General features: G+C 45.0%; 1 protein-coding gene across 7 annotated transcripts; it reads left to right on the forward strand.

The window, feature by feature from the left end:
- Positions 1–99,821: 99,821 nt before the first annotated feature.
- FGF13 (fibroblast growth factor 13) lies at positions 99,822–641,446 on the forward strand. 7 transcript variants are annotated; one of them, XM_073641254.1, is made up of 7 exons: positions 99,822–100,013; positions 157,648–157,837; positions 421,619–421,786; positions 531,753–531,863; positions 549,957–550,060; positions 638,816–639,014; positions 640,861–641,446. In XM_073641254.1, the coding sequence occupies exons 2-7, from the start codon at positions 157,789–157,791 to the stop codon at positions 640,995–640,997; spliced, it is 768 nt and encodes a 255-aa protein (XP_073497355.1). In that variant the 5' UTR covers positions 99,822–100,013; positions 157,648–157,788; the 3' UTR covers positions 640,998–641,446. The 7 variants fall into 7 exon arrangements, with proteins under 7 accessions (XP_073497355.1, XP_073497354.1, XP_073497360.1 ...); XM_073641253.1 differs by lacking the exon at positions 99,822–100,013 and adding an exon at positions 156,999–157,280; XM_073641257.1 differs by lacking the exon at positions 99,822–100,013 and adding an exon at positions 157,460–157,482.
- Positions 641,447–1,153,433: the final 511,987 nt, after the last annotated feature.

A 1,153,433-nucleotide genomic window follows, 5' to 3' on the forward strand; every position in this document is an offset into this window, starting at 1 on the left:
TGAAAATTGTACATTCACACTGAAGGCATCAAAACTATGAATTAACACATGTGGAATTATATACTTAGCAAAAAAGTGTGAAACAACTGAAAATATGTCTTATAGTCTAGGTTCTTCAAAATAGCCAGCTTTTGCTTTGATGACTGCTTTGCACACTCTCTTGATGAGCTTCAAGAGGTAGTCACTGGAAATGGTTTTCACTTCACAGGTGTGCCCTGTCAGGTTTAATAAGTGGGATTTCTTGCTTTATAAATGGGGTTGGGACCATCAGTTGTGTTGTGCAGAAGTCAGGTGGATACACAGCTGATAGTCCTACTGAATAAACTGTTAGAATTTGTATTATGGCAAGAAAAAAGCAGCTAAGTAAAGAAAAATGAGTGGCCATCATTACTTTAAGAAATGAAGGTCAGTCAGTGCGAAAAATTGGGAAAACTTTGAAAGTGTCCCCAAGTGCAGTTGCAAAAACCATCAAGCGCTACAAAGAAACTGGCTCACATGAGGACCGTCCCAGGAAAGGAAGACCAAGAGTCACCACTGCTTCTGAGGATAAGTTTATCCGAGTCACCAGCCTCAGAAATCGCAGGTTAGCAGCAGCTCAGATTAGAGACCAGGTCAATGCCACACAGAGTTCTAGCAGCAGACACATCTCTTCAACAACTGTTAAGAGGAGACTTTGTGCAGCAGGCCTTCATGGTAAAATAGCTGCTAGGAAACCATTGCTAAGGACAGGCAACAAGCAGAAGAGACTTGTTTGGGCTAAATAACACAAGGAATCGATATTAGACCAGTGGAAATCTGTGCTTTGGTCTGATGAGTCTAAATTTCAGATCTTTGGTTCCAACCACCGTGTCTTTGTGCGACGCAGAAAAGATGAACATATGAACTCTACATGCCTGGTTCCCACCATGAAGCATGGAGGAGGAGGTGTGATGGTGTGGGTGTGCTTTGCTGGTGACACTGTTGGGGATTTATTCAAAATTGAAGGCATACTGAACCAGCATGGCTACCACAGCATCTTGCAGCGGCATGCTATTCCATCCGGTTTGCGTTTAGTTGGACCATCATTTATTTTTCAACAGGACAATGACCACAAACACACCTCCAGGCTATGTAAGGGCTATTTGACCAAGAAGGAGAGTGATGGGATGCTACGCCAGATAACCTGGCCTCCACAGTCACCAGACTTGAACCCAATCAAGATGGTTTGGGGTGAGCTGGACAGCAGAGTGAAGGCAAAAGGGCCAAAGAGTGCTAAGCATCTCTGGGAACTCCTTCAAGATTGTTGGAAGACCATTTCCGGTGACTACCTCTTGAAGCTCATCAAGAGAATGCCAAGAGTGTGCAAAGCAGTCATCAAAGCAAAAGGTGGCTACTTTGAAGAACCTAGAATATAAGACATATTTTCAGTTGTTTCACACTTTTTTGCTAAGTATATAATTCCACATGTGTTAATTCATAGTTTTGATGCCTTCAGTGTGAATGTACAATTTTATAGTCATGAAAATGCAGAAAAATCATTAAATGAGAAGGTGTGTCCAAACTTTTGGTCTGTACTGTATATATATATATTTTCTAGTTAGGCAATAAAGGTATCACCCCAAGAATACTTTTGTCATTTTTGGCATACAAGTATTTACATCGACTTGTTAAAGACTAAACTTCAGACAGAAAGGCCCACAAACAAACAGCAACTGAAAACCACCGCAGTGAAGGCCTGGCAGAGCATCAAAAAGGAGGAAACACAGCGTCTGGTGATGTCCATGAGTTCAAGACTTGAGGCAGTCATTGCCAACGAAGGGTTTTCATCCAAGTACTAGAAATGAACATTTTATTTACAATTTAATCTGTCCAATTACTTTTGGTCCCTTTAAAAACAGGGTGGCACATGTTAAGCAGCTGAAACTCCTAAACCCTTCATCCAATTTTAATGTGGATACCCTCAAATGAAAGCTGAAAGTCTGAACTTCAACTGCATCTAAATTGTTTTGTTTAAAATTCATTGTGGCAACGTCTAGAACCAAAATTAGAAAAATGTTGTCTCTGTCCAAATATATATGGACCTAACTGTACATCACTCAGCGTACGTGCATTTGCCCCTGTATGTATTCTCAGTACGTTACATTTACAGCGCTCAGCTTACGTAAGTACACCCCCTGTATTCTCAGTACGTTACATCTACAGCGCTCAGCGTAAGGGAGTACACCCCCCTGTACTCTCAGTACATTATATAGACAACGCTCAGTGTAAGTGAGTACACCCCCTTGTATTCTCAGTGCGTTACATCTACAGCGTTTAGCTTAAGTGATTACACCCCCTGAATTCTTAGTACGTTATATATACAGTGCTCAGCGTAAGTGAGTACACCCCCCTGTATTCTCAGTACATGATACATACAGCACTCAGCGTAAGTGAGTACATCCCTCTGTATTCTCAGTACGTTACATCTACTGCACTCAGCGTAAGTGAGTACACCCCCTGTATTCTCAGTACTTTAAATCTACAGCGCTCAGCGTAATTGAGTAAACCCCCCTGTATTCTCAGTACGCTATATCTACGGTGCTCAGCGAAATTGAGTACACCCCCCTGTATTTTCAGTACGTTAAATCTACAGCGCTCAGCGTAATTGAGTAAACCCCCCTGTATTCTCAGTACGCTATATCTACGGTGCTCAACAGCGTTAAGCATAAGTGAGTACATCCTTCTGTATTCTCAGTACGTTATATATACAGGGCTCAGCATAAGTGAGGGCACCCCCCTGTATTCTCAGTACGTTATATATACATTGTTCAGCGTATGGGAGTACACCCCCCTGTATTCCCAGTACATTATACATACAGCGCTCAGCGTAAATGAGTACACCCCCTGTATTCTCAGTACGTTACATATACATCGCTCAGCATAAGTGAGTACACCCACTGTATTCTCAGTACATTACATAGACAGCGTTAAACATAAGTGAGTACACCCCCTGTATTCCCAGTACGCTATACATACAGCACTCAGCGTAAATGAGTACACCCCCTGTATTCTCAGTACGTTACATATACATCACTCAGCATAAGTGAGTACACCCACTGTATTCTCAGTACGTTACATCTACAGCACTCAGCGTAAGTGAGTACACCCCATGTATTCTCAGTACGTTAAATCTGCAGCGCTCAGCGTAATTGAGTAAACCCCCCTGTATTCTCAGTACGCTATATCTACGGTGCTCAGCGAAATTGAGTACCCCCCCCTGTATTTTCAGTACGTTAAATCTACAGCACTCAGCGTAATTGAGTAAACCCCCCTGTATTCTCAGTACGCTATATCTACGGTGCTCAGCGTAAGTGAGTACACCCCCTGTATTCTTAGTACAATATACATACAGCGATCAGTGTAAGTGAGTACATCCCCCGTATACTCAGTACATTATATATACAGCGTTAGAATAAGTGCGTGCACCCCCTCTATTCTCAGTACATTATATATACAGCGTTAAGCATAAGTGAGTACATCCTTCTGTTCCCCTTCAATGGACGTCTTCAAACAGAGGCTGGACAGACATCTGTCTGAGATGATCTAGTGAATCCTGCTTTGAGCAGGGGGTTGGACCAGATGACCCAGGAGGTCCCTTCCAACTCTACCATTCTATGATTCTATTCTCAGTACGTTATATATACAGCGTTCAGCGTAAGTGAGGGCACCTCCCTGTATTCTCAGTACGTTATATATACATTGTTCAGCGTATGGGAGTACACCCCCCTGTATTCCCAGTACGTCATACATACAGCGCTCAGCGTAAATGAGTACACCCCCTGTATTCTCAGTACGTTACGCATACATCGCTCAGCATAAGTGAGTACACCCACTGTCTTCTCAATACATTACATAGACAGCGTTAAGCATAAGTGAGTACACCCCCTGTATTCCCAGTACGCTGAATTTTCCCACGCTGTCAGTGACGTGCATGAGGTGAGCTGAGTTCATTGGACATGACCTCGGCTCATCTTTATGCCGTCACAGCCAGACACTGAGGAGCGCAAGCATGCCTGCGCTTCTCAGTCTCTGCGGCATGGCAAGCTGGATGGCAGCGTTCTGCTGCGGTCCAGCCTGTCATGTGAATGTAGCAGAGCTGAAGGTGTCGTAGGAACCATGGAAAGGTAAGGATGATGCTGCTTTATTATTTTACTTTTATTGCAGGAGATCGTTGGCTTCAGCTGGAATGGGCGTGACGGTAAGTATGGTTTAATTTAGAACAATAAAGAATTGTGTGTTTATTTCAATTAAAGGACTTTATTCTGGGTGTTTGTGTTTTTTTTAACTTTGACTATGGGGTTAGTAATGGGGGTGTCTTATAGACGCCTCTCCATTACTAACCTGGGCTTGATGTCAGCTGGCATTATAAGCTGACATCAACCCCAACCCTATTACCCCACTGCCACCGCTACAGGGCAGTGGGAAGAGCGAGGCTAAGTGCCAGAATTGGCTCATCCAATGGATGCGCCATTTCTGGGGCGGCTGACGGCTGGTGTTTCTAGCCTGGGAGCGGGCCAATATTCATGGCTCCCTTCCTGGGCTATTAATATCAGCCCCCAGCTGTCTGCCTAGCCTTTGCTAGCTATTAAAATAGGGGGGACTCCACGTCATTTTTTTGGGGGTCCCCCATTTTAATAGTTAGTAAAGGCTAGATATTCAGCTGGGGGCTGATATTAGTAGCCTGGGAAGCTCCGTGGGTATTACCCCCTTCCCAGGCTTCAAACATCGGCCCCAGCCGTCTGCTTAACCTCCGCTAGAGACTAAAATTACGGGGAACCCCACGCCAATTTTTTTTTTAATAAATCCTTTATTTTAACACTAAATGACAAGTACAGTAATCAACACTATCACTGTACTTCTTATATATGTGACTGACATGTTTCTATCTATCTAATCTATGTATGATTCTCTATTCTTTCTGTTATAAATTGTCGGGTACCGATGCTGAATTGCAGGCCGGCTTTTTTAAAGAGACGGTGCATGAAAACACTAACAATTTTTTAAATAAATCCTTTAACACTAAATGACAAGTACGGTAACCAACACTGTCACTGTACTTCTTATATATGTGACTGACATGTTTCTATCTATCTAATCTATGTGTGATGCTCTATTCCTTCTTGTCTAAATTGTCGGGTACTGGTGTATGCCGCTGCTGAATTGCCGGCCGGCTTTTTTAAAGAGAGTGTCTTCTGAGCAGTTTGTTAGCTTTTGGACACCTTTGAAGGTGTTTTCTCTGTGTTTCTATGTGATTTTGTATGCCTGCCATTGGTTTTAACGGTTTTCTACAGTGTTCGACGGTGTTCTAAGGTGTTCGACGAACAGTTCCACGAACATCCCGGTGTTCGACGAACCAAACCGAACCCGAACACTACGGGGGTGGCTCAACACTATACGATATATAGACATCGCTCAGCGTGAGTACACCCCCCTGTATTCTTAGTACATTATACATACAGCGCTCAGCGTAAGTGAGTACACCCTCTGTATTCTCAGCACGTTATACATACATTGAACAACGTAAGTGAGTACACCCCCTGTATTGTCAGTACATTATACATACAGCTCCTCATCATAAGGAAGTACACCCCCTGTGTTCTCAGCAATTTATACATATAGCGCTCAGCATAAGTGAGTACACCCCCCTGTATTCTCAGTACATTTACAGCGCTTAGCGTAAGTGAGTACACCCTCCTGTATTTTCAGTACGTTATACATACAGCATTCAGCATAAGTGAATACACCTCCCTATATTCTCAGTACATTATATATACAGCACTCAGCGTGAGTACACCCCCCTGTATTCTCCGCACGTTATACATACAATGCTCAGTGTAAATGAGTACACCCATTTATTTTCAGTACATTATACATATAGCACTCAGCGTAAGTAAGTACACCCCCCTGTATTCTCAGCATGTTATAAATACAGCGCTCAGCGTGAGTACACCTCCTGAATTCTCAGTTCATTATACATACAGTGCTCAGCGTAAGTGAGTACACCCCCTGTATTGTCAGTACATTATACATACAGCTCTCATCATAAGGAAGTACACCCCCCTGTGTTCTCAGCACTTTATACATATAGCGCTCAGTATAAGTGAGTACACCCCCCTGTATTCTCAGCACGTTATGTTACGTACACGCCCGCACTGACTGGCGTTAGCGTGGTTAGTAATCCCACTGGACCATGAACCGAGGAGTGCCTGGGGGGGCGTGACTAAGTATCAACAAGTGAAAAGTAAGAATCTGGCACTCCCAATTTTAGTGAAGAGATGTCAAAAACAATTTTTTATTATCATGATTCATTAGAGTTAACGTTTCGGCCTCGTTCAGCCTTCATCAGAACCAAGATCTGCCCAATGGATACAAGGGGAGTCAACCAGTGGCAGGGTTGTATGAAAGAGAAAAAAAATATTGATGCTCAGCAAAAGCGCTTAGGGAAAAGCATCACACACAGCACGGTAGTACTTTTCCCTAAGCGCTTTCGCTGAGCATCAATATTTTTTTTCTCTTCCATACAACCCTGCCACTGGTTGACTCCCCTTGTATCCATTGGGCAGATCCTGGTTCTGATGAAGGCCGAACGAGGCCGAAACGTTAACTCTAATGAATCATGATAATAAAAAATTGTTTTTGAAATCTCTTCACTAAAATTGGAAGTGCCAGATTCTTACTTTTCATTTATTGGAGTGGAATCCTATCTGAGCACCCATTAGTTCAAGGAGTGCCATGTATCCCCCTTTTTTTTAAGTATCAACAAGGTCGCACGGCGGCTCAGTCAACTCCGTGAACCAGGGAGGAACAGAGCAGAGGGACCAGGGGCTACTCCAGGTCAGACCCCGGTCACAGTTGTTGACTCACACCGGGGAGTGCAGGAACAGGCAGGTTAGGCTGGCATACAGACAGGTGGGTACTGGCAGGCATGGCTAGTATGCAGACAGGTGGGTACTGGCAGGCACGGCTGGTATGCAGACAGGTGGGTACTGGCAGGCACGGCTGGTGTGCAGACAGGTGGGTACTGGCAGGTAGGAAAGCAGGCAGAATAGGGACCAGTACAGACTGGGATACAGAAAAAGAGCCTCAGGTGCGGTAGACAAGCAGAGCAGAGCAACACCCGCAGTTGCGGTAGACAAGCAGAGCAGAGCAAAACCCGCAGGTGCGGTAGACAAGCAGAGCAAAACCCACAGGTGCGGTAGACAAGCAGAGCAAAATGCGCAGGTGCGGTAGACAAGCAGAGCAGAGCAAAACCCGCAGGTGCGGTAGACAAGCAGAGCAAAACCCACAGGTGCGGTAGACAAGCAGAGCAAAATGCGCAGGTGCGGTAGACAAGCAGTGCAAAGCAAAACCCGCAGGTGCGGTAGACAAGCAGAGCAAAGCAAAACCCGCAGGTACGGTAGACAAGCAGTGCAGAGCTAAACCCGCAGGTGCAGTAAACAAGTCGAGCCGAGCAAAACCCACAGGTGCGGTAGACAAGCAGAGCAGAGCAAAACCCGCAGGTGCAGTAGACAAGCAGAGCAGAGCAAAACTCGCAAGTGCGGTAGACAAGCAGAGCAGAGCAAATACACACAAGGTACTTACAATGAAGTAGCGAGTGGATACTAAACTCACAAACAGAAGTACAGAGACAACGAGTTGGAGGTAGGTGCAGGTTCAGACACTGCAAGAAAAGGGAAGATACGGACATAGAGACAAACAAGAAACGGGCTAGGACACTGTTCAGACTGGAACTGAACCAGGTACAAGATACAGGAACTAGCTTGGGAACTCAGCCCCCAGGGTGGCGGAAACAGTGGTCTAAGGCGCCAGACTCAAGAGTCATCTCTTTACCAAAAGGTAGGTGTTCTGGTCTCCAAATGGAGGCATGGGTTCAAATCCCACTTCTGACAGCTGCTTTTTGAAAAAACAGGGATTGAAGCTTGAAGAGGACAATTTGCATATTCCAGGTGCCTTCTGGGAAAAGCGAAGAGTCTCCCTCAGCTAGAAGATCCTTGGGTACAGCCGGGACCAGCTGCTTGGAAAGCATCGCCAAACCAGAGATTGAAGCTTGAAGAGGACAATTTGCATATTCCAGGTGCCTTCTGGGAAAAGCGAAGAGTCTCCCTCAGCTAGAAGATCCTTGGGTACAGCCGGGACCAGCTGCTTGGAAAGCATCGCCAAACCAGGGATTGAAGCTTGAAGAGGACAATTTGCATATTCCAGGTGCCTTCTGGGAAAAGCGAAGAGTCTAGCCTCAGCTAGAAGATCGTTGGGTACAGCTGGAGCCAGCTGCTTGGAAAGCATCGCCAAACCAGGGGTTGAAGCTTGAAGAGGACAATTTGCATATTCCAGGTGCTTTCTGGGAAAAGCGAAGAGTCTCCCTCAGCTAGAAGATAGTTGAGTACAGCCGGGACCAGCTGCTTGGAAAGCATCGCCAAACCAGGGATTGAAGCTTGAAGAGGACAATTTGCATATTCCAGGTGCCTTCTGGGAAAAGCGAAGAGTCTCCCTCAGCTAGAAGATCGTTGGGTACAGCCGGGACCAGCTGCTTGGAAAGCATCGCCAAACCAGGGATTGAAGCTTGAAGAGGACAATTTGCATATTCCAGGTGCCTTCTGGGAAAAGCGAAGAATCTCCCTCAGCTAGAAGATCGTTGGGTACAGCCGGGACCAGCTGCTTGGAAAGCATCGCCAAACCAGGGATTGAAGCTTGAAGAGGACAATTTGCATATTCCAGGTGCCTTCTGGGAAAAGCGAATAGTCTCCCTCAGCTAGAAGATCGTTGGGTACTGCCGGGACCAGCTGCTTGGAAAGCATCGCCAAACGGCCTGACGGCGCGCGGATTTGTTTATCCTAGGGTATCACAAGACAGAAGACAGACATCAAGTCAGCAGGAACAAGGAGCAGCATGGCAGATGTGACAACCTACATGGTGAGCTGCAACATGTGCTATATGTTCACAGATCGACCAGAAGATGAAACCAACTTCACCTGCCAGAAGTGTAGACTACTGGCTCTTTTAGAAGAAAAGGTGCGGGGACTGGAAGAAAGAATTGCGACATTAAAACTCATCAAGGAAAATGAAGACTTCCTGGACAGAACAGAAGCGTCACTACTTGTCACGGAAAGTGAAGGAAGCGTCAGAGAACCTCCAGAGGCAGACAAGTGGAGGCAAGGGACCAAAAGAAGCAAGAAGACCATGGAGACACCACCAACCACACAACTGAGAAACAGATTCCAAGGACTTGTGGAGGACGAAGATGGCACACCTAAGGATGAGGCACTACCAGCAAGCAAAGAAGAAAAGAGCACCCAGAAACACCCAGAAGTGACAAGAAAAAGGACAGCCAAGAAGGGAAGAAGAGTGGTGGTGGTGGGAGACTCACTACTGAGAGGAACAGAAGCAGCTATCTGTAGACCGGACATAACCGCAAGAGAAGTATGCTGCCTCCCAGGTGCGAAGATCAAGGATGTTACCGATAGGATACCGAAGCTCATCAGTTCCAAGGATGTCCACCCATTTCTTCTGATACATGTTGGCACCAATGACACAGCAAGGAAGGACCTACCGACAATCTGCAAGGACTTTGAAGTATTGGGGAAGAAAGTAAAAGAACTGGATGCGCAGGTAGGTTTTTCTTCTATCCTTCCAGGAGACGGGCATGGCGTCAGGAGATGGAACAGGATCCTTGATGTGAACAACTGGCTGAGACGATGGTGCAGACAACAAGGATTTGGATTCCTGGACCACAGTGTGAATTACCTCTATGACGGACTCCTTGCCAGAGACGGACTACACCTCAACAAACCCGTGAAACACACATTCGCAAGGAGACTCGCAACACTCATCAGGAGGGCGTTAAACTAGAAGAAGAGGGGATGGGAAGAAAAACGCCGGACACGAACATAAAACCAGAGAACATACTAATGAAAGATATGAAGTGCGACAAAGGTGTCAGTATTCCGGGTTTTCTAGGTAACCTTGAGAATGATTTTGCCCTTTGTTAAGATGGAGTTTGCTGTTTTTGTATGCCCTACTTCCTGTTTGTTTGTTTAAAACCCGGCTCAGGTGCTGGCTTCCTTGCTGGAGTATTCTGCTTCTGCTTCCCTTCAGTCAAGCTGCCTTGTCCTACTATTATCTCCCAGATCTCGTGTGTATTTACCAGGTTAATCTTCACGCCTGTGGCTCTGGACATTCTCTGCCTATGTAAGCTACACTCACTGTGTTATCATTAACCTGTTGACTTTGGAATTTAACCCTTGCCTCACTCCACCCGGTAAGAACTGTGTTTCTGAACTGTGTTGTTGTTTAACCCTTCGTTCACTCCCTCCGGGGAGGGCTGCTGGAACTATTTACTGGAATATTACTTAAATGTGAACTTGTTTCTGGACTTCCCTGAATCTACGCCTCATCTAGGATTAACTTGTGAACTTGTTCTTGGACTTCCCTGTGGCCACGTCACCAGTCTGTTAGACTTTCCTTTTGATCACATTTGTGTGAGGACTCCGTCGTAAGAACATTGCAGACTTGCTATATAGGTTCCAAAGACTTAATATCGCTGGACTTATTTCATTGTATGTCACTACGGGTTATCTGTATATTGTTTTTGGGTGTTATTGCTGTTGCACAAATACATTATTTGCATTAAAGAAACCCGTCTCTGCTTGTTCATTGCCCCACGCTATCAGAATCCTCGAGTTCCTACAATAGTATTACAGGATACTCCAGCCAAAAAGAGGATTCTGCTGGGGCAATGACGGAGACACGGGCAGACAAGGTGTTCACCATAATTAACTCCTTGCAGCAGGAGATAGAGGTTTTACACAATAAGATTAGAGACATGGCATCCCAGGTTGACCACAACGCACAGGTGTTTGGTCAGGCTCTCCAAGATCTACGTACTAAGTTAGAAGTCCGGGAGGCCTTACCTACTGAGCCTACATCATCCACTAGTATGCCCAAAATGCCTCCATTCCGGTTTAATGGTGACCGAAGTCAATTCCGTGGGTTTGTTAACCAATGTATATTATTCTTTGATGTACATGCCTCCTATTACCGGTCTGATAGATCTAAGGTTCTATGTATTATCATGTTGTTGACCTCACGGGCACTGGCTTGGGCAAATCCTATGGTTGAAAGTCATGATACCCGTCTAAATAATTTGGATGATTTTCTGACAGCCATGGCACAAATGTTCGACGATCCCAACCGCCGTGCTACCGCTGAATCTGCCTTGCTTTCCTTACGCCAGGGGAAACGTTCAGTCATAGAATATGTTACTGAATTTAAAAGGTTAGTGGTGGACACCAACTGGGATAACAATGCTTTATTGCCAATCTTTAGAAAGGGTTTGTCCAGTGCAATCAAGGATGAGCTAGCTCGTTCAGAGTCTCCACAGGAGTTTGAGTTGTTTTTACAACACTGTGTACATATTGATATCCGTCTAACTGAACGCAGACAAGAAAAATGGGCAGCTGTAAATCGCATCACTAATTTCTCTCTTCCGTCTAGGGAAATCACAGGCAAAAACTTGCGGGAGGCCGAGGAGGTGCCTATGCAGGTGGACTCGCTACAAAAACGTGAGAGTAATGAACGCCGCGAATACCGTCTCCGTGAGCGCTTATGTTTTTATTGTGGCCAATCAGACCATTTCCTTATCAATTGTCCTAAATGTCCCAGGCGACCCAACAAGGTGTTGGCGGTAGTAGGGGATTATGATAACACTGACGCTGAGTCTGAAGTTTCGGAGACCAGTCTACATCTAGATGCTGTTTTTCCCCCTATATTGATGCCGACTTCCCCTAAAGACCAAGGGGAGAAATATTCACATTGTTCTCTTCCTATTCAGATTCAGTGGGAGGGACAGTGGATATCAAGTTCTGCCATGATAGACTCTGGAGCAGGTGGGAATTTCATGGATTCTTCTTTTGCCAGGGAACATGGTATAAAGACGCAACTAAGAGCTTCACCAGTCACTATGGAAACAGTGGATGGTTCCCCATTAGTTTCTGGACCAGTAGATCGGGAGACAGTGCTTCTGGAGTGTAAGATGGAACCAAACCATCAAGAAACACTTTCATTCATGTTAATATCTTCTCCTCATTTTCCTGTAATTTTAGGAATTCCCTGGTTACGGTCTCAAAATCCAAACATCAATTGGGAAACCAAGGAGATATCCTTCCTCCCGAAGTGTAGTCCTACCATCAGTCCAACGGTAGCGGTTCCAGTCACCCAGAATTTGGAAGAGGCAATACAGGTACCCACTCTCCCTCTGGTTTACCAGGAATTCTCGGACGTTTGTGACAAGAGGAAGGCAGATCAACTTCCCCCACATAGACCGTATGATTGCCCCATAGAATTGCTTCCTGGGGCAGCGATTCCTTTCGGCCATGTTTACCCGCTGGCGGCTCCGGAATTAAAATCATTATGAGAATATATAGATGAGAATTTAGCCAAGGGGTTTATCCGACCATCTTCTTCACCAGCGGGAGCCCCTATATGCTTTGTAAAGAAGAAGGATGGGACTCTAAGACCCTGCATTGACTACCGGGAGTTAAATAAGGTAACCATTCGTAACAGGTACCCGTTGCCGCTAATTCCGGAAGTGTTGGAAAGAGTTCGCCAGGCCAAAGTATTTACCAAATTAGATCTTCGCGGGGCATATAATCTACTTCGTATACGTCCCGGAGACGAATGGAAGACAGCTTTTAGATGCCGGTATGGACATTATGAATATTTGGTGATGCCATTCGGACTCTGTAACGCTCCTGCTGCTTTTCAATATTTAGCCAACGATATTTTCAGGGATTTATTGGACCAATATGTGGTAATTTACCTGGATGACATTTTGATCTTCTCTGATTCCTTACAGGAACATCGGGAACATGTTAAGACCGTGCTTAGACGTCTGAGAGATAATCATTTGTACATCAAACTCGAAAAGTGTGAATTTCATTGCTCTGAAATCCAATTTTTAGGCTATATTATTTCTCCTCAGGGATTGAATATGGAGTCTAGCAAGATCCAGGCAATCTTAGACTGGCCGGTACCTGAAAACATTAAAGAGGTACAACGATTCATTGGTTTCGCTAACTTTTATAGACATTTCATCCGAAATTTCTCAGAAGTTGTCCGTCCCATCACTCTCCTCACCAAGAAGGGGAAGAAGTTTGTATGGTCTTCGCAAGCTCAGGGAGCCTTTGATCGCCTCAAGGTTTGTTTTACCACGGCTCCGTTATTGATGCATCCGGATCCTGCACTGCCTTTCATCGTGGAGGTGGACGCTTCTGACTGTGCATTGGGAGCTATCCTCTCACAATGTACCGGAGACAAAGGTTTGCTGCACCCGTGTGCCTTCTTTTCTCGTAGATTATCTTCTGCTGAACTGAACTATGATATTGCAGATAAGGAACTTTTGGCAATTATTTCCGCCTTTAAGGAATGGAGACACCATTTGCAGGGAGCAACTCAACAGGTAGTAGTACTCACGGATCATCGTAATTTGGAATTCCTTAAGTCTGCCAGGTGTCTTTCTCCTCGACAAGCTAGGCGGAGTTTGTTCTTGAACCAGTTTAATTTTATTATTTCGTACCGCCCAGGTTCACGTAATGGGAAAGCTGACGCATTATCCCAAATCCATACGGTGGACTCCGTGCCTGGGACCCCGTCTAAGACCATCTTGTCTGATGCCAATTTCGTAGGAGTGCTCCAGGACCGGGACTTGTGGCAGGAGATCAAGCTGGCCTATGACTGTGACGTATTTCTTGCTGCTCCACCTGACAACGTGAATCTTGTCCTTCGGAATGGTGTGTGGCTTAGAGATCGATGTATTTATGTCCCAGAGGCTGTGAGACTTCGAATTCTCAAATTGGTCCATGACTCTGTATTGGCTGGTCATAGGGGGGTACAGAAGACGTAGGAATTTTTAAGTCGTTTTTTTTGGTGGCCTACCTGTTTGAAAGATGTGAATGACTATGTCCGCTCTTGTGAGGTTTGTGCCCGGTACAAAGTTCCTCGCGTGTCACCTACTGGTCTTCTTAAACCGCTACCTGTACCGTCTCGCCCTTGGGGGTCTATTTCGATGGACTTTATTGTGGAGTTACCCACCTCTGGCGGTAAAAATACTATTTTGGTGGTAGTAGATCGTTTAACGAAGGCTGCTCATTTCATTCCGTGTACCGGTCTTCCCTCAGCTACAGAGACAGTGGATCTGGTTATCCAGAACGTTTTCCGGCTGCATGGGGTACCAGATGAGATCATTTCTGACCGGGGAATACAATTTACCTCTAGATTCTGGAAAGGATTTTGTTCTGCGCTCCACATTAATGTTTGCTTGTCTTCTGCATACCATCCTCAGACCAACGGACAGACCGAACGGACAAATCAAACCTTGGAGCAATATCTACGCTGTTACGTCAGTCATTTGCAGGACGATTGGCTGAAGCTACTTCCTTTAGCGGAATTTTCATACAACAACTCTCAGAGCAGTTCTACGAAGGTAACGCCTTTTTTTGCCAATCTGGGATATCATCCAAATATTTTGCCTAGGTCTCCTGTTGCTATTTCGGTACCGGCGGTTGAAGATAGAGTGGCGGTGTTGCAACGTAATCTGGAAATTTTGAAGGACACCCTGACCGTAGCACAGGAGCGTTACAAGAAGTCGGCCGATAGGTTCCGGAAACCGGCACCTATGTATAAGGTAGGAGACGCGGTTTGGTTGTCTACCAAGAATCTAAGATTGGGTGTTCCTTCGCAGAAACTGGGACAGAAATTCATCGGTCCATTCAAGATCACTGGGATTGTGAGCTCTGTTGCCTGTCGGCTGAAGCTACCACGGACTTTAAAGGTACACCCAGTATTTCATGTTTCTTTATTAAAACCGGTCTCTCCTAACACGTTTCAGGGACGTATCGTATCTCCCCCTCCACCAGTGTTGGTTGATGGTGAAGAGCAATTTATGGTACAGGATATTGTTGATTCGAGACTTCATAGGAACCGGCTTCAGTATCTAGTCAGATGGCAAGGTTACTCTCCCGAAAACGATTCTTGGGAACCAGTAAGTAACATCAATGCTCCCCTGAAGGTCGCTCAGTTTCATCAGAGATACCCGGACAAGCCTGGTCCTGGACCGTCCGGAGGCCGTCTTTAGGGGGGGAGTAATGTCAGCATTCCGGGTTTTCTAGGTAACCTTGTGAATGATTTTGCCCTTTGTTAAGATGGAGTTTGCTGTTTTTTTATGCCCTACTTCCAGTTCGTTTGTTTAAAACCCGGCTCAGGTGCTGGCTTCCTTGCTGGAGTATTCTGCTTCTGCTTCCCTTCAGTCAAGCTGCCTTGTCCTACTATTATCTCCCAGATCTCATGTGTATTTACCAGGTTAATCTTCACGCCTGTGGCTCTGGACATTCTCTGCCTATGTAAGCTACACTCACTGTATTATCATTAACCTGTTGACTTTGGAATTTAACCCTTGCCTCACTCCACCCGGTAAGAACTGTGTTTCTGAACTGTGTTGTTGTTTAACCCTTCGTTCACTCCCTCCGGGGAGGGCTGCTGGAACTATTTACTGGAATATTACTTAAATGTGAACTTGTTTCTGGACTTCCCTGAATCTACGCCTCATCTAGGATTAACTTGTGAACTTGTTCTTGGACTTCCCTGTGGCCACGTCACCAGTAGTGTTGAGCCACCCCCGTAGTGTTCGGGTTCGGTTCGGTTCATCGAACACCGGAATGTTCGAGGAACTGTTCGTCGAACTGTTCGTCGAACACCTTAGAACACCGTCGAACACCGTTAAAACCAATTGCAGGCAAACAAAAAAACATAGAAACACATAGAAAACACATTCAAAGGTGTCCAAAAGCTGACAAACTGCTCAGAAGACGCTTTCTTTAAAAAAGCCGGCCGGCAATTCAGCAGCGGCATACACCGGTACCCGACAATTTAGACAAGAAGGAATAGAGCCTCACACATAGATTAGATAGATAGAAACATGTCAGTCACACATATAAGAAGCACAGTGACATTGTTGCTTACTGTACTTGTCATTTAGTGTAAAGGATTTATTAAAAAATATAATAGTGTTTTCATGCACTGTCTCTTTAAAAAAGCCGGCCGGCAATTCAGTATCTGTACCCGACAATTTATAACAGACAGAATAGAGCTTCACACATAGATTAGATAGATAGAAACATGTCAGTCACATATATATGAAGTACAGTGATAGTGTTGGTTACTGTACTTGTCATTTAGTATTAAAATAAAGGATTTATTATTAAAAAAAATTGGCGTGGGGTTCCCCTTAATTTTAGTCTCTAGCGGAGGTTAAGCAGACGGCTGGGGCAGATGTTTGAAGCCTGGGAAGGGGGTAATACCCACGGAGCTTCCCAGGCTACTAATATCAGCCCCCAGCTGAATACATAGCCTTTACTAGCTATTAAAATGGGGGACCCCCCCAAAAAAATGACGTGGGGACCCCCCTAATTTAATAGCTAGCAAAGGCTAGGCAGACAGCTGGGGGCTGATATTAATAGCCCAGGAAGGGTGCCATGAATATTGGCCCCCTCCCAGGCTAGAAACACCAGCCGTCAGCCGCCCCAGAAATGGCGCATTCATAGGATGCGCCAATTCTGGCACTTAGCCTCGCTCTTCCACGCTGCCCTGTAGCGGTGGCAGGGGGTAATAGGGCTGGGGTTGATGTCAGCTTATAATGCCAGCTGACATCAAGCCCAGGTTAGTAATGGAGAGGCGTCTATAAGACACCCCCATTACTAACCCCATAGTCAAAGTTAAAAGAAAACACAAACACCCAGAATAAAGTCCTTTAATTGAAATAAAGACACAATCCTTTATTGTTCTAAATTAAACCATACTTACCATCACGCCCATTCCAGCTGAAGCCAACAATCTCCTGCAATAAAAGAAAAATAATAAAGCAACATCATCCTTACCTTTCCATGGTTCCCACGACAGCTTCAGCTCTGCTACATCGAGATGACAGGCTGGACCGCAGCAGAACGCTGCCATCCAGCGTGTCATCCCGCAGACACTGAGAAGCGCAGGCTTGCTTGCGCTCTGCAGTGTCTGGCTGTGACGGCATAAAGATGAGACGAGTTCATGTCCAATGAACTTGGCGCACCTCATGCACGTCACTGACAGCGTGGGAAAATTCTCACGCTGAAGCGCTGAGTGCAGGAGAATTCTCCCACGCTGTCAGTGACTTGCATAAGGTGAGCTCATGTCCAATGAACTCAGCTCCCCTCCTGCACGTCACTGACAGCGTGGGAGAATTCTCCTGCACTCAGCGCTTCAGCGTGAGAATTCTCCCACGCTGAAGCGCTGAGTGCAGGAGAATTTTCCCACGCTGTCAGTGACGTGCATAAGGTGAGCTCATGTCCAATGAACTCAGCTCACCTCCTGCACGTCACTGACAGCGTGGGAGAATTCTCCTGCACTCAGCGCTTCAGTGTGAGAATTCTCCCACGCTGAAGCGCTGAGTGCAGGAGAATTTTCCCACGCTGTCAGTGACGTGCATGAGGTGAGCCGAGTTCATTGGACATTAACTCGGCTCATCTGGATGCCCTCACAGAGAGACACTGTGGAGCGCAAGCAAGCCTGCGCTTCTCAGTGTCTGCGGGATGACAGGCTGGACGGCAGCGTTCTGCTGCGGTCCAGCCTGTCATCTCGATGTAGCAGAGCTGAAGCTGTCATGGGAACCATGGAAAGGTAAGGATGATGTTGCTTTATTATTTTTCTTTTATTTCAGGAGATCGTTGGCTTCAGCTGGAATGGGCGTGACGATAAGTATGGTTTAATTTAGAACAATAAAGAATTGTGTGTTTATTTCAATTAAAGGACTTTTTTCTGGGTGTTGTGTTTTTTTTAAATACTTTACTAGAAATTCATGGTGGTCATGTCTAATATTGGCGTGACCCCATGAATTTTGGGCTTAGGGCCAGCTGATAATGCCAAGCTGGCCCTAACCCCTTTATTACCCAGTGAGCCACCGCATCAGGGCCCTGGATGAGTTGGGTACAGCGCCAGAAGATGGCGCTTCTATGAACGCGCCATTTTCCGGGGTGGCTGCGGACTGCAATTTGCAGCGGGGGTGGCCCAGAAAGCTTGGGCCTCCCTGCGCTGCGGATTCCAGCCCCCAGCTGCATAGTTGTACCTGGCTGGACACAAAAACAGGGCGAAGCCCCACGTCAATTTTCTTTAAATTATTTCATGAAATAATTAAGAAAAAAAGGGCTTCCCTATATTGTTGTGTCCGGCCAGGTACAAATAGTCAGCTGGTGGTTGGGGGCAGCCCGTTCCTGCCTGCTGTACCTGGCTGGACACAAATATAGGGCGAAGCCCCACGTCAATTTTTTTTAATTATTTCATGAAATTCATGAAATAATTAAGAAAAAAAGGGCTTCCCTATATTGTTGTGTCCGGCCAGGTACAAATTGGCAGCTGGTGGTTGGGGGCAGCCCGTTCCTGCCTGCTGCACCTGACTGGACACAAATATAGTGCGAAGCCCCACGTCAATTTTTTTTTAATTATTTCATGAATTTCCTGAAATAATTTAAAAAAATTGAAGTGGGGCTTCGCACTATATTTGTGTCCAGCCAGGTACAGCAGGCAGGAATGGGCTGCCCCCAACCACCAGCTGCCTATTTGTACCTGGCCGGACACAACAATATAGGGAAGGCCTTTTTTTCTTAATTATTTCATGAAATAATTTAAAAAAAAATACGTGGGGATTCGCCCTATTTTTGTGTCCAGCCAGGTACAACTAGGCAGCTGGGGGCTGGAATCTGCAGCGCAGGGAGGCCCAAGCTTTCTGGGCCCCCCCCGCTGCAAATTGCAGTCCGCAGCCACCCCGGAAAATGGCGCGTTCATAGAAGCGCCATCTTCTGGCGCTGTACCCAACTCATCCAGGGCCCTGGTGCGGTGGCTCACTGGGTAATAAAGGGGTTAGGGCCAGCTTGGTATTATCAGAAAAGAAAAAAGAGAGGGGTCGCTCACTGGTCTATTCGGGTGCTCTGAAGAAAAGAGTAATATCAATTGCAAAAAGAACTTCGGCACTCCATACATGAAAATATAAGAAATATTGTATCTAGACTAATGTCACTTTGAAAAATGAAGGTTTTTTGCGCATAATTTGGCCAATTTATGTGTGCCCATCAACCACGACAAGGTCACCTTCGTATGATGGGAAACTACGCTACGCTACCACTGGATATGCCACTCTTGGGCTGTAAGCCTGTATGGACAATATGTCTTTGCTTGGGCTTTTAACCTACAATGTATGGGCTGGTAGAGCTAGTTAAAACCACCTGTGACTGAATGGGAGGGACAAATGGTCAGAAAAAAAGGCTGTTAAACTTCTAATAGTGTGAACACGTACCTGCTGCAATGCTCCAGGAGCGGGATCCCAAAAATGATTAATAGAAAAAAGAGAGGGGTCGCTCACTGGTCTATTCGGGTGCTCTGAAGAAAAGAGTAATATCAATTGCAAAAAGAACTTCGGCACTCCATACATGAAAATATAAGAAATATTGTATCTAGACTAATGTCGCTTTGAAAAATGAAGGTTTTTTGCACATAATTTGGCCAATTTATGTGTGCCCATCAACCACGACAAGGTCACCTTCGTATGATGGGAAACTACGCTACGCTACCACTGGATATGCCACTCTTGGGCTGTAAGCCTGTATGGACAATATGTCTTTGCTTGGGCTTTTAACCTACAATGTATGGGCTGGTAGAGCTAGTTAAAACCACCTGTGACTGAATGGGAGGGACACATGGTCAGAAAAAAAGGCTGTCAAACTTCTAATAGTGTGAACACGTACCTGCTGCAATGCTCCAGGAGCGGGATCCCAAAAATGATTAATAGAAAAAAGAGAGGGGTCGCTCACTGGTCTATTCGGGTGCTCTGAAGAAAAGAGTAATATCAATTGCAAAAAGAACTTCGGCACTCCATACATGAAAATATAAGAAATATTGTATCTAGACTAATGTCACTTTGAAAAATGAAGTTTTTTTGCGCATAATTTGGCCAATTTATGTGTGCCCATCAACCACGACAAAGTCACCTTCGTATGATGGGAAACCCGAATAGACCAGTGAGCGACCCCTCTCTTTTTTCTATTAATCATTTTTGGGATCCCGCTCCTGGAGCATTGCAGCAGGTACGTGTTCACACTATTAGAAGTTTGACAGCCTTTTTTTCTGACCATGTGTCCCTCCCATTCAGTCACAGGTGGTTTTAACTAGCTCTACCAGCCCATACATTGTAGGTTAAAAGCCCAAGCAAAGACATATTGTCCATACAGGCTTACAGCCCAAGAGTGGCATATCCAGTGGTAGCGTAGCGTAGTTTCCCATCATACGAAGGTGACCTTGTCGTGGTTGATGGGCACACATAAATTGGCCAAATTATGCGCAAAAAACCTTCATTTTTCAAAGTGACATTAGTCTAGATACAATATTTCTAATATTTTCATGTATGGAGTGCCGAAGTTCTTCTTTTTGCAATTGATATTACTCTTTTCTTCAGAGCACCCGAATAGACCAGTGAGCGACCCCTCTCTTTTTTCTATTAATCATTTTTGGGATCCCGCTCCTGGAGCATTGCAGCAGGTACGTGTTCACACTATTAGAAGTTTGACAGCCTTTTTTTCTGACCATGTGTCCCTCCCATTCAGTCACAGGTGGTTTTAACTAGCTCTACCAGCCCATACATTGTAGGTTAAAAGCCCAAGCAAAGACATATTGTCCATACAGGCTTACAGCCCAAGAGTGGCATATCCAGTGGTAGCGTAGCGTAGTTTCCCATCATACGAAGGTGACTTTGTCATGGTTGATGGGCACACATAAATTGGCCAAATTATGCGCAAAAAACCTTCATTTTTCAAAGTGACATTAGTCTAGATACAATATTTCTTATATTTTCATGTATGGAGTGCCGAAGTTCTTTTTGCAGCTTGGTATTATCAGCTGGCCCCAAGCCCAAAATTCATGGGGTCACGCCAGTATTAGACATGACCGCCATGAATTTCTAGTAAAGTATTTAAAAAAAACACAACACCCAGAATAAAGTCCTTTAATTGAAATAATCACACAATTCTTTATTGTTCTAAATTAAACTATACTTACCATCACGCCCATTCCAGCTGAAGCCAACGATCTCCTGCAATAAAAGAAAAATAATAAACCAACCTCATCCTTACCTTTCCATGGTTCCCACGACAGCTTCAGCTCTGCTACATCGAGATGACAGGCTGGACCGCAGCAGAACGCTGCCATCCAGCCTGTCATGCCGCAGACACTGAGAAGAGCAGGCATGCTTGCGCTCCTCAGTGTCTCGCTGTGACGGCATCCAGATGAGCCGAGGTCATGTCCAATGAACTCAGCTCACCTCATGCATGTCACTGACAGCGTGGGAAAATTCTCACGCTGAAGTGCTGAGTGCAGGAGAATTCTCCCACGCTGTCAGTGACGTGCATGAGGTGAGCTCATGTCCAATGAACTCAGCTCACCTCATGCACCTCACTGACAGCGTGGGAAAATTCTCCTGCACTCAGCGCTTCAGCGTGAGAATTCTCCCACGCTGTAAGTGACGTGCATGAGGTGAGCCGAGTTCATTGGACATGACCTCGGCTCATCTTTATGCCGTCACAGAGAGACAATGTGGAGCGCAAGCAAGCCTGCTCTTCTCAGTGTCTGCGGGATGACAGGCTGGATGGCGGCGTTCTGCTGCGGTCCAGCCTGTCATCTCGATGTAGCAGAGCTGAAGCTGTCGTGGGAACCATGGAAAGGTAAGGATGAGGTTGCTTTATTATTTTATTTTTATTACAGGAGATCGTTGGCTTCAGCTGGAATGGGCGTGACGGTAAGTATGGTTTAATTTAGAACAATAAAGAATTGTGTCTTTATTTCAATTAAAGGACTTTATTCTGGGTGTTTGTGTTTTTTTTAACTTTGACTATGGGGTTAGTAATGGGGGTGTCTTATAGACGCCTCTCCATTACTAACCTGGGCTTGATGTCAGCTGGCATTATAAGCTGACATCAACCCCAGCCCTATTACCCCCTGCCACCGCACCAGGGCAGCGTGGAAGAGCGAGGCTAAGTGCCAGAATTGGCGCATCCTATGAATGCGCCATTTCTGGGGCGGCTGACGGCTGGTGTTTCTAGCCTGGGAGGGGGCCAATATTCATGGCTCCCTTCCTGGGCTATTAATATCAGCCCCCAGCTGTCTGCCTAGCCTTTGCTAGCTATTAAATTAGGGGGGACCCCACGTCATTTTTTTGGGGGGGTCCCCCATTTTAATAGCTAGTAAAGGCTATGTATTCAGCTGGGGGCTGATATTAGTAGCCTGGGAAGCTCCGTGGGTATTAATCCCTTCCCAGGCTTCAAACATCTGCCCCAGCCGTCTGCTTAACCTCCGCTAGAGACTAAAATTTAGGGGAACCCCACGCCAATTTTTTTAATAATAAATCCTTTATTTTAATACTAAATGACAAGTACAGTAACCAACACTGTCACTGTACTTCATATATATGTGACTGACATGTTTCTATCTATCTAATCTATGTGTGATTCTCTATTCCTTCTATTCTAAATTGTCGGGTACCGCTGCTGAATTGCCGGCCGGCTTTTTTAAAGAGACGGTGCATGAAAACACTATTATTTTTTTTGATAAATTCTTTACGCTAAATGACAAGTACAGTAAGCAACACTTTCACTGTACTTCGTATATATGTGGCTGACATGTTTATATCTATCTAATCTATGTGTGAAGCTCTATTCCTTCGGTTCTAAATTGTCGGGTACCGTTGTATGCCGCTGCTGAATTGCCGGCTTTTCATGTTTCACTGTTGGCACTGTTCCCATCGATTTGGGCAATCACTGTAATGCCACAACCACCATGGCTGTGGCATTACAGTGAGTGGCAGACAATCCCTGCATGATTGGTGCTCTAAATAGCGCCAGACATGCAGGACACGCTTTTGGTGCACGAACAGATATCGAACATAACCTCGAACAGCCGAATTTTTTGCAAATCGTTCCGGTTCGTCGAACAACTCGAACACCGCCCAAAACAGCTCGAATTTGAGATTGGCGAACAGTTCTAGTCGAACACCGCTCATCTCTAGTCACCAGTCTGTTAGACTTTCCTTTTGATCACATTTGTGTGAGGACTCCGTCGTAAGAACATTGCAGACTTGCTATATAGGTTCCAAAGACTTAATATCGCTGGACTTATTTCATTGTATGTCACTACAGGTTATCTGTATATTGTTTTTGGGTGTTATTGCTGTTGCACAAATACATTATTTGCATTAAAGAAACCCGTCTCTGCTTGTTCATTGCCCCACGCTATCAGAATCCTCGAGTTCCTACAATAGTATTACAGAAGGTCCAAGACAAAATACTTGGAAGGGAGGTAAGAAAATTTCTAATACAATCCACAGGGAGAAAATTGGAACAAAACAAAATTGTGTAAACTGCTAGCAAATGCCAGAAGCCTGAAAAACAAGATGGTGGAACTGGAAGCAGAAATACAGTTATATGAAAAAGTTTGAGCACCCCTATTAATCTTAAGCTTAATGTTTTATAAAAATTGGTGTTTTTGCAACAGCTATTTCAGTTTGATATATGTAATAACTGTTGGAAACAGTAATGTTTCTGCCTTGAAATGAGGTTTATTGTACTAACAGAAAATGTGCAATCTGCATTCAAACAAAATTTGAGAGGTGCATAAGTATGGGCACCTCACCAGAAAAGTTACATTAATATTTAGTAGATCCTCCTTTTGCAAAAATAACAGCCTCTAGTCGATTCCTGTAGCTTTTAATGAGTTCCTGGATCCTGGATGAAGGTATTTTTCACCATTCCTCTTTACAAAACAATTCCAGTTCAGTTAAGTTTGATGGTCGCCGAGCATGGACAGCCCTCTTCAAATGATCCCACAGATGTTCAATGATATTCAGGTCTGGGGACTGGGATGGCCATTCCAGAACATTGTAATTGTTCCTCTGCATGAATGCCTGAGTAGATTTGGAGCGGTGTTTTGGATCATTATCTTGCTGAAAGATCCATCCCCTGCATAACTTCAACTTTATCACTGATTTTTGAACATTATTGTCAAGAATCTGCTGATACTGAGTGGAATCCATGCGTCCCTTAACTTTAACAAGATTCCCGGTGCCGGCATTGGCCACACAGCCCCAAAGCATGATGGAACCTCCACCAAATTTTATTGTGGGTAGCAAGTGTTTTTCTTGGAATGCTGTGGTTTTTTGCCGCCATGCATAACACCTTTTTGTATGACCAAACAACTCAATCTTGGTTGCATCAGTCCACAGGACCTTCTTCCAAAGAGAAATTGGCTTCTCCAAATGTGCTTTTGCATACCTCAGCCGACTCTGTTTGTGGCGTTGTATAGTTGACCGATGCATAGTGACACCATCTGCAGCAAGTTGATGCTGCAGCTCTGTGGAGGTGGTCTGAGGATTGTCCTTGACTGATCTCACCATTCTTCTTCTCTGCCTTTCTGATGTTTTTCTTGGCCTGCCACTTCTGGCCTTAACAAGAACTGTCCCTATGTTCTTCCATTTCCTTTCTATGTTCCTCACAGTGGAAACTGACAGGTTAAATCTCTGAGACAGCTTTTTGTATCCTTCCCCTGAACAACTATGTTGAATAATCTTTGTTTTCAGATCATTTGACAGTTGTTTTGAGGAGCCCATGATGCCACTCTTCAGAGGAGATTCAAACAGGAGAACAACTTGCAAGTGGCCACTTTAAGTAGCTTTTCTCATGATTGCATACACCTGGCTATGAAGTTCAAAGCTCAATAAGGTTACAAAAACAAAAAAGGGCTTTAGTAAGTCAGTAAAAAGTAGGTAGGAGTATTTAAAACAAGAAAATGATAAGGGTGCCCATACTTATGCATCAAATTTTGTTTGAATGCAGATTGCACATTTTCTGTTAGTACAATAAACCTCATTTCAAGGCAGAAACATTAGTGTGACCTACAGTTATTACATATATCAAACTGAAATAGCTGTTGCAAAAACACCAATTTTTATAAAATATTAAGCTTAACCGGTTCAGGACCGCCCACTGTACATAAACGTCGGTGCTGCCTGGGCTCTGTGCAGCGCCGACGTTTAAAAACGGTGGGTGGTCCCGCAGCGCTCAGGACCCCCAGGGTCCTGCTAGCGCTGCGGTACCGGTTCAGAGCGATAGCTCTGACATGTGGCATCATGGGGACCTGATTGGATCAGGTCCCCATGATGTTAACCTGTTCCTATCTTCTAGATGCCGCGATCCATAGCGATCGCGGCATTTAAAAGATAGGGACAGCCGGTGGTCGGCGATCGGGACCCCCCACATACCTGTCAGCGGCGGGGATCCCGGTGCTGTGACCTCTGACATCATCGAGACCTGATTGGCTCAGGTCTCGATGATGTCAGCGTCACACCAGCCAATCAGAGAGATCACCAGGGAAGTTTGTTTTAGCAACAAACTTTCCCGGGCGATCTGCCTGATAAATGCAGTTTCTCCTCCGATCTCAGTGAGAGAGCAGAGGAGAAACAGTGTGACAAGAGCTGTCAGCCTTGCCACTGTGAAAGTAAAAAAAAAATAAAATAAAAAAGAAAGTAAGAGTTAGGGTTAGTGAGTCTGTCAGATCAGTCCTGTCAGATCTGTCAGTCAGTCCTGTCAGATCTGTCAGTCCAGTCAGATCTGTCAGTCCTGTCAGATCTGTCAGTCAGTCAGTCCTGTCAGATCTGTCAGTCAGTCCTGTCAGATCTGTCAGTCAGTCAGTCCTGTCAGATCTGTCAGTCAGTCAGATCTGTCAGTCAGTCAGTCCTGTCAGATCTGTCAGTCAGTCCTGTCAGATCTGTCAGTCAGTCAGTCCTGTCAGATCTGTCAGTCAGTCAGTCCTGTCAGATCTGTCAGTCAGTCAGTCCTGTCAGATCTGTCAGTCAGTCAGTCCTGTCAGATCTGTCAGTCAGTCAGTCCTGTCAGATCTGTCAGTCAGTCAGTCCTGTCAGATCTGTCAGTCCTGTCAGATCTGTCAGTCAGTCCTGTCAGATCTGTCAGTCCTATCAGATCTGTCAGTCCTGTCAGATCTGTCAGTCAGTCAGTCCTGTCAGATCTGTCAGTCCTGTCAGATCTGTCAGTCAGTCCTGTCAGATCTGTCAGTCAGTCCTGTCAGATCAGTCAGTCAGTCCTGTCACATCAGTCCGGTCAGTCCAGTCCGGTCCCGTCCTTTCAGTCCGGTCCGTTCAGTCCAGTCAAAAAATATAAAAATAAAATGGCCCGTCAGACTTATACCGCAGAGGAGGTGTATGCCCTGCTGTGTTCTGACACTGATAACAGCGCAATCTCAGATGGAGATATGGATTTTGAGGGCTTTAGTAGCGGCGACACTGAGAGCCCAGAAATGAGCAGTGATTCTGTTCCATCCTCAAGCCCAAGGACCAGTACAGCAATAGGGGCAAATAGCGCTACTGGAGAAACGTCTCCAAATCAGGGAACACTGCCCAGTACAAGCGCTGTCCCTGCTACTAGTGAATTGGCGCACGCCAGTGTACAAGGGGCGTTGCCACATGATCTAGCATTTCCCAGATGGGAGGCTTCAGATTCGGCTGCTCCATTCAGCCCTGATTTCAACGCCATTCCTGGTATAAATGTGGAGGTGGAAGATTTTGGACCAATTCATTTTTTTAATTTGTTTTTTACAGACAGCTTGCTAGAGCATATTGTCGTGCAAACAAATTTATACGCGTCCCAATTCATAAGCCAGAATCCCCGATCTTACTATGCTAGGGCAAATTTATGGACACCAACTAATGTCCCGGAAATAAAAAAATTTTTAGGACTTACATTTGCCATGGGGCTTGTTAAAAAACCGAGCATTCGATCCTACTGGTCCAACCACCCTGTTCAAGCCACCCCTATGTTTTCAGTCATTCTGCCTAGGACCCGTTATGAAATGCTCATGCGGTTTTGGCATTTTAACGACAATAGTCAATGCCTGCCCAGAAATGCCCCAGAACATGACAGGTTATATAAAATTAGACCCATCATTGAAAATTTGTCAGAAAAATTCTTAAGCCTCTACACCCCAACACAAAATATTTCTATAGACGAGTCCCTTGTAAAATTCAAAGGAAGACTGCACCTCAAGCAATTTATCCCATCTAAAAGGGCAAGGTTTGGAATAAAGCTCTATAAAATGTGCGAAAGTTCAACCGGATACACATCCGCTTTTCGCATATATGAGGGGAAAGATAGCCAACTAAACCCACCAGGATGCCCTACTTATCTGGGGACATCTGGAAAAACTGTTTGGGAGCTGATAAGTCCATTTTTTCAAAAAGGCTACAATCTATATGTGGACAATTATTACACCAGCATACCCCTATTTAAAAGTCTGGTTGAACACAACATCGGGGCTTGTGGGACCATCCGTAAAAACCGTCAGGGGTTTCCACAACCATTGGTCAACCAAAAGTTTCAAAAGGGGCAGTCAGGGGCTGTACGCAACGGAGAGCTGCTTGCCCTGAAATATAGGGATAAGAGGGATATTTTTGTCCTCAGCTCGATCCACACAGATGCCACAAGGGCCACTGTAGAACTAGGATCCACCACTCCGAAGCAAAAACCTGTGTCAGTCATTGACTACAACAAACACATGGGGGGTGTGGACCTTGCAGACCAGGTTCTACAGCCATACCAGGTATCAAGAAAGTCCTATACCTGGTATAAAAAGTTGGTTATTTATTTGTTTCAGGTGGCCACATACAATTCTTTTGTGTTGTACAAAAAAGCAGGAAATTCAGATCCTTTTCTTGATTATCAAGAAAAGGTAATTGAAAATCTTGTCTTTCAAAGTGTTAGCCCCGCTCATCCATTAGAATCTGAGGATGTGAAAAGACTCACTGAGCGACATTTTATTGCACTTATTCCAGCAACGGAAACAAGAAGGAACCCCCAGAAAAGATGTCGTGTATGTACTAAGAGAGGAATGAGGCGTGATACCCGCTACTATTGCCCACAATGCCCATCATTGCCAGCCTTATGCGTCACTGACTGCTTTAAAATCTTCCACACAGAACCACGTTTTTAAACTGTAAAAATGTATCCCAATTTGTCATTCAAACATTTGGTTCATTTAGTGAATGACACATTCGAGTAGAGCTCACTTAATTTCCAGGGGGGGTTCTCCAGAATCTAAACCTTCCATTGCGTGCTTGTTTCTGGAAATCATCCATTGAGTTAAAATGGTCACTAAACCCATAGATGAATTCCCAGAGGGGTTTCATTTCCAAAATGGGGTCACTTCAGGGGGGGATTCTTTAGCTCTGGTACTCTGAAAAGTGCCAGAACAGCATAATCCCCCCTGAAGTGACCCCATTATAGAAATGACACCTCTGTGGAAATTCATCTATGGGTTTAGTGACCATTTACCTATCTACTTATTTTCCCACCACTAGATTAATTTATACAGAGGAGTAGATTGTAAAATTCGGTCACTTGTTGTGGGTTTCCTCTGTTTAGGCACCTCAGGGGCTCTCCAAATGCAACATGGCGTCCGCTATCCATTCCAGTCAAATTTCCATTCCAAAAGTCAAATGGCGCTCCTTACCTTCCAAGCCATGCCGTGCGCCCAAACAGTGGCTTTGCACCACATATGGGGTATCAGCGTGCTCAGGAGAAATTGCACAACACATTTTGGGGTCCATTTTTTCTGGCTGCCCTTGTGAAAATTAAAAATTTGAGGCTAAAGTAGCAGTTTTGTGTTTAAAAATGTGTTTTTTTATTTTCACACTTCAACATTATAAAATTCTGTGAAGCCCCTGGGGGTTCAAGGTGCTCACCACACATCTAGATAAGTTCCTTGAGGGGTCTAGTTTCCAAAATGGGGTCACTTGTTGGGGGTTTCCTCTGTTTAGGCACCTCAGGGGCTCTCCAAATGCAACATGGCGTCCGCTATCCATTCCAGTCAAATTTCCATTCCAAAAGTCGAATGGCGCTCCTTACCTTCCAAGCCATGCCGTGCGCCCAAACAGTGGCTTTGCACCACATATGGGGTATCAGCGTGCTCAGGAGAAATTGCACAACACATTTTGGGGTCCATTTTTTCTGGCTGCCCTTGTGAAAATTAAAAATTTGAGGCTAAAGTAGCAGTTTTTTTTGTTTAAATATGTGTTTTTTTATTTTCACACTTCAACATTATAAAATTCTGTGAAGCCCCTGGGGGTTCAAGGTGCTCACCACACATCTAGATAAGTTCCTTGAGGGGTCTAGTTTCCAAAATGGGGTCACTTGTTGGGGGTTTCCTCTGTTTAGGCACCTCAGGGGCTCTCCAAATGCAACATGGCGTCCGCTATCCATTCCAGTCAAATTTCCATTCCAAAAGTCAAATGGCGCTCCTTACCTTCCAAGCCATGCCGTGCGCCCAAACAGTGGCTTTGCACCACATATGGGGTATCAGCGTGCTCAGGAGAAATTGCACAACACATTTTGGGGTCCATTTTTTCTGGCTGCCCTTGTGAAAATTAAAAATTTGAGGCTAAAGTAGCAGTTTTGTGAAAAAAAGTTAAATGTTCATTGTTTTCTTCCACATTCCAAAAATTCCTGTGAAGCACCTGAAGGGTTAATAAACTTCTTGAATGTGGTTTTGAGCACCTTGAGGGGTGCAGTTTTTAGAATGGTATCACTTTTGGGTATTTTCTGTCATAAAGGCTCCTCAAAGTCACTTCAAATAAGATGTGGTCCCTAAAAAAAATGTTTTTGTAAATTTTGTTGTAAAAATGAGAAATTGCTGGTCAACTTTTAACCCTTATAGCTTCCTAACAAAAAAAAATTTTGGTTCCAAAATTGTGCTGATGTGAAGTAGACATGTGGGCAATGTTATTTATTAACTATTTTGTTTGATATATCTCTCTGATTAAAGGGCATGAAAATTCAAAGTTTGAAAATTGCAAAATTTTCAAAATTTTCGCCAAATTTCCGATTTTTTCACAATCAAACGCAAGTGATATCAAAGAAATTTTACCACTATCATGAAGTACAATATGTCACAAAAAAACAGTCTCAGAATCAGGGGGATCCGTTGAAGCGTTCCAGAGTAATTACCTCATAAAGTGACAGTGGTCAGAATTGAAAAAATTGGCCCGGTCACGAAGGCAAAAACAGGCTCTGGCGCGAAGTGGTTAAGATTAATAGGGATGCCCAAACTTTTTCATAGAACTGTATCTACAGGTAACTATGACATAGTGGGAATAACCAAGACGTAGTTAGATGAAAGCTATGACTGGGCAGTTAACTTACAGGGTTACAGTCTGTTTAGAAGGGATCGAAGAAATTGGAAAGAGGGTGGAGTCTGTCTATATGTAAAGACGTGTCTAAAGCCTACCATACGGGAGGATGTATGGGAGGGAAATAAGGAGGTCGAGTCCTTATGGTTGGAGACACACATGGGTCAAAAAATAATAATAAAATTATCATAGGCGTCTGTTATAAACCACCAAATATAGCAGAAGCCACGCAAAGTCTATTAATGAGACAAATAGACGAAGTAGCAAAAAATAACAAGGTGATTATTATGGGGGACTTCAACTACCCCGATATAGACTGGGAAACCGAAAGCTGTAGATCTCAGAAAGGAAACAGGTTTCTGTCAATTATCAAAGACAATTATTTGTCACAACTTGTGCAGGAACAAACTAGAGGGACGGCCCTTTTAGACTTAATATTAACTAACAGGCCAGACAGAATAACTGAGGTGCAGGTCGGAGGGCACCTGGGAAATAGTGACCACAACATTATACAATTCCACATGTGCTTCAGTAGGGTGCCCAGCAAGGGAGTCACAAAAACACTGAACTTCAGGAGGGCAAAGTTTGATCAGCTAAGAGATGCCCTTCACCTTATAGACTGGGATAGTATCTTCAGTAATAGGAGCACGGATAGAAAATGGGAAATTTTCAAAACAGTCCTACATAGTCACTGTAGAAGGTACGTACCTTATGGGAATAAAAGGGCTAGGAATAGGAGGAAGCCAATGTGGCTAAATAAGGAAGTCAAGAGGGCAATGAAAAACAAAAAAATAGCTTTCGGTAAACTTAAACAAGAAGGCAGCGAGGAAGCGCTAATATCTTATCGGGAAAAAAACAAAATCTGTAAGAAACAAATACGAATAGCAAAAGAGGAGACAGAGAGACTAATTGCCAAGGAATTGCCATTTTAAAGTCTAGTCCACACTTTATAAAATTAGTGTTTCTTATACCTGTTAGCAGCTGTTCAGGAATAAGCACACTAAGCCCTTAGTACTTTTCTGCCTATCTTTATCAGTCTACCAAGATGAAGAAGGCAGGGAGTAAGGCATGTGGTCGTGGGCGTGGGTGTCGAGTTTCTGCAGAGAGAGGACGTGGGGATTCTGTGCCTGCTGCGGGCACCAGTGACTCAGCATCCCCCAGTTTTACCAGGGAACAGTCCTTTATGCGCAGCTTTGTAGGAGCTCGCCGTACCCCACTGCTGTGGGAGGAACAAATTGAAGCCATTGTCGGATGGATGGCAGCTAACGCATCGACTTCAATTAGTTCCAGATCCTCTCAGGTCCTGAGCACTGAAGAGCACCCATCTGTCTCTACACCACCTGCCAAATTGCCCAGGCAGTCAGAGAGCCCTGGACAGGAGCCATCTCTACTTCTGTTCTCTGAATCTCTTGGCTTGGAAAGAGGGGGCCAGCCAAGCAGAATTCTAGAATTTGAAGAAGAGGTAGTATGCAGTGATGCGCAACCGCTTTGTCTCTGTGAATCTGAAGAGACGGATGGGCCAGTGCCTATGGTCAGCACACCTCAGTATGCATCTGATGATGAGACTCAGGTGCCACTTTCTGGTGCGTACTGTGCTCTCGAGACTACCCAGGAGAAGCAGTTGTTTGAAGAGGGTAGTGTAGATGATGAGGTCCTTGACCCATCATGGCGTGAGGTACAGGAAGGTGGTGGGAGCAGCTCTGAGGAAGAGATTCCCCAAATGGCCCAAAAAGGAGGGAGAGGGAGGGGGCAGACTTGGTTGCCTGTAGCCTCCACTTCGGCACCCATTAGGAGCATGCATCGTCCAAAACCCAAAACGGGCGCTCCGAAGACTTGCAGTGCCTGGTCCTTTTTTGACACAATTGCAGATGACATTTGCTTTGTCAAATACAAGCTGTGTAATCAGAAAGTGAAAAGTGGGAAAAGTGTCAGAAACCTCAATACCACAAATATGTGGAAACATGTCCGGACCAAGCACGTGGTGGAGTTACAAAGACACGATGAAGACCTAGGCCAACCTACAGTGCCACCTACCACCTCTTCAGCTCGTGTTGCAGCCTCTTCCTCCAGCTCACACACAGCTGGTTCGGTTTCCTCACAGGATCGCCATGGAAGAACCTCTGGCACTGTTGTACAGAGACACAGTGTCATTCCACCCACAGCACCACGTTCCCTGTCATCCTCACACTCCCAGGCCAGTCTATAGCCATCGTTAGCACAGACATTGGAGAAAAGGCGCCCATACTCGGCAAACCACCCCCGAGCACAGGCTCTGAATGCTGGCATTGCAAAACTACTGTCCCTTGAAATGCTATCATTCAGGCTGGTAGAGACTGACACCTTCCGAAACTTGATGGCATTGGCAGTCCCACAATACAACGTGCCCAGCCGCTTTTATTTCAGCAGGCAAGCCGTCCCTGCCCTGCAACAGCATGTGGAGGGAAAAATTAAACATGCGCTACAAAACGCCGTCAGTAGCAAGGTCCACCTGACCACCTATGTGTGGACAAGTAAGCATGGACAGGGACGATACCTTTCCCTCACTGCCCATTGGGTAAATGTTGTGGAGCCGGGTACAGATCTTGAGAGTGGCGCTGTACGTGTTCTGCCAACTCCAAGAATTGCAGGAATCAAGTCTGTGCACATTGACTCCTCCTCATACTCCAGTTCCTCTGAATCAGCGCTGCAGGAGCCGTCACGGTCTACCTCCACATCGAATGGTTACCTGTTACGACCGATATGAGCACAGCCGTGGCCAAACGTCAACAGGCCGTATTGAAATTAATTTCTTTGGGGAATCGAAGCCACACCGCGCAGGAGCTCTGGAATGCCATCAAGCAGCAGAGCGACGTGTGGTTTGTGCCAGCAAATCTCTAGCCAGGCATGGTAGTGTGTGACAATGGCCGAAATCTGGTGGCAGCTCTGGGCCTAGGCAACCTCACTCACATCCCATGTCTGGCACATGTGCTCAACTTGGTTGTGCAGAGTTTTTTGAGGGACTATCCGGATCTTGATGCACTGCTGCACAGGGTCCGCATAGAGTGCGCTCACTTGCGGCGTTCCAGCATCGCAAGATCGCGCATTGCAGCTCTGCAGCGCCGATTACGCCTTCCGGAACATCGCATCATATGTGACCTACCCACCAGGTGGAATTCAACGTTACATATGTTGGAGAGGTTGTGTGTGCAGCAGGCAGCAGTAATGGAGTACCAGCTGCAGCAGGCGTAAACAAGTCACACTGTGCGCCGTTCACACTTCCCCACCACTGAGTAGGCCTCTATGAAGGACATCTGCCACGTTTTGCATGCCTTCGATTATTCCACGCGGATGGCGAGTGCAGATGATGCACTAGTCAGCATGACTATCCTCCTTATCTGCCTGCTTGAAAAAACACTGCAAGCACTAAGGGAGGAGGTTTTGGGAGAGGTGGAGGATGAAGAGTCACAAATGCCATCTGCTTCTGTACAGTCTGCGCAACGTGGTTCCTCACAAAGGCCTAGGAGGAGGAAGACATCTGTCCAGAGGAGGGAGGTACACAATGCTTTAGTAGTCAGTATCTAAAGCGAGGGTGGGGTGATGCAGAGCAGGCAGAGATCACGCCTCAAGCAGGGGACAGCGTTTCTTGGCCTGTTGGCAGTCTGCAGCACATGGTTGATTTCATGCTGCAGTGCCTGAGAAATGACCGCCGCATCGCCCACATTCTCAACACGGATGGTTATTGGGTGTCCACCCTCCTAGATCCTCGCTACCGGGACAACTTACAAAGCCTCATAACACCGTTGAACCAGGAGCGTAAAATGCGGGAGTACCAAGACACACTGGTGTATTCCATCATGTTCTCCATTCCACCCGAGAGCAGTGCTGCTAGTGATTTACAAAGCAGCTCAGTGCGTCGAGGCAGTGGAGGAAGCTCTGCACAAAGAGGGAGCAGAAGCAGCGCCTCAGCACAAGGCAAGACCAGTATGGCCCAAATGTGGCAAGGTTTTGTGTCCCCGCCACAAATGTCTACACCATCACAGACGGCTCCAGTCAGCAGGAGGCAATGTTTCCGTTAAATGGTGACAGACTACATGTCTTGCCCTCTCAGTGTACTCCCAGACGGCTCTTCCCCCTTCAAGTTTTGGGTCTCTAAGCTGGTTACATGGCCAGAGCTTAGTCAGTATGCAATGGAGGTGCTGGCTTGCCCTGCTGCTAGTGTATTACCGGAACGCGTCTTTAGTGCCGCAGGTGGCGTACTAACAGACCGTTGCATCCGACTATCCTCCGATAACGTTGACCAGCTTACTTTTCTGAAAATGAACAAGGCCTGGATCTCGCATGAATTTGCCAGTCCTCTTCCAGATTAAATAATTGGTTGTCAACAGTATCCAGGTCTCCTGTTGTGTTCATGTTTCTACCACCTGAACTGTAATCCCTGGGCTCCAACACCGCCAGTTGCTGCTTAGAAGTGCCGTCTGCACAGTCAACACTTGCTCCAGTGTTATTGGGGTTCAGTAACATCAGCTGATCCCCTGCTGTGTGTCCGGCAATTTGTCCTGCTCTGTCCACATTCACACTACTACTGATTTTAAACTTGCTCCAATTAGGCCTCTGGCTCCTCTCTGTTTTCAGTATTTACCCTGGGCTCCAACACTGCCAGTTGCTGCTCAGAAGTGCCGTCTGCACAGTCAACACTTGCTCCAGTGTTTTTGGGGTTCAGTAACGTCAGCTGATCCCCTTCTGTGTGTCCGGCAATTTCTCCTGCTCTGTCCACATTCACACTACTACTGATTTTAAACTTGCTCCAATTAGTCCTCTGGCTCCACTCTGTTTTTAGTATTTACCCTGGGTTCCAGCACCGCCAGCTGTTTCCCAGCAGTGTCTTTGGCACGGGTACTCCCTCCTGCCCAGCCTGGTTCCAGCAAGCCAGCTGTTTCCGGGTAGTGTCAACGTCACTTTGCCTCCAATGCGTTGTCCTGTCGTGGAAGGCTGGTTCCATAGTGCCAATAGGTCAAGCACCCCCTGTAGGACTGTGGGTTTCGGTAACTCCGGCAGGCTCGCGGCCTTGCAACTTTTTTTTTCATGTGTACCTTCTGCTGCCTATCTGAGTTCCAGTACCATTAGCTGGTTCTTTGGAAGTCAATCTTGAATATGTCCCCCTGGGTTCCAGTAAAATTAGTTGGTTCCAGGAAGTGCCTTTGGCTTAGGTGCCTCCTTCTCGGTATCCGAGTTCCACCAAAATCTGCTGGTGTTATGTTCTGCTACCAAAGCTAAGGAAAGAGAGGAGATCTGTCCCTACTATAGGACTCAGCTGAATCCCTACGATGTAACAGGGAACCTGATCCTGCGATCAGACCTGCTAAAGTCCTAATCTAGTCTGTACGGAGACCTATAGATGTGGGGAGGGAATCCCTACAAGTACTAAGGACTGGGAGGAATATGGGACACCTCCTAACAGAAATAGTAGCAGACAGACGAACAAACAAAATAGATAGAACATAGAGGTCCGTAGACCAAGCAAACTAACAGAGCTAGATACAGAGCACAGGCTAGCTAGAAAGTAGATATACAATGAAGTCCAGCAAAGCCAGAAGGGCGGAGCAGGATTAAATAGGCCAACAAGGTCATGTGACCAGCAGAGGAAAAAAAACCTAACAGCAAGGTTCTAACAGTACCCCCCCTTCTAAGAGGATCCTCCGGATCCCCTAGGACCAGGCTTATCAGGAAATCTCCTGTGAAACGCTCTGATAAGTCTGGACGCGGAAACATCATCTGACCTCACCCAAGAGTTATCCTCGGGTCCGAAACCTTTCCAGGCCACAAGATACTGCAAACTACCTCTATACCGTCTAGAGTCAAGGATGCGAGAAATTTCATATTCCCCGTCCTCCACCACCGGAGGAACAGAGGCAGAGGCGTCACCATCCGACACAACAGCTTTTTTTAACAGAGAGACATGAAAGACCGGATTAATTCTCCAGGAGGTAGGAACCTCCAACCTAACAGCAGATTGGTTGACAACCTGAAGCACCTTAAAGGGCCCTACAAACTTGGGACCCAATTTCTTAGAAGGAATCCTCAACCGCAGATTCCTAGAGGACAACCAAACCATGTCACCAACAGCGAACAAAACCTCCTGTCGTTTCCTATCAAAGTAGTCTTTAGATTTTCTGTTGGCCTCCTGAAGATTACAACGCACATCCGTCCAAACTCTTTCCAAATCACCGGAAAAATTCTCCTCCTCAGGCACGGCAGATCCCAACTTGGAGAACGACCCAAACGACGGATGTCTCCCAGAACAACAAAAAAAAGGCGAACAACCAGCAGAAGAAGATGTATGATTGTTCAGAGCAAATTCGGCAAGTGGCAGAAACTCAGACCACCCCTCTTGATTGTCTGCCACAAAACAACGCAAGAACTGCTCAACATCCTGGTTTTTCCTTTCTGTCTGGCCATTAGATTCAGGATGATATCCGGACGAAAACGACAAATGAATTCCCAACCTGTCACAAAAGGCACGCCAAAAACGAGCCACGAACTGAGGACCCCTATCAGAAACAATGTCAGTAGGAACGCCATGAAGTCTGACAATTTCCTTGACAAAGGCCTTAGCGAGAGTTTTAGCGCAGGGCAGTTTGACGAAGGGAACCAAGTGACACATCTTGCTAAAACGGTCCACGACCACCCAGATGACAGTAAAACCCTCAGAGGGGGGAAGGTCAGTTATAAAGTCCATAGCCAAATGTGTCCAAGGAGCACTGGGGACCTCCAAAGGACAAAGTAACCCCGCAGCAGGAGTATGTGAGGACTTAGATCTAGCACATATAGTACATTGGCGCACCCACTTAATGACTTCCTTCTGCCATCCAGGCCACCAAAAACTGCGACCCACCAGTCTCTTCGTCTCAGAGATTCCGGGATGACCTGCCAACCGAGATTCGTGACACTCAACAAACAAATCTCTCCTAAAGGTCCCAGGCACAAACAACCTCCCATGAGGAGTGTTAGATGGGGCATTCTCCTGAGCTTTAAGAATCTCATCTTCCAAAACGGAGTCTAAAGCAGCTATCACAACACCTTCTTGTAAAATGTTTTCCTCTTTCTCAGCACCGACTATGGGAGAAAAACTGCGAGACAAGGCATCCGCCTTAACATTCTTAGTACCAGGGATGTAAGTAACGGAGAAATTAAACCGCGAGAAAAACAGTGCCCACCTAGCCTGACGGGCATTCAGGCGCTTGGCAGCATCAAGATATATCAGATTTTTATGATCCGTAAGAACCTGAACGGGAAATTCCGCACCTTCCAAGAAGTGGCGCCAGTGTTCAAATGCGAGTTTAATAGCCAATAATTCCCGATTACCAATATCGTAATTCAATTCAGTCTCCGAAAAATTTTTTGAAAAAAAGGCACAGGGATGTAATCCATCCCCGTTATCCTGAGACAATACTGCGCCAACCCCCACAGAGGAAGCATCAACCTCAACCAAAAACGGCCTAGTAACATCAGGCTGCATAAGGATGGGAGCAGAGGTGAACCTCTCCTTGAGATACACAAAAGCTTCAATGGCCTCAGAAGACCACTGAACCGCATCAGCATCTTTCCTGGTGAGATCAGTCAGAGGTTTGACAATACTAGAAAAAATTTTTATGAATTTTCTATAGTAATTGGCGAAACCCAAAAACCTCTGTATCGATTTCAAACCAATAGGCCTAGGCCATTCCTGCACAGCCTGAACCTTAATCGGATCCATCTCAAAACCTTTGCTGGAGATAATGTAGCCCAAAAAACTAATTCTCTGTACAGCGAACTCACATTTCTCCAGCTTAGCAAAAAGCGAATTGTCCATTAATAACTGTAATACCTCACGCACGCTCCGCCAATGAGACTCCAGATCTGGCGAATAAATCAAAATGTCATCCAAATACACAACCACATTTTTACCGATCAAAGGTCTAAGGATGTCATTAATCAGATTCTGAAAAAATGCAGGAGCATTAGTAAGACCAAAAGGCATAACCAGATTCTCAAAATGACCCACAGGAGTGTTAAAAGCAGTCTTCCATTCATCACCCTCCTTCATGCGCAACAGATTGTATGCCCCCTTAAGGTCAATTTTAGAGAACCACTTGGCCCCCAATAACTGGTTAAACAGATCAGGAATCAATGGCAGTGGGTAAGGATTGCGTACCGTAATTTTGTTAATCTCACGAAAATCCAGACAAGGACGTAAACCGCCGTCCTTTTTTTTTACAAAAAAAAATCCAACCGCCACAGGAGACTTAGAGGGCCTAATGTGACCGGCGGCCAAACTTGTCTGTATGTATTCCTCCAAAGCCTTCCTCTCAGGAATAGTAAGGTTAAATAAACGACTTTTAGGAAGAATCGCTCCAGGGACAAATTCAATAGAACAATCATAGTCTCTATGGGGAGGCAAAACCTGCGATTCTTTCTCAGAAAAAACTCTCCAAAAATCCTGAATAGGAACAGGCAATTCTCCCCTATCCAAAGCTGCAATACGCCCATTACAACACTTGTCATAACATTTATGGCTCCAGGATTTAATTTCACTGGTAGACCAATCCAGTACAGGATTGTGAAATTTTAACCAGGGCAAACCCAATATTACTGGAGAAGGCAAGTTATTCAACACTACCAAATCCAATTTCTCATGGTGAACACCATTAATAGTGAGAGGAAATTCACTGACCTTGAGAGTAATATTCTTCAAAGGGGAGCCATCCACAGAAACCACAGCAATGGGGGATGATAAAGGTTCAGGTTTTAAATTGAGTTTTTCCACGAATCCCCCATCAATTACATTCAGTGTAGACCCGCAATCAACAAACACCCGAAATTCCATTAATTTTTCCTGAGCAATCGTGGAAGCAGCTAAAAATATACCCTTGGAATTTAAACAGGCAATACGGGCGTGACTGACCATTTTTTTTTCTTTCTTCATACGAAGCTCACAGCCTTTAATCAAATGACCAGATTTTCCGCAATAGAAACACAAGCCTTCCGAAAAACGACGGTCTTTTTCTTGAGAGCGAGGTGCCACCGATCCAATCTCCATCGGTTCACCACTGTTAGTACACACATTATCATAACCAGAAACTGACATAGCAGAGGATTTGCTCTCATTAACCCTAGCACGCAGTCTTCTATCCACCCGTATAGCTAATTGCATAGCCTGTTGCAAATCCTCAGGTGTAGGATAAGCAATTAGCAGGTCTTTAACCCTTTCACTGAGCCCAGCAAGAAATAGACTTTTCAGAGCAGAATCGTTCCACCCTGTTTGAGTGGACCAACGACGAAAATGAGTACAATATTTTTCCACATTACCTGATCCTTGTTTTAAACGTCTCAACTCAGTCTCAGCTGATGCCACACGGTCAGGATCATCATATAATAATCCTAAAGCAGAAAAAAAACTATCCACTGATCTGAAGCATGTATCACTAGGTTGCAAAGAAAAGGCCCACTCCTGAGGCTCTTTGCGCAAAAGTGACATTATGAACCCTACGCGCTGGGATTCATCCCCAGAGGACTTGGGTCTCAAACGAAAATACAATAAGCAAGCATTTTTAAATGAAAAAAATTCTCGATGTTCACCAAAAAATAAATCCGGCAAACATACCTTAGGCTCCAAGAAATATGCTCCAGGACAGTTACTCACGTGCTGACGGAGCTCGGCCACTTCCAGAGAGAGTCCCTGCAGGTGTTTAGCCAAATCCTGAACCGACACCATGATGGAACAAAAAAAAAAAAAAAAATCTTTCCTTAGAGAATTTGCAGGCTGGACTTACTGTTATGTTCTGCTACCAAAGCTAAGGAAAGAGAGGAGATCTGTCCCTACTATAGGACTCAGCTGAATCCCTACGATGTAACAGGGAACCTGATCCTGCGAGCAGACCTGCTAAAGTCCTAATCTAGTCTGTACGGAGACCTATAGATGTGGGGAGGGAATCCCTACAAGTACTAAGGACTGGGAGGAATATGGGACACCTCCTAACAGAAATAGTAGCAGACAGACGAACAAACAAAATAGATAGAACATAGAGGTCCGTAGACCAAGCAAACTAACAGAGCTAGATACAGAGCACAGGCTAGCTAGAAAGTAGATATACAATGAAGTCCAGCAAAGCCAGAAGGGCGGAGCAGGATTAAATAGGCCAACAAGGTCATGTGACCAGCAAAGGAAAAAAAAACTAACAGCAAGGTTCTAACAGCTGGTCCTTGGTAGTGCTTTCTGGCACAGGTACCTCCTGCTTAGTAACCGGGTTCCAGTACCATCAGCTGGTCCTCGGTAGTTCCATTGGCTCTTGTACCTTCTGCTACCCATCCGGGTTCCAGCACCGTCAGCTGGTTCTCGGCAGTTCCTCAGCCTTTTGCTACATTTCCAAGTTCAAGCTTTTTGAAATGGTTTTTGGTAATCACTCTGGATCTCCCTGACGACGACCCTGAAGACGACGACCCTGAAGACCACCCCGAAGAAGACGAGGACCCCGAAGACGACGACCCTGAAGACGACGACACTGAAGACCACCCCGAAAAAGACGAGGACCCCGAAGACGACGACCCTGAAGACCACCCCAAAGAAGACCAAGAAGATGACCCTGAAGAAGATGACCAAGAGGACAAAGAACAAGAAGACAACTACCAATATACAGAAGAACAAGAGACAGAAGACCAAGAAGCAGAAGAACAAGAAGCTGCAGATCAAAAAGCAGAAGAACATTAAGTATAAGACTAAAAATCAGAGCAAAAGATATTATCTAAATATAAGCAGAAGAAGACTAAGCAGTGTATGGGGGTGAGTCCGTTCCTCCTCGTGGTGCCCCTGGAAAATACCTGCTGCTGCAGGCCAAACTGAACGCTGAAAAATCCTGTTGTAAATCTTTTGTGACAGGCAGAACGGAAGGTGTAATCTTCAAACTTTTATAGATAACAACTACAGGAATGCCTGTCACAAATAAGAATATGATGAAGAAGAAGAAGATGAAGAAGTAGAATATGAAGAAGAATAATAGTTGAATAAGAAGAATATGAAGAATGCAGAAAAAATGAATAATAGAAAGAAGGTGAAGAAGAAGAAGATGAATAAGGTGAAGAAGAAGTTGATGAAAAAGATGCTGCTGCTGAGGATGATGAAGGAGAAAGTGTGGGAGAAGTAAAAAAGAAGGTGAAGAGCATGGAAGTAGTGAAACATAAATATCTGACAAAATATAAAAAAGCTTAACATAGTCAATATCTTTGTAACTCCGAACGTCTTAAAAAAAATATTAATTCCTGCTATTCCATTTGATTGGGCTAAACCTCTATGCCTTTAATGTCTCCTCCACCTCCCCCAATACATTCTACATTATTCTTAGTTGTTTTCCTTCATGTAGAATTAACCTACAAGGAAAGAAAGGGTTTATTTTCATTCCGATATTTGTGTCCCATTGACTTGCATTGGCTTCCAGTATCGGAATCGGCGATATCCGATATTTTTTGGGTATCGGTCCGATCCAATCCGATCCGATATTTCCCGATATCGGAAGGTATCGCTCAACACTATCAACAACTGTTAAGAGGAGACTTTGAGGAGGAGGTGGTGGAGGTGTGATGGTGTGGGGGTGCTTTGCTGGTATTCCATCCGGTTTGCATTTAGTTGGACTATCATTTATTTTTCAATAGGACAATAACCCCAAACACACCTCCAGGCTGTGTAAGGGCTATTTGACCAAGAAGGAGAGTGATGGGGTGCTACGCCAGATGACCTGGCCTCCACAGTCACCAGACCTGAACCCAATCGAGATAGTTTTGGATGAGCTGGACCGCAGAGTGAAGGCAAAAGGGCCAACAAGTGCTAAACATCTCTGGGGACTCCTTCAAGATTGTTGGAAGACCATTTCCGGTGACTACCTCTTGAAGCTCATCAAGAGAATGCCAAGAGTGTGCAAAGCAGTCATCAAAGCAAAAGGTGGCTACTTTGAAGAACCTAGAATATAAGACATATTTTTAGTTTTTTCACACTTTTTGGTTAAGTATATAATTCCACATGTGTTAATTCATAGTTTTGATGCATTCAGTGTGAATGTACAATTTTCAAAGTCATGAAAATACAGAAAAATCTTTAGAAGAGAAGGTGTGTCCAAACTTTTGGTCTGTACTGTGTATATATATATATATATATATATATATATATATATATATATATATACGGTGGCGACCAAAAGTTTTGCATATTTTTTTCGTACTGTCTAGTTGTTGTGATGCCATTTCACTGGTGATGTATTGAAAGTGCATGAAGTTTTCATCATGCAAGACCTTAATTTTAACCAAAATGTTTTTGAATATAGGTATGGTCATTTAAAAAAGTTGTCCACTGCTTTAGATGAACCCCCCAATGTGTCCCCCCGGGGCCCAGAAGTGTTTTTGTAAATACCTTGCGGTGCCTTTTCTGCCTCTGAGTGGCGGTATCGCTAGCTGCTCAGAGGCATCACCTGACCCGTCACTGATGTCACGTCAAGTGAGGCGTGACATCGGTGATGCGCTCCCTGCGGTGGATGCTGGGTTGTGGGCGGGGTTACCCCTTGCGTCACACCCAACATCCACCACGTGCTTTTCCAGTGAATGAGGAAAGGCAGAGCACGCTGTAGATGCCGGTTGTGATGAGCTGGGTAACTCCACCCACAGCCCTGCACATCGACCGTGGAACGCAAAAGTGAGTACCCTCTGCTGCAGCCGGAACTTGACGTGACATAAGCGGATGTCAGGGCCGGCTGCATCCGGGGGTCACGTGATGCCTGTGAGCGGCCAGTGATAGCGCCGCTCGCAGGCAGAAAAGGTACCACATGGTATTTAGAGAAACACTTATGGGCCCTGGAGGAATACATTGGGGGATCATATAAAGTAGTGGATGTGACGCCTCGCTCCCGCTCGCTGGCCCTACCCTGAGAGATGGGGGTACTCGGAAACGGGCCTCCTGGTGTACGGTGGATGCAGTCGTGGCCTAGGCCTGGCCCGTGCCCAGGGTCGTCACAGTAAAAATAAGGGGCCAGGCGGGATGGTGGTAATCGAGTGGATTAAATGACTACGTGCAGCGTCGGCGTCCCTGCCTCCTGCTAGGCAGAGACGCCGTTCCCCTCACCTCCCTGCTCCGTCCTCGGCGTCCTCTTCCCGCGCTGCTGGCAGCGCTCACTGCTTCCCGGGCACTGTGCTTAGGGCGCGCGCGCGTGCTCCCTCTCTCTTAAAGGGGCCGCGCGCGCCGTCCTAAGGAGTCCCCGGCCAATTGCCGGTGGAGCTCCCATATATAAGGCACCTCCCCCAAAATGGAGGTGCCCGAGCAAAGTTGTTGCAAAGCCTTTCACCTCTGCTTCAGCCCTCAGGTCCCGTTACCAGTCTGTTTTCCAGCTCTGTCTACCTGCTTGCATTCACTGTGGTCCGACAGTCTGTCTACCAGCATCCGCCAGTCTGTCTATGGACCAGTCCGCCTGCGGATCAGGAAGCACCTGCCTGATACCTGCCTGATACCTGCCTGATACCTGCCTGAGACCACCTGCCAGTCAGCCGAGAGACTCTTACCCGCTCACCTGGGAGCGCTCACCTGCTACCCGCCAGCTAGCCTACCTGGAGCTCTGCCGTCACTTGCCGTGACCACCTGCCAGCCAGCCGAGAGACTCTTACCCGCTCACCTGGGAGCGCTCACCTGCTACCCGCCTGCTAGCCTACCTGGAGGCTTTGCCGTCACTTGCCGTGACCACCTGCCTGTCTAGAGACTCTTACCCTGCTGTCACTTGCCGTGACCACCCGCCTGTCAAGAGACTTTCCCCGTCACTTGCCGTGACCACCTGCCCTTCTACCGAGAGACTGTTCCTGTCACTTGCCGTGTCTACCTGCCCGCCTTCCATGGGAGTCACCCACTTCCTTACAAGGACAGCCCCTTTGTATAGTAGCTCAGAGGTTCCACCTCCCAGACCCGTTACAGTTTGCTCGGTGGCACCCAAGCACCCTCGCTCTCGGACCTATGTCAAGAACTTTCCCGTCAGAGGTCCCAACAGGACTCCATCTTGGGCCACCTGCGTAGTGTTCACTCCCGCCTGGACACACTGACTGCCTCGTAGGGAGCTGCTTCTACTCGCACAACTACTACCCTGGCGGCGCCGCTGCCCATTAATACCATGACATCCCGTCCCGGTCCCCGTCTTTCCGCTCCGCCTCGTTTTGGTGGAGATCCTGGTCAGGCACGGGGCTTCATTAACCAGTGCACCCTGCACTTCGAACTTTTGGCACACCAGTTTTCCACCGACCGTGCCAAAGTGGCCTTCATCATGTCCCATCTCACTGGGGAGGCGCTGGCTTGGCTAAATCCTCTATGGGAGAGAGGAGACCCCCTGGTGTCCAACCTGCCAGCCTTTCTCGCGGCCTTCCGGAAAGTCTTCGACGAACCAGGACGAAAGACCTCTTCCGCCTCATCTCTGCTACGCCTCCGTCAAGGGAGTCTCACCGTGGGCCAATATGCCATATGGTTCCGTACCCTTGCTTCGGAGCTTGCCTGGGATAACGGCGCCCTGGTGTCCGTCTTCTGGGAGGGTCTATCCGGCCGGATTAAAGATGAACTTGCCGGTCGGGACATTCCTACCACTCTCGACGACTTAATAACACTTGCCACCCGGATTGACATCCGGTTCCAGGAGCGTACCAAAGAGGTCACCCGTGATAGGAGGTTTCCTCGCCTTGCTCCTACCTTCCAGAATCCCGTCACTTCCTCTGTTACTTCCCAAGCGCACTCACCTGAGCCAATGCAGGTCGACCAGACCAAGATGGTCAAAACCCGTCAAGAGTCACGCCGTGCCGAGGGGAGCTGCTTCTACTGTGGCAGTAAGGAGCACCGGATCCGTTCCTGCCCGGAGAGGTCGGGAAACGCCTGTGTCTAGGATCGCTCAGAGAGGTCGTCCTAGACAAGAATAAACCCTCTCCATCTCTGATGCTGTCGGTCTCTATCATCTGCGGGGAGGACCGTTACTTTGAACTAGCTCAACTTGATTCTGGAGCTGCCGGAAATCTCATTTCCCAGTCCCTGGTAGAGAAATACCGCATTCCCACCAAACCTCTGGCCAAACCCTTATCTGTCGCCTCTGTGGACGGGGGTCTCTTACCGCATCCCATTCAACTTATCACCGAACCCATTACTCTGCAGGTGGGAATGCTGCACTCTGAAAGCATCTTCTTCCATGTTCTACCTGTACTCTCTCATGCTCTTTTGCTTGGCCTACCTTGGCTCCAGAGACATGCTCCCGTGCTTGATTGGCAGACCGGAGAAGTCCTTCACTGGGGACAGGACTGCCATAAGACTTGTTTAGTTCCCGTTCGTCCTGCCCGTCCTTCTCCTCCCCCAGCCAATCTACCCGGCCTGCCAGTACCCTATTGGTCTTATGCTGATGTCTTTACTAAAAAGGAAGCAGAGACATTACCTCCTCATAGACCATACGATTGCCCTATCGACTTGGTACCTGGCGCTACTCCGCCCCGAGGGCGTATCTACCCTTTGTCCGCTGCTGAGACCCGGTCCATGTCTGAATATATCGAGGAGAACCTGGCCCGGGGATTTTTCCGGAAATCTACCTCCCCGGCGGGAGCAGGCTTCTTCTTCGTTAAAAAGAAGGACGGCTCACTCCGTCCCTGCATAGACTATAGAGGCCTTAACCAGATCACGGTGAAGAATAAATATCCCCTTCCGCTCATTCCTGAATTATTTGACCGTCTGAGGGGTGCTCGAATCTTCACCAAGCTGGATCTCCGTGGGGCCTATAACCTGGTTCGTATCCATCAGGGGGATGAATGGAAGACGGCATTCAACATCCGGGACGGCCACTATGAATACCTTGTAATGCCCTTCGGTCTCTGTAATGCTCCCGCCGTCTTTCAAGAGTTGGTCAATGATATCTTCCATGACCTTCTCTACTCCTGCGTGGTGGTATACCTGGACGACATCTTGGTCTTCTCTCCGGATCTCCATACACACCGGAGGGACGTTCGTAAGGTCCTGCTCAGGCTCAGGCAAAACCACCTCTACGCAAAATTTGAGAAGTGCCTCTTTGAGCAGACCTCGCTTCCATTTCTGGGCTACATCATCTCTCAGACCGGTCTACGAATGGATCCTGAGAAACTTTCTGCCATCCAGAAGTGGCCCCGACCGGAGGGGTTGAAGGCTATCCAGCGGTTCCTGGGCTTCGCCAACTACTACCGCCTCTTCATTCCGCACTTCTCTTCCCGGACTTCCCCTATCTCTGTGCTCACCCGTAAGGGCGCTAATCCCAAAGAATGGCCGCCCGAGGCGGAGGAGGCCTTCCTGTCTTTGAAACAAGCTTTTTCCTCCACTCCTGTGCTGCACCATCCGGACAGCAACAAACAATTCTTCTTAGAAGTAGACGCATCCTCCTCCTCCTCCGGAGCGGTGCTCACCCAGAAGTCGTCATCCGGAAGAATGGTAACCTGCGGCTTCTTCTCCAAACTCTTCTCTTCATCTGAGTGCAATTATTCTATAGGAGACCGAGAATTATTAGCCATTAAGTTGGCACTGGAGGAGTGGCGTTACCTGATCGAGGGGGCTCTTCACCCGGTAATTATCTACACGGATCACAAAAACTTGGCTTATCTCCAGAGTGCCCAAAGACTTAACCCGTGCCAAGCCCGGTGGTCCTTGTTCTTCGCCCGCTTTGATTTCATTCTTCATTTTCGCCCGGCAGACAAAAATATCAAAGCTGATGCCTTGTCCCGATCATTTTTGTTCTCCGATCTAGAGGAGGAGCCAAAGCACATCATCGACCTCGCCAAGGTAATGCTGGTGGCTCCCGTGGATCTAAATCGTCTTCCACCCGGTAAGACGTTCGTAACAGTACCTGATCGTGAGAAAGTCCTACACTGGGGACATTCGTCTAAGCTAGCTGGCCATGTTGGCCAGAAAAAGACCCTCCAGCTTATTACCCGGCATTACTGGTGGCCTACCCTGCACAAGGACGTAATAGACTTTGTCTCAGCCTGTGCGTCCTGCGCCCGCAACAAGGTTCCTAGACATCTGCCAGCCGGCCGCCTTCTGCCTCTTCCCATACCTGCTGCCCGGTGGCAGCATATAGCCATGGACTTTATAACGGATCTCCCTGTCTCTGCTGGTTGTACGGTCATTTGGGTGGTCGCTGACCGCTTCTCTAAGATGGCTCACTTCATTCCCCTGCCGGGTCTTCCGTCTGCATCTGAATTGGCTAAAGACTTTATCCATCATATTTTCCGTCTTCATGGTCTCCCTCTCCACATCGTATCCGACTGAGGAGTTCAGTTCACCTCTCGCTTCTGGAGAGCCATGTGTAAACTGCTGGGGGTCACCTTGGACTTCTCCTCTGCTTATCACCCACAGTCCAATGGTCAAGTAGAGCGAATCAACCAAATTTTAACCAGTTACCTCCGGCACTTTATTAATGCCCACCATTCCGACTGGGTGGATCTTTTGCCGTGGGCCGAATTTTCCTAGAATAATCACGAGAGCGAGTCTTCTTCCAAATCCCCGTTTTTTATCGTCTACGGTCAACATCCTCGGATTCCGTTTCCCGTCTCCGCCTCGGTGGATAATCCGGCCGCGGAATCTCTTGTTAGCGAATTCTCCTCCATTTGGGAAAGTACCAGATCCACACTTCTTCTGTCCTCCGAGCGGATGAAGAAACAGGATGACAAAAGACGTCTGGATCCGCCCCAATTCAGTCCTGGAGATAAAGTCTGGCTCTCGTCCAAATATGTCCGGCTCAAGATTAGAGATGAGCGTTGTTCTACTCGAACTGTTCGCCAATCTCAAATTCGAGCTGTTTTGGGCGGTGTTCGAGCCGGTCGGCGAACACGAACAATTTGAGAAAAATTCGGCTGTTCGAGGTTATGTTCGATAACTGTTCGTGCACCAAAATCATAACTGGATTTTTTCTCAGTAATGATGAAAATTAATGTTAATACGCAGTTTGAGTGTACAGCGCGGCGGGGGGAGGGGCAGGGGATGGATCTCTGCAGGAACAATGAAGATCTCCATTTTTTTTTCTCTTTCCCGCATTTGCAGTGGGGAGGTGCAATCTGTCAGCCTATCAGCAGCGCACACACGGAGCGAAGTGCTTTTTTTCACACAAGCAAGGGCATGTGTGATTGGCAGTGTATGTCACATGTCCTTGCCCTATAAGACCAAGCCATTTTCCCCGTCGCCACCATTTTCTCACTGCTGCACCTGCGTGTTAGACGGCACCGCTGTTGCTGTGTGCGCTATACCTTGTTAATTTCAAGCCAATTTTCGCACAAATATACAGATAGCTTGGGAGTAGGGAATAGTTGTGATTGCAGTCCTTTTAAGGACTAGGTTACAGCATTTCCTACGACTTTTATCAGGCAGGTCTGTGCTCTTAAATAGATAGAATGTGGGAGTAAAGACTAATTGTAATTGGAGTCCTTTTCAGGACTAGGTTACATCAGTTCCTATCAGTTTTTGCCAGGCAGGTCTGTGCCAGTGCTGTGCAAGTTTTTTTCACAGCATTTGGCTGAATCTAGCAAAGCTAATCCTTTTTGGCCTATTGCAGAGTGTGTTAGTCAGTGGAGTAGCCTATCTGTGTTGCAAGATATACCACCTGTGTATAGAATACCAATTTTTTTACTGCACCTAGTGAAGTAAAATCTTTTGGGCATAGCATCATTCTATTAGTCCATCTATACTGACCTCCATCAGGTTGCAAACTGAATATAATTTTTTTCTGCATCTAGCTCTGAAAAAATATTTGGGCTTCTAGCAGTGTGTGGGACTTGGTCTATTAGTCCATCTATACTGACCTCCATCAGGTTGCAAATTAAAAATAATTTTTTTCTTCATTTAGCTCTGAAAAAATATTTGGGCTTCTAGCAGTGTGTGGGACTTGTTCTATTAGTCCTTCTATACTGACCTTCAGCAGGTTGCAAATTGAATATAATTTTTTTCTGCATCTAGCTCTGAAAAAATATTTGGGCTTCTAGCGGTGTGTGGGACTTGGTCTATTAGTCCATCTATACTGACCTCCATCAGGTTGCAAATTAAAAATAATTTTTTTCTGCATCTAGCTCTGAAAAAATATTTGGGCTTCTAGCAGTGTGTGGGACTTGGTCTATTAGTCCATCTATACTGACCTCCATCAGGTTGCAAATTAAAAATAATTTTTTTCTTCATTTATCTCTGAAAAAATATTTGGGCTTCTAGCAGCGTGTGGGACTTGTTCTATTAGTCCATCTATACTGACCTCCATCAGGTTGCAAATTAAAAATAATTTTTTTCTGCATCTAGCTCTGAAAAAATATTTGGGCTTCTAGCAGTGTGTGGGACTTGGTCTATTAGTCCATCTATACTGACCTCCATCAGGTTGCAAATTAAAAATAATTTTTTTCTGCATCTAGCTCTGAAAAAATATTTGGGCTTCTAGCAGTGTGTGGGACTTGGTCTATTAGTCCATCTATACTGACCTCCATCAGGTTGCAAATTAAAAATAATTTTTTTCTGCATCTAGCTCTGAAAAAATATTTGGGCTTCTAGCAGTGTGTGGGACTTGGTCTATTAGTCCATCTATACTGACCTCCATCAGGTTGCAAATTAAAAATAATTTTTTTCTGCATCTAGCTCTGAAAAAATATTTGGGCTTCTAGCAGTGTGTGGGACTTGGTCTATTAGTCCATCTATACTGACCTCCATCAGGTTGCAAATTGAATAAAAAAAATTTCTGCATCTAGCTCTGAAAAAATATTTGGGCTTCTAGCGGTGTGTGGGACTTGGTCTATTAGTCCATCTATACTGACCTCCATCAGGTTGCAAATTAAAAATAATTTTTTTCTGCATCTAGCTCTGAAAAAATATTTGGGCTTCTAGCAGTGTGTGGGACTTGGTCTATTAGTCCATCTATACTGACCTCCATCAGGTTGCAAATTAAAAATAATTTTTTTCTTCATTTAGCTCTGAAAAAATATTTGGGCTTCTAGCAGTGTGTGGGACTTGTTCTATTAGTCCTTCTATACTGACGTCCAGCAGGTTGCAAATTGAATATAATTTTTTTCTGCATCTAGCTCTGAAAAAATATTTGGGCTTCTAGCGGTGTGTGGGACTTGGTCTATTAGTCCATCTATACTGACCTCCATCAGGTTGCAAATTAAAAATAATTTTTTTCTGCATCTAACCCAGCCAATAGTTTTGGCCTAATACCACAGTTTGGCCACTCAGCTCTGCTCGGTTACCATCCATTGTTTTTTTGTGCAAACAACTCCAGAGTTGTGAATTAGTTAACCACCAAAATGAGTGGAAAAAGGCCTGCTGCTGGTGGAAAGGGGAATAGGCGTGTTGGGAAGGGGAAAAAAGGTTGTGTCCGTGGGGTAGGTGCAGAAGAAAGACCATCTTCCAGCCAAACTAAAATGTCTACTTCTTTTAGCGGACAATGTGATAAGATCCCTTTCTTACGGCCACGCCAATCGCTACAAATTCCAGATGAGGCACAAAAACAGCAGGTGCTTCAACGGATATCAAGTGCTCCTTTAAGTGGGCTCTCCTCCACATCAACTTCAACATCACAAATACTCCAGTCCTCAAAGGTGTCACCCAAATCGCACTTGCTTCCTCACAGCTCCCAAATCTCCAGCTGCCCATCTGAGTATGAGGTAGAACAGATGGTTGAGTCTGCAGAGCTGTTTACTCATACTATAGCCTGGGAATCAGAGGTCGACTCCAGCGCTTCTGTGAATCCAGACGAGGAAATGATCTGCACTGATGCCCAGAATCTTTATGAGTCGGATCCAGGACCAGACGCAGAAGGTTCTGACCATAATGTCGACCCTCATTCCCAAACTGTAACTCCTGTTGGTGGAGACAATGAGGAAGACGATGATAAGACTCAAATACCTGATTGGAGCGACAACTTTAGTTTTTTGTCAGGGCAGGAACAGGTTGGCTCTGAGGACGACGGGTGTGATAACGCACAGGGTGATGATGATGAGGTCGAAGATCCCACTTACTGTCAACCCACAGTCAGCCAAGAGATGAGGTCAGCAGAGGAGGTGGAGGAAGATGCTAGTGACGACGAGGTCAGGTTGCGCCTTCCTGGACAGAGACGTAGTACTGGAAGCACGTCAACAACTGCATCCTCAAACACAACTCTGCCTCTCACCACAAGTCGTGGTGGCTCTTCAGGTCGCATGGGTGCTAAGCCTTGCATAGCCTGGGCATTTTTTCAGATCGATAAAGATGACCCAACTCGTGTTATCTGTAACATTTGTCAGCAAAAGCTAAGTAGAGGCCAAAAAATACATAGTTTGAGTACTTCATGCATGAACCGGCACATGGACATGAAGCATAAGTTGCAGTGGGAAGCTCAGTGTGCTACAATGCGGTCTAGCCGGCCGGGCCAACCACCGTCTGCCATATCTTGTGCATCCGCGGCCTCTTCATCCTCTGTGACTGGGGGGACAGCAGTCACACCTGTTTTGGGGCGCAGACCTGCCACCTCTTTACCCGCAACAGCCAGCGTGATTGGCAGGTCATCATTTTCTTTGGAGGTGGTAACACCAGCTGGTCTTGAGCGCTGTCCGACATCGATAGCACCACCTTTGGATCAAGGCAACCTAACATGTCCGCCTGCATCTTCCTCACAGACCGGCAGTTTGCCGGGGACACCCTTATCAACCCCGTCTAAGCACAATAGCCAGCCCTCGGTCCCTCAGATGTGGACAAGTAAAAGACCATTTCCTCCTAGCCATGAGAAAGCTAAGAGGTTGAATTTCACCATCTGCAAGCTCTTGGCTACAGAAATGCTGCCTTTCCGCCTGGTGGACACAGAGGATTTTCGAGACCTTATGTCCGTCGCAGTGCCCCAGTACCAGATGCCCAGTCGGCACTACTTCTCAAAGAAAGGTGTGCCTGCGCTCCACCAGCATGTCGCACACATCACCGCTTCTTTGAGAAACTCTGTGTGTGACAGGGTGCATTTCACCACAGACACTTGGACGAGTAGGCATGGACAGGGGCGTTACATGTCGCTGACTGGGCACTGGGTAACTATGGTGACAGCAGGACAAGGGGCTGCTGTCCAAGTCTTGCCGTCCCCACGAGTTGTGCGTCAATCCTCTTTATGTCATTTTTCCTCCACTGCTTCTGCCTCCTCAACCTCCTCTCGGTCTTCCACCTGCACCCAAAGCCTGTCTGGTCATGCCACAAGCTTTCTAACTGCGCAGAAGGGATCCTGCACACCTCCTTACTATGCTGGCAGTAGGGCTCAACGTCATCAGGCGGTTTTTACATTGAAATGTCTGGGAAATGTGAGTCACACAGCTGAGGAGTTGTGGTCAGCTCTGGAGAACCAATTTCATGAATGGTTGTCTCCACTGGACCTGAAACCAGGGAAGGCCGTGTGCGACAATGCTGCAAACCTGGGTGCGGCCCTTCGCCGGGGCAATGTCACACACGTGCCTTGTATGGCTCACGTGTTGAACCTGGTTGTCCAGCAATTTTTAGCCCACTATCCCAGACTAGATGGCCTTCTGCAGAGGGCACGGTCGTTGTGTGCTCACTTCCGCCGTTCGCATCCCGCAGCTCAGCGACTTACATCTCTACAGAAGTCGTTGGGCCTGCCACTTCACCGGCTAAAATGCGATGTGCCTACCCGGTGGAATTCAACTCTGCACATGTTGCAGCGACTGTGGCAGCACCGACAAGCCCTGGTGCAATACGTTCTGACGTATAGCCTGGGCCAACGAGATTCAGAGGTGGGGCAAATCACGCTGGAGGAGTGGTCTCAGATCAGGGACCTATGCACCCTTCTGCACAGTTTTGAAATGGCGACGAAGATGTTTAGTGCTGACGATGGCATTATCAGCATGACTATTCCGGTGATTTACATGCTGGAGCACATGTTAAACAGAATTCGGAGTCAGGTGGTGGCACAAGAGGAGGTGGAGGAAGTAGAGGAGGAGGAGTTGTATGCGGAAGGGCTAACATCTGCAAGGTCCAGACGGTCGGCAGCACCAGGGCGGCAGGCATGTGAGGGTGGGGGAGATGATTTTACCAGGGCGCATGGTAGCAGCCAAACTAGTGAGGAAGGTGCAGGAGCCCAGGAAGAAGTGGAGGACGAACTGATGGAAGACTCATCAGATGAGGGAGACCTTGATCACATTTCTGTTGTGCGAGGTTGGGGGGAGAGGACAGAGGAAGGAAGCATGATTGTTACCTCGCCACCAACACAACAGGGACTTGGTGCTCCTGGATGCGCAACACACATGAGTGCCTTCTTGCTGCACTACCTGCAACATGACCCTCGAATTGTGAGAATTAGAAATAATCCTGACTACTGGGTTGCCACACTGTTAGATCCCCGGTACAAAAGTAAATTTGCAGAAATTATTCCTGCCATAGAAAGGGATGCACGCATGCAGGAGTATCAGCAGAGACTGTTGCAGAATCTTACATGTGCTTTTCCACAAAATACCAGTGGTGCACGTAGTGAATCTCACAGTTCCAACTTGCCAACCGTGGGACCGTCAAGTGTTCAGCACTCAAACCGTAACAGAACCACAGTATCTGCTGGTAACATCAATTTTGCGGAATCATTTCACCACTTTTTTAGCCCATCCTTTGCAAGGCCACAGGAGACAAGAAGTCTGACACATAGTCAACGCCTAGAGACGATGGTACAGGAGTATCTCCAAGTAAACATTGAAGCCACGACTGTGTCACTGGACCCTTGCTCTTTTTGGGCTTCCAATCTGGATAAATGGCCGGAGCTAGCCACTTACGCCTTGGAGATCTTGTCATGCCCCGCAGCCAGCGTTCTGTCTGAACGTGTGTTCAGCGCTGCTGGTGGTGTGCTGACAGATAAGCGCACGCGGCTCTCCACTGATAATGTAGACAGACTCACGTTCATAAAGATGAACAAATCATGGATCCGAAATGACTTTTCTACCCCTGTGTCATCCTGGGGAGAGTAAAAGCTTGATGATTGGTTAAAATCACCCTACCAACCGTTTTAAGCTTTCAAATTACTAATCATGTTTATCTGTATCTTGACTGGAAAATAATTTGGGCTTTGTAGCAGTGTGCAGCACTGATCCTATTAGGCCATCTATAATAAGCTTCACCAGATTTAAAATTAAAAATAATTTTTAGCTGCATCTAGCCCGGAAAATAATTTTGGGGCTCCGAGATGCGCAAGACACATAAGTGCCTTCTTGCTGCACTACCTGCAGCATGACCCTCATATTGTCAGAATTCGAAGTAATCATGACTACTGGGTTGCCACACTCTTAGATCCCCCAAACTTTTCGATCAACCTTTTCATTTTAATAAAGACCAAAAAAATGGTCATTTTTGAAATTATAAGCATTAGCAGGTTGTTAGAAACTGAAATCAAACAGTTTTCAACTCAAAACTTTATTCTAGGTGATGTTACATTTTCACATAGGACCCCTTGTTCGAAAGGAGCTTCTGAACTCTCTCGTCCATTGAATTTGTCAGGTTTTGGATGGTTTCTGCTTCAATTGTTTTGCATGAGGACAGAATACCCTCCCAGAGCTGTTGCTTAGATGTGAACTGCCTCCCGCCATCATAGACACTCCTTTTAATGATGCTCCAAAGGTTCTGAATGGGGTAGAGGTCAGGGGAGCATGGGGGTCACACCATAAGTTTGTCCCCTTTTATGCCCATATCAGCCAGAGATGCAGATGTTTTATGTGCAGCATGAGATGGTGCATTATCATGCAGAAAAATGATCTTGCTGTGAAATACACGGTTCTTCTTCTTGAACCATGGCAGGAAGTGCTGTTTGAGAAAATCCACATACATTATGGAGTTCATCTTTAGCGCCTTCAGGGATCCTAAAGGGGCCGACAATCTCTCTCCCCATGATTCCAGCCCAAAACATTACTCCACCTCCTCCTTGTTGGCGCTGTAGCCATGTTTGCGTGGGGTGTCCATCAACCAGCCATCCTCCACTCCATTCATCTGGACCATCGAGCGCTGCACGGCACTCATCCGTGAACAAAACAGTTTTGAAATCAGTCTTCATGTAATGTTTGGCCCACTGGAGCCGTTTCTGCTTGTGTGAAGTGGATAGAGGAGGTCGACAGGATGGCGTATGCACAGCTGCAAACCTCTGAAGGACCCTGCATCTTGTTGTTCGGGGGACGTTGGAGGCACAAGCAGCTTCAAAAACTTGTCTGCTGCTATGACAAGGCTTTTTTGCCGCTGCTCTTTCAACCTGACGTAATTGCCTGTAGGAAAGAGTCCTCAATTTGCCCTTATCAGCACGCACACGTGTGTACTGTGAATCAGCTACATACTTCTTGATTGCCAAGACACTTCATCCTGATCATCGCACAATGTTGATTGTAGTCATGTCTTGACCTAAACACTCCACAATTTGTTGCTTCTCAGCAGCCGACACATCCTTTTTCTTTCCCATTTTGGCAGAAAATGTAGGCTGCTTAATAATGTGAGAGAGCCTTCTTAAGTAGTCTTGCCTTTCATTGGACACACCTGCCAAACTAATTAGCACAGGTGTCTGCAATTGCTTACAGTGATATAAAGAGCCCTGACACACATCACCATCAATGAGTTTAACTGACAAACAAACAAATTCTTCCCTTATCACTCCTAAACACTTTTTGCATAATAATTTGGAACGCGGTGTACATGTGCTTTTCCACAAAACACCAGTGGTTCACGTAGTGAATCTTACAGTTCTAACTTGCCAACCGTGGTCTGTATGGAATTGTTCAATAAAGGGCCCAAAATTAAGATAACATAGATGGGAGAGGTCTCTATGAATAGGAATTCCTAAGTATTTGATACCCTGTGAGGGCCAGGCAAAGGGAAAGTTGGACTGGATGGAATCCTATATGGATTTAGGGAGGGAGACATCGAGGGCCTCAGACTTCGCTGCATTGATTTTAAAATTTTACCATGTAACAAAGTGATCTATTTCAGCCATAACAGCAGGGATGGATATATGTGATTGAGTGATATATACTAGGACATCATCAGCAAATAGAGAGCACTTGTACTCGGTGCCTCCCACCTCAATCCACCTAATATTGGGGTTATGGCGAATTGATGAGAGCAGGTGCTCCGTCACTAGGATGTATAAGAGAGGGGACAGAGGACATCCCTGCCTTGTCCCATTGGTGATTGTGAAAGGTGATGAAAATGTTCTGACGCACCCCCTGGGCCTTGGGACACCCGAAGCCGGACCCTTTTTGGTGGATGCTGGTGGTTGTAGTCTTCGTGGCGGCGATCCGGTTCCGTGGCTCTGGGCGGTCAAACCAGTGGCGGAACTATTTATGTGGTTTTGATGTTTAAATGTCCGACTACGCCACCCGTGGATTGCGGTCAGAGTGAACCGCCGCTACAGGGCAGACCGCTAAGGCTGGTGTTGTGGGTGCTGCAGAGCGTAGCATAACTCCCCACGGGAGGAGTATAGCCTCAGGGCAGTGTATGCGGAGGATGGGGGTGATGGTGCAGGGCAGCAGCAGTAACGACACGGAGTCAGTGATGCAGTTCAGGGCCTTTACTCACAGTTCTTATTATCCAGACCACGTCTGCAGGTAACGGCTGCCCACGTCGTACTGTGCTCACCAGGTGAGGGGCTCAGACAACTCCCAGATAACTTTGGAGCGCTTCACAGGACCCCCTTTGTGTGTCCTTTGTCTGGCCTTTCTTACCAACACTTCTGTCCGGCTGCCTCGGGCCTCCTCTTGGTAAACTTGGCGCCAGTTTCCCTGACCCTATGTGGTGCCTTCCTAGCGGGTGGAGCAAGGGGCTGCGCCACATAAAATGTCAGAGCCTCCGGTTTCTAGCTGAGGGTCGTTTCCTGCCTCCACTAGTTCGGGGACCGGTCTCCCCCTTTGGCCTGACCCCTCCACGCAGGTGGATTCGGGCGTGCGGTGGCGACTCGCCCGTCCGCACCCCTGGGATCCCTTCATTCCTCGTTCCTGGAGCCTTCTCCGCTCCTCTTCCTTCCTACTCCCTCTTGCAGGCCTGGGCCTCTGTTACTAGGCCCGCCTCCGGAGCAGAGCTCATGCAGAGCCCCTGCTCCCTGCCACTTCTGCTCAGACTTCTCTGCACTGAACTAAGATGGTGCCCACCTTTTATACTCCCTTCTCAATGCACCCAGGAACTGCTTCCTCCCTGCTCCTGCACTCCAGGGTTCCCCTTCCTCAGTGTTCCCTCCCCCCACTCCAGCCAGGGACAGGGACTGTCGTGCCCATCTCAGGGGCATATTGGTCGCCCTGCCCCATGGCAATGTGGTGTAATGCATGCAGGTGTCGGGTCCTGATCCACACTCCATCCTTATCTGAGAGTGAGATATCACACCTCTGGGTGAGGTGCAATACGTCTGTAGCAACCGAGCCCTCGGTGCTACAGTTCCATTTATCTTCAGCCTAGGTGACGTATTGTGATACAGGGCCGTGATTTTGGCTATAAAAGGGTCCCCTAGACCCCTACCCCAAGCTTTTTAAGAGAATCATATATGGCGTGCCAGGAGACTCTATGGAATGCTTTCTCAGCATCCAACGAGAGTATCTACTTACAAATTTTTAACTGCATCTAGCCCAGGAAATACTTTGTGCCTAGTAGCAGTGTCTGCTAGTCAGCGGATTATCCCGGCTGTTAAGCAAGCTACACCACCTGTAGTTTGGACACTTAATTTTTTCAAAGGAAATGCTTCGGGACCACGGGATACTTAGTGAAGAGCATCAGGAGGCACCCCAAGGCATAGGGGCTGGGACTTGCACTAGGATGCCTTGCGGTGGACAGCCGAGCTCGATCCTTATAAAAGCTTTTTAACTGCAGCAGCTTTAGTGGACGCTACTGGAGCTGGAATTACGCGGCTGCTGGCATGAGACTTGCCCTCCAATAGATCCTTGTAAATGGATTTAAAGTGTATTCATTCAAATTAGAGGGACAATTTAAATTAAAAAGCTTAGAGCTGCCTCCACCACAGGGGGGCTCTCTCGACCCACCAGCGGACAGGCACCAGTATTGGGAGAGGGGGGCTGGCCGTCAGGGTTCACCGCGGCTCTGGCACAAACCCCGCGACACGGAGGTGGCACGGGCAGGAGCGGACTGGCCGTCTCGGCTTCTCACTTTTTGGATTTTAGAAGGGCATGACATGCCTATATCTGTGTCTCCCCCTCCTTTTACTCCTCCACTTCTTTTCTTTTCGCATGACTATATGTACTTGTCACTTTTCCATGTGTTAGTTGTGTCTTCTGAGCAGTTTGTCAGCTTTTGGACACCTTTGAAGGTGTTTTCTATGTGTTTCTATGTGTTTTTGTTTGCCTGCCATTGGTGTTAACGGTGTTCGAAGGTGTTCGACGAACAGTTCGACGAACAGTTCGGCGAACACACGGGTGTTCGATGAACCGAACCGAACTCGAACACTACGGGGGTGGCTCAACACTACTCAAGATTCCTTCCTACAAGTTAGGGCCTCGGTTCATCGGCCCACTGGAAGTTATCAAACAAATCAACCCGGTGGCCTATAAATTGAAACTCCCGGCCAACTTGCGGATCCCTAACTCCTTCCATGTATCTCTCCTCAAACCTGTGGTACTTAACTCTTTTTCCAAGTCTACAGGTACGCCTCCTGCTCCGGTTTCCGCTGAAGACGAGTTTAAGGTAGAGAGCATTCTGGCCACCAAAAGGGTAAGAGGAAAGACCTTTTTTCTAGTGGATTGGAAGGGGTTTGGTCCTGAGGAGAGAACGTGGGAACCCCGGGAGAACATCCATGCCCCGCTCATCCTTGATAAATTTCTCTCCGTCCTAAAAAAGGGGGGGCCTAAAGGGGGGGGGTACTGTAGCGTCGGCGTCCCTGCCTCCTGCTAGGCAGAGACGCCGTTCCCCTCACCTCCCTGCTCCGTCCTCGACGTTCTCTTCCCGCGCTGCTGGCAGCGCTCGCCGCTTCCCGGGCACTGTGCTTAGGGTGCGCGCGCGCTCCCTCTCTCTTAAAGGGGCTGCGCGCGCCGTCCTAAGGAGTCCCCGGCCAATTGCCGGTGGAGCTCCCATATATAAGGCACCTCCAACAAAATGGAGGTGCCCGAGCAAAGTTGTTGCAAAGCCTTTCACCTCTGCTTCAGCCCTCAGGTCCCGTTGCCAGTCTGTTTTCCAGTTCTGTCTACCTGCTTGCATTCCCTGCGGTCCGACAGTCTGTCCACCAGCATCCGCCAGTCTGTCTATGGACCAGTCCGCCTGCGGATCAGGAAGCAACTGCCTGATACCTGCCTGATACCTGCCTGATATCTGCCTGATACCTGCCTGAGACCACCTGCCAGCCAGCCGAGAGACTCTTACCCGCTCACCTGGGAGCGCTCATCTGCTACCCGCCAGCTAGCCTACCTGGAGGCTCTGCCATCACTTGCCATGACCACCTGCCAGCCAGCCGAGAGACTCTTACCCGCTCACCTGGGAGCGCTCTCCTGCTACCCGCCTGCTAGCCTACCTGGAGGCTTTGCCGTCACTTGCCGTGACCACCTGCCTGTTTAGAGACTCTTACCCTGCTGTCACTTGCCGTGACCACCCGCCTGTCAAGAGACTTTCCCCGTCACTTGCCGTGACCACCTGCCCTTCTACCCAGAGACTGTTCCTGTCACTTGCCATGTCTACCTGCCCGCCTTCCCTGGGAGCCACCCGCTTCCTTACAAGGACTGCCCCTTTGTATAGTAGCTCAGAGGTTCTACCTCCCAGACCCGTTACAGTTTGCTCGGTGGCATCCAAGCACCCTCGCTCTCGGACATATGTCAAGAACTTTCCCGTCAGAGGTCCAAACAGGACTGCTTCTTGGGCCACCTGCGTAGTGTTCACTCCCACCTGGACACACTGACTGCCTCGTAGGGAGCTGCTTCTACTCGCACAACTACTTTCCGCCCCGCCTCGTTTTGGTGGAGATCCTGGTCAGGCACGGGGCTTCATTAACCAGTGCACCCTGCACTTCGAACTTTTGGCACACCAGTTTTCCACCGACCGAGCCAAAGTGGCCTTCATCATGTCCCATCTCACTGGGGAGGCGCTGGCTTGGCTAAATCCTCTATGGGAGAGAGGAGACCCCCTGGTGTCCAACCTGCCAGCCTTTCTCGCGGCCTTCCGGAAAGTCTTCGACGAACCAGGACGAAAGACCTCTTCCGCCTAATCTCTGCTACGCCTCCGTCAAGGGAGTCTCACCGTGGGCCAATATGCCATACGGTTCCGTACCCTTGCTTCGGAGCTTGCCTGGGATAACGATGCCCTGGTGTCCGTCTTCTGGGAGGGTCTATCCGGCCGGATTAAAGATGAACTTGCCGGTCGGGACATTCCTACCACTCTCGATGACTTAATAACACTTGCCACCCGGATTGACATCCGGTTCCAGGAGCGTACCAAAGAGGTCACACGTTAGAGGAGGTTTCCTCGCCTTTCTCCTACCTTCCAGAATCCCGTCACTTCCTCTGTTACTCCCCAGGCACACTCACCTGAGCCAATTCAGGTCGACCAGACCAAGATGGTCAAAACCCGTCAAGAGTCATGCCGTGCCGAGGGGAGCTGCTTCTACTGTGGCAGTAAGGAGCACCGGATCCGTTCCTGCCCGGAGAGGTCGGGAAACGCCTGTGTCTAGGATCGCTCAGAGAGGTCATCCTAGACAAGAATAAACCCTCTCCATCTCTGATGCTGTCGGTCTCTATCATCTGCGGGGAGAACCGTTACTTTGAACTAGCTCAACTTGATTCTGGAGCTGCCGGAAATCTCATTTCCCAGTCCCTGGTAGAGAAATACCGCATTCCCACCAAACCTCTGGCCAAACCTTTATGTGTCGCCTCCGTGGACGGGGGTCTCTTACCGCATCCCATTCAACTTATCACCGAACCCATTAGTCTTCAGGTGGGAATGCTGCACTCTGAGAGCATCTTCTTCCATGTTCTACCTGGACTCTCTCATGCTCTTTTGCTTGGCCTACCTTGGCTCCAGAGACATGCTCCCGTGCTTGATTGGCAGACCGGAGAAGTCCTTCGCTGGGGACAGGACTGCCATAAGAATTGTTTAATTCCCGTTCGTCCTGCCCGTCCTTCTCCTCCCCCAGCCAATCTACCCGGCCTGCCAGTACCCTATTGGTCTTATGCTGATGTCTTTACTAAAAAGGAAGCAGAGACATTACCTCCTCATAGACCATACGATTGCCCTATCGACAAGGTACCTGGCGCTACTCCGCCCCGAGGGCGTATCTACCCTTTGTCCGCTGCTGAGACCCGGTCCATGTCTGAATATATTGAGGAGAACCTGGCCCGGGGATTTTTCCGGAAATCTACCTCCCCGGCGGGAGCAGGCTTCTTCTTCGATAAAAAGAAGGACGGCTCACTCCGTCCCGGCATAGACTATAGAGGAGTAAACCAGATCACGGTGAAGAATAAATACCCCCTTCCGCTCATTCCTGAATTATTTGACCGTCTGAGGGGTGCTCGAATCTTCACCAAGCTGGATCTCCGTGGGGCCTATAACCTGGTTCGTATCCGTCTGGGGGATGAATGGAAGACGGCATTCAACATCCGGGACGGCCACTATGAATACCTCGTAATGCCCTTCGGTCTCTGTAATGCTTCCGCCGTCTTTCAAGAGTTGGTCAATGATATCTTCCGTGACCTTCCCTACTCCTGCGTGGTTGTATACCTGGACGACATCTTGGTCTTCTCTCCGGATCTCCATACACACCGGAGGGACGTTCGTCAGGTCCTGCTCAGGCTCAGGCAAAACCACCTCTACGCAAAATTTGAGAAGTGCCTCTTTGAGCAGACCTCGCTTCCATTTCTGGGCTACATCATCTCTCAGACCGGTCTACAAATGGATCCTGAGAAACTTTCTGCCATCCAGAAGTGGCCCCGACCGGAGGGGTTGAAGGCTATCCAGCGGTTCCTGGGCTTCGCCAACTACTACCGCCTCTTCATTCCGCTCTTCTCTTCCCGGACTGCCCCTATCTCTACGCTCACCCGTAAGGGCGCTAATCCCAAAGAATGGCCGCCCGAGGTGGAGGAGGCCTTCCTGTCTTTGAAACAAGCTTTTTCCTCCACTCCTGTGCTGCACTGTCCGCACAGCAACAAACAATTCTTCTTAGAAGTAGACGCTTCCTCCTACGGAGCCGGAGCGGTGCTCACCCAGAAGTCGTCATCCGGAAGAATGGTTATCTGCGGCTTCTTCTCCAAACTCTTCTCCTCATCTGAGCGCAATTATTCTATAGGAGACCGAGAATTATTAGCCATTAAGTTGGCACGGGAGGAGTGGCGTTACCTGCTCAAGGGGGCTCTTCACCCCGTAATTATCTACACGGATCACAAAAACTTGGCTTATCTCCAGAGTGCCCAAAGACTTAACCCGCGCCAAGCCCGGTGGTCCCTGTTCTTGGCCCGCTTTGATTTCATTCTTCATTTTCACCCGGCAGACAAAAATATCAAAGCTGATGCCTTGTCCCGATCCTTTTTGTTCTCCGATCTAGAGGAGGAGCCAAAGCACATCATCGACCCCGCCAAGGTAATGCTGGTGGCTCCCGTGGATCTAAATCGTCTTCCACCCGGTAAGACGTTCATAACAGTACCTGATCGTGAGAAAGTCCTACACTGGGGACATTCGTCTAAGCTAGCTGGCCATGCTGGCCAGAAAAAGACCCTCCAGCTTATTACCCGGCATTACTGGTGGCCTACCCTGCACAAGGACGTAATAGACTTTGTCTCAGCCTGTGCATCCTGCGCCCGCAACAAGGTTCCTAGACATCTGCCAGCCGGCCGCCTTCTGCCTCTTCCCATACCTGCTGCCCGGTGGCAGCATATAGCCATGGACTTTATAATGGATCTCCCTGTGTCTGCTGGTTGTACGGTCATTTAGGTGGTCGCTGACCGCTTCTCTAAGATGGCTCACTTCATTCCCCTGCCGGGTCTTCCGTCTGCATCTGAATTGTCTAAAGACTTTATCCATCATATTTTCCGCCTTCATGGTCTCCCTCTCCACATCGTATCCGACTGAGGAGTTCAGTTCACCTCTCGCTTCTGGAGAGCCATGTGTAAACTGCTGGGGGTCACCTTGGACTTCTCCTCTGCTTATCACCCACAGTCCAATGGTCAAGTAGAGCGAATCAACCAAATTTTAACCAGTTACCTTCGGCACTTTATTAATGCCCACCATACCGACTGGGTGGATCGTTTGCCGTGGGCCGAATTTTCCTAGAATAATCACGAGAGCGAGTCTTCCTCCAAATCCCCGTTTTTTATCATCTACGGTCAACATCCTCGGATTCCGTTTCCCGTCTCCGCCTCGGTGGATAATCCGGCCGCGGAATCTCTTGTTAGCGAATTCTCCTCCATTTGGGAAAGTACCAGATCCGCACTTCTTCTGTCCTCCGAGCGGATGAAGAAACAGGCTGACAAAAGACGTCTGGATCCGCCCCAATTCAGTCCTGGAGATAAAGTCTGGCTCTCGTCCAAATATGTCCGGCTCAAGATTCCTTCCTACAAGTTAGGGCCTCGGTTCATCGGCCCACTGGAAGTTATCAAACAAATCAACCTGGTGGCCTATAAATTGAAACTCCCGGCCAACCTGCGGATCCCTAACTCCTTCCATGTATCTCTCCTCAAACCTGAGGTACTTAACTCTTTTTCCAAGTCTACAGGTACGCCTCCTGCTCCGGTTTCCGCTGAAGACGAGTTTGAGGTAAAGAGCATTCTGGCCACCAAAAGGGTAAGAGGAAAGACCTTTTTTCTAGTGGATTGGAAGGGGTTTGGTCCTGAGGAGAGAACGTGGGAACCCCGGGAGAACATCCATGCCCCGCTCATCCTTGATAAATTTCTCTCCGTCCTAAAAAAGGGGGGGCCTAAAGGGGGGGGTACTGTAGCGTCGGCGTCCCTGCCTCCTGCTAGGCAGAGACGCCGTTCCCATCACCTTCCTGCTCCGTCCTCGGCGTTCTCTTCCCGCGCTGCTGGCAGCGCTCGCTGCTTCCCGGGCACTGTGCTTAGGGCGCGTGCGCGCTCCCTCTCTCTTAAAGGGGCTGCACGCGCCGTACTAAGGAGTCCCCGGCCAATTGCCGGTGGAGCTCCCATATATAAGGCACCTCCCCCAAAATGGAGGTGCCCGAGCAAAGTTGTTGCAAAGCCTTTCACCTCTGCTTCAGCCCTCAGGTCCCGTTGCCAGTCTGTTTTCCAGCTCTGTCTACTAGTGTTGAGCCACCCCCGTAGTGTTCGGGTTCGGTTCGGCTCGTCGAACACCGGGATGTTCGAGGAACTGTTCGTCGAACTGTTCGTCGAACACCTTAGAACACCGTCGAACACCGTTAAAACCAATGGCAGGCAAACAAAAACACATAGAAACACATAGAAAACACCTTCAAAGGTGTCCAAAAGCTGACAAACTGCTCAGAAGATGCTTTCTTTAAAAAAGCCGGCCGGCAATTCAGCAGCGGCATACACCGGTACCCGACAATTTAGACAAGAAGGAATAGAGCTTCACACATAGATTAGATAGATAGAAACATGTCAGTCACATATATATGAAGTACAGTGATAGTGTTGCTTACTGTACTTGTCATTTAGTGTAAAGGATTTATTAAAAAATATAATAGTGTTTTCATGCACTGTCTCTTTAAAAAAGCCGGCCGGCAATTCAGCAGCAGTACCCGACAATTTATAACAGACAGAATAGAGAATCACACATAGATTAGATAGATGGAAACATGTCAGTCACATATATATGAAGTACAGTGACAATGTTGCTTACTGTACATGTCATTTAGTGTAAAGGATTTATTAAAAAAAATAATAGTGTTTTCATGCACAGTCTCTTTAAGAAAGCCGGCCGGCAATTCAGCATCTGTACCCAACAATTTATAACAGACAGAATAGAGCTTCACACATAGATTAGATAGATAGAAACATGTCAGTCACATATATATGAAGTACAGTGACAGTGTTGGTTACTGTACTTGTCATTTAGTATTAAAATAAAGGATTTATTATTAAAAAAAATTGGCGTGGGGTTCCCCTTAATTTTAGTCTCTAGCGGAGGTTAAGCAGACAGCTGGGGCAGATGTTTGAAGCCTGGGAAGGGGGTAATACCCACGGAGCTTCCCAGGCTACTAATATGAGCCCCCAGCTGAATACATAGCCTTTACTAGCTATTAAAATGGGGGACCCCCCAAAAAAATGACGTGGGGTCCCCCCTAATTTAATAGCTAGCAAAGGCTAGGCAGACAGCTGGGGGCTGATATTAATAGCCCAGGAAGGGAGCCATGAATATTGGCCCCCTCCCAGGCTAGAAACACCAGCCGTCAGCCGCCCCAGAAATGGCGCATTCATAGGATGCGCCAATTCTGGCACTTAGCCTCGCTCTTCCACGCTGCCCTGTAGCGGTGGCAGGGGGTAATAGGGCTGGGGTTGATGTCAGCTTATAATGCCAGCTGACATCAAGCCCAGGTTAGTAATGGAGAGGCGTCTATAAGACACCCCCATTACTAACCCCATAGTCAAAGTTAAAAAAAACACAAACACCTAGAATAAAGTCCTTTAATTGAAATAAACACACAATCCTTTATTGTTCTAAATTAAACCATACTTACCATCACGCCCATTCCAGCTGAAGCCAACGATCTCCTGCAATAAAAGAAAAATAATAAAGCAACACCATCCTTACCTTTCCATGGTTCCCACGACAGCTTCAGCTCTGCTACATCGAGATGACAGGCTGGACCGCAGCAGAACGCCGCCATCCAGCCTGTCATCCTGCAGACACTGAGAAGCGCAGGCATGCTTGCGCTCTGCAGTGTCTGGCTGTGACGGCATAAAGATGAGACGAGTTCATGTCCAATGAACTCGGCGCACCTCATGCACGTCACTGACAGCGTGGGAAAATTCTCACGCTGAAGCGCTGAGTGCAGGAGAATTCTCCCACGCTGTCAGTGACGTGCATAAGGTGAGCTCATGTCCAATAAACTCAGCTCACCTCCTGCACGTCACTGACAGCGTGGGAGAATTCTCCTGCACTCAGCGCTTCAGCGTGAGAATTCTCCCACGCTGAAGCGCTGAGTGCAGGAGAATTTTCCCACGCTGTCAGTGACGTGCATGAGGTGAGCCGAGTTCATTGGACATGAGCTCACCTCATGCACGTCACTGACAGCGTGGGAAAATTCTCACGCTGAAGCGCTGAGTGCAGGAGAATTCTCCCACGCTGTCAGTGACGTGCATAAGGTGAGCTCATGTCCAATGAACTCAGCTCACCTCCTGCACGTCACTGACAGCGTGGGAGAATTCTCCTGCACTCAGCGCTTCAGCGTGAGAATTCTCCCACGCTGAAGCGCTGAGTGCAGGAGAATTTTCCCACGCTGTCAGTGACGTGCATGAGGTGAGCCGAGTTCATTGGACATTAACTCGGCTCATCTGGATGCCCTCACAGAGAGACACTGTGGAGCGCAAGCAAGCCTGCGCTTCTCAGTGTCTGCGGGATGACAGGCTGGATGGCAGCGTTCTGCTGTGGTCCAGCCTGTCATCTCGATGTAGCAGAGCTGAAGCTGTCGTGGGAGCCATGGAAAGGTAAGGATGATGTTGCTTTATTATTTTTCTTTTATTTCAGGAGATCGTTGGCTTCAGCTGGAATGGGCGTGATGGTAAGTATGGTTTAATTTAGAACAATAAAGAATTGTGTGTTTATTTCAATTAAAGGACTTTTTTCTGGGTGTTGTGTTTTTTTTAAATACTTTACTAGAAATTCATGGTGGTCATGTCTAATATTGGCGTGACCCCATGAATTTTGGGCCTAGGGCCAGCTGATAATGCCAAGCTGGCCCTAACCCCTTTATTACCCAGTGAGCCACCGCATCAGGGCCCTGGATGAGTTGGGTACAGCGCCAGAAGATGGCGCTTCTATGAACGCGCCATTTTCCGGGGTGGCTGCGGACTGCAATTTGCAGCGGGGGTGGCCCAGAAAGCTTGGGCCTCCCTGCGCTGCGGATTCCAGCCCCCAGCTGTCTAGTTGTACCTGTCTGGACACAAAAACAGGGCGAAGCCCCACGTCAATTTTCTTTAAATTATTTCATGAAATAATTAAGAAAAAAAGGGCTTCCCTATATTGATGTGTCCGGCCAGGTACAAATAGGCAGCTGGTGGTTGGGGGCAGCCCGTTCCTGCCTGCTGCACCTGACTGGACACAAATATAGTGCGAAGCCCCACTTCAATTTTTTTTAATTATTTCATGAAATTCATGAAATAATTAAGAAAAAAAGGCCTTCCCTATATTGTTGTGTCCGGCCAGGTACAAATAGGCAGCTGGTGGTTGGGGGCAGCCCGTTCCTGCCTGCTGCACCTGACTGGACACAAATATAGTGCGAAGCCCCACGTCAATTTTTTTTTAATTATTTCATGAATTTCCTGAAATAATTTTAAAACATTGAAGTGGGGCTTCGCACTATATTTGTGTCCAGCCAGGTACAGCAGGCATGAACGGGCTGCCCCCAACCACCAGCTGACTATTTGTACCTGGCCGGACACAACAATATAGGGAAGGCCTTTTTTTCTTAATTATTTCATGAATTTCATGAAATAATTAAAAAAAAAATACGTGGGGCTTCGCACTATATTTGTGTCCAGCCAGGTACAACTAGGCAGCTGGGGGCTGGAATCTGCAGCGCAGGGAGGCCCAAGCTTTCTGGGCCCCCCCCGCTGCAAATTGCAGTCCGCAGCCACCCCGGAAAATGGCGCGTTCATAGAAGCGCCATCTTCTGGCGCTGTACCCAACTCATCCAGGGCCCTGGTGCGGTGGCTCACTGGGTAATAAAGGGGTTAGGGCCAGCTTGGTATTATCAGCTGGCCCCAAGCCCAAAATTCATGGGGTCACGCCAGTATTAGACATGACCGCCATGAATTTCTAGTAAAGTATTTAAAAAAAACACAACACCCAGAATAAAGTCCTTTAATTGAAATAAACACACAATTCTTTATTGTTCTAAATTAAACTATACTTATCATCACACCCATTCCAGCTGAAGCCAACGATCTCCTGCAATAAAAGAAAAATAATAAACCAACCTCATCCTTACCTTTCCATGGTTCCCACGACAGCTTCAGCTCTGCTACATCGAGATGACAGGCTGGACCGCAGCAGAACGCTGCCATCCAGCCTGTCATCCCGCAGACACTGAGAAGCACAGGCATGCTTGCGCTCCTCAGTGTCTCGCTGTGACGGCATCCAGATGAGCCGAGGTCATGTCCAATGAACTCGGCTCACCTCATGCACGTCACTGACAGCGTGGGAAAATTCTCCTGCACTCAGCGCTTCAGCGTGAGAATTCTCCCACGCTGTAAGTGACGTGCATGAGGTGAGCCGAGTTCATTGGACATGACCTCGGCTCATCTTTATGCCGTCACAGAGAGACAATGTGGAGCGCAAGCAAGCCTGCTCTTCTCAGTCTCTGCGGGATGACAGGCTGGATGGCGGCGTTCTGCTGCGGTCCAGCCTGTCATCTCGATGTAGCAGAGCTGAAGCTGTCGTGGGAACCATGGAAAGGTAAGGATGAGGTTGCTTTATTATTTTATTTTTATTGCAGGAGATCGTTGGCTTCAGCTGGAATGGGCGTGACGGTAAGTATGGTTTAATTTAGAACAATAAAGAATTGTGTCTTTATTTCAATTAAAGGACTTTATTCTGGGTGTTTGTGTTTTTTTTAACTTTGACTATGGGGTTAGTAATGGGGGTGTCTTATAGACGCCTCTCCATTACTAACCTGGGCTTGATGTCAGCTGGCATTATAAGCTGACATCAACCCCAGCCCTATTACCCCCTGCCACCACACCAGGGCAGCGTGGAAGAGCGAGGCTAAGTGCCAGAATTGGCGCATCCTATGAATGCGCCATTTCTGGGGCGGCTGACGGCTGGTGTTTCTAGCCTGGGAGGGGGCCAATATTCATGGCTCACTTCCTGGGCTATTAATATCAGCCCCCAGCTGTCTGCCTAGCCTTTGCTAGCTATTAAATTAGGGGGGACCCCACGTCATTTTTTTGGGGGGGTCCCCCATTTTAATAGCTAGTAAAGGCTATGTATTCAGCTGGGGGCTGATATTAGTAGCCTGGGAAGCTCCGTGGGTATTACCCCCTTCCCAGGCTTCAAACATCTGCCCCAGCTGTCTGCTTAACCTCCGCTAGAGCCTAAAATTAAGGGGAACTCCACGCCAATTTTTTTAATAATAAATCCTTTATTTTAATACTAAATGACAAGTACAGTAACCAACACTATCACTGTACTTCATATATATGTGACTGACATGTTTCTATCTATCTAATCTATGTGTGAAGCTCTATTCTGTCTGTTATAAATTGTCGGGTACAGATGCTGAAATGCCGGCCGGCTTTCTTAAAGAGACGGTGCATGAAAACACTATTATTTTTTTTAATAAATCCTTTACACTAAATGACAAGTACAGTAAGCAACACTGTCACTGTACTTCGTATATATGTGGCTGACATGTTTCTATCTATCTAATCTATGTGTGATGCTCTATTCTTTCTGTTCTAAATTGTCGGGTACCGGTGTATGCCGCTGCTGAATTGCCGGCTTTTCATGTTTCACTGTTGGCACTGTTGCCATCGATTTGGGCAATCACTGTAATGCCACAACCACCATGGCTGTGGCATTACAGTGAGTGGCAGACAATCCCTGCATGATTGGTGCTCTAAATAGCGCCAGACATGCAGGACACGCTTTTGGTGCACGAACAGTTATCGAACATAACCTCGAACAGCCGAATTTTTTGCAAATTGTTCGGGTTCGTCGAACAACTCGAACACCGCCCAAAACAGCTCGAATTTGAGATTGGCGAACAGTTCTAGTCGAACACCGCTCATCTCTACTGTCTACCTGCTTGCATTCCCTGCGGTCCGACAGTCTGTCCACCAGCGTCCGCCAGTCTGTCTATGGACCAGTCCGCCTGCGGATCAGGAAGCAACTGCCTGATACCTGCCTGATACCTGCCTGATATCTGCCTGATACCTGCCTGAGACCACCTGCCAGCCAGCCGAGAGACTCTTACCCGCTCACCTGGGAGCGCTCACCTGCTACCCGCCAGCTAGCCTACCTGGAGGCTCTGCCGTCACTTGCCGTGACCACCTGCCAGCCAGCCGAGAGACTCTTACCCGCTCACCTGGGAGCGCTCACCTGCTACCCGCCTGCTAGCCTACCTGGAGGCTTTGCCGTCACTTGCCGTGACCACCTGCCTGTTTAGAGACTCTTATACTGCTGTCACTTGCCGTGACCACCCACCTGTCAAGAGACTTTCCCCGTCACTTGCCGTGACCACCTGCCCTTCTAACCAGAGACTGTTCCTGTCACTTGCCGTGTCTACCTGGCCGCCTTCCCTGGGAGCCACCCGCTTCCTTACAAGGACTGCCCCTTTGTATAGTAGCTCAGAGGTTCTACCTCCCAGACCCGTTACAGTTTGCTCGGTGGCACCCAAGCACCCTCGCTCTCAGACCTATGTCAAGAACTTTCCCATTAGAGGTCCCAACAGGACTCCATCTTGGGCCACCTGCGTAGTGTTCACTCACTCCTGGACACACTGACTGCCTCGTAGGGAGCTGCTTCTACTCGCACAACTACTACCCCGGCAGCACCGCTACCCATCAATACCATGGCATCCCTGTCCGGTCCCCGCCTTTCCGCCCCGCCTCGTTTTGGTGGAGATCCTGGTCAGACACGGGGCAACATTAACCAGTGCACCCTGCACTTCGAACTTTTGGCACACCAGTTTTCCACTGACCGAGCCAAAGTGGCCTTCATCATGTCCCATCTCACTGGGGAGGCGCTGGCTTGGCTAAATCCTCTATGGAAGAGAGGAGACCCCCTGGTGTCCAACCTGCCAGCCTTTCTCGCGGCCTTCCGGAAAGTCTTCGACGAACCAGGATGAAAGACCTCTTCCGCCTCATCTCTGCTACGCCTCTGTCAAGGGAGTCTCACCGTGGGCCAATATGCCATACTTTTCCGTACCCTTGCTTCGGAGCTTGCCTGGGATAACGACGCCCTGGTGTCCGTCTTCTGGGAGGGTCTATCCGACCGTATTAAAGATGAACTTGCCGGTCGGGACATTCCTACCACTCTCGACGACTTAATAACACTTGCCACCCGGATTGACATCCGGTTCCAGGAGCGTACCAAAGAGGTCACCCGTGAGAGGAGGTTTCCTCGCCTTGCTCCTACCTTCCAGAATCCCGTCACTTCCTCTGTTACTCCCCAGGCGCACTCACCTGAGCCAATTCAGGTCGACCAGACCAAGATGGTCAAAACCCGTCAAGAGTCACGCCATGCCGAGGGGAGCTGCTTCTACTGTGGCAGTAAGGAGCACCGGATCCATTCCTCCCCGGAGAGGTCGGGAAACGCCTGTGTCTAGGATCGCTCAAAGAGGTCGTCCTAGACAAGAATAAACCCTCTCCATCTCCGATGCTGTCGGTCTCTATCATCTGCGGGGAGAACCGTTAATTTGAACTAGCTCAACTTGATTCTGGAGCTGCCGGAAATCTCATTTCCCAGTCCCTGGTAGAGAAATACCGCATTCCCACCAAACCTCTGGCCGAACCCTTATCTGTCGCCTCCGTGGACGGGGGTCTCTTACCGCATCCCATTCAACTTATCACCGAACCCATTACTCTGCAGGTGGGAATGCTGCACTCTGAGAGCATCTTCTTCCATGTTCTACCTGGACTCTCTCATGCTCTTTTGCTTGGCCTACCTTGGCTCCAGAGACATGCTCCCATGCTTGATTTGCAGACCGGAGAAGTCCTTCGCTGGGGACAGGACTGCCATAAGACTTGTTTAGTTCCCGTTCGTCCTGCCCGTCCTTCTCCTCCCCCAGCCAATCTACCCGGCCTGCCAGTACCCTATTGGTCTTATGCTGATGTCTTTACTAAAAAGGAAGCAGAGACATTACCTCCTCATAGACCATACGATTGCCCTATCGACTTGGTACCTGGCGGTACTCCGCCCCGAGGGCGTATCTACCCTTTGTCCGCTGCTGAGACCCGGTCCATGTCTGAATATATCGAGGAGAATCTGGCCCGGGGATTTTTCCGGAAATCTACCTCCCCGGCGGGAGCAGGCTTCTTCTTCGTTAAAAAGAAGGACGGCTCACTCCGTCCCTGCATAGACTATAGAGGCCTTAACCAGATCACGGTGAAGAATAAATACCCCCTTCCGCTCATTCCTGAATTATTTGACCGTCTGAGGGGTGCTCGAATCTTCACCAAGCTGGATCTCCGTGGGGCCTATAACCTGGTTCGTATCCGTCTGGGGGATGAATTGAAGACGGCATTCAACACCCGGGACGGCCACTATGAATACCTTGTAATGCCCTTCCGTCTCTGTAATGCTCCCGCCGTCTTTCAAGAGTTGGTCAATGATATCTTCCGTGACCTTCTCTACTCCTGCCTGGTGGTATACCTGGACGACATCTTGGTCTTCTTTCCGGATCTCCATACACACCGGAGGGACGTTCGTCAGGTCCTGCTCAGGCTCAGGCAAAACGACCTCTGCGCAAAATTTGAGAAGTGCCTCTTTGAGCAGACCTCGCTTCCATTTCTGGGCTACATCATCTCTCAGACCGGTCTATGAATGGATCCTGAGAAACTTTCTGCCATCCAGAAGTGGCCCCGACCGGAGGGGTTGAAGGCTTTCCAGCGGTTCCTGGGCTTCGCCAACTACTACCGCCTTTTCATTCCGCACTTCTCTTCCCGGACTGCCCCTATCTCTGCGCTCACCCGTAAGGGCGCTAATCCCAAAGAATGGCCACCCGAGGCGGAGGAGGCCTTCCTGTCTTTGAAACAAGCTTTTTCCTCCACTCCTGTGCTGCACCGTCCGGACAGCAACAAACAATTCTTCTTAGAAGTAGACGCTTCCTCCTCCGGAGCCGGAGCGGTGCTCACCCAGAAGTCGTCATCCGGAAGAATGGTAACCTGCGGCTTCTTCTCCAAACTCTTCTCCTCATCTGAGCGCAATTATTCTGTAGGAGACCGAAAATTATTAGCCATTAAGTTGGCACTGGAGGAGTGGCGTTACATGCTCGAGGGGGCTCTTCACCCGGTAATTATCTACACGGATCACAAAAACTTGGCTTATCTCCAGAGTGCCCAAAGACTTTACCCGTGCCAAGCCCGGTGGTCCTTGTTCTTCGCCCGCTTTGATTTCATTCTTCATTTTCGCCCGGCAGACAAAAATATCAAAGCTGATGCCTTGTCCCAATCCTTTTTGTTCTCCAATCTAGAGGAGGAGCCAAAGCACATCATCGACCTCGCCAAGGTAATGCTGGTGGCTCCTGTGGATCTAAATCGTCTTCCACCCGGTAAGACGTTCGTAACAGTACCTGATCGTGAGAAATTCCTACACTGGGGACATTCGTCCAAGCTAGCTGGCTATGCTGGCCAGAAAAAGACCCTCCAGCTTGTTACCCGGCATTACTGGTGGCCTACCCTGCACAAGGACGTAATAGACTTTGTCTCAGTCTGTGCATCCTGCGCCCGCAACAAGGTTCCTAGACATCTGCCAGCCGGCCGCCTTCTGCCTCTTCCCATACCTGCTGCCCGGTGGCAGCATATAGCGATGGACTTTATAACGGATCTCCCTGTCTCTGCTGGTTGTACGGTCATTTGGGTGGTCGCTGACCGCTTCTCTAAGATGGCTCACTTCATTCCCCTGCCGGGTCTTCCGTCTGCATCTGAATTGGCTAAATACTTTATCCATCATATTTTCCATCTTCATGGTCTCCCTCTCCACATCATATCCGACCGAGGAGTTCAGTTCACCTCTCGCTTCTGGAGAGCCATGTGTAAACTGCTGGGGGTCACCTTGGACTTCTCCTCTGCTTATCACCCACAGTCCAATGATCAAGTAGAGCGAATCAACCAAATTTTAACCAGTTACCTCCGGCACTTTATTAATGTCCACCATTCCGACTGGGTGGATGTTTTGCCGTGGGCCGAATTTTCCTAGAATAATCACGAGAGCGAGTCTTCCTCCAAATCCCCGTTTTTTATCGTCTACGGTCAACATCCTCAGATCCCGTTTCCCGTCTCCGCCTCGGTGGATAATCCGGCCGCGGAATCTCTTGTTAGCGAATTCTCCTCCATTTGGGAAAGTACAAGATCCGCACTTCTTCTGTCCTCCGAGCGGATGAAGAAACAGGCTGACAAAGACGTCTGGATCCGCCCCAATTCAGTCCTGGAGATAAAGTCTGGCTCTCGTCCAAATATGTCCGGCTCAAGATTCCTTCCTACAAGTTAGGGCCTCGGTTCATCGGCCCACTGGAAGTTATCAAACAAATCAACCCAGTGGCCTATAAATTGAAACTACCGGCCAGCTTGCGGATCCCTGACTCCTTCCATGTATCTCTCCTCAAACCTGTGGTACTTAACTCTTTTTCCAAGTCTACAGGTATGCCTCCTGCTCCGGTTTACGCTGAAGACGAGTTTAAGGTAGAGAGCATTCTGGCCACCAAAAGGGTAAGAGGAAAGACCTTTTTGCTAGTGGATTGGAAGGGGTTTGGTCCTGAGGAGAGAACGTGGGAACCCCGGGAGAACATCCATGCCCCGCTCATCCTTGATAAATTTCTCTCCGTCCTAAAAAAGGGGGGGCCTAAAGGGGGGGGTACTGTAGCGTCGGCATTCCTGCCTCCTGCTAGGCAGAGACGCCGTTCCCCTCACCTCCCTGCTCCGTCCTCGGCGTTCTCTTCCTGCGCTGCTGGCAGCACTCGCTGCTTCCCGGGCACTGTGCTTAGGGCGCGCGCGCTGTCTTAAAGGGGCTGCGCGCGCCGTCCTAAGGAGTCCCCGGCCAATTGCCGGTGGAGCTCCCATATGAGGCACCTCCCCCAAAATGGAGGTGCCCGAGCAAAGTTGTTGCAAAGCCTTTCACCTCTGCTTCAACCCTCAGGTCCCGTTGCCAGTCTGTTTTCCAACTCTGTCTACCTGCTTGCATTCCCTGCGGTCCGATAGTCTGTCTACCAGCATCCGCCAGTCTGTCTATGGACCAGTCCGCCTGCGGATCAGGAAGCAACTGCCTGATACCTGCCTGATACCTGCCTGATACCTGCATGATACCTGCTTGAAACCACCTGCCAGCCAGCCGAGAGACTCTTACCCGCTCACCTGGGAGCGCTCACCTGCTACCCGCCAGCTAGCCTACCTGGAGGCTCTGCCGTCACTTGCCGTGACCACCTGCCAGCCAGCCGAGAGACTCTTACCCGCTCACCTGGGAGCGCTCACCTGCTACCCGCCTGCTAGCCTACCTGGAGGCTTTGCCGTCACTTGCCGTGACCACCTGCCTGTTTAGAGACTCTTACCCTGCTGTCACTTGCCGTGACCACCCGCCTGTCAAGAGACTTTCCCCGTCACTTGCCGTGACCACCTGCCCTTCTACCGAGAGACTGTTCCTGTCACTTGCCGTGTCTACCTGCCCGCCTTCCCTGGGAGCCACCCGTTTCCTTACAAGGACTGCACCTTTGTATAGTAGCTCAGAGGTTCCACCTCCCAGACCCGTTACACTATGCCATCTGTGGAGTCTGGTGATTCGCCACCAGCGCTGCGGCAGTCCTATAAGGCGGGATGTAGTGGCAGCAGAAGATGGTACTACTCCCCACAGGTGGAGCAGGGCCTCAGGGAAGAGAAGACGGATCAGGGGAGTCGTAGTGGGTGGTGCGGTGTGGTGTCGTGCTGAAATAAGGGACCAGAGGCAATGGATGCAGTCTTCCAAGCTTTACTCACGTTGTTAGGTGTCAGCTGCGGCCACCAGGAAGGGGTTCAGCACACTCTGGGTAGTTCGGGTGCATCAATCAGGACCCCCGGCACCAGAGTGTTCCTAGACTTTCCCACTAGGTCCTCTCCTGTCCGTATGTGGTGCGTGTTATAAGGCTGGGTCTCCCTCTGGCTATACACAGAACAAGGGTACGGGTGGTGACTCCCCTCCGTCCGTTACCCGGTGGGATCCTCTAAGCCTCTGGGCTTTTCTGACTAGGACATGAAGTAGCAAAGCCAGATATCGGGGGCCAGTACCCCTTTTGCAGCAGGAGTCCCTCTGCCTAGGCCAGAATAGTGAGGACAGGTGGCGTATGCTGCTCCGTCTGCATCCCCCTGGGATCCTTTTGCCTGTGGAGCTTGTCTCCTCTACTCCCCTCCAGGCCTTCTTAGGTAGGGACCTTGACCGGGTAGAGACAGCCATTAACTCTAGCCTGCTCCTCGCCTCAAGGCCAGAGCACGAGGACCGTGTATCTTCAATCAGCTGCAGGTTCACACAGAAAACCACATTCAGTGATGAAGACCACAATCAAAGGACCATAAGCCCAAGATGGCCGTTTATTAAATATGAATTTTGTGGTGTAACCTAAAGTGAGTCCTCCACCCTCACCCACTACATGGTTCCCCCCTATCGTTTGGTTCCCCCCATCTCCTCTATCCCGGCTGGGGCAGCACCCTGGTGCATATAAGCCCCCCTCAGGTGGGAGAGGTGTATTGTTGGATGGATGGCTGAGTCCTGAGAGGTGCTCCACCCTTACCTCGGAGAGGAGATATCACACCTCTATCTGAGGTGCAGTACCCCTGTGGGGACTGAACCCTCAGGGGCTCCACAGTGGACAACCCCTTTAATTAAAGAAAACTGACTTCCAAAAGTTTTGCATCTACTGTTTGTCGATCGCAGCATAGAGAGTAATTCATTTCTTACAGTGCCATAACTTAGTATTTTGCAGCATAATCTCTTGCTGTAATTACTGCACCACACCGATGGAGCATTGAAGCCACTAGGGTATTGAAGACATCTTGAAGGATTTTGCTCCATTCCATTTGCAAATCTGCAAACAATTCATCTTTATTGCTATGGATACGGGCCCCAACTCGTCGCCCTAACTCATCCCAAAGGTGCTCTATAGGGTTTAAATCAGGTGATTGGCTTGGCCATTGCAACAGGTGAACATTTTTCTTTACTAACCAATTTTTGACTAAATTGGATGTCTGCTTAGGATCATTGTTTTGCTGGTATTTCCATCCCATGCCTACTTTGGTTTTACCATGTGGCAGCATTACATTCTCCAGTATATCCTTGTACATGGTAACATTCATAGTTCGATCAATTATATGCAGAGGGCCAATGGCAGATGCAGAAAAGCAGCCCCAATCCATGACATTGCCACCACGATGTTTCACTGTAGGTGTTTGGTACCTTACATCACTACATTTTCCAATTGGGCGGTATATATAGTGCTTGCCATCACTACCTGACAGATTGAACTTGGATTCATCCAACCACAACACCTTAGACCAATCTGTCTCTTTCCATTGGCGGTGTTCTTTCTCAAACTCAAGTCGGACCTTCTGTTTCTTTGCAGAGACGGAAGGCTTCTTGACTGGAACTCGTGCATTCAGCCCTACTTCTCTTAGCCGTCGCACCACAGTTTGGCGACTCACTTTGACCCCATATTCTTCATTCATTTCGTGTGAAGTCTGTTCAGCACTTTTATGGACATCAGATACTGACTTTTTCTTAATAATGTGATCAGCTCTGGAGGAAGTTTTCCGTGGTCGTCCACTTCTAGGTTTGTCAGCTGTTCCATAACCTTCTTTTTCTTTCTTTAATATACGTGACACTTGACTCTGAGAACAGTTGAATCCCATAGCGACCTCATTTTTGGCTTTTGCCTGACTTCACTCTGAGAACAATAAGCTTCCTGGCATCTGGTGATAAATTTGTCTTTGTCTTTGCCATGTTTTTACCTAAAAGCACACACATAAAAAAAAATGTAGGCAAAATTCGACTACCCATGACAAAATATGCAAAACATTTGGCCCAGAAAATTTTCAAAACTAACACAGTGATAACAGGGATAAAACAACGTCAAACCCAATTTTCTTCCTTACAGCTGACAACCATGTGTTTCCCGTTCATTAAAATCACTAGGAAAATGGCATCACAACAACCAGACAGAAGTAATCACACTTTTAAAAAAAATGTAAATCTTTTGGTCGCCACTGTATACAAATATATTTGTTATTTCTATGTTAGAAATATAGATGGATATATATAGATGATAGATAGTTGATAGCTAGATTCAAAGAAAGATAGAGGCTGGGTGCCCACGCAGCGTTTTTCAAGCGTTTATGCTGCGGAATTTATGCTGTGAAACACTAGGTAATCCTCACCCCTTGGTCCCCAAGGGGATTCCGCATGTTCTATGCACATGCTGATATTACATGCGGTTTTCCCGCCAGGTAGAAGCGTTTGTGAGGCGTCTTTGCATGCATTTCCGCATGCGGGTTATCAAGCACTTCTCCAAGCATCACTTGGAAAAGTGCTTGACAACTTGTTCAGAATGGTAAAAAATAAAAAAATAAACTTTATACTCACCTTCTGATGCATTCTCTGCCCCGTCCGGAGGCTTGAGCGGCTCACGCAGTTGTGTGCAGGACCTGCGGTGACGTCATTGAGTCATGTGGTGGGTCACATGACTCAATGACGTGGCAGGTCCTTCAGACAACAGTGCGACGGAGGGAAAACATCAGAAGATAAGTATAAACTTTATTTTATTCTTTTTTTTACAGGTTCTTTGGTACCCAGGTCTGGATGAGAGTCTCCTCTCATCCAGACTTGGGTACCATCCGCACATTGATTCCGCTGCGCTTCCGCAAAATTAATGAACATGCTGCGGATTTTTGACTGCAGCATATACGCTGCGGAAAAATCCGCAGCATGGGCATTGACATTGCGGAATGCCATTGGGGACCATGGGGTGCGGATCTACATGTGTTTTTCAAGCGTTTACGCTGCGGAAATTCCGCAGCATATACGCTTGAAAAACGCTACGTGGGCACACAGCCTTACGGTTCACACTATATAAATCCATGCTGTTTGCATGGATTTATATAGTGTGACCTAGTTGTCAAGCACTTTCCAAGTGATGCTATCGCCTGGAAAGCGCTTGTCAATCTGCATGCGGAAACGCATGTGAATCCGCATGTGGATCCGCATGTATTCTGCAGGAAAAACGCATGCACAATCTGCATGCGTTTTTTTCTGCCAGGGAGATGCAGAAATGCTGCAGAAATTTTCTGCTTCATTTCTGCATCGTGGGCACATAGCCATAGATGATAAATATACATTTATTTACTCCACCCATCATTTAATGAAACATTGGTTTAAATTGTTTCTACAAGCAGAAAATTGTATCTACCTTTCTGCCTTCACAGCACAACACATATTTCAAATTTATGCTTTCAAAATTGAACAAAGCTTTGAATAAACTAGCCTTCCGTAAAGGGGATGTCTGGCCTTAAGATACATGTCAGCAGTCACTCTACATGACTGCAGACTTGTAAATTCTCACATCGGGCACACTGCAGCAAGAGTGTGACAGCAAGCATGTGATTTGCATATATGCGGTCACGTGCCGACTAGATGGGCAAGGGCTTGCTCAATGCAAGTGTGTTGAGCAAGGCAGGATATAGTTTAGTTGGAATGTGGCTGGAAGTTTGCAAAACACATACTTGCAGTCACATGACCGCCTGCTCTGCTCCTAGCGCCGGCACCAGAGAATCCTCACAGAGTGCAGTGCCCGCAATGTGAAGATTCACAAGCCTGCAGTCAAATAGAATAGAATAGAATGACTGCAGACTTGTAACTGAAGACCATACAAACCCTTTAATCTGTCAGCATGATTTCAAGACAAGTCCATTTATATCTTTAGTCAGCCAGTCCATTCCTCCAATACTGAGAAATCCATATTTTAATCAACATGCAAATGAGACTTAAGTGCTTTGGGCATTATAAAGCATGACCCAGCTCTGTTCCCCACCATGCACTGCACTTCTGCTGCCTTGCTGACAACTTCTTTGCAGCGTGACTTCAAGCAATGGAGCTGAGTAGACAGAGACTTGTGAAGAAACAAACAATGGAGAACAGGAAAAGTTCTTCAGGCACCACTATGAAAATGTTCAAGTGTTCGAACTCCAGCAGTGGTAATGGACAATAATGGTGGTGCAGCAACTCAAGAAGTAATATTCAAGCAAGTAGCAGGAAATCGAATATCAGCACTCACCAAGTCCTTCTGCTAAAAGTCCTTTATTTCATATCATTCTGAACAATAAGGTGCAGCTGTCTATCTATAGTGCAGGGGAGACATGCAGGGAGACCAGGACGACGGCTGTTTCGCGTCTTTCTGACGCTTCTACGGGTCTCCCTGAATGTCTCCCCTGCACTATAGATAGACCGCTGCACCTTATTGTTGAGAATGATTTGAAATAAAGGACTTTTAGCCGATGGACTTGGTGAGTGCTGATATTCGACTTCCTACTACTTCCTTGTGAAGTGCTTTGCTACGCCGAAAGCACTTCAGCCTCACTTGCATATTTATTCAAACTGTGATTTCTCAGTAATGGAGGAACAGACTGGCAAGCTAAAGCTATGAATTAACTTGTCTTTGCAAGAGCTATGTGTACATATAAAGAGTTTGTGGGAAGAAATCAAGTGGATTGATTCCCTTTAAGAGAACCAGCTGGCTGTTTTTCTATGGAAATAAAATATATATATGATTTCTCTTCCATAAGGTAAAAAGTCTATCTCCAAATGTTGGCACTGATAATATATCAATATAATTTCCTTCTTTGTGGTAGAGGGCTAATTTGCATAAATGTCAATGGATACACTCAAGCTGTAGTATTAATCCATAATTTGTATTCTTGCTATTATGGCAATTATCATTCATCCCTCTCAGCCCGTACATTATACAGCTGTGTGCAGATTTGGGAACACAACAGGGACAGCTGCACTGCCTTCCTATCTTTATTTCAGGGTCATAAATCTCCCCCTAGAACACTGCAGTTTGCTCCACTACTTGACATTTACGATGCTTCATTCACTATCCTGCTTTGTTCGTTTGGGATTTTTTCTATTCATTCAATACACTGAATATTCTAGTTTTGGTGTCCTCTACCCTCATCATGTAAGGTCTATGCCTTCCTCTGTTTCATTTCTAGCAGGTCGCCTCTGAATGCTGTGTGTGATGAAGGCCTAAGACATCTTAACTGTAGCACCGCATTCAGCAGGATAATGGGAATGACGTACTTGCTCTATCTCCACTGAATCTGAAATGATGTGCGGCCAGATGCAGATGCACTTCTGATCTCTACCAGTGCATTATAATCTACCAGTGAACCAGCCCAATCGCAATTTTCACTGCCATCAGTTCTCACAAAGAAACACAGGCGTTCTAACACGATCTTCTCTCAAATAGCCTCAAGATGCGAAAGCTTCTTATTGCTGTTCTTGTTACTTGTCATCAAGTGCAGCTGAGCAATAAAGTCCCATAGAAATGTCGAAAAATCTGTTGATGTCCATTTATAAAAATCACAAAAGATAAAAAGACACAACTGTAGTGATGAGCGAGCATGCTCGTTACTCCAGATTTACGAGCATGCTCAAGTGTTTTTCGAGTATCTTCGGCGTGCTCGGGTGTTATGTTTAAGTCACTCCGCGATCATGATTGCGACTGTTTGACAGCTTTAATACATGTGAGGAATGCCTGTTTCTTAGCCATTCCCCACATGTATTAAAACTGTCAAACAGTCGCAAATCATGCGCACAGAGTGACTCAAACATAACACCCGAGCACGCTGAAGATACTCGGCGAGCACCCTAGCATTCTCTCCGAAAGGTTAACAGAACATACTCGCTCATCACTACACGGCTGAATACTACCACCTATGGATTCCTTCATGTAATATACAGAAAATAAGTGAAGCCCCACATTTGTAATAGATGCGATTCTCCAAAACTACTCCATAGCGGTGTTTTGGAGCTATTTTATGCTCCATATGTTCCAACACTACCTTATCTTTCTTGGACTCATGGATGGGTCAGCAATGAGTGGAATGGATGAAGGGCTTAGATCGGGTGTGATCGGGCAAGTGTAATAGGGGCATTGTAAATGGTAAAAATGACTCCTACTTTCCCAGAAACCAGCTCTAGAAATTATCCAAATATGTCTAAAGGTTTTTCTGGAGTAAAATCTTAAACTCCCAATCCGGTGATTTTTTTTTTAATTCGCACATTTCTTAAAGATCATGGGAGAAAGTGTAATGATGGTAGTAACATACACACCGGTCGACATCTTTTCTCAGCTTCAGTAGAGTCATTTTCACTTCCTCAATCTATATCTACGAGACTCAGAACAAGACTCTTAAGTCTCAGTCCTGGTCTCATAGACTTCCATTGAGAAATTTCAAAAAATGACCTCCACTCCGTACAGCAGTCACTGTCTTTCGGCAGGGTACAAATGCAGTCACGTGATGCCAGAGTGCTGAGTAAAATGGCAGAAGATGGCAACCGAAGAATACCATATTTTTTGCATGTGACGCTTGAAAGCCCTACCCTGGGAGATGGGGGACTTGGAGCCGGGTCCTATGTCGTAGATGGGGTGCAGCCGTGGCCCGGACCCGCTCCGTGCCCAGGGCCGTCGCACTAAAAAAAGGATGGTACGGGCTTATCCGGGTTGAGTGGCTGATCTCGACTGCGCCACCTGTGGCACCTGGTGAAGACCACCAGCGCTGCTGCAGTCCGCTGAGGCAGGATGTTATGGCAGCCGTCGTTGCTACTACTCCCCACAGGCGGAGCAGGGCCTCAGGGCAGAGAGACAGGATGGAGGGGGTTGTAGTATAGGATGTCTGGTGCTGCGTAGTTCGGTGTAATGCAGAATAAAGAGTCCGGAGGCCATAGGGATTAACTTCCAGGGTTTTTACTCACGGTGGAGATTGCAGTTGAAAGGCTTCTCCCTGCTCCTCGCGGAGTTCTGCGGTCACCAGAAACTGGGGGGTCCGACAACCTCCAGTCCGACAACCTCCAGTGTTCAATCAGGACCCCGCACTAGAGTGTTCCTAGACTTCAGACCGAGTCCTTTCCTGTCTGTGTGTGTCGGTGTGCCCCCTGAAGAAGGCTGCGTCCGAAACGTGCGTAGGGGTGGACCCCGCTCCCCCTCTGGTATGTTATGACTATGACTATATTTCACTAAGTCATCACCTTTTGAACTTTCTGCCATGCGGTCTACTTTTTAGCATTTAGACACATCTCCATATCTGCCTAATTTACTATTGCAATAACCCTGTCTATTTTCTATGACACCTTGCTCTCTCAATACTGGCTAGGAGTTTAGTGTCCTAAAGAATCTATATTGTAGCGTCGGCGTCCCTGCCCTCTGCTAGGCAGGGACGCTGTTTCCCTCACCTCTCTGCTCCGAGCCCGGCGTCCTCCTCCCGCTCTGCTGGCAGCGCGCGCTCCTTCCCGGCCACTGTGCTTAGGGCGCGCGCGCGCGCTCCCTCCCTCTTAAAGGGGCCGCGCGCGCCGTCCTAAGGAGTCCCCGGCCAATGGCCGGAGGACTTCACCATATATAAGGCACCTTCTCCAAAATGGAGGTGCCCGAGCAATGTTGTTGCACTGTTCTCTACTCTGCTTCAGCCCTCAGGTCCCGTTGCCAGTTACCTGCCTGATTCCTGTCAGAGTCCTGCCAGTTTGCTGTCTGTTTCCTGCCTGATATTCCTGCTACCTGCTTGCTAGCCTGAGGTCCGACGGTCTGCCTTCCTACTCCTGTCAGTCTGTCTATGGACCAGCTTGGCCGCTCACCTGGGAGCGCACATCTGCTACCTGCCTGCTAGCCTTCCTGGAGGCTCCGCCGTCACGTGCTGTGACCACCTGCTATTCCAAAGACTCCTGCCCGCTCACCTGGGAGCGCTCCTCCGCTACCTGCCTGCTTGCCTACCTGGAGGCTCCGCCGTCACGTGCTGTGACCACCTGCTATTCCAGAGACTCTTGCCCGCTCACCTGGGAGCGCTCATCTGCTACCTGTCTGTTGGACTTCCTGGAGGCTCCGCCGTCACATGCTGTGACCACCCGATTATCCAGAGACTCTCGCCTGCTCACCTGGGAGCTCACGTCTATCATCTGCCGCCACAGGTCGTACCAATCCTTTACCCAGAGACTGCCCCGGTCACTTGCCGTGACCTCCTGCCCGTTCATCCAGAGACTGCCCCGGTCACTTGCCGTGACCTCCTGCCCGTTCATCCAGAGACTGCCCCGGTCACTTGCCGTGACCTCCTGCCCGTTCATCCAGAGACTGCCCCGGTCACTTGCCGTGACCTCCTGTCCGTTCATTCAGAGACTGTTCCAGTCACCTGCTGTGACTGCCTGCCCGTCTACCCTGGTCGCCACCCGCTCCCTTACAAGGACCGCCCCCTTGTATAGTAGCTCAGAGGTTCCGCCTCCCAGACCCGTTACAGTTTGCTCGGGCCATGGAACCCGGTGGCACCCAAGCTCCCTCGCTCTCGGACCTCTGTCATGAACTGTCCCATCAGAGGTCCCAACAGGAGTCCATCCTGGGTCACCTGCGGAATGTCAGTTCTCGCCTGGACACTCTGACTGCTCCACCAGCAACCACCGCCAGTGCCATGACTCGCAACCCGGCAGCTCCGCTGCCCACCAATACCATGGTATCCTACCCCGGACCCCGGCTTTCTGCACCTCCTCGCTTCGGAGGCGACTCCGCCCAGGCTCGGGGCTTCATAAATCAGTGCACCCTGCACTTTGAACTCCTGTCCCACCAGTTTAACTCCGACCGGGCCAAAATTGCCTTCATCATGTCCCATCTCACCGGGGAGGCCCTGGCCTGGCTAAATCCTCTATGGGAGAGAGGAGACCCCCTGGTGTCCGACTTGCCTGCCTTTCTCATGGCTTTCCGGAAAGTCTTCGACGAACCCGGACGGAAGACCTCATCCGCATCATCTCTGCTACGCCTCCGTCAGGGAAGTCTCACCGTGGGCCAATATGCCATACGGTTCCGTACCCTTGCCTCGGAGCTGGCCTGGGATAACGACGCTCTGGTATACGTGTGCTGGGAGGGTCTGTCCGGCCGTATTAAAGATGAACTTGCCGGTCGGGACATTCCTACCACTCTCGATGACCTAATAACTCTTGCCACCCGGATTGACCTACGGTTCCAGGAGCGTGCCAAAGAGGTCACCCGTGAGAGGAGGTTTCCACGTCTAGCTCCTACTTTTCAGAAATCCGTCTCTCCCCAGGTACACTCTCCTGAGCCTATGCAGGTCGACCAGACCAAGATGGTCAAAACCCGTCAGGACTTACGCCGTGCCGAAGGGAGCTGCTTCTACTGTGGCAGTAAGGAGCACCGGATCTGTACCTGCCTGGAGAGGTCGGGAAACGCCTGTGTCTAGGTTCGCTCAGAGAGGTCAACCTAGACAAGAATAAATCCTCTCCATCTCTGCTACTGTCAGTCTCTATTATCTGCGGGGAGAATCGTTATTTCGAACTAGCCCAACTTGACTCTGGAGCGGCCGGGAATCTTATCTCACAGTCCCTGGTAGAAAAATACCGCATTCCCACCAAACCTCTGGCTGTACCATTATCTGTCGCTGCTGTGGATGGGGGCCTCTTACCACGTCCCATCCAACTCATCACCGAATCCGTAACTCTGCAGGTGGGAATGCTGCATTCTGAGAGCATCTCTTTTCATGTTCTGCCTGGACTCTCTCACGCCCTCTTACTAGGTCTACCTTGGCTCCAGAGACATGCACCCGTGCTTGACTGGCAGACCGGAGAAGTCCTTCGCTGGGGACAGGACTGTCATAAGACTTGTTTGGTTCCTGTTCATCCAGTCCGTCCTTCTCCTACCCCAACTAATCTATCTGGACTTCCGATTCCCTATTGGTCATTTGCTGATGTCTTTAATAAAAAGGAGGCAGAGACATTACCCCCTCATAGACCATACGACTGTCCTATCGACCTGTTACCCGGTACTACTCCTCCCCGTGGGCGTATTTACCCATTGTCCGCTGCTGAGACCCGGTCGATGTCCGAATATATTGAGGAGAATTTGGCCAGGGGATTCATCCGGAAATCTACCTCCCCGGCGGGAGCAGGCTTCTTCTTCGTAAAAAAGAAGGACGGCTCTCTCCGTCCCTGTATTGACTATAGAGGCCTTAACCAGATCACGGTGAAGAATAAGTACCCCCTTCCGCTCATTCCAGAATTATTTGATCGCCTGAGGGGGGCTAGAGTCTTCACCAAACTGAACCTCCGTGGGGCGTACAACCTGGTCCGTATCCGTCAAGGGGATGAATGGAAGACTGCATTCAACACCCGGGACGGCCAGTATGAATATCTGGTAATGCCCTTTGGTCTCTGTAACGCTCCTGCCGTCTATCAAGAGTTGGTCAATGACATCTTCCGGGACCTTCTCTACTCCTGCGTTGTGGTGTACCTGGACGACATCTTGGTCTTCTCTCCGGATCTCCAGACTCACCTGAGGGACGTTCGTCAGGTCCTGCTCAGGCTCAGGCAGAACCACCTCTTCGCTAAATATGAGAAGTGCCTCTTTGAGCAGACCTCGCTTCCGTTTTTGGGCTACATTATTTCTCAGACCGGCCTACGAATGGATCCAGAGAAACTGTCTGCCATCGAGAAATGGCCCCGACCGGAGGGGTTGAAGGCCATTCAGCGGTTCCTGGGCTTCGCCAACTACTACCGCCTCTTCATACCGCACTTCTCTTCCCGGACTGCCCCAATTTCCGCGCTCACCCGTAAGGGTACTAATCCCAAAGAGTGGCCGCCCGAAGCAGAGGAGGCCTTTCTTTCCTTAAAACAGGCCTTCTCTTCCGCCCCGGTGCTGCATCGTCCGGACGGCAACAAGCAGTTCTTTCTGGAGGTTGACGCCTCCTCCTCTGGAGCCGGAGCTGTACTTACTCAAAAATCTTCTTCCGGGAGGATGGTAACTTGCGGCTTCTTCTCCAAACTCTTCTCCTCTTCTGAGCGCAATTATTCCATAGGAGACCGAGAGTTATTGGCCATCAAGCTGGCATTGGAGGAGTGGCGTTACCTACTCGAGGGGGCTCTTCATCCGGTAATAATTTACACTGACCACAAGAACTTGGCTTATCTCCAGCATGCCCAGAGACTTAATCCGCGCCAAGCCCGGTGGTCCTTGTTTTTTGCTCGCTTTGATTTTGTTCTACATTTTCGCCCGGCTGACAAGAACATCAAAGCAGACGCCTTGTCCCGATCCTTTCTGGTATCTGATCTCGAGGAAGAACCTAAACATATCATCGATCCCGCCAGAGTAATGCAGGTGGCTCCCGTGAGTCTAAATCGTCTCCCTCCCGGTAAGACGTTCGTATCGGTACCTGATCGGGAGAAGATCCTACACTGGGGTCATTCGTCTAAACTAGCTGGCCACGCCGGTCAGAAAAAGACCCTCCAGCTTATTTCCCGGCACTACTGGTGGCCTAACCTGCGCAAGGATGTAATAGACTTTGTTTCTGCCTGTGTGTCCTGTGCCCGCAACAAAGTTCCGAGACACCTGCCAGCCGGTCGCCTTCTTCCTCTGCCAGTACCTGCTGCCCCCTGGCAGCCCCCTGGCAGCATATAGCGATGGACTTCATAACTGATCTTCCCGTCTCTGCCGGTTGTACGGTCATTTGGGTGGTCGCTGACCGCTTTTCCAAGATGGCTCACTTCATTCCCCTGCCAGGCCTCCCGTCTGCACCCGAGCTGGCTAAAGACTTTATCCGCCACATCTTCCGTCTTCATGGCCTGCCCCGTCACATCGTGTCGGATCGTGGGGTACAGTTCACTTCTCGTTTCTGGAGAGCCACTTGTAAATTGCTAGACGTCACCCTGGACTTCTCCTCCGCTTACCACCCACAGTCTAATGGTCAAGTGGAGCGGATCAATCAGATCCTGACCAGTTTCCTCTGGCACTTCGTTAATGCCCACCATTCTGACTGGGTGGATCTCCTGCCATGGGCCGAATTCTCGTACAACAATCACGAGAGCGAATCTTCCTCCAATTCCCCGTTTTTTGTGTAACATACCTGGCGGCGTCCTTGCATGGTGGTCCATCTCCCACTGTGCAAGAGCGCGCACTTGATCTCCTGTCCAGAATGTCTCTCTGGCTTCCCTCCATGCTGTCTGTTTGTGTCTGTTTCTGCTGCTTAAGGGCGGCGCCCGATCACTTCCTGCCTTTTGTACCTGCTGTGGGTCACACCCCTTGTGCGTCCTCAGCCTATTGCTGTCTGTCACTTGGTATATAGCTCAGCAGCTCCCTTCTATCCCTGCCTGAGCATAGTGTTTCCTTCAGTGTGTGCTTGCACTCTGAAGGTGCCAGGTCCCGTCTCTTGTCTCCTGCTTTTTGTATCAGTTCCCGTGTCTGAACTGTGTCCTGTATGTCTCCTGCTTTGCGGTATCAGCTCCCGTGTCTGAACTGAGTCCTGTATGTCTCCTGCTTTGCGGTATCAGCTCCCGTGTCTGAACTGAGTCCTGTATGTCTCCTGCTTTTCGGTATTAGTTCCCGTGTCTGAACTGAGTCCTTTCTGTGTTCTCTTGTCTGTCCTGTCTGAACACGCTCCTAGCCTGTTCCTCCCGCCTTCTAGGGGCCGATTACCTAGACCCGCTCCTGTATCTTGTCTGTCCTGTCTGAACACGCTCCTTGCCTGTTCGTCCTGCCTCTCTGGGGGCCGTATTCCCAGACCCGCTCCTGTATCCCGCTGCAGTGTCGGTCTCCTCCGTACACTCAGTTCCAGTCTGAACTCTCTCCTATCCTTTACCTGTTTTTCCTCTATGTCCGTTCCCTTCCTTTTTCTGCAGCGTCTGAACTCGTACCTAACTCCTGCCAGTTGTCTCTGTACTCCCGTTTGTGAGTTTGTGGTCCACTCGCTACTTCACTGCAAGTACCCTGTGGGTGTCTGGCTCTGTCTTTCCCTTCCTGTCTGTTCCGTGTGAACAGAGCCCTGTCCTCCCTGCTCAGCCTTGTCTGCACTCTAGCCGTGCTTGCCTGTAACCCTCTGCCTGTATTGTTCCTGAGTCCCGGTGTGTACTGGGTCCTATCCCGCCTGTGTTCCTACCTGCTAGTGCCTCCCTGTCTGCACTCTAGCTGTGCTTGCCTTTACCCCCCTGCCTGCATACCCGCCTGCCTGCATACCAGTCGTGCCTGCTTATACCCACCAGTCTGTGTGCCAGCCTACCAGCCTGTTCCTGTATTCCCCTGTGTGGGTCAACAGCCGTGTCCGGGGTCTGTCCTGGAGTAGCACCTGGTCCCTCTGCTCGGTTCCTCCTTGGTGCACTGGCGTCGTATGCCGTCGTGCGACCCTGGTCGGATCGGGTGAATACTTAGTCACGCCCCTCCAGGCATTCACTCTCCGGCACGGTCCAGTGGAATCACTACCAATCACACGCACACGCCGCTTAGCCCGGGCGTGTGCATAACAGCATGCTCAGGCCATGGTTCCCGTTGAGCCCCACGGCCTTCGCTCTTTGAGAAGTTTTTCCAGCGAATACATGCATTAAAATAAATAAATAAATTTTCCCCCCCCCCCTTTAGCTGAGTTCCAGGCGAATTACGCACCCGTCCAGATGGATCTATCAGCTCTCGTTCCTGCGGATCCGCCACGTTACTATGGGGATCCAAGACAGTGTCGTGCATTTGTGGAGCAATGCATGCTACACTTTAAGGCCTACCCTCTCTATTTTCCTTCCGATTGGGCTAAAGTGGCCTTTATGATTGACTACCTAGCGGGTGATGCCTTGAAATGGGTCACCCCCCTATGGGAAGCATGGGATCCTGTCATCCTTGACCTGCAGGCCTTCCTGGTGGCCTTTCGTATGGTCTTCGAGGACCCTAACTCTGAAGCCCCTGCTGAAGCTTCACTTCCCAATATCCCGGAGCAGCCCCGACGGGTAATGTGTGTGGGTAGCGCAATAGTCCTCCAGCCCAATGAGACTACTGCCCACCCAGAATCCTCACAGGGTGACTACGCTTTCCGGAATACTTCTCTCAACCTCAAGAGGCAGCCCAGACGTGCTAGACTTAGAGGCAAGCCGTCACGCCAGGGTCTGTCCTCCCTGAGACCTCCTGACCCCAACCTTGAAGTCCCTACTGAAGCTTCATCTCCCTGTATCCCGGAGAAACCCCAATGGGTAATGTGCGTGGGTAGTGCACCAGTTCTCCTGGCCGAAGAGACTTCTGCCCATCCAGACTCCACACAGGAGAACTTCCTGCACCCGGCATCAGATGCTTCTTTCTCTTTAACCGGTGTGCATGTCCAAGGATGCTCCAAAGCTGTGGTTACCTCAGAGTCTGTGCACCTCTACTACCTGGCGGAGGATCCCCTGTTGCCTCCTGAACCCTCCGGGATACCACTCGATGACAAATGGAGAGAGACTTCTCTACACCCGGTACTCAATACTTTGTCCGCTTCGTCCTGTGAGCCTGACAATGGGTACCCCAAAGTGGTAGTTACCTCCGAGTCTCTACACCCCTCCGACCAGGCGGAGGATCTCCAGTTGTCTCCTGAACCCTTCGGGGTGCTACCTGGTAGCGAAAGGACAGAGACTCTCCTATACTCTGTACCTGATACCTCGCTCGCTTCGTCCAGTGAGTCCAACTTAGTGTACTCCGAAGCAGAGGTTACTCCTGAGTCTCTACACCCCTCCGACCAGGCGGAGGACCTCCAGTTGTGTTCAGAATCCTTCGGGGTGCCACCTGGTGGTGAATGGACAGAGACTTTCCTATATCCTGGATCTGATACCTCGCTTGCTTCGTCCAGTGAGTCCGACCTAGTGTACTCTGAAGCAGAGGTTACCCGTGAGTCTCTACACCCCTCTGACCAGGCGGAGGACCGCCAGCTGTCTCCAGAACCCTTCGGGGTGCCACCTGGTGGTGAATGGACAGAGACTTTCCTATACTCGGTACCCGATACCTCGCCTGCTTCCTCCAGTGAGTCCGACCTAGTGTACTCTGAAGCAGAGGTTACCCGTGAGTCTCTACACCCCTCTGACCAGGCGGAGGTCCGTCAGCTGTCTCCAGAACCCTTCGGGGTGCCACCTGGTGGTGAATGGACAGAGACTTTCCTATACTCGGTACCCGATACCTCGCCTGCTTCCTCCAGTGAGTCCGACCTAGTGTACTCTGAAGCAGTTGTTTTCTCTGAGCCTCTGCACTCTTCTGACCCGGCGGAGGACCTCCAGTTGTTTCCTGAATCCTCCGGGATATCACCAGATAACAAAGAGACAGTGACTTTTCCTCATTATGTACCTGATAACCCGTCTATTTCTTCCTGTGAGCTTGACAAGATGTACCTCGAAGCAGAGATTACCCTTAAGTCTCTGTCCCCCTCCAACCCAGTGAACGACTGGCCCTCGAATTCCCTGCGGAAGATTCTGGCAGGCCTGAAGAAGAGGGGGCGTAAGGGGGGAGGTACTGTAACATACCTGGCGGCGTCCTTGCATGGTGGTCCATCTCCCACTGTGCAAGAGCGCGCACTTGATCTCCTGTCCAGAATGTCTCTCTGGCTTCCCTCCATGCTGTCTGTTTGTGTCTGTTTCTGCTGCTTAAGGGCGGCGCCCGATCACTTCCTGCCTTTTGTACCTGCTGTGGGTCACACCCCTTGTGCGTCCTCAGCCTATTGCTGTCTGTCACTTGGTATATAGCTCAGCAGCTCCCTTCTATCCCTGCCTGAGCATAGTGTTTCCTTCAGTGTGTGCTTGCACTCTGAAGGTGCCAGGTCCCGTCTCTTGTCTCCTGCTTTTTGTATCAGTTCCCGTGTCTGAACTGTGTCCTGTATGTCTCCTGCTTTGCGGTATCAGCTCCCGTGTCTGAACTGAGTCCTGTATGTCTCCTGCTTTGCGGTATCAGCTCCCGTGTCTGAACTGAGTCCTGTATGTCTCCTGCTTTTCGGTATTAGTTCCCGTGTCTGAACTGAGTCCTTTCTGTGTTCTCTTGTCTGTCCTGTCTGAACACGCTCCTAGCCTGTTCCTCCCGCCTTCTAGGGGCCGATTACCTAGACCCGCTCCTGTATCTTGTCTGTCCTGTCTGAACACGCTCCTTGCCTGTTCGTCCTGCCTCTCTGGGGGCCGTATTCCCAGACCCGCTCCTGTATCCCGCTGCAGTGTCGGTCTCCTCCGTACACTCAGTTCCAGTCTGAACTCTCTCCTATCCTTTACCTGTTTTGCCTCTATGTCCGTTCCCTTCCTTTTTCTGCAGCGTCTGAACTCGTACCTAACTCCTGCCAGTTGTCTCTGTACTCCCGTTTGTGAGTTTGTGGTCCACTCGCTACTTCACTGCAAGTACCCTGTGGGTGTCTGGCTCTGTCTTTCCCTTCCTGTCTGTTCCGTGTGAACAGAGCCCTGTCCTCCCTGCTCAGCCTTGTCTGCACTCTAGCCGTGCTTGCCTGTAACCCTCTGCCTGTATTGTTCCTGAGTCCCGGTGTGTACTGGGTCCTATCCCGCCTGTGTTCCTACCTGCTAGTGCCTCCCTGTCTGCACTCTAGGTGTGCTTGCCTTTACCCCCCTGCCTGCATACCCGCCTGCCTGCATACCAGTCGTGCCTGCCTATACCCACCAGTCTGTGTGCCAGCCTACCAGCCTGTTCCTGTATTCCCCTGTGTGGGTCAACAGCCGTGTCCGGGGTCTGTCCTGGAGTAGCACCTGGTCCCTCTGCTCGGTTCCTCCTTGGTGCACTGGCGTCGTATGCCGTCGTGCGACCCTGGTCGGATCGGGTGAATACTTAGTCACGCCCCTCCAGGCATTCACTCTCCGGCACGGTCCAGTGGAATCACTACCAATCACACGCACACGCCGCTTAGCCCGGGCGTGTGCATAACATTTTGTAGTCTTCGGTCAGCATCCTCGGATCCCGTTTCCCGTCTCCACCTCGGTGGACAATCCGGCTGCGGAATCTCTTGTTAACAAATTTTCCTCCACATGGGAGAGTACCCGGTCCGCACTCCTTCTGTCATCCGAGCGTATGAAAAGACATGCTGACAAAAAACGTCTGGATCCTCCTCAATTCCGTCCAGGGGATAAGGTCTGGCTCTCGTCCAAGTATGTCCGGCTCAAGATTCCTTCCTATAAGTTAGGGCCTCGGTTCATCGGTCCTCTGGAAGTCATCAGTCAGATCAACCCGGTGGCCTATAAATTGAAACTCCCGGCCAACTTGCGGATCCCTAACTCCTTCCATGTATCTCTCCTCAAACCTGTGGTACTTAACTCTTTTTCCAAGTCTACAGGCACGCCTCCTGCTCCGGTTTCCGCTGAAAACTAATTTGAGGTAGAGAACATTCTGGCCACCAAAAGGGTAAGAGGGAAGACCTTTTTTCTAGTAGATTGGAAGGGGTTTGGTCCTGAAGAGAGAACGTGGGAGCCCCGGGAGAACATCCATGCCCCTCTCATCCTTGCTAAATTTCTGTCTGGCCTAAAAAAGGGGGGGCCTAAAGGGGGGGGTACTGTAGCGTAGGCGTCCCTGCCCTCTGCTAGGCAGGGACGCTGTTCCCCTCACCTCTCTGCTCCGAGCCCGGCGTCCTCCTCCCGCTCTGCTGGCAGAGCGCGCTCCTTCCCGGCCACTGTGTTTAGGGCGCGCGCGCGCGCGCTCCCTCCCTCTTAAAGGGGCCGCGCGCGCCATCCTAAGGAGTCCCCGGCCAATGGCCGGAGGACTTCACCATATATAAGGCACCTCCTCCAAAATGGAGGTGCCCGAGCAATGTTGTTGCACTGTTCTCTACTCTGCTTCAGCCCTCAGGTCCCGTTGCCAGTTACCTGCCTGATTCCTGCCAGAGTCCTGCCAGTTTGCTGTCTGTTTCCTGCCTGATATTCCTGCTACCTGCTTGCTAGCCTGAGGTCCGACGGTCTGCCTTCCTACTCCTGTCAGTCTGTCTATGGACCAGCTTGGCCGCTCACCTGGGAGCGCACATCTGCTACCTGCGTACTAGCCTTCCTGGAGGCTCCGCCATCACGTGCTGTGACCACCTGCTATTCCAGAGACTCCTGCCCGCTCACCTGGGAGCGCTCCTCCGCTACCTGCCTGCTTGCCTACCTGGAGGCTCCGCCGTCACGTGCTGTGACCACCTGCTATTCCAGAGACTCTTGCCCGCTCACCTGGGAGCGCTCATCTGCTACCTGTCTGTTGGACTTCCTGGAGGCTCCGCCGTCACATGGTGTGACCACCCGATTATCCAGAGACTCTCGCCTGCTCACCTGGGAGCTCACGTCTATCATCTGCCGCCACAGGTCGTACCAATCCTTTACCCAGAGACTGCCCCGGTCACTTGCCGTGACCTCCTGCCCGTTCATCCAAAGACTGCCCCGGTCACTTGCCGTGACCTCCTGCCCGTTCATCCAGAGACTGCCCCGGTCACTTGCCGTGACCTCCTGCCCGTTCATCCAGAGACTGCCCCGGTCACTTGCCGTGACCTCCTGTCTGTTCATTCAGAGACTGTCCCAGTCACCTGCTGTGACTGCCTGCCCGTCTACCCTGGTCGCCACCCGCTCCCTTACAAGGACCGCCCCCTTGTATAGTAGCTCAGAGGTTCCACCTCCCAGACCCGTTACATATATCCTTACCTGCTGGCCTATATTTTGTTCCTACTGTTGTGAGGGTTCTCGGTGGGGTCCCTATCGTCTATTGTACACATGCACTCTGTGCCTATAAGCTCCATGTATTTTAATGTACTATCTCTAATAAACATTTTGTATTTTTTCATTATTTGGGTCCTATGTCGTATGTTCTTTTCCTTTTTTCTTCTGTCTGTGTGTGTGTAGAGAGGCCGGGTCTCCCTCTGAACTTCACTCAGAAAAAGGGTACGGGTGGCAGCTCCGCTCCTTCTGTTACCCGGTGGGATCCCCAGGGCCTACCGGACTTCCCTGACCAGGACGTAGAGTAGCAAGGTCAGGTGTTGGGGACCGGTACCCCTCTTGCAGCCGGAATCCCTCTGAATAGATCAGGTAGGCGAGGACAGGTGGCGTATACCGCTCCGTCTGCATCCTCCCCGGGATCCATTTGCGGTGGAGCTACACTCCTAAGCTCCAGGCCTTCTTGGTCATGGTCCTTGACCGGGCTGAGACATTCATTATCTGCAACCTGCCCCTCGACATAAGGCCAAGGACGAGGGCCATGCCTCCATCCTCTGCAGGTCCACACAGGATCCACGCTCAGGGAGGGAGATCACGACCAAAAAACCCAGAACCAAAATGGCTGTGTATTAAATATGAAATTTAAAGTGTCACTAAAATGTGAATCCTCCACCCTCACCCACTAATTTGTCCCCCTATCTTTTGGTTCCCCCGTCTTCCAACTTCCAGTAGGGGCAGCACTTGGTGCCTAGTAGCCCCCTCTGGTGGGAGAAGTGTGGTGTTGGATGTGGAGGTGGGGTCCTGACCATCGCACGGTTCTTACCTCAAAGGAGGAACACTACACCCCATTAAAGAGGTGCAGCATCCCTGTGGTGGTCGAACCCTCAGGGGCGCCACATTTGGACTATAGGTGTACCTCACTATAAGATGCACCCCAGGTTTAGACAGCAGAAAATCTGAAAAATATTTTTCCTTCTAATTAAAATTACTCTGGTGTTGTAGAGTGGAGAGGTCATTATATATTATATATAAATAATATAATACAAATAATATTACATAACTCATTTTAATGTACTAGGGTAGAATATGGAGGTAATAGATCTATTGTTAGTGTTTATCTATCCATGTATATTATGCACATATAGCTTTACAGCATGCACATTACGTACACTCTGTGCTGCATATATAGACACAATTCTGCTGCCTGGACAGTAGATGCACACCCAGCTCTACCACATTCACATTCACTGCTCTGCTACATGCACATTTATATACACACACATGCTACATGCATATGTACATACAGATCTGCTACATGCACATTTACATACACACACACACACTATACATTACCACGTCTTGCAGTTACAATGTGAATAACAGCTTAGATGTGAACTGTCATGTAAGATTGCAAAACATCATCTTCTTAGGCCACGTTCACACTGGTGTTTTGACATTCTGTTTCACTGTTCAGTTTTTAGAAATAGACAAATTGAATTGTTGTCAAAAATGGATCTATTGTAGGACTGATAGAAGAAAAACGATATTAATTATTATAGGGACTGTCCGTGTACTGTTAAGTGTCAGTTTTTATGACTGAAGAAAAAGTTAGGCATAATGTGATTTTATTCCTGTTCTTAAAACGAACACATTACGGAAACCAGACTGACTTAGTTTGTATCAGTTATGCAATTGATCCATTTTCGACATTAATTTAGTTTAACTGTTCCTAAAAATGGAACAGAGAAACAGAAGTGTATGTAGCTCCCAACTGTCCCAGATTCAGCAGTATTGTGCCGCCACGTCAGGGATTTGTCACTACTTCTAATACTCACCTGTCTCCTATGTCTTCATACGCCTTTTCATCGGGGGGTGGGACCATATTTGTCTGCTCTTCCATAAATTGAATAAACACCTTTCCTTCTTCTCTTCAGATCTGATCTCCCAGAGACAGCCCACAGTGCTAAACATAGGAGAATTTGCTAAGCTTGAGCTGTATTACAGGCAGTGAACTCAGAAGTAGATGTTACTGGTACATAGAGAAACATCTGTACATGGCAGTGTATCTCTATGTCCCTGTATTCAGGAGGTGAAGAAAATGTCAGAGTTTTTTTGTTCCTATAAAAGTATTAAAAATAATGAGCAACAATTACAAAAAGTCTCCTCATGATTTGAACCCAGAACCTACAACATTGCAGGCAGGAGTTAAAGCTTTGAGCTACAGGCTCCACTGATGCCACTGGCAGAATTTTGTATACTTGATCTACATTGCAAGTTTTGACCACAAAAGCTGATTATACTGGTACATAGATGTACATCTGTACATAGCAGTGTATTTCAAAGTCCCGGTATTCTAGATGGAGAATAATAGAGATTTTTTTTCATTCTAATAAAATTACTAACAAAAAAATGAAAAGCAATTATAAAAATGTCATTTTGAATGTGCTTTCTAAAACAACAATAAACATCACAAAACAGCAAAAAACAGCCCTATTTGGTGGCCCTGTAATGACCGCACAATACAGCGATCAGATTTTTTATGGTGATTGGTAAATGGTGTAAAAAAATGGTGTGATTGATATTTTTTCTCTATTAAGCCCATAAAAAAGTATCAAAAATGTAACGCTGAGGAAGTGTTCACACATAGCATAAAAGCTGTGTTTTTTCTGCTGCTTTTTTCTCCACTGTCTCTTCAGCTATCCGCACCACACAATGCAATAACACTCTTCTCTGATTATTGCATGTTTGCTGCGTTTTTTTATGCTTTTTCCCCCATATTTGATGCGTTTTTGGTGCAGATGTGAATCTGCATTTTTAATGGTTATTTTAATACTACAGAAAAACTTTGATTCTGAGCTTAAAAATGCAACGACATTTTTTTTTTTGCCTTGTGCTTTTGCCAGAGTCCACATAGAAGCTTATAGAGGAAAAAGAAAAACACCAAAACAGCAAAGTTCAGCAGAACCTTTAGACCCACGTTGGGTGGAAGCTTTCATGAAATCCCATCCACTTTGATTGGACATTTAGACCATGTTCACTTGTAGCGTAAATGCTGCGTTTTTTCAGCTGCGTTTTCTGCACAGAAATTCTGCTGTGTTTACCTGTCCAAGCAAAGTGGATGTGTCCAAAGACACTGATGAACTGTGCGGTTTTGGTCCTTTTTTTTTCTCTAGAGGTTCCTATGTGGAGCCAAAACAAAATACATGTAAAAAAATGGTTACTTTTTAAGTGCAGAATCAAAACTTTTCTGTACTATAAAAAACACTTAAAAATGCAGCTTCAAATCTGTACCATAAACACATCAAATAAAGGGTAAAAAGGCATAAAATGCACCAGAAATGCAACAACCAGAGAAGCTTGTTATTGCATAGTTTGGTGCGGACACCTCCATAGAACAAAAGACACTGAGTTTACGCTGTGAGTGAACATGGCCCTTCTTATAGTGAGAAGCTGAAAAAACTTAGACCCTGATTCATCAAAACTTCTACGCCACTTTTGATGAAGTGAGCACTGGAGTAGGATGCATCAAATTCATTAAGGCCATGTTCACACATTCATTACTTAGTCAGTATTTTACATCAGCATTTCTAAGCCAAAATCAGGAGTGGAACAATCAGATGAAAAGTATAATAGAAACCCGTCACCACTTCTGTATTTTTCACCCACAGCTGGTTCTGACTTTCAAAAACTGATGTAAAATACTGACCAAATACTGAACGTGTGAACATGGCCCATATTTTTGTCATGATTTACACCACTTTGTATTATAAATGATGATTAATTTTTTTGTGGCCTTGGTCACAGTAGCTGTCCCAAATGGTAAAATCTTCTAAGATTTTTTCTATATGGTGATCACACACACACACTCACACACACACACACACACACACACACACACACACACACACACACACACACACACACACACACACACACACACACACACACACACACACACACACCTACAAAGATCAGCATTGCTGTTTATGATCACTTTGTCTACCAAAAAAAGGAATAAAAAGAGATCAGAAAGTTGCACCAAAAAAATGACAGCAATTAGAGCAACAAACTTTATTGACAAAAAAAAATAATAAAATAAGTTACAGATTTTGGAAGGCGAGCAGGAAAACACGAAAGTTAAGAGGGGCCCATTGGAACTTCATATAAGCCTTGAGTCGGACCTGGTTCAAGGGTCAACAAATGGTCAAGCAAGGCAAACAATGCAAGACATCGGGAAACATAACTTTCCTGTGCGTCCTCGCCTTATAGGTATCTAGCAGTGATGAGTGAGTATGAATCGTTAACCCTTTCGGTGAGCATGCTCGGGGGCTCGCCGAGTATTTGCGGTGTGCCTAACAAACAGTCAATCCGTGCATGTGTCACAGGTGTTTAACAGATGTGACACATGCAGCCATGGCGACGCTTACATAGATGCGGAGCATGCCACAAATACTCGGCAGGCACCCGAGCGTGCTCGCTGAAACGGATAATAATTCATACTCGTTCATCACTGATATCTAGGTCTACAGAGTTCCTAGCTTCACATGTTGATCAGCACATTCTAACTGGTAATGCAGGTGCCATGATCTGGCCACACGTAAACAAGCAGAGACAGCGCATGTCAGTGCAATATGCATTACATCACCAGGGGGTAATGTTACTTTACAGCAGGCTCAGCCTCGTTCCGGAGCCAATGGCTTTCCTCCATAGCTTCTGACTGTGGAACCCAAGCCAAGGTAGCAGAGATCCATCAAGTGCCTTCATGAGCCTCTGGGTGGGTGCACACGTGAAGGGTGCAGTCATCGTCCAACACTGTAGACTACAAATATGGGCAAACACGATGTATTATATACACACGTGACACTACATAAATATGAAAAACCTTGTATTTTATTTGTGTTTCTTTAACCTGGTGAAGTCTTAGTCTTGTAAGATGATCTCCACACAGCTGTCTTCTGCACTTAGTTAGAGCAACTTGGAAAGAAAAAGGCCAGTCAGAGGAATTCAGTGTCCCTAAAAATAGAATCAATATACAGCCTGTGACTTGCCACTTTTCACATTACTCTGGGGTGAACTGCGTTCAGCTGATGACCCCGGTAATTGCTCTTGACATTTATCCCAAATTTAATCAACTTACTTTTGTGGACAATATTAATAACAAGGATTGGATCCATTGGGCATTACTGGCTAAACTGGGTATTCTGCTTGGCAATACGGACGGATCATAGCCGGGTAGGTCCACATGCTTATTTGGGAACAAAGTTAATTTTTCACTTCTTACATCATAGCCATGGCCTTTGACTCTATCTATCTATCTATCTATCTATCTATCTATCTATCTATCTATCTATCTATCTATCTATCTATCTATCTATCATCTTATGTTTATCTCGTATCTATTGATCATTGAATTACATTGTATTGCACAGTTAATGGCTTCGCTTTGGCTGCTCTCAGGGCTATTGATCTCTTCTTTTGGGGTTTTGGCGTTGTGATTTTACACTCGTAATGCAGTAATTAGAGAGCAAATAACCAAGTGCAATGTGATACAACTTTATGCTAAGTTGTATATTTAACTTCAATTGCTAAGGGGATGATGCTCAGGAACATGCAGAACAGCAGTTTATTTACTGACGTATGTCCACATAGCAGATTAAAGGGTACAATGCCTTCATAAAAATCACCATACGCACTGATGAAAACATCTAACATAAACCATAACATGGACTGCACATCCACATATTATACATTAATATACTGTGGCTAAGCAAACTGAACATGAGATTCTTAGTTAACATTTTGATCAAAATGGATAAGCCCACTGCCACAACACAAAGTCTCTGTAGTAGGTCCGAATTATATTGGGTGAAGTACTGCATGGTGGCCATCGCTGCCGCACCACAGTGAAAGCAGGGGTAGAGACCCATGTGACCAACAGCATCCATGCTTCACAGCAAAGCCCCCAAAACTCTGGGACACACCACCCCATAGCACAGCACCACAACAAGAATGGCTGCTGGTTCATTATAGTGCTTGGTACCTGCACAGTTTATTATCTAATACAAGAATACCTGTAGATTGGTGTTGCCACCACCATCAGCATTTTTCTTTGGTAACCTTATAGTTCATGAACATCCACCTCACAAAATGACCACTGTAAATAGATGTGCATGGGTTGCAGGTACTTTCAGCAATTCATGTGCCAGCTGCAAGTGTCATGGGATTAAAGACACTTCTATTAGTTTGTGTCTGATAAGATTGTCAGCTTGCTGCCCTTAACATTTCATAGGAATATCAAGCAACACCTACAAACTGTGGCTGAGAAGATATTCAAGCTGCCTTGTATGCACATGCACTGAAATATTCATGGTTGTGTTTCAAACTAAGCAGTAATAAGCAGTGGTGTAACTAGATTCTGGTGCAAAATTTGGACCTGGGCACATGTTTGTCAAATATATGGGCCCTTGCAGCATTCCAGATCCTGTGAAGACATTCGTGTTCGACCTCTCATGTAACAATGTCACCCTTTCTGAAATAATGTCCTCCATCCTGTGCCCCTACCTATAATAATGTTCCCCATCCTGGGTCCCTTCCAGGTATAATGTCCCCCAACCATGGTATAATTTGCCCCATCATGGGCTTCTTGTATTAATAAGGTCCATGTTCTGCACTCTGCTCCAACAAATATAAAAAAAAAATATTCTATTCAACTTCCCCTGCTCCCATGATGCGCGGCATCCTCTTCCATAGCTAGCTCAGAAGCCAGCAGCTGACATCCACATGTGACAGGCAGTTCATGACATCACTGCCATGTGCCACCAGTGACTTGCTCTGACTGGTCAGTAGCGTGTATTGCAGTGCAGGGAGCCGGCGGGTCTCTGCGCTGCAATAGCTTTCAGCTGAATGTGCGTCCTTGGACAGACATCAAGGTGAAATAGCTGCTGGCGTTGGAAAGCCCCCCTCTTGCTTTTGCCCAGTTGCAGTCGCACTCTCTGCAACTGCGATCGTTATTGCCCCTGGTAATAAGGCTACCCTTGCGGTCTATGGGGCCAATACTATATGGAGACATACAAAGCATTCTCTATTGGACTCCATATTTAACATGCTCCATCAGACTTTACATGTTCAGAGGAATGTTTCACTGTGGACTGAGTCTAATGTACCCCATAAAACACTGCCGTTCATGGAGGCTGTATAGGACCATGCAAAGGAGCCACTCAGGCCCCATGTAGTGCTGGAGTATGTGAGTGCAGATTAAAGGGAATCTGTCATCAGGCTTACTGGGGTGCTTGCTGTAGTTTTGATAAAAATCAATGTTTTTTTCCGCAAGATATTATCACTAGAGGACTAGTAAACCTGCTGCCATATGTTCCTCGATATTCATGAGTTTTGTATAACCCCACCCCTAACAAAGATTGGCAGCTTTCTGCCTATGCACAGTGTACACAGAAAGCTGTGAATCAGTGATGGGGTCAGGTTATACAGGGCTCAGCATTCAGAGAATGGGTACATCTGCAGTAAAGAAAACAGATTTTAATCAAAACTGTAGTACCCGATTTAGTAATATATCACTGGAATCAGTGTGTCTGCCCCTACATGCTGCTCTCAGAAGGGGTAGCAAAAATCGAATGACAGATTCTCTTTAAACTGTCTAACAATATTGCTTATATGATAATTCATCCTTCTTTGGTTTTGTGCAGTTTTAACAATGATTAGGTTCTGGATGTCTAGGAAAATATAATATTAAAGTTAATTTTTACAAAACACATTAAAAAGTTTTTGAAATTTGCCTAATCATTTAAAGAAACTGCCCACATCATTAATTGGAAAAATTACCCACCCCCTTGCTTTATTAATCAACTATTTAATCAAGAGACTAAAATGCCAGAAATTGTTTTACAGAAACATGTCACCTTTTCATGGCACTTTTCCTGTTTTTATGTTTGTAATTTTTCTTTTTTTACTTGGAGTGGATGGAGACTGGGGTAAAGAGACAAAAATGCTGCAGCAAGACAAAGTATGAAATGAACTGTATGCAATTAGTTATTGACTTTATTTAGTTTTTGGGTTGTAATTCTTTTTCAAAACATAGTTCTTAATATGATTTTTTTTTAATTCTATATCTTTTATTAAGGGCGTCATAGACAATGCATGAAATTCATGGCAATTATTACAAGTCAAATTGCTAAAATGAGTGTGTGATGGAGCCCTGAGGCCAGATGCTCACGTTCTGGATTTATATTATTTTTGCATCTTTTTTCAATGATACATGACTTTTAATTTTCATTTTACTTTCATACACTTTTTCTTTTTTTTTTGCCTAGATCGAGTGATATCGGTGGGAAAATAAAGGAAATCTATGTTTGTTTTTTGCACTTTTTTTTTTACCACAAAGGATCACTTAAAAGACATTGTAAAATTTGTTTTGCTTTCCGTAACAATTATTTTTATACCATAAATCAGACACATTTTTTTTTTCAACAGGGGCGTTTTTCAATTATTTATTTATTTTTGTCCTGCTATTTATTTACTTGCTTTTCATTTATTTCACACATTGTGTCCCTTATAAGGTCATAATAGACTTTTTTGGGAGCATATCAACTTTTAAATACTATTTTTTTTATCTTATTTATTTTAGAAACTAGCCCTAGTTACAGGGGAAATTCAGCCTCCTGCCTTCATAGCAGGCATCAAGAACGGAATATCAAAATATTAAATGGAATGTCAAAATGCTTATGTGAGCATAGTCGGAAACTACGATTTGCACCAGGGCCCCCCATCCTGATTATATATATATGTCCTCCATCCTGGTATATATGTCTCTCAACGTGGTATATTTGTCCCACATCCTGGTATATATATCCCCTAACTTTATATGCGTCCCTTACCCTGGGCCCCATCCAGATATATATATATATATCCCCATCCGGCAATATGTCCCTTATCCTGGACCCCATCCTGGTATATATATCCCTCATCCTGGTATATGTTACCCGTTCTGCCGCTGTTCTTTAATGTATAAAAAAAATATAAATATAATCCACCAGTCTTATCCTTCATATAATATAATGCACAGTCCATAGTCATCAATACAGTATAATACACAGCCCATAGTCAGCCATGTAGTATAATGCACAGCCCATAGTCATCCATGTAGTATAATGTACAGCCCATAGTCATCCATATAGTATAATGCACAGGCCATAGTCATCCATGTAGTATAATGCACAGCCCATAGTCAGCCATGTAGTATAATGTACAGCCCATAGTCATCCATGTAGTATAATGCACAGTCCATAGTTACCCATGTAGTATAATGCACAGCCCATAGTCAGCCATGTAGTATAATGCACAGCTAATAGTCATACATGTAATATAATGGACAGCTAATAGTCATACATGTAGTATAATGCACAGCCCATAGTCACCCATGTAGTATAATACACAGCCCATAGTCACCAATGTAGTATAATGCACAGCCTATAGTCATCCATGTAGTATAATGCACAGCCCATAATCATACATGTAGTATAATGCACAGCCCATCGTACTCCATACAGTATAATGCACAGCCCATAGTCACCCATGTAGTATCATGCACAGCCCATAGTCATCCATGTAGTATAATGCACAGCCCATAGTCATCTATTTAGTATAATGCACAGCCCATAGTCATCCATGTAGTATAATGCACAGCCCATAGTCATCCATGTAGTATAATGCATAGCCCATAGTCCTCCATACAGTATAATGCCCAGCCCATAGTCATCCATGTAGTATAATGCACAGCCCATAGTCATCCATGTAGTATAATGCACAGCCCATAGCCATCCATATAGTGTAATGTACAGCCCATAGTCATCCATGTAGTATCATGCACAGCCCATAGTCATCTATACAGTACAATGCACAGTCCATAGTCATCCATGTAGTATAATACACAGCCCATAGTCCTCCATACAGTATAATGCACAGCCCATAGTCATCCATGTAGTATAATGCACAGCCCATAGTCATCCATGTAGTATAATGCACAGACCATAGCCATCCATATAGTATAATGTACAGCCCATAGTCACCCATGTAGTGTAATGCACAGCCCATAGTCATCCGTGTAGTAAAATGCACAGCCTATAGTCCTCCATTTAGTATAATGCCCAGCCCATAGTCATCCATGTAGTATAATGCACAGCCCATAGCCATCCATATAGTATAATGTACAGCCCATAGTCATCCATGTAGTATAATGCACAGCCTATAGTCATCCATACAGTACAATGCACAGCCCATAGTCATCCAGGTAGTATAATGCACAGCCAATAGCCATCCATGTAGTATAATGCACAGCCCATAGTCATCCATGTAGTATAATGCACAGCCAATAGCCATCCATGTAGTATAATGCACAGCCCATAGTCATCCGTGTAGTAAAATGCACAGCCTATAGTCCTCCATTCAGTATAATGCCCAGCCCATAGTCATCCATGTAGTATAATGCACAGCCCATAGTCACCCATGTAATATAATGCACAGCCCATAGTCACCCATGTAGTATAATGCACAGCCCATAGTCATCCATGTAGTATAATGCACAGCCCATAGCCATCCATATAGTATAATGTACAGCCCATAGTCATCCATGTAGTATAATGCACAGCCCATAGTCATCCATGTAGTATAATGCACAGCCCATAGTCATCTATACAGTACAATGCACAGCCCATAGTCATCCACATAGTATAATGCACAGTTTATAGTCCTCCATTCAGTATACGTAATGCCCAGCCCATAGTCATTTATTTAGCAGTATGGCAAAGCGACGGGAGTGCATGACCCCACTGCCTTGCGCCCCAGGTCAAGTGCACACCAAAGTCAGCTGCTGGCCTCTGATTGGCCGGTGGTGTGTATTGCTGTGCACAGACCCGATGGGTCTGTGTACCGCAATACACTTCAACTGAATAATATGCGTCTGATGACACACATCCATCTGAAGTATTTGCTGGCTTCGGCAGGCCCCTCTCCCGCCGGGCCCGGCCGCTTCTAGATGCTTTTCATATTTAAATGGAGATTAATAAAAAAGACGACAATGCTGGGATTTGTAGTTCTTTAGCGATTGACGAACTAGAGCTTTCATGGTTCTGTTGTATTGTAAATCCAGATACTGATTCTGCTAATAATGAAAACATTTTCACGACTGTTCTGTCTTCCAGAAAATGTACTTTAGAAAAACAGAACTGCTTGTTCTTGCTTTGATGCTTTAGGTATATACTGGATGTCTTATTTATAAGTCCATAGACAGAATCAGCAGGCAGAACATTGTGCATTCTGCTATGCTATTTAATGAGACAATTAGATGAAGGATACATTACAGGTTATTTTTCTCTTCATTGTACAAGTGCAAAGTGTTTCCATGTGTCTTGGCTTTTATTGGACCGGACTGGATTTTGTCAATGGAAATAATTGGTTTAGATTCTTTTCTCATAGGATTCACTTTTTTTGATTACTTTAATTGTGCCAAATTATAATTTACGTTTAATGTTATCATTCTGAATGGGGGAAGGGGATTATTAACTGTTCATATCAGAACTTTTTTATGATTGTGGATCAGACATCCAAAAGGTTAATCTTTTGGAATCTACTTTCTATATAGCATATATAGCAAGAGTAGATTGGAGCAACCAAAGTTATGGGAATAGAACGAATAAGACCTCTTAAAGTTAACGGGAAAGATTTTAAAGGACATTTTTTTTCTTAAATTTATGTAGTTTTAGCTAAAAATATTTTTTTACAATTGGGTTTCATTTGCCATTCTATTTGCCATTTTCAACCACTGAGTTCTGCTTGTGTCAAGAATGAGTTAACTGAGGATATGTCAGTGAGATCCTTCTGATAAGAGAGTTTATACCCATTATTTTCATTCTTCTGGGCTCTTCTCAGCTGAAGTAGGGCCAGATAAATGTTAAACTGATATTTGAGGTCATAAATCAGCCACTAGAAGAATATAGTTAAGAGCTATAAACTCTCCCAACAGATTGTGCTTACTGACAGATTCTCAGTTAACTTATTCTGCAGCGAGCAATATATAGTGCAGCACAAGAAAATGGTGCAACATTTTATTGAAATCTAATTGTAAACATGATTTTTAGCCAAAATTACATACATGTAAGTTCTTAAAGGGGGCAATATCCTTTAAGACTCTTAACAACTTGGAGGTTGTACTGAGTGTTAATACACTAGTAATAATGAGGTCTAAAGGGAATATTCTGTTCTGAACAAAAAGGTTTAAAAAGTTCCTATCACTTAATGCCCCCTTAAAGAATCCGACTTTCTAGCAAAAGTCAGATCTAAACTTTCGGGTTGTTGGGATCCAACATGCAGAGCGAGATCCCACAACTCTTATTCCAAAATGGCCTGGTCGAGCGAATGCTCCTGTGTATGGAAATGTTGGCCAAAATGGATGTCGACTGAATAATCGACCGAACAGTCATCTAATGTGTATGGCCAGCCTTACTCATGCCCATGACTCACTCCAATGGCACCTTATACCACATATATAGTGCCCCCTCCTTACTCTGAGCGACTGATGTGCTAAAGACGTCACTGCTCACATCAGGAGCTGGCACCAACATGAGCTCCTACAGTCAGGGGGCTGTTCTTGGAAACCACATAGGGGCTATCACCATTATTATCTTTGACTCCTAAAAGGGGCTGTCTCCAATTTTGGTGGTGCTACATTGCTAGCATTCATACATAAAGAGAAATGAATAGATCAATCAAGAAATGAACTATAAAGGGTACAGAAATGGGTGCTAGTCACACCCCAGTCCTGGTGCTTGAGATGAACAGCTGCTCTGCAACATAAGAAGCAGAAAGGTTGTATTACACAGTTGCAATATGTTTCTTGCTGAATGCTTTTCTATACTCTCATACATCATTGACACATTTCTACATTTAACTCTTTATTTCTCTGGCCATGCTGTGGTGTTTTTACATCATTTCTAAGAATAACCTAGAGATTTTCACTTTTGGTGTGAATTTATGATAGATAGGAAATACAGGATCATGCATTTTCCCATTGCCCTAAGTTTATTAATAAGCGGAAAGTCCCTTTTATTATCCCGCAGCCTAAAAGCATGTTTTCCCATTATAAGTAATATAAATACCACAGACACTTCGGACACACACCGAACGAGACACGGAGTCTGAGCAATAGACTCAGTTTTCAATTTCCAATCTGGCTTCTTATGACCTTACATAAGTCACTGTATCTCTCTGTGCACAGAACCAAAATTAGATTGCAGGCGACAGGTTAAAGGCTGATAATGTCTGACGAAACTTGTGTTGTAAGTGCTCAGCACATGTATACCATTGCTAGAATGGTCATTCTTTTTTTTTTTTTCAATCCTTGTGAGACGGTTATCGCTCTGCAGTCAGTAAATAAATTCAATTAGTAAAATTTTGTGTTTAATCCCTTCCCAACGCTCCATTTTTGTGCTTTCATTCTTGTTCCTAAAGATATGACTGTATCATTTTTCCATTGACATAGACGTAAGATGCTTATTTTTTTGGGGAACAAGTTGTAGCTTTGTATGACACCATTTAACAATTCGATGTACTGTAAAAAAATTCCAAGTGCGGTGAAATTGTGAAATAAATGCAATTCCGCAATCGTATTTTTGGGTTTTGCATTGACGGTATACTTTCTTTGGTAAAAAGTATTTGTGAACATGATACTCCAGGTCAGTACAATTGCAGCATTACCAAACGTATAAAGTTTTTGTTTTTATTTAAGTGGTGAAAAAAATTGGGAATTCGGAGGGTACATATGAGTTATACATACTCCCAGGCAGAACCTGACTAGTGGGCGCGACCTTGTTCCATGCACTTGTATTGAGAGAGGTTGTGCCCACTAGAAGGTCGCATCTCTAGAGGGCCTCGCTCCATACAAGTACATGGAGTGAGACGTCACTGGGAGTATGTATAACTCATACTTACCCTCCGTTTCCGGCTCAGAAACCGGCGTATCCCCGCAGCGCACAGTGCGTGCTCTGGGGGATCCATAAGTCTGTAGTTACGCAAAGTGACTGCAGACTTATCATTTTTGATTCTTTAAGCTTGTTTTCTTTTTTTCTTTAAGCTGTAATGACAACCTATCAGCTCCCCACAATCGGGAAGGGGAAAAAGGAGTTGGCCAATTTTCATTTATTATAACAAATGCATTGATCACCTGATTTTGTGGCACCTACTAACATATACCCCCTTTACTCCTCCTGCCCTTGTCAGTACCACTTTCCTCAAAAAAACTGCACAGCGCTCCTGTTCTCAAAATGGCTACTGGTTGGGGAGCATATGACCAGCCTCCTCCAATTGAAAAACATATCACATAGGAAAGCTGTTTTTCAATTGGAGGAGTTTGATAGACAGATCGTGTCACATCTACCTCCACCAGTAGCCATTTTGAGATCAGCAGAGCTTTGCTGTCAGGAAGGCAGCAGCTAACAAGTGCAGGAAGAGAACATCTAATACTTCTAATAAGTGTTGCAAAATAATTTATTATTGAAATAATAACTGTTTCTTGTCCCTAGCAACCAATCACAGCTCACCTTTCATTTCACCAGAGCAGTTTGAAAAATGTAATCTGAGCTTTCATTGGTCGCTATGGGCAACAAAGACAATTTCATTGTAGGCAATTTTGATAAATGAAGCCTTATGACTTATAAGAAATGGTTGTCTTAGGGTCTTGAGGTATCTTGGTGCCCTATGAGATCCACAGACTTTTCCTTTCATTGGGATCCATTCCTACTATTGGTTTAAGAAGCTTCCGAAATAACTGAATCCAAAGGCTTAACTTTGGCAAGGGAAAATGAGGCATTTGCGCCCAGTGCTGGGTATCAACAAGTAAGCCAATGTGCCCGGGCTGGAGTATTTAGATACAGGGTGAGGAAAGTACATTGTACATTGTCCTGGTACAGATTTTTTAGAAAAAAATCCTGCCAATCCCTTGGTGACGTGGCATAAATTGGTCAGGAATTGGTGCAGTTCCAGTCAGACAGAGGCAGTGCTGCACCATTCGGGAATTGCCGATACCAACATCGGTAACAATAATCCAAGCGTGAATCTAACTTTACACTAGTTTTGCCTAATAAAAACGTAAAGACCAATAATGCTAATGTGCAGGACAGGAAAGATTATTGAAAATTATTTATAACTTTTCTTGCAAAAAAAAAAATGATTAAGCGACAAAAAATTTAGTAATGGTAATTATCCAGACACAAAGGACAAACATGACTCATGTTGGGGGGTGAACTAAAGGGAAAAAAACCCTAGAAATGATAATCCAAGTAGAGAGATAAAATGTAATCAATTGGTGCAATTCCAGTAGGACAGGATGGAGGTCTACAACATTTGGGAATTTCCAATAGGAATGTCTGTTACTATGATCTAAGCGTGAATCTAACTTTACAACAGTTTTACATAATGAAAAAAGTAATCTAAGGGGTGAGTTCACACATTACATTGCTGTTGGGAAATTTAGGTTGCCCAATTTTGAAAAAAAAAAGTAGAATTTGCTGATACATCTCCAATAACCCAAAACAGTTAAACGTCCCTATGGGGCACAAACCTAGATAAATAACAAAAAAAAAAAGTGTGCCAGGAACTAACTACATCAAATATATTGATAGAAAGTTAATTTCTATTTATTAAATGAATTAAAAATATATGTAAACAGTATAGTTAAGCAAATACCGAAAAAAAAAACAGATATAGACAACTAAAAAAATTGGTGGGTAAGCTAATCAAAAAAGGTTTCCCTAATACATGTGACGCGCCCCTGGGCCTGTGTCGCGCTGCGTTGCGCACGCGGGAGCTTACCCGGAGCCGGATCTCTTTAGGGTTGTAGTCTCGTGGCGGTGATCCGGTCCGTGCCCAGGGAGTCAGACTAAGTGGCGCTGTATTAGCGGTAGATGTTGGACGACTACGCCACCCGTTGAGTACAGCTAAGGAGCTGCTGCTGCAGGGCAGACCGCTGAGGCCGGTGGTAGGATTGTGCAGCGTGATAGTATAACCCCCAACGGGAGGGGTATGGCCTCAGGGCAGCCGACGTGGATGATGGGGGTAGCAGGAACCACTCGGAGACGGTACGGTGTAGTTCAGGGTCTTTACTGGTGACAAAGGTAGACCCTCCCGGAGTACTGGCTAGCGATTGGGGCCTGGTCAGTCCTTGAGCAGATGGGATCTCCCCTGGCCAGGCGGAGTTGTAGGCCTCCCAAACTAACGATACTCTTCCGGCTACCTTGCTAGAGGCGGGTATAAGTAGCCCACATCCCTGAGTGTACCGTGTGGTGCTCACCCGTATGGCCGGTGACTCGGGGCCTTCTAGTAGCTTCCGCTCCACGACGGCGGTGCTGGTCCCACGTGTGTGACCGTGCCTTCGGGTTTCTGGGCCAGAGGACCTGCAATCCCCTGCCGGTCGGTTTCTGCTGCTGAATAGGAGTTAGTCCCCACAGCCTCGGACTCCGGGTCCGGTGATAACTTCTCAGTCAGGGCGAGCTCTGCAGCTGCCAGCCCCTGACTCCTTGTAGCACTGCTCCCACAGAGCTCCTGATGTTCTTTTCCTATATCTGCTTCTCTGTCTCTACTTCTTCTCTACTCACTAACCCTGCCTCAGCCCTAGGTTTATATAGGGGAAGTTCTTCCCCTCCCAGGACTGGGCAGGAGGTGTGGCATGCATAGGATCCCTGACCAAGAGACCTCCCACCTGCTCTCAGACATAACATTGCTGTTACTGTGAAAACCAGACCCCTGGTGTGCCACATTCCCCCCTAGTGAAATTTAGTACTCCGGGACTAAACATATTCTTAGAAAAACATAACAAGGTATAAACAATAATAATACAATAAGAAAAACACATAAAGATGGTTACGGCGTGTCCGCAACCGGGTGCAGTTTTGAAGAAAAGCAAGGTGTCCATTTCACCAAAACAGGGAGACGTAACCAGGTAGGGGTCTGTCCTGCCCCGAGTCCTTAACAGTCTTTAGTCCATTCCTAGGTTACGCTCCAACCAATTGTACAAGGATTCCCGGTAAATCCACCAAGGACTCCTAAAAATAACTAGAAACACATAATTATTTACAAGTAACAAGAAAAACAGGTAACCATAAATAAAACAACTTATACACTTCAAATCCTCCAACGTGCGGGTAGCTGGCCTCTAGTGGCCCTAGTGGACCTACGGAGCTGACTGTCTAGCCCCAAACTACAGGGTGTAGGAACTGACAAGGGTAAACTGGGCAGCTGTCCACGGGCCCTTTGGCTCACTAGAGGCATGGCAGGTTCACTATAAGCAGAGGGTTGATCTTCCTGGTCTGCTGGTGTGGGGTCTTCTGCCTCCTGGACCGGCTGTTCTTCCAGCTCTACCTGTTGCTCCGTAGGTGCTTGGGATGCTGGTTGGAGGAAGGTGAGTACGGGTACCACAACTGCGCCATTGACTTGAGTCCAAGACCGAGGGAAGTCTCCGAGCACAGTACTAACCATATCTTCCCTTTCCTCTACGGGTCGAGGGTCTTCTTGCTCTCCTTCTGGGTTCCGTAGCTGTTCGGGACACTTCTTCAGGTGATCCCGGGATACAATGGCTGTGGTTTCCCCTCCGTCTTTACTGATGGTACAGACCTTTGGGTTGTCGTGGCTTGAGGGCAGTACGGTGTACGGGTCCTTCTCCCACTGGTCGTCCAACTTGTGGAGCCGTCTCTTCCTCTTCAAGACCTGCTCTCCGGGTACCAGGGGAACAGCGGGAGCATACTGGTTGTAAGTTTTCTCTTGTCTTTCCCTAGCGAGACAGAGACTTCGCTCCACGCTCTCCTGTACTTTCCGGTACTGCTGCTGCCTCTCTGTGTCCCAGTCTGCTTCCGGTGAAGTGTCCTCGGGTGTCAGGACTCCCATCTCCAGGTCAACAGGTAGCTTACCAGGCCTTGCCCTCATTAGGTAAGCCGGGGTACAGTTGGTGGAACCTACAGGGATGTAGTTGTATAGGTCCACCAGGTCGGGCAGCTTCTCAGGCCACAGACTGCGTTCTTCCAGGGGCAACGTTTTCAGAAGATCCATTACCACCTGGTTCATTTTCTCACAAAGTCCATTAGTTTGCGGATGATAGGGTGTCGTCCTTATCTTCCGGCAGCCATACAGATTGCAGAATTCCTGGAAGACCTCCGCTTCAAAGGCAGGTCCCTGGTCCGTCAGCACTTGGTCCGGGTACCCGTGTGGACGGCAGAAGTGCTGCTGGAAGGCTCTAGCTGCTGTTTGAGCTGTTAAGTCCTTAACGGGGACGACAACCAAGAACCGGGAGTAATGATCCACAATGGTTAACGCGTAGACGTAGCCACTTCTGCTTGGGGTCAGTTTTACATGATCCAAGGCTACCAGTTCCAACGGCTGCTTGGTGACGATGGACTGAAGGGGGGTCTTCTGGCTGGCACGGTCCTTCCTTCTTAGGTTGCACGGGCCACAGTCTCTGCACCACCTCTCGATGGTTCCCCTCATGCCTACCCAGTGGAACCGCCCGCGCAGCAGGAACTCCAGCTTCTTCCATCCGAAGTGTCCAGCCCCATCGTGGTATGCCTCCATCACCATAGCTGCGTCTCTTCGTGGCACCACTACTTGCCAGATTAGTTCATGCGTCCGGGAGTTAACCATTCTGCGGCACAACTTCCCCTTATAAAGGAACAGTCGACTCTTCTCAGCCCACAGTTGTTTGGCTTCCTCCGGAGCGTCTGGGTCAAGGCGAGCCTCTGGCCGAGTCAGCATCTCCTTCACCAGTCGGACGGCAGGGTCACTGTCTTGCGTTTCCTCCCAGTTGTAGTGAGGCAAGGGGTTAAACGTAGCGGCTTGCTTACTCCTTACCCGATGGGAATACTGGATAGTCCCATGACGGTGGAACGCGGGGAGTTCGACTTCTTCCAGTCCCTCTGGATCTTCTCCTACGTCCGGTAGGTTTGGCATCCTGGACAGGGCGTCCGCGTTGGTATTGGAGCGTCCTGCCCGGTATTTGATTGTGAACTCGTAGTTGGACAGACGGGCCATCCATCTCTGCTCTAGGGCACCGAGTCTTGCCGTGTCCAGGTGTGTCAACGGGTTGTTATCCGTGTACACGGTGAACCGGGAAGAAGCGAGGTAGTGCTTAAAGCGTTCGGTGACTGCCCACACCACTGCCAGGAACTCTAGCTTAAATGAGCTGTAATTCTCAGGGTTTCTTTCGGTGGGTCGCAGTTTTCGACTGGCGTAAGCGATTACTCGTTCTTTCCCCTGCTGGATCTGGGACAGTACGGCTCCTAGCCCGATGTTACTTGCGTCGGTGTAGAGGATAAAGGGCTGGCTGTAATCAGGGTACGCCAGGATTTCATCCCCCGTGAGGGCCATCTTCAGCTGGCGGAAGGACTCTTCTTCTAACTTCTCCCATTTGAAGGGCGGCTTCTGGTTCTTGGCCTTCCGGGACTGGCCTATCAGGAGGTCCTGCATAGGAGCTGCCTTTTTGGTGAAACCGGGGATGAATCTGCGGTAATAGCCTACCAACCCGAGGAACTGCCGCACTTCCTTTACACTGGAGGGACTTGGCCATTCCTTAATTGCGGTGATCTTATCAGGGTCGGGAGCCACTCCGTCAGCGCTCACCACGTGTCCCAGGTACTGCACCTTTGGTTTTAGGAGGTGACACTTGGAGGGTTTTACCTTTAGGCCGTAGTTTGCCAGAGCTTCGAAACACTTCCGCCAGGTGTTTCAGGTGGTCCTCATAAGTCTTGGAATATACGATGACATCGTCCAGGTACAACAGGACCGTCTCGAAGTTTTTGTGGCCCAGACAGCACTCCATTAATCGTTGAAAGGTTCCTGGTGCGTTACAGAGTCCGAACGGCATGCAGGTGAACTCGCTAAGTCCCATCGGGGTGGTGAATGCGGTCTTCTCCCGGTCCGCCTCTGCTACAGGAACCTGCCAGTACCCGCTAGTGAGATCCAAGGTAGAGAAGAAGTTAGCAGATCTTAAAGCAGCCAAAGACTCCTCTATCCTTGGTAAGGGGTACGCATCCTTGTGTGTGATACGGTTGATTTTCCGGTAATCTACACACATCCTCATGGTGTTGTCTTTCTTTTTGACTAAGACTAGTGGAGCTGCCCAGGGGCTACAGCTATCCCTGATCACCCCAGCCTCCTTCATGTCCCTAAGCATCCCCTTGGCATGTTGGTAGTGTGCAGGGGGTACGGGTCGATACCTCTCTTTTATGGGAATATGGTCTCCCGTGGGGATGTGGTGTTCTACCCCCTTGACTCGCCCGAAGTCTAACGGGTGTTTACTAAACACTCTCTCGTACTCTTGAACCACCCGATAGACTCCCTGTCTCTGGTGTGAGGGAGTGGAGTCAGTACCCAAATGTAGTTGCTGACACCAGTCCTCCATTGTTTCCTGAGAGCCGTTACCTTCCTCCGGGGAAGATGGAGGCAAGGGTTCTACGGACTGTATGGAATTTTGATTGATGGTATACAATTTGGCTAGCGTGGCATACCGGGGCAGGTACACTTCCCTCTTCCCGATATTTATTATGCGAACGGGCACCCTCCCATGGCGTACATTGACCACCCCCTGTGCTGTCAAAATGGTGGGCCTACTGTCTGAGTAAACTGGTTCTACCATTGCCTGGTAATCTCTACCTCTCAGACCAATAGCTGCCCGGCACCAAATCATCATTTCAATTTTTGGGGGCATGGCAATAGGGAAAGGGTCACATATTCTTATGCTACCAATCTCACCACCGGAGAGTTCTATCTGTTGCCGTCACATCAGTGCCCGGATCTCTTTCTGGAGCACTCGCTGCTGGCCGGAGCTGGCGTTCTTGGCAACCTGCTGTAAAAGGAAAATCACCTCTGCAAGACAATTTTCAATTACATTAGTTCCTAGAGTTATCTTTGGGTGACTCTCGTGCTTGTCAATGTCTACAATGATCAGTCCCTGTGCCGCCAGTTCAACTCTACCGATTTTAATGGTCACCTCTTTAAATCCAATCTGTGGCACGGGCTGACCATTGCTGGCGATGATACTCAAATCGTCGTCAGGGTAGCGGGTGATATCCGAGTCATTCCAGTACTGCTTGAAGAGCACGTACGGGATAGTGGTAACCTGTGACCCGGTGTCCAGTAGGGCACTCATAGGGATGCCATCCAGTACCACAGGCAAGACTGGACGTCCTCCCACATATTTGTCGCGCCAGTTCGATGGGCCTGATGATCTTTTTCCTGGGGTTTGGCCCTCTACCCCAGGTTGTGCCAGTTTAAAGGACAGTACCTTGCCATATGTCCGGGTTGATTGCAGCGGCGGCAGATGGGTTGTCCGTCCTCGTTGTATCGGTCGCTGGGTCTTCCTCTGGCCGGTGGGGTCCTCCTTGGTCGACGCCACGGGATGTCCTCCGGTCCGGATGCCAGCTGGATCTTCCCTGGAGTGGAAACCTGTAAAGACTGCACAGTTCGGGTTAGCGCGGCAACGCTTTTAGCTAGCTCTTGGACCTGATGGTGCAGGTCTGGAGCCGGGTCATTGTTCAAAGCCTGCGCATCAGCTCCCACAGGCCCTGCCGACAAGGGCGCCGCCTCCTGGTGGTAAGTGGTAGTGGGGCGTCTGTGGGTCACAACGCCACCTGGTGCCGGTTCTCGGAGCACCCGGATGGCTCTGTCCTTGAACTGTGCAAATCCCAGATGAGGGTCCTGTAAGGTCATTGCCCGCAACTGGGTTCGGTGGGCATTGCAATATAAACCCTCTATAAATTGTTCAGTCAACAGCCTATCCTCGTCTCCCACGCCGTCAGGGTCGGTCTGCTTAATGGCTCTCAGGGCCTCTTGTAGGTTCAGGGCATAGTCCCTTATACTCTCGTGTGCTCGCTGCTTGCACCCGTAGAATCTAAGCTTGATCTCGGCTGAGGTGCGGGTATCAAAGGTGTCCCTCAGCCGGGTTAGTATCCCTGCAACAGTCCTCCCCCCAGGTGGCCAGGACTTTACCTCCCTTTGGGCTGCCCCGGTTAATTGGGCCACCAGGATGCTCACTTTTTGCTCTTCTGTGAGGGGATACACCTGGAAGAGGCTATCCAGCTTTTCTCTAAAGTCATGCAGGGTATGTGACTCCCCTGAGTACTGGGGTAGCCAGGCCGCTCCCGGGATATAGGGCATGGTGAAAGGCATGACTGCAGCAGCGGTGGCGCTGGCGGGGGTTGAGGCAGTGAAGCTCTCCTCCGTATCCGACATCTTCCTCCCCCCTAGTGGGCCGTGGCCTACCTTGCGATGATCCTCTTCCGTAGGCCGCGGCTCCGCAGTGGATCGTCAGGGTTGAGGACCTTCCGTCGCGCTCTTGTGACGTCGGCGTCTGCTGGGCTCCTTCCAGGACCTTACGCAACGTCCGGACGTGAGGCGGGGCTTCAGTTCTCGCGCGCTTTCGGAGTCCACGCCCCTCTTCTTCCCGCGCGGCGTCTTCAAGATGGCGTCCAACGGCGGGAAAACTCCACGGATGGCGGGAAGAAGGCAGAAGATGGCGCCGGATGGCGGGAAAACTTCGCGGATGGCGGGAAGAAGGTAGAAGATGGCGCCGGATGGCGGGAAACCTCCACGGATGGCGGGAATCTTCACCACTGGTAAGTTTGAACAGTCTTTTTCAGGCACGCAGTACCCGGTGGTTGCGGGCACGAAATCCTGCCGACTACGCCAAATGTTGACGCGCCCCTGGGCCTGTGTCGCGCTGCGTTGCGCACGCGGGAGCTTACCCGGAGCCGGATCTCTTTAGGGTTGTAGTCTCGTGGCGGTGATCCGGTCCGTGCCCAGGGAGTCAGACTAAGTGGCGCTGTATTAGCGGTAGATGTTGGACGACTACGCCACCCGTTGAGTACAGCTAAGGAGCTGCTGCTGCAGGGCAAACCGCTGAGGCCGGGGGTAGGATTGTGCAGCGTGATAGTATAACCCCCAACGGGAGGGGTATGGCCTCAGGGCAGCCGACGTGGATGATGGGGGTAGCAGGAACCACTCGGAGATGGTACGGTGTAGTTCAGGGTCTTTCCTGGTGACAAAGATAGACCCTCCCGGAGTACTGGCTAGCGATTGGGGCCTGGTCAGTCCTTGAGCAGATGGGATCTCCCCTGGCCAGGCGGAGTTGTAGGCCTCCCAAACTAACGATACTCTTCCGGCTACCTTGCTAGAGGCGGGTATAAGTAGCCCACGTCCCTGAGTGTACCGTGTGGTGCTCACCCGTATGGCCGGTGACTCGGGGCTTTCTAGTAGCTTCCGCTCCTTCGGGTTTCTGGGCCAGAGGACCTGCAATCCCCTGCCGGTCGGTTTCTGCTGCTGAATAGGAGTTAGTCCCCACAGCCTCGGACTCCGGGTCCGGTAATAACTTCTCAGTCAGGGCGAGCTCTGAAGCTGCCAGCCCCTGACTCCTTGTAGCACTGCTCCCACAGAGCTCCTGATGTTCTTTTCCTATATCTGCTTCTCTGTCTCTACTTCTTCTCTACTCACTAACCCTGCCTCAGCCCTAGGTTTATATAGGGGAAGTTCTTCCCCTCCCAGGACTGGGCAGGAGGTGTGGCATGCATAGGATCCCTGACCAAGAGACCTCCCACCTGCTCTCAGACATAACATTGCTGTTACTGTGGAAACCAGACCCCTGGGGTGCCACACATGCATACCTGGATGCAGCATGCACATGTAACATGTGAGTGCATTATGCACCAGCAATATATGTACATGCATGCATGCATTATTGGATGGATGAGCATACATATAGTGTTATTGTTACTTGTATTTGCTTAGCTATACTGTTTATATAAATATTTATAATTCATCTAATAAATAAAAATTAACTTTTTATCAATATATTCATTGTACTTTGTTCCTGACACACTTTTTTCCTTTTTTTGGTTATTTTAAAAAAAAAGTAAAGTATAATCTTAGTGAATAGGATTTTGCAAAGTACATTTTCTCACTGCGTAAAACATCTGCCATGGATAATAGACAAGGTGCAAATTTTCAAATCCGCACCATCGGATTTTCACTATGGATTTCATTCATTTCAGCGAGATACCACACCGAAATGAACAACGAAATCTGCTAGAAACACATGCGAGCTTCATTGTGGATTTCGATGTCGATTTTTGTGTGATTTTTGCTTGGCTTAGCTTATTACCATTTGTCTTTGCCATATGCTTTCCGCACTGGAGATGAAGTCGGGAATGAGCTGAACTTATTCAATGCTCCTGCATCGTGCATCGCATTTCTGATTGGCTAACGTTTGCATTTTTTTCTGGTATGCACAAATGTCTTTTTATTTGGAGGATTACATTCATTCTTCGAATCGTCTTATATCCACTGAGCTACAAAAATAAGATTATTCTCATTTATATTCCAGCCAAGACCTTGTATTCCATTTTTTGCCGACTCTTCAGAAATACACTTCCGAAATTTGCCATGATCCTTAATTCATTTAAGTAGCACTGTATTGTCCCTCTTTCATCTCTTCTCTACTTGTGGAGGCTTTTTCCCCAGCATGAAAGCTATGATGAGAGCGAGTATATGAATCACATATTGTAAGATAGAAATGTAAGTATAAAAGTGACATACAAAGGGTTGAAATGGGCACCGGAGAGAGAGGGCTCTATAGGCAGACTTCCGCAATCAGATAGCATTTGCGTTATGCAGAAGACCTCCTTCAGAATGGATCTGAAGTATACTTGACATTTAAGTTGAGCTCTGTCAAGCATTATAGTGATCATTATATAATTCTGCATGTCACTGTGATCCTGTGCCCTGATACGGAGGAAGTTTCTTCTGTAAAAGAGAAAAAGGAAGTGTGAAACAGACTAGTAATAAAGATGAGGACATGATAGGAACATCATTCATTGTGAATAGATTTACACTTACAGACAAACTGCTTTAAAACAAGGTGTTCTCTACAGATGAGCGAATCGACTTTGCTTTTCATTTCACAAAAAAATCTGGATTTGTCAGAATTCATTTTTTTTCTGCTCCAGTCCAGCAAAATGGCGTCACCCTAACATTTGGCTTGGTTCACTTTAAGGCTGAGATGGGAGAAAAAAATAAGTAAAATAAGTAAAATCCTTACCGCTCCCTGGCCCTCACTTGTCTCACAGCACAGCTCCCTTAGGCTCTGGTCACTTTATAGGGCTATATGACACCTCTGGCACTGACTAGGTGTCATGATGTTGAAGAGGGATGTACTTCATGATGTCGCATGAGGCATAAGTGATCATTTCAACAAATTAATGATCAATTTTATCACAATGAGGCCTCTTGTGAGGCTTAGCTAGTAACTATACCTCATGCAACATCATGATGTGTGTTGTGCCATGACGTCATGACTTTGTGAGGCCTAGTCAACGCTGGAAGTGCCAAAGTGCTCAGAAGAGTGACTGGAGCCTGTTGATCCAACTTTGACCCCAAATGTTGCTCCAGCCTTGAGAAATGGCTTTTGAAAGTGTGCCTGGAAGTGTATTGGGGTATGATGATGCACTTACAGCTTCTTCGCCTCATGTTGCATTTCCTACCTAGCAGCGCCCTCCCCTGGCTAATTGACAGGTCAGTGACCAGTGCAGCAGAGAAAGCAACCTATCAATCATGGAGGGTGCTGCCAGGTAGGAAATTCCACTGTGAGGCTAAGAAGCTGTAAGTGCATCTTTACACCCCAATGCACTTCCAGACATAACTTCAAAACACACTTTCTAGCTGCTGGAGCAGTGCTTTGTGGTCATGAACGGATTGACTGTCTTATCTTTTAAAAGGCTACACAATCTTCTAAATGATTTCTTACAGATTTTTTATAGGTTGCTTTTAAAATTCAACCTGTCTGATTCTTGTTTTGCAGATGCTGAAGACTATTGAGCAATCCCAGTACACATTAGATTATGTTCACATTAAATTGGGGCCACACATCATGGGATCTATTGTGGCTTCCATCTGAAGTCCTGAAAAACGTAATTTGGATGGAAGTTTTAACTGAGCTATTCACTATAATGAAAGCGTCAATCTGTGTTTTATCTGGCCTGCGTTTTGTCAGGGTTTATCTTTTTGAGGTGGACACAAAAGCATTTTTGACCAATGAAAGCACCGAAATAGCCAATAATGTGTGGTGAGAGGGTAATGTGAACATAGCCTTCCATTGTTGTCAGATCTTGTGAAAACATTCAATATGGGGCTAGCTTAAAGATGTTGCCCGGGATTTTAACATTAATGGTTTATCCTTAGAATAGGTCATCAATGTCTTGTCTGTGGGGGAGCAACACCCGGCACCCAAGCTGATCAGTAGAGATGAGCGTTGTTCTACTCGAACTGATCGCCAATCTCAAATTCGAGCTGTTTTGGGCGGTGTTCGAGCCGTTCGGCGAACACGAACGATTTGAGAAAAATTCGGCTGTTCGAGGTTATGTTCGATAACTGTTCGTGCACCAAAATCATAACTGGATTTTTTCTCAGTAATGATGAAAATTAATGTTAATACGCAGTTTGAGTGTACAGCGGGGTGGGGGGAGGGGCAGGGGATGGATCTCTGCAGGAATAATGAAGATCTCCATTTTTTTTTCTCTTTCCCGCATTTGCAGTGGGGAGGTGCAGTATGTCAGCCTATCAGCAGCGCACACACGGAGCGAACTGCTGTTTTTCACACAAGCAAGGGCATGTGTCATTGGCAGTGTATGTCACATGTCCTTGCCCTATAAGACCAAGCCATTTTCCCTGTCGCCACCATTTTCTCACTGCTGCAGCTGCGTGTTAGACGGCACCGCTGTTGCTGTGTGCACTATACCTTGTTAATTTCAAGCCAATTTTCGCACAAATCTACAGATAGCTTGGGAGTAGGGAATAGTTGTGATTGCAGTCCTTTTAAGGACTAGGTTACAGCATTTCCTACGACTTTTATCAGGCAGGTCTGTGCTCTTAAATAGATAGATTGTGGGAGTAAAGACTAATTGTAATTGCAGTCCTTTTCAGGACTAGGTTACATCAGTTCCTATCAGTTTTTGCCAGGCAGGTCTGTGCCAGTGCTGTGCAAGTTTTTTTTCACAGCATTTGGCTGAATCTAGCAAAGCTAATCCTTTTTGGCCTATTGCAGAGTGTGTTAGTCAGTGGAGTAGCCTATCTGTGTTGCAAGATATACCACCTGTGTATAGAATACAATTTTTTTTACTGCACCTAGTGAAGTAAAATCTTTTGGGCATAGCATCATTCTATTAGTCCATCTATACTGACCTCCATCAGGTTGCAAATTGAATATAATTTTTTTCTGCACCTAGCTCTGAAAAAATATTTGGGCTTCTAGCAGTGTGTGTGACTTGTTCTATTAGTCCATCTATACTGACCTCCATCAGGTTGCAAACTGAATATAATTTTTTTCTGCATCTAGCTCTGAAAAAATATTTGGCATTCTAGCAGTGTGTGGGACTTTCTCTATTAGTCCATCTATACTGACCTCCATCAGGTTGCAAATTAAAAATAATTTTTATCTGCATCTAGCTCTGAAAAAATATTTGGCCTTCTAGCAGTGTGTGGGACTTTCTCTATTAGTCCATCTATACTGACCTCCATCAGGTTGCAAATTGAAAATAATTTTTATCTGCATCTACCTCTGAAAAAATATTTGGGCTTCTAGCTGTGTGTGGGACTTGTTCTATTAGTCCATCTATACTGACCTCCATCAGGTTGCAAACTGAATATAATTTTTTTCTGCATCTAGCTCTGAAAAAATATTTGGCCTTCTAGCAGTGTGTGGGACTTTCTCTATTAGTCCATCTATACTGACCTCCATCAGGTTGCAAATTAAAAATAAATTTTATCTGCATCTAGCTCTGAAAAAATATTTGGCCTTCTAGCAGTGTGTGGGACTTTCTCTATTAGTCCATCTATACTGACCTCCATCAGGTTGCAAATTAAAAATAATTTTTATCTGCATCTACCTCTGAAAAAATATTTGGGCTTCTAGCTGTGTGTGGGACTTGTTCTATTAGTCCATCTATACTGACCTCCATCAGGTTGCAAACTGAATATAATTTTTTTCTGCATCTTGCTCTGAAAAAATATTTGGCCTTCTAGCAGTGTGTGGGACTTTCTCTATTAGTCCATCTATACTGACCTCCATCAGGTTGCAAATTAAAAATAATTTTTATCTGCAGCTACCTCTGAAAAAATATTTGGGCTTCTAGCTGTGTGTGGGACTTTTTCTATTAGTCCATCTATACTGACCTCCATCAGGTTGCAAACTGAATATAATTTTTTTCTGCATCTATATCTGAAAAAATATTTGGCCTTCTAGCAGTGTGTGGGACTTTCTCTATTAGTCCATCTATACTGACCTCCATCAGGTTGCAAATTAAAAATATTTTTTTTCTGCATCTACCTCTGAAAAAATATTGGGCTTCTAGCTGTGTGTGGGACTTGTTCTATTAATCCATCTATACAGACCTCCATCAGGTTGCAAACTGAATATAATTTTTTTCTGCATCTACCTCTGAAAAAATATTTGGGCTTCTAGCTGTGTGTGGGACTTGTTCTATTAGTCCATCTATACTGACCTCCATCAGGTTGCAAACTGAATATAATTTTTTTCTGCATCTAGCTCTGAAAAAATATTTGGCCTTCTAGCAGTGTGTGGGACTTGTTCTATTAGTCCACCTATACTGACCTCCATCAGGTTGCAAATTCAAAATAATTTTTTGTCTGCATCTAGCTCTGAAAAAATATTTGGCCTTCTAGCAGTGTGTGGGACTTTCTCTATTAGTCCATCTATACTGACCTCCATCAGGTTGCAAACTGAATATATTTTTTTTCTGCATCTACCTCTGAAAAAATATTTGGGCTTCTAGCTGTGTGTGGGACTTGTTCTATTAGTCCATCTATACTGACCTCCATCAGGTTGCAAATCGAATATAATTTTTTTCTCCATCTAACCCAGCCAATAGTTTTGGCCTAATACCACAGTTTGGCCACTCAGCTCTGCTCGGTTACCATCCATTGTTTTTTTGTGCAAACAACTCCAGAGTTGTGAATTAGTTAACCACCAAAATGAGTGGAAAAAGGCCTGCTGCTGGTGGAAAGGGGAATAGGCGTGTTGGGAAGGGGAAAAAAGGTTGTGTCCGTGGGGTAGGTGTTAAAGCAACAGTAACATCTGCAGAAGAAAGACCATCTTTCAGCCAAACTAAAATGTCTACTTCTTTTAGCGGACAATGTGATAAGATCCCTTTCTTATGGCCACGCCAATCGCTACAAATTCCAGATGAGGCACAAAAACAGCAGGTGCTTCAACGGATATCAAGTGCTCCTTTAAGTGGGCTCTCCTCCACATCAACTTCAACATCACAAATACTCCAGTCCTCAAAGGTGTCACCCCAATCGCACTTGCTTCCTCACAGCTCCCAAATCGCCAGCTGCCCGTAGGAGTATGAGGTAGAACAGATGGTTGAGTCTGCAGAGCTGTTTACTCATACTATAGCCTGGGAATCAGAGGTCGACTCCAGCGCTTCTGTGAATCCAGACGAGGAAATGATCTGCACTGATGCCCAGAATCTTTATGAGTCGGATCCAGGACCAGACGCAGAAGGTTCTGACCATAATGTAGACCCTCATTCCCAAACTGTAACTTCTGTTGGTGGAGACAATGAGGAAGACGATGATGAGACTCAAATACATGATTGGAGCGACAACTTTAGTTTTTTGTCAGGGCAGGAACAGGTTGGCTCTGAGGACGACGGGTGTGATAATGCACAGGGTGATGATGATGAGGTTGGAGATCCCACTTACTGTCAACCCACAGTCAGCCAAGAGATGAGGTCAGCAGAGGAGGTGGAGGAAGATGCTAGTGACGAAGAGGTCAGGTTGCGCCTTCCTGGACAGAGACGTAGTACTGGAAGCACGTCAACAACTGCATCCTCAAACACAACTCTGCCTCTCACCACAAGTCGTGGTGGCTCTTCAGGTCGCATGGGTGCTAAGCCTTGCATAGCCTGGGCATTTTTTCAGATCGATAAAGATGACCCAACTCGTGTTATCTGTAACATTTGTCAGCAAAAGCTAAGTAGAGGCCAAAAAATACATAGTTTGAGTACTTCATGCATGAACCGGCACATGGACATGAAGCATAAGTTGCAGTGGGAAGCTCAGTGTGCTACAATGCGGCCTAGCCGGCCGGACCAACCACCGTCTGCCATATCTTGTGCATCCGCGGCCTCTTCATCCTCTGTGACTGGGGGGACAGCAGTCACACCTGTTTTGGGGCGCAGACCTGCCACCTCTTTACCCGCAACAGCCAGCGTGATTGGCAGGTCATCATTTTCTTTGGAGGTGGGAACACCAGCTGGTGTTGAGCGCTGTCCGACATCGATAGCACCACCTTTGGATCAAGGCAACCTAACATGTCCGCCTGCATCTTCCTCACAGACCGGCAGTTTGCCGGGGACACCCTTATCAACCCCGTCTAAGCACAATAGCCAGCCCTCGGTCCCTCAGATGTGGACAAGTAAAAGACCATTTCCTCCTAGCCATGAGAAAGCTAAGAGGTTGAATTTCACCATCTGCAAGCTCTTGGCTACAGAAATGCTGCCTTTCCGCCTGGTGGACACAGAGGATTTTCGAGACCTTATGTCCGTCGCAGTGCCCCAGTACCAGATGCCCAGTCGGCACTACTTCTCAAAGAAAGGTGTGCCTGCGCTCCACCAGCATGTCGCACACAACATCACCGCTTCTTTGAGAAACTCTGTGTGTGACAGGGTGCATTTCACCACAGACACTTGGACGAGTAGGCATGGACAGGGGCGTTACATGTCGCTGACTGGGCACTGGGTAACTATGGTGACAGCAGGACAAGGGGCTGCTGTCCAAGTCTTGCCGTCCCCACGAGTTGTGCGTCACTCCTCTTTATGTCAAAGTTCCTCCACTGCTTCTGCCTCCTCAACCTCCTCTCGGTCTTCCACCTGCACCCAAAGCCTGTCTGGTCATGCCACAAGCTTTCTAACTGCGCAGATCGGATCCTACACACCTCCTTACTATGCTGGCAGTAGGGCTCAACGTCATCAGGCGGTTTTTACTTTGAAATGTCTGGGAAATGTGAGTCACACAGCTGAGGAGTTGTGGTCAGCTCTGGAGAACCAATTTCATGAATGGTTGTCTCCACTGGACCTGAAACCAGGGAAGGCCGTGTGCGACAATGCTGCAAACCTGGGTGCGGCCCTTCGCCGGGGCAATGTCACACACGTGCCTTGTATGGCTCACGTGTTGAACCTGGTTGTCCAGCAATTTTTAGCCCACTATCCCAGACTAGATGGCCTTCTGCAGAGGGCACGGTCGCTGTGTGCTCACTTCCGCCATTCGCATCCCGCAGCTCAGCGACTTACATCTCTACAGAAGTCGTTGGGCCTGCCACTTCACCGGCTAAAATGCGATGTACCTACACGGTGGAATTCAACTCTGCACATGTTGCAGCGACTGTGGCAGCACCGACAAGCCCTGGTGCAATACTTTCTGATGTATAGCCTGGGCCAACGAGATCCAGAGGTGGGGCAAATCACGCTGGAGGAGTGGTCTCAGATCAGGGACCTATGCACCCTTCTGCACAGTTTTGAAATGGCGACGAAGATGTTTAGTGCTGACGATGCCATTATCAGCATGACTATTCCGGTGATTTACATGCTGGAGCACATGTTAAACAGAATTCGGAGTCAGGTGGTGGCACAAGAGGAGGTGGAGGAAGTAGAGGAGGAGGAGTTGTATGCGGAAGGGCTAACATCTGCAAGGTCCAGACGGTCGGCAGCACCAAGGCGGCAGGCATGTGAGGGTGGGGGAAATGGTTTTACCAGGGCGCATGGTAGCAGCCAAACTAGTGAGGAAGGTGCAGGAGCCCAGGAAGAAGTGGAGGACGAACTGATGGAAGACTCATCAGATGAGGGAGACCTTGATCACATTTCTGTTGTGCGAGGTTGGGGGGAGAGGACAGAGGAAGGAAGCATGATTGTTACCTCGCCACCAACACAACAGGGACTTGGTGCTCCTGGATGCGCAACACACATGAGTGCCTTCTTGCTGCACTACCTGCAACATGACCCTCGAATTGTGAGAATTAGAAATAATCCTGACTACTGGGTTGCCACACTGTTAGATCCCCGGTACAAAAGTAAATTTGCCGAAATTATTCCTGCCATAGAAAGGGATGCACGCATGCAGGAGTATCAGCAGAGACTGTTGCAGAATCTTACATGTGCTTTTCCACAAAACACCAGTGGTGCACGTAGTGAATCTCACAGTTCCAACTTGCCAACCGTGGGACCGTCAAGTGTTCAGCACTCAAACCGTAACAGAACCACAGTATCTGCTGGTAACATCAATTTTGCGGAATCATTTCACCACTTTTTTAGCCCATCCTTTGCAAGGCCACAGGAGACAAGAAGTCTGACACATAGTCAACGCCTAGAGACAATGGTACAGGAGTATCTCCAAGTAAACATTGAAGCCATGACTGTGTCACTGGACCCTTGCTCTTTTTGGGCTTCCAATCTGGATAAATGGCCGGAGCTAGCCACTTACGCCTTGGAGATCTTGTCATGCCCCACAGCCAGCGTTCTGTCTGAACGTGTGTTCAGCGCTGCTGGTGGTGTGCTGACAGATAAGCGCACGCGGCTCTCCACTGATAATGTAGACAGACTCACGTTCATAAAGATGAACAAATCATGGATCCGAAACGACTTTTCTACCCCTGTGTCATCCTGGGGAGAGTAAAAGCTTGATGATTGGTTAAAATCACCCTACCAACCGTTTTAAGCTTTCAAATTACTAATCATGTTTATCTGTATCTTGGCTGGAAAATAATTTGGGCTTTGTAGCAGTGTGCAGCACTGATTCTATTAGGCCATCTATAATAAGCTCCACCAGATTTAAAATTACTAATCATGTTTATCTGTATCTTGGCTGGAAAATAATTTGGGCTTTGTAGCAGTGTGCAGCACTGATCCTATTAGGCCATCTATACTAAGCTCCACCAGATTTAAAATGAATAATAATTTTTAGCTGCATCTAGCCCGGAAAATAATTTTGGGGCTCCGAGATGCGCAAGACACATAAGTGCCTTCTTGCTGCACTACCTGCAACATGACCCTCATATTGTCAGAATTCGAAGTAATCATGACTACTGGGTTGCCACACTCTTAGATCCCCCAAACTTTTCGATCAACCTTTTCATTTTAATAAAGACCAAAAAAATGGTCATTTTTGAAATTATAAGCATTAGCAGGTTATTAGAAACTGAAATCAAACAGTTTTCAACTCAAAACTTTATTCTAGGTGATGCTACATTTTCACATAGGACCCCTTGTTCGAAAGGAGCTTCTGAACTCTCTCGTCCATTGAATTTGTCAGGTTTTGGATGGTTTCTGCTTCAATTGTTTTGCATGAGGACAGAATACCCTCCCAGAGCTGTTGCTTAGATGTGAACTGCCTCCCGCCATCATAGACACTCCTTTTGATGATGCTCCAGAGGTTCTGAATGGGGTAGAGGTCAGGGGAGCATGGGGGTCACACCATAAGTTTGTCCCCTTTTATGCCCATATCAGCCAGAGATGCAGATGTTTTATGTGCAGCATGAGATGGTGCATTATCATGCAAAAAAATGATCTTGCTGTGAAATACACGGTTCTTCTTCTTGAACCATGGCAGGAAGTGCTGTTTGAGAAAATCCACATACATTATGGAGTTCATCTTTAGCGCCTTCAGGGATCCTAAAGGGGCCGACAATCTCTCTCCCCATGATTCCAGCCCAAAACATTACTCCACCTCCTCCTTGTTGGCGCTGTAGCCGTGTTTGCGTGGGGTGTCCATCAACCAGCCATCCTCCACTCCATCCATCTGGACCATCGAGCGCTGCACGGCACTCATCCGTGAACAAAACAGTTTTGAAATCAGTCTTCATGTAATGTTTAGCCCACTGGAGCCGTTTCTGCTTGTGTGAAGTGGATAGAGGAGGTCGACAGGATGGCGTATGCACAGCTGCAAACCTCTGAAGGACCCTGCATCTTGTTGTTCGGGGGACGTTGGAGGCACCTGCAGCTTCAAAAACTTGTCTGCTGCTATGACAAGGCTTTTTTGCCGCTGCTCTTTTAACCTGACGTAATTGCCTGTAGGAAAGAGTCCTCAATTTGCCCTTATCAGCACGCACACGTGTGTACTGTGAATCAGCTACATACTTCTTGATTGCCAAGACACTTCATCCTGATCATCGCACAATGTTGATTGTAGTCATGCCTTGACCTAAACACTCCACAATTTGTTGCTTCTCAGCAGCCGACACATCCTTTTTCTTTCCCATTTGGCAGAAAATGTAGGCTGCTTAATAATGTGAGACAGCCTTCTTAAGTAGTCTTGCCTTTCATTGGACACACCTGCCAAACTAATTAGCACAGGTGTCTGCAATTGCTTACAGTGATATAAAGAGCCCTGACACACATCACCATCAATGAGTTTAACTGACAAACAAACAAATTCTTCCCTTATCACTCCTAAACACTTTTTGCATAATAATTTGGAACACAGTGTACATGTGCTTTTCCACAAAACACCAGTGGTTCACGTAGTGAATCTTACAGTTCTAACTTGCCAACCGTGGTCTGTATGGAGTTGTTCAATAAAGGGCCCAAAATTAAGATAACATAGATGGGAGAGGTCTCTATGAATAGGAATTCCTAAGTATTTGATACCCTGTGAGGGCCAGGCAAAGGGAAAGTTGGACTGGATGGAATCCTATATGGATTTGGGGAGGGAGACATCGAGGGCCTCAGACTTCGCTGCATTGATTTTAAAATTTGACCATGTAACAAAGTGATCTATTTCAGCCATAACAGAATGGATGGATATATGTGATTGAGTGATATATACTAGGACATCATCAGCAAATAGAGAGCACTTGTACTCGGTGCCTCCCACCTCAATCCACCTAATATTGGGGTTATGGCGAATTGATGAGAGCAGGTGCTCCGTCACTAGGATGTATAAGAGAGGGGACAGAGGACATCCCTGCCTTGTCCCATTGGTGATTGTGAAAGGTGATGAAAATGTTCTGATGCACCCCCTGGGCCTTGGGACACCCGGAGCCGGACCCTTTTTGGTGGATGCTGGTGGTTGTAGTCTTCTTGGCGGCGACCCTGTTCCGTAGCTCAGGGTGGTCAAACCAGTGGCGGAACTATTTATGTGGTTTTGATGTTTAAATGTCCGACTACGCCACCCGTGGATTGTGGTCAGAGTGAACCGCCGCTGCAGGGCAGACCGCTGAGGCTGGTGTTGTGGGTGCAGCAGAGCGTAGCATAACTTCCCACGGGAGGAGTATAGCCTCAGGGCAGTGTATGCGGAGGATGGGGGTGATGGTGCAGGGCAGCAGCAGTAACGACACGGAGTCAGTGATGCAGTCCAGGGCCTTTACTCACAGTTCTTATTATCCAGACCACGTCTGCAGGTAACAGCTGCCCACGTCGTACTGTGCTCACCAGGTGAGGGGCTCAGACAACTCCCAGATAACTTTGGAGCGCTTCACAGGACCCCCTTTGTGTGTCCTTTGTCTGGCCTTTCTTACCAACCCTTCTGTCCGGCTGCCTCGGGCCTCCTCTTGGTAAACTTGGCGCCAGTTTCCCTGACCCTATGTGGTGCCTTCCTAGTGGGTGTAGCGAGGGACTGCGCCACATAAAATGTCAGAGCCTCCGGTTTCTAGCTGAGGGTCGTTTCCTGCCTCCACTAGTTTCGGGGACCGGTCTCCCCCTTTGGCCTGACCCCTCCACGCAGGTGGATTCGGGCGTGCGGTGGCGACTCGCCCGTCCACACCCCTGGGATCCCTTCATTCCTCGTTCCTGGAGCCTTCTCCGCTCCTCTTCCTTCCTTCTCCCTCTTCCAGGCCTGGGCCTCTGTTACTAGGCCCGCCTCCGGAGCAGAGCTCTTGCAGAGCCCCTGCTCCCTGCCACTTCTGCTCAGACTTCTCTGCACTGAACTAAGATGGTGCCCACCTTTTATACTCCCTTCTCAATGCACCCAGGAACTGCTTCCTCCCTGCTCCTGCACTACAGGGTTCCCCTTCCTCAGTGTTCCCTCCCCCCACTCCAGCCAGGGACAGGGACTGTCATGCCCATCTCAGAGGCATATTGGTCGCTCTGCCCCACGGCAATGTGGTGTAATGCATGCAGGTGTCGGGTCCTGATCCACACTCCATCCTTACCTGAGAGTGAGATATCACACCTCTGGGTGAGGTGCAATACCTCTGTAGCAACCGAGCCCTCAGGGTGCTACAGTTCCATTTATCTTCAGCCTAGGTGACGTATTGTGATACAGGGCCGTGATTTTGGCTATAAAAGGGTCCCCTAGACCCCTACCCCAAGCTTTTTAAGAGAATCATATATGGCGTGCCAGGAGACTCTATGGATTGCTTTCTCAGCATCCAACAAGAGTATCTAATTACAAATTTTTAACTGCATCTAGCCCAGGAAATACTTTGTGCCTAGTAGCAGTGTCTGATAGTCAGCGGATTATCCCGGCTGTTAAGCAAGCTACACCACCTGTAGTTTGGACACTTAATTTTTTCAAAGGAAATGCTTCGGGACCACGGGATACTCAGTGAAGAGCATCAGGAGGCACCCCAAGGCATAGGGGCTGGGACTGGCAGTAGGATGCCTTGCGGTGGACAGCCGAGCTCGATCCTTATAAAAGCTTTTTAACTGCAGCAGCTTTAGTGGACGCTACTGGAGCTGGAATTACGCGGCTGCTGGCATGAGACTTGCCCTCCAATAGATCCTTGTAAATGGATTTAAAGTGTATTCATTCAAATTAGAGAGACAATTTAAATTAAAAAGCTTAGAGCTGCCTCCACCACAGGGGGGCTCGCTCGACCCACCAGCGGACAGGCACCAGTATTGGGAGAGGGGGGCTGGCCGTCAGGGTTCACCGCGGCTCTGGCACAAACCCGGCGACACGGAGGTGGCACGGGCAGGAGCGGACTGAACGTGTCGGCTTCTCACTTTTTTTTATTTTAGAAGGGCATGACATGCCTATATTTGTGTCTCTCCCTCCTTTTACTCCTCCACCTCTTTTCTTTTCGCATGACTATATGTACTTGTCACTTTTCCATGTGTTAGTTGTATCTTCTGAGCAGTTTGTCAGCTTTTGGACACCTTTGAAGGTGTTTTCTATGTGTTTCTATGTGTTTTTGTTTGCCTGCCATTGGTTTTAACGGTGTTAGAAGGTGTTCGACGAACAGTTCGACGAACAGTTCGGCGAACACACGGGTGTTCGACGAACCGAACCGAACTCGAACACTACGGGGGTGGCTCAACACTACTGATCAGCTGCTCCTGGTGACGGCGGCTGGAACTGCTCAGTTGCAGAGCTACACAGCACAGCTCTTGATGGTACTAGTGTCCATGGCTGGGTACTGCACATCCACCCCCTATTGATTTGAATATGTGATGAATTTGCAGTACCTGGCCTTGGCCACTATTCCGTTGATGGAGTTGTGCAGCTCCATAATTAAGCAGTTCTGGTAGCCACTGATGCAGAGAACAGCTGATTAACTGGGAAGCCGAGTGTTGCACCCCCACAGATGAGACATTATTGTAAAAGTCCCAGACAACCGCTTTAACGAGGTTTTCCATTACAAAAAAAATATTTTTTTTTGTGTCTGGCATTGCAGTTTAACCATGTTCACCTACAATACCAAAGACAGCCTATAAACTGGTGTGAAACTGTTTCTAAAAAAAGGTAGAATCTTTTTACTAATCCTCGACAACACCTGGTATTTTTATGTTTGGGAAAGTATTTGTATTTTGCTTTTACCTTTTGTCACGTAGTGACAACGGACTGTGGGCACCTACCAAATCCCTCGAATTAAGGGCACCCTAGGCTATCCCTGTCCCCTGGATTACCCCGGACGGTGGAGATGTTGGGGTCTCGTACCTTGCTATGCTCTTATTTTAACCCTTATCTGTTCCCACCTCCACCCAGGGAGGTGTGAGGACAAAGTGTATTGGAAAACACTAACCAGACAGACAGGGGTTAACAAACAGGGATAAAAGAAAACTACAATCATACAAATACACTCACAAAACAGAGTGGGAAACAGGAGGGAATAGGAGGCACAAACCAATTTTGAGAGGATAAGGATAAACACGCAAACCAACTCCATGCAGCAATCTCCTGAAAGACTCTCCAACCACCAACTCCAAACATTAAACTTCTCCTTCAACTCCAAACCAGGAAGTAGAACCACTATCACTGGCAACTCCCAAGTGCCAGAGGCGAGCATATATACCAAAGGAGAATGGCCAACACAGAACAGCTGAGACTATTCAGGATGGAGAGTTCCAGGAGATCAACTGAACTGATTAACCCTTGCAATGACAGAGCAAGGAAAATTTGCACTATTTAATAGGATAGTGAAGCAGTTCTATTCAGTGCAGGAGTTCGTGTAACTAGACTCCGTGATCTTCTGGCCCCTCTGTTGCGGTATTTCCGTGACACCTTTGTTTTGTACAACAGTGTACAGAAGCATGGAACATTCTAGTGAGATTAACAACCTGGATAATGAAAAAGTTATAGATCTTGGAAGAAGGGGAGCAAAAAAAGAAAGCCTGAAAGTTAAAAATTGCCTGGTCTGTAAGGGGTTAAAATGAGTATTAAGAATAAAAATCTAGCTTATATTGAATTTAAAAAGCTAGGAACACAAGGAAAATAAAACGATGAAAATCCAGATCTACTGTGTAAACATCTAATTATACAGGTCATAGAGGGATACAAGAATAGACTGAACGAGACAGTTTCTTTCAAAGCATTATTATCTGGTTTAGATAGATATAATTCATTAAAATAATTAACAATTATACATGTCACTGGTACATGATATAATAACTCTTACATTGCTCTTCCAGATACTTCAGCACAGCCGCTAAGTACATTGTCTTTGTTTATGTCTGGTATTCCGAGCTTTCATCGAGCTAATGTGAGAAATATTTTCAGCCTCATGCATCTCATACCAGGCGTGTATGTATGTACTGTATGTATGGACTTATAAAAAGAAATGTCACGTCCCTTCATGTTAAATGCATGACATCATTCAATTGATCTTTTCATATTTGAATTAATGCATTAGAAAATTGCATACATAGCAATTACTAAATTATTTTTTATGTTCGTAGAAGTATACACCTACAAGTGGACACATGGGGGATTTACATTTATTCTGGGTCTCTGGCTGCTGTTTGAAGGAGATTGACTAGTTTACAGAACAAAGTAGTAGCAAAAGTTTGAGAGATAAAAATAATCTGACACCAGGTTTTTGATACATCATTTGAGAGCAGCATGATGTAGAGGAAGAGACCCTGATTCCAGTGATATATCACCTAGTGGGCTGTTTGCTGCAGCTTTGATAAAATCACTGTTTTCTCTGCTGCAGATCTAGCAGTTCTCTGAATGCTGAGCTCTATATAACCTCGCCCACATCACTGATTGGCAGCTTTTTGTAGACACTGTGCATAGGCAGGAATCTGCCAATCAGAAGTGGGGGGGTTAAACTACATAGCGGCATGTTTTCTAGTTCTTCAGTGATGATCTTCTGCTGATAAAACACTGATTTTATTAAACCTAAAGCAAGCAGCCCAGTAAGTGACAGATCGCTTGACTCAGGATCTCTGTCACTTTATCATGCTGTTCTCAGATTAGGTGGCAAAAAGCTGGTGACAGATTCCCTTTAAATAATGTGGATCGTCTGTTCAGGATATCAATACATTGGCCAAAATGGAGAAGAAGATCTGTCCTGTCCTCTATTACAGATTATGTAAAAGGTCAATGTGTACTACTTAATTTCTCCTGTAGTGGCGCTGCAGGTTTCCTTACAAATCATAAATGGGGTTGTGGCCAGTAAAAACTTTGTGATCAGCTTATTGTTAATGAACTCATATACCAAGTAGGTATTGTCCAAGAGGGTATCCAAGATTAGAAAAACATGGCTGCCTTTTTTCTGAAACAGTGCCACCCTTGACAACAGGAAGTGTGTGGTACTGCAGCTCAGCTCCATTCACTTCAATGTGGCTGAGTTGCAATATGAGACATTAATATATTGAACAAGAAGACTGTCATGACCTGCTTATTAAATCTTTTTTATACACTGACATAAAATGAAGTAGTTCAGAGTGATATTCAGCAGTGAAGATCGTAGATTCACTGTCTTTTCTGACTCTGTTTCCTTTCTTTGTAATCAAAATATGCAAAAAATCTATAGATGTATTTTTTTTACCACTAAATCACCAGCCTACTGTCACAATAATTCTCTTATGATAGCAGTTCTCATTAAAAGGGTTACGTTGGTCATACAGTACAGACCAAAAGTTTGGACACACCTTCTCATTTAAAGATTTTTCTGTATTTTCATGACTTTGAAAATTGTACATACACACTGAAGGCATCAAAACTATGAATTAACACATGTGGAATTATATACTTAACAAAAAAGTGTGAAACAACTGAAAATGTGTCTTATATTCTAGGTTCTTCACCTTTTGCTTTGATGACTGCTTTGCACACTCTTGGCTTTCTCTTGATGAGCTTCAAGAGGTAGTCACCGGAAATGGTTTTCACTTCACAGGTGTGCCCTGTCAGGTTTAATAAGTGGGATTTCTTGCCTTATAAATGGGGTTGGGACCATCAGTTGTGTTGTGCAGAAGTCTGGTGGATACACAGCTGATAGTCCTAATGAATAGACTGTTAGAATTTGTATTATGGCAAGAAAAAAGCAGCTAAGTAAAGAAAAATGAGTGGCCATCATTACTTTAAGAAATGAAGGTCAGTCAGTCTGAAAAATTGGGCACACTTTGAAAGGGTCCCCAAGTGCAGTTGCAAAAACTATCAAGCGCTACAAAGAAACTGGCTCACATGAGGACCTCCCCATGAAAGGAAGACCAAGAGTCACCTCTGCTTCTGAGGATAAGTTTATCCAAGTAACCAGCCTCAGAAATCGCAGGTTAACAGCAGCTCAGATTAGAGACCAGGTCAATGCCACACAGAGCTCTAGCAGCAGACACATCTCTACAACAACTGTTAAGAGGAGACTTTGTGCAGCAGGCCTTCATGGTAAAATAGCTGTTAGGAAACCACTGCTAAGGACAGGCAACAAGCAGAAGAGACTTGTTTGGGCTAAAGAACACAAGGAATGGACATTAGACCAGTGGAAATCTGTGCTTTGGTCTGATGAGTCTAAATTTGAGATCTTTGGTTCCAACCACCGTGTCTTTGTGAGACGCAGAAAAGGGGAATGGATGGACTCTACATGCCTGGTTCCCACCGTGAAGCATGGAGGAGGAGGTGTGATGGTGTGGGGGTGCTTTGCTGGTGACACTGTTGGGGATTTATTCAAAATTGAAGGCATACTGAACCAGCATGGCTACCACAGCATCTTGCAGCGGCATGCTATTCCATACGGTTTGCGTTTAGTTGGACCATCATTTATTTTTCAACAGGACAATGACCCCAAACACACCTCCAGGCTGTGTGAGGGTTATTTGACCAAGAAGGAGAGTTATGGGGTGCTACGCCAGATGACCTGGCCTCCACAGTCACCAGACCTGAGCCCAATCGAGATGGTTTGGGGTGAGCTGGACCGCAGAGAGAAGGCAAAAGGGCCAACAAGTGCTAAGCATCTCTGGGAACTCCTTCAAGATTGTTGGAAGACCATTTCCGGTGACTACCTCTTGAAGCTCATCAAGAGAATGCCAAGAGTGTGCAAAGCAGTCATCAAAGCTAAAGGTGTCTTTTTTGAAGAACCTAGAATATAAGACATATTTTCAGTTTTTTCACACTTTTTTGTTAAGTATATACGGTAGTTCCACATGTGTTAATTCATAGTTTTGATGCCTTCAGTGTGAATGTACAGTTTTCATAGTCAAGAAAATACAGAAAAATCTTTAGATGAGAAGGTGTGTCCAAACTTTTGGTCTGTACTGTATATAGTAGATGACTATCAGTCAAATGATGGTCCAGCTAATTGTTCAGCCGGGAGCCATCTCGGCCGGCTTTCCGATACTCAGTAGTGCTCGTAGCCAAGCGAGCCTGTGTTCTCTGTGAGAAAGCCGTCGCACAGAAAAGGACATAAATTCAAGAAAACATCACAGAGAAAAAAACAGGCCTTACCAACACCAGGCCAGGTTACACACAAGCAGGATGCAGCAGACCCCCATTATAAAGGCGGGGTCAGCACAGGTGCAAAATACTGATGTGACAACCACCCCCTCCATAAATTAGCAGATATGTGAGTGGCTGTGTAGTATTACAAATGTACAGAGATGGCGCTTGCATAGGGTGCCAGTCACACAGATAGGTGTGATGCACAGTGTCTGGCTTACAGCCTATTAATGACGCCCATAACTTTAAATCAAGCGGGCTGTCCAGCACTATATAAGTGCACCCCACAAAACATACACTCCAATTCACCCAACCAAAATGTATCCCTCATTAGTGGCAAGCATGAGATCTGATCAAAAATAGGTGGATGTGTAGTACCCTGCTACCGCCACTATCAGAAGACAAAGCAGCTCCGCAATAGAGCAGATCCAGCCGGCAGCACCTATAACAGGTGATCAGCGAGGGTGCCGGGTGTCGGACCCCGACAAATCAGACATTGATGAACTATCCTGAGGATAGGTCATCAATGAAAAAGTAGTTAACAACCTCTTTAATGTTCACTGTATAGGATAAATATTATGTTATGCTATTAGTTTGGACATTTACGAATGCAGCAATACTAAAAAGATATATATTTTTTTGTTTAAAATGTTATTTATGCTCCAGAAAAACGGCGGTGATAAGTACACCTTCCTTGCATTATTTTTGACAAATATTTTTACTTTTTACATATTTAAGTTGGTCCCCCTAAGGGATTTGATCCAAGGATCACTTGATCGCTTGTCCAATACACTGCATTAATGTATTATTGTAATATATGGTAAAATTATCTACCATATTTATCTTGTAGAAAAATGGTAGGCATGAGGACCATTTGTAGGCCCCCCAGCTGAAAGAGCAATGTCTTAATCACCCTTAATCATGTTTGCAAGGTGTTGGGGTTTTAGGACATAGAAACTTTTCGAACATTTTCTAACATTTCTAACTTTTTAAGTTCCGCTGTCATGATTGACAAAGGTATCTAAAGAGTTTAAACTGATGCAATAAGAGCAGTTAGACTTGTGTGTCAGCTGCATTACACAGCTGGCACCTGCACTGAGCCTGCTCCTAAGGGTTCGCTCACACTGGCGAGTAGCCAGCGTATCACTCGGACGAGTGCTTTGTGATGTTTCATCCGATAACACTCATTCCAATGTTATACTATGGAGCAGTGCCGAGTTAGCATGAGAAAAAAATCAATGCATGCTGCGACTGGCAGCGTATATCGGACGGCGCACAACCATTCAGGTAAGAAACCCTGGAGCCATTGGCTCCAGCATTCCCAGATTCACCAGGTGCTGGTGATTTCCCTATGCATGTAAAAGTTTGGGCACCCCTGGTCAAATTTACTGTTATTGTGAACAGCTAAGCAAGTTGAAGATGAAATAATCTCTAAAAGTCCTAAAGTTAAAGATGACACATTTCCTTTGTATTTTAGGCAAAAACAATTTTTATATTTTCATCTTTTACATTTTAAAAATTACGAAAAGGAAAATGGGCCGATGCAAAAGTTTAGGCACCCTCCGTTGTTTGTACCTAGTATCACCTCCTTTTGAAAGCATCACAGCTTGTAAACACTTTTTGTAGCCAGAAAAGAGTCTTTCAATTCTTGTTTGAAGGATTTTCATCCATTCTTCCTTGGAAAATTCTTCCAGTTCTGTGAGATTCCTGGGTCGTCTTACATGCACTGCTACTTTAAGATCTAGCCACAGATTTTCAATGATGTTCCAATCAGGGGACTGTGAGGGCCATTGTAAAACCTTCAGTTTGTCCCTTTTGAGGTTTTCTATTGTGAATTTTGACCTGTGTTTAGGATCATTATCCATTTGTAGAAGCCGTCCTGTTTTCAACTTCAACTTTTTTACAGATGGTGTTATGTTTGCATGAAGAATTTGTTGAAATTTCATTCAATCCATTTTTCCCTCTACCCGTAAAATGTTCCCTGTGCCATTGGCTGCAACACAACCCCAAAGCATGATTGATCCACCCCCATGCCTAATGGTTGGCGAGATTTTCTTATCCTGAAATTCTGTGCCCTTTTTTCTCCACACATATCTTTATTCATTGTGGCCAAAAAGTTCTATTTTAACCTCATCGGTCCACAGGACTTGGTTCCAAAATGCATCACGCTTGTTTAGATGTTCTTTTGCATACTTCTGACGCTGAATTTTATGGTGAGGACGAAGGAGAGGTTTTCTTCTGATGACTCTTCCAGAAGGCCATATTTGTGCCGGTGTCTCTGAACAGTAGAACAATGTACCACAACTCAAGAGTCTGCTAAATCTTTCTGAAGGTTTTTTTCAGTCAAGCGGGGGTTCTGATTTACCTCTCTAGCAATCCTACTAGCATCTGTCACTGAACTTTTGCTTGGTCTTCCAGACCTTATCTTGACCTCCACTGTTCCTCTTAACTGCCATTTCTTAATTACATTTTGAACTGAGGAAAGGGGAACTTGGAAACTCTTTGCTATCTTCTTATGGCCTTCTCCTGCTTTGTGGGCATCCACCATTTTCATTTTCAGAGTGTTAGGCGGCTGCTTATAAGAACACATAGCTGCTGATTTTTGGCACAAGGTTACAGGAGGCTTGGTTTTTATATATTTGCATCATCTGGTCTTTCCTAATGATGAGAGTGAACCAGCCATAACCCGAACAGAATAATTAAGGTTTGAAACCTTGGTCAAAGTTATCTGAGCACACAAATCTCCAAGGGTGCCCAAACTTTTGCATTGGCCCATTTACCTTTTTATATTTTTTAAAATGTAAAAAATTAAAATATGCATATTTTTGCCTCAAATACAAAGCTAATATGTCATCTTTAACTTTAGGCCTTTTAGAGATAATATCATCTTCAACTTGCTTAACGGTTTACAATAGCAGTAATTTTGACCAGGGGTGCCCAAAGTTTTACATGCCACCGTAGATATACTACAGATTTTCTATAAAACTGCATATTACAGTACCAGCAAAGAGGATGAGATTTTAATAAATCTCATCCACATGCCACATAAAAAAAAACAGTGCAAAATTTGCATGGAAAATTGACTCGTGGTGAGGATTTTGAATCTGAAGCATGCCATTGTTAATTTCACCCTTTTGCGATGCATCCTTTAGGGTGGATTTGTCATGGATTCTGCTGCAGTGTTTCTTTTCTGCTGATTTTACGTGTGCTATGGACGTATCTAAAAGATTTTGCTGTCTCGCCTGTGACGACCGGTATTAGAAATGACGTGTGACAGCTGTGGGGTCCAGTAACACATTATAAATTATAAAGCCAGTCCTCTACTATGGATGAAACACACTTCAAATATTCATTTTACCATAGGATTGCTGTATCCACACAGAAAATATTATCAAAGGTATTTTTTTCTTTTTGTGTAAGCCAGTAGAGGTTTTGCATGATGATCTATTCTAAAAAAAAATTGCAAAAATGGGTTACGTTGGCTGAGGCTGCGAGATGTGGCATAATTCATACACTGTCTGGCTGCGTTATAAATGAGTGCTTAAGCTTATGCAAACCCCCCTGTTTCATCTGAGCGAAGTGTTACCTCTCATTGGTAAGATGAATGTTTGTAGTCAGACACACGATGTGATGAGATTAACCTGTAGGCAGCCGAGTCTGAATGTAAAATATTCATTCCTTATTATGGAAGCAGCAAAGAAATTAGGACTTTATTTATTCGCTTGGGGTTCGGAATAATGCAGAGGGTTTGGTCAGATGTCGTTTCTATGGTTTGACTGCAGCAGTAGATTCATCCATAGCAGCAGTGCAAGGGTTAATAAAAAAAAAATAAATCTTTCGCACTGGTCATGAATGTTTTAACAGTGCAGTCTGACGTCCTATACATTCAGTGTCAACTACCGATGTAGCTCTATATGTAGAGGCGCTAGAAAGAAGAAAACAGGTCTGGCTGTGTTTATTGCAGGGATATTTATATTGTTTCACTCAAGTAAACAAAAGAAAACAAAACAAAACGCCAACACTCTGCAGTAGGGATCTGCATTGTCTGCCCAGGAAAAGGCAGGAGTGTATTAGGCAATGATACAATACAGGATCTGCACCCTATTGTATCTTTAGTGTGAACTACACTTAGATGACTACTTACACAACAGTTTCCTCCTGTAATGTCATCTCAATTCTTCCACTCAGCTGCAGAGAAAAGTGATAATAATAAAAAGAATAATAACATGAATTACATTGTGTGCTCCGCTGTGATTATAGTTATTGCAAACAATGGGAATAAATGTTTGTTTCTAATCTTTTCTATCTTTTCACTTAATTAACACTTATTTTGCTTTCATTTGTCATGTATTTTCACATCTTTACTATATAGATACAGGTGTATAAACCCCTTCATGACCGGGCGATTTTCTGCTGTTTTTTTTTTCTTTCATTTTCCTTTTTTCCCTCCCCTTCTTTCAAGAGCCATAACTTTTTTATATTTCCATCCACATAACCATACAAGGGCTTGTTTTTTTTGCGGGAAAATTTGTACTTTTGAATGACAGCATTTATTTTATCATATGATACACTGGAAAGTGGGAAAAAAATTCCAAGTGCGTTAAAATCTCAGAAAAAGTGCAATTTCACAATAGTTTTTTGGTTTTTTTTATTTGCCAAGTTCACTATATTGTAAGACTGACCAGGCAATATGATTCTCCAGGTCAGTACGAGTACGCAGATACCAAGCTTTTTGATAGCAGATACCAAGATACCATATTTTGATAGATTGGAGTTTTATGAACGCAGTGATACCAAATATGTGTATTTTTTTATTTATTTTTTTGTTTTATTTTGGGGCAAAAGGGAGTGATTTGAACTGTTGTGTTTTGTTTTTTGTTTTTTTTTCATATTTTTTAAAAACTTTTTTTTACTCTTTAATGTATTTAATAGTCCCCATAGGTGACTTAAAGCTGCGGCCGTGTGATCGCTTGTACTATACATAGCAGTGCATCAGGATGTCTACGTATATCCAAAATTACTATCCCCTATGATCACCAGCTAAACGCTGGATTTCACATCATGACAAGCACGAAAGTCTTTAGCAGACCCCTGGCTGTCATAGCAACCCATCGGCGGCCCATGATCATGTCACAGGTGCGCTAATGAGTGCGTCGAATGAAGCGCCCCCCTGCTGGTGCATGTCAGATACTGCTGTCAGAGATTGACAGCGGCATTTAACAGGTTAAGAGTCGCTTTACCCATGGCTGTTAGATTCACATGATGGCTGATTAAATCAGCCGTCATCTGCCGGGAAAGATAAAGCTTGGCGTGCGAGCTCGAATTAAAGTCAGGGACAGAACATATGACGTAAATGTACATCATATGTTGTGAAAGGGTTACAGGTTTTACATCTTCCAAAATAAAATGTTTTTTTTTCCCCCATGATATTAAAAGAAATTTGTCAGCAAGTTTTTCTCTATGTAATCTGACAGCACCATAATGTAAGAGCAAAGACCCTGATTCCAGTGATGTGATACTTACTGGATTAGGTTTTGCGGTTTCAATACAATCAGTGTTTTATCTCAGGAGATTATCATTACAGGACAAGCTGCCTCATGTCTCCTAGTCCAACCAATCCACATGCACTGATTAGCAGCTCTCTGTCACTATACAATGTACTCAGGAAGCTGTGGTGTGGTCAGGGTTATACACAGCTCAATAACTTAGCTTTGCTAGATCTGCAGCAGAGAAAACTGTTACTATATCATAACTACTGCACCCAGTAACCTAAGTGACACATCACTGAAATCAGGCTCTCTGTTCCTATGTAAGGAGACAAATCACTGCAGAACCAGAACGGCAAAGAATTGTAGCAGAGGGGACTCGATTGGAGAGCACTCCGGGTCAGATGACGTCAAAGAGACTGGCTTAGGAAAAAAAGAGTGCGTGCGCAACGGCTGAAGTGATTTTGGCACCAAGGAGAGAGGTGGAAGGAGCCGCAGCAGAGTCAGGAGTTTCTGTGAGAAAGAGAAGTGCCGCACACTCGCCCAGCTCAGATGTCTAAGATCAAGCCCCGAAGATCTGAGTCACGTAAGTGAAGGTTCCCAGACCAGACGTCAACGGTCAAGCCCCGAAGATCCGAGTGACATCAGTGAAGGTTCCCAGCCAAAATGTCGATGGTCAAGCCCCGAAGATCCGAGTGACGTCAGTGAAGGTTCCCAGCACAGATGTCGACGGTCAAGCCCTGAAGATCCGAGTGATGTCAGTGAAGGTTCCCAGCCCAGAAGTCGACGGTCAAGCCCCGAATATCCGAGTGACATCAGTGAAGTTTCCCAGCCAAAATGTCGACGGTCAAGCCACGAAGATCCGAGTGACGTCAGTGAAGGTTCCCAGACCAGACGTCGACGGTCAAGCCCTGAAGATCCGAGTGACGTCAGTGAAGGTTCCCAGCGCAGATGTTGATGGTCAAGCCCCAAAGATCCGAGTGACGTCAGTGAAGGTTCCCAGCCCAAATGTCGACGGTCAAGCCCCGAAGATCCAAGTGACGTCAGTGAAGGCTCCCAGCCCAGACGTCGACGGTCAAGCCCCGAAGACCTGAATGACCCCAGTCAAAGTTTTTTACCTGAGTGACGTTGGTCTACAGAATGGGAGCAAGTTACAGCGGCATGGTTCTCAGACGTGCACATCAGCGGCAGGACGTCGTAGAAGTTCTGGAGGTGTCAGATTGAAGATTCACGGTCAGGCCAGTGAACAGAAAGGATGCGCGAGATGGGCCGTTACCTCTGGCAGGCACATATGGTACCAAAGCACAAATAGAGGGAAAGACAATAGTGAGACGGGGCCCAGCAGACGCCAGAGTGGCATCACAAATGAGAATAGAGAGCGACAAGAGGAACGGGCGGAGATTTGTCACAGAAACAGAGTACTGGCAAGGCTTTCTAAGACTGCCACTTGCTCAGTATAGTTAATGACAATTTATTTCCCCTTCCCTCCAGTAGATTCATTTTAAACTGCTGATCCCTGAATTCTACTGTATTCTGTCTTATAATTTATACTGTTGTGCCAATTCCAGCTTATTTTTCTATTAAACATTGCGAGCATTGTGACCGTATTATACATGTTTTATCATTAATATTAGTTTGCTAAATATAGAAAATAGACAGTTTTTCCGCCTGTGTCTCCGTAGCTCCGCTGTTGCATCCCGTTACCTGCTTACACCTACCTCACGCTGCTGACTGATTCCCTTTAAAGCATCCGCTGTCCAGAAGATAATGGATTACTTGCTGATCAGTGGTGCTCCATCTTTAAAGGAATGAAGGTGTACCTGTGGTACTCTTAGTATATTATTGGATTGCTCGTGGCTGAAACTACAATAACTGGAGTTATGGCATGATCTTGCTGAACCTTTTCTGCCATGATGATTCTCTAAAAATAGATTTTGGACACATTGGGATTCCTTTATTGAAACTGTCTGGTAGATAAAAGTTGTAATTTTGGTTATAACATTAAGGGAAATTCTATTATATGGTAGCCTAAATTCTAGGTACAGGCCATTGCACTCATCCACATACAGGTGCATCTCACTAAATTAGAATATCATCAAAAAGTTAATTTATTTCAGTTCTTCAATACAAAAAGTGAAACTCGTATATTATATAGAGTCATTACAAACAGAGTGATCTATTTCAGGTGTTTATTTCTGTTAATGTTGATGATTATGGCTTACAGCCAATGAAAACACAAAAGACATTATCTCAGTAAATTAGAATACTTTATAACAACAGCTTGAAAAGTGTTTTTAAAATCTGAAATGTTGGGCTACTGAAATGTATGTTCAGTAAATGCTCTCAATACTTGGTCGGGCTCCTTTTGCATCAATTACTGCATCAATGCGGCGTGGCATGGAGGCGATCAGCCTGTGGCACTGCTGAGGTGTTATGAAAGCCCAAGTTGCTTTGATAGCTGCCTTCACCTCATCTGCATTGTTGGGTCTGGTGTCGCTCATCTTCCTCTTGACAATACCCCATAGATTATTTACGGGGTTAAGGTCAGGCGAGTTTGCTGCCAATCAAGCTCAGTGATACTGTTGTTTATAAACCAGGTATTGGTACTTTTGGCAGTGTGGACAGGTGCCAAGTCCTGCTGGAGAATGAAATTTCCATCTCCAAAAAGCTTGTTGGCAGAGGGAAGCATGAAGTGCTCTAAAATTTCCTGGTAGACGGCTGCGCTGAGTTGGGTCTTGATGAAACACAGTGGACCTACACCAGCAGATGACATGGCTCCCCAAACCATCACTGATTGTGGAAACTTCACACTAGACCTCAAGCAGCTTGCATTGTGGCCTCTCCACTCTTCCTCCAGACTCTGGGACCTTGTGGAGTGTGTCAATGACTGCCTTCTGGACGTCTGTCAAGCCAGAAGTCATCCCCATGATTGCGGAGCTTACTGAAACAGAGTAAAGGACCTTTTTAAATACTTAGGAAGCCTTTGCAGATGTTTTTTGTTAATTATTCTAATTTACTGAGATAATGACTTTTGTATTTTCATTGGCTGTAAGCCATAATCATCAACATTAGCAGAAATAAACACTTGAAATAGATCACTCTGTGTGTAATGACTCTATATAACATATGAGCTTCACTTTTTGTATTGAAGAAGCTATAGTAAATTACACTGCCAGACTTAAAGGGTTTTTCCCAAGAATCTTTTCATGAGCTTCTGACGGATGAACAGTTTGGATCAATGTCTTTGTTGTGCCGTTGGACCAAACTGTGTGCAACTTATGCTGCTGTATGAGTCAACTTTATCTCTAAAGTAATGGAGGAGGGAAACAGTAGTAAAGCTGGTCGGGATCTGGAGGTATGTTTTGGTCACTTTTGAATGCTGGCTGTGCTTTCACACTCGTGGTAGCATGAGACGGACTCTACCACCCACAGAAGTTTCTCAGGTAGTGCAGCTCATTCAGGATGGCACATCAATGTAAGCTGTGGCAAGAAGGTTTGCTGTGTCTGTCAGAGGCTGGAGGCGCTACCAGGAGACAGGCCAGTACACCAGGAGACGTGGAGGGGGCGATAGGAGGGCAACATCCCAGCAGCAGGACCACTACATCCACCTTTGTGCAAGGAGGAACAGGAGGAGCACTGCCGGAGCCCTGCAAAATGACCTCCAGCAGGCCACAAATGTGCATGTGTCTGCACAAACGGTTAGAAACCGACTCCATGAGGGTGGTATGATGGCCTGACGTGCACAGATGGGGGTTGTGCTCACAGTCCAACACCGTGCAGGACGCTTGGCATTTGCCACAGAACACAAAGATTGGCAAAGTCGCCACTGGCACCCTGTGTGCTTTTCACAGATGAAGGCAGGTTCACACTGAGCACATGTGACAGACGTAACAAAGTCTGGAGACGCCGTGGAGCGCGATCTGCTGCCTGCAACATCCTTCATCATGACTGGTTTGGCAGTGGGTCAGTAATGGTGTGGGGTGGCACTTCTTTGGAGGGCCGCACAGCTCTCCATGTGCTCGCCAGAGGTAGCCAGACTGCCATTAGGTACCGAGATGAGATCCTCAGACCCCTTGTGAGACCATATGCTGGTGCGGTTGGCCCTGGGTTCCTCCTAATGTAGGACAATGACAGACCTCATGTGGCTGGAGTGTGTCAGCAGTTCCTGCAAGATGAAGGCATTGAAGCTATAGACTGGCTCGCCCGTTCCCCAGACCTGAATCCGATTGAGCACATCTGGGACATCATGTCTCGCTCCATCCACCAAAGTCACGTTGCACCACAGACTGTCCAGGAGTTGGCAGATGCTTTAGTCCAGGTCTGGGAGGAAATCCCACAGGGGACCATCCGCAACCTCATCAGGGGCATGTCCAGGCATTGTAGGGAGGTCATACAGGCACGTGGAGGCCACACACAACACTGAGACTCATTTTGACTTGTTTTAAGGACATTACGTCAAAGTTGGATCAGCCTGTAGTGTGTTTGTCCTCTTTAATTTTGGGGGTGACTCCAAACCCAGGCCTCCATTGGTTAATAAATTTGATTTCCATTAATGATTTTTGTGTGATTTTGTTGTCAGCACATTCAACTTTGTACAGAACAAAGTATTCAATGAGAATATTTCATTCATTCAGATCTAGGATGTGTTATTTGAGTGTTTCCTTTATTTTTTTGAGCAGATATATATATATATATATATATATATATATATATATATATATATATACACTACAGTTCAAAAGTTTGGGGTCACCCAGACAATTTTGTGTTTTCCATGAAAACTCATACTTTTATTTATCAAATGAGTTGTAAAATGATTAGGAAATATAGTCCAGACATTGACAAGGTTAGAAATAATGATTTTGTATTAGAAAGAATAATTTTCTCCTTCACACTTTGCTTTTGTCAAGGAATGCTCCTTTTGCAGCAATTCCAGCATTGCAGACCTTTGGCATTCTAGCTGTTAATTTGCTGAGGTAATCTTGAGAAATTTCCCCCCATGCTTCCTGAAGCCCCTCCACAAGTTGGATTGGCTTGATGGGCACTTTTTGAGTACCATACGGTCAAGCTGCTCCCACAACAGCTCAATGGGGTTGAGATCTGGTGACTGTGCTTGCCACTCCATTACAGATAGAATACCAGCTGCCTGCTTCTTCCCTAAATAGTTCATGCATAATTTGGAGGTGTGCTTTGGGTCACTGTCCTGTTGCAGAATGAAATTGGCTCCAATCAAGCGCTGTCCACAGGGTATGGATGTTGTTGCAAAATAGAGTGAGAGCCTTCCTTATTCAAAATTCCATTTACCTTGTACAAATCTCCCACTTTACCAGCACCAAAGCAACCCCAGACCATCACATTACCTCCACCATGCTTGACAGATGGCGTCAGGCACTCTTCCAGCATCTTGTCAGTTGTTCTGCGTCTCACAAATGTTCTTCTGTGTGATCCAAACACATCAAACTTTGATTTGTCTGTCCATAAAACTTTTTTCCAATCTTCCTCTGTCCAATGTCTGTGTTCTTTTGCCCACATTAATCTTTTCCTTTTATTAGCCAGTCTCAGATATGGCTTTTTCTTTGCCACTTTGTCCTGAAGGCCAGCATCCCGGAGTCACCTCTTCACTGTAGACGTTGACACTGGCGGTTTGTTTGTACTATTTAATAAAGCTGCCAGTTGAGGAGCTGTGAGGCGTCGATTTCTCAAACTAGAGACTCTAATGTACTTGTCTTATTGCTCAGTTGTGCAGCGGGGCCTCCCACTTCCCTTTCAACTCTGGTTAGAGCCTGATTGTGCTCTCCTCCGAAGGGAGTAGTACACACCGTTATAGGAAATCTTCAGTTTCTTGGCAATTTCTCGCATGGAATAGCCTTCATTTCTAAGAACAAGAATAGACTGTCAAGTTTCACACGAAAGTTCTCTTTTTCTGGCCATTTTGAGAGTTTCATAGAACAAACAAATGTAATGCTCCAGATTCTCAACTAGCTCAAAGGAAGGTCAATTTTGTAGTTTCTCAAATCAGCCAAACCATTATCAGCTGGGCTAACATACTTGTGCAAGGGTTTTCTAGGGTTGTCTAAAGATCCATTAGCCTTCTTACACAGTGAGCAAACACAATGTACCATTAAAACACTGGAGTGGTTGATGTTGGAAATGGGCGTCTATACACCTATTTAGATATTGCAATAAAAACAAGACATTTGCAGCTAGAATAGTCATTTACCACATTAACAATGTATAGAGCTAATATTAGCTTCATTGAAAAAAAATGTGCTTTTCTTTCAAAAATAATGAAATTTCTAAATGACCCCAAACTTTTGAATGGTAGAGTATATATATACAGTGGTGGCCAAAAGTATTGGCACCCCTGCAATTCTGTCAGATAATACTCAGTTTCTTCCTGAAAATGATTGCAATCACAAATTCTTTGGTATTATTATCTTCATTTAATTTGCTTGCAAGGAAAAAACACAAAAGAGAATGAAGCAAAAATCAAATCATTGATCATTTCACACAAAACTCCAAAAATGGGCCAGACAAAAGTATTGGCACCCTCAGCCTAATACTTGGTTGCACAACCTTTAGCCAAAATAACTGCGAACAACCGCTTCCGGTAACCATCAATGAGTTTCTTACAATGCTCTGCTGGAATTGTAGACCATTCTTCTTTGGCAAACTGCTCCAGGTTCCTGATATTTGAAGGGTGCCTTCTCCAAACTGCCATTTTGAGATCTCTCCACAGGTGTTCTATGGGATTCAGGTCTGGACTCATTGCTGGCCACCTTAGAAGTCTCCAGTGCTTTCTCTCAAACCATTTTATAGTGCTTTTGGAAGTGTGTTTTGGGTCATTGTCCTGCTGGAAGACCCATGACCTCTGAGGGAGACCCAGCTTTCTCACACTGGGCCCTACATTATGCTGAAAAATTTGTTGGTAGTCTTCAGACTTCATAATGCCATGCACACGGTCAAGCAGTCCAGTGCCAGAGGCAGCAAAGCAACCCCAAAACATCAGGGAACCTCCGCCATGTTTGACTGTAGGGACCGTGTTCTTTTCTTTGAATGCCTCTTTTTTTTTCCTGTACACTCTATGTTGATGCTTTTTAACAAAAAGCTCTACTTTTGTCTCATCTGACCAGAGAACATTCTTCCGAAACGTTTTTGGCTTTCTCAGGTAAGTTTTGGCTTTTTTATGTCTCGGGGTAAGAAGTGGGGTCTTCCTGGGTATCCTACCAGACAGTCCCTTTTCATTGAGACGCTGACGGATAGTACGGGTTGACACTGTTGTACCCTCAGACTGCAGGGCAGCTTGAACTTGTTTGGATGTTAGTCGAGGTTCTTTATCCACCATCCGCACAATCTTGTGTTGAAATCTCTCGTCAATTTTTCTTTTCCGTCCACATCTAGGGAGGTTAGCCACAGTGCCATGGGCTTTAAACTTCTTGATGACACTGCGCACGGAAGACACAGGAACATTCAGGTCTTTGGAGATGGACTTGTAGCCTTGAGATTGCTCATGCTTCCTCATAATTTGGTTTCTCAAGTCCTCAGACAGTTCTTTGGTCTTCTTTATTTTCTCCATGCTCAATGTGGTACACACAAGGACACAGGACAGAGCTGGAGTCAACTTTAATCCATGTTAACTGGCTGCAAGTGTGATTTAGTTATTGCCAACACCTGTTAGGTGCCACCAGTAAGTTACAGGTGCTTTTAATTACACGAATTAGAGAAGCATCACATGATTTTTCAAACAGTGCCAATACTGGGGATAGTACAGTTAGATCGTTAGAGAAGAATAGGATGCTAAATAACCCCAAAGTTTTATCTTGCATGCTGACCAACGCAAGAAGCCTGACCAATAAGGCGGATGAGCTGCGGGCGCTTATATCGGAGGAGAGGTATGACATCGTAGGTATAACAGAGACTTGGCTAGACGATAGCTACGACTGGGCGGTAAATTTATTAGATTATAGTTTATTTAGAAGGGACCGGAAACAGGGGAAAGGCGGAGGAGTCTGCTTATATGTAAAGTCATGTCTAAAACCCAGACTAAGGGAAGATATAGGAGAGGGAGAAGAGGGGGTCGAGTCCATGTGGGTAGAGATAGAGGGGGCAAAAAATAAAAATAAAATATTACTAGGGGTCTGCTATAAGCCACCCAATATAACAGAGGAGAATGAGAATCTGCTATTAGGACAAATAGACAAAGTAGCAAAACATAATGAAGTGATTGTAATGGGGGATTTCAACTACCCGGATATTGACTGGGAAACAGAAACCTGTAGATCTCAGAAAGGAAAAAGGTTCTTGACAAATATTAAGGATAATTATCTCTCCCAACTAGTGCAGGAACCAACGAGAGGGAAGGCCGTGTTGAACTTAATATTGACTAATAGGCCTGATAGAATAACTGAGGTACAGATAGGGGGGCACCTAGGTAATAGCGACCATAATATTATCGACTTCAAAATGCCCTTCAGTAGGGTTATCAATAAGGGAACAACAAAAACATTAAACTTTAGGAGGGCGAAGTTTGATCAGCTGAAAGAAAGCCTTCAACTTATTGACTGGGACAAAGTTCTTAATCAAAGGAATACGAATAGTAAATGGGAAACCTTCAAAAGAATTCTGAATTCTGAATACTCAGTGCGAGAGGTATATACCGTATGGGAATAAAAGGGCCAGAAATAAGAGGAAACTATTATGGTTGAACAAGAACGTAAAAGGGGCGTTAAATAGCAAAAAAGAGGCATTCAAGAGATTAAAACAGGAAAACAGTAAGGAGGCACTAATGTGTTACAAGGAAAAAAAGAGAACCTGTAAAAAACAAATAAAAATAGCGAAGGAGGAAACAGAGAAACGTATTGCTAGGGAAAGTAGATCAAATCCCAAACTGTTCTTTACGTATATAAATAGTAAAAGGATTAAATCGGATAATATTGGACCGATAAAAAGTGAGGAAGGCAAAATCATAGAGAAAGATGAGGATAAAGCTAATCTATTAAATAATTTTTTTTCGACAACTTTCCCAAAGGAAATAGAACTAACAGGAGAAATGAGAAGTGACAAGCTTAATCCTCCACTAAGTATGACAAATCTAACCCAAGCTGGGGTACAGAAACGCCTCAGTAACATTAAAATAAACAAATCACTAGGACCTGATGGCATACACCTACGGGTACTAAGGGAACTAAGTAATGTGATAGACAGACCGTTATATCTTATATTTAAGGACTCTGTTGAGACTGAGTCTGTGCCACTTGATTGGCGACAGGCGAATGTAGTGCCAATATTCAAAAAGGGAGCGAAAAGTGACGCCGAAAACTATCGGCCGGTGAGTCTGACGTCCGTTGTGGGCAAAATTTTTGAAAGCTTCATTAAAGAGGCAATTACGGAGCATCTTGATGCTAATAATCTTTTAATCCCGAACCAACATGGATTCATGAGGAATCGCTCCTGCCCAACAAACCTGATTGACTTCTACGAGGAGGTTAGCTCTCGAGTAGATCAGGGGGAACCAGTGGATGTCGTGTATCTCGACTTCTCAAAAGCGTTCGATAGCGTGCCACATAATAGGTTGGTATACAAAATGAGAATGATGGGGCTGGGGGAAAATGTCTGCAAGTGGGTAGCAAACTGGCTAAAGAATAGAAGGCAGAGGGTGGTTATAAATGGAATATACTCAGATTGGGTAAGCGTCACTAGTGGGGTACCACAGGGGTCTGTACTAGGCCCAATGTTATTTAATATCTTTATTAACGACATAGTCAACGGGATAAATAGTAAAATATCAATATTTGCAGATGACACAAAGTTATGTAAAACAATTAATACAAAAGAGGACAGTGCAGACCTACAGAGGGATTTGGATAAGCTGGGTAGGTGGAGCATTAAATGGCAAATGAGGTTTAACGAGGAGAAATGTAAGGTCATACATATGGGAAGGAAAAATGGAAGTCACCAGTACTCACTGAATGGGAAATCATTGGGGAATTCAGAGATGGAGAAGGACTTGGGCATCTTGATTGATAGCAAACTAAATTGGAGTGCCCAAAGTCAGGCCGCTGCTGTAAGGGCAAACAGGGTAATGGGATGTATCAGAAGAGGTATAGCTGCAAAGGATGAGAACATTGTTCTTCCACTGTACAAAGCACTGGTCAGACCACACTTGGAATACTGTGCTCAGTTATGGGCCCCAATATATAGAAAGGATATAAATGAGCTTGAAAAGGTACAAAGAAGGGCAACAAAATTAATAAGGGGAATGGAGGGACTGCAATACCCAGAGAGGTTGGCAAAACTAGGACTATTCAGCCTGGAAAAGAGAAGGTTGAGGGGGCGACATAATAAATGTGTACAAATATGTTAGGGGACAGTATAGAGACCTTGCCAGGGATTTGTTCAAAAGGAGGAATATTACGGTAACAAGAGAGCATTCACTACGACTGGAAGAGAAAAGGTTTCAGCACCAGCATAGGAAGGGGTTCTTTACGGTAAGAGCAGTGAGAATATGGAATTCACTGAGTGAGGAGACGGTAATGTCGGATTCACTACACCAGTTCAAGCGGGGACTGGATGCATTTCTAGATACCAGGCAGATTTCTGCATATACTTAAAAATAAAATAAAATAGTAGGTTGATACAGGGATTTATTCTGACTGCTGGTTTCAGAGTCGGGAGGGAATTTTTCCTCAGGTGAAGATTGGCCAAATCATTTGGGGTTTTTGCCCTCCTCTGGATCAACTTTAGCAATTACAGAACTAACAGGTCGAACTTGATGGACACAAGTCTTTATTCGGCTTTACAAACTATGTTCCTATGTTACTATGTTACTTTTGTCCACCCCCTTTTTTAGGTTTGGTGTGGAATTGTATCCAATTTGGCTTTAGGACAATTCTTTTTGTGTTTTTTCATTGAAGAAAAATTAAATGAAGATAATAATACCAAAGAATTTGTGATTGCAAACATTTTCAGGAAGAAACTGAGTATTATCTGACAGAATTGCAGGGGTGCCAATACTTTTGGCCACCACTGTATATATGTTTGTGTGTAATCAGGGGATCCATATGAGTGGTGTGTCTTACTTTTCTATATACAAATTTTCTCTTCCCCTCTATAAAATATTCCAATTCGTAACTTGTAGCTTAGGACTGGACAACTTCTTTAATGAACAACCTTCCTACCAAAAAAAAAAAAAAACCCTTTCATTGTACAAGCTGTAAGGTGGCTGTTAGACACCTGGTGGTTGGGAGATAAACTTGAAGTAATGCTTTAATGCATATTGGACTAAAAGGGGTTAATCAGCCATGACAGGTTAATTAGGAGCAGCTGAATGGCTCCTCACCATATCTCCACCCCTGGGTGGGATTCACACATTCTAGATGTATGGAGGTTGCAGGTCTCCTGAAGTGAATGCCTTTGCTAAGGGACATGGAAGCTGGACTCTAAGCCAGGTGGGCTAACCAGCACTATTGTATGGACGTGTTACTTTATGTTTTGTGCCGGACAAAGACTGTATTTAAGTTTTCTGGTGATGTGGTTTATGAGGATTGCAGTAAACCAGCCATACTTTGAACAGAAGCTGTTCCTGTGTCTATCTCTTTAAGAAGCCAAGTGAGTCGACCTACCACAAGGCTTATTCTTCCTGGGAGTTCTCTAGGCTTTCATATGAAACATACCTTATCTACGTTTTTGTTAGTCCAAAAATCCAAAATATTGTATTAATGTTTCAGGTCTCTTAGATGGTGGAATGGAATAATTCTAAAATAAAATAGACAAGAACCATATAAATTGCTAGAAAAGGCTATTTTTATTTCTACCTTTGCTTTTGAATTGATATCTCTATTGCATCTTCCATTTTCATCCTATTCATTTTCTTCAATTTTAATTGTTTGCCCAACAATCTTAGAAACACATAGACGAGTCTACAATGGCAGCACAGCCTCACATGCAGCACTTCATAGTGGGATGCTGCATTTTCCAGTCCTAATGCAGGAGAACATTACAGAATATGAACCTTTAGAAAGAAGCAAATGTGCTGCAGGTTCCGAACATACATGAAATCCAAATTTTGGAGACTTATCTGTAGTAGAAAGCATTGCTCCTAGACTATAATGTGAATTCTGTGCAATTTCCCACCCCCTGGTTGTCATGTGGTGTGTGCAATGACCTTACATTGTGTACATAACAAGAGGGAGGTAAGGAGGTGCTCAGCTCAGTCATAGGTATTACATCATTGTGATTATCCAAGCTCAGTACATATGGTGTGCAAATACATAGATGTCAGATATAGGAAATATATAATACACAGTAAATTCCTGTTAAATGCACTGATATGTTAAAATCCAATCCTTTATCTTTTGAGAAGAATTGTGTTTGTTTATATCTATAGACATGTGATCCGTCCTTGGATCTCCAGGTACATTGCTCATCCATATAGACACATGCATGTAAACAAGCAAGGCACTGCTCGCCCACAAACCACGATCCCCAAGGTCAGCGCTCAGTGATCAGATTCTAGAATACGGCGCAGCACGAGCCCTGTATGCGCTTTGTTATTCACTGGTATCTGATAACTTCTTTCTATACAATTCTTTCTTTCCGTTTGATACTTCTTTGTGCATGAAAAGGTCATTACAGGGTTGTTGAAAACAAATGAATGAATGAACAAGAAGAAGCAAATAATATTTATAAATACGTAACACATTAACAACATAGCAGAGCTGATTCTTTGACAGTTTCCCCTTATGATAGTTTAAAGGGAACGTGTCATCTGATTTTTGCAGCCTGAATCATGGGTAGCATGAATCAGACACTGGATCCATTATTGCAGTCATGTATATTTTGTTCAGAAACGCTGCAACATTTCAGAGGCAACACACTTCGAAAAGTTAAGGACTATGTGTCTCGGATGACTTGTCCAAAGTGGTTCCCTGGCAGCTTCTCCCTATCCTGCTCCCCTAGACTGGCAGGTCTCTCTCTATGTGTGTACAGGGAGAGACCTATCAGTCAAAGAGATCGGGAAGGGGAGAAACTGCTGGGGACTAGCCTTGGACTAGTCATACAAAATGAGTAGTCCCCAACTGGCCCTTCACTCTTCACAGTGTTCTTCTCCTTCCGAAACGACACAGTGTTTCAGACTAAAACATACATGACTGCAATAACGCTGCCAGGTTCAGACAGCAGAAATCAGATGCCAGGTTCCTTTAATAATGTGTTTTACACTGCAGGTAAATTTACTGCATTATCTTAGCTCAGAAAGGCACAAGAAATAGAGACATTAAAGCTCCGCTCATCTGTAGATAATAATACAGTAGATCTGTACCTGGAAATCAGTAAACCCCCACCACTCAAAGGGCTGCTATATGCTGCTCTAAGGACTTATGATACAGTTCATCATATACAGCGAAACCACCTCTATGAGACCACCCCCTTATACGGACCAGATTTCCAAAGAAGAGTGTGCATGTGTATATATATATATATATATATATATATATGTATATGTGTGTGCACAGTATATATATATATATATGTTGTGTGTGTGCATATATACAGTAAATATATATACATTTATATATAGTAATATATGTGTGTATATTTGTGCATGTGTGTGTGTATATATATATGTGAGTGTATTTATATATATTCATCTGTTTGTGTGTGTGTATATATATGTGTATGTTTATATATATGTGTGTGCGTGTGTATATATATATATATATATATATATATATATATATATATATATGAAACTGCATCTGTGTGTATATATATATGTGGGTGTACAGTATATATATATATATATATATATATATATGTTGTGTGCATGTGTGTATATATATATTTATATATAACTATAAGTGTGTATATATATGTGAATATATATGTGTGAGTGTATGTATATATATATATATATATATATATATATATATATATATATATATATGCATATCGAATGTGTGGTTATATATATGCATCTGTTTGTGTGTATGTTTATATATATATATGTGTGTATATATATATATATATATATATATATATATATATACAGTATATATATATGAGAATCTATTTGTATGTGTATATATATACATCTGTTTGTGTGTGTGTATGTATATATATATATATATATATATATATATATATATATATATATACATATATATATATGAGAATCTGTTTGTATGTATATATATATACATCTGTTTGTGTGTGTATATATATATATATATACATATATATATATGAGAATCTGTTTGTATGTATATATATATACATCTGTTTGTGTGTATATATATATTTATATATATGAGAATCTGTTTGTATGTATATATATATACATCTGTTTGTGTGTATATATATATTTATATATATGAGAATCTGTTTGTATGTGTATATATATACATCTGTTTGTGTGTGTATATATATATATATATATGAGAATCTGTTTGTATGTGTGTATATATATATATATATATGTATATCTGCTGCTGCTGCTGCCACAGGTGGTGTCGGTGCCCGTGTGCCCGGGCTGGTGATGGCTGGTCTTGCTGATGCCGTCCTGGTGTGGTCCAGCAGAGTGGCAGGAGGCGGACTTCCAATTCCCTCTATTTCTAGAAGGAGGAGGCGTACCCAAGGAGGTTATTTCCAGCTCATTTCCAGCCCCGGCTGTCTGATCTGACGTCGGCGGGCTCAGTTAGAGCGTTGCTTACTACAACAGGCAGCTTTTGTGTTTCAATGTCTAAGCCAGAGCATCTCTGCTAGTTGCATTCAGTTGAGAGAAAGAGAGGGAGAGAGAGAGAGAGAAAGGGACAAGGTAAGATGCTGCAATCAGACACCTGACAGAAACCCATCTCCTTGCCGGTGCTTGACACATGACATTAACCCATTGTGTGCCAGTAAAGCAGACAAACCCATAGAAGGTCTTTGTCCTGCCTCGCAGCACCAGCAAACACCTCCACGTTCCATTATCCATCATTATGGATGTTTGCTTTTGTTCGCATTGGTATCTATTCCTGGTATGGCTTTAAGTGGTGATGGCATGCAATAGGGGGTGGGGGCTGTCAGAGAAATGTAAGGTACAACACGTCTCTTTGTCTGTGTTCTTGCATGGTGGGGACAGTAGTAAGATCCTCAAGTGACAATCATTCATCATTTATCTTTTTTTTGCTTGCTCCCTGCAGTCACTGGAGGACAGAAGACACCCATGTAAAGACATTTTTTGGGGGGAAGAAGAAGAAGGATAGTCTGACGTATTCATCTGAAGCCTTTCCTGAGACAAAATTTAATCACATTTGGGAATTTTTACAAGCAAACTGGGATCTATGAGTGGAAAGGTGATCAAACCGAAGGAGGAAAAAGATGCTTCTAAGGGTAAGCAGAACTTAATTGGAAAGAGTCATTTGAGCAAGTGGTGACCTTTTCTTTTATGATCTTTAGCTCTTCATGGTGGTCATGCCTTCATGACATGGAAGGCAAAACAAACCCATTGTATTGTAATGTCTGTGCCACATGTCTGCAGGAACAAGTGTCGGCACCCTGTTGGAGAAGGGTCATATTGCAGATGTCCCCTGTGTTTAGAAGTTGTATGCACTGTGTGCTGTCCAAGCAGGAGAAGACATGTCCCATGACATCTTGTACTTAAAGGTCTATTAAACCTAAAGTTATCAGCATAAAATCCTTATTGTTCACTCATATGAATGTACAATCCATAGATAATCTCAGCTTTACTCGTATGTAATATTTTCTCGGACAATGTATTGGAAATCCAATCGGTGACCCCTACAATCAACCTCTCCATGGCCTGGAATGGCTGCTTACAGCAAACAATAGACCGGAGAGCATAGACTTTAGTTTTATTGTGGCTCTCGACATGTTCCTTGAAGTCTTCTACTTTGGCACATGTTGCAGTCTTCTTATGTCACCGCTCAGGGGGGTACAATGCGTTAGCTGAAGGTAGCACCTAATGCCTGGTGACAGGAAACCATCAGCTGCTCTTCTGGAGGCTCAATACTGCTAATGTGCCAGTGTCACATTAGGAAGTCTCTCCCTACAAAGAAAGGCCATGCTTTCTGCAAGAATTGGATGTGTTTCCCACTATTACCATGCAATCGACTGGCTATGCTGCTGGATGTAAACTGGGTGACAATTGCCATGGAGACAAGGAGGGCAGGAGGGGGTGGGGAGGAGAGGTATATCACACTGCCGCTGCATTACTTTCATTTGCATCCAGAACACCAGCAGCGGCAGGAGCAGTGATACAGGTCCAGGTGTTCAGTGGTGATACAGGTCCAGGTGTTCAGCCGCCACAAAGAAGTCCACACAAGTTACCATCGACATGAGCAAAACACACACATTAAGAAGCATAAGGCAAAGCGGACCCCCGCGGAGATCACGACGTACCCCTAGTCATTACTATTATTATTATTTATCACTTTATTATTTACAAATGGTGATCAGCATTCAGCATCTGTTCACTTTGAGAAGATTTCTAACAATATTGTAGCAGTAAAGTGTCGGCGATCTAGTGAGCACAATATCTATCTATCTACGGCCAAAAATGAAAACAACTCTCCCAAAACAGAAAACTAGAAAAATGTAACAGCCCATGGTGACGGCAACGTTTCCGTCCAATTGAGGCCCTAAGAGAGGTTCTTAATTGGACTGAAATCTGGCTATCACTATGGACCATTACATTTTTCAAATTTTCTATTTTGGGAGAGCTGCCTTCATTTTGGTAGGTATATTGAAAGCCTGCCTTATGCTTGGGAGGCTCTTCCCCCCGGCCCCTCTTTTTAGCTGGTACTGCTTTGATTTTTTCTATCTATCTATAACTTATATATCTATTATCTATCTATCTCTCTGTCCTGTCAGCACTCCAATTTGTGAAAACCAATGGGACACTTTATTTATCTACAGCAAACGCTTTTGATATGAGCGAATAAAGTACAACATCATTTCACAATGTGGAGGGCTGTCGTTCTTTGTACATACTATATGGAGGGACACTGAACCCAGGCCCTGGAATTTTCTCTCACTCTCTAAGGATAATGCTTTCTTTCACCTTTTTTATTTATCACTTCTTGCTCTATCTATTTTTCTTTCTATCTATCTACAGCATTTATCTATCTATCTATCTATCTATCTATCTATCTATCTATCTATCTATCTATATATTATCTATCATCTATTATCTATCTATTTATCTATCTATGTGTTTATCTATCTATGTATCTATCTATCTGTGTGTCTATGTATGTATGTATCTATCTATCTATCTATCTATCTATCTATCTATCTATCTATCTATCTATCTATCTATCTATCTATCTATCTATCTGTTTTGTCATCAGGTGTACAATGCCAGCTGTTTTGGAAAAAAAAACACTCAGTAGTATAATGTATCTTTCTTTCTTTCCTCTCCATGTGCCAATCTCTTTATTTTTCTGTGTATTTGGAGATTAACAGGGGCACTAAAACACTAGCGTATGTAGTGTAGAAGTACAATATAGTATCTATGTTTTGTTTTTCTTTTTTTCTTTCTTTCTTTCTTTCTTTCTTTCTTTCTTTCTTTCTTTCTTTCTTTCTTTCATCTCTTTGTGTACCAATCCCTTTATCTTACTGTTTATTTCGCTATTTACAGAGACACTATTAGAAAAACAAGAGTATGTAGTGTATATGTACTATATAGTATCTATGTTTTTCTTTTTCTTTTTTTTTCTTTCCTTCTCTCTTTCTTTCTTCTTTTTCCTTCCTTCTCTTTCCTTCTTTCTTTCTTCCTTATATAAGGGGAGTTCACTCAATACACGTGTTGCACATTTGCGCTTTTACTTTTGTGAAGTGATCACACACACACAAATATTCACAGTGACAAGCTTTATGTGATAGTTATATCTTTGAAATAATACTATCACCTACAAATATAACAGCATTTCACAACCATCAGTAAAAAGCCATTTATTTACAATTCTTTAAAAGCAAACATACATTTAGAGGGGTTATCCGGTCATTTGCTAAACGTCGGCAGTCACTCTATGTGCCTGCAGACTTCTGAATCCTTACAGCGTGTGCAACAGACAATGTCAACATTCCTTGCTCAATACAAGTGGATTGAGAGAGGAGTAGCACATCTAGTTAAAATGTAAGTGAATTGAGCGAGCCGCGCACGTCTAGTCGGAATGTGGCCGGAAGTATGCAAATCACTTACTTTACGCCACCGCCGCTCTTCGAGAACTCTGAAATTGTGCAGTGCACGTGCTTTAGGGAGTCTGCAGTCACATAGAGTGACTAGAGTGACGTAGAGTGACTGCCAACTTTTAGAAAAAGACTGGACAACTTCTTTCAAAAGTGTAAAACACTGCCAGGGATTAGGGAACAACCAGACACAAAGTTACCCATTCTCATATATATTAAGATAAGTATCAAATTGTATCAAATTGCTTGTTGCAATGATAGATCTGACTAGTGTCCTTTACTCTGTACAGATCCTACAACACCAATGTATTTATTGCAGGATCTATATAGAACTTGATCCATTATTGCACCATGCGAGTTGATACTACTACATGTGAATAGACAACTTTGTGTCTGGTTGTTCCCTAACCCCTGACCATGTTTTTCACCTTTTGTTAGGTTCCTCTCTATCTGATACATGCAGGTTTTAAGAGAATTATAAATAATTGGATTTTTAACAATGATAGTTGTGTGGCTCTATTGTATATTAGTTATTATTATGGGTGGTCACTATACAGCATTTGTTGATAATGAACCTAGCCTCTCTATACAGACTGTGCACTGTGAAGAATGGCATAAAGCTAAAACTTCCAACTCTAAAATCCAAGGAGCGGTGTTTAGGTTTATGGTATTTGTTTATGGATATTATATTGAGCGGTAAAAGTAGAAGTCGCGTTCCTGCTGCACATAGTGTAGAAAAGCCCGGGCTGCAGCTCACTCAGATTATATGGATACACTGCGCTCTCCATAGAGGACATACAAATCCTAAATTACACTTGATGCAATGATTCTATAATACACCTTGTATGTATTTATACTGAGAATGTCTTCTCCGCACGGCCGGTGACTACAAGATCAATTCATGCTATAAACAATGTCAGCTATTGGCGTAAACTTCTGACATAGAGCTGGCGTTCCTCAATACTGTAGCTCGATGTATGGGAGGTGACAGCGGAGAACGTGCACCTTTATCTGAACGTATGGAGCGTCCATGTATGATGTTCTTGTAACCGATCCCCTCAAATGTTGTGCAGTGGATAGACCCCCACACATTGAACTGCTGGCCAGTGAAGGTTCAGATAACAGAAAGTGTTTGTGATTGTCCTTCTTCACTTATTTCTCTGCCTCTTATACACATATATGTGCTTATCCTTGTGACCTCTGAGTCATGAGAACAGTGGGGCAGATTTATCAATGGCATCAGGAGGACGAGGGTGGCGCTGTGTATAGACTGAGTGGTCTCTGAGCTGTATTAAAACAATGTCGGACACCCCGTGATACAAGAGGCTTATCTGCTGAACGTGTGCTTCACCACGGCCTGTATTTACACATGGGAACAATATTGCAATGGTTCTTAATACCAAACTCACTACTCCCATCATGAGTCCGTGCAAGTTTTTAGGAACCTAAGTTTTTAGGATAAATATGTTCTACATAAATCTGTATACTATCTATCTATCTATCTATCTATCTATCTATCTATCTATCTACATATTATCTATCTATCAAATCAAATCAAATGGGCTTTAATGGCAGGACTAAGTACATGTTAGTATTGCTAAAGCAAATGGTAAAATAAGGGTGGGGTGGGTATAGGGATGAGGACACATCTGGGGTGGGGTATCTGGGTCCATGACATATCAGGCTCCTCTTAGTCTGTGGCAGGCACTGACACATTGCGCTGCTATGGCCGCTGCACTTTCCTCTTCCCCCAGTAGTATTGGCAATTTCTTTTCCTCCTCCATGGAGATGAAGTCTGGGAGGAGATCGGACAGTCTCATGAAGTGAGTGTCCCTCACTGTGGAGTATTTGGGGCACCTCAGCAAGAAGTGGACCTCATCCTCCACGGCCTCCCGGGGGTGCTGCTGGCAGAGTCTACGCTCTCGGGGTATGTAGTTTTGTCGGTGCTATCTCTCCCTATCTATCTATCTATCTATCTATCTATCTATCTATCTATCTATCTATCTATCTATTATCTATCTATTATCTATCCATTCATTTATCAATTCAATTCAATTCAAAGAAGCTTTATTGGCAGGACCAAATAAACATTAGTTTTGCCAAAGCAAGTGTACAGTAGGTGATACGCATTGGGACTGTGGGGATGATGGATGGGGACTGTGGGGATGATGGATGGGGACTGTGAGGATGATGGATGGGGACTGTGTGGATGATGGGTGGGTCCATATTCAGGGTAGGGTCTATGGAAGTCCATGACGTATCACAGTTCTCTTTCTCGCAGCCTATGACCTGCGTTCACATACTGCGCTGCTATCTCCACCGCGCGCTCTTCTTCCCCCAGCAGGACATGTTTTCTCTTCCTCCTTCATGGATCTGAAGTTCGGGAAGAGATCAGAGAGTCTCCTGAAGTGAGTGTCCCTCACTACTGAGTATTTGGTGCAGTGTAGCAGGAAGTGGGTCTCATCCTCCAGGGCCTCCATGTCGCTGTGTGGACACAGTCTGTCCTCCCTGGGCTTGTAGCTCTGTCTGTGCCGGCCGATCTTGATGACCAGATTGTGGGCACTGAGTCTATAGGGGCTCAGAATCTCGCAGTCTCTTGGGTCCGGGAGTTTCTCCAGATATGGAGCTGGTCTGTAGTCTCTCTGTAGAATCCGGTACATGGTCAGTTTCTGTGAGGCGATGATATTGTTCCTCCAGTCACTGACAAATCTATCCTGGCTGTTGTTTTGGTCAGGTTGGGTTTGAGTGAGTTGCTCTGGGGGTCCTGGTTTGTTTGACCCCCTTACATGTAGCAGGGCTTTATAGTGATGGGAGCTTGGATTGCTACTATGTAGGTGAGCCTGGAAGGACAGCGTCCTCTTCAGAACTGCTAGGTGCAGTGGGAATCTGCCCAGCTCAGCCCGACATGCACTGTTGGTGGTGCTCCGATGGACCTGGAGAAGGTGCTTACAGAATTCCAGGTGGAATATTTCTGTTGGGCTGGAATCCCACCTTGACCAGTCAGGGTATGTGTAAGGACCCCAGAATTCGCTGCCATACAGGAGGATTGGGTTGATGATGGCATCAAAGACTTTTAGCCAGACCCTCACTGGCAGCTTCAGATGGTAGAGTTTCATGTGGATGGCATAGAACATTTTGCAGGCCTTATCCTTCAGGGTCTCTATGGCATGTTTGAAGCTCCCTGACCAGTGAATTTCCAGGCCTAGATAGGTGTACTTGTCAGTGTAGCACCCCGAGGACTCGGCTGCTACAGGGGTATTGCACTTCAGACCAGAGGTGTGGTATTCCACTCCCGGGTAGGGATGGAGCGTGGAACAGAGCTCAGTAGGCTGCATACACTACACTCACCCCATTTCCGGGGGACAGACCAACGGTACTCCCACCAGATAGATGTGCAGGTACGACAGCTTCTGTCCCTGGCTGGAGTGGGGAGAGGGGAGGAAAATCCTAGTGGTGTAGGAGCAGAGAGGGGAGGGACTCTGGGCATAGGTAGGAGCCCATTGGTTGCTCATCACCTGGGCTCGGGTGTCAGAAGGGAGTATAAAAGGTGGGCACCATCTTAGATCAGGGTCCAGTCTGGGTCAGTCTAGAGAGGAGCTCAGCCAGAGAGGGCTGACAGGGAGCTGTGGCTCAGTCTGGGCCCAGCTCCAGAGCCAGGCCTGGAGAGGAGGCCTGAGAGAGAGAGAGAAAGAAGAAGAAGGAGAAACAGGAACACCAAGAGAGGCCCAGAGACGCAAGAGAAGAGGGAACCCTGAGATCCCACGAGCTAACGGGTGAAGGGTTGGCAGAACAGGGTACCGGATCCCAAACTGGTGGAGGCCAAATATCCTCAGCCAGGAACCGGAGGTCGTGGACAAGTTTTGGCGCGACCCCTCGCCATATCCACCAGGAAGGCAAACCACGTATAGGGTCAGGGAAGCCGGGAAAGGTTTCACCACAAGAAGGCCCGAGGGAGCCGGACAAAGGTGGATCCCTGGTGGGGACGGCCAGTAGAAAGGAAGAGAGGGAAGCTCAGGACCACGCTCTGGAACTGCCTGGGAGTTGGCCGAGTCCCGCACCTGGTGGACGCAGCACGGCTCGGGTGGTCCTAGCTGTACACAAGGGACCTGATAAAGAACTGAACTGTGAGTAAAGCTGTGAAAACTGCAATTGCACGTCTCTGAGCTTCCTTGTCACACCACCACTACCACTATCATCTATTCCTGCTTCATCAGCTGCCCTGAGGCTATACCCCTCCCGTTGGGGGTTATACCATCCACGCTGCACATCCGTACCACCGGCCTCAGCGGACTGCCCTGCAGCGGCAGCTTCATAGCCGCATTCAACGGGTGGCGTAGTCGGACACTAATACCATCATATCAATAACGCCACTTAGTTTGACCACCCTGGGCGCGGACCGGGTCACCACCACGAGGACTACTATCCCCAACAGATCCGGCTCCGGGTATTCCCCCGCATGCGCAACGCTGCACAACATGGCCCAGGGGGCGAGTCATCAGTTTCTGTGGGAGCGCAGTTGTTTAGCACGAATGAAGGCCATGATGTTGGCTTTGTTTGGGTTGATGGGTAATGCCCATGTGGAGCTGAATTTTTCCAAGATTTTCAGGTGGTCTTGGAGACCATTCCCGGTTGGTGACAGTAGCAGTAGGTCATCTGCATACAGCAGGAATTTCACCTGGGCATCATGGAGTGTGAGACCTGGTGCCGCAGAGGATTCCAGTGGCCAGCTCATTGATGTAGATATTGAAGAGCGTTGGACTTAGGCTGCAGCCCTGTCTGACTCCTTGGCACTGCTGGAAATCAGCCATTCTTTACCTGTTCACCCTCACACTGCAGTGGTTCACAGTGTAGGAGATTTTGATGACATCATAGGTCTTTCCTCCTATTCCGCTCTCTAGCAGTTTCAGGAACAAGCCCGGGTGCCATATTGAGTCGAAGGCCTTTTTAAAGTCTACAAAACAAGCATATATCTTCCCGTGCTTTTTTATGTTGTGGACGTGACTCTGAATCAAACTGTGCAGGGTGTAGATGTGGTCGGTGGTGCGGTGGTTTGGCATGAACCCTGCTTGGCTTTTGCTGAGGATGTTGCGTTCGGTGAGGAAATGGAGGATCCTCTTGTTTAGGATACTGTTGAACAGCTTTCTCAGGTTGCTACTGACACATATGCCTCTGTAGTTGGCGGGGTCATATCTGTCCCCACTCTTGTGAATGTGTGAGATGAGACTTTGGTTCCAGGTGTGAAGGAAGTAGCCAGCGCTCAGCACAATGTTGAACAGTTTAGCCATTGCAGCCTGGATTTCTGGTGGGCTGTATATCAGCATTTCCGGCGGGATTCCATCCAGGCCACTGGCTTTTCTACACCTTATGGAAGACATTGTCTCTGAAACTTCCTGTAATGTAATTGGTGTATCCAAAGGGTTTTAGAAATTCTTTACATTTTTCTCCATTGCCTTTAGTTTTGCTATTATGTTTTCCCGTTCTTGGCTTAGTCCTTCCTTCGGGATGTCTTTATATAGGTCGCTGAAGTACTGGATCCAGATGTTGCCGTTTTGGATATGGATGTTGCTTTTCTTGCTTTTTGTGCCATGTGGTTCCATAGTTCTCAGGAGTTGTCTTGGAGTTGGTAAAGTTTAGTGGAGATGTAACTCTGATTCTTCCTCCTGAGGATGGTTTTGTATTGCCTTTGTAAGGTGTCGTAGACATCTCTTACATCCAGGTGGTTGGGGTCTCTGTGTTTCTTGTTTGAGGCTGTTCTCAGGCTCTTCCGAATGGCTTTACATTCTCTGTCAAACCAACAGTAGATCTGTTTTTCTTTTGGCCTCTTGTAGATGACTTTTTTAAGGTCGGTCAATTCGGCCATGGTGAAGAGTATATCAATGAGGTCTTTTCTATCTATCCAATATCTATCCAATATCTATCTATCTATCTATCTATTCAACTATCTATCTATCATCTATTTGTCCAATATCTATCTATCTATCTCTCTATCTATTTATCTATCCATATATCTATATATCTATTATCTATCTATTTATCTATGTATTATCTATCTATCCATTCATCTATCTATCCAATATCTATCTCTCTATCTATTTATCTATCCATATATCTATATATCTATTATCTATCTATTTATTTACGTATTATCTATCTATCCATTCATCTATCTATCCAATATCTATTTTTCAATCCATCTATTTATTTATCTATCCATTCATCTATCTATCTATCTATCTATCTATCTATCTATCTATCTATCTATCTATCTATCTATCATCTATCTATCCAATATCTATCTATCTATCTCTCTATCTATCTATCTATCTATCTATCTATCTATCTATCTATCTATCCATATATCTATATATCTATTATCTATTTATCTATGTATTGTCTATCTATCTATCTATCTATCTATCTATCTATCTATCTGTCTAATAAAAAAATGGAAGCAACACACCCAAAATAGAAAATTCTGAAAAATGTAATGGCCCATATTGACGGCAACGTTTCGGTACAATAGAGGAGGCTTTGCACGCTTCTCACTTTTGCTAGAGCTGCACTGTTTTTTTTCTATTTATATCTATCTATCTAGCTATCACCATAATAATAATAATTTTATAGCGCCAACATATTCCGCAGCACTTTACAATTAAGTGGAGACATTTACAGACAAATACAATACAAAGTGACTCATAGTTCAACAGTTACAGGAGGAGTGAGGGTCCTGCTCACAAGCTTACCATCCATAAGGAGATGGGGGGGGGGCACAATAGGTAGAACACACTGTTATGTATGGTCCGGCCATCATTATAATAAATAAGGGTTTTCATATAAAGCTGCATGATCTGGTCATCAGCCAGTATCTGTATAAGTACGGTTACCGGGTGCTATTGGGTGCATAAAAGATGTGGAGACAGATGAATAGGAGGGAGCAGATTTTGATTAACATTTAGAAGAAGAAAACAAGGGAGAGTTGGTTAGTGAGGTGACGTGATAGGCTTGTCTAAAGAGATGTGTTTTTAAAGCACACTTAAAAACATATGGGCTAGATATTAGTCTGATCATTTGGGGTAGTGCATTTCTGAACACTGGTGCAGCACGAGAGAAGTCTTGTAGGCGGAGGTGCGAGGTTTGGATTATGGAGGATGTTAGGCTTAGATCAGTTGCAGAATGGAGGGCAGAGGAGGGGTGATAGAAAGAGATGAGATAGGAGATATATGGAGGTTGAGAACTCAGGGTGGTGGCATCGGTGAAGCGGCTGAACAGAAATATGATCCTGGTTGCCGCCTTCAGGACGGACTGGAAAGGAGAACATTTGCTTAGAGGGAGAATGATCAGTAAAGAGATACAGTAGTCCAGAGGATAATTAAAAAGAGCGACAGAAAGAGTTTTTGCAGTTTCAAAGGTGAGAAAAAGTCGGATTCTAGATATTCTTTTAAGATGCAGTTAACATGAGCGAGTGATTCATCAGATATAGGGAATAAAGGAAAGTTCTGTTTAAATATGACCCCAAGACAGCAAGCGTGCCGCTTGGGAGTAATGGTTGAACCACCATAGGTAATTGCAATATCCAGTATAGGTAGGTTAGTAGACGGAGGAAGCACAAGGAGTTCAGTTTTGGAGAGATTCAGTTTCAGACAGAGGCAGGACATGGTGTTAGAGACAGAGGACAGACAATCACTGGTATTTTGTATTAGAGTGGCGTTGATGTCAGAAGAGGTGTATAATTGGGTGTCATCAGCACAGAGATTGTATCTATCTATCTATCTATCTATCTATCTATTATCTATCTATCTATCTATCTATCTATCTATCTATCTACAGTATCTATCTATCAACTATATCTATCATCTATCTATCTACTGTATCTATCATCTATCTACAGTGCATTGTGAAAGTATTTGGCCCCCTTGAACTTTTCTACCTTTTGCCACATTTTTGGCTTCAAACATAAAGATATAAAATTCTATTTTTTTGGGGAAGAATCAACAACAAGTGGGACAAAATCGTGAAGTAGAACGAAATTTATTGGATATTTTAAACTTTTTTAACAAATTAAAAACTGAAAAGTGGGGCGTGCAATATTATTCGGCCCCTTTACTTTCAGTGCAGCAAACTCACTCCAGAAGTTCAGTGAGGATCTCTGAATGATCCAATGTTGTCCTAAATGACTGGTAATGATAAATAGAATCCACCTGTGTGTAATCAAGTCTCCGTATAAATGCACCTGCTCTGTGATAATCTATATACCTAGTTATCATGTATCTATATATTTTTTTACCAGTCTACTCTATCAATCATATTTTTTATCTTAAAGGGAATCTGTCAGTAGGTTTGTAGGTTTTTGCTATGTAATCTGAAGACATGCTGTAGGAGTTTAAACACTGAATTTAGCAATGTGTCACTTATCAGGCTGTGTGCTGTTGTTTACTTATAATGAAGGTTTAATCACCAGGAGACTATGTAAATACAGAGCTTGGTGTGGGTGGGGTCAGCTCTCTGAGCTCTGCTGCATTCTATATCTAAAAACTCTGATTATGGCACAACTACTGCACCCAATAAACTAAGTAATACATTGTTGAAATCTGGGTCTCTTTTCCCACACTATGCTGCTTTCTGATGAGGTAGCAAAAGCCTAGTAACAAATTCCCTATAATATATCTGTTATCTATATTTTTTCTATCTGTCTATACATCTATCTGTCTATCAGTTTCCCTATCTTTATCTGTTTGTCATCCGTCTTTTCTCAAATCAATCTATGTTCCATCTATCTACAGTACAGGCCAAAAGTTTGGACACACCCTCTCATTTAAAGATTTTTCTGTATTTTCATGACTATGAAAATTGTACATTCACACTGAAGGCATCAAAACTATGAATTAACACATGTGGAATTATATACTTAACAAAAAAGTGTGAAACCACTGAAAATATGTCTTATATTCTAGGTTCTTCAAAGTTACCACCTTTTGGTTTGATGACTGCTTTGCACACTCTTGGCATTCTCTTGATGAGCTTCAAGAGGTAGTCGCCGGAAATGGTCTTCCAACAATCTTGAAGGAGTTCCCAGAGATGCTTAGCACTTGTTGGCCCTTTTGCCTTCACTCTGCAGTCCAGCTCACCCCAAACCATCTCGATTGGGTTCAGGTCTGGTGACTGTGGAGGCCAGGTCATCTGGCGTAGCACCCCATCACTCTCATTCTTGGTCAAATAGCCCTTACACAGCCTGGAGGTGTGTTTGGGGTCATTGTCCTGTTGAAAAATAAATGATGGTCCAACTAAACGCAAACCGGATGGAATAGCATGCCGCTGCAAGATGCTGTGGTAGCCATGCTGGTTCAGTATGCCTTCAATTTTGAATAAATCTCCAACAGTGTCACCAGCAAAGCACCCCCACACCATCACACCTCCTCCTCCATGCTTCACGGTGGGAACCAGGCATGTAGAGTCCATCCGTTCACCTTTTCTGCGTCGCACAAAGACACGGTGGTTGGAACCAAAGATCTCAAATTTGGACTCATCAGACCAAAGCACAGATTTCCACTGGCCTAATGTCCATTCCTTGTGTTCTTTAGCCCAAACAAGTCTCTTCTGCTTGTTGCCTGTCCTTAGCAGTGGTTTCCTAGCAGCTATTTTACCATGAAGGCCAGCTGCACAAAGTCTCCTCTTAACAGTTGGTGAAGAGATGTGTCTGCTGCTAGAACTCTGTGTGGCATTGACCTGGTCTCTAATCTGAGCTGCTGTTAACATGCGATTTCTGAGGCTGGTGACTCGGATAAACTTATCCTCAGAAGCAGAGGTGACTCTTGGTCTTCCTTTCCTGGGGCGGTCCTCATGTGAGCCAGTTTCTTTGTAGCTCTTGATGGTTTTTGCAACTGCACTTGGGGACACTTTCAAAGTTTGCCCAATTTTTCGGACTGACTGACCTTCATTTCTTAAAGTAATGATGGCCATTCGTTTTTCTTTGCTTAGCTGCTTTTTTCTTACCATAATACAAATTCTAACAGTCTATTCAGTAGGACTATCAGCTGTGTATCCACCTGACTTCTGCACAACACAACTGATGGTCCCAACCCCATTTATAAGGCAAGTAATCCCACTTAGTAAACCTGACAGGGCACACCTGTGAAGTGAAAACCATTTCCGGTGACTACCTCTTGAAGCTCATCAAGAGAATGCCAAGAGTGTGCAAAGCAGTCATCAAAGCAAAAGGTGGCTACTTTGAAGAACCTAGAATATAAGACATATTTTCAGTTGTTTCACACTTTTTTGTTAAGTATATAATTCCAGATGTGTTAATTCATAGTTTTGATGCCTTCAGTGTGAATGTACAATTTTCATAGTCATGAAAATACAGAAAAATCTTTAAATGAGAAGGTGTGTCCAAACTTTTGGTCTGTACTATATGTTCCATCTATCTATCTATATCATACTACCTGTCTACCTACCTATCCATCTACATCATCTACCAATCTTATTTTCATACCAAATGATTAGACTGAATATAAGCCTTTTTCAGGCATAGTGGATGTGACACTACAGCTATTCATCATGATAACTGCTCTGTTGAATACCGCAATATATTACAGCTATACATGTTGTATCTGAGTCAACTAATTTAAACTAAAAATGCATTGAAAAAAAAACTACAGAATGTTTCAAACCCAAATACTAAAGTACTGTATACTGAGCTAATAATGACGAGCCCAAAATACAATGAGAACTATGGCAACTAACATTAATCACATCTCTACCACATACAAAATGAAAATATTTTTGCAGACACACTGGTGATCTTGATTTTAGATGAGTTTCTAATATAAATGTTTCTTTGTCAGAGCAGGATTTCATGAAGTCACCATCATAATGCTGGAATGCAGAGAACGTATAATGTTCCTGTAGCTTTTACTGCACAGTAAAGTAGTGGTTTGTTGCCGGTGTTGCCTATGGGACATTCTGTCCTTTGTGCGGGTTTTAGAATGTGGGGTTTAGCAATGATTTCTAGAGTATGTTGCTATTGTACAAAATGACTACTGCAAGTCTCATTAGTTTATTTGTAATTAGTTTAGATATTAATATTATCCTATGTGTAATTCTACATAAGCGATATGCAAACATAATAAGATGTTACAACCGGTGTTAACATTAACCAGGTGTGATAAATAACATTGCACTGCTGCTGGGCTAAGTCATTTATCAGGATGACCAATTTTCTGCTCCTTTTTTAATTTGTACAGATTACTAGGGGTACGCAGCAATTTTAAAAGAGCATAGGTTCCAAAAAAAAATAAAATAAAAAAGAGATGGCAAAATTCTGCTCCGTTCTTCATCACCCTCCTTATACTCGCTGTAACCTCCTGCTGCTACTTCCCACATACATGTGCTAGTATTGTAACATTTTTGGGTTCAAAAGTGATTTAACTTGGGTAACTTGGGTACTTTCTCTGTAGTCGTCTTGGATAATCATGGAGTAAAAGATTTTTTGTCTGGATTTTAAAGGGTTGTCCTCATGACTGACCTTCAGGAGTGCACCACTCCCCTGCCGCCTGGCTTTTTTTTTTTTGCCAGAGACAATGCGCTTATCGAGATTGACAGTTTGGGCCAGCGCCATTCTCATTCTGCTGGCCTGAATTATGCACTCTCCTATGATGCAAGCATTGTTTTTTTACCTTTTTGGTCCTATCAGAAAAAAGGTTATGATACTATAAAATGGGTTTACTGTGATCGTGGGTGCACTAGAAATGGGAACCCTGGAGAAATTAGTGGATGGACAAATCTGGGTAAAGAGTGTATAGGTCTTGTCATAATTTAGCGGGGTTGTCCACTATTCAACCTCTTCTGAATCTCTAGGTTTCCCCCTAGTAAACTAAAAACACTTATACCCACCTCCCGTGTCGGTGCTGCTCTAGCGGCGCCGGTACTGGCTGTCCCAAAGATTGCATGACATTATTATTATGTCACCCAATCACTGTGGCCAATCAGCTCGGGCTTCACTCTCCCCTCCTTCATACAAATCAAGACCTCTGAAGGAAGTCATAGAGCAGCCGCAGCTCTCACTTTCTCCGGATGTCAAATACATCCGTAGGAGAGGAGAGTGAAGCAGCTGATTGGCCATAGAGCCAGTGCCAACAACGCTGGAATGCCGCCGGCTTCAGATGTGAGTATTTTTGTTATTATTTTATTGAGGAGAAACATAGGGATGGAGAAGGAGTTGTCAGAGTAGTGGACAACCCCTTTAACTATTGCATTATTTTTATGTATCATGAAAAATATGGAGAGTTTGTGGATTTTTATTTTGTGTGTCCACTGGATTTCACTTTTATGTGAACCATGGAGAGCATATCATCTTCAGACTTCAATGACTGATTTAGTCATAAAATCGAAGTCAGTAAAATCTAAATCTAAATGTAATCTCCAATTAATTTACACAATATATGTTCATTTATAAATACATTGCATAATTTATCTTGGACAGATCCTACGTTATAATCTAAAGCTGCATTTATAAAACTGAAGTCTTCAGAGCTGAATTCTTTGTTGACTTAGTGACTGCACAGAGCTGTTTATGGATTCATTCAGTTCTGTGGAGTGCATTTATCTACCAGGCACTGTACATTGCTTTGAGGTAGGGTTATTGCTTTACATTGTAGTCCGGATAATCGATTAGGTAGGTATCTGACAACAATTTTAACTGCTTCCAATGGCAACCAGCAGAATTTTGACTTCAGCTCTGGACTACTGTATAATACAGGCTGCAAGTCAAGGGAATCTTTCAGCAGGATTTCACAGCCCACACTAATTATATGCGCTGTCTCCTCCTATTTGTCTGATGGCTTCTTTGCCTGAATTCCCACAACTTAGAAGCTATTAGTCAAACAGGAAGAGGTGGCACTGGGCGGAGGATAGAGCTGGAGTGACAGAGGCTTCAGATCTACCATAGCTCTTTAGCCTCATTTGAATATCAATTCAAATGCCGATTTCTCAGTAATGGAGGAACGGACTGGCCAAGTAATGGTATTTCTGGACTTGTCTTTGAAACAGCTACATGCACATAAATAGTTTGGGGGCGTAAAATCCTGCTGATAAGTTCCCTTTCAGGCAGCTCTCATGTCTTGCAATTATAATAGAGCCACGGGTTAGGGTGCTTTCACATTGCGTTTTGCAACCCATTCGTTGGTCTCGTTGGGGCTTATGTCCGAACCCCCCTGCAAAATGGGATTCGGACGTATGCACCGACGGGTCCATAGACTATAATGGTGCAGACAGAGTGAACGTGCATCATTTTCTGGTGTATACGCCTATTGGAGACAGTCTACTACCTCTGGGTGCCCGCCTCCAGAAGGGATTTATACCCGAATCCTGTTTTACAGGTTGGTTTGGACGTAAGCCCCGTCTGGAACAGAGAACGGGTGGCAAAATGTAATGTAAAAGCACCCTTAGAGGTTACCACCATATGTCTTGATTTTACAACTCAATTTTTATATGATGCCATTGTAAAGAGAGCGACATTTAGACAGTGAGGCACAATAGAAAAGTGCTACAGTCTACAGTATGTGTAGAAATGGGGAGTAGTTCATAGCTTTCATCATTGCAGGCAAAGCAATAGCTTGTGCGGGTAGGAAGAGTAATTAGTTTAATAGCATCATAATTAAGAGAATGTGATTCAGACTTTTCACCGCACTCTTACATCCTGAATCCCTTTGATGATAAGGATATAATACAATTTACAAAATCTTTAATGGGTCCTGGGAGTATAGTGTACGTTCTGCCTGTTTGAAGTGTCAATGGGAAACTACGACAGGTGCAACACTAATGTTTATTATGGGTGAATCTGGATGGCAGACTTAAGGTGCTAAATAGGTATTTTCCATGGTCATTAGTAATTCATTTTAGATATCTTAGGCTCTAAGTTACTGGATGGCAAGAGCATCCCATTGATACATTGTTCTTTTGATACATTGTTATGAAGTGTTTAATTCTGGTCATTTCATGCATCAACCTACGTGACTGTCAGCAGTTATATTGGAAGTTAATAATTTAGCAAAATCGTCTCAAAAGTAATATGAGCTGTTTATGATATTCTTCACATCAAGGGTCCTTTATAAATGTTTTATATACATGTTAATTATTTAAAAAGTTTTTGAACAATATATAGGAATTTCACAAAAATGGAAGCGAGTGTGAAATGTGCAACCTGGAAATATTTTTTGGTAAGAATTATCCCACGGGTTTATTGCCATTGGGTTGCTTAGTTTGGGAGACCCAATTGCAAATACCTCATTAATGAACTGTAAATTTATAGAGGCGTTTCCTGCTTAGAACATTTCATGTATTAGCCAGTACAAAGCGCAGCTACAAAAGTGTCTTGCTATTGAGGTCCTGCCATGCCTTTTAAATAGTCAACCAACTGATTTCAATAGGAACCATGCAATACTTAATTTCACCTATGATGGTTTTGCAGGTTTCCAAATAGATTACAGCTGGACCCTGATGTTAAGCAGTGGAACACCCTGCGATCAACCTATCACTAGTAGGTTCTTCTAGAAGAAAAGAGATTTCTAAAGAAGACAAACCCTTTAAATGGAATCTGTCGGCACAAAATGACTGTTCAAACCAAGCACAGTTGCTCAGTCCTTCCTTGATGTGCCCAAATAGTTCATTGCACCTTCCCACCTACTTGTTTTCCATCTTTCTCCTCCCAGAAATATTTGGTGGAAGTTTACACTGCACTGTTTGGCTGTGCCAAGGGTGTACCAAGCGCCTGTGAACAGCCACCTTGTACTATCAGATGTACTTAAAAGGGATTTTTGGGGACTATTTATCTTTTTTGCTACGGGCTTAAGAATTTACAGGCAGATAGTTGCTACCTACTTGCTTGTCCTGCCCAGTGCCTATCTCTGCCAGCACATAGTGTTGATCGCTCCTGCCAGTGATTAAGTGGATTCCGCTGATGTCACGTCAACAGAGCATCGTCTTCTCTTCTGATCTAGTCTATCTAACTGCGAGGATCCGGCTGTCAATCACCATGGCACCGGAAGTCATGCCCCATTGTCAGAGCAGCCCGGAAGAGGAAAAACTGCTTGTTAATGTGGAGCAGCTGAATCACCGGCAGGAGCGGTCAATGATTTTTCATAGGATTTTCCAACTACCCCTGTATTGTCTGAGTTGATATATTTCCCTCCTTTACATCTGCCCCTCTTCTTGATCACTTACAGTTGGAGAAAAAGTGAATAGAAGAAAGCAACACATGACTACGGGATCTGACTACACAGGACTTGTTTGTAGTCTGTTACCATGGAGATGAGTTCTGTAGTAAATACAAAATTAAGAATATTTATAATGAAAACGATCTAAAATTTTGGTTCTTTTTTCATTTTAAATAAATTGCAACTAAAACAAACTTAAAAGTCTGCAGCTACCCTTTTAAAATTTCTTTCAAATTCAATATAAAAACATTCTTATTGTATAGTAAAATGCATTAAATGAACATCTCAGCAAAATATCAGATCAGCTGATCCCTGTGTCATCTATACATTTTCAGAACCATTTCTGGTAATTATGTTGAACCATTGTGAGGTTATTTTGCTGATTTGCTCCTCCCCATAAGTTCTCTATACAGAATATTAGACGATTCGCCTCTGGCTAGAAAAAAGTATATTGTTTGTATTATCTTGTATTCTTCATAAACAGAATTGTCTATAAAAGTTCCCCTCACTCTTTATTTCTTAGTTTGTCTCTTTTTTTACCACTCTTCTAGCCGCGTCTTAGCCTCCGGCTGCTTCTGTCAGCCCCTTCAGCCCAGAAGTCACTCAGTAATTAGCCCACTGCTGGACTGGGTGTCCTCACTGTCCAAAGATGGAACATTTCTCAAAGAGTTTTTAATTAAATAAATCTCGTAGTGCCGGCAGCTTGTAAAAAATGCTGATCCTGTTCAGAAGAAGCAGATAAAAAAAAAAAGAAAATAAAACTCTAGGAAATGAAAATCCTAGAAAAATGAGTTAATATTGCTTGAAAGACAAACTGTAGTGAAATATTTGTGCTTTTCATTATAACTTTACAGTATTGTCCTCTATGTTAGTAGTAATATGGACATTTATTAAAGGGATTGTCCAGGCTAATAAAGCTTTGCCCATGGGACTGGATATGTAAAACATAACAAACTCAGCTATAATCACCTCCTGAAACCAGCGCAGGCCACTCTGTGTTCTGTGCACCGATAGGAAGCAGTGACGTTACCGTTCCACCAAACACCGGATTTCTACGCCCTGCGATAGGCTGTATCAGTCAGGTCACTTGAGCAGCGTGTCGTTGGATATTTTATGATGGCACATTCCCCAAAGTCACTTTACCGCTACAGTCAGTCACAGGCTGCAGCCGGCAGCTGATTGAGCAGTGACATCACAGCTTCATGACTCTGCACAGACCACGGAGTGACCTGCGCTGGATCCAGGTGGGTGCTGGTAGGTGAGTATGACTGAATTTGCTGTGATTTACATACCCAAATCCTGGGCAAAGATTTATTTCGCCTGGACAACTACTTTAAGTATTATGTTCCTAGTGCTAGGTTTGGTTAAATAGGCTAAAGCTAATATTTGATGATTGCAAAGGTATATATACAGTATATCAATGAGACAGACTATGCAGGCAGACCGTAGAGGCAGACCATGCAGACAGACCATGTAAGCAGACCATAGAGGAAGATCATGCAGGCGGACCATGCAGGCAGACAAGAGGCAGACCATGCAGGCAGACCATGCAGGCAGACCATGCAAGCAGACCATGTAAGCAGACCATGTAAGCAGACCATAGAGGAAGATCATGCAGGCGGACCATGCAGGCAGACCATGCAGGCAGACAAGAGGCAGACCATGCAGGCAGACCATGCAAGCAGACCATGTAAGCAGACCATAGAGGAAGATCAATCAGGCAGACCATGCAGGCAGACCATGCAGGCAGACCATGCAAGCAGACCATGTAAGCAGACCATAGAGGATGATCAATCAGGCAGACCATGCAGGCAGACCATGCAAGCAGACCATGTAAGCAGGCAATGTAAGCAGACCATAGAGGAAGATCAATCAGGCAGACCATGCAGGCAGACCATGCAAGCAGACCATGTAAGCAGACCATGTAAGCAGACCATAGAGGAAGATCAATTAGGCAGACCATGCAGGCAGACCATGCAAGCAGACCATGTAAGCAGACCATGTAAGCAGACCATAGAGGAAGATCAATCAGGCAGACCATGCAGACAGACCATGCAAGCAGAGCATGAAGGCAGACCATGCAGGCAGACCATGGAGACAGACCAGAGGCAGACCATGCAGGCAGACCATGCAAGCAGAGCATGAAGGCAGACCATGCAGGCAGACCATGGAGACAGATCAGAGGCAGTCCATGCAGGCAGACCATGCAAGGAGATCCTCGAGGCAGATTAAGCTGGCAGACCATAGAGACAGACCAGAGGCAGACCATGCGGGCAGACCATAGATGCAGACCATGTGGGCAGACCGTAGAGGCACACCATGCAGGCAGATCATGCAGGCAGACCAAAGAGGCACATAATTCAGGCACACAATAGAGGCAGACCATAGTGAGACCATGCGGGCAGACTTTACAGGCAGACCATAGAGAAAGACCATGCAGGCAGACCATGCAGGCAGACCATGCAGACAAACCATGCAGGCAGACCATAGAGACAAACCATGCAGGCAGACTATGGAGGCAGACCATGCGGGCAGACCATGCAGGCAGACCATGCAGGCAGACCATAGAGGCACACCATAGAGGCAGACCATAGAGACAAACCATGCAGGCAGACTATAGAGGCAGACCATGCAGGCAGACCATACAGGCAGACTATAGAGGCACACCATAGAGGCAGACCATAGAGACAGTCCATGTGGGCTGACCAGTGAAGCACACCATGCAGGCAGACTGTAGAGGCAGACTATGCAGGCAGACCATGCTGTAGAGGCAGACTGTAGAGGCAAACTGTAGAGGCAGACCATAGAGGCAGACCATGCAGGCAGACTGTAGAGGCAGACCATAGAGGCAGACCATGCAGGCAGACTGTAGAGGCAGACCATAGAGGCAGACCATGCAGGCAGACTGTAGAGGCAGACCATAGAGGCAGGCCATGCAGGCAGACTGTAGAGGCAGGCCATGCAGCTGCTATTAGCTCTTTTGGTAAAAGAAGAATATTTAAAGGCTATGTACACCTTTGACATGGAAAATATATTGGATCCCTTGCTTAGTGTTAAATTGTAATAAAAACTTGTGATCTTCCAGGGGTCTTTTTATTGGCTTTTGAACAAAGACATTTCTTCAGTGAAAAAAAACGAAAATGCAACACAGATGCAACATGGAGGCCATATGGATGATGCATAAGAAAAGAAGTTTTTTGTTTTCACACATTATGTAGCCTTAGGATGTGGTTTGACGGCCGTACAAATTGGACCAAGATCAGAACAAAGTGCAGGGACTGACCCAACCCGAGACTGATGGCTTCATGTATTTGTTGTATTTGTATGAAGCTGTCACACTCGGGTCTGCAGAGCCGCAGTCAGTCTGTGCACTGCGTTCCGATCTCGGTCTGATTCATACGGTCGTCTGACTGTGCCCTAGAAGACAGTGATCAGGAGCAGCAGCTCTGATGGATTTTGTAACTTTTCTTCAAAGCATTCAGCCAGATAATGAACTTACACACTGCAGCAGAAAAACTGTAGGACATTTTTAATTAAAACTATTTAGAAAGTCACCAGGTTTTTAATACCTAATCTGAGAACAGTATTGTGTAGTGGTAGAGACCCTGATTCCAGCAATGTGTCACTTACTGGGCTGCTCACTGCAGTTTCGATAGTCACAGTTTTAACAGCACAATGTTATCATTAGAGGACTAGTAAACCTGCTGCCATGTAGTCCTCCATATTCATGAATTCTGTATAACCCGCCCCCACCGCTGATTGGCAGCTTTCTGACTGTGCACAGTGTACACAGAACGCTGCCAATGAGAGGTGTGGGAGGGGATATACGGCGCTCAGCAGCCAAGTAAGTGACACATTACTGGAATTTTTTTTTATTCTCCACCTCCGAGAAAATCGGGTCAGACTCCGATCAAACTCTGATCTGAGTGCGATTAGCATATTCGCACCGATTTTCTTAGATGAGAGAAAAACACTTGTGTGACCCAAGCCTTAGTAGTAAAATGTTGCCCACCCAAGACTAAGGAGTCATCTTTGTTGACAATTTGATTTTTATTTTTTCCCTATAATATTATTCAAAAACCACGGCCAGCCAACATTGTTTATGGACACAATGAAAAACCATAACAATTTATTACAATTTTACATGATCTATGTACATACATTGGGGGGATTCACTATGAGATGTAAAATTATGATAATCTGTCCACACTTATTTAGTGTTAGGAATATTTGTTTTTACGGACAGCTGAAAAGCGTCCATGATCGATTGCAGCTCCGGGGTTCATTCAGTATGTGGTTCTCAGACCCCCAGAATGTGGCTCACTGGTTGTTGGCAGCTGTAGGTATTATCGTCTACCAGTCACTCTGGGGATCTCATAGCATTACTGAAACAGGCACCAGGGACCGTGCCATATGGCTAGCAGAAAAGGAAACCATATTACTGTAACTTAGATCAGATAACTGCTCCGTAGATCTGATTGTAGTCATGCCTTTTATAGACGTTTTATGCTTTAATGCCCGGTGTCCTCAATACCACCTGCTGTAACTGTACGTAGGTCTTGATCTAAAGAGGTTAAAGACCTGTATCCTATAGAAATACCAATGAGATGAGACCAGAAATGAATCATTTTGTGTTGCATCTATGCAGGCCATTCATTAATAATAATAATGAAATAATTTACTTGATTTACCCCAGGGCTCGTGCGGACGACCATAGTTTTGGTCCGAGTGCGATCCGACAAAACATCGGATCACACTTGGACCAGTGTTATTCAATGGGGTCATGCACATGTACGATTTTTTTTCCTTGGATCAAGTCTACCCAAGAAAAAAATAGCATCAAGCCCAATTTGCATCCATGAATCGGATCACACTCGGCCATGCTAAGAAATGGATCCGTCAAAAATATTGGACTGCACTCGGACATCTGAGTGCAGTCCGATTTCCACAGACTTACAGAATGGAGAAAATGGAGGATTTTTTTTTCCGTCTTCTCCACATCCAAGAAAATCGGATCAGAGTGTGATTAGCGTAATTGGCCCAATTCTCTCGGATGTGAGAAAATACATAGCCTATCCCTTCCATTGATAGTGCAGTATGTCGAGTTGCAAACTCAGCTCTGCTACATCTTACTTGCAGGCAAATTCTCATCACATGTATTCAGCTTTGTTTCCTTAGACACATTGAGAATGGCTACTTGAGGCCACATTAGCTCGGCTGAATCTGCTGAAACCTATACCTTCCGCTAATTTTGCAGTTAGCCGGCGATGATATTTTAATCTGAATTATAGGCTTTCATTTCTTTTCGGAGAACGTGCGCACAGTAAGGTGATTTTGCTGCAAGACTGGCATTATTACATAAATAAGTGAGCGGCTCATTTTCTCTGCATGCACAAAATAATTGGAATTTCATTTCCATTTTAAATACAAAGGAAGAACACAACCCGGACTGCGGCAGAGACAAATTCAGTAAGGAAAACACCGAATAATGAAATGTCCCCTTAAATGTGCAGCTCAGCATAGACCCCTGTCAAGGTTTCTATTTTTATCTTCCTGGAGGAGAGGCAGACATTGACAAGAACGTGTAATGCCTATTTCTGAATCTTGAAGGAGCCGAGGCCCATCTGTTTAGCCAACAAACAGAAATGCACATTCAGGTGCTCCGAAGCCTCCGGTCTGGGATTTCTATATATTTACTGCGCTAAACAAATCAGACGTAATTGGCCTTCAAGATGCAACACACACTGGGATCGGGATGTGATCAGACGCGCAGATCGCTGAAAATCTCCATAACCTCATAGTGATATTCAATAAGAAGTCTGCTATTATATTATTCTTCTAAAAAACTATTCTATTTATACATATTCTTATTTCTAGATTCTTAACTTCTTCAGTATCTCTCATTGACTTTAAATGTCCTAAAACATCACTGCATAGAAGCGCATCTACCTGCAATCATGTAGGGGATCCGGCGGTCAGAAACAGCCCGTCTTCCCATAGAGAAGACAGAGGTGGTTTACTAACGTCTATGCCTTCTCAATTGCTGTATACACAGTGCTAAAGAAGCACCATGTATATAGTAATAGGAAGCACTAATGGCGCTTCCTCCTCCATACACAGCGGTCATGTGATCACTCTGTATAATGAGGGAGCAGGGGCTTCTAGGTCATAGGAGACCCAGATAGCTCTGTTTGTAGTCAGGAGGCTGCATTTCCACTGTAACTTGGGCTAATATACCAGCCCCAGTTACAAGGGAAGTAAAACGAAAATAAAAAATATTTCAATATTTAAATGAAGCCCCCCCAAAGTTTTTTTATGACCTTATAGGGGGCAAAATGTGCAAAGTAAAGTAAATTAAAAAACATAACAGGTACAAAATAAATAAACAAAAATAAGTAAATAAAAATGCCTCTTTCAATCCAAATTTCTGTTACTAGCCCCTCCTCTGTAAAAGAAAATGGCCGATATAATTGATACATAATGGGGAACAAATATTTAAATGTATTTTAGTAATTTTTGTGGTCATAAAAAATCCAAAAAACAGACAGTTATTTCCTTTGTTTTTCTACCGATATTGCCCAATAGAAAATAAAAAGAGAGAATATGACAGTGACATAAAAGTGCAGCCTCATGTATCACAAAATAAAAACTCAATATTTACTTGAATAGTTGAATGAGAGAAAAATGTCCAGCTGTTTAAATCACTTGTACGCTGACATGCATGTTGCTCTGGATGTTTCTCTCAAGGTAATAAAGATTGGGGACCATTGCTCAAAGTAAAGCCATATTATCCCTCTGGATACTATGCCATTATGTCAGTGCTCAAAAGGTCTAAATTTCAAAAATGACCTTATCTGTCTATAATAATAAATGATTTCATATATGTTATGGAAATATCATAATGTTTTTCATTCTTTTCTACCATTTAATTTAATCTTTGATGTCGTCATTTCTTTTTTCTTTTTCACCACACCTTTTGTGGGTGATTCCTCATACATGGTATTTCCACGAACTTTGCTATAAATTCCCCCACTTTTTTAAATGCGATGATTAAGAGTCCTGCCTGGACTGGAAATGCATAGACATAGTGATTCCTATACCAGAGTTGTTTTTAACATCTTTTCCCCCTATTTTGAACTATTTTTCAATTAATGTGAGGCTGTAAATACTCCTGCCTTCTAGTGCTGGATTACCTGTATTTTTCCTCCATAATATCCATCTGCCTAATCATCAACCTCACTCTTGTTGGGTGTACTTTTTAAATGGGCTCATTCACACATCTGATTTTTCCATGTACGAGAAAAATGGACCTTTTATTATTGGCCTTTTCTCATATGTGGGGAAAGAAGAAAAATACGTTTTTCCACCTTCTCCTTTTTGATAGTCCATGAAAATTGGCCGCACTTGGATGTCATCCAAGTGCTTTCCGATTTTTCCATGAACCCATTGATTTGCATTACCATTTTTCAACCGACCCCCAGATCAAAATTGGAAATGTCTCAGCAATTTTCCGCTGACATGTGAATAGCCCCACAGACTATCACAGGTATGAGATGAGTGCTATCCATGCAAAACGCAGTTAGCTCTCGTCTGTAAAAATCTGACTTCTGAATGAGCCTCATATATGAGCACCGGTAGCGATATCTAAAATATAGCTGAGATAATGAGAGATGTTAATATTGTGGGGTTCATTTTAAATGTGTCCTCCTGTCCTCAAGGAAACAGAAGAAACCTCCGCAGGTTAAAACTTTTTAGGTATTCTTGTTATTTCTCTCTTTTTTTTAGCTATTTACATGTTTTTGTTGCTTTATTTTTTTATATATACTTCTATGTGAATGTTGTACTTTTAATACTTAAAACTTTAATGCATTTGTACTCTAAAGAATCCAGAGTCTTTCTAGGGGCGTTTAACTCTTGGACTGCTGGAGAGCATTAGAAAGGTTTGCGGACGCCTCACTCACTCTGATGAGGGGTTGCTGCTTCTTGTATATCTGGGATGTGTGGACTGTGTTGGGTTGAGATTTATGCTCAATTTCCAACATGAGTGAGAGGTATACGGAACAATTAGCACTTTCCGGATAAAATATATTTCATAAATATAGTACCATAAAGATTTTAAGCATTTTTACATTCTTAGTAATGTCATTCTCTATATTATTTATTCATGTTTGCATGAGCAGTTCATGTTATTTGTAGAATTTAGAAAAATTCAGAAAGCCACCGAAAATTGCAACTAAAACATTGTCTAGCGGGATGGCCTTTCAAACATCAGACACATACAGTACAGACCAAAAGTTTGGACACACCTTCTCATTTAAAGATTTTTCTGTATTTTCATTACTATGAAAATTGTACATTCACACTGAAGGCATCAAAACTATGAATTAACACATGTGGAATTATATACTTAACAAAAATGTGTGAAACAACTGAAAATATGTCTTATATTCTAGGTTCTTCAAAGTAGCCACCTTTTGCTTTGATGACTGTTTTGCACACTCTTGGCATTCTCTTGATGAGCTTCAAGAGGTAGTTACAGGAAATGGTTTTCACTTCACAGGTGTGCCCTGTCAGGTTTAATAAGTGGGATTTCTTGCCTTATAAATGGGGTTGGGACCATCAGTTGTGTTGTGCAGAAGTCAGGTGGATACACAGCTGATAGTCCTACTGAATAGACTGTTAGAATTTGTATTATTGCAAGAAAAAAGCAGCTAAGTAAAGAAAAACGAGTGGCCATCATTAATTTAAGAAATGAAGGTCAGTCAGTGTGAAAAATTGGGAAAACTTTGAAAGTGTCCCCAAGTGCAGTTGTAAAAACCATCAAGCGCTACAAAGAAACTGTCTCACATGAGGACCGCCCCAGGAAAGGAAGACCAAGAGTCACCTCTGCTTCTGAGGATAAGATTATCCGAGTCACCAGCCTCAGAAAGAGCAGGTTAACAGCAGCTCAGATTAGAGACCAGGTCAATGCCACACAGAGTTCTAGCAGCAGACACATCTCTACAACAACTGTTAAGAGGAGACTTTGTGCAGCAGGCCTTCATGGTAAAATAGCTGCTAGGAAACCACTGCTAAGGACAGGCAACAAGCAGAAGAGACTTGTTTGGGCTAAAGAACACAAGGAATGGACATTAAACCAGTGGAAATCTGTGCTTTGATCTGATAAGTCCAAATTTGAGATCTTTGGTTCCAACCACCGTGTCTTTGTGCAACCCAGAAAAGGTGAACGGATGGACTCTACATGCCTGGTTCGCACCGTGAAGCATGGAGGGGGAGGTGTGATGGTGTGGGGGTGCTTTGCTGGTGATACTGTTGGGGATTTATTCAAAATTGAAGGCATACTGAGCCAGCATGGCTACCACAGCATCTTGCAGCGGCATGCTATTCCATCCGATTTGCGTTTAGTTGGACCATCATTTATTTTTTAACAGGACAATGACCCCAAACACACCTCCAGGCTGTATAAGGGCTATTTGATCAAGAGGGAGAGTGATGGGGTGCTACGCCAGATGACCTGGCCTCCACAGTCACCAGACCTGAACAAAATCGAGATAGTTTGGGGTGAGCTGGACCGCAGACTGTAGGCAAAAGGGCCAACAAGTGCTAAACATCTCTGGGAACTCCTTCAAGATTGTTGGAAGACCATTTCCGATGACCACCTCTTGAAGCTCATCAAGAGAATGCCAAGAGTGTGCAAAGCTGTCATCAAAGCAAAAGGTGGCTACTTTGAAGAACCTAGAATATAAGACATATTTTCAGTTGTTTCACACTTTTTTGTTAAGTATATAATTCCACATGTGTTAATTCATAGTTTTGATGCCTTCAGTGTGAATGTACAATTTTAATAGTTATGAAAATACAGAAAAATCTTTAAATGAGAAGGTGTGTCCAAACTTTTGGTCTGTACTGTATATATATATATATATATATATAAATATATACAAAGTAGGAATTAGTTTGGATATGTGATGTTCTTAAAGATATGAACTTTTACTGAGGTTTTTCTGTATAATACTTTGAAACCATGGAGCTCCTTAGTACGTGACAGCACGTCTATGAATATCATGTGGTGATAGATCTTGAACATCCATCTGTACAACTCCGGGATCGTCCCAGCTAATATTTCATTGCTCTGTGCAATATTCCCCCTCTACTGTGTATATAGTGTCCTCAAGACTAGTAACAGTGTTTACTCTGAGTACAGGATTTTTATATATACTTGCACTAGGACTTGCTATTTCTCCTGTAACTGATGTAACTGATTTTCCCTCCTTCCACAACTGGAATATTATTAATATTAAAAGTATTTAAAGATTATCAAGAAACAGTAATTTAAGCGCTAAACATGTTATCCCCTATTCATTGAATAGGGGATAACTTGCTTATCACAGGGGGTCCGATTGCTTGAACGCCCAGCAATCCCAAAATCGGTGCTCTAGAATAGTGAAAATAGAACTCAGCAGACTCTAATTGAATGTAGTGGAGGTGTGCACGGTTGACGTCTGCTCCGTTCATTGTCTATAGGACTGCCGGGAATAGCTATGCTCTGCAGACTATTTTTTTCAGGAGTAATGATGAGCGAGTATGTTCTGTTAACCCTTTCGTCGAGCATGCTCGAGTGCTCGCCGAGCATCTTCAGCATGCTCGGCTGAAACAAGCATTCCTCACACGTATTAAAGCTGTCAAACAGTCGCAAATCATGAGCACGGGAGTGACGAAAACATAACACCCGAGCACGCTGAAGATACTCGGAAAACACCCAAGCATGCTCGTAAATCTCGAATATCGAGCATGCTCACTCATCACTATTCAGGAGTGGAAGAATTCTTGAAAATGACCTACAAACTTACAGGATATGGACACCTTCCATTGCAGATTTCACAGATTTCACATCCATGTATTTTTGGCTACCAAAAATATTTTTTTTTCAACAGGTTTTTTTTCAGAAATTAATAATCATTAGCTTCTACAGCCTCTCGGCATCACAGTACATAGCAGATTGCAGAAAGAGTTATAAAAATGAATTTGTCAGCTTACTTATGACCACATGAAAGATGTACTTTGATGTGGTCGAAACCTGTTACATTAATAAATATTAATTTTAGGGTGAGGCCTGCTTCAAATGTTATGGGGTCCCATAACTTTGGTTGATGCCCCCGAATAGTGCGGTTTTTCATACATGACGGCTTACTTTTCATACCGAATAGACCCGTATTTTTGGTTTATTTGCCCTTTAAGCTTGTGCGAATCTAATTCTGTTTTCTGTATGAGTCATCGAGCGCTCTGATAACATTAAGATCAATGAACCTCCTCTGATTAAAAATGTCAGAAAACTCTGCTAAATCAACTTGTCACTTCTTGTGTTGATAGCCCAGTGATAGAGATCCCATACATTATTTATCCTACATTTAATTATGTCTCTTTTTGTTCAAAGCGTAAAAAGATCCACTATAATAGACAATTCAGTACAGGAAAAACAATTAAGAGTTTCACTTTGGAATCGTATAATTTCTTAGACATATCATCCATATTGAGTCACTCAGGAAAGAACAGAAGTTCCCATAATACGGTACATTGTACCGAAGCTTCATAAGATATCGGCTGGGAAAGGTATAAAGGTGAGGTGCCAACTGGAAACTGGTGCTATCGCAATAATCTCATATTACTCTAGTATTTAAGGTGAAAAAAGAAATGTAAGTGCATGATAAACCCCAGAGCATAACATAACATCTTAAAGTCGAATTTCCTGAGGAAAAAATGTGCAAACGGGCAACTCTGAATTTTGCCAGATCTGCTCATCTCTACTTATCGGTAACAGTGCCCAGTAATATACAGTTATATGAAAAAGTTTGGGCACCCCTATTAATCTTAAGCTTAATGTTTTATAAAAATTGGTGTTTTTGCAACAGCTATTTCAGTTTGATATATGTAATAACTGTTGGACACAGTAATGTTTCTGCCTTGAAATGAGGTTTATTGTACTAACAGAAAATGTGCAATCTGCATTCTAACAAAATTTGACAGGTGCATAAGTATGGGCACCCTTATCATTTTCTTGTTTTAAATACTCCTACCTACTTTTTACTGACTTACAAAAGCACTTTTTTTGGTTTTGTAACCTCATTGAGCTTTGAACTTCATAGCCAGGTGTATGCAATCATGAGAAAAGCTACTGAAAGTGGCCACTTGCAAGTTGTTCTCCTGTTTGAATCTCCTCTGAAGAGTGGCATCATGGGCTCCTCAAAACAACTGTCAAATGATCTGAAAACAAAGATTATTCAACATAGTTGTTCAGGGGAAGGATACAAAAAGCTGTCTCAGAGATTTAACCTGTCAGTTTCCACTGTGAGGAACATAGTAAGGAAATGGAAGAACACAGGGACAGTTCTTGTTAAGGCCAGAAGTGGCAGGCCAAGAAAAACATCAGAAAGGCAGAGAAGAAGAATGGTGAGATCAGTCAACGACAATCCTCAGACCACCTCCAGAGAGCTGCAGCATCAACTTGCTGCAGATGGTGTCACTGTGCATCGGTCAACTATACAACTCACTTTGCACAAGGAGAAGCTGTATGGGAGAGTGATGCGAAAGAAGCCTTTTCTGCAATCACGCCACAAACAGAGTCGGCTGAGGTATGCAAAAGCACATTTGGAGAAGCCAATTTCTTTTTGGAAGAAGGTGCTGTGGACTGATGAAACCAAGATTGAGTAGTTTGGTCATACAAAAAGGCGTTATGCATGGCGGCAAAAAAACACAGCATTCCAAGAAAAACACTTGCTACCCACAGTAAAATTTGGTGGAGGTTCCATCATGCTTTGGGGCTGTGTGGCCAATGCCGGCACCGGGAATCTTGTTAAAGTTGAGGGACGCATGGATTCCACTCAGTATCAGCAGATTCTTGACAATAATGTTCAAGAATCAGTGATAAAGTTGAAGTTACACAGGGGATGGATCTTTCAGCAAGACAGTGATCCAAAACACCGCTCCAAATCTACTCAGGCATTCATGCAGAGGAACAATTACAATGTTCTGGATTGGCCATCCCAGTCCCCAGACCTGAATATCATTGAACATTTGTGGGATCATCTGAAGAGGGCTGTCCATGCTCGGCGACCATCAAACTTAACTGAACTGGAATTGTTTTGTAAATAGGAATGGTCAAAAATACCTTCATCCAGGATCCAGGAACTCATTAAAAGCTACAGGAAGCGACTAGAGGCTGTTATTTTTGCAAAAGGAGGATCTACTAAATATTAATATCACTTTTCTGGTGAGGTGCCCATACTTATGCACCTGTCAAATTTTGTTAGAATGCAGATTGCACATTTTCTGTTAGTACAATAAACCTCATTTCAAGGCAGAAACATTTCTGTGTCCAACAGTTATTACATATATCAAGCTGAAATAGCTGTTGCAAAAACACCAATTTTTATAAAACAATAAGCCTAAGATTAATAGGGGTGCCCAAACTTTTTCATATAACTGTATGAATGTGCCAAGATGAAGGACAATTTTCACAGTTTTCTTTAGTGGTCTGAGAACACAATGTTTTATTACTATCACACATAGCACAAGCCGCAATTAGGGAGCCAATTGCACGGGGCAAGGATCATTCAAATGAGCACCTACTATCACAATTCCACCGCTCGGTGTGTCTTGGACGCAGTGACTGACAGCTCAGTCATCCAGTCTAGTGCAGGGACGTTCTAAGCTGTCGGATTATGGTTGACAGCTCCGACATCCAAACTAATGCAGAAGTGTGCTGAGCTGCAAGTGTTTTAAGAGACAGATAGGCCGTCCAATCTGGGACTGGGATGTGCTGAGTTTCCTTCAGGTGTTCCCTGTCCTAGGTGATTGCCCAGCTACTTCACTGAGCTGTCTCTCCCAGACGGCTAGTTTTCAGCTCTGTGTGGCTTGCCCTCTGTGATTTGTGCTTTGAATTCTTACATTCTGACTTTTTGTTGCCGAACCCAGGATTTCAATATTGAATACCCGTTTCTATTACCTTTAGTCTTCACGTACTCTTACCTTGGAATTCTGCCTTTAGACTGTGACCTGACTACGCCTTTTGTCTTACCCCTTTGTATATGACGAACCTTCTTGGTATTTGACCTCGGCCCTCTTTACTACACAACAAGTCTCACCTCTTGTCCCTGAGTAGTGACTAGCATCACACTTACACAGACATTCTTTCCCTATAGTTTCCCAGTGTAAGCATGCCAGAAAACAACAAACGATAACTCGCTTTCTTGTACTTGATCACATCATTTAATGTAAACTTAAAAATCATTGGGAACCAAGAAAGAAAAATAAAGAAACAGACCAAAAACGGTCTGTGGACTACTAGATATCACAGATATCACTACCAGATATTTTGTCAGGAGTTGACGAAACCCCAGATGGAGTTGAAATGCGCGTCGAGGCTTAGAGGTAATTTCCCCACAATAGAATGACAAAAAGGTATCATTGTTATGTCCTATTATGGATTTTATTTAATGTATTAGGATATGCCTTTTGTGATATAGGATATCTTTTTGGTGCAAACAATACTAATATTTTAAAAGAATACTTACCATATTTATGCACATGATATTATTATTTTTTTGTGATTATCTTGTATCATAGGATATCTATTGTACTTTGCTATCAGTATTTTACTGTATAGATCAACTTTACATTTAGGTACCTGTATTATCATTCTCTGTGATATCCAGTAGTCGACAGACCGTTTCTGGTCTGTTCCTTTTTCATTATTTTTTGGTACTTAATGTTTAATGTTTCATTGTATTAATATTGAACAATAAATATAATCTTTTTATATATCTAAAACAGTTGTTGGTTTCCCCTTGTTCTGCTATAGGGTATATATATGTCATATTTAGCAGAGGATTTTTTTATACGCATGAGGAGTAGTGATGAGCGAGTATGTTCTGTAAACCCTTTCGGCGAGCATGCTCGGGTGCTCACGGAGTATCTTCGGCGTGCTCGGGTGTTATGTTTCAGTCACTCTGTGCTGAAGATTTGCAACTGTTTGACACCTTTATTACATGTGAAGTATGCCTAAGAAAAAGGCATTCCTCACATGTATTAAAGCTGTCAAACAGTCGCAAATCATGCACACAGCGCGACTCAAACATAACACCCGAGCACGCCGAAGATACTCGGGAAACACCCGAGCATGCTCGTAAATCTCAAGTAACAAGCAAGCTCGCTCATCACTAATGAGGAGCCATTAATATTTTCTGCATTAAAAATAATTAGGGCAAATGTATTAATACCGTCTTAATGTTTGATAGTGTAAAGTCAGACTAGAGAGTTTTGGAAAGTTCTAGATTTATAACATTAGTTTATGCCATTTAATAAGTTAAGTTCATCTTTTCACTGTCTAGTCTAGGTTTACATCACTTATTACACTACCTATTTAGTGGGACCATGCCTACTTCTCAAAGTGCAGAAAGTGTCTAAAACACATAACAAATTTAGTGCAAGTCGTGAAAAGCAGTTTTTTTTGGTGCAAATTTCACCAGAATTGTAGCACATTTAGCTTACCAAATTTCCCTTTGTTGGTAGCACATCCTCACATGGAAACAATTATGTGAGGTGCACAATAATATAGGTGTGGAGGGAGGTGATACAAACAATGCAGCCATCATCACTCACGCGATCCTTACGACAACTGCAATAAGTATCTTCCAAATTGGAGCTTGTTACCGGCAATGTGTACTAGGCCCTTAAGTAGAAGAAATAAATAAAAAGAGACCAATCCAGTCCAAGAGAGAAAGTTGGGTGGTCTGAAGCTACTTATTCCTGAAATGCATTAGCGCCCACCAGAGAACACTCTTCCAAGTTTTTGGAATAATACTTGCTGCCTTGCCCTAACTATTATTTTGCTCCACTTATCGCTCTTTGTACTTGTAGATTCTGACCTAAAACACTTGAATTTTAAGCCTTATTGGCTGAAATTACACTCAAGGAAACAACTTCATGGACAGTTTTTTTTATATTTTTCTCTTAGACTATTTTGCATGCACCTATGAGAAGTTAAATTCGCAGTACAGATCTCTAACACTCATCCCCTTCTTGGTTTTCACATACACTGCAACACTTGGGTTGCTAAGTTGGAGCTTGTTGCTGGTTGTGAACTTGACCTGCTCCATCTGCACCTGCTCCGCGCATGACTTGGATTATGTAGTTACACTTTAAGGGTACATAGTGTTAATGCACGATATTACAGAAGATATGACAGAAGATTACGTAATACCTGGACTTCTATTCTATCATCACTTTTAATGGATCGAGAAGGATCATTTACTTTGCTTTCCGGGAGAGTGTCTTTTATTTTTAGCAAACTAGGTTATGATTTTTTTTTTATTTTAGTTTTTTTCCTTTTTCACTTGAAGGAGAACTCAAGTAACCCCTATAAAGTACTAACAGATCCAGTAGAACTAGCGTGTAGTAAAGCTCAGAAAACTGACCCCGCCCACATCACTGATTGGCAGCTTTCTGTGTACATTGTATATTGTCAGAAAGCTGCTATTCAGTGCTGGGGGCGGAGATGGACCAGGAGGCACAGGACAGCTAGTCCGGCAGTGACAATCTCCTGCTGATAATACACTTATTGCATTGAAACAACAACACACAGCCTAGTGATACATTACTGAGATCAGTGTCTCAGCCCCTACCTCATGCTGCTCTCAGATTACATAGCCAAAACCTGCTGACAAATTCCCTTTAAGCACATTTGTAGCGTTAAAAATATTGCTCTCATTAAGCTCAACAATGGATATGTTTATATGGTTTTATAAAACATATTTATTCGTTCAAGTGAAGTTTTCACAGCGCTTGTAACAGGGGCTGTCCTCTTTCAGTAAACTTTTCATTGGTTGCAGTAGCTATTAAAAAAAAACAAATTGAGTATTATCCTCCCCGGGTCCCGCACCATCTCTCCATCACTGGCCTGGTCTATGTTGTTTGGCTGCAACACTGAAGTCATGTCACCAGTGCTGCAGCCAATCAGTGAGCTGAGCAGCTTTGCCCGTGTAGACGGCACCTACCACTGATCTCACTGATTAACTGCAGTGCCTCTGTGGCGCCCTAGAGGGTTCAGTCGCCACAGAGGTACTGCACCTCAGAATGAGGTGTGGTATCTCCTCTTCTAGGTAAGGATGGAGTACTACACAGGACCCCAACGACACACTCAACACTACACCACTCCAGTTCTGAAGGGGGCCTAAAGCACCATAGTGCTGCCCCGGGCCTGAATGGAGGAGTTGGGGGGAACCAAAGTTAGGGGGAACCACGTAGTAAGTGAGGTGGAGGAAGCATTTTGCTTAAGCACTTGACTAAAAATTCTATATAACTGGAGGCCATTTTAATAACCGGGTCTTTGGTCGTGGGTCTTTGGGACGGCAGGTCAGCACAAGGCTGCAGCCAGCTGAGGGTCCACGGTTCCCGGTCTCAGGCCTCGAGACGGGGGATTGGGGCAGAGTTATAACCGTCTCTGTCCCCGGTCAGAGTCCAATCAAGAAGGCCCAGGAGGGGAGCAGAGGAGATAGGCTCCACAGGCGAAAGGATCTCAGGGGGTGCGGACGGAGCGGAGTCGCCACCTGCATACCTTATTCTGGCCCAGCCAGAGAGACCCTGTCGCAAGAGGGGGTACCGGTCCCCGATTATCTGACTTTGTACTTCATGTCTCTGTCGGAAAAGTCCGGAGGCTTATGTGGATCCCAGGGGGATACGGAACGGAGTGGATTCGCCACCTGTATGCCCTAATCTGAGTTTATCCAGAGGGGTCCGGCCTTACGCCACGTTCTCACCACAAGTCACCAAAAAGGGCACCCAGTCGGTGCGGGAGCTACACGCTACCCATAAGGGACATCGCAGTACCCGTACGGGACTCAGTGGGGTACACAAGGCAGGAGAAGTTCAACAAGAGAGGAACACACTAGAGCGGGGATCCTGTCAAGCGCTCCTGAACTACCTGGAGTGTGCCGAACCCCACCCTGGCGGCCGCAGCTCGCCGTGTGACAGCAGAGAGAAGCTCTGAGCTGAGAAAACACTACCGTGAGTAAAGACTTGGATGACTTCAACTACTGCCTCTGTCTGTTCTTTCCTCCACGGCTCTGCACCCGCCAACGCTCTACTCTGCATCCCTACACTTACGCTGCCCTGAGGCCCCGCTCCACCTGTGCCGCACCAACTAAGCTGCCTGAACACAGGCCTCAGAGGACTGTTGCAGCGCTGGTGATCCTCACCAGACACCACAGGTGGCGTCACGAACATTCCCCTATCCCATACAACTTTCCCCCCTTCTTTTAAGAGTGACCCCAGGGTACGGGCCAGGGAGCCGACCACCGCGACATCCCCAAAGGTCAGACAACAACAAGGCCCGGGCGCCGTGTCGTTTCCCCCATCCCCTGGGCGCGTCACCTCCACCTGACATCAGCGCTGCAGACAAACAGCAGAGAAGGGTAGCAAAGAGTGTAAAAACTTTTTTTTTATATATAGAAAATTCAGCAAGTAATATTTCATTTCATTCTCTGAATGGGGACAACACATTTAATATTTCATTAAGATACAAACATTGATAAAGTCAAAAGACAAATTCTTTACCTATATGCCCTCAATTCATACTCTGAAGGCAACAACTGATCAGCTCTTTTTTTCTGCCAGTTGACACAAAAGGGGCCTTCAAATAAGACCCCAATTTGTTTATGATTTGAGCCTGAAAGAATTGAATCTGCTCTTTTTGTGATTCCATTGAGGTATCAAAAGGTTGCAAAGACAAATCTTATACCTATATTGCATTAGCCACTAATACACCGACCCATTTCACCATGTAGTCTATAGTGTCACCATGGTCTATGCAGATAAAGGATTTGATTCACTTAAATCTATGTATTTTGTATTAAAAGAAAATATTGCAATTGGGTTTCATTAAAAAATTTTCACCGTTTAACTTTTACAGACTCTTTTTGTCTCTGAACATTGCTGGCCACAGAATGAGATTGGCTAACAATCCAGTTAGTGAGCTCATTTTCACTGAAGACTTTGTAACTCTTTTATCTGTTTTTTTTTACTGTTGTTCTCTCAGTTGATTTATGAGCTGAATTTTCATGTGATCATAATAAATCATCACAGAGAAGCAGAAAAACACAGATGAAAGAGTTACAAACTCTTCACTCAGAACGAGCTCACTGACAGAGTCTTAGTTCACTCAATCTGCAACCAACAACAGACAGTGCAATCAGAGGCTATAGAAAGTAAACAGTGCACATTTTTTAAATAAATACAATAGCAAAAATATTTATATTTTTAGCCCAAAATACAAGGAGAAGAGGAAGAAAAGATACTGCTTTCAGTTCCATCAAGGATTCGATAATGTCTATCCTAATAATCACTACTTTTTTCACACAGCTTCAGTTTCTGAGAACTTTCAGAAACATGTACATACAAACAGTGTATGTGGGTGACATTATCAGCTCCTCTTATAAAGACTCGGATTTTATGTTGCGTTCTCCTTTAAATCTTTCTATCTCACCATTTTAGATTATTTAGAAGTGGAATAATATGGCTTCATGACTTCATTTTACTATAATGACACCGGTGTTTTGTTTTCTGCAAACAGAATATATTTTAGATGTTGTTTTTGCTGAGACAGTTCCTTTATTCCTCGGAGAATGAGTCATGTTTTCTGCTGGGGTGTTACAAGCATGGCTTTCATTGCAATGTGCTTCTGACCTGCCGCCGGTAACAAATAAGCAGATTTCAATAATGGAGAGAGTGAAAAGAAAAACTAATGAAACAAATTATCCTGCGAGACGTCTCTGGCCGGTGTTATAAAGGAGACAGAAAACTAGAACTTCATAGCAAACAGATCCATCTGTCACACTGTATTGTGCGAGGAGCTAGATAGATAGATAGATAGATAGATAGATAGATAGATAGATAGATAGATAGATGATAGATAGATAGATAAATAGATAGATAGATAGAAACAATAGATAGATAGATAGATACAATAGATAGATAGATAGATAGATAGACAGATAGATAGATACAATAAATAGATACAATGGATATGTAGATGGATACAATAGATAGATAGATACAATAGATAGATACAATAGATAGAAACAATAGATAGATAGATACGCTATATATAATATATACAATAGATAGATACAATAGATAGGTAGATGGATACAATAGATAGATAGATAGATAGATACAATACATAGATAGACACTGTAGATAGATATTAGATAGGTAGACAGATAGATATAATAGATAGACAGATAGATATAATAGATAGATAGATAGATAGATAGATAGATATCATATATGCAAACGATAGATAAATAGACACAGTAGATAGATCCAGTAGATAGATAGATAGAAGATAGATAAATACAATGGATAGATAGATAGATATGATAGACACGTAGATGGATAGATAGATAAATACAATAGATAGATTAGATAGATAGAAAGATATGATTGATAGACACATAGATAGATAAAATAGATAGATACAGTAGATAGATACAATAGATAGAAACAATATATAGATAGATAGAAACAATAGATAGATAGATACAATAAATAGATACAATAGATAGATACAATAGATAGATAGATATATAGATAGATAGGTAGATGGATACAATAGATAGATATTAGATAGATACAATAGATAGATTAGATAGATAAAAAGATATGATTGATAGACACAAATAGATAGATGATAGATAGATAGATAGATAGATAGATGATAGATAGATAGATAGATAGATGATAGATAGATAGATAGATAGAGAGATGATAGATAGATAGATAGATAGATGATAGATAGATAGATGATAGATAGATGATAGATAGATAGATAGATGATAGATAGATAGATAGATAGATAGATAGATGATAGATAGATAGATAGATAGATAGATAGATTTAAACCATCCAGATAAAAAGTAAGGAATGGAGTCAGCACACCAAGCATTATGGCAAAAAAACAAAAAAAGGGGTTTATTAGCCCTTAGTGGCAGTAGTTGATACCTCCAACCCGAAATGTTGCCACTGCCACTGAGGGCTAATAAACCCCTTTTTTTTGTTTTTTTGCCATAATGCTTGGTGTGCTGCCTCCATTCTTCACTTTTATTTAGATAGATAGATAAGTAATAGATTTTAAGATATATAAATAGATCAGAAGAAAATAAAGGAAGCCTCTGTTGGTGCTGGTTTCTCGGTTTGCCTCCTGTAGTAGAGATTTGCTCCTTGTCTGCCATCATCTTTCCATGATGAGTCACACTTGGGTTGTGCTCCATAAAAGCTGCGGGTCGGTCTCCGGTGAGGACACTCTTGACGTTGACATCATGATATTCAGATACACTTTAAACTCCTGCTTAATTCAGAAACACATATGTCCATCATCTAGACCGCTCACTGACACTTGCCACCAAACAGATCTTTAAATGATGCTTTCAATCAAAACATCTCAAAGCCGACGAGAAAAATCATTTGTCAAACTCTTAGATCAGACATCATCGTTTTGAGGTTTCTGCAGGTTGAATGTCTCAATTTAACAATTAGTGTAAACAAGAATTAAATATTCTTTATGCATTTTTCAGATCAAAATTTCTCTCCAGCCATTTGAATAATTAAGAATTAAGCAAAGGAAATTAATTTGAAGTGTTCATTGAAGAGACATTACTGAGGATTTGTAACACATATTATTCGTACGCTCACATGTACAGATATTTAAAGGGGTATTCTCAAGATGTTTTTATTAAATAGAAGTTACTCCACTCCGGCCACTTCTGAGGCTGCAGAGGTAGCAGGTAACCTCGGCAATGAGCAGTGCAGAATTAATAATCACTCCTGCCTTGAGAACAGAAATTTTTACTAAGAGGTAAATTGCAAAGTTGCCGGTTTTTACAAGGAATTTGCAATTTATTTTCACATTTAATAAGATGAGAAAATCCCTTTAAAAGTTGAATATGGTGGTAAACACTTAAATCGGCTGACTTAGATTGCCAGCACCTTGGTTCTCATTTTACATGAAATAGAATAACTTTATAAATACTTTCTTTCACTTATAACACGGTTGCAATAAATGGTTTTAGATAAATACTTTGTTGTAAGTAAAATTATATATTAGTGAAGCGCTAAGGGTAATCGGTGGATTTTTGGTGCTTCTGGATATCCACAGTCTTGTATATAGAGCAAAACAATAATTTTTAGATTTTTTCCTTCTTTCAAGTCTAAATTTAGCCTAAATGACTTCAGTGTATATATTATACCATATACATGTGTGGCACCCCAGGGGTCTGGTTTCCACAGTAACGGCAATGTTATGTCTGAGAGCAGGTGGGAGGTCTCTTGGTCAGGAATCCTATGCATGCCACACCTCCTGCCCAGTCCTGGGAGGGGAAGAACTTCCCCTAGATAAACCTGGGGCTGAGGCAGGGTTAGAGTGTTGAGAGGGAGAGTTCAGCCAGGAGGGCTGACAGGGAGCTGTGGCTCCGGCTGGGCCCAGCTCCCGGGCCATGCCAGAAGTAGAGACAGAGAAGAGAAGCAGCTGTGGGAAGAAACAACAGGAGCTCTGTGGGAGCAGTGTTACAAGGAGTCAGGGGCTGGCAGCTGCAGAGCTCGCCCTGACTGAGAAGATTTCTTACCGGACCTGGAGTCCGAGGCTGTGGGGACTAACTCCTACTCAGCAGCAGAATCCGTCAGGCAGGGGATTTCAGGTCCTCTGGCCAAGAAACCCGAAGGCACGGTCACACGCATGGGACCAGCACCGCCGTCGTGGAGCGGAAGCTACTAGAAGGCCCCGAGTCACCGGCCAAACGGGTGAGCACCACACGGTACACTCAGGGACGTGGGCTACTTATACCCGCCTCTAGCAAGGTAGCCAGAAGAGTACAGTTAGTTTGGGAGGCCTACAACTCCGCCTGGCCAGGGGAGATCCCATCTGCTCAAGGACTGACCAGGCCCCAATCGCTAGCCAGTACTCCGGGAGGGTCTATCTTTGTCACCAGTAAAGACCCTGAACTACACCGTACCGTCTCCGAGTGGTTCCTGCTACCCCCATCATCCACATCTGCTGCCCTGAGGCCATACCCCTCCCGTTGGGGGTTATACCATCTACGCTGCACCATCCATCCACCGGCCTCAGCGGTCTGCCCTGCAGCGGCAGCTCCATAGCTGCATTCAACGGGTGGCGTAGTCGTCCTACATCTACTGCTAATACTCAGCGCCACTTAGTCTGACTCCCTGGGCACGGACCGGGTCACCGCCACGAGACTACAACACTCAACAGATCCGGCTCCGGGTAAGCTCCCGCGTGCGCAACGCTGCGCGATACAGGCCCAGGGGTGCGTCAACTTTTGGTGTAGTCGGCAGGATTTCGTGCCCGCAACCACTGGGTACTGCGTGCCTGAAAAAGACTGTTCAAACTTACCAGTGGTGAAGATTCCCGCCATCCGGCGCCATCTTCTGTCTTCTTCCTGCCATCCGCAAAGTTTTCCCGCCATCCGGCGCCATCTTCTGCCTTCTTCCCGCCATCCGTGGAGTTTTCCCGCCGTTGGACGCCATCTTGAAGACGCCGCGCGGGAAGAAGAGGGGCGTGGACTCCGAAAGCGCACGAGAACTGAAGCCCCGCCTCACGTCCGGACGTTGCGTAAGGTCCTGGAAGGAGCCCAGCAGACGCCGACGTCACAGGAGCGCGACGGAAGGTCCTCAACCCTGACGATCCACTGCGGAGCCGCGGCCTACGGAAGAGGATCATCGCAAGGTAGGCCACGGTCCACTAGGGGGGAGAAGGATGTCGGATACGGAGGAGAGCTTCACCGCTTCAACCCCCGCCAGCGCCACCGCTGTTGCGGTCATGCCTTTCACCATGCCCTATATCCCGGGGGCAGCCTGGCTACCCCAGTACTCAGGGGAGTCACATACCCTGCATGACTTTAGAGAAAAGCTGGATAGCCTCTTCCAGGTGTACCCCCTCACAGAGGAGCAAAAAGTGAGCATCCTGGTGGCCCAATTAACCGGGGCAGCCCAAAGGGGGGTAAAGTCCTGGCCACCTGGGAGGAGGACTGTCGCAGAGATACTAACCCAGCTAACCGAGGAGGAGCTGCAGTACTACCAATACGAGGAAAGCCAAGAGGACCCGGACGGGTCTGAGGACTACCCTCAGGAGGGAGCACAAAGAGGACATAGCTACTGAAGGGAAGTAGCGTGAATAAAGAGCTGTAAATAGTTACCCGTAAGGGTACAAGGACTGCTGCTAATTAAAATATGGTCCCCGTTGGGATTAGTGAATTGTTCCCCATGTGCCCCTATCTTAAACCAGGCTGAGGACTGTGAGCAGCCATTCCTTATCCCCACTGGCCGAGGACTGAGAGCGGCCATATCCTGTAAATAATTATGTGTTTCTAGTAATTTATGGGAGTCTTTGGTGGATTTACCGGGAATCCTTTGTACATGGTTGGAGCGTAACCCAGGAATGGACTAAAGACTGTTAAGGACTCGGGGCAGGACAGACCCCTACCTGGTTACGTCTCCCTGTTTTGGTGAAATGGACACCTTACTTTTCTTCAAAGACTGCACCCGGTTGCGGACACGCCGTAACCATCTTTATGTGTTTTTCTTATTGTATTATTATTGTTTATACCTTGTTATGTTTTTCTAAAAATATGTTTAGTCCCGGAGTACTAAATTTCACTAGGGGGGAATGTGGCACCCCAGGGGTCTGGTTTCCACAGTAACGGCAATGTTATGTCTGAGAGCAGGTGGGAGGTCTCTTGGTCAGGAATCCTATGCATGCCACACCTCCTGCCCAGTCCTGGGAGGGGAAGAACTTCCCCTAGATAAACCTGGGGCTGAGGCAGGGTTAGAGTGTTGAGAGGGAGAGTTCAGCCAGGAGGGCTGACAGGGAGCTGTGGCTCCGGCTGGGCCCAGCTCCCGGGCCATGCCAGAAGTAGAGACAGAGAAGAGAAGCAGCTGTGGGAAGAAACAACAGGAGCTCTGTGGGAGCAGTGTTACAAGGAGTCAGGGGCTGGCAGCTGCAGAGCTCGCCCTGACTGAGAAGATTTCTTACCGGACCTGGAGTCCGAGGCTGTGGGGACTAACTCCTACTCAGCAGCAGAATCCGTCAGGCAGGGGATTTCAGGTCCTCTGGCCAAGAAACCCGAAGGCACGGTCACACGCATGGGACCAGCACCGCCGTCGTGGAGCGGAAGCTACTAGAAGGCCCCGAGTCACCGGCCAAACGGGTGAGCACCACACGGTACACTCAGGGACGTGGGCTACTTATACCCGCCTCTAGCAAGGTAGCCAGAAGAGTACAGTTAGTTTGGGAGGCCTACAACTCCGCCTGGCCAGGGGAGATCCCATCTGCTCAAGGACTGACCAGGCCCCAATCGCTAGCCAGTACTCCGGGAGGGTCTATCTTTGTCACCAGTAAAGACCCTGAACTACACCGTACCGTCTCCGAGTGGTTCCTGCTACCCCCATCATCCACATCTGCTGCCCTGAGGCCATACCCCTCCCGTTGGGGGTTATACCATCTACGCTGCACCATCCATCCACCGGCCTCAGCGGTCTGCCCTGCAGCGGCAGCTCCATAGCTGCATTCAACGGGTGGCGTAGTCGTCCTACATCTACTGCTAATACTCAGCGCCACTTAGTCTGACTCCCTGGGCACGGACCGGGTCACCGCCACGAGACTACAACCCTTAACAGATCCGGCTCCGGGTAAGCTCCCGCGTGCGCAACGCTGCGCGATACAGGCCCAGGGGTGCGTCACATGCCCACATGGAAAAATTTGCTGGTGTACTTCGGTCCACTTTTTTGTTCCACAGGTTAGGAAAACATGAAAAATTTCCATAGAGTAAGAACAATAATATCTTAAAAATTGACTTCTAGCGTTGTGTATGTAATGATAGTGCCATAGATTCAGACATCCCAGTTCTTTGCAGTCCTTTCCTAAAATCAACTTGGTTAATAAAGGGGTGAATAGCATAAAAGCTTACACTTACAGTGTGGTGAAAGTGCATTAGGATATGACCAATTGCTGCTTTCTCCAGTTTTCAGCGCAGCTCCGGTCTCCTTCTGGATCACGCTTTGCCGGCTCAAACAGCGTCTACTACGTGAAGTGACAGCTGCTTTCTCAATGTAAGTCTATCAGACTCAGAACGATGCTCCATAGACTAAGGGCTAGTGGCACATGTCTGATTTTTTTCTAGTCTGTCCGAGGAAAAAAATTGCAAATCTGAGTTTAATCCGATATTTTTGCTCCACACTCAACAATGCAAGTCAATGAGTCCTTGGAAAAAATTGAATCGCACTAGGATGACATTTGAGTTCAGTCCGATTTTCATGGACTGACACAATGGAAGAGATGGAGAAATTTTTCTTTTTCTATCTTCTCTTCATCCGAGAAAATCAGATCACATTATGATCATACTTTGATCAAACTCTGATCAAAGTTTGATCAGAGTGTGATCAACATAATCGGACTGATTTTCTCAGACGAGAGAATACACGGTTGTGTGACCCTAGCCTTACATTGAGAAAATGACTTGCAGTCCACACATATATAGAGATGAGCGAATCCGAGCTGAAAAGTTTGGAGTTCGAACTGAAAAGAACGCCGAACACAGACTTTCCCCGGAAGTCCATTGCAATGTTCAGAGCTCCCGGGAAAGTCTGTTGCAGAGAGAGAGGTTCTAGTTCAAGTTCGAGTACAGTTCTGGTACCCTAACCAAACTTTGAAATAAAGTTTGGGTTGGGTACCAGAACCCAAACTTCCACAGATCCAGTCATCCCTATACATAAACCCTGTATGAGTCAGGCAGTCTGATTTGAAGTCTCACATGGTTCAGAAGAGCAACGGAGCTGTGCTGGAAACTGGGGAAGACAGCAAACGATACAAACTACAGCAAACTACCTGCAGTGCATAAATACATACATTTTTCTGAAGTTCTTCAGTATTACTTTTTTTCCTACATTCAAATTATGCCGATTTCATCTTTGTGCAAGGAGGAAACGTCCCTCTCCCCCTGCAGGAAGTCCCAGCATGATTTTTCACACCAATGACCAGCTAATTTCAATAAGTCAATAAGCTGCCGGGAAGACAAATAAAATACCGTTTGTTTCTTCATACTTTTCCGTAGTTTTCTGCTTGTCTTAATATGAATTATGTCTGAGCTCGGAGCTTCGATGTATTTGCTGCACCAGGAGTTAATGTTGGGCTGATAATGATTCTCAGTTACACATCTTATGCCTACATCTGTGGCTTTGTAATTTAAAGCTGAGGTTAACAAGGACTGGGCCCTGGGGAATACATTGAGGCGGAATCCTTAAACTGCGGGATAAAGATAAAGGCTTCTCATTTTGCACGGAAACACTTTAAACAGTTTGATAGATGCTAACACGAGGGTAATTTAGTTGCCAGAACACGATGGTAGATTTTTTGAGGTTTTAATTAGACCTGTATTGTATAATAAACCTTAACAACTAATTTAAAGTCATATTCTGCATTCTGTATGGTGACGGGGCAGGCATTTCTAATTATCGGATGTACTGATGCTACATGCAGGGTTTTGACAGAACATGATCCCACATCTTACCATGTCTGACATTCAATTGCTGCCTGACTCATTTAATTATTTATGCTACATATTGATCAGGAAAAATTAAGACAAATGATTTACCCAAATTACATTTCCCAGAGGGATTTCCAAGAAAAGAAATGCAAAAGTCTATTTTTTTTTCTACCTTACTGATCAAATCCATATATGTTCAATAATCATATATACATATGGTTTACAGTAGGGATAACATGGTTTAAAGAGTAACCGTCGTAATTTTTAATTCATTAATCAATAGTATATAAAAAAATAAGTGACATTGCAATGTAACTTATCAGAATAATGTTCTTCCTTCTTCTCCTGGACTGATCATTCCCTCTCAATTCATGGTAAAATGTTTAAAAATGTGAAGACAGATTTTGTCATTGCCGAGAAAGGAGAGGACAGTTGGTGCTTTTAAAATTCTATGAAGAATTGAATGGGAAGGAGAAGGAAAGAGTTCGAGTCAGATAAATACATTCTGCCTCAAGTTCCAAAAATAACAACTCCCATCTTCTATCTCAGTAATGGGAAAGACAGATTTTACCCAGGAATCGGGAATTTTGAGAATGAATAATCAGTCCTGGAGGAAAAAGAAGCGGATTTCTCTGATAAGACATATTACAAAGTTTCTTATTTTCAAGTATACTATTGATTTATGGGTAAAAAAAACAAACCCTGACAAACTATTAAAGTTTTTACCAGCTACTATTGCTACTATAGTCACTGCTACAGAATATTAATTTTCTGTTCATAAAGCAGTACTATGCAAAAAATGATATAATTGGTTGTACCTGTTGTCCCGTCGATCTATAGATCACAGCACACAGTGTACGTTCGGAGCTTCTCCTGGCATATACTATAACATCATTATAGGATCCCATTCATTACATATAGGCAAAAAGTATGTTCTTTCAGCCTCCTTCTGGCCGCAGGGTGTCTGTGTACCGTTTGTTTTACTATAGACAGCAAAGAAACGTATACCGCTTACGTATATGTACTTTTCTACGCATCCACATAAATGAATGGTCATCCATGTAGCCAGAACAGGAGCCATTCTTTTCTATTCATATATAGGTGTCACAAACTAACGTATATATGACATCAATCTACGGCATAACTGAACTCATGTATAGGGAATTAGGGAATGTTGTGATGGGACAATTTAAAAAAAATTACTAATAAAAAGAAGACAATAAAGTGCAAAAAAAAAAATTAAAAAATAAATACATACATATATATATATATATACACTGCTCAAAAAAATAAAAGGAACACTTAAACAACAGAATATAACTCCAAGTAAATCAAACTTCTGTGAAATCAAACTGTCCACTTAGGAAGCAACACTGATTGACAATCAATTTCACATGCTGTTGTGCAAATGGAATAGACAATAGATGAAAATTATTGGCAATTATCAAGACACCTCAATAAAGGAGTGGTTCTGCAGGTGGGGACCACAGACCACATCTCAGTACCAAAGCTTTCTTGCTGATGTTTTGGTCACTTTTGAATATTGGTTGTGCTTTCACACTTGTGGTAGCATGAGACGGACTCTACAACCCACAGAAGTTGCTGAGGTAGTGCAGCTCATCCAGGGCGGCAAATTAATGCGAGCTGTGGCAAGAAGGTTTGCTGTGTCTGTCAGCTTAGTGTCCAGAGGCTGGGGGCGCTACCAGGAGACAGGCCAGTACACCAGGAGACATGGAGGGGAACGTAGGATGGCAACAACCCAGCAGCAGGACCACTACCTTCGCCTTTGTGCAAGGAGGAACAGGAGGGGCACTACCAGAGCCCTGCAAAATGACCTTCAGCAGGCCACAAATGTGCATGTGTCTGCACAAATGGTTAGAAACCGACTCTATGAGGGTGGTATGAGTGCCCGACGTCCACAGATGAGGGTTGTGCTCACAGCCCAACACCATGCAGGACGCTTGGCATTTGCCACAGAACACAAGGATTGGCAAAGTCGCCACTGGCGCCCTGTGCTCTTCACAGATGAAAGCAGGTTCACACTGAGCACATGTGACAGACGTGACAGAGTCTGGAGACGCCGTGGAGAGCGATCTGCTGCCTGCAACATCCTTCAGCATGACCAGTTTGGCAGTGGGTCAGTAATGGTGTGGAGTGGCATTTCTTGGAGGGCCGCACAGTCCTCCATGTGCTCGCCAGAAGTAGCCTGACTGCCATTAGATACCGAGATGAGATCCTCAGACCCCTTGTGAGACCATATGCTGGTGCGATTGGCCCTGGGTTCCTCCTAATGCAGGACAATGCCAGACCTCATGTGGCTGGAGTGTGTCAGCAATTCCTGCAAGATGAAGCCATTGAAGCTATGGACTGGCCCGCCCGTTCCCCAGACCTGAATCCGATTGAGCACATCTGGGTCATCATGTCTCGCTCCATCCACCAACGTCACGTTGCACCACAGACTGTCCAGGAGTTGGCGGATGCTTTAGTCCAGGTCTGGGAGGAGATCCCACAGGAGACCATCCACAACCTCATCAGGAGCATGCTCAGGCATTGTAGGGAGGTCATACTGGCACGTGGAGGCCACACACAACACTGAGACTCATTTTGACTTGTTTTAAGGACATTACATCAAAGTTGGATCAGCCTGTAGTGTGTTTTTCCACTTTAATTTTGGGGGTGACTCCAAATCCAGGCCTCCATTGGTTAATAAATTTGATTTCCATTGATGATTTTTGTGTGATTTTGTTGTCAGCACATTCAACTTTGTACAGAACAAAGTATTCAATGAGAATATTTCATTCATTCAGATCTAGGATGTGTTATTTGAGTGTTCCCTTTATTTTTTTGAGCAGTGTATATATATACATACATATATATATGTGTGTATGTATGTATATATATATATATTTACACTTTAATGTCTTTTTATTAACAGTTTTTGTAAAATTGTCCCATTTAAAAACACTTCGTTTACCTGCGTTCAGTTATGCCGTAGATTGATGTAATCTATAGAGAATATATATATATATATATATATATATTTGTATATATATATTTGTTTTTGTTTATAAAACCCTCTTTATAAAAGATGTTTGGAATCACAATTTATTTTTCCCCTTCTGGAATATAGAAAAATCTATTATTTTCCGCTCTCTGTATAGTTCGGCTCATTTAAAAAGTGAAGCTGAAAACTGACTGAACCACTGACCTGAAAGCCGGGAGACATTTAGGTGCGGCGTAGTGTTTGTGAGCACTTCCATGCACTGCGCTCCTTTTATGAGATGATGCTGCCCGTGTGAGGCACACAATGTTCTCTTGGATGCCTTGACGTATCTCCTCGGCTGTCATCAATGGTAATGGGTGATTTTTATGGTGTATGATGAAAAAAGTAATTTGTTTAGGAATAATCATCCCGTTGTGACCTGCCAAGTGTACAGATTTCATTATCTTTCTGCCTTTTTACCCAGGGAGATGCAGAAATAGATTTTTTTGGCTATTCTTCTGTGAATCAGAGCTGTGTATTCAGTAAAACCATCGAAAGTGAACTGTCATGGAAACAGGATCTGGATAAATGCTATTTTTCTCCAAACTTTTATTGTTTTTGTATGTTTTTGTATTGTGGCCTGTGTTGGGTAGGGGCACAGATCAGGTATGACAGCATGTGGGATCCCACTGAGTCTGTATTATGGGCACCTGAGCACAACGCTCCTATGTGACGTATCCGCTAAGCTGGAACTTTATTAGAAAAATACTCTTTTTACCTTAATTTAAGAAAGTACAAGTAAGTATACCACAAAAAAACAAGTGAATAAGTTAGAACATAAGCTATTCCATATAATATTATCTAGGTGGTATACTTCTTTTTTCAGTAGAACCCTATGGGTGATGGATGCCACTGTTACGGATTTTTCTCTTGTAGGAGTTTTCCTCTCTGTAATACATGTGATGTCTGTGTTTACCCATGGTGCTGCTGTTTTCATGAGCTCATATATCAGCTCAGCTTCTATCCTGCACCTATTTCCTCTCCATATGCTTATCTGTAGCCTATATTTTCTTCTTTCCATAAAACTTTAGATACTTTTCCCCCTCTCCAACTCAGATCTATGTACAACCCCATCACAGCTGTAATCTCTAACAGTGAGAGAAGGGAGGAGGAAGCAGATAGCCATCAGAAGCGAGGTCGCTGACTGATTTTTGTATCTGTTTTTGCAGATCAATCATCTAGTTAAGGGACTCACAGACAATACACAATGAAAAAAAATTCTGTGGAAAGGTGTACATATCCTTTAACCAGTTCAAGGATGGGCCTTTTACCTTTGTTCCTGACCAGGCACATTTGTTTTTTCTTCAAACACATGGTTTACAGAGTTGTGAATTTGTCTCAGGTTCAGATATGCAAGTAATTTTTGTGTCTTTTGTTTTTGACACATGGGGCTTCATTTTTATGTCCTGTGTTTTTTTTGTTGATATCAGGCTATACAGTATTGGCAGAACAATCAAGGACATAAGTTTCTGCTTCTCCCATATGTTTTAAAGAAAACAAAGATTTACTAAAATACATTTAAAAATGTGTTCCCCATTCTTTAACAAATATTTTTATGTATTGGACACTTTTTTTCTTACATGGGTGAGGCTAGTAACAGCAATTTGGATTGATAGTGGCATTTTTTTTATTTATTTTGTACCTGTTATTTTTTTTTTCATTTAGCTTACACATTTTTCTTACCTTAAGGTCATAAAAAATATTCTTGAGAGGGGGAGCATTTAAATATTGACATATTTTTATTATTTTAAACTTATTTCCTCTGTAACTGGGGCTGGTATATTAGCCCCAGTTACAAGGGAAATGCAGCCTCATGGCTGTGAAGCACAGCTGTCTGGATCTCCAATGACCCAGAAGCTCCTGCTCCTTCACTATACACAGTGATCACATGACCACTGTGTATGGAGGAGGAAAAGCCGTCAACGGTTCCTATTACTGCATATACACCACTTTTTTTAGCTCTGTGTATACAGCAATTGAGAAGGCACAGATGGCAATAAACCACCTCTGCCTTCTCTATGGGGACTCCACTGTCTCTGACAGCTGGATCCGTTCCCACAGCTACATACACACAATTGCGTGCAGCTGTGCTACAACACAGTGATGTTCTAAAATGAGTAGGTGCCGGACCACCTGGACGTGTAAGGCCAGTGGGTGGTCCTGAACATTTTAGCCTCATATTTAGCTAAAAACAAATTTTCCTTAAAAAATCAGGTTTTTCTCTAAAGGAGTTATACCAAATATATAAGTTATCCAATATTGGTAGTATAGGAGAGTGTAGAACACATGGATTCCAGAAACTGTATTCAAACAGCATTCCATGGCATCAAGCTGAGCAATTAGTTACTTACATATGCAATAATGGACGAAATGACAAATAAATGTAAAAAATACACATATAATTATTATCCAACTTCAGCATTACGCACGTTTTCTTTTCCTCTTGCAGTTCTATCGATATTATAAATGGGAAATGTTACGATTTTACATGGTCGCAAATCTCAAGTTAGCAGGAAACCGTACAGAAATAAATTCAGAATTTCAGAAGATGAATATGTCCATAGGCTTTTAGCTTTCAGAAAAAAAAAATGGGTCACACATATTTCAAGATTAAGTCACTTTAAATTTTCTCTACCAGATTATGCGATAGAATATAATTTATTTACTTTATCTGCAGCCAGAGGCTATTTCATCGATTGTGCCCTGAATGTATAAGCGAGCGAATGTAATAATCCAGGTGATACTGCTAAAATGGAAGAATTTTGCGAATATACGACTATCTGATGTCAACCAATTAGTTTGCTTAAATGACTAGACACATGGAAAAGGCAAATAACTGAGCTGTAAAGAAATATTTTGCTGAAAGGTTTTCCCTGCATTTTTATAATGATATTTTAGTTCAAAATAACTCAATAATGGAACCATTGTCTCATTATTGTCCACATTACAACAATCCAGTCCAAAGGCTCTTGAAGCTGAAGGTGCATTTATTGAATATATTGGGTATGAAGTGAAGTTTGCTGGGGTGTTTTGCTATTTATATAAATAAATATATGTGTATATATATATTTATATACTGTATATATAAGATCAGCACTTCAGAGAACACTTCAGGCATTGCCTAATGAGTGGAAACAACATGCCCGTTAACCTATCCATACAGGTGTATAGAATATATGATGATGCCCCGAAGGGTGTAAAACCTGACACCAGAACATCATGCAAAATTTGCTTGAGTTGAGTCACGCACTCGGGTAATTTTACTCTACATCATCTCAGGTCCCCAGACCAGGGTATGGTGCTTCTGAGGTATTATTAGAGTATTATTAGAGTATTATTGGATGCCAGCTGTTCAGCCGCACAGGCACCCAACAGGGAAGAAGTTGGAATTGTGCATTATGATTAACTATTGGACTGGAAAGGGCCCATATATTGTTCTTGCACAGGGGCCCTCCTCTGTCTGTGTCTGCTCCTGATCTGGAGCCATGATAACTGTCATTACATTTCCTATGAAGGGTTCATGGCATTGGCCAACAATAAATTGAAATGAAATGTGGACCAAGAACAGTGAAGAGCAGACTAGCTGGCTCTGGTGGCCATCAGACAAGGTGTAAACTGTAAAAGAGCTTGGACAAAGTACAGGAGCGAAAAAGCATTTGACAATATATTCAGGGCACACAATGCCAATGTCAGAGTAAAGGCTCCTTTGGACACCAGAGGATTTTTTTCTGAGCATTTATTCTCCATCTTTACACAATGAACCTATAATTTGATCTGTAACTTTAAGGTTGTTGATATCATTGCAAAATGTGTACCAGATCCCCCCTACCCCGCCATTACTTGCCTTCTCATGTGAGGTAGAAGAACCTTTTATCCCTCTCATCCTCCAGAGTCTTGCTTCTACTGCAGCGTCTACACTCCATTATGGCCACACCCTTCTAGACGGCTCCACTCTTACTTGCATCAGAAATGATTATCATTGCACATAAGGACATTAATAGGGTCTTATAGACTATCTGTAGATTTATCCATAAGAGCAGGGGTAACCAACCTGTGGCTCGGGAGCCACATGTGGCTTGTGGGCCTAAGAAGTGTGTCTCGTGACTGATAGCTTGGTGTATTATCATCAGGTCTAGGAGCCTTGAAGCTTCATGGAATAGTGTGGTGAGTGTGCTTGATACAAAAATACAGAATGAGGGTAAAGTGGGAACCTCTTATTATACAATCAACATGGGAGGTGGGCACAAGGTCTCAGCATGCTTTCTGTGGTTGTCATCATACAAGTAATGATTGACTCTAAGAGTGACTACTGGGAAGGTGGACGTTAGATGTGTCTCGAGACTATCTCTCAGAGTTGAATGTGAGTCTCCAGGTAAGAAAGGTTGGGGACTGCTGCATTAGAGTATGGCCCTTTCAAACCAAGGAAGAGAGCAGAAGAAAAGTTTCCATGTGTCCTTATAATAAAGTGGGTTCTTCTTCCAAATATTGCATGGGTCCCCATGATTGCTTCCTATATCCATTGAACAAAAATTAAAGGAGGAACTGTTCTTGTGAAAAACAACCCTTTTTAGTCTTCCTGATGCAATATATTTTGCTAGAAATGTTTTTTTTCAGGCTGGTATGTGAGCTAAGTCTCCCATCGAACAGGGGCTGACAGAGACCGAAGAGGCAGGAACAGTATATGGGCCCTTTGCAGTCAAATAGCTTTTCATAATGCACAACTCCACCTTCTGTGGAGGTACAAGTAGACCCCCTTACTTCTTGTGCCCCTTTTGGTCTGCACAAGTTGCACCAATGGTACGTCCACCCCTGTAACAGAAAACCCTTTAATTTGGACCTAGCTGTACGTCCTCATTAATTGTGCAATGTATAAATATGCTCTCATATTTCTCACCATCGTATGATCAAAGTATTGGACTCTCCAAGTTTCTAGATTATCCATTTTAAGCTTCCTTATTGTCAGAGACGTTACGTGATTTGACAAAGTGGAACAATTTAAAAAAAGAAATGAGATAATACGCGGTCGTAGGAACAAGTCCCAAAAATAAGACCAGATGAGAGAAATGTCCAAACCAGGCCAAGCTGATTAAATACAAATATTCTTCGTTTCTCTATCACAGAAAACGGTTTATGTTTAATACCTCATATTAGATGTTAATACTTTAGAGTACAAGGGATATGCATATTTAAAATTCAGAATCATCTAAATTGCAAAAGTAATAATTCCTGTTTTAGCTTATGATGAAGGTGAAATCTAAAAAAAAAAGTTTTGTTGAAGATATTCCATGAAGTAAAAGCAAGACATCTGTGATGTAAAGTTTTTTTAAGTCAGAAAGTCGGGTTTATCTTAGACAACAAATCTCATTGATAGATATTCTTGAGCTTTTGAAAATGTATAGAAATCATAGAGCAGCATTACAGCAAGTCGTGGAAGTAGTTTAGTGCCATCCCCATCTCACTGTGAGCACCATAGTAGTCTCATGCCCGTCCATTATGGTAGTGGGTTCATTGCTGATTATCAAATCTATTTCTTCCATCCTCTTCCTCAGTTTATTTCACCAATATGCTAACATTTTAGCCCGATATTTAGCTAAAAACAAATTTTCCTTACAAAAATCAGGTTTTTCCATAAAGGATTTGTACCAAATACATAAGTTATCCAATATTGGTAGAATAGGAGATAACATATTTGATCACAAGAGTCCATTTGCTGGTACCAAACCCAGGTGCAGCATGTGTACCTATATTCATTCTCAGGGAAAATATCGGAGATAGTAGGGTACTGTGCTCGGCACTTTCTGCACAGAAAATGAATGGAGTAAAGATAGAAATGCTCAACCTCTGCTCCATTGATATGTGGCTTTCTGGAGCTTGGTTCTTGGGATTGTTGGGAACAGGGTTGGACTGGCCCACCAGAGAACCGGAGAATCCTCCAGTGGGCGCTGGCTTCTCCTTCAGGAGAGTTCATAGTGCAAACCTTGTAGCTGCTATGGGGATCTTGAGTGAGGGAGAAAGGTGGGTCCTCATAATCAAATCCTCTGGTGGGCCCAATGTTCTTCAGTCTGACATTGGTTCGGAATCCCAGTCGTCGGACCTGCAACAATCAGTAAGGTATCTCCCATGGATTAAGTCAGCTTTTTCTGAAAAAGGATCAGTTATCTCTCCATCCATTTCAGTTTTGGCAATTACAATATTTGTATTCTCTTGGAAATAAAATTTCTGCTGCATCTTTTCTCATAATTCCTCATTGTATTATTCCTCTGTTATTCCTCCTAAAAATGCATGAATAAATTAACAACTTGGTATAACTACTCCCTCTGGCAAAGGGAATCTGATTGGACAGTGCTAGTGTGTAGGGTCACACCATCAACTAGTAACTCCCAGTTGTCAATTATTCGCACATTTCTAGTAGGAATAACATGGAAATGATGCAATGCAGAGTTACGAGAAAAGATTCAATAGAATTATTATTTTACAGGGAAAAACTTATAAACTAAAATAGACAAGTCAGGATTGGGAACCACTTAAAAATGCCTTCCCTATTTCCATGATGCTTCTCTATAATTCCTACAACCCTCTATAACTACAGATAATCATCTAATTTACTCGTGCTCACACTAAGGGCTTATTCACACAACCGTATTTAAAAAAACGGGCAGCACTCGGACCAATGTTATTCAATGGGGCAGAGCAGATGAGTTCCTTCCATAAATTGGATGAGACTCAACCATTCTATGGGTGCGTGAAAAAAATCGGATGCCATACGGAGACTCAGTTTAACATCCGATATTTACGGATGCATTGCAATTCTGTTACATAGTAAACTAAATGGTCATGTAAATGATTAACAGCTGCTGCTTTAAAAAAACTAATTGCACACGGGTGACAAGTGAGAAAAAAAATCATCCCAATTTTCTGGATGAAACTCTTATGATTTTTTTATATGCTCGTGTGAACCTGGCCTAAGCCTCATCTGATTTTTACAGAGGCTCAAACCTTAGTGCTGTATATTAGAATTCTGTACCAGTAATTCCCTCCTAAGCTAATGCTGTAAAAGTTTATAAACCATCTCTCATACCCAAATCTTGAATGATTAGTCCAAAATAATTGTTTTGGATTTCTATCTTATATAGGCACTGTTTCAATATTTTGCTTGGACTTAATAACTTAATATATCTATTAGTGATGAGCGAGCATGCTCGTTACTCGAGATTTACTAGCATGCTCGGGTGTTTTCCGAGCATCTTCAGCGTGCTCTGGTATAATGTTTTAGTCACTCCGTGCTCATGATTTGAGACTGTTTAACAGCTTTAATACATGTGAGGAATGCCTGTTTGTTAGGCATTCCTCACATTTGTTAAAGCTGTCAAACAGTCGCAAATCATGAGCACGGAGTGACTAAAACATAACACCCTAGCATGCTGAAGATACTCGTCGAGCACCCGAGCATGCTCGCCAAAATGGTTAACAGAACATGCTCGCTCATCACTTATATCTATATCTGTATGATGTTAGGAAATATTATAAATAGAGTATTTCTTAGAAGCCTGAGTTTTTTTCCATTGTTTTGGCAGGTTGATTCAAGTGTAAGATTTTAAGGGCATGCCATCAGCTTTCTTGTGGTTCCACAGAACAGTCTTCCAGCTACCCGGGAAGTCCTGCCGAGGCTCATTATATTTCCTGCTAAATCAATGACATTCAATTATGTTTTCTTAAGAGTACCTGTGAATAAGCTTGTCACTGAAAGTCCACGTTATGTGGAGGATAAAGGAAGCTTTGTGCATAGAGAAAATATTGTTATACTGCATTGTACAGCCTTATGCTCACATATCTCCAGCTCTCAGGCTCAGTTTCCTTTGTCTCTTTATATAATTGTAAGGAAACTTCTAGCACAAATGCAATCTTTTCACATGAAATCCATTGCGAAACTGCAAATGTCTCTTCCAATATTGGCAGAGATTATTTGAGTTGGGCCTACTTGATTAGAAGACTACATTCTGTGTTACTGTTGGGTGGACTTTAAGGCCATTGGCTTTAATGTCCCATTGGTTGGGCGTGATGGAAACCAAATATGGGTTCATTGCGCCTGAATGAAGTTTACGCAAAGACTGACACTTAAGAAACTTTCCCAAGTCTACCAGCAGTTGAAACCAACGGCTACAATATCACAAATTAAAAAAAAAACAAAACACAAATCAAAGTTCAGATTCTGTCATTTTCGAGACCACACTGAAGAAATGATGGTAATGTTGCATCCATGATAAAACTGACAGAAACACTATCACCAATAGAATTAAAGGGTTTTCCACTGAAAACAAGTTATGGTTGTTGATGGTTTGTTGATCTGTGAGTGTCCAGTAGCTAGAATCTTCACTGATAGGCAGAATGGTGAATTTTTAGCCCTGACAGGGCACTTTTATCATCATTACAAAATAGAGCGGCAGATCAGGCGCTCTGCTACTCCATTCCTTCTCTATGGGGCTGCCGAAAAAAGCAGAGTGCAGTGCTTGACAGCCCCATAGGGAATTAATGGAACGGCAGTCAAACATGCATACTACAGCTCCATTCGAATGGGCATTAAAGTTCCCTGTTCTGCCAATTGGTGCGTGTCCTCAGCGGTCAGATACTGATCAAACAACAAGTTTTGACTTATCTTGTAGGTCATAACTGTAATATATGTCAGAGGCCGCAGGCTCAAAAATGCTACCTCAGACAGACTTGGCGCAAGCCACTCCACCTGGAAGATACCAGAGGAACCCGGACCTTCACCCTTTAACTGCTGAACAGGGATCTGGTCTTAAAACAGGGTCCACTGGATTGGTTCCATGGAAGAGCAAACCAAAGGCAAGAAAATAGTCGGGTAGCGGGGTCAGAATCAGGAGGTCAGTGTAGGGACAAAATCGTAAAGAAGGAGTAAACTCAAAAAGCAAGCCGAAGTCAAAAGTCAGGACTGTCCACTGGGAGAATAGCAAGGAAAGTTGTAGAGAAGCAAATCAGAATATGACTGGCAGTAGACAGCAGGATTTCAGGACCTTAAATAGCTGGCAGCCCCACAAAACCACACAGCAGTTTACTGTATATCTCGCAGTATGGATGGGACTACATGTCCCAAAGGACAAAAGAACTGTGGACCCGCGTCGAGAGCGTGGCATCTCCTGGTGACAGAGGCAGAGGCAGGAAGGGCAGGCACTGATACAGATGTCACTATAACGTGTTATTGTCGGACAGCCCCTTTAACACCATAGAAGAAAATAATTACCACAAATAACAGTTTTATTACTCTTGCTTATACAATACCAACATATTCTACAGCAGTTTACAGTTGTTGTCATTATATTGGTATCTTTATTTTACATGGCTTCATCCCTAGAAGCAATGGCAATATCTCCATAACGTGGCATTTTATCTCATGGAATTTTTTTTTCCTCTCTTTTCCTGAAGAAAAAATAAATCTGTGTGGCTCTATATGGACTCAAAGGCAGGTATAGGTGCAGTATGGCCCTACAGACCTCTACGGGTGTCGTATATAGAGCTTCAACTTAGGTGCGTGCATGAGCCCGAAGTTACAGGACATTGTATAATAAATATTTCACCACCTGTAAAATGATATAATAAAGTTTTTCATTAATGACTTTTGCTCACCTGTTGGTGGAGGTGTTACTGCCCCTGCTACAGCATTTCCCTTTCCACATGAAGGTTACTGCACATTCTAAACTTTTTTTCTGTAACTTCGTTTTTCGCTTGAGTGAATGTTACGTCCAATTCTCCCGTTCTTGAAGGTATCTGAAGTCATTTGGAGCAAATTGTTCAGAAATGACATCTCTGTACCAGGTTTGGATAACGATGCATTTACACCAAGTTAGGGCCGTTTGCTCCATTGCCAGGTCTCATTAGCATCATTTCTTTATAGTTGTGTAAAGTTCAGTCGGCAGGAAAGGCTTTCACAGAAATAATTGGTAGAAATGACTCAAGTAGAAATCAACATTTGTCGTCCTTGTCATGTTCCTCGCTGCAGAGTGGCCATAAACAGCCTAATCCTTCAATGAAGTTATTTCTGTGTTGCCCAGAGCATGGATTCATGTTGTCGGCATTATTTTTAACTGATTCTTTAGATTGCATTATATGTCTGATTAGGGATGATAAAAAATGAAATGGTATTGTTGTAATTCTTTGTCTCGGGTATTTGTTTCATCGTCTAAACAAAAGAATAAAATTGAAATCTCTGGCACAATATTTAGATGTTGGATTTTGAAATTCCCAAATGTTGTCTTTTCTTTTCACTGACATCTTTTGGTACTAAGATAAATATAAGGAGGGAAAATTATTAAATGACAGGTTAAAAAAAAGTCAGAAATGTTGGCACTTGTGTATTTTGCGCAAATATTTTCCGTTTAAAAAAAAAAAAAAGTGGTTGGGGAGCGTGTTCTGCCGGTGCCCAACAAATTTACTATAATTCATGACAAAATTGTTGTGAGTGATAGCTTGAATCAATGCCAGCCTGTAGCCAGTGTAAATTAAAGAGGCATATGTTTGCTAATAAATTTTCCACTTGTTATTCCAGTGCTCTTTCATTAAAAAGGTTGTCCGGTCTATTCATAAGGTATTCAGTCACTGTATATGATTGCAGACTTCAGAGTCTTTACAGCTCGCGCACGACACGCTGTCAGGATTCTCTGGTCTTAACAGAGAGCGGGTGGTCACGTGCCAACTAGATGTGCTCAATACAAGTGAATTGAAGCTTGAGAGCGTGACTTGTCGGAATGTGGCTGTAAGTATGAAAATTGTATACTCGGGATCATGGGACCACTTGTCAAAAAGGCAGGAGAATCCTGATAGCGTGTGGTGCACACACTGTAAGGATTCAGAAGTCTACAGTCACCCAGAGTGACTGCAGACCTTTATTAAAAGACTGGACAACCCCTTTAAGACTTATTTATGAAATGCAGTCTTAAAGGGGCTGTCCACTATTTTTCCCCCAGCCTCTAATCCCTTGGCCACCTTGTATCTCATTGCATATGTGCATCAAATTCATAAGAAAATCCACACATAACAAGTAACTTTTTGCTGTGGATTCAAAACTGATTTCTTCAACATAATCAGCATGACAGAAACTTAAAAGTCCACCTTCATGTATCCTACTGTATATTGATGTAGAGTTGTGCTAGAGAGACAACTATGTTGATTTGTTATTTGACCCTTTTTAGTTCTGAAATATATGGGTACTTTACTTGATCAGATAGAGAGAACTTTTTTTTGTTTTTGCTTTCCCCATTGGGGCTCAGAATCTAAACTCCCTATGTAAACTTTGGAGAACAGGGTGGACACACACTCCTTGCAAATGTTGTCCTTGGTGGGATTTGAACCAAGGACGCCAGTGTTGCAAGGCTGCAGTGCAAACCACTGAACCACCATGCTGTCCAAAGCAATTAATAAATGGTAAACATCATAATTAGTGATGAGTATGTTTGGGTAACCCTTTTCTGCGAGTATACTCGGGCGAGTACCGAGTATCTTCAGCGTATTCGGTGATATGTTTGAATCACTCCCGTGTGCATGATTTGCGACTGTTTGACAGCTTTAATACATGTGAGGAATGCTTGTTTCTTAAGCATTCCTCACATGTACTAAAGCTGTCAAACAGTCGCAAATAATGAACAAGGGAGTGATTCAAACATATCACTGAGTACGCTGAAGATACTCGGTACTTGCCCGAGCATACCCGCCGAAAGGGTTAACCGAACAGACTTGCTCATCACTAATCATAATGATGCAATGAAATAAAATATAGGGGTCCCCTCTCCCTATTACGATGAACTATATGGGACAGATGAAAACACATACAGAGCTCTCTTGGGTTTCTCATAGTGTCGTAGGAAGGATAAAATCATCATAATTCAAATGAAAAATCTGTTGAGCGCAGATTCTGGCCAGGTCTTATGATTCAAAACTGACGCCTTGAGGAAGCGTGCGAAACAGTGCTAGCTTGATTTAAGTATCTTGCCTCTTGAATACATGTTACTTGATTAATGAAAATATGTGCTTTGTAAAAGAATTGGTGAGTACGACTGATTCACCTTTATTGGAGTAATTCTAGAGGACTCTCTGTTAACTGCTGAGCACCTCTGGAGAGCAGTATACAGCTAAGGTGTGCTGCTGCTGCCAGTCAATAGGAGAGAAGGCCAATGCTGGTGAGATATATTTTGCTAAATGGAAAAATGATTACACACCCATATATTTTATACTTTTATGGTCAATTGTGGTCCAGTGTTTGGTTGTGATTCCAGGTGTAGAGAGAAACTTTGCATACAACATTATGATTATATGCCAGACAGGTAAGCAATGTGAACATTTTTTCCATTATATGTGTCAAGAACAGGTAAAAAGGCAAAATAGAACTAGGTTAATCAGTAGTCCTGTATTCCATCTTCCTGCGCCTGCAGTCAGGGAAAATATGGGGACATTTCTAACAAATAGGAAAAGATAGCAAATTGTTTAATTTGTTTTATTCTTGTTATCATTGTTGTAATTGGTGCTAAGGACAAAGTGTTTATGACATATCTCAGTTTGCTCATTCAGCAGCAAGGCACTGCCTTTTGGCACCGTATTAATCACAGGACATAGCTCACCACCCACCAGATTGTCACTGACTCACCAACCAGCGCCGGCAATGTGCTTACAACACAGTAAGATATTATTTACAGTAAACAAGTTATAGTCTGTGCATACATAGATAGATACATATATAGCATATATTTAATATATGTATATACTGTATATGTACACATATACATGTGTGTGTATATATATATATATATATACAGTATTTTTATATACAGTATGTATATGCATGCGTATTTATACAGACAAAATACACATAGAGGTACAGAAAGGGAGTGTTGTTGACACCCCTGCAGATAGGTATTGTTCCTATTTTAGGGCCTTCAGTAGTGATATTGCCACGCTCCCTTTCTGTATCTCATGTGAATTTTTTTCTTGCCATTTTTTCTCTTCTTTCTTGGTTTTCTTGGTCTTTTTTGTCTTTGCACCTTAAAGTATTTATATTTTGGTAATAATGTTTTTTTTCACTTGTTAGAAGGATTCGATTGTCCCAAGTTGTAAATAGCTAGCTCTCCTGTCTGGACATACATTTTCTTTTCAAAACTATGACACTTGTTCTATATTTTTCACTGTGAACAATTGATTTAGTCTTGGTTTATTATTAGTTGTAAGATTTTACGAGTAATGCCCAAAACTAAATATTAGGGGACAGATAAGATTTTGCCATCATGTCCAGTTACCTTGACGTGTACAATGCAGTTTCATTACATTCTCATTTTAATTTAGGTAAATAAGTAAGCAGATTGAAAATTGAATTTCCCAAAGGTAGCAAGTATTTAATGACTCTTATACTATTTAAAGCCCGTTGCTAGGAGCTATCGTCTAGCTTGGCTGGTGAGGTAAACTGTAATACTTTCTATTAATTAAAACCCTAAGCATGATATGTCTCCTTTGCTATGTTTCTCATCGCACTAGCATAGTACTGCACAGAAATAAGAAGTGATACGTAGAAACCTATACAATGGCCGTCTGCAATTTGAGCCTGATATAAGTTACTAGCTATTAAACCCGTTCTACGTCTGGGTGGCGAGCATTTTTGTTGGTCTATGGTCCCCTATCCTGGTATATGCTCCCCCATCCTGGTATATGCTCCCCATCCTGGTATATGCTCCCCCATCCTGGTCCCTCATCCTGGTATATGCTCCCCTATCCTGGTATATGCTCCCTCATCCTGGTATATGCTCCCCTATCCTGGTATATGCTCCCCCATCCTGGTATATGCTCCTACATCCTGGTATATGCTCCTACATCCTGGTATATGCTCCCCCATCCTGGTCCCTCATCCTGGTATATGCTCCTCTATCCTGGTATATGCTCCTCCATCCTGGTCCCTCATCCTGGTATATGGTCCCCTATCCTGGTATATGCTCCCCCATCCTGGTATATGCTCCTACATCCTTGTATATGCTCCTACATCCTGGTATATGCTCCCTCATCCTGGTATATGCTCTCCCATCCTGGTCCCTAATCCTGGTATATGCTCCCCCATCCTGGTCCCTCATCCTGGTATATGCTCCCCTATCCTGGAATATGCTCCCCCATCCTGACCCCTCATCCTGGTTTATGCTTCCCCATCCTGGTCCCCCATCCTGGCATATGCTCCCCCATCCTAATCCCCAATCCTGGTCCCTCATCCAGGCATATGCTTCCCCATCCTGGTCCCCCATCCTGGTACATGCTCACCTATCCTGGTCCCCCATCCTGGCATATGCTCACCCATCCTAATCCCTAATCCTGTTATTTGTGCCCCCATCCTGGTCCCCCATCCTGGTATATGCTCCTCCATCTTGGTATTTGCTCCCCCATCCTGGTATTTGCGCCCCCATCCTGGTCCCCCATTCTGGTATATGCTCCCCATCCTTGTATTTGTGCCCCCATCCTGGTCCCCCATCCTGGTATATGCTCCCCCATCCTTGTGCCCCATTCTATAATGTGCTCCCCCATCCTGGTATTTGTGCCCCCATCCTGGTATATGCTCCCCTATCCTGGTATGTGCTCCCACATCCTGATATATGCTCCCCTATCCTGTTATATGCTCCCCCATCCTGCTCCCCCATCCTGTTATGTGCTCCCCTATCCTGGTCCCCCATCCGGTTATGTGCTCCCTCATCCTGGTCACCCATCCTGGTATATGCTCCTCCATCTTGGTATTTGCTCCCCCATCCTGGTATTTGCACTCCCATCCTGGTCCCCCATCCTGGTATATGCTCCCCATCCTTGTATTTGTGCCCCCATCCTGGTATTTGTGCCCCCATCCTGGTATATGCTCCCCCAACCTGGCACCCCATCCTATAATGTGCTCCCTCATCCTGGTATTTGTGCCCCCATCCTGGTTTATGCTCCCCAATCCTGGTATGTGCTCCCCCCATCCTGGTCTCTCATCCTGGTATATGCTCCCCTATCCTGGTATATGCTCCTCCATCCTGGTCCCTCATCCTGGTATATGGTCCCCTATCCTGGTATATGCTCCTACATCCTGGTATATGCTCCTACATCCTGGTATATGCTCCCCCATCCTCGTATATGCTCTCCCATCCTGGTCCCTAATCCTGGTATATGCTCCCCTATCCTGGTATATGCTCCCCCATCCTGGTCCCTCATCCTGGTATATGCTCCCCTATCCTGGAATATGCTCCCCCATCCTGACCCCTCATCCTGGTTTATGCTCCCCCATCCTGGTCCCCTATCCTGGCATATGCTCCCCCATCCTAATCCCCAATCCTGGTCCCTCATCCAGGCATATGCTTCCCCATCCTGGTCCCCCATCCTGGTACATGCTCACCTATCCTGGTCCCCCATCCTGGTATATGCTCACCCATCCTAATCCCTAATCCTGGTATTTGTGCCCCCATCCTGGTCCCCCATCCTGGTATATGCTCCTCCATCTTGGTATTTGCTCCCCCATCCTGGTATTTGCGCCCCCATCCTGGTCCCCCATTCTGGTATATGCTCCCCATCCTTGTATTTGTGCCCCCATCCTGGTCCCCCATCCTGGTATATGCTCCCCCATCCTGGTGCCCCATTCTATAATGTGCTCCCCCATCCTGGTATTTGTGCCCCCATCCTGGTATATGCTCCCCTATCCTGGTATGTGCTCCCACATCCTGATATATGCTCCCCTATCCTGTTATATGCTCCCCCATCCTGCTCCCCCATCCTGTTATGTGCTCCCCTATCCTGGTCCCCCATCCGGTTATGTGCTCCCTCATCCTGGTCACCCATCCTGGTATATGCTCCTCCATCTTGGTATTTGCTCCCCCATCCTGGTATTTGCACTCCCATCCTGGTCCCCCATCCTGGTATATGCTCCCCACCCTTGTATTTGTGCCCCCATCCTGGTATTTGTGCCCCCATCCTGGTATATGCTCCCCCAACCTGGCGCCCCATCCTATAATGTGCTCCCTCATCCTGGTATTTGTGCCCCTATCCTGGTTTATGCTCCCCAATCCTGGTATGTGCTCCCCTATCCTGGTCCCCGATCCAGTTATGTGCTCTCTCATCCTGGTCACCCATCCTGGTATATGCTCCTCCATCTTGGTATTTGCTTCCCCATCCTGGTATTTGCACTACCATCCTGGTCCCCCATCCTGGTATATGCACCCCATCCTTGTATTTGTGCCCCCATCCTGGTCCCCCATCCTGGTATATGCTCCCCCATCCTGGTGCCCCATCCTATAATGTGCTCCCCTATCCTGGTATTTGTGCCCCATCCTGGTATATGCTCCCCCATCCTGGCGCCCCATCCTATAATGTGCTCCCTCATCCTGGTATTTGTGCCCCCATCTTGGTATATGCTCCCCTATCCTGTTATGTGCTCCCACATCCTGGTATATGCTCCCCTATCCTGTTATGTGCTCCCCCATCTTGCTCCCCCATCCTTTTATGTGCTCCCCCATCCTGGCCCCCCATCCGGTTATGTGCTCCCTCATCCTGGTCACCCATCCTGGTATTACCTCCCCCATCCATCCATAAATGAAATAAAAAAAAATACTCCGACTCACCTTTCAATCTCTCTTGCAGCACGTCGCCTAGATTATTTTACTAAAATGGTGCCAGAATCAGCGCCTGTATAGCATGATATCTGGCACCATTTTAATGAACACAAATGTGCAGAGTGTCTTCAACAAAATGGATCTGGAGTACGCGCTATGCGCAGGCACCGATTCCGAATCTACACTCCTTCCACAGCCTCTGGCCCGAACAGAGGCGCCACATTCCTCCCCAACAGGTATGTGCTTATGGTGCCGGAGATCGCGATATGCGTTCAGTGCCTACGCATACCACAATCTCCAGCACCACACTCTTCATCCCTGTCTGGGGCCTCGGACGGAAGGACACAGCCCTGATTATATTATATATTGGTCAAATAACCATGTGTAGAATTCACTGATGAGGTTTAAGGTCCCTAAAGTGAAAGCAGTACACAGACTTCCATATTTTTATTGTTAAACCAAGATAAAACACATATTAAATCCTTAATATAGAATGTTACATATACCGTAGCCAAGAAAAATTAACAGTCATGCAAAAAGAAAGAAAATGTTTTTTTATTATAGGAAATCAGTCAGCAGGTTTTTGCTCGTAATATGAGAGAAGCATGATGTACAGCCAGAGACCCTGATTCCAGTGATGTGTCACACACTGGGCTCTGTTTTGCTTTTTCAATAAAATCAGTGTTTTATTAGCAGTAGATTATCACTAGAGGACTAGGTGTCTCGTGCCTAATGGTCCCACCACACACCCTCCACTGATTGGTTGCTTTCTGGCAATATGCAATGCACACAGGAAGCTGCCAATCAGGGATGTGGGTGGGTTCTACATTTCTCACCCACTCCTGGTTTTGGCTTACAATACTGATGTAAAATACTGACCAGATACTGAACGTACGGACATGGTCTAACTATAATGGCAGTATCAATGACTCCTGAACAAGGCCATGTTCACATGTTCAGTATTTGGTGAGTATTTTACATCAGTATTTGTAAGCCAAAACCAGGAGTGGGTGATAAATACAGAAGTGGTGAAGTGTTTCTATTATACCTTTCCTCTGATTGTCCCACTCAAATACTGACCAAATACTGAACATGTGAACGTGGTCTTAGGGGTTTTGTGTGCCACTAAAAAGGGTTAATGTAGACAGTATTGTCTTGTAAATGAACGCTTCAGTGAGATTGCTCTTACATTATAGACCTTTCATTTCTAAAATATTTGGTAAAATTTTACATATTACTATGTAAAATAGTTGACATTCAAAAGTTTCCTAAAATCTCCTAAAGTAACGTGAAGATGAATTTTCCCCTTTAAATTTATTAAGCATATTTTTTGGTAGAATTTTAAGGAAGAATTTTCCTTGTTTTATTTCAGTCTGTTGCCGCTTTCAGGAAATATTAACATTTACGACCATAATGGTCTATGCCATACTTCTCTGCCCCGCACTACTTATTCATTTCATCTTTCCTATTATAGAATCTTCAGCGGTTATAAATAATCTCCCCCACTTTCGCTATTTTTCCATATAAAATAATCACCAAGTAGAAATGCTGCTTGACTTCACTAAAGATTTATAGACATTCAGGAGCCATAAGAATAAAAATAAAATCTGTGGACTGTATTATGCACATGCTAGGTAACTGTGAATTAAGACTGAGGGCAAAGTGTTCTACAGAATTTATCATTAATAAGCCAATAAAAGGAATTAGAAGACACCTTGGCTGAACTGTGCTGGCTTGAATTACTCTATTTTGCTCGAAAGACAGCGCCGAGGGAGAAAGTATTTGGAAACTCTGTTCTATTCTAAAGGAAATCTAAGTGAATGAGGTACAGTGATGAAAAGGACTTATTTACGGGATCAGCGTGTACTCTGATGCAATGTACAGATGGGATTCCAGTTTCCTCATTTATCACAGCTTGACTTCAAAAGTCAAAAATAAATATTTGTGTTTGTGATACTCAAATGAGACGTTCAACGCAAATGTTTTGGAGGGGTATTGTCGAGTTATTAAATAAATTAGTTAAACAGGAAGAAAATTTGCAATTTACTTCCTTTTTCTATCTGCTGTCATTCTCCTGCAATGAAAGCTTTTATCTTACGTAATGCACAGCTGGTTTCCATAGAGCTCGGCCATTAGAGCCTTGCCAGGCCCTGGCTGAGTGTGTGCAGTAGTTACATTCCAGGAGGGGAAATAATCTGTAAGAACCCATTTAGCTCTCTTCTTCCCATTGTTTTTTATGCAGCAATTAACTGTTCACCTCCCTCTCAGCATATGAGGAGCTGCTGTTATAAATTTTGCAAAATCTTCAGCCCCCCGCTTTCTGAGCAGGTCTCCTGATCACAGCTCTTTGCTCTTGCTGTCCAGACCTGTGTGCTTGTTCAAATGACTTGTTATCTCTACATATAAATGCAGGGATAATAGTGTAAAAACAGAACAAACCACTGAGAGCTGAATGCGATATAGAAGAGCTTGTGCTGAGCGTTACAGTTCTACTAATGCTACAGCTCTGCTACTCACCAGAACTGTCACTCAAAGAGGAAAGCCCACCTTGCTAGAAACCAGGAAATAAGGAGATTGTAAGGAGACTGCATTGCCCTTTGACAACTTGAGAATAACCCTTTAACATATAAGTAAACCAAGGAACTATATGAAATATGGAAATTAAATTGAATGTTAAGGTGGATGTCTGGAATTAGAAATATGGGTATGGTTCTGTTTTTTTCTATTGGAAATAGCACCACTCTTGTCTATGGTCTGCGTCTGGTATTGCAGCTCAGCCTCATTCACTTGTATGAGTGAATAACACTTGCCAGTATTGACATCCACACACTATTTATCATTCTCCAATCAGGTCTGCGGACCAGCGAGCTGGCTTTCTTGGGTACTAGAGAAGTCTACTTCAAGTAGCATGCCAATTGATATGCAACTCAAGACACAACCAAAAGGCTTAAAGTCTTTCTACTTATCGGCAATGTTTTAGGATTTTCCCCTACAGCAGACCCAGTTTTACTAATAATTACTGTGTGTTATGTTTTTCACCCTATTTGTCTATGAACACGTTTCATGCTGTCGATCGTGTTAATATTGGATCCCTTCATCTGAGAGTTTTCTTCTGGTATAGCGTCCATGTGTCCATTATGTATTAGGTCTCTACATGCATGAAAAAGGGGCATCATGCCTCAAAATGCACTAAAATTGAAGACTTTGACCATTAATAAAGGATTTTATTCACTATATACCAGTGAGTTGACTATATGTTCTGGGATTTCTGCGTTACTCTGATGTTCACCACTGGCGAGTATTAACCACGCACCAGGATTTCTCCTTTATTCTGCATTTCACCATTTAGCCATTGAATACAGTTTGGTTCCCCTCTAAATGTACTATAATAATGTTGTGCCTATCGTAGGGACACCACCTAAAGCTGAGCCTCTTGAATCTATTTATATTTTCACCCCCCTATTCTATCCACGTGTGCTAACCCTATGAGCGCACTTTCCCGCCCTTTCACTACTGCTGTCTTTTTACATTCACTAGAATGGGGATATGTTGCAATACCTGACACAGACTATTATTAGAGAGTGGTGCTACTTCTGAAAAAAGCAGATCTTTTCTCTAATGGTAACAATTACTTTTAAAAGTACTAATGTTGAAGGCTCTCAGTGCGTTCATAAAACAGCTTGTGAGAAAAGATGCGACTTTCGAATTGAGATTTAGGGATTCATATAAGTGGTGCAGGGTAAAGAAATCCCTGTTTAAATAGTTTGTCCAGATTAGGGAGGAAAGTGACAGAGAGAGACTTCTGAATCCTCACAGAGCGCGCATCTCATGATGTTTCGAGTCTCCAGTGCCGACAGCGTGAGCTGGAAGTCACATGATTTTCACACTTCCTGCCACATTCCGACTAGACCTGTGTAATCTCGCTCAAACAAATGAATTGAGTTAGGTTGCGCATGTCTAGTTGGCATGTTACCGCATGGATGCCAATCCCATATTTGCGGTCATGTGTGGTGACTGCAGGCTTTCATCCCAAACTTGGATAACCCCGTTAAGTTCTTTTTGCCAATCACTGACTAAGTGAAATGCTGACTGGTCTAAATCATTATTTAATCTTTATCATATCACTAAAAATATAAAGGGAAGGCAGGGGTCTGCACTAGATGTGTCTGGGTCAATTATTTAAACCCTCTTACAGTTTTTTGGGTCTAAGTGGTAAACTCTTACCAAACTCAATAAGTAATGCTTTAAAGAAGCATTCCCAATATTTTCTTTTATTGGCTAAACCTGTCTAAATACATGAGTTGAGTAGTGTAAGTGCAATAAAATACCTACTGATCGCCATCTTCCCAGTTTCCAGCTCGTCTCCACTCCTTTTCTCACTCCCGTGACTGAAGATCCGACTCCCAGATCACACAGGGTATGTGTGAACTGGAAGTTGCTTTTCCAATGTAAGTATTTGGAGCGTCACTGAGACTCCATACACGTACATTGTAAAAGCAACTTTAGGCTAATAGACCCCTGTGTGATCCGGTGAGTAGGAATTTCAGTCACGGGAGTGAGAAGAAGGCTGAAAATTGTTAAATATTTTATTACGCTTACACCACACAACTCAAGTATTTAGACAGGTTTAGTCAATACAATATTTCTTGGAAGTGCTTCTTTAATAACTTTATTACATGTATATGACGCGCCCCCTGGGACATATTCCTTTTTGAGGGGAATACCCGGCACCGGATCAGATGGGGGGTTGTAGTCTCCGAGCGGCTGTGACCCGGCCCCGTGCCCAGGGCGTCAAGCTCAGTGTTATGTGGCAGTCCTACAGATGTTATTAAGAGTTCTTTTGTGTCGACTACGCCACCCGTTGTGATGCGGTCACTGGGGCCGCCGCTGCAGCAGGTTCCGCTGAGGCTGATGGTGGATGCGCAGCTTGGTGGGATAACCCCCAACGGGAGGGGTATAGCCTCAGAGGGGACAGGCGCAGAGGATGGGGGTTGTGGTGGTGTAGTGCAGGCGGCAGTGAAGACAGAGTCGGGTTGTGCAGTTAAGGGTGTTTACTTACTGCAGATGTTGTACTGGTCACTCCAGCTGCTAGTGACCACCCGAGCCGTGCTGCGTCCACCAGGTCCTGGATCCAGCCAACCCCCAAACAAGTCTGGAGCGTGGCCCTGAGCTCTCTTTCTGTCCCGTTCTCTGGCCGTCCCCACCAGTAATCCACCTAGGTCCAGCTCCCTCGGGCCTTCTGTTGGGACACCCTTGGCCCTGGGTTCCCTGACCCTTCATGTGGTGTGCCTTCGGGGTGGATGTGATGGGTGACCATGGCAGACGCTGCCCACGGTCTCCGGTCTCTGGCTGGGGAATGTCTTTACCCCCACCAGCTTGGGTTCCGGTACCCTGATGCCGACTCTTCACCCGGTGCTTTTAGTTGGGATCTCAGAGTCCTTCTCTTCTGTGCTCTGGGTCTCTCTCTTTTCTCCTCTCTCACTCTGGGTCTTGGTCTTTCTTCTCTCCTCTCCTGACTTGTTCTCTGCAGCTGATCCTCTCTGCATCTGATCCTCTGCATCTGACCCTGATCTTAGTTGGTGCCCACCTTATATACACCCTCTATGTGTGAGCTCAGGTGACCAGCACCCAATGAGCTCCTATCTTTACCCAGGCTGCTCCCCCTATCTGCCCCTACACTACATGGGATGTACCACCCCCCTCCCACTCCAGCCAGGAACAGACTCGGTCGTACCTGCACATTTCTAAGTGGGAGTACCGTCGGCCTGTTCCCCGGAAATGGGATGTATGTAGTGCATGCAGCCTACCGAGCTCAGGTCCACACTCCATCCTTACCCGGGAGTGGAATATCACACCTCTGGGTTGAGGTGCAATACCCCTGTAGCAGCCGAATCCTCAGGGTGCTACATATATAATATTTTTTCTGGATGTTCACACATATTGTTTGAAGTCCACTTTTAGATCATGTACCCTCTTATATTGGTAGAAGGATGTCAAGTAGTTGATTTGACTGTAAGCTTTCAGAAAATTCCCATACCACAGAATATGCCATACAGTATATAGTGTAGATAAACTATTCCTATTGTACATTATACATGCATTCTTCATGGTTGAATGTGGATTGGGAGGAGATAGTCATAGTTCTCTGTATCGTAGTTGAACAAAATGTGTATCAGATTTTGAAAAAATTGACTAAAGAAAAAAATAATTTGTTACTTTCTAGAAGAAACTTATATTTGTGATAGTCGGAAGGTCCTGCAGTGTATTTGCATGGTGTGAGTGAAACACTTCAAAGCAATTTTACAGATATTCAGTCTTTGAGAACCTTTTAAATTATGTATGTGACGGTGGATCTTCTTCTCTTTGGAAGTTAGGGAAATTCGGAGACTCAGTTCTGAGAAGTAAATTTTTAATTTAGCTCCTTTTTTTGAAGTCAGTATAATTGGAGAGAAGGAAGAGAAAATCTAACACATCATATTTACATGCCATTTCTGCACTGACACGCTTCTGGAAATATTTTAATAAAGGTTTAACAAAATCTTGGTAACATTTTCCAAGTGTTTCTGCTTGTAGGAGTTGCCTGTTTTATGTGAAAACTTTCTCATTATAGAATGGAACGTTCTGCAATTTTCTGATACTCTTTGTACTTCTATTTTTCACCATTTTTGTTATAATTTGCTTGCTGTCGTTTAATGGGGTCTGACTGGATTTTTATATTGGTGGTCTTTCCAGGGGTGGACACTGACAGTCCCTAATGCATGAAATGTGTATGGGCTCCTTTCGCTTTTAAGACGCATGCCACATTAGACACTAGATACATGCCACATAGACATCAGTCACACATGCCATATTAAACACTAGATACATGCCATGGAAAACCAAATACATGAGCCGGAGCGTAAGTTGGTATACGTGCAATGTGTACGAGCACATTCACACTGTGGCCATTTCACAGACAAAACCCAAGAAAAAAAAAAATGAGCAAATACCCTGTATTAAGATAATAATAATAGTACATGTAAATAGCACATAGGGTACTTGGTTAATACTATTTTGATCAAAAAAGTATAAAAGCCATCCCACCACGACAAGGTGTACCCAATCGGGTTAGTCTTATCCTGTCTCTAGTTTTAAATCCTTACCTTGTGTCAGCTGACCTCATTGTAGATAAGGGCAGAGCAGGACCGGGGCCAAACTGTTGAGACACCTGCCCATGCCATATAGATGAAATGCCTAGCTGAAAAATAGGGGTCATGTCCCTGTTTGTACAAAGTACAAGAAACTACAGCAAAACCAAAGAAAAGAGCCGACGCACAAGTTGGTATATTTGCAATATGCAAGAGAACAGTCACACTGTGGTCATTTTATAGCCAAAACACAAGAAAAAACTAAATGAACATATACTCTGTAGTAAGTAAATAGTAACAGTACATGTAAACAACATAGGTTAAATTTAATTTGATTAAAAAACAGTAAAAGCCATCCAACCGCGACAAGGTGTACCCAATCAGTATGATCCTATTCTGTTTCTGTAATAAAACTTCACCTTACTGTATTGCTTTACAGCTAGGACAGATCCCCCTCTCCTTATACACAGCCAACATGTACCTCCTGCTTATAATAGACCGTAAATATTCTGATAGAAGTGGTCCTAACTCCTGGCACCCAATTAATCAGCTGACTGAAGGGGCACTGATGCTTGGTCTTTGCCCGGCACTGCAATGTAAATTTGGTAGTGGGGTGTATGCCCAGAATTGAAGCTGAATCCCATTAACTTAGATAAGACTAAGCTGAACGGAGTTGTAATACCAGGCACAATGAATAGGACATGGCATCTACAGGAGCACCATAGCCCGTTTAGTCATTAAGAAATTGGTCCCCCAACAATCAGATAATGAAGACTGTCAAAATCCAGGAAAACCCTTCAAACTTCCACACATGTAATTTCACATAGATTTATAGAACTGTGCACAGTCTAGGTCAATGGTTCTTAACTCCAGTTCTTAAGTACCCAACAGGTCATGATTTGGGGATAACTTATGGAGAAAATGTTCTAATTTCTTTTCCACTGACAATATTTACGTCCAATGTCCGATACTAAGAGCATCTGGATAACACAATCTTTTATGGCTGATTGAGCATGGAAGTTAATAAATCCTTTGTGAGATCAATCTCACTTCTTATGGTTTGCTGCTAAATATGTCTCAATACAATGTATATAAATCTTACACAGAATCGAGTAGATATTGAATAGGATGAAGCTTTGGAACACAAAAAAGTTGTATAAAATTGCAGAAATATTTTTCAGCAAATTCCAACTTTATCCATTGTACAGACACTGAATCAGAAAGGTTTACCAGGATATGTGAGCTCAGATTAGTGAAAAAAAAAAGAAACTTCATTGTAATTCAGGATCCAAGATCTGGTTAGGGATAGACCTACATTGTTGATAGACACGTTACCAGTGACAATGATTATTATGTATTCATTCCATACATTCCAACAAAAGGTAAAATCTACTGTAATAATGTATCATTTACAATCCTTCAGGCGTGGGGGAATTAAGTGGCTCATGGCTCACAATATCATTATTGCATCCCTGTTTACATTATTTATGCTAAAAAAAGAACATTAAAAAGTGTATCACCGCCAGGAGAAGGTTACAGGTAAATGAATTTATGCAGTTCTTCATTTTATTCAGAATCTCATTAGAAAATATTCTTTCAATGAAAATGTAGGACACATACTTCCGCACATAATTATACCGCACTGATAAAGTCACCGCACATCGCTGACAAGTTTAACTTGAATGAGTTGCAAACTACAAGGTAAAATCTTTAAAAAAGAATATTCTCGCTGGGAGATTATAAAGGAAAAAAAAAATCTGGAGCCTATAAATGGAGATGTTTTTACAAGATTCTGCAAAAAGGATGATTATTGCTGCATCTTATCGTGGACAAATCAAAGAGTTTTTGAACTTCTGATTATAAAATATGTAATAGGATTTTGCTTGAACCTAGCAGGAGAGCATCGGGGAGAGTTATATTATTGCCAGTAATAAGCAAGCCTAAGGAAAAGACATAATTGTCCCCATGTTTTCAATTAGCTAATTAACGTCAGTCATAATATATATATTTGCTTTAGTCCTTGGAGCTAAAGGTTTGTTTTTTAAGTGGAAAAAAAATCCTATGAGTTTTGCAAGAGGAATCCACTTCAAGAAACGCTCCTTTTTTTTTGTTTTTGGAGGTTTTTATTTTTCATGAAATCTTTCTCGAAGAGGGTTTAAAGAGGCTTTTGAAGCTTTATTTCCTTGCTTTTTTTCAGACTTTTGACTTAAAGAAGCACTTCCATCAAAGTTTTTATCCTCTTAATATATTGCAAATAACATAAGACCAGCACTCACTTGTAAATTTGCAGAATTTGTAGATTTTTATTCTGTGCTTTTCAAAATACAAACTTCTTACGCGTTTCGGCTTGAACAAGAGTCGTTTTGAAACAGTTTTCAAACTGTTTCAAAAAGGCTTGTGTGCAAGGCAAAAAGCATAGTATGTTTTTTTTTTTTAAGAGCCTAGAATAAAAATTTACAAATTCTGCAAATTTACAAGTTGAGTGCTGGTCCTATGTTATTTGCAATGGGATGCCAACTCTAGACACGAGAACACGGATTTTGAATGATAACTAGAATTAATGTTTATCTTAATATATTGCAGTCATCATATTATACAGCACTGTGTATTTACAATTGCTCATTTTGCCTTTCTATCTAGTTAATTTTTCTCTTTTCCATTAGATCTATTACATCACGTGATTAAAAACTGACTAGCTGAATCCTTCTTAGCTCTATGCAGAAACAGGAGGTCAATTTTCCCTGCATGAGTCATAAGTCACTGCAAAAGTCCCTGGCAGGGGAGAGGAACAGAGCAGCTGGGTCAGGAGATGAAGAGGGGGATGAGTCATACTGGTAAAAGAGACTTCCTGTTTCTACATAGAACAGAGAAAAGAGAAGAATTTCGTGGGTAGAAAGGCAAAATGAGCAATTGTAAGAACACAGTGCTATATAATATGACGACTGCAATATATTAAGAGGATAAAAACTTTGATGGGAGGAGTGCTTCTTTAAAAGTGTCAGTTTTGTATCACTTTCCACAAGGAATCTGCCTCAAAAAAGTGAAATGTCTCATAAAGTCTGTCATATGAACAGCAAAGCAGATTTTGCATTGAAATTATAATGACGTGCAATCAAACCGCATTTGAAGCGTTTTTTATGTGAATTTGGAACTGATCTTTTTCAAAATTCTCCTTAAAAAAACTGTGTGTAAACATATCCTATTAGTCTTTGCATTGAATGACTGACCATTTGGCATTAGGGCAATGTCCCTACGTGCTACAGCCAGAATTTGCCAAAAGTCCACTGATCAAAGAGTGGTTAAATTAGTCTTCCAAGGCTAAAAATTGGTAACTGTCTTACCTATATGATCTTCCATCAATGAGCACAATGAAAAATTTACAAAGGCACAGTGGCCCTTCTGCATTGTGCCTTGTACTGCTAGTCATCCTATATAGCCTAATTCAAGTAAATGTAATGAGCTGCAGTGCCAAGTACAGTCAGCCATGTGGTAGAGTAGCTGTGCAAACTATGAGGAGCATGAACACTGTAGTAGTGTCATGGTGTTGATCTTTGGGTTTAGCAGTAGTCAGACCTCCACCAATCAAACATTGATTTTTTGAGGCATGGTGAATATCATGGAGGTCGTTAAAGGGCCCATGAACAGGGGTCAAATAAATTCATTCTTAGTCTGTCACTTGAGTCACAGTATTAGTAATCAAGCCAGTAATCACAATGCCATCCTCAAACATGCTCCCCACATAACAAAATACATTAGGGTAGACGTTCCAGAGGCATAAAAATGGCACCGCTACCCATTACATTGGGTTTAAAGAAGGACACTAAATTGGTCTGTACGTTTTCCAACCAAACAATGATTTCCTGGAGATTAGTCATTGTATTTCTTCTTGTATTCACATTGTATGAGGCAGCACCAAGCAAGGCAACATAAAAGACTGTAAAATATTACAGATATGTCAAAGCCTCCAGAACTAATTTCTGGTTTGACCCGGGCAGATAGTGGCTTGTCCTCTTCAAACAGTCTTTCATATTTTTCCTTTCCCGGGGAACTGCCATGAGGACAGAAAATACTCTGCTGTGTCATACAAAGTTATTAAAGCTGAATATATGGCACATAAATACTACAGGGAGGACATATCAGTTTTTGTCTTTCTTCACCCTGTGATGGCAAATTTATCACATTGTTTAGAGTTTACAAAGGTTTCCAAGTAAATCTATTTATCTTAAACCATTATCGAGGTACAAAAACTTCATGCACAAGACAAGGGCAAGGTAAAAACTCATTTTTTTTATAGAAAATGCAGTTAGAAGAGAGCATTAGTATTCTATGAGATACCCTGTGCCCAGAAACAATTGAAAAAAAAGTTATAGCGGTTGTCAACTATGTGGACAATCCCCCTTTTTGAATGAATTTACCCCTTAGTAAAATAATTTTTTTTGTTATTGTCGCGAGAGGGCTGCAGCCAATCAGTGTTATGAAACTACAACTCAGAACTAGGGCAGGAGAGGGAAAAGCTGTCCCTGCACTAGGACTAGACTGAAACCCTACGATGGAGTGGGCAACCTATTCCTACCGAATAGACCCACCGACGTTTCCTAGACTAAACTCAAAAGAAGACCTAAAGGAAGAGGGAAAGGAGACCCTGAAAGAACTAAGGACTGGGAAAAAACAGACAGGAAACTAGAGAAAGCTGCCGAAACGAAAAGGGAATACAGGAATCTCAGCAGGCAGAGCTAGAAGATTCCAGAACTGCACAAAACTGCACAAAACTAAACACAGAAACCACTACTACCAAACCTCCTAGCCAGAACTCTCGCGGATTAACACTGTTGTCCGGCAAAGACTAGGAGGCAGGTTCTGGGTAATAGAGGGTGATACAATCACCTAACCTTAGTCAAAACCAACACCAGAGGAAAAAGACCAACAGCCAAAACCCACAACAAAATGGCGGATGGTCCCAAAGAAATAGATTCTAACAATCAGTGTCTGTTATTGAGCGGCTGTGCTCTTCTTCCACTTTACCAAATATTATAATGAGGTCTGTAGCTGTAAGGCAGAAAAGGTAGCAGTTACTGGTGCCCCTCCACCATATAAGAAGATGCAGCAATCATTTACGAACATCTGATCTATACCTTTATACTACTGCAACTGACTGAGACAAGAGGAAAAAATCACTACTATGCTAACGTCTCACAGAAACAGAAAAAGAAACATCCTTGCCAACTCCTGGTCAGATTACCAATGCACCAGCAGGATGTAGCAGACCCCCATGATAAAGGCGGGGGCAGCACAGATGCAAAATACTGATGAGAAAAATACTCACAGGCCTACCAATTCATGGAGGGGGTGGTTGCCTAGAATTAAAGAGGCACATACAGTTGAAACCAGAAGTTTACATACACTATATAAAAAGACACATATGCATGTTTTTCTCAATATCTGACATGATATCAGAATAAGCTCTTCCCGTTTTAGGTCAATTAGGATTACCATAATTTTTAATATTTGCCAAATGCCAGAATAATGACAGAGAGAGAATGTTTTAAGGCATTTTTATTACTTACTGCGAAGTCAAAAGTTTACATTTCATTACTATGCCTTGAAACAATTTTGGGTTGCCCATATGATGATGTCATGGGTTTGGAAGCTTCTGATAGTTTTTTTTGGCAACATCTGAGTTAATTAAAGACACACTTGTGGATGTATTTTAATGCACACCTGAAACACACTGCTTCTTTGTGTAGCATCATGGGAAAGTCTAAAGAAATCAGCCAAGATATCAGAAAGAGATTTGTGGACTTGCACAAGGCTTGAGGCTTGTATAGGATGCCAGTCACACAGGTACATGTGATGCACAGTGTCTGACTTACAGCCTATAGATGACGCCCATACTATTAGATCAGGCGGGCTTCCCAGCACTATATAAGTGCACCCCACAAGGACAGACACCCCAAATCACCCAACCAACAAGGACTGACCACAATTTTGCACAATTATGACAATACATATTTTTAGCACGGAAGATCCATTTTTAATTTTGGTACACATTATTTATATGCAGTGAACATCACTAGATGAAACCTAATCACATGTATAGCAGGATTGTGTAATCCCACCCGAGTATCTATAAACCAAAACCAGACACCTCTTTTATGATTAACTTTATATTCAGTTCATGTAAAATACAGCAATCATAATATTTGCCCCATTTCGAATGGAATAAAAATGCCTGCTATATATTTCATGTAATAATAAGGCTGAATGTTTCTAGTGGCACAGTAGGCCTGTGCCTAAGGCAGCCTGTCAGGAGGGCTGCATACTGATAGCAAAATTTGTATATAAATACATGAATCAGTGTGAATTTGCAATATTTATAAGCTATATGTATCTATTGGGTGAAGTCAGAGGGAGGAAACACACAGGGAGGAACAAGGGGAAGGCTCTAGAGGTGCTAAATGTAAGAAGTGAGACACAAAGTTCTGCTTTACATTGTAAGAGCGGACAAACAGTATGAAGCCCTCCGTGACTTATATTGTGACCTACTCAGTTTCTGGAGTCTTAGATGCCAGACTTTCAGTGCCTATAGGTTCTTAAGTGTAGGATTTACACTTCATGTGCTTTGATGGTTAATAATAGGTTTTATTAAAAATCAACTTTAGCTCAATCCAGCTGTGTTCAGGCTTTACTTTAGTCACAGAAGTTATATCCATGACAACAGAAAGGTGGAATTTGCACAATGTATTAAATTACTGAGTAATTTTTACAGATTTTGCTGTATAGCACATGATGTTAAAACGTATATTCCGAGATGCAGTGAAAAACAAGCATGTTATGCAAAATTCAACTGGTCTACGAGGACTTCTATTTTTTTTACAACACCTTTTACTAATGATGCGATCAGATAGATTCATGAAAGTGTCTAAAAGAAAAGCTACCTTGGTTGCCCGTAACGTCTGATCACAGCTCATCTTTTATCTTGTATTCTGCTCTTAAAGAATGAAGCTGAATCCTAGTATTATGGGCTGCAAAGACAGTTTTTATGTGATGCTGGAGTGGCCGGGAATGAAACATGTAAGTACAGAGGAGCGAATCTCCCAAAATTCCTGACTTTACGTATATCCCACCGGCTGGGGTGGAATTCAATTGATTTATAGTCCAAACTGGGACATAAGGATAATATATTTAAACTGTGCAAGGTAACTCAATGACCTCTTGAGGACGCTATCCCGAACTCACCAGCTAAAGACGCTACTCCATTACTCCATATATTCCACCGATTGGGTGGAATGAATTTGATCTATGGTTCTAATCAGAACATAAAATCAATATTCCAATAGGATGAGGGTATCATACATCGTTTGAGGGCGCTTATTCCACCTGTCCTACTTTGGAAGGTAACTGTTGTCAATGCTCTATGTAGTGCACCAATTGGATGGTTAGGAAATAGATCAATTGTCACAATTGGGATTTAGGGTGGACATTACCCTCATAGGGTGAGGTGATAAAATGTCCTTTTGAGGGCGCTAACCTAAATCATCCTCCTTAGGACAATAACCACCTTGCAGGGTTCATTATAACCCACTAATTGAGGGGGGGATGAAATGGAGAAATCTAAGATCCTTATTGGTAAATAGGTTGCCGATCCCAACTGTCCCCTATAGGATATTAACCACTGTCCATGTTCCAAGTGGTACACTGATTAGGGTAGAACAAAGTGGTTCTTTGGTCCCAACTGGGACATAAATTTGATAGTACCCTTAGAGGATGAGGTGACCAAAGGTCCACCACAGGGTTGACTTCCTCAACCGTCCTTGTGTAAGATGTTCAATACTAAACACTTTCTATGTTCCTCGCTGATAAGACTGGAATTTATGGTCTATAATGGTATTTGAGATTGACAGTACTCACATAAGTGATCACCAAATACCCTCTTGAGGGCACCATCCTCTGCTGTCCTTTTTTGGACAATAACCACCTCTAAAAATGTTCTATATTCAGCCCTGGCAGAAAGTGTTGGCACCCTTGAAATTGTTCCAGAAAATGAAGTATTTCTCCCAGAACATTATTGCAATTACACATATTTTGTTGTACACATGTTTATTTCCTTTGTGTGTATTGGAACAATACAAAAAAAACAGAAAAGAAGGCAAATTGGACATAATTTCACATAAAACCCCAAAAGTGGTCTGGACAAAATTGTTGGCACTCTGTTGCAATCAATCGCTTCCTATAACCATCAACAAGCTTCTTACATCTCTCAACTGAAATTTTGGACCACTCTTCTTTTGCAAACTGCTCCAGGTCTCTCATATTTGAAGACTGCCTTCTCCCAACAGCAATTTTAAGATGTCTCCATAGGTGTTCAATGGCCTTAGCACCCATATTCAGGTATATTTCTTTTCAAATTTGATTCAACATCTTTGCCAACCTCAAAGAGGTGTTACTTCTGAACTTCTCCATTTTTCTCATAGAATTGTTATACTTTTTATCTTGGATAAATAACTGTATTAGTAAAGTTAAGGGATATTGACAATGAGAAGATGTTTTATTCAGTGAAGACAGATTTGTAGACAGATTTGAGTGATTTTAAAGAGTGAATGCAAGCGACAAGAAGTGACTGATAAGTGAAGAAACAAGTATATTTTTCTAATAAGATATATTACAAAGTTTCTTATCATCATTTGTACTGATGAGTTATAAAAAAATAAAGAAGCCAATGTCTTTGATCACTCTGCTCTTCGTTAGAATACTAATATTAGCGTATGCCATTTAGTCATATACAAAACCCCACTCTATGTTAATCGTCCTATTCTATTTGCGCAGTTAAAGGACATAAGTTTACATTGACAGTGTGCAAAAAGATACTTACGTGATGCCATCCATGAATGTCAATGTATTTTTCACAACATCTCATCTACAAGCCTAATGGGTCTGATTTTACTGTAACCATGGTGGATGTAACTGATCCCTTAAGATCCTTTTTCATTTATTTTATACCCTGTTGACTTTGTCCGTCTGTCAGGTATTTATTTTATTATGGATACACCAGCATACCAATTTACATGCTCCTTAATGCTTGTCTAGGTCCAAGTTCCATGTAGATTTTTATCACTTCTCAGTCATCTTCTGACCAAACCTGAAGTTACACTAGAAAAAAAAATCAAGTTAGATGTTAACTTTCAAAGTCGCATTTTAATTAAACAATAAAGTTTCAGCTTTCCATTTCTTTCTAAACCTTTCAAATAATAATAATTGTACAATTCTTCTTAGACTTTTTGGTTTTTGTGTTACCGTATGATAATTGAATACACCTCTAGAGAGCCCCAGTGCCATTCTGCAAATAGCAACTTAATTAAAGAGTGGAGGATATTGTAGCATTAATCAGCATAAAGCAAAGTAGTTCAGTTCCTGAGACCTCATGTCTAATTATAGTTGCTTTTCAACCTTTTCTGTTGGAGCACGTTATACCTAAAGCAGTCGTCCATGACAGACTACCTTGCCAGCGGAAATTCATGCAAAAAAAAATCTAATTTTATCCAAAACCTGCAGTTTAATTATACTGCAATCTAAAATCACTAATCCGCATTGCAACAAATACAACTATGGTCAATAAGTAGACTATCATCCTGGTACGATACAAGAAATGTAAAAGAAGGGATGCGGATAAAGAAAAATTACAATGTTCCTGTGGCCCAGCGTATGTATTGATCCAATGAAATTAAGTTTGCTTTAATATTAGGCCTGAATATACAAGCTCGGATGCAAAACACTAAGGTGTCGACTCTTAGGGCTCAGCGAACGCATTTATATGGTGTGGTAAGACGACTCACTTGGCTGCTTTCAGAAGTCGACTCAGGAACGTTTTCGTCTGCAGGTTTATTTAAAATGGCATAAAGCACTGCAAGTTCAGCAAAATAAACACAGCCTTGCTGACATAACGGCAAAACAAGAGATAAACGATAGCACAGTCCATATGTGTGCGGGATTCGCCCGCTTCAGTTGCAGGACACTTCAGCTCCTCCTAAGCTGAAGTTCCACAGTCTAGAGACTTCCTTCTCCAAACTCACAACAGAGACAAAAAACAGTGACTGAGCATTTAACTTGCCCAGCCACACCCTGGAGGTGGAGATATGGTGGATGACCCCCCACCCTTCTCAATGTCATTCACACAAAAAACACTCCCTTTTAACATGGTGGTTTAACCTCCAACACAACACATCCACCAACACAACCACTCCTTTTTAACATGCTGGAAGAAATTTGTAGGTTTAGTTCACTGAAGCTAGTATCCGCAGTGAAACATATCTCCCCTCACATATATCACCAGTGACTCTGTCACAATGGTTGCTTTACTTTCAAACAACTTTATAATATTAAATAGATAATGTGATAAATTGGCAGTCTTCAAATCACATTATTAAAACATTTTGTCTTATCCCCAAAAAATCACTCCAATGTTTTGACTATTAGATATCTTGCTTCTGTCTAATTTACTGTCCACTGTATGTTGTCAAATGCAATCCAGTGGAGACATAGTGACGGAGTGCCTGAAGTGGGAACTGGAGACATGCAAGCATAACAGAGAGGTGGGATTTTAATTTCTGGTGGTTAATTCGTTGAATATTGAGAGGTGTAATGCATACTGAGGGAAAGGAAGTAGCAGTACCTATAGTGCTTGCAGAATGCCGATAAAGATTAACCGCCTAATGACACAAATGGATGCAAGAAACAGTTTCTGGACTCATTAGATGGGTATTTGTACCATAGGAAGCTTTAAGTAGTTGCCAGTAAAAATCTAAACTAGACTATGATGTTCTACTAGTTTTGAGTGAAAGGACATGCATGCTTTAACCCCTTTACAACCCAAGGTGGTTTGCACGTTAATGACCAGGCCAATTTTTACAATTCTGACCACTGTCACTTTATGAGGTAATTACTCTGGAACGCTTCAATGGATCCCCCTGATTCTGAGATTGTTTTTTCGTGACATATTGTACTTCATGATTGTGGTAAAATTTCTTCGATATCACTTGCGTTTATTTGTGAAAAAAACGGAAATTTGGCGAAAATTTAGCAATTTTCAAAATTTGAATTTTTATGCCCTTAAATCAGAGAGTTACAGTACAGACCAAAAGTTTGGACACACCTTCTCATTTAAAGATTTTTCTGTATTTTCATAACTATGAAAATTGTACATTCACACTGAAGTCATCAAAACTATGAATTAACACATGTGGAATTATATACTTAACAAAAAAGTGTGAAACAACTGAAAATATGTCTTATATTCTAGGTTCTTCAAAGTAGCCACCTTTTGCTTTGATGACTGCTTTGCATATTCTTGGTATTCTCTTGATGAGCTTCAAGTGATAGTCACCGGAAATGGTTTTCACTTCACAGGTGTGCCCTGTCAGGTTTAATAAGTGGGACTTCTTGCCTTATAAATGCGGTTGGGACCATCAGTTGTGTTGTGCAGAAGTCTGGTGGATACACAGCTGATAGTCCTACTGAATAGACTGTTAGAATTTGTATTATGGCAAGAAAAAAACAGTTAAGTAAAGAAAAATGAGTGGCCATCATTACTTTAAGAAATGAAGGTCAGTCAGTCTGAAAAATTGGGAAAACTTTGAAAGTGTCCCCAAGTGCAGTTGCAAAAACCATCAAGCTCTACAAAGAAACTGGCTCACATGAGGACCGCCCCAGGAAAGGAAGACCAAGCGTCACCTCTGCTTCTGAGGATAAGTTTATCTGAGTCACCAGCCTCAGGTTAACAGCAGCTCAGATTAGAGACCAGGTCAATGCCACACAGAGTTCTAGCAGCAGACACATCTCTACAACAACTGTTAAGATGAGACTTTGTGGCAGCAGGCCTTCATGGTAAAATAGCTGCTAGGAAACCACTGCTAAGGACAGGCAACAAGCAGAAGAGACTTGTTTGGGCTAAAGAACATAAGGAATGGACATTAGACCAGTAGAAATCGGTGCTTTGGTCTGATGAGTCCAAATTTGAGATCTATGGTTCCAACCACCGTGTCTTTGTGCGACGCAGAAAAGGTGAATTGATGGACTCTACATGCCTGTTTCCCACTGTGAAGCATGGAGGAGGAGGTGTGATGGTGTGGGGGTGCTTTGCTGGTGACACTGTTGGGGATTTATTCAAAATTGAAGGCATACTGAACCAGCATGGCTACCATAGCATCTTGCAGCGGCATGCTATTCCATCCGGTTTGCGTTTAGTTGGACCATCATTTATTTTTCAACAGGACAATGACCCCAAACACACCGCCAGGCTGTGTAAGGGCTATTTGACCAAGAAGGAGAGTGATGGGGTGCTACGCCAGATGACCTGGCCTCCACAGTCACCAGACCTGAACTCAGTCGAGATGTTTGGGGTGAGGTAGACCGCAGAGTGAAGGCAAAAGGGCCAACAAGTGCTAAGCATCTCTGGGAACTCCTTCAAGATTGTTGGAAGACCATTTCCGGTGACTACCACTTGAAGCTCATCAAGCGAATGCCAAGAGTGTGCAAAGCAGTCATCAAAGCAAAAGGTGGCTACTTTGAAGAACCTAGAATATAAGACATATTTTCAGTTGTTTCACACTTTCTTGTTAAGTATATAATTCCACATGTGTTAATTCATAGTTTTGATGCCTTCAGTGTGAATGTACAATTTTCATAGTCATGAAAATACAGAAAAATCTGTAAATGAGGTGTGTCCAAACTTTTGGTCTGTACTGTATGTCACACAAAATAGTTAATAAATAATTTTTCCCACATGTCTACTTTACATCAGCAAAATTTTGGAGCCAAATTTTTTTTTATTAGGGAGCTATAAGGGTTAAAAATTGACCAGGGATTTCTCATTTTTCCAACAAAATTTACAAAACCATTTTTTTGGGGGACCACATCATATTTGAAGTCACTTTGAGGGGTCTTTATGACAGAAAATTCCCAAAATTGACACCATTCTAAAAACTGCACCCCTCAAGGTGCTCAAAACCACATTCAAGAACTTTATTAACCCTTCAGGTGCTTCACAGGAATTTTTGGAATGTGGAAGAAAAAAATTAACATTTAACTTTTTTCACAAAAATGTTACTTTAGACCCAATTTTTTTTATTTTTTCAGGGGTAACAGGAAAAAATGAACCCCAAAATTTGTTTTTCAATTTCCCCTGGGCATGCAGATACCCCATATGTGGGGAAAAAACACTGTTTGTGCGCACGGCAGGGTTCGGAAGGGAAGGAGCGCCATTTGACTTTTTGAATGTAAAATTTGCTTGAATAATTAGTGGACGCCATGTTGCGTTTGGGGAGCCCCTGATGTACCTAAACAGTGGAAACCACCCACAAGTGACACCATTTTTTAAACTAGACCCCTCATGGAACTTATCTAGATGTGTGGTGAGCACCTTGAACCCCCAGGTGCTTCACAGAAGTTTATAACATTGAGCCGTAAAAATAAAATTTTCACAATTTTCCCACAAAAATGTTTTTCAGCCCACACTTTTGCATTTTCATAAGGGTAATAGGAGAAATTGCACCTTGCAGTTTGTTGTTCAATTTCTCCTGAGTAAGCAGATACCCCATATGTGGGGGGAAACCACTGTTTGGGCGCACGGCAGGGTTCGGAAGGGAAGGAGCGCCATTTGACTTTTTGAATGTAAAATTAGCTTGAATAATTAGTGGACGCCATGTTGCGTTTGGGGAGCCCCTGATGTACCTAAACAGTGGAAACCACCCAGAAGTGACACCATTTTGGAAACTAGACCCCTCATGGAACTTATCTAGATGTGTGGTGAGCACCTTGAACCCCCAGGTGCTTCACAGAAGTTTATAACATTGAGCCGTAAAAATAAAATTTTCACAATTTTCCCACAAAAATGTTTTTCAGCCCACACTTTTGCATTTTCATAAGGGTAATAGGAGAAATTGCACCTTGCAGTTTGTTGTACAATTTCTCCTGAGTAAGCAGATACCCCATATGTGGGGGGAAACCACTGTTTGGGCGCACGGCAGGGTTCGGAAGGGAAGGAGCGCCATTTGACTTTTTGATTGTAAAATTTGCTTGAATAATTAGCGGATGTGCCCCTGATGTACCTAAACAGTGGAAATCTCCCACAAGTGACACCATTTTGGAAACTAGACCCCTCAGGGAACTTATCTAGATGTGTGATGAGCACTTTGAACCCCCAAGTCCTTTACAGAAGTTTATAACACGGAGCCGTGAAAATAAAAAAATCAAACTTTTTCCACAAAAATTATGTTTTAGTCCCAATTTTTGATCGCTTTCTATTCCGATTTTTGGGAGGCAGAATAAACAAAAACCAACAATTCAGGAATTGTTTTTTTTTTTTTTTTAATTTATTCTGCTCTGTGTGTGGTAAAATTGATAAGTCAGCTTTATTCTTCGGGTCAGTACGTTTACAGCGGTACCACATTTATATCGTTTTTCTATGTTTTGGTGCTTTTACACAATAAAAGCTATTTTATAGAAAAAATTATTATTATTTTTTATTCTGAGAGCTATAACTTTTTTATTTTTTGGCTCATGGAGCTGTGTGGCAGCTTCTTTTTTGCGGGACGAGATGATGTTTTCAGTGGTAACATTTTTATTTACATCCATCTTTTTGATTGCGTGTTATTCCATTTTTTGTTTGGCGGTATGATGATAAAGCATTGCTTTTTGCTTTGTTTTATATTTTTATTTTTTACCGTTTTCACTGAAGGGGTTAACTAGTGGGATAGTTTTATAGGTCAGGTTGTTCCGGATGTGGCGATACCAAATATGTGTACTTTTATTGTTTGTTGTTTTTTTTTTTCATCATAATATTCATTGATGGGCACATTATATTTTTATTTTTGGTGGATTATTTTTTTTATTTATTTTTTAATATTTTTACAATTTTTTTTTTTCACTTTCTGACAGTTTTTTTATTTGTATACTTTGTCCCACTATGGGACTTTCACTTTTTTATTCTGATCACCTGCATAGCATAGGGATGGAGCACCATCCCCGTGCCATGCAGGCAGTCAGCGCTGCACAGTGAGAAGATAGTTTGGTCATGTACTGCGCATGACCAAATGATCTTACTGCTGTCTGGTGACCCGGATGTTGTCATAACGAAATCGGGTCGTCATGGCAACATCCGGGAAGCCGCGGCAGACAGTGCTGGAGGCCGGAAGAGGAGGTGAGTATCCCGATCACCTCCCCTTAGCCACCGCAATGCTGCGATCGACTTCGGGACCGCTCCCTGCACATAGTACGGGGTGTCAGCTGTGACAATCAGCTGACACCCTGTGGCGATCGCGCCCGCACAGCCTGTGTGCGCGCGCGATCGCCATGACGTACTAATGCGGGTCAGGCTCTTAAGTCCCAGGGCACAGACACATATTAGTATGTCATGGGCTTTAAAGGTATTAAAGGGGTTGTCCACTACTTTAACATTGAATGCCTATCTTTAGGATAGATCATCAATGTCTGAATGGTGGGGGAGAATCACCCTGCACCCCTGACGATCAGCTGTTCTCAGTGTCAGAGGCGGCCAGAACTGACCAGCTATGGAGCTGCGCTGTACATCTCCTTCAACTCTATGGTGGCCGCGGCCAAGAACTGCACATCCGCTTCTATTGGTTTGAATAGAGGTGAATGTGCAGTACCCAGCCGCGGCCACTATACAGTTAACGGAGCTGTACAGCGCTGCTCCATACCTGGTCAGTTCTGGCCACCTCCGACACTGAGAACAGCTGATTGGTGGGGGGTGCAGGGTGTCGATCACCCACCGATCAAGCACTATCTTATGGATAGGTCATCAATTTTAAAATAGTGAACAATCTATTAAAGATCTTTAATTTATTGCAATACAGTACAATTTTGCAAAATTCAAATAAATCCTCTAAAAGCTAAAATTCACAATAAAATCTCTGGGCGGCCATATAGAGACACAAGTAGTATAAACATCTTGTGACAAAGCATCACAATATCATGTTCTAACCAGCTAGTCATCTTCCACCACACGTCTCAGGATATGTTGAGGTAAGAGGAAAGGTAAGGAATGACACATCTGTATCTGCATACACGGATATGGAGGCAGCCTCTTGGTCATGTTGGTGAGCAGGAGGTTGAGGGCACAATTGTTATTGCTGCGTTCTGCTATTTAACTGCATGTTTCATTGACACAAAGTATTTGAGTTGAGTGTTGGAATCTCCTGACATTTGTCACCCTAAAGAAACATGACAGCACATGTCACACTTGGTTTACAAGACATATGAAACATTAAACCACTTGAATGCTCGAGCGCTGTGTGTAACATGTAACTGCTGTAGTATTGTTGATTTTATAAATGGATGATGGATAACTTTATTAGTACAAAAAATGCGCTTTTTAACTTTTTTTGTTCAGACTGTCTCTATTTAGAAAGAACATATTTTTTGCCATTATATTTTTTCCTTGTTTATATAAAATCTGTCATATTTTATAGACGCCATACAATATGGAATAAATAAAAAAATCATGAAATGGTTAAAAAAAATTACAAATATATTTGAAGGAAAGATATCCAACATAATAACGAAAAGCTTAACCAATAAGAGTCTCCTGTTTAAGGTAAAAACCCCAATTCATCAAGAGCAGCATTGTTCACACACGTCTTGAGGAGGCATGTTGGAGGCAGACACTCCTGATTTATTAAGAGACCCTGAATGCAGCGTGTTTAAAAAGTGGCAATGTGCGCTTTGCCACAAATGTTATCCCAATCGGGCACTGGAGTAAGGTTTGTGGTTTAAGGAACTTCTCTGGTCATTGAGTAGGAGTTGTCACAACCCCGTCCCGCCTCAGATTTGCCCACTTTGTCGGAGCTGTGTGGAAATGGCACGAGACCATCATTTAAACATAGTCACATTGCTCCAAAATTTGCCACTTTTGAAAGCTCCATCACTGCGTCAGATCAGTAGTAACAAACTGACACCACCAGAGCGCACTGTCAATGTGTGTTAAAAGTCAAATACCCAGTGACATCACTTGCAAGGGCGACGCTGGTCTCTGCATGCCAGGCAGTATTAGAAAACACACTAACAGTGCTCTCTGGTGCCACCTCATTACTACTAATCTGTGGTGGTGAGGGAGTGCGCTGTCATTGTGCACATTACACATCACACAGTGCACATTGTGCAGGGACTAACCCAGACCCTGAAATGGATGTCACTAATCACGCTTCTATTCAGTGAGGGGGCAGAAGTTGCAGCAGTGACCACATCCTCTGCTCAATGTTGATTTTTTGTTTGAGTATCCCACCCAGCATGCACTGGGATTCTCAAAAGAAGCGTCATCAAAAAGGAGGTAAAGGAAAAAAAAAGAAGAGCAGTTACCTTAGATAGTGTAGTTAGTAGTGTTGAGCCACCCCCGTAGTGTTCGAGTTCGGTTCGGTTCGTCGAACACCCGTGTGTTCGCCGAACTGTTCGTCGAACTGTTCGTCGAACACCTTCGAACACCGTTAAAACCAATGGCAGGCAAACAAAAACACATAGAAACACATAGAAAACACCTTCAAAGGTGTCCAAAAGCTGACAAACTGCTCAGAAGACACAACTAACACATGGAAAAGTGACAAGTACATATAGTCATGCGAAAAGAAAAGAGGTGGAGGAGTAAAAGGAGGGGGAGACACAGATATAGGCATGTCATGCCCTTCTAAAATCCAAAAAGTGAGAAGCCGAGACGGCCAGTCCGCTCCTGCCCGTGCCACCTCCGTGTCGCCGGGTTTGTGCCAGAGCCGCGGTGAACCCTGACGGCCAGCCCCCCTCTCCCAATACTGGTGCCTGTCCGCTGGTGGGTCGAGAGAGCCCCCCTGTGGTGGAGGCAGCTCTAAGCTTTTTAATTTAAATTGTCCCTCTAATTTGAATGAATACACTTTAAATCCATTTACAAGGATCTATTGGAGGGCAAGTCTCATGCCAGCAGCCGCGTAATTCCAGCTCCAGTAGCGTCCACTAAAGCTGCTGCAGTTAAAAAGCTTTTATAAGGATCGAGCTCGGCTGTCCACCGCAAGGCATCCTAGTGCCAGTCCCAGCCCCTATGCCTTGGGGTGCCTCCTGATGCTCTTCACTAAGTATCCCGTGGTCCCGAAGCATTTCCTTTGAAAAAATTAAGTGTCCAAACTACAGGTGGTGTAGCTTGCTTAACAGCCGGGATAATCCGCTGACTAGCAGACACTGCTACTAGGCACAAAGTATTTCCTGGGCTAGATGCAGTTAAAAATTTGTAAGTAGATACTCTCGTTGGATGCTGAGAAAGCATTCCATAGAGTCTCCTGGCATGCCATATATGATTCTCTTAAAAAGCTTGGGGTAGGGGTCTAGGGGACCCTTTTATAGCCAAAATCACGGCCCTGTATCACAATACGTCACCTAGGCTGAAGATAAATGGAACTGTAGCACCGAGGGCTCGGTTGCTACAGACGTATTGCACCTCACCCAGAGGTGTGATATCTCACTCTCAGATAAGGATGGAGTGTGGATCAGGACCCGACACCTGCATGCATTACACCACATTGCCGTGGGGCAGGGCGACCAATATGCCCCTGAGATGGGCACGACAGTCCCTGTCCCTGGCTGGAGTGGGGGGAGGGAACACTGAGGAAGGGGAACCCTGCAGTGCAGGAGCAGGGAGGAAGCAGTTCCTGGGTGCATTGAGAAGGGAGTATAAAAGGTGGGCACCATCTTAGTTCAGTGCAGAGAAGTCTGAGCAGAAGTGGCAGGGAGCAGGGGCTCTGCATGAGCTCTGCTCCGGAGGCGGGCCTAGTAACAGAGGCCCAGGCCTGCAAGAGGGAGAAGGAAGGAAGAGGAGCGGAGAAGGCTCCAGGAACGAGGAATGAAGGGATCCCAGGGGTGCGGACGGGCGAGTCGCCACCGCACGCCCGAATCCACCTGCGTGGAGGGGTCAGGCCAAAGGGGGAGACCGGTCCCCGAACTAGTGGAGGCAGGAAACGACCCTCAGCTAGAAACCGGAGGCTCTGACATTTTATGTGGCGCAGCCCCTTGCTCCACCCGCTAGGAAGGCACCACATAGGGTCAGGGAAACTGGCGCCAAGTTTACCAAGAGGAGGCCCGAGGCAGCCGGACAGAAGTGTTGGTAAGAAAGGCCAGACAAAGGACACACAAAGGGGGTCCTGTGAAGCGCTCCAAAGTTATCTGGGAGTTGTCTGAGCCCCTCACCTGGTGAGCACAGTACGACGTGGGCAGCCGTTACCTGCAGACGTGGTCTGGATAATAAGAACTGTGAGTAAAGGCCCTGAACTGCATCACTGACTCCGTGTCGTTACTGCTGCTGCCCTGCACCATCACCCCCATCCTCCGCATACACTGCCCTGAGGCTATACTCCTCCCGTGGGGAGTTATGCTACGCTCTGCTGCACCCACAACACCAGCCTTAGCGGTCTGCCCTGTAGCGGCGGTTCACTCTGACCGCAATCCACGGGTGGCGTAGTCGGACATTTAAACATCAAAACCACATAAATAGTTCCGCCACTGGTTTGACCGCCCTGAGCCACGGAACCGGATCGCCGCCACGAAGACTACAACCACCAGCATCCACCAAAAAGGGTCCGGCTCCGGGTGTCCCAAGGCCCAGGGGGTGCGTCAGAACATTTTTATCACCTTTCACAATCACCAATGGGACAAGGCAGGGATGTCCTCTGTCCCCTCTCTTATACATCCTAGTGACGGAGCACCTGCTCTCATCAATTCGCCATAACCCCAATATTAGGTGGATTGAGGTGGGAGGCACCGAGTACAAGTGCTCTCTATTTGCTGATGATGTCCTAGTATATATCACTCAATCACATATATCCATCCCTGCTGTTATGGCTGAAATAGATCACTTTGTTACATGGTAAAATTTTAAAATCAATGCAGCGAAGTCTGAGGCCCTCGATGTCTCCCTCCCTAAATCCATATAGGATTCCATCCAGTCCAACTTTCCCTTTGCCTGGCCCTCACAGGGTATCAAATACTTAGGAATTCCTATTCATAGAGACCTCTCCCATCTATGTTATCTTAATTTTGGGCCCTTTATTGAACAATTCCATACAGACCACGGTTGGCAAGTTAGAACTGTAAGATTCACTACGTGAACCACTGGTGTTTTGTGGAAAAGCACATGTACACCACGTTCCAAATTATTATGCAAAAAGTGTTTAGGAGTGATAAGGGAAGAATTTGTTTGTTTGTCAGTTAAACTCATTGATGGTGATGTGTGTCAGGGCTCTTTATATCACTGTAAGCAATTGCAGACACCTGTGCTAATTAGTTTGGCAGGTGTGTCCAATGAAAGGCAAGACTACTTAAGAAGGCTCTCTCACATTATTAAGCAGCCTACATTTTCTGCCAAAATGGGAAAGAAAAAGGATGTGTCGGCTGCTGAGAAGCAACAAATTGTGGAGTGTTTAGGTCAAGGCATGACTACAATCAACATTGTGCGATGATCAGGATGAAGTGTCTTGGCAATCAAGAAGTATGTAGCTGATTCACAGTACACACGTGTGCGTGCTGATAAGGGCAAATTGAGGACTCTTTCCTATAGGCAATTACGTCAGGTTGAAAGAGCAGCGGCAAAAAAGCCTTGTCATAGCAGCAGACAAGTTTTTGAAGCTGCTTGTGCCTCCAACGTCCCCCGAACAACAAGATGCAGGGTCCTTCAGAGGTTTGCAGCTGTGCATACGCCATCCTGTCGACCTCCTCTATCCACTTCACACAAGCAGAAACGGCTCCAGTGGGCCAAACATTACATGAAGACTGATTTCAAAACTGTTTTGTTCACGGATGAGTGCCGTGCAGCGCTCGATGGTCCAGATGAATGGAGTGGAGGATGGCTGGTTGATGGACACCCCACGCAAACACGGCTACAGCGCCAACAAGGAGGAGGTGGAGTAATGTTTTGGGCTGGAATCATGGGGAGAGAGATTGTCGGCCCCTTTAGGATCCCTGAAGGCGCTAAAGATGAACTCCATAATGTATGTGGATTTTCTCAAACAGCACTTCCTGCCATGGTTCAAGAAGAAGAACCGTGTATTTCACAGCAAGATCATTTTTCTGCATGATAATGCACCATCTCATGCTGCACATAAAACATCTGCATCTCTGGCTGATATGGGCATAAAAGGGGACAAACTTATGGTGTGACCCCCATGCTCCCCTGACCTCTACCCCATTCAGAACCTTTGGAGCATCATTAAAAGGAGTGTCTATGATGGCGGGAGGCAGTTCACATCTAAGCAACAGCTCTGGGAGGGTATTCTGTCCTCATGCAAAACAATTGAAGCAGAAACCATCCAAAACCTGACAAATTCAATGGACGAGAGAGTTCAGAAGCTCCTTTCGAACAAGGGGTCCTATGTGAAAATGTAACATCACCTAGAATAAAGTTTTGAGTTGAAAACTGTTTGATTTCAGTTTCTAACAACCTGCTAATGCTTATAATTTCAAAAATGACCATTTTTTTGGTCTTTATTAAAATGAAAAGGTTGATCGAAAAGTTTGGGGGATCTAAGAGTGTGGCAACCCAGTAGTCATGATTACTTCGAATTCTGACAATATGAGGGTCATGCTGCAAGTAGTGCAGCAAGAAGGCACTTATGTGTCTTGCGCATCTCGGAGCCCCAAAATTATTTTCCGGGCTAGATGCAGCTAAAAATTATTTTTAATTTTAAATCTGGTGAAGCTTATTATAGATGGCCTAATAGGATCAGTGCTGCACACTGCTACAAAGCCCAAATTATTTTCCAGTCAAGATACAGATAAACATGATTAGTAATTTGAAAGCTTAAAACGGTTGGTAGGGTGATTTTAACCAATCATCAAGCTTTTACTCTCCCCAGGATGACACAGGGGTAGAAAAGTCGTTTCGGATCCATGATTTGTTCATCTTTATGAACGTGAGTCTGTCTACATTATCAGTGGAGAGCCGCGTGCGCTTATCTGTCAGCACACCACCAGCAGCGCTGAACACACGTTCAGACAGAACGCTGGCTGCGGGGCATGACAAGATCTCCAAGGCGTAAGTGGCTAGCTCCGGCCATTTATCCAGATTGGAAGCCCAAAAAGAGCAAGGGTCCAGTGACACAGTCGTGGCTTCAATGTATACTTGGAGATACTCCTGTACCATCGTCTCTAGGCGTTGACTATGTGTCAGACTTCTTGTCTCCTGTGGCCTTGCAAAGGATGGGCTAAAAAAGTGGTGAAATGATTCCGCAAAATTGATGTTACCAGCAGATACTGTGGTTCTGTTACGGTTTGAGTGCTGAACACTTGACGGTCCCACGGTTGGCAAGTTGGAACTGTGAGATTCACTACGTGCACCACTGGTATTTTGTGGAAAAGCACTTGTAAGATTCTGCAACAGTCTCTGCTGATACTCCTGCATGCGTGCATCCCTTTCTATGGCAGGAATAATTTCTGCAAATTTACTTTTGTACCGGGGATCTAACAGTGTGGCAACCCAGTAGTCAGGATTATTTCTAATTCTCACAATTCGAGGGTCATGTTGCAGGTAGTGCAGCAAGAAGGCACTCATGTGTGTTGCGCATCCAGGAGCACCAAGTCCCTGTTGTGTTGGTGGCGAGGTAACAATCATGCTTCCTTCCTCTGTCCTCTCCCCCCAACCTCGCACAACAGAAATGTGATCAAGGTCTCCCTCATCTGATGAGTCTTCCATCAGTTCGTCCTCCACTTCTTCCTGGGCTCCTGCACCTTCCTCACTAGTTTGGCTGCTACCATGCGCCCTGGTAAAATCATCTCCCCCACCCTCACATGCCTGCCGCCCTGGTGCTGCCGACCGTCTGGACCTTGCAGATGTTAGCCCTTCCGCATACAACTCCTCCTCCTCTACTTCCTCCACCTCCTCTTGTGCCACCACCTGACTCCGAATTCTGTTTAACATGTGCTCCAGCATGTAAATCACCGGAATAGTCATGCTGATAATGGCATCGTCAGCACTAAACATCTTCGTCGCCATTTCAAAACTGTGCAGAAGGGTGCATAGGTCCCTGATCTGAGACCACTCCTCCAGCGTGATTTGCCCCACCTCTGAATCTCGTTGGCCCAGGCTATACGTCAGAACGTATTGCACCAGGGCTTGTCGGTGCTGCCACAGTCGCTGCAACATGTGCAGAGTTGAATTCCACCGGGTAGGCACATCGCATTTTAGCCGGTGAAGTGGCAGGCCCAACGACTTCTGTAGAGATGTAAGTCGCTGAGCTGCGGGATGCGAATGGCGGAAGTGAGCACACAGCGACTGTGCCCTCTGCAGAAGGCCATCTAGTCTGGGATAGTGGGCTAAAAATTGCTGGACAACCAGGTTCAACACGTGAGCCATACAAGGCACGTGTGTGACATTGCCCCGGCGAAGGGCCGCACCCAGGTTTGCAGCATTGTCGCACACGGCCTTCCCTGGTTTCAGGTCCAGTGGAGACAACCATTCATGAAATTGGTTCTCCAGAGCTGACCACAACTCCTCAGCTGTGTGACTCACATTTCCCAGACATTTCAATGTAAAAACCGCCTGATGACGTTGAGCCCTACTGCCAGCATAGTAAGGAGGTGTGCAGGATCCCTTCTGCGCAGTTAGAAAGCTTGTGGCATGACCAGACAGGCTTTGGGTGCAGGTGGAAGACCGAGAGGAGGTTGAGGAGGCAGAAGCAGTGGAGGAAAAATGACATAAAGAGGATTGACGCACAACTCGTGGGGACGGCAAGACTGGGACAGCAGCCCCTTGTCCTGCTGTCACCATAGTTACCCAGTGCCCAGTCAGCGACATGTAACGCCCCTGTCCATGCCTACTCGTCCAAGTGTCTGTGGTGAAATGCACCCTGTCACACACAGAGTTTCTCAAAGAAGCGGTGATGTTGTGTGCGACATGCTGGTGGAGCGCAGGCACACCTTTCTTTGAGAAGTAGTGCCGACTGGGCATCTGGTACTGGGGCACTGCGACGGACATAAGGTCTCGAAAATCCTCTGTGTCCACCAGGCGGAAAGGCAGCATTTCTGTAGCCAAGAGCTTGCAGATGGTGAAATTCAACCTCTTAGCTTTCTCATGGCTAGGAGGAAATGGTCTTTTACTTGTCCACATCTGAGGGACCGAGGGCTGGCTATTGTGCTTAGACGGGGTTGATAAGGGTGTCCCCGGCAAACTGCCGGTCTGTGAGGAAGATGCAGGCGGACATGTTAGGTTGCCTTGATCCAAAGGTGGTGCTATCGATGTCGGACAGCGCTCAAGACCAGCTGGTGTTACCACCTCCAAAGAAAATGATGACCTGCCAATCACGCTGGCTGTTGCGGGTAAAGAGGTGGCAGGTCTGCGCCCCAAAACAGGTGTGACTGCTGTCCCCCCAGTCACAGAGGATGAAGAGGCCGCGGATGCACAAGATATGGCAGACGGTGGTTGGCCCGGCCGGCTAGACCGCATTGTAGCACACTGAGCTTCCCACTGCAACTTATGCTTCATGTCCATGTGCCGGTTCATGCATGAAGTACTCAAACTATGTATTTTTTGGCCTCTACTTAGCTTTTGCTGACAAATGTTACAGATAACACGAGTTGGGTCATCTTTATCGATCTGAAAAAATGCCCAGGCTATGCAAGGCTTAGCACCCATGCGACCTGAAGAGCCACCACGACTTGTGGTGAGAGGCAGAGTTGTGTTTGAGGATGCAGTTGTTGACGTGCTTCCAGTACTACGTCTCTGTCCAGGAAGGCGCAACCTGACCTCGTCGTCACTAGCATCTTCCTCCACCTCCTCTGCTGACCTCATCTCTTGGCTGACTGTGGGTTGACAGTAAGTGGGATCTCCGACCTCATCATCATCACCCTGTGCGTTATCACACCCGTCGTCCTCAGAGCCAACCTGTTCCTGCCCTGACAAAAAACTAAAGTTGTCGCTCCAATCAGGTATTTGAGTCTTATCATCGTCTTCCTCATTGTCTCCACCAACAGGAGTTACAGTTTGGGAATGAGGGTCTACATTATGGTCAGAACCTTCTGCGTCTGGTCCTGGATCCGACTCATAAAGATTCTGGGCATCAGTGCAGATCATTTCATCGTCTGGATTCACAGAAGCGCTGGAGTCGACCTCTGATTCCCAGGCTATAGTATGAGTAAACAGCTCTGCAGACTCAACCATCTGTTCTACCTCATACTCAGACGGGCAGCTGGAGATTTGGGAGCTGTGAGGAAGCAAGTGCGATTTGGGTGACACCTTTGAGGACTGGAGTATTTGTGATGTTGAAGTTGATGTGGAGGAGAGCCCACTTAAAGGAGCACTTGATATCCGTTGAAGCACCTGCTGTTTTTGTGCCTCATCTGGAATTTGTAGCGATTGGCGTGGCCGTAAGAAAGGGATCTTATCACATTGTCCGCTAAAAGAAGTAGACATTTTAGTTTGGCTGGAAGATGGTCTTTCTTCTGCACCTACCCCACGGACACAACCTTTTTTCCCCTTCCCAACACGCCTATTCCCCTTTCCACCAGCAGCAGGCCTTTTTCCACTCATTTTGGTGGTTAACTAATTCACAACTCTGGAGTTGTTTGCACAAAAAAACAATGGATGGTAACCGAGCAGAGCTGAGTGGCCAAACTGTGGTATTAGGCCAAAACTATTGGCTGGGTTAGATGCAGAAAAAAATTATTTTTAATTTGCAACCTGATGGAGGTCAGTATAGATGGACTAATAGACCAAGTCCCACACACCGCTAGAAGCCCAAATATTTTTTCAGAGCTAGATGCAGAAAATTTTTTTATTCAATTTGCAACCTGATGGAGGTCAGTATAGATGGACTAATAGACCAAGTCCCACACACTGCTAGAAGCCCAAATATTTTTTCAGAGCTAGATGCAGAAAAAAATTATTTTTAATTTGCAACCTGATGGAGGTCAGTATAGATGGACTAATAGACCAAGTCCCACACACCGCTAGAAGCCCAAATATTTTTTCAGAGCTAGATGCAGAAATTTTTTTTATTCAATTTACAACCTGATGGAGGTCAGTATAGATGGACTAATAGACCAAGTCCCACACACTGCTAGAAGCCCAAATATTTTTTCAGAGCTAGATGCAGAAAAAAATTATTTTTAATTTGCAACCTGATGGAGGTCAGTATAGATGGACTAATAGACCAAGTCCCACACACTGCTAGAAGCCCAAATATTTTTTCAGAGCTAGATGCAGAAAAAAATTATATTCAGTTTGCATCCTGATGGAGGTCAGTATAGATGGACTAATAGAATGATGCTATGCCCAAAAGATTTTACTTCACTAGGTGCAGTAAAAAAATTGGTATTCTATACACAGGTGGTATATCTTGCAACACAGATAGGCTACTCCACTGACTAACACACTCTGCAATAGGCCAAAAAGGATTAGCTTTGCTAGATTCAGCCAAATGCTGTGAAAAAAACTTGCACAGCACTGGCACAGACCTGCCTGGCAAAAACTGATAGGAACTGATGTAACCTAGTCCTGAAAAGGATTCCAATTACAATTAGTCTTTACTCCCACAATCTATCTATTTAAGAGCACAGACCTGCCTGATAAAAGTCGTAGGAAATGCTGTAACCTAGTCCTTAAAAGGACTGCAATCACAACTATTCCCTACTCCCAAGCTATCTGTATATTTGTGCGAAAATTGGCTTGAAATTAACAAGGTATAGCGCACACAGCAACAGCGGTGCCATCTAACACGCAGCTGCAGCAGTGAGAAAATGGTGGCGACGGGGAAAATGGCTTGGTCTTATAGGGCAAGGACATGTGACATACACTGCCAATGACACATGCCCTTGCTTGTGTGAAAAAAAGCACTTCGCTCCGTGTGTGCGCTGCTGATAGGCTGACAGATTGCACCTCCCCACTGCAAATGCGGGAAAGAGAAAAAAAAATGGAGATCTTCATTGTTCCTGCAGAGATCCATCCCCTGCCCCTCCCCCCACCCCGCTGTACACTCAAACTGCGTATTAACATTAATTTTCATCATTACTGAGAAAAAATCCAGTTATGATTTTGGTGCACGAACAGTTATCGAACATAACCTCGAACAGCCGAATTTTTCTCAAATTGTTCGTGTTCGCCGACCGGCTCGAACACCGCCCAAAACAGCTCGAATTTGAGATTGGCGAACAGTTCAAGTAGAACAACGCTCATCTCTAGTAGTTAGGGAAGGATAGGGAATGTTTAATTCAAGTATATAAGAAAACAGTTTACATTATGGCATTAAAGAGATAGGGATTTAGGAGGAAAATTAAGTTGGATTTTGGACCATCCCTTTAATAAAAAAAAAGAAATATTTTAATTCATCTCTGATTCCTGATCAGACTGTTTAGTAATTTTGTCACAGGTACAAATATCCATCTCAGAACTGAATTCGGAATGTTAGAATTATAGGAGCCCTATTAAAGAAACAACGCTGACTATGTTTAGCTCATAGACTATTGGTGCTCTGGGAAATAATTTCTTCCTGGATGTCCTCACTGTTGCTTATGTCTAATTTAAACCTGTCTTTGTCTGATTAAGTCATGCTCGGACTGCTAATATCCTCATGCCTTACATTTCTTCAGTGCTCGTACATAATAAAGACCCAGTTAGCGGCAGCAATATCTGTGCCTCGTGATGGCTTTGTTTATAATGTCCCTTGTTGCCCTTCAAGAAAAGGTCAGAACATAAAGCTAATATAATATGTAGTTGGAATGCCGGTGGGCATGCCGCCTGTATTCAGACCGGGCTCAGCTGTTTACATGTAAGTGGGCTTTGGATTTTTATTTCTGACTAAAATCTATTAATATCATATTACTTGGGTCAAGTGCCCTCGGCTGGGTTGCCTAGGAATGACTGCTATGTTAAGTTTGTCTCTGGAGGTTCTTTAACCATGTTAGTCACTGATAAGTATGACGCGCCCCCTGGGCCAGTGCTGTTTGGGGATTACCCGGAGCCGGATCAGATGGGGGTTGTAATCTCCGAGTGGCGGTGACCCGGTCCGTGCCCAGGGTGTCAATCTCAGTGTGTGGCAGTCTTTACAGATGTTGTTAAAGGTCCTTAATGTCGACTACGCCACCCGTTGATTTGCGGTCACAAGGCCGCCGCTGCAGAAGGGTCCGCTGAGGCTGGTGGTGTGTGTGCAGCTCTGGTAGTATAACCCCCAACGGGAGGGGTATAGCCTCAGGGGGTCAGATGTAGAGGATGGTGGTTGTGAAGGTGCAGGATGAATCAGCAAGAAGACTCAGAGTCGGGCTGTGCAGTTCAGGGGTTTTTACTTACGGGTGTTCTTATGGTCACTCTGGCCTGAAGCGACCACCCGAGCCGTGCTGCGTCCACCAGGTCCTGGACTCGGCCAACCCCCAAGTAATTCTGGAGCGTGGTCCTGAGCTCCTGTCTGACCTTCCCTCTCTTCTGGCCGTTCTCACCAGGGATCCACCTATGTCCGGCTCCCTCGGGTCTCTTGGTGGGTACACCTCTTCTGGGTTCCCTGACCCTATACTTGGTCTGCCTTTCGGGTAGATTTGGTGAGGGTCGTGGCAGACCCTGCCCACGACCTCCGGTCTCTGGCTAAGGTGTGCTTTTCTCTCTGCCAGCTTGGGATCCGGTACCCTAGGTGCCAACCCTTCACCCTGTTGCTTGTATTCTGGGGTCTTGGGGTTCCTTCTCCTTCTCTCTGGGTCCTTCTGACTCCTCTCTCTCTCTTGGCCTTGGAGCTGGGCCCAGCCGGAACCACAACTCCCTGTCAGCCCTTCTGGCTGAGCTTCTCTGCTCTGCTCCTCTGACTCTACAAAAGACTGACTCTGATCTAAGATGGTGCCCACCTTATATACTCCCTCTATGTGTGAGCTCAGGTGACCAGCACCCAATGAGCTCCTAGCCTTACCCAGACTGCTCCCCCTATCTGCCCCTACACTACTGGGATGTTCCACCCCCCTCCCACTCCAGCCAGGGACAGACACTATCGTACCTGCACATAAACTGGTGGGAGTACCGTTGATCTGTCCCCCGGAAATGGGATGTATGTAGTGCATGCAGCCTACTGAGCTCAGTTCCACGCTCCATCCTTACCCGGGAGTGGAATATCACACCTCTGGCTTGAGGTGTAATACCCCTGTAGCAGCCGAATCCTCAGGGTGCTACATTCCCCCCTGGTAAATCACAGCACGTCCTCGGGCTGTAAGAGAATAAACATCCAAAACATACAAATTTTTTTCATAAAACATAAACATATAAAACAATATATATATTATCAGCATAAAACTTTTTCATATAAACATTTTTCATAAATAACACTCTTGTTCCTCCGGCCACGGTGCAACTTGTGACCGGGTAAAGTGCGACAGTCTCTTCAAGAAAAACAACAGTTTCCTATAAAACCGGTAGGGGGCGCCTTAGAAAGCGCAACTATATACAAGGGAAGGTATGGCCGCTCTCAGTCCTCGGCCAGGTATAAGGAAGGAATGACCGCTCTCAGTCCTCGGTCAGTGGGATTAAGGGACATACGGGTAACAGTTTACACTTGTCCCAACGGGGACATATTTAAAGCAGCAACAGTTCACTGTACCCCGACGGGTAACTATTTACAGACTCTTTACCGTACTTTAACGACGGCGTCCTCCTGCTCCTTCTTTGTCTTCAGACCCGTCCGGGTCCTCTTGCTCCTCCTCACACCGCAGCTCCTCCTCCGTCAGGCGATGCACATGGAGGGCGTAGGGTCCTTTGGCACACTTGTGCCGGGTGAACGTGACCTCGTCCCCTACGTACAAGTCACGACCTCTGTGTCCCTCCGGCAGATGGCTTTCTACGTCTCTGCGGGTTACAAAGACGTCGCCGGGGGTATGATGGTCTCTTATGAAGCCCCACCCATGCTGCAGGTTGAATTTAATCACAGTCCCGGTGGTACGGGGACCATGAGCTGCACGGGGGTTCCTCCTGGTCCGGCTCTTCTGCCCTGCGCTCTGTTCCTGCAGCCGCTGCTCACGGATCCGCCTCTCTTTCCGCTCTTGCTCGAAGGCTGCCAACTGCTGGCGGCAGCACTCCACTCGCTCTGCTGCAGCTGCCCGCGTTTCTTGAGTGAACCCCATGAGGTCTCCTCCGGTGGGGTCCCACTCGAATTGTGCTTCTTCTAGCGGGAGCGGGGTTCTCCTGACGGGCTTCGGAGCCGGAATCAGGGGCTCGCACAGGGGCCTTGCTCTTTGGAGTTCCAGTTGGTAGTACTCCTGGGGCCATACAAAGGGCTGCCCATCCGGGCACGTGTGCTGGGCAAATAGATCTTCGCCCAGGTGCGGCACTCGAGATGTTGAGGGCGCGTTGATGGTAGCGGCGCCCGGGTTGACCAGGCCTTGCGACCAGGCTTGGGGCACCCTAAAGGTAAAGGGCACCGTAAGGACGGCGGCGCCCGGGGTTACTCGGCCCTGCGACCAGGCCGGTGGCTCCGCGGAGGTAGGGGGCGCTGTTGGAATTGCGGCGCCCGGAGGTACTAGACCTTGCGACCAGGCCGATGGTATTTCCTGCTTCGCCGCGCTCAGGGTTGAGGCGCGTGACGTCACAGGGGTCGCGGCCGCGGCTTCTGCTTGAGGCCTTGTCTGGAGCGGTGACGATGCAGCGACGGGCACGGCAGGGGGAATTTCGGGCTCTGCGACGGGGAGCTGGGGCAGGCACGCGGTTTCTCGGCTCGGGGTAGTGACGTCCCCTTTACCTGCCTCCATCTGTTCAGCTCCCTCTTCGGCGCCGTCTCCGACCTTCACTCCTCCTGCACCATCCGCAGAGGCGGTCTGTCTCCTCATCTCGGGTGGCGTGCTCCGCTGACGGGTTCCGGTCTGCTGGGCCATCTCACGGCTCCACTCCGTCAGCGTGTCTTGCTGCACCTGGGCCATCCTCCGTGCGAGGTCCTCCAGCGCGGTCTGTGCACACTTCCGGTCTCGGGGGAGCTGTGCTAGGATCTCCACTAAGCCTAGTGGGGTTGTTGCTTGCAGCAGGCTCCTGACCACTGGGTCGGTGCTGCCTGTCTCTCCCTCCATCTCCGGGTGCGACTTCTCCGGAGCCCTCTCCAGACTTCTTGTCTCCGGGTGCGCTCTCTCCAGACTCCTCCAGGCTGCACCCATCTTCGTTCTTTTGTTCTGTCTCCGCCCACATTGAAGGTGGTCCCAGGGCAACTTTGTGATTGTCAGTTCCAGGGGCAGTTCTCTCACGCTGATGGACATATCAATCATCACAGTCTCTGCTGGTGGGGGCGGTTTCCACTTTTGGCGCCATTCCTTGACCTGGCCCACGATGGGAGGTGACCTCTTGCCACCCTCTGGCACGCCCATAATGGCGTCCGCTCTTCCAAGGCGGGAAATCTTCTGGAAATGGCTGGAATCGTCTCCCAGTAGCGGGAAACTCCGTGGATGGCGGGAAAAAGCTGCAGATGGCGGGCAACCGGCAGGAAACGATCCGTGATGGCGTCCCATGGCGGGGACCCTCTGGATCCGGCGGGAGACTTCTTTTTGAGGTAAATGTGGACTTTCTTCAGGCACGCAGTACCCGGTGGTTGCAGGCACGAAATCCTGCCGACTACGCCAAAGTTGACGCGCCCCCTGGGCCAGTGCTGTTTGGGGATTACCCGAAGCCGGATCAGATGGGGGTTGTAGTCTCCGAGTGGCGGTGACCCGGTCCGTGCCCAGGGTGTCAATCTCAGTGTGTGGCAGTCTTTACAGATGGTGTTAAAGGTCCTTAATGTCGACTACGCCACCCGTTGATTTGCGGTCACAAGGCCGCCGCTGCAGAAGGGTCCGCTGAGGCTGGTGGTGTGTGTGCAGCTCTGGTAGTATAACCCCCAACGGGAGGGGTATAGCCTCAGGGGGTCAGATGTAGAGGATGGTGGTTGTGAAGGTGCAGGATGAATCAGCAAGAAGACTCAGAGTCGGGCTGTGCAGTTCAGGGGTTTTTACTTACGGGTGTTCTTATGGTCACTCTGGCCTGAAGCGACCACCCGAGCCGTGCTGCGTCCACCAGGTCCTGGACTCGGCCAACCCCCAAGTAATTCTGGAGCGTGGTCCCGAGCTCCTGTCTGACCTTCCCTCTCTTCTGGCCGTTCTCACCAGGGATCCACCTATGTCCGGGTCCCTCGGGTCTCTTGGTGGGTACACCTCTTCTGGGTTCCCTGACCCTATACTTGGTCTGCCTTTCGGGTGGATTTGGTGAGGGTCGTGGCAGACCCTGCCCACGACCTCCGGTCTCTGGCTAAGGTGTGCTTTTCTCTCTGCCAGCTTGGGATCCGGTACCCTAGGTGCCAACCCTTCACCCTGTTGCTTGTATTCTGGGGTCTTGGGGTTCCTTCTCCTTCTCTCTGGGTCCTTCTGACTCCTCTCTCTCTCTTGGCCTTGGAGCTGGGCCCAGCCGGAACCACAACTCCCTGTCAGCCCTTCTGGCTGAGCTTCTCTGCTCTGCTCCTCTGACTCTACAAAAGACTGACTCTGATCTAAGATGGTGCCCACCTTATATACTCCCTCTATGTGTGAGCTCAGGTGACCAGCACCCAATGAGCTCCTAGCCTTACCCAGACTGCTCCCCCTATCTGCCCCTACACTACTGGGATGTTCCACCCCCCTCCCACTCCAGCCAGGGACAGACACTATCGTACCTGCACATAAACTGGTGGGAGTACAGTTGATCTGTCCCCCGGAAATGGGATGTATGTAGTGCATGCAGCCTACTGAGCTCAGTTCCACGCTCCATCCTTACCCGGGAGTGGAATATCACACCTCTGGCTTGAGGTTTAATACCCCTGTAGCAGCCGAATCCTCAGGGTGCTACAAGTATGTACTGATATTCTATAGACCAGTGTTTCTAAAACTGTGTGGCGGCACTCATTGGCGATGTCTACCGGTGAGGAGCAGCCGGTAGGAGGTTTCCAAAGAAGTGATTATATACAGTAGTACACAGGTCTTTCTTCAGCTGGACTGTACTCTGAGATATTGCCTATATCATATTGTACTGATTTAAGCATATTTTGTCTGATTTTCATGTTCAATAGTTTTTTACTGACAAACAGTACTTTCTGGTTGGTATCGAATGGAATATGTTTAACATATGTCATATGGCTATATGTGGATACTAAGTACATAAGTTCCTGGTATAGCTATCCCTTTTCTCCTAGTCTAAGGAGAGAACCTCCTCTGTTAGTATATTTTCATCCATATATACCTTTCTAGTGGATGTATTTTAGCAAAGGCTTGGTATTAAAGAGAACTTGTCATCAGAATTTTATTCCCCAAACTAATGGCAGGTATTTAAAGGAGCTTTAATGCTGAGTAAATCTTTACAATTCTTGTAGAAATCCATTTTACTACTTTAGAGAAAACCATAGTTGAAATTGTATGCTAATGATTTGTAAGTGCAGTGGGTGGGGCCTGCTGGAGAACTCTAGGTGCAGGCCCCACCTACTGCACTTACAGGTCATTAGCATACAATTTCAACTATGGATTTCTCTAAATTAGTAAAATAGATTTCTGCATGAAAGATATGGATTTACTCAGCATCAAAGCACCATCAAGTTGGGGTATAGGATCCTGACAAGTTTCTGTTTAATTACCTATATTGTTTGGGAATATAGATATATTTAGATATAATGCGTTTACAATATCTGGTATTCCTTAGATTTATTTCCTCTAGTATAATACTCGCTGTTATTTTTCTTTCTTGGTAGCATGTATTTATAACCTATGGATCCCTTTGCTCTGTATTAGGGAGCGATAACAATAAGCGAGAGCACCATATTACATCATTCTATAGAGTGGCAATGCCAACTTCGGCGGCTAGGCAGATATCCCGCACAGGGCCTCCTAGGGATTGTGCAGTATATTACGCCCCAGCATTGTCGGAAACTATAGGTATAGAAGTTGTCTTCTCCTTCCTCCTTATTCTGTTTTGTCTCCTGTTCTTTTGTAATAGTTTCTATTGTTTTGCTCTGGTCGGATTTTCTTTGTAATCAGTTTGAATAAAGACAGACTTTAGGCGAGTTCTTCTTCTTCTCTTATTCAAGCTGTCAGGATACCTCCAGTCCTACAAATATCTGAAATCCTGTAAGTCATTAATTCTGAGATAGTTGTATAGGTGACTCCTTTTGTGCTCATTTTAATGTTCTAGTAAGTACAAGCAACACAAAATACAATCAGGATATCTTTTTAAATGTTGACATGTCCTACACCCAATAGTGAGGCACAGGTATTATCACTGGTTCCATTGCCTGGTGAAACCTCAGTAAAAAAAAAGATTGAGAAGTCATGCTATCGGCAATTGAGGACCTAAATGAGATGAACTCATGTTTGATGTTCCTTTTATTAAAGGGTTAAGAAGATCTACAAAAGTGTCTCATCTCATTGTCATCAAGTGTCTCATATATTACTAAATTCTAGTAAATAATTTTTAACACATTTTGACCATGTAATACAGTTATTCTATAGATTAGTGCCTAAAGACAAAAATATACAGGAGTTTACCATACAGTTCTACTATTTTTTATTAAATTGGGGATCAAGGAATTTGAAACCCCATTTGATCACCGAAACAAAAAAAGAGGAGTGCTTGTACTAGATCCGTGTAGTGGTACAGCATTTTTCTTGGTAGTGTACACATTTTTCAATGCACACCAGGCACACAGAAATGCTAGCTTTACCACTGTGCCTGACTAGTCCTTAAAGACAAAAATATTCAGAAGCTTACCGGACCGTTATATTATTTTTTAAAAAATTGGGAATTAAAGGGAACCTGATAGCCGATCGATGGGTAACATGTATCAGGCACTGGCTGTTTGATTTCAGCCAGGTATATTTGACTCTGAAACGTTGTGGCGTTTCTGTAAAAAACATACTTTAAAAGCTGAGTGGGAGACTATTTGGCAAGGCAGGTCCCCAGTGGCTTCTGACTGCCCGCTGCCCTGGATTGGCATGTCTCTTCCTATATGAACATGCTGGGAGAGACCTGTCAGTCACTGGGAATGGGTGGAGAGAGGCCGCCGAGGACACGCCTGTCCGATTAGCCTCCCGTGCAGCTCGGTCCCGAGTCTAAAATCCAGAGACTAAAAGAATTGCCAGCTTTACCATCACTCGTGCATAACTTTAATATTTGTCAATAAGGTAAAAACTTGTGGACACCCTGCAAGACAAGTTCTGCCCATGTCCATATCAACTTGCCAACGATTGTTCATTTTTTTCTCCATACAGAAAAATGATGATTATGTGCAAGTCATGGAAATGTTGTTTTGCCAAAACTTTCCTTGCCACAGAGCTCGAGTCCATGGGAAATCAGAACTGCTGATCAAGACTTATAGTTTAGAATTTTCTTTATTCTGCTAGCGTTCTAACAATAATTAATAACAAAAAAGAAATATCAATGCAATTAATCTTTGTCCCATGATTTTATATTTCAGTAACTAACATGATAAAGACTTATTTCTGGATCGGGATTGTAACGCAGAATGAATTGATCGCATATCTGCATATCTAATAATCTCAGTATTGGCTCTTGGGCTTGTGGCGCTCTGTTCATTCAGGAAGTCATTAATTTTACTGTTATGCCCAATGACATATTACAAATTAGGTTGGTTCCACTTGAGTCATTGATTTAGATTCAGTGAATGAAATGTCATATTATTAACTTTGGTTTAGAAATAGGAGCCGTGGTAATGTGCAATCTGCTTTTGTGTCTAGTGACTTTACAACACAAAAATCATGTAGCACGATGGACGGAATATTAGAATATGTCCTTAGAGTGGATCTTCTGGTTAGAAAAGTGTTAATCATACAAGACCAGAATAGTTACATTTAACCTTCTTCTGTATATGATTTCAGACTATCCCTTTCCCTGATTGAACCTAATGGAAAGCTTATAGTTTACGCCTCCATGTTCTGATCCCTAATATTAGTAATTGCAGTGGGTGGACAGTCTTGTCACTTACATGTCAAAAAAGTGGGCCCAGTCGCCCAGTCTAGGGAATATGTGGAGTTTTGCTGAAATTTAGAAATGAGCAAATATATTCGGATGGAATTGAATTCTATTCAAATATTTGCCAAAATACAGATTTTTTGTAATTCACTTCTGTGCGGAGTCCACTAACAGCCATTTTTCTAAATTGGAAAAGTGCAGTGAAAAGGTTAAGAATTAAAAAAAATTACTTATTCTCACCTCAGAATTTTATCATTTTACTCTCTGTCTATGTAGGAGAGTTGAACCCCTGTATTGGAAAATGTAGCATTGACTAGAAGAGTACTTTAGAAAATTAATTAGCACAGAATGTTATAATTGCCTATGAAAAGAATAAAAAAACAATTCAAACCAAATTAATGTTATACACGTCTCAACATTGAAATAGCAACACCTAGAAGGAAAAGTTATGGATTTATGGGAATCACAGGATGGATAGACATCTTAATAATATGCAAATGATGAAAAAATTGAAACATTTTCAAAATATCTAAATTTATTCAGTATCGGCTATGAGCTCTACATGCAGAAATACTTGCATTTACTTGCGTTGGCTGCTATTATTGAGATTATTAATTTTTTTCTGCAGAATGTTCTGCCATGCTGAATGCACTTTGGCAAATCATCAAGATCTGCTGCTGGCAGCTACTTTTCACATTTAAGACCAATGATGTCCCGGATGGGAGATGAGTCTGGAGAATCTGCAGGCCATGGTAGCACGTTTACATGCAGTAGCACAGGCAACATGCAGTCTGTCGTTGCCAGGTTAAAAAACAGCTTCCAGAACACTTTGGAGAAATGGTCATACCACTGGTTCCATGACCAAAACAGTATGAGACTGAACTGTTCGTGTATCTGGAATGAAAACTAGATCGGTCTGACTACTGTACAGTAAAATAATCTTGGGAATTGGATTAGTGTGTTGTTTCATTTTGAAGTTTATTCATGGTGTTGCCCACATGGTCTCCAGCTTTCATTGTATTCAAGACAAAAGCAGAACTCATTGATTAGTTCTAGCCTCCATTACCATCTTGCACTGCACCATGAAAGCTTTTGAGAGCGACAGAGTGAAGTCAGTGGAACACCTATAGCTGGACATCTGGCTTGCAGTCCAATGTTTTACTATCACCTCCTGATGGCGTTTATAGACACTGTGTTCAACGTTCAGTTTCACGTGTAGTACAGAATGGATCAATCTTTAAACCAGTGGTACAGCCATTTCTCCAAATTGTCTCAGGGGCCATTTTTCAACAACACCAGCAACCTGTGTAGCCTAAATATGCTACCATGGCCTGCAGGCTCTCTAGACTTGTCTCCTGAGATCTGACATCTGAGATGTCATTGGTCGGCAGTTGCAAAGGGAGCTGCCAGCAGTGGTACTTGATGATTTGCACATGCTAGTGCATTTAGTGTGGCAAAACATTCCTTTTTTACTCAATATTGAAGAAAGATGGAGATGTTTTGATGTTGTTTCCATTTTTTTTTCCAGAATTTGCATATCATTATCAAATTTATAGGTCCTGAGATTTACAGAATTTCACAACTTTTCCTTTTCAGTGTTCCCATTTCAATGTTAAGGAGGATAAGTAAACACTTATATCAGGTTAGTTAAACTATATGTAGAATGCAAACGGCTCAAATTATAACATCTACAAAATGATTCCATTAGCATGTAATAGAAATGATTATGTATAACCGATTTCCCAACATCCACTATTGTGCCAACAATTATTTATTTAGTAAAATCAGTACCTGTCCTGGAGCACTCCGGTGCTGACATTATAATTTTTGCATCTATTCTGGTGACCAGTAAGGAGTAGAAGATTTGTGGCAGGTTTGCTTTCTCGATTTATCAACCTACTGGTGTTTCTGACTGGCTCATTAACATCAGGGGAAAGTGAAATAAGTGCTACAGACTGTTATCAGGAATGGGCTCTAATCATTTGGTATGATGGACTATTTAAATGACAGGAGGAGGTAGCAACATGTTACACACAAGCCAAGTTTGGCATTTATTGCAGGTTTAAATTAAATATGTCAGCAGGTTTTTGCAATTTAATTTGAGAGCTGCATAATGAAGGGGCAGAGATCCTGGTTCCAGCGATGTGTGATGTTGTTTTAATAAAATCAGTGTTTTATCAACAGGAGATTATACCAAGAGGACTAGGTGTCGCCTACCATGTAGACCTCCTGCTCTGTGTAACCCTGCCCTAGCACTGATTAGTATCTTTCTGTCAATGCACAGTGTACACAGGAAGTAGCCAATCAGTGATGTGGGCGAGGTTATACAGAGCCCAGCATTCCCAGCACTGCTAGATCTGCAGCAGAGAAAACAGTGATAGTATAAAAATGGCAACATGCAGCCCAGTAAGTGATACATCACTGGAATCAGGGGCTATGTCCCTGCATCATGCTGCTCTCAGCTTTGATAGCAAAAACCTGGGGATAAATTCCCTTTAAGAACAATGTAATCCCTAATAAGTCTAAGTTCATGTGCAGTCCCAGTCATCAATTGTATTATTTTCTTAAAATGTGTGTTCTAATAATATTGTAATGCATATTTTAGAGTATGTTTTTCATATTGCATTGGAGCCATCAGGTATTAGGCTTTTAATGGCTGTTAATGAGTTTGGCTGGGAGGCCCATAAGTGAAATGGCCATTGGGAGTGTTATTTTAGGAGATTCTGGATTCAACATCCGTATTTCTAACTTACGGTCATGGTCATGAATTCACACTTGATGACTTTTCTGGACCATGTATAATGAGCTCAGTGCATTCTACCTTTAAATCAAGGTCTTGTGAAGAAGTTCTCTGGTATTGATCCATTCCTGAGTGCTGTGTGTGACCCGAACTGTTACCTGATCCAAGTGTGCCTGTCTTGACTTTTTTGGCATTCTTACATCCGGATATTTTAGTATCCATGTGGTTTTGGTTTTCTTTATTCTCTCAGCAGATTTTATTTGATGATACTCTTAAGGTCCATTTACATGGACTAACCGGTGGCACAAAATGCCCACCAATCGGTAAACTTTATCAATCAGTGGTTGTTAAAATGCCTTTTATACAGGCAGTCCAATGTAAATGATGCATACCAATTGACCTATACTAGATCGCTCCATGTGTACAGGCTGCTATAGTTCTCTGCGGTGCGAGTCCTGTTTACACAGGACGTTGCGCCGCCGAGAACGATGACTTTTTCTTCTCCACAAAAGATCATTTCACGCGATGTACAAGCATTTTGCTCATTCATCGGGAGATCAGCAGCCTGTTTTCACGGCAAAATAATCATTTTTAACAGCCCTCATTCACGAATACTTAGCAGTATAAATGCTATTTGAGATCTTCACCCTGGAGACAACTTTCTGGAGATGCTATGCAACAAGCACCTAATCTTTTTGCAGAGATAAATCTGCAACACATAAGTTATCCATATGCCTTAATCAAAGTTAATTGAAACTGACGATTTTGGCCGTTTCGAACACTGGAATGATGAGATTTGCAATCATTCATTTTATTCCATGAACAATTGATGAACCTTCTTAATCGTTCAAAACAGATGTGTTGGATTTTTTAGGCCGAGGATTTGCACTGCCTAGGTCCAACTGCTGTTTGATGCAGCCAGTGCAGATCATTGGCCAGTGTAAACCGCGTTATGTATGTGGCCATCACTAAACAATTGTGGGACAGACGATCGTTTGTTCGCCAGTCCATTTTTATCTATTATATGTATGTTGTGCTTTAGGGTTTGTTAGACTTTAACCTAAAATTAAATTAAATAGCAGTGTTTAGGAACCATTACCTCATTTATGACTGGTGGCATGGGGAAGAAATTCATTGGACTTGTGGGCAAAAGAATCATTTTTAGGAGCTGCAATCATTGCTTGAGGCTGTTACATCAGATACGCCGTATGAATAAATGCCCTCAAAGATCTCGCTCTGTTGCATCTGCATTCACCCTTAAAATTTCTACTCCATGCAGTTTGTCCATAGTTTTATATTCAGCTGCTTTCCATGGAACCAAAGAAATTCCATCATTATTCGACTAGCAATAGATAGATTCTTCATAGCAAGTAAAAACACGGTTTGAACGAGGGGACATTCTGGTTTTCTTCTTCCTTCACCTTATGGTGCCAAATATTATCTCTGAAGGCTTATGTAACTATATATTGTCTATCCTAAGGAATACAAGTTATTCATGACTCATGGCTTACAACACTTATCTGAATATATACAATATTACAATATTTTAAATGATTTGCAGCCTCAGAAAACCACTGCTGAAAAATTATACTTTCTTCTTCAGACATATCTAGTCTGTGACATTCACATAGACATTACATTACCAGTGGGGGTGACTTGTGGATGAACATAAAACTTCTAATCAAAAGAGATGGAAAAAAAACTGTTCCACAAAATTAATATCTGTGAGCAACTTCATCAGCATATCACTTCTCCCAGGAGCTTTACTTCAAACTTTAAAAATGTTCTTATGGGGGATGAAACACTGATTAATTTGATTAAACAGATACTGTTTGTTCATCTTCAGAGAGTGTAGATTGAGTCCTATGTCAACATGGCACTGAAATAAAGAACAAAAAATACTCATTAAGTCCTCCTGATCTAGAAATCCCAGAGCTGGATGCTCAACATCAGTTAAGACTAGAAGATACATCTCAGCGAGGGTTAAAAATGTACAAAACATAATCCTAATAAAGCCATATTGGCCCCATAGAACCAAAATAACTAAACTGCACTTAAGACTGATCTTCATGAAGTCAACACATTGGGAAGTTGACCCAGGGGGAGACTATTGAAGGGGTTGGTCAACAGGTAGGGCCATCATTTTCTGTATGGATATCCTGTTTAGTCAGGTATTGAACGTGGAAAAAAAAGGTTATGATAAAATAGGGACAGAGATAGTGTTTCTCCATCCATAACCAACAACTCTAAATTTCCAACAATATTGATGAAGGAGGACCTGATACTTGCCATAAATATGTAATGGTTACTTGGTCTAAATGACGCTGTTCTCCTGAATCTGACCTTGTATTTTTTTTCTTCCTGTTCTTCTCCATTCCTTACATATGTCTCCCCTCTTCTCTGTATATGCAATTAGTTTTTTAGCCAACTGGGTGTGGTCCTCAAAAAGACGATCAGGATCAAGCCTATTTGGCTAAAAACACTATATTTACATACAAGGAAGAGCGGATCCGTCTCAATGTGCAAGAACAAAATAAAAATGACCGATTCAGAAGAACAGCAGCATTTACACAAAGTAAAGTACATACAGTTAGGTCCATATATATTTGGACAGAGACAACATTTTTCTAATTTTGGTTCTAGACATTACCACAATGAATTTTAAACAAAACAATTCAGATGCAGTTGAAGTTCAGACTTTCAGCTTTCATTTGAGGGTATCCACATTAAAATTGGATGAAGGGTTTAGGAGTTTCAGCTCCTTAACATGTGCCACCCTGGTTTTAAAGGGACCAAAAGTAATTGGACAGATAAAATAATCGTAAATAAAATGTTCATTTCTAGTACTTGGTTGAAAACCATTTGTTGGCAATGAATGCCTGAAGTCTTGAACTCATGGACATCACCAGACGCTGTGTTTCCTCATTTTTGATGCTCTGCCAGGCCTTCACTGCGGTGGTTTTCAGTTGCTGTTTGTTTGTGGGCCTTTCTGTCTGAAGTTTAGTCTTTAACAAGTGAAATGCATGCTCAATTGGGTTGAGATCAGGTGACTGACTTGGCCATTCAAGAATAATCTACTTCTTTGCTTTAATAAATTCCTGGGTTGCTTTGGCTTTTTGTTTTGGGTTATTGTCCATCTGTAGTATGAAACGACGACCAATCAGTTTGGCTGAATTTGGCTGTATCTGAGCACACAGTATGGCTCTGAATACATCAGAATTCATTCGGCTGCTTCTGTCCTGTGTCACATCATCAATAAACACTAGTGACCCAGTGCCACTGGCAGCCATGCATGTCCAAGCCATCACACTGCCTCCGCTGTGTTTTACAGATGATGTGGTATGCTTTGGATCATGAGCTGTACCACGCCTTCGCCATACTTTTCTCTTTCCATCATTCTGGTAGAGGTTGATCTTGGTTTCATCTGTCCAAAGAATGTTCTTCCAGAACTGTGCTGGCTTTTTAAGATGTTTTTTTAGCAAAGTCCAGTCTAGCCTTTTTCTTCTTGATGCTTATGAGTGGCTTGCACTGTGCAGTGAATCCTCTGTATTTACTTTCATGCAGTCTTCTCTTTATGGTAGATTTGGATATTGATACGCCTACCTCCTGGAGAGTGTTGTTCACTTGGTTGTGAACCAAGGTTGTGAACTGTTGTGAAGGGGTTTCTCTTCACCATGGAGATTATTCTGCGATCATCCACCACTGTTGTCTTCCGTGGGCGCCCAGGTCATTTTGCATTGATGAGTTCACAAGTGCTTTCTTTCTTTCTCAGGATGTACCAAACTGTAGATTTTGCCACTCCTAATATTGTAGCAATTTCTCGGATGGGTTTTTTCTGTTTTTGCAGCTTAAGGATAGCTTGTTTCACCTGCATGGAGAGCTCCTTTGACCGCATGTTTACTTCACAGCAAAACCTTCCAAATGCAAGCACCACACCTCAAATCAACTCCAGGCCTTTTATCTGCTTAATTGAGAATGACATAACGAAGGGATTGCCCACACCTGTCCATGAAATAGCCTTTGAGTCAATTGTCCAATTACTTTTGGTCCCTTTAAAAACAGGGTGGCACATGTTAAGGAGCTGAAACTCCTAAACCCTTCATCCCATTTTAATGTGGATACCCACAAATGAAAGCTGAAAGTCTGAACTTCAACTGCATCTGAATTGTTTTGTTTAAAATTCATTGAGGTAATGTCTAGAACCAAAATTAGAAAAATGTTGTCTCTGTCCAAATATATATGGAAGTAACTGTATCTATGGCGAGTGGTAGGTCTTCTTTAGGTCTTCTAAACAGCTAGCTTGGTAAGATTGTCCTATGTAACCTTAGCAGAGATGACACTAGGTAATTAACATATGATTTATGGCCATAACTGTCGGACTGTAGGTCTAAATATGGGACAAACTGAGTAGTTTGCAAGGTTTTTGCTTTTAGATAAATATTAAATATGGATATCTTCCTGGATCTTACTTGCTTGTCTTTAGCCCCTTACTGACATATGACGTACTGGTATGTTATGTCAAGTCTTCTTTGATGCATCTTTGCCGGCAGATGATGGCTGTTTTATTCAGCCATCATCCGCCTCTAACAATCACGAGTGGAACTGAGCTACACTCACGGCTTTTAACTTGTTATATGCCACTGTCAATCTCTGACAGCAGCATTTATAGTGTGCGGCCCGAGAGGTGCGCTTGTTCTACCACCCTGGTATGCGACTAATATTGGCCAAATCCATTGATTTTGTCTGACCATTAGGTTCCCTGACAACAGTCATTCAGGGGATGTCAGGGAAGAAAGGATCAGATATTTTGATTTTCTATATTTAGCATTCTTTGTTCTCAGAGATTCTTCTCTCTCTAAGTATGTATGCACAAAGGGAGATCAGGATGAGGAGTTATCAGCCAAGCACACATTAGGCCACATGCAGGTCTTGAAGGACAAGCTTCACTGCTGTTTGTATCATTGCGTTTTTTTTATTATTAACATGGTTTTGATAGGATTTGAATCAAAATTTAGGTTTTATATATTTGTCACGCTTGCACTCATTAAAGAGGTCTCAACCTAATTCTTGCTTTTTGAAGGGAATGTGTCATCAGAAAATGACCTACTGTTTAAATCAAATTTTTGTGTAAAATGTGTTTTGTTTAAAAAAAAAAAATATGGCAATGTTTTTTTTTCATATCATAATTTTTATTCAAAATTAAAAACGAGAAATGTAGCAATATATAAACTGGGCTTTTTTAGACTCTAAACAGACTTTTTTTTTTTCCTGGAAACACCCTTTGGACACTAGTCACACTGGTCAAACACCGACGCTTTTTTTTTTTTGTAATGCATCTGCAAATGACCATGTGCAAAAGTCATTGAAAAGGGAAGGGGTGGAGGGCATTACCCTATTGTAGATCCTGTGTAATTCTCGGTGTTATCAGTCATGGATGATAAGGAAACTCCTGCAAACTCTCCCTTGAAGGTCAGGAAGTTTGAATCTAAAAAAGCCCCAATGGCCATTGTGATAATTGCAAGATTACTAATTTAGCTGTATTTTGTTTTAATAGAGATTGTGCTATGAAAGAAAAAAGCTAAATATTTTTTTAAATACATATAGTTCAAAAGCGTATTAATTGTTGCTATACTTATATTTACATTTATATACCCTATTTAAGAACCACAAATACATATAATGTCTTTGTCAAACAGCCTAAATTGGCTTTTGCCCAAAGTGCTTTGTCCATAAGACAAGAGAGTATTAATTGGCTCACTTGTGTTCCCGAATTTCTTTTCGCTTTAAACGACTGTTCGGCTCCACTCATTCATTCATACTTGTACTTAATTAAACTGCAATAAACTAAAGCAGCTTTAAAACTGGAGTCCTGAGTGAATTATTGATACTGATAATTACTATGCCCAACCTGACACTTGTCTGAAATGGACAATAGAAATTAAATGCTACTAATAGTTTTGCGGTAAAATTTGGTGATTTACTAAAAGAGTGGTATAAAAATGAAAAAAAAACTAGCTTAAAGGGGTACTCTGGGGAGATAAAAAAAATTGTACTGTCCTTGCCCTCAAAAACTATAAAGATGAGATGCCCAGTGCATTTTTATTATATTTTTTTTTGTTCCAATCATTTTTATTCATTTTAACACTTTTAGCAAACAAACAAAAATACACACCCTTAAAATCAGGAAAGAAAAGGAAAAAAATATGGAGGCGTGGCAGGGGCATGGCCTGCTCCTGGCTTTCAGTAGCAGCTAGCCCCCTAATAATGTCTCCTTCACTGCAGAACTACTAGAAGAGAGAAGACCACACCCCCTCACCTCGGACTGCAGACAAAGAGACATTATCAGGGGGCTAGCATGACAGCAGCTGCTCCTCACCCCTCTGTGACATTAAAGCAGTGTGCAGCTCCCCGCTATTACTATCAGCCAGTCTCTTGATAATAGCTGATTCTCTGCAGAGAACAGGGGGAATGGCCACTACACTGGTGTATGATGTAATGTCCCAAACGGGAGGGGGGAGCAGTGAGGAGCAGCTCCTGTCACATTGAATTACCAGTGTTATAAAGATAATTAAAGTGCACTGGGCATCTCATCTGTATAGTTTATGAGGGCAGGGACAGTGCAATTTTTTTTGTCTCCCCAGAGTACCCCTTTAATTCAATTGTTTAACGTTGTTTAACGCTGCATTGTAATGGAAACAACACCAGAAAAAAGCACATATATGTATACATATTTTTTTTGTATATTGATAAAGAAGTCCTTTAGGCTTGGACTCCATGCTGTCCTTTGATTGTTGCACTGATGAATAAAAAAAAAGGGAAAAGGAGAAAAGAAAGGGGGGCGCAGATCTAAGTGTAATATTTTAACAATATCGAATTAGAATTAAAAATTGCTCTCACCTTTGTGGTGTCTTGTTATCCAGCATGTATCCCTGTCTTTAGGGAGTGGAGTAGTTGTCTGGATCTGCTGGCCTGCAGCTCAAAAACAGGTAAAACGAGCTCCTTTGCAGGAGACTCGTCAGAAAGTGCAAGAAAAAGTTTCCAGTTTGTCAGGGAGCGCTTCCAGGTGATTCATTACTTACTCCGAATCTTTCAGGAATAATCCAGTTTATTTTTATATAAACAACGCGTTTCGGCTATACATAACATTAGCTTTCATCAGGTAAAATCAATTGATTGTTGCACTGAAATCTAAAATCACTTACCGCCCTGCATCCTCAGTATTTCCCTATAAGTGAATAGTTGTGGCTAATAACTTTGATCATGCTGTTATTACCATGATTGGTGTTTGGCTTTGGTTGTGCAACAGTAATTTTGCTGCAATCGGTTCAGAACCAAAGATCACCATGAAGCTCTACCCTACTGCATGCTGTTGTGTATACTGCTACAACTTACTATTAGACTAGAGTCAGACGACCATTTTTATCACATCCGAGAAAATCAGTCCCATTACGCCAATCACACTCTGATCAGACTCTGAGCAAAGTGTGATTAGAGAGGACTCCCTTTTTCTTGGATGTGGAGAATAAAAAAAGTTTCTCCACCTTCCCCATTCTGTCAGTCCATGAAAATCAGACCGCACTCGGACGTCATTCGAGTGCAGTGCGATTTTTTCCACGGACCCACAGAGTTGAATGGGCGAGTATGGTTGTCTGCACGAGCCCTTAAAGAGGTATTTCCTTCTGGGCTATCTAAAGAAAATTAAAAGGACTGCAGAGATATGAAATTATCTCAAGAACAGGGGCTCTATGTGATGAAGAATAGATGGATGGCCACTAACTAATTTCCTTAGTTCTCACACAATTAATATAAAAAGAGGACTTGAACTTTATAGCGCCACCTATTGGAATCAACAATCTTACAGGTCACAATCAACCCTTTAACGAGTCGTGCAATGTGATTTAGGATAAGAGCCAAATCAGAATCTCAATTTGCAGATACGGCGTTTCAGGCTGTTGGCCCTCATCAGTGCAAAGTCTGAGAACTGATTTGGCTAGATGAGAGGCTCTGGAGTGAGGTCTAAGGGGTAACGTTTCTCCTGGGGGAAAGTGACATACTGGCTCTGGTATGTCAAGGTAAGGAGGCTTATTCGACGTGCAATGCTCCTCTGGGAAATAAAGAACTAAGTATTCATGGTCTCTCCATTCCTGAAATTGTGCGCCCAAGATTGATGTTGGTGTCAGCTGTGGGACCCACATCTATAGGACATTTATGGCATATCCTTTTAATATGACATAAAAGTAACCCATATAAGGCTAAATATTTCTATTGATGATACTAGCAGGAATTGAAGAACTTAATAGTGCAATGAATGCCACCATGATTTTCTTTTTGTTGTTATTGGTGTATATAATACCCCATCAACATCTGCATGATGCCTAGCCCAAAGTTACACTAGCATAACCTATAAACTTTTTTCCATTTCCATATATTTAAATAGTTTGTCCCATTATTAGAGGTAAGAGTGCACTGCTCCCCAGTCTTCCTCTTTCTGCTTATTGGGGAACCGGTGCCCTGATTGATTGACAATTCGGACCATTGTCAATGCTGCGCCAATCCCAATGCTCTGATGCTACTATAAGAGGTAGCCTTGTCTCTCCAGCATTGGAGGAAAGCAGTGGGAATGAAGCTGGCTAGGCTTAGGTGCTAACAGTGCACTCTAGAGATCCTGGCCAACTTCAGTGCATTGCTTACAAGCTCTATTGGAAAGAGCTTGTAAGCACTGCAAAAATTTGGCCACCAATGTGAGACTACAGAAGTGATGGATAACCTAAGAAAGGTTATAAAAAATTAAAAACTGTAATTATTAGGGGATTATAGGGTATTTTAATAAATGATAAATTGGAAAGTTTCCTGTTTCCACAAGCATTTTCCAACTATACCCATCAATGAATATGGGAATAACCCTTTAACACACTTGTGATAAAAATCCTGCTTACATCTATTCTAAAAACAGTGAATAAGAATAATTCTAGAATGATAATTACCGAATACAATAGAAATGTATCAGAGCTCCGAACCTTTCCTATTTATAATATTAATGGCTTGATTATGCAAAGCAGCATGGAGCTGTAAATAATTCAAAATTCCTAAGCTAAATTAATTCACAGCAAATTACTGATTGATTTTCATACAAATTAGACAGATGGCGTCAGGCCTAATAATGACCATGTACAACCGGTGGGTGTTGTGCCATTGTATACATAAAGCCCTTCATTGCTGCACAATTTCTTTTTATTTGGTTGGACATTAGATGATTGGTATAATCATTTCAAAGGTCGTTTGGGCAGTTAACATTAAGTTAATCCCCTAGAGACATTTATTAACAGCTAATAATATTCAGGAGAGCAATATAAAATCTACAATAAAGTCTCTTTTTGAATGGCTGGTAATTAGCACTCTTCTGTGCAGCGACAAAGGCGAAAGGAGTCTGGTAACTAGTAAAATGTGTTTTTGGCAGGATTCAGCTCTGCGGATAAAACTACTTTATATACAGTGTGCACCTGAAATGATATCCGCAGTTGTATTTTACTCTCACCTCATCGTACAAAAGATGAGCTCCAGAGATGAGCCAAGAAATTAGAGTGGAATTGAGTTCTACTCGAATGTTACAAAAATTGTCATTCGCCAAAATGTTGATGTTTCTGTAATTCGCTTCTGTGCGGATTCAGCAATATTGCCAATGCTGAACGCCATTTTTCTAAACCCTAAAAGGCCATCAAAATGTTAAAAAAATAAGAAAAAAAAAACACTTTTGCTCATCTTGACACTGACCTTTCCAGTCCTCCGGCACAACCTGACTGGTCCTTGCCGCATTTTCAGACCTCCGGCTTTTAATATGACCAGGAGGATTCTGTATTGCGTTCACATGATCACGTGCACAGAACTCTCCAATCAAAGCTAGAAGTCCCTGTCCAGTACCCCTCATTAGTGCAGAGCAAGGTACAGTTTAACTGTTTGCGAGAACTTTGATGACAGTACCATTTCTAATTGTGGAGACCACTAGCTGATGTGAGAGGTGTTAAAGACGAAACAATAATCTCTGGGGGAAATAGGTTTCCTTCCTTCTGGATGAGAGCTAATTTGCAAACCTTTTTCCACCAGCTTTTGGTTTCTTTAAGGACAAACAGCACCCCCCGAAACCTGAGGTTGGAACATTATCACATTTGCTGAAACCTGAGGTTGAAACATTATCACATTTGCTTTCCTGTTTTTCTACTGTTTTTACTATAGCAACTATTGTTAGAATCTTAAAGGGGTTGTCCACTACATGGACATCCCCTTTTCAATGTCAGTGTTTGCCCCCATTAAAATAAAAACACCTATACTCACCTCCCGCGCCGTTCCAATGGTGTCGGCACTCCCTTTCCCGTGGCTCACATAAGGTTGTTATGTCACGTGAGCCCTGTGGCCAGTCAGCACTGGCGTCACTGTCCCTACCTTTGGACATATAATTAATCAAGAAGAAGTGAACGGTGCTGGCACGGGAGGTGAATATAGATGCTTTTACTTTAACGGGGGGCAAACATTCAGATTGAAAAGGGGTTGTCCTAGTAGTGGACAACCCCTTTAACTAACTTATAGCAGAGTACAATTATAAAATTGCCCAATATATTTTAGTTTAAACAACCCAAGCAATGTACTGTAGTCATTGATCTTCCTAAATGAAGCTGCCATTTATGTTCACGCAGAAAATGGGCCTTTGAATGAAATACATATAGACTCCTATCCAATGACTGGGTCTTCAATCTGGGACTGGAAATTTTAACATCTATTTTCCCATACCTTGTAGGCTTGTTGGATTGTGGTGACTCTGCGGGACAGCCCAGGAAGGTTAATATGACGCTTATGTCCAGTTTTCTTTATGCCAATGCCAAGGGCAATCTCTATGGAATATATCTCTTTGCCTACACTGCAATCCCTTCTACACGTAATGTAATGGACAATGATGCGGCTATAAAGAAGGGCTCCATTGACATTCAATCATACTAAAAATTACCACTGGATTACATTTCACCCCTCCGAAAATATTTATTATTTTTTTGCAACAAAAATGTTTATTATTACCACCAATAAAATATTGAAATTGAAAAATCTGCTAAATATGTGCAGCTCAGCCCTATGTAGATGTGCAGGTCACCGACACCATTAGCTCAGGGTCATGTATTGGGCTTTTAGTTTCTACAGAAATATGATTTTTATATCTTAGATAGCTTTAATAATACTAGTGAAAAATTACATCTTTGCTCTGCGGTTTTCCTGTTCTTTTGTTTTTTTTTTACAGTGCTGTACGCTGTCATTGATCCATATGAAACTGCTATACATTGCTTCTAATTTCTTTTCTTGTACCCACTGAACTGGAAAAGGGAAAGGCTTTTTATTATTCTGTCAAGCTTCTCTTTGTTCCTTTATTTAAGGAAAGTGCATTTTCTCTTGCTGCGTCTACTAAATCTTGACGTGCAAGAAGAACATGTGGATTTGTGGTCAATCAGAGCAGTAAAAGCCACTGAACACACCAGGCCATAAATAGTGATAAATGCTAATGATGATATTACCTGTGACTCCATCATCCTGGAGGAAGGCTAAAGCATTACTGGAAAATAAATCCTACCTCCGGCCAACAGCACTTGAGAATTTTGGGCTACATCTTTTTCAGTGTAGTAATTCATACAATTATTTTCCCATGAATGAGCGGAAAGTTAATGGTCCATTATTGACTTTTCCATTGACTGAGAGAAGATGAAGTGTCATATTTTTACTCATTTGCATGAAATCTATGAAAAAGCAGCAATTACTGAAGTGTAATCAAGTGTTAGAATATGGTGGATATAATGCTGCAGTGTGCAATTGTCACAGAGCGAGCACAAAAGATTAGACGCCACAATCTTTGTATAGAAGAATAGCCGTGGTTTTTTAATGCCTACACTTTCCATTCATAGAATCCTTTATATTAAAGGTCCATTCTCAACGTAGTAGATTGGTCGGCAAGATGGAAAGCTCATACATGAGACTGCTACTCAACACAAAGAAGACAGAGATATTGACTACTGCCAGGTATGACAAGGACACATTTGAGATGGACGCCGATGAACTGAAAGTTGTAAAAGACTTCAACCTACTCGGATTGATGATCACTCAAGATGCAGAGACGACACCGGAAGTCAATAGTAGAATAGTTATGGGGAAATCAACAATGAAGTCAATGGACAAGGGCTTCAAATCAAAGAACATTTCACTGGCAATGAAGACCTGGATCGTGCATAGTTTTGTATTTTCTGTGGTAACATTCGAATACGAAACACGGATGATAAAGACAGAAGAAGAATCAAAGCCTTCAAAATATGGTGCTGGAGAATTATGCTATCAATACCATTGATGGCAAGAAGAACACACAAACCAATTTTGGAACAAATCAAGCCAGACATGTCACTCGAAGCAAGGATCACCAAGCTATGACTCGCCTACTTTGGACACATCATACGAAGAGATCAATCACTGGAGAAGGACGTCAAGGTCGGAAGAATAGAAGGAACAAGGTGAAGAGGAAGACCAGCAACCTGATGGCTTAAAATTATCAAGATAATGGCGGAGAAGATCCTGATGGACCGATCTAGGCTTGTGCAAGGTTAATCTTCCTATAGAGCGTTCATCCATCAAGTCGCCATGGCTCGAGATTGAGACGTAGGCTGTTAAATAATAAAAATAATTTGCTTTGTTAGTATTGCTGCAAATAGTAACTGGAAGGTTGGTGCAGCTATTCAAAGGCAGTGGTGGTGCTCAGTATGTACATAAAATCCAAAGATCCAAATAGCCACAGTTATCAAATCCCAATAAATACACAAAACTAACCAGTCAGCAGTAAATTCTTCTTTACCCAAAAGTTAAAATGTGTGATATGAAAGTGAAAGCTGAAAGCTGAGAGCCGCCTGATATACCTTCTGAATACCTTCATTCCAGGGATGTATGTCTTACTGGTTGCTACAGTTTTGATAAAAATCATTTGCTTCAGATTTACCAGTGCTGAACTCTGTATAACCGTACCCACTCAACTGATTGACTGCTTTCTGTGTACACTGTGTATAGGCAGAAAACTGCCAACGAGTGGTGGGGGAGAGATTATACAGAGCTCTTGACTATGGAGGACTACATGGCAGCAGGTTTACTAGTCCTCTAGTGATAATCTCCTGCTGATAAAAGTATGATTTTATCAAAACTACAGCAAGCAGCCCAGTAAGTGACACATCACTGGCATCAGGATCTCTGATTCTACATAGTGCTTCTTTCCAATTAGGTTGAAGATTGCAGTAAGAGAAACTGTTTAGATACTTTTAAGTACCATGGATTTCTTTTTATCTGATAACTTTCTTTATATTGGAGGAGCGGTCCACTGCCGCTCTCCTTTGCATTGGAGGTGAGCAGTGCTGATGATGTTTTGACCCCACTAGTCTGTCAGGTTTCATGCTGGGGTTAATGCAGGATTTCTACTTTATGCCATTTTAAGATCTGATTATTAGATAAGGTTTGGTAGGGACAAAAAAAGGTTTTTCAACACAGCAAAGCAAATTAAAAGCAAAAATTTTTATTGTAACTTCATTAAATTTCAATTAATTGTTACCGGCACCGCCGGCGGCCGGAAGTTCTCTGATGCTGAAACTATCATTATAATATAATTTAAATGTGGGGTGGAACTGCAGTACCCAAATGCAGCCACTATAGAAGTGATGGAGCTGTTGTGTCTGGCAACTTCCGGCTACTGCCGGTAATAACTGATTGTAGGAGGGGGGGGGTGGCGGCTGTCAATAAAAAAGTGCGTAAAATAAAATAAAAAAAATCTTAGATGAGTTCTCCAAGCTACTGAGTCACTTTCACATTTTTGCTTTATGATTCTCAGGGTGAAAATAATAGAATTAATTCAAATAACTAAAGTTCTTTAACACCACATATTCATTAGTGTTCATATTTTAAATGAGCCCTGGAAAAAAAGAAATCTGCAGTCAGTCCCTTATCTGAAAAAGTCCTTTTTCCCATTTATTAATTTGCTGACTCGGCAGCATAAGGGTTTAGATACAAATTAGACATGCACGGAAGATAATGTATTGATTGTACAACCCTGTGAAGGTTTAGCCATGAGATCCCCCCCCTCAGATCGGCTGCACCCCATAGTTTGCAGTTTTATATAAATGTCCACATCGGTCGGATTGTGGTAAATAAAACTTTTACTGTCTCAGGTCCCTTATCCACTTCATGCTTTCTGTTTGTAAAAGTCTTATAGAATTCATGGTAAGCTGTTTTTATGGGATTTCTTCTCGCTTTATCTATGGAGTAATTATATTTCCCAGGTCTCTATGAGATCCACCATGCTCATAAATTGTGACAATTGTTCTCCAGTTTATTGGAAATCTTGACAGGTTGTCCTCCACCGGGCTCTCATTCAGCATCACTGAGTAATAATCATCGGAATGAGTCCAGAATTCTCCTTCTGCTCCTATTTATTGATATTGTTCCTTTACAGATATTTTGTATTATTTGCTGCTCTTTAGCCACATGTTGGTATTTTATGACGTTAAAACTAGCTACAGATATGCAACCAATTTTCATTATTGTTTCAGTATATCTAAGCTAAAAAGTGAGAACTTTACAAATGATCCAGACTAAAAATATGTCCTTCCATTTTGTGTCTATAGCCCCCCATCCAGATCTGAGTGTCTCTATCTGTCTTCTAATTACTTATAACATTTAATAGGTTATTAAGTAGTAAAGGAGAGAGTGGATCGGAAGTTTGTCACCATGGAGACACATAGGACTGCATAGGTGCTGAAAATGAAAAACAGTCAGCTCATCTTTTTCAGGACTATTTAAAGGGAACCTGACATATTCCCAATCTCTCCTAATCTGCAGATATCGGGTTAATCTGCAGGTCAATAGTGTTACAAAGCTGTCCGGCTGCCTTATTGAAAGTGTCTTCAGTCACCACTCAGTACACTGGGAATGACAGCTGTAACCATGCCCCAGCACTTTGATTGAAAGCTCGTGCTACGATTCTATATAGAGAGAGCTGTCAATCAAAGTGCCGGGGCATGCTTAACTAAAACCACTGTGGGACTCTGGGTGCAACAATATGACATGAAAGCCCTGCTTTTATTAAGGCGGCTGCACAGTTTTGTAACACTATTAACCTGGAGATTAACCCTATATCTACAGGTTAATAGCATTTGGGGACATGAAAAGTTCCCTTTAAGACGTCACTAGCATTTTTAATTTTAGACATCTTAAAGGAAATCTGTCAGTAAGATCAACCCCCTATACCACATATACAGTTATGTAGGTCTTAGAAATGTAAATCCATTGACACTTTTATATCTTCTATCTGTTGGTGCATTTCCAGAGCAATTAGCGTTTTCATTCACATGGAACTAATACGTTAATTCCTCTGGGCGTGACAGAGCAATTAAGGAGTTGCCGCCTCCTGATATATTTACCCATCAATATTGTCTCTTTTTGCATATGAATGAAAACATTAATTACTTGGGAATGCAGCAGCAGATAGAAAACATAAAAGTGTCAATGGATTTACATTTCAAAGACTTATATGCCCATATATGCAGTTTGGAGGGGGGGGGGGTGAGATTTATCTTACTGACAGTTTTCAATTAAGGCCAAAAAGTGGCATCCTGTATTGTCCACGTTATACAATAAAGATTTTGAGTGCAGATTAATGTGATTTTAAGTTTTTCTATTCATTTTAAAGTCTGATCTAACAAAAACCATTCTGACATTTTCATGATAATTAACTATCTCTTATTATATTTTCAATATCCCATCAGATCCATGACAATTGAGAAACGAGGAAAAAATGGCATATAAGCTGTAACTCATATTCATGCCGCATAAGAAAGTTATAATCATCAAATCTTGAGTAAAACCCAGATGATGTGAGTGAAGCCTGAAGTTATTTTTCTTTTACTGTCCCAAAAGTCACAGGGTTATCAGTAGACATTTCTGAGATTAAATAGAATAGATGATGTAAGGTAATTGCCTGATGCGTGGAAATCAATATAGGAAGACCTGGGCATCCCTGTCACCAGAAGAGGCGGCTTTTATCAATAAGACAATTAGGGTCCTACCACTTATTGAAGTGTTAATGCTTTTCCTTCCATAGCATTGTAGTTACCAATGTACTGAATAGTAATTTAGAAAAGTGATTCATAAAAAATACTTAGAGTTATAGTTCTCATAGACAGGCTAAGTTGATTGATACCCTACCACTAAAAAATAAAGTCCATCTGAAAGACTCGCCAACATTTTTCGGAAGGTTGTAATCCAACGTGGTAAACCTCATGGTGACTGTTTACATATTCTCCATCAGCAACTTCCAGATGAAGGTAGTACTAGAGATGACGAGAGGGATATCTCCCCTAAAGGTGACCTCTTTGTGAAGACCACCCCTGATCTTGACCATATTTTTTTTTTAATTTTTCAAATGGCCTATATAATATATTAATAGATATTCTTTTAATTTAGGAAGACAATCCTCTAGAAGACCACTTTTCAAAGCTATTCTGACTATTTGTCTCAAAGGTATTTCACTGTACATGGTAGGCTGGTTGGGCAATATTACTAATGATCTAACTAATTACAAAATAATCTTATCTGTACTTCCAATTTTTGAAGTAGAAAAGGCTAGATTTACACCTAGGTTGGGACCCCCACTGATAATACAATGTGCTGCAAGATCAAGAGGATCCCGATGTTACCTGAAGAAGCCCACAGTCTTGTAATGTGATCTGAATCTAACAGAAAGAAAACAATAAAGTGGCGCACCATAATGTAGATGTTTTGGGTAAACATACTTACGCTTGAGAGTAAGTGGAACTGCCCACCTTAGTGAGTTAGTGAGATATGTTTATAACAGGCCACCGCAATTAGTGCTGTACGATGTAGAGGAAAAAAAAAAAACTAAAACCTAATGGGCTCTGTCTAGGTTGAGTCATGGTGATCATCATTTTGATGGAAGGAATACCATCTCGATCATCAAATTTAAATATATATATATTACTCCATGCAAACATTGACTACCATAAATATTGATTTGTTGATTCACTCTGTAGGCAAAATCAAGGAAAATGTTTATTTCAAGATATTCTTTAGTCTTTCTGATGTAACTATCTAATAAAAGTTGTAATATCTGTGCCGATTTGTGCCTCCTCTGCTTCCGCTTTGGCTGCTAGGCAGAATCGCACATCGTGTGACAGCGACAGTCTTAGTTTTTCCGTAGGATTTTTGGTGCCACTTAATCAGGGAACTATGGGGTTAATTTTAGTTTAGTTTTAGTTTTGATCACACCTGTCTGAGAGTCCTGGGCGGGGCTGTCAGCTATTTATACCTCTGAATCTCTGACTTCCACTGCCAGTCAATAGTTTTGCTATCTGGTGTTTAATCTGTTCTATGCTCCTGTTGTGTCTTCCTGATTTATCCTGTTTTCTGAACTTGGCTTGAAGTATGACCATCCGCTTGCTTTCTGTTTTGTTCATAATGTGAGACCTCTTGGCACTGACCCCGCATTGCGACCTTTCTTGCCTTCAGCTTGCACCACTAAACTGCAGCTGACTCTGTGACCCCAGTTTAGGGGTCCCTGGTAAGTCCAGATTCCTGCATAAGGGTTAAACGGTGAATGGCAGGGCAACCGCTGATATCTGGAAAATGGAGTGGCTAGCGCCAAGCCTCTTCATGGTAGCCATCTTTAGAGCTGCCAGGTGACCGTGGGTAGCACCTTTGTTACAAAACTACAATTGGAAATTGCAGATTATCCTACTTCCAAAAATATTTTTACATAATTGTTAGTTGTAGGTGCAGATTATATTTAATTTTTTCTTCATTTTTTTATGATTTTTTATTGTGACTTCTCCTTTTGTTATTAGATTATTGTCTAAATCAATATCCCTTTAAATTTGCAATCTTTGGAAAAGCAAAGAAGCAGCATGACCCTTATCAACCTGAGTACATTGTAATTTATTCTTACAGTTTAGATGCTCAGCTTCGTATTGTCTTTTGCTGGATTCATGAAGCTGTTTATTTTCCACTTTGCTTAGCTCACTGAAAATGGACTGATCAATGATCGGCTTATTAGTACCTGTAATAGCTGTGGTGCCGCTCCAAGCCATTCTTTGATGCTGTGCTCAGCATTAATGCGATGCTTTGTGCTAGTAACCAACTATGTGATGAAGTAGTCCCTATCCCAAAAGGCTTATAGCATAAGTGAAACAAGAATTATTTCAGAAACCAAGCCAGCAAAGCAAAGCTAGTAAGATTAGGCATAAAAATACAAAGGGGACATTGGAGAGTTGGCCTGTGCGCCTCTGCACTTGGTACTGAGCGCTAACAAGACTAAATATATTATAGATATTTGGCAGGATAATTCTTTAGAGGCAAATAATAAAAGATTTCCAGAAAAATATTCTAAAGCAAATAAAATCTTAGAAGTATCATCTGTCATCAATGCACTGTTAGTTTTAAACTAATAGCTTATATCGAAGTCAGACTTTGTGCATCTGAGTCTTTGAAGGGGTTTTAGAATATTTTTCAAAAGTTGGCAAAAATAGGGATTCCTTCCTGATCCTTCTTTGATAATGTCCAATTCTTCCTTCACATGACCACTGCAGCCAATCACTGGCCTCTATTGTCACATGCCATACGTGCAAACGTAACAACTGACGGATGAGTGAAGATGGGGCATCAACGTAGAGGTGGTGTTCTTCGTTTTATCACATTGCCTACCCTTAGGTTATTTTGAGTATCCCTTCAAAACTGTGCAGCCAGTAGGCATATTAAAAATTAACATTGAAGTCCACTTTAAGGTTAAGTTCCCATGATGAGTTTTTGGTCAGCTTTTGATGCTCTATATATTTTCAGCGCAAAAAAAAAAAGAACACAGCAAAATTTTTTTTATAGAAATCTCATTCATAATATTTTTTTTCTGGGGTAGTAATATAGCTTGTAGTGCAGTTTTAAAATTCGCAGCATGTCGATTTTTCTTGCAAGTACGCAGAGTTTTATGTGCAGATTTTCCCATAGAATTGCATTAGATGTGAAAAATTCATCGGTAAAAGTATGGTGTCCCATTTTACAGAATTCACGAAAAGCAAATTGCAAAAAGTTCGCATTCTAGAGAATACAAATTTATTAATACAAATCAAGGAGAATTCAATTCTACAAGAATAAATTTGCTAATCTTTAAAAAAAAGGCAGAGACTCGTTAGTAGTGTTGAGCCACCCCCGTAGTGTTCGAATTCGGTTCGGTTCGTCGAACACCCGTGTGTTCGCCGAACTGTTCGTCGAACTGTTCGTCGAACACCTTCGAACACCGTTAAAACCAATGGTAGGCAAACAAAAACACATAGAAACACATAGAAAACACCTTCAAAGGTGTCCAAAAGCTGACAAACTGCTCTGAAGACACAACTAACACATGGAAAAGTGACAAGCACATATAGTCATGCGAAAAGAAAAGAGGTGGAGGAGTAAAAGGAGGGGGAGACACAGATATAGGCATGTCATGCCCTTCTAAAATCCAAAAAGTGAGAAGCCGACACGTTCAGTCCGCTCCTGCCCGTGCCACCTCTGTGTCGCCGGGTTTGTGCCAGAGCCGCGGTGAACCCTGACGGCCAGCCCCCCTCTCCCAATACTGGTGCCTGTCCGCTGGTGGGTCGAGCGAGCCCCCCTGTGGTGGAGGCAGCTCTAAGCTTTTTAATTTAAATTGTCTCTCTAATTTGAATGAATACACTTTAAATCCATTTACAAGGATCTATTGGAGGGCAAGTCTCATGCCAGCAGCCGCGTAATTCCAGCTCCAGTAGCGTCCACTAAAGCTGCTGCAGTTAAAAAGCTTTTATAAGGATCGAGCTCGGCTGTCCACCGCAAGGCATCCTACTGCCAGTCCGAGCCCCTATGCCTTGGGGTGCCTCCTGATGCTCTTCACTGAGTATCCCGTGGTCCCGAAGCATTTCCTTTGAAAAAACTAAGTGTCAAAACTACAGGTGGTGTAGCTTGCTTAACAGCCGGGATAATCCGCTGACTAGCAGACACTGCTACTAGGCACAAAGTATTTCCTGGGCTAGATGCAGTTAAAAATTTTTAATTAGATACTCTCATTGGATGCTGAGAAAGCATTCCATAGAGTCTCCTGGCACGCTACATATGATTCTCTTAAAAAGCTTGGGGTAGGGGTCTAGGGGACCCTTTTATAGCCAAAATCACGGCCCTGTATCGCAATACGTCACCTAGGCTGAAGATAAATGGAACTGTATTACCCTGAGGGCTCGGTTGCTACAGAGGTATTGCACCTCACCCAGAGGTGTGATATCTCACTCTCAGGTAAGGATGGAGTGTGGATCAGGACCCGACACCTGCATGCATTACACCACATTGCCGTGGGGCAGGGCGACCAATATGCCCCTGAGATGGGCACGACAGTCCCTGTCCCTGGCTGGAGTGGGGGGAGGGAACACTGAGGAAGGGGAACCCTGTAGTGCAGGAGCAGGGAGGAAGCAGTTCCTGGGTGCATTAAGAAGGGAGTATAAAAGGTGGGCACCATCTTAGTTCAGTGCAGAGGAGTCTGAGCAGAAGTGGCAGGGAGCAGGGGCTCTGCATGAGCTCTGCTCCGGAGGCGGGCCTAGTAACAGAGGCCCAGGCCTGGAAGAGGGAGAAGGAAGGAAGAGGAGCGGAGAAGGCTCCAGGAATGTGGAACGAAGGGATCCCAGGGGTGCGGACGGGCGAGTTGCCACCGCACGCCCGAATCCACCTGCGTGGAGGGGTCAGGCCAAAGGGGGAGACCGGTCCCCGAAACTAGTGGAGGCAGGAAAAGACCCTCAGCTAGAAACAGGAGGCTGTGACATTTTATGTGGCGCAGCCCCTCGCTACACCCGCTAGGAAGGCACCACATAGGGTCAGGGAAACTGGCGCCAAGTTTACCAAGAGGAGGCCCGAGGCAGCCGGACAGAAGGGTTGGTAAGAAAGGCCAGACAAAGGACACACAAAGGGGGTCCTGTGAAGGGCTCCAAAGTTATCTGGGAGTTGTCTGAGCCCCTCACCTGGTGAGCACAGTACGACGTGGGCAGCCGTTACCTGCAGACATGGTCTGGATAATAAGAACTGTGTGTAAAGGCCCTGGACTGCATCACTGACTCCGTGTCGTTACTGCTGCTGCCCTGCACCATCACCCCCATCCTCCGCATACACTGCCCTGAGGCTATACTCCTCCCGTGGGGAGTTATGCTACGCTCTGCTGCACCCACAACACCAGCCTCAGCGGTCTGCCCTGGAGCGGCGGTTCACTCTGACCGCAATCCACGGGTGGCGTAGTCGGACATTTAAACATCAAAACCACATAAATAGTTCCGCCACTGGTTTGACCGCCCTGAGCCACGGAACCGGGTCGCCGCCACAGAGACTACAACCACCAGCATCCACCAAAAAGGGTCGGGCTCCGGGTGTCCCAAGGCCCAGGGGGCGCGTCAGAACATTTTCATCACCTTTCACAATCACCAATGGGACAAGGCAGGGATGTTCTCTGTCCCCTCTCTTATACATCCTAGTGACGGAGCACCTGCTCTCATCAATTCGCCATAACCCCAATATTAGGTGGATTGAGGTGGGAGGCACCGAGTACAAGTGCTCTCTATTTGCTGATGATGTCCTAGTATATATCACTCAATCACATATATCCATCCATGCTGTTATGTCTGAAATAGATCACTTTGTTACATGGTCAAATTTTAAAATCAATGCAGCGAAGTCTGAGGCCCTCGATGTCTCCCTCCCCAAATCCATATAGGATTCCATCCAGTCCAACTTTCCCTTTGCCTGGCCCTCACAGGGTATCAAATACTTAGGAATTGCTATTCATAGAGACCTCTCCCATCTATGTTATCTTAATTTTGGGCCCTTTATTGAACAACTCCATACAGACCACGGTTGGCAAGTTAGAACTGTAAGATTCACTACGTGAACCACTGGTGTTTTGTGGAAAAGCACATGTACACTGTGTTCCAAATTATTATGCAAAAAGTGTTTAGGAGTGATAAGGGAAGAATTTGTTTGTTTGTCAGTTAAACTCATTGATGGTGATGTGTGTCAGGGCTCTTTATATCACTGTAAGCAATTGCAGACACCTGTGCTAATTAGTTTGGCAGGTGTGTCCAATGAAAGGCAAGACTACTTAAGAAGGCTGTCTCACATTATTAAGCAGCCTACATTTTCTGCCAAAATGGGAAAGAAAAAGGATGTGTCGGCTGCTGAGAAGCAACAAATTGTGGAGTGTTTAGGTCAAGGCATGACTACAATCAACATTGTGCGATGATCAGGATGAAGTGTCTTGGCAATCAAGAAGTATGTAGCTGATTCACAGTACACACGTGTGCGTGCTGATAAGGGCAAATTGAGGACTCTTTCCTACAGGCAATTACGTCAGGTTAAAAGAGCAGCGGCAAAAAAGCCTTGTCATAGCAGCAGACAAGTTTTTGAAGCTGCTGGTGCCTCCAACGTCCCCCGAACAACAAGATGCAGGGTCCTTCAGAGGTTTGCAGCTGTGCATACGCCATCCTGTCGACCTCCTCTATCCACTTCACACAAGCAGAAACGGCTCCAGTGGGCCAAACATTACATGAAGACTGATTTCAAAACTGTTTTGTTCACGGATGAGTGCCGTGCAGCGCTCGATGGTCCAGATGGATGGAGTGGAGGATGGCTGGTTGATGGACACCCCACGCAAACACGGCTACAGTGCCAACAAGGAGAAGGTGGAGTAATGTTTTGGGCTGGAATCATGGGGAGAGAGATTGTCGGCCCCTTTAGGATCCCTGAAGGCGCTAAAGATGAACTCCATAATGTATTTGGATTTTCTCAAACAGCACTTCCTGCCATGGTTCAAGAAGAAGAACCGTATATTTCACAGCAAGATCATTTTTTTGCATGATAATGCACCATCTCATGCTGCACATAAAACATCTGCATCTCTGGCTGATATGGGCATAAAAGGGGACAAACTTATGGTGTGACCCCCATGCTCCCCTGACCTCTACCCCATTCAGAACCTCTGGAGCATCATCAAAAGGAGTGTCTATGATGGCGGGAGGCAGTTCACATCTAAGCAACAGCTCTGGGAGGGTATTCTGTCCTCATGCAAAACAATTGAAGCAGAAACCATCCAAAACCTGACAAATTCAATGGACGAGAGAGTTCAGAAGCTCCTTTCGAACAAGGGGTCCTAGGTGAAAATGTAACATCACCTAGAATAAAGTTTTGAGTTGAAAACTGTTTGATTTCAGTTTCTAATAACCTGCTAATGCTTATAATTTCAAAAATGACCATTTTTTTGGTCTTTATTAAAATGAAAAGGTTGATCGAAAAGTTTGGGGGATCTAAGAGTGTGGCAACCCAGTAGTCATGATTACTTCGAATTCTGACAATATGAGGGTCATGTTGCAGGTAGTGCAGCAAGAAGGCACTTATGTGTCTTGCGCATCTCGGAGCCCCAAAATTATTTTCCGGGCTAGATGCAGCTAAAAATTATTATTAATTTTAAATCTGGTGGAGCTTAGTATAGATGGCCTAATAGGATCAGTGCTGCACACTGCTACAAAGCCCAAATTATTTTCCAGCCAAGATACAGATAAACATGATTAGTAATTTTAAATCTGGTGGAGCTTATTATAGATGGCCTAATAGAATCAGTGCTGCACACTGCTACAAAGCCCAAATTATTTTCCAGCCAAGATACAGATAAACATGATTAGTAATTTGAAAGCTTAAAACGGTTGGTAGGGTGATTTTAACCAATCATCCATCTTTTACTCTCCCCAGGATGACACAGGGGTAGAAAAGTCGTTTCGGATCCATGATTTGTTCATCTTTATGAACGTGAGTCTGTCTACATTATCAGTGGAGAGCCGCGTGCGCTTATCTGTCAGCACACCACCAGCAGCGCTGAACACACGTTCAGACAGAACGCTGGCTGCGGGGCATGACAAGATCTCCAAGGAGTAAGTGGCTAGCTCCGGCCATTTATCCAGATTGGAAGCCCAAAAAGAGCAAGGGTCCAGTGACACAGTCATGGCTTCAATGTTTACTTGGAGATACTCTGTACCATCGTCTCTAGGCATTGACTATGTGTCAGACTTCTTGTCTCCTGTGGCCTTGCAAAGGATGGGCTAAAAAAGTGGTGAAATGATTGCGCAAAATTGATGTTACCAGCAGATACTGTGGTTCTGTTATGGTTTGAGTGCTGAACACTTGACGGTCCCACGGTTGGCAAGTTGGAACTGTGAGATTCACTACGTGCACCACTGGTGTTTTGTGGAAAAGCACATGTAAGATTCTGCAACAGTCTCTGCTGATACTCCTGCATGCGTGCATCCCTTTCTATGGCAGGAATAATTTCTGCAAATTTACTTTTGTACCGGGGATCTAACAGTGTGGCAACCCAGTAGTCAGGATTATTTCTAATTCTCCCAATTCGAGGGTCATGTTGCAGGTAGTGCAGCAAGAAGGCACTCATGTGTGTTGCGCATCCAGGAGCACCAAGTCCCTGTTGTGTTGGTGGCGAGGTAACAATCATGCTTCCTTCCTCTGTCCTCTCCCCCCAACCTCGCACAACAGAAATGTGATCAAGGTCTCCCTCATCTGATGAGTCTTCCATCAGTTCGTCCTCCACTTCTTCCTGGGCTCCTGCACCTTCCTCACTAGTTTGGCTGCTACCATGCGCCCTGGTAAAACCATCTCCCCCACCCTCACATGCCTGCCGCCTTGGTGCTGCCGACCGTATGCACCTTGCAGATGTTAGCCCTTCCGCATACAACTCCTCCTCCTCTACTTCCTCCACCTCCTCTTGTGCCACCACCTGACTCCGAATTCTGTTTAACATGTGCTCCAGCATGTAAATCACCGGAATAGTCATGCTGATAATGCCATCGTCAGCACTAAACATCTTCGTCACCATTTCAAAACTTTGCAGAAGGGTGCATAGGTCCCTGATCTGAGACCACTCCTCCAGCGTGATTTGCCCCACGTCTGGATATCGTTGGCCCAGGCTATACATCAGAACGTATTGCACCAGGGCTTGTCGGTGCTGCCACAGTCGCTGCAACATGTGCAGAGTTGAATTCCACCGGGTAGGCACATCGCATTTTAGCCGGTGAAGTGGCAGGCCCAACGACTTCTGTAGAGATGTAAGTCGCTGAGCTGCGGGATGCGAACGGCGGAAGTGAGCACACAGCGACCGTGCCCTCTGCAGAAGGCCATCTAGTCTGGGATAGTGGGCTAAAAATTGCTGGACAGCCAGGTTCAACATGTGAGCCATACAAGGCACGTGTGTGACATTGCCCCGGCGAAGGGCCGCACCCAGGTTTGCAGCATTGTCGCACACGGCCTTCCCTGGTTTCAGGTCCAGTGGAGACAACTATTCATGAAATTGGTTCTCCAGAGCTGACCACAACTCCTCAGCTGTGTGACTCACATTTCCCAGACATTTCAAAGTAAAAACCGCCTGATGACGTTGAGCCCTACTGCCAGCATAGTAAGGAGGTGTGCAGGATCCCTTCTGCGCAGTTAGAAAGCTTTTGGCATGACCAGACAGGCTTTGGGTGCAGGTGGAAGACCGAGAGGAGGTTGAGGAGGCAGAAGCAGTGGAGGAACTTTGACATAAAGAGGATTGACGCACAACTCGTGGGGACGGCAAGACTTGGACAGCAGCCCCTTGTCCTGCTGTCACCATAGTTACCCAGTGCCCAGTCAGCGACATGTAACGCCCCTGTCCATGCCTACTCGTCCAAGTGTCTGTGGTGAAATGCACCCTGTCACACACAGAGTTTCTCAAAGAAGCGGTGATGTTGTGTGCAACATGCTGGTGGAGCACAGGCACACCTTTCTTTGAGAAGTAGTGTCGACTGGGCATCTGGTACTGGGGCACTGCGACGGACATAAGGTCTCGAAAATCCTCTGTGTCCACCAGGCGGAAAGGCAGCATTTCTGTAGCCAAGAGCTTGCAGATGGTGAAATTCAACCTCTTAGCTTTCTCATGGCTAGGGGGAAATGGTCTTTTACTTGTCCACATCTGAGGGACCGAGGGCTGGCTATTGTGCTTAGACGGGGTTGATAAGGGTGTCCCCGGCAAACTGCCGGTCTGTGAGGAAGATGCAGGCGGACATGTTAGGTTGCCTTGATCCAAAGGTGGTGCTATCGATGTCGGACAGCGCTCAACACCAGCTGGTGTTATCACCTCCAAAGAAAATGATGACCTGCCAATCACGCTGGCTGTTGCGGGTAAAGAGGTGGCAGGTCTGCGCCCCAAAACAGGTGTGACTGCTGTCCCCCCAGTCACAGAGGATGAAGAGGCCGCGGATGCACAAGATATGGCAGACGGTGGTTGGCCCGGCCGGCTAGGCCGCATTGTAGCACACTGAGCTTCCCACTGCAACTTATGCTTCATGTCCATGTGCCGGTTCATGCATGAAGTACTCAAACTATGTATTTTTTGGCCTCTACTTAGCTTTTGCTGACAAATGTTACAGATAACACGAGTTGGGTCATCTTTATCGATCTGAAAAAATGCCCAGGCTATGCAAGGCTTAGCACCCATGCGACCTGAAGAGCCACCACGACTTGTGGTGAGAGGCAGAGTTGTGTTTGAGGATGCAGTTGTTGACGTGCTTCCAGTACTACGTCTCTGTCCAGGAAGGCGCAACCTGACCTTGTCGTCACTAGCATCTTCCTCCACCTCCTCTGCTGACCTCATCTCTTGGTTGACTGTGGGTTGACAGTAAGTGGGATCTCCAACCTCATCATCATCACCCTGTGCATTATCACACCCGTCGTCCTCAGGGCCAACCTGTTCCTGCCCTGACAAAAAACTAAAGTTGTCGCTCCAATCAGGTATTTGAGTATCATCATCGTCTTCCTCATTGTCTCCACCAACAGGAGTTACAGTTTGGGAATGAGGGTCTACATTATGGTCAGAACCTTCTGCGTCTGGTCCTGGATCCGACTCATAAAGATTCTGGGCATCAGTGCAGATCATTTCCTCGTCTGGATTCACAGAAGCGCTGGAGTCGACCTCTGATTCCCAGGCTATAGTATGAGTAAACAGCTCTGCAGACTCAACCATCTGTTCTACCTCATACTCAGACGGGCAGCTGGAGATTTGGGAGCTGTGAGGAAGCAAGTGCGATTGGGGTGACACCTTTGAGGACTGGAGTATTTGTGATGTTGAAGTTGATGTGGAGGAGAGCCCACTTAAAGGAGCACTTGATATCCATTGAAGCACCTGCTGTTTTTGTGCCTCATCTGGAATTTGTAGCGATTAGCGTGGCCGTAAGAAAGGGATCTTATCACATTGTCCGCTAAAAGAAGTAGACATTTTAGTTTGGCTGGAAGATGGTCTTTCTTCTGCAGATGTTACTGTTGCTTTAACACCTACCCCATGGACACAACCTTTTTTCCCCTTCCCAACACGCCTATTCCCCTTTCCACCAGCAGCAGGCCTTTTTACACTCATTTTGGTGGTTAACTAATTCACAACTCTGGAGTTGTTTGCACAAAAAAACAATGGATGGGAACCGAGCAGAGCTGAGTGGCCAAACTGTGGTATTAGGCCAAAACTATTGGCTGGGTTAGATGCAGAAAAAAATTATATCCAATTTGCAACCTGATGGAGGTCAGTATAGATGGACTAATAGAACAAGTCCCGCACACAGCTAGAAGCCCAAATATTTTTTCAGAGGTAGATGCAGAAAAAAAAATATTCAGTTTGCAACCTGATGGAGGTCAGTATAGATGGACTAATAGAGAAAGTCCCACACACTGCTAGAAGGCCAAATATTTTTTCAGAGCTAGATGCAGACAAAAAATTATTTTGAATTTGCAACCTGATGGAGGTCAGTATAGGTGGACTAATAGAACAAGTCCCACACACTGCTAGAAGGCCACATATTTTTTCAGAGCTAGATGCAGAAAAAAATTATATTCAGTTTGCAACCTGATGGAGGTCAGTATAGATGGACTAATAGAACAAGTCCCACACACTGCTAGAAGGCCAAATATTTTTTTCAGAGCTAGATGCAGAAAAAAATTATATTCAGTTTGCAACCTGATGGAGGTCTGTATAGATGGATTAATAGAACAAGTCCCACACACAGCTAGAAGCCCAATATTTTTTCAGAGGTAGATGCAGAAAAAAATATATTCAGTTTGCAACCTGATGGAGGTCAGTATAGATGGACTAATACAACAAGTCCCACACACAGCTAGAAGCCCAATATTTTTTCAGAGCTAGATGCAGAAAAAAATTATAATCAATTTGCAACCTGATGGAGGTCAGTATAGATGGAGTAATAGAACAAGTCCCACACACAGCTAGAAGCCCAAATATTTTTTCAGACCTAGATGCAGATAAAAATGATTTTTAATTTGCAACCTGATGGAGGTCAGTATAGATGGACTAATAGAGAAAGTCCCACACACTGCTAGAAGGCCAAATATTTTTTCAGAGCTAGATGCAGAAAAAAATTATATTCAGTTTGCAACCTGATGGAGGTCTGTATAGATGGATAAATAGAACAAGTCCCACACACTGCTAGAAGCCCAATATTTTTTCAGAGCTAGATGCAGAAAAAAATTATATTCAATTTGCAACCTGATGGAGGTCAGTATAGATGGAGTAATAGAACAAGTCCCACACACAGCTAGAAGCCCAAATATTTTTTCAGAGCTAGATGCAGATAAAAATTATTTTTAATTTGCAACCTGATGGAGGTCAGTATAGATGGACTAATAGAGAAAGTCCCACACACTGCTAGAAGGCCAAATATTTTTTCAGAGCTAGATGCAGAAAAAAATTATATTCAGTTTGCAACCTGATGGAGGTCTGTATAGATGGATTAATAGAACAAGTCCCACACATAGCTTGAAGCCCAATATTTTTTCAGAGGTAGATGCAGAAAAAAATATATTCAGTTTGCAACCTGATGGAGGTCAGTATAGATGGACTAATACAACAAGTCCCACACACAGCTAGAAGCCCAAATATTTTTTCAGAGGTAGATGCAGAAAAAAATTATATTCAGTTTGCAACCTGATGGAGGTCTGTATAGATGGATTAATAGAGCAAGTCCCCCACACATCTACAAGCCCAATATTTTTTCAGAGGTAGATGCAGAAAAAAATATATTCAGTTTGCAACCTGATGGAGGTCAGTATAGATGGACTAATAGAGAAAGTCCCACACACTGCTAGAAGGCCAAATATTTTTTCAGAGCTAGATGCAGAAAAAAATTATATTCAATTTGCAACCTGATGGAGGTCAGTATAGATGGACTAATAGAATGATGCTATGCCCAAAAGATTTTACTTCACTAGGTGCAGTAAAAAAATTGGTATTCTATGCACAGGTGGTGTATCTTGCAACACAGATAGGCTACTCCACTGACTAACACACTCTGCAATAGGCCAAAAAGGATTAGCTTTGCTAGATTCAGCCAAATGCTGTGAAAAAAACTTGCACAGCACTGGCACAGACCTGCCTGGCAAAAACTGATAGGAACTGATGTAACCTAGTCCTGAAAAGGACTCCAATTACAATTAGTCTTTACTCCCACAACCTATCTATTTAAGAGCACAGACCTGCCTGATAAAAGTCGTAGGAAATGCTGTAACCTAGTCCTTAAAAGGACTGCAATCACAACTATTCCCTACTCCCAAGCTATCTGTAGATTTGTGCAAAAATTGGCTTGAAATTAACAAGTATAGCGCACACAGCAACAGCGGTGCCGTCTAACACGCAGCTGCAGCAGTGAGAAAATGGTGGCGACGGGGAAAATGGCTTGGTCTTATAGGGCAAGGACATGTGACATACACTGCGAATGACACATGCCCTTGCTTGTGTGAAAAAAAGCACTTCGCTCCGTGTGTGCGCTGCTGATAGGCTGACAGATTGCACCTCCCCACTGCAAATGCGGGAAAGAGAAAAAAAAATGGAGATCTTCATTATTCCTGCAGAGATCCATCCCCTGCCCCTTCCCCCACCCCGCTGTACATTCAAACTGCGTATTAACATTAATTTTCATCATTACTGAGAAAAAATCCAGTTATGATTTTGGTGCACGAACAGTTATCGAACATAACCTCGAACAGCCGAATTTTTCTCAAATCGTTCGTGTTCGCCGAACGGCTCGAACACCGCCCAAAACAGCTCGAATTTGAGATTGGCGAACAGTTCGAGTAGAACAACGCTCATCTCTACTCGTTAGCCTAGCTAAGTGGTCAAGGAGATGCCAGGGAGGAAAATACCTCTGCGACTAGTCACCTTAACCCCAAACCTGCATTTGTAGCACCCTGAGGATTCGGCTGCTACAGGGGTATTGCACCTCAACCCAGAGGTGTGATATTCCACTCCCGGGTAAGGATGGAGTGTGGACCTGAGCTCGGTAGGCTGCATGCACTACACACATCCCATTTCCGAGGAGCAGACCGACGGTACTCCCACTTAGAAATGTGCAGGTACGACCGAGTCTGTTCCTGGCTGGAGTGGGAGGGGGGTGGAACATCCCAAGTAGTGTAGGGGCAGATAGGGGGAGCAGCCTGGGTAAAGATAGGAGCTCATTGGGTGCTGGTCACCTGAGCTCACACATAGAGGGTGTATATAAGGTGGGCACCATCAAAGAACAGGGTCAGTCAGTCTGTCATCCTTTTGTCAGAGCAGAGCAGAGGAAGAGGAGCAGAGCAGCCCCAGAGAGAGAGAGAGGAGAAAGCAAGAAAGACCCAGAGGGGGAAACAGAAAAGGAACTCTGAGAACCCAAAGTCCATCAGCGGGTGAAGAGTTGGCATTAGGGTACCGGAACCCAAGCTGGTGGGGGCAAAAACACACCCTAGCCAGAGACCGGAGGCCGTGGGCAGCGTCTGCCACGGCCACCCACCACATCCACCCCGAAGGCATACCACGTGGAGGGTCAGGGAACCCAAGGCCAAGGGTGTCCCAACAGAAGGCCCGAGGGAGCTGGACCTGGGTGGATCAATAGTGGGGACGGCCAGAGAAAGGACAGAAGGAGAGCTCAGGGTCACGCTCCGGACTCGCTTGGGGGTTGGCTGGATCCAGGACCTGGTGGACGCAGCACGGCTCGGGTGGTCACTTGAAGCTGGAGTGACCGGAACATCAGCAGTGAGTAAACACCCTAAACTGCACCACCCGACTCTGTCTTCATTTAACACCTATGCTGCACCACCACAACCCCCATCCTCTGCACCTGACCCCCTGAGGCTATACCCCACCCGTTGGGGGTTATACCATCACAAGCTGCACCTACACCATCAGCCTCAGCGGACCCTGCTGCAGCGGCGGCCATAGTGACCGCAATACAACGGGTGGGGTAGTCGACAATAAAGAACTTAATAACATCTGTAGGACTGCCACATACAACTGAGTTTGACACCCTGGGCACGGACCGGGTCACAGCCACTCGGAAGACTACAACCCCCATCTGATCCGGCTCCGGATATTCCCCCTAAAAGAATATGGCCCAGGGGGCGCGTCAACTTTGGCGTAGTCGGCAGGATTACGTGCCCGCAACACCCGGGTACTGCGTGCCTGAAGAAAAGTGCAAGTTTACCTCAAAAAGAAGTCTCCTGCCGGTTCCGGAGGGTCCCCGCCATCGGACTCCATCACAGGTCGATTCCCGCCGGTTGTCCGCCATTAACAGCGTTTTCCCGCCATCTGCAGAGTTTCCCGCCACTGGGAAGCGATTCCCGCCATTTCCAAAGGTTTCCCGCCTTGGAAGAGCGGACGCCATTATGGGCGTGCCAGAGGGTGGCGAGAGGCCACCTCCCATCGTGGGCCAGGACCGAAAATGGCGCCAAAAGTGGAAACCGCCCCCACCAACAGAGACTGTGATGCTAGAGGTGTCTGTCAGCGTGAAAGAACTGCCCCTGGAGCTGACAGTCACCAAGTGGCCCCGGGACCGCCCTCGAGGGGGGAGGAGACGAAAGGAGAGAACAAAGATGGGTGTCGCTTGGAGCAGTCTAGAGCGAGCGCACCCGGAGGCAAGAAGCCTGGAGAAGAATATCGGAGGAGCTTACCCGGAGATGGCGAGAAAGCAGAGCAGCACCGGCCCGTTGGCCAGGAGCCTGCTAGAAACCGAGGAGGGAGAGCAGAGCAGCACCGGCCCGCTGGCCAGGAGCCTGCTGGAGACGACTGTAGGAGAGCAGAGCAGCACCGACCCGTTGGTCAGGAGCCTGCTGGAAACAACGACCCCACTAGGCCTAGTGGAGGTCCTAGCACAGCTCCCCCGAGACCGGGAGTGTGCACAGACCGCTCTGGAGGGCCTCGCAAGGAGGATGGCCCGGGTGCAGCGAGAGACGTTGGCGGAGTGGAGCCGTGAGATGGCCCAGCCGACCGAGACCTGTCAGCGGAGCACGCCACCCGAGACGAGGAAACAGACCGCCTCTGAGGATGGCGCGGGAGGATTGAAGGCCGGAGACGGCGCCGAGAAGGGAGCCGAACGAGTGGAGGCAGGTAAAGGGGACGTCTATACCCCAAACCGGGAAACCGCGTACCTGCCCCAGCTCCCCGTCGCAGAGCCCGAAGTCTATCCTGCCGTGCCCGTCGCTGCAACGTCACCGCCGCAGACTAGGCCTCAAACGGGAGCCGCGATCCCTGTGACGTCACACGCCTCGACCCCGAGCGTGACCAAGCAGGAAGTACCACCAGCCTGGTCGCAAGGCCTAGTACCCCCGGGCGCCGCAATACCAACAGCGCCCCCTACCTCCGCGGAGCCCCCGGCCTGGTCGCAGGGCCAAGTAGCCCAGGGCGCCGCCGTCCTTACGGTGCCCTTCACCTTCCAGATACCCCAGGCCTGGCCGCAAGGCCCGGGCAACCCGGGCGCTAACACCACCGCGCCCATAAGACCAAGAGTGCCGCATCTGGGAGAGGACCTGTTTGCCCAACATACGTGCCCGGATGGGCAGCCATTCATATGGCCACCGGAGTTTCACCATCCCCGACTCCGGAAAGAGAGACCCCTTGATGAACCCCTGATCCCGGCTCCAAAGCCCGTTAAGAGGATCTCGCCCCCGCTAGCGGAAGCGCAGTTTGAGTGGGACCCCACCGGAGAAGATCTTATGGGGTTCACTCAAGAAACTCGGGCAGCTGCAGCGGAGCGTGCTGAGTGCTGCCGCCAACAGCTCGAGGACTTCGAGAGGGAGCGGAGAGAGAGGTGGGTCCGGGAACAGCAAGCTCAAGTAAGGAGCGCGGAGCAGAAGAGCCGGGCCAGGAGAGACCCCCGTGCAGCGCATAGTCCCCGCACCACCGGGACTGTGATAAAGTTTAACCTGCAGCATGGGTGGGGCTTCATCCGAGACCACCACACCCTAGGCGACGTCTTCGTGACCAGGAGAGACGTTGAGTCCCACCTACCGGAGGGACACAGAGGTCGTGACCTTTACATCGGGGACGAGGTCACCTTTACCCGGCACAAGTGTGCCAAAGGTCCCTACGCCCTCCATGTGCATCGCCTGACGGAGGAAGAGCTGCGGTGTGAGGAGGAAGAGCAAGAGGACCCGGACGGGTCTGAAGCTAAAGGTAACCATAAAGCAAGAGCAGGAGGACGCCGTCGTTAAGTACAGCGAAGTAGAAGCTGTATATAGTTGCCCGTCGGGGCACTGTGAACTGAAATTGTTACTGTTGCTAATATAGTCCCCGTTGGGACCAGCAAGTGTGAACTGTTACCCGTATTTCCCTAAATCCCACTGACCGAGGACTGAGAGCGGTCATTCCTCCCTAATACCTGGCCGAGGACTGAGAGCGGCCATACCCCTTGTAAATAGTTGCGCGTCCTAAAGCGCCCCCTACCGGTTTTATAGGAAAGCCACGAGTTCCAAAGACTGTCGCACTTTACCCGGTCACACGTTGCACAGTGACCGGAGGAGGAGCCAGAGGCGACGAGAATGTTTTATAAGAATGTTTTGCTGCTAATGTATGTTATTTTATATGTTTATACGATGTTGTTGATATGAAAAAAATTTTGTATGTTTTGGTGTTGTTTATGTCTTACAGCCCGAGGACGTGCTGTGATTTACCAGGGGGGAATGTAGCACCCTGAGGATTCGGCTGCTACAGGGGTATTGCACCTCAACCCAGAGGTGTGATATTCCACTCCCGGGTAAGGATGGAGTGTGGACCTGAGCTCGGTAGGCTGCATGCACTACACACATCCCATTTCCGAGGAGCAGACCGACGGTACTCCCACTTAGAAATGTGCAGGTACGACCGAGTCTGTTCCTGGCTGGAGTGGGAGGGGGGTGGAACATCCCAAGTAGTGTAGGGGCAGATAGGGGGAGCAGCCTGGGTAAAGATAGGAGCTCATTGGGTGCTGGTCACCTGAGCTCACACATAGAGGGTGTATATAAGGTGGGCACCATCAAAGAACAGGGTCAGTCAGTCTGTCATCCTTTTGTCAGAGCAGAGCAGAGGAAGAGGAGCAGAGCAGCCCCAGAGAGAGAGAGAGGAGAAAGCAAGAAAGACCCAGAGGGGGAAACAGAAAAGGAACTCTGAGAACCCAAAGTCCATCAGCGGGTGAAGAGTTGGCATTAGGGTACCGGAACCCAAGCTGGTGGGGGCAAAAACACACCCTAGCCAGAGACCGGAGGCCGTGGGCAGCGTCTGCCACGGCCACCCACCACATCCACCCCGAAGGCATACCACGTGGAGGGTCAGGGAACCCAAGGCCAAGGGTGTCCCAACAGAAGGCCCGAGGGAGCTGGACCTGGGTGGATCAATAGTGGGGACGGCCAGAGAAAGGACAGAAGGAGAGCTCAGGGTCACGCTCCGGACTCGCTTGGGGGTTGGCTGGATCCAGGACCTGGTGGACGCAGCACGGCTCGGGTGGTCACTTGAAGCTGGAGTGACCGGAACATCAGCAGTGAGTAAACACCCTAAACTGCACCACCCGACTCTGTCTTCATTTAACACCTATGCTGCACCACCACAACCCCCATCCTCTGCACCTGACCCCCTGAGGCTATACCCCACCCGTTGGGGGTTATACCATCACAAGCTGCACCTACACCATCAGCCTCAGCGGACCCTGCTGCAGCGGCGGCCATAGTGACCGCAATACAACGGGTGGCGTAGTCGACAATAAAGAACTTAATAACATCTGTAGGACTGCCACATACAACTGAGTTTGACACCCTGGGCACGGACCGGGTCACAGCCACTCGGAAGACTACAACCCCCATCTGATCCGGCTCCGGATATTCCCCCTAAAAGAATATGGCCCAGGGGGCGCGTCACATTCAGCTATGTAAAATATGGCACAGCGTTTCAGAGTAAAATATTAATGCCGACAGAGGCTTTGGCAGCAAATCATATGAGCGGTTCCTCTTAAAAAGGATTTAGGTTTCGGGTATATGAGGTTAGAAAAACCTGGCTGCTTATTTTCGAAAACAGTGATGCGTGTGTCTTCAGATTGTGTGATGTATAGCATCCTACTCACTGCAGTGGACCTGAAATGCAATATTAGTCACAGCCCATTATCCCCTCAGTGTGTCCTATGGTTCTCTGTGCCATTTCTTTTCCTCTCTTCTCATCACGCATATTATCTTCAGCCACTTCACTTCTAGGCCCTGGCTTCTGGGTCCCTGTGCACTGTGCCGTCGCGATGTCATGAAGTTAAGACACGTCGTCCCAGTCATGGCACTGTGCACAGTTACAAATGAGGCCTATTTGGGCAGGAAGTCATAGCTCACGTGACTGTGAGCAGACTGTGTGGCATAAACATGCTTCCATGGGCTGCAGCATCTCCAGACTTGACTCCCATCGAGCACATCCAGGACGTCATTGGTTGGCAGCTGCAAAGGGAGCTGCCAGCTGCAGATCTTGATGATTTCATTGCCCATGTGCATTTAGTGTGGCCGAATGCTCCTCAGACAACTATTAATTGGTATGTGTGGAGAGCCCTCCTTTACTGACCAGGCTGATTTGTGCTGTATTTAATCTCAAGGCATAAAACTATTGGATCTCAACCTTTCCTGGTTCAGTAGCCTCCAATCCGGTACGTCAATGTGAAGAAAGAGGAACAGGAATTGAGGTTGTCATGCATGCGCTGTTTCTTCATACAGGCTCCAATTAATGTCCTCTACTTGGTGCTCACAGAAGCTCCATCAGAACATCCAATCCATTCCTGTAGATGCAGAACGTCTTCCAGCGAAGACATATATTAAAGCAGGAACAAAGTTTTGGGAATTTTTCCAGTTGACAGATATAACAATTCTCCAATGTCTCCACCTCATTCCGTAAGCGTTCTCTCCATATTAAGGTACCTTGTGCTTACCGGTAGGAGGGAATTACTTTGGATGTCATTTAGCTATTAGTAATTTCATGGGTAGCAATTTGCATATTATATCCTGGTAAAAATCAATTAAATGGTATTTGCGGCAGGTGTTTTTATACTTTGCTTTAGCCCTATATATAGAGCGCAACCTGTAATTTCCACCCATTTCCACCCAGCATTTTGCAGCTTTCCAGCAGAAGTGGAGCAGAAGGAGTTTAGAGTAATGCTGGTTTTAGTACCAAGTTTAATTAGTTGTCTTCCCGGTATAACCTAAAGTAGTCTGCATGTGGAAGGAATCAGGTCACACTTTGGCCCTCATTAGACATGGACTACTGCCGTTTTAAGACACAAATTGCTAACAGCACAAAACCTCCTTCCATTGTAAGGCTTTGTTCCTTCATCTGATAGCGGGAATAGTCAGAATGGTTGACAATACGATATTAATGTGACGTGATGTGTCACACAGAGATGAAACGTCACTGCAAAGAGGTAAAACCACAGATACATACGAAATGCCTCTTTTCCCGTGGTTTCACTAAGGTCCTTTTAGCCCCTCAGTGGCCAAGCCTTATCTTTCCATTTTCATGCGTCACTTTATGCGGTAATACATTTGCATTGCTTCGACATATCCCAGTAATTTTGAAAATGTTTTTTTTTTCATGATACATTGTACTTTATGTTAATTGTTAATTTAGATTGATATGTTTTTTTTTCGTTTCTTTTTTTTTTTTTTAGGAAAATATCTAAAATTTTACAAAAATGACAAATAATTAGCAATTCTCATACCTTGAATTTTTATACTTTTTAATCAGATATTATGTCTCATACCACACAAAAACCACATAAAGCATGAATTAGGGACAGGCTCCTTTATTACTCATGATCCACTCTAAAAAGCTACAGCGTTTCAAAGAAAACACACTTGAAACAGGGGATCTAGAATGACGTGACGGAGACGACTAATCATCAATGCGGACCCCCGCAGGCTTCTCCCTACCTGACTCTGTATGATTTACAAGTCTTTCATTATATACATATAGGAACCTATGATTAAAGTAGTTTTTACCTGAAATTTTGCCCAGTGAAACATGGGTATTTGTAATACAGAAGCCTCACCCTGGTTCCCATGGTTCGGGCAGCATGAACTACATGAAAGATTCCCTTTATATAAAACCCCTAAAAACAGTATATCATAGGAATAAGTTGTAAAGTCCATTTAGATGGATGTGTCACCACTCTTTCTATATCAGTTTGAGTGGCTGAGGGTACATGGCAATGTTGGCTGTTACACATTTTGCTCAACCAAAGATTGCGAGATGTCGTTGCTGCGTCGCAGCTCAATCCAAGTAAACGGAGTCACATTGGGACCCTGGCGGTACTTCGGCCACATCAAGCAAAATCCGAGGAGATTGGATTTTTTGCAACTTGTTTGATATGATAATCAACAGTAGAACATCACAATTCAGAATTGTAAGGAAAATGCTTCAGGATTATTATTTCAAGGTGAACACAGTTATGTACCACTTAGACATGTTTGATGAGCTGACCGGTCTTTTTTAGGGGATTGTCTAAACAGTATATAGTCAGTATATAGTAGAGATAATAAAACAGCAAGACCGTTCCATTAGCCGGCCAGTCTGCCATCCCTGTATGGATTTACAAGCTTATATGACATTATATTGATATATCCTGCCGATGGTTTGCTTCTCTCTATTCTAGGTGACAAAATATTGCAGAGCGAATCAAATTCTATTTCTTGACCTATTGATACACAGGTGGTGATTTAGAAAAAAAAACATGGAATATGGAATACATCAATTTATTAATTCAGAGATCAGTTTTGAAGGAGTCTAGGTTTATAGATGTAGATGAGATGAATATTTAAAGCTCATTAGTGCTGTATCATTTATATGCTTGGATATTTCTCTAATTTTTGTAGAATATATTTATATACAGCTCTATATAAAATATTGTAGAGATGTGGGCAAATTGGTTTGCAGTACCCAGTTCAGCAGCCACACCAGTAATCCCGCCGGACAGGAGCCCTGAGAACTGTTTCCTACCTGCCATCATTCACGGTTCTTCTTTTGACTTTTGGTGTGACGTCTTCGTTGTGTAATGCCTGTGTAGCAACTCACTTGGGAAAATTGGTTCTACACTAAAAACTGCAACTGATCCTGCTGGTTCCTGTAAAGATTAGATATCCTGACTCCACAGTCCCTAGTGGTGCCTGCGGGTGCAGAGATAAACCTAACCACAGACTAGGAGATGGCAACTCGGACCTATCTGCCTAAAAGACCGACGAGTTGCTTCATGTTCCTTCTAAAGAACTGCAGGGCAGAGCGAAGTGTGAATTATGTACCTACAAGAGGAGAAGTGTGATGAACAAAGGAAAGATCCCAGAGTGAGAAAAGTAATAAACAAAATACCAAACAAAGAATAAAGTGAGTACTGTTAACAAATATGCTACCTACTTCCTAATTATAAACAGAAGATAGGTGCAAAGCATAGCAAAGAAACAGCAAAGTGAAAAACATTAGCTGAAATTTCACAGACTGACTCCAAACATCAATAGAATGTCAGAACATCCAAATGAATCTATCATCAGCAGGAAACACCAGCAGGGGGACAGAATATAAAGCTGCACCTTAAAGGTGATAGTCAGACAAATGAAAACGCCTGTGTTAAGCTAGACATAATGCAGCCAGAATAGCAGAACCCAAATGCCCAGAGAAAAGGTGTGTATCCTGTGGTGGAAACCGACCACAGAACACAAGCTCAAGGGATCGAATCCGAAAGGATGACAGCTGTGGCAAGACGCCCATGTGACTTCATGCCATGCCGGCTAATCAAAAGAAGAGCCGCAGATGCCATCAGGTAGGAGGCGGCTCACAGGGCTCCCATTCCTTGGCCACATATTACTAACATGGCCGTCAGATTGGATCTTGTGAATTGATTTGCACCATCAGTATCACATCCACTTTAGAATTGCTGCCAAACATTGCTCCCCTACATCTGTTCAATGGAGTTCCACCATTGTAATGTAAATCGCTAAAAGATGACAATATACAAAGCTGCTTCTTTAAGAGTCTGACAGTTCAGCGTAACCTACATGAATTGTGCATTAGTAACCTGAAGTGCCAGGGTTGGTGGTTATAAATAACACACGGATTTAATGAATACAGAGAGATGTATGATAACACTGTCATCACCGACTAAATCTGGGTCTCCATACTCCCTGGAGTGTGTGTGTGCTGTTCTGTGAATGACTTGATTCATGAAAGTGCATACTGTAAATGGCACATCCCGTATGGCTGCTCGGAAAGGAATTACATTATTAGAAATGTGTTATTCACTACATTTCTGGCACCCTCGGTTTTCCTACCAGCGGATTGTGCATAGGCAGGTTTTGTTCTACTCATGTGGTGCAGTCTCAATGACATGGTAAAACATTACGGCCTGCTCTGGAGCCAGACTTCATTTTTCTGTATTCATCCAAATATATGCTTTGTATACTTACTTGCTTTGTGTACTTGAAGGATTAGTAAAAATAGTTATGTTGATATGTTGACAAAAATCAATGTCTGGGCATTGCGAATAAAGATCCAGTGTAGGACTGTGCAGTAGTGATGATCGAGCATGCTCGTTGCTCGAGATTTACGAGCATGCTCGGGCGAGCATCTATTATCTTCAGCGTGCTCGGGGGTTAAGTTTTCGTCGCTCTGTGTGCATGATTTGCGACTATTTGACAGCTTTAATACATGTGAGGAATGCTGGAAAAACAGGCATTCCTTACATGTATTAAAGCTGTCAAACAGTCGAAAATCATGTTCACGGAGCGACGAAAACTTAACCCCCGAGCACGCTGAAGATAATAGGTACTCGCCGAGCATGCTCGATCATCACTACTGTGCACACTACAAACTGAAATATTCTTAAAAAAAATATGTCTCGAAGTTCTTAGCTTGAGCTCATGGGACTTTCAACTTGTATGTCACCTAGTTATTAGTCGTCTCTTGACAATAAGCTGATCATAAAGTGTCCTCCTGCTGGGACCCCCACGATTAATTGTTATCTGTGTGTGTGGAATCCTGGCAGTAATTTTTTGGTTTCACTGTAGCGCCACCACAGGGTAAATTAAGTAATCAAACTTTACCTAAATCAATAGCACAAGACTATAAGAAACTTTGAGATAAATCTTATAAGTGAAATCTGCTTTTTTCCCCACTTATGAGCCACTTCTCCTTCTTCCTGCTTACTTAAAGAGAACCTGTCAGCAGGATTAATCACTATGAAGTAAAGGCATGGCCATAATGGCACTATATCACTTATTAAATTGATACTTTTCTTGAAGGAATCCGATCAGTGGTTCTTTTTTAATCATGGATTTAAGTTTTCTTTTGATGACGTCTTTTCTGCATTGGAGGCGGACCTGAAGGGGTTGGGTCTTTTTCTGCTCTCGCCCCTCCGCCTGACTCCTGTGTTTCTACAGGTCACTGATTATTTAGTGACCTGCCTCCGTTTTGAAATTTCGTGCCACCGCTGCCATCATTGCGTTGTCGGCGTGTGCGCAGTGTGAGATTCCACGTCTGGTCTTCAGGTCTTCAATAAAATAGCTCCGGAGTCGGTGCATGAGCAGATCGAGATCTCAGTTCGAAGATCTGAGAGCAAAAAATAATTTTCTTTTTTTTATATTTCTTTCAAAATGACAGTAGCCGATCTTTGCTCATCTTCTCTCGGAAAGTCTCTTTAATTAAACCATCCCAAAAGCTAAACTTAATGTTCTTCATTACACATTGGACCTTCCCGGTCTTGTCTTCTGGAATCTTCATTCTTCCATATATTGTATATTACGGACCCATTAAAATATGAAAGAATAATGGGCCTCAAGTTCCCAATATGTTGACAGACTCCTCGTCTATCATTACATTGACTCCAGTAATTGAATATTGTTTCAAAAGTAATGTGGTGTATTTGTAACTTTTTTTTTAACAATCTAATGAATGGAATTGGAAGGAGCTATTAAACCACATGTAGCCCTAATTACAGTTCAATCATCGTCTACATGGAAGACATTTTATTGTGAATATGCTTCCATAATTAATGTCCTTAATATCAATCTTCAGTGTATTATGAAGTCTTTGAACTTGCAAGGGTAGTCTCGTGGTATTAAGTGGGGGCTGGATGCTTATGGCATAAATTTACACCGTATATTAACTAATCATGGTGGTGGCGAAGCTATGAACTCTGAATACTCATTGTGTTTAGTGTTAACTGCGTAGAATATTTTTCATTAGTATAAGGCGTGGTGCACACAAACCTTTATGATGAAAAACTATTGTACTAGAGTTTCTCATACTGTATATCCTTGCTCACAAATCCAATTTTTCAGTTGTCATAGACTTGTACGGTGCCCATATGGCATCAGATATAGCATGCCACTTTTTTACACTTTGGACATTGGATGTGCCTAATAATTATTTCACTACTCAGAAATAGAGATTTTCAGTTTCTCCTTCCATCCATATAAACTGAAGCACTACGATGTGGTGAATTGTCCCTCTGTCACTCCCTCCTTATCTTTTAACATTCTCTAGTTTTTTAATTGAAGTGGCCCAAAATATATCTCTCCAACTCCCCAATACACATGAACACTCAGCACTGTATTCATGTGGTTTCACTGGGCAAAGTGGAGATAGCCGCTTCCAGAAACCAGAAATAAAAGGTTCAGCCATTTGAATTTCAACTGCGAGACCCCTTTTTTACACTAAAAATAATGTTGGGGGAAATAAGGATCGGGCAGATGAAATATATATGCCTGATCTTTTTTGTTTTTAGGTGAAGTTAAGCCGATGACAGAGATTTCTGAAGACCCCATGCACATTGGATAATCAATCAGCTGATCCCACCAAATCAGTGGACTGTCTAATGCCAAAAGAATGTCTTTGCAAATCACCAAACTTATTATCTGGATAGTCATATCAGTGTGATGCAAGGAGATGTCCTTCCTTTATAGGTTCTTAAAGAATCTGATAGTAGCATAATATAGGGCAAGTGAGCCTTATTCCAAGGATGTGTCACTTAGTGGGCTATGTGTTGTAGTTTCAATACAATAAGAGTTTTATCAGCAGGAGGTTATCACTAGAGGACTAGCTCTCAAGTGCAAATCAGTCCTGCTAATCTGTGCAACCCCACCCCAACCACTGATTGGCAGCTTGATGACAATGCTTGTGAACACAGGAAGCAGCCAATCAGTGCTGAGGGCTGGGTTATGCACAGCTCAGCATTCTGAGCACTGCTAGGTCTTCAACAGAGAAAACAGGGATTCTATCAATACTGCACAAAGCAGTCCAATTAGTGACACATCGCAGGAATCAGGCTCTCTGCCCCTACATTATGCTGCTCTTCAGATTACATAGCAAAAACTTGTTGACAGATTCCCTTTAAAGCCAAATTTTATTTACTCTTCTCCCTGTTGGTGTTAGCAAAATTCTTTTTTTTAAAAAAGACATTTCACTAGCCCCTGGTTATGAGCCCCTCCCCAGTAATAATGATGCAAGCCAGGAATAAAAACGTGTTGAAGCCATTGAACTGCTGTGATAAGCAGGTCCAATAGTTCATAAATATTGCTCATCATTCTTGTTCCTTTTTGGGCATCCAAGTATTGCTTTGGGTTTACATATACTTTTCTTCTTCACTTGTGCCTTGTAATAAACAAGAGGAAAAAGTGAAATGTTGGTAAGTCATTCTGTATCTTGAACAGTCTTGGTACATTGTTTCTGTACTTTCAGATCCCAAGGAAACTATTTCTTTTGACCTTTTTTTTAGCGATAGCATCAATAAATATATATTGTCTCAATATTATAGCAACACAGAAAACAATTGTCCTCTTATGGTCTGATAGCGTAATCGCACAGCTTGACTTTTATTGTGATGTTTCCAAGTGCAGAAAATTCCCTTCGGATGTTGGTTATGAATATTTTACATTTTTTTGTAACTTTGTAACTATATTGAGGGACAGCAGTATCACCAGCTATCCGCAGAACATACAGATATTATTTTAATTGGTAATCGGCAGCCATAGACAACTGTACATCTATCGGCATGATCTTATGTTTTGCTTAAATATTTAATTTTTTAAAAATAAAATACATGAAACTTTTGACATTATCTGCTGTCATAATTGCATATGAATACTTAATAACTGTTGATACACTGACATACTGAAACTTGTCGCAAGAAGTTACCATATGCAATGTATACACTGCAATGTTTTCCTACTAAGGCATCTGGAAACATGGAAATTCAGGCTGCTTTAGTGTTAAAACATCACTTACTTTAATTTATTTTAATTACCCTGAAAAATGTAAAAATCAATAAAAAATATTGCAATAAGAAAAACATGAACAAGAAAGATGTATACTGAACTGGGGGGTAAGGGGAGGCTTAGGGAAATGCTATGTAGCAAATATAGACAAACTTTCCTAAATTTAAGTAATATTCCCTTAAGACTAAGGTCATCCAAGAAAATCTGGACGATTATGCAAATGACACTGATCCGATTCTCTTGGATGAGGTGAAGATGGAGAAAAAAAATGTCTCCATCTTCTCCAATATGTTAGTGTGCAGAAATTGGACTCCACTCAGATGTCTTCCAAGTGAACTTTGATGATTGCACACACTCATTGACTTGCATGGCCGAGTGCGATACGATAATCGGATCAAACTCAGGCATGCTTAAATTTTTTCAGACGTGCATGGCCCCGTAGAATAATTTTTTTTCCGAATGTTTTGTAGAATCACACCGGAGATTACTGTGGTGTGAGCAAGCCCTAAGAACAAGTCATCATTTATTTAGAGGATTGGTGTTAACAACCAGATTGGTGGGAGGTCCAATTGCTTAGACCCACACAGTGTGAGAGATACAGCACTTGGCAGTCTCTGACTGTTCCAAAGAGAATAAATGGAGTGACAGCACAAAAGCGTGGCTGCTATTCCTTCAGTAGGGGACACAAGTCCCCTGTTCTGGTATTAAGTGGATATCTTAGTTTTTGGATCAACTCACAACTAGAAGTTGTCACCTGTCCTGTAGATAAGACTAACAAATCAGATCAGTACCAAATTGTCTCCTGATTTGATTTGAGCAAATTCCTTAAAGAATTATGGCTGGCAGACGGCCATTTTGGTGGATTCTGAGGGTTGAGAAAAGGTTAAAAAATCATATACTCAATTATCCTTGACCCACACCATAGGTCTCCTATTTCCGCCAATCAACCAGTTGGCTTCTCTGTCTTCTCTCTTTTTTACCTTCTTCAGTTTCTCAGCCTCTGGCACTGCCATCTCATTGATGTCAATGATGGGCACCGTGCCTCACATAGAATCATAGAATATTAGAGCTGGAAGGGACCACCAGGGTCATCGTATCCAACCCCCTGCTCAATGCAGGAGTCACTAAGCCATCTCAGACAGATATCTGTCCAGCCTCTGTTTGAAGACTTCCACTGAAGGACAACTCACCACCTCTCCTGGCAGCCTGTTCCACTCATTGATCACCCTCACTGTCAAAAAGTTTTCTCTAATATCTAATCTGTATCTTCTTCCATTCAGTTTCATCCCATTGATTCTAGTCTTAAATTGTACAAATGAGAATAAGAATGATATCATGGGGCTTAGGGGAGAGTGCAAGTGTTAGAGGCCTAGAAACATAAGAAGACAGAAGAGAGAGGAGACAATTAACTGACCAGCGGGGGTGGGAGAGGTATGAGGAAGCCAAGGAGAGGGTTTTTTAATGCCTTTTTTGGCTGATTTTGCTTTGAATGTATACGATGAATATCACATTTCATGGCCAAATATGAGTGAATCTGACGAACTTGAATTGCTCATTTTGTATCACTGGATAATGACAAAATCCCATGTCCTTCATGAGAACAAAGAGGCAATGGCATGGTTTTCAATAGGAAAATCTGTTTAAATGTAATGGTAATAAAATGAAAACAATACATTTGCACTAGTCATTTATTCCAAAAGCAGTCAAAAATAGGTCCCTGCCGAATTATCAGAAAATTGTCCTCTGGCTAAAACTTAGGGTTACCCACCTAGAGCATCTATCTATCCCTATCATATATGTCTAGGTTCATTATACTGGTAGCAGATGGATAATCCACCGACAGCACATTTGCTGCTAAATTTATGACCCGAGTTTTTCATGTGTAAGTAGTTTTTCCGCATTCATACAGTCTAGACATGATAAATTACTTTGAAAATAAGTCAACTGGGAACACTTCAGCATTTCTTATTAAGCTTGACAAAAGAAGGAATGACACTACATGGAAACACCAGCCAAATCTAACAGTTTACTACGCTGATCTGTAAAATCCTTCTCAAACCTTTTCTTCGATTATGCCATTCGCATGCAATGTAAACTTCCCATTTACCATAGGCTCCATACATCTATTGAGATGTATGTGCTCTGTGAAGACAAGTTTTCATTTAGCAAATAAGTCTGTAAAAAAGGGGGGAAAAAAAGCAGAAGACACCGTGATACATTATAAAACTGCAACAATTGTGTTTTCCACTAATATTCTAATATAGGAGAGGCGTCAGATGTGCTAATATTTACCTTCGTGCTTTGTAGCTAATCTTTGCAAAGCAAATTTTAATTAATCTGGATGTTTTAGTATTGCTCAAGTTCCTTTTGTTGGATCATTTTCCCGTTTACTGTTATTTGTCATGTAGAAGGAAAGAGATAGATGAGGATATGTATATAGACTGTTGAAATTCTGAAACGTTTATGGATGGGACAATATCAGCATGTCATAGTTGATTTGGGGTCAGTCACTTGTCAGAAAACACTGTTTCCTCTGGTGGGCACCCATTGCAGATTATTCATGGGTAGTGTTGAGCATTCCGATACTGAAATATCGGGTATCGGCCTATATTCGCGGTATCGGAATTCCAATACTTAATTCCGATACTTTTACAATATCGAAAATACCGGAATCGGAAGTTCCCATAATGCCTGCGCTCTGCAGTGTCTCTGAAGGATGACAAGCTGGATGGCAGCGCTCAGCTGCGATCCAGCCTGTCATCAGAATGCCATCCCAGCGTGAGAGAATTCTCCTGATTGTTTAAAAGCCGGCGGGCGGTAAAAAGCCGCCGGCTTTTAAACAATCACACAGCCCCATACTGCTTCCCCGCAGCCTCCCACCCCGATCCTCCGCTCCCCTCGCCACCTCCCATCCCGATCGTAAGTTAGGACCGGGCGGGGAGCACAGCACCAAGGAGCGGGGAGCGAAGGACCCGGGCGGGGAAGCCGGCAGTGAAAAGACTTCACCGCCAACTTTCCAGTTCTGTGCTGCGCTTTCCCGCCGGTTATTTCAAATGAACAGCTGAGGTATCAGGTGATGCCGATCAGCTGTTTATTTGAAGTAGCCGCGGTGCCCTCGGAGGGTTCATGTGAGTTCATGCTTGACTGCATTGCATGAACTCACATGAACTTTCCCACGGCCGCACAGGTCAACCTCACCTCCCAGACCCGTCATGATTGGTGTGTGTGGGTGTCTGTGTGATGTGTGCGGGTGTGCGCGGTGTCTGTGCGATGTCTGCGGGTGTGCGCGGTGTCTGTGCGATGTCTGCGGGTGTGTGCATGCAGGCAAACATAGACCGATGTGACACTACTACTCCCATCAAGAAAGAAGGAATTCTGCGGTGTTAGTGAAGCGCTAGAACAACTAGACAGTGGATTAGGTTATAACACACAAACCTTTTATTGTTTAGTATGCTCTCTAATGCCACGACGCGTTTCGATAGCAGACGCTATCTTCCTCAGGTAGATCTCCAGATGTGACAGCTGTGCATGGGAGATCAGCGCAGGAACGTGGACAGGTAATTATTTTTTTTTTAGTAAACTAAGAATTAAATAAAATGGTGTGTTTTATTTCAAATAAATTATTTTTTTCTGGGTGTAGTGTGTTTTTTATTTTTAACACTTTGTAGGTTAGTAATGGGGGTGTCTTATAGACGCCCATTATTACTAACCTGGGCTTCATGGCAGCTTGCGCTGACATGAACCCCACCACTATTACCCCCTGCCACCGCACCAGGGCAGCGAGGAAGCGCGAGGCTAAGTGCCAGAATTGGCGCATCCTATGGATGCGCCCTTTCTGGGGCGGCTGACGGCTGGTGTTTCTAGCCTGGGAGGGGGCAAATATTCATGGCACCCTTCCTGGGCTATTAATATCAGCCCCCAGCTGTCTGCCTAGCCTTTGCTAGCTATTAAAATAGGGAGGACCCCACGTCATTTTTTGGGGGGGTCTCCCATTTTAATAGCTAGTAAAGGCTAGGTATTCAGCTGGGGGCTGATATTAGTAGCCTGGGAAGCTCCGTGGGTATTACCCCCTTCCCAGGCTTCAAACATCTGCCCCAGCCGTCTGCTTAACCTCCGCTAGAGACTAAAATTATGGGGGATCCCACGCCAATTTTATTTTTAATAAATCCTTTATTTTAACACTAAATGACACTTGAGGGGTTAATAAAGATGCAGTCCCTAAATGATTATTTATTTTTTAATTCATTTTTCCCAAAAAATTTTGACGTGGGCTTTGCCATATTTTTGTATGCCAGCCAGGTACAGCATCCAGGAACGGGTTGCTCCCAACTCCCAGCTGCCTAATTGTACCTGGCCGGACACAACAATATAGGGAAGCCCTTTTTTTTTAAATTATTTCATGAAATAATTTAAAAAAAAAATTGACGTGGGGCTTCGCACTATATTTGTGTCTAGCCAGGTACAGCAGGCAGGAACGGGCTGCCCCCAACCCCCAGCTGCCTATTTGTACCTGGCCAGACACAACAAAATAGGGAAGCCCTTTTTTTTTAATTATTTCATGAAATAATTAAAAAAAAAATGACGTGGGGCTTTGCACTATATTTGTGTCCAGCCAGGTACAGCAGGCAGGAACGGGCTGCCCCCAACCCCCAGCTGCCTATTTGTACCTGGCCAGACACAACAAAATAGGGAAGCCCTTTTTTTTTTAATTATTTCATGAAATAATTAAAAAAAAAATGACGTGGGGCTTCGCACTATATTTGTGTCCAGCCAGGTACAGCAGGCAGGAACGGGCTGCCCCCAACCACTAGCTGCCTTTTTGTACCTGGCCGGACACAACAATATAGGGAAGCCCTTTTTTTTTAATTATTTCATGAAATAATTAAAAAAAAATTGACGTGGGGCTTCGCCCTGTTTTTGTGTCCAGCCAGGTACAACTAGGCAGCTGGGGGCTGGAATCCACAGCGTAGGGTGGCCCAAGCTTTCTGGGCCACCCCCGCTGCAAATTGCAGTCCGCAGCCACCCCGGAAAATGGCGCGTTCATAGAAGCGCCATCTTCTGGCGCTGTACCCAACTCATCCAGGGCCCTGGTGCGGTGGCTCACAGGGTAATAAAGGGGTTAGGGCCAGCTTGGCATTATCAGCTGGCCGTAAGCCCGAAATTCATGGGGTCACGCCAATATTAGACATGACCACCATGAATTTCTAGTAAAGTATTTAAATAAAACACAACACCCAGAAATATCCTTTAATTGAAATGAACGCACAATTCTTTATTGTTCTAAATTAAACCATACTTACCATCACACCCATTCCAGCTGAAGCCAACGATCTCCTGCAATAAAAGAAAAATAATAAAGCAACATCATCCTTACCTTTCCATGGTTCACACGACAGCTTCAGCTCTGCTACATCGAGATGACAGGCTGGACCGCAGCAGAACGCTGCCATCCAGCCTGTCATCCCGCAGACACTGAGAAGCGCAGGCATGCTTGCGCTCCTCAGTGTCTGGCTGTGACGGCATAAAGATGAGCCGAGGTCATGTCCAATGAACTCAGCTCACCTCATGCACGTCACTGACAGCGTGGGAAAATTCTCCTGCATTCAGCGCTTCAGCGTGAGAATTTTCCCACGCTGTCAGTGACGTGTATGAGGTGAGCTCATGTCCAATGAACTCAGCTGACCTCATGCACGTCACTGACAGCGTGGGAAAATTCTCCTGCACTCAGCGCTTCAGCGTGAGATTTTTTCCACGCTGTCAGTGACGTGCATGAGGTGAGTTCATGTCCAATGAACTCAGCTGACCTCATGCACGTCACTGACAGCGTGGGAGAATTCTCACGCTGAAGCGCTGAGTGCAGGAGAATTTTCCCACGCTGTCAGTGACGTGCATGAGGTGAGCTGAGTTCATTGGACATGACCTCGGCTCATCTTTATGCCGTCACAGCCAGACACTGAGGAGCGCAAGCATGCCTGCGCTTCTCAGTGTCTGCGGGATGACAGGCTGGATGGCAGCGTTCTGCTGCGGTCCAGCCTGTCATCTCGATGTAGCAGAGCTGAAGCTGTCGTGTGAACCATGGAAAGGTAAGGATGATGTTGCTTTATTATTTTTCTTTTATTGCAGGAGATCGTTGGCTTCAGCTGGAATGGGTGTGGTGGTAAGTATGGTTTAATTTAGAACAATAAAGAATTGTGTGTTTATTTCAATTAAAGGACTTTATTCTGGGTGTTTGTGTTTTTTTTAACTTTGACTATGGGGTTAGTAATGGGGGTGTCTTATAGACGCCTCTCCATTACTAACCTGGGCTTGATGTCAGCTGGCATTATAAGCTGACATCAACCCCAACCTTATTACCCCACTGCCACTGCTACAGGGCAGTGGGAAGAGCGAGGCTAAGTGCCAGAATTGGCGCATCCTATGGATGCGCCATTTCTGGGGCGGCTGATGGCTGGTGTTTCTAGCCTGGGAGGGGGCCAATATTCATGGCACCCTTCCTGGGCTATTAATGTCAGCCCCCAGCTGTCTGCCTAGCCTTTGCTAGCTATTAAATTAGGGGGGACCCCACGTCATTTTTTTGGGGGGTCCCCCATTTTAATAGCTAGTAAAGGCTAGGTATTCAGCTGGGGGCTGATATTAGTAGCCTGGGAAGCTCCGTGGGTATTACCCCCTTCCCAGGCTTCAAACATCTGCCCCAGCCATCCGCTTAACCTCCGCTAGAGCCTAAAATTACGGGGAACCCCACGCCAATTTTTTTTTTAATAAATCCTTTATTTTAACACTAAATGACAAGTACAGTAATCAACACTGTCACTGTACTTCATATATATGTGACTGACATGTTTCTATCTATCTAATCTATGTGTGATTCTCTATTCCTTCAATTCTAAATTGTCGGGTACCGCTGCTGAAATGCCGGCCGCCTTTTTTTAAAGAGACGGTGCATGAAAACACTATTATTTTTTTTAATAAATCCTTTACACTAAATGACAAGTACAGTAATCAACACTGTCACTGTGCTTCATATATATGTGACTGACATGTTTCTATCTATCTAATCTATGTGTGAAGCTCTATTCTTTCTGTTGTAAATTGTCGGGTACCGCTGCTGAATTGCCGGCCGGCTTTTTTAAAGAGACGGTGCATGAAAACACTATTATTTTTTTTTATAAATCCTTTACACTAAATAACAAGTACAGTAACCAACACTGTCACTGTACTTCTTATATATGTGACTGACATGTTTCTATCTATCTAATCTATGTGTGATTCTCTATTCCTTCTATTCTAAATTGTCGGGTACCGCTGCTGAATTGCCGGCCGGCTTTTTTAAAGAGACGGTGCATGAAAACACTATTGTTTTTTTTTATAAATCCTTTACACTAAATGACAAGTACAGTAAGCAACACTGTCACAGTACTTCATATATATGTGACTGACATGTTTCTATCTATCTAATCTATGTGTGAAGCTCTATTCTTTCTGTTCTAAATTGTCGGTTACCGGTGTATGCCGCTGATGAATTGCCGGCTTTTCGTGTAATACATTCTACATTATTCTTAGTTGTTTTACTTCATGTAGAATTAACCTACAAGGAAAGAAAGGGTTTATTTTCATTCCGATATTTGTGTCCCATTGACTTGCATTGGTTTCCGGTAACGGAATCGGCGATATCCGATACTTTTTGGGTATCGGTCCGATCCAATCCGATACGATATTTCCTGATATCGGAAGGTATCGCTCAACACTATTCATGGGTCATTATTAGGGATGAGCGGATCAATCCCCGAGAATCAAGTTCAAGTAGATTTTCCTGAAATTCTCGGTTTTTCACAAATTTGAACACTTTGAGATTTTATTTTTCGTTTGCAAAAAAAATTATTATCTGATACCATTTCTTAAAAGGATCCGAGTGCATGCTAATGTCTTTGTTCATAGCTGCCCGGGCTTCCAGAAAATGTCCTGCCGCTATAACATCTAACAGATTATCATACCTTGTACAGTTGTGATTAGTACCTTGGCCATCACAGATGGGTGGTTCCCAGTGGAGCCCAGTTAGTACAGCAGAGTCAATATCCATCTCCATAGTCACTGGATAAGTTTCTTTCTTTTGTAATGGTCATCAGGGTCCTCTCTCCCCTGTAGAGTGTAAGCTCTTGTGGTCCGCAGGGTCCTCTCTCTACTGTAGAGTGTAAGCTCTTGTGGTCAGCAGGGTAATCTCTCTCTCCTGTAGAGTGTAAGCTCTTGTGGTCAGCAGGGTAATCTCTCTCTCCTGTAGAGTGTAATCTCTTATGGTCAGTGGGGTCCTCTCTCTCTCTTCTGTAGAATGTAAACTCTTATGGTCAGCAGGGTCCTCTCTCTCCTTTAGAGTGTAAGCTCTTATGGTTAGTGGGGTCCTCTCTCTCCTGTAGAGTGTTAGCTCTTGTGGTCAGCAGGATCCTCTCTCCTTTGTAGAGTGTAAGCTCTTATGATCAGCGGGGTTCTCGCACTCCTGTAGAGTGTAAGCTCTTATGGTTAGCGGGGTCCTCTCTCTCCTGTAGAGTGTAAGCTCTTATGGTCAGCAGGGTTCTCTCTCTCCTGTAGAGTGTAAGCTATTGTGGTCAGCAGGGTCCTCTCTCTCTCCTGTAGAGTGTAAGCCCTTATGGTCAGCAGAGTCCTCTCTCTCCTGTAGAGTGTAAGCTCTTGTGGTCAGCAGGGTCCGCTCTCTCCTGTAGAGTGTAAGCTCTTATGATCAGCGGGGTCCTCTCTTTCTCATGTAGATTATAAGCTCTGATGGTCAGCCGAGTCCTCTCTCTCCTGTAGAGTGTAAGCTCTTATGGTTAGCGAGGTCCTCTTTCCTGTAGAGTGTAAGCTCTTATGGTCAGTGAGGTCCTCTCTCTCCTGTAGAGTGTAAGCTCTGATGGTCAGAAGTGTCCACTCTCTCCTGTAGAGTGTAAGCCCTTGTGGTCAGCAGGGTCCTCTCTCTCCTGTAGAGTGTAAGCTCTTGTGGTCAGCAGGGTCCTCTCTCTCCTGTAGAGTGTAAGCTCTTATGATCAGCGGGATCCTCTCTTTCTCATGAAGAGTATAAGCTCTGATGGTCAGCAGAGTCCTCTCTCTCCTGTAGAGTGTAAGCCCTTGTGGTCAGCAGGGTCCTCTCTCTCTCCTGTAGAGTGTAAGCTCTTATGGTCAGCGAGGTCCTCTCTCTCCTGTAGAGTGTAAGCCCTTGTGGTCAGCGGGGTCCTCTCTCTCTCCTGTATAGTCTAAGCTCTTATGGTCAGCGAGGTCCTCTCTCTCCTGTAGAGTGTAAGCTCTGATGGTCAGCAGTGTCCTCTCTCTCCTGTAGAGTGTAAGCCCTTGTGGTCAGCAGGGTCCTCTCTCTCTCCTGTAGAGTATAAGCTCTGATGATCAGCAGAGTCCTCTCTATCCTGTAGAGTGTAAGCTCTTATGGTCAGCAGAGTCCTCTCTGTCCTGTAGAGTGTAAGCTCTTATGGTCAGCAGGGTCCTCTCTCTCTCCAGTACATTAGATTGTAGGCTCTTATCGTCAACAGGGTTCTTTCTCTCTTATTCTTTCTCCTTTCTCCATATGTATTTCCGAGCAACTATAAACGTTCCAGAATTGAGATTCACATGAATTTATTCGCAATAAAATGAATTTTAGAGGAAAATTCAGCAAAGGCGAAGAATCTGAATTTTTATAAGATCTGCTCATCTCTAGTCATTGGAAGCATTTGTAATGCATGATCGTACCAAGCTATGATTAATATCATGGGTTTATGGGAGTTGAACAATTTGGAGACTTCTAATATCCCCTTGGGTGCACGCTTTTAGATCTTATTCAGAAGTCTGTGTCATATAGTGTTCTATCCTAGTTCTTCACAGATAGAAGACTTTTTTATTATTGTCTATGTGGCTGTTCACAAGTCCATTATACACAAAAGGCCAAAAAAAGTAGACAAGTCCAACTTTGATTTGAGTCGTCAAACTCGCCAATGTAAATCTATGGGTATTCATTGACTGTTTGCTAGAAGAAGCTTGAGAAACCTCCATCAGTTATTTTGTGTGAGGAAAATTGATGATTCTCTAATGGTAAAAAGTGACACTGATGAGAATCTAATCCAGTACACTCATGTAAATCATTTATTTTTCACATAGAAGAAATGAATAGGCTTCTGAATGAGGCCTTAGACTTACAAAATTGACCTATTAGGCTACATGCCATGTATTATGGGCAGATTTATCTGCTGCAAAACCATGTCTTTTCCATGGCAAGATCTGCTTGTGTTTAATGTGGATTTTGTTGCAGATTTTGTCAGTAATTTTCATTTTTTTTTGTCTTGCAAAATCTGCAATTCATTTTGCACAAAGAATTTTAAAATCTGCATCATATGTTCACTTCTATAGGGGAAATATCTCCAACATGTAGAAATGTAAGGTTATCATCTAGTTAAGAAGCACTTTATTCTGCTGTGGATTTTTTATTCAAATCCACTAACAAAATCTAAATCAAATATCCTACATTAGGGGTTTATCCAACGAATTGCACTAATCATCAAGGAGCCGAGATGAGTTAACCTGAACTTAATAGTTCGGTATTCGTACTGGACAGTTAGTGTCCGGTGCTAAACGCCCAACACAAACTTCTCCCGGAGGTCCGTTTCAATGTTCAGAGTCCCGGGGAAGTCTCAGAAAGGGAGAGAGAAGTTTTTTTTTATTCCAGATCCAAAGTTCTGGTCTCCATTGTTTTCAATGGGGTTCAGGTTCTGGTTTAAGTTCAGGTACCTGAACCGAACTTTGGACGAAAGTTCAGGTCAGATATCAGAACCCAAACTTCCATGTTTCCGCTCATACCTATCAAGGTGCCATATAAAAATCTATGTAGTATCTCAGTGCTGAAACTTTTTTTGAAATAGTGCCTAAATTTCTCAAATATCCATTATGGAATGCACTGATCAGATTGTATCTTATGTTATACTACATACCTAGATTTGTGGGATAACCTAATTACAAACTATGAGAACTTTTTATTTTATGACACGTGTGATTGTAGATGTGACATTAGTAACTTGATTCCTCTTACTCCAGACCTGTGGCAACATTAGGTATATATTATCATGACTTCCATTCATACCTAGTATTTATTATCAGTATCGTGGTGATATGTTCATGAGCACCGTACAGACAAGCCAAAAAAATTGACAAATTTTACGGGAAACCAAGAGCTTGCAAATTTCGTGCTTATGTAGAATAAATCTACTTAGAGCGGAATTCCTCAGTTCTTTATGTAATAGATCACCCTCTGAGTCATGAAAGTGTGAATATGCCCTAATGTTTGATGTTAAATATAAGAACATTGATAAAAAAATCATAATTCAACTTCGGCCCCCGTGTTCGGCGCTGTTTCTGAAATCTTGGACATTTCTTTTGTCTAATATCGGCACTGCGCTATTGTTATACACACTGACATACAGGAATAAATACAGTGATCATTCAATAGAAATTACAAGGATATTTATAGTGATTCAGTTACTGAAAGTGACCAGCGTAATGTCACATGGAGTTTATTATGGAATAGAGCCAGAAAGCTTCTCGTCGGAGTGTTTACCAACTGTGCCATTCCTCCTCCTCCTCCTCCTCTTCTCTACACTCAATGTTTGGCTGCAACAGTCCAGAAATAATCATCTAAATAGAAGTGCCAACAAAAAAATGCCATGCGCTGACTCTGAAAATGTATTCGACGGCACCATAGACTATTTTCATAGAAATAGACAATGGTTTTAAAGAAATATTTTTATTTATTATAGACATTACAAATATTATTTGCCATGTAAATCAGAACCAGAAGAATGGACTTTGTTCAATAATGTGTACCAAACCATTAACGCTGTTGGCCTGAACGCTTGCGCTTAGCATGTGTTTCAGTATAGAGCGCTGTTACGGTGAGAATCTCTGCACCATTTGGTTGTAACTTCATTTATACTCCAAAAACTTGTTCCTGTAATGCCTCAATGTATGTATCTATGTGTTACTCTGAAACATACCGTACTTTAAAAAGGTGACCATGAAGTAATATGGGCCAATATATTAAGCATTACACATCAATCTTAATGAGGGGCGTGCTGATTAAGATGTGCCTTATTCATTAAGAGGGACACGCCGCCTAATATTTTAGTTACACCTCAAAACTATCTCCGCCAGAAATGTTACTCCAATAACTTGAGTATATTTCTGCATTAGTTACATCATAACTTTAATGAATTATTTTGGCCCATTTTGGTGAAGATAACCAGGATTGGAGTGAAAATGCCACAAGCTGCAATATTTTTACACAAATTCCGAGTTGCTCAAAAAATATTGTGTTTTTTTTCAGCAGAATTCTGACATGAAAAACCTTAAAGGGGATGTCCAGGTTAAGCACAAAAGTTTGCAGTCACTCTATCTCACAGTGCGCGCTTCAGGATTCTCCGATGCCAGAAGCAGGCAGGTAAATGTGACCACAAGATATGCATAATCCTGGACACTTTCCGACTAGACTTGCCTCGCTCAATTAAAAAGTATTGAACGAGGCTGCACATGTCTAGTCGGAATGTGGTTGGGAGTATGCATATTGCATACTTACGGCCACATGACTGCGTGCTCAAGGCAGCAAAGAATCATGATGTGTGAATTGACAAATCTTATACATAGAGTGAGTGAAAAATTTGTGTCAAACTTGGACAACCCCTTTAATGAATCAGAGATGGATTAGTCCAAGCTGTTGTCTGGTTGCATGATGACCTATCTATTGCATAGATTATCATTATTAGATTGGTGATGGCCTCATACTCATCACTTCCACTAATCATCTGTTATCAGCCACTGCCAAGTACTGCACTTCAGCTCCAAGTCAAGAGACCCAATAACAGCTGGATGTTGGGGGCTATCAGAACCCAACCAATCTGATATTGATGACCTATTCTAAGGCCAGGTCATCAACATTTTAAAACTGGACAACCCATTTAAAGGGTTATTCCTAAAGTAGTAAGTTATCTACCATTCTTTGGATAGGGGTAACTTACTGATCTCTGGGGGTCTGATCTATGGGCCACCCAATTATCCGAAGAACAGGGTCTTGAATTTACCACAACTTCATTGTTTGTGGGATTGCTGGAGGTAGTCAAGTACATACAGTATCTTATGTGTATCAACTGTCCCATAGACAATGAAAAATTCCCAAACAATTGACTTGACATCCTTTGTGTCCCAGAGACCCATGATCAGTGTTCTCAAATACAGATCCGTCAGCAAAGATTGCAAACCTCTACAGTGCCACAGTCATAGTAGCCCTATCAGTAAACAAAACAGTGCTGCCACGTGCCAGTGCCACTGAAAATGGTGTCCATAGTGTTACATAGGCCTGCTGAAAGAAAGAAAAGGGGTTTGGTACCGTGTTAGCCAGTTGAAAAAAGATTGCTCTCAGTGGGAAAAACAAGATAATCTTGTAGTTCTGATACCTTTTAATAGCTAACAAAAATAAGATAAATGATGTTACAAGGCAAACTTTTGAGACAACTTAGGTCTCTTCATCGGGTATATAGTGTTTCTTCATATACCTTGCTATAATATGCCTGATGAAGAGACCTAAATTGTCCCGAAAGCTTGCCCTGTAACATCATTTATTTTATTTTTGTTAGCCATTAACAGGTATCATAACTACAAGATTATCTTGTTTTTCCCACTGAGAGCAATCATAGGCCTGCTGGTAACATTTACATTATCTATACACAGAGCTTTATCACTGTGTTATCTGTGGTGTTACATAGGACTGCAGGTAACATCTACTACTGTACTTAGAGAGCCATCACTGTTTTTGTGGTGTTACATAGGACTGCACGTGACAGCTACATTATCTGTACTCAGAGAGTTCTCGCTTTGTTATCTGTAGCTTTAATTTTTTTTTAATGCACGGGATGAGGGAGGGCACAAAATATGTCTTGGGGCTTGGGCCCCTGATCTTTTGTGACCCTAGAAAGCTCCTGGTGCCCAAATCATAAAGTCACATAGTAAGAAAGAAAAGGGATTTGGTGTTTAGAGGAAAGGATTGGGTGGACTGAATTTATACAACTAATCCTTGTGTTGTCCATACAGTAGAGAATAGCAAGGTGAATTTTATTAATCTTAAAGGGGTTGCTGGCTTTAGGCTACAAGTCTGCAGTCACCCTATGACACTACAGACTTGTGAATCCTCACTTTTCATGTGACCGCAAGTATGTGATTTGCATATATGCGGTCACATGCCGACTAGACATGCAAGGCCTCACTTAATGCAAGTGTATTGAGCATGCAGCACGAGGCACGTTAATGACATGTTGAAGTGAACACAACGCCTAGCTGGAATACACATAGAAGATTTAAGAGAGAAGATAGAAGATGGAAGAGAGAAGATAGAAGACAGAAAACTTAAGAGCTGTTTGAAGGACTGGTGGTGGCGGTACAGATGTGGGAAAAGCTGAGGAAAGATGAATATGAGATTTTTTTTCAATGTCCCTTCCCAGTGGATTCAATTTCAATTGAATTTATTTGATCCAGATCAAATTTCCCACTTGAATTGAGTCAATCTACCCAAATCAACTTTGAGAGGTTCACAAAACTCCAGCAGGCAGAGAAGTCTCTGCCAGAGGTATCTCGTGTGTTTGGAGGAGTCGGGAGAGATAGCTGTCAGCCAACAGTTATCCAAGAAGTATGGGCACCTTAAGTGATGATATTTCTCAACCTTTTCTTTAAATAATGGATCTAATTGTCATGTCCTACGTCAAGAGACAGCAAGCAAAGGAAAGTCTTCAGTTAAGAAAGAGTAGATGATTGATGTTAAGGCTTTGCGGTCATTCTAAGCTTATGATACACTACTTGTGCAATATGCTCTGCTAATAATTATGTTTTTGTTGCAGAAAACCAAGCACCTAATTGCACTATCTTGCCTGACTGTACAGAAAACTGGCTTACGCAAGCCTTTTTTTTTTTAGTTTCATGCTATTTTGGTTGAGTGTCTGTAATCAAAATTCCACTTTAAAATATGGTTTGCTTTCGATAAACATTTTTAGGAGTTCAGCCTAGATATCTGACTGAGCATAAGGTGCCTGGGGGGATTAAACTAAGTGGGAGTCTGCCAAATGCTTGAATGGTTAAAGTCTTTGGGAAAGCTTAAGTTAAGGGGAAGCGTATCTCTATATTGTGAGCGTTGCTCGCTATCACTTCTGACAGCAAAACAAATGTATTTCAAACCTTTGTAGAAGTCTTTCCAAGCAAAGGATGAGACTTTTAAAATGTTTACTAAGCAATGCTTTATAACTTGCATCTGTGGAGAAAAGAAAATACGCTCTATGTATTAAAACAAGGTTTTCATTGAAGATGTTCAAGGTGCTGACAAGAAAGATTTAATCCAAGCTAGTTCATGTCACTATATCCTCAGCTATGGCAACGTTTTACTATTTACTTTATTCCTTTTCATAAAGGAGAAAAAATGTGATCTTTAAGTCATTTTCACTTCTCATTCTTTGTCAGTGTGGTGGTGGTCCCAGTTGATGCCACCCATGACTAAAACAAGTCCAGTTTGAACTGGGACATTCCCCTTGCTCATGGTGCCACCAACCAGGATAGACCATCCAAGCCTGTGGTGGTAACCCGTTGGTTAACATTATTTATCTCTTTTTTTCCTTTCTCTTTCTCCCTCTCTCATTACACAACTGGGACATTCCCCTTGCTCATGGTGCCACCAACCATGATAGACAATCAAAGCCTGTGGTGGTAACCCGTTGGTTAACATTATTTCTCTTTTTTTTCCTTTCTCTTTCTCCCTCTCTCATTACACAACTGGGACATTCCCCTTGCTCATGGTACCACCAACCATGATAGACAATCAAAGCCTGTGGTGGTAACCCGTTGGTTAACATTATTTCTCTTTTTATTCCTTTCTCTCTCTCTCTTTCTCCCTCTCTCATTACACAACTGGGACATTCCCCTTGCTCATGGTGCCACCAAACAGGAGAGACCATCCAAGCCTGTGGTGGTAACCCATTGGTTAACATTATTTATCTCTTTTTTTCCTTTCTCTTTCTTCCTCTCTCATTACACAACTGGGACATTCCCCTTGCTCATGGTACCACCAACCATGATAGACCATCAAAGCCTGTGGTGGTAACCCGTTGGTTAACATTATTTCTCTTTTTTCCTTTCTCTTTCTCCCTCTCTCATTACACAACTGGGACATTCCCCTTGCTCATGGTACCACCAACCATGATAGACCATCAAAGCCTGTGGTGGTAACCCGTTGGTTAACATTATTTCTCTTTTTTTCCTTTCTCTCTCTCTCATTACACAACTGGGATCTTGAGCTTTGCCTTCTCCATAGGCGGCAGGCGTCAACTCTCTGTTCTAGGTGACACCCACATACAACTGCCATAAACCAAAGTAATTCAGAGCACCAATGTTGTTTCTGTCATATTACTATTTCCAGTTTCAGGCTCAGGTCCCTTAATGGGATTAAAAGAAAAAGGGGGAAAAAATGTCTAAACAATATAACAAAAAATCTACCATCTATTTCTTCAACCAGCTCACTTCCAAATTACTAAGGTTGTCTTGGCGTTAAAAACATTAACTTATACGCTCCTAGGAACCTCAGAGTGGTAAAAACATTCTTTTAAAAGAGTTGTTGTTACCAGGGCACTGTTCATGGTCATCTGGCAGCTCCAAAATGGCTACAGGCTTGGCGCCTTCTACTTTGTTTTTTTAGAGCCCAGCGATTGCCCTGACTTTCACCCTTTAACCCTTGTACAGGGATTTGTACTTACACAGGGAACCCTTAGGCTGGGCCACGGAGTCAGCTGCTGTTCAGTGGTATAAGCTGGCAAGAAGGATAGTCAAACAGCCGGGTCAGAACCAGCAGGTACGGGAGATACAAAATTGTAAGGCAGGAGAAATATCAATAAACTAACCGAGGTCAAAGAATGTGAATAGTCAGATCAAACAGACAGCAGTGTAAACCAAGACAGCAATGCTATTGACTAGTAGTGGGAGTAAGAGCTTCAGGAGTTTAAATAGCTGATTGACCCTCCCAGAGCTTTCAGGAAGGAGTGATAATCTAAAATTAACCCCATAGCTTTCTTAAAAAGCAGCACCAAAAGTCCCAGGGAAAAGATAGGACTGACGCTGTCACACGTTGCAAGCAATAAAGGTGTGCCGCTGCCCAGCGGCCAAAGTGGAAACAGAGGAGGCACAAATCGGCAAAGACGTTACATTAGATTACTTATGATATATAACTAATTTATTCACTATAAATCTAATTTTTGAGAAAAATTTGTCGAAAAATTACAAATTCGAATTTAAAAAGGTTTGATCATATCTATTGCTCATACATTTCTTATATCAAACAAAGGAATTCAATGAATAGTTTGTAATAATCATTTAAGACTGGGCATTGAATGTTGAGCTTGAAGCCAGAAAGGTGATGGTATATTTTATTATATTAACTGTTAGATAATAAGACAAGGTCAGACTAGCTCACCAAAGTACCAGATAATCCTCCGATGGCTCCAAGCTATTGCATAAAAGCCATGACCTCAAATTTCCAGCAGAACAAAAGCCTATTTAAAGCTAATTTTGGAGCCAAATACTTCTTACGAGAGTTTTTTTTTAATTACGGGTTGATTCATAAGTAACCCATTATACCTTATCGATGATATGTCCTGTGTGTGCGATGATAATAGCGGAGTTTACAATGCAATTAAATGTGCGCATTCTGAATAAATAGAGGGTGGCCTCGGGATAAATTATTAAATCCCAGTCTGTCGCTGATCACAGATAGAATGTTATATACTGTATTTGCTGCAGAGATGGACCATAACATATCCTGAATGAAAGCTCAATTCAACTCAATTCAACTTATTTTCCGTAACACTTCTGACGTTGGGAAAAAATACTTCCAGAACTTGAAAGCTGGTTTAGAGATTTTGACCTTAATTAAATTTCTAGCGTCAACAAGAAAAAAAAGGATTTTCTGCCGGATGATGTAATAATATTTATTTAGTTATTTTCTGCACTTATACATGACTTTTTTCATGGTACGTTTTGCCGAGAAGAGCTGACATTATGTGCACATAAACACATGTAGCCTGGTACCGATCTACATAAAGATACGGTATAATGGAAATCAAGAGCAAAAAAATACATATTTTTTATATTTTTTGTGTCCTATATTTTTTGATAGGTATTCGGCAGTAAATAATAAATTATCTCTAGTGGAGCAGTTTATGCTATGGACCATATCAGAAACCAACTTTACACCTTTCAAAAGACTAATATAATCCTTAAAGGGAATGTTTTTTTCTAATATATCACAATCTTTCTTTAAAAAAATATATATATTATTAGAAATCTTGCAATTTTCACACTGACAACTGAGTTTTTTTCTTAAGCTTATGCTTCCTATCCTTTCAGAAGAGGACAGGAAGTTTTCCTTTCAGAAACTCTTGAAGAGTTTCAGCAGGTTTCTTATGAGAGGAAGGATTACAATTACAGATAACACCTCTGTATACAGATGATTGCTTATATAGTGCCAACATATTCAACATCACATAAAGACATTATTTTTACTGTCTCCAATCTAAGTTCCCTATCAGGATGTCTTTGGAGTATGGGAGGAAACCAGAGAACCTGGAGGAAACCCACGCAAACATGGGGAGAACATACAAACTCCTTGCAGATGTTGTCCTTGGTGGGATTGGAACCCAGGACCCCAGTGTTGCAAGGCTGCAATGCTAATCACTGAGCCACCATGCTGCCCTCATAAGATACTTCAGTAGAAAAGATGGGGTCTGAGTCTATTCATTGGTGCTAATGTAATGTGACAATTGCAAGTTTTTTTATTTTTAATTAAGAATGTGATATGAAAAAAAAACTTTACCAATTTTTTTTAAATACATTTAGCACAAAAACTGATTCAAACAATAGATCATTTTCTGATGATATTTTTGCTTTTAGGATCATTACAGGAAATTTATGTTGCATAGCAAGTTTTTTTTTGTGCTACTTAAAAACATTCAAGTAGAAAAATAGAGTATCCAACTCCAACAAAAATGTCTGAAACGCGTAGCACTCCTATATGGTCACATCTATGGAATCCACTTGATATCATGTTTTTAATACTTCTATAATAAAGTTCACAATTTTATTAGCGCTGGATACTCTATTTTTCTACTTGAATTTCTACATTTTGTTCAGAACGGACTTTCGTGCTCCTTCATTACAGGATCAGATTTGGACTTATTTGTACATTTTTTTAATGTAGGAGTCTATGAATTTACATGTTCAAAATGGATCAAGTTAGGTTATAGGTTGAACTCGATGGACTTATATCTACTTTCAATCTAAAAAACTTTGACAGTTTGATACTATGAAAAGGATTTTGAAACTGAAAAAAGGGGAGAAGCTCTATATAGGGCAAAATGTTCTGAAAATATAGACAAAAATGGGGTATCTAAATCCTTACGGCAAATCCAAGAGCAGTTGGGAATGTAGCAGACAGGCTAGAGATTGCTCTCTTCACAAGTAAGTGAGCCTTGTGTAATCTTTCCTTATACAACTTCTCGGCAATACTATCAACTGCACATTGGAAGCCTCCTAGAAACTGTTAACTTGCTTCCTAATGTTACCCCAACCTGACAGCATTGGAAAAATAAATTGAATGATTCTCTTATAACTGATTTGTATTAAAATGTCTGTTTTCTGTTGAGCACTAGATAGATAAAGAGCTAGATAAATAGACAGATAGATAATAGATAGATAGATAGAGAATTAGATAGAGACATAGATTTACAGATAAAGATGAATAAATAGCTATAGATGGATAGACAGAAAGTTAGATAGTAAGATAGAGAGCGATAGTTTGTAGATATAGATAGATATAGATAAATAGATAAATATATATAGATAAATAGACAGCTATAGATAGTGTAGATATAGATAAATAGAGACAAATAGATAGATATCGATAAATAGATAGATAGATAGAAATTGATAGATATAGATAAATAGATACAGTGGTGGCCAAAAGTATTGGCACCCCTGCAATTCTGTCAGATAATACTCTGTTTCTTCCTGAAAATGATTGCAATCACAAATTCTTTGGTATTATTATCTTCATTTAATTTGTCTTCAATGAAAAAACACTAAAAGAATTGTCCTAAAGCCAAATTGGATATAATTCCACACCAAACCTAAAAAAGGGGGTGGACAAAAGTATTGGCACTGTTTGAAAAATCATGTGATGCTTCTCTAATTCGTGTAATTAACACCACCTGTAACTTACCTGTGGCACCTAACAGGTGTTGGCAATAACTAAATCACACTTGCAGCCAGTTAATATGGATTAAAGTTGACTCAACCTCTGTCCTGTGTCCTTGTGTGTACCACATTGAGTATGGAGAAAAGAAAGAAGACCAAAGAACTGTCTGAGGACTTAAGAAACCAAATTGTGAGGAAGCATGAGCAATCTCAAGGCTACAAGTCCATCTCCAAAGACCTGAATGTTCCTGTGTCTTCCATGCGCAGTGTCATCAAGAAGTTTAAAGCTCATGGCACTGTGGCTAACCTCCCTTGATGTGGACGGAAAAGAAAAATTGACGAGAGATTTCAACGCAAGATTGTGCGGATGGTGGATAAAGAACCTCGACTAACATCCAAACAAGTTCAAGCTGCCCTGCAGTCCGAGGGTACAACAGTGTCAACCCGTACTATCTGTCGGCGTCTGAATGAAAAGGGACTGTATGGTAGGATACCCAGGAAGACCCCACTTCTTACCCCGAGACATAAAAAAGCCAGGCTGGAGTTTGCCAAAACTTACCTGAGAAAGCCTAAAACGTTTTGGAAGAATGTTCTCTGGTCAGATGAGACAAAAGTCGAGCTTTTTGGGAAAATCCATCAACATAGAGTGTACAGGACAAAAAAAGAGGCATTCAAAGAAAAGAACATGGTCCCTACAGTCAAACATGGCGGAGGTTCCCTGATGTTTTGGGGTTGCTTTGCTGCCTCTGGCACTGGACTGCTTGACCGTGTGCATGGCATTATGAAGTCTGAAGACTACCAACAAATTTTGCAGCATAATGTAGGGCCCAGTGTGAGAAAGCTGGGTCTCCCTCAGAGGTCATGGGTCTTCCAGCAGGACAATGACCCAAAACACACTTCCAAAAGCACTATAAAATGGTTTGAGAGAAAGCACTGGAGACTTCTAAGGTGGCCAACAATGAGTCCAGACCTGAATCCCATAGAACACCTGTGGAGAGATCTCAAAATGGCAGTTTGGAGAAGGCACCCTTCAAATATCAGGGACCTGGAGCAGTTTGCCAAAGAAGAATGGTCTACAATTCCAGCAGAGCATTGTAAGAAACTCATTGATGGTTACCGGAAGCGGTTGTTCGCAGTTATTTTGGCTAAAGGTTGTGCAACCAAGTATTAGGCTGAGGGTGCCAATACTTTTGTCTGGCCCATTTTTGGAGTTTTGTGTGAAATGATCAAGGAATTGATTTTTGCTTCATTCTCTTTTGTGTTTTTTCCTTGCAAGCAAATTAAATGAAGATAAAAATAGCAAAGAATTTGTGATTGCAATCATTTTCAGGAAGAAACAGAGTATTATCTGACAGAATTGCAGGGGTGCCAATACTTTTGGCCACCACTGTAACTATAGATAGATACAGATGGATAGACAGAGAAATAGATAAAGATAAATAGATATAGATGGATAGACAAAGTTAGATAGATAGTAAGATAGAGAGAGATAGTTTATAGATATACAGTGCCTACAAGTAGTATTCAACCCCTTGCAGATTTAGCTGGTTTGATAAGATGCAAATAAGTTAGAGCCTTTAAACTGCAAACGAGAGTAGGTTTTATGAACAGAAGCATAAATCTTACAAACCAAAAAGTTATGTTGTTCAGTTGAATTTTATTAAATTTTAAACATAAAAGTGTGGGTCAATTATTATACAACCCCTATGTTTAATATTTTGTGGAATAACCCTTGTTTGCAATTACAGCTAATAATCGTCTTTTATAAGACCTGATCAGGCCGGCACAGGTCTGTGGAGTTATCTTGGCCCACTCCTCCATGCAGATCTTCTACATGTTATCTAGGTTCTTTGGGTGTCTCATGTGGACTTTATTCTTGAGCTCCTTCCACAAGTTTTCAATTGGGTTAAGGTCAGGAGACTGACTAGGCCACTCCAACACCTTGACTTTTTCCCTCTTGAACCAGGCCTTGGTTTTCTTGGCTGTGTGCTTTGGGTCGTTGTCTTGTTGGAAGATGAAATTACGACCCATCTTAAGATCCTTGATGGAGGAGCGGAGGTTCTTGGCCAAAATCTCCAGGTAGGCCGTGCTATCCATCTTCCCATGGATGCGGACCAGATGGCCAGGCCCCTTGGCTGAGAAACAGCCCCACAGCATGATGTTGCCACCACCATGCTTGACTGTAGGGATGGTATTCTTGGGGTCGTATGCAGTGCCATCCAGTCTCCAAACGTCACGTGTGTGGTTGGCACCAAAGATCTCGATCTTGGTCTCATCAGACCATAGAACCTTGAACCAGTCTGTCTCAGAGTCATCCAAGTGATCATGAGCAAACTGTAGACGAGCCTTGACATGACGCTTTGAAAGTAAAGGTACCTTACGGGCTCGTCTGGAACGGAGACCATTGCGGTGGAGTACCTTACTTATGGTATTGACTGAAACCAATGTCCCCACTGCCATGAGATCTTCCCGGAGCTCCTTCCTTGTTGTCCTTGGGTTAGCCTTGACTCTTCGGACAAGCCTGACCTCGGCACGTGAGGACACTTTCAAAGGCTGTCCAGGCCGTGGAAGGCTAACAGTAGTTCCATAAGCCTTCCACTTATGGATGATGCTCCCAACAGTGGAGACAGGTAGGCCCAACTCCTTGGAAAGGGTTTTGTACCCCTTGCCAGCCTTGTGACCCTCCACGATCTTGTCTCTGATGGCCTTGGAATGCTCCTTTGTCTTTCCCATGTTGACCATGTCTGAGTGCTGTTCACAAGTTTGGGGAGGGTCTTAAATAGTCAGAAAAGGCTGGCAAAAGAGATCTTTAATCCACACATGTGAAGCTCATTATTCTTGGTGCCTGAACTACTTCTTAATACTTTAGGGGGACCAAACAGAATTCTTGTGGTTTGAGGGGTTGAATAATAAATGACACTCTGAATTAAATTTTAACGTTTAAAAAAAAAAAAAAAAAAAAAAAAAGTTGCTGCAGTGCATTTCCAACTTCCAGGCTGATCTACAGTACAAATGTCACAATGCCAAGTTAATTCCACATGTGTCAACCAGCTAAATCTGCAGGGGGTTGAATACTACTTGTAGGCACTGTAGATAAATAGATATTGATAAGTAGATAGATATAAATAAATAGATAGCTATAGATAGATACAGATGGATCGATAGGTAGAGAAATAGATAGAGATATATAAATATAGATGGATAGATAGAGAGATAAATAGATAGATAGGGAGAGATAGTTTACATATATAGATAGAGTATTAGATAGATAGATAGATAGTTTACATATATAGATACATAGAGTATTACATAGATAGATAGATAGATAGATAGATAGATAGATAGATAGATAAATAGATAGATAGATAAATAGATATATAGATATATAGAAATAGATAGATAGATAGATACACCGATCGATAGATAGATAGATAGATAGATAGATAGATAGATAGATAGATAGATAGATAGATAGATAGACAGATAGATAATCCCAGAGCATACTTTGGCAATAGTAATACCTACAGTCAATATTCAGATTGTATTACTGTCATTAAAATGTAATTATATTTTCTAATGATATATCCATTCCTAACATGAAAGTAATTAGGACTGTAATTATCTGAGATCCTATTCCGACGTATTGTAATGCCATGGTGATACTGGTTGATGTTAGAGAATCGTCTCCGTACGCCACTATTGCCATAGCAATTTTCTGATAACATCACTTCTGATGACCTCAGACAGAGACGTGGTTGATCATATTCATTGCCAGGATTTTAGGTTTGGGAGAAGGGATGTAAAGTGTTGTAGTCATCTGTGATTTCATGCACCTATTTTTGTGGTTAGTAAAATAATTTTTTCACAATTTTAGAGAACCTTCAAGCCAAAGAGGAAATTACTGCCGGTTCTTCACCTTAAGGCTGATGTGTCATTAAATAGTAACCTACTGATTAAATCCATTTTCATGTTAATTTTGGTTTCAATTTTCCATGCCATTATCTATATTAAATAAAAATAAAATCAGAAAATTCAATTTCATTATTGGTAAGGTAGGATGTTAAGCCTTATACTAGACTTATACTTTTCAGCAGTCTCAAGCCTTATACTAGACTTATACTTTTCAGCAGTCTCGTTATCATTACAGACAGGTTTACTATGAAAAGTAACACCTGTGTATAAGCAGATAACACAGGATCCACCATTCACAAAAAGTGCAAAAAGTGAAAGTCACAGGTCATCTCATCCATCTCCTTTCACAATAAACTTTACCCAAATTGAAGATGAACAGTAAAATTATACAAATTCTTAGGGTCAGAACGAGTCTATTGCTGCTCATGTCTTTGTGGCTTCTCAAAAGAAGAGTGAGCCCAATATTAGGTCTTGTGACCAGCGTAAGCTTGCAAGATTTCTGATGATTGAAAAGGGGTTGTTCGAGTAGTAGACAACCCATTTAAAAACAGATCTGAAAATGAAGTTTAATATTTTAAGAAAAGTTGCTATCCATTTTTTCGAATGGACAAAAATATTGTGTTTTCTACATTTTTGGATCCAGCTAAAAAAACAGATTGCAGCTGGATTGCAGATAATCAGGAGACATTTCAAGATATTTCCATCACCATTCACATGGATGGATCTTGTGCTGAAACATTTTGTTTCCATTTTTGTCATTGCAAATGGATCAAAAAATGAATATAACTACTGGACATGTGAACAGAGTCTAAGATTGGTGTAACTTTGGGTAGACAGCGCTTTACTCCATTGTCCCCATAAATTGTGCTTTACAAGACCGAACATGGAACTTTTTTTTTTCAATAGGGGAACGAATGAGCAGATTCTAAATACATTTATGAAACCCTCACGGTCTCCTGGATTCTGAGTCAAAATCTGTAACAGTGTCTGCAACTTTCCATGTGCCATTATTGACAATGGTGTCTTCTTACATGTCATGTAAGCCTCAGGACCTTCTCAGGGACCAGGACCTGGGGACAACTGATATTTTTGAACCCCATATAGCTATGCCCGGTTTAAAAGAAGAGGCTATGGTATATTCAATTGTATTGTAATGTAGCGATCAATGTTGTTCACAAATATTAAATTTTCATTAAATATTCATCCATCGAACAGACCGTGTATGATCAGTGTCAGCTGTGATCACGGGCAGTGAAGAACATAACAGTCAGCCTGATAAGAAAGTGTGGCACCCCAGGAGTCCGGATGCCACATTGGCATTGCCTCCCTCACAGGTGGTGATACCATGCCTAGAAGCAAGGAGGGGTCCCCTTATTAGGTGACACCAGCATCCAACACTTTTCACAGCTCCAGACCAGAAGGGGAAGCTCCTCCCCTTTAAATTGGAGCCTGGAGGCGGGGTTTAGAAAAGGCAGTTGGAGTGAGAAAAGGGAGTGGGAGACAGGAGAGCGACGAGGGAGAACCTGGGGATGGGAGCTGTGACCAAGCTCGCCCCAGAGAAAAGCGCCAGAAACAGGACACCGGAGTCCGTGGTTGTTCGGGTACTAAAGTCCCGACAGCTAAATCAGAAGGGCAGGAGACTGCAGGTCTCCTGGCCCCACCAAATGCCCTGTGGCTCAGCAGCATATTAGGGCCCGGCGCCTCAACGGAGGAGCGATGCCTGAAAAGGGCTTGAGCTGCCTGCCATACGGGCGAGGATTAAACTATTGCTCAGGAACGAAGGCCGCAGCATAGCTTTAAGCAGCAGAGCCAAAGAGGATAGCACAGAGTGAAGGCCTACAACTCCAGCTGGCGAGGTGGATCCCCAAATTGCTTCTAGGCCGCCCGGATCTCCATCACCAGCTATTACCAGTGCCCTGGTCTGCACCGTCAAACCTCAAGTAAAGGTAGAGGAAACCGCCATTCTTGTGTTGTCTGGTCATTGTCTGCACCCTACATTGTCCCTGCCGACAACATATACTTTTCCAAATCACTGTATACTGTCCTGGAGCTTAGCTCTGCCTGTGAAGAGCTGAACCAACTCCGCTGCGTCACCATCAGCCCCAGTGGATCTGCACCGCGGTGGCGGCCCCATATACCCACATACCACGGGTGGCGTTACGAACATTATCCCCAAATCTTTATTTCCCCAATTGACTGTTCTTTATTTGACCGCCCTGGGCCACGGATCGGGTCACTGCCACCGTGACTACCCCAATACAGGACCAGCCTGGCTACCGAGTACCCCACGGCCCAGGGGGCACGTCAAAAGCAAAGATCGAAAACAATAGATTGGATCACATAGCAAACAATATGGAGATAAGAAAGAATTCAGAGTCTAGGCGCCTACACATTAGACTAGTGTCAGTCCAACCTGCCGATATTGACGGATTTGGCTGACAGTTGAGCACCAGCCGACTTATAGTCGGGGGAGATGTCTATCGTGATTGTCCGATCGAGGACTGACGATTGCATTGTTCCTCAGAGATGAGCCACCGGCCAATGTGTCTGTTGGCAGCTTTCTCATAGACAATAAAGGAGTGCTCCACTGAGCGTGCTCCTCTGTGTATGGGAGAGTTGGCTGAGATAGCTGTCGGCTGAACGATCGGCCGAAGCATCATTCACACAGCAGTCGTCTAAAGTGTATTGGGGTCTTTATTGTCCCTTTAAATGAAACCAACACGGTAATGAAAATGTAGGCGTCTTCCGACTGTAGACTGTAAACAATGTGCAGAACGGGAAGCAGTAGACCTCGTCTCCCTCAACATAAATCTGCTAAGAGTCTTCAGTGTGGACATTTTACATTAGTATTCTGACTGGAGAAAGATATTGATTGATTTGATGAGGTCTATCTATCACCACATTTTAAGCACTTTATCAAGCGTGGGGCTCCGTGGCCTCATAAATCATTATACCTGCATACGCATCCTGCTCTGTACAGTAAGCGTTGGCCTCAAAATGTTTCTCCGGGAAGAGAAATTGCTAAGAAGTCCATTGCATGAAGTGTTTCCATGGGCCCGATGTGATCAATGGTCTTATATCGTGTCTTTCATTATTACATTAGTGTAAGTAGGACAAAAACGTCTAATAATCTGTTTACTTGTTTTTTAGCCTACAGGTTGTAATGAAGAAAACAAGTTAATTGGGTTACGGCTGTAATGAGCAGAATTGTATTATTTAATTAATTGATTGTCCCTAAGCCTGCTGTAATCCATACACTGTCTACCATGATTAAGATGGAAGATCGCAGTATTCTTGAGGTTATGCAGGATAAATTGTTGTTAGTACTTTTGTATTTTATAGAATTTTTACAAAATATATGGCTGGTTTTACGATCTGACAGTGTATGGGAGTATTATTTAGGCATTGTATGTTGTATTATTTATACACTGCACTGTGCGGTTGAACAGGATTAGAAAAATATATTTTTTTCCAAAAAAACAGTATAACACCAGTCCGAGGGTTAGTTGGTATGTTATAGCAGAGCTCCATTGACTTATTGAAGCCAATCTGCAATGCTAGATACAAGGGATAGACAGATTTTGTATTTTTCTAAAAGGGGCTCTTTAAGCTGCAGTTTGCTGTGCATTTATGTCTCTTTTTGGATTTTCTGTCTTAATCCTCAGAAAATGGGATTCATATTTGCACTTTGCAGAACAATGTAATTAAATAATGCAACCGGAGTCCAAAGTATGAAACCTTGGGCTCGGTGTAAGTTCATTTCCTATAATTTTTTAGATGAAAATAGCCCATTGCATCTGCAAAAAATACCAGACACTGAGAAAGACAGCCTTGCTATTTGACAATAGCGAGAGCAATGTATGCTGTATATTAAAGGAAATGGAGTTCCATCACTTATAGTGCTGGCAGAATGCCGGTGAAGATGAACCACTCAATAAAAAAATGGATGGCAAGTCAAAGAGTATGAGAATTAGGAAGTCCCTGTACATATGAGACTGATATACCCTGCTCAAAAAAATAACGGGAACACTTAAACAACAGAATACAACTCCAAGTGAATCAAACGTCTATGAAATCAAACTGTCCACTTAGGAAGCAACACTGATTGACAATCAATTTCACATGCTGCTGTGTAAATGGAATAGACAATAGATGGAAATTATTGGCAATTATCAAGATACCCTCAATAAAGGAGTGGTTCTGCAGATGGGGACCACAGATCACATCTCAGTACCAATGCTTTCTGGCTGATGTTTTGGTCACTTTTGAATGTTGGTTGTGCTTTCACACTCGTTGTAGCATGAGACGGACTCTACAACCCACAGAAGTTGCTCAGGTAGTGCAGCTCATCCAGGATGGCACATCAATGCGAGCTGTGGCAAGAATGTTTGCTGTGTCAGTCAGCGTAGTGTTCAGAGGCTGGAGGCGTTACCAGGAGACAGGCCAGTACACCAGGGGATGCGGAGGGGGCCGTAGGAGGGCAACAACCCAGCAGCAGGACGCTACCTCCGCCTTTGTGCAAGGACGAACGGGAGGAGCACTGCCAGAGCCCTGCAAAATGACTTCCAGAAGGCCACAAATGTGCATGTGACGCGCCCCTGGGCCTGTGTCGCGCTGTGTTGCGCATGCGGGAGCTTACCCGGAGCCGGATCTCTTTAGGGTTGTAGTCTCGTGGCGGTGATCCGGTCCGTGCCCAGGGAGTCAAACTAAGTGGCAGTCTATGGCAGTAGATGTTAACTTGATCGACTACGCCACCCGTTGAGTGCGGCTTTGAAGCCGCCGCTGCAGAACAGTCCACTGAGGCCAGGTGTATAAGGATGTGCAGCGTGGTGGTATAACCCCCAACGGGAGGGGTATGGCCTCAGGGCAGCAGGGAAGATGATGGGGGTGATGGTGGTACACGAGCGCAACAAAGACAACTCGGAGTCTTGGTGGTGCAGTTCAGGGTCTTTACTCACGGTTACTTGGTTACTGCTCCAGGCCACCGCTGCAGAGGTGGCCGCCTGTGTCGCGCTGTGCTCACCAGGTGAGGGGCTCGGTTAACTCCCAGGTCTTTCTGGAGTGCTTTGCAGGACCCCCTTTATGTCCCCTGTTTCTGGTCTTCAACCCCACTAGTGACCACGCTTATGTCCAGCTGCCTCGGACCTTCTTGGTGGGCAAACGTTGGCCTGCGTTTCCCAGGTCCTATGTGGTGCCTTTCTAGCGGGTGTGGCGAGGGGCTGCTCCACATGTAATGTCGCAGCCTCCGGTTCTTAGTTGAGGGTAGTTTCTCTCCTCCACTAATTTGGGATCCGGTTCCCATCTTCTTGACCTGACCCCCCTACTCAGGTAGCGGCGGGCGTGTGGTGGCTACCAGCCAGTCCACACCCCTGGGGTCCCCTCTGTCCTTCCTGGAGCCCAGTCTGCTCCTCTTCCTCCTTCTCCAGGCTCAGGCCTCCTGACAGGGCCTGCCTGTGGAGCAGAGCCCATAAAGCAGCTCTGTTCCCTGTCTTCTCCTCTCTCAACTCCCTTCCTTTCCAAGATGGTGCCTCCCTTTATACTCCTGTACAGAGTGCACCCAAGATCTACTTCCCCCACGCACACACTACCGGGTTCCCTTCTCTAGGTGTTCCCTCCCCCCACTCCAGCTAGGGACATGCTCACTCGTGCCTGCATAACTAATGGGAGCACCGTCGAGCTGTCCCCCGGAAATGTGGTGTAGTGCATGTGGGTGTTAGGGTCCTGAGCCACACTCCATCCTTACCTGGAAGTGAGATATCGCACATCTGGGTGAGATGCAATACCCCTGTAGCAACCGAACCCTCGGGGTGCTACATTCCCCCCTGGCAAAACACAGCACGTCCGCGGGCTGGAACTGAGCAAAAGACAGGGTATACATTAGAACATGCAAATTTTTCATAAACAACAAGTACAACAGGTATCAACATTCAGTTTCCCTTTATGGGAACGGCTCTCTCTTAAACGGTATAAGTGCATATGTACTGTTCTGGAACTCTTTTTCATAGTAACACATTCTAGCATATAAATTTTTCATATAAAACATTTCTAGCAGCAGATCCACGAAGAAGTCTCTTTATAACAGGTCACAGTTTATTCTGCAACCAGGTGTCCATTTTCCTAAAACAGGGAGACGTAACCAGGTAGGGGTCTGTCCTGCCCTGAGTCCTTAACAGTCTTTTAGTCCATCCTGGGTTACGCTCCACTAACTGTACAAAGGATTCCCGGTAAATCCACCAAGGACTCCTATACATTACTAGAAACACATAATTATTTACAGGATATGGCCGCTCTCAGTCCTCGGCCAGGTAGGGGTGGCTGTTCTCAGTCCCCAGCCAGGTAGGGGGTAAGGGAAACAGTTCTTTTTCTGTCCCAACGGGGACCACACTCTTAGTGGAAACAGTCCCACAACAGTCCTTATACCCGGTCGGGTAACTATTTACATCTCCTCTTTTACCGTTTACGATTAACGGTGTGCTCCACACGCTCCTTTCTCTTTCTCAGGTTCAGACCCGTCCCGGCCCTCTTGGTACTCGGGGTCTGAGTGGTACTGTTAATGACGCCCGGGGTCAGGGGGTGCGACTTTGGGCCTGGGCGCGGGCTAGTGGTGGCAGTGCCCAGGTCTGGAGGGCTCGGCTGTAGGGCTTGTTGCGGGGTCTGGAGCAGGTCTGCGTCTGCAGCGCCCGGGATCGGCGGCTCCACCGGGTGGCCCGGGAGCAGGCTGACGCTGGCAGTGTCCGGGACAGGGAGACTCCTCTTACCTGCTCCCGCGACCGCTCCTGCGTCACGCGTCTTCTCCTGGTGCTGGTCGGGGCCCGCGACGGCTGGGGCGCTGCCGATGCTCTGCAGCTTAGTCTGCTGCCGGTCCGCCATCTTGCTGTCCGTTCCTGGTGTCCTCCTCCCCCCTGGTGGACCGTGGCATACCTGGCGATGATCCTCTTCCGTAGGCCGCGGCTCCGCAGTTGATCATCAGGGTCGAGGACCTTCCGTCGCGCTCCTGTGACGTCGGCGTCTGCTGGGCTCCTTCCAGGACCTTACGCAACGTCCGGACGTGAGGCGGGGCTTCAGTTCTCGCGCGCTTTCGGAGTCCACGCCCCTCTTCTTCCCGCGGGGCATCCTCAAGATGGCGCCCAATGGCGGGAAAACTCCACAGATGGCGGGAAGAAGGCTGAAGATGGCGCCGGATGGCGGGAATCTTCACGGATGGCGGGAAGAAGGCTGAAGATGGCGCCGGATGGCGGGAAAACTTCACGGATGGTAAGTTTTAAAAGTCTCTTTTTCAGGCACGCAGTACCCGGTGGTTGCGGGCACGAAATCCTGCCGACTACGCCAAAAGTTGACGCGCCCCTGGGCCTGTGTCGCGCTGCGTTGCGCACGCGGGAGCTTACCCGGAGACGGATCTCTTTAGGGTTGTAGTCTCGTGGCGGTGATCCGGTCCGTGCCCAGGGAGTCAAACTAAGTGGCAGTCTATGGCAGTAGATGTTAACTTGATCGACTACGCCACCCGTTGAGTGCGGCTTTGAAGCCGCCGCTGCAGAACAGTCCACTGAGGCCAGGTGTATAAGGATGTGCAGCGTGGTGGTATAACCCCCAACGGGAGGGGTATGGCCTCAGGGCAGCAGGGAAGATGATGGGGGTGATGGTGGTACACGAGCGCAACAAAGACAACTCGGAGTCTTGGTGGTGCAGTTCAGGGTCTTTACTCACGGTTACTTGGTTACTGCTCCAGGCCACCGCTGCAGAGGTGGCCACCTGTGTCGCGCTGTGCTCACCAGGTGAGGGGCTCGGTTAACTCCCAGGTCTTTCTGGAGTGCTTTGCAGGACCCCCTTTATGTCCCCTGTTTCTGGTCTTCAACCCCACTAGTGACCACGCTTATGTCCAGCTGCCTCGGACCTTCTTGGTGGGCAAACGTTGGCCTGCGTTTCCCAGGTCCTATGTGGTGCCTTTCTAGCGGGTGTGGCGAGGGGCTGCTCCACATGTAATGTCGCAGCCTCCGGTTCTTAGTTGAGGGTAGTTTCTCTCCTCCACTAATTTGGGATCCGGTTCCCATCTTCTTGACCTGACCCCCCTACTCAGGTAGCGGCGGGCGTGTGGTGGCTACCAGCCAGTCCACACCCCTGGGGTCCCCTCTGTCCTTCCTGGAGCCCAGTCTGCTCCTCTTCCTCCTTCTCCAGGCTCAGGCCTCCTGACAGGGCCTGCCTGTGGAGCAGAGCCCATAAAGCAGCTCTGTTCCCTGTCTTCTCCTCTCTCAACTCCCTTCCTTTCCAAGATGGTGCCTCCCTTTATACTCCTGTACAGAGTGCACCCAAGATCTACTTCCCCCACGCACACACTACCGGGTTCCCTTCTCTAGGTGTTCCCTCCCCCCACTCCAGCCAGGGACATGCTCACTCGTGCCTGCATAACTAATGGGAGCACCGTCGAGCTGTCCCCCGGAAATGTGGTGTAGTGCATGTGGGTGTTAGGGTCCTGAGCCACACTCCATCCTTACCTGGAAGTGAGATATCGCACATCTGGGTGAGATGCAATACCCCTGTAGCAACCGAACCCTCGGGGTGCTACACATGTGTCTGCACAAACGGTTATAGACCGACTCCATGAGGGTGGTATGAGGGCCCGACGTCCACAGACGGGGGTTGTGCTCACAGCCCAACACCATGCAGGACGCTTGGCAGGATTGGCAAAGTCGCCTCTGGCGCCCTGTGCTCTTCACAGATGGAAGCAGGTTCACACTGAGCACATGTGACAGATGTGACTAAGTCTGGAGACACCGTGGAGAGCGATCTGCTGCCTGCAAAATCCTTCAGCATGACCGGTTTGGCAGTGTGTCAGTAATGGTGTGGTGTGGCATTTCTTTGGAGGGCCGCACAGCCCTCCATGTGCTCCCCAGAGGTAGCCTGACTGCCATTAGGTGCCGAGATGAGATCCTCAGACCCCTTGTGAGGCCATTGCGGTTGGCCCTGGGTTCCTCCTAATGCAGGACAATGCCAGACCTCATGTGGCTGGAGTGTGTCAGCAGTGCCTGCAAGATGAAGGCATTGAAGCTATGAATGGCCCGCCCGTTCCTCAGACCTGAATCCGACTGAGCACATCTGGGACATCATGTCTTGCTCCATCCACCAACGTCACGTTGCACCACAGACTTCCAGGAGTTGGCGGATGCTTTAGTCCAGGTCTGGGAGGAGATCCCACAGGAGACCATCCACAACCTCATCAGGAGCATGCCCAGGCGTTGTAGGGAGGTCATACAGGCAGGGGGAGGCCACTCACAATACTGAGCCTCATTTTGACTTGTTTTAAGGACATTGCATCAAAGTTGGATCAGCCTGTAGTGTGTTTTTCCACTTTAATTTTGGGGGTGACTCCAAATCCAGGCCTCCATTGGTTAATAAATTTGATTTCCATTGATGATTTTTGTGTGATTTTGCTGTCAGCACATTCAACTTTGTACAGAACAAAGTATTCAATGAGAATATTTCATTCATTCAGATCTAGGATGTGTTATTTGAGTGTTCCCTTTATTTTTTTGAGCAGTGTATGTTCCATAACGGTTTTAATTTGTTATTATAGGGATAAGGGCAGCAAACCATGCTTCTCTACAGGTCTTGTGTGAGAGGACGGATACTTTTATCAAGAATGTTTTCATAAACTGACAACCGGCAGGTTACAAGATGCTATATATAGTGGAAGCTGCATGACTCTTCATTAATTAATAAGTAGAAATGAGTCTGTTTGAGGCTAATTGAATTCACTTTGAATTTTACAATCATTTTGGATTCCCCTGAATTAGAATTTTTTGTGACTTTGCAAATGAATATGGTGACTGCCAGCTGCCATATTGCAGATTTGTAGGCAACCGGAAAAAGCGGTTTCAACGACTAAGTACTCACCTCATGCATTACTTATCTCATCCAGTCCTCCATGCAGCTCCTTCGAGTGCTATGCACAACGTCCACTTTGGCTTTTCGGGCATCTTCACTCTTTGCTGAGACACAATGTTAGGATGTGCATCTCCCAAGGCACTGACTAGCCCCGGCACTGGCTGAAGATGTTGGAATCGTTGAAGATAAAGTGGTGCTAGGGAAAGCTCCACAGAGGACCGGATAGGAGGTATATTTTTTTCACTCTACATTATGCTCTTCTCACTGAAGTGACCCCAGAGCATAATAGTGAATATTCGATTCACACTGGATAACTTAGATGCAGATTGAATCTCCACTATCAATAAAAAGTAAACTTCTTCCACAGTACATAAAACTGCAAGACCACTCCAAACAATTTTTTGACATTTGAATGCTGTTATGTTTTTTTTTTTTTTTTTTGCTACATTAAGTTTTGCTGGTGATGAGTGTAATGATATTCTGTCAGTGATCGCCTGGCAGCTCTAAAATGGCTACCCCGGGCACACTTAGCGCAAGCGACTCCGCATATCAGGGGTTGACATGACCTTCACTCTTTAACACCTGTACAGGGATCTAGACTTAAACAGGGGCCCCTGGGCTGGGGTCACTGAACAAGCTGCTGTTCAGTGGTGCAAGTATAAGCAGGTACCAGAATGCAACAGCGGAGACACAGGCGGAACAACAGTATATTTCTTTTATTTAACATCTAATATAAATATAAGACACATATTATATGGTAACAGTTTCTTTACAATGTTTGACAGTAAAATAAGCTGTAAATCACATAACAGAATAAATTTTCAGAATACAATAGAATTCAGGGGCTGGTAGTTTAAAATGATCTACTGGAGGGAAGGGGAACTATATTGCCATTAACTGTACCGGGCAGGGGGCAGCATTTTAAAGCATTGGCAATACTCTGGTCCTATCACAACTCACTGCCCGTTTCCACCGTCTCTCTCTATCCATTTTCGCCATGCCGCTCTGGCGACTGCTAGTCCCAATCTAACTACTTTCTTTCCCGCTATTTGTGCCCAGTACCATATGTCGCTGTCAGAGCTAATGGCCCGTCTCGTGCATCCTTCCTGGTCGCCAGCCCGACCGTGGATCTCCAATCTGACACCTCTGGAGCTTCTGAGATGTCCTGTCACTGAGAACCGCGCCGCCGCAATCTGCTCCCATCCTGTCGACCGACGTCACCCGGGTGAGGAACCTTGACTGGCGTTGCTCTGATCTTCGGGGCTTGACTGTCGACGTCTGGCCTGGGAACCTTGACTGGCATCGCTTGAATCTTCAGGGCTTGACTGTCGACTTCTGGGCTGGGAACCTTGACTGGCGTCGCTCGGGTCTTTGGGGCTTGACTGTCAACTTATGGGCTGCGAACCTTGACTGGCATCGCTCGGATCTTCAGGGCTTGACTGTCGACTTCTGTGCTGGGAACCTTGACTGGCGTCGCTCGAGTCTTTGGGGCTTGACTGCCGACGTCTGGGCTGGGAACCTTGACTGGCGTCGCTCGGATCTTCAGGGCTTGACTGTCGACTTCTGGGCTGGGCGGATATGCGGCACTTTTCTTCCTGACAAGAGCTCCGGACACTGCTGTTGCTCCTCCTGTCTCTCTCCTCAGCGCCAGAATCACCTCAGAACTTGAACACGTGCTGGTTTTCCTTTCAACACTATACCCGGAGTCTTGATCAAACTCCAAACTCCTCCCCTCTGCCTCGCCTCCTCGCTGTTCTAGTTCCACACTATCTTGTCTCCTTCCACAAGCTAGCAGGAGTGCTCAGGTAGCTGGATCAGAACCAAGAGGGCAGGAACAATACAAAATCAGAATGCACAAGAATAGTCAGTAAAACAAGCCAAGGTTAAAACATGAAAAAAATACACTGCACAGGAGCTGAACAGTCAGGACTAAAGTAGAGGAGCACAAGGCTATATCTGGCAGCTTCTAGCAGTACGTTGGAAGCTGGGAGTTTAAATAGGGTGTGGTGTTCTTCAATTGGCTGGAGCAGGGAGCTGATAACTCCAATTGGAGAGCACACACACCTATACTGACAGACTGGATGACACTGCAGGTCCCAGCCACCCGAATCTTAGTGGCTGGACAGAGCCTCTGCTGTTCAAAGTTCCTCATGTGACAGTAAGATTTAAGGTCAAACTGATAAATCTTTATCTTATAATTATTCTAAATATTGATTCCTCAATCCTATTGCATGTACTTGCACTCTCAGTGCCCTTTTCTGCATAATGTGTAAAGGACAAATCTGTATTTCATCCGGCAACTACATTCAAGCGTTATCACTTTTTTTTTATTGGAAACGATTACCGATTTTGTGGTTTTACTCAGTGGAGCAGTAGGATAAAAATTCAAAATCCATGCAAAATCAATCTGTTTGCTAACGTATCTGAAAATTGAAAACAATGACTTCATTTCAGAAAATGACATTGAAGTATATATAACAGAATTACAATGCATTGTTAATTGATGCCAGATGGGTATGAGATGAATGAAGTATTCAGCTAATAATTTCCAGATGGCATCAAATATTTCATTATTTATTCTGTTCACAATAAGAAAAGAAGATAATGCAGGATCAAAAAGCCGGCCATACAAGTTGGATAGCTAGAGATGAGGAAATCTCCCAAAGTTTTTTTGCAGCAAAATAGCTCAAATCAGGAAGGGGTGAGATATTTATATGATAAATTCAATGCAAATTGAATTAGCTGGGAAGGGGATAAAAAAATGATATTCACCTTTTCTCAGCCCTCCAGAGATTTGCCCTGCCACTTCCAGTACTCTGATTGGCTCTTCTAGATTTTGTATTTTATCTGTTGGATAGGTTATTGGGGGTCTTTCTCCTGATGGAGAGGGCTACAACTGACTGCATCCTAGTGCACTTTTTTGTGGCACGTTAGTCACGTTTTACCGCACTCGGGTATGGAGCACAGCTCTTGGGCTCTTAAAAAACAAAACAGGAACACCGAGCCATTTGGAGATGGTCTTATAGCCTTTACCTTTAACTTGTTTAGCTATAATTTACTTTCTAATCTCCTGTGATAACTCTCTCCTTAGCTTTAATTGATCCATGTTCAAAGTGGCACTCACCGTGATACCAAACAGCACAATGACTACTTTTCATGACTGACTGATTATAAGTTTGTAGACACCTATATTGCTAATTACAACACACAACTGAGTTTCACATGTCCCCGTGGTCAAATTATTTTCAATCTTTTCCAGATGTACCATCATTTTTGTCCAGGCCATTTTCATTAGTATGTTTTTTAAAGTAGTTTTTCTGTTGAATCACAATTCAAAGCAATAAAAAATATGGAAAGTTTGTGGTCCATATTCATGCTGCCAGATGATGAAGAAATCGTCAAACGCCAGAGATAATACAAAAATAACGGCTTCTTTATTTTTTCTATGCGTTTCGAACAGTAACTCACTCCTTGTTCAGGAAATAAAAAAACATATGGATATGATTTTTTATTTCCTGAAGAAGTGGGTTATACTTTGAAACGCGTAGAAAAAATATAGATACTGTTATTTCTATACTATCTCTGCCGTTTGATGAATTCTTCACCAGCTGGCAGCATGAATATGGACCACAAACTTTCCATGTTTTCTATGTTTTTTGGTGATCTCACCCGTGGATCTGCTGCAGCCATACAACCTTGGAACAGATCAGCAAATATAGATATGATTCCTGATACTTATCAACCAGATTAGACCCTATTTTTGCACTATTCTTTCTCCTCAGCCTTTTTGTAAATTCAAGACCAATGTTTGATTTCCATTAGGAAATAATCAGTCAATTTAAATTGGAAATTACTTTTGTCAGTTTCAAGTTATTGCAGTGACCATTGTGGGATGTTCTTACTTTAACAGAAAGGTACCAACAATTTTGTCCACATGTGTATCAATTGTGGTAAGACGACTCACTCGGCCACTTTCGGAAGTAGACCAGGTTTTCTCTGCAGGCTTTATTGTATGGCATAAACTCCTGCAGCTCCAGAAAAATAAACATGGCCTTACTGGCAAAACAACCAAACAAAAGATAAAACAATAGCACAGTCCTTAGGATTGTAGGGTTTTCCCACACAGGTTGTAGTCCCAGCCTTCAGCTCCTTCCTGAGCTGTGGATTTTCCAGTCTGGAAACCTTGCCTCTCCAAACACAACCACAGACAAAAAATCGTGAGTCAGCATTTAAACCTTGCTCAGCCACACCCTGAGGGGAGGTAGTGTGAATGGCTTCCCACCCTCTTTGCCATTGACAAAAAAACACACCCTTTAGTGAGTTAACCCCCAGCATATAACATGCTGGCAGAAATTTTTCAGGTTTCAGTTCACACAGGCTATCAGTCGGAGTGACACATACCTCCCCTCGTATATCACACCAGTGACTCTGTCACACAAGGTATAGTTTTTTACAATTTTCTATGACCTGATTGCCCTTGTAGACAGCTTAGGAGGGTTGATCCTACTGACAGATGCCCTTTAAGCTGTTTTTTTCAAAGTAGATGTTGAGTTCAAGAGGCATGGTAGAAGAGAACAAAATGGCTTATAAGCAGAGAAAAAGGCAGAATTCTCCAATAAAATATATTACAAAGTTTCTTGTACAACTGATTTATGCAAAGTATGAAAGTATAGTTCCCATTAAAATCTGCTGACAGATCCGCTGTAAATAACCCAAATAGTGTTATTACAATGTACAATGTGTGCTGTGCAGATGTAGATAATGGAAGCCCATCAGTCACCGCTGGTATATGTCAGACCCAGCTATGCATCTTGGTTTCCATTATACCAGGCAGATATATTATTGTTCGTGGGTTATCTTGTTTAACCATTTTGTACCAAATGCAAGAGCAGCTCCAGAAAACAAACTGCTGTTCTAGCTAGTTAATAGGAAAAACAAGAATAACAATAAAGCACAAATAGGGTTTTGTCCGAGTAGCAATGGGGAGACCAAAGGCAATGGTGCTCATCTGGCGTGGCTGTGTATCCATAACTAGTGTTGAGCGAATTTGTTCGGCATTTCAAATTCGGGTTTGTGTTCGGGGTTCCGGCTTGTTCGTGCCAAAAAATCGGCTCCGCCCATGAACATCCCTGATTTGCCACGCTGTCACGCAGATGTTATCTGCGGAGCCGATTTTTTGTCGCGAACAAGCCAGAACCCCGAACACGAACCCGAATTTGAAATGCCGAACAAATTCGCTCACAACACTATCCACAACCGCTAAAAGACTCAAATCTGCTGAAGACCGATGGCTTGGAAAATAAGTAATTGAAATGTATGGGAAGAGAACAATATCCAGGAATGCGATTCATTGTCAATGCATTTCAATGTCCTAAACTTCTTCATCAGGGAAAACCACCATGGTTTGTCCCGATGAAGAAGTTTGGAATTTCGAAACGCGTTGACTAATAAACCGCATTCCTGAAATATCGTTCTCTTCTATTCTTCCATACTATCAGTTCAGAATTAACCCTTACATTTTAATTACTTGTTCTAGCTAGTTAAAGCACAGTGCAGGACTGGTGGACAAGTATAGTTTCACGATTTCTATTTCTGGTTCTGGCCTAACTTATGGTTTTAGTATAAATAGTCTGGTAGGAGTCAGATTATTCTACCATATATCTCAATATGCACTTCAAATAATTTTTTTTGCAATAAAAATGATGAAAAAGAAAAAAAAAGAAAATAAAGCAGCTTCCCCATCTATTTTCATTCTGCTTTTATAGGAAAGTTGATATTTCAAAGAAATAATTGGTTGAACCTTTGGAGCAGGTATAACGGCTAGTAGCAATATTTTGAAATCCATTTCGATGTAATTTGACATTGTATAGATTTATCTTTAATTCAGAGGTGTATTTCTCCAGCAAAAGCTTTCATGTGATAGCATTGGCCTCGAAACTGAAATGTATACACAGGAAAAAAAAAGGCAAAGGCATTCAAAATGTCACAGAAATTGATTTATTTTTTCAGTCTTGTTTTATTAAAAGTCATCAGAGCTTATTACAAATTATACCACCTGATAGATCATTGCTCTAATCCTTTCATCCCAGTCCCCAGCAGTAGATAAAGACACTAATATATTCAACTTGTCAACATGTAGATAAAAAATAATGAGTTTATTTGCAGAATACTGTGATCAAGTGGAACAAAGTTACGGAAACACGGCACAAATGTGTCACATGCGATTCTACTGTAGATCTCGATTTGTTCGTATTTATGTATTGGGACTAGAGATGAGCGTTGTTCTACTCGAACTGTTCGCCAATCTCAAATTCGAGCTGTTTTGGGCGGTGTTCGAGCCGTTCGGCGAACACGAACAATTTGAGAAAAATTCGGCAGTTCGAGGTTATGTTCGATAACTGTTCGTGCACCAAAATCATAACTGGATTTTTTCTCAGTAATGATGAAAATTAATGTTAATACGCAGTTTGAGTGTACAGCGGGGCGGGGGGAGGGGCAGGGGATGGATCTCTGCAGGAATAATGAAGATCTCCAATTTTTTTTTCTCTTTCCCGCATTTACAGTGGGGAGGTGCAATCTGTCAGCCTATCAGCAGCGCACACACGGAGCGAAGTGCTTTTTTTCACACAAGCAAGGGCATGTGTCATTGGCAGTGTATGTCACATGTCCTTGCCCTATAAGACCAAGCCATTTTCCCCGTCGCCACCATTTTCTCACTGCTGCAGCTGCGTGTTAGACGGCACCGCTGTTGCTGTGTGCGCTATACCTTGTTAATTTCAAGCCAATTTTCGCACAAATCTACAGATAGCTTGGGAGTAGGGAATAGTTGTGATTGCAGTCCTTTTAAGGACTAGGTTACAGCATTTCCTACGACTTTTATCAGGCAGGTCTGTGCTCTTAAATAGATAGATTGTGGGAGTAAAGACTAATTGTAATTGGAGTCCTTTTCAGGACTAGGTTACATCAGTTCCTATCAGTTTTTGCCAGGCAGGTCTGTGCCAGTGCTGTGCAAGTTTTTTTCACAGCATTTGGCTGAATCTAGCAAAGCTAATCCTTTTTGGCCTATTGCAGAGTGTGTTAGTCAGTGGAGTAGCCTATCTGTGTTGCAAGATATACCACCTGTGTATAGAATACCAATTTTTTTACTGCAAAATCTTTTGGGCATAGCATCATTCTATTAGTCCATCTATACTGACCTCCATCAGGTTGCAAATTAAAAATAATTTTTTTCTGCATCTACCTCTGAAAAAATATTGGGCTTCTAGCTCTGTGTGGGACTTGTTGTATTAGTCCATCTATACTGACCTCCATCAGGTTGCAAATTAAAAATAATTTTTATCTGCATCTAGCTCTGAAAAAATATTTGGCCTTCTAGCAGTGTGTGGGACTTTCTCTATTAGTCCATCTATACTGACCTCCATCAGGTTGCAAATTAAAAATAATTTTTATCTGCATCTACAGTACCTCTGAAAAAATATTTGGGCTTCTAGCTGTGTGTGGGACTTGTTCTATTAGTCCATCTATACTGACCTCCATCAGGTTGCAAATTGAATATAATTTTTATCTGCATCTACCTCTGAAAAAATATTTGGCCTTCTAGCAGTGTGTGGGACTTTCTCTATTAGTCCATCTATACTGACCTCCATCAGGTTGCAAATTGAATATAATTTTTATCTGCATCTAGCTCTGAAAAAATATTTGGCCTTCTAGCAGTGTGTGGGACTTTCTCTATTAGTCCATCTATACTGACCTCCATCAGGTTGCAAATTAAAAATAATTTTTATCTGCATCTACCTCTGAAAAAATATTTGGGCTTCTAGCTGTGTGTGGGACGTGTTCTATTACTCCATCTATACTGACCTCCATCAGGTTGCAAACTGAATATATTTTTTTCTGCATCTACCTCTGAAAAAATATTGGGCTTCTAGCTGTGTGTGGGACTTGTTGTATTAGTCCATCTATACTGACCTCCATCAGGTTGCAAATTAAAAATAATTTTTATCTGCATATACAGTACCTCTGAAAAAATATTTGGGCTTCTAGCTGTGTGTGGGACTTGTTCTATTAGTCCATCTATACTGACCTCCATCAGGTTGCAAATTGAATATAATTTTTATCTGCATCTAGCTCTGAAAAAATATTTGGCCTTCTAGCAGTGTGTGGGACTTTCTCTATTAGTCCATCTATACTGACCTCCATCAGGTTGCAAATTAAAAATAATTTTTATCTGCATCTAGCTCTGAAAAAATATTTGGCCTTCTAGCAGTGTGTGGGACTTTCTCTATTAGTCCATCTATACTGACCTCCATCAGGTTGCAAATTAAAAATAATTTTTATCTGCATCTACCTCTGAAAAAATATTTGGCCTTCTAGCAGTGTGTGGGACTTTCTCTATTAGTCCATCTATACTGACCTCCATCAGGTTGCAAACTGAATATATTTTTTTTCTGCATCTACCTCTGAAAAAATATTGGGCTTGTAGCTCTGTGTGGGACTTGTTCTATTAATACATCTATACAGACCTCCATCAGGTTGCAAACTGAATAAAAAAATTTTCTGCATCTACCTCTGAAAAAATATTTGGGCTTCTAGCTGTGTGTGGGACTTGTTCTATTAGTCCATCTATACTGACCTCCATCAGGTTGCAAATTGAATATAATTTTTTTCTGCATCTAACCCAGCCAATAGTTGTGGCCTAATACCACAGTTTGGCCACTCAGCTCTGCTCGGTTCCCATCCATTGTTTTTTTGTGCAAACAAATCCAGAGTTGTGAATTAGTTAACCACCAAAATGAGTGGAAAAAGGCCTGCTGCTGGTGGAAAGGGGAATAGGCATGTTGGGAAGGGGAAAAAAGGTTGTGTCCGTGGGGTAGGTGTTAAAGCAACAGTAACATCTGCAGAAGAAAGGCCATCTTCCAGCCAAACTAAAATGTCTACTTCTTTTAGCGGACAATGTGATAAGATCCCTTTCTTACGGCCACGCTAATCGCTACAAATTCCAGATGAGGCACAAAAACAGCAGGTGCTTCAACGGATATCAAGTGCTCCTTTAAGTGGGCTCTCCTCCACATCAACTTCAACATCACAAATACTCCAGTCCTCAAAGGTGTCACCCCAATCGCACTTGCTTCCTCACAGCTCCCAAATCTCCAGCTGCCCATCTAAGTATGAGGTAGAACAGATGGTTGAGTCTGCAGAGCTGTTTACTCATACTATAGCCTGGGAATCAGAGGTCGACTCCAGCGCTTCTGTGAATCCAGACGAGGAAATGATCTGCACTGATGCCCAAAATCTTTATGAGTCGGATCCAGGACCAGACGCAGAAGGTTCTGACCATAATGTAGACCCTCATTCCCAAACTGTAACTCCTGTTGGTGGAGACAATGAGGAAGACGATGATAAGACTCAAATACCTGATTGGAGCGACAACTTTAGTTTTTTGTCAGGGCAGGAACAGGTTGGCACTGAGGACGACGGGTGTGATAACGCACAGGGTGATGATGATGAGGTTGGAGATCCCACTTACTGTCAACCCACAGTCAGCCAAGAGATGAGGTCAGCAGAGGAGGTGGAGGAAGATGCTAGTGACGACGAGGTCAGGTTGCGCCTTCCTGGACAGAGACGTAGTACTGGAAGCACGTCAACAACTGCATCCTCAAACACAACTCTGCCTCTCACCACAAGTCGTGGTGGCTCTTCAGGTCGCATGGGTGCTAAGCCTTGCATAGCCTGGGCATTTTTTCAGATCGATAAAGATGACCCAACTCGTGTTATTTGTAACATTTGTCAGCAAAAGCTAAGTAGAGGCCAAAAAATACATAGTTTGAGTACTTCATGCATGAACCGGCACATGGACATGAAGCATAAGTTGCAGTGGGAAGCTCAGTGTGCTACAATGCGGCCTAGCCGGCCGGGCCAACCACCGTCTGCCATATCTTGTGCATCCGCGGCCTCTTCATCCTCTGTGACTGGGGGGACAGCAGTCACACCTGTTTTGGGGCGCAGACCTGCCACCTCTTTACCCGCAACAGTCAGCGTGATTGGCAGGTCATCATTTTCTTTGGAGGTGGTAACACCAGCTGGTGTTGAGCGCTGTCCGACATCGATAGCACCACCTTTGGATCAAGGCAACCTAACATGTCCGCCTGCATCTTCCTCACAGACCAGCAGTTTGCCGGGGACACCCTTATCAACCCCATCTAAGCACAATAGCCAGCCCTCGGTCCCTCAGATGTGGACAAGTAAAAGACCATTTCCTCCTAGCCATGAGAAAGCTAAGAGCTTGAATTTCACCATCTGCAAGCTCTTGGCTACAGAAATGCTGCCTTTCCGCCTGGTGGACACAGAGGATTTTCGAGACCTTATGTCCGTCGCAGTGCCCCAGTACCAGATGCCCAGTCGGCACTACTTCTCAAAGAAAGGTGTGCCTGCGCTCCACCAGCATGTCGCACACAACATCACCGCTTCTTTGAGAAACTCTGTGTGTGACAGGGTGCATTTCACCACAGACACTTGGACGAGTAGGCATGGACAGGGGCGTTACATGTCGCTGACTGGGCACTGGGTAACTATGGTGACAGCAGGACAAGGGGCTGCTGTTCAAGTCTTGCCGTCCCCACGAGTTGTGCGTCAATCCTCTTTATGTCAAAGTTCCTCCACTGCTTCTGCCTCCTCAACCTCCTCTCGGTCTTCCACCTGCACCCAAAGCCTGTCTGGTCATGCCACAAGCTTTCTAACTGCGCAGAAGGGATCCTGCACACCTCCTTACTATGCTGGCAGCAGGGCTCAATGTCATCTGGCGGTTTTTACATTGAAATGTCTGGGAAATGTGAGTCACACAGCTGAGGAGTTGTGGTCAGCTCTGGAGAACGAATTTCATGAATGGTTGTCTCCACTGGACCTGAAACCAGGGAAGGCCGTGTGCGACAATGCTGCAAACCTGGGTGCGGCCCTTCGCCGGGGCAATGTCACACACGTGCCTTGTATGGCTCACGTGTTGTCACGGGTGTGTTGCCACGAAGATCGTCACGAGTACACAGCCTGACTTCTCGCAGCTGACTTGTTGGTGCTTTGTGTTTCTCGGCAGTGAGGGAGTTAATTCTCTCTCTCTCTCTGGGCTAGATGAGGTCCAGCCTCGCCCAGCTGCAATCAATACTTCTGTAGTGAGACTCCTTCATATACCTGCTGGTCTGTTTGGGAGGTGTCGGTGAAAGCATTTCATTCAGACTGACAGAGCGGATCGTGGTGTTTGGAGTTGCTGAGATAAGTGTATTTGGAAGTGTTTTTTCCCTTTCCTCGCTTTATCATTTATCTCCTTTCCTGTTGGTTTTCCCTCTGTTGTAGTTGAGAAGTTGTTTGTATGCAAGGTGGTTTTGGTTTTTCCTTTGTACTGTCTCGTTCGTCTAAATACTGTGTTTGGGCATATTATTTCTTGTTCCCTTTGGTTGTGATCGGGGTCCTTCTCAGGACTAGATTACTGAGGTGCAGGGATCTTCAGGAGGTAGGGGTTACGCTGGCGGCCTGGACCTCTGTACCTTTAACAGTACCTCCAGGTTGAGGGATTAGTCAGGGCCCCAGCTTAGGGTCAGCTTAGGCCCCCTACCTCCAGTATACAGAGACAGCGTGACATTTTCACCGACCCACTTAGTTTTTCTCCAGCTACTATGGATCCAGTAGCCGGTCTAGCTCGGCAATTGCAGAGTTTGTCCATGGAGCTGGCGGACGTTAGGTCCAAGGTTTGGCATCCTCAGGAGCAAGCCGGACCAGAACCTAAAGTAGCTCTCCCTGATAGGTTCACTGGGGGGCGGGACAAGTTTTTTGTTTTCCGGGAGGCATGTAAATTGTACTTTCGGCTGCGGCCTCGGTCATCGGGGAGTGAAGAACAAAGGGTGGGAATTGTCATCTCGCTCCTACAAGGGGACCCACAATCTTGGGCGTTCTCTCTTCCCCCGGGTTCCCCGGCTCTCCAGTCAGTGGATAGGTTTTTCGTTGCCCTGGGACTCGTATATGATGACCCAGATCGGATCTCCCTTGCTGAGTCTAAGTTACGTAGGATCCAGCAGGGAGATCGTCCGGCGGAGGAATTCTGTTCGGAGTTCCGTAGGTGGGCCACGGACACCCAGTGGAATGACCCGGCTCTTAGGAGCCAGTTTTGTCATGGTTTATCCGACAAATTACAGGATGTGTTGGCACAGTATGACTCTCCCGTGTCTCTGGAAGCCGCTATGGCCCTCGCTATTCGCGTGGACAGACGGCTTCGGGAGAGGTGCGGGATAACTCTACCCCCTGTGATGACTCCACCTCCTACAAGGTCCCCTCATATGGTGGTTCCCCTGGTCAGTCCAGAGGAGCCTATGCAATTAGGAGGGACATCATTTCGGGGGAGGGGACCGGTGGTGCGCCATAAGGCAGGAAGGTGTTTCTTCTGCGGGAGAAAGGGACATTTTATTGGGGGGTGTCCATCCCGTCCCTTGCAGAGTGAAGAGTCGTCGGAAAACTGTTGATCCCAGGTTGTGTGGTGGACGGCAATCTGGGAGTAGGTATTTCGTCCCTAGGTTCGTCTCAGTTTCTCGTACCGGCGGAGGTGGTGGTGGGTACGAGAACTGAGAGGATATCTGTTCTTCTGGATAGTGGGGCCGGGGCTAATCTGGTTGATGCTCGGTTTGCCCGGGTTCAAGGTATGCGGTTGAGTGAGTTGGCTAAACCCATCCCCATATTCTCGATCGATGCCAGGCCTCTCGGGCAGGGAAGTTTTTTGCAAGTTGTGCATGACGTAAAACTTCAAGTGGGGGCAATACATAAAGAACTGTTGTCTTGCTACGTGTTGGAGGGTCTTCCCACTCCTATTGTGTTGGGCCTTCCTTGGTTAGCTAAGCATAACCCGGTTATTAATTGGCAAACCAGGGAGATAAGCCAATGGAGTAAATTCTGTAATAAAAACTGCATGAACACGGTCATTGGTGCGGTTACTCCTTGGGTCTTACCTCCATTTCTGGCGGACTTTGAGGATGTATTCTCGGAGAAAGGGTGTCAGGAACTACCTCCTCATCGCGTGTATGACTGTTCTGTAAAACTGCTCCCTGAGGCCAAGTTACCTAAAGCTAGGTTGTATAACCTTTCTGGTCCTGAGAGGCAGGCCATGAAGGATTATATCTCAGAAAGTCTGGCTAAGGGGCATATTAGACCTTCATCTTCACCGGTGGCTGCGGGGTTCTTCTTTGTTAAGAAGAAAGATGGAGGCCTACGCCCTTGTCTGGATTTCCGTGAACTTAATCGGATTACGGTCCGAGATCCGTATCCGCTCCCACTTATTCCCGATCTCTTTAATCAGATCGTGGGCGCCAAATGGTTTTCTAAGTTGGATCTCAGGGGGGCGTACAATCTGATTAGGATGAAGGAGGGGGATGAGTGGAAGACGGCTTTTAACACTCCGGAGGGGCATTATGAGAACCTTGTCATGCCATTCGGTCTGACTAATGCCCCGGCGGTGTTCCAACACTTTGTTAATGACATTTTTCGCCGCTTGGTGGGACAGTTTGTTGTCATATATCTGGATGATATCCTAATTTACTCGCCGGATCTGGTGTCTCATCAGGAGCACGTTAGGCAGGTGTTACAGATCTTGCGGGATAATAAACTGTATGCCAAGTGGGAAAAGTGTGTGTTCGCCGTACAGGAACTCCAGTTTTTAGGCTTCCTGGTTTCAGCGTCCGGTTTTCGTATGGACCCTGGGAAAGTGCGGGCAGTTCTTGAGTGGGATCGGCCAGAGAATCTTAAGGCACTACAACGTTTCCTGGGGTTTGCTAATTATTACCGGAAGTTCATTCGTAATTTCTCGTCCATGGTTAAGCCTCTCACTGACATGACTAAAAAGGGGACGGATTTTTCTAGGTGGTCTGACAAGGCTTGTCAAGCATTCTCCTCTTTGAAAAAATGTTTTGCCTCGGCGCCCATACTCATTCAACCTGATGCGTCTCAGCCATTCATTGTAGAGGTAGACGCTTCCGAGGTAGGGGTGGGAGCAGTTTTGTCACAGGGTTCGTCCCCTGGTAAGTGGCATCCGTGCGCCTTTTTCTCTAAAAAATTGTCGTCCGCTGAGAGGAATTACGATGTCGGCAATAGGGAACTCTTGGCCATTAAGTTAGCTTTTGAGGAGTGGCGCCATTTTCTGGAGGGGGCTGTTCATCCGGTCACCGTCATCACCGATCACAAGAACCTGCTATATCTGGAGTCCGCGAAACGTCTGAATCCCAGACAAGCTAGGTGGTCATTGTTTTTTACCAGGTTTAATTTTGTCGTTACATATCGTCCTGGGTCAAAAAATGTAAAGGCGGATGCCTTATCTCGTAGTTTCCCGGGGGCCGGGAATACGGACGACCCGATTCCTATCCTTCAGGAGGGGGTGGTGGTTTCGGCAGTATGCTCTGAGCTGGAGGAGGAGGTATTGGAGGCTCAGGGGGACGCCCCTGTTGGACCTCCAGGGAGATTGTTTGTTCCAGATCAGTTGCGACAAAAGGTGATCGAGGCACACCATAACTCAGTTTTTGCAGGACACCCGGGGAGTAAAGCTACTGTGGATCTCCTCTCGCGTCGGTTTTGGTGGCCTAATTTACAAAAGGAGGTGGTAACTTTTGTCGCGTCCTGTGGGGTTTGTGCGCGCTCTAAGACCTCACATACCCGTCCGTCTGGGGCCCTCTTACCTTTGAAGATCCCGGAGCGTCCTTGGACTCATCTGTCTATGGACTTTATTACGGACCTCCCTCCGTCTTCGGGTAAAACGGTCATACTCGTTGTAGTGGACAGGTTCAGCAAGATGGCACATTTTATCGCTCTTCCGGCTCTCCCTAATGCTAAAACTCTTGCACAGGTGTTCATTGGGGAGATTGTGAGGCTTCACGGGGTACCCTCCGAGGTGGTGTCTGATCGGGGGTCTCAGTTTGTGTCTAAGTTCTGGAAGGCGTTTTGTGCACGGCGGGGGATGCAGTTGTCATTCTCATCGGCTTTTCATCCTCAGACCAATGGTCAGACGGAACGTATGAACCAGAGCTTGGAGACATATCTCCGGTGTTTTGTGTCAGAGAACCAGGAGGACTGGGCTTCTTTCTTACCTCTGGCAGAGTTTGCTCTTAATAATAGGCGGAGCGAGTCCACTGGTAAGTCCCCGTTTTTTGGGGCATATGGTTTTCACCCCCAGTTTTGTACTTTCAGTGGGGGGGGCTCTTCGGGGGTTCCTGAGGAGGAACGATTTTCCTCATCACTCGCTTCAGTATGGAGAGGGGTGCTGAAGAATCTGAATACTATGGGGAACCGATACAAACGTATGGCTGATAGGAGGAGAGTGTCTGGTCCGGACCTAAGTGTGAACGATCGGGTATGGTTGTCTACCAGGAATATAAAACTTAAGGTTCCCTCCTGGAAACTGGGTCCCAGGTTCATCGGGCCGTACAGAATCAGTTCTATTATTAATCCGGTGGCATTCCGTCTTGACCTCCCCCCTACGTTTAAAATTCACAACGTGTTTCACAGATCATTGCTTAAGAGGTATGTGGCGCCGGTGGTACCATCACTTTTACCTCCCCCTCCAGTGGTTGTCAATGGTAACTTGGAGTTCCAGGTATCGAGGGTCATTGATTCACGCTTTAATCGCCGGTCCCTTCAGTACCTGGTTCATTGGAAGGGGTATGGTCCTGAGGAGAGGATGTGGGTTCCTGCGTCGGATATTAACGCAGACCGATTAGTTCGGGCCTTCCACACGACTCACCCGGATAAACCTGGCCCTGAGGGTCCGGAGGCCCCTCGTAGAAGGGGGGGTACTGTCACGGGTGTGTTGCCACGAAGATCGTCACGAGTACACAGCCTGACTTCTCGCAGCTGACTTGTTGGTGCTTTGTGTTTCTCGGCAGTGAGGGAGTTAATTCTCTCTCTCTCTCTGGGCTAGATGAGGTCCAGCCTCGCCCAGCTGCAATCAATACTTCTGTAGTGAGACTCCTTCATATACCTGCTGGTCTGTTTGGGAGGTGTCGGTGAAAGCATTTCATTCAGACTGACAGAGCGGATCGTGGTGTTTGGAGTTGCTGAGATAAGTGTATTTGGAAGTGTTTTTTCCCTTTCCTCGCTTTATCATTTATCTCCTTTCCTGTTGGTTTTCCCTCTGTTGTAGTTGAGAAGTTGTTTGTATGCAAGGTGGTTTTGGTTTTTCCTTTGTACTGTCTCGTTCGTCTAAATACTGTGTTTGGGCATATTATTTCTTGTTCCCTTTGGTTGTGATCGGGGTCCTTCTCAGGACTAGATTACTGAGGTGCAGGGATCTTCAGGAGGTAGGGGTTACGCTGGCGGCCTGGACCTCTGTACCTTTAACAGTACCTCCAGGTTGAGGGATTAGTCAGGGCCCCAGCTTAGGGTCAGCTTAGGCCCCCTACCTCCAGTATACAGAGACAGCGTGACACGTGTTGAACCTGGTTGTCCAGCAATTTTTAGCCCACTATCCCAGACTAGATGGCCTTCTGCAGAGGGCACGGTCGCTGTGTGCTCACTTCCGCCGTTCGCATCCCGCAGCTCAGCGACTTACATCTCTACAGAAGTCGTTGGGCCTGCCACTTCACCGGCTAAAATGCGATGTGCCTACCCGGTGGAATTCAACTCTGCACATGTTGCAGCGACTGTGGCAGCACCGACAAGCCCTGGTGCAATACGTTCTGACGTATAGCCTGGGCCAACGAGATCCAGAGGTGGGGCAAATCACGCTGGAGGAGTGGTCTCAGATCAGGGACCTATGCACCCTTCTGCACAGTTTTGAAATGGCGACGAAGATGTTTAGTGCTGACGATGCCATTATCAGCATGACTATTCCGGTGATTTACATGCTGGAGCACATGTTAAACAGAATTCGGAGTCAGGTGGTGGCACAAGAGGAGGTGGAGGAAGTAGAGGAGGAGGAGTTGTATGCGGAAGGGCTAACATCTGCAAGGTCCAGACGGTCGGCAGCACCAAGGCGGCAGGCATGTGAGGGTGGGGGAGATGGTTTTACCAGGGCGCATGGTAGCAGCCAAACTAGTGAGGAAGGTGCAGGAGCCCAGGAAGAAGTGGAGGACGAACTGATGGAAGACTCATCAGATGAGGGAGACCTTGATCACATTTCTGTTGTGCGAGGTTGGGGGGAGAGGACATTGGAAGGAAGCATGATTGTTACCTCGCCACCAACACAACAGGGACTTGGTGCTCCTGGATGCGCAACACACATGAGTGCCTTCTTGCTGCACTACCTGCAACATGACCCTCAAATTGTGAGAATTAGAAATAATCCTGACTACTGGGTTGCCACACTGTTAGATCCCCGGTACAAAAGTAAATTTGCAGAAATTATTCCTGCCATAGAAAGGGATGCACGCATGCAGGAGTATCAGCAGAGACTGTTGCAGAATCTTACATGTGCTTTTCCACAAAATACCAGTGGTGCACGTAGTGAATCTCACAGTTCCAACTTGCCAACCGTGGGACCGTCAAGTGTTCAGCACTCAAACCGTAACAGAACCACAGTATCTGCTGGTAACATCAATTTTGCGGAATCATTTCACCACTTTTTTAGCCCATCCTTTGCAAGGCCACAGGAGACAAGAAGTCTGACACATAGTCAACGCCTAGAGACGATGGTACAGGAGTATCTCCAAGTAAACATTGAAGCCATGACTGTGTCACTGGACCCTTGCTCTTTTTGGGCTTCCAATCTGGATAAATGGCCGGAGCTAGCCACTTACGCCTTGGAGATCTTGTCATGCCCCGCAGCCAGCGTTCTGTCTGAACGTGTGTTCAGCGCTGCTGGTGGTGTGCTGACAGATAAGCACACGCGGCTCTCCACTGATAATGTAGACAGACTCAAGTTCATAAAGATGAACAAATCATGGATCCGAAACGACTTTTCTACCCCTGTGTCATCCTGGGGAGAGTAAAAGCTTGATGATTGGTTAAAATCACCCTACCAACCGTTTTAAGCTTTCAAATTACTAATCATGTTTATCTGTATCTTGGCTGGAAAATAATTTGGGCTTTGTAGCAGTGTGCAGCACTGATTCTATTAGGCCATCTATAATAAGCTCCACCAGATTTAAAATTACTAATCATGTTTATCTGTATCTTGACTGGAAAATAATTTGGGCTTTGTAGCAGTGTGCAGCACTGATCCTATTAGGCCATCTATACTAAAGCTTCACCAGATTTAAAATTAATAATAATTTTTAGCTGCATCTAGCCCGGAAAATAATTTTGGGGCTCCGAGATGCGCAAGACACATAAGTGCCTTCTTGCTGCATTACCTGCAGCATGACCCTCATATTGTCAGAATTCGAAGTAATCATGACTACTGGGTTGCCACACTCTTAGATCCCCCAAACTTTTCGATCAACCTTTTCATTTTAATAAAGACCAAAAAAATGGTCATTTTTGAAATTATAAGCATTAGCAGGTTGATAGAAACTGAAATCAAACAGTTTTCAACTCAAAACTTTATTCTAGGTGATGTTACATTTTCACATAGGACCCCTTGTTCGAAAGGAGCTTCTGAACTCTCTCGTCCATTGAATTTGTCAGGTTTTGGATGGTTTCTGCTTCAATTGTTTTGCATGAGGACAGAATACCCTCCCAGAGCTGTTGCTTAGATGTGAACTGCCTCCCGCCATCATAGACACTCCTTTTAATGATGCTCCAAAGGTTCTGAATGGGGTAGAGGTCAGGGGAGCATGGGGGTCACACCATAAGTTTGTCCCCTTTTATGCCCATATCAGCCAGAGATGCAGATGTTTTATGTGCAGCATGAGATGGTGCATTATCATGCAAAAAAATGATCTTGCTGTGAAATACACGGTTCTTCTTCTTGAACCATGGCAGGAAGTGCTGTTTGAGAAAATCCACATACATTATGGAGTTCATCTTTAGCGCCTTCAGGGATCCTAAAGGGGCCGACAATCTCTCTCCCCATGATTCCAGCCCAAAACATTACTCCACCTCCTCCTTGTTGGTGCTGTAGCCGTGTTTGTGTGGGGTGTCCATCAACCAGCCATCCTCCACTCCATCCATCTGGACCATCGAGCGCTGCACGGCACTCATCCGTGAACAAAACAGTTTTGAAATCAGTCTTCATGTAATGTTTGGCCCACTGGAGCCGTTTCTGCTTGTGTGAAGTGGATAGATGAGGTCGACAGGATGGCATATGCACAGCTGCAAACCTCTGAAGGACCCTGCATCTTGTTGTTCGGGGGACGAGGGAGGCACCAGCAGCTTCAAAAACTTGTCTGCTGCTATGACAAGGCTTTTTTGCCGCTGCTCTTTCAACCTGACGTAATTGCCTGTAGGAAAGAGTCCTCAATTTGCCCTTATCAGCACGCACACGTGTGTACTGTGAATCAGCTACATACTTCTTGATTACCAAGACACTTCATCCTGATCATCGCACAATGTTGATTGTAGTCATGCCTTGACCTAAACACTCCACAATTTGTTGCTTCTCCGCAGCCGACACATCCTTTTTCTTTCCCATTTTGGCAGAAAATGTAGGCTGCTTAATAATGTGAGACAGCCTTCTTAAGTAGTCTTGCCTTTCATTGGACACACCTGCCAAACTAATTAGCACAGGTGTCTGCAATTGCTTACAGTGATATAAAGAGCCCTGACACACATCACCATCAATGAGTTTAACTGACAAACAAACAAATTCTTCCCTTATCACTCCTAAACACTTTTTGCATAATAATTTGGAACACAGTGTACATGTGCTTTTCCACAAAACACCAGTGGTTCACGTAGTGAATCTTACAGTTCTAACTTGCCAACTGTGGTCTGTATGGAGTTGTTCAATAAAGGGCCCAAAATTAAGATAACATAGATGGGAGAGGTCTCTATGAATAGGAATTCCTAAGTATTTGATACCCTGTGAGGGCCAGGCAAAGGGAAAGTTGGACTGGATGGAATCCTATATGGATTTGGGGAGGGAGACATCGAGGGCCTCAGACTTCGCTGCATTGATTTTAAAATTTGACCATGTAACAAAGTGATCTATTTCAGCCATAACAGCATGGATGGATATATGTGATTGAGTGATATATACTAGGACTTCATCAGCAAATAGAGAGCACTTGTACTCGGTGCCTCCCACCTCAATCCACCTAATATTGGGGTTATGGCGAATTGATGAGAGCAGGTGCTCCGTCACTAGGATGTATAAGAGAGGGGACAGAGAACATCCCTGCCTTGTCCCATTGGTGATTGTGAAAGGTGATGAAAATGTTCTGACGCGCCCCCTGGGCCTTGGGACACCCGGAGCCGGACCCTTTTTGGTGGATGCTGGTGGTTGTAGTCTCCGTGGCGGCGACCCGGTTCCGTGGCTCAGGGTGGTCAAACCAGTGGCGGAACTATTTATGTGGTTTTGATGTTTAAATGTCCGACTACGCCACCCGTGGATTGCGGTCAGAGTGAAGCGCCGCTCCAGGGCAGACCGCTGAGGCTGGTGTTGTGGGTGCAGCAGAGCGTAGCATAACTCCCCACGGGAGGAGTATAGCCTCAGGGCAGTGTATGCGGAGGATGGGGGTGATGGTGCAGGGCAGCAGCAGTAACGACACGGAGTCAGTGATGCAGTCCAGGGCCTTTACTCACAGTTCTTATTATCCAGACCACGTCTGCAGGTAACGGCTGCCCACGTCGTACTGTGCTCACCAGGTGAGGGGCTCAGACAACTCCCAGATAACTTTGGAGCGCTTCTCAGGACCCCCTTTGTGTGTCCTTTGTCTGGCCTTTCTTACCAACCCTTCTGTCCGGCTGCCTCGGGCCTCCTCTTGGTAAACTTGGCGCCAGTTTTCCTGACCCTATGTGGTGCCTTCCCAGCGTGTGTAGCGAGGGGCTGCGCCACATAAAATGTCACAGCCTCCTGTTTCTAGCTGAGGGTCGTTTCCTGCCTCCACTAGTTCGGGGACCGGTCTCCCCCTTTGGCCTGACCCCTCCACGCAGGTGGATTCGGGCGTGCGGTGGCGACTCGCCCGTCCGCACCCCTGGGATCCCTTCATTCCTCGTTCCTGGAGCCTTCTCCGCTCCTCTTCCTTCCTTCTCCCTCTTGCAGGCCTGGGCCTCTGTTACTAGGCCCGCCTCCGGAGCAGAGCTCATGCAGAGCCCCTGCTCCCTGCCACTTCTGCTCAGACTTCTCTGCACTGAACTAAGATGGTGCCCACCTTTTATACTCCCTTCTCAATGCACCCAGGAACTGCTTCCTCCCTGCTCCTGCACTGCAGGGTTCCCCTTCCTCAGTGTTCCCTCCCCCCACTCCAGCCAGGGACAGGGACTGTCGTGCCCATCTCAGGGGCATATTGGTCGCCCTGCCCCACGGCAATGTGGTGTAATGCATGCAGGTGTCGGGTCCTGATCCACACTCCATCCTTATCTGAGAGTGAGATATCACACCTCTGGGTGAGGTGCAATACGTCTGTAGCAACCGAGCCCTCGGTGCTACAGTTCCATTTATCTTCAGCCTAGGTGACGTATTGTGATACAGGGCCGTGATTTTGGCTATAAAAGGGTCCCCTAGACCCCTACCCCAAGCTTTTTAAGAGAATCATATATGGCGTGCCAGGAGACTCTATGGAATGCTTTCTCAGCATCCAACGAGAGTATCTACTTACAAATTTTTAACTGCATCTAGCCCAGGAAATACTTTGTGCCTAGTAGCAGTGTCTGCTAGTCAGCGGATTATCCCGGCTGTTAAGCAAGCTACACCACCTGTAGTTTGGACACTTAATTTTTTCAAAGGAAATGCTTCGGGACCACGGGATACTTAGTGAAGAGCATCAGGAGGCACCCCAAGGCATAGGGGCTGGGACTGGCACTAGGATGCCTTGCGGTGGACAGCCGAGCTCGATCCTTATAAAAGCTTTTTAACTGCAGCAGCTTTAGTGGACGCTACTGGAGCTGGAATTACGCGGCTGCTGGCATGAGACTTGCCCTCCAATAGATCCTTGTAAATGGATTTAAAGTGTATTCATTCAAATTAGAGGGACAATTTAAATTAAAAAGCTTAGAGCTGCCTCCACCACAGGGGGGCTATCTCGACCCACCAGCGGACAGGCACCAGTATTGGGAGAGGGGGGCTGGCCGTCAGGGTTCACCGCGGCTCTGGCACAAACCCGGCGACACGGAGGTGGCACGGGCAGGAGCGGACTGGCCGTCTCGGCTTCTCACTTTTTGGATTTTAGAAGGGCATGACATGCCTATATCTGTGTCTCCCCCTCCTTTTACTCCTCCACCTCTTTTCTTTTCGCATGACTATATGTACTTGTCACTTTTCCATGTGTTAGTTGTGTCTTCTGAGCAGTTTGTCAGCTTTTGGACACCTTTGAAGGTGTTTTCTATGTGTTTCTATGTGTTTTTGTTTGCCTGCCATTGGTTTTAACGGTGTTCGAAAGTGTTCAACGAACAGTTCGGCGAACACACGGGTGTTCGACGAACCGAACCGAACTCGAACACTACGGGGGTGGCTCAACACTAATTGGGACCCTAAAAGATGTATCCAGTAGAGATTAGTGAATCTCCCAAATTTCATAATGGGCAGATTAACTCGATTTGGCCAAAAAATTCGATCCGAATAAATTTGGTTCAAATTAAAAGTGCCACAAAAAGACAATCATTAAGCTATGAGGTCTCTCCAGGCCCCAAAGCATAGAAAATGGAGGGGAGAGAAGGGGTTAAAAAACAATAAAAGATTACACTGGCTTATCATATTCCGCTCCTCACCTGTCCAGCTGCCGTAGCTCTTTGCTCAGTCCTCCGCTTGCTCCCTCTGATCTTGGGATCTTCCAGCTGACTAAGTCTCATGTGGGCATGTAAGTCGTGACGAGTCTTGCATCACATGACCGTCAACAGTAGAAGGTCCAAAAAACAGAATTTGCTGGAGAAGGTATGGACAGGGATCTGCAACGCTAAGTCAAGTGACGCAAGACATGTGACTTTGATCTTTTATTACCTTTGTCCTTCAAAACAATCCATAAAAATGGCAGTCGAAATTCAGACATTTTGGATTTACTAGAATCGTTACGAATTCATGCGCTATTTTCTACTTGTTTGTAGCTTCTGAGACCCAATGCAAAATCTCTCAAATGACCTATTAACTAATATAGTCCACTCCTCTAATATGCCAGAAGGAACAATGGTTGGGCCCCCTTGGGCATCAGGACTCAAATCCAACTACTGGAGTGAATTTCTCCTGTCCGATAATGTTTCATCCAAGACCTCATGCACAATGCAGTTGGAATTCCCTGTGATTACTACACATACTTGCCAGTAATTAAAGGGATTATCCATGAGTTTTTATTATCTTTGCAAATGGGTCTAATTTACCGGCAGGTAAGTTAAGAATTACCGGCTTGTTCTTCCCGGCGGTGACCTTTACCACCTCAGAACGGTCACAGACCACTCCTAATGGCGATTATGCAGTTTTCAGTGACATCACATTGACAGAGCAGTGTCTTCTCCTACGCTCTGCTCTGGTGACGGCACGTCTCGGCCGATGTAATGCTGATTGATAGACGGTTCCCCGTTACCTAACTGGTAATCTTTGTATTTTGACTATAATACAGCAGTGTACATGTGGCCTTGGTAATAGGGTGGCTGAGCAACAAACCCCTGTGGGACCTGTAATAATAGCAGAGGCCGTTACCCATCTTTGACACCAGTAAAGATGATAAAACCCTCCATAGATATTAGATAAAAAATGATTAAACCCACTGATTTCAGCAAGACCATCTAATGCATATGGGATCCCTAAACTCTTCACCATCAGATAGTTTTGGGGAAAAGATGGGTCAGGTAGATTGAATTTTATTGCACCATTCTTTTGTTTTCAATAAACAGCTTCCAGAGATGTCTTCTGATTAAAAACACAAGAATGATCAGTAGACCTGGGGACGGACATATCATTGGTGCAGTCTAGGGCCAGAGAGGTAAAGGGGTCCATTTCCACCTTCAATACAGATAGAATTGTGCATTATGATGAGCTACTGGACAGCATAGGGCCTATATACTGTTCTTGCCCTCTTCTGTCTGTGTCCACCAGTGAGTTGAGCAGAGGATTCATGTGTAGGAAGGAGCCAGAAAAAATAGCTGTTGACAACAATCTAAAGTTTATGAGTATATTAAGGCCCCTATATACATTAGAGTTGGAAGAACCCATTGAAACCTTGGGAATGGCAAACAATCTTCTGACTTTCCCCTGAAAAATGATGTCGGAAAAGAGAATGATCAGATAATTGAAGTTCAAAGCCACATCCGTCTGTTTTTAGGGGAACACTTTCCTCTCTGCCTGTTGAAAACACATGAAGGTGAGGCTGAGCCGAGCCCTCAAGTTTATGGGGGAGTTGTGAGGGATATCGGTCTCCCTAACGTTCAGCCACCGGCGATCACGTATGGCCAGCTGTAGGCATCGGCTATTTAAGGAGTTAGTCGGGAGTTCTTGATATTGAGTATATATTCTCAATATAAGGCTCGTGGGCTTTTCACAACTAAACTTGACTCAGTGACTTGTTTTTGTAGATATTATATTTATAACTATATTTAGAGGTTATTTTACATGAAGGGCTGATCTCATACACATTATCTATGTATCTTGCCTAAGCGTTGTCTCCATATAAGAAATATCATTGAGTCTTAAGTCTAATCTGCGCGTAGATTTAAATATTCGGTTCAGCTTTAAGCAACATTCGGGATATAGATGCCAAGATCTTGTCACATCATTGGTATTTGAGATAAGAGTGTCACACAGGAGGAAGCCACTTAGGACCTTTAATAAAGGATTACAAGTAACAGCTGCTTGTGATAACCTAGATACCAGATCTGCAATGGTTCAGGGACATATTTTGTAATGTAACTACAGCAAGGCACTGTTGTCACATTTCTTCAGGAGACATTATGGCTTCATTTTTACGCTCGAAATTTTTTTTGGGCAGCAAAAATCCTAAAGTTGCAAACCATGAACCTCTGGTTTTGGGTGAGAATATCCTTCAGTTTTTTAGGAAGAGCATGACTCTAAAAGAAAGCGTATTGCAAGTCAGATATTTGTCATATACTCTATGAAGCTGAAGCAAGGAAGTTAGCGTTAATATTTGGTCAAGGGGTAGAAGCAAAACATTTAAATATACTTTATGGAATTTACACTTTTTAGCTATTTTATGTAGTTTTTTTCATGTTCATTGCACAAGACTGAGTCCACAAGCAAAAGAAGCCTTTTTGCATTTTTTAACATAAGAGTCTAAGGGCATTGTATGCTAGTGCTGGCCCCTAAAGTGGTATATATCAGAGCCTTCAATTTCTGGCGTAGATGTGGAGTGCTTACAGAGAATCTGTCACCAGGTTTTTGTTACCCCTCTGAGACCCATATAATGTAGGGGCAGAGATCCTGATTCCAACTATGTATCACTTACGGGGCTACTTGATGTCATTTTGATAAAATCACAGTTTTCTCTTTTGCAGATCTAGCAGTCCTCTGAATGTTCAGCTCTGTATAACCCCGCCCACACCACTGATTGGCTGTATACAGAAAGTATGCCACTTTGTTTTTACCACCTAATCTGAGAGCAGAATAATGGACAGAGACCCTGATTCCAGCAACCTATCACTTATAGGGCTGCTTGCTGAATGTTTTGATAAAATCACAGTTTTATCTGCTGAAGATGCACCAGTTCTCTGAATGGTGAGTGGGGCGGGCTCTGCAAATTCCACCCACACCACTGATTAGCTGCTTTCTGTGTATACTGCTCATAGGCAGAAAGCTGACAATCAGTGGTGGGGGAGGAGTGATAAAGAGGTCATGAATATGGGGGACTACATGGCAGCAGGTTTACTAGTCCTCTAGTGATAATCTCCTGCTTATGAAACGGTGATATTATCAAAACTACACTAAGCAGCCCAGTAAGTGACACATCGCTGGAATCAGGGTCTATGTCTCTTCATCATAGTGCTCTCATATTAGGTGGCAAAAATCTGGTGACAGATTCCCTTTAAACCCTTATTTAGAATTGTATTCTTTTCTGCTTTTCTCATCTGTGTGTAAAATCTTTTGGTCTTTAACCCCTTAACAACATTTGCCGTACTAATACGCGTCTGTGCCCTGGGACTTAAGAGCCAGACCCGTATTAGTACGTCATGGCGATCGCGCGTGCACACAGGCTGTGCGGGCGCGATCGCCGCCGGGTGTCAGCTGATTGTCACAGCTGACACCCGGTACTATGTGCAGGGAGCGGTCCTGCACCGCTCCCAGCACATTAACCCCCGCGATGCTGCGATCGAAGTCGATCGAAGTCGATCGCGGCATTGCGGGGGCAAGGGGAGGTGATCGCCGATACTCACCTCCTCTTCCGGCTTCCAGCGCAGTCTGCAAAGGCTTCCCGGGTGTTGCCATGACGACCCGATGTCGTCATGACAACATCCGGGTCACCAGACAGCAGGAAGATTGCTTGGACATGCGCAGTGCATCTCCAAGCAATCTTCACACTGTGCATTTCTGACAGCTTGCATGGCATAGGGATGGTGCTGCATTCCTGTGCCATGCAGGCGATCAGAGAAAAAAAAAGTGAATGTCCCAGAGTGGGACAAAGTAATAAAGTGTATAAACTGTGTGAAAGTGGAAAAAAAAAAAAAAAAAATTTGCAAAAATCTAAAAAAAAAATAATCCACCAAAAATAAAAATATAATGTACCCATCAATAAATATTATTATAAAAAAAAAAAAAACAATAAAAGTACACATATTTGGTATCGCCGCGTCCGGAACAACCTGACCTATAAAACTGTCCCACTAGTTAACCCCTTCAGTGAACACGGTAAAAAAAAAAAAAAAAAAAAACGAAGCAAAAAACAATGCTTTATCACCATACCGCCAAACAAAAAGTGGAATAACACGCGATCAAAAAGACGCATATAAATAAAAATGATACCGCTGAAAACGTCATCTCATCCCGCAAAAAACAAGCTGCCATACAGCTCCATAAGCCGAAAAATATAAAAGTTATAGCTCTCAGAATAAAGCGATGCTAAAAAATATTTTTTTCTATAAAATAGCTTTTATTGTGTATAAGCGCCAAAACATAGAAAAATGATACAAATGTGGTACCGCTGTAAATGTACTGACCCGAAGAATAAAGATACCTCATCAATTTTACCACACGCGGAACAGAATTTAAAAAAAAAAAAAAAAACAATTCCTGAATTGTTGGTTTTTGTTTATTCTGCCTCCCAAAAATCGGAATAGAAAGCGATTAAAACATGTCACGTGCCTGAAAATGGCACCAATAACAACGTCAAGTCATCCCGCAAAAAACGAGCCGTCACATGACTGTCTGCCAAAATCTGGAAAAATTATAGCTCTCAAAATATAGCAATGCAAAAACTAGATTTTACAAAAAATGCGTCTTTTAGTGTGTGACAGCTGTCAGTCATAAAAACCCCATATGATTCTGGCATTGCTGTAATCACACCGACCCGAAGAATAAAGTCGTCTAATCACTTATACCGCACAAGGAACAGCGTCAAAAATAAACTCTTGGGTTAGGATTGGGCTAGGGTTAGGGCTGGGTTTGGGGCTAGGGCTGTGCTGGGGCTAGGGTTGTGCTGGGGCTAGGGTTGTGCTGGGGCTATGGTTGTGCTGGGGCTAGGGTTGTGCTAGGGCTAGGGTTGTGCTAGGGCTAGGGTTGTGCTAGGGCTAGGGTTGTGCTAGGGTTAGGGCTGGGGTTGGGATTTTTTTCAAAAGTAAGAAAAAAAGATGACGATATGGTGACTAGTGTTGAGAGCAAGTGCTCGCTACTTGAGTTTGCATCGGGTGCTCTGGTATGCATTGAGTATCGTGGGTATTTGAGTGACATGCTCGAATCTCTGCCCCATATGCTTCGCGGCCAAAAAACTTTACGGGGATTGCCTGCCATGCACGAGAGATACCCGCATGTTTTTTTTTGGGTGTCTAATAACCGTGAAAAATGCGGAGCAGGGACTCGAGCATGTCACTCGAGCACACGCTGTACATGGTGCATACCTGAGTACCCGATGCAAACTCAAGTAGCGAGCACTTGCGCTCAAGTATAATGACAATTTATTCAATATGATGACCTAATGTAAACAAATTCTGTGCCGTACCTCTGGGTTCAAAATGTTCACTATACACCTTAATAAAATCCTTGAGGGGTATAGTTTCCAAAATGGGGACACTTGTGGGGGAGCTCCACTGTTTAGGCACATCACGGGCTCTCCAAACGCGACATGGTGTCCGCTAACAAATTGAATGGAAAATCGGCTCAAATTGTTAGAGGACGCCATGTTGCGTTTGGAGAGCCCCTGTGTGCCCAAACATTGAAGCTCCCCCACAAGTGACCCCATTTTGGAAACTAGACCCCCCAAGGCACCTATCTAGATGCATAGTGAGCACTTGGAACCCCCAGGTGCTTCACAAATTGATTCGTAAAAATGAAAAAGTGAAAAAAAAAACACTTTTTCATTTTTATGAATCAATTTGTGAAGCACCTGGGGTTCCAAGTGCTCACTATGAATCTAGATAGGTGCCTTGGGGGGTCTAGTTTCCAAAATGGGGTCACTTGTGGGGGAGCTCCAATGTTTGGGCACACAGGGACTCTCCAAATGCAACATGATATCCGCTAACAAATTGAATGGAAAATCGGCTCAAATTGTTAGCGGACACCACGTTGCGTTTGGAGAGCCCCTGTGTGCCCAAACATTGAAGCTCCCCCACAAGTGACCCCATTTTGGAAACTAGACCCCCCAAGGCACCTATCTAGATGCATAGTGAGCACTTGGAACCCCCAGGTGCTTCACAAATTAATTCGTAAAAATGAAAAAGTGAAAAAAAAAACACTTTTTCATTTTTATGAATCAATTTGTGAAGCACCTGGGGTTCCAAGTGCTCACTATGAATCTAGATAGGTGCCTTGGGGGGTCTAGTTTCCAAAATGGGGTCACTTGTGGGGGAGCTCCAATGTTTGGGCACACAGGGACTCTCCAAATGCAACATGATATCCGCTAACAAATTGAATGGAAAATCGGATCAAATTGTTAGCGGACACCACGTTGCGTTTGGAGAGCCCCTCTGTGCCCAAACTTTGGAGCTCCCCCACAAGTGACCCCATTTTGGAAACTAGACCCCCCAAGGCACCTTTCTAGATGCATAGTGAGAACTTGGAACCCCCAGGTGCTTCACAAATTAATTCGTAAAAATGAAAAAGTGAAATAAAAACACTTTTTCATTTTTATGAATCAATTTGGGAAGCACCTGGGGTTCCAAGTGCTCACTATGAATCTAGATAGGTGCCTTGGGGGGTCTAGTTTCCAAAATGGGGTCACTTGTGGGGGAGCTCCAATGTTTGGGCACACAGGGACTCTCCAAATGCAACATGATATCCGCTAACAAATTGAATGGAAAATCGGCTCAAATTGTTAGCGGACACCACGTTGCGTTTGGAGAGCCCCTCTGTGCCCAAACTTTGGAGCTCCCCCACAAGTGACCCCATTTTGGAAACTAGACCCCCCAAGGCACCTTTCTAGATGCATAGTGAGAACTTGGAACCCCCAGGTGCTTCACAAATTAATTCGTAAAAATGAAAAAGTGAAATAAAAACACTTTTTCATTTTTATGAATCAATTTGGGAAGCACCTGGGGTTCCAAGTGCTCACTATGAATCTAGATAGGTGCCTTGGGGGGTCTAGTTTCCAAAATGGGGTCACTTGTGGGGGAGCTCCAATGTTTGGGCACAGAGGGGCTCTCCAAACGCAATGTGGTGTCCGCTAACAATTTGAGCCGATTTTCCATTCAATTTGTTAGCGGATACCATGTTGCATTTAGAGAGTCCCTGTGTGCCCAAACATTGGAGCTCCCCCACAAGTGACCACATTTTGGAAACTAGACCCCCCAAGGCACCTATCTAGATGCATAGTGAGCACTTGGAACCCCTAGGTGCTTCACAAATTGATTCGTAAAAATGAAAAGTGTTGTTTTTTTTCACTTTTTCATTTTTACGAATCAATTTGTGAAGCACCTGGGGGTTCCAAGTGCTCACTATGCATCTATAAAGGTGCCTTGGGGGTCTAGTTTCCAAAATGGGGTCACTTGTGGGGGAGCTCCAAAGTTTGGGCACAGAGGGGCTTTCCAAACGCAATGTGGTGTCCGCAAACAATTTGAGCCGATTTTCCATTCAATTTGTTAGCGGATACCATGTTGCATTTAGAGAGTCCCTGTGTGCCCAAACATTGGAGCTCCCCCACAAGTGACCCCATTTTGGAAACTAGACCCCCCAAGGCACCTATCTAGATGCATAGTGAGCACTTGGAACCCCTAGGTGCTTCACAAATTGATTCGTAAAAATGAAAAAGTGTTTTTTTTTTCACTTTTTCATTTTTACGAATCAATTTGTGAAGCACCTGGGGGTTCCAAGTGCTCACTATGCATCTAGAAAGGTGCCTTGGGGGGTCTAGTTTCCAAAATGGGGTCACTTGTGGGGGAGCTCCAAAGTTTGGGCACACAGGGGCTCTCCAAACACAACATGGCGTCCGCTAATTATTCAAGCAAATTTTACAATCAAAACGTCAAATGGCGCTCCTTCCCTTCCGAGCCCTGCCGTGCGCCCAAACAGTGTTTCTTACCCAAATATTGGGTATCTGCGTGCCCAGGGGAAATTGCACAACAAATTTTGGGGTCCATTTTTTCTTGTTACCCCTGTGAAAATAAAAAAAATTGGGTCTAAAGTAACATTTTTGTGAAAAAAGTTAAATGTTCATTTTTTTCTTCCACATTCAAAAAATTCCTGTGAAGCACCTGAAGGGTTAATAAAGTTCTTGAATGTGGTTTTGAGCACCTTGAGGGGTGCAGTTTTTAGAATGGTGTCACTTTTGGGTATTTTCTGTCATAAAGACCTCTCCAAGTGACTTCAAATGTGATGTGGTCCCTAAAAAAATGGTTTTGTAAATTTTGTTGGAAAAGTGAGAAATCGCTGGTCAACTTTTAACCCTTATAGCTCCCTAACAAAAAAAAATTTTGGTTCCAAAATTGTGCTGATGTAAAGTAGACATGTGGGAAATGTTATTTATTAACTCTTTTGTGTGACATATCGCTCTGATTTCAGGGCTTAAAAATTCAAATTTTGAAAATTGCTAAATTTTCAAAATTTTTGCCAAATTTCCATTTTTTTCACAAATAAACGCAAGTGATATCGAAGAAATTTTTCCACAATCATGAAGTACAATATGTCACGAAAAAACAATCTCAGAATCAGGGGGATCCGTTGAAGCGTTCCAGAGTAATTACCTCATAAAGTGACAGTGGTCAGAATTGTAAAAATTGGCCCGGTCATTAACGTGCAAACCACCCGCGGGGCTTAAGGGGTTAAGGAGTTACCACAGTTTTAATTTTTAATTACATAAATCAATAATAGATGTGAAAATAAGTAACTTTGTAATATGTCTTATTAGAGAAATCTGATTCTTTCTTCTGCAGGATTGATCATTCATTCTCAACATTCTCAATTCTTGGGTATAATCTGTTTTTAGTGAAGAAAGATTTTTACGTTACTGAGACAGGAGATGACAGTTGGAGAAGGAGGGAGGAGCTCTGCCTCTTCCACCTCCCTTCTGCATAGAGTTTCATGAGCACCAACTGCCATCTCCTGTCTCAGTAATGGGAAAATCTGTCTTCAGTGAAGACAGATTTTACCCGAGAATTTAGAATTTTAATAATGACTGATCAGTCCTGGCAGAGAAAGAAGCGGATTCTTCTAACAAGATATATTACCGTGTTTCTTATTTTCATGTGTACTGTTGATCTATGTAATAAAAATGTAAAATAATGGTTACTCTTTCATGTTTTTGGGATACTTTGTCCAGAAAATAATAAATAAATGTTTGCAAACTTTTTTGGTTGATATGTAACTAGATTGAGGCCCGATGCTATGGCATCGGGAGGGCGGTAATGTCACGATGGGGGCAGGCTTTGCAGCGTTGAGAATCCCCCCCCCCCCATGTGCTCACCCACCTATCCACTCTCTCTTTCCCCCATGTGCTGACGTCTCCCGTCTGGGCTCTCTTCTTTGACCTGTCTACCCCATGTGCTCTCCCCCTTGTCTGCTGTCTCTCTCCTTCCTGTGCTGTGTTCTCCCCTCATGTGCTGTCCCGTTTGAGCTGTCTCCCCCCTGTGCTCTGTCTCTCTCCCCCTGTGCGGTTTCTCTCTCCATCTGCTGTCTTCTCCTCTCATGTGATCTCTTTGACCTGTTTACCCCATGTGCTCTCCCCCTTGTCTGCTCTCTCTCTCCACCCCTGCGCTGTCGTCTTCCCTCATATCTTCTCTCGTTTGAGCTGTCTCCCCGCGCAGTAAATCAGATCGCCGTCATCTTTGTGCAAGCAGATAGCGGCGGTCACATTAAAACTGCGCATGCGTTCCTCCTGTACAAACATGGCGGCGGTCATTGAATCATTCGGCTGGTCCCGGCGGCATGTGCGGCATGCACGGCGTGTTCGCGACGGTGTTCCGCTGGTGGTACCGCACAAGAGGCTGGTACCACCAGCGGTTTCCATATTGAGACACCCATCACTTGGGTGTCCCAATATGGCGGTCGACGAACTTCCGCCGCTTGGAATTCTGGAATCCGGACACATCAGGATGGAACAAGATGTGAAGACATTTTAAGGTAAGTATATTCTAGATAGGATTACAGATTATGTTGCGATTCTTTATCATTTATTTGATTTCTACTGATAGCACATTCTTCTTAGGTATAAATCAAACAATATCCCTGGAAGAATGAATCTATCCATACAGGCTGCTTGCATGTACAGTAAGTTATTAGGCTATTGTCATCTTTGATTGTTACGTTTGCATTTGTAGAGCATACACCTGCATCTGGGAGTGTTATGGCTCTTGACATTTACTCTCGATCCTTTCAGTTTCATTTAAGGTTTATTCTTGATAGTTTTTGTTTTTCTGACAGCTGTTGTTATTTTATAAAGCACATTTGCAAAAATGAAACAACCCCCACATTACCTGATCTTGTCATCTCATACAATGGTTAGGTGGGTGCTATATTTCAGTTCAAATTGTAAAAACTATATTTGTTCCTAGATATTAAGTAATTTGTGACAATTGACAGAAATGGGCATGCATTTTAATAGTTATCAATTTAACTCTTTTCTAATAAAACCCCCATGTGACTAGATATGCTTGATCCAATATTACAATATTAAAGAAGCACTCCTCTTCCTCCTCCCATCAAAATTTGTATCTTCTTAAAATATTGCAGTCGTCATATTATACAGCACTGTGTACTTACAATTGCTCATTTTGCCTTTCTATCCATCTAATCCTTCTCTTTTCCATTAGGTCTATGGCATCACATGATTAAAAACTGACTAGCTGAATCATTGTAATCTCTATGTAGAAACAAGAGGTTAATTTTCCCTGTATTACTCATCACTCACTGCAAAAGTCAATAGCAGGGGTGAGGAGGGAGCAGCTGGGTCAGGAATTGAAGAGAGGAATGATTTCTGTGGGGACAAGCGGCTTCCTGTTTCTAGTAAGGTGGCTGCCATACACAAAATTAATGTGAGATATGTATCACAGAGGTGCATGTCCTCTGTGATATAAACCCGGAGTAATGCTCTAGTACACATAGTACTAAGAGGGGTTAATCGGCCATGTTAGGGCCAGATCTAATTGTGAGCAGCTGAAGAGTTAGGGCGGGATGGCTGCTCACCATATCTCCACCCCTGGGTGTGGTTCACATTGTAAAATGGGACCTGTTTATCTGACACACGGTTCTGTGTAAGGGAGGTGTGTAGACCTCCTGAATTGTGTGGCTTTGCAAAAGGGCTAGGCAGCTGGACTCTAAGCCAAATGGGTGAACCCACACTATTGCACTATATGGACTTTTTACTTTATGTTTCACTTTGTGCCGGATAAATAAGGTCTATATTTAAGTTTTCATGTGATGCGTTTATGAGGACTGAAATAAACCAAATGGACTTTTAAATAGAAACAGTTCTTCCCGCTCCAAGTGAGTAGTATTGTTCCATTCTACAGAGAGCAGAGAAAAAAGAAGAATTAACTGGGTAGAAAGGCAAAATGAGCAATTGTAAGTGCACAGTGCTGTATAATATGATGACTGCAATATATTAAGAGAATATACACTTTGATGAAAGGAGGAGGAGGAGTGCTTCTTTAAGTCAATTATCAAGATCTCAAATCCCTCTATATTTTCCAAAAATTGTATGCATATTTATTTTCTCCTTGTATACTTGTATACTAACTACTAGTCCATCCTTCTGGTGCAGTATGTAAAAATACCGGTAAAATGGGCTCATTGTCATCGCATATTTAGCTCACTTTCCATTGCACTGTACATAAAACAGATTATGACGTTGGAATTAAAAGTTGATCCATGCCCAGCGGGCTCAAATTTTTCTCTAGTTCTTTTGTTTAGTTTGGAGGGTTATTTTGGAAGGAATTGGGGTTAACTCCCTGTCCTTATATAAAAGCCATTGGAAAGCTTAAGATTATTTTCAGGAGGTTGTAGTTGTATGTGTCTCTGTTGTCTCACTAAGATTAAAGGCTCTTCAACAACATAAAGTAATTATAAATGGTGCCTAGTATTTAATGATGAGAATAGGCTTGGGGTCCAGGAGCTTCAATTTATAGGGATTTACTGGATACATATATTTTTTTTGGTCTAATCTCGGGATATTCCATCAATATCAGATTGAGATGTCTTACAGTTCCACAGCTGATTAAAGGGGCAGACCAAGTGCAGAGACCCCATTATGGTTTACCACGCACAGCTCCATACATTTTGTAGTGGCCTTGCCAGGTATTGCAGCTTGCTGTAGCTCAGTCCCTTTTACAAATGTACAGAGCTTTTTACCTGGTAAGCAATGCAGAGAACACAGTACCCACTGGAGCAATGTAACCATTTTATAGGTGGGGGGTGCAGAAAGTCGTTCCCGACTGATCTCATATGGATGTCGTATCCTAAAAATGGAATATCAATATTGTAGTTGGAACCTTTTTGTGCCTTTGTGTGGCTATGATCCTCCAAGTTGCACCTCTTTAGTTACTTAGTTAGTTTTATCATTTTATCAGTTTTCCTATTTGCCATCGCTACCAGAGATGGCAGAATAAATGATAGAATTACATGACTCTGTTTTCCACTGATTTATGACATAATGTTATATTGAGTAAATGGACAGATCTCTCCGTTTTACTGTCTCGGCTTTTTAATTACATTTTAGTAAAGGAAGCAGGAGGTTTATGTGAGAAAGCTACAGCAGTCGGATAATTGACAGAGGATCACATGTAAAGGGTAATATATGACATGTAGGGCTACGTGATCTCCAAGGCCGCTATTACCGAATGAATCACTTGTCTTAGTAACATGCTCGGGTGTGCTGCTTCATTTAATGCTTTCAGAATAAGGCATGATAAATGGCAGCATCCAGTATCATCCAACATCATTATTAAATGTACATTGTAAAGAAACATAAAGTATAAAAAAACAAGTCAATCACCCAGTTTTATTATTTGTTTTTTTTTTTTATTTTGTTGCTATATAATTATATATTTGTTTTAATAAGATCATGTGTTTCCTGATATTTCTTCTTCTTTTTTTCTCTTTTCTATCATTTTATTTTTTATTATATAGTTTTAGTATTTGCCCAATCATGCATCACTTACAAAACCTAAGAAAAAAACAAAATTAGCAAATACCTTGCAGTAAATTAATAAACAGCAATAGTGCATGAAAATAATATAGGTTACTTGGATAACCTTATTTTGATAAAAAAAAAACATAAAATCCATCCCACCACGTCACGGTGACCCTATTTAGGATGGTCCTAACCTCTAGTATTAAAACTTTACCATATGTCAAATGGCGTAAATGTGAATAAGGGCAAGCAGGAACGAGACCTCGACTAATGGACAACCAGCCATGGGGAGCTATATGAATGTAATGTTCAGCTCAATGAAAAGGGAGGTCACACCTTTAATGCACAAAGCGCAAAAACCTGAAATGAAAACCTTAAAGAAATGAACTGGAATATAAGTTGATGTGCATTCAACGTGTATTCACTTGTTCACACTGGCCACTAAACAGACAAAACCTAAGATAAAATTAAAATGAGTAAATACCCTGCAGTAAATAAATTAATAGCAATAATGCATGGAAATAACATAGGGTGTTTAGTTAACATAATTTTGATAAAAATAACATAAAAGCCAATCCACCGCGTCAAGGTGACCATATTCCTGACGGTCCTAATTATGCATCACATACTATAGTCTTAAATATTTAAGTAAAAAAAAAAAAATCAAAATGGGGATGACAGATAAAAAGGCAAAAATATCACAAAAATATCACAAAAATATCACAAAATATTCAAAATATCACCATGTGCCACAATTAGCCCTTAAAGGGAATCTGTCAACAGTTTTTTGCTATGTATTCTGAGAGAAGCATGATGAAGGGGCAGTGGCCCTGATCCCAGTGATATGTCACTTACTGGACTGTGTGCTGCTGTTTCAATAAAAATCTGTGTTTTATCAGCAGGAGGGGATCACTACAGGACTATCTGCCTCATAGTCCTGCTGTTCTGTGTTCACGCCTCCACCACTGATTAGAAACTTTCTGCCACTATACAATGTACATAGAAAATTGCCAAACAGTGGTGTGGGTGTGGTTATACAGAGCTCAGCATTTAAGCACTGCTAGATCTGCAGCAGATAAAACAGGGATTATATGAAAATGACAGCATACAGACCAGTAAGTGACAACCCTGGAATCAGGGTCTCATCCCATATATCATGTGTAGCGTCGGCGTCCCTGCCTCCTGCTAGGCAGGGACACTGTTCCCCTCACCTCTCCGCTCCGTGCCCGGCGTCTTCCTCCCGCTCTGCTAGCAGCGCGCTCTCCTTCCCGGCCACGGTGCTTAGGGCGCGCGCGCGCTCCCCCTCTCTTAAAGGGGCCGCGCGCGCCGTCCTAAGGAGTCCCCGGCCAATGGCCGGAGGACTTCACCATATATAAGGCACCTCCTCCAAAATGGAGGTGCCCGAGCAATGTTGTAGCACAGTTCATCACTCTGCTTCAGCCCTCAGGTACCGTTTCCAGTTACCTGCCAGTTTCCTGTCTGATACCTGCCAGTCTCGTGTCAACCTGCTACTATTCCTGCGGTCCGACAGTCTGCCTACCAGCCCTGCCAGTCTGTCTATGGATCCGTCTGCCCGCTCACCTGGGAGCGCACATCTGCTACCTGCCTGCTAGCCTACCTGGAGGCTCCGCCGTCACGTGCTGTGACCACCAGCCTGTCCAGAGACTCTTGCCCGCTCACCTGGGAGCGCTCACCTTCTACCTGTCTGCTAGCCTACCTGGAGGCTCCGCCGTCACGTGCTGTGACCACCTGCCTGTCCAGAGACTCTTGCCCGCTCACCTGGGAGCGCTCACCTTCTACCTGTCTGCTAGCCTACCTGGAGGCTCCGCCGTCACGTGCTGTGACCACCTGCCTGTCCAGAGACTCTTGCCCGCTCACCTGGGAGCGTCCACCTGCTACCAGCCTGCTTGCCTACCTGGAGGCTCTGCTGTCACTTGCCGTGACCACCCGCCTGTCAAGAGACTGTCCCGGTCACTTGCCGTGACCACCTGCCCGTTTACCCAGAGACTGTCCCGGTCACTTGCCGTGACCACCTGCCCGTTTACCCAGAGACTGTCCCGGTCACTTGCCGTGACCACCTGCCCGTTTACCCAGAGACTGTCCCGGTCACTTGCCGTGACCACCTGCCCGTTTATCCAGAGACTGTCCCGGTCACTTGCCGTGACCACCTGCCCGTTTTCCCAGAGACTGTCCCTGTCACTTGCTGTGACTACCTGCCCGTCTTCCCTGGGCGCCACCCGCTTCCTTACAAGGGCCGCCCCTTTGTATAGTTGCTCAGAGGTTCCGCCTCCCAGACCCGTTACAGTTTGCTCGGGCCATGGAACCCGGTGGCACCCAGGCTCCCTCGCTCTCGGACCTATGTCATGAACTGTCCCGTCACAGGTCCCAACAGGAGTCCATCCTGGGTCACCTGTGGAATGTCAACTCTCGCCTGGACACTATGACTGCTCCACCAGCAACCATCGCTAGCGTCATGACCCGCAACCCGGCAGCACTGCTGCCCACCAATACCTTGGTATCCTGCCCCGGACCCCGGCTTTCTGCACCTCCTCGCTTCGGAGGCGACCCCGCTCAAGCTCGGGGCTTCATAAACCAGTGCACCCTGCACTTTGAACTCCTGTCCCACCAGTTTATCTCCGGCCGGGCCAAAATTGCCTTCATCATGTCTCATCTCACGGGGGAGGCACTGGCTTGGCTAAATCCTCTATGGGAGAGAGGAGACCTCCTGGTGTCCGACCTGCCAGCCTTTCTCACGGCTTTCCGGAAAGTCTTCGACGAACCCGGACGGAGGACCTCATCCGCATCGTCTCTGCTACGCCTCCGTCAAGGAGATCTCACCGTGGGCCAACATGCCATACGGTTCCGTACCCTTGCTTCGGAGCTGGCCTGGGATAACGACGCTCTGGTGTCTGTCTTCTGGGAGGGTCTGTTCGGCCGTATTAAAGATGAACTCGCCGGTCGGGACATTCCTACCACTCTCGACGACTTGATAACACTTGCCACCCGGATTGACATCCGGTTCCAGGAGCGCGCCAAAGAGGTCACCCGTGAGAGGAGGTTTCCACGTCTAGCCCCTACTTTCCAGAAACCCGTCACTCCCTCCGTTACTCCCCAGGCACACTGACCTGAGCCTATGCAGGTCGACCAGACCAAGATGGTCAAAACCCGTCAAGACTCACGCCGTGCCGAGGGGAGCTGCTTCTACTGTGGCAGTAAGGAGCACCGGATCCGTTCCTGCCCTGAGAGATCGGGAAACGCCTGTGTCTAGGGTCGCTCAGAGAGGTCGCCCTAGACAAAAGTAAACCCTCTCCATCCCTGATGCTGTCAGTCTCTATCACCTGCGGAGAGAACCGCTATTTCGAACTGGCTCAACTTGACTCAGGAGCTGCTGGTAATCTCATCTCTCAATCCCTGGTAGAGAGGTACCGCATTCCTACCAAACATCTGGCCGTACCTTTATCTGTCGCCGCCGTGGATGGGGGCCTCTTACCACATCCTATCCAACTCATCACAGAATCCATAACTCTGCAGGTGGGAATGCTGCATTCTGAGAGCATCTCCTTTCATGTTCTACCTGGACTCTCTCACACACTCTTGCTGGGTCTACCTTGGCTCCAGAAACATGCACCCGTGCTTGACTGGCAGACCGGAGAGGTCCTTCGCTGGGGACAGGACCGCCATAAGACTTGTCTAGTTCCCGTTCATCCTGCTCGTCCTTCTCCTACCCCAGTCAATCTACCCGGTCTACCGGCTCCCTATTGGTCTTATGCGGATGTCTTCAATAAAAAAGAAGCAGAGACATTACCCCCTCATAGATCATATGACTGTCCAATCGACCTGATACCCGGCTCTACTCCTCCCCGTGGGCGTATCTACCCTTTGTCCGCAGCAGAGACCCGGTCCATGTCTGAATATATTGAGGAGAATCTGGCCCGGGGATTTATCCGGAAATCTACCTCCCCGGCGGGAGCAGGCTTCTTCTTCGTCAAAAAGAAGAACGGCTCACTCTGTCCATGTATAGATTATAGAGGCCTTAACCAGATTACAGTGAAGAATAAATACCCCCTCCCGCTCATTCCTGAATTATTTGACCGCCTGAGGGGGGCTAGAATCTTCACCAAACTGGACCTCCGTGGGGCGTATAACCTGGTCCGTATCCATCAGGGGGATGAATGGAAGACGGCATTCAACACCCGGGACTGCCACTATGAATATCTGGTAATGCCCTTTGGTCTCTGTAACGCTCCCGCCGTCTTTCAAGAGTTGGTCAATGACATCTTCCAGGACCTTCTCTACTCCTGCGTAGTGGTGTACCTGGACGACATCTTGGTCTTCTCTCCGGATCTCCAGACTCACCGGAGGGATGTTCGTCAGGTCCTGCTCAGGCTCAGGCAGAACCACCTCTACGCTAAATATGAGAAGTGCCTCTTTGAGCAGACCTCACTTCCGTTTTTGGGCTACATAATTTCTCAGACCGCCCTACGAATGGATCCTGAGAAGCTGTCTGCCATCGAGAAGTGGCCTCGACCAGAGGGGTTGAAGGCTATTCAGCGGTTCCTGGGCTTTGCCAACTATTACCGCCTCTTTATACCGCACTTCTCTTCCCGGACTGCCCCAATTTCCGCGCTCACCCGTAAGGGCACTAATCCCAGAGAATGGCCGCCCGCAGCAGAGGAAGCCTTTCTTTCCTTAAAACAGGCTTTCTCTTCCGCCCCGGTGCTGCATCGCCCGGACGGCAACAAGCAGTTCTTCCTGGAAGTTGACGCCTCCTCCTCTGGAGCCGGAGCGGTACTTACCCAAAAATCGTCTTCCGGGAGAGTGGTAACTTGCGGCTTCTTCTCCAAACTCTTCTCCTCTTCTGAGCTCAACTATTCTATTGGAGACCGAGAGTTATTGGCCATTAAGCTGGCTTTGGAGGAGTGGCGTTACCTGCTCGAGGGGGCTCTTCACCCGGTAATAATTTACACTGACCACAAGAACTTGGCTTACCTCCAGAGTGCCCAGAGACTTAACCCGCGCCAAGCCCGGTGGTCCTTGTTTTTTGCTCGCTTTGATTTTGTTCTTCATTTTCGCCCGGCTGACAAAAACATCAAAGCGGACGCCTTGTCCCGATCCTTTCTGGTGTCTGATCTCGAGGAGGAACCTAAACATATCATCGATCCCGCCAGAGTAATGCAGGTGGCTCCCGTGAGTCTAAATCGTCTCCCTCCTGGTAAGACGTTCGTCACTGTACCTGATCGGGAGAAGATCCTACACTGGGGTCACTCGTCTAAACTTGCTGGCCACGCCGGTCAGAAAAAGACCCTCCAGCTTATTACCCGGCACTACTGGTGGCCTACCCTGCACAAGGACGTAATAGACTTTGTTTCTGCCTGTGTGTCCTGCGCCTGCAACAAGGTTCCGAGACACCTGCCAGCCGGTCGCCTCCTTTTGCTTCCTGTACCTGCTGCCCCCTAGCAGCATATAGCTATGGACTTCATAACAGACCTCCCGTCTGCACCCGAGCTGGCTAAAGACTTTATCCGCCACATCTTCCATCTTCATGGCCTGCCTCTCCACATCGTGTCGGATCGTGGGGCTCAGTTCACCTCACGCTTCTGGAGAGCCACATGTAAACTGCTAGACGTCACCTTGGACTTCTCCTCCGCTTACCATCCTCAGTCCAATGGTCAAGTGGAGCGGATCATTCAGATCCTGACCAGTTACCTCCGGCACTTCGTTAATGCCCACCATTCAGACTGGGTGGATCTCCTGCCATGGGCCGAATTCTCTTACAACAATCACGAGAGCGAATCTTCCTCCAAATCCCCGTTTTTTGTAGTCTTCGGTCAGCATCCTCGGATCCCATTTCCCGTCTCCACCTCGGTGGATAATCCGGCTGCGGAATCTCTCGTTAGCGAATTTTTCTCCATTTGGGAGAGTACCCGATCCGCACTCCTTCAGTCGTCCGAGCGGATGAAAAAACACGCTGATAAAAAACGCCTGGATCCTCCACAATTCCGTCCTGGAGATAAAGTCTGGCTCTCGTCCAAGTATGTCCGGCTCAAGATTCCCTCCTACAAGTTAGGGCCTCGGTTCATCGGCCCACTGGAGGTTATCAAACAGATCAACCCGGTGGCCTATAAATTGAAACTCCCGGCCAACTTGCGGATCCCTAACTCCTTCCATGTATCTCTCCTTAAACCCGTGGTACTTAACTCTTTTTCCAAGTCTACAGGTACGTCTCCTGCTCCAGTTTCTGCTGAAGACGAGTTTGAGGTAGAGAACATTCTGGCCATCAAAAGGGTAAGAGGAAAGACCTTTTTTCTGGTAGATTGGAAGGGGTATGGTCCTGAGGAGAGAACGTGGGAGCCCCGGGAAAACATGCATGCCCCTCTCATCCTTGCTAAATTTCTGTCTGGCCTAAAAAAGGGGGGGCCTAAAGGGGGGGGTACTGTAGCGTCGGCGTCCCTGCCTCCTGCTAGGCAGGGATGCTGTTCCCCTCACCTCTCCGCTCCGTGCCCGGCGTCTTCCTCCCGCTCTGCTAGCAGCGCGTGCTCCTTCCCGGCCACGGTGCTTAGGGTGCGCGCGCGCGCGCTCCCCCTCTCTTAAAGGGGCCGCGCGTGCCGTCCTAAGGAGTCCCCGGCCAATGGCCGGAGGACTTCACCATATATAAGGCACCTCCTCCAAAATGGAGGTGCCCGAGCAATGTTGTAGCACAGTTCATCACTCTGCTTCAGCCCTCAGGTCCCGTTTCCAGTTTCCTGTCTGATACCTGCCAGTCTCGTGTCAACCTGCTACTATTCCTGCGGTCCGACAGTCTGCCTACCAGCCCTGCCAGTCTGTCTATGGATCCGTCTGCCCGCTCACCTGGGAGCGCACATCTGCTACCTGCCTGCTAGCCTACCTGGAGGCTCCGCCGTCACGTGCTGTGACCACCAGCCTGTCCAGAGACTCTTGCCCGCTCACCTGGGAGCGCTCACCTTCTACCTGTCTGCTAGCCTACCTGGAGGCTCCGCCGTCACGTGCTGTGACCACCTGCCTGTCCAGAGACTCTTGCCCGCTCACCTGGGAGCGCTCACCTTCTACCTGTCTGCTAGCCTACCTGGAGGCTCCGCCGTCACGTGCTGTGACCACCTGCCTGTCCAGAGACTCTTGCCCGCTCACCTGGGAGCGCTCACCTTCTACCTGTCTGCTAGCCTACCTGGAGGCTCCGCCGTCACGTGCTGTGACCACCTGCCTGTCCAGAGACTCTTGCCCGCTCACCTGGGAGCGTCCACCTGCTACCAGCCTGCTTGCCTACCTGGAGGCTCTGCCGTCACTTGCCGTGACCACCCGCCTGTCAAGAGACTGTCCCGGTCACTTGCCGTGACCACCTGCCCGTTTACCCAGAGACTGTCCCGGTCACTTGCCGTGACCACCTGCCCGTTTACCCAGAGACTGTCCCGGTCACTTGCCGTGACCACCTGCCCGTTTACCCAGAGACTGTCCCGGTCACTTGCCGTGACCACCTGCCCGTTTATCCAGAGACTGTCCCGGTCACTTGCCGTGACCACCTGCCCGTTTTCCCAGAGACTGTCCCTGTCACTTGCTGTGACTACCTGCCTGTCTTCCCTGGGCGCCACCCGCTTCCTTACAAGGGCCGCCCCCTTGTATAGTTGCTCAGAGGTTCCGCCTCCCAGACCCGTTACATCATGCTGCTGTTATATTACATAGCAAAAACCTTGTGACAGATTCCCTTTAAATGGTAAAAAGCCAATTACTACATACCTGGCATGAGGCAAATCAAATGCAAGTACAGCATATAACGAAAATGTAAACCTTCAATGAATATAAAAAAGATAAAAACATGTTCATAAAATGTGAAACAATGCCAGAAAAGTGACGGCAACAGATGAGGTTGTTATAAATTTAAAACAACATTATCTATTGTACCTATTGAAGCTTCTAGAACCATCTTTAGGTCTATTTCCTATGGTGATGCCGCCTCTCTTCTGCCATTTTTATATATGTTTTTATCTTTCTTTGTATTCAGTAAAGATTTACAGTTTTGTTGTATACCTGCATTTGATTTGCCTAATACCTGCTAACACTTTGCTATAATTTCTGAGAGCAGAAAGGTGTAGGGGCAGTGAGCCTGATTCCAATGATGTGTCATTTACTGGGCTCCTTGTAGCAGTTTCAATTAATCAGTGTTTTATCAGCGGGAGATTTTCACTAAAGGACTAGTTGTCTCGTGACTTGAAGTCTTTCTACTCTTTGTAAACACTGGTTGACAGCTTTCTGCCTATGCACAGTATATTCATAAAGCTGCCAATCAATAATGTGGGCGGGGTTATATAGAGGTCAGCATCCAGAGAACTGCTAGATCTGCAGAAGATAAAACAGGGACTTTGCCAAAACTTCAGTAAGCAGCCTAGTAAGTGACACATCACTGAAATCAGGGTCTCTGCCTCTACATCATGCTGCTCGAAGATTAAATAAAATCCTGGTGTAAAGTTATCTTTAAATACAAGGACACTTAAATTTTTATATCCGATTTTTTGCTACTTTTTAGTTTTTTTTGTTTATGTGCCAGAGTGTCCACAATTATGTTTGTTGGCTAGAAGGGTGAAATAAACCTTCTATTGTGCTGGAATGGCCTCGGTGGATCAGTTAAAGGGGTCTCCAAATTAAGTATTTTCTGAACCATATTAATTTTGAGCTAAAAAGAGAGACTCCGCAATAATCTTTTATTTAGATCCTGTCTGGCTGATTTATGCTGCCTGAACAACATGTAGCATGAATCAGAGACCGGCTCAGGCCTTTCAGACATCTATGTGTTAGTATGTGACCCTGCGCCATTTCAGAGAAAACATACTTTAAAACTTTAAAACAAGGTGACTAAGCAAAAAGATAAGTCCCTGCCTGCTTCTCTCTGCCCCGCTCACTTAGATTGACAGCTGACAGGTCAACTTAGATTGAATCAGCTGACGGGTGCCCTTTAAACACAGATTTTCTTCTCGAACAAATACCTCCACTCCTTTGCTAAGAATTGCCTGTCACAAAATGCTAATCATGGAAACCTATTAATTAGAACAAAGTCAGTATCATGCAACTGAGGTCACTGTACCATTAATATCAATGACAGTGATGGAAGCTAAAGGAAATAAAGTATCTCAAGCCAAAGAATCTACTAATTCACTTCCTGGGCCCCAATTATGCTGGGTGGCAATGAAGGCTTCACCTTTTGGACAGCCACAATTCATTTTAAATATACTTTCTATGCATAGCTTAAATCTGCATGATGTTAATATAGGAAAGCCCAACAGTATTTACAAGGAAGTAGAGATACATGTAAAAGTTGGACACCCCTGGTAAAAATTACTGTTATTGTGAATAGTTAAGCAATTTGAAGATGAAATGATCTGTAAAAGGCCTAAAGTTAAAGATGACACATTTACTTTGAATTTTAGGCAAATAAATATATATAGTGTCATTTTTTACATTTTACAAAAAGAAAAATGGGCAGTGAAAAAGTTTTTGATTAGTACCCACTTTTGCAAATATCACAGCTTGTAAACGCTTTTTGTAGCCAGCGAAGAGTCTTTCAATTCTTCTTTAAGGGATTTTCATCCATTCTTCCTTGGAAAATTCTTCCAGTTCTGTGAGATTCCTGGGTCATCTTGCATGCTCTTCTACTTTGAGGTCTAGCCACAGATTTTCAATGATTTTCAAACTTTTAAATTGGCTCATTTTCCTTTTTTGTAATTTTTAAAATGTAAAAAATGACAATATATATATTTTTGGCCTAAAATACAAAGTAAATGTGTCATCTTTAACCTTAGCCCTTTTAGAGATCATTTAATCTTCAATTTGCTTAACTGTTCACAATAACAATTATTTTGACCGGGCGTGGCCAAACTTTTACATGCCACTGTATATCGTATGTTCACCTGGTAGCATAAAGCCTCTCAGCCTTAGCCATCGTATGTAAAAATGGGGAAAGAGACAAAATCTTTGACCCTTAGGGCTCATTTGGTCATCAGCCTTTTGAATACGAGAAAAAAGACCCGAGTTTCAGCAGTAAAATTCATCAGATGTTCATCATATCTTCATCAGTGTCATCCAAGTTTCATCAGAGTTTGGTTAAATTTTCGTCAGTTTTTCTTGTATTTAAAAAAAAAAAAAAGTTTCCCCACCTTTAACAGTTAGTGAAAAAAGGGTGGCACACAGATGGCATCCAATTTTTTTCATTGACCCCTAGACTTTGATTGCCCAGTTTGGTCTGATACTTGGATTAATATTGGACAAGTCTTCACAATTTTGCAAGAAGCTCACTCTACCCCTGAGGAAGCCTTAGCTTAATGGTGATACTCATGAGGCTTTCCTCTTCCTCATCCTATTATTACCTACAATAGAGGACTTTTCTGGTCTCTATATCATGTCACAATCCATTTTAAACTCCAATGGTTAGAGCACTGTTGGTTTAGGATGTGCCAGCAACCAGGGGTGGATTAAGAGTAGCAAGGGCCCCGGGCAGTTTAGACGGCATGGGCCCCCCCACACACACCCACACACCTGATATATCACGTGACTTGTCACATGATCCCCCTTTGATAGATCATGTGATAGTTCATGTGAAATTAATTCTGCACAATATTAATATATTAATTATAATTATTTTTTTATATTAATTGTATGACTTAATATTGAGCACAATTAAGTATGCTGACATTGCCCTTATGTATGTAGGATCTCATACTGTATAATATGAGCTTTCACATAATCCTCCTATACACAGCAGGAGGCCGCACCGCACCCCCCCAGATACAGCCGGAGGCCGCCCCCCCCCAGATACAGACGGAGGCCGCACGGCGCCCATCCAGATACAGCAGGAGGCCTCACGGCGCCCCCCCCCAGATACAGCAGGAGGCTGCACTGCGCCCCCCCCCAGATACAGCAGGAGGCCGCACTGCGCCCCCCCCAGACACAGCCGGAGGACGCACGGCGCCCCCCCCAGACACCGGCGGAGGCCGCACAGCCCCCCCCAGATGCAGCAGGAGGCCGCACGGTGCCCCCCCGCAGATACAGCAGGAGGCCACACGCTACCCCCCCCAGATACAGCAGGAGGCCGCACACACACACAAACAAACATATACAGACATATACAAAGACAAATACATACACGCATAGGCTGCGTGCCCACTGTGCGTTTTTCAAGCGTTTTTGCCACAGAATTTCCGCAGCGAAAACACTGAAAAAACGCTTGGTAATACGTGCCCCATGGTCCCTAATGATAATCCGCATGTGCTGTGCACATGCTGCGGAAATTTCCAATGCGATTTATCATTGTGGAAAAATACGCAGCATGTCCATTAATTTTGCGGACACGCAGCGTAATTGCCACCATTGACTTGCATTGAATCGGTTAATATCCGCATGACTGCATGTGCACATGCGGATATTAAGCGATTCAATGCGCGGATGGTACCCGGGTTTGGAGAAGAGGAGGCTCTCATCCAGACCCGGGTACCATAGTACCTGTAAAAAAAAGAATTTAAAATAAAAAAAATAAAGATTATACTCACCTTCCGATGGCCCCCGGTCTCCTCAGCGATATGTTCAGTCTGTTGTATGCGTCGCGGTGGTGTGAAAGGACCTGCCATGATGTCATTTAGTCATGTGACAGGTCACACGACAGCTGACATCGGCTGTCGCGTGACCTGTCATATGACTAAATGACGTCATGAAAGGTCCTTTCACACTACCGTGAGCCGCCCAACACACCGGACGCATCGCTGAGGAGACCGGGGACCATCGGAAGGTATGTATAATCTTTATTTTTTACCATTCTCATTCTTTTTTTTAACTATTACTTGGTCACACTATATATGCCGGTTGCATGGATTTATATAGTGTGACCAAGTTGTCAAGCACTTTTCCAAGTGATGCTAAAATCGCTTGGAAAAGTGCTTGATAACCCGCATGCAGGAATGCATGCAAAAACGCTTGACAAACGCTTCTAACTGGCGGGAAAAACGCATGTAAAATCTGCATTCGTTTTTCCTGCCAGGGAGAGGCGGAAAAAATATGCAGCATTTCTGCATCGTGGGCACATAGCCATAAACACATTTGAAACACAAAAATACATATAAACAGACATATCACACAATGATATCTGCACACACTGACACATCACTCACCGTCCCCCTGCTCAGCTCCAGTCGTCCAGCTCCTCTCTGGTGGTAAGAAGCAGTGCAGGGCACACTGCATGACGTCACGCTAGCAGACACTGCCACGCACCTGGCCGTGTCTTCTAGCTGTGATGCGGCCGGGCCAGCACACGTGCGCACGCACGATACGCAGATATGCGCACGCATGCACACGGTACGCAGATGAATCCGCACGCATGCACACGGTACGCAGATATGCGCACAGACACATGCATACAGGCATACGTACATATATTATAAACACATAAAACTGTCCTGTCCAGCAGCTCCTCAGGCATGTCTCAGTGCAGGGCCGCCTGCGTGTCACAGACATGGCCCTGCTTTCAGTGGGGCCCACTCGCCGTTGGGGCCTGGGCTGCTTCCACAGCATCTGAGTAGGACCTCTGGCGCTGCTTGATTGCCGGCACTTCACCTGACATGGCCGTGCGCAGGGTGGTTGTGTCTGGTAGTAATGGCGCGGCAGGGGCAATACACAAGCACAATTATAGGCGCAGTGTCGTCCCTGCCGTGTCATTAATACCAGACACAGCCGCACAGCTCACGGCCATGTCAGGTGAAGTGCCAGTGGTCCTGCACAGATGCCAGGGAAGCAGCCCGGGCCACGACAGCGAGTGAGCCCCCCCTGATCGTCCACAAATACATAGACATAGATACATACACACACACACATATACATACATACATACACATATATATATACACACACACACACACACACACACACACACACACACTGCACATGGACTTACCCTTTCTGTACATTATGCAGGTTCTTCCATCTTCTCTGTGGGGCAGCCTCCCCTCCTCTTGGGGCCCGACTGCAGAGTTCTCGGTGTAATTGCAGGGCAGGAGGGGGAGAGCGGAGCAGTAACATTCAGACCCGGCTAAGGGGCAGGGAGAGCAGTGGGCCCGCCATGCTGTAAGCTGGCTCTGTGCTCTGCTGCAGGCCGGAGCAGGTGGGCGGAGAGTCCTCTCCTGCACTTACACAGTCAGTTGCTGGTGAGTCATCCTCTGCAGCCACCGGACACAGCAGAGCAGATTCCATCTTCCGACTCCTGGGCCCTCCTGTCACACATTATAATGAGGTCAATCCGGCCACAGGCCCCTGGGAGCCCCGGGCCCCATGGCAGCCCCAGGCCCCGGGCGGTAGCCCGGATTGACCTCATTATAATCCGCCTATGCCGGCAACATATCAGTTTCCCATTTGTGGAACACTATTTTGTGCACTTTCATTCCTGTTTATCTTGTTCTTGACCCTGTTATTTGTATGTTGGATTTCTTTTCATAACCATTGCTGTTATATGCTTATCAGATAATAATAATATATCTAATATAATCTATCTATTGATCTAATCTCGTGATCCCAATATACTGTTGCCGCTTTATAAATCACTGGTGAGGCCACATCTGGAATATGGGATGCAGTTTTGGGCTCCACATTTTAAAAAGGATATTCAGAAGATGGAGTCAGCTCAAAGGCGGCAACTAGAGTGGGAAAAGTTGGGCTTGTTTAGCTTAGAAAAATGACACCTCAGAGGAGATCTCATTTACATGTATAAATATATGGTTGGTCAATACAAATGACTGGCCCATGACTTATTCCTTCCAAAGACCATACTAAGGACCAGGGGGCACTCAATACAGGTGGAAGAAAGGCGATTCCGGCACCTAAACAGGAAAGGGTTCTTTACAGTCAGAGCAGTCAGACTGTGAAATGCCGACCACAAGAGGTAGTAATGGTCGACACTATAACAGCTTTCAAAAAAGGTCTGGATGATCCCCTCGATACACATAACATTGTGGGTTACAGTTAAATTAGACAAAATATTACGCCTATTGTAGTACATTTAATACGGTAATAGTAATTACATAACTAGTAACATAATTAGGTTTGATCCAGGGTTCTAGGACTGATCGCCTTTTCTCTGGGTCAAGAAGGAATTTTTCCCCATGATGCAAATTGGCTGAATGTGTCCTGGGGTTTTTGCCTTCTTCTGGATCAACAGATTTAGGCATATAGATTTTAGTAATACCATTATTAGAATCATAAGAGTAATACAAAATATAAAACTAATTAAAAAATCATAAACAGGTTCATTTTAATTCTAATAGTGCAGCAATAATAAAAAGGGTAATAATACATTTGTGATGCCAAGTCCCAGTAAGTTAGTATGTTAGTGTAGGGAGTACAATTGGGGGAGAAAAGTTGAACTTACATTACTATTATAATATTATTATCATTATATAGGCAGATGAGGATAGGCGTAAGCCCTATTGTGGGCATGCTTCGTTTTGCGCAGATGATCTTTTGGCATTTTTAATTGTTTTTATATTTTTGTCTTTTTGTATTTTCATGTAGATAAAAAAATATATATATTTGTTGGTGATCCCTTTGTTTTTTGGCATAGTTCTTTCATTGCCATCGTTTTGCATGGACCACAATAAATCGCGGACATTTGAACAACCGCGTAGACTAGACGAGTGCTATCCATGAAAAATACGGAGCAAAAAACTGACATGTGTATGAGCCTTTAGATGAAGCCTATCAATCCCTTCTATTTAGAAATATCAGCCTATTGCTATGTTATCACCCTGCTTCTGCTGTCTACAAGTGCCACGTACACTTAAAATCTATGGTAGCAATATGCTAGGCTAGCCATTTGTTTCTGAACTGTTTTTTTCCCCCTTCTTGTAGATGTTAATGAAGCCTATGTATTCCAGAAATATGCTGCTTCGACACTTTGCGACATTAACTAAAATTAAAAAACGGGAATGGATTTGCCAGTGTATTTTTAGACCAGCGGAAAGTATATCCGAGTGTGCTAGATAGATTTAGCTTGAGGATATTTCCATTTAAAACTGCTAAGGGATATGTTTTCCAGAACGTGCGCTGTAAAAATGCATAAACCATAACGTCAAGCATAATAATCGAGGTATGTAAAGAGGGAAGGGACGGGAATAGTGCAGATCATGAGAGCGGTCTGATGTTCGGCTTCAGCGTCGCTGCTGCCTTCGCCTGTTTACACCGACGTCTGCTAAGAAATTGCTTCTCGATAGCTTTCCAGATGGTGCAGCCTTACTTCACTCTATGTGCGGCAGCCTGTAGAAAAGTCATCGGATTTGGTTGTTAACAAAACACAAGAACACGGCCAAGTCGCGGCTAAGCGCGGTTATTAGCATTTGCTTTGAAAGCACCAACAGATTTTGCAATACTGTAAAATGACTTTAGCGCTAATTTTACTTTCTTAGAAGAATTCTGTAAAAGAGACCATTTTAAGTAAAAAATAAAAGGAGCTTAAATATTTTAATTGGAGACCACCTATGGTCTTTGTTAATGGCGAAAAACCCTTACCCTATCTTAAAAGTAAACCCCAACACTTATGATTGTGATTTCTTGTAGGACAATCAGGATGTTTCATCTTGCCTACATATGTCAACACTGTATTGATTGTGAAAGATCGGAGTGATTTAAAGGGAATATGTCAGCTGTTTTTGAAATGTAATCTGAGAGCAGAATAATGTAGGGGCAGAGAACCTGATTCCAGGAATGTGTCACTTACTGGGCTGTGTTTTGCTGTTTTAATATGATCACTGTTTTATCAGCAGGAGATTATCATTAGAGGACTAGCTGCCTTGTGCCTCTTAGTCCTACCACGCGTCCAGTACTGATTGGCTGCTCTCTGCCACTATGCAATGTACACAGAAAGCTGCTGATCAGTGGTGTGGGCGGGGTTATGCACAGCTCAGCATTCAGAGCTCTGCTCGATCTGCAGCAGAGAAAACTGTGATTCTATCGCATCTGCTGCACTCAGTAGAATAAGTGATACATCGCTGGAATCAGGGTCTCTGCCTCTATATAATGCTACTTTCAGATTACATAGCAAAAAGCTGCAGAGATTAGTGACTTGGTGGAACAGGACAATTGCAGTCTATATGGTAGTTTTCAAGTTACATAGTACCTTGCCCATAACTTCCCCAGTAGGACGCCCCTTGATCAGCAATTTATCCCTTTCTTATTGATTGAGGAAAACTTACAATCTTTAAAAGATCATCATGGCCCTATCAGGATTTTCGTTGATGTTGATCTTTTTTTTATAGTGGTAGAGATACAATTATTTTGTGCTTTGATTAAAGGGGTTATCCAGGACTAGTTTTTTTACCATGAGCCTAAGAACTAACAGGCAGGTAGCTGCTAAATGATGCGGCGTGACTGCTAATGTCATGATGATTGACAGCCGTCTCCCCACTGCCTAACTTTAGGGCTGTCAATCAGCATGAGGTCGGCCCATTGACAGAGCAGCCCAGAATAGAGTGGGGAAAATTAGTATTTAATACACTGCTGATTTTGCAAGTTTTCCCTCCTACAAAGAATGGAGAGGTCTGTGATTTTCATCATAGGTTCACTTCACCTGTGAGAGACAGAATCTAAAAATAAAAAAAAAATAGAAAAGCACATTGTATGACTTTTACATAATTTGCATTTTATTGCATGAAATAAGCATTTGATACAATAGAAAAATTGAACTTAATATTTGGTCCAGAAACCTTTGTTTGCAATTACAGAGGTCAGACGTTTTGTGTAGTTCTTGACCCAGTTTGCACACACTGCAGCAGGGATTTTGGCCCACTCCTCCACACAGATCTTCTCCAGATCTTTCAGGTTTCGGGGCTGTCGTTGGGCAACATTGAGTTTCAGCTCCTTCCAAAGATTCTCTATTGGGCTCAGGTCTGGAGACTGGCTAGGCCAGTCCAGTACCTTGAAATGCTTCTTACAGAGCCATTCTTTGGTTGCCCTGGCTGTGTGTCTCGGGTCATTGTCATGCTGGAAGATCCAGCCACGACCCCTCTTCAATGCTCTTACTGAAGGAAGGAGGTTGTTGGCCAAAATCTTCTTTCAATACAGTGCAGTCACTCTGTCACCTTTGCAGAAAAGCACCCCCAAAGTATGGTGTTTCCCCACCATGCTTCATGGTTGGGACAATGTTCTTGCGGTTGAACTCATCCTTCTTCTTTCTCCAAACACAAGGAATGGAGTTGATGCCAAAAAGTTCTATTTTGGTCCCATCTGACCGCATGACCTTCTCCCATGCCTCCTCTGGATCATCCAGATGGTCATTGGTGAATTTCGAACAGGCCTGGAAATGTGCTGGCATGAGCAGGGGAACCTTGCATACTCTGCAGGATTTTAATCCATGATGGCGTAGTGTGTTACTAATGATAATGTTTGAGACTGTGGTCCCAACTCTCTTCAGGTCATTGACCAGGTCCTTTCGTGTAGTTCTGGGCTGATTCCTGACCTTTCTGAGAATCATCCTTACCCCACGAGATCTTGCGTGGAGCTCAAGACCGAGGAAGATTGACAGTCATCTTGTAATTCTTCCATTTTTGAATAATTGTGCCAACAGTTGTTGCCTTCTCTCCAAGCTGCTTGACTATTGTCCTGTAGCCCGTTCCAGCCTTGTGCAGGTCTACAATTTTGTCCCTCGTGTCCTTAGACAGCTCTTTGGTTTTGGCCACGGTGGAGAGGTTGGAGTGTGATTGATTGAGTGTGTGGACAGGTGTCTTTTATACAGGTAACGAGTTCAAACAGGTGCAATTAATACAGGTAATGAGTGCAGAGTAGGAGGCCTTCTTAAAGAAAAACTAACAGTGCTATAAGAGCTGGAATTCTTGCTGGTTGGTAGGTGATCAAATACTTATTTCATGCAATAAAATGCAAATTAATTATGTAAAAAATCATACAATGTGGTTTTCTGTTTTTTCTTTTTCGATTCTATCTCTCACAGTTGAAGTGTATCTATGATAAAAATTACAGACCTCTCCACTCTGTAGGTGGGAAAACTTGCAAAATCAGCAGTGTATCAAATACTTATTTTTCCCCCCGTAGGAAGAGCTGCTCTGGTTACGTGGAGCATCTGAATCGCCAGCAGGAACAGTCGGTGACCGCTCTGAGCTGACGCTGGGTAGAACATGCAGGTAGTTAGCAACTATCTGCGAGTCAGTTTTTAGGCCCATGATTAAAAAATATAAAATTGTTCTTGTTAACCCCTTTAATTACGTTTTATGTGAAATATAATAGTTTGCAGGCAAGCTTGTTTCTTATTAGAGGCCTTAGCATTTCTCATTGTAGGCTTGCCCTTACACTTCCGCTGAATCTATTGGATTCATTACATCAATTCATATTGAGGTGTATTATACGAGCGTAAAAATGATTTATTAGACAGCAGTGGCCTAGATTTCATTTCAATCAATTACGATTGATATATGAAAACACATGCAAACATTTCAAAGTTAATTGTATTAGTCAGTTATTAAGAAGTTTAGGAAAGGGCTATATCCTCCGTATTACTATTCTGCCCGTTGTGAATTGCCATGCTGAGCCTTTGTAATTCCCAGTGACTATATCTGAAATGCACATAACGATAATTGCTTTGTACTTTACGCTATTAAGAGCATTAAAGTTTTTGTTTCTTGCTGCTTTTTATATTGCTTTTGTGTATTTTTAGCATTTTATACATTTTACTAATATAAACAGACATAAAATATCCCAAACTCAGATGTACCATTGTGTATTTGTACTATACAGTATTTGTTACGACAGTAGTGACTTCCTGCGCAAAAACTGTATATGAGACCCTGCTATCCTGCAGCTCACCATAGACCACCTATTTTTTTTCTCCATAACAATCCACCAATAATTGTGAGATATGAAGTGTATTAGCTCGTGCCCTTTTGTGCAATCTGTTAGGAGGAAACTGCTTTCAAGTTGACAGTGGCCCCCGTAACCCATTGGGCCCCTGTGCATCCGCACAAGTTATACCAATGATATGTCCAACCCTGATTGATTATATTTTTGGCATTGCATAGTTTTATGCTAGTTTTATTGAAACTCAGATGATGGGGGAAGAGAAGGATCAGAAAAAGTAACTTTCAGGCTTTGATTTTTGGGTTCCTTATTCAACAACTTAAATCGCTAACATGAACCTTAATGAATAAAAATCTCAACTTTATTAAGTCATAATTAAAAAAACTGTTTTATGTACTGATATAGAGCTGAATGCAATTACAGAAAATCTGTGGCACCCTGACCCATCTATATTATAAAAATCAATGGTATAAGTATATAGGTCTTAGGCTGCAAGTCTGCAGTCGCTTTATTTGACTGCATACTTGTGAAACCTCACATCATGTGCACTGCATTCTGTGAGGACTCGCCGGTGCCAGGAGTGGGCGGTAAGGTGACCAAAAGTATGCAATTTGCATATTTCCGGCCACATGCCGTTTAGACGTGTACAGCCTCGCCCAATGCTGTGCACATCTAGTTGGCATATGACCGCATGTATGCAAATCATAGCTTAAAGCTGGACAACCCTTTATCCAAATTAAGGCTTTTAACGCCTTCGCAACCTTGGGACTTGTCGTTTTTGCATTTTCGTTTTTTTGCTCCCCTTGTTCCCAGAGCCATAGCGTTTTTATTTTTTGGTCAATATGGCCATGTGAGGGCTTATTTTTTGCGGGACGAGTTGTACCTTTCAACGCCATTACTAGTTTTACCATATCATGTACGGGAAAACAGTAAAAAAATTCCAAGTGCGGGGAAATTGCAAAAAAAGTGCAATACCACAGTTGTTTTTTATTTTATTTTTTTACCACGTTCACTGAATACTAAAACTGACCTGCCATTCTTATTCTACAGATCATTACGAGTTTGTAGACACCAAACATGTATAGGTTCTTTTTTATTTAAGTGGTGAAAAAAATTTAAAAATTTGGTAAAAAAAAAAAAAAATAGTGCCATTATCCAAGGCCTGTAGCGTCTATATTTTTCGGGATCTGGGGCTGGGTGAGGGCTTATTTTTTGCACGCCGGGCTTACATTTTTATTGATAACATTTAGTGGTAGATCCGATGTTTTGATTTTATTGCAATTTTGCGGCGACCAAAAAACGTAATTCTGGCGTTTAGAATTTTTTTCTCGTTACACCGTTTACCGATCGGATTAATTATTTTCTTATATTGATAGATCGTTCGATTCTGAATGCGGCGATACCAAATATGTGTATGTAGGTTTTTTTTTTATTATTTTATTTTGAATGGGGCGGTGATTTAAACTTTTCTATTTTTTTTATTTTTTTTATATTTTTAAAAACTTTTTTTTTCACTTTTTGCATGCTTCTATAGTCTCCATAGGAGACTAGAAGCAGCAACTGTCTGATCGCCTCTGCTACATACAGGGGATCAGCAGATCCCCTGTATGCAGCAGAAATGGTCCTGTGCTATGGGCGCCGACCACTAGGTGGCGCTCATAGCGACCAGCTCATGACAACCGCAGGCGTCTGCTGCAGACCCTGGGTTGTCATGCCCACCCATCGGTGACCCACGATCACGTTACGGGGTCGCGGATGGGCGGGGCTTATGACGCGCTTCCCGAAAGTACGCGTTAAATGCCGCTGTCGGAGATTGACAGCGGCATTTAACATGTTAACAGCCGCGGGTGGATCGCGATTCCACCCGCGGCTGTTGCGGGCACATGTCAGCTGTAATAATCAGCTGACATGTGCTCGGCTCAGCGCCGGAGACCTCACTGAACCGGGGAATTACAGTCTGTGCGTACTAATACGGCACAGGCTGTAAAGGGGTTAGTAATAACCGGTATCTCTGCACCAGTATAAGATATATAATGAACTGCAGCCTATATGAACTTATGCAAGGACCCAGATTGGTGACAAATATAATACAGGCTATATTGACAGACAGGTTTTATAAAACACTCTGTCCCTTCACTTCACCCTAGAGCACTAACAATAAATCCCTTCCTGATAGTAGACAGCCTATTTAATAAATGCCAGTGGCGCCCCAATGTTGGCTCTACCTTAGAAAGTCCCTCGAATATCCAAATGTATATCTAAGACAAAGCTAAACGACCTGGTCTGGGGAAAAAGATGCCCTAATGCACTAGTTCTGCCTCATAAGCATATGACGATCAGTAGAATAAAAGTTCATTTTTATACCATGACAGTGTTTTCAACATAAAAAAAAAATAATTACCCTATAGATTGCTATAGTGCAGGTTGGGAACACTGAGGGGACATTACAGGTTCTTCTTTAAAGGGAATAAGATTTCTGTTATGTAATCTGACAGCAGCATGATGTAGGGATAGAGATCCTGATTCAAACTATTTGTTTATTGGGTGAAGCAGTTGCGACAGAATTACAGTTTTCTCTGCTGCAGATGTAGCAGAGCTCAGATTGTTAAGCCCCGTGTAACTCTGCCCACATCACAGATTGTCAGCTTTCTGTGTACTTTGTGTATTGACAGAGAGCAGCCAGTGAGTGCTAGGACCAGGAGGCACCAGACACCTAGTCCTGCAGTGATAATCTTCTGATGATAAAACACTGATTTTATTGAAACAGGAAAACACAGCCCAGTAAGTGACACATCCCTGGAATCAGGGTCTCTGAGCCGTGGGGTACTCGGTAGCCTGGCCGGTCGATGCTGGGGGAATGTCACAGTGGCAGTGACCCGGTCCGTGACCCAGGGCGGTCAATTAAAGGGAAAAAGTAAAAGGGAATAAAGTTTTTATAGAGATAATGTTCGTGACGCCACCTGTGGTATGTGGCTATATGGGGCCACCGCTGCTGTGCAGTTCTCCTGGAGCTGATGATGACGCAGCAGAGTTGGTTCAGCTCTCCACAGGCAGAGCTTAGCTCCAGGGCAGGATATAGTGATTCTCTGAGGTAGATCTTGCTGGTGCTGTGTAGTGCAGGGGATGGCGCAGCAATAATTCTAGGACACAGTGGGGTGCAGTCTTCAAGGTTTACTCACAGTTATCACGCTGCTCCTTGTTACAACTGCCAGATTATAACCACCCACGTCATCCTGTGTTCAACAAGAAAGGGGTTCAGCATCTCTCAGGTGTTTCAGGAGTACTTAAACGGGACCCTATTCTATGTTCCTTCCTCGATCGTCTTCCTGCGCTGGCTCTCACCCTCCTGCCCTGCGCCTCACAATCAGTGTCCCAAGCCAGTAGCCTTGGGTCTTGTCAGGCTACGTGCAGTCCCCTGGACCCCATGCAGCCACCTTTTCGGGGATGTAATTGTGGTAGTTGGCAGCTGCACCTTGAAAGTACAGTAGCTTCCGGTTATCTAGCTGAGCCTGATTCTTCTCCACTAGTTTAGGGGCCGGTCCCCTCTGCGGCCTGATTCCTCCACGTCCATGTAGATTCGGGCGCACGGGTGGCTTCCTGCACTCCCCGTGCCCCTGGGATCTCCTCTGTCTCTGGAGCCTTCCCTCTGCTCCCGTCCTCTCTCTCTCTCTTTCCTGGGCCTCTCTTACTAGGCCCCACTCCTCTCAACTCCTGCTCCAAGCACTGGAGCCAGGAGCCTGGACCTCCTACACTGCTCTCCTGAGCAGGACTGGCTCTCACTGCACTCCTGCTCCAAGCGCTGGAGCAGGAGACTGGCTTGTTCTAGAACCTTCCACCTTCTTTTTATACTCCTTCTGATGGTGCTCCCCTGACCTGCTTCCTCCACCCACACCCACTACATGGTTCCCCCTTTCTCGGTCCCCCCCCTTCCAGCCAGGGACAGGTCTCAGCATTGTACACATGCATCTTGCCCTGCCTGCTGGTCTGGAGTAGTGTAGTGTTGGATGCAGGTGTTTGTGACCTGAGTAGTACTCCTTCCTTACCTGAGAGTGGGGTACCACACCTCTGGGTGAGATGCAGTACCTCTGTGGTGACTGAAGCCGCAGGGGCGCCACATCTGCCCCTACATAATGCTGCTCTCAGATTACATAACAAAATTTTGCTGACATATTCCATTTAAGGCTTTTTACATAAGTCTTCCATTAACAAATACAAGTCAATATAAACTACTCAAGGCTATAATGGTTTTAATACAATCATTCTGTCCTCATCCAGCATGCATCTTGTCGGCAGCACATTCGCTTTTTTTTAACAAGAAGATCAATAAGGATTTAGTGGGCAGCATAAACGATCCAGTCGGTTTAGAAAAGATCGTTTTGACATTTGTTGGCTGATCGGCGGAAGGTTTTCACTAGTTCTCAGCTGTGTAAAAATGGTCTTCACTGCTTTTTCTTTTTGGAAGCACATATGCGTTCCATTATTAGATAACAGGGGTGGACTATTTAAAAATTACACATATTGATCTAAATACTTTTTCCTTCCTGTTATCTGTAGAGTTAAATGTGTTGTATAATGATGTGATGTCAAAAGATGTGATGTTCATATTTTTATGGCATCTTAAGAACAATAATAATAAAAATAATAATATTAATAAATAATAATAATAAAAACAAATAAATAAAAAAACTAATAATAAAAATAATAAAATAAATAATAAAAAACTACTACTACTACTACTACTAATAATAAAAAAATAATAATTAATTAAAACTAATACTAATAATAAAAATAAATAAAAAATAATAATAGTAATTTTTTTGTATAATTATCCAAGAAATAATAAATGACTATTTTATACCAGAGAAACTATATTTCATTTTACCGACTCTCTGAGTTTTTACATCTTTTAAGCAATAATGGTATTAAGGGCAAAAAAAGCAGCAGGCCTTGTCCTTCAGGATAAGTCATGATATAACTCATGTCCTTCACCCCCTTTCAAGTCCAACAGAAAATTAAATAGAGTAAATTAAGTTGCACAGGGTGAAAAGTGCACTGGGAAGTAGGAAAAATAAATGTCCTTCAGTCTAATGTCAGTCTTATTCTTTGTGGTCATCTACATCACATATCAAACAATAAAGACATTCAAAATGTAATAAAACAATACAGCAGAAATTCAACCTAAAATTATTGGTGCTGTATAATTTTATAGTATTTTTGAATGTCTCTTTGTGAGTTTTCTTCTTACTTTTGCCTGGTGTGAGAGTAACCTGTTGCATCAATATGATGAGAGGACACAGTTTATCTATGGTATTCCATCATGAAAAATGAAACTCACATTGGAATCTATCCGTAGGTTATTTTACTATGCCGTCTGTGCAAAACAGCTCGTTTCCCTAAGGCCAGTGGAGCAGATTTAGTGGGATGTCAAGATGGACAATGGGAGGCAAATGTTATGAAATGCAGAAGTGACGGGAAGTTTAACAGAGAGCAGATAAATGTAGGATTTCGGAGGTGAGAGGCCTAAGAAAGTGCCGTAACTAGTACAGAAGGATGGGAACGCTACAGAGAGATATTAACATTTTAGATCCGTCAGAGCAGAAAGCAGACAGGATTGAAACTGATTTAAAGCAAAACGTTCGGCATCTTTTGACACCGAGCTCCGACGTGTTATTTGACTTCAGTGGGATCAGTCAATACTCAATTTTCCTATGAATGATTACAACCTATAAGTCATTTATATTGGAGGAATGTGTTGGACTTTGTCTGACTTATTGCTGGGAGATGAATAGTGGACTGTTCATGAGACAATATTACACTTCTCCAGATCGGGGAACAGAAAGATTATTTTTTAGGCTTATTTTATTTGTAATAAAAAATATAGAATATTATAAAGCTGACAAATGTAGGGATCATCACATTGAAAATGCAGTTTTGAACACGTAGACTCATGGGTCATAATATACAGAAGCTTAATGAGAAAACACATAAAATAAATTAAATCGAACGCTGATTATACTTAAGGGGTTCAGATTGAGGCTACAAGTCTGCAGCCACTCTATGCACCGCACACGGTGAGGATTCTCTGGTGCCGGTTCCAGCGCCAGCACCGGGCGGTCATGTGACTGCAACGATACGATTTGCATACTTCCGGTCACATTCCAACTAGACGTGTCCTGCCTCGCTCAATAAGCTTACATTGAGCGAGGCCGTGCACATCTAGTCGGCATGTGACTGCATGTATGCAAATCTCTTCAGGCTATCATCACAGCGTGCAATGTGAGTATTCACAAGTCTGCAGTCACATAGAGTTAAACCAAAAACAAGCAAAATACCCAAATAACTGGAAGTAAATGGATAGATCGCACAGTGCAAAAGTAATAATAAATAATAAAGGGTATTTGGTTAACATAATTTTGATCAAAATAATGTAAAAGCTATCCCGCCACATCAAGGCAACGCTTATGGGACAGTCCTAACTCTAATATTAAAAACCTTACCATTTGTCAAGTGACGTACATATAGATAAGGGCAGAGAGACTGAATCCCTAGTATAAGCATATACCTGAGGCAGAATGAACCTTTCAGCTGAGACATCGGGCGGCCACACCCTTAAATGCACTAAAGCACACTGAACTACAAAGAAAAAACCTGGAAGTCTGAACTGAAACGTAAATTGATGTGCATGCAAAATGTAAATGCATGTTCACACAAGGCCACTAGACAGAGAAAAACCAAAAACAAGCAAAATACCCAATACTGTCCCATAAGGGTTGCCTTGATGTGGCGGGATAGCTTTTACATTATTTTGATCAAAATTATGTTAACCAAATACCCTTTATTATTTATTATTACTTTTGCATTGTGCGATCTATCCATTTACTTCCAGTTATTTGGGTATTTTGCTTGTTTTTGTTTTTTCTCTGTCTAGTGGCCTTGTGTGAACATGCATTTACACTTTGCATGCACATCAATTTACGTTTCAGTTCAGACTTCCAGGTTTTTGTTTTTTTTTAGTCACATAGAGTTGTAGCCGGACAACCTCTTTAATTATTTGTGGTTTTGATGTTGTGCAACTGGAGACTTAAATGAATATATTGGCAATAATAGATTATCAGCTAAGCAGTAGATAAATGAGAACTTAATAGGGAAGTGGGATAGAACAACTAAGACCCTCACCGGAACAAGGGTCTCTTGGCCTCTGTCTAAATGCAGCAGGGATCACTCAAAGTCTGTAGGACCTTGTTCTTCTTAATGCACATTAGATCCTGCTCCCCATGCATTTAATTGATGCTACAGAAGGGGTATTTATTTTACTCACTTGTATAGCACCATTAATTCCACAGCGCTTTACAGACATTATCGGCATTGTCCCCATTGGGGCTCACAATCTACAGTCCCTATAAGTATGTCTTTGGAGTGTGGGAGGAAACCTAAAAACCTGGAGGAAACCCACACAAACACGGGGAGAACATACAGACTCCTTGCCGATGTCATCCTTGGTGGGATTTGAACCCAGAACTCCAGTGATGCAAAGTAACAATGCTAACCACTGAGCCACCGTGCTGCCCATTCCACAAAATCTTTGCGACCTCTACTATCTCTGACCACTTCTGGGCATCTCTTCTATGAAGTGTCACTATTTTCAGCTCACCCTTATAGCTGATTACCTGGAGAGTAACAGCATTTCCTTCCAATTCTTTCACCCCATGACAGTGTCACATGAGACATTTATAGGGCAAACCTTTAAATACACAGGGACATACATGACTACCGTCTTCACCTTCTCACAATTTCTAAGTACATCATTATTTACTTTCAGATTTTTACTCCTTTCCTTGTATTTTAACGGCAAATCCTGATAAAACTGGGAAACTTGCCTGGTCTAACAACACATGACCTTATTTACGTATTTTGGAGGATTTCACATAAAAAGTAAATCATGATGTGTTAGCGCCCTCTATGTGTAGCAAATGGGAAAGCAATGAATGAATGTGTTAAAAATAAAATGTGAAGGAATCGCTCTAAAACAATGATTCACCTTTAATGGTAATATTATTCAAGTCTTATGAATAATTTATGATTTATTACTATAATTTCTTGTTGTTTTAGCATAATATTTAAACTAGAAATATTGTTAATAAACATTTTATAAATTGTCCATTTCACAAATGTATAAGATATTGTATAGAGCAGTGGTATTCCCATCTTATAAAGAGTTGGAATCACTATTATATACCACTACTTTATAATACATAAAGAGTATATAGTCATTAGGTATAAACTACTGCTGCACGGCAAGACGGCTTGTATGCCATTGTGTCGGCTAATACAATGAGATGGACATAGGACTACACCAGCAGCAAATGTGACCCCCCTAATTCTCAGGATCGGTGGTGCTCCCCGAGTTTGGACCCCCACTGATTATAAAGAGGTGATTTTAATTTGGATCCTGTTAGTCTAACACTTTCATCTGGAATTGACCATTGAGTCTTGACTAGAGACGAGCGAACCCGAACTTAAAAGTTTGACGTTCGTACCGTACAGTTAGTGCCGGTACCAAATGCCAAACACTGACTTCTCCCGGAAGTCCATTGCAATGTCCGGGAGAAAGAGAGAGAATATTTTCCAGCTCAAAAGTTTGGGTCTCCATTCTTTTCAAATGGGTTTGGGCTCTGGTTCAAGTTTGGGTACAGTTCTGGTACCCAAACAGAATTTTGGAATAAAGTTTGGGTCGGGTACCAGAACTCAAACTTCCACGGGTCCGCTAATCCCTAGTCTTGACATTTAATCCAGTAAAGGCGGAGGTAGTCTTACCCTTTCACTTCATACTAAAGTTTTACAATAAGCACTTAAGTAAGATTAAGGGCTCATCCAGACGTCCGTGGATCTTGGTCCGATTATGGACCGCAATACCAACCCGAGCGTGGCAGCCCCATAGAAATATATAAAGCTGTCATGTTCCGGTGAGGAGACCCATAACCAGACCATCATCTGACTGAGATCCACAGATGTTTGTTGAGCCTTAAGACAGAGATAACTGCCTTGAAAAGGCAACCCATCCGCTAATGGCCAAGTTCACACGTCGCAGATTTGTCAAGAATTTGCGGAGCAGATACTAGAATGCAAATCCACAGAAATTTAGAGTGAAATACGAGTAAATGGGTTTTTCAAAACACCAATCACACAATGCAGAATTTTTTTTGCATTTAAATGAAAGCAAGGTGCGGATATCAAATCTGAATCATGCTCATTCTTGTTTGGATTTCCATTGCAGATTTTACCCTATTCAATGCTTAGTAGTGATGTAAGGTGAAATCTACAGCTAAATCTGCAACAAAATCCACAAGTACCACTTGCAGATTCTGTCTGTAGATGCATTGTGGATTCATTCAGTATTTGTACCAAATTCACAGTTGAAATTTTCCGCAATGTGTGAACATGGCCTTAAATCTGCTTTGCTTCCCATTCTCTTTCAAGAATCTATCAGTGGAACAAACATGTAATGGTGCAGGGGAGGCTGTCAAACATTCGGTTGACTATCTTCCAGACTGCGTATGCTCAGAGTAAGCGTCTTCCTTTGTCCTTTCTTCAATTTTTTTTTATGCCAAATTTCATGTACATTTATACAAATCACTATTCAGACCACATTTGAAATACAGTGCACAATTTTGGGCACAAGAAAGCCATTGCTAGGGGCGACTGGGTTAATAAAGGTAATGTGAGGTAATCGTAGGTGGACATACCATTGGTGCAACGATAAGAGGTAAGGGGGCCACTTGTATCTTGCTCATTTTCTGACTTCGAACCAGTCACGGAAGATGAAGTGATCAGGCTCCTTGCATCTTCTCGCCCTACCACCGCACCAGCGACCCTATTCCCTCACATCTCCTTCAGTCCCTTGCTCCAGCTGTCACCTCTCACCTAACTAAAATTTTCAACCTTTCCCTCTCATCTGGTATCTTTCCCTCTTCTTTTAAACACGCCAGCATACAACCATTACTTAAAAAACCATCCCTCGACCAGAACTGCACGGCCAACTACAGACCTGTTTCCAATCTTCCCTTTATCTCTAAACTCCTGGAACGCCTGGTCCACTCCCGCCTAATCCGCTATCTCTCAGACAACTCTCTTCTTGACCCTTTACAATCTGGTTTCCGCTTTTTACATTCTACTGAAACTGCCCTCACTAAAGTCTCTAATGATCTACTAACAGCTAAATCTAATGGTCACTACTCCCTGCTGATTCTCCTGGATCTCTCTGCAGCATTTGACACTGTGGATCACCAGCTCCTCCTCACTATGCTCCGCACTATTGGCCTCAAGGACACGGTTCTCTCCTGGTTCTCCTCTTATCTCTCTGACCGCTCCTTCTCTGTGTCTTTTGCCGGCTCCTCCTCCTCCCTACTTCCTCTTACTGTCGGGGTTCCTCAAGGATCAGTCCTAGGCCCCCTTCTTTTCTCCTTATACACCGCTCCTATTGGACAAACAATCAGTAGATTCGGTTTTCAGTACCATCTCTATGCTGATGACACCCAATTATACACCTCTGCTCCGGACATCACCCCTGCATTACTACAAAAGACCAGTGATTGTCTTTCTGCTGTGTCTAACATTATGTCCTCCCTCTACCTAAAACTGAATCTGTCAAAAACTGAACTACTCGTCTTTCCTCCCTCCATTAATCTACCTGTGCCCCTTATTGCCATCTCCGTTTGTGGCTCAACCATTACTCCCCAGCTACAAGCCCGCTGTCTTGGGGTCATTTTTGATTCAGATCTTTCTTTCACTCCTCACATCAAATCACTCGCTCGTTCATGTCATCTACACCTCAAAAACATCTCAAGAATCAGGACTTTTCTCACCTTTGACTCGGCAAAAACTCTTACTGTCGCTCTTATTCATTCTCGTCTTGACTATTGCAACGCTCTACTAATCGGTCTCCCTCTTACTAAACTCTCCCCTCTCCAATCCGTCCTGAACGCAGCAGCCAGGATCATATTCCTCGCCAACCGCTACTCAGATGCCTCTTCCCTGTGCCAGTCATTGCATTGGTTGCCCATCCAATATAGAGTTCGTTTTAAACTTATCATGCTTACCCACAAAGCGCTCCATGCTTCAGTACCCCCCTACATCTCCTCCCTTGTCTCAGTCTACCACCCTACACGTGCCCTCCGTTCTGCAAATGACTTGAAACTAAAATCCTCCATAATCCGAACTTCCCACTCCCGTCTCCAAGATTTCTCGCGTGCTGCGCCAATTCTCTGGAATGCACTACCCAGGACAGTTCGATTAATTCCCAATACCCACAGTTTCAAGCGAACCCTAAAAACACATTTCTTTAGACTGGCGTATCACCTAAACACACTCTGTCCATCCCAGCTTTCCCCCATATTAAAATCTTCTTCAACTTCGGGTTCAAACCAACCATGCACATAAAAGCCTCTGTCAGGACTGCACACATACTGGCTGGCGACCAGTCCATGTATTATTATTTATCCTATTCAGTATATCAAGGCTGCATTATACAATATATGTACTTTTTACCTTTTGTGTCGCCCCCACTTCCTCATAGACTGTAAGCTCGCGAGCAGGGCCCTCACTCCGTTCGATATGAGATATGCTTATTCTGTATTGTCTGTATAAGTCCCCCCTAAAATTTGTAAAGTGCTGCGGAATATGTTGGCGCTATAAAAAATAAACTATTATTATTATTATTATTATTACTTCTACCGCCAAAGCAGATGGGATTGTGCGTCATAAGAAGCTATTCGACTGCAAATGGCCCATATTCTGGTCTGGCAAGAAGTCCTCTTCTGTCTGGGTCCACTCCTGAAGCAAACAATCCACTACAGAGAAGAAAATCTCAGGTTGGCACTGCTATTATAAGTGACTGGACTTTATAGCAATTAGCGGATCACAGGGATGGGAGTTTTTTCTGACTTCTAATGGTGATACACAACCGATCACAGATCACAGTCCACAGTATAATTCCCAAGAAAAGAAGAAGGATGACACCCACCATTCATTGACCATGAGATTTATTGTATCCAAAACATAGTGTAAAACATCGGGCAGCATCTGAGATATTAACCATTTCACACAGTTAGGCGCTTCTTGACGTCTATTGAGCCCTGATGAAAGACATAGTCATGCAAAGCCGTCATTGCCTTAACTGCTGCCCGCGCCATGATGCGTTGTTTTGTACCTTGTTTCAGATACAAAAATAATCAGGAACAGTTAATGAGTAGCTTGTGGATTGTACTAAAAGGAACGAAGGATTACAGTATCAAGGTTATCAAATTGAGGTTATTCAGTTTGGAAAATCAAAGACTTTGGGGCGATCTTAGAATAATGTACAAATATATAAGGGGACAGTACAGAGATCTGTATAATGATCTGTTTTCACCGGGGCCTTTAAGCATGAAAATAGGGCATCTTCTTCTTCCAATTAACATAGTTGATTGATGTTGACAATTTTGAGATAGTTCTGCATCGGTCCAACCTCCAACCCCAATATGATGTCCAATTTATGGGCAGGATTTGTATAAACCCAACCCCTTTGCCAATTTTTCCAAGACTGTTTACAAAACATCAGGACTGTCCTGGCAAATCTGGGATTGTTGGTAACTATATAATAAGGTTTAATCGTTATCACAGACAGGGATTCTTTGCTGTAAGAGCAGTGAGACTATGGATGTCTCCGCCACACTATGTTGTAGTGGTTGACTCATTGAAATTCAAGAAGCACCTAAATGAAAAATATAATACTACGGTTTGTGGGTACTGGGTGAATTTGGTGAATATTGATTGACAGGATGCTGCTCATTGGTCACGTCAGAAATTTGAAGCTGCTGGACGGGAGCCCCTAAAACCACCTCTTTATTAACAGCATCCACAGCTCTTCTTTTGATTAGCCAGCTTTGATCAAAAGAAGAGCCACATTGCTCTCAAGTAAGAGGTGGTCCTCACGACTCCCGTAAAGCCGTCACAGATTACTGACATGGACGATGCATCGCATCCTGAGAATCGACTCTACTGATAGATGTTTGCAGATGAAAAGTAGATCCTGGGATTTATTCTGATTACCGAATGTGGAGTCGAGAAGGACTTTTTCCCATAATTTGACTATGAAATATAAATACTGTCAAACATAAAAAACTTTAAAACTCTGAAACTCTCCAATGTAAAGCTTTCAATGTGACAAAATCATTTCACTCATGCTTCACGTCAACTATGATTTGTAACAGGACACATCTGCAGAACGGATATCGCTGGCAGCCTCTGCATTAAATGTCATAACGTAGAATTAGGAGGAATGTGTAGCTGAGGGCCACTTACTCTGTTTGATCCCTCCCGAAATATATTGGATCTCAAAATCTGCCAGTCTGAGGTTGTAACGCTGTGTCATACGTGACCTTAAGTTACTGATGCCGTGCTAGATGCTGTTTTGTATCAGGGCAGACGAGAACGATAAACTAAAATAATCAGACCGGTTACTTTGATGATGATATAGAAAGGATTGATGGAACCACCGTTATCACTTCTGTGAAAATCATGGGATACATCTTTCTTTGTTGACCTACAACAGCAGCACCAATGGTGATTTATCCTCCAGGAACAAAGGACAAGTTCTATAAATTAGAAGTTAATTGTTTTCTGCCTATATACGTATACCTATTAGTGCTACTCCTTCCCTGTGTAGTTATCACATATTCATCAGACCTTACACCAAAAAAACTACCGAAAAAGCACAATTTTTATTGGGGGAGAAAGTCCGTGCTGATGCTTCAGACTAAAGGAAACAGAATTTATGGTAAGAAATTACGCTTTCCGTGTCGTCCTACTGCAGCAATGGGTGGATACTTTGAACCGCGGACAGTAGGACCGCTGTGCTAAAGGCTGACCCTCCCAACTTTTTGACGCCTAACTTATAATGTTTCACGAAAGTCAAGGCTGAGCTCCAAGAGGCTGTCCTGCAGATCAGCCCAATAGGTATGCAGCTTCTTCTCGCCCATGATGTGAACACGGCCCTAGTTGAGTGGGTTTTTATAGCCTGTGGAGCTTGACGGACTACTTGCTAACAGAAAATAGTAATTGTCTGCCTCAACCATCTGGATAAGGAGGACAAGTTCCCATTGGTGCTGCTGCTTCGGACTAAAGGAAAGAGAATTTATGGTAAGAAATTACTCTTTAAAGCAGAACTCCAGTATTTTCTTTTATTTTACCACCTAATCTATGTTTCCTTCCCATAGTTTCATACTTATCAGCTGCTGTCTTCGGCTCTTCCCAGTGCCGCTCCAGTCGTCTTCTGCAGGTTGGGATCTGCTGGATCGTTCCCGCGTTTGATGAGTGATCCGGGGGTCATAACTCAATATAAGACTATGAGAGCCAGAACAAGGCTCTGATAGACTTATACTGAGAGATTGTGACCATTACCTCTGGCTTCTGGTCAGATAGAAGTTGCAGTCACAAGATGGCGGCGCGAGACCAGAGCGGCATCGGGAAGTGCTGAAGACGGGGTTTGGTAGACATAATAATAGGGTCAGGGACCCTACATTAGTGTCACCACTCCAGCACTGAAATAAAAAAAAAACCCGCTGGAGTGTTGCTTTAAGGCTATTTACAAGTGCAATGAACAGCGCAGGAGAAGTTTTCAGAAGCAACCAATCAGATTCTACCTCTCATTTTCAGATGCCCGTTGGAAATTTAAAGCTGCAATCTAATTGAATGCCAAAAGCAACAACTCAACTATTCTTTTGGAATAGTTTTGATGAATCTCCCTTGTAATGATGTATATGTGTTTTTCACTTTTTCAATCTTTCTACGCACCCCACTATTCACCGGATGGGGGTACTCTTTTATCTACGTCAGTCACTGTCTATAGTGTTTTGAAAGAATGGGACTTTTATGGAATGTTCACATGTGTCTTTTTCCGGCATTTTTTGAGCAGCTCGGCTCCTGCAAGTGCAGTAAATTGCGCTCACGAAATGCTGAATAGAATCTGCATATTCATTTCTGTGTTAGTTTGTAAAAGCTTTCTGTGTCTTTTAAATGCTTCAAGCTTTCAAAAACACCTGCTTGGAGAAAAGAAAGAGGACGTCACTTCTTTTGAAGAAGCTTCTGATGGAAAACTCTTGAATTAAGCACTGTCCATACAAAAGACTGACGATAACGTTTCAGGAAAAAAACTTTGCAAAAACACTTGAAAAACTCTTGAAAAACATTGCAGGAAACACAAAACTTTTCCAAAAACTTCTTAAAGAAGGAGGGTTTCCTAAAACTGTTTCCACTAAAATTTGTTGGACACCTGGAAAAAATTAAGTATGAAAATACCTTTAAGGATTAATCAAAGGGAACCTGTCTGCATGTTTTTATACATAGAGGCAGTAATATGGCTGTATAGGCACTTTTCCTCTAAAAAAGATGATACTTCTTTTGTAGAGATCCGATGTGCCAGTCTTGAAAAATCTAGCATAGAAACCATATGCAAATCAGACTGGATGTGCACTGGGGAGTATTTCTACACTTGGAAAAAAAACATGGACACGCCCCCAATGCACTTCCAGCCTGATTTGCATATGGCTTCTATTCTAGATATCTCATGACTGGCACATCAGATCTCTGCAAAAAAGGTGTCATTTTTATTGGGGGACAAGCACCCACTAATTTCACATGTAAAAAGGTGATGAAAAGTACTCTTTAAGGCCTGGCATGCACTGTGCTTACAAAATTCCAATGTGAAGCTGAATTGAAAATGAATTTCGTGAACATGAGGACGTATCACAGTCTGCAGACAAAACAGTCTAGTCTTCATAATCGCCGTATGCTGTGTGGTTGTATCATTAATTTATTCTCCGTGCCAGACACAATAGCACCTACACATCTCTGCTGCGCATCAGCCTTCTGTCTGCTCTGTATTACAGCATTATCTCCGGGTCTAAAATACGGCTGGTGACTGCAAACAAGACTTCTCTGCATTATGCAACGTATATACATCCGTACTTAATGTGTGCGATTCTTATAATGCAATGCAGGGAATTCGAGCCTTTTTGAGATTTGCTGATATATGTTTTGCAGAGGAATACTAGATTTTGGAAAAATTCGATTTGCCTTTATGATCCTGTTAATAAAGTAGAGCCATGTAATGCAGCAGGGATATAATGTGACTGTTTCTGCTACCATTCTGAGTTAATATGTACTCTGATCCTCCCATAAATGAAGCCGGTATGCAACCTGTAATGAGATCACTGGAATTAGCACAGCAGCAGTGGATGAGGGAGTTGATTCTACAGCAGGCAGTGACCTGACACCTGTGTGATGAATGCAGGAGCGGACTTTGGGTAGTAGGATCATGATAAAGATAATAACCGGAGTTATCAGTGGATTAGAAGAAAGAAGACATTTTACTTAAAATATTTTAAGTTGGCTACGTTCCCACAATGAGCTTTTGGTGACTTTTTGATGTGGCAGATTTTCTGCACCATTTCAGAAACCCCCGGAGCACTAAGCAGAGGGGGACATGACTTTGGGAGGGGTGGACCTTTAACTCCTGCAGCTTTGTTTGTATAGCTGTGTAGACTTTAAGCACAAGTGATTCTGCTTTAAGAGGAAGGATCACAGTATTGTCTGTGCCTGGTGTCTTAGGCTATGTTCACACATCATGTTTTTTTCAGCGTTTTTTGAAGCAGTTTGTCATGCAAATTTTCAGCTGCGTTTTGCAGTACCAGCAAAGTCTATGAGAAACCAGAATTCTCTGTTCACACATCATTGTTATTTTTTGTTCAGGATTTTGTGCCTTGCATGTTTTTTTGGAAAATAGTTATATAGGGGTAATATTTCTCCTTGTGGAGAGTGACATGTTATGCACGTCAGGTGATGAGACTTTTAAAGCCGCAATGCTCCTCTGGGAAATATGCAAATTGTCTCTTCAGAGAGGAAGAAGACCTGAACTCTAGTGCCACCTACAGGAAGTAGCAGTCCTAAAAGTCAATAGTGACCCTTTATCGAGCCTTATCACATGACTTAGGATAAAAGCCAATACTTAAGACAATCCTAAGTCTTGTGACAAGGCTCGTTAAAGGGTCACTATTGACTTTTAGGACTGCTACTTCCTGTAGGTGGCGCTAGAGTTCTGGTCCTCTTCCTCTCTGAAGAGACAATTTGGAAAATAGAGCATGTCACTTCTTTCAGCATTTTTTCACCCATAGGAAGTAATAATGGGTGGTGAAAAAAAACGCATCAAAAACGCACCAAAATTTGTTTCAGCGTTTTTGATGCCAAAATAGAATGGGGTTCTTTTTTTTTCTCAAAACTTTATGTACATGCATAAAAAGAGATAGAAGGACAGTGAAAAAAAAAGCTGAAAAAGTGCATCAAAAACGCATCAAAAAAATACCAAAACTGCAAGAAAAATCCTGATCAAAATGCCCTTGAAGATCAGGTTTTGCTGCACAAAATTGACACCAAAAATCCATGATGTGTGAACATTGCCTTACTATGGGGACTGTGGGGCTTATATAGAGGATGTAACTCTCTGTCTTATCTCTCTCTCCCTCTTTCTCTCACTGGAAGAACTGGAGGAAACACATTACTTAAATTTTTTTGAAAATACGCAGTGTAAAAAACTCACCAAGAACTGACCGTGGGAACGTAGCCTAAGAGTGAAGTAGCGCACATCGATCTGTTGGGTTGATCACTGTTGCCTTTTTGCATGCTTCTGTGAAAGTTGACTAAATTTATTTTATTAATGTTGATCACACCATTTATATTACGTTGATATTTCTTTGATTTCACTGTTTCTGTTTTAAGTGCATGCTTATTACATTTTTCTTAAAGTTATTTATGTGGTCTCTTTTCTCCAGATGCATTATTGATGGGTGTAAATTATTATTATTATTGTTTTTTTATTTATGACACATGCAGTGTATGTAACACAACTCGAAACTTAGAAAGTATTGTGACCACAGACATGATAAATCACGGTTTCTTTTTCTAAGTTGGAAAATGTCTTCTCGAAAAGAAAACCTTTTTTTTTCATATTTTTTAGCTACATGAATATATATTTCTGTACAGTGTTTTTAAACTCATCACCTACACAGTGAAGGCAGCCATTTTTGTGGATTCACCGTTAAAGGGAATTTGTCACCAGGTGTTTGCTGCCCAATCAGAAAGCAGCATATTTTAGAGACAGAGACCCTGATTCCAGCAATGTCACTTACTGGGCTGCTATTTTTATCAGCAGGAAATTATCACTAGAGGAGCAGTTTACCTGCTGCCAGGTAGTCTTCCATATTCATGAGCTCTGTATAACGCTACCCCCAACAGTGATTGGCAGTGTGTACACTGTGCATAGGCAGAAAGCTGCCAATCAGTGGTGTGGCAGGGGATATGCAGGACTTAACATACAGAAAACTGCTTGATCTGCAGCGGATAAAACAGTGATTTTTTCAAAATGACAGAAAATAGCCCAGTAACTATCACTGGAAACAGGATCTCTTCCCCTAAATCATGATGCTGACAGATGGGGTAGCAAAAACTTGGTGACATATCCCCTTTAATTTTGAAATGAACTGGTCATGTTACATTCTTAAATAGGATCTGTCATTGGATTTCACAATACAAACTGCATTCATTATTAAATAGATATGCCAGACCTGATGAGGCTGGTGTATTTACTTTGAAATTCCATGTCAGAATGGGAGTATAAAATTTATAAAAATATTTATTTTAATTCCTGGAGGAAAAACTGGTTGGAAAAAAAAAGAAAGAAAAACATAGCAGCATTTTAACTTGGAATTTAAAAGTAACTACACCAGTCTCATTTGTCCTAAGAGACCTATTTAATAATAATGCAGTTTGTATTGTGACAGATCCTCTTTAAGACTTGGACTTTGTAGAATCACACACAGCTGTATTTCAGCTCTATATAACTGCTGAGTTGTACAGTGTGGCAGTGTAGTCCCTGTAAATTTGGGGCGATCCTGTAATTCTCCAATCCTCCAATTTTCCATGTGATCTGTAACTTTAGACCCTGAATCATGGCGCTATTCTTCACTAGAAGGATTGCTACTGGGGAGATAAAAAAAATCTATCTGTAATGTGACTGTACGAAGTATGTGAACACACATGGAGTATATAAAGCCTTATAACGAGGAATCACATGGAGACGATGTGCCCATGGATTGGCTGTGTGAATGAGATCCTAGGCTTCATTCAGACATCCATTTTTATTGGGGATATGAGAAAAAATGAACTGTTTTTCATTAGCGGTTGGATACAATTTTCATTTATTTTTTTTAATCTATGTGTCCGTATTTACCATCAATGTGGTGTCTATGTTTCTCATACACAGTACTGTGCAATGGAAAACAATTCAAGCTTCTTGTACCCATTAATTAGTAAAAAAAATGGACATATACCTGTCTTTATGTTTTTGGGGACACTCAGACATGTGAACAGCCCCATAGACCACAATGGGCACGTCTTCTATTCCTGAAAACCATGAATGGAACACATGGAACACACGTGATACACTAAATGAGGCCTGAGCCTTTAAAGGGATTGTTTGGCCTTAGGCTACAAGTCTGCAGTCACTCTATATGTCTGCACACTTGTAAATCCTCATATCATGTGCACTATGTGCTGTGATGATTTTGAGGTGCTGGCGCCAGGAGGGCATGACTGAAAGTATGTGATTTGCATACATGTAATCACATGCCAACTAGACTTGCCCGGTCTCACTTAATGGAAGTGTGTTGAGCGAGGCCGGACAAGTCTAGTTGGAATGTGACCATGATCTCCGGCTCTCGGCGTCGGAGAATCCTCACAATGAGCAGTGAGTGCAATGTGATGATTCACATAGAGTAACTGCAGACTTGTAGCCTAAGCACTGACAACACTTTTTGTATGCGGTGCTCTTACTGTATTAACATCTGTGGGCTCCTATACAAAATGCAAATTATCAATTCATTTATTGCAGCGACATATTAATGAACTACAAAGATGCGCCAGGTCACTCTGCAAAATGGCTGCTTCGATTGTGTGATGATAACAGATACCCAATAAATATAGTATACTCAATACAGAAAATAGAAAGTACACTCAGGAGCGGAACTATTTCTTGAATGGCCGGGATGTAGATCATTAAGGAGCAGAAATGCCGGTTCCAGTATATAGTTCCGCGACTGACCGCCCTCCTTGCTTTTCACGCATATTTTTAAAAGTATTTTTTTTTTCTTTTTTTTTTTTTTGTTAAAACTTAAAGGGTTGTTGTTTTCAGTGGAAATAGCTAATCACATATTATCTGAGAAAGTATTAGCTTCTCCTATTCAGCTCTAACTCCAGTTCATTTTGTTATGTGGTAACCACAGTTCTGGATGACGCTCCCCCTGGCACACAGGAGTACATTATGTTACGGCAAGATTCCATCCAGTCAGCGGATTTAAAGAAAAAAGAGTCCCCCTTTCGTGCTAAATGTCACGAAATCTTCTGCTGCCCTCTGAAGCAAGTGCACCTCAAAGAAAACACAGAGCCGGAAGGTTTGTGCACCTTGGATCCATGTTATGTCCGTTTACCCTCTTCCCCCCTTTTTTTTTTCTTTCTACTGTCCGTGTCCCTATCCCGTGCTGTACATCCCCCCGGCCTGTGTCAGGAATGACACGGGGAACATAATGCGCTTCATATCATATCCCCCCTGCTTGCCTGTTAGTGTCTTCTACAGTCTATCAAGGGACACTGTATGATATTAAGCATGTATACGCATTATACCGAAAGAATAATAACTAAGTACAATATGACTTGGCTTTTCCCAGATAGAACTGTTTTTTTTTATTATCCATGCAGTCTGCATCATCACACTGCCCTTTTTGGCTGCTAAATTTGCTTGCTCTTTTAAACGGCATTATCCCTCATGTTTTCTTCTGAAGTAATGCAACTTTTTGGAAGTATGGCACCTGTAAAGAAATGATCCTCCCCTCCCCATAAGGCTTCTGCACCTGCTGCAATAACTGCCAGATTAGCATTAGCTCCAAAAACAGTGAGAGGAATGTGGATGTAATGCACGCTGGACATGAACCAATTGCATGCCAAAGAACTGTGCATCTTAAAGGAGACTGTTCTTGTTTGTTTCTTTTCAGGCACTATAAAGGTTTGGATTCATTTCTTACTATTCCAAGCTTTATTACGTAGACTGTTTATACCCGATACAGCTGTATATAGATGACTTTCCATGTAGAGACGCCTGTAGCAAATGCATGCATAAAGTACAAGTATAACATGACATTATAGAATCTGTTTATTTCACTTTTTGCTGTTTTTTCCTGAATGGTGGTAGATCGTGTTGCCTAGCTATCTCTTTGGGTGTCTACAGGGGCGTACATAGAAGTAATGGGCCCCCTTAGCAGAAGTACTAATTGGGGCCCTCCCACCCACAAAAGAAAATAATAATAGTCAACGGAGTCACAGAAGAGCATACCTCACAACCTTGCAGCCATTACACAGTAATTTTTGCCCCTATTGAAGCTCCTTAGTGTTCCAATGCATTGATACCACTTTCATGGCCCCCATAAAGTATGATGTCAAAAAATATGCCCCAAAACACAGCAAGATACCGCCACAGTGAATTCCTCAACAGTATCCTCCACACGCACCGTATGATGACCCTACCTTACCCATCCCACAAATTATAATACCCCCATAGTGGCCCCAACTCGGTATGGTGGCCCCAAAACAGCCCTCCACACAATATGATGGTCCCACACAGCCCTACATACAGTATAATCGCCTTCCATACAGTATAGTGGTCCTCACAACCCTTCATACAGTATGATGGCCCATACACAACCCTCCACACTGTATAATAGCCTGTGCACATTATAATGGCCCCCATTAGCCCTCCAAAGTGTATAATGGCCCCCAGATAACCTTCCACACAGTATGATGGTCCCTACACAACCCTTCACACTGTATAATAGCCTTCACACATTATAATGGCCTCACACACAACCCTTCACACAGTATAATGGCCCCCACCTTTGATATATATGTCTATATCAAACCACTATGAAAGATCAGCTCTCAGGTATTAAGAAAAGCAGAGGGCACCACCTAAATTGTATGCAATGGTGTTCAACCCATCACATGCAGAAGCACATGATCAAAAATACAGAAAGAAAAAAGTATGTATAGACAGGGATCACCAAAATGTAAAATTACAGAATCATTTTATTCTACATTTATCTAGATAAACATTACATATTTTATATTACAGCATTATATATTTGTCTAGATAAGTGTATAATAAAATGATTCTGTAATTTTACATTTTGGTGATCCCTGTATATACATACTTCTTTCTTTCTGTATTTTTGATCAGCTCTCCGGTAGAAGCAAGTTCACACAGGAGTGCAGTCCGCAGGTTCCAAAACAAACTGGTGGTTTATTAAATGGCCATAAACCAGCCAGGAAAACAAAACATACCAGCCTCTTTCTGGCACAAAAGATATAACTGAACAAAAATCAAAATAACCAGTCCATACAGCACAGGTTTGGCCATTTAAATGACGTGCCTTTCTCTGCCTCCAGCAGAGTCTGAGCAGCACATGCTCACCTTGCACAACACACAGCCAAACTGAGACAGGCGCAGCTGTCTTAAATCAGACCTTCCAAGACCTGGACTGGAGGTAAGTTAGCAGCTGATCTTCCCCAGCTCTTTCAGCTATTCGTAAAACCCGGCCCTATAATCCGGGCCCATTAAACACTTCCCAGCACTATGTGTGCTGGAGCCTGCTTTTCCGAGTCCTACATCACCAAGGCTTGGCACCTTGGGGACACATACCTCCCGTCCATGACCTGTCCGGCTACAATCTTACACCACCCAGTGGCTATTATGTGAATTGCAGCCTGTCAAGGGTTTTACTAGTATGTAGAAATAATGCATTGGATTCGCATCGTGAGAAATGGAGCCATTAACAAAATTTACTGAGAGTTAAAGGTGGACACATTTGTCATATGGGTCATAAAATGTCACAGAGGCCAGTTAAAGGTCAAAGATTATACATTAGAATATACATAAAATCATACAGTAATCTGAATAAAGTATGCAAGACAATATGAAAAATATACTTGACCAATAAAGATTGAGGGAGGACTGCATGGCATAAAGCAGGAGAAGGCAACTTCGGTGAAGTAGATATGTCAGGGATTCACACGATCCTGATTACTCACAGACACCACCCGCTGTGATATCTTGAGCAAACAGCTCTCTGCTGACCCCTATCGTCCGGACAATTACACGATTGACCGACAATCAATATAGGAGGCTACATGCTGTTCTCACTAAGTAGTTATTGGCAAGCTAACAGTGAGCGTACGGCATACACACCACCTTCCAACACATGGAATATGTGTATATGCCCTCGTACTATCACTGATAGCCTCACGATAACCCAATTAATATTATTCGCTGCCACCACCGATCAGATTTGAAATACAATATAGGCCTGATCGGACGCCTGCTTTCTGGTAGCACATGGCTTCGGGGGAGGGAACGATTACAGAGCAAAAGAAACAGAACTATTAAATTTTGTATTTAATCCAAAAGGGAGGCAGGGTTTATGAAAAATATACAAACGGTTTTAAAAAGAGAGACATTACAATACAGAATATACAGTTACACAAATAAAATGGGATTAAAGAAAAACTTACTCTACAGATTGCAAAGATGATTCAGTCTAGCTGGAGGGAAGCACTCCAATGCCCGTTCAGCGAACGTGACCCCTGCTTACACATAAATATGTAACTTCCAACATGAGTATGGACCCATCTTCAGCTGGGTCTTTTATGCCAAAGGGGGGACCTGCCCATGCCCCCCTGTGATGACATCACGTGGGCGGGGTTCCACCCTTCATGTTTTTATTAAAATATCTAACTTCTGCGATAAATCCTTGCAGGTTGATCGCAGAAGCTTTCGACTGATACCATATTTTCCGTTACAAATTTACCTTTCTTTAGAGACCACACATGGCATAGGTGTGGTCTGTTATTTGTACTTTTGCATTACAGCTCACAGGAAGGGCGTACAGATTCATGCATATTGCATATTGTTCCTTAGCTGACCCTGCCACTAAAAATATGTGTCCCATTATTAATGGAAGTATAGAACTTCCGATATTCCATATTTTGTGTCGGTGCCAGCGAGACTGTAGATTTCTGTTGAGCAAATGGGGATGCCCAGGGGGTGAGAGACAAATCTTTTGAAGCTAGGAACTGCATCCTTCTCACCTAGGTGTAGATTTATCACAGGCCTCTGCTACTACAAATACATTTGTATGTTAGTTAGAATGGATACTGAGCTTGTCACCTCTCCTGTGTGTTCTGCGATTTGCATGGAGAGCTTCTTTAACTCTGACAGATGGTCGATAAGGCAGGGGTGGAGAGGGGTTTGGTGGGGGGAGAGAGATTTTTTTAAATATTTTCTATGACATCTCCCCCTCTTTGAGGTAGGGTAGGGGCTTATTTACTGATCGCCCCTTAAGCCTACCTCGCAGCCCACCCTTCCTGCTAGTCTGACAAGTTGTGGACCCAACTCACCCACCACCCTGACTTACTGGGATACATTTTTCCCGCCCCTCTGACAGGCTATGGGTACCTTCCTCCCATATCCCTGACAGACAGTGGGACACACATTGCTTTTACCTTGCCCGGTTGCGGGGCCTACCTTTCCATCCCTCATTGTTACCTTGGGAGCCATGCTAGTTATGGGGCAACTACGACCTGCCATGTCACAGTCCGTCGCGACACTGGTCAGTGGCACGGGACCTCTTTCCCTATGATCCCCGTATTTCTCCCCATCCTTTCTCGTTACCCCTAGAGTCGTGCTAGTCATGGGGCAGCTACCACCGACCATGTCATCCTCCTGCGTGACACTGGTCACCTGCACGGGATGACCTGCTTCCTGGTGTCTATGCCTGCTCCCATCGACCATAGCACTTATGCTGGCTTGTTTTAGGGGATCCTCAGCAGCATCACCCCGCGGTGTGAGGTGGCTGAGTTCTCCTCTACCACAACACTCATTTTTATTATGCATTACATCAACATTGACAGTGGCATTACACGACATATCAGATCTCAGAGGATTGTTAGGAATGTATCGGGCAACCAACCGTCCCAGATCAGTTCCCAATAGCACATTAGTGGGGAGATTCTCTGATACCCCCACTTCCCATAACCCCCTCCCCGCAACCCAGTCCATGAAAACTCGGGCCATCGATATGGGATGATGAACACCCACAAACCCGGTGTCAGTCAGGGTCTTCCCTGGAATGAGTTCTTCTGGTAACATGAACTCAGGGCGGATGAGGGTACCTTCTGCGCCAGTGTCCTTAAGGCCAACAGTAACGGTGTTGCCCACGGTAACCAGTTGTAAGCTTTCACGAGCGCGGCCAACCGCCCCACCCACAAGAAGAATGGCTGCAGTAGGCCCTGGGGCTTCAGGTGTGGGGTTCATCTTCTGCCTCACCAGGCAGACAAGGCTGATGTGACCCATTTGGTCACAAGTATAACACTTACGGGAGTCAGATGCAGGCTGGGTGCTGGAAGATGAGGCAGGACCCGCTGAGGGCTGGTTGGCTGGAACACTGGCGGTGGTTATCTGCTTACCCCCTTTCCAGCTGGTGGCGGCTGACTTCTGCATCTCTGGGGTATGGTTGGCCTCATAGGCATCCGCTACCTGGGCTGCTTTGGCGTCTTCCTTTGGCTCCCAGTCAAGCACACACAAACTGTCTCACTTCCACAGGGCAAAGATGGAGAAACTGGTTCTTCACCATCAGATCCTTCAGGTCCTCGAAAGTGGTGACTGACAGTCCCTGGACCCACTGCTCAAAGTGGGTCCTGAGCCCATCCACCACATCAACGTAGCTGTCATGTGGTCCACGCTGGAGGGCTCTGAATTTTTTCCGGTAAACCTCCGGAGTCAGCTAGTACTTTTTGATCAGGGCCTGCTTGATGGCCTCATAGTCTCCATCTTGGTCTCGAGGGAGAGAAGCAAACACTTCCAGAGCTTTTCCTCTGAACCCTGGAGTTAGATATCTGGTCCACTGGTCTTCAGGCAGCTGGTACTGCCTGCAGGCTTTTTCAAATACCCACAGAAATATGTCCAAGTCCCTGTCCTTTTCCATTACAGGAAAAGGCTCAGGGCAGGGTTTAAAGCAGTTGGAACTTTTGGACTCATGGGTCTGTGTGGAGGATGGCTCCTTTTGAATCCGGGCTAGCTCCATCTGGTACTGTCTCTCCCGCTCGTCAGCCTCTCGTTGCTCTGCCCACTCCTGGAATTTCAGGATCAGCTGCAGTCGTCCGTCACAGTCATCTGTGGTGAGCTGCTCCAAGGCCATCTGCAGGTGGGGGTCCACACTACTCTGCCTGCAGGTCTGACTGGCAATCACAGGTGAGACCCCTTTAGCAGCGCCATCAGGGCTTGGCTGGCCACCCCATCATCAGTGCTCTGCTGTCGGACTGGCTCTGCGGCACCTGCAACAGTTCAGCAATCATTTAGGCCTTGGTCTTGCCCATGGGGTCAATCCGTCTCAGCTCACAGAGGGCAGTGATAGTGTCCTCTGACTGCTGTTGATACCAGGGCTCTCCATTCGTAGCCATCCTTGCCAAACAAAAGATAGGACAGAAAAACAAGAGAAGGGAGGAGGGGGGAATGCACTTGCTACATGTACCTTAATGTCTCCGATAAAAAGTATTAAAACACTGAGTCTGGTTCTTTAAAACTTTGTGCAGAATTGTCGCAAGAACTGTGCAAGTTTTCAGTGACAGGAATGATTGCTCAATCTGGCCACTTGATATTCTGTAATATCTCACCTCTTGCCATCAATTTGTCAGGGATTCACATGATCCTGATTACTCACAGAAACCACCCACTGTAATCTCTTGAGCAAACAGCTCTATGCTGCCACCAATTGCATGATTGGCCGATGATCAATGTAGGAGGCTGCAGGCTGTTCTCACTGAGTAGTTATTGGCAAGCTAACAGTGAGCGTACGACATACACACCACCTTCCAACGCATGGAATATGTGTATATGCCCTCGTACTATCACTGATAGGCTCACGATAACCCAATTAATATTATTCGCTGCCACCACCGATCAGATTTGAAATACAATACAGGCCTGATCGGATGCCTGCTTTCTGGTAGCACATGGCTTCGGGGGAGGTAACGATTACAAAGCAAAAGAAACAGAACTATTAAATTTTGTATTTAATCCAAAAGGAAGGCAGGGTTTATGAAAAATATACAAAAGGTTTTACAAAGAGAGACATTACAATACAGAATAAACAGTTACACAAATAAAATGGGGTTAAAGAAGAACTTACTCGACAGATTGCAAAGACGATTCAGTCTAGCTGGAGGGAAGCACTCCAATGCCAGTTCAGCGAACGTGACCCCTGCTTACATATAAGTATGTACCTTCCAACATGAGTATGCACCCATCTTCTGCTGGGTCTTTTATGCCAAAGGGGGGACCTGCCCACACACCCGCCTGTGATGACATCACGTGGACAGTACTCCACCCTTCATGTTTTTATTAAAATATCTAACTTCCACGATAACTCCTCGCGGGTTGATCGCAGAAGCTCTCAAGTGATACCATATTTTCCTTTGCAAATTTACCTTTCTTTAGAGACCACACATGGCATAGCTGTGGTCTGTTATTTTGTACTTTTGCATTACACCTGACTGGAAGGGCGTACAGATTCGTAAAATTATATTTATTGTTCCTTAGCTGACCCTGCCATTAAAATATGTGTCCCATTATTATTGGAAGTATAGATCTTCCGATATTTCATATTTCGTGTCGGTGGCGGCGAGACTGTAAATTTCTGTTGAGCAAATGGGGATGCCCAGGGGGTGAGAGAGAAATTTTTTGAAGCTAGGAACTGAATTCTTCTCACCTAGGTGTAGATTTATCACAGGCCTCTGCTACTACAACTACATTCGTATGTTAATTAGAATGGACACTGAGCTTGTCATCTCTCCTTTGAGTGCTGCGATTTGCATGGAGAGCTTCTTTTACTCTGACAGATGGTCAATAAGAGAGGGTTCAAGAGGGGTTTGGTGGGGGTAGAGAAATATTTTCTTAATGTTTTCTATGACAATATCTATAGCAGTAGACAAGAAAATATATTTGACATTTCTGCTACTTTGATGCTCCACTGAAGTACTGTTGACCAGTGAGGGTTTTCGCTTTGAGACCCCACACCAATAACAAAACCACATGAGATTAGCTCATCCATGAGAGTGTGCACATTGTTGAATAGGCTCAATAGTGTGTGATCATACATAAGCTGAGGACTTCTGCCCTCTGGTTGGAACAATAGGTGAAAGTACAGATCCCTACTGCTCAGAGTGTTTCAGAAAAGCAACAATGTATCAAAAATGTTATAAACATTTCATTACACTGTAATAACCACAGTGCAAGACAGATGCAGCATTTTCTAATTTAGTTACATGTTCGTGGGTCCCCTGGGGGCTTGCATCCAAACCCCCCTGCAAAATGGGATTCGGAAATATGCGCCAACGGGGCCATAGGCTATACTGGTGCCGGCAGAGCAAACATGTGCTCTGCTGGACATCATTTTCGAGTATGTACGCCTACAGGAGGCGGTCACTCAGACATAGTAGACTACATCTGAGTGTCCAACTCCAGTAAGCGTACACACCTGAAAATAATGCACGGCAGAGCACATGTTTTCTTTGCTGGCACCCTTATAGTCTATGGCCCTTTCGGAATTTTGCAGGGGGTTTGGACATAAGCCCCGATGGGGCCACCGAATGGATGCCGGAACGCAATGTGAAAGCACCTTAACTGTTCTCTGTACCAAACGCACAACTAAAGGGTCTTATAATCTATAAATACATGCATCATTATTAACTAAAATATCAATCAAAAATATTTCTCTTCCTCTTGAACCTCCCTCCCCCCCAACAGCTCAACAGCTGTTAGCAACATCGTAGTGTACTCCCATCAAACTTTCATTAACTTTTAGCATTACCGAAACATTAAAAAAGTCAGTGCTTGTGGCACAGAAATGGTTAAAACAACTCACATGTGAGAGGACTCTGCTAAACAGAACTTTTAGGCCCATACGCATCTTCTAAAACCCCCTTTATTCAACATATGGGGCTTAGCAATCATTTGTCCTACTGTGGACACAGCTCAGGCTTCTGCTGCAGACAGTTGTCTTACAGCCACACATGGGAACATGAAGAGGATGGGGCACTGCTGAGTTCCTGAGATATCCTGAAGACATTTCAGTTAAGGGAGGAATTGCAAAGATATTTTTAAATTTTTTGTGTTTAAGTGGCATTGTATAGTTGGTGTAATACAAACTTCGGAGCCATGTGCACAGATGCTATCAGGAGACCCATAGAGACTTGCATGGCACTGTATTGTAGAGTAGCAGATATGGATACTTTAATTAATATGGTATCCAATGAAACATGGCAGAGTATTCTTTCTTTAGGCTTTTTAAAATATTAAAGAGGTTGTCCACTACATTCACATTGATAACCTATCCTTAGGATAGGTCATCAATGTTTGATCAGCCTGGATCCGACACTCTTCACTCCCACCGATCAGCTGTAACCGGAGGCGACGGCTTCCGGCAGGAAGTACTCACTTGCCGAGCTGCTCTGTCTACTTGTGGTGATCGCCACAGGGTACTAAACATCTGCCTCTTATTGATTTGAATAGGAGACGGATGTGCAGTACCAAGCCCAGACCACTACAAGGAGACAGAGCAGCTTGGCATGACTGTATATACTCTGCAATCAGATAGGGCTTTAATAGCATGTACCGTGAATTGTCCTTCTAGACACAGTGAGGCCCTCTAGAGTTCCTAACTTGTTTCATATTTTCATCATTCTGATTTATGGCATTGGGAGTACATTATAGATTGTACTTACTGAGTTATGTGTCAGAGCTGTCCCCATATTTGTAAAGTTAATAATAACTGGAAAATCAATACGTGACTAGGGGTTAAGTGATCGTAAAAAACGCATTAACGCTGTAAAGATTATGGGGGGTCATATTTAATGGCTTAAATTAAAAGCTGTAACATAGTTTTAAGACAACTTCAGACACAAGAAATCTTAATATAATGTTATTAACCCTTTATGTTCTGATCAATCAATAAGGAATTTCAGAATATTTATAAATATTACATGTTCTGGCTATTCTTTGGACACAATATTTTATTATTAACTGGAAAGATTATTGGCAGAAAGATAATTAGGTTTCAGATAAGTGTAAGTCAAGCATTGCACCTCATATATACAATTTAAATAATCCTGACAATCAAATACATTGAATACAAAAAAATGATTAATTGAAGAGTAATGCCATTGATGTAAATAGTACAGTGCCATCTAGTGTACAAAAAGTATATCAACGTGCATGTCCACTTGATGTCCACAGTGCAATATTGTGGCTCAGTGGTTATCACTGTTGCTTTGCAGCACTGGGGTCCTGGGTTCAAATCTCACCAAGGACAACATCTGCAAGGAGTTTGTACTGCGAAGACATACTGATAGGGAATGTAGATTGTGAGCCCCAATGGAGACAGTGCCCATAAATTCTGTAAATTGTCTGAATTGTAAAGCGCTGCTAAATATGTTGGTGCTATATAAATAAAAAGATTATTATTATTATTGACGAGCTGAGTACAGGTAGATATGTTCACTGTACCGCAGCCTATATTGATATATTCTACACTATATGTCAGGCAAGGACCAGAGCATTAGAACAGAGAATATACAGCAAAGGTGGGAAATATGCTTTCCAAGGAGCAACTTGAATAACTTGATTGAACTATTTCTTTTCAGGGCTTCTGACTACATTATATAATTATTATTTTGCAAGTTTAAGGAACAACGACAGGAGATTTTAGTTAAGGCTTTCAGAGGGTAATGGAGACTGGTGATGCTACTGGGACAATATTTATAGCTGCCAGAGGGGGAAGTAGATAAGGAAACTTAAGGGGGGCTATACTTACAGTTGCCTGAGGGGAAAGAGGCGAGTTAGAAACTTACTGTGAGCAGTATTTTCAGCTGTCAAAAAGGAAAGGAGAAAGTTACAGAACTTACTAGAGATTATATTTATTGTTGCCAGAAGGGGAAGAGGCTGTGAATTTTATTGAGGTCTAAATTTATGGCTGATAGAGAGCGAAAGAGACTAAGGATCTTACATGGGACTAAATTCACAGTTGCCAGAGGGAGAAAAATATAAACTGTATTTTTTTGCTGTCAGTGAGGAAAGTAGACTGATTGGGAACTTCCTAGGGACTGTACGTATAGCTACTAGAAAGACATACAGAGTACATGCCATAGATTTTGGGAGTTATAAGTAGAATTCAAAATAAATGGTCTTGTGACCGTGCCTAGAAGCAAACCCACTAAAGCCCAGATTTGTACTGATGCTGAGTGGGACATATAGAAGGAAAAAAAGATCAAAGACATGGAAATAGTTTAAAGTAGCTTAACCCCATTCTGACATGTGCCGTACATGTACCGTGGGTGGAATCGTGATCCACCCACGGCTGTTAACATGTTAAATGCCGCTGTCAATCTCTGACAGCGACATTTAACATGGCCGCGGTGGAAGGACATCACTAGTCCCACCCATAGGCGCCCGTGTCACATGACCGTGGTTCGCCGATGGGTTAGCATGACAACCCGGGGTCTGCAGGAAACCCCTGCAGTTGTCATTGCCTGAATGCTATGAGCGCCACCCAGCGGTCTGCACTCGTAGCAAGTGAGCATTTCTGCTACACACAACAGGAATGTTTGGCTCCAAATACATGCATTTAGAGGTAACCGGTCATGTCAGATAACATATTATATGGGGTGAATCTGCAGGTTCATAGTGTTATGAAGGTTCTTGACTGCCATAGTGAAAGTGTGGCAGTCCAGAGATAATGAACTTTAGTCCTCCCAGGAACCGTCAGCTTTCAGTCATGTAGACATGCCAGCACACTTACAGCTCCACTTTGACTGACAGCAGGTTCTGCACTGATGCTCTGCAGAGCTGTCAGTCAAGGTGCGAGGGGGGTGCCTAGAGCTGCCACCTACAGTGCAGTGGCCGGTGACTGTAGCCGAGCAGTATGGCTAAAATTCGGCAGCTCCCAGGAGCTATAAAGGTCATTTTCTCCCAGCCATTATCTTGTATATTAATCTTATATCTGCTGGTTAATAATGTTATCCATCCTGACAAGTTCCCTTTAAATAAAATAAAAAAATTGGTTTTAAAGGTGGGCAACCCCTTTACTGCGCAGAAATTCACTTATCTTCTTATTCAGAATTGAAGCTGTGTACAGGAGGCACGACGGCTTTCTCTGCAGCGTTGCGTTTTTCCTGTTGATTACCTCTCACTGATAATTTAGCTTTCTATCAGCCGTTGTCCCATATCACTCGACACCCACAGCTCCTACAGACGGTCAATTGCGTCCATGAGGACAAACACTGCATTATTATGATTATGTCCTCAGAGATATTAAAACCCATTTATCTCCTGTCATTAGGGCCATCTGGACTTTGTTTTCTTACTGCGTTATCATGATAACCAGTAAGAGGTTTTTGAAGAAGAAAATGGTTCATCTAATCACATAGTACTCAGGATTCTTACATTGTGTTCCTACAATGACAGGCGGATCATTGCCCCTCAACCCTCCATTGTACAGTAAATGTGTTGTGACAACAATCTAAATTTTCAGAGAAATTATAGTCCCTCTTACAATTCTCCCAATGTAGCAAAAATAGTAAATTCTGTCACTCATACCAAGCAAGGAACATCAAGTAGTCCCTTTTTTTAGTTTTCCATGTCTCTAAATTAACATAAAATGCAAATACCGTGCAGTAAATAAATAAACAGCAATAGTGCATGAAAATAATATAAGGTACTTGGTTAATATAATTTTGATAAAAAAAAAATGTAAAAGCCATCCCACCATGTCACAATGACCCTATTTGGGACCCAAATAGGGTCACTGTGACGTGGTGGGATGGCTTTTACATTTTTTTTATTATTATTATTATTATTTATTATTATAGCGCCATTTATTCCATGGCGCTTTACATGTGAAAAAGGGGGTATAATACAAGAACAATTTCAATAATCTTGAACACAATGTGACAGCGACTGGTACAGGCGGAGCGAGGACCCTGCCCGCGAGGGCTCACAATCTACGAGGGATGGGTGAGGATACAGTAGGTGAGGGTAGAGCTGGTCGTGCAGCGGTATGGTGGAGCGGTGGTTACTGCAGGTTGTAGGCTTGTCGGAAGAGGTGGGTCTTCAGGTTCCTTTTGAAGGTTTCCACGGTAGGCGAGAGTCTGATACGTTGGGGTAGAGAGTTCCAGAGTAGGGCGGAAGCACGGGAGAAATCTTGTATACGGTTGTGGGAGGAGGAGATAAGAGGGGAGTAGAGCAGGAGATCTTGTGAGGATCGGAGGTTGCGTGCAGGTATGTAATGGGAGACTAGGTCGGAGATATATGGAGGAGACAGGTTGTGAATGGCTTTGTATGTCATGGTTAGGGTTTTGAACTGGAGTCTCTGAGCAATGGGGAGCCAGTGAAGAGATTGACAGAGAGGAGAGGCCGGGGAATAGCGGGGGGACAGGTTGATTAGTCGAGTAGCAGAGTTTATGATAGATTGGAGGGGTGCGAGAGTGTTAGAGGGGAGGCCACAGAGCAGGAGGTTGCAGTAGTCAAGGCGGGAGATGATGAGGGCGTGTACTAGTGTTTTTGCAGATTCATGGTTTAGGAATGTGCGGATCCGGGAGATATTTTTAAGTTGGAGTCAGCAGGAAGTGGAAAGGGCTTGGATATGTGGTTTGAAGGAGAGTTCCGAGTCCAGGGTTACCCCGAGGCAGCGAGCTTGAGGGACTGGGGAGAGTGGGCAGCCATTGACTATGATGGATAGGTCAGTTGGGAGGGTTGAATGAGATGGCGGAAAGATGATGAATTCTGTTTTGTCCATGTTAAGTTTTAGAAATCTAGCAGAGAAGAAGGATGAAATAGCAGACAGACATTGTGGGATTTTGGTTAATACGGAGGTGATATCGGGTCCAGAGAGGTAGATCTGTGTGTCATCAGCATAGAGGTGATAATGAAAGCCATGAGACTCTATGAGCTGTCCCAGGCCTAAGGTGTAGATGGAGAAGAGCAGGGGTCCTATAACTGAACCTTGGGGGACACCGACAGATAGGGGGCGAGATGAAGAGGTGGTGTGTGAGTGGGAGACACTGAATGTCCGGTCTGTTAGGTATGAGGAGATCCAGGATAGGGCCAAGTCTGTGATGCCGAGAGATGAGAGAGTCTGTAGTAAGAGGGAATGGTCCACTGTGTCAAAGGCAGATGACAGGTCTAGGAGGAGGAGGACAGAGTAGTGTCGCTTAGATTTGGCGGTTAGTAGGTCGTTTGTGACTTTAGTCAGTGCAGTTTCAGTAGAATGGTGCGGTCGGAAACCAGATTGTAGGCGGTCAAAGAGGGAGCAGGAGGAGAGGTGGGAGGACATTTAATCAAAATTATGTTTACTAAGTACCTTATATTATTTTCATGCACAATTGCTGTTTATTTATTCACTGCAGGGTATTTGCTTTTTGTGTTTTTAACTTGGGTTTTGTCTGTTTAGTGGCCAGTGTGAACATGCACCTACATGCTGCATGCACACCAACTTATATTCCAGTTCATCTCTTCTGGTGTTTTTATGTCTCCAAATTTTCTAATTAAGAAAAATCCTGAAAATCTTTGCACTTTCAGTCTGGCCAGTGAGCTACAAAACCTTCACTTTTCAGTAGTCATTCCATTACCATCTCAGGCAGGATTACAATGACACCTATATCCGAATACACCATTGACAATAGGTGAAGGTGCTTACAGCTTACCTCCTCCCCTTCCTGCACATTGACCACTATGCACCATTTTGAGGTACAATAGTTATGTCTCATCTTCTAATATTTCATAGAGAACAGTCATAAAATAAACGGTTGGGAATCCAGTACCATAACAGCTAGAACTAAATTGTCTCATCTCAGTCCCCATCAATTTATTTCTAGGCCTCATGTTGGAAATAAAACCTCAATTACAAAACAAGCAAAAAACTCTAGCACTGCTTTTGTTGTCCATATCAACCGATGAAAACTCAGCTTTTGTTTTTACTCTTTTCATTTTCGGCTCTGGAAAAATTAAATGTGCAAAGTAACTGGTTGCTATGGGCGAAACAAGACCTTGGTGACCACAGTGAAAAATCCAAAATGTTCAAGTTTTCTCTATGGTCTTTTGAGCCTCAAAATAGGGTTCCTGCTCTGTAGGGATCATTTATCAGTAGAGTTTGTGCAAATTGATTCACACATCCTAGACCATCAGCTACATCAGTAATCTGAGGCTGCTGGAAGCCCTGAGAACTGCCTCCATCCTGCCAGCATCCATGGATTCTCTTTTGATTGGCCACTAGTGATGAGCGAGCGTGCTCGTTTAACCCTTTCACCGAGCACGCTCGGATTCTTCCCAAGTATCTTTGACGTGCTCGTATATTTTGTTTGAGTCCCTGCATCTGCATGATTTATGGCTGTAACACAGCCTAAACACACGTGAGAATTCCCTAACAAACGAGCAATCCCGGAATGTGTTTAGGCTGTGTTACAGCCATAAATCATGCAGACGCAGGGACTCAAACATAAAATACGAGCACTCCTAAGACACTCGGGAAGCACCCATGCGTGTTCGGTGAATGGGTTAAACGAGCACTCTCGCTCATCACTATTGGCCACCCAGGCGCGATGTCACACTTGTGTCACGCCTCAATGATGATATCACGCCTGGCTGGCTAATCAAAAGAAGAGCCATAAATGCCAAAGATAGAAGCAGTTCTCAGGAGTCCTGTCCAGCAGCCATAGATCACCGACACGGCCATTGCCCAGGCCCTGTGAGTCGATTCGCACCAGCTCTACTATCTCTAATAATGAGATTACTCGCAGTAATCTCATTATGACCACAGGCAGGCTTGTATTGACAGATAACACCCCAACGCCATTTTATAGAGAACTGTTAGTAAAATGGATTGGTGGAAATCTGGTACCAAAACGACAGCAAGAACTATAGATATAAAGGGACATAGTGAGGGATCAACCATTACTAGTTAGGACGATATCACATTGAATGGGCTGTGCTGCTGTAATTGAGAAGGCTTATGGGTTCCAAAATGGTTCCTTATTGTCCCAACACATTTCGACACCGGATCAATGCCTTTCTCGAGGTATAAAAGCAAATATCATATTTCTTTCTGCACTATTCCCTTTGCACAGGACATTGAGAATGCCTAGAACACACTCTCATCAAAGTCATTCCACATTTTTGTTTCTTACGGTCCATGTGGCTGCTGTAAATCAAATCTCAAAATGCTGTTAACAGTAAGATGGCCGTCCTGAAAATCATGTGTATAAAATAGAACAAAAAATACACAATCAAGAAACAAAAACAAATTAGATAAAATAATATGTATCTGATTTCAATAGTAAAATAAAATCTAAATAATACATTTCTTTTAATATGTTATTCACCATAGAGCTCGAGGTACATTACCCTATAACCTTGAAACTTTAAGGTGAGAGTAAGAATATAAGAATATTTCCCTATCTTGATGATCACATCAGTTTCTGTAAATCGAATATCCATTGTATCATCTGTCAAACGTATTAAAGATACTGATTACATGAATATCTATAAACGCCCCGTTAGCTTGAAGGAGAGCGCAGAGCACCAGCGGTTTTATCTCTGCTGTGATGGTGTTGGTGTCCGAAATGTCTCTCTGTCACCACATGAACGTTACTCTCTGTGACAAATACAAGAACTGTCCTTTTAGTAATCAAGGTTATCTCACATTCAGAAATAAATGAAGGTGAAATGTTTTCCGAAAGCCTTCAAGCGCGTACAGATAAATGTAACAGAACATCATACCCTCTATTGGAATATGATGAAGGACAAGCCTATTATGTGTAAGAGTACAAGTGGCTCAGGAAATCTTATCAAAGTTATCACCTTTTTAAAATATTTACACTCACAACAGAAAAGCTCATTCTCCTTTTGCAATCCCCTCCACGCAATATGTGACTTAATTCTTCAAAATTAGATTTTAACCCTCATAGTGACATATTGGCCCTATTTGTACTTATATTTGATTTTCCAACTACCAAGCAGCAATTACAGAAGTTAAATGGTCACTGTCTTTTCAACAAACCGAATAAATCAATAGTACAAGGAAATATTCTTTGTAATATATTCTATTTAAGAAAAATTCCTCTATCTCCTCTTTCTCAAGTTCCTTGGTCTATGAAGAGGTAAAAGAAGAGAAAGGGTGCTTCTGGAAGGGGGAAGAGGCAGATGGATAGAGACCGTGCTTTCTTGTGTTTTTTTTCACTGCAGTGCTGGTGTCAGAGTTACACTGCAAAATTTTTGCTCAATTTATCACAAATTCACATTGTGCATACATACACATTCAGATTACAAAGCCAACAAGTAGCTACTTTTTTGCCTTAATGGGCAAGTCCATAAATGAAAAGTCAATATAAAATGTTGTACAAAGTCTACAATTCTCTAGAGATGCCTCGGGGAACTGGTATCAGACCAGACACATTAAATGTTTTTGAGGGTGAAGTCCCCTGAAACACTTTATTTAGATGTGCATGTCTCCATGCTAATACTGGCTATCAGCATCATCCCTTGAGAATTTTGGACTATCTACAGCATTTTAAGAAGACTTTTGACCTATTGGTTTATACACGCGGCTATTTTTGATCACAGATACACTGCTCAGTACTGCTGTATAATGTCATCCCTGCTGCTTCAGCAATTGGGGGAGTACTACAGAGCGATACGGGAGCAGGATCTCCTCCTTTCCATGTGCTATATATGGGAGACATCATTGAGGCTAGGCTTCACAGAATGCTACAGATGGACCCCGCAGTGGCGAAAACTGATGAAACATGCAGTCTACAATTTATATGATGGCCAAAATGAGTGTTATTCCTCATGTACACACAATAGCTTATTCTGAAAAGTCAGCTAAAATGAATTTCGTAGGTTCTGGCTTTTATCCTAAGTCATGTGATAAGGCTTGTCAGAGAGTCGATATTGGCTTTTAGGATTGCTACTTCCTGTGGGTGGCACTAGAGTTCTAGTCCTCTTCCTCTCTGAAGAGACAATTTGCATATTTTCCAGAGGAGTATTGCAGCTTAAAAGTCTCCTCACCTTGATATGCTTAACATGTCACTCTCCACAAGGAGAAATGTTACCCTTGGATAACATCTGGTAATAACATTGAGTCTTGGTGCAGTAAAAAGCCGACTTCATGGACATTTTTTTTTGTAAATCCTGCCATTTTGGTAATTAACCATGGAAATGTAGCACCAAATATGCATGGTATTGAGTGGTGTAGCTGTGCACCTAACAGTTCTCGGTTCCATTGTCTGATGGTCATGGCATCTTATGGTCACCGCAAAGGGAACAAAGACACATAGTCAAATTGGTAGAGTGATAGACTCATTTGTGTCCAAATTTAGTTTCTACTAAAAATACATTTGCAACATTGAATGTAGAGACGTAATACTGCACTGACAGGGAAAGCAACTTGTTAATCTCGGGAAGGAAAGCTTGTAAGTGGCATTTTACAAGCCCTTCCTGTACAGCTGTTTACCTTGGCAGAACCCGAACAAGTAACTGATATGTGGGTATTTATTAATAAACCCTTAAAAACATACAAAGTGTCAATTACATACATTGCAATATATATGGGAAACTTTCTTCACAGCTCATTGCTAAAGCTCCAATGCAAAAACACTGAGAGAGTCCCCATATACCATGTGGCATTTATAATACCGGTGTGTATGTGACAGAGAGGCCGAAGGCACGACTCAGGTATCAGGGTCAGGGGAAAACTGATGGCAAGTGCTCATGGAAAAAAAGGCTGATTTCCTCTATGATTTTATAAAGGATCTCTGAAAAACAAGCCCTGGAATGTGTTTGGTAGTGATAGTCAATCTCTTCACCAGTTTGGAGAAATCTCCTGTTTCTACTTGGGCTGATTGTCCGGTTATCCTTACTCTTTTGTACTGTGAACCTTCAACAGGGATTTTGTAGTTTTAAAGATAACAATATATTAATCAGCCCTGCTCTCTTAGGAGTAAAACATACAGAAAATTGTATCAAAAGTAATGGCGTACATTGGTGATCACTTCAATTAGTCAAGCAACAGAGCCATCACAGCTTCACAGCATTGGGAAAATAACATCACATATGTTCCTCATTGATTTCCAGATTGTCTACCAAGTACAGCTCCGTACACCTCACGGTGACTCTGCCTGGCTCCCATGAACTGGAATAGGACTGAGCTGCACAAAAGCTGCAGTACCAGACACAGCCACTACAAAGTGTACAAGCTGTATATAGTATACAAGTATTTGACATGGTGCTTGTCTGAGCATTACAGGCTCTTCACTGAGCTGATCAGAGAATCAGATCCCCACTTATCTGATATTAATGACATGGACGAAGAATAAGACAATCAACATTAAAATCCAAAACATCCCTTTATAGGTATGTGTGCAGATTTTGAGGAGTATTAGCAGAAATTGAACGGAAACTTTTTGAGAAGTTTTGAAATTTGGAGGAGGATTTGGAGATTATCCACTCAGTTTCTGCTCCAAAAACCCCTCTAAAAACTCTGTGTGCGCATAGCCTAAAAATAGGGGAAAGAAACAAGTCATTTTAAAATTAATCTCTTTGTAAACCATAAGGGTCTGTGCACACGTTGCAGTTTTTTCGCATTTTTGTCACGTTTATTTCTGCGCAGATATGTCTCAAAACCTTAAGGATTTCCAAGTGCTGGCACAGTGAATGAGAATCCTGAAGTCTCATGCATACGTTGCTTATTTTTTCCTTGCAGATTTAGTGCAGATTTAAATCTGCATCATGTCCATTCTTTCACCATTTTTGCTGTATATTTTATCCATAATAATGAGTGGGTAAAAATCGGTAACAAAAACACATGTAAAAACGGCATCAAAACCGCGACAAAATGCGTCTATTTTATGCACCGTTTTTCCTGCCAAGACATGCAGAAATTGTGCAGAAATTCCTGCTGCAAATACTTCACATACCCTAACGATGTTCTAGAATGGAGACTTTCCAGGGGTGCAGAACACCAGGTGTGGCACCAGCAAGCTACTATGACTTTAACCAGGTTATGTTGATTTTTGGCTAGGGAAGCAAACTGAACATTTTGTCAAAAGATAAACTATCTATAAGGGCTCTTTCACACGTCAGTATCTCCGATACGAGTGGTCACGTGACAGTTTCCGTGTACCGGAGACACTGACACACGCAGACCCATTCAAATGAATAGGTCCATGCACATGTCAATGTGTTTTCACGGACCGGTGTCCATGTGCTGTACACGGAGACAAGTCTGTTTTTTTGCAGATACATGGTCCGCAAAACGTCCCACACGGATGACATTCGTGTGTCATCTGTGGGACACGTACCAGCACCTGGGAATCAGTGGTACAGTTAGCGCTGTTCCCAAGCACCTGTGCTGAACCCTGCCCTCTTCATAGTTCCCTGCCGGTGCTGCCATCAGCACCAGCAGGGACAATGATGAGAGTAGTGGCAGTCTTCTCCCGCAGTGTCCCCACCTGTAAAAATAAGAATAAAATAATAACAGGCATGTTCTCACCTGTCCTAGATGTCCGCCGCTGTAATCCATGCGCCTGCTGCAGCCCAGGAGAATGAGCCACTCTGGAGTTGCAGCTCAGGAGCAGTGTCCTGTCAATCATGCTGCGGTCATGGCATTTAAAAGAGAGTGAGCGGGAGAGGGGTTGTACACTCACCTCTCCGATGTGTCTGTGATGTGATCTGAACACATCATGGGGGATCTGAGTGTTGTCATGGCAGCCGGAGGTCACATGATGACCTCTGGGTCTGCCATGTATGGTGGCCTGTTAGACTCAGCCAGAGTCTAACCGGCGATCTGCCAGTGTGAAACTGACAGGTCTCGTGCAATGCAATACATGTCTATTGCAATGCATGAGACCAGTGATCAAAAAAAATAAAATTTGAAGTCCCATACAGGGACTAAGTAAAAAAGTTAAAAAAAAGTTAGAAAATGTTTTAAAACTATAAAAAAAATCACTGAAAACGTCATCTAATCCAAAAAAAAAAAAAACCACCATATAGCTCCGTCAGTGGAAAAATAAAAGTTACAGCTCTCAGAACAAAGAGATGCAGAAACAATTCTTTATTCTATAAATTAATTTGTATTGTATAAAAGCGACAAAACATAAAAAAAGATATAAATGAGGTATTGCTGTAATCGTACTGACCCGAAGAATAAAGCCGCCTTATCAATTTTACCACATGTGGAGCGACATAAAAAAAAAATTAAAAAAAATCCTGAATTGCTGATATTTTTTCATTCTGCCTCTCAAAAATTGGAATAGAAAGCGATCCAAAAATGTCATGTGACCTAAAATGGTACCAATAAAAACATCAACTCGTCACGCAAAATACAACCCCTCAAATGACTCAAATTATAGCTGTCTAAATATGGCAATGCAAAAATTTGTTTTTGTAAAAAAAAGCGTATTTTAGTGTGGGACAGCTGCCAAACATAAAAACCCAATATAAATCTGGTATCTCTGTAATTGCACCAACAAAAAGAATAAAGTTGTCTAATCACTTATACTGCGTGAAGAATGGCATAAAAAATAAATAAAACCAAGTCTTCACTTGCTGTTGATTTATTTATTCTGGCTCCCAAAGATCGCAGTAAGGCTTGGCTCACATTTATCCTGCTCTTTATGCTGAGCACCTACATCGGGATTTCCGTGTAAATCTCTGAAACACATAATTCAGATGGAATCCCCGGTGGAAGATTTCTTATAATGAGGTAAATGGAGGCACTGTGGATGCTGTCTGACCAGTGATCCGGTGGTGTCCTTCTTTTTAGTCGTGCATAAAAGCGTGGTCCGCCACAGTTTTGTGCACTTCTGAAAAGGACAATGCTGAACAGAGGCCAGACTGAGTCCAGAGTAACTTTGCTGCCTCGTTATAGTGAATGGATCCCTTGGGGGTTTCATCTGAATCATGCCATTCAGAGATTTAGATGGAAACCCCGATGTAACTGCTCAGCGTAGAGCGCCAGATAAATGTTATCCAAAATGTTATGTCAAATGTTCCTAACAAAAGTTTCAACTCAATCTACAACAAAGCCCCCACTCAGGTCCATCATCTGTCAGTTGAAATATAGGGGCTTCTATGTTACTGGTAGCACAAAGGCTCTGGAATAGCGCTATGGCTACTCACCCCCCGAAAGTCTACGAACTCTGCACTCACAAATCCAAATGCACCCATCCCTTCTGAGCCCCACACTGTGCCTAAACTACATTTAGCATCCACATGTTTGGCATTTCTAGAGCTATGAGAACCTGCCTAATTTACGGGTGCATGTCTCCAGAAGCATGAGCTGGGCACAACATACTGGTCACTACAACGTACTGGTCACTACAACGTACTGATCACGGCAACGGCAGTTTGCAATTTTCATTCAGCAACATCCACTGCTGCTTTATTCTGGAAAACACCCATAGAGTCAAAATCGTCATAGAAAAGTTCTCAAAGGGGTATAATTTCCAAAATGGGGTCACTTGAGGGGGGATTTTGCTCTTCTAGCACGTAGGGGCTCTGTATATGGAGATCACAAACTATTCTATAATAATTTATTCTCCCAAGAGTCAAATAGCTCACCTTCTCTCCTGAGCCGCGCCGTTTGGCTAAGTAGGACTGTACAGTCACATATGGGGTATTTTCACATTTAGCTGAAATTGTGTGAAACATTTTGGCACCATTTTTACCCATTGCTCCGTGTAAAAATGTAAGATCTAGGGCTATTTTTTCTTTTTGTGGTAAAAATATAATTATTTTTTCTTCACCGCCCAATGGTATAAAATTCTGTGAGTCACATGTGGTGTCAATATGATCACTGAACCCCTAGATGAATTCATTAAGAGGTGTAGTTTGTAAAATGGGATCACCTATGGTGGGTTTCTGCTGTTCTGTGACCTCAGGGGCTCTTTCAATGTGACATGGCCACTCGCAAACCATAACAGCAAAATCTGCACTGTAACATGGCGCTCCCACACTTTTGAGTTTTGTACTGTGCCTCAAAAATAGTTTTTGACCACTTATGGGATATTGATGTACTCAGGAGAAAGTGTGTAACAAATTTTACTGTTCATTTTCTCCTATTACCCCTTTTGAAAATTGCAAACTTGGGGTCAAAGCAACATTTTAGTGGAAAAAATAGTAATATTTCATTTACTCTTCCCAATTTTATACAAGTTTGTGAATCGCCTGAGGGTTAAAAATACTCACTACTCCCCTAGATGTATTCCTTGAGAGGTGTAGTTTACAAAATGGAGTCACTTGTGGACGTGTCTGCAAAATTGAGTCACTTTTGGGGCTAAAATAACATTTTTGTAGGAAAAATGTTTTTTTTTTTTAATTTTCATGGCTCAACATTTTAAAATTCTGTGAAGCTCCAGAGGGTTCAAAGTGCTCATTACTAGTGTTGAGCGATACCTTCCGATATCGGGAAATATCGGATCGGATTGGATCGGACCGATACCGAAAAAGTATCGGATATCGCCGATTCCGATACCGGAAACCAATGCAAGTCAATGGGACATAAATATCGGAATTAAAATAAACCCTTTCTTTCCTTGTAGGTTATTTCTACATGAAGGAAAACAACTAAGAATAATGTAGAATGTATTGGGGGAGGTGGGGGAGACAATAAAGGCATAGAGGTTTAGCCCAGTCAAATGGAATAGCAGGAATTACTATTTTTTTATTATGTTCTGAGTTACGGAAATATTAACTATGTTAAGTATTTTTATATTTTGTCAGATATTTATGTTTCACTACTTCCATGCTCTTCACCTTCTTTTTTACTTCTCCCACACTTTCTCCTTCATCATCCTCAGCATCTTTTTCATCCACTTCTTCTTCACCTTCTTCTTCTTCACCTTCTTCGTATTATTCTTTTTTTTACATTCTTCATATTCTACTTCTTCATCTTCTTCATATTCTTCTTCTTCATCATATTCTTATTTGTGACAGGCATTCCTGTAGTTGTTATCTATAAAAGGTTGGACATTACACCTTTCGTTCTGCCCGTCACAAAAGATTTACAACAGGATTTGTCCGCGTTCAGTTTGGCCTGCAGCAGCAGGTCTTTTCCAGGGGCACCACGAGGAGGAACGGACTCACCCCCATACACTGCTTAGTCATCTTCTGCTTATAATTTAGATATTATCTTTTGCTCTGATTTTTAGTCTTATGCTTAATGTTCTTCCGCTTTTTGTTCTGCAGCTTCTTGTATTTCTGCTTCTTGGTTTTCTGTCTCTTGTTCTTCTGTATCTTGGTGCTTGTCTTCTCTTCTTTGTCTTCTTGGTCAACTTCTTCAGGGTCATCTTCTTGGTCTTCTTCGGGGTGGTCTTCAGGGTCGTCGTCTTCCGGGGTCCTCATCTTCGGGGTCCTCGTCTTCTTCGGGTTGGTCTTCTGGGTCCTCGTCTTCGGGGTCCTCGTCTTCTTCGGGGTGGTCTTCAGGGTCCTCGTCTTCTTCGGGGTGGTCTTCAGGGTCCTCGTCTTCAGGGTCATTGTCTTCGGGGTCCTCGTCTTCTTAGGGTTGGTCTTCAGGGTCCTCGTCTTCAGGGTCCTCGTCAGGGAGATCCAGAGTGATTACCAAGAACCATTTCAAAAAGCTTGAACTTGGAAATGTAGCAGAAGGTACAAGAAAGCTGAGGAACTACCGAGGACCAGCTGACGGTACTGGAACCCGGATGGGTAGCAGAAGGTACAAGAGCCAATGGAACTACCGAGGACCAGCTGATGTTACTGGAACTCGGTTACTAAGCAGGAGGTACCTGTGCCAGAAAGCACTACCAAGGACCAGCAGACGTTGGTGGAACTTGGATACCGAGAAGGAGGCACCTAATCCAAAGGCACTGCCGAGAACCAGCTGACGGTACTGGAACCCGGATGGGTAGCAGAAGGTACCCATGTAAAAAAAAGTTCAAGGCCGCGAGCCGGCCGCAGTTACCAAACCCCACAGTCCTACAGGGGGTGCTTGTCCTATTGGCACTATGGAACCAGCCTTCATTGCCAGATCCCGCAGCCCACATAGGAGTCACCTAAACTGCAGGCACCATAGAGTCGGCTAACCCGACCGCAACACGACAGGACAATGCATTGGAGGCAAAGTGACGTTGACACTACCCGGAAACAGCTGGCGTGCTGGAACCAGGCTGGGCAGGAGGGAGTACCCGTGCCAAAGACACTGCCGAGAACCAGCTGACGGTACTGGAACCCGGATGGGTAGCAGAAGATACAAGAGCAAATGGAACTACCGAGGACCAGCTGACGGTACTGGAACCCGGATGGGTAGCAGAAGGTACAAGAGCCAATGGAACTGCCGAGAACCAGCTGGCGTTGCTGGAGCCCAGGGTAAATACTAAAAACAGAGGAGCCAGAGGTGTATTTGGAGGAGGTTTTAAATCCGTAGTACAGTGGATGTGGACAAAGCAGGAGAATTTGCCGGACACACAGCTGGGGATCAGCTGACGTTACTGAACCCCAATAACACTGGAGCAAGCGTTGACTGTGCAGACGGCACTTCTGAGCAGCAACTAGCGGTATTGGAGCCCAGGGTAAATACTAAAAACGGAGGAGCCAGAGGTGTAATTGGAGCAAGTTTTAAATAAGTAGCACAGTGAATATGGACAGAGCAGGAGAAATTGCCGTGAACACAGCAGGGGAACAGCTGACGTTACCGAACCCCAATAACACCGCAGCAAGTGTTGACTGTGCAGACGGCACTTCCGAGCGCCAACTGGCGGTGCTGGAGCCCAGGGATAAGAATGAAAACAGAGGAGCCAGAGGTGTAATTGGAGCAACTTTAAAATGTGTAGTACAGTGGATGTGGACAAAGCAGGAGAAATTGCCGTCCGTACAGCAGGGGAACAGCTGACGTTACCGAACCCCAATAACACGGCAGCAAGTGTTGACTGTGCAGACAGCACTTCCGAGCGCCAACTGGCGGTGCTGGAGCCCAGGGATAAGAATAAAAATAGAGAGGAGCCAGAGGTGTAATTGGAGCAAGTTTTAAATAAGTAGCACAGTGAATATGGACAGAGCAGGAGAAATTGCCGTGAACACAGCAGGGGAACAGCTGACGTTACCGAACCCCAATAACACGGCAGCAAGTGTTGACTGTGCAGACAGCACTTCCGAGCGCCAACTGGCGGTGCTGGAGCCCAGGGATAAGAATAAAAATAGAGAGGAGCCAGAGGTGTAATTGGAGCAAGTTTTAAATAAGTAGCACAGTGAATATGGACAGAGCAGGAGAAATTGCCGTGAACACAGCAGGGGAACAGCTGACGTTACCGAACCCCAATAACACCGCAGCAAGTGTTGACTGTGCAGACGGCACTTCCGAGCACCAACTGGCGGTGTTGGAGCCCAGGGATAAGAATGAAAACAGAGGAGCCAGAGGTGTAATTGGAGCAACTTTAAAATGTGTAGTACTGTGGATGTGGACAAAGCAGGAGAAATTGCCGTCCGTACAGCAGGGGAACAGCTGACGTTACCGAACCCCAATAACACTGGAGCAAGCGTTGACTGTGCAGACGGCACTTCTGAGCAGCAACTAGCGGTATTGGAGCCCAGGGTAAATACTAAAAACGGAGGAGCCAGAGGTGTAATTGGAGCAAGTTTTAAATAAGTAGCACAGTGAATATGGACAGAGCAGGAGAAATTGCCGTGAACACAGCAGGGGAACAGCTGACGTTACCGAACCCCAATAACACCGCAGCAAGTGTTGACTGTGCAGACGGCACTTCCGAGCGCCAACTGGCGGTGCTGGAGCCCAGGGATAAGAATGAAAACAGAGGAGCCAGAGGTGTAATTGGAGCAACTTTAAAATGTGTAGTACAGTGGATGTGGACAAAGCAGGAGAAATTGCCGTCCGTACAGCAGGGGAACAGCTGACGTTACCGAACCCCAATAACACGGCAGCAAGTGTTGACTGTGCAGACAGCACTTCCGAGCGCCAACTGGCGGTGCTGGAGCCCAGGGATAAGAATAAAAATAGAGAGGAGCCAGAGGTGTAATTGGAGCAAGTTTTAAATAAGTAGCACAGTGAATATGGACAGAGCAGGAGAAATTGCCGTGAACACAGCAGGGGAACAGCTGACGTTACCGAACCCCAATAACACCGCAGCAAGTGTTGACTGTGCAGATGGCACTTCCGAGCGCCAACTGGCGGTGTTGGAGCCCAGGGATAAGAATGAAAACAGAGGAGCCAGAGGTGTAATTGGAGCAACTTTAAAATGTGTAGTACAGTGGATGTGGACAAAGCAGGAGAAATTGCCGTCCGCACAGCAGGGGAACAGCTGACGTTACTGAACCCCAATAACACGGCAGCAAGTGTTGACTGTGCAGATGGCACTTCCGTGCGCCAACTGGCGGTGTTGGAGCTCAGGGATAATACTGAAAACAGAGGAGCCAGAGGTGTAATTGGAGCAACTTTAAAATCTGTAGTAGTGAGAATGTGGACAGAGCAGGAGAAATTGCCATCCGCACAGCAGGGGAACAGCTGACGTTACTGAACCCCAATAACATGGTAGCAAGTGTTGACTGTGCAGACGGCACTTCCGAGCGCCAACTGGCGGTGTTGGAGCTCAGGGATAATACTGAAAACAGAGGAGCCAGAGGTGTATTTGGAGGAGGTTTTAAATCAGTAGTACAGTGGATGTGGACAGAGCAGGAGAAATTGCCGTCCGCACAGCAGGGGAACAGCTGACGTTACTGAACCCCAATAACACGGCAGCAAGTGTTGACTGTGCAGACGGCACTTCCGAGCGCCAACTGGCGGTGTTGGAGCTCAGGGATAATACTGAAAACAGAGGAGCCAGAGGTGTAATTGGAGCAACTTTAAAATCTGTAGTAGTGAGAATGTGGACAGAGCAGGAGAAATTGCCATCCGCACAGCAGGGGAACAGCTGACGTTACTGAACCCCAATAACATGGTAGCAAGTGTTGACTGTGCAGACGGCACTTCCGAGCGCCAACTGGCGGTGTTGGAGCTCAGGGATAATACTGAAAACAGAGGAGCCAGAGGTTTATTTGGAGGAGGTTTTAAATCAGTAGTACAGTGGATGTGGACAGAGCAGGAGAAATTGCCGTCCGCACAGCAGGGGAACAGCTGACGTTACTGAACCCCAATAACACGGCAGCAAGTGTTGACTGTGCAGACGGCACTTCCGAGCGCCAACTGGCGGTGTTGGAGCTCAGGGATTACAGTTCAGGTGGTAGAAACATGAACAGAACAGGAGACCTGGATACTGTTGCCAACCAATTATTTATTCTGGAAGAGGACTGGCAAATTCATGAGAGATCCAGGCCTTGTTCATTTTGAGAAAAGTAAGCCGGTCAACGTTATCGGAGGATAGTCGCATGCGACGGTCTGTTAGTACACCACCTGCGGCACTAAAGACGCGTTCCGATAATACACTAGCAGCAGGGCAAGCTAGCACCTCCAGTGCATACTGACTAAGCTCTGGCCATGTATCCAGCTTACAGACCCAAAACTTGAAGGGAGAAGAGCCGTCTGGGAGTACACTAAGAGGGCAAGACATGTAGTCTGTCACCATCTGACGGAAACGTTGCCTCCTGCTGACTGGAGCCGTCTGTGATGGTGTAGACATTTGTGGCGGCGGGGACACAAAACTTTGCCACATTTCGGCCATACTGGTCTTGCCTTGTGCTGAGGCGCTGCTTCTGCTCCCTCTTTGTGCAGAGCTTCCTCCACTGCCTCGACGCACTGAGCTGCTTTGTAAAGCACTAGCAGCACTGCTCTCGGTTGGAATGGAGAACATGATGGAATGCACCAGTGCGTCTTGGTACTCCCGCATTTTACGCTCCCGGTTCAACGGTGTTATGAGGCTTTGTAAGTTGTCCCGGTAGCGAGGATCTAGGAGGGTGGACACCCAATAATCAGCCGTGTTGAGAATGTGGGCGATGCGGCGGTCGTTTCTCAGGCACTGCAGCATGAAATCAACCATGTGCTGCAGACTGCCAACTGGCCAAGAAACGCTGTCCCCTGCTTGAGGCGTGATCTCTGCCTGCTCTGCATCACCCCACCCTCGCTCTAGATACTGACTACTAGAGCATTGTGTACCTCCCTCCTCTGGACAGATGTCTTCCTCATCCATTGACTCCTCCTCATCCTCCTCACAAAGTGTCCCCTGCCTAGGCCTTTGTGAGGAACCACGTTGCGCAGACTGTAGAGAAGCAGATGGCATTTGTGACTCCTCATCCTCCACCTCTTCCAAAACCTCGTCCCTTAGTGCTTGCAGTGTTTTTTCAAGCAGGCAGATAAGGGGGATAGTCATGCTGACTAGTGCATCATCTGCACTCGCCATCCGCGTGGAATAATCGAAGGCACGCAAAATGTGGCAAATGTCCTTCATAGAGGCCCACTCAGTGGTGGTGAAGTGTGAACGGCGCGCACTGCGACTTGTTTGCGCCTGCTGCAGCTGGTACTCCATTACTGCTGCCTGCTGCTCACACAACCTCTCCAACATATGTAACGTTGAATTCCACCTGGTGGGTAGGTCACATATGATGCGATGTTCCGGAAGACATAATCGGCGCTGCAGAGCTGCAATGCGTGATCTTGCATTGCTGGAATGCCGCAAGTGAGCGCACTCTATGCGGACCTTGTGAAGCAGTGCATCAAGATCCGGATAGTCCCTCAAAAAACTCTGCACGACCAAGTTGAGCACATGTGCCAGACATGGGATGTGAGTGAGGTTGCCTAGGCCCAGAGCTGCCACCAGATTTCGGCCATTGTCACACACTACCATGCCTGGCTGGAGATTCGCTGGCACAAACCACACGTCACTCTGCTGCTTGATGGCATTCCAGAGCTCCTGCGCTGTGTAGCTTCGATTCCCCAAAGAAATTAATTTTAATACGGCCTGTTGACGTTTGGCCACGGCTGTGCTCATATCGGTCATCATAACAGGTAACCGTTCACGGGTCGATGTGGAGGTAGACCGTGACGGCTCCTGCAGCGCTGATTCAGAGGAACTGGAGTATGAGGAGGAGTCAATGTGTACAGACTGGATTCCTGCAATCCTTGGAGTGGGCAGAACACGTACAGCGCCACTCTCAAGATCTGTACCCGGCTCCACAACATTTACCCAATGGGCAGTGAGGGAAAGGTATCGTCCCTGTCCATGCTTACTGGTCCACGCATCAGTGGTCAGGTGGACCTTGCTACTGACGGCGTTTTGTAGCGCATGTTTAATTTTTCCCTCCACATGATGTTGCAGGGCAGTGACGGCTTGCCTGCTGAAATAAAAGCGGCTGGGCACGTTGTATTGTGGGACTGCCAATGCCATAAAGTTACGGAATGTGTCAGTCTCCACCAGCCTGAATGATAGCATTTCAAGGGCCAGTAGTTTAGCAATGCCAGCATTCAGAGCCTGTGCTCGGGGGTGGTTTGCCGAGTATGGGCACCTTTTCTCCCATGCCTGTGCTAACGATGGCTGTAGACTGGCCTGGGAGTGTGAGGATGACTGGGAAAGTGGTGCTGTGGGTGGAATTACACTGTGTCTCTGTACAACAGTGCCAGAGATTCTTCCATGGCGATCCTGTGAGGAAGCCGAACCAGCTGTGTGTGAGCTGGAGGAAGAGGCTACAACACGAGCTGAAGAGGTGGTAGGTGGCGCTGTAGGTTGGCCTAGGTCTTCAGTGTGTTTGTGTAACTCCACCACGTGCTTGGTCCGCACATGTTTCCACATATTTGTGGTATTGAGGTTGCTGACACTTTTCCCTCTTTTCACCTTCTGATTACACAGCTTGCATTTGACAAAGCAAATGTCATCTGCAACTGTGTCAAAAAAGGACCAGGCACTGCAAGTCTTGGGAGCGCCCGCTTTGGATTTTGGAAGAGCCATGCTCCTAATGGGTGCCGAAGTGGAGGCTACAGGCAACCAAGTCTGCCCCCTCCCTCTCCCTCCTTTTTGGGCCGTTCGGGGAATCTCTTCCTCAGAGCTGCTCCCACCACCTTCCTGTCCCTCACGCCATGATGGGTCAAGGACCTCATCATCTACACCACCCTCCTCAAACAACTGCTTCTCCTGGGTAGTCTCGACAGCACAGTACGCACCAGAAAGTGGCACCTGAGTCTCATCATCAGATGCGTACTGAGGTGTGCTGCTGACCATAGGCACTGGCCCACCCGCCTCTTCAGATTCAGAGAGACAAAACGGTTGCGCATCACTGCATACTACCTCTTCTTCAAATTCTCGAATTCTGCTTGGCTGGCCCCCTCTTTCCAAGCCAAGAGATTCAGAGAACAGAAGTAGAGATGGCTCCTGTCCAGGGCTCTCTGACTGCCTGGGCAATTTGGCAGGTGGTGAAGAGACAGATGGGTGCTCTTCAGTGCTCAGGACCTGAGAGGATCTGGAACTAATTGAAGTCGATGCGTTAGCTGCCATCCATCCGACAACAATTTGGTCCTCGCGCAGCAGTGGGGTACGGCTAGCTCCTACAAAGCTGCGCATAAAGGACTGTTCCCTGGTAAAACTGGGGGATGCTGAGTCACTGGTGCCCGCAGCAGGCACAGAATCCCCACGTCCTCTCCCTGCAGGCACAGAATCCTCACGTCCTCTCCCTGCAGAAACTCCACGCCCACGCCCACGCCCACGCCCACGACCACATGCCTTACTCCCTGCCTTCTTCATCTTGGTAGACTGATAAAGATAGGCAGAAAAGTACTAAGGGCTTAGTGTGCTTATTCCTGAACAGCTGCTAACAGGTATAAGAAACACTAATTTTATAAAGTGTGGACTAGACTTTAATATGAGCTAATGTGGCCTACACAACTGTAAAGTGGAGTGTTTGGTGAACTTTATTTAGGTTTTTTTTTGTCACAAAAAGACACTGGATGTGCCTAAAGATGTAATAACGATAGTATCACAAACTTTTTGTAGCTATTACAATGTAGGAAGGTAACCTACAATGCAATAGATGAGGCTGCAAAAAATAGGCTAATACTAATCTGGCTGGGGCTGCAGGGCCCAAGGCTGCAGAAAGGCTCCTCTATCTACTCCTATATAGTGTGTTTGGAATCAATTTAGCTGAATACGGATGGAACCACCACACTAATAGGAGATATCAGGAAAAATTATGAATTGGCAAAAAAGGACAATGTATGAGGCAGTGACACACACTGAGGGCACTACAACCAGACGGGGTTGAAGCACACACTACAGGGTGAGCTGCACTCACACACCAGACCTTGCAGACAGCGGTGAACAGTACAGATGCAGAGCACTGTGCACTAGCGCTGCAAGACCAAAAAAATTTCTCTATCTACTCCTATATAGTGTGTTTGGAACCAATTTAGCTGAATACGGATGGAACCACCACACTAATAGGAGATATCAGGAAAAATTATGAATTGGCAAAAAAGGACAATGTATGAGGCAGTGACACACACTGAGTGCACTACAACCAGATGGGGTTGAAGCACACACTACAGGGTGAGCTGCACTCACACACCAGACCTTGCAGACAGCGGTGAACAGTACAGATGCAGAGCACTGTGCACTAGCGCTGCAAGACGGAAAAAAATTTCTCTATCTACTCCTATATAGTGTGTTTGGAACCAATTTAGCTGAATACAGATGGAACCACCACACTAATAGGAGATATCAGGAAAAATTATGAATTGGCAAAAAACGACAATGTATGAGGCAGTGACACACACTGAGTGCACTACAACCAGACGGGGTTGAAGCACACACTACAGGGTGAGCTGCACTCACACACCAGACCTTGCAGACAGCGGTGAACAGTACAGATGCAGAGCACTGTGCACTAGCGCTGCAAGACCAAAAAAATTTCTCTATCTACTCCTATATAGTGTGTTTGGAACCAATTTAGCTGAATACGGATGGAACCACCACACTAATAGGAGATATCAGGAAAAATTATGAATTGGCAAAAAAGGACAATGTATGAGGCAGTGACACACACTGAGTGCACTACAACCAGACGGGGTTGAAGCACACACTACAGGGTGAGCTGCACTCACACACCAGACCTTGCAGACAGCGGTGAACAGTACAGATGCAGAGCACTGTGCACTAGTGCTGCAAGACGGAAAAAAATGTCTCTATCTACTCCTATATAGTGTGTTTGGAACCAATTTAGCTGAATACAGATGGAACCACCACACTAATAGGAGATATCAGGAAAAATTATGAATTGGCAAAAAAGGACAATGTATGAGGCAGTTGTTATGTTCTGCTACCAAAGCTAAGGAAAGAGAGGAGATCTGTCCCTACTATAAGACTCAGCTGAATCCCTACGATGTAACAGGGAACCTGATCCTGCGATCAGACCTGCTAAAGTCCTAATCTAGTCTGTACGAAGACCTATAGATGTGGGGAGGGAATCCCTACAAGTACTAAGGACTGGGAGGAATATGGGACACCTCCTAACAGAAATAGTAGCAGACAGACGAACAAACAAAATAGATAGAACATAGAGGTCCGTAGACCAAGAAAACTAACAGAGTAAGATACAGAGCACAGGCTAGCTAGAAAGTAGATATACAATGAAGTCCAGCAAAGCCAGAAGGGCGGAGCAGGATTAAATAGGCCAACAAGGTCATGTGACCAGCAAAGGGAAAAAAAACCTAACAGCAAGGTTCTAACAGTACCCCCCCTTCTAAGAGGATCCTCCGGATCCCCTAGGACCAGGCTTATCAGGAAATCTCCTGTGAAACGCTCTGATAAGTCTGGACGCGGAAACATCATCTGACCTCACCCAAGAGTTATCCTCGGGTCCGAAACCTTTCCAGGCCACAAGATACTGCAAACTACCTCTATACCGTCTAGAGTCAAGGATGCGAGAAATTTCATATTCCCCGTCCTCCACCACCGGAGGAACAGAGGCAGAGGCGTCACCATCCGACACAACAGCTTTTTTTAACAGAGAGACATGAAAGACCGGATTAATTCTCCAGGAGGTAGGAACCTCCAACCTAACAGCAGATTGGTTGACAACCTGAAGCACCTTAAAGGGCCCTACAAACTTGGGACCCAATTTCTTAGAAGGAATCCTCAACCGCAGATTCCTAGAGGACAACCAAACCATGTCACCAACAGCGAACAAAACCTCCTGTCGTTTCCTATCAAAGTAGTCTTTAGATTTTCTGTTGGCCTCCTGAAGATTACCACGCACATCCGTCCAAACTCTTTCCAAATCACCGGAAAAATTCTCCTCCTCAGGCACGGCAGATCCCAACTTGGAGAACGACCCAAACGACGGATGTCTCCCAGAACAACAAAAAAAAGGCGAACAACCAGCAGAAGAAGATGTATGATTGTTCAGAGCAAATTCGGCAAGTTTCAGAAACTCAGACCACCCCTCTTGATTGTCTGCCACAAAACAACGCAAGAACTGCTCAACATCCTGGTTTTTCCTTTCTGTCTGGCCATTAGATTCAGGATGATATCCGGACGAAAACGACAAATGAATTCCCAACCTGTCACAAAAGGCACGCCAAAAACGAGCCACGAACTGAGGACCCCTATCAGAAACAATGTCAGTAGGAACGCCATGAAGTCTGACAATTTCCTTGACAAAGGCCTTAGCGAGAGTTTTAGCGCAGGGCAGTTTGACGAAGGGAACCAAGTGACACATCTTGCTAAAACGGTCCACGACCACCCAGATGACAGTAAAACCCTCAGAGGGGGGAAGGTCAGTTATAAAGTCCATAGCCAAATGTGTCCAAGGAGCACTGGGGACCTCCAAAGGACAAAGCAACCCCGCAGCAGGAGTATGTGAGGACTTAGATCTAGCACATATAGTACATTGGCGCACCCACTTAATGACTTCCTTCTGCCATCCAGGCCACCAAAAACTGCGACCCACCAGTCTCTTGGTCTCAGAGATTCCGGGATGACCTGCCAATCGAGATTCGTGACACTCAACAAACAAATCTCTCCTAAAGGTCCCAGGCACAAACAACCTCCCATGAGGAGTGTTAGATGGGGCATTCTCCTGAGCTTTAAGAATCTCATCTTCCAAAACGGAGTCTAAAGCAGCTATCACAACACCTTCTTGTAGAATGTTTTCCTCTTTCTCAGCACCGACTATGGGAGAAAAACTGCGAGACAAGGCATCCGCCTTAACATTCTTAGTACCAGGGATGTAAGTAACGGAGAAATTAAACCGCGAGAAAAACAGTGCCCACCTAGCCTGACGGGCATTCAGGCGCTTGGCAGCATCAAGATATATCAGATTTTTATGATCCGTAAGAACCTGAACGGGAAATTCCGCACCTTCCAAGAAGTGGCGCCAGTGTTCAAATGCGAGTTTAATAGCCAATAATTCCCGATTACCAATATCGTAATTCAGTTCAGTCTCCGAAAATTTTTTTGAAAAAAAGGCACAGGGATGTAATCCATCCCCGTTATCCTGAGACAATACTGCGCCAACCCCCACAGAGGAAGCATCAACCTCAACCAAAAACGGCCTAGTAACATCAGGCTGCATAAGGATGGGAGCAGAGGTGAACCTCTCCTTGAGATACACAAAAGCTTCAATGGCCTCAGAAGACCACTGAACCGCATCAGCACCTTTCCTGGTGAGATCAGTCAGAGGTTTGACAATACTAGAAAAATTTTTTATGAATTTTCTGTAGTAATTGGCGAAACCCAAAAACCTCTGTATCGATTTCAAACCAATAGGCCTAGGCCATTCCTGCACAGCCTGAACCTTAACCGGATCCATCTCAAAGCCCTCGCTGGAGATAATGTAGCCCAAAAAACTAATTCTCTGTACAGCGAACTCACATTTCTCCAGCTTAGCAAAAAGCGAATTGTCCATTAATAACTGTAATACCTCACGCACGCTCCGCCAATGAGACTCCAGATCTGGCGAATAAATCAAAATGTCATCCAAATACACAACCACATTTTTACCGATCAAAGGTCTAAGGATGTCATTAATCAGATTCTGAAAAAATGCAGGAGCATTAGTAAGACCAAAAGGCATAACCAGATTCTCAAAATGACCCACAGGAGTGTTAAAAGCAGTCTTCCATTCATCACCCTCCTTCATGCGCAACAGATTGTATGCCCCCTTAAGGTCAATTTTAGAAAACCACTTGGCCCCCAATAACTGGTTAAACAGATCAGGAATCAATGGCAGTGGGTAAGGATTGCGTACCGTAATTTTGTTAATCTCACGAAAATCCAGACAAGGACGTAAACCGCCGTCCTTTTTTTTTACAAAAAAAAATCCAACCGCCACAGGAGACTTAGAGGGCCTAATGTGACCGGCGGCCAAACTTGTCTGTATGTATTCCTCCAAAGCCTTCCTCTCAGGAATAGTAAGGATAAATAAACGACTTTTAGGAAGAGTCGCTCCAGGGACAAATTCAATAGAACAATCATAGTCTCTATGGGGAGGCAAAACCTGCGATTCCTTCTCAGAAAAAACTCTCCAAAAATCCTGAATAGGAACAGGCAATTCTCCCCTATCCAAAGCTGCAATACGCCCATTACAACACTTGTCATAACATTTATGGCTCCAGGATTTAATTTCACTGGTAGACCAATCCAGTACAGGATTGTGAAATTTTAACCAGGGCAAACCCAATATTACTGGAGAAGGCAAGTTATTCAACACTACCAAATCCAATTTCTCATGGTGAACACCATTAATAGTGAGAGGAAATTCACTGACCTTGAGAGTAATATTCTTCAAAGGGGAGCCATCCACAGAAACCACAGCAATGGGGGATGATAAAGGTTCAGGTTTTAAATTGAGTTTTTCCACAAATCCCCCATCAATTACATTCAGTGTAGACCCGCAATCAACAAACACCCGAAATTCCATTAATTTTTCCTGAGCAATCGTGGAAGCAGCTAAAAATATACCCTTGGAATTTAAACAGGCAATACGGGCGTGACTGACCATTTTTTTTTCTTTCTTCATCCGAAGCTCACAGCCTTTAATCAAATGACCAGATTTTCCGCAATAGAAGCACAAGCCTTCTGAAAAACGACGGTCTTTTTCTTGAGAGCGAGGTGCCACCGATCCAATCTCCATCGGTTCACCACTGTTAGTACACACATTATCATAACCAGAAACTGACATAGCAGAGGATTTGCTCTCATTAACCCTAGCACGCAGTCTTCTATCCACCCGTATAGCTAATTGCATAGCCTGTTGCAAATCCTCAGGTGTAGGATAAGCAATTAGCAGGTCTTTAACCCTTTCACTGAGCCCAGCAAGAAATAGACTTTTCAGAGCAGAATCGTTCCACCCTGTTTGAGTGGACCAATGACGAAAATGTGTACAATATTTTTCCACATTACCCGATCCTTGTTTTAGACGTCTCAACTCAGTCTCAGCTGATGCGACACGGTCAGGATCATCATATAATAGTCCCAAAGCAGAAAAAAAACTATCCACTGATCTGAAGCATGAATCACTAGGTTGCAAAGAAAAGGCCCACTCCTGAGGCTCTTTGCGCAAAAGTGACATTATGAACCCTACGCGCTGGGATTCATCCCCAGAGGACTTAGGTCTCAAACGAAAATACAATAAGCAAGCATTTTTAAATGAAAAAAATTCTCGGTGTTCACCAAAAAATAAATCCGGCAAACATACCTTAGGCTCCAAGAAATGTGCTCCAGGACAGTTACTCACGTGCTGACGGAGCTCGGCCACCTCCAGAGAGAGTCCCTGCAGGCGATGAGCCAAATCCTGAACCGACACCATGATGGAACAGAAAAATCTTTCCTTAGAGAATTTGCTGGCTGGACTTACTGTTATGTTCTGCTACCAAAGCTAAGGAAAGAGAGGAGATCTGTCCCTACTATAAGACTCAGCTGAATCCCTACGATGTAACAGGGAACCTGATCCTGCGATCAGACCTGCTAAAGTCCTAATCTAGTCTGTACGAAGACCTATAGATGTGGGGAGGGAATCCCTACAAGTACTAAGGACTGGGAGGAATATGGGACACCTCCTAACAGAAATAGTAGCAGACAGACGAACAAACAAAATAGATAGAACATAGAGGTCCGTAGACCAAGAAAACTAACAGAGTAAGATACAGAGCACAGGCTAGCTAGAAAGTAGATATACAATGAAGTCCAGCAAAGCCAGAAGGGCGGAGCAGGATTAAATAGGCCAACAAGGTCATGTGACCAGCAAAGGGAAAAAAAACCTAACAGCAAGGTTCTAACAGCAGTGACACACACTGAGTGCACTACAACCAGACTTGGCTGAAGCACACACTACAGGGTGAGCTGCACTCACACACACAGACCTTGCAGACAGCGGTGAACAGCACAGGGAACTGTGCACTAGCACTGCAAGGCACAGTGATTTAGAAAGTAGCTTGGGTAAAGCAGTATAGAGCAAATAGGTAGCTAAAACTGTCCCTCAGAACAACAGCGTCCTATCCCTAACTGAATTCACAGCAGAGTGAGCTCAAAATGGCGGCGGTGGCTTTTATAGTGCATCATGACATCATTTCAGCAGCCAATCACAGCCATGCCATTAGTTAAGATGCCTACATGCCTAACAGGATGTGCCCACACTTCTTAGGATCCTCATTGGCTGAATAAAATGAAAATGTCTCATTGCATTATGGGAACTTCCGATTCCGGTATACGATATTGCAAAAGTATCGGAATTAAGTATCGGAATTCCGATACCGCGAATATCGGCCGATACCCGATATTTCAGTATTGGAATGCTCAACACTACTCATTACACATCTAGATAAATTCCTTGAGGGGTCTAGTTTCCAAAATATGGTTACTTGTGGGAGGTTTCCACTGTTTAGGCACATTAAGGGCCCTCCAAACGCGACATGGCATCCGATATTGATTCCAGCCAATTTCACATCCCAAAGCTAAAATGATGCTCCTTCCCTTCTGAGTCCTGCTGTGCACCCAAACATTACTTTTCCACCACATCCATATGCGGTGTAGGTGTACTCCGGAGAAATCGCACAACAAATTTGATGGTACATGTTCTCCTATTACCCCTTTTGAAAATTGCAAACTTGGGGTCAAATCAACATTTTAGTGAAAAAAATAGCAATATTTTATTTACTCTTCCCAATGTTATACAAGTTTGTGAAGCACCTGAGCGTTAAAAATACTCACTACTCCCCTAGATGTATTTCTTGAGAGGTATAGTTTACAAAAAGCAGTCACTTGTGGGGGTTTCTGCTTTTTTGGCATGTCTATTCCAGTCAAAATAGTGCTCCTACCCTTCTGAGCTCTGCCGTGTGCCAAAGCAGTAGTTTTCCACCACATATAGGGTATCAGAGTACTCAGGAGAAATTTCACAACAAATTTTGGCTTTCAATTTGTCCTATTACCCTTGTGAAAATAAAAAAATTGGAGCTAAAACAACATTTTTGTGGAAAAAATGAGATTTTTTATTTTCATGGCTCAACACTCTAAAATTCTGTGAAGCCCCTGAGGGTGCAAGGTGCTCACCACACATCTAGATTAAGTTCCTTGAGGAGTCTAGTTTCCAAAATGGGGTCACTTATTGAGGGTTTCCACTGCTTAAGCACCTCAGGCGCTCTCCAAACGTGATATGGCATTTGTAATCGATTCCAGCCAATTATGCATTGCAAAAGTCAAACAGTGGTCCTTCCCTTCTGAGCCCTGCCAGGTGCTCAAGCAGCAATTTTCCTCCACATATGGGATATGGGTATACTCAGGAGAAATTGAACAACATATTTTGGTGTCCATTTTTTCTTGCTACCCTTGTGAAAATAAAAATTTTGGGGCTAAAGTAAAATTTTTGTGAGAAAAATGTATTTTTTTTAATTTTCACAGCTCAACATTATAAAATTCTGTGAAGCCCCTGAGGGTTCAAAGGGCTCACTATACATCTAGATAAATTCCTTGAGGAGTCTAGATTCCAAAAGGGGGTCACTTGTGGGAAGTTTCCACTGTTTAGGCATATAAGGTGCCCTCCAAACGCGACATGGCGTCCACTATCGATTCCAGCCAATTTCGCATTCCAAAGCTCAAACGATGCTTCTTCCCTTCTGAGCACTGCCGTGTGCCCAAACATTATTTTTACACCACATGTGGGGTATGGGTGTACTCAGGAGAAATCGCACAACTTTTATGGTGCATTTTCTCCTGTTCCTTGTGAAAATGAAAAATTTGGGGCTAAAGTAACAATTTGTTACTTTAGTAACTATTTTGTGTGACATAACTTATAGGCATAAAAATCTAAAATTTTAAAATGGCAAAATTTTCTAAATTTTCACCAAATTTACGATATTTTCAGAAATAAACGCAAGTCATATTGAACAAATTTTATCACTATAACGAAGTGCAATATATAATACAATATAGGTAATATAGGTAATAACACTGGATCTGTTGAATCGTTCCAGAGTTATTACCTCATTAAGGGACACTGGTCAGAATTAAAAAAAATTGGCCTGGTCACAAAGGTGAAAACAGGCTCTGGTACAAAAGGGTTAAAGAGGTGGTCCAGTTTAATGTATATTGTGCACATCTATTTAGACCTTTCAAATAAGTCTTTTGCAAATACCTTTTGTTGACATATTTTCATCTGAGCGGTACTATAGCTGCTCGCTCAGTCCTGGTAATGTGACCCCCGGCTGCAGCTGCCACTGACACTGGAAGTTGACCTTGCATCACCGATGTTTGACCCAGGCTCACGCACCCCTCCTGACTGACTGGGCTGTGGGAGGTGTTTCACAACACATTACAGTCCAGTATCCAACACGCACTGTAAAAACTTTCCCTCTCTCTTCTGCATTCATTGGCAGATTTCTGCAAGCATGCGCTCAATACTGTACTATGACGTGTGATGAAACACCGCCCACATCCCAGTCAATCAGGGGGAGTGCGAGAGCCTGGGTCACACCTCGGTGATGCAAGGTTAACTTCCATAGTTCGGAAGTTGACGTGACATCACCAGATGTCAGCGGCGGCTGCAGCCCAGGGTCACTTGATAGGGACTGAGCAAGCAACTATAGCGCCACTCAGAGGCAAATATATCAGCATAAGGTATTTGCAAAAAGACTTATTTGAAAGGTTTAAATCAATGTGCACAATATACAGTGTAGTGAACAACCTCTTTAAGGTACCATTGTCGGCTTCAAAATAGCTTTTGAAGGTCTGAGTTAATGAATTTTAAGGCTTAACATTACTAGGAAATTGTTAGAAATACAAACGCATACTCTATGATGAAATATTGGAGAACATGGGACCCATCTTGTATTTTTGCACAGGGTCTCTTGGCAGTCTAATTCCACCATAGGGTCAGAGCAGGGTTAGTCGTCCTGATTAGAGATGAGCGAGTAGTGAAATAATCGGACTCGCTATGATCGTAACGAGTAGGTCCCAATACTCAGGTACTCGTTACGAGTAACAAGTCCAATGTAAGTCAATGGGAAAAGTGAGTAAGCCGAGTAATTGTCTGTTGAAGCCCATAAAGCGGTCTTGGGGCTGAGGAAATGGCTGAAATGGGTGCATGATTGTTTAAAAGCCGGCGGTAAAAAGCCGCCGGCTTTTGAACAATCACTCAGCCCCATACTCGCTTCCCCACAGCCTCCCATCCCGATCATCCGCTCCCCCCGCTGCCTCCCATCCCGATCCTAAGTTAGGACTGGGTGGGGAGCGCAGCACCAGGGAGCGAGGAACGAAGGACCCGGGCAGGGAAGCCGGCAGTGAAAAGACTTCACCGCCAGCTTTCCCATTCTGCCGGCGGTGATGTCTTTTCACTGCCGGCTTCCCCGCCCGGGTCCTTCACTCCCTGCTCGCGGTGCTGCACTCACAGCCCGGTCCTAACTTAGGATCAGGATTGGAGGCGGCGGGAGAGCGGAGGATCAGGATGGGAGGCTGCGGGGAAGCGAGTATGTGGCTGAGTGATTGTTTAAAAGCCGGCGGCTTTTTACCGCCGTCTTTTAAACAATCATGCACCCATTTCAGCCTTTTCCTCAGCCCCCAGACCGCTTTATAGGCTCCAGCAGACAGGGCTTACTCACATTTCCCATTGACTTACATTGTACTCGTTACTCCTAGTGCGTAATCACAAGGAAACTCGGGGAGTAACGAGTAGCCCGAGTACCGTACTTTTCGGCGAGTACCGAATAGTAACGAGTATACTCGCTCATCCCTAGTCCTCATTTCTGCATTATACACAACTACCGTACTTTATCCCAAAACCCTAACCAAGCCTTCACTACCTACTTCTCACACATCCTTATAAATGGACCCTGGGACCTCACTATCCCCTGTATTATCTGAAGATATCACCATATGTAAAAGGCTTTCCATGTGCTAAAGTTTACAATCTGCCCCATAATGAAGGCAGGCAGCTGATGTAACCTCATCTGTTACTACAAAAAGACTTGGCTGACATCTTTTCTCATCTTCTATAAATGTGACTGTCATATGGGCAACTCATTATGTCATGATTATTGGCAGCACCGGGTATTTCCTGTTCAGATCAAATTACTGCTTTAACTTAAATAATCTCCTTATTGCCGCGTTCCTGGTATTTTCCATAGATACAGACTATTGAGGAGTATGCGTTACTAGATACACAGATTATTTTCAGGTTAATGATTGCTCTGGCTTGCAAATGAACTAATTTTACTTTAATAAGCTGCACTTGGGTTTCCCTGCCCTACTATCTGCTGCGAGTCTAGGATGACCTTCCATATGGGAATGCTGATTTACATACAGTATGAAGGTACTGGTGTAGCAGATAGTGACACCTCTACTGTCCCACATATTAATTAATGTAACTTTGCCACATTTGAGGGCTGCCTTTAAACAGATATTCCCCTGTAGAAACAAACGTATTCTATACAGCCCAGTGATGATCCGCTGATTGTATATGGTCCCATTCCCAGCGAAAAAACCCTAAAATATTGCATTGTCATATTATATGGCGTCCTTTCAAATAAATGTCCATATGTAATATAACTGACTTGAGTTGACGAATGTCACCTACACGATGGGGGGGACCTCTCTAAAATGGCTTATAGTGGTGGGGTTCCAAATGAAGGACCCCCTTCTATCATATGCATATTCCCTAAGAGAGCACGAGGAAAGGTATTGTCATCATGAGGAAACCAGCCCTGGAAAGAAAAGTTCCATAACTGCCTCAATGGAAGATTGTGCTGCAGAATTGCAAGTAAAAACTCAATCCAAGTTCTTGTGTTGTGTCCATAAAACCTGCCTGTATACAAATGTATCACGGATAATCCCATCACTACACTGTAATCTTTGGTTACTTCAGAATATTTTCTCTAAAATACATGTTTTATCATAAATTCCAGAGCCCCAATGTTTAGACATGTAGGAATTGTTCTTTAAAAGGCTTAACATAGATAGAGCGCACAGTAGACTGACGGTTATGATACGGTGAAGAAATAATAAGTATAGTTATCATATTGAAAATGTTGTTATTTTATTTCTTTATTTTTTTCTTTTCTTCTTTATTTCTTACTTTGTTGAATAACAGAAAAAAAACAACAGAATAAACAGAATAAATACAGTAGAAAAGTCACACGGCATTAAAAGCAGAGCTGGAAAACAACTCGTCCGTCCTTATCTAAGACGTGTCTTATTCTTTTATAAAGATTTGGCCCCAAAAAGGCAAAACAAGTCTTTTTACATAATGAATAGAAATCATCACGCAAATTTATGTTTACATTTATAAATGTAAATATTTACTCCAAAATGTAGCAAGGGAGAAAGACGTGTCATTCATTATGCCAACAGAAAAAAAGCCTAGGGGACTAGGGTAATAATTATCAGTACTGTAGACCAACACTTTGGGCTTCTGCTTTTTGTGATAATCTTTTAGGTTAAGATTTTGGAGTTAAAGGGATTTAATAAAATGTTTACTTGGGTTGGAAAAAAATCTCTTGGTCCCAACACAAAATCGGTAACGGGGCCCCCTTCTACCATATGTCAAAAGAATCTGGGTGTAACTACGTTTGTATCATCTGTAGCAGTGTTCACCAGCTCCAGTCCTCAAGGCCCACCAACAGGTCATGTTTTCAGGATTTCCTTAGTATTGCACAGGAGATAATTACATCACCTGCACAGGCAATAATTCCATCATCTGTGTAATACTAAGGAAATCCTGAAAACATGATCTGTTGTTGGGCCTTGAGTTGGGGAACACTGATCTATAGTTATTAGTGATGAGCGAGCACTAAAATGCTCGGGTGCTCGAAGCTTGGGTAGAGCACATTGGAATACTCGGGTGCTTGACCCGAGCTACGAGCCCAATGTAAGTCTATGGGAAACTCGAGCATTTTTCTGGTGGTCCCCCCTGGCGGTCTGCAGAAGGTCAAAAATTGCCCAAATCAATGGGAACGGTGCTCAATTAAACGTCAGGCAGGCGGAATATATAGGCAGACAGGCAGGCAGGGTATATAGGAGGGTGCATGAAAAACATAGCAGGGCACTTGGAACACCCTAGTGCGCTCCGATTTTCATTCACCCGTCTCTTTAAAAAAGCCGGCCGGCAATTCATCAGCGGCATACACTGGTACCCGAGAATTTAGAACAGAAAGAATAGAGCATCACACATAGATTAGATAGATAGAAACATGTCAGTCACAAATATAATAAATACTGTGATAGTGTTGATTACTGTACTTGTCATTTAGTATTAAAATAAAGGATTTATTAAAAAAAAATTGGCGTAGGGTTTCCCGTAATTTTAGTCTCTAGCGGTGGTTAAGCAGACCGCTGGGGCAGATGTTTGAAGCCTGGGAAGGGGGTAATACCCACGGAGCTTCCTAGGCTACTAAAATCAGCTCCCAGCTGAATACCTATCCTTTACTAGCTATTAAAATGGAGGACCCCCAAAAAAATGACGTGGGGTCCCCCCTATTTTAATAGCTAGCAAAGGCTAGGCAGACAGCTGGGGGCTGATATTAATAGCCCAGGAAGGGTGCCATGAATATTGGCCCCCTCCCAGGCTAGAAACATCAGCCGTCAGCTGCCGCAGAAATGGCTCATCCATAGGATGTGCTAATTCTGGCACTTAGCCTCGCTATTCCCACTGCCCTGTAGCGTTGGCAGTGGGGTAATAGGGCTGGGGTTGATGTCAGCTTATAATGCCAGCTGACATCAAGCCCAGGTTAGTAATGGAGAGGCGTCTATAAGACACCCCCATTACTAACCCCATAGTCAAAGTTAAAAAAAACACAAGCACCCAGAATAAAGTCCTTTAATTGAAATAAACACACAATTCTTTAATGTTCTAAATTAAACCATACTTACCATCACGCCCATTCCAGCTGAAGCCAACGATCTCCTGCAATAAAAATAAAATAATAAACCAACCTCATCCTTACCTTTCCATGGTTCCCAGGACGGCTCCAGCTCTTCTACGTTCACATAACAGGCTGGATCGCAGCAGAAAGCAGCCATCCAGCTTGCCATGCCGCAGACACTGAGAAGTGCAGGCATGCTTGCGCTCCTCAGTGTCTGTCTGTGACTACAAGCGTAGGAGAATTCTCCCACGCTGTCAATGACGTGCATGAAGTGAGCTGAGTTCATTGAACTCAGCTCACCTCATGCACGTCACTGACAGCGTGGGAAAATTCTCCTGTGCTTGCCGTGAGCGCAGGAGAATTTTCCCACGCTGTCAGTGATGTGCATGAGGGGAGCTGAGTTCATTGGACATGAACTCAGCTCATCTGGATGCCGTCATAGCCAGACACTGAGGAGCGCAAGCATGCCTGCGCTTCTCAGTGTCTGCGGCATGGCAAGCTGGTCGGCAGCTTTCTGCTGCGATCCAGCCTGTCATGTGAATGTAGCAGAGCTGAAGCTGTCTTGGGAACCATGGAAAGGTAAGGATGAGGTTCCTTTATTATTTTACTTATATTGCAGAAGACATTGGCTTCAGCTGGAATGGGCGTGATGGTAAGTATGGTTTAATTTAAAACATTAAAGAATTGTGTGTTTATTTCAATTAAAGGACTTTATTCTGGGTGTTGTGTTTTTTTTAAATACTTTACTAGAAATTCATGGCGGTCATGTCTAATATTGGCGTGACCCCATGAATTTCTGGCTTAGGGCCAGCTGATAATACCAAGCTGGCCCTAACCCCTTTATTACCCAGTGAGCCACCGCACCAGGGCCCTGGATGAGTTGGGTACAGCGCCAGAAGATGGCGCTTCTGTGAACGCGCCATTTTCTGGGGTGGCTGCGGACTGCAATTTGCAGCGGGGGGGCCCAGAAAGCTTGGGCCTCCCTGCTCTGCGGATTCCAGCCCCCAGCTGCCTAGTTGTACCTGGCTGGACACAAAAATAGGGCGAGCAAAGCCCCACGTCAATTTTTTTAAAATTATTTCATGAATTTCATGAAAGAATTTAAAAAAAAATATGCGGGGCTTCGCCCAATTTTTGTGTCCAGCCAGGTACAGCAGGCAGGAACGGGCTATCCCCAACCCCCAGATGCCTATTTGTACCTGGCTGGAAACAAAAATACAGGGAAGCCCTTTTTTTAATTATTTCATGAATTTCATGAAATAATAATAAAAAATAGGACTTCCCTATATTGTTGTGTCTGGCCAGGTACAAATATACAGCTGGTGGTTGGGGGCAGCCCGTTCCTGCCTGCTGTACCTGACTGGACACAAAAGTAGGGCGAAGCCCGACGTCAATTTTTTTTTAATTATTTCATGAATTTCATGAAATAATTAAAAAAAAATTGACGTCGGGCTTCGCCCCATATTTTTGTGTCCAGCCAGGGACAGCAGGCAGAAACGGGCTGCCCCAACCACCAGCTGCCTATTTGTACCTGGCCGGACACAGCAATATAGGGAAGCCCTTTTTTTTAAATTATTTCATGAATTTTATGAAATCATTAAAAAAAAAAATACGTGGGGCTTCGCCCTATTTTTGTGTCCAGTCAGGTACAACTAGGCAGCTGGGGGCTGGAATCTGCAGCACAGGGAGACCCAAGCTTTCTGCCCCCCCCCCCCCCCCCCCCGCTGCAAATTGCTGTCCGCAGCCACCCCAGAAAATGGCGCGTTCATAGAAGCGCCATCTTCTGGCACTGTACCCAACTCATCCAGGGCCCTGGTGTGGTGGCTCACTGGGTAATAAAGGGGTTAGGGCCAGCTTGGTATTATCAGCCCTAAGCTCCGTGGGTATTACCCCCTTCCCAGGCTTCAAACATCTGCCCCAGCCGTCTCCTTAACCTCCGCTAGAGACTAAAATTACTGGGAACCCTACGCCAATCTTTTTATTAATAAATCCTTTATTTTAACACTAAATAACAAGTACAGTAACCAACACTGTCACTGTACTTCTTATATATGTGACTGACATGGTTCTATCTATCTAATCTATGTGTGATGCTCTATTCTTTCTGTTCTATATTGTCGGGTACCGGTGTATGCCGCTGCTGAATTCCGGCTTTTCATGTTTCACTGTGAGCACTGTTCCCATCGATTTGGCCAATCACTGTAATGCCACAACCATCATGGCTGTGTCATTACATTGAGTGGCAGACAATACCTGCATGATTGGTACTCTAAATAGCGCCAAACATGCAGGGCGGGGACCCGAGCTCCCGCCCGAGCATCTCGAAAGTACTCGGCGAGCTCCGAGCATCTCGAGTACTGAGATGCTCGGGCGAGTAGCGAGCAGTGGCGAGCATGCTCGCTCATCACTAATAGTTATCCTTCTTTAAAATTCACTTTTTTGTCACACTGGAATACCCAGTTGTGCATTTTTGTTTTTATTCCAGTTTAAAGGGAACCTCTCACCTGCAGAAATGCTATTTACACGAGTATAGGGTTAATCTGGGGGTAAATGTGTATAAAACATGTCTGGCTGCCTTTCAGGAGCAGCTGAGACAGGGAGATGATTAAGTTATATTCTCCCTGCAGTCACTCCCTGCAGTCATAGGGGTGGAGAAAGAAGCTGTTACAGTCACAGCTCACTACACAGTGATCGCACTGTAATTTCTCCTGTACACATTGATTTACAGTCTGCACACATGCTCTAGAGACTGATGACTGTCAGTCAATATGTCAGGGAATAATTAAAAATGTGCTCACTGTGCAGTGAATGGTGACTGTTATAGCCCCCTGCACCATCCCGATGATTGGAAGTGAGCGGCTGCAGGGAGAATATAACTTCATATTTTTCCTGTAGCCGCTGCTCTAGTAAGAGGGTTTAAACACTATTTACCTGCAGACTAACCCTATATCTCCATGCAAATAACATTTTTAAAGATGTCAGGTTTCCTTTAAACACAAATCATTCTACACCATGTCAAAGCAAGTGACCGTGGCTAACGATTGGGCATCACTACGTCAGTGACAGGCTACTGAGCTATAGTGCCAACGTGCTGGACTACATGCCACCATGCTGTAATTACAACAACACAAGGGACAAGAAAAGTCAAAGTAGATATTTTATCTCATCCCAGTCTTCACAACCAATTGCTAAGGGGTCAGGTGTATATTCACTCCACATAGACATGGTGAAGATTGTTTGTACACCTATTCCACCTAAGTTGATGCCACGAGCTGCTCAGAGTTGTTATTGGCTGCAATACTGTCAATGTGACTTTAATACTGCAGACAATAATAGACACCAGTATACTCAGCACTGGACCTGGGGAGAGTGAGTATAGAACAGTTTGTTTGCTTTTAAATAAACTGCAGCTGGGAACAGGGTTTTTTTCAAAGCCTGAATAACCCTTTAAGCGTTTTACTCCGGTCTTGTCAGATTATTTCTAGCAGATCTAAACTTACAGGAAGCTTACCTAGTCTTTAACACAATGCCGAACTGTTAGGGATAATTAATAATAGGGAGACATCATAACTGCGGATTCCCAGAGACATTATAATTCATTTATTTACAAATGAAAATATTTCTGACAATGATAAGGTGTAATAATTCATGATTCCACTAGAGGGTGCTGGATCCCTAAAATACGGTGCGCTCCCACAGTAAATTCTCTACTTTTTGTTGCATTCCCATTTGATGAAAACGTTCACTATTTCACTGATCTGCAATGTGTCTTGCCATTCTATTTAAGTGGGATTATTTGTTCACCAGCTCATGCATATTGTAACTGAATAGGTTGTTGTTTTTCAACAAAACGACTTAATTGTTAGAAATAAAAGCAGAAGTTATAGTCATTGTCATGGAGATATTAAGAAAATATTAACAATTTCTTCCAAACCCCTCATTCCCCCTCCCCTATAGTACCTGTCAAAAGAAGAGCTGACAATCTAAAGAGCGATCTCTCTGCAAATTATCACCTACAGCAGAATTGACTTGTAAACAAATGCAGGCACAGAAGGTGCTACCAACCCACTTAAAATGCGAGTGTATTTCCCCCTGGCAGAGGCAGGGTATAATTAGTCAGGCTTGCAACAATTTACATGTAGCTGAGGAAGTTCTATTCCCAGGACGTCATAGGGAATTTAACAGAGGTCTCGCAGACTTTTGGGCACTTATACGAAATATTGAATATTATAAGTTCCATAATTTTGATAATAATGGGACCTATACTTTTAGTCACAGGGTCAGCTCGGGAACAATAGGGATATTTTCCCATCACTGTAAGCCCCTCCGGGGGGCTATGGCGCAAAAATACCAGAATAACAGATTGCAGCTGTGCCATGTGTGGTCTCTAAAGAAAGGTAAAATGATAACGGAAAATATAGTATCACTTTCGGGCCTCTACGATCAACCAATGATAAGTTATAACAAAAAACAGATATCTTAATAAAATATGAAAGCTGAAAACCAGCCCGAGTGATGTCATCCCAGGGGAGTGTGGGCAGGTCTCCTCTTAGACATAAAAGAATCTGCTGAGGTTGGAGTAGCATTCTTTGCTGGGAGTATATATTTATTATAAGCAACAGCTCCTGTTTGATAACAGTCTAATCAAGCGGAGTGTCTCCCCTCCACCTATACTGAGTCGTCCCTGCGAACTGTATAGAGTAAGTTTCTTATTTAATCCTGTTTATTTTGTTTAACTGTATATTCTGTACTGTTTTGTCCCCCTTTGTAAAATATTGGTATATTTTTCATAACACTGCCTCCCTTTTGGATTGAATATAAAATTTAATAGTTCTGTTTCTTTTGCTCTGTAATTACCCCCTCTCCCGAAGCCATACGCTACCAGAACGCAGGTGTCTGGCCAGGCATGTATTATATTTCAAATTCGGCATGTGGTGGCAGCGGATAATAATGATTGGGCTATTGTGAAACCGGCAGTAACCGTACGCGGCGTGTACACATATTCCATGCGTTTGAATCCATAGGTGTGACGCCATACGCTTTCTGCTCGCTTGCCGATAGCTGCGCAGTGAGTAGTCTGGATCGTGTGCTCACGAATCCCTAACGAAATCCTGACAGAGTGAAGGAAGCGGTGAGATATTGTGTGATCTCTCCAGTGTTGTCACTGTGGGATCCTGACAGTCATCCTTTATTGCATTTTGACTAACACTGACACAACAGTTAACCATGTGCTATAGTGTCTTTCAACACTGTTCAATGTAATTAGTGAAAAAAATAGAAAAGAAAAGCAATAAAGTATGCATAAGAATAATAAATACTAACAGTACTCCTGTTGACAACAAGATGGCAATAGAGTTATGTTGGTAACTGTGCAGTGCATAGAGCTTAGCATACACAAAGCTCTTATATTCCTGATACAACATCACTCACATACTTCTGTATATGGTCAGAATAGAAAAAAAAGTTACTTTTTTTTAATTTTTCACAGGCATAAAGATAATATTGGACATTTTAAAAAAATTGAAATAAAAAAAAATAAAATCATTCATAAGAAGGCTACAGATTTTATGGCAGTCTGTAGTTTCTCATTCATTAGTAGATACAGTATATAACCTTACAGCTCAGTATACATAGTTGCTTACCTATTAAATCTTAATATTATAGCAGTATTCAGCTTGGATACATCATTAATGGTCTGCCTATTATAAATCTTAGAAGTCATTAAAGGGGCTCCTTTAAAGGGGGGAAACAGAAGCATTAATATATATGACTATATATATTCTTTATAATATTCAGTAAGGTGATACGTTATGCCTCATAATTCTTATCTTGGCTGCAGAAGGACCTTTTTTGAAGAGAATGGTAGAGATCCTCCATGCTCTATGCAGTGAGATCTCCTTGTGGGGACTTCAAGCTATTGAGAACAGGGCTTTGAAATGTTCATTCAAAATGTGGCTCCGTTTATTCACTTTGGGACTGCTGGAAAACCGAGCAATATATTTGGCTCTCTGGCAGTTCCATAGAGAATGAATGGAGCAAAGGCCATGCAATCTGACGAGAAATTTCACAGCTCCATAATTAGTATTAAGGATCAGACTGATATGCAAGCTATTATCTATCTTTTAGATTTCTTAGATTTAATTTCTGATGGAAATAACTTTTTAACCCCTTCACAACCTTGAACGTATAGATACGTCCAAGGTCGTGTCCCTGCATTTGATGCGGGCTCCAGTGCTGAGCCCGCATCTTTCCCTGCATGTAACAGCTGATCTGATCAGCCGTCATGTGCATCTAACAGCCATTGGTGGATTTGAGATCCACCCAAAGCTGTTAACTAGTTAAATGCTGCCATCATTCTGTGACAGCGGCATTAAAGCATTTAACACGCGCCGAGCAGAAGCGCGTCACAAGACACGCCCATCGGCTTCCCTGTCAGATGATAGCGGGATGCCAAAGGGCTGTCATGACAGCAGGGGGTATGCAGAAGACCCCCATGCCTGTCATTATAAATCTACTATGAATGCCGGCCCATGATGCTTTCTGCTAGCCATAGCAGGACTGAATACCTGCTATGTACAGCACAAGTGATCAGAATATTGCAGCTTCAAGTCTCCTATGGGGACTATTGAAGCAAGTAAAAAATAAAAACAAAATTTAAAAAAAAATATAAAACATTTTTAAAAAACAAAAGTTCAAATCACCCCCCTTTGCCTTATTCCAAATAAAAAAATAAAAAATACACATATTTTGTGATGCTGTGTTCAGAAATGTCCGATCTATCAAAATATAAAGTAAATTAATCCAATGGAGTAACAAGAAAAAAATCAAAATGCAAGAATTACGTTTTTTGGTCGCAGCAACATTGCAATTAAATTCAATAAGAGGCGATCAAAAGATCATATCTACCCCAAAATGATACCAATAAAAACGTCAGCTCGGCGACCAAAAAATAAGCCCTCACCCGGCCCCAGATCACGAAAAATAAAGACGCTATGGGTCTCAGAAAATGGCAACATTTATTTTTTCTTACAAAATTTTAATTTTATTTTCACCACTTAAATAAAAAAGAACCTGTACATGTTTGGAATCTGCGAACTTGTTCTGACCTGGTTTACTGAACATGGTAAATAAAAAACCCCAAAACAATTGTGGAATTGCACTTTTTTGCAATTTCACCACTCTATGATTTTTTTTCCTGTTTTCCAGTACACTATGTGGTTGAATCAATGGTATAATTCAAAAGTACAACTCGTCCCACAGAAAACAAGCCCTCATATGGCTATATTGATGGAAAAATTTAAATGTTCTCCCCAAAATGACAAGGGTAACCCAGACTTTACATCTGTATAGAATGACAACTGCTTTAATTCCATATTTTTTTCTAATTGTAAAATATTTTTTAAAAGTATTCTTAGAATTAAAATGGAACCGTACTTTCAACAAATCTGTATAAATCAATAGTACAGGTGAGTATTATAAAGCTTGTAATATATATTATCAGAGAAATCTATTTAATTGCCCTCTTATCAAACACTACTTCCATTCCGCTGCCTCCTGAACTTATCATTCACTCTGAAAAACAAGCTCAAATCCATTTTTCTCAGACAAGAGGACTGCAAGCTCCCAACCCATTATACTCTATGGAGATGGGAGGTGGAAGAAGAGAGGAGCATGGTGAGGAAATAGGCAGAGGCAGGCACAACAATATTTTTCTGAGCTTACTGAGAAGTCTTTTACTTCACTTCAGAGCTGATTCACATCCAGGCAGCTCAAGACTACTGTAAAATGTCATCCATGCTGATGCTGCTTTTCCCTGTATGCTAAAAAAAATAAAGAAGAGCCAGAATGCTCCTCTGTGTGCTGTGCTTAAAAGATCACTGAAGCTTGTATCCTCTCCAGAGGTGAATCTAGGTTTTCCAGCACCCGGGGCTAAAATACAGTTTGGTGCCTTCCTTATACTGTACATAGCTTAAGCTGTTTGAGTAGTCATCATGTGACCACTCATATCTGATTTGCATGCATACAGTCAAGTGCCGACTTGCTGTTGTTCCTAATTCTCTCAATGTACGTTGAAAAACTACATCCCCAGCTTTATTGAGAGAAGCAGAAAGAGATCTTAAGAGGCACATAACTGTACATATCAAAATCACATGAGTGGTCATATGGTGATTGCTGGAACCAACAAGCAGAGCCAAATCCTGACAGTGAGTATATTACATACCATTAGGATTTGGCATCCTACAATGCTGAATTTTATAAATAATCTTCCTAACATAAATGCTGATGTATTTATCCTTCACTCTTCAAATGGAACAATACTTTATTAACATAGCCATGCATCACGTTATCTGACAGGTTATGGAATGCTACATAGGTATAGGATCAGGACTTATAACAGTACAAGAATTCAGCACTAGAACTACAATTAATAAAGAAATACAGCATCACAACTATCATCAGTACATGAGTACATCACCAGGACGCAAAGTACAATTCACAACAGGCAGCTGGCCTCTTACCTTTTCTCCGAGCCTGTTATCAGTTTAACAACTGGCTCAGAGGACGGACGAATCTCATTCCCCAAAATGTTGCCCTCAGACCATTACATGAGGCAAAATGCTAATCTCCTGGTAAATACCCTGCTTGACCCCTCCCAAGTTTTGCCCCCTGCTCTTCCCACTAGCTCAGTGTAGATTTACCAATTAAGATTTGGTGCCTGCAGGGGAGACAAGTCATAAAATGGCCATAAATAGTGTTATTCCTCATGTACACACAAAGGCACCTCACATATTTACTACGACTGAAAAAAAGCTTATTCTAAAAGGTTACTTACCCTTCAAATATCTGCAATAATGTTGCTTCACTGACTTCTGAATATGAATACTTTTTTAGGGTTTTTCTTAATAACTTTTTCAATGTATGCCTTTATTGTTTACACCAAGACAACAAGGCATTCTTTTCTTATAACGAAAATCAATGTTTCATCATTTGCAAATATATGGCATCCATTTACATACATTGAATTCTTTTTCCTCCAAATGTTATAGCTAAGACAAAAAAAAGAGTACAAAAAGGAAACTACTACTATGTGTTACAGTTTTGTATACTTTTTTTTTTCCAACAAATTTACAGAAATAAAGACCATGAAGGGAGCTAACATTTCAGGGCTGAAAATGACAAATCACATTTTGATTTTATTTTGGGAAATTTAGTCAATCTTCATAGTCATGTTTCGCCTTGAGAGGTAGATCCTCTAAGCCTCGGGTCTGGCTGGGCACATGGATCCCTGGTGTTGATGCAGCAGTATGAAAGCACATATGGATCAAGGACTTGGAGCACTGTAAGCCACAGGCAGATAGGACACAGGGAAACACATAAGGAGCAAGGACTTCAAGCACTGGAGGCTGCAGGCAGACAAGACACAGGAAAGTCCAAGACAATGCAGGCAGAGGCAGGCCTGGAGCAGATAGTGGTGAACAGCGAAACAAACAGAACCAAGAGTCTTAATATCAAGACACAGGTGTGTGTCTTAGTGAGCTTTATGTAGGCCTGGGCAGATGATGACATAAAAGCTCGCTGGGCCACTTGTAAAACCCGGCGTGGAGCACAACAGAGGGCATCAGCTATAGGGGAAGGTGATGAAGCCCTGCCGAGCCGAGCCAGATGTGTAATAATTTCCTATTGCATACTCCTTATTTCCCATATCCACATAGAAATATGGCTCACTGATCACATTATTGATCATTAATATAACTCGTATAGGATTATTATACTCTATATCGAAACTCCTGGGCCCGGATGAAAAATCTATAAATGATCCCCTATTTAGTATGTGTTCTTTATAATACTGGCATTTTTTTATGAGTCTTCTCAGTCACCAGGTCTCTGGTGCAGGTATTAACTAAGCGTATTCAATAGTTACAATCCAGTCAGATATAAAGCCGATGCAAGAGGTCAATAATATTTTATCATACGCCAAACTATTCACAGAATACACTACTGATCAGATAGGGTCACAGGAGTGCACAAAAATTGCATCCAGTGACACACAGGTGATTGTAGATGCAATCTGTATTTGACTTCTCTGTCCTGCGTAGACCACCATTACAACCTTCCTGATTATGACAGAGTTTATTGATCACACAGCATATTTTATTTTCAGTCCATACTTACCTGATTTAGCAACACAAATAAATTGAGATGACAGACCAGACCACTGAATTCAGACCCCATACTACACTATGCTATGTATATTTAGGTTTGACAATTAGGTTTGGAGTTTTTGCCTTATGATCACCATATGGATCTTTCTATGTCGATATCCAGAGTTCACTAATAATTTATTCTTCTTTCTTATGACCGAGAGATCTTCAATAATTACGAGTGTTCTCTAAAAACAATTTACAAATGCACTCACACTCGATCATTGATTATTGAATGTTTTGCTGTAGCTCTTCAATGGTTTTAAGTGTGGATTTGTAATATTGATGCATTAGCCAGCATTTGACATTTGGCCCAGTGTGCTGTCTATGAGAAGTTTCATTTAGACATCATTATTACTCTACTTTCTAGCTCTAATGCCGGAAATAGTGCATTACGAGGCATTCATTCTGCACACCTAATGAATTGTGAATGTTTACTGCTGGGCTTGACACGTAGAGCTCAATGTAATATAGCACATCAGCAGATTCCATAATGATTCCCTACATTTAACATCCTACATTATATGGTTTGTGAGAATAGAATTGTGGGAAATATACATTTACACAGCAAGCTTTGAAAAAATAGTATAAAAGCCCTTTGCTGTGTGGTAGACACAAAATTTGTCTTTCAAAAAGGATATGTTACTACATAAAAACAGAACTTATAGATCTATGGATCTATAATCTGGGACTGAATTTACTGTATAGAGTCAAAATAGGACCTCCACCATCTAGACGTCTCTACCCCCCCTCAAACTTACTTTCTACATAACAAAGCTGTAATACTGGATAATTATATGTATTACTATAAGGCCTCCTTCACACGTCTTGGTGATTCCTGTACAGGAAAAAACAGTATTCGTGAGATCCGTGGTCCGTGTCCATGTGCCATCTTCATGTACATATGTGAAATATGTATGACATCTGTGTGACATCCGTGTATCCGTATGTCCATGTGACACATCCGCGTGCTGGTCTCGTGTCCGTGTGACACATACCGGCGCCTGTGAAAAGCAGTACAGTTCCCGCTGATCCAAGGTGCTGGCTGCTGAAGGCAGCTCTCATCATTGTCCCCTGCTCGCGCTGAGATCAGCGTGACTAGGAAACAATGATGGGAGTTGTGTTCTGCACCCGCTGTGTACATCCTGTGTAGAAATAAGAATTAAGTTAAAAAAATGGCGTGGGCTTCCGCCGATTATTCATAACCAGCAGAGGGAAAGCCTCCCACTGGGGGCTGATATTACTAGCCAGGGAAAGTGGTTATTAGCCAAAAATGTTCCCTAGCTATTAATAACAGCTCACAGCTGTTTGATTAGCGTTTACTGGCTAGATTGAAGGGGTACCCCAGAAAAAGATTGATGTGGAGCCCCCCTATAAATTCTAACCAGCAAAGGCTAAACAGACAGCTGTGGGCTGATATTATTAGCCAGGGAAGGGGCCATGTATATTGGCCCCCTCCGAGTCTAATAACATCAGCCCTCAGTGGTTGCATAAATGGCGCATCAATAAGATGCACTAAATCTGACGCTTAGCCTCGGCTCTTCTCACTTGCCCTGGTGTGGTGACAAGTGGGGTAATAGGGTTGGGGTTGATGTCAGCTTTGTATTGGCAATTGACATCAAGCCCAGGGGTTAGTAATGTAGAGGCATCTATAAGACGCCTCCATTACTAAACCTATAGTAAGTTTTGAAGTAAGCACATAGCAAGAATAAAATCCTTTATTTGAAAGAAGTCAGCACCCTGTTGGAACCTTTATTTAAAAATAAAAAACACAGTTATACTCACCTTTATACCTAATCCATTGAAGCCAATGTCCCCTGTAAAAAAAAAGAGAAAATTTATTCTCACCTTAATGCCTAATCCACTGAAGCCAATGTCCCCTGTAAAAAACAGCAATAAAAAAAGAACCATATCCCTCACCTGTCTGCCGTGAAGATAACCCATGCTGTCCCATTCCATAATCCATCTGTGCGAAATATTGTTTTCAAAATGGTGGCATGATGTGACCGTTCATGTTGCAAACCAGGGGAGAATGAGCTGCTGTGAGTGGGCCAATGAACTTCGGTGACCTCAGCAAGATCACAGCTATCACCATGGGAAAAATTCTCATGGTGGTTGCGCTAAGCTCAGTGAAATCACTGCTAGCACTGTGAGCAAATTCTCAAATGATCTCAGTGTTATGTGCTTCTAAGAGAGACCCAAAAGACTGGAACCAAACCAGCAAAGGAGCAGCCACAGACGCACTTGGTGCAAGCTGCTCAGCTAAGCGAGCCCTTGAGGGCCGGGAATACTCTTCACTCAGCTCCCATTAAATGGAAGGGTGACTTTTGGCAGAGCCCTTCCTAGGCTCACTGTCATCTGGTGGTGCGGCTGGTGCTCAGTCTAGAACCAGGTGAATACCTCTGCTGGAACCCCAGAAAGCGTAACCAAGAGGAAAATGAGAAAACCCTGCTGAAATAGCAAAACCTAATGCTAACACCACAAATCACCAAGCACATGGAAACTACAGTAAAATGCAAAGGACTGAACAGGGAGCAGGATTATATAGCCAGCCTAAAGATCAGTTGCTGACCACTTCCCAAACATCCCCAGATAGCCACTCCCTGCTAGCTTTAACCAGAAGCTGAACAAAATCCCACCATTGCTCATTGCCACACAATGCATTGTTGGCTTGCTTGGCAACCATGGAAAATAGTGTCCCATTTTCCCTGGGCAGAGAAATCAGTCAGGTTCTCACACATCCCACAACACCAGATCTAGAAGCTACACCATATTGGGACAAATTCTCTGCACGCGTAGTAACTTTGCCTCCCGGATCAGGACAATGGCGACTCTTGCGATCGGAGATGAACCGTACCGGACCAGCTCCAATACCAGGTGGGAGCACTAAACCATGATTTGTAAGACTCTGGACGAGCAGGGGACAATGATGAGAGCTGCCTTCAGTGAGAACTATAACGCTTTTTCCCAGGCGCCGGTACATGTTATGCTAATGACACACGGATGTCATCTGTGTGTCATCAGTGTGGACTTGTGCGACACGCATTTTGCCCGTGCTGTGCAAAAAAACCTGACATGTGCGCACACCCATTGAATGACGTTAGCGGTCGCGTGACCTGTCAGCTGACTAAATGACGTCAACGCAGGTCCTTTCAGAACACCGCGAGACACCGTACTCCATTTTACTGCTCCATTTGCTTGTTAGCAGAATACAGGCAGATTTTTTTTTTATTTTATTCGTATTGCTGTATTGTGGAAGCGAAGAAACTTTTCCATCATCAGACGTGATCCCATATTATTGTCATAATAATACAGACATTTTTTGGAGCGTGCCAAATATTATTCTCCATTTACAGTCAGCCAGCTATGTTTTCTTGAACCTATTCACACTTGGTCACTGACCAATAACAAATCTATAAGGCCACTGCCTAAAACCCTGGTCATCACAGATGATCCCATATTACTACGGTAATAATTGTGACATTTTTTGGAGAAGGCCAAATATTACTCTCCATTTAAAGTCAGCCATCTGTGTTTTTTCAATCTATTCCCACTTGGTCATTGACCAATAACAAGTCTATAAGGCCACTTCCTAAAACCATGGTCGTCACACGTGATCCCAAATTACTGCGGTAATAACACAGACATTTTGTGGAATGTGCCAAATAATACACTCCTTTTAAAATGGTTAAGGCACGTGGCAAGGGACGGGGAAGTGGACGTGATGGTGAAGGTGCACGCAGAGGCCAAGGCCATGGGCATGATGAAACTATGCCTGCTGAGGGAGCACAACAAACACCCACTTCATGTCGAACTACCTTCCTGTCCCAATTACTAGGGGGCCACAGAACACCATTCTTGAAGACAGAGTAGTGTAAAAATGTTGTTGTTTGGATAGCAGATAATGCTTCCAGTCAGTTTGCCACCATCACCACTCTGTCTTCCACATGGTCAAGTCTCAGTAGCCGTGAGTCTGGAACCCATATTCCTAACCCTGATCCTCTTTCCTCCCACCATGCCGAGTGCCCGGAGACAACTTATCCCACACTTGGACACTCCAAAGAGCTCTTCACTTTTCCATTTATAGATTCGGGCCTCTCATCCGGCCCGCTTCAAGCGAGGCAAGGGGAGATCGCATGCAGCGATGCCCAAATATTTGAACAGCCATGGTCACACAAAGGCGATGGTGGGAAAGTGCAATTATTGTCATGAGAGATGGATGATGATGAGACACAATTGGCAGAAAGTCAGGAAAAGGATCAGGGTGTGAAAGTGGAAGACTAGGTGGTGGACGATGAAGTCACTGACCCAACCTGGCAAGGTGACATGCATAGCGAGGACAGCAGCACACAGGGGGAGGGAGCATCTGACTAGGTGGGCTGAACACCAGTGTCCAGAAACAGTGTCTGCGGGTGACACCACTGCCTGTTCCGCTGTTGTGCATTCAAGCCAATCCCCTATCCATTGTGCAGGCGAAGATGCCTTCCGCCCTGCACCTGTCATTGCACACTTGCAGCCATCACCGTCACCATCCACATCCTTGTCCCAGCGCAGCGTTCAGTTGTCCCTACCTCAGTTGTTTGAACGCAAGCGCAAATAAGCAGCCGACGCCCCACAGGCCACACTACTAAACTCACACATTTCTCTAATGCTTGCACTTGAAATGTTGCCTTTTAGGCTCGTGGAGACAGAATCTTTCCGCAACCTGATGGTGGCAATCGTCCCTCAGTACTCGGTCCCCAGCCACCACTATTTGTCCCCGCATTACACAAGCTCATGTCCCAGAACATTAGCTGCGCCCTCAAAAATGCAGTTACTGGGAAGGTCCACCTAACCTCAGACACGTGGACAAATGCTTGTGGCCAAGGACGGTACATCTCACTGATGGCACACTGGATTAATATAGTGGAGCTGAGACCCAGTTGGACCCTGGGATGGAACACGTCCTCCCGACACCAAGGATTGCGGGCCCTGGGTCAATCAGGGTTGCCCCCACATTCTATAGCTCCTGCACATCCTCCTCCTCTTCCTCCTCAGCCTCCATCTCCAGAATGACCACATCAGTTGGAAGCTGGAAGCACTGCAGCACTGCCTCAGCCAAGTGGCAACAGGCATTGCTGAAGCTAATATGCTTAGGGGACAAATCGCACACCTCTGAAGAGTTGTTGACTGTGGTAAAAGAGCAGTCAGATCTGTGGCTATCACCGAGGAACCTACAGCCAGGCATGGTTGTGTGTGACAATGACTGAAACCTGATGGCGGCTCTTAAGCTAGCTAGGAAACCTCACACTCGTACCATGCCTGGCCCGTGTGATCAACCTAGTGGTTCAGCAGTTTCTCAAAACCTAACCGTATCTGCCAGAGCTGCTTTTCAAAGTACGCCTTGTTTGTGCCCATTTTCAAAAGTCACCTACAGCTTCCGCTGCCCTTGCCGTGCTGCAGCAGAGTTTGCAACTTCCAGCTCAAAGACTGGTGTGTGATGTCACCATGCATTGAAACTCAACCTTGCAGATGTTGAGAAGGATTTCTGAGCAGCAGAGGGCAGTTGTTGAATACCAGCTTTAACACGTCCGTTTGCATTCAGGTCAGCCTCCGCACGTAAGAACTGATGAGTGGGAATGGATGGCAGACATCTATAATTTCCTACAAAAATTTTGAGGACTCCACCAAGATGGTAAGTGGCGGTGACGGCATAATTAGCATCACCATCCAGCTTCTCTGTCTACTGAAACGCTCGCTGCTCACAATTAAAGAGGAGGCATTGCAGGCTGAGCACAATGAGATGGAGCAAGGAACCATACAGGGTGATGCCACACAGCCCAGCCTCATCTCATCCCAATGCGGATTGGGTGCTAATGAGGAGGAGGAAGAGGAGGAGGAACAGGAGCTGGTTTCCTGCGCTACAGATGGTACTACCCGCACAACATTCATACTGTCTGTTCATCGTGGATGGCCTGAGGAAATGGAGAATGAGGAGGAGGAGAATGAGGAGGAGAGCATGGACAGTCATCCTCTTGGTCAGGACAGGGAAGACTTGGCTTATACCAGTCTGGCACACATGGCTGACTTTATGTTCCTCTGCCTTTCCCGTGACCCTCGCATTGTATGCAATTTGGCTTTTGGATGACAGTAACTACTAGTTGGTCATTCTTCTAGACCCACGCTACAAGGAGAACTTTCTATCTCTGCTTCCCACAGTGGAGAGGTCTAGTAAAATGTTACAGTATCAGAAGGCCCTTGTTGCAGAATTATTAAAAAAATTCCCATCTGAAAACACTGGCGGCAGAGGTCACAGTTCCTTGGACAACGAAGGAGTACAGGCGAGGGAGACGCAAATACGTCACAGCAGAGGCAGGGGAACACTGTCAAAGATGTGGGACAGTTTTTTCTGACCCTCCCATCGCCCAGGCACTGATGCGTGGGGTACTCTGACAAGGAGGGAAAAGTTTTGGAAGATGCTGAAGGTGTACCTTGCCGACCATACCAACGTCCTCCGTGATTCCTCTGTGCCTTATAATTATTGGGTTTCCAAGCAGGACACAAGGCAAAAACTGGCTCTCTACATCTTGGTGGTCCTGGCCTGCCCTGCCACTAGCGTTTTATCATAGCGGGTTTTTAGTGCTGCCGGGGCATTATAGCTGATAGGCACATCAACCTGACAACTGAAAATAACAGGCTGACTTTTATTAAAATGAACAAGGGCTGGATTGGGCCAGACTTCTCATTACCACCAGATGATAGCAGCGGAACATAAAGTCAAATCCAGTGGCTTTTTTGGGGGAGTGTCTAGTCACATGCACCTCTTCACACCCAGATATGGGTATACGCTTCCTATTTTATGTTGTCCTTGTCCTCCTCCTTCTCCTTCTCCTCATCCTCCACCTCCATATCACAAGGGTTACCATGATGTAACACTCACATAATTTTTTTTAACGGTGTTTATGTTGCCCGTAGGAAATTTTTTTAGAGGCCTACCTTCAACATTCTGTATGTTATACAGTATGTTCATGTATACCCCCCAGAGGTAAATGTTTTTCAGCCCATGCACTTAGTGAATGGGCATTACCAGTATAGGAGACCCACTCTTTAACAATGGTAAAATGTTTTAATGAGGACCTCCTCTACGTCTCTTCAAAGGGGTATTGGAGTGTGTCCAATTTTTTGGCAGCCCTTGCAGTCACTCCATGGGCATTACCACTATAGGAGACCCACTCCTTTATAATGGGAACATTTTTTTTACAAAGGCTCTCCTCTACGTCTCTTCAAGGGGTATTGGAGTGCGTCTACATTTTTGGCAGCCCTTGTAGTCACTGCATACGCAATAACAGCATAGGAGACCTGCTCCTTTATAATGGGATTTTTTTTTTTACTGAGGTCCTCCTCTACGTCTCTTCAAAGGGGTATTGGGTTGTGTCCAAATTTTTGGCAGCCCTTGCAGTCACTGCATACGCAATACCCGTATAGAAGAGCCAATCCTTAATAATGGGAACTTTTTTTAAATGAGGCCCTCCTCTATATGTCTTCAAATGGGTATTGGGGTTTTTCCAAATTTTGGGCAGGTCTTGCAATCACTGTATACGCAATAACAGTTATAGGAGACCCGCTCCTTTATAACCAGAACATTTTTTTACTCAGGCCCTCCTCTATGTGTCTTCAAAGGGATATTGTTTTTTTTCAAAATTTTGGGCAGGCCTTGCAGTCACTGCATATGCAGTAACAGTATAGGAGACCCGCTCCTTTATTATGGGAATTTTTTTTTACTCAGGCCCTCGTCTTTGTGTCTTCAAAGGGGTATTGAGGTTTTTCCAAATTTTGGACAGGCTTTGAAGTCACTGCATACGCAATAATAGTATAGGAGAATGGCTCCTTTCTAATGGGAACTTTTTTTAAAATTAGGCCTTGCAGTCACTGCATATGCAATAACAGTATAGGGAACTCGCTCTTTAATAATGGGAACAACAAAGCATAGCCAGCTGATGGCCCTCTAATTATAGTGAGGGCCGACCGCTGGCCCTTTAGCAATAGTAAGGGCCGTCTGATGACCCTATAAAAATAGGCTTTGTGACTTTCAGAGTCCCTCCTTCATAAATGAAACAAGATATGTCTGATCATGTCTCACATACCACATGGGCAGATAAGGTAGTAAAATGTTAAAATGACATTTACCGGTGAATGTATTTTTCACCTTTGAAAGCAATGCAAAAGTGCAAAAACCCATCAAAAACGTTACTTGTGAACATAGGCCAAGGTGTGGAAGAGCATTTTTGGGGGGTTATTTATTTTGCCTTATATACAAGTCATTGCCCTGGAAAGAATGTTCCTTAATGTTTTTTTCCATGAAAATCCATTTTGGTTTAGTTTTTGTATGTTTTATTGTGAGTCTGTAAAAGTGGCGTAATACTTTGACAACATTGTTGACAGCAGTGACCTGGGATTCAGAAATGCTTCCAGGGGTCTTCTCCATGCTGTTCCCATGTCATTTGAGCACTATTTGCATTGATTAGGGTAATTTTTAGGAGGGGGGGGCCACTAGAAAAATGCTTGAGTTTCCCATAGACTTAAATTGGGCTCATTGCCTAAGTCGAGCGCCCGAGTATTACGATTTGCTCAACCCGAACAATGAGCAACTGAGCGTTTAAGTGCTCGCTCATCACTAGTTATGGGTTTTTACATTTTTTCTGTTTTATTTTGTATTACAGTCACAGTCACGAGGGGCGGTGTTGGTTCAGTCACTGCTCTGAGTATACAGGGCTGTGGCTGTAACCGTGTCCCCAGTCCTGACTGACAGCCGGCCCCAATGCAGAGCCAGTGTCAGTCAATGCCAGGGACGCGGTTACAACTGCCGCCTTGCATACTCAGAGTGGTGACTGAACCAAGGCCGGCACTACCTCGTAACTGAAACCAGAAAGCTGCAGGGGGAATAAAGTTCATTTTCTCCCTGCAGCGTTTGGCTGCGTGCATGTGCTGGGCAGGTTAATAACGCTATTAACCTGCAGGTTAACACTATATCTGCAGATAAATAGCATTTCTTTCTGGTGACAGGTTCCCTTTAAATTGGTGTTGGTTTCTATTGACAGGTAAGTTTCAACATCTGAAAGAATTTTGCCATTTGACCTTTATGTTAACAAATGCGTTGAGGACAAGATTTTGTGGCATTTACCAATATACAGCGTGGGCTATTTATATGGATACACCTAACTAAAATGGGAATGGTTGGTGATATCAACTTCCTGTTTGTAGCACATTAGTATATAGGAGGAGGAAAACTTTTCCAGATGGGTGGTGACCATGGTGGCCATTTTGAAGTCGGACATTTTGGATCCAACTTCATTTTTTTCAATGGGAAGAGGGTCATGTGACACATCAAACTTATTGAGAATTTCATAAGAAAAACAATGGTGTGATTGGTTTTAACGTAACTTTATTCTTTCATGAGTTATTTACAAGTTTATGACCACTTATAAAATGTGTTCAAAGTGCTCTCCATTGTGTTGGATTGTCAATGCAACCCTCTTCTCCCACTCTTGACACACTGATAGCAACACCGTAGAAGAAATGCTAGCACAGGCTTCCAGTATCCGTTGTTTCAGATGCCGCACATCTCGTATCTTCACAGCATAGACAATTGCCTTCAGATGACCCCAAAGATAAAAGTCTAAGGGGGTCAGATCGGGAGACCTTGGTGGCCATTCAACTGTCCCATGACAACCAATCCACTTTCCAGGAAACTGTTCATGTAGGAATGTTCGGACCTGACACCCATAATGTAGTGGTGCACCATCTTGTTGGAAAAACTCAGGGAACGTGCCATCTTCAGTGCATAAAGAGGGCAACACATCATCATGTAGCAATTTCAGATATCCAGTGGCATTGAGGTATCCATTGATGAAGAATGGCCCCACTATCTTTGTACCCCATATACCACACCATACCGTCATTTTTTGTGTTCCAGCAGTCTTGGAGGGATCTATCCACTGTGGGTTAGTGTCAGACAAATAGCGGTGGTTTTGTTTGTTAACTTCACCATTCACAAAAAAGTTTGCCTCATCACTGAACATAATGTTCTGTGTAAACTGAGGGTCCTGTTTCGATTTTTGTTTTGCCCATTCTGCAAATTTAGTGCACCGATCTGAGTCATCCTCGTTGAGATTCTGCAGCAGTGGGATTTTGTAAGGATGTCATTGGTTAGTAGCTAATATCCACTGAAGGGATGTTCGACTGATGCCACTCTCCAGTGATATGCAGTGAGTGTTACGCTGTGGGCTCTTGCTGAATGAAGCTAGGACAGCCACTGATGTTTCTTTATTAGTGACAGTTTTCTTGCATCCACATTTTGGCAAATTCAACACTGGACCTGTTTCATGAAATTTGGCAAGCAGTTTGCTAACTGTAGCATGGAAGATGGGTGGTCTCGTAGGGTGTCTTGCATTGAAATCTGCTGCAATGACCCAGGTACTGTGTTCACCAAACATCAACGCAATTTCTATACGCTCCTCACGTGTTAACCTCTGCGACATGTCAATGGCTGTAAACAAAGAGAAACTTGTAAATAACTTCTGAAAGAATAATGTTATGTTAAAACCAAGCACACCATTGTTTTTCTTATGAAATTCTCAATAAGTTTGATGTGTCACATGACCCTCTTCCCATTGAAAAATATAAATTGGATCCAAAAGAACCGACTTTAAAATGGCTGCCATGGTCACCACCCATCTGGAAAAGTTTTCCCCCTCCCATATACTAATGTGCCACAAACAGAAAGTTAATATCACCAACCATTCCCATTTTATTTAGCTGTATCCATATAAATGGCCCACCTTGTATAATAGTCACAGGTTCTCCTCCTGCACTTGTCAGTGCATCCTTCCTGATAGACTGCACAGCGCTCGTGCTCCTAATATGGTGACTGGTGGAAAATCATCTGACCAGACTTGTCCATCAGACTTTTCAGCATTTGCACATGCAGTGTTTTCAATTAGAGAAATCTGAATTAATAGTAAATTACACTATTGACAGTATAATAATTAAAATATATAAATTAGTAAATTGGTAGCACAGCATGCCATAGAGTGACATGATTATTGGACTTCTTGCATTACTGTATATTTTTTTTACCTAGGTCAACAAAGGTCATCTCCAATATGATCACTATGAACCACTTTTAAACAATTGGCTTCTCTTTAAATAATTACATTGCATACGAGGCATTCATTACTGCCCTTTAATACAATGGTTATTTCACACATCAGAGGCAAATATAATTTTACCGGTAATTACGGCACATGGCTGCCACTAACATGGGGACTACAGTTGCCTTTATGAAGGCATTACTCTACTATTCGTACAAGTGGAGCTTAGAATCACTATGGCTCATATTCAGGACATTATGATGTGGGTGGTGATATAGTCTATTGGTGTATGGTTTATTGCATGGTCTATTTTTACTGTGATTGAGGTTGTAGCTTTATAAAATAAATGGTTTTAGAACATTTTTCCTAGAACTGTACATATAAAAAATCTCATTTCAGCACCACAGGTGTCAGTTGCAATCTTGACTTTCAATACTTTGCAGTTTCATCACTTAAGTTGGAAAAAGTAGCAAACTAATGACCAAAAGGGTATTTGGTCCTGAAAACTATGGGGTTATGAAGTGTACTGTGTGACTTAAAGAGCTTGTTCACTACTTTAACATTCATGGCCAATTCTTACAATAGGTCATCAATGTCTGATCGGTGATGGAGTGACACTCTGCACCCCGCAGATCAGCTGGAAGTGACCAGTTACAGTGCTGTGCAGCACACTTCCGTCTACTACATAGTTGCCTCAGCCGAGTACTGCACATCCACCCCCTAATGATTTGAATAGGGGGTGGATTTTCAATTGATGGAGCTGTGCTGTGCAAGTCCGTAACTGGTTAGTTCCGGCCTCCGACACCAGGAACTGCTGGGTGGGGGGCTGGTTGTTGCACCCCCATCGATCAGACAAAAGTTTAAGTCAAAATTTTGGACAATCCCTTTATATGGAATCTGTCACCAGATCTTTGCTTCCCCGTCTGAGAGCAGATGAAAATTGGATCAAGTACACTGATGAAAATTGGTCTTTTTTGTGTACAAGAAAAAAAATGGCTTCACTGGAATCAAGGTCTCAGAATAAGTGACAAAACTGTATAATGTATAGGAATATAAGGTGACCCAGTACAAAGCTGGACCTTCACAGTGAGCCAAATTCACATGCTATTTCTTTATTCTTGTACACAAAAAAAGAACTGATTTTCATCAGTGTGCTGGGTCCAATTTTCATCCATTTTTGGTACGTGTCTGTTTTTACAATGCATATGACAACTGTTTTTCTTGTATGAGAAAACAAATAATGGAGGTTTCCCAAGCTTCTACTAGGAAATGAAAATCTGTGTGCAGCCTGCTGTTTATATTTATCCATTCACATAAAGGGGCGAGTTCCATCTCCATCGGTCAGCAAAAAGAGCGTGATGTGTAAATAGATCCATGGAATATAATGAGAAACACTGACATTACACATATCACAAGAAATGGAAATGTGAATGAGGCCTTATCCAAAAGCCATCGCAAAAAAGTGACTACAGAACCGCTAATGTTTCATTTATTGTTTTCCTGACTTTTTTCACTATTGATTTCAACAAGGAGTTTACACCATAACGGGTCCCCAAAACACCATCAAATATATATGTCACTTTTTTTATAAAAGGCAAAATAAAAACACATCACAATTTTTTCAAAACTTCCAGTCCTCATGTTTATTGTCCATGAATAACTCCAGTGAAATTACAAAAACATCACTATCGATGTATTTTCAAATTAAAAAAAAAAATACTACAACCAGTACATAGTGCAACATTTTGCAAAAAAAAAAAGTGTTATTTGAAATGCTCTCCCCTTAGCTGTGGTTTCTAATGATCGTGAATAATTCATCCTCACAAAAAGTAAACAACACCATTTTCATGTAGCTCTTGGAGGGGATTTTTTTTTCGCTCTGATCGAATTGCAAAAGATCTAGATGAATCCTCCAGCCAGGGCCTGCGCACTGCAAGGGCTAATCCAATGCAAAGCCGTGTCCGGTTACAAGCCATTTATTTCTTTTCTCTGTAATTCTAGAACCCCAGCTAAATATTTTGTCTTAAAAATCCAACATGTTTAAGCTCTGAATAAAAGGACGGGACGACATTCAGATCCAAGAAATTGTCAGATATTGCCAGAACAATTCTGCTATGTGATGAATCATTAATGATCTCTGAAAGTCATAATGGTCTGTCATTAATGCCCATTAATGATCTCTGTTTACCACTAGTAGGGGCTTGATGGTTCTGGCCAATACCTTAGAGAATACTTTAAATATGCCTTAAACTTTCCCTGTCTATTTGCCTGCTGCAAATGTAGACTGCAGCTGGAATTGTTCACTTCGGCTCAAAAGAAAAGATGGCTTTGGGTTTAAGAAAGTCTAATTCAGGTAAGATATTCTTCTTTTCTCAAGAACATTTTCCTTCCAGTAATTGTTAAGGAAACATTTGTTTCCTTAGATTTATAAATTATTTTATCATTGCATATTACAGAATATATGGATGATGTACATCTGAGCTGCTGATCTTATATATTTCCTTTTTTATATAGGACTATTATTAAATATAGACTTTTTGCATTGTGCCGAGAGGACTCATATTTTCCATTTTTCCAACATTTGTAAGACAGGTGCAGCCCATGATAAGACAATGATTGATTTGGTCATATTTTACTTATATCTGAATGATATAGATAGATTCTAATATTATGCAATGTCATGGTCTTATATGGGATCAGATTTAAGCCTTTGGAATCAAATGACCTTTACTTAAGCATGAAGTCATAGGAGAGGTTAACGGAATAGTTTAATATGCCATTAATAAAGTGTATTGTTTGCTTTGCCATTAATATAACTCTACCTTTTGTCTACATGGTGTAGGCTTCATTAGATAGACTTTACTGTAAGAACCAACGCCCACAAATCGGAACATTAGCCAAGACATCTTCTTTCTCTTCCTCTATTATTCTTAGACGTATGGAATTCTCTTAGACATTTACCAATAGCTTCCAGCCATTCGTAGCGTTCAACTGGAAACCAGTTAAATGGAATTTGTAGGACAGGTTCCATACAGGGTTGACAACTTGACTTTTGATTTTTTCTGGACAGCTTATCAAAAAATTACGGACAGACAAAATTTTTCCAGACACATGTCTACTGCCCATCATTCTGATATGAAGACATCAGTTGCATTCACTGAAACTGTAAAATGATGATAATTACAGTCATAATAATCTGTAAAAGTTTTTTCAGCCTCAAAAAAAAATCATGGACGCCTTAATTTTTTGTTACGGACAGGGCAAAAAGTGACTTATTTTTAAGGATTGTCCTGGAATCTCTGGATGATTGGCCATCCAGGTTTCATGTAAGTGAGGTCTCGTATTGGCACTGTCCTAGGGTGCTATGTACATTTAGATAGATGCACATCTACTATACAGGAAAATGAGGTGTGCAAGGTCGGATGATGCAAAAATTCTCTATTTATGCCACTGTTCTTATGTTAACTTCCTATGGCTGTTAAGAGTAAAACTCAAGGCTATGAATCACTCAGTTAATTCAGCAGAAGTATCTGTTTCCAAAGTATTGTCTATGTTGCATCCTGTTTTGTTAAAGCACTGATGAAGATTGAATAGCAGTAATGCTAACAGCCGGCAGTAAGTGATAGGTCAGCACCATAGATAGCTACCTATGTCATCCTTCCTATGGCTCCCTGGCATTGAAAATTGTAATTTGACTGAGGATCATGGAATTTATTGTATATAATGTATAAATGTTATATAATATATTTCATTATTATAATAATAATAATAATAATAATAATAATATGTATTTCTGATTGGTAAAGTCACTTCCTTATAAATGAGTCACCTTTTCTGAAGCTAATTACTGGTGGATGATATTCTTAATAGAATTAATCCTATAATTCATGCATTATATAGTACGGTATATAGATGATCTATTCTTTCGCTATTTAGTCATATAACACTATAATAGACCCTGAAATAAGCCCATTATTACATAATGCGCTTTCTGGCACAATGTTATTCCCACAGATACCATCAAAGTTATTGATTGTCCCATTTTTAGGCAGAGACAACTTCCAACATTTCTTCTTAAAATATGTACCCCATCAACTTAAAGGGACACTTGTCCTCAAAGTTTCTTTATTCACAATGAGATTTAATGGGCAGTTCATTTTGGATCTTTAGTAAATAAAAGTCTATAAAACTACCATGTCCATTAAAGATGTTAAATGAAAATTGTACTAAACCTTTCATGTAAGTGTAGATTAGCAAGAGCAAAGAAGATGTAGCCTTTTTATGCTGTTTTCCGCACATTTTAATATTCTAATCAGTGTGATAATGCAATAATAATTCTAAAAGTCACCTAAAATGAGCCTTCAGTGTTATTGCATTCGACTTAGATGCTTAGTGAATTTAGGGAGAATTTTTAACATAAACTGATTAATTATTAACTGGTTTGTCAATATATCAGCTTCTTATTTTCTCTTTCCAATATTTTATTATGTTTTAACAATATAATAAAGTTTGAAATACAGAATATTACTGCAATTTACATAAACGATTCTAAAGCGATCACAGATAAGACAATCACACCTAACATCAAAATAATGATTATTAAAAAAAACTAACAAAAATGAGAGGTTATGTAAATGAAAGAGAAGAGGGGAATAAAGGAGGGGGTAACGGGGGGAAAATAAGGAAGAAACAGAAGTTGATAGGATTATGGTGTATTATGTTATGCCATTATCTGAGGACAGACTTGCTCTCGACAACGATGGATGTGCATGTGCTATTCATGGGTCTCAGATTATAAAAAACGTAGGTTGACTGTCACTCATTGGTCATGAATTTATCTATAGGGGCTAAAAATTCTACTTATTTTAAAACATGAGCAGTCTTATCATCGTTGGTGATCCATTCACTGGTCCATGGCTTCACTCTGGTGGCATGTCAAGGGTCATTGTTTTTTTGCAGAGGAAATTGATCAATTGGGCTTTTGCCATGATTTGCTGTATTATGGTGACTATATATTTTGCAACTGAACCCAGCATAGAGGTTAGTTGATCACTGCAGGTAAAAAATCTGAAATCCTGGAGAGGTCGGCGACAGCACTCAGTTACCAGCTTTTATGGAAAGCTGTATTTATTTTAATCCAAAATGTGACATTTCAGATTGCTTTTGGCATTTTTAAGCACTACAAAACCTACTGTATAGAAAGCCAAAATGTCATTTGCTGTATTAAAGGAAACTCTATTTTACATCTGAGCTTGTGACTGAATGCTATCACTAACCACTGCTTGGATCATGCATAGTCCAACAGGTGACTTGCACCAGATAGACGAAGAGGTGCTGCCTTTACACCATTTTCTATAGCTTCAGAAGCTCTTTGTGATCAGCTGTTTTTACTGGGAGTTCTGCGGCCAGCGAGACATTTCCCCTGCAGTCAATAGATGGCCATAAATGTAATATATTGAGGAGCAGGTTCCACAAGAGCAATAGCTTATCCTTACTCGTATGCAATATCCTTATGCCCTAAAGATCAAGCACGTTAGACTAAGGTCAGCCGAACCCGTCAATATCGGCAGAATCCACCAACAGTCTAACATGCATGGGGATCTGTCGACTTCACTGGCAGATGATGCTGGGAAAAAAAAATTAGAGGTCGATCTATTTGTTTTCCCTTGAGATAAGCCTCCTCTAAAGGAGTCTAACACTCCCTCTCGCATAGAGAACACGGGAGTGCTGGGCTCAGCCGAGCAGTCTTGTGTATGGTTGGTCTGAAGAGATAACAGTTAATTGGTCGGCCAATAGTTGTCTAGTAGTGTTTAGCGAGTATGTTTCATTAACTCTTTCGGCGAGCACACTCAGGTACTCGCCGAGTATTTTGGTGTGCTTGGAATTTTTTTTACTGTCGCCGTGGCTGCAAGTGTCATGGCTATTAGACAGCTGTGACACATGCAGAGATTGACTTTTGAACAGGGGGATCTTAGTAGAACATAAGGAAAGGAGTTATCTTAACAACACAATGCCTTTACAGTATCATTATGCTTTTCCATCTTCTGCATGAAAACTCTTAATTCTCACATTAGACCCAATGCTCTCCGTTCACATTATCGTCATCATTTGCTGTTATTTTGTCCATAACTCTACACTAATGGGAGAAATAACTAGTTTATCTAACACCACAATTACCCTTTTCACCTACATTGGAGAAAGTTAAGCCCAAAATAGACACAAAGGAACAGAACAAAATCAACAAAAGCGGAAGGACACTGCTGATTGCTCTCGTGTTCTCCTGCAGAGCTGTAATGATTGGTTTCTGTCACTCTGCCATAAAATACTCTTCTTTCCCATAAAGCATTACCCAGACCTGATTTATTTGTCACTGCAGAAAAATATATAGTTATATTCTTTATATGGAGCATTGACTTACTGGCAACATAATTTTTCTATTTCCATTATTAGCCATTTCCACCAGACAAGGCAGTCTCAAAGTTAAGGTGGTGAGGAAGCATTTCAAGGTGACTAGATAAACTACAATTTTTGATCAATATTTTCCGAACACTGTGATATCACCACCTCCCTTGAGGTGAACCTTCTAGAATTTCCTAAGTCTATGTATTTGGATGGAGGAGTGAGATGAAAACAAAAATCTTAAAGGGTTATACTTTTGTAAAGGATTAAAGACCCCTGTAGTGTTGATTGGTAAGGTTATGTTTCACGGTTTGTGCTTGTACTTTCCTAAAACTGTATATGATGTCTTCAGTATGGCCCATCATGGCATGTGTCTGTTCTGTTCTCTGTAAGAAAGAGAAAGTGCAGACTCTGCTGGAAACGAGAGGCTTGTAGACGTTCTTGAACCTTGCTTACACCCTATTCTGCTGCCAAGGAAGCAGGGCTGATGTATGCATTCACTGTCATGGCCCTACAACAAAGACTAGAAAAAGCCTCAGGAAGCAGTAAAATGGAATCCTGCAGATCCATACAACTGGGGGAGCTATGGGGTAGGACATCACTTAAACTCCAGCCAAAATACAGCTTCTCTAGTAGTACAGCTATAAATATAACATTCAATGGGCTATCTTTCAGTCTTTGTTGTAAATTATGTAGACCTAGATTATATGTTTCCATATACATTTTCACTACCTCAAAACCCTATTAACTGACTCATAAATGTACTTGAATGTTAGGCGGATTTTCCAATCCTTTTTATCTTCTCCATAGTCATATTAGTCAGCATCATGCTTGTAATAAATACTAGATTAAGGGTTTGCGATTTCCTTAAAGTGGTATTCCCACCGTAGACATTTATAAAATAGCTCCAGAGTATTCCATAGATGTCTTATGTATGTGAGTTCCATCTTTAGGACCTGCATCTATCTTCAGAACAGAACTGCCCAACCTGGCAAGGCTGCTTCTCGATACCATGCACAGGTGAAGAATAAATGGAAACCTAGCCACATATATGCAGCTCTCTTCATTAAAAAAGAAAAAACAAAAAACAATATGAGCATATACCCTGTAGTAGGTAAGTAGTAATAGTACATGTAAATAACATAGGGTACCTGGGTAACACTATTTTGAGGAAAAAACAAAAATACCATCCCACCTCAACAATGTGTACCCAGTTAAGACGGTCCTATCCTGTTTCTAGTATTAAAACCTTACCTTGTGTTAGCCGACCTCAATGTGAAGAAGGGCAGAGCAGGACAGGGTCCCTACTGTTCAAACACCTGTCCATGGAAAGCTATATAGATTAAATACACGACTCAGAAAGGGGGTCACATCCCAATTAGTACAAAGTACAAGAAAATACAGCAAAACCAAAGAAATGAGCCGGAGAATAAGTTGTTATACGTGCAATGTGTAAAAGAATGTTCACACTGTGGCCATTTCATAGACAAATCTATGGGAATTGTGAAAAAAGTCAAACAAGAAAGCCAACTTTCCATCTTTCCATTTGTACCTCACAGGTCTAGGATAAGAGCACCCAGTTCGGGTGAAAGGTGCTGGTCTCAGAGTTGGGACTAAAATCTATGAGACATTTTTGACATATACTATGGATAAGCCACAGTGGCGATCTGCCAATGGCGGCAGGCCACGCGGCTGTTACGGAGCCCGTGTGAGCCCGGTGCCAATGCCGGCATCGGGCCCCCGCCCATCATCACAGGTGCAACTGTATCGGCAGCCTGGATGCTAATGCATTTGAAAACAATGATGAAAGAGGGAGTGTTAAGTGACCCTTCCTCCCAATCATTCTTCCTCAGCCCATCTGATGTCTCAGCGCAGCGGGCGCGATGACATCATAATACACAACACGTGCATTATACGGTATGGAGGACTATGGAGGGTGCATTATACTGTATAGAGGACTATGTGGATTGCATTATACTGTATGGAGGACTATAAGGAGTGCATTATAATATGGAAGACTATGGTAAGTGCATTATATTGTATGGAGGACAATGGGGAGTGTATTATACTATATTCAGGACTATGGGGTGCATTATACTATATGAAGGACTATGGGGAGTGCAATCTATTATATGAAGTACTATGGGAAGCAACAGTATACTGTATGGAGGACTATGAGGAACGCATTATACTATACGGAGCAGTATGGGGAGCACATTATATTATATGGAGGACTATAGGGAGTTCATTATACTATATTGAAGATTATGGGGAGCACACTATTCTATATAGAGGACTATGGTGAGTGTTTTTATACTGTATGGAGGATTATGGGGAGTGTATTATACTATATTGAAGATTATGGGGAGCTCATCATGCTATATGGAGGACTATGGTGAGTGCTTTATGCTATATGGAGTATTATGGAGAGTGCATTATACTATATGGAGGACTATGGGGAGTGCATTCTACTATACATAGCATTATGGGGAGCACATTATATTATATGGAGGACTATAGGGAGTGCATTATACTATATTGAAGATTAAGGGGAGCACACTATACTATATGGAGGACTATGGTGAGTGATTTTATACTGTATGGAGGATTATGGGAAGTGCATTATACTATATGGAGGACTACAGGGAGTGCATTATACTATATGGAGGACTATAGGGAGTGCATTATACTGTATGGAGGACTATAAAGTGCATTATGATATATGGAGGACTATGGAGAGCACATTATACTATATGGAGGACTATGGGGAGTGCATTATACTATATGGAGGACTATGGGGAGCACATTATATTATATGGAGGACTATACGGAGCGCATTATACTATATTGAAGATTATGGGGAGCACATCATGCTATATGGAGGACTATGGTGAGTGCTTTAAACTATATGGAGTATTATGGAGAGTGCATTATACTATATGGAGGACTATGGGGAGTGCATTATACTGTATGGAGGACTATAGAGTGCATTATGATATACGGAGGACTAGGGGGAGCACTTTATACTATATGGAGGACTATGGGGAATGCATTATACTATATGGAGGACTATGGGGTGCATTATACTATATGGAGTACTATGGGGAGTGCATTACACTATATGTATGACTATGGGGTGCATTATACTATATGGAGGACTATGAGGCACATTAAACTATATGTAGGACTATGAGTTACATTATACTATATGGAGGACTATGGCGTGCATTATACTATATGGAGGACTATGAAGAGTGCATTATACTATATGGAAGACTATGGGGAGTGCATTTTACTATATTGAGAACTATGAGGAATGCATTATTCTATATGGAAGACTGTAGAGAGTGCATTAAACTATATGGAAGACTATTGAATGCAGGATATAATATGGAGGATTAAGGGGTGCAGTATACAATATGGAGGACTATGGGGCTCATTATACTTTATGCAGGGCTATGTTGTGGCTATTATAATATTTGGAGGGCTATGTGGGTGCCATTATAATATTTGGAGGGCTATGTGAGGGTCATTATAATATTTGGAGGGCTATATGGGAGCCTTTATACTTCATGAAGGGCTATGTTGGAACCATTATACTGTATGTATGCAAGCAATTATACAATGTGAAGGTTTGTGTGGAGTCCATCATACTGTGTGGAGGGCTGTGTAGGAGCAATTATACAGTGTGGTTAGGTGTGGGGCCATTATACTGTATGTAGGCCTATTATACTGCATGAAGGGCTGTTTGGGGGTCACAGTTGGGGGATCATATTGTGTTGGGATCATACTGTTTTGGGATCATATTGTGTTGAGGTCACCATACTTTGCCGAAGAAGTTGAGGTGGGGTACAGTAGGGTCATCATTCCATGCATGTGGAGAGTACTGTGGAGGAGTTGACTGTGGCGGTATCTTACAGTGTTTGTGGGGCACTTTTGTTGGCATCATACTTTATGGGTGCAATGAAAGGGGAATCTAGGGCTTCAGTAGGAGGAAAATTACTTTGTAAAGGCAGCAAAGTTGTGAGATATGTTCTTCTGTGATCCCGTTGAGTATTATTTTTTTTTGTTGTTAGGGTGGCCCAATTAGAAGTCCTGCTATGGGGCCCCATGATTTCAATGTACGCCCCTGATAAGCCATAGATGTATAATGTGGGAAGACGTCTTTAAATGAGTTATCTCAGCTGTACATTGCCTTTAAAAATTAAGTAAGCTGATTGACATAATTCTAGCTGCTGAAACCTCTGGTGATTGCATGGTAGCCTCAGATTTCACATATTTAAAGAGAGAACAATGGAATACTGCATGGTCCATGTGAGTCCTTTACAGAAGGTGCTGTTTGCAATGGTTCGCCACTATGGCATATACGTGGGTCTCCAGTAAGAGAACCTCATCTATAATGTCTATAAACCCAAAGAGCACATGGACAGGAAGGAATTGTCCAAATGGGACACCTCCTTTTCTGTTTACAGCCACAGCCTACTATAATGAATGTGATTGGCAGTTATAGATATAGAGAAGGGAGGAAAAGAAGTCTGAGGGTACATGGATAAGATAGGAAACTCTCATTCAGACACTTAGGATACCATTTCTAGCTCACATTATGACTGGTAGTGTTCTATAATTCAATGATTATATTACATGGTAGACAATGGTATATTAGTACATTGCATTACATGGCATTATGTAAGAATAGTATGGTATAAAGCTTATTGCTAAGCCTTTGCAGGTCAGAATTGTTTTTGTAATTTTTTGTCTACTACAGAAAAAAAACACTTTATTTAATATGTGTTCAATAGAGATGAGCAATTTTTTTTTCTGAAATTCCATTTAGGTTTTATTTGGCCTAAAGATATTGTATTCAACACAAATCAATTCAGCATTAATTGAAAGTGCTCTATAACATCAAATGGCCTTTTAGAGACATGTATGACACTGTAAGATCTCCTAGGACTGTATCCAGCCAATTTCAAGCTCTTTAATGCAAATGGTAATGTCAAAGGGACCTCAAAATATATTTTTATGCTGTTTAAATTAAAAAAATGGTCCAAAAATATAAACCTTCTTCGGGAGAAGTTGCCTTCTGGACATTTGTATAAGAAGAACCAAAAACTTTTCACAAACAGTCCAAAAATTATACCTTTTTGGGAAGTTAGCAGCAACAAATTTGATGTCTGAAAATTAAAGAAGCAATGTCTTCTTTTAGCTATCAATTAAAAAATATTTTTTTGGGAGCAGTGTCCAATTTTTTATGCTTTCCCTATGCAGGATAGGGTTCCCAGCAGCAGTACAATATTGAACATGATGGAAAAGCAGGAGATGTGCAGCTGTGAGGTGGCACTGGCAGCAGTACAGTATGGAACATGTTGAACAGGCTGGAGATGTCTGGATGTGTAGGGGCAATGGTAGCAGGAGTGGTAATGGTGGCAGTAGCATCAGTACCATATCTATCTGTATATTCTGTCTTTGTGTACTATGTCTCTCTGACTGAGCTCTGAATCTCATACCTACGATTCCCATATAATGGCAGCAGCATTTCCTGGTTGCTCATTTATACTGGCTATGAGTATTTAGCGACCTCTTATAGTTCCATATGATTGGCTGTGTTACAGGGTGTGATAACTGCAAGGAATTATGGGAAAGCACACCGGGAAGCACCAAGGTCATATGATCTTTCTTATTCGCTATATGTAACATTAAAGTGGTCATTATAGGCGAATCTACCTAAATGAATAGCAAACTCTTCATATTCTTATACTTAATTTAAAAAAATGAATTAAAAAAAAGTGTTGTTAAATGGATACATTTAGAATTGTTTCACTCATCTCTAGTGTTTACAAATGTAACAATTTCTATCATTGTCTTTTTTTTTACATAGTTTCTCTGTTATGAAGAAGGGGTTGAAAAAAATGAACGTAAAATGATTTACCCAGAGGATTTCTAAATGTACAAGATCTGGTATCACACAAAGTGAGACAATTGGATTACGTGTGAATGCATTTACAGTATCGGGTTAAGTGCATCAGGGAAGTTAGGAAGGTTAATATTAAGTACATTTGCAGAAGAATAGAGTGTAAAACCCTTCGGATGAAATGCATTAGGCATCGTCAAGAGCAGTCCATATTTCAGGTAGAAGATGATGTAATTGTTCTAAATGGAAAGCTCTTGAAATTATTCCATGATATACAAAATGTGTTTTTATGTTATAGCACAGAATATGTAATGATTACAATGGAATATATTGTGCATTTCCATGTTGCTGCAGAAAGTACTTTTTTACTCACATCCTCTAGATGTCCCTCTAGTTCCAAGTATTCAACTTGTTCTGCTCTAAAAGTTAGTTGAGAATGCAGATAGCTGGGTGACAAAGATAAGACTGTGACTACATTTCCTGCATTGCTGAAAACGCAACAGCATACACAGATAGATCTGTATGCTACTGTTTTCAGCAACGCAGGAAATGTAGTTACAGTCTTATCTTTCTATATATACACTAGCAGAATACCCGCGACTTCGCTCGCGGAAAATGATATGTTAAACTGTTGGTTAGGTTATACTTGCTAAGGTTAAATTTTCAGTTTAACCCTGAAGTAGACATCTTCAGACTTTAAAATTAGCTTTTACTACTCTTCTTTTGTGTTAAATTGGCATTAACAGTCGTTTAGTTTTACAAATCTGTTGTAACATTGAAGTGAACAATTACTACTTTTTGAACTATTTTTTAATAAATATTAAAATTGACTCTCCTTTTACAAACACATAAAAAATTAAGAAGAGGACAGCATAGTGCAACCCTTTACCTCCCTCCCCCCTATCAGGGGTTAATGGACTAAGGAGTAAGATTGATTTACAGATACACAGCTGTCTATTGTAGTTCTTTTTGGTAAACAACGTTTTTCATTTTACCTTCAGGTGCATATATAAAAAGATTTTTGGGGGGTACCCACCCTAGAGCAAGCAACATAAAGTTGACTCTTCCAAACTCAAGTCAGCCTGCCTTTGTCTTCGCATAAGTTGCATATGTCGTATGCGGTTATTTTGACCAAATTCATCCTTTTGTTCAGATGTTTCTGCATCCCTTGATTCAGCCTGTCTCATCTGATTCTCCTGAAAACGACATTCCCGGTATTCAGATGTTTCACTTTCCCTTGATTTAGCCCGTCTTATCCGATTCTCCTGAAGACGACATTCCCGGTATTCAGATGTTTAAGCTTCCCTTGATTCAGCCTGTCTTATCCGATTCTCCTGAAAACGACATTCCCGGTATTCAGATGTTTCAACTTCCTTTGATTCAGCCTGTCTTATCCGATTCTCCTGAAGACGATGTTCCCGGTATTCAGATGTTTAAGCTTCCCTTGATTCAGCCAGTCTCATCCGTTTCTCCTGAAGACGACGTTCCCGTTGTTCACATATTTCAGCTTCCTTTAATTCAGCCTGTCTCATCCATTTTGTAACAAGCTGGGTCTCGCGTTGTTATATTGTCTTAGCTAATTGAGACAGTTTTGCTTTCTTAGCATTTGGATTAACTTCCCCAATAGATGGTCTCTTTTTGTGCGGCATTTTAAAAAACAGTCCTGAGCATTATGACCCTTAGTAATCACCTCACATTGATCAGAGATCTAACGGGTAAATCTATATATATAAAGCGGAAAATGTGTGGCTACCTCACAGTCCATATCAACCAATCAGAGCTCAGTTTTCACTTTACCTCAGCAGCTTCAATGCAGAAAGCTGCACTCTGGTTTCTATAGGCAACCAGAATGATCTTATTGTGAGACAATTTTCATGAATGATGCCCCAGTTACTTCTGCAACAGCAGTTTCTCTAATTACAGACTTTACAGCAACTTATCATATTGCCCCACCTTAGTGACTATATGCTTGCTGCCCCTTTTAACCCCTTTCTGGCCCAGGGCGTATTAATACGTATCTGTGCCCTGGGCCTTATGGGCCTGATTCGTATTAATACACCCTGGCAATTTCGCCCGCACACAAGCGGTGCGGGCGAGATCGCCGCCGGGTGTCAGCTGATTGTTATAGCTGACACTGGGTGCTATGTGCAGGGAGCAGTCCCGCACCGCTCCGAGCACATTAACCCCAGAAATGCTGTGATCGAAATCGATCGCAGCATTCCGGTGGCAAGAGGAGGTAAGCGCTATATTTACCTTCTCTGTCGGCATCCAGCGGCTTCTGAGTCCGGTCCTGGATGTTGCCATGGTGACCCGATGTCATCATGACAACATCCGAGTCACCAGAAGGCAGGAAGTTGCTTTGGTCATGCGCGACCAAAGTGACTTCTCCCTGTGCAGTGCTGACAGGCTGCATAGCACAGGGATGGTTCGGCATTCCTGTGCTATACAGCCGATCAGGCTGCAAAAAGTGAAAGTCCCATAGTGGTACAAAGTGTAAAGTAATAAAAATGTCAGAAGGTGAAAAAAAAATGAAAAAACAATTGTAAAAATATAAAAAAAATGAAAAAAAAATTATAAAAAAATATATCTATTTTGTACCCATAAATAAATAATCTTATGAAAAAAAACAAAACAATAAAATTACACATATTTGGTATCAGCGCGTCCATAACGACCTGTCCTATAAAACTGTCCCACTAGTTAACCCCTTTAGTGAACACGGTAAAAAAAATAAATAAAAAACTAAACATAAAATGATCTTTTATCATCATACCGCCAAACAAAAAATGGAATAACACGCAATCAGAATGACGAACGTAAATAAAAATGGTACCGCTGAAAATGTCATCTTGTACCGCAAAAAACAAGCCACCATACAGCTCCAATGGCCGAAAAATAAAAAAGTAATAGCTCTCAGAATAAAGCGATGCAAAAACAATTCTTTTTTCTATAAAATAGTTTTTATTGTGTAAAAGCGCCCAAAAAAATAAATAAAAATAAATGTGGTACCACTATAAACGTACTGACCTGAAGAATAAAGCTGCCTTATCAATTTTACCACACGCAGGACGGCATAAAAAACAAACAAAAAAACAATTCCTGAATTGTTGTTTTTTGTTTATTCTGCCTTCTAAAAATCAGAATAGAAAGTGATCAAAAAATGTCACGTGTAGAGATGAGCGTTGTTCTACTCGAACTGTTCGCCAATCTCAAATTCGAGCTGTTTTGGGCGGTGTTCGAGCCGTTCGGCGAACACGAACAATTTGAGAAAAATTCGGCTGTTCGAGGTTATGTTCGATAACTGTTCGTGCACCAAAATCATAACTGGATTTTTTCTCAGTAATGATGAAAATTAATGTTAATACGCAGTTTGAGTGTACAGCGGGGTGGGGGGAGGGGCAGGGGATGGATCTCTGCAGGAACAATGAAGATCTCCATTTTTTTTTCTCTTTCCCGCATTTACAGTGGGGAGGTGCAATCTGTCAGCCTATCAGCAGCGCACACACGGAGCGAAGTGCTTTTTTTCACACAAGCAAGGGCATGTGTCATTGGCAGTGTATGTCACATGTCCTTGCCCTATAAGACCAAGCCATTTTCCCCGTCGCCACCATTTTCTCACTGCTGCAGCTGCGTGTTAGACGGCACCGCTGTTGCTGTGTGCGCTATACCTTGTTAATTTCAAGCCAATTTTCGCACAAATCTACAGATAGCTTGGGAGTAGGGAATAGTTCTGATTGCAGTCCTTTTAAGGACTAGGTTACAGCATTTCCTACGACTTTTATCAGGCAGGTCTGTGCTCTTAAATAGATAGATTGTGGGAGTAAAGACTAATTGTAATTGGAGTCCTTTTCAGGACTAGGTTACATCAGTTCCTATCAGTTTTTGCCAGGCAGGTCTGTGCCAGTGCTGTGCAAGTTTTTTTCACAGCATTTGGCTGAATCTAGCAAAGCTAATCCTTTTTGGCCTATTGCAGAGTGTGTTAGTCAGTGGAGTAGCCTATCTGTGTTGCAAGACATACCACCTGTGTATAGAATACCAATTTTTTTACTGCACCTAGTGAAGTAAAATCTTTTGGGCATAGCATCATTCTATTAGTCCATCTATACTGACCTCCATCAGGTTGCAAATTGAATATAATTTTTTTCTGCATCTAGCTCTGAAAAAATATTGGGCTTCTAGCTGTGTGTGGGACTTGTTGTATTAGTCCATCTATACTGACCTCCATCAGGTTGCAAACTGCATATATTTTTTACTTCATCTACCTCTGAAAAAATATTGGGCTTCTAGCTGTGTGTGGGACTTGTTCTATTAATCCATCTATACAGACCTCCATCAGGTTGCAAACTGAATATATTTTTTTCTGCATCTACCTCTGAAAAAATGTTGGGCTTCTAGCTGTGTGTGGGACTTGTTGTATTAGTCCATCTATACTGACCTCCATCAGGTTGCAAACTGAATACATTTTTTTCTGCATCTACCTCTGAAAAAATATTGGGCTTCTAGCTGTGTGTGGGACTTGTTGTATTAGTCCATCTATACAGACCTCCATCAGGTTGCAAACTGAATATATTTTTTTCTGCATCTACCTCTGAAAAAATATTGGGCTTCTAGCTGTGTGTGGGACTTGTTGTATTAGTCCATCTATACTGACCTCCATCAGGTTGCAAACTGAATATATTTTTTTCTGCATCTACCTCTGAAAAAATATTGGGCTTCTAGCTGTGTGTGGGACTTGTTCTATTAATCCATCTATACAGACCTCCATCAGGTTGCAAACTGAATATATTTTTTTCTGCATCTACCTCTGAAAAAATATTGGGCTTCTAGCTGTGTGTGGGACTTGTTGTATTAGTCCAGCTATACTGACCTCCATCAGGTTGCAAACTGAATATATTTTTTTCTGCATCTACCTCTGAAAAAATATTGGGCTTCTAGCTGTGTGTGGGACTTGTTCTATTAATCCATCTATACAGACCTCCATCAGGTTGCAAACTGAATATATTTTTTTCTGCATCTACCTCTGAAAAAATATTGGGCTTCTAGCTGTGTGTGGGACTTGTTGTATTAGTCCATCTATACTGACCTCCATCAGGTTGCAAACTGAATATATTTTTTTCTGCATCTACCTCTGAAAAAATATTGGGCTTCTAGCTGTGTGTGGGACTTGTTCTATTAATCCATCTATACAGACCACCATCAGGTTGCAAACTGAATATATTTTTTTCTGCATCTACCTCTGAAAAAAATATTGGGCTTCTAGCTGTGTGTGGGACTTGTTGTATTAGTCCATCTATACTGACCTCCATCAGGTTGCAAACTGAATATATTTTTTTCTGCATCTACCTCTGAAAAAATATTGGGCTTCTAGCTGTGTGTGGGACTTGTTCTATTAATCCATCTATACAGACCTCCATCAGGTTGCAAACTGAATATATTTTTTTCTGCATCTACCTCTGAAAAAATATTGGGCTTCTAGCTGTGTGTGGGACTTGTTGTATTAGTCCATCTATACTGACCTCCATCAGGTTGCAAACTGAATACATTTTTTTCTGCATCTACCTCTGAAAAAATATTGGGCTTCTAGCTGTGTGTGGGACTTGTTGTATTAGTCCATCTATACAGACCTCCATCAGGTTGCAAACTGAATATATTTTTTTCTACATCTACCTCTGAAAAAATATTGGGCTTCTAGCTGTGTGTGGGACTTGTTGTATTAGTCCATCTATACTGACCTCCATCAGGTTGCAAACTGAATATATTTTTTTCTGCATCTACCTCTGAAAAAATATTGGGCTTCTAGCTGTGTGTGGGACTTGTTCTATTAATCCATCTATACAGACCTCCATCAGGTTGCAAACTGAATATATTTTTTTCTGCATCTACCTCTGAAAAAATATTGGGCTTCTAGCTGTGTGTGGGACTTGTTGTATTAGTCCATCTATACTGACCTCCATCAGGTTGCAAACTGAATATATTTTTTTCTGCATCTACCTCTGAAAAATTATTGGGCTTCTAGCTGTGTGTGGGACTTGTTCTATTAATCCATCTATACAGACCTCCATCAGGTTGCAAACTGAATATATTTTTTTCTGCATCTACCTCTGAAAAAATATTGGGCTTCTAGCTGTGTGTGGGACTTGTTGTATTAGTCCATCTATACTGACCTCAATCAGGTTGCAAACTGAATATATTTTTTTCTGCATCTACCTCTGAAAAAATATTGGGCTTCTAGCTGTGTGTGGGACTTGTTGTATTAGTCCATCTATACAGACCTCCATCAGGTTGCAAACTGAATATATTTTTTTCTGCATCTACCTCTGAAAAAATATTTGGCCTTCTAGCAGTGTGTGGGACTTTCTCTATTAGTCCATCTATACAGACCTCCATCAGGTTGCAAATTAAAAATAATTTTTATCTGCATCTAGCTCTGAAAAAATATTTGGCCTTCTAGCAGTGTGTGGGACTTTCTCTATTAGTCCATCTATACTGACCTCCATCAGGTTGCAAATTGAATATAATTTTTTTCTGCATCTAACCCAGCCAATAGTTTTGGCCTAATACCACAGTTTGGCCACTCAGCTCTGCTCGGTTCCCATCCATTGTTTTTTTGTGCAAACAACTCCAGAGTTGTTAATTAGTTAACCACCAAAATGAGTGGAAAAAGGCCTGCTGCTGGTGGAAAGGGGAATAGGCGTGTTGGGAAGGGGAAAAAAGGTTGTGTCCGTGGGGTAGGTGTTAAAGCAACAGTAACATGTGCAGAAGAAAGACCATCTTCCAGCCAAACTAAAATGTCTACTTCTTTTAGCGGACAATGTGATAAGATCCCTTTCTTACGGCCACGCCAATCGCTACAAATTCCAGATGAGGCACAAAAACAGCAGGTGCTTCAACGGATATCAAGTGCTCCTTTAAGTGGACTCTCCTCCACATCAACTTCAACATCACAAATACTCCAGTCCTCAAAGGTGTCACCCCAATCGCAATTGCTTCCTCACAGCTCCCAAATCTCCAGCTGCCTGTCTGAGTATGAGGTAGAACAGATGGTTGAGTCTGCAGAGCTGTTTACTCATACTATAGCCTGGGAATCAGAGGTCGACTCCAGCGCTTCTGTGAATCCAGACGAGGAAATGATCTGCACTGATGCCCAGAATCTTTATGAGTCGGATCCAGGACCAGACGCAGAAGGTTCTGACCATAATGTAGACCCTCATTCCCAAACTGTAACTCCTGTTGGTGGAGACAATGAGGAAGACGATGATAAGACTCAAATACCTGATTGGAGCGACAACTTTAGTTTTTTGTCAGGGCAGGAACAGGTTGGCTCTGAGGACGACGGGTGTGATAACGCACAGGGTGATGATGATGAGGTTGGAGATCCCACTTACTGTCAACCCACAGTCAGCCAAGAGATGAGGTCAGCAGAGGAGGTGGAGGAAGATGCTAGTGACGAAGAGGTCAGGTTGCGCCTTCCTGGACAGAGACGTAGTACTGGAAGCACGTCAACAACTGCATCCTCAAACACAACTCTGCCTCTCACCACAAGTCGTGGTGGCTCTTCAGGTCGCATGGGGGCTAAGCCTTCGACATCGATAGCACCACCTTTGGATCAAGGCAACCTAACATGTCCGCCTGCATCTTCCTCACAGATCGGCAGTTTGCCGGGGACACCCTTATCAACCCCGTCTAAGCACAATAGCCAGCCCTCGGTCCCTCAGATGTGGAGAAGTAAAAGACCATTTCCTCCTAGCCATGAGAAAGCTAAGAGGTTGAATTTCACCATCTGCAAGTTCTTGGCTACAGAAATGCTGCCTTTCCGCCTGGTGGACACAGAGGATTTTCGAGACCTTATGTCCGTCGCAGTGCCCCAGTACCAGATGCCCAGTCGGCACTACTTCTCAAAGAAAGGTGTGCCTGCGCTCCACCAGCATGTCGCACACAACATCACCGCTTCTTTGAGAAACTCTGTGTGTGACAGGGTGCATTTCACCACAGACACTTGGACGAGTAGGCATGGACAGGGGCGTTACATGTCGCTGACTGGGCACTGGGTAACTATGGTGACAGCAGGACAAGGGGCTGCTGTCCAAGTCTTGCCGTCCCCACGAGTTGTGCGTCAATCCTCTTTATGTCAAAGTTCCTCCACTGCTTCTGCCTCCTCAACCTCCTCTTGGTCTTCCACCTGCACCCAAAGCCTGTCTGGTCATGCCACAAGCTTTCTAACTGCGCAGAAGGGATCCTGCACACCTCCTTACTATGCTGGCAGTAGGGCTCAACGTCATCAGGCGGTTTTTACATTGAAATGTCTGGGAAATGTGAGTCACACAGCTGAGGAGTTGTGGTCAGCTCTGGAGAACCAATTTCATGAATGGTTGTCTCCACTGGACCTAAAACCAGGGAAGGCCGTGTGCGACAATGCAGCAAACCTGGTTGCGGCCCTTCGCCGGGGCAATGTCACACACGTGCCTTGTATGGCTCACGTGTTGAACCTGGTTGTCCAGCAATTTTTAGCCCACTATCCCAGACTAGATGGCCTTCTGCAGAGGGCACGGTCGCTGTGTGCTCACTTTCGCCATTCGCATCCCGCAGCTCAGCGACTTACATCTCTACAGAAGTCGTTGGGCCTGCCACTTCACCGGCTAAAATGCGATGTGCCTACCCGGTGGAATTCAACTCTGCACATGTTGCAGCGACTGTGGCAGCACCGACAAGCCCTGGTGCAATACGTTCTGACGTATTGCCTGGGCCAAGGAGATTCAGAGGTGGGGCAAATCACGCTGGAGGAGTGGTCTCAGATCAGGGACCTATGCACCCTTCTGCACAGTTTTGAAATGGCGACGAAGATGTTTAGTGCTGACGATGCCATTATCAGCATGACTATTCCGGTGATTTACATGCTGGAGCACATGTTAAACAGAATTCGGAGTCACGTGGTGGCACAAGAGGAGGTGGAGGAAGTAGAGGAGGAGGAGTTGTATGTGGAAGGGCTAACATCTGCAAGGTCCAGACGGTCGGCAGCACCAAGGCGGCAGGCATGTGAGGGTGGGGGAGATGGTTTTACCAGGGCGCATGGTAGCAGCCAAACTAGTGAGGAAGGTGCAGGAGCCCAGGAAGAAGTGGAGGACGAACTGATGGAAGACTCATCAGATGAGGGAGACCTTGATCACATTTCTGTTGTGCGAGGTTGGGGGGAGAGGACAGAGGAAGGAAGCATGATTGTTACCTCGCCACCAACACAACAGGGACTTGGTGCTCCTGGATGCGCAACACACATGAGTGCCTTCTTGCTGCACTACCTGCAACATGACCCTCGAATTGTGAGAATTAGAAATAATCCTGACTACTGTGTTGCCACACTGTTAGATCCCCGGTACAAAAGTAAATTTGCAGAAATTATTCCTGACATAGAAAGGGATGCACACATGCAGGAGTATCAGCAGAGACTGTTGCAGAATCTTACATGTGCTTTTCCACAAAATACCAGTGGTGCACGTAGTGAATCTCACAGTTCCAACTTGCCAACCGTGGGACCGTCAAGTGTTCAGCACTCAAACCGTAACAGAACCACAGTATCTGCTGGTAACATCAATTTTGCGGAATCATTTCACCACTTTTTTAGCCCATAATTTGCAAGGCCACAGGAGACAAGAAGTCTGACACATAGTCAACGCCTAGAGACGATGGTACAGGAGTATCTCCAAGTAAACATTGAAGCCACGACTGTGTCACTGGACCCTTGCTCTTTTTGGGCTTCCAATCTGGATAAATGGCCGGAGCTAGCCACTTACGCCTTGGAGATCTTGTCATGCCCCGCAGCCAGCGTTCTGTCTGAACGTGTGTTCTGCGCTGCTGGTGGTGTGCTGACAGATAAGCGCATGCGGCTCTCCACTGATAATGTAGACAGACTCACGTTCATAAAGATGAACAAATCATGGATCCGAAACGACTTTTCTACCCCTGTGTCATCCTGGGGAGAGTAAAAGCTTGATGATTGGTTAAAATCACCCTACCAACCGTTTTAAGCTTTCAAATTACTAATCATGTTTATCTGTATCTTGGCTGGAAAATAATTTGGGCTTTGTAGCAGTGTGCAGCACTGATTCTATTAGGCCATCTATAATAAGCTCCACCAGATTTAAAATTACTAATCATGTTTATCTGTATCTTGACTGGAAAATAATTTGGGCTTTGTAGCAGTGTGCAGCACTGATCCTATTAGGCCATCTATACTAAAGCTTCACCAGATTTAAAATTAATAATAATTTTTAGCTGCATCTAGCCCGGAAAATAATTTTGGGGCTCCGAGATGCGCAAGACACATAAGTGCCTTCTTGCTGCACTACCTGCAGCATGACCCTCATATTGTCAGAATTCGAAGTAATCATGACTACTGGGTTGCCACACTCTTAGATCCCCCAAACTTTTCGATCAACCTTTTCATTTTAATAAAGACCAAAAAAATGGTCATTTTTGAAATTATAAGCATTAGCAGGTTGTTAGAAACTGAAATCAAACAGTTTTCAACTCAAAACTTTATTCTAGGTGATGTTACATTTTCACATAGGACCCCTTGTTCGAAAGGAGCTTCTGAACTCTCTCGTCCATTGAATTTGTCAGGTTTTGGATGGTTTCTGCTTCAATTGTTTTGCATGAGGACAGAATACCCTCCCAGAGCTGTTGCTTAGATGTGAACTGCCTCCCGCCATCATAGACACTCCTTTTAATGATGCTCCAAAGGTTCTGAATGGGGTAGAGGTCAGGGGAGCATGGGGGTCACACCATAAGTTTGTCCCCTTTTATGCCCATATCAGCCAGAGATGCAGATGTTTTATGTGCAGCATGAGATGGTGCATTATCATGCAGAAAAATGATCTTGCTGTGAAATACACGGTTCTTCTTGAACCATGGCAGGAAGTGCTGTTTGAGAAAATCCACATACATTATGGAGTTCATCTTTAGCGCCTTCAGGGATCCTAAAGGGGCCGACAATCTCTCTCCCCATGATTCCAGCCCAAAACATTACTCCACCTCCTCCTTGTTGGCGCTGTTGCCGTGTTTGCGTGGGGTGTCCATCAACCAGCCATCCTCCACTCCATCCATCTGGACCATCGAGCGCTGCACGGCACTCATCCGTGAACAAAACAGTTTTGAAATCAGTCTTCATGTAATGTTTGGCCCACTGGAGCCGTTTCTGCTTGTGTGAAGTGGATAGAGGAGGTCGACAGGATGGCGTATGCACAGCTGCAAACCTCTGAAGGACCCTGCATCTTGTTGTTCGGGGGACGTTGGAGGCACAAGCAGCTTCAAAAACTTGTCTGCTGCTATGACAAGGCTTTTTTGCCGCTGCTCTTTCAACCTGACGTAATTGCCTGTAGGAAAGAGTCCTCAATTTGCCCTTATCAGCACGCACACGTGTGTACTGTGAATCAGCTACATACTTCTTGATTGCCAAGACACTTCATCCTGATCATCGCACAATGTTGATTGTAGTCATGCCTTGACCTAAACACTCCACAATTTGTTGCTTCTCAGCAGCCGACACATCCTTTTTCTTTCCCATTTTGGCAGAAATTGTAGGCTGCTTAATAATGTGAGACAGCCTTCTTAAGTAGTCTTGCCTTTCATTGGACACACCTGCCAAACTAATTAGCACAGGTGTCTGCAATTGCTTACAGTGATATAAAGAGCCCTGACACACATCACCATCAATGAGTTTAACTGACAAACAAACAAATTCTTCCCTTATCACTCCTAAACACTTTTTGCATAATAATTTGGAACACAGTGTACATGTGCTTTTCCACAAAACACCAGTGGTTCACGTAGTGAATCTTACAGTTCTAACTTGCCAACCGTGGTCTGTATGGAGTTGTTCAATAAAGGGCCCAAAATTAAGATAACATAGATGAGAGAGGTCTCTATGAATAGGAATTCCTAAGTATTTGATACCCTGTGAGGGCCAGGCAAAGGGAAAGTTGGACTGGATGGAATCCTATATGGATTTGGGGAGGGAGACATCGAGGGCCTCAGACTTCGCTGCATTGATTTTAAAATTTGACCATGTAACAAAGTGATCTATTTCAGCCATAACAGCATGGATGGATATATGTGATTGAGTGATATATACTAGGACATCATCAGCAAATAGAGAGCACTTGTACTCGGTGCCTCCCACCTCAATCCACCTAATATTGGGGTTATGGCGAATTGATGAGAGCAGGTGCTCCGTCACTAGGATGTATAAGAGAGGGGACAGAGAACATCCCTGCCTTGTCCCATTGGTGATTGTGAAAGGTGATGAAAATGTTCTGACGCGCCCCCTGGGCCTTGGGACACCCGGAGCCGGACCCTTTTTGGTGGATGCTGGTGGTTGTAGTCTCCGTGGCGGCAACCCGGTTCCGTGGCTCAGGGCGGTCAAACCAGTGGCGGAACTATTTATGTGGTTTTGATGTTTAAATGTCCGACTATGCCACCCGTGGATTGCGGTCAGAGTGAACCACCGCTCCAGGGCAGACCGCTGAGGCTGGTGTTGTGGGTGCAGCAGAGCGTAGCATAACTCCCCACAGGAGGAGTATAGCCTCAGGGCAGTGTATGCGGAGGATGGGGGTGATGGTGCAGGGCAGCAGCAGTAACGACACGGAGTCAGTGATGCAGTCCAGGGCCTTTACTCACAGTTCTTATTATCCAGACCACGTCTGCAGGTAACGGCTGCCCACGTCGTACTGTGCTCACCAGGTGAGGGGCTCAGACAACTCCCAGATAACTTTGGAGTGCTTCACAGGACCCCCTTTGTGTGTCCTTTGTCTGGCCTTTCTTACCAACCCTTCTGTCCGGCTGCCTCGGGCCTCCTCTTGGTAAACTTGGCGCCAGTTTCCCTGACCCTATGTGGTGCCTTCCTAGCGGGTGTAGCGAGGGGCTGCGCCACATAAAATGTCACAGCCTCCTGTTTCTAGCTGAGGGTCATTTCCTGCCTCCACTAGTTTCGGGGACCGGTCTCCCCCTTTGGCCTGACCCCTCCACGCAGGTGGATTCGGGCGTGCGGTGGCGACTCGCCCGTCTGCACCCCTGAGATCCCTTCGTTCCTCGTTCCTGGAGCCTTCTCCGCTCCTCTTCCTTCCTTCTCCCTCTTCCAGGCCTGGGCCTCTGTTACTAGGCCCACCTCCGGAGCAGAGCTCATGCAGAGCCCCTGCTCCCTGCCACTTCTGCTCAGACTTCTCTGCACTGAACTAAGATGGTGCCCACCTTTTATACTCCCTTCTCAATGCACCCAGGAACTGCTTCTTCCCTGCTCCTGCACTACAGGGTTCCCCTTCCTCAGTGTTCCCTCCCCCCACTCCAGCCAGGGACAGGGACTGTCGTGCCCATCTCAGGGGCATATTGGTCGCCCTGCCCCACGGCAATGTGGTGTAATGCATGCAGGTGTCGGGTCCTGATCCACACTCCATCCTTACCTGAGAGTGAGATATCACACCTCTGGGTAAGGTGCAATACCTCTGTAGCAACCGAGCCCTCAGGGTGCTACAGTTCCATTTATCTTCAGCCTAGGTGACGTATTGCGATACAGGGCCGTGATTTTGGCTATAAAAGGGTCCCCTAGACCCCTACCCCAAGCTTTTTAAGAGAATCATATATGGCGTGCCAGGAGACTCTATGGAATGCTTTCTCAGCATCCAACGAGAGTATCTAATTACAAATTTTTAACTGCATCTAGCCCAGGAAATACTTTGTGCCTAGTAGCAGGGTCTGTTAGTCAGCGGATTATCCCGGCTGTTAAGCAAGCTACACCACCTGTAGTTTGGACACTTCATTTTTTCAAAGGAAATGCTTCGGGACCACAGGATACTCAGTGAAGAGCATCAGGAGGCACCCCAAGGCATAGGGGCTCGGACTGGCAGTAGGATGCCTTGCGGTGGACAGCCGAGCTCGATCCTTATAAAAGCTTTTTAACTGCAGCAGCTTTAGTGGACGCTACTGGAGCTGGAATTACGCGGCTGCTGGCATGAGACTTGCCCTCCAATAGATCCTTGTAAATGGATTTAAAGTGTATTTATTCAAATTAGAGAGACAATTTAAATTAAAAAGCTTAGAGCTGCCTCCACCACAGGGGGGCTCGCTCGACCCACCAGCGGACAGGCACCAGTATTGGGAGAGGGGGGCTGGCCGTCAGCGTTCACCGCGGCTCTGGCACAAACCCGGCGACACGGAGGTGGCACGGGCAGGAGCGGACTGAGCGTGTCGGCTTCTCACTTTTTGGATTTTAGAAGGGCATGACATGCCTATTTCTGTGTCTCCCCCTCCTTTTACTCCTCCACCTCTTTTATTTTCGCATGACTATATGTACTTGTCACTTTTCCATGTGTTAGTTGTGTCTTCTGAGCAGTTTGTCAGCTTTTGGACACCTTTGAAGGTGTTTTCTATGTGTTTCTATGTGTTTTTGTTTGCCTGCCATTGGTTTTAACGGTGTTCGAAGGTGTTCGACGAACAGTTCGACGAACAGTTCGGCGAACACACGGGTGTTCGACGAACCGAACCGAACTCGAACACTACGGGGTTGGCTCAACACTACTTACAGCAGCCATGCACAGCTGTCACCATCTCCAGATGTGACAGCTGTGCATGGGAGATCAGCGCAGGAACGTGGACAGGTAACTATTTTTTTTTAGTAAACTAAGAATTAAATAAAATGGTGTGTTTTATTTCAAATAAATTATTTTTTTCTGGGTGTAGTGTGTTTTTTTCTTTTCAACACTTTGTAGATTAGTAATGGGGGTGTCTTATAGACGCCCATCATTACTAACCTGGGCTTCATGGCAGCTGGCGCTGACATGAACCCCAACCAACCCTATTACCCCCTGCCACCGCACCAGGGCAGCGTGGAAGAGCGAGGCTAAGGGCCAGAATTGGCACATCCTTTGGATGCGCCATTTCTGGGGTGGCTGACGGCTGGTGTTTCTAGCCTGGGAGGGGGCCAATATTCATGGCACCCTTCCTGGGCTATTAATATCAGCCCCCAGCTGTCTGCCTAGCCTTTGCTAGCTATTAAAATAGGGGGGACCCCACATCATTTTTTTGGGGGGGTCCCCCCATTTTAATAGCTAGTAAAGGCTAGGTATTCAGCTGGGGGCTGATATTAGTAGTATGGGAAGCTCTGTGGGTATTACCCCCTTCCCAGGCTTCAAACATCTGCCCCAGCCGTCGGCTTAACCTCCGCTAGAGACTAAAATTATGGGGGATTCCACGCCAATTTTTTTTTAAATAAATCCTTTATTTTAACACTAAATGACATTTGAGGAGTTAATAAAGATGCAGTCCCTAAATTAATATTTATTTTTTAATTAATTTTTCCCAAAAATGTTGACGTGGGCTTTGCCATAATTTTGTATGCCAGCCAGGTACAGCATCCAGCTTCTATGAACGCGCCATTTTCCGCGGTGGCTGCGGACTGCAATTTGCAGTGGGGGGGGGGGGGCAGAAAGCTTGGGCCTCCCTGCGCTGCAGATTCCTGCCCCCAGCTGCCTAGTTGTACCTGGCTAGACACAAAAATAGGGCGAAGCCACACGTATTTTTTTTTTTAAATTATTTCATGAAATTCATGAAATAATAAAGAAAAAAAGGGCTTCCCTATATTGTTGTGTCCAACCAGGTACAAATAGGCAGCTGGTGGTTGGGGGCAGCCCGTTCCTGCCTGCTGTACCTGGCTGGACACAAATATAGGGCGAACCCCCACGTCAATTTTTTTTTAATTATTTCAGGAAATTCATGAAATAATTAAAAAAAAATTGATGTGGGGCTTTGCCCTATATTTGTGTCCAGCCAGGTACAGCAGGCAGGAATGGGCTGCCCCCAACCACCAGCTGCCTATTTGTACCTGGCCGGACACAACAATATAGGGAAGCCCTTTTTTTTTTAAATTATTTCATGAAATAATTTAAAAAAAATTGACGTGGGGCTTCGCACTATATTTGTGTCCAGCCAGGTACAGCAGGCAGGAACGGGCTGCCCCCAACCACCAGCTGCCTATTTGTACCTGGCCGGACGCAACAATATAGGGAAGCCCTTTTTTTCTTAATTATTTCATGAATTTCATGAAATAATTAAAAAAAAAAAATACGTAGAGCTTCGCCCTATTTTTGTGTCCAGCCAGGTACAACTAGGCAGCTGGGGGCTGGAATCTGCAGCGCAGGGAGGCCCAAGCTTTCCGGGCCCCCCCCGTGGCAAATTGCAGTCCGCAGCCACCCCGGAAAATGGCGCGTTCATAGAAGCGCCATCTTCTGGCGCTGTACCCAACTCATCCAGGGCCCTGGTGCGGTGGCTCACTGGGTAATAAAGGGGTTAGGGCCAGCTTGGTATTATCAGCTGGCCCTAAGCCCGAATTTCATGGGGTCACGCCAATATTAGACATGACCGCCATGAATTTCTAGTAAAGTATTTATAAAAAACCCACAACACCCAGAATATAGTCCTTTAATTGAAATAAGCACACAATTCTTTATTGTTCTAAATTAAACCATACTTACCATCACGTCCATTCCAGCTGAAGTCAACGATCTCCTGCAATAAATGAAAAATAATAAACCAACCTCATCCTTACCTTTCCATGGTTCCTAGGACAGCTTCAGCTCTGCTACATTGAGATGACAGGCTGGACCTGCAGAACGCTGCCATTCAGCCTGTCATCCCGTGGACACTGAGAAGCGCAGGCATGCTTGCGCTCCTCAGTGTCAGTCTGTGACGGCATCCAGATGAGCCGAGTCTCTCATGGTCACCGCATGCGCAGGAGAATTCTCCCACGCTGTCAGTGACGTGCATGAGGTGAGCTGAGTTCATTGTCGGCTCATCTGGGTGCCGTCACAGCCAGACTCTGAGGAGAGCAAGCATGCCTGCGCTTCTCAGTGTCCGCAGGATGACAGGCTGGATGGCAGCTTTGTGCTGCGGTCCAGCCTGTCATCTCGATGTAGCAGAGCTGAAGCTGTCCTGGGAACCATGGGAAGGTAAGGATGATGTTGCTTTATTATTTTATTTTTATTGCAGGAGATCGTTGGCTTCAGCTGGAATGGGTATGACGGTAAGTATGGTTTAATTTAGAACAATAAAGAATTGTGTGTTTATTTCAATGAAAGGATTTTATTCTGGGTGTTTGTGTTTTTTTTTAACTTTGACTATGGGGTTAGTAATGGGGGTGTCTTATAGACGCCTCTCCATTACTAACCTGGGCTTGATGTCAGCTGGCATTATAAGCTGACATCAACCCCAACCCTATTACCCCACTGCCACTGCTACAGGGCAGTGGGAAGAGCGAGGCTAAGTGCCAGAATTGGCGCTTCCTATGGATGCGCCATTTCTGGGGTGGCTGACGGCTGATGTTTCTAGCCTGGGAGGGGGCCAATATTCATGGCACCCTTCCTGGGCTATTAATATCAGCCCCAGCTGTCTGCCTAGCCTTTGCTAGCTATTAAAATAGGGGGGACCCCATGTCATTTTTTTTGGGGTCCCCCATTTTAATAGCTAGTAAAGGCTAGGTATTCAGCTGAGGGCTGATATTAGTAGCCTGGGAAGCTCCGTGGGTATTACCCCCTTCCCAGGCTTCAAACATCTGCCCCAGCCGTCTGCTTAACCTCCGCTAGAGACTAAAATTAGGGGGAACCCCACGCCAATTTTTTTTTTAATAAATCCTTTATTTTAACACTAAATGACAAGTACAGTAATCAACACTATCACTGTACTTCTTATATATGTGACTGACATGTTTCTATCTATCTAATCTATGTGTGATGCTCTATTCTTTCTGTTATAAATTGTCGGGTACAGATGCTGAATTGCTGGCCGGCTTTTTCAAAGAGACGGTGCATGAAAACACTAATATTTTTTTAAATAAATCCTTTACACTAAATGACAAGTACAGTAAGCCACACTGTCACTGTACTTATTATATATGTGACTGACATGTTTCTATCTATCTAATCTATGTGTGATTCTCTATTCTTTCTATTCTAAATTGTCGGGTACCGCTGCTGAATTGCCGGCCGGCTTTTTTAAAGAGACGGTGCATGAAAGCACTAATATTTTTTTTAATAAAACCTTTACACTAAATGACAAGTACAGTAAGCAACACTGTCACTTTACTTCATATATATGTGACTGACATGTTTCTCTCTATCTAATCTATGTGTGAAGCTCTATTCTTTCTGTTATAAATTGTCGGGTACCGGTGTATGCCGCTGCTGAATTGCCGGCTTTCATGTTTCACTGTGAGCACTGTTCCCATCGATTTGGGCAACCACCTCCCCCAATACATTCTACATTATTGTTAGTTGTTTTCCTTCATGTAGAATTAACCTACAAGGAAAGAAAGGGTTTATTTTCATTCCGATATTTGTGTCCCATTGACTTGCATTGGTTTCCGGTATCGGAATCGTCGATATCCGATACTTTTTGGGTATCGGCCCGATCCAATCCGATCCGATATTTCCTGATATCGGAAGGTATCGCTCAAAACTAGTGATAACTTTTATTTTGCTATTCTCCAATATTTGGGATTGATAACAGATGCATAAGCTGCAAGTCAGGCCAACCTTTTATCCAGCTATTTTCTGGGAGTCGTCTATTCTACAAGTCAACCATTGATTAATGGTTGGGTGTGTTTCTTTTTTGGCTAAGGTTAAGAATCATAGAATGTTAGAGTTGGAAGGGACCTCCAGGGTCATCGTGTTCAACGCACTGCTCAATGCAGGATTCACTAAACCATCTCAGACAGATGTCTGTCCAGCCTCTGTTTCAAGACTTCCACTGAAGGGGATCTCATGACCAGGCACCACCAGGCACACCACTTGTCAAGTGGTCATCTGTGATTGAGAGTATCTCTGGCACTTCCAAGACTTGGACAAAACCTCAATTTTTCTTCAAGAAAAAAAAGTTGCAGATGAGTTATGTAAACTGCTCGAATTTGAATGACTTTTCTTCTATAGTGGAGCATTGATGTAGTGCACAAGTGGTGGTGATGATGTATTTTTACTACAAATCATGGCGTGTCAAGTTGACCCCAGCTGTAATTGTACACTTATCTGCCGTTATGGTAGCAATCAGACATATACATTTCTGCATGATACTTAAAAGTTGATGTCACCGCATCGCCTCTCTAAAGATGGGAATGCTCACTTCTATAGTATGTCTGTGCTCAGCTCTATTCTTGCATTTTTACAACCGTGTATTCTGTATGACCCACTTTTTCTCTTGTTTTCATCTTATTACTGCTCTGAAGATGTGAAGAATAGAAGTGTGGGAGTCACTTTGCTCCTCTGGCAGAAAGCATCCTCATTGTTATATGGCAGCAGGAGTATAACTTAAATACAGTAACAAAACCATTGGGATTTCCACATATAATAATGTGTGTACTGTGGGACACTCTCTTAGCTCGAGGTTCAAAGAAGACATAGAATCACATTGTGATGTAAACTAGTTCTGTAAATCTCTGGCTACCCTGTTTGGTTTCTGCCTCTTTCCATGTCAGAGTAGTCGATTTGCCCATTTCTCATGAAGGAACATGGCCTTTCTCATTTGGAGTGTAAAGTGACAGATTGCTGAAGTCTGCATTGACGTGAAGAGCTCTTATTGCCTTTCTCTGTTCTCAAGCAGGTAATGAATTACATTATCTTTATCCTGACTTCTGCTTCCAGTCCACCATAAACACCCACACAACAATGCTGATTAGATCCTGGTGGAATCACTCTGGGGATTGAAGATGCCATCTCTAGCTGTGTGCATCGGCTTAATATGCTTCTTTGTAGACATGAATTGACTTGGCTCTAGAGATCAAAGTTATGGTCCTTGTGCCTATTGACTACTCAGTGGTAATGGAATCATTTTCTTAGTGTCATGTAATCTGCTGCTCTTTTATTAGCCCGTGGATACCGTAAAACAGAATCCATTTTGTAACTAGACTGGCTTCTCCTACTTACTAGCTCTCAAACACAGCCAGGAAATCATGACCTTCAGAAAGGACTAAGATCTATTCTAGGTGAAAATGATTTATTGCAAAAGAGTCCATATACTCTGCCTGCTGTATATTCTCATCTTGATTACCATAACTTGCAACTAATCATTCTTTCCCTCTCCAAACCTTCCTCTCCAAACTAACATGATTGCAGCAGCCAGGTTCTTCTTTCTTTCCGAACCTACTGCCCCATGCCAGCAATTGCACTGGTTGGTTATTCACTGAGTTAGTACTCTCACCTACAAAGGTCCTGGCAATGCTTTATCGCCTTTCATCTCCTCTTCCACATTTGTCTGCTACCCTGCCCATCCTTTACATTCTGCCAATGATCTAAAATTGACATCCACCATGATACAAACTTACCACTCAAATTTCCAAGACTTTACTCATGCTGCAGCAGTTTTCTGAAATATGCTACCCAAGAAAATCTGGTTAATTCCCAACATCCACAGCTTTGAAAGCACCCTAAAAACACATATTTTTTAGGTGAGTACTGCACAAAAATTCACTGGCCAACATTATTTTTTACTTTTCATTCAATAGAAAGAGTAGTTAGATCATCATTTGTAAAAGAACATATTCAAGAAATGGCATAAAAAGGGGTATTCCCCTCTCTTATATTTATTGTATATCCACAGGAATAAATGTGTGTTAGATGCGGATCACACCAATGGCATCCACATCAATCTCGAGAATGGGGCCATTGTATTGCTGTCAGAATTTCCGTACAAATGAATGATAATCTCTCCACTGAAAGCAGCATGTGTCAGGAATTGTTCTTAAAGGGGTTGTCTGCTTCAAATCTGCAGTCACTATATTCGACTGCAGACTTGTGAATCTTCACATCGCGTGCACTGTGCACTGTGAGAATACTTTGGTGCTGGTACATATTCCCGGCAACATTCCGACTAGACTGTATCTGGCCTTGCACTATACACTTGCATTGAGTGAGGCCATTCCCTGCTAGTCGGCACGTGACCTCATGAATGCTAATCACATACTTGCGGTCACGCACACAGGAGAATCGTTACAGCAAGGAGTGTGTGAGATGTGAAGATTCACCAGTCTGCACTCACATAGACTGACAGCCGACTTGTAGCTTAAGACCGGATAACCCCTTTAAAGGGAACCTGTCATCAGGTTTTACCGATATGGTATATGGCCACCATCTTTCAGCCCTCATATACAGCTTTCCATAATGCTGTATATATGCCCCAGATCCAACCTGCAAGACAAGAAAACACCTTTTATTATAATCACCTGGGGGGCAGTCTGGACCAACGGGTGTAGCTTGTCTTGGTCAGGCGCCTCCCTTCTTCTTGTGATGCCATCCTCCTTCTTGCTTCGTGTGGATGGCGCATCCCATACATCATCCACACAGTCTCCCCGGCATCGCGCTCCTGTGCAGACGTACTTCTCTGCCCTGTCAAGGGTAGAGCAAAGTACTGCCGTGCGCAGGCACCGGGAAAGGTCAAAGAGCCCTGGTGCATGTGCCCTGCAGTACTTTACGCTGCCCTAGTCAGGGCAGAGAGAAGTACGCCTGCACAGGAGCATGATGCCAGTGAGCCTTTGTGGATGACGTAGGACGCATCATCCACACGAAGCATGAAGGAGGACGCGGCGTCACAAGAAGAAAGGTGGTGCCGGACTAAGACTAGCAACATCCCTTGGACCAGACCGCCCCACAGGGAAGTATGATAAAAGGTGTTTTTCTTGTCTTGCAGGCCGGATCGGGGGCATATATACAGCATTATAGAATGCTGTATATGAGGACTGAAAGGTGGAGGTCTTATCTCATATCGGTTAAACATGGTGACTGGTTTGCTTTAAGAAAGATTCAAGTCCCATGTGTGGGATTTGCATCAAGTATATGGTATATCCTGTATATACCATAAATGTACAATATGGGAATACCCTTTTAATGACGCACACACAAATATTACTTTTTCTTGCTGTAGTAACTATAGTTAGCCAGTGCCTGAGTATTTAGTATCAATCAGCCATATACAGGACAATGCCCAGGACTACAGTGATTTTTAATGATAATTGAATCTGGTTTAGTGACGGTAGTAATAAATGACTTGATTTACATGCAGCATGCGTAGCATTTGTTTCTTCAGGAAAGTTCGCAAAACGCGTTAATTAGATTTGTTTTATCGTTCCATTTAGATTGCAGATAAGATTGTGTATGAAAAACATGTCTGCTATTATCATCAAGCAAAGCTGTACAAGCGCTAGATAAAAAATTATTGGGTCACATCAAGCTGAGATCACATACTGGGGAGTACTATTACTCACATGATTGTTATTAGTATTTTCTTTTTTTTTTTTTTCCCGAAATTTCAAAACTAGTGCACATACCCTGTGAGTCGTGTTCTGCTTCAGGCATTTCTATCAGAATATGCAGTAGACAGCGCAGGAGAAAAGCTCATGGGAGCTGCACCGAGCACACACAGGAAAAAAAACCCTACGAATCTAACACGGGCTGTAGCTGGCAAGCATCACATCGATGAGGAGGGCTTCTTTTACCAGGGGTCAGGAAAAGAAAACATTTACTGTAAAAATATAGATGGAATATATTGTAACCGGCTATAGGTGCTGTTATAAAAGGCGGCCAGTGCCCAGGGCCACCATCATCCCATAAGGATGATTTATAACACAACGTTCCTGTTTAATCAACATAAACAGACTTGAGAATCTAGTTATAGGACCAATATATGGATTATTTTAATGGTAGCTATTGCTTCTTTTATTAGTGTTCATTTTAGCTATAGTATTTTTGTCATTTTTTTCTAACCTGTTTTCCTTTCTCTGCTTCCAAAATGGAAAGAAGAATCCTAAAAAATCCTTTGCTGGGAGCATTCAAGTATCTTGGTCTAGCTCTTGGGTGAAGCCCTCTATAGACCTAGCTCTGGAGTTAAGCTGCCCATGCACATTAGATAGCTGTCGAGAGAACGATTGTTCGGCCGACAGCTATCTATCCCATCTTCACTCATCATGGGAAAGCTCGACTCAGCAGAGCACTTCTTTGTTCTCTGGCAGAGGCTTATCCCAATGCAAAACTAAGGTATCGGGAGTTGAAATTCCAACCGACTAATTCATCTAGCTCTCTCGTCAACATCTGTTGGGGGATACTTAGGAGACCGCCATGCTCATTAGACCATCGGACGAGCCAAAGAAAATTAGTTCAGCTCACTTTCGTCTAATATATATGGGGCCTCCCCACTCTTCCCGGACTATGATGTATTTGTGCGGCTGATCCTCCTTTAAACTGTTGTGTTTAAGGGGCTGATCCTTTTATACTCCCTGGAGATACACCACTGCTAGAGTATGACAGTGGTTCTCTCATAAAGAACAAATGAGCACTTGGCCTCAATGGAGAAGTTGGGCGAGAAAGCTGTCTACCAAACGATTGTTCATCCAACCGCTATCTCATGTGTAGGGGCTCTTAAGGTGTAACCAATGGTCTGTAGCAGCTTGCTTATCTGGCTCTTGATGTCCATAAGTCCCCTTAAGATATATGGACAGATGTTGTTCCTATGGAACTTGTTCTTCCAGCCTTTATACAAAAGTCCTATTTCTATTCCAAATTTGGATTGGTTTTGCAATTGACCATCTTCTCTTTACAATTCTGAGCCATGTCTATTATACCATTGAACAGTTAGATGTTGAAAACATAATTTTTCTCAGTAGTTTGGTCTTAGTACAAGAACCAAGAATTAGTTCTCTTCTGCTTAAGCTGAGTCTATGGGATGGGATATAAAAATTACAGAAAACATAGTGCATGCATCCGACCGAGGATGTTTTCTTTTTATCGAGAGCCTCTGTGTAAAATTGCCTTCTTATCTATAACATACAAAGTAAGAGATATTTGCATTTTGTACAGTAAAGCATGCTGCACCCTGGAAATAAAGTACTCAATCATATGTAATCAATACTGTCCAATGGGATAATGCTGCCATAACAGGGAATTAAAATGGCCACTTTATGACTAAGCAGTGCTCTGCGGAAATGTTATTAATCAGTTAAGTAATTGAAATAATTTACCAATTGCCATGTCATGAAAATATCGAATCAGATCTAAAAGGAAAGTGAACCCCATGAGATATGAAAGAAAATATATCTAAGCATTCAATATTTAAAATGTGTCCTTTACGAAATAAAATGAGCTGTATTTCGAAGAATGTGTAAATTAATTTAAGTAGAAATATCAGTCTGTGATTTCTTGTCCTGCAGCTATCAGATATTTATGGCATATCAAAGGAGAAAAAGGCAACGCTTACAGGGAAGTTCACGCCCATTTGGTTGAAGGGAATATTTGCATCATTATTACCAGGGGGTATAACTTTGGAACGGAGGGGCACAAAAGAATAAGAAAAACTGTTCCAGAATCAGTACAGCAGCACCAATTGGAGGAAGTGCTCAGTTTAAAATAACAAATCCAGTAAAAAATACTCTTTAACCCCTTCACGACGTATGACAAACTTACATCATATGTCGTATCTTTGCCTTTGATGTTGGCTTTCAAGCCGAGCCCACATCTTTCCTCGCATATGATGGGTGATTTAATCAGCCGTCGTCATGTGCTTCTAACGGTCAATCTCTAACAGGGGCATTTAACACGTGCCGACAAGGGCGCGCGTCGCTCCATGCTCTCATTGGCGTGCCCATGATGTGATCGCAGGGCGCCGATAGGTTGTCATGATAGCCGAGGGTCTGCTGATGAATCCCATGCCTATCATTATGATCCTCCTATGAGTTCCTGCCCGTGGCTAGAAATCATAAGAGATCATGATTTTAGCTATGCCTAGCACTGCATCAGCACTACTATGTATAGTACAAATGATCAGACAATCGCAGCCTCAAGTTCCCTAAAGGGACTAACAAATACAGTAAAAAGTAAAAAATAGTCTTTAAAAGTATGAAAACAAAAAAAAAACACAAGTTCAAATCACTCCCTTTTGCCTCATTAAAAATAAAACAATTAAAAAGAAATACACATATTTGGTATGTTCATAAAATCTGACCTATCAAAATATAAAATAAATGAATCCAATCAGTAAACGGTGTAAAGAAAAAAAAATCAAAATGCCAGAAGTGATCAAAACATCGCAGCTACCCCAAAATGGTATCAAGAAAAACGTCAGCTCAGGGCACAAAAACATAAGCCATTACATAGCCCCAAATCCTGAAAAATAAAAACGTTACGGGTCTCGGAATATGTAGACAAAGACATTTTTTTTTCTTACAAATTTCCGAATTTTTTTTCAACACTTAACTAACAAAAAAAACTATAAGTGTTTGCTATCTGCATACTCGTGCTGACCTGGAGAATCACATTGCCAGGTCAGTTTTACCATATAGTGAACATACTAAATAAAAAAAAAAAAAAAACTGTTGTGAAATTGCACTTTTTTTGAATTCTCAATGCACTTGAATTTTTTTTTTTTGCTCATTTTCCAGTACACCAAGTGGTAGAATGAATGATTTCATTCAAAAGTAAAACTCGTCCTGTAAAAAACAAGCTTGGCTATATTGACAGAAACATAAAAAAGTTATGCTTCTTGGAAGAATGCGAGGAAAAAATGAAACAAAAAGAAACGAAAAATGGCTGTGGCGTGAAGCGGTTAAGTTGATATTATTCACCTTCATTGCAAAATCATTCAAGGGTCCTGAGTGGCAATTTACTAGTTTGGAGTCCAGATATTTCTTATGGCAAATCTGTCTGAATAATAAGCCTTTTGGATAAGGTACAAAAACATTATTTTTTTTTGTAAACCCCATTTTTCAAGTTTTAGTCCTTGTGACTGCCCCTCAACTACACACTGCATTGACTTCTATGAAATGAGGAGTTGAAATTCCTGGCTGCAGTAATTTAAGCCCCACCATACACATTAGACTAATGTCAGCAGGACCAGCCAACATCAAGGGGTTCGGCCAACACTCTAATGTGTATGGGGATGTTGGCCAACTGATAGTCGGGGGAGATATCGATCGGCATGTCCAATTTCAGACTGATGATCGCTTTGTTCTGTGAGAGATAAGCTGCTGGTAGAGAATGATGTCTGTCTGTGTCTTTCTTAGAGAACATCGGAGCTCTCGGCTGAACATGCCCTTCTGTGTATTGGAGAGACATCGTAAATGGCTGTTGGATGAACAATCGGAAATGCATAATTCGGTCGACAGCCATCTAATGTGTATGGCCAGCTTTACTCTATCGATGAAGTCATCGGTGAAATACATTGAGCATTATGCTCATCTACAAGGCACTTTAGCAATGGCTATCAATATGTCTATAATCCAGTTTCCGTTTTCAATCCTCGCAGGCATTATATTTGCATTTTCTATACATTTAACTGTTTATACATCAGTAACCTTTCTATAGATTCAGCTTTTTCCTGCAACCAGACATTGCAACACTATAGGTTCCAGAATATCCAGTAATTCTTCAGCTCTCATGGCGTGCTGGAACTTTTAGTTGCACAACGGATATAAGGACACAGGTAGAAGATCACTGAAGTAAATGACGATATTTCTGTTACCTTATCTTGCATTGGCACACACACTTTGGGCTTATTCCCAACACTGCTGCTCTGCCGCCAAAAGGCATAGATTCAGCCAGGCATGTCTCTGCAGAGAGATAGGAATGAGAGGGGGGAGGTTGTCTCACAATGACTGGATGCCAGAGCCGACAAGAAGGAGGGGGAAGGAGAATCCTAACCTAGACAAATGACTGGGAGACCAAAACATTACTTACATGAAAGCTAATATTACTGGTGAGAAGCAGTTTTTACCTGAATCAGGCAGGAGCACAAATGATGGAGGTAATGAGAAACATTACTTACCATCACTGCATACACTCCTCAACAATGAAATTGCAACACCAAGAAGGAAAATTAGTGGAATTATGGAAATCTCAGGATGGATAGACATGTTAATGATATGCAAATTATGAAAAAATGGAAAGAAAATGTTCAAAACATCTCAATTTATTCAGTGTTGAGTATGAGCGCCCCACACAGAAATGCACACACTTATGGAGTTTGGCTGCTATTAATGAGGTTATTTATGGTTGTCTGATTAATATTCTGCCATATTGAATGCAATTGAGAAAATCATCAAGATCCACTGCTGCCAGCTCCTTTGCAGTTGCCAACAAATAGTGTCCCAGATTTGCTAGATGGAAGACAAGTCTGGAGACGCTGCAGGCCATGTTAGCACAATTATGCCCACAGGCTGCTCACAGTAGCACGAACAATATGCGGTCTGGGGTTGAGAAGTAGCTTCTAGGACACTTCAGAGAAATGACCGTACCATTGGTTTCATGACCAATTCAATGTAACACAATTCATTACCTGGAATGAAGATTAGAGGGCTCCAGTCCTGGGAGTAGTTGTTTCCTTATGATTTCCATTTTTCAAAGACTTTTCCTTTTTGGGTTTACAGTTCCAATGTTGAGGAGTGTATAATACTTTAGAAGAACAGTCAAGTTGTCATTTTTTGTTACCTTTTCTAATCCATTTGTGGCAAACACCAACGTCGTGCAGCCTTTTTCTGGTTGAGTCACACTTATGTCAACTATTGCAGGTCAATAAACTTTATTTTCCTGCAACATGTGAATTCATTCTTAGAAGGAAAGTTTCAGTTGCTCTCACCGATTATGCTTTTATGTCTAGTTATTTTAAGTGATATTCAGTGTCAAACCTGAAGACTTAGCTTTTAGGAGATTAGTAACAACTTTGGTGGGAGCAGTTTTAGTGGAATGGTAAAAAATAAGACTAAAAAGTTGAAACCAGCAAATTTGGCAGGATCGGACTTCCCTCTAATATTTACAGGGGCTTTCCTCTTGAAAGACAGAAGATATTGGAGAGATAATGATCAGGCACTTTGATTTTAATCTCCCAATCTGTTTTTTTTTCTGCAGGCAGATAAACTGCTGTCAAATGAGTCTGGCAGTGGCTTTCTCCACTCTCTCCATAGCGAACTCATCAATGCTCACTCAACATTTACCTAAGGTGTACCTTAAATCATCAAATAGGTAAATGAGGAAAAGATAATTTGAGACTTCAAGGTGGACACGTTGTTCAGAAAAATGGGAGGATGTAAATCAACAAATACCAGTGGGTTAGTTATATTTGGCATTAAAAAAAACACTGAGATTTGCATCCAAGTTGGATGGCACGCACCCATTCAAGTCTATGGGTACCTGGAAATCATCGGACTGCACTTGGTTGAACTCTGGGTGCAGTCCGATTTCCGCAGGCTCACAGATTGGAGAAGATGGAGAAATTTTGTTCTCCTCTTCTCCTCGAAGTGCGTACCAGTTCTCCCATCTGAGAGAATCAGATCACTCTAAGCTGACACTCTGGTCAAACTCGGATCACAGATTGATCCAAGTGTCATTTCCATAATCGATCCGATTCTCTCACATGACAGAATATTCGCTCTTGTGACCACAGCTTTATTCAAAGAATCGAATACAGATCAACTGGTTAGACAGAGTTGGAGATTCCTAGTAACTTTATCTCCCTGCATCACTTCATTGAAGAAGCTACTGGGAGGAGCCATAGCGTCCACTCTACAAAATTCACTTTATTCTGTTAACTGCTTCTAATAGTCTTCTCATTTGTTTCATAATAATAATTAAGAAAAATAATAATACATGGAATGTACTGTCCACTTGACCTCCTGTAAAAAGGGGCTCCCATCTTTTATAATGGCTTTGATAGCCCCCATGATCAGCAGCACTAGACCATGTGATATGATAGCTGCAAGGCATTACGGTGAAGCCCCTATGGATGTGTCTGACCCCAATAGCCCCCTCTCTGAGTCTTCAGCATTGTATGAAATGATCCTCACGATTCAAATCGCAAAGTGTTTGAATTCGCAGGGTCCTGCGAATTTCTGGATATTCATCTCAAAGTCGATCCTCCACAGATCGATCCAGTCATCTGTCAGTAGTGTAAATTCAATGGTCTTCTAGCTGAAATGGTTAAACAGTTGGGCATCACGTAATGTGCAATGCAGATCTTTATATGTTCCTACATCTTGTTTAATAGTCATAAATGATCTTCAGTTAGCATGATTTAATATCATGAGCAATGCATAGAGATGTCTGTAGTTACTCTCGCTGGCAAAATATCATTGGGAAAGAGATGCATTCATTAATAATCCCTTTTGAGGAAGAACTAGGCAGGAAAATTACACCAACCAATCAGATCTCTGTCCCTGGCAGCCAATCCCACCATCTCTGCAAAGAACGATAATGGATCGTTTTCTGTCCCAAGTCCAGTTACTCACTTACCATTTTTTAATCTGTCCTGGCAATGAAGGAGTCAATTACCAATTAATTCAAACTACCTTTCCCTCTCCGGGAGGTGGCTCTTCAGAGCAGGTTCCCTTCCTCAACACATAGCTCATCCTGACCTGCCATCTCCAGCCTTTCTGTAGAGGTAGAAAAGACTGCAACGCAAATTCATAAGGGACTCTGATCAACAAATGGAAGAACTGAGCTGTAAATGCTTTCGTTGTGCTCAGTAAAAGTAACCAGATGTTTGTGGATGACACACAATAGGATGTTGGTCAGAGCTATTCTGTATTTCATTGAAAAAAGGAGTGGAACAACCCATCTGCATCTCCCTCGCTCCCTCTTTCTCTCACACACACAGTTACAAGTGGCTTCATTGCCTGAAGACTGAGTCTGCAGCTGCTGCATTGAACACTGCTTTCTTGGAATACAGAAAAGGCTCAGTTCTATCTGGAATGTAACTAGTGTGACCCAAAGAAGAGAAATGCATCAGCTACAAGCAAGAGACGTGAGCTGTATCCATAATTCCACAATGGAAGTGCAAAGAACAGACCATTGTCTCTTCGAGGTCAAGCCCATACTGCAACGCTGGTCAATAATTTTGCTTTAAAACTCTTTGACAAAAAGATCAGGACAATAGGACAATCTGAAGGCTGATGGTCACCGTAGGTCGGAGGGCTTCAAAAAGTTGTCAATATTCATAAGGGAGAGAAGTGAGTCAGGATATATTTCCAGCAAGACTGACCTAAGGAAAATCAATGGTGCAAATGTCAACTTTCTTAGCCTTCTGAAGATATTGTCTCCATTTTTGATCTTGCGGCATTACTGTATATTTTTGAGCACAAACAGGTTGTTTTTTTTTCTATTGGTAAACATTAGCCATGGCTGCCGCTATTGCCAGCTCACTGATTAGGCAAAAGAGACAAGCTCGAGAAAGGGAAAAATCCAATGCATGTAAATGTGTTAGCAGCCCCAGCAAAGGAAAAGGGAACTGCGAAAAAAATAAACTCAATGTCTTCTCCCGGGTCAAACTGTTTGGTTCTAAAAAGAGGAGAAGACGACGACCAGGTTTGCACCTTCTTATAGCATACTTTCATTCATCAGTCACGCTTCATCAAGAATTGGATTTGTGTAGCCATGATGATGATGATTTATCTTAATGGGCTTCGATATATCACTTGTATGATTTCACTGGGGTGCGCCATTATAACATTAAAAGGCAAAGTAGATGATGATGATAATTTAATGCACAGGGCATGGCTTCTTGCATCTGATTGGAGGGTGTTGGGATATTCTAGAAAGTGGCACAGTATTTGCAACTTAATATCAGTATTTTCCTAGATAACTATTATATCACGTATCATCCAAAATGAGTCAAAATCCATAATATCATTAATTCTAGATTTTTACCATCATAGTAGTATAGACAGGACATGTTATCTACTGCATCGTTCACCTATAATTTAGAGTACAGACCGGTGATATTAATATTGACATCAGATAATATCGCTTCTACGCCAAAGCAGCTAGAATTACACATACTTACTATCATTTCCATGAGGGTATCAATCAGACCTTCCTTCTGGCTGTAAACATATTATTTAACATTCACGGTTTTCATTTCAGCAGCAGCTTGTTACGCAGAGAAGGGAATTCCCTTTGCTCGTCATGTTTATTTCATAAATCATAATAAGGAAATTCTGTTTTATTTTTTTTCTACTTCTGGGCATGGACACATATAGAATTTGTAATATACAGACATAGAAAAGTAAAGTTTGTTATTTATTTTGATAATTTACATTTCTTTCTATATATGTTTTACTCAACATATACTGAGCTCTACGACATCTGTAGTATAGGGGTGCCTCGTTTTTTCAATAAACCCATGATGTATGACTTTTATGGGACGCTCTCGGTGCATTTCGGTGATGAGTAATCTATATGTTGATGTCAATATAAACAGATTCTGTACTTGATATGTAACCTGTGATACGGTGAGAAAGTTATCCTAATCTATGCTTTGTATTATTTGTTTGCTTACAGAGCCTCAACTCAAAGGTATAGTCACAAAACTCTATAGCCGGCAAGGCTACCACTTGCAGCTCCAAGCAGATGGCACAATCGATGGCACAAAGGAGGAGGAGAGCAGTTACAGTAAGTGACTCTTAACCTTCTTCTCAACACTGACCATATCTGCATGCTTTCTTCTGACGCTGTGCACAGCTGTTTTCGGCCACAGATCCATAGAGGTGGGTTGAGCTGTAAATTCTAATGCGAAAAAAAAAGAAGTAATAAATGTGATGCTATTATGACAAAGAAAAGCTAAAGAATGGGGCGAGGTTGTTGTCATCTAGGAGAGAATCAGACATTATCTCCATGGAGATTTAGAGATGTCCTCTACATTGTATCACATTTCATCAAAAGGACATATATTCACCCACACACATCCTGCCAATAATAGATTGTTTCCCACTTCACTTCTATCCAGTTATTACTTTAACCCCTTCTTCCCCTGAGGAGCATACACACACACACATACCGCTGAACGTACAGGCGCCACCAACGTCCAATGGGGTTAATTTAAAGTAATCATCTCCAGCGCCTCAAAGAATTTATTACACCGGTACAGACACAGAAGCATTTTATCACTTAGTCTTCTGGAAAGTTCCATTGTCTTAAGTCAGAGTGATAAGTGGTATATTTAGACTCATAAAATCAGATATGAAAGGCAGATGGCCCCGACTTGCTGGAATGTGGAGCCATTTAGGGAGACTGCAACGGCATCATGAATTATTTCCAGATAATTTGCAGTCAAGCAAACTCCATGCAAAGTTGTTTTTTTTTTTCTTTTACAAGTATAATAACCATTGGCTTTTTAATGTTTTATTGTCCATTGTTAAAGCGCTGAGGCTTCTCTTAGTATTCCATACAGCAGTAAATGGGACACACAGGGAAAAGGTAGGGGGTCACTGTTCCCTCGATGCTATGCCTCCTGGAAATAATACAGTTAAAGCTTCCCGACTTTCCAAACCGGTAAAACTCATATTGGTTTAGTTAACTTCAGAAGAAAACTGTGTTAACTATTTAATTTCTTAGAGGAAGTACTAGCAAGGAGTGGGGGTGCAGGACTGTATAACCAGAATCTCCATCTATCAGTGCTTGTATGTCAGGGCATGCACAATATTTACTAGAATATTGTATTAGTTTTAATGCAACAGCTCCAATATCTGCAGTGACATTTTGTCCTGGGGGTGACATAATATGTCGTTCTGTTGTAGGAGATTGTTTATACGCATTATGCGCTTACAGAAAGGAAGGATATTTTGGTGTGTATAATTAGTTTGTAACCAGAAACCTACCCCTTATAATAATAAAATATTTAAATTGTATTAATTCTTATTAAAAGCATTCCTATATACGCATTATGCCTAATGTACGACTCCAAAATAATAATGAAAAAAACTGATAGTCTAGACTTGCCACATGCGGTGTTTACATCAAGTCATCGTGATCAACTCATCACTTATTTACAATACAACATACAGGTTCTTCCCCACTATATGACTACATGATCACCATTATCTTCACATCTGAGTTCACTTATTATTCTGACAGTCGCAGGAAAACCATAGAAACGAGCCGGAGCATTAGTTTCAAGGTGTAAGAGCATGTTCACACTGTGTTTATTACATAGACAAAGCCCAAAAAGAAAACAAAATGATCATGTACCCTATAGTAAGTAAATAGTAACAGTACATGTAAATAACATAGGGTACTTAGTTAACACTAATTTTATCAAAAAAGCGTAAAAGTCATCCTACCACAACAAGCTGTACCCAATCCTATCTCTAGTATTAAAACCTTGCTTTGTGTCAGCCGACCTCATTGTAGATAAGGGCAGAGAAGGACTACGGCCTGACTGTTCAGTTACCTGCCCATGGGAAGATATATAGATTAAATGCCCAGCTCAAAATCTGTTTGTACAGAGTACAAAAAACTCCAGCAAAACCAAAGAAATGAGCCGGAGCATAAGTTAGTATACATGCAATGTGTAAGACCATGTTGATATTGGCAGGATCAGCAGACTATATGCATGTAGAGACCTTCTGCCTCTAGGGTTCAGGCAGCGTGAATATATGCACACCAATTGCCCAACCATTTAGTTCTCTGGCAGAGAAGCTACCACCACAGTTGTATGGAGACACTTGCTCCACTTTAAGTTGTAAATACACATGAATGCTCAACCAAGTCAAGCATTCATGTATATAAGGGCATCAGGACAGATTGCTGTCTGCTAGCTGAAAGTCGCAAGCTATCGCATGTGTATGGCCAGCTTTAGTGTCAATGTTCCATGGACTCAAGACATACAGTACATCGTATGAATACCTTTATTTACATCCAAGATTTCTTGCCCACCATTCTTCTCAAATCTTTTAATTAAGACGGGGACAGGGGCACCTTTAAGTTGCTACCAGACCTATCTCAGAATAATCAGTTTCGTCCAGCCATTCATCAGCTTTGCAATTTCTCGGCAATGACTTTAGCGTTTTTCGTTAACCTCTGTTAAATTAGTTTAACCCAAGTAATTGCGCTGCATAGAACATCATTAGCAGATAAAGTTCAAGTTTGAATGCTTAATGTTCAGCAAAGTTTTAAATCATTTACGTTGCCTGAACTATGATTCACTCAGATTCACTTAACACTTAGCATAGGTAAAAAGCAAAAATAAAGAAAATGAGAGAAAAACCTCAGTGTAAGATGTTATGTATATAGAGCTTGTTTGTTCTTTGTGACTTACATAATTCCAACACAGTGTTGTACAGAATCCGGCACATATTTATCAAGGTATTTGCTCCTGATTCTTTGCCATATTTTACTAAAATAATAACTTTTTTAGGAGTTTGACAACCATAACATTTTTAGAAATCGCTAACATAGCAGTAGGAGTAAAACTCGCCAAACCCTCCCTGGTATACTGTACTTCTGTTCGTCCGACTCCAGCGATGACATATTTTGATGGCCACATCAGAGACCTCACTGCTACAACCAGCAAGGCATACCACCAATGGTGGCAGGCCACGCGGCTGCTATGGGGCCCGAAGCCCATCATCGAAAGTTCAACTGTATCGACATCCTGGATGCTGATACTGTTGAACGCAATGATGAAAGTGGGAGCGTCAGCTGACTCTTCCTACTCCATAATTAATTCCTCCATTATTTTGACGCAGCAGGTGCGATAACATCACTGAATGGCCTTGGCTGCAGAGACCGGAGCAATGGGAGAAAAAGGAGGAGAGAGGTGAGTATTGTTCCCTTTTTTAGATCAATGAGTACCTTGTGATGGCCATAGTACTGTATAAAGGACTATACTGTATGGAGCGCTATGAAGTGCATTATACTATATGGACAATATGGAGGACTATGGGGGGTGCATTACACTATCTGGAGGACTATTGGGAATGCATTATACTATATGGAGGACTATGGGTTGCATTATACTAATTGGAGGACTATGGGGAGTGCATTATACTATATGGAGGACTAAGGGGAGTGCATTATACTGTATGGAAGACTATATGGAGTGCATTATACTGTATTGGAGGACAATGGGGAGTGCATTATACTATATGGAGGACTATGGGGAATGCATTATACTAAATGGAGGACTATGGGGAGTGCATTATACTAATTGGAGGACTATGAGGAGTGCATTATACTATATGGAAGACTATGAGGAGTGCATTATACTGTATTGGAGGACTATGGGGAGTGCATTATACTATATGGATGACTATTGGGAGTGCATTATACTAATTGGAGGACTATGGGGAGTGTATTATACTATATGGAGGACTATGGGAAATGCATTATACTATATGGAGGACTACGCGGAGTGCATTATACTAATTGGAGACTATGGAGATGCATTATGCTATATATGGATGACTATGGAGCCCATTATACTATATGGGGGCTTTTATAATATTTGAAGGGCTATGTGGTAGCCTTTATAGTTTATGGAGGGCTATGTGGAGGCCATTATACTGTATGCAAGGAATTCTACTTCATGGAGGTCTGTATGGGGATCACAATTGGGGGATCATATTGTGTTAGGGTCACCAAACATACTTTGCCGGGGGAGTTGATATGGGGTATAGTAAGGTCAGCATACTGTACATGTGGAGGGTATTGTGGAGTAATTCACTGTGGGGGTATCATACTGTGTTTGGGGGGCACTTTTGTTGGCATCATACTTTATGGGTGCAATGAAAGAGGAATCTTGGGGTTCAGTAGGAGGAAAATTACTTTGTAAAGGCTGCAAAGTTGTGAGATATGCTCTTCTGTGAACCCGCCAAATATTTTATTTTTCTTTTGTTTGGGGTAGCTCAATTAGAACCTCTGCTATGGGTCCCATGATTTCTATGTATGGCCCATATATATATGGGAAAAGATTCAGTATTGTGTATTTTATTCACTTGAGTCCCTACTCAGTCTAGGCTAAAAAGTCTGATGAGTGGTTCTTCTCAGTGACTGAGAGCTGTCAGACCGTCCACTGGACTCCTAAGCCCAGAATAGCCTGGGATGAATAAAATACACATTACACGAAGCATTTTCCCTTTAACTGCTAAGTGACATATTTAGTACCAAGTAATATAAGAATTCTGAGCTTTTTGGGTCATAGATGTCATTTGAAAATCGTGTTCGCCAACTCCGCTGAATTTTCCTCCAGAAATCGATTGCTATACTCAGCTTCCAATAAAGCAGAAAATATGTGCATAACACTGCAAGTTCTCATAGGACCTTATTGATCCATTTTGAGCTTTTTAATGTTAAGCACATCTTATTAATCTCCCATTGACCAAAACTTATCTGGCAAGGGAAAAATGGATGATAACTAGAGATGAGCGTTGTTCTACTCGAACTGTTCGCCAATCTCAAATTCGAGCTGTTTTGGGCGGTGTTCGAGCCGTTCGGCGAACACAAACAATTTGAGAAAAATTCGGCTGTTCGAGGTTATGTTCGATAACTGGTCGTGCACCAAAATCATAACTGGATTTTTTCTCAGTAATAATGAAAATTAATGTTAATACGCAGTTTGAGTGTACAGCGGGGTGGGGGGAGGGGCAGGGGATGGATCTCTGCAGGAACAATGAAGATCTCCATTTTTTTTTCTCTTTCCCGCATTTGCAGTGGGGAGGTGCAATCTGTCAGCCTATCAGCAGCGCACACACGGAGCGAAGTGCTTTTTTTCACACAAGCAAGGGCATGTGTCATTGGCAGTGTATGTCACATGTCCTTGCCCTATAAGACCAAGCCATTTTCCCCGTCGCCACCATTTTCTCACTGCTGCAGCTGCGTGTTAGACGGCACCGCTGTTGTTGTGTGCGCTATACCTTGTTAATTTCAAGCCAATTTTCGCACAAATCTACAGATAGCTTGGGAGTAGGGAATAGTTGTGATTGCAGTCCTTTTAAGGACTAGGTTACAGCATTTCCTACGACTTTTATCAGGCAGGTCTGTGCTCTTAAATAGATAGATTGTGGGAGTAAAGACTAATTGTAATTGGAGTCCTTTTTAGGACTAGGTTACATCAGTTCCTATCAGTTTTTGCCAGGCAGGTCTGTGCCAGTGCTGTGCAAGTTTTTTTCACAGCATTTGGCTGAATCTAGCAAAGCTAATCCTTTTTGGCCTATTGCAGAGTGTGTTAGTCAGTGGAGTAGCCATCTGTGTTGCAAGATATACCACCTGTGTATAGAATACCAATTTTTTTACTGCACCTAGTGAAGTAAAATCTTTTGGGCATAGCATCATTCTATTAGTCCATCTATACAGACCTCTATCAGGTTGCAAATTGAATATAATTTTTTTCTGCATCTAGCTCTGAAAAAATATTGGGCTTCTAGCTGTGTGTGGGACTTGTTCTATTAATCAATCTATACAGACCTCCATCAGGTTGCAAACTGAATAAATTTTTTTCTGCATCTACCTCTGAAAAAATATTGGGCTTCTAGCTGTGTGTGGGACTTGTTCTATTAATCCATCTATACAGACCTCCATCAGGTTGCAAACTGAATATATTTTTTTCTGCATCTACCTCTGAAAAAAATATTGGGCTTCTAGCTGTGTGTGGGACTTGTTCTATTAATCCATCTATACAGACCTCCATCAGGTTGCAAACTGAATATATTTTTTTCTGCATCTACCTCTGAAAAAATATTGGGCTTCTAGCTGTGTGTGGGACTTGTTCTATTAATCCATCTATACAGACCTCAATCAGGTTGCAAACTGAATATATTTTTTTCTGCATCTACCTCTGAAAAAATATTGGACTTCAAGCTGTGTGTGGGACTTGTTCTATTAATCCATCTATACAGACCTCCATCAGGTTGCAAACTGAATATATTTTTTTCTGCATCTACCTCTGAAAAAATATTGGGCTTCTAGCTGTGTGTGGGACTTGTTGTATTAGTCCATCTATACTGACCTCCATCAGGTTGCAAACTGAATATATTTTTTTCTGCATCTACCTCTGAAAAAATATTGGGCTTCTAGCTGTGTGTGGGACTTGTTGTATTAGTCCATCTATACTGACCTCCATCAGGTTGCAAACTGAATATATTTTTTTCTGCATCTACCTCTGAAAAAATATTGGGCTTCTAGCTGTGTGTGGGACTTGCTCTATTAATCCATCTATACAGACCTTCATCAGGTTGCAAACTGAATATATTTTTTTCTGCATCTAGCTCTGAAAAAATATTGGGCTTCTAGCTGTGTGTGGGACTTGTTCTATTAATCCATCTATACAGACCTCCATCAGGTTGCAAACTGAATATATTTTTTTCTGCATCTACCTCTGAAAAAATATTGGGCTTCTAGCTGTGTGTGGGACTTGTTCTATTAATCCATCTATACAGACCTCCATCAGGTTGCAAACTGAATATATTTTTTTCTGCATCTACCTCTGAAAAAATATTGGGCTTCTAGCTGTGTGTGGGACTTGTTCTATTAATCCATCTATACAGACCTCCATCAGGTTGCAAACGGAATATATTTTTTTCTGCATCTACCTCTGAAAAAATATTGGGCTTCTAGCTGTGTGTGGGACTTGTTCTATTAATCCATCTATACAGACCTCCATCAGGTTGCAAACTGAAAATATTTTTTTCTGCATCTACCTCTGAAAAAATATTGGGCTTCTAGCTGTGTGTGGGACTTGTTCTATTAATCCATCTATACAGACCTCCATCAGGTTGCAAACTGAATATATTTTTTTCTGCATCTACCTCTGAAAAAATATTGGGCTTCTAGCTGTGTGTGGGACTTGTTCTATTAATCCATCTATACAGACCTCCATCAGGTTGCAAACTGAATATATTTTTTTCTGCATCTACCTCTGAAAAAAATATTGGGCTTCTAGCTGTGTGTGGGACTTGTTCTATTAATCCATCTATACAGACCTCCATCAGGTTGCAAACTGAATATATTTTTTTCTGCATCTACCTCTGAAAAAATATTGGGCTTCTAGCTGTGTGTGGGACTTGTTCTATTAATCCATCTATACAGACCTCAATCAGGTTGCAAACTGAATATATTTTTTTCTGCATCTACCTCTGAAAAAATATTGGACTTCAAGCTGTGTGTGGGACTTGTTCTATTAATCCATCTATACAGACCTCCATCAGGTTGCAAACTGAATATATTTTTTTCTGCATCTACCTCTGAAAAAATATTGGGCTTCTAGCTGTGTGTGGGACTTGTTGTATTAGTCCATCTATACTGACCTCCATCAGGTTGCAAACTGAATATATTTTTTTCTGCATCTACCTCTGAAAAAATATTGGGCTTCTAGCTGTGTGTGGGACTTGTTGTATTAGTCCATCTATACTGACCTCCATCAGGTTGCAAACTGAATATATTTTTTTCTGCATCTACCTCTGAAAAAATATTGGGCTTCTAGCTGTGTGTGGGACTTGCTCTATTAATCCATCTATACAGACCTTCATCAGGTTGCAAACTGAATATATTTTTTTCTGCATCTAGCTCTGAAAAAATATTGGGCTTCTAGCTGTGTGTGGGACTTGTTCTATTAATCCATCTATACAGACCTCCATCAGGTTGCAAACTGAATATATTTTTTTCTGCATCTACCTCTGAAAAAATATTGGGCTTCTAGCTGTGTGTGGGACTTGTTCTATTAATCCATCTATACAGACCTCCATCAGGTTGCAAACTGAATATATTTTTTTCTGCATCTACCTCTGAAAAAATATTGGGCTTCTAGCTGTGTGTGGGACTTGTTCTATTAATCCATCTATACAGACCTCCATCAGGTTGCAAACGGAATATATTTTTTTCTGCATCTACCTCTGAAAAAATATTGGGCTTCTAGCTGTGTGTGGGACTTGTTCTATTAATCCATCTATACAGACCTCCATCAGGTTGCAAACTGAAAATATTTTTTTCTGCATCTACCTCTGAAAAAATATTGGGCTTCTAGCTGTGTGTGGGACTTGTTCTATTAATCCATCTATACAGACCTCCATCAGGTTGCAAACTGAATATATTTTTTTCTGCATCTACCTCTGAAAAAATATTGGGCTTCTAGCTATGTGTGGGACTTGTTCTATTAATCCATCTATACAGACCTCCATCAGGTTGCAAACTGAATATATTTTTTTCTGCATCTACCTCTGAAAAAAATATTGGGCTTCTAGCTGTGTGTGGGACTTGTTCTATTAATCCATCTATACAGACCTCCATCAGGTTGCAAATTGAATATAATTTTTTTCTGCATCTAACCCAGCCAATAGTTTTGGCCTAATACCACAGTTTGGCCACTCAGCTCTGCTCGGTTCCCATCCATTGTTTTTTTGTGCAAACAACTCCAGAGTTGTGAATTAGTTAACCACCAAAATGAGTGGAAAAAGGCCTGCTGCTGGTGGAAAGGGGAATAGGCGTGTTGGGAAGGGGAAAAAAGGTTGTGTCCGTGGGGTAGGTGTTAAAGCAACAGTAACATCTGCAGAAGAAAGACCATCTTCCAGCCAAACTAAAATGTCTACTTCTTTTAGCGGACAATGTGATAAGATCCCTTTCTTACTGCCACCCCAATCGCTACAAATTCCAGATGAGGCACAAAAACAGCAGGTTCTTCAACGGATATCAAGTGCTCCTTTAAGTGGGCTCTCCTCCACATCAACTTCAACATCACAAATACTCCAGTCCTCAAAGGTGTCACCCCAATCGCACTTGCTTCCTCACAGCTCCCAAATCTCCAGCTGCCCGTCTGAGTATGAGGTAGAACAGATGGTTGAGTCTGCAGAGCTGTTTACTCATACTATAGCCTGGGAATCAGAGGTCGACTCCAGCGCTTCTGTGAATCCAGACGAGGAAATGATCTGCACTGATGCCCAGAATCTTTATGAGTCGGATCCAGGACCAGACGCAGAAGGTTCTGACCATAATGTAGACCCTCATTCCCAAACTGTAACTCCTGTTGGTGGAGACAATGAGAAAGACGATGATAAGACTCAAATACCTGATTGGAGCGACAACTTTAGTTTTTTGTCAGGGCAGGAACAGGTTGGCTCTGAGGACGACGGGTGTGATAACGCACAGGGTGATGATGATGAGGTTGGAGATCCCACTTACTGTCAACCCACAGTCAGCCAAGAGATGAGGTCAGCAGAGGAGGTGGAGGAAGATGCTAGTGACGACGAGGTCAGGTTGCGCCTTCCTGGACAGAGACGTAGTACTGGAAGCACGTCAACAACTGCATCCTCAAACACAACTCTGCCTCTCACCACAAGTCGTGGTGGCTCTTCAGGTCACATGGGTGCTAAGCCTTGCATAGCCTGGGCATTTTTTCAGATCGATAAAGATGACCCAACTCGTGTTATCTGTAACATTTGTCAGCAAAAGCTAAGTAGAGGCCAAAAAATACATAGTTTGAGTACTTCATGCATGAACCGGCACATGGACATGAAGCATAAGTTGCAGTGGGAAGCTCAGTGTGCTACAATGCGGCCTAGCCGGCCGGGCCAACCACCGTCTGCCATATCTTGTGCATCCGCAGCCTCTTCATCCTCTGTGACTGGGGGGACAGCAGTCACACCTGTTTTGGGGCGCAGACCTGCCACCTCTTTACCCGCAACAGCCAGCGTGATTGGCAGGTCATCATTTTCTTTGGAGGTGGTAACACCAGCTGGTGTTGAGCGCTGTCCGACATCGATAGCACCACCTTTGGATCAAGGCAACCTAACATGTCCGCCTGCATCTTCCTCACAGACCGGCAGTTTGCCGGGGACACCCTTATCAACCCCGTCTAAGCACAATAGCCAGCCCTCGGTCCCTCAGATGTGGACAAGTAAAAGACCATTTCCTCCTAGCCATGAGAAAGCTAAGAGGTTAAATTTCACCATCTGCAAGCTCTTGGCTACAGAAATGCTGCTTTCCGCCTGGTGGACACAGAGGATTTTCAAAACCTTATGTCCGTCGCAGTGCTCCAGTACCAGATGCCCAGTCGGCACTACTTCTCAAAGAAAGGTGTGCCTGTGCTCCACCAGCATGTCGCACACAACATCACCGCTTCTTTGAGAAACTCTGTGTGTGACAGGGTGCATTTCACCACAGACACTTGGACGAGTAGGCATGGACAGGGGCGTTACATGTCGCTGACTGGGCACTGGGTAACTATGGTGACAGCAGGACAAGGGGCTGCTGTCCAAGTCTTGCCGTCCCCACGAGTTGTGCGTCAATCCTCTTTATGTCAAAGTTCCTCCACTGCTTCTGCCTCCTCAACCTCCTCTCGGTCTTCCACCTGCACCCAAAGCCTGTCTGGTCATGCCACAAGCTTTCTAACTGCGCAGAAGGGATCCTGCACACCTCCTTACTATGCTGGCAGTAGGGCTCAACGTCATCAGGCGGTTTTTACATTGAAATGTCTGGGAAATGTGAGTCACACAGCTGAGGAGTTGTGGTCAGCTCTGGAGAACCAATTTCATGAATGGTTGTCTCCACTGGACCTGAAACCAGGGAAGGCCGTGTGCGACAATGCTGCAAACCTGGGTGCGGCCCTTCGCCGGGGCAATGTCACACACGTGCCTTGTATGGCTCACGTGTTGAACCTGGTTGTCCAGCAATTTTTAGCCCACTATCCCAGACTAGATGGCCTTCTGCAGAGGGCATGGTCGCTGTGTGCTCACTTCCGCCGTTCGCATCCCGCAGCTCAGCGACTTACATCTCTACAGAAGTCGTTGGGCCTGCCACTTCACCGGCTAAAATGCGATGTGCCTACCCGGTGGAATTCAACTCTGCACATGTTGCAGCGACTGTGGCAGCACCGACAAGCCCTGGTGCAATACGTTCTGACGTATAGCCTGGGCCAACGAGATTCAGAGGTGGGGCAAATCACGCTGGAGGAGTGGTCTCAGATCAGGGACCTATGCACCCTTCTGCACAGTTTTGAAATGGCGACGAAGATGTTTAGTGCTGACGATGCCATTATCAGCATGACTATTCCGGTGATTTACATGCTGGAGCACATGTTAAACAGAATTCGGAGTCAGGTGGTGGCACAAGAGGAGGTGGAGGAAGTAGAGGAGGAGGAGTTGTATGCGGAAGGGCTAACATCTGCAAGGTCCAGACGGTCAGCAGCACCAAGGCGGCAGGCATGTGAGGGTGGGGGAGATGGTTTTACCAGGGCGCATGGTAGCAGCCAAACTAGTGAGGAAGGTGCAGGAGCCCAGGAAGAAGTGGAGGACGAACTGATGGAAGACTCATCAGATGAGGGAGACCTTGATCACATTTCTGTTGTGCGAGGTTGGGGGGAGAGGACAGAGGAAGGAAGCATGATTGTTACCTCGCCACCAACACAACAGGGACTTGGTGCTCCTGGATGCGCAAAACACATGAGTGCCTTCTTGCTGCACTACCTGCAACATGACCCTCGAATTGTGAGAATTAGAAATAATCCTGACTACTGGGTTGCCACACTGTTAGATCCCCGGTACAAAAGTAAATTTGCAGAAATTATTCCTGCCATAGAAAGGGATGCACGCATGCAGGAGTATCAGCAGAGACTGTTGCAGAATCTTACATGTGCTTTTCCACAAAATACCAGTGGTGCACGTAGTGAATCTCACAGTTCCAACTTGCCAACCATGGGACCGTCAAGTGTTCAGCACTCAAACCGTAACAGAACCACAGTATCTGCTGGTAACATCAATTTTGCGGAATCATTTCACCACTTTTTTAGCCCATCCTTTGCAAGGCCACAGGAGACAAGAAGTCTGACACATAGTCAACGCCTAGAGACGATGGTACAGGAGTATCTCCAAGTAAACATTGAAGCCACGACTGTGTCACTGGACCCTTGCTCTTTTTGGGCTTCCAATCTGGATAAATGGCCGGAGCTAGCCACTTACGCCTTGGAGATCTTGTCATGCCCCGCAGCCAGCGTTCTGTCTGAACGTGTGTTCTGCGCTGCTGGTGGTGTGCTGACAGATAAGCGCACGCGGCTCTCCACTGATAATGTAGACAGACTCACGTTCATAAAGATGAACAAATCATGGATCCGAAACGACTTTTCTACCCCTGTGTCATCCTGGGGAGAGTAAAAGCTTGATGATTGGTTAAAATCACCCTACCAACCGTTTTAAGCTTTCAAATTACTAGTCATGTTTATCTGTATCTTGGCTGGAAAATAATTTGGGCTTTGTAGCAGTGTGCAGCACTGATTCTATTAGGCCATCTATAATAAGCTCCACCAGATTTAAAATTACTAATCATGTTTATCTGTATGTTGACTGGAAAATAATTTGGGCTTTGTAGCAGTGTGCAGCACTGATCCTATTAGGCCATCTATACTAAAGCTTCACCAGGTTTAAAATTAATAATAATTTTTAGCTGCATCTAGCCCGGAAAATATTTTTGGGGCTCCGAGATGCGCAAGACACATAAGTGCCTTCTTGCTGCACTACCTGCAGCATGACCCTCATATTGTCAGAATTCGAAGTAATCATGACTACTGGGTTGCCACACTCTTAGATCCCCCAAACTTTTCGATCAACCTTTTCATTTTAATAAAGACCAAAAAAATGGTCATTTTTGAAATTATAAGCATTAGCAGGTTGTTAGAAACTGAAATCAAACAGTTTTCAACTCAAAACTTTATTCTAGGTGATGTTACATTTTCACATAGGACCCCTTGTTCGAAAGGAGCTTCCGAACTCTCTCGTCCATTGAATTTGTCAGGTTTTGGATGGTTTCTGCTTCAATTGTTTTGCATGAGTACAGAATACCCTCCCAGAGCTGTTGCTTAGATGTGAACTGCCTCCCGCCATCATAGACACTCCTTTTAATGATGCTCCAAAGGTTCTGAATGGGGTACAGGTCAGGGGAGCATGGGGGTCACACCATAAGTTTGTCCACTTTTATGCCCATATCAGCCAGAGATGCAGATGTTTTATGTGCAGCATGAGATGGTGCATTATCATGCAGAAAAATGATCTTGCTGTGAAATACACGGTTCTTCTTCTTGAACCATGGCAGGAAGTGCTGTTTGAGAAAATCCACATACATTATGGAGTTCATCTTTAGCGCCTTCAGGGATCCTAAAGGGGCCGACAATCTCTCTCCCCATGATTCCAGCCCAAAACATTACTCCACCTCCTCCTTGTTGGCGCTGTAGCCGTGTTTGCGTGGGGTGTCCATCAACCAGCCATCCTCCACTCCATCCATCTGGACCATCGAGCGCTACACGGCACTCATCCGTGAACAAAACAGTTTTGAAATCAGTCTTCATGTAATGTTTGGCCCACTGGAGCCGTTTCTGCTTGTGTGAAGTGGATAGAGGAGGTCGACAGGATGGCGTATGCACAGCTGCAAACCTCTGAAGGACCCTGCATCTTGTTGTTCGGGGGACGTTGGAGGCACAAGCAGCTTCAAAAACTTGTCTGCTGCTTTGACAAGGCTTTTTTGCCGCTGCTCTTTCAACCTGACGTAATTGCCTGTAGGAAAGAGTCCTCAATTTGCCCTTATCAGCACGCACACGTGTGTACTGTGAATCAGCTACATACTTCTTGATTGCCAAGACACTTCATCCTGATCATCGCACAATGTTGATTGTAGTCATGCCTTGACATAAACACTCCACAATTTGTTGCTTCTCAGCAGCCGACACATCCTTTTTCTTTCCCATTTTGGCAGAAAATGTAGGCTGCTTAATAATTTGAGACAGCCTTCTTAAGTAGTCTTGCCTTTCATTGGACACACCTGCCAAACTAATTAGCACAGGTGTCTGCAATTGCTTACAGTGATATAAAGAGCCCTGACACACATCACCATCAATGAGTTTAACTGACAAACAAACAAATTCTTCCCTTATCACTCCTAAACACTTTTTGCATAATAATTTGGAACGCAGTGTACATGTGCTTTTCCACAAAACACCAGTGGTTCACGTAGTGAATCTTACAGTTCTAACTTGCCAACCGTGGTCTGTATGGAGTTGTTCAATAAAGGGCCCAAAATTAAGATAACATAGATGGGAGAGGTCTCTATGAATAGGAATTCCTAAGTATTTGATACCCTGTGAGGGCCAGGCAAAGGGAAAGTTGGACTGGATGGAATCCTATATGGATTTGGGGAGGGAGACATCGAGGGCCTCAGACTTCGCTGCATTGATTTTAAAATTTGACCATGTAACAAAGTGATCTATTTCAGCCATAACAGCATGGATGGATATATGTGATTGAGTGATATATACTAGGACATCATCAGCAAATAGAGAGCACTTGTACTCGGTGCCTCCCACCTCAATCCACCTAATATTGGGGTTATGGCGAATTGATGAGAGCAGGTGCTCCGTCACTAGGATGTATAAGAGAGGGGACAGAGGACATCCCTGCCTTGTCCCATTGGTGATTGTGAAAGGTGATGAAAATGTTCTGATGCACCCCCTGGGCCTTGGGACACCCGGAGCCGGACCCTTTTTGGTGGATGCTGGTGGTTGTAGTCTTCGTGGCGGCGACCCGGTTCCGTGGCTCAGGGTGGTCAAACCAGTGGCGGAACTATTTATGTGGTTTTGATGTTTAAATGTCTGACTACGCCACCCGTGGATTGCGGTCAGAGTGAACCGCCGCTGCAGGGCAGACCGCTGGGGCTGGTGTTGTGGGTGCAGCAGAGCGTAGCATAACTCCCCACAGGAGGAGTATAGCCTCAGGGCAGTGTATGCGGAGGATGGGGGTGATGGTGCAGGGCAGCAGCAGTAACGACACGGAGTCAGTGATGCAGTCCAGGGCCTTTACTCACAGTTCTTATTATCCAGACCACGTCTGCAGGTAACGGCTGCCCACGTCGTACTGTGCTCACCAGGTGAGGGGCTCAGACAACTCCCAGATAACTTTGGAGCGCTTCACAGGACCCCCTTTGTGTGTCCTTTGTCTGGCCTTTCTTGCCAACTCTTCTGTCCGGCTGCCTCGGGCCTCCTCTTGGTAAACTTGGCGCCAGTTTCCCTGACCCTATGTGGTGCCTTCCTAGCGGGTGTAGCGAGGGGCTGCACCACATAAAATGTCACAGCCTCCGGTTTCTAGCTGAGGGTCGTTTCCTGCCTCCACTTGTTTCGGGGACCGGTCTCCCCCTTTGGCCTGACCCCTCCACGCAGGTGGATTCGGGCGTGCGGTGGCGACTCGCCCGTCCGCACCCCTGGGATCCCTTCATTCCTCGTTCCTGGAGCCTTCTCCGCTCCTCTTCCTTCCTTCTCCCTCTTCCAGGCCTGGGCCTCTGTTACTAGGCCCGCCTCCAGAGCAGAGCTCATGCAGAGCCCCTGCTCCCTGCCACTTCTGCTCAGACTTCTCTGCACTGAACTAAGATGGTGCCCACCTTTTATACTCCCTTCTCCATGCACCCAGGAACTGCTTCCTCCCTGCTTCCTCCCTGCACTACAGGGTTCCCCTTCCTCAGTGTTCCCTCCCCCCACTCCAGCCAGGGACAGGGACTGTCGTGCCCATCTCAGAGGCATATTGGTCGCCCTGCCCCACGGCAATGTGGTGTAATGCATGCAGGTGTCGGGTCCTGATCCACACTCCATCCTTACCTGAGAGTGAGATATCACACCTCTGGGTGAGGTGCAATACCTCTGTAGCAACCGAGCCCTCAGGGTGCTACAGTTCCATTTATCTTCAGCCTAAGTGACGTATTGTTATACAGGGCCGTGATTTTGGCTATAAAAGGGTCCCCTAGACCCCTACCCCAAGCTTTTTAAGAGAATCATATATGGCGTGCCAGGAGACTCTATGGAATGCTTTCTCAGCATCCAACGAGAGTATCTAATTACAAATTTTTAACTGCATCTAGCCCAGGAAATACTTTGTGCCTAGTAGCAGTGTCTGCTAGTCAGCGGATTATCCCGGCTGTTAAGCAAGCTACACCACCTGTAGTTTAGACACTTAATTTTTTCAAAGGAAATGCTTCGGGACCATGGGATACTCAGTGAAGAGCATCAGGAGGCACCCCAAGGCATAGGGGCTGGGACTGGCAGTAGGATGCCTTGCGGTGGACAGCCGAGCTCGATCCTTATAAAAGCTTTTTAACTGCAGCAGCTTTAGTGGACGCTACTGGAGCTGGAATTACGCGGCTGCTGGCATGAGACTTGCCCTCCAATAGATCCTTGTAAATGGATTTAAAGTGTATTCATTCAAATTAGAGAGACAATTTAAATTAAAAAGCTTAGAGCTGCCTCCACCACAGGGGGGCTCGCTCGACCCACCAGCGGACAGGCACCAGTATTGGGAGAGGGGGGCTGGCCATCAGGGTTCACCGCGGCTCTGGCACAAACCCGGCGACACGGAGGTGGCACGGACAGGAGCGGACTGGCCGTGTCGGCTTCTCACTTTTTGGATTTTAGAAGGGCATGACATGCCTATATCTGTGTCTCCTCCTCCTTTTACTCCTCCACCTCTTTTATTTTCGCATGACTATATGTACTTGTCACTTTTCCATGTGTTAGTTATGTCTTCTGAGCAGTTTGTCAGCTTTTGGACACCTTTGAAGGTGTTTTCTATGTGTTTCTATGTGTTTTTGTTTGCCTGCCATTGGTTTTAACGGTGTTCGAAGGTGTTCGACGAACAGTTCGACGAACAGTTCGGCGAACACACGGGTGTTCGACGAACCGAACCGAACTCGAACACTACGGGGGTGGCTCAACACTAATGATAACCAGTGGTAAGCAACAGTTGTATTTGTGTGGCTTGTATGGGTGTAATATTGAACTACTACTACAACAAGGAAATGTATAAAAAAATACTTTTTTACAACACATACACTTTGTGAGGTTCTAAGTTATGTAGATTATTCTTTAGGCTTAAAAATAAATAAATAAAGGTTTGCCCTTCTCACAATACAGGAATCGCACTTTCTGTGACACACAAGCCTCAGGATTTTGGTTCACTGGCAAAATCAGTACTGAGGGGTTTAATACTGCCCTCCTTGTTTGCAGTGTGTGAAAAATAAAAAAGGCTATTTTTCAGGTTCTGTTACTGTAGTATATCATAGATCAATGAATTCACAATCACACTAACTATACTACAGCACCTGAATGTTTGGATTTCTATGCACAGAATTTGACTACCACTACCATTTTCAGTACAATTCAGCACTGAAGTAGTACAAAACAATACAATTGTTCCATTTTGTTTCCCTAAATGGAATAAGCTGTGTGTGTTTACTGCCTATCCTTATGCTGGAAAAGCCTAAAATGGCGCTGCTTGGAAGGTCCCATTTTTTAAAATGGCTATAATAGTCCATGCTGATTGGCTGGGTTAGACTATGTGATGTGATAGCTGCAGGGCATAATGGGGAACTCCGTGCCACCATGCCTGATGTCATTAGACTACTTAACGAGTCTTCAGCATTTTTTTTTGCCGATTGAAATCGCAGTGTATTTAAATTCACTGGTACCTTGGAATTTCAGGATTGTCAATTCGAAATCGATCCTGCATGGATTGATCTGCTTATCTCCAGTGGAAGGGATTCATGGAGAGCTAACGTTCCACAGGATAGGGGGCGCAAAATTCTTGCCTTGCCTTCAGAACTGACAATATACACAACATCACTGCTGATCCACCCATACTTTCTTGATGTTTTTGACAGGCTCCATGAAGAGTCTTAATTTAATGCAAATAACTGATACTTGATTACTTTATGTATAATACTGTATTTTTTGATTTTGATTATTTGCCTCTATTTCAGCTATGTTTAACCTCATACCAGTTGGCTTACGAGTGGTGGCTATTCAAGGTGTTCAAACGAAGCTATACCTAGCCATGAACAGTGATGGATATTTGTACCCTTCAGTAAGTACATTTTAGTGAGATTAATACATTTGAGCTAATTTAAAGTTTTATATAATAAATGCATATTGGTATATTGGTCTGAATGTACTATATGTTAATAAATGTGAGATTTTCTTGGCACTACCAGAGCAATAGTGTCAAAAGCTGGGCATCTTACAGGAGTTTATGATTGAAAAAAAAAATAGCTGGGAATAAGACAAAAAGCAAACAAACAAACAATACTTAACTGAAAAATCCACACTACTTCAACTTTACCATTCCGATCTTTGTTTACTTTGCTGCAGTGATCATGTGCCATAGATACATGTGACCATTGCAGCCAATTACTAGCCTCAGTGATGATACAGGTGTATCTCACTAAATTAGAATATCATCAAAAAGTTAATTTATTTCAATTTTTCAATACAAAAAGTGAAACTCATATTATATAGAGTCATTACAAACAGAGTGATCTATTTCAAGTGTTTATTTCTGTTAATGTTGATGATTATGGCTTACAGCCAATGAAAACACAAAAGGCATTATCTCAGTAAATTAAAATAATTAACGAAAAACACCTGCAAAGGCTTACTAAGAGTTTAAAAAGGTACCTTAGTCTGTTTCAGTAGGCTCCACAATCATGGGGAAGACTGCTGACTTGACAGATGTCCAGAAGGCAGTCATTGACACACTCCACAAGGTCCCAGAGTTCCAATTTTCATTTGGAAATCAAGGTTCCAGAGTCTGGAAGAAGCATGGAGAGGCACACAATCCAAGCTGCTTGAGGTCTAGTGTGAAGTTTCCACAATCAGTGATGGTTTGGGGAGCCATGTCATCTGCTGGTGTAGGTCCACTGTGTTTTATCAAGACCAAAGTCAGCGCAGCCGTCTACCAGGAAATTTTAGAGCGCTTCATGCTTCCCTCTGACGACAATATTTTTGGAGATGGAAATTTCATTCTCCAGCAGGACTTGGCACCTGTCCACACTGCCAAAAGTACCAATACCTGGTTTAAAACAACAGTATCACTGTGCTTGATTGGCAGCAAACTCAACTGACCTTAACCCCATAGAGAATCTATGGGGTATTGTCAGGAGGAAGATGAGAGACACCAGACCCAACAATGCAGACGAGCTGAAGGCTGCTATCAAAGCAACCTGGGCTTCCATAACACCTCAGCAGTGCTACAAGCTAATCGCCTCCATGCCACACCACATTGATGCAGTAATTGATGCGAAAGGAGCCCCGACCAACTATTGAGGGCATTTACTGAACATACATTTCAGTAGGCCAACATTTCAGATTTTAAAAACATTTTTCAAGCTGTTGTTATAAAATATTCTAATTTACTGAGATAATGACTTTTGTGTCTTCATTGGCTGTAAGCCATAATCATCAACATTAACAGAAATAAACACTTGAAATAGATCACTCTGTTTGTAATGACTCTATATAATATATGAGTTTCACTTTATGTATTGAAGAACTGAAATAAATTAACTTTTTGATGATATTCTAATTTAGTGAGATGCACCTGTATGTGTATTTAAGGCCAGTGATTGGCTGCAGTGGTCAAGTGGTTATATGGTACATGATGACTGCAGCAATGTAAATAAGACCATTGGCTCAAGAGCAGGTGGATATTTAGTGGGTTAAAACAGTTTTTTATAGCATTCAACTGCTGATAGAATTTTTGTTAAGATCCTGGATAATCCCAGTAAACTATTTGTATAATGCCATATGGTAACTGCAATCACTAAACTATTGCCATGCAAAAGAAAAGCTCGAGAAAAGCTCACTGAAACTAAAATGTATTGGTTAATAAAAGGTAATTTTCACTGGAAGTGCTGCCTCACTCTCCATAGTTAGCTATTACCATGCAGAGTGGTTTACTCTATCTTAGAGGCAATGTGGGGAAATTATCATTCCCTCTACACCAGTTTTCTGGTTTGACAGTCACAAAATTTGTGCAAGGAGCTTGTGCAAAAAAAAAAAATTCTGCAACTTTTTGACATTTTTCTTAGCATTGGCTGGAATTTGGCCTTAGAGACAAAGTAAACCAATGTGCAACACATTTATCCAAAATGTATACTAAAAAACTGTCATGAACTGTAGCTGAATTCTACCCTAACTCATATATTTATTTTAATGCGAGAATAGCCCAGTCTTAAGATATTTGGCCCACTATAGTCCAATAGGCTTTTAATTCAAGCTTACGTATGAAATGGCAGTCTTTCCCTAAATGTTTTGTAGGATTTACTCACTCAGCTGCATTTGAGGTAGGCACAGAAAACCGAGTTTCTTTAAAATGTCCAAGGCAGGTTTATTAAAACTGCATAAACCTCACTATAGAAGTAAACAAAAAGACAGCCTTTTCCGTCACACACTGACAAAACAGAAAATAAACACTCCATTCAGTAGTGCAGATTTGCCCGCTCATGGTCTGTGTCCTTGAGCCAAAACACCCTGAAGGTCTCCACACCTGAATGAGACACTTGGTCTCAACTTTATTTACAAAACCACGCCCCCGGGGTGGGGATATGTGAGCAGCCATTCCCTCCCATCTCTTATGACTGCTCATAAAACCCGGCCCTGGTACACCCTATACATGCTGTAGCATGCTTTCCCAGGTTAACATCACCGAAGCTACCAACCTTGGTAATACATATCTCCCCTCAAGGACCTGTCCGGCGGCCATCTTACATATCCCCCCCTCTGATGAAGGGAGTGTATTAACTTGTCCATGACAACTTTCCCCACAATCTGTGCTGGGGAGGAAGTTTCATGTTGCAACCACTTTTGGACCAGGTGTAGGAGGTCGAACATTTGGGACCGGGGAGATTTGTCACTGCAATAGGCCCAGTGGTGCACCCGTTGTGCCCTGACAGTCAGAGTCACTCCCAAGCTTGCCAAGATCTCCATTTTCAATTTGGCGTACTCTTTTGTGTCCTGCAAGGCCAGGTCATAATAGGCTTTCTGCAGTTCCCCCATTAGATATGATGCCAGAATCTCCTGATTCACCACCCTCTCAAAAAACATCAGGAACGCCTCGACGTCATCACCCGGGGTCATCTTTTATAAGGCTCTTCTTACCATCTTCCTCACGTGTGAGTCATCACCTGTACTTGGGGGTGGGGCAGTTGCCCTGCCATGGATCATGTTGGCTAGGAGTTCCATCTGCTGCTTGTGCTGCTGCATCTGTTTCTGTCGCCACTGCTGCTGCTGTTGATGCTGCTGCATCTGCTGCTGCTGTTGCCATTGTTGCTGTTGATGTTGATGTTGCTGGAGATTAGCCTGCACCAGTTGCTTTATCAGCTCCTCTATGCTGCCGGATGTCCCTTGCTGACTAGCGGCCTTCACCCAGAACATGAAATACTCTGCGGCTGTCATACTGCTCCTCGGGATTCATGCCCGTGCTTCTAGCACCAATTGTAGGGTTTACTCACACAGCTGCATTTGCGGTGGGCACAGAAAATCCAGTTTCTTTAAAATGTCCAAGGCAGGTTTATTAAAACTGCATAAACCGCACTTTACAAATAAACAAAAAGACAGCCTTTTCCAGCATAGACTGACACAAAAGAAAATTAACACTCCATTCAGTAGTGCGGACTTGGCCGCTCACGGTCAGTGTACTTCAGCAAAAACACCCTGGAGGTTTCCACACCTCCAGCCACAGACAGTGAATGAGACACTTGGTGGGTACATGTGAGCAGCCATTCCCTCCCGTCTCTTATAACCGCTCGTAAAACCCGGCCCTGGTATGCCCTATTAACCCTCTCAGCACTATACATACTGGAGCATGCTTTCCTGGGATTACATCTCGAAGCTACCAACCTCGATGATACATATCTCCCCTCAAGAACCTGTCCGGCGGCCATCTTACGGTTTCTAGAAGCGAATACCTTTATAAGACAGTTTGTGATGGGGCACGTTGCAACCTGGCTAGGATCACACAACCATGTATGCTTGGCATCTGAGAAAAATTGTTCAATTTTGCTAACAAGACTCTGATCAGAGTTTGATCACAGTGTAATCCGTTTTTCTCGGATGTAGAGAAAAAAACCAAAAAAAAGTTTCTCCATCTTCTTCATTCTGTCAGGCCATGAAAATCGTACTTCACTCAGATGTTATCTGAGTGCGGTCTGATTTTTTTGATGGAACCATCGACTTAAATGGCTGAGTGCGATCCAATTATTGGAGGCAAATCATGCCTTCTGCGATTTTTTTCCTCGGACATGTGCACAGCCTCATTGAATAACATTGGTCCGAATGCGATCCAATGTTTTGACAGATCGCACTCGGACCGAATCTACGGTCATCTGCACGAGCCCTCACTGTAAGAAAAAAAACCCATGCTTTAAATTGGAGACTCATTTGCAGCCGCTATATTATGATGTATACGTCTTCTGTAAGTATGAATTAACATGGTGATTTCTTACCTCCATTAACTGTAGGCATTTATTAAACACTTTCAAAAATTCAATCCATACCGGCCACTGACCTACTAACATTAAGATCTATCACTGTGAGGTATAGGGGATACATAACAATATATCATGAATGACAGCCCAGCAAATGGCGATTGATTGGTAAGCAGCTTCTAGTTTATATAAATTGATGCCCGCTGTGAGGCAGCTGTGATAATCCATCGCTGCACAGCGAGCTGGATGAAGCTCATGGATAACCGCTCTGAGCTGTGGCACATGTGCGGCATTTTATAAAAGGTGCAGGCACACATTTCCTCTTCTTTAACATTAGCATATCTTATAGAAGTCAGAAGCACTGGTGGACACAGACAGAAAAGGGCCCTTGTGCAAGAACAATATATGGGCCCTTTGCAGAGCAAGAGCTCTGAAAAATGCAAAGTTGCACCTGTTTTATAGGTAGAAATGGGCCCCCTTACCTCTTGAGCCCCAGGTTGCACCAATGATATGTCCTCCCCTGGTCTGAACCCCAATAGTCTACATAAGAAAAACATCCAATCAATCAAAATCAAAACAATGACTACAAAAAAACAACAAAAATAACTTTTATTGTAAACTGATGAAATCAAGATAGCGATAGGTGCAGCACCAAAAATACCGTCTTATAATGTAAGCTGAAGAAATACAGAGAAGCAACCAACATTTCTACTATAATATCAAACATCGGGAGAATCACCCGAATGAAAGTTATTACTGCAATGAGGAGGGTCCATACAAAACACTGTCAGAAAACCAAGACTTGTAACCTTTCATCTATGGTTGTGATTTGTCTAAAAAAAAATTCAGATTCAAAGGTTTCTGATATACACTAGCGGTGCAGATTACCGGGTGCTCCATTATGGAATAGATACAGTGGGGGGAAATAAGTATTTGATCTCTTGCTGTTTTTGTAAGTTTGCCCACTGACAAAGACATGAAGAGTCTATAATTTTAAGGGTAGGTTCATTTTAACATTGAGAGATAGAATATCCAAAAAAAATCAAGAAAATCACATTGTATAAATTAGATACATTTTTTTGCATTTTGCAGTGAGAAATAAGTATTTGATCCACTACAAACCATTATGAGTTCTGGCTCCTACAGACCAGTTAGATGCTCCTAATCAACTTGTTACCTGCATTAAAGACAGCTGTCTTACATAGTCACCTGTATAAAAGACTCCTGTCCACAGACTCAATTAATCAGTCAGACTCTAACCTCTACAACATGGGCAAGACCAAAGAACTTTCCAAGAATGTCAAGGACAAGATCATAGACCTGCACAAAACTGGAATGGGCTACAAAACCATAAGTAAGACGCTGGGTGAGAAGGAGACAACTGTTGGTGCAATAGTAAGAAAATGGAAGAAATACAAAATGACTGTCAATCGACATCATTCTGGTGCACCATGCAAAATCTCACCTCGTGGGGTATCCTTGATCATGAGGAAGGTGAGAGATTAACCTAAAACTAAATGGGGGGAACTTGTTAATGATCTCCAGGCAGCTGGGACCACAGTCACCAAGAAAACCATTGGTAACACATTAAGCCTTAAAGGTTTAAAATCCTGCAATGCCCGCAAGGTCCCCCTGCTCAAGAAGGCACATGTGCTGGCCCGTCTGAAGTTTGCCAGTGAACACCCGGATGATTCTGTGAGTTATTGGGAGAAGGTGCTGTGGTCAGATGAGACAAAAATTTAGCTCTTTGGCATTAACTCAACTCACCATGTTTGGAGGAAGAAGAAAGATGAGTACAACCCTAATAACATTGTCCTAACCGTGAAGCATGGTGGGGGAAACATTATACATTGGGGGTGCTTTTCTGCAAAGGGGACATGACGACTGCTCCGTACTTAAGGGAAGATGGATGGGGTCATGTATCGTGAGATTTTGGCCACCAACCTCCTTCCCTCAGTAAGAGCATTGAAGATGGATCGTGGCTGGGTCTCCCAGCTAGACAATGACCCAAAACATACAGCCAAGGCAGCAAAGGAGTGGCTCAAAAAGAAGCACAGTAAGGTCATGGAGTGGCCTAGCCAGTCTCCAGACCTTAATCCCATATAAAACTTATGAAGGGAGTTGAAGCTCCGAGTTGCCAAGCGACAGCCTCAAAATCTTAATGATTTAGAGATGATCTGCAGAGAGGAGTGGACCAAAATTCCTCCTGACATGTGCGCAAACCTCATCATCAACTACAAAAACATCTGACTGCTGTGCTTGCCTACAAGGGTTTTGCCACCAAGTATTAAGTGTTGTTTGCCAGAGGGATCAAATACTTATTTCTCACTGCAAAATGCAAAAAAAATTATCTAATTTATACAATGTGACTTTCTTGATTTTTTTTATTTTGGATATTCTATCTTTCAAAGTTAAAATTAACCTACCCTTAAAATTATAGACTGTTCAAGTCTTTGTCAGTAGGTCAAACTTACAAAATTAGGCAAGGGATCAAATACTTATTCCTCCACTGTATATATGAAAAAAAAGTAAGAATGTGCTTCATAAGGCCACACTTCTTAAGGCCGCCTTCACACGTTCGTATAAAACATGTGAGTGAAAAACCATCACTGGTGTCATCAGTGTTTTCCATCAGTGTGTCATCATGGTGTCATCAGAATTTTTTGGGTATGGAGAAGATAGAAATAAATAACAAAGCTTCTCCTGTACTTTGCAATGGTAAAATGGACAGCACGTGGATGGTACACTAATGCCATCCATGTTGTACGTTTTTTTCGTAGACCCATAGACTTGTATTGGCCTTTGTCATCCGTTCTGCTGGAAAAAACAGACATGTCTCCATGTGGTTTGCATGGACACACAGTGTGTGTAATAACATGGACATGTGCACAGCAGCATAGGTTATAATGAGTACATGTGGTACCTGTGCAAAACACTAATAGCACGTGTACTGGAAACACTAACATGTGAAGGTGGCCTAACATGCAGTGTAATACATTATGTGCAGTGTTGGTGCTTTCCCAGTGACACCTGAAGGTGTCCTTCACCACACAAACTTCTGAGGCTTCCAGGACTCCTCTGCCCATTGGTGATATTATCGCATGGTGAGCATATGAAGAACATACTTTGTTGTCCAATACGGTATTCCCGTAGCAGTAGAGCTGAACACTACGTATCTGTATTCCTTCTTTAACATAGCTGTTTGACAGACGACAGGTTTGGGGGAATAAATAACAAGTAGAAAGGGGAGGGTTTTTTAAATTAATTTTACTCACTTTTATTGAGACATTAATTCCACAGCGCTTTACAGACTCCTGTCCCCATTGGGGCTCACAATCTACATTCAGTATCAGTATGACTTTGGAGTGTGGGAGGAAACTGGAGAACCCGGAGGAAACCCACGCAAACATGGGGAGAACATACAAACTCCTTGCAGATGTTGTCCTTGGTGGGATGAGTTTGTATGTTCTCCCCATGTTTGCATGGGTTTCCTCCTGGTTCTCCGGTTTCCTCCCACACTCCAAAGACATACTGAGGGAATGTAGATTGTGTAGATTGTGAGTCCCAATGGGGACAGTTATGACATCTAGAAAGCGCTGTGGAATATAATGGCACTATTTAAACAAAGCATAATAAAAACGAGCACTGTTACATCTGTATGTACCGAGATCATCTTGTTCCTGCAATATCAACAAGTCAAAGGATATTATAAACAATATGTAGTATGAATTTTTGGGAGTACAGATTAGCATGCGCATTTAGGATTTCCATTGTGCCTGGTTAGTTTCCCTCATTATGTACAGCAGAAGCTCTTTGGTTGCCATTGCCTTCTCCTTGTAGACAATTACAATCGTAGAATATGCCGCCTTTACGTATGAAGAATAATGATGTTAGTTTTTACTCCAGAATGATTTGTGAAAGTGAACAAAAATGATCCTGCAAAAATGAATCTTTATTGACGCTCATTAGAGGAAGGATGGCACAGTAATCTCTGTCCTGCAACCTAGCCGACATTTAGGAGGAAGCTAGCTTAATCAATACGTGTGCCAAGACTTTCCCCACATACTGTGACAGCTTATTACAGGCTTCTCAGCTCTCATTTCACTCCTCTAACCTGTGACTCATGCTTATGGCTTCAACTTTTGTTGTAATTTAATAGCTGTTTTTACTTTTCCGTTACTGTACAATATGTTGTTATTATGTCCTTTAAATTTGCTAAAATGAGATTATTTGTAGGATTGAAATGAATAATATTGGCGTAATTACAATATAATAATTGCTTTAAAATGTAGACAATTATTTTTATACTTGGTTATTATGTAACATTTTTATTTATTTATGTGTTTTGGTTTTTTTCATTTTTTTGTTTTTCAAATCTTTTGGTTTTCTGCCTTTATATGTCCCGGATTAATGGTTTGTGATTGGTGGTGTCTAGTGTTGAGCGAGCACTAAAATGCTCGGGTGCTCGAAGCTCGGGCTGAGCTCGCCGTGATACTCGGGTGCTCGACCTGAGCAACGAGCCCAATGTTAGTCTATGGGAGACCCGAGCATTTTTGCGGCGGCACCCCCGGCAGTCTTTTAAAAGCCTAACAAGTGCCCAAAACGATAGTGACAGTGCTCAAATGGCATGGTGACAGCATGGGGATCGCCCCAGGAAGCATTTCTGACCCCCAGGTCACTGCTGTCAACAATGTGGTCAGAGGTATTAAGCCACTTTTAAGGACTCACAATGAAACGTTCAAAAACGAAACTGAAACTGCTTTCCTGTGAAATATGTTAAGGAAATTCCTTTCCAGGGTAAAGACTTGTGTATAAGGTAAAATAAATAACCAAAAACAAAAATACTCCTCCACACCTTGGGCTATGTTCACAAGTAGCATTTTTTATGCATTTTTGCACTTTTGCATTGCTTTCAACCGTGACAAATGCATTCACCGGGAAATGTCATTTTAACATTTTGCAACCTTATCTGGCCATGTGCTGTGTGACACATGCATACAGTGCTGAAAAGACATGAGAACAGCATGGGGAAGACCCCTGGAAACATCTCTGACACCCAGGTCACTGCCTAAAAGTGTGTCCTTCAGAAGTCATCCTTGCCGCATCAGAAGATGCAGACTTGCAACTATCCCCGTGCAATTTCTTGTCCCAGGGCACTGTTCAATTGTACCTCCCCCGTTCCTTGCAATGCAAGTGCAAATATGCAGCCAACCACCCACCCACCCCCAGGCTGCAATACCATACTGCTTGCTTGCACTTGAAATTGGGCCTTTTAGGCATGTGGAGGCGGAATCTGGCCACCACGTCATGGCTGCGTTGGCGGCCTGGTATCCATACTCAGTCCCCAGCCGCCCGGTGGCCGGCTGTCCACACTCGGTCTCCAGCCGTCAGGGGGCGGCCGGGTGTCCATACTCGGTCCCCAGCCGCCCCGTGGCCAGGTGTCCACACATGGTCCCCAGCCGCCTGGGGGCAGCTGGGTGTCCATAAACGGTCCCCAGCCGCCCCAATTTCTCCTGTCAACTTCCCCCCCACACACTTTTCTTAGCCCGGCCTGCTTTAGGGCAGCATTCGACGAGCCCACCAGAGAACCAGACTCCTCCGGTGGGCCCTGGCTTCTCCATCAGGGGAGTTGAGAGTGCCAAGGTGAGGAGCATGATGATGATGATAGAAGTTAGCATCTGCTTTGTTTTCTTTTAATGCAAGCGTAAGTGTGCAGCCTGCCACCCACCCACCCCCAGGCTGCAATGCCATACTTCTAGCTGGCACTGCAAATGGGGCCTTTTTGTTTGGAGGAGGCCGAAGCTGGCCACTACCTCATGGCTGCTTCGGCAGCGAGGTATCCATACTCAGTCCCCAGCCGCCTCTATTTGTCCCGGTGTCGCATATACATAAGATTAAGCGCGCGTACCAAAACATTACCTGTGCCCTCCCCAGTGCATTTAGTGGGAAGGACAGCCTATTCCGCTGTAGTGTGTGCATGCCAAACCCCTGTTTATGGTACATGCGAAGATGCCTGCCACCCTGCACCTGTCGTTGCAGACTTGCAACTATCCCCGCTCAAGTCCTTGTCCCAGGGCAGTGTTCAATTGTACCTCTCTCATTCCTTGCAATGCAAGTGCAAGTATGCAGCCTGCCACCCACCCACCCACCCCCAGGCTGCAATACCATACTGCTTGCTTGCTTGCACTTGAAATTGGGCCTTTAAGGCATGTGGAGGCGGAATCTGGCCACCACGTAATGGCTGCGTTGGCGGCCTGGTATCCATACTCAGTCCCCAGCCACCCGGCGGCCGGGTGTCCATAAACGGTCCCCAGCCGCCCCGATTTCTCCTGTCAACTTCCCCCCACACACTTTTCTTAGCCCGGCCTGCTTTAGGGCAGCATTGGACGAGCCCACCAGAGAACCAGTCTCCTCCCGTGGGCCCTGGCTTCTCCATCAGGGGAGTTGAGAGTGCCAAGGTGAGGAGCATGATGATGATGATAGAAGTTAGCATCTGCTTTGTTTTCTTAGAATGCAAGCGCATGTATGTAGTAGCAGCTAGGCCTGAGGTGGTCAGCGTTTTGGTGCATATCCTACCTCCTCCGAGGATTGCTGGATGTTTTCCTGCTACTATCCCAGTTCTATGACTCCCGTTAAAACAAAGCTTCAGGTGATAAATGATGGATGAGGTAGTGGCAAAGGAGAAATAGCAGGAGGAACAGGGACCATTCTCATCAATATCAGGCCAGTCAACCACATATGTCTTGTAAAATATGTTTCTGTAACTAAAGGAGCGGTTCGGCTACACAGTTATAGGGCATACAGTGAGTGCAATGCCTACCAAAAATTTTGAGGCACTCCAATGCCCCTTGGAAATGACTTGGAGGTCAGAGGGCCTTAACTAAACCGTTTTTTCCATTTATAGCAACTGGGTCTCCTGTACACTGTTGGCCTAAGCTGTGAATGGAAGGCTTTCCAAAAATTATGAGGAACTGCAATGCCCCTTGAAACAGACGTGGATTACAGCGTACTAAAAACCTTCTACCCATTATTGGGGAGTGGGTCTCCCTTAGTTTTCGCCTTTGCATTGAAAAGCAAAAGCTGACTAAAATTAGGAGGAAATGCAATGCCCGTTGGAAGAGTCGTGGAGGTTAGTGATAATTAAAACAACATTTCAATGCCCCTTGGAAGAGCTGTGGAGTTCAGAGTGGCTTAAGAAGACACTTTTAATGCCCCTTTGAAGAGATGTGGAGGTCACAGTAGCTTAACAAGACATTTTTAATGGCCCTCGGAAAAATGGTGGAGGTCGCAGTAGCTTAACAAGACGGTTTTAATGCCCCTTACAAGAGCCATACAGTACAGCATCTTAAAAACATTATTCCCATTATTGGGGAGTGTGTCTCCCATAGTCTTTGCTTATGCCTTCCAAGCAAAAGCTGCCAAAAATTAGGACGGAGGAACTTGCAATGCCCCTTACAAGAGCCATGCAGTACAGCATCTTAAAAACATTATTCCCATTATTGGGGAGTGGGTCTCCCATTGTATTTGCTTATGACTTCCAAGCAAAAGCTGCCAAAAATTAGGAGGAAATGCAATGCCCGTTCGAAGAGTCGTGGAGGTTAGAGTTAATTAAAAACAACACTTCAATGCCCCTTGGAAGAGCTGTGGAGTTCAGAGTGGTTTAACAAGATGCTTTTAATGCCCCTCAGAAGAGACGTGGAGGTCGCAGTAGCTTAACAAGACGGTTTTAATGCCCCTCGGAAAAGTGGTGGAGGTCCCAGTAGCTTAACAAGACGCTTTTAGTGCCCCTCTGAAAAGTGGTGGAGGTCACAGTAGCTTAACAAGACGCTTTTATTGCCCCTCAGAAGAGACTTGGAGGTCCCAGTAGCTTAACAAGACGGTGTTAATGCCCCTCGGAAATGTGGTGGAGGTCCCAGTAGCTTAAGAAGACGCTTTTAATGCCCCTCGAAAAAGTGGTGGAGTTCACAGTAGCTTAACAAGACGGTTTTAATGCCGCTCGGAAAAGTGGTGGAGGTCGCAGTAGCTTAAAAAGACGGTTTTAATGCCCCTTACAAGAGCCATACCGTACAGCATCTTAAAAACATTATTCCCATTAATGGGAAGTGTGTCTCCCATAGTCTTTGCTTATGCCTTCCAAGCAAAAGCTGCCAAAAATTAGGACGGAGGAACTTGCAATGCCCCTTACAAGAGCCATGCAGTACAGCATATTACAAACATTATTCCCATTATTGGAGAGTGTGTCTCCCAAAGTCTTTGCTTATGCCTTCCAAGCAAAAGCTGCCAAAAATTAGGACGGAGGAACTTGCAATGTCCCTTACAAGAGCCATGCAGTACAGCATATTACAAACGTTATTCCCATTATTGGGGAGTGGGTCTCCCATAGTATTTGCTTATGCATTCCAAGCAAAAGCTGCCAAAAATTAGGACGGAGGAACTTGCAATGCCCCGTACAAGAGCCATGCAGTACAGCATATTACAAACATTATTCCCATTATTGGGGAGTGTGTCTCCCAAAGTCTTTGCTTATGCCTTCCAAGCAAAAGCTGCCAAAAATTAGGACGGAGATACTTGCAATGCCCCTAACTATAAAAATAAAAAAAGTGTCAGAAAGTGAAAAAAAAAAATTGAACAAATATAAAAAAAAATAAAAAAAATAATCCACCAAAAATATAAATATTATTATGAAAAAAAAAACAATAAAAGTACACATATTTGGTATCGCCGCGTCCGAAACGACCTGACCTATAAAACTGTCCCCTTTAGTGAAAACAGTAAAAAAAATAAATAAAAAACCATACTGCCAAACAAAAAATGGAATAACACGTGATCAAAAAGACGAATGTAAATAAAAATGGTACCGCTGAAAACGTTATCTTGTCCCGCAAAAAACAAGCCGCCATACAGCTCCATCAGGTGAAAAATAAAAAAGTTATAACTCTCAGAATAAAGCAATGCAAAAAATTATTTTTTCTATAAAATAGCTTTTATTGTGTAAAAGCGCCAAAACATAGAAAAACTATAAAAATGTGGTATCGCTGTAAATGTACTGACCCGAAGAATAAAGCTACCTTATAAATTTTACCACACGCGGAACAGCATAAAAAAATTTAAAAAAAAGCAATTCCCGAATTGTTGTTTTTTGTTTATTCTGACTCCCAAAAATCGGAATAGAAAGCGATCAAAAATGTCACGTGCCTGAAAATGGCACCAATTAAAACGTCAACTTATCCCGCTAAAAAACAAGCCGTCACGTGACTGTCGGCCAAAATATGGAAAAATTATAGCTCTCAAAATATGGCGATGCAAAAACTAAATTTTACAAAAAAAATGCGTCTTTTAGTGTGTGACAGCTGTCAATCATAAAAACCTAATATGATTCTGGTATCTCTGTAATCGCACCGACCCGAAGAATAAAGTCGTCTAATCACTTACACCACACGAGGGACTGCGTAAAATATAAACTCTCGGGTTAGGTTAGGTTTAAGGTTGTGCTAGGATTAGGGTTGGAGTTAGGGTTAGGCTAGTGTTAGGGTTGGGGTTGGGCTAGGGTTAGAGTTAGGGTTGGGCTAGGGTTAGGGTTGGGCTAGGGTTAAGTTTGGGGTTGGGGTTAGGGTTAGGCTAGGGTTAGGGTTGGGGTTAAGGTTGGGCTAGGTTTAGGGTTAGAGTTGGGCTGGGGTTAGGGTTGGGGTTAGGGTTGGGCTAGGGTTAGGGTTGGGCTGGGGTTAGGGTTTGGGTTAGGGTTTGGGTTAGGGTTAGGCTAGGGTTGGGGTTAGGGTTGGGCTAGGGTTATGGTTGGGCTAAGGTTGGGCTAGGGTCAGGATTGGGCTAGGGTTGGGATTTTTTTCAAAAGTAAAAAAACAAAGATGATATGGCGACTAGTGTTGAGCGCAAGTGCTCGCTACTTGAGTTTGCATCGGATGCTCGGGTATGCACTGAGTATCGCGGGTGCTCGAGTGACATGATTGAGCCTCCGCCCCATATGCTTCGCGGCCATAAAAACCTCGCGGGGATTGCCTGCCATGCACGAGCGATCCCCACTTTTTTTTTTGGGTGTCTAATAACCGTGAAACATGCGGGCGGGGACACGAGCATGTCAATCGAGCACGCGCGGTACATGGTGCATACCTGAGTACCCGATGCAAACTCAAGTAGCGAGCACTTGCGCTCATGACTAATGACAACTTATCCAATATGATGACCTAACGTTATAAAATTTTGTGTCGTACCTCTGGGTTCAAAATGTTCACTATAACCCTTGATAAAATCCTTCAGGGGTGTAGTTTCCAAAATGGGGTCACTTGTGGGGGGTTTCCACTATTTAGGCACATCAGGGGCTCTCCAAACGCGACATGGTGTCCGCTCTCGATTCCAGACAATTTTGCATTCAAAAAGTCACACAGTGCTCCTTCCCTTCTGAACTCTGCCATGAGCCCAAACACTGTATTTTACCCACATATGGGGTATTGACGTACTCAGGAGAAATTGCACAAAAGTTTTTGGGGTCCATTTTCTCCTCTTACCCTTGTGAAAATAAAAAAATCGGGGCTAAAACAATTTTTTGTGGAAAAAGCTTGATTTTTTTATTTCCACGGCTCCATGTTATAAACTTCTGTGAAGCACTTGGGGGTTCAGGGTGCTCACCACACATCTAGATAAGTTCCCTGAGTGTCTAGTTTCCAAAATGGTGTCACTTGTGGGGGGTTTCCACTGTTTAGGCACATCAGGGGCCCATCCGCTTATTATTCAAGCAAATTTTACATTCAAAAAGTCAAATGGTGCTCCTTCCCTTCCGAACCCTGCCATGCGCCCAAGCAGTGGTTTTTCCCCACATATGGGGTATCTGCTTACTCTGCAGAAATTGCACAACAAACTGCATGGTGTAATTTCTCCTGTTACCTTTATGAAAATGCAAAATTGGGGGCTGAAAATAATTTTTGTGGGAAAAAGTGAAAATTTTATTTTTATGGCTCAATATTATAAACTTCTGTGAAGCACCTGGGGGTTCAAGGTGCTCAACACACATCTAGATAAGTTCCCAGAGGGGTCTAGTTTCCAACATGTTGTCACTTGTGGGGGTTTTCCACTTTTTAGGCACACCAGAGGCTCTCAAAGCGCAACATGGCGTCCGCTAATTATTCAAGCAAATTTTTCATTCAAAAAGTCAAATGGCGCTCCTTCCCTTCTGAGCCCTGCCGTGCGCCCAAACCGTGTTTTTTCCCCACATATGGGGTATCTGTGTGCTCAGGGGAAATTGACAACAAATTTGGGGTCCATTTTTTCCTGTTACCCCTGCGAAAATAAAAAAAATTGGGTCTAAAGTAACATTTTTGTGAAAAAAGTTAAATGTTAATTTTTTTCTTCCACATTCCAAAAATTCCTGTGAAGCACCTGAAGGGTTAATAAAGTTCTTGAATGTGGTTTTGAGCACCTTGAGGGGTGAAGTTTTTAGAATGGTGTCACTTTTGGGTATTTTCTGTCATAAAGACCCCTCAAAGTGACTTCAAATGTGATGTGGTCCCTAAAAAATGGTTTTGTAAATTTTGTTGGAAAAATGAGAAATCGCTGGTCAACTTTTAACCCTTATGGCTCCCCAATAAAAAAAAAATTTGGTTACAAAATTGTTCTGATGTAGAGTAGACATGTGGGAAATGTTATTTATTAACTTTTTTTGGGTGATATATCTCTCTGATTTAAGGGCATAAATATTCAAATTTTGAAAATTGCAAAATTTTCTAAATTTTCGCCAAATTTCAGTTTTCTTCACAAATAAACACAAGTGATATAGAAGAAATTTTACCAGTATCATGAAGTACAATATATCTCGAAAAAACAATCTCAGAATCAGGGGGATCCGTTGAAGCATTCCAGAGTAATTACCTCATAAAGTGACAGTGGTCAGAATTGTAAAAATTGACCTGGTCATTAACGTGCAAACCACCTTGGGTTGTAAAGGGATTAAACAAAGCATCATTATGGGGCAGCCCCTTCCCCCTCCCTGAAATGAAATATTATCAGTGTCACTTGTTTCAGGGGCTGGGCTAGTCCCTGCACGCTGTGCACAATGACAGTGTGCGCTATAGCTCAAATCAGCAGTAATGAGTCAGGAACAGAGAGCATTGTCAGAATATCCGGCGTGCAGACATTAGCAATGTCACTTGCGATGGTGGCTCTGGTCTCTGCACACTGGGTATTTTGACAACACGCTCCCCTGCTGGCTTGATATTTCAGATTTTAGCCGGCAAAAGAGCGTGCACTGTCATTGTGCATATCGCATTGTGCACAGTTTGCAGGGACTAGCCCAGCCCCTGAAACAAGTGTCACTGATGAAGGGCAGGGAGGGGTCAGTGACCACAAACTGATGATGCTTTGTTTGAGTATCCCAGCATGCAGTTGAATTCTCAAATGAAGGGTGATCAGAAAAGAAGTGCAAAAAAAATGAAAGAGCAGTTATATAGTGAAGTTAGGGAGGGATAGGGAATTTTAATTTAAAAAATATTAGAAAATAGTTTAGATTATGGTACTAAATAAATAATGATTTAGAATGAAAATGACTTTGGCCTTCAGACCACCCCTTTAAATCAAAAAGTCTCAATAGCACTTGAAATTATTACAATATCAGTGTCCCAGGGTACGGTATGTGACTGGAGACCATGGCACAAGTCACAAAAAGGCTATTTTTCACCCAAGGAAAATATTCATATAGTTTCCATAGGCTTTTAGTTAAATACTTTGGACAAGGCAGAGTATATTGTTGTCACCACCTGTAGCACATACCACCAACAAGAGCACATGCCCAACCAGACCTAGCAGGCATAGCAGGGGTTATAAATGGAGCATTAGGATTTTTTTTTAATTCTAAGCTGTATTTTTTTAAATTTAGACCAAATTGCTCTAAAGTCGCTAAATGCAACACATAAAGAAATGAAGGAAAAACCCTCAAATAGCGCAGTGTATCTATATATATAATTGTCTTATCCCGTCTGTCTGTCTGTCTGTCCCCGAAATTCCGCGTCGCTCATTGGTCCGGCAGCGGCCAATCAGCGCCGTGGGATTTCTGAAAAAAAATGGCGGCCGTTAGCGGCTCATCTGCGGGACGGAGCTCAGCGGCGATGCAGCCGGGAGATGACCGGCGCGAGGCGCTCATCTCCTGGCCGGTACCAGCAGAAGGACCTCGACCGCCGGACCCATCTGCGGGACGGAGATGCAGCCGGGTGATGAGCGGCGCGAGGCGCTCATCTCCCGGCCGGTAGTAGCGGAAGGACCCCGACCGCCGGCGCCGCTGACCTCCATGCGGAAGGGAGGACCGGGGAGTGGCGCTGCGGGTCGGGATCCTTCTGCTGCGAGCAGTCGCTCATGTCCCGGCTTCTCGCAGCGGAAGTATCCGCACAGGCAGCAGCGCTCCCCGGTCCTCACCAATACGATTCCGCTCCCCGGTCCTCACCAATACGATTCGCTGATTGATCGCGCTCTCCGCCCGCGACCAATCAGTGATCTTGCCGCTAAAGTTAAACACTGCTCTGCTGATTGGTCGCGGCCGCTGCCCGCGACCAATTACCGATTTGGGCTCCACATTTAAATAGCGGCCGCGACCAATCACCGATCTTGCCGCCACATTTAAACACTGCTGTGCTGATTGGTCGCGGACGCCAGCTGCGACCAATCAGCGAGCTTGGTGCCAAATTTAAACAACGCTCTGCTGATTGGTCGCGGACTCAAGCCGCGACCAATCAGCGAGCTTGGCGCCAAATTTAAACAGCGCTCTGCTGATTGGTCGCGGACACCATTCGCGACCAATCAGCGAGATTGGCGCCAAATTTAAACAACGCTCTGCTGATTGGTCGCGGATGACAGCCTACCGCGACCAATCAGCGAGATTAGCGCAAAATCTAAACAACGCTCTATTGATTGGTCGCGGACGCCAGCCGACCGCGACCAATCAGTGAGATTGGCGCCTAATTTAAACAGCGCTATGATCTCCCGACGGCAAGTGTGAATGGAGGACCGAGGAGCGGCGCCGCCAGTCGGGATGCTTCTGTTGCGAGCAGCCGCTCATCTCCCTGCTGCTTGCAGCGGAAGTACCCGCACAGGCAGCGCCACTCCCCGGTCTTCACTAATACGACGTTGATTGGTTGCGGCCGCCGGCCCCGACCAATCATCGATATGGGCGGCAAATTTAAACCCCGCTTTGCTGATTGGTCGCGGTGGCCGGCCCTGACCAATCAGCGATTTTGGTGGCAAATTGAAACACCGCTCTGGTGATTGGTCGCTACCGCCAGCCGTGACCAATCAGCGATTTTGGCGCCAAATTTAAACAACGCTCTGCTGATTGGTGGCGGACGCCAGCCGCGACCAATCAGCGAGATTGGCGCCAAATTTAAACAACGCTCTGCTGATTGGTCGCGTCTGCCGTCCGCGACCAATCAGCGAGATTGGCGCCAAATTTAAACAATGCTCTGCTAATTGGTCACGATCGCCGGCCGCGAACAATCATCAGTATTGGCGCAAAATTTAAACCCCGCTCTGCTGATTGGTCGCGACCGCCGGGCGTGACCAATCGGCGATATTGGCGCCAAATTTAAACACCGCTTCGCTGATTGGTTGCGGTGGCCGGCCGCGACCATTCAGCGATATTGGCGCCATATTTAAACACCGCTCTCCTCATTGGTCGCGGTTACCGGTCACGAATAACCAGCATTATTGGCGACAAATTTAAACACCGCTCTGCTGATTGGTCGCGACCACCGGCCGCAAACAATCAGCATTATTGGCACCAAATTTAAACCCCGCTCTGCTGATTAGTCGCGACTGCCGGCCGTGACCAATCTGCGATATAGGTGCCAAATTTTAACACCGCTTTGCTGATTGGTCGCGGTTGCCGGCCTCGACCAATCAGCGATTTTTGGCGCCAAATGTATACACCGCTCTGCTGCTTGCACCCAGTCGGCCGCATACGTATTCTAGAATACCCGATGCGTTAGAATCGTGCCACCATCTAGTAAAATATAAAGACCAGAGCATACCCATCAGCTCCGCACAAAGCTGTTTCATCTCGTATGCCCATTCAATGATTCTCCCAAATCACATTCGCCTGCATTGGAAGGTAATTACTTGTAAGACACAGAATTCCCCGTCTGCCGTTCGGTGACGCAATAGAATTAACAGTTCTTCTTTTCCCCAGGTGAAATGCACAGAGAGCAGCTTTTTCTGTGAAAACAAAACTTGTGTTCTGCAACTTTTTATGAAAATAAAGTTATTTTTCCCATTTTATTCTTACGTTATCATTTTTTCTAAATTGTTATATGAAATTCAAAATTTAGCATTAATTCCCCATACGTATTTTCCTTAAAAACCAACAAGAACTCTACCAGAACCTTTATTAATGGTGTATTATTCATGGTTCTTTAATGAAGAAGTCCATCTTCCAAGAAGCTCTCACATTTAATATGGATGACGACCTCTCTCTGTCTCTCAGCATAACCCAATTATGCACAGACGGGCATGGAGAATGTGACGTCCGTTTGCTATGGCTTGATGAACCTCAATACCGTGCTGATGTGACACTGAAGGATTACTAGTCACTTCATATCAAGTAGTAGTTATATGAGAGCAGAAGATAGGAGCTCATTTTCCAGTTTAGCCTTTCTACATTTTGTCTTGTACTAATATTGTTTTAAACCATTTTATTGAAGAATGTGGTATATTTTTTCTACGTACGTAAAGAACCATTAAGCCTACAATAAAATTGTCGCACATAAAAAGAAAATTAGATTGGAGTAGAGAAATTACTGTTTTGTTCCTATAGAGTTTTTTTTTCAAAATTTTATGAATATTCCTAATTCTCCAAGCCAAAGCTTCCAGCTAATATCATACTATGGATTTTTTTTCTAATTAAAGGGGTATTCCCATCATAGAATGTTATCATTAATCAGCAGTGTATTCTTTAACGTTCTAAGTTCAGGGGTCCTACGTCCAGGTTCATACCGATCCTGAAAAAGAAAGCAGAGACGTTTCTTTATTAGTTCTTCTCAGCTCAAGAATATAGGGCTGTGTTGTAGTTTGATGTGTAATTTAACTAGCGGGAGACTCTTCAGCCCTAGTTTTATGCTACCACTTTCTAGTTTGTGCTAGTCCTTTAATACTAATTTATTGAAAGCATGTTTTAATAGTTTTTGAGTTTACGTATAGAGATGAGCAGAGAAGGCAAAAATTCATATTCTTCTGTTAGTGCAGATTTTCCATAGAAATTCGATTCTCTAGACCCCAGAGCACAATAAGCATAAGATGTAAAAAAAAAGTAAAAAAAAAACCCTTAACTCACCTCTCCTGCCCCTCCACGCCTCACCGTCACATGTCCGCTCTTCTTCGCATCTTCTCAACATCGCAGCGAGCTCTGAAATCCTGAGTTCTACGCAAGTGCCGAAAAGTTCATGACATTATGACGTCACAACGTGTGCTGTGACCTTGCGATAGTGAGAAGATTAAACAAAGATCAAATGGGTGACGATGAGGAGCGGAGGGGACGGAGACTTGAGAGTAAGGATCTTTTTTGTTTTACCCTTTTAAAGGCCCTTTATTATTTAGAAAAATGGCAGTCTATGGCTGAATACGGATTGAAGTGAATTACAAAAAATCCACATTTTGGAGAAAATGGATATTTGTAAGATTCAAGTAGAATTTTGTTCAATTCAAATATATTCACTTATTTACTTACTTGATGGTGAAATTAAGGAAATGGAGGACAAGCAGGTAAAATGCAATGGTTGCAATCGCAGTTTATAAGGGGCCGTAACGGCATCAGAGCTATAGAGATTGTGGGAGCAATGGAGGGGGATATGTACAAGTCTTTTGCTCACTTGTATCCATAGAGGCACAAATCTTAATGGTTACACATTACATGGGCACTTTAAAGCTTGAGGTTTTTAATATAAAGTACAATTCTTAACAATCTTCAGGGGTGGGAACCTTTTTTATGCCAATGGCCTTTTGGATATTCATACCAGCCTTCGGGAGCAATACAGAATTATCAACTTGAAAATGACCCTGTGATATTTGGTCAAACGATTAATTAACTCCCTAATGTGATGGCCGGAGCTGCTTCTCTTTGGTGCAACTGTAATGTTAGGTGGTATGGATGATGTTGCTTATTGCAAATGCTTTTCCAGATTTGTGTCGGTCTGGAGTGCAGTTGACTCTTTGCGATGATAAGTTTTGTAAAGAACTCGCAGCAGTAAGTTGTTCTGAACACATATGTATATTACACTGCTGGTCTCCTCACAGTGGGAAACATATCACTGCTCACGTTACATTTATGGAACTCAAGCAGTGGGTGGTCTGCAGCATGTACACCATGTAGGATACACTGGGGCTGGAGTATATACCTCAACTAGGAGACACTGAGGCTGGAGCACATACATCACATAGGAGAAACTGGTGCTGCAACGTATACACCACATAGTATACACTGGGGCTGCAGTATATACACAACATAGGATACACTGGGGCTGGAGTATATACATCACATAGGAGACAGAGGTGCTGGAGCATATACACCACACAGGATACACTGGGGCTGCAGTATATACACAACATAGGATACACTGGGGCTGGAGCATATACATCACATAGGAGACATTGGGGCTGCAGTATATATACAATATAAGATACACTAGGGCTGGAGTATATACATCACATAGGAGACACTGTAGCGGTAGTATATACACCACATATGATACACTGGAGCTGGAGTATATACATCACATTGGAGACACTGGGGCTGGAGACCATTCCTGCAGAATGTAAGCCCGCAAGGGCAGGGTCCTCTTCCCTCTGTACCAGTCTATCATTGTTAGTTTGTTTACTGTATGTGATATCTGTATTTGATATGTAACCCCTTCTTATGTACAGCACCATGAAATCAATGGCGCTATATAAATTAATAATAATAATAGGGGACACCGGGGCTACAGCATATACATCACATAGGAGACACTGGGGCTCTAGCATATACATTAGCTTTTTGCCAACTTATCTGAGAGCAGCATAATGTAGGAGCAGAAATCCTAATTCCAGTGATGCATCACTTACTGGGCTGCTTGCTATCATTTTGATAAATATCACTGCTTTATCAGCAAGAGATTATCACTAGAGGTAACCATGATTCCATGTCCTCCATATTCATGAGCTCTATAGAATGTTTCCCCACCTTCTTCATCCAGTCATCCAGATAATACTTGTCTGATATAAATAGTTATGTGCACCTGCCCTTAGCGTGGTGATTGCCTACACATGCAGCTCTCATTATTTTATTTTAAGGGAATTGTGAAATTCAGCCAGCTACTACAACACCCATCGTTTTTGATGGAGAGAGCTACTTGCGTGCACGGTCTCCTCCTCTTAAGTACTGAGGAGAAAAGCACCCAAATTCTCCAGATACTTGGGAATCCTGGTAGCAGAATCTGCATATATTAGACATTGATGGCATATACTGTACTTTTCGTATGTCCTTTAAATACCCTTTAAAGTTTTATTGTGGCCCTTGGAAATAGTTCAATGTGACAATGGGGCCATAGGACCATAAAAAGTTGTGCACTGCTGATGAAGGAAATATAAGAGTCTTAATGTGGACCTTAAAAATGCAGCTTTTATTATTTTTAAAGCACAGAATATAATGAAATCTGTGCCAATATTTGGATGGGAGCATAACAAAAAATATCAAGTAGAGGATTGCATATACATACAGTATATCTGTAGATAACCCTCCTGTATCGAGATGTCACAAATCATCCTCGGTGCTACCTAAGCACGGCGTCTGACATGCTATACACATTGCGTCGCTGGCTCCTGTTTACTCGTTCAGTAAGCATTTATGAATCAGAGCGCAGCTCTGTCTTCATGAGCCGCATCTGTCTTCTGTGGCAGGCGTTTGCACGATGGAGTTATTTCTGAAAATATTTATGCAAATGTATTCCTACTTATTTTATCTGCAGACTAAATTGCTAAATAAATAATCTAAACATTTATTTTTTATTTTGTAAATTTTCCTTTTCTTTAATATTACAATTACATTTAGAGACAGTACTGGGAGAAATGAGGGGTAAGAAAAATAGCATCGCATTCCTCATAAATATTTATAGCAAAAAGAAAACAAGTAATGGAATAAAAGAAAAAATATGCAAATCAATAATATTTTTCTACAAAAAAAATAAAATATTGGAGATTGAAGGAATAATCCAGGCAAACGTAATACATTATGATGGGCCTGGAGCCGGACGGGACCTTAGGGGCGGCACATAAAACAAGAATTAAAGTGATGCCAAAAGAAGAATCCCCGTCAGGCACCGCCCTGAGGACCTGCACTTGATACTACACACTGTACTAGTTTTGTCTGAAATGTTCTTTAACTGGTAAAACAAAAGCATGATTTCTTTTACGACAAGCCCCAGGGATTACTGCTTTGAAACGCAGACATAAGAGAAATGACTAGTACTCTTCAATTATTTAGGAAGGGAACCTTTTTCACAACTATCCTTGTGTATTAAAATTTCTCTTAGAATCATCTTGTTACCTTCAGCAACTTGTGATGATTTTCAGCTTTTAGTCCTCCTGTGCAGGAGCAAGATAAAAGATAAAATGTGAACTCAGTTTTTTAAAGGGAATGTCCAACTTAAACATTAAGTCATTTTTCGTCCAAAGTCTGTGCCGATTGTTCTTTTTTTCATAGCAATCAAGGCCTCATTTTTCTAAAACTATGCAGCAAATACACTTTAAGAGATAAGATTTTAGCTACCTTCCGCCACCACTAGAGGGAGTTTAAGAGGCAACTTAACACTGAGTTATTCTTAAAGGGAATCTGTCAGCAGAAAATGACCTATTGTTTAAATTAAGTTTTTGTTTTATATGTAGTACTTAAAAGAATTTTGACGATGTTTCTTTTTCTTTATATCACAATCTATATTAAAAAATGAAAGTAGCAATCCTGCATTTTTCACATTAGCGACTGGGGATTTTTTACATTTATTTTTCCTGTCCTTCCAGGAAGCATTTTCAGCAGGCTCAGTATCATCAGAGGCAGGATTACAATGGCAAGTAATTCCACTTTATACAGCTGATAACACAGGATTGATCCAGCAGTCATTATAAGGACTTGTCCACATGACTATGTTATCAGTCTGAATGCGATCCGAAAAGTCATCGGATTGCACTTGGACCAATGTTGATTTATGTGGCCATGCACACGTCCAATTTTTTCCTCGGACAGAGATTTATTAGGAAGAAAATCACTGCATGCCCGAGTTTTATCCAATATTTGCTTGGCTCTCAGTCATGCAAGTCAAAGAGTCCATGGAAACCATTGGACTGCACTCGGCAGACATCTGAGTGCAGTCCGATTTCCACAAACTGACACCATGGAGAAGATGGAGAATTTTTTTTCTCCATCTTTTCTACATCCGATAAAATTGGATCACACTCAGATCAGAGTCTCATTAGAGTGTGATTAGCATAACTGATCCGATTTTCTCGGATGACAAAAAATAAGCATGTCTGCACCTAGCCTAAGATGAAGTTACCTGCTTCCCAATGACATTTCTACAAGCTCATTAGATGCATTAATACAAAATATAGGTTCTGAGTTGGTCTATTCCTGCTAATACGTATGTAGATTTTCTGAAAGTATGGGACTAACATAACCCAATGTGAAAACTGCAAAATGTCTAATTTATCTTTTTAATACAGATTGTGCTATGGACAAAAAAAACATTGCCAGAAATTACAAAAAAACATTTAAGACAAAAACCTGAATTAAACAATAGGTCATTTAATTATATAGACAGTATCCAGTTAGCACCCTCTAGTGGCGACTACAGGCAGACAAAACTTTTTAAATGTATGTTTACCCAGGGGATTTAAAACTTAATATTGGAAACCCAAAGCCCCAAATAGATATAAAGAAATATGAAATTTATCATCACAAATTTTTGAACCTATTTCCAGAAATAAAATAGAATAGAAGTCAAGGGTGGATGTACATTAAGACTACATAGCAATCATAGATACATAGATCTAGCTTCTAGGTCCCCCGGAAATCATCTGTTGAGTTTCCTTTGGAAGATCCTCTGCAGAAGAAATAAAGTATTGTATGCTGCCCATGATGCAGTTGCCTAACCTACGGCTTTTTTAACACGGACACTTTTGGCCCAGGACAGATAGAGTTTTTGTAGCTGTGCTGTAGAAATGTATTGCAGTAAATATACAAATTTGCTTCCTTTCCTAAACAACACAATAAAATACAAATAAGATCATTCATACTTTATCTGACTTTCTAACAGCTCATAAATGAAGATTCCTGGTAAAATCTGAGCAGAATTGATATTATCTAGATTTGCAGTCAGAAACGTGTGCAGTATTCTTATTACTTTCTGCACTGTATGAACCGACTCTTATAACATCCATTTTTTCAGTAATGACTTATGATAATCGATCTCCTTGTACCAGCTTAGACACGTACTGGAGACCGTTTTTTATCTCCCCCCTTTCCAATACCCTTATTAGATTCATGAAACTAAGCCAAATATAGTGACAGGTTTATTTCAAAGAGCATTTTTAATGTGCACTCTTTGGAAATGTTTGCGTTTTATTGCTATTCTACACAGTGTAAATTCTTAATAAAGATTACTTAGTGTCTGGAGAATCTCTGGAGGCTTTTTGAGGATTTATACGACTTTAGGAAAGATGTTATATATTCCACTTCTAATCTTTCTATAACAAATGGAATAGACATAGTTGTATCTATTTCTATGTTTTATGCATATGGTATAGATGTACATTTGCCCTACTTTATGAATTGGTATTTTAGTGGGCTCAATGGTGGCCCATAATGATTGACTTTTAGATTTCATACCCATTGTAGAAGGTTTAAAATCTTCTACTGGAATGTATGTTAGGTAAATTAGAATTGTACTTTCTGCAAGTGCTTTCAAAATTAAACTCAGCGTTAACAATTTTTACATATTACTTTCCTTCTTCTGAAACAATGCAGAAGATGATACTTAAACCACTGCAATAAATTTTTATACAAAATGATCTCTATCTACTACTCATTGTGCAGCTATAATTCTAACCGGTAGCTGCATGGCAGTCTATGGTGTCCATAGTTGCTGTTAAGTTGTTGGATTTGGTGCTTCCTTCTTTCCATGACTCGTTTGCCTATTTCATACTGTGTGGTTCCTATGGAGAGGGCAGTTCAAAACAGGTTCTCAGCAGCAAAAAGGATGGGACCAACCAGTACTGAGCCCCTTTCTCTGTGGGCACCATAGTAGTTGCACAGTCTGTCTCTATGGTATGGATGCTCTTGATAACAGTGCCGGTTGCATTGACCTCATAGTTGTTGTACCTATAATGCCTCATTCACATGTCTATGTTTCCAGTACATGTGATATTTGTTTTTTTTCACGGATCCCACAAGTACCCATTATAACCTTTCGTGGATCGTGTGTTGGTGCAAAACACATGGAGACAGATATGTTTTTTTCTGGAAGTACAGATGACAAAGGCCAATACAATTTATGGGTCTGTGAAAAACAGGTACAGCACATGGATGGTAAAAATGGACACATGGATCATACACTGATGGAAAACAACACTGGTACCAGTTTTTCGCGTACGTGTTTTATGCGGACATGTGAAGGAGGCCTAACAATGAACAATGACAGTGCTACTATCAGAGTCAATGTGTTTCCCTATCAGTATTATAAAAGTCAAAGTGTTTCCCTTTCAGTACTATAAGAGTTAAAGTGTTTCCCTATCATTACTATAAGAGTCATAGTGTTTCCCTATCAGTACTATAAGAGTCATAGTGTTTCCCTATCAGTAATATAAGAGTCATAGTGAAGCAGACGCGCCCCCAGGGCCGTGGGGTACTCGGCAGCCGGGCCTCTGGTTGCTGGAGGATATCACGGTGGCTGGCCCGGTCCGTGACCCAGGGGGGGTCAGTAAAAAAAAGGGGGCTTTCTATTTATATGGGGTTTTTGGAATAGTGTTTGTGACGCCACCCGTGGATTGCGGCCAAAGGGAGCCGCCGCTGCGGAGCAGTCCTCTGGAGCTGGTGTTACGGCAGCAAGGGTGTTGTGGCTCTCCACAGGTAGAGCTAGCTCCAGGGCAGTGTAAGGTGTGTAGGTTGCGCTGGGCGTTGTAGTGCTGAGGAGGAGAGATGGCGCACATGAAAGAAGGGACGGAGCCAGTGCGGTGCAGTCATCCGAGTTTTTACTCACAGTTCTTATGACAGTTCCACTGGTGCACTGTACAGGTGTCAGCCTCCCACGTCGCGCTGCATTCACCAGACCGGGGTTCAGCACTTCCTCAGGCAGATTAGGAGTACCTGACAGAACCCCACTTTCTTGTGTTCCTAGCTAGACCGTCTTCACGCTGGGTCTTTCTCCCTCCAGCCCTGCGCTTCCCACTCTCAATCCCGCTCTGGTGCTCTGAAGTCCCTCCTGTCCCGTTGGAGTTCCCGGACCTGCTTGACCCTCACGGGGATTAGGATGAGGCTTCAGCAACTGGCTATGGAAGCCAGAAACCTCCGGTTTTCCCAGCCGAGACGTAAAGTAGCACGGCTGGACCAGGGGCCGGTCCCCTTCTTGCTGCCTACGATCCCTCTGTCTTCTGACAGATGTGGGGCATAAGGGTGCTGTCCTGCACTTCCCGTACCCCCTAGTATCCCTTCTTTTGAACGGAGCCTACTCCTCTGCTCCCCACCTGGGCCTCTAGGACTGGGCCCTACTTGTGGAGCAGAGCTCCTAAAGAGACTCTGCTCCCAGACTGTTCTCCACTTTCTGAACCGACTGAACTGCCACCCTAAGATGGCTTCCCTTTTTATATCTCCTTCTATGGTGCTCCCCTAAACTGCTTCCTCCACCCACACCCTCTACTGGTTCCCCCTACCTCTGGGTTCCCCCCACTCCAGCCAGGGACAGGGCTCAGCAGGAAAACACATTGCATCTTGCCCTTCCAGCCGGCCTGGAGTATTGTAGTGTTGAATGTAGGTGTTGGGGTTCCAAGCAGCACTCCCTCCTTACCTGAGAGAAGGAAATACCACACCTCTGGGTGAGGTGCAGTACCTCTGTGGTGACTGAACCCTCAGGGGCGCCACATTTCCTATCAGTAATATAAGAGGCATAGTGTTTCCTATCAGTAATATAAAAGGCATAGTGTTTCTGTGGCGCCCCTGAGGGTTCGGTCACCACAGAGGTGTTGCATCTCAGCCAGAGATGTGGCATCTCACTCTCAGGTAAGGAAGGAGTACAGCTCAGGACCCTAACACCTGCATCCAACACACACCACTCCAAGCCAGCAGGAGGGGCAAGATGCCTCCCACGTACTTGCTGAGCCCCTTTCCTGGCTGGAGTGGGGGGAACCCAGAGAGGAGGGAACCATGTAGAGGGTGTGGGTGGAGGAAGTAGCTTAGGGGAGCACATAGGAAGAAGATATAAAATGGGAAGCCATCTCAGAAAGACAGTTCAGATTAGTCAGAGGAGGAAAGTAAAAGGAGCAGATTCTGTGCAGGAGCTCTGCTCCAGAGGCGGGCCTAGACAGTGAGGCGCAAGTCTGAGAGGAAGGAGAGAAGAGAGGAGAGGGAGCAGAGAGGCTCCAGGAACAGAAGAAAGGACCCTAGGGGTACGGGCCGTGCTGAAGGCCAACCGTACGCCTGCATCTGCCCAGTGGTGGAGGGGTCAGGCTATCTAAGGGGAACTGGTCCCTCAACTAGTAGAAGATTGCAAGTCTCAGCTAGAAACCGGAGGCTGCAGTACTTTATGTCCTGTAGCCACAAGTCCACGCCAGTCTCAACGAGAAGGTATCTACATAGGACCCAGGGGACGGAACAGACGTCGCCCGCAAGGCCCGCGGGTACCGGATTGGAGATACTAGGTGTGAGGTGCAGGGAAAAGGCCAGGGAGAGGACACAGAAGGGGGTCCTGCTAAGTACTCTGGAGCTATCTGGGGGTGGACTGAACCCCTCACTGAGTAAGCACAGCATGACGAGGGAGATTACTTTGGCGCCTGTAGTCTGGACTGCATTAACTGTGAGTAAAGACCCTGGGACTGCACATCATTGTCTCTGTGTTTCTTGCTGCGCCATCAACCCCTGCACCACAACGCCCAGCACAACCTGCAACATCTATACTGCCCTGGAGCCAGCTTTTCCTGTGGAGAGCCACACCATCCCTGCTGCAGTAACATCAGCTTCAGAGGACTGCTCCGCAGCGGCGGCTCCCTTTTGCTGCATTCCACAGGTGGCGTCACAAACTTTATAAAAACACAATAAATCCCCTATCCAATACCCCTTTTATTGACCGCCCTGGGTCACGGACCGGGTCACCGGCACTGTGACATTCCCCCAGCATCTACCGGCCCGGCACCGGGTACCCCACGGCCCAGGGGGCGCATCATTTCCCTATCAGTACTATAAGAGTCATAGTGTTTCCCTATCAGTACTATTAGAGTCATAGTGTTTCCCTATCAGTACTATAAGAGTCATAGTGTTTCCCTATCAGTACTATAAGAGTCATAGTGTTTCCCTTTCAGTACTATAAGAGTCTTAGTGTTTCCCTATCAGTAGTATAAGAGTCATAATGTTTCCCTATCAGTAATATAAGAGTCATAGTGTTTCCTATCAGTAATATAAGATATAAGAGGCATAGTGTTTCCCTATCATTACTATAAGAGTCATAGTGTTTCCCTATCAGTACTATAAGAGTCATAGTGTTTCCCTATCTTTACTATAAGAGTTATAGTGTTTCCCTATCATTACTATAAGAGTCATAGTGTTTCCCTATCACTATCATTACTATGAGAGTCATAGTGTTTCCCTATCAGTAATATAAGAGTCATAGTGTTTCCTATCAGTAATATAAGAGGCATAGTGTTTCCCTATCAGTACTATAAGAGTCATAGTGTTTCTTATCAGTAATGTAAGAGGCATAGTGTTTCCCTATCAGTACTATAAGTGTCATAGTGTTTCCTATCAGTAATATGAGTCATAGTGTTTCCCTATCAGTACTTTAAGGGGCATAGTGTTTCCCTATCATTACTATAAGAGTCATAGTGTTTCCCTATCAGTACTATATGTTACGGATCCGGGTGGTGGAACCTCTGTGCTGCGGTGCAAGGAGGGACCCAGAGGGGCGTAACTAAGTATCAACTCGGACTGACCCTGGTCGTACGGCGGCTAACGACTCCGTGACCAGGGAGGGACCGAGCAGAGGGACCAGGTGCTACTCTGGGGATGACCTTGTAAGGGAGCAGGTGACTCCCATGGTACAGATGGCAGGCTGGCAGGTGTTCACGGCAAGTGATGGCAGGAGCATCCGGGTAGGCTCGGCAGGTAACAAGCGGGTAACAGGCAGGCAACAGTCAAGTGCTCCCAGGTGAGCGGGCCAGCAGGCACGGCAGGTAACAGGCAGGTAACAAGCAGGTGCTCCCAGGTGAGCGGGCTGGCAGGCACGGCAGGTAACAAGCAGGCAATAGGCAAGTGCTCCCAGGTGAGTGGGCTGGCAGGCATGGCAGGTAACAGGCAAGTGCTCCCAGGTGAGCGGACTGGCAGGCACGGCAGGTAACAGGCAGGTAACAGGCAAGTGCTCCCAGGTGAGCGGGCTGGCAGGCACGGCAGGTAACAGGCTGGCGGGCAGGACTGGTAATCAGGCTAGCAGCGGGACCTAAGGGCTGAAGCAGAGGTAAGAAACACTGTGCAACAACTTTTGCTCAGGCACCTCCATTTTGGAGGAGGTGCCTTATATATGGGAGGGCCCTCGGCTATTGGCCGTGGACTCCTTAGGATGGTGCGCGCGGCCCCTTTAAGAGGGAGGGAGCACGCGCGCATCCTAAGCACAGTGCCCGGGGAGCTGCGCGCGCCGGCAGCAGGAAGAGGAGCGCAGGAGAATGCAGAGCGGGGAGCGCGGGGAGCGAGGAGGTGAGTGGGACAGCGTCTCTGCCTGACAGGGGGCAGAGACGCCGATGCTACAGTACCCCCCCTTTACGCCCCCTCTTTTTTAGGCCAGAAAGGAATTTCTCAAGGAGAAGCGGGGCATGAATGTTCTCCCTGGGTTCCCAAGTTCTCTCCTCTGGGCCAATCCCCTTCCAATCCACTAGAAAAAGGGTATTTCCTCTTACCCTCTTACTGGCCAGAATGTTCTCTACCTCAAAAACGTCCTCAGCGGCAACCGGAGCAGGGGGAGAACCTGGATTGTTGGAAAAAAAGTTAAACACAACTGGTTTGAGGAGAGATACATGGAAGGAGTTGGGAATCCGTAAAGTGGCCGGGAGTTTTAACTTGTAGGCCACTGGGTTGATTTGTTTGAGAACTTCAAATGGACCGATGAACCGAGGACCCAACTTATAGGAGGGTATTTTGAGTCGGACATGTTTGGAAGAGAGCCAGACTTTATCTCCCGGGTGGAATTGAGGCGGAACCAGACGTCTCTTGTCATCATGTTTCTTCATCCGCTCGGAGGACTGAAGAAGTGCGGACCTAGTATTTTCCCAAATGGTGGAGAATTCGCTGACAAGAGCCTCCGCAGCAGGGTTGTCCACCGAGGTGGAGATGGGAAACGGAATCCGGGGAAGTTGACCGTAGACCACGAAGAGCGGAGATTTAGAAGTAGATTCTCTCTCATGGTTGTTATAGGAGAACTCGGCCCATGGTAGGAGCTCCACCCAATCGGTATGGTGAGCGTTAACAAAGTGCCAGAGGTAGCTGGTAAGGATTTAGTTGATACTCTCCACTTGGCCATTGGACTGTGGATGGCAGGTGGAGGAGAAATCCAGGGTGACATCCAGTAGCTTACAGGTAGATCTCCAGAAAGGTGAGGTGAACTGAACCCCTCGATCCGACACAATGTGGAGGGGTAGGCCATGGAGATGGAAGATATGACGGAAGAAATCCTTGGCCAGCTCCGATGCAGACGGGAGACCAGGCAGAGGGATGAAGTGGGCCATTTTAGAAAAGCGGTCGGCGACCACCCAAATGACAGTACAACCGGCAGAAACAGGGAGATCAGTGATAAAGTCCATGGCAATGTGCTGCCACGGGGCAGCAGGTACAGGAGGAGGCAGGAGGCGACCGGCTGGGAGATGTCTGGGAACTTTGTTGCGGGCACAGGACGAACAGGCCGAGACAAAGTCTACCACATCCTTGCGCAGGGTAGGCCACCAGTAATGCCGGGTAATGAGCAGGAAGGTCTTCTTTTGGCCAGCATGGCCGGCTAGTTTAGATGAATGACCCCAGTGAAGAACCTTCTCAAGATATGGAATCCCTGCAAACGTCTTACCGGGTGGAAGACGAAACAGATCCAAGGGGGCCACATTCATCACTTTGGAGGGGTCGATGATGTGCATAGGCTCCTCCTCTTGATCGGACAACAGGAAGGATCAGCACAAGGCGTCGGCTTTGACATTCCTGTCCGCTGGGCGGAAATGTAGGATAATGTCGAAGCGGGCGAAGAACAATGACCACCGGGCCTGACACGGATTGAATCTTTGGGCATTCTGGAGATATGCCATGTTTTTGTGATCCGTATAGATAATCACCGGGTATAGAGCCCCTTCAAGCAGGTAACGCCACTCCTCCAGCGCCAATTTAACGGCTAACAGTTCTCGGTCTCCTTTGGAGTAGTTAAGCTCAGACGAGGAGAAAAGTTTGGAGAAGAAGCCGCAGGTTACCATTCTCCCAGATGAAGATCTTTGGGTGAGCACCGCTCCGGCTCCGGAGGAGGAAGCATCAACTTCCAGGAAGAACTGTTTGTTACAGTCCAGACAGTGCAGCACAGGGGCAGAGGAGTAGGCTTGCTTTAAGGAAAGGAAGGCCTCCTCAGCTTCGGGCGGCCTTTCCGTGGGATTTGCTCCCTTACAGGTGAGCACAGAAATGGGAGCAGTCTGGGAAGAGAAGTGCGGGATGAAGAGACGATAGTAGTTGGCGAAGCCCAGGAATCGCTGAATCACCTTCAACCCCTCCGGACGGGGCCACTTTAGGACAGCAGGGAGCTTCTCGGGATCCATTCGTAAGCCTGTCTGGGAGATAACATAGCCCAGGAATGGAAGAGAGGTCTGCTCGAAGAGGCACTTCTCAAATTTTGCATAGAGGTGATTCTGCCTGAGCCTAAGCAGGACCTGACGAACATCCCTCCGGTGTGTGGGAAGATCCGGAGAGAAGACCAAGATTTCGTCCAGGTACACCACCACGCAAGAATATAGAAGGTCATGGAAGATGTTGTTGACGAATTCTTGGAAGACGGCGGGAGCATTGCAGAGACCGAAAGGCATCACACGGTATTCATAGTGACCGTTACGGGGATTGAATGCCATCTTCCACTCGTCTCCTTGATGGATCCAGACCAGGTTATATGCCCCACGTAGATCTAACTTGGTAAAGATCCTAGCTCCCCTAAGATGGTCAAACAACTCGGAGATGAGCGGCAGGGGGTTTTTGTCTTTGACCGTGATTTGGTTGAGTCCTCTATAATCAATACAGGGGCTTAATGAACCATCTTTCTTCTTGACGAAGAAGAATCCGGCTCCAGCCGGAGAGGTAGATTTCCGCATGAATCCCCTGGCCAGATTCTCCTCGATGTACTCCGACATGGCCCGGGTCTCGGCCGACGACAATGGGTAAATGCGCTCACGGGGTGGAGTGGCACTGGGTACCAGGTCGATTTGGCAATCATATGGCCTATGAGGTGGCAGTGTCTCGGCCTCCTTTTTACCAAAGACATCTGCATAGGACCAGTAAGGTGCCAGAAGACCGGGTAAATTAGCCGGGGTAGGTGGAGGACGAGCCGGGCGAACTGGAACCAGGCAGGTCTTATGGCAATCCTGCCCCCAACAGAGTACTTCACCGGATTGCCTGTTCAGCACAGGTTCATGTCTCTGAAGCCAGGGTAGACCAAGCAATAGGGGGTGAGAGAGACCGGACAGCACATGGAAGGAGATCCTCTCAGAGTGCAGCATTCCCACCTGCAGAGTTATAGGTTCTGTGACGAGCAGGATGGTTACCGGAAGGAGTCTTCCATCCACGGAGGCGACTGCCAACGGTTCAGCCAGAGGTTTGGTGGGAATCCGATATCTCTCTACCAGGGACTGGGAAATGAGGTTTCCAGCAGCTCCAGAATCCAGGTGAGCAATTTCAAAGTGACGGTTCTCTCCCCAGGAGATAGAGACAGACAAAGTCAGGGACGGAGAGTGCTTACTTTTGCCTAGGATGACCTCTCCGAGCAGTCCTAGACAATGGAGTTTCCCGGCTTCTCCGGGCAGGAACAGATGAAGTGCTCCTTACTGCCACAATAGAAACAGCTCCCCTTGGCTCGGCGTGACTCTTGGCGAGATTTGACTATCTTGGTCTGGTCGATCTGCATAGGTTCGGGCGAGTGCGCCCGGGGAGTGACTGGTTGAGAGGCAGGTCTGAGATTGCGGGGGTCTGGGGGCCACCGGGTTCCATTGCCCGAGAAAACTGTTACGGATCCGGGTGGTGGAACCTCTGTGCTGCGGTGCAAGGTATCAACTCAGACTGACCCTGGTTGTACGGCGGCTAATGACTCCGTGACCAGGGAGGGACCGAGCAGAGGGACCAGGTGCTACTCTGGGGACGACCTTGTAAGGGAGCAGGTGACTCCCACGGTACAGATGGCAGGGACTGACCGGAATTGCAGAATGGCTCAGCAGACAGGCTGGCGAGCAGAAGCCTCCAGGTAGACTATCAGGTAGACACGGCAAGTGAAGGCAGGAGTCTCTAGGTAGGCTGGCAGGTGTTCACGGCAAGTGACGGCAGGAGCCTCTGGGTAGGCACGGCAGGTAACAAGCGGGTAACAGGCAGGTAACAGGCAAGTGCTCCCAGGTGAGCAGGCCGGCAGGCACGGCAGCTAACAGGCAGGTAACAAGCAGGTGCTCTCAGGTGAGTGGGCTGGCAGGCACAGCAGGTAACAAGCAGGCAATAGGCAAGTGCTTCCAGGTGAGCGGGCTGGCAGGCACAGCAGGTAACAGGCAGGTAACAGGCAAGTGTTCCCAGGTGAGTTGGCTGGCAGGCACGGCAGGTAACAGGCTGGCGGGCAGGACTTGTAGTCAGGCTAGCAGCGGGACCTGAGGGCTGAAGCAGAGGTAAGAAACACTGTGCAACAACTTTTGCTCGGGCACCTCCATTTTGGAGTAGGTGCCTTATATATAGGAGGGCCCTCGGCTATTGGCCGGGGACTCCTTAGGACGGCGCGCGGCCCCTTTAAGAGGGAGGGAGCGCACGCCCTAAGCACAGTGCCCGGGGAGCATCAGGAAGAGGAGCGCTGGAGAACACTGATCGGGGAGCGCGGGGAGCAAGGAGGTGAGTGGGACAGCGTCTCTGCCTGGCCGGGGGCAGAGACGCCGATGCTACACTATAAGAGTCATAGTGTTTCCCTATCAGTAATATAAGAGTCATAATGTTTCCCTGTCAGCCACAGTGCTCCGATAGCAGCCCAACACTTCCATAGCAGTTACATTCATAGACTAAATCTCTATAATTGTAAATGATGAAATGTCCCCATATTAGCCATTGTGCCCTCAACAGATGCAAGTTGTTACATTTATAAAGATTGCTCATTAAGTTATAAAAGTACTGCTTTTTGGCAGAAAAATAAACCTAGAACTAAATTATATATAAACATTAGGTAGGTTATCTTAGTTAAGCCCATTGATACAGTGCCATTTGGAGCAACACTATTTTATTTCCAGCTGAAACTGAGTTAACATACGGTGCATTTACACTTGCCGATTGTGACTGTTAAGCGACTACTGATTGGCTACATGTAAGTTAATCATGGTCATTAAGTTGCCTATTTATACAGGTTGACTGCATTTCCATGGGCACCGAACAATCATCAATATGATAACACAGGACAATGTGCTGCCGAGAATGATAATTTTTAAGCACGCTTAAAGATCTATTCACCAGAAGAAAAGGGCTTGATTCATCCAGAATTCAGGCATAAAAGCTTTGAAAAGTCACAAAATTTTAGTCTGTGAATGTGCTCAAGGCATTCACATTCACAGACACAAACATTTGGAAGATGAACACCCCAAAATATTCCAAGCCATCTGTATATTGTGTATTTCCCTTTACATGTAAAAACAGAAGACTGACCTTCTCCAAAGATCTAATTTAAAGCCATATGGCTCCGATTCACTACTAATTCTAATTTTGGTATATGTTTCTTATTTATGTTTAATTTCCAGAAGACAACACAATGCCAGAACAGCTTTTAAATGAGAACAAAATGTGAGAAATTTCTTAGTGCCAATTTTCGCCAACTCAGTCTTTCCCCATTACCTAGGGCATCCATACTGACGAGAATCCAAATGCTTACAAATAATTATTGCTTTAATGTTTGTCACTTTAGGCCTCTGTGTCTAGTCATATAGAAACATAATATAATTTGCTAAAAACATTTCAGTAGTTACTCTTTAAAGTATGCAGATATAACAGTTGTAAAAATAATGGTTGGTGTGCTGCAAATGTTCATTTGGTGGAAAATATTTTTAGGCATAAAGGGTAACACATCTGCTGCAAGGGCAGTAAATGAGCAGTAGTGCCACCAAAATTGCCAAAGTGTGCTACTTAAAGGGAACTTGGAAAATGCCATTTACCTACTGATATAGGATTAATCTGCAGATAAATAGTGCTCCAATGTTGTCTGATCACCTTCCTGAAGGTGCAGCTACTGGGAGAAAATGAACTTCTTTTCTCCCGGGAGCCACTGACTTTCAGTCATAGAGGCGTGCACAGAGCGGCTGCAATCACAGCAGTATATAGAGGCGTGCACAAAGCGGTGGCTGTAAGAATGCACCAGAACATTAATTGACATCTCTCTGTGTTGTGTACAGATACGCTGCAAAACAATTTTAAAAGACACCATAAAATATTAGAAAAAATGCTTTTAAAACACCCATAGTAATAATATTGCTAAAGAACTTAGGGAACGATCAAAGCAAAAACCACTAAAAAAGATGCTTTTGGGAAAAACACACCACCGTTTCTGAAAGCACCTTCCTCTGAAAAAAGTGGCAGATTTGCCCACCTGAAAAAGAAGTTGTAAGTTCATACCCTTACAGGTTTCTTTTTCCAGATCTGACCACAAAACGTCATAAAAGGGTATCTGTCAGCAGATTTTTGCAATGGAATCAGAGGACAGCATGATGTAGAGACAGAGACCCTAATTCCAGCGATGTATCACTTACTGGACTGCTTGGTGCAGTTTTGATAAAAACACTGTTTTTCTGTAAATGTAGCAGTGCTATTTGCTATGACTGATGATCCCAGTATAACCCCAGCCACACACATGATTGGCAGCTTCCTGTGTGCACTGTACATTGTCATCAAACTGCCAATCACTGGTGGAGGTGGGGTTACACAAATTAGCTGGACTGACCTATCACCTAGTCCTGCAGTGATAATCTCCTGCTGATAAAACACTGATTGTATTCAAACAAAAGCAAGCTGCTGAGCAAGTGATACATTGCTGGAATCTGGCCCTCTGCCCCCTACATAATGCTGCTCTCAGATTAAAGGGAATCAGTCACCAGGTTTTTGCTACCTCATCTGAGAGCAGCATAATGTAGGAAAAGAGAACCTGAATCCAGTGATGTATTACTTAGCTTACTGTGTGTAGCACTTGTGATGCAATCAGATTTTTTAGCTGTATCAGCATTCTGTGTACATTGTCTATTGAAAGTGAGCTGCTAATCAGAGGAGGGGGAGTGGCTGGACCACTTGGCATGAGGGAGCTAGTCTGGGCAGTGATAATCTACTAGTGATAAATCTTTAATTGTATAAAAAACAATAGCACACAGCCTAATAAGTGATATATCACTGAAATCTGTGTCTCAGCCCCTACAGTGGATACGGAAAGTATTCAGACCCCTTTACATTTTTCACACTTTGTTTCATTGCAGCCATTTGGTAAATTCTAAAAAGCTCATTTTTTTCTCATTAAAGTACCATCTGCACCCCATCTTGACTGAAAAAAAACAGAAATGTAGACATTTTTGCAAATTTATCAAAAAAGAAAAACTGAAATATCACATGGTCATAAGTATTCAGACCCTTTGCTCAGACACTCATATTTAAGTCACATGCTGTCCATTTCCTTGTGATCCTCCTTGAGATGGTTCTACTCCTTCATTGGTGTCCAGCTGTGTTTAATTAAACTGATAAGACTTGATTTGGAAAGGCACACACCTGTCTACATAAGACCTCACAGCTCACAGTGCAAGTCAGACCAAATGAGAATCATGAGCTCAAAGGAACTGCCCAAGGAGCTCAGAGACAGAATTGTGGCAATGCACAGATCTGGCCAAGGTTACAAAACAATTTCTGCATTACTCAAGGTTCCTAAGAGTACAGTGGCCTCCATAATCCTTAAATGGAAGAAGTTTGGGACCACCAGAAGTCTTCCTAGAACTGGCCGTCCAGCTAAACTGAGCAATCGAGGGAGAAGAGCCTTGGTGAGAGAGGTTAAGAAGAACCCCAAGATCACTGTGGCTAAGCTCCAGAGATGCAGTAGGGAGATGGGAGAAAGTTCCACAAAGTCAACTATCACTACAACCCTCCACCAGTTGGGCCTTTATGGCAGAGTGGCCTCTCCTCAGTGCAAGACATATGAAAGCCCGCATAGAGTTTGCTCAAAAACACATGAAGGACTCCCAGACTATGAGAAATAAGATTCTCTGGTCTGATGAGATGAAGATAGAACTTTTTGGTGATAATTCTAAGCAGTATGTGTGGAGAAAACCAGGCACTGCTCATCACCTGCCCAATACAATCCCAACAGTGAAACATGGTGGTGGCAGCATCATGCTATAGGGGTGTTTTTCAGCTGCAGGGACAGGACGACTGGTTGCAATTGAAAGAAACATGAATGTGGCCAAGTACAGAGATATCCTGGATGAAAACCTCTTCCAGAGTGCTCTGGACCTCAGACTTGGCCGAAGGTTCACCTTCCAACAAGACAATGACCCTAAGCACACAGCTAAAATAACAAAGGAGTGGCTTCAGAACAACTCTGTGACCATTCTTGACTGGCCCAGCCAGAGCCCTGACCTAAACCCACTTCAGCATCTCTGGAGAGACAAATGGAAAGAGAAAATGGTTGTCCACCAGCGTTCACCATCCAACCTGATGGAACTGGAGAGGATCTGCAAGGAAGAATGGCAGAGGATCCCCAAATCCAGGTGTGAAAAACTTGTTACATCATTCCCAAGAAGACTCATGGTTGTACTAGCTCAAAAGGGTGCTTCTACTCAATACCTCAATACTGAGCAAAGGGTCTGAATACTTATGACCATGTGATATTTCAGTTTTTCTTTTTTAATAAATTTGCAAAATATTCTACATTTCTGTTTGTTTTCAGTCAAGATGGGGTGCAGAGTGTACTTTAATAAGGAAAAAAATGAACTTTTTAGAATTTACCAAATGGCTGCAATGAAACCAAGAGTGAAAAATTTAAAAGGGTCTGAATACTTTCCGTACCCACTGTATGTCATGCTATCCTCAAATTACAAAAAATAACAAAATCCTGGTGACAGATTCTCTTGAATATCAGATTAATGGGGGTGTGATACCCGACATCCCCACCAATCAGCTCTTGTAGAAGCCGGATGTACACAGTATATAGAGCCGGAAAAGCACATCTCAATATACTTTGTAGTGGCTGTTTTCAGATGCTGCAATAGTCCATCGATTTCTATGGATTTCAAAAACAGAATATAGAAAGATTTTCAATTAGAATTAGTACATGATAAGAAATATCCTATTAATTTTGCAATATGGAGACAGAAATAGCAAATACTTATGTCCATCCATGATTGTTATTTAAATGTAAAGCTAAGCTGGAACTTATAATATAGATCTAGAGTAGAGACGTTTTTATTAGAGTTTCCTCCTCTACAGATAGGGGATCTAATATTATAATGCTATTTTACAAGTTGGGTGACGGTTTGTCTACCTGCTGCACCACTATAAGCCAATGTTAATGCACTTTTATCAAAATAAATGTATATTAACATTAGTGCTAGGAGTAAAATATCATTATGGGCAGAAAAGATAAGTCGGAAGTGGAAGATACGTTGTTGACCAAGGTAAGAGGTAATCTTGCCTTTGTTATTTGCTGAGCAATATGCAGTATTTCTAAGCACTGGCAACTGCATCCAATTTGTGTAATTGCATCATTTGCCGCTGTTGTGTCCTCCGCCTACCCAAGCTTGAAAATTCAGATACATACCCTGCAGAGTTCCTGTGTTCAGTCTCATTTAGATCAGACACTGGGAAGCTTGGATGATAAATCCACTAAAATTATATTTTAAGCAAGCAATTCTCCTCTTCATCACTGATATTTTTCCTTATTTCATAAGATTTTACTTCCAAATATGAAAACAAAGATTTAAAGGGAACCTGGTAGCAGGATTTACCCCTAGAAGGTATCATGAGCGCCTTATCTGCATATTATCCTTAAGTGTTAATATAGTGTGTTTGAAAAATATGGCTAATGTGGATTTGTGCGTACCTAGAGTAATCCGGTATCGCTGTCACTCATGCCAACAACGTTGGCATGATTGACATCCCGACATTTACAGGGAGAGCAGGGAGGAGGACAGGAAGACTGAGAGCATCATACTAGCACAGTGGTCCCTGATTAGTCCGGTTATCCACATGCCAGCATTAAAGAGAATGTATTAATAGAAGATTACAGGAAAGCAACTTCCATGATTAATGACAGTTATGTCTGAAACACGTAGGTAATGATGTAATTGATGTTTGGCCTGTACCTGGAACATTTTTAACTTGCTCAAATAAAGATTATCGAAAGCATTCAATCTGAACTGGCTGAGCTAAAACTATTGTGAGGTAGTCATTTTCATTTACCCTTCATCAACAAAAGATTACCAATTTTTAAATCTGGCTATTTTGTTATAGATTTTTTTTAACATTTTTGGCAATTTTTTGCTTTTATTTCTCAATCTGTATTTAAAAAAAAACTAAGTTAGTAATATTGTAATTTTCACTGTGGCCATTGGGACTATTCTAGATTTATACAGTACCAGTTAAAAATTTGGCCACACCTGTTCATGTAATGGTTTTCCTTGTTATTATTGCAACGTGCACATTGTAGATTTAGACAGAAGGCGGCAATACCAAAAAGGGACATACTGTATATGGAAACAAAGAGTATATAAAAATGTGTGAGATCTTAGATTCCATAAAGTAACTACCTTTTACTAGGTAGAAAGCTTCACACACCCTAGGAATTTATCAGTTGCCTAGAATGGCTTCCAATGAACAGGTGTGCCTCATCCAGAATTCATTTGTGGAATCACCAGTCTTCCGATAGTGTTTGTGACCATCAGATGTGTTTTGCAGAGGCAGTGTTGGAACACAGATCCATACAGTCCTGAGTGCTATTCCACAACTGTTCAAAGCCAGAATATGGCAAGAACCACTCAACTAAGTACAGAGAAATCAAAGTCCATCATTACTTTTAGACATGAAGGTCAGTCAATCCAGAAAATTGCTACAACCTCTAAGGTATCCTCAAGTGCAGTCATGAAAACCATCAATTTCAATGATGAAACTCATTAAAGAGGTTGCCCACTATTGTATCATTGATGACCTATTCTTATCCTTATTCAAATCAAAAGGAGGCGGATGTGCAGTACCCTGCTGCGACCACTATCAGAAGACGGAGCAGTTCCACAATTGAGCATTTCCGGCTGGCGGCCACCACTATCAACACCGAGAGCAGCTGATCGGTGGGGTTGCCAAGTGTCAGACCCCGATCGATCAGACATTGATGACCTATCCTAAGGATAGGTCATCAATGATAAAGTAGTTGACAACCTCTTTAAGACCACCCCACGAAAGGAATACCAACCATCACCTCTTCTGCAGACGATAAGTTCATCAGAGTTACCAGCCTCAGAAACTGCAAATTGACAACACCTCAGGTAACAGCCCTCATAAATGATGCACAGACATCTAGTAGCAGACACATCTCAACATTAACTGTCCAGATGAAACTGCAAGAAGCAGGCCTTTATGGACAAACTACTGCAAAGAAGCCAGTACTGTGACTGCAAGCAACAAGAAGAGACTTGTTTGAGCTAAGCAAAACACCAATTGGACATTAGATCAGTAGAAATACAGTATGTACTTTGGTCTGATGAGTCAAAGGTGAATGGATAGTTTCTACATGTGTGGTGCCCACCATTAAGCATGGAGAGGGAAGTATGATAGCGAGGAGGTACTCTGCTGATGACACTGTTGATGAATTATTCCAAACTCAATACACATTTACCAAGCATGGCTACCACAGCATTCTATAATGACATGCCATCACATCTGGTTTGCATTAAGTGGGACCATCATTTGTCTTGAAATAGGACAATGACCCAAAACACACTTCCAGACTATGTTGGGGCTAACCAAGAAGGAGAAGGATGGAGTGATGCGTCATTTGACATGGCCTCCACAATCACCCGACCTCAACCCAACTGAAATGTTTTGAGATGAGTTGGACCACAGCCTTAAGGTAAAGCAGCCAACAAATGCTCAGCACCTTGGTGGAATTACTTCAGAATATTGGAAAGACATTCCATATGACTACCTGATGAATCTGCTTTAGAGAATGCCAAGAGGCTGTAAAGCTGTCATCAGAGTAAACTGGGGATACATTGAGACATGTAAGGTTTAACACATTCTGGTTTGTTTCACTCCTTGTTTCCATATGTGTGCCATAGTAGTTTTGCTGCTTTCAGTTTGACTTTTTGATGTGCACATTCCCATAATAACAAGAAAACCTATTACATAATATGGTGTGTGTGGCGCCCCTGAGGGTTCAGTCGCCACAGGGGTACTGCACCTCAGACCGAGGTGTGGTATCCCCTCTCCGAGGTAAGGAAGGAGCACCTCTTAGGGCTCAGCCATCCATCCAACACTACACCTCTCCCACCTGAGGGGGGCTTATATGCACCAGGGTGCTGCCCCAGCCGGGATAAGAGGAGATGGAGGGAACCAGAAGATAGGGGGAACCATGTAGTGGGTGAGGGTGGAGGATGCACTTTTGGTTACACCACAAAATTCATATTTAATAAACGGCCCTCTTGGGCTTATGGTCTTTGATTGTGATCTTCATCACTGAACGTGGCTTTCTGTGTGAACCTGCAGCTGATTGAAGATACACGGTCCTCGTGCTCTGGCCTTGAGTCGAGGAGCGGGCTAGAGTTAACAGCTGTCTCTACCCGGTCAAGGTCCCTACCTAAGAAGGCCTGGAGGGGAGCAGAGGAGACAAGCTCCGCAGGCAAAAGGATCCCAGAGGGATGCAGACGGAGCGGCGTACGCCACCTGTGCTCACTATTCTGGCCTAGTCAGAGGGATTCCTGCTGCAGAGGGGGTACCGGCCCCCAATATCTGGCTTTGCTACTTCATGTCCTAGTCAGAAAAGCCCGGAAGCTTGGAGGATCCCACCAGGTAACTGATGGAGTGGAGTCGCCACCCGTACCCTTGTTCTGTGTATAGCCAGAGGGAGACCCAGCCTTGTAACACGCACCACATATGGACAGGAGAGGACCTAGTGGGAAAGTCTAGGAACACTCTGGTGCAGGGGGTCCTGATTGATGCACCCGAACTACCCGGAGTGTGCTGAACCCCTTCCTGGTGGCCGCAGCGTGCCGTGAGGAGCAAGGAGAAGCCTTGCAGCTGACACCTAACAACGTGAGTAAAGCTTGGAAGACTGCATCCATTGCCTCCGGTCCCTTATTTCAGCGCGACACCACACCGCACCACCCACTACGACTCCCCTTCTCTGCCCTGAGGCCCTGCTCCACCTGTGGGGAGTAGTAACATCTTCTGCTGCCACTACATCCCGCCTCAGAGGACTGCCGCAGCGCTGGTGGCGAATCACCAGACTCCACAGGTGGCGTAGTCATTTAATCCACTCGATTACCACCGTCCCTCCTGGCCCTTATTTTTACTGTGACGACCCTGGGCACGAGCCGGGCCTAGGCCACGACTGTATCCACCGAACACCAAGAGGCCCGGTTCCCAGTACCCCCATCTCTCAGGGTAGGGCCAGCGAGCGGGAGCGAGGCGTCACATGTGTCCAAACTTTCAATCACTACTGTAGATCCTGTTCTTTCAGGGAGAGTCTACAGCAGTTTCCTTCTTATCAAAGGCAGGATTACAATGACAGGTAACATCTCTATACAGAACTGATAACATTGGATCCTATAATCACAAAAGGTGTGGTCACAGCTGACCCTGCTCTCTCCCTTTAGAATGATCTTTTCACATGCTCATTAGATGCTTGGAGCCAGGGCCTGAGTCAGTCTGTTGCTGCTAATGTACATGTGAATTTCTTGAACAGGAGGAATAAGTGTAGAATAGTCCCCAGTGTGGAAATTGCAAGATTTCTGATTATTATTTTTAATACAGATCATTCTTGACATAGAAAAAAAATAACTGAAAAGATATTTTTAAGAAATACATTTAACAATTAAACATTCGGTTCATTTTTCTGATTCCCTTTAAACATTTTTTTAAACTTAATGCAGCAATACTTAGGGATTACATAGGATTAATTAATAACGATATTATGAGACTGATAAAGAGTTCCCAATTCCTTTTAGGGGTAATTCCTGCCGTCAAGTTCCTTTCAAGATTCATGCGGATTTGATGTCCAGGGATGCAGAACTGGAGAGTATGAATTACAAGCAACTGTAATCTTTTATGATCACTGGGAAACATCATGCATTTCAATTGCATTATAAATTTATACTAACCATTCATAGCAAGTGATGATTGATGTATTATGTATTATTCCTTCTCTAATTTAGGAAAATTGCATAAACATCAATATTGCAATTCAGTGTTATTTTTGGAGGCTACGCTATAGTAGGACAAGAATGGCTCTGTGGAAAAAAAGAGATGATTTTGCTTCTAATCTCAAGCATGCTAATACAAGGCATGCTGCCTAGCTATGCGTCCCCCCGCGGTCTGGGTCCAGCTTCTTAGAGGGACAAGTGGCGCTCAGCCACGCGAGATTGAGCATTAACATGTCCTTAGATGTCCGGGCTACACACGCGCTACACTGAACGGCCAGCGTGTGTCTACCCCTCGCCAACAGGTGCGGGTAATAACTAGTCCAGGGGATGGGGGATGACTCGGTTACCCGGGCCTTTAGCCTTAAGGAGGTCGCGGTGGTCGGCTCCCGGGCCCCTACTCTGGGGTCTCTCTTTAAAAAGGCGTTGATAGATATCAAGTTTATAAAAGTTTGTGACGCCACCTATGGTTTCTGATGATATTCACCAGCGCTGCACAGTCCACTGAGGCCGGTGATAAGGCAGCTAGATGGTATGGCTCCCCACAGGTGGAGCTAGGCCTCAGGGCAGAGTACGGACGGGGTATGCAGGACGAGAGACTCAGCCGGGTCAGAGCAAGAACAGGGACGGACACAATAGTCACTTCAGTACCTTTTACTGATGGAAATTCAGGCACTCCCCGGAGCACTGTAGGGTGAAGGATGTATGTCCGGATCGTCCCCAATGAGTGGGTTTTGGGCCTCCTGTTTCTTGCCTCTGCGTGGTAAGTTTCTGACCTGCCTGGAGCTAGGCCTAACTTTGTCTCTGTCCTGCGCTGGCTGACCTTGTGGTAGGGCCTTCTCTTGGATTACACGCTCCCGACTTACGGGGCCTAAGTGTCTCCTGGCTCTGGTACGTATCAGCACTTTAGCGATCCTGGGACTTGTAGTTCTCCAGGGATTCCGGTTTATGTTACTGGGTCATGGAGATCCCGGTAAGCTTCAGACCCGGTGTCCGGTAACTGCTTCTTCGGGGTGAGCTAGTTAAGCTCCTCTGCCCCCTATGAACTAACTCTCTCTACTCGCCTTCGGCCTACTCGGGCCCTCAATAGGCTACTCACACTAACGGCAGCTTGCCGTGCTTCACCGATCTTATGGCGCCGGCACACCTAAAGCTCACCTCTCTGAGCTACAACTGAGTCTTAAACACGCTCCACCGCAGACTGACCTCTCTCAGTGTCTCCAGTCTAGACTTACTGAGTTCGACTCTGCATTCAGGTTTGTACTTGCTGAACTCTCCAGAGGAACTGAGCTGCCTGGCTCCACCTTCCCTATTTATCTATCCCTAACGGGCTCCCTCTGGTGGTCTGAGGTGGAAGGTGGAGATGTGTGAATGGTTATGGGGGCCTCTTGTGGAAGAATCCTTCAATACACTCTTCTAGGATTTGTGATACCAAGCACAGCTGAGCTTCACAGGTAACCCGCTGAACCCCGTTCGTGATGGGGATCAGGGATTGCAATTCTTCCCTGTGAATGAGGAATTCCTAGTAAATGCGGGTCATAAGCTTGCATTGATTAAGCCCCTCAGACATCTGTCTGTCCATAGAACGATTGTAAAATCATACATGTTCATCAGCTTCAACAGAGGGATGGGAAGAGCTTTAAGTACACCCATAATGTATGATCCCATCTGCCCTAAATAGACGGTTTTTCCCTCCGAAATTCTGAGTGTCGATTGACTGGATCAACAGACTGAGAATTTTATACATTTACATAGTTATTTATACAGGGTGGTCCAAAAGTAGGTGAACAGAAAGTGTAATAAGGTTATGAAGGGGGAGATTTATTAAACATGGTGTAAAGTGAAACTGACTCAGTTGCCCTTAGCAACCAATCAGATTCCACTTTTCATTCCACACAGACTCTTTGGAAAATGAAAGGTGGAATCTGATTGGTGGCTAAGGGCAACTGCTCCAGTTTCACAGATCTAGTTTTCACAGATGGATCTCCCCCCAAATCTGTTTTCTTTTCAGATAATTAAGATAACACATAATGGCAAATAATTTAAATACAGATCAAAGAAAATGGATTTTAACAGAGTATTGGAAATCTCAAAATGCTGAAACCATTAGAGCAAATTGGGTTGAAACATTTGGTACTCAAGCCCCAAAGAGACAAACCATTTACCGCATTCGTGACAAATTCAATGCCACTGGCTCAATCCTTAATGCTCCAAAAACTGGTCGACCCAAAACAGTCTGTACAGAAGATAATAAACAACTTGTTGCTGAAACATTTGTTCAGAGTCCAAAAAAGTCCACCAGAAGAGCCTCTTTGGAATTGGGAATTTCACAAGCTTCTATCATGCGAATCCTGAAATCTATTGGGTGGAAAGCTTATCGTCCACGTCTAATTCATGGTTTATTGGAGGATGATCCAGAGAGGCGGCTGCAATTTAGTGTTTGATAAATCTCCCCCTTCATAACCTTATTACACTTTCTGTCCACCTACTTTTGGACCACCCTGTATATTTTTTTCTTCTAAATAAGCATTAAAGCATTTTTTAAAGACATTGGTGGTTCCTGCTGTCACCATCTTCTGAGAAAGGCTGTTCCACATATTAATAGTTCTTATAGTAAAGAAAGCTTTGTCTCCTGTGGAAACTGAATTTTTTTACGCCCTCTTGTCTTTTGCAGGGGTTTTACAAGAAACAGCTTTTAACCAATTTTTTTGCATGATCCATTTATGTACTTGTACAAGTTAATCATGTCTGTCCTTAGATGTCTCTTCTCAAAGCTAAATAAATGTAATTATTTTAATCTTTCCTCAGAATTAAAATACTTCATGCCTCTTATCAGTTTTGTGGCTCTTCTTTGTACATTTTCTAAGGGCATATTTTCTGGTGCACAGAAGAAAACTGTATATTCCAGTATTATGTCCCATGATCTCATAACTCTTTTACAGGGGTTTTCCAATGAACAAAGTTCATTTTGATCACTAGATCTTGGAATAATAATAATTTCCACAATTGGATGTGTTTAAATAAAATGTTCCTGTGCTGAGATAATCTTATAAATGTGCCCCTACTGTGTACTGTGTAATGGCTGTGTCTGACCATACAGGAACATGGTCTGATCATATCACATCTCCTGGGCAGGGGAGGAGAAAAAGAGTATACCAGCATTACAGCAGGGGATCACAAATGATTATTTTTGTAAGATAAACCATTTCTCTGCCTGTTTTTAAGAAATGTTTTACCTTAATGAAAGAATAATTTGCGACCCCCTGCTGTCCTGTCTGTATACTTTTTCTCCTCCCCTGCCCAGAAGATGTGGTATGAACAGACCATGTTCCTGCACGGTCAGACACAGCCGTTACTCAGTTCTCAGCAGGGGCACATTTATAAGATTATCTCAGCACATGAACATTTTTTTTAATCACACGCAATTGTGTAATTTATTATTATTCCAAGATGTATTGATTAAAATTAACTTTAATACATTACTAAATCCTGCTGGCCTTAAAAGCAGCTGATTGACATTACATGCTATTATTTAGTTTGTGATCTACAAGTACAGCCCGATCCTTCTCTACAAGTGACTTTTCTAGTTTTACCCTTACTCATTGTAACTGCAGACTTGTGAATCCTCACAGTGAGCGCTGTCAGGATTCTCCGCTGCTGGAGCCAAGACAGGGAGGTTTACATACTTTCAACCAAATTCCGACTAGACGTGTCTTATCTAGCTCAATACACTTGCATAACTCGCCCATTATAAAAAAAAACAGATCCCATCTTTGCATGTCTGCTTTTTATCAGGTCAGAAAAGCTTGATAATTTTTTTATTTTGCATGTGACAGAAACAGATACCCTACTAATAGAAATGTACACACAAACCAAAAATGGATGAAAATCAGATCCTCTACACTGTTTAAAAAAGTCTGTTTTTTTTCTTAGAAAAAGAAAGATGTCTGAATGAGATATTACAATGTTTGGCCCGAATTTTAACCCTTCTATTACAAGCTGAACTGGCAAGGAACTTTTTTTTAATTCACATTCATGTTTAATTACCAGCAAAAATGATTAAAATTAGATTTTCAATGACTTTGCTTTTCAACTCGCAATAATTTAATACAGTAAATGATTTACATTCCTCTCTCATCTCTCCCCACTGTCAGGTGTCTCATAAGCATTGCTAACCCGACAGATGGAATAATAACAAAATGAGTCAGACTTACCTTTAACATAAAATGTAAAAATATTCAATTTATCTAACCTAAACTAGTAATGTCCATTCTGCATTACTTCAGTTACAGAAGAGGCTGTCATATATTATTGCATTCAATAAAGCATGCCAAGGAATTAAGGGGTAACGTTCTCCTTGTGCAGAATGACAAGCCTGGCATGTCAGCGTGAGGAGACTTATACGCCGTGCATGCTCCTCTGGGAAATGAAATATGCAAATTGTCTCTTCAAAGAGGAAGAGGACTAGAACTCTAGCACCACCTATTGACTTAGGATAAAAGTCAAACCAGAAAAAAGCATGCCACAATTTTTGGGCACAGTAAGATTTTATAGAAGTCTATGGGTGCTCTATTACTACTCAAAGGATTTGCATGAATGAGGGCTTACAATTATCAATGAAGGATTTGGAAGGATGTATCATTGCCCAAAGGTAACATCATACTTAACGAAGATATATTACTCATGCTCGCAAACAGTGTGATAAAGTATAAATAAAAATATGACCAATACACTGTGATAGGTCAGTGAATAACCACACATTGATTCATGCAGTAGCGAACATGTCTATGTTTCTTTTTGTAGATTCTACCTTGCTTTCCCATTTAAACAAATTCACTCTTATGGTGTTTAGACTGCATTTAAACTTCCAAGTTTCACTGTCCATGCATGGTCTGCAATTTTTATGACTGTCTATGGCTCTCCTGATCAAACTCATTAGCCTAATGAATGTCTATGAAGATGTTGAGTATGGGTCAGGAGAAGACCTGCAAAGCACCCAAAAATTTTGGTCTATATGCAGAACGTGATACTTGCATGTGGAAAGTAAATGTAGCCTAATGTTAAAAAATATTAATGATCAAGCAAATAAAATAATATCATTATAAAGGTACATCATTGGCTACAGCAGAAAACGTCTCATTGTGGCCATGTCTGTATTAGCCATTTCAATGGTATTCTTTTGGTTGCAGTTAAACAATAAAGAGACAGTTTTGCCTAAAATATATATGACAGATATCAGAAGACATATGTTGCTTTTTTTTTTTTAAGTCACTATTTTAATAATAAAAAAAAATCAAGGTGGACAGCATGGTAGCTCAGCGGTTAACACTGGGATCCTGGGTTCAAATGCCTCGAAGGACAATATCTGCAAGAAGTTTGTATGTTCTCCCCATGGTTGTATGGGTTTCCTCCTGGTTCTCCAGTTTCCTCCCACATTCCAAAGACATACTGATAGGGAATTTAGATTGTGAGCCCCAATGGGGATGTTTATGATAATGTCTTTAAAGTGCTGTGGAATTATTGGAGTATATAAATAAGGTTTCAGCTATGCACAATATTCAGGTCCCCCCTCATCATATTAAGGGTATGGGCACATGACATCTTTTTCAGGCAGCTACATTGCTGAGCTTATACTGTATTCAGTATTTTGAGCTTCTTTTAACTGCTTTGGAAAGTCCCAAAGAGCTTAAAAGAGGTGACCTGACTGACCATTTATCAGGAGGCTTTTACTTGGAAACCACTCACAAGTTTATACAGTACAAGTTAAAACTAGTTAAAAAGTAACCCCTCCTCCATTATCAGCAAAGTTGTCACAAGATAAAAGACCGCAAAACACTGCGAAAAAAATGCCGGTGTCCCATAGACATTGAATGGAAAGTGTCTACTGCTACATTCCAATTGGCATTTTAGAACTTCGTTCTCAGGATTCGTGGGGTCCCAGATGTTGGGTCTGTGCAATAACTTGTTACTTATTGTACACCTGCCTGTGATACAATGTAAAGCCTCATTCAGACGTCTGATTTTTTCACATATGAGAAAAACGTGCCGATTATTTTGATCAGAGTTTGATCACAGTGTGGCTCAAGTGTCATCAGTTTTTCTCGTACATGGAAAAAAATTCTTCACCTTCTCCTTCCTGACAGTCCAAGTGCAGTCTGATGTTTTTCTAGGACCCATAGACTTGCAATGCTAATTTTGATCTGACCCTCATATCAAAATCAGACATGTCTACGTTTTATAACCTGACCTCTTGGTCTGAGGAAAAGATCGGACATGTGAACAGCACCATAGACTATCCTAGGTAAGGGTAGAAAAAACATAGATTGCACTTGTACGAGAAAAACTGATGTCTGAATGATCCTGAAGAGAGAAAACCCTACAAAGCAAATAAATTCCTCAACAGGAATAAAGCGTGAAAGGACAAGTTAAAGGATCTCTGTTAGGTTTCTCATCTTCTCTAACATAATATAGAGAAATGTCAGCACTGGACACTGAGGCTTCCAGGGTCACTAGAATGTAGTTGCAATTATCTGCTAAGATTGGGGTCTGTTTGGCTGTCCTTATATATTATATTGCTTATACTCAGCAAAATTTCTTGGGGGTCTCAAAGTGTAGACTTCTAACAATAAATTCATCGTCGTGACTTGGTTCTATGAGATGGTAGAATTTGAAGACCATGAGCGTTCCTTTAAAAGCATCTCCCCAGTGCGGGGACCCTGTATATAGCATTCTGGATCCCTGTTTCCTGCACCCTAGGAACTTGAGATGAATTGGGATAATAACTGAACTCCCGCTTGGATTTTCATACTTGACTGCACTTATGCTTTAAATGTGTCCCATATTTTAAAAGGAGCAATTTTTGGCTTATAATTCTGTCTAGATGGATCTCTTGGCTGTATTTTTCCATTACTATTCTATGATTCTGATCCACTGTAAATGACTTGCACATAAATATTACATTCGGTGCTGAGACATTAAGCATTAGACTTTGTTACATATTTATCATCATGTTACTTATGTCTATTGTCCGGATTTAAGTCTACCGCGTGTTTGGAACAAAACAGTGATGATATAAATGCCAGAGAAGAAGCCGTTTGTTATCCAGGTTAATATGCAGATAAATAATTTATAGTGTTATCTAAGAATATATGAGTCAGTAAAATAAATAATGCTGTACTATGTTGAAGAGGGAGAGGTGTGTCGATCTCATGTATTCTTTATAACCCTTTCAAAATAATGTGCAGGACCAATTTTTGGAGATATATAATGGGGGTGCCCTACGATACGTGACTCGCCCCCTGGGCCGTGGGGTACCCGGAACCGGGCTTCTGTACGATGCTGGGGGTAGTAGTGGCAACCCGATCCCGTGGCTCAGGGTGGTCAGACCAAATTGTGGCAGTCTATTAATCAGTGTTTTGAATGTCCGACTACGCCACCCATGGATTGCGGTCAGAGATAACCGCCGCTGCGAGGCAGACCTCTGAGGCTGGTGTTGGTGTGCAGCACCGGGGTAGGATAACTCCCCACGGGAAGAGTGTAGCCTCAGGGCAGTGTAAGTGGATGCTGGGGGTGATGGTGCCGGCGCAGCATAAATCACACAGAGTCCAATGATGCAGTCCAGGGTCTTTTACTCACAGTTGTTATCCAAGTCACTTCTGTTAGCAAGGACTGCCCGAGCCGTGCTGCGTCCACCAGGTGAGGAGCTCGGTCAACCCCCAGGCAATTCAGAAATATGGCAAAGGACCGTCTTCTGTCCTTTCTCTGGCCTCTCGTGCCCCACCAGTGTCCTGACTTCTGTCCGGCTACCGCGGACTGTGTCGGGTAAGCGTTGGCCTTCTCTTCCCGCTATCCTATATGGTGCCTTCCTAGCAGGTTTAGTGGGGGGTTGCATCAATAAATTGTCACAACCTCCGGTTCTTGGCTGAGGGTAGATTCGCCTCCACCAACTTAGGGATCCGGTACCTTTCCACAGCCTGACCCTTCGACCCGATATAATGGGCTATGCAATGTTTGCTGGCCGTTCTGCACTCTTAGGGTCCCTTCTGCCTTATTGTTTCTGGAGCCCTTCCACTCCTCTGTCTCTTCTCCTTCCTTCCTTCTCCTTCTTATCTTCTCTTCTCTGGCCCCAACCTTCTCTATAGGCCTGCCTCGTGGAGCTGAGCTCAGGCTGAGCCGCGGCTCCCTGTCAGCTCTGACTGTACTACTTCTCACTTTCTCTGAACCCAACTGAACTGAACTAAGATGGCTCCCACCTTTTATCTGCTTCTCTGTGTCTGAGCTGAGGTGACCTGCACCCAATTAGCTCCTTCCTGTGCTCCAGAAACCGTCCCCTTCTGCTCCTACACCACTGGGTTCTCTCCCCCCTCTCCACTCCAGCCAGGGACATGGTCAGTTGCGCCCGCATCTGGGAGCACCGTCGAGCTGTCCCCCGGAAATGGGGTGAGTGTGTGTATGTGTGTGCAGATAACTGAGCCCTGGTCCACACTCCATCCTTATCTGGGAGTGGAATATCACACCTCTGGTTGAGGTGCAATACCCCTGTAGCAACCGAACCCTCGGGACGCTACATACGCTTATATAGAGCTCTTGCGCAGAAGCCATCTCCTGTCTATGTCTTCCCTGTATCATACAAGAGATTATTGTGTCCTTTGAACTTTCATAAAAAATCCATAGTCTTCAACATGATCAACCAGAAGACAAATCAAAGCATAGGAGATCCCCTCCCCCACCCCGATCAATAAACTGGGAGATGCTGCTTCATGCTTTCTCATGGATGTGGATGCCCAGAATGTAAGGTCAAAACAGGTAATGGTACTGATTTGCTATCTGGATTAAAGCAAATCAGGTTGACTTCAACAACCTGATCTTTTGGCGCCATGTCATTAGACAGATAGTACCAGCATTGCAACAAACTGATTCCAGGCATCACCAAGGAAAGATGTCAACACCTGCTCCTATCACATTTTTCCTATGGATGAATTTGAGCAATCTATTACATGATCATGATGACTTTTTCACAGCAAATGCTATTATTTGAGCGCTTCTTTGCTATGTCTAATAGGGCAGAGGTTTGTTACTCCAGTGAGGAAATATAGGCGTTTTCCTGATAGAATTTGAGATGAAAAGTCGGCAGCCATGACATGAGGATCACAAGACAAAGCTACTATGTCTTTTTTCTGATGTCGTGCCAAATAACTTTTCAGGATATATAATTAAGGGGGTTGTCAAATATTTTATTTTTGTACCAAATGCCACAACATGACAAGAAAATTAAATTATTAAATTAAAACCATTCAAACCTGCCGATCGCTTTCTGTTTTGCTCCTTGGCCTCAGCTTTCAGCAGGGACATAATATGGCTGCTGGAGACGGTCCTATGTCCTTATGAATAGAATCAGATACTAAGAGAGTAACATGGAGGGGGGACAGTGAGGGAGTATGTTTTCTGATTTTCTATTTTTGGGCTAAGCTTTGGCTTTTTGGTAAAAAAAAAAAAGTAGTGGACAACCCCAATAATATATTGTGTAGGTCCTTCTACTGCGAAGTCCTGAGCAGGCATAAAAAGTTCAAATTCTGCATAGTGCTTACCAATAAGTGTAGCTACAGAATTACTGATTTATTAAAGGGGGTGTCTACTTCATCCTTATTTTATCAAATGTGTTGTGGACATGATTTTGAGACACTAATATTTAAGTATTACAGGTTCTCCTCCTTTACTTGTTAGCACAACCTTCCTCACAAGCTGCACAGCTCTGCTGTTCTCAGCTTGACTGCTGATGGAGGGACATGTGACCAGACCTGTTTATTGGCCTCCTCCAATTAAAATATTGGATAACTTTTTTTGTCCATTTGGAGGAGGCTGGTGGACAAATCTGGTCACATGTCTCTCCATCAGCAGTCATTCTGAGAACAGCAGAGCTGTGCAATCTGTGAGGAATGCTGCACTAACAATCAACAAAAACATGTACTCAACACATTTGGTAAAATTAAGAAAAAAATGGAAAATCCCTTTAAGGACACATTAACAATACAGAATACAATATATTCAAGAAAATAGAATTTTAGTCATTATGAATTTATTGAAGTGGTGTATTTTGGAAGTACTGCACCCCCCTCCCCTTCCTTAACCGAAAAGTCAAAACTAATGAGTAGATTTAGCAGACACTTGGCTTAGATTGTGACAAAACTGCTAAGTACATTACCAGGTACCATCTCAAACTGGAGTAAAGCTCTTAACTCTAATATGGGAGTATGGTTTGCCCAATAAATAATTCAATGTGTGCTCGATAATTAGAATTCTGATCCGTTTGGTCATTCGTACATCACAAGCGCAAACTCAATGTCAACAGCAGATTAATTGATTTCGCACTCGCTGCCAAATACTAATTATTTTGCACCAAAAAGAATAACCAACAATTATATGTGAGCTGAACTAATGTATTCCTCAGCTGCTTCCATAATATGACAAAACACAAGAAACTAATTAACTCTCTTGGAATGTGGATTTAATAGAATAATTGGACAAGATGCTGCATTTGGCAAATTCAGTTAATGGGATCCATATATCTCTGAGTGCAACTGCTCAGATCATATTAAAAAAATGAGCAATAATTGGTAAAGTCAACATCGGGCAAAACATTCAAAATGTTTTTTTTTGTAATATAATGCACTGAATATAATGGCTTTTTTGCCATTTTTTTTCTTGTGATTGAAAAACATTTAAATCTAAATTTCTTAACTACTGGTCATTGTAAAATACTGATTAGTGCAAGAGTAGATTCCAGAGGTCTATATACTTTATAACTGAAGTTTGAATGACAATAGATGTCACAGGTAATGGAAGTTGTCTGATACATGGAAGAGCTGGGAAAAAATAATTTGGCACCTAACAAGGCTGAGGAAGAAGTGGTGTAGATGAGGCTGAAATGATAGCTGATATTGAAGTAGTCTATAACATAAGATAGCTAAGAATGGAATGTAGCGTAGAGCATAGATTCTTAAAGGATAAGAGATAACTTGCTGATCTCTGTGGGTCCAACCTCTGGGACCCCCCAAGGATTCCTGGATCGTTGCTCTGGAATCCCAAGAATGGTACTTTGCTTACCATTCTGAATGGAGCGGATGTGCACATGCACGGTTTCCGCTCCATTCATTGGATATGGGACTGCTCAGCAATTTTCTGCAGTCCTGCAGAGGCAATAAATGGAGTAGAAGCACCAAGTTATACGCTTGTCCCAAGTATCCTATACTCTGCTTCCTTCATCTTGGTCCGCTGCCCTCTGCTGTGCATCATGTCAAGTTTTTCAAGTTGCCCGGTGGGGCTCAATGATGTCATCATCATGATCCAATTTAAAGCCATTAGAACACACACCTGTGTCTTAGGATTGAGATTCTAGACTTTAGTTTGGAGCACTCCATCTTCTGTGTACATCATGCTTTATTTTACTTCATTCCCTGCTGACTTTCTCTTCATCCGTCCTGCTGCTCCCAAGATTTCTGTGTGTGCCACATCGTCACTTTCCATGTGCCATGCTGCCAGCTGCACCAACGCCTAGGGTCTTTGTACCCACCTGGACCTGTGGCTAAGTGGGTTCACTTCACAAGGTGAACCTAACACTGCACATGTATACTCCTGCTCTATTCATATGGGGCTACAAACCACGGTTCTCAGAGGTTCCAGAAACTCGATCTCGGAATACCTGGAGGTCCCAGTAGTCAGACACACAGCGATCAGTAAGTTATCTCCTATCCTATGGATTGGTGGATATTTTTTGTTTGGGAATAACCCTTTAACGTATTGTTACTTTTTGTGTAATGATCAGTGTCCCACTGGACTAATAGCTAAAGCACAGTTTGGGATCGTAACCTAGAGTGCTCCCATAGGTGTGTGGGATCAGTATCAGAGTATATATTTGTCCTTTCTCACCAAAAAAAATGATTCTGAAGACAGTATGGTGGCTCACTGGTTAGCACTGTTGCTTAGCAGTGCTGGGCTCCTCTGTTCAAATCCCACCAGGACAAGATCAGCAAGGAGTTTGCATGTTCTCCTCATGTTTGCGTGTGTTTCCTCCGGATTCTCCGGTTTCCTCCCACAATCCAAAGACATACTGATAGGGAATCTAGATTGTGAGCCCAGTGGGGACAGTGATGATGATGTCTGTAAAGCGCTGTGGAATTATTGGTGCTACATAAGTGGGTAAAAAAAATAAATACAATTAAAAAAAATAAGGCCCACCCTCCTATTATACTACATATTTCGACTGCAGTAAGGCCAGCAGGTTGTCAACCCATAACTAATAGACCCTCAAAACAAGTAATTGAATCCACACTTGGCTCAAAATGGAGTAGTCTTTTACTGGACTTTGGATATCTGATACTCAGTGGGTCACGACTGACCCAGTGTAGGAGATTTTGTCAAGGAATGATCAAAAGTAGAGAGTCACTCTAGAGGATCGAGTATGTCCATGTATTACTTGGATACTACTTCGATTTTAATGAGAATTGAGTAGTACTTTACTTTCCCTAAGGTGGCCCTGTGAAGAAACCAAATGCTTCCTGATGGGTTTGTACCACAGATTATTGTTGGTTGCTGATGGTCCCTGCAACAGAGAACACCATTATCATTAGATTGTCTGCATTATCCTTTCAAAAATGGATTGAACAAAGTGTAACCTTTGTATTCATTTATACCTGATGATCTAAGTGTGAACATCCAATGTTTCCTATGATCTGCCTGATTCATGTAGAACGAGTTCCAAGTAGGATATAGCCAACTGTACTTCTACCCTGGTATAGAGCAGTTCATCGTTCAATCTAATTAACCCTTTACAATGCATCTACAGAATTATAAAAAAGGCTCCATGTTTATGAGGCTCCATCCAAGATGATAACATACAATCCCTTAGAGATAAATTCTCCTTGTCCATTTTTTACTTGTGTTGGGAATCCCAGTTTAATTAATTGCATTGCTATGAGCAATGTAATCCAAGCATTGCAGAGGCTGAGAAAGCACAACGCATAAAGTCTGTGTGATGATAAATTTACATTCATTTGGGCTAATGTGTCATTTGCACCTCTCAGCTGTTGCTTTCATTTTCAGGAATTCTTTTTGTGCAGTTAAAATTTCCATTTTCTTCTGCTATTTCATTGCCTATTGCTATAGTGTATCGATTGTAATTACATTTTTTCTTAATTCCCATAGTTGCCAAAGTCTTCTTCATTCTCTCTCTTAGAACTGTTATCTGTGTTGATTTAAATGACCTCGTTCATCAGAGTTTGGCTGAGTTCCTCATTTAAATGCAAGTTGGATTTATTAGGACCATTCTGTGCTTTCTACTCAATAGTAAAAGGGAAATCCACTTGCATATTTTTTTCCATATTAATTATTTTCAAAAGAAGCCTTTGAAGTACTAGGAAGCAAAGGCTAGCCTCATCATTAATGTATTTAATGTACCATAGGGGATGCCCAAACATGTAAAGGGAATTCTGCAGCACATCAATCTGTACAGTATATATATATACACATACTGAATTAAAATATAAATGCAACACTTTTGTTTTTGCTCCCATTTTTCGTGAGCTGAACTCAAAGATATAAAACTTTTTCTATGCACACAAGGTCCTTTTCTCTCAAAAATTATTCACAACTTTGTGTGAATCTGTGTTTGTGAGCACTTCTCCTTTGCAGAAATAATACATCTACCTGACAGGTGTGTCATATCAAAATACTGATTAGACAGCATGATTATTGCACAGGTATGCCTTAGGCTGGCCACAATAAAGTAATGGATGAGGCTGCGGCTGCTTCCACTACTAGGCCAGTTATTGGAGAACTCACAGTAAGCGTATGGTATATACATGTCTGATTCCAACGCATGGAACATACACTGCTCAAAAAATAAAGGGCACACTTAAACAACACAATGTAACTCCAAGTCAATCATACTTCTGTGAAATCAACCTGTCCAGTTATGAAGCAACACTGATTGTGAATCAATTTCTCCTGTGCAAATGGAACAGACAATGGGTAGAAATGATAGGCAATTAGCAAGATACCCCTATGAAGGAGTGGTTCTGCAGGTGGGGACTACAGACCATTTCTTTGGTCTCCTCCTTTTTGGCTGTTGATTTGGGCACTTTTGAATTTTGTCATTGCTCTCACCCCTCGAGGTACAGTAGCATGAGGCAGTGTCTCCAACCCACAGAAGTTTCTCAGGTAGTGCAGCTCATCCAGGATGGCACATCAATGATAGCTGTGACAAGAAGGGTAGCTATGTCTGTCAGCACAGTCTCCAGAGCATGGAGCAGATACCAGGAGACATGCCCATACACCAGGAGACGTGGAGGGGGCCGAAGGAGGGCAACAACCCAGCAGCAGGACCACTACATCCTCCTTTGTGCAAGGAAGAACAGGAGGAGCATTGCCAGAGCCCTGGAAAATGACTTCCAACAGGCCGCTAGCATCCATGTGACTGCTCAAACTGTCAGAAACAGATTCCATGAGGGTGGTATTAGGGCCCGACGTCCACAAGTGGGTGTTGGGCACTCATGCCCAACACCGTGCAGGGCGATTGGCATTTGCCAGAGAACACCAAGATTGACAGATTCCACATTGGCGTCTTGTGCTCTTCACGGATGAGAGAAAGTTCATACTGAGCACATGTGACAGATGTGACAGAGTCTGAAGACGCTGTGGAGAACATTCTGGTGCCTGCAACATTCTCCAGCATGACCGGTTTTGCAGTGGGTCAGTAATGGTGTGGGGTGGAATTTCTTTGGAGGGCCGCACAGCCCTTCATGTGCTAGCCAGAGGTACCCTGACTGCCATTAGGAACCATGCTGAGATCATCAGACCCTGGGTTTCTTCTGATGCATGACATGTGGCCTCATGTAGCTGAAGTGTGTCAATAGTTCCTGCATGATGAGATCATTGATGCTTTGGATTGGCCTGCCCGTTCCTCAGAGCTGAATCTAATTGATCACATCTGAGACATCATGTCTCATTCCATCCACCAATGCCACATTGCACCACAAGCTGTCTAGGAGTTGACTGATGCCTTCATCCAGGCCTGGGAAGAGATCTCTCAGGAGAACATCCGCTGCCTCATCAGGAGCATACTCAAGCGTTGTAGGGAGGTCATACACGTGGAGGCCACACACACTACTGAGCATCATTTCCTTATCCACTGAAGTTGGATCGGCCTGTAATTTAATTTTACACTTTGATTTTGAGTATCATTCCAAATCCATACCTCCATGGGATATTAATTTTGATTTACCTTGATCATTTTTATGTTTTATTGTTCTCAACACATTCCACTATGTAATGAATTAAGATTTGCAACTGGAATATTTCATTCAGTGATATTTAGGATGTGGTATTTTAGCTTTCCCTTTATTTTTTTGAGCAGTGTATATATATACCCCTGTATGGTCACTACCAGCTCCACAATAACAAAAAAAGGAACCACTACTAGCTGCCAACACCAATCATTTATGCAGGCCGATTGGACACCCGTTACAGGTTGTGTATGGCTTCAGGGGTGCGGTTTACAGAGCAAGAGGAACAGAGTTATTAAATTTTATATATTTAATTTATATATTTAATTCAAAAAGGTAGATAGTGTTTATAAAAAAATATACAAAGATGATACAAAATGGGAACAAAACAATATTATATATACTAAATTACATAAAAGAAAAAGGAAAAATGGAAGAGAATTATCATACCTGATGTTGCAGGAATGGCACTTATCTTTATGGAGGGAAGCACAATTAGGAAAATGAAACACTTTCATAGCTAACTATGGCTTCTAGAATGACAAAGACAGAGACCCATACTTTCATTTTTATTAGCTCAACGCAACCCCCACATGCCTGCCTTGATGAGCTCAAATGGGGGCTGTTTGTGGGATTTGCTAGGTCGTTCAGAATTCCATAAGATCAGCAACTTATAGGATATCTTCACCCCTGGAGGTCCCAGGAGGTAGATATTGTCATCATGTTTCTTATCGCGATTTTACCTGTCTTTAGAAATGAAACATAGCATGGATAGCACGATCCATTGGACCAATATTAAGTTGAAGGGGTTAGAATGGCCTTATGGTGATGCAAGTGCCTGTCTCTTTGGTACAATACCGAAAATATATCTCACATAAATATTGGATCGAAGCAAAACCCATATTCATCACTGACTACTGGCACCAAAATGTCTGGGAGCCATGCTTTGATCAGAAGAAGCTTATGCCTGACAAGCGTACTTTCCTGCCTCTGACTAAACAAATCTCATATTTGCTGTTTTTTTCGCAAAGCGTTTTTATGCTGGTCACTTCAGGAGGTCACTACTTCAATGGAGGTTGAAGTGTTAGCTCTCTTTCTCACTTCTCTAGTTATAATTAGTTTCTTTTTTCCCTGCCACAATTAATCCCATATGTTCAATATGAGGGTGATATGCCCGCTCTCCGGAGATGCCTTATGGATTTTAATTTTTCTCTATGACAGTTTTCATAGACTTTTTTGTGAAGGCCATTGCCCAGAGGGGTAAATATCCTGGTGTCAGCTCCATACTTGTACAGATTTAATCATGAAATCAAAGCACATCTTATAAAGCAGGTGCTTATGATGTTACAAAGTAAAGAAGCGTCTCTTTCTTCTTTCTGCTCCATTGATATTCTTCAGTCATCCTGTGTTTGCCGAATTACAGTGAAGACATATCCCAGCTTCAGAGGCCTCTAATAGAACATTTACAGCACCGAGTAAATACACAATATTTGTAGATCTGCCAAATGCAAATTGTCTTTTGCAGACTCTTTTTTGTTCTTTAAAATGCTTATGTTGGTTAATAAAACATGCAGGAGACGTCCCCCCACATAGCACCATGGAAATGGAAAAACTTCTTAGGTGGTGAGACATCTCTCCGCCTGATTACCATCTAATGCACACAGCTAATGAGTCACTTCCGATGTTGTGTTGTTTGTAAAGTTCATATAATTTGTCCTGCCAAAATGTTGATGTTCTACCAAGAAAGACTAATAGGGTGATGTGAATAAATCAAACATCTCAGTAGAACACAAAGATGAAGATGCCCACAGAAAAACACAGAGAGATATTTGTGCAACTAGTGCAAGGGAAAAGTTTTGTTTGCAGAAATTTTTTTATATAGTAGAGTATGTATGTGTATATAAATATATATATATACATATATATATATATATATATATATATATATATGTGTACAGTATGAATACAGAATGTGCAAGAAGATAGTCCCTAATTTGAGACCTCACTATTAGGTATAAGAAGCAATACAATGCAAAGAGAAACTCAAGAACCCAACTTATAAATGCATTACACGGATGGCATAATCTGTACATTGTGTGCAGAATTAGACATTTTATTTTGACCATGTCATTATTTTTATGCATATTTTCCAGCTTCAACCTGTATAATCTTATTGGATGAAGTAGATCAGGTGATGTGTTTTGGTGCGGGAGGGTACGGTCTAAGGACACAACACCCTTTGTATGCAGAGTATGCAAAATTATTAGGTAGTTTGTTTTCCTCAGACAAAATAAAACAAAAAAGAGATTTAGCTGACTCTTAAAAGTCAAAAATTGTTACAGATGGATACAGCTCTCTTGAAATTGCTAAGAAATTGGAGCGCGATCACAGAACCTTTAAAAGTTTTATTGCAAATAGACAAAAGGTTGGCAAAAAACGTGTTGAGAGGAAAAAAAACATTAACTGCCAAAGATTTGAGAAGAATCAAACATCAATTTTCAAAGGTTTTATGGACTGATGTGAGGGGAGTGACTCTTGTTGGAACAGGTGGATGGGCCCATGGCTGGATCAGTAACGGGCACAGACCTACACTTCGACTCCGATTTTAGCAGGGTGGAGGTGCGGTCCTGCTATGGTCAATATTATTAAAGATGAGCTAGTTGGACTTCTTCAGGTTGAAGATGAACTCAAAATCAACTCCCAAACCTACTGCCGGTTTTTAGAAGACACTTTCTTCAAGCAGTTACAGGAAAAAGCCTGCATCTTTTAAGAAAACCATGATTTTTATGCAGGATAATGCTCCATTGCAGCATCAAAGTCTTCACTGCTCGGCTGCCAGTAAAGATGAAAGAATAATAACATGGCCCCTTCCTCACCTGACCAAAACCCTATTGAGAACTTGTGGGCCCTTCATAAATGGGAGATTAACAGTGAAGGAAAACAGTCACCTCTCTGAACAGTATCTGGGAGGCTGAGGTTGGTGCTGCTGAAAAAGATGATCGTCAACAGATTAAAAAACTGACAGACTCCATGGATGGAGCTTATGACTGTCATAGAAAAGAAGGGAGGCTTTATTGATCATTGATATTTTTTGTTAAATGTCGGAAATTTATTACTTATATTTTGAGTTGTTTTATTATTATTCTCACGTTAACATATGAAAATAAACAACTGAGATGGGAGGATTTACTGTGGCTTCCGAAAGTTTTCACCCACCCCTGGCTTTTTACCTATTTTGTTGCATTTCAACCTGTGTTTAAATATTTTTGTAATATAATTTGTGTGTGATGCATCAGCACTAAATTGTCTAAGTTGGTGAAGTGATGTGAGAAAAATCTAGGCATAAATTTAATTTATGAGATCAAATAACTAAAAATTGTCATGTGCATATGTTTTCACCCCTTTTGCTATGAAGCCCCAAAAAGTTTCTGGTGCAAGCAATTACCTTCATAAGTCACATGCTTAGTGAAAGGAAGTCACCTGTGTGCAATCTAAGTGTCACATGGTCTGTCAGTATATACACTTTACCTTTTATGAAAGGCCACAGAGGTTGCAACACCATTAAGCAAGAGGCACCACTAACCAAACACCATGAAGACCAAGGTGATCTCGAAACAAGTCAGAGACAAAGTTATTGAGAAGGACAAGTCAGGATTGGGTTATAAAAAAAATATCCCAATTTCTGATGATCCCCCGGAGCACCATCAAATCCATTATCATCAAACAGAAAGAACATGGAACCACAACAAACCTGCTAAGAGAGGGGCGCCAACCAGAACTCTGAGCCCGGGCAAGGAGGGCATTAACCAGACAGGCAGCACAGAGACCAAAGGTAGCCCTGAATGAGCTGCAAAGTTCCCAAGCAGAAACTAGAGTATCTGTCCATACAACCACAATAAGCCATACACTCCATAGAGGTAGCCTTTATGGAAGAGTGGGCAGAAAAAGGACTTTACTTACACACAAAAATTGTAAGGCTAGTTTTGAGTTTGCCAAAAGACACGTGGGAGACTCCCTAGGGACTGTGATCAAATTAGACCAAACTAACTTTTTGGCCACCATCACCTCAAAGAACACTATCCCCACAGTGAATCATGGTGGTGGCAGCATCATCCTGTGGAAATGTTTTTCGTCAGCAGGGGCAGGGAAAATAGTCTGAATTGAGGGGAAGATGAATGGTGCTAAATACAGGGATATGTTTGAGCAAAACTTGTTTCAGTCTTTCAGTGATTTGAGACTGGGATAGAGGTTCACCTTCTAACAAAACAATGACCCAAAGCAAACTGCTAAAGCAACACTCAAGTGGTTTAAGGGGAAACATGTAAATGTTTTGGAGTGGCCTAGTCAAAGCCCAGACCTTAATCCAATTTAAAATCTGTGGTCAGACTTGAAGATTCCTGTTCACCAGAGGAAACTAACATGAAGGAGCTGGAGCAGTTTTGCCTTGAGGAATGGACAAAAATCTCAGTGGCAAGATGTTGAAAGCTCATAGAGACTTATTCAAAGCAAATTACAACTGTAATTGCTGCAAATGTTGGCTGTACAAAGTACTGACTTTAGGGGAGTGAATAGTTATGCACACTGAAGCTTTCAGTTATTTTGTCCTATTTGTTGTTTGCTTCACAATAAAAAGAAAACCAAATGCTCACAGTTGTAGGCATGTTCTTTACATGAACTGACGCAAAACCTCAAAAAAAACAGTAAGATTCCAGGTTGTGAGGTATCAAAACACGAAAACTGCCAAAGGGGGGTGAATACTTTCACAAGCCACTGTATGTTTTTTTATTTAGTTGCATAATAATTCTGCACACATAGTCCCCTAAGAAAGCCAAAAAAATTACTTTTACTTCCTTAAATATTCAGGTTCATTTTTATCAACCTTTTTGGATTGACCGACAGTAGCAGCTAATATTTTTTTTAAGAAATTCTGAATTATTATGAGTGGTTCCTCTGTTCAGGATCCTCATCTTTTGTTCATTGTGTAGAAAGGCTACATAGAGGATCACGTGCCCTGGAGGACCTGTGCTGTCCTGCATTTTGAATGGGAATTGTGTAATACTTAATTTCCCCTGTGGAGGCTCTGCAGGCAAATTAAACAGTTGATTTTAGGTTTCACAAATATAATTGCCCGGGCTTCAAACAGGTTATAAGTAGTGTTGAGCCACCCCCGTAGTGTTCGGGTTCGGTTCGGTTCGTCGAACACCGGGATGTTCGAGGAACTGTTCGTCGAACTGTTCGTCAAACACCTTAGAACACCGTCGAACTCCGTTAAAACCAATGGCAGGCAAACAAAAACACATAGGAACACATAGAAAACACCTTCAAAGGTGTCCACAAGCTCACAAACTGCTCAGAAGACGCTTTCTTTAAAAAAGCCGGCCGGCAATTCAGCAGCGGCATACACCGGTACCCGACAATTTAGACATGAAGGAATAGAGCATCACACATAGATTAGATAGATAGAAACATGTCAGTCACATATATAGTGTTGATTACTGTACTTGTCATTTAGTGTAAAGGATTTATTAAAAAATATAATAGTGTTTTCGTGCACCGTCTCTTTAAAAAAGCCGGCCGGCAATTCAGCAGCGGTACCCGACAATTTATAACAGACAGAATAGAGCTTCACACATAGATTAGATAGATAGAAACATGTCAGTCTCATATATATGAAGTACTGTGACAGTGTTGCTTACTGTACTTGTCATTTACTGCAAAGGATTTATTAAAAAAAATAATAGTGTTTTCATGCACCGTCTCTTTAAGAAAGCCGGCCGGCAATTCAGCATCTGTACCCGACAATTTAGAATAGAAGGAATAGAGAATCACACATAGATTAGATAGATAGAAACATGTCAGCCACATATATACGAAGTACAGTGACAGTGTTGCTTACTGTAATTGTCATTTAGTGTAAAGGATTTATCAAAAAAAATAATAGTGTTTTCATGCACCGTCTCTTTAAAAAAGCCGGTCGGCAATTCAGCATCTGTACCCGACAATTTAGAATAGAAGGAATAGAGAATCACACATAGATTAGATAGATAGAAAAATGTCAGTCACATATATAATAAGTACAGTGACAGTGTTGCTTACTGTAATTGTCATTTAGTGTAAAGGATTTATCAAAAAAAATAATAGTGTTTTCATGCACTGTCTCTTTAAAAAAGCCGGCCGGCAATTCAGCAGCTGTACCCGACAATTTATAACAGACAGAATAGAGCTTCACACATAGATTAGATAGATAGAAACATGTCAGTCACATATATAATAAGTACAGTGATAGTGTTGGTTACTGTACTTGTCATTTAGTATTAAAATAAAGGATTTATTATTAAAAAAAATTGGCGTGGGGTTCCCCGTAATTTTAGTCTCTAGCGGAGGTTAAGCAGACAGCTGGGGCAGATGTTTGAAGCCTGGGAAGGGGGTAATACCCACGGAGCTTCCCAGGCTACTAATATCAGCCCCCAGCTGAATACCTAGCCTTTACTAGCTATTAAAATGGAGGACCCCCCCCAAAAAATGACGTGGGGTCCCCCCTAATTTAATAGCTAGCAAAGGCTAGGCAGACAGCTGGGGGCTGATATTAATAGCCCAGGAAGGGAGCCATGAATATTGGCCCCCTCCCAGGCTAGAAACACCAGCCGTCAGCCGCCCCAGAAATGGCGCATCCATAGGATGCGCCAATTCTGGCACTTAGCCTCGCTCTTCCACGCTGCCCTGGTGCGGTGGCAGGGGGTAATAGGGTTGGGGTTGATGTCAGCTTATAATGCCAGCTGACATCAAGCCCAGGTTAGTAATGGAGAGGCGTCTATAAGACACCCCCATTACTAACCCCATAGTCAAAGTTAAAAAAAAACACAAACACCCAGAATAAAGTCCTTTAATTGAAATAAAGACACAATTCTTTATTGTTCTAAATTAAACCATACTTACCATCACGCCCATTCCAGCTGAAGCCAACGATCTCCTGCAATAAAAGAAAAATAATAAAGCAACCTCATCCTTACCTTTCCATGGTTCCCAGGACAGCTTCAGCTCTGCTACATCGAGATGACAGGCTGGACCGCAGCAGAACGCTGCCATCCAGCCTGTCATCCCGCAGACACTGAGAAGCGCGGGCATGCTTGCGCTCCTCAGTGTCTGACTGTGACGGCATCCAGATGAGCCGACAATGAACTCGGCTCACCTCATGTACGTCACTGACAGCGTGGGAAAATTCTCCTGCACTCAGCGCTTCAGCGTGAGAATATTCCCACGCTGTCAGTGACGTGCATGAGGTGAGCCGAGTTCATTTGACATGACCTCGGCTCATCTGGATGCCGTCACAGCCAGACACTGAGTAGCGCAAGCATGCCTGCGCTTCTCAGTGTCTGCGGGATGACAGGCTGGATGGCAGCGTTCTGCTGCGGTCCAGCCTGTCATCTCGATGTAGCAGAGCTGAAGCTGTCGTGGGAGCCATGGAAAGGTAAGGATGATGTTGCTTTATTATTTTACTTTTATTGCAGGAGATCGTTGGCTTCAGCTGGAATGGGCGTGGCGGTAAGTATGGTTTAATTTAGAACAATAAAGAATTGTGTGTTTATTTCAATTAAAGGACTTTTTTCTGGGTGTTTGTGTTTTTTTTAAATACTTTACTAGAAATTCATGGTGGTCATGTCTAATAGTGGCGTGACTCCATGAATTTCGGGCTTAGGGCCAGCTGATAATGCCAAGCTGGCCTTAACCCCTTTATTACCCAGTGAGCCACTGCACCAGGGCCCTGGATGAGTTGGGTACAGCGCCAGAAGATGGCGCTTCTATGAATGCGCCATTTTCCGGGGTGGCTGCGGACTGCAATTTGCAGCGGGTGGGGCCCAGAAAGCTTGGGCCTCCCTGCGCTGCAGATTCCAGCCCCCAGCTGCCTAGTTGTACCTGGCTGGACACAAAAATAGGGCGAAGCTCCACGTATTTTTTTTTTAAATTCATGAAATTCATGGAATAATTAAGAAAAAAAGGGCTTCCCTATATTGTTGTGTCCGGCTAGGTACAAATAGGCAGCTGGTGGTTGGGAGCAGCCCGTTCCTGCCTGCTGTACCTGACTGGACACAAATATAGGGCGAAGTCCCACATCAATTTTTTTTTCATTATTTCATGAATTTCCTGAAATAATTTAAAAAAAATTGACGTGGGGCTTCGCCCTATATTTGTGTCCAGTCAGGTACAGCAGGCAGGAACGGGCTGCCCCCAACCACCAGCTGCCTATTTGTACCTGGCCAGACACAACAATATAGGGAAGCCCTTTTTTAAAAAAATTATTTCATGAAATAATTAAAAAAAAATTGACGTGGAGCTTCGCACTATATTTGTGTCCAGCCAGGTACAGCAGGCAGGGACGCGCTGCCCCCAACCACCAGCTGCCTATTTGTACCTGGTTAGACACAACAATATAGGGAAGCCCTTTTTTTCTTAATTATTCCATGAATTTCATGAAATAATTTAAAAAAATAATGCGTGGGGCTTCGCCCTATTTTTGTGCCCAGCCAGGTACAACTAGGCAGCTAGGGGCTGGAATCCGCAGCGCAGGGAGACCCAAGCTTTCTGGGCCACCCCCACTGCAAATTGCAGTCCGCAGCCGCCCCAGAAAATGGCGCGTTCATAGAAGCGCCATCTTCTGGCACTGTACCCAACTCATCCAGGGCCCTGGTGCGGTAGCTCACTGGGTAATAAAGGGGTTAAGGCCAGCTTGGCATTATCAGCTGGCCCTAAGCCCGAAATTCATGGGGTCACGCCAATATTAGACATGACCACCATGAATTTCTAGTAAAGTATTTAAAAAACACAACACCCAGAAAAAAGTCCTTTAATTGAAATAAAGACACAATTCTTTATTGTTCTAAATTAAGCCATACTTACCGTCACGCCCATTCCAGCTGAAGCCAATGTCTTCTGCAATAAAAGTAAAATAATTAAGCAACCTCATCCTTACCTTTCCATGGTTCCCACGACAGCTTCAGCTCTGCTACATCGAGATGACAGGCTGGACCGCAGCAGAACGCTGCCATCCAGCCTGTCATCCCGCAGACACTGAGAAGCGCAGGCATGCTTGCGCTCCTCAGTGTCTCGCTGTGACGGCATAAAGATGAGACAAGTTCATGTCCAATAAACTCGGCACACCTCATGCACGTCACTGACAGCGTGGGAAAATTCTCCTGCACTCAGCGCTACAGCGTGAGAATTCTCCCACGCTGTCAGTGACGTGCATGAGGTGAGCTCATTCATGTCCAATGAACTCAGCTGACCTCATGTACGTCACTGACAGCGTGGGAGAATTCTCACGCTGAAGTGCTGAGTGCAGGAGAATTCTCCCACGCTGTCAGTGACGTGCATGAGGTGCGCCGAGTTCATTGGACATGAACTCGTCTCATCTTTATGCCGTCACAGTCAGACACTGAGGAGCGCAAGCATGCCTGCGCTTCTCAGTGTCTGCGGGATGACAGGCTGGATGGCAGCGTTCTGCTGCGGTCCAGCCTGTCATCTCGATGTAGCAGAGCTGAAGCTGTCTGGGAACCATGGAAAGGTAAGGATGAGGTTGCTTTATTATTTTTCTTTTATTGCAGGAGATCGTTGGCTTCAGCTGGAATGGGCGTGATGGTAAGTATGGTTTAATTTAGAACAATAAAGGAATGTGTCTTTATTTCAATTAAAGGACTTTATTCTGGGTGTTTGTGTTTTCTTTTAACTTTGACTATGGGGTTAGTAATGGGGGTGTCTTATAGACGCCTCTCCATTACTAACCTGGGCTTGATGTCAGCTGGCATTATAAGCTGACATCAACCCCAACCCTATTACCCCACTGCCACCGCTACAGGGCAGTGGGAAGAGCGAGGCTAAGTGCCAGAATTGGCGCATCCTAAGGATGCGCCATTTCTGGGGCGGCTGATGGCTGGTGTTTCTAGCCTGGGAGGGGGCCAATATTCATTGAACCCTTCCTGGGCTATTAATATCAGCCCCCAGCTGTCTGCCTAGCCTTTGCTAGCTATTAAAATAGGAGGGACCCCACGTCATTTTTTTGGGGGGTCCCCCATTTTAATAGCTAGTAAAGGCTAGGTATTCCGCTGGGGGCTGATATTAGTAGCCTGGGAAGCTCCGTGGGTATTACCCCCTTCCCAGGCTTCAAACATCTGCCCCAGCCGTCTGGTTAACCTCCGCTAGAGCCTAAAATTATGGGGATCCCCACGCCAATTTTTTTTTAAATAAATCCTTTATTTTAACACTAAATGACAAGTACAGTAATCAACACTGTCACTGTACTTCATATATATGTGACTGACATGTTTCTATCTATCTAATCTATGTGTGATTCTCTATTCCTTCTATTCTAAATTGTCGGGTACAGATGCTGAATTGCCGGCCGGCTTTTTTAAAGAGACGGTGCATGAAAACACTATTATTTTTTTTTAATAAATCCTTTACACTAAATGACAAGTACAGTAAGCAACACTGTCACTGTACTTCATATATATGTGACTGACATGTTTCTATCTATCTAATCTATGTGTGATTCTCTATTCCTTCTATTCTAAATTGTCGGGTACAGATGCTGAATTGCCGGCCGGCTTTTTTAAAGAGACAGTGCATGAAAACACTATTATTTTTTTTAATAAATCCTTTATACTAAATGACAAGTACAGTAAGCAACACTGTCACTGTACTTCATATATATGTGACTGACATGTTTCTATCTACCTAATCTATGTGTGATTCTCTATTCCTTCTATTCTAAATTGTTGGGCACAGATGCTGAATTGCCGGCTGGCTTTTTTAAAGAGACGGTGCATGAAAACACTATTATTTTTTTTAATAAATCCTTTACTCTAAATGACAAGTACAGTAATCAACACTGTCACTGTACTTCATATATATGTGACTGACATGTTTCTATCTATCTAATCTATGTGTGATGCTCTATTCTGTCTGTTATAAATTGTCAGGTACCGCTGCTGAATTGCCGGCCGGCTTTTTTAAAGAGACGGTGCATGAAAACACTATTATTTTTTTTGATAAATCCTTTACACTAAATGACAAGTACAGTAATCAACACTGTCACTGTACTTCGTATATATGTGACTGACATGTTTCTATCTATCTAATCTATGTGTGAAGCTCTATTCTTTCGGTTCTAAATTGTCGGGTACCGGTGTATGCCGCTGATGAATTGCCGGCTTTTTATGTTTCACTGTTGGCACTGTTCCCATCGATTTGGGCAATCACTGTAATGCCACAACCACCATGGCTGTGGCATTACAGTGAGTGGCAGACAATCCCTGCATGATTGGTACTCTAAATAGCGCCAGATATGCAGGACACGCTTTTGGTGCACGAACAGTTATCGAACATAACCTCGAACAGCCGAATTTTTTGCAAATCGTTCGGGTTCGTCGAACAACTCGAACACCGCCCAAAACAGCTCGAATTTGAGATTGGCAAACAGTTCTAGTCGAACACCGCTCATCTCTAGTTATAAGACTGTCCAAAGTGAGGCACCTCTTTATAGAACAGCTGAATAATTCATGTTTAACTGTTTGGTTAGCTGAAGCTGGTTATGTACAGCTTGGTGAAATATTGTCTTGCTTTTCCTTCCGTTCAGGCTCGTTTTTAAGCAATACATCTTGAGCTTAGTTTATATATTTCTTAAGCTAATTTCTATTGCTCTAGAGAATATGAAGAATAGCTATGTGTGGAGACAGGAGTCCTAGGTAATAAATTGGTCGTAGATTTCTGCTGTCTTTGCAGTCTATGCAATTCTGATTCAGGATGTTCCAGGTAAAGCACATTGCAGTTATCAGGGGACGAGAATACAAATGTATGATCTAATGCTGGGGGAGCGCTCTGTGGAAATCAAATGCTTAATCTTGCCTGTGTTCTTCCGGTGAAATTGGTATTCAGTCACGGCTGGCACGTGATGTTTGTCTTTGCAGGGCTGTTAGAGGAATGCAATGTTAATGCACAACATCCTATTAAAGCTGCATTGTTTTTAACTTAATCAGTCTTCAGTCAAATAGAAAACCGATAAGGAATAACAGTCCAAAAAAGGGCATTCATCTTCTTCTTAGCCTCATAAAATCTGGACTGTAAAGAATGTAGATATATTGGGTGTTTTCCAGTAATAATAGACACTGGGGATGTGGGCTGGATATAGAGTGGAAGCTTTTGTGCAGAAATATAAGATAACACCCAATGGATCTGTTTTTTACTAGCTGCACTAATGAGGACGCAACTGGCTCCTTCATTCTAGGCACCAGTGTCAGTTTACCCACTCAAATCAGTCGCCGATGCTGTTTTCTGTCATGTCTTAATGACAAGTGGAGGCTAGATAACAGTGAAGGATTCATTACATCTGAGCTCTAGGTACATATTGTAGAACTAGTTCCTGCTACTGTTATGCCGGTCAGATTCATAACCCCTATATACGTTGCAGCCACGTCCCCATATACAGTGCCAGTAATCATGCCGCACTGAGCAAAGTTCTAGCCATTTGTCCCATCATATTAAGTGTATTCCATTTCCAGTGCTTATAAAAAAGAAATAAATGCCAGCCCACGGTACAGAGTGCATTGTACATCACATGGACTTTGTTCTATCCTGGTGTTGAGCAAAATACATAACGGGAATCTGTCGGTAGGTTTTTGGTCAAGCAATCAGAGAGCAGCATGATGTAGGGTCACACAGCCCGATTCCAGCAATGTGTCACTTACTGGGCTGTTTGGTGTAATTTTGATGTAATTACTGTGTTTTCTTTGCTGTAGATGTACCAGAGCTCAGAATGCTGAGTTGTGTATAACCCCGCCCATACCACTGATTGGCTGCATCCTGAGTACACTGTACATTGCTATCAAGCAGCCAATCAGTGGTGGGGGCGGGGTTATACAGATTAGCTAGACTGCCTGGAATGCGACACCTAGTCCTGCAGTGATAATCTCCTGCTGATGAAACACTGATTGTATTGAAACAACTGCAAGCTGCTGAGCTAGTGACAAATCCCTGGAATCAGGCTCTCTGCCCTTATATTATGGTACTCTCAGATTAAATAGCAAAAACCAGCTGACAGAGTTCCTTTAATACCACTGGGAGTGATAGAGTAAAAAAACTAATGATGAAAAATTCCAACCAAAGTCACGTTTCACTTGAGGGGTGGTTCTTTACCGTTATGATCTCGGGGGGATTAGTCTTTTTGGTCTCCCACCATTTACAAGAAAGGAGATCTCAATGGCTCTTGTGTAAATGTGTTATAACTGCCAAAGCACCTTCACGCTGGTAACGTACACACCAGGGAGACAAATACCTATTCAAACTAGGAAAAGCCCTTCTCAGACCCTGGTCTGTCCCTGCCTGACCTCGGAGGTTGGCACCTTAAGATAACACAATGGCGCCCCCACTGGATGTCGTCTTACCCTGAATGTCCTGAAAAGCTCCTAGGATTGATAGAGTAGCAATTTCCTAAGGAATAAAGGAGTCACACATAAAACAACTGCAACCAACACAAACTACCGAAAAGTGAATGAATCCAACAAAGTCTTTCACCAGCAGGAAACACCAATAGGGAACGATATTTCAAGCTGCACCCGAAGGGTGATAGGAAAGACAAACAGAGTAAATGAAAAACATCTGTTACCCAAAACTGGCAGAAACAAAGATAACAGAACTAAAAGACCGAAAGAAAAGGTATATCAGTTGTGGCTCAACGAGAAGAGACGCCGACTAAAGAACACAGAATCAAGGGTTAAAATCCAGAAGCATGACAGAATGCTGTGGAGGTGGGCTCTTCATTCACTGCCTATGGGAGTGGTTATGCATGTTTACTAATGCCCCAATCACACAGGGGGCTTTGGACCTCCGATCATAGTCAGTGTTTTTACAACCAGACCCCTAAAGGTTATACAATTAAAATTAAAATGTATAATGAGCACAAAAGGATACACTACAGAAAGTAACAGTGACAGTGACAGGGGGTGGCCATATACAGCCCTGGACAAAGTAACAACCCAAAAATTTGCATTGGGTGAGTGAGGCTGCTTTGCTTTTCAGTGTCTGATATCTTTCTCCATTTTTGCAGCATTGTTTCTTCTATTGCTTCTTATTTTATTACAAGCATAGATTATAGTCTTTTTTGAATATGGCAACATATTTACCCAATTACATTACCTAATTTCCCTGACCAGGCAGGTTGTGTTCCCTCTTTCCTTTCTAGATTGTCTTGTACCCTATGTGTCTTTTTATATTTCATTATATTGTATGTGGAAAAGTTTTTTTTTGTGATAAAGTATTTTTGTAAATAATAATTTACAATCCTTGTTCTGTTTTCATCTAGCTGATATGTTGGAAAATCCGCCAGTATATTACATAATACACCACTGTATTATAGCATAATATAATTTTATTGTATAGTATTAGTCCAAATTATTCGTGTTAGGTAGTGATGAGCAAGCATGCTCGCCACTGCTCGGTGCTCGCCCGAGCATCTCACTGCTCAAGATGCTCGGCGCTCGTCGAGTATTTCCGGGTTGCTCGGGGGAGAACTCGGCTCCCCTCCCTGCATGTTTGACGCTCTTTAGAGAGCCAATGAACATGCAGGCATTGCCTGCCATGCACTGTAATGCCATAGCCATGTTGATTGTGGGCATTACAGTGATTGGCTGGCCGCACAGTGTCATCAGGTGTATATCAGACCTGGCGCCGCCATGCTCGTCACAGTCACTTCAGATCAGACAGTGTAGGGAGAGCTGCTGCTGTGTCAGGGAGAGATTTGATCGTATATTAGGTAGTGTAGGGAGAAAAACCGTACATTACACATATCCATCTTAACAAACAGTCCTTCTGAGGACTAATCCATCTGCAGAGATATCAGGCAGGCAGGTTGTATAGGCAGGCAGTATATATAGCAGACTGCAGTGCATATAGCACAAGAGGCTCCATTCCAGTTCTGCCTTCTGCTGCTGTTAGATATTTCTGTACAAAGACCTAGGTCTCAGGGGCCAGGAATACTTTTCTTTGGATCTTATTCCTCATTATTTGCTTAAAAAGCAATCCAGAGAACACCTTTTTTTCTGCGCCATTTGCTTGTTGACACTGCAGAATACTGCCAGGTCCTTTCCATATTAGAGCACTAGAAATCCAGCTATTTAAAACTGTGTTTTCTCCGTCAAACGGATCACATATACGTTGTCAGAAAATACTGCCATTTCTGGCCTCCATAAAAAATTTCCTTCAGTGTGTCATTGAAGCAATTCACACCAGTTTGCTGCTCAAACTACTTACCAACAGGCCAGGTATTTAAAACTCTGTTTTCTCTATCACACGGATCACATATAAGTTCGCTCCAAACTCAGTCATTTGTAGTGAGCGTGGAAGATATTGTCCCCATTTAAAATGGGCAAGGCACGTGGCAACGGACAGGGAACTTGATGTGATGGTAATGGTGCATGCAGATGCCGAGGAGAATGCCGTGGGCAAGCCGAAATTGTGCCACAAAAAACACCCACATCTTCTCGCCTGACCTTCCTGTCCCAATTTCTAGGTGAACGCAGCACATCACTATTAAACCCAGAGCAGTGTCAAAAGGTTGTTGGTTGGATAGTGGATAATGCTTCCAGTCACTTAGCCACCACCACCACCACCCTGTCTTCCACACATTCAAGTCTCAGTAGCCGTGAGTCTGGACCGCATATTCCTCACCCTGATCCTCCTTCCTCCCACCATGCCGAGTACCCAGAGACAACTGATCCCACACTTGGACACTCTGAAGAGCTGTTCACTTTTCCATTTATAGATTCGGGCCTCTCGCCCGGTCCACTTGAAGCGGGGCAAGAGGAGATCGCGTGTAGCGATACCTAAATATTTGAGTAGCCACGGTCACATGAAGGTGACAGTGGGAAAGTGTCACAAGAGGTGGACGATGATGAGACACAATTGCCAGAAAGTCAGGAGGACGACCAGGGTGCGGAAGTGGAAGACGAGGTGGTGGATGATATAGTAACTGACCCAACCTGGCAGGAGGACATGCAGAGCGAGGACAGCAGAACACATGGGGAGGGAGGCAGAGCACCCCAACAGGCAGGATGAAGCAGTGTGGTGGCCACAGACAGAAGGCAGGCAACCGTTCCCCGTAACACCAACATGAATAAGTTGCCAGTACAAATGTTAGGTCTTCCCGAATCTGGTTGTCTTTTAAAGACTCTGCCGATAACCCCAAAAAAGCCATTTGCAACACCTGCCAGGCCAGCATCAGCAGGGGTGGCAAAACGACCACCCTGACCACCACCAGCATGATCAGGCACATGGCAGCAAAGCACCCAACTTTGTGGGCCAAACCCCAGGGTCCAGGAACAATGTCTGCGGGTGGCACCATTGCTTATTCCGCTGTTGTGCATGCAAGCCAATCCACTGTCCATGGTGCATGCGAAGATGCCTCCTGCCCTGCACCTGTCGCTGCACACTCTCAAGTAGCAGCATCAGGAAGCACGTCCATGTCCTTGTCCCAGTGCAGCATTCAGTTGTCCATACCCCAGTCCTTGGAACGCAAGCACAAATATGCAGCCAACGCCCCACAGGCCACACTACTAAATTCTCACATTTCACGACTGCTTGCGCTCGAAGTGTTGCCTTTTAGGCTCGTTGAGACGGAAGCATTCCGCAACCTAATGGCGGCAGCCGTCCCTCGGTACTCGGGAACCAGCCGCCACTATTTCTCCCGGTGTGCCGCCCCCGCATTACACAAGCACGTGTCCCAAAACATTAGCCGTGCTCTCAACAACGCAGTTACCGGTAAAGTTCACCTAACCACAGACATGTGGACAAGTGCTTGTGGGCAGGGACGGTACATCTCGCTGATGGCACACTGGGTTAACATAGTGGAAGCCGGTACCCAGTCGGACCTGGGGACGGAACACGTCCTCCTGACACCACGGATTGCGGGCCCTAGGTCAATCAGGATTGCCCCCATGGTCTACAGCTCCTGCACCTCATCCTCCTCAGCCTCCTCCTCCTCTTCAGCCTCCATCTTCGAAATGACCACATCAGTCACAAGCTGGAAGCACTGCAGCACTGCCTCGGCCAAGCGGCAACAGGCTGTGCTGAAGCTAATATGCTTAGGTGAAAAACCGCACAATGCTGAAGAGTTGTGGACAGCTCTGAAAGAGCAGGCAGATCTGTGGCTCACACCGCTGAACCTACAGCCAGGCATGGTCGTGTGTGACAATGGCCGGAACTTGGTGGCGGCTCTGAGGCAAGGCGAGCTCACACACGTACCATACCTGGCCCATGTGCTTAACCACATGGTTCAGCGGTTTCTCAAATCCTACCCAGAGCTGCCGGATCTGCTTGTTAAAGTACGCCGCCTGTGTGCCCATTTTAGAAAGTCAGCTACAGCTTCCGCCGCCCTTGTCGTGTTTCAGCAGCCTTTGCAGCTTCCGGCTCACAGACTGGTGTGTGATGTCCCCACGCGTTGGAACTCAACACTGCAGATGTTGGGAAGGATTTGTGAGAAGAAGAGGGCAGTTGTTGAGTACCAACAAGGCCGTCAGTATTCAGTTCAGACTCCACACATAAGACCTCAGGAGTGGACATGGATGTCAGACATATGTACCATCCTCCAAAACTTTGAGGACTCCACCAAGATGGTGAGCGGCGATGACGCCATAATTAGCGTCACCATCCCGCTTCTCTGTCTTCTGAAACGCTCTCTGCTCACAATCAAAGAGGATGCATTGCAGGCGGAGAACGATGAGATGGAGCAAGGAACCATACAGGGTGATTACACACAGCCAAGCCTCATCTCATCCCAACGTGGATTGGGTCACAATGAGGAAGAGGAGGAGGAGGAGGAGGAAGGACAGGAGCTAGTTTCATGCACTATAGACGGTACTACCTGCTCAGCTGTCATACCGCCTGTTCAGCGTGGATGGCCTGAGGACAGAGTGGAGGAGGAGAGCATGGTCAGTCATCCTCTTGGTGAGGACACGAAAGTCTTGCCTGTTAGTAGTCAGGCACGCATGGCTGAGTTTATGTTACGCTGCCTTTCCCATGACCCTTGCGTTCTCAAAATTTTGGGTGACAGTCATTACTGGTTGGTGACACTTCTAGACCCACGCTACAAGGAGAACTTTATATCTCTTATTCCTGAGGTGGACAGGTCTACAAAAATGGGTCAGTACCAGAAGGCCCTTGTTGCTGAACTATTAAAAAAATTCCCATCTGAAAACGCTGGCGGCAGAGGGAATACTTCATTGGACGACAAAGGGGTACAGGTGAGAGAGACACAACTTCAATCCAGCAGAGGCAGGGGAACACTATCAAAGTTCTGGGAGAGTTTTTTCTGACCCTCCCATAGCACAGGCCCTGAGGCGCGGGGTACTCTCACAAGGAGTGCAAAGTTTGGGAAGATGCTGAGGGAGTACCTTGCCAACTGTACCAACGTCCTCCATGATTCCGCTGTGCCTTATTATTATTGGGTATCCAAGCTGGATACCTGAAATGAACTGGCTCTCTATGCCTTGGAGGTCCTGGCCAGCCCTGCCACCATCGTTTTATTAGAGCGGGTTTTTAGTGCCGTTGGTGGAATTATAACTGATAAGCCCATCCGCCTGTCAACTGAAAATGCTGACAGGCTGACTCTTATAAAAATGAACAAGGGCTGGATTGGGCTAGACTTCTCAACACCACCGAATGATAGCAGCGTAACATAAACTCAAATCCAGTGTATTTTCTTGGGAGGTGTATTCCCATGCACCTTTTCACACCCACACATGGGTATACGCTTCCTGATTTTGTTTATTTGCTCCCTTCTTCTCCTCATCCTCCACCACCATATCACCAGGGTGACCGTGGTCCGTGATGCAACACCCACATAATTTTTTTAAAGGGTGTTTATGATGCCCGTAAATTTTTTTTTTTATACAATATGTTCATGTATACAACCTAGGGGTAAATGTTTGTCAGCCCATACACTTAGTGCATGGGCATTACAAGTATAGGAGGCCCGCTCCTTTCTAATGGGAACATTTTTTTATGAGTCCCTCCTCCATGTTTCTTCCAAGGGGCATTGAAGTGCCCCCAAATTTTTGGCAGCCCTTGCATTCACTGCATAGGCCAACACTATGGGAGACTCTCTCCTTTCTAATGGGAATGTGTCGTTACTGTGGCCCTGCTGTGTGTCTTTAAATTCTTAGTGGGGTTTTTCCTAAAATTGGTCAGCTGTTGGACTCACTGCATACCCTATAACTGCATAGCAGACCCTCTCCTTTCTAATGGGAACATGTCGTACTTGTTACTGTGGCCCTGCTCTGAGTGTCTTTAAATTCTTAGTGGAGTTTTCCTAAAATTGGTCAGCCGTTGGACTCACTGCATACCCTATAACTGTACAGCAGACCCTCTCCTTTCTAATGGGAACATGTCGTACCTTGTTACTGGGGCCCTGCTCCATGTGTCTGTAAATTCTTAGTGGGGTTTTTCCTAAAATTGGTCAGCCATTGGACTCACTGCATACTCTATAACTGTATAGCAGACCCTCTCCTTTCTAATGGGAATATGTCGTACCTTGTTACTGTGTCCCTGCTCCATGTGTCTTTAAATTCTTAGTGGGGTTTTTCCTAAAATTGGTCAGCCATTGGACTCACTGTATACCCTATAACTGTATAGCAGACCCTCTCTTTTCTAATTGGAACATGTCATACCTTGTTACTGTGGCCCTGCTCTATGTGTCTTTAAATTGTTAGTGGGGTTTTTCCCAAATTTTGGCAGTCACAGCATGGGCATTACCACTACAGGAGACCAGCTCCTTTATAATGGAAACATTTTTTTTTACTGAGACCCTCCTCTATGACTCTTCAAAGGGGTATTGGGTTGCGTCCAAATTTTTGGCAGCCCTTCAGTCACTGGATACGCCATAACAGTATAGGAGACCCACTTGTTAATAATGGGAACAACAAAGCATAGCCGGCTGATGGCTTTCTAACAATAGCTATGGCCGACTGCTGGCCTTTTAAGAATAGTAAGGGCCGTCTGATTTCCCTGTAAAAATAGGCTTTATGACTTTCAGAGTCCCTCCATCATAAATAAAAAAGGATGTGTCTGATGATGTGTCACACACCACATTGCTAGATAAGGTTGTAAAATGTTAAAATGACATTTTCCGGTGAATGCATTTGTCTTAAAAAATAACGTAAAAAAACAAAACAATAAGATCATTCTTTAGTATAAAAAACGTCACCAATTTAACCTCAATGTAATCACATTCTTCAGCTCATGCACCTCCTCCTCCATCTCCTAAATTACCACATCAGTCACAAGCTGACAGCACTGCAGAACTGCCTTGGCCAAGCGGCAACAGGCTGTGCTGAAGATAACATGCTTAATGCTTAATTGATAAACTGCCCAGAACTGCAGAGTTGTTGAAAGCTGTAACAAAGCAGCCTGATCTGTGGCTCTCACCGCTGAACATACAGCCAGGCATGGTCGTGTGTGACAATGGGCGGAACCTGTGACGGAGAAATGACAGCAGGGGTAGATACAGTTTCCCTCTATGCCAGTCCTTTCACCAAGCTAAAGAATATGGCTGTGGTGAAATATAGCTCCCACTGAGAAGCTGTTTCAGATTGAAAAACATTGTGCCCACCAGAGGATTTGATTCTGAGGGCTAACCTTTCTCCCCCCCTCAAGAGCCCCATAGCAGCTGCAAAGTTAGCGCTATCATGAACTCGTCTGAGGAAGAAGCCAAGGCACACCAGAGGATTCTCTGGTGGGACCGTCCAACCCTGCCGAGTAGCAGTCCTGGCTAACAAAAGTGTGTGGGAAGTTTCCCGGACACTCTATGGCTGCTTTTTTACTGAGGAGGAAACACACGCAAACACGGGGAGAACATACAAAGTCCTTGCAGATGTTGTCCTTGCTGGGATTTGAACCCAGGATCCCAGCGCTGCAAGGCTTCAGTGCTAACCACTGATCCAATGTGCTGCCGTTCACCCTCTGATATCTAACAGGCTGGAGAAACTTGCACCTACTCCCACTCTATCTTCAGCTCCTTTGTGAGAAAATGTATTTGGGCAGCCACTCAGTCTACCAAATAAAATTCCTGAGAAGGAAATTGGGGATGGCTTTTCTACTGGTACTGGGGGCAGTGCTAATACCATGGCGTCGTACCATAGTTTGCTGGAAAAATTCCAGGCTGGTAGGAGGCAAGAAAATTCCCACAGAAAAGTACCAGCGGTAATGTTCAGGCCACATTTTAAGTGCAAGCAGCTTTAGAGGACTTCCTGGGACAAATGACACGCAGGGTAGATACGGTTTCCCTCTATGCCAGTCCTTTCACCGAGCTAAATACAACTCTCAGCAAAAAAAGTTGTGGACTGACTCCGTAACGTCCCTGGCCACATTCACCTGTCCACATGTTTGTGGTTAGGCGGTCCTTCCCAGTAATTGCGCTGGGGAGGGCACGGGTAATGTTGTGGGACCCGTGCTTGTGGAAGGCGGAGGGGATACCGGCAAATATAGAGGCGGCTGGGGACCGAGTATGGACACCTGGCTGCCGCCGGCATGAAGTTGTGAAAAGCTTCCGCCTCCACGAGCTTTAAAGGCCATATTTTAAGTGCAAAGAGCTGCCCAGAAACCTGGCAGTATAGTATTGCTGCCTGTGGGTGGGTGGCTGGCTGCATACTTGTGCTTGCATTCCAAGGAATGGGGTAGGGACAACTGAATGCTGCAGTGGGATAAGGACGTGGACGGTGATTGTTGCAAGTCTGCAGCGACAGGTGTATGGCGGGAGGCATCTTCGCATGCGCCAAGGATCACTTATGATGGGCACACTTTTAGGCAGTGACCTGGGAGTCAGCGATGCTTCCAGAGGTCTTCCCCATGCTGTTCCCATGTCTTTTCAGCACTGTATGCATGTGTCTGATGATGTGTCACACACCACATGGCCAGATCAGGTTGTAAAATGTTAAAATGACATTTCCTGGTGAATGCATTTGTCTTGGTTGAAAGCAATTCATTAGTGCAAAAATGCATCAAAAACGCTACCTGTGAACATAGCCCAAGTTGTGGAGGAGTATTTTTGTTTTTGATTATTTATTTTGCCTTATATACAAGTCATTACCCTGGAAAGGATGTTCCTTAACATATTTCCCAGGAAAATCAATTTTGGTTTTGTTTTTGTATGTTTTATTGTGAGTCCGTAAAAGTGGCGTAATACTCTGACCACGTTGTTGACAGCAGTGACCTGGGAGCCAGAGATGCTTCCAGGGGTCTTCCCCATGCTGTTCCCATGTCATTTGAGCACTGTTCCCATCGATTTGGGCAATTGTTAGGCCCTCTGCAGACCGCCGGGGGTTGCCGCCTGAAAAATGCTCGAGTTTCCCATAGACTTACATTCGGCTCGTTGCTCGGGTCGAGCACCCGAATATTCCAATTTGCTCGACCAGAGCAACAAGTACCCGAGCATTTTAGTGCTCGCTCATCACTAGTGTTAGATCATCACAAGAGCCAGCCTTCTACAGAAGTGAATATTCTCATGACAGTATGTCATATTGATTTGCTCCCAACAATTTTGAATGTTCATCTAAGTGGATCCACAGTTGACAGTCTGTCCTCTTGCTTGCTTGAGCATGGCTGATCTGCAAAGCCTTACAATTCTATGTTGTGATAGTTCATGTAATATACTGAATGTTAAATGTAGGGTTTATTTTACTTTTCATTGGTATTTTTGGCATTATAGATTTTCTTATGTTTCTTATGTTTTCCATGCCTAAGCAGAAAATGATTGATAAGACCTTTATACCACAGTGTTCTACAGAATAGTCATATGTTACCTAAAGAATATGGGATAATAAAATGAATGGATGGGGAAATGGATAGATGGATGGATAGATAGAACATCATTGTCATAGAAATAAGAAGTGACCGCCAATTGAAAATTCTGTCCATAGGGACAAAATTAAATGTTCTTTTTCTGGCTCACTGGGCTTCTCGTGCCATCTGTCAGCTATTCTCTAGGCAATTTTGTGGAAACATATTCACAGTTTTATGACCTAAAATTTCGTAAAAATAATTTAGTAAGTTGAATAATAACTAAGTACTTACAGTCTGCTTCTCTCAAATACATACTTTACTCAAAACACAGGTCTTCAGTATTTTCTTTGATACACCTTCTGTAATTTCCTGTATTCCGTGTTAATGCTTTCAGCGTTCAAACAATATTAGATAAAAACTCATCTTTCCACGATACATGCCAGTCACTCTTGTTTTATTATCATCCTTTACAATTTCTATCAACCACAATTTCATATTATATCATATGAGTGATTGTTTCTGTCATCTCCTCCATCACTTAGGATTTCTGAAAGTCAGAAGTTTTCATTTTGCCTATTCTTAGTATTTTTTTAAATTCTTTAGTCCCATTTACAACTGTAAATACTAGACATATCTTTCAGATGAAAAGCTTTGTTTCTAGATAAAGTTTCTTGTAATTGGGAAATCAGAACCCCAATAGATCACAACAAACTGGTGGGATCGCCTAGGACCTGCAAGTAGTTTGCAAGACCTCTTGGACATAAACTCAAATCTGCCAGCAATATGGAAAAAAGGAGGCAGTTCTTTGAGAAACATTCTAATAGAACCAAAACATCACTACTTGGGCTACTTAAAAAGTCCACTTTGTTGCAATGCTTGCTGGAGTGCTGCTTTGTTTTATCTGTCTATCTATCTATCCATCTATCTATCTATCTATCTGTCTATCTATCTAATCATAATTATTTTTATATCTGTCAATCTATCTACCTTTTCTATAGTCTAATAAAAAATAGAGTGTAGTTTCTAGTTTTCTCTCCATCCGTCTATCTGTCCGTCCATCCATCCTGTCCATCCTATCTATCGGTCCATCCATACTGTCCATCCATCCATGCTCTCATCCATCCTATCCAACTGTCCATCCATCCTATCATTCATCCTATCCATCTGTCCATCCATCCTAACCATTCTATCATCCATCCTATCCATGCATCCACCCATCCATCCCATCATCTGTCCATTCATCTTATCCATCCATCCTATCCATCTGTCCATCCATCCTATCCATCTGTTCATCCATCCATCCTGTCATCCATCTTATTCATCTGTCCATCCATCTTATCATCCATCTTATCCATCCATTCATCCATCCTATCCATCTGTCCATTCATCTTATCCATCCATCCTATTAATCTGTCCATCCATCCATGCTATCATCCATCTGATCCAACTGTCAATCCATCCTATCCATCCATCCTATCCATCTGCTCATCTATCCTATCATCCATCCTATCATCCATCCTATACATGCATCCTATCCATCTGTTCATCCATCCATGCTATCATCCATCCTATCCAACTGTCAATCCATCCTATCCATCCATCCTATCCATTTGTTCATCCATCCATCCTATCATCCATCCTATCCAACTGTCAATCCATCCAATCCATCCATCCCATCATCTGTCCATTCATCTTATCCATCCATCCTATCCATCTGTTCATCCATCCATGCTATCATCCATCCTATCCAACTGTCAATCCATCCTATCCATCCATCCTATCCATCTGTCCATCCATCCTTTACATCTGTCCATCCATCTTATCCATCCATTCTATCATCTATCCTATCCATCCTATCCATCTGTCCATCCTTCCGAACATCCGTCCTATCCATCTGTCCATCCATCCTACCCATCCATTTATCCTATCCATCTGTCCATCCGTCCTATCCACCCATTCTGTCTATCTGTCCATCCGTCTATCCATCCATCTCTCTCTCTCTTTCTCCCTCTCTCTCTCCCCCCATTCAAATATTATTTTGTTATCTTATACAAAATGATTTAGCAATCTCTCTTAGATATTATTACATATCTGTCATATTAGCTGTAAATTATAAACCTATTGGTTATTAAAACCTAACATTAATTTCTCTAGATAACTTTGGTGAGGGTCGAGTATCCTGCACATATGCTATTGTATATAATTATATCAGTCAGATAATGTATTGTATTCAATTACAACAGTCAGACTATTCATTCAAAAACAGGAAAACTACGTAGCAAAATTACTAAATCACATTATGAAGCTGCGTATATTTATTTTTTTCTTTCTGTCTGTAACAACTCCTGAATTGCGGATTTTTTTACAAGTATTCCCTTCAGCTTCCTCCCGTGGTGCATGGCACGAACACAAAGCTGCGGCTTGTAGGAGATGTTTGATAGAGCACTACAAAGGAAGGGATTTCCTGCTAACGTTAATGGAAAGCACATGGAGCTGACCTGGGTAGTGTCTGATTAAAGGTTTACGTGCGATGACTAGTGCTAGGCTTGAGATTTCAGCAGTATGAGCTGCTCGCTGTTATAAACCTCAGCGTCAAAATAAATATTCAAAAGGGGTTTAGTGTGTTTTCCTCTCTGTTTCAGCCCACGCAGTTTTCGCTGCTGGTTCCTCTTGAGATATCTTAATTTTGCCCAGTAGCAACTGAGCTGGCTGCTGTAGTTGCCCATTCGTAAAGATAGAGGCAATTTATTCTATTTTACCACTTGACAGCTAATACAGTATAAATGAGGGAGAGCGAGAACTAGATCTTATAAACATCTGGGAGTCTGATGTTACAGATTTATAAATTATGAATAATAATAATAATAATAATAATAATAGCAACTGACATTGATGGAGTCTCACAACCTACTACATACAGTACAGTATATATGATTACTTATATATTGCCAATCATAGCGGAGCGGAAGTTTCTTAGGATGTGCACCCAGTCCTCCACTCTGAGGGGCTCAACGTTCCCTTTGCCACATAGGAGAACACCATTATTAAGGGGCAAATATGGGGTTCTGGTAAAGACTTTGTACTGAGGTCTGTCCTGTGCAAACAGCAAATGTGTCCAGAGACCGCTCCCCTAATGCTTAATAAAAAAGATGAGCAAATCTATATCACTTTGCTTTATGTTTTGCCAATAATCTATTTTAGAGTCATGTTCATTATTGGGATCCTGAGTTCAAGTCCTACCAAAATCAACATCTGCACATATGTAGTCCCTAAATCAATTAGTACTGAAATAGAGGTGTATTCTATATTATTATGTGGGTTATATTATTATTTTCTCTCTTTGTTCAGTGCTATCATCAGATGTTATATCATACTATTTCATTACCCTGTATTGCATATTACATCGTACTTTACTAATATAAACTAAAACATACCATATATATAATAGGACAATGTTCATAGGGCTCAGCTCAACTAATGGAAAGGGATATATTATTTTTCACTTTCTTTTTTTCTCGTACATACACTAACAGCTACATCTGTTGCAGAGATTCTAAAATAGGGATCTGGGAGATATGATGCTAAGATGGTGCTAAAGATCCCCAAAATGTTCTTCTACCAGAAGAGAGCATTTGATGGTCGTTACACCACATTGTTTTATGGATAATTTTAATGATTTGATTTATGTATAGACAACAATAATGATATCATATAATTTGTTAATAACTTATGCAAAGCATTAACATCAAATAATTGTTGGCAGATTCAAATGAGCAAGAGTTTAGGACAACCTAGCGTATATAAGGGTGGTTTTATTCTCCAATTTTAGAGGAAATTTTTTTGTTGGCAAATTATGGTATTTATCCATTTTTTCTTTACTCTAGATATAAATATTGGAAGATATATATTGCTGCCACTTATCCATAAAGGGATTATCCAGGACTATATTTCTTTTACTACAAAACTAACAGGCAGGTAGTTGCTAACTACCTGTTAGTGTCACGCAAGGTGTGGGAAAGACTTAGTTCAACACAAAGGGAAGAGGGAAAAGGAGCCCAGACTCTTGGTAAAGGGGGGAGTGGAGACCTCCTAGGCTGATCTACTATCACCCTGTCTCCACTAACGTCCCTATATTGGTTCCTCACAAAACCCCGCACGCGAACGTCGCCCTGCTGGCATTTGGCCCTGGCTAGAGAAGGGAGGGGGATGAGCGCTAGTCGATCCCCACTGACAACTAAAGACAACAAGGAGGAACAAACAAGGGAAGATAGCTTAGCTTTTAGTCTACTTCAGAGAGATGAACACCGATCCTCATAGCCCCAGAGAGGAAGAAGTAATGCACTTGCTCCAAGCCTTCACAAGGGGTGATGTGCGTATCGCCGGAACCTCCCTCTAGCCGACAACAGACCCAGGCCAGGGTGTTAATTAGCAAGAGGAAGGTAGCCACTGGGTCCTAGAGAGACAGCCTCTAAGAAGGTGTCTGTAATGCCAGACAAAGAGATCTCCTGCAACCAACTGCAGAGGCACTGTCTGTCACTTCTGACACACCCGTGACAGTTAGTTCTTAGGCTGGTAGTAAAAAAATTCCTGTAGTTCCCGACACTGATCTCTGGCCACAAAGAGCTGTCATAGGCGGCTCTTTCCAGTGCTTCAGTGGCTTCTTCTGATGTCACATCTATAGAAAAGCTGCTTCTCATCTTCTCTGCTCTGTCAATGGGGGGTGAGTGCCAACGTCATGCTGATCGATAGTCGACTCCTTGCTGCATAACTGCAGGGAGCTGGCTGTTAATCAGTTTGACATTGGCATTTAGGCCTTATAGACAGATTAAAGGGTTTTTCCCATAAACAAAAGTTAATTTTATTCACTAGATCTGCGGCTTGTAAGAAGTTGAGCTGCTCTGTTGACGCGGAGAAGCAGAATCGCCAACAGGAAAGGTCAATGACCACTCTGTGCCGGCGCCAGGGAGAACAGTCCAGTAGTTGGCAAATACCTGCCTGTTAGTTTTTAGGCCCATAGTGAAAAAAATATATAATTGTTCTGGATAACCCATTTAACTATCTAAACTTACAAACTCAAATACTGAAAGCTGTATAAAGACCTTCATGGAAGTTCCTCTGCAAACAACCATTTTTTCCTTCCTATAATTTAGCTCTATATGATATTCATTTCAGCACTACCATGGAAGAACAATGAAAAGTCCAATACTGTGAATGATCTGTCACAGATTAATAATGTAACATGTCTCTTATTTAATATTCCTTTGCAATTACTTTTCATGTAAAAATAGTCTCACAGTCCTTATAATATCTATTTTTAAGCACGTATGATGCCTTATTATATTTTGCTGATTGAATTTTTCATGATATATCCTTTCTTTACAGGAACATTTTACACCTGAATGCAAATTTAAAGAATCGGTTTTTGAAAATTATTACGTGACGTACTCTTCAATGATCTACAGACAGCAGCAATCAGGAAGGAGCTGGTTTTTGGGTCTCAACAAAGAGGGTGAAATTATGAAAGGAAACCATGTAAAGAAAAACAAGCCTGCAGCACACTTTCTGCCAAAGCCTCTAAAAGGTAAAATAAAAGTGTATATGTATTTATTGTGTATTTTTTTTTTTAATTCAATTTTATGTCTACAAATAAAGCACATTACAATTTCTAAGTAACTCATTTTTATATTAAAAAATCATACCCACCCAACCCCAATATATATGTATATATGAAACCGTTTATGAAACCTAGTGATAAGATAGGTACATCATGTATCCATTGGTCTTGAACTTGAAACTCAAAAAATGAAGCATTAAATGCTAAAAATATGGGAGTATAATCAACAATAACAGTTGGTTATAAGTATCAAACAAGATTGATCATATTTAATAATTATAGTTTTTCTCTAATGGATGTGACTTTAATTAGCTATTTTTTAAGGAATGGGTTAAATAGATTATCTAACAAGCTTCATGACAGAGGTTTTCTGGGACATTAATATTGATGACCTGGGTGCAGCTTCTGCCATAAAACTGTGTATTGGCTGTGAATGGTACTGCAAGCTTTCTGTCATTCACTTGCATGGGAGAAAACTTATAGTACCATTCATGGGCACTAAATAATTGCATAAAAGTGTAGAACTTCTGATCCACTGCTCAGCTTATGGGTGGGGGTCTGATTTGTTATTGATGATCTATCCTAAGGCTAGGGTCACACAACACTAATTTCTCTATTCCAAGGTAATTGGGCAGATTATGTTAATCACACTCTGATCAGAGTGGGATCATAGTGTGATCCAATTCTCACGGATGAGGAGAAGATGGAGAAAAAAATGTATCCATCTTCTCCATTCTGTGAGGCTAGGGAAATTGGACCGCACTCATATGTCATCTGAGTGCAGTCCTATATCTCCCACACACTCATTAACTTTCATAGTCAAGTGGGATCTGAACAACGGATCAAACTCGGGGATTCAGTCATTTTTTTCCCTGGACATGTGCACATCCCTATAGACCAGGGATGTCAAATTTAAACACACAGAGGGCCAAAAATGAAAAACTTGACAAAGTCGCGGGCCAACCAGTATACAGTATAATGGGCCTCATATAGTCCTCCATAAATAATTATGGGCCCATCATAGTCCTCCATACAGTATAATGGGCCCCACATAGTCCTCCATACAGAATAATGGGCCCACATAGTGCTTCATACAGTATAATGGGCCCCACATAGTCCTCCATACAGAATAATGGGCCTCAGATAGTCCTCCATACAGAATAATGGGCCCCACATAGTCCTCCATACAGAATAATGGGCCTCAGATAGTCCTCCATACAGTATAATGGGTCTCACATAGTCCTTCATACAGAATAATGGGCCTCACATAGTCCTCCATACAGTATAATGAGTCTCACATAGTCCTCCATACAGTATAATGGGCCCCACATAGTCGTCCATACAGTATAACGGCCCTACATAGGGGTGGTGGTTCTGGCATCGGGGGCCAAATATAACCACCCTGCGGACCAGATTTTGCCTACGGGCCGGAGTTTGACATGTATGCCATAGCCTACATTGACCTGTGTGTGATCCGATGTTTTGTCAAATTTTTCTTCGCTGTGATTTTTTGTAAGATAAGCATTTTACCGGGGTTGTGCCTTTTTGACTTGTCCCATTTTTAGATAGTAATTTCAAGTCTAGGTCATGACCCTTTATTTCGGTCTGTGACTATGATACTTCTAAGAAAGAATTGAAGGCAGATACAGACAGAAGGACATATTTTGGAACGTGGAGACAAAATAAGAAAATGACTACAATTATGTCCCCTGGCGTTATATATCTGTTACCTAATCTTATTTTGATTATCATTGAACTTAGAATTTAATTGGTTCTTTTGAAACAACCGAATGATATTTTTCTCTTATTTCAGTGGCCATGTACAAAGAACCTTCTCTCCATGATCTCACAGAATTTTCCAGATCCGGAAGCGGCACACCAACCAAAAGTAGAAGCGTTTCAGGAGTACTAAATGGTGGTAAATCTATGAGTCAGAATGAGTCAACGTAGCCAGCTGCAGGCGAGATAAAGGCTACGGTACACACAGTAATGGAACCTTACCTCTGGATGCTGTTCAATTCTTACTAGCAGTCTTTCATCCAAATATTCAATCTTTTCAGGACAAGCACTGAACTTGCATAGGTCACTCACGTCAACCATTAGAGCTCCTGGTTTTCAATGGATTCCATCATTGTAGAATGTGTTTTTTTTGCATCTCAGAAGACATCGGGATAGCCAGCAAAACATAGAGTGGAATAAGCCGATGAGAGGACATACGCTGCTCTCTGGTTATATCACATATGCTTTTGTGGGAAGAGAAACACAGAACTGAATGCTGATAAGAATTTTGCTTTCCAAAACAAGAATAAAAGACCACTTTTGCTCTTTAAAGAAAATTTTACTGCTTATATGTTTTATAGAGGGCAAGCATAAAATAAACCCCTAAAACTTGCTGTTTATTGGCTTACAGTTTTATATATAAGCTTGATTACATATATTCATTTGGAGAAGTGCAACACTTTTGATTTCTGAACACAGCTTCCCGAACTGGTCCGGTTCTTCAAAAGCTGGGTCTACATTGCCAAAATCAGGTCAACTCTGAGGTGACCCCCTCAGGCTCAAGTAACCAGTGTTCCTGTAACTAATGCTAAATCATTTTTATATACAGTATCTTTGTAGCTCCCTGGTTATAGTGTTACTCCATTCATGTAGGCACAAAAAAAAATGTATTGTCAATCCCAGGCAGTGGAATTTCTCGTTATAAATCCAACCATCCAACCTACGTAATTTTCTCTTAATTCCATTTTTTTTTGTGTATGATGTTATATAAATGTTGTGGCTTCTTTTCTAACAAAAAAAAAAAAAAAACCTGTGGAATTAAGGTGATGATTTTTATAAGAAATGTCTTATTTGTAAATGTCCGTCTTTTCTTTTTTTTTCTTTCTTCCCCTCAATGTATGGCATATGTAAGTATCATAGATAAGGAGACGTTTTGGATCAGGCTGTGTCTAAACAACAGGTACCTGTGCCTGCTATTTAATCAAAATGTTCAAGATATATGTTTTCCAAATAGGTAATCAAATCCATTGCATGGACAGAAAAAGGATTGGAGTCAAGGTGCATGACATGTTTGATTTTGTGCATTAGATAACGTTCAGTTTTATTTCTTTCTCTCCAGAAATGTTATAATATGGATATGACGTTTCCAGGTTTGAACACATGATTGATTTGTTGTATACACAAAAATGCACTGAATTCATTATCACAATTATTATTTCTAATATATATATATATATATATATTTTTTTTTGTTTCTTCTTTTTTTCAATCTAAAATCCCAAAATGAATATAAAACTCTAAATTGAAGCAGGCTATGCATTATAACTGTTTACATGTTCCGTCATGATATTTTCTTTGACGTTGAATGGTATCATGTATTTTCTTTTTAATAGGACCCTGTTTACGTTGAAGCAGATTGTGCACTTGTAAAATAAATATGTTTCCTTCAGCTAAATGTGTGTGCGGCTTATTCTTTGCTTGCTTGCTTTTCTCAGAAAGAGTAATTAAAGGGGTTGTCCACTACAAGGACAACCCCTTCTCATACCCCACGCTTGGCCCCAATAAAATAAAAAAGCTTATCCTCACCTCCCGTGCTGGTGCTGTTCCAGCGGTGTCAGCACTCACGGTCCCGGGGCTCTCGTATGGTTGTGGTGACACAGGACCCCGGCGCCCATTCAGTGCTGGCGCCACTGTCTTCGCCTTCATACGATTTGAACATGAAGAGGAAGTCGGAGATCAGCTGCAGCCAGGACTCGTCACGTGTCACCACAACCATACGAGACCCCCGGGACCGCGAGTGCTGACACCGCTGGAACAGCACCAGCACGGGAGGTGAGGATAAGCTTTTTTATTTTATCAAGGCCAAGTGTGGGGTATGAGAAGGGGTTGTCCTAGTAGTGGCAATGGATAATCCCTTTAAGGACATATATAGAAAACAGTTGGGTGAATATATGGAATCAGTTGCATCCTTGTTGTAAAAAAATGTATAATGGATTTTTTTCATTGAGTTTCTATTATAAAAGAGCCAAATTAGTTTTATGTAGTTACTGAGATTTAATAGCTTGTGTCCAATTATAAGTTACAGCCTTCATAAATATTAAACTAAAGCAAACTTTTAGTTTTAGGGGAGAAAGGTTGAACTGGATGGACCTAGGTCTTTATTCAACCTATGTTACTATGTAAATCAGTCTAAGGGCAGGTGCGGATGAACGTATGTATGTCTGAGTGTGATCTCATAAAACATCAGATCACACTTGGACCAATGTTAGTCTATGCAAATGTCTGATTTTTTCCTCAGACAGAGTCTGTCAGAGGAAAAAAATCGCTGCATGCACAAGTTTGATATTTGGATCAAACTTGGCCATGTAAGTCAATGAGTGCGTAGAAACCATCGGATTGCACTCAGATGTCATCTTAATGCAGTCCGATTTTCACATACTGACAGATTTTCTCCATCTTTTTGTCATCTGAGAGAATCAAATCACACTATGCTGACGCTCTGGTCAGAGTTTGAACAGAGTGTCATTTGTATAATCGGCCCGATCCACTCCAATGAGAGACTCTATGGCTGTCTGCACCAGCCCTAATGTGTATCATGGTCGTAACCTGTTGAGGTGGAGAAGGGTCAGGCATATCAAATTTTCTACAGCCAATCCTTTAGTGCTCCAGGAGATAAGCCACTACCAGAGGAGTCTGTCAACTACTCTCTTGTAGAAAACAATGGAGCATCACCAAAACTGAGCCTTCCTGCATCTTGGGGACATTGGAATGATAATTGTTGGCCAAACAATCGATGTGTATGGAGGAATGGTGGGGGGACTTTATAATTGACTTACTAGCACTCGACATGGATTGCACTCATTCATATCAGTCACTGCTTTTACTGGAGTTTATAACTTTATCTCATGATAGGAACAACTGCACAAAAAGAGTCTATTCATTGATTGCTGAAACCTTATCCTTGTGTGTGAGCAGAATGGTGTAGAGGCCCATAGACATTCTCCAGCATAAAGTGAACAGTTCTGCATTGCTTCTGACTTAAAGACTATCTGTCACCACATTTAACCTATCTAAACTATTAATGTGGACATACAGGTTTTAGACAGTTGGAAAAAAGTCCTACCTGTATGTCTCATATCAGATGCCTTGTTGTTGATGAATCATCTTTTATCACTTTATAGAAATTAATTCTTCCAAGGTCAGGGGAGGACACTACCTGGAAGATAACTCTGCCTCCGGAGCTTATTTTGCATGAAGGGGAAGATACCAGTGAGACATGTAACTAACACAGAACAAGAGAAATGAAATTTGTCTTCTTGCAAAAACATTTGCTGCAGTTCTCACAGCTCTGCTATATTGCAACAATATTACAACCCTGTCTGGCTGTGAGATGGAGGCTGAAGCTGAGAGGAGCCTGCAGATGTGTGAGGTATAAGCACACACAGCTCTGCAGGGAGATCTGGAGAGCAGAGAGCGGCCATCATACATCACACTGGTAACTAATCCATATATTTAAAACAAGCTCTGAAGGCAGAGCTATCTTCCAGGCAGCATCCTCCCCAAAGCCTGGAAGAGGTCATTTATATAAAATGATAGAAGAGGATGTATCACCAATATGGCATTTAATATGAGGGATACAGGGAGGAATGTTTTTCTACAGTCTATAACCTGTGTGCCCACATTAATAGTTTAGATAGGTCAAATGTGGTGACAGATATCCTTTAAGCAATAGGTAGGGGTCTAAGAACCTGTCCTCATCAATTAACTTTTCTTAAAGGGAATTTGTCAGCAGGATTTGCCAGCTCATCTGAGAGCAGCCTGATGTAGGCAAAGAGAAGCTTAACCCAATGATGTATCACTTAGATTAATAGGTGCAGCCATTCTGACACAATCATAGCTTAAAGATTTAGCTATACCTCAGAGCTGAGGAAGCAAACACCAGGCTCATCACAACAGAGGGCTTGCTAGACCAGGAGGCATGTGCTGCTGTCCGAGCAATGATAAGCTCCTGATGCTAAAACAATCATTGCAAACAAAGAAAAGCTCAGAGCTTGATAAAAGAGGCATCACTGAAATCTGTGTTTTAACCCCTACAGCATGCTGTCTTCAGATTACTTGGCAAAAACCTGTGGCCAGATTCACTTTAATAGGGGCCACTGTCCAGAACTGAGTGCTGTCAATATAAAGCAGCCTTGACAAGATCTATAGCATAGGAAGAGCAGCAGAGCTGAAGAAAGGAGGTTGGGATTAGGACCTAACTATGCGCTTCCAAGATCCCAGCTTGCCTCAGTGCAGTGCTGACAAGCTCAGCAGGAATGTTAGAATTGCACTTTTGCCCATTGTTCCTAGACTGTGGTAGTGAACCATCCCCTTGGCAAAGAGCAGTAAACAATTCATTAGGAAAATTCAGATATAAGGAGAACAGGGGCTTATAGAAAAATGAAGACAACTACAAAATTGTTTATTTTTACAATAGCTACCTAACCAAGCACATCTGAGTAAATGGGAATAACCCTATCAGAATCATATTGATGGCAAGACTAGTAATTGGGACTTCACAGATCCTGGTTACATTTGTCAGTGAAGCTATGGCTAAAATTTGGGGTCACATATGTTTTTAAATAAATTTAGATTGTAAAAACCTGTAATTTAACCCTTTACCACAAAATGAAATACATATTCATCAGTGCTTGGGTCACTAAGGTCACCGCGGGTGGAGGGGGCTCAGGCGGTGAACTACCTCTACGTACATTGGATGCCCGCTATCTTACATAGCTGACATCTGTCTCTAATAGCCACGGATAATCTATCCAAGAGAAGCATGCCTATGACCATTCAATATGTAGAAAGATCATCATTCATTTTGTTAGTTATTTAATAATAAAAACATATATATATAAATATAATATGGAGGATCCAAGCAATGTGAAGAAACAAAAAAAGGAAAAACAAGAGGCGGGGAAAACTGAAGACCCCATGCAATGGTACAATGCAAGTGAACAAAAAAATAATAAAAATAAATCGGTGATGAAAACAGTGAGTGGCACCAGCAAGTATGACAATATGTAAGATAGAGTGCAGAGTGCAAGATGACAATATGAATAAACATAAGTATTATCTGGTATCAATCACAGCAGGGAGACACACCAAAACTAAAGCAAAAAATATAAATGCAACATGATCACATGCATGACACCAACCGGACCAGGGAGAATTCTGTGCCGGGCCAGCCTGACGTGCATTTTGCACAGCGTGCTTCATTCATCCCAACTGGCCGAAGTTGTTCTTCTGTTTAATAAATTATCTATGTCTGATTGCATGTGACCTATACACACTTTTGACTTCATTGGTGTTATCAAATAGCCATAGTAAGATCAGAGCTCCAATCGTTGCTGTTAATCATTTAGATGCCACTGTAAATCTTGGCTTCTATTGGCCCCACGCTATGATATCGGTATGTGGAAAGAAGACGCTGCTCACACTACTGTCCATTCTGTCTTTCTAATCTAATGGTTTAGATAACAGGGATGCTGGGGTAAAAAGAGGCTGCTCACACTGCTATCCACCATGTCTTTCTGATCTAATGCTGGAGATACTAGGGGTGTTGAAGCAAGAAAAGGCTGCTCAAACTGCTGTCCACCTTATCTTTCTGATCTAATACTGGAGATGCCAGGGGTGCTGAGGCAAGAAGAGGCCCCTCACACTGATGTCCATACTGTCTATCTAATCTAATGCTTGAGATACCAGGGATGCTGAGGCAATAAGAGGCAGCTCACATTGCTCTCTACCCTGTCGTTGTGATCTAATACTGGAGTTACCAGAGGTGTTGAGGTAAGGCGAGATTGCTTGCACTGTTGTCTACCCTGTCTTTCTAATATAACACTGAAGATACTTGGAAGACTCAGTCAGATGTTCAGATAAAGAGCAATGCTGTACAGCTGGCCCAGGTAGAGAGCAGAATTGTAGTGTACATGGAACATGGGTCATTGAGTTTAATAAGTATAGTACAGGTAAACAACAATGTAGTAACAGTAGCATAGATAGATAATAGTATGGCACACATAATACTGTACTTCAGAGAAGAGCTACTAGACAATCAACCAGTGGACTAGACTGTTTCCGACCTTGCATTGAGCGTGTCGCAAACAGTCTAGTCAGATTCTGTCCGGGAGTATGCATATGGCATACTTGCGGTTACGTGACCGCCATTCCCGACGCTGACACCAGAGAATCCTCACAGCGTACAGTGAGGACCTGAGAGGATTCACAGGTCTGCAGTCACATAGATTGACTGCAGACTTGTCGTTTTAGACCGGACAACACCTTTAAGATTAATCTTTCTCAATGTATTATACATCCCTGATTGCTAGATTATTTATAACCCTCCTCAGTGTCATTTGTTACTAGTTAAGCATCTTGCCTTTTTTAAAAGCTGACTTTGTATCGGCCTTTATTACCTCTTGTTGCAGGCATTCCATAGTCTGACTACTCTAAGGGTGCATTTATATTGGCCAATCTATGCGTTAAGTACCTTCCTTTAGTGTAATTTTTCATATAAATATTACATAAAAATGTTTTGAAATATTCCATGCGTACATTTTATAGTGCTTTCTTATATTTCTACAGCAGTAATGCAGTTTCAATGTCTTAAAGCAATCACTCTTAGCAATGTAGGAGGCAACTTTGACCTTTTTTTATAGTTTGAATTTTTTTAGTTGGCTGCTGTTCACATTAGTTAGGATGTGCTGCCCATTTTCGCTATGTTTCTAATTCTCCTTTTGGCATGTGCACTCCCTCCCCCATCAGCCTCAGGTAATTTTAAGTAGTTAGCTGGTTCAGTCCTGACCCATAAATTGTAGGCTTGCATTTCAGCCCAAGAGAGGTGACAGAGAAGGACAGGGATCCAACAATGAAGGACGTCTTGACGCTGGCTGTTGGGCACACATATATTGGCCAATCTATGCGCTAAGCACCTTCCTTTATTGTAATTTTTCATATTAACATTACAGAAAAATTCTTTGAAATATTTCATGTGTACATTTTGTAGCGCTTTCTTATGTTTCTATAACAGCAACGCAGTTTCAATGTCTTACAGCAATTACTCTTAGCAATTTAGGAGGCAACTTTGAACTTTTTTTTATAGTTTGAATTTTTTTAGTTCGCTCTTGTTCGCATTAGTTAGGATGTGCTGGCCATTTTCGCTATGTTTCTTACTGTAAGGGCGCAGTCAGACTGCCGTACTACTCGCACGAGGATTGCATCGCAATCCATGGACTGGTCGTCAGCTTTCCTGATCTGAGCATGACAGCAAGCATTTCTATGCAGCTGTAACACTCAGGTCAGGAGAGCTGACGGCCAGCCCGAGGATTGTGATGCGATCCTCGTACGAGTAATACGGCCATATGACTGCACGCTAACTGTAAACAATCCTTTCTTATAAAGATTTCTAAATAACCTAAACAAATAATGTATGTCCCCCGGTCCTTAGTTAAGTCATAAAAAAGAAAAAAAAAGCATGTGCCTGTTCAAGTGACATGTAAAGTAGCTCACTTCTTAGGTAGCTTTTTTTTCAATCACTAATCTAGTAGTCACCCACCTTTTATTATTATAATCAACCCTCTTTGACTCTCCTATATCATTTTTAGAATGGGAAACCAGAAATGAATCCATTTTTCAATATATGGTCTTAAAAAGATAATATTATAGAGTGGTAATATTAAATTGGGATCACAATATTTGTTCTCTCTTTTAACAAATTACACTGCTCAAAAAAATAAAGGGAACACTTAAACAACAGAATATAACTCCAAGTAAATCAAACTTCTGTGAAATCAAACTGTCCACTTAGGAAGCAACACTGATTGACAATCAATTTCACATGCTGTTGTGCCAATGGAATAGAAAATAGATGGAAACTATTGGCAATTATCAAGACACCCTCAATAAAGCAGTGGTTCTGCAGGTGGGGACCACACACCACATCTCAGTACCAATGCTTTCTGGCTGATGTTTTGGTCACTTTTGAATGTTGATTGTGCTTTCACACTCGTGGTAGCATGAGACGGACTCTACAACCCACAGAAGTTGCTCAGGTAGTGCAGCTCATCCAGGATGACACATCAATGCGAGCTGTGGCAAGAAGGTTTGCTGTGTCTGTCAGCGTAGTGTCAAGAGGCTGGAGTCACTACCAGGAGACAGGCCAGTACACAAGGAGATGAGGAGGGGGCCGTAGGAGGGCAACAACCCAGCAGCAGGACCACTACCTCCGCCTTTGTGCAAGGAGGAACAGGAGGAGCACTGCCAGAGCCTTGCAAAATGACCTCCAGCAGGCCACAAATGTGAATGTGTCTGCACAAACAGTTTGAAACCGACTCCATGAGGGTGGTATGAGTGCCCGACGTCCACAGATGGGGGTTGTGCTCACAGCCCACCACCGTGCAGGACGCTTGGCATTTACCACAGAATGCCAGGATTGGCAAAGTCACCCCTGGCGCCCTGTGCTCTTCACAGATGAAAGCAGGTTCACACTGAGCACATGGGACAGACGTGATAGAGTCTGGAGACGCCGTGCAGAGCGATCAGCTGCCTGCAACATCCTTCAGCATGGCCAATTTGGCAGTGGGTCAGAAGTGGTGTGGGGTGGCATTTCTTTGGAGGGCCGCACAGCCCTCCATGTGCTCGACAGAGGTAGCCTGACTGCCATTAGGTACCGAGATGAGATCCTCCTACCCCTTGTGAGACCATATGCTGGTGCGGTTGGCCCTGGGTTCCTCCTAATGCAGGACAATGCCAGACCTCATGTGGCTGGAGTGTGTCAGCAGTTCCTGCAAGATGAAGGCATTGAAGCTATGGACTGACCCGCCCGTTCCCCAGACCTGCATCCGATTGAGCACATCTGGGACATCATGTCTTGCTCCATCCACCAATGTCACGTTGCACCACAGACTGTCCAGGAGTTGGCGGATGCTTTAGTCCAGGTCTGGGAGGAGATCCAACAGGAGACCATCCGCAACCTCATCAGGAGCATGCCCATGCATTGTAGGGAGGTGATGCAGGCACGTGGCGGCCACACACAATACTGAGCCTCATTTTGACTTGTTTTAAGGACATTACATTAAAGTTGGATCAGCCTGTAGTGTGTTTTTCCACTTTAATTTTGGGGGTGACTCCAAATCCAGGCCTCCATTGGGTAATAAATGTGATTTCCATTGATGATTTTTGGGTGATTTTGTTGTCAGCACATTCAACTTTGTACAGAACAAAGTACTCAATGAGAATATTTCATTCATTCAGATCTAGGATGTGTTATTTGTTTGTTCCCTTTATTTTTTTGAGCAGTGTATATTAGCTTTTGCAGCTGCTGAATGACATTGAGTACTATAGCTCATCCAAGGCTATGTATATGACGCGCCCCCTGGGTCGTGGGGTATTCGGTGCCGGGCCGGTCGTTGCTTGGGGAGATGTCACAGTGGTGGTGACTCAGTCCGTAACCCAGGGCGGTCAGTAAAAAGGGGGATTTTATAGTTTTCATGTATGCAATTCGTGACGCCACCTGTGGTATGCGGCTCTAGGTAGCCGCCGCTGCAGCGTCCTCTGAAGCTGGTGTTTAATGCAGCAGAGTTGGTTTGGCTCTCCACAGGTAGAGCTTAGCTCCAGGGCAGTGTAGATGTTGTAGAGAAGTAGATGATGCTGGGCGGTGTAGTGCAGGGGTGATGGTGCAGTAATAATTAGTCCACAACTTAATGGCGGTTTCCTCTTATCTTTACTGGTGGTGATTAGGCAAACCGGGACTAGGGTACTGGATAGAAGTGGAAGTCCGGGCAGCCGGGAAGCAAGTAAGGAATGCACCTCACCAGGTGAAGTTGGAGGCCTTCCCTTTCCACTAATCTCTTTGGCCCTGCTGCTTGTAGCTGTGCGGTGGCCCTCGTTCCTGAGTGCAACGTCTTTGTGCTCACCCGTATGGCAGGCAGCTCGGGCCTTGCTGGTGCATCGCTCCCACGTGGCGGTGCTGGGCCCTGCGGTACTGCTGAGCCTCCGGGCGTCTGATGGGGCCAGGAGACCTGCAGTCTCCTGCCCTCCAGTTTCTTCTGCTGGGCCTTCAGTGCCCCACAGCCTCGGACTCCGGTGTCCGGCTCCTCTACGCTGATTTCTTCTGGGGTGAACTGCCGCGCAGCTCCACTCCCCATCTCCTCTCTCGTCGACGTCCTGACTTCAACTCCTCACACTAAGTCTAACTAACCCCGCCTCCAGATCCCAGTTGCTAAGGGGAGGAGCTCCCCTTGCTGGTCTGGAGCCAGGAAAGTGTTGCATGCTTAGCAAAACCTGATTAGGGAACCCCTGCTTGCTTCCAGGCACGGCATCACCTTTTGTGATGGAGGCAATGCCACTGTGGCAACCGGACCCCTGGGGTGCCACATTCCCCCTTAGTTAACTTCAGTACTCCCGGACTGAGGATACCTTTTAAAATTAACAATCAACAATAACAATTCATATTACAAACAGGGTACAAAGTCAAAAATTACAAAAACCAAACTAGAATTGAAAACAGTCATCGCGGCACTTAGTCTCTACTCCACAATCCGGGTACCCAAAATTTGGCTGGTGGGAACAGCATCAACCCACTTTGTGTATCGTCCCTGGGCGTGGCTTCAGGGCACTCTTTCTGTGGGCCTGGTCTTCAGCCACGCCTGCGGTTTATTTTCTAGGCCATTTATTAACATTATTCAATATTGTCCTGACCACACCTAGTACTGTGGTCCAATTGTTCATAAATTTAACAAATATACATTTCCAAGACTATTTAACGGGTACAACTAAATACAATATACACTTTAATTCTCTTATACTTTAGTTTCTCCAGCGGGCAGGGAGCTGACCTTTTGTACTCCGGGTCGATCTACGTAGTATGTTAGTTGTCACTGACCTACCCTGGTCCCTAGTGTTTACCCCTGGTGTGGTAGGTTCAGTGTGAACTACACTACAGGTAGTCTGAGGTAACACTGGTAGGCTGGGTAATCTCCTGCGAATTCTTTGACTCACCCTGGGTACGACAGGTTCACTGCTAGCAGAGGGTAGATTCTCCTGATCTGCTGCTGATGAAGTATCTGTCTCTGAGGCCGACTGGTCTTTCAGATGTTCAGGAGCCTCTGCAGCTTCCGATGAGGCCGCTTGTAGAAAGGTTAGGACAGGTACCACAATGGCTTTGTTCACCTGCGTCCAAGACCGGGGAAGTTCTCCGAGGACCATCGGGACCGTTTTCTCCACTTTTTCTGTGGGTCGAGGGCTACCTTGATCTTCTTCTATGTGTTTAAACTGTTCAGGGCTAGAGTTGAGCCACCCCCGTAGTGTTTGAGTTCAGTTCGGTTCGTCGAACACCTGGTATGTTCGTCGAACTGTTCGTCGAACTGTTCGTTGAACACCGTCGAACACCATTAAAACCAATGGCAGGCAAACAAAAACACATAGAAACACATACAAAACACCTTCAAAGGTGTCCAAAACCTGACAAACTGCTCAGAAGACACAACTAACACATGGAAAAGTGACAAGTACATATAGTCATGTCGAAAATAAAAGAGGTGGAGGAGTAAAAGGAGGGGGAGACACAGATATAGGCATGTCATGCCCTTCTAAAAACAAAAAAGTGCGTAGCTGACACGGCCAGTCCGTTCCTGCCCGTGCGACCTCTCTGTCACCGGGTTTGTGCCAGAGCTGCGGTGTACCCTGACGGCCAGCCCCCCTCTCCCAATACTGGTGCCTGTCCGCTGGTGGGTCGAGCGAGCCCCCCTGCGGTGGAGGCAGGTCTAAGCTTTTTAATTTAAATTGTCTCTGTAATTTGAATGAGTACACTTTAAATCCTTTTACAAGGATCTATTGGAGGGCAAGTCTGATGCCAGCAGCCGTGGGAATTCCAGCTTCAGTAGCATCCACGAAAGCTGCTGCAGTTAAAAAGCTTTTATAAGGATCGAGCTTGGGGGTCCACCGCAAGGCGTCCTACCGCCAGTCCCAGCCCCTGTGCCTTGGGGTGCCTCCCCGATGCTCTTCACTGAGTGTCCCGGGGGCCCGAAGCATTTCCTTTGAAAAAATTTAGTGTCCAAACTACAGGTGGTGTAGATTGCTTAACAGGTGGGATAATCCGCTGACTACCAGACACTGCTACTAGGTCCAAAGTATTTCCTGGGCTAGATGCAGTTAAAAATTTGTAATTAGATCTACAGGCGGTGGCTACTCCGCTGACTAGCAGACACTGCTACTAGGCCCAAAGTATTGCCTGGGCTAGATGCAGTTAAAAATTTGTAATTAGATACTCTCGTTGGATGCTGAGAAAGCATTCCATAGAGCCTCCTGGCACGCCATATATTATTCTCTTAAAAAGCTTGGGGTAGGGGTCTAGGGGACCCATTTATAGCCAAAATCACGGCCCTGTATCGCAATCGGTCAGCTAGGCTGAAGATAAATGGAACATTTTCATCACCTTTCATAATCACCAAAGGGACAAGGCAGGGATGTCCTCTGTCCCCTCTCTTATACATCCTAGTGATGGAGCACCAGCTCTCATCAATTCGCCATAACCCTAATATTAGGTGGATTGAGGTGGGAGGCACTGAGTACAAGTGCTCTGCATTTGCTTATGATGTCCTAGTATATATCACTCAATCGCATATATCCATCCCTGCTGTTATGGCTGAAATAGATCACTTTGTTACATGGTCAAATTTTAAAATCAATGCAGCGAAGTCTGAGGCCCTCGATGTCTCCCTCCCCAAATCCATACAGGATTCCATCCAGTCCAACTTTCCCTTTGCCTGGCCCTCACAGGGTATCAAATACTTAGGAATTTGTATTCATAGATACCTCTCCCGTCTATTTTATCTTAATTTTTGGCCCTTTATTTAACAACTCCATAAAGATCTTACTTCTTCGACGGTGAAGCATTTTTCCTGGTTCGGCAGAATAAGTATACTAAAAATGAAAGTCCTACATAAACTCTTATATCTCTTCCAAACCATTCCCGTGGTAATTCCCTCAAATTTTTGGAAAAGACTAAGCAGTAGCTTTTAGTCTCCCCAGGATGACACAGGTGGGGCAGATGGTGGTTGTCCTGGCCCGCTAGGCCGCATTGTAGCACAGTGAGCTTCGCACTGCAACTTATGCTTCATATCCATGTGACGGTTCATGCATGAAGTACTCAAACTATTTATTTTTTGGCCTCTACTTAGCTTTTGGTGACAAATGTTACAGATAACACGAGTAGGGTCATCCTTAGCGATCTGAAAAAATGCACAGGCTATGCAAGGTTTAGAGCCCATGCGACTCTGCTACTAGCAATACTATCAAATGATTGGCTGGGTTAGATGCAGAGCGTCTGGGTTTGGTTGGGGGTCTCCACAGTCTGCCTAGGCTAGATGCAGTTAAAAATTCTCATTAGATACACAGGCGGTGCAGCTTGCTTCGCAGCTGGGCTAATACGCTCAAAGTATTGGAAGACTCTATACTAAATAACGAAGGATTCACTGAATGTGGTGGCCCCTCCGTGGGCCATGCGATTGGTGGAGATTTGGTGGATGATTATAGGAGAAAGCTCCTTAATATAGAAAGTTGGTGGATTTATAATTTAAATACACGTGTACCAGCAGGTTTAAACACGATTTGATGTATCATTATTAGTGATCATTTATAGATATTATTATATATATGTTCCTTTTTTCTTCTTTTCTTTTTCCTTTCAATTATTTACAATTATATGCATTGTTTCTATGCTATATGATTTTAACATGGTATGTGTGTTTAAATTTCTGATTATCTCAGCCTTGAACAGGGGCATAGCAGGACATGACATATAAATACCACTTCCTTGCTGTTTTTTTGCTATGCAATGATTAAGAACTCGTATATATATTGTGCAGAAAGAAGGGTGAAAGTTCGCCCAGGCGGGAGGAAATTGGAGTTTCATAACACATATTTGAACTGGAGAGATATTAGAGGCCTGCAATGGAGGTAATCAAGGTAGGGAGAGAGGCAAGAGGTCCGGTCATCTTAGTTATACAGGCCGGGGGAAATGACATAGCTTATCACAAGAGCGTATAACTAATGGAAATAAAGAAACTAGACACTGAGCGCTTCAGAGAATTTTTCACAAAACTAACTATAGTATGGTCAGAGATTGTGCCGAGAACGGTATGGCAAGGTGCGTGAGACATCACGGCCATCGAACGGACAAGGCAGGTAATAAATATTCGGATGGCAAAATTTATGAGACAGAGGCTGTGTAGTGATACCGACAACTGGAAGGAGATAAAGCAGGCCTCATACGGCCCGACGGTGTTCACTTAATGGATATTGGACTGGACATATTACTGTCAGGACTCCAGGACGGAGTTGGACAAGCGTTAAGAGTGATGGATGGGGGTCGGAGTCCTGCATACAAATAAGCAGGATCCTCCGTGGCCTGGAAATAGAAAGGACATGTTGGAGAGTTACACTTGTTGGCCAACTTGCCGTTGTGGAGACTGGAGACACAGGGCATGCTGCAACAAGCTGAATTATTTTCGAAATAAAATGCATTTCTAATGGAATGAGTATAAACAGTTAATAAAGCTGTGACCGATCCTCACCCATCCAGTTGTAAGAGTTACATGATTGTATTGTCAATGAAAGGGGGGCGTTAGGGGGCTGAGCGTCTGGGTTTGGTTAGGGGTCCCCACAGTCTGCCTAGGCTAGATGCATTTAAAAATCATTATTAGATAAACAGGCAGTGCAGCTTGCTTCGCTGCTGGGTTACTACGCTGACTAGCAGACACTGAAGCTTTGAAGCAGACCTCTGAGTAAACAGCTCTTCAGACTCAACCATCTGTGTTACCCCAAGCCATAGTGTATGTATTTTCTTACGGTTAAAAGGGGGGGGGGGAGACCCAACCCACCTTTAATTGACGATGGCAACGTCATGAAAAACAAAGCAAGGGGACTACAAAAAGAGTCTCCATTTTTTCCAAAAATTTGTGGCACAGACACCACTTAAGTGGCATCAATTGCCCCAGAGTTGCTTAAAACGGTTGGTTAGAATGAGTACCACACCCTGCTACTATGCCCAAAATTATTTTCCAGACAAGATGCAGCTAAAAATTATTAGTAATTTGAAAGCTGGTGGAGCTTAGTATAGATGGCATAATAGAATGAGTACCACACACTGCTACAGGCCCAAAATTATTTTCCAGACAAGATGCAGCTAAAAATTATTAGCAATTTGCAAGCTGGTGGAGCTTAGTATAGATGGCATAATAGAATGAGTACCTCACACTGCTACAGGCCCAAAATTATTTTCCAGACAAGATGCAGCTAAAAATTATTAGTAATTTGAAAGCTTAAAACGGTTGGTGAGGTGATTTTACGAAATCCTCAAGCTTTTACTCTCCCCAGGATGACACAGGGGTAGAAAAGTCCTTGCGGATCCATCATTTGTCATCTTTATGAACGTGAGTCTGTCTACATTCTCATTGGACAGCAGCGTGCGCTTATCTGTCAGCACACCACCAGCAGTGCTGAACACACGTTCAGAGAGAACGCTGGCTGCGGGGCATGACAAGATCTCCAAAGGGTAAGTGGCGAGCTCCGGCCATTTATCCAGATTGGAAGCCCAAAAAGAGCAAGGGTCCAGTGACACAGTCAAGGCTTCGATGTTTACTTGGAGATACTCCAGTACCATCGTCTCTAGGCGTTGACTATGTGTCCGACTTCTTGTCTCCAGTGGCCTTGCAAAGGATGGGCTAAAAAAGCTGTAAAATGATTCCTCAAAATTGCTGTTACCAGCAGATACTGTGTTTCTGTTATGGTTTGAGTGCTGAACATTCGACAGTCCCACGGTTGGCAAGTTAGAACTGTGAGATTCACTACGTGCACCACTGGTGTTTTGTGGAAAAGCACATGTACGATTCTGCAACAGTCTCTGCTGATACTCCTGCATGCGTGAATCCCTTTTTATGCCAGGAATTATTTTGGCAAATTTACTTTTGTACCTGGGATCAAAGAGTGTGGCAACCAAGTAGTCAGGATTATTTCGAATTCTGACAATTCGAGGGTCATGTTGCAGGTAGTGCAGCAAGAAGGCACTCATGTGTCTTGCGCATCCAGGAGCACCAAGACCCTGTGGTGTTGGTGGCGAGGTAACAATCATGCTTCCTTCCTCTGCCCTCTCCCCCCAATCTCGCACAACAGAAATGTGATCAAGGTCTCCTTCATCTGAAGAGTCTTCCATCAGTTCGTCCTCCAGTTCTTCCTGGGCTCCTGCACCTTCCTCACTAGTTTGGCTGCTATCTTGTGCCCTGGTAAATCCATCTCCCCCACCCTCACATGCCTGCTGCCTTGGTGCTGCCGACCGTCTGGACCTTGCCGATGTTAGCCCTTCCGCATTCAACTCCTCCTCCTCTACTTCCTCCACCTCCTCTTGTCGCACCACCTGACTCCGAATTCTGTTTAACATGTGCTCCAGCATGTAAATCACTGGAATAGTCATGCTGATAATGGCATCGTCAGCACTAAACAGCTTCGTCGCCATTTCAAAACTGTGCAGGAGGGTGCATAGGTCCCTGATCTGAGACCACTTCTCCAGCGTGATTTGCCCCACCTCTGGATCCCGTTGGCCCAGGCTATACGTCAGAACGTATTGCACCAGGGCTTGTCGGTGCTGCCACAGTCGCTGCAACATGTGCAGAGTTGAATTCCACCGGGTAGGCACATCGCATTTTAGCCGGTGAAGTGGCAGGCCCAACGACTTCTGTAGGGATGTAAGTCGCTGAGATGCGGGATGCGAACGGCGGAAGTGAGCACACAGCGACCGTGCCCTCTGCAGAAGGCCATCTAGTCCAGGATAGTGGCGTAAAAATTGCTGGACAACCAGGTTCAACATGTGAGCCATACAAGGCACGTGTGTGACATTGCCCCGGCGAAGGGCCGCACCGAGGTTTACAGCATTGTCGCACACGGCCTTCCCTGGTTTCAGGTCCAGTGGAGACAACCATTCATGAAACTGGTTCTCCAGAGCTGACCACAACTCCTCAGCTGTGTGACTCACATTTCCCAGATATTTCAAAGTAAAAACCGCCTGATGACGTTGAGCTCTGCTGCCAGCATAGTAAGGAGGTGTTGGATCCCTTCTGCGCAGTTAGAAAGCTTGTGGCATGACCAGACAGGCTTTGGGTGCAGGTGGAGGACCGAGAGGAGGTTGAGGAGGCAGAAGCAGTGGAGGAACTTCGAGATAAAGAGGATTGACGCTCAACTCGTGGGGACGGCAAGACTTGGACAGCAGCCCCTTGTCCTGCTGTCACCATAGTTACCCAGTGCCCAGTCAGCGACATGTAACGCCCCTGTCCATGCCTACTCGTCCAAGTGTCTGTGGTGAAATGCACCCTGTCACACACAGAGTTTCTCAAAGAAGCGGTGATGTTGTGTGCGACATGCTGGTGGAGCGCAGGCACACCTTTCTTTGAGAAGTAGTGCCGACTGGGCATCTGGTACTGGGGCACTGCGACGGACATAAGGTCTCGAAAATCCTCTGTGTCCACCAGATGGAAAGGCAGCATTTCTGTAGCCAAGAGCTTGCAGATGGTGAAATTCAACCTCTTAGGTTTCTCATGGCTAGGAGGAAATGGTCTTTTACTTGTCCACATCTGAGGGACCGAGGGCTGGCTGTTGTCCTTAGACGGGGTTAAGAAGGGTGTCCCCGGCAAACTGCCGGTCTTTGAGGAAGATGCAGGCGGACATGTTGATCCAAAGGTGGTGCTCTCCATGTCGGAGAGCGCTGAAAACCAGCTGGTGTTTCCACCTCCAAATAAAATGATGACCTGCCAATCATGCGGGCTGTTGCGGGTAAAGAGGTGGCAGGTCTGTGTCCCAAAACAGGTGTGACTGCTGTCCCCCCAGTCACAGAGGATGAAGAGGCCGCGGATGCACAAGATGGGGCAGACGGTTTTTGGCCCGGCCTGCTAGGCTGCATTGTAGCACAGTGAGCTTCCCACTGCAACTTATGCTTTATATCCATGTGCCGGTTTATGTATGAAGTACTCAAACTATGTATTTTTTGGCCTCTACTTAGCTTTTGGTGACAAATGTTACAGATAACACGAGTTGGGTCATCCTTATCGATCTGAAAAAATGCCCAGGCTATGCAAGGCTTAGCACCCATGCGACCTGAAGAGCCACCACGACTTGTGGTCAGAGGCAGAGTTGTGTTTGAGGATGCAGTTGTTGTCGTGCTTCCAGTACTACGTCTCTGTCCAGGAAAGCGCAACCTGACCTCGTCGTCACTAGCATCCTCCTCCACCTCCTCTGCTGACCTCATCGACTGGCTGACTGTGTGTTGACAGTAAGTAGGATCTGCAACCTCGTCATCATCACCCTGTGTGTTCTCACACCCGTCGTCCTCAGAGCCAACTTCTTCCTGCCCTGAAAAAAAACTCAAGTTGTCGCTCCAATCAGGTATTTGAGTCTCATCATCGTCTTCCTCATTGTCTCCACCAACAGGAGTTACAGTTTGGGAACGAGGGTGTACATTATGGTCAGAACCGTCTGCGTCTGGTCCTGGATCCGACTCATAAAGATTCTGGGCATCAGTGCAGATCATTTCCTCGTCTGGATTCACAGAAGCTCTGGAGCCGACCTCTGATTCCCAGGCTATAGTATGAGTAAATATCTCTGCAGACTCAACCATCTGTTCTACCCCATACTCAGACGGGCAGCTGGAGACTTGTGAGCTGTGAGGAAGCAAGTGTGATTGGGGTGACACCTCTGAGGACTGGAGTATTTGTGATGTTGAAGTTGAGGTGGAGGAGAGCCCACTTAAAGGAGCACTTGATATCCGTTGAAGCACCTGCTGTTTTTGTGCCTCATCTGGAATTTATAGCGATTGGCGTGGCCGCAAGAAAGGGATCGTATCACATTGTCCGCTAAAAGAAGTAGATATTTTAGTTTGGGCTGGAAGATGGTCTTTCTTCTGCAGATGTTACTGTTGCTTTAACACCTACCCCACGGACACAACCTTTTTTCCCTTCCCAACACGCCTATTCCCCTTTCCACCAGCAGCAGGCCTTTTTCCACTCATTTTGGTGGTTAACTAATTGACAACTCTGGAGTTGCTTGCACAAAAAACGATAGATGGGAACCGAGCAGAGCTGAGTGGCCAAACTGTGGTATTTGTTATGTTCTGCTACCAAAGCTAAGGAAAGAGAGGAGATCTGTCCCTACTATAAGACTCAGCTGAATCCCTACGATGTAACAGGGAACCTGATCCTGCGATCAGACCTGCTAAAGTCCTAATCTAGTCTGTACGGAGACCTATAGATTTGGGGAGGGAATCCCTACAAGTACTAAGGACTGGGAGGAATATGGGACACCTCCTAACAGAAATAGCAGCAGACAGACGAACAAACAAAATAGAAAGAACCTAGAGTTCCGTAGACCAAGCAAACTAACAGAGTTAGATACAGAGCACAGGCTAGCTAGAAAGTAGATATACAATGAAGTCCAGCAAAGCCAGAAGGGCGGAGCAGGATTAAATAGGCCAACAAGGTCATGTGACCAGCAAAGGAAAAAAAACCTAACAGCAAGGTTCTAACAGTACCCCCCCTTCTAAGAGGATCCTCCGGATCCCCTAGGACCAGGCTTATCAGGAAATCTCCTGTGAAACGCTCTGATAAGTCTGGACGCGGAAACATCATCTGACCTCACCCAAGAGTTATCCTCGGGTCCGAAACCTTTCCAGGCCACAAGATACTGCAAACTACCTCTATACCGTCTAGAGTCAAGGATGCGAGAAATTTCATATTCCCCGTCCTCCACCACCGGAGGAACAGAGGCAGAGGCGTCACCATCCGACACAACAGCTTTTTTTAACAGAGAGACATGAAAGACCGGATTAATTCTCCAGGAGGTAGGAACCTCCAACCTAACAGCAGATTGGTTGACAACCTGAAGCACCTTAAAGGGCCCTACAAACTTGGGACCCAATTTCTTAGAAGGAATCCTCAACCGCAGATTCCTAGAGGACAACCAAACCATGTCACCAACAGCGAACAAAACCTCCTGTCGTTTCCTATCAAAGTAGTCTTTAGATTTTCTGTTGGCCTCCTGAAGATTACCACGCACATCCGTCCAAACTCTTTCCAAATCACCGGAAAAATTCTCCTCCTCAGGCACGGCAGATCCCAACTTGGAGAACGACCCAAACGACGGATGTCTCCCAGAACAACAAAAAAAAGGCGAACAACCAGCAGAAGAAGATGTATGATTGTTCAGAGCAAATTCGGCAAGTGGCAGAAACTCAGACCACCCCTCTTGATTGTCTGCCACAAAACAACGCAAGAACTGCTCAACATCCTGGTTTTTCCTTTCTGTCTGGCCATTAGATTCAGGATGATATCCGGACGAAAACGACAAATGAATTCCCAACCTGTCACAAAAGGCACGCCAAAAACGAGCCACGAACTGAGGACCCCTATCAGAAACAATGTCAGTAGGAACGCCATGAAGTCTGACAATTTCCTTGACAAAGGCCTTAGCGAGAGTTTTAGCGCAGGGCAGTTTGACGAAGGGAACCAAGTGACACATCTTGCTAAAACGGTCCACGACCACCCAGATGACAGTAAAACCCTCAGAGGGGGGAAGGTCAGTTATAAAGTCCATAGCCAAATGTGTCCAAGGAGCACTGGGGACCTCCAAAGGACAAAGCAACCCCGCAGCAGGAGTATGTGAGGACTTAGATCTAGCACATATAGTACATTGGCGCACCCACTTAATGACTTCCTTCTGCCATCCAGGCCACCAAAAACTGCGACCCACCAGTCTCTTGGTCTCAGAGATTCCGGGATGACCTGCCAACCGAGATTCGTGACACTCAACAAACAAATCTCTCCTAAAGGTCCCAGGCACAAACAACCTCCCATGAGGAGTGTTAGATGGGGCATTCTCCTGAGCTTTAAGAATCTCATCTTCCAAAACGGAGTCTAAAGCAGCTATCACAACACCTTCTTGTAAAATGTTTTCCTCTTTCTCAGCACCGACTATGGGAGAAAAACTGCGAGACAAGGCATCCGCCTTAACATTCTTAGTACCAGGGATGTAAGTAACGGAGAAATTAAACCGCGAGAAAAACAGTGCCCACCTAGCCTGACGGGCATTCAGGCGCTTGGCAGCGTCAAGATATATCAGATTTTTATGATCCGTAAGAACCTGAACGGGAAATTCCGCACCTTCCAAGAAGTGGCGCCAGTGTTCAAATGCGAGTTTAATAGCCAATAATTCCCGATTACCAATATCGTAATTCAATTCAGTCTCCGAAAATTTTTTTGAAAAAAATGCACAGGGATGTAATCCATCCCCGTTATCCTGAGACAATACTGCGCCAACCCCCACAGAGGAAGCATCAACCTCAACCAAAAACGGCCTAGTAACATCAGGCTGCATAAGGATGGGAGCAGAGGTGAACCTCTCCTTGAGATACACAAAAGCTTCAATGGCCTCAGAAGACCACTGAACCGCATCAGCACCTTTCCTGGTGAGATCAGTCAGAGGTTTGACAATACTAGAAAAATTTTTTATGAATTTTCTATAGTAATTGGCGAAACCCAAAAACCTCTGTATTGATTTCAAACCAATAGGCCTAGGCCATTCCTGCACAGCCTGAACCTTAACCGGATCCATCTCAAAACCTTTGCTGGAGATAATGTAGCCCAAAAAACTAATTCTCTGTACAGCGAACTCACATTTCTCCAGCTTAGCAAAAAGCGAATTGTCCATTAATAACTGTAATACCTCACGCACGCTCCGCCAATGAGACTCCAGATCTGGCGAATAAATCAAAATGTCATCCAAATACACAACCACATTTTTACCGATCAAAGGTCTAAGGATGTCATTAATCAGATTCTGAAAAAATGCAGGAGCATTAGTGAGACCAAAAGGCATAACCAGATTCTCAAAATGACCCACAGGAGTGTTAAAAGCAGTCTTCCATTCATCACCCTCCTTCATGCGCAACAGATTGTATGCCCCCTTAAGGTCAATTTTAGAGAACCACTTGGCCCCCAATAACTGGTTAAACAGATCAGGAATCAATGGCAGTGGGTAAGGATTGCGTACCGTAATTTTGTTAATCTCACGAAAATCCAGACAAGGACGTAAACCGCCGTCCTTTTTTTTTACAAAAAAAAATCCAACCGCCACAGGAGACTTAGAGGGCCTAATGTGACCGGCGGCCAAACTTGTCTGTATGTATTCCTCCAAAGCCTTCCTCTCAGGAATAGTAAGGTTAAATAAACGACTTTTAGGAAGAGTCGCTCCAGGGACAAATTCAATAGAACAATCATAGTCTCTATGGGGAGGCAAAACCTGCGATTCTTTCTCAGAAAAAACTCTCCAAAAATCCTGAATAGGAACAGGCAATTCTCCCCTATCCAAAGCTGCAATACGCCCGTTACAACACTTGTCATAACATTTATGGCTCCAGGATTTAATTTCACTGGTAGACCAATCCAGTACAGGATTGTGAAATTTTAACCAGGGCAAACCCAATATTACTGGAGAAGGCAAGTTATTCAACACTACCAAATCCAATTTCTCATGGTGAACACCATTAATAGTGAGAGGAAATTCACTGACCTTGAGAGTAATATTCTTCAAAGGGGAGCCATCCACAGAAACCACAGCAATGGGGGATGATAAAGGTTCAGGTTTTAAATTGAGTTTTTCCACGAATCCCCCATCAATAACATTCAGTGTAGACCCGCAATCAACAAACACCCGAAATTCCATTAATTTTTCCTGAGCAATCGTGGAAGCAGCTAAAAATATACCCTTGGAATTTAAACAGGCAATACGGGCGTGACTGACTAACACACACTGCAAGAGGTCAAAAAGGATTTGCTTAGCTAGATTTAGCCAAATGCTGTGAAAAACACTTGCACAGCACTGGCACAGACCTGCCTGGCAAAAAGTCCTAGGAACTGCAGTAACCTAGTCCTCAAAAGGACTGCAATTACAACTAGTCCCTACTCCCAAGCTGTCTATTTAAGAGCAAAGACCTGCCTGCTAAAAGTCATAGGAAATCCTGTAATCTAGTCCTCAAAAGGACTGCAATTACAAGTAGACCCTACTCCCAACCTATCTATTTAAGAGCACAGACCTGCCTGCTAAAAGTCGTAGGAAATGCTGTAACCTAGTCCTCAAAAGGACTGCAATCACAACTATTCCCTACTCCCAAGCTATCTGTATATTTCTGAGAAAATTGGCTTGAAATTAACACTGAAAGTATAGCGCACACAGCAACAGCGGTGCCGTCTAACACGGAGCTGCAGCAGTGAGAAAATGGTGGCGACGGGGAAAATGGCTGGGTCTTATAGGGCAAGGACATGTGACATACACAGCCAATGACACATGCCCTTGCTTGTGTGAAAAAAAGCAGTTCGCTCCGTGTGTGCGCTGCTGATAGGCTGACAGATTGCACCTCCCCACTGTAAATGCGGGAAAGAGGAAAAAAAATGGAGTATTAACATTTATTATCAGCATTACTGTGAAAAAATCCAGTTATGATTTTGGTGCACGAACAGTTATCGAACATAACCTCGAACAGCCGGATTTTTTTCAAATCGTTCGTGTTCGCCGAACGGCTCGAACACCGCTCAAAACAGCTCGAATTTGAGATTGGCGAACAGTTCGAGTCGAAAACCGCTCATCTCTATTCAGGACATATCTTCAAGTGATCTCCTGAGACTGCCACTGAAGTTTCTCCTCCATCCTTACTGATGAGGCACACTTTGGTGTTATCGTAATTCGAAGGTAGGACGGTGTATGGCTCAACCTCCCAGTGGTCATCTAATTTATGGACTCATCTCTTCCTCTTAAGTACCTGTTCTCCAGGTGATAAGGGAATGGCAGGTGCGTGCTGATTGTAAGTTTTCTCTTGCTTCTGTCTCGCCTGGGACAAACTTCTCTCAGCACACTCTTGCACCTTGCGGTATTGTTGCTGCCGCTTGGTATCCCAATCCGCATCTGGTGATGTTGTCTCTGGTGTTAGGACTCCCATGTCTAAGTCAATGGATAGCTTACCAGGTCTTGCTCTCATCATGTAAGTGGGTGTACAGTTGGTGGAGTTCACTGGGATGTGGTTATATAGGTCCACCACATATGGTAACTTCTCTGGCCACAGGCTACGTTCTTCAAGGGGCAACGTCTTCAACAGGTCTATTAACACCTGGTTCATCTTCTCACACAGCCCATTGGTCTGGGGATGATATGGCGTCGTCCTTATTTTCTTGCAGCCGTACAAGTTACAGAATTCCTGGAACACCTCTGCTTCAAAGGCTGGACCTTGGTCGGTAAGCACTCGTTCAGGGTAACAGTGCGGGTGACAAAAATGCTGTTGGAACGCTTTGGCTGCCGTCTGAGCCGTCTGGTCTTTCACTGGCACTACTATCAAGAACCGAGAGTAGTAGTCTACTATGGTGAGAGCGTAGACCTAGCATGACCGGCTTGGGGCTAGCTTCACGTGGTCCAAGGCTACCAGTTCAAGTGGTTGTTTGGTGATTATGGGTTGCAGGGGAACCCTCTGGCTATCACGGTCTTTCCGTCTCAGGTTGCATGGACCACATTCTCGACACCATCTCTCGATTGCTTTCCTCATGCCAACCCAGTAGAAACGCTCACGTAGCATGACTTCCAACTTCTTCCACCCAAAGTGTCCTGCTCCATCGTGGTACGCTTCTAAGACCATTGGCGCATCCCGCCTTGGGACTACCACCTGCCAGACCAGTTCGTGTGTCCGGGAGTTGATGCTTCTTCGACACAGCTTTCCCTCGTAGATGAACAGCTTGCCCTTCTCCTTCCACAACTGTTGGGTCTCCTGTGGAGCATCTGGATCAGGGTGCGAGTCAGCTTGTGTCAGCAACTCCTTGACTAGGCGGACAGCCAGGTCGCTATCCTGCGTTCCTACCCATCCATGGTGGGGCAATGGGTTGAACGTGGCCTCTCTGTTGGCGGAGCGCTTGTCCCTCACACAGTGGGAGCGCTGGGTCACCCCATGACGATGGAAAGCGGGGATCTCTATCTACTCCAACTCTTCCGGGTCTTCTACCCCATCTGGCAAGTTGGGCATCCTGGACAGCGCATCAGCATTGGTGTTTTTATGTCCCGCCCAATACTTGAAGGTAAACTCATAGTTAGACAGTCGGGCCATCCATCGTTGCTCTAGGGCACCAAGCTTCGCAGTCTCCAGGTGCGTCAGCGGGTTGTTGTCTGAGAAGACTGTAAATCTGGAGAAGGCGTGGTAGTGTTTGAAGTGCACTGCAACCTCCCAGACTATGGCTAGAAACTCCAACTTAAAGGAACTATAGTTGTCGGGGTTCCTTTCCGTAGGACGGAGCTTCCTGCTGGCGTAGGCAATCACTCTCTCTCTGCCCTGCTGTACCTGGGACAGCACCGCTCCCAAACCCACGTTGCTGGCATCTGTATGGAGTATAAATGGTTGGCCATAGTCGGGGTAGGCCAGGACTTCGTCTCCGGTAAGAACCATTTTCAGTCAAGTGAAAGATTCGTCTTCTGATTTACCCCATTTGAACGGAGGTTTCAGGTTCTTGGCCTTCTTGAACTGGCCCACTAGGAGGTCCTGCATGGGTGCCGCTATCTTGGTGAAACCTTTGATAAATCTCCTGTAGTAGTCTACCCCCCAAGGAACTGCCGCACTTCCTTGATAGTGGAGGGTCTTGGCAAGTCCTTGATCATGGTTAGAGATGAGCGTTGTTCTACTCGAACTGTTCGCCAATCTCAAATTCGAGCTGTTTTGGGCGGTGTTCGAGCCGGTCGGCGAACACGAACAATTTGAGAAAAATTCGGCTGTTCGAGGTTATGTTCGATAACTGTTTGTGCACCAAAATCATAACTGGATTTTTTCTCAGTAATGATGAAAATTAATGTTAATACGCAGTTTGAGTGTACAGCGGGGCGGGGGGAGGGGCAGGGGATGGATCTCTGCAGGAACAATGAAGATCTCCATTTTTTTTTCTCTTTCCCGCATTTGCAGTGGGGAGGTGCAATCTGTCAGCCTATCAGCAGCGCACACACGGAGCGAAGTGCTTTTTTTCACACAAGCAAGGGCATGTGTGATTGGCAGTGTATGTCACATGTCCTTGCCCTATAAGACCAAGCCATTTTCCCCGTCGCCACCATTTTCTCAAAGCTGCAGCTGCGTGTAAGACGGCACCACTGTTGCTGTGTGCGCTATACCTTGTTAATTTCAAGCCAATTTTCGCACAAATATACAGATAGCTTGGGAGTAGGGAATAGTTGTGATTGCAGTCCTTTTAAGGACTAGGTTACAGCATTTCCTACGACTTTTATCAGGCAGGTCTGTGCTCTTAAATAGATAGATTGTGGGAGTAAAGACTAATTGTAATTGGAGTCCTTTTCAGGACTAGGTTACATCAGTTCCTATCAGTTTTTGCCAGGCAGGTCTGTGCCAGTGCTGTGCAAGTTTTTTTCACAGCATTTGGCTGAATCTAGCAAAGCTAATCCTTTTTGGCCTATTGCAGAGTGTGTTAGTCAGTGGAGTAGCCTATCTGTGTTGCAAGATATACCACCTGTGTATAGAATACCAATTTTTTTACTGCACCTAGTGAAGTAAAATCTTTTGGGCATAGCATCATTCTATTAGTCCATCTATACTGACCTCCATCAGGTTGCAAACTGAATATAATTTTTTTCTGCATCTAGCTCTGAAAAAATATTTGGGCTTCTAGCAGTGTGTGGGACTTGGTCTATTAGTCCATCTATACTGACCTCCATCAGGTTGCAAATTAAAAATAATTTTTTTCTTCATTTAGCTCTGAAAAAATATTTGGGCTTCTAGCAGTGTGTGGGACTTGTTCTATTAGTCGTTCTATACTGACCTCCAGCAGGTTGCAAATTGAATATAATTTTTTTCTGCATCTAGCTCTGAAAAAATATTTGGGCTTCTAGCGGTGTGTGGGACTTGGTCTATTAGTCCATCTATACTGACCTCCATCAGGTTGCAAATTAAAAATAATTTTTTTCTGCATCTAGCTCTGAAAAAATATTTGGGCTTCTAGCAGTGTGTGGGACTTGGTCTATTAGTCCATCTATACTGACCTCCATCAGGTTGCAAATTAAAAATAATTTTTTTCTTCATTTATCTCTGAAAAAATATTTGGGCTTCTAGCAGCGTGTGGGACTTGTTCTATTAGTCCATCTATACTGACCTCCATCAGGTTGCAAATTAAAAATAATTTTTTTCTGCATCTAGCTCTGAAAAAATATTTGGGCTTCTAGCAGTGTGTGGGACTTGGTCTATTAGTCCATCTATACTGACCTCCATCAGGTTGCAAATTAAAAATAATTTTTTTCTGCATCTAGCTCTGAAAAAATATTTGGGCTTCTAGCAGTGTGTGGGACTTGGTCTATTAGTCCATCTATACTGACCTCCATCAGGTTGCAAATTGAATAAAAAAATTTTCTGCATCTAGCTCTGAAAAAATATTTGGGCTTCTAGCGGTGTGTGGGACTTGGTCTATTAGTCCATCTATACTGACCTCCATCAGGTTGCAAATTAAAAATAATTTTTTTCTGCATCTAACCCAGCCAATAGTTTTGGCCTAATACCACAGTTTGGCCACTCAGCTCTGCTCGGTTACCATCCATTGTTTTTTTGTGCAAACAACTCCAGAGTTGTGAATTAGTTAACCACCAAAATGAGTGGAAAAAGGCCTGCTGCTGGTGGAAAGGGGAATAGGCGTGTTGGGAAGGGGAAAAAAGGTTGTGTCCGTGGGGTAGGTGCAGAAGAAAGACCATCTTCCAGCCAAACTAAAATGTCTACTTCTTTTAGCGGACAATGTGATAAGATCCCTTTCTTACGGCCACGCCAATCGCTACAAATTCCAGATGAGGCACAAAAACAGCAGGTGCTTCAACGGATATCAAGTGCTCCTTTAAGTGGGCTCTCCTCCACATCAACTTCAACATCACAAATACTCCAGTCCTCAAAGGTGTCACCCAAATCGCACTTGCTTCCTCACAGCTCCCAAATCTCCAGCTGCCCGTCTGAGTATGAGGTAGAACAGATGGTTGAGTCTGCAGAGCTGTTTACTCATACTATAGCCTGGGAATCAGAGGTCGACTCCAGCGCTTCTGTGAATCCAGACGAGGAAATGATCTGCACTGATGCCCAGAATCTTTATGAGTCGGATCCAGGACCAGACGCAGAAGGTTCTGACCATAATGTAGACCCTCATTCCCAAACTGTAACTCCTGTTGGTGGAGACAATGAGGAAGACGATGATAAGACTCAAATACCTGATTGGAGCGACAACTTTAGTTTTTTGTCAGGGCAGGAACAGGTTGGCTCTGAGGACGACGGGTGTGATAACGCACAGGGTGATGATGATGAGGTCGGAGATCCCACTTACTGTCAACCCACAGTCAGCCAAGAGATGAGGTCAGCAGAGGAGGTGGAGGAAGATGCTTCTGACGACGAGGTCAGGTTGCGCCTTCCTGGACAGAGACGTAGTACTGGAAGCACGTCAACAACTGCATCCTCAAACACAACTCTGCCTCTCACCACAAGTCGTGGTGGCTCTTCAGGTCGCATGGGTGCTAAGCCTTGCATAGCCTGGGCATTTTTTCAGATCGATAAAGATGACCCAACTCGTGTTATCTGTAACATTTGTCAGCAAAAGCTAAGTAGAGGCCAAAAAATACATAGTTTGAGTACTTCATGCATGAACCGGCACATGGACATGAAGCATAAGTTGCAGTGGGAAGCTCAGTGTGCTACAATGCGGTCTAGCCGGCCGGGCCAACCACCGTCTGCCATATCTTGTGCATCCGCGGCCTCTTCATCCTCTGTGACTGGGGGGACAGCAGTCACACCTGTTTTGGGGCGCAGACCTGCCACCTCTTTACCCGCAACAGCCAGCGTGATTGGCAGGTCATCATTTTCTTTGGAGGTGGTAACACCAGCTGGTCTTGAGCGCTGTCCGACATCGATAGCACCACCTTTGGATCAAGGCAACCTAACATGTCCGCCTGCATCTTCCTCACAGACCGGCAGTTTGCCGGGGACACCCTTATCAACCCCGTCTAAGCACAATAGCCAGCCCTCGGTCCCTCAGATGTGGACAAGTAAAAGACCATTTCCTCCTAGCCATGAGAAAGCTAAGAGGTTGAATTTCACCATCTGCAAGCTCTTGGCTACAGAAATGCTGCCTTTCCGCCTGGTGGACACAGAGGATTTTCGAGACCTTATGTCCGTCGCAGTGCCCCAGTACCAGATGCCCAGTCGGCACTACTTCTCAAAGAAAGGTGTGCCTGCGCTCCACCAGCATGTCGCACACAACATCACCGCTTCTTTGAGAAACTCTGTGTGTGACAGGGTGCATTTCACCACAGACACTTGGACGAGTAGGCATGGACAGGGGCGTTACATGTCGCTGACTGGGCACTGGGTAACTATGGTGACAGCAGGACAAGGGGCTGCTGTCCAAGTCTTGCCGTCCCCACGAGTTGTGCGTCAATCCTCTTTATGTCATTTTTCCTCCACTGCTTCTGCCTCCTCAACCTCCTCTCGGTCTTCCACCTGCACCCAAAGCCTGTCTGGTCATGCCACAAGCTTTCTAACTGCGCAGAAGGGATCCTGCACACCTCCTTACTATGCTGGCAGTAGGGCTCAACGTCATCAGGCGGTTTTTACATTGAAATGTCTGGGAAATGTGAGTCACACAGCTGAGGAGTTGTGGTCAGCTCTGGAGAACCAATTTCATGAATGGTTGTCTCCACTGGACCTGAAACCAGGGAAGGCCGTGTGCGACAATGCTGCAAACCTGGGTGCGGCCCTTCGCCGGGGCAATGTCACACACGTGCCTTGTATGGCTCACGTGTTGAACCTGGTTGTCCAGCAATTTTTAGCCCACTATCCCAGACTAGATGGCCTTCTACAGAGGGCACGGTCGCTGTGTGCTCACTTCCGCCGTTCGCATCCCGCAGCTCAGCGACTTACATCTCTACAGAAGTCGTTGGCCTGCCACTTCACCGGCTAAAATGCGATGTGCCTACCCGGTGGAATTCAACTCTGCACATGTTGCAGCGACTGTGGCAGCACCGACAAGCCCTGGTGCAATACGTTCTGACGTATAGCCTGGGCCAACGAGATTCAGAGGTGGGGCAAATCACGCTGGAGGAGTGGTCTCAGATCAGGGACCTATGCACCCTTCTGCACAGTTTTGAAATGGCGACGAAGATGTTTAGTGCTGACGATGCCATTATCAGCATGACTATTCCGGTGATTTACATGCTGGAGCACATGTTAAACAGAATTCGGAGTCAGGTGGTGGCACAAGAGGAGGTGGAGGAAGTAGAGGAGGAGGAGTTGTATGCGAAAGGGCTAACATCTGCAAGGTCCAGACGGTCGGCAGCACCAGGGCGGCAGGCATGTGAGGGTGGGGGAGATGATTTTACCAGGGCGCATGGTAGCAGCCAAACTAGTGAGGAAGGTGCAGGAGCCCAGGAAGAAGTGGAGGACGAACTGATGGAAGACTCATCAGATGAGGGAGACCTTGATCACATTTCTGTTGTGCGAGGTTGGGGGGAGAGGACAGAGGAAGGAAGCATGATTGTTACCTCGCCACCAACACAACAGGGACTTGGTGCTCCTGGATGCGCAACACACATGAGTGCCTTCTTGCTGCACTACCTGCAACATGACCCTCGAATTGTGAGAATTAGAAATAATCCTGACTACTGGGTTGCCACACTGTTAGATCCCCGGTACAAAAGTAAATTTGCAGAAATTATTCCTGCCATAGAAAGGGATGCACGCATGCAGGAGTATCAGCAGAGACTGTTGCAGAATCTTACATGTGCTTTTCCACAAAATACCAGTGGTGCACGTAGTGAATCTCACAGTTCCAACTTGCCAACCGTGGTCTGTATGGAATTGTTCAATAAAGGGCCCAAAATTAAGATAACATAGATGGGAGAGGTCTCTATGAATAGGAATTCCTAAGTATTTGATACCCTGTGAGGGCCAGGCAAAGGGAAAGTTGGACTGGATGGAATCCTATATGGATTTTGGGAGGGAGACATCGAGGGCCTCAGACTTCGCTGCATTGATTTTAAAATTTTACCATGTAACAAAGTGATCTATTTCAGCCATAACAGCAGGGATGGATATATGTGATTGAGTGATATATACTAGGACATCATCAGCAAATAGAGAGCACTTGTACTCGGTGCCTCCCACCTCAATCCACCTAATATTGGGGTTATGGCGAATTGATGAGAGCAGGTGCTCCGTCACTAGGATGTATAAGAGAGGGGACAGAGGACATCCCTGCCTTGTCCCATTGGTGATTGTGAAAGGTGATGAAAATGTTCTGACGCACCCCCTAGGCCATGGGACACCCGGAGCCGGACCCTTTTTGGTGGATGCTGGTGGTTGTAGTCTTCGTGGCGGCGATCCGGTTCCGTGGCTCAGGGCGGTCAAACCAGTGGCGGAACTATTTATGTGGTTTTGATGTTTAAATGTCCGACTACGCCACCCGTGGATTGCGGTCAGAGTGAACCGCCGCTACAGGGCAGACCGCTAAGGCTGGTGTTGTGGGTGCAGCAGAGCGTAGCATAACTCCCCACGGGAGGAGTATAGCCTCAGGGCAGTGTATGCGGAGGATGGGGGTGATGGTGCAGGGCAGCAGCAGTAACGACACGGAGTCAGTGATGCAGTTCAGGGCCTTTACTCACAGTTCTTATTATCCAGACCACGTCTGCAGGTAACGGCTGCCCACGTCGTACTGTGCTCACCAGGTGAGGGGCTTAGACAACTCCCAGATAACTTTGGAGCGCTTCACAGGACCCCCTTTGTGTGTCCTTTGTCTGGCCTTTCTTACCAACACTTCTGTCCGGCTGCCTCGGGCCTCCTCTTGGTAAACTTGGCGCCAGTTTCCCTGACCCTATGTGGTGCCTTCCTAGCGGGTGGAGCAAGGGGCTGCGCCACATAAAATGTCAGAGCTTCCGGTTTCTAGCTGAGGGTCGTTTCCTGCCTCCACTAGTTCGGGGACCGGTCTCCCCCTTTGGCCTGACCCCTCCACGCAGGTGGATTCGGGCGTGCGGTGGCGACTCGCCCGTCCGCACCCCTGGGATCCCTTCATTCCTCGTTCCTGGAGCCTTCTCCGCTCCTCTTCCTTCCTTCTCCCTCTTGCAGGCCTGGGCCACTGTTACTAGGCCCGCCTCCGGAGCAGAGCTCATGCAGAGCCCCTGCTCCCTGCCACTTCTGCTCAGACTTCTCTGCACTGAACTAAGATGGTGCCCACCTTTTATACTCCCTTCTCAATGCACCCAGGAACTGCTTCCTCCCTGCTCCTGCACTGCAGGGTTCCCCTTCCTCAGTGTTCCCTCCCCCCACTCCAGCCAGGGACAGGGACTGTCGTGCCCATCTCAGGGGCATATTGGTCGCCCTGCCCCACGGCAATGTGGTGTAATGCATGCAGGTGTCGGGTCCTGATCCACACTCCATCCTTATCTGAGAGTGAGATATCACACCTCTGGGTGAGGTGCAATACGTCTGTAGCAACCGAGCCCTCGGTGCTACAGTTCCATTTATCTTCAGCCTAGGTGACGTATTGTGATACAGGGCCGTGATTTTGGCTATAAAAGGGTCCCCTAGACCCCTACCCCAAGCTTTTTAAGAGAATCATATATGGCGTGCCAGGAGACTCTATGGAATGCTTTCTCAGCATCCAACGAGAGTATCTACTTACAAATTTTTAACTGCATCTAGCCCAGGAAATACTTTGTGCCTAGTAGCAGTGTCTGCTAGTCAGCGGATTATCCCGGCTGTTAAGCAAGCTACACCACCTGTAGGTTGGACACTTAATTTTTTCAAAGGAAATCCTTCGGGACCACGGGATACTTAGTGAAGAGCATCAGGAGGCACCCCAAGGCATAGGGGCTGGGACTGGCAGTAGGATGCCTTGCGGTGGACAGCCGAGCTCGATCCTTATAAAAGCTTTTTAACTGCAGCAGCTTTAGTGGACGCTACTGGAGCTGGAATTACGCGGCTGCTGGCATGAGACTTGCCCTCCAATAGATCCTTGTAAATGGATTTAAAGTGTATTCATTCAAATTAGAGGGACAATTTAAATTAAAAAGCTTAGAGCTGCCTCCACCACAGGGGGGCTCTCTCGACCCACCAGCGGACAGGCACCAGTATTGGGAGAGGGGGGCTGGCCATCAGGGTTCACCGCGGCTCTGGCACAAACCCGGCGACACGGAGGTGGCACGGGCAGGAGCGGACTGGCCGTCTCGGCTTCTCACTTTTTGGATTTTAGAAGGGCATGACATGCCTATATCTGTGTCTCCCCCTCCTTTTACTCCTCCACCTCTTTTCTTTTCGCATGACTATATGTACTTGTCACTTTTCCATGTGTTAGTTGTGTCTTCTGAGCAGTTTGTCAGCTTTTGGACACCTTTGAAGGTGTTTTCTATGTGTTTCTATGTGTTTTTGTTTGCCTGCCATTGGTTTTAACGGTGTTCGAAGGTGTTCGACGAACAGTTCGACGAACAGTTCGGCGAACACACGGGTGTTCGACTAACCGAACCGAACTCGAACACTACGGGGGTGGCTCAACACTAATCATGGTGACTTTTTCAGGGTCTGGTGCTACACCTTCGGTGCTTACTACATGACCTAGGTTCTGCACCTTGGGCTTCAACAGGTGGCACTTGGACGGCTTTACCTTCAGGCCAAAACCAGATAGGGCTTCGAACACCTCGACCAGGTGCTGCAGATGGTCTTCATACGTCTTTGAGTAGACAATTACATCATCTAGGTACAGCAGGACAGTTTCAAAGTTTTTGTGTCCTAGACAACACTCCATTTACCGCTGGAAGGTTCCTGGGGCGTTGCAGAGCCCGAATGGCATGCAGTTGAACTCGCTGAGGCCCATTGGTGTTGTAAAAGCGGTCTTTTCTTGGTCCGCCTCTGCCACAGGAACCTGCCAATACCCACTGGTGAGATCCAAAGTGGAGAAATAGTTAGCTGATCTCAATGCTGCTAATGATTCCTCAATTCTGGGTAATGGGTAGGCGTCCTTATGTGTAATGCGGTTAATCTGCCTGTAATCAACACGCATCCTCATTGTACCATCCTTCTTTCCAATGAGAACTAATGGAGCTGCCCAGGGGCTTCAACTATCTCTGATCACCCCAGCCTTCTTCATCTCTCGTAACATTCCTTTGGCACATTGATAGTGAGCTGGTGGTACAGGCCGGTACCTCTCTTTAATGGGCGGATGATCTCCTGTGGGGATATGATGTTGGACCCCTTTTACCTGCCCAAAATCTTGTGGGTGTTTGCTGAAGACTCGCTCATATTCTTGGACCACACGGTATACTCCATGTTTTTGGTGCAAAGGGGTGGAGTCATTGCCCCCTTGTAGCTTCTGACACCAATCCTCCATCTGTCCCTTGGAGCCATTATCCTCCGCCAGATTGGATGGAGGCAAGGGTTCCACTGCCTTTATTGCATTGTTACTGACAGTGAACAGCTTAGCAAGGGTAGCATACCGGGGTAAATGGACCTCTTTCTCCCCACAATTCAGGATGCATATCGGTTCTCTCCCCTTGCGGACATCGACTACCCTCCTGGCTGTCAAGATGGTGGGCCTACTGTCAGAGTACATGGGTTCTACCAGGGCCTGATAATCTTGACCCCTGAGACCTATTGCTGCCCGACACCATATTAACATTTCACTCCTAGGGGGCATTGCAATGGGGAATGGATCACTCATTATGACACTGCCAATTTCTCCACCAGACAGCTCTACCTGTTGTCTTTTCATTAGGGCCCGGATTTCCTTCTGCTGAACTCGCTGCTGACTAGAACTGGCAGTCTCTGCGACCTGTTGCAACAAAAGAATAATTTCTCCAAGACAATTTTCTATCACATTGGGGCCTAAGGTTATCATAGGATGACTTTCTCGGCGATCAATATCAACAATAATCATTCCTTGTGATGGCAATTTTACTTTGCCAACTTTTATGGTCACCTCTTTATACCCCACCTGAGGCAAGGGCTGACCATTGCTGGCATAGATACTAAGATGTTCATCTGGATGGTGGGTAATGTCTGAATCAGTCCAGTATTGTTTATAAAGGATATATGGCATCGTTGTCACCTGGGACCCAGTGTCCAGCAGTGCGTTCATCGGGATGCCATCAAGCAAGACAGGTAGGACTGGTCGTCCTCCCACGTACTTGTCTCGCCAGCTTTGTGGGCCTGGTCGCCTTACTCCTGGGGGTTGGCCCTCTGCCCCAGGGGTTGCGCGTTTAAATTACAGAATCTTGCGTAGTGCCCCACCTTTTGACAGCGGCGGCAGATGGGTTGTCCGTCCTGGTCGTAGCGATCGCTGTTCCTACCTCTGGTCGGTGGAATTCTTCTCTGTCGTCGCCACGGGACGTCATCTGCACTGGAAGCCAGCTTGATCTTTTCCTTTGGAGACACTTGCATGGCCTGCATGGTTTTAGTTAGTGTAGCCACACTTTTCGTCAGCTCCTGGACCTGAAGGCGCAGGTCTGCAGATGGATCATTATCTAGGGTCTGCGCGTCAGCCTCCACAGGTGCTGGGGGGAAAGGACTCCACCTCCTTGTGGTATGTGATAGCTGGACACCGGAGGGATGCAGTGCCACTTGGGATTGATTTTCACAGCACCCGGATGGCTCGGTCTTTAAAATGCGCAAAGTCCAGATCAGGGTTTTGCAGAGCCATAATGCGCCGCTGTGTCCGGTGAGCGTTAGACAGGAGTCCCTCAATAAACTGCTCAGTTAGCAATCTGTCCTCGTCTCGCACACTGTCGGGGTCTACCTGTTTAATGGCCCGCAGTGCCTCCTGCAGAGCATAGTCCCGTACACTGTCCTGCACCCTTTGTTTGCACCCGTAGAACTTCATCTTTAGTTCTGCTGCGGTGCGGGTGTCAAAGATATTCTTCAACCGGGCCAGTATTTCCTTGACAGTGCCTTTGTCCCTGCCCGGCCAGGACTTAATTCTCTCTGGGCTGCACAGATTAGTTGGCCTATGAGGAGGCTGACTTTTTGCTCCTCAGACAGGGGGTACACTTTAAACAAACTGCGCAGTCTCTCCTCAAAGTCGTTCAGGGTGTGCGACTCCCCCGAGTACTGGGGCAACCACGCCGCCCCCGGTATATATGGCATTGATAACGACATTACAGTGGAGGCGGCCGCGCACGCGGCTGAATCCTCTCCCATGCTGGGCATCTTCCTCCCCCCTAGTGAACCTCAGCCAGGGCCTGGGCATGTGCTGACGTACCAGTATGCTGCTCTGCAGACGGAAGGATCTCTTACCCGGCGGTTCCGGATCGGGGCTTCTTGCTTCCCCTCGGCGGGCGACAAACCACTTGATAACACCGTTTAGTAAAGTCTATGACACACAGGACTCGGTTACACCTGTGGTATGCGGCTAAAGGGAGTCGCCGAGCGGAGCAGGTCCTCTGGAGCTGTTGTTAATGCAGCAGAGTTGGTTTAGCTCTCGACAGGTAGAGCTTAGCTCCAGGGCCGTGCTGAGTTGTTACTGGGCGTTGAAGTGCAGTGCAGTGTAGTGCAGGGGGTGATGGTGCAGCAGTAATTCACAGAGACAGTGGGGTGCAGTCTTCAGAGTTTACTCACAGTTGTTAAGTTCCTCAGGTTGTACTGTCCAGCTTACAGCCTCCCACGTTGCGCTGCGTTCATCAGGCAGGGGTTCAGCAATCCCTCAGCTAACTCCAGAGTACTTAACGGGACCCCTTTCTATGTGCCTTTCTCAGTCATCTTTCTGAGCTGGCTCTTGCCCTCCTGCCCTGTGCCTCACAATCAGTGTCCCAAGCCGGTAGCCTCGGGTCTTGTCAGGCGACCTGCAGTCCCCTGCACCCTCAGTGGCCACCTTTTCGGAGATGTAATTGTGGTTGTGGCCACTGCAACTTACAAGTACAGAAGCCTCCGGTTTCTAGCTGAGTCTTGTAGTTCTCCACTCATTTAGGGGCCTGTCCCCTCTGCGGCTTGATCCCTCCACACCAGGTAGATTCGGGCGTACGGGTGGCCTCCAGTACTGCCCGTACCCCTAGGATCCCCTTGTTCCTCCTGGAGCCTTCCTTCCTACTCCTCTCCTCTCTTCTCTCCTTCTCCTCCTGGGCCTCTCTGCTAGGCCCACTTTGGAGCAGAGCTCGTGCAGAGCCCCTGCTCCCTCCACTCCTGCTCTCAGACTGACTTGTCTGACTGGACTCCCTCTCTCTCAAAATGGCTCCCTCTTTTATACAACTCCCTCACAAGTGCTATCCTGATCTACGTCCTCCACCCACACCCACTACATGGTTCCCCCTTACTTTGTTCCCCTCCACTCCAGCCAGGGTCCAGGGACTATGCTCTCCCTTAGGAGCAATCTCGCCCTGCCCTACTGAAGTGGATGTGTTGGATGCAGGTGTTAGCGTCCCGGGCAGCACTCTATCCTTACCTGAGAGTGGGATACCACACCTCTGAGTGAGATGCAGTACCTCTGTGGCGACTGAACCCTCAGGGGCGCCACATAAGCACCAAGCAGCAATCTGATTGCTACATCCTAGATACATTACTTTTTTGGTATTGGGAATTTTATACCTGTTGGCATTTAAGTCTCCTATTAGTGGAAGAATTCATAAAGACCTGACATCTGTACAGGCGCCTCAGTAAGAGAGCTGATTTACTACATTAACTTCTAGAGTCTTATTTCTCCATTATGCAGATGTTAAAGCAGCTGAATCACTGATTGCCTAAATCCCCGATGTTCACACTTTGCTGCATATATCTTAACGCTTGAACACTTTTCTGTTTTGTTACTGTAGTTGTCAAGTCATTTTCAAAAAACATGTACCAACAAGAAAAATAACATGATGATGCATTAAAATCCTTTTTTTTAACTAGCAAATTATTGGATTAAGTTGTGCTATATATGCAGTGGCATTAAAAAATACATTTCTCTTTTTTTCTGATTTTCACATTGTAAACATTTTTTTTATGAAATGTGAAAAACCAAAACACATGGGTAATTATACTACTTGGTTAATGGGTTTGATGCTGAGTAAACAAATAGTTGGGTAAGCTACTGGAAATGAGTGAATATTTAATTTTTTTAATTCGCCAGCTTTGCCAAACTTTTCCAAAGAATTTAAAATGCAGGGAATTAAAATCTTCCATTTGCCTTTAAAAAACTTGTGTAACACGTTGAGATCTCCGAGCACTGTATTGAAATCCTTTCAAGCTAATTAACACAAACACAGCTTTAGTAATATCAAAGTGCCGTCAGCATACAGTTAGTGATGATCGAGCATGCTCGCTACTGCTCGGTGCTCGCCGAGTATTTCCGGGATTGCTCGGCGTGAGCTCGGGTCCCCTCCCTGCATGTTTGGCGCTCTTTAGAGCACCAATCAACATGCAGGGATTGTCTGCCACACACTGTAATGCCGAAGTCATCTTGGTTGTGGCAGTACAGTGATTGGCTGGCCGCACAGCGTCATCAGGTCTATATTAGACCTGGCGCCGCCATGCTCGTCACAGTCACTCCGGAATCAGGCAGTGTAGGGAGAGATGTTGCTGACATAGGGAGAGATTTGCTTGTTTCTAGTTAGTGTAGGTATACCAGACTATATTAGAGACACATATCCATCTCAACTAACAGTCCTTCTGAGGACTAAACCAGCTGCAGAGTTGTCAGTGCTAGGCAGGCAGGCAGGGTATATAGCAGACTGCAGTACACATAGCAAAAGGGTCCATTCCAGTTCTGCCTGCTGTTGCTTTAACAGAAATTTGTAGAAATAGGCCCAGGTATCAGGGGCAAGGAATTTTTTTTTTTATCTTAATCCGGATTATTTGCTTAAAAAGCAATCCAGAGAACACTGTTTATCTGCGCCATTTGCTTGTTGGCACTGCAGAATACAGCCAGGTCCTTTCCATATTACAGCTCTAAAAATCCAGCTATTTAGAACTGTGGTTTGTCCATCACACGGATCACATATAATTGTGCTGAAAATATTGCCATTTTTGGCCTCCATTTAAATTTTGTTGCAGTGTGTCAGTAAACTTATTGACACAAGGTCGGCGCTGTTAAAAATAGTTACCTACAGGCCAGCTGTTTAAAACTGTTGTTTGTCCGTAACACGGATCACATATAATTGAGCTGAAAATTCTGCCATTTCTGGCCTCCATTAAAATTTTGTTTCAGTGTGTCAGTGAAGTTATTGACACCAGTTTGCTGTTAAAAATAGTTACCTACAGGCCAGCTATTTAAAACTGTGGTTTGTCTGTCACACGGATCACATATAAGTTTGCTACAAATTCAGCCATTTGTAGTGAGCGTGGAAGATATTGTCCTCCATTTAAAATGTGCAAGGCATGTGGCAAGGGACAGGGAACTGGACGTGATGCTGATGGTTCATGCAGAGGCCGAGGCCATGGGCAATCTGAAATTGTGCCACAACAAACATATCTTGTCACTCGACCTTCCTGTCCCAATTAATAGGGGACCGAAGAACACCATTATTGAACACAGAGCATTGTGAAAAGGCTGTTGGTAAGATAGCGGATAATGCTTCCAGTCACTTAGCCACCACCACCACCACCACCCTGTCTTCCACATGGTCAAATCTCAGTAGCCGTGAGTCTGGACCGCATATTTCTCACCTTGATCCTCCTTCCTCCCACCATGCCGAGTGCCCAGAGACAACGGATCCTACACTTGGACACTCAGAAGAGCTGTTAACTTTTCCATTTATAGATTTGGGCCTCTCGCCCGGTCCACTTCAAGCGGGGCAAGAGGAGATCGCACGTAGCGATGCCCAAATATTTGAGCAGCCATGGTCATATGAAGGCAACGATGGGAAAGTGTCACAAGAGGTGGACGATGATGAGACACAATTGCCAGAAAGTCAGGAGGAGAACCAGGGTGCAGAATTGGAAGACAAGGTGGTGGATGATATTGTAACTGACCCAAGCTGGCAGGAGGACCTGCAGAGCGAGGACAGAAGCACCCAGGGGGAGGGAGGCAGAGCACCCCAACAGGCAGGAAGAAGCTGTGTGGTGACCGCAGACAGAAGGCGGGAACCCATTCCTCGTAACACCAACACGACGGAAGTTGCCAGTACAACTGTTATGTCTTCCCGAGTCTGGTTGTTTTTTAAAGACTCTGCCAATAACCCCAAAAAGGCCATTTGCACCACCTGCCAGGCCAGCATCAGCATCAGCACGGGTTGGAAAACTAGCAGCCTGACCACCACCAGCATGATCAGGCACATGGCAACAAAGCACCCGACTAAGTGGGCCGAACCCCAGGGTCCAGGAACAGTGTCTGCGGGGGACACCACTGCTTCTTCTGCTGTTGTGCGTGCAAGCCAATCCCCTGTCCATAGTGCATGCAAAGATGCCTCCTGCCCTGCACCTGTCGTTGCACACTCTCAACTAGCACCATCAGTAAGCACGTCCTTGTCCAAGTGCAGCGTTCAGTTGTCCATACCTCAGTCCTTGGAACGCAAGTGCAAATACGCAGCTCCACAGGCCACACTTTTAAATTTCCACATTTCGTGAGTGCTTTCGCTCGAAATGTTGCATTTTACACTCGAGGAGATGGAAGCTTTCACAACCTGATGGCGGTGGCTGTCCCTCGGTACTCGGTCCCCAGCTGCCACTATTTCTCCTGGTGTGCTGTCCCCGCATTACACAAGCACGTGTCCCAAAACATTAGCCGTACCCTCCACTATGCAATTACAGTCACCTAACCACGGACATGTGAACAAGTGCTTGTGTGCAGGTACGGTACATCTCGCTGACGGAACACTGGGTTAACATAGTGGAAGCCAGGATCCAGTTGGACCTTGGGACGGAACACATCCTCCCGACTCCGAGGATTGCGGGCCCTAGATAAATTAGGGATGCCCCACGGTCTACAGCTCCTGCACCTCATCCTCCTCAGCCTCCTCCTCCTCTTCAGCCTCCATCTACGAAATGACCACATCAGTCACAAGCTGGAAGCTCTGCAGCTCTGCCTCGGCAAAGCGGCAACAGGCTGTGCTGAAGCTAATATGCTTAGGTGGCAAACCACACAATGCTGAAGAGTTGTGAATAGAGATGAGCGGTGTTCGACTTGAACTGTTCGCCAATCTCAAATTCGAGCTGTTTTGGGCGGAGTTCGAGCCGTTCGGCGAACACGAACGATTTGAAAAAAATTTGGCTGTTCGAGGTTATGTTCGATAACTGTTCGTGCACCAAAATGATAACTGGATTTTTTCTCAGTAATGATGAAAATTAATGTTAATACGCAGTTTGAGTGTACAGCGGGAAGGGGGGAGGGGCAGGGGATGGATCTCTGCAGGAATAATGAAGATCTCCATTTTTTTTTTCTCTTCCCCGCATTAACAGTGGGGAGGTGCAATCTGTCAGCCTATCAGCAGTGCACACACGGAGCGAAGTGCTTTTTTTCACACAAGCAAGGGCATGTGTCATTGGCAGTGTATGTCACATGTCCTTGACCTATAAGACCCAGCCATTTTCCCCGTCGCCACCATTTTCTCACTGCTGCAGCTGCGTGTAAGACTTCACCGCTGTTGGTGTGTGTGCTATACCTTGTTAATTTCAAGCCAATTTTCGCACAAATCTACAGATAGCTTGGGAGTAGGGAATAGTTGTGATTGCAGTCCTTTTAAGGACTAGGTTATAGCATTTCCTATGACTTTTATCAGGCAGGTCTGTGCTCTTAAATAGATAGGATGGGAGTAAAGACTAATTGTAATTGCAGTCCTTTTCAGGACTAAGTTAGATCAGTTCCTATCAGTTTTTGCCAGGCAGGTCTGTGCCAGTGCTGTGCAAGTTTTTTTCACAGCATTTGGCTAAATCTAGCAAAGCTAATCCTTTTTGGCTTATTGCAGAGTGTGTTAGTCAAGTGGAGTAGCCTATCTGGGTTGCAAGCTACACCACCTGTGTATAGAATACCAATTTTTTTACTGCACCTAGGGAAGTAAAACCTTTTGGGCATAGCATCATTCTATTAGTCCATCTATACTGACCTCCATAAGGTTGCAAATTGAATATAATTTTTTTCTGCATCTACCTCTGAAAAAATATTTCGGCTTCTAGCTGTGTGTGGGACTTGTTCTATTAGTCCATCTATACTGACCTCCATCAGGTTGCAAACTGAATATAATTTTTTTCTGCATTTAGCTCTGAAAAAATATTTGGCCATCTAGCAGTGTGTGGGACTTGTTCTATTAGTCCATCTATACTGACCTCCATCAGGTTGCAAATTGAATATAATCTTTTTCTGCATCTAGCTATGAAAAAATATTTGGCCTTCTAGAAGTGTGTGAGACTTGTTCTATTAGTCCATCTATACTGACCTCCATCACGTTGCAAATTGAATATAATTTTTTTCTGCATCTAGCTCTGAAAAAATATTTGGGCTTCTAGCTGTGTGTGGGACTTGTTCTATTAGTCCATCCATACTGACCTCCATAAGGTTGCAAACAGAATATAATTTTTTTCTGCATTTAGCTCTGAAAAAATATTTGGCCATCTAGCAGTGTGTGGGACTTGTTCTATTAGTCCATCTATACTGACCTCCATCACGTTGCAAATTGAATATAATTTTTTTCTGCATCTAGCTCTGAAAAAATATTTGGGCTTCTAGCAGTGTGTGGGACTTGTTCTATTAGTCTATCTATACTGACCTCCATCAGGTTGCAAACTGAATGTAATTTTTTTCTGCATCTAGCTCAGAAAAATTATTTGGCCTTCTAGCAGTGTGTGGGACTTGTTCTATTAGTCCATCTATACTGACCTCCATCACATTGCAAATTGAATATAATTTTTTTCTGCATCTAGCTCTGAAAAAATATTTGGGCTTCTAGCTGTGTGTGGGACTTGTTCTATTAGTCTATCTATACTGACCTCCATCAGGTTGCAAACTGAATATAATTTTTTTCTGCATCTAGCTCAGAAAAATTATTTGGCCTTCTAGCAGTGTGTGGGACTTGTTCTATTAGTCCAACTATACTGACCTCAATCAGGTTGCAAATTGAATATAATATTTTTCTGCATCAAGCTCTGAAAAAATATTTGGCCTTCTAGCAGTGTGTGGGACTTGTTCTATTAGTCCATCTATACTGACCACCATCAGGTTGCAAATTGAATATAATTTTTTTCTGCATCTAGCTCTGAAAAAATATTTGGCCTTCTAGCAGTGTGTGGGACTTGTTCTATTAGTCCATCTATACTGACCTCCATCAGGTTGCAAATTGAATATAATTATTTTCTGCATCTACCTCTGAAAAAATATTTGGGCTTCTAGCAGTGTGTGGGACTTGTTCTATTAGTCCATCTATACTGACCTCCATCACGTTGCAAATTGAATATAATTATTTTCTGCATCTACCTCTGAAAAAATATTTGGGCTTCTAGCTGTGTGTAGGACTTGTTCTATTAGTCCATCTATACTGACCTCCATCAGGTTGCAAATTGAATATAATCTTTTTCTGCATCTAGCTCTGAAAAAATATTTGGCCTTCTAGCAGTGTGTGGGACTTGTTCAATTAGTCCATCTATACTGACCTCCATTAGGTTGCAAATTGAATATAATTTTTTTCTGCATCTACCTCTGAAAAAAATTTGGGCTTCTAGCTGTGTGTGGGACTTGTTCTATTAGTCCATCTATACTGACATCCATCAGGTTGCAAATTGAATATAATTTTTTTCTGCATCTAACTCTGAAAAAATATTTGGCCTTCTAGCAGTGTGTGGGACTTGTTCTATTAGTCCATCTATACTGACCTCCATCAGGTTGCAAATTGAATATAATATTTTTCTCGATCTAGCTCTGAAAAAAATATTTGGCCTTCTAGCAGTGTGTGGGACTTGTTCTATTAGTCCATCTATACTGACCTCCATCACGTTGCAAATTGAATATAATTTTTTTCTACATCTACCTCTGAAAAAATATTTGGGCTTCTAGCTGTGTGTGGGACTTGTTCTATTAGTCCATCTATACTGACCTCCATCAGGTTGCAAATTGAATATAATTTTTTTCTGCATCTAGCTCTGATAAAATATTTGGCCTTCTAGCAGTGTGTGGGACTTGTTCTATTAGTCCATCTATACTGACCTCCATCAGGTTGCAAATTGAATATAATTTTTTTCTGCATCTACCTCTGAAAAAATATTTGGGCTTCTAGCTGTGTGTGGGACTTGTTCTATTAGTCCATCTATACTGACCTCCATCAGGTTGCAAACTGAATATAATTTTTTTCTGCATCTACCTCTGAAAAAATATTTGGGCTTCTAGCTGTGTGTGGGACTTGTTCTATTAGTCCATCTATACTGACCTCCATCAGGTTGCAAACTGAATATAATTTTTTTCTGCATTTAGCTCTGAAAAAATATTTGGCCATCTAGCAGTGTGTGGGACTTATTCTATTAGTCCATCTATACTGACCTCCATCAGGTTGCAAATTCAATATAATCTTTTTCTGCATCTAGCTATGAAAAAATATTTGGCCTTCTAGAAGTGTGTGAGACTGGTTCTATTAGTCCATCTATACTGACCTCCATCACGTTGCAAATTGAATATAATTTTTTTCTGCATCTAGCTCTGAAAAAATATTTGGGCTTCTAGCTGTGTGTGGGACTTGTTCTATTAGTCCATCCATACTGACCTCCATCAGGTTGCAAATTGAATATAATATTTTTCTGCATCTAGCTCTGAAAAAATATTTGGCCTTCTAGAAGTGTGTGGGACTTGTTCTATTAGTCCATCTATACTGACCTCCATCACATTGCAAATTGAATATAATTTTTTTCTGCATCTAGCTCTGAAAAAATATTTGGGCTTCTAGCTGTGTGTGGGACTTGTTCTATTAGTCCATCTATACTGACCTCCATAAGGTTGCAAACTGAGTATAATTTTTTTCTGCATTTAGCTCTGAAAAAATATTTGGCCATCTAGCAGTGTGTGGGACTTGTTCTATTAGTCCATCTATACTGACCTCCATCAGGTTGCAAACTGAATATAATTTTTTTCTGCATCTAGCTCAGAAAAATTATTTGGCCTTCTAGCAGTGTGTGGGACTTGTTCTATTAGTCCATCTATACTGACCTCCATCACGTTGCAAATTGAATATAATTTTTTTCTGCATCTAGCTCTGAAAAAATATTTGGGCTTCTAGCTGTGTTTGGGACTTGTTCTATTAGTCTATCTATACTGACCTCCATCAGGTTGCAAACTGAATATAATTTTTTTCTGCATCTAGCTCAGAAAAATTATTTGGCCTTCTAGCAGTGTGTGGGACTTGTTCTATTAGTCCATCTATACTGACCTCCATCAGGTTGCAAATTGAATATAATATTTTTCTGCATCTAGCTCTGAAAAAATATTTGGCCTTCTAGCAGTGTGTGGGACTTGTTCTATTAGTCCAACTATACTGACCTCAATCAGGTTGCAAATTGAATATAATATTTTTCTGCATCAAGCTCTGAAAAAATATTTGGCCTTCTAGCAGTGTGTGGGACTTGTTCTATTAGTCCATCTATACTGACCACCATCAGGTTGCAAATTGAATATAATTTTTTTCTGCATCTAGCTCTGAAAAAATATTTGGCCTTCTAGCAGTGTGTGGGACTTGTTCTATTAGTCCATCTATACTGACCTCCATCAGGTTGCAAATTGAATATAATTATTTTCTGCATCTACCTCTGAAAAAATATTTGGGCTTCAAGCAGTGTGTGGGACTTGTTCTATTAGTCCATCTATACTGACCTCCATCACGTTGGAAATTGAATATAATTATTTTCTGCATCTACCTCTGAAAAAATATTTGGGCTTCTAGCTGTGTGTAGGACTTGTTCTATTAGTCCATCTATACTGACCTCCATCAGGTTGCAAATTGAATATAATCTTTTTCTGCATCTACCTCTGAAAAAATATTTGGCCTTCTAGCAGTGTGTGGGACTTGTTCAATTAGTCCATCTATACTGACCTCCATTAGGTTGCAAATTGAATATAATTTTTTTCTGCATCTACCTCTGAAAAAAATTTGGGCTTCTAGCTGTGTGTGGGACTTGTTCTATTAGTCCATCTATACTGACATCCATCAGGTTTCAAATTGAATATAATTTTTTTCTGCATCTAGCTCTGAAAAAATATTTGGCCTTCTAGCAGTGTGTGGGACTTGTTCTATTAGTCCATCTATACTGACCTCCATCACGTTGCAAATTGAATATAATTATTTTCTGCATCTACCTCTGAAAAAATATTTGGGCTTCTAGCTGTGTGTAGGACTTGTTCTATTAGTCCATCTATACTGACCTCCATCAGGTTGCAAATTGAATATAATCTTTTTCTGCATCTACCTCTGAAAAAATATTTGGCCTTCTAGCAGTGTGTGGGACTTGTTCAATTAGTCCATCTATACTGACCTCCATTAGGTTGCAAATTGAATATAATTTTTTTCTGCATCTACCTCTGAAAAAAATTTGGGCTTCTAGCTGTGTGTGGGACTTGTTCTATTAGTCCATCTATACTGACATCCATCAGGTTTCAAATTGAATATAATCTTTTTCTGCATCTAGCTCTGAAAAAATATTTGGCCTTCTAGCAGTGTGTGGGACTTGTTCTATTAGTCCATCTATACTGACCTCCATCAGGTTGCAAATTGAATATAATTTTTTTCTGCATCTACCTCTGAAAAAATATTTGGGCTTCTAGCTGTGTGTGGGACTTGTTCTATTAGTCGATCTATACTGACCTCCATCAGGTTGCAAACTGAATATAATTTTTTTCTGCATCTACAGTACAGACCAAAAGTTTGGACACACCTTCTCATTTAAAGATTTTTCTGTATTTTCATGGCTTTGAAAATTGTACATTCACACTGAAGGCATCAAAACTATGAATTAACACATGTGGAATTATATACTTAACAAAAAAGTGTGAAACAACTGAAAATATGTCTTATATTCTAGGTTCTTCAAAGTAGCCACCTTTTGCTTTGATGACTGCTTTGCACACTCTTGGCATTCTCTTGATGAGCTTCAAGAGGTAGTCACCGGAAATGGTTTTCACTTCACAGGTGTGCCCTGTCAGGTTTAATAAGTGGGATTTCTTGCCTTATAAATGGGGTTGGGACCATCATTTGTGTTGTGCAGAAGTGTGGTGGATACCCAGCTGATAGTCCTACTGAATAGACTGTTATAATTTGTATTATGGCAAGTAAAAAGCAGCTAAGTAAAGAAAAATGAGTAGCCATCATTACTTTAAGAAATGAAGGTCAATCAGTCCAAAAAATTGGGAAAACTTTGAAAGTGTCCCCAAGTGCAGTTGCAAAAACCAACAATCGCGACAAAGAAACTGGCTCACATGAGGACCTCCCCAGGAAAGGAAGACCAAGAGTCACCTCTGCTTCTGAGGATAAGTTTATCCGAGTCACCAGCCTCAGAAATCGCAGGTTAACATCAGCTCAGATTAGAGACCAGGTCAATGCCACACAGAGTTCTAGCAGCAGACACATCTCTTCAACAACTGTTAAGAGGAGACTTTGTGCAGCAGGCCTTCATGGGAAAATAGCTGCTAGGAAACCACTGCTAAGGACAGGCAACAAGCAGAAGAGACTTGTTTGGGCTAAAGAACACAAGGAATGGACATTAGACCAGTGGAAATCTGTGCTTTGGTCTGATGAGTCCAATTTTGAGATCTTTGGTTCCAACCACCGTGTCTTTGTGCGACGCAGAAAAGGTGAACGGATGGACTCTACATGCCTGGTTCCCACCGAGAAGCATGGAGGAGGTGTGATGGTGTGGGGGTGCTTTGCTGGTGACACTGTTGGGGATTTATTCAAAATTGAAGGCATACTGAACCAGCATGGCTACCACAGCATCTTGCAGCGGCATACTATTCCATCCGGTTTGCGTTTAGTTGGACCATCATTTATTTTTCAACAGTACAATGACCCCAAACACACCTCCAGGCTGTGAAAGGGCTATTTGACCAAGAAGGAGAGTGATGGGGTGCTACGCCAGATGACCTGGCCTCCACAGTCACCAGTCCTGAACCCAATCGAGATGGTTTGGGGTGAGCTGGACCGCAGAGTGAAGGCAAAAGGGCCAACAAGTGCTAAGCATCTCTGGGAACTCCTTCAAGATTGTTGGAAGACCATTTCCGGTGACTACCTCTTGAAGATCATCAAGAGAATGCCAAGAGTGTGCAAAGCAGTCATCAAAGCAAAAGGTGGCTACTTTGAAGAACCTAGAATATAAGACATATTTTCAGTTGTTTCACACTTTTTTGTTAAGTATATAATTCCACATGTGTTAATTCATAGTTTTGATGCCTTCAGTGTGAATGTACAATTTTCATAGTCATGAAAATACAGGAAAATCTTTAAATGAGAAGGTGTGTCCAAACTTTTGGTCTGTACTGTAGCTATGAAAAAATATTTGGGCTTCTAGCTGTGTGTGGGACTTGTTCTATTAGTCTATCTATACTGACCTCCATCAGGTTGCAAACTGAATATAATTTTTTTCTGCATCTAGCTCAGAAAAATTATTTGGCCTTCTAGCAGTGTGTGGGACTTGTTCTATTAGTCCATCTATACTGACCTCCATCAGGTTGCAAATTGAATATAATATTTTTCTGCATCTAGCTCTGAAAAAATATTTGGCCTTCTAGCAGTGTGTGGGACTTGTTCTATTAGTCCAACTATACTGACCTCAATCAGGTTGCAAATTGAATATAATATTTTTCTGCATCAAGCTCTGAAAAAATATTTGGCCTTCTAGCAGTGTGTGGGACTTGTTCTATTAGTCCATCTATACTGACCACCATCAGGTTGCAAATTGAATATAATTTTTTTCTGCATCTAGCTCTGAAAAAATATTTGGCCTTCTAGCAGTGTGTGGGACTTGTTCTATTAGTCCATCTATACTGACCTCCATCAGGTTGCAAATTGAATATACTTATTTTCTGCATCTACCTCTGAAAAAATATTTGGGCTTCTAGCAGTGTGTTGGACTTGTTCTATTAGTCCATCTATACTGACCTCCATCACGTTGCAAATTGAATATAATTATTTTCTGCATCTACCTCTGAAAAAATATTTGGGCTTCTAGCTGTGTGTAGGACTTGTTCTATTAGTCCATCTATACTGACCTCCATCAGGTTGCAAATTGAATATAATCTTTTTCTGCATCTAGCTCTTGAAAAATATTTGGCCTTCTAGCAGTGTGTGGGACTTGTTCAATTAGTCCATCTATACTGACCTCCATTAGGTTGCAAATTGAATATAATTTTTTTCTGCATCTACCTCTGAAAAAAATTTGGGCTTCCAGCTGTGTGTGGGACTTGTTCTATTAGTCCATCTATACTGACATCCATCAGGTTGCAAATTGAATATAATTTTTTTCTGCATCTAGCTCTGAAAAAATATTTGGCCATCTAGCAGTGTGTGGGACTTGTTCTATTAGTCCATCTATACTGACCTCCATCAGGTTGCAAACTGAATATAATTTTTTTCTGCATCTAGCTCTGAAAAAATATTTGGGCTTCTAGCTGTGTGTGGGACTTGTTCTATTAGTCTATCTATACTGACCTCCATCAGGTTGCAAACTGAATATAATTTTTTTCTGCATCTAGCTCAGAAAAATTATTTGGCCTTCTAGCAGTGTGTGGGACTTGTTCTATTAGTCCATCTATACTGACCTCCATCAGGTTGCAAATTGAATATAATATTTTTCTGCATCTAGCTCTGAAAAAATATTTGGCCTTCTAGCAGTGTGTGGGACTTGTTCTATTAGTCCAACTATACTGACCTCAATCAGGTTGCAAATTGAATATAATATTTTTCTGCAACAAGCTCTGAAAAAATATTTGGCCTTCTAGCAGTGTGTGGGACTTGTTCTATTAGTCCATCTATACTGACCACCATCAGGTTGCAAATTGAATATAATTTTTTTCTGCATCTAGCTCTGAAAAAATATTTGGCCTTCTAGCAGTGTGTGGGACTTGTTCTATTAGTCCATCTATACTGACCTCCATCAGGTTGCAAATTGAATATACTTATTTTCTGCATCTACCTCTGAAAAAATATTTGGGCTTCTAGCAGTGTGTGGGACTTGTTCTATTAGTCCATCTATACTGACCTCCATCACGTTGCAAATTGAATATAATTTTTTTCTGCATCTAGCTCTGAAAAAATATTTGGCCTTCTAGCAGTGTGTGGGACTTGTTCTATTAGTCCATCTATACTGACCTCCATCAGGTTGCAAATTGAATATACTTATTTTCTGCATCTACCTCTGAAAAAATATTTGGGCTTCTAGCAGTGTGTGGGACTTGTTCTATTAGTCCATCTATACTGACCTCCATCACGTTGCAAATTGAATATAATTATTTTCTGCATCTACCTCTGAAAAAATATTTGGGCTTCTAGCTGTGTGTAGGACTTGTTCTATTAGTCCATCTATACTGACCTCCATCAGGTTGCAAATTGAATATAATCTTTTTCTGCATCTAGCTCTTGAAAAATATTTGGCCTTCCAGCAGTGTGTGGGACTTGTTCAATTAGTCCATCTATACTGACCTCCATTAGGTTGCAAATTGAATATAATTTTTTTCTGCATCTACCTCTGAAAAAAATTTGGGCTTCCAGCTGTGTGTGGGACTTGTTCTATTAGTCCATCTATACTGACATCCATCAGGTTGCAAATTGAATATAATTTTTTTCTGCATCTAGCTCTGAAAAAATATTTGGCCATCTAGCAGTGTGTGGGACTTGTTCTATTAGTCCATCTATACTGACCTCCATCAGGTTGCAAATTGAATATAATTTTTTTCTGCATCTAGCTCTGAAAAAATATTTGGCCTTCTAGCAGTGTGTGGGACTTGTTCTATTAGTCCATCTATACTGACCTCCATCAGGTTGCAAATTGAATATAATTTTTTTCTGCATCTACCTCTGAAAAAATATTTGGGCTTCTAGCTGTGTGTGGGACTTGTTCTATTAGTCCATCTATACTGACCTCCATCAGGTTGCAAACTGAATATAATTTTTTTCTGCATCTACCTCTGAAAAAATATTTGGGCTTCTAGCTGTGTGTGGGACTTGTTCTATTAGTCCATCTATACTGACCTCCATCAGGTTGCAAACTGAATATAATTTTTTTCTGCATCTAACCCAGACAATAGCTTTGGCCTAATACCACAGTTTGGCCACTCAGCTCTGCTCGGTTCCCATCCATTGTTTTTTTGTGCAAACAACTCCAGAGTTGTGATTTAGTTAACCACGAAAATGAGTGGAAAAAGGCCTGCTGCTGGTGGATATGGGAATAGGCGTGTTGGGAAGGGGAAAAAAGGTTGTGTCCGTGGAGTAGGTGTTAAAGCAACAGTAACATCTGCAGAAGATAGACCATCTTCCAGCAAAACTAAAATGTCTACTTCTTTTAGCGGACAATGTGATAAGATCCCTTTCATACGGCCACGCCAATCGCTACAAATTCCAGATGAGGCACAAAAACAGCAGGTGCTTCAACGGATATCAAGTGCTCCTTTAAGTGGGCTCTCCTCCACATCAACTTCAACATCACAAATACTCCAGTCCTCAGAGGTGTCACCCCAATCGCACTTGCTTCCTCACAGCTCCCAAATCTCCAGCTGCCCGTCTGAGTATGAGGTAGAACAGATGGTTGAGTCTGCAGAGCTGTTTATTCATACTATAGCCAGGGATTCAGAGGTCGGCTCCAGCGCTTCTGTGAATCCAGACGAGGAAATGATCTGCACTGATGCCCAGAATCTTTATGAGTTGGATCCAGGACCAGATGCAGAAGGTTCTGACCATAATGTAGACCCTCATTCCCAAACTGTAACTCCTGTTGGTGGAGACAATGAGCAAGACGATGATGAGACTCAAATACCTGATTGGAGCGACAACTTGAGTTTTTTGTCAGGGCAGGAACAGGTTGGCTCTGAGGACGATGGGTGTGATAACACACAGGGTGATGATGATGAGGTTGGAGATCCCACTTACTGTCAACCCACAGTCAGCCAAGAGATGAGGTCAGCAGAGGAGGTGGAGGAGGATGCTAGTGACGACGAGGTCAGGTTGCGCCTTCCTGGACAGAGACGTAGTACTGGAAGCACTGCATCCTCAAACACAAATCTGCCTCTGACCACAAGTCGTGGTGGCTCTTCAGGTCGCATGGGTGCTAAGCCTTGCATAGCCTGGGCATTTTTTCAGATCAATAAATATGACCCAACTCGTGTTATCTGTAACATTTGTCAACAAAAGCTAAGTAGAGGCCAAAAAATACATAGTTTGAGTACTTCATGCATGAACCGGCACATGGACATGAAGCATAAGTTGCAGTGGGAAGCTCAGTGTGCTACAATGCGGCCTAGCCGGCCGGGCCAACCACCGTCTGCCCCATCTTGTGCATCTGCGGCCTCTTCATGCTCTGTGACTGGGGGGACAGCAGTCACGCCTGTTTTGGGACGCAGACCTGCCACCTTTTTACCCGCAACAGCCAGCGTGATTGGCAGGTCATCATTTTCTTTGGAGGTGGTAACACCAGCTGGTGTTGAGCGCTGTCCGACATCGATAGCACCACCTTTGGATTAAGGCAACCTAACATGTCCGCCTGCATCTTCCTCACAGACCGGCAGTTTGCCGGGGACACCCTTATCAACCCCGTCTAAGCACAACAGCCAGCCCTCAGTCCCTCCAATGTGGACAAGTAAAAGACCATTTCCTCCTAGCCATGAGAAAGCTAAGAGGTTGAATTTCACCATCTGCAAGCTATTGGCTACAGAAATGCTGCCTTTCCGCCTGGTGGACACAGAGGATTTTCGAGACCTTATGTCCGTCGCAGTGCCCCAGAACCAGATGCCCAGTCGGCAGTACTTCTCAAAGAAAGGTGTGCCTGCGCTCCACCAGCATGTCGCACACAACATCACCGCTTCTTTGAGAAACTCTGTGTGTGACAGGTTAGCTCTGGAGAACCAATTTCATGAATGGTTGTCTCCACTGGACCTGAAACCAGGGAAGGCCATGTGCGACAATGCTGCAAACCTGGGTGCGGCCCTTCGCCGGGGCAATGTCACACACGTGCCTTGTATGGGTCACGTGTTGAACCTGGTTGTCCAGCAATTTTTAGCCCACTATCCCGGACTAGATGGCCTTCTGCAGAGGGCACGGTCACTGTGTGCTCACTTCCGCCGTTCGCATCTCGCAGCTCAGCGACTTATATCTCTACAGAAGTCGTTGGGCCTGCCACTTCACCGGCTAAAATGCGATGTGCCTACCCGGTGGAATTCAACTCTGCACATGTTGCAGCGACTGTGGCAGCACCGACAAGCCCTGGTGCAATACGTTCTGACGTATAGCCTGGGCCAACGGGATCCAGAGGTGGGGCAAATCACGCTGGAGGAGTGGTCTCAGATCAGGGACCTATGCACCCTTCTGCACAGTTTTGAAATGGCGACGAAGATGTTTAGTGGTGACAATGCCATTATCAGCATGACTATTCCGGTGATTTACATGCTGGAGCACATGTTAAACAGAATTCGGAGTCAGGTGGTGGCACAAGAGGAGGTGGAGGAAGTAGAGGAGGAGGAGTTGTATGCGGAAGGGCTAACATCTGCAAGGTCCAGACGGTCAGCAGCACCAAGGCGGCAGGCATGTGAGGGTGGGGGAGATGGTTTTACCTGGGCGCATGGTAGCAGCCAAACTAGTGAGGAAGGTGCAGGAGCAGAGGAAGAAGTGGAGGACGAACTGATGGAAAACTCATCAGATGAGGGAGATCTTGATCACATTTCTGTTGTGCGAGGTTGGGGGGAGAGGACAGAGGAAGGAAGCATGATTGTTACCTCGCCACCAACACAACAGGGACTTGGTGCTCCTGGATGCGCAAGACACATGAGTGCCTTCTTGCTGCACTACCTGCAACATGACCCTCGAATTGGGAGAATTAGAAATAATCCTGACTAATGGGTTGCCACACTGTTAGATCCCCAGTACAAAAGTAAATTTGCAGAAATAATTCCTGCCATAGAAAGGGATGCACGCATGCAGGAGTATCAGCAGAGACTGTTGCAGAATCTTACATGTGCTTTTCCACAAAACACCAGTGGTGCACGTAGTGAATCTCACAGTTCCAACTTGCCAACCGTGGGACCGTCGAGTGTTCAGCACTCAAACCGTAACAGAAACACAGTATCTGCTGGTAACATCAATTTTGCGGAATCATTTCACCACTTTTTTAGCTCATCCTTTGCAAGGCCGCAGGAGACAAGAAGTCTGACACATAGTCAACGCCTAGAGACGATGGTACAGAAGTATCTCCAAGTAAACATTGAAGCCATGACTGTGTCACTGAACCTTTGCTCTTTTTGGGCTTCCAATCTGGATAAATGGCCGGAGCTCGCAACTTACGCCTTGGAGATCTTGTCATGCCCCGCAGCCAGCGTTCTGTCTGAACGTGTGTTCAGCGCTGCTGGTGGTGTGCTGACAGATAAGCGCACGCGGCTCTCCACTGATAATGTAGACAGACTCACGTTCATAAAGATGAACAAATCATGGATCCGAAACGACTTTTCTACCCCTGTGTCATCCTGGGGAGAGTAAAAGCTTGATGATTGGTTAAAATCACCTCACCAACCTTTTTAAGCTTTCAAATTACTAATCATGTTTATCTGTATCTTGGCTGGAAAATAATTTGGGCTTTGTAGCAGTGTGCAGTACTGATTCTATTAGGCCATCTATACTAAGCTCCAACAGATTTAAAATTAATAATAATTTTTAGCTACATCTAGCCCGGAAAATAATTTTGGGGCTCCGAGATGCGCAAGACACATAAGTGCCTTCTTGCTGCACTACCTGCAACATGACCCTCAGATTGTCAGAATTCAAAGTAATCCTGACTACTGGGTTGCCACACTCTTAGATCCCGCACACTCTTCGATCAACCTTTTCATTTTAATAAAGACCAAAAAATGGTCATTTTTGAAATTATAAGCATTAGCAGGTTATTAGAAACTGAAATCAAACAGTTTTCAACTCAAAACTTTATTCTAGGCGATGTTACATTTTCACATAGGACCCCTTGTTCGAAAGGAGCTTCTGAACTCTCTCGTCCATTGAATTTGTCAGGTTTTGGATGGTTTCTGCTTCAATTGTTTTGCATGAGGACAGAATACCCTCCCAGAGCTGTTGCTTAGATGTGAACTGCCTCCCGCCATCATAGACACTCCTTTTGATGATGCTCCAGAGGTTCTCAAGGGGGTAGAGGTCAGGGGAGCATCGGGGTCACACCATAAGTTTGTCCCCTTTTATGCCCATATCAGCCAGAGATGCAGATGTGTTATGTGCAGCATGAGATGGTGCATTATCATGTATGAAAATGATCTTGCTGCGGAATACACGGTTCTTCTTCTTGAACCATGACAGGAAGTGCTGTTTGAGAAACTCCACATACATTATGGAGTTCATCTTTACCCCTTCAGGGATCCTAAAGGGGCTGACAATCTCTCTCCCCATAATTCCAGCCCAAAACATTACTCCTCCTACTCCTTGTTGGCGCTGTAGCCGTGTTTGCGTGGGGTGTCCATCAACCAGCCATCCTCCACTCCATCCATCTGGACCATCGAGCGTTGCACGGCACTCATCCGTGAACAAAACAGTTTTGAAATCAGTCTTCATGTAATGTTTGGCCCACTGGAGCCGTTTCTGCTTGTGTGCAGTGGATAGAGGAGGTCGACAGGATGGCGTACGCACAGCTGCAAACCTCTGAAGGACCCTGCATCTTGTTGTTCGGGGGACGTTGGAGGCACCAACAGCTTCAAAAACTTGTCTGCTGCTATGACAAGGCTTTTTGCCGCTGCTCTTTTAACCTGACGTAATTGCCTGTAGGAAAGATTCCTCAATTTGCTCTTATCAGCACGCACACGTGTGTACTGTGAATCAGCTACATACTTCTTGATTGCCAAGACACTTCATCCTGATCATCGCACAATGTTGATTGTATTCATGCCTTGACCTAAACACTCCACAATTTGTTGCTTCTCAGCAGCCAACACATCCATTTTCTTTCCCATTTTGGCAGAAAATGTAGGCTGCTTAATAATGTGGGACAGCCTTCTTAAGTATTCTTGCCGTTCATTGGACACACCTGCCAAGCTAATTAGCACAGGTGTCTGCAATTGCTTACAGTGATATAAAGAGCCCTGACACACATCACCATCAATGAGTTTAACTGACAAACAAACAAATTCTTCCCTTATCACTCCTAAACACTTTTTGCATAATAATTTGGAACACAGTGTACATGTGCTTTTCCACAAAACACTAGTGGTTCACGTAGTGAATCTTACAGTTCTAACTTGCCAACCGTGGTCTGTATGGAGTTGTTCAATAAAGGGTTCAAAATTAAGATAACATAGACGGGAGAGGTCTCTATGAATAGGAATTCCTAAGAATTTGATACCCTGTGAGGGTAAGGCAAAGGGAAAGTTGGACTGGATGGAATCCTGTATGGATTTGGGGAGGGAGACATCGAGGGCCTCAGACTTCGCTGTATTGATTTTAAAATTTGACCATGTAACAAAGTGATCTATTTCAGCCATAACAGCAGGGATGGATATATGTGATTGAGTGATATATACTAGGACATCATCAGCAAGTAGAGAGCACTTGTACTCGGTGCCTCCCACCTCAATCCACCTAACATTGGGGTTATGGCGAATTGATGAGAGCAGGTGCTCCATCACTAGGATGTATAAGAGAGGGGACAGAGGACATCCCTGCCTTGTCCCATTGGTGATTATGAAAGGTGATGAAAATGTTCTGACACGCCCCCTGGGCCTTGGGACATCCGGAGCCGGACCCTTTTTGGTGGATGCTGGTGGCTGTAGTCTTCGTGGCGGCGACCCGGTTCCGTGGCTCAGGGCGGTCAAACCAGTGGAGGAACTATTTATGTTGTTTTGATGTTTAAATATCCGACTACGCCACCCATGGATTGCAGTCAGAGTGAACTGCCGCTGCAGGGCAGACCGCTGAGGCTGGTGTTGTGGGTTCAGCAGAGCCTCAGGGCAGTGTATGCGGAGGACAGGGGTGATGGTGCAGGGCAGCAGCAGTAACGACACGGAGTCAGTTATGCAGTCCAGGGCCTTTACTCACAGTTCTTATTATCCAGACCACTTCTGCAGGTAACGGCTGCCCACGTCGTACTGTGCTCACCAGGTGAGGGGCTCAGACAACTTCCAGATAACTTTGGAGCGCTTCACAGGACCCCCTTTGAGTGTCCTTTGTCTGGCCTTTCTTACCAACCCTTCTGTCCGGCTGCCTTGGGCCTCCTCTTGGTAAACTTGGCGCCAGTGTCCCTGACCCTATGTGCTGCCCTCCTAGTGGGTGTAGCGAGGGGCTGCGCCACATAAAATGTCACAGCCTCCGGTTTCTAGTTGAGGGTCGTTTCCCGCCTCCACTAGTTTCGGTGACCGGTCTCCCCCTTTGGCCTGACCCCTCCACGCAGGAGGATTCGGGCGTGCGGTGGCGACTCGCCCGTCCACACCCCTGGGATCCCTTCGTTCCTCGTTCCTGGAGCCTTCTTCGCTCCTCTTCCTTCCTTCTCCCTCTTCCAGGCCTGGGCCTTTGTTACTAGGCCCGCCTCTGGAGCAGAGCTCATGCAGAGCCCCTGCTCCCTGTCACTTCTGCTCAGACTTCTCTGCACTGAACTAAGATGGTGCCCACCTTTTATACTCCCTTCTCAATGCACCCAGGAACTGCTTCCTCCCTGCTCCTGCACTACAGGGTTCCCCTTCCTCAGTGTTCCCTCCCCCCACTCCAGCCAGGGACAGGGATTGTCGTGCCCATCTCAGGGGCATATTGGTCGCCCTTCCCCACGGCAATGTGTTGTAATGCATGCAGGTGTCGGGGTCCTGATCCACACTCCATCTTTACCTGAGAGTGAGATATCACACCTCTGGGTGAGGTGCAATACCTCTGCAGCAACCGAGCCCTCAGGGTGCTACAGTTCCATTTATCTTCAGCCTAGGTGACGCATTGCGATACAGGGCCGTGATTTTGGCTATAAAAGGGTCCCCTAGACCCCTACCCCAAGATTTTTAAGAGAATAATATATGGCGTGCCAGGAGACTCTATGGAATGCTTTCTCAGCATCCAACGAGAGTATCTAATTACAAATTTTTAACTGCATCTAGCCCAGGAAATACTTTGTGCCTAGTAGCAGTGTCTGCTAGTCAGCGGATTATCCCGACTGTTAAGCAAGCTACACCACCTGTAGTTTGGACACTTAATTTTTTCAAAGGAAATGGTTCAGGACCACGGGATTCTCAGTGAAGAGCATCAGGAGGCACCCCAAGGCATAGGGGCTGGGACTGGCGGTAGGACGCCTTGCGGTGGACAGCCGAGCTCGATCCTTATAAAAGCTTTTTAACTGCAGCAGCTTTAGTGGACGCTACTGGAGCTGGAATTACGCGGCTGATGGCATGAGACTTGCCCTTCAATAGATCCTTGTAAATGGATTTAAAGTGTATTCATTCAAATTAGAGAGACAATTTAAATTAAAAAGCTTAGAGCTGCCTCGACCACAGGGGGGCTCGCTCGACCCACCAGCGGACAGGCACCAGTATTGGGAGAGGGGGGCTGGCCGTCAGGGTCCACCGCGGCTCTGGCACAAACCCGGCGACACGGAGGTGGCACGGGCAGGTATGGACTGGCCGTGTCGGCTTCTCACTTTTTGGATTTTAGAAGGGCATGACATGCCTATATCTGTGTCTCCCCCTCCTTTTACTCCTCCACCTCTTTTCTTTTCGCATGACTATATGTACTTGTCACTTTTCCATGTGTTAGTTATGTCTTCTGAGCAGTTTGTTAGCTTTTGGACACCTTTGAAGGTGTTTTCTTTGTGTTTCTATGTGTTTTTGTTTGCCTGCCATTGGTTTTAACGGTGTTCGAAGGTGTTCGATGAACAGTTCGACGAACAGTTCGGCGAACACAAGGGTGTTCGACGAACCGAACCAAACTCGAACACTACGGGGGTGGCTCAACACTAGTTGTGAACAGCTCTGAAAGAGAAGGCAGATCTGTCTCACACCGCTGAACCTACAGCCAGGCATGGTCGTGTGTGACAATGGCCGGAACCTGGTGGTGTTATGATCTGCAACATAAACTAAGGAAATAAAGGGGAAGGCTGTCCCTACAGTAAGACTAAGCTGAATCCCTACGATGTAGCGGGCAGCCTGTTCCTTTTGAACAGACCCGCCTTTATCCTCGGCTAGCCTGAACGGAGACCTATAGAATAAAGGGAGGGGTCCCTAAAAGAACTAAGGACTGGGACAAAAATTGGACACCTCCAAACAGAAATTGTTGTAGAGCAAAAGACAAACAGACAAAAAGTACTAGAGGTCCCAGAGGACCAAGCGAACTAGACAGAGATAGGCACCGAAGCACCTGGCTAGAAAGACAGACAAAAACACTGAAGTCCAGCAAAGCCAGAAGGGCGGAGCTGGAATTTATAGGCAGCTGGTCACATGACCGCAAAACACAAGATAGCAAAAACTAACAGGAAGGTTCTAACAGTACCCTCTCTTCTATGAGGATCCTCCGGATTCTCCAGGCCCAGGCCTATCAGGAAACCTCCTGTGGAAAGCTTTAACAAGCCTAGGAGCAGAGACATCATCCGTCCTTACCCAGGAGTTGTCTTTGGGAGCAAAACCCTTCCAGGAGACAAGATACTGTAATTTCCCTCTATGTCATCTTGAATTCAAAATACGAGAAATTTCATATTCACCGTCTTCCACCACAGGAGGAACTGTGACAGTGGCCTCCCTATTAGAAACGTCAGCCTTTTTCAACAAGGAAACATGAAACACAGGATTAATCTTCCAGGAAGTAGGGACATCCAACCTGACAGCAGATGGGTTAACAACCTGAAGCACTTTAAATGGACCCACAAACTTAGGACCCAGTTTTTAGAGGTAATCCTCAACCGCAGGTTCTTCGAGGACAACCAAACCATGTCACCCACAGTAAACAAAACCTCTTTACGTTTCCTGTCAAAATACTTCTTGGACTTCTTGTTAGCCTCTTGCAGGTTACAATGTACATTAGTCCAAACTCTCTCCAAATCACCGGAAAAATTCTCCTCCTCCGGCACCGCCGACCCCAATTTGGAGAACGAACCAAAAGACGGATGTCTCCCAGTACAACAAAAAAAAGGAGGACACCCAGCAGAGGAGGATGTATGATTGTTAAGAGCAAATTCTGCGAGAGGCAGAAACTCAGACCACACCTCTTGATTGTCTGCCACAAAGCAACGCAAAAACTGTTCAACATCCTGGTTCTTTCTTTCAGTCTGTCCATTAGACTCAGGATGATAACCAGACGAAAATGACATATGGACTCCCAACCTGTCAAAAAAAGCACGCCAAAAGCGAGCCACAAATTGAGGTCCTCTATCAGAAACAATATCCGTGGGGACACCATGGAGCTTGACAACCTCCTTAACAAACGCCTTAGCGAGTGTCTTGGCGCAGGTCAACTTAATGAATGGAACCAAATGACACATCTTACTAAAACGGTCCACGACCACCCAGATGACAGTAAAACCCTCAGACACAGGAAGATAAGTAATAAAATCCATAGTGAGATGCGTCCAAGGCGCACTAGGAACCTCCAGAGGGCAAAGCAACCCCGCAGCAGGAGTATGTGAAGCCTTTGACCTAGCACACACAGTACACTGACGCACCCACTTGATGACTTCCTTCTGCCATCCAGGCCACCAAAAACTGCGACTGATAAGTCTCTTAGTCTCCGATACTCCTGGATGACCTGCCAACCGAGACTCATGACACTCCACAAACAAATCTCTCCTAAAGGCTCTAGGCACGAACAATCTCCCGTGGGGAGTGTTAGATGGAGCATCATCTTGAGCATTCAGAATCCCATTCTCCAAATCAGAGTCCAATGCCGCCACCATAACTCCTTTCAGCAAAATGCTCTCCTCCTCCTCGGCACCGACCGTAGGAGAGAAGCTGCGAGATAAAGCATCGGCTTTAACATTCTTAGTACCAGGGAAATAGGTAACAGAAAAATGAAACCGAGAAAAAAAAAGTGCCCACCTAGCTTGACGGGCATTCAAGCGCTTGGCAGCATCCAGATAGATCAAATACTTATGATCTGTGAAAACCTGAATAGGAAATCTAGCGCCTTCCAAAAAATGACCCCAGTGTTCAAACACAAGTTTAATAGCCAGCAACTCCCGATTTCCAACATCATAATTCAGTTCGGTTTCCGAAATTTTTTTCGAAAAGAAGGCATACCTGGCGGCGCCCTTGCATGGTGGTCCATCTCCCACTGTGCAAGAGCGCGCACTTGATCTCCAGTCCAGAATGTCTCTCTGGCTTCCCTCCATGCTGTCTGTTTGTGTCTGTTTCTGCTGCTTAAGGGCGGCGCCCGATCACTTCTTGCTTTTTGCACCTGCTATGGGTCACACCCCTTGTGCGTCCTCAGCCTATTGCTGTCTGTCACCTGGTATATAACCCAGCTGCTCCAATCAATCCCTGCCTGAGCATTGTGTTTCATTCAGTGTGTGCTTGCACTCTGAAGGTGCCAGGTCCCGTTCTGTGTTTCTCTTGTCTGCCTATCCTGGAGGCTGTATTTCCAGGCCTGTCTGAACACGCTCCTAGCCTGTTCCTCCCGCCTTCTAGGGGCCGATTACCTAGACCCGCTCCTGCATCTTGACTGTCCTTTCTGAACACGCTCCTAGCCTGTTCCTCCCGCCTTCTAGGGGCCAATTACCTAGACCCGCTCCTGTATCTTGTCTGTCCTGTCTGAACACGCTCCTAGCCTGTTCCCCCCGCCTTCTAGGGGCCGATTACCTAGACCCGCTCCTGTATCTTGTCTGTCCTGTCTGAACACGCTCCTAGGCTGTTCCTCCCGCCTTCTAGGGGCCGATTACCTAGACCCACTCCTGTATCTTGTCTGTCCTGTCTGAACACGCTCCTTGCCTGTTCGTCCCGCCTCTCTGGGGGCCGTATTCCCAGACCCGCTCCTGTATCCCGCTGCAGTGTCGGTCTCTTCCGTACACTCAGTTCCAGTCTGAACTCTCTCCTATCCTTTACCTGTTTTGCCTCTATGTCCGTTCCTTTCCTTTTTCTGCAGAGTCTGAACTCGTACCTAACTCCTGCTTGTTGTCTCTGTACTCCCATTTGTGAGTTTGTGGTCCACTCGCTACTTCACTGCAAGTACCCTGTGGGTATCTGGCTCTGCCTTTCCCTTCCTGTCTGTTCCGTGTGAACAGAGCCCTGTCTCGTCCTGCTCTGCTCTTGCTCACCGCTCCTGGCGGTCTCGTCCTGCTCTGCTCTTGCTCACCGCTCCAGGCGGTCTCGTCCTGCTCTGCTCTTGCTCACCGCTCCAGGCGGTCTCGTCCTGCTCTGCTCTTGCTCACCGCTCCAGGCGGTCTCGTCCTGCTCTGCTCTTGCTCACCGCTCCAGGCGGTCTCGTCCTGCTCTGCTCTTGCTCACCGCTCCAGGCGGTCTCGTCCTGCTCTGCCCTTGCTCACCGCTCCAGGCGGCTTCGTCCTGCTCAGCTCTTGCTCACCGCTCCGGGCGGTCTCGTCCTGCCCTGCTCTCGCTCACCTCTCTGGGCGGCCTCACTCTGCTGTGTTTGTCCGCCACATCTGTGGTTCTGTTCCTGAGTCCCAGTGTGTACTGGGTCCTATCCCGCCTGTGCTCCTACCTGCTAGTGCCTTCCTGTCTGCACTCTAGCCGTGCTTGCCTGTACCCCCCTGCCTGCATACCCACCTGCCTGCATACCAGTCGTGCCTGCCTATTCCCACCAGTCTGTGTGCCAGCCTAACCAGTCTGTTCCTGTATTCCCCTGTGTGGGTCAACAGCCGTGTCCGGGGTCTGTCCTGGAGTAGCACCTGGTCCCTCTGCTCGGTTCCTCCTTGGTGCACTGGCGTCGTATGCCGTCGTGTGACCCTGGTCGGATCGGGTGAATACCTAGTTACGCCCCTCCAGGCATTCACTCTCCGGCACGGTCCAGTGGAATCACACGCACACGCCGCTCAGCCCGGGCGTGTGCATTACACTGCATAAGGATAGGGGCAGAACTGAACCTCTCTTTGAGATACTCAAACGCTTCAATGGCCTCAGTAGTCCACTGGGCCGTATTCACACCTTTCCTGGTGAGATCGGTTAGAGGTTTAACAATTACAGAAAAATTCTTAATGAATTTCCTGTAATAATTGGCAAAACCCAAAAATCTCTGTATAGATTTCAAACCAACAGGCCTAGGCCATTCCTGCACAGCCTGAACCTTCACAGGGTCCATCTCAAAGCCCTCGCTGGAGACAATGTAGCCCAAAAAACTAATTTTCTGCACAACGAACTCACATTTCTCCAGCTTAGCAAAGAGTGAATTATCACTCAATAACTGCAAAACTTCACGCACACTCTCCCAATGGGACTCTAGATCTGGTGAATAAATCAAAATGTCATCCAAATACACAACCACATTCTTACCAATCAAAGGTCTCAGGATGTCATTAATAAGGTTCTGAAAAAATGCAGGTGCATTGGTAAGACTGAAAGGCATCACCAGATTCTCAAAATGACCTACCGGAGTGTTAAAAGCAGTTTTCCATTCATCACCCTCCTTCACACATAACAAATTGTATGCCCCTCGGAGATCAATTTTTGAGAACCACTTGGCTCCCACTAACTGGTTAAACAAGTTAGGAATTAATGGCAATGGGTAGGAAATGTGTACAGTAATCTAATTAATTTCACGAAAATCCAGACATGGACGTAAACCGCCGTCCTTTTTTTTAACAAAGAAGAATCCGACTGCCACTGGCGACTTAGAAGGTCTAATGTGACCAGCAGCTAGGCTAGTCTCTATGTACTCCTCCAAGGCCTTTCTATCAGGGATAGTCAGATTAAACAAGCGACTTTTGGGAAGAGTAGCACCCGGAACAAACTCAATGGCGCAATCATAATCCCTATGAGGAGGTAAAACTTGCGACTCCTCCTCTGAAAAAACCCTCCAAAAATCTTGAATCGGTACTGGTGATTCCCCTTTTTCCACAGCCGCAATGCGACCATTACAACATTTATCATAGCACTTCGGACTCCAAGACTTAATCACATTAGTAGACCAGTCCAATAAAGGATTGTGCAGTTTTAACCAAGGCAATCCTAGAACAACTGGAGAGGGCAAATTATCCAAAACAACCAAGTCCAAAATTTCTTGGTGAACACCATTGATAGTGAGAGGAAATGCAGCAGTCTTGTGAGTTATACAATTCAAAGGAGTGTTATCAATTGCCACCACAGAAATAGGAGATGACAAAGTTTTGGATTTCAATTTAAGTTTTTCCAAAAACCCTTTATCAATCACATTAAGTGTTGAACCACAATCCACAAATACCTGAAATTCAATCAAATCTCGCTGCAGAGCAGTACTCCCAGAAAGGAACACTCCTGCAGAGCCTAAACAAGCTATACGGGCGTAACTGACCTTTTTTTTCTTTACTTAAATGACGCTCACAATACTTAATCAAATGATCAGCTTTACCACAATAAAGACACAAACCTTCAGCGAATCTCCAATCTCTTTCTTGAGAGCGGAGTGACATCGCCCCAACCTCCATTGGTTCTCCGCTGTCAGAGCAGATTTTCTGGAAACTAGGACCTGAAGTTACAGGAGTTTTTACATCATTGACCCTGGACCTTATTCTCCTGTCCACACGAACAGCTAACTGCATAGCTTCCTGCAGAGTCTCAGGTGCAGGGAATGCAATTAGCAAATCTTTAACCCTTTCACTCAGACAAGCAAGAAATAAACATTTCAACGCCGAATCATTCCATTTAACTTCTGAGGCTTATCTCCTGAAGTGTGTGCAATAAATTTCAACATCATCTGACCCTTGATTCAAACGTCTAAGTTCTGATTCAGCAGATGAGATTCAATCAGGATCGTCATATAATAGGCCCATAGCAGAAAAAAATTCTTCAACAGAACTTAAACACGGATCATTAGGTTGGAGAGAAAAAGCCCACCCCTGTGGTTCATTGCGCAAAAGTGACATAATAAAACCAATGCGCTGTGATTCATTCCCAGAGGACCTTGGTCTTAAACGAAAATATAACAAACAAGCATTTTTAAAGGAAAAAAAATCTTGCTGTTTACCATAAAAAACATCAGGCAGTCCTACCTTTGGTTCGACAAAATGCGCTCCAGGACAGCTACTCACGTGTTGCTGAAGCTCGGCCACCTCCAGAGAAAATCCCTGCAGGCGTTGAGCCAAATCGTGGATGGAAACCATACTGATCTCCGAATTTCATTCCTTTTAGTTTTTATTTTTTTTTTTGGGCTGGACTTACTGTTATGATCTACAACATAAACTAAGGAAAGAAAGGGGAAGGCTGTCCCTACAGTAAGACTAAGCTGAATCCCTACAATGTAGCGGGCAGCCTGTTCCTTCTGAACAGACCCGCCTTCGTCCTCGGCTAGTCTGAACGGAGACCTATATAATAAAGGGAGGGGTCCCTAAAAGAACTAAGGACTGGGACAAAAATGGGACACCTCCTAACAGAAGTTGTTGCAGAGCAAAAGACAAACAGACAAAAAGTACTAGAGGTCCCAGAGGACAAAGCGAACTAGACAGAGATAGGCACCGAAGCACCTGGCTAGAGAGACAGGCAAAAAACACTGAAGTCCAGCAAAGCCAGAAGGGCGGAGCTGGAATATATAGGCAGCTGGTCATGTGACCGCAAAACACAAGATAGCAAAAACTAACGGGAGGGTTCTAACAGGTGATGGCTCTGAGGCGATGCGAGCTCACACATGTACCATGTCGGGCCCATGTGCTGAACCTCGTGGTTCAGCGGTTCCTCAAAAGCTACCTGGAGCTGCCAGATCTGCTTGTCAAAGTACACCACCTGTGTGCCCATTTTAGAAAGTCAGCTACAGCTTCCACCGCCCTTGCCGTGCTTCAGTGGCATTTGCAGCTTCCAGCTCACCGACAAGTGTGTGATGTCCCCAAGCATTGGAACTCTACACTGCAGATGGTGGGAAGGATTTGTGAGCAGAAGAGGGCAGTTGTTGAGTACCAGCATCAACAAGGCCGTCGGTATTCAGTACAGACTCCACACATAAGACCTCAGGAGTGGACATGGATGTCAGACATCTGTATCCTCCTCCAAAACTTTGAGGACTCCACCAAGATGGTGAGCGGCGATGATGCCATAATTAGCATCACCATCCCGCTTCTCTGTCTTCTGAAATGCTCTCTGCTCACAATCAAAGAGGATGCATTGCAGGCGGAGCACAATGAGATGGAGCAAGGAACCATACAGGGTGATTACACACAGCCCAGCCTCATCTCATCCCAACGTGGATTGGGTGACAATGAGGAAGAGGAGGAGGAGGAAGAATAGGAGGTATTTTCATGCGCTATAGACGGTACTACCTGCACAACTGTCATACCGTCTGTTTAGTGTGGATGGCCTGAAGACAGGGAGGAGGATCAGAGCATGGTCAGTTGTCCTTTTGATGAGGACATGGAAGTCTTGCCTGTTACCAGTCTGTCACGAATGGCTGAGTTTATGTTACGCTGCCTTTCCCATGACCCTCGCGTTTTCAAAATTTTGGATGACAGTCATTACTGGTTGGTGACACTTCTAGACCCACGCTACAAGGAGGACTTTATATCTCTTATTCCTGAGGCGGACAGGTCTACAAAAATGGGGCAGTACCAGAAAGCCCTTGTTGCGGAACTATTAAAAAAATTCCCATCTGAAAACGCTCACGGCAGAGCTCACAGTTCATTGGACAACCAAGGAGTACAGCCGAGAGAGACACAACTCCAATCCAGCAGAGGCAGGGAAACACTGTCAAAGTTCTGGGAGAGTTTTCTCAGCCCCTCCTATCGCACAGGCCCTGAGGCACGGGGTACTCTCACAAGGAGTGGAAAGTTTGGAAAGATGCTGAGGGAGTACCTTGCTGACAGTACCAACGTTCTCTGTGATTCCTATGTGCCTTATAATTATTGGGTATCCAAGCTGGATACGTGGAATGAACTGGCTCTCTACGCCTTGGAGGTCCTTGCCTGCCCTGCCGCAAGCGTTTTATCAGAGCAGGTTTTTAGTGCCGCTGGTGGAATTACAACTGATAAGCGTATCCGCCTGTCAACTGAAAATGCTGACAGACTGATTCTTATAAAAATGAACAGGGGCTGGATTGGGCCAGACTTCTCAACATCACGGAATGATAGCAGCGTAACATAAACTCAAATCCACTGTCTTCTTTCGGGAGGTGTATTCCCATGCACCTTTTCACCCCCACACGTGTATACGCTTCCTGATTTTGGCTATTTGCTCTTGTTCTCCTCCTCCTCCTCCTCATTCTCCACCACGATATCACCAGGGTGACCATGTTCCGTGATGCAACACCCACATAGTTTTTTCAAAGGTGTTTATGATGCCTGTAAAAAAATATTTTTATACAATATGTTCATGTATACCCCCCAGGGGTAAATGTTTGTCAGCCCATACACTTAGTGCATGGGCATTACAAGTATAGGAGACCCGCTCCTTTCTAATGGGAACATTTTTTTATGAGGCCCTCCTCCACGTCTTTTCCAAGGTGCATTGGAGTGCCTCCCAATTTTTGGCAGCCCTTGCATTCACTGCATAGGTCAACACTATGGGAGACCCACTTCCTAATAATGGGAACATTTTTTCATGAGGCCCTCTATGTCTCTTCCAAGGGGCATTAGAGTGCCTCCCTATTTTTGGCAGCCTTTGCATTCACTGCATAGGCCAACACTATTGGAGACCCACTTCCTAATAATGTGAACATTTTTTCTTGAGGCCCTCTACGTCTCTTCCAAGGGGCATAGGAGTGCCTCCCAATTTTTGGCAGCCCTTGCATTCACTTCATAGGCAAACATTATGGGAGACCCACTTCCTAATAATGGGAACATTGCTTTCAGGAGGCCCTCTTACCTCCACGTCTCTTCCAAGGGGCATTGGAGTGCTTCCAATTTCTTGGCAACCCTTGCATTGACTGCATAGGCAAACACATTTGGAGACCCACTTCCTAATAATGGGAACATTGTTTTCAGGAGGCCCTCCTCTAAGTCTCTTCAAAGGGGTATTGGGGTGCGTTCAAATTTTCAAAGGGATATTGGGGTGCTACCAAATTTGGGCCAACCCTGCCACTCACTGCATATGCAATAACAGTATAGGAGACCCTTTCTTTAGGAATGGGAACAACAAAGCATAGCCGGCTGATGGCTCTCTAACAATAGTGAGGGCCGACTGCTGGCCCTTTAAGAATAGTAAAGGCCGCCTGAGGGCCCTATAAAAATAGGGTTTTTGACTTTCAGAGTCCCTCCTTCATATATAAAACAGGATGTGTCTGATCATTTCTTGCACAGCACATGGCCAGATAAGGTTGTAAAATGTTAAAATGACATTTCTCTGTGAATGCATTTGTCACGGTTGAAAGCAAAGCAAAAGTGCAAAAACGCATCAAAAACGCTACGTGTGTACATAGCCCAAGGTGTGGAGGAGTATTTTTGGTTTTGGTTATTTATTTTGCCTTATATGCAAGTCATTACCCTGGAAAGGATGTTCCTTAACATATTTCCCAGGAAAATCAATTTTGGTTTATTTTTTGTATGTTTTATTGTGAGTCCGTAAAAGTGGCGCAATATTCCTGACAATGTTGTTGACAGCAGTGACCTGGGAGTCAGAAATGCTTCCAGGGTCTTCCCCATGCTGTTCCCATGTCATTTGAGCACTGTTCCCATCGATTTGGGCAATTTTTAGGCCCTCTGCAAACCACCGGAGGGAGCCGCCTGAAAAATGCTTGAGTTTCCCATAGACTTACATTGGGCTCGTTGCTCGGGTCGAGCACTAGAGCATTCCAATTTTCTTGACCCGAGCATTGAGTACTCAAGCATTTTAGTGCTCGCCAATCACTACATACAGCATCTTGCTTTGTGTAAAAGGATGGAAACCGGTGGTATTCTACTCTTTTCGGTTAAGACTCTACACTACAGTATATTGTCAGACCTTTATGCTTTTGACAATATAAAAACATTCCAAAAATTATCCCTTTTGGGGGGTGAAATGCCTGCATGCTGGTGTCTATAGACAGATGGTGTACATGGAAAAGTAGTGCCTTTTTGACAAGTGGTAGTTCAAAAATGATCCCTGTTTGGGGAATAGCAACAAGTTTGTTGTTTGGAAAACGAAGAAACAATAACTTTTTAAAAAGCCTTCCAAAAATTATCCATCTTTGGGGTTTACTGTTTAGAAAATGAATAGACATTGAATTTTTTGGTTTTGAAAGTTTTATTATGGAAAGAATGTATTCATTCAGGAAAGAATGTATTCTACTACAACAATCAAAGGTCTTAAAAATCCTCACTCAGGGGGTCAAAGATAACGATGCAAAAAAAAAGAGAGAGGGGATGTATAGAGGAAACAAAGTAGGTATGGGAAGAATAAAATAATAATAGTAATGATAATAACAATAATAATAATATAAATAATATTAATAAAAACCATTGAGTGAAAATGCATGAGTAAGGAGATCAACTACATAATATCTATTTTGAAGATCACTGTGAGCCCTAGAATGGTATCTTTTAGAAATGTAAAAATATTTTAGAGTCATGGAAACAAATTGTGGGTTTCTTTAGTGCAACAGGTTGCTCTATATGATCTATGGGTTCCAGATACCATAAAAAAATATCTTTAGTTTCTTGTTTGCTTGCTTAAATGTGTTCATAGGTCATGATAATTCTAATTCTGTCCTTAATAGCCAGGAAGAAAAGATGAGGTGATTTCTGCTCAACTGGACTATGAATTTTCACTGCTATAACGCAGAACTGAATACGTTGATGGCTTGGTGCCTGGAGTTTTATCAACCAGAATGATTCTTGGAGCTAGCTGGAACTCTTTATTGAGCATTATTTATCATGTGGAGGATTTGATTTCCAGAGATTTTTTTTTCTGGTGGACAGGTCCATCATATTTGAGAGGTTTAACTGTTATGTTATCATGGTTCTGTGCTCCCACCTGGGAATAGAGCAGGTCTGGTGCTGCATGCACTACTCCCCGGTCACAGGCACCGCCATGGTCCTGACCCTGGAGGGGGAGCTACTGCGCGTATGTGGAGACTGTCCCAATCTTGTAGTGTGTCACGTTCTGGTGTTGTGGGATGTGTGGGGACGTGTTGATGCTGTGTCTTTCGCTGATTTTCCTGGTTGCCAGGCAATGCAGGACGTTGCTTTGCCCGGTATTAAGCAATAGTGGAATTGTGTTCATTCTGATGTGCAGGCTAGCAGGTAGTGGCTGTCTGGGAATAATTGGGAGTAATTCAACACCTGATCATTGGGTAGGCTATTAGGTAGCAAGTCACTCCTTGCTCAGTGACTTACTGTTTATTGCAGTTCCATGTGCTGTTGAGTGGTGCTAGCATTAGGTTTCGCTATCTTTTCAGGGTTTTCTTATTTCCTCTTCTTGGGGTTCTTGCAGAGGTACTCATTTGGTTTTTGACTTGCCACCGACCGCATCACCAGATGCCAGCTATCTAGTGATAGTGGGCCTGGGAAGGGCTCTGCCAAAGTCCCCCTTCTATTTATTTGGAGCTGGGTGAAGAGTATTCACGGCCCTCAAGGGCTTGCCTAGCTGGGCAGCTTGTGCCAAGCGTGTCTGTAGCTGCACCTTTGCTGGTTTGGTGCCAGTCTTGCTGGGTCCCTCTGCAAAGCCCATAACAGTCATCCAGTAAATATCTTCAACCGCCCCTCCCCTATCACCTAACATCACAGAGGAGTTGGAGTGTCAGTTACATAATCAGATAGAGCAGGCTGCACAAGCCGGTAGAATGTAATTATGGAAGATTCATGGTTCTGCTTTAACTGCAAAAGGGAGAAAATTCCCAAGCCTGTTGTAGGATCATTTAAGAGCCAGTTTGTGGAAGACCCAACAAGAGGTGATGCTCTGTGGGATCTGTTTATTTCTAACAATGCAGAGTTTGAGTGATAGGGACATAATACTACCACTTTACAAAGTATTAGTAAGACCTCATCTTGAACATGTAGTTGAGTTCTTGGCACTAGTTCATAGAAAGGATTCACTGGCGTTAGAAAAGGTGCAAAGAAAAGCCATATAACTAATGAGGGTATGGTGGATCATAGTTTTGAGGAAAGGTTAGATTAGTTACATTGATTTAGTCTTCAGAAGAGACATCTAAGGAAGAACTTGATTAACTTGTACAAGTACTGTATAAATAAATGGATCATTCTATATATATGGAAAAAAAGCTGTTTCTAAATTCCCTTCAAAATACAAGGGGGCACTCCCTCTGTCTGAAGAGAAGAAGGTTGAATCTCCACATAAGACAAGAAATCTTTACCATAAGAATGAATAATTTGTGGAATAGCGACCTCACGGCTGGTCATAGCAGGAATCGTTGATGGTTTCAAAAAAGGCTTTGATTCTTAGAAGAAAAATAAATATTGGTTGTGTATGTGCCTCTTCCCTGTATGCCTTCTCATCCTTTGGTTGAATTTGATGGACATTTGTCTTTTTTCAACCATATTAACTATGTAACTTTGGTAATATTGAAAGCAAATAAGGAACTTGTCACTCAAACTTGCAGTGAGTGAAACAATATTTTATTGGTAATCCATATAGTTGTTAATATTTTTAATATTTATAGCTCCTCAGTGATATGGTTGAATCGCTCCCGTGTGTATGATTTGCAACTGTTTGACAGTTTTATTACATGTGAGGAATGTGTAAGAAATAGACATTCTTCACATGTAATAAAGCTGTCAAACAGTTGCAAATCATGCACACGGGAGCGATTCAACCATATCACCGAGCAGCTATAAATACTCGGTGCTCGGCCCGAGCATACTCGGCGAAAGGGTTAATAGAACATACTCGCTCAACACTAGTGCCAAATTCCTTATTTGCTTATCTACGGGTTGAAACCCCACTTGGGCACCTCATATAACTATCAGGAGTGCCGTATACTTTCTTAGTACATTTGTGTAATATGGGAAATTTTTGCAAAAATCTAGCATGAACTGAATGATAAAGTTGGACCAAAGAGAGGCATATGACTATCTATTAACAGTCTAATCGACTGATAGTGTACCTACCAAAATAATGTAAGAAAAGTCACAAGTTGGTTAAGATTTAATATAAAAAGTATACTTATGGTATCAAATATAACTTCAGGTAGTAAAACAAATATGTAAATGTCAAGCCATACTTTACCAGGCAGATTTATAATAAATGAAATCCAATTATAATTCTTTCAAATTTATAACCTTGTTTTTATTCAAAACAGTGCGGTATGATCGAATTACATGATTTAATATAACCTTGTCCTATTTCATTTCTCAGCACAAGAATGGCTCTTAATAGGATTTGCATCCTGATAAATGCATTGCCTTGATATTCATAGTTACAGATGTCAATACTATTTTCATTTGAAAGTTTAGAAAAACGCTGAAGGCTTGACATCCCCAAACATCAGTGATATGTATTCACGTTACATACCGGTTGTACATTGTTATCATTACATTTCATTGAGATAATAACTTGTTCTGCAAAAATCTGTAAAACTGAATGTTATTCAATGTTTCCTTCTTAACTCTTTAAAGGGAACCTGACAGCAGGGAGAAACCGCTGGGGATCCTCCTGCCTCACTAGTCTCCTGTGCAGGTCGGTCCTTGGCAGCATATCTAGAATCAAACATACAAAGCTGAAGTGTCTGATACATGCTGTCCGTGAGCCGGGCAGCATGTATCAGTTGTCAGGTTCCGATTGTTTTTTGTGGGACTAGTTGTAGTTTTGAATGAGATAATTAATTTTATCATATAATTTACTAAAATGAGACAGGAAGAAAAATCCAAGCTTGGTGAAATAGTTTCTCCATTGTTTTTTGAGTTTTGTTTTTACAGGGGATTAATTCTGCTGGAAGAATTAACTAGCAATTTGATTTTACACATCATTACAATTCCCACTATAGCAAACATATTTGTTTCATTATATTTGTTTTATAGTTTTTAAAAAAAATTCAGAACCTTGTAAAAAAATAAATTGTTTGTACCCCTATTTTCTGTGACCTGTAACGTATTTATGATTCCATACATGGATATTGCAGAGAGCTTGCTATTTGCACGTTGATATGATGTTTTTATTGATTTCTATACGTATTTGGGTACATATACTGTAACTTTTTGATCGCTTTTTATTGTAAGTTTTTGAGGGAAAAAATACAAAAAGTTTAAAAATATAAAAAATAAATGCTACTATTACTACTATTACTTTTACAATTTCACGCCACTTGGAAAATTTTCCAGGTTTTCAGTATATGATATGGTCAAACGAATATTGTCATTCAAAACTTCAACTCGTCCAGCAAAAAACAAGACCTCATACAGCTAGATTGGCAGAAAAATAATAAAAGCTATGGTTCTTGGAAGAAGTGTAGGAAAAAATAAAACTATGCAAAAACAAAAAATCATCCGATGCCAGTGGGGTAAAGTTCTACCCATTAAGTGGCCAATTTAGAGATAAACAATTCCTGTGCTGTGTACAGCAATTCACGAGGCCCCATCTTCACATATGCGTGCAGTGCAATTAGTGGTTATAAATGATGGTATGATAGAGCTAGGGGAAAATTAAATTGGGTCCCATTCCAAGTTCTACAATGAAGCCCCTTGGTTACTCCTTGCTTAGCCTTATAGTGCAACATTAATGGGTTAATTCTATATGCATGAATATTGGCTCTTAGTTTTTTCCAATGCTGATTCCCCACTTAATTTTATGATATGTGAATGTGTGCTATTCCTACTCTATATGATCATATGCTATGACAGCCCTGTGTGTGCTGTTTCTAAGTTGTGACATCACTATTTTAATTATTTCTGAACTATGACATCATATCATCTGCACTGTGGCATCAGCACTTCACTGGGTAGATTAACCTTGTTTTGTGACATCATCTTTGGCATTAATCCTGTGCTATTACTAGAGATGAGCGTTGTTCTACTCGAACTGTTCGCCAATCTCAAATTCGAGCTGTTTTGGGCGGTGTTCGAGCCGGTCGGCGAACACGAACAATTTGAGAAAAATTCGGCTGTTCGAGGTTATGTTCGATAACTGTTCGTGCACCAAAATCATAACTGGATTTTTTCTCAGTAATGATGAAAATTAATGTTAATACGCAGTTTGAGTGTACAGCGGGGCGGGGGGAGGGGCAGGGGATGGATCTCTGCAGGAACAATGAAGATCTCCATTTTTTTTTCTCTTTCCCGCATTTGCAGTGGGGAGGTGCAATCTGTCAGCCTATCAGCAGCGCACACACGGAGCGAAGTGCTTTTTTTCACACAAGCAAGGGCATGTGTGATTGGCAGTGTATGTCACATGTCCTTGCCCTATAAGACCAAGCCATTTTCCCCGTCGCCACCATTTTCTCACTGCTGCAGCTGCGTGTTAGACGGCACCGCTGTTGCTGTGTGTGCTATACCTTGTTAATTTCAAGCCAATTTTCGCACAAATATACAGATAGCTTGGGAGTAGGGAATAGTTGTGATTGCAGTCCTTTTAAGGACTAGGTTACAGCATTTCCTACGACTTTTATCAGGGAGGTCTGTGCTCTTAAATAGATAGGTTGTGGGAGTAAAGACTAATTGTAATTGGAGTCCTTTTCAGGACTAGGTTACATGAGTTCCTATCAGTTTTTGCCAGGCAGGTCTGTGCCAGTGCTGTGCAAGTTTTTTTCACAGCATTTGGCTGAATCTAGCAAAGCTAATCCTTTTTGGCCTATTGCAGAGTGTGTTAGTCAGTGGAGAAGCCTATCTGTGTTGCAAGATATAACACCTGTGTATAGAATACCAATTTTTTTACTGCACCTAGTGAAGTAAAATCTTTTGGGCATAGCATCATTCTATTAGTCCATCTATACTGACCTCCATCAGGTTGCAAACTGAATATAATTTTTTTCTGCATCTAGCTCTGAAAAATTATTTGGGCTTCTAGCGGTGTGTGGGACTTGGTCTATTAGTCCATCTATACTGACCTCCATCAGGTTGCAAATTAAAAATATTTTTTTTCTGCATCTAGCTCTGAAAAAATATTTGGGCTTCTAGCGGTGTGTGGGACTTGGTCTATTAGTCCATCTATACTGACCTCCATCAGGTTGCAAATTAAAAATAATTTTTTTCTGCATCTAGCTCTGAAAAAATATTTGGGCTTCTAGCAGTGTGTGGGACTTGGTCTATTAGTCCATCTATACTGACCTCCATGAGGTTGCAAATTAAAAATAATTTTTTTCTGCATCTAGCTCTGAAAAAATATTTGGGCTTCTAGCGGTGTGTGGGACTTGGTCTATTAGTCCATCTATACTGACCTCCATCAGGTTGCAAATTAAAAATAATTTTTTTCTTCATTTAGCTCTGAAAAAATATTTGGGCTTCTAGCAGTGTGTGGGACTTGTTCTATTAGTCCTTCTATACTGACCTCCAGCAGGTTGCAAATTGAATATAATTTTTTTCTGCATCTAGCTCTGAAAAAATATTTGGGCTTCTAGCGGTGTGTGGGACTTGGTCTATTAGTCCATCTATACTGACCTCCATCAGGTTGCAAATTAAAAATAATTTTTTTCTGCATCTAGCTCTGAAAAAATATTTGGGCTTCTAGCGGTGTGTGGGACTTGGTCTATTAGTCCATCTATACTGACCTCCATCAGGTTGCAAATTAAAAATAATTTTTTTCTGCATCTAACCCAGCCAATAGTTTTGGCCTAATACCACAGTTTGGCCACTCAGCTCTGCTCGGTTACCATCCATTGTTTTTTTGTGCAAACAACTCCAGAGTTGTGAATTAGTTAACCACCAAAATGAGTGGAAAAAGGCCTGCTGCTGGTGGAAAGGGGAATAGGCGTGTTGGGAAGGGGAAAAAAGGTTGTGTCCGTGGGGTAGGTGCAGAAGAAAGACCATCTTCCAGCCAAACTAAAATGTCTACTTCTTTTAGCGGACAATGTGATAAGATCCCTATCTTACGGCCACGCCAATCGCTACAAATTCCAGATGAGGCACAAAAACAGCAGGTGCTTCAACGGATATCAAGTGCTCCTTTAAGTGGGCTCTCCTCCACATCAACTTCAACATCACAAATACTCCAGTCCTCAAAGGTGTCACCCAAATCGCACTTGCTTCCTCACAGCTCCCAAATCTCCAGCTGCCCGTCTGAGTATGAGGTAGAACAGATGGTTGAGTCTGCAGAGCTGTTTACTCATACTATAGCCTGGGAATCAGAGGTCGACTCCAGCGCTTCTGTGAATCCAGACAAGGAAATGATCTGCACTGATGCCCAGAATCTTTATGAGTCGGATCCAGGACCAGACGCAGAAGGTTCTGACCATAATGTAGACCCTCATTCCCAAACTGTAACTCCTGTTGGTGGAGACAATGAGGAAGACGATGATAAGACTCAAATACCTGATTGGAGCGACAACTTTAGTTTTTTGTCAGGGCAGGAACAGGTTGGCTCTGAGGACGACGGGTGTGATAACGCACAGGGTGATGATGATGAGGTCGGAGATCCCACTTACTGTCAACCCACAGTCAGCCAAGAGATGAGGTCAGCAGAGGAGGTGGAGGAAGATGCTAGTGACGACGAGGTCAGGTTGCGCCTTCCTGGACAGAGACGTAGTACTGGAAGAACGTCAACAACTGCATCCTCAAACACAACTCTGCCTCTCACCACAAGTCGTGGTGGCTCTTCAGGTCGCATGGGTGCTAAGCCTTGCATAGCCTGGGCATTTTTTCAGATCGATAAAGATGACCCAACTCGTGTTATCTGTAACATTTGTCAGCAAAAGCTAAGTAGAGGCCAAAAAATACATAGTTTGAGTACTTCATGCATGAACCGGCACATGGACATGAAGCATAAGTTGCAGTGGGAAGCTCAGTGTGCTACAATGCGGTCTAGCCGGCCGGGCCAACCACCGTCTGCCATATCTTGTGCATCCGCGGCCTCTTCATCCTCTGTGACTGGGGGGACAGCAGTCACACCTGTTTTGGGGCGCAGACCTGCCACCTCTTTACCCGCAACAGCCAGCGTGATTGGCAGGTCATCATTTTCTTTGGAGGTGGTAACACCAGCTGGTGTTGAGCGCTGTCCGACATCGATAGCACCACCTTTGGATCAAGGCAACCTAACATGTCCGCCTGCATCTTCCTCACAGACCGGCAGTTTGCCGGGGACACCCTTATCAACCCCGTCTAAGCACAATAGCCAGCCCTCGGTCCCTCAGATGTGGACAAATAAAAGACCATTTCCTCCTAGCCATGAGAAAGCTAAGAGGTTGAATTTCACCATCTGCAAGCTCTTGGCTACAGAAATGCTGCCTTTCCGCCTGGTGGACACAGAGGATTTTCGAGACCGTATGTCCGTCGCAGTGCCATAGTACCAGATGCCCAGTCGGCACTACTTCTCAAAGAAAGGTGTGCCTGAGCTCCACCAGCATGTCGCACACAACATCACCGCTTCTTTGAGAAACTCTGTGTGTGACAGGGTGCATTTCACCACAGACACTTGGACGAGTAGGCATGGACAGGGGCGTTACATGTCGCTGACTGGGCACTGGGTAACTATGGTGACAGCAGGACAAGGGGCTGCTGTCCAAGTCTTGCCGTCCCCACGAGTTGTGCGTCAATCCTCTTTATGTCATTTTTCCACCACTGCTTCTGCCTCCTCAACCTCCTCTCGGTCTTCCACCTGCACCCAAAGCCTGTCTGGTCATGCCACAAGCTTTCTAACTGCGCAGAAGGGATCCTGCACACCTCCTTACTATGCTGGCAGTAGGGCTCAACGTCATCAGGCGGTTTTTACATTGAAATGTCTGGGAAATGTGAGTCACACAGCTGAGGAGTTGTGGTCAGCTCTGGAGAACCAATTTCATGAATGGTTGTCTCCACTGGACCTGAAACCAGGGAAGGCCGTGTGCGACAATGCTGCAAACCTGGGTGCGGCCCTTCGCCGGGGCAATGTCACACACGTGCCTTGTATGGCTCACGTGTTGAACCTGGTTGTCCAGCAATTTTTAGCCCACTATCCCAGACTAGATGGCCTTCTGCAGAGGGCACGGTCGCTGTGTGCTCACTTCCGCCGTTCGCATCCCGCAGCTCAGCGACTTACATCTCTACAGAAGTCGTTGGGCCTGCCACTTCACCGGCTAAAATGCGATGTGCCTACCCGGTGGAATTCAACTCTGCACATGTTGCAGCGACTGTGGCAGCACCGACAAGCCCTGGTGCAATACGTTCTGACGTATAGCCTGGGCCAACGAGATTCAGAGGTGGGGCAAATCACGCTGGAGGAGTGGTCTCAGATCAGGGACCTATGCACCCTTCTGCACAGTTTTGAAATGGCGACGAAGATGTTTAGTGCTGACGATGCCATTATCAGCATGACTATTCCGGTGATTTACATGCTGGAGCACATGTTAAACAGAATTCGGAGTCAGGTGGTGGCACAAGAGGAGGTGGAGGAAGTAGAGGAGGAGGAGTTGTATGCGGAAGGGCTAACATCTGCAAGGTCCAGACGGTCGGCAGCACCAAGGCGGCAGGCATGTGAGGGTGGGGGAGATGGTTTTACCAGGGCGCATGGTAGCAACCAAACTAGTGAGGAAGGTGCAGGAGCCCAGGAAGAAGTGGAGGACGAACTGATGGAAGACTCATCAGATGAGGGAGACCTTGATCACATTTCTGTTGTGCGAGGTTGGGGGGAGAGGACAGAGGAAGGAAGCATGATTGTTACCTCGCCACCAACACAACAGGGACTTGGTGCTCCTGGATGCGCAACACACATGAGTGCCTTCTTGCTGCACTACCTGCAACATGACCCTCGAATTGTGAGAATTAGAAATAATCCTGACTACTGGGTTGCCACACTGTTAGATCCCCGGTACAAAAGTAAATTTGCAGAAATTATTCCTGCCATAGAAAGGGATGCACGCATGCAGGAGTATCAGCAGAGACTGTTGCAGAATCTTACATGTGCTTTTCCACAAAATACCAGTGGTGCACGTAGTGAATCTCACAGTTCCAACTTGCCAACCGTGGGACCGTCAAGTGTTCAGCACTCAAACCGTGACAGAACCACAGTATCTGCTGGTAACATCAATTTTGCGGAATCATTTCACCACTTTTTTAGCCCATCCTTTGCAAGGCCACAGGAGACAAGAAGTCTGACACATAGTCAACGCCTAGAGACGATGGTACAGGAGTATCTCCAAGTAAACATTGAAGCCACGACTGTGTCACTGGACCCTTGCTCTTTTTGGGCTTCCAATCTGGATAAATGGCCGGAGCTAGCCACTTACGCCTTGGAGATCTTGTCATGCCCCGCAGCCAGCGTTCTGTCTGAACGTGTGTTCAGTGCTGCTGGTGGTGTGCTGACAGATAAGCGCACGCGGCTCTCCACTGATAATGTAGACAGACTCACGTTCATAAAGATGAACAAATCATGGATCCGAAACGACTTTTCTACCCCTGTGTCATCCTGGGGAGAGTAAAAGCTTGATGATTGGTTAAAATCACCCTACCAACCATTTTAAGCTTTCAAATTACTAATCATGTTTATCTGTATCTTGACTGGAAAATAATTTGGGCTTTGTAGCAGTGTGCAGCACTGATCCTATTAGGCCATCTATACTAAAGCTTCACCAGATTTAAAATTAAAAATAATTTTTAGCTGCATCTAGCCCGGAAAATAATTTTGGGGCTCCGAGATGCGCAAGGCACATAAGTGCCTTCTTGCTGCACTACCTGCAGCATGACCCTCATATTGTCAGAATTCGAAGTAATCATGACTACTGGGTTGCCACACTCTTAGATCCCCCAAACTTTTCGATCAACCTTTTCATTTTAATAAAGACCAAAAAAATGGTCATTTTTGAAATTATAAGCATTAGCAGGTTGTTAGAAACTGAAATCAAACAGTTTTCAACTCAAAACTTTATTCTAGGTGATGTTACATTTTCACATAGGACCCCTTGTTCGAAAGGAGCTTCTGAACTCTCTCGTCCATTGAATTTGTCAGGTTTTGGATGGTTTCTGCTTCAATTGTTTTGCATGAGGACAGAATACCCTCCCAGAGCTGTTGCTTAGATGTGAACTGCCTCCCGCCATCATAGACACTCCTTTTAATGATGCTCCAAAGGTTCTGAATGGGGTAGAGGTCAGGGGAGCATGGGGGTCACACCATAAGTTTGTCCCCTTTTATGCCCATATCAGCCAGAGATGCAGATGTTTTATGTGCAGCATGAGATGGTGCATTATCATGCAGAAAAATGATCTTGCTGTGAAATACACGGTTCTTCTTCTTGAACCATGGCAGGAAGTGCTGTTTGAGAAAATCCACATACATTATGGAGTTCATCTTTAGCGCCTTCAGGGATCCTAAAGGGGCCGACAATCTCTCTCCCCATGATTCCAGCCCAAAACATTACTCCACCTCCTCCTTGTTGGCGCTGTAGCCGTGTTTGCGTGGGGTGTCCATCAACCAGCCATCCTCCACTCCATCCATCTGGACCATCGAGCGCTGCACGGCACTCATCCGTGAACAAAACTGTTTTGAAATCAGTCTTCATGTAATGTTTGGCCCACTGGAGCCGTTTCTGCTTGTGTGAAGTGGATAGAGGAGGTCGACAGGATGGCGCATGCACAGCTGCAAACCTCTGAAGGACCCTGCATCTTGTTGTTCGGGGGACGTTGGAGGCACAAGCAGCTTCAAAAACTTGTCTGCTGCTATGACAAGGCTTTTTTGCCGCTGCTTTTTCAACCTGACGTAATTGCCTGTAGGAAAGAGTCCTCAATTTGCCCTTATCAGCACGCACACGTGTGTACTGTGAATCAGCTACATACTTCTTGATTGCCAAGACACTTCATCCTGATCATCGCACAATGTTGATTGTAGTCATGCCTTGACCTAAACACTCCACAATTTGTTGCTTCTCAGCAGCCGACACATCCTTTTTCTTTCCCATTTTGGCAGAAAATGTAGGCTGCTTAATAATGTGAGAGAGCCTTCTTAAGTAGTCTTGCCTTTCATTGGACACACCTGCCAAACTAATTAGCACAGGTGTCTGCAATTGCTTACAGTGATATAAAGAGCCCTGACACACATCACCATCAATGAGTTTAACTGACAAACAAACAAATTCTTCCCTTATCACTCCTAAACACTTTTTGTATAATAATTTGGAACGCAGTGTACATGTGCTTTTCCACAAAACACCAGTGGTTCACGTAGTGAATCTTACAGTTCTAACTTGCCAACCGTGGTCTGTATGGAGTTGTTCAATAAAGGGCCCAAAATTAAGATAACATAGATGGGAGAGGTCTCTATGAATAGGAATTCCTAAGTATTTGATACCCTGTGAGGGCCAGGCAAAGGGAAAGTTGGACTGGATGGAATCCTATATGGATTTGGGGAGGGAGACATCGAGGGCCTCAGACTTCGCTGCATTGATTTTAAAATTTTACCATGTAACAAAGTGATCTATTTCAGCCATAACAGCATGGATGGATATATGTGATTGAGTGATATATACTAGGACATCATCAGCAAATAGAGAGCACTTGTACTCGGTGCCTCCCACCTCAATCCACCTAATATTGGGGTTATGGCGAATTGATGAGAGCAGGTGCTCCGTCACTAGGATGTATAAGAGATGGGACAGAGGACATCACTGCCTTGTCCCATTGGTGATTGTGAAAGGTGATGAAAATGTTCTGACGCACCCCCTGGGCCTTGGGACACCCGGAGCCGGACCCTTTTTGGTGGATGCTGGTGGTTGTAGTCTTCGTGGCGGCGACCCAGTTCCGTGGCTCAGGGCGGTCAAACCAGTGGCGGAACTATTTATGTGGTTTTCATGTTTAAATGTCCGACTACGCCACCCGTGGATTGCGGTCAGAGTGAACCGCCGCTACAGGGCAGACCACTGAGGCTTGTGTTGTGGGTGCAGCAGAGCGTAGCATAACTCCCCACGGGAGGAGTATAGCCTCAGGGCAGTGTATGTGGAGGATGGGGGTGATGGTGCAGGGCAGCAGCAGTAACGACACGGAGTCAGTGATGCAGTTCAGGGCCTTTACTCACAGTTCTTATTATCCAGACCACGTCTGCAGGTAACGGCTGCCCACGTCGTACTGTGCTCACCAGGTGAGGGGCTCAGACAACTCCCAGATAACTTTGGAGCACTTCACAGGACCCCCTTTGTGTGTCCTTTGTCTGGCCTTTCTTACCAACACTTCTGTCCGGCTGCCTCGGGCCTCCTCTTGGTAAACTTGGCGCCAGTTTCCCTGACCCTATGTGGTGCCTTCCTAGCGGGTGTAGCGAGGGGCTGCGCCACATAAAATGTCAGAGCCTCCGGTTTCTAGCTGAGGGTCGTTTCCTGCCTCCACTAGTTCGGGGACCGGTCTCCCCCTTTGGCCTGACCCCTCCACGCAGGTGGATTCGGGCGTGCGGTGGCGACTCGCCCGTCCGCACCCCTGGGATCCCTTCATTCCTCGTTCCTGGAGCCTTCTCCGCTCCTCTTCCTTCCTTCTCCCTCTTGCAGGCCTGGGCCTCTGTTACTAGGCCCGCCTCCGGAGCAGAGCTCATGCAGAGCCCCTGCTCCCTGCCACTTCTGCTCAGACTTCTCTGCACTGAACTAAGATGGTGCCCACCTTTTATACTCCCTTCTCAATGCACCCAGGAACTGCTTCCTCCCTGCTCCTGCACTGCAGGGTTCCCCTTCCTCAGTGTTCCCTCCCCCCACTCCAGCCAGGGACAGGGACTGTCGTGCCCATCTCAGGGGCATATTGGTCGCCCTGCCCCACGGCAATGTGGTGTAATGCATGCAGGTGTCGGGTCCTGATCCACACTCCATCCTTATCTGAGAGTGAGATATCACACCTCTGGGTGAGGTGCAATACGTCTGTAGCAACCGAGCCCTCGGTGCTACAGTTCCATTTATCTTCAGCCTAGGTGACGTATTGTGATACAGGGCCGTGATTTTGGCTATAAAAGGGTCCCCTAGACCCCTACCCCAAGCTTTTTAAGAGAATCATATATGGCGTGCCAGGAGACTCTATGGAATGCTTTCTCAGCATCCAACGAGAGTATCTACTTAAAAATTTTTAACTGCATCTAGCCCAGGAAATACTTTGTGCCTAGTAGCAGTGTCTGCTAGTAAGCGGATTATCCCGGCTGTTAAGCAAGCTGCACCACCTGTAGTTTAGACACTTAATTTTTTCAAAGGAAATGCTTCGGGACCATGGGATACTTAGTGAAGAGCATCAGGAGGCACCCCAAGGCATAGGGGCTGGGACTGGCAGTAGGATGCCTTGCGGTGGACAGCCGAGCTCGATCCTTATAAAAGCTTTTTAACTGCAGCAGCTTTAGTGGACGCTACTGGAGCTGGAATTACCGCGGCTGCTGGCATGAGACTTGCCCTCCAAAAGATCCTTGTAAATGGATTTAAAGTGTATTCATTCAAATTAGAGAGACAATTTAAATTAAAAAGCTTAGAGCTGCCTCCACCACAGGGGGGCTCGCTCGACCCACCAGCGGACAGGCACCAGTATTGGGAGAGGGGGGCTGGCCGTCAGGGTTCACCGCGGTTCTGGCACAAACCCGGCGACACGGAGGTGGCACGGGCAGGAGCGGACTGGCCGTGTCGGCTTCTCACTTTTTGGATTTTAGAAGGGCATGACATGCCTATATCTGTGTCTCCCCCTCCTTTTACTCCTCCACCTCTTTTATTTTCGCATGACTATATGTACTTGTCACTTTTCCATGTGTTAGTTATGTCTTCTGAGCAGTTTGTCAGCTTTTGGACACCTTTGAAGGTGTTTTCTATGTGTTTCTATGTGTTTTTGTTTGCCTGCCATTGGTTTTAACGGTGTTCGAAGGTGTTCGACGAACAGTTCGACGAACAGTTCGGCGAACACACGGGTGTTCGACGAACCGAACCGAACTCGAACACTACGGGGGTGGCTCAACACTAGCTATTACGTCTTTGTATTTTATCCTTCAACTGTGACATCACTTTGTGCATTAGTTTTGTGCTGTGACATCACTTTGTGAATTTTCCCTTTATTATGCAATCATTGTGTATGTTACCTTTTTAATATTACATTGCTATGGGCATTATCCCTCTACTGTAACATTGTTGTGTTCATTACTGTTAAACTGAGAGATCACTGTGTGCACCATCACTGTACTTTGAAATTCATAATTCTTGTGCTGAATATTAGTGCTTTATTGCAATATCACTATGTAATGTACCTGTTTGTTGTGAGATTAGTGTTCCTGTTAACCTTTTACTGTGATTTCATTAGGCATGGTTCCTGTACATTAACTATTGAGTTAGCTATTAGGGATGAGCGTTCTTGGTGATACTTGGCTATCACTGAAGTATCTGGGTGCTCAGATGTGCTCGGCACTCGACGAGCTTTAGCCAGTGCTCAATTTCAAACTCAAATCCCTGCCCTGCATGTTTCGTGCCTGTTGCACAGCGAATAAGCATGCGGAGTTTGCCTGTGTGTCAGTGTAATGCCGTAGCCATCTTTCTTGGTAATGGTATTGCTGTGATTGGTTGGTTATAGGACATCATCAGGGGTTATAAAAGAACAGGTGCCACCAGGCTCAGTACCCTGACGCCATTGCACAGCTCTGTGACAATTCATATTGGGGGAAGAGAGTGCCTGTCCAGGAGTGTGTGCACAGTATAATGAATTAGAGTCCTCTAGTGTTTATACTGGTGCTGAATGCTGATTCTGATCCATCATACTAACAGTCCTTGTGAGACCTAATTTTGTGCTTTGCTGTTTGTATCAGATACATACTGCATTTAGCCAAGGAAGGGAGAGAGATTTACAGGAGCAGGGAGAATGGCTAAATACAGTCTCTAGGCAGGGATTAGGGCTTTGCATTCTGTTGCTAAATTTATAGCTGTGGCAGTTGACCACATTTTTTGAGGGGTGAAAAAGTTGACTATATTGTCATGCATAGAGTATTACCTGCTTTTTTTGTGGTACATTTCTGTATTCTATAACACTCCAAAAAAGCTTTGAAACATTTTTCTGGATTCAACTACTCACCCAGAGAGTATTACGTGCTTTGCAGTACATTTCAGAATTATATAACACTCCCAAAAAGCATTGAAACATTTTTCTGTATTCAATTACCCATCCATAGAGTATTACGTGCTTTGTGGTACATTTTGGTGTTATATAACAGTCGAAAAAAGCATTGAAAAATTTTTCTGTATTCAATTACTCATCCATAGAGTATTCCATGCTCTGTGGTACATTTAAGTGTTATATAACACTCCCAAAAAGCATTGAAACATTTTTCTGTATTCAATTACTTATCTATAAAGTATTACGCACGCTGTGGTACACTTTGGTGTTATTTAACAGTCCAAAAAAGCAATGAAAAAATTTTCTGCGTTCAAGTCTCTTATGCTTGTTGCCTGTCTTTAGCAGTGGGTTCCTAGCAGCTATTTTACCATGAAGGCCTACTGCACAAAGTCTCCTCTTAACAGTTGTCGAAGAGATGTGTCTGCTGCTAGAACTCTGTGTGGCATTGACCTGGTCTCTAATCTGAGCTGCTGTTAACCTGCGATTTCAGATGCTGCTGACTCGGATAAACTTATCCTCAGAAGCAGAGGTGACTCTTGGTCTTCCTTTCCTGGGGCGGTCCTCATGTGAGCTAGTTTCTTTGTAGCGTTTGATGGTTTTTGCAACTGCACTTGGGGACGCTTTCAAAGTTTGCCCAATTTTTCGGACTGACTGACCTTCATTTCTTAAAGTAATGATGGCCACTTGTTTTTCTTTACTTAGCTGCTTTTTTCTTGCCATAATACAAATTCTAACAATCTATTCAGTAGGACTATTAGCTGTGTATCCATCAGACTTCTGCACAACACAACTGATGGTCCCAACCCCATTCATAACTCAAGAAATTCCACTTATTAAACCTGACAGGACACACCTGTGAAGTGAAAACCATTTCCGGTGACTACCTCTTGAAGCTCATCAAGAGAATGCCAGGAGTGTGCAAAGCAGTCATCAAAGCAAAAGGTGGCTACTTTGAAGAAGCTAGAACATAAGACATATTTTCAGTTGTTTCATATTTTTTTGTTAATTATATAATTTCACATGTGTTAATTCATAGTTTTGATGCCTTCAGTGTGAATGTACAATTTTCATAGTCATAAAAATACAGAAAAATCTTTAAATGAGAAGGTGTGTCCAAACTTTTGGTCGGTACTGTGTATATATATATATATATATATATATATATATATATATATATATATAAATATAATGGTAATTCAAGGTCTAATACATGAGACAATGCCTTGAAATAATTCATAGCTGATGGATATTGTGCCATTATGTCTGTAATAGCAATGCTGTCACTGTGCTAATAGAATATCTGTGAAATAAAGGTAGCCGGTTTTGCTCACAGCTTGCAGTATGATTCTTGTTTAGACTTTTAATAAGCATTTCTGAGTTTGGTCATGTGAAACAGCATGCAGATCGAGGCTGCTGGAATTGTTTATTGCTATTGGTAGTTTGTACCGTCCAGTTTATAGATTAAAGTGTTTAGAAATCGATCTGCATTACACAGAACATATCAAAAAGGCTGAATAGTTCCAGAAGAATGTGGAGTACATATATAAATGATCAGCACTGTGAACGTGTTATGTGCTACTTACTTTTCCTAATCATGGATATTTTAATTTCCCTTAGCACTAAGCCCCTGAATATTTTAGACTTGATATATATAAAATAGGAAGTGGGATTTAGCATCAGCTCAATAGCAGCCTTTTATGAAGTGTCTTTAAACTTACCATTCTATTTAGCAAGTCTCAGGAGCATCCTGATATTGAGTTCATTCATACTTATACAAGGATCTAACATTCATTGAAAGGACCCCTGGGTTGTGTCCACAGTGTAGCTGCTGGGTGGTTCAGCTCAATAAAGAAGCAGTCCCATCAAAGTGTTATCCTCTTAATCTATTGCTGTCATATTATATAGCCTTGAGCACTTACAATTGCTCATTTTGTTCTTCTACCCAGCTATTTCTTCTCTTTTCTCTGCTGTATGTAGAAACAAGAAGTCTCTTGTCCCTGGGTCCTTAGGATAGGTCATCAATGTCTGATTGGCTGGAGTCCGACACCCGGCACCCCGCCAATTAGCTGTTATCGGTGGCGGCGGTCGATGACCGGAAGTACTTGCTTGCAAACTAGCCATCTATTTGTAGTGGCCGGGGCATGTTACTGCAAATCATAGAATCATAGAATCATAGAATGGTAGAGTTGGAAGGGACCTCCTGGGTCATCTGGTCCAACCCCCTGCTCAAAGCAGGATTCACTAGATCATCTCAGACAGATGTCTGTCCAGCCTCTGTTTGAAGACGTCCATTGAAGGGGAACTCACCACCTCTCGTGGCAGCCTGTTCCACTCATTAATCACCCTAACTGTCAAAAAGTTTTTTCTAATATCTAATCTGTGTCTCCTCCCATTTAGTTTCATCCCATTGCTTCTAGTCTTTCCTTGTGCAAATGAGAATAAAGATGATCCTTCTACAATGTGACAGCCCTTGACATATTTGTAGACAGCTATTAAGTCTCCTCTCAGTCTTCTTTTTTGCAAGCTAAACATTCCCAAATCCTGCAACCGTTCCTCATAGGACATGGTTTGCAGACCAGTCACCATTCTGGTCGCTCTTCTCTGAACTTGCTCCAGTTTGTCTATGTCTTTTTTAAAATGTGGTGCCCAAAACTGTACACAGTATTCCAGATGAGGTCTGACCAAAGAGGAGTAAAGACCGATAATGACTTCACGTGATCTAGACTGTATGCTTCTGTTAATACATCCCAGAATTGTATTTGCCTTTTTTGCTGCTGCATCACACTGTTGACTCATGTTCAGTCTATGATCTATTAGTATACCTAAGTCTTTTTCACATGTACTGTTGCTTAGCTCTATTCCTCCCATTCTGTATATGCTTTTTTCATTTTTATTGCCCAGATGTAGTACTTTGCATTTTTCCCTGTTAAAAACCATTCTGTTGGTTGCTGCCCACTGCTCCAGTTTATTTAGGTCTTTTTGAATCCTCTCTCTCTCTTCTCTAGTATTAGCTATCCCTCCTAGCTTTGTGTCATCAGCAAATTTAATCAGTTTACCCTCAATTCCTTCATCTAAATCATTGATAAAGATGTTGAACAATACAGGTCCCAGGACGGAGCCCTGTGGTACCCCACTTGAGACATTCATCCAGCTGGATGTGAAGCCATTTACAACCACCCTTTGAGTCCGATCACTAAGCCAGTTTTGAATCCACCTAACAGTTGCCTGGTCCATTGCATACTTGGTCATTTTTTCAATAAGGATGGTGTGAGATACTTTGTCAAATGCTTTGCTGAAGTCAACATATACTATATCTACAGCATTTCCCTGATCCACCCAGTCAGTGATTCTGTCATAGAAGGAAATTAAGTTAGTCTGACATGACTTGTTAGTTACAAACCCATGCTGACTCTGGTTAATCACTTCATTCTTATCCATGTACTTACATACATGTTGTTTAATAATTTGTTCAAAGATCTTTCCTGGTATAGAAGTCAGACTCACCGGCCTATAGTTCCCTGGGTCCACCTTCTTCCCCTTTTTGAAGATAGGAACAACATTTGCTCTTCTCCAGTCTTCTGGGACTTCTCCTGTTCTCCAAGAATTTCCAAAGATTATGGAGAGTGGTTCTAAAATTTCTTCTACGATCTCCTTCAGTACTCTGGGGTGTAATTCATCTGGACCTGGAGACTTGAACTCATTTATGTTAGCTAAATATTCCCTCACAATCTTTCTGTTTACAGATAACTTGGATTCCTCTATTCCTTTAAAAGGACAGTGAAGATCAGTTGATGTTACATTTTCTTTCTGAGAGAAAACAGATGCAAAATAGGAATTAAAAAGTTCGGCCTTCTCATCATCCTCTCTTACCATTTCTCCATTTTCATCCTGTAAAAATCCTATAGCATCTTTGACTTTTCTTTTACTTTTGACATACCCCCAAAATCCTTTTTTATTGCTTTTGACATCTCTTGCAAGCCTTAATTCATTGTCAGCTTTAGCTAACCTGATACGTGCCCTACAGGATCTGCAGACTGCATTATAATCTTCTTTAGATATGCCTCCCTCTTTCCATTTAATAAACATTTCTTTCTTTCTTTTTAGCATGTGTTTAAGTTCTGTGTTCATCCATCCTGGTTTCCTTAAATGCTTCCCATTCTTCCTACTTTTCGGGATTGTTAACGATTGTGCTTTGAGAATCTCATTTTTAAAAATTTCCCATCCTTCCTGGACATTTTTGTCCTTAAGGACATCCAGCCATTGGATCCCTCCTATTCTCTTTCTGAGTCTCTTAAAATCTGCCTTTCTAAAATCTAACCTTGAAGTTTGAGTCTTCACATGTCTTCCTCCTCTAGTTATCCAAAATTCTATAATAGCATGATCGCTGCCTCCTAGGGTCCCAGCCACCTTTACCTCCTCAACCATTTCCTCCCTGTTTATAAGGATTAGATCCAAAGTAGCAGATCCCCTTGTTTTCTCCCCTACCTTTTGGAAGATAAAGTTGTCAGCAAGAGAGGATAAGAATTTGCTTGACCTGTTAGTTTTACTTGAGAGAGATTCCCAACAAATGTCTGGATAGTTGAAATCTCCCATGACCACTACGTCATATTTTTTGGAGAACTTGGTCATTTGATACATAAAGAGTTCATCCATATCTTCAGCTTGCCCAGGTGGCCTGTAGTAAATGCCTACAATGGTGTCCTTTCCGTTGTTCTCTCCTTGTATTCTTACCCAAACAGTTTCCACAGAACTCCCAGTCTCTGAAGCTTCAATCTCTGTGCAGATATACGCTTTTCTAACATACAATGAAACACCTCCTCCTCGTTTATCAAGTCTGTTTCTTGCAAATAAGTTGTATCCTTTTAGCCTTTTATTCCAATCATGTGTATCGTCCCACCAAGTTTCAGTGATTCCAATGACATCATATTCCTTTTCCTGCATTAGTAGTTCCAATTCTCCTTGTTTGTTGCCCATGCTTTGTGCATTTGTATAAAAACATTTTAGTTTGTGATTGGTTTCTCTTCCTCCCATATTTTTATTATTTAAATTGTTTTGTCTTTGTTCTTCCTTTCCACTTCCAGTAGCAGAGATCTCAATAGTATTTGTCAGCTGTATGGCTTTTTCTGGCCTTTTGCTTCCCTTCCCACATTGTTCTAGTTTAAAGCTCTTCTGATGAGTGTAGCAAGGCGACTTCCAAATACATGTTTTCCAGTCTTCGTAAGGTGCACCCCATCTCTAGCAAGTAGTCCATCGTATAGGTAATTCATTCCGTGATCCAGAAATCCAAATCCTTGTTGACGGCACCATCGACGTAGCCAGTTTTTCACCTGTAGAATCTTATTCCACCTCATTGTTCCATGGCCATCCACTGGGAGGATGGATGAGAAGACCACCTGCACTCCCAATTCTTTCACTTTCTTGCCTAAGTCTTCAAAGTCACTGCAGATGGTTTCCAGGTCCTTTCTTGCGGTGTCATTTGTCCCCACATGTATTAGCAGGAATGGGTAGTGATCTGTAGGTCTGAAGAGTCTTGATATCCTGTCAGACACATCTTTAATTTTTGCTCCTGGAAGACAGCACATTTCTCTTGAGGTTATGTCTGGTCTGCAGATAGCGGCCTCTGTTCCTCTTAACAGGGAATCCCCCATGACCACCACTCTCCGTTTTTTCTTCACAACATTCTTCTTTCTCCATCCAGGAGGATTCTGAGGGCTTACAAGGTTATTCATTGCTGGCAAAGTCTTATTTTGCTGTATTTCTTCATGGTTCTCCTGCGTGAGAGCCTGGTACTGGTTCCTGAGCAGTATGGGTGCTGACTGCCTCTCGATCCTCCTGCTTCTGTGGGTCACATGCTTCCATTCCTCTGTTTCGTCAGGTGCAGTTCGAATTTCTTCTCTTTCTGAATCATGAAGAGATAATTCTGCTCTGTCTAAGAACTCTTCACCTTCCTTAATGATTTTCAAGGTAGTTAACCTCTCTTCTAGATTTCGCAACTTTTCCTCCAACAGGGACACAAGCTTGCATTTCTGGCATGTGAAGTTTGGCTTTTCCACTGGCAAGTCTGTGAACATGTAGCAGGATATGCAGCTCACCAAATGGCTCCTGGACTCTTCCATGTTCTTATTGTTAATGTTCTGAAAACAGTGAAAAAAGCTTAAAAAAAAAGCTTCAAAATGCGCGCGCCTACCGGCGCGCGGTTTACCGATGTCCTCTTTTCAGCTCCAACAGCCAAAATCCAGTGTTCTTTGAGCTCGCGGAGACTCTTCACTTACCCCAAAATGCAGTGGGAATATGCAAATTATCTCCTCAGGACTCCACCCCTGGTTTACCGATGTCCTCTTTTCAGCTCCAACAGCCAAAATCCAGTGTTCTTTGAGCTCGCGGAGACTCTTCACTTACCCCAAAATGCAGTGGGAATATGCAAATTATCTCCTCAGGACTCCACCCCTGGTTTACCGATGTCCTCTTTTCAGCTCCAACAGCCAAAATCCAGTGTTCTTTGAGCTCGCGGAGACTCTTCACTTACCCCAAAATGCAGTGGGAATATGCAAATTATCTCCTCAGGACTCCTCCACCTTCTATTGATTTGAATAGGAGATGGATGTGTAATACCGGAAAGCTCCGTAAGCAAGCACTTCCGGCCTGCGGCCGCTACCGGTGACGTCTGATCGGCGTCTGACGGGTGTCGGACCCCGGCCGATCAGACATTGATGACCTATGCTAAGGATAAGCCATCAATATAAATGTAGTGGATAACCTCTTTAAGCATATAGGTGGAAAAAGGTCTCCAGATAATACAGGAAAGTCAGAAAACCCAGCCAGTGTCAGTAAAAACAGCCAACTGTCTATTGTGTTGGTGAACTACAAATAAATGTATGAGAGTGAAGGATTGGCACCTTGGAATACCTATTGCCGACCCTTTTGTTATCTTTAAAAATAAGCCACAGGAGTGTTTGGTCGAGCTGAGTGCTCCAATATATGGGGTGCTATCTTATGTGTATGTTTTTTTCTTTAAAGGGCATACCAGCCTGAAGAATTTATCATCTTTCGGGTACATTAACACAAGTATATAAAAAGAATTTTATTTTCATCTTAAAAAAATGATATTTTTCATCTGTATTGTGATGTGTATCTAATCCGTATGCTTTCTATATGTCTGGAAACAAAAAATTAAATAATTCGGCACAATCAGAGCTCCTCAATTAAAACTCGCAGGATATACCGGATACATCATATGACTGTATGGATATTGTGGTGCTCCACTTAAAAAGCAGTGCAATAGATTCCTTTTCCGAGGTAGAAAAAGTGACACTTACCATCCAATAATAAACGGCCCTTTTTTGAATATTTTTTCTATATGTTCCCTTTTAACATCCCTATGGCATCCATATGACATCCGTTTTTATGCATTAGCAGTTAATAACATTTGCAAGACCAAATACAGTTTCCAATGCTTATAACTGCATTGTATCCATAAAAATCGGATCTGATATTTTGCATACACATAGACTTGAATAAGTGAGTGTCATACAAAAATAATACACCAGTGAATGGTGCAATTTTTTTTCACACAGACGCTTGGTCTGCTTGAAAAAACTGTCATCTTAACAGCCAAATAAATAATATTGGCCTGTCCATGACATCTGTGAAAGATCAGTTTTTTGCATCGACAGCACTTGGAGCGAAAACACAACATGCCCTTCCACTGATAGATGCCATTGCCCACCACCAGGTCCAACCACCTTAACTGTGAAGAAATATAAGATCAAAACTATATTGTTTATTAGCAGAGATGAGCGAACTTGTTCGGAAAATGTTCGCCAATCTCAAAGCCAGCACGAACATTGCACATTTGGATTTGTGTTTCGGACCCCCGAGCGTTTTCCTCAAAATCTGCAAAATTCGTCCAAAGTTCGGTAAATTATCAAGTTTCCACTAATGCTTTTGTTAGGATTTTGGCTGGGATACTGGTACTGTATGATGAGCGGGGGGGGGTTGAGGGGTTGGGGTGCAGGAGGTGTTTGATGAGGGAAGGGGGTTAGAGGAGCGGCAGACTGTTATTCTTAATTTTTTTTTTCCTTAATTTATTGTGTGCATATTCTGGTAGCCCATCAGGGTGCAGAAACCATCCACAATGTCCAGATACATTGCCTGACAAAGTCACATGTCCCTCTCCATATACAGAGTGGACCTTTTTGCTGTCAGTGTAACAGCACAGAGAGGCTTCTCCTGCAGCTGCTACTGGATAGTGAGATAGTTAGCTAAAGTTAAAACCAGAAGTTTACATACACTATATAAAAAGACGCATATGCATGTTTTTCTCAATATCTTACATGAAATCAGAATAAACCTTTCCAGTTTTAGGTCAATTAGGATTACTATAATTTTTAATATTTGCCAAATGCCAGAATAATGAGAGAGAGAAAATGTTTTAAGGCATTTTTTTTACTTACTGCAAAGTCAAAAGTTTAGATACATTTCATTAGTATTTGGTACCATTGCCCTTAAACTCAATGACTTGGGTCAAACATTTGGGATATCCTTCCACTAGCTTCTCACAATAGTTGATCGGAATTTGGGCCCATTCTTCCTGACAAAACTGGTGTAACGGATCCAGATTTGTAGGTCGCCTTGTTCCCACCTGCCTTTTCCGCTTTGCCCATAAATTTTCAATAGGATTCAGATCAGGGCTTTGTGATGGCCACTTCAAAACATTGACTTTGTTATTCTTAAGCCACTTTGTTACCATTTTTGCAGTATGCTTCGGGCCAATGTCCATTTGGAAGACCCATTTCTGCCCAAGCTTTAACTTCCTGGCTGATGTCTTGAGATGTTGCTTCAGTATTGCCACATAATCTTCTTTTCTATTGATGCCATCTATTTTGTGAAGTGCACCAGTCACTCCTGCAGCAAAACAACCCCACAACATGATGCTGCCACCCTCGTGTTTCACAGTTTGGATGGTGTTCTTAGGCTTCCAAGCTTCTCCCTTTTTCCTCCAAGCGTAACAATGGTCATTATGCCCAAAAAGTTAAATTTTAGTTTCGTTAGACCACAGGACATAGCTCCAAAAATTAAGATCTAGATCGTATGTTTTTATTGTCTTTAGTTGCTTTGCCATAGTGGAGTGCTGCTGCGCTTTCTTTATAGTCCAAAAATTAAGGTCTTTGTTCCTGTGTGCATTTGCAAACAATAATCTGGCTTTTTTATGTTTCTTTTGGAGTAAGGGCTTCTTCCTGGCTGAGTGGCCTTTCAGCTTTGTACTTTTGATACTGTACTCATTTCACTGTGGATATTGACACAATCTTACCAGAATCCGCCATCATCTTCACAAGGTCTTTTGCTTTTGTCCTTGTGTTGATATGCACATGTCGGACCATAGCACGTTCATCTCTGGAACACAGAACCCGTCTCCTCTCTGAGCGGTATGATAGTTGGATATTCCCATCTTGTTTGTACTTGCATATAATTGCTTGTACAGATGAACAAGGCACCTTTAGAGATCTTTAAATTGTACCCAAGGATGAGCCAGACTTATGTAAGTCCACAATTCTCTTCCAGATATCTTGGCTGATTTCTTTAGACTTTCCCATGATGCTACACGAAGAAGCAGTGTGTTTCAGATGGGCATTAAAATACATCCACAAGTGTGTCTCTAATTAACTCAGATCTTGCCAAAAAAACTATCAGAAGCTTCCAAACACATAACATCATCATATGTTTAATTGCATAGTAATATTAGTGTATGTAAACTTTTGACTTTGCAGTAAGTAATAAAAATGCCTTAAAACATTCTCTCTCTCTCATTATTCTCGCATTTGACAAATATTAAAAATTATTGCAATCCTAAATGACCTAAAACGGGAAAGGTTTATTCTGATTTCATGTGAGATATTGAGAAAAACATGCATATATGTTTTTTTATATAGTGTATGTAAACTTCTGGTTTCAACTGTAGGTGTTTGATTGTCAGTCAGCTAGTTCAGATAAATAGGATCCTGTGTGGCTGGGAAATCGACCTTCCAGCAGATGAATCCTTTGTGCTAATTGTGTGATCCAAAGACACCAGGCCACATTTCAGCATATAACTCTTTTAGGCTGCGTGCCCACTGTGCATTTTTCTAGCGTTTTTGCCGTGGAATTTCCGATGCAGAAACACTCAGGAAAAACTCCGGCGCATTTCTGCATCGTGAGAACATAGCCTAATGCTGCTAATACTGTGCTCCAGGTAGGAGTCCACATTTACCACAGTCCACCATCCTTGTAAATAAGCCATTGTACTTTGTGTCACTCCCACCTCATAGTAGATTGTAAGCTCTTACGAGCAGGGTTGTCATTTTTGCTGTAATTATTGTATTATCTTTAGCTATGTTACTTATGACTGTTGTATATGAACCTGTGAATTGTTAAGCGCTGCGGAATATGTTGGCGCTATATAAATAAAGACTATTATTATTATTATTATTATTTGAAACTATAAATTCTTTATGCTAATAGTGTGGTCCTGAAACAAAGCCACATTTGTGCATATAAATATTTTGTGCTGGTAATATTTTTGCCAGGCAGAAGTCCACATTTGAAAATCTAAATTCTTTGTGCTAATAGCATGCTACAGAAAGCAAGACACATTTCTGCATATACATATTTTGTGCTACTAGTTTTGCTTCAGCCAGGAATCCACATTTCTGAATCTAAATTTTTGGTGTTAAAAGCATGCTACAGAAAGCAGGACACATTTCTGCATGTAAATATTTTGTGCTGCTAGTTTGCTTCATCCAGGAGTTCACATTTCTGAATGTAAATTCTTTGTGCTAATAGCGTGCTAAAGAAAGTAGGCCACATTTCAGTTTATAAATATTTTGTTCTACTAGTTTTGCTTCAGCCAGAAGCCCACATTTCTGAATCTAAATTATTTGTGCTAATAAAATGCTGCAAAAAGTAGGCCACATTTCAGTATATAAATATTTGTGCTACTAGTTTTTCTTCAGCCAGGAGTTCACATTTCTGAATCTAAATTCTTTGTGCTTATAGCGTGTTACAAAAAGTAGACCACATTTAAGTATATAAATGTTTGGTGCTACTAGTTTTTCTTCAGCCAGAAGCTACTTTAGCATGTGTAGGGGAAAACAACGGGGAGTCAATGCAGGGATTTACAGATGGGAGAAGCCGGGGAATCGCGGGGTAACAAGAGGATTAGTCTGCCAGCAGAGTATAAGATAGATTGGAGGGGTGCGAGAGTGTTAGAAGGGATGCAACAGAGCAGGAAATTACAGTAGTCGAGGCGAGAGAAGATGAGTAGGCATGAGCGAACATTTCAATGTTTAACACAGACCCAAACCTGTCCCACTACAGCCAAGCCAATGGATGGAGACACTATCAGAATTCTCCACATTTACCAAAACTAGGGCCTAAAACCTGCAGCAGGAGCAAGAGCAGGCACAGAAGCCATATCACAGACTGCAATTTCAAGAGATCAATGAAGCACGCTCAAAACGACAACATCGCCTACTCTGTACAGTCTGCAATTGGGGTGCAAAAGTCCTTGGAGATCCATGACTTGTTGATCTTGATGAAAGTTAGGCGGTCTACACTTTCAGGGGACAGCTGGGTGCGCTTATCCGTCAAGACACTACCAGCAGGGCTGAAGACACTTTCAGAGAGAACGCTGGCTGCCGGGCATGATAAAACCTCCAAGGCGTGAGAGGCGAGGTCAGGCCATTCATCCATTTTTGAAGACCAAAATGTAAAAGGGTCCAAACCCTCCATAATGGTATTGATATTGAACTCTAGAACCTCCTGCACCATCCTCTCCAGTCGTTCACCATGAGTCAGACTTGTACTCTGTTGTACTGGTGCACGAGCTGGTGCAAAAAATGTGTGAAAGGACTCCTAGAAATTGCTTCTGCCACTTACTCTGCTGCTGCTAATGTTTTGGCGTTGACGAACTGACGTGCCGGAGGTTGAAAGACTACAGCTGCGATGCACACTATGTGCCTCACTGTTATCTTGGGGAAAACCTCTATTGAGGTTGCTTAAAAGCTTGTTTCGATACTCCAACATAAGCGGGTCCCTTTCCACGGTGGGAAGCATCTGGCAAAATTGACTCTTATAACGTGGATCTAACAGTGTGGCAACCCTGTAGACAGCATTATTTAGAATCCTAGCTATATGGGTATCATGCTGCATCCAGAAGGCACTCATATGTCAGGCTCTTCCAGGAGGTCCAAAGCCAGGCAGTATTGTGGGCTGAGTAACACTGATGCTTGCTTCTCCCCTCCTGCCATTCAAACGAGAGGGGATGATTATCCTCTTCATCCTCTGACAGCTGCTCACCCATCACCTCTTCCTCCTCCATTAGTTCCTCGGCTCTTGCACCTTCACTAACATTTTGCCTGTTATCATCAAACCCCCTCAATGGCTGTAATCCACCGTTACTGGGCATCCGCCAGTGTGATGACAGTCTGGAAATTTGAGACATTGGTATTGACGTGCCCCCTGGGCCGTGGGGTACTCAGCAGCCGGGCCTCTGTGTATGCCGGTGGGGGATATCACGGTGGCTGGCCCGGTCCATGACCCAGGGCGGTCAGTGAAAAGGGAAATTTATAGGGGATTTGGAAAGTTTGTGACGCCACCTGTGGAATGCGGCAAAAGGGTGTCGCCACTGCAGAGCAGTCCTCTGGAGCTGGTGTTACGGCAGCAGGGATAGTGTGGCTCTCCACAGGTAGAGCTAGCTCCAGGGTAGTGTAGGGGTAGATGGTGGATGCTGGGGAGAGACGGCAGGATGGTCCCGGAGGAAAGACGGACACTCACACGGGGGTAAGCTTCAGTACCTTTACTGGTGATGATGCAGGCACGGTTCATTGTAATCCGGATGAAGGGCGCACTTTTGGACTCTCCCCAGTGAGCAGGTATAGGGCCTCCTGATCCGTGGCTTTACTCGCTAAGCTTCTGGCCTGCCTGGAACTAGGCCTAGCTTGGTTACTGTCTCTCTCTCCCTTGCACCTGCTGACCTGGTGGTAGGGCCTTCTCTTGGAGATCCCTCTCCCTGGATGCTGGGGCCTCCGTGACTCCTTGCCCTGGTACTATAGTCAGCGTTTGGTAAACTTGGGACCTGTAGTCCTCCAGGGGTTCCGGTGGTCCCTACTGGGTATAAAGGGTCCCCGTAGGCACGGACCCGGTGTCCGGTATATATCTCGGGGTGAGCCTGGTATGATCCTCTGCCCCTCGCTACTTCTTCCTTCTCCTCTCGCCTTCGGCCACACTCAGGGCCCTCACTAGGCCTTCACTCGTGCTGTAGGCCGTGGCTCGCCTAAGCACAGCAGCCAGCGTGCTGCCTCTTTGCTGCTCTCTGAGCGTCAGCACGCTCTCTGCTCAACTCTGAGCTCTGTCCCTCTCTGTGTCTGAGTAGGAACCGTCTGAACTCTCTTCAGACTAAACACTCAACTCTAACTGAGCTGCCTGGCTCCACCCTCCCTATATATGTTTCTAACGGGCTCCCTCTGCTGGTCTGAGGTAGTAGGGTGGAGATGTCTGAATGTGTGAGGGCCTCTTGTGGAGAAGTCCATCCATGCACCCTTCTGGGTTCTGTGGCACCAGTGCACAGCAGGGTGCCACAGTATCCCTTCCGCATCCTCCTCTTCTTTTGGGGCCACCACCTCCTGCCGAAGGTTATTCAAAGTTTGCTCCAGCATGTATTTGACCGGAATAGTGATGCTGATGATGGCATAATCAGCGCTAACCAGTTTAGTAGCCATTTCAAAACTGTGCAGAAGGGTGCATAGGTCCTTAATCTGTTCCCATTCCGCAAATGTGATATGCCCCAAAGTAGGTATTGCGTTGCCCCAAACTAAACGTCATGACATACTGCGTCAGAGCTCATTACTGCTGGCACAGTCGCTGCAACATGTTCAGAGTGGAATTCCACCATGTCGGCACTAGAGATGAGCGTTGTTCTACTCGAACTGTTCGCCAATCTCAAATTCGAGCTGTTTTGGGCGGTGTTCGAGCCGTTCGGCGAACACGAACAATTTGAGAAAAATTCGGCTGTTCGAGGTTATGTTCGATAACTGTTCGTGCACCAAAATCATAACTGGATTTTTTCTCAGTAATGATGAAAATTAATGTTAATACGCAGTTTGAGTGTACAGCGGGGTGGGGGGAGGGGCAGGGCATGGATCTCTGCAGGAACAATGAAGATCTCCATTTTTTTTTCTCTTTCCCGCATTTACAGTGGGGAGGTGCAATCTGTCAGCCGATCAGCAGCGCACACACGGAGCGAAGTGCTTTTTTTCACACAAGCAAGGGCATGTGTCATTGGCAGTGTATGTCACATGTCCTTGCCCTATAAGACCAAGCCATTTTCCCCGTCGCCACCATTTTCTCACTGCTGCAGCTGCGTGTTAGACGGCACCGCTGTTGCTGTGTACGCTATACCTTGTTAATTTCAAGCCAATTTTCGCACAAATATACAGATAGCTTGGGAGTAGGGAATAGTTGTGATTGCAGTCCTTTTAAGGACTAGGTTACAGCATTTCCTACGACTTTTATCAGGCAGGTCTGTGCTCTTAAATAGATAGGTTGTGGGAGTAAAGACTAATTGTAATTGGAGTCCTTTTCAGGACTAGGTTACATGAGTTCCTATCAGTTTTTGCCAGGCAGGTCTGTGCCAGTGCTGTGCAAGTTTTTTTCACAGCATTTGGCTGAATCTAGCAAAGCTAATCCTTTTTGGCCTATTGCAGAGTGTGTTAGTCAGTGGAGTAGCCTATCTGTGTTGCAAGATATACCACCTGTGTATAGAATACCAATTTTTTTACTGCACCTAGTGAAGTAAAATCTTTTGGGCATAGCATCATTCTATTAGTCCATCTATACTGACCTCCATCAGGTTGCAAACTGAATCTAATTTTTTTCTGCATCTAGCTCTGAAAAAATATTGGGCTTCTAGCTGTGTGTGGGTCTTGTTCTATTAATCCATCTATACTGACCTCCATCAGGTTGCAAACTGAATATAATTTTTTTCTGCATCTAGCTCTGAAAAAATATTGGGCTTCTAGCTATGTGTGGGTCTTGTTCTATTAATCCATCTATACTGACCTCCATCAGGTTGCAAACTGAATATATTTTTTTCTGCATCTACCTCTGAAAAAATATTGGGCTTCTAGCTGTGTGTGGGACTTGTATTAGTCCATCTATACTGACCTCCATCAGGTTGCAAACTGAATATATTTTTTTCTGCATCTACCTCTGAAAAAATATTGGGCTTCTAGCTGTGTGTGGGTCTTGTTCTATTAATCCATCTATACTGACCTCCATCAGGTTGCAAACTGAATATAATTTTTTTCTGCATCTAGCTCTGAAAAAATATTTGGCCTTCTAGTAGTGTGTCGGACTTTCTCTATTAGTCCATCTATACTGACCTCCATCAGGTTGCAAATTAAAAATAATTTTTATCTGCATCTACAGTACCTCTGAAAAAATATTTGGGCTTCTAGCTGTGTGTGGGACTTGTTGTATTAGTCCATCTATACTGACCTCCATCAGGTTGCAAACTGAATATATTTTTTTGTGCATCTACCTCTGAAAAAATATTGGGCTTCTAGCTGTGTGTGGGACTTGTTGTATTAGTCCATCTATACTGACCTCCATCAGGTTGCAAACTGAATATATTTTTTTCTGCATCTACCTCTGAAAAAATATTGGGCTTCTAGCTGTGTGTGGGTCTTGTTCTATTAATCCATCTATACTGACCTCCATCAGGTTGCAAACTGAATATAATTTTTTTCTGCATCTAGCTCTGAAAAAATATTTGGCCTTCTAGTAGTGTGTCGGACTTTCTCTATTAGTCCATCTATACTGACCTCCATCAGGTTGCAAATTAAAAATAATTTTTATCTGCATCTACAGTACCTCTGAAAAAATATTTGGGCTTCTAGCTGTGTGTGGGACTTGTTGTATTAGTCCATCTATACTGACTTCCATCAGGTTGCAAACTGAATATATTTTTTTCTGCATCTACCTCTGAAAAAATATTGGGCTTCTAGCTGTGTGTGGGACTTGTTCTATTAATCCATCTATACTGACCTCCATCAGGTTGCAAACTGAATATATTTTTTTCTGCATCTACCTCTGAAAAAATATTGGGCTTCTAGCTGTGTGTGGGACTTGTTGTATTAGTCCATCTATACTGACCTCCATCAGGTTGCAAATTGAATCTAATTTTTTTCTGCATCTAACCCAGCCAATAGTTTTGGCCTAATACCACAGTTTGGCCACTCACCTCTGCTCGGTTACCATCCATTGTTTTTTTGTGCAAACAACTCCAGAGTTGTGAATTAGTTAACCACCAAAATGAGTGGAAAAAGGCCTGCTGCTGGTGGAAAGGGGAATAGGCGTGTTGGGAAGGGGAAAAAAGGTTGTGTCCGTGGGATAGGTGTTAAAGCAACAGTAACATCTGCAGAAGAAAGACCATCTTCCAGGCAAGCTAAAATGTCTACTTCTTTTAGCGGACAATGTCATAAGATCCCTTTCTTACGGCCACGCCAATCGCTACAAATTCCAGATGAGGCACAAAAACAGCAGGTGCTTCAACGGATATCAAGTGCTCCTTTTAGTGGGCTCTCCTCCACATCAACTTCAACATCACAAATACTCCAGTCCTCAAAGGTGTCACCCAAATCGCACTTGCTCCCTCACAGCTCCCAAATCTCCAGCTGCCTGTCTGAGTATGAGGTAGAACAGATGGTTGAGTCAGCAGAGCTGTTTACTCATACTATAGCCTGGGAATCAGAGGTCGACTCCAGCGCTTCTGTGAATCCAGACGAGGAAATGATCTGCACTGATGCCCAGAATCTTTATGAGTCGGATCCAGGACCAGACGCAGAAGGTTCTGACTATAATGTAGACCCTCATTCCCAAACTGTAACTCCTGTTGGTGGAGACAATGAGGAAGACGATGATAAGACTCAAATACCTGATTGGAGCGACAACTTTAGTTTTTTGTCAGGGCAGGAACAGGTTGGCTCTGAGGACGACGGGTGTGATAACACACAGGGTGATGATGATGAGGTTGGAGATCCCACTTACTGTCAACCCACAGTCAGCCAAGAGATGAGGTCAGCAGAGGAGGTGGAGGAAGATGCTAGTGACGACGAGGTCAGGTTGCGCCTTCCTGGACAGAGACGTAGTACTGGAAGCACGTCAACAACTGCATCCTCAAACACAACTCTGCCTCTCACCACAAGTCATGGTGGCTCTTCAGGTCGCATGGGTGCTAAGCCTTGCATAGCCTGGGCATTTTTTCAGATCGATAAAGATGACCCAACTTGTGTTAACTGTAACATTTGTCAGCAAAAGCTAAGTAGAGGCCAAAAAATACATAGTTTGAGTACTTCATGCATGAACCGGCACATGGACATGAAGCATAAGTTGCAGTGGGAAGCTCAGTGTGCTACAATGCGGCCTAGCCAGCCGGGCCAACCACCGTCTGCCATATCTTGTGCATCCGCGGCCTCTTCATCCTCTGTGACTGGGGGGACAGCAGTCACACCTGTTTTGGGGCACAGACCTGCCACCTCTTTACCCGCAACAGCCAGCGTGATTGGCAGGTCATCATTTTCTTTGGAGGTGGGAACACCAGCTGGTGTTGAGCGCTGTCCGACATCGATAGCACCACCTTTGGATCAAGGCAACCTAACATGTCCGCCTGCATCTTCCTCACAGACCGGCTTTTTGCCGGGGACACCCTTATCAACCCCGTCTAAGCACAATAGCCAGCCCTCTGTCCCTCAGATGTGGACAAGTAAAAGACCATTTCCTCCTAGCCATGAGAAAGCTAAGAGGTTGAATTTCACCATCTGCAAGCTCTTGGCTACAGAAATGCTGCCTTTCCGCCTGGTGGACACAGAGGATTTTCGAGACCTTATGTCCGTCGCAGTGCCCCAGTACCAGATGCCCAGTCGGCACTACTTCTCAAAGAAAGGTGTGCCTGCGCTCCACCAGCATGTCGCACACAACATCACCGCTTCTTTGAGAAACTCTGTGTGTGACAGGGTGCATTTCACCACAGACACTTGGACGAGTAGGCATGGACAGGGGCGTTACATGTCGCTGACTGGGCACTGGGTAACTATGGTGACAGCAGGACAAGGGGCTGCTGTCCAAGTCTTGCCGTCCCCACGAGTTGTGCGTCAATCCTCTTTATGTCAAAGTTCCTCCACTGCTTCTGCTTCCTCAACCTCCTCTCAGTCTTCCACCTGCACCCAAAGCCTATCTGGTCATGCCACAAGCTTTCTAACTGCGCAGAAGGGATCCTGCACACCTCCTTACTTTGCTGGCAGTAGGGCTCAACGTCATCAGGCGGTTTTTACATTGAAATGTCTGGGAAATGTGAGTCACACAGCTGAGGAGTTGTGGTCAGCTCTGGAGAACCAATTTCATGAATGGTTGTCTCCACTGGACCTGAAACCAGGGAAGGCCGTGTGCGAGAATGCTGCAAACCTGGGTGCGGCCCTTCGCCGGGGCAATGTCACACACGTGCCTTGTATGGCTCACGTGTTGAACCTGGTTGTCCAGCAATTTTTAGCCCACTATCCCAGACTAGATGGCCTTCTGCAGAGGGCACGGTCGCTGTGTGCTCACTTCCGCCGTTCGCATCCCGCAGCTCAGCGATTTACATCTCTACAGAAGTCGTTGGGCCTGCCACTTCACCAGCTAAAATGCGATGTGCCTACCCGGTGGAATTCAACTCTGCACATGTTGCAGCGACTGTGGCAGCACCGACAAGCCCTGGTGCAATACGTTCTGACGTATAGCCTGGGCCAACGAGATTCAGAGGTGGGGCAAATCACGCTGGAGGAGTGGTATCAGATCAGGGACCTATGCACCCTTCTGCACAGTTTTGAAATGGCGACGAAGATGTTTAGTGCTGACGATGCCATTATCAGCATGACTATTCCGGTGATTTACATGCTGGAGCACATGTTAAACAGAATTCGGAGTCAGGTGGTGGCACAAGAGGAGGTGGAGGAAGTAGAGGAGGAGGAGTTGTATGCGGAAGGGCTAACATCTGCAAGGTCCAGACGGTCGGCAGCACCAAGGCGGCAGGCATGTGAGGGTGGGGTAGATGGTTTTACCAGGGCACATGGTAGCAGCCAAACTAGTGAGGAAGGTGCAGGAGCCCAGGAAGAAGTGGAGGACGAACTGATGGAAGACTCATCAGATGAGGGAGACCTTTATCACATTTCTGTTGTGCGAGGTTGGGGGGAGAGGACAGAGGAAGGAAGCATGATTGCTACCTCGCCACCAACACAACAGGGACTTGGTGCTCCTGGATGCGCAACACACATGAGTGCCTTCTTGCTGCACTACCTGCAACATGACCCTCGAATTGTGAGAATTAGAAATAATCCTGACTACTGGGTTGCCACACTGTTAGATCCCCGGTACAAAAGTAAATTTGCAGAAATTATTCCTGCCATAGAAAGGGATGCACGCATGCAGGAGTATCAGCAGAGACTGTTGCAGAATCTTACATGTGCTTTTCCACAAAATACCAGTGGTGCACGTAGTGAATCTCACAGTTCCAACTTGCCAACCGTGGGACCGTCAAGTGTTCAGCACTCAAACCGTAACAGAACCACAGTATCTGCTGGTAACATCAATTTTGCGGAATCATTTCACCACTTTTTTAGTCCATCCTTTGCAAGGCCACAGGAGACAAGAAGTCTGACACATAGTCAACGCCTAGAGACGATGGTACAGGAGTATCTCCAAGTAAACATTGAAGCCACGACTGTGTCACTGGACCCTTGCTCTTTTTGGGCTTCCAATCTGGATAAATGGCCGGAGCTAGCCACTTACGCCTTGGAGATCTTGTCATGCCCCGCAGCCAGCGTTCTGTCTGAACGTGTGTTCAGCGCTGCTGGTGGTGTGCTGACAGATAAGCGCACGCGGCTCTCCACTGATAATGTAGACAGACTCACGTTCATAAAGATGAACAAATCATGGATCCGAAACGACTTTTCTACCCCTGTGTCATCCTGGGGAGAGTAAAAGCTTGATGATTGGTTAAAATCACCCTACCAACCGTTTTAAGCTTTCAAATTACTAATCATGTTTATCTGTATCTTGACTGGAAAATAATTTGGGCTTTGTAGCAGTGTGCAGCACTGATCCTATTAGGCCATCTATACTAGAGCTTCACCAGATTTAAAATTAAAAATAATTTTTAGCTGCATCTAGCCCGGAAAATAATTTTGGGGCTCCGAGATGCGCAAGACACATAAGTGCCTTCTTGCTGCACTACTTGCAGCATGACCCTCATATTGTCAGAATTCGAAGTAATCATGACTACTGGGTTGCCACACTCTTAGATCCCCCAAACTTTTCGATCAACCTTTTCATTTTAATAAAGACCAAAAAAATGGTCATTTTTGAAATTATAAGCATTAGCAGGTTGTTAGAAACTGAAATCAAACAGTTTTCAACTCAAAACTTTATTCTAGGTGATGTTACATTTTCACATAGGACCCCTTGTTCGAAAGGAGCTTCTGAACTCTCTCGTCCATTGAATTTGTCAGGTTTTGGATGGTTTCTGCTTCAATTGTTTTGCATGAGGACAGAATACCCTCCCAGAGCTGTTGCTTAGATGTGATCTGCCTCCCGCCATCATAGATACTCCTTTTAATGATGCTCCAAAGGTTCTGAATAGGGTAGAGGTCAGGGGAGCATGGGGGTCACACCATAAGTTTGTCCCCTTTTATGCCCATATCAGCCAGAGATGCAGATGTTTTATGTGCAGCATGAGATGGTGCATTATCATGCAGAAAAATGATCTTGCTGTGAAATACACGGTTCTTCTTCTTGAACCATGGCAGGAAGTGCTGTTTGAAAAAATCCACATACATTATGGAGTTCATCTTTAGCGCCTTCAGGGATCCTAAAGGGGCCGACAATCTCTCTCCCCATGATTCCAGCCCAAAACATTACTCCACCTCCTCCTTGTTGGCGCTGTAGCCGTGTTTGCGTGGGGTGTCCATCAACCAGCCATCCTCCACTCCATCCATCTGGACCATCGAGCGCTGCACGGCACTCATCCGTGAACAAAACTGTTTTGAAATCAGTCTTCATGTAATGTTTGGCCCACTGGAGCCGTTTCTGCTTGTGTGAAGTGGATAGAGGAGGTCGACAGGATGGCGTATGCACAGCTGCAAACCTCTGAAGGACCCTGCATCTTGTTGTTCGGGGGACGTTGGAGGCACAAGCAGCTTCAAAAACTTGTCTGCTGCTATGACAAGGCTTTTTTGCCGCTGCTCTTTCAACCTGACGTAATTGCCTGTAGGAAAGAGTCCTCAATTTGCCCTTATCAGCACGCACACGTGTGTACTGTGAATCAGCTACATACTTCTTGATTGCCAAGACACTTCATCCTGATCATCGCACAATGTTGATTGTAGTCATGCCTTGACCTAAACACTCCACAATTTGTTGCTTCTCAGCAGCCGACACATCCTTTTTCTTTCCCATTTTGGCAGAAAATGTAGGCTGCTTAATAATGTGAGAGAGCCTTCTTAAGTAGTCTTGCCTTTCATTGGACACACCTGCCAAACTAATTAGCACAGGTGTCTGCAATTGCTTACAGTGATATAAAGAGCCCTGACACACATCACCATCAATGAGTTTAACTGACAAACAAACAAATTCTTCCCTTATCACTCCTAAACACTTTTTGCATAATAATTTGGAACGCAGTGTACATGTGCTTTTCCACAAAACACCAGCGGTTCACGTAGTGAATCTTACAGTTCTAACTTGCCAACTGTGGTCTGTATGGAGTTGTTCAATAAAGGGCCCTAAATTAAGATAACATAGATGGGAGAGGTCTCTATGAATAGGAATTCCTAAGTATTTGATACCCTGTGAGGGACAGGCAAAGGGAAAGTTGGACTGGATGGAATCCTATATGGATTTGGGGAGGGAGACATCGAGGGCCTCAGACTTCGCTGCATTGATTTTAAAATTTGACCATGTAACAAAGTGATCTATTTCAGCCATAACAGCAGGGATGGATATATGTGATTGAGTGATATATACTAGGACATCATCAGCAAATAGAGAGCACTTGTACTCGGTGCCTCCCACCTCAATCCACCTAATATTGGGGTTATGGCGAATTGATGAGAGCAGGTGCTCCGTCACTAGGATGTATAAGAGAGGGGACAGAGGACATCCCTGCCTTGTCCCATTGGTGATTGTGAAAGGTGATGAAAATGTTCTGACGCACCCCCTGGGCCTTGGGACACCCGGAGCCAGACCCTTTTTGGTGGATGCTGGTGGTTGTAGTCTTCGTGGCGGCGACCCGGTTCCGTGGCTCAGGGCGGTCAAACCAGTGGCGGAACTATTTATGTGGTTTTGATGTTTAAATGTCCGACTACGCCACCCGTGGATTGCGGTCAGAGTGAACCGCTGCTACAGGGCAGACCGCTGAGGCTGGTGTTGTGGGTGCAGCAGAGCGTAGCATAACTACCCACGGGAGGAGTATAGCCTCAGGGCAGTGTATGCGGAGGATGGGGGTGATGGTGCAGGGCAGCAGCAGTAACGACACGGAGTCAGTGATGCAGTCCAGGGCCTTTACTCACAGTTCTTATTATCCAGACCACGTCTGCAGGTAACGGCTGCCCACGTCGTACTGTGCTCACCAGGTGAGGGGCTCAGACAACTCCCAGATAACTTTGGAGCACTTCACAGGACCCCCTTTGTGTGTCCTTTGTCTGGCCTTTCTTACCAACACTTCTGTCCGGCTGCCTCGGGCCTCCTCTTGGTAAACTTGGCGCCAGTTTCCCTCACCCTATGTGGTGCCTTCCTAGCGGGTGTAGCGAGGGGCTGCGCCACATAAAATGTCAGAGCCTCTGGTTTCTAGCTGAGGGTCGTTTCCTGCCTCCACTAGTTGGTGGACCGGTCTCCCCCTTTGGCCTGACCCCTCCACGCAGGTGGATTCGGGCGTGCGGTGGCGACTCGCCCGTCCGCACCCCTGGGATCCCTTCATTCCTCGTTCCTGGAGCCTTCTCCGCTCCTCTTCCTTCTTTCTCCCTCTTCCAGGCCTGGACCTCTGTTACTAGGCCCGCCTCCGGAGCAGAGCTCATGCAGAGCCCCTGCTCCCTGCCACTTCTGCTCAGACTTCTCTGCACTGAACTAAGATGGTGCCCACCTTTTATACTCCCTTCTCAATGCACCCAGGAACTGCTTCCTCCCTGCTCCTGCACTACAGGGTTCCCCTTCCTCAGTGTTCCCTCCCCCCACTCCAGCCAGGGACAGGGACTGTCGTGCCCATCTCAGGGGCATATTGGTCGCCCTGTCCCACGGCAATGTGGTGTAATGCATGCAGGTGTCGGGTCCTGATCCACCCTCCATCCTTACCTGAGAGTGAGATATCACACCTCTGGGTGAGGTGCAATACGTCTGTAGCAACCGAGCCCTCAGGGTGCTACAGTTCCATTTATCTTCAGCCTAGGTGACGTATTGCGATACAGGGCCGTGATTTTGGCTATAAAAGGGTCCCCTAGACCCCTACCCCAAGCTTTTTAAGAGAATCATATATGGCGTGCCAGGAGACTCTATGGAATGCTTTCTCAGCATCCAACGAGAGTATCTAATTACAAATTTTTAACTGCATCTAGCCCAGGAAATACTTTGTGCCTAGTAGCAGTGTCTGCTAGTCAGCGGATTATCCCGGCTGTTAAGCAAGCTACACCACCTGTAGTTTAGACACTTAATTTTTTCAAAGGAAATGATTCGGGACCATGGGATACTTAGTGAAGAGCATCAGGAGGCACCCCAAGGCATAGGGGCTGGGACTGGCAGTAGGATGCCTTGCGGTGGACAGCCGAGCTCGATCCTTATAAAAGCTTTTTAACTGCAGCAGCTTTAGTGGACGCTACTGGAGCTGGAATTACGCGGCTGCTGGCATGAGACTTGCCCTCCAATAGATCCTTGTAAATGGATTTAAAGTGTATTCATTCAAATTAGAGAGACAATTTAAATTAAAAAGCTTAGAGCTGCCTCCACCACAGGGGGGCTCGCTCGACCCACCAGCGGACAGGCACCAGTATTGGGAGAGGGGGGCTGGCCGTCAGGGTTCACCGCGGCTCTGGCACAAACCCGGCGACACGGAGGTGGCACGGGCAGGAGCGGACTGGCCGTGTCGGCTTCTCACTTTTTGGATTTTAGAAGGGCATGACATGCCTATATCTGTGTCTCCCCCTCCTTTTACTCCTCCACCTCTTTTATTTTCGCATGACTATATGTACTTGTCACTTTTCCATGTGTTAGTTATGTCTTCTGAGCAGTTTGTCAGCTTTTGGACACCTTTGAAGGTGTTTTCTATGTGTTTCTATGTGTTTTTGTTTGCCTGCCATTGGTTTTAACGGTGTTCGAAGGTGTTCGATGAACAGTTCGACGAACAGTTCGGCGAACACACGGGTGTTCGACGAACCGAAACGAACTCGAACACTACGGGGGTGGCTCAACACTAGTCGGCACATCGCAGAGACATGAGCCATGCAAGGCACGTGTGCGAGCTTGTCTCGGCCTAGGACCACTGACAGGTTTGCACCATTATCGCACACAGCCTTCCCTGGCTCTAGGTTCAGCGGAGAAAACCAATGCTCAAACTGAGCCTGGAGAGCTGCCCACAACTCTTCACCTGTATGACTGCGATCTTCAAGGCATATTTATTTGAAGACTGCCTGAATACGGTGAGCCCTGACTGCGCAGTATGGAGGTGGTGTGTATTCGCTCAGCACCCTTGGAACGCATGTCTCATTGAGGGAGAGGTTGAGTGGGTAGGTGGAGGCCCTAGAGGAGGTGGAAAACGCAGAAGCAGCGGAGGAAGTGGAAAATATAGAGGTTTCTTCTGCATGCCTTGGGGATTCCAAGATTTATGGAGCAGCCCCTTCCCCGTCTGCCCCCATAGCTACCAGAGTCACCCAGTGCCCAGTCAGTGAGATGTTACGCCCTTGGCCATGCTTACTCGTCCAGGTGTCTGTGGTGAAATGCACCCTGGCACATGTATATTTAGACAAGGAACGGATGATGCTGGTGTAGCGCAGGCACAGCTTTCTTAGAGAAGTAATGGCGACTGGGCAACTGTTACTGGGGGAGTCTGCGATGGCCATCAGTTTTCGGAAACCATCTGTATCTACCAGGCGGCAAGGCAGAATTTCCATGGCCATCAGATTGGAGATGATGGAGTTCAACCTCTTAGCTTTGTCATGCATAGGATGAAATCTTTTACGTGACCATAACTGCGGGACCGAGGGCTGGCTAAGGTGCTGAAATAGGGCGGAGTATGGTAAACCAGAAAAACTGGTGGAGAGTGAGTGAGGTGCAGATGTTATGGTGGACTTAGAAGCATGTGGTGTGCTTGGTGAAACAAACACAGCAGGCGTGTCCACTTCCATTACAGCTGATGGGCTGTCACTCAGCCTGACTGAAGCAGGTAAAGAACCAGAATTTTTGCGATGGGAGACCTGCGTGACAATACTTGGCACAGTAACAGAGGAGGAGGAAGAAGCAGTGGATTAGTTTGATGGGGCAGCTGATGGTTGTTGAGGTGCGCTGGTCCGCATTTCAGAGCGGTTAGATTCCCAGCGTAAAGAATGTTGTTTGAGCATATGAACGTTCATGCATGTAGTAGTCAAGTTATTGCAGCTTTTCCCTCTACTGAGTTATTTACCGCAAAGTTTGCATATAACGTGAGTTGGCTTATCCTTTGCAGTGACAAAAAGGCCCATGCTAGGCAACTCTTGCTGCCCCTGCGAGCTGCAGACCCGTGACCGCTGCTGGCCACAGCCACGTTTGTGGCTAAGGATGCAGTGCTCCTCATGCTTGCATCACTCCGTGTCTGAGCCATAGGGCAAAATATAACCTCCTCGTCTTCCTCCTCCACTTCCTCAGATGAGCTACTCGGCTGCGTGACTCTGGGTTCACACCAAGTAGGATCTTCAACCTCGTCATCATCCAATGTGTTATCTCATTCCTCACCCTCAGACCCTCAGAGTGACTCCTCTCCTCTTGTTGCCCTGACAGCACAGTACAGTCCGCATGAGCCTCAGGTATCTGAGTGTCATCTAGATTACCTCCCTCCCCTGCGGTTACCGTCTGGTGACGAGGGTTAGGAACCTGCTCGGACCCTACTTTGTCCTGCCTCGAATCCAAGCTAACAACATTTTGGGCATCGGTGCAGATGCTTTTCTCCCCTTGACTCTGTGACTGTTTGGAGTGCACTTCTGATGCCCATGGTGTAGAATGGGTGAAGAGTTCTGCAAACCTCTCCATCTGTGGTTCGCTACAGTCAGTTGGGCAGTTGGCCAGTTGTGACGCGGGGGGAAGCATGGGTAATTGGGGTGCCACCTCTGTGGACTGTACTGCGTGTGATGTTGAGGTGGAGGAAGAAAAGGAGAGGGCACTGGAAGCAGAGCTTGCCATCCACTGAAGCACCTGCTCTTTCTGGGCCTTATTAACAAGGAGTATCGCTGTGTGGATGCCAAAAGAAGGGAGTGCAGTAGGCCGTCCACTAACATAAGTTGTCAGTTGTCTTTGGATAGGATCTGTTTGTGTTGGCTCACTAGTGCTTTCATTAACATTACCACGTACCACACGTACACCTTGAACACCAAGCCTATTCCCCCTTCCATGACGTCCTCTCATTTTTCCACTCATAATGGTCAGATACAGTGGTAGGAACATGCAATTAACTATAAAAATAAGTTTTATTCCTGTGCAATAGCTCAGCACACACCTGAATTTCAGCGACACTAAATGACAAGGTAAGATATGGCCTGCCGTATAAGGTTACTAACAGACAAAAGAAATTTGTTAGTGTGCATGAGACCAATAAAACCTACAAGATATTCTCCAAACAATTTCAAGCTGAGATGTCCCCTGCTGTATTACTTTAGGAATGGAAGAAATTTTTTTTTTGAATGTGGATGAGGCCAGCATGACATAGACTATATGCTCCAAAATATTTCAAACTCAGATCTAGCCAGCTGTATCACTTTACTCAGAGCAAAAAATATTTTTGGGTTAGTCTGCATAAGCTCTGCGTCCAGCTGACTTTGACCGCCACTGACGTAGTAGCTGGCTTATAGCATTGTATGACTTTTGGCACAGGAAAATATATTTTATGGACTGGGCCTAGTAAGAGAAGTTTTTGTTTTTTTTTACTGTGAAACCAGGACAAGTTCAATGCCACTAAAATAAGATCTGCCGTTTAGCAGACTGGATCAACTTTGCCACAGTAAAAAAACCTTTGGTGGACTCTGCCTGCCAACCAAAAATATATATAGGCTTGACTGTGCATACAAGCTGAATTTGACCGCCACTGACGTAGTAGCTGGTTTATAGCACTGTATGACGTTTGGCACAGGAAAAAACATTTTTTGGACTGGGCATAGCAAGAGAAAAAATGTATTTGTTTACTCTTAAAGCACCTGAAGTTCAACTCCACTAAAATAGTATCTGACACTAAAAATTTTTTTAGTGCACACAGCTTTTAATATCACAATAGCAACAGAAAAAAGACAGATTTTGTGGTCTGCAATAAGAAGCTCCGCAGACTATGCAGAGCACAATTTCAACCCCACTAAATGAAAAGGTGCACTGCGATTGCTTGAGCACATTAGCAAGTGCAAAAAATGATTCAAGGTTTACTGAGACATGGAGCTCTATACCAGCGGTGCACAGCACTATTGTATGGCATGGGCCCACTGTTTCTGTCAGAAACTCAGTACTTGCACAAGAACACCAAAAATGTGCTGCACGAGTGGTTGCAGAGGTACACAGGCCAGGAATTATCTACACTATCTGACTACCACACAAGTGCCCATCTATGTAGCTAATAACTCTCATTACACAGGAGAACACTGAGCTGCGTCTCTCTCCAGCAGTGACATGGATATATTGGCGCTGAGGGAACATGGTCGCTTTTTATGTTGAGAGGACATGTGATTTCTGCAGCCAATTGCAGAAACCCTTGTGTCTAGACAGTGTAGATGCTTCCTGTGCTATGATTGGCTGGCCACGCTTTCCTCAGTTAAAGTTACCGCCAACAGGGAAAAAAAAAACAGTGCGCTTCTGATCTGACCTGTTCTAAGCTCTCCACGGCCTCCAAACTCACTTGGCACGTGTCACTGCTCATCCTACACTTGCACTATGCTAACAAAACTGTTCAAAACGCCGTGGTTGCCCTGTATTCGCGGTCCCACACAAATTCGTCGAACTTTTCTGATTTTAAGAAAATTTGCTTGCCTTTGCGATCACGAATCCGAATGTGCCATATTCGTGCCAAATTTGAAACTTTTGAACATTCGCCGAACAAATTCGGTCAACACTAATGATGAGGGCATACACTAGTGTTTTTGCAGATTCATGGTTGAGGAAAGTGTGGATCCGGGAGATATTTTGGAGTTGGAGTCGGCAGGAAGTGGAAAGGGCTTGTATCTCAGGGTTGAAGGAAAGATCAGAGTCAAGCTTGCATGACTGGGGAGAGTGGGCAGCCATTGACTTTGATGGATAGGTTAAGGGGGTTGAATGTGATGGGGGAAAGATGATGAATTTGGTTTTATCCATGTTGAGTTTTATAAACCTAGCAGAGAAGAAAGATGAAATAGCTGACAGACATTGTGGGATTCTGGTTAGTAAGGAGGTGATATCAGGTCCAGAGAGGTAGATTTGTGTGCCATCAGCATAGAGGAGATACTGAAAGCCGTGAGACTCTATGAGCTGACCCATGCTGAAGGTGCAGATGGAGAAGAGCAGGGGTCCTAGAATTGAACCTTAGGGGACACTGACAGATAGGGGGCGAGATGAGGAGGTGGTGTGTGAGTGGGAGACACTGAATGTTCTGTCTGTTAGGTATGAGGAGATCTAAAAAACAGCCAAGTCTGTGTTTAGAGAGTCTGTAATAAGAGGGAATGGGCCACTGTGTTGAAGGCAGATGCCAGGTCCAGTCAGAGTGGACAAACTAGCGTCGCTTGGATTTGGCAGTTAGTTGGTCTAATTGGTGACTTTAGGCAGGGGAGTTTTAGTGGAATGGTGCAGTCGGAAGCCAGATTGTAAGTGGTCAGAGAAGGAGCAGGAGGAGAGGTGGGAGAACAGTTCAAAATGGATGTGTTGTTCTAATAGTTTTGAGACATAAGGGAGAAGTGATATGGGGCAATAGCTAGACACAGAGGATGGGTCAAGGTAGAGCTGTTTGAGGATGGGTGTGATTGAGGTATGATTGAAGCATGAGGGGAAGAGACCAGTTGTTCATGACAGGTTGAAGAGGTGGGTTAGGGTTGGAATGAAGACTGTGGTAAGGTTTGGAATGAGGTAGAACAGGATTGGGTCGAGTTCACAGGTAGTGAGATGTGATTTGGAGAGCAAAAAGGAAGTTGATCTGTGATGGTGAAGAGGCTGGTTTTGGAGGAGGAGAGTTGAGTATTTATGAGGAGGGGCTGTGGGGACTTTAGACAAAAGCTTTACCTTATGTTGTCAATCATCTGCTTGAAGAATGAGGCAAAGTCTTCAGCTGAGATGAGAGGAGAGGGAAGGAGAAGCTGGGGGACAGAGGAGATAATTGAAACTACTGAATAGCTGTTTAGTGCTATGAGACAGGGATGATATGAGAGAAATAATATGAGAGAATTTTTTTTCAGTTGGATCCGGGGCCGGACAAAGTATGATCCGAGCAGAATCCAGAGCCTCTTCACCAGACATTAACCCCCGGGGAAGGAGGTGATCCTGATGAGACTCAGTTACCTGAGGTGCACGTGGACTGCACTGTGTTGTCAACGAAGGAAAAGGAGGAGGGTAACTCTCAGGGTGAGGAGTAGGAGAAAAGAGAGGATGATGATGAGGGTTTAGATCCCACTTGGTGTGAACCCAGAGGCACACAGCTGAGTAGCTCAGCAGAGGAGGTGGAGGAGGAAATAGTTGAAGAGGTTATGTTGCAACTATGACAAGCATTGCATCCTCATCCACAACTCTGGCTGTGGCCAGCAGCGGTCGCACATATGCAGTTTGCAGGGGTGGCAAGGATTGCCTATTCCGGGCCTTTTTTGAGAGGTTGACCCAACTCACGTTATCTGCCAACTTTGTAAAAAAAGGACTCAGTAGAGGCAAAATTTTAAATAATTTTATTACTACATGCATGAACTGGCACATGCGCAATCAACATGTGTTAGTCTGGGAATCTCACTGATCTAAAATGCAGACTAGAGGTCCTCGCCAACCACCAGCCGCTCCATCAACCACAACTGCTGCTTCTTCATCCTCTGTCATCATGGAAAGTGTTCTTACATAGGTCTCCGGCTGCAGAACCTCCACTTGTTTACATGCTACATTCAGGGTGAGTAAGAGCCCATCAGCTGTTACAGAAGTGGACATTCCTGCTGTTTTGGAACAATCGCAGACACCGAGCACAGCACATCTTTCTCAATCCACCATAACATCTCCGCCTGCACCTAGCCCACAGTCCAGCAGTTTGTCACGTTCACTCGACTTTACCCTCTCTCAGCATAGCAGTCAGCCATCGATACCGCAGTTGTGGTCACGAAAAACATTGTTTCCTTCTACACATGCCAAAGGTAAGAGCTTGAACTACACAAACTCCAATCTGTTGGCCACAGAAATGCTGCCTTTTCGCCTGGTGGATACAGACAGTTTCAAAAAGCTAACGGCCGTCACAGTCCCCAGGTACCAGTTGCCCAGTTGCCATTACGTCTCTAAAAAAGCTGTGCCTGCGCTACAACAGCATCAGACAACATCACCCGCTCCTTGAAAAAAATATATGTCTGCCAGGGTGCATTTCACCAGACACCTGGACAAGCAAACATGGCCATCTCGCTGACTGGGCACTGGGTAACTCTGGTGGCTGTGGGGGCAGGTGGGGAAGGGGGTGCTCCACAAGTCTTGGAACCCAAATGCTTGTGGGACAAACCTCTTTATTAAATACTTCCTCCACTGCTTCTGCCTCCTTCACCTCCTCTAGGGCCTTCAACTGCACTCTCAACCTCTGCCTTAATGAGAAATGCGTTCCAGCAGTGCAGAGAGATTTCCCCCCACCTCCGTACTGCTCAGCCAGGGCTCACCGCAATCAGGCAGTGTTAAAATGAATATGTCTTGGAGATCATAGTCACACAGCTCGAGAGTTGTGAACAGCTATCTAGGCCGAGATTGAGCAATGGCTGTCTCCACTGAACCTGGAAACAGGGAAGGTGGTGTGCGATAGCAGTGCGATCCTGGTCATTTCCCTATACCAGGGCAACCTCACACATGTGCTTTGTATGGCTCAGGTCCTCAGCCTTGTGGTGCAGCAATTTCTCCGCCACTATCCCAGCCTGGATGCACTGCTCCAGAAAGCAAAGTCGCTGTGTGCTCACTTCCGCCATTCACACCCTGCGGGTCATCGAACTGCCTCGCTACAGAGGTCTTTTGGCCTACCAGTTAACCGCTTGATATGTGATGTGCCGACACGGTGAAATTCCACTCTGCACATGTTGCAGCGACTGTAGCAGCAGCGACAAGCCCTGGCGCAGTATCTCATTTTGCATAGCCTGAGCTAATGTAGTACGGACGTGGTGCAAATCACGTTTGCGGAGTGAGAACAGATTAAGGACCTCTGCACCCTATTGCACTGTTTTGAAATGACAAGTAAGATGGTTAGCACTGGCGATGCCATCATGAGCATCACTATTCCGGTCATCTAGATGCTGGAGCACACTTTGAATAGTCTGCGAGAGGAGGTGGTGGTCCTAGAGGAAGAGGAGGAAGCAGAAGAGAATGCGGAAGGAATAACAATATCTCTAAGTTCCAGACTGTCGCCGCACAAGTGGGTGCCAAGGGAGGGTGGATTACAATAATCGAACGGGGCTCATGGTGCCAGAAAAACTGTTATTGAAGGTGCAGGAGCCAAGGAGCAAATGGAGGAGATGAGGTTGAAGAGATGATGGGTGCGCAACAGTCAGGAGATGAAGAGGATAATGATCCCCTCTCTATATTCCGTGGTTGGCGGTAGGGGACAGAGGAAGCAAGCTTCAGTGCTACCCCGCCACCAACACATCATAGACTTGGACCTCATGGAAGAGCCAGACACATGAGTGCCTTCTTGTTGCACCATGATACCCATGTTGTTAGGATAAGAAATAGTGCTTACTGCTGGATTGCCAGTCTGTTACATCCACAGTAGAAGACTAAATTTTAACAGATGCTTTCCGCCCTGAAAAGGGATGCGCGCATGCTGGTCTATCAAAACACACTTGTGTAACCTTAAGAGTGCTTTTTCCAAGACAGCAGTGACACACACAATGTGCATTGCAGTTGTAGACTTACAACCCCGGAAACGTCAAGTCGTCAATGCAAAAACATTAGTAGCAGCAGCAGTGTAAGTGGCAGAAGTACAAGTCTGATACGTAGTTGTGGCGCCCCTGAGGGTCCGACCGCCACAGGAATGCTGCACTTCTCTAATGGAGTGTAGTGTTCCTCCTCTGAGGTAAGGCCAATCGTGACCTACCTTTTGCATTCAACACCACACTTCTCCACCAGAGGGAGCTAGTATGCACTAGGTGCTGCTCCCCTGGTTACAGGGAGACTGGGGAACACAAAGTGGTAGGAACCAGTTAGTGGGTGAGGGTGGAGGACTTACAAGTTAGTTACACTTTAAATTTCATATTTAATAGAATGCCATCTTTGATCTTGGTTCTGGTGGTCGTACTGTGCTGTCAACCACTGTGTGTAATGTGACCTCCCTCTGGGAGAGCAGATCCTGTGTGGGCCTGAACCGGTAAGGGACACAGCCCTCGTACCCTGGCCTTGGGACGAGTGGTAGGTTGCAGACAAGGAATGTCTCAACCCGGCCGAGGACCAGGATCAAGAAGGCCCGGGAGCTTTAGAGTCTAGCTCCCCAGCAAATGGGCCCCGGGGAGGATGCAGACGGAGCGGAGTACGCCACCTGTCCTCGCCTACCTGATCTATTCAGAGGGATTCCGGCTGCAAGAGGGGTACCGGCCACCGACACCCGACCTTGTACTCCATGTCCTGGACGGGAAAGCCCGATTAGGCCCTGAGGATCCCACCAGGCATTGGATGGAGAGGAATTGCCACTCGTGCCCTAGTCCTGAGAGGAGCTCAGAGAGAGACCCGGCCTATCTACACACGCACAAACGGGAAAGGGTGAAGTTTGTAGTGCAGGAACACTCTGGTGTAGGGTCGCTACCAAACACTGGACTTTCTCGGAGGTAGTTGGACCCCCGTCCCTGGTGGTCGCAGGACTCCGTGGGGCGCAGGAAGTCGCCTTCCCGCTGTCATCTCTAAGTGAGTAAAGCCTTGGAAGTTCACCCCTATGGCCTCCGGACTGTTCATTATTAGTGTTGAGCCACCCCCGTAGTGTTCGAGTTCGGTTCGGTTCGTCGAACACCCGTGTGTTCGCCGAACTGTTCGTCGAACTGTTCGTCGAACACCTTCGAACACCGTTAAAACCAATGGCAGGCAAACAAAAACACATAGAAACACATAGAAAACACCTTCAAAGGTGTCCAAAAGCTGACAAACTGCTCAGAAGACATAACTAACACATGGAAAAGTGACAAGTACATATAGTCATGCGAAAATAAAAGAGGTGGAGGAGTAAAAGGAGGGGGAGACACAGATATAGGCATGTCATGCCCTTCTAAAATCCAAAAAGTGAGAAGCCGACACGGCCAGTCCGCTCCTGCCCGTGCCACCTCCGTGTCGCCGGGTTTGTGCCAGAGCCGCGGTGAACCCTGACGGCCAGCCCCCTTCTCCCAATACTGGTGCCTGTCCGCTGGTGGGTCGAGCGAGCCCCCCTGTGGTGGAGGCAGCTCTAAGCTTTTTAATTTAAATTGTCTCTCTAATTTGAATGAATACACTTTAAATCCATTTACAAGGATCTATTGGAGGGCAAGTCTCATGCCAGCAGCCGCGGTAATTCCAGCTCCAGTAGCGTCCACTAAAGCTGCTGCAGTTAAAAAGCTTTTATAAGGATCGAGCTCGGCTGTCCACCGCAAGGCATCCTACTGCCAGTCCCAGCCCCTATGCCTTGGGGTGCCTCCTGATGCTCTTCACTAAGTATCCCATGGTCCCGAAGCATTTCCTTTGAAAAAATTAAGTGTCTAAACTACAGGTGGTGCAGCTTGCTTAACAGCCGGGATAATCCGCTCACTAGCAGACACTGCTACTAGGCACAAAGTATTTCCTGGGCTAGATGCAGTTAAAAATTTGTAATTAGATACTCTCGTTGGATGCTGAGAAAGCATTCCATAGAGTCTCCTGGCACGCCATATATGATTCTCTTAAAAAGCTTGGGGTAGGGGTCTAGGGGACCCTTTTATAGCCAAAATCACGGCCCTGTATCGCAATACGTCACCTAGGCTGAAGATAAATGGAACTGTAGCACCCTGAGGGCTCGGTTGCTACAGAGGTATTGCACCTCACCCAGAGGTGTGATATCTCACTCTCAGGTAAGGATGGAGTGTGGATCAGGACCCGACACCTGCATGCATTACACCACATTGCCGTGGGGCAGGGCGACCAATATGCCTCTGAGATGGGCACGACAGTCCCTGTCCCTGGCTGGAGTGGGGGGAGGGAACACTGAGGAAGGGGAACCCTGTAGTGCAGGAGCAGGGAGGAAGCAGTTCCTGGGTGCATTGAGAAGGGAGTATAAAAGGTGGGCACCATCTTAGTTCAGTGCAGAGAAGTCTGAGCAGAAGTGGCAGGGAGCAGGGGCTCTGCATGAGCTCTGCTCCGGAGGCGGGCCTAGTAACAGAGGCCCAGGCCTGGAAGAGGGAGAAGGAAGGAAGAGGAGCGGAGAAGGCTCCAGGAACGAGGAATGAAGGGATCCCAGGGGTGCGGACGGGCGAGTCGCCACCGCACGCCCGAATCCACCTGCGTGGAGGGGTCAGGCCAAAGGGGGAGACCGGTCCCCGAACTAGCGGAGGCAGGAAACGACCCTCAGCTAGAAACCGGAGGCTCTGACATTTTATGTGGCGCAGCCCCTCGCTACACCCGCTAGGAAGGCACCACATAGGGTCAGGGAAACTGGCGCCAAGTTTACCAAGAGGAGGCCCGAGGCAGCCGGACAGAAGTGTTGGTAAGAAAGGCCAGACAAAGGACACACAAAGGGGTTCCTGTGAAGTGCTCCAAAGTTATCTGGGAGTTGTCTGAGCCCCTCACCTGGTGAGCACAGTACGACGTGGGCAGCCGTTACCTGCAGACGTGGTCTGGATAATAAGAACTGTGAGTAAAGGCCCTGAACTGCATCACTGACTCCGTGTCGTTACTGCTGCTGCCCTGCACCATCACCCCCATCCTCCGCATACACTGCCCTGAGGCTATACTCCTCCCGTGGGGAGTTATGCTACGCTCTGCTGCACCCACAACACCAGCCTCAGTGGTCTGCCCTGTAGCGGCGGTTCACTCTGACCGCAATCCACGGGTGGCGTAGTCGGACATTTAAACATGAAAACCACATAAATAGTTCCGCCACTGGTTTGACCGCCCTGAGCCACGGAACTGGGTCGCCGCCACGAAGACTACAACCACCAGCATCCACCAAAAAGGGTCCGGCTCCGGGTGTCCCAAGGCCCAGGGGTTGCGTCAGAACATTTTCATCACCTTTCACAATCACCAATGGGACAAGGCAGTGATGTCCTCTGTCCCCTCTCTTATACATCCTAGTGATGGAGCACCTGCTCTAATCAATTCGCCATAACCCCAATATTAGGTGGATTGAGGTGGGAGGCACCGAGTACAAGTGCTCTCTATTTGCTGATGATGTCCTAGTATATATCACTCAATCACATATATCCATCCATGCTGTTATGGCTGAAATAGATCACTTTGTTACATGGTAAAATTTTAAAATCAATGCAGCGAAGTCTGAGGCCCTCGATGTCTCCCTCCCCAAATCCATATAGGATTCCATCCAGTCCAACTTTCCCTTTGCCTGGCCCTCACAGGGTATCAAATACTTAGGAATTCCTATTCATAGAGACCTCTCCCATCTATGTTATCTTAATTTTGGGCCCTTTATTGAACAACTCCATACAGACCACGGTTGGCAAGTTAGAACTGTAAGATTCACTACGTGAACCACTGGTGTTTTGTGGAAAAGCACATGTACACTGCGTTCCAAATTATTATACAAAAAGTGTTTAGGAGTGATAAGGGAAGAATTTGTTTGTTTGTCAGTTAAACTCATTGATGGTGATGTGTGTCAGGGCTCTTTATATCACTGTAAGCAATTGCAGACACCTGTGCTAATTAGTTTGGCAGGTGTGTCCAATGAAAGGCAAGACTACTTAAGAAGGCTCTCTCACATTATTAAGCAGCCTACATTTTCTGCCAAAATGGGAAAGAAAAAGGATGTGTCGGCTGCTGAGAAGCAACAAATTGTGGAGTGTTTAGGTCAAGGCATGACTACAATCAACATTGTGCGATGATCAGGATGAAGTGTCTTGGCAATCAAGAAGTATGTAGCTGATTCACAGTACACACGTGTGCGTGCTGATAAGGGCAAATTGAGGACTCTTTCCTACAGGCAATTACGTCAGGTTGAAAGAGCAGCGGCAAAAAAGCCTTGTCATAGCAGCAGACAAGTTTTTGAAGCTGCTTGTGCCTCCATCGTCCCCCGAACAACAAGATGCAGGGTCCTTCAGAGGTTTGCAGCTGTGCATGCGCCATCCTGTCGACCTCCTCTATCCACTTCACACAAGCAGAAACGGCTCCAGTGGGCCAAACATTACATGAAGACTGATTTCAAAACTGTTTTGTTCACGGATGAGTGCCGTGCAGCGCTCGATGGTCCAGATGGATGGAGTGGAGGATGGCTGGTTGATGGACACCCCACGCAAACACGGCTACAGCGCCAACAAGGAGGAGGTGGAGTAATGTTTTGGGCTGGAATCATGGGGAGAGAGATTGTCGGCCCCTTTAGGATCCCTGAAGGTGCTAAAGATGAACTCCATAATGTATGTGGATTTTCTCAAACAGCACTTCCTGCCATGGTTCAAGAAGAAGAACCGTGTATTTCACAGCAAGATCATTTTTCTGCATGATAATGCACCATCTCATGCTGCACATAAAACATCTGCATCTCTGGCTGATATGGGCATAAAAGGGGACAAACTTATGGTGTGACCCCCATGCTCCCCTGACCTCTACCCCATTCAGAACCTTTGGAGCATCATTAAAAGGAGTGTCTATGATGGCGGGAGGCAGTTCACATCTAAGCAACAGCTCTGGGAGGGTATTCTGTCCTCATGCAAAACAATTGAAGCAGAAACCATCCAAAACCTGACAAATTCAATGGACGAGAGAGTTCAGAAGCTCCTTTCGAACAAGGGGTCCTATGTGAAAATGTAACATCACCTAGAATAAAGTTTTGAGTTGAAAACTGTTTGATTTCAGTTTCTAACAACCTGCTAATGCTTATAATTTCAAAAATGACCATTTTTTTGGTCTTTATTAAAATGAAAAGGTTGATCGAAAAGTTTGGGGGATCTAAGAGTGTGGCAACCCAGTAGTCATGATTACTTCGAATTCTGACAATATGAGGGTCATGCTGCAGGTAGTGCAGCAAGAAGGCACTTATGTGCCTTGCGCATCTCGGAGCCCCAAAATTATTTTCCGGGCTAGATGCAGCTAAAAATTATTTTTAATTTTAAATCTGGTGAAGCTTTAGTATAGATGGCCTAATAGGATCAGTGCTGCACACTGCTACAAAGCCCAAATTATTTTCCAGTCAAGATACAGATAAACATGATTAGTAATTTGAAAGCTTAAAACGGTTGGTAGGGTGATTTTAACCAATCATCAAGCTTTTACTCTCCCCAGGATGACACAGGGGTAGAAAAGTCGTTTCGGATCCATGATTTGTTCATCTTTATGAACGTGAGTCTGTCTACATTATCAGTGGAGAGCCGCGTGCGCTTATCTGTCAGCACACCACCAGCAGCGCTGAACACACGTTCAGACAGAACGCTGGCTGCGGGGCATGACAAGATCTCCAAGGCGTAAGTGGCTAGCTCCGGCCATTTATCCAGATTGGAAGCCCAAAAAGAGCAAGGGTCCAGTGACACAGTCGTGGCTTCAATGTTTACTTGGAGATACTCCTGTACCATCGTCTCTAGGCGTTGACTATGTGTCAGACTTCTTGTCTCCTGTGGCCTTGCAAAGGATGGGCTAAAAAAGTGGTGAAATGATTCCGCAAAATTGATGTTACCAGCAGATACTGTGATTCTGTTACGGTTTGAGTGCTGAACACTTGACGGTCCCACGGTTGGCAAGATGGAACTGTGAGATTCACTACGTGCACCACTGGTATTTTGTGGAAAAGCACATGTAAGATTCTGCAACAGTCTCTGCTGATACTCCTGCATGCGTGCATCCCTTTCTATGGCAGGAATAATTTCTGCAAATTTACTTTTGTACCGGGGATCTAACAGTGTGGCAACCCAGTAGTCAGGATTATTTCTAATTCTCACAATTCGAGGGTCATGTTGCAGGTAGTGCAGCAAGAAGGCACTCATGTGTGTTGCGCATCCAGGAGCACCAAGTCCCTGTTGTGTTGGTGGCGAGGTAACAATCATGCTTCCTTCCTCTGTCCTCTCCCCCCAACCTCGCACAACAGAAATGTGATCAAGGTCTCCCTCATCTGATGAGTCTTCCATCAGTTCGTCCTCCACTTCTTCCTGGGCTCCTGCACCTTCCTCACTAGTTTGGCTGCTACCATGCGCCCTGGTAAAACCATCTCCCCCACCCTCACATGCCTGCCGCCTTGGTGCTGCCGACCGTCTGGACCTTGCAGATGTTAGCCCTTCCGCATACAACTCCTCCTCCTCTACTTCCTCCACCTCCTCTTGTGCCACCACCTGACTCCGAATTCTGTTTAACATGTGCTCCAGCATGTAAATCACCGGCATAGTCATGCTGATAATGGCATCGTCAGCACTAAACATCTTCGTCGCCATTTCAAAACTGTGCAGAAGGGTGCATAGGTCCCTGATCTGAGACCACTCCTCCAGCGTGATTTGCCCCACCTCTGAATCTCGTTGGCCCAGGCTATACGTCAGAACGTATTGCACCAGGGCTTGTCGGTGCTGCCACAGTCGCTGCAACATGTGCAGAGTTGAATTCCACCGGGTAGGCACATCGCATTTTAGCCGGTGAAGTGGCAGGCCCAACGACTTCTGTAGAGATGTAAGTCGCTGAGCTGCGGGATGCGAACGGCGGAAGTGAGCACACAGCGACCGTGCCCTCTGCAGAAGGCCATCTAGTCTGGGATAGTGGGCTAAAAATTGCTGGACAACCAGTTTCAACACGTGAGCCATACAAGGCACGTGTGTGACATTGCCCCGGCGAAGGGCCGCACCCAGGTTTGCAGCATTGTCGCACACGGCCTTCCCTGGTTTCAGGTCCAGTGGAGACAACCATTCATGAAATTGGTTCTCCAGAGCTGACCACAACTCCTCAGCTGTGTGACTCACATTTCCCAGACATTTCAATGTAAAAACCGCCTGATGACGTTGAGCCCTACTGCCAGCATAGTAAGGAGGTGTGCAGGATCCCTTCTGCGCAGTTAGAAAGCTTGTGGCATGACCAGACAGGCTTTGGGTGCAGGTGGAAGACCGAGAGGAGGTTGAGGAGGCAGAAGCAGTGGAGGAACTTTGACATAAAGAGGATTGACGCACAACTCGTGGGGACGGCAAGACTTGGACAGCAGCCCCTTGTCCTGCTGTCACCATAGTTACCCAGTGCCCAGTCAGCGACATGTAACGCCCCTGTCCATGCCTACTCGTCCAAGTGTCTGTGGTGAAATGCACCCTGTCACACACAGAGTTTCTCAAAGAAGCGGTGATGTTGTGTGCGACATGCTGGTGGAGCGCAGGCACACCTTTCTTTGAGAAGTAGTGCCGACTGGGCATCTGGTACTGGGGCACTGCGACGGACATAAGGTCTCGAAAATCCTCTGTGTCCACCAGGCGGAAAGGCAGCATTTCTGTAGCCAAGAGCTTGCAGATGGTGAAATTCAACCTCTTAGCTTTCTCATGGCTAGGAGGAAATGGTCTTTTACTTGTCCACATCTGAGGGACCGAGGGCTGGCTATTGTGCTTAGACGGGGTTGATAAGGGTGTCCCCGGCAAACTGCCGGTCTGTGAGGAAGATGCAGGCGGACATGTTAGGTTGCCTTGATCCAAAGGTGGTGCTATCGATGTCGGACAGCGCTCAACACCAGCTGGTGTTACCACCTCCAAAGAAAATGATGACCTGCCAATCACGCTGGCTGTTGCGGGTAAAGAGGTGGCAGGTCTGCGCCCCAAAACAGGTGTGACTGCTGTCCCCCCAGTCACAGAGGATGAAGAGGCCACGGATGCACAAGATATGGCAGACGGCGATTGGCCCGGCCGGCTAGGCCGCATTGTAGCACACTGAGCTTCCCACTGCAACTTATGCTTCATGTCCATGTGCCGGTTCATGCATGAAGTACTCAAACTATGTATTTTTTGGCCTCTACTTAGCTTTTGCTGACAAATGTTACAGATAACACGAGTTGGGTCATCTTTATTGATCTGAAAAAATGCCCAGGCTATGCAAGGCTTAGCACCCATGCGACCTGAAGAGCCACCACGACTTGTGGTGAGAGGCAGAGTTATGTTTGAGGATGCAGTTGTTGACGTGCTTCCAGTACTACGTCTCTGTCCAGGAAGGCGCAACCTGACCTCGTCGTCACTAGCATCTTCCTCCACCTCCTCTGCTGACCTCATCTCTTGGCTGAAAGTGGGTTGACAGTAAGTGGGATCTCCGACCTCATCATCATCACCCTGTGCGTTATCACACCCGTCGTCCTCAGAGCCAACCTGTTCCTGCCCTGACAAAAAACTAAAGTTGTCGCTCCAATCAGGTATTTGAGTCTTATCATCGTCTTCCTCATTGTCTCCACCAACAGGAGTTACAGTTTGGGAATGAGGGTCTACATTATGGTCAGAACCTTCTGCGTCTGGTCCTGGATCCGACTCATAAAGATTCTGGGCATCAGTGCAGATCATTTCCTCGTCTGGATTCACAGAAGCGCTGGAGTCGACCTCTGATTCCCAGGCTATAGTATGAGTAAACAGCTCTGCAGACTCAACCATCTGTTCTACCTCATACTCAGACGGGCAGCTGGAGATTTGGGAGCTGTGAGGAAGCAAGTGCGATTTGGGTGACACCTTTGAGGACTGGAGTATTTGTGATGTTGAAGTTGATGTGGAGGAGAGCCCACTTAAAGGAGCACTTGATATCCGTTGAAGCACCTGCTGTTTTTGTGCCTAATCTGGAATTTGTAGCGATTGGCGTGGCCGTAAGAAAGGGATCTTATCACATTGTCCGCTAAAAGAAGTAGACATTTTAGTTTGGCTAGAAGATGGTCTTTCTTCTGCAGATGTTACTGTTGCTTTAACACCTACCCCACGGACACAACCTTTTTTCCCCTTCCCAACACGCCTATTCCCCTTTCCACCAGCAGCAGGCCTTTTTCCACTCATTTTGGTGGTTAACTAATTCACAACTCTGGAGTTGTTTGCACAAAAAAACAATGGATGGTAACCGAGCAGAGCTGAGTGGCCAAACTGTGGTATTAGGCCAAAACTATTGGCTGGGTTAGATGCAGAAAAAAATTATTTTGAATTTGCAACCTGATGGAGGTCAGTATAGATGGACTAATACAAATAGTCCCACACACTGCTAGAAGCCCAAATATTTTTTCAGAGGTACTGTAGATGCAGATAAAAATTATTTTTAATTTGCAACCTGATGGAGGTCAGTATAGATGGACTAATAGACCAAGTCCCACACACTGCTAGAAGCCCAAATATTTTTTCAGAGCTAGATGCAGAAAAAAATTATTTTTAATTTGCAACCTGATGGAGGTCAGTATAGATGGTCTAATAGACCAAGTCCCACACACCGCTAGAAGCCCAACTATTTTTTCAGAGCTAGATGCAGAAAAAAATTATTTTTAATTTGCAACCTGATGGAGGTCAGTATAGATGGACTAATAGACCAAGTCCCACACACCGCTAGAAGCCCAACTATTTTTTCAGAGCTAGATGCAGAAAAAAATTATATTCAATTTGCAACCTGCTGGAGGTCAGTATAGAAGGACTAATAGAACAAGTCCCACACACTGCTAGAAGCCCAAATATTTTTTCAGAGCTAAATGAAGAAAAAAATTATTTTTAATTTGCAACCTGATGGAGGTCAGTATAGATGGACTAATAGACCAAGTCCCACACACTGCTAGAAGCCCAAATATATTTTCAGAGCTAGATGCAGAAAAAAATTATATTCAGTTTGCAACCTGATGGAGGTCAGTATAGATGGACTAATAGAATGATGCTATGCCCAAAAGATTTTACTTCACTAGGTGCAGTAAAAAAATTGGTATTCTATACACAGGTGTTATATCTTGCAACACAGATAGGCTACTCCACTGACTAACACACTCTGCAATAGGCCAAAAAGGATTAGCTTTGCTAGATTCAGCCAAATGCTGTGAAAAAAACTTGCACAGCACTGGCACAGACCTGCCTGGCAAAAACTGATAGGAACTCATGTAACCTAGTCCTGAAAAGGACTCCAATTACAATTAGTCTTTACTCCCACAACCTATCTATTTAAGAGCACAGACCTCCTTGATAAAAGTCGTAGGAAATGCTGTAACCTAGTCCTTAAAAGGACTGCAATCACAACTATTCCCTACTCCCAAGCTATCTGTATATTTGTGCGAAAATTGGCTTGAAATTAACAAGGTATAGCGCACACAGCAACAGCGGTGCCGTCTAACACGCAGCTGCAGCAGTGAGAAAATGGTGGCGACGGGGAAAATGGCTTGGTCTTATAGGGCAAGGACATGTGACATACACTGCCAATGACACATGCCCTTGCTTGTGTGAAAAAAAGCACTTCGCTCCGTGTGTGCGCTGCTGATAGGCTGACAGATTGCACCTCCCCACTGCAAATGCGGGAAAGAGAAAAAAAAATGGAGATCTTCATTGTTCCTGCAGAGATCCATCCCCTGCCCCTCCCCCCACCCCGCTGTACACTCAAACTGCGTATTAACATTAATTTTCATCATTACTGAGAAAAAATCCAGTTATGATTTTGGTGCACGAACAGTTATCGAACATAACCTCGAACAGCCGAATTTTTCTCAAATTGTTCGTGTTGGGCTCGAACACCGCCCAAAACAGCTCGAATTTGAGATTGGCGAACAGTTCGAGTAGAACAACGCTCATCTCTATTCATTATGCGCCATACCATGCGACGCGGTGCCCGTACTCCCCGCACTACTACTCCCCCCCCTTCATCCTGTTTGCCTGCCCTGAGGCCTTGCTCCGCCTGTGGGGAGCAGTGATAACTTAGGCCGCCATGACACCAGGCCTCGGAGGACCGTAGCGGCGCTGGTGGCCCCTTTCACCAGGCACCACAGGTGGTGTAGTCGTTAAAATAAGCCACTCAACCCGGATGAGCCCACAACATCTTCCTTTTCATGTGACGGCCCTGAGCACGGGTCGGGCCCGGGCCACGGCTGCATCCCACCTCTCCATCGCAGGGCCCGACACTGAGTCCCCAACACCTAGGGTAAACTAAACTCAAAACTGAAAGGGCTCTTTTGAGAATTGAGGCGTCACATAGTGAACTACTAGAGAGGATGGTGCAGGAGTCTCTCAAGCTCAATATTAATGCCATCGGGGGGTTTGGACCTTTTTGCATTTTGGTCTTCAAAAATGGAAGACTGGCCTGAGCTCGCCTGTCACACCTTGGAGGTTTTGTCATGCCCGGCAGCCAGAGTTTTCTCAGAATGTGTCTTCAGCACTGCTGGTGGTGTCCTGATGGATCAGCACAGTCAGCAGTCCCCTGAAAGTGTAGACCACCTAACTTTTATCAAGATGAACAAGTTATGGATCTCCAAGGACTTTTGCACCCCAATCACAGACTATGCAGACTAGGCAATGCTGTAGTTTAGTGTGCTACATTGAGCTTGCATTATTGCCGTCTGTGACATCTTTGTCTTGGCTTCTGTGCCTGCTGTTGCTACTGCTGCTCATGTTATCAATCATTTTTTGAAATGTGGAGACTCCAAGTGGTGGGTTGCCTGTAGAGGAAGGGTTGCCTGAAGTGGAAGGGGTGGAAGGGAAGATACTATTTCCACTCTGGGGAAATTGATGCCACTTTAATGATGTGTGGCAATAATTTTTGGAAATGTGGAGACTCCAAGTTGGGTCTCCTTCATGTGTGTTGCCTGTAGCAGTAGATCTCCCAGACCGGCAGGACTGCACTTACTTTCAGTCAACTACCTGTGTTACTATCCTTAAATTTTTCTAGCACTAGTAGTCTACAAAACTGATATTTGTGGCACCTGAGTGTGGCTGAGCAGAAAAGCAGCTTGAGCTATTGCATAAGGTATCAGAGCTCCCAGTACAGCAGACCTACACCGGTCTCTCACCCACCTCGTCTTAATTTGAACTTAGATTCAGAGCTGTAAATGCTGGCCCAGACCCTGATACCACATGCATGGCCCATGGCTGACTGCTGCTGTGCCATTATAAAATTCCAACTGTGGGTCAATTGATGCCACTTTTTTTTATGTCTGCCCCTAATTTGAGCTGTTTGGCCGCTTTTGGGCCCCTTTGAAGATGTTGTCTATGCGTTTGGCTTTACCTCCCATTGAATTCAATGGGGTTCAGATATGTTCGACAAACTGTTCAGCGAACATTGGGAAGTTCGCCGATCAGAACCGAAACGAACCTTGAATGGTTCGCTCATCTCTATTTATTAGGCTCCCTTTTTAAGGTTATTACTTGATGCATGTTCATACAAGTCATTATATAATTGACCATCCTCTAATTAGCCACACAACATCCTGAAACACTAAAATCAATAATAGAGATGAGCGGTGTTCGAATCGAACTGTTCGCCAATCTCAAATTCGAGCTGTTTTGGGCGGTGTTCGAGCCGTTCGATGAACCCGAACGATTTGAAAAAAATCCGGCTGTTATGTTCGATAACTGTTCGTGCACCCAAATCGTAATCAATTTTTTCACAGTAATGCTGATAATCAATGTTAATACACAGTTTGAGTGTACAGCGGGGCGGCGGGAGGGGCATGGGATGGATCTCTGCAGAAATAATAAAGATCTCCATTTTTTTATTCTCTTTCCCGCATTTACAGTGGGGAGGTGCAGTCTGTCAGCCTATCAGCAGCGCACACACGGAGCGAAGTGCTTTTTTTCACACAAGCAAGGGCATGTGTCATTGGCTGTGTATGTCACATGTCCTTGCCCTATAAGACACAGCCATTTTCCCCGTCGCCACCATTTTCTCACTGCTGCAGCTGAGTGTTAGACGGCACTGCTGCTGCTGTTAGCGCTATATTGTGTAACTGAATAGCAAGCGAATTTTCTCTTAAATAGACAGAAAGGTTTAGGGAGTAGGGACTAGTTTGTAATAGCAGCCCTTTTGAGAGCTAGGTTAAAGCAGTTCCTAGCACTTTTAGCAGGCAGGTCTGTCCTCTTAAATCGACAGATAGGTTGGGAGTAGTGACTAGTTGTAATTCCAGCACTTTTGAGGGCTAGGTTACATCAGTTCCTATCACTTTTTGCCAGGCAGGTCTGTTTTAGTGCTGTGCAAGTGTTTTTCACAGCATTTGGCTAAATCTAGCTAAGCAAATCCTTTTGGGTGTCTTGCAGTGTGTGTTAGTCAGTGGAGTAGCCTATCTGGGTTGCAAGTTACACCACCTGTGTATGTAATACAAATTTTTTACTGCACCTAGCCAAGAAAAACCTTTTGGGCCTGTAGCAGTGTGTGGTACTCAATCTGTTAGGCCATCTTTACCAAGCTCCACCAGCTTTGAAATTAATAATAAGTTTTAGCTGCATCTAGCCCGGAAAATAATTTTGGGCTTAGTAGCAGTGTGTGGTACTCATTGTATTAGGCCATCTATGCTAAGCTCCACCAGCTTTGAAATTATTAATAATTTTTAGCTGCATCTTGCCTGTAAAATAATTTTGGGCATATTAGCAGTGCGTGGTACTCATTGTATTAGGCCATCTATACTAAGCTCCACCAGCTTGCAAATTACTAATAATTTTTAGCTGCATCTTTCTTGGAAAGTAATTTTGGGCATAGTAGCAGTGTGTGGTACTCATTGTATTAGGCAATCTATACCAAGCTCCACCAGCTTTGAAAATAATAATAATTTTTAGATACATCTAGCCCGGAAAATAATTTTTCTTCCCAATAGTGGTAGCAATAGAAATATGGGGCGCGCGCCTGGCTAACAAAAATATACGCTTCATAACAAAAAACACCAGCCTAGCGCACTGCATTAATAAGATGGCATCATCGTCTCTCCCAGTGCTAGGCCTACTACGCCGGCTAGCATTCCTGTGCCTAAAACACAATGTTTGGGTCCGCACTAGCCACGATGCTGAGGGGTCTAAAGCTGCTTCTAACGCTTTATCACAATTCAATTGGCAGATTTTCACAGAGCTCCTCCCCAACGCCCACCCATCGGGCAACAGTTGCCCACCCTCCCTATGAGATCTAGTGGCGTGGCGTATAGTTGATGCCATTAATCAGAGCGTCAGTTGCCCCGTCGACGTGGCAAGCATACGGTAAGGCATGGGAAGATTGGACACGACTAGTAGCAGGCAGACGGGTTGACCAATGTGAACAAGCCAGATTACAAGTCACCATAGAATTTCTCCACCTGCTAATAATGAGGGGAATATCAGGGGCGTCAGTGCAGCGGTGTCTGACCGGAGTAGCATTTCACTTCCAACTACTGAATTGGGGAGATGTGACAAAGAGATTCATTATCAGACAATCCATAAAAGGGTGGAAAAGGGGTCAGCCAAGTCAGGAGTGTAGACGTCCCGTCCCGTGTCACTAAAACTGATTTCTCACATCATATCCCTAACACCATTAACATGACACTCACAATTTGAAGCAACACTACTGTCTACTGCATGTGCGATCGCTTTCTTCGGGGCGCCATGCATAAGCGAATTAGTCCCTCAATCCAAAATTACCACCAGTGGAGGCTTATTACACCAGGACGCAGTCATAGCCAATAATGCAATACGTCTACGCATGCACCAATCGAAAACAGTACCAGCAGGCAGGGGCACTTGGGTACTTCTACAACCCATAAACGGTACACTGAGTCGGGTAACAATAGTAAAAACATATATAACCATCAGATCACAAAGTAATTTCTTCCTATCACACATTGATGGAATGCCATTATCAAGATACCAGTTCCAAACTATATTTAATAAATGCATAACATTGGCAGGGAACCACCCCAAAGATTATGGGACACACGCATTCCGCATAGGCGCGGCCACGGAAGCAGCAAGAGCAGAACTGTCACAAACGGAAGTTCAGAGGATAGGGAGATGGCGACCGGACTTGTTATCCTAACGTGGTTTGGTTCTTTTATAGGTGACGCTAAGCCAACAGTGTGGGTGATAGGCCAGTCGTATATATATTGGGCAGAAAAAAGGGCGAAAGTCCGCCCAGGCGGGAGGAAATTTGAGTTTCATAACACATATTACAACTGGAGAGGTATTAGAGGCCTGTTATGGCCACAGGTACTAATGGAGGTAATCAAGGTAGGGAGAGAGGCAAGAGGTCCGGTCATCTTAGTTATACAGGCCGGGGGAAACGACCTAGGTCATCACAAGAGCGCATAACTAATGGCAATAATGAAACTAGACACTGAGCGCTTCAGAGAATTTTTCACAAAACTAACTATAGTATAGTCAGAGATTGTGCCGATAGCGGTATGGCAAGGTGCGCGAGACATCACAGCCATCGAACGGACAAGGCGGGTAATAAATATTCGGATGGCAAAATTTAGAAGAGACAGAGGCGGTGTAGTGATACGACACCGACAACTGGAAGGAGATAAAGCTGGCCTCATACGGCCCGACGGTGTTCACTTAATGGATATTGGACTGGACATATTCCGGTCAGGACTCCAGGACGGAGTGAAACAAGCGTTAAGAGTGATGGATGGGGGTCAGAGTCCTGCATACGAGTATGCAGGATCCTCCGTGGCCTGGAAATAGAAGGACATGTTGGAGAGTTACACTTGTTGGCCAACTTGCCGGTGTGGAGACCCAGGGCATGCTGCAACAAGCTGAATTATTTTAGAAATAAAATGCCTTACTAATGGAATGAGTATAAAGAGTTAATAAAGCTGTGACCGATCCTCACCCATCCAGTTGTAAGAGTTACATTATTGTATTGTCAAGGAAAGGGGGGCGGTAGGGGGGCTGAGCATCTGGGTTTTGTTGGGGGTCCCCAAAGTTTGCCTAGGATAGATGCATTTAAAAATTTTTATTAGATACACAGGCGGTGCAGCTTGCTTTGCAGCTGGGCTACTACGCCCAAAGTATTGCCTAGGCTGGATGCAGTTAAAAATTCTATGCTGACTAGCAGACACTGAAGCTTTGGAGCAGACCTCTGAGTAAACAGCTCTTCAGACTCAACCATCTGTGTTACCCCAAGCCATAGTGTATGTAGTTTCTTACAGTTAAAAGGGGGGGAGCGACCCAACCCACCTGGAATTGACGATGCCAACGTCACGTAAAACACAGCAAGAGGACTCCAAAAAGAGTCTCCATTTTTTCCAATAATTGAGACACAGACACCACTTAAGTGGCATCAATTGCCCCAGAGTTGCTTAACACGGTTGGTGAGGTGATTTTACCAAATCCTCAAGCTTTTTGTCTCCCCAGGATGACACAGGGGTAGAAAAGTCCTTGCGGATCCATGATTTTTTCATCTTTATGAACGTGAGTCTGTCTACATTGTCAGTGGACAGCCGCGTGCGCTTATCTGTCAGCACACCACCAGCAGTGCTGTACACACATTCAGAGAGAACGCTGGCTGCAGGGCATGACAAGATCTCCAAGGCGTGAGTGGCGAGCTCCGGACATTTTTCCAGATTGGAAGCCCAAAATGAGCAAGGGTCCAGTGACACAGTCATGGCTTCGATGTTCACTTGGAGATACTCCTGTACCATCTTCTCTAGGCGTTGACTATTTGTCAGACTTCTTGTCTCCTGTGGCCTTGCAAAGGATGGTCTAAAAAAGTGTTGAATCGATTCAACAAAATTGCTGTTACCAGCAGATACTGTGTTACTGTTACGGTTTGAGTGATGATGAAGACTTGACAGTCCCACTGTTTGCAAGTTAGAACTGTGAGATTCACAACGTGCACCACTGGTGTTTGGTGGAAAAGCACATGTAAGATTCTGCAACAGCCTCTGCTGATACTCCTGCATGCGTGAATCCCTTTCTATGGCAGGAATTATTTCGGCAAATTTACTTTTGTACCGGGGATCTAAGAGTGTGGCAACCCAGTAGTCGGGATTACTTCGAATTCTGATAATCCAAGGGTCATGTTGCAGGTAGGGCAGCAAGAAGGCACTCATGTGTCTTGCGCATCCAGGAGGACCAAGTACTTGTTGTGTTGGTAGCGAGGTAAGAATCATGCTTCCTTCCTCTGCCCTCTCCCCCCAACCTCACACAACAGAAATGTGATCAAGGTCTCCCTCATCTGATGAGTCTTACATGCCCATCGCCAGTTCGTCCTCCACTTCTTCCTCGGCTCCTGCACCTTCCTTAACAGTTTGGCTACTACCATGCGCCTTGGTTAATCCCTCTCCCCCACCCTCCCATGCCTGCCGCCTTGGTGCTTGGAGATGTTATCCCTTCCACATACGTCTCCTCCTCTACTTCCTCCACCTCCTCTTGTCCCACCACCTGACTCTGAATTCTGTTTAACGTGTGCTCCAGCATGTAAATCACTGGAATAGTCATGCTGATAATGGCATCGTCAGCACTAAACATCTTCGTCGCCATTTCAAAACTGTGCAGAAGGGTGTGTGGCGCCCCTGAGGGTTCAGTCGAAACAGAGGTACTGCATCTCACCCAGAGGTGTGGTATCTCACCCTCAGGTAAGGAAGGAGTATGGCTCGGGACCCTAACACCTGCATCCAACACATACCCGCAGTGGGGGTAGGGCGAGATTGCTCCTAAAGGAGAGCACAGTCCCAGGTCCCTAGCTGGCGGGAGGGTCCTATGTAGTGGATGTGGGTGGAGAAAGCAGCTTAGGGGAGCACATGACAGGGAGAGTATAAATAGGAAGCCATCTTAGAAAGAGCAAGCCAGTCAGAGGAGGAGAAGTGACAGGAGCGGAGGCTCTGCATGAGCTCTGCTCCGGAGGCGGATCTAACCTGGGTGGCCAAGGACTGAAGGACAGAAGAGAGGAGTGGGAGCAGGAAGGCTCCATGAACTGAAGGGACCCTAGGAGTACGGGCTGTGCAGAAGGCTACCCGTACGCCCGCTGCTACCAGGAGGTACAGGGGTTAGGCCAGATAAGGGGAACCGGTCCCTCAACTAGCGGAGAAACAACAAGGCTCAACTAGAAACCGGAGGCTGCAGCATTTCATGTACAGCAGGCCAAAGTCCACACCAGTCTCACTAAGAAGGTAGCCACATAGAACACAGGGGACGGAACACACGCCGCCCGCCAAGGCCTGAGGATAGCGGATAGAAGTGTCACTGGGTGTGAGGTGCAGGGAGAAGGCCAGAGGAAGGACACTCAGAAGGGGGTCCTGCTAAGTACTCCGGAGCTATCTGGGGGTGGACTGAGCCCCTCACTGAGTATGCACAGCACGACGGGGCAGATTGCTCTGGTACCTGTAATCTGGACTGCAACAACTGTAAGTAAAGATCTTGGGACTGCATCACATGGACTCTGTGTTCATTACTGACTCCCTGCACTACAACCACCATCATCCACCCACACTGCCCTGAAGCTACACTCTTCCTGTGGGGAGTAATAATACCATTGCTGCAAAACCACCAGCTTCAGAGGACTGTTCCGCAGCGGTGGCCCCTTTGGCCGCACTACACATGTCGCGTAGTCGGACATTATAAAACCCATATATACAAATTACCCTTGGATTGACCGCCCTGGGTCACGGACCGGGTCACCGCCACAGTGACTACAACCCCCAGCGTCTACCGGCCTGGCTCCGGGTACCCCACAGCCCAGGGGGCGCGTCAACTTCATAGGTCCCTGATCTGAGACCACTCCTGCAGCGTGATTAGCCCCACCTCTGGATCTCGTTGGCCCAGGCTTTACGTCAGAACGTATTGCACTAGGGCTTGTCGGTGCTGCCACAGTCGCTGCACCATGTGCAGAGTTGAATTCCACCATGTCGGCACATCGCATTTCAGCTGGTGAACTGGCAGGCCCAACGACTTCTGTAGAGATGTAAGTCATTGAGCTGCAGGATGCGAACTGCGGAAATGAGCACACAGCGACCGTGCCATCTGCAGAAGGCCATCTAGTCCAGGATATTGGGCTAAAAATTGCTGGGCAACCAGGTTTAACACGTAAGCCATACAAGGCACGTGTGTGACATTGCCCCGGCGAAGGGTCGCACCCAGGTTTGCAGCATTGTAGCAGACAGCCTTCCCTTGTTGCAGGTCCAGTGGAGACAACCATTCATGAAACTGGGTCTCCAGAGCTGACCACAACTCCTCAGCTGTGTGACTCACATTTCCCAGACATTTCAAAGTAAACACCGCCTGATGCCGTTGAGCCCTGCTGCCAGCATAGTAAGGAGGTGTGCAGGATTCCTTCTGCACAGTTAGAAAGCAGGTGGCATTACCAGACAGGCTTTGGGTGCAGGTGGAGGACCGAGAGGAGGTTGAGGAGGCAGAAGCAGTGGAGGAACTTCTAGATAAAGAGGATTGACGCACAACTCGTGGGGATGGCAAGACTTGGACAGCAGCCCCTTGTCCTGCTGTCACCATAGTTACCCAGTGCCCAGTCAGCGATATGTAATGCCCCTGTCCATGCCTACTCGTCCAAGTGTCTGTGGTGAAATGCATCCTGTCACACATAGAGTTTCTCAAAGAAGTGGTGATGTTGTGTGCGACATGCTGGTGTAGCGCAGGCACACCTTTCTTTGAGAAGTAGTGCCGACTGGGCATCAGGTACTGGGGCACTGCGACGGACATAAGGTCTCGAAAATCCTCTGTGTCCACCAGGCGGAAAGGCAGCATTTCTGGAGTCAACAGCTTGCAGATGGTGAAATTCAACCTCTTAGCTTTGTCATGGCTAGGGGGAAATGGTCTTTTACTTGTCCACATCTGAGGGACCGAGGGCTGGCTGTTGTGCTTAGATGGGGTTGAGTAGGGTGTCCCCGGCAAACTGCCGGTCTGTGAGGAAGATGCAGGCGGAAAAGTTAGGTTACCTTGATCCAAAGGTGGTGCTCTCGATGTTGGAGAGCGCTCAACACCAGCTGGTGTTTCCACTTCCAAATGAAATGATGACCTGCCAATCACACTGGCTGTTGCGGGTAAGGAGGTGGCAGGTCTGCATCCAAAAACATGTGTGACTGCTGTCCCCCTAGTGCCAGAGGATGAAGAGGCCGCGGATGCACAAGATGGGGCAGACGGTGGTTGGCCCGGCCCGCTAGGCCGCAATGTAGCACAGTGAGCTTCCCACTGCAACTTATGCTTCATATCCATGTGACGGTTCATGCATGAAGTACTCAAACTATGGATTTTTTGGCCTCTACTTAGCTTTTGCTGACAAATATTACAGATAACACGAGTTGGGTCATCCTTATCGATCTGAAAAAATGCCCAGGATATGCAAGGCTTAGAGCCCATGCGACCTGAAGAGCCACCACGACTTGTGGTCAGAGGCAGAGTTGTGGTTGAGGATGCAGTTGTTGATGTGCTTCCAGTACTCTGTCTCTGTCCAGGAAGGCGCAACCTAACCTCGTCGTCACTAGCATCTGTGACGCCCAGCTGTGCTTGGTATCACAGATCCTAGAAGAGTGCATTGATGGAATCCTCTACAAGAGGCCCCAATAAACATTCACACATCTCCACCTTCCACCTCAGACCAGCAGAATGAGCCCGTTAGGGATATAAATAGGGAAGGTGGAGCTAGGCAGTTCAGTTCCTCTGAAGAGTTCCTGCAGTAGAGAAGCCTAAGAGAGGTCAGTCTGCAGTGGAGCTCAGTCTTGTCTAGAGAACTCAGTTAATAGTTCAGCAGTGGAGCACGAGGCTCCTGCTAGCTAGATTCAGGGAGCCCAGTTAGAGCTTAAGGTGTGCCGGTGCCGTAAGATCGGTGAAGCGCGGCAAGCTGCCGTTAGTGTGTATAGCCTAGTGACGTCCTGAGTAGGCTGAAGGCGAGTGGAGAGTTAGTACATAGGTGGCAGAGGAGCTTAACCAGCTCATCCCAAAGCATTTACCGGACACCGGATCCGAGCTTACCGGGATCTCTATGACCCAGTAAGGCATAACCGGAATCCCTGGAGAACTACAAGTCCCAGGATCGCTAAGGTGCTGATACGTAACAGAGCCAGGAGACGCTTAGGCCCCGCATACTGGGAGCGTGATCTCCAAGACAAGACCCTACCACAAGGTCAGCCAGCGTAGGACAGAGACAAAGTTAGGCCAAGCTCCAGGCAGGTCAGAAACTTACTACGCAGAGGCAAGAAATAGGAGGCCCTACACCCGCTCATTGGGGAGGATCCTGATATGCACCGTTCACCCTACAGTGCTCCGGGATGTGCCTGAATTTCCACCAGTAAAAGGTACTGAAGTGACTGGCCATCAGGGTCCACCGCGGCTTTGGCACAAACCCGGCAACACGGAGGTCGCACGGGCAGGAACGGACTGGCCGTGTCGGCTTCGCACTCCAGCGTAGTCCTTCTGCCCGCTCGCGCCCGTAACCTCAAAGGGATGCGCAAGCGGTTTTTCTTCCCAGGGCTGTTCCCCGCCCAGCAGGAACGTGGGAGAGCTCAGGTTGGCCTTCCACTGTACTCCCTTACCTCCCTTGCCCTCTTTTCTTCTTCCGTTCCCCATCTAACCCCTCGGCTCTGTGGTGTCCGCTCTCCCTCCAGCTCTCTCCTTCACACAGGTGGACTACCGCGTGTATTCACACTGTGGCGAATCTTTTGGGCCCCGGCATAAGAAGTTGTCGAGGTAATGGATAATATGTGCCCCCTTAGAAACGTCCATTATAACCCATTCGAGGAAGCAACTAAACGCCTCAAATAGTGAGCAGGATCTGGAGCACCCCATGGGCAAACAGCGATCTATATAGTATGCTCCTTCCCTGAAGCAGCCCAATAGGTGGACACTATTCGGAGGCACAGGTAGTAAGTAACCGGAACGCCGCATCAATGTCTGTTTTGGCCATTAGGGTGACCCTTCCCAACTTCTTGATCCGCCTGATTGCCTTGTCAAAGGATGTACAGTATATACTACTGTACTTGGCTCCGCGTCGATGTTGTCGTTTACTGACCTGCCCCTTGGATATGACAAATGGTGGATTAGTCCAAATATATTGGGTTCCGTTTTTGGCACAACTCACAACGGGGATACCACTACGTCTTGTAAGGGAAGTGTTCTGAATGGAACCGCCATTCTACCTAAAGATATTTCTTTTTTTAATTTTCTTGTCACGACGTCTGGGTGTTGGTAGGCTGATTTTAAATTTTTACTCCAGCCTTTCTTGATTTTAGAAGGGTATGACATGCCTATATCTGTGTCTCCTCCTCCTTTTACTCCTCCACCTCTTTTCTTTTCGCATGACTATATGTACATGTCACTTTTCCATGTGTTAGTTGTGTCTTCTGAGCAGTTTGTCAGCTTTTGGACACCTTTGAAGTGTTTTCTATGTGTTTTCTATGTGTTTCTATGTGTTTTTGTTTGCCTGCCATTGGTTTTAACGGTGTTCGAAGGTGTTCGACGAACCGAACCGAACTCGAACACTACGGGGGTGGCTCAACACTAATCAACAACTTCCATCTGTAATTTCATTGTTGCTCCTTGCAGACAGCAGGGCAGAATTAGTTTTGTAAAATCACCATTTCCTGTAGCAGCAGGTTTCCACCAGGCTTTACAGACCTGCATCATTTGAGGCTCTGCTGGAGCCAATCTATTTTTAATTAAGTTCAACACATATTCTTAAAGAATAACATTAAATTGTCACTTTATATATAGGCAAATGATTTCAACAGTGCTCATCCCTAAACCTGAAAGTCAGAAATGAACTGTTTATGCGTTTATATATACACGTGATAGGTGCCATCTCCATTTTGGCTCTCCAACTGTTACAAAATTCTAACTCCCAGTGTGCTCAATAGCAGGCACATTTCAGAAGTTGTACATCTTTCAGCAGGTTTTTGTTATTTAATACGATAGCAGCGTAATGCAAGGGCAGAGACCCTTATTCCAGTGATGTATCACTTGCTCAGGAATTTGTTGAAGTTTCAATGGAATCAGTGTTTTAGCTGCAGGTGATAATCACTGCATGACTAGGTGTCCTGTGCCAAGCAGTCCAGCTAATCTGTGTAACCATGCCTCCACCACTGATTGGCAGCTTGCTGACAATGTACGGTACACACAGGAAGCAGGGTTATATAGAGCTCTGCACTCATTGCACTGCTACATCTACAGCAGAAAAAAACAGGGATTCTATCAAAACTGCACCAAGCAGTCCAGTAAGTGACACATTGGTGGAATTAGTGTCTTTGCTATTATATCATGTTGCTTTCAGAGTGTATAGCAAAAACCTGTTGACAGATTCTCTTCAAAAGGAAGCTATCATTAGAAAATTACTTATTGTTTAAATCAGGTCGGTGCACTAAAGGTTTTGATTAAAAATGTTTTGCTTTTTTTCCATATCACAATCTGTAATAAAATATGAAAAAAGAAAGAAAGACCACACATGTACTTTAGCTATAGTGGTGAGACCCTGGCTCTATCTTTTTTATTAAAGTGTCTAATGAGCATATAAAAAGGCAATGTGAATGGAGGGGGTAAAGGTTCAGGTGTGAAATCATCTCTCGTGATTGGTAAATCTTGTGTTATCAGCAGTGTATAGAGGTGTTACCTATCATTGTAATCCTGCCTCTGATGAAAATTCTTCCTAAAATGGCAGGAAGTAAGAATCTACAATAAAAAACAGTGGCCAGTGTGAGAATAGCAAGATTACTAACTTAGTAAAAAAGGATCATGATATGAAAAAGAAATTAAAAATATTGTCATAATATATATTTTTTAAAATACGTGTGTGAAGGATAATGGGATGTAAGGGCAGCTTACAATCATCATGTAAGCATGCAGAATTGATACAAAACACTAGGCCAGCTTCAAACAAATTACAAGTTACACCCCCACGAGCTAGCTGATAAGCTACTACAGGAAGACCCCCTGTGGATCCAAGCCATGTGGTCTCCTTTGTTTCAGACAGCTATAATTCCATTTTGAGTTATGGAAAAACTATACATCGTAGCCATGCATCAAATAGATTTCAGAGATGCCCAGGACATGTTGAATGCCCGCCTGGATCTCGACCCAGTCTAGCACATAGGGATAGGGAGATACGTAGCACAGCTATTTGGAAACTGATAATATGCCTGTGTTTAGTCTCCACGCATAGAAGGGGCCCGACTGAATCGAATGATACAAGAAACACCTCCCTAGGACCGTCCATTAAGGAGCAATGAACCATCTGAAGTTTTGGATTTATCTGCCAGGGACACAGGGAGGGGATTCAGATTCAGCCCAGCGGGCAGGAGGGGCATGACCGATAGGGGTTAAATGCTCCTGCAGATCTTGGCCTAGTGCTTTTCTCTCTAGAGAACGACACAACGACACATTGTGTGGGGAGAAGTCACGCAAAAGATGGGACCACAAGCCTCCCATGTGGCAGCCCCTCTCCGCAAGTCAGGGCTTTCATCTGACTGGTAACTGACTCTTAATATCTGCATACTTTTGTACCACTACTATATTTATTTGTAAATTATAAAGAATATTTAATATTATTAATATTAGTTTATATTTCCTGTTTCAAAGTAAACTTGACAGATTACAGAGAACATTCAGTATTGTTCACTGTTGTTTTAGGTAGGTCTAATCTCTAAATATTTACGTAGCAGCCTACACCTCTCCCATTGTGTCTTTTATTGTCTAATTACATTTTAGCCTGAAATTCACTTACTTTAATTTGTAATAGTAATTTGCAAGTGTTGATGAGCGATATTAAGGTGATTTGCAGCAAGTAGGGTCAACTGAAGTTTATGTCATTCGACACGACCAGTAGTAACACTGATGCAAAGGCTGTTGCGTGCGTCCTCTTGTAACAGAAACTGCAGAAAGAACTACTGAGTTTGCTGTGAAGGCACCACATTCACGAGCTAATTATTACTAGTGCGTTTGATAAATGGTGGCCGGCATCAACAGGTCCAAATATAACGTTGTTCGAGAGATTTTCATCTGCCTTGAATCAACTGGATAAAACCAAGTTTTCGGCTGGAATGGAAGATTACATAGTTTCAGTTGGGCTAGGTCCACTTAAGGAATGTCTAGGTGAATTTTGCCCCAACCAGCTTGCACAATGCCATTCAAGAGTTGATTACAAGGGACTGTTAACACTGGCACTCCTGTTCCTTGGTTCGCCATCAAACCCAGATGTACACATCAACATTCCAGGTGCCTACCATCAGGCCCGATGACTGGCCAAAGTGATATACACTCTGACGGTCTTCATGTTTCTTCACCAGTTTTGTTTAACATTGACAGAGTTAAAAAATCTCCATCAATTTTGCACTTTTACTGTCCGCTTATACTTGAAGGCTTGGTATCTTTGTCAGATCCCAGCCACATCGCTGTGAAATGACTTGACATTACTGCAAGAACTTGTAGCATACAAAGGAATCAACAGAATTACCTATGGTATCTCAGTTAGATTGTGGTGGGTCTGGCTTTTTTTGACAGTGAGTTTCCAACTGCAGAAAAGGTTGAGATGTTACTGGCTCTGCAGAATGAAGGCAACAATGTCTGCTCAACTCGCGTGCAGCTTGCCGAACACCTTGTATCACACAAGAAGCAAGAAGCTTCATAACTTCATGTCGTCCAACACAAATTGTTTGTGGCACTGCAAAGAAACCAAGAATTTCTGTATCAAGATCCTTGTCTGTGGCACACCAATGCAAGTTACATCGATGCATGCTCGAAAGTCGCCAGAATGATGCCTGCAAATGCTCCATTGCACTCCATGAGTACATTCAATTTGTCACTGAGCACTCAAGAAAACATGAAACAGTTTATTCTCCAGTGTGTGGAGAAGCATCGCCATGACCATCCTGAACCAAATAAAGTGTGTTTCGTTAAAAAAGTGAAACCGTGAAATTACGGTAGGATTGTACATTTACTTTGCTGCAAGACATTTATTACAAATAATTGTTAGTTTTGTGATGATTGAGCCACCAGTAAACAATGTTGCAATGTTGCGAAACTTTGTGTATGTTACAATCACACCAAAGGGAATTATTCCCCGAGGTGAGAACTAAAAATTTACACTACAATTTTTTGACTGTCACCCTAATGAACATGTAGACAACTGGACCTCCGGAGTTCTGCTCCTCTTGAGCAGAACGTACAATAAATGCTTACTGCGTCTGTGCACTTAGCCTAAAGTACACATTAGAACCTGTTCCTAATATATGCTTTAACAAGTGACAAGTACATATAGTCATGCGAAAATAAAAGAGGTGGAGGAGTAAAAGGAGGGGGCGACACAGATATAGGCATGTCATGCCCTTCTAAAATCCAAAAAGTGAGAAGCCGACACGGCCAGTCCGTTCCTGTCCGTGCCACCTCCGTGTCGCCGGGTTTGTGCCAGAGCCGCGGTGGACCCTGACGGCCAGCCCCCCTCTCCTAATACTGGTGCCTGTCCGCTGGTGGGTCGAGCCCCCCGCGGTGGGGGGGGGTAACATCTGCAGAAGAAAGACCATCTTCCAGCCAAACTAACATGTCGACTTCTTTTCGTGGACAATGTGATACGATCCCTTTGTTACGGACACGCCCATCGCTACAAATTCCAGATGAGGCACAAAAACAGCAGGTGCTTCAGCGGATATCAAGTGCTCCTTCAAGTGGGCTCTCCTCCACCTCAACTTCAACATCACAAATACTCCAGTCCTCAGAGGTGTCACCCCAATCGCACTTGCTTCCTCACAGCTCCCAAGTCTCCAGCTGCCCGTCTGAGTATGGGGTAACACAGATGGTTGAGTCTGCACAGCTGTTTACTCATACTATAGCCTGGGAAACGGAGGTCTGCTCCAGAGCTTCTGTTAATCCAGACGAGGAAATGATCTGCACTGATGCCCAGAATCTTTATAAGTCGGATCCAGGACCAGATGAAGAAGGTTCTGAGCATAATGTAGACCCTCGTTCCCAAACTGTAACTCCTGTTGGTGGAGACAATGATGAAGACGATGATGAGACTCAAATACCTGATTGGAGCGACAACTTGACTTTTCGGTCAGGGCAGGAAGAGGTTGGCTTTGAGGACGACGGGTGTGATAACACACAGGGTGATGATGACAAGGTTGGAGATCCCACTTACTGTCAACCCACAGTCAGCCAGTCGATGAGGTCACCCGGGCCTTTGCCTGGCCTTTAAGATGTCGCGGTGGTCGGCTCCCTGGCCCGTACCCTGGGGTCACTCTTTAAAAGGGTGGATAATTGTTAATTTTATAAGAGTTTGTGACACCACCTGTGGTATCTGGTGAGAAGCACCAGCGCTGCAGCAGTCCACTGAGGCCCGTGATAAGGCAGCTCGATGGTATAGCTCCCCACAGGTGGAGCTAGGTCTCAGGGCAGCGTATGCAGGGGGAATGCAGGACAGGCGAGACCCAGCTGGGTCAGAGCAAGAACGGAAACGGACACGGTAGTCACTTCAGTACCTTTTACTGGAGGAAATTCAGGCACATCCTGGAGCACTGTAGGGTGAAGGGTGCATATCAGGATCCTCCCCAATGAGCGGGTGTAGGGCCTCCTGTTTCTTGCCTCTGCGCAGTAAGTTTCTGACCTGCCTGGAGCTAGGCCTAACTTTGTCTCTGTCCTGCGCTGGCTGACCTTGTGGTAGGGCCTTCTCTTGAAGTTCACGCTCCCAGTATGCGGGGCCTAAGCGTCTCCTGGCTCTGTTACGTATCAGCACCTTAGCGATCCTGGGACTTGTAGTTCTCCTGGGATTCCGGTTATGCCTTACTGGGTCATAGAGATCCTGGTAAGCTCGGATCCGGTGTCCGGTAAATGCTTCGGGGTGAGCTGGCTAAGCTCCTCTGCCCCTTATGTACTAACTCGCCACTCGCCTTCGGCCTACTCGGGCCCTCAATAGGCTATGCACACTAACGGCAGCTTGCCGCGCTTCACCGATCTTATGACGCCGGCACACCTTAAGCTCTATCTGGGCTCCCTGAATCTAGCTAGCAGGAGCCTCGTGCTCCACTGCTGAACTATTAACTGAGTTCTCTAGACTAGACTGAGCTCCACTGCAGACTGACCTCTCTTAGGCTTCTCTACTCCAGGAACTCTTCAGAGGAACTGAACTGCCTAGCTCCACCTTCCCTATTTATATCCCTAACGGGCTCCCTCTGCTGGTCTGAGGTGGAAGGTGGAGATGTGTGAATGTTTATGGGGGCCTCTTGTGGAGGATTCCATCAATACACTCTTCTAGGATCTGTGATACCAAGCGCAGCGGGGCGTCACAGATGCTATTGACGACGAGGTTAGGTTGCGCCTTCCTGGACAGAGACGGAGTACTGGAAGCACGTCAACAACTGCATCCTCAACCACAACTCCGCCTCTGACCACAAGTCGTAGTGGCTCTTCAGGTCGCATGGGCTCTAAGCCTTGTATAGCCTGGGCATTTATTCAGATCGATAAGGACGACCCAACTCGTGTTATCTGTAATATTTGTCACCAAAAGCTAAGTAGAGGCCAAAAAATCCATAGTTTGAGTACTTCATGCATGTACCGTCACATGGATATGAAGCATAAGTTGCAGTGGGAAGCTCACTGTGCTACAATGCGGCCTAGCAGGCTGGGCCAACCACCGTCTGCCCCATCTTGTGCATCCGCGGCCTCTTCATCCTCTGTGACTGGGGGGACAGCAGTCACACATGTTTTTGGACGCAGACCTGCCACCTCTTTACCTGCAACAGCCAGTGTGATTGGCAGGTCGTCAGTTCATTGGGAAGTGGAAACACCTGCTGGTGTTGAGAGCTCTCTTACATCGAGAGCACCACCTTTGGATCAAGGCAACCTAACATGTCCGCCTGCATCTTCCTCACAGACCGGCAGTTTGCCAGGGACACCCTACTCAACCCCGTCAAAGCACAACAGCCAGCCCTCGGTCCCTCAGATGTGGACAAGTAAAAGACCATTTCCTCCTAGCCATGAGAAAGCTAAGAGGTTGAATTTCACCATCTGCAAGCTGTTGGCTACAGAAATGCTGCCTTTCCGCCTGGAGGACACAGTGGATTTTTGAGACCTTATGTCCGTCGCAGTGCCCCAGTACCAGATGCCCAGTCGGCACTACTTCTCAAAGAAAGTTGTGCCTGCGCTCCACCAGCATGTCGCACACAACATCACCGCTTCTTTGAGAAACTCTGTGTGTGACAGGGTGCATTTCACCACAGACACTTGGACGAGTAGGCATGGACAGGGGCGTTACATGTCGCTGACAGGGCACTGGGCAACTATGGTGACAGCAGGACAAGGGGCTGCTGTCCAAGTCTTGCCGTCCCCGCGAGTTGTACGTCAATCCTCTTTATCTAGAAGTTCCTCCACTGCTTCTGCCTCCTCAACCTTCTCTCGGTCCTCCACCTGCACCCAAAGCCTGTCTGGTAATGCCACCTGCTTTCTAACTGCGCACCTCCTTACTATGCTGGCAGCAGGGCTCAACGGCATCAGTGTTTACTTTGAAATGTCTGGGAAATGTGAGTCACACAGCTGAGGACTTGTGGTCAGCTCTGGAGACCCAGTTTCATGAATGGTTGTCTCCACTGGACCTGCAACCAGGGAAGGCCGTGTGCGACAATGCTGCAAACCTGGGTGCGGCCCTTCGCCGCGGCAATGTTACACACGTGCCTTGTATGGCTCACGTGTTGAACCTGGTTGTCCATAAATTTTTAGCCCACTATCCCGGACTAGATGGCCTTCTGCAGAGGGCACGGTCGCTGTGTGCTCACTTCCGCCGTTCGCATCCCGCAGCTCAACGACTTACATCTCTACAGAAGTCGTTGTGCCTGCCAGTTCACCGGCTGAAATGCGATGTGCCGACACGGTGGAATTCAACTCTGCATATGTTGCAGCGACTGTGGCAGCACCGACAAGCCCTGGTGCAATAGTTTCTGACGTATAGCCTGGGCCAACGAGATCCAGAGGTGGGGCAAATCACACAGCAGGAGTGGTCTCAGATCAGGGACCTATGAAGTTGACGCGCCCCCTGGGCCGTGGGGTACCCGGAGCCGGGCCGGTAGACGCTGGGGATTGTAGTCACTGTGGCGGTGACCCGGTCTGTGACCCAGGGCGGTCAATCCAACGGTAATTTGTATATATGGATTTTATAATGTCCGACTACGCCACCTGTGGAGTGCGGCCAAAGGGGCCGCCGCTGCGGAACAGTCCTCTGAAGCTGGTGGTTTTGCTGCAATGGTATTATTACTCACCACAGGAAGAGTGTAGCTTCAGGGCAGTGTGGGTGGATGATGGTGGTTGTAGTGCAGGGAGTCAGTAATGAACACAGAGTCCGTGTGATGCAGTCCCAAGATCTTTACTCACAGTTGTTGCAGTCCAGATTACAGGTACCAGAGCTATCTCACCCGTCGTGCTGTGCGTACTCAGTGAGGGGCTCAGTCCACCCCCAGATAGCTCCGGAGTACTTAGCAGGACCCCCTTCTGTGTGTCCTTTCTCTGGCCTTCTCCCTGCACCTCACATCCAGTGACACTTCTATCCGGTATCCTCGGGCCTTGGCGGGCGACTTGTGTTCCGTCCCCTGGGTCCTATGTGGCTACCTTCTTAGTGAGACTGGTGTGGACTTTTGCCTGCAGTACATGAAATGCTGCAGCCTCCGATTTCTAGTTGAGCCTTGCTGTTTCTCCTCTAGTTGAGGGACCGGTTCCCCTTATCTGGCCTGACCCCTCTACCTCCTGGTAGCAGCGGGAGTACAGGTGGCCTTCTGCACGGCCCGTAGCCCTAGGGTCCCTTCAGTTCCTGGAGCCTTCCTGCTCCCACTCCTCTCTTCTCTCCTTCAGTCCTGGGCCTCCCAGGCTAAGCCCGCCTCCGGAGCAGAGCTCATGCCGAGCCTCTGCTCCTGTCATTTTTCCTCCTCTGACTGGCTTGCTCTTTCTAAGATGGCTTCCTATTTATACTCTCCCTGTCATGTGCACCCCTAAGCTGCTCCCCTAAGCACCCACTACATAGGATCCTCCCACCAGCTAGGGACCTGGGACTGTGCTCTCCCTTAGGAGCAATCTCGCCCTAACCCCACTGCGGGTATGTGTTGGATGCAGGTGTTAGGGTCCCGAGCCATACGCCTTCCTTACCTGAGGGTGAGATACCACACCTCTGGGTGAGATGCAGTAACTCTGTGGTGACTGCACCCTCAGGGGCGCCACACACCTTTCTGCACAGTTTTGAAATGGCGACGAAGATGTTTAGTGCTGACGACGATGCCATTATCAGCATAACTATTCCGGTGATTTACATGCTGGAGCACACATTAAACAGAATTCAGAGTCAGGTGGTCGGACAAGAGGAGGTGGAGGAAGTAGAGGAGGAGTCGTATGCGGAAGGGATAACATCTCCAAGGTCCAGACGGTTGGCAGCACCAAGGAGGCAGGCATGGGAGGGTATGGGAGAGGGATTAAACAGGGCGCATGGTAGCAGCCAAACTGTTGAGGAAGGTGCAGGAGCCGAGGAAGAAGTGGAGGATGAACTGGTGATGGGCATGGAAGACTCATCAGATGAGGGAGACCTTGATCACATTTCTGTTGTGCGAGGTTGAGGGGAGAGGGCAGAGGAAAGAAGCATGATTCTTACCTCGCTACCAACACAACAAGGACTTGGTCCTCCTGGATGCGCAAGACACATGAGTGCCTTCTTGCTGCACTACCTGCAACATGACCCTCAGATTGCAGAATTCGAAGTAATCTCGACTACTGGGTTGCCACACTCTTAGATCCCCGGTACAAAAGTAAATTTGCCGAAATAATTCCTGCCATAAAAAGGGATTGACGCATGCAGGAGTATCTGCAGACGCTGTTGCAGAATCTTACATGTGCTTTTCCACAAAACACCAGTGGTGCACGAAGTGAATCTCACAGTTCTAACTTGCCAACCGCGGGACTGTCGAGTCTTCATCACTCAAACCGTAACAGTAACACAGTATCTGCTGGTAACAGCAATTTTGTGAAATCGTTTCACCACTTTTTTAGACCATCCTTTGCAAGGCCACAGGAGACAAGAAGTCTGACACATAGTCAATGCCTAGAGAGGATGGTGCAGGAGTATCTCCAAGTGAACATCGAAGCCATGACTGTGTCACTGGACCCTTGCTCATTTTGGTATTCCAATCTGGAAAAATGGCCGGAGCTCGCCACTCACGCCTTGGAGTTCTTGTCATGCCCTGCAGCCAGTGTTCTCTCTGAACGTGTGTTCAGCGCTGCTGATGGTGTGCTGACAGATAAGCGCACGCGGCTGTCCACTGAGAATGTAGACAGACTCACGTTCATAAAGATGAACAAATCATGGATTCGCAAGGACTTTTCTAATCCTGTGTTATCCTTGGGAGGCTAAAAGCTTGAGGATTTGGTAATATCACCTCACCAACCATTTTAAGCAACTGTGGGGCAATTGATGCCACTTAACCCTAGAACGCATGACCATAAAAATCTACACTTTCATATACCTGGGGCCTTTTAGGCCCGTGTGCAAATAACATTGAATAACTCAAACTCAAATGACAAACAACTATATACATGAAGAATACCTAGAGTTTCAAAATTCTAACTAAAGTAATCTTGCAGAAAATAGAAAACAATTAACAGGGCGGGACTGCGAGGCCCCAGGTATGCGTTCTAGGGTTAAGTGGTGTCTGTGCCACAATTTTGGGAAAAAATGGAAACTCTTTTTGGAGTCCCCTTGCTGTGTCTTACGTGACGTTGGCATCGTCAATTCCAGGTGGGTTGGGTCGCTCCCCCCCCCCTTTTAACTGTAAGAAACTACATACACTATGGCTTGGGGTAACACAGATGATTGAGTCTGAAGAGCTGTTTACTCAGAGGTCTGCTCCAAATCTTCAGTGTCTGCTAGTCAGCGTAGAATTTTTAACTGCCTCTAGCCTAGGCAATACTTTGGGCGTAGTAGCCCAGCTGCGAAGCAAGCTGCACCGCCTGTGTATCTAATAAGAATTTTTAAATGCATCTAGCCTAGGCAGACTGTGGGGACCCCCAACCAAACCCAGACGCTCAGCCCCCCTACCGCCCCCCTTTCCTTGACAATACAATAATGTAACTCTTACAACTGGATGGGTGAGGATCGGTCACAGCTTTATTAACTCTTTATACTCATTCCATTAGAAAGACATTTTATTTCTAAAATAATTCAGCTTGTTGCAGCATGCCCTGGGTCTCCACTCCGGCAACTTGGCCAACAAGTGTAACTCTCAAACATGTCCTTTCTATTTCCAGGCCACGGAGGATCCTGCGTACTCGTATGCAGGACTCTGACCCCCACCCATCACGCTTAACGCTTGTTCCACTCCGTCCTGGAGTCCTGACAGGAATATGTCCAGTCCAATATCCATTAAGTGAACACCGTCGGGCCGTATGAGGCCTGCTTTATCTCCTTCCAGTTGTCGGTGTCGTACCACTACACCGCCTCTGTCTCTTCTAAATTTTGCCATCCGAATATTTATTACCCGCCTTGTCCGTTCGATGGCCGTGATGTCTCGCGCACCTTGCCATACCGCTATCTGCACAATCTCTGACCATACTATAGCTAGTTTTGTGAAAAATTCTCTGAAGCGCTCAGTGTCTAGTTTCATTATTGCCATTAGTTATGCGCTCTTGTGATGACCTAGGTTGTTTCCCCCGGCTTGTATAACTAAGATGACCAGACATCTTGCCTCTCTCCCTACCTTGATTACCTCCATTAGTACCTGTGGCCATAGCAGGCCTCTAATACCTCTCCAGTTGAAATATGTGTTATGAAACTCTAATTTCCTCCCGCCTGGGCGGACTTTCGCCCTTTAATCTGCCCAATATATATACGAGTGGCCTATCACCCACACTGTTGGCTTAGCGTCACCTGAAAAAGAAACAAACCACGTTAGGATAACAAGTCCGGTCTTATGTATCTTGCCAAACACGTGGATCACCATCTCTCTATCCTCTGAACTTCCGTTTCTGACAGTCCTGCTCTTGCTGCTTCTGTGGCCGTGCCTATGCGGAATGAGTGTGTCCTGTAATCTTTGGGGTGGTTCCCTGCCGATGTTATGCATTTATTAAATATAGCTTGGAACTGGTATCTTGATAATGGCGTCCCATCAATGTGTGATAGGAACAAATTACTTTGTGATCTGATGGTTAGATATGGTTTTACTATTGTTACCCGACTCAGTGTACCGTTTGTGGGTTGTAGAAGTACCCAAGTGCCCCTGCCCGCTGGAACCATTTTCGATTTATGTATGCGTAGACGTATTGCATTATTGCCTATGACTACGTCCTGGTGTAATAAGCCTCCACTGGTGCTAATTTTGGATTGAGGGACTAATTCGCTTATGCATAGCGCCCCGAAGAAGGCGATCACAAATGCAGTAGACAGTAGTGTTGCTTCAAATTGTGAGTGTCATGTTAATGGTGTTAGGGATATAATGTGAGAAATCAGTTTTAGTGACACGGGACGGGACGTCTACACTCCTGACTTGGCTGACCCCTTTTCCACCCTTTTATGGATTGTCTGATGATGAATAGAGATGAGCGTTGTTCTACTCGAACTGTTCGCCAATCTCAAATTCGAGCTGTTTTGGGCGGTGTTCGAGCCGTTCGGCGAACACGAACAATTTGAGAAAAATTCGGCTGTTCGAGGTTATGTTCGATAACTGTTCGTGCACCAAAATCATAACTGGATTTTTTCTCAGTAATGATGAAAATTAATGTTAATACGCAGTTTGAGTGTACAACGGGGTGGGGGGAGGGGCAGGGGATGGATCTCTGCAGGAACAATGAAGATCTCCATTTTTTTTTCTCTTTCCCGCATTTGCAGTGGGGAGGTGCAATCTGTCAGCCTATCAGCAGCGCACACACGGAGCGAAGTGCTTTTTTTCACACAAGCAAGGGCATGTGTCATTGGCAGTGTATGTCACATGTCCTTGCCCTATAAGACCAAGCCATTTTCCCCGTCGCCACCATTTTCTCACTGCTGCAGCTGCGTGTTAGACGGCACCGCTGTTGCTGTGTGCGCTATACCTTGTTAATTTCAAGCCAATTTTCGCACAAATATACAGATAGCTTGGGAGTAGGGAATAGTTGTGATTGCAGTCCTTTTAAGGACTAGGTTACAGCATTTCCTACGACTTTTATCAGGGAGGTCTGTGCTCTTAAATAGATAGGTTGTGGGAGTAAAGACTAATTGTAATTGGAGTCCTTTTCAGGACTAGGTTACATGAGTTCCTATCAGTTTTTGCCAGGCAGGTCTGTGCCAGTGCTGTGCAAGTTTTTTTCACAGCATTTGGCTGAATCTAGCATAGCTAATCCTTTTTGGCCTATTGCAGAGTGTGTTAGTCAGTGGAGTAGCCTATCTGTGTTGCAAGATATAACACCTGTGTATAGAATACCAATTTTTTTGCTGCACCTAGTGAAGTAAAATCTTTTGGGCATAGCATCATTCTATTAGTCCATCTATACTGACCTCCATCAGGTTGCAAACTGAATATAATTTTTTTCTGCATCTAGCTCTGAAAAAATATTTGGGCTTCTAGCAGTGTGTGGGACTTGGTCTATTAGTCCATCTATACTGACCTCCATCAGGTTGCAAATTAAAAATAATTTTTTTCTTCATTTAGCTCTGAAAAAATATTTGGGCTTCTAGCAGTGTGTGGGACTTGTTCTATTAGTCCTTCTATACTGACCTCCAGCAGGTTGCAAATTGAATATAATTTTTTTCTGCATCTAGCTCTGAAAAAATAGTTGGGCTTCTAGCGGTGTGTGGGACTTGGTCTATTAGACCATCTATACTGACCTCCATCAGGTTGCAAATTAAAAATAATTTTTTTCTGCATCTAGCTCTGAAAAAATATTTGGGCTTCTAGCAGTGTGTGGGACTTGGTCTATTAGTCCATCTATACTGACCTCCATCAGGTTGCAAATTAAAAATAATTTTTTTCTTCATTTAGCTCTGAAAAAATATTTGGGCTTCTAGCAGTGTGTGGGACTTGTTCTATTAGTCCTTCTATACTGACCTCCAGCAGGTTGCAAATTGAATATAATTTTTTTCTGCATCTAGCTCTGAAAAAATAGTTGGGCTTCTAGCGGTGTGTGGGACTTGGTCTATTAGTCCATCTATACTGACCTCCATCAGGTTGCAAATTAAAAATAATTTTTTTCTGCATCTAGCTCTGAAAAAATATTTAGGCTTCTAGCAGTGTGTGGGACTTGGTCTATTAGTCCATCTATACTGACCTCCATCAGGTTGCAAATTAAAAATAATTTTTTTCTGCATCTAGCTCTGAAAAAATATTTGGGCTTCTAGCAGTGTGTGGGACTTGGTCTATTAGTCCATCTATACTGACCTCCATCAGGTTGCAAATTAAAAATAATTTTTTTCTTCATTTAGCTCTGAAAAAATATTTGGGCTTCTAGCAGTGTGTGGGACTTGTTCTATTAGTCCTTCTATACTGACCTCCAGCAGGTTGCAAATTGAATATAATTTTTTTCTGCATCTAGCTCTGAAAAAATAGTTGGGCTTCTAGCGGTGTGTGGGACTTGGTCTATTAGACCATCTATACTGACCTCCATCAGGTTGCAAATTAAAAATAATTTTTTTCTGCATCTAGCTCTGAAAAAATATTTGGGCTTCTAGCAGTGTGTGGGACTTGGTCTATTAGTCCATCTATACTGACCTCCATCAGGTTGCAAATTAAAAATAATTTTTTTCTTCATTTAGCTCTGAAAAAATATTTGGGCTTCTAGCAGTGTGTGGGACTTGTTCTATTAGTCCTTCTATACTGACCTCCAGCAGGTTGCAAATTGAATATAATTTTTTTCTGCATCTAGCTCTGAAAAAATAGTTGGGCTTCTAGCGGTGTGTGGGACTTGGTCTATTAGTCCATCTATACTGACCTCCATCAGGTTGCAAATTAAAAATAATTTTTTTCTGCATCTAGCTCTGAAAAAATATTTAGGCTTCTAGCAGTGTGTGGGACTTGGTCTATTAGTCCATCTATACTGACCTCCATCAGGTTGCAAATTAAAAATAATTTTTTTCTGCATCTAGCTCTGAAAAAATATTTGGGCTTCTAGCAGTGTGTGGGACTTGGTCTATTAGTCCATCTATACTGACCTCCATCAGGTTGCAAATTAAAAATAATTTTTTTCTGCATCTAGCTCTGAAAAAATATTTGGGCTTCTAGCGGTGTGTGGGACTTGGTCTATTAGTCCATCTATACTGACCTCCATCAGGTTGCAAATTAAAAATAATTTTTTTCTGCATCTAGCTCTGAAAAAATATTTGGGCTTCTAGCAGTGTGTGGGACTTGGTCTATTAGTCCATCTATACTGACCTCCATCAGGTTGCAAATTAAAAATAATTTTTTTCTTCATTTAGCTCTGAAAAAATATTTGGGCTTCTAGCAGTGTGTGGGACTTGTTCTATTAGTCTTTCTATACTGACCTCCAGCAGGTTGCAAATTGAATATAATTTTTTTCTGCATCTAGCTCTGAAAAAATAGTTGGGCTTCTAGCGGTGTGTGGGACTTGGTCTATTAGTCCATCTATACTGACCTCCATCAGGTTGCAAATTAAAATAATTTTTTTCTGCATCTAGCTCTGAAAAAATATTTGGGCTTCTAGCAGTGTGTGGGACTTGGTCTATTAGTCCATCTATACTGACCTCCATCAGGTTGCAAATTAAAAATAATTTTTATCTGCATCTACAGTACCTCTGAAAAAATATTTGGGCATCTAGCAGTGTGTGGGACTATTTGTATTAGTCCATCTATACTGACCTCCATCAGGTTGCAAATTCAAAATAATTTTTTTCTGCATCTAACCCAGCCAATAGTTTTGGCCTAATACCACAGTTTGGCCACTCAGCTCTGCTCGGTTACCATCCATTGTTTTTTTGTGCAAACAACTCCAGAGTTGTGAATTAGTTAACCACCAAAATGAGTGGAAAAAGGCCTGCTGCTGGTGGAAAGGGGAATAGGCGTGTTGGGAAGGGGAAAAAAGGTTGTGTCCGTGGGGTAGGTGTTAAAGCAACAGTAACATCTGCAGAAGAAAGACCATCTTCCAGCCAAACTAAAATGTCTACTTCTTTTAGCGGACAATGTGATAAGATCCCTTTCTTACGGCCACGCCAATCGCTACAAATTCCAGATGAGGCACAAAAACAGCAGGTGCTTCAACGGATATCAAGTGCTCCTTTAAGTGGGCTCTCCTCCACATCAACTTCAACATCACAAATACTCCAGTCCTCAAAGGTGTCACCCAAATCGCACTTGCTTCCTCACAGCTCCCAAATCTCCAGCTGCCCGTCTGAGTATGAGGTAGAACAGATGGTTGAGTCTGCAGAGCTGTTTACTCATACTATAGCCTGGGAATCAGAGGTCGACTCCAGCGCTTCTGTGAATCCAGACGAGGAAATGATCTGCACTGATGCCCAGAATCTTTATGAGTCGGATCCAGGACCAGACGCAGAAGGTTCTGACCATAATGTAGACCCTCATTCCCAAACTGTAACTCCTGTTGGTGGAGACAATGAGGAAGACGATGATAAGACTCAAATACCTGATTGGAGCGACAACTTTAGTTTTTTGTCAGGGCAGGAACAGGTTGGCTCTGAGGACGACGGGTGTGATAACGCACAGGGTGATGATGATGAGGTCGGAGATCCCACTTACTGTCAACCCACAGTCAGCCAAGAGATGAGGTCAGCAGAGGAGGTGGAGGAAGATGCTAGTGACGACGAGGTCAGGTTGCGCCTTCCTGGACAGAGACGTAGTACTGGAAGCACGTCAACAACTGCATCCTCAAACACAACTCTGCCTCTCACCACAAGTCGTGGTGGCTCTTCAGGTCGCATGGGTGCTAAGCCTTGCATAGCCTGGGCATTTTTTCAGATCAATAAAGATGACCCAACTCGTGTTATCTGTAACATTTGTCAGCAAAAGCTAAGTAGAGGCCAAAAAATACATAGTTTGAGTACTTCATGCATGAACCGGCACATGGACATGAAGCATAAGTTGCAGTGGGAAGCTCAGTGTGCTACAATGCGGCCTAGCCGGCCGGGCCAAACACCGTCTGCCATATCTTGTGCATCCGCGGCCTCTTCATCCTCTGTGACTGGGGGGACAGCAGTCACACCTGTTTTGGGGCGCAGACCTGCCACCTCTTTACCCGCAACAGCCAGCGTGATTGGCAGGTCATCATTTTCTTTGGAGGTGGTAACACCAGCTGGTGTTGAGCGCTGTCCGACATCGATAGCACCACCTTTGGATCAAGGCAACCTAACATGTCCGCCTGCATCTTCCTCACAGACCGGCAGTTTGCCGGGGACACCCTTATCAACCCCGTCTAAGCACAATAGCCAGCCCTCGGTCCCTCAGATGTGGACAAGTAAAAGACCATTTCCTCCTAGCCATGAGAAAGCTAAGAGGTTGAATTTCACCATCTGCAAGCTCTTGGCTACAGAAATGCTGCCTTTCCGCCTGGTGGACACAGAGGATTTTCGAGACCTTATGTCCGTCGCAGTGCCCCAGTACCAGATGCCCAGTCGGCACTACTTCTCAAAGAAAGGTGTGCCTGCGCTCCACCAGCATGTCGCACACAACATCACCGCTTCTTTGAGAAACTCTGTGTGTGACAGGGTGCATTTCACCACAGACACTTGGACGAGTAGGCATGGACAGGGGCGTTACATGTCGCTGACTGGGCACTGGGTAACTATGGTGACAGCAGGACAAGGGGCTGCTGTCCAAGTCTTGCCGTCCCCACGAGTTGTGCGTCAATCCTCTTTATGTCAAAGTTCCTCCACTGCTTCTGCCTCCTCAACCTCCTCTCGGTCTTCCACCTGCACCCAAAGCCTGTCTGGTCATGCCACAAGCTTTCTAACAGCGCAGAAGGGATCCTGCACACCTCCTTACTATGCTGGCAGTAGGGCTCAACGTCATCAGGCGGTTTTTACATTGAAATGTCTGGGAAATGTGAGTCACACAGCTGAGGAGTTGTGGTCAGCTCTGGAGAACCAATTTCATGAATGGTTGTCTCCACTGGACCTGAAACCAGGGAAGGCCGTGTGCGACAATGCTGCAAACCTGGGTGCGGCCCTTCGCCGGGGCAATGTCACACACGTGCCTTGTATGGCTCACGTGTTGAACCTGGTTGTCTAGCAATTTTTAGCCCACTATCCCAGACTAGATGGCCTTCTGCAGAGGGCACGGTCGCTGTGTGCTCACTTCCGCCGTTCGCATCCCGCAGCTCAGCGACTTACATCTCTACAGAAGTCGTTGGGCCTGCCACTTCACCGGCTAAAATGCGATGTGCCTACCCGGTGGAATTCAACTCTGCACATTTTGCAGCGACTGTGGCAGCACCGACAAGCCCTGGTGCAATACGTTCTGACGTATAGCCTGGGCCAACGAGATTCAGAGGTGGGGCAAATCACGCTGGAGGAGTGGTCTCCGATCAGGGACCTATGCACCCTTCTGCACAGTTTTGAAATGGCGACGAAGATGTTTAGTGCTGACGATGCCATTATCAGCATGACTATTCCGGTGATTTACATGCTGGAGCATATGTTAAACAGAATTCGGAGTCAGGTGGTGGCACAAGAGGAGGTGGAGGAAGTAGAGGAGGAGGAGTTGTATGCGGAAGGGCTAACATCTGCAAGGTCCAGACGGTCGGCAGCACCAAGGCGGCAGGCATGTGAGGGTGGGGGAGATGGTTTTACCAGGGCGCATGGTAGCAGCCAAACTAGTGAGGAAGGTGCAGGAGCCCAGGAAGAAGTGGAGGACGAACTGATGGAAGACTCATCAGATGAGGGAGACCTTGATCACATTTCTGTTGTGCGAGGTTGGGGGGAGAGGACAGAGGAAGGAAGCATGATTGTTACCTCGCCACCAACACAACAGGGACTTGGTGCTCCTGGATGCGCAACACACATGAGTGCCTTCTTGCTGCACTACCTGCAACATGACCCTCGAATTGTGAGAATTAGAAATAATCCTGACTACTGGGTTGCCACACTGTTAGATCCCCGGTACAAAAGTAAATTTGCAGAAATTATTCCTGCCATAGAAAGGGATGCACGCATGCAGGAGTATCAGCAGAGACTGTTGCAGAATCTTACATGTGCTTTTCCACAAAATACCAGTGGTGCACGTAGTGAATCTCACAGTTCCAACTTGCCAACCGTGGGACCGTCAAGTGTTCAGCACTCAAACCGTAACAGAACCACAGTATCTGCTGGTAACATCAATTTTGCGGAATCATTTCACCACTTTTTTAGCCCATCCTTTGCAAGGCCACAGGAGACAAGAAGTCTGACACATAGTCAACGCCTAGAGACGATGGTACAGGAGTATCTCCAAGTAAACATTGAAGCCATGACTGTGTCACTGGACCCTTGCTCTTTTTGGGCTTCCAATCTGGATAAATGGCCGGAGCTAGCCACTTACGCCTTGGAGATCTTGTCATGCCCCGCAGCCAGCGTTCTGTCTGAACGTGTGTTCAGCGCTGCTGGTGGTGTGCTGACAGATAAGCGCACGCGGCTCTCCACTGATAATGTAGACAGACTCACGTTCATAAAGATGAACAAATCATGGATCCGAAACGACTTTTCTCCCCCTGTGTCATCCTGGGGAGAGTAAAAGCTTGATGATTGGTTAAAATCACCCTACCAACCGTTTTAAGCTTTCAAATTACTAATCATGTTTATCTGTATCTTGACTGGAAAATAATTTGGGCTTTGTAGCAGTGTGCAGCACTGATCCTATTAGGCCATCTATACTAAAGCTTCACCAGATTTAAAATTAAAAATAATTTTTAGCTGCATCTAGCCCGGAAAATAATTTTGGGGCTCCGAGATGCGCAAGGCACATAAGTGCCTTCTTGCTGCACTACCTGCAGCATGACCCTCATATTGTCAGAATTCGAAGTAATCATGACTACTGGGTTGCCACACTCTTAGATCCCCCAAACTTTTCGATCAACCTTTTCATTTTAATAAAGACCAAAAAAATGGTCATTTTTGAAATTATAAGCATTAGCAGGTTGTTAGAAACTGAAATCAAACAGTTTTCAACTCAAAACTTTATTCTAGGTGATGTTACATTTTCACATAGGACCCCTTGTTCGAAAGGAGCTTCTGAACTCTCTCGTCCATTGAATTTGTCAGGTTTTGGATGGTTTCTGCTTCAATTGTTTTGCATGAGGACAGAATACCCTCCCAGAGCTGTTGCTTAGATGTGAACTGCCTCCCGCCATCATAGACACTCCTTTTAATGATGCTCCAAAGGTTCTGAATGGGGTAGAGGTCAGGGGAGCATGGGGGTCACACCATAAGTTTGTCCCCTTTTATGCCCATATCAGCCAGAGATGCAGATGTTTTATGTGCAGCATGAGATGGTGCATTATCATGCAGAAAAATGATCTTGCTGTGAAATACACGGTTCTTCTTCTTGAACCATGGCAGGAAGTGCTGTTTGAGAAAATCCACATACATTATGGAGTTCATCTTTAGCGCCTTCAGGGATCCTAAAGGGGCCGACAATCTCTCTCCCCATGATTCCAGCCCAAAACATTACTCCACCTCCTCCTTGTTGGCGCTGTAGCCGTGTTTGCGTGGGGTGTCCATCAACCAGCCATCCTCCACTCCATCCATCTGGACCATCGAGCGCTGCATGGCACTCATCCGTGAACAAAACAGTTTTGAAATCAGTCTTCATGTAATGTTTGGCCCACTGGAGCCGTTTCTGCTTGTGTGAAGTGGATAGAGGAGGTCGACAGGATGGCGCATGCACAGCTGCAAACCTCTGAAGGACCCTGCATCTTGTTGTTCGGGGGACGTTGGAGGCACAAGCAGCTTCAAAAACTTGTCTGCTGCTATGACAAGGCTTTTTTGCCGCTGCTCTTTCAACCTGACGTAATTGCCTGTAGGAAAGAGTCCTCAATTTGCCCTTATCAGCACGCACACGTGTGTACTGTGAATCAGCTACATACTTCTTGATTGCCAAGACACTTCATCCTGATCATCGCACAATGTTGATTGTAGTCATGCCTTGACCTAAACACTCCACAATTTGTTGCTTCTCAGCAGCCGACACATCCTTTTTCTTTCCCATTTTGGCAGAAAATGTAGGCTGCTTAATAATGTGAGAGAGCCTTCTTAAGTAGTCTTGCCTTTCATTGGACACACCTGCCAAACTAATTAGCACAGGTGTCTGCAATTGCTTACAGTGATATAAAGAGCCCTGACACACATCACCATCAATGAGTTTAACTGACAAACAAACAAATTCTTCCCTTATCACTCCTAAACACTTTTTGTATAATAATTTGGAACGCAGTGTACATGTGCTTTTCCACAAAACACCAGTGGTTCACGTAGTGAATCTTACAGTTCTAACTTGCCAACCGTGGTCTGTATGGAGTTGTTCAATAAAGGGCCCAAAATTAAGATAACATAGATGGGAGAGGTCTCTATGAATAGGAATTCCTAAGTATTTGATACCCTGTGAGGGCCAGGCAAAGGGAAAGTTGGACTGGATGGAATCCTATATGGATTTGGGGAGGGAGACATCGAGGGCCTCAGACTTCGCTGCATTGATTTTAAAATTTTACCATGTAACAAAGTGATCTATTTCAGCCATAACAGCATGGATGGATATATGTGATTGAGTGATATATACTAGGACATCATCAGCAAATAAAGAGCACTTGTACTCGGTGCCTCCCACCTCAATCCACCTAATATTGGGGTTATGGCGAATTGATGAGAGCAGGTGCTCCGTCACTAGGATGTATAAGAGAGGGGACAGAGGACATCACTGCCTTGTCCCATTGGTGATTGTGAAAGGTGATGAAAATGTTCTGACGCACCCCCTGGGCCTTGGGACACCCGGAGCCGGACCCTTTTTGGTGGATGCTGGTGGTTGTAGTCTTCGTGGCGGCGACCCAGTTCCGTGGCTCAGGGCGGTCAAACCAGTGGCGGAACTATTTATGTGGTTTTCATGTTTAAATGTCCGACTACGCCACCCGTGGATTGCGGTCAGAGTGAACCGCCGCTACAGGGCAGACCACTGAGGCTGGTGTTGTGGGTGCAGCAGAGCGTAGCATAACTCCCCACGGGAGGAGTATAGCCTCAGGGCAGTGTATGCGGAGGATGGGGGTGATGGTGCAGGGCAGCAGCAGTAACGACACGGAGTCAGTGATGCAGTTCAGGGCCTTTACTCACAGTTCTTATTATCCAGACCACGTCTGCAGGTAACGGCTGCCCACGTCGTACTGTGCTCACCAGGTGAGGGGCTCAGACAACTCCCAGATAACTTTGGAGCACTTCACAGGACCCCCTTTGTGTGTCCTTTGTCTGGCCTTTCTTACCAACACTTCTATCCGGCTGCCTCGGGCCTCCTTTTGGTAAACTTGGCGCCAGTTTCCCTGACCCTATGTGGTGCCTTCCTAGCGGGTGTAGCGAGGGGCTGCGCCACATAAAATGTCAGAGCCTCCGGTTTCTAGCTGAGGGTCGTTTCCTGCCTCCACTAGTTCGGGGACCGGTCTCCCCCTTTGGCCTGACCCCTCCACGCAGGTGGATTCGGGCTTGCGGTGGCGACTCGCCCGTCCGCACCCCTGGGATCCCTTCATTCCTCGTTCCTGGAGCCTTCTCCGCTCCTCTTCCTTCCTTCTCCCTCTTCCAGGCCTGGGCCTCTGTTACTAGGCCCGCCTCCGGAGCAGAGCTCATGCAGAGCCCCTGCTCCCTGCCACTTCTGCTCAGACTTCTCTGCACTGAACTAAGATGGTGCCCACCTTTTATACTCCCTTCTCAATGCACCCAGGAACTGCTTCCTCCCTGCTCCTGCACTACAGGGTTCCCCTTCCTCAGTGTTCCCTCCCCCCACTCCAGCCAGGGACAGGGACTGTCGTGCCCATCTCAGGGGCATATTGGTCGCCCTGCCCCACGGCAATGTGGTGTAATGCATGCAGGTGTCGGGTCCTGATCCACACTCCATCCTTACCTGAGAGTGAGATATCACACCTCTGGGTGAGGTGCAATACGTCTGTAGCAACCGAGCCCTTAGGGTGCTACAGTTCCATTTATCTTCAGCCTAGGTGACGTATTGCGATACAGGGCCGTGATTTTGGCTATAAAAGGGTCCCCTAGACCCCTACCCCAAGCTTTTTAAGAGAATCATATATGGCGTGCCAGGAGACTCTATGGAATGCTTTCTCAGCATCCAACGAGAGTATCTAATTACAAATTTTTAACTGCATCTAGCCCAGGAAATACTTTGTGCCTAGTAGCAGTGTCTGCTAGTGAGCGGATTATCCCAGCTGTTAAGCAAGCTGCACCACCTGTAGTTTAGACACTTAATTTTTTCAAAGGAAATGCTTCGGGATCATGGGATACTTAGTGAAGAGCATCAGGAGGCACCCCAAGGCATAGGGGCTGGGACTGGCAGTAGGATGCCTTGCGGTGGACAGCCGAGCTCGATCCTTATAAAAGCTTTTTAACTGCAGCAGCTTTAGTGGACGCTACTGGAGCTGGAATTACCGCGGCTGCTGGCATGAGACTTGCCCTCCAATAGATCCTTGTAAATGGATTTAAAGTGTATTCATTCAAATTAGAGAGACAATTTAAATTAAAAAGCTTAGAGCTGCCTCCACCACAGGGGGGCTCGCTCGACCCACCAGCGGACAGGCACCAGTATTGGGAGAGGGGGGCTGGCCGTCAGGGTTCACCGCGGCTCTGGCACAAACCCGGCGACACGGAGGTGGCACGGGCAGGAGCGGACTGGCCGTGTCGGCTTCTCACTTTTTGGATTTTAGAAGGGCATGACATGCCTATATCTGTGTCTCCCCCTCCTTTTACTCCTCCACCTCTTTTATTTTCGCATGACTATATGTACTTGTCACTTTTCCATGTGTTAGTTATGTCTTCTGAGCAGTTTGTCAGCTTTTGGACACCTTTGAAGGTGTTTTCTATGTGTTTCTATGTGTTTTTGTTTGCCTGCCATTGGTTTTAACGGTGTTCGAAGGTGTTCGACGAACAGTTCGGCGAACACACGGGTGTTCGACGAACCGAACCGAACTCGAACACTACGGGGGTGGCTCAACACTAATGATGAATCTTTGTCACATCTCCCCAATTCAGTAGTTGGAAGTGAAATGCTACTCCGGTCAGACACCGCTGCGCTGACGCCCCTGATATGCCCCTCATCATTAGCTGGTGGAGAAATTCTATGGTGACTTGTGATCTGGCTTGTTCACATTGGTCAACCCGTTTGCCTGCTACTAGTCGTGTCCACTCTTCCCATGCCTTACCGTATGCTTGCCACGTCGACGGGGCAACTGACGCTCTGATTAATGGCATCAACTATTCGCCACTAGATCCCATAGGGAAGGTGGGCAACTGTTGTCCCGATGGGTGGGCATTGTGGAAGAGCTCTGTGAAAATCTGACAATTGAATTGTTATAAAGCGTTAGCAGCAGCTTTAGACCCCTCAGCATAGTGGCTAGCGCGGACCCATACATTGTGTTTTAGGCACAGGAATGCTAGCCTGGGTAGTAGGCCTAGCACTGGGAGAGACGATGATGCCATCTTATTAATGCAGTGCGCTAAGCTGGTGTTTTTTGTTATGAAGCGTATATTTTTGTAAGCCAGGAGCGCGCCCCATATTTCTATTGCTACCACTATTGGGAAGAAAAATTATTTTCAGGGCTAGATGCAGCGAAAAATTATTATTAATTGAAAAGCTGGTGGAGCTTGGTATAGATGGCCTAATACAATGAGACCCACACACTGCTAGAAGGCCAAATATTTTTTCAGAGTTAGATGCAGAAAAAAATTATATTCAGTTTGCAACCTGATGGAGGTCAGCATAGATGGACTAATAGAACAAGTCCCACACACTGCTAGAAGGCCAAATATTTTTTCAGAGGTAGATGCAGAAAAAAATTATATTCAGTTTGCAACCTGATGGAGGTCAGTAGAGATGGACTAATAGAACAAGTCCCACACACAGATAGAAGGCCAAATATTTTTTTAGAGCTAGATGCAGACAAAAATATATTCAGTTTGCAACCTGATGGAGGTCTGTATAGATGGATTAATAGAACAAGTCCCACACACAGCTAGAAGCCCAATATTTTTTCAGAGGTAGATGCAGAAAAAAATATATTCAGTTTGCAACCGGATGGAGGTCAGTATAGATGGACTAATACAACAAGTCCCACACACAGCTAGAAGCCCAATATTTTTTCAGAGGTAGATGCAGAAAAAAATATATTCAGCTTGCAACCTGATGGAGGTCTGTATAGATGGATTAATAGAACAAGTCCCACACACAGCTAGAAGCCCAATATTTTTTCAGAGGTAGATGCAGAAAAAAATATATTCAGTTTGCAACCTGATGGAGGTCAGTATAGATGGACTAATACAACAAGTCCCACACACAGCTAGAAGCCCAATATTTTTTCAGAGGTAGATGCAGAAAAAATATATTCAGTTTGCAACCTGATGGAGGTCTGTATAGATGGATTAATAGCACAAGTCCCACACACAGCTAGAAGCCCAATATTTTTTCAGAGGTAGATGCAGAAAAAAATATATTCAGTTTGCAACCTGATGGAGGTCTGTATAGATGGATTAATAGAACAAGTCCCACACACAGCTAGAAGCCCAATATTTTTTCAGAGGTAGATGCAGAAAAAAATATATTCAGTTTGCAACCTGATGGAGGTCAGTATAAATGGACTAATACAACAAGTCCCACACACAGCTAGAAGCCCAATATTTTTTCAGAGGTAGATGCAGAAAAAAATATATTCAGTTTGAAACCTGATGGAGGTCTGTATAGATGGATTAATAGAACAAGTCCCACACACAGCTAGAAGCCCAATATTTTTTCAGAGGTAGATGCAGAAAAAAATATATTCAGTTTGCAACCTGATGGAGGTCTGTATAGATGGATTAATAGAACAAGTCCCACACACAGCTAGAAGCCCAATATTTTTTCAGAGGTAGATGCAGAAAAAAATATATTCAGTTTGCAACCTGATGGAGGTCAGTATAGATGGACTAATACAACAAGTCCCACACACAGCTAGAAGCCCAATATTTTTTCAGAGGTAGATGCAGAAAAAATATATTCAGTTTGCAACCTGATGGAGGTCTGTATAGATGGATTAATAGAACAAGTCCCACACACAGCTAGAAGCCCAATATTTTTTCAGAGGTAGATGCAGAAAAAAATATATTCAGTTTGCAACCTGATGGAGGTCTGTATAGATGGATTAATAGAACAAGTCCCACACACAACTAGAAGCCCAATATTTTTTCAGAGGTAGATGCAGGAAAAATTATATTCAGTTTGCAACCTGATGGAGGTCTGTATAGATGGATTAATAGAACAAGTCCCACACACAGCTAGAAGCCCAATATTTTTTCAGAGCTAGATGCAGAAAAAAATTATATTCAATTTGCAACCTGATGGAGGTCAGTATAGATGGACTAATAGAATGATGCTATGCCCAAAAGATTTTACTTCACTAGGTGCAGTAAAAAAATTGGTATTCTATACACAGGTGGTATATCTTGCAACACAGATAGGCTACTCCACTGACTAACACACTCTGCAATAGGCCAAAAAGGATTAGCTTAGCTAGATTCAGCCAAATGCTGTGAAAAAAACTTGCACAGCACTGGCACAGACCTGCCTGGCAAAAACTGATAGGAACTGATGTAACCTAGTCCTGAAAAGGACTCCAATTACAATTAGTCTTTACTCCCACAATCTATCTATTTAAGAGCACAGACCTGCCTGATAAAAGTCGTAGGAAATGCTGTAACCTAGTCCTTAAATGGACTGCAATCACAACTATTCCCTACTCCTAAGCTATCTGTAGATTTGTGCGAAAATTGGCTTGAAATTAACAAGGTATAGAGCACACAGCAACAGCGGTGCCGTCTAACACGCAGCTGCAGCAGTGAGAAAATGGTGGCGACGGGGAAAATGGCTTGGTCTTATAGGGCAAGGACATGTGACATACACTGCCAATGACACATGCCCTTGCTTGTGTGAAAAAAAGCACTTCGCTCCGTGTGTGCGCTGCTGATAGGCTGACAGATTGCACCTCCCCACTGCAAATGCGGGAAAGAGAAAAAAAAATGGAGATCTTCATTGTTCCTGCAGAGATCCATCCCCTGCCCCTCCCCCCACCCCGTTGTACACTCAAACTGCGTATTAACATTAATTTTCATCATTACTGAGAAAAAATCCAGTTATGATTTTGGTGCACGAACAGTTATCGAACATAACCTCGAACAGCCGAATTTTTCTCAAATTGTTCGTGTTCGCCGAACGGCTCGAACACCGCCCAAAACAGCTCGAATTTGAGATTGGCGAACAGTTCGAGTAGAACAACGCTCATCTCTACTAGTAACATCACTGTGAAAATCCCATTAAAAAATTCAATTTTATCTTACATGTATCTCAGTAGAACACAAGTGTTAAAAAAGACGTCCTACTTGTATCCATGTTGCAAATCAAATCCCTTCCATACATGCTAATGTCCTGTGAAAAAAAATAGATAGAACACAGATATCATTTTTCCATATTTTACTACTTAATGAGTAGGAGAATCTAAGATTATTTTTTCATATGTGAAAAGCGCTGGCATCAAGGTTTGTAAAAACTGATACATGGACCAAAAACGGATTTAGCATACAGAGAAAAGCCATGGAGCATTTTCATGTATGTGACGCGCCCCCTGGGCCTGTTCGGGGAATACCCGGAGCCGGATCTGATAGGGGTAGTAGTCCTCGTGGCGGTGACCCGGTCCGTGCCCAGGGTGTCAAACCAAGTGGCAGAACTTAGAATAAGATGTTATAGAGTTCGACTACGCCACCCGTTGAATGCGGTTATGAAACCGCCGCTGCAGGGCAGACCGCTGAGGCCGGTGGTACGGTTGTGCAGCGTGGATATTATAACTCCCAACGGGAGGGGTATGGCCTCAGGGCAGCGGACGTAGATGATGGGGATAGCAGAATTGCACGCAGGCACCAGGAACCACTCAGAGACGGTGCGGTGTAGTTCAGGGTCTTTACTGGTGGCAAAGGTAGACCCTCCCGGGAGTACTGGCTAGCGATCGGGGCCTGGTCAGTCCGTTAGCAGATAGGATCTCCCCTGGCCAGGCGGAGTTGTAGGCCTCCCCAACTAATTGTACTCTTCCTGGCTACCTTGCTAGAAGCGGGTAGAAGTAGCCCACGTCCCTGAGTGTACCGTGTGGTGCTCACCCGTATGGCCGGTGACTCGGGGCCTTCTGGTAGCCTCCGCTCCACGCCGGCGGTGCTGGTCCCTTACGTGTGACCGTGCCTTCGGGTTTCTTGGCCAGAGGACCTGAAATCCCCTGCCGGTCGGTTTCTGCTGCTGGGTATGGATCAGTCCCCACAGCCTCGGACTCCGTGTCCGGTGAGATCTCTTCAGTCAGTACGAGCTCTACAGCTTCCAGTCTCTGACCCCTTTTATCACTGCTCCCACAGAGCTCCTGATCTTGCTCTCCCTGTATCTGCTCCACTCCAGACCAGACTGTGTCTCTGTCTGGGACTCCTCTTCTTCTCCTCTAACCCTGCATCAGCCCCCAGTTTTTATAGGGGAAGTTCTTCCCCTCCCAGGACTGGGCAGGAGGTGTGGCATGCTTAGGGTACCTGACCAGGAGACCTCCCACCTGCTCTCAGACGTAATATTGCTATTACTGTGGTAACCAGACCCCTGGGGTTCCACATTCCCCCCTAGTAAAATTTAGTACTCCGGGACTAAACATATTTTTGAAAACATAACAGGGTATAAACAGGAACAATACAATAAGGAAAAACACGTTAGGGTGGTCACAGCGTGTCCGCAACCGGGTGCAGTTTTTGAAGCAATAAGGGTGTCCATTTCACCAAAGAACGGGGAGCCGTAACCAGGTAGGGGTCTGTCCTGCCCCGAGTCTTTAACAGTCTTTAGTCCGTTCCTGGGTTACGCTCCAAACATATATACAACAGAGTTCCGGTTAATCCACAAAAGACACCTATAAAATAACTGGAAAAACATAATTATTTACAAGCAACAGTAAACAGGTAAATACCAATAAAACAGTCTGAACACTTTAGATCCTCCAACGTACTGGCAACTGGCCTTTAGTGGCCCTAGTAGACCTACGGAGCTTACTGACCGGTCCTGAGCTACAGGGTGTAGGAGCTGTCAAAGGTAAGCTGGGCAGCTGTCTACGGGTTCTTTGGCTCACTAGGGGCACGGCAGGCTCACTATAAGCAGAGGGTCGATTCTCCTGGTCTGCTTGTGTGGGGTCTTCTGCCTCCTGGACCGGCTGCTCTTCCAGCTCTATCTGTTTTTCCGTAGGCACTTGGGATGCTGGCTGGAGGAAGGTGAGGACGGGTACCACAACAGCGCCATTTACTTGTGTCCAAGACCGAGGGAAGTCTCCGAGTACAGTACTGACCATCTCCTCCCTTTCCTCTGCGGGTCGAGGGTTTTCTTGATCTTCTTCAGGGTTTCGTAGCTGCTCGGGACACTTCTTCAGGTGATCTCGGGAGACAATGGCTGTGGTTTCTCCTCCATCCTTACTGATTGTGCAGATTTTTGGGTTTTCATGGCTTGATGGCAGTACGGTGTACGGGTCCTTCTCCCACTGGTCGTCCAACTTGTGGAGCCATCTCTTCCTTTTCAAGACCTGCTCTCCAGGTACCAGAGGAACAGCGGGAGCATACTGGTTGTAAGTCTTCTCCTGTCTTTCTCTTGCTTGACAGAGACTTCGCTCAACGCTCTCCTGTACTTTCCGGTGCTGCTGCTGCCTCTCTGTGTCCCAGTCTGCTTCTGGTGAAGTGTCCTCGGGTGTCAGGACTCCCATATCCAGATCAACAGGCAGCTTACCAGGTCTTGCTCTCATTAGGTAAGCCGGGGTACAGTTGGTAGAACCTACAGGGATGTGGTTGTATAGGTCCACCAGATCAGGCAGTTTCTCAGGCCACAGACTGCGTTCTTCCAGGGGCAATGTTTTCAGAAGGTCTATCACCACCTGGTTCATCTTCTCGCAGAGTCCATTGGTTTGCGGATGATAGGGTGTTGTTCTTATCTTCCGGCAGCCATACAGAGTGCAGAACTCCTGGAAGACTTCCGCTTCAAAGGCAGGTCCCTGGTCCGTCAGCACCTGCTCTGGGTATCCGTGTGGACGGCAGAAGTGCTGCTGAAAGGCTCTAGCTGCTGTTTGAGCCGTTAAGTCCTTGACGGGGACTACAACCAAGAACCGGGAGTAGTGATCCACGATGGTTAACGCATAGACGTAGCCACTTCTGCTGGGGGTCAGTTTTACATGATCCAAGGCTACCAGTTCCAACGGCTGCCTGGTGACGATGGACTGCAGGGGAGTCTTCTGGCTGGCACGGTCCTTCCTTCTTAGGCTGCATGGGCCACAGTCTCTGCACCACCTCTCGATGGTTCCTCTCATGCCTATCCAGTGGAACCGCCCGCGCAGCAGGAACTCCAGCTTCTTCCATCTGAAGTGCCCAGCTCTGTCGTGGTATGCCTCCAGTACCATAGCCGCGTCTCTTCTTTGCACCACTACTTGCCAGATCAGTTCATGCGTCCGGGAGTTAACCATTCTGCGGCACAACTTCCCCTTGTAAAGGAACAGTCGACTCTTCTCAGCCCACAGTTGCTTGGTTTCCTCCGGAGCGTCTGGGTCAAGGCGAACATCTGGCTGAGTCAGCAACTCCTTCACCAGTCGGACGGCGGGGTCACTGTCTTGCGTTTCCGCCCAGTTGTAATGAGGTAAGGGGTTGAACGTAGCGGATTGCTTACCCCTTACACGGTGGGAATACTGGGTAGTCCCATGACGGTGGAACGCGGGGAGTTCAACTTCTTCTAGTTCCTCTGGATCTTCCCCTACGTCCGGTAGGTTTGGCATTCTGGACAAGGCATCCGCGTTGGTATTGGAGCGTCCTGCCCGGTATTTGATCGTGAACTCATAGTTGGACAGGCGGGCCATCCATCTCTGCTCCAGGGCACCGAGTCTTGCAGTGTCCAGATGTGTCAACGGGTTGTTATCCGTGTACATGGTGAACCGGGAAGAGGCGAGGTAATGCCTAAAGCGTTCGGTGACTGCCCACACCACTGCCAGGAACTCTAGCTTGAATGAGCTGTAATTCTCAGGGTTTCTTTCGGTGGGTCGCAGTTTTCGGCTGGCGTAAGCAATTACCCGTTCTCTTCCCTGCTGGATCTGGACAGTACGGCTCCTAGCCCGATGTTACTTGCGTCGGTGTAGAGGATAAAGGGCTGGCTGTAATCAGGGTACGCCAGGATTTCATCCCCCGTGAGGGCCATCTTCAGCTGGTGGAAGGACTCTTCTTCCAGCTTCTCCCATCTGAAGGGCGGCTTCTGGTTCTTGGCCTTCCTGGACTGGCCTATCAGGAGGTCCTGCATAGGAGCTGCCTTTTTGGTGAAACCGGGAATGAACCTTCGGTAGTAGCCTACCAACCCGAGGAACTGCCGCACTTCCTTTACGCTGGAGGGTCTTGGCCATTCCTTAATCGCGGTGATCTTATCAGGGTCGGGAGCCACTCCGTCAGCACTCACCACGTGTCCCAGGTACTGCACTTTTGGTTTTAGCAGGTGACACTTAGACAGTTTCACCTTCAGACCGTAGTTTGCCAGGGCTTCAAACACTTCCGCCAGGTGTTTCAGGTGGTCCTCGTAGGTTTTGGAATAAACTATAACATCGTCCAGGTACAGCAGGACCGTCTCAAAGTTCCGGTGTCCCAGACAGCATTCCATCAATCGTTGGAAGGTTCCTGGTGCGTTGCAGAGTCCGAACGGCATGCAGGTAAACTCGCTAAGTCCCATCGGGGTGGTGAATGCGGTCTTCTCCCGGTCCGCCTCTGCTACAGGAACCTGCCAGTACCCGCTAGTGAGATCCAAAGTGGAGAAGAAGTTAGCAGATTTAAAAGCAGCCAAAGACTCCTCTATCCTTGGTAAGGGGTACGCATCTTTGTGTGTGATACGGTTGATTTTCCGGTAATCTACACAGATTCTCATGGTGTTGTCTTTTTTTTTAACCAAGACTAGTGGAGCTGCCCAGGGGCTACAGCTATCCCTGATTACCCCAGCCTCCTTCATGTCTCTAAGCATCCCCTTGGCGTGTTGGTAGTGTGCAGGGGGTACGGGACGATACCTCTCCTTTATGGGAGGATGGTCTCCCGTGGGGATGTGATGTTCCACTCCCTTTACCCGCCCGAAGTCTAGCGGGTGTTTACTGAACACTCTCTCGTATTCCTGGATCACCCGGTAGACTCCCTGCTTGTGGTGAGCGGGTGTGGAGTCAGTACCCAAATGCAGTTGCTGACACCAGTCCTCCATTTGTTGCTTAGAGCCGTTACCTTCCTCTGGATGAGATGGAGGCAAGGGTTCCACGGACTGTACAGAATTTTGGTTGATGGTATACAATTTGGCTAGCGTAGCATACCGGGGCAGGTACACTTCCCTCTTCCCGATATTTATTATGCGAACGGGCACCCTCCCATGGCGTACATCAACCACCCCCCGTGCCGTCAAAATGGTGGGCCTACTGTCTGAGTAGACTGGTTCTACCATTGCCTGGTAATCTCTACCTCTCAGACCAATAGCTGCCCGGCACCAAATCATCATTTCACTTTTCGGGGGCATGGCAATAGGGAAAGGGTCACACATTCTCACGCTACCAATCTCACCACCGGAGAGTTCCACCTGTTGCCGTCGCATCAGTGCCCGGATCTCTTTTTGGAGCACTCGCTGCTGGCCGGAGCTGGCGTTCTTGGCAACCTGCTGTAAAATGAGAATCACCTCTGCAAGACAATTTTCAATCACATTAGTTCCTAGAGTTATCTTTGGGTGACTCTCGCGCTTGTCAATGTCCACAATGATCAGTCCCTGTGCTGCCAGTTTGACTTTACCGATTTTAATGGTCACCTCTTTAAATCCGATCTGTGGCACGGGCTGACCATTGCTGGCGATGATACTCAAGTCGTCGTAAGGGTAGCGGGTTATATCCGAGTCATTCCAGTACTGCTTGAAGAGCACGTACGGGATGGTGGTGACCTGTGACCCGGTGTCCAGTAGGGCACTCATAGGAATGCCATCCAGTACCACAGGCAAGACTGGACGTCCTCCCACATATTTGTCACGCCAGTTCGATGGGCCTGGTGATCTTATTCCTAGGGGTTGGCCCTCTACCCCAGGTTGTGCCAGTTTAAAGGACAGTACCTTGCCATATGTCCGGGTTGATTGCAGCGGCGGCAGATGGGTTGTCCGTCCTCGTTGTATCGGTCGCTGGGTTTTCCTCTGGCCGGTTAGGGCCTCCTTGGTCGGCGCCACGGGATGTCCTCCGGTCCGGATGCCAGCTGGATCTTCCCTGAAGTAGAAACCTGTAAAGACTGCACAGTTCGGGTTAGCGCAGCAACGCTTTTAGTTAGCTCTTGGACCTGATGGTGCAGGTCTGTAGCCGAGTCATTGTTTAAAGCCTGCGCATCAGCTCCCACAGGCCCTGCCGACAAGGGCGCCGTCTCCTGGTGGTAAGTGGTAGTAGGGCGTCTGTGGGTCACAGCGCCACCTGGTGCCGGTTCTCGGAGCACCCGGATGGCTCTGTCCTTGAACTGTGCAAAGTCCAGATGAGGGTCCTGTAAGGCCATTGCCCGCAACTGGGTTCGGTGGGCATTGCAATGTAGACCCTCTATAAATTGTTCAGTCAACAGCTTGTCTTCGTTTCCCACGCCGTCAGGGTCGGCCTGCTTAATGGCTCTCAGGGCCTCTTGTAGGTTTAGTGCATAGTCCCTTATATTCTCATGTGCTCGCTGCTTGCACCCGTAGAATCTAAGCTTGATCTCGGCTGAGGTACGGGTATCAAAGGTGTCCTTCAGCCGGGCTAGTATCTCTGCGACAGTCCTCCTCCTCCCAAGTGGCCAGGACTTTACCTCCCTTTGGGCTGCCCCTGTTAATTGAGCCACCAGGATGCTCACTTTTTGCTCCTTTGTGAGGGGGTACACCTGGAAGAGGCTATCCAGCCTTTCTCTGAAGTCATTTAGGGTATGTGACTCCCCTGAGTACTGGGGTAGCCAGGCTGCCCCCGGGATATAGGGCATGGTGAAAGGCATGACCGCAGCAGAGGTGGCGTTGGCGGTGGCTGTGGCAGTGAAGCTCTCCTCCGTATCCGACATCCTCCTCCCCCCGAGTGGACCCTGGCCTACCTTGCGATGATCCTCTTCCGTAGGCCGCGGCTCCGCAGTGGATCGTCAGGGTTGAGGACCTTCCGTCGCGCTCCTGTGACGTCGGCGTCTGCTGGGCTCCTTCCAGGACCTTACGCAACGTCCGGACGTGAGGCGGAGCTTCAGTTCTCGCGCGCTTTCGGAGTCCACGCCCCTCTTCTTCCCGCGCGGCGTCCTCAAGATGGCGTCCAATGGCGGGAAAACTCCACGGATGGCGGGAAGAAGGCAGAAGATGGCGTCGGATGGCGGGAAAACTCCACGGATGGCGGGAAGAAGGCAGAAGATGGCGTCGGATGGCGGGAATCTTCACCACAGGTAAGTTTAACAGTCTTTTTCAGGCACGCAGTACCCGGTGGTTGCGAGCACGGAATACTGCCGACTACGCCAAAGTTGACGCGCCCCCTGGGCCTGTTCGGGGAATACCCGGAGCCGGATCTGATAGGGGTAGTAGTCCTCGTGGCGGTGACCCGGTCCGTGCCCAGGGTGTCAAACCAAGTGGCAGAACTTAGAATAAGATGTTATAGAGTTCGACTACGCCACCCGTTGAATGCGGTTATGAAACCGCCGCTGCAGGGCAGACCGCTGAGGCCGGTGGTACGGTTGTGCAGCGTGGATAGTATAACCCCCAACGGGAGGGGTATGGCCTCAGGGCAGCGGACGTGGATGATGGGGATAGCAGAATTGCACGCAGGCACCAGGAACCACTCAGAGACGGTGCGGTGTAGTTCAGGGTCTTTACTGGTGGCAAAGGTAGACCCTCCCGGGAGTACTGGCTAGCGATCGGGGCCTGGTCAGTCCGTGAGCAGATAGGATCTCCCCTGGCCAGGCGGAGTTGTAGGCCTCCCCAACTAATTGTACTCTTCCTGGCTACCTTGCTAGAAGCGGGTAGAAGTAGCCCACGTCCCTGAGTGTACCGTGTGGTGCTCACCCGTATGGCCGGTGACTCGGGGCCTTCTGGTAGCCTCCACTCCACGCCGGCGGTGCTGGTCCCTTACGTGTGACCGTGCCTTCGGGTTTCTTGGCCAGAGGACCTGAAATCCCCTGCCGGTCGGTTTCTGCTGCTGGGTATGGATCAGTCCCCACAGCCTCGGACTCCGTGTCCGGTGAGATCTCTTCAGTCAGGACGAGCTCTACAGCTTCCAGTCTCTGAGCCCTTTTATCACTGCTCCCACAGAGCTCCTGATCTTGCTCTCCCTGTATCTGCTCCACTCCAGACCAGACTGTGTCTCTGTCTGGGACTCCTCTAACCCTGCCTCAGCCCCCAGTTTTTATAGGGGAAGTTCTTCCCCTCCCAGGACTGGGCAGGAGGTGTGGCATGCTTAGGGTACCTGACCAGGAGACCTCCCACCTGCTCTCAGACGTAATATTGCTATTACTGTGGTAACCAGACCCCTGGGGTTCCACATATGCAGCAGTTTTCATGATTTTGCCATTCAACTGAACTGATTTGCTACAGTCTGTGAATCTCATTTACTGTGTGTGAGCGGATCCTTTCTCTCGTACTGTTAGCAGCACTAGTGATGAGCGAGCATGCTCGTTACTCGAGATTTACGAACATGCTCGGGTGATTTCCGAGTATCTTCAGCGTGCTCGGGTATTATGTTTTAGTCACTCCGTGCTCATGATCTGCGACTGTTTGACAGCTTTAGTATATGTGAGGAATGCTTTTTTCTTAGGCATTCCTCACATATATTAAAGCTGTCAAACAGTCGCAAATCATGAGCACTGAGTGACTAAAACATAACACCGAGCACCGCTGAAGATACTCAGCGAACCCTCGAGCATGCTCGCAGAAACGGTTAACAGAACATACTCGCTCATCACTAGTTAGGACCTGTACATAGACTTCTTCCTTCCCAGCACTGGTTGAGCCTGGTGCAAAACATACAGCAGTTACTATATTGCATTTTATTTCCTACAAAGCTACTGAGACTCGTTAAGTGAGGTTTACAAGATTAGGTTAGGTGGAAATTCTCGGAAACACAAACACTTTAATGGACTATTCACAGTGCAGTTCATGTGTTACAATTCCGTGAAGCCCTGCTACCATAGCTCTGGATTTGGTATGTGGATTCCTGTGTAAGTGTGAATGATAATTTATCTGACCTCATTATAGCCTTCATATACAGATATGTCATGTAGGATAGTCCTAGAGAGTGCAGAGGCAGCAAGCTGCAGTTTCATCTTCTGCTGCACCCATACACCACAGTTCTGCATAAAAGCAGAATGTATAGGCGATATGGAAGCACCAAGTATATGTCTCTAACTGCACTAAGACATATTTTAGCTATGTGAAAGGATCTAATGATGCATAAGTGCAATTTTTGTATGGTTTTTCCACTATTTTTATGTTGGCTGTAAGTCAATAGGATAATTTAAAATACACTACAAACAGTACATTTTTACTACATTTTTAGTTTGTTTTGGTGAATTTTTTGAGTCAATTTTGGTGCAGTTTTGGCATTTTATTTTTATAATTCAATATGCTTTAGATATAGCTATTTTAATTTCTTTTCAGCTATTTTATAGGATATAAATGATCACTGCATTTTCAGAAAATTTGATTTCATTTTAGGAACAATGTAATGAATACACAAACTACATATCACTTTGCTAAAGCATCACTTCAGTGTTTTTTTTTTATTTTACCGCTGGAGTGGTGCTACTAATCTGAGTTCCCTGCCCCTAGAATTATACTTATCAGCTGCCATGTTCAGCTGTTCCTGGCACTGCTCTTAGTCTCCAGCAGTTTGTAATCTGTCAAATTGCTTCAGTGTTAGCCAGAAAATCCGGAAGTCACAACTCAATATAAGTCTATGAGAGCCAGAACGAGGCCAGGACAAGGGTCTCATAAACTTACACTGAGAGCTTGTGACTGTTACCTCTGACTTTTGGTCAGGCAGAAGTTGCAGTCACAAGATGGTGGAGCAAGACCAGAATGGTGCTGGGAAGAGCAGAAGATGACGGCGGGTAACAATAATACTAGGCTGAGAGAACTTAGATTAGTGGCACCACTTTAGCGCTGAAATGAGAAAAAAATGCTGGATGTAGTGCTTTAAAAATTATTATTACCCAAAAATCACTCCATATCTCTGGCCAGTAGGTGTCCCTCTTCTGTCTAACTTTCTGCTAGCTACAGTGACTTGTAAAAGTATTCATCTCCCTTGGCATTTTTCATGTTTTTGCTTAGGAACTCTGCAGCTCATTCCGGGCTACCTTTGGTCTCTGTGCTACCTCTCTGATTAATACCCTCCTTGCCCTGGCTGAGAGTTTTGGTAGGTGGTCCCCTTTTGGCAGGTTTATTGTGGTACCATGTGTGGCACCCTTGCTGGTCCAGTCGCCACAGAGGTACTGCATCTCAGCCAGAGGTGTGGTACCCCCTCTCTCGGGTAAGGAGGGAGCACTATCCGGGACCCGCACACCCACATCCAACACCACATCACTCCAGTAGGGAAGGGTGAGATTGCTCCTGAGGGAGAGCACAGTCCCTGTCCCTGTCTGAAGGAGGGAACTAGGCAGAGTAGGTGGGTGGAGGAAGTAGTTTAGGGGAGCACACAAGGAAGGACTGAAGGTATAGGGGACCACGTAGAGTGACGGTTAGTGACGTGGGTCACATGACAGACAGTATAAAAAGATAGGTAGAAACATCTGGAAGTGCCCAGTGAGTGTGGACCATTGAGGAGTAGGGTCCAGACAGAGACAGGGCCCAGTCAGAGGGGCTCAGTAGGAGAGAGAACGAGAGGAGCGAGGGAGTCAGAAAAGGGCTCCAGAGACAGAGAAGGGATCCTAGGGGCACGGGAAGAGCGGAGTCCACCCGTGCGCCCGAATTCACGCCGACCGTAGTCGGGAGAAGGGATCAGGTTGCAGTAGGGGACATGACTATCCTAACGTGACTATCCTTAAAGAACCGACCGGTCCGGCGCCGAGTCCTCCACAGCCCCTGGGGGCGCGTCAAATTGGCGTCACGAACAGGATGTACTGACCGCGTCTCGTGTGCCCAGAGACTGTGTTTGAGATTGAGTAGTGGCGCCTGCCCAGGAAGAACAGGCGCCATGTGTATGTCAAAATAAGAAGAGAAACCTTCGTGGGTAGGGTTGCCGAATGGCGCAAAAAGCCCTGCCCGCCCCTTGCAACGATGGCTATATTAATAGACTTGTCCATCAGCCAGGGGGATCCGCCTCCTGGTGTGGCCGACAGCGAAATGGAAAAGATCCGCCCACAAAAGGGGAGAGGAAGGAAGGAGCCCTGGGAGAAGGGCAGATACACGTGCGGCCGCGGAGGAGTCACAGCTCACCCGGTACGTGTAATGGAGGGAAACGGCAACCAGACTCAAGTCCGTGACATGGAGGCAGAAAACTCCCGCAGTAGCCTGGAAAGAGTCCTGAAATAACTACCCCCAGTGGATCTGGGGTTCCTGCAGACCGAGATGCAGGAGCTGGGCCAGCAAATGGAGCAGGCCCAAAAGGCAGCAGTAGAGAGATGGAAAGACGCGCTGCTAAAAAAGATCACTCGGCAGTGGTCGGCGCCGCAGCCTGCAGCTACCGCCCCAGCCCCGGAGGGGACTAAGGAGAAGGAGACACGCAGCACCGGAGAGGCAGCCGCAGCAGGTAACGCCCCTGCCCCGGTAGCTGAGGAGACCCTAATCGAACCCCTGGGGCCACCAGCAGCCCCTGCACCCGGCTGGGTGTACAAAAGCGCCACGTGGGACTGCCTAATCGAACCCCTGGGACCACCAGCAGCCCCTGCACCCGGCTGGGTGTACAAAAGCGCCACGTGGGACTGGTCTGCATGCGTAGAGGATCAGTTAGGGGCCCCATTAATACCCTGGGCCATCTGTACAAGTGGGGTAGAGTACAGGAGGGAGAACCTGGAAGGCGATCCAATGGGGTTCCCTGGGGAGGTCCAAGTGAAGGAGACACCGAAGGAGGCCCTGTAACAGGAAAAGTTCTGCCGGTAGCAGACCACGTGACAGCCCATGGAGGAGATGAATATGAGGGCGAAGGCCCTGGCCTGGAAGGCCAAACCTGCCGAACGGGGTATGAGAGTGTTGGGCACCGTAGTGAAATTTGATCTACGCAAGGCCTGGGGTTTCATCAGAGAGCCCAATGCTGCCCAGGATCTGTTCATCACCAGGAGGAACGTGGAGTCCCACCTTCAACAAGGACACTCTGACTGTGACTTGTACCCTGGTGATCGAGTCACCTACACCCGGTATCGAGGAGAGAGGGGGTGGTACACGCTCAATGTGCGGAAAGCGAGTGCGGAGGACATGCCCCTGACATCCGGTGCCTCTGACCCCTGCCGACAGCAAGCAGCAGCTTCAGCCCCGGCTGTAGCAAATAACCCAGATGCGCCATATAACGACAGGGAGGTGGCGCACCCTGGAAAAAGGCACCCCGGAAGGGGCAATAAGAACTGAACTGCGGAACCGCAGAGGAAGTGAGTGTAAATAGTTACCCGGTTGGGTGTTTATATCAAAATTAATAAGTTAATAACTGTGTGTGATGTTAACATAATTAGTGCCGGTAGAAAAAGAAAAGAAACAGACATTATGGTTGTGGACAGTGAACAGCCAAAACTTTTACTGTAAAAAGTTGGCATTTCTTAATGTGCTTCTTGTTGGATTTATAGGCCACTGAAAAAAAAATCGTTTGACGTGGCCGAACACGTGGTCCAACGAGTGGATCAGCTATGCCCTAAAGCCACGCCCAGGGCCTGCGTTGTGGGCTTTAGGACGGGTCCCCCATATTGTACTTGAAACAGTGAGATGGACACCCTGATAGGGATCTCATTGGAGCCTTCTGAACTTACTTGAAAAAGTGTTATTTAAAGTAATATAATATTTTATATTTGAAAGAATGTTATTTAAAGTGATCTAATAGTGTTTTATATATCTGGTATTCTTATGCAGCATTTTAGAAAAAGTGCCTCCCATAAAGGGAAGAAAAAGTCATTTATTTACAATTTTTACCTGTGAATGCATTCTAAAAATTTTGCATGTCTTAAATTCTTGTTTTTTTTTACTCTGCTCCAGCCCGTGGATGTGCTGTGTTTAACAGGTGGGGGGTATGTGGCGCCCCTGCGGGTCCAGTCGCCACAGAGGCACTGCATCTCAGCCAGAGGTGTGGTACCCCACTCTTGGGTAAGGAGGGAGCATTACCCGGGACCCGCACACCCACATCCAACACCACATCACTCCAGTAGGGAAGGGCGAGATTGCTCCTGAGGGAGAGCACAGTCCCTGTCCCTGTCTGGAGGAGGGAACTAGGTAGAGGAGGAGGGCAGAGGAAGTAGTTTAGGGGAGCACACAAGGAAGGACTGAAGGTAGCGGGGACCACGTAGAGTGACGGTTAGTGACGTGGGTCACATGACAGAGAGTATAAAAAGACAGATAGAAACATCTAGAAGAGCCCAGTGAGTGAGGACCATTAAGCAGTAGGGTCCAGACAGAGACAGGGCCCAGTCAGAGGAGCCCAGTAGGAGAGAGAACGAGAGGAGCGAGGGAGTCAGAGAAGGGCTCCAGAGACAGAGAAGGGATCCTAGGGGCACGGGAAGTGCGGAGTCCACCCGTGCGCCCGAATTCACGCCGACCATAGTCAGGAGAAGGAATCAGATCGCAGTAGGGGACCGGCCCCAGACTAGTGGAGGACTGCAAGACTCAGCTAGCAAACCAGAGGCTGCGGTATCTCTAAGTGCCGTAGCCAAAACCACACACATTCGCTGAAAAGGTGGCCATATAGGACCTGGGGAACAGAGAGGACGTCACCCGACAATGCCCGCAGCCACTGGCTCGGGACACTGTGTGTGAGGTGGAGGGCAGGAGGGCGAGAGCCAGTGCAGAGAGACAACCAGGGAAAGGTACACAAGAAGGGGGTCCCGATCAAGTGCACCCAAGTTATCTGAGAGTTGGCTGGATCACTTCCCCGGAGGACACAGGACTATGTTAAGAAAGTGTATTTTTATAACCTGCTGGCAGTTGTAACCTGGAACATCACAAGAACTGTGAGTAAAGACTTGAAGACTGCACCCCGCTATGTCCTTGACTTAATTGCTGCGTCACCTGCCTTGCATTACACCAACAACAAAGCTACCTCTTTAACTGCCCTGGGGCCTAGCTCTACCCGTAGAGAGCTGAACCATCTCTGCTGCATCACCAACAGCCCCAGTGGATCTGAACAGCAGCGGCGGCCACTTATAGCCGCATACCAAGGGTGGCATCACGAAGCTTTATCCCCAAAACTTTATTCCCCTCAGCTATTGACCGCCCGGGACCACGGACCGGATCATGCCACCATGACTATCCTAAAAGAACCGACCGGCCCGGCGCCGAGTACTCCACGGCCCCAGGGGGCGCGTCAAATGTTTTTTCCATTTGATGATAATGGATTTGATGGGATCCTCAGAGATTGGGATATTTTTTTATAACCCAACCCTGACTTGTACTTCTCAACAACTTTGTCCCTGACATGTTTGGAGATCTCCTTGGTCTTCATGGTGTTTATTGGTTAGTGGTACCTCTTGCTTAATGGCGTAGCAACCGCTGTGGCCTTTCAGAAAAGGTGTGTATATAGTGACAGACCATGTGATACTTAGATTGCACACAGGTGGACTTCCTTTCACTAAGCATGTGACGGTAATTTCTTGCACCAGAATTTTTTAGGAGCTTCACAGTTTCTGAAATCTAGAAAAAAAGGTGTGAGTTAAAGAAGTCTTATAGCAGAGGTTTATATAGGCGTGGGATACATTTCCTTTGTGATACACATGGCTGCTTCCTGAAATTAGAGGAATACAATGTACTGAAGGTTACATTTGGGTACAGGGCTAGCCTCTGGTTATTTCCAAGATGTTGGAGAAGATTGTATGTGTTCCTCTTAGTACTAAGGCAAACTAGAAATGTAAGATTTCTATTCTAGCAGATCGCCTGAGGGATTATAGATGTAGAAACATGTATATAATCAGGATTTTTTTTAGGTAAAGAAGTTTCATTGTCATCTGAAATTTACAAATTTTGTATTTTGAAGCTTTATTTCCACAATGCAGTCAGGAAGGGACAGTTCTGATGATAGAAAGTCAGAATCCAAATGAATTGCATCTTTTTAACACATTTAGACAGGGTTAGTGGTTGCCCCGGCAACAAGAAATGTGTGAAAAAGCAGCCTAAAGGGAACACTTAAACAACAGAATATAACTCCAAGTAAATCAAACTTCTGTGAAATCAAACTGTCCACTTAGGAAGCAACACTGATTGACAATCAATTTCACATGCTGTTGTGCAAATGGAATAGACAATAGATGGAAATTATTGGCAATTATCAAGACACACTCAATAAAGGAGTGGTTCTGCAGGTGGGGACCACAGACAACATCTCAGTACCAATGCTTTCTGACTGATGTTTTGGTCACTTTTGAATGTTGGTTGTGCTTTCACACTCGTGGTAGTATGAGACGGACTCTACAACCCACAGAAGTTGCTCAGGTAGTGCAGCTCATCCAGGATGGCACATCAATGCGAGCTGTGGCAAGAAGGTTTGCTGTGTCTGTCAGCGTAGTGTCCAGAGGCTGGAGGCGCTACCAGGAGACAGGCCAGTACACCAGGAGACGTGGAGGGGGCCGTAGGAGGGCAACAACCCAGCAGCAGGACCGCTACCTCTGCCTTTGTGCAAGGTGGAACAAGATGAGCACTGCCAGAGCCCTGCAAAATGACCTCCAGCAGGCCACAAATGTGCATGTGTCTGCAAAATGGTCAAAAACCAACTCCATGAGGGTGGTATGAGGGCCCGACATCCACAGATTGGGGTTGTGCTCACAGCCCAACACCGTGCAGGACGCTTGGCATTTGCCACAAAACACCAAGATTGACAAAGTCGCCACTGGCGCCCTGTGCTCTTCACAGATGAAAGCAGGTTCACATTGAGCACATGTGACAGACGTGACAGAGTCTGGAGACGACGTGGAGAGCGATCTGCTGCCTGCAACATTCTTCAGCATGACCGGTTTGGCAGTGGGTCAGTAATGGTGTGGGGTGGCATTTCTTTGGAGGGCCGCACAGCCCTCCATGTGCTCGCCAGTGGAAGCCTGACTGCCATTAGGTACCGAGATAAGATCCTCAGACCCCTTGTGAGACCATATGCTGGTGCGGATAGCCCTGGGTTCCTCCTAATGCAGGACAGTGCCAGACCTCATGTGGCTGGAGTGTGTCAGCAGTTCCTGCAAGATGAAGGCATTGAAGCTATCAATGGCCCGCCCGTTCCCCAGACCTGAATCCGATTGAGTACATCTGGGACATCATGTCTCGCTCCATCCACCAACTTCACGTTGCACCACAGACTGTCCATACAGTATTCCGTGGTCTGTGGTACATTTCTGTGATATATAACTCTCAAAAAAGCATTTAAAAATGTTGCTGAGTTACATTTTTCACCGTTACAGTATTACTTGCTTTGTGTTACATTTCTGTGGCATATAAAACTCAAAAGAAGCGTTAAAATGCTTTGCTGGGTTACATTTCTCAATCATACAGTATTACATGCTTTTTTTTACATTTCGGTAATATATAACACTCCAGAAAAAACGTTAACATTTTTGCTGGGTTAAATTTATCTCCCATACACTATTCCGTGTTCTGGGGTATGTTTTTGATATATATAACACTCAAAGAAAAGCGTTAAAAAATGTTTCTGGATTATATTTTTCACCCATACACTATTCCGTTGTCTGTGGAACATTTCTGTGATATATACCACTCAAAAAAAGTGCAACATTTTTTTGCTGGGTTAAATTTCTTACCCATACACTATTCCGTTGTCTAGGGTACATTTCTGTGATCTGTAAAACTAAAAAAGCATGTAAAAATTATGCACGCTTAAATTTCGCAGCCATACAGTATTATATTGCTCATCCATACAGTATTCCATGGTCTGGGGTACATTTCGTTGGTATATAACTCTCAAAACACTTTTTCAAAAATGTATCAGTGTTATATGGCTCACCCATACAGTATTACGTGTTCTTGCATACATTTCGTTGATATATAACCCTCAAAAAACTTGTTAAAAAATTTATCGTTATTATATTGTTCTCAATACAGTATTACATGTTCTTGGGTATATTTCGGTGGTCTATAACTATCAAAAAACTTGTTAAAAAATGTATTGGTTTTATATTGCTCACCCGTACAGTATTAGGTGTTCTTGCATATATATTTCGAAGGTATATAACCCTCAAAATACTTGTTCAAAAATATATTGATATTATAATGCTGATCCATACAGTATTCTGTGGTCTGGGGTACATTTTGTTGGTATATAATGCTCAAAAACTTGTTCTAAATGTATCTGTGTTAGATTGCTCACCCATACAGTGTCACATGTTCTTGGGTACATTTCGGTGGTATATAACACTTCAAAAAAACGTTCACAATTTTTTTCCTGATTCAATTAGTTATCTATACAGTTTAATGTGCTTTGTGTAAAATTACAGTGGGTTAAAATTTTTGAAAATCGCTTTTCCTGGTAGAGTTAAAATATTTTTGTTCCAAAAATTGACTCTTGTAACATATACCCTAAAACTTGGTTGATGTGAAATTTCTTGGTTTTAAAAACAAACAAACAAAATTGGGCTGGTACAGGTGTAGAAATATGGTTGTTCAAAAATGGACAATTGTCACATATACTCTAAAACATGTATGGTGTGAAATTTCGTTGGTTTTAAATAATAAAACAAAAATTGGGCTGGTACAGGTATGTAGCACCCTGAGGATTCGGCTGCTACAGGGGTATTGCACCTCAACCCAGAGGTGTGATATTCCACTCCCGGGTAAGGATGGAGTGTGGATCTGAGCTCGGTAGGCTGCATGCACTACACACATCCCATTTCCGAGGAGCAGACCGACGGTACTCCCACTTAGAAATGTGCAGGTACGACCGAGTCTGTTCCTGGCTGGAGTGGGAGGGGGGTGGTACATCCCAAGTAGTGTAGGGGCAGATAGGGGGAGCAGCCTGGGTAAAGTTAGGAGCTCACTGGGTGCTGGTCACCTGAGCTCACACATAGAGGGTGTATATAAGGTGGGCACCAACTAAGAACAGGGTCAGATGCAGAGAGAAAGTCAGGAGCAGAGGAGAAGAAAGACCCAGAGTGAGAGAGGAGAAGAGAGAGACCCAGAGGCACAGAAGAAAAGGACTCCAAGATCCCAACTTAAATCCCCGGGTGAAGAGTCGGCATCAGGGTACCGGAACCCAAGCTGGTGGGGGTAAAAACATTCCCCAGCCAGAGACCGGAGACCGTGGGCAGCGTTTGCCACGGTCACCCACCACATCCACCCCGAAGGCACACCACATGAAGGGTCAGGGAACCCAAGGCCAAGGGTGTCCCAACAGAAGGCCCGAGGGAGCTGGACCTAGGTGGATCACTGGTGGGGACGGCCAGAGAACGGGACAGAAGGAGAGCTCAGGGCCACGCTCCGGACTTGTTTGGGGGTTGGCTGGATCCAGGACCTGGTGGACGCAGCACGGCTCGGGTGGTCACTCGAAGCTGGAGTGACCAGTACAACATCTGCAGTAAGTAAACACCCTTAACTGCACAACCCGACTCTGTCTTCACTGCCGTCTGCACTGCACCACCACAACCCCCATCCTCTGCACCTGTCCCCCCTGAGGCTATACCCCACCCGTTGGGGGTTATACCATCACAAGCTGCACCTACACCATCAGCCTCAGCGGACCCTGCTGCAGCGGCGGCCACAGTGACCGCATCACAACGGGTGGCGTAGTCGACACAAAAGAACTCTTAATAACATCTGTAGGACTGCCACATAACACTGAGTTTGATGCCCTGGGCACGGGCCGGGTCACAGCCGCTCGGAGACTACAACCCCCCATCTGATCCGGTGCCGGGTATTCCCCTCAAAAAGGAATATGTCCCAGGGGGCGCGTCAACTTTGGCATAGTCGGCAGCATTACGTGCCCGCAACACCCGGGTACTGCGTGCCTGAAGAAAAGTGCAAGTTTACCTCAGAAAGAAGTCTCCCGCCGGTTCCGGAGGGTCCACGCCATCGGACCCCATCACAGGTCGTTTCCCGCCGATTGTCCGCCATTTCCAGCTTGTTCCCGCCATCTGCAGAGTTTCCCGCCACTGGGCGACGCTTCCCGCCAAATCCGAAGATTTCCCGCCTTGGAAGAGCAGCGGACGCCATTATGGGCGTGCCAAAGGAGGGCAAGAGGCCGCCTCCCATCGTGGGCCAGGACAGAAAATGGCGCCAAAAGTGGAAACCGCCCCCACCAACAGAGACTGTGATGCTGGAGGTGTCTGTCAGCGTGAAAGAACTACCCCTGGAGCTGACAGTCACCGAGTTGCCCCGGGACCGCCCTCGAAGGGGGAGGAGACGAAAGAAAAGAACGAAGATGGGTGCCGCCTGGAGGAGTCTGGAGCGAGCGCACCCGGAGGCAAGAAGCCTGGAGAGGAGTAGCGGAGGAGCTTACCCGGAGATGGAGAGAAAGCAGAACAGCACCGGCCCGCTGGCCAGGAGTCTGCTAGAGACCGAGGAAGGAGAGCAGAGCAGCCCCGGCCCGCTGGCCAGGAGCCTGCTGGAAGAAGAGCAGAGCAGCACCGACCCGTTGGTCAGGAGCCTGCTAGACACCACGACCCCACTAGGCCTAGTGGAGGTCCTTGCACAGCTCCCCCGAGACCGGGAGTGTGCACAGACTGCCCTGGAGGGCCTCGCACGGAGGATGGCCCGGGTACAGCGCGAGATATTGGCGGAATGGAGCCGGGAGATGGCCCAGCAAGCTGAGACCAGTCAACGGAGCACGCTACCCTGGAAGAGGAAACAGACCGCCTCTGAGGATGGCGCGGGAGGACCAAAGGCCGGAGACGGCGCCGAGAAGGGAGCCGGACGCAAGGAGGCAGGTAAAGGGGACGCCTATACCCCAAGCCGGGAAACCGCCCACCTGCCCCAGCTCCCCGTCGCAGAGCCCGAAAGTCCCCCTGCTGTGCCCGTAGCCGCCATGTCACCGCTATGGACTAGGCCCCGACCGGAAGCCGCCGCAGCGACCCCTGTGACGTCACGCGCCTCGACCCGGAGCGTGACAAAGCAGGAAATACCACCAGCCTGGTCGCAAGGCCTAGTACCCCCGGGCGCCGCATCACCAACAGCGCCCCCTACCTCCGCGGAGCCTCCGGCCTGGTCGCAAGGCCAGGTAGCCCAGGGCGCCGCCGTATTAACGGTGCCCTTCACCTTCCAGGTGCCCCAGGCCTGGCCGCAAGGCCTGGGCAATCCGGGCGCCACCACCACCGCGCCCGCGCCCGTAAAACCAAGGGTGCCACACCTGGGGGAGGACTTGCTCAGCCAGCTCACATGGCCGGACGGGCGGCCCTTCATCTGGCCCGAAGAATTCCATGAGCTGGAACGGCAGCAGAGACTAGGGCCCTTGTGTGAGCCCCTGATTCCGGCTCCGAAGCCCGTGGCACGGGTCTCGCCTCCTCTGGAAGAAGCCCAATTTGAGTGGGACCCCACCGGAGAAGACCTAATGGGGTTCACTCAGGAAACCAGGGCAGCTGCAGCGGAGCGTGCTGAGTGTTGCCGACAGCAGCTCGAAGAGTTTGCGAGGGAGCGGAGAGAGAGGCGGGTCCGGGAACAACAGGCCCAAATAAGGAGCGCGGAGCAGAAGAGCCGGGCCAGGAGAGACCCCCGTGCAGCGCATAGTCCCCGCACCACCGGGACTGTAATAAAGTTTAACCTGCAGCACGGGTGGGGCTTCATCAGAGACCACAACACCCCCGGCGACGTCTTTGTCACGCGCAGAGATGTGGAGTCCCATCTGCCGGAGGGGCACAGAGGTCGTGACCTTTATATCGGGGACGAGGTCACCTTTACCCGGCACAAGTGTGCCAAAGGACCTTACGCCCTCCATGTGCATCGCCTGACAGAGGAGGAGCTGCGATGTGAGGAGGAAGAGCAAGAGGATCCAGACGGGTCTGAAGCTGAGATCCCCAAAGAAGGAGCAGGAGGAAGACGTTGTAGAGTACAGCGGAGTAGATGCTGTAAATAGTTACCCGACCGGGTACCAAAGAAACTGTTGCTACATATATATAGTCCCCGTTGGGACCAGCATGAGTGAACTGTTTACCCGTTTACCCTTAATCCCACAGGCTGAGGACTGTGAGCAGCCATTCCCTTTCCCTCCTTAACTGGCCGAGGACTGAGAGCGGCCATATCCTTGTATATAGTTGCGCTTCCTAAAGCACCCCCTACCGGTTTTATAGGAAAACCAGTTTTCTAGAGAGACTGTCGCACTTTACCCGGTCACACGTTGCACAGTGACCGAAGGAGGAGCCAGAGGCGACGAGAATGTTTTATATTGATATATATATATATATGTTGTTTTATATGTTTTATATGTTTATATGAAAATTTTGTATGTTTTGGTGTTGTTTTTGTCTTACAGCCCGAGGACGTGCTGTGATTTACCAGGGGGGAATGTAGCACCCTGAGGATTCGGCTGCTACAGGGGTATTGCACCTCAACCCAGAGGTGTGATATTCCACTCCCGGGTAAGGATGGAGTGTGGATCTGAGCTCGGTAGGCTGCATGCACTACACACATCCCATTTCCGAGGAGCAGACCGACGGTACTCCCACTTAGAAATGTGCAGGTACGACCGAGTCTGTTCCTGGCTGGAGTGGGAGGGGGGTGGTACATCCCAAGTAGTGTAGGGGCAGATAGGGGGAGCAGCCTGGGTAAAGTTAGGAGCTCATTGGGTGCTGGTCACCTGAGCTCACACATAGAGGGTGTATATAAGGTGGGCACCAACTAAGAACAGGGTCAGATGCAGAGAGAAAGTCAGGAGCAGAGGAGAAGAAAGACCCAGAGTGAGAGAGGAGAAGAGAGAGACCCAGAGGCACAGAAGAAAAGGACTCCAAGATCCCAACTTAAATCCCCGGGTGAAGAGTCGGCATCAGGGTACCGGAACCCAAGCTGGTGGGGGTAAAAACATTCCCCAGCCAGAGACCGGAGACCGTGGGCAGCGTTTGCCACGGTCACCCACCACATCCACCCCGAAGGCACACCACATGAAGGGTCAGGGAACCCAAGGCCAAGGGTGTCCCAACAGAAGGCCCGAGGGAGCTGGACCTAGGTGGATCACTGGTGGGGACGGCCAGAGAACGGGACAGAAGGAGAGCTCAGGGCCACGCTCCGGACTTGTTTGGGGGTTGGCTGGATCCAGGACCTGGTGGACGCAGCACGGCTCGGGTGGTCACTCGAAGCTGGAGTGACCAGTACAACATCTGCAGTAAGTAAACACCCTTAACTGCACAACCCGACTCTGTCTTCACTGCCGTCTGCACTGCACCACCACAACCCCCATCCTCTGCACCTGTCCCCCCTGAGGCTATACCCCACCCGTTGGGGGTTATACCATCACAAGCTGCACCTACACCATCAGCCTCAGCGGACCCTGCTGCAGCGGCGGCCACAGTGACCGCATCACAACGGGTGGCGTAGTCGACACAAAAGAACTCTTAATAACATCTGTAGGACTGCCACATAACACTGAGTTTGACGCCCTGGGCACGGGCCGGGTCACAGCCGCTCGGAGACTACAACCCCCATCTGATCCGGTGCCGGGTATTCCCCTCAAAAAGGAATATGTCCCAGGGGGCGCGTCAGGTATAGAAATTTGTTTGTTCAAAAATTTACTATTGTCACATATTTAGTCTAAAACTTGTTTGGTGTGAAATTGCATTGGTTTTAAACCCCTTCCCACCAAAAAAACTAAAAATTGACTATTACCATCAAGTTTTTTTTTTTTTTTACAACAAAAATATTTTTCCCACAGTTTGATTTAGGAACAATCTTTTCAGTAAAATATGTTTAATTTCTTACAAACTGTGTAATCTTGAACCCATATCTGTGGGAGTAAAGTGCCATTAAACCACTGTGTGTAATCGACAACCCTGCCTGTGAGGGTACTGTGGCTTATTGTCTGGGTGTGCAATTTGTTATCAGATTCTGTGGAAACATACTCTGTGGGTGAAATTTGTTAGTACCTTCTGTGGGGGTACGGTGCCCAAAAGCCTCTGTTTACTTTGCAGCCGTGTCTGTACGAGTAGTGTGCCGAAAAAATAATTTTACTCCAGCTTTGTGGCCAGGCCTAAAGCCCATTAAAGGATTTAACTACTCATTCCAATTACAGAGCCTCTAAATTGTCATCAATGGCTATTTTGTCTTGCAATATCAAGTGCTGACTCAGTTGAGAAGTGGCTAATTTGCTTGACTGCTGCCTTTCTTGGATGTGGTAAACATTTATCAGGTTGCATCTCCGGAATATAAACCTGATTCTCCGTTATATGTGTGTACTCAGCAACCCTGCCTGTGGGTGGTTTGAGATTGGATGGCTCAGAGTACGTCCAGTTCCTTCACTTTGTGATCCACCGGGTCCCCTCTTAATCATGGCCCCAATTTGACCAAGCAAGAAAATAGAAACAAGATACAATTCCATCATTCCTAGCTGAAGTATTTGCGTGTGGCTTCCTGCTTTGAACACAAATTTTTTCAAGAGAAACACTTTGCGCCCCCGGAACTCTAAAGAAAAAACATTCCAAGGCAAAGAGCCTGGGACTGGCAGTAGCAAGTCTCTTGGCGGACCACCAGCTGTATCTAGGATCAAACTACGAGCTTTTTATCAGCTTGTACACAACTGGAGGTGAAATTTTGGAGCTGTGGGGGAAATATATCAACAACATGCTATGTGAGTGAAATTTTTAACTTGACTGTCAGTAGCAAGCCTCGGTGCGGACCACCAGCTCAATCCAAGATCATACGTGGCGCCCCTGAGGGATCAGTCGCCACAGGGGTACTGCACCTCAGATAGAGGTGTGGTATTTCCTCTTCCAGGTAAGGATGGAGCATTTCTCAGGACCCTACTTTACCACTCAACACTACACCACTCCTGTCCTGTAGGGGGCCTAAATGCACCAGGGTGCTGCCCCGGCCAGGGATAGAGGAGATGGGGGGGAACCAAAGATAGGGGGAACCTAGTAGTGGGTGAGGGTGGAGGACACACGTTTAGGATACACTTACTGATTCAAATTTAATCTACGGCCATTTTTAGTTCAAGGTCTTTGATTGTGATCTTCGTCTTTGATTGTTGCCTTCTGCTAGAGTCCAGATAGAGTCTGCAGCTGACTGAAGATACACGGTCCTCGTACTCTGGCCTTGAGACGAGGAGCGGGTCAGAGTTAACCACTGTCTCTACCCGGTCAAGGTCCTGACCTAAGAAGGCCTCGGAGGGGAGCAGAGGAGATAGGCTCCACAGGCAAAAGAATCCCAGGGGATACGGATGGAGTGGAGTCGCCACCTGTATACCTCACTCTGGCCTAGTCAGAGGGATTCCTGCTGCAAGAGGGGTGACCGACCCCCGATATCTGACTTTATTACTTCACGTCTCAGTCAGAAAAGCCCAGAGGCTTATTGGATCCCAGGGGGATACGGATGGAGCAGCCTACGCCACCTGTATCTCTTACACTGCATTTATCCAGTGGGACCCGGCCTTACACCAAGTTTGAACCATGTACAGTCAGGAGAAGACTTAGTGAGAGAACTTACCAAGGAGAGAAACACACATCAGAAGGGTCTCGACAGGTGCTCCTGATCTACCTGGGAAGTGCTGAACCCCCTTCCTGGTGGCCGCAGTACGCCACGAGAAGCAGAGAGAAGCTTTGCGGCTAAAGTTCATCAAAAGTGAGTAAAGAACTGGATGACTTCACACACCGCCTCAGCCTGTTTATCCTGCGCGGCACTGCACCCATCATCCCTTCTCACACTGCCCTGAGGCCTGCTCCGCCTGTGGGAAGCTGTCCCATCTTAGCTGCCCATAAGACCAGCCTCAGTGGACTGTTGCAGCGCTGGTGGCCCTCACCAGACCCCACGGGTGGCGTAGTTGAAATACCACTCATCCTAAAAGAAGCCCATTATTTTTATGTGACAGCCCTGGGCACGGAACGGGTCTAGGCCACGACTGCATCCCCTCAACATCAGCAAGAGGCCCGGCTCCGAGTAACCCCATTTCCCAGGGAGGGCTAGTGCGTCACAGACTTGGCGTAGCCGACTGGATTGTGTGCCCGCAGCAACGGAAGAAGTTAATCCCCATTGCCGACGGGTACTGTGCGCCTTTTCACAAAAGACTGTCATTTCACCCTCAATGTGGCGCCCGCCCAATAAGAACGGACGCCATTATGTGCAAAAACAACAGCAACCAAAGACCTCCCATGGTGGCCCTGGCTCCCCAATGGCGCCAAAAGTGATGACCGCCCACTCCAGCAGAGACTGTCCGCCTAATAGTGTCCATCAAGACGGATGGAACTTCCCAAGGAGTGCCCGTCAGCCAGCCGCCCTGGAGCCGCCCCGAAAAGAGGAGGAGAAAGAGACCGCACCCAGCAGCAAAGATGGAAGCAGCAAAGGAGATGTCCTCCATCTCTGGTCCACCTGCTGCTACCTCCCTCAATATGGAGGGAATCCACCTGACCACGGAGGAAGCCGAGATCCTCCGTGGCGAAACGCAGGACCTAACCCGGAGGGTCGAAGAGGCCCAGCGATTGGTCGCTGCAGAGTGGAGAGAGGACGTGCTGTGGAGGATCAAGGCCCGCCGCCAGAGCTCATCGCAACTGATAAGTGAGGCTCCAGCCCAGGCAGAGGAAGCTCAGGAGGCCCCATGCAGTCCAAGTGCGGGTAAGGCAAAAGCCCCTATCCCGGGTGGGGGACGCACTGAAGCCCTCCTAATTATCCTGCCGGCACCCCTATCCCCAGGCGCCATAGTGTGGGAGCAGCTTTTGGCTCCAGAGGCCGAGGCCCAAGCCACCGCCACACCCAGAGGCCTGCTATGCCTCCCGACCCCCGATCCGGAAACGCCTGCATTAACCTGGGTGTCCACCTGCCCCAACCCGGACTGGTCCGCACCAATAGAGGGTCCGCAGCAGCCCCCGCTACTGCCGCTCCCCGCGCCTCCGGTCACCTGCCCGGCGGCAGAAGAGTATGCCTGGGACAACCAGGGGGGCGACCTGATGGGCTTCCGCCAGGAGACCCGGTCTGAAGCGCGGAGGCGGGAGGAGTTCTGCCGAAAGAGCTCCTCCAGCTCGACAAGGAGCGGCGAGGGAGGAGGATCCGCTGCGAGCGCCTGGAGGTGCGCACCAATGCTGCCAAGTCGCAGGCCCACCAGGCGGAGGCCACCCGTCCAAGCCCCCGGGAAGAAGGCGTTATTGTGCGCTTCCACCAGGAGGCAGGATGGGGCTTCATTCGGAGCCCACAGTTCAGCCGGGACTTGTTCTTCAACCGGCAGGACGTCGAGCAACGGCTGGAGCAGGGCCACCCTGGCCGGAATCTCTACCCGGGTGACCTAGTGTCCTACACCCGCCACCACAGGGAGCGTGGGTGGTATGCCCTGGATGTCCACAGGGTATTCAGGGAGGATGCCCCCACTCACCTGCCCACAGAGGACCGGTCAGGCTCCGTTGGGAAAAATGAGCCTTTTCCCCGGTGGGGAAACCACTTTTGAGCAGCCCCGGAGGATGCATCTCCCTGTTGAGTGAACTGTTCTTTGTTTTTCTTTTCTACACCCGGATCCAATTCTGTTGAAAGAGACATTTGTCCCTGCGGACGCTAAGCAGTAGACAGACTCAAATTGTATATAGTTAGCACCTATTTAGTTACTCCCTATTGGTTTTATGCAAAACCCACTTCTACTTCTACCTCAGACCTCAGAAGCAAAACCTGTCTGGTGTGGCTCTACTGGAGGTCCAACTCCGGATCTCCATGCCCTGCAGCCACCCCAGGGCCTACGTTGGGGGTTTGGGACAGGTCCCTCATGCTGCTGAACTGACACTTTCTGCCGTATTTTCTACAGTACTGTCTACATGCAAAATGTCTCTTTTATATTTTCTATATTTATACATATATATATTTATCATGCAACGTTAAAGTATCCACACCTCCCATAAAGGGAAGATTGTTTCATTGTTTACAAAAGCATTTAAAATTTTAAGGTCTGTACCAATACATTGCTCTATTGCAGCCCGCGGACGTGCTGTGTTTCACCAGGGGGGAATGTGGCGCCCCTGAGGGTTCAGTCGCCACAGGAGTACTACACCTCAGATAGAGGTGTGGTATCTCCTCTTCCAGGTAAGGATGGAGCATTTCTCAGGACCCTACTTTACCAATCAACACTACACCACTCCTGTCCTGTAGGGGGCCTAAATGCACCAGGGTGCTGCCCCGGCACAGGATAGAGGAGATGGGGGGAACCAAAGATAGGGGGAACCTAGTACTGGGTGAGGGTGGAGGACAAACTATTAGGATACACTTACTGATTCATATTTAATCTACGGCCATCTTTAGTTCAAGGTCTTTGATTGTTATCTTTGTCTTTGATTGTGGCCTTCTGCTAGAGTCCAGATAGAGTCTGCAGCTGACTGAAGATACACGGTCCTCGTACTCTGGCCTTGAGACGAGGAGCGGGTCAGAGTTAACCACTGTCTCTACCCGGTCAAGGTCATGACCTAAGAAGGCCTCGGAGGGGAGCAGAGGAGATAGGCTCCACAGGCAAAAAAATCCCAGGGGATACGGACGGAGCGGAGTCGCCACCTGTATACCTCACTCTGGCCTAGTCATAGGGATTCCTGCTGCAAGAGGGGTGACCGGCCCCCGATATCTGACTTGTTACTTCACGTCTCAGTCTGAAAAGCCCAGAGGCTTAGTGGATCCCAGGGGGATACGGACGGAGCGGCCTATGCCACCTGTATCTCTTACACTGCGTTTATCCAGTGGGACCCGGTCTTACACCACGTTCGAACCACATACAGTCAGGAGAAGTCTTAGTGGGAGAACTTACAAGGGAGAGGAACACACATCAGAAGGGTCTCGACAGGTGCTCCTGATCTACCTGGGAAGTGCTGAACCCCCTTCCTGGTGGCCGCAGTATGCCACGAGAAGCAGGGAGAAGCTTTGCGGCTAAAGTTCATCAAAAGTGAGTAAAGAACTGGATGACTTCACACACCGCCTCAGCCTGTTTTTCCTGCGCTTCACTGCACCCATCATCCCTTCTCACACTGCCCTGAGGCCTGCTCCGCCTGTGGGGAGCAGTCCCATCTTAGCTGCCCATAACACCAGCCTCAGTGGACTGTTGCAGCGCTGGTGGCCCTCACCAGACACCACGGGTGGCGTAGTCAAAATACCACTCATCCTAAAAGAAGGCCATTATTTTTATGTGACAGCCCTGGGCACCGAACTGGTCTAGGCCACGACTGCATCCCCTCAATATCAGCAAGAGGCCCGGCTCCGAGTAACCCCATTTCCCAGGGAGGGCTAGTGCGTCACACATACTACCAGCTTTTCATTGGTGGCATTTGTAACATATGCTACTGGAGCAGATATTTTTGAGCTGTGGGGGTACTGTGCCCCATTGTCTGGGTGTGAAATTTTTAATCAGCTTTCTCAGGGAAATTTGAAATCATGCTCTGTGGGTGAAATTTATCAGCGTCTGTTGGAGAAATGTGTCAACAACATGCTCTGTGGGTGAAATTTGTAAGCTGCTAATGCGGGGGATCTGTGGCCCATTCTCTGTCGGTGAAATTTTTAACTGGACTAGAAGAAGAAAGCCTCAGTCTCTGTGAGGGCACTGTTAACATTTTTATGTTATTCATTTACTTCCTATTTTACCATGATTGCTATGGTGAAAGAACCCCTTAAATTATTTTCCTATCCACATTTGTATGCTCCCCATTTTGCTTTCTTTTTCAGCCCCCAGAGCCCTGACTATGACCATTTTACAGCTATTTTAAAGCACCAAAGTTCATGTCTCCATTGATTTGTATTGAGTTAGGGTCCAGATTCAAGTTTGAGGTCAAGTTCTCTACTTGTGATATATGCTGTCGAACTTGGGTCATGTGAAATTTCGTTGGTTTGAAGCAAAAAACAAAATTGGCCTGGTACAGGTGTAAAAATTTGGTTGCTCAAAAATGGAGTATTGTCACATATACTGTAGAACTTGGTTTGTGTGAAATTTTGTCTTTTTCTAATAAAACCAAAAATTGTCCTACTACAGGTTTAGAAATCTGGTTGTTCCAAAATTGACTATTCTCATATATACTCTAGAACTTGATTTGTGTGAAATTTTGTCTCTTTCAAATAAAAATAAAATTTGGCCTGGTACAGGTGTAGAAATTTGATCCCTCAGTACTCGGTCCCCATCCACCACTATTTATCCCTTTGTAGCATCCCACCCAGCCTTGTTCCAGCACATGTCAAGGAACATCACCCATACCCTTACCAACGCAGATACTGGGATTGTCCACTTAATGATCGACACGTGTACAAGGGCTGGTGGCCATTGATGCTACATTTCCTTGACGGCACACTGTGTGAACATTGAGGAGGCTGGGGCCGAGTCCCACCCTGTCACAGCACATGTTCTACTGACATCAAGGATCTGAGAACATGTCATCCTCATGAGCTGGTCAGCAGCACTGCCTTAGCAAAGCGGCAACAGTCTCTGCTGAAGCTAATTTGTCTAGGAGACAAACTGCACACCGCGGCAGAGTTACTAAAAGGAATAACAGACCAGACAGGTCTGTGTTTTTTGCCGCTTAACCTCCAACCAGGCATGGTCGTGTGTGATAATGGGCATTACCTGGTGGTGGCTGTAAAGCTTGGCAAGCTCACATACGTACCATGCTTGGCCCATGTGCTCAACTTGGTAGTTCAGCGATTTCTGAAAACCTACCCAGATTTGACAGAGTTTCTGGTAAAGTTATGCCGCATCAGTGCCCATTTCTGCAAGTCAGCTACAGCTGCCTCCGCTCTGGCGCTACTGCAGCTGTTCATGCAGGTGCCAGCTCACAGACTGGTGTGCGACGTGCCCACGCCGGCAAGGCTTTGTGAGCAGCAGAGGGCAGATGTGGAATACCAGCTCCAACATGCCCATCGATAATCTGGTCAGCCTCTGCACATAACAACTAATGTCTGACATTTATGTGCTTCTCCAAGACTTTAAGGACTACACAAGGATGGTGAGTGGCAAAGATGCCATAATCAGCATAACAATCCCACTTCTGTGGCTACTTAAACAGTCATTGCTGACAATTAAACATGAATCTTTGCATGCGGACCAACTGGAGAAGGAGGAAGACATGAGACAGGGGATACTACCCAGCCCAGCCCCATCTCATCTGTTCAGTGCAGATTGGATAACAATGAGGAGGTGGAAGCTGAGCAAGAGGAGGAGGAACAGGATCTGGTAGCCAGCACAACATAGGTTAGATCCGACTTTTATGCACCACGAGATGATAGCAGCACATAATATGTTTTTAATGTTCTATATTTGAATGAGGTCAGCCAGTTGTTACCTTCTAGGGTCTATGGATGACCCTACTTATCATTTTTTCTTGGCTTTGCGCTTTGTACAAAACTTTTATGAGTGTAGGAGTACCACAACTACACTTTGTTCACAATATTAGTATGAGGCAATACAGTTGGTGCCTTCAAGGGTGTATGGATGACCGTGCTTTTAATTTTTGGCAGGATTTGCACTTAGTGCATAGCCTTTATTAGTCTAGGAGTACCAATGCATGACTATTTGAACAGAATGTGTATGAGGCCCTCCTTTATGTCTAATACAGGGTGAACCTGAGTCCCTCTGAGTCCATAATTTTTGGCAGTTCTTGTTTCCTTCATAAATTACACTGAAATGTCCTATTTTTTAATAAAAAATTACATTTTGGATTACTTAAATTAAATATTTTTTAAACCCTTTTTAAATTTTGCCTTATATACAAGTCATTATACAGAAAAAAATGTTTCTTAATGTTTTTTTTTCCTGTAAAATGCAATTTCTTATTGATTTTGATTGTTTTATTGTCAGTCCATAAAGTGGAGTAAAAGTATCACATGATTGTTAGCAGCAGCCATCTGGGAGTCAGAGATGCTTTTAGGGGTCTTCCCCATGCTGTCCTCCTTCCATTCAGAACTTTTCCCATCCATTTGAACATTTTCACTGCCCCCCAGACCTTTATGTATGGTCTGCCGGAAAAATGCTTGTATTTCCCGTTGACTCCCATTATACTCAATACTCTAAACAAGCACCCGAGCATTAGGAATTGCTCGATTCGAGTAACGAGCATCCAAGCATTTTAGTTCTCGCTCATCTCTAATGAAAAACTCATATATTGGGGTATATTCATCAAGATAATTATGTTAGAATTCTGGGCTAATTTGCACTACAAATATACAATTTAATATGTGTTTCAGCCACTGAATTTTGACTACTAAATTGTGGCTATTTTGCTTGTTTCTCTTTTTTGTCTAATATACCCATAGACTTATCTGGGGTTTGGCAATGGAATAAAATTTGATGGCTCAGTGGTTAGCACTGCTGCTTAGCAGCGCTGGGTTTAAATCCCACCAAGGACAACCTCTGCAAGGAGTTTGTATGTTCTCCCCATGTTTGTGTAGGTTTCCTCCCACACTCCAAAGACATACTGATAGGGAATGCAAACCGTGAGCCCCATTGGGGACAGCGATGATAATGTTTGTAAAGTGCTGTGGAATATGTTGGAGCTAGATAAGCAATGTATAATAGATAAATATTGGTCCTATGTTTATAAATATCAAGTATTTTTGTATTGATAATGCATTGGAACGTGTTACTTTGCAGGCAATTAAGTTGTAGCACATACAACAAAAAAACTACACTGCAGTGGGTAAAATTTCAGTTTTATAGTTTCTTTTTTTAAGCTGCTTCCCCCAATAATGCATATATTTACTCATAAACAACCTAATGTCTAAGGGAATGAAGAAAGTTCTACTTTTTGGCTATGTACCTCTGGTTGGAATCTGCAGAGTTGATTTGTCATGCAATTGGTGGGGAATACAGTATCGTACTGTGAAAGAAATCACTGAACCATATCAGATTGACTATAAGTATGATAAAGTAGCTGCAACCTTCAAATGACATTTTAGAAAATGAACACCTGATGTCCATCTTATTTCACATCACTGGATAGCTGCGTGACAATGTTTTTCAAAGACAAATGATGGGTAGTTTTCTGAATCTTAAACAAGATCACTTCATCATTGTGTCCTGAAATACTGTAACTAAGTACAAAAGCCTATATGGAATAAATATATGTACATTTGGTCACTTGTCATTCTATATTTTAAGTTCTTCAGAGCATTAGTGGTTGTTCAAATGGCTTAACCCCTTTGGCTATTTGTATTTGGTAGCTTCAATGGTCTTCCAAGACCATTAAATGTTTTGCCAATAAACATACCCATATGAAGGCATTTTTTTTTTTTTTACGGGATGTGTTGTATTTTTTAATTGGCCATTTTATTTACCATAGAAAGTACTGAAAAGCATAAAGAAAACTCTTTGAAAAAAAAAACAAAACAATTCTGCCATTGATATTTAGGGTTTGGTTTTCTAGTGTTTAGTATGCACTAGAGATGACAGGTTTTATAGATAAGATACTTAAAAAAAATGAGAAATTAAAAATTTGATTTCTGCCTACCATTTTATAAAACTAAAATCTATGATTCTTGCTTTCATTGTTACTGTTTTGGAGTACATAAGACTTTTTGAATGGTATTTATTCAGTTTTTTTCAGGGGAACAAAAGTCTGCAATTCTGCTAATTTCTTCCTCAGTTTCTTTTCATTTTTAAACAGTTTTTAACATTTTTTTTAGTTACGCTAGGGGACTTTATCAGAGATAATTAAGTCACTGGTACAATTTTCTCCAATATTTTTTTGCCTGCTATTAAACCCATGTGTCTCTCATCGGTCTCCTGTTTCTTTCATTGTTTCTTGTTTTTACTATTAATTCTTACATTTTATTTTTATCGTGTAGTTGTATATCTCAATAAAATATTTATTATGCATATACAGATTTGTCTGATTTTTTTATTAAATTGGAGTAACACTTATATGATATATTAGCCTTTCTCTGTGTGATTGTACTTGTGTGAACTTCTCTGTGGTATTACTTTTTAGATTATAGGCTTCTTCCTGCTACCAGCCTGTGGAGGAGCAGAGTTCCCCCTCCCTCTGTCCAACGCCAACACCTTAAATGCAATTGTCATTATAGATCATAGCATCTAAAGGGGTTAAAATTCTTCTGATCACAGTAGTTTCAGGCAGGTGTCAGCTGTGTAACACAGTGCAGTTCAGATCCTGTGCTTGCTCCATATACACCCTGCATACATGTATTTTAATTTGAAGGAAGAATAACTAAAGAATAACTAACAGGGCACCTTAAAAGATGCTGTTTACACCCAATAACTCCTTTTAGAAAACATCCAGAAAATCAACACATGTGCTTAATGTTCCCATTTTTTGTCTTTAATGACAATCATATTAACTATAAATAATAATACACAAATAGAATGTATTTATATAATGAAGATATATGCCACTCCTGCCATTAATGTCAGAATCTTCAGTGTATTCATTATTGAGTAGGAAAGTGTGAATGCCAAGTGCTCTTAGGCCCCCTCTAGGGCTTACTCTCCAAGGAGTACAGCCACAGGCAATAAAGGTGCCATCAAATTATTAATAAATCCCACAGGGAATCTATTAAGATTGTTTTCTGGTGATATTCTTGTCATACTTTTTGCCTTCTTCGAAAGTGTACAGTTATAGAGTATGTGCAACTTTGTGTTAAAATGTATTTGGCATGTCATTCTAGTAACATGGAGCCAGGCAGGTGATGCAAAAATGTGTTTCTAAATACAATTGGTCCTTCTCACTTTCATTGGTACTTTTGAGAGTGGGAATGTAGAATTTTTAGCTAATAATATTTTACATGGTGCATGAATTACAAAACACTAATTTAAAACCTTGTTTCCTACACTATTCACTTCTTATATTAACTCTCAGAGCTTGTAAATTGTTTGCAGAGTTTGCAAATTATTTGCTTTGCAGACAATTTGGTTTGCCTAAACAGGGGCTTTAGAGACACCCTGATTGTTAAAGTTTCTTGCACTTTAACATTGTTGACCTATCATTCGGAGAAGTCATCAATGTCTGATCAATGAGGGTGCGAAACCCTGCACCCTCGTTGATCAGCGGTTTCCAGTGTCGGTGGCGGCCGGTGCTGCTCAGTTACAGAGCTGCACAGCACAGCTCCATTGACTGTATAGTGGCCATCATTGGGTACTGCACATCCGTCCTCTGGTCAAATCAATAAAGGGTGGATGTGCAGTACCCGGCTGCGGCCACTATTCCATTGATAGAACTGTGCAGTTCCGTAACTGAGCAGTTCCGACCGTTGCCGACACTGCGAACAGCTGATTGATATTGGTGCCAGATGTCACACACCCTCCGATCAGACATTCATGACCTATCCTAAATATAGGCCATGAATGTTAAAGTCCCGGACAACCCCTGTAACAAAATGCAACAAAATGTTAGACTCAACCCTGTAGCATGACAGGCAGAGACGCAGCCCCCCTTACCGCTGCGCTCCTAGCCCGGCGTGTTCCGGCTCTCCTGCTGCTGCCAGCGCACGCAGCTTCCTGGACACTGTGCTTAGGGCACGTGCGCGCTCCCTCCCTCTTAAAGGGACCATGCGCGCCGTCCTATTGAGTCCCCGGCCAATGGCCGGAGGACTTCTCATATAAAAGGCACCTCCTCCAAAATGGAGGTGCCCATGCAAGATTGTTACTCTGTGTACTAACTCTGCTTCAGTCCTCAGGTCCCGCTGCCAGTCTGACTACCAGTCCAGTCCACCAGCCTGACTACCAGTCCAACCCGACAGTCTGCTTACACCCCAGTCCGCCAGTCTGTCTATGGGCTTGGCCAGTCTGCTTATCCGGAGCATTTACCTGCTACCAGTCTCCGCCAGCCAAGTACACTCTCCAGCCCGACGGTCTGCCTACGGTCTAACCCGCCAGTCTGTCTATGGGCTAGGCTAGCCTGCCTACCCGGAGAATGTACCAGTTACCTGCCGTGCCTACCAGCCAGCCTACCTGGAGGTTCCCGCTTGTTACCTGCCGTGCCTACCAGCCTGCCTACCTGGAGGCTCCTGCCAGTTACCCGTGGTGTCTCCCAGGCCATCTACCCGGATCACCCGTCAGCCTGCCTGCCGTGCTCATCTGCTGTACTGGTCAGTCCCTGCCTTCTGACCCGTGGGAGTCACCAGCTCTCATACAAGGACTGGCCCAGAGTAGCACCTGGTCCCTCTGCTCGGTCCTTCCCTGGTTCACAGAGTCGATAGAGCCACCGTGAGACCTTGGTCAGTCTGAGTTGATACCTAGTTACGCCCCTCTGGTCCCTCCTTGCACCGCATCACAGAGATCCACCACCCGGATCCGTAACAGTTTGCACGGGCCATGGAACCCGGTGGCCTCTAGGCCCCTGTGCTCTCTGACCTGCACCAGGAGGTCTCGCGTCAGAGAGCCCAACAGGAGACTATCCTGTCTTTTCTATGGACTGTTAACTCACGCCTGGACACGCTGTCCACCCCGTCTGAGTCCGTCTCTAGCCGAGCGGCACCTGCTCCAGCGGCACCACAACCTATTGTCACTATGGCGTCCGGCTATGGATCCCGGCTCTCGGCACCCTCACGTTTTGCTGGTGACCCTGCCCTAGCTCGGGGCTTCATCAATCAGTGCACCCTGCACTTTGAGCTCCTGGCACACCAGTTCATCTCTGACCAGGCCAAGGTGTCATTCATCATGTCTCACCTCACCGGAGAAGCACTGGCATGGCTAAACCCCTTGTGGGAGAAAGGTCTTTGATGAACCTGGACGAAAATCCTCTACTGCCTCCGCTCTTCTCCGTCTCCGTCAAGGGAGACTCACCGTGGGTCAGTATGCCATACGTTTCTGGGCCCCGGGATCGGAACTTGCTTGGAACAACAAGCCCCTGGTGTCCGTGTGGCGCCCCTGAGGGTTCGGTCGCCACAGCGGTACTGCATCTCATCCAGAGGTGTGGTATCTCACTCTCAGGTAAGGAAGGAGTATGGCTCAGGACCCTAACACTACATCCACTACACCACATTTCCGGGGGACAGGGGGAGATTGCTCCTGCGAGAGAGCACAGTCCCTAATCCCTGGCTGGAGTGGGGAGGAACAACCAAGAGAGGGGGAACTAAGTAGTGGATGGGTGGAGGACATAGATCCTGGGAGCACTGGAGTAGGAGGTAAAAAAAGTAAGGAACCATTTTGGTTCAGAGAGTTGAGAAAGTGGAAGTGACAGAAGCAGGGGCTCTGTACGAGCTCTGCTCCACAGGCAGGCCTAGTCAAGAGGCCTGAGCCTGAAAGGAGAGAAGAGAGGCAAGGGGATCAGGAAGGCTCCAGGACAGGAACAAAAGGGACCCTAGGGGTACGGGCCGTGCAGCTGCCACCCATACGCCCTCCGCTGCCAGGAGGTAGGGGGGTCAGGCCAGAGGAAGGGAACCGGATCCCTCAACCAGCAGAGACTACAGGGCTCAACTGGGAACCGGAGGCTGCAGCACTTCAAGTACAGCAAGCCGTCCACACCAGCCACCAGGAAGGTAGCCACATAGGGCCAGGGGATGGAACACACGTCGCCTGCCAAGGCCCGAGGACACTGGACAGAGGTGCCGTTAGGTGTGAGGTACAAGGAGAGAGGCCAGAGAGGACACACAGAAGGGTGTCCTGCTAAATTCTCCAGAGATACCTGAGGGTCAACCGAGCCCCTTACTGCGTGAGAACAGGACGCCATGGGCTCTTACACTGGCCCTGTAAGTGGAACTGCTTAACCGTAAGTAAAAGATCTGGGACTGCATCATCTGGACTCTGTGATTCTTCTTGCACTGCGACACCCTGCACTATCACCACCATCATCCATACACGCTGCCCTGAAGCTACATTCTTCCTGTGGGGAGTCACACTACTTTGCTGCACATATCACCAGCTTCAGTGGACTGCTCCGCAGCGGCGGTTCCCAATAACCGCATTCCACAGGTGGCGTAGTCGGACTATTTAAACCAGATACACATAGACTACCCTGGTTTGACCGTCCTGGGTCACGGACCGGGTCACCGCCACGGTGACTACAACCCCCAGCATCTACAAGACCCGGCTCCGGGTATCCCCACGGCCCAGGGGGCGCGTCATCCGTGTTCTGGGAAGGTCTTTCCAGACGGATTAAGGATGAACTAGCCGGTCGGGATATTCCTTCCACCCTGGACGACCTAGTGTCGTTGGCTTCCCAGATTGACATCCGTTTCCAGGAACGTGCCATGGAGACAACCCGGGAGAGTAGATTTCCGCGTCTCGCGCCAACCTTCCAAGAGCCAGTACCGCGACCAACAATTCCCAGAGCACGCTCGCCCGAACCCATGCAAGTTGACCAAACCAAGATGGCCAAATCTCGCCTGGAGACTCGTCGAGCGGAGGGGAGTTGCTTCTATTGCGGCAATAAAGAGCATCAGATCAGTTCATGCCCGGTGAAGTTGGAAAACTCCAGTGTCTTGGACCGCTTGGAGAGGTCGTCCTAGACAAGAGTAAAACCTCTCCGTCATTGACTCTATCTGTTTGTATTTCCAGTGGCAAGACACATTTCTTTGAGACAGCCTACCTGGATTCCGGATCCGCCGGGAATCTCATCTCACAGGTGGTAATGGAGTGGTACCAGATTCCTACTATACGTCTGGCTGAACCATTGGCGGTCGCCTCTGTGGACGGGAGGCCTCATCCAGTGAACATCCTGCTCGTCACAGAGCCCGTAACCCTTCAGGTGGGAATGCTGCACTCGGAGAAGATCTCCTTTCACGTGCTGTCCAGTCTCTCTCACGCTCTCCTGCTTGGTCTGCCCTGGCTTCAGAAACATGAGCCCGTCCTGAATTGGAGATCCGGTGAAGTGCTTCGTTGGGGTCAGGAATGCCGTGAGTCCTGCCTGGTTCCGGTCCGTCCAGCTCGACCTCCGTTTACTCCGGCTAATTTACCTGGCATACCTGCACCTTACTGGTCCTATGCAGATGTCTTCGACAAGAAGGAAGCACCTCATAGGCCATATGATTGCCCCATTGACCTGGTACCCGGTGCCTCTCCACCCCGTGGGCATGTCTACTCCTTGTCGTTGGCCGAAACCCGGGCCATGTCTGAGTATATCGAAGAAAATTTGGCTAGGGGATTCATCCAGAAATCTACCTCCCCGGCTGGAGCAGGATTCTTCTTCGTAAAAAAGAAAGATGGTTCACTACGCCCCTGTATCAATTAGGGGACTCAACCAGATTACTATCAAAAACAAATACCCCCTGCCGCTCATCCAAATGCCCCCTGCCGCTCATCTCTGAGCTGTTTGACCGCCTTAAATGTGCGAAGATCTTCACCAAGCTCGATCTTCGTGGGGCGTATAACTTTGTCCGGATCCGCCAAGGAGATGAGTGGAAGACGGCAATACCCGGGACGGCCACTATGAATACCGTGTGATGCCCTTCGGCCTCTGTAATGCTCCAGCCGTCTTCCAAGAACTAGTTAAGAACATCTTCCGTGACCTTTTATATACTTGCGTGGTGGTGTACCTGGACGACATCTTGGTCTTCTCTCCAGATCTACCCACACACTGGAGGGATGTTCGTCAGGTCCTGCTTAGGCTCAGGCAGAATCACCTATTCTCAAAATTTGAGAAATGCCTCTTCGAGTAGACATCTCTTCCGTTCCTGGGCTATATTATCTCTAAGACTGGTCTACGGATGGACCCCGAGAAGGTCTCTGCCGTCTTAAAGTGGACCCGACCAGAGGGGTTGAAGGCGATTCAGCGATTCCTGGGCTTCGCTAACTATTACCGCCTCTTCATCCCACATTTCTCTTCCCGGACTGCACCCATCTCAGCGCTCACCCGTAAGGGAGCAAATCCTAAGGAATGGACGTCCGAAGTGGAGGAGGCCTTCCTCTCCTTAAAACAAGCCTTCTCTTCTCCCCGGTGCTGCACCGTCCAGATTGCAACAAACAGTTCTTTCTGGAGGTTGATGCTTCCTCTTTCGGAGCGGGAGCGGTGCTCACCCAGAAATCTTCATCCGGGAGAATGGTAACCTGCGGCTTCTTCTCCAATCTCTTCTCCTCGTCCAAGCGCAACTACTTCATAGGAGACCGAGAACTGCTAGCCATCAAATTGGTGCTGGAGGAGTGGCGTTACCTGCTTGAGGGGGCTCTGCACCCGGTGGTCATCTACACTGACCACAAAAACCTGGCATATCTACAAAATGCCCAAAGACTCAATCTGCGTTAGGCCGGGAGGTCTTTTTTCTTCGCCCGTTTCAACTTTACCCTACATTACCGCCCTGCGGACAAGAATGCTAAAACCGACGCTTTGTCCCGATCCTTCCTGTCCTCCGATCAAGAGGAGGAGCCTATGCATATCATCGATCCCTCCAAAGTGATGAATGTGGCTACGTTGGACCTGTCTCGTCTCCCACCCGGTAAGACGTTTGTAGCGGTTCCGGATCGTAAGAAGGTTCTTCACTGGGGTCATTCATCTAAACTAGCCGGCCATGCTGGCCAGAGGAAGACCTTCCTGCTCATTACCCGGCATTACTGGTGGCCTTCCCTGTGCAAGGATGTTGCAGACTTCGTCACGGCCTGTTCATCCTGTGCCCGCAACAAGGCTCCCAGACATCTTCCAGCCGGCCATCTCCTGCCTCTTCCCGTACCTGCTGCCCCGTGGCAACACATTGATATGGACTTTATTACTGATCTCCCTGTTTCTGCCGGTTGTACTGTCATTCGGGTGGTCGCTGACCGCTTTTCTAAAATGGCCCATGTTATCCCTCTGCCTGGTATCCCGTCTGCATCTGTGCTGGCTAAGGACTTTATGCATCACATTTTTCATCTCCACGGCCTACCCATCCACATTGTGTCTGATCGAGGGGTCCAGTTCACTTTGCGCTTCTGGAGAGCTACGTGTAAGCTGCTGGATGGCTCCCTGGATTTCTCCTCTGCTTATCATCCTCAGTCCAATAGCCAAGTGGAATGTATCAACCAGATCCTTACCTTCTTCCTCCGGCACTTCGTCAACTCTCACCATACCGATTGGGTAGAGCTCCTACCAATGGCCGTAACAACCATGACAGCGAATCTTCCTCCAAGTCCCTGTTCTTCGTGGTCTACGGTCAACACCCCCGGATTCCGTTTCCCGTCTCCGCTTCAGTGGACAATCCTGCCGCGGTGTCTCTGGTTTGTGAATTTTCCACCATTCGGGAGGACACTAGATCCGCACTTCTTCAATCCTCCGAGCGGATGAAGAGACATGCCGACAAGAGACGTCTGGACCCACCTCAATTCAGTCCGGGAGACAAGGTTTGGCTCTCCTTCAAACATGTTCGTCTCAAAATACCCTCCTATAAGTTGGGTCCACGGTTCATCGGTCCATTTGAAGTCCTCAAGCAAATCAATCCAATGGCCTACAAATTAAAACTCCCGGCCACCTTACGGATTCCCAACTCCTTCCACGTATCTCTCCTCAAACCGGTTGTTCTTAATTCTTTTTCCGACGATCCAGGTACCTCCCCAGCTCCGGTCTCTGCTGAGGACGTCTATGAGGTAGAGAACATTCTGGCCACCAAGAGGGTAAGAGGAAAAACATTTTTTCTGGTTGATTGGAAGGGGTTTGGCCCAGAGGAGAGAACTTGGGAACCCAGGGAGAACATCCACGTCCCGCTTCTTCTTAAAAATTTTTTTTCAGGCCTAAAAAAGAGGGGGCGTAAAGGAGGGTACTGTAGCATCGGCGTCTCTGCCCCCTGACAGGCAGAGATGCCGTCCCCCTTACCGCTGCGCTCCTGGCCCGGCGTCTTCCACCTCTCCCGCTGCTGCTGGCGCACGCAGCTTCCCGGGCACTGTGCTTAGGGCGCGTGCTCCCTCCCTCTTAAAGGGGCCGCGCGCGCCGTCCTAAGGAGTCCCCGGCCAATGGCCAGAGGACTTATCATATAAAAGGCACCTACTCCAAAATGGAGGTACCTGTGCAAGGTTTTTGCTTGTGAGCTAACACTCTGTTCTGTGTACTAACTCTGCTTCAGCCCTCAGGTCCCGCTGCCAGTTTGATTACCAATCCAGTCCGCCAGCCTGACTACCAGTCCAGCCCATCAGTCTGCTTACAGCCCAGTCTGCCAGTCTGTCTAGGGGCTTGGCCAGTCCGCTTTTCCGGAGCCTTTACTTGCTACCAGTCTCTGCCAGACAAGTACACTCTCCAGCCCGATGGTCTGCCTACGGTCCAACCCGCCAGTCTGTCTATGGGCCAGGCTAGCCTGCCTACCCGGAGAACATACCAGTTACCTGCCGTGCCTACCAGCCAGCCTACCTGGAGGCTCCTGCTTGCTACCTGCCGTGCCTACCAGCCTGCCTATCTGGAGGCTCCTGCCAGTTACCCGTGGTGTCAGTCAGTCCATCTACTCGGATCATCCGTCAGCCTGCCTGCCATGCTCATCTGCTGTACTAGTCATTCCTTCCTTCTGACCCGTGGGAGTCACCTGCTCTCATACAAGGACTGGCCCAGAGTAGCACCTGGTCCCTCTGCTCGGTCCTTCCCTGGTTCACGGAGTCGATTGAGCCGCCGTGCGACCTTGGTCAGTCCGAGTTGATACCTAGTTACGCCCCTCTGGTCCCTCCTTGCACCGCAGTACAGAGGTTCCACCACCCCGATCCGTAACAAACCCCAATAACATTTGTAAGCATGAACAGCAAATTCTGTAGCATGGATAAACAAACTGATCACATTTGTATAATTTTGAATTGAGAGGTACCATCAGAAATCCAGAACAAGGTTTGGATTCAAATATTTGATTTATGGAATATTTATAGAGGGAGAAACTGTCATTAGCAAGGAGAAGTCTATGGTGACCTGCACAGATGACTGTTCTACCTGTTCTCACCTTCTTTTTAAACAATGAACCAGATTCATTAAGACTGGTGTTTCGCACACTAGTCTTAATGAGGGGCATGCATGTGATTAATTCATTAAAAAGCACACTCCACTTAAAGGAGTTTTCCACTACTAGGAAAACCCCTTCTTGATCAAAATGTTTGGCCCCGATAAAATAAAAAAAAGGATTCTCGCCTCCCGTGCTGATGCCATTCCCGTGATGTTGGCACTCACTCTCCCTGGGCTTCTATGCTGTTGTTGTGACATGTGACGCCAGCGCCCAACGTCACCGCCTCTGCCTCCAGACAGATCGAGCATGAAGAGGAAGTCTGGGCTGAAGCTGATCCTGGATTTCCTCTTCATGCTCAATTTGACAGGAGGCGGGGACAGTGACACCAGCACTGATTGGGCGCCAGGGTCACGTGTCACAACAACAGCACGGGAGCCCTTGGGATTGTAGCGTGTGCTTTCGTGCTCCTCACCAGAACTGTTACTCCAGTAAGAGATTGGTGTAGCATTTCTGGAGTATGAAACGCTGCCACTATTGATAAATTTGGTGGGCAGGCGAGGCTGCATCCCACTGCACCCCTGCCTCTCTCCAGCTCGACCCATTTTAGCAGAGCCACCCAAAACTACCGTGAAAATGTCAAAAATCGCAAAATTTTTGCACAACTCTAAATTGCACAAAAATTTTGGGACATTTCAGAGTATTTTACACCATTTATTGTCATAAACAGATTGATTATTCAGGCACAATTGTTTTTTTTAGGAAATAGTGCAGTATTTCATAGTAAAACATAAATGTAAGCAGTGAGTTAGCCTGTACTGGATGGATGCTGTCTGTGGTTTGGAGAGGATGAGTCAATTGATAGGTTCTATTTGAAAGATAACACTAAAGGAAAACTTCTTTTCTTGTCTTCTTTTCTCACTCTCTAAATTCCTACAGTTTTTCACTACCATATTATTTCTCTGGGTTAATAATAAAGTAAAAACCTGTTTCTGTAATCAGAGGCATACAGTATATAAGGAAGCTGCAATGGGGCTCATGAGAATGGAATCCTCCATTAGGTCAACCCCATTTTGCTTTGAATATTGCGTACACTCACAGTTCTTCTGCTATCTACATGCATAGCATTGAAAATGATTTACCTAACCTGTCTATCTTTTGTACAGTGCAATCTTAGACCTGACAGTCTAAAAAGTGCAAATTTATCATAGTAGCTCGTGTCATTTGATAAATTTTGCGCATCTTTAGACCATTTAGTCTCTACTTTTATACCATCTATTAGTTGGCTTACTTTGGTCTTATAAGTTACGCCAAACTGAAATTTTGGCCCACAAGATAGCAATTCAGATCACTCCCCTTTTCATCGTATCACACCCACTCTCTAATAGGCCACGTTTCTTTATCAGCTTTTCGAAAAGTGTGTCTAAAACGCATAAAAAATATGATACACGGCATGTAAGACATGTTTTTGGTACAAATTAAGAATTTTGTTGCATGTCACTTGCTCTTTTCATCTACCAAGTATGAGGATTAGACAAAAAAAATAAACTATTCTAGTGCTAATGACTTTTCTAATTTAAATAAGTGCAACACTATTTCATTGAAGGGTGTGTGCGCATTAAGTCAAAATGGATTCTCGGGAATAAAAAAGTCAGCAATTCCCGAAGCTTCTTCCATGTGAAAAACTCGGTAAGTATGCGAGAACCGAAAATACCTTGTCTGCACATTTCTTTATTGTACCATTTGGATGCCATAAGCAAGAATTATAGTACTGCTTTTAAAAAGATGGACTGGGTAGGAAAAAACACAAAATATCTTATTAGAAAATTCTGTTTGAAGAGTAGTTGTCTTCCTTGTAACCAGAGCAGAGAGTGACTACAAAGGTTTAATATCACTCTTGAGGATAAGAGATACAAAAGAGTCTATTGATTTTGATGTAATGTTTTTTTACATTGTGGTAGAATAGCATGGGGCATTAAAGGGTTTTCTGGGACTTAAATAATGATTAACTATGCAGCCAGATGTAAGCAATGAATGGAGCAGAACACAGGTGCTTTGCTCCATACTTTGCTTACGTCCAGTCACTGCCAGAGCAGATATCATCTGATCAATGGGGGTTCCTGGTGTTGGATATCTGCGGATCTTATATTCATGACCTATCCTATATCCTATATATCATATTTACAGTACAGACCAAAAGTTTGGACACACCTTCTCATTTAAAGATTTTTCTGTATTTTCATGACTATGAAAATTGTACATTCACACTGAAGGCATCAAAACTATGAATTAACACATGTGGAATTATATACTTAACAAAAAAGTGTGAAACAACTGAAAATATGTCTTATATTCTAGGTTCTTCAAAGTAGCCACCTTTTGCTTTGATGACTGCTTTGCACGCTGTTGGCAATCTCTTGATGAACTTCAAGAGGTAGTCACCGGAAATAGTTTTCACTTCACAGGTGTGCCCTGTCAGGGTTAATAAGTGGGATTTCTTGCCTTATAAATGGAGTTGGGACCATCAGTTGTGTTGTGCTGAAGTCTGGTGGATACACAGCTAATAGTCCTACTGAATAGACTGTTAGAATTTGTATTAAGGCAAGTAAAAAGCAGCTAAGTAAAGAAAAACGAGTGGCCATCATTACTTTAAGAAATGAAGGTCAGTCAGTCCGAAAAATTCGGAAACTTTGAAAGTGTCCCCAAGTGCAGTTGCAAAAACCATAAAGCGCTACAAAGAAACTGGCTCACATGAGGACCGCCCCAGGAAAGGAAGACCAAGAGTCACCTCTGCTTCTAAGGACAAGTTTATCCAAGTCACCAGCCTCAGAAATCGCAGGTTAACAGCAGCTCAGATTAGAGACCGGGTCAATGCCACACAGAGTTCTAGCAGCAGACACATCTCTACAACAACTGTTAAGAGGAGACTTTGTGCAGCAGGCCTTCATGGTAAAATAGCTGCTAGGAAACCACTCCTAAGGACAGGCAACAAGCAGAAGAGACTTGTTTGGGCTAAAGAACAGAAGGAATGGACATTAGACCAGTGGAAATCTGTGCTTTGGTCTGATGAGTCCAAATTTGAGATCTTTGGTTTCAACCACCGTGTCTTTGTGAGACGCAGAAAAGGTGAACGGATGGACTCTACATGCCTGGTTCCCACCATGAAGCATGGAGGAGGAGGTGTGATGGTGTGGGGGTGCTTTGCTGGTGACTCTGTTTGGGATTTATTCAAAATTGAAGGCATGCTGAACCAGCATGGCTACCACAGCATCTTGCAGCGGCATGCTATTCCATCCGGTTTGCGTTTATTTGGACCATCATTTATTTTTCAACAGGACAATGACCTCAAACACACCTCCAGGCTGTGTAAGGGCTATTTGACCAAGGAGGAGAGTGATGGGGTGCTACGCCAGATGACCTGGCCTCCACAGTCACCAGACCTGAACGATATCGAGATGGTTTGGGGTGAGCTGAACCGCAGAGTGAAGGCAAAAGGGCCAACAAGTGCTAAGCATCTCTGGGAACTCCTTCAAGATTGTTGGAAGACCATTTCCGGTGACTACCTTTTGAAGCTCATCAAGAGAATGCCAAGAGTGTGCAAAGCAGTCATCAAAGCAAAAGGTGGCTACTTTGAAGAACCCAGAATATAAGACATATTTTCAGTTGTTTCACACTTTTTTGTTAAGTGTATAATTCCACATGTGTTAATTCATAGTTTTGATGCCTTTAGCGTGAATGTACAATCTTCATAGTCATGAAAATACAGAAAAATCTTTAAATGAGAAGGTGTGTCCAAACTTTTGGTCTGTACTGTACATGAACTTATTGGCGACACTAAATGACCACCGATCAGCAATTTGTTTGCTGATTGGAAGTAGTTTAAAAGCCTGTTTACACAGATTGCAACAATCTACACAGAATGATCGGTATTAGATGGTTCAGTGCATATAGGCTGCCATTACATTGGCAAAACAAGTCTTATTTCAACAGGGTGATGCACTTCCAAGAATGATGGTCTTTTGTGCAGCACAAATGATAATTTCAGCTGATGAACAAGTTTTTGCTTATCTACCAGGTGATCAAAAGCCTGTCTAGATTGCCAGATAATCGTCAAACATGTGTTGTTAGGAACACTCATGCATGGTAATCGTTCATTGTAAATGGACGTTTAGTTGTTACACATTAATGGGAATCTGTAAGCAGGCTTTTGTTACCTCATCTGAGAGCAGCATGATGTAGGCAAAGAGACCCTGAATCCAACTATATATCACTTAGTTTACAGGGTGCAGCCCTTCTGACACAATCATAATTTTTAGATTTAGCAATGCAGCAGAGCTGAGAAAGCTAAGCCCACCCACACCAGGCTCTGTATGTACATAATCTATAGACAGTGAGCTGCTTATCACAGGAAGGGGCGGAGTCAGCCTTGGTTCATGTGCAGCTGTGTCACAGCAATGATAAGCTCCTGGTGCTAAAACAATTATTGCAAGTAAATAACAGCATACAGCCTGAAGCATCCTTGAAATCTGTGTTTTAACCCTTACCTCATGTTGTCTTCAGATAAAATAGCAAAAGCCTGCTGACAGATTCCTTTTAAATGCTTGATTCTGGATTTCCTTACAGATTAAATCAAGATCTCTGACTGTCCCAACATTCCCTTATGTTCAGCTTATCATCAGGTGACTCATATAATAGAAAACATTTTGTAAAACAGTCAGGTTGTACCATAAATATACATTTTTGCATTGTGTCATAATATTTACATGACAGATTTAAGGGCATCATAATTAAAGGAAACCTGTCACCTGAAAAAACGCTATTAACCTTCAGATATGGGATTAATCTGAGGGTTAATAGTATTGTAAACCTGCCCGGTGTCAACACTTAGACACATGCTGCCGGGAGGAAATTAACTTTGTTCCCTCCAGCAATGTTCCTGTTTCCGTCACAGAGGCGGCGCCAGTTTGGGTTCAGTCACCACTCAGTAGATAAAGAGCAGTGACTGACTGACAGCCGGCCCTAATGCTGATCCGCATTCAGTCAGTGCCAAGGGTACGGTTACAGCCGCCGCTCACTATGTAGAGTGGTGACTGAACCTGCGATGACGTCACCCCGTGACTGAAACCCAAACGCTGCCGGGGGAATATAGTTAATTTCCTCCCAGCATCGTGGGTCTAAGTGCCAGTGCTGTGCCAGGCAGGTTCAGAATGCTATTAACCTGAAGATTTACCCCATACCAGCAGGTTACGGTAATAGCATTTTTTCAGGTGACAGGTTCCATTTAAAGAGGAGTATTAAAAAAGTATCACTGAAGAAACCTTCCTCTGTCACCCATGCATATCATATGTAGTTCACTAAAAAGATCAAGAAATGTAATAAGCTACATTAAGTAATGAGAGTCTGGAATTACACTAAGGCTAGAGTCACATGATTGTTTTCCTGTCATCAAGAAAAATTGGTCAGATTATGCTAATCACACTCTGATCAGAGTTTAATCAGAATGTGATCAGAGTGTGATCTGATTTTCTTTAATGTGGAGAATTTAAAAAAAAAGTTTTTCCATCTTCTTCATTCAGACTGTCTGTGGAAGTTGGAACGCACTCGAATGTCATCTGAGTGTGGTCCGATGATTTCCAGGGACCAATAGACATGAATTGGCGTGTGCGATCTGATTATTGGAGACAAATCATGCTTGCTGTCATTTTTTCTTCAGATCAACTCGGTCCGAAAGAAAAAAAACGGACACGTGCACAGCCCCATACAACAACATGGGGACGAGTGCTATCGGTCTGAATTTTATGGTGATCTGCACCAGCCCTAAAGGTTGCTCTGTCTGTAGTGATGAAAACAGTAAAGAAGAATATATGGACATATATTAAAGACCTATTTTTTTTATTATTTTGCAAAAAGTTGATTAGAAAGAAAACAAGTGATTTCCTTACAGTAAGTTATATATTGCACAGATTTACTCCAAACTCCCATCATACCAATTTTGACATTCCTGGAGAAAGTCCAATGAAAATCAATAAAAGTCTGAAGGAAATATAATTACTATTGAACTGCCCCGAATGGGTGTTATTGCTCTGTTTTATAATATATTCTGTTTGCTTCTGCTTTGAATTCTACTCCTACACAAGATAAATTCATTAATTACGGAATTGTATGTGCATATTTGCCAGCTGTCATTGATCCCAGGATGGCACTTGGTTATGTAGTTATTTTTGCTTATTATGTCTTTTTTTGAGAATATTAATGCATTCTACATTATTTTAGTAAATTATGCTTAAAGTTTTCAATTTGTAAGGGAAAGTCACCAAAGTTATTGGAGCCAAAGTTAAAGCAGTATGTTGCAAAAGGGAAATAGGTTAACTTATGCAAAATGTATCTATGTGCTTAAATAAAAAAATATATAAGCTAAATGTCATGTACAGTGGGTAAGGAGAGTATTCAGACCCCTTTAAATTTTTCACTCTTTGTTTCATTGCAGCCATTTGGTAAATTCTAAATAGTTCATTTTTCTCTTATTAACCCCTTTACAACCCAAGGTGGTTTGCACGTTAATGACCAGGCCAATTGTTACAATTCTGACCACTGTCACTTTATGTGGTAATTACTCTGGAATGCTTCAACAGATCCCCCTGATTCTCAGATTGTTTTTTTTGTGACATATTATAATTCATGATTGTGGTAAAATTTCTTCGATATCACTTGTGTTTATTTGTGAAAAAAATGGAAATTTGGCGAAAATTTTGAAAATTTTTGCAATTTTCAAAATTTGAATTTTTATGCCCTTAGATCAGAGAGATATGTCACACAAAATAGTTAATAAATAACATTTCCCACATGTCTACTTTACATCAGCACAATTTTGGAACCAAAAATTTTTTTTTATTGGGGAGCTATAAGGGTTAAAATTGACCACCGATTTCTCATTTTTCCAACAAAATTTACAAAACAATTTATTTAGGGACCACATCACATTTGAAGTCACTTTGTGGGGTCTTTATGACAGAAAATACCCCAAAGTGAAACCATTCTAAAAACTGCACCCCTCAAGGTGCTCAAAACCACATTCAAGAACTTTATTAACCCTTCAGATGCTTCACAGGAATTTTTGGAATGTGGAAGAAAAAAATTAACATTTACATTTTTTCACAAAAATGTTACTTTAGACCCAATTTTTTTTTTATTTTCGCAGGGGTAACAGGAAAAAATGGACCCTAAAATTTGTTGTGCAACTACCGCTGGGCACACAGATACCCCATACAGTACAGACCAAAAGTTTGGACACACCTTCTCATTTAAAGATTTTTCTGTATTTTCATGACTATGAAAATTGTACATTCACACTGAAGGCATCAAAACTATGAATTAACACATGTGAAATTATATACTTACCAAAAAAGTATGAAACAACTGAAAAAATGTCTTATATTCTAGGTTCTTCAAAGTAGCCACCTTTTGCTTTGATGACTGCTTTGCACACTCTTGGCATTCTCTTGATGAGCTTCAAGAGGTAGTCACCCTAAATGGTCTTCCAACAATCTTGAAGGAGTTCCCAGAGATGCTTAGCACTTGTTGGCCCTTTTGCCTTCACTCTGCGGTCCAGCTCACCCCAAACCATCTTGATTGGGTTCAGGTCTGGTGACTGTGGAGGCCAGGTCATCTGGCGTAGCTCCTATCACTCTCCTTCCTGGTCAAATAGCCCTCACACAGCCTGGAGGTGTGTTTGGGGTCATTGTCCTGTTGAAAAATAAATGATGGTCCAACTAAACGCAAACCGGATGGAATAGCATGCCGCTGCAAGATGTTGTGGTTGCCATTCTGGTTCAGTATGCCTTCACTTTTGAATAAATCCCCAACAGTGTCACCAGCAAAGCACCCCCACACCATCACACCTCCTCCTCCATGCTTCACGGTGGGAACCAGGCATGTAGAGTCCATCCGTTCACTTTTTCTGCATCTCACAAAGACACGGTGGTTGAAACCAAAGATCTCAAATTTGGACTCATCAGACCAAAGCTCAGATTTCCACTGGTCTAATGTCCATTCTTTGTGTTCTTTAGCCCAAACTTGTCTCTTCTGCTTGTTGCCTGTCCTTAGCAGTGGTTTCCTAGCAGCTATTTTACCATGAAGGCCAGCTGCACAAAGTCTCCTCTTAACAGTTGTTGTAGAGATGTGTCTGCTGCTAGAACCCTGTGTGGCATTGACCTGGTCTCTAATCTGAGCTGCTGTTAACCTGCGATTTCTGAGGCTGGTGACTCGGATAAACTTATCCTCAGAAGCAGTGGTGACTCTGGGTCTTCCTTTCCTGGGGCGGTCCTCATGTGAGCCAGTTTCTTTGTAGCGCTTGATGGTTTTTGCAACTGCACTTGGGGACACTTTCAAAGTTTTCCCAATTTTTCACACTGACTGACCTTCATTTCTTAAAGTAATGATGGCCACTCATTTTTCTTTACTTAGCTGCTTTTTTCTTGCCATAATACAAATTCTAACAGTCTATTCAGTAGGACTATCAGCTGTGTATCCACCTGACTTCTGCACAACACAACTTATGGTCCCAACCCCATTTATAAGGCAAGAAATCCCACTTATTAAACCTGACAGGGCACACCTGTGAAGTGAAAACCATTTCCGGTGACTACCACTTGAAGCTCATCAAGAGAATGCCAAGAGTGTGCAAAGCAGTCAGCAAAGCAAAAGGTGGCTACTTTGAAGAACCTAGAATATAAGACATATTTTCAGTTGTTTCACACTTTTTTGTTAAGTATATAATTCCACATGTGTTAATTCATAGTTTTGATGCCTTCAGTGTGAATGCACAATTTTCAAAGTCATCCAAATACAGAAAAATCTTTAAATGAGAAGGTGTGTCCAAACTTTTGGTCTATACTGTATGTGGGGAAAAATCACTGTTTGGGCGCACGGCAGGGTTCGGAAGGGAAGGAGCGCCATTTGACTTTTTGAATGTAAAATTTGCTTGAATAATTAGCGGATGCCATGTTGCATTTGGGGAGCCCCTGATGTGCCTAAACAGTGGAAACCCCCAACAAGTGACACCATTTTGGAAACTAGACCCCTCAGGGAACTTATCTAGATGTGTGGTGAGCACCTTGAACCCCCAGGTGCTTCACAGAAGTTTATAACATTGAGCCGTAAAAATTAGTGTTGAGCGAGCACTAAAATGCTCGGGTGCTCGAAGCTCGGGCCGAGCTCGCCGTGATACTCGGGTGCTCGACCCGAGCAACGAGCCCAATGTTAGTCTATGGGAGACGCGAGCATTTTTGCGGCGGCACCCCCGACAGTCTTTTAAAAGCCTAACAAGTGCCCAAAACAATAGTGACAGTGCTCAAATGACATGGGGACAGCATGGGGATTGCCCCAGGAAACATTTCTGACCCCCAGGTCACTGCTGTCAACAACATGGTCAGAGGTATTAAGCCACTTTTAATAGCTCACAATAAAACGTTCAAAAACGAAACAAACTGCTTTCCTGTGAAATATGTTAAGGAAGTTCCTTTCCAGGGTAAAGACTTGTGTATAAGGTAAAATAAATAACCAAAAAAAAAAATACTCCTCCACACCTTGGGCTATGTTCACAAGTAGCATTCTTTATGCGTTTTTGCACTTTTGTATTGCTTTCAACCATGACAAATGCATTCACTGGGAAATGTAATTTTAACATTTTACAACCTTATCTGGCCATGTGCTGTGTGACACATGCATACAGTGCTGAAAAGACATGGGAAAAGCATGGGGAAGACCCCTGGAAGCATCTCTGACACCCAGGTCACTGCCTAAAAGTGTGCCCATCAGAAGTGATCCTTGCCGCATCAGAAGATGCAGACTTGCAACTATCCCCGTGCAAGTCCTTGTCCAAGGGCAGTGTTCAATTGTACCTCCCCCATTCCTTGCAATGCAAGCGCAAATATGCAGCCAACCACCCACCCACCCACCCGCAGTCTGCAATACTATACTGCCAGCTTGCACTTGAAATGGGGGCCTTTTAGTTTGGAGGAGGCCTAAGCTGGCCACTACCTCATGGCCGCTTCGGCAGCGAGGTATCTATACTCAGTCCCCAGCCGCCCGGCGGAAGGGTGTCCACGCTCGGTCCCTAACCGCGCCGCGGCTGGGTGTCCACACACGGTCCCCAGCCACCTGGGGGTGGCCGGGTGTCCATAAACGGTCCCCAGCCGCCCCTATTTCTCCTGTCACCTTCCCACACACTTTTCTTAGCCTGGCCTGCTTTAGGGCAGCAATGGACGAGCCCACCAGAGAACCAGACTCCTCCCGTGGGCCCTGGCTTCTCCATCAGGGGAGTTGAGAGTGCCAAGGTGAGGAGCATGATGATGATGATAGAAGTTAGCATCTGCTTTGTTTTCTTGGAATGCAAGAGTAAGTGTGCAGCCTGTCACCCATCCACCCAAAGGCTGCAATACCATACTGCTAGCTTGCACTTGAAATTGGGCCTTTTAGTTTGGAGGAGGACGAAGCTGGCCACTACCTCATGGCTGCTTCGGCAGCGAGGTATCCATACTCATTCCCTAGCCACCCCTATTTGTCCCGGTGTGCCTTATACATAAGATTAAGCGCGCATACCAAAACATTACCTGTGCCCTCCCCAGTGCATTTAGTGGGAAGGACAGCCTATTCCGCTGTAGTGTGTGTATGCTAAACCCCTGTTCATGGTACATGCGAAGATGCCTCCCACCCTGCACCTGTCGTTACAGACTTGCAACTATCCCCGTTCAAGTCCTTGTCCCAGGGCAGTGTTCAATTGTACCTCTCCCATTCCTTGAAATGCAAGCGCAAGTATGTAGCCTGCCACCCACCCACCCCCAGGCTGCAATACCATACTGCTTGCTTGCACTTGAAATTGGGCCTTTTAGGCATGTGGAGGTGGAATCTGGCCACCACGTCATGGCTGCGTCGGCGGCCTGGTATACATACTCAGTCCCCAGCCGCCCGGCGGCCGGATATCCACACTCGGTACTCAGCCGCCAGGGGGCGGCCGGGTGTCCATACTCGGTCCCCAGCCGCCCCGCGGCCGGGTGTCCACACGCGGTCCCCAGCCGCCTGGGGGTAGCCGGGTGTCCATAAATGGTCCTCAGTCACCCCTATTTCTCCTGTCACCTTCCCACACACTTTTCTTAGCCTGGCCTGCTTTAGGGCAGCATTGGATGAGCCCACCAGAGAACCAGACTCTTCCGGAGGGCCCTGGCTTCTCCATCAGGGGAGTTGAGAGTGCCAAGGTGAGGAGCATGATGATGATGATAGAAGTTAACATCTGCTTTGTTTTCTTGGAATGCAAGCGCATGTATGTAGTAGCGGCTAGGCCTGAGGTGGTCAGCGTTTTGGCGCATATCCTACCTCCTCCAAGGATTGCTGGATGTTTTCCTGCTACTATCCCAGTTCTATGACTCCCGTTAAAACAAAGCTTCAGGTGATAAATGATGGATGAGGTGGTGGCAAAGGACAAAGAGCAGGAGAAACAGGGACCATTCAAATCAATATCAGGCCAGTCAACCACATATGTCTTGTAGGATATGTTTCTGTAACCAAAGGAGCGGTTCGGCTACACAGTTATAGGTCATAGAGTGATTCCAATGCCTACCAAAAATTTCGAGGCACTCCAATGCCCCTTGGAAATGACATGGAGGTCAGAGGGCCTTAACTAAACCGTTTTTTCCATTTATTGCAACTGGGTCTCCTGTACACTGTTGGCCTAAGCAATGAATGGAAGGCTTTCCAAAAATTATGAGGAACTGCAATGCCCCATGAAACAGACGTGGATTACAGCTTACTAAAAACCTTCTACCCATTACTGGGGAGAGGGTCTCCCTTAGTTTTTGCCTTTGCATTGAAAAGCACAAGCTGACTAAAATTAGGAGGAAATGCAATGCCCGTTGGAAGAGTCGTGGAGGTTAGAGGTAATTAAAAACAACATTTCAATGCCCCTTGGAAGAGCTGTGGAGTTCAGAGTGGTTTAAGAAGATGCTTTTAATGCCATTTGAAGAGACGTGGAGGTCACAGTAGCTTAACAAGATGGTTTTAATGCCCCTCGGAAGAGACGAGGAGGTCCCAGTAGCTTAACAAGACGGTTTTAATGCCCCTTACAAGAGCCATACAGTACAGCATCTTAAAAACATTATTCCCATTATTGGTTAGTGGGTCTCCCACAGTCTTTACTTATGCCTTCCAAGCAAACGCTGCCAAAAATTATGACGGAAGAACTTGCAATGCCCCTTACAAGAGCCATGCAGTACAGCATATTACAAACATTATTCCCATTATTGGGGAGTGGGTCTCCCATAGTCTTTGCTTATGCCTTCCAAGCAAAAGCTGCCAAAAATTAGGACGGAGGAACTTGCAATGCCCCTTACAAGAGCCATGCACTACAGCATATTACAAACATTATTCCCATTATTGGGGAGTGGGTCTACCATAGTCTTTGCTTATGCCTTCCAAGCAAAAGCTGCCAAAAATTAGGACGGAAGAACTTGCAATGCCCCTTACAAGAGCCATGCAGTACAGCATATTACAAACATTATTCCCATTATTGGGGAGTGGGTCTCCCATAGTGTTTGCTTATGCCTTCCAAGCAAATGCTGACAAAAATTAGGACGGAGGAACTTGCAACGCCCCTTACAAGAGCCATGCAGTGCAGCATATTACAAACATTTATTCCCCTTATTAGGGAGTGGGTCTCCCATAGTCTTTGTTAATGCCTTCCAAGCAAAAGCTGACAAAAATTAGGACGGAGGAACTTGCAATGCCCCTTACAAGAGCCATGCAGTGCAGCATATTACAAACATTATTCCCCTTATTGGGGAGTGGGTCTCCCTTAGTCTTTGCTTATGCCTTCCAAGCAAAAGCTGCCAAAAATTAGGAGAAAATGCAATGCCCGTTCGAAGAGTGGTGGAGGTTAGAGTTAATTAAAAACAACATTTCATTGCCCCTTGGAAGAGCTGTGGAGTTCAGAGTGGTTTAACAAGACACTTTTTATGCCCCTCGGAAGAGACGTGGAGGTCCCAGTAGCTTAACAAGATGATTTCAATGCCCCTTGGAGAAGTGGTGGAGGTCGCAGAAGCATATCAAGACGGATTTAATGCCACTTACAAGAGCCATACAGTACAGCATCTTAAAAATATTATTCCCATTATTGGGGAGTGGGTCTCCCACAGTCTTTGCTTATGCCTTCCAAGCAAAAGCTGACAAAAATAAGGACGAAGGAACTTTCAATAATGGCAACACGGACCACGGTCACCCTGGTGGTATAGTGGTGGTGGAGGCTGAGGATAAGGTGAAGAACATAAAACAGCTAAAATGAGGAAGCATATACCCATGCGTGGGTGTGAAGCGGTGCATGTGAATACACCTCCCGAAATAACACAGTGGATTTGACTTTATGTTACTCTGCTGTCATTTGGTGGTGATGAGAAGTCTGGCCCAATCCAGCCCTTGTTCATTTTGATAAGGGTCAACTTGTCAGCATTGTCAGTTGACAGGCGAGTGCGCTTATCAGTTATAATTCCCCCAGCAGCACTAAAAACACGCTCCGATAACACGCTAGCAGCAGGCCAGGCCAGGACCTCTAAGGCGTACAGAGCTAGTTCATTCCAGGTGTCCAGCTTGGATATCCAATAATTAAAAGGCACAGAGGAATCACGGAGGACACTGGTACGGACGGCAAGGTACTCCCTCACCATCTTTTGAAACTTTCCACTCCTTGTGGGAGTACCCCGCGCCTCAGGGCCTGTAAGCTGGGCGGGTCTCAGAAAACTGTCCCAGAACGTTGACAGTGTTCCCCTGCATCTGCTGGATTGGAGTTGCCTCTCTCTCGCTTGTACTCATTGGTTGGGTAGCGAACTGTGAACTCTGCCGCTAGCGTGTTCAGATGGGAATTTTTTTAACAGTTCTGCAACAAGGGTCTTCTGGTACTGCCCCATTTTGGTAGACCTCTCCACCTCAGGAATAAGAGAGTGAAAGTTCTCCTTGTAGCAGGGTTCTAAAAGTGTCACTAATCAGTAATGACAGTTACCCAACATTTTGACAACGCGAGGGTCACGGTTAAGGCAGCGTAACATAAAGTCAGCCATGCGTGTCTGACTGGAAAATGGGCAAGACTTCCGTGTACTCACCAAGATGACGACTGACCATGCTCTCCTCCTTTTCCTCCTCCTCCTACCCCCTGTCCTCAGGCCACCCACGCTGAACCGACGGTATGACAGTTGTACAGGTACTACCGCCTAGAGCACATGATACAAGCTCCTGTTCTTCCTCCTCCTCCTCCTCTCCCTCATTGTCCGCCAATGCACGTTGGGATGAGATGAGGCTGGGCTGTGTGTAATCGCCCGCTATGGCTTCTTAATCCATCTCATCATACTCTGGCTGCAATGCCTCCTCTTTAATTCTCTGCAGAGAGTGTTGCAAAAGACAGACAAGTGGAATGCTGACGCTAATGATGGCGTCATCGCCACTCACCATCTTGGTGGACTCCTCAAAGTTTGTCAAGATGGTACATATGTCAGATATCCAGGTCCACTCCTGAGGTTTTATGTGTGGAGTCTGACCTGAATATCGACGGCCTTGTTGCAGCTGGTACTCCACAACTGCTCTCTTCTGCTCACAAATCCTTTGCAACATGTGGAGGTTAGAGTTCCAATGCGTGGGGACATCACACACCAGTCGGTGTGACGGAAGCTGCAAACGCTGCTGCAACACAGCAAGGGCAGCGGAAGCTGAGGCCGACTTGCAAAAATGAGCTGACAGGCGGCGTACTTTGACGAGCAGATCTGGCAACTCGAGGTACGATTTAAGAAACAGCTGTCCACAACTCACAAGCAGTGTGAGGTTTCTCACCTAAGCTTATGAGTTTCAGCACAGCCTGTTGCCGCTTGGCTGAGGCAGTACTGCAGTGCTTCCAGCTTGTAACTGATGTGGTGATTTCTGAGATGGAGCCTGAACATGAGGAGGAGGAGGAGGATGATGCGCAGGAGCTGTACACTGTGGGGGCAACTCTGACTGACATAGGGCCTGCAATCCTCGGTGTGGGGAGGCTGTGTTCCGTCCCAAGGTCCGACTGTGTCCCGGCTTCCACTATGCTTACCCAGTGTGCCGTCAGGGAGATGTACGGTCCCTGGCCACAAGCACTCGTCCACGTGTCTGTTGTCAGGTGGACTCTCCCAGTAACTACGTTGTTGAGGGCTCGACAGATGTTTTGGGACACGTGCTTGTGTAGTGCAGGTATGGCACACCGGGCAAAATAGTGTCGGCTGGGGACCGAGTACCGAGGGACAGCCACCGCCATAAGGTTGCAGAAGGATATCGTCTCCATCAGCCTAAAAGGCAGCATTTCCAAGTCAAGCAGTCGTGAAATGTGCGAATTTAGGACTGTGGCCTGTGGGGCCTTAGCTACGAATTTCCGCTTTCGTTCAAAAGTCTGGGATATGGACAATTGAACGCTGCGGTGGGACGTGGACGTGGACGTTGATGCTGTTTCTTGAGAAACTGCCATAACAAGTGAAGACTGAGAGGAGGGTGCATCTTTGCATGCAGTATGGACAGGTGATTGCCTTGCACACTCAACAGGGGGTTCTATTGCATGCACAACAGTGGAAGAAGCAGTGGTAACACCCGCTGACACTGGTCGTGGACCCCACAAAGTCGGGTGCTTTGCTGCCATGTGCCTGATCATGCTGGTGGTGGTCAGGCTGGTAGTTTTGACACCCCTGCTGAGGCTGACATGGCAGGTGGTACAAATGGCCTTTTTGGGGATATCAGCAGAGTCTTTAAAAAAATTCCAGACTCTGAAAGTTCTAAAGGTTATACTGGCAACGTCCCTTGTGTTGGTGTTACGGGGAACTGTTGCCTGCCTCCTGTGTGCAGCCATCACACTGCTTCTTCCTGCCTGTTGGGGTACTCGGCCTCCCTCACCCTGTGTGCTGCTGATCTCGCTCTGCATGTCCTCCTGCCACGTTGGGTCAGTTTCTAGATCATCCACCACCTCCTCCTCTTCCACTTTCTCACCACGATCCTCCTCCTCACTTCCTGGCAATTGTGTCTCGTCATCGTCCACCTCTTGTAACAAATTGCCAGCGTCGACTTCCTGTGGCCGTGGCTGTTTAAATATTTTGGCATCGCTACATGGGATCTCCTCTTCCACCACTTCAAGCGGAGCAGGCGAGGGCCACAAATCTGGAAATGAACCAGTGAACAGCTCTTCAGAGTGTCCAAAGTGCTATCAGTTGCTGTCTGACGACATTCGGCATGGTGGGAGGAAGGAGCATGAGGGTGAGGAGGAGTATGCGGTCGAGACTCACGGCTACTAAGATTTGACTGTGTGGAAGACAGACAGAAGGTGGTGGTGCCCAGGTAACTGGAAGTATTATCTGCTATCCAATTAATAACCTGTTCACACTGATCAGTTCGCAATACTGGTGTTGTTCTGTGCTTCCCTAGTAATTCGGTCAAGAAGTGGGAGCGAGAAGATGTGGCTGTTGGTTGTGGCACATTTTCACCTTGGCCACGGCCCCGTCCTCTGCACGCACCATCACCAGAACGTCCAGTTCCACGTCCCTTGCTACGCGCCTTGCCCATTGTAAATGAAGTAAAATAGCTTACACTCGCACTATCAATGGAAAAAGGGTAATAAAAAGTAGATTAGAACCATGGAAGAGGAAAACCACAGTTCTATTTCTCTGGCCTACACCCGACTCTTTTAAACAATCTGAACAACCAGGGAGAAACTATCACTGTTTTTCTTTATGGAAAAAATAACAAAAGCTGGATAATAGAAATTTTTTACCGTGGAACGGCAAAACCACAGTTATAATTTACTGGTGTATACCAGACTTTTTTAAATATATATATTTGCGGCTGAACAGTGTGCGACACGCTCAAACTGTTTTTTTTTTTAGATACAAATGGCCAAAAACTGGATAATACAGAGGTTTGAACCGTGGAACTTCAAAACCACACTTCTGTTTCTCTGGCCTACACCAGACTATTTTCAACAGATATATTTGTGTCTGAAAAATCAGGGAAACACGATTAGTTTCATTTTTATGGCAAAAAATGCCAAAAGCTGGATAATAGAAATTTTTTACCGTGGAACGGCAAAACCACAGTTATAATTTACTGGTGTATACCAGACATTTTTAAATATATATATTTGCGGCTGAACAGTGAGCGACACACTCAAACTGTTTTTTTTTTAGATACAAATGGTCCAAAAGTGGATAATACAGAGGTTTGAACCGTGGAACTGCAAAACCACACTTCTGTTTCTCTGGCCTACACCAGACTATTTTCAACAGATATATTTGTGTCTTAACTGTCACAGACACACTTTTTTTTTTGGGGGGGGGCGACATCAAAAGGTTAATAAGACGGGTATTTGTACAGTGTGAAGGAGGAAAAAAAAAAGAGGATTTAGATGAAAAAAAAAAGGATTTTTCCTGGCCCCCGAGACCTGGAGCTAAGTCCAGCAATTTCCGCAACAGGAGCACACAGGACTGTAATGCGGCGTTTGCTGGTATAACCACTGCGTCTCCTATACAGCCTTGCTGCCTGACCGATATCTGGGATGGATATTAGTCCTGAGAAGGACTGTTTGTTTGATCTGGCAGCCTTTACAGACCCTACACTAACTATTTTGCAGTATATATCTCTCCCTAAATCAGCAGCGCTGTCCCTACACTGTCTGATCCCAGCTGTCTGTGTCCAAGATGGCGGCGCCCAGTTTTAAATACTCGAGGTGACACTGTGCGGCCAGCCAATCAATGTAATGCCCACAAACAACATGGCTGCGGCATTACAGTGACTGGCTGGCAATCCCTGCATGTTCATTGGCTCTGTAAAGAGCGCCAAACATGCAGGGCGGAGACCCAAGCTCCCGCCCGAGTAACCCGGAAATGCTCGATGCTCGCCGAACATCCTGAGTAGCGTGATGCTCAGGCGAGTACCGAGCAGTGCTGAGCATGTTCGCTCAACACTAGTAAAAATAAAATTTTCACATTTTCCCCACAAAAAAATGTTTTTCAGCCTCCACTTTTGCATTTTCATAAGGGTAACAGGAGAAATTACACCATGCAGTTGTTTTGTGCAATTTCTCCTGAGTAAGCAGATACCCCATATGTGGGGGAAAACCACTGTTTGGACCCACGACTGGGTTCGGAAGGGATGGAGTGCCATTTGACTTTTTGATTGTAAAATTTGCTTGAATAATTAGCCTACGCCATGTTGCATTTGGGGAGCCCCTAATGTGCCTAAACAGTGGAAACCCTCCACAAGTAACACCATTTTGGAAATTAGATCCCTCAGGGAACTTATCTAGATGTGTGGTGAGCACCTTGAACCCCCAAGTCCTTTACAGAAGTTTACAACATGGAGTCATGAAAATAAAAAAATCTAACTTTTTCCACAAAAACTATGTTTTAGCCCCAATTTTTTTATTTTCACAAGGGTAAGAGGAGAAAATGGACCCCAAAAACTTTTGTGCAATTTGTCCTGAGTATGCCAATACCCCATATGTGGGTAAAATACCGTGTTTGGGCGCACGGCAGAGTTCAGAAGGGAAGGAGCACTGTGTGACTTTTTGAACGCAAAATTGGCTGGAATCGAGATCGGACGCCATGTCGCGTTTGGAGAGCCCCTGATGTGCCTAAATAGTGGAAACCCCCCACAAGTGACCCCATTTTGGAAACTACACCCCTCAAGGATTTTATCAAGGGGTATAGTGAACATTTTGAACCCATAGGTAGGACACAGAATTTGATAACATTAGGTCATCATATTGAATAAGTTGTCATTAGTCTTGTGCGCAAGTGCTCGCTACTTGAATTTGCATCGGGCACTCAGGTATGCTCGAGTGACATGCTCGAGTCCCCGCCCGCATGTTTCACGGTTATTAGACACCCAAAAAAAAACATGTGGGTATCGCTCGTGCATGGAAGGCAATCCCCGCGAGGTTTTTTTGGCCACGAAGCATATGGGGCGGAGAATCGAGCATGTCACTCGAGCACCCGCGATACTCAATGCATACCCGAGCACCCAATGCAAACTCAAATAATGAGCACTTGCGCTCAACACTAGTTGCCATATCATCATCTTTTTTACTTTTGAAAAAAAAAAAAAAACCCTAACCCTAGCACAACCCTAACCCCAACACCAGCCCTAGTGTTTATTTTTTACGCCGTTCCTAGTGCGTTATAAGTGATTAAACGTCTTTATTCTTCGAGGCAGTGCGATTACAGCGATACCAGAATCATATTGGGTTTTTATGATTGACAGCTGTCACACACTAAAAGACTAATTTTTTTGTAAAATCTAGCTTTTGCATTGCCATAATTGAGAGCTATAATTTTTCCATATTTTGGCCGACAGAGTCATATGACAGCTTGATTTTTCTGGGATGAATTGACGATTTTATTGGTGCCATTTTCAGGCACGTGACATTTTTTGATCGCTTTCTATTCCGATTTTTGGGAGGCAGAATAAACAAAAACCAACAATTCAGGAATTGTGTTTTTTATTTACATTTTTTTTATTCTGCTCCGCGTGTGGTAAAATTGATAACGTAGCTTTATTCTTCGGGTAAGTACATTTACAGCGGTACCACATTTATATAGTTTTTCTATGTTTTGGCGATTTTACACAATAAAAGCTATTTCATAGAAAAAATTATTTTTTTGCATCGGTTTATTCTGAGAGCAATAACTTTTTCGGATGATGGAGCTGTGTGGCAGCTTATTTTTTGCGGGACAAGATGAAGTTTTCAGCGGTACCATTTTTATTTATATTCGTCTTTTTTATCGCGTGTTATTCCATTTTTTGTTTGGCAGTATGATGATAAAGCATTGTCTTTTGCTTCGTTATTTTATTTTTTTTTACCGTGTTCACTGAAGGGGTTAACTAGAGGGACAATTTTATAGGTCAGGTCGTTCCGGACGCGGCGATACTAAATATGTGTACTTTTGTTGTTTGTTTTTTTTTTTTTTCATAATAATATTTATTGATGGGTACATTATATATTTATTTTTGGTGGATTATTTTATTTATTTATTTTTTAATATTTTTACAATTTTTTTTTTTCACTTTCTGACAGTTTTTTTATTTTTATACTTTGTCCCACTATGGGACTTTCACTTTTTTTATTCTGATAGCCTGCATAGCATAGAGATGGAGCACCATCCCTGTGCCATGCAGGCTGTCAGCGCTGCACAGTGAGAAGATAGTTTGGTCATGCATTGTGTGGCGCCCCTGAGGGTTCAGTCGCCACAAGGGTACTGCACCTCAGTTCGAGGTGTGGTATCTCCTCTTCCAGGTAAGGATGGAGCATTTCTCAGGACCCCACTTTACCACTCAACACTACACCACTAATGTCCTGTAGGGGGCCTAAATGCACAAGGGTGCTGCCCTGGCCCGGGATAGAGGAGATGGGGGGAACTAAAGATAGGGGGAACCCTGTAGTGGGTGAGGGTGGAGGACACACTTTTACGAAACACTTATTCATTCATATTTAATCTACGGCCATCTTAAGTTCAAGGTCTTTGATTGTGGTCTTCTGCCAGGGTCCAGCAAAAGTCTGCAGCTGACTAAAGATACACTGTCCTCGTACTCTGGCCTTGAGACGAGAAGCGGGTCAGAGTTAACCACTGTCTCTACCCGGTCAAGGTCCTGACCTAAGAAGGCCTTGGAGAGGAGCGGAGGAGATAGGCTCCACAGGCAAAAGGATACCAGGGGGATACGGACGTAGCGGAGTCGCCACCTGTATTCTTTACTCTGGCCTTGTCAGAGGGATTCCTGCTGCAAGAAGGGTGACCGGCCCCCGATATCTGACTTTGTTACTTCACGTCTCAGTCAGAAAAGCCTGGAGGCTTAGTGGATCCCAGGGGGATACGGACGGAGCGGCCTGCGCCACCTGTATCTCTTACACTGCGTTTATCCAGTGGGACCCGGCCTTACACCACGTTCTACCACACTCAGTCAGCAGAAGACTTAGTGCGAGAACTTACCAAGGAGAGGAACACACACCAGAGGGGTCTCGACAGGTGCTCCTGATCTACCTGGAAAGTGCTGAACCCCCTTCCCGGTGGCCGCAGTACTCCGCGTGTAGCAGAGAGAAGCTTTGCGGCTGAAAGTACATCTGAAAGTGAGCAAAGACCCGGATGACTTCACCCACCGCCTCAGCCTGTTATTTTCTGCGCGGCACTGCACCCACCATTCCTTCTCACACTGCCCTGAGGCCTGCTCCACCTGCGGGGAGCCATCCCATCTAAGCTGCCCGCAACACCAGCCTCAGTGGACTGTAGCAGCGCTGGTGTCCATCACCGGAAACCGCAGGTGGCGTAGTCGAAATACCACTCTTACTTGAAAGCCCAATATTTTTATGTGACAGCCCTGGGCACGGAACGTCCCCAGGCCACAACTGCATCCCTCGTAACACCTACACTGACCCGGCTCCGAGTAACCCCACTTCCCAGGGAGGGCTAGAGCATCACAGATTGCGCATGACCAAAAAATCTTCCTGCGGTCTGGTGACCCGGATGTTGTCATGACAACATCGGGTCGTCATGGCAACATCCGGGAAGCCGAGGCAGACAGCGCTGAAGGCCGGAAGAGGAGGTGAGTATTGCGATCACCTCCCCTTAGCCACCACAATGCTGCGATCGATCGCAGCATTGCGGGGGTTAATGTGCCGGGAGCAATGCGGGACCGCTCCCTGCGCATAGTACCGGATGTCAGCTGTGACAATCAGCTGACACCCGGCGGCGATCGCGCCCGCACACCCTGTGTGCGCGTGCGATCGCCATGATGTATTAATACGGGTCAGGCTCTTAAAGCACAGGGCACAGATGTGTATTAATACGTCATGGGCTTTAAAGGGGTTAAAGTACACTCTGCGCCCCATCTTGACTAGTGATGAGTGAGCACTAAAATGCTTGGGTACTCGTTGCTTGGGTCGAGCAAATTGGAATATTCGGGTGCTAGACCCGAGCAACGAGCCCAATGTAAGTCTACGGGAAACTCGAGCATTTTTCAGGCGGCTCACCCGGGCGGTCTGCAGAGGGCCTAAAAATTGCCCAAATCGATTGGAACAGTGCTCAAATGACATGGGAACAGCATGGGGAAGATCCCTGGAAGCACTTCTGACTCCAGGTCACTTCTGTCAACAACGTTGTCAGAGGTATTACGCCACTTTTACGGACTCACAATAAAACATACTGAAACGAAACCAAAATGGATTTTCCTGGGAAATATGATAAGGAACATCCTTTCCATGACATGTACAATGTATATAAAGCAAAATAAATAACCAAAAACAAAAATACTCCTTCACACCTTGGGCTATGTTCACACATAGCCTTTTCGATGCGTTTTTGCACTTTTGCATTGCTTTCAACCAAGACAAATGCATTCACAAGTAGAGATGAGCGTTGTTCTACTCGAACTGTTCGCCAATCTCAAATTCGAGCTGTTTTGGGCGGTGTTCGAGCCGTTCGGCGAACACGAACGATTTGAGAAAAATTCGGCTGTTCGAGGTTATGTTCGATAACTGTTCGTGCACCAAAATCATAACTGGATTTTTTCTCAGTAATGATGAAAATTAATGTTAATACGCAGTTTGAGTGTACAGCGGGGTGGGGGGAGGGGCAGGGGATGGATCTCTGCAGGAATAATGAAGATCTCCATTTTTTTTTCTCTTTCCCGCATTTACAGTGGGGAGGTGCAATCTGTCAGCCTATCAGCAGCACACACACGGAGCGAAGTGCTTTTTTCACACAAGCAAGGGCATTTTCCCCGTCGCCACCATTTTCTCACTGCTGCAGCTGCGTGTTAGACGGCACCGCTGTTGCTGTGTGCGCTATACCTTGTTAATTTCAAGCCAATTTTCGCACAAATCTACAGATAGCTTGGGAGTAGGGAATAGTTGTGATTGCAGTCCTTTTAAGGACTAGGTTACAGCATTTCCTACGACTTTTATCAGGCAGGTCTGTGCTCTTAAATAGATAGATTGTGGGAGTAAAGACTAATTGTAATTGCAGTCCTTTTCAGGACTAGGTTATATCAGTTCCTATGAGTTTTTGCCAGGCAGGTCTGTGCCAGTGCTGTGCAAGTTTTTTTCACAGCATTTGGCTGAATCTAGCAAAGCTAATCCTTTTTGGCCTATTGCAGAGTGTGTTAGTCAGTGGAGTAGCCTATCTGTGTTGCAAGATATACCACCTGTGTATAGAATACCAATTTTTTTACTGCACCTAGTGAAGTAAAATCTTTTGGGCATAGCATCATTCTATTAGTCCATCTATACTGACCTCCATCAGGTTGCAAATTGAATATAATTTTTTTCTGCATCTAGCTCTGAAAAAATATTTGGGCTTCTAGCAGTGTGTGGGACTTGTTCTATTAGTCCATCTATACTGACCTCCATCAGGTTGCAAACTGAATATAATTTTTTTCTGCATCTAGCTCTGAAAAAATATTTGGCCTTCTAGCAGTGTGTGGGACTTTCTCTATTAGTCCATCTATACTGACCTCCATCAGGTTGCAAAATAAAAATAATTTTTATCTGCATCTACCTCTGAAAAAATATTTGGGCTTCTAGCTGTGTGTGGGACTTGTTCTATTAGTCCATCTATACTGACCTCCATCAGGTTGTAAACTGAATATAATTTTTTTCTGCATCTAGCTCTGAAAAAATATTTGGCCTTCTAGCAGTGTGTGGGACTTTCTCTATTAGTCCATCTATACTGACCTCCATCAGGTTGCAAATTAAAAATAATTTTTATCTGCATCCAGCGCTGAAAAAATATTTGGCCTTCTAGCAGTGTGTGGGACTTTCTCTATTAGTCCATCTATACTGACCTCCATCAGGTTGCAAATTAAAAATAATTTTTTTCTGCATCCAGCTCTGAAAAAATATTTGGCCTTCTAGCAGTGTGTGGGACTTCCTCTATTAGTCCATCTATACTGACCTCCATCAGGTTGCAAACTGAATATATTTTTTTTCTGCATCTACCTCTGAAAAAATATTGGGCTTCTAGCTGTGTGTGGGTCTTGTTCTATTAATCCATCTATACAGACCTCCATCAGGTTGCAAACTGAATATAATTTTTTCTGCATCTACCTCTGAAAAAATATTTGGGCTTCTAGCAGTGTGTGGCACTTGTTCTATTAGTCCATCTATACTGACCTCCATCAGGTTGCAAACTGAATATATTTTTTTTCTGCATCTACCTCTGAAAAAATATTGGGCTTCTAGCTGTGTGTGGGACTTGTTCTATTAATCCATCTATACAGACCTCCATCAGGTTGCAAACTGAATATAATTTTTTTCTGCATCTACCTCTGAAAAAATATTTGGGCTTCTAGCTGTGTGTGGGACTTGTTCTATTAGTCCATCTATACTGACCTCCATCAGGTTGCAAACTGAAAATAATTTTTTGTCTGCATCTAGCTCTGAAAAAATATTTGGCCTTCTAGCAGTGTGTGGGACTTTCTCTATTAGTCCATCTATACTGACCTCCATCAGGTTGCAAATTAAAAATAATTTTTATCTGCATCTACCTCTGAAAAAATATTTGGGCTTCTAGCTGTGTGTGGGACTTGTTCTATTAGTCCATCTATACTGATCTCCATCAGGTTGTAAACTGAATATAATTTTTTTCTGCATCTAGCTCTGAAAAAATATTTGGCCTTCTAGCAGTGTGTGGGACTTTCTCTATTAGTCCATCTATACTGACCTCCATCAGGTTGCAAATTAAAAATAATTTTTATCTGCATCCAGCTCTGAAAAAATATTTGGCCTTCTAGCAGTGTGTGGGACTTTCTCTATTAGTCCATCTATACTGACCTCCATCAGGTTGCAAATTAAAAATAATTTTTATCTGCATCCAGCTCTGAAAAAATATTTAGCCTTCTAGCAGTGTGTGGGACTTTCTCTATTAGTCCATCTATACTGACCTCCATCAGGTTGCAAATTAAAAATAATTTTTTGTCTGCATCTAGCTCTGAAAAAATATTTGGCCTTCTAGAAGTGTGTGGGACTTTCTCTATTAGTCCATCTATACTGACCTCCATCAGGTTGCAAACTGAATATATTTTTTTTTGCATCTACCTCTGAAAAAATATTGGGCTTCTAGCTGTGTGTGGGACTTGTTCTATTAATCCATCTATACAGACCTCCATCAGGTTGCAAATTGAATATAATATTTTTCTGCATCTACCTCTGAAAAAATATTTGGGCTTCTAGCTGTGTGTGGGACTTGTTCTATTAGTCAATCTATACTGACCTCCATCAGGTTGCAAACTGAAAATAATTTTTTGTCTGCATCTAGCTCTGAAAAAATATTTGGCCTTCTAGCAGTGTGTGGAACTTTCTCAATTAGTCCACCTATACTGACCTCCATCAGGTTGCAAATTAAAAATAATTTTTATCTGCATCCAGCTCTGAAAAAATATTTGGCCTTCTAGCAGTGTGTGGGACTTTCTCTATTAGTCCATCTATACTGACCTCCATCAGGTTGCAAATTAAAAATAATTTTTATCTGCATCCAGCTCTGAAAAAATATTTGGCCTTCTAGCAGTGTGTGGGACTTTCTCTATTAGTCCATCTATACTGACCTCCATCAGGTTGCAAATTAAAAATAATTTTTATCTGCATCCAGCTCTGAAAAAATATTTGGCCTTCTAGCAGTGTGTGGGACTTTCTCTACTAGTCCAACTATACTGACCTCCATCAGGTTGCAAATTAAAAATTATTTTTTGTCTGCATCTAGCTCTGAAAAAATATTTGGCCTTCTATCAGTGTGTGGGACATTCTCTATTAGTCCATCTATACTGACCTCCATCAGGTTGCAAACTGAAGATATTTTTTTTCTGCATCTACCTCTTAAAAAATATTGGGCTTCTAGCTGTGTGTGGGACTTGTTCTATTAATCAATCTATACAGACCTCCATCAGGTTGCAAACTGAATATAATTTTTTTCTGCATCTACCTCTGAAAAAATATTTGGGCTTCTAGCTGTGTGTGGGACTTGTTCTATTAGTCCATCTATACTGACCTCCATCAGGTTGCAAACTGAAAATAATTTTTTGTCTACATCTAGCTCTGAAAAAATATTTGGCCTTCTAGCAGTGTGTGGGGCTTTCTCTATTAGTCCATCTATACTGACCTCCATCAGGTTGCAAATTAAAAATAATTTTTATCTGCATCTACCTCTGAAAAAATATTTGGGCTTCTAGCTGTGTGTGTGACTTGTTCTATTAGTCCATCTATACTGACCTCCATCAGGTTGCAAACTGAATATAATTTTTTTCTGCATCTAGCTCTGAAAAAATATTTGGCCTTCTAGCAGTGTGTGGGACTTTCTCTATTAGTCCATCTATACTGACCTCCATCAGGTTGCAAATTAAAAATAATTTTTATCTGCATCCAGCTCTGAAAAAATATTTGGCCTTCTAGCAGTGTGTGGGACTTTCTCTATTAGTCCATCTATACTGACCTCCATCAGGTTGCAAACTGAATATATTTTTTTTCTGCATCTACCTCTGAAAAAATATTTGGGCTTCTAGCTGTGTGTGGGACTTTCTCTATTAGTCCATCTATACTGACCTCCATCAGGTTGCAAATTGAATATAATTTTTTTCTGCATCTAACCCAGCCAATAGTTTTGGCCTAATACCACAGTTTGGCCACTCAGCTCTGCTCGGTTCCCATCCATTGTTTTTTTGTGCAAACAACTCCAGAGTTGTGAATTAGTTAACCACCAAAATGAGTGGAAAAAGGCCTGCTGCTGGTGGAAAGGGGAATAGGCGTGTTGGGAAGGGGAAAAAATGTTGTGTCCGTGGGGTAGGTGTTAAAGCAACAGTAACATCTGCAGAAGAAAGACCATCTTCCAGCCAAACTAAAATGTCTACTTCTTTTAGCGGACAAAGTGATAAGATCCCCACACCAATCTCTACAAATTCCACATGAGGCACAAAAACAGCAGGTGCTTCAACGGATATCAAGTGCCCCTTTAAGTGAGCTCTCCTCCACATCAACTTCAACATCACAAATACTCCAGTCCTCAAAGGTGTCACCCCAATCGCTCTTGCTTCCTCACAGCTCCCAAATCTCCAGCTGCCCGTCTGAGTATGAGGTAGAACAGATGGTTGAGTCTGCAGAGCTGTTTACTCATACTATAGCCTGGGAATCAGAGGTCGACTCCAGCGCTTCTGTGAATCCAGACGAGGAAATGATCTGCACTGATGCCCAGAATCTTTATGAGTCGGATCCAGGACCAGACGCAGAAGGTTCTGACCATAATGTAGACCCTCATTCCCAAACTGTAACTCCTGTTGGTGGAGACAATGAGGAAGACGATGATGAGACTCAAATACCTGATTGGAGCGACAACTTTAGTTTTTTGTCAGGGCAGGAACAGGTTGGCTCTGAGGACGACGGGTGTGATAACGCACAGGGTGATGATGATGAGGTTGGAGATCCCACTTACTGTCAATCCACAGTCAGCCAAGAGATGAGGTCAGCAGAGGAGGTGGAGGAAGATGCTAGTGACGACGAGGTCAGGTTGCGCCTTCCTGGACAGAGACGTAGTACTGGAAGCACGTCAACAACTGCCTCCTCAAACACAAATCTGCCTCTCACCACAAGTCGTGGTGGCTCTTCAGGTCGCATGGGTGCTAAGCCTTGCATAGCCTGGGCATTTTTTCAGATCGATAAAGATGACCCAACTCGTGTTATCTGTAACATTTGTCAGCAAAAGCTAAGTAGAGGCCAAAAAATACATAGTTTGAGTACTTCATGCTTGAACCGGCACATGGACATGAAGCATAAGTTGCAGTGGGAAGCTCAGTGTGCTACAATGCGGCCTAGCCGGCTGGGCCAACCACCATCTGCCATATCTTGTGCATCCGCAGCCTCTTCATCCTCTGTGACTGGGGGGACAGCAGTCACACCTGTTTTGGGGCGCAGACCTGCCACCTCTTTACCCGCAACAGCCAGCGTGATTGGCAGGTCATCATTTTCTTTGGAGGTGGTAACACCAGCTGGTGTTGAGCGCTGTCCGACATCGATAGCACCACCTTTGGATCAAGGCAACCTAACATGTCCGCCTGCATCTTCCTCACAGACCGGCAGTTTGCCGGGGACACCCTTATCAACCCCGTCTAAGCACAATAGCCAGCCCTCGGTCCCTCAGATGTGGACAAGTAAAAGACCATTTCCTCCTAGCCATGAGAAAGCTAAGAGGTTGAATTTCACCATCTGCAAGCTCTTGGCTACAGAAATGCTGCCTTTCCGCTGGGTGGACACAGAGGATTTTCGAGACCTTATGTCCGTCGCAGTGCCCCAGTACCAGATGCCCAGTCAGCACTACTTCTCAAAGAAAGGTGTGCCTGCGCTCCACCAGCATGTCGCACACAACATCACCGCTTCTTTGAGAAACTCTGTGTGTGACAGGGTGCATTTCACCACAGACACTTGGACGAGTAGGCATGGACAGGGGCGTTACATGTCGCTGACTGGGCACTGGGTAACTATGGTGACAGCAGGACAAGGGGCTGCTGTCCAAGTCTTGCCGTCCCCACGAGTTGTGCGTCAATCCTCTTTAAGTCACAGTTCCTCCACTGCTTCTGTCTCCTCAACCTCCTCTCGGTCTTCCACCTGCACCCAAAGCCTGTCTGGTCATGCCACAAGCTTTCTAACTGCGCAGAAGGGATCCTGCACACCTCCTTACTATGCTGGCAGTAGGGCTCAACGTCATCAGGCGGTTTTTACTTTGAAATGTCTGGGAAATGTGAGTCACACAGCTGAGGAGTTGTGGTCAGCTCTGGAGAACCAATTTCATGAATGGTTGTCTCCACTGGACCTGAAACCAGGGAAGGCCGTTTTGAACCTGGTTGTCCAGCAATTTTTAGCCCACTATCCCAGACTAGATGGCCTTCTGCAGAGGGCACGGTCGCTGTGTGCTCACTTCCGCCGTTCGCATCCCGCAGCTCAGCGACTTACATCTCTACAGAAGTCGTTGGGCCTGCCACTTCACCGGCTAAAATGCGATGTGCCTACCCGGTGGAATTCAACTCTGCACATGTTGCAGCGACTGTGGCAGCACCCACAAGCCCTGGTGCAATACGTTCTGACGTATAGCCTGGGCCAACGAGATCCGGAGGTGGGGCAAATCACGCTGGAGGAGTGGTCTCAGATCAGGGACCTATGCACCCTTCTGCACAGTTTTGAAATGGCGACGAAGATGTTTAGTGCTGACGATGCCATTATCAGCATGACTATTTCGGTGATTTACATAATGGAGCACATGTTAAACAGAATTCGGAGTCAGGTGGTGGCACAAGAGGAGGTGGAGGAAGTAGAGAAGGAGGAGTTGTATGCGGAAGGGCTAACATCTGCAAGGTCCAGACGGTCGGCAGCACCAAGGCGGCAGGCATGTGAGGGTGGGGGAGATGGTTTTACCAGGGCGCATGGTAGCAGCCAAACTAGTGAGGAAGGTGCAGGAGCCCAGGAAGAAGTGGAGGACGAACTGATGGAAGACTCATCTGATGAGGGAGACCTTGATCACATTTCTGTTGTGCGAGGTTGGGGGGAGAGGACAGAGGAAGGAAGCATGATTGTTACCTCGCCACCAACACAACAGGGACTTGGTGCTCCTGGATGCACAACACACATGAGTGCCTTCTTGCTGCACTACCTGCAACATGACCCTCGAATTGTGAGAATTAGAAATAATCCTGACTACTGGGTTGCCACACTGTTAGATCCCCGGTACAAAAGTAAATTTGCAGAAATTATTCCTGCCATAGAAAGGGATGCACGCATGCAGGAGTATCAGCAGAGACTGTTGCAGAATCTTACATGTGCTTTTCCACAAAACACCAGTGGTGCACGTAGTGAATCTCACAGTTCCAACTTGCCAACCGTGGGACCGTCAAGTGTTCAGCACTGAAACCGTAACAGAACCACAGTATCTGCTGGTAACATCAATTTTGCGGAATCATTTCACCACTTTTTTAGCCCATCCTTTGCAAGGCCACAGGAGACAAGAAGTCTGACACATAGTCAACGCCTAGAGACGATGGTAAAGGAGTATCTCCAAGTAAACATTGAAGCCATGACTGTGTCACTAGTCCCTTGCTCTTTTTGGGCTTCCAATCTGGATAAATGGCCGGAGCTAGCCACTTACGCCTTGGAGATCTTGTCATGCCCCGCAGCCAGCGTTCTGTCTGAACGTGTGTTCAGCGCTGCTGGTGGTGTGCTGACAGATAAGCGCACGCGGCTCTCCACTGATAATGTAGACAGACTCACGTTCATAAAGATGAACAAATCATGGATCCGAAACGACTTTTCTACCCCTGTGTCATCCTGGGGAGAGTAAAAGCTTGATGATTGGTTAAAATCACCCTACCAACCGTTTTAAGCTTTCAAATTACTAATCATGTTTATCTGTATCTTGACTGGAAAATATTTTGGACTTTGTAGCAGTGTGCAGCACTGATCCTATTAGCCCATCTATACTAAGCTCCACCAGATTTAAAATTAATAATAATTTGTAGCTGCATCTAGCCCGGAAAATAATTTTTGGGCTCCGAGATGCGCAAGACACATAAGTGCCTTCTTGCTGCACTACCTGCAACATGACCCTCATATTGTCAGAATTCGAAGTAATCATGACTACTGGGTTGCCACACTCTTAGATCCCCCAAACTTTTCGATCAACCTTTTCATTTTAATAAATACCAAAAAAATGGTCATTTTTGAAATTATAAGCATTAGCAGGTTATTAGAAACTGAAATCAAACAGTTTTCAACTCAAAACTTTATTCTAAGTGATGTTACATTTTCACATAGGACCCCTTGTTCGAAAGGAGCTTCTGAACTCTCTCGTCCATTGAATTTGTCAGGTTTTGGATGGTTTCTGCTTCAATTGTTTTGCATGAGGACAGAATACCCTCCCAGAGCTGTTGCTTAGATGTGAACTGCCTCCCGCCATCATAGACACTCCTTTTGATGATGCTCCAGAGGTTCTGAATGGGGTAGAGGTCAGGGGAGCATGGGGGTCACACCATAAGTTTGTCCCCTTTTATGCCCATATCAGCCAGAGATGCAGATGTTTTATGTGCAGCATGAGATGGTGCATTATCATGCAAAAAAATGATCTTGCTGTGAAATACATGGTTCTTCTTCTTGAACCATGGCAGGAAGTGCTGTTTGAGAAAATCCACATACATTATGGAGTTCATCTTTAGCACCTTCAGGGATCCTAAAGGGGCCGACAATCTCTCTCCCCATGATTCCAGCCCAAAACATTACTCCACCTCCTCCTTGTTGGTGCTGTAGCCGTGATTGCGTGGGGTGTCCATCAACCAGCCATCCTCCACTCCATCCATCTGGACCATCGAGCGCTGCATGGCACTCATCCGTGAACAAAACAGTTTTGAAATCAGTCTTCATGTAATGTTTGGCCCACTGGAGCCGTTTATGCTTGTGTGAAGTGGATAGAGGAGGTCGACAGGATGGCATATGCACAGCTGCAAACCTCTGAAGGACCCTGCATCTTGTTTTCTGGGGGACGTTGGAGGCACCAGCAGCTTCAAAAACTTGTCTGCTGCTATGACAAGGCTTTTTTGCCGCTGCTCTTTTAACCTGACGTAATTGCCTGTAGGAAAGAGTCCTCAATTTGCCCTTATCAGCACGCACACGTGTGTACTGTGAATCAGCTACATACTTCTTGATTGCCAAGACACTTCATCCTGATCATCGCACAATGTTGATTGTAGTCATGCCTTGACCTAAACACTCCACAATTTGTTGCTTCTCAGCAGCCGACACATCCTTTTTCTTTCCCATTTTGGCAGAAAATGTAGGCTGCTTAATAATGTGAGACAGCCTTCTTAAGTAGTCTTGCCTTTCATTGGACACACCTGCCAAACTAATTAGCACAGGTGTCTGCAATTGCTTACAGTGATATAAAGAGCCCTGACACACATCACCATCAATGAGTTTAACTGACAAACAAACAAATTCTTCCCTTATCACTCCTAAACACTTTTTGCATAATAATTTGGAACACAGTGTACATGTGCTTTTCCACAAAACACCAGTGGTTCACGTAGTGAATCTTACAGTTCTAACTTGCCAACCGTGGTCTGTATGGAGTTGTTCAATAAAGGGCCCAAAATTAAGATAACATAGATGGGAGAGGTCTCTATGAATAGGAATTCCTAAGTATTTGATACCCTGTGAGGGCCAGGCAAAGGGAAAGTTGGACTGGATGGAATCCTATATGGATTTGGGGAGGGAGACATCGAGGGCCTCAGACTTCGCTGCATTGATTTTAAAATTTGACCATGTAACAAAGTGATCTATTTCAGCCATAACAGCATGGATGGATATATGTGATTGAGTGATATATACTAGCACATCATCAGCAAATAGAGAGCACTTGTACTCGGTGCCTCCCACCTCAATCCACCTAATATTGGGGTTATGGCGAATTGATGAGAGCAGGTGCTCCGTCACTAGGATGTATAAGAGAGGGGACAGAGAACATCCCTGCCTTGTCCCATTGGTGATTGTGAAAGGTGATGAAAATGTTCTGATGCACCCCCTGGGCCTTGGGACACCCGGAGCCGGACCCTTTTTGGTGGATGCTGGTGGTTGTAGTCTTCGTGGCGGCGACCCGGTTCCGTGGCTCAGGGTGGTCAAACCAGTGGCGGAACTATTTATTTGGTTTTTATGTTTAAATGTCCGACTACGCCACCCGTGGATTGCGGTCAGAGTGAACCGCCGCTGCAGGGCAGACCGCTGAGGCTGGTGTTGTGGGTGCAGCAGAGCGTAGCATAACTCCACACGGGAGGAGTATAGCCTCAGGGCAGTGTATGCGGAGGATGGGGGTGATGGTGCAGGGCAGCAGCAGTAACGACACGGAGTCAGTGATGCAGTCCAGGGCCTTTACTCACAGTTCTTATTATCCAGACCACGTCTGCAGGTAACGGCTGCCCACGTCGTACTGTGCTCACCAGGTGAGGGGCTCAGACAACTCCCAGATAACTTTGGAGCGCTTCACAGGACCCCCTTTGTGTGTCCTTTGTCTGGCCTTTCTTACCAACCCTTCTGTCCGGCTGCCTCGGGCCTCCTCTTGGTAAACTTGGCGCCAGTTTCCCTGACCCTATGTGCTGCCCTCCTAGCGGGTGTAGCGAGGGGCTTCACCACATAAAATGTCACAGCCTCCGGTTTCTAGCTGAGGGTCGTTTCCTGCCTCCACTAGTTTCGGGGACCGGTCTCCCCCTTTGGCCTGACCCCTCCATGCAGGTGGATTCGGGCGTGCGGTGGCGACTCACCCGCCGCACCCCTGGGATCCCTTCGTTCCTCGTTCCTGGAGCCTTCTCCGCTCCCCTTCCTTCCTTCTCCCTCTTCCAGGCCTGGGCCTCTGTTACTAGGCCCGCCTCCGGAGCAGAGCTCATGCAGAGCCCCTGCTCCCTGCCACTTCTGCTCAGACTTCTCTGCACTGAACTAAGATGGTGCCCACCTTTTATACTCCCTTCTCAATGCACCCAGGAACTGCTTCCTCCCTGCTCCTGCACTACAGGGTTCCCCTTCCTCAGTGTTCTCTCCCCCCACTCCAGCCAGGGACAGGGACTGTCGTGCCCATCTCAGGGGCATATTGGTCGCCCTGCCCCACGGCAATGTGGTGTAATGCATGCAGGTGTCGGGTCCTGATCCACACTCCATCCTTACCTGAGAGTGAGATATCACACCTCTGGGTGAGGTGCAATACCTCTCTAGCAACCGAGCCCTCAGGGTGCTACAGTTCCATTTATCTTCAGCCTAGGTGACGTATTGCGATACAGAGCCGTGATTTTGGCTATAAAAGGGTCCCCTAGACCCCTACCCCAAGCTTTTTAAGAGAATCATATATGGCGTGCCAGGAGACTCTATGGAATGCTTTCTCAGCATCCAACGAGAGTATCTAATTACAAATTTTTAACTGCATCTAGCCCAGGAAATACTTTGTGCCTAGTAGCAGTGTCTGCTAGTCAGCGGATTATCCCGGCTGTTAAGCAAGCTACACCACCTGTAGTTTGGACACTTAATTTTTTCAAAGGAAATGCTTCGGGACCACGGGATACTCAGTGAAGAGCATCAGGAGGCACCCCAAGGCATAGGGGCTGGGACTGGCAGTAGGGTGCCTTGCGGTGGACAGCCGAGCTCGATCCTTATAAAAGCTTTTTAACTGCAGCAGCTTTAGTGGACGCTACTGGAGCTGGAATTACGCGGCTGCTGGCATGAGACTTGCCCTCCAATAGATCCTTGTAAATGGATTTAAAGTGTATTCATTCAAATTAGAGAGACAATTTAAATTAAAAAGCTTAGAGCTGCCTCCACCACAGGGGGGCTCGCTCGACCCACCAGCGGACAGGCACCAGTATTGGGAGAGGGGGGCTGGCCGTCAGGGTTCACCGCGGCTCTGGCACAAACCCGGCGACACGGAGGTGGCACGGGCAGGAGCGGACTGAACGTGTCGGCTTCTCACTTTTTGGATTTTAGAAGGGCATGACATGCCTATATCTGTGTCTCCCCCTCCTTTTACTCCTCCACCTCTTTTCTTTTCTCATGACTATATGTACTTGTCAGTTTTCCATGTGTTAGTTTTGTCTTCTGAGCAGTTTGTCAGCTTTTGGACACCTTTGAAGGTGTTTTCTATGTGTTTCTATGTGTTTTTGTTTGCCTGCCATTGGTTTTAACGGTGTTCGAAGGTGTTCGACAAACAGTTCGACGAACAGTTCGGCGAACACACGGGTGTTCGACGAACCAAACCGAACTCGAACACTATGGGGGTGGCTCAACACTATTCACAAGTAAATTTCATTTTAACATTTTACAACATTATTTGGCCATGTGGTGTGTGACACATCACCAGACACATGCATACAGTGCTGAAAAGTCATGAGAACAGCATGGGGAAGACCTCTGATAGCATCTCTGACTCCCAGGTCACTGCTTAAAAGTGTGCCCATCATAAGTGATCCTTGGCACATGCGAAGATGCCTCCCGCTATAAACCTGTCATTGCAGACTTGCAACTATCACCGTCCACGTCCTTGTCCCAGTTCAGCGTTCAGTTGTCCCTACCCCATTCCTTGGAATGCAGGCGCAAGTATGCAGAGAGGAAGCCACCCACCCACCCACAGGCTCCAATACTATACTGCCAAATTTTTGACAGCTGCTTGCACTTGAAATATAGCCTTTTAGGCTCGGGGAGGCGTAAGCTTTTCATAACCTCATGCCGGCGGCAGCCGCTCGTCCATACTCGGTCCCCAGCCACCACTATATTTCCCGGTATCGCCTCCGCCTTCCACAAGCACGGGTCCCGCAACATTACCCATGCCCTCCCCAGTGCACTTACTGGGAAGGACCGCCTAACCACAAACACGTTGACAGGTGAATGTGGCCAGGGATGGTACGGAGCCAGTACACAACTTTTTTTGCTGCCAGTTGTATTTAGCTCGGTGAAAGGACTGGCATAGAGGGAAACCCTATCTAACCTGAATGTCATTTCTCACAGGAAGTCCTGTAATGCAGCTTGTTGCAGAAGCAATGGCAGCCCGTCCAACATCAACTCGCCCTTGTCGGTGGTGCTTTGACGCACACACATCTTTCTTTGCGCATTTAATTTCTTTAATACAGAGTTGGACAATGGCCTGATCTGTAATGCGGTTTGAGAAATAACATGCATAAGCATGGCCGATCCTCATTATAAAAGCAGCCATAGAGTGTCCGGGAACCTTCCCCCACACTTTTCATAGCCAGGGCTGCTTTTCGGCAGGGTTGGACGGGCCCACCAGAAAACCGGAGACTCCTCCGGCGGGACCTGGCTTCTCTCTCAGGAGAGTTCATAGTGCATAGGTGAGGCCATGATGATGATAGAGGCCTCCATCTGCTTAGTTTTCTGCTACTTGGAATGCAGGTGCAAGTATGCAGCTAGCCACCCACCCACCCACAGGCCGCAACACTAAACTGCCAGATTTCTGGGCAGCTCTTTGCACTTGAAATATGGCCTTTAAGCTCGTGGAGATGGAAGCTTTTCACAACCTCATGCCGGCGGCGGCCAGGTGTCTGTACTCGGTCCCCAGCTGCCACTATATTTCCCGGTATCGCTTCCGCCTTCCACAAGCACTGATCCCATAGCATTACCCGTGCCCTCCCCAGTGCACTTACTGGGAAGGACCGCCTAACCACAAACACTTGGATAGGTGAATGTAGCCAGGGACGGTAGGGAACCAGTACACAACTTTTTTGTCGGCCCTAGCTATTGTTAGAGAGCCATCAGCCGGCTATGCTTTGTTGTTCCCATTATTAACAAGTGGGTCTCCTAAACTGTTATTGCGTATCCAGTGACTGCAAGTGATGACAAAAATTTGGACGCAACCCAATACCCCTTTGAACAGATATAGAGGAGGGTCTCAGTAAAAAAAATGTTCCCATTATAAAGGAGCGGGTCTCCTATAGTGGTAATGCCCATACTGTGACTGCAAGGGCTGCCAAAATTTGGGAAAAACCCCACTAAGAATTTAAAGACACATAGAGCAGGGCCACAGTAACAAGGTACGACATGTTCCCATTAGAAAGGAGAGGGTCTGCTATACAGTTATAGGGTATGCAGTGAGTTCAACGCTGACAATTTTAGGAAAAACCCCACTAAAAATTTAAAGACACACAGAGCAGGGCCACAGTAACAAGGTACGACATGTTCCCATTAGAAAGGAGAGAGTCTGCTATACAGTTATAGGGTATGCAGTGAGTCCAACGGCTGACCAATTTTAGGAAAAACCCCACTAAGAATTTAAAGACACACAGAGCAGGGCCGCAGTAACAACAAATTCCCAATAGAAAGGAGAGAGTCTCCCATAGTGTTGGCCTATGCAGTGAATGCAAGGGCTGCCAAAAATTTGGAGGCACTTTATTGCCCCTTGGAAGAGATGTGGAGGAGGGCTTCATAAAAAAAATGTTCCCATTAGAAAGGAGCAGGCCTCCTATACTTGCAATGCCCATGCACTAAGTGTATGGGCTGACAAACATTTACCCCTGGGGGGTATATATGAACATACTGTATCAAAAAATTTTTTTACGGGCAAGATAAACACCCTTTACAAAAATTAGGTGGGTGTTGCATCACGGACCACGGTCACTCTGGTGATATGGTTGTGGAGGATGAGGAGAAGGAGGAGGGCAAGAGCAAATAGCCAAAATCAGGAAGCGTATACCCATGTGTGGGTGTGAAGAGGTGCATGGGAATACACCTTCCAAGAAAAGACACTGGATTTGAGTTTATGTTACGCTGCTATCATTCGGTGGTGTTGAGAAGTCTGGCCCAATCCAGCCTTTGTTCATTTTTATAAGAGTCAGCCTGTCTGCATTTTCAGTTGACAGGTGGATGTGCTTATCAGTTGTAATTCCACCAGTGGCACTAACAACCCGCTCTGATAAAACGCTGGCGGCAGGGCAGTCCAGGACCTCCAAGGCATAGAGAGCCAGTTCATTCCACGTATCCAGCTTGGATACCCAATAATTATAAGGCACAGAGGAATCATGGAGGACGTTGGTACGGTCGGCAAGGTACTCCTTCAGCATCTTCCCAAACTTTGCACTCCTTGTGAGAGTACACTGCGCCTCAGGGCCTGTCTGATGGGAGGATCTGCGAAAATTCTCCCAGAACTTTGTCAGTGTTCCCCTGCCTCTGCTGGATTGAAGTTGTGTTTCTCTCGCCTGTACTCCTTGGTTGTCCAACGAAGTGTGCCCTCTGCCGCCAGCGTTTTCAGAGGGGAATTTTTTTAAAAGTTCCGCAACAATGGCCTTCTGGTACTGCCCCATTTTTGTAGACCTGTCCACCTTAGGAATAAGAGATAAAAAGTTCTCCTTGTAGCGTGGGTCTAGAAGTGTCACCAACCAGTAATGACTGTCACCCAAAATTTTGAGAACGCGAGGGTCATGGGAAAGGCAGCGTAGCATAAACTTGGCCATGCTTGCCAGACTACTAACAGGCAAGACTTCCGTGTCCTCACCAAGAGGATGACTGACCATGCTCTCCTCCTCCTCCACTCTGTCCTCTGGCCATCCACGCTGAACAGACGGTATGACAGCTGTGCAGGTAGTACCGTGTATAGTGGTTAGGTGGACTTTACCGGTAACTGCGTTGTTGAGAGCACGGCTAATGTTTTGGGGCACGTGCTTGTGTAATGCGGGGACTGCACACCGGCGGCTGGGGACCAAGTACCGAGGGACGGCTGCCGCCATCAAATTGCAGAATGCTTCCATCTCCAAGAGCCTAAAAGGCAACATTTCGAGCACAAGCAGTCGTGAAATGTGAGTATTTAGTAGTGTGGCCTGTGGGGCATTGGCTGCATTTTTGCGCTTGCGTTCCAAGGACTGAGGTATGGACAACTGAACGCTGAGCTGAGAAAAGGACATGGACGTGCTTCCTGATGCTGCTACTTGAGAGTATGCAATGACAGGTGTAGGGCATGAGGCATCTTCGCATGCACCATGGACAGGGGATTGGCTTGCATGCACAACAGCGGAAGAAGCAATGGTGCCACCCGAAGACACAGTTCCTGGACCCTGGGGTGCAGCCTACAAAGTTGGGTGCTTTGCTGCCATGTGCTTGATCATGCTGGTGGTGATCAGGCTGGTCGTTTTTCCACCCCTGCTGATGCTGGCCTGGCTGGTGGTGCACATGGCCTTTTTGGGGTTATCGGCAGAGTCTTTAAAAAACAACCAAACTCGGAAAGACCTAACAGTTGTACTGGCAACTTCTTTCGTGTTGGTGTTACGGCGAACGCTTGCCTGCCTTCTGTCTGCGGCCACCACACTGCTTCTTCCTGCCTGTTGGGGAGCTCTGCCTCCCTCCCCCTGTGTGCTGCTGTCCTCGCTATGCATGTCCTCCTGCCAGGTTGGGTCAGTTACTATATCATCCACCACCTCTTCTTCCACTACCGCACCCTGGTCCTCCTCCTGACTATCTGGCAATTGTGTCTCATCATCGTCCACCTCTTGTGACACTTTCCCACCGTCGCCTTCGTGTGACCGTGGCTGCTCAAATATTTGGACATCGCTATACACGATCTATTCTTGTCCCGCTTCAAGTGGACCGGGCGAGAGGCCCGAATCTATAAATGGAAAAGTGAACAGCTCTTCAGAGTGTCCAAGTGTGGGATCATTTGTCTCTGGGTACGCGGCATGGTGGGAGGAAAGAGGATAAGGGTGAGGAATATGTGGTCCAGACTCATGGTTACTGTGACTTGACCGTGTGGAAGACAGGGTAGTGGTGGTGGCTAAGTGATTGGAAGCATTATCCGCTGTCCAACCAACAACCTTTTGACACTGCTCTGAGTTCAATAGCGGTGTGCTGCAGTCCCCTAGAAATTGGGACAGGAAGGTCAGGCGAGAAGATGTTGGTGTTTGTTGTGGCACAATTTTGGCTTGCCCACGGCCTTGTCCTCGGCCTCTGCATGCACCATTACCATCACGTCCAGTTCCCCGTCCCTTGCCACGTGCCTTGCCCATTTTAAATGGAGGACAGTATCTTCCACGCTCACTACAAATGACTGAGTTTGGAGCGAATTTATATGTAATCAGTGTGACGGAAAAAATAGAGTTTTAAATACCTGGCCTGGCCTGTAAGCAAATTGCTGTGAATTGCTTCACTGACACACTGAAAGAAATGTTTAATGGAGGCCAGAAATGGCAGTATTTTCTGACAACGCATATGTGAGCTGTGTGATGGAGAAAACACAGTTTTAAATACCTGGCCTGTAGGTAACTATTTTGAACAGCGATCTGATGTCAATTGCTTCACTGACACACTGAAATTTTTTTTTAATGGAGGCCAGAAATGGCAGTCATTTCTGAAAACGTATATGTAATCCATGTGATGGAGAAAACACAGTTTTAAATTCCTGGCCTGTAGGTAACTGTTTTTAACAGCAAACCAGGGTCAATAACTTTGCTGACACACTGAAAAAAAAATTTAATAGAGGCCAGAAATGGCAGTATTTTCTGAAAACGTATATGTAATCCGTGTGACGGAAAAAACGCAGTTTTAAATACCGGGCCTTTAGGTAACTATTTTTAACAGTAATCTGGTGTCAATTGCTTCTCTGACACACTGAATTTTTTTTTTAATGGAGGCCAGAAATGGCACTTTTTCTGAAAACGTATATGTAATCCGTGTGACGGAGAAAACACAGTTTTAAATACCTGGCCTGTAGGTAACTGTTTTTAACAGCAAACCAGTGTCAATAACTTTGCTGACACACTGAAAGAAAAATTGAATAGAGGCCAGAAATGGCAGTATTTTCTGAAAACGTATATGTATTCCATGTGATGGAGAAAACACAGTTTTAAATAGATAGATTTTTAGCACTGTAGTATGGAAAGGACCTGGCTGTATTCTGCAGTGCCAACAAGCAAATGGTGCAGAAAAACCGTGTTCTCTGGATTGCTTTTTAAGCAAATAATGAGGATTAAGATGCAAAAATAATTATTACTGACCCCTGAGACCAGGGCCTTTTTCCAGAAATATCTAACAGCAGCAGCCGACAGAACTGGACTGGAGTGCTATGTGCACTGCAGTCTGCTATATACACTGCCTGCCTGCCTATATACACTGCCTGCCTGATATCTCTGCAGATGGATTAGTTAGTCCCCAAAAGGACTATTTGTTAAGATGGATATGTGTAATGTACGGTTTTTCTCCCTACACTACCTAATACACTAGCAAATCTCTCCGTGACACAGCAGCAGCTCTCCCTACACTGTCTGATCCGGAGTGACTGTGATGAGCATGGCGGCGCCAGGTCTGATTAACACCTGATGATGCTGTGCGGCCAGCCAATCACTGTAATGCCCACAATCAACATGGCAACGGCATTACAGTGCATGGCAGGCAATCTCTGCATGTTCATTGGCTCTCTGAAGAGCACCAAACATGCAGGGAGGGGACCCGAGTTCCTGCCCGAGCAACCCGGAAATACTCGCCGAGCGACGAGCTCATCGAGCACCATGATGCTCGGGCGAGTAACGAGTACTGGGGAGCACGTTCGCTCATCACTAATCTTGACTGAAAAAAACCCAAAAATGTTGAAATTTTTACAAATTTATTAAAAAAGAAAAACTGAAATATTACATGGTCATAAGTATTCAGGCCCTATGCTCAGACACTCATATTTAAGTCACATGCTGTCCATTTCCTTGTTATCTTCCTTGAGATGGTTCTACTCCTTCATTGGAGTCCAGCTGTGTTTAATTAAACTGATAGGCGTGTGCCTTTCCAAATCAAGTCCTGTCTAAATAAGATCTCACAGCTCAGAGTGCATGTCAGACCAAATGAGAATCATGAGCTCAAAGGAACTGCCCAAGGAGCTCAGAGGCAGATATGTGGCAAGGCACTGATCTAGCTAAGGTTACAAAAGAATTTCTGCATTACTCAAGGTTCCGAAGAGCACAGTGGCCTCCATAATCCTTAAATGGAAGAAGTTTGGGACAACGAGAAGTCTTCCTAGACCTGGCTGTCCAACTAAACTGAGCAATCGTGGGAGAAGAGTGTCACGGGTGTGTCGGAGGTGACAGACGGTTGCCCTGCAGTGGTTTGTAGGAGGCCTCCATGTTTGGCAATGCAGACAGCTGCCTAGATAAGAGGCTGTGTTTAGGACCCAACGACTACCTCCTTTTATTCTGGGTGCATGTATACCTGGTGTGTCTAGGTGGGCGTCGCCGGTTATACTCATTTCTACTTGGAACTTGGCTGAAGCAGCATCACGTCCTCTCTGAAGTCTTGAGGCCGTGTACCCTGTTAGAGTTCTTCTAAAGATAACTTATTATTTCCCTGTGTTGTCTTCCCCTTTTGTCTTTAGAGTGATAGCAGAGGTTGACTAGTGCTCTATAATCCTTAAATGGAAGAAGTTTGGGACCACGAGAAGTCTTCCTAGACCTGGCCATCCAACCAAACTGAGCAATCGTGGGAGAAGAGTATCACGGGTGTGTCGGAGGTGACGGATGGTCACCCTGCAGTGGTTTGTAGGAGGTCTCTATGTTTGGCTATGCAGACAGCTGCCTAGATAGGTGGCTGTGTTTAGGACCCAACGACTACCTCCTTTTAGTCTGGGTGTATATATACCTGGTGTGTCTAGGTGGGCGTCGCCGGTTATACTCATTTCTGCTTGGAACTTGGCTGAAGCAGCATCACGTCCTCTCTGGAATCTTGAGACCGTGTACCCTGTTGGAGTTCTTCTAAAGCTAAGTTACTAATTCCCTGTGTTGTCTTCCCCTTTTGTCTTTAGAGTGCTAGCAGAGGTTGACTAGTGCTCATCTCCTTCCATCCCCAGCTATAGCCTTACGCCAGGGATAGTAGGGTGAGGCACATGATCGGCGACAGTTGTGGAGGCTGTATAGGGAAGTTAGTGGGAGACAGGGTCACGCTAGTCCAGATTAGGAGGTCACCTTTTCCCCCTTTTTCTAGTGTCTGGGCTCCCTTTCCCTTTCCCCTCTGAGTTGCACTCACACCTGGCGTGACTCTCTGTGTTGCACTCACACCTGGTGTGACATTATAACTTGCTGAGCACGTTTTGGAAAAAGAAAAATGACACAAGATTGACATTTTTTTTCTTTTTGTGTTTTTTGGCGTGCACTTTTTTTTTCCTTACTCTCTTTAGTATGGGATCAGTTGCAGAGCTCATAGAGCAGTTCCGCTGTCTGTTTCTGGAGGTGAATAACCTCTGCTGTGAGGTTCAGCAGCAGTATCAGCGGTTACAGGCTGCCAATGTGGGGGTCTCTACAGGTAGGCCTGTCCAGCCTGAACCCAAGGTTGCCCTCCCAGACAGGTTTTCACGAGGTAGAGACAGGTTTTTTGTGTTTAAGGAGGCATGCAAATTGTATTTCATGCTTCGTCCCTACTCCTCCGGTAATGAGGCGCAACGGGTTGGCATTGTGATCTCTCTTCTGCAAGGAAATCCTCAGTCGTGGGCGTTTTCGTTACTGCATGATTCGGTTTGTCTCCAATCTGTGGAGGGTTTTTTTGGAGCTCTTGCCCTCATCTATGATGAGCCTGACCGAGTTGCCTTGGCTGAGTCTAAGCTACATCGCCTTTAGCAGGGGATTCGGTCAGTGGAAACATACAGTTCGAAATTCCATAGGTGGGCAACGGATTGCAAATGGAATGACTCTGCCCATAAAAGTCAATTTTGTGAGGTGCTAATGGAAAGGTTGAAAGATGCCTTGGTTGTATATGATACCCCTCAGTCCTTAGAGGCTGCCATGTCTTTGGTCATACATCTGGATAGGCGCATTCAGGATAGACGGGTGTGACCTCCTTCTCCGGGGCCTTCTTGTTGGGGTTGTGTTCCTTTGCCAAGGGAGTGGTCTGGGGGTGAACCAATACTGGGGGACGTGGAGGGACCTATGCAGTTAGGGGGTGTCTCTAAATCATACATCTCCCCGGAGATTCGCAAGAAAAAAGGAGTATAATTTATTTGTGGGAAAAAGGGACACTTTGTTGGGACCTGTCCTTCAATTCCTAAACAAAAAGCGACTTGATTAACTCTCGATAGTCTGGAGTTGGATAAACAAGGGGTGCATTTGTGGCCAAACTGCAGTTCCCGCTTTGTCCTGACTGCAGAGGTGGATCTAGAGAGCAAAATCGAAAAAATGTCTGTGTTTGTTGACAGTGAAGCCGGGGTCAGCATGGTTGATGCTGAGTTTGTGAAAACTCAAGGTCTTGCTTTCTGTGCTTTAGCTGAACCTATTTCCATCTTTGCCATTGACTCGGCGCCACTTGCACAGAAAGCATTTACTCAGATTGTACATAATGTGAAACTGAGGGTGGGGTCAGTTCATTGTGAAATCAATCCTTGCTATGTTTTGGAGAATCTACCTACTCCGATTGTTTTAGGTATCCCCTGGCTTGTTAAACATAATCCATTGGTGGATTGGCAACCTGGGGAAACTATTGAATGGGGAGATTACTTCCATGAGAACTTTCTGAATGTTTCCATTGCTGCTGTCTCTGCGGAGATACTGCCTGCTTTTCTGTCTGGTTTTGAGAATGTTTTCTCTGAGAAGGGGTGTCAGGATTTGCCTCCTCATCGTGCTTATGACTGTCCTATTTACCTGACCCCCGGAGCTAAACTACCCAAGTCCAGACTGTATAATCTTTCTGGCCCTGAGAGACAAGCCATGAAAGATTTCATTGCGAAAAGTCTGGAAAAGGGACATATCAGACCCTCATCTTCGCCCGTGGCAGCAGGTTTCTTCTTTGTGAAGAAAAAAGATGGCGGTCTACGCTCCTGTTTGGATTTCTGGGAATTAAATTAAATTACCATCTTCCTCTGATTCCTGATTTGTTCAGCCAGGTTGTGGGAGCTAAGGTATTCTCCAAGTTGGATTTAAGGGGAGCCTACAATCTGGTTAGAATCAGAGAAGGGGGCGAATGGAAGACAGCATTCAATACCCCGGAAGGTGATTTCAAGAGTCTGGTTATGCCTTTTGGCGTGACCAATGCACCTGCGGTATTCCAGCATTTCATAAATGATATTTTTTATCATTTGGTGGGGAGGTTTGTGGTGGTCTATCTGGATGATATTTTGGTTTATTCACCTGATTTTGAGACCCATCGGGGGCATGTTAAGCAGGTGCTTCAGATATTTAGGGATAACAAACTCTATGCCAAACTAGAGAAATGTGTTTTCACTGTTCAGAAGGTGAATTTTTGGGGGTAATTGTTGTCATCTTCAGGTTTTTGGATAGATCCGGAGAAGTTCCGTGCAGTCTTTGACTGGGAACATCCCGGGAACCTGAAGGCCCTACAACGCTTTCTGGGCTTTACTAATTTTTACAGGAAATTCATCCAAAATTACTCAGTTATAGTGAAACCGCTTACTGACATGACTAAGAAGGGGTCTGAGTTTTACAAATGGTCGGAGGCTTCCCTCCAGGCTTTTTCTTCCTTAAAGAATAACTTTGCCACTACACCTACACTCAGTCAACCTGATGTTTCTCAACCCTTTATTGTGGAAGTCGATGCTTCCGATGTCGGGGTTGGGGCTGTGTTGTCTCAGGGTTCATCCCCTGGTAAATGGCGTCCATGCGCCTTCTTTTCTAAAAAAATTTATTCGGCTGAGAGAAATTATGACGTGGGTAATAGGGAACTTTTGGCGATCAAATTGGCATTTGAGGAATGGCGACACTGGTTAGAGGGGGCTGTCCATCCTATTACTGTTATTACTGACCATAAGAGCCTGTCATATCTCCAGTCAGCTAAACGTCTCAACCATACGCAAGCCAGATTGTCCCTGTTTTTTACAAGGTTCAATTTTGCTGTCACTTTTCATCCAGGGGGTCAAAAATTTCAAGGCTGATGCTTTGTCCGGGAGCTTCCCTGGTGGTGGTGACCATGAGAACCCTGCCCCGATATTACAGAAAGGGGTAGTTATTTCGGCTCTTTTTCCTGAACTGGAGGAAGAGGTGCTGGAGGCTCAGGGGGATGCCCCTGCCTCCTGCCCTTCAGGAAAGTTATTTGTACCACCTGATCTGCGTCGTAAAGTAATCAAGGAACATCATAACTCTGTGCTTGCTGGGCATCCAGGTGGTAAGCCGGTGTTGCCCGGTATGTGATTGAACACGTAGCTGCTTATAGTATTTGCTTACGTTCTAAGGTTTCACGTTCTGGTACACTTCTTCCGCTACCTATACCTACAAGGCCATTGACACACTTGTTCATGGATTTTATTACTTACCTACCGGTTTCTGCAGGCAAAACGGTGGTTTTGGTAGTAGTAGATAGGTTCAGTAAAATGGTTCATTTCGTCGCTTTACCTGCACTTCCCAATGCTAAGACACTTGCTCAGGTGTTCATAAATGAGATTGTGAAGCTTCACGGGGTTTCCTCCGATATGGTGTCTGATCGGGAGACCCAGTTTGTTTCCAAGTTCTGGAAGGCATTCTGTTCTCGACTGGGGGTGCAGCTGTCCTTTTCCTCTGCTTTACACCCTCAGTCGAATGGTCAGACCGAATGTGTCAATCAGAACTTGGAGACATACCTCAGGTGTTTCGTCTCCGAAAATCAGGTGGATTGGGCATCCTACTTACCGCTGGCAAAATTTGCCATCAATAATCATCATCAAGAATCCACTGTCAGGTCACCGTTTTTCGGTGCATATGGTTATCATCCACAGTTTGGTACTTTCACTGGGGGAGGAGCTTCAGGAGTTCCTGAAGAGGAACGGTTTACTACGTTGCTCTCCTTGGTGTCGAAGGGTGTTCTGTGTAATTTGAAGATCATGGGTCGCAGGTATAAACATATGGCTGACAGAAGACACTTGCCAGGTCCGGACCTGAATGTGAATGACTTTGTGTGGTTGTCTACCAAGAATATAAGATTTAAAGTTCCTTTTTGGAAGCTGGGACCAAGGTTTATTGGTCCTTACAAAATTACCATCGTCATTAACCCAGTAGCGTTTCATCTTGAACTTCCTAAGGCCCTTAAGATTCTCAATGTGTTCCACAGGTCCTTACTCAAAAGGTACATAGAACCTCTTGAGCCCTCAACTCTATCACCGCCCCCAGTAATGGTTGATGGTAATTTGGAGTTCGAGATTTCGAGGATAGTAGATTCTCGTCTCCAACGTCGTTCTCTACAATACTTGGTGCACTGGAAAAGCTATGGTCCGGAGAAGAGGACCTGGGTTTCAGTGTCAAAGGTGAACGCTCCCAGATTGGTTTGCTCTTTTCACACCTCTTTTCCTGAGACACCCGGTCCTAAGTGTCTGGAGGCCACTTGTAGAGGGAGGGGCAGTGTCATGGGTGTGTCGGAGGTGAAAGACGATCGCTCTGCAGTGGTTTGCAGGAGGTCTCCACGTTTGGCAATGCAGACAGCTGCCTAGATAGGAGGCTGTGATTAGGACCCAGCGACTACCTACCTTTAGTCTGGGTGTATATATACCTGGTGTATCTATGTGAGCATCGCCGGTTATACTCATCTCTACTTGGAACTGAAGCAGCATCACGTCCTCTCTGGAGTCTTGAGGCCATGTGCCCTGTTGGATTTCTTCTAAAGCTAAGTTATTATTTTCCTGTGTTGTCTTCCCCTTTTGTCTTTAGCAGAGGCTGACTAGTGCTTATCTCCTTACACCCCCAGCTATAGCCTTGTGCCAGGGATAGCAGGGCAAGGCACGTGATTGGTGACAGCTGCGGAGGTTGTATAGGAACGTTAGGGGGAGACAGGGTCACGCTAGTCCAGATTAGGAGGTCACCTCTTCCTCCTTTCCTTAGTGTCTGGTCTCCCTTTCCCTTTCCCCTCTGTGTTGCACTCACACCAGGCGTGACTCTCTGTGTTGCACTCACACCTGGCGTGACAAGGAGCCTTGGTGAGAGAGGTAAAGAAGAACCTCAAGATCACTGTGGCTGTGCTCCAGAGATGCAGTAGGGAGATGGGAGTAGTGTTGAGCGAATTTGTTTGGCACTTCAAATTCGGGTTCTTCTTCGGAGTTGTTTGCGCCAAAAAAATCGGCTGCGGCCACAAACATCGGTATCTGATCCTGAACCTGCATCTGCTCCAGTGGTACCTGAGCAAGCATCAGTGTCCATCCTGTCCGGTGACCCAGAATCCGTATTGTCTGAAAAGGTTCCAACTTCTAGCCTACCTTTGACTTCGAGTCCTGCCCTGCCAGTGACTCAGAGTCCATGTCCGTGACTGCAACACTGACCTTTGGGGTAAGCATCTGCAGTACCGGGGACTGCCCTTTGAGTGCTATCTGGCAGCTACCTCTTCTCCCTCAGTTTTCTAACAAGAGATGTCTCACCTATTAAATCAGCAAGAATTTTTTTTTCCTATCTGCGGACAGTGAAAACCTGTTTGGAAGCCCTGACATGGGCTGCTTCATCTGCTCCAACCCAGGTTGCAGCAACCACAGCCATGACTGCTCAGCCTGCAACCTATGCACCTGGAGTTGGTCCTTGTATGTCTGCTCTGATATGATACGACAGGCACCCCAAGCAGTGCCGTGTGTTTCTTAACCAATGCATGCTGCATTATGAAATGTTGGCCAATCAATTTCTCTCTGACTGGGCTAAAGTGGGATTCCTGATGTCCCAACTAGCAGGAGAGGCTCTAACATGACTCAATTCCTTGTGGGAGAAACGTGATTCTGTGACCTCAGATTTGCAGCCCTCCCTGGGGGCATTCTGTGAGGTCTTCGATGAACTGGGTCGTGTGTCTCCTGCTGTGTCTTCCATTCTCAGAATGCATCAGGGAGGTCTGACTGTAGGCCAATATGCCATCTGGACCACACCCTGTCTTCCAAACTTCCGAATTTGGCTGGAATTATGAGTCTTTGGTAGACACCTTCAGGGAGGGATTTTCTGGAAGGATTAAGGACTAACTGGCATGCTGAGACATCCCTGCTACCCGAGAATACCTGATTTCTCTAGCAATCAGGATTGACCTCAGGTTACAGGAACGGTCCAGAGAGGTGACGTGTGGAATAAAACTGTCATGACTGGCTAGGTCCTCCCAGAGACCGCTCATTACCCTGCTTTCTGTGATCTAAGCTGGTCGATCGTGTGTGGCTAGATGGGCAGCAGCCGGAACACTGTCATCCCAAGGGATTGTGCTATTACTGTGGTAATACGGAATACTTCATCCATTCTTGTCCTGAGAAGTCTGAGTAACTAAAAAGCCTAGGGTCTTTAGGAGGGGTTACCCTAAGAGAGAGTAATTCCCCTCTACCATTGACTCTGACTGTATCCGTATCATGTGGAGTTGCCAAGTTTGTTGAGATAACCTACCTTGACTCCAGTTTGGTGGGAAATTTCTTGCAGCAAGCCATGGTGGATCGGTATCAGATTCCCACCCAATGCCTCCGGAGTCCTTTGATGGTGTCCTCTGTAAAGGGAAAGGTCCTACTTGAAGTTGTTCGAGTTATTACCGAGCAGGTGGAGCTTCGGATAGGAATGCTGCATATGGAGAGGATTGCCTTCTATGTGTTGTCTGGTCTGTTACATCCACTTCTTCTGGGCCTTCCATGGTTACGAATTCATGAGCCCGTTCTGGACTTGAGATCTGGTGAGATTCTTCATTGGGGACAGTCGTGTCACAAAAGGTTCCTGATCCCTGTACGTCCAGTTCGGCCTCAAGTTATGTCATCTTCCCGCCTAGATCTGTTGTCTGCCGACTGGTCACACACTGAAGTCCTCGTCTGGAAAGAAGCGGAAACGTTGCCTCCACACAGAGCGGTCGATTGTTTCATAGACCTATTCACGAAATTCTCAGTCTCAAAGACATATCATCGTGGACACTGGTGAAGATAGACCCAGAAAAGGTGTCTTCAATTCTCAAATGGCGGGCTGACAAGAATGTCAAGGTGGATGCACTTTCCAGATCTTTCCTACCCACCGACCAAGATGAAGCACCCCAACTTGTCTTCAATTCTTCCAAGATGGAGGCTGGTCATGCTGGTCAGGAAAAAAGAAGAGGGGGCATAAGGGGGGTATTGTAACGCCAATGGTGGCATCCCTGTTTGGTCCTTCTCCCTTCTCCCGGCAGGAACACCAACATACTCACCGCTCTGGTTGCTCTGAAGTGTGTTCTTCCTCTGCCATGGCTTCCTACTATCATGGGCCTGTGCACGTCACACAGGTCTCCCTGCAACAAGCTTAGTGTGAGCACACTCTCCCCGCTTCTTAAAAGGGCAGCGCAGGCACTCTGGAAATGCCCCCAGCAAATAGCTTGGAGGCATCAGGTGTTTAAGGCACACTCCACTGTAGGGAGATGTACAAGCAATGCTTCCTCTTTGGTTAGTTAGCATTGGTGCAACTAGTCTGTTGCCAGGTCCCTGTTCTTGTTAACCATGTTGTCTAAAGCAAAACCTGTTCCTGTTACCCGTGTTTTCTGTATATCAAACCGGTGGTACCTGAACATGAAACCGCTCCAGCGGTACTTAAACCTGAAGCCGCTCCTGAACCTGTAACTGCTCCGGAAGTACCTGAACCTGAAAACCCAGACATTGTAATGTAAGTTCTCCTGAAACTTTTTTCTATTCCCTATACCATTAATCTCTCTGTCACCCTTCATTGATCTCTCTGCCATCCTTTTGATGAGTGGTTTGATTGCACTGCCATCATCTGGAGAACATGTTGGCCAGTTCCTTCTAGCTATACCACTGACCTTGTATGGAGTTTTGGCTGGTGTGCTACTTTTACAGACCACTAGTAAAGAAGTAATAGTAGTTTGTTTGAATGATGTCAAGTAGACAGATTTATAGGCGGATACAGTGTAAGCTACATTATATAACGTTTTATGGTTAGAACATATATTTTAGTCTAATGTGAGATGAATCCCCTGATTTTGTCAGGGTTGGATGACTATCTGATATATATATAGACTATCCGCTGATATTATCATGCAAGGATCGAGAAGTTTAAGTTTGATCAATCTAGTGTCATTGGAAACACTGCCATTTTTTTCTAATCTTGTATAATCCCTCAACTCAGGTATATTGTGATCTAATTCCATTTGAACAGCAGATCTGACATGCAGTATTAGCTTTAGTTTGCAAAGAATATTATGTGAACAAATAACAATTATGTCCCAGGATATGTGCTATTGATCATGCTGCCGGTGTCTGCCAGGACATTTGGATTTGATTGACACTTATGTTCAGTTTGCTGCAATGATATGTTGATGCTTTTAGCATTTCGTAGCAGTAAAAGAAGTTAAAGAAGTTGTCCACTACTTGGACAACTCCTTCTCATACCCCAGACTTGGTCCCAATAAAATAAAAAAGCTTATATTCACCTTACATGCTGGCACCATTACCGATGTGTCAACACTTGCTCTCCCCTGGGCTCCCATACTGGCGCCATTCCGGTGGTGCCTGCACTCGTGGTCCCGGGACTCTCGTGCTGTTGTTGCGACATGTGACCCCGGTGCCCAATCAGCGCTGGTGTCATTGTCCCCGACTCCTGTCAAATTGAACATGAAGAGAAAGTCAGAGATCTGCTGCAGCCCGGACTTCCTCTTCATGTTCGATTTGTCTGAAGGCAGAGACAGTGACGCCAGCGCTGATTGGGCACCGTGCTCACATGTCACAACAACCGCACGAGAGCCCTGGGGAGAGCGAGTGCAGACTCCGCAGTAACGGCACCAGCATGTGAGGGTGGGGTATGAAAAGGGGTTGTCTGGGTAGTTGACAACCCTTTAAGAGTGGATTTCAATGAATATTAACATTTTGTAAATTGTTATTTTTCCTAAATTGCAGCATTCTATTTGCTCACTTTTGGTCTAATAACGGCTGTACCAGAAATCTGCTGTTAATGTGACCTACATTGTCAATTATCTTCTAATTTTTCATACATAGACAATGACATTCTCAAATAATGCTTTTCATTATATGTGACCTTCCAGTGGGTATTAAACTGAGGTCTTCATGTAAAATAGAGCAGCCAGGCTGTAATGCTGCAGATGATCCGAATGGCACATTTGGTATGAGATTTTTCCATGTGCTTTAAAAGTTCTCACATAACAAACGGCTGACATTTCTGTTTAATTTATTCAGCCTGTCTGTGCGGTGCACATTACACAATTCTTAGAGGGTGAAAAAGGAACGAAAGCTGGCAAAGCTACTTTAAAGGAAGTCTATCTCCCAAAACTGACATTTTAAACCGAGCATATTGTAGAGGATATAGAAAACCTTTCCTTTTAAAATTGCCTCCTCCGTTTTGCAGAAAATAAACTATTTTCTGATATTATACAGAAGGTGCACAGAGCATCAATCCTCCCACATGTGGATACCATAATCTCACTCTTGATTGACAGTATATGCCGAAGCTTTCAAGCTCACTATGGGCAGGCCAGCGCTGTCAATCAATAGAAATAAGGTGGTATTATGCAAAACAGAGAAATGATGCACTGAGCTGCATGACCACAGATACACCAACCACCCTAATTAGCATATATGCCCAAAGATTTTTTTGGGTGGAAAGGAGAGGCCAGAGCACTGGGCTGGCACAGTGAGTCAAGGCTGACATGATGAGGGTTTGGAGGAGGTGGGGCAAGGGTTAATGTGGGAGGACTTTGGGGGATGGGACATTTATAAGGGGGTTTAGAGGAGGAGTTTGCCACTTTTCCACTCCCTGGGTCACTCCCTGCCCAGCCTCTCTCTCTCTCTCTATATATATAACTGTATTTATAGTGTATATTAGAGAGATTTTGCTTTTAACCTTGGGTCATAGTGGCTACTTGGGGGTCTCGCGGTCCCTGAAGTTGGTATTAAATTGGTATAGGGGATTCTTCAGGACATGGATCCCTCTGTTAAAAGTTGGCTGTTTGGTCTGATGATTGATGGGGCTTACGGTAAAAGAATGTTGAGTCCCGAGTAAGCGGTTATCTGTTAGTGAACCCTTTGGGTTTTTGGTGCTCCTGAGCCTGTGAGTCGCAGCTGGGAGTAAACGTGGTTTGGCTTATGATCATTTTGGGGTTATCAGATCTTTTAGCTTCAAGGAACTTATCACGGTTTAAAAATGGTTTATAAATGTTTGTAATATTTATAATTAAGGCCGCTGTGGCCAATATTATCCAACCTTTTTGTGCCTGTCTTTATTATGGATAGGTTGGTTTGGGGGGTAAGGGTGAGGGCATTCTATAGTGGAGTTTGGTGGCTACCTGGACCACCAAAGAGTCAACAAAATCAGCGTCATGGAAGAGGTGACCCCCACAGCATAATAAATGTGTAATCTCTAATTCTACCAGCAGCGATTAAGTCCTCTCACAGGACATGTGACTGCTGAAACCAATCATCATTGGCTGTTGTGGGTCACTTCTATGACCAGTAATTGATGGTCACTGGTCACATTTAAACTGGTCACATTTACCTTTGATGAGAACATCATTGCTCAGAGGAATCTGACAGCATCGGTAAGGCAGAGGCAGGGCATCGACGAGGTCTTGTTTTTTAACTTTTTTCAGAATTTAAAAAAAATATCACTTCCTAGACAACTTTATAGGGAACCCGTCACCAGGTTTTCCCCACATAAAGCATGGCCAGTGTAACATACCTGGCGGCGTCCTTGCATGGTGGTCCATCTCCCACTGTGCAAGAGGGCGCACTTGATCTCCTGTCCAGAATGTCTCTCTGGCTTCCCTCCATGCTGTCTGTTTGTGTCTGTTTCTGCTGCTTAAGGGCGGCGCCCGATCACTTCCTGCCTTTTGTACCTGCTGTGGGTCACACCCCTTGTGCGTCCTCAGCCTATTGCTGTCTGTCACTTGGTATATAGCTCAGCAGCTCCCTTCTATCCCGGCCTGAGCATAGTGTTTCCTTCAGTGTGTGCTTGCACTCTGAAGGTGCCAGGTCCCGTCTCTTGTCTCCTGCTTTTTGTATCAGTTCCCGTGTCTGAACTGAGTCCTGTATGTCTCCTGCTTTTCAGTATCAGCTCCCGTGTCTGAACTGAGTCCTTTCTGTGTTCTCTTGTCTGTCCTGTCTGAACACGCTCCTAGCCTGTTCCTCCTGCCTTCTAGGGGCCGATTACCTAGACCCGTTCCTGTATCTTGTCTGACCTGTCTGAACTCGCTCCTAGCCTGTTCCTTCCGCCTTCTAGTGGCCGATTTCCTAGACCCGCTCCTGTGTCTGGTCTGTCCTGTCTGAACACGCTCCTTGCCTGTTCGTTCCGCCTCTCTGGGGGCCGTATTCCCAGACCCGCTCCTGTATCCCTCTGCAGTGTCGGTCTCCTCCGTACACTCAGTTCCAGTCTGAACTCTCTCCTGTCCTTTACCTGTTTTGCCTCTATGTCCGTTCCCTTCCTTTTTCTGCAGAGTCTGAACTCGAACCTAACTCCTGCTTGTTGTCTCTGCAAGTACTGTGTGAGTATCTGGCTCTGTCTTTCCCTTCCTGTCTGTTCCGTGTGAACAGAGCCCTGTCCTCCCTGCTCAGCCTTGTCTGCACTCTAGCTGTGCTTGCCTGTAACCCTCTGCCTGTATTGTTCCTGAGTCCCGGTGTGTACTGGGTCCTATCCCGCCTGTGTTCCTACCTGCTAGTGCCTCCCTGTCTGCACTCTAGCTGTGCTTGTCTTTACCCCCCTGCCTGCATACCCGCCTGCCTGCATACCAGTCGTGCCTGCCTATACCCACCAGTCTGTGTGCCAGCCTACCAGCCTGTTCCTGTATTCCCCTGTGTGGGTCAACAGCCGTGTCCGGGGTCTGTCCTGGAGTAGCACCTGGTCCCTCTGCTCGGTTCCTCCTTGGTGCACTGGCGTCGTATGCCGTCGTGCGACCCTGGTCGGATCGGGTGAATACCTAGTCACGCCCCTCCAGGCATTCACTCTCCGGCACGGTCCAGTGGAATCACTACCAATCACACGCACACGCCGCTTAGCCTGGGCGTGTGCATAACAGCATGCTCAGGCCATGGTTCCCGTTGAGCCCCACGGCCTTCGCTCTTTGAGAAGTTTTTCCAGCGAATACATGCATTAAAATAAATAAATACATTTTTTCCCCCCCTTTAGCTGAGTTCCAGGCGAATTACGCACCCGTCCAGATGGATCTATCAGCTCTCGTTCCTGCGGATCCGCCACGTTACTATGGGGATCCAAGACAGTGTCGTGCATTTGTGGAGCAATGCATGCTACACTTTAAGGCCTACCCTCTCTATTTTCCTTCCGATTGGGCTAAAGTGGCCTTTATGATTGACTACCTAGCGGGTGATGCCTTGAAATGGGTCACCCCCCTATGGGAAGCATGGGATCCTGTCATCCTTGACCTGCAGGCCTTCCTGGTGGCCTTTCGTATGGTCTTTGAGGACCCTAACTCTGAAGCCCCTGCTGAAGCTTCACTTCCCAATATCCCGGAGCAGCCCCGACGGGTAATGTGTGTGGGTAGCGCAATAGTCCTCCAGCCCAATGAGACTACTGCCCACCCAGAATCCTCACAGGGTGACTACGCTTTCCGGAATACTTCTCTCAACCTCAAGAGGCAGTCCAGACGTGCTAGACTTAGAGGCAAGCCGTCACGCCAGGGTCTGTCCTCCCTGAGACCTCCTGACCCCAACCTTGAAGTCCCTACTGAAGCTTCATCTCCCTGTATCCCGGAGAAACCCCAATGGGTAATGTGCGTGGGTAGTGCACCAGTTCTCCTGGCTGAAGAGACTTCTGCCCATCCAGACTCCACACAGGAGAACTTCCTGCACCCGGCATCAGATGCTTCTCTCTCTTTAACCGGTGTGCATGTCCAAGGATGCTCCAAAGCTGTGGTTACCTCAGAGTCTGTGCACCTCTACTACCTGGCGGAGGATCCCCTGTTGCCTCCTGAACCCTCCGGGATACCACTCGATGACAAATGGAGAGAGACTTCTCTACACCCGGTACACAATACTTTGTCCGCTTCGTCCTGTGAGCCTGACAATGGGTACCCCAAAGTGGTAGTTACCTCCGAGTCTCTACACCCCTCCGACCAGGCGGAGGATCTCCAGTTGTCTCCTGAACCCTTCGGGGTGCTACCTGGTAGCGAAAGGACAGAGACTCTCCTATACTCTGTACCTGATACCTCGCTCGCTTCGTCCAGTGAGTCCAACCTAGTGTACTCCGAAGCAGAGGTTACTCCTGAGTCTCTACACCCCTCCGACCAGGCGGAGGACCTCCAGTTGTGTTCAGAATCCTTCGGGGTGCCACCTGGTGGTGAATGGACAGAGACTTTCCTATATCCTGTACCTGATACCTCGCTCGCTTCGTCCAGTGAGTCCGACCTAGTGTACTCCGAAGCAGAGGTTACTCCCGAGTCTCTACACCCCTCCGACCAGGCGGAGGACCTCCAGTTGTGTTCAGAACCCTTCGGGGTGCCACCTGGTGGTGAATGGACAGAGACTTTCCTATACTCGGTACCCAATACCTCGCCTGCTTCCTCCAGTGAGTCCGACCTAGTGTACTCTGAAGCAGTTGTTTTCTCTGAGCCTCTGCACTCTTCTGACCCGGCGGAGGACCTCCAGTTGTTTCCTGAATCCTCCGGGATACCACCAGATAACAAAGAGACAGTGACTTTTCCTCATTATGTACCTGATAACCCGTCTATTTTTTCCTGTGAGCTTGACAAGATGTACCTCGAAGCAGAGATTACCCTCAAGTCTCTGTCCCCCTCCAACCCAGTGAACGACTGGTCCTCGAATTCCCTGCGGAAGATTCTGGCAGGCCTGAAGAAGAGGGGGCGTAAGGGGGGAGGTACTGTAACATACCTGGCGGCGTCCTTGCATGGTGGTCCATCTCCCACTGTGCAAGAGGGCGCACTTGATCTCCTGTCCAGAATGTCTCTCTGGCTTCCCTCCATGCTGTCTGTTTGTGTCTGTTTCTGCTGCTTAAGGGCGGCGCCCGATCACTTCCTGCCTTTTGTACCTGCTGTGGGTCACACCCCTTGTGCGTCCTCAGCCTATTGCTGTCTGTCACTTGGTATATAGCTCAGCAGCTCCCTTCTATCCCGGCCTGAGCATAGTGTTTCCTTCAGTGTGTGCTTGCACTCTGAAGGTGCCAGGTCCCGTCTCTTGTCTCCTGCTTTTTGTATCAGTTCCCGTGTCTGAACTGAGTCCTGTATGTCTCCTGCTTTGCGGTATCAGCTCCCGTGTCTGAACTAAGTCCTTTCTGTGTTCTCTTGTCTGTCCTGTCTGAACACGCTCCTAGCCTGTTCCTCCTGCCTTCTAGGGGCCGATTACCTAGACCCGTTCCTGTATCTTGTCTGACCTGTCTGAACTCGCTCCTAGCCTGTTCCTCTCGCCTTCTAGTGGCCGATTACCTAGACCCGTTCCTGTATCTTGTCTGACCTGTCTGAACTCGCTCCTAGCCTGTTCCTTCCGCCTTTTAGTGGCCGATTTCCTAGACCCGCTCCTGTGTCTGGTCTGTCCTGTCTGAACACGCTCCTTGCCTGTTCGTTCCGCCTTCTAGTGGCCGATTTCCTAGACCCGCTCCTGTGTCTGGTCTGTCCTGTCTGAACACGCTCCTTGCCTGTTCGTTCCGCCTCTCTGGGGGCCGTATTCCCAGACCCGCTCCTGTATCCCTCTGCAGTGTCGGTCTCCTCCGTACACTCAGTTCCAGTCTGAACTCTCTCCTGTCCTTTACCTGTTTTGCCTCTATGTCCGTTCCCTTCCTTTTTCTGCAGAGTCTGAACTCGAACCTAACTCCTGCTTGTTGTCTCTGCAAGTACTGTGTGAGTATCTGGCTCTGTCTTTCCCTTCCTGTCTGTTCCGTGTGAACAGAGCCCTGTCCTCCCTGCTCAGCCTTGTCTGCACTCTAGCTGTGCTTGCCTGTAACCCTCTGCCTGTATTGTTCCTGAGTCCCGGTGTGTACTGGGTCCTATCCCGCCTGTGTTCCTACCTGCTAGTGCCTCCCTGTCTGCACTCTAGCTGTGCTTGTCTTTACCCCCCTGCCTGCATACCCGCCTGCCTGCATACCAGTTGTGCCTGCCTATACCCACCAGTCTGTGTGCCAGCCTACCAGCCTGTTCCTGTATTCCCCTGTGTGGGTCAACAGCCGTGTCCGGGGTCTGTCCTGGAGTAGCACCTGGTCCCTCTGCTCGGTTCCTCCTTGGTGCACTGGCGTCGTATGCCGTCGTGCGACCCTGGTCGGATCGGGTGAATACCTAGTCACGCCCCTCCAGGCATTCACTCTCCGGCACGGTCCAGTGGAATCACTACCAATCACACGCACACGCCGCTTAGCCCGGGCGTGTGCATAACAGCCAGCACCTGTGAGCACTCTATTGCAACATTCTAGTCAGCTATATGTATGACCCTTATCCTCTTATTGTACACACAGATGGTGCAAGCAGGTCCCATGGGCGTTTCTGGTCTTCTTATGATCGCCATCCTTTTTCCCCGCTTTGTGTGGATGACACATCCAATTTCATTAACACAGTGCCCCAATCCCATTCCTGTGCAGGCGCACTTCTCTCTGTCCTGCCGAGTGCAGAGAAAAGTGCTGTAGAGTGCATGTGACGCGCCCCCTGGGCCGTGGGGTACTCGGTAGCCGGGCCGGTCAATGCTGGCGGATGTCACGGTGTTAGTGACCTGGTGCGTGACCCAGAGCGGTCAATAAAAGGGGAAAAGTAAAAGGGGAATAAAGTTTTTATAGAGATAATGTTCGTGATGCCACCTGTGGTATGCGGCTATATGGAGCCACTGCTGCGGTGCTGATCCTCTGGAGCTGATGGTGATGCAGCAGAGTTGGTTCAGCTCTCCACAGGAATAGCTTAGCTCCAGGGAAGGATATAGTGATGCAATGAGGTAGATGTTGTTGGTGCTGTGTAGTGCAGGGCTGGTGATGGCGCAGCAATAATTCCAGGACACAGTGGGGTGCAGTCTTCAAGGTTTACTCACAGTTGTTCAAGACTCCAGGTTACCAGGGTCAGTGTGTAACCTCCCACGTCGTCCAATGTTCACCAGGGATGGGGTTCAGCAACTCTCAAGTCTCTCAGGAGTACTTAAACTGCACCCCGTTCCATGTTCCTTTCTCAGTCATCTTCCCTGTGCTGGCTCTCGCCCTCCTGCCCTGCGCCTCACAATTAGAGTCCCAATCCTGTAGCCTCGGGTCTTGTCGGGTGACTTGCAGTCCCCTGGACCCTATTCGGCCACTTTTTCGGTGATGTAATTGTGGTGGTTGGCAGCTGCACCTTGCAAATACAGCAGCCTCTGGTTATCTAGCTGAGCCTGATTATTCTCCACTAGTTTAGGGGTCGGTCCCCTCTGTGGCCTGATCCTTCCACGTCCGTGTATATTCGGGTGCATGGGTGGCTTCCTACACTCACTGTGCCCCTGGGATCCCCTGTTTCTGGAACCTTCCTTCTGCTCCCATCCTCTCTCTCCTAGGCCTCTCTTACCAGGCCCACTCTCCTCTCTCCAGAGCGGAGCTCTTTCTGAGCTCCCACTCCAAACTCTCACTCTGACTCTATGAACTCCTTCTAGATGGTTCCCCCTCTTCTTATACTCTTTCTGACGGTGCTCCCCTGATCTGCTTCCTCCACTCACACCCACTACATGGTTCCCTCTCTCTTGATTCTCCCCCTTCCAACCAGGGACAGGGCTCAGCAATGGATAAGTGCATCTTGCCTGGAATGGTGTAGTGTTGGATGTAGGTGGGTGGGTCTGGGGTATTACTCCCTCCTTACCTGAGAGTGGGGTACCACACCTCTGGGTGAGATGCAGTACCTCTGTGGCATTTGAACCCGCAGGGGCGCCACACATGCACCAGCTTTACATACGCCACATCAAGACCAGAGACCCCCATCGGACTATAATAAAAGTTATTTTTTAGTGTCTTGCATAGGGGATTGGGGACACATATTCAGCTTACTAGAATGCTGTCACATAGGGCTTGCAATTTTTTGCCATACTTTAAATTGGAAAACCCGGTGACGGGTTCCCTTTAATTTTCAAATCTTGTTGGGAGTCTGAATTAATTAAGGGTGTAAGCTGAATTAATTTATTTATTTGATCTACGGTCTGAATGAATTTAAGGGCATAATTTTATTAAGGAGTGAGTTCAGGCGTCTGAATTAAATTTGGCATCTGATCTGGGGTTTGAATGAATTTACCAGTCTAGTCAAGTGCATGTGTTTTTATCATTTGGCACAAGTTTACCCATTGAACTCTTATTGACATTTTGCAGTATGCACCATTGGGCCACTGGGGAAAATGGTTTGCCAGTGTACAGACCATTGTGGGCCTTGTTTGAATTAACCTTAAATTAGCGGTTGTTTTTCATTCTCCAATTTGCATCAAGAAAAGTAAATCTCAAAATCACAGCACGCAATAAAATCTTAAAAACTGTCCCCTTTATTGATGGGCAATTCAGTTGCTATATTTTGAGCTGAATTTGGAGAAACCACTTGTTATATTAGAGGTGTTCAGCTATTTCAGTTTTCCGTAGTTGATTGGTTTATTGCAAACAGCAGAAACTTTACAGACTTTACTAATAAACTTATTTAGCAATGGAGGAAGAATATCTTTGATTGCAGCTGTAAAATCATTTTCCAATGTTGGCTCTGAATGAGAGTCATCAATGCTAATGTGAACAGAGTCCTCGACAAAGATTTAATAAACCATTTGCAACGTCTGCCATTTAGGTAGTTTACTATCAATAGTGAACAAAAAAAATGTTAACAGCATATGACACAGCATATGGTGAGGAATGCTTCAAAATATATAAATGTTTAAAGAACTTGAGGTAGCCGTGAAACTGCGAACAGCTTCTCTCATGGGTAATGACCATATGGAAGAGAAAAATATCTGTGAACTGACCTAAAAAAAGAAATGCATGGTAAAAAGGAAACACATTAAGTGAAGTTGTTTATTGATGATAATTTATAAATGATATAAAATAAAAAAAGATAACATCGATTCAGATAGGACAAGACTTGGAATACTTAGACATAGTATTATGTGTTTTAATGAGTCTCTGGAGGCCATGTACTAGATTTCACTGCCAACAACATTTCAGCTTAGCCTTTTCAAAAGTATCTATACTCTCGATCAGAAGGTGAACTTTCTTGATATAAATAAAAGACATTGCATGCTTTTTAACATGTGACAAGCAGAGCGTTCTCTATCAGCTGGAGGAATGCAGCATGGGGCTGTGGCTCCTTTGGAAGATCGTGTACAACAGACTGTTAAATAGGGTTGCGCAAGCTGGCAGATGACAAGAAGTGGCATCTACTAACCATCCTGGTCATCTTCAGCTACAGGTGCCACTGCAATGTATCCTGGCACAGTCCAATGTCAGGACCCGGTTTCGTGGCATCTGGGGTAGAGTAGAGCCAGGAGAATAACTATATCCAGGGCTGTGGTCTATGGTCATAATATTTTTTTCTCTAAGGGACTAAATAATTTAGGGGTACTGGTATGGGGAATTGGTGTTGTTATTAAGAGTGGAAATAGGTTGTAGAAACAAAACTCAAAAATGTCTTTGTTTTATGCTGCTATATGAAACTATTATTATGCATTGCTTAAATGGCACTATCATATTCTGCAGCACTTCATAGACATTATCCTAATTGTTCCCATTGGGGCACACACTCTACATCCCCTATCAGTGTGTCTTTAAAGTGTGGAAGGAAATGAGAGAACATGGAGGATAACCAAGGCAAACACATGAACTCCTTGCAGATGTTGTCCTTGGTGGGAATTGAACCCTGCACCCCAGCACTGCAAGACTGCAGTGCTAACCACTGAGCCACCATGCTGCTCATTGAAATAATAATGAAATAATGTGTGCTGTCGGCAGTATATACATATATAATTGCATTAAGACACCCCTAAAGACACACTAAACCCGCACAGAAACATTTAAGGTTTAATATCTTTAAAGAGGCAATAAGATATTAAAGACAACTTGTCATCAGGATTTTATATCCCAAACTGATGGCATGTGTCTAAAGGTGCTGTAATGCTGAGTAAATCCTTACCTTTCTTGTAGAAATCCATTTAGATGTTTTAGAAAAATCCCTAGTTGAAATTATATGCAATTATAATGCAAGTGCAATGGGCGAGACCTGCACTTACTGCTCTCCTGTCTCTCTTTATTCCCCTCCTCCTGTCTGTGACTGACAGGTAACTGATGATCACTCACACAAGGTGAGTCCATAGCACGCTCATTACAGGACAACCCCTTTAAAGTGTTTAAAGTTCAAAAAACCATAAGTGAATAGAATACTAACTCATAAAACAGTTGTGTCACCAGATTTCAACATAGAAACTGCATACATTATTAAAAAGATATCTCAGACCTGATCAGGCTGATGTATTTATTTTGAAAATCCATGTGAAAATTAGTATATAGTCCTCTTAGACCTGTACTTACAAACTACATAATCCTTTTTGAAAAGTTTTCCTGCTGATAGTATAGTATATTAAACTGTTACCACCTTCATTCCAGTTAGCAAGTGATGACATATCCTACCAATAGACTTTTACTTTCTAAGATTGGAAAACCACACATATAACAAAGTAATAGACAATTTGCCAATAGTACAATTAGTTGAGCTTACTGGGATGTTGCTATAGATGTCAATAAGATCTGGTAATTTCTCTGGCCATCTGTTTCTGTCTTCCAAGAGTAGAGTCTTCAGCAATTCTATTACCACGTGATTCATTTTTTCGCACATTCCGTTAGTTTGGGGATAGTAAGGCGTGGTACGAATTTTCTTGCATCCATACAAGCTACAGAACTCTTGAAATATTTCCGCTTCAAAGGTAGGACCCTGATCTGTCAATACCTGTTCTGGATATCCATGTGGCCTGCAGAAATAAGCTTGAAAGGTTCTTGCTGCTGTCTGAGCTGTCATGTCCTTCACAGGAGCTACCACTAGGAATCTGGAATAGTGGTCCACCATGGTAAGAGCATAAGTATAGCCTGATCTACTGGGTGTGAGTTTGACATGATCCAAGGCTACTAGTTCCAAGGGCTGTTTGGTTATGATAGGCTGGAGTGGTGCTTTCTGGTTGTTACGATCTCCTCTTCTTAATGAGCATGGGCCACAATTTTAACACCATTTTTCTATGGAAGACCTCATGCCAACCAATAAAATCTCTCACGTAACAGTATTTCCAGTTTTCTCCATCCAAAGTGTCCTGCTCCTTTATGGTACGCTTCCAATACCATTTGGATGTCTCTCTTTGGAGCCACAACTTGCCATAACCATGTGTCTTTGGATTGATATACAGTCTGCACAATTGGTTTTAATAGATAAATAACCTGCTTCTTTCTTTCCACAGGTATTGGGCCTCTGGGGGAGCATTCTTCTCAATTTTGGAATCCGGTTGGGTTACCAGCCTCTTCACTAGGCTCACTGCCGGATCGCTGTCTTGGGTTTCTTTCCATCCATAATGAGGCAGCGGGTTTAGTGCAACATCCTGACGGTTGTGGTAGATATGGGTTTCTGTCATTTTCCATTTTCTACTTTTATGGAAAGCTGGAAGTTCTATTTCCTCCAAGTCATCTGTTTCTTCTTCAAGCCCTTGCAAATGTACTTGAGGGTTTCTGGAGAGGGCATCAGCATTTGCATTTCCACGGCCTGGTCGGTACTTGATGGTAAAGTCGTAGTTCGATAGCCGGGCCATCCAGCGCTGCTCCAATGCACCAAGCTTTGCAGTATCCAAGTGTGTTAGCGGATTGTTGTCCGTAAAGATGGTAAATTTTGAAGCTGCTAAGTAATGCTTGATCCTCTCCGTGACTGCCCAGACCAAGGCCAGGAACTCCAACTTAAAGGAACTGTAATTTTCTGGGTTCCTCTCGGTAGGTCGAAGTCTTCTACTGGCATAGGCAATTACTCTTTCCTTGCCTTCTTGTATTTGGGACAGTACTGCTCCCAGGCCTACATTACTTGCATCCGTGTAGAGGACAAATGGTAGGTTATAATCTGGGTACGCCAAGATTTCCTCACCGGTCAGGGCCTGTTTCATTTGTTGGAAGGAGTCTTCTTGTTTCTTTCCCCATTCCAACGGCGGCTCTGCAGACCTTCTCTTCTTAGATTGGCCTACTAGAAGATCTTGTAGGGGCGGTGCCATCTTCGTGTAGCCCTTAATAAATCTTCTGTAATACCCAACCAAACCTAAGAACTGACGTACCTCTCTGATGATGGTCGGCCTCTGCCAGTCCTGGATAGCAGTCACTTTTTCCGGATCTGGTGCTACGCCATCTGCGCAGACCACATGCCCTAAGTATTGGACTTTTGGCTTCAGCAGGTAACATTTAGATGGTTTAAGCTTCATTCCATACTTTGTTAGAGCTGTAAATACCTCCACTAGGTGTTCCAGATGTTCTTCATAGCTTTTGGAATACACTATGACGTCATCCAGGTATAAAAGTACCGTCTCAAAATTCCGGTGTCCCAGACAGCACTCCATGAGTCTCTGAAACGTCCCCTGTGCATTGCATAACCCAAATGGCATGCTATTGAATTCGCATAGGCCCATTGGTGTTGTGAATGCTGTTTTCTCCCAGTCTTCTTCTGCAACGGAGACCTGCCAATACCCACTAGTGAGATCTAATGTGGAGAAATACTTAGCAGTCTTTAATGCAGCAAGAGACTCCTCTATCCGGGGTAACGGGTAAGCATCTTTGTGAGTGATCTTATTGACCTCCCTGTAATCCACACACATCCTCATAGCGCCATCTTTTTCTCTGACTAATACTAAGGGGGCCGCCCAGGGAATACAGCTATCTCTTATAACCCCGGCCTCATTCATGTCCTGCAGCATCTCTTTAGCACACTGGTAGTGGTTTGGTGGGATAGGTCTATGTCTCACTTTAATCGGGGGATGATCACCTGTGGTTATGTGATGGCGTACCCCTTTTATCCTCCCAAAATCTAATGGATGCTTACTGAATACTTGGCTAAACTCTTGTACTACCGGGTAAACTCCTTGCTTCTGGTGGTCGGGAGTGGCATCAGTCCCTATGTGCAACTGCTGACACCACTCCTCCACCTGTCCTTTGGGGTTGTTGTCCTCCGCCTGACTTGACGGGGGCAAGGGCTCTAATGTCTGTATGTTGTTATTTCTCACAGTGTACAGCTTTGCTACAGTAGCATACCAGGGTAGTTTCATTTCTTACTCCCCGCAATTCAACACACGGATTGGTACTCTTCCCCTGCGTACATCCACCACCCCTCTAGCTGTCAGCAATGTAGGTCTATGCTCTGAATATACCGGTTCTACAATTGCCTGTTATTCCTTTCTTCTGATACCCATAGCTACTCGACACCATATCATCATTTCACTGTTTGGTGGTAATACAATGGGAAATGGGTCTGTTACCCGCGCACTGCCAATCTCCCCCCCAGACAGATTTACCTGTTGCTTGTGAATTAAGGCACGGATTTCTCTTTGAAGGACTCTCCTCTGCCCAATGCCAGCAGTCTCTGTAATCTGTTGGAGTAAAAACATCACTTCTTCAAGGTAGTTTTCAATCACATTAGTACTAGTGTTGAGCGAGCACTAAAATGCTCGGGTGCTCGAAGCTCGGGCCGAGCTCACTGTGATACTCGGGTGCTCGACCTGAGCAACGAGCCCAATGTTAGTCTATGGGAGACCCGAACATTTTTGCGGCGGCTCCCCCGGCAGTCTGTAGAAAGCCTAAAAAGTGACCAAAACGATAGTGACAGTGCTCAAATGACATGGGGAAAGCATGGGGATCGCCCCTGGAAGCATTTCTGACCCCCAGGTCACTGCTGTCAACAATGTGGTCAGAGGTATTAAGCCACTTTTACAGGCTCACAATAAAACGTTCAAAAACAAAAGTGAAAGTGCTTTCCTGTGAAATATGTTAACCCCTTAACGACCATGGGTCTTTCTGTTTTTGTGTTTTCCTTTTTTGCTCCCCTTCTTCCCAGAGCCAAAACTTTTTTAATTTTCGTTCAATATGGCCATGTGAGGGCTTATTTTTTGCGTGACGAGTTTTACTTTTAAACACCATCACTGGTTTTACCATATCATGTGCTGGAAAATGGGAAAAAAATTCCAAGTGCAGTGAAACTGCAAAAAAAATGCAATTCCACAGTTGTTTTTTGGGTCCTTTTTTTACCACGTTCACAGATTGCTAAAACTGACCTGCCATCATTATTTTCCAGGTCGTTATGAATTCATAGACACCAAACATGTATAGGTTCTTTTTTATTTAAGTGGTGAAAAAAAAATCCAAAGCTTGCTAAAAAAACAAAAAAAAATGACGCCATTTTCCGAGACCCTTAGCTTCTCCATTTTTCGGGATCTGGGGCCAGGTGAGGGCTTATTTTTTGCGTGCCGGGCTGACGTTTTTATTGATACCATTTTGGGGTAGATCTGATGTTTTGATCGCCCGTTATTGCATTTTATTGCAAAGTTGTAGCGACCAAAAAAACTTAATTCTGGCGTTTAAAATTTTTTTCTCGTTACGCCGTTTACTGATTGTATTAATTCTTCTTTTATATTGATAGATCGGGCGATTCTGAACGCGGCGATACCAAATATGTGTATGTGTTTTTTTTTTAATATATATATATATTTTATTTTGAATGGGGCGAAAGGAGGGTGACTTAAACTTTTATATATTTTTTATTTTTTTTATTTTTTTAAAAACTTTTTTTTTACATTTTCTGCTTGCTTCTATAGTCTCCAGAGGAGACTAGAAGCAGCAGTTGTCTGATTGCTTCTACTGCATACAAGCGATGAGCAGATCGCTTGTATGCAAGAGAAATGCTCACTTGCTATGAGCGCTGACCACTAGGTGGCGCTCATAGCAATTGAGACATGACAACCACAGGCATCTGCTGCAGACCCTGAGTTGTCATGCCCACCCATTGGTGACCCGGGATCACGTGATGGGGTCACTGATGGGCGGGGCTTAGGACTCCCGGAAGCGCGAGTTAAATGCCACTGTCAGAGATTTAACATGTTAACAGCCGCGGGTGGATTGCGATTCCAATAATCAGCTGACATGTGCTCGCTTCAGTGCGGGCTCACCGCCGGAGCCCCCGCTGAACCGGCCTTCCCGACCTGGTGCGTACTATTACTGACCAGGTCGGAAAGGGGTTAAGGAACATCCTTTCCAGGGTAAAGACTTGTGTATAAGGTAAAATAAATAACCAAAAACAAAAATACTCCTCCACACCTTGGGCTATGTTCACAAGTAGCATTTTTTTTGTGTTTTTGCACGTTTGTATTGCTTTCAACCGTGACAAATGCATTCACCGGGAAATGTCATTTTAACATTTTACAACCTTATCTGGCCATATGCTGTGTGACACATGCATACAGTGCTAAAAAGACATGGGAACAGCATGGGGAAGACCCCTGGAAGCATCTCTGACACCCAGGTCACTGCCTAAACGTGTGCCCATCAGAAGAGATCCTTGCCGCATCAGAAGATGCAGACTTGCAACTATCCCCGTGCAAGTCCTTGTACCAGGGCAGTGTTCAATTGTACCTCCCCCATAACTTGCAATACAAGCGCAAGTATGCAGCCTGCCACCCACCCACCCCCAGGCTGCAATACCATACTGCTAGCTTGCTTGCACTTGAAATTGGGCCTTTTAGGCATGTGGAGGTGGAATCTGGCCACCACGTCATGGCTGCGTCAGTAGCCTGGTATTCATACTCAGTCCCCAGCCGGCCGGTGGCCGGGTGTCCACGCTTGGTCCCCTGCCGTGTGTCCCGGTGCGCCTTATACACAAGCGCGCATACCAAAACATTACCTGTGCCCTCCCCAGTGCATTTAGTGGGAAAGACAGCCTAACCACAAACATGTGGACAACGTAATGTGGCCAGGAATGGTCCATCTCACTGACGCCTTCACACTGGGTTAATATTGTGGAAGCTGGGACACAGTTGGACACTGGGATGCAACACGTCCTCCAGACATAGAGGATTGCGGGTCCTGGGTCAATCAGGCTTCAACACAAAGTTCAGAAGGTAGACAGCAGCAGTGGTCGGCCTCCTACACAACGAGTAAATTATTCATGATCATGAGGCCATCCACCTCCTTAGCTTTCTGTTCCTTGGAATGCAAGCGCATGTATGTAGTAGCAGCTAGGCCTGAGGTGGTCAGCGTTTTGGCGCATATTCTACCTCCTTCGAGGATTGCTGGATGTTTTCCTGCTACTATCCCAGTTCTATGACTCCCGTTAAAACAAAGCTTCAGGTGATGAATGATGGATGAGGTGGTGGCAAAGGAGAAAGAGCAGGAGGAGCAGGGACCATTCACATCAATATCAGGCCAGCCAACCACATATGTCTTGTAGGATATGTTTCTGTACCAAAAGGAGCGGTTCAGCTACACAGTTATAAGGCATACAGTGAATGCAATGCCTACCAAAAATTTCGAGGCACTCCAATGCCCCTTGGAAGTGACATGGAGGTCAGAGGGCCTTAACTAAACCATTTTTTCCATTTATAGCAACTGGGTCTCCTGTACACTGTTGGCCTAAGCAGGGAATGGAAGGCTTTCCAAAAATTATTAGGCACTGCAATGCCCCTTGAAACAGACGTGGATTACAGAATATTAAAAACCTTCTACCCATTATTGGGGAGTGGGTCTCCCTTAGTGTTCGCCTATGCATTGAAAAGCAAAAGCTGACAAAAATTAGGAGGAAATGCAATGCCCGTTGCAAGAGTCGTGGAGGTTAGAGGTAATTAAAAACAACATGTCAATGCCCCTTGGAAGAGCTGTGGAGTTCAGAGTGGTTTAACAAGACGGTTTTAATGCCCCTTAGAAGAGACGTGGTGTTCAGAGTGGTTTAACAAGACAGTTTTAATGCCCCTTGGAAGAGATGTGGAGGTCACAGTAGCTTAACAAGATGGTTTTAATGCCCCTTGGAAGAGACGTGGACTTCAGAGTGGTTTAACAAGACAGTTTTAATGCCCCAGGTTTGAGGAACGCGCCTCTGATTTGGCTGAGCGTTTCAAATGCAGGGGGTACAGCAATCGATGTATCGGCCGTGGCTATAGAAGGGCTCGGAACACCCCTCGTGATCACCTCATCCATCTCCCTCCCTTTGGGAGACCGAAATGTCCGGAGAGGATTCGCTTCATCTCCACATACAACTCTGAGTGGTGTGGAGTGCGGCGTGTCCTCTCCCGGTATTGGGATATATTGGGTACGGAGCCCTCCCTGAGGGAATACATTGGGGAATCTCCATGCATGACACCCCGACGATCCAACACCCTAGCAGATCTCCTGGTTTCCAGTCATTACCTTCCACCTGCGATAAACCCTTTTGGCTCCCGTGGTCCCACCTTGGGGACCATTCCTTGCGGCCATTGTGCCGCTTGCACTAATGTCCCACGCGTTACCATGTTCACGAACTCTGATGGCTCCCGTAATTTTGACATCCGCCACCGTATTTCCTGTAGCACCACACATGTGATTTATCATGCTACATGTGGCTGTGGACTTATCTATGTAGGTCTCACATCCAGGGAGCTGAGAGTCAGAGTTCGTGAGCATGTGAGGGACATTATTGCGGCTAGGGCCATCTCTGATCCTCGGGAGCTCAAAACTCTACCGCGCCACTTTAAATCTGCCCATAATTGTGACCCTCGATCCTTGAGGGTTTGTGGCATCGACGTGGTACATCTGGGCTCCCGGGGAGGTGATGCCAAACGCCTTTTAGCACAAAAGGAAGCCAGGTGGATCATTACTCTCGACACTCTTTCACCACGGGGGCTTAACGAACATCTTGGCTTCTCTTCATTTTTATGATTTTTTTCTTATTTTCATATGTTATAAAATTATTTTTCTATTTTTCAATTTACCTCTAGAAATTTTCATGCTGAGATCGATTTGGCTAGTTGCTATTTGTATATTCTGGCTTCCACATGTGCGTTTTTTGCGCCTGACTTGGCCCCGTTATTTGTCATGCTTCACTCCCGGTGCCCCGGGGGTTTTCTCCCTTTTTTTCCCTCTAGGGGTTTTTCCCTGGGGGGAACACATCCTCCCCTTTGTTTGTTTTTATTGATTTCTTTATTTGTTGTGTGTTCTGATACTTATTTTATATTTTTTCTATTTTTAGAATCTCCTGATTATTGTCTTCATAATACTATATATACCTGTGATTGGATAGATTACTCGGTACATTATCTCCACAATATGACGGAGTTGGAACTGGGAATTTTCATTTAGAAGACTGTTTTGTACTTTTTCTTTTTTGTATTTATGTTATTTTTTTCTTTATTTTTTCTTGCACTTATTATTTTTTATTTTTTTCTAATTTTTATTTATGTTTGCTTCCTTTATACTTACAGTAATCACACTCTTTATTATATACTCTTGTTCTTTTACTCTTTTTTTCCTCTCCTTATACTTTCTCATACCTTTCACTGTCATTGGTCGTGATATTTACATTCCACGACCTTCTATGGGACACACAGTTGTGCTGCCACGGTGGCCGGTGGTGCGCATGCGCTGGGCGAGCCGCGGCCGGCACTCACGCGCGTCCTTCTCTATGGCAACGACGCACCTCCGGATGTTGTCAGCCGACACTTCCGGTCTGTGCGCGTGCCATGACGGGCGGCGCGCAATTGCCGCTTCCGCTGTGACCCCGGCGCATGCGCCCCACATCCGACCCTCGTGGCAGCCATGTGATAGTGATCACATGATTTCTCATGTGATCACTTAAGGTCCTATAAAGATGGGCTCTTACGTACCATACATTACATGCCTCTTGACAAAGCTATACGCGAAACGCGCGTTGAGGCCCCTGGTGGATGTCCTCTACTTGCCTCCTTCTGTCCTATATATTTGGGAGGGTTAGCAACCAACTTGGTGAGTGCCCCGACTTATTTATTATTATTGCTTCCCATTTGGGAATTACATGTAAGGGTGATATTATCTTGCCTCTCTGGTTGTGATTTGATCCTCTCCCTTTGGTTCCACCTTCATTACTTATTTTTATTTACCCTTTCTTCTCTCACTGCTCTCTCCCTTTACTCTTCCCCTTGTGGATCCCATCGGGATATATTGTACCCTGACACATACATATCTAAGGGGTTTTGAAGAAGTTATGGGAGTTTCTCTCTTTTTGATCCAACAGATACCCACTGTCTTAATATTAATATGTATTTAAAAAAAAAAATTTTTTGTACCACTATTGCATACTTTTTTAATTAACCAATAAACTTTGTTGTTTTATTCCATTATTACTCATTGTCGCGGTTTTTCACTGTTGGCCTAAGCAGGGAATGGAAGGCTTTCCAAAAATTTTTAGGCACTGCAATGCCCCTTGAAACAGACGTGGATTACAGCGTATTAAAAACCTTCTACCCATTATTGGGGAGTGGGTCTCCGTTAGTGTTCGCCTATGCATTGAAAAGCAAAAGCTGACAAAAATTAGGAGGAAATGCAATGCCCGTTGCAAGAGTCGTGGAGGTTAGAGGTAATTAAAAACAACATGTCAATGCCCCTTGGAAGAGCTGTGGAGTTCAGAGTGGTTTAACAAGACGGTTTTAATGCCCCTTAGAAGAGACGTGGAGTTCAGAGTGGTTTAACAAGACAGTTTTAATGCCCCTTGGAAGAGATGTGGAGGTCACAGTAGCTTAACAAGATGGTTTTAATGCCCCTTGGAAGAGACGTGGAGTTCAGAGTGGTTTAACAAGACAGCTTTAATGCCCCTTGGAAGAGTGGTGGAGGTTACAGTGGAATAAAAAGACAATATCAATGCCCCGTGGTAGAGACGTGGAGGTCACAGTAGCTTAACAAGACGGTTTTAATGCCCCTTGGAAGAGTGGTGGAGGTCGCAGTGGAATAAAAAGACAATATCAATGCCCCTTGGAAGAGTGGTGGAGGTTACAGTGGAATAAAAAGACAATATCAACGCCCTGTGGAAGAGACGTGGAGGTCACAGTAGCTTAACAAGACGCTTTTAATGCCCCTTGGAAGAGTGGTGGAGATCGCAGTGGAATAAAAAGACAATATTAATGACCCTTGGAAGAGACGTGGAGGTCGCAGTAGCTTAACAAGACGATTTTAATGCCCCTTACAAGAGCCATGCAGTACAGCATATTAAAAACATTATTCCCATTATTGGGGAGTGGGTGTCCCATAGTATTTGCTTATGCCTTGCAAGCAAAAGCTGCCAAAAATTAGGACCGGAGCAACTTGCAATGCCCCTTACAAGAGCCATGCAGTACAGCATATTACAAACATAATTCCCATTATTGGGGAGTGGGTCTCCCATAGTATTTGCTTATGCTTTCCCAGCAAAAGCTGCCAAAAATTAGGACGGAGCAACTTGCAATGCCCCTTACAAAAGCCATGCAGTACAGCATATTACAAACATAAGTCCCATTATTGGGGAGTGGGTGTCCCATGGTATTTGCTTATGCTTTCCCAGCAAAAGCTGCCAAAAATTAGGATGGAGCAACTTGCAATGCCCCTTACAAGAGCCATGCAGTACAGCATATTACAAACATAAGTCCCATTATTGGGGAGTGGGTCTCCCATAGTATTTGCTTATGCTTTCCCAGCAAAAGCTGCCAAAAATTAGGACGGAGCAACTTGCAATGCCCCTTACAAGAGCCATGCAGTACAGCATATTACAAACATAAGTCCCATTATTGGGGAGTGGGTCTCCCATAGTATTTGCTCATGCTTTCCCAGCAAAAGCTGCCAAAATTTAGGACGGAGCAACTTGCAATGCCCCTTACAAGAGCCATGCAGTACAGCATATTACAAACATAAGTCCCATAATTGGGGAGTGGGTCTCCCATAGTATTTGCTTATGCTTTCCCAGCAAAAGCTGCCAACAATTAGGACAGAGCAACTTGCAATGCCCCTTGCAAGAGCCATGCAGTACAGCATATTACAAACGTAAGTCCCATTATTGGGGAGTGGGTCTCCCATTGTATTTGCTTATGCTTTCCCAGCAAAAGCTGCCAAAAATTAGGATGGAGCAACTTGCAATGCCCCTTACAAGAGCCATGCAGTACAGCATATTACAAACATAAGTCCCATTATTGGGGAGTTGGTCTCCCATAGTATTTGCTTATGCTTTCCTAGCAAAAGCTGCCAAAAATTAGAACGGAGCAACTTGCAATGCCCCTTACAAGCGCCATGCAGTACAGCATATTACAAACATAAGTCCCATTATTGGGGAGTGGGTGTCCCATGGTATTTGCTTATGCTTTCCCAGCAAAAGCTGACAAAAATTAGGACGGAGGAACTTGCAATGCTGGCACCCTGGTGGTATAGTGGTGGTGGAGGCTGAGGATAAGGAGAAGAAGATTAAACAGCCGAAACGAGGAAGCGTATACCCATGTGTGGGTGTGAAGCGGTGCATGTGAATACACCTCCCGAAATAACACAGTGGATTTGACTTTATGTTACTCTGCTGTCATTTGGTGGTGATGAGAAGTCTGGCCCAATCCAGCCCTTGTTCATTTTGATAAGGGTCAGCTTGTCAGCATTGTCAGTTGACAGACGAGTGCGCTTATCAGTTATAATTCCCTCAGCGGCGCTAAAAACACGCTCGATTACACGCTAGCGGCAGGGCAGGCCAGGATCTCCAAGGCGTACAGAGCGAGTTCATTCCAAGTGTCCAGCTTGGATACCCAATAATTAAAAGGCACAGAGGAATCACGGAGGATGCTGGTACGATCGGCAAGGTACTCCCTCACCATCTTTTGAAACTTTCCACTCCTTGTGAGAGTACCCCGCGCCTCAGGGCCTGTAAGCTGGGCGGGTGTCAGAAAACTGTCCCAGAACGTTAACAGTGTTCCCCTGCCTCTGCTGGATTGGAGTTTCATCTCTCTCGCCTGTACGCCTTGGTTGGGCAACTAACTGTGACCTCTGCCGCTAGCGTGTTCAGATGGGAATTTTTTTAAGAGTTCTGCAGCAAGGGCCTTCTGGTATTGCCCCATTTTTGTAGACCTCTCCACCTCAGGAGTAAGAGAGTGAAAGTTCTCCTTGTAGCGGGGGTCTACAAGTGTCACCAACCAGTAATGACTGTCACCCAACATTTTGACAATGCGAGGGTCACGGTTAAGGCAGCCATGTGTGCCAGACTGGTAATGGGCAAGATTTCCGTGTTCTCACCAAGATGACGACTGACCTCCTCCTCCTCCTCTTCCTCCTCCCTGTCCTCAGGCCACCCACGCTGAACCGACGGTATGACACTTGTACAGGTACTACCGTCTACAACGCATGATAGCAGCTCCAGTTCTTCCTCCTCTTCCTCCTCCTCCTCCTCTCCCTCAATGTCCCCCAATGCACGTTGGGATGAGATGAGGCTGGGCTGTGTGTAATCGCCCGCTACGGCTTCTTGTTCCATCTCATCATACTCTGGCTGCAATGCCTCCTCTTTAATTCTCTGCAGAGAGCGTTGCAAAAGACAGACAAGTGGGATGCTGACACTAATGATGGCGTCATCGCCACTCACCATCTTGTTGGCCTCCTCAAAGTTTGTCAGGATGGTACATATGTCAGACATCCAGGTCCACTCCTGAGGTCTTATGTGTGGAGTCTGACCTGAATATCGATGGCCTTGTTGCAGCTGGTACTCCACAACTGCTCTCTTCTGCTCACAAATCCTTAGCAACATGTGGAGGGTAGAGTTCCAACGTGTGGGGACATCACACACCAGTCGGTGTGCCGGAAGCTGCAAACGCTGCTGCAACACAGCAAGGCCGGCGGAAGCTGTAGCCGACTTGCGAAAATGAGCTGATAGGCGGCGTACTTTCACGAGCAGATCTGGCAACTCGGGGTACGATTTAAGAAACCGCTGAACCACAAGGTTAAGCACATGAGCCAGGCATGGTACGTGTGTGATCTCACCTCGCCTCATAGCCGCCACCAGGTTACGGCCATTGTCACACATGACCATGCCGGGATGTAGGTTCAGCGGTCTCAGCCACAGATCTGCCTGCTCTTTCACAGCTGTCCACAACTCACAAGCAGTGTGAGGTTTATCACCTAAGCTTATGAGTTTCAGCACAGCCTGTTGCCGCTTGGCAGAGGCATTACTGCAATGCTTACAGCTTGTAACTGATGTGGTGATATCTGAGATGGAGGAACATGAGGAGGAGGAGGAGGAGGAGGATGCGCAAGAGCTGTACACTGTGGGGGCAACTCTGACTGACATAGGGCCCGCAATCCTCGGTGTGGGGAGGATGTGTTCCGTCCCAAGGTCCGACTGGGTCCCGGCTAGTGTTGAGCCACCCCCGTAGTGTTCGAGTTCGGTTTGGTTCGTCGAACACCCGTGTGTTCGCCGAACTGTTCGTCGAACTGTTCGTCGAACACCTTCGAACACCGTTAAAACCAATGGCAGGCAAACAAAAACACATAGAAACACATAGAAAACACCTTCAAAGGTGTCCAAAAGCTGACAAACTGCTCAGAAGACATAACTAACACATGGAAAAGTGACAAGTACATATAGTCATGCGAAAATAAAAGAGGTGGAGGAGTAAAAGGAGGGGGAGACACAGATATAGGCATGTCATGCCCTTCTAAAATCCAAAAAGTGAGAAGCCGACACGGCCAGTCCGCTCCTGCCCGTGCCACCTCCGTGTCGCCGGGTTTGTGCCAGAGCCGCGGTGAACCCTGATGGCCAGCCCCCCTCTCCCAATACTGGTGCCTGTCCGCTGGTGGGTCGAGCGAGCCCCCCTGTGGTGGAGGCAGCTCTAAGCTTTTTAATTTAAATTGTCTCTCTAATTTGAATGAATACACTTTAAATCCATTTACAAGGATCTATTGGAGGGCAAGTCTCATGCCAGCAGCCGCGTAATTCCAGCTCCAGTAGCGTCCACTAAAGCTGCTGCAGTTAAAAAGCTTTTATAAGGATCGAGCTCGGCTGTCCACCGCAAGGCATCCTACTGCCAGTCCCAGCCCCTATGCCTTGGGGTGCCTCCTGATGCTCTTCACTGAGTATCCCATGGTCCCGAAGCATTTCCTTTGAAAAAATTAAGTGTCTAAACTACAGGTGGTGTAGCTTGCTTAACAGCCGGGATAATCCGCTGACTAGCAGACACTGCTACTAGGCACAAAGTATTTCCTGGGCTAGATGCAGTTAAAAATTTGTAATTAGATACTCTCGTTGGATGCTGAGAAAGCATTCCATAGAGTCTCCTGGCACGCCATATATGATTCTCTTAAAAAGCTTGGGGAAGGGGTCTAGGGGACCCTTTTATAGCCAAAATCACGGCCCTGTATCACAATACGTCACCTAGGCTGAAGATAAATGGAACTGTAGCACCCTGAGGGCTCGGTTGCTACAGAGGTATTGCACCATTGCCGTGGGGCAGGGCGACCAATATGCCTCTGAGATGGGCACGACAATCCCTGTCCCTGGCTGGAGTGGGGGGAGGGAACACTGAGGAACGGGAACCCTGTAGTGCAGGAGCAGGGAGGAAGCAGTTCCTGGGTGCATTGAGAAGGGAGTATAAAAGGTGGGCACCATCTTAGTTCAGTGCAGAGAAGTCTGAGCAGAAGTGGCAGGGAGCAGGGGCTCTGCATGAGCTCTGCTCCGGAGGCGGGCCTAGTAACAGAGGTCCAGGCCTGGAAGAGGGAGAAGGAAGGAAGAGGAGCGGAGAAGGCTCCAGCAACGTGGAATGAAGGGATCCCAGGGGTGCGGACGGGCGAGTCGCCACCGCACGCCCGAATCCACCTGCGTGGAGGGGTCAGGCCAAAGGGGGAGACCGGTCCCCGAAACTAGTGGAGGCAGGAAACGACCCTCAGCTAGAAACCGGAGGCTGTGACATTTTATGTGGCGCAGCCCCTCGCTACACCCGCTAGGAAGGCACCACATAGGGTCAGGGAAACTGGCGCCAAGTTTACCAAGAGGAGGCCCGAGGCAGCCGGACAGAAGGGTTGGTAAGAAAGGCCAGACAAAGGACACACAAAGGGGGTCCTGTGAAGCGCTCCAAAGTTATCTGGGAGTTGTCTGAGCCCCTCACCTGGTGAGCACAGTACGACGTGGGCAGCCGTTACCTGCAGACGTGGTCTGGATAATAAGAACTGTGAGTAAAGGCCCTGGACTGCATCACTGACTCCGTGTCGTTACTGCTGCTGCCCTGCACCATCACCCCCATCCTCCGCATACACTGCCCTGAGGCTATACTCCTCCCTTGGGGAGTTATGCTACGCTCTGCTGCACCCACAACACCAGCCTCAGCGGTCTGCCCTGCAGCGGCGGTTCACTCTGACCGCAATCCACGGGTGGCGTAGTCGGACATTTAAACATCAAAACCACATAAATAGTTCCGCCACTTGTTTGACCACCCTGAGCCACGGAACCGGGTCGCCGCCACGAAGACTACAACCACCAGCATCCACCAAAAAGGGTCCGGCTCCGGGTGTCCCAAGGCCCAGGTTGTGCATCAGAACATTTTCATCACCTTTAACAATCACCAATGGGACAAGGCAGGGATGTCCTCTGTCCCCTCTCTTATACATCCTAGTGACGGAGCACCTGCTCTCATCAATTCGCCATAACCCCAATATTAGGTGGATTGAGGTGGGAGGCACCGAGTACAAGTGCTCTCTATTTGCTGATGATGTCCTAGTATATATCACTCAATCACATATATCCATCCATGCTGTTATGGCTGAAATAGATCACTTTGTTACATGGTCAAATTTTAAAATCAATGCAGCGAAGTCTGAGGCCCTCGATGTCTCCCTCCCCAAATCCATATAGGATTCCATCCAGTCCAACTTTCCCTTTGCCTGGCCCTCACAGGGTATCAAATACTTAGGAATTCCTATTCATAGAGATCTCTCCCATCTATGTTATCTTAATTTTGGGCCCTTTATTGAACAACTCCATACAGACCACGGTTGGCAAGTTAGAACTATAAGATTCACTACGTGAACCACTGGTGTTTTGTGGAAAAGCACATGTACACTGCGTTCCAAATTATTATGCAAAAAGTGTTTAGGAGTGATAAGGGAAGAATTTGTTTGTTTGTCAGTTAAACTCATTGATGGTGATGTGTGTCAGGGCTCTTTATATCACTGTAAGCAAATGCAGACACCTGTGCTAATTAGTTTGGCAGGTGTGTCCAATGAAAGGCAAGACTACTTAAGAAGGCTGTCTCACATTATTAAGCAGCCTACATTTTCTGCCAAAATGGGAAAGAAAAAGGATGTGTCGGCTGCTGAGAAGCAACAAATTGTGGAGTGTTTAGGTCAAGGCATGACTACAATCAACATTGTGCGATGATCAGGATGAAGTGTCTTGGCAATCAAGACGTATGTAGCTGATTCACAGTACACACGTGTGCGTGCTGATAAGGGCAAATTGAGGACTCTTTCCTACAGGCAATTACGTCAGGTTGAAAGAGCAGCGGCAAAAAAGCCTTGTCATAGCAGCAGACAAGTTTTTGAAGCTGCTTGTGCCTCCAACGTCCCCCGAACAACAAGATGCAGGGTCCTTCAGAGGTTTGCAGCTGTGCATACGCCATCCTGTCGACCTCCTCTATCCACTTCACACAAGCAGAAACGGCTCCAGTGGGCCAAACATTACATGAAGACTGATTTCAAAACTGTTTTGTTCACGGATGAGTGCCGTGCAGCGCTCGATGGTCCAGATGGATGGAGTGGAGGATGGCTGGTTGATGGACACCCCACGCAAACACGGCTACAGCGCCAACAAGGAGGAGGTGGAGTAATGTTTTGGGCTGGAATCATGGGGAGAGAGATTGTCGGCCCCTTTAGGATCCCTGAAGGCGCTAAAGATGAACTCCATAATGTATGTGGATTTTCTCAAACAGCACTTCCTGCCATGGTTCAAGAAGAAGAACCGTGTATTTCACAGCAAGATCATTTTTCTGCATGATAATGCACCATCTCATGCTGCACATAAAACATCTGCATCTCTGGCTGATATGGGCATAAAAGGGGACAAACTTATGGTGTGACCCCCATGCTCCCCTGACCTGTACCGCATTCAGAACCTTTGGAGCATCATTAAAAGGAGTGTCTATGATGGCGGGAGGCAGTTCACATCTAAGCAACAGCTCTGGGAGGGTATTCTGTCCTCATGCAAAACAAATGAAGCAGAAACCATCCAAAACCTGACAAATTCAATGGACGAGAGAGTTCAGAAGCTCCTTTCGAACAAGGGGTCCTATGTGAAAATGTTACATCACCTAGAATAAAGTTTTTAGTTGAAAACTGTTTGATTTCAGTTTCTAACAACCTGCTAATGCTTATAATTTCAAAAATGACCATTTTTTTGGTCTTTATTAAAATGAAAAGGTTGATCGAAAAGTTTGGGGGATCTAAGAGTGTGGCAACACAGTAGTCATGATTACTTCGAATTCTGACAATATGAGGGTCATGCTGCAGGTAGTGCAGCAAGAAGGCACTTATGTGTCTTGCGCATCTCGGAGCCCCAAAATTATTTTCCGGGCTAGATGCAGCTAAAAATTATTATTAATTTTAAATCTGGTGAAGCTTTAGTATAGATGGCCTAATAGGATCAGTGCTGCACACTGCTACAAAGCCCAAATTATTTTCCAGCCAAGATACAGATAAACATGATTAGTAATTTGAAAGCTTAAAACGGTTGGTAGGGTGATTTTAAACAATCATCAAGCTTTTACTCTCCCCAGGATGACACAGGGGTAGAAAAGTCATTTCGGATCCATGATTTGTTCATCTTTATGAACGTGAGTCTGTCTACATTATCAGTGGAGAGCCGCGTGCGCTTATCTGTCAGCACACCACCAGCAGCGCTGAACACACGTTCAGACAGAACGCTGGCTGCGGGGCATGACAAGATCTCCAAGGCATAAGTGGCTAGCTCCGGCCATTTATCCAGATTGGAAGCCCAAAAAGAGCAAGGGTCCAGTGACACAGTCGTGGCTTCAATGTTTACTTGGAGATACTCCTGTACCATCGTCTCTAGGCGTTGACTATGTGTCAGACTTCTTGTCTCCTGTGGCCTTGCAAAGGATGGGCTAAAAAAGTGGTGAAATGATTCCGCAAAATTGATGTTACCAGCAGATACTGTGGTTCTGTTACGGTTTGAGTGCTGAACACTTGACGGTCCGACGGTTGGCAAGTTGGAACTGTGAGATTCACTACGTGCACCACTGGTATTTTGTGGAAAAGCACATGTAAGATTCTGCAACAGTCTCTTCTGATACTCCTGCATGCGTGCATCCCTTTCTATGGCAGGAATAATTTCTGCAAATTTACTTTTGTACCGGGGATCTAACAGTGTTGCAACTCAGTAGTCAGGATTATTTCTAATTCTCACAATTCGAGGGTCATGTTGCAGGTAGTGCAGCAAGAAGGCACTCATGTGTGTTGCGCATCCAGGAGCACCAAGTCGATGTTGTGTTGGTGGCGAGGTAACAATCATGCTTCCTTCCTCTGTCCTCTCCCCCCAACCTCGCACAACAGAAATGTGATCAAGGTCTCCCTCATCTGATGAGTCTTCCATCAGTTCGTCCTCCACTTCTTCCTGGGCTCCTGCACCTTCCTCACTAGTTTGGCTGCTACCATGCGCCCTGGTTAAACCATCTCCCCCACCCTCACATGCCTGCCGCCTTGGTGCTGCCGACCGTCTGGACCTTGCAGATGTTAGCCCTTCCGCATACAACTCCTATTCCTCTACTTCCTCCACCTCCTCTTGTGCCACCACATGACTCCGAATTCTGTTTAACATGTGCTCCAGCATGTAAATCACCGGAATAGTCACGCTGATAATGGCATCGTCAGCACTAAACATCTTCGTCGCCATTTCAAAACTGTGCAGAAGGGTGCATAGGTCCCTGATCTGAGACCACTCCTCCAGCGTGATTTGCCCCACCTCTGAATCTCGTTGGCCCAGGCTATACGTCAGAATGTATTGCATCAGGGCTTGTCGGTGCTGCCACAGTCGCTGCAACATGTGCAGAGTTGAATTCCACCGGGTAGGCACATCGCATTTTAGCCGGTGAAGTGGCAGGCCCAACGACTTCTGTAGAGATGTAAGTCGCTGAGCTGCGGGATGCGAACGGCGGAAGTGAGCACACAGCGACCGTGCCCTCTGCAGAAGGCCATCTAGTCTGGGATAGTGGGCTAAAAATTGCTGGACAACCAGGTTCAACACGTGAGCCATACAAGGCACGTGTGTGACATTGCCCCGGCGAAGGGCCGCACCCAGGTTTGCAGCATTGTCGCACACGGCCTTCCCTGGTTTCAGGTCCAGTGGAGACAACCATTTATGAAATTGGTTCTCCAGAGCTGACCACAACTCCTCAGCTGTGTGACTCACATTTCCCAGACATTTCAATGTAAAAACTGCCTGATGACGTTGAGCCCTACTGCCAGCATAGTAAGGAGGTGTGCAGGATCCCTTCTGCGCAGTTAGAAAGCTTGTGGCATGACCAGACAGGCTTTGGGTGCAGGTGGAAGACCGAGAGGAGGTTGAGGAGGCAGAAGCAGTGGAGGAACTTTGACATAAAGAGGATTGACGCACAACTCGTGGGGACGGCAAGACTTGGACAGCAGCCCCTTGTCCTGCTGTCACCATAGTTACCCAGTGCCCAGTCAGCGACATGTAACGCCCCTGTCCATGCCTACTCGTCCAAGTGTCTGTGGTGAAATGCACCCTGTCACACACAGAGTTTCTCAAAGAAGCGGTGATGTTGTGTGCGACATGCTGGTGGAGCGCAGGCACACCTTTCTTTGAGAAGTAGTGCCGACTGGGCATCTGGTACTGGGGCACTGCGACGGACATAAGGTCTCGAAAATCCTCTGTGTCCACCAGGCGGAAAGGCAGCATTTCTGTAGCCAAGAACTTGCAGATGGTGAAATTCAACCTCTTAGCTTTCTCATGGCTAGGAGGAAATGGTCTTTTACTTGTCCACATCTGAGGGACCGAGGGCTGGCTATTGTGCTTAGACGGGGTTGATAAGGGTGTCCCCGGAAAACTGCCGGTCTGTGAGGAAGATGCAGGCGGACATGTTAGGTTGCCTTGATCCAAAGGTGGTGCTATCGATGTCGGACAGCGCTCAACACCAGCTGGTGTTACCACCTCCAAAGAAAATGATGACCTGCCAATCACGCTGGCTGTTGCGGGTAAAGAGGTGGCAGGTCTGCGCCCCAAAACAGGTGTGACTGCTGTCCCCCCAGTCACAGAGGATGAAGAGGCCACGGATGCACAAGATATGGCAGACGGTGGTTGGCCCGGCCGGCTAGGCCGCATTGTAGCACACTGAGCTTCCCACTGCAACTTATGCTTCATGTCCATGTGCCGGTTCATGCATGAAGTACTCAAACTATGTATTTTTTGGCCTCTACTTAGCTTTTGCTGACAAATGTTACAGATAACACGAGTTGGGTCATCTTTATCGATCTGAAAAAATGCCCAGGCTATGCAAGGCTTAGCACCCATGCGACCTGAAGAGCTACCACGACTTGTGGTGAGAGGCAGAGTTGTGTTTGAGGATGCAGTTGTTGACGTGTTTCCAGTACTACGTCTCTGTCCAGGAAGGCGCAACCTGACCTCGTCGTCACTAGCATCTTCCTCCACCTCCTCTGCTGACCTCATCTCTTCGCTGACTGTGGGTTGACAGTAAGTGGGATCTCCAACCTCATCATCATCACCCTGTGCGTTATCACACCCGTCGTCCTCAGAGCCAACCTGTTCCTGCCCTGGCAAAAAACTAAAGTTGGCGCTCCAATCAGGTATTTGAGTCTTATCATCGTCTTCCTCATTGTCTCCACCAACAGGAGTTACAGTTTGGGAATGAGGGTCTACATTATGGTCTGAACCTTCTGCGTCTGGTCCTGGATCCGACTCATAAAGATTCTGGGCATCAGTGCAGATCATTTCCTCGTCTGGATTCACAGAAGCGCTGGAGTCGACCTCTGATTCCCAGGCTATAGTATGAGTAAACAGCTCTGCAGACTCAACCATCTGTTCTACCTCATACTCAGACGGGCAGCTGGAGATTTGGGAGCTGTGAGGAAGCAAGTGCGATTTGGGTGACACCTTTGAGGACTGGAGTATTTGTGATGTTGAAGTTGATGTGGAGGAGAGCCCACTTAAAGCAGCACTTGATATCCGTTGAAGCACCTGCTGTTTTTGTGCCTCATCTGGAATTTGTAGCGATTGGCGTGGCCGTAAGAAAGGGATCTTATCACATTGTCCGCTAAAAGAAGTAGACATTTTAGTTTGGCTGGAAGATGGTCTTTCTTCTGCAGATGTTACTGTTGCTTTAACACCTACCCCACGGACACAACCTTTTTTCCCCTTCCCAACACGCCTATTCCCCTTTCCACCAGCAGCAGGCCTTTTTCCACTCATTTTGGTGGTTAACTAATTCACAACTCTGGAGTTGTTTGCACAAAAAAACAATGGATGGGAACCGAGCAGAGCTGAGTGGCCAAACTGTGGTATTAGGCCAAAACTATTGGCTGGGTTAGATGCAGAAAAAAATTATATTCAATTTGCAACCTGATGGAGGTCTGTATAGATGGATTAATAGAACAAGTCCCACACACAGCTAGAAGCCCAATATTTTTTCAGAGGTAGATGCAGAAAAAAATATATTCAGTTTGCAACCTGATGGAGGTCTGTATAGATGGATTAATAGAACAAGTCCCACACACAGCAAGAAGCCCAATATTTTTTCAGAGGTAGATGCAGAAAAAAATATATTCAGTTTGCAACCTGATGAAGGTCTGTATAGATGGATTAATAGAACAAGTCCCACACACAGCTAGAAGCCCAATATTTTTTCAGAGGTAGATGCAGAAAAAAATATACTCAGTTTGCAACCTGATGGAGGTCTGTATAGATGTATTAATAGAACAAGTCCCACACACAGCTAGAAGCCCAATATTTTTTCAGAGGTAGATGCAGAAAAAAATATATTCAGTTTGCAACCTGAGAGAGGTCAGTATAGATGGACTGATACAACAAGTCCCACACACAGCTAGAAGCCCAATATTTTTTCAGAGGTAGATGCAGAAAAAAATATATTCAGTTTGCAACCTGATGGAGGTCTGTATAGATGAATTAATAGAACAAGTCCCACACACAGCTAGAAGCCCAATATTTTTTCAGAGGTAGATGCAGAAAAAAATATATTCAGTTTGCAACCTGATGGAGGTCTGTATAGATGGATTAATAGAACAAGTCCCACACACAGCTAGAAGCCCAATATTTTTTCAGAGGTAGATGCAGAAAAAAATATATTCCGTTTGCAACCTGATGGAGGTCTTTATAGATGGATTAATAGAACAAGTCCCACACACAGCTAGAAGCCCAATATTTTTTCAGAGGTAGATGCAGAAAAAAATATATTCAGTTTGCAACCTGATGGAGGTCTGTATAGATGGATTAATAGAACAAGTCCCACACACAGCTAGAAGCCCAATATTTTTTCAGAGGTAGATGCAGAAAAAAATATATTCAGTTCGCAACCTGATGGAGGTCTGTATAGATGGATTAATAGAACAAGTCCCACACACAGCTAGAAGCCCAATATTTTTTCAGAGGTAGATGCAGAAAAAAATATATTCAGTTTGCAACCTGATGGAGGTCTGTATAGATGGATTAATAGAACAAGTCCCACACACAGCTAGAAGCCCAATATTTTTTCAGAGCTAGATGCAGAAAAAAATGATATTCAATTTGCAACCTGATGGAGGTCAGTATAGATGGACTAATAGAATGATGCTATGCCCAAAAGATTTTACTTCACTAGGTGCAGTAAAAAAATTGGTATTCTATACACAGGTGGTATATCTTGCAACACAGATAGGCTACTCCACTGACTAACACACTCTGCAATAGGCCAAAAAGGATTAGCTTTGCTAGATTCAGCCAAATGCTGTGAAAAAAACTTGCACAGCACTGGCACAGACCTGCCTGGCAAAAACTGATAGGAACTGATGTAACCTAGTCCTGAAAAGGACTCCAATTACAATTAGTCTTTACTCCCACAATCTATCTATTTAAGAGCACAGACCTGCCTGATAAAAGTCGTAGGAAATGCTGTAACCTAGTCCTTAAAAGGACTGCAATCACAACTATTCCCTACTCCCAAGCTATCTGTAGATTTGTGCGAAAATTGGCTTGAAATTAACAAGGTATAGCGCACACAGCAACAGCGGTGCCGTCTAACACGCAGCTGCAGGAGTGAGAAAATGGTGGCGACGGGGAAAATGGCTTGGTCTTATAGGGCAAGGACATGTGACATACACTGCCAATGACACATGCCCTTGCTTGTGTGAAAAAAAGCACTTCGCTCTGTGTGTGCGCTGCTGATAGGCTGACAGATTGCACCTCCCCACTGCAAATGCGGGAAAGAGAAAAAAAAATGGAGATCTTCATTGTTCCTGCAGAGATCCATCCCCTGCCCCTCCCCCCACCCCGCTGTACACTCAAACTGCGTATTAACATTAATTTTCATCATTACTGAGAAAAAATCCAGTTATGATTTTGGTGCATGAACAGTTATCGAACATAACCTCGAACAGCCGAATTTTTCTCAAATTGTTCGTGTTCGCCGAACGGCTCGAACACCGCCCAAAACAGCTCGAATTTGAGATTGGCGAACAGTTCGAGTAGAACAACGCTCATCTCTAGTCCCGGCTTCCACTATGTTTACCCCGTGTGCCGTCAGAGAGATGTACCGTCCCTGGCCACAAGCACTTGTCCACGTGTCCGTTGTCAGGTGGACTCTCCCAGTAACTGCGTTGTTGAGGGCACGGCAGATGTTTTGGGACACGTGCTTGTGTAGTGCGGGGATGGCACACCGGGCAAAATAGTGTCGGCTGGGGACCGAGTACCGAGGGACGGCCACCGCCATAAGATAGCGGAAGAATTCCGTTTCCACCAGCCTAAAAGGCAGCATTTCCAATGCAAGCAGTCGTGAAATGTGCGAATTTAGGACTGTGGCCTGTTGGGCGTTAGCTGTGAATTTCCGCTATCTTTCAAAGGTCTGGGATATGGACAATTGAACGCTGCGGTGGGACGGGGACGTGGACGTTGATGCTGTTTCTTGAGAAACTGCCATAACAAGTGAAGACTGAGAGGAGGGGGCATCTTTACATGCAGTATGGACAGGGGATTGCCTTGCACACACAACAGGGGGTTCTATTGCACGCACAACAGTGGAAGAAGCAGTGGTGACACCCGCTGACACTGGTCGTGGACCCTGGGTTTCGCCCCACAAAGGCGGGTGCTTTGCTGCCATGTGCCTGATCATGCTGGTGGTGGTCAGGCTGGTAGTTTTGTCACCCCTGCTGATGCTGGCATGGCAGGTGGAACATATGGCCTTTTTGGGGTTATCAGCAGAGTCTTTAAAAAAATTCCAGACTCTGGAAGACCTACCGCTTGTACTGGCAACGTCCCTCGTGTTGGTGTTACGGGGAACGGTTGCCTGCCTTCTGTCTGCGGCCACCACACTGCTTCTTCCTGCCTGTTGGGGTACTCTGCCTCCCTCCCCCTGTGTGCTGCTGGCCTCACTCTGCATGTCCTCCTTCCACGTTGGGTCAGTTACTAGATCATCCACCACCTCCTCCTCTTCCAATTGCGCACCACGATCCTCCTCCTCACTTCCTGGCAATTGTGTCTCGTCATCGTCCACCTCTTGTGACAGATTGCCAACGTCGACTTCCTGTGGCCGTGGCTGTTCAAATATTTGGGCATCGCAACATGGGATCTCCTCTTCCACCACTTAAAGCGTATCAGGCGAGGGGCCCAAATATGGAAATGGACCAGTGAACAGCTCTTCAGAGTGTCCAAGTGTGGGATCACTTGCTGTCTGATGACACTCGGCATGGTGGGAGGAAGGAGCATCAGGGTGATGAGGAGTATGCGGTCGAGACTCACGGCTACTAAGAGTTGACCGTGTGGAAGACAGACCGGAGGTGGTGGTGCCCAGGTAACTGGAAGTATTGTCTGCTATCCAATTAATAACCTGTTCACACTGATCAGTTCTCAATACTGGTGTTGTTCTGTGCTTCCCTAGTAATTCGGTCAAGAAGTGGGAGCGAGAAGATGTGGCTGTTGGTTGTGGCACATTTTCACCTTGGCCACGACCTCGTCCTCTGCACGAACCATCACCAGAACGTCCACTTCCACGTCCCTTGCCACGCGCCTTGCCCATTGTAAATGAAGTAAAATAGCTTACACTTGCACTATCAATGGAAAAAGGGTAATAAAGAGTAGATTCGAACTGTGGAAGAGGAAAACCACAGTTATTGTTTACTGGGGTATACCACACTTTTTTAAATAGAGATATTTGCGGCTGAACAGTGAGCGAAACACTCAAACTGATTTTTTTTTAGATACCAAAGGCCCAAAACTGGATAGTACAGCGATTTGACCCATGGAACTGCGAAACCACACTGGGATGTCAGGCCTACACAAGACTATTTTCAACAGATATATTTTTGTGTCACAACAGTCAGGAGACACTACTGTTTATCTTTACGGAAAAAACTACCAAAACCTGAATAATAGAGATTTTTTACCGTGGAACAGCAAAACCACAGTTATAATTTACTGGTGTATACCAGGCTTTTTAAAATATATATATATTTGCGGCTGAACAGTGAGCGACACACTCAAACTGTTTTTTTTAGATACAAATGGCCCAAAAGTGGATAATACAGACGTTTGTACCGTGGAACTGCAAAACCACACTTGTATTTCTCGGGCCTACACCAGACTATTTTCAACAGATATATTTGTGTCTGAAAAATCAGGGAGACACTATTTTTTTTTTTTACAGCAAAAAATGCAAAAAGCAGGATAATAGAGATTTTTTACCGTGGAACAGCAAAAGCACACTTCTGTCTCTCTGGCCTACACCAGACTATTTTCAACAGATATATTTGTGTCTGAAAAATCAGGGAGACACTTATTATTTTTATACAGCAAAAAATGCCAAAAACAGGATAATAGAGATGTTTTACCATGGAACATCAAAACCACAGTAATAATTTACTGGTGTATACCAGGCTTTTTAAAATATATATATATATTTGCGGCTGAACAGTGAGCGACACACTCAAGCTGTTTTTTTTAGATACAAATGGCCCATAGAACTGCAAAACCACACTTCTATTTCTCTGGCCTACACCAGAATATTTTCAACAGATATATTTGTGTCTGAAAAATCAGAGGCACACTTTTTTTTTGGGGGGGGGGGGGCGACCAAAAGGTTAATAAGATGGGTATTTGTACATTGTGAAGGAGGAAAAAAAAAAGAGGATTTAGATAAAAAAAAAGGATTTTTCCTGGCCCCCGGGACCTGGAGCTAAGTCCAGCAATTTCAGCAACAGGAGCAGCACTCAGGACTGTAATGCAGCGTTTGCTGGTATAACCACTGCGTCTCCTATACAGCCTGCCTGCCTGCCTGCCTGATATACCTGGGATGGATATTTGTCCTGAGAAGGACTGTTTGTTTGATCTGGCAGCCTTTACAGACCCTACACTAACTATTTTGCAGGATATATCTCTCCCTAAATCAGCAGCGCTGTCCCTACACTGTCTGATCCGGAGCGACTGTGTCCAAGATGGTGGCGCCCGGTTTTAAATACTTGAGGTGACGCTGTGCGGCCAGCCAATCACTGTAATGCCCACAAACAACATGGCTGCGGCATTACAGTGACTGGCTGGCAATCCCAGCATGTTCATTGGCTCTGTAAAGAGCGCCAAACATGCAGGGCGGAGACCCGAGCTCCCGCCCGAGTAACCCGGAAATGCTCGGTGCTCGCCGAACATCCCGAGTAGCGTGATGCTCGGGCGAGTACCGAGCAGTGTCGAGCATGTTCGCTCAACACTAATTAGTACCAAGCACTTTGTAAGGACATTTGTTATTGGGGTCATCTTCTACCACACATAACCCTTGGCCTCTCAACTCCACCCTCCCCAGCTTTATTGTCACTTCTCTAAACCCCACCTGATTCGGTGGTGGACCATTAGCTGCTAAAATGACGAGACTAGAGTCTGGGGGGCTAAGATCAGCATCAGACCAAAATTGCTTGCAAAGGATATGTGGGATGGTGGTGACTTGTGACCCATTGTCCAATAAGGCCGATGTGGGGATTCCTTCTAGCATAATGTTGAGGTACGGGCGGCCTCCCACATACCGACTACGCCAGTCATATGGGCCCTGCCGTTTTATTCCTGGAGATTGGCCGCGGAACCAGGAATCTCGGGTTTAAACGACATCCTCTTGCAAAGTGGCCCGGTTTGTTGCAACCAAGGCAAACAGGTTGTCCTGAAGAATCCGTGTGGTCGGTGGCTCTGCGTCGGAATGGTGCGTTGGTCCCCTGCACAGGCGACATGAGCTTTCTCCTCATCCATGGAACATCCTCAGGGGATTCAGCTAACTGGATTTTGCGTGGTGGTTGTGCCTCCGGTCTGGCTTGCAAGAGTTTTAGCACGTAGTCCATGTTTTTGGTTAGTTGTAACACTTGATTACGTAAGTCATCAGCAGATTCGGGTACGACAGCTTGTCCTACCGCTTTTACAGAGTCTTTTGGGGTAGGCTCTAAGTTCATGTGAGAGGTATTAACCTGCCAGGATGGGATTGCAGGTTTTGCAGGTAATGGGTCTCGTAGTACAGTTATAGCACGGTCCTTTAAGGTATTAAAATCCACATCTGGATGATCTAGGACCCACATGTGCACCTGCTGACGGTGAAAGTCTGATCTCAACCCATTAATAAACTGTTCTGCAAGCAATTTATCTTCGTCTTGCACACTGGCTGGATCTACCTGTTTTATGGACCGGAGTGCCACTTGTAAACGTAGGGCAAAGTCTCTGATGGTATCTTGCGGTCTCTGCTTGCATTGGTAGAATAGCATCCTTAGTTCAGACTGTGTGCGTTTTTCAAAAGCAGCTTTGAGCTTATCAAACACATCTTCTATAGAGTCTCCATCAGCATCGCTCCAAGTCTCAGCTTCTTGCTCCGCTGCACCTATTAATTGTCCCTGGACAACGGAGGCTCGCTGCTTTCCTGTCATTGCATACATGTCCAGCACTGCACACATTTTACGTTTGAAAGCTGCTAAGGTACCGGGTTTACCTTCATACGTCGGTAACCATTTGGCCCCCGGTACATACGGCAAGGCAATTGGCATTATTGGGGCCATCGCTCCAGATGCTGCGGCTCCTTCACCTGTTGAGGAACCGGCTGCTGCTGCATCTTAGGCATCCCCTCCCTCAAGGTCTCGGACATCATCTGTTTCACTCATGACGGTGCCCCCCTAGTTAACCATTGCCAGCCGCTGCGATTAACTCCTTCAGTAATCAGTGACTCTAAAAAAAAAAAACGGCGCGGCTATCCTCGCGCTCCTTTAACCGCGTCCCCGCGACTCTCTCCCCGCTCTGTGACGCAGTTTAATTTCTCTATGGCGCAGTAATGACCACCTTTTTTTTACAGTATACAAACATTCAATAAAGTCCAATTTAAGCACACAGTACCCGGTTCTACCTTGCCCGATATCCTGTTCGTGACTCCAAACTGAGTCGGTCGACAGGGAAGGGGTACTCGGATACCGGGACGGATGGGTTACTTCTGTGGGGATCACGGTTGGTCGGTTCCCGGTTCCGTGCCCTGGACCGTCAGCAAAGGGATGGGGGTGAGGATGATGGGAGTATTGTGTCCTGACGCCTCCTGTGGTAACTGGTAAAATCGGTTACCAGCGCTGTGTATGGTTGCTGAGGTGATCGGCATACGGCTTGTACGAACGCTATAGGCAGTAATGTCAAAGCAGGCACACACACACATTAAGTCTTTGTTTTAGTACCTTTCTTTTACTGATGTCCGGTAACAGGTACAGTTCAGGAGGGTAACCAAGTTTTCGGTGCAGGTAGAGATATTCACCCTGGAGATTTATGAGGCCTCCTCTAACACTGTGTGCGTTGTTTGGGATCAGTCCTGCCTTAAGCTGAACCTGCCACCTTCACTTTCTTTGGGGTCCTCCTCCACAACTGACAATGAGGACCTTTCTTGGGGCTACCAATTCTCTTTCTGGGCTCCTGGTCCTATACTTGGTCAAGTTTGGCAACTCTTTCCCCTTCTTCTTCAGGGGGAGTAGATCCTCCTGATCTGTCCGGGTTTTCTATGCTATTCCTGAATTAATAGCAATCTCGGACTCCGGTGTCCGGGTGAGCTAAAGGGATTATAGTTTTATCTCTTTCTTTCTCCTTCTAGCCTCCGTCCCTCTCTCTAAGGCGCTTCACAACACAGACCTGTTTCCTAGTTCAGGGCTTAACTCGTGCTCTGCCAACAGCTCTCCTTGTCTCTCCTCCTTCTCCCATCTCTAGACCAACTGCCACTTTTGCTGTCTCCCTGGAAACTGACTCCTCCCCTCAGACCTCTGGTGGAAGGTGTTGTGCGTGCCCAAGTGTACGTCTCTCCCTGCACCTATGGATCCTGTGGTAATCCCCCGCAGGGGTGCCACATCTATGCTATTGTCAGGACTCTGTTGTCCTTCTGCAAATTGACCACTAGTGGCTGCTATTATTTACTTTAATAAATTGTGCTGCTTTTCCACTCCTTCCCACTGGAGGCTTTTGTCGTGTTTCTGCAATCGCTTTTACCAATTTGGGCTATGTTGAACCTCTGGAAGCCCTTTTGTTTCCTGTTTCGGCCTACTTAAAGCCACATGGAATTTTCACTCATTGCTTGAGTATTGTGTCTCAATGTTAGGCCGGGGTCACATTAGCGTATAGGATCCGATGTGAGAGCATTTGTTGCAATATGCTAATGACACTTGGCTCAAATTCTGCTGCAAGTGTGAGCTGAGTGTCACGGAAGTGGACACGGAAAAAGTATTTTCTCTATCCCTTCCATTGTCAGCATCAGCTGAAATCGCACTGCACTTGGATGACATCCGAATGCAGTCCAATGTTTCACATACACCCATAGACTTGTTTGGGTGCGTGCGATCCGATTTTCAGATGCAATTGCAGCATGCTGCGATTGTTTTCTCTTACCAAATCGGCATGAGAAAATAATCGCAGATTTGAGCTGCCCCATAGAATAACACTGGGCCTAGTACTATGCGACGATTTATCGCATAGCACTCAGCCATGTTATACGCTTGTGTGAGTGAGCCCTGAAAACTGTCTTTTCCAGACTGTTCCCACTCCTCTCCAAATTATTTCTACAACTCTTATTGCTACTTCCAAGGATTTCCACCGCTGCTCGTTGTTCCCTGCTTGTGCCCCTCCGGCCATTGGATTCCAGTCGTACTCCACCCATATTGTAACACCTATTCTATGTTAAGCGATAGTTGAAAGGCATGATGAGGAACTCCGCCAAGCCGCGTCCAAGGTCATGTAATCCTTCGCTGGCTGTGACAATCTTCTGAAATATGAATAGCAACTAAATAGAATAAATGCCCAAATGAACAATAAAAAATATATTTTTATTATTACTGAAATATAAAAACTATCAGTTGGCAGTAAAATAAAATTACATAATAGAGGAACACAGGAAAATCACAGGGAAATGTATAACTAGTGGGTATAATCAAATGGTATTATCATCAGAATATGATATATAAATGACTCGCCCCCTGGGCCGTGGGGCATTCGGGACCGGGCTTCAGGGCAATGCAGTGTAAAAGGATGTTGGAGGTGATGGTGCAGGCGACGCAGTAATCACACAGAGTCCAATAATGCAGTCCAGGGTCTTTTACTGCAGAACTTATCACCACCAGGAGTACAGGGTAGGAATGGACCTGGGTGTCTGAGGGCATTCGGGTGAGCTCCACTGGCCAAGGTGAGTGGGTAGGCCTACCGTTCTCTCTCTGCCCTTGCTGACTATCTCCCCCTTTAGTGGTATGATAGCCCACGTCCCTGAGCTTGCCGTGTACTATGCCTGTATGGCTTGCGACTTGGGCCTTAGGTACCTGTAGCTTCTCCGTGCTGTACCGGTCCCTCTGTGTGGCGGAGCCTCCAGGCTTCTTAGGCCAAGGGACCTGAAATCCCTTGCGGGTTGGTTATCTGATGCAGGACCTGAAACCCTGACAGCCTCGGACCCCAGTGTCCGGTTGTGTAGTCTCTCTCTGCCAGGACCGGCTCTCGTCGCCTCTGTCCCTGGCTTTCTGTTCCTCCTTTGCCTCCTGGACTCCTCAGCTGCGGCTGACCTGTCCCTCTCTTCTGGGAACCCTTCTGGATGCTTCAGAAGTGGGTCCTGGTCTCTCTAACCTTGCCCTCAGTACCAGTTTTTATAGGGGCAGCCTGCTCCCCCTTCTGGCCTGGGACAGGAGGTGCTGCATGCAAATAGTCCATGACCAGAGAACCTCCCTCCTGCTCTCAGACACAGCCTTACAAGTTTGTGGCATCCAGGCCTGGGGTGACACATTCCCCCCTAGGAAAGCTTAGTACTCCGGGTCTAAACAAGAAACACGATACAGGGTATAAATTATAACATAAACATAACAGAGAAGAAAACAACAAACAACACCACATATTGAGTTCTTTAGGTCACAGTATGGCCTGTGACCAGGTGTTCATTTCACCCAATAAGTCGAAGTCTCAACCGGTGCGGGGACCTGTCCAAAGCAAACCCCAAACTTTGGCCCTAGGACTTGCTGCATGGCGAAGCAAACTACTTTGGACCACTTGGGACCACGCCAGACAGGTTTTTCTTCCATGGTCATCTTCGCAAGAGGCACCAAGTGCAACTATTTACAAGGTTGTTCCGGTTATCCAAAGTTCATAACCTGTCAGTCCATATATCTAGACAAACTGGAGAAAACGCTATTAGTTACAGGTAACAAACATATTAGATATATACATGGTACATTTAGATCTTGTACCTATATCCTCCAGCGAGCTGGTGTTTGTCCCCTAGTGCTCCTTCTTGACCTCCTTAACCCACTGTCTGGTGGTGGACCAACCTGGCTTTCCCCACTATCATTGAGGGTACAGCTACTAGCTGGGTGTACAGGCAGGGCAGGCAGCTGTCTGCGGGTCCTTTGGCTTACCGCAGGCATGGCAGGCTCACTGTCAGCAGAAGGTTGGCTCTCCTGGGCTGCTGGCGTGGGTTCTTCCGCCTCTGGGGCCGCTTGCTCTTCTTGTTCTTCCTGTCCTCCTGTAGGCTCCTGCTGGGTAGGCTGAAGGAAGTGTAGGACGGGTACCACTATTGCGCCATTTATCTGAGTCCAGGTCCGGGGGAACTCTCCGAGAACTGTGCTGATCATCTCTTCCTTATCCTCTGCGGGTTCAAGGTCAACTTGATCTTCACTTGAACTCTGTAGTTGCTCAGGGCACCATTTTAGGTGGTCTCTGGAGATGGTGCTAGTGGTTTCTCCTCCATCCTTGGTAATCACACATACCTTCGGGTTGTCATGGTCGGACTGCAGTACTGTGTACGGGTCTCTCTCCCACTGGTCATCCAGCTTGAGAAGCCTTCTCTTCCACTTCAGGACCTGCTCACCAGGTTCCAGGGGACCAGCAGGGGCGTGTTGGTTGAAGAGCCTCTCTTGCTTTTCTCTCGCTTGAGCCAGACTCCTCTCCACACTCTCCTGTACATTCTTGTACTGTAGCCGCCGTTCCGTATCCCAGTCCGCGTCTGGGGAGGTGTCCTCAGGTGTCAGGACTCCCATTTCCAGGTCGATCGGCAGCTTACCTGGTCTTGCTCACATCAGGTAAGCCGGGGTGCAATTTGTAGCATTCACCGGGATATGGTTGTACAAGTCAATCAGGTCTGGCAGCTTCTCCGGCCACAGGCTGCGTTCTTCCAGGTGTAACATCTTGAGGAGATCAATGACGATATTGTTCATCTTCTCACACAGCCCGTTGGTTTGCGGGTGGTAAGGCGTTCTCCGAATCTTCCTACAGCCGTAGAGGTTGCAGAACTCCTGGAATACTTCAGCCTCAAACGCTGGACCTTGGTCTGTCAAGACCTGTTCCGGATACCCATGTGGAGGGCAGAAGTGTTGCTGGAAGGCTCTGGCCGCAGTTTGGGCTGTCAGGTCTTTAACAGGAACCACTACCAGAAACCGGGAGTAATAGTCCACAATTGTCAGGGCATAGACGTAGCCTGACCGGCTTGGAGCCAATTTCACATGGTCCAGAGCTACCAGCTCAAGAAGCTGCCTGGTGACGATGGGCCTCAAGGGTGTCTGCTGGCTGGTACGGTCCTTCCTTCTGAGGTGACATGGGCCGCAGTCCCTGCTCCACTTCTCGATGGCCCTTCTCATGCCGACCAAGTAGAACCGCTCTCTCAGTAGGAACTCCAGTTTCTTCCACCCGAAGTGTCCTGCTCTGTCATGGTAGTCCTCCAGGACCATTGCTGCATCTCGCCTTAGGACCACTATCTGCCAGGTCAGCTCGTGCTTCCAGTGGTTGACATGCCTTCTGCACAGGTTACCCTCATAGAGGAATAGCCTGCTTTTCTCCTTCCATATCTGCTTGGCTTCCTCTGGAGCGTCCGGGCCAGGGCTAGCGTCTTCCTGGGTTAACATGTCTTTCACCAGGCGTATTGCAGGGTCGCTATCTTGCGTTTCAGCCCAGCCGTAGTGGGGTAAGGGATTGAACATGACGGTGGTTAAGTCCTTGTCTCTTGCCCGGTGAGAATGCTGAGTGGCCCCATACCGGTGGAATGCAGGGAGCTCTATTTCCTCCAGCTCTTCCGAGTCGTCTTCTCCTTCAGGTAGGTGGGGCATTCTTGATAGGGCGTCTGCGTTGGCATTGGTTCTCCCCACCCGGTATTTGATTGTGAAGTCATAATTGGATAGCCGTGCCATCCACCAATGTTCTAGGGCACCTAGTCTTGCATTGTCTAGATGTGTCAATGGGTTGTTGTCCGTGTACACGGTGAACTTTGCGGAGGCCAGGTAATGCTTAAACCATTCTGTGACGGCCCATACCACTGCCAAGAATTCTAGCTTGAAGGAACTGTAGTTCTCCGGGTTTCTTTCAGTGGACCTCAGCTTCCACTCTGCCCTGTTGGTTCTGTGACAGTACGGCTCCCAGCCCCACATTACGGGCATCTGTGTGGAGGATAAAAGGCTGACCATAATCGGGGTAGGCCAGGATCTCATCCCCCGTGAGTGCCATCTTCAACTGGCGGAAGGACTCCTCTTCCGTCTTGTCCCACTGGAAGGGTGGCTTGTGACTTCTGGATTTAGATTGCCCTATCAGGAGGTCCTGCATAGGGGCTGCCATCTTAGTGAACCCGGGGATGAACCTTCGGTAGTAGCCTACCAACCCGAGGAATTGCCTCACTTCCTTGATGTTAGAGGGGCTTGGCCAGCTCTTGATGGCTGTAACTTTGTCGGGGTCGGGGGTTACTCCCTCTGCACTCACCACGTGTCCTAGGTATTGGACCTTCGGTTTTAACAGGTGGAACTTTGAAGGCTTCACTTTCAGGCCGTAGCGTGCCAGGGCTTCGAACACCTCGGCCAGGTGCTTTAGATGGTCCTCGTAAGTCTTCAAATAGACGATCACGTCGTCCAGGTAAAAGAGGACTGTCTCGTAATTTCGGTGCCTTAGACAGCATTCCATCAGCCTCTGGAAGGTCCCTGGTGCGTTGCAGAGCCCGAAGAGCATACAGTTGAACTCGCTCAGTCCCATCGGGGTGGTGAAGGCGGTCTTCTCCTTGTCAGCCTCTGCCACAGGAACCTGCCAGTACCCGCTAGTAAGGTCCAAAGTAGAGAATAAATTAGCTGATTTTAGAGCTGCTAAAGACTCCTCTATTCTAGGTAACGGGTGCGCATCTTTATGGGTGATACAATTGATTTGTCTATAGTCCACGCACATTCTCATGGTACCGTCTTTCTTTCTTACCAAAACGAAGGGAGCTGCCCAGGGGCTACAGCTATCTCTAATGACCCCGGCTTCTTTCATTTCTCTCAGCATACCTTTGGCGTTCTGATAATGTGCAGGGGTACAGGCCTGTGTCTCTCTTTTATTGGTGGGTGGCTCCCCGTGGGGATATGGTGTTCTTCCCCTTTTACTCTGCCGAAGTCTAGCGGGTGCTTACTAAAAATTCTCTCGTACTCCTGAACCACCCGGTAGACTACTTGTTTTTGGTGCAGGGGAGTGGAGTCAGCACCCACATGGAGTTTCTGGCACCAGTCCTCCTTTTATTTCTGGGAGCCATTACCCTCCGCCTGAGGAGATGGAGGCAACGGTTCCACGGCCCTGATGGCTTTGTGCTCAACAGCAAACAGTTTGGCAAGTGTAGCGTACCTGGGTAGGTGTACCTCCCTCTCCCCAATGTTGAGAATGCGAACGAGCACAATCCCATGACGGACATCAACCACCCCCCGGGCAGTCAAAATGGTGGGCCTGCTGTCAGAGTACACGGGTTCTACCATGGCTTGGTAGTCTCTGCCTCTCAACCCGATTGCAGTCCAACACCAGATCATCATTTCACTTTTGGGAGGCAAGGAGATGGGGAATGGGTCACTCATTCTTACGCTACCGATCTCACCACCAGAGAGTTCTACCTGCTGCCGTCTCATCAGGGCTCTTATCTCTTTCTGGAGGACCCTCTGTTGGCTGGAGCTCGCATTCTTCGCCACCTGCTGTAAAATCACAATTACTTCTGAAAGACAGTTTCCAATTACATTAGTACCCACAGTTATTTTAGGGTGACTTTCACGACGGTCAATGTCCACAATGATCACTCCCTGTGCCGGCAGTTCCACCTTACCAATCTTGATGGTCATCTCTCTGAACCCAACCTGCGGCACGGGTTGGCCATTGCTGGCAATGATGCTTAAGTCATCGTCTGTGTAGCGGGTTATGTCAGCGTCACTCCAGTACCGCTTGAAAAGTACGTAGGGGATGGTAGTCACTTGAGACCCGGTGTCCAGCAGTGCACTCATGGGGATACCGTCCAGCACTACGGGTAAGACCGGGCGTCCCCCCACGTACTTATCACGCCAATTAGACGGGCCTGATGACCTTATGCCTGGGGGTTGGCCCTCTGCCCCTGGTCGAACCCATTTAAAGTACAGTACCTTGCTATGTGTCCTGGCTGACTGCAACTTCGGCAAATCGGCTGTCCATCCTCAGTGTAGCGGTCGGCGCACCTCCCTCTAAACGGCGGGATCCTCCTCTGTCGACGCCACGGGACATCCTCTGGACTGGAAGCCAGCTCGATTGATCTTGACGGTTCCACCTGCAATGACTGTACGGTCCTGGTTAATGCAGCCACACTCTTTGTTAGCTCCTGGACCTGTTGTTGCAGGTCTGCAGGCTGGGATGGATTTAGGGCCTGTGCATCAGCCCCCACAAGGTCTGCGAGGTCGGGCGCTGCCCCCTGGTGGTAAGTGATGGCAGGGCGCCGGAAAGCTACAGCACCACCTGCTGCGGGATCTCTGAGCACCCGGATGGCCCGATCCTTGAACTGCGCAAAAGTCAAATCAGGGTTCTGTAGGGCCATGAGGGGCAGCTGGGTTCTGTGGGCGCTGGACAGCAGACCTTCTATGAACTGGTCAGTCAACAGTTTATCAGAGTCCTGCACGCTACCAGGGTCAGCTTGTTTGATAGCTCTCAGGGCTTCTTGCAGGTTCAAGGCATAGTCTCTGATACTATCCTGGGCCCGCTGCTTACAGCCATAGAACCGCATTTTGATTTCTGCTGAGGTAATGGTATCGAAGGTACTCCGCAGCCGGGTCAGAATGTCCTTTACTGTCCTTTTCTCTTCATCTGACCATGATTTCACTTCCCGCTGGGCTGCACCGGTGAGCTGCCCCATCAGAATGCTCACTTTCTGTTCTTCTGTCAGGGGATAAACTTTGAATAAACTGTGCAGTCTTTCCCTAAAGTCAGTTAAGGTATGGGGGTCCCTGAGTATTGGGGTAGCCAGGCTGATCCGGGGATGTAGGGCATAGAGAACGGCATCACCGCCGCTGCAGCCCCGCTGGTTGTAGAGGGACCCTCCGCGTCCGTCATCTTCCTCCCCCCTAGTTAAGCGTGGCCTACCTTCCAACGATCCTCTTCTGTAGGCCGCGGCTCCGCTGGTGCAGCTCCGTGTGAGGACCTTGCGTCGCGTCCTGGTGACGTCAGCGTCGCTCTCTCTCCCTTCCAGGACCTTGCGCAACGTCGGCGCGTAGGGCGGGGCTTCAAGTTTCGCGCGCTTTGGACGTCCACGCCCCTCTTCTTCCCGTGCGGCGTCCTGAAGATGGCATCCGATGGCGGGAAAATGGCTGAAGATGGCGGGAAAATGGCTGAAGATGGCGGGAAAACTGCTGAAGATGGCGGGAGACGGCTGAAAACGGCGGGAAACGGCTCCGGATGGCGGGAAACTTCTTTTTAAGGTACGTGTACAGTCTTTTTCAGGCACGCAATACCTGTTGGTGGCGGGTGGCGGGTTGGTGGCGGGTTGATCACAATCATGCCGACTAGGCCAAAGCTGACTCGCCCCCTGGGCCGTGGGGCACTCGGGACCGGGCTTCAGGGCAATGCTGGAAGTAGTAGTGGCGACCCGGTCCCGTGGCTCAGGGTGGTCAGACCAGTGGCAGCCTTTTATATGTTTTAGGTAATGTCCGACTACGCCACCCGTGGATTGCGGTCAGGGAGGACCGCCGCTGCAAGGCAGACCGCTGAGGCTGGTGTTGGGGATGCAGCAGGGATTAGTACAACTCCCCACGGGAGGAGTGTAGCCTCAGGGCAGTGTAATAGGATGTTGGAGGTGATGGTGCAGGCGACGCAGTAATCACACAGAGTCCAATAATGCAGTCCAGGGTCTTTTACTGCAGAACTTATCACAGACCCACCAGGAGTACAGGGTAGGAATGGACCTGGGTGTCTGAGGGCATTCGGGTGAGCTCCACTGGCCAAGGTGAGTGGGTAGGCCTACCGTTCTCTCTCTGCCCTTGCTGACTATCTCCCCCTTTAGTGGTATGATAGCCCACGTCCCTGAGCTTGCCGTGTACTACGCCTGTATGGCTTGCGACTCGTGCCTTAGGTACCTGTAGCTTCTCCGTGCTGTACCGGTCCCTCTGTGTGGCAGAGCCTCCAGGCTACTTAGCCCAAGGGACCTGAAATCCCTTGCGGGTTGGTTATCTGCTGCAGGACCTGCAACCCTGACAGTCTCGGACCCCAGTGTCCGATTGTGTAGTCTCTCTCTGCCAGGACCGGCTCTCATCGCCTCTGTCCCTGGCTTTATGTTCCTCCTTTGCCTCCTGGACTCCTCAGCTGCGACTGACCTGTCCCTCTCTTCTGGGAACCCTTCTGGATGCTTCAGAAGTGGGTCCTGGTCTCTCTAACCCTGCCCTCAGTACCAGTACCAGTTTTTATAGGGGCAGCCTGCTCCCCCTACTGGCCTGGGACAGGAGGTGCTGCATGCAAATGGTCCATGACCAGAGAACCTCCCTCCTGCTCTCAGACACAGCCTTACAAGTTTGTGGCATCCAGGCCTGGGGTGACACATAAACAGTACATTATGAGTAAAATATCTATATAATGGAGTTTATTAGTGTTGAGCAAGCACTAAAATGCTCGGGTGCTCAAAGCTCGGGGCGAGCTCACCGTGATACTCGGGTGCTCGACCCGAGCAATGAGCACAATGATAGTCTATGGGAGACCCGAGCATTTTTGCGGTGGCACCCCCGGCAGTCTGTAGAAAGCCTAAAAAGTGACACTGTTCAAATGACATGGGGACAGCATGGGGATCGCCCCAGGAAGCATTTCTGACCCCCAGGTCACTGCTGTCAACAACGTGGTCAGAGGTATTAAACCACTTTTATGTGCTCACAATAAAACGTTCAAAAACGAAACTGAAACGGTTTTCCTGTGTAATATGTTAAGGAACTTCCTTTCCAGGGTAAAGACTTGTGTATAAGGTAAAATAAATAACCTAAAACAAAAATACTCCACCACACCTTGGGCTATGTTCTCAAGTAGCATTTTTTATCCATTTTTGCACTTTTGTATTGCTTTCAACCGTGACAAATGCATTCACCGGGAAATGTCATTTTACCATTTTACAACCTTACCTGGCCAAGTGCTGGGTGACACATGCATACAGTGCTGAAAAGACATGGGAACAGCATGGGGAAGACCCCTGGAAGCATCTCTGACACCCAGGTCACGGCTTAAAAGTGTGCCCATCAGAAGTGATCCTTGCCACATCAGAAGATGCAGACTTTCAACTATCCCCGTGCAAGTCCTTGTCCCAGGGCAGTGTTCAATTGTACCTCCCCCATTCCTTGCAATGCAAGCGCAAGTATGCAGCCTGCCACCTACCCACCCCCAGGCTGCAATACCATACTGCTTGCTTGCACTTCAAATTGGGCCTTTTAGGCATGTGAAGGCGGAATCTGGCCACCACGTCATGGCTGCGTCAGCGGCCTGGTTTCCATACTCAGTCCCCAGTCACCCGGCGGCCGGTTGTCCACGCTCGGTCCCCAGCCGCCAGGGGGCGGCCGGGTGTCCATACTCGATCCCCAGCCGCCCAGCGGCCGGGTGCCCACACACGGTCCCCAGCCGCCTGGGGGCGGCCAGGTGTCCATAAACGGTCCCCAGCCGCCCCTATTTCTCCTGCTTTAGGGCAGCATTGGACAAGCCCACCAGAGAACCAGACTCCTCCGGTGGGCCCTGGCTTCTCCATCAGGGGAGTTGAGAGTGCCAAGGTGAGGAGCATGATGATGATTATAGAAGTGAGCATCTGCTTTGTTTTCTTGGAATGCAAGAGTAAGTGTGCAACCTGAACCAGGCTGCAATACCATACTGCTAGCTTGCTTGCACTTGAAATTGGGCCTTTTAGGCATGTGAAGGCAGACGCCGGCCACCATGTCATAGCTTCTTCGGTGGCATGTATCAATACTCAGTCCCCAGCCACCCGGCGGCCGGGTGTCCACACTCAGTCCCCAGCTGCCAGGGGGCGGCCGGGTGTCCATACTCGGTCCCCAGCCACCCTGCGGCCGGGTGCCCACACATGGTCCCCAGCCACCTGGGGGCGGCCGGGTGTCCATAAAGGGTCCCCAGCCTCCCCTATTTGATATACAGCCTATCCACAAACATGTGGACAAGTGAATGTGGCCAGGGATGGTCCATCTGACAGACGCCTTCACAATGGGTTAATATTGTTGAAGCCGGGACACAGTTTGACACTGGGATGCAACACGTCCTCCAGACATAGAGGATTGCGGTTCCTGGGTCAATCAGGCTTCAACACAAAGTTCAGAAGGTAGACAGCAGCAGTGGTCGGCCTCCTACACAACGAGTAAATTATTCATGATCATGAAGCCTTCCATCTCCTTAGTTTTCTGTTCCTTGGAATGCAAGCGAATGTATGTAGTAGCGGCTAGGCCTGAGGTGGTCAGCGTTTGGGCGCATATCCTACCTCCTCTGAGGATTGCTGGATGTTTTCCTGCTACTATCCCAGTTCTATGACTCCCATTAAAACAAAGCTTCAGGTGATGAATGATGGATGAGGTAGTGGTAAAGGAGAAAGAGCAGGAGGAACAGGGACCATTGACATCAATATCAGGCCAGTCAACCACACATGTCTTGTAGGATATGTTTCTGTACCAAAAGGAGCGGTTCGGCTACACAGTTAAAGGGCATACAGTGAGTGCAATGCCTACCAAAAATTTTGAGGCACTCTAATGCCCCTTGGAAGTGACATGGAGGTCAGAGGGCCTTAACTAAACCGTTTTCTCCATTTATAGCAACTGGGTCTCCTGTACACTGTTGGCCTAAGCAGTGAATGGAAGGCTTTCGAAAAATTAAGAGGAACTGCAATGCCCCTTGAAACAGACGTGGATTACAGCTTACTAAAAACCTTCTACCCATTATTGGGGAGTGGGTCTCCCTTAGTGTTCGCCTATGCATTGAAAAGCAAAAGCTGAGAAAAATTAGGAGGAAATGCAATGCCAGTTGGAAGAGTCGTGGAGGTTAGAGGTAATAAAAAACAACATTTCAATGCCCCTTGGAAGAGCTGTGGAGTTCAGAGTGGTTTAACAAGACGGTTTTAATGCCCCTTGGAAAAGTGGTCGAGGTCGCAGTAGCTTAACAAGGTGGTTTTATTGCCCCTTGGAGAAATGTTGGAGGTCGCAGTAGCTTAACAAGATGGTTTTAATGCCCCTTGGAAGAATGGTGGAGGTCATAGTGGAATAAAAAGACAATATCAATGCCCCTTGGAAGAGTGGTGGAGGTCGCAGTAGCTTAGCAAGACGGTTTTAGTGCCCCTTGGAAAAGTGGTGGAGGTCGAAGTAGCTTAATAAGATGGTTTTAATGCCCTTTGGAAGAGACGTGGAGGTCGCAGTAGCTTAACCAGACAGTTTTAATGCCCCTTGGAAAAGAGGTAGAGGTCTCAGTAGCTTAACAAGATGGTTTTAATGCCCCTTGGAAGAATGGTGAAGGATGCAGTGGAATAAAAAGACAATATCAATGCCCCTTGGAAAAGTGGTGGTGGTCGCAGTAGCTTAACAAGATGGTTTTAATGCCACTTGGAAAAGTGGTGGAGGTCGCAGTAGCTTAACAAGACGGCTTTAATGCCCCTTGGAAAAGTGGTGGAGGTCGCAGTAGCTTAACAAGATGGTTTTAATTCCACTTGGAAAAGTGGTGGAGGTCGCAGTAGCTTGACAAGACGGCTTTAATGCCCCTTGAAAAAGTGGTGGAGGTCGCAGTAGCTTAACAAGATGGTTTTAATGCCCCTTGGAAAAGTCGTGGAGGTTGCAGTAGCTTAACAAGATGGTTTTAATGCCCCCTGGAAGAGACGTGGAGGTCGCAGTAGCTTAACAAGATGGTTTTAATGCCCCTTGGAAGAGACGTGGAGGTCGCAGTAGCTTAACAAGATGGTTTTAATGCCGCTTGGAAGAATGGTGAAGGTCGCAGTGGATTAAAAAGACAATATCAATGCCCCTTGGAAAAGTGGTGGAGGTCGCAGTAGCTTAACAAGATGGTTTTAATGCCACTTGGAAGAGACGTGGAGGTCGCAGTAGCTTAACAAGATGGTTTTAATGCCCCTTGGAAGAATGGTGGAGGTCGCAGTGGAATAAAAAGAAAATATCAATGCCCCTTGGAAAAGTGGTGGTGGTTGCAGTAGCTTAACAAGATGGTTTTAATGCCACTTGGAAAAGTGGTGGAGGTCGCAGTAGCTTAACAAGACGGCTTTAATGCCCCTTGGAAAAGTGGTGGAGGTCGCAGTAGCTTAACAAGATGGTTTTAATGCCCCTTGGAAAAGTTGTGGAGGTTGCAGTAGCTTAACAAGATGGTTTTAATGCCCCTTGGAAGAGACGTGGAGGTCGCAGTAGCTTAACAAGATGGTTTTAATGCCCCTTGTTAGAGACGTGGAGGTCGCAGTAGCTTAACAAGATGGTTTTAATGCCGCTTGGAAGAATGGTGAAGGTCGCAGTGGATTAAAAAGACAATATCAATGTCCCTTGGAAAAGTTATGGAGGTCGCAGTAGCTTAACAATATGGTTTTAATGCCCCTTGGAAGAATGGTGGAGGTCGCAGTGGAATAAAAAGACAATATCAATGCCCCTTGGAAAAGTGGTGGAGGTCGCAGTAGCTTAACAAGATGGTTTTAATGCCCCTTGGAAGAATGGTGGAGGTCGCAGTGGAATAAAAAGACAATATCAATGCCCCTTGGAATAGTGGTGGAGGTCGCAGTAGCTTAAGCAGACAGTTTTAATGCCCCTTGGAAGAGACGTGGAGGTCACAGTAGCTTAACAAGATGATTTTAATGCCCCTTACAAGAGCCATGCAGTACAGCATATTAAAAACATTATTCCCATTATTGGGGAGTGGGTCTCCCATACTCTTTGCCTATGCCTTCCAAGGAAAAGCTGACAAAAATTAGGACGGAGGAATTTGCAATGCTGTCAACATGGACCACGGTCACCTTGGTGGTATAGTGGAGGTGGAGGCTGAGGATGAGGAGAAGAGCAAAAAGCAGCCAAAATAATGAAGCGTATACCCATGTGTGGGTGTGAAGCAGTGCATGGGAATACACCTCCCAAAATAACACAGTGGATTTGACTTTATGTTACTCTGCTGTCATTTGGTGGTGATGAGAAGTCTGGCCCAATCCAGCCCTTGTTCATTTTGATAAGGGTCAGCTTGTCAGCATTGTCAGTTGATAGGCGAGTGCGCTTTTCAGTTATAATTCCCCCAGCTGCACTAAAAACATGCTCCGATAACACGCTAGTGGCAGGGTAGGCCAGGACCTCCAAGGCATACAGAGCGAGTTCATTCCAAGTGTCCAGCTTGGATACCCAATAATTAAAAGGCACAGAGGAATCACGGAGGACGCTGGTACGGTTGGCAAGGTACTCACTCACCATTTTTGAAACTTTCCACTTTTTGTGAGAGTACCCCACACCTCAGGGCCTGTAAGCTGGGCGGGTCTCAGAAAACTGTCCCAGAATGTTGACAGTGTTCCCCTGCCTCTGTTGGATTGGAGATGCGTCTCTCTCACCTGTACGCCTTGGTTGGTCAACGAATTGTGACCTCTGCCGCTAGCGTGTTCAGATGGGAATTTTTTTAACAGTTCTGCAGCAAGGGCCTTTCGGTACTGCCACATTTTTGTAGACCTCTCCACCTCAGGAATAAGAGAGTGAAAGTTCTCCTTGTAGCGGGGGTCTAAAAGTGTCACGAACCAGTAATGACTGTCACCCAACTTTTTGACAACGTGAGGGTCACGGTTAAGGCAGCGTAACATAAAGTCAGCCATGCATGCCAGACTGGTAACGGGCAAGACTTCCATGTCCTCACCAAGATGACGACTGACCATGCTCTCCTCCTCCTCCTCCTCCCCCCTTTCCTCAGGCCACCCACGCTGAACCGACGGTATGACAGTTGTACAGGTACTACCGTCTACAGCGCATAATACCAGCTCCTGTTCTTCCTCCTCCTCCTCCTCCTCCCTCTCCCTCATTGACCCCCAATGCACGTTGGGATGAGATGAGGCTGGGCTGTGTGTATTCTCCCATTATGGCTTCTTGATCCATCTCATCATACTCTGGCTGCAATGCCTCCTCTTTAATTCTCTGCAGAGAGAGTTGCAAAAGACAGACAAGTGGGATGCTGACGCTAATGATGGCGTCATCGCCACTCACCATCTTGGTGGACTCCTCAAAGTTTGTCAGGATGGTACATATGTCAGATATCCAGGTCCACTCCTGAGGTCTTATGTGTGGAGTCTGACCTGAATATCGACGGCCTTGTTGCAGCTGGTACTCCACAACTGCTCTCTTCTGCTCACAAATCCTTTGCAACATGTGGAGGGTTGAGTTCCAACATGTGGGGACATCACACACCAGTCGGTGTGCCGGAAGCTGAAAACGCTGCTGCATCATAGCAAGGGCGGCGGAAGCTGTAGCCGACTTCCGAAAATGAGCTGACAGGCGGCGTACTTTGACGAGCAGATCTGGCAACTCAGGGTACGATTTAAGAAACCGCTGAACCACGAGGTTAAGCACATGAGCCAGGCATGGTACGTGTATGATCTCGCCTCGCCTCAGAGCAGCCACCAGGTTACGGCCATTGTCAAACACGACCATGCCTGGATGTAGGTTCAGCGGTCTCATCCACAGATCTGCCTGCTCTTTCACAGCTGTCCACAACTCACAAGCAGTGTGAGGTTTATCACCTAAGCTTATGAGTTTCAGCACAGCCTGTTACCGCTTGGCTGAGGCAGTACTGCAGTGCTTCCAGCTTGTAACTGATGTGGTGATATCTGAGATGGAGGCTGAACATGAGGAGGAGGAGGAGGATGATGCGCAGGAGCTGAACACTGTGGGGGCAACTCTGACTGACAAAGGGCCCGCAATCCTCGGTGTGTGGAGGATGTGTTCCGTCCCAAGGTCCGACTGGGTCCCGGCTTCCACTATGTTTACCCAGTGTGCCATCAGGGAGATGTACCGTCCCTGGCCACAAGCACTTGTCCACGTGTCCGTTGTCAGGTGGACTCTCCCAGTAACTGCGTTATTGAAAGCACGGCAGATGTTTTGGGACAAGTGCTTGTGTAGTGCGGGGATGGCACACCGAGCAAAATAGTGTCGGCTGGGGACCGAGTACCGAGGGACAGCCCACCGCCATAAGGTTGCGGAAGGATTCCGTTTCCACCAGCCTAAAAGGCAGCATTTCCAATGCAAGCAGTCGTGAAAAGTGCGAATTTAGGACTGTGGCCTGTGGGGCGTTGGCTGCGAATTTGCACTTTCTTTCAAAGCTCTGGGATATGGACAATTGAACGCTGCGGTGGGACGTGGACGTGGACGTTGATGCTGTTTCTTGAGAAAATGCCATAACAAGTGAAGACTGAGAGGAGGGGGCATCTTTGCATGCAGTATGGACAGGGGATTGACTTGCACGCACAACAGGGGGTTCTATTACATGCTCAACAGCGGAAGACGCAGTGGTGACACCCGGTAGTGGACCCTGGGGTTCACCCCACAAAGTCGGGTGCTTTGCTGCCATGTGCCTGATCGTGCTGGTGGTGGTCAGGCTGGTAGTTTTGTCACCCCTGCTGATGCTGGCATGGCAGGTGGTACAAATGGCCTTTTTGGGGTTATCAGCAGAGTTTTTAAAAAAATTCCAGACTCTGGAAGATCTACCGGATGTACGGGCAATGTCCCTCTTGTTGGTTTTATGGGGAACTGTTGCCCGCCTTCTGTGTGCGGCCACCACACTGCTTCTTCCTGCCTGTTGGGGTACTCTGCCTCCCTCCCCCTGTGTGCTGCTGGCCTCGCTCTGACCACGTTGGGTCAGTTACTTGATCATCCACAACCTCCTCATCTTCAACTTGTGCACCACGATCCTCCTCCTGACTTCGTGGCAAATGTGTCTCGTCATCGTCCACCTCTTGTGACAAATTGCCAGCATTGACTTCCTCTGGCCGTGGCTGTTCAAATATTTGGCCATCGCTACATGGGATCTCCTCTTTCACCACTTCAAGTGGAGCAGGTGAGGGGCACAAATATGGAAATGGACCAGTGAACAGCTCTTCAGAGTGTCCAAGTGTGGGATCAGTTGCAGTTTGACGACACTCGGCAAGGTGGGTGGAAGAATCATCAGGGTGAGGAGGGGTATGCGGTCGAGACTTACAGCTACTAAAACTTGACTGTGTGGAAGACAGACTGGAGGTGGTGGTGCCCAGGTAACTAGAAGCATTATCTGCTATCCAATTAATAACCTGTTCACACTGATCAGTTCGCAATACTGGTGTTGTAGTGTGCTTCCCTAGTAATTCGGTCAAGAAGTGGGAGCGTGAAGATGTGGCTGCTGGTTGTGGCACATTTTCACCTTGACCACGGCCCCGTCCTCTGCACCATCACCAGAACTTCCAGTTCCACGTCCCTTGCCACGTGCCTTGCCCCTTGTAAATGAAGTAAAATAGCTTACACTCGCACTATCAATAGAAAAAGGGTAAGAAAAAGGAGATTAGAACCGTGGAACTGCAAAACAACAGTACTAGTTATCTGGCCTACACCAGACTCTTTTAAACAGTTATATTTGTGTCAGAACAGTCAGGGAGACACTATTACTGCTTTTTTACGGAAAAAATGACAAAAGCAGGATAATACAGAGATTTGAACCGTGGAACTGCAAAACCACAGTTCTAGTTATCTGGCCTACGCCAGACTCTTTTAAACAGATATATTTGTGTCTGAACAGTCAGGGAGACACTATTACTGTTTTTTTTACGGAAAAAATGCCAAAAGCAGGATAATACAGAGATTTGACCCGTGGAACTGCAAAACCACAGTTCTATTTCGCTGGCCTACACCAGACTCTTTTAAACAGAGATATTGGTATCTGAACAGTCAGGGAGACACTATTACAGTTTTTTTTTACTGAAAAAATGCCAAAAGCAGGATAATACAGAGATTTGACCCATGGAACTGCAAAACCACAGTTCTATTTCTCTGGCCTACACCAGACTCTTTTAAACAGATATATTTGTGTCTGAACAGTCAGGGAGACACTATTACTATTTTTTTTACGGAAAAAATGCCGAAAGCAGGATAATACAGAGATTTGACCCGTGGAACTGCAAAACCACAGTTCTATTTCTCTGGCCTACACCAGACTCTTTTAAACAGACATATTGTGTCTGAACAGTCAGGGAGACACTATTACTGTTTTTTTTTACGGAAAAAATGCGAAAAGCAGGATAATACAGAGATTTGAACCATGGAACTGCAAAAACACAGTTCTTTTTTTCTGGCCTACACCAGACTCTTTTAAACAGATATATTTGTGACTGAACAGTCAGGGAGACACTATTACAGTTTTTTTTACGGAAAAAAATGCCAAAAGCAAGATAATGCAGAGATTTGACCCGTGGAACTGCAAAACCACAGTTCTATTTTTCTGGCCTACACCAGACTCTTTTAAACAGATATATTTGTATCTGAACAGTCGGGTAGACACTATTACAGGTTTTTTTTACTGAAAAAATGCCAAAAGCAGGATAATACAGAGATTTGACCCGTGGAACTGCAAAACCACAGTTCTATTTTTCTGGCCTACACCAGACTCTTTTAAACAGATATATTTGTGTCTGAACAGTCAGGGAGACACTATTATTGTTTTTTTTTATGGAAAAAATGCCCAAAGCAGGATAATACAGAGATTTGACCCGTGGAACTGCAAAACCACAGTTCTATTTCTCTGGCCTATACCAGACTCTTTTAAACAGATATATTGTGTCTGAACAGTCAGGGAGACACTATTACTGTTTTTTTTTTACGGAAAAAATGCGAAAAGCAGGATAATACAAAGATTTGAACCATGGAACTGCAAAAACACAGTTCTTTTTTTTGGCCTACACCAGACTCTTTTAAACAGATATATTTGTGTCTGAACAGTCAGGGAGACACTATTCCAGTTTTTTTTTACGGAAAAAAATGCCAAAAGCAGGATAATACAGAGATTTGACCAGTGGAACTGCAAAACCACAGTTCTATTTTTCTGGCCTACACCAGACTCTTTTAAACAGAGATATTTGTATCTGAACAGTCAGGGAGACACTATTACAGTTTTTTTTTGCTGAAAAAATGCCAAAAGCAGGAAAATACAGAGATTTGACCCGTGGAACTGCAAAACCACAGTTCTATTTCTATGGCCTACACCAGACTCTTTTAAACAGATATATTGGTGTCTGAACAGTCAGGGAGACACTATTACTATTTTTTTTACGGAAAAAATGCCGAAAGCAGGATAATACAGAGATTTGACCCGTGGAACTGCAAAACCACAGTTCTATTTCTCTGGCCTATATCAGACTCTTTTAAACAGATATATTGTGTCTGAACAGTCAGGGAGACACTATTACTGTTTTTTTTTTACGGAAAAAATGCGAAAAGCAGCATAATACAAAGATTTGAACCATGGAACTGCAAAGACACAGTTCTTTTTTTCTGGCCTACACCAGACTCTTTTAAACAGATATATTTGTGTCTGAACAGTCAGGGAGACACTATTACAGTTTTTTTTTACGGAAAAAAATGCCAAAAGCAGGATAATACAGAGATTTGACCCGTGGAATTGCAAAACCACAGTTCTATTTCTCTGGCCTACACCAGACTCTTTTAAACAGATATATTTGTGTCTGAACAGTCAGGGAGACACTATTACTATTTTTTTTACGGAAAAAATGCCGAAAGCAGGATAATACAGAGATTTGACCCGTGGAACTGCAAAACCACAGTTCTATTTCTCTGGCCTACACCAGACTCTTTTAAACAGATATATTGTGTCTGAACAGTCAGGGAGACACTATTACTGTTTTTTTTTTACGGAAAAAATGCGAAAAGCAGGATAATACAGAGATTTGAACCATGGAACTGCAAAAACAGAGTTCTTTTTCTCTGGTCTACACCAGACTCTTTTAAACAGATATATTTGTGTCTGAACAGTCAGGGAGACACTGTTACAGTTTTTTTTTACAGAAAAAAATGCCAAAAGCAGGATAATACAGAGATTTGACCCGTGGAACTGCAAAGCCACAGTTCTATTTTTCTGGCCTACACCACACTCTTTTAAACAGATATATTGTGTCTGAACAGTCAGTGAGACACTATTACTGTTTTTTTTTTACGGAAAAAATGCGAAAAGCATGATAATACAGAGATTTGAACCACGGAGCTGCAAAAACACAGTTCTTTTTTTCTGGCCTACACCAGACTCTTTTAAACAGATATATTTGTGTCTGAACAGTCAGGGAGACACTATTACAGTTTTTTTTACGGAAAAAAATGCCAAAAGCAGGATAATACAGAGATTTCACCCGTGGAACTGCAAAACCACAGTTCTAGTTTTCTGGCTTACACCAGACTCTTTTAAACAGATATATTTGTATCTGAACAGTCGGGGAGACACTATTACAGGTTTTTTTTTACTGAAAAAATGCCAAAAGCAGGATAATACAGAGATTTGACCCGTGGAACTGCAAAACCACAGTTCTATTTTTCTGGCCTACACCAGACTCTTTTAAACAGATATATTTGTGTCTGTACAGTTAGGGAGACACTATTACTGTTTTTTTTTATGGATTAAATGCCCAAAGCAGGATAATACAGAGATTTGACCCGTGGAACTGCAAAAACTACAGTTCTATTTCTCTGGCCTACACCAGACTCTTTTAAACAGATATATTGTGTCAGAACAGTCAGGGAGACACTATTACTGTTTTTTTTACGGAAAAAATGCCAAAAGCAGGATAATACAGAGATTTGACCCGTGGAACTGCAAAACCACAGTTCTAGTTATCTGGCCTACACCAGACTCTTTTAAACAGATATATTTGTGTCTGAACAGTCAGGGAGACACTATTACTGTTTTTTTTACGGAAAAAATGCCAAAAGCAGGATAATACAGAGATTTGACCCGTGGAACTGCAAAACCACAGTTCTATTTTTCTGGCCTACACCAGACTCTTTTAAACAGAGATATTTGTATCTGAACAGTCAGGGAGACACTATTACAGTTTTTTTTTACTGAAAAAATGCCAAAAGCAGGATAATACAGAAATTTGACCCGTGGAACTGCAAAACCACAGTTCTATTTCTCTGGCCTACACCAGACTCTTTTAAACAGATATATTTGTGTCTGAACAGTCAGGGAGACACTATTACTATTTTTTTTACGGAAAAAATGCCGAAAGCAGGATAATACAGAGATTTGACCCGTGGACCTGCAAAACCACAGTTCTATTTCTCTGGCCTATACCAGACTCTTTTAAACAGATATATTGTGTCTGAACAGTCAGGGAGACACTATTACAGTTTTTTTTTTACGGAATAAATGCGAAAAGCAGGATAATACAAAGATTTGAACCATGGAACTGCAAAAACACAGTTCTTTTTTTCTGGCCTACACCAGACTCTTTTAAACAGATATATTTGTGTCTGAACAGTCAGGGAGACACTATTACAGTTTTTTTTTACGGAAAAAAATGCCAAAAGCAGAATAATACAGAGATTTGACCCGTGGAACTGCAAAACCACAGTTCTAATTTTCTGGCCTACACCAGATTCTTTTAAACAGAGATATTTGTATCTGAACAGTCAGGGAGACACTATTACAGCCTTTTTTTACTGAAAAAATGCCAAAAGCAGGATAATACAGAGATTTGACCCGTGGAACTGCAAAACCACAGTTCTATTTCTATGGCCTACACCAGACTCTTTTAAACAGATATATTTGTGTCTGAACAGTCAGGGAGACACTATTACTATTTTTTTTACGGAAAAAATGCCGAAAGCAGGATAATACAGAGATTTGACCCGTGGAACTGCAAAACCACAGTTCTATTTCTCTGGCCTATACCAGACTCTTTTAAACAGATATATTGTGTCTGAGCAGTCAGGGAGACACTATTACTGTTTTTTTTTACGGAAAAAATGCGAAAAGCAGGATAATACAAAGATTTGAACCATGGAACTGCAAAAACACAGTTCTTTTTTTCTGTCCTACAGCAGACTCTTTTAAACAGATATATTTGTGTCTGAACAGTCAGGGAGACACTATTACAGTTTTTTTTTACGGAAAAAAATGCCAAAAGCAGGATAATACAGAGATTTGACCCGTGGAACTGCAAAACCACAGTTCTATTTTTCTGGCCTACACCAGACTCTTTTAAACAGATATATTTGTATCTGAACAGTCGGGGAGACACTATTAAAGGTTGTTTTTACTGAAAAAATGCCAAAAGCAGGATAATACAGAGATTTGACCCGTGGAACTGCAAAACCACAGTTCTATCTCTCTGGCCTACACCAGACTCTTTTAAACAGATATATTTGTGTCTGAACAGTCAGGGAGACACTATTACTATTTTTTTTACGGAAAAAATGCCGAAAGCAGGATAATACAGAGATTTGACCCGTGGACCTGCAAAACCACAGTTCTATTTCTCTGGCCTATACCAGACTCTTTTAAACAGATATATTGTGTCTGAACAGTCAGGGAGACACTATTACAGTTTTTTTTTTACGGAAAAAATGCGAAAAGCAGGATAATACAATGATTTGAACCATGGAACTGCAAAAACACAGTTCTTTTTTTCTGGCCTACACCAGACTCTTTTAAACAGATATATTTGTGTCTGAACAGTCAGGGAGACACTATTACAGTTTTTTTTTACGGAAAAAAATGCCAAAAGCAGGATAATACAGAGATTTGACCCGTGGAACTGCAAAACCACAGTTCTAATTTTCTGGCCTACACCAGATTCTTTTAAACAGAGATATTTGTATCTGAACAGTCAGGGAGACACTATTACAGCCTTTTTTTACTGAAAAAATGCCAAAAGCAGGATAATACAGAGATTTGACCCGTGGAACTGCAAAACCACAGTTCTATTTCTATGGCCTACACCAGACTCTTTTAAACAGATATATTTGTGTCTGAACAGTCAGGGAGACACTATTACTATTTTTTTTACGGAAAAAATGCCGAAAGCAGGATAATACAGAGATTTGACCCGTGGAACTGCAAAACCACAGTTCTATTTCTCTGGCCTATACCAGACTCTTTTAAACAGATATATTGTGTCTGAGCAGTCAGGGAGACACTATTACTGTTTTTTTTTACGGAAAAAATGCGAAAAGCAGGATAATACAAAGATTTGAACCATGGAACTGCAAAAACACAGTTCTTTTTTTCTGTCCTACACCAGACTCTTTTAAACAGATATATTTGTGTCTGAACAGTCAGGGAGACACTATTACAGTTTTTTTTTACGGAAAAAAATGCCAAAAGCAGGATAATACAGAGATTTGACCCGTGGAACTGCAAAACCACAGTTCTATTTTTCTGGCCTACACCAGACTCTTTTAAACAGATATATTTGTATCTGAACAGTCAGGGAGACACTATTAAAGGTTGTTTTTACTGAAAAAATGCCAAAAGCAGGATAATACAGAGATTTGACCCGTGGAACTGCAAAACCACAGTTCTATTTTTCTGGCCTACACCAAACTCTTTTAAACAGATATATTTGTGTCTGAACAGTCAGGGAGACACTATTACTGTTTTTTTTTATGGAAAAAATGCCCAAAGCAGGATAATACAGAGATTTGACCCGTGGAGCTGCAAAACCACAGTTCTATTTCTCTGGCCTACACCAGACTCTTTAAAACAGATATATTTGTGTCTGAACAATCAGGGAGACACTATTATTGTTTTTTTTTACGGAAAAAATGCCAAAAGCAGGATAATACAGAGATTTGAACCGTGGAACTGCAAAACCACAGTTCTTTTTTTCTGGCCTTCACCAGACTCTGTTAAACAGATATATTGGTGTCTTAGCAGTCAGGGAGACACTATTACAGGTTTTTTTTACGGAAAAAATGCCAAAAGCAGGATAATACAGAGATTTGAACCGTGGAACTGCAAAACCACAGTTCTAGTTACCTGGTCTACACCAGACTCTTTTAAACAGATATATTGGTGTCTGAACAGTCACAGACACACTCAATTTTTTTTTTTTTTTTTGGGGGGGGGGATACCAAAGGTTAATAAGACGCGTATTTGTGCAGTCTGACTGAGGAAAAAAAAATACAGGATTTGGATGAAAAAAAAAGGATTTTTCCTGGCCCCTGAGACCATGGGATAAGTCTAGCAATTTGACCAACAGGAGCACACAGGACTGTAATGCAGCGTTTGCTGGTATAACCACTGCGTCTCCTATACAGCCTGCCTGCCTGATATCTGGGATGGATATTAGTCCTGAGAAGGACTGCTTGTTTGATTTGGCAAGCTTTAGAGACCCTACACTGCCTATTTCCCACTATATATCTCTCCCTAACTCAGCAGCACTCTCCCTACACTGTCTGATCCGGAGCTACTGTGTCCCAGATGGCGGCGCCCGGTTTTAAATACTCGAAATGACGCTGTGCGGCCAGCCAATCACTGGAATGCCCACAAACAACATGGCTGCGACATTACAGTGACTGGCTGGCATTCCCTGCATGTTCATTGGCTCTGTAAAGAGCGCCAAACATGCAGGGCGGAGACCCGAACTCCCGCCCGAGCAACCCAGAAATGCTCGGTTCTTGCCGAACATCCCGAGTAGTGAGATGCTTGGGACGAGTGCCGAGCAATGTCGAGCATGCTCGCTCAATACTATTTCTGGGTCTTTAAACGGAACCTGACAACTGATACATGCTGCTCGGTTCACGGACAGCATGTATCAGACACTTCAGCTTTGTATGTTTGATTCTACATATGCTGCCAAGGACCGACCTGCAAAGGAGACTAGTGAGTCAGGCGGATCACCAGCGGTTTCTCCCTGCTGTCAGGTTCCCTTTAAAGAGTTAAGAAGGATACATTGAATAACATTTAGTTTTACAGATTCTTGCAGAACAAGTTATTATCTCAATGAAATGTAATGATAAAAATGTACAATAGGTATGTAACGTGAATGCATGTCACTGATGTTTGGGGAGACGATTAGAGATGAGCGTTGTTCTACTCGAACTGTTCGCCAATCTCAAATTCGAGCTGTTTTGGGCGGTGTTCGAGCCGGTCGGCGAACACGAACAATTTGAGAAAAATTCGGCTGTTCGAGGTTATGTTCGATAACTGTTCGTGCACCAAAATCATAACTGGATTTTTTCTCAGTAATGATGAAAATTAATGTTAATACGCAGTTTGAGTGTACAGCGGGGCGGGGGGAGGGGCAGGGGATGGATCTCTGCAGGAACAATGAAGATCTCCATTTTTTTTTCTCTTTCCCGCATTTGCAGTGGGGAGGTGCAATCTGTCAGCCTATCAGCAGCGCACACACGGAGCGAAGTGCTTTTTTTCACACAAGCAAGGGCATGTGTGATTGGCAGTGTATGTCACATGTCCTTGCCCTATAAGACCAAGCCATTTTCCCCGTCGCCACCATTTTCTCACTGCTGCAGCTGCGTGTTAGACGGCACCGCTGTTGCTGTGTGCGCTATACCTTGTTAATTTCAAGCCAATTTTCGCACAAATATACAGATAGCTTGGGAGTAGGGAATAGTTGTGATTGCAGTCCTTTTAAGGACTAGGTTACAGCATTTCCTACGACTTTTATCAGGCAGGTCTGTGCTCTTAAATAGATAGATTGTGGGAGTAAAGACTAATTGTAATAGGTTACATCAGTTCCTATCAGTTTTTGCCAGGCAGGTCTGTGCCAGTGCTGCGCAAGTTTTTTTCACAGCATTTGGCTGAATCTAGCAAAGCTAATCCTTTTTGGCCTATTGCAGAGTGTGTTAGTCAGTGGAGTAGCCTATCTGTGTTGCAAGATATACCACCTGTGTATAGAATACCAATTTTTTTACTGCACCTAGTGAAGTAAAATCTTTTGGGCATAGCATCATTCTATTAGTCCATCTATACTGACCTCCATCAGGTTGCAAACTGAATATAATTTTTTTCTGCATCTAGCTCTGAAAAAATATTTGGGCTTCTAGCAGTGTGTGGGACTTGGTCTATTAGTCCATCTATACTGACCTCCATCAGGTTGCAAATTAAAAATAATTTTTTTCTTCATTTAGCTCTGAAAAAATATTTGGGCTTCTAGCAGTGTGTGGGACTTGTTCTATTAGTCCTTCTATACTGACCTCCAGCAGGTTGCAAATTGAATATAATTTTTTTCTGCATCTAGCTCTGAAAAAATATTTGGGCTTCTAGCGGTGTGTGGGACTTGGTCTATTAGTCCATCTATACTGACCTCCATCAGGTTGCAAATTAAAAATAATTTTTTTCTGCATCTAGCTCTGAAAAAATATTTGGGCTTCTAGCAGTGTGTGGGACTTGGTCTATTAGTCCATCTATACTGACCTCCATCAGGTTGCAAATTAAAAATAATTTTTTTCTTCATTTATCTCTGAAAAAATATTTGGGCTTCTAGCAGAGTGTGGGACTTGTTCTATTAGTCCATCTATACTGACCTCCATCAGGTTGCAAATTAAAAATAATTTTTTTCTGCATCTAGCTCTGAAAAAATATTTGGGCTTCTAGCAGTGTGTGGGACTTGGTCTATTAGTCCATCTATACTGACCTCCATCAGGTTGCAAATTAAAAATAATTTTTTTCTGCATCTAGCTCTGAAAAAATATTTGGGCTTCTAGCAGTGTGTGGGACTTGGTCTATTAGTCCATCTATACTGACCTCCATCAGGTTGCAAATTGAATAAAAAAAATTTCTGCATCTAGCTCTGAAAAAATATTTGGGCTTCTAGCGGTGTGTGGGACTTGGTCTATTAGTCCATCTATACTGACCTCCATCAGGTTGCAAATTAAAAATAATTTTTTTCTGCATCTAACCCAGCCAATAGTTTTGGCCTAATACCACAGTTTGGCCACTCAGCTCTGCTCGGTTACCATCCATTGTTTTTTTGTGCAAACAACTCCAGAGTTGTGAATTAGTTAACCACCAAAATGAGTGGAAAAAGGCCTGCTGCTGGTGGAAAGGGGAATAGGCGTGTTGGGAAGGGGAAAAAAGGTTGTGTCCGTGGGGTAGGTGCAGAAGAAAGACCATCTTCCAGCCAAACTAAAATGTCTACTTCTTTTAGCGGACAATGTGATAAGATCCCTTTCTTACGGCCACGCCAATCGCTACAAATTCCAGATGAGGCACAAAAACAGCAGGTGCTTCAACGGATATCAAGTGCTCCTTTAAGTGGGCTCTCCTCCACATCAACTTCAACATCACAAATACTCCAGTCCTCAAAGGTGTCACCCAAATCGCACTTGCTTCCTCACAGCTCCCAAATCTCCAGCTGCCCGTCTGAGTATGAGGTAGAACAGATGGTTGAGTCTGCAGAGCTGTTTACTCATACTATAGCCTGGGAATCAGAGGTCGACTCCAGCGCTTCTGTGAATCCAGACGAGGAAATGATCTGCACTGATGCCCAGAATCTTTATGAGTCGGATCCAGGACCAGACGCAGAAGGTTCTGACCATAATGTAGACCCTCATTCCCAAACTGTAACTCCTGTTGGTGGAGACAATGAGGAAGACGATGATAAGACTCAAATACCTGATTGGAGCGACAACTTTAGTTTTCTGTCAGGGCAGGAACAGGTTGGCTCTGAGGACGACGGGTGTGATAACGCACAGGGTGATGATGATGAGGTCGGAGATCCCACTTACTGTCAACCCACAGTCAGCCAAGAGATGAGGTCAGCAGAGGAGGTGGAGGAAGATGCTAGTGACGACGAGGTCAGGTTGCGCCTTCCTGGACAGAGACGTAGTACTGGAAGCACGTCAACAACTGCATCCTCAAACACAACTCTGCCTCTCACCACAAGTCGTGGTGGCTCTTCAGGTCGCATGGGTGCTAAGCCTTGCATAGCCTGGGCATTTTTTCAGATCGATAAAGATGACCCAACTCGTGTTATCTGTAACATTTGTCAGCAAAAGCTAAGTAGAGGCCAAAAAATACATAGTTTGAGTACTTCATGCATGAACCGGCACATGGACATGAAGCATAAGTTGCAGTGGGAAGCTCAGTGTGCTACAATGCGGTCTAGCCGGCCGGGCCAACCACCGTCTGCCATATCTTGTGCATCCGCGGCCTCTTCATCCTCTGTGACTGGGGGGACAGCAGTCACACCTGTTTTGGGGCGCAGACCTGCCACCTCTTTACCCGCAACAGCCAGCGTGATTGGCAGGTCATCATTTTCTTTGGAGGTGGTAACACCAGCTGGTCTTGAGCGCTGTCCGACATCGATAGCACCACCTTTGGATCAAGGCAACCTAACATGTCCGCCTGCATCTTCCTCACAGACCGGCAGTTTGCCGGGGACACCCTTATCAACCCCGTCTAAGCACAATAGCCAGCCCTCGGTCCCTCAGATGTGGACAAGTAAAAGACCATTTCCTCCTAGCCATGAGAAAGCTAAGAGGTTGAATTTCACCATCTGCAAGCTCTTGGCTACAGAAATGCTGCCTTTCCGCCTGGTGGACACAGAGGATTTTCGAGACCTTATGTCCGTCGCAGTGCCCCAGTACCAGATGCCCAGTCGGCACTACTTCTCAAAGAAAGGTGTGCCTGCGCTCCACCAGCATGTCGCACACAACATCACCGCTTCTTTGAGAAACTCTGTGTGTGACAGGGTGCATTTCACCACAGACACTTGGACGAGTAGGCATGGACAGGGGCGTTACATGTCGCTGACTGGGCACTGGGTAACTATGGTGACAGCAGGACAAGGGGCTGCTGTCCAAGTCTTGCCGTCCCCACGAGTTGTGCGTCAATCCTCTTTATGTCATTTTTCCTCCACTGCTTCTGCCTCCTCAACCTCCTCTCGGTCTTCCACCTGCACCCAAAGCCTGTCTGGTCATGCCACAAGCTTTCTAACTGCGCAGAAGGGATCCTGCACACCACCTTACTATGCTGGCAGTAGGGCTCAACGTCATGAGGCGGTTTTTACATTGAAATGTCTGGGAAATGTGAGTCACACAGCTGAGGAGTTGTGGTCAGCTCTGGAGAACCAATTTCATGAATGGTTGTCTCCACTGGACCTGAAACCAGGGAAGGCCGTGTGCGACAATGCTGCAAACCTGGGTGCGGCCCTTCGCCGGGGCAATGTCACACACGTGCCTTGTATGGCTCACGTGTTGAACCTGGTTGTCCAGCAATTTTTAGCCCACTATCCCAGACTAGATGGCCTTCTGCAGAGGGCACGGTCGCTGTGTGCTCACTTCCGCCGTTCGCATCCCGCAGCTCAGCGACTTACATCTCTACAGAAGTCGTTGGGCCTGCCACTTCACCGGCTAAAATGCGATGTGCCTACCCGGTGGAATTCAACTCTGCACATGTTGCAGCGACTGTGGCAGCACCGACAAGCCCTGGTGCAATACGTTCTGACGTATAGCCTGGGCCAACGAGATTCAGAGGTGGGGCAAATCACGCTGGAGGAGTGGTCTCAGATCAGGGACCTATGCACCCTTCTGCACAGTTTTGAAATGGCGACGAAGATGTTTAGTGCTGACGATGCCATTATCAGCATGACTATTCCGGTGATTTACATGCTGGAGCACATGTTAAACAGAATTCGGAGTCAGGTGGTGGCACAAGAGGAGGTGGAGGAAGTAGAGGAGGAGGAGTTGTATGCGGAAGGGCTAACATCTGCAAGGTCCAGACGGTCGGCAGCACCAGGGCGGCAGGCATGTGAGGGTGGGGGAGATGATTTTACCAGGGCGCATGGTAGCAGCCAAACTAGTGAGGAAGGTGCAGGAGCCCAGGAAGAAGTGGAGGACGAACTGATGGAAGACTCATCAGATGAGGGAGACCTTGATCACATTTCTGTTGTGCGAGGTTGGGGGGAGAGGACAGAAGAAGGAAGCATGATTGTTACCTCGCCACCAACACAACAGGGACTTGGTGCTCCTGGATGCGCAACACACATGAGTGCCTTCTTGCTGCACTACCTGCAACATGACCCTCGAATTGTGAGAATTAGAAATAATCCTGACTACTGGGTTGCCACACTGTTAGATCCCCGGTACAAAAGTAAATTTGCAGAAATTATTCCTGCCATAGAAAGGGATGCACGCATGCAGGAGTATCAGCAGAGACTGTTGCAGAATCTTACATGTGCTTTTCCACAAAATACCAGTGGTGCACGTAGTGAATCTCACAGTTCCAACTTGCCAACCGTGGTCTGTATGGAATTGTTCAATAAAGGGCCCAAAATTAAGATAACATAGATGGGAGAGGTCTCTATGAATAGGAATTCCTAAGTATTTGATACCCTGTGAGGGCCAGGCAAAGGGAAAGTTGGACTGGATGGAATCCTATATGGATTTAGGGAGGGAGACATCGAGGGCCTCAGACTTCGCTGCATTGATTTTAAAATTTTACCATGTAACAAAGTGATCTATTTCAGCCATAACAGCAGGGATGGATATATGTGATTGAGTGATATATACTAGGACATCATCAGCAAATAGAGAGCACTTGTACTCGGTGCCTCCCACCTCAATCCACCTAATATTGGGGTTATGGCGAATTGATGAGAGCAGGTGCTCCGTCACTAGGATGTATAAGAGAGGGGACAGAGGACATCCCTGCCTTGTCCCATTGGTGATTGTGAAAGGTGATGAAAATGTTCTGACGCACCCCCTGGGCCTTGGGACACCCGGAGCCGGACCCTTTTTGGTGGATGCTGGTGGTTGTAGTCTTCGTGGCGGCGATCCGGTTCCGTGGCTCAGGGCGGTCAAACCAGTGGCGGAACTATTTATGTGGTTTTGATGTTTAAATGTCCGACTACGCCACCCGTGGATTGCGGTCAGAGTGAACTGCCGCTACAGGGCAGACCGCTAAGGCTGGTGTTGTGGGTGCAGCAGAGCGTAGCATAACTCCCCACGGGAGGAGTATAGCCTCAGGGCAGTGTATGCGGAGGATGGGGGTGATGGTGCAGGGCAGCAGCAGTAACGACACGGAGTCAGTGATGCAGTTCAGGGCCTTTACTCACAGTTCTTATTATCCAGACCACGTCTGCAGGTAACGGCTGCCCACGTCGTACTGTGCTCACCAGGTGAGGGGCTCAGACAACTCCCAGATAACTTTGGAGCGCTTCACAGGACCCCCTTTGTGTGTCCTTTGTCTGGCCTTTCTTACCAACACTTCTGTCCGGCTGCCTCGGGCCTCCTCTTGGTAAACTTGGCGCCAGTTTCCCTGACCCTATGTGGTGCTTTCCTAGCGGGTGGAGCAAGGGGCTGCGCCACATAAAATGTCAGAGCCTCCGGTTTCTAGCTGAGGGTCGTTTCCTGCCTCCACTAGTTCGGGGACCGGTCTCCCCCTTTGGCCTGACCCCTCCACGCAGGTGGATTCGGGCGTGCGGTGGCGACTCGCCCGTCCGCACCCCTGGGATCCCTTCATTCCTCGTTCCTGGAGCCTTCTCCGCTCCTCTTCCTTCCTTCTCCCTCTTGCAGGCCTGGGCCTCTGTTACTAGGCCCGCCTCCGGAGCAGAGCTCATGCAGAGCCCCTGCTCCCTGCCACTTCTGCTCAGACTTCTCTGCACTGAACTAAGATGGTGCCCACCTTTTATACTCCCTTCTCAATGCACCCAGGAACTGCTTCCTCCCTGCTCCTGCACTGCAGGGTTCCCCTTCCTCAGTGTTCCCTCCCCCCACTCCAGCCAGGGACAGGGACTGTCGTGCCCATCTCAGGGGCATATTGGTCGCCCTGCCCCACGGCAATGTGGTGTAATGCATGCAGGTGTCGGGTCCTGATCCACACTCCATCCTTATCTGAGAGTGAGATATCACACCTCTGGGTGAGGTGCAATACGTCTGTAGCAACCGAGCCCTCGGTGCTACAGTTCCATTTATCTTCAGCCTAGGTGACGTATTGTGATACAGGGCCGTGATTTTGGCTATAAAAGGGTCCCCTAGACCCCTACCCCAAGCTTTTTAAGAGAATCATATATGGCGTGCCAGGAGACTCTATGGAATGCTTTCTCAGCATCCAACGAGAGTATCTACTTACAAATTTTTAACTGCATCTAGCCCAGGAAATACTTTGTGCCTAGTAGCAGTGTCTGCTAGTCAGCGGATTATCCCGGCTGTTAAGCAAGCTACACCACCTGTAGTTTGGACACTTAATTTTTTCAAAGGAAATGCTTCAGGACCACGGGATACTTAGTGAAGAGCATCAGGAGGCACCCCAAGGCATAGGGGCTGGGACTGGCACTAGGATGCCTTGCGGTGGACAGCCGAGCTCGATCCTTATAAAAGCTTTTTAACTGCAGCAGCTTTAGTGGACGCTACTGGAGCTGGAATTACGCGGCTGCTGGCATGAGACTTGCCCTCCAATAGATCCTTGTAAATGGATTTAAAGTGTATTCATTCAAATTAGAGGGACAATTTAAATTAAAAAGCTTAGAGCTGCCTCCACCACAGGGGGGCTCTCTCGACCCACCAGCGGACAGGCACCAGTATTGGGAGAGGGGGGCTGGCCGTCAGGGTTCACCGTGGCTCTGGCACAAACCCGGCGACACGGAGGTGGCACGGGCAGGAGCGGACTGGCAGTCTCGGCTTCTCACTTTTTGGATTTTAGAAGGGCATGACATGCCTATATCTGTGTCTCCCCCTCCTTTTACTCCTCCACCTCTTTTCTTTTCGCATGACTATATGTACTTGTCACTTTTCCATGTGTTAGTTGTGTCTTCTGAGCAGTTTGTCAGCTTTTGGACACCTTTGAAGGTGTTTTCTATGTGTTTCTATGTGTTTTTGTTTGCCTGCCATTGGTTTTAACGGTGTTCGAAGGTGTTCGACGAACAGTTCGACGAACAGTTCGGCGAACACACGGGTGTTCGACGAACCGAACCGAACTCGAACACTACGGGGGTGGCTCAACACTAGAGACGATGTCAAGCCTCAAGCGTTTTTCTAAACTTTCAAATGAAAGAGTTTATACCTTATTTGGCGAAACGTACGTTGGAGCAATTGGCCACTCATATCTGGTTTGAACTCCTTTTTTTTATTCTTTGCACTTTGATGTATAGCTGGGAAGTTTATGCTTATACCCTGCTCAAAAAATAAAGGGAACACTCAAACAACAGAATATAACTCCAAGTAAATCAAACTTCTGTGAAATCCAACTGTCCACTTAGGAAGCAACACGGATTTACAATCAATTTCTCTTGCTGTTGTGCAAATGGAATAGACAATAGGTGGAAATTATTGGCAATTATCAAGACACCCTCAATAAAGGAGTGGTTCTGCAGGTGGGGACCACAGACCACATCGCAGTACCAATGCTTTCTGGCTGATGTTTTGGCCACTTTTGAATGTTGGTTGTGCTTTCACACTCCTGGTAGCATGAGATGGACTCTACAACCCACAGAAGTTGCTCAGGTAGTGCAGCTCATCCAGGATGGCACATTAATGCGAGCTGTGGCAAGAAGGTTTGCTGTGTCTGTCAGCGTAGTGTCCAGAGGCAGGAGGCACTACCAGGAGACAGGCCAGTACACCAGAAGATGTGGAGGGGGCCGTAGGAGGGCAACAGCCCAGTAGCAAAACCGTTACCTCCGCCTTTGTGCAAGGAGGAACAGGAGGAGCAATGCCAGAGCCCTGCAAAATGACCCCCAGCAGGCCACAAATGTGCATCTGTCTGCAGAAACGGTTAGAAACCGACTCCATGAGGGTGGTATGAGGGCTCGACTGTTATGATCTGCTACAAGCAGCAGATTGTCCCTACAATAGAACTAAACTGGATCCCTACGATGTAACGGGGAACCTGATCCTGCGATCAGACCCGCTAAAGTCCTCAGCTAGTCTGTACGAAGACCTATAGATGCAAGGGAGGGATCCCTACAAGAACTAGGGACTGGGATAAAGTTGTACACCTCCCAGCCGAAATAGAAGCAGTAAAAGACAAACACACAACATAGAGGTCTGAAGACCTAGCAAAACTAACAGAGAAAGGTAACAGAGCACCAAGCTAGCTCAAGAGTAGTAATTACAATGAAGTCCAGCAAGGCCAGGAGGGCGGAGCCGGATTAAATAGGCAAAAAAGGTCATGTGACCAGCAAACTAGAAAAAAACCAACAGGAGAGTTCTAACAGTACTCCCTCTTCTAAGAGGATCCTCCGGATCCCCTAGGCCCGGGCTTATCAGGAAACCTCCTGTGAAACGCTCTGACAAGTCTGGAAGCAGAAACATCATCCGCCCTCACCCATGAGTTTTCCTCGGGTCCGAAACCCTTGCAAGCGACGAGATACTGCAAACTCCCTCTATACCGTCTAGAATTTAGGATGCGGGAAATTTCATATTCCCCGTCCTCCACCACCGGAGGAACAGTGGCAGAGGCGTCACCAACCAACACATCAGCTCTTTTCAACAGAGAAACATGAAACACCGGATAAATCTTCCAGGAGGTAGGAACCTCCAACCTAACAGCAGATTGGTTAACTATCTGAAGCACCTTAAAGGGCCCTACAAACTTGGGACCCAATTTTTTAGAAGGAATCCTCAATCGCAGATTCTTAGAGGACAACCAAACCATGTCACCAATAGCAAACGAAACCTCTTGCCGTTTCCTATCAAATTACCTCTTAGATTTTTGTTAGCCTCCTGAAGATTATCACGCACATCCGTCCAAACTCTCTCCAAATCACCGGAAAAACTCTCCTCCTCAGGCACAGCCGATACCAATTCGGAGAATGACCCAAAAGACGGATGTCTCCCAGAACAACAAAAAAAAGGCGAACACCCAGCAGAAGAGGATGTATGGTTGTTAAGAGCAAATTCAGCAAGTGGCAGAAACTCAGACCACCCCTCTTGATTGTCTGCCACAAAGCAACGCAAGAGCTGCTCAACATCCTGGATCTTTCTTTCTGTCTGGCCATTAGACTCAGGATGATATCCGGATGAAAACGACAAATGAACTCCCAACCTGTCACAAAAGGCACGCCAAAAACGAGCCACGAACTGAGGTCCCCTATCAGAAACAATGTCAGTAGGAACGCCATGTAGTCTGACAATTTCCTTGACAAAGGCCTTAGCGAGTGTTTAGCGCAAGGCAGTTTGATGAAGGGAACCAAGTGACACATCTTGCTAAAACGGTCCACGACCACCCAGATGACCGTGAAACCTTCAGAGGAGGGAAGGTCAGTAATAAAGTCCATAGCCAGATGTGTCCAAGGTGCACTAGGAACCTCCAGAGGGCAAAGCAACCCCGCAGCAGGAGCATGCGAAGACTTAGATCTAGCACACACAGTACATTGACGCACCCACTTAATGACTTCCTTCTGCCATCCAGGCCACAAAAAACTGCGACCCACAAGTCTCTTGGTCTCAGAAATTCCTGGATGACCTGCCAACCGAGACTCATGACACTCAACAAACAAATCTCTCCTAAAGGTCCTAGGCACAAACAACCTCCCATGGGGAGTGTTAGATGGGGCATTCTCCTGAGCTTTAAGAATCTCATCCTCCAAAATGGAGTCCAAAGCAGCAATCACAACACCTTCTCATAAAATGCTCTCCTCCTCCTCCTCAGCACCGACCATGGGAGAAAAGCTGCGAGACAAAGCATCCGCTTTAACATTCTTGGTACCCGGGATTTAAGTAACGGAAAAATTAAACCACGAGAAAAAAAGTGCCCACCTAGCCTGACGGGCATTCAAGCGCTTGGCAGCATCAAGATAGATCAGATTTTTATGATCAGTGAAAACCTGAATGGGAAATTCAGCACCTTCCAAGAGATGACGCCAGTGTTCAAATGCGAGTTTAATAGCCAGCAATTCCCGATTACCAATATCGTAATTAAGTTCAGTCTCAGAGAATTTTTTTGAAAAAAAGGCACAGGGATGTACTCCATCCTTGCTTTCCTGAGACAACACTGCACCGACCCCCACAGAAGAAGCATCAACTTCAACCAAAAATGGCTTAGTCACATCAGGCTGCATAAGGATGGGAGCAGAGGTGAACCTCTCCTTTTGAAACACAAAAGCTTCAATGGCCTCAGAAGTCCACTGAACCGCATTAGCACCTTTCCTGGTGAGATCGGTCAGCGGTTTGACAATAATAGAAATTTTTTTTATGAATTTTCTGTAATAATTGGCGAAACCCAAAAACCTCTGTATCGATTTCAAACCAATAGGCCTAGGCCATTCCTGCACAGCTTGAACTTTAACCGGGTCCATCTCAAAACCTTCACTGGAGATAATGTGACCCAAAAAACTAATTCTCTGTACAGCGAACTCACATTTCTCTAGCTTAGCAAAAAGCGAATTGTCCATTAATAACTGTAAAACCTCACGTACGCTCCGCCAATGAGACTCCAGATCAGGCGAATAAATCAGAATGTCATCCAAATACACAACCACATTTTTGCCGATCAAAGGTCTAAGGATGTCATTAATAAGATTCTGAAAAAATGCTGGAGCATTGGTAAGACCAAAAGGCATAACCAGATTCACAAAATGACCCACAGGAGTGTTAAAAGCAGTCTTCCATTCATCACCCTCCTTCATGCGCAACAAATTGTATGCCCCCGGAGATCAATTTTAGAGAACCACTTGGCCCCCACTAACTGGTTAAACAAATCAGTAATCAATGGCAGTGGGTAAGGATAGCGTACAGTAATTTTATTAATCTCACGAAAGTCCAGACAAGGACGTAAACCGCCATCTTTTTTTTTACAAAATAAATCCCAACAGCCACAGGAGACTTGGAAGGCCTAATGTGACCAGCGGCCAAGCTTGTCTGTATGTATTCCTCCAAAGCCTTTCTCTCAGGAATAGTAAGATTAAATAAACGACTTTTAGGAAGAGTTGCTCCAGGGACAAATTCAATGGTACAATCATAGTCTCTATGGGGAGGCAAAATTTGTGACTCCTCCTCAGAAAAAACTCTCCAAAAATCCTGAATAGGTACAGGTAATTCCCCTTTTTCGACCACAGCAATATGTCTATTACAACACTTGTCATAACATTTAGGGCTCCAGGACTTAATTTCATTGGTAGACCAATCCAGTACAGGATTGTGCAATTTTAACCAGGGCAAGCCCAAAATTACTGGAGAAGGCAAATTATTTAATACTACCAAATCCAAATTCTCTTGAAGAATACCATTAATAGTGAAGGGAAATTCACAGACCTTGTGAGTAACACTCTTCAAGGGAGAGCCATCAACAGAAACCACAGCAATAGGGGATGACAAAGATTTAGGTTTTAATTTAAGTTTTTCCAAGAATCCCCCATCAATCACATTCAGAGTAGAACCACAATCCACAAATACCCGAAATTCAATTAATTCTTCCTGAGCAGCGGTAGTAGCAGATAGGAATACTCCCTTAGTATTTAAACAGGCTATACGTGCATGACTGACCATTTTTTTTTCTTTGTTCATACGAAGCACACAGTTCTTAGTGAAATGACCAGAATTTCCGCAATAGAAGCACAAACCTCCGGAAAGCCTGCGGTCTTTTTCCTGAGAGCGGGGTGCCATCGCCCCAATCTCCATCGGCTCTCCTTTGTCAGCACAGACCCTCTCAAGACTCGGAGCTGACATGGCAGAGGATTTACTCTCATTAACCCTTGCACGCAGTCTCCTTTCCACCCGTATAGCTAATTGCATTGCCTCCTGCAAGTTTCCAGGTGTGGGATAAGCAATCAGCAAATCCTTAACCCTTTCACCTAGCCCTGCAAGAAACAAACTTTTCAAAGCAGAATCGTTCCACCCCACCTGGGCAGACCACCGACGGAAGTGAGAACAATATTTTTCCACATTACCTGATCCCTGCCTCAGATGTCTCAATTCAGACTCAGCAGATGAGACACGATCAGGATCATCGTACAACAAACCCAAAGCAGAAAAAAAACTATCCACTGATCTAAAGCATGGATCACTAGGTTGGAGAGAAAAGACCCATCCCTGAGGATCTTTGCGCAAAAGTGACAATATGAACCCTATGCGCTGTGATTCATCACCAGAGGATCTGGGTCTTAAACGAAAATACAATAAACAAGCATTTTTAAAAGAAAAAAAATCTTGTTGTTCACCAAAAAATAGATCAGGCAGACGTACCTTTGGCTCCACAAAATGTGCTCCAGAACAGCTACTCACATGTTGTTGGAGCTTGGCCACCTCCAGAGAGAGTCCCTGCAAGCGTTGAGCCAAATCTTGAACCGAGTCCATGATGGAAACTGGAGGTCTTTTCTTAGAGAATTTTTTTCTTTTTCAGGCTGGACTTACTGTTATGATCTGCTACAAGCACTAAGGAAAGACAGGAGATCTGTCCCTACAATAGAACTAAACTGGATCCCTACGATGTAACGGGGAACCTGATCCTGCGATCAGACCCACTAAAGTCCTCAGCTAGTCTGTACGAAGACCTATAGATACAAGGGAGGGATCCCTACAAGAACTAGGGACTGGGATAAAGTTGGACACCTCCTAGCAGAAATAGTAGCAGTAAAAGACAAACACACAACATAGAACATAGAGGTCTGAAGACCTAGCAAAACTAACAGAGAAAGGTAACAGAGCACCAAGCTAGCTCAAGAGTAGTAATTACAATGAAGTCCAGCAAGGCCAGGAGGGTGGAGCCGGATTAAATAGGCAAAAAAGGTCATGTGACCAGCAAACTAGAAAAAAAACAACAGGAGAGTTCTAACACCGACGTCCACAGATGGGGGTTGAACTCACAGCCCAACACGGTGCAGGACGCTTTGCATTTGCCACAGAACACCAGGATTGGCAAAGTCGCCACTGGCGCCCTCTGCTCTTCACAGAAGAAAGGTTCACACTGAGCACATGTGACAGACGTGACTGGAGATGCCGTGGAGAGCGATCTGCTGCCTGCAACATCCTTCAGCATGACCGGTTTGGCAGTGGGTCAGTAATGGTGTGGGGTGGCATTTCTTTGGAGGGCTGCACAGCCCTCCATGTGCTCGCCAGAGGTAGCCTGACTGCCATTAGGTACCGAGATAAGATCCTCAGACCCCTTATGAGACCATATGCTGGTGCGGTTGGCCCTGAGTTCCTCCTAATGCAGGACAATGCCAGACCTCATCTGGCTGGAGTGTGTCAGCAGTTCCTGCAAGATGAAGACATTGAAGCTATGGACAGGTCCGCCCATTCCACAGACCTGAATCCGATTGAGCACATCTGGGACATCAAGTCTCACTTCATCCACCATCGTCACGTTGCACCACAGACTGTCCAGGAGTTGGCGGATGCTTTAGTTCAGGTCTGGGAGGAGATCCCACAGGAGACCATCCGCAACCTCATCAGGAGCATGTCTGCCCAGGCATTGTAGGTATGTCATACAGGCACGTGAAGGCCACACACAATACTGAGCATCATTTTGACTTGTTTTAAGGACATTACATCAAAGTTGGATCAGCCTGTAGTGTGTTTTTCCACTTTAATTTTAGGGGTGACTACAAATCCAGGCCTCCATTGGTTAATAAATGTGATTTCCATTTATGATTTTTGTGTGATTTTGTTGTCAGCACATTCAACTTTGTACAGAACAAAGTGTTCAATGAGAATATTTCATTCATTCAGATCTAGGATGTGTTATTTGAGTGTTCCCTTTATTTTTTTGAGTGATGTATATATTCTGTACGTAGAATGGTGATGGGCATTTTTGGCAATTTTCGTGGAGTGATACATATATTTTACAGATTTGCTGTGTTAAGCGAATGCCTAAAAATGTAACAGAAATTTGATTTGCACCAAATCAGTTTTCTCATCTCAACATTTTAATGCTAGTAGTTAGTGTCTGAAATGGTTAAGGGAAAATAATATTTATTGATAAAAATGAGCGAGTATCTGATCTCTGCATTCTTGCATATGTATAATGCATAATCCATTCATTATGGATGTAAAATTAATGCACAGAAGACTGAACTTAAGGTTATTCACTGTTAAAAAGTCATATGTTAAATGGCTTTGTATGCATGTGTGGCACCCCTGAGAGTTCGTTCACCACAGAGGTATTGCATCTCACCCAGAGGTGTGGTATCTCACTCTCAGGTAAGGAAGGAGTATGGCTCAGGACCCTAACACTACATCCACTACACCACATTTCCGGGGGACAGGGCGAGATTGCTCCTACGGGAGAGCACAGTCCCTGGTCCCTGGCTGGAGTGGGGAGGAACCACAAAGTGAGGAGGAACTATGTAGTGGATGGGGTGGAGGACGTAGATCCTGGGAGCACTGGAGTAGGAGTATAAGTAAGGATCCATCTTAGATGAGGGGAGTCTTTGAGTTCAGTCAGAGAAGGATGGTGATAGGAGAAGGGGCTCTGCATGAGCTCTGCTCCACAGGCAGGCCAAGTCAGGAGGCCTGAGCCTGAAGGAGAGAAGGGGATCAGGAGAGGCTCCAGGACAAAAAGAAAAGGGACCCCAGGGGTACGGGCCGAGCAGCAAGCCACCCGTACGCCCGCCGATACCAGGAGGTAGGGGGGGGTAAGGCCGGAGAAAGGGAACTGGTCCCTTAACTAGCCAAGAGCTACAAAGCCTAACTAGAGAACCGGAGGCTGCAGCATTTCAAGTCCACACCAGTCGCACTAGGAAGGTAGCTGCATAGGACCCAGGGGACGGAACACACGTCGCCCACCAAGGCCCGAGGACACTCGACAGCAGTGCTACTAGGTGTGAGGTGCAGGGAGAAGGCCAGAGAGGACACACAGAAGGGAGTCCTGATAAATACTCCAGAGATATCTGAGGGTCGTCCGAGCCCCTCACTGCGTGAGTACAGGATGCGGTGGGCTCTTACACTGGCCCTGTAACTGGAACTGCTTTAACCATGAGTAAAGGATCTGGGACTGCATCATTTGGACTCTGTGATTATTCTTGCACCGCGACACCTTGCACCATCACCACGATCATCCTTACACGCTGCCCTGAGCGGAGTCACATCACCTTGCTGCACTTACCACCAGCTTCAGCGGACTGCTCTGCAGTGGTGGTTCCTAATAACTGCATTCCACAGGTGGCGTAGTCGGACCACACATAAACTACCCTGGTTTGACTGCCCTGGGTCACGGACCGGGTTGCCGCCATGGTGACTACAACCCCCAGCATCTACAAGGTCCGGCTCCGGGTGCCCCACGGCCCAGGGGACGCGTCACATGCTCATCTAATGTGGAGAAGTTCCCCCACTTTCCTCCTAAAGCAGATGAAGTTAAAAGCCTTGTCCAGATGTGTTTCTTTCATGTGGATGAGATTTGGTCTTTCCATGTTCTGTACTTAATAACTAGAGATGAGCGGTTTTCGACTCGAACTGTTGCCCAATCTGAAATTCGAGCTGTTTTGGGCGGTGTTCGAGCCGTTCGGCGAACACGAACAATTTGAAAAAAATTCGACTGTTCGAGGTTATGTTCGATAACTGTTCGTGCACCTAAATCATAACTGAATTTTTCTCAGTAATGCTGAAAATGAATGTTAATACGCAGTTTGAGTGTACAGCGGGGCGGGGGGAGGGGCAGGGGATGGATCTCTGCAGAAATAATGAAAATCTCCATTTTTTTTCTCTTTCCCGCATTCACAGTGGGGAGGTGCAATCTGTCAGCCTATCAGCAGCGCACACATGGAGCGAACTGCTTTTTATCACAAGCAAGGGCATGTGTCATTGGCAGTGTATGTCACATGTCCTTGCCCTATAAGACCCAGACATTTTCCCCGTCACCACCATTTTCTCACTGCTGCTGCTGCGTGTTAGACGGCACCGCTGTTGCTGTGTGCGCTATACTTTGTTAATTTCAATCCAATTTTCGCACAAACTACAGAAAGCTTGGGAGTAGGGAATAGGTGTGATTGCAGTCCTTTTAAGGACTAGGTTGCATAATTTCCTAAGACTTTTATCAGGCAGATCTGTGCTCTTAAATAGATAGGTTGGGAGTAAAGACTAATTTTAATTGCAGTCCTTTTGAGGGCTAGGTTACATCAGTTCCTATCACTTCCAGGCAGGTCTGTTTTAGTGCTGTGCAAGTTTTTTTCACAGCATTTGGCTAAATCTAGCAAAGCAAATCCTTTTTGGCCTCTTGCAATGTGTGTTAGTCAGTGGAGTAGCCTATCTCTGTTGCAAGCTACACCACCTGTGTATAGAATACAATTTTTTTTACTGCACCTAGTGCAGTGAAACCTTTTGGGCATAGCATCATTCTATTAGTTCATCTATACTAACCTCCAACAGGTTGCAAATTCAAAATAATTTTTATCTGCATCTAGCTCTGAAAAAATATTTGGGCTTGTAGCAGTGTGTGAGACTTGTTCTATTAGTCCATCTATACTAACCTCCACCAGGTTGCAAATTCAATATAATTTTTATCTGCATCTAGCTCTGAAAAAATATTTCAGCTTCGGCTTGCAGCAGTGTGTGGGACTTGTTCTATTAGTCCATCTATACTAATCTCCACCAGGTTGCAAATTCAATATAATTTTTTTCTGCATCTAGCTCTTAAAAAATATTTCGGCTTGTAGCAGAGTGTGGGACTTGTTCTATTAGTCAGTCTATACTAACCTCCACCAGGTTGCAAATTCAATATAATTTTTATCTGCATCTAGCTCTGAAAAAATATTTGGACTTCGGCTTGTAGCAGTGTGTGGGACATGTTCTATTAGTCCATCTATACTAACCTCCACCAGGTTGCAAATTCAAAATTATTTTTATCTGCATCTAGCTCTGAAAAAAAAATTGGGCTTGTAGCAGTGTGTGGGACTTGTTCTACTAGTCCATGTATACTAACCTCCACCAGGTTGCTAATTCAAAATAATTTTTAGCTGCATCTAGCCCGGAAAATAATTTTGGGCTTACTAGCAGTATGTGGTACTCATTGTATTAGGCCATCTATACCAAGCTCCAACAGCTTTGAAATTAATAATAGTTTTTAGCTGCATCTTGCCTTTAAACTAATTTTGGGCATATTAGCAGTGTGTGGTACTCATTCTATTAGGCCATCTATACTAACCTCCACCAGGTTTCAAATTCAATATAATTTTTATCTGCATCTAGCACTGAAAAAATATTTGGGCTTGTAGCAGTGTGTGAGACTTGTTCTATTAGTCCATCTATACTAACCTCCACCTGGTTGCAAATTCAATTTAATTTTTATCTGCATCTAGCTCTGAAAAAATATTTCAGCTTCGGCTTGTAGCAGTGTGTGGGACTTGTTCTATTAGTCCATCTATACTAACCTCCACCAGGTTGCAAATTCAAAATAATTTTTATCTGAATCTAGCTCTGAAAAAATATTTGAGCTTCGGCTTGTAGCAGTGTGTGGGACTTGTTCTATTAGTCCATCTATACTAACCTCCACCTGGTTGCAAATTCAATATAATTTTTTTTTTCATCTAGCTCTGAAAAAATATTTTGGCTTGTAGCAGTGTGTGGGACTTGTTCTCTTAGTCGATCTATACTAACCTCCACCAGGTTGCAAATTCAAAATAATTTTTTTCTGCATCTAGCTCTGAAAAAATATTTGCGGTTTTAGCAGTGTGTGGGACTTGTTCTATTAGTCCATCTATACTAACCGCTACCAGGTTGCAAATTCAAAAAAATTTTTATCTGCATCTAGCTCTGAAAATGTATTTGGGCTTGGGCTTGTAGCAGTGTGTGGGGCTTGTTCTATTAGTCCATCTATACTGACCTCCACCAGGTTGCAAATTCAAAATAATTTTTATCTGCATTTAGCTCTGAAAAAATATTTAGGCTTCGGGTTGTAGCAGTGTGTGGGACTTGTTCTATTAGTCCATCTATACTGACCTCCACCAGGTTGCAAATTCAAAATAATTTTTATCTGCATCTAGCTCTGAAAAAATATTTGGGCTTGGGCTTGTAGCAGTGTGTGGGACTTGTTCTATTAGTCCATCTATACTAACCTCCACCAGGTCGCAAATTCAAAATAATTTTTAGCTGCATCTACCTCTGAAAAAATATTTCGGCTTGTAGCAGTGTGTGGTACTCATTGTATTAGGCCATCTTTACCAAGCTCCACCATCTTTAAAATTAATAATAATTTTTAGCTGCATCTAGCCCGGAAAATAATTTTTCTTCCCAATAGTGGTAGCAATAGAAATATGGGTCGCGCGCCTGACTAACAAAAATATACGCTTCATAACAAAAAACACCAGCCTAGCACACTGCATTAATAAGATGGCATCATCGTCTCTCCCAGTGCTAGGCCTACTATGCCGGCTAGCATTCCTGTGCCTAAAACACAATGTATGGGTCCGCGCTTGCCACGATGCTGAGGGGTCTAACGCTGCTGCTAATGCTTTATCACAATTCAATTGGCAGATTTTCACAGAGCTCCTCCCCAACGCCCACCCATCGGGCAACTGTTGCCCACCCTCCCAATGGGATCTAGTGGCGAATAGTTGATGCCATTAATCAGAGAGTCAGTTGCCCCGTCGACGTGGCAAGCATACGGTAAGGCATGGGAAGAGTGGACACGACTAGCAGCAGGCAGACGTGTTGACCAAGCCAGATTACAAGTCACCATAGAGTTTCTCCACCAGCTAATGATGAGGGGCATATCATGGGCGTCAGCGCAGCGGTGTCTGACGGGAGTAGCATTTCACTTCCAACTACTGAATTGGGGAGATGTAACAAAGAGATTCATCATCAAACAATCCATAAAAGAGTGGAAAAGGGGTCAGCCAAGTCAGGAGTGTAGACGTCCCGTCCCGTGTCACTAAAACTGATTTCTCACATCAAATCCCTAACACCATTAACATGACACTCACAATTTGAAGCAACACTACTGTCTACTGCATTTGCGATCGCCTTCTTCGGGGCACTATGCATAAGCGAATTAGTCCCTCAATCCAAAATTACCACCAGTGGAGGCTTATTACACCAGGACGTAGTCATAGCCAATAATGCAATATGTCTACATATGCGGAAATCGAAAATGGTTCCAGCGGGCAGGGGCACTTGGGTACTTCTACAACCCACAAACGGTACACTGAGTCGGGTAACAATAGTAAAAACATATACTGTATAACCATCAGATCACAAAGTAATCTCTTCCTATCACACATTGATGGAACGCCATTATAAAGATACCAGTTCCAAGCTATATTTAATAAATGCCTAACATCGGCAGGGAACCACCCCAAAGATTACGGGACACACTCATTCAACATAGGCGCGGCCACGGAAGCAGCAAGAGCAGGACTGTCAGAAACAGAAGTTCAGAGGATAGGGAGATGGCGATCCATGTGTTTGGCGAGATACATAAGACCCGACTTGTTATCCTAACGTGGTTTGTTTCTTTTACAGGTGACGCTAAGCCAACAGTGTGGGTGATAGGTCACTCATATATATATTGGGCAGAAAAAAGGGTGAAAGTCCACCCAGGCAGGAAGAAATTAGAGTTTCATAACACATATTTGAACTGGAGAGGTATTAGAGGCCTGCTATGGCCACAGGTACTAATAGAGGTAATCAAGGTATGGAGAGAGGCAAGAGGTCCGGTCATCTTAGTTATACAGGCCGGGGGAAACGACCTAGGTCATCACAAGAGCGCATAACAAATGGCAATAATGAAACTAGACACTGAGCGCTTCAGAGAATTTTTCACAAAACTAACTATAGTATGGTCAGAGATTGTGCCGATAGCGATATGGCAAGGTGCGCGAGTCATCACGGCCATCGAATGGACAAGGCGGGTAATAAATATTCGGATGGCAATATTTAAAAGAGACAGAGGCAGTGTAGTGATACAACACCGACAACTGGAAGGAGATAAAGCAGGCCTCAGACGGCCCGACGGTCTTCACTTAATGGATATTGGACTGGACATATTCCTGTCAGGACTCCAAGATGGAGTGGAAGAAGCGTTAAGAGTGATGGATGGGGGTCAGAGTCCTGCTTACGAGTATGAAGGATCCTCCATGGCCTGGAAATTGAAAGGAAATATTGGAGAGTTACACTTGTTGGCCAACTTGCCGGTGTGGAGACCCAGGGCATGCTGCAACAAGCTGAATTATTTTAGAAATAAAATGCCTTTCTAATGGAATGAGTATAAAGAGTTAATAAAGCTGTGACCGATCCTCACCCATCCAGTTGTAAGAGTTACATTATTGTATTGTCAAGGAAAGGGGGGCGGTAGGGGGGCTGAGCGTCTGGGTTTGGTTGGGGGTCCCCAAAGTCTGCTTGTTTCGCAGCTGGGCTACTACGCCCAAAGTATTGCCTAAGCTAGATGCAGTTAAAAATTCTACGCTGACTAGCAGACACTGAAGCTTTGGAGCAGACCTCTGAGTAAACAACTATTCAGACTCAACCATCTGTGTTACCCCAAGCCATAGTGTATGTAGTTTCTTACAGTTAAAAGGGGGGGGGGGGGCACCCAACCCACCTGGAATTGACGATGCCAACGTCACGTAAAACACAGCAAGGTGACTCCAAAAAGAGTCTCCATTTTTTCAAAAAATTGTGGCACAGACACCACTTAAGTGGCATCAATTGCCACAGAGTTGCTTAAAACGGTTGGTGAGGTGATTTTACCAAATCCCCAAGCTTTTAGTCTCCCCAGGATGACACAGGGGTAGAAAAGTCCTTGCGGATCCATGATTTGTTCATCTTTATGAACGTGAGTCTGTCTACATTCTCAGTGGACAGTCGCGTGCGCTTATCTGTCAGCACACCACCAGCAGCGCTGAACACACGTTCAGACAGAACGCTGGCTGCAGGGCATGACAAGATCTCCAAGGCATGAGTGGCGAGCTCCGGACATTTTCCAGATTGGAATCCCAAAATGAGCAAGGGTCTAGTGACAAAGTCATGGCTTCGATGTTCACTTGGAGATACTCCTGTACCATCCTCACTAGGCGTTGACTATGTGTCAGACTTCTTGTCTCCTGTGGCCTTGCAAAGGATGGTCTAAAAAAGTTGTGAAACGATTCCACAAAATTGCTGTTACCAGCAGAAACTGTGTTACTGTTACGGTTTGAGTGATGAAGACTCGACAGTCCCACGGTTTGCAAGTTAGAACTGTGAGATTCACTACGTGCACCACTGGTGTTTTGTGGAAAAGCACATGTAAGATTCTACAACAGTCTCTGCTGATACTCCTGCATGCATGAATCCCTTTCTATGGCAGGAATTATTAATGCAAATTTACTTTTGTACCGGGGATCTAAGAGTGTGGCAACCCAGTAGTCAGGATTACTTCGAATTCTGACAATCCAAGGGTCATGTTGCAGGTAGTGCAGCAAGAAGGCACTCATGTGTCTTGCGCATCCAGGAGGACCAAGTCCTTGTTGTGTTGGTAGCGAGGTAAGAATCATGCTTCCTTCCTCTGCCCTCTCCCCCCAACCTCACACAACAGAAATGTGATCAAGGTCTCCTTCATCTGATGAGTCTTACATGCCCATCGCCAGTTCGTCTTCCACTTCTTCCTCGGCTCCTGCACCTTCCTCAACAGTTTGGCTGCTACCATGGGCCCTGGTTAATCCCTCTCCCCCACCCTCCCATGCCTGCCGCCTTAGTGCTGCCGACCGTCTGGACCTTGGAGATGTTATCCCTTCCGCATACGACTCCTCCTCTACCTCCTCCACCTCCTCTTGTCCCACCACCTGACTCTGAATTCTGTTTAACGTGTGCTCCAGCATGTAAATCACCGGAATAGTCATGCTGATAATGGCATCGGCGTCAGCACTAAACATCTTCGTCGCCATTTCAAAACTGTGCAGAAGGGTGTGTGGCACCCCTGAGGGTTCAGTCACCACAGAGGTACTGCATCTCACCCAGAGGTGTGGTATTTCACCCTCAGGCAAGGAAGGAGTATGGCTCGGGACCCAAACTCATGCATCCAACACATACCTGCAGTGGGGGTAGGGCGAGATTGCTCCTAAAGGAGAGCACAGTCCCAGGTCCCTAGCTGGCGGGAGGGTCCTATGTAGTGGGTGTGGGTGGAGAAAGCAGCTTAGGGGAGCACATGACAGGGAGAGCATAAATAGGAAGCCATCTTAGAAAGAGCAAGCCAGTCAGAGGAGGAGAAGTGACAGGAGCAGAGGCTATGCATCAGCTCTGCTCCGGAGGGGGGCCTAGCCTGGGAGGCCCAGGACTGAAGGAGAGAAGAGAGGAGTGGGAGCAGGAAGGCTCCAGGAACCGAAGGGACCCTAGGGGTACGGGCCGTGCAGAAGGCCACCCGTATGCCCGCTGCTACCAGGAGGTAGAGGGGTCAGGCCAGATATGGGGAATCGGTCCCTCAACTAGCAGAGAAACAGTAAGGCTCAACTAGAAACCGGAGGCTGCAGCATTTCATGTACTGCAGGCCAAAGTCCACACCAGTCTCACTAAGAAGGTAGCCACATTGGACCAAGGGGACAGAACACACGTCGCCCGCCAAGGCCCGAGGATACCGGATAGAAGTGTCACTGGGTGTGAGGTGCAGGGAGAAGGCCAGAGAAAGGACACACAGAAGGGGGTCCTGCTAAGCACTCCGGAGCTATCTGGGGGTGGACTGAGCCCCTCACTGAGTACGCACAGCACGACGGGGGAGATTGCTCTGGTACCTGCAATCTGGACTGCAACAACTGTGAGTAAAGATCTTAGGACTACATCACACGGACTCTGTGTTCATTACTGACTCCCTGCACTACAACCACCATCATCCACCCACACTGCCCTGAAGCTACACTCTTCCTGTGGGGAGTAATAATACCATTGCTGCAAAACCACCAGCTTCAGAGGACTGTTCCGCAGCGGTGGCCCCTTTGGCCACACTCCACAGGTGGCGTAGTCGGACTTTATAAAACCCATATATACAAATTACCCTTGGATTGACCGCCTTGGGTCACGGACTGGATCACCGCCACAGTGACTACAACCCCCAGCGTCTACCGGCCGGCTCCGGGTGCCCCACGGCCCAGGGGGCGTGTCAACTTCATAGGTCCCTGATCTGAGACCACTCCTGCAGCGTGATTTGCCCCACCTCTGGATCTCGTTGGCCCAGGCTATACGTCAGAACGTATTGCACCAGGGCTTGTCGGTGCTGCCACAGTCGCTGCAACATGTGCAGAGTTGAGTTCCACCATGTCAGCACATCGCATTTCAGCCGGTGAACTGGCAGGCCCAACGACTTCTGCAGAGATGTAAGTCGTTGAGCTGCGGGAAGTGAAGGGTGGAAGTGAGCACACAGTGACCATGCCCTCTGCAGAAGGCCATCTAGTCCGGGATAGTGGGCTAAAAATTGCTGGACAACCAGGTTCAACACGTGAGCCATACAAGGCACGTGTGTGACATTGCCCCGGCGAAGGGCCGCACACAGGTTTGCAGCATTGTCGCATACGGCCTTCCCTGGTTGCAGGTCCAATGGAGACAACCATTCATGAAACTGGGTCTCATGAGCTGACCACAACTCCTCAGCTGTGTGACTCCCATTTCCCAGACATTTCTAAGTAAAAACCGCCTGATGCCGTTGAGCCCTGCTGCCAGCATAGTAAGGAGGTGTGCAGGATTCCTTCTGCACAGTTAGAAAGCCTGTGGCATAACCAGACAGGCTTTGGGTGCAGGTGGAGGACCGAGAGGAGGTTGAGGAGGCAGAAGCAGTGGAGGAACTTCTAGATAAAGAGGATTGAAGTACAACTCATGGGGACCGCAAGACTTGGACAGCAGCTCCTTGTCCTGCTGTCACCATAGTTACCCAGTGCCCAGTCAGCGACATGTAACGCCCCTGTCCATGCCTACTCGTCCAAGTGTCTGTGGTGAAATGCACCCTGTCACACACAGAGTTTCTCAAAGAAGCGGTGATGTTGTGTGCGACATGCTGGTGTAGCGCAAGCACACCTTTCTTTGAGAAGCAGTGCCGACTGGGCATCTGGTACTGGGGCACTGCGACAGACATAAGGTCTCGAAAATCCTCTGTGTCCACCAGGTGGAAAGGCAGAATTTCTGTAGCCAACAGCTTGCAGATGGTGAAATTCAACCTCTTAGCTTTGTCATGGCTAGGAGGAAATGGTCTTTTACTTGTCCACATCTGAGGGACCGAGGGCTGGCTTTTGTGCTTAGACGGGGTTGAGTAGGGTGTCCCCGGCAAACTGCCGGTCTGTGAGGAAGATGCAGGCTGAAAAGTTAGGTTGCCTTGATCCAAAGGTGGTGCTCTCGATGTCGGAGAGCGCTCAACACCAGCTGGTGTTTCCACTTCCAAATGAAATGATGACCTGCCAATCACACTGGCTGTTGCGGGTAAAGAGGTGGCAGGTCTGCGTCCAAAAACATGTGTGACTGCTGTCCCCCCAGTCACAGAGGATGAAGAGGCCGCGGATGCACAAGATGTGGCAGACGGTGGTTGGCCCGGCTCGCTAGGCCGCATTGTAGCACAGTGAGCTTCCCACTGCAACTTATGCTTCATGTCCATGTGACGGTTCATGCATGAAGTACTCAAACTAAGGATTTTTTGGCCTCTACTTAGCTTTTGGTGACAAATATTACAGATAACACGAGTTGGGTCATCCTTATCGATCTGAAAAAATGCCCAGGCTATGCAAGGCTTAGAGCCCATGCGACCTGAAGAGCCACTACGACTTGTGGTCAGAGGCAGAGTTGTGGTTGAGGATGCAGTTGTTGACGTGCTTCCAGTACTCTGTCTCTGTCCAGGATGGCGCAACCTAACCTCGTAATCAATAGCATCTGTGACGCCCAGCTGAGCTTGGTATCACAGATCCTAGAAGAGTGCATTGATGGAATCCTCCACAAGAGGCCCCCATAAATATTCACACATCTCCACCTTCCTCCTCAGACCAGCAGAGGTAGCCCGTTAGAGATATATATAGGGAAGGTGGGGCTAGGCAGTTCAGTTCCTCTGAAGAGTTCCTGCAGTAGAGAAGCCTAAGAGAGGTCAGTCTGCAGTGGAGCTCAGTCTAGTCTAGAGAACTCAGTTAATAGTTCAGCAGTGGAGCACGAGGCTCCTGTTAGCTAGATTCAGGGACCCCAGTTAGAGCTTAAGGTGTGCCGGTGCCATAAGATCGGTGAAGCGCGGCAAGCTGCCGTTAGTGTGTATAGCCTAGTGAGGGCCCGAGTAGGCCGAAGGTGAACGGAGAGTTAGTACATAGGGGACAGGGGAGCTTAACCAGCTCACCCAGAAGCATTTACCGGACACTGGATCCGAGCTTACCGGGATCTCTATGACCCAGTAAGGCATAACCAGAATACCTGGAGAACTACAAGTCCCAGGATCGCTACGTTGCTGATACGTAACAGAGCCAGGAGACGCTTAGGTCCCGCATACTGGGAGCGTGAACTCCAAGACAAGGCCCTACCACAAGGTCAGCCAGCGCAGGACAGAGACAAAGTTAGGCCTAGCTCCAGGCAGGTCAGAAACTTACTACGCAGAGGCAAGAAACAGGAGGCCCTACACCCGCTCATTTGGGAGGATCCTGATATGCACCCTTCACCCTACAGTGCTCCGGGATGTGCCTGAATTTCCACCAGTAAAAGGTACTGAAGTGACTACCGTGTCCATTCCCGTTCTTGCTCTGACCCAGCTGGGTCTCGCCTGTCCTGCATTCCCCCTGCATACGCTTTTCTGAGGCCTAGCTCCACCTGTGGGGAGCTATACCATCGAGCTGCCTTATCACCGGCCTCAGTGGACTGCTGCAGCGCTGGTGCTTCTCACCAGATACCACAGGTGGCGTCACAAACTCTTATAAAATTAACAATTATCCACCCTTTTAAAGAGTGACCCCAGGGTACGGGCCCGAGAGCCGAGCACCGCGACATCCCAAAGGCCAGGCAAAGGCCCGGGTACCGAGTTATCCCCATCCCCTGGGCTAGTCACATCCTCCTCCACCTCCTCTGCTGACTTCATCGACTGGCTGACTGTGGGTTGACAGTAAGTGGGATCTCCAACCTCGTCATCATCACCCTGTGTGTTCTCACACCCGTCATCCTGAGAGCCAACCTCTTCCTGCCCCGACCGAAAAGTCAAGTTGTCGCTCCAATCAGGTATTTGAGTCTCATCATCGTCTTCATCATTGTCTCCACCAACAGGAGTTACAGTTTGGGAACGAGGGTCTACATTATGCTTAGAACCTTCTTCATCTGGTCCTGGATCCGACTCATAAAGATTCTGGGCATCAGTGCAGATCATTTTCTTGTCTGGATTAACAGAAGCTCTGGAGCAGACCTCCATTTCCCAGGCTATAGTATGAGTAAAGTGCTGTGCAGACTCAACCATCTGAGTTACCCCATACTCAGACGGGCAGCTGGAGACTTGGGAGATGTGAGGAAGCAAGTGCGATTGGGGTGACACCTCTGAGGACTGGAGTATTTGTGATGTTGAAGTTGAGGTGGAGGAGAGCCCACTTGAAGGAGAACTTGATATCCGTTGAAGCACCTGCTGTTTTAGTGCCTCATCTGGAATTTGTAGCGATGGGAGTGTCCGTTAGAGAGGGATCGTATCACATTGTCCATGAAAAGAAGTAGACATCTTAGTTTGGCTTGAAGATGGTCTTTCTTCTGCAGATGTTACTCCCCCCCACCGCGGGGGGGCTCGACCCACCAGCGGACAGGCACCAGTATTGGGAGAGGGTGGCTGGCCATCAGGGTCCACCCCGGCTCTGGCACAAACCCAGCGACACGGAGGTCGCACGGGCAGGACCGGACTGGCCGTGTCGGCTTCGCACTTTTTTGGTTTTAGAAGGGCATGACATGCCTATATCTGTGTCTCCACCTCCTTTTACTCCTCCACCTCTTTTCTTTTCGCATGACTATATGTACTTGTCACTTTTCCATGTGTTAGTTGTGTCTTCTGAGCAGTTTGTCAGGTTTTGGACACCTTTGAAGGTGTTTTCTATGTGTTTCTATGTGTTTTTGTTTGCCTGCCATTGGTTTTAACGGTGTTCGAAGGTGTTCGTTGAACAGTTCGACGAACAGTTCAGCGAACATACGGGTGTTCGACGAACCGAACCGAACTCGAACACTACGGGGGTGGCTCAACACTATTAATAACTTTTGGGCATTGTGGAAACTATGCCTTCCCTTCTGAAGGTGCTTTCAATGTGAAATGATTTAAATAATTACTCTTATGCATTATTCCAAGGGTAAAAAACCTAAGGCAGACATATGACTTTTTACACACAACAGAGAATTTTCTCGGCACAAGAGTTTCCTTGCGTCACATAATGTTTACGTCATATGTGATGTACACACCACTTCCACTGTTGGATCTCTTTTGAGATGTAGCCAAATGTAGCTTAACAAATTATGAACCATCTTGATAACTTGTCACAGAACATTATCTCACTTAAGAGGATTAAGATAATTTAAGGGGTTGTCCCACAAGCAAATCAATAGATCTTGGATTACTAATAAGTTCCACAGTTGAATTTGTAAGAAATAATGTTTCTGTACTGAGATAATCTTATAAATGTATCGCTACAATGTACTGTCTTATTTGCTTTGTCCAATCATAAATTGCTGCTCTAGTTCATGGTCAGCACATACCAACACAGATCTTGGCCAGGAGAGGAAGCATAAGTCGCTTATGATAAGTGGGTGTGCAGATGACACCGTTGGGGCTTACAGCTGCTGCTTTCTGTGAGGTAACGTATTTCACTGCCTGTTTTATCACAGGAGCGAGTGTTTCCATATCGCCAAGTCTCTACGCTCATCATAAATCAAGTCAGTGACGTAGGAGCTCCAACGACCATTGAGCTTCTTCCCCTGTATAGTGAGCAACATTCAGGGTGCAATAGATTGCAAAAGTAAAGGTGTGTATGACAATATCTTTCGGAGAGCAACATAACAGTATAAAACAGTTTGGGGGGTGAGTATCGTTCTAACAGGATTGTTATTCCCTTTAAGGTCAACTTGGCTACATCTGTAGCTTATGAATATTTATCTTCTGTTTACTCTAATTGTTATTCAAAATCATGTGGCTGTGAACCCTAAAGCTATTACCTGGGGTCCATGACAATTCACAGAAAATAAAAACACAGAAGATGACAACCTATACAAAATGTATGCACATGTTAAAAAAGTATTTTACACTAATCTAATCTAAAAAAAACCCTGCACAATACCACTATTCCAGCCTTTGTTGTGCATTTTATTTTTTCTATTTTTCTTTTGGGGGGAGGGGGGGGGTCTTTGGCTGTCATTGTTACAGGAAGATCCCATGGCTGACCTGTGGCAGCTACTTTTATTTGGGTATTTTGGCACTAAAGTAATTTTACCAGAGGGATAGTTGTTGGAAACATTTGTCATCCATGAACTAGACTAATTATGGAATTATATATGTGCTCACTGGATTCTTGAAAACAGTTTTAAAGATATCCTGCTGATTCTGGACTTTTGACTCAGCATATATAATGGTGAAAATGTACAATTTTACAATAGTTTATTGAAATTGACCCCTTAGCAACTAACTAGTGTCTTATGAGAAATTTGTGGGTCATCAGTTTTCAACATCTTTTGGTGTTGCTACAGCAAATAGGGTTAATGGCTCTCTGAGCTCTTCTGCTCTAAGTATGAGTTGTAATTGAACATTTAGTTTTTAGAGTGGGCCAGTAAGCTTCAATTGGGTTTGAAAGAAGCTCCAATATGGGTTGTTAAGTAGGGATGAGCGAACTCGAACTGTAAAGTTCAGGGTTCATATAGGACACCTAGTGTCATGTGCTGAACTCCGAACATGGACTTCTCACGGAATTACATGTTACTGTTCAGAGTTTGGATGCTTACTAAATCTTGTTGAAAGGCTGCAGTGCAGCCAATCAACAAGCTTTTAAGCTGTGGGCACTTCCTTAGCCATCACAGCCATCCCAAGTACTTGCATGGCTGTGATTGGCCGGCACCACCTGTGAGCCAACCTGTTTAACCGCCGGATCACAGATGGCAGCACTGAATCATAGAATCATAGAATGGTAGAGTTGGAAGGGACCTCCTGGGTCATCTGGTCCAACCCCCTGCTCAAAGCAGGATTCACTAAATCATCTCAGACAGATGTCTGTCCAGCCTCTGTTTGAAGACGTCCATTGAAGGGGAACTCACCACCTCTCGTGGCAGCCTGTTCCACTCATTAATCACCCTAACTGTCAAAAAGTTTTTTCTAATATCTAATCTGTGTCTCCTCCCATTTAGTTTCATCCCGTTGCTTCTAGTCTTTCCCTGTGCAAATGAGAATAAAGATGATCCTTCTACAATGTGACAGCCCTTGACATATTTGTAGACAGCTATTAAGTCTCCTCTCAGTCTTCTTTTTTGCAAGCTAAACATTCCCAAATCCTGCAACCGTTCCTCATAGGACATGGTTTGCAGACCAGTCACCATTCTGGTCGCTCTTCTCTGAACTTGTTCCAGTTTGTCTATGTCTTTTTTAAAATGTGGTGCCCAAAACTGTACACAGTATTCCAGATGAGGTCTGACCAAAGAGGAGTAAAGACCGATAATGACTTCACGTGATCTAGACTGTATGCTTCTGTTAATACATCCCAGAATTGTATTTGCCTTTTTTGCTGCTGCATCACACTGTTGACTCATGTTCAGTCTATGATCTATTAGTATACCTAAGTCTTTTTCACATGTACTGTTGCTTAGCTCTATTCCTCCCATTCTGTATATGCTTTTTTCATTTTTATTGCCCAGATGTAGTACTTTGCATTTTTCCCTGTTAAAAACCATTCTGTTGGTTGCTGCCCACTGCTCCAGTTTATTTAGGTCTTTTTGAATCCTCTCTCTCTCTTCTCTAGTATTAGCTATCCCTCCTAGCTTTGTGTCATCAGCAAATTTAATCAGTTTACCCTCAATTCCTTCATCTAAATCATTGATGAAGATGTTGAACAATACAGGTCCCAGGACAGAGCCCTGTGGTATCCCACTTGAGACATTCATCCAGCTGGATGTGAAGCCATTTACAACCACCCTTTGAGTCCGATCACTAAGCCAGTTATGAATCCACCTAACAGTTGCCTGGTCCATTGCATACTTGGTCATTTTTTCAATAAGGATGGTGTGAGATACTTTGTCAAATGCTTTGCTGAAGTCAAGATATACTATATCCACAGCATTTCCCTGATCCACCCAGTCAGTGATTCTGTCATAGAAGGAAATTAAGTTAGTCTGACATGACTTGTTAGTTACAAACCCATGCTGACTCTGGTTAATCACTTCATTCTTATCCAGGTACTTACATACATGATGTTTAATAATTTGTTCAAAGATCTTTCCTGGTATAGAAGTCAGACTCACCGGCCTATAGTTCCCTGGGTCCACCTTCTTCCCCTTTTTGAAGATAGGAACAACATTTGCTCTTCTCCAGTCGTCTGGGACTTCTCCTGTTCTCCAAGAATTTTCAAAGATTATGGAGAGTGGTTCTAAAATTTCTTCTACGATCTCCTTCAGTACTCTGGGGTGTAATTCATCTGGACCTGGAGACTTGAACTCATTTATGTTAGCTAAATATTCCCTCACAATCTTTCTGTTTACAGATAACTTGGATTCTTCTATTCCTTTAAAAGGACAGTGAAAATCAGTTGATGTTACATTTTCTTTCTGAGAGAAAACAGATGCAAAATAGGAATTAAAAAGTTCGGCCTTCTCAACATCCTCTCTTACCATTTCTCCATTTTCATCCTGTAAAAATCTTATAGCATCTTTGACTTTTCTTTTACTTTTGACATACCCCCAAAATCCTTTTTTATTGCTTTTGACATCTCTTGCAAGCCTTAATTCATTGTCAGCTTTAGCTAACCTGATACGTGCCCTACAGGATCTGCAGACTGCATTATAATCTTCTTTAGATATGCCTCCCTCTTTCCATTTAATAAACATTTCTTTCTTTCTTTTTAGCATGTGTTTAAGTTCTGTGTTCATCCATCCTGGTTTCCTTAAATGCTTCCCATTCTTCCTACTTTTCGGGATTGTTAACGATTGTGCTTTGAGAATCTCATTTTTAAAAATTTCCCATCCTTCCTGGACATTTTTGTCCTTAAGGACATCCAGCCATTGGATCCCTCCTATTCTCTTTCTGAGTCTCTTAAAATCTGCCTTTCTAAAATCTAACCTTGAAGTTTGAGTCTTCACATGTCTTCCTCCTCTAGTTATCCAAAATTCTATAATAGCATGATCGCTGCCTCCTAGGGTCCCAGCCACCTTTACCTCCTCAACCATTTCCTCCCTGTTTATAAGGATTAGATCCAAAGTAGCAGATCCCCTTGTTTTCTCCCCTACCTTTTGGAAGATAAAGTTGTCAGCAAGAGAGGATAAGAATTTGCTTGACCTGTTAGTTTTACTTGAGAGAGATTCCCAACAAATGTCTGGATAGTTGAAATCTCCCATGACCACTACGTCATATTTTTTGGAGAACTTGGTCATTTGATACATAAAGAGTTCATCCATATCTTCAGCTTGCCCAGGTGGCCTGTAGTAAATGCCTACAATGGTGTCCTTTCCGTTGTTCTCTCCTTGTATTCTTACCCAAACAGTTTCCACAGAACTCCCAGTCTCTGAAGCTTCAATCTCTGTGCAGATATACGCTTTTCTAACATACAATGCGACACCTCCTCCTCGTTTATCAATTCTGTTTCTTGCAAATAAGTTGTATCCTTTTAGCCTTTTATTCCAATCATGTGTATCGTCCCACCAAGTTTCAGTGATTCCAATGACATCATATTCCTTTTCCTGCGTTAGTAGTTACAATTCTCCTTGTTTGTTGCCCATGCTTTGTGCATTTGTATAAAAACATTTTAGTTTGTGATTGGTTTCTCTTCCTCCCATATTTTTATTTAGATTTTTTTGTCTTTGTTCTTTCTTTCCACTTCCAGTAGCAGAGATCTCAATAGTATTTGTCAGCTGTATGGCTTTTTCTGGCCTTTTGCTTCCCTTCCCACATTGTTCTAGTTTAAAGCTCTCCTGATGAGTGTAGCAAGGCGACTTCCAAATACATGTTTTCCAGTCTTCGTAAGGTGCACCCCATCTCTAGCAAGTAGTCCATCGTATAGGTAATTCATCCCGTGATCCAGAAATCCAAATCCTTGTTGACGGCACCATCGACGTAGCCAGTTGTTCACCTGTAGAATCTTATTCCACCTCATTGTTCCATGGTCATCCACTGGGAGGATGGATGAGAAGACCACCTGCGCTCCCAATTCTTTCACTTTCTTGCCTAAGTCTTCAAAGTCACTGCAGATGGTTTCCAGGTCCTTTCTTGCGGTGTCATTTGTCCCCACATGTATTAGCAGGAATGGGTAGTGATCTGTAGGTCTGAAGAGTCTTGATATCCTGTCAGACACATCTTTAATTTTTGCTCCAGGAAGACAGCACATTTCTCTTGAGGTTATGTCTGGTCTGCAGATAGCGGCCTCTGTTCCTCTTAACAGGGAATCCCCCATGACCACCACTCTTCGTTTTTTCTTCACAACATTCTTCTTTCTCCATCCAGGAGGATTCTGAGGACTTACAAGGTTATTCATTGCTGGCAAAGTCTTATCTTGCTGTATTTCTTCAAGGTTCTCCTGCGTGAGAGCCTGGTACTGGTTCCTGAGCAGTATGGCTGCTGACTGCCTCTCGATCCTCCTGCTTCTGTGGGTCACATGCTTCCATTCCTCTGTTTCGTCAGGTGCAGTTCGAATTTCTTCTCTTTCTGAATCATGAAGAGATAATTCTGCTCTGTCTAAGAACTCTTCACCTTCCTTAATGATTTTCAAGGTAGTTAACCTCTCTTCTAGATTTCGCAACTTTTCCTCCAACAGGGACACAAGCTTGCATTTCTGGCATGTGAAGTTTGGCTTTTCCACTGGCAAGTCTGTGAACATGTAGCAGGATATGCAGCTCACCAAATGGCTCCTGGACTCTTCCATGTTCTTACTGTTAATATTCTGAAAACAGTGAAAAACGCCTCAAAATGCTCGCGCCTCACGGCGCGCGGTTTACCGATGTCCTCTTTTCAGCTCCAACAGCCAAAATCCAGTGTTCTTTGAGCTCGCGGAGACTCTTCACTTACCCCAAAATGCAGTGGAAATATGCAAATTATCTCCTCAGGACTCCTCCCCTGGTTTACCGATGTCCTCTTTTCAGCTCCAACAGCCAAAATCCAGTGTTCTTTGAGCTCGCGGAGACTCTTCACTTACCCCAAAATGCAGTGGAAATATGCAAATTATCTCCTCAGGACTCCTCCCCTGGTTTACCGATGTCCTCTTTTCAGCTCCAACAGCCAAAATCCAGTGTTCTTTGAGCTCGTGGAGACTCTTCACTTACCCCAAAATGCAGTGGAAATATGCAAATTATCTCCTCAGGACTCCTCCCCTGGTTTGAGTGAGGGACAGTGTAAAATAAATAATTTTAAAAAACAAAATGACGTCCCCGTATTTCACAGCAAAGGAAAGCAGACAGCTGTGCTCTGGTTTTATTATGCTGGGAAGGGACCAATATCCATGGACCTTCCCAGCCTATTAATATCAGCCCCCAGTTGTCTGTTTTGCCTTTGCTGGTTCTTAAAAATGGGGGGACCCTAAAAAAATAACGTAGGGTCCCTGTTTTTTTAATAACCAGCTAAGGCAAAGCAGACAGTTGGGGCTGATATTCATAGGCTGGAAAGGGCCATGGATATTGTCACCTTCCCTACTAATAAGACCAGCCATCAGCCACCCTAGAAATGGTGCATATATTAGATGCGCTAATTTTGGCGCCTAACCTCGACTCTTCCCTATTGCCTTGGTGCGTTGGCAATCGGAGTAATGGAATTACGGGTTTGATGTCAGCAGCTGGTGCTGACATCAAGCCCATGGGTTAGTAATGGAGAGGCATGTGTCAGACACCCCTATTACTAACCCAGTAGTCAAAAGAAATAAACACACACAAAAAAAATCTTTATTTGGAAAAAAAACTCCCCAACAATTTCCCTCTTTCACCCATTTATTTAAAAAAAAAAAGCAACAATGGTCCGCCGTAGTCCACATGGAGGTCCCACAACGATCCCAGTCTTTATCTTCCAATGTGTGGAGCCACGTTCAGAGAACGGGGCTTCATAGACTAGAGCAGCAGCCATTGCCGGGTCTCACGCTGTACTCCACTTGATCCCCACCGGAACGATGAGCAGTGACATGACCGTGAGCGACCTATGCAGCCTTGTTCACTAGGCACCATAGTTAACTTAGGGTCATGTCTCACGGGCGATGATGTCAGTAACATTTCGTTAATATGTAGCAGGCAAAAATGCTATGCACTACAAAAGCTATCATCCAAATGACCTCTAAAGAACACATTCAGGCAATGTATAAACATTTTCAATAAATGTGTTATTTTGTGGCATGTTTAATTTGTAATTATTATGCAGATCCATTATTGCTTACATAAGTGCCTCAATTATAAATTGGAAAGAAATTGTTATTTTACTAGTACAAACTAAATAGAAGAATCTTTTTGGTGTTTAAGTACTATTTGATAGTGATTTACATGGTAAAATATCAGTTGATAATATTTGTGTTGGCAGTCACTTCAATGAAGATTGTAATCAATTACCTGCAGGATTTAAATACAAGTCAAAAGCATATTGACTTTATATTCTGAGATAATAGAATGAAATAAGCTCTGTCATGTCAGTGTGAAGATAAGTATTTTTTGTGTATAATTTATATGTCTATTGCTATATGACTAAACAAGACAGAAAGATATGAACAGTTTGCAAATTATCAGGAAGGAATATTATGAGTCTTCCATTCAGCAACTGTGGTTATGATATCAATAATATAATACCCAACTCTGTGGAACACAGCCAATTTATAGCCCAGCACAAACTCACAACAAAAAAACATAATGATGAGATTTCACCTATGTCATCCAGTAATTGTGATCACTTTTTATTGCATTGTTATTGCATTGTTATTATTGCATTACACTGCAGTGTTGCAGCTACCAAAAAATACACAATTGTATTGTTTCAGTTTTTTCCTATTTATGGCACTTATTGATTGGTTAATTAACTTTACATTATGACAGATTAGACTTTCACAGATGCAGTGATAACAAATATGTGTATTTTACATATTTTTACTTCTTTACTTTTAAAGGGGGGAAGAGTAATTTATAATTTTTTTAAATATTTTCTAAACTTTTTTCTTATATTATTTTTGAGTCTCCTTAGGGGACTAGAAACTGTTATTGTCTGATTGCCTACACTATATACTGCCATATCGCAGTATGGCAGTATATAGTAAAAATCATGATCTCCTATGAATGCCAGACACAGGCTGCTTGACCGGAGCACAATGATTGCAAGCACGGGGACCTTCAGCAGACCACCGGATGTCTTTTAAACCCATCCACATGCCCCATAGATTGCATAATTTAAATTCCACTGCCACAGGTCAACCTGGGTTAAAAGCAGTTAGTGGAGCTCAGCTCCACTCGCTGCTGTTAGAGGCAGATGATGGATGTGTGACTACAGAAGCAAGGACTTGGGGGAACTATATGTAGATGGGTAAGGAACTGGCTAAATGATAGGAAACAAAGAGTTGTCATAAATGGTATGTTCTCTAAATGGGATATAGTCAGCATTTTGGGCCGCAGGGATCTGTGCTAGGACCGATTCTTTTTAACCTCTTTATTAATTATCTTGGGGATGGGATTGAGAGTAAAGTGTCAGTCTTTGCTGACAACACCAAACTATTTAGGATATTAAAATCTGATCTTGAAATTACAATACGATCTGGATAAGATGACTGAATGGGCAAACACTTGGCAGATGAGGTTTAATGTAGATAAATGTAGAGTAATGCACCTAGGACGGAGTAATCCTATTGCTGCATATACATTAATTGGGAGTATACTCTGGACTACAGAAGAGGAGAAGAACTTGGGTATTCTGGGTACAAGTAAGCTGAGCAGCAGTACTCAATGTCAAGCAGCAGCCGCAAAAGCAAACAAGATTTTAGGATATATAAAAAGAGAAATAAAGTCCCGCGATCCCAACATACTGTTGCCCCTTTATAAATCACTGGTGAGGCCACATCTGGAATATGGTATCCAGTTTTGGGCTCCACAATTTAAAAAGGATGTTCAGAAGTTAGAGTCAGTTCAAAGGCAGGCATCTAGATTATTACAATGGATGGAAGGACTCTCATATAATGAGAGGTTGAAAAAGTTGAACTTGCTTAGCTTAGAAAATGACGCCTCAGAGGAGATCTCATTTACATATATAACTATATGTGTGGTCAGTAGTGTTGAGCGATACCTTCCGATATCAGGAAATATCGTATCGGATTGGATCGGACCGATACTCAAAAAGTATCGGATATCGCCGATTCCAATACCGGAAACCAATGCAAGCAAATGGGACACTAATATCGGAATGAAAATAAACCCTTTCTTTCCTTGTAGGTTAATTCTACATGAAGTAAAACAACTAAGAATAATGTAGAATGTATTATGCGAAAAGCCGGCAATTCATCAGCGCATACACCGGTACCCGACAATTTACAACAGAAAGAATAGAGCTTCACACATAGATTAGATAGATAGAAACATGTCAGTCACATATATATGAAGTACAGTGACAGTGATGGTTACTGTACTTGTCATTTAGTGTAAAGGATTTATTTAAAAAAATAATAGTGTTTTCATGCACCTTCTCTTTAAAAAAGCCGGCCGGCAATTCAGCAGCGGTACCCGACAATTTATAACAGACAGAATAGAGCTTCACACATAGATTAGATAGATAGAAACATGTCAGTCACATATATAATAAGTACAGTGACAGTGTTGCTTACTGTACTTGTTATTTAGTGTAAAGGATTTATTTAAAAAAATATTAGTGTTTTCATGCACCTTCTCTTTAAAAAAGCCGGCCGGCAATTCAGCAGAGGTACCAGACAATTTATAACAGACAGAATAGAGCTTCACACATAGATTAGATAGATAGAAACATGTCAGTCACATATATATGAAGTACAGTGACAGTGTTGGTTACTGTACTTGTCATTTAGTGTAAAGGATTTATTTAAAAAAATAATAGTGTTTTCATGCACCGTCTCTTTAAGAAAGCCGGCCGGCAATTCAGCATCTGTACCCGACAATTTAGAATAGAAGGAATAGAGAATCACACATAGATTAGATAGATAGAAACATGTCAGTCACATATATATGAAGTACAGTGATAGTGTTGATTACTGTACTTGTCATTTAGTGTTAAAATAAAGGATTTATTTAAAAAAAAATTGGCGTGGGGTTCCCCTTAATTTTAGTCTCTAGCGGAGGATAAGCAGACAGCTGGGGCAGATGTTTGAAGCCTGGGAAGGGGGTAATACCCACGGAGCTTCCCAGGCTACTAATATCAGCCCCCAGCTGAATACCTAGCCCTTACTAGCTATTAAAATGGGGACCCCCCCAAAAAAAATGACGTGGGGTTCCACCTATTTTAATAGCTAGCAAAGGCTAGGCAGACAGCTGGGGGCTGATATTAATAGCCCAGGAAGGGAGCCATGAATATTTGCCCCCTCCCAGGCTAGAAACACCAGCCGTCAGCCGCCCCAGAAATGGCGCATCCATAGGATGCGCCAATTCTGGCACTTAGCCTCGCTCTTCCCACTGCCCTGTAGCGGTGGCAGTGGGGTAATAGGGCTGGGGTTGATGTCAGCTTATAATGCCAGCTGACATCAAGCCCAGGTTAGTAACGGAGAGGCGTCTATAAGACACCCCCATTACTAACCCCATAGTCAAAGTTAAAAAAAAAACACAAACACCCAGAATAAAGTCCTTTAATTGAAATAAACACACAATTCTTTATTGTTCTAAATTAAACCATACTTACCGTCACGCCCATTCCAGCTGAAGCCAACGATCTCCTGCAATAAAAGAAAAATAATAAACCAACATCATCCTTACCTTTCCATGGTTCCCACGACGGCTCCAGCTCTGCTACATTGAGATGACAGGCTGGACCGCAGCAGAACGCTGCCATCCAGCCTGTCATCCCGCAGACACTGAGAAGCGCGGGTATTCTTGCGCTCCTCAGTGTCTCTCTGTGACGGCATCCAGATGAGCCAACAATGAACTCGGCTCACCTCATGTACGTCACTGACAGAGTGGGAGAATTCTCACGCTGAAGCGCTGAGTGCAGGAGAATTTTCCCACGCTGTCAGTGACGTGCATGAGGTGAGCTGAGTTCATTGGACATGAACTCGGCTCATCTTTATGCCGTCACAGAGAGAGACAGTGTCTGCGGGATGACAGGCTGGATGGCAGCGTTCTGCTGCGGTCCAGCCTGTCATCTCAATGTAGCAGAGCTGAAGCTGTCGTGGGAACCATGGAAAGGTAAGGATGATGTTGGTTTATTATTTTTCTTTTATTGCAGGAGATCGTTGGCTTCAGCTGGAATGGGCGTGATGGTAAGTATGGTTTTATTTAGAACAATAAAGAATTGTGTCTTTATTTCAATTAAAGGACTTTATTCTGGGTGTTGTGTTTTTTTTAAATACTTTACTAGAAATTCATGGTGGTCATGTCTAATATTGGCGTGACCCCATGAATTTCGGGCTTAGGGCCAGCTGATAATGCCAAGCTGGCCTTAACCCCTTTATTACCCAGTGAGCCACCGCACCAGGGCCCTGGATGAGTTGGGTACAGCGCCAGAAGATGGCGCTTCTATGAACGCGCCATTTTCCGGGTCGGCTGCGGACTGCAATTTGCAGCGGGTGGGGCCCAGAAAGCTTGGGCCTCCCTGCGCTGCGGATTCCAGCCCCCAGCTGCCTAGTTGTACCTGGCTGGACACAAAAATAGGGCGAAGCCCCACGTATTTTTTTTTTTTAATTATTTCATGAAATTCATGAAAGAATTAAGAAAAAAAGGGCTTCCCTATATTGTTGTGTCCGGCCAGGTACAAATAGGCAGCTGGTGGTTGAGGGCAGCCCGTTCCTGCCTGCTGTACCTGGCTGGACCCAAATATAGTGCGAAGCTCTACGTCAATTTTTTTTTAATTATTTCATGAAGTAATTTTTTAAAAAAAAGGGCTTCAATATATTGTTGTGTCCGGCCAGGTACAAATAGGCAGCTGGTGGTTGGGGGCAGCCCGTTCCTGCCTGCTGTACCTGGCTGGACACAAATATAGGGCGAAGCCCCACATCAATTTTTTTTAAATTATTTCATGAATTTCCTGAAATAATTAAAAAAAAATTGATGTGGGGCTTTGCACTATATTTGTGTCCAGCCAGGTACAGCAGGCAGGAACTCGCTGCCCCCAACCACCAGCTGCCTATTTGTACCTGGCCGGACACAACAATATAGGGAAGCCCTTTTTTTAAAAAATTACTTCATGAAATAATTAAAAAAAAATTGACGTGGAGCTTCGCACTATATTTGGGTCCAGCCAGGTACAGCAGACAGGAATGGGCTGCCCCCAACCACCAGCTGCCTATTTGTACCTGGCCGGACACAACAATATAGGGAAGCCCTTTTTTTCTTTATTATTTCATGAATTTCATGAAATAATTTAAAAAAAAAATACGTGGAGCTTCGCCCTATTTTTGTGTCCAGCCAGGTACAACTAGGCAGCTGGGGGCTGGAATCCGCAGCGCAGGGAGATCCAAGCTTTCTGTGCCCCACCCGCTGCAAATTGCAGTCCCCAGCCACCCCGGAAAATGGCGCGTTCATAGAAGCTGGATGCTGTACCTGGCTGGCATACAAAAATATGGCAAAGCCCACGTCATAATTTTTGGGAAAAATTAATTAAAAAATAAATAATAATTTAGGGACTGCATCTTTATTAACTCATCAAATGTCATTTAGTGTTAAAATAAAGGATTTATTTAAAAAAAAATTGGCGTGGGATCCCCCATAATTTTAGTCTCTAGCGAAGGCTAAGCAGAAGGCTGGGGCCGATGTTTGAAGCCTGGGAAGGGGGTAATACCCACGGATCTTCCCAGACTACTAATATCAGCCCCCAGCTGAATACCTAGCCTTTACTAGCTATTAAAATGGGGGACCCCCCCAAAAAAAATGACGTGGGGTCCCCCCTATTTTAATAGCTAGCAAAGGCAGCTGGGGGCTGATATTAATAGCCCAGGAAGGGTGCCATGAATATTGGCCCCCTCCCAGGCTAGAAACACCAGCCGTCAGCCGCCCCAGAAATGGCGCATCCATAGGATGCGCCAATTCTGGCACTTAGCCTCGCTCTTCCACGCTGCCCTGGTGCGGTGGCAGGGGGTAATAGGGCTGGGGTTGATGTCAGCGCCAGCTGCCATGAAGCCCATGTTAGTATTGATGGGCGTCTATAAGACACCCCCATTACTAACCTACAAAGTGTTAAAAAGAAAAAACACACACTACACCCAGAAAAAAATAATTTATTTGAAATAAAACACACCATTTTATTTAATTCTTAGTTTACTAAAAAAAAATAGTTACCTGTCCACGTTCCTGTGCTGGTCTCCCATGCACAGCTGTCACATCTGGAGATGGTGACAGCTGTCATTGCTGCTGTAAGCTCACGCTGCCGGGAACACGTCCGCTCCCGGCAGCGGGAGCCACTGACTGAGGTCACCGGAGTGCATTCAGTCAGCGCTGCTCCGGAGACCTCCTTTACGGCACTGCTGTACCGTGGGAATTTCTCACGATACAGCAGGGCCGTAAAGCAGCTAACCGGAGCAGCGCTGCCTGAACTCCGGTGAACCCGCTTATGCAATGACGGGGCTGCTTTACGGCCCCGTCATTCTAGCGGCGGCAGCGGTTCAGAGCGGTCACATTCTATGTGGCTGCTCTGAACTGGAGATCTTCGTGGGACACTCGTGGACTACTACGGAGGGGTAAGGATAAGGTTGTGGTTTATTATTTTATATTTTATTACAGGAGATCGATGGCTTCGGGGAATTAGGTGTCTAGGTGAGTATAGGTGTAGTTTTTTATTTTTTACTTTATTTTAGGTGGCGATCGGCGGGGACAGGTAATGTATAAACTAATTTCTTTTAGGTAACCACTGGCCACCAATGACATGTATTTAAAATTTATTGGGGACACAGTAGGGCAATTTATATAGCAGGATCAGGCTGATGGGAACTACTGCTCCCATCAAGCTGATCCTGCTGGCACGAGTGGACCGGGGACAGACATAGGCCGATGGGAGTAGTAGTGTCACATCGGCCTATGTCTGCCTGCACGCACACACCCCCAGACATCGCACAGACACCGCGCACACCCGCACACATCGCACAGACACCGCACACACCCGCACACATCGCACAGACATCGCACAGACACCGTGCACACCCGCACACATCGCACAGACACCGCACACACCCGCAGACATCGCACAGACACCGTGCTCACCCGCACACATCGCACAGACACCCACACACACCAATCATGACGGGTCTGGGAGGTGAGGCTGACCTGTGCCACCGTGGGAAAGTTCATGTGAGTTCATGCAATGCAGTCAAGCATGAACTCACATGAACCCTCCGAGGGCACCGCGGCTACTTCAAATGAACAGCTGATCGGCATCACCTGATACCTCAGCTGTTCATTTGAAATAACCGGCGGGAAAGCGCAGCACAGAACGGGAAAGCCGGCGGTGAATTCTTTTCACTGCCGGCTTCCCTGCCCGGGTCCTTCGCTCCCCGCTCCTCGATGCTGCGCTCCCCGCCCGGTCCTAACTTACGATCGGGATGGGAGGTGGCGAGGGGAGCGGAGGATCGGGGTGGGAGGCTGCGGGGAAGCAGTATGGGGCTGTGTGATTGTTTAAAAGCCGGCGGCTTTTTACCGCGCGCCGGCTTTTAAACAATCAGGAGAATTCTCCCACGCTGGGATGGCATTCTGATGACAGGCTGGATCTCAGCTGAGTGCTGCCATCCAGCTTGTCATCCTTCAGAGACACTGCAGAGCGCAGGCATTATGGGAACTTCCGATTCCGGTATTCGATAGTGTAAAAGTATCGGAATTAAGTATCGGAATTCCGATACCGCGAATATCGGCCGATACCCGATATTTCAGTATCGGAATGCTCAACACTAGTGGTCAGTACAAAGGACTAGCCCATGACTTATTCCTTCCAAAGACCATACTAAGGACCAGGAGGCACTCATTACGGGTGGAAGAAAGGCGATTCCGGCAGCTAAATAGGTAAGAGTTATTTACAGTCAGAGCAGTCAGGCTGTGGAATGCCGACCACAAGAGGTAGTAATGGCCGACACTATAACAGCTTTCAAAAAAGGGCTGGATGACTTCCTCGATATACATAACATTGTGGGTTACAGTTAAATTAGACAAAATGTTACACCTATAGTAGTAAATTTAATTCGATAACAGTAATTACATAACTAGTATTATAATTAGGTTTGATCCAGGGTTCTAGGACTGATCGCCTTTTTTCGGGGTCAAGAAGAAATGTTACCCCGTGACGCAAATTGTCTGAATGTGTCCTGGGGTTTTTGCCTTCATCTGCATCAACAGATTTAGGCATAGGGATTTTAACAATACCATTATTAAAATCACAAGAGTAATACAAAAGATAAAACTAACTAAAAAAATTATAAACAGGTATATTTTTAATTGTAATAGTGCAGCAATAATAAAAATTGTAAGAATACATTTGTGAGGCCTAGTCCCAATTAGTTAGTGAAGTGTTAGTGTAGGGAGTACAATTGGGGGAGAAAGGTTGAACTTGATGGACCCAGGTCTTTATTCAACCTACATTACTATGTTACTATGTTACTATCTGGCAGAAATCATGCAGGCTTGAGAAGATGGGTATTCAACACTTAATGCATCAATGCATCCAGTGTTAGAAAAGGGTTTATTATATGTGCCAAGTGTACTACTGTGCGGGTCTATTTGTAGGGAAAACAGAGCAAAAGCTTAGAATGAGGATGAAAGCCTACAAATTTAAAGTAAAAGTAGGATCCAGCACTAATTAAAAACCACCTACTTGCCCTGTGTTAGGCACCGGGTGCTTACTTGATCAGAAATGGGTTCTGAGTCATCTGTGGATTCTGTGGTCTCCCATTCTGGTCCAGCCAGGGCTGAGTGTACACAGCATCGCCATCAGTCCCAACGCCTAGCCAATGCGCGAGATGTACAAGTGGTATCTCGTGTATTTGTGCCTAGTAGCATGAAGCACAGGTTGCGGAGGGAGACTAGGCTGCTGCAGCCTAAGTCCGAGAGGCGCCGCACTGAGCATGCCCGTGACCTGACGGACGGTGATTGGTGGTTTGGCAACCACCTTATCCGGTGACCTGGCACCGCCTGATTGGTTCACTGGTGGCATCACCAATGGTGTGACGGTGGGCAGGGCTAGGTCTTTAAACGGCCCGCCCACAAACATGGCGGCACGCTCTGATCTTTGAGCAGTGGTGTTGTGGTGTGTACGCTTGGGCGTTTGAGCTCCCCGTGAGCTGAAGTTGAAATAGGCAGGTCTAGTGGAAATAGGCATGTTAGTGGAAATAGGCAGGTAGCTTCGCCCGGCGGTCTGGCTCTGACAAGGGGGTCGCCATACACCCCGAGCCGTCTGCAGATGCCATATTCCCGGTAGCGCCTGTGTGCCACGTGGACCTAGTCTGCTCAGTCCGGTAGCATGCCAGCTGAGAGCACGTATACCCAGCGGGTATCACACCCGCACCCTAGCGCCTGCTGCGTAGCCCCTGTGTGGTTAACAGGGCTACAGCTACTTCCCCGGTCGCACATCTCCCGTGCAGTAAACGGAGATAGAGTGAACCGCTATACCCATTCCTGTGTGCTGTAATACGGAAGGGTTTATATTTAAGTTGGTTGTTTTCCTTCTCACTCGGAAGGTGTTCGGCAGCAGTCCACCAGGCTGCATTGCGGACCCCGGGGTCGGTTGCTTTCCATTATAATAAAGTTTGTTTGCAACCGTCCCCATAACAGTATCAGAGCGCCAGGGTCTTGCCGAACATGGCTGACAACCAGCAACTGCAGCGTTACATACAGCAACTTGAGGCCAGACTTAGGTCTCTGGAACAAGCTGCCCCAGTCGCTGATATCACTGCAGTAGCTACCCAGGCGGCTTCTCTAGCAGCCAAGTTGATTAACCCGGCTGCGGTGAATGCTGCGACCACTGCAAGTGCCCCATTACCCCGTTTTGCTCTCCCGGAAAAATTTTCGGGGGACAGTAAATTCTGCAGGGGTTTTATTAATGTATGCTCCATTCACTTGGAGATGATGGAGGCACGTTTCCCCTCCGAAAGAGCCAAGGTGGGATATGTCATCTCGTTACTCTCCCACAGGGCTCTGGAGTGGGCTACTCCTCTGTGGGAGCGGAATGACCCGGTAGTAGCCAATGAGGGTCTTTTCCTTAAAACCCTAAAGAGTGTATTCCTTGGGCCTCAGGTCATGCATGATACGGCTCTCAAGCTTCTTGCGTTGATTCAGGTTTCGGGCACCGCCAGTCACTATGCCATCCAGTTCAGAACCTTTGCGGCTGAACTGGATTGGGCTGAGCGGTCGCAAATCCCGGTGTTTTGGAAGGGGCTGGCTGGGCATATTAAAGATGCTCTAGCTACCAGGGAGATTCCAACCTCTCTGGAAGAGTTAATAACACTTGCTAACCAAGTAGATCTGCGTCACGCAGAACACAAGTTAGAGCTGGAGGTTTCCAGACCTCAGTTCCGGTTGGCACCCGCTTTCTCTAGGCCTATCTCCAAACCCGCGGTTCCTGACCTGGATCCTGAGGCTATGGACATATCCCGGACTAAGTCTAAGCCCCCCCGTTCCCGACCGGCACATCCCTTGGAGTACCCCGTTAATAAGGTTTTGTAATAAGCAGTCGGGAAACTAGGGTGTCTAACCACCGTTGGAGGGGGTGTGTTAGATTCAGGGGTTTCGTCCTCCAAATTACTATATGAGGTGACGTTGTCCTTCGGTACAACCATGGTTACTGCCAAGGCGTGGGTGGATTCTGGAGCCGATGGCAAATTTTTGTCATCAGCATTTGCCCAGAGACATGCCATTCCTATGGAGTTACTGTCTAGGTCTATGAACATCAGGGTGGTCAGCGGTTCTCTGCTGGACACACAAATCACTCACCAGTCTGTTCACCTCACCATGTCATTTCCTCAGGGGCACCGGGAGGTTATCTCCTTCCTTATTATCCCCAGGGGATTAGATGAGGTGCTATTGGGTATTCCTTGGCTATGCCGTCACTCTCCACACATTGACTGGAGTACAGGGAGAATTTCTTCCTGGGGTAAAGATTGTGTGCCCCAGTGTATGGTTACAGCCACTCGGGGGGCAGTCTCAGAGCCTTCTCCCAACTTGTCCGCTCTGCCTGTGCAATATCGGAGCTTTGCGGATGTCTTTTCTAAAAAGGCTGCAGAGACTTTACCTCCCCACCGACCGTATGACTGCCCTATTGACCTGGTTCCCGGTACTGAGCCCCCTCGCGGTAGGGTCTACCCCCTGTCTGTACCCGAAACCCAGGCCATGTCTGACTATATCAAAGAAAATCTGACCCGGGGGTTTATCAGAAAATCGGTCTCCCCTGCGGGAGCGGGGTTTTTCTTCGTCCAGAAGAAAGGGGGTGATTTGCGACCCTGCATTGATTACGGAGGACTAAACGCCATCACCATCAAGAATAAATACCCTCTGCCACTTATTTCTGAGCTATTTGACAGGTTGCGAGGGGCTCATATCTTCACTAAACTGGACTTGCAAGGGGCATATAATCTGGTGCGAATCCGTGACGGCGACGAGTGAAAAACAGCCTTTAACACTCGTGATGGCCATTACGAGTATCTCGTCATGCCTTTCGGGTTATGCAATGCCCCTGCGGTTTTTCAAGATTTTTGTCAACGATATCTTTCGGGATTTGCTGCTATCTTCCATGGTGGTCTATCTTGATGATATCCTTATTTTTTCCCCGTACCTCTAAACACACCGAGAGGATGTTTGCAGGGTTTTCGAATGATTATGAGTAGTGTTGAGCATTCCGATACTGAAATATCGGGTATCGGCCGATATTTGCGGTATTGGAATTCCGATACTTAATTCCGATACTTTTGCAATATCGTATACCGGAATCGGAAGTTCCCATAATGCAATGAGACATTTTCATTTTATTCAGCCAATGAGGATACTAAGAAGTGTGGGCACATCCTGTTAGGCATGTAGGCATCTTAACTAATGGCATGGCTGTGATTGGCTGCTGAAATGATGTCATGATGCACTATAAAAGCCGCCGCCGCCATTTTGAGCTCACTCTGCTGTGAATTCAGTTAGGGATAGGACGCTGTTGTTCTGAGGGACAGTTTTAGCTACCTATTTGCTCTATACTGCTTTACCCTGCTACTTTCTAAATCACTGTGCCTTGCAGCGCTAGTGCACAGTTCCCTGTGCTGTTCACCGCTGTCTGCAAGGTCTGTGTGTGTGAGTGCAGCTCACCCTGTAGTGTGTGCTTCAGCCAAGTCTGGTTGTAGTGCACTCAGTGTGTGTCACTGCCTCATACATTGTCCTTTTTTGCCAATTCATAATTTTTCCTGATATCTCCTATTAGTGTGGTGGTTCCATCTGTATTCAGCTAAATTGGTTCCAAACACACTATATAGGAGTAGATAGAGAAATTTTTTTCCGTCTTGGAGCAATAGTGCACAGTGCTCTGCATCTGTACTGTTCACCGCTGTCTGCAAGGTCTGGTGTGTGAGTGCAGCTCACCCTGTAGTGTGTGCTTCAACCACGTCTGGTTGTAGTGCACTCAGTGTGTGTCACTGCCTCATACATTGTCCTTTTTTGCCAATTCATAATTTTTCCTGATATCTCCTATTAGTGTGGTGGTTCTATCCGTATTCAGCTAAATTGGTTCCAAACACACTATATAGGAGTAGATAGAGAAATTTTTTTGGTCTTGCAGCGCTAGTGCACAGTGCTCTGCATCTGTACTGTTCACCGCTGTCTGCAAGGTCTGGTGTGTGAGTGCAGCTCACCCTGTAGTGTGTGCTTCAACCCCGTCTGGTTGTAGTGCACTCAGTGTGTGTCACTGCCTCATACATTGTCCTTTATTGCCAATTCATAATTTTTCCTGATATCTCCTATTAGTGTGGTGGTTCCATCCGTATTCAGCTAAATTGATTCCAAACTCACTATATAGGAGTAGATAGAGGAGCCTTTCTGCAGCATTGGGCCCTGCAGCCCCAGCCAGATTAGTATTAGCCTATTTTTTGCAGCCTCATCTATTGCATTGTAGGTTACCTTCCTACATTGTAATAGCTACAAAAAGTTTGTGATACTATCGTTATTACATCTTTAGGCACATCCAGTGTCTTTTTGTGACAAAAAAAAACCTAAATAAAGTTCACCAAACACTCCACTTTACAGTTGTGTTGGCCACATTAGCTCATATTAAAGTCTAGTCCACACTTTATAAAATTAGTGTTTCTTATACCTGTTAGCAGCTGTTCAGGAATAAGCACACTAAGCCCTTAGTACTTTTCTGCCTATCTTTATCAGTCTACCAAGATGAAGAAGGCAGGGAGTAAGGCATGTGGTCGTGGGCGTGGGCGTGGAGTTTCTGCAGGGAGAGGACGTGAGGATTCTGTGCCTGCAGGGAGAGGACATGGGGATTCTGTGCCTGCTGCGGGCACCAGTGACTCAGCATCCCCCAGTTTTACCAGGGAACAGTCCTTTATGCGCAGCTTTGTAGGAGCTAGCCGTACCCCACTGCTGTGCGAGGACAAAATTGAAGCCGTTGTCGGATGGATGGCAGCTAACGCATCGACTTCAATTAGTTCCAGATCCTCTCAGGTCCTGAGCACTGAAGAGCACCCATCTGTCTCTTCACCATCTGCCAAATTGCCCAGGCAGTCAGAGAGCCCTGGACAGGAGCCATCTCTACTTCTGTTCTCTGAATCTCTTGGCTTGGAAAGAGGGGGCCAGCCAAGCAGAATTCTAGAATTTGAAGAAGAGGTAGTATGCAGTGATGTGCAACCGTTTTGTCTCTCTGAATCTGAAGAGGTGGGTGGGCCAGTGCCTATGGTCAGCAGCACACCTCAGTACGCATCTGATGATGAGACTCAGGTGCCACTTTCTGGTGCGTACTGTGCTGTCGAGACTACCCAGGAGAAGCAGTTGTTTGAAGAGGGTGGTGTAGATGATGAGGTCCTTGACCCATCATGGCGTGAGGGACAGGAAGGTGGTGGGAGCAGCTCTGAGGAAGAGATTCCCCGAACGGCCCAAAAAGGAGGGAGAGGGAGGGGGCAGACTTGGTTGCCTGTAGCCTCCACTTCGGCACCCATTAGGAGCATGGCTCTTCCAAAATCCAAAGCGGGCGCTCCCAAGACTTGCAGTGCCTGGTCCTTTTTTGACACAGTTGCAGATGACATTTGCTTTGTCAAATGCAAGCTGTGTAATCAGAAGGTGAAAAGAGGGAAAAGTGTCAGCAACCTCAATACCACAAATATGTGGAAACATGTGCGGACCAAGCACGTGGTGGAGTTACAAAAACACACTGAAGACCTAGGCCAACCTACAGCGCCACCTACCACCTCTTCAGCTCGTGTTGTAGCCTCTTCCTCCAGCTCACACACAGCTGGTTCGGCTTCCTCACAGGATCGCCATGGAAGAATCTCTGGCACTGTTGTACAGAGACACAGTGTAATTCCACCCACAGCACCACTTTCCCAGTCATCCTCACACTCCTAGGCCAGTCTACAGCCATCGTTAGCACAGGCATGGGAGAAAAGGCGCCCATACTCGGCAAACCACCCCCGAGCACAGGCTCTGAATGCTGGCATTGCTAAACTACTGGCCCTTGAAATGCTATCATTCAGGCTGGTGGAGACTGACACATTCCGTAACTTTATGGCATTGGCAGTCCCACAATACAACGTGCCCAGCCGCTTTTATTTCAGCAGGCAAGCCGTCCCTGCCCTGCAACATCATGTGGAGGGAAAAATTAAACATGCGCTACAAAACGCTGTCAGTAGCAAGGTCCACCTGACCACTGATGCGTGGACCAGTAAGCATGGACAGGGACGATACCTTTCCCTCACTGCCCATTGGGTAAATGTTGTGGAGCCGGGTACAAATCTTGAGAGTGGCGCTGTACGTGTTCTGCCAACTCCAAAGATTGCAGGAATCCAGTCTGTACACATTGACTCCTCCTCATACTCCAGTTCCTCTGAATCAGCGCTGCAGGAGCCGTCACGGTCTACCTCCACATCGACCCGTGAACGGTTACCTGTTATGATGACCGATATGAGCACAGCCTTGGCCAAATGTCAACAGGCCGTATTAAAATTAATTTCTTTGGGGAATCGAAGCCACACAGCGCAGGAGCTCTGGAATGCCATCAAGCAGCAGAGCGACGTGTGGTTTGTGCCAGCGAATCTCCAGCCAGGCATGGTAGTGTGTGACAATGGCCGATATCTGGTGGCAGCTCTGGGCCTAGGCAACCTCACTCACATCCCATGTCTGGCACATGTGCTCAACTTGGTCGTGCAGAGTTTTTTGAGGGACTCTCCGGATCTTGATGCACTGCTTCACAAGGTCCGCATAGAGTGCGCTCACTTGCGGCGTTCCAGCAATGCAAGATCACGCATTGCAGCTCTGCAGCGCCGATTACGTCTTCCGGAACATCGCATCATATGTGACCTACCCACCAGGTGGAATTCAACGTTACATATGTTGGAGAGGTTGTGTGAGCAGCAGGCAGCAGTAATGGAGTACCAGCTGCAGCAGGCGCAAACAAGTCGCAGTGCGCGCCGTTCACACTTCACCACCATTGAGTGGGCCTCTATGAAGGACATTTGCCACGTTTTGCGTGCCTTCGATTATTCCACGCGGATGGCGAGTGCAGATGATGCACTAGTCAGCATGACTATCCCCCTTATCTGCCTGCTTGAAAAAACACTGCAAGCACTAAGGGACGAGGTTTTGGAAGAGGTGGAGGATGAGGAGTCACAAATGCCATCTGCTTCTCTACAGTCTGCGCAACGTGGTTCCTCACAAAGGCCTAGGCAGGGGACACTTTGTGAGGATGAGGAGGAGTCAATGGATGAGGAAGACATCTGTCCAGAGGAGGGAGGTACACAATGCTCTAGTAGTCAGTATCTAGAGCGAGGGTGGGGTGATGCAGAGCAGGCAGAGATCACGCCTCAAGCAGGGGACAGCGTTTCTTGGCCAGTTGGCAGTCTGCAGCACATGGTTGATTTCATGCTGCAGTGCCTGAGAAACGACCGCCGCATCGCCCACATTCTCAACACGGCTGATTATTGGGTGTCCATCCTCCTACATCCTCGCTACCGGGACAACTTACAAAGCCTCATAACACCGTTGAACCGGGAGAGTAAAATGCGGGAGTACCAAGACGCACTGGTGCATTCCATCATGTTCTCCATTCCAACCGAGAGCAGTGCTGCTAGTGCTTTACAAAGCAGCTCAGTGCGTCGAGGCAGTGGAGGAAGCTCTGCACAAAGAGGGAGCAGAAGCAGCGCCTCAGCACAAGGCAAGACCACTATGGCCGAAATGTGGCAAAGTTTTGTGTCCCCGCCGCCACAAATGTCTACACCATCACAGACGGCTCCAGTCAGCAGGAGGCAATGTTTCCGTCAGATGATGATGACGCGCCCCTGGGCCTGTGTCGCGCTGCGTTGCGCACGCGGGAGCTTACCCGGAGCCGGATCTCTTGAGGGTTGTAGTCTCGTGGCGGTGACCCGGTCCGTGCCCAGGGAGTCAAACTGAGCGGCGATGTAACAGCGGTAGATGTAGGACGACTACGCCACCCGTTGAATGCAGCTATGGAGCTGCCGCTGCAAGACAGTCCGCTGAGGCCGGTGGATGGATGGTGCAGCGTAGATGGTATAACCCCCAACGGGAGGGGTATGGCCTCAGGGCAGCAGATGTGGATGATGGGGGTAGCAGGAACCACTCAGAGATGGTGCGGTGTAATTCAGGGTCTTTACTGGTAACAACGATAGACCCTCCCGGAGTACTTGCTAGTGAACGGGGCCTGGTCAGTCCTTGAGCAGATGGGATCTCCCCTGGCCAGGCGGAGTTGTAGGCCTCCCAAACTGACTGTACTCTTCTGGCTACCTTGCTAGAAGCGGATATAAGTAGCCCACGTCCCTGAGTGTACCGTGTGGTGCTCACCCGTATGGCCGGTGACTCGGGGCCTTCTAATGGCTTCCGCTCCACGATGGCGGTGCTGGTCCCACGCGTGTGACCGTGCCTTCGGGTTTCTGGGCCTGAGGACCTGAAATCCCCTGCCGATCGGCTTCTGCTGCTGGGTAAGAGTTAGTCCCCACAGCCTCGGACGCCGGGTCCGGTAAGAAAGCTTCTCAGTCAGGGCGAGCTCTGCAGCTGCCAGCCCCTGACTCGTAGTAGTATTGCTTCTGCTGTTTCTTGTCTCTACTCTCCTTGACTGACTAACCCTGCCTCAGCCCAGGGTTTATACAGGGGAAGTTCTTCCCCTCCCAAGACTGGGCAGGAGGTGTGGCATGCACAGGATCCCTGACCAAAGGACCTCCCACCTGCTCTCAGACATAACATTACATTACTGTGGAAAACCAGACCCCTGGGGTGCCACATTCCCCCCTAGTGAAATTTAGTACTCCGGGACTAAACATATTTTAGAAAAAACATAACAAGATATAACAACAATAATAGTACAATAAGAAGAAACACATAAAGGTGGTCACGGCATGTCCGTAACCGGGTGTAGTCTTTGAAGAAAGCAAGGTGTCCATTTCACCAAAACAGGGAGACGTAACCAGGTAGGGGTCTGTCCTACCCCGAGTCCTTAACAGTCTCTAGTCCATCCTGGGTTACGCTCCAACTATGTACAAGGATTCCCGGTAAATCCACCAAGGATTCCTAAAAATAACTGGAAACACAAAATTATACACAAGCAACAATACACAGATAAACATAAATAAAACAATTTATACACTTCAAATCTTCCAGCGTGCGGGTAACTGGCCTCTAGTGGCCCTAGTGGACCTACGGAGCTGACTGTCTGGCCCTGAACTACAGGGTGTAGGAGCTGTCAAGGGTAAACTGGGCAGCTGTCTACCGGCTCTTTGTCTCACTAGGGGTACGGCAGGCTCACTATAAGCAGAGGGTTGATCCTCCTGTCCTGCTTGTGTGGAGTCTTCTGCCTCCTGGACCGGCTGTTCTTCCAGCTCTACCTGTTGCTCCGTAGGTGCTTGGGATGCTGGTTGGAGGAAGGTGAGTACGGGTACCACAACTGCACCATTGACTTGAGTCCAAGACCGAGGGAAGTCCCCGAGCACAGTACTAACCATATCTTCCCTTTCCTCTACGGGTCGATGGTCTTCTTGTTCCTCTTCAGGGTTCCTCAGTTGTTCGGGACACTTCTTCAGGTGGTCCCGGGATACAATGGCTGTGGTTTCCCCTCCGTCTTTACTGATGGTACAAACCTTCGGGTTCTCGTGGCTTGAGGGCAGTACGGTGTACGGGTCCTTCTCCCACTGGTCATCCAACTTGTGGAGCCGTCTCTTCCTCTTCAAGACCTGCTCTCCGGGTACCAGGGGAACAGCGGGAGCATACTGGTTGTAAGTTTTCTCTTGTCTTTCCCTAGCCTGACAGAGACTTCGCTCCACGCTCTCCTGTACTCTCCGGTACTGCTGCTGCCTCTCTGTGTCCCAGTCTGTTTCTGGTGAAGTGTCCTCGGGTGTCAGGACTCCCATTTCCAGGTCAACAGGTAACTTACCAGGTCTTGCCCTCATTAGGTAAGCCGGGGTACAGTTGGTGGAACCTACCGGGATGTGGTTGTATAGGTCCACCAGATCGGGCAACTTCTCAGGCCACAGACTGCGTTCTTCCAGGGGCAACGTTTTTAGAAGATCCATTACCACCTGGTCCATTTTCTCACAAAGTCCATTAGTTTGCGGATGGTAGGGTGTCGTCCTTATCTTCCGGCAGCCATACAGATTGCAGAATTCCTGGAAGACCTCCGCTTCAAAGGCAGGTCCCTGGTCCGTCAGCACTTGGTCCGGGTACCCGTGTGGACGGCAAAAGTGCTGCTGGAAGGCTCTAGCTGCTGTTTGAGCCGTTAAGTCCTTGACGGGGACGACAACCAGAAACCGGGAGTAATGATCCACGATGGTTAACGCGTAGACGTAGCCACTTCTGCTTGGGGTCAGTTTTACATGATCCAAGGCTACCAGTTCCAACGGTTGCCGGGTGACGATGGACTGCAGGGGAGTCTTCTGGCTGGCACGGTCCTTCCTTCTCAGGTTGCACGGGCCACAGTCTCTGCACCACTTCTCGATGGTTCCCCTCATGCCTACCCAGTGGAACCGCTCGCGCAGCAGGAACTCCAGCTTCTTCCACCCGAAGTGTCCAGCTCCGTCGTGGTATGCCTCCATCACCATGGCTGCGTCTCTTCGTGGCACCACTACTTGCCAGAGTAATTCATGCGTCCGGGAGTTAACCATTCTGCGGCACAACTTCCCCTTGTAAAGGAACAGTCGACTCCTCTCTGCCCATAGTTGTTTGGCTTCCTCCGGAGCGTCTGGTTCAAGGCAAGCCTCCGGGCGAGTCAGCATCTCCTTCACCAGTCGGACGGCAGGGTCGCTGTCTTGCGTTTCCGCCCAGTTGTAGTGAGGTAAGGGGTTCAACGTAGCAGCCTGCTTACTCCTTACCCGGTGGGAGTACTGGATAGTCCCATGACGGTGGAACGCAGGGAGTTCAACTTCTTCCAGTCCCTCCGGATCTTCTCCTTCGTCCGGCAGGTTGGGCATCCTGGACAGGGCGTCCGCGTTGGTATTGGAGCGTCCGGCCCGGTATTTGATTGTGAACTCGTAGTTGGACAGACGGGCCATCCACCTCTGCTCCAGGGCACCGAGTCTTGCCGTGTCCAGGTGTGTCAACGGGTTGTTATCCGTGTACACGGTGAACCGGGAAGAAGCGAGGTAATGCTTAAAGCGCTCGGTGACTGCCCATACTACGGCCAGGAACTCTAGCTTAAATGAGCTGTAATTCTCGGGATTCCTTTCGGTGGGTCGCAGCTTTCGGCTGGCGTAGGCGATTACTCGTTCCTTCCCCTGCTGGATCTGGGACAGTACGGCTCCTAGCCCGATGTTACTGGCGTCGGTGTAGAGGATAAAGGGCTGGCTATAATCCGGGTACGCCAGGATTTCGTCCCCCGTGAGGGCCATCTTCAGCTGGCGGAAGGACTCTTCTTCCAGCTCCTCCCATTTGAAGGGCGGCTTCTGGTTCTTGGCCTTCCGGGACTGGCCTATCAGGAGGTCCTGCATAGGTGCTGCCTTTTTGGTGAAACCGGGAATAAACCTTCGGTAGTAGCCTACCAACCCGAGGAACTGCCGCACTTCTTTTACGCTGGAGGGGCTTGGCCATTCCTTAATTGCGGTGATCTTATCAGGGTCGGGAGCCACTCCGTCAGCGCTCACCACGTGTCCCAGGTACTGCACCTTTGGTTTCAGGAGGTGACACTTGGAGGGTTTCACCTTTAGGCCGTAACTCGCCAGAGCTTCGAACACTTCCGCCAGGTGTTTCAGGTGGTCCTCATACGTCTTGGAATATACGATGACATCGTCCAGGTACAACAGGACCGTCTCGAAGTTTCTGTGGCCCAGACAACACTCCATTAGTCGTTGGAAGGTTCCTGGTGCGTTGCAGAGTCCGAACGGCATGCAGGTGAACTCGCTAAGTCCCATCGGGGTGGTGAATGCGGTCTTCTCCCGGTCTGCCTCTGCTACAGGAACCTGCCAGTACCCGCTAGTGAGATCCAAGGTAGAGAAGAAGTTAGCAGATCTTAAAGCAGCCAATGACTCCTCTATCCTTGGTAAGGGGTACGCATCCTTGTGTGTGATACGGTTGATTTTCCGGTAATCTACACACATCCTCATGGTGTTGTCTTTTTTTCTGACTAAGACTAGTGGAGCTGCCCAGGGGCTACAGCTATCCCTGATCACCCCAGCCTCCTTCATGTCTCTAAGCATCCCCTTGGCGTGTTGGTAGTGTGCAGGGGGTACGGGTCGATACCTCTCTTTTATGGGAGGATGGTCTCCCGTGGGGATGTGGTGTTCTACCCCCTTGACTCGCCCGAAGTCTAACGGGTGTTTACTAAACACTCTCTCGTACTCTTGAACCACCCGATAGACTCCCTGTTTCTGATGTGAGGGAGTGGAGTCAGTACCCAAATGTAGTTGCTGACACCAGTCCTCCTTTGTTTTCTTAGAGCCGTTACCTTCCTCCGGGTGAGATGGAGGCAAGGGTTCCACAGATTGTATAGCATTTTGGTTAATGGTATATAATTTGGCTAGCGTGGCATACCGGGGCAGGTACACTTCCCTCTTCCCGATATTGATTATGCGAACGGGCACCCTCCCATGGCGTACATTAACCACCCCCCGTGCTGTCAAGATGGTGGGCCTACTGTCTGAGTAAACTGGTTCTACCATTGCCTGGTAATCTCTACCTCTCAGACCAATAGCTGCCCGGCACCAAATCATCATTTCACTTTTTGGGGGCATGGCAATAGGAAAAGGGTCACACATTCTTACGCTACCAATCTCACCGCCGGAGAGTTCCACCTGTTGCCGTCGCATCAGTGACCGGATCTCTTTCTGGAGCACCCGCTGCTCGCCGGAGCTGGCGTTCTTGGCAACCTGCTGTAAAAGGAAAATCACCTCTGCAAGACAATTTTCAATTACATTAGTTCCTAGAGTTATTTTTGGGTGACTCTCATGTTTGTCAATATCTACAATGATCAGTCCCTGTGCTGCCAGTTCGACTCTACCGATTTTGATGGTCACCTCTTTAAATCCGATCTGTGGCACGGGCTGGCCATTGCTGGCGATGATACTCAAGTCGTCGTCAGGGTAGCGGGTAATATCCGAGTCATTCCAGTACTGCTTAAAGAGCACGTACGGGATGGTGGTGACCTGTGACCCGGTGTCCAGTAGGGCACTCATGGGAATGCCATCCAGTACCACAGGCAAGACTGGACGTCCTCCCACATATCTGTCGCGCCAGTTCGATGGGCCTGGTGATCTTTTTCCTGGGGGTTGGCCCTCTACCCCAGGTTGTGCCCGTTTAAAGAACAGTACCTTGCCATATGTCCAGGTTGATTGCAGCGGCGGCAGATGGGTCGTCCGTCCTCGCTGTATCGGTCACTGGGTCTTCCTCTGGCCGGTGGGGTCCTCCTTGGTCGACGCCACGGGATGTCCTCCGGTCCGGATGCCAGCTGGATCTTCCCTGGGGTGGAAGCCTGTAAAGACTGCACAGTTCGGGTTAGCGCAGCAACGCTCTTAGCTAGCTCTTGGACCTGATGGTGTAGGTCTGGAGCCGGGTCATTGTCCAAAGCCTGCGCATCAGCTCCCACAGGCCCTGCCGACAAGGGCGCCGCCTCCTGGTGGTAAGTGATAGCAGGGCGCTTGTGGGTCACAACGCCACCCGGTGCCGGTTCTCGGAGCACCCGGATGGCTCTGTCCTTGAACTGTGCAAAGCCCAGATGGGGATCCTGTAAGGCCATTGCCCGCAACTGGGTTCGGTGGGTATTACAATACAGTCCCTCTATAAATTGTTCGGTTAACAGCCTGTCCTCGTTTCCCACTCCATCAGGGTCGGTCTGCTTAGTGGCCCTCAGGGCCTCTTGTAGGTTTAGTGCATAGTCCCTTATACTCTCATGCGCTCGCTGCTTGCACCCGTAGAATCTAAGCTTAATCTCGGCTGAGGTGCGGGTATCAAAGGTGTCCTTCAGCCGGGTTAGTATCCCTGCGACAGTCTTCCTCCCAGGTGGCCAGGATTTTACTTCCCTTTTGGCTGCCCCGGTTAGTTGGGCCACCAGGATGCTCACTTTTTGCTCTTCTGTGAGGGGGTACACCTGGAAGAGGCTATCCAGCTTTTCTCTAAAGTCATGCAGGGTATGTGACTCCCCTGAGTACTGGGGTAGCCAAGCTGCTCCCGGGATATAGGGCATGGTGAAGGGCATAACTGCAGCAGCGGTAGCGCTGGCGGGGGTTGAGGCAGTGAAGCTCTCCTCCGTATCCGACATCTTCCTCCCCCCTAGTGGACCGTGGCCTACCTTGCGATGATCCTGTTCCGTAGGCCGCGGCTCCGCAGTGGATCGTCAGGGTTGAGGACCTTCCGTCGCGCTCCTGTGACGTCGGCGTCTGCTGGGCTCCTTCCAGGACCTTACGCAACGTCCGGACGTGAGGCGGGGCTTCAGTTCTCGCGCGCTTTCGGAGTCCACGCCCCTCTTCTTCCCGCGCGGCGTCCTCAAGATGGCGTCCAACGGCGGGAAAACTCCACGGATGGCGGGAAGAAGGCTGAAGATGGCGCCGGATGGCGGGAATCTTCACAGATGGCGGGAAGAAGGCTGAAAATGGCGCCGGATGGCGGGAATCTTCACCACAGGTAAGTTTGAAAAGTCTCTTTTTCAGGCACGCAGCACTCGGTGGTTGCGGGCACGAAATCCTGCCGACTACGCCAAAGTTGACGCGCCCCTGGGCCTGTGTCGCGCTGCGTTGCGCACGCGGGAGCTTACCCGGAGCCGGATCTCTTGAGGGTTGTAGTCTCGTGGCGGTGACCCGGTCCGTGCCCAGGGAGTCAAACTGAGCGGCGATGTAACAGCGGTAGATGTAGGACGACTACGCCACCCGTTGAATGCAGCTATGGAGCTGCCGCTGCAAGACAGTCCGCTGAGGCCGGTGGATGGATGGTGCAGCGTAGATGGTATAACCCCCAACGGGAGGGGTATGGCCTCAGGGCAGCAGATGTGGATGATGGGGGTAGCAGGAACCACTCAGAGACGGTGCGGTGTAATTCAGGGTCTTTACTGGTAACAACGATAGACCCTCCCGGAGTACTTGCTAGTGAACGGGGCCTGGTCAGTCCTTGAGCAGATGGGATCTCCCCTGGCCAGGCGGAGTTGTAGGCCTCCCAAACTGACTGTACTCTTCTGGCTACCTTGCTAGAAGCGGATATAAGTAGCCCACGTCCCTGAGTGTACCGTGTGGTGCTCACCCGTATGGCCGGTGACTCGGGGCCTTCTAATGGCTTCCGCTCCACGATGGCGGTGCTGGTCCCACGCGTGTGACCGTGCCTTCGGGTTTCTGGGCCTGAGGACCTGAAATCCCCTGCCGATCGGCTTCTGCTGCTGGGTAAGAGTTAGTCCCCACAGCCTCGGACGCCGGGTCCGGTAAGAAAGCTTCTCAGTCAGGGCGAGCTCTGCAGCTGCCAGCCCCTGACTCGTAGTAGTATTGCTTCTGCTGTTTCTTGTCTCTACTCTCCTTGACTGACTAACCCTGCCTCAGCCCAGGGTTTATACAGGGGAAGTTCTTCCCCTCCCAAGACTGGGCAGGAGGTGTGGCATGCACAGGATCCCTGACCAAAGGACCTCCCACCTGCTCTCAGACATAACATTACATTACTGTGGAAAACCAGACCCCTGGGGTGCCACAATGACAGACTACATGTCTTGCCCTCTTAGTGTACTCCCAGACGGCTCTTCTCCCTTCAAGTTTTGGGTCTGTAAGCTGGATACATGGCCAGAGCTTAGTCAGTATGCATTGGAGGTGCTAGCTTGCCCTGCTGCTAGTGTATTATCGGAACGCGTCTTTAGTGCCACAGGTGGTATACTAACAGACCGTCGCATGCGACTATCCTCCGATAACGTTGACCGGCTTACTTTTCTCAAAATGAACAAGGCCTGGATCTCTCATGAATTTGCCAGTCCTCTTCCAGAATAAATAATTGGTTGGCAACAGTATCCAGGTCTCCTGTTCTGTTCATGTTTCTACCACCTGATCTGTAATCCCTGAGCTCCAACACCGCCAGTTGGCGCTCGGAAGTGCCGTCTGCACAGTCAACACTTGCTGCGGTGTTATTGGGGTTCAGTAACGTCAGCTGTTCCCCTGCTGTGTTCACGGCAATTTCTCCTGCTCTGTCCATATTCACTGTGCTACTTATTTAAAACTTGCTCCAATTACACCTCTGGCTCCTCTCTGTTTTCATTCTTATCCCTGGGCTCCAACACCGCCAGTTGGCGCTCGGAAGTGCCGTCTGCACAGTTAACACTTGCTGCGGTGTTATTGGGGTTCAGTAACGTCAGCTGTTCCCCTGCTGTGTTCACGGCAATTTCTCCTGCTCTGTCCATATTCACTGTGCTACTTATTTAAAACTTGCTCCAATTACACCTCTGGCTCCTCTCTGTTTTTATTCTTATCCCTGGGCTCCAGCACCGCCAGTTGGCGCACGGAAGTGCTGTCTGCACAGTCAACACTTGCTGCCGTGTTATTGGGGTTCGGTAACGTCAGCTGTTCCCCTGCTGTGCGGACAGCAATTTCTCCTGCTTTGTCCACATCCACTGTACTACACATTTTAAAGTTGCTCCAATTACACCTCTGGCTCCTCTGTTTTCATTCTTATCCCTGGGCTCCAACACCGCCAGTTGGCGCTCAGAAGTGCCATCTGCACAGTCAACACTTGCTGCGGTGTTATTGGGGTTCAGTAACGTCAGCTGATCCCCTGTTGTGTTCACGGCAATTTCTCCTGCTCTGTCCATATTCACTGTGCTACTTATTTAAAACTTGCTCCAATTACACCTCTGGCTCCTCTCTGTTTTCATTCTTATCCCTGGGCTCCAACACCGCCAGTTGGCGCTCGGAAGTGCCGTCTGCACAGTCAACACTTGCTGCAGTGTTATTGGGGTTCAGTAACGTCAGCTTATCCCCAGCTGTGTGTCCGGCAAATTCTCCTGCTTTGTCCACATCCACTGTACTACGGATTTAAAACCTCCTCCAAATACACCTCTGGCTCCTCCGTTTTTAGTATTTACCCTGGGCTACAATACCGCTAGTTGCTGCTCAGAAGTGCCGTCTGCACAGTCAACGCTTGCTCCAGTGTTATTGGGGTTCAGTAACGTCAGCTGATCCCCAGCTGTGTGTCCGGCAAATTCTCCTGCTTTGTCCACATCCACTGTACTATGGATTTAAAACCTCCTCCAAATACACCTCTGGCTCCTCCGTTTTTAGTATTTACCCTGGGCTCCAATACCGCTAGTTGCTGCTCAGAAGTGACGTCTGCACAGTCAACGCTTGCTCCAGTGTTATTGGGGTTCAGTAACGTCAGCTGATCCCCAGCTGTGTGTCCGGCAAATTCTCCTGCTTTGTCCACATCCACTGTACTACGGATTTAAAACCTCCTCCAAATACACCTCTGGCTCCTCCGTTTTTAGTATTTACCCTGGGCTCCAATACCGCTAGTTGCTGCTCAGAAGTGCCGTCTGCACAGTCAATGCTTGCTCCAGTGTTATTGGGGTTCAGTAACGTCAGCTGATCCCCAGCTGTGTGTCCGGCAAATTCTCCTGCTTTGTCCACATCCACTGTACTACGGATTTAAAACCTCCTCCAAATACACCTCTGGCTCCTCCGTTTTTAGTATTTACCCTGGGCTCCAATACCGCTAGTTGCAGCTCAGAAGTGCCGTCTGCACAGTCAACGCTTGCTCCAGTGTTATTGGGTTTCAGTAACGTCAGCTGATCCCCAGCTGTGTGTCCGGCAAATTCTCCTGCTTTGTCCACATCCACTGTACTACGGATTTAAAACCTCCTCCAGATACACCTCTGGCTCCTCCGTTTTTAGTATTTACCCTGGGCTCCAATACCGCTAGTTGCTGCTCATAAGTGCCGTCTGCACAGTCAACGCTTGCTCCAGTGTTATTGGGGTTCAGTAACGTCAGCTGATCCCCAGCTGTGTGTCCGGCAAATTCTCCTGCTTTGTCCACATCCACTGTACTATGGATTTAAAACCTCCTCCAAATACACCTCTGGCTCCTCTGTTTTTAGTATTTACCCTGGGCTCCAGCACCGCCAGCTGGTTCTCGGCAGTTCCATTGGCTCTTGTACCTTCTGCTACCCATCCGGGTTCCAGTACCGTCAGCTGGTTCTCGGCAGTGACTTTGGCATGGGTACTCCCTCCTGCCCAGCCTGGTTCCAGCACGCCAGCTGTTTCCGGGTAGTGTCAACATCACTTTGCCTCCAATGCGTTGTCCTGTCGTGTTGCGGTCGGGTTAGCCGACTCTATGGTGCCTGCAGTTTAGGTGACTCCTATGTGGGCTGCGGGATCTGGCAATGAAGGCTGGTTCCATAGTGCCAATAGGACAAGCACCCCCTGTAGGACTGTGGGTTTTGGTAACTGCGGCCGGCTCGCGGCCTTGAACTTTTTTTTACATGGGTACCTTCCGCTACCCATCCGGGTTCCAGTACCGTCAGCTGGTTCTCGGCAGTGCCTTTGGATTAGGTGCCTCCTTCTCGGAATCCAAGTTCCACCAACGTCTGCTGGTCCTTGGTAGTGCTTTCTGGCACAGGTACCTCCTGCTTAGTAACCGAGTTCCAGTAACATCAGCTGGTCCTCGGTAGTTCCATTGGCTCTTGTACCTTCTGCTACCCATCCGGGTTCCAGTACCGTTAGTTGGTCCTCGGTAGTTCCGTTTGCTCTTGTATCTTCTGCTACCCATCCGGGTTCCAGTACCGTCAGCTGGTTCTCGGCAGTGACTTTGGCACGGGTACTCCCTCCTGCCCAGCCTGGTTCCAGCACGCCAGCTGTTTCCGGGTAGTGTCAACGTCACTTTGCCTCCAATGCGTTGTCCTGTCGTGTTGCGGTCGGGTTAGCCGACTCTATGGTGCCTGCAGTTTAGGTGACTCCTATGTGGGCTGCGGGATCTGGCAATGAAGGCTGGTTCCATAGTGCCAATAGGACAAGCACCCCCTGTAGGACTGTGGGTTTTGGTAACTGCGGCCGGCTCGCGGCCTTGAACATTTTTTTACATGGGTACCTTCTGCTACCCATCCGGGTTCCAGTACCGTCAGCTGGTTCTCGGCAGTGCCTTTGGATTAGGTGCCTCCTTCTCAGTATCCAAGTTCCACCAACGTCTGCTGGTCCTTGGTAGTGCTTTCTGGCACAGGTACCTCCTGCTTAGTAACCGAGTTCCAGTAACATCAGCTGGTCCTCGGTAGTTCCATTGGCTCTTGTACCTTCTGCTACCCATCCGGGTTCCAGTACCGTCAGCTGGTCCTCGGTAGTTCCATTTGCTCTTGTATCTTCTGCTACCCATCCGGGTTCCAGTACCGTCAGCTGGTTCTCGGCAGTGACTTTGGCACGGGTACTCCCTCCTGCCCAGCCTGGTTCCAGTACGCCAGCTGTTTCTGGGTAGTGTCAACGTCACTTTGCCTCCAATGCGTTGTCCTGTCGTGTTGCGGTCGGGTTAGCCGACTCTATGGTGCCTGCAGTTTAGGTGACTCCTATGTGGGCTGCGGGATCTGGCAATGAAGGCTGGTTCCATAGTGCCAATAGGACAAGCACCCCCTGTAGGACTGTGGGTTTTGGTAACTGCGGCCGGCTCGCGGCCTTGAACTTTTTTTTACATGGGTACCTTCTGCTACCCATCCGGGTTCCAGTACCGTCAGCTGGTTCTCGGCAGTGCCTTTGGATTAGGTACCTCCTTCTCGGTATCCAAGTTCCACCAACGTCTGCTGGTCCTTGGTAGTGCTTTCTGGCACAGGTACCTCCTGCTTAGTAACCGAGTTCCAGTAACATCAGCTGGTCCTCGGTAGTTCCATTGGCTCTTGTACCTTCTGCTACCCATCCGGGTTCCAGTACCGTCAGCTGGTCCTCGGTAGTTCCTCAGCCTTCTTGTACTTTCTGCTACATTTCCAAGTTCAAGCTTTTTGAAATGGTTCTTGGTAATCACTCTGGATCTCCCTGACGAGGACCCTGAAGACGAGGACACTGAAGACCAACCCGAAGAAGACGAGGACCCCGAAGACGACGACCCTGAAGACGAGGACCCTGAAGACCACCCCGAAGAAGACGAGGACCCTGAAGACGAGGACCCTGAAGACCACCCCGAAGAAGACGAGGACCCTGAAGACCACCCCGAAGAAGACGAGGACCCTGAAGACCACCCCGAAGAAGACGAGGACCCCGAAGACCAGGACCCAGAAGACCAACCCGAAGAAGACGAGGACCCCGAAGACGAGGACCCGGAAGACGACCACCCTGAAGACCACCCTGAAGAAGACCAAGAAGATGACCCTGAAGAAGTTGACCAAGAGGACAAAGAAGAGAAGACAAGTACCAAGATACAGAAGAACAAGAGACAGAAAACCAAGAAGCAGAAATACAAGAAGCTGCAGAACAAAAAGCGGAAGAACATTAAGCATAAGATTAAAATTCAGAGCAAAAGATAATATCTAAATTATAAGCAAAATATGACTAAGCAGTGTATGGGGGTGAGTCCGTTCCTCCTCGTGGTGCCCCTGGAAAAGACCTGCTGCTGCAGGCCAAACTGAACGCGGACAAATCCTGTTGTGAATCTTTTGTGACGGGCAGAACGAAAGGTGTAATGTCCAACCTTTTATAGATAACAACTACAGAAATGCCTGTCACAAATAAGAATATGATGAAGAAGAAGAATATGAAGAAGATGAAGAAGTAGAATATGAAGAATGTAAAAAAAAGAATAATACGAAGAAGGTGAAGAAGAAGAAGGTGAAGAAGAAGTGGATGAAAAAGATGCTGAGGATGATGAAGGAGAAAGTGTGGGAGAAGTAAAAAAGAAGGTGAAGAGCATGGAAGTAGTGAAACATAAATATCTGACAAAATATAAAAATACTTAACATAGTTAATATTTCCGTAACTCAGAACATCTTAAAAAAATAGTAATTCCTGCTATTCCATTTGACTGGGCTAAACCTCTATGCCTTTATTGTCTCCCCCACCTCCCCCAATACATTCTACATTATTCTTAGTTGTTTTCCTTCATGTAGAATTAACCTACAAGGAAAGAAAGGGTTTATTTTAATTCCGATATTTATGTCCCATTGACTTGCATTGGTTTCCGGTATCGGAATCGGCGATATCCGATACTTTTTCGGTATCGGTCCGATCCAATCCGATCCGATATTTCCCGATATCGGAAGGTATCGCTCAACACTAATTATGAGCAAATTCTTTGTACTGTAAGCTGGAGAAGTGTCAGTTTGAATGATAGTCGTTGCTGTTCCTGGGCTACATCATATCCAGTAAGGGATTGGCTATGGATCCACAAAAGTTGGTGGCGGTACAGAACTGGCAGGAGCCCCATTTCCTTAAAACGGTACAATGCTTCATGGGCTTTATTAACTACTACCGGCAGTTCATACCACATATTTCCACCCTGGTGGCTCCCTTAGCCGCCTTAACCCGGAAGGGTGCCAATCCCAAGAACTGGTCTCAGGAGACATCCGAGGCGTTCCGGGAGATTGAATTCTACTTTGCTTGAGCTCCCATTCTCCATCGCCCGGATGTGAACAAGCCATTCTTCCTGGAGGTCGATGCCTCCTCTGTCGGAGCAGGAGTGGTTCTCTCGCAAAAGAATTAACGGGGACGGACAAGACCATGTTTTTTCTTCTCCAAGACTTTCTCTCCAGCAGAGAAGAATTATACGATTGGTGACAAAGAATTGCTTGCTATTAAGATGGCTTTTTCGGAATGGAGGTACCTCTTGGAGGGAGCTAAACATCCTTTCATGGTATATTCCAATCATAAAAACCTTTCATACCTACAGACGGCGCAGCATCTTAACCCGAGGCAGGCCAGGTGCTCTCTTTTCTTTTCCCGTTTCAATTTTTCCATTCATTTTTTAAAAGGAGAAAAGAACCCCCGGGCGGATGCTTTGTCCCGGTATATGGATATAAATCCCAGCAAGTATAGTGATATAGAGGTTAAAACGTAACCTTTAATTAATTTGTGTGGATAAAAAACCTATATAGACATAGGATAGGACTAAAATACGGTCACCTAGACCAAAACTACATAAGTTATTGTCAAGTCAAATAGAGCTTATTGGTATAAGAATTATCAGAACCATCCATATTCAAAACATCCTTAAACATACTCAGCAGACCATCAGTGGTTAATAATGAGAATGCAATTCATACAAACATAATGGAACGATCTCACCGGCCACATAGATAGCTAATGCTCCTAATGGGGATAGTTCAGTATACGAAGGGCACCAGACCAACGTCCATCATCAGCCTCTGCATATGACATCACTCCCAACGCATTTCCTTATCTCCATAATTCTTCAGGGGAGATGTAGGTGTTGATAATCCCCTATTATCAGGGGTGACCGTCGCCAGCCCAGACTTCAAACAGGCGGCGCAATTCATTGATGTTTGCTACTATTTTTATATCCGCCCGCGTTACTCGAAAACGGGTACGTCACTTCTGGTTACCGCTGTTCCACATCCGGTCCGTGGAACGCAGGACGCAGACGTCACATCCGGGGCGGATACCCGGAACACCTTAGGTACAATGTGGCGTGTGCATCAGAGGAGAGCGCGTCACGTGGGGTAAACACAAACCACATGATATCGCAAAGGGGGGGCCACACTTCACAACTACTGGTCCCCTCCGCACCTCCACCCGGGGATAATGCCGTCCGGAAGAGCCCGGAGCCAAAAACCCCGGCTGTATAAACAAATGCGGGGGCAAATATTAATGATGCCGCATTTGTCCCCCGATGATTTATGACAGGAGGATATCATTCAAAAATGGGAACAGCGGGTACAAAAGATAATGAGTATGTCCCAGAGACATATATGTATCACCCAGACAAAAAAACACCCCAGGTAGCAGCAGAGATATAAAGCAACGGAAGGGGTCCTTCTGTCATAAATCATCGGGGGACAAATGCAGCATCATTAATATTTGCCCCCGCATTTGTTTATACAGCCGGGATTTTTGATTCTGGGTTATTCCGGATGGCATTATCCCCGGGTGGAGGCGCGGAGGGGACCAGTAGTTGTGAAGTGTGACACCTGCTTTGCGATATCATGTGGTTTGTGTTTACCCCACGTGACGCGCTCTCTTCTGATGCACACGCCGCATTGTACCTATGGTGTTCCGGGTATCCGCCCCGGATGTGACGTCTCCGTGTCACGACGGGTTCCTGCGTTCCCCGGACCGGATGTGGAACAGCGGTAACCGGAAGTGACGTACCCGTGTTCGAGTAACACGGGCGGATATAAAAATAGTAGCAAACATCAATGAATTGCGCCGCCTGTTTGAAGTCTGGGCTGGCGACGGTCATGTTATGTTCTGCTACCAGAGCTAAGGAAAGAGAGGAGATCTGTCCCTACGATAGAACTCAGCTTTATCCCTACGATGTAACAGGGGACCTGATCCTGCGATCAGACCTGCTAAAGTCCTAAGCTAGTCTGTACGGAGACCTATAGATGTGGGAAGGAATCCCTACAAGTACTAAGGACTGGGAGGAAAATGGGACACCTCCTAACAGAAATAGTAGCAGACAGACAAACAAACAAAATATATAGAACACTGAGGTCCGTAGACCAAGCAAACTAACTGAGTTAGATACAGAGCACAGGCTAGCTAGAAAGTAGTTATACAATGAAGTCCAGCAAAGCCAGAAGGGCGGAGCAGGATTAAATAGGCCAACAAGGTCATGTGACCAGCAAAGGAAAAAACCTAAGAGCAAGGTTCTAACAGTACCCCCCCTTCTAAGTGGATCCTCCGGATCCCCTAGGACCAGGCTTATCAGGAAATCTCCTGTGAAACGCTCTGATAAGTCTGGACGCGGAAACATCATCTGACCTCACCCAAGAGTTATCCTCGGGTCCGAAACCTTTCCAGGCCACAAGATACTGCAAACTACCTCTATACCGTCTAGAGTTAAGGATGCGAGAAATTTCATATTCCCCGTCCTCCACCACCGGAGGAACAGAGGCAGAGGCGTCTCCATCCGACACAACAGCTTTTTTTAACAGAGAGACATGAAATACCGGATTAATTCTCCAGGAGGTAGGAACCTCCAACCTAACAGCAGATTGGTTGACAACCTGAAGCACCTTAAAGGGCCCTACAAACTTGGGACCCAATTTCTTAGAAGGAATCCTCAACCGCAGATTCCTAGAGGACAACCAAACCATGTCACCAACAGCGAACAAAACCTCCTGTCGTTTCCTATCAAAGTAGTCTTTAGATTTTCTGTTGGCCTCCTGAAGATTACCACGCACATCCGTCCAAACTCTCTCCAAATCACCGGAAAAATTCTCCTCCTCAGGCACGGCAGATCCCAACTTGGAGAACGACCCAAACGACGGATGTCTCCCAGAACAACAAAAAAAAGGCGAACAACCAGCAGAAGAAGATGTATGATTGTTCAGAGCAAATTCAGCAAGTGGCAGAAACTCAGACCACCCCTCTTGATTGTCTGCCACAAAACAACGCAAGAACTGCTCAACATCCTGGTTTTTCCTTTCTGTCTGGCCATTAGATTCAGGATGATATCCGGACGAGAACGACAAATGAACTCCCAACCTGTCACAAAAGGCACGCCAAAAACGAGCCACGAACTGAGGACCCCTATCAGAAACAATGTCAGTAGGAACGCCATGAAGTCTGAGAATTTCCTTGACAAAGGCCTTAGCGAGAGTTTTAGCGCAGGGCAGTTTGACGAAGGGAACCAAGTGACACATCTTGCTAAAACGGTCCACGACCACCCAGATGACAGTAAAACCCTCAGAGGGGGGAAGGTCAGTTATAAAGTCCATAGCCAAATGTGTCCAAGGAGCACTGGGAACCTCCAAAGGACAAAGCAACCCCGCAGCAGGAGTATGTGAGGACTTAGATCTAGCACATATAGTACATTGACGCACCCACTTAATGACTTCCTTCTGCCATCCAGGCCACCAAAAACTGCGACCCACCAGTCTCTTGTTCTCAGAGATTCCGGGATGACCTGCCAACCGAGATTCGTGACACTCAACAAACAAATCTCTCCTAAAGGTCCCAGGCACAAACAACCTCCCATGAGGAGTGTTAGATGGGGCAATCTCCTGTGCTTTAAGAATCTCATCTTCCAAAACGGAGTCCAAAGCAGCTATCACAACACCTTCTTGTAAAATGTTCTCCTCTTTCTCAGCACCGACTATGGGAGAAAAACTGCGAGACAAGGCATCCGCCTTATCATTCTTAGTACCAGGGATGTAAGTAACGGAGAAATTAAACCGCGAGAAAAACAGTGCCCACCTAGCCTGACGGGCATTCAGGCGCTTGGCAGCATCAAGATATATCAGATTTTTATGATCCGTAAGAACCTGAACGGGAAATTCCGCACCTTCCAAGAAGTGGCGCCAGTGTTCAAATGCGAGTTTAATAGCCAATAATTCCCGATTACCAATATCGTAATTCAGTTCAGTCTCCGAAAATTTTTTTGAAAAAAAGGCACAGGGATGTAATCCATCCCCGTTATCCTGAGACAATACTGCGCCAACCCCCACAGAGGAAGCATCAACCTCAACCAAAAACGGCTTAGTCACATCAGGCTGCATAAGGATGGGAGCAGAGGTGAACCTCTCCTTGAGATACACAAAAGCTTCAATAGCCTCAGAAGACCACTGAACCGCATCAGCACCTTTCCTGGTGAGATCGGTCAGAGGTTTGACAATACTAGAAAAATTTTTTATGAATTTTCTGTAATAATTGGCGAAACCTAAAAACCTCTGTATCGATTTCAAACCAATAGGCCTAGGCCATTCCTGTACAGCTTGAACTTTAACCGGGTCCATCTCAAAACCTTCGCTGGAGATAATGTAACCCAAAAAACTAATTCTCTGTACAGCGAACTCACATTTCTCCAGCTTAGCAAAAAGCGAATTGTCCATTAACAACTGTAATACCTCACGTACGCTCCGCCAATGAGACTCCAGATCCGGCGAATAAATCAAAATGTCATCCAAATACACAACCACATTTTTGCCGATCAAAGGTCTAAGGATGTCATTAATAAGATTCTGAAAAAATGCAGGAGCATTAGTAAGACCAAAAGGCATAACCAGATTCTCAAAATGACCCACAGGAGTGTTAAAAGCAGTCTTCCATTCGTCACCCTCCTTCATGCGCAACAGATTGTATGCCCCCTTAAGGTCAATTTTAGAGAACCACTTGGCCCCCATTAACTGGTTAAACAGATCAGGAATCAATGGCAGTGGGTAAGGATTGCGTACAGTAATTTTGTTAATCTCACGAAAATCCAGACAAGGACGTAAACCGCCGTCCTTTTTTTTTACAAAAAAAAATCCAACCGCCACAGGAGACTTAGAGGGCCTAATGTGACCGGCGGCCAAACTTGTCTGTATGTATTCCTCCAAAGCCTTCCTCTCAGGAATAGTAAGGTTAAAGAAATGACTTTTAGGAAGAGTCGCTCCAGGGACAAATTCAATAGAACAATCATAGTCTCTATGGGGAGGCAAAACCTACGATTCCTTCTCAGAAAAAACTCTCCAAAAATCCTGAATAGGAACAGGCAATTCTCCCCTATCCAAAGCTGCAATACGCCCGTTACAACACTTGTCATAACATTTATGGCTCCAGGATTTAATTTCACTGGTAGACCAATCCAGTACAGGATTGTGAAATTTTAACCAGGGCAATCCCAATATTACTGGAGAAGGCAAGTTATTCAAAACTACCAAATCCAATTTCTCATGGTGAACACCATTAATAGTGAGAGGAAATTCACAGACCTTGAGAGTAATATTCTTCAAAGGGGAACCATCCACAGAAACCACAGCAATGGGGGATGATAAAGGTTCGGGTTTTAAATTGAGTCTTTCCAAGAATCCCCCATCAATTACATTCAGAGTAGACCCACAGTCAACAAACACCCGAAATTCCATTAATTTTTCCTGAGCAATCGTGGAAGCAGCTAAAAATACACCCTTGGAATTTAAACAGGCAATACGGGCATGACTGACCATTTTTTTTTCTTTCTTCATACGAAGCTCACAGCCTTTAATCAAATGACCAGATTGTCCGCAATAGAAACACAATCCTTCAAAAAATCTACGGTCTTTTTCTTGAGAGCGAGGTGCCACCGATCCAATCTCCATTGGTTCACCACTGTTAGTACACACATTCTCATAACCAGAAACTGACATAGCAGAGGATTTGCTCTCATTAACCCTTGCACGCAGTCTCCTATCCACCCGTATAGCTAATTGCATAGCCTGTTGCAAATCTTCAGGTGTAGGATAAGCAATTAGCAGGTCTTTAACCCTTTCATTGAGCCCAGCAAGAAATAGACTTTTCAGAGCAGAATCGTTCCACCCTGTTTGAGTAGACCAACGACGGAAATGAGTACAATATTTTTCCACATTACCTGATCCCTGTTTCAAACGTCTCAACTCAGTCTCAGCTGATGCGACACGGTCAGGATCATCATATAATAGTCCCAAAGCAGAAAAAAAACTATCCACTGATCTGGAGCATGTATCACTAGGTTGCAAAGAAAAGGCCCACTCCTGAGGCTCTTTGCGCAAAAGTGACATTATGAACCCTATGCGCTGGGATTCATCCCCAGAGGACTTGGGTCTCAAACGAAAATACAATAAGCAAGCATTTTTAAATGAAAAAAATTCTCGGTGTTCACCAAAAAATAAATCCGGCAAACATACCTTAGGCTCCAAGAAATGTGCTCCAGGACAGTTACTCACGTGCTGACGGAGCTCGGCCACCTCCAGAGAGAGTCCCTGCAGGCGATGAGCCAAATCCTGAACCGACACCATGATGGAACAGAAAAATCTTTCCTTAGAGAATTTGCAGGCTGGACTTACTGTTATGTTCTGCTACCAGAGCTAAGGAAAGAGAGGAGATCTGTCCCTACGATAGAACTCAGCTTTATCCCTACGATGTAACAGGGGACCTGATCCTGCGATCAGACCTGCTAAAGTCCTAAGTTAGTCTGTACGGAGACCTATAGATGTGGGAAGGAATCCCTACAAGTACTAAGGACTGGGAGGAAAATGGGACACCTCCTAACAGAAATAGTAGCAGACAGACAAACAAACAAAATATATAGAACACTGAGGTCCGTAGACCAAGCAAACTAACTGAGTTAGATACAAAGCACAGGCTAGCTAGAAAGTAGTTATACAATGAAGTCCAGCAAAGCCAGAAGGGCGGAGCAGGATTAAATAGGCCAACAAGGTCATGTGACCAGCAAAGGAAAAAACCTAAGAGCAAGGTTCTAACAGGTCACCCCTGATAAAAGGGGATTATCAACACCTACATCTCCCCTGAAGAATTATGGAGATAAGGAAATGCGTTGGGAGTGGTGTCATATGCAGAGGCCGATGATGGACGTTGGTCTGGTGCCCTGCGTATACTGAACTATCCCCATTAGGAGCATTAGCTATCTATGTGGCCGGTGAGATCGTTCCATTATGTTTGTATGAATTGTATTCTCATTATTAACCACTGATGGTCTGCTGAGTATGTTTAAGGATGTTTTGAATATGGATGGTTCTGATAATTCTTATACCAATAAGCTCTATTTGACTTGACAATAACTTATATAGTTTTGGTCTAGGTGACCGTATTTTAGTCCTATCCTATGTCTATATAGGTTTTTATCCGCTCAAATTAATTAAAGGTTACGTTTTAACCTCTATATCACTATACTTGCTGGGATTTGTTTATCAAGTGATTTTTGAGCATATACATATATACCCCCTGTGTTGCTGATAGGCTTGATTTAGATTTGATGATTATGGCTGGTTTTCTGACAGTAGGCATTGACACTAATCAGTGGGTTACGGAGGCAAAGGAGGTGTTCTCGGAGCGCACTTTCACGCAGAAAAAATATACCTCAACTTTCTCAGCAGCCTTTAATGAGCTAACAAAAATTTATAAACAACAGATTACATCTTGGTGGGAAGTACAGACATTTGAAAATTATTTGAAAGCGGGTATTGTACCTAGGAATCTATGCATCACACTGTCGCCCTCATTTAGATATAAGAGCCCAGGTTTTTTGAGCCTCTGGGAAAAAGAAGCAACTGAAAGTTTCCTGAGGTTTATGAAACTGTTATTGGATGAGGAAAAGATTACTCTGGCTACTCTGAACGAGTTATTAAAAGTACAAGTAGACATAACAAAAAAATTTTCCTCGGAACCAGAGTTTGTAATCAAGGAAACTCTGCTTCTGAATACACTGGAAAGATTCCAATATAATTTCAAAGAAAGGAAGCATAAATTCTTTGTTAGAGATCTACAGGAATTCAAAGACAATATGGCATGTTGGTTTCAAACTAATAAGGGCCCCATGCAAATAGATATGGATCTTTCATCTACCGACACAGATTTCTCAGAGTCAGAAGCTAGACCCAAAACACAGGGTAGACAAAGGGGGGAGGGAGGGTAGGGGACGTATTAACAACAGGAGATCTCCTCAGAGATCTCATTTTTTAGAGGAGGGGTACGCCCTGCGCAACCATCTTAACCCGAACCCCCCGCTGGCATATGAAACACCCAGATTATCAATCTATCCACTTGGAATCTCACAACAGTGGAGATGGCAGTTCTGAATAGGAGCCTATCCTTTGTACCAACCACTGACTATGATTCCTTCGATACGGTTAAGGACATTAATTTGTTTGTCCGAAAGTTGAAGTGGGGAAAACATTTTATAAGAAATGACAAACAAACTTGTGCAGAGCTAGGAGTTCATGATGAACTGCTAACAGATAGCAGAACCCTCTTCCTTTTAAATGACCCAGACCAACACAGGAAGGAAGGGGCCCGTTTACTGAACTTAAGTCTAAAAGCACCAGGATGCCTCCCCCACAAAACGATCTTGACCCGATAGACGTCTTTTTGTGTATGGTCTCTGCTGACCTTAGGGATCTTGGTAGACAATCAGGATGATCAAAATATAATTTCTCTCATCAAGAAATGCAGGCCCTTTTAGCCCTTGAAAAGGATCGCTCTATCACCATAAAACCGTCAGATAAAGGCGGCAATGTAGTGATAATGAATACGAGTGATTATTACTAGTGTTGAGCCAGCACTAAAATGCTCGGGTGCTCGAAGCTCGGGCCGAGCTCGCCGTGATACTCGGGTGCTCGACCCGAGCAACGAGCCCAGTGTTAGTCTATGGGAGACTCGAGCATTTTTGCGGTGGCACCCCCGGCAGTCATTCAAAAGCCTAACAAGTGCCCAAAATGATAGTGACAGTGCTCAAATAACATGGGGACAGCATGGGGATCGCCCCAGGAAGCATTTCTGACCCCCAGGTCACTGCTGTCAACAACGTGGTCAGAGGTATTAAGCCACTTTAACAGGCTCACAATAAAACGTTCAAAATTGAAAGTGAAACTTTTTTCCTGTGAAATATGTTAAGGAACATCCTTTCCAGGGTAAAGACTTGTGTATAAGTTAAAATAAATGACCAAAAACAAAAATACTCCTCCACACCTTCGGCTATGTTCACAAGTAGCATTTTTTATGCGTTTTTGCACTTTTGTATTGCTTTCAACTATGACAAATGCATTCACCGTGAAATGTCATTTTAACATTTTACAACCTTATCTGGCCATGTGCTGTGTGACACATGCATAAAGTGCTGAAAAGACAAGGGAACAGCATGGGGAAGACCCATGGAAGCATCTCTGACTCCCAGGTCACTGTCTAAAAGTGTGCCCATCATAAGTGATACTTACCGCATCAGAAGATGCAGACTTGCAACTATCCCCATGCAAGTTCTAGTCCCAGAGAAGTGTTCAATTGTACCTCCCCCATTCCTTGCAATACAAGCTCAATTATGCAGCCTGCCACCCACCCACCCCCAGGCTGCAATACCATACTGCTTGCTTGCTTGAACTTGAAATTGGGCCTTTTAGGCATGTGGAGGCGGAATCTGGCCACCACGTCATGACTGTGTTGGCGGCCTGGAATCCATACTCAGTCCCCAGCCGCCCGGCGGCCAGGTGTCCATACTCGGTCCCCAGCCGCCCCGCGGCCAGGTGTCCACACACGGTCCCCAGCCGCCTGGGGGCAGCCGGGTGTCCATAAATGGTCCCCAGCCGCCCCTATTTCTCCTTGGAACATCCCCCCACACACTTTTCTTAGCCCGGCCTGCTTTAGGCAGCATTGGACGAGCCCACCAGAGAACCAGGCTCCTCCGGTGGACCCTGACTTCTCCATCGGTGGAGTTGAGAGTGCCAAGGTGAGGAGCATGATGATGATGACAGAAGTTAGCATCTGCTATGTTTTCTTTTAATGCAAGTGTAAGTGTGCAGCCTGCCACCCACCCACCCCCAGACTGCAATTCCATACTGCTAGCTTGCACTTGAAATGGGGCCTTTTAGTTTGGAGGAGGCCGAAGCTGGCCACTACCTCATGGCTGCTTCGGCAGCGAGGTATCCATACTCAGTCCCCAGCCGCCCATATTTGTCCTGGTGTGCCTTATACATGAGATTAAGCGCGTATACCAAAACATTACCTGTGCCCTCCCCAGTGCATTTATTGAGAAGGAGAGCCTATTCCGCTGTAGTGTGTGCATGCCAAACCCCTGTTCATGGTACATGAGAAGATGCCTCCCACCTTGCACCTGTCGTTGCAGACTTGCAACTATCCCCATTCAAGTCCTTGTCCCAGGCAGTGTTCAATTGTACCTCTCCCATTCCTTGCAATGCAAGCGCAAGTATGCAGCCTGCCACCCACCCACCCCCAGGCTGCAATACCATACTGCTTGCTTGCTTGCACTTTAAATTGGGCCTTTTAGGCATGTGGAGGCGGAATCTGGCCAGCACGCCATGGCTGTGTCGGCGGCCTGGTATCCATACTCAGTCTCCCGCCGCCTGGTGGCCGGGTGTCCCCGCTTGCTCCCCAGCCACCAGGGGGTGGCCCGGTGTCCATACTCAGTCCCCAGCCACCCCTATTTGTACCGGTAACCTTTCCCACACTTTTCTTAGCCTGGCCTGCTTTAGGGCAGCATTGGCCGAGCCCACCGGACTATCAGACTCCTCCGGTGGGCCCTGGCTTCTCCATCAGGGGAGTTGAGAGTGCCAAGGTGAGGAGCATAATGAGGATGATGGAAGTTAGCATCTGCTTTGTTTTGTTGTAATGCAAGAGCATGTATGTAGTAGCGGCTAGGCCTGAGGTGATCAGCGTTTTGGCGCATATCCTACCTCCTCCGAGGATTGCTGGATGTTTTCCTGCTACTATCCAAGTTCTATGACTCCCGTTAAAACAAAGCTTCAGGTGATAAATGATGGATGAGGTAGTGGCAAAGGAGAAAGAGCAGGAGGAACAGGGACTATTCACATCAATATCAGGCCAGTCAACCAGATATGTCTTGTAGGATATGTTTCTGTAACAAAAGGAGCGGTTCGGCTACACAGTTATAGGGCATACAGAGAGTGCAATGCCTACCAAAAATTTCGAGCCTCTCCAATGCCCCTTGGAAATGACATGGAGGTCAGAGGCGTTAACTAAACCTTTTTTTCCATTTATAGCAACTGGGACTCCCGTGCACTGTTGGCCTAAGCAGTGAATGGAAGGCTTTCCAAAAATTATGAGGAACTGCAATGCCCCCTACAAGAGCCATGTGTGGCACCCCAGGGGTCTGGTCACTGCAGTAATAGAGATATTACGTCGGAGAGCAAGTGGGAGGTTTCCTGGTCAGGATCCCTTAAACATGCAACATCCTCCTGCCCCAATCCTGGGAGGGGAGAATTCTGCCCTTATAAACTGGATCTGGGGCAGGGTTGAGTGAGTCAGAGAACAGTCTGAGTCAGAGTGAGAGGAAGGGAAAGTAACAGCAAGGAGCTCTGTAGGAGCTAGGAGCTAAAGACCAGGGGCTGGAAGCTGAGCAGAGCTCGCCCTGGCAGAAGACAATAGGAACCGGACACAGGAGTCCGAAGCTGTGAGGTCTTATATATCCAGCAGCAGAAACCAGCCGGCAGGGGATTTCAGGTCCTCTGGCCATAGAAGACCGGAGGCTCAGTCACAAGCAAGGGACCAGCACCGCCGTCGTGGAGCGGAGGCTAACAGAAGGCCCCAAGTCACCAGCCATACGGGTGAGCACTACACGGTACACTCAGGGACGTGGGCTACTTCTACCCGCATACAGCAAGGTAGCCAGTAAGAGTGCAGACAGACGGGGAGGCCTACAACTCCACCTGACCAGGGGAACTCCTGCATGCTCACAGACTGACCAGGCCTCTTATGCTAGCCAGTACTCCCGGGAGGGTCTACCTTATAATCATCAGTAAAGACCCTGAACTGCACTGCAAAGACTCTGAGTCATTCCTGCTGAGCTCGTGCACCAACACCCCCATCATCCTCCCTCACTGCCCTGAGGCTATACTACTCCCGAGGGGAGTTATCCCATTCTATGCTGCGCACACAACACCAGCCTCAGCGGTCTGCCTAGCAGCGGTGGTACTCCCTGACCGCAACCCACGGGTGGCGCAGTCGGACAATTAACCTCAAAACCTAAGAAAGACTGCCACTGGTTTGACCAGCCTGAGCCACGGAACCGGGTCACCACCACGGAGACTACAGACCCCAGAGGCCCGGCACCGGGTATCCCACACATGTGTACACACGGCCCAGGGGGCGCGACACATGCAGTACAGCATATTACAAACATAAGTCCCATTATTGGGGAGTGGGTGTCCCATGGTATTTGCTTATGCTTTCCAAATAAAAGCTGCCAAAAATTAGGACGGAGCAACTTGCAATGACCCTTACAAGAGCCATACAGTACAGCATATTACAAATATAAGTCCCATTATTGGGGAGTGGGTGTCCCATAGTATTTGCTTATGCTTTCCCAGCAAAAGCTGCCAAAAATTAGGACGGAGCAACTTGCAATGCCCCTTACAAGAGCCATGCAGTACAGCATATTACAAACATAAGTCCCATTATTGGGGAGTGGGTGTCCCATAGTATTTGCTTATGCTTTCCCAGCAAAAGCTGCCAAAAATTAGGACGGAGCAACTTGCAATGCCCCTTACAAGAGCCATGCAGTACAGCATATTACAAACATAAGTCCCATTATTGGGGAATGGGTGTCCCATAGTATTTGCTTATGCTTTCCAAGCAAAAGCTGCCAAAAATTAGGACGGAGCAACTTGCAATGCCCCTTACAAGAGCCATGCAGTACAGCATATTACAAACATAAGTCCCATTATTGGGGAGTGGGTGTCCCATAGTATTTGCTTATGCTTTCCCTGCAAAAGCTGCCAAAAATTAGGACGGAGCAACTTGCAATGCCCCTTACAAGAGCCATGCAGTACAGCATATTACAAACATAAGTCCCATTATTGGGGAGTGGGTGTCCCATAGTATTTGCTTATGCTTTCCAAGCAAAAGCTGCCAAAAATTAGGACGGAGCAACTTGCAATGCCCCTTACAAGAGCCATGCAGTACAGCATATTACAAACATAAGTCCCATTATTGGGGAGTGGGTGTCCCATAGTATTTGCTTATGCTTTCCAAGCAAAAGCTGCCAAAAATTAGGACGGAGCAACTTGCAATGCCCCTTACAAGAGCCATGCAGTGCAGGATATTACAAACATAAGTCCCATTATTGGGGAGTGGGTGTCCCATAGTATTTGCTTATGCTTTCCCTGCAAAAGCTGCCAAAAATTAGGACGGAGCAACTTGCAATGCCCCTTACAAGAGCCATGCAGTACAGCATATTACAAACATAAGTCCCATTATTGGGGAGTGGGTGTCCCATAGTAATTGCTTATACTTTTCAAGCAAAAGCTGCCAAAAATTAGGACGGAGTAACTTGCAATGCCCCTTACAAGAGCCCTGCAGTACAGCATATTACAAACATAAGTCCCATTATTGGGGAGTGGGTGTCCAATAGTATTTGCTTATGCTTTCCAAGCAAAAGCTGCCAAAAATTAGGACGGAGCAACTTGCAATGCCCCTTACAAGAGCCATGCAGTGCAGCATATTACAAACATAAGTCCCATTATTGGGGAGTGGGTGTCCCATAGTATTTGCTTATGCTTTCCCTGCAAAAGCTGCCAAAAATTAGGACGGAGCAACTTGCAATGCCCCTTACAAGAGCCATGCAGTACAGCATATTACAAACATAAGTCCCATTATTGGGGAGTGGGTGTCCCATAGTATTTGCTTATGCTTTCCCAGCAAAAGCTGCCAAAAATTAGGACGGAGCAACTTGCAATGCCCCTTACAAGAGCCATGCAGTACAGCATATTACAAACATAAGTCCCATTATTGGGGAGTGGGTGTCCCATAGTATTTGCTTATGCTTTCCAAGCAAAAGCTGCCAAAAATTAGGACGGAGCAACTTGCAATGCCCCTTTCAAGAGCCATGCAGTACAGCATATTACAAACATAAGTCCCATTATTGGGGAGTGGGTGTCCCATAGTATTTGCTTATGCTTTCCCTGCAAAAGCTGCCAAAAATTAGGATGGAGCAACTTGCAATGCCCCTTACAAGAGCCATGCAGTACAGCATATTACAAACATAAGTCCCATTATTGGGGAGTGGGTGTCCCATAGTATTTGCTTATGCTTTCCAAGCAAAAGCTGCCAAAAATTAGGACGGAGCAACTTGCAATGCCCCTTACAAGAGCCATGCAGTACAGCATATTACAAACATAAGTCCCCTTATTGGGGAGTGGGTGTCCCATAGTATTTGCTTATGCTTTCCAAGCAAAAGCTGCCAAAAATTAGGACGGAGCAACTTGCAATGCCCCTTACAAGAGCCATGCAGTACAGCATATTACAAATATAAGTCCCATTATTGGGGAGTGGGTGTCCCATAGTATTTGCTTATGCTTTCCCTGCAAAAGCTGCCAAAAATTAGGACGGAGCAACTTGCAATGCCCCTTACAAGAGCCATGCAGTACAGCATATTACAAACATAAGTCCCATTATTGGGGAGTGGGTGTCCCATAGTATTTGCTTATGCTTTCCAAGCAAAAGCTGCCAAAAATTAGGACGGAGCAACTGGCAATGCCCCTTACAAGAGCCATGCAGTACAGCATATTACAAACATAAGTCCCCTTATTGGGGAGTGGGTGTCCCATAGTATTTGCTTATGCTTTCCCTGCAAAAGCTGCCAAAAATTAGGATGGAGCAACTTGCAATGCCCCTTACAAGAGCCATGCAGTACAGCATATTACAAACATAAGTCCCATTATTGGGGAGTGGGTGTCCCATAGTATTTGCTTATGCTTTCCAAGCAAAAGCTGCCAAAAATTAGGACGGAGCAACTTGCAATGCCCCTTACAAGAGCCATGCAGTACAGCATATTACAAACATAAGTCCCCTTATTGGGGAGTGGGTGTCCCATAGTATTTGCTTATGCTTTCCCTGCAAAAGCTGCCAAAAATTAGGATGGAGCAACTTGCAATGCCCCTTACAAGAGCCATGCAGTACAGCATATTACAAACATAAGTCCCATTATTGGGGAGTGGGTGTCCCATAGTATTTGCTTATGCTTTCCAAGCAAAAGCTGCCAAAAATTAGGACGGAGCAACTTGCAATGCCCCTTACAAGAGCCATGCAGTACAGCATATTACAAACATAAGTCCCCTTATTGGGGAGTGGGTGTCCCATAGTATTTGCTTATGCTTTCCAAGCAAAAGCTGCCAAAAATTAGGACGGAGCAACTTGCAATGCCCCTTACAAGAGCCATGCAGTACAGCATATTACAAACATAAGTCCCATTATTGGGGAGTGGGTGTCCCATAGTATTTGCTTATGCTTTCCCTGCAAAAGCTGCCAAAAATTAGGACGGAGCAACTTGCAATGCCCCTTACAAGAGCCATGCAGTACAGCATATTACAAACATAAGTCCCATTATTGGGGAGTGGGTGTCCCATAGTATTTGCTTATGCTTTCCAAGCAAAAGCTGCCAAAAATTAGGACGGAGCAACTGACAATGCCCTTACAAGAGCCATGCAGTACAGCATATTACAAACATAAGTCCCATTATTGGGGAGTGGGTGTCCCATAGTATTTGCTTATGCTTTCCAAGCAAAAGCTGCCAAAAATTAGGATGGAGCAACTTGCAATGCCCCTTACAAGAGCCATGCAGTGCAGCATATTACAAACATAAGTCCCATTATTGGGGAGTGGGTGTCCCATAGTATTTGCTTATGCATTCCAAGCAAAAGCTGCCAAAAATTAGGACGGAGCAACTGGCAATGCCCCTTACAAGAGCCATGCAGTACAGCACATTACAAACATAAGTCCCATTATTGGGGAGTGGGTGTCCCATAGTATTTGCTTATGCTTTCCAAGCAAAAGCTGCCAAAAATTAGGATGGAGCAACTTGCAATGCCCCTTACAAGAGCCATGCAGTGCAGCATATTACAAACATAAGTCCCATTATTGGGGAGTGGGTGTCCCATAGTATTTGCTTATGCTTTCCCTGCAAAAGCTGCCAAAAATTAGGATGGAACAACTTGCAATGCCCCTTACAAGAGCCATGCAGTACAGCATATTACAAACATAAGTCCCATTATTGGGGAGTGGGTGTCCCATAGTATTTGCTTATGCTTTCCAAGCAAAAGCTGCCAAAAATTAGGACGGAGCAACTTGCAATGCCCCTTACAAGAGCCATGCAGTACAGCATATTACAAACATAAGTCCCCTTATTGGGGAGTGGGTGTCCCATAGTATTTGCTTATGCTTTCCAAGCAAAAGCTGCCAAAAATTAGGACGGAGCAACTTGCAATGCCCCTTACAAGAGCCATGCAGTACAGCATATTACAAACATAAGTCCCATTATTGGGGAGTGGGTGTCCCATAGTATTTGCTTATGCTTTCCCTGCAAAAGCTGCCAAAAATTAGGACAGAGCAACTTGCAATGCCCCTTACAAGAACCATGCAGTACAGCATATTACAAACATAAGTCCCATTATTGGGGAGTGCGTGTCCCATAGTATTTGCTTATGCTTTCCAAGCAAAAGCTGCCAAAAATTAGGACGGAGCAACTGGCAATGCCCCTTACAAGAGCCATGCAGTACAGCATATTACAAACATAAGTCCCATTATTGGGGAGTGGGTGTCCCATAGTATTTGCTTATGCTTTCCAAGCAAAAGCTGCCAAAAATTAGGATGGAGCAACTTGCAATGCCCCTTACAAGAGCCATGCAGTGCAGCATATTACAAACATAAGTCCCATTATTGGGGAGTGGGTGTCCCATAGTATTTGCTTATGCTTTCCCAGCAAAAGCTGCCAAAAATTAGGACGGAGCAACTTGCAATGTCCCTTACAAGAGCCATGCAGTACAGCATATTACAAACATAAGTCCCATTATTGTGGAGTGGGTGTCCCATAGTATTTGCTTATGCTTTCCAAGCAAAAGCTGCCAAAAATTAGGATGGAGCAACTTGCAATGCCCCTTACAAGAGCCATGCAGTACAGCATATTACAAACATAAGTCCCATTATTGGGGAGTTGGTGTCCCATAGTATTTGCTTATGCCTTGCAAGCAAAAGCTGCCAAAAATAAGGACGGAGGAACTTGCAATGCTGGCACCCTCGTGGTATAGTGGTGGTGGAGGCTGAGGATAAAGAGAAGAAGATTAAACAGCCGAAACGAGGAAGCGTATACCCATGTGTGGGTGTGTAGCGGTGCATGTGAATACACCTCCCGAAATAACACAGTGGATTTGACTTTATGTTACTCTGCTGTCATTTGGTGGTGATGAGAAGTCTGTCCCAATCCAGCCCTGGTTCATTTTGATAAGGGTCAGCTTGTCAGCATTGTCAGTTGACAGGCGAGTGCGCTTATCAGTTATAATTCCCCCAGCGGCACTAAAAACACGCTCCGATAACACGCTAGCGGCAGGGCAGGCCAGGACCTCCAAGGCGTACAGAGCGAGTTCATTCCAAGTGTCCAGCTTGGATACCCAATAATTAAAAGGCACAGAGGAATCACGGAGGATGCTGGTACGATTGGCAAGGTACTCCCTCACCATCTTTTGAAACTTTCCACTCCTTGTGAGAGTACCCCGCGCCTCAGGGCCTGTAAGCTGGGCGGGTGTCAGAAAACTGTCCCCGAACGTTGACAGTGTTCCCCTGCCTCTGCTGGATTGGAGTTGCATCTCTCTCGCCTGTACGCCTTGGTTGGGCAACGAACTGTGACCTCTGCCGCTAGCGTGTTCAGATGGGAATTTTTTTAAGAGTTCTGCAGCAAGGGCCTTCTGGTATTGCCCCATTTTTGTAGACCTCTCCACCTCAGGAATATGAGAGTGAAAGTTCACCTTGTAGCGGGGGTCTAGAAGTGTCACCAACCAGTAATGACTGTCACCCAACATTTTGACAACGCGAGGGTCACGGTTAAGGCAGCGTAACATAAAGTCAGCCATGCGTGCCAGACTGGTAACGGGCAAGATTTTCGTGTCCTCACCAAGATGACGACTGACCATGCTCTCCTCCTCCTCCTCCTCCTCTTCCTCCTCCCCCGTGTCCTCAGGCCACCCACGCTGAACCGACGTTATAACACTTGTACAGGTACTACCGTCTAAAACGCATGATAGCAGCTCCTGTTCTTCCTCCTCCTCCTCCTCCTCCTCTCCCTCATTGTCCCCCAATGCAAGTTGGGATGAGATGAGGCTGGGCTGTGTGTAATCGCCCGCTACGGCTTCTTGATCCATCTCATCATCCTCTGGCTGCAATGCCTCCTCTTTAATTTTCTAAACCTACAAAAGACAAAAGACAAAAATATATCTCATACCCTACCATCATTATATATAAATGTAAAGCAAAGTTGCATAATAAATATAGGGTACTTAGTGAACTATTTTTGATCAAAAAAAGTATACAAGCCGTCCCACCAGCGGCAAGGTGACCCTAAATTGGGACGGTACCTATACTGCCTATATTAAAAACCTTACTGTATATCAAAGTTGAAGTAATGCATATAAAAGGGTAGACAAATAGGACCGGGTCCCAACTCCAGACCACCCAGGCCCGTGGTAAGCTACATATATACCAGTCAGCTCAACAAAGGGGATGCCACACCCTTAAATTGCACAGAATGCAAACAAGACAAAAAACCAGGCAATGTGAACTGAGGTCTAAGATGGTAGACATGCAGGAAATAGGAGCATGTTCACACTAGCAAAAAAAAAACAAAACCTACAAAAGACAAAAGACAAAAATATATCTCATACCCTACCATCATTATATATAAATGTAAAGCAAAGTTGCATAATAAATATAGGGTACTTAGTGAACTATTTTTGATCAAAAAAAGTATACAAGCCGTCCCACCAGCGGCAAGGTGACCCTAAATTGGGACGGTACCTATACTGCCTATATTAAAAACCTTACTGTATATCAAAGTTGAAGTAATGCATATAAAAGGGTAGACAAATAGGACCGGGTCCCAACTCCAGACCACCCAGGCCCGTGGTAAGCTACATATATACCAGTCAGCTCAACAAAGGGGATGCCACACCCTTAAATTGCACAGAATGCAAACAAGACAAAAAAACAGGCAATGTGAACTGAGGTCTAAGATGGTAGACATGCAAGAAATAGGAGCATGTTCACACTAGCAAAAAAGAAACAAAACCTACAAAAGACAAAAGACAAAAATATATCTCATACCCTACCATCATTATATATAAATGTAAAGCAAAGTTGCATAATAAATATAGGGTACTTAGTGAACTATTTTTGATCAAAAAAAGTATACAAGCCGTCCCACCAGCAGCAAGGTGACCCTAAATTGGGACGGTACCTATACTGCCTATATTAAAAACCTTACTGTATATCAAAGTTGAAGTAATGCATATAAAAGGGTAGACAAATAGGACCGGGTCCCAACTCCAGACCACCCAGGCCCGTGGTAAGCTACATATATACCAGTCAGCTCAACAAAGGGGATGCCACACCCTTAAATTGCACAGAATGCAAACAAGACAAAAAACCAGGCAATGTGAACTGAGGTCTAAGATGGTAGACATGCAAGAAATAGGAGCATGTTCACACTAGCAAAAAAGAAACAAAACCTACAAAAGACAAAAGACAAAAATATATCTCATACCCTACCATCATTATATATAAATGTAAAGCAAAGTTGCATAATAAATATAGGGTACTTAGTGAACTATTTTTGATCAAAAAAAGTATACAAGCCGTCCCACCAGCGGCAAGGTGACCCTAAATTGGGACGGTACCTATACTGCCTATATTAAAAACCTTACTGTATATCAAAGTTGAAGTGATGCATATAAAAGGGTAGACAAATAGGACCGGGTCCCAACTCCAGACCACCCAGGCCCGTGGTAAGCTACATATATACCAGTCAGCTCAACAAAGGGGATGCCACACCCTTAAATTGCACAGAATGCAAACAAGACAAAAAACCAGGCAATGTGAACTGAGGTCTAAGATGGTAGACATGCAAGAAATAGGAGCATGTTCACACTAGCAAAAAAGAAACAAAACCTACAAAAGACAAAAGACAAAAATATATCTCATACCCTACCATCATTATATATAAATGTAAAGCAAAGTTGCATAATAAATATAGGGTACTTAGTGAACTATTTTTGATCAAAAAAAGTATACAAGCCGTCCCACCAGCGGCAAGGTGACCCTAAATTGGGACGGTACCTATACTGCCTATATTAAAAACCTTACTGTATATCAAAGTTGAAGTAATGCATATAAAAGGGTAGACAAATAGGACCGGGTCCCAACTCCAGACCACCCAGGCCCGTGGTAAGCTACATATATACCAGTCAGCTCAACAAAGGGGATGCCACACCCTTAAATTGCACAGAATGCAAACAAGACAAAAAACCAGGCAATGTGAACTGAGGTCTAAGATGGTAGACATGCAAGAAATAGGAGCATGTTCACACTAGCAAAAAAGAAACAAAACCTACAAAAGACAAAAGACAAAAATATATCTCATACCCTACCATCATTATATATAAATGTAAAGCAAAGTTGCATAATAAATATAGGGTACTTAGTGAACTATTTTTGATCAAAAAAAGTATACAAGCCGTCCCACCAGCGGCAAGGTGACCCTAAATTGGGACGGTACCTATACTGCCTATATTAAAAACCTTACTGTATATCAAAGTTGAAGTAATGCATATAAAAGGGTAGACAAATAGGACCGGGTCCCAACTCCAGACCACCCAGGCCCGTGGTAAGCTACATATATACCAGTCAGCTCAACAAAGGGGATGCCACACCCTTAAATTGCACAGAATGCAAACAAGACAAAAAACCAGGCAATGTGAACTGAGGTCTAAGATGGTAGACATGCAAGAAATAGGAGCATGTTCACACTAGCAAAAAAGAAACAAAACCTACAAAAGACAAAAGACAAAAATATATCTCATACCCTACCATCATTATATATAAATGTAAAGCAAAGTTGCATAATAAATATAGGGTACTTAGTGAACTATTTTTGATCAAAAAAAGTATACAAGCCGTCCCACCAGCGGCAAGGTGACCCTAAATTGGGACGGTACCTATACTGCCTATATTAAAAACCTTACTGTATATCAAAGTTGAAGTAATGCATATAAAAGGGTAGACAAATAGGACCGGGTCCCAACTCCAGACCACCCAGGCCCGTGGTAAGCTACATATATACCAGTCAGCTCAACAAAGGGGATGCCACACCCTTAAATTGCACAGAATGCAAACAAGATAAAAAACCAGGCAATGTGAACTGAGGTCTAAGATGGTAGACATGCAAGAAATAGGAGCATGTTCACACTAGCAAAAAAGAAACAAAACCTACAAAAGACAAAAGACAAAAATATATCTCATACCCTACCATCATTATATATAAATGTAAAGCAAAGTTGCATAATAAATATAGGGTACTTAGTGAACTATTTTTGATCAAAAAAAGTATACAAGCCGTCCCACCAGCGGCAAGGTGACCCTAAATTGGGACGGTACCTATACTGCCTATATTAAAAACCTTACTGTATATCAAAGTTGAAGTAATGCATATAAAAGGGTAGACAAATAGGACCGGGTCCCAACTCCAGACCACCCAGGCCCGTGGTAAGCTACATATATACCAGTCAGCTCAACAAAGGGGATGCCACACCCTTAAATTGCACAGAATGCAAACAAGACAAAAAACCAGGCAATGTGAACTGAGGTCTAAGATGGTAGACATGCAAGAAATAGGAGCATGTTCACACTAGCAAAAAAGAAACAAAACCTACAAAAGACAAAAGACAAAAATATATCTCATACCCTACCATCATTATATATAAATGTAAAGCAAAGTTGCATAATAAATATAGGGTACTTAGTGAACTATTTTTGATCAAAAAAAGTATACAAGCCGTCCCACCAGCGGCAAGGTGACCCTAAATTGGGACGGTACCTATACTGCCTATATTAAAAACCTTACTGTATATCAAAGTTGAAGTAATGCATATAAAAGGGTAGACAAATAGGACCGGGTCCCAACTCCAGACCACCCAGGCCCGTGGTAAGCTACATATATACCAGTCAGCTCAACAAAGGGGATGCCACACCCTTAAATTACACAGAATGCAAACAAGACAAAAAACCAGGCAATGTGAACTGAGGTCTAAGATGGTAGACATGCAAGAAATAGGAGCATGTTCACACTAGCAAAAAAGAAACAAAACCTACAAAAGACAAAAGACAAAAATATATCTCATACCCTACCATCATTATATATAAATGTAAAGCAAAGTTGCATAATAAATATAGGGTACTTAGTGAACTATTTTTGATCAAAAAAAGTATACAAGCCGTCCCACCAGCGGCAAGGTGACCCTAAATTGGGACGGTACCTATACTGCCTATATTAAAAACCTTACTGTATATCAAAGTTGAAGTAATGCATATAAAAGGGTAGACAAATAGGACCGGGTCCCAACTCCAGACCACCCAGGCCCGTGGTAAGCTACATATATACCAGTCAGCTCAACAAAGGGGATGCCACACCCTTAAATTGCACAGAATGCAAACAAGACAAAAAACCAGGCAATGTGAACTGAGGTCTAAGATGGTAGACATGCAAGAAATAGGAGCATGTTCACACTAGCAAAAAAGAAACAAAACCTACAAAAGACAAAAGACAAAAATATATCTCATACCCTACCATCATTATATATAAATGTAAAGCAAAGTTGCATAATAAATATAGGGTACTTAGTGAACTATTTTTGATCAAAAAAAGTATACAAGCCGTCCCACCAGCGGCAAGGTGACCCTAAATTGGGACGGTACCTATACTGCCTATATTAAAAACCTTACTGTATATCAAAGTTGAAGTAATGCATATAAAAGGGTAGACAAATAGGACCGGGTCCCAACTCCAGACCACCCAGGCCCGTGGTAAGCTACATATATACCAGTCAGCTCAACAAAGGGGATGCCACACCCTTAAATTGCACAGAATGCAAACAAGACAAAAAACCAGGCAATGTGAACTGAGGTCTAAGATGGTAGACATGCAAGAAATAGGAGCATGTTCACACTAGCAAAAAAGAAACAAAACCTACAAAAGACAAAAGACAAAAATATATCTCATACCCTACCATCATTATATATAAATGTAAAGCAAAGTTGCATAATAAATATAGGGTACTTAGTGAACTATTTTTGATCAAAAAAAGTATACAAGCCGTCCCACCAGCGGCAAGGTGACCCTAAATTGGGACGGTACCTATACTGCCTATATTAAAAACCTTACTGTATATCAAAGTTGAAGTAATGCATATAAAAGGGTAGACAAATAGGACCGGGTCCCAACTCCAGACCACCCAGGCCCGTGGTAAGCTACATATATACCAGTCAGCTCAACAAAGGGGATGCCACTCCCTTAAATTGCACAGAATGCAAACAAGACAAAAAACCAGGCAATGTGAACTGAGGTCTAAGATGGTAGACATGCAAGAAATAGGAGCATGCTCACACTAGCAAAAAAGAAACAAAACCTACAAAAGACAAAAGACAAAAATATATCTCATACCCTACCATCATTATATATAAATGTAAAGCAAAGTTGCATAATAAATATAGGGTACTTAGTGAACTATTTTTGATCAAAAAAAGTATACAAGCCGTCCCACCAGCGGCAAGGTGACCCTAAATTGGGACGGTACCTATACTGCCTATATTAAAAACCTTACTGTATATCAAAGTTGAAGTAATGCATACAAAAGGGTAGACAAATAGGACCGGGTCCCAACTCCAGACCACCCAGGCCCGTGGTAAGCTACATATATACCAGTCAGCTCAACAAAGGGGATGCCACACCCTTAAATTGCACAGAATATTTGTCTACCCTTTTATATGCATTACTTCAACTTTGATATACAGTAAGGTTTTTAATATAGGCAGTATAGGTACCGTCCCAATTTAGGGTCACCTTGCCGCTGGTGGGACGGCTTGTATACTTTTTTTGATCAAAAATAGTTCACTAAGTACTCTTTAATTCTCTGCAGAGAGCGTTGCAAAAGACAGACAAGTGGGATGCTGACACTAATGATGGCGTCATCGCCACTCACCATCTTGGTGACCTCCTCAAAGTTTGTCAGGATGGTACATATGTCAGACATCCAGGTCCACTCCTGAGGTCTTATGTGTGGAGTCTGACCTGAATATCGACGGCCTTGTTGCAGCTGGTACTCCACAACTGCTCTCTTCTGCTCACAAATCCTTTGCAACATGTGGAGGGTAGAGTTCAAACGTGTGGGGACATCACACACCAGTCGGTGTGCCGGAAGCTGCAAACGCTGCTGCAACACAGCAAGGGCGGCGGAAGCTGTAGCCGACTTGCGAAAATGAGCTGACAGGCGGCGTACTTTCACGAGCAGATCTGGCAACTCGGGGTACGATTTAAGAAACCGCTGAACCACGAGGTTAAGCACATGAGCCAGGCATGGTACGTGTGTGATCTCACCTCGCCTCAGAGCCGCCACCAGGTTACGGCCATTGTCACACACGACCATGCCGGGATGTAGGTTCAGCGGTCTCAGCCACAGATCTGCCTGCTCTTTCACAGCTGTCCACAACTCACAAGCAGTGTGAGGTTTATCAGCTAAGCTTATGAGTTTCAGCACAGCCTGTTGCCGCTTGTCGTAGGCAGTACTGCAATGCTTCCAGCTTGTAACTGATGTGGTGATATCTGAGATGGAGGCTGAACATGAGGAGGAGGAGGAGGATGCGCAGGAGCTGTACACTGTGGGGGCAACTCTGACTGACATAGGGCCCGCAATCCTCGGTGTGGGGAGGATGTGTTCCGTCCCAAGGTCCGACTGGGTCCCGGCTTCCACTATGTTTACCCAGTGTGCCGTCAGAGAGATGTACCGTCCCTGGCCACAAGCACTTGTCCACGTGTCCGTTGTCAGGTGGACTCTCCCAGTAACTGAATTGTTGAGGGCACGGCAGATGCTTTGGGACACATGCTTGTGTAGTGCGGGGATGGCACACCGGGCAAAATAGAGTCGGCTGGGGACCGAGTACCGAGGGACGGCCACCGCCATAAGATTGCGGAAGGATTCCGTCTCCACCAGCCTAAAAGGCAGCATTTCCAATGCAAGCAGTCGTGAAATGTGCGAATTTCGGACTGTTGCCTGTGGGGCGTTAGCTGCGAATTTCCGCTTTCGTTCAAAGGTCTGGGATATGGATAATTGAACGCTGTGGTGGGACGTGGATGTGGACGTTGATGCTGTTTCTTGAGAAACTGCCATAACAAGTGAAGACTGAGAGGAGGGTGCATCTTTACATGCAGTATGGACAGGGGATTGCCTTGCACACACAACAGGGGGTTCTATTGCACGCACAACAGTGGAAGAAGCAGTGGTGACACCCGCTGACACTGGTCGTGGACCCTGGGTTTCGCCCCACAAAGTCGGGTGCTTTGCTGCCATGTGCCTGATCATGCTGGTGGTGGTCAGGCTGGTAGTTTTGTCACCCCTGCTGATGCTGGCATGGCAGGTGGAACATATGGCCTTTTTGGGGTTATCAGCAGAGTCTTTAAAAAAATTCCAGACTCTAGAAGACCTACAGCTTGTTCTGGCAACGTCCCTCGTGTTGGTGTTACGGGGGAACGGTTGCCTGCATTCTGTCTGCTGCCACCACACTGCTTCTTCCTGCCTGTTGGGGTACTCTGCCTCCCTCCCCCTGTGTGCTGCTGGCCTCACTCTGCATGTCCTCCTTCCACGTTGGGTCAGTTACTAGATCATCCACCACCTCCTCCTCTTCCACTTGCGCACCACGATCCTCCTCCTCACTTCCTGGCAATTGTGTCTCGTCATCGTCCACCTCTTGTGACAGATTGCCAACGTAGACTTCCTGTGGCCGTGGCTGTTCAAATATTTGGTCATCGCAACATGGGATCTCCTCTTCCACCACTTCAAGCGTATCAGGCGAGGGGCCCAAATATGGAAATGGACCAGTGAACAGCTCTTCAGAATGTCCAAGTGTGGGATCACTTGCTGTCTGACGACACTCGGCATGGTGGGTGGAAGGAGCATCAGGGTGAGGAGGAGTATGCGGTCGAGACTCACGGCTACTAAGAGTTGACCGTGTGGAAGACAGACCGGAGGTGGTGGTGCCCAGGTAACTGGAAGTATTATCTGCTATCCAATTAATAACCTGTTCACACTGATCAGTTCTCAATACTGGTGTTGTTCTGTGCTTCCCTAGTAATTCGGTCAAGAAGTGGGAGCGAGAAGATGTGGCTCTTGGTTGTGGCACATTTTCACCTTGGCCACGGCCCCGTCCTCTGCACGAACCATCACCAGAAAGTCCAGTTCCATGTCCCTTGCCACGCGTCTTGCCCATTGTAAATGAAGTAAAATAGCTTACACTTGCACTATCAATGGAAAAAGGGTAATAAAGAGTAGATTAGAACCGTGGAAGAGGAAAACCACAGTTATTGTTTACTGGGGTAAACCACACTTTTTTAAATAGAGATATTTGCGGCTGAACAGTGAGCGACACACTCAAACTGCTTTTTTTTTTTAGATACCAAAGGCCCAAAACTGGATAGTACAGCGATTTGACCCGTGGAACTGCGAAACCACACTGGGATGTCGGGCCTACACAAGACTATTTTCAACAGATATATTTTTGTGTCACAACAGTCAGGAGACACTACTGTTTTTCTTTACGGAAAAAACTACCAAAACCTGAATAATAGAGATTTTTTACCGTGGGATGGCAAAACCACAGTTATTGTTTACTGGGGTATCCACACTTTTTTAAATAGAGATATTTGTGGCTGAATAGTGAGCGACACACTCAAACTGCTTTTTTTTTTAGATACCAAAGGCCCAAAACTGGATAGTACAGCGATTTGACCCGTGGAACTGCGAAACCACACTGGGATGTCGGGCCTACACAAGACTATTTTCAACAGATATATTTTTGTGTCACAACAGTCAGGAGACACTACTGTTTATCTTTACGGAAAAAACTACCAAAAGCTGAATAATAGGGATTTTTTACCGTGGGATGGCAAAACCACAGTTATTGTTTACTGGGGTATACCACACTTTTTTAAATAGAGATATTTGCGGCTGAACAGTGAGCGACACACTCAAACTGCTTTTTTTTTAGATACCAAAGGCCCAAAACTGGATAGTACAGCGATTTGACCCGTGGAACTGCGAAACCACACTGGGATGTCGGGCCTACACAAGACTATTTTCAACAGATATATTTTTGTGTCACAACAGTCAGGAGACACTACTGTTTTTCTTTACGGAAAAACTACCAAAACCTGAATAATAGAGATTTTTTACCGTGGGATGGCAAAACCACAGTTATTGTTTACTGGAGTATACCACACTTTTTTAAATAGAGATATTTGCGGCTGAACAGTGAGCGACACACTCAAACTGCTTTTTTTTTAGATACCAAAGGCCCAAAACTGGATAGTACAGCGATTTGACCCGTGGAACTGCGAAACCACACTGGGATGTCGGGCCTACACAAGACTATTTTCAACAAATATATTTTTGTGTCACAACAGTCAGGAGACACTACTGTTTTTCTATACGGAAAAAACTACCAAAACCTAAATAATAGAGATTTTTTACCGTGGGATGGCAAAACCACATTAATTGTTTACTGGGGTATACCACACTTTTTTAAATAGAGATATTTGCGGCTGAACAGTGAGCGACACACTCAAACTGCTTTTTTTTTAGATACAAATGGCCCAAAACTGGATAGTACAGCGATTTGACCCGTGGAACTGCGAAACCACACTGGGATGTCGGGCCTACACAAGACTATTTTCAACAGATATATTTTTGTGTCACAACAGTCAGGAGACTCTACTGTTTTTCTTTACGGAAAAAACTACCAAAAGCTGAATAATAGAGATTTTTTACCGTGGGATGGCAAAACCACAGTTATTGTTTACTGGGGTATACCACACTTTTTTAAATAGAGATATTTGTGGCTGAACAGTGAGTGACACACTCAAACTGCTTTTTTTTTAGATACCAAAGGCCCAAAACTGGATAGTACAGCGATTTGACCCGTGGAACTGCGAAACCACACTGGGATGTCGGGCCTACACAAGACTAATTTCAACAGTTATATTTTTGTGTCACAACAGTCAGGAGACACTACTGTTTTTTTTAAGGAAAAAACTACCAAAACCTGAATAATAGAGATTTTTTACCGTGGGATGGCAAAACCACAGTTATTGTTTACTGGGGTATACCACACTTTTTTAAATAGAGATATTTGCGGCTGAACAGTGAGCGACACACTCAAACTGTTTTTTTTTTAGATACAAATGGCCCAAAATGGATAATACTGAGGTTTGAACCGTGGAAGTGCAAAACAACACTTCTGTTTCTCTAGCCTACACCAGACTATTTTCAACAGTTATATTTGTGTCTGAAAAATCAGAGACACGCTTTTTTTTTGGGGGGGGGGGGACACACCAAAAGGTTAATAAGACGGGTATTTGTACAGTGTGAAGGAGGAAAAAAAAAGGAGAATTTAAATGAAAAAAAAAGGATTTTTCCTGGCCCCCGACACCTGGTGCTAAGTCCAGCAATTTCAGCAACAGGAGCACACAGGACTGTAATGCAGCGTTTGCTGGTATAACCACTGTGTCTCCTATACAGCCAGCCTGCCTGGTATCTGGGATGGATATTAGTCCTGAAAAGGACTGTTTGTTTGTTCTGGCAGCCTTTACAGACCCTACACTAACTATTTCGCAGTTTATATCTCTCCCTAAATCAGCAGCGCTGTCCCTACACTGTCTAATCCGGAGCGACTGTGTCCAAGATGGCGGCGCCCCGTTTTAAATACTCGAGGTGACGCTGTGCGGCCAGCCAATCACTGTAATGCCCACAACCAACATGGCTGCAGCATTACAGTGACTGGCTGGCAATCCCTGCATGTTCATTGGCTCTGTAAAGAGCGCCAAACATGCAGGGCGAAGACCCGAGTTCCCGCCCGAGTAACCCGGAAATGCTCGGTGCTCGCCGAACATCCCGAGTAGCGTGATGCTCGGGCGAGTACCGAGCAATGTCGAGCATGTTCGCTCAACACTAATTATTACCTTATGTGTACCAAATTGCTCACAGCAAAAGATTGTTACCACACATTGGACACTAACTCCACTAAGTGATTTGTCATAGCCACTCTGTGATGGCGACCTTCTATAGTCTACCGAAGGTACACAAGGGGTTGAGGCCTCTTAATGGACGACCTATAGTGTCGGGCGTAAACAATCTTACTCAAAATCAGGGGATTTATCTGGATAAGGTGCTTAGACCTTTCGTGACCGGCCTCAACTCCTTTATTGGGGATACAAATGATCTCCTTAGGAGACTTGACAACATGGTGGTGGACTCAGACGTCTTATTGGCCAGTATTGATGTTGAAGCTTTGTACTCATCAATACCACACGAGAAGGGTTTGGACGCAGTACAATTTTTTCTGAGCGGCAGGCGTAGACAATATAATAAACACAATGTGTTCATTTTGGAAGCCCTGCGTTTTTGCCTGACAAAAAATGTCTTTCTGTTTGGAGGGAAGTACTTCCACCAGCTCAGGAGTACTGTGATGGGGAGTCCTTGTGCCCCATCATATCCTTTACCTGGGCTGGTGGGAGGAAACCATAGTCTTTGGTGATGTACCTGTGGAGGGGAGCGACAGTGTGATGCTATGGATTCGCTATATCGATGATGTTTTGGTACTATGGAAGGGAGACAAAGGTCAGTTCGAGAACTTCATTATGAGGTTGAATCGTAATGATCTTAATCTCCACTTTACCTTTGAACTTGACATGGTGAAATTACCATTTCTAGATATTTTAATCCAGAAAAGGGCCGATGGAAGCATTGAGACTGAAACCTATAGAAAAATTACAGCATCAAATTGCCTTTTGAGTTGGGAAAGTAACCATCCAGTCCCCCTAAAAAAAGGAATTCCCATTGGTCAGTTTTTGAGAGTTCGCAGGAATAGTTCGGAGGTGGCTACCTTCAAAAGACAGGCAAATGATCTTTGTCCGAGGTTTCAAGAGAGGGGTTATCCTAGGAGTATTGTGGCTGAAGCATATGGGGAGACATTGGCAAGGGACCGCACTTCCCTATTGAATCCACCCCCCAGATCAAACGAGGATGATGATGCATGTAGATTTATCACCACCTTTTGTAATAGGTCACACATGGTCCGGAAGATTCTACAAAAACATTGGCCTATTCTCCAGATGGATGAGAACATTGGCGCTATGGTTGGCTCAAGACCTTTGATCACCTACAGAAGAGAGAAATCCCTTAGGGACCGGTTAGATCACAGCCACTATACTGGCCACCAAAATGATAGTTGGCTACAAAGTCCCCTTAGGGGTAGCTTTAGATGTAGTGGCTGTATATCGTGCAAGGTTATGACCCAAGGCAAAAACTTTACTAGTAATTAGTGTTGAGCTACCCCCGTAATGTTCGAGTTCGGTTCGGTTCATCGAACACCCGTATGTTCGCCGAACTGTTCGTCAAACTGTTCATCGAACACCTTCGAACACCGTTAAAACCAATGGCAGGCAAACAAAAACACATACAAATACATAGAAAACACCTTCAAAGGTGTCCAAAAGCTGACAAACTGCTCAGAAGACACAGCTAACACATGGAAAAGTGACAAGTACATATAGTCATGCGAAAAGAAAAGAGGTGGAGGAGTAAAAGGAGGGGAGACACAGATATAGGCATGTCATGCCGTTCTAAAACAAAAAAAGTGTGAACCCGACATGGCCAGTCCGTTCCTGCCCGTGCGACCTCCGTGTCGCCAGGTTTGTGAAAGAGCAGTGGTGGACTCTGACGGCCATCCCCCCTCTCCCAATACTGGTGCCTGTCCGCTGGTGGGTCGAGCGAGCCCCCCTGTGGTGGAGGCAGGTCTAAGCATTTTAATTTAAATTGTCTCTCTAATTTGAATGAATACACTTTAAATCCTTTTACAAGGATCTATTGGAGGGCAGGTCTCATGCCAGCAGCCGCGTAATTCCAGCTCCAGTAGCGTCCACTAAAGCTGCTGCAGTTAAAAAGCTTTTATAAGGATAGAGCTCGGCGGTCCACCGCAAGGCGTCCTACCGCCAGTCCCAGCCCCTATGCCTTGGGGTGCCTCCCCGAAGCTCTTCACAGAGTGTCCCGGGGGCCCGAACCATTTCCTTTGAAAAAATTAAGTGTCCAAACTACAGGTAGTGTAGCTTGCTTAACAGCTGGGATAATCCGCTGACTAGCAGACACTGCTACTAGGCACAAAGTATTTCCTGGGCTAGATGCAATTAAAAATTTGCAATTAGATACTCTCGTTGGATGCTGAGAAAGCACTCCATGGAGACTCCTAGTACGTCATGTATTATTCCCTTTAAAAGCTTGGGGTAGGGGTCTAGGGGACCCTTTTATAGGCAAAATCATGGCCCTGTATCACAATACGTCACCTAGGCTGAAGATAAATGAAACATTTTCATCACCTTTCATAATCACCAATGGGACAAGGCAGGGATGTCCTCTGTCCCCTCTCTTAAACATCCTAGTGACGGAGCACCTGCTCACATCAATTCGCCATAACCCCAATATTAGGTGGATTGAGGTGGGAGGCACCGAGTACAAGTCCTCTGCATTTGCTGATGATGTCCTAGTATATATAACTCTATCACATATATCCATCCCAGCTGTTATGGCTGAAATAGATCACTTTGTTACATGGTCAAATTTTAAAATCAATGCAGCGAAGTCTGAGGCCCTCGATGTCTCCCTCCGCAAATCCATACAGGATTACATCCAGTCCAACTTTCCCTTTGCCTGGCCCTCATAGGGTATAAAATACTTAGGAATTCCTATTCATAGAGACCTCTCCCGTCTATGTTATCTTAATTTTGGGCCCTTTATTGAACAACTCCATACAGACCACAGTTGGCAAGTTAGAACTGTAAGATTCACTGCGTGAACCACTGGTGTTTTGTGGAAAAGCACATGTACACTGTGTTCCAAATTATTATGCAAAAATTGTTTAGGAGTGATAAGGGAAGAATTTGTTTGTTTGTCAGTTAAACTCATTGATGGTGATGTGTGTCAGGGCTCTTGATATCACTGTAAGCAATTGCAGACACTTGTGCTAATTAGTTTGGCAGGTGTGTCCAATGAAAGGCAAGACTACTTAAGAAGGCTGTCTCACATTATTAAGCAGCCTACATTTTCTGCCAAAATGGGAAAGAAAAAGGATGTGTCGGCTGCTGAGAAGCAACAAATTGTGGAGTGTTTAGGTCAAGGCATGACTACAATCAACATTGTGCGATGATCAGGATGAAGTGTCTTGGCAATCAAGAAGTATGTAGCTGATTCACAGTACACACGTGTGCGTGCTGATAAGGGCAAATTGAGGACTCTTTCCTACAGGCAATTACGTCAGGTTGAAAGAGCAGCGGCAAAAAAGCCTTGTCATAGCAGCAGACAAGTTTTTGAAGCTGCTTGTGCCTCCAACGTCCCCCGAACAACAAGATGCAGGGTCCTTCAGAGGTTTGCAGCTGTGCATACGCCATCCTGTCGACCTCCTCTATCCACTTCACACAAGCAGAAACTGCTCCAGTGGGCCAAACATTACAAGAAGACTGATTTCAAAACTGTTTTGTTCACGGATGAGTGCCGTGCAGCGCTCGATGGTCCAGATGGATGGAGTGGAGGATGGCTGGTTGATGGACACCAAACGCAAACACGGCTACAGCGCCAACAAGGAGGAGGTGGAGTAATGTTTTGGGCTGGAATCATGGGGAGAGAGATTGTCGGCCCCTTTAGGATCCCTGAAGGCGCTAAAGATGAACTCCATAATGTTTGTGGATTTTCTCAAACAGCACTTCCTGCCATGGTTCAAGAAGAAGAACCGTGTATTTCACAGCAAGATCATTTTTCTGCATGATAATGCACCATCTCATGCTGCACATAAAACATCTGCATCTCTGGCTGATATGGGCATAAAAGGGGACAAACTTATGGTGTGACCCCCATGCTCCCCTGACCTCTACCCCATTCAGAACCTTTGGAGCATCATTAAAAGGAGTGTCTATGATGGCGGGAGGCAGTTCACATCTAAGCAACAGCTCTGGGAGGGTATTCTGTCCTCATGCAAAACAATTGAAGCAGAAACCATCCAAAACCTGACAAATTCAATGGACGAGAGAGTTCAGAAGCTCCTTTCGAACAAGGGGTCCTATGTGAAAATGTAACATCACCTAGAATAAAGTTTTGAGTTGAAAACTGTTTGATTTCAGTTTCTAACAACCTGCTAATGCTTATAATTTCAAACATGACCATTTTTTTGGTCTTTATTAAAATGAAAAGGTTGATCGAAAAGTTTGGGGGATCTAAGAGTGTGGCAACCCAGTAGTCATGATTACTTCGAATTCTGACAATATGAGGGTCATGCTGCAGGTAGTGCAGCAAGAAGGCACTTATGTTTCTTGCGCATCTCGGAGCCCCAAAATTATTTTCCGGGCTAGATGCAGCTAAAAATTATTATTAATTTTAAATCTGGTGAAGCTTTAGTATAGATGGCCTAATAGGATCAGTGCTGCACACTGCTACAAAGCCCAAATTATTTTCCAGTCAAGATACAGATAAACATGATTAGTAATTTTAAATCTGGTGGAGCTTATTATAGGTGGCCTAATAGAATCAGTGCTGCACACTGCTACAAAGCCCAAATTATTTTCCAGCCAAGATACAGATAAACATGATTAGTAATTTGAAAGCTTAAAACGGTTGGTAGGGTGATTTTAACCAATCATCAAGCTTTTACTCTCCCCAGGATGACACAGGGGTAGAAAAGTCGTTTCGGATCCATGATTTGTTCATCTTTATGAACGTGAGTCTGTCTACATTATCAGTGGAGAGCCGCGTGCGCTTATCTGTCAGCACACCACCAGCAGCGCTGAACACACGTTCAGACAGAACGCTGGCTGCGGGGTATGACAAGATCTCCAAGGCGTAAGTGGCTAACTCCGGCCATTTATCCAGATTGGAAGCCCAAAAAGAGCAAGGGTCCAGTGACACAGTCGTGGCTTCAATGTTTACTTGGAGATACTCCTGTACCATCGTCTCTAGGCGTTGACTATGTGTCAGACTTCTTGTCTCCTGTGGCCTTGCAAAGGATGGGCTAAAAAAGTGGTGAAATGATTCCGCAAAATTGATGTTACCAGCAGATACTGTGGTTCTGTTACGGTTTGAGTAACACTTGACGGTCCCACGGTTGGCAAGTTGGAACTGTGAGATTCACTACGTGCACCACTGGTATTTTGTGGAAAAGCACATGTAAGATTCTGCAACAGTCTCTGCTGATACTCCTGCATGCGTGCATCCCTTTCTATGGCAGGAATAATTTTTGCAAATTTACTTTTGTACCAGGGATCTAACAGTGTGGCAACCCAGTAGTCAGGATTATTTCTAATTCTCACAATTCGAGGGTCATGTTGCAGGTAGTGCAGCAAGAAGGCACTCATGTGTGTTGCGCATCCAGGAGCACCAAGTCCCTGTTGTGTTGGTGGCGAGGTAACAATCATACTTCCTTCCTCTGTCCTCTCCCCCCAACCTCGCACAACAGAAATGTGATCAAGGTCTCCCTCATCTGATGAGTCTTCCATCAGTTCGTCCTCCACTTCTTCCTGGGCTCCTGCACCTTCCTCACTAGTTTGGCTGCTACCATGCGCCCTGGTAAAACCATCTCCCCCACCCTCACATGCCTGCCGCCTTGGTGCTGCTGACCGTCTGGACCTTGCAGATGTTAGCCCTTCCGCATACAACTCCTCCTCCTCTACTTCCTCCACCTCCTCTTGTGCCACCACCTGACTCCGAATTCTGTTTAACATGTGCTCCAGCATGTAAATCACCGGAATAGTCATGCTGATAATAGCATCGTCAGCACTAAACATCTTCGTCGCCATTTCAAAACTGTGCAGAAGGGTGCATAGGTCCCTGATCTGAGACCACTCCTCCAGCGTGATTTGCCCCACCTCTGGATCTCTTTGGCCCAGGCTATACGTCAGAACGTATTGCACCAGGGCTTGTCGGTGCTGCCACAGTCGCTGCAACATGTGCAGAGTTGAATTCCACCGGGTAGGCACATCGCATTTTAGCCGGTGAAGTGGCAGGCCCAACGACTTCTGTAGAGATGTAAGTCGCTGAGATGCGGGATGCGAGCGGCGAAAGTGAGCACACAGCGACCGTGCCCTCTGCAGAAGGCCATCTAGTCTGGGATAGTGGGCTAAAAATTGCTGGACAACCAGGTTCAACACGTGAGCCATACAAGGCACGTGTGTGACATTGCCCCGGCGAAGGGCCGCACCCAGGTTTGCAGCATTGTCGCACATGGCCTTCCCTGGTTTCAGGTCCAGTGGAGACAACCATTCATGAAATTGGTTCTCCAGAGCTGACCACAACTCCTCAGCTGTGTGACTCACATTTCCCAGACATTTCAATGTAAAAACCGCCTGATGACGTTGAACCCTGCTGCCAGCATAGTAAGGAGGTGTGCAGGATCCCTTCTGCGCAGTTAGAAAGCTTGTGGCATGACAAGATAGGCTTTGGGTGCAGGTGGAAGACCGAGAGGAGGTTGAGGAGGCAGAAGCAGTGGAGGAACTTTGACATAAAGAGGATTGACGCACAACTCTTGGGGACGGCAAGACTTGGACAGCAGCCCCTTGTCCTGCTGTCACCATAGTTACCCAGTGCCCAGTCAGCGACATGTAACGCCCCTGTTCATGCCTACTCGTCCAAGTGTCTGTGGTGAAACGCACCCTGTCACACACAGAGTTTCTCAAAGAAGCGGTGATGTTGTGTGCGACATGCTAGTGGAGCGCAGGCACACCTTTCTTTGAGAAGTAGTGCAGACTGGGCATCTGGTACTGGGGCACTGCGACGGACATAAGGTCTCGAAAATCCTCTGTGTCCACCCGGCGGAAAGGCAGCATTTCTGTAGCCAAGAACTTGCAGATGGTGAAATTCAACCTCTTAGCTTTCTCATGGCTAGGAGGAAATGGTCTTTTACTTGTCCACATCTGAGGGACCGAGGGCTGGCTATTGTGCTTAGACGGGGTTGATAAGGGTGTCCCCGGCAAACTGCCGGTCTGTGAGGAAGATGCAGGCGGACATGTTAGGTTGCCTTGATCCAAAGGTGGTGCTATCGATGTCGGACAGCGCTCAACACCAGCTGGTGTTACCAGCTCCAAAGAAAATGATGACCTGCCAATCACGCTGGCTGTTGCGGGTTAAGAGGTGGCAGGTCTGCGCCCCAAAACAGGTGTGACTGCTGTCCCCCCAGTCACAGAGGATGAAGAGGCCGCGGATGCACAAGATATGGCAGACGGTGGTTGGCCCGGCCGGCTAGGCCGCATTGTAGCACACTGAGCTTCCCACTGCAACTTATGCTTCATGTCCATGTGCCGGTTCATGCATGAAGTACTCAAACTATGTATTTTTTGGCCTCTACTTAGCTTTTGCTGACAAATGTTACAGATAACACGAGTTGGGTCATCTTTATCGATCTGAAAAAATGCCCAGGCTATGCAAGGCTTAGCACCCATGCGACCTGAAGAGCCACCACGACTTGTGGTGAGAGGCAGAGTTGTGTTTGAGGATACAGTTGTTGACGTGCTTCCAGTACTACGTCTCTGTCCAGGAAGGCGCAACCTGACCTCGTCGTCACTAGCATCTTCCTCCACCTCCTCTGCTGACCTCATCTCTTGGCTGACTGTGGGTTGACAGTAAGTGGGATCTCCAACCTCATCATCATCACCCTGTGCGTTATCACACCCGTCGTCCTCAGAGCCAACCTGTTCCTGCCCTGACAAAAAACTAAAGTTGTCGCTCCAATCAGGTATTTGAGTCTTATCATCGTCTTCCTCATTGTCTCCACCAACAGGAGTTACAGTTTGGGAATGAGGGTCTACATTATGGTCAGAACCTTCTGCGTCTGGTCCTGGATCCGACTCATAAAGATTCTGGGCATCAGTGCAGATCATTTCCTCGTCTGGATTCACAGAAGCGCTGGAGTCGACCTCTGATTCCCAGGCTATAGTATGAGTAAACAGCTCTGCAGACTCAACCATCTGTTCTACCTCATACTCAGACGGGCAGCTGTAGATTTGGGAGCTGTGAGGAAGCTAGTGCGATTGGGGTGACACCTTTGAGGACTGGAGTATTTGTGATGTTGAAGTTGATGTGGAGGAGAGCCCACTTAAAGGAGCTCTTGATATCCGTTGAAGCACCTGCTGTTTTTGTGCCTCATCTGGAATTTGTAGCGATTGGCGTGGCCGTAAGAAAGGGATCTTATCACATTGTCCGCTAAAAGAAGTAGACATTTTAGTTTGGCTGGAAGATGGTCTTTCTTCTGCAGATGTTACTGTTGCTTTAACACCTACCCAACGGACACAACCTTTTTTCCCCTTCCTAACACGCCTATTCCCCTTTCCACCAGCAGCAGGCCTTTTTCCACTCATTTTGGTGGTTAACTAATTAACAACTCTGGAGTTGTTTGCACAAAAAAACAATGGATGGGAACCGAGCAGAGCTGAGTGGCCAAACTGTGGTATTAGGCCAAAACTATTGGCTGGGTTAGATGCAGAAAAAAATTATATTGAATTTGCAACCTGATGGAGGTCAGTATAGATGGACTAATAGAGAAAGTCCCACACACTGCTAGAAGGCCAAATATTTTTTCAGAGCTAGATGCAGATAAAAATTATTTTTAATTTGCAACCTGATGGAGGTCAGTATAGATGGACTAATAGAGAAAGTCCCACACACTGCTAGAAGGCCAAACATTTTTTCAGAGGTAGATGCAGAAAAAAATATATTCAGTTTGCAACCTGATGGAGGTCTGTATAGATGGATTAATAGAACAAGTCCCACACACAGCTAGAAGCCCAATATTTTTTCAGAGGTAGATGCACAAAAAAATATATTCAGTTTGCAACCTGATGGAGGTCAGTATAGATGGACTAATACAACAAGTCCCACACACAGCTAGAAGCCCAATATTTTTTCAGAGGTAGATGCAGAAAAAAATATATTCAGTTTGCAACCTGATGGAGGTCTGTATAGATGGATTAATAGAACAAGTCCCACACACAGCTAGAAGCCCAATATTTTTTCAGAGGTAGATGCAGAAAAAAATATATTCAGTTTGCAACCTGATGGAGGTCAGTATAGATGGACTAATACAACAAGTCCCACACACAGCTAGAAGCCCAATATTTTTTCAGAGGTAGATGCAGAAAAAAATATATTCAGTTTGCAACCTGATGGAGGTCTGTATAGATGGATTAATAGAACAAGTCCCACACACAGCTAGAAGCCCAATATTTTTTCAGAGGTAGATGCAGAAAAAAATATATTCAGTTTGCAACCTGATGGAGGTCAGTATAGATGGACTAATACAACAAGTCCCACACACAGCTAGAAGCCCAATATTTTTTCAGAGGTAGATGCAGAAAAAAATATATTCAGTTTGCAACCTGATGGAGGTCTGTATAGATGGACTAATACAACAAGTCCCACACACAGCTAGAAGCCCATTATTTTTTCAGAGGTAGATGCAGAAAAAAATATATTCAGTTTGCAACCTGATGGAGGTCAGTATAGATGGACTAATACAACAAGTCCCACACACAGCTAGAAGCCCAATATTTTTTCAAAGGTAGATGCAGAAAAAAATATGTTCAGTTTGCAACCTGATGGAGGTCTGTATAGATGGATTAATAGAACAAGTCCCACACACAGCTAGAAGCCCAATATTTTTTCAGAGGTGGATGCAGAAAAAAATATATTCAGTTTGCAACCTGATGGAGGTCAGTATAGATGGACTAATAGAATGATGCTATGCCCAAAAGATTTTACTTCACTAGGTGCAGTAAAAAAATTGGTATTCTTTACACAGGTGGTATATCTTGCAACACAGATAGGCTACTCCACTGACTAACACACTCTGCAATAGGCCAAAAAGGATTAGCTTTGCTAGATTCAGCCAAATGCTGTGAAAAAAACTTGCACAGCACTGGCACAGACCTGCCTGGCAAAAACTGATAGGAACTGATGTAACCTAGTCCTGAAAAGGACTCCAATTACAATTAGTCTTTACTCCCACAATCTATCTATTTAAGAGCACAGACCTGCCTGATAAAAGTCGTAGGAAATGCTGTAACCTAGTCCTTAAAAGGACTGCAATCACAACTATTCCCTACTCCCAAGCTATCTGTATATTTGTGCGAAAATTGGCTTGAAATTAACAAGGTATAGCGCACACAGCAACAGCGGTGCCGTCTAACACGCAGCTGCAGCAGTGAGAAAATGGTGGCGACGGGGAAAATGGCTTGGTCTTATAGGGCAAGGACATGTGACATACACTGCCAATGACACATGCCCTTGCTTGTGTGAAAAAAAGCACTTCGCTCCGTGTGTGCGCTGCTGATAGGCTGACAGATTGCACCTCCCCACTGTAAATGCGGGAAAGAGAAAAAAAAAATGGAGATCTTCATTGTTCCTGCAGAGATCCATCCCCTGCCCCTCCCCCCACCCCGCTGTACACTCAAACTGCGTATTAACATTAATTTTCATCATTACTGAGAAAAAATCCAGTTATGATTTTGGTGCACGAACAGTTATCGAACATAACCTCGAACAGCCGAATTTTTCTCAAATTGTTCGTGTTCGCCGAACGGGTCGAACACCGCCCAAAACAGCTCGAATTTGAGATTGGCGAACAGTTCGAGTAGAACAACGCTCATCTCTAGTCACCATAGTTACCCAGTGCCCAGTCAGTGACATGTAACGCCCCTGTCCATGCCTACTCGGCCAAGTGTCTGTGGTGAAATGCACCCTGTCACACACAGAGTTTCTCAAAGAAGCGATGATGTTGTGTGCGACATGCTGGTGGAGCGCAGGCACACCTTTCTTTGAGAAGTAGTGCCGACTGGGCATCTGGTACTGGGGCACTGCGAAGGACATAAGGTCTCGAAAATAATCTGTGTCCACCAGGCGGAAAGGAAGCATTTCTGTAGCCAAGAGCTTGCAGATGGTGAAATTCAACCTCTTAGCTTTCTCATGGCTAGGAGGAAATGGTCTTTTACTTGTTCACATCTGAGGGATCGAGGGCTGGCTGTTGTGCTTAGACGGGGTTGAGAAGGGTGTCCCCTGCAAACTGCCGGTCTGTGAGGAAGATGCAGGCGGACATGTTAGGTTGCCTTGATCCAAAGGTGGTGCCATCGATGTCGGACAGCGCTGAACACCAGCAGGTGTTTCCACCTCCAAAGAAAATGATGACCTGCCAATCATGCTGGATGTTGCGGGTAAAGAGGTGTCAGGTCTGCTTCCCAAAATAGGTGTGACTGCTGTCCCCCCAGTCTCAGAGGATGAAGAGACCACGGACGCACAAGATGTGGCAGATGGTGGTTGGCCCGGCCGGCTAGGCCGCATTGTAGCACAGTGAGCTTCCCACTGCAACTTATGCTTCATGTCCATGTGCCGGTTCATGCATGAAGTACTCAAACTATGTATTTTTTGGCCTCTGCTTAGCTTTTGCTGACAAATGTTACAGATAACACGAGTTGTGTCATCTTTATCGATCTGAAAAAATGCCCAGGCTATGCAAGGCTTAGCACCCATGCGACCTGAAGAGCCACCACGACTTGTGGTCAGAGGTAGAGTTGTGTTTGAGGATGCAGATGTTGACGTGCTTCCAGTACTACGTCTCTGTCCAGGAAGGCGCAACCTGACCTCGTCGTCACTAGCATCCTCCCCCACCTCCTCTGCTGACCTCAACTCTTGGCTGACTGTGGGTTGACAGTAAGTGGGATCTCCAACCTCATCATCATCACCCTGTGTGTTATCACACCCTTCGTCCTCAGAGTCAACCTGTTCCTGCCCTGACAAAAAACTAAAGTTGTCGCTCCAATCAGGTATTTGATTCTCATCATCGTCTTCCTCATTGTCTCCACCAACAGGAATTACAGTTTGGGAACGAGGGTCTACATTATGGTCAGAACCTTCTGCGTCTGGTGGTGGATCCTACTCATAAAGATTCTGGGCATCAGTGCAGATCATTTCCTCGTGTGGATTCACAGAAGCTCTGGAGCCGACCTCTGATTCCCAGGCTATAGTATGAGTAAACAGCTCTGCAGACTCAACCATCTGTTCTACCCCATACTCAGACGGGCAGCTGGAGACTTGGGAGCTGTGAGGAAGCAAGTGCGATTGGGGTGACACCTCTGAGGACTGGAGTATTTGTGATGTTGAAGTTGAGGGGGAGGAGAGCCCACTTAAAGGAGCACTTGATATCCTTTGAAGCACCTGCAGTTTTTGTGCCTCATCTGGAATTTGTAGCGATTGGCGTGGCCGTAAGAAAGGGATCTTATCACATTGTCCGCTAAAAGAAGTAGACATCTAATTTTGGCTGGAAGATGGTCTTTCTTCTGCAGATGTTACTGTTGCTTTAACACCTACCCCACGGACACAACCTTTTTTTCCCTTCCCAACACGCCTATTCCCCTTTCCACCAGCAGCAGGCCATTTTCCACTCATTATTGTGGTTAACTAATTCACAACTCTGGAGTTGTTTGCACAAAAAACAATGGATGGGAACTGAGCAGAGCTGAGTGGCCAAACTGTGGCATTAGCCCAAAAGTATTGGCTGGGTTAGATGCAGAAAAAAATTATATTGAATTTGCAACCTGATGGAGGTCAGTATAGATGGACTAATAGAACAAGTCCCACAAACTGCTAGAAGACAAAATATTTTTTCATAGCTAGATGCAGAAAAAAATTATATTGAATTTGCAACCTGATGGAGGTCAGTATAGATGGACTAATAGAACAAGTCCCACACACTGCTACAAGCTGAAATATTTTTTCAGAGCTAGATGCAGAGAAAAATAATATTGAATTTGCAACCTGGTGGAGGTCAGTATAGATGGACTAATAGAAAAAGTCCCACACACTGCTACAAGCTGAAACTTTTTTTCAGAGCTAGATGCAGAAAAAAATTATATTGAATTTGCAACCTGATGGAGGTCAGTATTAATGGACTAATAGAACAAGTCCCACACACTGCTACAAGCTGAAATATTTTTTCAGAGCTAAATGCAGAAAAAAATTATATTGAATTTGCAACCTGATGGAGGTCAGTATAGATGGACTAATAGAACCAGTCCCACACACTGCTAGAAGCCAAAATATTTTTTCAGAGCTAGATGCAGAAAAAAATTAGATTGAATTTGCAACCTGATGGAGGTCAGTATAGATGGACTAATAGAACAAGTCCCACGCACTGCTAGAAGCCAAAATATTTTTTCCGAGCTAGATGCAGAAAAAAATTATATTGAATTTGCAACCTGATGGAGGTCAGAATAGATGGACTAATCGAACAAGTCCCACACACTGCTAGAAGCCGAAATATTTTTTCAGAGCTAGATGTAGAAAAAAATTATATTGAATTTGCAACCTGGTGGAGGTCAGTATAGATGGACTAATAGAACAAGTCCCACACACTGCTAGAAGCCTAAATATTTTTTCAGAGCTAGATGCAGAAAAAAATTATATTGAATTTGCAACCTGATGGAGGTCAGTATAGATGGACTAATAGAACAAGTCCCGCACACTGCTACAAGCTGAAATATTTTTTCCGAGCTAGATGCAGAAAAAAATTATATTGAATTTGCAACCTGATGGAGGTCAGTATAGATGGACTAATAGAACAAGTCCCACACACTGCTAGAAGCCTAAATATTTTTTCAGAGCTAGATGCAGAAAAAAATTATTTTGAATTTGCAACCTGGTGGAGGTCAGTATAGACGGACTAATAGAACAAGTCCCACACACTGCTAGAAGCCGAAATATTTTTTCAGAGCTAGATGCAGAAAAAAATGATATTGAATTTGCAACCTGATGGGGGTCAGTATAGATGGACTAATAGAACAAGTCCCATGCACTGCTAGAAGCCAAAATATTTTTTCAGAGCTAGATGCAGAAAAAAATTATATTGAATTTGCAACCTGATGGAGGTCAGTATAGATGGACTAATCGAACAAGTCCCACACACTGCTAGAAGCCAAAATATTTTTTCAGAGCTAGATGCAGAAAAAAATTTGATTGAATTTGCAACCTGATGGAGGTCAGTATAGATGGACTAATAGAACAAGTCCCACACACTGCTAGAAGCCTAAATATTTTTTCAGAGCTAGATGCAGAAAAAAATTATTTTGAATTTGCAACCTGGTGGAGGTTAGTGTAGATGGACTATTAGAATGATGCTATGCCCAAAAGGTTTTACTTCACTAGGTGCAGTAAAAAAATTAGTATTCTATACACAGGTGGTATAGCTTGCAACACAGATAAGCTTCTCCACTGACTAACACATTCTGCAATAGTCCAAAAAGGATTTGCTTTGCTAGATTTAGCCAAATGCCGTGAAAAAAACTAGCACAGCACTGGCACAGACCTGCCTGGCAAAAAGTGATAGGAACTGATGTAACCTAGCCCTGAAAAGGACTGCAATTACCATTAGTCTTTACTCCCAACCTATCTATTTAAGAGCACAGACCTGCCTGATAAAAGTCGTAGGAAATGATATAACCTAGTCCTTAAAAGGACTGCAATCACAACTCTTCCCTACTCCCAAGCTATCTGTAGATTTGTGCGAAAATTGGCTTGAAATTAACAAGGTATAGCGCACACAGCAACAGCGGTGCCATCTAACACGCATCTGCAGCAGTGAGAAAATGGTGGCGACGGGGAAAATGGCTGGGTCTTATAAGGCAAGGACATGTGACATACACTGCCAATGACACATGCCATTGCTTGTGTGAAAAAAAACAGTTCACTCCGTGTGTGCGCTGCTGATAGGCTGACAGACTGCACCTCCCCACTGTAAATGCGGGAAAGAGAAAAAAAAATGGAGATCTTCATTATTTCTGCAGAGATCCATCCCCTGCCCCTCCCCCCGCCCCGCTGTACACTCAAACTGCGTATTAACATTAATTTTCAGCATTACTGAGAAAAAATCCAGTTATGATTTTGGTGCACGAACAGTTATCGAACATAACCTCGAACAGCCGAATTTTTTTCAAATCATTTGTGTTCGCCGAACGGCTTGAACACCGCCCAAAACAGCTCAAATTTGAGATTGGCGAACAGTTCGAGTCGAACACCACTCATCTCTACTAGCAATGTCACTGGGGAAACATTCTCCATCAGGCATTTCATCAACTGCAGGTCCAAGGGCATTGTTTACAAGGCCACATGAGTATGTGGAATTGAATATGTGGGAAAAACCAAAAGGGAATTGAGAAGAAGGATGAGCGAGCATCAACGTGACATTGTTCTCAAAAGAGATACCCCTCTTGCCGGACATGTAAATACTAGACACCCAGATCGTGTGGATGTGGTGCGATTCATGGGGATTGATAAAATCTCTGTCCACCCAAGGGGGTGACTGGGATAGATTAATCCTTCAAAGGGAGACCAAATGGATATGCAAACTACAGACTATGTCTCTATATGGTTTGAATGAACAACTGTCTTTTAGATCTTTTCTGTAAGCATAGGGAGCAATAGGGTCAGGAAAGTAGGGATAGCCGTTGTGGAGTGGGGGCACCAATTGCGCAGGTTTTTAGTGTGCCAACCTCCACTGCAAGGTAGGAATCAGCTGTTTGGGACATACTAGGGATTGTTAGGCTTTTTTCCTTCAATATCTCCTTTACTTCCCATTTCCATTTAATACATGATGCGGTCCCTTGCCCCTGTCTCTAGCCCCTCTCCCCCTCTCCCTTACTCCTCAACCCCTCGACCCCTTCCGTTGCTTTATATCTCTGCTGCTACCTGGGGTCTTTTTAGTCTGGGTGATATATGTATGTCTCTGGGACATACTCATTATCTTTTGTACCCGCTGTTCCCATTTTTGAATGATATCCTCCTGTCATAAATCATCGGGGGACAAATGCAGCATCATTAATATTTGCCCCCACATTTGTTTATACAGCTGGGGTGTTTGGCCCCGTGCTCTTCCGGACGGCATTATCCTCGGGTGGAGGCGTGGAGGGGACCAGTAGTTGTGAAGTGTGGCCCCCCTTTGCGATATTATGTGGTTTGTGTTTACCACACGTGACGCTCTCTCCTCTGATGCACACGCCGCATTGTACCTATGGTGTTCTGGGTATCCGCCCCGGATGTGACGTCTGCGAGTCACGACGGGTTCCTGCGTTCCACGGACCGGATGTGGAACAGCGGTAACCAGAAGTGACGTACCCATGTTCGAGTAACGCGGGCGGATATAAAAATAGTAGCAAACATCAATGAATTGCGCCGCCTGTTTGAAGTCTGGGCTGGCGACAGTCACCCCTGATAATAAGGGATTATCAACACCTACATCTCCCCTGAAGAATTATGGAGATAAGGAAACACGTTGGGAGTGGTGTCATATGCTGAAGCCGATGATGGACATTGGTCTGGTGCCCTGCGTATACTGAACTATCCCCATTAGGAGCATTAGCTATCTATGTGGCCGGTGAGATCGTTCCATTATGTGTGTATGAATTGTATTCTCATTATTAACCACTGATGGTCTGCCGAGTATGTTTAAGGACGTTTTGAATAAGGATGGTTCTGATAATTCTTATACCAATAAGCTCTATTTGACTTGACAATAACTTATGTAGTTTTGGTCTAGGTGACCGTATTTTAGTCCTATCCTATGTCTATATAGGTTTTTTATCCGCACAAAATAGTTAAAGGTTACGTTTTAACCTCTATATCACTATACTTGCTGGGATTTGTTTATCAAGTGATTTTTGAGTATATACACATATACCCACTGTGTTGCTGATAGGCTCGGTCTATGGATACGGCTGAGGACGAGGACGAGCCAAGGCTTATTGTTCCGCCAGAGTGTATGCGGACGGTGGCTCCAGCGTCCCTAAACCAGGTTCCTCCTGGGAGGACATTCGTTCCTCCAAATTTACAGAATGAGGTACTGTCCTGGGCACATGCTTCTAAGATCGGAGGTCATTTTGGGGTCAAGAGTACCACAGAGCTTCTCCAACGGTCGTATTGGTGGCCCGGTTATCCCAGGACGTTAAGGAATATGTCCAAGCGTGTGTCTCCTGTGCGAGAAATAAATCGTCCTGTCAGAGGCCGGCGGGTCTTCTTCATCCATTACCCCGTGGCAGATAGACCTTGGGAGCTGGTTGGGATGGATTTTATTGTTGAGTTGCCTAAGTCCCGGGGAAACACGACTATATGAGTGGTGTCTGACCATTTCTCTAACATGGTTCACCTGGTCCCTCTGCCTAGGGTTCCTTCCTCCCGGGTTCTGGCATCACTGTTCATTCGTCACGTTTTCCGTCTCCACGGAATGCCTGATAGGATTGTCTGTGACCGGGGACCACAGTTTTCCTCCCGGTTTTGGAAAGAATTGTGTAATTTGCTCAGCATTGAACTGAATCTTTCCACTGCCTATCACCCGGAGACCAATGGTCTGGTGGAACACACTAACCCGACGCAGGTGACATACTTGCGCCATTTCGTTTCGGCCAACCAGAATGACTGGTTGATATTGCTCCCCTGGGCAGAGTTTGCCTTAAACAACGCAGTGGCGGATTCCATGGGGCAGACTCCGTTTCTCCTAAATAATGGCCAACATCCGCGAGTCCCGGTTCCTATGCCGGTTTCCTCTGTGGAACCTGGGGTCAGAGATAGGGCTCTGGAGGTGCGGGAGGTTTGGGATCATAACCAGGAGGCTATTTTGGCTTCCAAGAATCGGATGAGAGAGTCGGCTGACACTCATTGCCGTCCAGCCCCCGTATTCTCTCTGGGCGACAGAGTGCGGCTCGCAACATCAGAGTATGCGGGGAATCCGCTAAGTTTGCTCCCCGTTTTATTGGTCCTTTCAGAATCCTGGCCCAAATAAACCACGTAGTGTACCGGTTACAATTACCTCGACACATGAGGATTCACGACACCTTTCATGTGTCGCTTCTCAAGCCGGTTCGTCTGACAAAATTTTTGGAACCCCAACCTGCTCCAGAAACCAGAGGGTGATGATTTCGAGGTACAGGTGATTATGGGGTCTAAGATGGTTCGGGGGAAAATTTTTTACCTCGTACACTGGAGAGGTCATGGATCTGAGGATCGCTCCTGGGAGCCAGTGGACCACATTCATGACCCCCTGCTCATTGAGGAATATGAGCGTCAAGTGGAGGGGGAGGTTAGAAGGGGGGATAATGTTAGGTGCCAGGCACTTGCTGTTTCAGAAATGGGTTCTGAGTCATCAGTGGATTCTGTGGTCTCCCATTCTGGTCCAGCCAGGGCTGATGCTGCACAGCATCACCGTCAGTCCCAATGCCTAGCCAATGCACGAGATGTGCAAGTGGTATCTCATGTATTTGTGCCTAGCATCATGAAGCACAGGTTGCGGAGGGAGACTAGGCTGCTGCAGCCTAAGTCCGAGAGGCGCCGCACTGAGCATGCCCGTGACCTGACGGGCCGTGATTAGTGGTTTGGCAACCACCTGATCCGGTGACCTGGCACCGCCTGATTGGTTCATGGGTGGCATCACCAATGGTGCGACGGTGGGCAGGGCTTAGTCTTTAAAAGGCCCACCCACAAACATGGCGGCGCACTCTTATCTTTGAGCAGTGGTGTTGTGGTGTGTACGCTTGGTCGTTTGAGCTACCCGTGAGCTGTAGTTGAAAAAGCCAGGTCTAGTGGAAATAGGCAGGTTAGTGGAAATAGGCAGGTAGCTTCGCCCGGCGGTCTGGCTCTGACAAGGGGGTCGCCATACACCTCGAGCTGTCTGCAGACGCCGTATTCCCGGTACCGCCTGTGTGCCACGTGGACCTAGTCTGCTCAGTCCGGTAGCACGTCAGCTGAGAGCACGTATACCCATCGGGTATCACACCCGCACCCTAGCACCTACTGCATAGCCCCTGTGTGGTTAACAGGGCTACAGCTACTTCCCCGGTCGCACATCTCCCGTGCAGTTAACGGAGATAGAGCGAGCCGCTATACCCATTCCTGTGTGCTGTAACACAGAAGGGTTTATATTTAAGTTGGTTGTTTTTCTTCTCACCCGGAAGGTGTTCCGCCGCAGTCCACCAGGCTGCATTGCGGACACCGGGGTCGGTTGCTTTCCATTATAATAGTTTGTTTTCAACCGTCCCCATAACACCCTGTATGTAAAATATGCAAGAATTTAGCTCGAGAGAGCAGGTTTGATAAATATTAGGTTAGGGTCCCATCAAAGAAAGGTATGTCTGGTCGTGGCTAGTGGGTTCTCATGAATTGGCCAATTTATGCATTAAATACCTTTATTTTTATAGGTATATTCTATATTGCAGTAATGCAGTCCAAATTTCATATATTCTAGGCATACATGTTAGTGCTTACAGAGTGCTGCTGTATTCTTTTGTTTGTATATTAATCAGTCATAACAGCTTGCACACTTGCATTATTCTGTGTTGAAGTGCTGGCCAGTTTTTTTGTTACTGTAAAGAGTTTAGTCAGACAATATTTCAAATCCTTTTCTATTAAACTGAAGGGAGACTTTTTTTATTTTCGAAACACTTTACATTTAAATTCTTTCTTTAAAGAATTTCATTTGGATAGGTCAATGAAATTAAATAGGACAATTTATTGTAAGTCAAACCTATTAGAAAAATAAAAAGAGGAAGGAGATTATTCCATTGTCAGAGTCGTCTGCTCGGTTCAAAACATGTACGAATTGATTACCTCTGTCTGGTTGCCATGTGAAAATGGCAGACACTTTATGCAGGGGTCTGTTAATCAGTACAACCTCGGGCTCCGCTCTGACTCATCCAATTTAGTGGCTCCAGCAGCTGTACTGATATTTGCTGCTGATTATCCGCACCATATTTCTCTGTTTTATGGACCTCTGTACTGATCTGGAAAATAATCCTTACATAGCTAAAATTATCTATAGGGAAAAAAATGTATTGAGGAGACAGGAACATTTCTTTTTATTTTCTCCACACAGAATAGACTGTAATAGTTAAAAAGATATCTAATTTCGGTAATTTGTGCTAATGGTCCTCATGGTAACATAGTCTAATGGTTCATTTTCACACTAAGGTTTCATTAGCTTGCAAATGTTTCCAATGAATAACTCATCTAGTTAATGTCTGCCCAGAGCTCTTACATGGTGGAAAATATCTAATAGACATAACTGTTAGGCTGTGTGCCCATGATGCGTTTTTTAAGCGTTTCCGCAGCGGCAAAAACTCTGCAGAAATGCTTAAAAAGCGCATGTTAGAAGGCCTGCCATGTTCCTCAATGATAATCCCCATGTGCTACGCACATGCTGTGGAAATTTCCGCTGCGGATTATCATTGCGGAAAAAAACGCAGCACTACAAATTATTTTGCGGAAGTGCTGCGTTTTCGCCGCTATTGACTTGCATTAGATCGCATGGATTACGCATCACTGTACATGTAGATGCGCATTCCACACATTCTAATGTGCGGATGGTACCCAGGTCTAGAGGACAGGAGACTCTCCTCCGGACCCGGGTACCAGAGAAAACTATAAAAAAAAAGAATAAAATAAAAATTAAATATATACTTACCTTCTGGCGGCCCCCGCTGCACTCGTCCTTTCATGCCGGCAGTTCGCGATGAACTGAAGGACCTGCGCTGACGTCATAGTCATGTGACGGGTCACGCGACGCTGATATCGGCATGTCCTTCAGTGTCCCGCTGCCGGGAAGGGAGAACGGAGGGAAAGCAGGACACCGGGGGCCATCAGAGGGTAAGTATAGATTTATTTTTTTAATTTTTGACATTCTCTCGGGTCACACTATATAAATCCATGCCGTTTGCATGGATTTATATAGTGTGACCAAGTTGACAAGCACTTTCCAAGTGATGCTAAAATCGCTTGGAAAGCGCTTGTCAACCTGCATGCAGAAATGCAAGTGAAGAACGCTTCACATCCGCATGTCCCTGGGAGGAAAAAGCATGTACAATCCGCATGCGTTTTTTTCTGCCAGGGAGATGCAGAAACGCTCAGGAAAAAATCCTGAGCATTTCTGCATTGTGGGCACATAGCCTTACAGCGGAACTTCCTTTAGCCCTTTGCATGGCTGATTAATGTGCTCTAACTATGTGGATCCTTACTTGTAAGAAAACAAGAATAGTAATGTAAGTAGCAATGAGTGAATCTGACAAAATGTAAGTTCGATGGATTCCCTAAAATTCAGAGCGAACCTGTCAAAATTCAAGTTCGATAGATTCCCTAAAATTCAATTGAAAAATTCCCTTCTTCCCAAATTAAATCAATGTGAATTGAATGTGACTTATTATACTCTGAGGTCTCTCCAGATTAAAGAGCATAATAAATGGGGTTAAGAAAAGCTAAAAATGTATATTCTCACCTCCCCTTGGCTCTCACCAGTCTGGCAGACCAGGCCTGATCTAGTCCAGTCTTCATTTCTGGTGTTGAGTAGACTGGCTGAGCATTTTTCTGGATTCAGATGAAGCAATTCGTAAAAAAATTCCCAATTTTTTTGCAAAATTCGATGCACATCTTGTTTACTTTTAATCAATTCTCTCATTCCTAATTCTAGGTTATTATAGTGTTTGTTCCCAATTGAGTCTGTGTATACAAAAACGTATATTCTATTTACCTATATCATTTTCTATGAGCTTCAAATTTTTGGACCATCAACACTGTTGTAAAAGTTTGAGTGTTTCCACAGCTTTTGCTAGAAAAAATTCTCTGGGTAGTGTAGTCCTACCTTCCTTCCTGTTAGCTGATATAATAGAGAGAGGGAGAAGGAGGTGTTTTTACAGTAAGTGTTCATGAATGCGTGTATTTGTGCACATATGTGAGCTGGTGTGTATGTGTGTGTGCATGTGTGTACATGTGTGTGCATGCATGTGTGTTTGTATATGTGTGCGCATTCATATGTGTGTGTATGTGCGTACATGTGTATTTGTGTGTGCATATGAGTATGCATGTGTGTTTCAGAGGGCAATCTTTGACATTTGAACTGAAAAAGGGGGTATAATTCCTTCAAATGTAAGATCTGATCTTATTATGGCTATTAATATTATCAATTAATTGCTTCAGATAATATAGCTTGATAGTAGATAAATATTTTTATAGTCGTCTCTATAGCCACTCTCATAGAAAATGATAAGAAAATATTTTCTCTCCCTCTGAAGCCCCTCTCACCCCTCCCTTATCTACCATTTGTCAGAGTAGAAAAGCTGAGAATCTAAAGAGCGATCTCTCTGCAAATTAGCACACACAGGAGAAGTAGCTAAGAGGAAAATGCCAGTACAAAGAAACCCAATTAACATGCGAGAGTATTTTCCAGTGGCACAGACCTACACCTAGGTGATAAAGAAATAGTCCAGGCTTCAAAAAAATTCAACAGAAATCTTCAGTCTGGTCGGCACCTATGCAAAATATGGAATATCTGAAATTCTATACGTCCGATAATAATGGGACCCATATTTTTAGTGGCAGGGTCAGCTAAGGAACAATATGCATAATTTTCCGTAGTTGTAAGCCCCTCTGGTGAGCTGTAATGCAAAAGTACAAAATAACAGACCACAGCTATGTCATGTGTGGTCTCTAAAGAAAGGCAAATTCATAATGGAAAATATGGCGTCACTTGCAAACTTCTGCGATCAACCAGCAATAAGTTATCGCAGAAGCCAGATATTTTTAATAAAATATGAAGGCTGGAGCCCCACCCATGTGATGTCATCACAGGGGAGTGTGTGGGCAGGCCCCCCTTCGGCATAAAAACCCGACTGAAGATGGGTCAGTACTCGTTACCATGAGGTATATATTCTATAAGCAAGGGGTCACGTTCGCTTAATAGGCATCAGAGCGCCTCCCCTCCAGCTAAACTGAATCATCTTTGTGATCTCTTTATTAAGTTCTTCTTTAACCCCATTTTATTTGTTTAACTGCATATGTACTGTATTATCTCCTTTTGTAAAGCCTTTTGTATATTTTTCATAAACTACGCCACCTGTGGCACCTGGTGAAGGCCACCAGCGCAGCTGCAGTCCGCCGAGGCATGGTGTTATGGCAGCCGACATTGTTACTACTCCCCATAGGCGGAGCAGGGGCTCGGGGCAGAAGGACAGGATGAAGGGGGTAGTAGTCTAGGAGGTTTGGTGCTGCATAGCATGGTGTAATGCAGAATAAAGAGTCCGGGGGCCATAGGGTTTAACTTCCAGGGTTTTCACTCACGATGGAGATGGCGATAGGAAGACGTCTCCCTGTTCCTCGTGGAGTTCTGCGGTGACCAGAGACGGGGGGGTCCGACAACCTCCAAGTAAGTCTAGCGTTCAATCAGGACCCCTCACCAGAGTGTTCCTAGACTTCAGACCGGGTCCTTTCCTGTCTCTGTGTGTGTAGATAGGCCAGGTCTCCCTCTGAACTTCTCTCCGAAAAAGGGTACGGGTGGCAGCTCCGCTCCTTCCGATACTCGGTGGGATCCTCAGGGCCAACCGGACTTTCCCGACCAGGACGTGGAGTAGCAAGGTCGGGTGTCGGGGGCCGGTACCCCTCTTGCAGCCGGAATCCCTCTGAATATATCAGGTTGGCGAGGACAGGTGGCGTTTACCGCTCCGTCTGCATCCTCCCTGGGATCCAAAGCTCCGGGCCTTCTTGGTCATGGTCCTTGACCGGGCTGAGACACTCATTATCTGCAGCCTGCCCCCCAACCCAAGGCCAGGGTATGAGGGCCGTGTCCCCATCCTCTGCAGGTCCACACAGGATCCACGCTCAGTGAAGGAGGTCACGATAAGAATCTAGAGCCAAAATGGCTGTGTATTAAATATGAAATTTAAAGTGTTACTAAAATGTGAATCCTCCACCCTCACCCACTGATTGGTTCCCCTATCTCTTGGTTCCCCAGTCTCCCAACTTCCAGCAGAGGCAGCACCTAGTGCCTTCTAGCCCCCTCTGGTGGGAGTAGTGTGGTGTTGAATGTGAAGGAAGGGTCCTGACCATCGCACTGTTCTTACCTCTGAGGAGGAACACCACACTTCATTAGAGAAGTGCAGCATCCCTGTTGCGGTCGAACCCTCAGGGGCGCCACATTACCATAGGTTTCAGAGTTCAATAAAGGAGACTCGGTTCTAAAACACAGGCTTACTGAACGTTAACGTGGTAAGGATTATGTACAAGGTCTTATGGACGTTTCCTTCACAGTGTAAAGCACTTTCACACACACAGTATCCTTCCACTGTATTCTATTCTAGGGCTGGTGAAGCACACTGTTTCATCCTACTTCTTCACATCCTAGCTTGTCGCCACAATCCTGATCATCAAATCTCTCTACCTGCTCAGCGGTTCTGCATCCTATTTCTTCCACTATTGGCACCCTCGATCTATTGCCTGGAACCCCCACTCGTCCCACAAACTCAGTCCTATTTAGGTCCGTTACCTTCAACGTTTTTCAAGCTCAGGGTTTCCCATGACACGCCGTCCTATCCAAGGAGGTCTTCGGCCAGTAGTAACTAACGCTACTCCCTTGTCCCTTAGTCTCCTTTTCTTAGTAGTTCACGCAAATGGAAGCACTGCTCACAGACACTTTCTATTTCAACTCAAACGTGTCCATATCTGACAATGTAACAAGAAGCAGTCAATTGATCTAACCCTAAGCTACTCCTACTATGGACTAGTCCCAGACATTAACTCTATCCTTATCCTTATGTTGCTACCCAACTACAGTCACTAACTTATCCTACCTATCTTATGTTCTAAGTCCTAACCTATGTCTTACCCTATGCTACCCTATACTTTTCACTACCAACATTACTTATCTTACGTTGTCACTAGTGATGGGCGAGCACTAAAATGCTCGGGTGCTCGATGCTCGGGTCGAGCAAATTGTTATGCTCGGGTGCTCGACCCGAGCAACGAGCCCAATGTAAGTCTATGGGAAACTCGAGCATTTTTCATGGGGCTCTCCCCGGCAGTTGCAGAGGGCCTAAAAATTGCCCAAATCGATGGGATCAGTGCTTAAATGACATAGGAACAGCACGGGGAAGACCCCTGGAAGCATTTCTGACTCCCAGTTCACTGCTGTCGACAACGTTGTCAGCGGTATTACGCCACTTTTACAGGCTCACAATAAAATATACAGTAACAAAACCAATATGGATTTTCCTGGGAAATATGTTAAGGAACATCCTTTCCAGGGTAATGACTTGTATATAAGGCAAAATAAATAATCAAAAACAAAAATACTCCTCCACACCTTGGGCTATGTTCACACATAGCGTTTTTGATGCATTTTTGCACTTTTGCATTGGTTTCAACAGCGACAAATGCATTCACCGGGAGATGTCATTTTAACATTTTACAACCTTATCTGGCCATGTGGTGTGTGAGACATGATCAGACATATCCTGTTTCATTTATGAAGGAGGGACTGTGAAAGTCACAAAGCCTATTTTTATAGGGCCATCAGGTGACCTTTATTATTCTTAAAGGGCCAGCAGTCAGCCTCACTATTGTTAGAGAGCCATCAGCCAGCTATGCTTTGTTGTTCCCATTAGTGGCAGGGCTGCTCAAAATTTGGATGCACCCCAATACCTCTTTGAAAACTTGGACGTACTCCAATAACTCTATGAAGAGACGTAGAGGAGGGCCTCCTGAAAACAATATTCCCATTATTAGGAAGAGGGTCTCCCATTATGTTTGCCTATGCAGTGAATGCAAGGGTTACCAAAAATTTGGAGGCACTCCAATGCCCCCTGGAAGAGACGTGGAGGTCAGAGGGCCTCCTGAAAACAATGTTCCCATTATTAGGAAGTGGATCTCCCATAGTGTTGGCCTATGCAGAGAATGCAAGGGCTGCCAAAAATTGGGAGGCACTCCAATGCCCCTTGAAAGAGACGTAGAGGGCCTCATGAAAAAATGTTCCCATTATTAGGAAGTGGGTCTCCCATAGTGTTGGCCTATGCAGTGAATGCAAGGGCTGCCAAAATTTGGGAGGCACTCCAATGCACCTTGGAAAAGACGTGGAGGAGGGCCTCATTAAAAAATGTTCCCATTAGAAAGGAGCGGGTCTCCTCTACTTGTAATGCCCATGCAAGTGTATGGGCTGACAAATATTTACCCCTGGGGGGTATACATGAACATGCTGTATAAACAATTTTTTTTACGGGCATCATAAACACCCTTTAAAAAAATTATGTGGGTGTTGCATCACGGACCACGGTCACCCTGGTGATATTGTGGTGGAGGATGAGGATGAAGAGAAGGAGGAGGCAAGAGCAAATAGCCAAAATCAGGAAGCGTATACCCATGTGTGGGTGTGAAAATATGCATGGAAATACACCTCCCCATAAAAGACGCTGGTTTGAAGTTTATGTTGCGCTGCTATCATTCGGTGGTGTTGAGAAGTCTGGCCCAATCCAGCCCTTGTTCATTTTTATAAGAGTCAGCCTGTCAGCCTTTTCAGTTGACAGGCGGATGCGCTTATCAGTTATAATTCCACCAGCAGTCACTCAAAACTCGCTCTGATAAAACGCTAGCAGCAGGGTAGGCCAGGACCTCCAAGGCATAGAGAGCCAGTTCACTACAAGTGTCCAGCTTGGATACCCAATAATTACAAGGCAGAGAGGAATCACGGAGGACGTTGGTACGGTCGGCAAGGTGCTCCCTCAGCATCTTCCCAAATTTTGCATTCCTTGTGAGAGTACTCCACGCCTCAGGTCCTGTGCGATGGGAGGGGCTGAGAAAACTCTCCAAGAACTTTGACAGTGTTCCGCTGCCTCTGCTGGATTGGAGTTGTGTCTCTCTCGGCTGTACTCCTTGGTTGTCCAATGAACTGTGACCTCTGCCGCCAGCGTTTTCAGATGGGAATTTTTTTAATAGTGCCGCAACAAGGGCCTTCTGGTATTGCCCCATTTTTGTAGACCTGTCCGCCTCAGGAATAAGAGATATAAAGTTCTCCTTGTAGCGTGGGTCTAGAAGTGTCACCAACCAGTAATGACTGTCACCCAAAATTTTGAGAACGTGAGGGTCACAGGAAAGGCAGCATAACATAAACTCAGCCATGCGTGCCAGACTGCTAACAGGCAAGACTTCCATGTCCTCACCAAGAGGACAACTGACCATGCTCTCCTCCTCCTCCATCCTGTTCTCAGGCCATCCACGCTGAACTGACGGTATGACAGTTGTGCAGGTAGTACCTTCTATAGCGCATGAAACTAGCTTCTGTTCCTCCTCCTCCTCCTCATTCTCATTGTCACCCAATCCACATTGGGATGAGATGACGCTGGGCTGTGTGTAATCACCCTGTATGGTTCCTTGCTCCATCTGATCATGCTCCGCCTGCAATGCATCCTCTTTGATTGTGAGCAGAGAGCATTTCAGAAGACAGAGAAGCGGGATAGTGATGCTAATTATGACGTCATGGCCACTCACCATCTTGGTGGAGACCTCAAAGTTTTGGAGGGTGGAACAGATGTCTGACATCCATGTCCACTCCTGAGGTCTTATATGTGGAGTCTGAACTGAATATCGACAGCCTTGTTGATGCTGGTAGTCAACAACTGCCCTCTTCTGCTCACAAATCCTTCCCAACATCTGCAGTGTAGATTTCCAACTCATGGCGACATCACACACCAGTCTGTGAGACGGAAGCTGCAAACGCTGCTGAAACATGGCAAGTGCAGTGGAAGCTGTAGCTGACTTTCTAAAATGGGCACACAGGCGGCATAACAGTTGTACTGGCAACCTCCGTCGTGTTGGTGTTACGGGGAGCGGTTTCCCGCCTTCTGTCTGCGGCCACTGCACTCCTTCTTCCTGCCTGTTGGGGTGCTCTGCCTCCCTCCCACTGTGTGCTGATTTTTAGCGCTGTGATATGGAAAGGACCTGGCTGTATTCTGCAGTGCCAACAAGCAAATGGCGCAGAAAAATGGTGTTCTCTGGATTGCTCTTTAAGCAAATAATCAGGATTAAGATAAAAAAAATTATTCCTGGCCCCCGATACCTCGGCCTATTTCTACAAATATCTGTAAAAGCACCAGCAGACAGGACTGGAATGGACCCTCTTGCTATGTGCACTGCAGTCTGCTATATACACTGCCTGCCTGCCTAGCACTGATATCTCTGCAGCTGGATTAGTCCTCAGAAGGACTGTTAGTTGAGATGGATAAGTGTCTATAATATAGTCTGGTGTACCTACACTAACTAGAAACAAGCAAATCTCTCCCTAGCTCAGCAGCAGCTCTCCCTACACTGTCTGATTCCAGAGTGACTATGACGAGCATGGCGGCGCCAGGTCTGATACAGACCTGATGACGTTGTGCGGCCAGCCAATCACTGTAATGCCACAACTAACATGACTACGGCATTACAGTGTGTGGAAGACAATCCTTGCATGTTGATTGGCGCTCTAAAGATCACCAAACATGCAGGCAGGGGACCCGAGCTCCCGCCGAGCAACCCCAGAAATACTCGGCGAGCTCCGAGCATCTCGAGCAGTGAGATGCTCGGGCGACCACCGAGCAGTAGCAAGCATGCTCACTCATCACTACTTATCACATCCTACGTTACTAAACATTACATAAGCAAACATCACATGACACAATACATTCAAGAGACGCAGGATGCTAAACACATGACGCAATTGGTGTCTTCAAGGGTAGGAATGCGACAGTCCAGTAAACACCTCTTACATAGCTATACATTGTAAATTTCAATAATTTTTACAATTTCTGGAATAGAAAATGTTTCTGAAGTATTATTGAATGCAACTGCTTATCTACGATTAGATACCACTGCCAACCTTCATGGATTTTGAGGGGTCCTTGCTTCTTCAGTTCAGAGATGTTTTGGTGGCACAAAAGGCAGCCAGCACAATATTAAGCACACTTTCGGACACAGCCTGAAAAGGGCTTCTGTGCAAGAGCAGTATATGGGCCATTTGCAGTCCAATAGCTCATCATAATGCACAATTCCACAGTTTTTGAAAGTGGTAATAGGCCCTCTTACCTCTTGGGCCCTTGAGTGGCTGCATAGGTTGCACCAAAGATATGTCCACCCCTGATTAGGCAGGTGATTGCAGTGTGATGGCTGACCAATGTAGTTGATTACCCAAAATAATATAGTTTGCATGCATTATTATATAGAAAATCTAAAGACATTGGAATAAAACCCTATACAGTGGGAAAATCTTGTCTAAGGTAGCAAATACAGCATCAAAAACTTCACAAAAACCCGCTACTAGAACTTGTGTAAGGGTACAAGCACAAGTAGCATTTTTGACACGTGTTTTTGTGCTTGTTTTTACTGCAAAAAATGCAGTATTTTACTGTCTCAGCAAAGTGAATGTTTTTTTTTTAAATCTCATGCAGTCATTGCCTATTTTTTCCTCACAGATTTGAAGCTGTTTCAAATCTACTGCATATCAATCCTTTCTGCATTTTTGCAGGGTTTTTCACCCATTCTAATGAATAGAAAAAAAAGGCAAAAAAAACACATAAAAAAATATACATTTTTAGTGCACATGTTTTTGATGTAGAAATGTCTGCAGCAAATATTTAACGTGTGCACATACCCCAACGTGTGATTCCAGCCTTACTACTTTGTAACATTTTGTAATCACATTTTCATTGTCGTTTTGCTGTGATTATAGTTTCAATGTTGAATGAAAGGCTTATGTTGTGTACTGGTTAATTATTTACATCAATTAATATGCCTTACAGTATACTTGCTAATGGCATGGTGTACAGGAACAAAGGATGGGGCTGAGAAAAACATCAATTATGCATTCCGCTAATCTGTTACTGAAAAGTGATAAAGTGATTCAGGAAGTGATGTTCATCATTTGGGATAATAAATGTAAAGCTGAAATCACCAACAGTAAGAAGCATAAATGTTCATGGAAAAAGAGAGACTGGGAAGAATATTATCAGTCAGTACAATGACGTTTGGAGGATCGGGATGATAATTTGTGACAGTTGGAAAATGATAAAGTGACAAAAATGACAAGTCAAGTCAAGCCGGTTTGTAAACTGACAGTGAAGCTCATCTTATGACATCAAGTCGTGAAATAAAAAATGAATGTTGCTTGTAAATATGTTTACTTCACAATTACTAAAATACACATTGATGTAGTATTGTTGACTATAGAAAAGCCATAGTCAATTTACTATTAATAAGGTAAAGGGAAACTGTCAATAGGATTAACCCTCCTAAGCTGTCTATATGGGAATACAGGTCATTGGAAGCTGAATAAAGTGATACCTTGAGATGTGCGATCGGATGTCTTATTCCAGAAAAATACACATTTTTCTTAACATCAAAATGAGCTGTTAAGACCTATGGGTTGGACATGGATATCTCCCTGAATTCACCTGCATGGTTTCTTTTAAATGAAATGGAGCGTTACCAGTCTGAGACATGTAATGACTAGTGTTGAGCGATACCTTCCGATATCGGGAAATATCGGATCGGATTGGATCGGACCGATACCGAAAAAGTATCGGATATCGCCGATTCCGATACCGGAAACCAATGCAAGTCAATGGGACATAAATATCGGAATTAAAATAAACCCTTTCTTTCCTTGTAGGTTAATTCTACATGAAGGAAAACAACTAAGAATAATTTGGAATGTATTGGGGGAGGTGGGGGAGACAATAAAGGCATAGAGGTTTAGCCCAATCAAATGGAATAGCAGGAATTACTATTTTTTTAAGATGTTCTGAGTTACGGAAATATTAACTATGTTAAGTATTTTTATATTTTGTCAGATATTTATGTTTCACTACTTCCATGCTCTTCACCTTCTTTTTTACTTCTCCCACACTTTCTCCTTCATCATCCTCAGCATCTTTTTCATCCACTTCTTCTTCACCTTCTTCTTCTTCACCTTCTTCGTATTATTCTTTTTTTTACATTCTTCATATTCTACTTCTTCATCTTTTCCATATTCTTCTTCATCATATTCTTATTTGTGACAGGCATTCCTGTAGTTGTTATCTATAAAAGGTTGGACATTACACCTTTCGTTCTGCCCGTCACAAAAGATTCACAACAGGATTTGTCCGCGTTCAGTTTGGCCTGCAGCAGCAGGTCTTTTCCAGGGGCACCACGAGGAGGAACGGACTCACCCCCATACACTGCTTAGTCATATTCTGCTTATAATTTAGATATTATCTTTTGCTCTGAATTTTAATCTTATGTTTAATGTTCTTCCGCTTTTTGTTCTGCAGCTTCTTCTATTTCTGCTTCTTGGTTTTCTGTCTCTTGTTCTTCTGTATCTTGGTACTTGTCTTCTCTTCTTTGTCCTCTTGGTCAACTTCTTCAGGGTCATCTTCTTGGTCTTCTTCAGGGTGGTCTTCAGGGTGGTCGTCTTCCGGGTCCTCGTCTTCGGGGTCCTCGTCTTCTTCGGGTTGGTCTTCTGGGTCCTCGTCTTCGGGGTCCTCGTCTTCTTCGGGGTGGTCTTCAGGGTCCTCGTCTTCTTCGGGGTGGTCTTCAGGGTCCTCGTCTTCAGGGTCCTCATCTTCTTCGGGGTGGTCTTCATGGTCCTCGTCTTCAGGGTCGTCGTCTTCGGGGTCCTCGTCTTCTTCGGGTTGGTCTTCAGGGTCCTCGTCTTCAGGGTCCTCGTCAGGGAGATCCAGAGTGATTACCAAGAACCATTTCAAAAAGCTTGAACTTGGAAATGTAGCAGAAAGTACAAGAAGGCTGAGGAACTACCGAGGACCAGCTGACGGTACTGGAACCCGGATGGGTAGCAGAAGGTACAAGAGCCAATGGAACTACCGAGGACCAGCTGATGTTACTGGAACTCGGTTACTAAGCAGGAGGTACCTGTGCCAGAAAGCACTACCAAGGACCAGCAGACGTTGGTGGAACTTGGATACCGAGAAGGAGGCACCTAATCCAAAGGCACTGCCGAGAACCAGCTGACGGTACTGGAACCCGGATGGGTAGCAGAAGGTACCCATGTAAAAAAAAGTTCAAGTCCGCGAGCCGGCCGCAGTTACCAAAACCCACAGTCCTACAGGGGGTGCTTGTCCTATTGGCAATATGGAACCAGTCTTCATTGCCAGATCCCGCAGCCCACATAGGAGTCACCTAAACTGCAGGCACCATAGAGTCGGCTAACCCGACCGCAACACGACAGGACAACGCATTGGAGGCAAAGTGACGTTGACACTACCCGGAAACAGCTGGTGTGCTGGAACCAGGCTGGGCAGGAGGGAGTACCCGTGCCAAAGACACTGCCGAGAACCAGCTGGCTGTGCTGGAACCCAGGGTAAATAATAAAAACAGAGTGGAGTCAGAGGCCTAATTGGAGCAAGTTTTAAATAAGTAGCACAGTGAATGTGGACAGAGCAGGAGAAATTGCCGTGAACACAGCAGGGGAACAGCTGACGTTACTGAACCCCAATAACACCGCAGCAAGTGTTGACTGTGCAGACGGCACTTCTGAGCGCCAACTGGCGGTGCTGGAGCCCAGGGATAAGAATAAAAACAGAGGAGCCAGAGGTGTAATTGGAGCAACTTTAAAATGTGTAGTACAGTGGATGTGGACAAAGCAGGAGAAATTGCCGTGAACACAGCAGGGGAACAGCTGACGTTTCTGAACCCCAATAACATCGCAGCAAGTGTTGACTGTGCAGACGGCACTTCTGAGCGCCAACTGGCGGTGCTGGAGCCCAGGGATAAGAATAAAAACAGAGGAGCCAGAGGTGTAATTGGAGCAACTTTAAAATGTGTAGTACAGTGGATGTGGACAAAGCAGGAGAAATTGCCGTGAACACAGCAGGGGAACAGCTGACGTTACTGAACCCCAATAACACCGCAGCAAGTGTTGACTGTGCAGACGGCACTTCTGAGCGCCAAATGGCGGTGCTGGAGCCCAGGGATAAGAATAAAAACAGAGGAGCCAGAGGTGTAATTGGAGCAACTTTAAAATGTGTAGTACAGTGGATGTGGACAAAGCAGGAGAAATTGCCGTGAACACAGCAGGGGAACAGCTGACGTTTCTGAACCCCAATAACATCGCAGCAAGTGTTGACTGTGCAGACGGCACTTCTGAGCGCCAACTGGCGGTGCTGGAGCCCAGGGATAAGAATAAAAACAGAGGAGCCAGAGGTGTAATTGGAGCAACTTTAAAATGTGTAGTACAGTGGATGTGGACAAAGCAGGAGAAATTGCCGTGAACACAGCAGGAGAACACCTGACGTTACTGAACCCCAATAACACCGCAGCAAGTGTTGACTGTGCAGACGGCACTTCCGAGCGCCAACTGGCGGTGTTGTAGCTCAGGGATAATACTGAAAATTGAGGAGCCAGAGGTGTAATTGGAGAAACTTTCAAATCTGTAGTAGTGAGAATGTGGACAGAGCAGGAGAAATTGCGTCCGCACAGCAGGGGAACAGCTGACGTTAGTGAACCCCAATAACACGGCAGCAAGTGTTGACTGTGCAGACGGCACTTCCGAGCGCCAACTGGCGGTGTTGTAGCTCAGGGATAATACTGAAAACAGAGGAGCCAGAGGTGTAATTGGAGAAACTTTCAAATCTGTAGTAGTGAGAATGTGGACAGAGCAGGAGAAATTGCCGTCCGCACAGCAGGGGAACAGCTGACGTTACTGAACCCCAATAACACGGCAGCAAGTGTTGACTGTGCAGACGGCACTTCCAAGCGCCAACTGGCGGTGTTGTAGCTCAGGGATAATACTGAAAACAGAGGAGCCAGAGGTGTAATTGGAGAAACTTTCAAATCTGTAGTATTGAGAATGTGGACAGAGCAGGAGAAATTGCCGTCCGCACAGCAGGGGAACAGCTGACGTTACTGAACCCCAATAACACGGCAGCAAGTGTTGACTGTGCAGACGGCACTTCCGAGCGCCAACTGGCGGTGTTGTAGCTCAGGGATAATACTGAAAATTGAGGAGCCAGAGGTGTAATTGGAGAAACTTTCAAATCTGTAGTAGTGAGAATGTGGACAGAGCAGGAGAAATTGCCGTCCGCACAGCAGGGGAACAGCTGACGTTACTGAACCCCAATAACACGGCAGCAAGTGTTGACTGTGCAGACGGCACTTCCAAGCGCCAACTGGCGGTGTTGTAGCTCAGGGATAATACTGAAAACAGAGGAGCCAGAGGTGTAATTGGAGAAACTTTCAAATCTGTAGTATTGAGAATGTGGACAGAGCAGGAGAAATTGCCGTCCGCACAGCAGGGGAACAGCTGACGTTACTGAACCCCAATAACACGGCAGCAAGTGTTGACTGTGCAGACGGCACTTCCGAGCGCCAACTGGCGGTGTTGTAGCTCAGGGATAATACTGAAAACAGAGGAGCCAGAGGTGTAATTGGAGAAACTTTCAAATCTGTAGTAGTGAGAATGTGGACAGAGCAGGAGAAATTGCCGTCCGCACAGCAGGGGAACAGCTGACGTTACTGAACCCCAATAACACGGCAGCAAGTGTTGACTAGTGTTGAGCCACCCCCGTAGTGTTCGAGTTCGGTTCGGTTCGTCGAACACCCGTGTGTTCGCCGAACTGTTCGTCGAACTGTTCGTCGAACACCTTCGAACACCGTTAAAACCAATGGCAGGCAAACAAAAACACATAGAAACACATAGAAAACACCTTCAAAGGTGTCCAAAAGCTGACAAACTGCTCAGAAGACATAACTAACACATGGAAAAGTGACAAGTACATATAGTCATGCGAAAATAAAAGAGGTGGAGGAGTAAAAGGAGGGGGAGAAACAGATATAGGCATGTCATGCCCTTCTAAAATCCAAAAAGTGAGAAGCCGACACGGCCAGTCCTCTCCTGCCCGTGCCACCTCCGTGTCGCCGGGTTTGTGCCAGAGCCGCGGTGAACCCTGACGGCCAGCCCCCCTCTCCCAATACTGGTGCCTGTCCGCTGGTGGGTCGAGCGAGCCCCCCTGTGGTGGAGGCAGCTCTAAGCTTTTTAATTTAAATTGTCTTTCTAATTTGAATGAATACACTTTAAATCCATTTACAAGGATCTATTGGAGGGCAAGTCTCATGCCAGCAGCCGCGGTAATTCCAGCTCCAGTAGCGTCCACTAAAGCTGCTGCAGTTAAAAAGCTTTTATAAGGATCGAGCTCGGCTGTCCACCGCAAGGCATCCTACTGCCAGTCCCAGCCCCTATGCCTTGGGGTGCCTCCTGATGCCCTTCACTAAGTATCCCATGGTCCCGAAGCATTTCCTTTGAAAAAATTAAGTGTCTAAACTACAGGTGGTGCAGCTTGCTTAACAGCCGGGATAATCCGCTCACTAGCAGACACTGCTACTAGGCACAAAGTATTTCCTGGGCTAGATGCAGTTAAAAATTTGTAATTAGATACTCTCGTTGGATGCTGAGAAAGAATTCCATAGAGTCTCCTGGCACGCCATATATGATTCTCTTAAAAAGCTTGGGGTAGGGGTCTAGGGGACCCTTTTATAGCCAAAATCACGGCCCTGTATCGCAATACGTCACCTAGGCTGAAGATAAATGGAACTGTAGCACCCTGAGGGCTCGGTTGCTACAGACGTATTGCACCTCACCCAGAGGTGTGATATCTCACTCTCAGGTAAGGATGGAGTGTGGATCAGGACCCGACACCTGCATGCATTACACCACATTGCCGTGGGGCAGGGCGACCAATATGCCCCTGAGATGGGCACGACAGTCCCTGTCCTTGGCTGGAGTGGGGGGAGGGAACACTGAGGAAGGGGAACCCTGTAGTGCAGGAGCAGGGAGGAAGCAGTTCCTGGGTGCATTGAGAAGGGAGTATAAAAGGTGGGCACCATCTTAGTTCAGTGCAGAGAAGTCTGAGCAGAAGTGGCAGGGAGCAGGGGCTCTGCATGAGCTCTGCTCCGGAGGCAGGCCTAGTAACAGAGGCCCAGGCCTGGAAGAGGGAGAAGGAAGGAAGAGGAGCAGAGAAGGCTCCAGGAACGAGGAATGAAGGGATCCCAGGGGTGCGGACGGGCGAGTCGCCACCGCACACCCGAATCCACCTGCGTGGAGGGGTCAGGCCAAAGGGGGAGACCGGTCCCCGAACTAGTGGAGGCAGGAAACGACCCTCAGCTAGAAACCGGAGGCTCTGACATTTTATGTGGCGCAGCCCCTCGCTACACCCGCTAGGAAGGCACCACATAGGGTCAGGGAAACTGGCGCCAAGTTTACCAAGAGGAGGCCCGAGGCAGCCGGACAGAAGTGTTGGTAAGAAAGGCCAGACAAAGGACACACAAAGGGGGTCCTGTGAAGTGCTCCAAAGTTATCTGGGAGTTGTCTGAGCCCCTCACCTGGTGAGCACAGTACGACGTGGGCAGCCGTTACCTGCAGACGTGGTCTGGATAATAAGAACTGTGAGTAAAGGCCCTGAACTGCATCACTGACTCCGTGTCGTTACTGCTGCTGCCCTGCACCATCACCCCCATCTTCCGCATACACTGCCCTGAGGCTATACTCCTCCCGTGGGGAGTTATGCTACGCTCTGCTGCACCCACAACACCAGCCTCAGTGGTCTGCCCTGTAGCGGCGGTTCACTCTGACCGCAATCCACGGGTGGCGTAGTCGGACATTTAAACATGAAAACCACATAAATAGTTCCGCCACTGGTTTGACCGCCCTGAGCCACGGAACCGGATCGCCGCCACGAAGACTACAACCACCAGCATCCACCAAAAAGGGTCCGGCTCCGGGTGTCCCAAGGCCCAGGGGGTGCGTCAGAACATTTTCATCACCTTTCACAATCACCAATGGGACAAGGCAGTGATGTCCTCTGTCCCCTCTCTTATACATCCTAGTGACGGAGCACCTGCTCTCATCAATTCGCCATAACCCCAATATTAGGTGGATTGAGGTGGGAGGCACCGAGTACAAGTGCTCTCTATTTGCTGATGATGTCCTAGTATATATCACTCAATCACATATATCCATCCATGCTGTTATGGCTGAAATAGATCACTTTGTTACATGGTAAAATTTTAAAATCAATGCAGCGAAGTCTGAGGCCCTCGATGTCTCCCTCCCCAAATCCATATAGGATTCCATCCAGTCCAACTTTCCCTTTGCCTGGCCCTCACAGGGTATCAAATACTTAGGAATTCCTATTCATAGAGACCTCTCCCATCTATGTTATCTTAATTTTGGGCCCTTTATTGAACAATTCCATACAGACCACGGTTGGCAAGTTAGAACTGTAAGATTCACTACGTGAACCACTGGTGTTTTGTGGAAAAGCACATGTACACTGCGTTCCAAATTATTATACAAAAAGTGTTTAGGAGTGATAAGGGAAGAATTTGTTTGTTTGTCAGTTAAACTCATTGATGGTGATGTGTGTCAGGGCTCTTTATATCACTGTAAGCAATTGCAGACACCTGTGCTAATTAGTTTTGCAGGTGTGTCCAATGAAAGGCAAGACTACTTAAGAAGGCTCTCTCACATTATTAAGCAGCCTACATTTTCTGCCAAAATGGGAAGGAAAAAGGATGTGTCGGCTGCTGAGAAGCAACAAATTGTGGAGTGTTTAGGTCAAGGCATGACTACAATCAACATTGTGCGATGATCAGGATGAAGTGTCTTGGCAATCAAGAAGTATGTAGCTGATTCACAGTACACACGTGTGCGTGCTGATAAGGGCAAATTGAGGACTCTTTCCTACAGGCAATTACGTCAGGTTGAAAGAGCAGCGGCAAAAAAGCCTTGTCATAGCAGCAGACAAGTTTTTGAAGCTGCTTGTGCCTCCAACGTCCCCCGAACAACAAGATGCAGGGTCCTTCAGAGGTTTGCAGCTGTGCATGCGCCATCCTGTCGACCTCCTCTATCCACTTCACACAAGCAGAAACGGCTCCAGTGGGCCAAACATTACATGAAGACTGATTTCAAAACTGTTTTGTTCACGGATGAGTGCCGTGCAGCGCTCGATGGTCCAGATGGATGGAGTGGAGGATGGCTGGTTGATGGACACCCCATGCAAACACGGCTACAGCGCCAACAAGGAGGAGGTGGAGTAATGTTTTGGGCTGGAATCATGGGGAGAGAGATTGTCGGCCCCTTTAGGATCCCTGAAGGCGCTAAAGATGAACTCCATAATGTATGTGGATTTTCTCAAACAGCACTTCCTGCCATGGTTCAAGAAGAAGAACCGTGTATTTCACAGCAAGATCATTTTTCTGCATGATAATGCACCATCTCATGCTGCACATAAAACATCTGCATCTCTGGCTGATATGGGCATAAAAGGGGACAAACTTATGGTGTGACCCCCATGCTCCCCTGACCTCTACCCCATTCAGAACCTTTGGAGCATCATTAAAAGGAGTGTCTATGATGGCGGGAGGCAGTTCACATCTAAGCAACAGCTCTGGGAGGGTATTCTGTCCTCATGCAAAACAATTGAAGCAGAAACCATCCAAAACCTGACAAATTCAATGGACGAGAGAGTTCAGAAGCTCCTTTCGAACAAGGGGTCCTATGTGAAAATGTAACATCACCTAGAATAAAGTTTTGAGTTGAAAACTGTTTGATTTCAGTTTCTAACAACCTGCTAATGCTTATAATTTCAAAAATGACCATTTTTTTGGTCTTTATTAAAATGAAAAGGTTGATCGAAAAGTTTGGGGGATCTAAGAGTGTGGCAACCCAGTAGTCATGATTACTTTGAATTCTGACAATATGAGGGTCATGCTGCAGGTAGTGCAGCAAGAAGGCACTTATGTGCCTTGCGCATCTCGGAGCCCCAAAATTATTTTCCGGGCTAGATGCAGCTAAAAATTATTTTTAATTTTAAATCTGGTGAAGCTTTAGTATAGATGGCCTAATAGGATCAGTGCTGCACACTGCTACAAAGCCCAAATTATTTTCCAGTCAAGATACAGATAAACATGATTAGTAATTTGAAAGCTTAAAACGGTTGGTAGGGTGATTTTAACCAATCATCAAGCTTTTACTCTCCCCAGGATGACACAGGGGTAGAAAAGTCGTTTCGGATCCATGATTTGTTCATCTTTATGAACGTGAGTCTGTCTACATTATCAGTGGAGAGCCGCGTGCGCTTATCTGTCAGCACACCACCAGCAGCACTGAACACACGTTCAGACAGAACGCTGGCTGCGGGGCATGACAAGATCTCCAAGGCGTAAGTGGCTAGCTCCGGCCATTTATCCAGATTGGAAGCCCAAGAAGAGCAAGGGTCCAGTGACACAGTCGTGGCTTCAATGTTTACTTGGAGATACTCCTGTACCATCGTCTCTAGGCGTTGACTATGTGTCAGACTTCTTGTCTCCTGTGGCCTTGCAAAGGATGGGCTAAAAAAGTGGTGAAATGATTCCGCAAAATTGATGTTACCAGCAGATACTGTGGTTCTGTTACGGTTTGAGTGCTGAACACTTTACGGTCCCACGGTTGGCAAGTTGGAACTGTGAGATTCACTACGTGCACCACTGGTATTTTGTGGAAAAGCACATGTAAGATTCTGCAACAGTCTCTGCTGATACTCCTGCATGCGTGCATCCCTTTCTATGGCAGGAATAATTTCTGCAAATTTACTTTTGTACCGGGGATCTAACAGTGTGGCAACCCAGTAGTCAGGATTATTTCTAATTCTCACAATTCGAGGGTCATGTTGCAGGTAGTGCAGCAAGAAGGCACTCATGTGTGTTGCGCATCCAGGAGCACCAAGTCCCTGTTGTGTTGGTGGCGAGGTAACAATCATGCTTCCTTCCTCTGTCCTCTCCCCCCAACCTCGCACAACAGAAATGTGATCAAGGTCTCCCTCATCTGATGAGTCTTCCATCAGTTCGTCCTCCACCTCTTCCTGGGCTCCTGCACCTTCCTCACTAGTTTGGCTGCTAGCATGCGCCCTGGTAAAACCATCTCCCCCACCCTCACATGCCTGCCGCCTTGGTGCTGCCGACCGTCTGGACCTTGCAGATGTTAGCCCTTCCGCATACAACTCCTCCTCCTCTACTTCCTCCACCTCCTCTTGTGCCACCACCTGACTCCGAATTCTGTTTAACATGTGCTCCAGCATGTAAATCACCGGAATAGTCATGCTGATAATGGCATCGTCAGCACTAAACATCTTCGTCGCCATTTCAAAACTGTGCAGAAGGGTGCATAGCTCCCTGATCTGAGACCACTCCTCCAGCGTGATTTGCCCCACCTCTGAATCTCGTTGGCCCAGGCTATACATCAGAACGTATTGCACCAGGGCTTGTCGGTGCTGCCACAGTCGCTGCAACATGTGCAGAGTTGAATTCCACCGGGTAGGCACATCGCATTTTAGCCGGTGAAGTGGCAGGCCCAACGACTTCTGTAGAGATGTAAGTCGCTGAGCTGCGGGATGCGAACGGCGGAAGTGAGCACACAGTGACCGTGCCCTCTGCAGAAGGCCATCTAGTCTGGGATAGTGGGCTAAAAATTGCTGGACAACCAGGTTCAACACGTGAGCCATACAAGGCACGTGTGTGACATTGCCCCGGCGAAGGGCCGCACCCAGGTTTGCAGCATTGTCGCACACGGCCTTCCCTGGTTTCAGGTCCAGTGGAGACAACCATTCATGAAATTGGTTCTCCAGAGCTGACCACAACTCCTCAGCTGTGTGACTCACATTTCCCAGACATTTCAATGTAAAAACCGCCTGATGACGTTGAGCCCTACTGCCAGCATAGTAAGGAGGTGTGCAGGATCCCTTCTGCGCAGTTAGAAAGCTTGTGGCATGACCAGACAGGCTTTGGGTGCAGGTGGAAGACCGAGAGGAGGTTGAGGAGGCAGAAGCAGTGGAGGAACTTTGACATAAAGAGGATTGACGCACAACTCGTGGGGACGGCAAGACTTGGACAGCAGCCCCTTGTCCTGCTGTCACCATAGTTACCCAGTGCCCAGTCAGCGACATGTAACGCCCCTGTCCATGCCTACTCGTCCAAGTGTCTGTGGTGAAATGCACCCTGTCACACACAGAGTTTCTCAAAGAAGCGGTGATGTTGTGTGCGACATGCTGGTGGAGCGCAGGCACACCTTTCTTTGAGAAGTAGTGCCGACTGGGCATCTGGTACTGGGGCACTGCGACCGACATAAGGTCTCGAAAATCCTCTGTGTCCACCAGGCGGAAAGGCAGCATTTCTGTAGCCAAGAGCTTGCAGATGGTGAAATTCAACCTCTTAGCTTTCTCATGGCTAGGAGGAAATGGTCTTTTACTTGTCCACATCTGAGGGACCGAGGGCTGGCTATTGTGCTTAGACGGGGTTGATAAGGGTGTCCCCGGCAAACTGCCGGTCTGTGAGGAAGATGCAGGCGGACATGTTAGGTTGCCTTGATCCAAAGGTGGTGCTATCGATGTCGGACAGCGCTCAACACCAGCTGGTGTTACCACCTCCAAAGAAAATGATGACCTGCCAATCACGCTGGCTGTTGCGGGTAAAGAGGTGGCAGGTCTGCGCCCCAAAACAGGTGTGACTGCTGTCCCCCCAGTCACAGAGGATGAAGAGGCAGCGGATGCACAAGATATGGCAGACGGTGATTGGCCCGGCCGGCTAGGCCGCATTGTAGCACACTGAGCTTCCCACTGCAACTTATGCTTCATGTCCATGTGCCGGTTCATGCATGAAGTACTCAAACTATGTATTTTTTGGCCTCTACTTAGCTTTTGCTGACAAATGTTACAGATAACACGAGTTGGGTCATCTTTATCGATCTGAAAAAATGCCCAGGCTATGCAAGGCTTAGCACCCATGCGACCTGAAGAGCCACCACGACTTGTGGTGAGAGGCAGAGTTGTGTTTGAGGATGCAGTTGTTGACGTGCTTCCAGTACTACGTCTCTGTCCAGGAAGGCGCAACCTGACCTCGTCGTCACTAGCATCTTCCTCCACCTCCTCTGCTGACCTCATCTCTTGGCTGACTGTGGGTTGACAGTAAGTGGGATCTCCGACCTCATCATCATCACCCTGTGCGTTATCACACCCGTCGTCCTCAGAGCCAACCTGTTCCTGCCCTGACAAAAAACTAAAGTTGTCGCTCCAATCAGGTATTTGAGTCTTATCATCTTCTTCCTCATTGTCTCCACCAACAGGAGTTACAGTTTGGGAATGAGGGTCTACATTATGGTCAGAACCTTCTGCGTCTGGTCCTGGATCCGACTCATAAAGATTCTGGGCATCAGTGCAGATCATTTCCTCGTCTGGATTCACAGAAGCGCTGGAGTCGACCTCTGATTCCCAGGCTATAGTATGAGTAAACAGCTCTGCAGACTCAACCATCTGTTCTACCTCATACTCAGACGGGCAGCTGGAGATTTGGGAGCTGTGAGGAAGCAAGTGCGATTTGGGTGACACCTTTGAGGACTGGAGTATTTGTGATGTTGAAGTTGATGTGGAGGAGAGCCCACTTAAAGGAGCACTTGATATCCATTGAAGCACCTGCTGTTTTTGTGCCTCATCTGGAATTTGTAGCGATTGGCGTGGCCGTAAGAAAGGGATCTTATCACATTGTCTGCTAAAAGAAGTAGACATTTTAGTTTGGCTGGAAGATGGTCTTTCTTCTGCAGATGTTACTGTTGCTTTAACACCTACCCCACGGACACAACCTTTTTTCCCCTTCCCAACACACCTATTCCCCTTTCCACCAGCAGCAGGCCTTTTTCCACTCATTTTGGTGGTTAACTAATTCACAACTCTGGAGTTGTTTGCACAAAAAAACAATGGATGGTAACCGAGCAGAGCTGAGTGGCCAAACTGTGGTATTAGGCCAAAACTATTGGCTGGGTTAGATGCAGAAAAAAATTATTTTGAATTTGCAACCTGATGGAGGTCAGTATAGATGGACTAATACAAATAGTCCCACACACTGCTAGAAGCCCAAATATTTTTTCAGAGGTACTGTAGATGCAGATAAAAATTATTTTTAATTTGCAACCTTATGGAGGTCAGTATAGATGGACTAATAGACCAAGTCCCACACACTGCTAGAAGCCCAAATATTTTTTCAGAGCTAGATGCAGAAAAAAATTATTTTTAATTTGCAACCTGATGGAGGTCAGTATAGATGGACTAATAGACCAAGTCCCACACACCGCTAGAAGCCCAACTATTTTTTCAGAGCTAGATGCAGAAAAAAATTATATTCAGTTTGCAACCTGCTGGAGGTCAGTATAGAAGGACTAATAGAACAAGTCCCACACACTGCTAGAAGCCCAAATATTTTTTCAGAGCTAGATGCAGAAAAAAATTATTTTTAATTTGCAACCTGATGGAGGTCAGTATAGATGGACTAATAGACCAAGTCCCACACACCGCTAGAAGCCCAAATATTTTTTCAGAGCTAGATGCAGAAAAAAATTATTTTTAATTTGCTACCTGATGGAGGTCAGTATAGATGGACTAATAGACCAAGTCCCACACACTGCTAGAAGCCCAAATATTTTTTCAGAGCTAGATGCAGAAAAAAATTATTTTTAATTTGCAACCTGATGGAGGTCAGTATAGATGGACTAATAGACCAAGTCCCACACACCGCTAGAAGCCCAAATATTTTTTCAGAGCTAGATGCAGAAAAAAATTATTTTTAATTTGCAACCTGATGGAGGTCAGTATAGATGGACTAATAGACCAAGTCCCACACACTGCTAGAAGCCCAAATATTTTTTCAGAGCTAGATGCAGAAAAAAATTATTTTTAATTTGCAACCTGATGGAGGTCAGTATAGATGGACTAATAGACCAAGTCCCACACACCGCTAGAAGCCCAACTATTTTTTCAGAGCTAGATGCAGAAAAAAATTATATTCAATTTGCAACGTGCTGGAGGTCAGTATAGAAGGACTAATAGAACAAGTCCCACACACTGCTAGAAGCCCAAATATTTTTTCAGAGCTAAATGAAGAAAAAAATTATTTTTAATTTGCAACCTGATGGAGGTCAGTATAGATGGACTAATAGAATGATGCTATGCCCAAAAGATTTTACTTCACTAGATGCAGTAAAAAAATTGGTATTCTATACACAGGTGTTATATCTTGCAACACAGATAGGCTACTCCACTGACTAACACACTCTGCAATAGGCCAAAAAGGATTAGCTTTGCTAGATTCAGCCAAATGCTGTGAAAAAAACTTGCACAGCACTGGCACAGACCTGCCTGGCAAAAACTGATAGGAACTCATGTAACCTAGTCCTGAAAAGGACTCCAATTACAATTAGTCTTTACTCCCACAACCTATCTATTTAAGAGCACAGACCTCCCTGATAAAAGTCGTAGGAAATGCTGTAACCTAGTCCTTAAAAGGACTGCAATCACAACTATTCCCTACTCCCAAGCTATCTGTATATTTGTGCGAAAATTGGCTTGAAATTAACAAGGTATAGCGCACACAGCAACAGCGGTGCCGTCTAACACGCAGCTGCAGCAGTGAGAAAATGGTGGCGACGGGGAAAATGGCTTGGTCTTATAGGGCAAGGACATGTGACATACACTGCCAATGACACATGCCCTTACTTGTGTGAAAAAAAGCACTTCGCTCCGTGTGTGCGCTGCTGATAGGCTGACAGATTGCACCTCCCCACTGCAAATGCGGGAAAGAGAAAAAAAAATGGAGATCTTCATTGTTCCTGCAGAGATCCATCCCCTGCCCCTCCCCCCACCCCGCTGTACACTCAAACTGCGTATTAACATTAATTTTCATCATTACTGAGAAAAAATCCAGTTATGATTTTGGTGCACGAACAGTTATCGAACATAACCTCGAACAGCCGAACTTTTCTCAAATTGTTCGTGTTCGCCGAACGGCTCGAACACCGCCCAAAACAGCTCGAATTTGAGATTGGCGAACAGTTCGAGTAGAACAACGCTCATCTCTAGTGTTGACTGTGCAGACGGCACTTCCGAGCGCCAACTGGCGGTGTTGGAGCTCAGGGATAATACTGAAAACAGAGGAGCCAGAGGTGTAATTGGAGAAACTTTCAAATCTGTAGTAGTGAGAATGTGGACAGAGCAGGAGAAATTGCCGTCCGCACAGCAGGGGAACAGCTGACATTACTGAACCCCAATAACACGGCAGCAAGTGTTGACTGTGCAGACGGCACTTCCGAGCGCCAACTGGCGGTGTTGTAGCTCAGGGATAATACTGAAAACAGAGGAGCCAGAGGTGTAATTGGAGAAACTTTCAAATCTGTAGTAGTGAGAATGTGGACCGAGCAGGAGAAAATGCCGTCCGCACAGCAGGGGAACAGCTGATGTTACTGAACCCCAATAACACGGCAGCAAGTGTTGACTGTGCAGACGGCACTTCCGAGCGCCAACTGGCGGTGTTGGAGCTCAGGGATTACAGTTCAGGTGGTAGAAACATGAACAGAACAGGAGACCTGGATACTGTTGCCAACCAATTATTTATTCTGGAAGAGGACTGGCAAATTCATGAGAGATCCAGGCCTTGTTCATTTTGAGAAAAGTAAGCCGGTCAACGTTATCGGAGGATAGTCGCATGCGACGGTCTGTTAGTACACCACCTGCGGCACTAAAGACGCGTTCCAATAATACATTAGCAGCAGGGCAAGATAGCACCTCCAATGCATACTGACTAAGCTCTGGCCATGTATCCAGCTTACAGACCCAAAACTTGAAGGGAGAAGAGCCGTCTGGGAGTACACTAAGAGGGCAAGACATGTTGTCTGTCACCATCTGACGGAAACGTTGCCTCCTGCTGACTGGAGCCGTCTGTGATGGTGTAGACATTTGTGGCGGCGGGGACACAAAACTTTGCCACATTTCGGCCATACTGGTCTTGCCTTGTGCTGAGGCGCTGCTTCTGCTCCCTCTTTGTGCAGAGCTTCCTTCACTGCCTCGACGCACTGAGCTGCTTTGTAAAGCACTAGCAGCACTGCTCTCGGTTGGAATGGAGAACATGATGGAATGCACCAGTGCGTCTTGGTACTCCCGCATTTTACGCTCCCGGTTCAACGGTGTTATGAGGCTTTGTAAGTTGTCCCGGTAGCGAGGATCTAGGAGGGTGGACACCCAATAATCAGCCGTGTTGAGAATGTGGGAGATGCGGCGGTCGTTTCTCAGGCACTGCAGCATGAAATCAACCATGTGCTGCAGACTGCCAACTGGCCAAGAAATGCTGTCCCCTGCTTGAGGCGTGATCTCTGCCTGCTCTGCATCACCCCACCCTCGCTCTAGATACTGACTACTAGAGCATTGTGTACCTCCCTCCTCTGGACAGATGTCTTCCTCATCCATTGACTCCTCCTCATCCTCCTCACAAAGTGTCCCCTGCCTAGGCATTTGTGAGGAACCACGTTGCGCAGACTGTAGAGAAGCAGATGGCATTTGTGACTCCTCATCCTCCACCTCTTCCAAAACCTCGTCCCTTAGTGCTTGCAGTGTTTTTTCAAGCAGGCAGATAAGGGGGATAGTCATGCTGACTAGTGCATCATCTGCAATCGCCATCCGCGTGGAATAATCGAAGGCACGCAAAACGTGGCAAATGTCCTTCATAGAGGCCCACTCAGTGGTGGTGAAGTGTGAACGGCGCGCACTGCGACTTGTTTGCGCCTGCTGCAGCTGGTACTCCATTACTGCTGCCTGCTGCTCACACAACCTCTCCAACATATGTAACGTAGAATTCCACCTGGTGGGTAGGTCACATATGATGCGATGTTCCGGAAGACGTAATCGGCGCTGCAGAGCTGCAATGCGTGATCTTGCATTGCTGGAACGCCGCAAGTGAGCGCACTCTATGCGTACCTTGTGAAGCAGTGCATCAAGATCCGGATAGTCCCTCAAAAAACTCTGCACGACCAAGTTGAGCACATGTGCCAGACATGGGATGTGAGTGAGGTTGCCTAGGCCCAGAGCTGCCACCAGATTTCGGCCATTGTCACACACTACCATGCCTGGCTGGAGATTCGCTGGCACAAACCACACGTCGCTCGGCTGCTTGATGGCATTCCAGAGCTCCTGCGCTGTGTGGCTTCGATTCCCCAAAGAAATTAATTTTAATACGGCCTGTTGACGTTTGGCCACAGCTGTGCTCATATCGGTCATCATAACAGGTAACCGTTCACGGGTCGATGTGGAGGTAGACCGTGACGGCTCCTGCAGCGCTGATTCAGAGGAACTGGAGCATGAGGAGGAGTCAATGTGTACAGACTGGATTCCTGCAATCCTTGGAGTTGGCAGAACACGTACAGCGCCACTCTCAAGATTTGTACCCGGCTCCACAATATTTACCCAATGGGCAGTGAGGGAAAGGTATCGTCCCTGTCCATGCTTACTGGTCCACGCATCGGTGGTCAGGTGGACCTTGCTACTGACGGCATTTTGTAGCGCATGTTTAATTTTTCCCTTCACATGATGTTGCAGGGCAGGGACGGCTTGCCTGCTGAAATAAAAGCGGATGGGCACGTTGTATTGTGGGACTGCCAATGCCATAAAGTTACGGAATGTGTCAGTCTCCACCAGCCTGAATGATAGCATTTCAAGGGCCAGTAGTTTAGCAATGCCAGCATTCAGAGCCTGTGCTCGGGGGTGGTTTGCCGAGTATGGGCGCCTTTTCTCCCATGCCTGTGCTAACGATGGCTGTTGACTGGCCTGGGAGTGTGAGGATGACTGGGAAAGTGGTGCTGTGGGTGGAATTACACTGTGTCTCTGTACAACAGTGCCAGAGATTCTTCCATGGCGATCCTGTGAGGAAGCCGAACCAGCTGTGTGTGAGCTGGAGGAAGAGGCTACAACACGAGCTGAAGAGGTGGTAGGTGGCGCTGTAGGTTGGCCTAGGTCTTCAGTGTGTTTTTGTAACTCCACCACATGCTTGGTCCGCACATGTTTCCACATATTTGTGGTATTGAGGTTGCTGACACTTTTCCCTCTTTTCACCTTCTGATTACACAGCTTGCATTTGACAAAGCAAATGTCATCTGCAACTGTGTCAAAAAAGGACCAGGCACTGCAAGTCTTGGGAGCGCCCGCTTTGGATTTTGGAAGAGCCATGCTCCTAATGGGTGCCGAAGTGGAGGCTACAGGCAACCAAGTCTGCCCCCTCCCTCTCCCTCCTTTTTGGGCCGTTCGGGGAATCTCTTCCTCAGAGCTGATCCCACCACCTTCCTGTCCCTCACGCCATGATGGGTCAAGGACCTCATCATCTACACCACCCTCTTCAAACAACTGCTTCTCCTGGGTAGTCTCGACAGCACAGTACGCACCAGAAAGTGGCACCTGAGTCTCATCATCAGATGCGTACTGAGATGTGCTGCTGACCATAGGCACTGGCCCACCCGCCTCTTCAGATTCAGAGAGACAAAACGGTTGCGCATCACTGCATACTACCTCTTCTTCAAATTCTAGAATTCTGCTTGGCTGGCCCCCTCTTTCCAAGCCAAGAGATTCAGAGAACAGAAGTAGAGATGGCTCCTGTCCAGGGCTCTCTGACTGCCTGGGCAATTTGGCAGGTGGTGAAGAGACAGATGGGTGCTCTTCAGTGCTCAGGACCTGAGAGGATCTGGAACTAATTGAAGTCGATGCGTTAGCTGCCATCCATCCGACAACGGCTTCAATTTGGTCCTTGCGCAGCAGTGGGGTACGGCTAGCTCCTACAAAGCTGCGCATAAAGGACTGTTCCCTGGTAAAACTGGGGGATGCTGAGTCACTGGTGCCCGCAGCAGGCACAGAATCCCCACGTCCTCTCCCTGCAGGCACAGAATCCTCACGTCCTCTCCCTGCAGAAACTCCACGCCCACGCCCACGACCACATGCCTTACTCCCTGCCTTCTTCATCTTGGTAGACTGATAAAGATAGGCAGAAAAGTACGAAGGGCTTAGTGTGCTTATTCCTGAACAGCTGCTAACAGGTATAAGAAACACTAATTTTATAAAGTGTGGACTAGACTTTAATATGAGCTAATGTGGCCTACACAACTGTAAAGTGGAGTGTTTGGTGAACTTTATTTAGGTTTTTTTTGTCACAAAAAGACACTGGATGTGCCTAAAGATGTAATAACGATAGTATCACAAACTTTTTGTAGCTATTACAATGTAGGAAGGTAACCTACAATGCAATAGATGAGGCTGCAAAAAATAGGCTAATACTAATCTGGCTGGGGCTGCAGGGCCCAATGCTGCAGAAAGGCTCCTCTATCTACTCCTATATAGTGTGTTTGGAACCAATTTAGCTGAATACGGATGGAACCACCACACTAATAGGAGATATCAGGAAAAATTATGAATTGGCAATAAAGGACAATGTATGAGGCAGTGACACACACTGAGTGCACTACAACCAGACGGGGTTGAAGCACACACTACAGGGTGAGCTGCACTCACACACCAGACCTTGCAGACAGCGGTGAACAGTACAGATGCAGAGCACTGTGCACTAGTGCTGCAAGAGGGAAAAAAATTTCTCTATCTACTCCTATATAGTGTGTTTGGAACCAATTTAGCTGAATACAGATGGAACCACCACACTAATAGGAGATATCAGGAAAAATTATGAATTGGCAAAAAAGGACAATGTATGAGGCAGTGACACACACTGAGTGCACTACAACCAGACTTGGCTGAAGCACACACTACAGGGTGAGCTGCACTCACACACACAGACCTTGCAGACAGCGGTGAACAGCACAGGGAACTGTGCACTAGCACTGCAAGGTACAGTGATTTAGAAAGTAGCTTGGGTAAAGCAGTATAGAGCAAATAGGTAGCTAAAACTGTCCCTCAGAACAACAGCGTCCTATCCCTAACTGAATTTACAGCAGAGTGAGCTCAAAATGGCGGCGGCGGCTTTTATAGTGCATCATGACATCATTTCAGCAGCCAATCACAGCCATGCCATTAGTTAAGATGCCTACATGCCTAACAGGATGTGCCCACACTTCTTAGGATCCTCATTGGCTGAATAAAATGAAAATGGCTCATTGCATTATGGGAACTTCCGAGTCCGGTATACGATATTGCAAAAGTATCGGAATTAAGTATCGGAATTCCGATACCGCGAATATCGGCCGATACCCGATATATCAGTATCGGAATGCTCAACACTAGTAATGACTGACATTCTGCTCTCCTGATCTACAAGACTCAAACTGGTAAACACCCCCTTTAACCGGTTCCCGACCGCCCACTGTAGATAAACGTCGGCGCTTGCCGGGCTCTGTTCAGTGCCGACGTTTAAAAACGGTGGGTGGTCTCGCAGTGCTCAGGACCCCCAGGGTCCTGCAAGCACTGCGATTCCGGTGCAGAGCGTTAGCTCTGACAGGGTACATCATTGGGACCTGATTAGATCAGGTCCCAGTGATGTTAACCCTTTGCTGTCTTCTATATGCTGTGATCTATAGTGATCGCGGCATATAGGAGACAGCAGGAAGAGAGGGGGTCGTCTTACTTACCTCCGAAGACCTCCGTTTCGTTTGAGGACCTGGGGTTGCTATGGCAGCTGGAGGTCACATGACCGCCTCCAGCTCTGCCATATATGGTGTCCTTCCTGTCTGGCTTCAGCTTGTATGTAGCTGAAGTCAGACAGGAGACTCTGACTGAAACAGTCAGTGAAGATCTCATATAATGTAATATATGTGTATTACATTACATGAGATCAGTGATCAGAAAAATAAAAATTAATGTCCCATACAGGGACTAAGTAAAAATGTAAAAAAAAGTAAAAAAAAAGTTTTTAAACTATTAAAAAAAAAAAATCACAAAATAAATAAAAATAAATAAATAAAATATTAAACCAATAAATCCGTAAATTATTACAAAACCAAAAAAAGTACACATATTTGGTATCGCCGCGTCCGAAACAACCCGAGCTATAAAACTGTCACACTAATTAACTCCTTCTGTGCACACCGTAATAAAAATAAATAAAAAACGGAGCAAAAAAATATGCTTTTTCATCATATCGCCAAACAAAAAGTGGAAAAAAATGTGATCAAAAAGCAGAATAGAAATAAAAATGGTACCACTGAAAACGTCATCTTGTTCCGCAAAAGAAGCCGCCATACAGCTCCATCAGCCAAAAAATAAAAAAGTTATAGCGCTCAGAATAAAGCAATGCAAAAAAAATATTTTTTTTCTATAAAATTGTTTTATTGTGTAAAAGCGCCAAAACATAAAAAAAATACAGTAAGTGTAGTATCGCTGTAAACGTACTGACCCGAAGAATAATGCTGCCTGATCACTTTTACCACACGCAGAACGGCATAAAAAAAAACTCAAAAAACAATTCCTGAAGTGTTTGTTTTTGTTAACTTTACCTCCCAAAAAACGGAATAGAAGGCGATCAAAAAATGTCACGTGCCCAAAAATGGTTCCAATAAAAATTTCAACTCGTCCCGCAAAAAACAAGCCATCACATGACTCTATCGGCCGAAATATGGAAAACTTATAGCTCTCAAAATATGGTGATGCAAAAACTAGATTTTGCAAAAAAAGCGTATTTTAGTGTGTGACAGCTGTCAGTCATAAAAACCCGATATAAATCTGGTATCTCTGTAATCGCACCAACCCGAAGAATAAAGTAATCTAATCAGTTATATCACACTAGGAACGGCATAAAAAATAAATAAAACAAATATTATTCACCTGCTACTGATTTGTTTATTATGTCTCCCAAAGATCCCAGTAAGGCTCTGCTCACATTTATCCTGTGCTCTGCGCTGAGCACTTACACCAGAGTTTCCGTGTAAATCTCTGAAATACGTGATTCAGCCAGAACCCATGATGGAAGATTCCTTGTAATGAGGCAGATATAGGCCACTGTGGATGCCGTCTAGCCTGGGATCCCACGGTGTCATTTGTTTTAGGCGTGCATAAAAGTGCGGTTGGCCACAGTTTTGTGCACTTCTGAAAAAAAGGACACCACTAAACAGAGGCCAGACGGAGTCCAGAGTAACTCTGCTGCCTCATTACAGTGAATGGATCCTGCAGGGGTTTCATCTGAATTACATCACTTGGAAAATTAGATGGAAACCCCGATGTAAGTGCTCAGCCTAGAGCGCCGGATAAATGTTACGTAAAATGTTCCCAATAAAAGCTTCAACTCAGTCCTCAAAAAAAGCTAGTCCCCACTCAGGTCCATCATCTGTTAAAAATATAAGGGACTTCCAAGTTACTGGTAGCAGAAAGGCTCTGGAAAAGCAAAATGGTCCTTGCCCCCCAAAAGAAATTCAGAAAATTTTGTGCTCCCAAATCCAAATGCCTATTCTACAATAATTTGTTCTCCAATTGTCAAATAGCGCTCCTTCCCCCTCAAATCTCACCGTATGGCTAAGTGGTACGATACAGCCACATATGGGGTATTGACACTTTTAGAAGAAATTGTGTGACACATTTCGGCACCATTTTTACCCATTGCCATATGTGAAAATGTAAAATCTGAGGGTAAAACATTTTTTTGTGGTAAAAATATAATTATGCTTTTTTCACTGCCCAATGGTATAAATTTAAAAATTAAAAAATGCTCACTACTTCCCTAGATGAATTCCTTGAGAGGTGTAGTTTACAAAATGGGGTCACTTGTGGGGGTTTCTGCTGTTTTGGCATGTCAGCGACTCTTCAAATATGACATGGTGTCTGCTGCCTATCCCAGCCAACATAGCGCTTCTTTCTCTTCCGAACCCTGCCGTACACCAAAGCAGTGGTTTTCCCCCACATATGGGGTATCGGCGTACTCAGGAGAAATTGTACAACAAATTTCATGGTGCAATTTATCCTGTTACCCTTATGATAATGCAAAATTAGGGAATGAAAAACATTTTTTATGGGAAAAATGTGAAAATTTTATTTTTACGGCTCAATATTATAAACTTCTGTGAAGCAGCTGGGGGTGCAAGGTGCTCACCACACATCTAGATAAGTTCCCTAAGGGGTATAGTTTCCAAAATGGTGGCACTTGTGGGGGTTTCCACTGTTTAGGCACATTAGGGGCTCCCCAAACGCAACATGGCGTCCGCTAATTATTCAAACAAATTTTACATTCAAAAAGTCAAATGGCGCTCCTTCCCTTTCAAACCCTGCCATGTGCCCAAACAGTAATTTGCCTCCACATATGGGGTATCGGCGTGTTCAGGAGAAATTGCACAACAAATTTCATGGTGTAATTTATCCTGTTACCCTTATGATAATACAAAATTAGGGAATGAAAAACATTTTTTGAGGGAAAAATGTGAAAATTTTATTTTTACGGCTCAATATTATAAACTTCTGTGAAGCAGCTGGGGGTGCAAGGTGCTCACCACACATCTAGATAAGTTCCCTAAGGGGTCTAGTTTCCAAAATGGTGGCACTTGTGGGGGGTTTCCGCTGTTTAGGCACATTAGGGGCTCCCCAAATGTGACATGGCGTCCGCTAATTATTCAAACAAATTTTACATTCAAAAAGTCAAATGGCGCTCCTTCCCTTTCAAACCCTGCCATGTGCCCAAACAGTAATTTGCCTCCACATATGGGGTATCAGCGTGTTCAGGAGAAATTGCATAATAAATTTCATGGTGCAATTTATCCTATTACCCTTATGATAATGCAAAATTAAGGGATGAAAAACGGTTTTGTGGGAAAAATGTGAAAATTTTATTTTTACAGCTCAATATTATAAACTTCTGTGAAGCACCTTGGGGTTCAAGGTGCTCACCACACATCTAGATAAGTTCCCTAAGGGGTCTAGTTTCCAAAATGGTGTCACTTGTGGGGGGTTTCCACTGTTAAGGCACATCAGGAGCTCTCCAAACGCAACATGGCGTCCGCTAATTATTCAGACAAATTTTACATTCAAAAAGTCTAATGGCGCTCCTTCCCTTCCGAACCCTGCCGTGCGCCCAAACAGTGGTTTTCCCTCACATATGGGGTATCAGCACGCTCAAGAGAAATTGCAAAAAAAATTTGGGGTCCATTTTTTCATGTTACCCCTGTGAAAATAAAAAAATTGGGTCTAAAGTAACATTTTTGTGAAAAAAGTTAAATGTTAATTTTTTTCTTCCACATTCCAAAAATTCCTGTGAAGCACCTGAAGGGTTAATAAAGTTCTTGAATGTGGTTTTGAGCACCTTGAGGGATGCAGTTTTTAGAATGGTGTCACTTTTGGGTATTTTCTGTCATAAAGACCCCTCAAAGTGACTTCAAATATGATGAGGTCCCTAAAAAAATGTTTTTGTAAATTTTGTTGGAAAAATGAGAAATCGCTGGTCAACTTTTAACCCTTATAGCTCCCTAACAAAAAAAAATTTGGGTTCCAAAATTGTGCTGATGTAAAGTAGACATGTGGGAAATGTTATTTATTAACTATTTTGTGTGACATATCTCTCTGATTTAAGGGCATGAAAATTCAAAGTTTGAAAATTGCCAAATTTTCAAAATTTTCGCCAAATTTCCGATTTTTTCACAAATAAACGCAAGTGATATCGAAGAAATTTTACCACTATCATGAAGTACAATATGTCACGAAAAAAAAATCTCAGAATCAGGGGAATACGTTGAAGCGTTCCAGGGTAATTACTTCATAAACTGGCAGTGGTCAGAATTGAAAAAATTGGCCCGGTCACGAAGGCAAAAACAGGCTCTGGCGCGAAGTGGTTAATTTATAAGCTCTTGAGGTATATACTTGGGGAGATATGTGCTGGCCCATAGATCTTAACAGCTCATTTACATATTAAGAAACATGTGGATATCTGTGGAATAAGACATTGGATCACAGATATCATTGTATCTTTTTATTCAGTTTCCTATGACCTGGATTCCATTATAGACAACTTAGGAAGGATTATCCTTCTGATAGTTCCCCTTTAATCAGCGTCGGACTGGACTACCTTGAGCCCACCAGAGAAAAATAATTCTTGGGGCCCACTATGCAGTTAGGTAAAAATACCACAGAGCATGGATCCTATATACTACACCACATGGAACACATCCTCTGTATACTACACCACACGGGACACATCCTTTATATACTACACCACACAGGACACATCCATTATTTATACTACACCACACAGGACACATCCTCTATATACTACACCACACAGGACACATCCTCTATATACTACACCACATGGAACACATCCTCTATATACTACACCACACGGGACACATCCTTTATATACTACACCACACGGGACACATCCATTATTTATACTACACCACACAGGACACATCCTCTATATACTACACCACACAGGACACATCCTCTATATACTACACCACATGGAACACATCCTCTATATACTACACCACACGGGACACATCCTTTATATACTACACCACACGGGACACATCCTCTATATACTACACCACACTGGACATATCCTCTATATACTACACCACACAGGACACGTCCTCTATCTACTACACCACACGGAACATATCCTCTATATATTACACCACACGGAACACATCCTCTATATACTACACCACATAGGACACATCCTCTATATACTACACCACACTGGACACATCTTCTATATACTACACTACACGGAACACATCCTCTATATACTACACCACACGGGACACATCCTCTATATACTACATCACACTGGACACATCCTCTATATACTACACCACATGGGACACGTCCTCTATCTACTACACCACACGGAACATATCCTCTATATATTACACCACACGGAACACATCCTCTATATACTACACCACATAGGACACATCCTCTATATACTACACCACACTGGACACATCTTCTATATACTACACTACACGGAACACATCCTCTATATACTACACCACACGGGACACATCCTCTATATACTACATCACGCTGGACACATCCTCTATATACTACACCACATGGGACACATCCTCTATATACTACACCACACGGGACACATCCTCTATATACTACACCACACTGGACACATCTTCTATATACTACACTACACGGAACACATCCTCTATATACTATACCACACGGGACACATCCTCTATATACTACACCACACTGGACACATCCTCTATATACTACACCACACTGGACACATCTTCTATATACTACACCACACGGGACACATCCTCTATATACTACACCACACGGGACACATCCTCTATATACTAAACCACACGGAACACATCCTCTATATGCTACACCACACGGGACACATCCTCTATATACTATACCACAAGGGACACATCCTCTATATATTACAGCACGTGGGACACATCCTCTATATATACTACACCACACAGGGCACATTCTCTATAAACTACACCACACAGGACACATCTTCTATATACTATACCACAGGGAACACATCCTCTATACACTACACCACACGGGACGCATCCTTTATATACTACACCACACAGGACAGATCCTCTATATACTACACCACACTGGACATATCCTCTATATACTACACCACAAGGGACACATCCTCTATATACTACACCACAAGGGACACATCCTCTATATATTACAGCATGTGGGACACATCCTCTATATATACTACACCACACAGGACACATTCTCTATAAACTACACCACACAGGACACATCTTCTATATACTATACCACACGGAACACATCCTCTATACACTACACCACACGGGACGCATCCTCTATATACTACACCACACAGGACAGATCCTCTATATACTACACCACACTGGACATATCCTCTATATACTACACCACACGGGACACATCCTCTATATACTACACCACACGGGACACATCCTCTTTATATTACACCACACATCCTCTATATACTACACCACACAGGACACATCCTCTATATACTACACCACACTGGAAATATCCTCTATATACTACACCACACGGGACACATCCTCTATATACTACAGCACACGGGACACATCCTCTATACACTACACCACACTGGACACATCCTATATATACTACACCACACTGGACACATCCTCTATATATTACAGGACACATCCTCTATATACTACACCACACGGGACACATCCTCTATATACTACACCACACTGGACACATCCCCTATATACTACACCACATGGGACACATCCTCTATATACTACACCACACGGGACACATCCTCTATATACTACACCACACTGGACACATCTTCTATATACTACACCACACGGGACACATCCTCTATATACTACACCACACGGGACACATCCTCTATATACTACACCACACTGGACACATCCTCTATATACTACACCACACTGGACACATCTTCTATATACTACACCACACTGGACACATCCTCTATATACTACACCACACGGGACACATCCTCAATATACTAAACCACACGGAACACATCCTCTATATGCTACACCACAAGGGACACATCCTCTATATACTACACCACACAGGACACGTCCTCTATATACTACACCACACGGAACATATCCTCTATATATTACACCACACGGAACACATCCTCTATATACTACACCACACAGGACACATCCTCTATATACTACACCACACTGGACACATCTTCTATATACTACACTACACGGAACACATCCTCTATATACTACACCACACGGGACACATCCTCTATATACTACACCATACTGGACACATCCTCTATATACTACACCACATGGGACACATCCTCTATATACTACACCACACGGGACACATCCTCTATATACTACACCACACTGAACACATCTTCTATATACTACACTACACGGAACACATCCTCTATATACTACACCACACGGGACACATCCTCTATATACTACACCACACTGGACACATCCTCTATATACTACACCACACTGGACACATCTTCTATATACTACACCACACTGGACACATCCTCTATATACTACACCACACGGGACACATCCTCTATATACTAAACCACACGGAACACATCCTCTATATGCTACACCACAAGGGACACATCCTCTATATATTACAGCACGTGGGACACATCCTCTATATATACTACACCACACAGGACACATTCTCTATAAACTACACCACACAGGACACATCTTCTATATACTATACCACACGGAACACATCCTCTATACACTACACCACACAGGACGCATCCTCTATATACTACACCACACAGGACAGATCCTCTATATACTACACCACACTGGACGTATCCTCTATATACTACACCACACGGGACACATCCTCTATATACTACACCACACGGGACACATCCTCTATATATTACACCACACATCCTCTATATACTACACCACACAGGACACATCCTCTATATACTACACCACACTGGACATATCCTCTATATACTACACCACACGGGACACATCCTCTATATACTACAGCACACGGGACACATGCTCTATACACTACACCACACTGGACACATCCTATATATACTACACCACACTGGACACATCCTCTATATATTACAGGACACATCCTCTATATACTACACCACACGGGACACATCCTCTATATACTACACCACACTGGACACATCCTCTATATACTACACCACATGGGACACATCCTCTATATACTACACCACACTGAACACATCCTCTATATACTACACCACATGGGACACATCCTCTATATACTACACCACATGGGACACATCCTCTATATACTACACCACACTGGACACATCCGCTATATACTACACCACATGGGACACATCCTCTATATACTACACCACACTGGACACATCCTCTATATACTACACCACATGGGACACATCCTCTATATACTACACCACACTGGACACATCCTCTATATACTACACCACATGGGACACATCCGCTATATACTACACCACACGGGACACATCCTCTGTATACTACACCACACGGGACACATCCTCTATATACTACACCACACTGGACACATCCTCTATATACTACACCACATGGGACACTTCCTCTATATACTACACCACACGGGACACATCCTCTATATACTACACCACACTGGACACATCTTCTATATACTACACTACACGGAACACATCCTCTATATACTACACCACACTGGACACATCTTCTATATACTGCACCACACTGGACACATCCTCTATATACTACACCACACGGGACACATCCTCTATATACTAAACCACACGGAACACATCCTCTATATGCTACACCACAAGGGACACATCCTCTATATATTACAGCACGTGGGACACATCTTTTATATATACTACACCACACAGGACACATTCTCTATATACTACACCACACAGGACACATCCTCTATATACTACACCACACAGGACACATTCTCTATAAACTACACCACACAGGACACATCTTCTATATACTATACCACACGGAACACATCCTCTATACACTAAACCACACGGGACGCATTCTCTATATACTACACCACACGGGACACATCCTCTATATACTACACCACACGGGACACATCCTCTATATACTACACCACACTGGACACATCCTCTATATACTACACCACATGGGACACATCCTCTATATACTACACCACACTGGACACATCTTCTATATACTACACTACACGGAACACATCCTCTATATACTACACCACACGGGACACATCCTCTATATACTACACCACACTGGACACATCCTCTATATACTACACCACACTGGACACATCTTCTATATACTACACCACACTGGACACATCCTCTATATGCTACACCACAAGGGACACATCCTCTATATACTACACCACACAGGACACGTCCTCTATATACTACACCACACGGAACATATCCTCTATATATTACACCACACGGAACACATCCTCTATATACTACACCACACAGGACACAACCTCTATATACTACACCACACTGGACACATCTTCTATATACTACACTACACGGGACAAATCCTCTATATACTACACCATACTGGACACATCCTCTATATACTACACCACATGGGACACATCCTCTATATACTACACCACACGGGACACATCCTCTATATACTACACCACACTGAACACATCTTCTATATACTACACTACACGGAACACATCCTCTATATACTACACCACACGGGACACATCCTCTATATACTACACCACACTGGACACATCCTCTATATACTACACCACACTGGACACATCTTCTATATACTACACCACACTGGACACATCCTCTATATACTACACCACACGGGACACATCCTCTATATACTAAACCACACGGAACACATCCTCTATATGCTACACCACAAGGGACACATCCTCTATATATTACAGCACGTGGGACACATCCTCTATATATACTACACCACACAGGACACATTCTCTATAAACTACACCACACAGGACACATCTTCTATATACTATACCACACGGAACACATCCTCTATACACTACACCACACGGGACACATGCTCTATATACTACACCACACAGGACAGATCCTCTATATACTACACCACACTGGACGTATCCTCTATATAATACACCACACGGGACACATCCTCTATATACTACACCACACGGGACACATCCTCTATATATTACACCACACATCCTCTATATACTACACCACACAGGACACATCCTCTATATACTACACCACACTGGACATATCCTCTATATACTACACCACATGGGACACATCCTCTATATACTACAGCACACGGGACACATGCTCTATACACTACACCACACTGGACACATCCTATATATACTACACCACACTGGACACATCCTCTATATATTACAGGACACATCCTCTATATACTACACCACACGGGACACATCCTCTATATACTACACCACACTGGACACATCCTCTATATACTACACCACATGGGACACATCCTCTATATACTACACCACACTGAACACATCCTCTATATACTACACCACATGGGACACCTCCTCTATATAATACACCACACGGGACACATCCTCTATATACTACACCACACTGGACACATCCGCTATATACTACACCACACGGGACACATCCTCTATATACTACACCACACTGGACACATCCTCTATATACTGCACCACACTGGACACATCCTCTATATACTACACCACATGGGACACATCCGCTATATACTACACCACACGGGACACATCCTCTATATACTACACCACACTGGACACATCCGCTATATACTACACCACACGGGACACATCCTCTATATACTACACCACACTGGACACATCCTCTATATACTACACCACATGGGACACATCCGCTTTATACTACACCACACGGGACACATCCTCTGTATACTACACCACACGGGACACATGCTCTATATACTACACCACACTGGACACATCCTCTATATACTACACCACATGGGACACATCCTCTATATACTACACCACACGGGACACATCCTCTATATACTACACCACACTGGACACATCTTCTATATACTACACTACACGGAACACATCCTCTATATACTACACCACACTGGACACATCCGCTATATACTACACCACACGGGACACATCCTCTATATACTACACCACACTGGACACATCCTCTATATACTGCACCACACTGGACACATCCTCTATATACTACACCACATGGGACACATCCTCTATATACTACACCACACGGGACACATCCTCTATATACTACACCACACTGGACACATCCGCTATATACTACACCACACGGGACACATCCTCTATATACTACACCACACTGGACACATCCTCTATATACTACACCACATGGGACACATCCGCTATATACTACACCACACGGGACACATCCTCTGTATACTACACCACACGGGACACATGCTCTATATACTACACCACACTGGACACATCCTCTATATACTACACCACATGGGACACATCCTCTATATACTACACCACACGGGACACATCCTCTATATACTACACCACACTGGACACATCTTCTATATACTACACTACACGGAACACATCCTCTATATACTACACCACACTGGACACATCTTCTATATACTGCACCACACTGGACACATCCTCTATATACTACACCACACGGGACACATCCTCTATATACTAAACCACACGGAACACATCCTCTATATGCTACACCACAAGGGACACATCCTCTATATATTACAGCACGTGGGACACATCTTCTATATATACTACACCACACGGGACGCATTCTCCATATACTACACCACACGGGACACATCCTCTATATACTACACCACACGGGACACATCCTCTATATACTACACCACACTGGACACATCCTCTATATACTACACCACATGGGACACATCCTTTATATACTACACCACACTGGACACATCTTCTATATACTACACTACACGGAACACATCCTCTATATACTACACCACACGGGACACATCCTCTATATACTACACCACACTGGACACATCCTCTATATACTACACCACACTGGACACATCTTCTATATACTACACCACACTGGACACATCCTCTATATACTACACCACATGGGACACATCCTCTATATACTACACCACACTGGGCACATCCTCTATATACTACGCCACATGGGACACATCCTCTATATACTACACCACACGGGACACATCCTCTATATACTACACCACACTGGACACATCTTCTATATACTACACCACACGGAACACATCCTCTATATACTACACCACACAGGACACATCCTCTATATACTACACCACACTGGACACATCTTCTATATACTACACTACACGGGACAAATCCTCTATATACTACACCATACTGGACACATCCTCTATATACTACACCACATGGGACACATCCTCTATATACTACACCACACGGGACACATCCTCTATATACTACACCACACTGAACACATCTTCTATATACTACACTACACGGAACACATCCTCTATATACTACACCACACGGGACACATCCTCTATATACTACACCACACTGGACACATCCTCTATATATTACACCACACTGGACACATCCTCTATATATTACACCACACTGGACACATCTTCTATATACTACACCACACTGGACACATCCTCTATATACTACACCACACGGGACACATCCTCTATATACTAAACCACACGGAACACATCCTCTATATGCTACACCACAAGGGACACATCCTCTATATATTACAGCACGTGGGACACATCCTCTATATATACTACACCACACAGGACACATTCTCTATAAACTACACCACACAGGACACCATCTTCTATATACTATACCACACGGAACACATCCTCTATACACTACACCACACGGGACACATGCTCTATATACTACACCACACAGGACAGATCCTCTATATACTACACCACACTGGACGTATCCTCTATATAATACACCACACGGGACACATCCTCTATATACTACACCACACGGGACACATCCTCTATATATTACACCACACATCCTCTATATACTACACCACACAGGACACATCCTCTATATACTACACCACACTGGACATATCCTCTATATACTACACCACATGGGACACATCCTCTATATACTACAGCACACGGGACACATGCTCTATACACTACACCACACTGGACACATCCTATATATACTACACCACACTGGACACATCCTCTATATATTACAGGACACATCCTCTATATACTACACCACACGGGACACATCCTCTATATACTACACCACACTGGACACATCCTCTATATACTACACCACATGGGACACATCCTCTATATACTACACCACACTGAACACATCCTCTATATACTACACCACATGGGACACATCCTATATATAATACACCACACGGGACACATCCTCTATATACTACACCACACTGGACACATCCGCTATATACTACACCACACGGGACACATCCTCTACATACTACACCACACTGGACACATCCTCTATATACTACACCACATGGGACACATCCTCTATATACTACACCACACGGGACACATCCTCTATATACTACACCACACTGGACACATCCGCTATATACTACACCACACGGGACACATCCTCTATATACTACACCACACTGGACACATCCTCTATATACTACACCACATGGGACACATCCGCTATATACTACACCACACGGGACACATCCTCTGTATACTACACCACACGGGACACATCCTCTATATACTACACCACACTGGACACATCCTCTATATACTACACCACATGGGACACATCCTCTATATACTACACCACACGGGACACATCCTCTATATACTACACCACACTGGACACATCTTCTATATACTACACTACACGGAACACATCCTCTATATACTACACCACACTGGACACATCTTCTATATACTGCACCACACTGGACACATCCTCTATATACTACACCACACGGGACACATCCTCTATATACTAAACCACACGGAACACATCCTCTATATGCTACACCACAAGGGACACATCCTCTATATATTACAGCACGTGGGACACATCTTCTATATATACTACACCACACAGGACACATTCTCTATATACTACACCACACAGGACACATCCTCTATATACTACACCACACAGGACACATTCTCTATAAACTACACCACACAGGACACATCTTCTATATACTATACCACACGGAACACATCCTCAATATACTACACCACACTGGACACATCCTCTATACACTAAACCACACGGGACGCATTCTCCATATACTACACCACACGGGACACATCCTCTATATACTACACCACACGGGACACATCCTCTATATACTACACCACACTGGACACATCCTCTATATACTACACCACATGGAACACATCCTTTATATACTACACCACACTGGACACATCTTCTATATACTACACTACACGGAACACATCCTCTATATACTACACCACACGGGACACATCCTCTATATACTACACCACACTGGACACATCCTCTATATACTACACCACACTGGACACATCTTCTATATACTACACCACACTGGACACATCCTCTATATACTACACCACATGGGACACATCCTCTATATACTACACCACACTGGGCACATCCTCTATATACTACGCCACATGGGACACATCCTCTATATACTACACCACACGGGACACATCCTCTATATACTACACCACACAGGACACATCCTCTATATACTACACCACATGGAACACATCCTCTATATACTACACCACACGGGACACATCCTTTATATACTACACCACACGGGACACATCCATTATTTATACTACACCACACAGGACACATCCTCTATATACTACACCACACAGGACACATCCTCTATATACTACACCACATGGAACACATCCTCTATATACTACACCACACGGGACACATCCTTTATATACTACACCACACGGGACACATCCTCTATATACTACACCACACTGGACATATCCTCTATATACTACACCACACAGGACACGTCCTCTATCTACTACACCACACGGAACATATCCTCTATATATTACACCACACGGAACACATCCTCTATATACTACACCACATAGGACACATCCTCTATATACTACACCACACTGGACACATCTTCTATATACTACACTACACGGAACACATCCTCTATATACTACACCACACGGGACACATCCTCTATATACTACATCACACTGGACACATCCTCTATATACTACACCACATGGGACACATCCTCTATATATTACACCACACGGAACACATCCTCTATATACTACACCACATAGGACACATCCTCTATATACTACACCACACTGGACACATCTTCTATATACTACACTACACGGAACACATCCTCTATATACTACACCACACGGGACACATCCTCTATATACTACATCACGCTGGACACATCCTCTATATACTACACCACATGGGACACATCCTCTATATACTACACCACACGGGACACATCCTCTATATACTACACCACACTGGACACATCTTCTATATACTACACTACACGGAACACATCCTCTATATACTATACCACACGGGACACATCCTCTATATACTACACCACACTGGACACATCCTCTATATACTACACCACACTGGACACATCTTCTATATACTACACCACACGGGACACATCCTCTATATACTACACCACACGGGACACATCCTCTATATACTAAACCACACGGAACACATCCTCTATATGCTACACCACACGGGACACATCCTCTATATACTATACCACAAGGGACACATCCTCTATATATTACAGCACGTGGGACACATCCTCTATATATACTACACCACACAGGGCACATTCTCTATAAACTACACCACACAGGACACATCTTCTATATACTATACCACAGGGAACACATCCTCTATACACTACACCACACGGGACGCATCCTTTATATACTACACCACACAGGACAGATCCTCTATATACTACACCACACTGGACATATCCTCTATATACTACACCACAAGGGACACATCCTCTATATACTACACCACAAGGGACACATCCTCTATATATTACAGCATGTGGGACACATCCTCTATATATACTACACCACACAGGACACATTCTCTATAAACTACACCACACAGGACACATCTTCTATATACTATACCACACGGAACACATCCTCTATACACTACACCACACGGGACGCATCCTCTATATACTACACCACACAGGACAGATCCTCTATATACTACACCACACTGGACATATCCTCTATATACTACACCACACGGGACACATCCTCTATATACTACACCGCACGGGACACATCCTCTTTATATTACACCACACATCCTCTATATACTACACCACACAGGACACATCCTCTATATACTACACCACACTGGAAATATCCTCTATATACTACACCACACGGGACACATCCTCTATATACTACAGCACACGGGACACATCCTCTATACACTACACCACACTGGACACATCCTATATATACTACACCACACTGGACACATCCTCTATATATTACAGGACACATCCTCTATATACTACACCACACGGGACACATCCTCTATATACTACACCACACTGGACACATCCCCTATATACTACACCACATGGGACACATCCTCTATATACTACACCACACGGGACACATCCTCTATATACTACACCACACTGGACACATCTTCTATATACTACACCACACGGGACACATCCTCTATATACTACACCACACGGGACACATCCTCTATATACTACACCACACTGGACACATCCTCTATATACTACACCACACTGGACACATCTTCTATATACTACACCACACTGGACACATCCTCTATATACTACACCACACGGGACACATCCTCAATATACTAAACCACACGGAACACATCCTCTATATGCTACACCACAAGGGACACATCCTCTATATACTACACCACACAGGACACGTCCTCTATATACTACACCACACGGAACATATCCTCTATATATTACACCACACGGAACACATCCTCTATATACTACACCACACAGGACACATCCTCTATATACTACACCACACTGGACACATCTTCTATATACTACACTACACGGAACACATCCTCTATATACTACACCACACGGGACACATCCTCTATATACTACACCATACTGGACACATCCTCTATATACTACACCACATGGGACACATCCTCTATATACTACACCACACGGGACACATCCTCTATATACTACACCACACTGAACACATCTTCTATATACTACACTACACGGAACACATCCTCTATATACTACACCACACGGGACACATCCTCTATATACTACACCACACTGGACACATCCTCTATATACTACACCACACTGGACACATCTTCTATATACTACACCACACTGGACACATCCTCTATATACTACACCACACGGGACACATCCTCTATATACTAAACCACACGGAACACATCCTCTATATGCTACACCACAAGGGACACATCCTCTATATATTACAGCACGTGGGACACATCCTCTATATATACTACACCACACAGGACACATTCTCTATAAACTACACCACACAGGACACATCTTCTATATACTATACCACACGGAACACATCCTCTATACACTACACCACACAGGACGCATCCTCTATATACTACACCACACAGGACAGATCCTCTATATACTACACCACACTGGACGTATCCTCTATATACTACACCACACGGGACACATCCTCTATATACTACACCACACGGGACACATCCTCTATATATTACACCACACATCCTCTATATACTACACCACACAGGACACATCCTCTATATACTACACCACACTGGACATATCCTCTATATACTACACCACACGGGACACATCCTCTATATACTACAGCACACGGGACACATGCTCTATACACTACACCACACTGGACACATCCTATATATACTACACCACACTGGACACATCCTCTATATATTACAGGACACATCCTCTATATACTACACCACACGGGACACATCCTCTATATACTACACCACACTGGACACATCCTCTATATACTACACCACATGGGACACATCCTCTATATACTACACCACACTGAACACATCCTCTATATACTACACCACATGGGACACATCCTCTATATACTACACCACATGGGACACATCCTCTATATACTACACCACACTGGACACATCCGCTATATACTACACCACATGGGACACATCCTCTATATACTACACCACACTGGACACATCCTCTATATACTACACCACATGGGACACATCCTCTATATACTACACCACACTGGACACATCCTCTATATACTACACCACATGGGACACATCCGCTATATACTACACCACACGGGACACATCCTCTGTATACTACACCACACGGGACACATCCTCTATATACTACACCACACTGGACACATCCTCTATATACTACACCACATGGGACACTTCCTCTATATACTACACCACACGGGACACATCCTCTATATACTACACCACACTGGACACATCTTCTATATACTACACTACACGGAACACATCCTCTATATACTACACCACACTGGACACATCTTCTATATACTGCACCACACTGGACACATCCTCTATATACTACACCACACGGGACACATCCTCTATATACTAAACCACACGGAACACATCCTCTATATGCTACACCACAAGGGACACATCCTCTATATATTACAGCACGTGGGACACATCTTTTATATATACTACACCACACAGGACACATTCTCTATATACTACACCACACAGGACACATCCTCTATATACTACACCACACAGGACACATTCTCTATAAACTACACCACACAGGACACATCTTCTATATACTATACCACACGGAACACATCCTCTATACACTAAACCACACGGGACGCATTCTCTATATACTACACCACACGGGACACATCCTCTATATACTACACCACACGGGACACATCCTCTATATACTACACCACACTGGACACATCCTCTATATACTACACCACATGGGACACATCCTCTATATACTACACCACACTGGACACATCTTCTATATACTACACTACACGGAACACATCCTCTATATACTACACCACACGGGACACATCCTCTATATACTACACCACACTGGACACATCCTCTATATACTACACCACACTGGACACATCTTCTATATACTACACCACACTGGACACATCCTCTATATGCTACACCACAAGGGACACATCCTCTATATACTACACCACACAGGACACGTCCTCTATATACTACACCACACGGAACATATCCTCTATATATTACACCACACGGAACACATCCTCTATATACTACACCACACAGGACACATCCTCTATATACTACACCACACTGGACACATCTTCTATATACTACACTACACGGGACAAATCCTCTATATACTACACCATACTGGACACATCCTCTATATACTACACCACATGGGACACATCCTCTATATACTACACCACACGGGACACATCCTCTATATACTACACCACACTGAACACATCTTCTATATACTACACTACACGGAACACATCCTCTATATACTACACCACACGGGACACATCCTCTATATACTACACCACACTGGACACATCCTCTATATACTACACCACACTGGACACATCTTCTATATACTACACCACACTGGACACATCCTCTATATACTACACCACACGGGACACATCCTCTATATACTAAACCACACGGAACACATCCTCTATATGCTACACCACAAGGGACACATCCTCTATATATTACAGCACGTGGGACACATCCTCTATATATACTACACCACACAGGACACATTCTCTATAAACTACACCACACAGGACACATCTTCTATATACTATACCACACGGAACACATCCTCTATACACTACACCACACGGGACACATGCTCTATATACTACACCACACAGGACAGATCCTCTATATACTACACCACACTGGACGTATCCTCTATATAATACACCACACGGGACACATCCTCTATATACTACACCACACGGGACACATCCTCTATATATTACACCACACATCCTCTATATACTACACCACACAGGACACATCCTCTATATACTACACCACACTGGACATATCCTCTATATACTACACCACATGGGACACATCCTCTATATACTACAGCACACGGGACACATGCTCTATACACTACACCACACTGGACACATCCTATATATACTACACCACACTGGACACATCCTCTATATATTACAGGACACATCCTCTATATACTACACCACACGGGACACATCCTCTATATACTACACCACACTGGACACATCCTCTATATACTACACCACATGGGACACATCCTCTATATACTACACCACACTGAACACATCCTCTATATACTACACCACATGGGACACCTCCTCTATATAATACACCACACGGGACACATCCTCTATATACTACACCACACTGGACACATCCGCTATATACTACACCACACGGGACACATCCTCTATATACTACACCACACTGGACACATCCTCTATATACTGCACCACACTGGACACATCCTCTATATACTACACCACATGGGACACATCCGCTATATACTACACCACACGGGACACATCCTCTATATACTACACCACACTGGACACATCCGCTATATACTACACCACACGGGACACATCCTCTATATACTACACCACACTGGACACATCCTCTATATACTACACCACATGGGACACATCCGCTATATACTACACCACACGGGACACATCCTCTGTATACTACACCACACGGGACACATGCTCTATATACTACACCACACTGGACACATCCTCTATATACTACACCACATGGGACACATCCTCTATATACTACACCACACGGGACACATCCTCTATATACTACACCACACTGGACACATCTTCTATATACTACACTACACGGAACACATCCTCTATATACTACACCACACTGGACACATCCGCTATATACTACACCACACGGGACACATCCTCTATATACTACACCACACTGGACACATCCTCTATATACTGCACCACACTGGACACATCCTCTATATACTACACCACATGGGACACATCCTCTATATACTACACCACACGGGACACATCCTCTATATACTACACCACACTGGACACATCCGCTATATACTACACCACACGGGACACATCCTCTATATACTACACCACACTGGACACATCCTCTATATACTACACCACATGGGACACATCCGCTATATACTACACCACACGGGACACATCCTCTGTATACTACACCACACGGGACACATGCTCTATATACTACACCACACTGGACACATCCTCTATATACTACACCACATGGGACACATCCTCTATATACTACACCACACGGGACACATCCTCTATATACTACACCACACTGGACACATCTTCTATATACTACACTACACGGAACACATCCTCTATATACTACACCACACTGGACACATCTTCTATATACTGCACCACACTGGACACATCCTCTATATACTACACCACACGGGACACATCCTCTATATACTAAACCACACGGAACACATCCTCTATATGCTACACCACAAGGGACACATCCTCTATATATTACAGCACGTGGGACACATCTTCTATATATACTACACCACACGGGACGCATTCTCCATATACTACACCACACGGGACACATCCTCTATATACTACACCACACGGGACACATCCTCTATATACTACACCACACTGGACACATCCTCTATATACTACACCACATGGGACACATCCTTTATATACTACACCACACTGGACACATCTTCTATATACTACACTACACGGAACACATCCTCTATATACTACACCACACGGGACACATCCTCTATATACTACACCACACTGGACACATCCTCTATATACTACACCACACTGGACACATCTTCTATATACTACACCACACTGGACACATCCTCTATATACTACACCACATGGGACACATCCTCTATATACTACACCACACTGGGCACATCCTCTATATACTACGCCACATGGGACACATCCTCTATATACTACACCACACGGGACACATCCTCTATATACTACACCACACTGGACACATCTTCTATATACTACACCACACGGAACACATCCTCTATATACTACACCACACAGGACACATCCTCTATATACTACACCACACTGGACACATCTTCTATATACTACACTACACGGGACAAATCCTCTATATACTACACCATACTGGACACATCCTCTATATACTACACCACATGGGACACATCCTCTATATACTACACCACACGGGACACATCCTCTATATACTACACCACACTGAACACATCTTCTATATACTACACTACACGGAACACATCCTCTATATACTACACCACACGGGACACATCCTCTATATACTACACCACACTGGACACATCCTCTATATATTACACCACACTGGACACATCCTCTATATATTACACCACACTGGACACATCTTCTATATACTACACCACACTGGACACATCCTCTATATACTACACCACACGGGACACATCCTCTATATACTAAACCACACGGAACACATCCTCTATATGCTACACCACAAGGGACACATCCTCTATATATTACAGCACGTGGGACACATCCTCTATATATACTACACCACACAGGACACATTCTCTATAAACTACACCACACAGGACACCATCTTCTATATACTATACCACACGGAACACATCCTCTATACACTACACCACACGGGACACATGCTCTATATACTACACCACACAGGACAGATCCTCTATATACTACACCACACTGGACGTATCCTCTATATAATACACCACACGGGACACATCCTCTATATACTACACCACACGGGACACATCCTCTATATATTACACCACACATCCTCTATATACTACACCACACAGGACACATCCTCTATATACTACACCACACTGGACATATCCTCTATATACTACACCACATGGGACACATCCTCTATATACTACAGCACACGGGACACATGCTCTATACACTACACCACACTGGACACATCCTATATATACTACACCACACTGGACACATCCTCTATATATTACAGGACACATCCTCTATATACTACACCACACGGGACACATCCTCTATATACTACACCACACTGGACACATCCTCTATATACTACACCACATGGGACACATCCTCTATATACTACACCACACTGAACACATCCTCTATATACTACACCACATGGGACACATCCTATATATAATACACCACACGGGACACATCCTCTATATACTACACCACACTGGACACATCCGCTATATACTACACCACACGGGACACATCCTCTACATACTACACCACACTGGACACATCCTCTATATACTACACCACATGGGACACATCCTCTATATACTACACCACACGGGACACATCCTCTATATACTACACCACACTGGACACATCCGCTATATACTACACCACACGGGACACATCCTCTATATACTACACCACACTGGACACATCCTCTATATACTACACCACATGGGACACATCCGCTATATACTACACCACACGGGACACATCCTCTGTATACTACACCACACGGGACACATCCTCTATATACTACACCACACTGGACACATCCTCTATATACTACACCACATGGGACACATCCTCTATATACTACACCACACGGGACACATCCTCTATATACTACACCACACTGGACACATCTTCTATATACTACACTACACGGAACACATCCTCTATATACTACACCACACTGGACACATCTTCTATATACTGCACCACACTGGACACATCCTCTATATACTACACCACACGGGACACATCCTCTATATACTAAACCACACGGAACACATCCTCTATATGCTACACCACAAGGGACACATCCTCTATATATTACAGCACGTGGGACACATCTTCTATATATACTACACCACACAGGACACATTCTCTATATACTACACCACACAGGACACATCCTCTATATACTACACCACACAGGACACATTCTCTATAAACTACACCACACAGGACACATCTTCTATATACTATACCACACGGAACACATCCTCAATATACTACACCACACTGGACACATCCTCTATACACTAAACCACACGGGACGCATTCTCCATATACTACACCACACGGGACACATCCTCTATATACTACACCACACGGGACACATCCTCTATATACTACACCACACTGGACACATCCTCTATATACTACACCACATGGGACACATCCTTTATATACTACACCACACTGGACACATCTTCTATATACTACACTACACGGAACACATCCTCTATATACTACACCACACGGGACACATCCTCTATATACTACACCACACTGGACACATCCTCTATATACTACACCACACTGGACACATCTTCTATATACTACACCACACTGGACACATCCTCTATATACTACACCACATGGGACACATCCTCTATATACTACACCACACTGGGCACATCCTCTATATACTACGCCACATGGGACACATCCTCTATATACTACACCACACGGGACACATCCTCTATATACTACACCACACTGGACACATCTTCTATATACTACACTACACGGAACACATCCTCTATATACTACACCACACGGGACACATCCTCTATATACTAAACTACACGGAACACCTCCTCCATATACTGCACCAAACAGGACACATCCTCTATATACTACACCACACAGGACACATCCTCTATATACTAAACCACACGGAACACCTCCTCCATATACTGCACCAAATAGGACACATCCTCTATATACTACAGCACACGGGACACATCCTCTATATACTACACCACACTGGACACATCCTCTATATACTACACCACACTTGACACATCTTCTATATACTACACCACACTGGACACATCCTCTATATACTACACCTCACGGGACACATCCTCTATATACTAAACCACACGGACAACCTCCTCCATATACTGCATCAAACAGGACACATCCTCTATATACTACACCACACGGAACACCTCCTCCATATACTGCACCAAACAGGACACATCCTCTATATACTACAGCACACGGGACACATCCTCTATATACTACACCACACTGGACACATCCTCTATATACTACACCACACTGGACACATCTTCTATATACTACACCACACTGGACACATCCTCTATATACTACACCACAAGGGACACATCCTCTATATATTACAGCACGTGGGACACATCCTCTATATATACTACACCACACAGGACACATTCTCTATAAACTACACCACACAAGACACATCTTCTATATACTATACCACACGGAACACATCCTCTATATACTACACCACAGGAGACACATCCTCTATACACTAAACCATACGGGACGCATCCTCTATATACTACACCACACAGGACAGATCCTCCATATACTACACCACACTGGACATATCCTCTATATACTACACCACACGGGACACATCCTCTATATACTACAGCACACGGGACACATCCTCTATATACTACACCACACTGGACACATCTTCTATATACTACACTACACGGAACACATCCTCTATATACTACACCACACGGGACACATCCTCTATATAGTACACCACACTGGACACATCCTCTATATACTACACCACACTGGACACATCTTCTATATACTACACCACACTGGACACATCCTCTATATACTACACCACACGGGACACATCCTCTATATACTAAACCACACGGAACACCTCCTCCATATACTGCACCAAACAGGACACATCCTCTATATACTACACCACACAGGACACATCCTCTATATACTACACCACAAGGGACACATCCTCTATATATTACAGCACGTGGGACACATCCTCTATATATACTACACCACACAGGTCACATTCTCTATAAACTACACCACACAGGACACATCTTCTATATACTACACTACACGGAACACTTCCTCTATATACTACACCACATGGGACACATCTTCTATATAGTACACCACACTGGACACATCCTCTATATACTACACCACACTGGACACATCTTCTATATACTACACCACACTGGACACATCCTCTATATACTACACCACACGGGACACATCCTCTATATACTAAACCACACGGAACACCTCCTCCATATACTGCACCAAACAGGACACATCCTCTATATACTACACCACACGGGACACATCCTCTATATACTACACCACACTGGACACATCCTCTATATACTACACCACACGGGACACATCCTCTATATACTACACCACACGGGACACATCCTCTATATACTACACCACACTGGACACATCTTCTATATACTACACCACACTGGACACATCCTCTATATACTACACCACACAGGACACATTCTCTATATACTACACCACACTGGACACATCCTCTATATACTACACCACACTGGACACATCCTCTATATACTACACCACACGGGACACATCCTCTATATACTACACCACACTGGACACATCTTCTATATACTACACCACACTGAACACATCCTCTATATACTACACCACACTGGACACATCCTCTATATACTACACCACACGGGACACATCCTCTATATACTACACCACACTGGACACATCTTCTATATACTACACCACACTGGACACATCCTCTATATACTACACCACACAGGACACATTCTCTATATACTACACCACACTGGACACATCCTCTATATACTACACCACAAGGGACACATCCTCTATATATTACAGCACGTGGGACACATCCTCTATATATACTACACCACACAGGACACATTCTCTATAAACTACACCACACAGGACACATCTTCTATATACTATACCACACGGAACACATCCTCTCTATACTACACCACAGGAGACACATCCTCTATACACTAAACCACACGGGACGCATCCTCTATATACTACACCACACAGGACAGATCCTCTATATACAACACCACACTGGACATATCCTCTATATACTACACCACACGGGACACATCCTCTATATACTACAGCACACGGGACACATCCTCTATATACTACACCACACGGGACACATACTCTATATATTACACCACACATCCTCTATATACTACACCACACAGGACACATCCTCTATATACTACACCACACTTGACATATCCTCTATATACTACACCACACTGGACATATCCTCTATATACTACACCACACTGGACACATCCTCTATATACTACACCACACTGGACACATCTTCTATATACTACACCACACTGGACACATCCTCTATATACTACACCACAAGGGACACATCCTCTATATATTACAGCACGTGGGACACATCCTCTATATATACTACACCACACAGGACACATTCTCTATAAACTACACCACACAAGACACATCTTCTATATACTATACCACACGGAACACATCCTCTATATACTACACCACAGGAGACACATCCTCTATACACTAAACCATACGGGACGCATCCTCTATATACTACACCACACAGGACAGATCCTCTATATACTACACCACACTGGACATATCCTCTATATACTACACCACACGGGACACATCCTCTATATACTACAGCACACGGGACACATCCTCTATATACTACACCACACGGGACACATCCTCTATATATTACACCACACTGGACACATCTTCTATATACTACACTACACGGAACACATCCTCTATATACTACACCACACGGGACACATCCTCTATATAGTACACCACACTGGACACATCCTCTATATACTACACCACACTGGACACATCTTCTATATACTACACCACACTGGACACATCCTCTATATACTACACCACACGGGACACATCCTCTATATACTAAACCACACGGAACACCTCCTCCATATACTGCACCAAACAGGACACATCCTCTATATACTACACCACACAGGACACATCCTCTATATACTACACCACAAGGGACACATCCTCTATATATTACAGCACGTGGGACACATCCTCTATATATACTACACCACACAGGTCACATTCTCTATAAACTACACCACACAGGACACATCTTCTATATACTATACCACACGGAACACATCCTCTATATACTACACCACAGGAGACACATCCTCTATTCACTAAACCACACGGGACGCATCCTCTATATACTACACCACACAGGACAGATCCTCTATATACTACACAACACTGGACATATCCTCTATATACTACACCACACGGGACACATCCTCTATATACTACAGCCCACGGGACACATCCTCTATATACTACACCACACGGGACACATCCTCTATATATTACACCACACTGGACACATCTTCTATATACTACACTACACGGAACACTTCCTCTATATACTACACCACATGGGACACATCTTCTATATAGTACACCACACTGGACACATCCTCTATATACTACACCACACTGGACACATCTTCTATATACTACACCACACTGGACACATCCTCTATATACTACACCACACGGGACACATCCTCTATATACTAAACCACACGGAACACCTCCTCCATATACTGCACCAAACAGGACACATCCTCTATATACTACACCACACGGGACACATCCTCTATATACTACACCACACTGGACACATCCTCTATATACTACACCACACTGGACACATCTTCTATATACTACACCACACTGGACACATCCTCTATATACTACACCACACAGGACACATTCTCTATATACTACACCACACTGGACACATCCTCTATATACTACACCACAAGGGACACATCCTCTATATATTACAGCACGTGGGACACATCCTCTATATATACTAAAGCACACAGGACACATTCTCTATAAACTACACCACACAGGACACATCTTCTATATACTATACCACACGGAACACATCCTCTCTATACTACACCACAGGAGACACATCCTCTATACACTAAACCACACGGGACGCATCCTCTATATACTACACCACACAGGACAGATCCTCTATATACAACACCACACTGGACATATCCTCTATATACTACACCACACGGGACACATCCTCAATATACTACAGCACACGGGACACATCCTCTATATACTACACCACACGGGACACATACTCTATATATTACACCACACATCCTCTATATACTACACCACACAGGACACATCCTCTATATACTACACCACACTTGACATATCCTCTATATACTACACCACACTGGACATATCCTCTATATACTACACCACACTGGACACATCCTCTATATACTACAGCACACGGGACACATCCTCTATACACTACACCACACTGGACACATCCTATATATACTACACCACACTGGACACATCCTCTATATATTACAGGACACATCCTCTATATACTACACCACATAGGACACATCTTCTATATACTACACCACACGGGACACATCCTCTATATATTACAGGACACATCGTCTATATACTACACCACACGGAACACATCCTCTATATACTACACCACACTTGACACATCCTCTATATATACTACACCACACAGGACACATTATCTATATACTACACCGCACAGGACACATCTTCTATATACTACACCACATGGAACACATACTCTATACACTACACCACACGGGACACATCCTCTATATACTACACCACACGGGACACATCCTCTATATACTACACCACAAGAAACACATCCTCTATATATTTCAGGACATGGGACACATCCTCTATATAATACACCACACGGAACACATCCTCTATATACTACACCACACGAGACACATCCTCTATATATTACAGCACATAGGACACATCTTCTATATACTACACCACATGGGACACATCCTCTATATACTACACCACACGGGACACATCCTCTATATATTACACCACACGGAACACATCCTCTATATACTACACCACATGGGACACATCCTCTATATACTACAACACAATGGACATATCCTCTATATACTACACCACACCGGACACATTCTCTATAAACTACACCACACAGGACACATCTTCGATATACTACACCACACGGGACACATCCTCTATATACTACACCACACGGAACACATCCTCTATATATTTCAGGACATGGGACACATCCTCTATATACTACAACACACGGGACACATCCTCTATATACTACACCACACGAGACACATCCTCTATTTATTACAGCACAAAGGACACATCTTCTATATACTACACCACACGGAACACCTCCCCCATATACTGCACCACACGGGACACATCCTCTATATACTACACCACACTGGACACATCCTCTATATACTACACCGCACGGGACACATCCTCTATATACTACACCACATGGGACACATCCTCTATGTACTAAACCACACGGGACACATCCTCTATATATTACACCACACGGAACACATCCTCTATATACTACACCACATGGGACACATCCTCTATATACTACAACACAATGGACACATCCTCTATATACTACACCACACTGGACACGTCCTCTATATACTACACCACATGGGACACATCCTCTATATACTACACCACACGGAACACATCCTCTATATTCTACACCACACGGGACACATCCTCTATATATTACAGCAAATGGGACACATCCTCTATATATAATACACCACACAGGACACATTCTCTATAAACTACACCACACAGGACACATCTTCGATATACTACACCACACGGGACACATCCTCTATATACTACACCACACGGAACACATCCTCTATATATTTCAGGACATGGGACACATCCTCCATATACTATACCACATGGGACACATCCTCTATATACTACAACACAATGGACACATCCTCTATATACTACACCACACTGGACACATCCTCTATATACTACACCACACGGTACACATCCTCTATATACTACACCACATGGAACACATCCTCTATATGCTACACCACATGGGACACATCCTCTATATATTACAGCACATGGGACACATCCTCTATATATACTACACCACACAGGACACATTCTCTATAAACTACACCACACAGGACACATCTTCGATAAACTACAACGCACGGGACACATCCTCTATATACTACACCACATGGGACACATCTTCTATATACTACACCACATGGAAAACGTCCTCTATATGCTACACCACACAGGACACATCCTCTATATACTACACCACACAGGACACATCCTCTATATACTACACCACACAGGACACGTCCTCTATATACTACACCACACGGAACATATGCTCTATATATTACACCACACGGAACACATCCTCTATATACTACACCACACGGGACACATCCTCTATATACTACACCACACGGGACACATCCTCTATATACTACACCACACTGGACACATCTTCTATATACTACACTACACGGAACACATCCTCTATATACTACACCACACGGGACACATCCTCTATATACTACACCAAACTGGACACATCCTCTCTATACTACACCACACTGGACACATCTTCTATATACTACACCACACTGGACACATCCTCTATATACTACACCACACGGGACACATGTTATGTTCTGCTACCAGAGCTAAGGAAAGAGAGGAGATCTGTCCCTACGATAGAACTCAGCTTGATCCCTACGATGTAACAGGGGACCTGATCCTGCGATCAGACCTGCTAAAGTCCTCAGCTAGTCTGTACGGAGACCTATAGATGTGGGGAAGGAATCCCTACAAGTTCTAGGGACTGGAAGCAAAATGGACACCTCCTAACAGAAATAGTAGCAGACAGACGAACAAACAAATAATATTGAACACAGAGGTCCGAAGACCAAGCAAACAAACAGAGTAAGATACTGAGCACCGGCTAGCTAAAGAGTAGTAATACAATGAAGTCCAGCAAAGCCAGAAGGGCGGAGCAGGACTAAATAGGCCAACAAGGTCATGTGACCAGCAATAGAAAAAACCTAAGAGCAAGGTTCTAACAGTACCCCCCCTTCTAAGAGGATCCTCCGGATCCCCTAGGACCAGGCTTATCAGGAAATCTCCTGTGAAACGCTCTGATAAGTCTGGACGCGGAAACATCATCCGACCTCACCCATGAGTTATCCTCGGGACCGAAACCTTTCCAGGCCACGAGATACTGCAAACTACCTCTATACCGTCTAGAATTAAGGATGCGAGAAATTTCATATTCCCCGTCCTCCACCACCGGGGGAACAGAGGCAGAGGCGTCACAATCCGACACAACAGCTTTTTTCAACAGAGAGACATGAAACACGGGATTAATTCTCCAGGAGGTAGGAACCTCCAACCTAACAGCAGATTGGTTGACAACCTGAAGCACCTTAAAGGGCCCTACAAACTTGGGACCCAATTTCTTAGAAGGAATCCTCAACCGCAGATTCCTAGAGGACAACCAAACCATGTCACCAACAGCGAACAAAACCTCCTGTCGTTTCCTATCAAAGTAGTCTTTAGATTTTCTGTTAGCCTCCTGAAGATTACCACGCACATCCGTCCAAACTCTCTCCAAATCGCCGGAAAAATTCTCCTCCTCAGGCACGGCAGATACCAACTTGGAGAACGACCCAAACGACGAATGTCTCCCAGAACAACAAAAAAAAGGCGAACAACCAGCAGAAGAAAATGTATGGCTGTTAAGGACAAATTCAGCAAGTGGCAGAAACTCAGACCACCCCTCTTGATTGTCTGCCACAAAACAACGCAAGAACTGCTCAACATCCTGGTTTTTCCTTTCTGTCTGGCCATTAGATTCAGGATGATATCCGGATGAGAACGACAAATGAACTCCCAACCTGTCACAAAAGGCGCGCCAAAAACGAGAGACGAACTGAGGTCCCCTATCAGAAACAATGTCAGTAGGAACGCCATGAAGTCTGACAATTTCCTTGACAAAGGCCTTAGCGAGAGTCTTAGCGCAGGGCAGTTTGACGAAGGGAACCAAGTGACACATCTTGCTAAAACGGTCCACGACCACCCAGATGACAGTAAAACCCTCAGAGGGGGGAAGGTCAGTTATAAAGTCCATAGCCAAATGTGTCCAAGGAGCACTGGGAACCTCCAGAGGGCAAAGCAACCCCGCAGCAGGAGTATGTGAGGACTTAGATCTAGCACATATAGTACATTGACGCACCCACTTAATGACTTCCTTCTGCCATCCAGGCCACCAAAAACTGCGACCCACCAGTCTCTTGGTCTCAGAGATTCCGGGATGACCTGCCAACCGAGATTCGTGACACTCAACAAACAAATCTCTCCTAAAGGTCCCAGGCACAAACAACCTCCCATGGGGAGTGTTAGATGGGGCATTCTCCTGTGCTTTAAGAATTTCATCCTCCAAAACGGAGTCCAAAGCAGCAATCACAACACCTTCTTGTAAAATGTTCTCCTCTTTCTCAGCACCGACTATGGGAGAAAAACTGCGAGACAAGGCATCCGCCTTAACATTCTTAGTACCTGGGATGTAAGTAACGGAAAAATTAAACCGCGAGAAAAACAGTGCCCACCTAGCCTGACAGGCATTCAGGCGCTTGGCAGCATCAAGATATATCAGATTTTTATGATCCGTAAAAACCTGAACGGTAAATTCAGCACCTTCCAAGAGGTGGCGCCAGTGTTCAAATGCGAGTTTAATAGCCAATAATTCCCGATTACCAACATCGTAATTCAGTTCAGTCTCCGAAAATTTTTTTGAAAAAAAGGCACAGGGATGTACTCCATCCCCGTTATCCTGAGACAATACTGCGCCAACCCCCACAGAGGAAGCATCAACCTCAACCAAAAACGGCTTAGTCACATCAGGCTGCATAAGGATGGGAGCAGAGGTGAACCTCTCCTTGAGATACACAAAAGCTTCAATGGTCTCAGAAGTCCACTGAACCGCATCAGCACCTTTCCTGGTGAGATCGGTCAGAGGTTTGACAATAATAGAAAAATTTTTAATGAATTTTCTATAATAATTGGCGAAACCCAAAAACCTCTGTATCGATTTCAAACCAATAGGCCTAGGCCATTCCTGCACAGCTTGAACTTTCACCGGGTCCATCTCAAAACCTTCACTGGAGATAATGTAGCCCAAAAAACTAATTCTCTGTACAGCGAACTCACATTTCTCCAGCTTAGCAAAAAGCGAATTGTCAATTAATAACTGTAATACTTCACGTACGCTCCGCCAATGAGATTCCAGATCCGGCGAATAAATCAAAATGTCATCCAAATACACAACCACATTTTTGCCGATCAAAGGTCTAAGGATGTCATTAATAAGATTCTGAAAAATGCAGGAGCATTAGTAAGACCAAAAGGCATAACCAAATTCTCAAAATGACCCACAGGAGTGTTAAAAGCAGTCTTCCATTCGTCACCCTCCTTCATGCGCAACAGATTGTATGCCCCCCGAAGGTCAATTTTAGAGAACCACTTGGCCCCCACTAACTGGTTAAACAGATCAGGAATCAATGGCAGTGGGTAAGGATTGCGTACAGTAATTTTGTTAATCTCATGAAAATCCAGACAAGGACGTAAACCGCCGTACTTTTTTTTTACAAAAAAAAATCCAACCGCCACAGGAGACTTAGAGGGCCTAATGTGACCGGCGGCCAAACTTATCTGTATGTATTCCTCCAAAGCCTTTCTCTCAGGAATAGTAAGGTTAAATAAACGACTTTTAGGAAGAGTCGCTCCAGGGACAAATTCAATAGTACAATCATAGTCTCTATGGGGAGGCAAAACCTGCGATTCCTTCTCAGAAAAAACTCTCCAAAAATCCTGAATAGGAACAGGCAATTCCCCCCTATCCACAGCTGCAATGCGCCCGTTACAACACTTGTCATAACATTTATGGCTCCAGTATTTAATTTCATTGGTAGACCAATCCAGTACAGGATTGTGCAATTTTAACCAGGGCAATCCCAACACCACCGGAGAAGGCAAGTTATTCAAAACTACCAAATCCAAATTCTCATGGTGAACACCATTAATAGTGAGGGGAAATTCACAGACCTTGAGAGTAACATTCTTCAAAGGGGAGCCATCCACAGAAACCACAGCAATGGGGGATGACAAAGGTTCGGGTTTTAAATTGAGTTTTTCCAAGAATCCCCCATCAATAACATTCAGAGTAGACCCACAATCGACAAACACCCGAAATTCCATTAATTTTTCCTGAGCAATAGTGGAAGCAGCTAAAAATACACCCTTGGAATTTAAACAGGCAATATGGGCATGACTGACCATTTTTTTTCCTTTCTTCATACGAAGCACACAGCTTTTAATGAAATGACCAGAATTTCCGCAATAGAAACACAAACCTTCAGAAAATCTGCGGTCCTTTTCTTGAGAGCGAGGTGCCATCGCTCCAATCTCCATCGGCTCTCCACTGTCAGTACACACATTCATATGACCAGAAACTGACATAGCAGAGGATTTGCTCTCATTAACCCTTGCACGCAGTCTCCTATCCACCCGTATAGCTAATTGCATAGCCTGTTGCAAATCTTCAGGTGTGGGATAAGCAATTAGCAGGTCTTTAACCCTTTCACTAAGCCCAGCAAGAAACAGACTCTTCAGAGCAGAATCGTTCCACCCTATTTGAGTAGACCACCGACGGAAATGAGTACAATATTTTTCCACATTACCTGATCCCTGTCTCAAATGTCTCAACTCAGTCTCAGCAGATGAGACACGGTCAGGATCATCATATAATAGCCCCAAAGCAGAAAAAAAACTATCCACTGATCTAAAGCATGAATCACTAAGTTTCAAAGAAAAGGCCCACTCCTGAGGCTCTTTGCGCAAAAGTGACATTATGAACCCTATGCGCTGGGATTCATCCCCAGAGGACCTGGGTCTCAAACGAAAATACAATAAGCAAGCATTTTTAAATGAAAAAAATTCTTGATGTTCACCAAAAAATAAATCAGGCAAACGTACCTTAGGCTCCAAGAAATGTGCTCCAGGACAGTTACTCACGTGCTGACGGAGCTCGGCCACCTCCAGAGAGAGTCCCTGCAGGCGTTGAGCCAAATCCTGAACCGACACCATGATGGAACAGAAAAATCTTTCCTTAGAGAATTTGCAGGCTGGACTTACTGTTATGTTCTGCTACCAGAGCTAAGGAAAGAGAGGAGATCTGTCCCTACGATAGAACTCACCTTGATCCCTACGATGTAACAGGGGACCTGATCCTGCGATCAGACCTGCAAAAGTTCTCAGCTAGTCTGTACGGAGACCTATAGATGTGGGGAAGGAATCCCTACAAGTTCTAGGGACTAGAAGCAAAATGGACACCTCCTAACAGAAATAGTAGCAGACAGACGAACAAACAAATAATATTGAACACAGAGGTCCGAAGACCAAGCAAACTAACAGAGTAAGATACTGAGCACCGGCTAGCTAAAGAGTAGTAATACAATGAAGTCCAGCAAAGCCAGAAGGGCGGAGCAGGACTAAATAGGCCAACAAGGTCATGTGACCAGCAATAGAAAAAACCTAAGAGCAAGGTTCTAACACACATCCTCTATATAATAAACCACACGGAATACATCCTCTATATGCTACACCACAAGGGACACATCCTCTATATGTTACAGCACGTGGGACACATCCTCTATATATACTACACCACACAGGACACATTCTCTATAAACTACACCACATAGGACTCATCTTTAGTGTTGAGCCACCCCCGTAGTGTTCGGGTTCGGTTTGGTTCGTCGAACACCGGGATGTTCGAGGAACTGTTCGTCGAACTGTTCGTCGAACACCTTAGAACACCGTCGAACACCGTTAAAACCAATGGCAGGCAAACAAAAACACATAGAAACACATAGAAAACACCTGCAAAGGTGTCCAAAAGCTGACAAACTGCTCAGAAGACACTCTCTTTAAAAAAGCCGGCCGGCAAATTCAGCAGCGGCATACACCGGTACCCGACAATTTAGACAAGAAGGAATAGAGCATCACACATAGATTAGATAGATAGAAACATGTCAGTCACACATATAAGAAGCACAGTGACAGTGTTGGTTACTGCACTTGTCATTTAGTGTAAAGGATTTATTAAAAAAAATATTAGTGTTTTCATGCACCGTCTCTTTAAAAAAGCCGGCCGGCAATTCAGCATCTGTACCCGACAATTTAGAACAGAAAGAATAGAGCTTCACACATAGATTAGATAGATAGAAACATGTCAGTCACATATATAATAAGTACAGTGATAGTGTTGCTTACTGTACTTGTCATTTAGTGTAAAGGATTTATTTAAAAAAATAATAGTGTTTTCATGCACTGTCTCTTTAAAAAAGCCGGCCGGCAATTCAGCAGCGGTACCCGACAATTTAGAACAGAAAGATAGAGCATCACACATAGATTAGATAGATAGAAACATGTCAGTCACATATATATGAAGTACAGTGATAGTGTTGGTTACTGTACTTGTCATTTAGTATTAAAATAAAGGATTTATTATTAAAAAAATTGGCGTAGGGTTCCCCTTAATTTTAGGCTCTAGCGGAGGTTAAGCAGACGGCTGGGGCAGATGTTTGAAGCCTGGGAAGGGGGTAATACCCACGGAGCTTCCCAGGCTACTAATATCAGCCCCCAGCTGAATACATAGCCTTTACTAGCTATTAAAATGGGGGACTCCCCAAAAAAATGACGTGGGGTCCCCCCTAATTTAATAGCTAGCAAAGGCTAGGCAGACAGCTGGGGGCTGATATTAATAGCCCAGGAAGGGAGCCATGAATATTGGCCCCCTCCCAGGCTAGAAACACCAGCCGTCAGCCGCCCCAGAAATGGCGCATTCATAGGATGCGCCAATTCTGGCACTTAGCCTCGCTCTTCCACGCTGCCCTGGTGCGGTGGCAGGGGGTAATAGGGTTGGGGTTGATGTCAGCTTATAATGCCAGCTGACATCAAGCCCAGGTTAGTAATGGAGAGGCGTCTATAAGACACCCCCATTCTAACCCCATAGTCAAAGTTAAAAAAAACACAAACACCCAGAATAAAGTCCTTTAATTGAAATAAAGACACAATCCTTTATTGTTCTAAATTAAACCATACTTACCATCACGCCCATTCCAGCTGAAGCCAACGATCTCCTGCAATAAAAGAAAAATAATAAAGCAACCTCATCCTTACCTTTCCATGGTTCCCACGACAGCTTCAGCTCTGCAACATCGAGATGACAGGCTGGACCGCAGCAGAACGCTGCCATCCAGCCTGTCATCCCGCAGACACTGAGAAGCGCAGGCTTGCTTGCGCTGCTCAGCGTCTCTCTGTGACGACATCCAGATGAGCCGAGTTCATGTCCAATGAACTCGGCTCACCTCATGCACGTCACTGACAGCGTGGGAAAATTCTCACGCTGAAGCGCTGATTGCAGGAGAATTTTCCCACGCTGTCAGTGACGTGCAGGAGGTGAGCTGAGTTCATTGGACATGAGCTCACCTCATGCACATCACTGACAGCGTGGGAGAATTCTCCTGCACTCAGCACTTCAGCATGAGAATTTTCCCACGCTGTCAGTGACGTGCATGAGGTGAGCCGAGTTCATTGGACATGACCTCGGCTCATCTGGATGCCGTCACAGCGAGACAGTGAGGAGCGCAAGCATGCCTGCGCTTCTCAGTGTCTGCGGGATGACAGACTGGATGGCAGCGTTCTGCTGCGGTCCAGCCAGTCATCTCGATGTAGCAGAGCTGAAGCTGTCGTGGGAGCCATGGAAAGGTAAGGATGAGGTTGCTTTATTATTTTACTTTTATTGCAGGAGATCGTTGGCTTCAGCTGGAATGGGTGTGATGGTAAGTATGGTTTAATTTAGAACAATAAAGAATTGAGTCTTTATTTCAATTAAAGGACTTTATTCTGGGTGTTGTGTTTTTTTTAAATACTTTACTAGAAATTCATGGCGGTCATGTCTAATACTGGCGTGACCCCATGAATTTTGGGCTTGGGGCCAGCTGATAATACCAAGCTGGCCCTAACCCCTTTATTACCCAGTGAGCCACCGCACCAGGGCCCTGGATGAGTTGGGTACAGCGCCAGAAGATGGCGCTTCTATGAACGCGCCATTTTCCGGGGTGGCTGCGGACTGCAATTTGTAGCGGGGGGGGGCCCAGAAAGCTTGGTTCTCCCTGCGCTGCAGATTCCAGCCCCCAGCTGCCTAGTTGTACCTGGCTGGACACAAAAATAGGGCGAAGCCCCACGTACTTTTTTTTTAATTATTTCATGAAATTCATTAAATAATTAAGAAAAAAAGGCCTTCCCTATATTGTTGTGTCCGGCCAGGTACAAATAGGCAGCTGGTGGTTGGGGGCAGCCCGTTCCTGCCTGCTGTACCTGGCTGGACACAAATATAGTGCGAAGCCCCACTTCAATTTTTTTAAATTATTTCAGGAAATTCATGAAATAATTTAAAAAAAATTGACGTGGGGCTTCGCACTATATTTGTGTCCAGCCAGGTACAGCAGGCAGGAACGGGCTGCCCCCAACCACCAGCTGCCTATTTGTACCTGGCCGGACACAACAATATAGGGAAGCCCTTTTTTTCTTAATTATTTCATGAAATAATTTAAAGAAAATTGACGTGGGGCTTCGCCCTGTTTTTGTGTCCAGCCAGGTACAACTAGGCAGCTGGGGGCTGGAATCCGCAGCGCAGGGAGGCCCAAGCTTTCTGGGCCACCCCCGCTGCAAATTGCAGTCCGCAGCCACCCCGGAAAATGGCGCGTTCATAGAAGCGCCATCTTCTGGCGCTGTACCCAACTCATCCAGGGCCCTGATGCGGTGGCTCACTGGGTAATAAAGGGGTTAGGGCCAGCTTGGCATTATCAGCTGGCCCTAAGCCCGAAATTCATGGGGTCACGCCAATATTAGACATGACCACCATGAATTTCTAGTAAAGTATTTAAAAAAAACACAACACCCAGAAAAAAGTCCTTTAATTGAAATAAACACACAATTCTTTATTGTTCTAAATTAAACCATACTTACCATCACGCCCATTTCAGCTGAAGCCAACGATCTCCTGAAATAAAAGAAAAATAATAAAGCAACATCATCCTTACCTTTCCATGGTTCCCATGACAGCTTCAGCTCTGCTACATCGAGATGACAGGCTGGACCGCAGCAGAACGCTGCCATCCAGCCTCTCATCCCGCAGACACTGAGAAGCGCAGGCTTGCTTGCGCTCCACAGTGTCTCTCTGTGAGGGCATCCAGATGACCCGAGTTAATGTCCAATGAACTCGGCTCACCTCATGCACGTCACTGACAGCGTGGGAAAATTCTCCTGCACTCAGCGCTTCAGCGTGGGAGAATTCTCACACTGAAGCGCTGAGTGCAGGAGAATTCTCCCACGCTGTCAGTGACGTGCAGGAGGTGAGCTGAGTTCATTGGACATGAGCTCACCTTATGCACGTCACTGACAGCGTGGGAAAATTCTCCTGCACTCAGCGCTTCAGCGTGGGAGAATTCTCACGCTGAAGCGCTGAGTGCAGGAGAATTCTCTCACGCTGTCAGTGACGTGCAGGAGGTGAGCTGAGTTCATTGGACATGAGCTCACCTTATGCACGTCACTGACAGCGTGGGAGAATTCTCCTGCACTCACCGCTTCAGCGTGAGAATTTTCCCACGCTGTCAGTGACGTGCATGAGGTGAGCCGAGTTCATTGGACATGAACTCGGCTCATCTGGATGTCGTCACAGAGAGACGCTGAGCAGCGCAAGCAAGCCTGCGCTTCTCAGTGTCTGCGGGATGAGAGGCTGGATGGCAGCGTTCTGCTGCGGTCCAGCCTGTCATCTCGATGTAGCAGAGCTGAAGCTGTCGTGGGAACCATGGAAAGGTAAGGATGAGGTTGCTTTATTATTTTTCTTTTATTGCAGGAGATCGTTGGCTTCAGCTGGAATGGGCGTGATGGTAAGTATGGTTTAATTTAGAACAATAAAGGATTGTGTCTTTATTTCAATTAAAGGACTTTATTCTGGGTGTTTGTGTTTTTTTTAACTTTGACTATGGGGTTAGTAATGGGGGTGTCTTATAGACGCCTCTCCATTACTAACCTGGGCTTGATGTCAGCTGGCATTATAAGCTGACATCAACCCCAACCCTATTACCCCCTGCCACCGCACCAGGGCAGCGTGGAAGAGCGAGGCTAAGTGCCAGAATTGGCGCATCCTATGAATGCGCCATTTCTGGGGCGGCTGCCGGCTGGTGTTTCTAGCCTGGGAGGGGGCCAATATTCATGGCTCCCTTCCTGGGCTATTAATATCAGCCCCCAGCTGTCTGCCTAGCCTTTGCTAGCTATTAAATTAGGGGGGACCCCACGTCATTTTTTTTGGGGTGTCCCCCATTTTAATAGCTAGTAAAGGCTATGTATTCAGCTGGGGGCTGATATTAGTAGCCTGGGAAGCTCCGTGGGTATTACCCCCTTCCCAGGCTTCAAACATCTGCCCCAGCCGTCTGCTTAACCTCCGCTAGAGCCTAAAATTAAGGGGAACCCCACGCCAATTTTTTTAATAATAAATCCTTTATTTTAATACTAAATGACAAGTACAGTAACCAACACTATCACTGTACTTCATATATATGTGACTGACATGTTTCTATCTATCTAATCTATGTGTGAAGCTCTATTCTGTCTGTTATAAATTGTCGGGTACCGCTGCTGAATTTCCGGCCGGCTTTTTTAAAGAGACAGTGCATGAAAACACTATTATTTTTTTTGATAAATCCTTTACGCTAAATGACAAGTACAGTAAGCAACACTGTCACTGTACTTCGTATATATGTGGCTGACATGTTTCTATCTATCTAATCTATGTGTGAAGCTCTATTCTGTCTGTTCTAAATTGTCGGGTACCGCTGCTGAATTGCCGGCCGGCTTTTTTAAAGAGACGGTGCATGAAAACACTATTATTTTTTTTTATAAATCCTTTACGCTAAATGACAAGTACAGTAAGCAGCACTTTCACTGTACTTCGTATATATGTGGCTGACATGTTTATATCTATCTAATCTATGTGTGAAGCTCTATTCTTTCGGTTCTAAATTGTCGGGTACAGGTGTATGCCGCTGCTGAATTGCCGGCTTTTCATGTTTCATTGTTGGCACTGTTCCCATCGATTTGGGCAATCACTGTAATGCCACAACCACCATGGCTGTGGCATTACAGTGAGTGGCAGACAATCCCTGCATGATTGGTGCTCTAAATAGCGCCAGACATGCAGGACACGCTTTTAGTGCACGAACAGTTATCGAACATAACCTCGAACAGCCGAATTTTTTGCAAATCGTTCGGGTTCGTCGAACAACTCGAATACCGCCCAAAACAGCTCGAATTTGAGATTGGCGAACAGTTCTAGTCGAACACCGCTCATCTCTACTCATCTTCTATATACTATACCACACGGAACACATCCTCTAGACACTACACCACACAGGACGCATCCTCTATATACTACACCACACAGGACAGATCCTCTATATACTACACCACACTGGACATTTCCTCTATATACTACACCACATGGGACACATCCTCTATATACTACAGCACACGGGACACATCCTCTATACACTACACCACACTGGACACATCCTATATATACTACACCACACTGGACACATACTCTTTATACTACACCACACGGGACACATCCTTTATATACTACACCCCACGGGACACAACCTCTATATATTACAGGACACACCCTCTATATACTACACCACACAGGACACATCCTCTATATACTACAACACACAGGACACATCCTCTATATACTACACCACACGGAACACATCCTCTATATATTACAGGACACACCCTCTATATACTACACCACACAGGACACATCCTCTATATACTACAACACACGGGACACATCCTCTATATACTACACCACACTGGACACATCCTCAATATACTACACCGCACGGGACACATCCTCTATATATTACAGCACACGGGACACATCCTCTATATACTACACCACACGGGACACATCCTCTATATATCACAGCACACGGGACACATCCTCTATATACTACACCACACGGGACACATCCTCTATATACTACACCACACGGGACACATCCTCTATACACTACACCACACTGGACAAATCCTATATATACTACACCACACTGGACACATCCTCTATATACTACACCACGGGGGACACATCCTCTATTTACTACACCACACGGGACACATCCTCTATATACTACACCACACAGGACACATCTTCTATATACTACACCACACGGGACACGTCCTCTATATACTACACCAAACGTAACACATCCTCTATATATTTCAGGACATGGGACACATCCTCTATATACTACACCACACTGGACACATGCTCTATATACTACACCACACTGGACACATCCTCTATATACTACACCACACGGGAC

This window comes from Phyllobates terribilis, unplaced genomic scaffold (assembly GCF_046119375.1).
Source record: "Phyllobates terribilis strain yellow unplaced genomic scaffold, ASM4611937v1 Scaffold_7__3_contigs__length_470593459, whole genome shotgun sequence".
Classification (NCBI taxonomy): Eukaryota; Metazoa; Chordata; class Amphibia; order Anura; family Dendrobatidae; genus Phyllobates; species Phyllobates terribilis.

Bases quoted from the DNA above. Each gene is read 5' to 3' on its own strand.
- FGF13 (XM_073641254.1), top strand. From the start codon at position 157,789: ATGAGTGGAAAGGTGATCAAACCGAAGGAGGAAAAAGATGCTTCTAAG. The intron at 157,838-421,618 runs GTAAGCAGAACT...TGGTAACCACAG, and splicing joins GGAAAAAGATGCTTCTAAGG to TTCTGGATGACGCTCCCCCT. The intron at 639,015-640,860 runs GTAAAATAAAAG...CTCTTATTTCAG, and splicing joins TCTGCCAAAGCCTCTAAAAG to TGGCCATGTACAAAGAACCT.